This window comes from Macaca fascicularis, chromosome 6 (assembly GCF_037993035.2).
Source record: "Macaca fascicularis isolate 582-1 chromosome 6, T2T-MFA8v1.1".
Classification (NCBI taxonomy): domain Eukaryota; kingdom Metazoa; phylum Chordata; class Mammalia; order Primates; family Cercopithecidae; genus Macaca; species Macaca fascicularis.
In genome coordinates this window covers 16,981,923-18,135,355 of record NC_088380.1, presented here as the reverse complement: position 1 = coordinate 18,135,355, position 1,153,433 = coordinate 16,981,923, and the positions used below count along the sequence as shown (strand labels likewise).

The following is a 1,153,433-nucleotide window of genomic DNA, read 5'->3' as shown; positions in this document are numbered from 1 at the left end:
CCTTCTTTGTTTTTTGGTTTCTCTTTTTTATGAGACACAGTTTTACTCTGTCACCCAGGCTGGAGTGCAGTGGCGCAATCTCGGCTCACTGCAACCTCCACCTCCCAAGTTCAAGTGATTCTTGCACCTCAGTCTCCTGAATAGCTGGGATTACAGGCGTGCACCACCAGCCTGACTAATTGTATTTTTAGTAGAGATGGAGTTTCACACCATGTTGGCCAGGCTGGTCTCAAACTCCTGACCTCAAGTGATCCACCTGCCTTGGCCTCCCAAAATGCTGGGATTACAGGAGTGAGCCACCATACGGGGCCATTGTTTCTTTCTTTGTGTTTATAAATTCTCATTATTTAGCTCCCACTTGGTTTCCTGTTCCTATTTTAGTTTGCTAAAGATAATAGCCTCCAGCTCCACCCATGTTCTCTCAAAAGACATGATCTCATTTTTTACGGCTGCATAGTATTCCATGGTGTATATACACCATATTTTCTTTATTTAATCTGTCATTGATGGGCATTTAGGTTTATTTCCTGTCTTTGCTATTGTGAATAGTGCTGCAATGAACATTTATGTGCATGTGTCTTTATGGTAGAATGACTTTTATTTCTCTGGTTATATACAGAGCAATAGGATTGCTGGGTCAAATGGTAGTTCTGCTTTCAGCTCTTTGAGGAATCACCATACTGCTTTCACAATGGTTAAACTAATTTACACTCCCACCAACAGTGTATACATGTTCCTTTTTCTCCACAACCTTGCCAGCATCTGTTATTTTTTGACTTTTTCATAATAGCCATTCTGACTGGTGTGGGATGGTATCTCATTGTGGTTTTGATTTGCATTCCTTTGATGATCAGTGATATTGAACTTTTATTCATATGCTTGTTGGCTGCATGTATGTCTTCTTTTGAGAAGTGTATGTTCACATCCTTTGCCCACTTTTTCATGGGGTTGTTAGTTTTTCTCTTGTGAATTTGCTTAAGTTCCTTATAGATGCTGGATATTAGACCTTTGTCAGATGCATAGTTTGCAAATATTTTCTCCCATTCTGTAGCTTGGCTATTTACTCTGTTGATAGTTTCTTTTTCTGTGCAGAAGCTCTTAAGTTTAATTAGATCCCACTTGACAATTTTTGCTTTTAGTTGCAATTGCTTTTGGTGTCTTTGTCATGAAATCTTTGCCCGTTCTTATGTCCAGATCGGTATTGCCTAGGTTGTCTTCTAGGGTTTTGATAGTTTTGAGTTTTACATTTAAGTCTTTAATCCATCTTGAGTTGATTTTTGTGTATGGTCTAAGGAAAAGGTCCAGCTTCAATCTTCTACATATGGCTAGCCAGTTATCTCAGCACCATTTATTGAATAGTGAGTCTTTTCCCCATTTTTTTGTTTTTGTCAGCTTTGTCAAAGATCAGATGGTCATAGATGTGCAGCCTTATTTTTGAGCTCTCCATTCTGCTCCATTGGTCTATGTGCCTGTTTTTATACCAGTACCATGCTGTTTGGGTTACTGTAGCCTTTGTAGTATAGTTTGAAATTGGGTAACATGATGCCTCCAGCTTTGTTCTTTTTTCTTACGACTGCCTTGGCTATTCAGGCTCTTTTATGGTTCCATATAAATTTTAAAATAGTTTTTTCTAGTTCTGTGAAGAATGTCATTGGTAGTTTGATAAAAATAGCATTGAATCTGTAAGTTGCTTTGGAGAGTATAGCCATTTTAATGATATTGATTCTTTTTATCCATGAGCATGGGATGTTTTTCCATTTGTTTGTGTCTTCTCTGATTTCTTTGAGCAGTGTTTTGTAATTCTCTTTATAATTTGTAATTGAACAATATTTTGCCAATTCTTTCACTTCCCTAGTTAGCTATATTCCTGTGTATTTTATTCTCTCTGTGGTAATTGTGAATGGGATTGTCTTTCTGATTTGGCTCGAGATTTGGCTGTTGTTGGTATATAGGAATGCTGATTTTTGTACGTTGATTTTGTATCCTGAGACTTTGCTGAACTTGTTTATCAGTTGGAGGAGCTTTTGGGCCAGCACTATAAGGTTTTCTAGATATAGAATCATGTCATCTACAAACAGAGATATTTTGACATCCTTTCTTCCTTTTTGGATGCCCTTTATTTCTTTCTCTTTCCTGATTGCTCTGGCTAGGACTTCCAATATTATGTTGAATAGGAGTGGTGACAGAGCACATCCTTGTCTTGTGCTAGTTTTCCAGGGGAATGCTTCCAGCTTTTGCCCATTCAGTATAATGTTGGCCTGTCATAGATGACTCTTATTATTTTGAGGTATGTGTTTTCATTATCTATTTTATTGCAAGTTTTTAACATGAATGGGTGTTGAATTTTATCGAAAACCTTTTCTACATCTATTGAGATAATTATGTGGTTTTTGTCTTTAGTTCTGTTTATGTGATTAATCACATGTATTAATTTGCATATGTTGAAACAGACTTGCATCCTGGAGATGAAGCCTACTTGATCGTGATGGATAAGCTTTTTGATGTGCTGCTGGATTTGATTTGCCAGTATTTTATTGAGGATTTTGGCATCAATGTTCATCAAGGATATTGGCCTGAAGTTTTCTGTTTTGGTTGTGTCTCTTCCAGGTTTTGGTATGAAGATGATGCTGGCCTCATAGAATGAGCTGGGGAGGAGTCCCTCCTCCTCGATTTTTTGGAATAGTTTCTGTAGGAATGGTACCGGCTCTTCTTTGTATATTTGGTAGAATTCAGCTGTGAAACTGCCTGGTTCTGGTTTGTTTTTTTTGTGTTTTTTTTTTGTTTTGTTTTTGGTTAGTAGGTTATTTATTACTGATTCAATTTCAGAGCTTATTATTGATCTGTTCAGGGAATGAATTTCTTTCTGGCTCAGTCTTGAGAGGGTGTATGTGTTTAGGAATTTATCCATCTCTTTTAAGTTTTCCAGTTTTTGCATTTTATATGAAACTCTGTATTATATGTATAGGATACTAAGGAGGGACCTGACAGAAACACTGAAGGAAGCATTCAAACCAACAAATTTCAAAAAAAAAAAAAAAAAATTTCGAGACAGGGTCTCACTCTGTCCCCCAGGATGACTGCAGTGGTACAATCACAGCTCACTGCAGCCTCAACCTCCCTGTCTCAAGCAGTCTTTCCACCTCAGCCTCACAAGTAGCTGGGACTATAGGCATGTACCACAACACCTGGCTAATTTTTTTTTTTTTTTTTTTTTTTTGTAGAGGCCAGGATCTTGTTATGTTGCCCAGGCTGGTCTTGAACTCCTGAACTCAAGCAGTCTTCCCACCTTCCCACCTTCCCACTTTGGCCTCCCAAAGTGCTGGGATTACAAGCGTGAGCTATTGCACCTGGCTTAAAAATAATTTTTTATGTTTTATTTTTATGGGTCCATAGTAGCTGTATATAGTTACAGGGTACATGAGATATTTTGACACAGGCATACAATGCATAATGATCACATCAGAGTAAATGGGGTATCCATCACCTCAAGCATTTATCCTTCCTCTGTGTTACAAACAATCCAAGTATACTTTTATTTTTAAATGTACAATAAATTATTGCTGGCTGTAGTCACCCTATTCTGCCACCATTCTGTCTAATTCATTCTGTCTAATTATATTTTTAACCATCCCCACTTCCCCCTAACCCCACCCCCACTACTCTTCTCAGCCTCTGGTAACATCCTTCTGTTCTCTATCTCCATGAATTCAATTGTTTCAAGTTTTAGCTCCCACAAATGAGTGAGAACATGCAAAGTTTGAGTACCTGGATTGTTTCAGTTAACATAATAACCTCCAGTTCCATCTGTGTCCTTGCAAATGACAGGATCTCATTCTTTTTTATGGCTGAATAGCACTTCATTGTGTATATTACCAGATTTCCCCATCCACTCGTCTGTTGATGAACACTTAAGTTGCTTTCAAATCTGTGCTATTGTGAATAGTGCCTCAATGAACATGGGACTGTAGATCTCTCTCTAATATACTGATTTCCTTTCTTTTGGGTATATATCTAGCAGTGGTATTGCTGGATCATATGGTAGTTCTATTTTTAGTTTTTTGAGAAACCTCCAAACTGTTCTCCATGGTGGTGATACTGATTTACATTCCTACCAACAGTGTACGAGGGTTTTCTCCATATCCTTACCAACATTCATTATTGCCTGTCTTTTAGATATAAGCCATTTTAACTGGGGTGATATCTCATTGTACTTTTGATTTGCATTTCTCTGATGATCAATAATATTGAGCAGGTTTTTATATACCTGTTTGCCATTTGTATGTCTTCTTTGGGAAATGTCTATCAAATCTTTTGCCCGTTTTTTAATTGGATTATTAGATTTTTTTCGTATTGAATTGTTTGAGCTCCTTGGGTATTCTAATTATTAATCCCTGGTCAGAGGGATAGTTTGCAATTATTTTCTTCCATTCTGTGGGTTGTCTCTTAACTTTTTTGTTTGTTTCCTTTGCTTTGCAGAAGGTTTTTAACTTGATATGACCTCATTTGTCCATTTTCACTTTGGTTGCCTGTGCTTGTGGGGTATTACTCAAGAAATCTTTGCTCAGACCAATGTCCTGAAGAGTTTCCCCAATGGTTTTATTTTACTAGTTTCACAGTTTGAGGCCTTAGATTTAAGTCTTTAATACATTTTGATTTTATTTTTGTATATGGCAAGACATAGGGGTCTAGTTTCATTTTTCTGCATACAGTTACCCAGTTTTCCCAACACCCCTTATTGAAGAAACAAGTCCTTTCCCCAGTGTGTGTTCTTGGCACATTTGTCGAAAATGACTTCACTACAGATGTATAGATTTATTTCTGGGTTTTCTAGTCTTAAGCCAGTGGATTTTATCATGGCTCAAAACAGAAACAATGAGAGAAATAAGTAGTAGAGAAATACGTTCTAAATAACTTGTAGAACACAAGAAGTGGATTCTAGGATAAATCTGAACAGAAATTTGTCTATATCGTATCCAACTGAAGGGCTTTCACTGATTCTTTAATTAGAAGGCAAATGAGTTTATTATCATATGCAATAATGTTTTAAGGTTTTATAGCAATTTAAGCTTCCATTAACTTCCTAGTAAAATGAATGTAGTTTATATTACATGGTGTAATTCAGTTATACTCAATCAAACTTTTAGTCATCTCAAAATGCCATGAGGTTTAAAAAAATGTGTAATCACAGTTACAGAGAGTAATGTAGATCACTGTATAAATTCTGCCATCAAAGTCTAGCATTCCACAATAAGCAACTCCAGGAAACAAGAGTCCTTTACAGAATGTTATCACAACCGAAAGTGTATTTCTATCTTGGCACTCTATTTCACCAAGCACAGGGCAGGATAGAATGAAGAGTCAGACAAGACCTTGCCTCAGAGAGCTTACACTCCAGGAAGCAAAACCAAAATAGATACTTCTATATCTATATATCAACCTGTATCTGTATCTATAAGAAAAGTGCTAAATTCCAATGGAGCCTGAAATTTAGAAGTTAGAATAATCTCAATACTTCTTGAAACTCTCAATTTTCTCATTTCAATCCAAGTACTGTTAGTTGCCTGCATCCTTTTGTCTGTTCATACAGTGATATGTCTTCATGATGAGCCATCTCCTGGCTCACCAGGGCCCAGTTACATTTTCAACAATCGAAATCCTTTTGCCTCTCATTCTCTCAGAGGAAACCACCATCTTACTAATAGCTAACACTGATTGAGCACTCTCCTGATTCCTGGCATGAATTATCTCATTTAGTACTTATAAAAATGCACAAGGGAAGTACTTTAATGTTTGCATTTTACAATTTAATAAACTCAGGTTCAGAGAGTTTAGGAAATTTGCCCAGTATCATGGGTAATAGGTGGAGGAATCAGCATTAGAGACTGTGCACAGCTTGAACTCTTATTCTGCCTCTTGTACTGCCTCTGGATTAGGGAGAGCAGCTGCACTTCCAGTAGGTGAAATATTGTAACACATGTGCCAGAGTGAGAATTACAGCTTAGAACTGGGTCCCAGTACAGTAAATTATCAGAGCTTGCATTCTGGATACAGCTTCTTTCAGTGATTTCTTATCCTCCCTTTTATGTATCTTATGTAATTCCTGTCTCATACAACCTGGCCTCTATATTTAGATTGCCCCTTCACTGTGTTGTAGGGTTTTCTTTTATAGAAAATTTGTTACTGATTATGCACTTTCGCAAGGTTTATTCAAAGCATTGACTCTTTCCCAGTGAAAGAATTGCTTCAGCTCATATGCTGTATTTTCCTGGGAGTGGACTGTGAATGAGAGTTCTATTCACACAATCCTGCACCTTCCTTATTCTTGGTAGAGTACTTGGTTCTGACTACCTGCCTCTGAGGCTGCATCTCCTCCATTCCCCATGCCTCTCCCCCTTCCAGATGCTACAAACCACCATTCTAAAAGTTTGAACCTTTGAACTCCTGTGGCAGGTAATCAAGAGAGGAACTACTCATTTAGTCCAAGCTGAAAATAAATTCCCCTATTCTGTAGAACATAAACAGGGTTACACCTATATCTCACCCTTAAATACTTCTGGTCTGAAGATTCCTGGAATTCATACTCTCTACTCATGTTCCTCCCAACATCACCTATGCTACCTTTATTGTGTATATGTGTTTTCTTGTTAAAATGAAGGTATATAAAAATGCTGCTTAAGTATAATCAACACACACACACACAAACACACACACTAAAGATTCCTTCCAGAATGCATGTACTTATGCCAAGTAAGAGTTAGCAAAAAGAGAATAAAATGTGTAGAGTTCTGATATGTCAGATGGCTTCTTCAAAGAATGGGATATGATCTCAAATTCCACCTGTAAGCTGGCAACCTTGATTTACAAACAAGAGAACAGGGTAGTATACTCACATAATTAACACTGCCCAAAGACTGTAAAAAGTAAAGTAATATGTAATGTACCTAGTAAATCTATGAGTCAACAATCCTTTGTCCTTTCATTGCATTGGTGTTCTTAACCATTGGTGTTTGGGGGTCTTAACCATTGAAGCTTTTGGGGCCTCAATATTTCAAATACTCTGTCTAGAAAACCTTTACATAAAAATATACTGTCATTCAGCTTGATCATTTTTTTTCTTAACTTTTTTTTTTATTTTGACCTTCATTTTGGTTCATTCCTTTAAGTACTTCAAACTCATCTTACTGAAGGTACCCTCTCCCGACTCCACATCTCAAAACAAATGAATACAGACACACACACACACACACACACACACACACACACACACACTCATGCCAAGATGGCAAAGGATGAATCCAAATTCACAAGACCAATCAATAACAAAACAGACACACTTAAGTACAAATATTTTTACATTCCAGTTCAGTCAGTGTTCTGCCCACTGAACCATGCTACTCCAGTAGGACGTCTAGTACATTCTTACTGATCAGCAATTGCCAAATGTTAACTACCAGTAAAAATAGCTTTGTGTTCCATCTATGAATGATACCGAGGTCAAAGCCAAATGGCCTCCAACCACTGCATTATTATCCCATCTATTGTTCCCAATTCAACGCTGCAGCCAGCCAGCACAAATCAGCCTTTCCTGGTGCGTTTATTGCCTTTCTATTGCAGCCATACCTCCCCCAGCGAGAATAGGAACGATGACTAAAGCAAATCACGTTACCATTCTGGAAAGAGGGTCTTGAATGCAGGCAGCCACCAGTACCGGTATCTCCTGCCAGGTGGAAGCACAGCTCTGGGTCACAGGACTTCTCAACAAAGACACATTTTGTTACCTCCTGACACAGAGCGTCAGATGGGCTTCGTGAGCTATTCATTAAATTTTACCACAGTTCTTCATTTTCTCTGCCTACATCAAGCTTCCTCCATCTGGAATTTTCTCAGATGAACTGAGCTTTTAGCAGCATCCACTCTACTTCCAAATCATCAGTTTATTACAGGATTTATTCACCAAAATAGGTGCAGTTAAAAACATATTCAAATGGTAGATTTTTTACTTTTGATATTTGCATAGATGCCTTATTCTAGTAACTGTTCTACTGTCTTGAGAGAAACCAGAGAAAGAGTATTTCAAGGAGGAAATAATTTGATAATTATGAAACATTGGAGCCAGAAGGGCCTCAATTCCAACTTCTGTCTTGGAATTGTCTCTTTACCTCAGTATAGAGAAGGTATGGAGAAGTTGAGGCACCTTCAGGTCACACTAGAAAACCAGGCTAATATCTCAAACTGAAACTGAGGCCTCCAGACTCTCTGTAGAAACGTTTCATCGCCAAAATGTGTTGCCCTTTATTGCACTATCAACATGAAGCAGCCGCTATCAGCAACTGGTCATTAGGTACCAGCTAGTGACTCGCATGATGGGCTGGCTTTTATTCCCATTATTAGCTATTTATTTTCTTCATATTAAGTAACAAAGATAAAAAAGTAATCCAATAGGTCTTGTAAATTTTATTTCCTATTCTTATTCACAAAACAAATGAATAAGGATAAAGCTCTTATTACATAATAAATAGAAATAGTCACTACATTCATAAACATTATCACTCATGTATAGAGAACAGCAACTGAAACCCTTAGCAATGGATTGGTTTTTTTAAAGCAACTAATTTGAGATACTCAAAAAGTCTTTCTTTCATTGTTAATCATTATGATATCAGAATAGTAACTATATAAAACATCTTTTTATTCTACAATTATTTAGAAAGAAAAAAATTAAATTAGCATCAACGGACCTGGTTACAGGATTTAGTTGGTATCATGGGAACATGGCATAGCACCATGGTTCTCAGTCTCAGCTGCACATTTGAAACATCTGAGGAACTTTTAAAATCTCAATAGCCAAGTCATAGTTACAACTGGTTTTTTAAAAGAAAAATCCATAGAGTTGGGATCAAACCACCAGTACTTTTAAAACTCTCCAAGAAATTTCAATCTTCAGCCAAATCTGATAATCACTGGCATAATTACAAGCTTTATATAAAATATATACAACATTGGGGCCTGGTACGGTGGCTCACGCCTGTAATTCCAGCACTTTGGAAGGCTGAGGCAGTCGGATCACAAGGTCAGCTGATCGAGACCTTCCTGGCTAACACAGTGAAACTCCGTCTCTACTAAAAATACAAAAAATTAGCCGGGCATGGTGACGACACCTGTAATCCCAGCTACTCAGGAGGCTGAGACAGGAGAATGGTGCTAACCCAGGAGGTGGAGCTTGCAGTGAGTGGAGATCGTGCCACTGCACTACAGCCTGGGCAACACAGCAAGATTCCATCTCAAAAAAAAGGAATATATATATATAATTATATATATAACTATATATTAATATTTATTTACATATAAAAATATATATCTATATATAGTTCTATATAAATAAATATATATTTATATATAGCTCTATATAAATATATAAATATATATTTATATAGATATATATTTTATATTTAATATATAAATATATAAATGGAAATATATTTAATTTATATTTAATATATAAATATATCAATATAAATATATAAAAATAAATATATAAATATATTTATATTTTATATATAAATTATAAATATACAAATAAATACCAATTTAAATAATTTAAAATTTAATAAATTATTAATTTATTAAACTATTAATTTATTGATAAATTTATTAATTTATTAAAATAAATAGTAATTTAAATAATTTGATAATTTAATAAGATTAATAAATTTAATTATTTAATAATTTAATTAATTTAAATATGAATAAGTATAAATATATATAAAACATATTTATATATAAAACATATATATTTTTATATATATATATAACTTTTATATATATATACACACACACACACAACATTGAATCCTGCATCTGTCCCTTACTTTGTAAACTTGGGCAAGTTTGTTATCACTCTGTGCCTCAGTTTCTTTTCAGTAATATGATGGTGATGATTGATGATGATGACAATGATACCTTGTAGTGTTGTTATGTGGATCATCGCTAAGGTACATAAATCTCTCCCACAGCACATGACAAAGGACTGGCAAGCAACTAATATTAGACATTAGTTTATGCAAAAATTCTGTTTCCATTTGTGGTAGAATAGCTTGTATCAGACTAAATCTCCTATAATAAGAATTATAAACTCCAGACAAATTTTCTTTAAACTGTGTGAAGGCGCTGGTGTACAATCCAAAGCAGGCAGAAACTGAAGGTGCACAGTAGATGAGCTCCGTAATTAGTTGGCTTTTCCCAATAACACATTCAGGGTCACGGCAGTACAAGGAGAAAATGAAAATCAACCAAGAAACGTCATCCTATTGGGAAAAGGACAGGGAGACAAGTTCAGAGATTCTAGCAGAACATGAAATTGGAAGAAAAATATTCAGAAAAATGGAGGACACAGAGGGGATACTGCCAAATCTGCATACAAACTCTCCTCGAATCCTTGGCTGTTACCTAAACTGTCTATTTTCATGGTGAGAATCTAAGCAATCCAGAAGAAAGCAGCACCTGAAAGGATGAATAACTGAGAAAATATATCAGCTGTTATCCTTGTCTCTCCAGGGTACAGCTCAAGTCTGGCTAGGTTAGAGGAGCTTGGTAAACACCGTTGCTGTTCATTAAGACTCTACAAGGACCACACATCAGGAGTAAGAAACACATATCATGACTAAGGTCTATGGCACAGAACTAAGGGGAAAACTAAAACAGATGCTCATTCAAAAACTCTAAAACCAAGCCTCCAAAAGATCAAGAGAATATGCTAGTAACTTAGTCACCATCCACAGCAAAATTTAACACTCTATAAAAAGATAACAAAATGTTTATCATCTTAAGTGTTTATCACACAATCAAAAATTACTAGGCCAACAAAAACACATAGAAATAGGACCCACACCTAACAGGAAAAAAAAAAAAGTAAATAGGAGCAGACCCTCACTGGTGATGTTGACATGTTGACTTTGATGTTGAAATCAGCAAAGGCTTTAAAACAGTTAATAGAATTCTGACTAAAAATTTGGGGAAAAAGGTGGACAAAATAGATGAACAGATGTGGAATCTCAGCACAGATGTAGAAACCTAAAAGAAAAAAAAATCATAAAAATTATGAAACTGAATATACATCACCATAAATAAAAAGTTTGTTAAATCAGTTTAATTGCAGGCCAGACTTACAGAAGAAAGAATAAGCAAATTAACTTAAAAACAGGAATATAGAAACAAAGAATAAATTCACACACAGGAACAGAGCATACAAGACCTCTAGAGCAATATTTTGTCATGTAACATATGTAACTGAGGTCCCAGAAAGAGATTAGAATGAAAGAGTAAATACTTGAAGAGATAATGGCTAAAACCTAAAACCGATAAAAATACATCAACAGATCCAAAAAATTTGCAAACTGCAAGCAGGACAAACACAAAGATAAACTCATCTAGGAACCTTTTCGCCAGACTGGTTAAAACTAATGATTAAAATAAAATATATTAAAAACAATTAAAGAAAAAAATTATGCATTATATTCAGGGTGATAGCAATAAATATGATGGTTGACTTCTCATGAGAAGAAAGATAGAAGATAATGAAATGATATCTTTAAAATGCTAAATGAAAAATGTTAACTGTTCATCTTTCAAAAATGAAGGTAAATTAAAGCCATTTTCAGACAATGGCTTAGAGAATTTTATTGTAAGCAAAACCTCACTACCAGAAATGTTAAAGCAAGTTCCTCAGGTTGAAGGAAATGACAATATATGAAAAGTCCAATCTGCAGAAAAGAATAAAAGAATGACTGGGCGCTGTGGCTCATATCTGTATAGGAGGCCGAGGTGGGCAGATCATTTGAGGCCAAGAGTTCGAGACCTGCCTAGCCAACACGGCAAAAACCCATCTCTACTACAAATACAGAAGTTTGAGAGGCCAAGATGGTGGACTAGAAACAGCAGCATTGGGTGGCTCCCACAAAAATAATAATAATAATAATAATAATAAGTGTGTGACTCCTTCACTGGCAACCAAGGTATCCAGGTTCTCTCAACAGAACTGACTAGGAGGCTGGTGTGACCTTGGAAAGGGGGAAGAACAGTGTGGCACTGCAGCCACGTGGGGCAGGGGAGCACCATCCCCCCAGCCAAAGGAGGCTGTGAGTGACTGTGTTACCTAGCCAGGGAAACCGTGCTTTTTCCACAAAACTGTGCAACCTGTGGATTGGAAGATCCCACTTGTGAACCCATGCAACCGGGGCCTAGTGTCCCAACCCCAGAACACACAGATTCTCAACAGCTGGAATCTGCTTAAACCCACTGAACCTCCTCCGGGAGGAGGGGCAACCAGCAACACAGCTGAGGCTGCCTGCTGTCTAAGCCATTTGAGCTCCTTGGAGGAGGGGCAGCAGCCAGCACTAAGACTTGCAACTGTCTAACACGCAAAGCTCCCTGGGTGGGGGAAGGGTGACATCCATCTCTATAGCTCCAGGCTGCTCTTTTCCCCTGCTGGAGCCAAGGAGACTGGACAGCTTGCTCCCAAGACTTGTATCCACAGCCTAACACACCAGTTGTGGCAGTCAGCGGCCAGAGTGCCTCTTCAGGCCTGACCCAGACCCATCCTTCCTCACTGGGTGGGGGGCTTCCCTGCAGAACTCCAATAACTCCAGCCAGAGGCTCAGGGAAATAAGCTGAATCTCCCTGGGCCTAGCCCCTAGGGAAAGGGGTGCCCACAGTCTCTGCGATCCTTTCCTCCCAGTAGTTCTGAGGAATCCGGGAAGCCTAGACGAGTGGGTGTCCCCCCAGAGAAGCACAGCCCCTCTACCAAGACACAAAGTGCTTTGTTAATCGGTCACGCTCCCCGTGCCACCAAACTGGATGAAACCCTCCAACAGGAGTTGTCAGATACCTTATACAGAAGCGGTCCTACTGGCATTAAGTTAGTGCCCCTCGAGGTCAGAGGTCCCAGAAAAAGGAGCAGGCACCCATCTTTGCTCTTCTCCAACCTCCTTGAGTGACATCTCCAGGCACCGGAGTGAATCAGATAAATAGAGCCTGAAGTGAACCCCCAGCAAACTGCAGCAGCCCTACGGAAGGACCTGACCACTGAAAGAAAAGCAAACGAGCAAAAAACAACAGCATCAATAACAACAAAAAGCCCCCACAAAAACCCCATCTGAGGATCAGCAGCCTCAAAGACTGAAACTAGACACACTCACGAAGATGAGAATCAGTGAAGAAATGCTGAAGACACAAAAAGCCAGAGTTCCTCTTCTCCAAATGATTACAAAGTCTCTCCATCAGAGGCACAGAACTAGACAGGGGATCAGATGCACGAATTGACAGAAGTAGGCTTCAGAAGATGGGTAATAAAAAACTACACTGAGCCAAAGGAGCATGTTCTAACCCAATGCAAAGAACCTAAGCACCTTGATAAAAGGTTAGAGGAATTGCTAACTAGAATAACTAGTCTACAGAGGAACATAAACTAATGAAGCTGAAAAACACAGTATGAGAACTTCATAAAGCGTATGTAAGTATCAGTAGCCAAACCAACCAAGAAAAAGAAAGGATATCAGAGTTTGAGGACCACCTTGCTGAAATAAGACATGCAGACAAAACTAGAGAAAAAAGAATGGAAAGGAATGAACAAAGCCTCCAAGAAATATGGGACTTCATAAAAAAAGCAAACCTACAATTGATTGGAGTACCAGAAGGAGACAGAGAGAATGAAAATAAGCTGGAAAACACACTTCAGGATATTATCCAGAAGTTTCCCACCCTAGCAAGACAGGCCAACATGCAAATTCAGGAAATACAGAGAATACCATTAAGATACTCCATGAGAAGATCAACCACAAGATACATAATCATCAGATTTGCCAAGGTCAAAATGAAGGAACAACTGTTAAGGGCAGCCAGAGAGAAAGGCCAGGTCACCTACAAAGGGATGCCCTTCAGACTAACAGTGGATCTCTCAGCAGAAATCCTACAAGCCGGAGGAGATTGGGGGCCAATATTCAACATTCCTAAAGAAAAGAAATTGCAGCCCAGAATTTCATATCCAGCCAAACTAAGCTTCATAAGCGAAGGAGAAATAAAATCCTTTCTAGAGAAGCAAATGTTGAGGGGCTTCGTTACCACCAGGCCTGCCCAACAAGAACTCCTGAAAGACGCACTAAATATGGAAAGGAAAAGCTGGTACCAGCCACTGCAAAAACACAACAAAATATAAAGACCAATAACACTATGAGAAAACTGCACCAACTAGTGTGCAAAATAACCAAATAGCATCATGAAGACAGGATCAAATTCACACATAACAATACTAACCTTAAATGTAAATGGGCTAAATCCCCCAATTAAAAGACAAAGACTGGCAAATTGGATAAAGAGTCAAGACCCATTGGTGCGCTGTATTCAGGAGACCCATCTCATGTGCAAAGACACACATAGGCTCAAAATAAAGGGATGGCGAAAAATGTACCAAGCAAATGGAAAGCAAAAAAATAAAAAGCAGGGGTTACAACCTAGCCTCTGACAAAACAGACTTTAAACGAACAAATATCAATAAAGACAAAGAAGGGCATTACATAATGGTAAAGGGAACAATTCAACAAGAAGAGCTAACTATTATAAATAGATATGCAGCCAATACAGGAGCACCCAGATTCATAAAACAAGTTCTTAGAGACCTACAAAGAGACTTAGACTCCCACACAATAATAGTGGGAGACTTTAACACCCCACTGTCAGTATTAGATCAACAAGGCAGAAAATTAACAAGAATATTCAGGACTTGAACTCAGCTCTGGATCAAGTGGACTTAGTAGACATCTACAGAACTCTCTACCCCAAATCAACCCCTAATAATAGATTGTTCCCAGTGCCACGTGGCACTTACTCTAAAATCGACCACACAATTGTAAGTAAAACACTCCTCAGCAAATGCAAAAGAACTGAAATCATAAGAAACAATCTCTCAGACCACAGTGCAGTCAAGTTAGAACTCAGGATTAAGAAACTCACTCAAAACCACATGATTACATGGAAATTGAACAAACTGCTCCTGAATGACTCCTGGGTAAATAATGAAATTAAGGCAGAAATCAGGAAGTTCTCTGAAACCAATGAGAACAAAGAAACAATGTACTAGAATCTCTGGGACACAGTGAAAACAGTGTTAAGAGGGAAATTATAGCACTAAATGCCCACATCAGGAAGCTAGAAAGATCTCAAATCAACACCCTCACATCACATTTAAAAGAGCTACAGAGACAAGAGAAAACTAATCCAAAAACTAGCAGAAGACAAGAAATACCTAAGATCAGAGAAGAATTGAAGGAGGTAGAGACAGGAAAAACTTTCTAAAATCAATGAATTCAGGAGCTCGTTTTCTGAAAAAAATAACAAAATAGACAGACTGCTAGCTTGACTAATAAAAACGAAGAGAGAGAAGAATCAAACAAACACAATAAAAAAAAATGATGTAGGGGATATCACCACTGACCCCACAGAAATACAAACTACCATCAGAGAATACTATAAAAACCTCTATGCAAATAAACTAGAAAATCCAGAAGAAATGGGTAAATTCCTGGACACATACACCCTCCCAAGACTAAACCAGGAAGAAGCTGAATCCCTGAATAGAAAATAACAAGTTCTGAAATTGAGGCAGTATTTAATACCCTACCAACAAAAACGAGCCCAGGACCAGATGGATTCACAGCTGAATTCTACCAGAAATGCAAATAGGAGCTGGTACTATTCCTTCTGAAACTATTCCAAACAATTGAAAAGGAGGAACTACTCCTTAACTCATTTCATGAAGTCAACATCATCCTGATACCAAAACTAGGAAGAGACACAACAAAAAAAGAAAACTTCAGGCCAATATCCCAGATTAACATGATCCAAAAATCCTCAATAAAATACTGGCAAACCAAATCCAGTAGCATATCAAAAAATTTATCCAACATGATCAAGTCAGCTTAATCCCTGGGATGCAAGGCTGGCTCAACATACACAAATCAATAAACATAATCCATCACATAAACAGAACCAAGGACGAAAACCACATGAGTATCTCAGTAGTTGCAGAAAAGGCCTTTGATAAAATTCAACATCCCTACATGTTAAAAACTCTCAACAAACTAGGTATTGATGGAACATACCTCAAAAACAAGAGCTATTTATGACAATCCCACAGCCAGTATCATATTGAATGGGCAAAGACTGGAATCATTCCCTTTGAAAATCAGTACAAGACAAAGATGACCTCTTTCACCACTCCTATTCAACCTAGTATTAGAAGTTCTGGCCAGGGCAATCAGGCAAGAGAAAGAAATAAAGGGTATTCAAATAGGAAGAGAGAAAAACAAGTTGTCTCTGTTTGCAGATGACATAATCTTATACTTACAAAACCCGTCATCTCAGCCCAAAAACTCCTTAAACTGATAAGCAACTTCAGCAGTCTCAGCATACAAAACCAATGTGCAAAAATCACAAGCATTCCTTTACACCAATAATATACATGCAGAGAGCCAAATCATGAATGAACTCCCATTCACAATTGCTACAAAGAGAATAAAATACTTAGGAATACAGCTAACAAGGGATGTGAAGGACCTCTTCAAGGAGAACTACAAACCAGTGCTCAAGGAAATAAAAGAGGACATAAACAAATGGAAAAACATTCCATCCTCATGGATAGGAGGGATAAATATCATTAAAATGGCCATACTGCCCAAAGTAATTTTTAGATTCAGTGCTATTCCCATCAAACTACTGTTGACATTCTTCACAGAATTAGAAAAAAAAACTAGTTTAAAATTTGTAGGGAATCAAATAAGACCCTGTATATCTAAGACAATCCTAAGCAAAAAGAACAAACCTGGAGGCACCATGCTACCCGACTTTAAACTATACTACAAGGCTACAGTAACCAAAACAGCATAATACTGGTACCAAAACAGACATATAGACCAATGGAGCAGAACGGAGACCTCAGAAATAACACCACACATCTACAACCATCTGATGTTCGACAAACCTGACAAAAATAAGCAATGGGGAAAGGATCTCCTATTCAGTAAGTGGTGCTGGGAAAACTGGCTAGGCATATGCAGAAAACTGAAACTGGACCCCTTACTTATGCCTTATACAAAAATTAACTCAAGATGAATTAAAGATTTAAATGTAAAACCCCAAGCCATAAAAACCCTAGAAGAAAACCTAGGCAATATCATTCAGGACATAGGCATGGGCAAAGACTTCATGACAAAAATGTCAAAAGCAATTGCAACAAAAGCCAAAATTGATAAATTGGATCAAATTAAACTAAGGAGCTTCTGCACAGCAAAAGAAACTACCATCAGAGTGAACAGGCAAATGACAGAATAGGAGAAAATTTTTTCCATCTACCCATCTGACAAAGGTCTAATATCCAGAATTTACAAGGAATGTAAACAAATTTACAAGAAAAAAGCAACCCAATCAAAAAGTGGGCAAAGGATATGAACAGACACTTCTCAAAAGAAGACATTTATGTGGCCAACAAATATGAAAAAAACTCAGCATTACTGGTCATCAGAGAAATCAAAACCACAGTGAGATCCCATGTCATGCCCATCAAGAATGGTGATTATTAAAAAGTCAGGAAACAATAGATGCTGGTGAGGCTGTGGAGAAATAGGAATGCTTTTACACTGTTGGTGGGAATGTAAATTAGTTCAACCACTGGGGAAGACAGTATGGCAATTCCTCAAGGATCTAGAACCAGAAATACAATTTGAACCAGCAATCCCATTACTGGGAATATACCCAAAGGAATATAAATCATTCTACTATAAAGACACATGCACATATATGTTTATTGCAGCACTATTTACAATAGCAAAGACATGGAACCAACCCAAATGCCCATCAATGATAGACTGGATAAACAAAATGTGGTACATATACACCTTGGAATACTATGCACCCATAAAAAATAGTAAGATCATGCCTTTGCTGGGACATGGATGACGCTGGAAGCCATCATCCTCAGCAAACTACCATAGGAACAGAAAACCAAACATTGCATGTTCTCTCTCATGAGTGGGAGTTGAACCGTGAGAACACGTGGACACAGAGAGAGGAACAACACACACCAGGGCCTGCTGGGGAGTCGGGGGTGAGGAGAGGGAACTTAGAGAATGGGTCAATAGGTGCAGCAAACCACCATGACACACATATACCTATGTAACAAATTTGCACATTCTGAATATGTATCCCACTTTTTAATAGAAGAAATAAAGAAAAATAATAAGAAATAAATAAAATAAAAAATCAAAATCAAAATACAAAAATTTGCTGGGTGTGGTGGTGCATGCCTATAATCCCAGCTACTCAGGAGGTTGAGGTGTAAGAATTGCCCAGGAAGTAGAAGTTGCAGTGAGCTGAGATCTCCCCAATACACTCCAACTTGCATAATGGACTGAGACTCTGTCTGAAAAATAAATAAATATATAAAAATAAAAAATTTTTAAAAAGAATAAAAGAGCACAGGAAATGGTATTTGGGCAATAATGACCAAATAAGGGTCAGTTTTTCTTTTTTTTTTTTTTTTTTTTTTTTTTTTTTTGAGACAGAATTTGCTCTTGTTGCTCAGGCTGGAGTGCAATGGCACGATCTCAGCTCACCGCAACCTCCGCCTCCCAGGTTCAAGTGATTCTCCCGCCTCTGTCTCCCAACTAGCTGGGATTACAGGCATGCGCCATCACACTTGGCTAATTTTGTATTTGTAGTAGATACAGGGTTTCTCCATGTTGGTCAGGCTGGTCTCGAACTCCCAACATCAGGTGATCTGCCTGCCTCAGCCTCCCAAAGTGCTGGGATTACAAGAGTGAACCACTTCGCCCAGCCAAGGGGCAGTTTTTAAAAGTCAGTTGGTTGGCCAGTCCATTAGCTGGCTGGTTAAATAATACTACCAGAATCTCAGCACACTCAGATGCTCATGCCATGAATAACATCCAGAAATTGAGGCTGAGATTACAGCTTTACATCACCCATCTCATTCTCATAGCAGAGCACATGCTCACTGGGTGACATGAAAGGCATAGTCATTTTCTATATGTAAATTCTTATTTTCTTGTCAAGCTATAGTAGAATTTGCATGTCTGCAATGGGCATATAACATGAATCTATTGTGTCAACAGAGTTCATTCTTGACAGCATAGCTTTAGCATTCACTGGTTCCTAGAAATCAGGAAAAGGTCCATGTATTCATGAACAATTAAGGACAATAACAACAAAGAAAATATAGAAAAATATTTCGTATGAATTTCTTTTCTTTTCTTTTTTCTTTTTTTTTTTTTTTTTTTTTCTGAGACAGAGTCTCACTCTATTGCCAAGGCTGAAGTGCAGTGGCACAATCTTGGCTCACTGCAGCCTATGTCTCCCAGGTTCAAGCAATTCTCCTGCCTCAGCCTCCTGAGTAGCTGGGACTTACAGGCGTGTGCCATCATGCCTGACTAATTTTTCTATTTTTAGTACAACGGGGTTTCATCATGTTGGACAGGTTGGTCTCAAACTCCTGATCTCAGGTGATCTGCCCACCTTGGCCTCCAAAAGTGCTAAGATTACAGGCATGAGTTACCAAGCCCAGCCATGAATTTTCTTTTTTTGTTTGTTTTGAGACAGGTTCTCACTTTGTCACCCAGGCTGGAGTGCAGTGGTGTGATCACAGCTCACTGCAGCCTCAACTTTCTTGGGCTAAAGTGATCCTCCCACCTCAGCCTCCCAAGTAGGTGGGACAACAGGCATGTACCACCATGCCTGGCTAATGTTTAGTATTTTTTGTAGAGATGAGGTTTTGCCAGTTGTCTATGTTAATCTTAAACTCCTGGACTCAAGCGTTCCATCCACCTTGGTCCCCCGAAATGCTGGGATTAAAGGTGTGAGCCACCACGCCCAGCCATAAATTTCTCATAGTTCTTTTAGTTTTAGTTTGTTTTTCCTCTTGTCTTTTCCTCTTCTCTTCCCACCAAATGGAGAAGAAGATAGGGAGTAACCCATCAGAAAAAGACTGGGCTGAATTAACATGGTTCTGGTATAAAGGATTAGATTGAAGGACACCAAAATGTATAAATAAAATTCTCCTCATAATTTCACCTGGAAAGAAGAGTCAGTGTGTAGTGGCACTTCAGTTCCAAGGAAAACATGAATCCTCTCACTTTCCCTTCTGAAACCTTCCACTTCCCTTCCCTCTTCTTTATAGTTCTTCCTATTGCATATTATCATCTTGCCCTCTTGCTGTCCAAAGTCCTTCATGTTTACCAGAACAAAACAAAAACAAACAACATTTATCTTTCCAAATCCCTACCTTAACTCCTTTCAATAGAATTTTTATCTGATGAATAATTCACATTTAGTTCGGCCAAGAAAAATACTACAATACCACCTGGGTAGAATTTGTAGTTTAAAATAATTTGCTACTCATAATAGCAGATAGTCTTTGCTTATAGAGGAGCCTGCCTCAGTTCTAGGTTTATTCCTTGCAACCCCAACACATCCTATGCTGTTTTCATGCACACTAACACACACACATTGTGGTAAAATCAGAACTGAATAATAACAGCCATTCTTGCAGGAGAATAAAATAACTGGCTCAAAAACCACAAGTCACAAATACGACAGTAAGGAGAGCCTTTTAGACTTTATTTCTGGCAAACCACTTGAGCCAGAGCCCAGAAAAAACGCCATTACATTTTTTAGTCTAGTATTCCCTGCTAAAATTATTTCAAATAATAAATGTAAAGGAAGCCACCAAATTGATTTCTTCATCCAGTTTGGGGATTTTGACCAACTTCTATATGACTGTACAATCAATCATGACTCCCATTATGGATGTCCAACCTCACTATTATCATAGCTGAGTGGTTCAGTTAATTCATTCTCAAATCAATATTTTAGTTATAAACCATCACCTCAGGCTCTTACAATTTTATCCTGTTTCTCTCCATTGTCATCAAGGTTTTCTGGTAAATTTCATAATTCCCCAGAGCTTGAACTTGCCTCAACAGTGGCTCCATTTTTAATTGTTAACATTTATTAGAGAGATGGACTTCATTATTGAAAATTCAAACAGACAGATAGTGAAAGTTATTAAAGTGATTTGCAAGATGTTAAACATATCAACAAGTAGTAGACCTTTAATAAACATTTGATGAATGAATAAATGAACTAATGAATAAATGAATGAGAAAATATTTCTAGACTTTAATAAAAAGAAATGATACTTTGAGGAGGATTACACCTTTTTCTTACCTGAGCATAACCATCCACTTTGACAGTGCCCCTCTGGCTTTCCTTTGTAATTGTAAATATATTCCAGTTTGAATTATGCATGAGATATTTATTTCTCTCCATTTGTTCAAGCACCACACCTGGGTCAGGCAGAACTTACTTTCTGCAAACCGCATGCTCAGGCCTTGTCAAAATTGCGCATCAGTTCTGTGCATACACAGAAAAGAGAAGATCCTGTGGCACTGAGCTTGGAATCAAGCTTCATTCTTGTACCTGACACCCCACAACTCAGGACCTCTGCTGAGATCCAAATCTTTCCTTCCTGGAATCTTTGACCAGGCATATTGATCTTTTCTTCCCAGACCTATAGGTCTAGACTCTGGTTTCTCCACACCTCTCCTCTGGGTTTCTGATCCCTGTTGCCTGACTTCCCCGTTGCCTGCCTTAGCTGCTGAGACCCATTGTGAACGTTGACTGCTCCATGATCAACTAACTTCTATGAGCCAGAAATCTTGACCTAGTCCAAATTTCAAAACCAACCTCCTCATCCTATTATGTGCTTTTACTATGTCCAGTGTCACCTAGTATTTTAGCTGTTCATGAAAGGAAAACCAGGGCAGATGCACTGCCTTTATGAGTTAGTGCCTGAAGTGGCCTTTCTCTTGTCTACAATACAGTTGCATCTCTTTCAACCCCATTCCCACCCCCACTACAATTTCTCAGTAGTGAACTTTGCTTTCTCAGTAGTGAGCTTTGCTTTCCCTGAGCTTTGCCTTCTCAGTTTTCTCAGTTTAATGAACCACTTATTCAGGTCTTTCCAGTTCCCGCCAGCCTCCTTTATTTCCTAATTATAAATTTGTCCTCCTTTTTGGCCAGTGATTCCTTGAACTGGTACAGCAGTGAAAACAAACAAGTAAAAATAAGCAAGCAAACAAAAACAAGAAAAAGGCAAAAAAAAATGCTTTTTTTCTTGGATCAAAACATCTCATACTTATAACCTGCATGGATAATACCGACTAGGCATAATTCAACAGAGATCTCCAGTGTAAAAAAATCCTTTTGCCGCAAAAGAGGGGAAGTGTGATCGTCTTCAATTCCTCATGTTCTGAGAGCATGTACTGCACTTTAGTGCAAATTAGAAAATTTCCCTGTTCAGGTGGATGATTCCCAAAAAAATACTCACTCTGAGTGTTTGATGCATCGCAAGTTGACCCAATTCAATTCTATCAAACAGAGCCCAAGCTACCCTGCCTCACCCTAAGCTAAGTACTTCCTAATTACAGTTGAACTTTCATATGATATCTAGAAATCCAGAATCCAGTGGAATAATGTTCTAAAGTATAAGAGAAGTTCTAAAATATGTGTGTGTTCATGTAAGGCAGGCCTCTTGAGTTTTCCATTTTCCTCCCCCTTAAATTCTGATTACTTATTGCTCCTTGTGGCAGACTATTTTTGGAAAAGGCACAACAGTTGCTTCATGTTTAATACTGAACAGGAAAAGTGAGATGTTGACCTTAAATTTTTATTTTTCTGTGTACATGTCATTACATATTTGTCTAAACCCCTAGGATATACAACTCCAAGGGAACCCTAAAGTAAACTCTGGGCTTTGGGTGATAATCATGTGTCAGTATAGGCTCATGGATTGCAACAAGGGTACCACTCTGGTCAGAGGTGTTGATAATAGGGGAGGCCAGGTGAGGGGGACAGGAGGGATATATGGGAAATCTCTGTTTTTTTATCTCAATTTTGCTATGAACTAAAACTGTTCCTAAAAAAATAAAGTTTTAAAAAAATGTTTTAAATTATTCTCATTCAGACCATCTAATTCTTAATAAAAGACAAGCATGGCTGGAAAATGGCATGGAATATGCAGACACACAGGGAGAAAGCGTGCATGCTGCAAGTTTCCATGTGTCTACTTGAGAATTTCCAGATGCAAACGAAAAGAGAGAGATTGCAGACTAATCAGATGAACTCGCTTTATTTTACATTTTTACAGTTGCTATGTATTCTTCCCCCCAAAGTAAGAAACCCTCATCAGTGAGAAGCGGGAGGTTGGAAGAGGAGTGATATAAAAATCCTAGATAACTGACATCAAATATTCCAATTTATAGTGTTTCAAACTGTTGCGAGCATTTTTCTCTTTTCAGACAGAGCAGACTGAAGACTGATTTCCATCCAAATTTTGAAAAATAAAGCTGATCCTCCAACCGGGTGAGAGAAGAGAGAAAATTCTTGTTTTATAAATGAGAAGGCATATGACAAATGGAACAGTTCTAACCAGAGACTTTTTTTTTTTGGCACTATTTTATATTTGGTATTACAATATGGAAGTGTCTTGTCCTTCACATGCAATTAGTGCCGTGGGAAAGTTGCTCTGCAATTTCTACTCACATTCCAGTCTTTGAAGGGACTTAAGACAAATGTGACCCATGTGACTCATTTTACACTGCTGAGAGAAATCGACTGTTCAAAATCCATCCTTCGATTTTGAGAGCCATGATTATAAAAAGTCAGATGAAAACAAATATTTGAGAAAGCCTTCCCTAGAAAATGTATCAATAATTGAGAGAAGGAAAAACTCTAAAATCAAATGTCATAATTAAAGTGAATAAAGTACACATTTTAAGCATAATTCATAACTGAATTACAAAAGTAATTGTCATCATATTTTTATTGCTTAATCAATTTCCATACTCAAGTACACTAATTCCCACCTTCTTTTTCGTGTGACTTTTTTTTCCTTCGGGGCAACTTAGTCTTGATGTTTTTTCAAATGTATTCTATTTATCTAATTTATGTGAGCTCACGAAAACATTATTTGGTCTTTCTGCTCCAACAGATATGAAAGAGAAGGAAAGACCAAACAGAGGACCCTTAACGGGAAAACAGAAATCAAAGCAAATAACCAAGGGAAAAAAATAAGATATTAATGCTTATGATAATTTAAAAAGTAAATAAAATAAGGAAACTAGCAAAAACTCCTCAGCAGAAATTATTCCCAAATTGCTCAATATCAAGGGCTTACACACATTATCGAAATTCATTTAGTCAAAGGGTACATGTAAGCCTTTGGGGTGATGGAAGTGTTTTGTATCTTGATGGTGATGGTGATCTTACAGGCATATTAAACTGTCAATATTCATCAAACTGTACACTGGATGCAATCTATTACACATAAATTACACCTCAATAAACTTGATTACAATAAGAAAACAAAACACTTGTTTATGATCCCTAGATATAAGTTAAGTGCAGTGAAAATAAATGAACTATAAGTGATAGCAAATATTCACATTTCACAAAAGCCATTGCTTTAAATGTACACTTACACTCCAATATTTCTCAGTGAGGTTTCAAAAATCGTGATATGTAATAAATGTGAGGTATCACAGGCACCATATTCATTTGCAATCACAAGGAAAAGCAGATATAATAGTTTTTGACTTTTTGTTATTTCATTTATGTATCAGTCTGTTTTCACACTGCTGATAAAGGCATATCTGAGACTGGGAAGAAAAAGAGGTTTAATTGGACTAACAGTTCCACATGGCTGGGGAGGCCTCAGAATCATGGCAGGAGGTGAAAGGCACTTCTTACATGGTGGCAGCAAGAGAAAAATGAGGAAGAAACAAAAGCAGAAACCCCTGATAAACCCATCAGATCTCGTGAGACATATTCACTGTCACAAGAATAGCACAGGAAAGACCGGTCCCCGTGATTCAATTACCTCCTGCTAGGTCCCTCCTACAACACTTGGGAATTCTAGAAAACACAATTCAAGTTGAGATTTCGGTGGGGACACAGCCAAACCATGTCAATCTACAACTTAGAGTTCCATCCTCTCAGTGCTGGAAAAGTTGGAATGTTTCATATTTTATGGTAGAATAAAGTCTACAGATTGGAAGATAAGACACTGAAGTGCATTAACCATCAAAAACTGTGAAGAAGGCCAGGCGCCATGGCTCACGCCTGTAATCCCAGCACTTTGGGAGGCCAAGGTGGGTGGATCACGAGGTCAGGAGATCGAGACCATCCTGGCTAACACGGTGAAACTCCGTCTCTACTAAAAATACAAAACATTAACTGGGCGTGGTCGCACACACCTGTAGTCCCAGCTACTCGGGAGGCTGAGGCAGGAGAATCGCTTGAACCCAGGAGGCATAGGCTGCAGTGAGCTGAGATCACGCCGCTGCACTCCAGCCTGGGCAACAGAGCAATACTCCATCTCAAAAAACAAACAAACAAACAAACAAAAAACTGCGAAGGGTCTGAGAGTTCACCCTTCTCACAAACTAACCAGTTAGCCAGACAAAAGTTTCATGAATGCTGGTAGAAGACACAAGACTCCCGGGTCACAGAAAAATAACAGTTTAGTGCTCATGACAGTAGCAGTAGCCAAAGTATTAGCATTTTTTTGTACCAGTTAACCAGGCCTCCATTTTTGCAAGGTGATGCAAAGAGAACCAGTTGGTACCTTCAGTGATTGTGCTGTACAAGAGGAATCTTGAATTCAGGGAACCCGAATCCTTTATAATGGGCAGTGAGCATGCCTGGCCTTTGCTCCAGAAACACTGTCTCTATGTTCCAAGACTGTTCACAACACAAATATCCCTGAAAAGATAGTTCAGAATGAAGGGCAGTTAGTTGCTCACTCACAAGAGACGCAGAAATACAAAAAGTCTGTGGAGAATTGACCTCCAACAATAACAATTTAATCATTAGGAAAGTACTTCAGGGTACCTTGAATTCTTCAAAGAAAATGTTGGCTAATTTATTAGAAACCTCTGCTTTTCCAGGTCCAAGTTTTACACTAATACGTGTATATAAAAGTGCATACATTTTCTCAATTTGAGTCAAAATACCAAAAACTACACAACAACATTTGTATTAATTAACAGAAAACAGACATGGCAAGGAATAGCACACTACATGCATGTGCTGGACCTCCTTGTAAATCACCTCATGTAATCAATGACAATCCAATTGTTACCATCTATTTCAAATGATGAGTTCTTGTCCATGAAATTTATTTCTTATTTATCGAGGTAACAGGAGTAGAAATTAATCAATCTTCAAATCAGCTGCTCATAATCACAAAGTACATTTTATTAATGTGCTAGAAGAACAAATATTGGAAAGTTTTATTTGGCCTCAGACTTGACCCTACTTAGAAATAAGGTGACAGTATACTGCATTTCAAAAAATATACATTCCTCATCAGCTCAACAGCCCAAGCCAAAATATACATCATCCTAGATTCCACTCTCCTTGTCACTCTTCTCACATGTGGTCAGTTGCCCACTTCTGCCATCTTTGTTTAATAAATAGTTATTATATCTGCTTCCGAGCAAGGCTGTGCCTTTTATTTGTATCAACTGCACCTCCCATTATGCTGATGCATAGTCAGCACACAATAAAGGTTTGTGAAACGAACAAATAAAAGTTTGTGACGTTTATCGACGTCAGAAAACAATGCACGTGGGAATGTAAATTGGTACATCCATTATGGAAATCCATATGGAGATTCTTCCAAAAAATTTGGAAAGAACTACCATATGATCCACCAGTCTCGCCTCTGAGCATACCACATATATCCAATGGAAACGAAATCCATGTGTCAAAGAGGTATCTGCATTCCCATGTTCATTGCAGCATTATTCATGATAGCCAAGAGATGGAATCAGCCTAAATGTCCAACAATGGAGGGATGGATAAAGGAAATGTGATATATATGCACAATGGAATACTATTCAGCCTTAAGGAAGAAACCCTGTCATTTGTGACGTGGCTGAACATGGAGGACATTATGTTAAGTGAAATAAGCCAAGCATAGAAAGACAAATATCACATGTGGAATCTAAAGAAGTTGAACTCACAGAAGCAGAAAGTAGAATGGTGGTTACAAGGGACTGGTGGGGAGAAAGGTGGAGTTGGAGAGATGTTTGTCAAAGTATACAAAATTTCAACTGGACAGGAGTAGGAAGTCCAACAGATCTATTGTGCAATATGGTGACTACAGTTAATAACATTGGACAGTATTGTATTCTGGAAAATTTCTAAAAGAGTAGATTTTAAGCGTCCTCACCACAAAAATCATAAATATGCATATGATAATTAGCTACATTTAGCCATTCCAAATGTATGCATATTTTAAAATATTACATTGTACACAATAAATGTATATAATTTTTGTTTAATTTTTTCAAATAAGCTTTCTAAACAGAAAACATCATTAAAAATGAAAAGGAAATTTTAAAACCACAGTGCACAAAGAGAGATATGGAAAAAATTGATTTTCTTGGCAAACATGGATTTTATCTTTCTAACAATTATAGATATTTTCACACAATCGATAATACAAGCATACGTTTTGTGTACTGGTAAACACAAACCCCATTCAAAATGGTGACATTTTTTCCTCCATCTCCTGTTAGCAATCTGGTTGCACTTACCTGTTAAACATTAGTTTCCTAGAGAAGAAGATACTATCATTTCCAACTGCAGCAAACAAAATATTCTACAGGACATATAAATCCTGTATAAAACCTGAACTTTGAGCTATGAAATTCTGGTGGCTTCCTCAACCCAGTCAGTATGACACTGTGAAATCTAAGACTATACCAGAAATGCTCATTCATTTTAAGGTATGTGTGTTTATTTAAGGCTATTTTGCTTTTAACCAAGTGGTTATCCTCAAAATATACAGCTTCTATTGGGGAGGATAAAAGGAGAAAAATCAAAGTTTAATCTCCAGTTCTCATGGGAAAAATCTGAAGAGCAGTTGTCCTCCTTTAAAAAAAAGTTAATAAAAAATATTTTCATGAAAAGATAAGATCCTGGCATGTTAAGACAATTTAACCATTTTAATCTGATGCAATCATTTTCTCTAAAATAGATACTGTGTTTGCTATCCAATGGGCAGTGGTTTGGGAGAGCGTTTCTGAAAGATCCTTTGGTTAGTAGCCAGGACAGAATTTACCTCAGGAACAACAATATCCACACACAGTGACCATTCCCACTATTCTTTTGACTACACAGCTTACACTAAGGTAACAAAAACACCAGCTATGTTTTCAGGATGCAGTCAAGACCCCATCCAAAAAGAAAATAAAACTTACATTTTAAATTAACTTAAACGGTATGCATTAGAAGAGAGTGATTTTGCAATTGCTGGATCAATCAATCAGTCACTTGACTGTGACTTGAGAGGAGGTTTCTAGAAGAAATTCAAAGTTTGGATGAATGCCTGAGGGTAGTCTCTTCTTACCTTAATCCACATGTTTCTAACCCGTAATTATCTTAAAGTTATCGCACACACACACACACCACACACACACACACCACACCCTTTCTTGACTTCACTGAAACCCACTGTCCCCTAAGGATACTGCTTCTCCTCTCAAGCAGGGGCTGGGAGACGTTTTCCATCAAACTCGAAATATCCCAGTATCAGAACCAAGGCAGTGTCCTCCTGACTACCCAATGCCACTTGCAGACAAAAAACTGCACTCTCTTTTGTAAGCCGCTCCTTTGAGTAGTTGACAATAAGAGCCTCTTCTCTCTCCAGTCCTCACTTAATCATTTGGTCACTCCTTAAAGAATTTAGCACCCAACTCGTCGTCTTCTTTTCACCCAACCTTACCATCATGCTAAGCAGATTTAACATCACTTGGATGTACCATCAACACCTTGACCAGCAGTTCCTTACCCTGATACCCACTGATAGTTGTCATCATTCACCCCAAGCACCAACTTCCACAGTCACACCATGAATTTGGTCAACACTGGAAACTGCACTTCAGATAATTCTGCAATAACATGAATACCTTCACAAACACCACCACCACCACCTTCAGCTTCCCTTTCCAATGGCCTTGTTTTCGTCCCCTCATACAACATTTCTACCTATCAAGAACTGCAATCCAGTGACACTTCTGCTTTCTCTACATTCATCAGCCTCCTCAGCTCTCTACACCTATCAGTACAATGTCACCTCCCTCCCCCGTGTCCACCTCCAACTCCTGGCTTAGTATTTTATCTGGCCTATTCCTATTCATCCTTACTCACACCGCTTTCTTAGAAAGGGGCTATCCATACTTGTAAGCTAGATGAAGTTCTTCTGTTAAGCCATCTTGTAAGTTCTTTGTGCTTTTCTTAGCTATTCTTCAAACACAACAATGATCATATTGCAATTAATGTCATTGTGGATTTGAACATGGAAGGTCTCTTTTATCCTAGATTGTAAATTGGTTAAGAGCAGAGATCATGACTGTTTTACTCTCAATTATATATGTTGACTAACACCATGCCTGGCACATAGAAGGCACTCCAGAAATATATGTGGAGTCACACACACACACACACACACACACACATACTTATGCATACGCACTCATACACTTACCCACAAAGATTTCTTCCAGTAAATGGGTATCTGTATTATGCAAGCAATGTGAAATCAAAAAGAACATTTTGGGGTTTTTGCTGCCTAACACCAAAACTAATTGCAGCCACTCTTCAAAAAAAAATGCAACAACTTTACAAACAGCCACATCCTGATTCTCACAGTAGAAAGCTCTCCATTCTCTGGTGAATATTCATCTGTTGGGAGGGACACTCACCAAGAAGCTCAGCACTTTCTGTAAAGAGAAGCAGCAAGAGAGGAAAGAAAGTCAAAGGCAGGCTCCTGCAATGCAAAGGTGCCAGGAACAAGGGTGCAATCCCAAGCTGTGTAACACAGGATGGAGGAGGGAGATCTCACTTTTATTGTAAACAGCAGAATTCTTTAAAGGTAGCTCCATTAGCAATCAGATCTCAAAGATGGTGGAAACGCAAACACCTGCTTTCTTGTTAAGGCTAGGGGGCTCCAGCATAATTTCTCTGGACCAGGAAGATGGAGGAGTCTTACTTCTCTTCCCTTCCAACTGCATCCCCCACTCAATCCTAGATTGCACAAGGAAGTCAACACTACCTCCCCCTACACGCTCCAAATACCTCTCTTCACAGCGTTGTCAATAGATTCTCTTCATCCAATCTCGGAAGCAGTCTGGAAAAAGAAGCAGAAGAGAGAAGAAAAGGGAAAAGTTCAAAAGTACTTTAAACTCTGCCAAAAAAAATCAATTAATACGAATATACACAGAGAAATGAATGACAGAGGTCACCGCAGCAATGTATTTCCTCATAACTCCTTCAACTGGCCAGGGCCAAACCAAGGTGTGCAAATAATCTGGGCAACTGTACACTTTGGCACACCTTTGCTATGTATGCATACCTTCAACATTTATTTAGAGAAGAAGCTGGAAATTGCACAGGGCAGGACCAGGAAAGAACTGGCAGAAATGTTCAACTGCCTGGCCAGTGCCCTGAGCTTTAGCCCCAGAGTTGTATGTCCTACTCCGAAGCCCTACAAGTCATAGGACCCATTCACCCCAGAGCCAGTGTATCCTATTTCTTTTTTTTTTTTTTTGAGACGGAGTCGCCCAGGCTGGAGTGCAGTGGCCGGATCTCAGCTCACTGCAAGCTCCGCCTCCCAGGTTTACAGTGTATCCTGTTTCTTTGAGATCTCAGTCCCATCCCTCTAGTGGTATCAAAGTACCCTCCATGTACATATAGTGCTGTCTTTGAAAGGAGCCATGATAGACTTTAATCCAAATTTACAAAGAGAAAAACTGGAGTCCAAAGAACTATACAATTAGCATAAATACTGGGACTACACACTGCCACATAATAAAACAGACAGCACCAAAATATATAATTAAGTATAACACCTATACACTAGTATAGGTCAAACAGCTGAATGATTTAAAGGAGTTTTTTGTTTTGTTTTGTTTTGTTTTGTTTTAATCAACTAGGTACTTCTTAATGCAGTCACTTGGGCATGATACAAACAAAATCTTTCGAACTACAACACATCTTAGAAACAACAAATACTACTGCTGTTCACGTAGCAAGGAAAGTTACAAGTAAATCTCCCAATAGCTCAGGTGTAAAGAATTGTTCTAACAATATCCATTTGTATTAAATCAAATCACCAGACTAAGGCATCTATTTTGTACCGTTTACTCAGAGCGACAGACAAAAAGACAGGACTTTGGGTTTATTTATATAAACATTCTTCCACAGGTAGTCCGAGGAGGAAGGAGTACAATGTAATTTGACGGTGGATGAATCTGCACAAAAAGGAGACTAAAAAAGAAAGGTTTTTGTGACCCAACACTCATGGTTTACTTTTTAAAGTTGTGAGGAAAAGAAATGGCAAAGCTTTCTATTTCTGTAAGTTTTTGTTCTAAAGAATTGAATCAAAAATAACAATACCTAATCATCTCCAAATTACTTCAACTAAAAACACCACTAAAGACCTTATAATTTTTTTTTTAAAAGAATTCATTTTTCTTCCTTGGCCCTGAAAAGGATGGTTTAAAAATAGCTTGATTTGCATCTTATTCTTTTACTGCCTTTCTACAAATACATTTTGAAATGCTTACTTACGGGAAAGCTGTGGCCTGCTTAGCTTTCATCATGTATGAGATCGCACTACTTCGCTCACCTGGAACTGTGGTGGTCTCTGTGCCCAGCAACGTGAAAGACCATCCAATAAGGAGCACCCTTGCTAAATGGTATGTTTAAAGTATGTATAGCTACACGTAGTTTCAAATGCATAACTGATTTCTCAAGAGAGAAGGGAACTCATGCCAGAAGCAAGGAAAAGATTGAAAGGCAGGCCTGGAAACAGAGCTGGCCCAGTAGCAGCTCCAAATATGGCAAAATGCTAGTGTTATTTAAGACACCAATACAACATCCCTGATGATGAAACAGGAGAAGTTCCCTTGCCCCCTCGCAGGGTGTGCAACAGCAGGAGGGGCTCGCTTCTTCCCTGCCCCACTGCTCAAACCTCTAGAGGAGCAGGCAGACGGCTGGGTTGTGGGATTCTAACCCAACAGCCGTGTCTAGGGGTGAACGATTGCAGCGGAAGCCCCAGTGGGCGTGTGTTACAGGGTGCTCTTTTAGTTTTGCCATCTGTAGGCGACTTGTGTTAGTCAGCTCAATTAGACCCCTGGCTTATCTCAAGGACAGAGGACTTTCTGTATCCTAAGGTCCTTGCCTTGTTGTACCGCAAGAATCAGATCACACGTGAGCCTGGAGAATGAGAGCAAGGTTTTATTGAGTGGAAGTAGCTCTCAGCAGGCAGGGGAGGCAGAAGGGAGATGGAGTGGGAAGGTGTATTTCCTGGGGTCAGGCCACTTAGCGGCCTGGATCTCCTCCGACTGCCCAGCCGAACTCCACGTCCTTCCACCAGTCGGTGGCCTGCCAGGGTCTGCCGGTGCCTGTGGACGTGCTCTTCTTGACGTCCTCTGGATGTCCAGCCGCTTGTGTGACTGCCCACTAGGGTTTCGGGGTTTTCATAGGCACAGGATGGGGGCGTGGCGGGCCAGGGTGGTCTTGGGAAAAGCAACATTTGGACGCAAAGGCAGGAGTGCCTGCCCTCACCCAGGTCTGTGGGCACAGGCCCCAGGGTGGAGCCCTGGCCAGAGACCTGCCTTTCTCCTCCCAGCACTTCCCTGCCCCCCTCCCTTATCAATAACATCTGCATTTGTGGCTGGGTAACCAGGGTATTCTTCACGTAGTTGCAAGCGTCTGGCCAATATATTGATAGGGTTTGGATCTGTGTCCAGGCCCAAATCTCACGTTGCACTGTGATCCCAGTGTTGGGGATAGGACCTGGTGAGAGGTGATCGGATCATGGGGGAGGATTTCTCATGGATGGTTTAGGACCATTCCTTTGGTGCTGTCCGCAAGACAGTGAGTGAATTCTCAAGAGAGTTCCGGTTGTTTAAAAGTGTGTGGCACCTCTGTCACTCTCTCTTTCTTGCTCCTGCTTCAGTCACACGAGGTGCCTGCTCCCATTTCACCTTCCACCATAAGTCAAAGTTCTCTGAGGTCTCCACAGAAGTAGACGAAGTAGACCCAATATGCTTCCTGTACAGCCTGCAGAACCATGAGCCAATTAAACCGCTTTTCTTATAAATTCCACAGTCTCAGGTGTTTCTTTATAGCAATGCAAGAACAGCCTAATTGATACATTATGTCTTCAAGTGGGGGTGAAGACATGCCGAACATTTACTGCTTGAAATATCCATTATATGATAGTCAGGGTGTTGTATGTTGAAAGCATGTATGTATATAGCTTACATTATTAAAAATTATTGCTTTAGAATAGAAAAAGGAAGAGTGATAAAATATTAGGCTGAACCATATGAAATTGCTGATATTTTATAATTTTTAGGCAACAAAATTCTCAAATGAGAGCTTTGGGTCCAATAAGTTTGCTTTGCCCGAGGCAACTTGCCTCACTACTGTAATTCAGGGTCAAGCCATGTCCGAGACCATCAGACATTTTGCACATCCAAGCATGACCACTCCATGCTATATTATGCTAAGACAGTCTCTATAACTTTCTCTGCTTTAAGTTACATAAGTCTCCTCTCTGTTACCCAACCTTTGTGGGTGCCAGGTCCTTGAAAGGAAGCTATAGGAGCAGGTAAAACTTCTTTCCATATTTCTTTGTGTGGAATTTTTACTTTTCAACTGTATACCAGATGTAAGGAAGTGTTCTTGCTCGAAGGCCATCTGTCATTGCAGAGGTAGGATAGATACACATAATGACAGAGTAGAAAAAAATAAGTACAGTGACCCAGGTTTAAATCCTGTCACCTGCTGTTATTGGTTGTGTTTCAATTCTTGACCTGCAGAATCCTTGTCTATAAAACTGAACTGGGGACCATGCCTAGTCATGTAAGTTCATTGTAAAATTCAAACAAAACGAAGTCTGTTAAGTATTTTGAAACGCCAAGATACAACCATGTCATCAGGGAAATTTACATAGAGAACAGAGCTGGGATAACATAATGCTAGAAAAACCAGAAAGCGATCGGACACAACGGTTCACACCTATAATCCCAGCACTTTGGGAGCCCAAGGCAGATAGATTGCTTGAGTCCAGGAATTCGAGGCCAGCCTGGGCAACAAAGCAAGACCTTATCTTTACAAAAAAAAATCATTAAAAAAGAAAAGAGAGAGAGAGAAAAAAAACTAGAGTGGGCCAAAGTTAAGAGCTCTAGAAGTTCAATTCCAAAAGGAATATTTATTCAGAATACATCAAAGGGTCTACTGGAATTGGAAACATAGTCATCATACTTAAGGATAAGGACAGTCAATTCCTTAGATGCAGGTCTTCTGAGTCAGTGGACTCCACACTCCTGGACTTGCATCCAGATTATCATCGACTTCTGTACTGATGCTTGCAGGAGATGCTCTGTAGACTCCCTGTATCTCTGGACACACAGAAAACAGGACAGTCAAGTTTTTCATGTTGGACAGTATGAATTTAATTTGTAATCTCTATTTGTCACATATATCCATAATGTTCTTTGTGATAGTCTCATCTGAAGCTTCTGGAAAAATAGGGGAAGATCTTATGGACTGTTAGATTGGAAAGACGTAACTGCCCAAGACTTCCTAAAAGTTGACCCTAAGGGGACTTGTGGTTATGAATAGAATGCCGTTGGTTGCAGGAGAACACAATCCTGTTAGACTAACTAAAGAAGACAAATTAATTGCAAAAAATCCATTTAAAGAGATGAGTGAATTATGGAACCAAAAAGAATTAAAAGAACAAAAATTCCAGAGAGCAGAGTGTTTTGGCAAGGTTAGCTACCTTTCACAGGCTATTTTCTTTCTTGGGATATTTGCTGATTTGAAACACAGATCAGATCTGGTTCATGCGGAAGCACTGTAGGAAGGAAAGAGGAGTGAGCAAAGCTTGTGGCATTCATAGAAGCAACCACAACAATTTGGAAACAAAAGTATCCCCACATGCCTTGCCAATTTTCCTATAGCACCCTTGCTAAATTGAGACTGAGTAAAAGGTTAGGAGTTTCTGCAAAGTAAGTTAAAATCTTCAGAAGTCCCATAATAATTGGGAGGAGAAGTTCCACTTGAGGAAAGGAGTCTGCTCAGAACATGGCTGGTCTCCCCAAGATGCTCATCAAATTTGGATGGAGAATACGGCAGGATGCTAAACAGCCTGAACCTTCCACTGTCTTTCAGAGCTCTCAATCAACAGTGTAGAAGAGACAGGCCTGAGAAATAAAAACAGAACTAGAGGTGGAGGGGATCTTACTAAAATGTCAACCCAGTCTTGATCTAGCTCAGCCTCTTGGATTGGGGTGATGACCTCCTCACCTTATCTGCTCCACAGAGAAAACACAGATTCCTGTCTGGTCAAAGTAGCATCATACAGAGCTTTGACTTGTGCTTTTTCCACAATGTCTGGCATACAGTCACAAATTACTAACATAAAAAGAGGCAGGAGATTGTGATAAACTACCAGGTGAAACAAACAAACAATATAAGTAGATGCAAAGAAAGAAAACGATATTTTATTTAGCATCTTAAGATTACATTTTGATACAATGATCAGTATATTAAAGAGACTGAAAGACAATATGAATGAAAGTTATGAAAAGATGTGGGGTTTAATCATTGAATCAAAATCTGTAAAAGTAATCATTCTAAGACTGAAAAATACAATACTTGAAATGAAGACCTCATTGGATGAGTTGAACAGTATAGCTGAAGATTGGCTCAATGATCCCAAAGACAGATCAACATGAAATATTTGACTAGAGCACAGAGAATGCAAAAGAATACACATATCAGTCACATGCAAGTCATAGTGCAAACCCCTTTATTCCTATTATTGGAGTTACTAAAGAAAAAAGAAAGAATAGGGTAGGACAAATATGTAAAGAAAACATAGTCAAGAATTTCCCAAAACTCTTAAAGCTAGCAATCTTCACGTTCAAGAATCTCAGCCAACTCAGGATAGCTATAAAGACTCCTCAAGGATCTAGAACTAGAAATACCATTTGACCCAGCCATCCCATACTGGGTATATACCCAAAGGATTATAAATCATGCTGCTCTAAAGACACATGCACACGTATGTTTATTGCAGCACTATTCACAATAGCAAAGACTTGGAATCAACCCAAATATCCATCAATGACAGACTGGATTAAGAAAATGTGGCACATATACACCATGGAATACTAGGCAGCCATAAAAAAGGATGAGTTCGTGTCCTTTGTAGGGACATGGATGCAGCTGGAAACCATCATTCTCAGCAAACTGTCACAAGAACAGAAAACCAAACACCGCATGTTCTCACTCATAGGTGGGAATTGAACAATGAGATCACTTGGACACAGGAAGGGGAGCATCACACACTGGGGCCTATTGTGGAGTGGGGGGAGGGGGGAGGGATAGCATTAGGAGATATACCTAACGTAAATGACGAGTTAATGGGAGCAGCACACCAACATGGCACATGTATACATATGTAATAAACCTGCACATTGTGCACATGTACCCTAGAACATAAAGTATAATAAAAAAAAAGAAAGAAAGAAAACCACAACTAGGCATTTCACAACTAAACTGCTGAAAACGAAAGACTTGCTGATTCTAATGGGCTAGATGATCAATGTGCCACAGTCCTTATTTTAAACCCATATAAAATATTTCACAAATTATCTGAATATCGCTAGTTTAAAAAGGAAATTCATTTCAACAAAGTCAAAACAAGGGACAAATGAAAGATGGATAAATTGTGTTTATCATTTGAAGGTTGTAGCTGCTTTTCAAACCAGATGGAAACCATTTGTTTCTAATTGTCTCATAACTGAGATAAATAAAACCAATTTTAAGGAGAAACTTTATGCCTGACAAGTATGAGTCAATTGGAACATTGAGAAAACAATTCAAAAGAAGTCGAGTTTAGAACTTTACATCTTAACTCTTACTTTGTTTTGTGCTTTGTTTTTTGTCTTTTGTTTTCTGTTTTTGAGATGAAGCTTCGCTCTTGTTGTCCAGGCTAGAGTACAATGGTGCCATCTCGGCTCATGGCAACCTCAGCCTCCTGGGTTCAAGCAATTCTCATGCTTCAGTCTCCTGAATAGCTGGGATTACAGGCATGTGCCACTATGCCCAGCTAATTTTTGTATTTTCAGTAGAGACGGGGTTTCACCATGTTAGTCAGGCTGGTCTCAAACTCCTGACCTCAGGTGATCCACCTGCCTTGGCCTCCCAAAGTGCTGAGATTACAGGCATGAGCCACCGCAGCCGGCCTTAACTCTTACTTTGTATGTTGACTTTAGAAAGCACAGATATACACTGTAGACAGCTTGACTGAGATTGCTCACATACCAGAATAATAGAGAATCAGGTGTCATTGTGGGTAGAAACAGAAGTAAGAAATCAACATTTACTGAGCCCTTAACAGTGCCAGGCATTAGACTACCTTTCTTACAGAGAGCACTGCAGATATGAAATGAACTTCACATAGATCACACATGGATGTGGAAATGAACCCATTCATTAGCCTGAATGCCCATAAGGTAAATCATTTCAGACAGTACAATATCTTCAGCTCCATCTCATTTCTTTTTTCATTCTATTGAGAAATAAACATTCATTCCAGCTGCCAGCTTCTGGATTTGTCTGGAGTGTTGCAGACCCAAGTGGAATCAGCCTGGGTTCCCATCGATTTCTTTCTTCAGAAACTAAGCTTGTGTTCCTCTTCTCCTCCCTCCTCTCAGAAACTACTGAGCCCTCTCTCTCTTCACTTGCACCATCCCCTCTCCCCACCCACAAGCCCGACTATGAAATGGGATGTCACCCTACTTTTGCCTCCCCTTCCAGCACATATATTCATTTCATCTTAAATTGTTTCTGCTAATCACTTTGGGAAACAGAGATAATTAAAATCATAAGCATGAAGGGAAAAAAATGAAATCATAAACATGAAGGGATTCAAAATCTCATCATTGGCCTGAAGCTGTGCTTCCTGGAGCACTCTTTATTCTACATCTGAAATTATAACTAAGCACAGTTGGGATTCTGCCCCTCTTCCCCCACTGTCTCAGCTAATTTAATTCTGGGTCCTATTCGTTGATTGAATTAAATCCTACCGATGTCATGAAAACATCCAATGTTTCCCCGCTCCAAGTGTTCAACTCACAACTCTGAAGCCCACCAAGAGGTCCCTGCTGAGGTACCAGCTATTTCCTCTGTAAGGCGGTAATCTCCAAGGTAAACAATCCACCAGCACCTGGTACCTCTCCTTACCCTGCCTCCTTGGAAGAAAGGAAAAAGAGAATTTAGCAGAAAAAAATTCCTAAAACCTAACAAAGTGTCCCAGCCCCTTTGGACAGACCTATGTACCCATCTGTCATAAGTAAACCCATACAACAAGAATGTTGCCATGTCTTTAAAAATTCGTGAGTTCCAGCCAAGCGCAGTGGCTCATGCCTGCAATCCCAGCACTTCGGGAGGTCAAGGTAGGTGGATCATGAGGTTCAGGAGATTGATACCATCCTGATCCACAAGGTGAAATCCCATCTCTACTAAAACTACAAAACTTAGCCAGGTGTGGGGTGCATGCCTGTAATCCCAGCTACTCGGGACGCTGAGGCAGGAGAATTGCTTGTACCCGGGAGATAAAGGTTGCAGTGAGCCGAGATCAGGCCGCTGAACTCCAGCCTGGCGACAGAACTACACTCCATCTCAAAAATAAATAAAAATAAAAATTCCTGAACCCTCAATTTGTCTCCCCTATTCACTCAATTGAGTCATTATCTTTCCAAGCTAGACACATAGGAGCTATCTTTTCCTCCTTCCTTATCCTTTCCATTTGATCTGTGGTCATCCCTCATTCCCCTACTTATTTTATCGCCCCCTTTTATCCTCACACTTTTTCTCTTGTATGTTGAATGTATTTGCTAGTTACATGTTAATCACCCTTGAATTATCTTGAAAGAAACTGATACCGGCTGATGTTTCAAAGATTGACTTTCTATACCTGTTCTGTACTTTCACTTTAGTGATCATTTATTCTATTGTTTTAGGTTAATACTGTTGTTTTCATACCTTAAATAACTTTGCTTCCCACAAAGTAGAGGGTTTTGTTTTGTTTTGTTTAGCATTTCTTATTTAACGCTTTATAAACACAATAACCTAGGAAAAGGGGTTACTTTACATCTACCTTCCACTCCTGCAGCTTTGATTCCTGGCACACAGCATGAAAAGCAAGCAGAGGAACACAGCAGTTAGCAACTTTCACCACTTTTCACCTGTTCTTCCCCATTATTGAATCTATCTAAGGAAGACATCACTGTGACTGCCAGGAGATGTCAGGCCTCAAAAGGGAAGTTGAAAATTATGTAAGAAATGAGCCCAGTGACCTCCATTTCCTTGCCTCCTTGGTAAATAATTTGTGGTTTTCCAAAACCGGAGGCATATTTTAGAGTTCAAGCAAGCTTGGCAGTAAATTGTCCCAAGGCTCATAAAAATGTGCACACGGGGTTTTGCAGACACCAAATCAAATAACTGAAGTGAAGTGAAACCAAAACCGAGCAGATGCGTGTATGCACAGGCATATCCCAGTCCCAGAATTGCAGACAGAGTTGTCTGTCTTTTACTGTGTAACATCAATTCTAGAACATTAAACAGTTCAGTGGTAGGGAGGTGCAAGTCGCTCTTCCTTTAACCTCCAAAATATTTCTAACATCCAGTTTTCACTGCTTTCATCAAAGAGATAGCTCATGGGTTACAACTTCGAACTTTGGAACAATTCAGGGTTTAGCAAAGCCGTTGTCCTCTGCTTCTTGTCTTCTGCATGTGCTGAGAGGATTGGGAAGGGAAGTCGGCGCTGTTAGTAAAGAAACGGAGGACAGAGGTGGGGCAAGCAAAGACACAGGCTCTGGTGTTGGAAAAAAAAGAAAAACAAACTTGAGGATCCTAGCAGGCTCCAGATCACAGGGATTAAGAAGAAATTGGCTCAAACTTAAATACTAAGTGTTCACTTCTATTTCCCTTCTGAATAAAACAGTAAGGGGATTGTGCCAATACCCTCCAGCAGTTAGCAGAAGAGTCCCAACTAGAATACAGAACTTGAGACGGTAAGTTCACTGCTCAGTGGACATATACCCAGATCACAAAGCCTTACAAATAGGGCTTTCTACATCCTCCCAGACCCTCCTACGTGTTTGTTTTTGTTTTTGTTTTTGTTTTTTTCCTCAAAGCGCCTACCTGAATGATCCTCTTCAAGAGAAACCAGGTCATAAGGCTTGTTCTCTTCTCTGCTGCAACCACGCAATGGACCTTGAAATCACTCAGAGCGAGAACCAGAGCCTCACAGTGGCCTCCAGGGTGTCCACCATCTGCTGAGCTTACACCTCCACCCGCCCTGCCACCCTCACCTCTCAGGTCCCTCCAGCTGAACCCCTTTTTCACTCTGTCCCAACCGGATGGGGCTCATCGCTGCCTGCGTCTTTGCACTTTCTACTCCTCCCCCAGAGATCTTCTCACCCTGTTCTCTCTCCGCCCGTAAGTCTCTGCTCAGACATTACCTTTTCAGGGAGGCCTCTCTGACCATATTATCTAAATGGGTAAATGACAACTCTTCAAGACTCTTGTCCCCCACCTGGCTCTGCTTTTGCATACGGTACTTACCCCCTTCTCTTTTTTTTTTTTTTTTTTTTTTTTTTTTTTTTTTTTGCTTTGAGATGGAGTCTCGTTTTGTCACCCAGGCTGGAGTGCAGTGGCGCGATCTCGGCTCCCTGCAGCTTTCACCTCCTGGTTCAAGTGATTCTCATGCCTCAGTCTCCCAAGTAACTGAGATTACAGGCATGTACCGCCACACCTGGCTAATGTTTGTATTTTTAGTAGAGATGAGGTTTCACCATGTTGGTCAGGCTGGTCTTGAACTCCTGACCTCAAGTAATCCATCCACTTTGGCTTCCCAAAGTGTTGGGATTACAGGCATGAGCCTCCGTGCCCGGCCCTCACCTTCTTATATTCTATATAATTTTTGTCTTCCTCACCAGAGTATGAGCTCTGTGAAGCCGAGAGCTTTCCTTCCTTTTCTTCACTGATGAATCCCAGCATAAAAAATTATGTCTTGTACACAGTAGGATTCAACAAGGAGATCTATGTATTATTTATATGTTTTTATATATCTCATTGACATATATGTTGTTTACATATATATCTTATTTACATATATCTCATATAGGTATATACACAAATGGTCCCTAACTTACGATGTTTTCAACTGTACAACGGTGTGAAAGTGAAACACATTCAGTAGAACCTGTACTTCAAGTTCCCGTACAACCATTCTGTTTTTCATTTTCAGTACAGAATTCAATAAAGTACATGACATATTCAACACTTTATTATGAAATAGACTTTGTGATGATGATTTTGTCCAGCTCCAGACCAATGTAAATATTGCGCATTTACAAGTTAAGTGTCTAAGCACATTTGCAGTGGACTAGGCTAAGCTACGGTGTTCGAAAGGTTAGGTGCATTCAGTGCATTTTTGGCTTGGAATATTTTCAGCTTACGGTGGGTTTATCAGAACATAACCCCATCGTAAGTTGAGGAGCATCTTTCTCTCTCTCTCTCTCTATTTTCTCTCTCTCTCTCTCTTTCTCTCTCTCCATATAAATGTATATACACACATACACACATATACATATATATACACACACATATATACATGCTCTGTGTGTGTATAGAGAAACAACTCTGTTCTCTGAGTGTGTATATATATATGTGTGTGTGTGTGTGTGTGTGTGTGTGTGTGTGTGTGTGTATGCACAGGGAGAGAAAAGAGAGAAAGAGAAATCAAATCATCCATGGCTACATTTGAGAATAGATTTGTGTAATGATCTTTATTTTACCAATCAAAAAGTTAATGAAGAAATGGAACGGACAAATACAAGTACCAACAATATTATACTTAATTAAGGTTTTTCTCTTTTGATTTAATGACTAGACTTATTATAACTTCTTCTTACAAAATAAATTATTGAGCAGAACACAGGTTTGTTGAGGACCAGGAATTTTCAGGCATTCAGAAGTCTATCCTAGTCCATCCTCTGGGTCTAATGGAAAGTTACTTGCTCAATGTTTATGTGAGCCAGGAACCAGCAGAAGTGGGTGCATGACTTCAGTGAAAACACAGGGAAATTTTAGAGGGTGATGGCGTCGGAAGTCAAGTTGCATATCTGGAAGCCATCTCTTCCGTGATTCGTGACTTTAAGGACAAGCGGACATTTTTGAAAAGGTACATGGTGGTTTCTTTATAGTTTGGCACAGAGTCACTGTGGACTCAGGGTGTCCCAGACACAGGGAGCAAAGTGGGTGGCAGAGGAATGTAAGGGTGGTTCATGCTGACTGTTTGATCCAGCAGACATTTTTGAGACTTCTAAAAGGTTGGCATTTTATGGCCTATTTAGTCATTTAAATCCTCGTGGGCCTTTGACCAGCAGAAGTGGGTGAATAACTACAGAGCAGTTCAACCTGAACTTCCAATTGCAAAAAAGAAAAAGTGAGGGGGCAGGGGTTTGCTGGTGAATGACAGTCTCTTCGTGAGCTTCCCTGAAAAATAAAACAAAATTAAAGTTAAAATAAAACAAAATTAAAGACTACTGAAAACTAATCTAATAATATTGACATTTCTTCCCCCAAAATATCAGCTTTAAAGAACTGAATAGAGGGTGGTGGAGAGACTGAGCTTTCCTTTGTTATTGTTCTCTTTTGATCATTTCACTGCTCCTACTTTATTTTAATAATGCGTCCAAAGACTGATTCACCCTCTGTCTCCCACTTTAATAAAGGTTCATTAGTGGATTAGGAGAGATTTGAAACCGAGCCCAGTGGAGTCAGCAGAGACAAGTTCCAAACAGCCATTCAGCACATTTTGAAAAGCGCCAAGCTAGCAACTTGGAAAAGAGCCACCAATAAAATGTGGGTGTACTTGTGTCCATGGAACCCCAGTGGACAGACAAAGCACCCCCACTTCCAGGAGGGGCAACGTGGCTCACTGAAAATGTTCAAGGCAAAGATTGTTGTGTCTACTTTGAGCCAACCCCAAGAAAATAAATATAGCCCATCCACATGGAAAATCAGGGAGAAACTGATGACCACATATATTATTATAATCAAAATAAGTAAATAAGTGCAGCCACTTGTGCTACTCTGGAATCCCAGCATCCTCTTTGAAATCTACAAGCCCTTCTCAATCGTAGCAGGTCCCACACTCCTACCTGGCCTACAGAGGGGGTCAACCACTGGTGTTTGTAAGCACGCAGGTGGTTCACACCTCAATGCTTCGCTTCCTTCTAAGCCTTCTCCAAGGGTGAAACTAAGGAGGGAGCTGTTGACTTCATCCTTTTTCCCTGTTTCCATAGGTTTTATCAAAATTATTTCTGATGATATTTTCAATATGTACACAAAAATTCTACTTCTATTAGTATTACGAATATGATAACAAGCTAACAATTGAGCACTTGTGAATTTTTCTAAGAACGTTACAGCCATTAGCTCATTTAATATTCAGAATCCTGTAACACATTATAACCCATACTCTTGATTGTCTGATTTAAGCCATATCTATAATGTCCTTTCTCTCCCAAATTCAAGCAAAGGTGGTCAGAAGACACAAATCAGGCCCATAAGTGAGTTTCTGCTTATTGGAAATTTGAGAAAAGCGTTGATTTTCTGATAAAAAGGCCGACTCAGCTAAAACGCTCCCATGTCTCTTTTCTCTTCTTTTTGTATGAAAAGTAGAATCGCACACACGGTATGGCAGAGACAAAAAACCTCATTTCTCTCACACTATTGATCAACAGCACCTGCTCTTTGGGTTTCTCTTTGTTTAAGCTACTGTAAGTCATACTTTCTGGTACTTTCAGGCGAAGATATTCCTATCAGATGCCATTTACTGGTGAGGAAGCTGACACATGATGAAATGAAGCCATCTATCCAAGATCACCCAGGTGAGAAGTGCAAAAGCTTAGCTTAAACTCAAACTCTTTTTTCCCAGAGCCCACATTACTAACCACTATGGCATGCTGTGATGCCCTTGGCAACCATTAGATTAGAAATAAGGACATTCTAGGCTGGCCCGGTGGCTCACATCTATAATCCCAGCACTCTGAGAGGCCCAGGTGGGCAGATCACCTGAGCTCACAAGTTCGAGACCAGCCTGGACAACATGGCGAGACTCCATCTCTACTAAAAATGCACACGAAAAGAACCCAGGCATGATAGTGCATGCCTGTAATCCCAGCTACTCAGGAGGCTGAGGCTGGAGAATTGCTTGAGCCCGGGAGGAAGAGGTTGCAGAGAGCTGAGACTGCACCACTGTACTCCAGCCCAGGCAATAGAGCCAGAAAGGAAAGAAAGAAAGGGAAGGGAAAGGAAGGGAAGAGGAAGGGAAGGGAAGGGAAGGGAGAAGGAAGGGAAGGGAAGCCGCACACCACCAAGCCCAACTAATTTTGTATTTTTAGTAGAGATGGGGTTTCACCATGTTGGCCAGGATGGTCTCGAACTCCTGACCTCAGATGATCCACCCAGCTCAGCCTCCCAAAGTGTTGGGATTTGCCACTGCACCCAGCCTATTGTTATTCTTTTACTCAAGTTCTCTATACAACTTTTGTATTAGCTACAGAAACACAAAGTCAAGTTCTGAATCCTCTTGCCTCTGCTTGCAACTCTGTTGCCATCTCACCCATCCTGGATCTAGCCAATACTTTCCTTTAATTTTAAATTCTTTTAATCTGTGGAACATGCCAGTATGCCAGAAGTTTCCTAACTGTATTCATTTATATGATGCCAAGGGAAAATGGAAAGAGGAAGAAAAGAAAGGGGGTGGGGAATGAGAAAGGGAGGATGGGGGAAGGGAAGGAAAGAAAACATTGTTATAACTATTTTACCAGAATTGATACATTGTGTTGAGATAACCTTTTTAACTTTCTATTTGGAAATAATTTTTAACATTACAAAAAGTCACAAAAATAAAAATAGTACAAAGATCATCTATCCATTTAGCCTTTACCCAGATTTTGCTGCTGTTAACAGTTTATTCCCATTTGCTTTGTCATTTGCAATAGATGATAGATGATCAATAGATCAGTAGATTAATAGACTGCCAGATGATTGATAGACAGACAGATAAATAGGTAATTTTTTTCTGAACATTGTTTTTTATCCCTAAATACTTCAGTGTATCCTAAGGGATATTCTTTTCTACAACCACCATGGGCTTATCAACTTCATACATTTGCATTGATACAATAATTTTCCTACTCTAACAATCATATTCTAGTTTTGTCCATTGACTGAATAATGTCCTTTCTTGCATTTTCTCCCACCAGTGCAGAATTGGTAGAGCTTCATTATAGAAGCGTTTGTTGCTGCTGTTGCTGCTGCTGTAACTGTTTATATATTAGTTCAATTATTTGATGAAAAACTGTTAGCCCTTGAATAGGGGCCAACCTGTGGATAGCCCTTATCAGGACTCAGGCTTCCAAGAGCAGTTCATACTTGACCTCATCTCTTCCATGCCTACCCTCTGTTTTATCCTTTCCACTCCTTTTTGTTGCAGAAAGAAACAAACAGCAGGGCTCGCTTTAGACCCAGGTGAGCTGGGCTCCTCCCTCAGTCCTCACGATTCAGGGGCCCATGAAAATATCTTTCATGATAGTTTCTGAGAACCCCCTCCCACCCCCAATCCTCTGGTTCCTGGGCCTGGCTGGAGCTGGTAGTGTGGTCTGGGCAGGTTTCCTGAGCCCAAATGGGGATTTGCTTGTACCCAGTCCCCCTTTCTCCCTTTTAGAGTTCTTTCCAACCCACTTTCTTATGCACGAGATGGGCTTGACATTCCAAAGAGCTCCAGAAATCGTGCCTGCAAGGTCATCCTGGGGCCCTGGGGCTGACCTCCAGTTCCAGAAAAGCAGCCTAGGGAGTGGATTGATTCTGCTGACTGGCACAGGGTTGCTGTCATGGGATGGTGTGTGATTGGGCCACCAGAATGGTGCTGACATCCTGATTCTGAATGATTCTCACTCACTCGGTCACAGGATGAGTTCAGGACTCTGGGCTCCCAACAGCCATCCGCCAGCCCTTGGGTTCGAGCTGCATGTGAGGTTTCCTGCCTCCTCAGTTATCCCCCTTGCTGCTACTGTGGTGTTGCCTCTGCTCTGCAGCACCCGCGGTGGCAGGCAAGGTTTATGCTGTGCACCTGCTGCTGCTGAAACCCAGGGCCATCGCCCCATCCCTCTGCAGGCTGCACCACAGTGCTCGAGGGTGGCTTCACCCACCTCCTCCAAGGGCTTTCCAGATGGTTGTTCTGCAACACCAGCAGGCTCTTCCAATCCATGTTCATTCTTTCCTCCAGCTGATGGGGTGCCTGGCCCTCCCAGGTTAAGCTGAGCGAGATAAGGGTCAGGGATTCCTTGCATAAATAGGATCACTCTTCTTGCTCCACCACTGGAAACAGTGTGAGGAAACCAGGGGTGCAGTCAACATGAAAAGAGATCACATTTTAGGAATGCTGTCATTACAGCCTCAAGGGTTCAAGAGACGACATGGTTGGAAAATGTGTTGTTCTATATTTATACCATAAAGTTCCAAAGGGTAAATTTAACATGACCATAAAATAAATGACTATGCACATTTTCCTGCATACTCTGTGCATTTGTGGTCATCTTCAAAGAAATACGGGCACAACCTCTGAAAAAGCCATCGGAAGCCAGTATTCACAGGCAGCAGGATGGATGGTACAGCATCGTGAGTAATGATGTAGCCAGCATGAAACAAATAGCATTGGGGACTTTAGAGGCAAGAAGAATCAGAATGTCTCAACGCGGACAGGTTCTGACAAGCTATAGGTCTTGAATAATAACACAATTGCTACCCTTTTCTCACAGTGGGAAATATGAATTATCCAGGAACAGCACACTTGACAATAACTAATATGAAGAGATGATTTCTGGATCCGGAAGGAAAGAAGTAGTGTCGGGATGGTACAAAGAATTATCAAGTAGTCTGGACAATAAACAAATACATCAGTACCTCTTTACCTATCATTCTAAATCTTCAGTGATCAATCACTAAACCTCATATACGTTTAAAATTTTGCAAAGCATTTTTCAAAGGAATTGCTTGTATAAATGGGAGACCCACACAAAAAAATACTTGCCCAGAGTCCCACACATCCTAGTGTGGGCCCTAAAGAGCCAGACACGTTCTCCATGTCCTAATTCTAAGAAGGCCATCACAAAGCGTGAAAGCATTCGAAAGACAACTCAGTTTTTCTTACATCTTGATCAATTCCCATTGACTTTTAAGCATCGTAGAAAGTAGAAAAATTACAACTGGAAAATGTGCCTGGAATACAGGGAGATACCCACTGAAACTTGAGACCAGAGTAAGAGACACTGACTTTAGCTCAAAACAGTGAAGTCTCCAAGGCCACATGCACACCCTTTGAACAAGGAAGAAAACATGGCTGTGCAGTTGCACAACTTGAGGAATAGCACATGGGGATGGGCTGCCAGTCTAGCTACAGAAGGAAGTATACAATCCCATTACTACAAGCTAAGAAGGACAATTCGTCATGACAAGGTTCTGTGGCAGTGTCTAAGGAGTCACTGTACTTTACTCAACAGTAAAACAGAACTCGGAAGAGAAGCTGATCTGTTTTCACAACTAGGTGAGTCCTAGTCACCTGTTCCTTGGAAACTGCTTCATTTTCTTTCTGCTTCTTTTGTGCTACACCCACGTTTTCTTCCCCTTCTCCCCGGGTCTCCTGTTCTGCAGGATTAGAGCTCAGCCCAAAGCCGTATGTTCTGTTCCTCCCCAGCAGCAACATTTCCATGTTCGGAAGTGCCAACCTATGCACAGTTCTTCTCATGTCAGTTTCATTGTTCCTTCCCTCCTTCACTTTGTGATAATTATGCCTATTGGTATCTCCATTTATTTTTCCAAAGAGCACTAAGAAATGTATAACCCCAGAGCAACAGAAGCACAACCCACCACTACTTCCTTTTTTTTTTTTTTTTTTTTTTTTTTTGGAGTCTTTGGCTAGGATCAAGTTACCATTTGCTGTCTTCGTATGCTGGCAGGAAGAATTACAGAAATAAATAAGTTAACCCTCACTTCAACAATTACCGGAAACCATGATTAATTCAAACAAAAGATATGTGCAGTGACTTTAACATTTAGAAGGGCCAAATTATGCTCTCCTTTCTTTATTGAGTAAAGCATACTCTGCCAAGGAAAGCCTAATTTCTGTGTTTCTGTCACTTAATTGGTAGTAGAGGATGGCTACAACTTTTTTTGGAAAACTTCAGACATGACAGGGAAAAAGAACAAAAAATTAAAGAAAACAAAGAGTATGGTAAAACTGTGAGAGGGAAAGGAGGAAACAGAAAAAATGAAAGAAAGAGGTATGTCTGATAGGATGGAGAAGGAGTCAGTTCCACGTAGATAGAGAGACTCTTGGGATATGGTTTTTGCCAGATGCCATATATGTTGTATATGCAACTGGGATAGCAATAGCAGAGGTTGTTTTGAAAATGAATTGTCTAATGGGAATTTGCTGCACGCCTATCTTACGCTATGTGTGAGGAACATTTCAAGCCCAGTGGTTACACATCAGCATTATCTTCTATTGTTACATGTCAGTGTCCCTCTTTAAATCACAGTGAGGGCTGGGATGCAGGAAAAATGAAGCATGGGTCCACCTAGCACAATACCCTTTTTTCTCAGCAATTCTATTAACATAACAATTGTGCCAAATGTCACAATACAAATGCCAACAGACAGCTGGACACGGGGGCTCCTATAATCCCAGCACTTTGGGAGGCCAAGATGGGAGGATTCTTTGAACTCAGGAGTTCAAGACCAGCCTGGGTGACATAGTAAGACCTCATCTCTACTAAAAATAAAAAAATAAAAATTAGCCAAGCATGGTGGTATGTGCCTGTAATCCCAGCTACTCAGGAAGCTAAAGTGGGAAGATCATTCGAGCCCAGTAGTTCAAAGCTGCAGTGAGCTCACATGACTGCACTCCAGCCTGGGTGACAGAGCAAGGCGCTGTCCAAAAAAAAAAAAAAAAAGCCAACCAAAGAATTTGAACACATTGTTTTTATTCTGGCTTTACAAGGAATTTCAGCATATGAAGAGATTTCCTTGCTTAAATTATTTTGCTAAAATATTTAAATAATAGCTGGCATTAATGAGTGAGTGTGATGTTCTAGGTATACTTTCAGGTACCTTAACTGTAATAATTTATGGAAACCTTACAATAGGTCTACCTTCATTTTGCAAATGAGGAGACTGAAGCTCAGAGGGACTAAGCAACCTTCCCAAAGTTTCCCTCTGGTAAGTGATGAAGCTGGCTTACAATCACAAAGCAGCTTATTCGAAGCTACTTTTGAACTCTCAGATATTCCAACACATTAAATCAATTAGCATCAACTAGCATTTTTAATGACTTTTTGATTTGGTTCTACTTGCTGCATCTGCAGTTACTGTCATTCATCCACAAACTAAATATGCTTTGTCACTCTCCTGATTTTTAAAGTGCTCTGTTCTCCTGAACTTGACAAAAGCTGAATATTCATTCAGGAAGCACATAACTGGTGAAATCTATTAAACCATCCATGCCACAGATCTGAAACTGTCATGGGTAGTTCAGTAATTTTTGAGAATCCACAATGCCCTTAGAACTGTACAGAAGATGAAAGAATATTATCTCTACCTCACCCTCTTAAAAAAGCCAGAGAAAAAACCAGCAGAACTTCTTGTTCCCGTATCTGCTGGCACATCATATGCTTTTAGATACGATCATCGAGACAAGCAGTGTTTCATTTTTCATTTTAAGCCCCACCCTACAACCAGCAGAAGAGAAAGGTTTCTAAATCACGCAGACCCATGTTACTTTTTCCAGCGGAGCTGGCGAGGGAGTAAGGTGCTGTTTTTAATTCTGGAAACCAACACACACAAGAGAAGTCTGATCCTACAAAACCATTCCTCTGGGACAGCATCACCTTTCAGTCTCATAACATTTCATTGCCTATATAATTCACACTTTTAGAGTATAATTACGGGTTAATATCACATTTGCACACAAACTTCACACAGGCACAATAAATCAATTACAGCAGCCTGAAAAGTCAAAGACACATCTCTGAGGTATCTGCTTATCCATAAGCCTGTTTAGAAAAAATTCCCTTCCCTGTTTAGTTTGTCTCCAGGGCTAATGCCTAAATCCAGAAGCCTGAACTTTCCCATCATCTCCACATCTCTTTTACTCAAGGAGAGCTCCAAACTCCATTTTAGGACTTTTTCTCAAACAGGTTCTCTTAATGGTAATATTCAAATAAATGTAGAAATGTTTCAATATTAATAATTCATCTTTAGTGGGTTTTATCATTTGCAATTTACTACCTCATATAGTTTTCTTGTAACACACCAAGCAACCCTGTGACATGTCATGTGAGTGACTTGTGATTATCAGCATTTTACACATAAAAAATGTGACCTGAGAGAGGCGATGTAATATTATTACTGGTTACATGGCTGGGAGATATTACAGTCAAGATTCATACCTAGGTTTTCCGAGGCTGAAATGTTCAGCAAAAATCCACTTTAATATGAATCAGGCCATATGCACACACATTTTATTAAACAAAAATCTAGAAAATATCCCAAGAGTAGATTGTAAGCATCCCCTGAGGTATTTTCTATGAATTCAAGCATACTACAGCTACCACCACATAAAAGACAGATGTGAAACCAGACTCAAACTGAAAACCAACAGAACTATTTTTATTGCCCACGCTTTGTATAAAAAGCAAGAGGAGAAAAGAGCCTGAAGATCAAATGACAAAGAACTTTCTAAATCTGTCACTTAGTAACATATTGCTAAATTCTTGTTCTCTTTGTCCCAACATGTTAAAAGTCTGCCTTCTACAGAAGATTTTATGTTCTTTCTCTGTCTCTCAATACTCTACCTTCTCGATTGCAATGGAAGAATGACAGGGTGACTGATTAATACACGCATAATATCAAAAATGTGTAAAGAGAATTTTTTTTGTCTTTGACATTGTTTGTGTTCCTCCCATTTATACTAATTTTTCAGGTATGGGTATTGTATTTTGAAGATCCAGCATACTGCAAAGCCAATTAAACACAGAGGACATAACTTTCGCCTTGGGAGATGCACACGTGCCCACAAAACCCGCCCCTGAGTTGCCCCTTTCTCTATGTCTGCATTTCAGATCATCTCTAAAACATTTGTGGGCAGCTCATAATTCTTGCCAAATCCATATTTAACCTTCTGCAGTCACATTAGTGGACACGGCTTCGGCATTCGTTGCCTAGAAAACAGATCAATAGACTCTACATTTTGAAGGGCATCAAATCCTCCCGGTCTGCAGCAGAGAGGCGGTGGGCCTGAGAAGAGCCAGCAGCAGTCAGATTGAGCCTCACAGCGCTGCCTGCACCGGAGGGAACAGAACCTTTCTGGGACTTGCCTGGCATCCCTCGCCTAGCAGGGGCTAAGTTGCTGTGCTTCTCCTGGGCACTCAGAAATGCATCATCCTGGGCCAGCAAATCAAGGCCGAAGCGCAAACGAATTACAGTCTGTGTGTGGCCAGAGCAATCCCAACGACTCCCTTGATTAAACTTTAGAGGGGTTTCAAAACGTCTGCAGGAAGACGCGTTCCAGCCCAGCTGTCTTTTCTCCCTTCCGCACCTTCAACAAACTGTTGGGCAAGATTACAGGACAGTCTCCCTTTCCCTATTATATATTTCTGTAACAATTTGAGTCTCTTTAAATGGTAAGCAGATATCCTTCTTATCAGAAAAAAATAATAATAATGCTTAAAAATTACCTCCAGCTCAATATTCTTTTTTTATCATTGCTATATCTGAATAACACGTTCAAATGAAAACTGTGTTGCCTCTGTTTGAGTCCCAATCATGAAGGGCTGAGCTGCTTCCAAAGACCATGAAGAATGTGCTTCTGTTCAATTTAAATGATTATCTCAATGTGGAATACGAGTAGGTTTTGTTAGGGTCTTTGAAACCATTTCTGTGTCGCATATCATAAAGTCTGAGCCATTCACAACCATGAATAAAATGACAAGTTGTAAACGAGTAAAATGTAAAATTGCATGCACTGCAATTTGACCCTTTCATTCAAAAGCTGAAAAATCTGTCTTAATTCTGGAAATTCCTTCAATAGACAGAGTTGGAAATATTCCACCAAACTATATGTTTGTTTTATAAATAAAACACATCATATCACATATCCAATGTCAAATATGCTCTTGGCTCTACCTTCAAAGGCTACCTCAGACCTAATCGCTGCTCACTCCTTCTACGGCTTCCATACTGGCTCAAACCATTCTCCCTCGCCTAGATCATAGACAATTTGTGATTCCATGTAGCCCCTTAAATGTCTATTCCAAACACATGACCCTCTGAAAACATAAGTCAGATCATGTCACTGCTCTGCCCACTACCCTACAATAGCTCCCTGGTTTCCTCTGAGGAAGAGCCAACACCCATAAAGGCCACCAGGCCCTCCTTGAATTGCCCCCATTAGAGCTCTCCTTCTCATCCCTGATCCGGCATAATGGCTTCTTGCTATCCTCAATTATGCCTTGGCTGCAGCTCCTCTCTGCCTAGAAACCTCTCCTCTACATATCTGCATAGCTAACTCCCTTTACTTCCTTCATATCTTTGCTCAAATTATCCCATTTCAGTGAGGCTTTCCCAGACATCCATATTTAAATGGTAACCACTGCCTTTCTTCTTCCCCCACTACCCTACTCCACTGTTCCCTGTTGCCATAGCAATTCGTCTTTTCTGGGATATTATATAAATTACCATTGTATTATGGTGATTGTTTATCATCTGCCTTTGTTCATTTGGTTCACTTGTATATCTCAAATCACCTGTAACCATACTTGACCCATAGTAGGGGCTCAGTAAATATTTGGTAATGGATGTTGAAAGAAAGACGAGTTGGAAATGGCTAAAATTTATATTATCCTTTACCAAGATACTCCATTGCAAATTTTGGAATTTCCTTTTTCTTACATACAGTTCTTAATATTGATTTACCTCTCCAACATAATCCACAAGGGAATAAAAGAAGGTTCAATTCCTCTCTTTCTATTCCAACCAAAGTTACACTTTTTGAGGAGAGAAAGTGGAAACTAGGCCTGTGAGCTCAAATTTTCCCCACTGTGCATAAATGTTTGCGTATGTGTATCTGTTGTTAGAATGGCCTCATAAATTGTAACAGCAAGTCAGAGAAAGCCAAGTGAGCTATCCAAAATTCAACTAAATGTCATCTTAAATACTATCCAAAATTCAACTGAATATCATCTTAAATATTCATCAGAGTTGTAAGGTCTTAAGACCATGAAAGCATGCAGAATCACATCAAGAAAAAAAAATCTTTACCACTTAATAGAAACTATACTTTTAAATATCTTGAGATTCCATCAATTGTCTTTAGGTGGTACAAGAGTCTTAAGAAGTCAAGGAAAAAATATATTTACAACTCTTACAAAACAAACAAACAAAAAAATTAAGTTCCATCAGGTGATCAACCTGGATAAAATCTGCAGATTTCTGTGAATAAAGAGAAGAACTGGGGAGCTATGTGGATAAAACTTCAAGCCAGAGGAATGAGCTACAGGACCAAAGAGGCCCACCCTTATTACATTTCAAAGTCTATGAAATGACAACTGTAACAAAAGGCTCCATGTATTCCATTGTGATCATTCACAAGACTCCAGTCTTAAGTAACCTGAATTAACAGGGAAGGAGCCTACTATCTTCCATAAATTGGGAAGCATCTTTTAACCTTGGGAAAATATAGCATTACCAAAGAAAATTTTAAGAGCCTGAAAATCGTTGCATATTATTTGTGTTAAAACAGAATCTAGAGGCCAGATGTGGTGGTATGTACCTGTAGTCTCAGCTACTCATAGGGCTGAGGTAGAAGGATAACTTGAGCCCAGGATTTCGAGTTCAGCCTGAACAACATAGCAAGATCCCACCATTAAAATTTTCTTTAAAAATTTATCATTAAAAAAATAATGATGTATTTATGCCTATAATCCCAGCACTTTGGGAGGCCAAGGCAAGCAGATTGCTTGAGTCAAGAAGTTTGAGACCAACCTGGACAACATAGTGAAACATCTCTACAAGAAAGCACAAAAAAAATCACTGGGTGTGGTGGCATATGCCTGTAGTGCCAGCTACTCAGGAGGTTGAGGCAGGAGGATCACTGGAATCCAGGAGGCGGAGGTTGCAGTGAGCCAAGATCACACCACTGCACTCCAGCCTGGGTGACACAGTGAGACCCTGTCTCAAAGAAGAAGAATAATAATAACGATGTAGAAGAATGCCTGGCACAAAAAAAAAGGTGTTCAATAAACATTGGCCATCATTATATTAAACTGGAATCTATATGCATTTAACGTGCTTCTCATGACAAACTTCTCAAATCAAACATTTTGAGGTACTTGGAATGATTTGGCCTGTTGAACCGACAACCTTATAATGTTCATTTAAAATGTATGTTTGAGTCATTGACTTAAACTTCAGGTCTTAAGATAAAATCATGCTAAGTCTGGGCATTATATTAGAATATCAAAGATAATTAAGGCCCTCCTTATTAAGTGTATTTTTATATTACAGTAGTTATTTAGGATGGGGAAAGTTTTATTTGTTAAGACAAATAACAAAATTAAAGTAAAAACTATAAGATGTAGAAATGCTAACTTAGTAGAGTAATATACCAGGATGGATGGGGTTTACCTAGGTCTGTAAATGGAAGCAACATTATTCCCAGGCCCTTTAGAAATTATTGTGAAAATCTGCTAAGTAGAAGAGAATAGAATAAGAAAGTTTGTAAACTGAACTATAAAGATTCAAAAACAACTGGAGTTTTGAATTCTCAATTTTCATAAACTAAATACTAGTTGGTTCAAAATAAAAGTAGACAATTTATCTTTTCTAAATTTTGTGCACATTTCTGCACTCAAAAAACATTTAGGAAGGGTAAAAAATAATGACGATGAAAACCCAAATGTGTGACTTCTAACCAAGGAAAGCTAGTGTCAGGGAAGTCGGGTGTCCTCAATGTGCAGGGACTGGAGAGGGAATGGGTGGGTAGGGAATGGGTGGGAATAGTGGCAGTCTGGACAAGTGGCCCAAAACTAATAGTATTATGGGCAGAAAGGGAAATTTTCCCTGAACAAGAAAAACAATAATAATCATCATCATCATCATCATCATCACAAAATACTCAAAGTGCTCCAGACACCCTGAATGAGAAAGAAATGAACCCAGGTAGGACTTGCCAGACCGGGAAGGGAAGGAAGTTGCCCAGTGCAGCTGTGGAGAATCACAGCTGTGACAGAGAACAGAGTCAGGGACTCCGGATCTGAGCACCCTTGCTCTCTGCAGAGGCTCCCTTTTTCCCGAAACCATGCTGTTGCAGCCACGACTAAGCCAACGGGATTTCTTGGTAGACACTCCATAACACATATTTAAGAGTGAATGTGTGTGGATGTAACGTTCTGTTAACAAGCTCATTCTCCAGGACAGTTTAAAAGATCTAAAAGAACTCTAAACACCAAATGCTGAAAGCTTTCTTGAATTCCGAAGGGTATGTACCATAAATGTAGTAAAATTTAGTCAAAAAAACTTACAACACCGTGAATGTCTACAGGTAAATGATAATAATACTGCTGCTTGCCTTTATTTAGTTTACAAAGAGCTGTTTTCTGCATTCTCTGCTCTGCTCCTCAAAATGGCTCAGTTATCAGGTAGACAAATCGGGCCATTTTTAACTTGATTTTGATTAACATTTTAGTAATGTAACTAAACGCACACAGAAGCTCACACACCCACCCACCCACCCACACACACACACACACACACTCTCTCTCTCTCTCTCTCTCATTTTCTCCTTACCTTTTGCAGGAAAAAACAGAATTCCCATTATGAATTGGCTTTCTGGGCATCAAGTGGGGAAGAGCTGCTGAGAGAAGCTGGCACTGGTGGCCCTGGGCCTGGTTAATATCCCTCTGTCTGGGAAAGGGTTGGATTCTCCTTTTGGATTTCAGACAATATAGACCTCTAAGACTGTGTGGCTGCTGTGAACAGTAAATTTCCCAAGGTGAGGGCCACCTCTCTAGCCAGCCAGGTGACCTTCCCTGGGTGAGCTTAATCCTATTCTCTCCTTTAATGCCTAGGTAAAGGAAACATTAATTCTGCATTTCAATGTAATGGAATGAAAAACATTCCGGACTGGAAGATTTTGGCTTCTCACCCACTGGCTGGGTGGTTTTAGGCCACTCACTTTATCTTAGGTATGTTTTCTCATGTGTAGGATGAAACATTTTACAAATACGAATATGAAAATATGAGTGTTGATAATATGAATTTGAAAGTACCAATATTGTTATTAAGACATCAGCAAAAATCTTAAAATAGTAAAAACTTCAGCATACATAGAGTCACCTGGAAGGCTTGCTAAAATACAGATTTCTGGGTATCACCCCAAAGTCTTCCATTCAGGAGGTCTTGGTGCAGCAGAGAATCTACATTTCTAGCAGGCTTCCAGATATTGCTGATGTTACTGGTCCAGGGACCCCACTTTGGTTTGGTTTTTTGTTTTGTTTTATCTTAGAGTCAGGGAGTACATGTGCAGGTTTGTTACATGTGTGTATTTCATGATGCTGAGGTTTGGTCTTCTAATGATCCTTTTGGTCTTCTAATGATCCTGTCACATAAGTAGTGAACATAGTACCCAATAGGTTGTTTGCTGACCCTTGCCCAACTGGAACCCTCTCCACTTTTGGAATCCCCAGTGTTTGTTTGTTTGCTTGCTTATTTGTTTGTTTTTGAGATGGAGTCTCACTCTGTCGCCCAGGCTGGAGTGCAGTGTCACGATCTTGGCTCACTACAACTTCCGCCTTCTGGGTTCAAGCAATTCTCCTGTCTCAGCCTCCCAATTGGCTAGAACTACAGATGCGTAGAGATGGGGTTTCACCATGTTGGTCAGCCTGATCTCAAACGCCTGACTTCAAGTGATCCGCCTGCCTTGGCCTCCCAAAGTGCTGGGATTACAGGTGTGAACCACTGCACCTGGCCCCCCAGTGTTGATTGTTCCCGTGTTTGTGTCCATGTGTACCCAATGATAAGCTCCCACTTATTAGTGAGAATGTTTGGTATTTGGTTTTCTGTTTCTGAGTTAATTCACTTAGGATAATGGCCTCCAGCTGCATCCATGTTGCTACAAAGGATGTGATCTCATTTTTTATGGCTGCATAGTATTCCATGGTATATATGTACCAGATTTTCTTTATCCAATCAACCATTGATGGGCACCTGGGTTGATTCCATGTCTTTGCTAATGTGAATAGTGCTGTAGTAAACATATGAGTCCAGGTGTCTTTTGGTAGAGCGATTTATTTTCATTTTGGTATATACCCAGCAATAAAATTGCTGGGTCAAATGGTAGCTCTATTTTTAGTTCTCTGAGGAATCTTCAAACTGCTTTCCTCAGGGGCTGGACTCATTTGCATTCCCACCAACAGTGTATAAATATGCACAGACTATACTGAAAACCACTGGAATAAGCAGTTAAGACAGTCTTGTATTCAATGAATTTGTAAAATGGGATTGATAAATTGTCTTGAGTTGTGAAGAAAAGAGTACACATTGTTGCTACGTACTCCTGTAACCAGCCAGCAGGTTCTCCTTGCCCACTGCCCAGACAGAGTCTACTTATCCAGACAGGAATTTGCAATAGAGAAAGAGTCAAATTCATGCAGAGCTGGCTGTAGAGGAGACCAGAGTTTTATGATTACTCAAATCACTCTGAATTTGTTTGGCTGCATGTTTAGTGGCATGACTCCTAAACCACAATTTCTAATCTTGTGGCTAATTTGTTAATCCTACATAGTGAGTCTGGCCGCCAGGCAAGAAGAGGGCTTGTTTTGGGAAAGGGCTGTTATCATCTTTGCTTCACAGTTAAACTAAAAACTAAGTTTCTTCCATAAAATACCTAGGAATCCAACTTAAAAGGGATGTGAAGGACCTCTTCAAGGAGAACTATAAACCACTCTTCAAAGAAATAAAGGAGGACACAAACAAATGGGAAAACATTCCATGCTCATGGATAGGATGAATCAATATCATGAAAATGGCCATACTACCCAAGATAATTTATAGATTCAATGCCATCCCCATCAAGCTACCAATGACTTTCTTCACAGAATTGGAAAAAACTACTTTAAAGTTCATACGGAACCAAAAAAGAGCCCGCATTGCCAAGACAACTGAAGCAAAAAGAACAAAGCTGGAGGCATCATGCTACCTGACTTCAAACTATACCACAAGGCTACAGTAAGCAAAACAGCATGGTACTGGTACCAAACAGAGATATAGACCAATGGAACAGAATAGATGCCTCAGAAATAACACCACACATCTACAATCATCTGATCTTTGACAAACCTTACAAAAACGAGAAATGGGGAAAGGATTCCCTATTTAATAAATGGTGCTGGGAAAACTGGCTAGCCACATGTAGAAAGCTGAAACTGGATTCCTTCTTTACACCTTATGCAAAAATTAATTCAAGATGGATTAGAGACTTAAATGTTATACCTAAAACCATAAAAACCCTAGAAGAAAACTTAGGCAATACCATTCAGGACATAGGCATGGGCAAGGACTTCATGACTAAAACACCAAAAGCAATGGCAACAAAAGCCAAAATAGACAAATGGGATCTAATTAAACTAAAGAGTTTCTGCACAGCAAAAGAAACTACCATCAGGGTGAACAGGCAACCTACAGAATGGGAGAAAAATTTTGCAATGTACCCATCTGACAAAGGGCTAATATCCAGGATCTACAAAGAACTTAAACAAATTTACAAGAGAAAAACAAACAACCCCATCAAAAAGTGGGCAAAGGATATGAAAAGAAACTTCTCAAAAGAAGACATTTATGCAACCACAGATACATGAAAAAATGCTCATCATCACTGGTCATCAGAGAAATGCAAATCAAAAGCACAATGAGATACCATTTCGCACCAGTTGGAATGGCGATCTTTAAAAAATCAGGAAACAACAGATGCTGGAGAGGATGTGGAGAAATAGGAATGCTTTTACACTGTTGGTGGGAGTGTAAACCATTCAACCATTGTGGAAGATGGTGTGGTGATTCCTCAAGGATCTAGAATTAGAAATACAATTTGACCCAACGATCCCATTACTGGGTATATACCCAAAGGATTATAAATCATGCTGCTCTAAAGACACATGCATATGTATGTTTATTGTGGCACTATTCACAATAGCAAAGACTTGGAACCAACCCAAACGTCCATCAATGATAGACTGGATTAAGAAAATGTGGCACATATACACCGTGGAATACTATGCAGCCATAAAAAAGGATGAGTTCATGTCCTTTGTAGGGACATGGATGAAGCTGGAAACCATCATTCTCAGCAAACTTTCACAAGGACAGAAAACCAAACACCGCATGTTCTCACTCATAGATGGGAATTGAACAATGAGAACACTTGGACACAGGGTGGGGAACATCACACATTGGGGTTTGTCATGGGGTGGGGAGCTGGGGGAGGGATAGCATTAGGAGAAATATCTAATTTAAATGACGAGTTAATGAGTGTAGCACACCAACATGGCACATGTATACCTATGTAACAAACCTGCACATTGTGCACATGTACCCTAGAACTTAAATTAAATAAACAAACAAAAACAAACAAACAAACAAAAAACTAAGTTTCTCCCAAAGTTAGTTCAGCCTTTGCCCAGGAATGAACTAAGGCAGCTTGGAGGTTAGAAGCAAGATGGCGTTGATTAGGTCAGGCCTCTGCAACTTTCATAATTTTCTGTTCCAGTTTTTGCAAGGCGGTTTTATTCCCGAAGGTTGTCCTCTTTATTCTCTTAATGGGGTACCCCTCCAGCGGGATATTATAATTTATCAAGTCCTTCTTCTTACATCACCTCCCTGGAGGGTAGAAAGGCACCCACGGCAGTGTCCTTACCCCTCCTATTACTGAGGTTTCCTCTTCACAGAGTGGCTGCTGAACAGGGTTTGCATAGAAGCAAACAATGGTGAAATGGTTCCTAACTGTCTGCAGAGAACCAGAGCCTTGAACATTCCTGGTTTGAGACAAAATGTTCAGAGCCTCGCTGGTGAGTGTGGGTGATGCCGGCCTGAGAGAGCCTCACTCCAACGAGGCTGTTCAGAGGCACAGGCGGCTTGAGGACCCAGCAGCGCTCGCTGCTTTGTGTGCAGGGGGCCCCGTGACCCTGGTCCTGTGTCACGACAGCTGGTCACCCATCTGTCCCCTCTCAGTGCAACTGGGGACAGGATAACATGAAGGCCAAACCTAAGTGATTCTGTTTTCTTTTTTTTTCTTTTCTTTTTCTTCCTTTTTTTTTTTTTTTTCCACTAGCTGCTGATGGTTGACAAAGGGATTAAAAGCAGAAAAGATTAGACCTCTCTTTCAATACTAGCAGCAACAAATGTGGGGGAAAAAAGGATATTTTATGGGAACTACAAATGGCTATCAGATAATTACACTCACTGAACTTGAACAATGAGCCTGCTCTGTTTACTACGTACTCCTGGGTCGCTGTCTTTCTCATGCTTGTCCTGCATATGCACTATTTCCCTCTTAATAAAGTTTAATGTTTAGAGTTCAGGGAAGAGGTCAACATAAGCTATTTGAGAGTTCCATTATTTTTCTCTAAATAACTTTTTAATTTAAGATATTTTAATCTAATATTCTGATCGGTAGCTAATGTTTTGGAGATGTTAAATACATTAATAAATATATAAATGTGTGTATGTTTGTGTATGTGTGTATGTATAAACATGTATATGTGTTTATGTATATATGTGTGTATATATACACACATATACACACATTTTATATATATATATATTTAGCATACTCCTGAAAAAATTATGAGCTATATTAGAATAACCTCTTTGTAGGCAATCTATCCTCTCTGTCAAGTTTGACTAAAGTAATATGCTTTATTATTTTTTTATGAACATGCCTGGTAACCCAACTTTGAAGTAAGCAGGTGATAATGTGCTTCTGTGTCTACAGAAGATGCGTTACTAAGTCTTCCAGATAAATGGGGAGTTTCAAATGAAATATTTATGAAAAGAGTTTTCATTTGAAAGAGCCAGTGCTGCAAAGATGGCCAGCGAGATTTATAACGACAACCCCAATGTCTAACATGCAATCGTATTGTTATATTCCGTGTGCCAGTTTTTTATTGGGAAAATACATGGTGATATAGTGAATGGCAGAGCTGGGCCTCACATTGCCTCACAGATCAATCAGTTTGGCTGCACAGGACACTGAGGGTGAGAGGCCTGATGCCTTGCTCAAAGCTACGTAGTAAGTTTGTGGAAGCGTTAAAAGCAGGACCCAGAGCTTCTGCCTCCTAACTCAGTGTTCCTTCCTGAATGATGAAAGTATTTCCCTGTTGCCGAGGAGAGGTCACTCATCGATGGACCTCCCTGAATCACCTCCTTAACCAGTGCTTTCCTTGTGGTGAGAAAAGTCGTGGGCTGGGTGGGAGCAAGGCAAGATTTCTGCGAGAATCTGTCTCTACGGTCCTTCTACAGGGCAGAAAAGACAGTAAAATTTTATTATTATTTTCCAAGACTTTCAGTTCACCGGTTCTAAACCTGATGGTGTAGGTGTGACTCACATTTGGGTTCTATCCATGGTCCCTCTGCCCCACCTCCCTTTGCTTTTAGCACTGACACTCTCCCAGCTACAAATAAGGGAATGGTCTGAAGCGCTGATATTCCATTTCAGAGGTACGAAACCAGGCACAGTCCCCCATTTTTTCCCTCCAAGGATCCTGGACAAATGAACATTCAGGACAACCCTGAAAGACATGAGGAGTCCCAGAAGTAGACCCTGAAACCTGAATGGAAAGTGCAAAGGGAACTGGCATGAACTGAGCACACAACCTTTGTCTTTCTCTGCTGAGCTGATTTCTTACCTCGATCTCGATCTCAGTTGAGAAATGTTGAGGTGGGGGAGGTTGTTTGTGCAGACCTTTCTATTCCTTCTCACCCCTAATTAGCCTATGTTCCAAGATGGAGCCAGGATCTACCCCTCTCCCGTCCACAATATGATGAGTCATCTGTCCCTCCCAGGCACTGCCCCAAAAGGGGAAGCCAGTCTGTGTCACCTCACCTCGTACGTGACTTAACTCTAACAGCTCCATCAGGTGTTCGGTCAAAAGAAAAAAAAAAGCACCTGCTGACCAGTGTCAGAATTACATGGATTATCCCCTTCCTCTGTCTTTGGGATCTTATCAAATGCAAATCCTCTTTTGTTCATGATCTCCAAAAAGCAGATTTGAAGATGGAAGGAGATTTGAGAGACTGGGGTGGGGGACCTGGGAAGGATAAAGGGGAGAGGAGGAGAGAGGGAACAGGAATATGTGGGGGACGATCCTCAGACTGAGAGCAGTTCTGACACCTGTGACAGAAGAGACAAAGTTGCAGGATGTGGTAGGAGGGGCCTCAGCCTCTGGCAAGCTCTGCGAGCGTTATGTCCATGCTGATGGCGAGCCCTGGAGCCAAGTTTACCCATTAGAGGAAACCCAGCTGCAGGAACGGCATGGGGCTAGCACTTCCGCCTTGCTCAGTGACAGGCTGGGAGCAGCCCTGGGGAAAACGTAGCCTCCACATGAATGCCCCAGTGCATTTGAAGACAGAGCAGGTGGAGGGTTTTCCCCAGCCTCCCACCTTAAAGCACGTTTTCTTGAAGGGAGAGCTGAGCAAGGCACCTCATGGCTCCACATGTGTACCTGCTATCTTGATATTTTGCTAGCTCTACCCTAGAGCTTTGCCCAGGAAAATGAACAATTCAGCACCTCAAGAAGAAAATAGCATTAGCAGCACATGACATAGGCATACTGGTAATACTTTCTATCTTTCATTCTTTGGCTGAGAAAATTATTGCTACTCCTGAAACAAGAATATTATATTTCTTTAACTCACTTATTGTACGTTAGAAATAAAAGGAGGCTTTAGAATTGAGTTGGTTTATGTATGAGGAGATCTGATTTAATTTACACAGGCTTTCTCTCCTACCTCTTACCCACCATGTATTTCTTGATCTTTCTTCAGTTCATTCACCTAGAAACCAGACATGTGGGTGGTGTGATAGGACTGCCTGGAGGAATTCCAGGATTGCCTTTACTCTGGCACAATTTTAGCAGAGGCTTATGTGTGAATTTGATATCCAATGGATCGTTCTGGGCCTCATCTAAATTCCAACCAATGATCTCGCCCCACAGAATGCCCCCAAACCGCGCTTACTTTATTGAGATAAACAGGGCTTATGTTTGTCCTATGTTCCAAATGCACATGACTCCATCCTTTGCCTCTTCTTCTCTTCTACAAAAATCTACCTTCATGTGATTCATGTCTGTGCTGCCCTGACTACAGCTCAGTTGGCTTAAGTGCTGTATTTTTTGAAATAGCTCAGAGCGTGTATGTTCTCCAAGTCCTTGGGTCTCCTACACTTGGCTGTAGAATGTTTTTCAAAACTCAGCAACCTGATTCAAATTGCCTAGAAAGCTTTTAATAGTGGCTTGTTCCTCAGGCACACTGACGCTGTGTTCAATAATCCGTGGAAAGCCCATTTTTTGCTTCTTTTTGGCACAGGATAACTGGAACAATCAGATCATGTACTTAGTTGGCATCACATCAGAACAGATTTGCTTCTTAACCTAGAAAATAGGAATATCTCACTAATTGACTTGAAAGCTAGAACATGTGTTCATTTCCTACATCAGGCAGGTTTCTCATTGTTTATGTAAAACTCAAGGCATCTATCCATAGGCTACTAAGTTTCAGGATACAGACAAGTCATTACAAAAACCCCTACGCATTGCTCATCTGTATGCTTGTCTATTTTAGGCTAATATAGTGACTTCATTTTGAACTTTCTTTCATCATACTCCCACTTTTTCCTTATGATCTCTAGATAGTGCAAAAAAACACTGAGTCTGTCCTGAGTTATTTTGCAATGTAAATTCCATAAGAGTTAAGGGCTGTGCTTCCTTTATTGCTGTTCCTTTCATACCACGAAGAAGACATTTCACTGAGATCCAAAAAACATCATTATCTTTCCCAGGAGTGACTGTGGAGTGCAGAGCAATTCTACTCAGATATCTGGATAATAATAGCTAAACACATTTGTTAAGGGCTTATTATATTAATAATATACTAACAGGCACTGTTCTTATATTGGTAGACAGACATACACAGATATTTTTTACATAGATGTGTATGTATCTACACATATATACAACTGATTCTCATCATTTGTAGTTTTTATGTTCCATAAAGTTGCCACAAACACTAAATTAGCAAATATTGAACTACTGCTCCTTTGGGAAATAACACAATTAGGTTCCTAAGAGCATCTGGTCACAACATTTTGATTAACCAATCAATTCATAATTGATTTTGTTTTAGTTATGTTTCTTATTTAATATATAATGTTGATTCACTAACATTAAACTCAACAGCACTGTAACTCATGTCTGAATGACGTTTCTCTGACGCACATATTTTCTCCACAGGGATTCCATCATAGACTTCTCGCCTTTAAGAACACTAGACAAGACATGAGCACTGCACATTGCGGGGGGGCATTTTAGACATCAAAATCACCCACAAAAAGCCCAGAAATGTGAAAACGTGGCATTATATATATAGAGAGAAAAGAGCCCTTGTTGGCAGCACGAGAGCTGAAACAAGAAGGCAGGACATCTAGTTATCTGAGCTCACTGGGAAATGGGCATCAGGCAGTTCTCCAATGTTTTGCTATGTTGTGCATATCCACAAATGATCACAAAAATGCCACAAGAATTGATTGATTAATTTGGAGGTTTGAAATAAATATTAGCAAGTAGGCAAAATTGCAAATATGGAATCTATGGTAAGTGACTGTGTGTGTATAAGTACACACATATACACATGTCCAGAGGAGGGAGTATGTGGAGATACCTAATGCTGAGGCAGATAATACTGAAGCAGATAATACTGCTATCCCTATTTTATAAACAGAGGGATGGAAAAGTTAGGTATCTAGCTGAAAGCTATAAAGCTGGCCAAGTCTTTAAACCCAGGGATTTGAAATCCAGAGCATGTTTACCTGATACTCAGTTAAGAGTTAACTGTTAGTTTTTGTTTTGTTTTTCTTTATTTTCTAAATAAACAAGTATTTATTGAAATACAACATGAAGGCAGGAAAGTACACATAGCCTAAGTGTACCCTTGATGAATTTCACTGAATGAAGAAGCCCAGGCAACCAGGACTGAGATCAAGAAACAGATCAGATACCCTTGAAGCCTCTTGGGGACGTCTCCCTGTCACCACCACCCCGCCAAGGGCAACCACTGTCTTCACTTCTGAGTATTAGTTACTGTTTAAAATAAGATTCACACCTAGTGCCTCAACCTTGGTTTCTAATGCCATTCTTCAGTCAAAGGAACCAGGGCTCCTTGGAGAAATGGCTAGCTCTAAGACTGAAGCAGGAACACCTAGGGCATCCTATAATGCCAGAAAACAAAGAAGTGCTAAGTACTAGTCACAATAGCAAAATCACAGAATCAACCTAAATGCCCATCAGTGGTATACTGGATAAAGAAAATGCAGTACATGTACACTGTGGAATATCACACAGCCATGAAAGAAGAACAAGATCATGTCCTTTGCAGCAACATGAATGGGGCTGGAAGCCATTATCCTAAGCGAACTAGCACAGGAACAGAAAATCAAACACTGCATGTTCTCATGTACAAGTGACAGCTAAACACTGAGTATACATGGACACACAGAAGGGAACAACAGACACCAGGGCCTGCTTGAGGGTGGAGGGTGGGAGGAGGATAAGGATCGAAAAACTACCTACTGGGTACATGCTTATTACCTGGGGCTGAAATAATATGTACACCAGCTCTCCAAGACATGCAATTTATCTACAGAACCAACCTGCTCATGTACCCCTGAAACTAAAAGTTCTTTTTATAAGTGCTAAGATAAAAAAGAATCCACAATTATGGGCATGTCAAGAGGACAAAGGGGCCAAGAGAACATTCTCCCAACGGCTAATGCTGGCACAATTTGAGCAAAAAGATAAATAAAATCTTTTGGATTATAACTCAAAATATAACATGAATACCCATGAGTCGATACTGACAGAAATAAATGATTGAAAAAATAAATAAATGGGGAAAAACAGACAAATCTCCAGTTCTGCCCTCAAGAAAGTGGAGAATAACTCTCCACTCCTTAAGTGTGAGCAATGCATAGTGACTTTCTTCCAGAGAATACTGTTCTCCATTGCTGCCCCAAACCTGAAGGCAATCTACTCTTTACTGGACTATCTTTAATGACTTTCCTATGGAGAAGAATTCAGGTATGCTAGAAACACATCGAACTAAGATTCACAAGACCTGAGTTATTGTCTTAATTCTGACACATACTATTGAGTTAGTCACAAATTCTGATCCTCTTTGCAAAATCGAGGACAGAATCCTCTTTTGTCCTTGTAAGTTCTCATAATTGTGGTTATATGTACAGGCTCTCCAGGCTAAGTTCAGATACTAACACTGCCACTTACTAGTTCTAGTCTCCTAGATAACCAACTTGATCTCCTTTCACCTTAATATCCTCATTTATAAAGTAAATAGTAGTGCCTACATTCATGAGTTTTTATGAGCATTAAGTTACATGATACATAAAATGTGTAGCATCTGATGTAGAAAACAACCAATATATACTAGAAGCTAATAATACTAACAATAATAATAATATGCCTGCCCTTGGAAATCTACCCTGGTTCTGAGCATCGTCTCCTTCAGACAAGTCTTGGTTTAACAGCAAATAGTTCTTCTATGATTTCTTATGCTTTTCTGGCTTCTCAATCTCCCATCTGTTGGGCACGCATTTTTCTTTAAATATATGGATACATTTCATTGACTGAGACTTGAGGTCCCACTGCCCTAGGATCATTTTTCCCCTAATCAGTATCTTTGCAAATCCCTACTCTGCTTCCCTATAACTCAGTTTTACAGTGTACTCAGAGGGCTTTCTCGTGTTTCCTAATGCAGCATTCTTTTTTTTTTGTTTTTTTTGTTTGTTTGTTTTTGTTTTTTTGTTTTTTTTTGAGACGGAGACTCCCTCAGTCGCCCAGGCTGGAGTGCAGTGGCGCGATCTCGGCTCACTGCAAGCTCTGCCTCCCAGGTTCACGTCATTCTCCTGCCTCAGCCTCCCGAGTAGCTGGGACTACAGGGGCCTGCCACCACACCTGACTAATTTTTTGTATTTTTTAGTAGAGACGGGGTTTCACTGTGTTAGCCAGGATGGTCTCTATCTCCTGACCTCGTGATCTGCCTACCTAGGCCTCCCAAAGTGCTGGGATTACAGGCGTGAGCTACCACGCCAGCTTAATGCAGCATTCTTAACAAGTGCATTGTAGTGTCGTTTGGTCATAAGCTCTGACTGGAGAAACTGTAGTTTCTTTGAGTACACAAATAACTCTATAATTAGATTTCAGTCACACACATGGCAAACATCTATATCAAACGTTCCATTAAACTAATGGAACATCCACTAGTTTAAAAAAGTCAAATGGCCACTCACAGTGGCTCATGCCTTAATCCCAGCACTTTGGGAGGCTGTGGCAGGTGGATCACCTGAGGTCAGAAGTAAATCTGCTATACTTATTAATCAAACGTGACATCAGGAATGAGTCAGAAAGTATGGTAATCTTCAACATTTCATATCTAGAAAGACATTGAAGAAAAATGTTGAACACGCCCATTTCTCTACAAATAAAGCCAAGAGGAAATGTAATATCTCATTATGGCCCTGATTCAGTATGTAATTTCTATACGTATGTCATATAGTAGACAGTAAATTAGAAAAAAAAAAATTCAAATGCTAAATTCATATATACTTTACTTTTATACTTAAAAGTTTCTTAGTTAAAGATTTAAAGCACGCTTCGAATCCCCTCCAACTGAGATGCAGACAACTTTGGCAGGCAATCGTGAGCTGCTTCAATCTCCACCTTCTCTCCCGCATGAATGCTTGCAAGCCAAATTTCCATCAGCAGGGCAATTTCACAAGCTTTACAAACTCATCTGTGTTCTTATTAGTAGTGGTTATTAAATGTTTACAACACACAAAAACACGTGAACACCTATGGAACATCCACTAGTTTAAAAAAGCCAAATGGCTAGTCGCAGTGGCTCATGCCTTAATCCCGGCACTTTGGGAGGCTGTGGCGGGTGGATTACCTGAGGTCAGAAGTTCGAGACCAGCCTGGTCAACATGGTGAAACCCCATCTCTACTCAAAATACAAAATTACCCGGGTGTGGTGGTGCCCTCCTGTAATCTCAGCTATTCGGGAGGCTGAGGCAACAGAATCACTTGGGCCCAGGAGGCAGAGGTTGCAGTGAGCCAAGACTGCACCACTGCACTCCAGCCTGGGCAACAAGAGCTAAATTCTGTCGTAAGAAATAAATAAATAAAAATAATTTTAAAAAGCCAAATGTTGATAATGAGTTAAGCCCTACCCCATGAGCTCCTCCCCACCCAACAAGAGTATGAAATATGTGAAGAGGTTAATATAAATTATCCTCTTATAAAGAGGAGGAAATATAAGGTGATGTCTGGTACATGCCCAGAGTCATAATACAGCAAATGGACATTCAGTTACAAGTGACTATAAAGGGAAATTCACACCCAGAATTTGTTGGACAAATCATGAGCAGGGTAAGTCCAGAAGGGGTGAAGAGAGAAACAGGGCTTTAAATCAGAGTAGGGAAATTCTTCAAAATAAGTAGTGTATGTTATTACTTCACAGTATGTAGATTTATTTCCCAGATTATGACAATATGGGGAGACAGCAAGGCCAGGAAAACCCCAGACTTTGAATCCAAAAGCCTGGGTTTGGATATCTGCTATACTTACTAATGAAACGTGACATCAGGAATGAGTCAGAAAGTATGGTAATGTATCAGTTAGCATTCAGCTGCCAATAGGGACATCAGCACGGGTAACTTTTAATTATCTCACACACAGTGAAACTCTAGGTAAATGGTTCCAGATTTGGTGCAGTAACGAACTGATGTTATCAGAGATGTAGGCTTCTTCTTATTCTCCCTTCATCCTTTGTATCATTTCTCTATCTTCTATCATCCAAGATATGTGATGAATTTTTTTTCCCTTAGGCTTATTGCCTCACCGGCTCAACCAAGATAGCTGCCACAGAGCCACAATCATTCTCTCACAGAATTGCATTCATGGCAGGAAAATGGGGCAAGGGGCAGAACCAAGGAGCTGTCTTTTTGCACCTGACCCTTTCTACAGAAAGAAACACCTTTCCTGGAAGCCCCTAAGTGGAATTCTCCTTAGATCTCATTGGGAACATGGTTGCCCTGAGCTGCGAGGGCAATCATTTACCAATCCTTGACAAATAACTTTTCCAGGAAGAAAATGAAATGATTCAACTGCTTGATATTCAGCTAACAGTACCCACCAAGGACATACCTTGTTATTAATGGAACTGTGTGAATTCATGTCTATACTTGTGTGCACACAGTCACACATATGTTTTGATCATAAAATAATGGGATACTTATTCCCTTTTAGTAGAGTGGAACAAAGTAAATGTGACCAGAGATTTCTACCCTTTTCAAATAAATAAATAAATAAATAAGGCATTTTAAGATGACTTTAGAAATAACTTGCTAACAATTTGCTAATAACAATTACTCTTAAATGTTCCTTAAACTTTACACTGTGCTTAAAAATAATAAAACTATGTATATAGTAATCACAATTTTAGTCATATGAGTCTTGACAGATTTTGTAACAATCACTGGGGTTTGACTACACCTGTGATTAACGCCATTTTTAGTTTTATTTTTATGACTTATCACACTATTTTTCAGTGTTTGCTTTTTACATAATTATTAGAGGAAATATATAACCTTTTATAAAGGTAACTTGGGGTGTAAACTAATTTTTTCTCCTTCCAAGTCAGACATTTTGTTGCTATAGAGAAAATGAATGCAAATTATCAAAAAGGTAAGTAGCTAATAAGCTTAATGTCTACTGGGAATGAGGAAAATTATATTCTTCTTATAAAAAGGAAAAGTTATTCACCTCTGCCAAGAGGCATAGCGATATATAATACTCACACATAATACTCACACAGAGATTTGCCTAAATTGACTACAGACCACTGTGAGAAAAAAAAGACTCAAAAAGATAAAACCGGAACATGGGTAAAGATAAATCTCTAGTTGTTCCAAAGACCTAAGAAATATATGAGACAAAAGCCCAACAATTTGGCAAGTAATTTCAGGAACTTTAAGTGCCATATTTCTTAGAGAACAAGAACTGTATTTCTAAAATGTCAACAAATAGTAAAAGAATTAAAAGTAAACACAGGTTAGATTAAGCAGTAGTTGATCATGGTTAAGGATTAATGATCACACCTAGATATTGATTTATTTAAATGTTGTACACACATTGATCTTTGAAGATGATGTCATATAATGCTGCTATAAAGAGTTGCTCTTTTTTTATTGGTTCTTAAAAGAAAGATATAAATATATAAGTGTTCAAAATTCTTACTAAAACTCCACACCAACTGTCCACGAAAAGCAATAGTTCATAACTTCTTCCCTTTTATGCCTCCAGCATCTAGCACACAATAGTATTCTTGGTAAAATCTTATTTTTTACTGTTTCTGTAGTATTTTTTAATAGTATTTTTTGATAAAAATAAGCCATTTCATTTTGGTAAAAATAAAATCACAAATATGAAACTCCAGTTCACTTGAAGGCAAATTGATAGAAATAAACTGTCAGTGGTAAGATGAGAGACATTAACATGTAAAGGAAAGCTGTAAATATTTCCATAGCCCAGGAAAAAATGCAAAAAGCCATTGAGTAGCCAGGATCTGTTACACCATAGAAGAGCTATATCTCTTTATGCAACATTTAGTAATTATTTCTAAGCAACTACTTACCTGATTCTTTCAGAATCATTTAGGTGGAAAATACAGACTCTTTTCCCTTAAACCTGTATGTAACTCCCTCTCAAGACGAGAAAACTCAGTCTCCCACCCTCCTCCACGAACACAGGATTTAGGAGGGGAAGAGACTTCCTGTTACCTCCTCATTGCTTTTCCAAAGCACAGCTCCCCTACCTTGAAATAAAAACACCCGTGTTGAGGCTGATGGTACCCTGCTTTACCAGTCTCTTCTATCAACTGCCTGACTCTCTCGCTGACATTTGTGGAAGATTTGAATATCTAGTAGCTGCCTGCTTTTCTTCTGTTATCTCTGTTCCTGAAAATGCTGCAGATGATATCTGTGTCTTAAAAGGGATGATTGACCTTATACCCTGGCATTAAGTACTTACTACCCTTGAACTTCTCAACTGCAGACTTTACCTCCAAAGCCCACTGAGCCACCCCATTCCATGGCAACTGTAGGGCGTGGCCTTTGCTCTGAAATCTTCAGCTTTGCCTTATCACTGCACGCTCGTAGTCTTCCCTCTCACTCCAAGCTTGAAATCCTTCCCTGTTGCATTCTCGGTTTAAAACTCTGGTCTGCACCCTCGTCTCAGCACATAGAGCCTTCTGCAATCTGTCCACTGTCCGTTTGTCTCCCCGCATTTCTTACCCCACACAAACAGACTTGCCCCTTTCTTTCAGACATCCTGAAAGGCTGTGTTTCCAGTGCGGCTTTGAGCTTCCAAAGTGCTGCTTCTTTTGTCCTGCTTTTTCTCTTTTAGTTTACTCCTACTCAGTCCTTCAAAACGGGTCTGAAAGTATTCGTTTCTGTTAAAAGACTTTCCATGCTCCATCTGTGCAGTCTGCTTTATTTGCTCCTTCTCCTGGCTCCCAGAATATCCTTTATATAACTCTTGGGTACACTCGCGAAGGCTAGGAGGACGTCTTGCTCACATTAGTAACTGCAACACCTGGGACAATGTTAGGAAGACGGTAGCTAGGACAAGCCTTGAGGATGCTTTCCAGAAAATATTAACACCAGAGAAACTAGAAAAGAGGACATAATTCCAACTTCACATTTTTTCTACTGTATACTTTATACTGGTGTGCTAATACCGTTAGATATTTTTATTCACCCCTAGATAGTGGTCGCATTTTATCCCCTATCGAAGACAAACACTGCAGGGTTACTACACGACAGTATGGACAATGTTGGAAAGTTGAATGGAAGATGATCAAATGAGGTTAAGCTTTCAAGTTGAGAAAAAGGGAGAAAGTGGGAAAAAGTAAGTATTCCTATAAATTTTTAAAGTCAACAAACATAATTATTTTTGTTTCTTAAGGGCTGTTCTGAAAAATGTGAACAAAACTCACCACTTGGTTAAATTTCAGTTATCAACTGAATTATTTAAAACAAGAAATCTGACTTTGATTCCGCTTTCATGAAAGAAGCAAACCAGCAAAACAGGTCTTTGGAATTACTATATTATAACCCTATAGAAAAAAAAGAATTTATTAATCTCCTCCAGTCCACATGTTACTATACCCTTATTAAATAGATATATCACAGAAACATGAAGGATTACTACCACGTAAGTATTAGTAGTTTAAAACAGAAATGCAGCTAGTGCATTTAACACTTAGACTTATTCTCCTTATCTTAGTTCTTTAAAATCATCACCAGTGCCCTAGTGGTTGAAAAATTGAGCTGTAACTCAATCTGTGCCATTAATGGCAGAATCCTGGGTCAGTCTACTAACCTATTTTGATCTCAGTTTCCTCATGTGTAAAATGAGGAGAAGAGAGTGGATGAGTGATTTTTCAAATGTTTTGTTAATTGACAGAACTCCCTTCTTTTTCCCAAAGGAAATGTTACCAGGAATCCTGAGACAGGAAACCTGAAAGGCAGGACGGAGAAGATTCAGCCTCCCTCTCTCCCTCCAGGCACACCCCAAAATTCTGGGACAGGGAATTGGAAAACTAGCTCAGAGGGTCCTATTTTGAGCCTTTCACAACAATCCTAGCAGGTCCTGGAGTGGACATGCAAGAAAGGATGAAACAAGGGCAGGTGTGCTAAGCTGATAGCCCACCTTAGCTCAAAGGAAAAAGAACACATTTTTCCTAGTTTTAAGTCTGGAAGTGGAATGAGAGATTAGTCCTGAGATAACCTTGGCAGAATCTGTCCCCACCTCCAGGGTTACAATGTTGACTCTTTGAATGGTATTTCTGTCCTGCATCTCAACTTCCCTGAAAACACCTCTGCCTGCCCAGATCCCTGAGCCCAACTGAACCTCTTCCTCCTCCTCATCTTCCTCTTAACCCACCATGTGGCTCCCAACGCCCACAGTTGGGCCCAGGATCCCTTCCCTCTATGAGCCACCCGAGCAGGCAGCCCTGATTCAGGAAACCTGGGTTATAGTCACTGGAAAACAGATGCCTCAAAAGCAACAGGACAAACTTTGGAACAAAGGAGCTCACGGGTCCTTTCTGACCTAAAATCTCTAAATCTCTCGCATTGTCTTGCTCAATTGAAATAAGCCGGGGCTTTGTGTTTCCTCTCACCCGCATTCAAAGAGCCGGTGCTGATGACACTTGATTTTCCTCACTCTCTGTTCCTAAGGCAAAGTGAGAAAATGCTTTCAAAACTAGCTCTAAATTTGGCTCATTTTTGCTCTTTGGAAAAAAATAAGAGAGAGAGAGAAAGAGAAAGTCTCACTTTCCTACTCCTACAACTTATTTTAAAATTTGCAGAGGAATTCCCACAGAACTACTGCAGTTTAAAAAAAAAAAAAAAAAATCTATTAGCCTGTAAAATGTCCACCAATTCTTCGGCACCCAAAGCCTTGCCGGCAGCTGGTGCCACACGGCTCACTATTATTATCCCACCCTGGGATTCACTTGTAAAAGCCTCACACACAGTAAACAAATGTCAGAGAGCAAACATAAAGCTCTCTCTAAACTCAAGACATTGTAATTCTCGTTACTTTATCTGTTCACTGTCTAAATGTTTACCTGTCCCTTCAACGTTCGGGGCATCTCAGCTGTCAACTAAAAGGAAGAAGCTGAGGCAAAATTAACATAAGTAGAGAATTGGTTTGGGCCAAGCTTGAGGATTGCTGCCCTGGAGAGTATTCAAGTGGATTTTTAAAGGAAAAAGAAAAAAGAAGTTCCTGAGTTGTTTACCAAGAACTTATGTTAAAATAACATAAGCTATTGATTGCTTATACACTGTTCTTTGTATTGCAAATTCCAGCAACAAGAAGATAATGTGTTAGGCAGCTAATCTGGAACAAAATGCCTTTAAAACTTTACCCCCAGGCAGGGGTGCAGGGTGGGGAGAGAATGATTGAAGTTCCATACTCCTGTCTCTCTGGGCCTGATAAATTTCTCATATCTCACATAGCTCAGAATACTCTATTTTTCTTTCCTCACAGACATGTGCCTTAGAACCCTGTATTTTGAAAGTGAGAAGACAAATCATGCATTCCAGGGATCTCCGAGGTGATCTCCACCCAGCCCTACTGCAGTGGCCTTGATCCCTTTCAACCGACCCTCCTCCTCCAAAACCATCTCCTGGGGCCCAGCAATCTCTCCTCTGAACGGGCTAGAGATGCAGTGGCTTGAAACTGCAAGATCCCAGACCTCCCGTCCTACTGACATTTTGTGGGTGTCCATTTAGTTAGTAAACAAACAGGTAGGGAGGCAGTTAGTTGTTCTGCTTGCTGGGATGATGAAATAACAGACTCTTACTCCCAACTTCCCCTTGCTAAAGTGCTAGCTCACCGCAGGACTCATTCGGCGCGCCGTGGGAATGGAGAAAGGGATTACTTGTTAATAATACATGAGCACAGAAAGCCCTTGAAATGTGTGCCTAAGGCCAACTTGACATGGGGAGTGGGGGAGAGAGAAGTCACTTGATAACACAGAAGGGAGAGAATAGCCCACATTCTGCCACGAATTTTCACTCCGCAAACACGTCTGTCCTCCTGGTCCTTCCACCTGGGTAAATTTCACATTAGCAATTCTGAAACAGGAAGGGTAGCAAATGCAGCTCTTTCTAGAAAAAGGCAAGGGAGGGAAAAGAATAAAGTGAATCTGGAGGGCATTGATCGTGAGTGAGTGTATGTGTGAATATGGGAGTGTATGTTTGTGTGTATGAGTGTGTGTCTATGTGAGTTGGTGTATGTCTCTGTGAGCGTATGTGTGTATGTGTATCTGTGTGTGTGTGTTCATCTTTATCTTTACTCCTTTCATTCTTCAACATTGTTGTCTCACAAACTGCCTCCAGCAATGATTTTTGTTCTGTGAAATCTAATTTTCAATCTTTTCATCTCAATGATGAGACGCAGCATAACTTGCACATCAATTTCCCAATATTTCAAGGGATACGTGGCTCTACATAACACTTTTCCAGATCACTGAATTTAACCTTTTAACTCAAACTTGCACTTTCAAATGAAACACCTCATGTATTATAAACTTATTTTCCTTCCTTAGTAAAAAGCACAAACATGATTCGAAGTTTTCTTGATAGCTGAAGATCATAATTCTCAGCCACTATTTCTTTATGCTGTAATATAATCAGCCCTTCATGGGCCATGACGCATAGCACGGTGACTTTCTACACAACAAAATGGTTCCGGTATTCTCCTCCTCAGACCTGACACCCTTCCTCCCTGTCACTGCCTGCTAGACACTGATAGCCTAAGAAAATTACGGTCTCCATCTGCAGCCAATCAGTCACCACGCTTGTACCTTTCCACTAGTCTCGGCTGCTTTTATTTTATTTTGACTTATTTTATTCTGTTTCTGCTCCCTCCTCGAAGCTTCCTTCCCTTCACTGCTGGTCTTTCAGCTCTCAGGCTGGCTGTAGCTGAAGGCTGTGCTGTTTGGTTCTGCTCTGATAAGTGACAATTTCACCACCTCAAGGCATTTAGGTCCCAGTTCTCATTTTTTCAGTTTTTGTTTTGTTGGGGAGTTGTTTAATCCTAGTTCATTTTACTGCTGGAAATACTTTCTTCCCCTCCCTCGACACCTTCCAATTTAAGGTTTGATGCCATTCTGGGAATGGGAGATGGCCCCCAAACTGCCTCCGATGATCCAGGCTCTGCAGTGATTTCCAGATAGGAGATAAGGAATTGACAGTTGGAGAAATCAGAGCCGGCAGCACTTCCCTAAAAATACATTAACTCCAAAAAAAGAGATGAAATAAGCATTTTGAGGGATGAACTCAAATTTTTGCTCTAAAAATGAAAATCCTAATATATAGGATAGATAAGAATTGGATTCAGCAAACTATATGCTACCTGAAAGTTGCTTCCAATTTCCCAACTGGTAACCTCAATTCTACAGTGATGGGCACAGAGTCCATTCCCCAGTAGTCTCAACTCACTTTGGGACCAGACTGTGTTTACCTGCCACAGTTAGAGACCAACCTTCCCAATCTTGCATTTCTTCCTTTAGAGAAGGAAGAGCTGAGGGCTGCAGCCACCTGTTGCATCTTCTGCAACCTTCAAGCTACCAAAATTGTACTTGACAAGTTTGTTGAAAAATGGACAGAAGTGCCAAATATCCATTTGTCTATTCAAATGTCCAAGCTACCTTCCTAGTGAAATGTTGGTTGCAATTGCATTTGAATTAGACTTTAGAGTAGGGGGGAAAGAGATGTGTACATTTCCACATTTCAGTTCCTTTAAATGCTAAATAGACATCATGATACTCAGTCAGTCCTGTTTCCTGAGATTATTACCAGGCATACGAAAGAAATACACTGAACTATTCTAGGGAAGTGCAGAATATATGATATTGAAGTATTACAAGATAATGCCTCTTAAGGAGTTAATTTTCCATTTCCTTTAATGAATATAATCAACCACTACCTCTTTGCTCTCCAGTCCATCACTTAATTAATCAGTTCCTCCATGCAAAGTGAACACATTCTGGTCCCTGAATAAAACTGAGAAGTATCTGCCATAATCCGTCAGCCTCCAGGCACAGCTGTGTGGAGTTATCCGCATCCACAGCCTCTCCTTGCTGGGGCACCAGTAGTCCATGGTTAATGCAGCCCTGGCTGACTACGGGAGGGGCTTAAGCTTGATTCAGATGGGAAATGCACAAATGGTTTTCCCACTCATCTGTCAAAGAAAAACCACATTTCATTCTCCCCAGAAGATAATGCTGCTTTATCAGAAAAAAGGTGTGGCTCATTTTATTGAGACTAAATCTGCAGGCAAAACTGAATGAGTCAACAATTAGCATGTGGTCAGGAATTTGACTACCAAAGCCAGCATTGGTTTGTCATCACAATTGGGTCAGTAGACAGAAAGCTGTCAGGTATTGAAGGAAATTTTGGAAAGTAAAGACATTATGTACAGTTCTAGAATATTAATACTACGAATTTCAATAAGATAAGCACCTGAAAAAATCTTGAATAAACATTGAGTAGAAGAGTCCAGTTGTGAAGGGCTTATAGTAAATGACAAGTTGCAGATTCCTTCTAGAGCCTGTGACCAAGAGAAAGCCCTACCACCAACCATGTTTGGGGTCACAAAAACGGGGTTGCTCAGTTCAACTTCCATTATCTGCTAATCCTAGTGATGCTGCAACAATGTACCACAAACTAGGTGGCTGCAACAACAGAAATGTATTGTCTTACAGTTCTGGAGGCTAGAGGTCCCAGATCAAGGTACTGGCAGAGTTGGCTTCTTCTGAGGACTGTGAGACAGAACCTGCTCAACGTCTCTTGCCAAACACCTGATACTGAGTTCAAACGATTCTCCTGCCTTACAGAAGTATCATCTTAATCTCTCCCTTCATCCTCACATGAGGTTCTTCCTGTGTGCCCATCTATGTCACCAAATTGCCCCTTTTGTTAAGGACAACAGTCACCTAGGACTAGAGTCCACCTTAATGGCCTCATCTTAACTAACCTGCAAAGACCCGACTTCCAAGTAAGATCACATTCTGAAGTACAGGGGTTTAGGGCTTCAACATATGAAGTTGGGGGAGAAAGGACACAATTCAACCCCTAATATCTACCCTGGGGGTCCATGCTAAGGTCTGAGGGAGGAGGCAAGAATGCTCATCCAGTTAGGAACCTGTTTGCCAACTGAGCATGTATAGGAAGACAAAGCTAAAACTGAGACAGAGAACTGTGTAGCTAGATGGAGTTTGTCAAACCCTAACTTTGGTTTAAAATCAATGAGTTGGCCAGGCACTGTGGCTCATGTCTGCAATCCCAGCACTTTGGGAGGCCGAGGCAGGTGGATCACGAGGTCAGGAGTTTGAGACCAGCCTGACCAACATGGTGAAACCTGGTCTCTATTAAAAATACAAAAATTAGCCAGGTGCTTGCCTGTAATCCCAGCCACTCAGGAGGCTGAGGCAGGAGAATTACTTGAACTCAGGAGGCAGAGGTTGCAATGAGCCGAGATGGCGCCACTGCACTCCAGCCTGGGCAACAGTGTGAGACACCATCTCAAAAATAAAAAATAAATCAATGAGTTTATTACATTCCATATGTAGAATCTGATATGGTTTGAGTCTGTGTCACCACCCAAATCTCATGTTCAATTGTAATCCCTGGTGTTGGAGGTGAGTCCTGGTGGGGAGGTGATTGGGTCATGGGGGGGTCTGTCATGCTTAAGCACCATCCAACTTGGTGCTGTTGTGGTGATAGTGAATTATCACAAGAGCTGTTTTTTTCATGGTGTGTGGCACCTCCCCCCTCTCTCTTCCTCCTGCTCCAGCCATGTAAGAGGAGCCTGCTTCTCCTTCACCTTCTGCCATGACTGTAAGTTTCCTGAGGCCTTCCCAGAAGCTGAGCAGATGCCAGCATCATGCTTCATACAGCCTGCAGAACCATGATCCAATTAAACCTCTTTTCTTTATGAATTACCCGGTCTCAGGTATTTCTTTATAGCAGTGTGAGAACAGACTAGTATGGGATTCATCTTTACTTCATCGGAAGATGAAAATACATTCAAAAGAATATGCAAACCTCTTTCCACTTACTTCCATCATAATCCTGCATAGGTCAACATTGTTGGGTGTTTTAGACAAAATATATAAGAGAGTCAGCGAGGCATTGGACACAAGCTCTTTACTCAGAACAGAAACAAAAAGGAAGAGCTTGTACCAGGCCTTTATTTATTTCCTGTCTTCAAACACACAAAATACAGGTCCACTGAAATTGAAAACATTACCAAAATATTATTTTGCATTCCAAATAAGCAAGGGGTAAAGTTCAATCCCTACCACTCCCTTGAGTGTGGGCAGGACATACTGACTCACTTCAAAGAAAGTGAAACATAGTAACTTTACAGTGTAGACAGCTGGTAAGCACAATCTTACCCAAATGATCAAGGACAACATTGCTAGTGATAAATCATGTGTATATCACGTAACCCCTGATAAGATGTGATAAGAATGGTATTTTGCCCTGTGTTATTCTACCCCAAAACCCATAACCTGAATCTAATCTTAAGAAAAACATCAGATAAACCAAAATTGAAGAATAGTCTATACCACACTTGTCCAATACTCTCAAAACTTTCAAGATGATGAAACACAAGAAAAGACTGAGAGGCTGGGCGTGCTGGCTCACGCCTGTAATCCCAGCACTTTGGGAGGCCAAGGCGGGTGGATCACCTGAGGTCAGGAGTTTGAGACCTTCTGGCCAAAATCATGAAATCCTGTGTTTACTAAAAACCAACAACAAAAAAAAAACTTATAAAAATTAGCCAATTACATGCCTGTAATCCCAGCTACTCAGGAGGCTGAGGCAGGAAAATCACTTGAACCCAGGGGACAGAGGTTGCAATGAGCCAAGATTGCAACACTGCACCCCAGCATGGGTGAAAGAGTGAGACTCCAGCTTAAAAAAAAACAAACCAAGAAAAAACACTGAGAAACTGTCACAGAACAAAGGAGATGTGACAACTAAATGTAATGTGGTATCCTGGTTAGGATCCTGGGATAGAAAAAGACATTAGGAAAAAACTAATGAAACTTAAATATAGGCAGGAGTTTAACTATTAGTAATGCACCAATGATGGTTACTCAGTTTTGACAAATGCACCACAGTAATGTGAGCTGATAACATGAAGGGAAAGCGAAGCTGCAAGAGAATTATACAGGGACTCTCTGTGCTATCTTTAGAACTTTTCTGTAAACCCCAAATTTTTCCAAAATAAAAAGTTTATTACAAAATATATATATGTGTGTGTGTGTATATATATATATGTAGATGTGTCATTATGAAGCAGAACATATCGAGCCTTGTCTTCTACCATATTCAAGTCTAAATATAAACCCACATTTAAAATTCTATGCATAACATAGAGTCAGAAGTATAATACTTTAAATTTGAAAGAAAAAGTAACAAGATGCTGCTCCTTGTTTATCTTATGAAGACTTAGAATTTTCCTGCATTTCAGAATGTTCAAGGGTCATGGTCCGTGTCAGGCAGGATTATTCATGACACAAACCATACTGAAACTCCCTGCTCATAAAAGTGAAGCTCTTATTCTTGAGATAATTAAAAAGATAACTTCTATCACATGCCAATGTTACCCAACCTGAACCAAACAAAAAATATGCTAGTGCCGTTTTCTGCCCCAGATCCTGAGAGAATCTCAGTTCAATGACTAACCATCAGAGTTAGCTTTGGGATGGGGAACAATGTCAGAGACTTTGCCTGTGTTTTTCCTTGAATCTCAAGTACTCAATTTTCTCACAGTTATTCAAAATTTAAAGCTCTGGTTGTTTGGATTCAGTGGAACATTTTGTTTACGTGTATATGAAGAACTCAGAGTAAAAAGAATTCATTTCAAAGTTCATGGAATTTCAAAAAGAAATAAAGCAGACCTCCGCTGTTAAGTCATTGCATCATAAACTAAGAAAGCATCCTGCTCCAGACCAGGGGAAAACGTACTATGTCGAAGGAATATAGTAAAGAAAAAGTCCTTCTACAGAGAATCAACACCATTAACTACACCAAGCAATAAACTTTGAAAAACCTTTGAAGCTAATTTCCATGGCATCCCAGGCTTTCCTGACCCCACAGTTCAGGACTAGTTCTCTCTTTACCTCAGCTTCTTTGTTCTGTTCAGGCCTTCAACTGAGTGGCGGAGGTCCATACAAATTAGGGAGGACAATTCATTTTATGTGATGTACCAATTCAAATGTTAATCTCATCCAGAAACCCCTCACGGATATACCCAGAGTCATGCAGAGACAAGTATCTGGGCACCTTGTGGTCCAGTCAAGTCGACACATAAAAGTAACTATCATCCATGCCATTCCTCCCATCAGATGGTGAAGCCCATTCCCCCTCCCCTTGAATCTGGCCTAGCCTGTGACCTGCTTTGACAAATGGAACAGAGCTGAAGTGGTATTGTGTGACTTAAGGGATCTTGCATCTCCCATGTTTTGCACTTTTAGAAGACAACTAGTGTGTAAAGAATCTTGAGTTCGGCTACGGAATGATGAGAGGAAACATGGAGAGAGAGAGATCTGGCAAGCCCACAGACATTGTAGATATTCCAGCTGAGGCACCAGGTGTGGAATAACCACTTCAATTCTACAGCAGTAATTCTGGCCAGCAAATGAATGAAATGAGGCCAACTGTTGAGCCTTGTAAAGAAATTAGAGTCAGAGAAAGTTCTGGTGGACTTAAGTCTCTGGTTCTAGCCATCTAGATGTGCTTTCTCTTTGTCCCGTTACATAAGATATAATTGTTTGCTTCTAATAGGTTTGGCAAGGTGTAGTGGCTCATGTCTTTAACCCTAGCACTTCGGGAGCCTGAGGTGAGCGGATGTCTTAGGGCCAGGAGTTCAAGACCAGCCTGGGCGACATGGCGAAACTTTGTCTCTACTAAAAATGCAAAAATTAGCAGAGCATAGTGGTACACACCTGTAGTCACAGCTACTCAGGAAACTGAGGTGTGAGAATCACCTGAGCCCAGGGAGGCAAAGGCTGCAGTCAGCCATGATCATGCCACTGCACTCCAGCCTAGGCAACAGAGTGAGACTATCTCAAAAAAAAAAAAAGGTCCTGAATAATATTTGCTTCAAGAGTCATTATGAATAGGTTTATAAATTTCCACCCTTGAATTTTCCTTGTAGAATGTTCTTCTAAGAAAACAGGCAAACTCCTGGGAAAAAAAAAAAAAAAAAGTGTGCAAAAAATCAATGCATAGCAGTATTTGTCTCATTGCAAAAATAAAAAGTACATAATCTAGATAGCCAGCCATATGGAATTATAAAATAAATTATATCATCTTTATAACCAATATCTTTAAGAGTATGATGTGGCCATTGAGTATGACACCTATTTACTTTGTTTCTAGTTTTTTTGTTTGTTTATTTTTGTTTGTTTTTTGCTATTTTAAACATAAGTAACATTTATAACAGTACGTTTTTAAAAATAAGGGTAGATTATATGTACAACATGATTACAACTGTTCTAAAAAGTATGGAAAAAAGTCTAGAAGGAAATAAACCAAAATTACAGTGTGAATAATATATGCTAAAACTTCTGGCTCCATTTTACATTTTTATAGCAAGCAATCATTGGAATCATTGGAAAATCATTGGAAAATTGTTAGAAAATTAGTAGTTATCAATTACATAAGTTGAGAACATGGCCCTTTCTGTTTTCCTACCCTCAGAAGTCTAGGAAATTGATGGGACATTGTGGTCATATAGTGTTATAAATACTATATTCCAATTTCTTGAATTCTTCACCATCATATAAAGATACAAATCATAGGCAGTTCACTACTCTTTGGTATTCGGTTAACCTATTTGTGCTTTACAGAACCAAAATGCAATTGAGATCACTACTGAACAAGGTTCACCTTATCCACACCATTATGGTCTCTTAGTCATGCAGTTAACCACCTAGAGCAACAAGTTTTTTGACGTCCCATAATCCTTCCATTGGAGTAATTACATGTTCTCCAGTTTCATTTTTAAACAGCGATTCAATGGCAAATGAAAACAGGAATTTGACAACTTAAGCCAGTTTTCTTTCGCCATATGCTTGGACAACTGGATAAAATCTTTTCATCCACCAATCATTAATAACTTCCAAATTATTGAAACACTCTTTAGAATTATTTAATATTAATACAACATGCTTAACATTGTATTTAAAAAGAAAAAAAAAATGAATTCCCACCCAGTAATTACTACTTATGACTCATCACCCCAGAGCAGACTAACAAAAGAAAATGCTTGACAACTTTCAAGGAGATTCAAATTGCTGCCGTAGAATTATTAAGATAGTTATTACAAGTTAATTGGATATCAGTTAATGGTATAAAGGAACATGTACTAAGTCTTTTCAGGGTGCAAGGATTACATTTAGCAAGTAGCTAGTTATTCAGGTCAAATTTTTTAATTTTACTTTTTTTTTTTGAGACAAGGTCTCACTCTATTGCCCAGACTGGAGTACAGTGGTAAGATCGCGGCTTACTGCAGCCTTCACTTTCTTGGCTCAAATGATCCTCTCACCTCAGCTTCCCAAGTAACTGGGACTACAGGCATGTGCCACCACACCTGGCTAATTTTTTCACTGTGTTACCTAGGCTGGTCTCAAACCCCTGGGCTCAAGCAGTCCTCCCACCTCGGTCTCCCAAAGTGCTGGGATTACAGGCATGAGCCTCCGCACCCAGCCTTTTTTTTCCTCTTACCTCTGTGTCTTTGTTTAACTGTTCTACATATGACCTGGTTACTCAAAATCAGTTAATACATATCTATTTAGTGCTTATTATGTGCTATGAACATGTTGGAGATCTAAGAGGAAAACTCTAGAATATTCTCCTGCCAACATGGAACTGGCTTTCCACCATCCTCTGAGTTCCCCATTTGCATTCAGGGTCTTACATAATCTAAAACCCACACATTGCTTTGCAGGGGAGCCTGCAGCACCTTTTATGGGTACTGAACAGGTCAGAAGCAGGGCTGTAGACCTAGCACCTGAGAAACATCTCTGATTTCTTTGGGAAGCTTTTTCTTTGTAAATGATTAAAATAAAAACTACTTCAGCCCTGGGCATGATATTCACCCACAGTCAGGCTGCCCCTCATCGGGTACAGACAGGTGTCAAGGTGAGTCCCAGCCCTTTCTTCCTGCCCTTCTGTCAGGTAAATATGATGTTAGAAAATCAAGAAAATCTGGCATATTTTTCTAAAATAATCATATCTTTCTCTCTCCCAAGGAAATGGTTTGCGGCTGATCAATTTCCCATCCATGTCAACTAGATGAGACATACGGAGTTGGAATAAGGTTGAAAGATTCAAAATGGGAGCACAATAGGGAGGAAAGGGCCACTTTCAGAAAATTCCAGAAAATTGCATAGTTATATGTCTAACATTGTATTTCTCAAATGCAATGAAAAGGTTTTAATTCTGAGACCAAATATGTCCTACAAGCCATGTTGTCTGCTACTCTGCCTATGATGACAATGGAAACTTGTCATGCTGGTAGATAGCATTGCTACCACAAGTATAGAAGGTACCTCAGAATAACACCAACGGAGCCCACACATGGAGAGACACAGTTCTAGTGACAACATTTGCTCTCCTGGATCCAGCCATGCCTGAAGATAGAATGCCCCCTTAATGTTTCCCTTTGCATAAGAAAATAAGATGCCTTGCTTGGCTTAAGTTGATTTTCTGTAATCTGCAAGCAAAGAGATCTGACAAACAGAATCTTATAATACTTAGACAAAAATGATCAAAACAAAAATATTGAAACTAGAAAGAAAAAAAATCACCCATAGGAACCAAAAAGGAAGGCAATGTACCCTAATGTCATTTCTTTAAGTGACAGCCAAAGAAAGAAACAGAAACTTTTATCTCTACCAAGTATTAAAGAAGTTATGATAAAAGGATAAGGGTGAATTCAGAATGAGTTTAAATTTGGAATTAAAGCAAAACAATTTTAGAATAACAGGTACAGAACAAAATGCAATGCTATAGAATTGCATGTGACAATAATAGTGTAACCATCAAAAAGCGGAAGATGAGAGAGAACTCAAAGGATAAATGAATGATTTATAGTGCCTAAAATTTAAAGATTGTTTAAAAAACAATGATTTCAACTTATGTAACTGCTTCCAAATCTTTTTTTCTTAATGTAGAAGTATTTTTAAGAAAAAAAAAAAAATGGGAAGGATTATTCTGAAGTTCAGCAATTCCTTTGCTTTCTTTCTTTTTCTTTTTTTTTTTTTTCTTTTTTTTTTTTTTTTTCTAGTTATCTTAAGTAAAAGTTGGCCGGGTGTGGTGGCTCACGCCTGTAATCCCAGCACTTTGGGAGGCTGAGGCAGGTAACTCATTTGAGGTCAGGAGTTTGAGACCAGCTTGGCCAACATGGTGAAACTCCATCTTTACTAAAAATACAAAAATTAGCCAGGTGTGGTGACATGCACCTTCCCAGCTACTTGGGAGGCTGAGGCAGAAGAATGGCTTGACCCCAGAATGTGGAGGCTGCAGTGAACTGAGATGGTGCCACTCCACTCCAGCCTGGGTGACATAGCTAGATCTGTCTCAAAAATAAAATAAAATAATAAAAAATTTTTGAAAAAAATTGACAAGAGCAGTTTCAAAGAAGTGACAGGAGGAAAGTCCAAGTTGCAATGGTTGGAAACAGTAAAAGTGAAGTTAAAGTAAGCTTGCCTAGGATAGGAATTTGACTGCTAGAAATGGAAGCATCACTTCAACCAGACAAGAGTTCGTTTTTCTCACATAACATGACACATAGAGATAGATATTCCAGGGCCTGTGGTAATAAATCTAGGCTATCTAGGCTGACATTAGACATCAATATTGTACTCCTTCTATCCTGTCACCTCATTTTCAGCACCAGGCTTCAATTCTTAAGGATGCCTCATGATCACATAATGGCTGCTAGTTTCAGCCATCACTTTCTACATTCCAAATAAGGAAAAAAATGAAAAAGGAGAGAGAGGGCAAAGGGAAGCTACCAGCTGAGTAATCATTTTTAAGATAGTTTTCCCAGAAGCAACAGTAGTGATCTGGATTTGTTTCTCATCAGCCTCATCTCTCTGCAAAGGATGCGAGAAAATGTACTTGGGCATACCTCTCTCTACAAAACCAGAAATCTAAGGAGAAAGGGGATAGTTGTTATCACAGAATCACAGAATGTGGTATCCCTGCTGCAGCCTGTTTTCAGGCTAGTGGTAAATAATCCTGCAGAGGTCGGGCATGGTGACTCACCCCTGCAATCCCAGCACTTTGGGAGGCTGAAGCGGGTGGATCACTTGAGGTCAGGAGTTTCAGACCTGTCTGGTCAACATGGTGAAACCTTGTCTCCACAGAAAAAATACATAAATTAGCTGTGTGTGATGGTGCATGCCTGTAATCTCAGCTACTTGGGAGACTGAGGTGGGAGAATCTCTTGAACCTGGGAGGTTGAAGCTGCAGTGAGCTAAGATCACACCACTGCACTCCAGCCTGGGTGACAGAGTAAGATCCTGTCTCAAAAATAATAATAGTAACTTTAAAAATGGCCAGGCGTGGTGGCTCATGCCTGTAATCCCAGCACTTTAGAAGGCCGAGTCAGGCAGATCACCTGAGGTCAGGAGTTCCAGACCAGCCTGGCCAATATGATGAAACCCCGTCTCTACTAAAACTACAAAATTAGCCAGGCATGGTGGCGCACACCTGTAATCCCAGCTAGTTGGGAGGCTGAGGCAGGAGAATCACTTGAACCTGGGAGATAGAGGTTGCAGTGACCCAAGATCTTGCCACTGTACTCCAGCCTGGGTGAAAAGAGTAAAACTCGGTCTAAAAAATAAAAAATAAAAAATAAAAAAAATTCCTGCAGAAAGGGATAGACTGCATTGGGGGCAATGCCAGGGTGGCAGAGGGAGAGAATGATATCTTTACATACTTTTAATGAGGTATGTTTCTCTTCTTCCACTAGATCAATGACATTCATTGGGAGGTCAGGCCCCAGACTAACACATGGGTCAGCTGAAGTGGTGAAGGATGATTTTTCTTTTTAACATGACTTTCGTGGTGATCTTAAACCAAAGTGCTTTTGAACTATCAAAAGCTTAGAGCTAGCGAGGGAAAAGTATGGCTCTCAAAACTAAGAGGGTTTTGATAGGAAGATGAAGACAGAGGTCGGACACCTAGAGCAGAGTCTATCTCAGTTAACACTGGAATAAGGAAGACTGCAGGGTAACTCCTAACACTGGGGAAAGGAATTAACACTGTCCACACCTTTTTGTTTGCTTGTTTCAGTTTCTCATTTTGCTCTTTAGTTAAGAGCCTGGAGAGAGAAAAAAAAAAAAAAAATCAGATACCGTTGATTGTTTCAGCAGGTTGGGGAAAAAGGAGAGACTGTGGTTGATAATCCAGGCTGATGGGTGTGAGGGGTAGGAGAGAAATCTCCATCATATGTATGAGAATCCAAAGGCAGAAAGCTGTTTCCATTTGGAATCCTAAGGCGGGGCATCTTCCCAGACTGCCTGCCCCACACGGAGCACCTCCAGCAGAAGAGGATTGGGCTGGGCCAAGCGCGGAAGAGCGGGGAGGTGCCCACCCAGGCCCCCTCATTTCCAGTGAGGCCTGCAGAAGACCCTGAAAATTTCTCATAGGCCCTGAGGAGGAAAACAACTGAAAGTTAGTAGGTTGTATGCCTGCCGAGGGTCACCAAAGTGTGTGAGGCCAGGAGACCCCGTGGCAGAGGCACAGGAAGGACAGCCCAAAGCTGAGAGCCAGTGGAGGCGTCTTCCAAGTCCCGGGAGAATCAGCGGAACTAGGGGGGAACCAAGGGGGAAATGGCAGAGCTCCTGACAAGGGCAGGGCAGACCTGTGCTGAGAGAGTCGGCGTGGGGGAGCCTGGGCACAGTGACTATGGTGGAAAACCCACACACCAACAAAATGAGGCATTTCCCAGAAGCCAGCGTCTAGAGACGGTGTGGGGATAGGGGACTAGCGCTTCCCTCAATGCCGTGCTGGTTGTGTCCCCACGGCCACAGGGCACCCGGGGAGGCCACAGAAGCAAACTCAACTGGTTGGATAATTCTCAGAGACTTTTCCATCCTTCCTTCCTTTCTTCCTTCCTTCCTTTTTTCTTTCGAGATGGGGTGTCACTATGTTGCCCAGACTGGTCTCTAGCTCCCAGATTCAAGTGATCCTCCTGCCTTGGCCTCCCCAGTGTGCTAGGATTACAGGTGTGAGCCACTGTGCCCAGCAAAAGAAACCACCCGGGGAGGCCACAGAAGCAAACTCAACTGGTTGGATAATTCTCAGAGACTTTTCCATCCTTCCTTCCTTTCTTCCTTCCTTCCTTTTTTCTTTCGAGATGGGGTGTCACTATGTTGCCCAGACTGGTCTCTAGCTCCCAGATTCAAGTGATCCTCCTGCCTTGGCCTCCCCAGTGTGCTAGGATTACAGGTGTGAGCCACTGTGCCCAGCAAAAGAAACCTTTTTTAAAACAGGAAAAAAAAAAAAAAAAAAAAAAAAAAGGGCAGGTACCGTGGCTCACGCCTGTAATTCCAACACTTTCAGAGGCCAAGGCAAGCAGATCACCTGAGGTCAGGAGCTCGAGACCAGCCTGGCCAACATGGTGAAATCCCATCTGTAATAACAATACAAAATTAGTTGGGTGTGGTGGCATGGGCCTGTAATCCCAGCTACTTGGGAGGCTGAGAAAGGAGAATGGCTTGAACCCTGGTGGCAGATTGAAGTGAGCTGACATGGCACCACTGCACTACAGCTTGGGTGACAGAGCTAGACTCTTTCTAAAAATAATAATAGAAAATAAATAAAACAGAAAAAAAAGTTTGAAGAGAAATGTGTTTTTTGAACAAACTGAGTTTTTGTTTGTTTTTGAGACTGAATTTCATTCTTGTCGCCCAGGCTAGAGTGCAATGGTGCAATCTCAGCCCACTGCAACCTCCACCTCCTGGGTTCAAGCAATACTCCTGCCTCAGCCTCTGCCCGGAGTAGCTGGGACAACAGGCGGGCACCACTATGCCCGGCTAATTTTTTTGTTTTTAGTAGAGATGGGGTTTCACCATGTTGGCCAGGCTGGTCTCGAACTCCTGACCTCAGGTGATCCTCCTGCCTCAGCTTCCCAAAGTACTGGGATTACAGGCGTAAGCCACCGCGCCCAGTGAAGTTTTTCACTTTCAAGCTGAGCTGTCCAATATGGTAGCTGCTAGCCACAGGTGGTCCATTGGGTGTCTGAATGGAGATGTCTGCCAGTGTAATATAAACATGGGTTTTAAAAGACTCAGTCCAAAAAATATATATCTAAATTATCTCTTTAATCATGTGGTATATGAATTACATATTTAAACAATGTAGTTTTGACATATGGATTAAATAAAATACATTATTAAAATTAATTTCACCTGTTTCGTTTTGCTTTTTTTAATGTGGCTGAAAAATACATGGTTCACATCTGTGGCTCATGATCTATTTTATTGGACAGCACCATTTTAGAGATAGAAAGCAAGCTGTACTTCTGCCGGTATTCATCCTGAATCAAGGATCAAATATAGGTGTGAAAATTTTCAGATCTGTTAAGTATCTATTGATGTGTAAAACAACGTGACTTAAATCAACATTTATTATCTCGCAGGTCTGTGTGTTAGGAATCTGGGTGTCACTTAGGTGGGCCTACTGGCTTAGGGTCTCTCATAGGCTGAAATCAAGGTGTCACCTGAGGCTACCATCATCTCAAGGCTTAACTGGCGAAGGATGCACATTCAGTCACCCTAGATGGTTGTCGGCAGGACGCAACTCCTCATGGGCTACTGAAATGAGGACCTCTGTTTATTGTTCCTGTTGGCCCAAGGCTGCCCTGAGTTCCTTGCCATAAGGACCTCTCCATAAGGCACCTTGCAACATGGGAGGTGCTTCATCAGAGCCAGCTGGTGACAGAGTACAAGCAAGATGAAAGTCACAGTCTTCTATAACCTGATCTTGGAAGTGACAGCCTATCATTTTTGCCATATTCTTCTCATTAGAAGCAAGTCACTAGGTCCACACGCTAAGTAAGGAGATTGCAGAAGAGCATAAATAGGAGGAGATGGGGATTGCTGAGGGCCAATTCAGACGCTGCTGCCTAGAACCAAGGAGTACACGAAGCACACGCAAGATGGTTCATCCTGGCAGAGGAGGAACAGTTCTTCCCTCATAACTGAGCTGGAGAGGCACACATGGCAGAAGGTAGAGGTAGACTGTTGTAGTTGGCGGTGACAAGTCGTAGGACCAAAGCTGATGACATATTTGTTTATCTCCGTGAAGCAGGAGGCGAGATTGTCTGCTGAAGGAAAGGATGTGCGTGGTTTGAGGGGAAGAAGAAAGTTTGGGAATGACCGCCTAGTAGAGAAACACAGTCCAACTACCAGGCAGTGCCAAATGAAAGTTCAAAATTACCAGAAGTGAAAAACCAGTTCAGCTCACTTGGATGATTTTCTCCACCAGCTTTCAGCTGCCAGGGTACTAGCTCAGACAAAGTGGCAAAACAAATATGCCAGCTCTAGGGTAGGAAAATTTTTTTATCCACATGTGAGTGCAGCCAAGAAACAGTAGTGTGAATTATACTGGTGTATATTTCTCTCCATTTAATTCTTCCAACCCACCCTGCCCAGCAGGCCTCTTTCCACTGAGCAGCCAACAAATTAAATAGCCTGGCGTGTGAGCTTTTGATACAGCTGTCTTGGACCTGCAGTGCATGCAAATAACCTGCTTTATTCCTCTCCGTCCCCTGCATAGTGGCTCAGTGGGCAAAACTCTCCAGCACTTCAAAGAAGATCTGTGACACGGAACAGACCCACGGGCCCTGTCTGCACATTACGGCTAAATATTGATGATAGTGACCTCCAAAATACCACTAGATCTCCCATGCTAAAACTGCTGTTTAAATATAGCTAATATTTACGATAGAAAACATACAATGCTTATGAAACAGTAGGCTCTAGTACACCTTTTAAGATACCCAGAGGTTGGTTGGTTGGTTGATTGGTTGGTTGGTCAGTTGGTTGGTTACGTTTAAAGTCATAGAAAAAACAAGCCAAATAAAGATGCAAAAGCGCATCCCTTCCCACGAAATGCATATGCTTGCTAGGAAGATCATTTCATCCTCGTTTGTGTGAGACTGTAGTGAAGACCCATCAGTCCCAGGTAAACTCAGATGGTTAATTATCCTAATTTACCCATGATCCTTCTCAGAAGTGGTCCAGGAGCAAAGCTGCAGTAGGGAGAATTCATAAGACTGGTCTTGCAGCAATTTCTCCTGGTTCTCTGAGCAACACCGATCATGGTTCTTTTCTGGCAGCTCTGGTCCCTTAGACGAAGCTGACGGTTTCCTAAACAATCCCTCAGGTTATTACTGTTTTCATTTCAGAGTGTATCAAATTCATCAAAAAAGATTTACCAGATGCTTATTATTTGCAAAATACAGTGACAAATGTGGCTGGAGACATGAAAGTATTAAAAAACTGTTCCTGTCCTCAAAAAAACTAATATAATTGTGAATATAACACAAAAATCTGTAGGGTGAAAAAAGTCTAAGTAATAATAAAACTGACATGGAGGACAACTTTAAAAAAATCACAAGTCAGAATATGATTAATTGCAAATATACCCTTGGAAAAAGAGTGACTTTTAGACTCAGAAAATTCATTTTTTTTTTTTTAAACAATAAAGGTAGCTTTTGTAATGACCTGCTACCATTGGTTGAACAAAGCAGAGGAGAGGAATAGCTGTCACTTCAGACAACTTTTTTTTTTTTTTTTCCGAGATAGAGTCTCACTCTGTTGCCCAGGTTGGAGTGCAGTGGCACAATCTCAGCTCACTGCAACCTCCGCCTCCTGGGTTCAAGCAATTCTCCTGCCTCAGCCTCCCCAGTAACAGGGATTACAGGCGTGTGCCATGATGCCGGATAATTTTTGTATTTTTGATAGAGACAGGGTTTCACCATGTTGACCAGGCTGGTCTTGAACCCCTGACCTCAAGTGATTCACCCGCCTCAGCCTCCCAAAGTGCTGGGATTACAGGCATGAGCCACCACGTCCGACAACTTCAGACAACTTTTTAAGTTTGAAAACTGTGAACACAGGCTTTCAGGTGAGACACACTGGGTCCCAATGTTATCGCTGTCACCAACTAGGCATTGGAAAACTCACCAATGCATTCTTTTCTCACCTGAAAAATTGGGATAATCTACCTCCATCGTAGAGTTGGTGAGAGAATTCCTTGAAATAAGCTGCAAAATCATTTACCACATTACCTAGTATACATCAGGTGTCCAATATATAGTTTCTGTCATGATTTGTGTAAGTATTAATAGGAAAATGGCAAGTATCACTTCATCTTCCCTCCACATTTTACAATTGCTTTCATCTGAAAAATCTGGTGCAATTCAAATTGCATATTAAGTCACGAGTGCTGCTTCATTGCCTCTGTAGATTTAAAAGACACAGAGGACTCTCACATGTTCTTGTGTGAATGCACTTTCATTCAAAATGCTTTACATTTTGAAATTGTCAAATTCAGGTCACGTGTGATGCAAAAATTAGTATGGTTGGCAATGCACTTAAACTTGTGCTTACAACTTTGTCTTACCTTTTTCCCTATCATATTAGTTATCTATTGCTACATAATACATTTCTCCAAAAGTGGCAGCTTAAGCCAACACATATTTATTATCTCATAGCTTCTGTAAGTCAGGGAGCTGGGAATGGTGTAATTGCATCTTCCACTGCGGGATCTCTCCAGAGGCCGCAATCAAGGGGTGAGCTGGGCTGTAGCCATCTTATGGCTCAACGGGGGAAGACTTTCTTCCAAGCTCATGAGACTGTTTTGAGGATTCAGTTCCTCTCAGACAGTTGAACTCAGGGTCTTAGTTCTTTGCTGCTGTTGGCTGGCAGCCACCCTCAGAAGTTCCTTGTCACGTTGGCCTCTTCATCATGGCAGCTTGCTTCCTCAAAGTCTTCAAGCCAAGAAGGCAATAAAGAGAGTCCATCAGCAAAACAGAAGTCACAGTCTTTTGTAAGCTAATCCTTGAAGCTTGAAAACCGTGGCATCCCTTCAGCTTAGCTGGAGTTGGTTGGTTAGAAGCAGGTCACTGGGCTTAACCCAAGGGGAGAGAGAATAGCACACGGCCATCAAACCAGGCGATGGCAATCCTCATGGGCCATCTGAGAAGCCTGCCTACCACAGCTGTCTCTTAGAGGATCTTGGTCACTACTTGTCTACAACAAAGATGAATAAAACAAACAACACTGGAAGACAAATTAATGCTACCAAATGCACAGGGTCCTAGAAACAACAGGGGCAGAGCCACATGTCTTCCTGCTGAGGCAGCTGCCTCACTGTTTTTTGTTTGTTTGTTTTTGGGGGTGGGGGGGGGACATAGTTTTATTCTGTCACCCACGCTGGGGTGCAGTAGCACCATCTCAGCTCACTGCAACCTCTGCCTCCCAGGTTCAAGCGATTCTCACGCCTCAGCCTCCTGAATAGCTGGGATTAGAGCCATGTGCCACCACATCTGGCTAATTTTTGTATTTTGAGTAGAGACAGAGTTTCACACCATGTTGGCCAGGCTGGTCTCAACCTCCTGACCTCAAGTTATCCGCCCACCTCGGCCTCCCAAAGTGCTGAGATTCCAGGCATAAACCACTGCTCCCGGCCTGATTTTTAGTATTAATCAGAACTAAACAATCTTGGCATGTCCTACAACACAACCTGTCTGCTTCTTTACAATTGTATGACCTACCGTCTAGTGGAATCTGAGTAAAGTTGAATTCGACTACATTGAACCTTAAAAACTTGAGGAGTACCAGAATGACTGTCAGAAGCATCCATAAGCAAAGAAGAAAAAGAAAAAGCAAAAAACACAGTGCTGAAGACTTTTGGAAATTAGCCCCTAATCACAGAAAGTGAGTAAAATTAGGCCATATGTTTTTGGCCAAAGGATGTGGCTTCTTTGGATCTCAATTTCCTTTTGGAAGCCTGAGTGCTACAACAGATAATCTCTTAGACTCTTTCCATCTCGAGAGTGACCCAAGATTTCACAACCAATTGTTAGTGAAAATGCTGCTGTGCGCTAAGGTGCTTTCCCCTAAATCCAAAAGCCTTCCACCAAAGAAGGGACAGCCCTAGGAGTGATCATGAAGGGTGGCTGCAATGAACGGTTTCACAAACCGCATCTGCAAAGCAGAGCTCAATTTTCTCCCATTTTTGCCACGCAGGAAGCTAGTGAAAATTAGCAAAGCTTTTGAAAGGTTGAGTGACCATCTGGTGACAACAGTGCCACATCAGACACTGAGAAAGGCTCAAGTGGAGGAGGGAACAGAGAAAAAAGCCTGTAGATATTTCTAAGAGGAAAGTGGCCCTGAGCCAGGCATCCTCTGCCCTCTCTCAAAAGGCCTCACAGAGTGGCATGAGCGCCTCATGGGTGCACAATGAATACTCATTGACTGAACAAAGAAAATTGGGTATTCAAAGGTTTTAGGGGGGGTTGTGTGTTTATGTAAGATTGATATGAGATCTTTCAGCTGCACATTCACAGAAATCAAGGATGCAAGATGAAGGTATGTCCTCTGATATACAGCAAGGTCCAGTTGACTCACTGAACTGAGAAATGCATGCATACCTGTAAAAGAAATAAACAGCTAGCTTCAGTACATGGCCTAGAGAAACTGGAATCAGAATAGAACGAATAAGATGAACTGGAAATGTCATGTTTTTGAGCTACTGTCTCTAGAATACAGAGAGTGGCATCAGTTGGAGTCCTTAACATTTGAAGCTTCTTGGCTAAACTAACTTCCCCCAGAGAGGGCTAAGACTGGTAATACCATGTCTGCCTGTGACTCTCCTTCTAGTCAAGCTTCCGAGTGGGCTCCACCTCCATTCAGGATGATGGTAGTTACACAGCTCATGAAAGAATGTTTTCACTGGGTTACAAAGTCCTAACAGACATTTTTTTTTCTTTTTTAAGAGTTCTGTGTAATTTTTTTCTTTTTTAAGGGTTCTGTGTTTTTTAATAGTTCTAATCTCATATGAGATGATATCAAAGTTTAGCTCTCAGTGGGAAATCATTTTTCCACATTCCAGAGAAACAGGAGAGAGCCCCTGAGTTCTATGAGTAGTACCGACAATCATCGCCTACAGGGAAATGATATTTTGGGCAAGCCTGCATTCTTTTATGAGCCACAAAACCATATAGCAGGAACTTAGCTGCAGAGACCCTGTAATAAATACATTCCTTCCACCAGCTCTTAGACATCTGGTTCATAAATTGCTCCATTTGACAGTGAACGGGGAAAATGGATGAGAAACGTGGCCTCAAGCACATAATGTATATATGGTCAAAGAGTCATGACCCATGTGGCCACATTACCAGATTATATCGTGTTCTCACTTTCTCTACAATAGGATAAGCACCAACAGGATAGATATACACTCCTCTCTCCAATTTAATTACACCTTTATTATTACTTTACTTATATGCGCATAAGCAGCAACAGCTAATGTAAAGTGGAAATTGTAATACAATTTCCATATTGTATCTTTGCTGTCTACAAAATTATATAAAAAATGTGTCTCACCCTTTAGTTGGGACCATTTAGAAACCTGACAGCAATTACACAGAGTGTATTGGAGTCACCCGCACAATCTCCTAATGGCAGCTTGGCCCAAAGCCAAGCTTTAAGCCAAACCTCAGGGAATTCAAATGTAAAAGTCAGCAACATTAGAGGTAGTGATTCAGTTTGGAGAAGATATCGCCTTTCGTGATTTATTACAGCCAGAGCTTTCAGTACATTTAGAAGATGGTCTAGCTTAGTTGCATTTTCAAAGGAGTGCCACTGCATAAATTGAGGAACATCTGAACTGGAGGCTATCAGAATGGAAAAGCCTGACTAGGGCTTGAATTATGTGGAAAGCGTAACTCGTAGAAATAGGTCCTCAAACACACAAGAATCTGCAAAAATGAGCTCTACTTTCAACCCCCCAATATCTAACTTGTGATCATTTGGCAGAGAAGGGTCTGTTACTGTCAAGTATTTTTAAATGACTGCAAAGACATTAACTCCCTAGGTTCAGGATAATCATTCAGTACCAAGAATAAACATATAATTTAAAATATTAGTCTTGCCGGTGCTTGTGATCTATGACTAAGCTGCACTTTCACAGAGAATTCCAAATCTCTCCTCTCTGCAACCCAAGAGAATCTGCACAAAGACTTGGTGACCTTATGAATTTTCACAGGTTTTCCCCAGTGGATGTCTTTGGTGTCTGCTATCTCAACTGCAGATGCACCGGTGAGTCGGTAAATCTTTTCGAAATAGTTCTGTTCTTTCATACTCAGTTCAGATTTGGGAGAAAAAAAGTAGGAGCGACAGTTCTATTTAGAACAAAGCAGCTTAGAAAAAATATGTTAGGCTTGTAAAAATGAATCTATCTGTACATTTATTTTTGTCAGAAGAAAACAACATCATAAACTGCAAGTCCATTTCCCACTAGCGTCTTCGTTTTCATGTTTTATTGCATTCCACAGTGGTTTTGCAACCAGCTATATCAAGAGTTTCCAAGAAAAATGTAAACAAGGATTTTGCAGTGACTCCAGCTAGAACACATGAATACGACTGAGAACAGAATATCTCGACTTACTTTGGTCAATTTTGTAGTAAGTAAATAAGTAAGATTTTTAAAAAGTAACTTAAAAAAAAAATCTCTACTGAGCTATCTGGAGACAAAAGATGGTGCTACATTCCAAATCACCAAGGTCCTTCTGGCACACACATCAGAAAGTGAAACATATCTGCCTCGAAGGAACTGGGCAGAGATGCTTCTACCTTTAGGAAAACAACCCCATTTTCATAATAAGCCTATAAATCATATAGTTATTACCTGGTGCTTATTTGTAATGGGAAACATCCTGGGATATTATCCATGTATTTTTTTCTGGGATCTGTGGCTCTAAAGCCCTTTCCCCAGCTCAGGCCACTTCCACTGCCTCAAGAAAGGAATAACTCAAAGGACAAGATCATCAGCTCCACGCATTTATTCACTTTTTTTTAACAAACATTTATTGAGCCCCATGTATGTGCAAGACACTGTCCTAAGTGCTGAAAAATAAAGCAGTGAACAAATTAGACCCAGTCTTTATCTTTATTGACTTTTGTATTCCAGTAGGGAGAAGTCAATGAACAAATAACTAGAAAATTTAAAAAAGTAAAGTACTAGTTGATGAAAATGCTGTAGAGAACAATCAGATCAGATCATGGGGCCAGGCATAGTGGCTCACGCCTGTAATCCAGCACTTTGAGAGGCCCAGGTGAGTAGATCACGTAAGGTCACAAGTTCAAGACCAACCTGGCCAACATGGAGGAATCCCCGTCTCTACTAAAAATATAAAAATTAGCCAGGCATGGTGGCGAGTGCCTGTAATCTCAGCTACTTGAGAGGCTGAGGCAGGAGAATCACTTAAACCCAGGAGGCAGAGGTTGCAGAGAGCCAAGATCATACCACTGCACTGTAGCCTGGGCGACAAAGCAAGAGTCCATCTCAAAAAATTAAAATTAAAAAAAATTAAAAAGATAGTGGTATAAAGAACAGAGGGACAGGAGGCAGGCTGCTACCGTCAGCTTTCGAGTTTAAAAAGCCTAGGTGGGCCCCAGCCTAAAAACACTGGAAAGTAATTCTCATACCAGGCAGAGGTTCTTTTTTCTGTCCTAAAGATAAGATGAAGTTTGCTTCAGTGAGAAGAAAGAGGGGAAAGAAAGATTCAGAGGAGACAAGGAAGATTGAGAGTTGATGGGTGCCTAAGAAGAAGCCCTAAGCCCCAATCTCTCTCCTTCCAATCCCAAAAGAGCACTGATAGGCTTGAAACCTACACCCTCTTCCTGGAAGGAGCCATACACGTCCTGGGAAAGCCATAAGATCCCAGTGCCGGCCGGGCGCAGTGGCTCACACCTGTAATCCCAGCACTTTGGAAGGTCAAGGCAGGCAGATCACCTGAGGTCAGGAGTTCAAGACCAGCCTGGCAAATATGGTAAAACTCTGTCTCTACAAAAATACAAAAAAATTAGTTGGGCAATGGCGGGTGCCTGTAATCCCAGCTACTGGGGAGGCTGAGGCAGGAGAATTGCTTGAACCCAGGAGGCAGAGGTTGCAGCGAGCCGAGATTACACCACTGCACTCCAGCCTGGGCGACAGAGCAAGACCCAGTCTTGGGCATGGGCAAAGACTTCATGACTCAAACACCGAAAGCAATGGCAACAAAAGCCAAAATTGACAAATGGGATCTAATTAAACTGAAGAACTTCTGCACAGCAAAAGAAACTATCAACAGAGTGAAGAGGCAACCTACAGAATGGGAGAAAATTTTTGCAGTCTATCCATCTGACAAAGCACTAATATCCAGAATCTACAAATAACTTAAATTTACAAGGAAAAAAAACCATCAAAAAGTGGGCAAAGGATATAAACAGAAACTTCTCAAAAGAAGACATTTATGCAGCCGACAAACATATGAAAAAAAGGTCATCATTACTGATCATCAGAGAAATGCAAATCAAAAGCAAAATGAGATACCATCTCACGCCAGTTAGAATGGTGATCATTAAAAAGTCAGGAAACAACAGATGCTGGAGAGGATGTGGAGAAATAGGAACACTTTTACACTGTTGGTGGGAGTGTAAATTAGTTCAACCATTGTGGAAGATGGTGTGGTGATTCCTCAAGGATCTAGAACTAGAAATGCAATTTGACCCAGCAATCCCATTACTGGGTATATACCCAAAGGATTATAAATCATTCTACTGTAAACACACATGCACACGTATGTTTATTGCGGCACTATTCACAATAGCAAAGACTTGGAACCAACCCAAATGCCTATCAATGATAGACTGGATTAAGAACATGTGGCACATATACACCACGGAATACTATGCAGCCATAAAAAAGGATGCATTCATGTCCTTTGCAGGGACATGGATGAAGCCGGAAACCATCATTCTCAGCAAACTAACACAGGCACAGAAAACCAAACACCACATGTTCTCACCCATAAGTGAGAAATGAACAATGGGAACACATGGACACAGGGTGTGGGGGTGGGCATCACACACCAACCCAAATGTTCATCAATGATAGACTGAATTAAGAAAATGTGGCACATATACACCATGGAATACTAAGCAGCCATAAAAAAGGATGAGTTCATGTCCTTTGTACGGACATGGAAGAAGCTGAAAACCGTCATTCTGAGCAAACTATCACAAGGACAGAAAACCAAACACTGCATGTTCTCACTCATAGATAGGAATTGAACAATGAGAACACTTGGACACAGGGCGGGGAACATCACACATTGGGGCCTGTCATGGGGTGGGGGGCTGGGGGAGGGATAGCATTAGGAGAAATATCTAATGTAAATGACGGGTTGATGGGTGCAGCAAACCACCATGGCATGTGTATACCTATGTAACAAACCTCCACACTCTGCACATGTATCCCAAAACTTAAAGTAAAAAAATAAATAAATAAATAAAATCTTTGTTTACATTTTAAAAAAATAAATCCCAATGCCTCAGCACAGTGAGCACAATAGGGTGGTTACCCAGACAGGAGGTCCATCTAGCAGCCCTGCGGGAGGCACGCAGGTATTTCTCTGGAGGTCATGCCTGGCAGGCATCCACTGTTAGAGCCAGGGGACCCCAGAGCATTATCTGAATGAACTAACGACCAACAGGCAGGCAGAAATGAGTGCTGTGGATTGATGACAGGGACAGCCAGACCCCCTCCCATCCCCACCAGGCAGAGGTGCCAGGTAAAGCTCCTTGGAAATGAGGCTGGACCCCATTAAAAATAAGGAGGGTGGGTGGGGACGAAATTAACTTAGATAAAGGTTTTGCTGCCTGGCAGAATGAAGGTTTGTAATAGGAATTAAATTCCATTATTGGAAAATAAATTAAGTTACATTTCCTGCACTCGGGAATCTGTGGCTTTTGATTTGCACTCACATGGTCTTGAGGCAGGAGGGAGAGGGAGAGGAAGGGAGGGAGGGAGGAGAAAGAGAGAGTGTGTTCAGATTTATTTCCAAGGCCAGAGACTACAAAAGAAGGGTGGATGGAGAAGAGCTGGTGAGGGAGACTTTCCTCTCAGGAAGTCTGTCCCAGGGGCCAAAAGAGCTTCACTCCTACACAAAGCCGTATCCAAGTTGGAGCTCCCACACTAGGCTCCCTTCCTTTAGGGAGCTGGGAGTTGGGGGTTAGCCTACATTTCACAGCTGCAAGCTGATTGAGTAGCCCATTACAAAATTAAATCAAACTCAATCTACCACTCATCTGAAATGCCTACGGTTCAAAGCCATAAGATTCACGATGCTTCTCTAAAAGTGGATTATTATGATCAGAAAGAATATGATCTGCATTGTATGGTTTTTAGGCACCATGACATGCCCCCATTATAACATTGGAGATAATAAAGTATAGGAGACAGAAGTAAGCAAATAATAACAGAGTGAGAAACAGTCAATCTAACACAGCTGATTGAAAGTGCTTATTAGATGTTTGTGCTCGCGACCAAAAATAACACCAGGTGCAAATTTTTTTTAATTAAAGAAAAAACCCTCAGATACAGATTTTTAAGCCAAGACCTAGGAAATTTTTTTTTAATTTGTTTAATTTTTTAATTAAAGAAAAAACCCTCAGATAAACATTTTTAAGCCAAGATCTAGTTTTTGTTTACGAGCCCCTGAGTGATGAGGAAGCTATGCTGTTAATTACTTTAATTTTGGTGCTAACTTTCTGTTGTGAATCTTTGGCATAGAGCATCGTTCAGAAGAAAGGGGTAAATGAGGTAAAGAAAACAGGACGAGGGCATTGCAAGGTCATGTTTAAGAGGCTAAACGGCAGTAGCAAATATTCAGGGCATAGTCTGTTAGGCATTGCAAATACTAGACAATTTAAATAGCAGCTCAGTTTGATCCCTGCTGTCATCCATTATTAAAGTGCATGAATAAGCTCTGAGACACAAGATGTTAGCTTGGGACCTGCCTATGGTCCTGTGGGCCACCTCTTCCTACATCACAACACCACAAGTTCCCGGTTAGTGACTCCAGGGTCCCTCTGGTTCTCGCATTTAAACGGGCTGATGCAGGGCCTGAGGACCAGAAAAGGCTTGGGGTTCATTCACAGTGGAGAATAAGCACCAGACACAAACTAGACTCTGCATTTTCTTCTTCCTGCTGTAACAGAAAGAAGAAGAAGAAAACAGTGAAGTTGTCTAAATCCTGAGAGAACCAACTTCTAGAAAAATGGTTAGAGATCAGCAGTTTAGCAGGGAGGGGGAATTGCAAATCAGCAGGATTCTATCTCACAAGCAAAATTAAATAAAAGTTCATTGTCAAGGAGTAAGCCCAACATTTGACTCACATGTAAGTAAATAGTCATAGTCAGAAGACAACCGGACCCTAGGCACCATCTCAAAATCTTTTGGTAGACTTTGGTTAAAGATTCCTCTCCCATTCTAAAGGAGGCAGTTCCAAACCTTTGCATGCTGCATGCTGACTACTCAACTTCTGTTTAATTCACCCTCAAACAAAAGAAAAAAGAATAACTTCTTTCTTCAGCAAGAAAAGTGAGGCGCTTTGCCTTGTATTAGCTAAACAAAACTCCACTCTGTTATCTTCACCATCACCATCAAAGTTAGTAACATCCACTTTCATTCTCACTTCCTTCCCACCAGAGGCAGAGAAAAAGGCCGGCCCGCCTCTTCACGTTCTTCGATCCAAGCTGCATTTCCCAGCGGTGCGTCCCTGCCGCTCCCCCTCTCTCCAGGGCTCATGGCCATCAATGTTCCCTTTGTCTCATGTGTATCTTCCATAGATTCCTCTTTACCAGCTCTTGTCCTTCAGCAACTAAAAGTGTCCACGTTCCCCCATTGTGATAGGACTAAAGACTGATGAAAATATTTTAAACATATGAATAAACTAAAAACAAAGAACTCATTGGAAGGAAAAAAAAATGCCTATTATATAACGCCTCCAACAGCACCTCAAAACATTGTAAACCAGTGGTTAAGCCCTTCAGACTTTTGATTATCTAATACATTTTTAAGTTGACATCTAAAATTCTTTATTGTTGGTTTAAATGGTTGCCGTTGCAAAGGATATAATTTCTGGCGTATATCTAAATTGTAATATTTTAAAACAAGACTCTTACTTGAAATATTAAAGCAATTAGAACTCTACCACCATCCATTTTTTAAATATATTAATAAAGGTTGGGCATAGTGGCTCACGCCTGTAATCCTAGCGCTTTGGGAGGTCAAGGCAGGAGGACTGCTTTAGGACAGGAGTTTGAGATAGCCTAGGTGACCCATCTCTACAAAGAAAAATAAAACAATTAGGTGTGGTGGTGTGTGCCTGTAGTCCTACTTACGGGGGAGGCTGAGGAGGGAGAATCACTTAAACCCAGGAGTTCAAGTGAACTATCATCATACCACCACATTCCAGCCTGTGTGACAAAGTAAGACCTTGTCTAAAAAAAAAAAATATATATATATATATATATAAGCTCTTTTGAAAAAGTCAGGAATTTTCCATTATTTCTTTTCTCCTTGAAAATATATTTTTATTTCATTTTCCCACAAAATTTATCATAATGTAATATATTTTTATGTTTGTCTTCTGTTGATCATCCTAAGTGATCAAACACAGGTAGATAATTTTAAGTTTATGTAATGTTTAAGTCATTGTGCTCATATCATTTTAAGTGTTAAAATTTGGAGGGCAGGAATTTCAGGAATCAATTTATTAGTCCAAAGTTGATCCAGGCCGGGTGTGGTGGCTCACGCCTGTAATCCCAGCACTTTGGGAGGCCAAGGTGGGCAGATCACTTGAGGTCAGGAATTTGGAGGCCAGCCTGGCCAATATGGTAAAACTCCATCTCTACTGAAATACAAAAATGAGCTGGGCGTGGTGGCAGGCACCTATAATCCCAGCTACTTGGGAGGCTGAGGCATGAGAATCACTTGAGCCCAGGAGGCAGAGGTTGCAGTGAGCCGAGATTGTGCCACTGCACTCCAGCATGGGCAACAGAGCAAGACTCTGCCTCAAAAATATAAAATTAAAACTTAAAAAAAAAAAAGCAAAGTTGATCCAAACAACATAAATACATACATGTTGGTACTTAATAAGCAATAAAATGCAAAAACAAAAATTGGAAATACATTTCTTAATGAGATAACTAGGCAAGGTTTGGGTGCATGAATTTTAAAAACTTATGCGATACCAATGTAGTGTTTTGAGTTGTCCATTTCTTTGGCCTCCCTGAAGTTTATGCATTACAAATAAGGCCACATAATAAAGCTGACATAGAAGAGGGTCTAGGTGTCCTTTATGAAGCAGCAAAAATGATATTTTGCAAGGAGAGGTGGGAAGGAGAAGGGCCGTGCACTGTCATGGACACCTTCTGAGGCAAATCATTTTCTAGGAAAGAGGACGTGTAGAAATTAAGTATCTAGAACTCAAAGCCATTAACATTCTCCAGGCCTCCACTTGAAACTTGGAAAATGTGCACTGGCTGCATGAGGTACGCACGCCCCGGCTTGAGTATCACAAGGTGAGGTTATTGTTCATTCATGCACAATTGGCCCCGCCTTCATTTATTTCCTTTGTGTTTCTTTCTCTACACACTATCAAAATAAGAAATAATCTACAGCTAAAGCACAAGTGTTTTCTTCCCTGTGGTGGAAATAGAGGAAATTATACTGGTCAGGCCATATAACATTCAGTATGACATTTTCCTTGTATTCACCCCACAGCTTGAGGTCTTAAGAGTAACATTTAAAAGGTCACATCTTGAGTTCATTCATGGGCATGCCCCATGCCAGTGTTGCTGGGAGCATAACTGCGTAGAAGTATAAAGATTCTGATGTCAAAGGCCATCTACCAGATGTGGGGGACCGAGCTGCAGGGCAGGAACAGAAGGCCAGTAAAAACATCATTGGAAATCACTGTCACATTGTTTATAATTACAGGGAACAACTGCAGAGATCTGACTACTCACTCACAGTGCAATGAGTAATGGAAGGCTATGTAGTTGCAAGAATTGAAGAGAAGGCCAGGCACAGTGGCTCACGCCTGGAATACGAGCACTTTGGGAAGCCAAAGCAGGAGGATTGCTTGAGCTCAGGGGTTTGAGAGTTTGAGACTAGCCTAAGCAACATAGTAAGACCTTGTCTCTACTAAAAATCGAAAAAATTACCTGGGTATGATGGTGCACACCTGTAGTCCCAGCTACTTGGGAGGCTGAAGTGGGAGACTCGCTTGAGCTCAGGAGTTCAAGGCTGCAGTGAGCCATGATTGTACCACTGCACTCCAGCCTGGGCGACAGAGCGAGGTCCTGTCTAGAAAAAGGAAAAGGCCAGGCACAGTGGCTCACCCCTGTAATCCCAGCACTTTGGAAGGCCGAGGCAGGTGGATCACTGAGCTCAGGAGTTCAAGACCAGCCTAGGCAACATGGTGAAAGCAAGTCTCTACTAAAAATACAAAAAATCAGTGGGACATGGTGGCACACGCCTGTAATCCCAGCTACTGCGGAGGCTGAGACACGAGAATCTCTTGAAACTGGGAGGTGGAGGTTGCAGTGAGCCAGGATCGCACCACTGCACTCCAGCCTGGGCAACAGAGTGAGACTTTGTCTCAAAAAAAAAAAAAAAGGAACAATTTAAAAACCATTTAGGAACCTTCTTAAAATGCAGACTGCTGGGCCCAACCCAAGACCAACTGAAACACAATGAAGGGTGAGAAGAAACACTTTTAACAAGCAACCCTGGCTTTGTGGGACCAATGACTTAGGGAATCAGGCTTAGAAAAGAAAATGTGAAACTGTAAGATTTCTAGGTCAGGAATCCTGAATATTTTTATTGTACAGTTGTATTCATTTTTATATTCTATCCATGTTCATTGTGTTAACATTACAACATCAACAAAATAGAAACATTTAAAGGAGTTGACAGAAAACATAATTGTAAATCCTAATATTTTCTTCTCACATCCAAACAGGCCACCTGGCTTCCCCACACATCAACCCCGTGGGCTCACACCCCACTTGAGACCACCAGCTTCAAGGCAAAAAGAGAGAACAATGTGCAATGGGGTAAAGCCTCCACGAGTAGGCGATGTTGTGAGGAAAGGGTGGCCGGTTGGAATGGAACATTTTTAAATGGAGGTTATTGTTTATATTTTCTCATAAACAGCTTCTCTGTGGCCACAGATTATTTCAGTCATTTTCACAGCTTCCTCAGATATCTGGAAAGCCTTTCAACTCATTATTTAAAAAAATAAAATAAGATTACTTACGAAAAATTAGCCAAAAGCATAGAAGAGCCTCCTTTGCAGAAAATTACAGGAAAGCAGATTCCTTATCTAAAAGAGAAATATTAGGCTGTGCGCAGTGGCTCACACCTGTAATCCCCGCACTTTGGGAAGCCAAGGCAGGTGGATCACCTGAGGTCAGGAGTTTGAAACCAGCCTGAATATGGTGACACCCCGTCTCTACTGAAAATACAAAAATTAGCCGGGCATGGTGGCGGCTGCCTATAGTCCCAGCTACTTGGGAGGCTGAGACAGGAGAATTGCTTGAACCCGGGAGGCAGAGACTGCAGTGAGCCGAGATCACGCCACTGCACTCCAGACTGGGCGACAGAGCAAGACTCCGTGTCTAAATAAATTAATTAAATTAAATTAAAGAGAAATATTGGGTTGAAATCCTGTTTCTTATGGGTCAAGCTAATTCTTTTCAGTATATTAAATAATTTTTTTCCTTTTATGTTTTTCCCTTTCCTTTCCAAATCCCCCAGCACTTTTCCTCATCCACCCCATTTCAAAGACAGTTCTGCTTGCATGAACTCAAAGCTCAGATCTTTTAGCTTCCCATAGCCCTATTTCCAAACTAAAGCAAAGGTCCTTTAGAATTTTCACGGCGGGCTATGCAAAATGAGAGGGAAGGAAATCGCTGGCAGAAACATCCCCGAAGAAGGGATTTCTCCCCCAAAGACCAGAAAGCAATTCTTCTAGGTGAGGAAAATGAGGAGACATACAGAGAAAACAAGAGGCTTGGAGTTCCTCGTGAAAGGACTGGACCTGGAGTGGCCATGTGGGAGAGATGCAAGGGACTTGGAGCCCCTGAAGCCTTGGGAGACCTGCGTGGCCCGTGTCCTGCAGCCCCTGCAGCCGTCACCCCCAGGAGCCCCGCCTGTGTCCAGAAACGGTGCTGCTGTCCTTGACCTCCTCACCCTGCCGGGACTTCGCTTCCCCAGCAGCCACTTCACCTCTGGATATCCCTCCCTGCTGCAAACTTTGCTCTTGTCATGTGTATTGAGATCAAGAGAGTGGAGCCCACACCTGAGATCAGCACATGGGTAAGGAAACTGCTGAATGGAAGGAGTTTCAAGACCTGGAACTGAGACCAAGGCTGGCAACATGGCGGGATGTTGCACCCCCAACACACACGCTCACACGCGGTTTTCTTTTTTCATATTACGGCGGGCATGGAATTACCAGTCAATTTGACATTTCTAAATACATTAACTAGCGCTTCCAATTCTTCTCCTGCTTCCAAGTTTGTTCTCACCACCTCCCAGAAAATGCTGGGGACAGAATTAAATGCAGAGTAATCTAAACAAGCTTTGATATGTCATATGTCTTTCCTACTGAATAAGCTAAACCAACCAGGGCAATTTGGTGATACTTGGGCAAGAAAACTAGGAATTACGCACACTTTCTTTTTCCAAATTCCCCACGTCGAAGTCTGTGAATTCTACTGCAATTACAGTGGTATAATAAAAAATATATGCTTGGCTTTTGTTCCTGTTCTTGGCACAGACTTCCTAAAACCCTTGCAACTCCTTGAGTGATAGGAGTGTCTTTTGTTATTCATAATGAACTCTTTTCAATTATACCTGGGATTATGTGAGTGAGGTGGCTCTTGGCAGGGCCCCTGGATTGCTTCACCAGGCGTGCTGGTCTGGTTGCCGGAGGAACCAAGCATGTGATTAGAGGGTACACATTTTCACCATCATCCCCCAACCTCCGGGGATAGGAAGCGGGCTAGAGAATGAGTTCAATCATCAATGGCAATGATTTAATCAATTATGCCTGCATAATGAAACTTCAATAACAGGCTAGGGAAGCTTCTGAGCATGTTTAGGGTGGTACACACTGACTCCAAAGGGACAGAGGCTCCTGTGTGACAGACCGTTCTGCACCTCACCCTAGGCACTCTTCATTCAACTCCTCATTTGTGTGCTTTATAATGACCTGCAATAGGAAGAAGAGCACCTGCCCGTGTTCTGTGTGTCATTCTAGCAAATCACCAAACCTGAGTGGGAGGAGGTCATGGGAACCCCTACTTTTGTGGTAGCCCAAGCAGAATTAAGGGTAGCCTTGGACACCTCATTCATGAAACTGTCCTCCTGAAACGGGGACAGTCTTGTAGGACTGAACCCTCGACCTGTGGGATCCGGGCTCACTCTGGAGTTAGTATCAGAATTGAATTGAATTGAATTTTTGGACACCCAACTGGTGTTGGGGAAATGGAGAATTGATGGTAGTTAGAGAAAAATCACACAAGTACATATCCCAACTCCGACATTACTTTCTGCTTTTTGTTTCCACTGCTACCATTTTAGTCCAATCCATCATCATCTCTTTCCTGGACTGCCATACATAATGGGCTCCTTACTAATCCTTTTTTTTGTTTGTTTGTTTCTTTGAGACCAAGTCTCACTCTGTTCCCCAGGCTGGAGTGCAGTGGCACGATCTCGGCTCACTGCAACCTCTGCCTCCTGGGTTCAAGCAATTCTCCTGCCCCAGCCTCCCAAGTAGCTAGGATTACAGGTGCCTGCCACCACACCTAGCTTTCGTATTTTTAGTAGAGAAGGGGTTTCACCATGTTGGCCAGGCTGGTCTTGAACTCCTGACCTCAGGTGATCCACCTCCCTCAGCCTCCCAAAATGCTGGGATTAGAGGCGTGAGCCACTACAGGGTTCCTTACTAATCTTGCTTTCCTCTGCTGCTCCTATGATACAACCAACACTCAGCCTGCGGAGTGGGTTGTTCAAAACTCAAGCTACAAAATATCCTCTGCTTAAAACCCTCCGGTGATTCCTATTATGCTTAGATTCAAACCCAGTCCAAACCCTATTCTGACGTGCAAGGCCCATGGTGACCTGGCCTTCCCATCTCATACCACACCACAAGACTCATTGAGTCCTTTCCATGCTGGCCTTCCTTCTGATTTTCTGTTTATTAAACCCACCAGTCTTCTTGATTTGACTCATTGCTCCCTCAGCTTGGCATCCTCGCCCTCTTCTCAACATGCCAGTCTGAGCTGTCACTCTGAAGTCAGCTCAGAGATGCCTTTCTGGACCACCCAATCAGAGACAGAGAGCCACCAGCACAGCAGGCTGGTCTAATTCTCTGCACATCCTATCAGCATCTGCCACGTTTTGTGTTTATTTATCAGTTTATTGTCTGACTACAAGCCCTAGAACGTAACTTCAGTGAGAAACAGGACCTTCTCTGTCTCATCCCTCACTCCAATCCTCAGTGTCCAAACAGGACCTGACACGCTCAACCAACTGATGAATGTTTAGAGACCAGGTGGTTGAAGAAAGCCTTCACACATCAGGTGAAAAAGCAGGACTTAGCAATGACTGAATTTATTTACCAGAAAACAGCAGAGACCACAGTTAATCTCAGCTGGTTCTGTGCTGTAGCATCTGACTGGTGACAAGGACTTATGCCGGGAATGAAACTATTTCAAGGATTTGCTTCATGAAAGGTCTGTTTATTAGAGCATCAGCAAATATAAACAACTTCTAGAAATCCAAACAGGAGGGCCAGCACCAAACAAGGTTGCTGGCAAGCTTTCTTGCTCAGTAAAGTCCTCTCAACGCTGTTCCCATGAAAACAATTCATTCTGCAAAGCAATCGGCCTCCTGCCTCCTTGGGCACTAATTGCTCTGCCTGGTTAGACAATTTAGAAAAATGCACCACTTTCAACATGGCAAGGGAAGGGGAAAGGAGGGGGCCTGGCTTTTCAAAAGTACAATGAGCTCTGAGAAAAAGAAAACACAGAAAAACACTTCAAGAGAGGAGAATACCTCTAAGTGGAAATGAATGCTTTAGCTGAGGCCAGAAAGCGGATTCGACCCTCATGGCCTCAACGTCCTCCAGGGAGTCCAGAGTCCCGGCTGCTCCAGTGGGAAACAGAGAATCATGGCATTTCTTGAATCTCGCATTTGGAATGGTAAAGTTTTTCCCCTAAACAGACAGACCCTGACAACCATCTGTTGGGTCAGCTTGCTGTTCAAAAACAAAGATACAATGTGGGGCATACTGATAGCCCAAAGTGCAGTTTCCATGTAAATATGGCCAGCAGCTAATGCCAATGATTAACTCTGCATATCTTTTCCCTACCATAATTATCCATCTCACAAGGGGCATCTCAAATTTCCAAAAAGAAACCCTTTCACAGTGTATACTTAAACCCCTTAAAATGGTCATTGTCTTTTATCCAGTAATTGCACAACCAGAAATCCATGCTGAAAGAAAACAATAAGAAATGCAGACAAGTACTTATTCTCAGGGATGTTCAAAATCCATATATATATATACACACACATATATACATGTGTGTGTGTGTATATATATATATATATGTGAATGAACAACCTAAATGTCCATCAATGGGAAACAGTAAAGAAAAATTATTAAATGTGGCTTTGATGGAATGTTATATAGTCATTAAAATTATTTTTATTGTGAACTTTAAAAAGCACACTTGTGCTTTAAGGAATTCAACCATGCTTCCGACAGGTTCACAGAAACACTGGTTAATCCCAAAGAATTTCTGGGTTTCCTCAAAGCCTTTCTCTCCTTTTTTCTTTTTTGAAATCAGAGATGTTACCACGCCATGGTGCTAAAGCAGGGGAAGTTTGTTGCAAAGGAACGTAATCTTCATGTAAACCTATATCCACACACAAAAAATGAATGTTCCTGTCCTTGGAAGAAAGGAGGTAAGGCAGAGTCGGAGTTTTGAAGATTTCTTCCTACCATCTGCTGATTCTATGCTTTCAAACTCTTTCTTGAACAGCTGCTATGCAGCTGTTTCAGTCTCCTGACATAGGTAGAGAGTAAAAGAAAGGAAAAAAGAATAAACCTACAGAGACTTCCACACCATCCAGACTTTAGGTAGAGTTGTGCTATTTATTTATATTAATTTTTTTAATTTAAAAAAATGTTTTAGGCCGGGCACAGTGGCTCATGCCTGTAATCCCAGTATTTTGAGAGACTGAGGCAGGAGGATCACTTCAGGCCAGGAGTTCGAGACCAGCCTGGGCAACACGGCAAAACCCCATCTCTACTAAAACTCTGAAAATACAAAAGATAGCTGGCAGTGGTGGTGCATGCCTGTAATACCAGCTACTAGGGACGCTCAGGCAGGAGAACTGCTTGACTCCTGATGGCAGAGGTTGCAGTGAGTCGAGATCGCACCATTGCACTCCAGCCTGGGCTACAGAGTAAGACTCTGTCTCAAAAAAACAAAAAAAATTTAGATGCAGAGTCTCACTTTGTCACCCAGGCTGGAGTGTAGTGGCACCGTCATAGCTCATTGTAGCCTCAACCTCCTGGGCTCAAAGGATCCTCCTTCTTTAGCTTCCTGAGTAGCATGGATTACAGGCATGCACCACCACACCCAGCTAAGCGTTTTTTAAAAAGCTTTTAGTAAAGATGGGGGTCTCGCTATCTTACCCAGGCTGGACTCAAACTCCTGGCCTCAAGCGATCCTCCTGCCTGAGTCTCCCAAGGTATTGGGATTACAAAATAACCCACCACACAGCTGGGTTATGCTGGGGGGAGACAATCATATTAATCTCCCTAGATGGAGACCTACACAGTTGGGTGAATGCTTTGGGTGAGTCTACTTGGTGATTGGCTCTCCAGGGCTGATGGGTTTGGTAGTGGGAGCAGATCTAAATTGCTCTGCCCACAAATGGGGTAGTTGGTAGGGAGAGGGGTAGTTAGGAGCTACATGAATCATGGGGGAGGAAAGCCTGAAAAATGAAGGACTTTGAAGGAACAAAAATATCTCATCGATCTCTCCAAAAACCATCAGAAAGCATAGCTAGATGTACTAGACTTCCTGTAATAAATGTGAACAATGTTTCTCAGAGCTTAGCTGTGTCTCAAAATGGGAAAGCATATTTACAGGGTTGGGGGTCTGGGTGATTGTAAGGTAAGTCTTACACAGTGGGGAAATGGCTGGGCCTGGGCAGAGCTTCTGACATAACAGGAGTGGATTGAAGGGGAGTGGGGTGAGGTGTTTGAAGAAAGCCCTGAAGAGCAAGCTGTCAGCCCTGAAGTGAGTAGCTGACACTTTTGTTTGGGTTTTAGGGGTTGTTCCCAATGTTGTTTAACACACAGGAAAGTATGTGTGATCCCAGCATTGTTTAACACAGAGACAAGAAATTATATGTTGATTTTTAATCTTATAGGATTTTAATGAAATTAGTGACTGTGTAATTGACACCCTTTCCTGCATCTCCTTGGAAATCTTCGGTAAAATCCACCTTGCTCACTAATGCTTTGTGAAACTCTCTTTGGTATCTGTAAGTAAACATGACACCTTGTTTCCAGGTCTGCGTAGTGATGAGAGATAACTTTGTAGCCTATGTACCCACAAGACCATTCTAACAAGAATGAAAATCTTATGCAGGAGAAATAAGAATTCTTGGAGAATGAAGTTAGACCCAAAGACTCTGGAAACCAGACAGATGGATTTAAACCAAGAAGATTTGAATAGTAATGGCAGACTAAGGGGAATTATTTAAAAAAAAAAAAAAAATCTAGGCCAGGCAGCGGTGGCTCATGCCTGTGATCCCAACACTTTGGGAAGCCAAGGCAGGTGGATCACTTGATGTCAGGAGTTCAAGACCAGCTTGGCCAACATGGTGAAACACTGTCTTTACTGAAAATACAAAAATTAGCCAGGCGTGGTGGCTCCTGCCTGTAGTCCCAGCTACTCAGGAAGCTGAGGCAGGAAAGTTGCTTGAACCCAGGAGGTAGAGGTTGCAGTGAGCCGAGATTGTGCCACTGTACTACAGTCTGGGTAACACAGCGAGACTCCTTCTTAAAAAAAATAAAAAATAATTTTTTAAAAAAGTCTACATAACTTCTTCAGCTTGGGATAGAAAGGAAAGAGGAAGAAGCCAATTGAAAGGCTGTCACACAAGGTGAACAAGCCTTGAATAAGGATATTCACAAAGTTAGCTGTAAAGAGAGCAGATACAAACTATGGACCCACAAGTCAACAAGCCACAGAATTTAAAGCAGGCCAAATATGAGTTATCAGATGCAAAGAAGAGTCGAAGAAAACTCTAAATTTTCAAGCCTTTGATTGGAAAAATAACAATATTTTTTCGAATGAGGAACATAAGATGAAATATTGAGAGAAGGAAGAATACAGTTTGGGCAGGTTGGGTTCGTCCAGGCATTGAGATCTAAGTGATACCTCTGGAAACTACTTAGCCGGATAGTGAGGATACAAGAGTCCTTGGTAAGGTTTTCCTTTTAATGAAAAGCAGCCCCCAAATCAGTTTCTTTTCTAACAAAGCCAGCCTGTAAAATCAAGCTGCAGACATGCACGCGTGAATGCTGGCAACTGTGGCAATAGGAAAAGGCTACCTGTGACTAGGCATGATCAAAATGGCAGTCCCATCAGCCCTTCTCTTTGCCAGCCACGTGTACGGTAAGGAGCAGACAAGATGGCGCTGGCCAAGTGGAAAGACCATTTGCATAATAAGATTAGGGTGTAAATGTCACACCTGGACAAACCAATCTGTGGGCCCTATGTAAATCAGACACCGCCTCCTCAAGCCTGCCTATAAAATTTGCAGTGGTCCCCTGCAGGCTGGCTTTTCTCTTTCATACTCTTCTCTCACAGGAGAAAGAGCTGCTCTCCTCTCTCCTTTCATCTGCCTAGTAAACTTTCTGCTCCCTAACCCACCTGCGTGTGTCCATGTCCTTAATCTTGGCATGAGATGACGGACCCCTAGTATTTACCCCAGACAAAGATGCTGCTTCAATAGGTAGGGATGTGGGTGTGATGCTTTGGTGAAATGCCAGAAGAGAGATTACAGCAACTGCTGCATCTCAAGTGCATCCCACAGTCCAGACCCTGTGCTGCCTGGTCTCACAGGTGAGATCTCTAGTGGCCTTGCGATGGCAGGAAGAGTAGGCAGGCTCTGTCCTCTCTAGGAGAAAATCTGGCAGACATGCAAACTTCGTAAACGTGCAACATAAGAAGGAACTGTGAAAACAGGTCTATACTTTTCCCAAGGGCACCTTCAGTCCCTGCACAGTGGGGCTCTCCTGGGCTGCAGGAAGTGTACCCTGTGTCCATCTCATTCCCTCTCTTTCTTCCCTTCTGTTCTACCCTTGCCGAGGCCCAGTTTCTCCCGCCCTGTTCCTCCCAACACGTGCTGCTAGCTGGGGCCTCCGGGACCCATGTCCCTGGTTCCATGCTGAAGCCAGCTCTTGGAGCTGGGGTACCCAACTATCTCAGAAAACACCAGGGGTCTTTTAGACTTTTCTTAGTGAAGTGGTCACAACACAAGCAAATACCTTTCTCTGGTTAATTTTGAAGGATTCCTAGCATGCTTTGTTGTGATTTAAAAACTCTCTTCTTTACAAAGGGTAAGGAAGAGGGATAGCAGAGGGTAGGAAAAGTTGAGACTAGAAAATTTGTTTTCCCAGTGATGAAATAATCATTTCCCCAAATGATTTTATTCTTAGGGGCTTTTAAATTTCATTCTGTAAAAAAGAAATTTCGAGCAACCTAGCCTGGGAGAAAGGGGAAATCCGCAGACCAGAAGAACAACTGGCCAGAGAAAAGTGATGTCAGAAAGCAGCGTGCTGGAGGAGCAGCTCCAGCAGAAGCCCCAGAGAACAAGGGGAGATTCAAAACCACTGGACTTGACAATGAGGAGAGAGATCACGACCTTCAAAACAGCAGCGTCAGCAGAAGGAATGGTTATGCTTTGCTCGATGCAAATTACCCAGAAATCATCCCCTCTAATCCTGTACTTCCTGACATCGCTTTCCCAACTTCTTATAAATACTCATATGTCAGACTCCTCCAGTTCCATTGGTTAACTCAAGAAAGCAGAAGAAAACTTTATGTGAGTAATAAAACTGTGGGTTTGGTGATACTCGTGATCATTTGTAAAACCACATGTTTTAACACGCACACAGAAAATTCACTTTCAAAAAACACTTGTTGCCAATTTTCTGTTCTCTGTCACAAAGTGGCTCCAGGTTGAGTTTCCAAAGCCTAAATATTTGTGGCTGCCTTTCTGGAAAAATGCTAACAATGAACTCCACATCCAGCCTCGTCCCAAGCAGATTTCTGCTGGCCGCAATTATGAGACGGTGTACGAATCAGTCCATACCCTAAACATCCATGCTATTCTCCATTTTAGTATCCTTTACAGAAAACTAAACCACATCCTTCAGCTAGTGTTTGTTTTTAAACCAAGCCAAATTTCTGACATCCTTGTTTACGGTACTGAAATTTTGTGCAGATATCTTTACCACATGCTTTGAACTTCACCCATCAGTCGTGATTAAATGCTCTCAACTCCCACACCCCTGTGTTCATGGATGCTTTCATTTGCAGATAGATAGACAGATATAGATATAGAGAGATATATATATACAGATATATATACAGATATATCTATCATATATATAACTATATATATAATTTGAAATTGGTCATGATTTTAGGTACTTTCATTCGTCTAATTATATCACTAGAAGCTCAATCCTAGGAATATTTGCCCATTAATACTTTCAAAGTTGAATCCCACAGTCAAATGAATTAATGTTATAAGATGGTACCATTTCATTCGATAAACCTTACATTTAATGTAACATGCAAAACGTTTTCCAAACCACTAACCATTCCCAGACTGTTTGAAATACAAATACATCCACAGTAGTATGGCCTAGATGATTTCTTATGTCCATTGGACAAAGCAATTTCATAAAGATAGCTGATTTTTAACAGACATCTTTCAAGTTCAATAATGCAAACAGATGAGTCAAACAAAAGCAGCATTCGTGTTAGTATCATTCAGGGTTCTTTAGAGAAACAAAATTAAGAGGGGGTGTGTGTGTGTGTGTGTAAATATAAATACATATACATATAAGTGGATATATACACATTTTTCAGAGAATAACTTCAAGGAATTGTCTTACGTGACTGTGGGAGTTGGCAGGACTGAAATACTTGGCAGGGGGACAGGATAGAAACTCTACCAAGATTTCTACTTTATAGTCTCAGGGCAAAGTTTCTTCTTCCCCACAGGAAGCCTCAGTGTTTGCTCTTAGGCCTTCAGCGGATTGATTGAGGCTCACCTGTATTATCAAGGCTAATCTCTTTCACTTGAAGTCAGTTGATTGCAGATATTAACCACATCTACAAAATACTCTCACAGCAACCTCTAGATTAATGTTTGATTAAATAACTTAATACTATAGCCTAGCAAAAGTGACATATAAACTTGACATCAAAGTTGACTATCACAGTGTGGCAGTCCCGATGAATGTAGTTCCAGTATCAGCAAAGTCTAAATCAGATTGGGAGGATGTTACAAAGACATTGAAGGCATAGCTCCTGCTGTGCAAGAGAAGATCATCTCATGATATAAACTGACAGTCACGGAAAATTACATAAACATTCATACGCTACAACCACGCAAGCTGAAGACAGACATCTCTGCAAGGCCAAAACCCAACACCCATTAATTCATTGATTTTAGTCCTCTGTACACTTTTGCTGTCAAAACAAAAATCATTTGTCTTAAGAAAACCACACCATTATTAAAAAGTCAGAAAATAACAGATGCTGGCCAGGTTGTGAAGAAAACGGACTGCTTATGCACTGCTGGTGGGAATGTAAATTTGTTCAGCCATTGTGGAAAGCGCTTTGGCGATTTCTCAAAGAACTTAAAACAGAACTACCATTCCACCCAGCAATCCCATTATCGAGTATAGACCCAGAGGAATAGAAATCATTCTACCACAAAGACACACACATGCATATGTTCATCACAGCACTACTCATAACAACAAAGACAAAGAATCAACCTCAATGCTCATCAATGGTAGGCTGGATTTTTAAAACATGGTACACATAAGCCATGGAATACTATGCAGCCATAAAAAGAGGATGAGATCATGTCCTTTGCAGCAACATGGATAGAGCTGGACGCCATTCTCCTAAGCAAACTAACGCAGGAACAGAAAACCAAATATTACATGTTCTCACTTGTAAGTGGGAGCTAAACATTGAATACATATGGACACAAAAAGGGGAACACAAACACCAGAATCTACTTGATGGTGGAGGGTTGGGGGAGGGTGAGGATCAAAAACCTATCTATTGGGTACTGTGCTTATTACCTAGGTGGCAAAATCATCTGTACATTAAACCTCTGCAACATGAATTTACCTGTATAACAAACCTGAACATGTACCCCTAAACCTAAAATAAAATAAATGAAAACCATACCACATTAACAAAACAATGTTATCTTAGGGAACGAGATCTCAAATTATACAAATTTTAATTTTGCCCAGGATATATAATAGTTTTCTGTTGTCAAGGTGATTACTTTTTTTTCTTTTTCTTTTTAAATCTGTTTTTTTTTGTTTGTTTGTTTGTTTGTTTGTTTGTTTTGAGACAGAGTCTTGCTGTCACCCAGGCTGGCGTGTAGTGGTAAGATCTTGGCTTACTGCAACCTACACCTCCTGGGCTCAAGCAAGTCTCCTGCCTCTGCCTCCCAAGTAGCTGGGATTACAGGTGTGAGCCACCACATCCAGCTAATTTTTGTATTTTTGGTAGAGATGGGGTTTCGCCATGTTGGCCAGGCTGGCCTCGAACTCCTGGCCTCAAGTGATCCACCCACCTTGGCCTCCCAAACTGCTGAGATTACAGGCATGAATCACCACGCCCAGCCATGATTACTCATTTTTCTTGACAGTATTATATAAAATAATTATGAAGCAACCTTCTGAATATTCTACCCAACTTCCTTAAAGCTTTATCATATAAAAGAGCTATCATTAAGGAAATGAAAAAGATGAAGGATAAGGAAGTTGCTATTATGAGAAGAATCACTTTTATTCTAGTGGCCATACTTCTTTTACATCCTGGTTTCACTTCTTTTTTATCCCCTTACATTTTAAAAAAGAAATTACCATTAGAAAACCAGAACTATCAAAATATCAGATCTCTTGTTTTGAGCTTTTTGATGGTTAATTTTCCATGTCAACTTGGCTAGGCTATGGTGCTGTGTTGTTTGGTTAAACACCAGTCTAGGTGTTGCTGTGAAGGTATTTATGGATGTGATTAACATGGAAATCAGCAGACTTCTAGTAAAACACAGTACCTTTCATGATGTGATGGGCCTGATCCAATTAGTTGGAAGCCTTAAAAGCAAAGACTGAGGTTTCTCCTAGCTAAATTTCCTACCAGTCTGCCCTACCAGTTTTGAAGTTGCTGCTCTCCAGAATCATGTAAGCCAATTCCAATCAATCAATCAACAGATAAATGTATGTACACATGTATATATGTATATGTGTGTGTATATGTATGCATGTGTGATATGGTTTGGCTGTGTCACCACTCAAATCTCATCTTGAATTCCCACGTGTTGTGGGAGGGACCCGATGGGAGGTGACTGAGTCACGGGGCCAGGTCTTTCCTGTGCTGTTCTCATGATAGTCAGTCTCATGAGATCTTATACAGCAGCATGAAAACGGACTAATACAGTGTGTGTACTGTTTCTCTGGGAACATTGACTAATGCAAGCTTTTTTCTTGGTTTGCTTATAAATATTTTAGACAAGAGATACAACTTATGGTAACAAAAAATCTTTTATAAAGCTGTGTGTTAGTCTGTTCTCACTTTACTAATAAAAACCTAACCTAGACTGGGTAATTTACAAAGGAAAGAGGTTTAATGGACTCACAGTTCCACATGGCTGGAGAGGCCTCACAATCATGATGGAAGGCAATGGGGAAGCAAAGACAGATCTTACATGGCAGCAGGCAAGAGAGCTTGTTGAGGAACTCCCTTTTATAAAACCGTCAGATCTCGTGAGACTTATTCACTGTCACCAGAATGGCACAGGAAAAACCCATCCCCATGATTCAATTATCTCCACCTGGCCTCGCCCTTGACATGTGGGGATTATTACAATTCAAGGTGAGATTTGGGTGGGGACACAGCCAAACCATATGAGCCTGTTTTACCAATAACTAAATAACTGATTTCAATGGTATGAGATCATCTTAAGTTTATTTTTTCAAAATATATGTATTTTTTATTTGGCATCTGATTATAAAAAACAAATTGTAAAACATAATGACATTGAATAGTTATTGGATAATACCAAGAAATATGTTACTATTTTTACATGAAACAATGGTTTGCAGTTATTTTATCAAAAAAGGAGTAATTATCTTTTGAAATACATAGTGGTACATTTATGGATAAAGTGATAGAAAATTAAAGTCTTTCTATGGAATCACATTTGGCATTTGTGTTTTTAGTTACTCTTTTAACTTACATTTGTTTATTACATTTACATTTTACTTACATTTATGTTTCTTTTTATAAAAATAAAACATGGCCAGGCGCGGTGGCTCATGCCTATAATCCTAGCACTTTGAGAGGCCGAGGCGTGTGGATCACCCGAGGTCAAAAGTTCCTGACCAGCCTGACCAATATGGTGAAACACCATCTCTACCAAAAACACAAAAATCAGACGGGCGTCGTGGAGCGTGCCTGTCATCCCAGCTACTCAGGAGGCTGAGGCAGGAGAATCGCTTGAATCCAAGAGGTGGAGGTTGCAGTGACCCGAGCCAAGATTGTGCCATTGCACTGCAGCCTGGGCAACAAAAGCAAAACTCCATCTCAAAATAAATAAATAAATAAAACATAAGATTTGCTACAAGAAAATTTATTTCAACAGTGTGGCTACATCCTATTTAATTTCATGTTGTATATTTTTAAGGACAAGAGAAGGAAAAGGAAAACAAGTTCACTGAATGCTTCCTATGTGCCCGGCTCTGTGTAGGTTATCTTTTAATTCTCAGAGCAGCCAGGAGTGGTGGATGGCATTTTAGTCATTTCACAGTGGGGAAAATAGTGGTGGTGAGAGTGAGTATCAGTGAGGATAACAGACTGCTTAAACTTAGCTTCAAAGTGGTGAGGTAGGAGTCTCTCTCCAATACCTACATATACCCCTTCCCATCGTGGTGAACTACGTCCCTCAGAATAAGAAGGTTACATTATTATTGAATGGCGAGCCAAAACAATCATTTCACAGAATCCGTCATGCCAAATTAGGTATCTATGCATGACATAGAACCTAGAAAGACTAGGGCTGTGTTTCAAAGAAAACTTCCCCCAAAAGAAGATGAAGATGATTCTATAGTCATGCCATTTATAGCCATAGTAGACCATGATATCATCTTTTCTGAAGGATTTTTTTAAATCACAAATGCAGACAAGATTAGAAAAATGTACATAATACCTTTTATGAATGCAAGAAAGTGGACATATTGATCTCTGAAGGTCAACTCTGTTATGAATGAATTGGATATATGACCTTATAGAGGGGGTTATACTTAAAAGTTTATGTTTTCTAACAAATATGTGACCACATATTCAGTGTAACCACTATTATCATTTGAGCTCAAGGTCACCTTAAGTTTTAACCTGAGAGGGATGGCATGTATTTTGTGTTTGTGTGTGACGGAGTCTCACTCTGTCACCCAGGCTGGAGTGCAGTGGCTCAATCTCGGCTCACTGCAGCGTCAACCTTCCAGGCTCATGCAATCCTCCTGCCTCAGCCTCCTGAATAGCAGGGACTACAGTCATGCACCACCATGACCAACTAATTTTTGGGGTTTTTTGTTTGTTTTGTTTTGTTTTTTTGGTAGAGATGGAGTCTCACTATGTTGCCTAGGCTGGCCTCGAACTCCTGGGCTAAAGTGATCCTTCCACCTCGGCCTCCCAAAGTGCTGGGATTATAGGCGTGAGCCACTGTGCCCGGCTGGCATGTATTTATTTCACTTTGTTTGCCCCTTCAGGGAGCCACATCGCTGATCATTCTTAGACTGCAGTTGGCACGACTGGATGCACTCTGTTCTCCTTCCAAACACTGCTTCCTGAGCACCCAAGGCTTTTTAGGTAGTGGATACGGGCCAGTCTAAATGGATTCCAGGTGTTCAACATGGAACCTGTATGCCTCTTCCTGGAAAGGATAAAGATTTGCTGTGGTTAACTTGGAAACCAAAACAAATGGTGAGTTGCGGCTGTCACCTGTGACTGCTTAGGATCTTTCTATTATTACGCTTTCTTAATTTCCACATTCGGCTAATTAACAATCTGAAAATTACCATGGTTAAGGAACAGAGGAAAAGTACAGCAGACATTTAATTACGTGAACATTAGTCTCCGGTTAGACTGCTTTATTGATAAAATTTGCTGAAATGGGTAAGATTTTCCCGTTGCTAGGGCAACCTGCCTACAGGAATAACGAATCTATACATCATTCCGGCAAGCGGTCTTTGCAATTTAATAAAAGAAAAAGTAAATGTAGCTACAGAGCCACATCGGAGAGAAGACACAAAATAAAATACAGAAGGGAAAATGATAATGCTTGAGATGGTGGGTGTTGGGTTTGAAGACTGGAGTGAAACATGGCTGCTTTCCCAAAAGAAGGCCAACTCTAGGAGGGATACAGAAGAAATAAGATATAAGTAACATATGGTCTTCCCCCGTCTGTCATCTTATTTTTTACCACTTCTCCTTGCTCTCTCCTTTCCATCCTCACTGGACTTCTGGCCGTTTCTCAAATGTGCTGTGCTACTTCCCACCTCACTCCATATTTCCTCATTTGTCTGCTTAGAAACCTATTTCCCCAGAAACGCACATGGTTCCCTCTCTCTCATATCCTACTCTCCTCTTATCAGAGAATCCTTTCCTGACCACTATTTATGAAGTAGCCCCCTGCCACACCCACCACTGTCCTTGACTATCACTTTGTAATACTTTCTTTTTTTCTGCAGAGCGTTTATCTCCATGTGATATTACAAAGGCATTTGTTGTTTATTCTCGGTTTCCCTTGCTGGAATGGAAGCTCCAGTAAGATTAGGACTGTTTTGGTCACTGCTCTGTCTTCAGCATCCTCAACAGTGTCTCGTTCTTTGTGCACACAGATTATTATTTGCTAATAAATGAAGTTCTGCTTCTAATTTTTTTAATTGAAAAAATAAAAATAAAGACAAGGTCCCACTATGTTGCCCAGGCTGGTCTCGAACTCCTGGGCTCAAGCAATCCTCCCTCCTCAGCCTCTCAAAGTACTGGAATTACAGGTGTGAGCTACTGCATCCAGCCTGCTCCCAATCTTTAAAACTCTAGTTAGGAAAAAAAAAAAAAAATCCAGTTAGGGAAATAAAACTCATATATGTGAAGCAAGCATAAAGTGTTAATATGATACAAACTAACAAGACAAAAACAAATCCAAAAGCAGTGGCAATGGGATACAGAATGGGTTAGACAAGAAAAGAAAAAGCATTTTTAGGGAAATTGGACTTTGGTCACTAGCAGAAAAATCCTTCTAAAACATCACGTGCATCCTACCAGTCCTGAGCTAGATATTGTCTATTGGTTCTTCGCAGGGGATAGAAGCATGGAGACCACATTTCATAGACGCCCATGCCGGCTTGGTTCCAGCCGAGGATCTACCAAAAGGAGGCTCTTGTGTGAGATTAGAGGGTAGAAGGAGAGTACACACCTTTCCTTTTGAAGCCTTCGCGGTGTCTAAGCAGTTTGAAGCAGGTTTCTGTAGCTCCTGACCTCTGAAAACTGCACTCTCCTTTCTGCTCCTCCAACCCTTCTAACAACTGTAATTTAATTCTATGGGTAAATCTCAATCTAATGTAAACTGTAATCTAATTCTCCACATTCAATACCTCTTTGCTGGAAATATCTTACGTGTTTTTTCTTTTTATTTTCGTGACTGAATCTAAGCTGAGAACCAGCTACTTCTTAGCGTGTTTGTTCTTTAATTCATATCCTCAATTAAATATGACTTTAATTTATATTCTTTAATACATATTCTGAATTCTAAGGTTTACCAGGTGGGGAAGAAGGCTACTCAGGCAACCACCCTCAAGAAAGCTCTCTCCGGATCATGGAAGTCCAGGAGTTCAAGACAAGCCTGGGCAACAAAGTGAGACCACATCTCTACAAAATATTTAAAAAGTAGACAGGCATGGTCGTGCTTGCCTGTGGTCCCAGCTACATAAGAGGCTGAGGCAGGAGGATCGCTTGAGCCCAGGAGGTTAAGGCACAATAAGCCAAGATTGTGCCATCATTGCACTCCAGCCTGGGTGACAGAATGAGACGTTGTCTCAAAAGAAGGAAAGAAAGAACGAAGGAAGGAAGGAAGGAAGGAAGGAAGGAAGGAAGGAAGGAAGGAAGGAAGGAAGGAAGGAAGGAAGGAAGGAAGGAAGGCCGGCCAGCCGTCCTAGATGGCTCCCTCTGGCCAGCATTCATCTGTCTTTCATCTGAATTCCTAAATTACATATGGTAGTCAGTACCCCACAATTTTCACCTAATTTCACACTGTCATATCTTACTCTGTATTTTTTTCTTAAATACAAATTTGCACTCTCCAATTATATTTTACGTGTCTAGAAGGCAAGCCTCCGAGCTTTTACTTTTATCTCTGGTAATACCTGCGACAGTATTGGGCATTTTGTCAATATCCAATAGATAAACGTGTTAGTTTCACTTGAAAGGAATAAAAGAGTACTTCTCACATCACTGTGGAAGGGTGTTGATTTGGCCACAGTCATTGATTATATAATCCTACTTGTCAACCTTCCACAAACCACTTTAAACCTTAGTAAACCAGTTGCAGGAGTTAGAAAGAAATAAGGGGTAGGAAAAAATTAGCACAGAAGAACTGCTATAGGACCCTTGGTTTTGCATGTAAAATCTATGATTTCAGTTCAGTAAAAACAAGTCTGCTCACACTTGGAGCCCAGCAGCCGGTTTCAGCTAATTTTCACTGATCTCAAGCTTGCCAAAATGTCACAGGATGCTGTCCTAACTAAGCTGACAGTCTACTTCACTTAAGCTCCCTTCAGTACTAATCTCAACATTTGCTTATTTGTGTCTGTTATTTTCTACTAGACACAGATTTGTGATTCAATAATAATAGAGTCTTAAGATTGAGGGAAAATTATTTTTCAAATGCATAATTGATTCTAATACATAGTCAATTTAATTAAATAGGCTTGGACAAAAAGACAAGAAATCTCTCCAAGAAAGGATCTGTACAAGAAATATCTTAAAGAAAGGGGCTATACAAGCCAGATATCTCATGAGAATTTTGGAGCAAACTGTCGCAATGCCATCTTTGACCCTCCACAGAAAAATCAGCTAAATTAAGAGCCAGAATATAAGGCCTGGATATTCTGAAATATGGAACCACGAACAATTTTGCCCCTCTCAGAATACTCAGAGAGAGAGAGACCACCAAGGCTCCTATCATCAGAAACATCTTCCAGCACCTATGATTCCAACACGAATTGATTTGTTATTCAATGTGCAAAGATAAAGTCATTATCTTCTTATTACTAACAAAGCCCTGAATAAGCTACTGATTTAGAACTGGTGAAGTATCCAGGTGAGGAACTGAGAAGTAAAGATTTTCTTTCTAGATTCCAGAGAATATTAGGGTGAGGTTTTTGTTGTTGTTGTTGTTTTGAGTTTTTTTGAGACAAAGTCTTGCTCTGTGCCCAGGCTGGAGTGCAGTGGCACGATCTTGGCTCACTGCAACCTCCGCCTCCCAGGCTCAAGTGATTCTCCTGCCTCAGCCTCCCAAGTAGCTGGGATTACAGGCATGTGCCACCAGCCCTGCTAATTTTTTGTATTTTTAGTAGAGACAGAGTTTCACCATGTTGGCCAGGCTGGTCTCGAACTCCTGACCTCAAATGATCCACCCGCCTTGGCCTCCCAAAGTGTTGGGGTTACAGACGTGAGCCACCATGCCCAACAAGGGTGAGTTTTTAAATGAAGCATGTGTGCTTTATTTCCTTGATTAAGGACCACTATGATGCCCTTTAACGCTGACCTGCACCTGTGGCTTTGTCTTGCCTGTGCCAACCAACTCAGATGGTCGTTACTGATAAGTTACATTATTCAGGGTTGTTAGTTACAAAAAACAGTAGATTGGTTCTTTAAGCAGAAAAGAGGTTTCATAAAGGGTAACAAGTAGCTCTCAGAATCTCCTGATGGATCAGAGAATGGGTTTATAGGCAGCGTGACGAGGAACAAAACTTAAGTTTCACCAACCTACTGCCCACAGGCCACTGAGATTGTTTAGAGCAAGGGCCCTGGCAAGCAGCTCACATCTCTGAGGCCTCATGCTTTCCACTTCTGCTCTCAGCCATGAGCATCCCAAACAAGCTGGCATGAATGCTGTGTGCCAGGCCCCTGCTTCTTTTGCTTGCTCTAAGTTAAAGCCTACCACAAATGCACCTCATCTGTGCAGTCTGGGTCACATGCTTTGTTGAGTTGCAAAGGATACCGCCATGCTTGGCCACATTGAAGCCAAAGTCAAAAGGGAAAATGTGTAATGCTGTCTTTGTTTGAAAATGTTAACATAGATTTCTTGAATTTTTTGAAATATTGCATTAAAATGTTATTTATCTTAGGCCGGATACGGTGGCTCAGGCCTGTAATCCCAGCACTTTGGGAGGCCAAGGTAGGGAGATCACCTGAGGTCAGGAGTTTGAGACCAGCCTGGCCAACACGGCGTAACCCCGTCTCTATCAAAAATACAAAAATTAACTGGGTGTGATGGCATGTGCCTGTAATACCAGCTCCTCAGCTTATGAGAATCACTTGAACCCGGGAGGCAGAGGTTGCAGTGAGTCGAGATGGTGCCACTGCATTCCACCCCGGGTGACAGAGCAAGACTCTGTCTCAGAAAAAAATAAAAAAGTTATTTATCTTGATTACTGCATTTTCTGGCGCCCCCTTAAATTTGCCCTGTGAGGTGAGTGCCTCACTCACTCATGCTAACCATAGCCCATGCACAGGAGGCTGGGAAAATGAGTTTCTGGGTAGGAAATTGAGTGGGGGGTGTGGTACACAGAAAACAGCCCCCCAAGAGATCCATGTCCTGACCCTGAAAACTAGTGATAAACTACCTTACATGGCAAAAAGGAGTTTGCAGATGTGACTGAGGAACTTGAGGTGGGAAAATGATCTTGGATAAGCCAGGTGTGCCTTGTCCAATCACAGGGGTTCCTTGTGGGAGGAAGGCAGGTGGGGGAGAGGAGGAGAGGAGGAGGCGACAGAGAAGCAGAGGACAGACAGATCTGAAGACTCTATGCTGCTAGCTTCGAAGATAAACACAGCCATGACCTAAGGAATATAGGCAGTTTCTAGAAGCTGAAAAAAGCAAATAGACCAATTCTAGAGCCTCCAGAAGGAACAGAGCCTGCTGTCACCTTGACTTTACCCCAGAGAGACCTGTTTGGATTTCTGATTGCCAAAATTCTAAGATAATAAGTTTGTGCTTTTTAAGCCACTAAGACTAAACATAGTCGTGGAATTCTCCAGGTATCTTAAGAGTGTTCAAAATGTATCAGGCAGTCAGAAAGAATGACAATTGCACAACTGATGATTTTAAATGTCCTACCTGTATTTTCATCCTTTCACTCAAACTACATTACTGACATGCTTTTGTGGTTCTTATAATCAAGCCACAGACAAAACAGCATTTGTCAAGTGAAATGACACGTTCTCTGCTTAGCCTCTAACCATTAATTCACCAAGTGTGAATTAAGTGCATCATTTTGTGAGCATATGTTCAACATTCTTACATTGATTTTCACTTGTTAGAGTATAGGAGTCTTCTATGTTTTGCAAACAAACATTCAAGACCAAAACCCAGACCCCAAGACTTAGTTTCCACCCAACAACAGCAGCAGCTACAAAATGGCAGAGTAGTTCCTCTCATGCCTCTTTATTAGAAAACAGTGACTTATGTTTTTCTTCTTTTTTTTTTCTTTTCTTTTTTTTTTCACGACGGAGCCTCTCCCTGTCGCCTAGGATGGAGTGCAGTGGTGCAATCTCGGCTCACGGCAACCTCTGCTTCCCGGGTTCAAGCGATTCTCTTGCCTCAGCCTCCCAAGTAGCTGGGATTACAGACCCCTGCCATCACGGCCTAGTAATTTTTGTATTTTTAGTAGAGACGCGGTTTCACCATGTTGGCCAGGCTGGTTACAAATTCCTGACCTCAAACGATCCACCCGCCTCAGCCTCCCAAAGTGTTGGGATTACAGGCATAAGCCACTGTGCCTGGCCATGTTTTTCTTTAAAATGGTTCTAACCGCGGGGCGCAGTGGTTCATGCCTATAATCCCAGCAGTTTGGGAGGCCGAGGCGGGCCGATCACCTGAGGTCAGGAGTTCGAGACCAGACTGACTAACATGGAGAAACCCCGTCTCTACTAAAAATACAAAATTAGCCTGGCCTGGTGGCGCATGCCTGTAGTCCCAGCTACTCAGGAGGCTGAGGCAAGAGAATCGCTTGAATCTGGGAGGCAGGGGTTGTGGAGAGCCAACATGGCGCCATTGCACTCCATCCTGGGCAAACAAGAGTGAGAATCCTTCTCAAAAAAAAAAAAAAAAAAAAAAACAAGGTTCTAACCTAATACCTAACCTAATAGAATGTGAGTCTCCTTCCTAGAATAAAAATAATAACGACATAGCCTACTTTATCTGTTTATTGAGTATTTGTTTTTCCCTGAAAAGCTAAAACACTCTGACATAATAAGAAATAGGTTTTTTGTTTCTTGAGAGATTGTTTGGAGGTTCTAGCAGGGGAGGGCAGCTATTCATATACCCTTGACCGAAGAGCAGTTCTCCTCTATCAGGGATGGTCATCCTCTTCGACTGAGCGCACAGCTTCGGAAGAGATGCACGTGGAGCGGTGACAGAGGAAGGGGACGCCTGCCTAGCCAGCCCAATCAGCAGACTCAACTCTAGCGATCAATGGGGTGACAGATGTCACAGCCAGATCACCCTCACATCCAGGTTTTGTTTCTTAGAAAGATTAGAGTAGACAATTTTAATAGATAGAAGACGGTCGCTAACATAAATACAGATCATATTCCAAAAGTGCACTTGTTGGTCAGTCATATGGAACTCAGAAATCTTTGTCATCATGGTAGTGTTCTGATTGTTCACACTTGGTGGTCACTGTCATTGCACTGTGACAACACAGAGGAAGTGTTGTCTTTGTAGAAGTTGGTGCATGAATTCCATCTCAGTGAGGGATCAGGTTTGTCTAGAAGGTAACTTCCAGAGCACATAGCAGGGTGTCCCCCAAAGGAGGCAGCAATTTCCAATGAAAAAGAAAGCTGAGAGAAGTGAAGCTGGTTTCAGGGCTGGGTGAGGAAAAGAGCATCTGGATGGCCAGTGAGAGTGAACTCAGGGAAAACAGACACCTTCTGAGGTCAACATTTTCAATAAGTTTAATAGTGCTCACTAATGCCTTTGGTGTGAGTGGGTTTTTTTTTGTAGTGTATCAGGAGAATAAGAACAAAGGGGGTAGGCATAAAGCCTGGCAAAGACAAAAACAGATCATATGTAGAAATCGCCACATGTATTAGTTTATTCTCACATCACCACATGTATTAGTTTATTCTCACATTGCTATGAAGAAACACCTGAGACTAGGTGATTTATAAAGAAAAGAGGTTTTGCCAAACATGGTGGCTCATGCCTGTAATCCCAGCACTTTGGGAGGCCAAGGCAGGTAGATCACAAGGTCAGGAGTTTGAGACCAGCCTGGTCAACATGGTGAAACCCCATCTCCACTAAAAATACAAAAAATTAGCTGGGCCTGGTGGTGCGCTCCTGTAATCCCAGCTACTTGGAAGGCTGAGGCAGGAGAATCGCTTGAACCCAGGTGGCAGAGGTTATAGTGAGCCAAGGTTGTGCCACTGCACTCCAGCCGGGGCGACAGAGCAAGACTATGTCTCAAAAATAAAATAAAAGAAAAGAAACGAAGAAAAGAGGTTTAATTGGCTCATGGCTCTGCAGGCTGTACAAGAAGCACGATGCATCTGCTTAGCTTCTGAGGAGGCCTCAGGAAACTTACAATCACAGCGGAAGGGGAAGGGAGAGCCAGCACTTCACATGGCCAGAGCAGGAGGAAGAGATAGAGGGGGGAGGTACCACACACTTACAAACAGCCAGATCACGCAAGAAGTCACTTACTATTGCAAGGACAGCACCAAGGTTGATGCTAAACCATTGATGAGAAACCACTCCCTTAATTCAATCATCTCCCAACAGGCCCCACGTCCAATATTGAGGATTACACTTCAACGTGAGATGTGTAACACACATCCAAACTATATCACCATAGTTGGGTTACATTCTATTATAATCATATTTAGTAAAAACAAATGAGAGCTTCCGTATGTGGCCCCAAGCACCAGGAGAAACCTGCTCCTTGTCCTTGAGACCCGAGCTGTTAGTCATGCAATGAGATGGTTTATCTCCAATTATTCCTTTGTTTCTGCAGTTTCAAATAAAGACCCCCGCCTCCAGAAAACAAAGAAAAAAAATACAACCCTAAGGCAGAGTCACTTTACTGGAAAAGACTCTTGAAGACAGACATAGATGCATGCACACACAGTCACACACATAGCACCTTTTCAGGATATCACTCTGAACTGTTTGTCTGGACAATTCCAGACAATGTAAGGCAAAATGGTGGCCCCTAGAAGTGTGCAAAGAGGTAGCTATGAAGTGCAGAAAAAGTTATTTTCCTTGGGGAAACTGTGAGTCATCATGAATGTGAAAGTAAACAAAACTTGAGAACTGCTACGTCCTGGGTCTTCAGTCAAGAAAATACCACAGGGCTGCAAGGCTTTCTGAGGGCTGGGCCACATCTAAGCCATACGTGTGCTCATGGCTCCCACACTGTGTATGGCACATCCCATCAACAAATCTTGTGAATTTTACCTTCAAACCTTATCCCCAATGCATCTGCTTCTCTCCTTTTCTAATACTACCAACACATCCAAATCACCATCATCTTATACCTAGACCATGACTTCTGAAACCATTTCATCACACATACATCAATAAAACAGATATATAAACGTGTGTGTGTGTGTAAATTTATATACATATTTATTTTTGAGAGAGAGTGAGAGAGAGGACCTCACTCTGTCACCCAGACTAGAGTATAGTGGTACAGTCCCTGCAGCCCCAACCCCCTAGGTTCAAGTAATCCTCCCACTTCAGCCTCCAGAGTAGCTGAGACCACAGGCATGTGCCACCACACCCTCCTAATTATTATTATTATTATTATTTTATACTAATGAGGTCTCATTGTGTTGCCAAGGCTGATCTCGAACTCCTGGGCTCAAGTTATCCTCCCACCTTGGCCTCCCAAAGCACTGGGATTACAGGTGTGAGCTGCTGCCCCACCAATAAATTATTTTTGAGCACATACAATTCTCTATTAGATATACGGATTTATTTATGAATAATATATATATTATAGTTTCCATAGATTACGTATGTTGTAAAATGTAAATAGAATGTTTTAAAGAAAAGGTTTGAATATATACCACTACGGTCTGAAAGTTTGTGTCCCCACAACAATTAAAATTTCTGTTGAAGCCCAACCCCCAATGTAATGATACTTCTTAGGAGGCGGGACTTTGGGGAGCTGATTAGGTCATGAGGGTGCAGCGGTCATGAATGCGATTAGTGCCTTGATACAAGAAACCCCAGGGAGCTGCCCCACCTCTTCCATCGGGTGAGGACACAGCAAGGAGACCCATCTAGAAATCAGGAAACAAGTCCTCAGCAGACACACAGCCTGCCAGCACCTTGATCTTGGACTCCAGCCTCCAGAACTGTGGGAAATAAATGTCTGATGCTTACAAGCTACCCAGTTGATGGCATTTGGTTATCGCAGCCCAAATAGACTAAGCCGTGTCTGTGTGTGTCTTTGTGTGTCTGTGTATAAATGTATATACACACACAGGTGTGCATTTTCTTCCTCCAGACTGTGAGATTTTTCCACAAACTCTCTATACTATGTATATCCTGGCCCTAGCCTACTATTTAATATAATTTCCTCTTAATTGATCTCCCTATCTCCACTCTTATTTCCTTTTTTTTTTTTTTTTTTTTCGGAGACAGAGTCTTGCTCTGTTGCCCAACCTGGAGTGCAGTGACACAATCTCAGCTCACTGCAACCTCTGCCTCCCGGGCTCAAACAATTCTCCGGCCTCAGCCTTCCAAGCAGGAGGATTATGGGTGCGCCCCGCCACACCCAGCTAATTTTTGTATTTTAGTAGAGATGGAGTTTCACCATGTTGGCCATTGTGGTCTCAAACTCCTGACCTCAGGTGACCCGCCTGCCTTGGCCTCCCAAAGTGGTGGGATTATAGGCGTGAGCAACCATGCCCAGCACACTCTTATTTCCTATAATCAATTTTCCACAAAGAAAGTTTAAATTAGACCCTGCAATTTCTCTGCTTAAAACTCTCCAGTGGTTTTTCATCGCACTCAAATCTAAACTCCTTCCCCCAACCTACAACCTCATCCATGGTCTAGGCCCTGCCCACTTTTCTGAGCCACACTGTCTGAGCCCCTCCCTCCAAGCTCTGTCACACAGAACCTTCTTTGTATTCTTCCAACATACTGAGTTTATTCCCACCTTGGGGTCTTTGGACCAAGTCTTCTCTCTGCTCTGAATGCTCTACCCTGGGTCTTCACAAGTCTAATTCCTTCTGGCCATGAAGACCTCATATCAATGGCTTCCCCTAAAAGAGAGTATCTCCAGCCCTCTCAATTCAGGCACTAACCCAGCCACGCTCTTACCTGTATCTGCTGTTCATTTGTGTATTCATGTTCATACGTGTTTTTATATTTGGATGTCGCCATAAAAGAAGAGACAAAATCAACTGCATTAACTGTGATACTTAGCTCACAGTCGGCCCTCAATAAATATTTGCCAAATAAATGAATTAATAAAGTAATTCATTAATAGAAATTTGATAAACTATTGATTTGAAGTCAGTTGAATTAAGCATGGAACAGTTTTATTAAGCCTATTTTTACTTAATTCCCTCTCCCAGGCAGTCTCTGGGGAAAAAAAAAAATAATAGGTGACTTTATAGAAATAGCCTGGCAAGGGCTCAGATTTCTTTGAAACACCTACAAGCAAGGGAGTTTGAGGCTAACAAGAGGATCACAGCTTTCCAAAAATAAATGTCCTTTTTAAAACAGGCAACCTGCCATGCTTTGTAACAGGGCTTCAAAACCCCATGGCCAAGCCCTTTCTAGGAAACCTCAGTGATGTGCATCTCATTCGATAGGCTCTAATTGGCTGTGTTCTTAAAGGGACTTAAAATAAATAACATGCCTTATCTGATTTGAATTATAGCCAAACCTTGTCATTTGAACGCGATAAGGCTCTAGTGAAAGACATCACATTGGGAAAGGAATGTTGAACTTTTCTCTATTCCTGAACTAAATACTTGAGAGGGAAAAAAGTTAACTTCTATGTTCCTTAATTCTATTAAGAATTAAGCTTTGAGAGAACTAACCTTATAGAATGCAAATATCCAGACACATTATTAAAATAAATAGTCAAAGGAATAAATATTCTACAGGAGTCCAATGGCTGGCTCTCTATTGTTATTTTGCAGACAGAATTCCCATTCAAACATATTAATTATATGTAGTATGAAGCAGAATTTAATATTAGAATCAGCTCTAGCTAAAATTGGGTATTAGGAATTTGATGTCCATGTCCCTAATCTTATTCACACGCACACACACGCAAACACACACACACACACAGACACACACACACACACGACCATGCACATGACTCATCCAATTAAAAAAAAATCCCAGAAAGCATTTGATGTGATTTATTAACATTTTAATATAAATGTACATCAGCATCTTAAATCTTTCAGAAATATTTTTGTCTCTTTTTAACCTTAAAATAAAATATTTTGTCTCGGACCGAGGCATTTTGATACTGAGCATGGAGCTGAGAGCATTATTTTTTGGCGGGGGTCAGCTGGGCAGGGTCTCATTCTGTTGCCCAGGCTGTAGTGCAGTGGCACGAACATGACTCTCTACCGAAGGGCATTATTTTAGAGTTAGAAACCTATCTCTTTCCTAAAATTACACCATTTGACGAGCTAGATACACACTTACTCTCATGTGTCACTTTGGAAAACAGGAATTCTGCCCTCATCATCCAGTTGGATGGAACCATTAACAGACACATGGACTCGAAGACTTGAGAACTTCCACCTGCCTTCTGGAAGCACCAACACACCCACACCCTCATCTACCTTGTTTTGACTAACAGCTCAGGTAATGCAGCTGAGTTCAGTATCAATTTCCTAATTATTCATCCTGACTGTACTTCAGTGAAAACAAAGACATTTCTACCTCACTTGCTTTCTCACATTTTCCTCTGAAAGAAAGCTCTTGTCAGAAACTATTATGACTTGTTAGAAATCCTGTGCATTTCAGCAAGCTCCATGCTACTCAGAACACAGCCTAGGAAGGGTTTCTTATGCAAAGAACTGGCATCCTAATGAAGCAGCATAGAGAGAGCCAGTAGATCCAACTAAATCAAGACAAGTGGAAAAGAACTGAAGTTCGAAATGGGAATGGAGGCCGGGCGCGGTGGCTCACGTCTGTAATCCCAGCACTTTGGGAGGCCAAGGTAGGCAGATTACTTACTCTAATGTGTCACTTTGGAAAACAGGACTTTTTTCTGACAGCAGCCAATGAGGAACTGGGGCCTGCTGACAAACACAGGAGTGACCTTGGATGTGAATCCTTCAGCCCCAGTCAAGTCTTGAGACAGCTGCAGCCCCAGCCGACATCTCAAGTGCAACCTCGGGAGACACAGTGAGCCAGAACCACCCAGCCAAGCCACACTCAGATTCCCGACCCTTGGAAACTGTGAGATCAGAACAGTAATTAATAACTAATAAAGTTCCTATGGTCCTACAAATAAGGCAAGGGTATATAGGGGTCCAAGATGGCAGTGCAGCATCTAGGTATTTCATGGTCTCAGTAGTCAGGCTTAATACTGGGGGCCAGAAAGTGAAAAACAAAATAACAACAAATGAATATGAGTTTGATGGGAGCCGGAGATCTTGGAGATGAATGCAGATGGAAAGAAATCTAAATGTCATTTTTTCCATGAGCTAAGCAAGGTTTTTGGCACGAGGAACTCAATCCCGAAGTGAGAAGAAGCCCTCTGTGATCTCACTAGTTCAAACTGCAAGTACCTAATACACAAAAGGGAGTGAGCAACTGGAGTCTTAGGAGAATGCCTCTTCCTGGGATGAAAATGACTTGCCCTGGACTCCACTGACCTTCCTATTGAGTACGTGTAACTCTGTGTCTACCAGAAACCACAGGAGAGAGTTACAAAATATAATCAGTGTGTCATTCACTGCTGTGGCAGGGGCTGGAGACTTGAGGCTATTCTTTAAAATTTGTTCAGAAATTTACATTTGCTACTGTCTAGCATTGTATACCCTCCAAAGCCTACAACCCCCCATGTCCTGAGCATAGACATTTTCCCACCATTAGTTCATCGACACTCTCCTTTTTGTGTTTTCCAGACTTGGATTGTCCATTATTTCTTTCATGACCTCTTCGAGTACTACTGATTCTCTCTGACTCAGTTTACCCAACTTGCTATCCATGAAATTTTGACCAGCTTTTTAGCCTACATTAGACATTCTATCCACTGGAAATTTCAAGTACTGATATGGTTTGGCTGTGTCCCCACCCAAATCTCATCTTGAACTGTGACTCCCACAATTCCCACATGTCATGGAAGGAACCTGTTGGGAGGTGATTGAATTATGGAGGCAGGTCTCTCTTGTGCTGTTCTCATGATAGTGAATGAGTCTCATGAGATCTGATGGTTTTACATACAGGAGTCTCCCTGCACAAGCTCTCTTTCCCTGCTGCCATCCATGTAAGAAGTGACTTGCTACTTTGCCTTCTGCCATGATCATGAGGCTTCCCCAGCCACGTGGAACTGTAAGTCCATTAAACCTCTTTCTTTTGTAAATTGCCCAATCTCAGGTAAGTCTTTATCAGCAGCGTGAAAACAGACTAATACAAGCACTTACTGTGTAAACCACAGAATTGGGTACTTGGTTAGACACTGGATTATTGACTTTTCCTCCAAAATGTCTTGCCTTCTCTCAAGACTGTAGGGATGCAGTGGCTTATGCCTGTAATCCCAACACTTTTGGAGGCTGAAGCAGGCAGATCACTGGAGCCCAGGAGTTTGAGACCAACCTGGGAAACATAGCAAGACCCTGTCTCTACTAAAAATAAATAAAAATTGCAGGTGTAGTCCTACACCTGTAGTCTTAGCTACTCAGGAGGCTGAAGCAAGAGGATCACTTGACCCCAGGAGTTTTTGGCTACAGTGAGCAGAGATCATGCCATTGCATTCCAGCCTAGACAACAGAGAGCAATACCTTGTCCTCTCCCACCAAAAAGAAAAAGAAAAAAAGAAAAAAAAAGGGACTGTAACATGCAGTTCTTTGACAGTGTCAAGGTCAATGGTTTTCAAATCCAACCACCTGTTAAATCCTATTGTTAACTTGCAAGGCAAGTTTTATCTATTTCTGTATCTCTAGCTCCCAGAAGTGGGCCTGGCTGAGAGGAAAGCTTTCTAAGCACACCACTTGACAACCACGGATTTGCTTGCTGTCATTAGAGATTAGTTTTCAAGTTCTGCAGCTGCCCTGTCTTAGGGTAGTCACTAGTATCACCAAAGATCCTGCCATTATCCTTTCACACAGTTGTTCTTATCAGTTTTTTGTTTTTTTTTTTTTTGCCTCAAAATCATGTTTGATGTCTTTTTAAAATATCCTTTAAAAAATACAAATTTCAAGTCCCCATGTCAGACTTATTGACTCAGAATTTGGGGGAGTAGATCCCATGAGAATGTCAAGTTAGGAAGCTCCCCAGATGATTGCTAAGCCTCTAAGCCTGCCCAGCTCCACAGAAGCATGTTGGGCATGTCATTAAATGCTCAAGAAGCACTTTTTGATAAACTAAATTGATTCTTCTAATCTGTCTCGCTTGTCTCGCTTGGAAGTGATGGTAGATACTACAGAAACAGGAAAACAGACAGCATAGACCTAACCAACTGGAACTCTGATTGTATGAAATTGATTCAGTCTTTCATCACATAGTCAGAATTAAAACATTTACACATCCAAGGTAGAGAAATTAATAGATATGTGATAAAACAAGACAGTAAAACTTAGTGGCACAATCTAGGTGGTATATGGGTATTGACTCAAAATTCTTTCAAATTCATAATATGTTTTACATTTTTTATAACATAATGTTGAAATAAAATGAAAACAAAACCCATATGCATCCAGAACATTCAACCCACCTAAATTTGTTCTCCCTGGATTATTCTCTTCCTTCCTTTCCTTCTTCTTTCCTTTTTCATTATCACTCTGGATTGTGGTCATTAAAAAATAATCTTAAAAGAAGAAGCACTTGTCATCAAAAACATGTTTCTTGAACCTGAGCTTAGCTGGGTATTTTACAAGTAAAATATTTTAATCTTGCAAAACATCAACTCTGACACTTGGGCTACAAATGCTGCTTTAGATGCTTTTATTAAAACAGTCAATCTACATAAGATAATTTTATACTAAAAGGTAAAAATTATTTTTAAGTATTTTGATGGCTTCAATGAAAAAAGTGACCAAAGTAAAGAATATGTAAATTACTCTAGTTGTTCCATAATATTTCAGCATCGTCACCCCCCAAAAAATGTGACAATAGTAGATATGATTTAATAGATAATTACATTTAATATAAGACAAGTACTTATATATCAGTCCAAGCCTGAATATTTTCTTCTGTCAGTTCAATGAGTATGTCTCATGAGCTTAAAATGGACAGTGCAAAGAATGAGCAATCTATAAAAGCAGGTTTTATACTGCATGATAGCAGGTAAATGCCACATGATAGCTGTTTGGCTTGAAATGCTGTTTAAAAAGCTGGGAGAGAAGGTATAAAGGGGTTCCCTGTGAAGACTTTGGCATATGCCCATGGCCTTCTGCTATTTTGATTATATTCATGTTTGATATGGTTTGGCTGTGTCCCCACCCAAATCTCATATTGAATTGTAGCTCCCATAATTCCCACACATTGTGGGAGGGACCTGGTAGGAGACAACTGAATCATGGGTGCTGTTTCCCCCATACTGTTCTTGTGATAGTGAATAACTCTCACGATATCAGATGGTTTTATAAGGGGTTTCCCCTTTCACTTGTCTCTCAGTCTCTCTTGCCTGCCACCATGTAAAATGTGCCTTTCACCTACCATCATGAGTGTGAGGTCTCCCCAGCTACATTGAACTGTGAGTCCATTAAACCTCTTTTCCTTTATAAATTACCCAGTTTCAGGTATGTCTTTATCAGCACCATGGAAATGGACTAATACAATGCTAAAGAACATATTATGACTATATCAGGCAGAGTTCTTCAGAGAAACAGAGTTAATAGGGTATGTATAGATACATAGAAAGAGGTTGAGCATAAGGGATTGGCTCACATGATTATGGAGGCTGAGAAGGCCTATGATCTGCCCTCTGCAAGCAGGAGGCCCAGGAAAACTGGAAGTGTCATTCCAGGCTAACTCAAAGGCCTGAGAACCAGAGATGCCAACGGTTTAAATCCCAGTCAAAGTCTGAAGACCTGAGAATGGAGGGGGTGGGCCAATGGTGGAAATCCTGGTCCAAGTCTGAAAGTGCAGGAATCAAGAGCACTAATGTCCAAGGGCAGGAGAAGATGGATGTCCCAGCTCAAGAAGAGTGAATTCACCCTGCTAAAATATTCTTAACAGGGAGGTGTTTAGACTGGGGCAGTTCTAGTGTCTACCTAAGCCCAATATAAACAGTAAAATGAAAATAGAGACTTTACCAATCGAAACTGCAGCTGCCCTCTAACTAAGGTCTTTCCATTCTAACCAATCAAATATATTTTCTTTGTCTTACTCCTGAGTCCACCTATAAAAGCTGTCTGTCCACCCCGCTGTAACAGAGCATTCTGTACTTCTTCTGGTTTTAAATGATGTCTGATTCACGAATTGTCCTTTTCTCAAACTCTGTTAAATTAATATTGTCTAAAGTTTGGGTTTTCTTTTTTTCAAACAACCTTTTCTCCACCTTCGTGTTTCTATCTGGGCCCTCATGGGATCAGACCATACCCACCCACACTGGTAAACACAGTCTTCCTTACTCAGTCAACCAACTCAAAGGCTAATCTCTTCCAAAAACACCCTCACAGACATACCCAGAAATAATATTTTAGCAGCTACTTGGGCATCCTTTAACCTAGTCGAGTTGACACATAAAATGAACAATTACAATGGCCATGTAATGCATAGAGAAGAATCAAATGCGTACCCCTGTCAACCTAAGGGAAGAAGCTGGGGCACAAAATATGATTTTAAGGAGTTTGCTCAGCCAGGTGGAATGGCTCATGCCTGTAATCCCAACATTCTGGGAGGCTGAGGCGGGTGGATCACTTGAGGCCGGGAGTTCGAGACCAGCCTGGCCAACATAGTGAAATCCTATCTCTACTAAAAATGCAAAAGTTAGCTGGGCTGGCAGTTCACACCTATAATCCTAGCTACTCCAGAGGCTGAGGCAGGAGAATCACTTGAGCCTAGGAAGCAGAGGCTGCAGTGAGCCGAGATGATGCCATTGCACTCCAGCCTGAGCCACAGAGCGAGACTCCATCTCAAATAAAAAAAAAAAAAAAAAAGTTTATTTGAGCCAAGATGAGAACAGCTGCCTGGAATACTCAGACCCAAGTAACCTTAAATATGAGCCTTTGTTACAAGCAGGATTTTAAAGGCAAAAAAGGGGACAGGAAGTGGCTGTTACAAACTTGCTTGACAGGGATTCTCATTGCTTTACAAAAATAACATTGATTAGTGATTGCCTGTACATTTTTCTTTGTATCACAAATTCCAGAAACATGAAGACAGTAGTGACAGTCACATGGTGCAACTTTCAGTGGCATGTTAGGTAATTTATCAGCTAGTTTGGAAACTACCAGGAGGAAAGAAAGAACAAAGTGCCTTTAAACAATTGCCCGCAGTGGGTGCAGGGATGGGGAGCAAATGATTAAAGTCTCATGCTCCCATCTCTCTCAGCCTGAAAAATTTTGCATATCTCACATTACTCAGAATGCTCTAAGCTATTTTTCTTTCTCACCCACAACTAAAATGTTAGCAGTCATGTTTTTTCAACTTCACTTGTAAGATAGCTCTAACAAAAATGTCCACATGCCAACAAGTTTCCCCCTAAAATAACTCTCACCACCCCTTTTCCTCACTAAACACTCGCCAGTGAAGTACTTTCCCACCAACAGTGATTTCCTGTTCCTCAAACACACCCTGCACTTCCTTGCCTCCACGCTTTCAGTCTCATCACATTCCCTGCCTGACATTCTAATCCTTGTTCTCCCTCCCCCACCGTTTTTACCTCCACCTCCACTTTTTTTTTTTTTTTTTTTTTGGAGACGGAGCTTCACTCTTGTTGCCCAGGCTGGAGTACAGTGGTGCAATCTCAGCTCACCACAATCTCTGCGTCCTGAGTTCAAGTGACTCTCCTGCTTCAGCCTCCCGAGTAGCTGGGATTACAGGCATGGCTAATTTTGTATTTTTAGTAGAGAAAAATACACGCCTGGCTAATGTTGTATTTTTAGTAGAGACAGTATTTCATAATGTAAGTCAGGCTGGTCTCGAACTCCCAACTTCAGGTGTTCCACCCGCCCCAGGCTCACACAGTGCTGGGATTACAGGCATGAGCCACTGTGCCTGGCACACTTTTTGTGCTTATCCAAATTGCTCCTCCTCTGTAAAGACTTCCAGACCACATCATTCCAGAGTCACTTCTCCCTCTTCTGAATTTCTTTGAAGTACACGCTCTGCAATATTTGGAAACTGATAATTTATTTTATGATTGATCTTACCAATTGTTTTGAACGTTTCTATAATAGAAAGACTTTATCCTATATTTATTTGTGAGCCCAGCAATGTCTTATAATTGGGAGGAGGACAACGTACACTTGTTGCTTATTATTAATTTATGAAAGAAGTGATGGGAAAAAAAAGGAATAACAATAATAGTTAACATTTACTGAGTGTGTTAGTCTGTTTTCACGCTGCTGATAGAGAAATACCGAGACTGGGAAGAAAAAGAGGTTTAATTGGACTCAGAGTTCCACATGACTGGGGAAGCCTCAGAATCATGGCGGGAGGTAAAAGGTACTTCTTACATAGTGGTGGCAAGAGAAAATGAGAAAGATGCAAAAGCGGAAACCCCAGATAAAATCATCAGATCTCGTAAAACTTATTCACTACCACGAGAACAGTATGATGGAACCGCCCACATAATTCAAATTCTCTCTCACTACCTCCCTCCGACAACACGTGGGAATTATGAGAGTATAATTCAAGATGAGATTTGGGTGGGGACACAGAGTCAAGCCATATCACTATGTGTTTACCTATCTGTCAGATACTTACTGTTCAAGCTACTATTTGCATAGTATTAGTTTTGTTTTGTTTTGTTTTTTTAAGATGGAGTCTTCCTCTGTAGCCCAGGCTGGAGTGCAGTGGCTAGATCTCGGCTTACCGCAACCTCCTAGGTCCCGGTTCAAGCAATTATCCTGCCTCAGCCTCTCAAGTAGCTGGGATTACAGGCACATTTTTAGTAGAGATGGGGTTTCACCATGTTTGCCAGGCTGGTCTTGAACTCCTGACCTCGTGATCTGCCCGCCTCAGCCTCCCAAAGTGCTGGGATTACATATATTGTACCACTCAATCTCCATATTCTATGAGAGCAGATATTCTTACTATCTTTATCTTGCAAATGAAGGATATAAGGCACTGAGGGGTGGAACATGCCCACCGTGGTCTGGTCCTGCAGCTAGTCAGTAGGGGAGCATTTGAACTCAGCCAAACAATTGACCCTAGCACCATATGCCTAACAGCTACAGGTTGGTACAGATAATTGTTTTGATGAGTTTTCAACCCCCACACAACAAATATCTCAGGCATGCTGTGGTTTGAGAAACCTACCAGTGTTCAAAAGGAAGCATGTTCTCCAAGAAAAATTTTCTTCTCTACCCCACTGATTCCTCCCCATTACCCCACCCACCCCCAGGGTTGAGTTCAGGCTTCTGATGAATCCTGGCAGTTCTGCCCTACCTGAAAATCTGGTTTAACTGATTTGAACCACCTCAACCACTGTCTTATCAGTCTTGTTTCTAAACCTTGGGGCAAATGCAAATAGCTGAGTCCTGCCTGTTCCCATTTAAGTTTGTGGTAAATAACACAAAAATATCAATATTAACAAAAGGTAGGTAGAAAACCTCAACGTTTAAGATAATAAAACACTAAAATATACAAAACATTTTGCATAAGGCAAACTATTTTGATTCAATAAAACCAACTGCCAGGATAACCTCAACTTAAAAAAAAAGCAAACATTTATTTGGTTGAAAAATACCTGTCTATTTCCTGCAATACCAGATTATATCAGGAACTCCAAAGCCATCATTTTTGCTCATCTCACTTTGACCTATTCCCTAAAATGCACATAAGGAACTTAGAATATTCCAAAAAGCATAGTAGTAATCATTAACCATTTCCATCTTAAAGATGGAACTATTTTAGGCTCCAGAAAAAACACACAGAGAAAGTGAAGCAAAATGGTAGCCATAATATACGGTTGCCAGAAAAGCCTCTAAAAAATTAGCTGCATTAAATGAATTGATCTCTCTAATCCTTCTTGAGGGGATGTCTAGGACATTCATAACTTATAAGATAATTAATTATGAAATAATCCATCTAGGAGTTCCTCTATATTCACATAAAAAATTAACATTAATAGTGATAGTGTTCCCTCCCACAGCACCTGCCCCTGACTGTCTTAGTTAATTAAAGCTTACACAGTGGCGTTAGCCTTGGGCAATCCTTTGAATCGTACACTGTGCCATCATCCTCTGCACTCGGAGATGTTGTGCTGACAGTTTTATTTCCCTGATGAACCGAAGTGATTGAACCAAAGAATGCAAAACAAGCAGACTTCATTGACCCTGATGTTTCCCCTCGCAGTCCGTCCTTGGGTGAAGATATAACTATTCTCTCTGCCCGGCTTGAAAGTAAGAACCTGTAATAGGACTGTCTAACAGGAATACTGGTTGAAGTGATGACTCAGGGAGAGGTCTTGAGATACAATTTTAGAGCAAATATTTAAGTTTATGGTTAAATTGTACATTATGTTGTCAATTTTCTGGATGGTTAAACTGATGGCAAAGTTGCATTGGGAAAGAAGAGAAAAGGGAGGGAGGAGGGAGTAGAGAGGGAGGGAAGGACGGAGGAAGGGCCTCACAAAATGAGGGTTGCTGATGACCAGAATTCTCAGACTTTATTCCCATCATGGTTGTAATCAGCACATTGAGGCAGTGAGCCTCCAAAGCCAAGTCTATCTCCAGAATTTAACAAGAAAGTCAGGAAAGGTCACATCTGCAACAAAATCTAAAAATCAAAAAAGGTGGTAGTGAAGGTGATATGGGTGGAAGGAGAGAAAGATTAACCATTTATCTAAGAGGAACCAAGTTAGAAATGTTTTGTAAGTATGGGACCAATGAGGTTAGTATAGTTTCTGACTCTGCTTGGGAAGACCAAACAATAAACATGATTGAGCCACAGTAACATCCACTGTATCATACCCAAGTATTGTGAGCTTTCTCAAATCAATTTGGCTGCTAAGCTGTTATCAGGTTCTTTTGGTTAAAGTTGGGTGATACCTGTGATAATCATTAGTGCTGTTTACAAATATTCAGATTATCATCCTCTGAGACACATGTTCACACTGTACATCCTGGCACTCACTTGCTGGGTTGAGTTACGTGGCCAGCTCACGTTGAGTTGTGAGGAATCTTTTTACATGACCGAGGCCATACCTGCCAGCACTCTTCCACATGTGCACTGCAAATAGTAATGCTCCAGACTGTGGTTGTTCCATCGGCCTGGGTCACAAAGCAAGATCAGCCATGATACAGAGCAGAGCCTCCAGCCAACCCATGGTGGACATGTTGTGTGAGCCAAAAAATAACACTTCGTTGCTTTAACCCACAGCAAAACCTACCTCAGCAATTCTCAAAGAGTGGTCCTCAACCAGCAGCAGCAGCATCACCTGGGCCTGAACAATGCAAAGTCTCAACCTCTCACCCAAGACAGATTGACTCAGAAACTCGGGGGTTGGGGCTGAGCCACCTGTGTGCTAACCAGCAACCCCAGGTGATACTGATGCTGGTGGCTAAAGCTGGAGAGCCAAGGACCTAGTCATTCATCCTTCTGGAGCTACATGTTCCTGCTGCCAATACCGGGTGGTAGATTACAAAGAAAGTGGCTTCACCATTTTACATCCCATCAACAATGTGTGAGGGTTCCAGTTTCTCCCCATCATGCTCATCAACATTTATCCCTGTGTTTTTTTTATTGTAGCCATTCTGGTGGGTGTGGAGTCGTATTTCATTGTTGTTTTTATTTGCTTTTCTCTGACGACACATGTTATTGAACCTCTTTTCAATGTATACCTTAAATAGTGAAATGTTCATTCAGATCTTTTGCTAATTATCTTTTTTATACCCTTTCCAAAAACAAAAATGTGAACCCTCCATGAGGAAAGGAATGATGTTTTTATACTTCTTTGAACTCCATGTGGCTTCCTGGTAGGTGATAGGGTTGTTCCTGTAATAGTGGTCCACATGCCTAAAAGGATGATGATGATTTAATAGATTAAATGTAAAAAAAGAATTTAATATCTTATCTCATAGGCTCACACACTCAAATGGCCACAGAGGCCATGCTGGTAAGATAAATATGCAACTTGGCTCAACTTTAAAAAAATAGAGAGTGGTGGAGAGTGCATGCCCTACTTTAAAAAGGCATCTAAGTTATTTTAAAAATCATCACTGTGCAGGCCAAGAAAATGCATTTGTCATTGGATTTGACCTGTAGAGATGTCAGATTGATATCCCTTGGTTAGATGTCGCCAGACCCATCCCTTGAACCTAATTCAGGAGAAGTCAAGACACTAGCAAGGGTGTGTTTCTTTCTCACTCTGGTGCCATGAGGATCTTCTAGGAGAGATTCTTCAGTCTTCTTATAGGTCTTCTCTTCTCAAGCTTTCATAGTTCCAAAGCCAGGGACATCTTTCTGAGTGCAACCCTCTTGATATCTGCTACACTTAAAACCCTTCAAAGACTCCTATTGCTCTTTGGATCAACTCTGAATGCTCTAACATGGCCTCTAAGGGGAATTGACCTGAGCCTTTTTGGGTTGTGTTAATGCCCAGCTCACATTGTCAACACTAGCTCTTCGCTCCTGCAGTTTCAGCTTCTGTAAGATTCCTCACCCCCTCGCTGACACCTTCAGTTGGTAACTCCCACTTAGCCTTCTGTGCTCTCATATGATGCAACCTCCTAAAAACCCCCATACGATCTCATATTACTCTTGCCAGAGTATATTTCACATTTGATTGTAATTTCATCTTTTCTCGTTGTTTCTCTGCTATTTGAGCATGAGGACTACGGGGATATTATCTATTGGTATATTCTGGTATACCAATATATATTGGTATATTCTCAGTGAACAGAGCCTCTGACCACGGAGAGAAAGATCTATAAGGGACTCTATAGTATCATCTTGAGGAATGGCATTATGGTGAAGAGCCACTAAGCCTGACAAGCAAGGATGTAATAAAATCCCCATCTACTGGCCCACCGGGTTGATATATGATTTTCACTCATATTCTCCTCTGAGTTTGAAGCTTGGGAAAAGTTTAACATTTTTTCTGGAATTAGGGTTACTAGAGTAGCTCGGTGAGATATTATCTGGAATCTGGAGATAAAGCTCCAAGCTGTGGAGCCATCCAGCACGTTGTCTGACAGGTCTTTTTGCTCTGTTTTATGGCTGTGCCTGGTTATCCATTTACTTCCTCCAACAGAGTCCCCAGGGAGTATTAAATACTTACCTGACATACTACTTTTTATGATATGCAAAGTGACGATTACCAAATCAGTTTATGGAACTTAATCCTTGCCTAAGGAAACTCAGGGCTAGTAGTGGTGAAGATCCGTATATGCCAAAAATTTGACTTCATCTTCTTGTTTTAAAGGGCTTAGGGTCATCTGTAAACTGGTAGGGTCATATAAATTCACCTTACTTTTATTTGGAAAAAAAGTCTATGCTTAGGGCTAAAGTTTTTAATATATTTTTTGTTTGTTTGTTTGTTTTTGAGATTGAGTCTCACTATGTTGCCCAGGCTGGAGTACAGTGGCTCAATCTTGGCTCACTGCAACCTCTGCCTCCTGGGTTCAAATGATTCTCTCCTGCCTCAACCTCCCGAGCAGCTGGGAATACAGGTATGTACCACCACACCTCGCTAATTTTTCTATTTTTGTAGAGATGGAGTTTCACCATGTTGGCCAGGCTGGTCTCAAACTCCTGACCTCAAGTAATCTGCCTGCTTCGGCCTCCCAAAGTGGTGGGATTACAGGCGTGAACCATCATGCCTGGCCTTTAATAATATTTTATTGCTTTATTTGGCATAGTTAAGGAGTGAGAGGCTTCTCATTTTGTAAATCATTAGGTCATCTTGTGCCAATAAGCAATAAAATACATATTTATCTTTACTTCTCTGCCTTATTAGGATTTTTGTAAAAACCACAATCTAATGCTATATTGATGACAGATTTATCATGAAGAACCCCAAATTTTGCATTGTTATTAAACACATTGATGTGCCCAGGGCCTCCTACTGAGGTGGGTAGGGCTAGTTGGTCCTTCACTAAATGGCTGCACCAGACTGCTGCCTTATTTATTTTTCTTTCTAAATTCTGAGGTCTATATTTTAAGGATTCTTCTCCCTCATTCCTGCTGTCAGGTTTGGATCTCTCTCTTCTTTTTGCTGAAATGAGACCTCTTTTAGTAATTCACTCCCCATCCCCACTTTCTGATCTGTGGCTTCAGATCTGGAAGCCCATCTTACAATAGGCTGGACAAATAGATCACCAAGCTTGTTAGAACTTAGTGAGTAGGCACAGAGGTACTCTCCTGGGGTCAAGTAGAAGCAGTTCAGTGAATGGAACATGTTATATCTAATTTGGCCAGTTGTTACAATTCTGGACTTTTTGTTTTCTGTTACAGGCAATTGAAAATATTACGTAAACTCTACTGAAGTAATGTGTTCTTTTGTCATCTCTGAATGCTCAAGGAATACAATTCTAGAATGAATCCCTACTTTCTACTTTTTCAGGCTGTGAGGATGATCATGATGAGAGAGAGAGAGAGAGTAAATGCCATAGGGCTTCATCATAATCCCAGGGCTCAGTTTCATCTTTCAGAAATTTAATCTTTTAGTTTATCCAAAGGTTATTAAATTTTGGAAAATTAAATCACACTAACTGTATTAGTTTCCCACTGCTGCTGTGACAAATTATCACAAACATAATGACTTTAAAAAAATACCCACACATTTATTGTCTTACAGTTCTAGAGGTTAAAAGTCCAAAATCGGACTCACTGGGCTAAAATGAAGGTATCTGCAGGGCTGGCTCCTTCTGGAGGCTCAGGACCCCTTCCTCCATCTTCAAAGCCAGCATTGCAGCATCTTCAGATCCTCTCCAACTATCTGACCCCTGCTTCCATCATCACGTCTTCTTCCCTGACTTTGAGACTCCTGGCTCCCTCTTGTAAAGGCGGCAGTAATTACTTTGGGCCCAAGCCAATAATCCAGGATAATCCACCCATCTCAAGATCCTTAATTTAATCGCACCTGAAAAATCCCTTTTGCCCTATAAGGTAACATACTCACAGATTCTAGGAGTAGGATATGGGCCTCTTTGTCAAGGGGTCAGGGGAGGGGGGCATTATTCAGCCTCTCACACTAACAATGTGCTGATTTAAAAACCAGAATGGCAATTTTTAAGTAATAATTTCAAGATATCTAGTAGAATAACTGGAACTGCCTTTTTTCCTTAGGACACTCTCCTGCTGCGGAAAGTGAGGATACCGAATAAGAACTTGCTTGGTGAGCACAGAATTATACCAATAGATACGGACAAGAAACTGTACTACTATAGCTTGGCAAATTATCTTTTGTACTCTACAAATATTTCTACGCAGGTAGGCAGTAGTGGCTATTAGAACTGTTTTTCTGAGTAGTTCTTGAGTTCTTTTATCAATGATACAATGTATTGATGATTTGTTATAGCAACTGATACATTGATACTGATACATGGACTCTTACTCTTCGGTTTTCCTCTCACTATATCCCATGGAAACTATGGTCGGCTATTATGATAATGTTTCCTTGTGTACACATAATGTAATACGTCTGGTTAAAATTAACTGTACACCTTAAAGGCAGTTGAAGCACCATGGTCAGAATGGATATTCTAGGGTGAATAGTTAGCCTTTAAAGTATCACAGTAAGGAACCAACTCTTCATTTACTTATTACTTCACGTCTCTTGCAATTAAGAGATGTATTAAGTAGCAATTGGGATGTAGGGAATACTTTTTCAGTGGTGAAATGAGTGTTTTTCAAAGTCAGTGACGGGTTAGAAACATTGGACGGGACCCAGTGTCTTAAGTATAGGACCCAGGAAGCCCAGGAGGCTGACACAGTCAGTGTAGCGTTTAAAGTCTAGAGTCATATTAGTCCCGCCTTGCTCTGTTTCATGGAGGATGCTGACAACTCACCAGGACCAGGTCCTGTCTGCAAAATATCCTTTAATCTGCCTAAGAGTGTAACTTTTAGGCATGGCGCCGGTCAGAATGCCAGAGAGGAGACTTTTCTGAGCTATGAGAATAGGTCTCATGACTGTTCAGTGCCTGCTTGGTAGTAAATATTTCTACCCTTATCAGCAATTGAAAGAAAACAGCTTTGCCACTTCTTAAAAGTAAAAGCCAGGCATGGTGGCTCATGCCTGTAATCCCAGCACTTTGGGAGGCCTCGGCGAGTGGATCACCTGAGGTCAGGAGTTCAAGACGAGTTTGGCCAACATGGTGAAAACCTGTCTCTACTAAAAATACAAAAAATCAGCTAGACATGGTCGTAGGCGCCTGTAATACCAGATACTCAGGAGGTTGAGGCAGGAGAATCACTTGAACCCAGGAGGAGGTTGCAGTGAGTCGAAATCATGCCACTGCACTCCAGCCTGGGTACAAGAGGAAGGCTCCATCTCAAAAAAAAAAAAGTTAAAGATGAAGTTACCATAACACCCACCTATTCTACTCATAGGAATTTATCCAAGAGAAATAAAAACATATGTCCACATGAACATGCATAGCAACGTTATTCATAATTCGTAATAGCCATTTGGAAATAATTCAAAGGTCAGCAACTGGTGAACAGATGAACAGAATGTGGTATATCCATACAATGGAACACTGTTCAGAAGCATACACAAATGAACTATTTAGACACATTACAACATGGAAGAACCTCAAAAACACATACCAAGTGAAAGAAGGCAGTCACAAAACCACATATTGTATAATTCCATTTCTATGCAAAGTTCAGAAGAGGCAAATCAATCTATAGAGACAGAAAGTAGACCATCAGTTGCCTGAGGCTGGGCATGGGAACAGAGAGTGACTGCAGATGGACACAGAGGATGTTTGGGAGATAATAACAATGTTTTCAAATTCGATTGTGCTGAAGGCTGCATAACTCTGCATATTGACTAAAAATAATTTAATTGTATACATAAAGTAAAAGAATTTTATGAAATACAAATTATATCTCAATAAAGCTGTTTTCTTTAAAAAAGACAATTACATACTGTGAAACATGATAAATGTCAAACCAATGGTAAAAAATTATAAAATGGTTGGGCACAGTGGTTCATGCCTGTAATCCCAGCACTTTGGGAGGCTGAGATGGGTGGATTGCTTGAACCCAGGAGTTCAAGACCAGCCTAAGCAACGTGGCGAAACCTTATCTCTATAAAAGAATACAAAAAAGTTTAACTGGGTGTGGTGGCATATGCTTGTAGTCTCAGCGACTTGGGAGGCTGAGGTAGGAGGATCACCTGAGCCCAGGAAGTCGAGACTGCAGTGAGCCATGATCATGCCACTGCACTCCAGCCTGGGCAACAGGAGTGACATGCTGTCTCAAAAAAATCAATCAATAAATAAATTAAATGGTATCCAAGTTTTTAATATCATATTATGTACCCCTCATTAAAAATGTGAGGGTTGGCCAAGCGCAGTGGCTAACACCTATAATCTCAGCAGTTTGGGAGTCCAAGGAGGGTGGATCACTTAAGATCAGGAGTTTAAGACCAGTCTGGCCAACATGGTGAAATTCCATCTCTTCTAAAAATACAAAAGTTAACCAGGTGTGGGAGTGCATGCCTATAATCCCAGCTACTCGGGAGGCTGAGGCAGGAGAATCACTTGAACCCAGGAGGCAGAGGTTGCAGTGAGCTGAGACTGCACACCACTGCACTCCAGCCTGGGCAACAGACTAAATTAGACTGCCAAAAAAAAAGATAAGAGTTCATCTTTAATATATGTGTGCATTTATTTCTTCACAAATAATAACATGAACTAATGTATTAGTACCTCATATACAGCTAAAGTAGACTCCAAAAGTAAAAATGTTTTGTTTTTTTTTTTGAGACAGAGTCTCACTCTGTCACCCAGGCTGGAGTGCAGTGGTGCAATCTCAGCTCACTGCAAGCTCCGCCTCCCAGATTCACGCCATTCTCCTGCCTCAGCCTCCCGAGTAGCTGGGACTACAGGTGCCCGCCACCACGCCCGGCTAATTTTTTGTATTTTTAGTAGAGACGGGGTTTCACCGTGTTAGCCAGGATGGTCTCGATCTCCTGACCTCGTGATCTGCCCGCCTCGGCCTGGGATTACAGGCATGAGCCACCATGCCCAGCCAGTAAAATTAATTTCAAACATATAAATAGATAATATTTGAATTCAAAAGTATTGATTTGATCACAAGGATTTTAAGAATAAAAGAATGTAGGGATTCGAATTAGTGAGCAAAGTGAACTCCAGAGTAATAAGCATGTGAATGTGGGAAGCCACCAGAAACGATACGGACAAGACCAGCCATGCATAATCAACCCTCAGAATATTCATCAAATTGAAAATCATGTTCAAAGAGATGCTGTGTTTGCATGATGAGCAATGGACATCAATTGAAATAAACCCAGCTGTTCTGAGGATGGCAAATATTCAGGAACATGGGACTGCAGACCCTCTTATAAATACATGTCAACAAGGAGAGTTCAAAAGAAGAAGACAGAGACAGAAAAATTGAAGGAAGGCATCATATGAAGATGAAGCTTCCTATATAATATGATCTGCTTCCAGGTGAGAGGGATTTAGTCACATACTCTGTCTTACCACCTATTGTGGTAACAAAAAGTTCATTATAATAAGGACTGTGCCAGGTTCATCTGGAGTTATAACAGCTATTAAAACTTTAAGTAAGTTTGCTACATCCAGTGGTGTTTGTCTTTAACCCTTTCCCTGAGATTTCATTACAAAAATAATGATTTCTGTTGGCTTTGATGTTTACAATGTGATACATGCAGCAAGTTACAAACAATAAATGAATATAACTAAGGCAGAGGGGTTATTATTAGTGAGTTATAAGAGACAGATAAAGTTGGATGGGGAATTGAAGGCCATAGATTAAAAAAATAGAGAGTTAGGACTTTTTCTCTGTACCCACCATAGAGGCCATTCTATGCTTTTGAGTACAAGGCCATCTGAGCTATGTGGTTTTCAGGGGGATTGATGGAGTGCCACACACAGCATAGACAAGTGTAGGGAGAGCTGAGAGGCAGTATTCTAACTTGTTGGAATTTTAACAGAATACTAAACCAGAGCAGGCTGAAATTGAGGGCCCTGACCAAGATGGCAGCAGGGAGAATAGAAGCAAGAGCACAGTCGAAAGCAAAGAATTTACAGATGGTCGATGGGGATGGAGGAGTCTGTAAATTCTGATGCCAAAGACTCTCCAACACCAGGCCAGACACAGGGCATATTCCACTGAAGTGCACAAAGATAAGCTAATGCTCCACTGGACTGAGCTAAGCTAGATGTGTGGTGGAGGGCTTCAGAGCAGCCCAAGGCTAGGAGCTGCTCCATCCTCTTTCTTTATTTACTTATTTATTTATTTATTTGGGGGACAGGGTCTCACTTTGTCTCCCAGGCTGGAGTACAGTGGCACAATCAGGGCTCACTACAGCCTCAACCTCCTGGGCTCAGGTGATCCTCTCACCTCAGCTTCCTGAGAAGCTAGGATGACAGGCACCTGCCGCCACGCCCGGCTAAAATTTTTTTTTTTTTTTTTTTAATGGAGACGGAGTTTTGCCATGTTGCTCAGGTTGGTCTCGAATTCCTGGGCTCAAGCGATCTGCCCACCTCGGCCTCCCAAAGTACTAGGATTACAGCCATGAGCCACCGTGCCTGGCCATCCTCCATCCTCTTTAACTGTGCATGCTTGCCTGTCCTGTCCTGCTTTGTTGCTTCTCAACAGCACTTTTAAAGAGGCAGAGGAAAGAATCGAAGGACATGTCTCTAATTGTTTTTAAGTGGTAAACAAAATCACATTCGTTTGAAACAGGGACTTTCTCTCCATTCATATTTAAGAAATTTTGTAAGGAAGATTCAAGTAAGAATTAAAAGATCCATATAATCCCGTGATTTGAACTTGAGAGTGTTGTGGCTTACAATTGTCTTCAGCCACTCGGGAAGAATCAGGGCCATGTTCTTTCCAGGATCCTGAGACCTGCGTTTTCAGCATGCACATGGAAGTGATATATAAGAGATTGAAATAAACGGGATAATTCCAACATCTTCTTTTTTAAGCAAATTTTCCATTCATGTATTCCTGTTGTCACTATGGAATCACTCTGGGGGAAGTGTACTTGGAAATCTGTCTTAATATTCCATTTTCTTACTTGAATACATAAAAACCCTGAGGTTTGGATTGTACTAGTAAACCAAACTGAGGAAACAAACATAAAAAAGAAAGATATTATTTTCTGGCTGGGCGCAGTGACTCACGCCTATAATCCCAGCACTTTGGGAGGCCAAGGTAGGCAGATTACTTGAGGTCAGGAGTTCAAGACCAGCCTGGCCAACAAGGTGAAACCCGGTCTCTACTAAATTAGCCCGACGTGGTGGTGCATACCTGTGATCCCAGCGACTCTGGAGGCTAAGGCATAATTGCTTGAACCCAGGAGGCAGAGGCTGCAGGGAGCTGAGATCACTGCACTATATTCCAGCCTGGACAACAGAGCGAGACCTTGTCCACATCCCCCCCACCAAAAAAAAAAAAAAAAAAAAAAAGAAGATGGCTAATATTTTCTATATTACCTGGTAATAAAATTCAACAATTTAAGATAAAATTATCTACCTGCTTTCTAACACCAACGAATTTTCAGGTTAGTTCATGGTAATGGTCATTCAGTCAAATGAAAGCCCTTGCCTTCCTTCATCTCAGTAATCATCACTGCCAGACATGTAGCTTCCCATTGAATCTATTACAAAGATCACAACACAAAAGTAACCTTCATCTTTCCCTTCCTTTATGGAACCCCCTTTTAGTGGGTCTAAAAAAAAAATCCTTCTGCTCTGAAGATCAAGAGCAGAAGCCATTCTTCTGGTTCTCAATCAGGGCACTATTCAGTCTCCCTAATTTGGATGGATGGAATGGGATGGATGAAGAGATAGAGAGACATACCAGATGGACAAGGGATGGATGGACGGATGGATACGTTGATGGGCGGATAAAGCAAAAGTAAGAAAATGTTAAGAATTTGTTAAATCCAGTTGGGTGCATATACAGGTATTCATTGGACTATTCTTTCAATTCTGTGTATCTTTAAAATTTTCGTTAAAAAGTTGCAAGAAAAAAAGGTCATTAGTATAAACATAACAAAGACCTTTTTCACAGTATTGTTGTCTTTTCTCCTTCCACACTACTCACACCTTCCCGCCGTCTCTTCACCTGATACTACTTCTTCTTCTCTGCCCAGGCAACAAGGCAACAAGGAAGTAAAACAGTTTCCTGCCTCTCACTGTGCACATTCAGAAAGTTGTTCTCTGTAGAGAGAACTGGGTTGTCTACAACAAAATTTTTAATAATAATCAACCATAATTTTTGTTGAAATGTAGACCTCCGCTTGTATTCGTTGCCATTTGAAATTTCCATAGTGCTGTTTCTTCTACACCCTTTATTGCTGAATCCAGAACTCAAGCCAGTCCTTCCCTCCTTATAAGACACACGTTCGTGCACACACAGAAACACACACACTCAGTTCCCCCTCCTCCACCCCCACTCGGCTACACGGAGTCAAAGCCCAGCTGGCCCTATTAGAACGGAACAGAAAAGCAATGCAACAGACCACACAAATATTCTAAGACTGGCTCCTTGGAAGGAAATTGAGAATTCACTGACATCTCTCCAGGGAAAAATAAGTGAAATTGTGTCATTCTCAGACACTCACATAATTAAATTAATGTGAAATTAAAATCAAAATGAAATATTCCTCTTCATGTTAGAAGTAGTTCACTTAAGTAGTCCATGTACAATTGGCTGCTCCTGCAGCTCATTATTAAGTGATTTAAAAGATTAATTTTAACACAGATCACAGTTTCCGTGGTTATTATGCTAGCATTAAGCAAATAAGCATACTGTCCCGGAAAGAAGCTGATGGTTGCAGGGCAGAAGCACCTTGTCTTGCCACAGGCAGTACAATTGCATTCATACTTCTTGCTTCAGTTTGCAGTGTGCCTATGAGCCTTTAATTCATGAAACATTAGGAGAGGATCTTTTTCAGGAAGTGAGAACCCGAAGTTGACAGACACATAACCTCATCTAGAATGACAACTAACGAGTTCCTAAACCACAAATATTCATTTCAACAATTTGCAACAATCTACCGTGTGCATGCCAAAGCATTCTAGACAGAACAAACAGTAGCAGGCCGGTCTTTGCCCCACAGCACGTTCCTCTAAAAACAGATCCATAATCAAATGCTAAGAAAATATATGTCCTAAACCCTGAAACAAAAAAATGTGAATGCAAACTACACGGGGTAATGTTCCCTCTGGACAGACACCAGTAAATCCAGTTTGCATATGAAAATCGAGGCTGCTTTGCTTCCCTGCACAAGATGCTAAAGTGAAGGTCAACAATCTCTTTGACCCTGAGTTCCAAGAAGATAGGAGACTATCAGTGACAATGAATGATACAGACTGAGTCCTGGCCTCAGATGGGAATGGGTGTGGGGAGTGATGGGCGTGGAGATAGAGGAGGAGGACGAAGGTACAAAGGATTTTGAGCTGGGTCAGCAAACTCTTTCTGTAAAGGGGCAGATAATAAGCATTTTAGGCCTTTGGGCCATATGGTGTCTGTTGCAACAACCCTATTTTGCTGTTGTAGTGCAAAGCTATAAGAGAATGGGTGTAATCATGTTCCAACGAAACGGTATTGATGGACAAACACTAAAACATAAATTTTATATAATTTTCATACGTCATGAAATACTATTCCCCTTTTTCTAACGTTTAAAAATATAAAAATAATTTCTTGCTCACCAACTGTACCATATCAGTCAAGAAGCTGACTTGGCCCATAGCCACAGTTTGCAGACCCCTGATTTAGAGCATCGATTCTCAGACTTGAGCATGCATCCGTCATGGACAGGATGAGAGCAAACACAAATCCTTGGGCCCCACCCCAGAGTTCCTGATCCCACAGGTCTCGGATGAGCCTATCCATATGCATTTCTTACAAGTTCCCAGGTGATACTCATGCTACAAAGAACACAAATGGAGAACTATGGTTTAGAGACAAAGCAACAAGATGGAGAAGGGAGGAAAGAAGTGCTCACTGCCGGGTGTGATGACTCATGCCTGTAATTTCAGCACTTTGGGAGGCCGAGGTGGGCGGATCGCTTGAGGCCAGGAGTTCGAGACAAGCCTGGCCAACACGGTGAAATGCCGGCTCTACTGAAAATACAAAAATTAGTCGGGTATGGTGGTGCATGCCTGTAGTCCAGCTACTCGGAAGGCTGAGGCAGGAGAATCACTTAAACTCAGGAGATGGAGGTTGCAGGGAGCCAAGATTGTGCCATTGCACTCCAACCTGGATGACAGAGAAAAAAAAAAAAAAAGAAGGGCCCACACTGGCCAGGATAAGTCAGCAATAATCATTTGTTTGGGCCACGTACAGCTTTCATGACCCCCAAGAGAGATTTCATTAAAAACAGCTTGCCTTGTATAAACATAAATAAATAGCTCTTCCTTCATAGTTGATTCTCGTTGGCACAGAAATATGAAAAACCCTATTTATAGTGCCTTTTGCACAGACACACATGAGCATTTAGCCAAATGCATCTTCAGATGGGGCACCCATCATCAATGTCAGAGTAGTAAAAATCTAGGTGAAGTAAATTAATTTTTCCTCCATCTGGGTAAGACTTCTTTAGGTAAATAATGAGTAAAACTTTTAGTCAAAGACACTTCATCTACTAGAAAAGCTGGCGCTGGTAGGTATAGACTACTTAAGTCACCAGGTTTTCCACATAAACAGATTTAAAGTTCTCCTGGGAATTGGTTTTACTCAGAGGTAATCTGACACCCTTCCTAAGGAAACACCCTAATTCTGGCTGTTTTACCCCTATCTGTGTATTGCTCTCATGGCAATTGAGTGTTGCTTGTCACCACTTAGCTCCTCAATTCAACCACAACAGCTGTTTAGTAGGAAGTCTCTTGTCTTTTCATTTACAAGCTTCTCAAGTGAGCATGATTAGAACAAACATGACCTCAATGAAGGATGTTATGTGCGGGGGTTTTTGTTTCGGGTTTTTTTTTTCTTCCAGTTTCTTATATTCTAAGTGGTCTTGATTTGTGTTTGGTGTCATCCAGGTGACACTCTCTACTATTCTAGGATCTTTCAATGTGTTTGCGACAGTTCCATTTCAGAAGTCACATCGATTATAAAATACAGAATACTAATCCTGTCCTTACAAGTGTAATCTGATCTCCAATTCAATCGCTAGTAGCAGGCATCCTCTCTGACAATCTCCCAATAGACGTGCCGGAGTCTTCTGGATTAATGCAAATCATCAGTTGATTTTTAGGGACTATCCAGGCTAGCAGGCAGGCATCCTTAATGCCTTATTACTTGATAAGATATAAAAATACTTCCCAGTTAAATATTTTATCTTAAGCTATCTCAGACTTATTATTAATTCAAGATCCCTTTACAATTTAGCAGTTATATCTCTTTTTTTTTTTTTTGGAGGCAGGATATCTGTATTAGTCCCTTTTCACCATGCTGATAAAGACATACCTGAGAGTCAAGCATGGTGGCGGCTCACGCCTGTAATCCCAACACTTTGGGAGGCCAAGGCAGGCAGATCACAAGGTCAAGAGATCGAGACCATCCTGGCCAATGTGATGAAACCCCCTTTCTACTAAAAATACAAAAATTAGCTGGGTGTGGTGGGCACCTGTAGTCTCAGCTACTTGGGAGGCTGAGGCAGGAGAATCGCTTGAACCCAGGAGGTGGAGGTTGCAGTGAGCCAAGATCACACCACTGCACTCCAGCCTGGCAACAGACTCTGTCTCAAAAAAAACAAAAACAAAAACAAACAAACAAACAAAAAGACATCCCAAGACTGGGCAATTTACAAAAGAAGGAGGTCTGTTGTTTTGTTTTCTTTGTTTTTCAGACAAAGTTTTGCTCTTTTTGCCCAAGTTGGAGTGCAATGGCGTGATCTCGGCTCACTGAAACCACCTCCCAGGTTCAAGCAATTCTCCTGTCTCAGCCTCCCAAGTAACTGGGATTACAGGTGTGTGCCACCACGCCCGGCTACTTTTTTGTATTTTTAGTAGAAACAGGGATTCACCATGTTAGAGGCTGGTCTCAAACTTCTGACCTCAGGTAATCCACCTGCCTCGGACTCCCAAAGTGCTGGGATTACAGGCATGAGCCACCGCCACCGGCTGAAACTCTGATTTTTAAAACTATCAGATCTCGTGAGACCCATTGACTATCACAAGAACAGCATGGGAAAGACCGGCCCCCATGATTCAATCGTCTCCCACTGGGTGCCTCCCACAACACAGGGGAGCTACAAAATGAGATTTGGGTGGGGACACAGAGCCAAACCCTATCAGTCTCTGTTGCTCTGTTGCCCAGGTGATCTCAGCTCACTGCAACCTCCCCTTCCAGGGTTCAAGTGATTCTCATGCCTCAGCCTCCCAAGTAGCGGGAATATAGGCACATGCCACCACTCTCGGCTAATTTTTGTATTTTTAGTAGAGACCAGGTTTTGCCATGTTGACCAGGCTTGTCAAATTCCTGACCTCAGGTGATCTGCCCACCTCGGCCTTCCAGAGTGCTGGGATTACAGGCGCAAACCCAGCCTCAGCAGCTATATCTTGCATGCCCACCCAGCAACTGAATAAACATTCCATATATGCTAATATAGGGCCCGCTTAATAGACTACCACCACTCGGCCATCTGTGTCATATGCCATCATTCTTCCTGACATCTCTGAATTACAAACTCAACTAACTATTCCAGTAATGAATCTAGAAGGTTCCCTTTTCACATTTTACTCCCTGTATATTCTATAGAAAAAAAAAAAAAAATGAGGCCTAGAGAATTTAATTTGCACAACAGAATAATAGTTGCAAAGATTATAATCCAGTTCTCACTCTCATTCTGCTTATTTGATCCAGGCGAAGAACACTTATCCAATATTCACCCACAATTCCTCTAGGTTGGGGTGGGAGGAAGTAGGAAGTAAATATTAGTACCAAGGAGAGAGGGAAAAGAATAATACAGATACATATATAATTGTAAATCGTATTTTTATATATAAAGAATATACATAATTTTAAATATTATGGAACACAAGAAAAAGTAAGTATGGAGAAAAATAATCATGCACATTTCAAAAGAATACAGGAAGTGGAGAGAAAATTACATTCTCTATGAGAATAAAGCAGAAATATTCCCCAAAAGGAGAAAAAACTAAGAGGGAGAAATTACTCATATATTGGTCACATTTATACAGTAACTTTTACACTTTTTTAAAAAGCCAACCCCATTTTTGTTTTCACTGAAAAATAGTATGTGTCCTGCAGTATACACTCAATAAATGTTTGTTGAATTGAATTTAAATTATTTTACTTTGGCAAGGTTATTTCTTTTTCATAGTGCTCAGAGGGAAAATCATTAAATAGATTTTTATTCTGCCTTTCATAAGTGTCTTCATAGTGCTGCCCCAGTTGATTTTTTTCTTTGCAAGATTATTATGTTTTGCTTTTCTCCATTATAGCTCCCTTTTCAGCTCCTATACTAACACTGCAAACAAACAGACCTGCTAAATCCTACCATCACATTCCAAAGACTACAGCAAACATGTCAAGTGTCTTGAATTCCACTAGCTTCTTTAAGAAGCCAGCTGAACCTTGATCTTTGTTAGTATGATGTTGCTGTTGTTTCATTTCAAACACCCCAGGCAAAGAGGAGCAGAGTTCTTGCTTAGACTTCAATTCTGTGTTTGTGTTTATGTGGAGTTTGCAAATGCCTTACTCACCTTTAGAAACAAATCATTCTTTAGAACTCCAGTTGGAGAAATCATTGCAATTAGATCTTTCACTGATGTGTAGGCTTAACGATGCACTTACGATCTTATTCGCCTTTAGAATTTTTTTTAAATACAGTATTAAGTTTCCTCAAAAGTTTACAGCAGGCTGGGCGCAGTGGCTCATGCCTATAATCCTAGAACTTTGGAAGACCGAGATGCGGGGATAATTTGAGGTCAGGAGTTCGAGACCAGCCTGGCCAACATGGTGAAACCTTGTCTCTACTAAAAACACAAAACTTAGCTGGGTGTGGTAGCATATGCCTATAATCCCAGCTATTTGGGAGGCTAAGGCAGGAGAGTCACTTGAACCCAGGAGACGGAGGTTGCAGTGAGCCGAGATCACGCCACTGCACTCCAACCTGGGTGACAGAGTGAGACTCTGTCTCAAAAAAAAAAAAAAAAAAGTTTACAACAATAAGTCAAATTTCACGTACTCACCACTTTCCTAAATAAGAATTGTTTTCTCAAAAAGCTTGGGATATATCTTAGGACTCACTCTCGTCCACATTTCACAAAATTATACTAAGCAACAGAATTTCACGCTTAGAAGAGATTTTCTCAGCTTTCTTCTTCTTTTGACCTGTCACATGATCAGGGTGGAGGAAGAGTTAACTAACCCGACCTAGGAGGATTTTCTATTTATTTAAATGCATAGAGTTCTTGCCCTTTGCCAAACAAATGTACATAATAAGTAAAGTTTAGAATGGGTCAGAGAAACCATCTGGTCTCACCTTCTAAATTTACCAATGAGAAAATTGAGGCCCACAGAGATGGAAATCCTCTCCTGAGTAAAACAGTCAGAATCAGAAAGGAAATCTAATGATTCTCAGATGGTTTTTTTCTTGCCCTATAACATCATATTATTCTCCTGCACTCTCATCTTTTTGTTTACCTGTCTCATCTTGCCAACCAGATTGTCTTTAGTTTCCTTCCAAAACTATCTAAACGGCATCATCCATTTCCAGTTGGCAGTAGAAGATTAAAAAGTACCTCCTGGCTGGGCACAGTGGCTCACACCTGTAATCCCAACACTTTGGGAGGCTGAGGTGGGTGGATCACCTGAGGTCAGGAATTCGAGACCAGGCTGGCCAACCTGGTGAAACCCCATTTCTACTAAAAATACAAAAATTAGCTGGGAGTGGTGGCAGGTGCCTGTAATCCCAGCTACTCGGGAAGCTTAGGCAGGGGAATCACTTGAACCCAGGAGGTGGAGGGGTGCAGTGTGCCGAGATCATGCCATTGCACTCCAGCTTGGGCAACAAAGCGAGACTCCATTGGAAAAAAACAAAAAACAAAAAAAAACTCCTTTTCTTTAGAAAATTCTATGCCTTTATGGTATCTCTGATGGTTAATTTTATGAGTCAATTTGATTTGGCCATGGGATGCCCAGATAGCTGACTGAATATTATTTCTGGCACATCTGTGAGGATGTTTCCTGAAGAGATTACCATTTAAATTGGTCGGCTGAGTAAAGCAGATAATCCTCCCCAATGTGGTGGGCCTCATCCAGTCCACTAATGACCTGAACAGAATCAAAGGGTGGAGGAAGATTGGACTCCCTCTCTTCCTTCCTGACTGAGCTGGGACACTGATCTGCTTGCAGTGCTTCTGGTCCTCAGGCCTTTGAACTACACCTCTGGCTTTCCTCGGCCTCCGGCTTGCAGACAGCAGATCTTGGTCTTCTCAGCCCGCATAGTCACATGAGCCAATACCTTATAACAAATCTCTTTATATTTATATGTTCTGTTTCCCTGGAGAACCCTGGCTAATATAGTACCCATGATGCCTGATGTTGAAAAAAAACTAAGACTCAATACTGATGTTCATCCGTACATTGATTCACCAAATATGCACCGCACTCTCGCCCTGTGTAGGGCATTGTTTAAGGCACAGCAGCGAATAAAAATAATAAAATTTCTGGGTTAGGTGCAGTGGCTCATGTCTGTAATCCCAGCAGTTTTGGAAGCCAAAGTGGGAGGATCACTTGAGCCCAGGAGTTTCAGACCAGCCTAGGCAACATAGCAAAACCCTGTCTCTACAAAACAACCAACCAAAAATTAGCCTGTAGTGCCAGCTACTAGAGAGGCTGTTGTGGGAGGATCACTTGCGCCCAGAAGGCTGAGACTACAGTGAGGCCAGATTGCACCACTGCACTCTAGCCTGGAGGACAGAGTGAGACCCTGTCAAGAAAAGAAAGAAAGAGAGAAAGAGAGACAGAGACAGAAAGAGAGAGAGAGAGAGACTTTTATTCTAGGTTTGTTCTTTCTTTTTGTTTTGTTTTTTGTTTGTTTGTTTGTTTGAGATGGAGTCTCACTCTGTCATCCGGGCTGGAGTGCAGTGGCACGATCTCAGCTCACTACAACCTCCACCTCCTGGGTTCAAGCGATTCTCCTGCCTCAGCCTTTCGAGTAGCTGGGATTACAGGTGCTGACCACTACGCCCAGCTAATTTTTTGTATTTTTAGTAGAGACTAAAAGTTTCACCATGTTGGCCAGGCTGGTCTCTAACTCCTGACCTCATGACTCACCTGCCTCGGCCTCCTAAAGTGCTGGGATTACAGGCATAAGCCACCACGCCCGGCCTGTTACTATTATTTAGGTAAAATTCATATAACATACAATTAGTTTTAAAGTGTGCAATTCAGTGGCATTTGGTAAATTCACAATGTCATTCAACTACCCCCCTCTCTAGCTCTAAAATATTTTCATTGCCCCAAAAGAAAACCAAGTACCCACTGGCAATAAAGAAAAGCATGCAATATGAGACCTTTTGTGTTGCATTTTTTTCACTCAGAATGATGTTTTCCAAGTTCACCCATGTTGTAGCATGTATCAGTACTTCTTTTATTTACTACTAAATAATATTCAGTTGCACAGATATACCAAAGTTTGCTTATCAATTCATCCATTGATGAACATTAGACTGTTTTCACGTTTTGGCTATTGTGAATAATGCTCCTGTGAAAAGTCATGTACAGGTATTTATCTGGGTACCTGTTTTCAATGCTCCTATGAAAAGTCATGTACAGCTATTTATCTGAGTACCTGTTTTCAAGTTTATTCTTTTTGCTCCCCCTCCTTAATCCATTTCTGGATCTGTTTATAAGTCATCTTTGAAATTTTAAAAGATGTTTTAGATGAGCCCACAGTGGTGAAGAATCAAATATATTCAAGCCCCTAAATGAGTGCCTGGTACATAAGCAGTATGGCGATTCCTCAAAGAGCCAAAAGCAGAACTGTCATTCGACCCAGGAATCCCATTACTGGGTACATACCCAGAGGAATACAAATCACTCTACTATAAAGACACATGCATGCGAATGTTCATTGCAGGACTATTCACAATAGCAAAGACATGGAATCAACCTAAATGCCCATCAATGATAGACTGGATAAAGAAAATGTGGTACATGTACACCGTGGAATACTATGCAGCCATTAAAAAAAAATGAGATCATGTCTTTTGTGGAAACATGGATGGAGCTGGAGGCCATTATCCTTAGCAAACTAATGCAGCAACAGAAAACCAAATACCGCATGTTCTCACTTATAAGTGGGAGCTAAATGATAAGAACTTACGAACACAAAGAAGGAAACGACAGACCCTGGGGTCTACTTGAATGTGAAGGGTGGGAGGAGCGAGAGCAGCAGAAAAGATAACTACTGGGTACTGGGCTTAATACCTGGGTGATGAAATAATCTGTACAACAAACCCTGTGACACCTGTTTACCTATGGAATATCACTTGTACCCCCAAACCTAAAATAAAAGTTAAAAAAAAGAGCCCCTCAATAGACGATAGTTGTTATTACCAACAATAACAGTTAACACAGCGCTAAATAGCATACATGTGAATGCACACTTCATAGAGAATTGTTGCAATCTGGAGGCAGGTGTCAGTGGGGACTGGTCCCTTGAATGAAGATTCGTACAGCCTTCGCCCTACAACCAACTGTTCACCTCACACACTTCCTGGTGGTTGACGAAATAGGCTGGAAGTTTTTCTCAGCGTTTGTCTCTCTCTCTTTTTTTTTTTTTTTTTTTTTTTTTTCTTTTTTTAACAGCTGAGTCCTCTGAGCACTTATTACCATGGATCACCAGCAGCAACGGGGCAGGAAGGGAGGCACCAGACTCACCTGCCCCTCAGGTAGATCTCGGGGTCTGCCAGCCTCCAGGGGTTTCCTTCAGACCCGCCTTCTCCCAGATGCGCCTCGGGTCTCTCTTGAGCTTGATCGGCTTCCGTTTCAGGGGTCCTGCCCGGACCTTCTGCCGCAGGAACAGCGGCCTCCCCGCTTCCGGTGCGTGTGGTGGTTCATCTTCCGCTGGCGGGTTTTCAACACGTTTTTGTGCTGCATCTGAGGTGTATCCCAGGCCTTCTCATCCTCCTGCCTGACCCTTTCCCCCATCTGGCTAGGGAGACACTCATAGAATTGGGCTGGAGCCGCAGTCCCTGGGGTCTGGACATCCAGTCTGGGCAGGAGGCAGCGGGCTGTGAGCCAGCTCTCCCGGAGACTGATGGACATCTTCCTGGGGACCAGCATCTCCTCGAGCTCCAGCTGGGTTCCCTTGCCAGGGAGTGAGGCAGCCCTACCTAAGCCAGTTGGCTGTGTGCTTTCATGGGGCCTGCAGGCGAGGCCGCCCGGCATTCCAGAGACAGGCCAGGGCCAACTGCAGCCTGCCCAGGAAACAGCCCTGAACAGCTGGGAAGTCAGGCGCACCAGGAGTGTGGTCTGTGGGTGGCGGCCCTGGTCTCAGGGGAGCATTCCACTGCCAGGCTCAGGGACTTACGGTAGGTGGTAGGTCTGAGCATTTGTCTCATTTATCTGCCATGTTAGAAAATAATCACTAGTCCCCGCTCCCCAGGTTTGCCAGTGGACTTGCTCTGGGTTTTGCCCTGAAATTACACAAACGTTGTAAAAAGCAAATGGAAGGAGATTGTTGTCTTTCTGATTGCATAACTTGGCATTAAAGGAATCTCTAATTTATTTGTTTAACACGCAACTGCTGACATCATTGCCTGAAGCACTATCAAGCTGGTCTGATCCCAGCTTGTTCGCCACCCAAAGTCAACACCATTTAAATGAATTGTGACAATAAAAATTCCATTTCTATCTAGAGCCAAATAGCTGCTCAAATCATACGAAGTATGTGGATGCGGGGGATGCACTGAGATGGAGTTTAGGAGATCTTGAGATATTCCTAATCTTGCTGTGACTTCTTTTGTGACTTCCAAGAGCACAAACCCCAGGCTTCATTCTACTTCCTCATTACATGGAGGTTATTTTTCCTGATACTGTGTACCTCAACAAAGGTTGCAAAATGTAGCCTGTATTTATTTATGTTATTACTGTCAATTGAGTCAAAATGGTTATGAGTCACTACTTAGTCACAACTAAGGTTGATGTTGATGTTAGGTTTCTACCGTTAACCATACCTTTTTTAAAAATTCTACGAAGGGGTCTTTCATTTATTACAATATTAATTATGTTGGTGAGAGAGAATTGTGACAACTGAATTAACTCTGCTACTTCTTGTTCCTACCAAATGCCAATCTAATACTCTCGCTGAAGTGGCAGTTTTAAGAAAGACATGTTGTCTTCCTTAAACAAACAAAACATTCCTCTTTATAATAAACAAGATCCTTATTCATGTATGTATAATTAGGGCTCCTCCACTTGTCAAAAACTAATTCAAACTCTGTTTTTACTCACTGTATAGCTCTACCTTCTCAATGTATCATTTTCCAGACAGATGAAACCTTTTAGAAAATTTTCCTGAATGGTAAAAGATAAACACGGCAACAAGAGATCTTCGTTATCTCAAAGCTGAGTGACCCAACTGAGTTATCGTCACAGCTTAGGTCAAACTTTAAACAAAACAAATACCATTATAAGCAACATTTCTTTACAAGAAAATATTTCCTAACCTTGCAGCCTTGTTGAACTTGACACAGGACACTGTATCATACAGACAAGCATGCAGTCTTTCACAGGAGTCTGTGATGCTACAATTTCCAGCTTGCCATTAGAAGGTGTTTAAGGGCAAGGATTTGTATCTCTGGTGCCTAGTAATTCATAGTCTGATGCTGAATGAATATGGAAATGATCAGTTGCACGATTCATGTTAGCTGCTAAGTAACAAGGTTTGATATATTCCCCTTTCTGGAACTTGAAAACTCTAGGAACAAGTAGTTACCAGTATTGCCCAGACTACCAGGAGTATTTTAATGTATTGTGAGTATTGAGTGGATTTGTTCTGGGAAAAAAAACAAGTCTGTCTTTCTTCTCCACTGAACAACAAGTTGTTTCCAGGAAGAAACTACGGTAGTACCCCCTTATCCATATTTTTACTTTCTGCTACTTGTTACTCACAGTCAACAACAATCCAAAAATATTACATGGAAAATTCCAGACATAAGTAATAATTCCACTGAGAATGGTGTGTGTGAAACAAACTTCCACGCAGTGGAACAAAATTACACTCAGAATGGTATGCGTGAAAATTCCAGTTATGTTTCTATTTTTATGCTGGAATTTTCACACACACCGTTCTGAGTAATGTAAAATCTCACGCCATTCCACTCTGTCCCAACAGGGACATGACTCATCCCTTTGTCCTATGTTTTCAAGCTGTCTATGCTACCCACTGGTTTCTCACTTAGCCAGCTCAGTTATCAGATTGAAAAAACATAGTATACATAGGGTTTGGTACTATCCATGGTTTCAGGCACCCACTGGGGTCTTGGAATATATCCCCTGTTGATTAAGGGGAACTATTGTACATCTTATCCATTTATATAACTGTACTGGCTAGTAAAGTACCTAGTTCCATAATAATTTATAAAACTGTTTTGTCATTGTTAAGTCAAATCTTTAAGGAGTTAATCATGAAATAAATGAAGTGGGATGAGGGCTCTACTATGAAAGGTAATTACCAGGCAGGATGTGGTGGCTCACGCCTGTAATCCCAGAACTTTGGGAGGCCGACAGAGGCAGATCACTTGAGGTCAGGAATTTGAAACCAGCCTGGCCAACATGGTAAAACCCCGTCTCTACTAAAAATATAAAAATTAGCCAGGTGTGGTGGTGCACACATGTAGTCCCAGCTACTCTGGAGGCTGAGGCAGGAAAATTGCTTGAACCTGGGAGGCGAAGGTTGCAGTGAGCCAAGATTGCACCACCACTCCAGCCTGGGTGACCGAGCAAGATTCCGTCTCAAAAAAAGAAAAAAGACACGTAATGACCTCCCGACGGACAGTTTTGCACGAAGGAGGCTTCATTCCTTTCAAATCCTTAGTTGAAGTCACTCTTTCCCACCCAGTGTAAGTGAAATGGAGAGGACCAGGGAGATTTGGGCCACCCCAATTTAGAAATAGTGAAAGTCTTTCCCGAGTCCTGTCCCCATGACATGCAAACTCAGAGTCATTATGTCCTATATTAGTTTTTCAATGGTATGAAAGTTCCTCATTGGAATTCCAACAATTGCCTTTGAAATAATCACATTTCTTTCAAGTGCGAGAGGATCTGCTAGAATTTCTGGAGCAAAGAATGCTGCCTGCTGAAATGTTTTCAGACACCAACTCACCCCTTCAGCCATTCTCAGGTGAGCATATTAGACCCGTCTCAAGGTAGTCTAGTCCCTCTGGGCCTACTGAAAATGGATAAGAGCTACAGAGAGAGCACATGGGCCCATCCCACACCGGAGACCCCAGAAAGGGAGGAGAGCTCCTTTGGGGTATGCTACTGAGTAGTTTCTGGAAGATAAAAAATTAAATTTTCCTAAAGTTGTGGAATAGTAGAAAGAACGCTGGGTGAGAAAGAAAGGAGGGAGGAAGGAAGCGAAAGAGGAGAGGAGGGAGCAAGGGAGGGGTGTTTGGAGATCTAACAGTGATAAAACCCTCATAAGTAAAGCAAAGCAAGAGATTTGATTTCCATTTTACTTATGAGGAAATTGAGCTGCAGACAAGTTGTTTTGTCCAAATCTCACAAATTAGTAGAGCTGAGACTTGAACCCAGGTCTTCTGATTCCTGGTCCCGTGGCCTTTCTGCTACGAATACTACAGCATCTTTCTTTCTTCGTTTTACTTAATTGTGTCAGTTGAAAGTTTCTGAAAAAGATTTATTGGCACACGGGTGAAATAGCCTGTGTGCAGGGACATTTGATGTAGCAGTGTCTGTGATCAAAAGTTTGAACATTTCTCAATAAGGAAATGGCTAAATAAATTATAATACGTAGTCTCTAAAAATATGAGACAGTTTGACGTGCCCTCATATGGCACGATCTCCAAGATACACTGTTAAGTGTAAAATAAGCATGATGCATAACAGCCTGCACAGTATTCACCCAAAGTTCCCAGGGGAGAACAGGAGGCTTGCCTCCTGTAAGCTGAACTAGAATCCGCAGTAGCTCCTCTGCTCCACCCTCCCACCCAGCCAAGCTACAAGGCTGTGAAAATCACTCAGTATTGCTTTTGGAGCAGCTCTCTGCAAGTCTGGACTCTGTCTCCTGAATGAGAGGCCTTCCACATAGAACCTCTTCGTGGAGTAATTTACTCCAGGTAGGTGCCGTAGGATAATGATAAGAGGACTTCTCAGCCCCACTACAGACAAACAATTCAGGGTTTTGAGATGCAGCAGAGAAGAAGAGCAAGTGTACACAAGTCTACGCAGAAACCGTGGGGCCAGAGCAGAAGTGTGGATCTCAGTTTTTAAGTGGCAGTACCAATGGCGACCTCAAGCCTGTGGCTCAAGCTGACAACTGGCTGCTCCGCTAAGAGCATGGCAAATTTGCCTCAGGCCTATGGTGAATCATTTGAAATACCCAGAGTTGCAAGGCTGGTGAAGAAGTGATGACCCAAAGCTGAGAGGGATCCAAGGACAAGTCAAGAGAGTGTGACAGCAGTGAGCAAGGGCCTCCTGGGATGGCACACCCAGATGCCATGCAGTGACTCAAGGTGGGGACAGTCATCAGGGTAGCCTGGGGTTGACATCTAGGAATAAGGTATTTTGAGTTCCTCCACCCTCCCCCAGTCTGTACAGTTAGACTAGATTGGCATAAAGCTCATGCCACAATGCCCACTCAAAGCTGTTAAAGGATCCCAAATCAATCTCAACCTAAGAATTTGAGGCTACCCAAGGGTAAATTTGGGGTTCTTGAGGTATACATCAAAGGGGATAAAAGGAAGTTATTAGTAGCCAGGATGACTATGGGACTCTTCCAGCGTTTTTTGGAGCCAGGAACTTCACAAAGGACTTCCTATGAGACTGATACATTCATTTTTACCAATAGAAACTGTTGATGTATTAAATCATGTTGTACATCATAAATATATACAATTTTTAAAAATAAATAAATAACTCTTTGAAAAAGAAACTTGATAGACCAAACAAAATTGCCTATAAAATTCTCATGATTAATATAATCCTCATGATTAATAGAATCCATTCTGACTTTCCTATTTCCATGGTTTTATTAAAATGCATGTTTGCTGTGCACACGATAGTAGTTATATTTTACTTGAACAGAATTATCTTTCTTCCATCCTAAATGTGCCCCCAGCTACATCTGAACAGTTTAAAGAGATTTCCAACCCCTGAAGAATACTAACTAGAGCTTTATTTTGTTCATTATGAATTCAACTTTTTAAAAATAAATTATGTATAAACTTTCTTTCCCCTAATATGTCCTTTATAACTGAAGACTATATAATCCTTTTGAGAAATACATTGCTGTCCAGGGTTCTATTATTATGGTATATTGTCACATTATAGATTATATTACTGTTCTATTATATATGATATGTGATTATATAATATTATTATTGTAATTGAGCTTGAAGTTATGTCTTAATACACGTCTTTGTCCTTAATACATACTTGATTGGACACAGTTCAGGCATGGGAGAGACTCAGAGATGGGATGAATTTTAAAGATAGATAAGGCTGATATGGCAGACTCAAACCTATGGGCTAGATTGGTCCTACAGAGTGTCACATTTGACCCACATATTTTTAAGTATTACATTAACATACATATAAAAATGTATAAGTTTCAGGCCTGGGGCGGTGGCTCATGCCTGTAATCCCACCACTTTGGAAGGTGGAGCCAGGTAGATCCCTTGAGGTCAGGAGTTCAAGACCATCCTGGCCAACATGATGAAACTCCCCCTCTACTAAAAATCCAAAAAATCAGCCAGGCATGGTGGTGGGTGCCTGTTATTCCAGCTACTCAGGAGCCTGAGACAGGAGAATTGCTTGAACCGGGGAGGTGGAGGTTGCAGTGAACCAAGATCGTATCATCGCACTCCAGCCTGGGCGACGTCTCAAAAAAAAAATTAGAAATTTCACATAACAATTCAAATTGGGGACTTCTTTTAGGTAGAAGGTCTGGAGACTACAGTCCTGCATTCACTTACAACAGGCAGAATGGGAAGGGAGCCGCAGCTGGCCCAGAGCACTTTGCCCCAGTCCCCACACAGCCCTACCTAGCTCCGGCAGGCACTGGAAATCTCCACACCCCACCCCTAGTAAGGGAGTGTGAGGGCGAATCAGAGCTAGCGATGGAGGCGATCTGGGGATGAAGGCAGAGTCATGGCTGAGGGTTCTGTGCATGTATACACTGTGCATAGCACCGTGATGTTACCATTTGAGGCAGCACCAGAAGGTTCTGCTTAATGTCAAAGACTGCTCGGGGCTTTGCCCCGGTATCTGGGAACTCAAGGATGATCAAAGGGAGAGGAAGAAGGCACTCATAGCAGCATGACCAAGGAGAACAATGAGTGTCTGGTGGGTGAAATGAAAAGACATTGACCTGTGAATGACCTTGAGCATAATTTAAGCTTCTCTTTGTGATTTGGTCATTTTTATGCATGTCAGATATTTTACTGTGCACCTCCGCGCAAGGATGTTTTCAAGAGTTCCTGAGACCTGTGGCACCTCTCGCCTGTGCTTGATGGACTCAGACTCCGTCCTGTCTCCTCTCTCCATGACAACCACTACCGTGCGATCAGCTCACTGTCTTTCTCAACCACTCCCTTACTGACAGGCATTTGTCTAAGGAAGGTCTGGGAACTCCTGGAGAGCAGCACCTAGGCTCCATGGCAGGGATTTTCTTTGCTTGTTGCACCTTGTTTTCTTTGACTTGTTCCTGGGTTCACATCTCATCATGTTTCCATCAACCTAGTCTCCATCCCCAACCTCCATTCCCAGATAAGAAGGAAACTACATGGTACCCAGTGTATCCATGAAGGGTGCTCTTTGGTCTTCAAAAACTATACTTACCCTGTAGCACTGGTCATAAAAATATATATATATATATTTTGTATTTTTGAAAACAAAAAGCTTTTTTTTTTTTTTTTTTTTTTTTTTTTTTGAGATAGAATTTCGCTCTTGTCACCCAGGCTGGAGCACAGTGGTGTGATCTCAGCTCACTGCAACCTCCTCCTCCCAGGCTCTAGCAGTTCTTCTGCCTCAGCCTCCCAAGTAGCTGGGATTACTGCCATGTGCCACCACGCCCAGCTAATTTTGGTATTTTTGGTAAAGATTGGGTTTCACCATGTTGGCCAGGCTAGTCTCAAACTCCTGATCTCAAGTGATTGACCAGCCTCGGCCTCCCAGAGTACTAGGATTACAGGCATGAGCCACCACACCCGGCCTAAAAAGCAAATTTTTACTATTGGAAATGTGCATGGCTATGGCTACCAAAATGCTTCAGTTCATAAGTGTTTACAATTTTAACTCCAAATATCTACTTATGAAAGATGCTTCCCCAATTTATGAATAATTCAAGATAACAAATACATTTTCTTTAAGGGCTAGGCGAATTTGTAATAAAAACAACTTAGAAGATTCAATCCTATTTCCATTCTTTCTTCTACTCTTTTTTTTAATGGAAAAAATGTAAACTCGTTCTTGTCCAAACTCCCCTTAGCATGGCAATACTTCTTAGACTGCCCTACCTGGCTCCGGCAGGCACCTGAAATCTCCACACCCCACCCCTAGTGAGGGAGTGTGAGGGCGAATCAGAGCTAGCGATAGAGGCAATCTAGGGATGAAGGCAGAGTCACGACTGACTTCTAAGAGGTGGCACTTCTTAGACTTCTTAGACTGGGCCCTCAGAAAGGGAGGGAAGAGAGTGACAGCAGCTGTGAATATCTTCATGCCCTGCACTATCAGTTCTTTGATAGAATTGCTGCTGTCTCATGTTAATTGTCTACATCTCCAGTATGTTCATTTGCTTTCTACCTATTAATACTTACATGCACATCCATGCACATGCAAATGTACATATGCTTTCCACTCATTGTCATTTGTTTGTCCTCATATAAACTTAATCTAAAGTGTGTGTGTCTGAATCAGCAACGTCTCCAACCAATTTCTCTTTCCACTTTCTATCTCTAATAAATGTGGACGTATCAGCCATGCCCTTATCTGAATCCATTATCTACCGATAATAGCCCCTCCCAAACCATATTAGTACTTCCCTAGGAATGTTACCCTCTCAGAGGTCTGATTAACTAGACAAACAAGGCACAGAACTTCAGCCCATATTTCCAACACAAACAGTAGCCGTTTTTTCTGAATTATGACTTTTGCCTTTGAGAATAATGAATGTAATGTATGAAGACCAAAAGCATTCCTCAAGACAGTGATTTGGTAGCATCTTATTCTGGAAGCATAAGCCATCTTGAACACAGATATGAATGCAGAAGTGAGTTAGGCATTAGTATGGAAACATCAAAGGATTATTAAGTCAGAAGGCATCACACTCACATTCTCAGCTGCTTGCTGAGTGCATACTGGGCACATTTATGCCCAGAACTCATGGCTTTCCCCCTTGAAGTAAATCAGGGAAGAGAAAAATTACTTTTCAATAAAATGGCTACCCAGTCAAGAACAAGAAAGGGTTTTTGTTTTTGTTTTGGTGTTTTGTTTGTTTGTTTGTTTTTTGAGATGGAGTTTTGCTCTTGTCGCCCAGGCTGGCGTGCAATGGTGCAATCTCAGCTCACTGCAACCTCTACCTCCCAGTTCAAGCAATTCTCCTGCCTCAGCCTCCTGCGTAGCTGGGATTACAGGCACCTGCCACTATACCCAGCTAATTTTTGTATTTTTAGTAGAGACAGGGTTTCGCCATGTTGGCCAGGCTAGCCTCGAACTCCTGACCTCAGGTGATCCACTCGCCTGGGCCTCCCTAAGTGCTGGAATTACAGGCATGAGCCACCACACCCGGCCCAAGAAAGGTTTTAAGTCAGATTTAAACTGAGACATGTTTATGTACAGCCATAAATCCATAGAAAGGACATTAGAAAACAGCAGCATAGGCCAGGCACAGTGGCTCATGCCTGTAATCACAACACTTTGGGAGGCCGAGGCAGGAGGATAACTTCACGTCAGGAGTTCAAGACCAGCCTGACCAACATGGCAAAACCCCGTCTCTACTAAAAATACAAAAATTACCCGAGTTTGTTGGCCCCCAAGGTTCAAGAGATTATCCTGCCTCAGCCCCCTGAGTAACTGGTACTACAGGCATACACCACCATGTCTAGTGTATTTTTTGTAGAGATGGGGTTTTGCCATGTTGGCCAGGCCGGTCTCAAACTTTGAACTCAAGCAAACTGCCCACCTCAATCTCCCAAAGTGCTGGGATTACAGGCATGAGCCACCGTACCCAGCCCACCATGCCATTATTAACTTCAGTGTTGAGCTAGGGCTTCCTAGGTCCTCAAACTCTCTGAGATCAAGAATGGTCCTCTATCCTGGGGGCAAAGATGAATCTTTATGTGAAAACAAAGTGTTCCCAGAGGCAGATAGAGCAGGATTCACAGGATGAGAACTGGGCAGGGGCTGTCTATGCAATGGACAATGACAGTGCCATCTTCCCATTCTTACATGGAGCCATATCCTTGTAAGGTCCAGTGATCCAACGTTCTATGTCTAAGTCAGTGGGTTCTGCTCTGAATCTAGGTTATTCTTCAAGGGCAGGGATTACATTAGAATTTCTTCTCTTTGAAAAGATAACTCTTTTCAAAGTGATGAAGATTCACACATACCCCAGCATTCTGTAAGTTCTTCCTTATGAGCAAATCAAAGTTGTGCAGCCTTAATTTAAACCTATTTCTATCTCAGTCCTATGTGAATAGAGGGAGACAGAGGGAATTATCAACCATTCTTTGGGAAAAAGAAAACAACTCTAAAAGCACCTAAAGATACAAAAGCTGTCATTTAGCTTTATTTTTGGAGGCCAAGTAATATCCATTCAACATTTCACCACTTAAGCCTACCATTATTCAAATATACACAGCAAAGTATAAAGCCTAGAAATATATATATATCTATATCTATATCTATCTATATATATATATATATTTTTTTTTTTTTTTTTTTTTTTTTGAGACAGGATCTCACTCTGTCGCCCAGGCTGGAGTGCAGTGGCATGATCTCGGCTCACTGCAACCTCCAGCTCCCAGGTTCAAGTGATTCTCCTGCCTCAGCCTCCTGACTAGCTGGAGCTACAGGCGTGCATCACCACACCCAGCTTACTTTTGTATTTTTTGGTAGAAACTATGTTTCACTGTGTTGGCCAGGCTGGTCTTGAACTCCTGGCTGTAGTGATCCACCTGCCTCGGCCTCTCAAAGTGCTGGGATTACAAGCGTGAGCCACCACGCCCAGCCCTAGAAATAATTTTTAATTACCAGGCTGGAAGAAATTAGATACATACCTATGACATATATTTTAAGAAACAAATAACTTCCAATTACATAGAATAATAATAATAATTTGAAGTCCCCTAAAACCTTGCTACTTAATGTATGGATCAAGGACCAGCAGCATGAATGTCCCTTGGGAGCTTTTTTAGAAGCAAAGCTTAATCCAAACCTACAAAAGCTGCAATTTAACAAGAGCTGCAGGTGATTTGTATACATATTAAGTGAATACTCTAAGCTATACGCCAGTCCATTTGCCTCTTCAGTGTACTCAGTAATGATGAAGAACTTTTGAAAATTACATTTACTTCTATTGCAGAAAACTCTCCATCATAGTTCTCATTAGTTCCCTTTAAATATAGTTATTAAATGAAGGTAAGTATACTAAGCCACTAATCCCTATCTCTACCCTCCAGCAGCCCTCTCATCTCAAAAAGATGAAATTTTTTTTTTTTTTTTTTTTTTTTTTTTTTTTTTTTTTTTTTTTTAGACAGAGTCTCTTGCTCTGTTGCCCAGGCTAGAGTGCAGTGGTGCAATCTCGCCTCACTACAACCTCCGCCTCCTGGGTTCAAGCGATTCTCCTGCCTCAGCCTCCTGAGTAGCTGGGATTACAGGTGCGTGCCACCACAAACAGCTAGTTTTGTATTTTTAATAGAGACGGGATTTCGCCTTGTTGACCACGCTGGTCTCGAACTCGTGATGTCAGGTGATCTGTCCGTCTCAGCCTCCCAAAGAACTGGGATTACAGGCGTGAGCCACGTGCCCAGACAAAAATTATTTTATACTTGGCAAACCTGTTAGGACAAACACAGCTGGAATGAGGAATGGTGCAGGCAGCAGTGGGCAGCCCACATGTTCAAGAGAAGCCCTGGAGGACTGGGGAGAAGCCTGAAGGCAGAGCTACACTGGGGAAAAGTTGAATGTACTGAGTATTTACATCAAATGCACATGTAGTTGGCTGTTCTGCCTCACAAATCATAAAGATCTCTGATTTCTGACCTTGCCTGTTGACAGGGTGCTCACATGGGTTACCAGTTTCTGCGTTGCTGGTTCCCTGGGGGTATGCTCCTTTCTGGGCCCTGCTGGTTTTCAGCATCTATCCTGTCAAGAAACTATTGCCCCAGGACCCTGATCTTCCTGAGTCCTCAAAGACCACACAAGACTCTCTTTTAACTCTTCCCGTAAACCCAAAACCATCTCAAGGAACAACATGGAGTCATTATCTAAGACAAAAAAGGAGGTCAGGTGCGGTGGCTCACACCTGTAATCCCAGCACTTTGGGAGGCCGGTGCAAGTGGATCACCTGAGGTCAGGAGTTCGAGACCAGTCTGACCAACAGGTGAAATCCTGTCTCTATTAAAATACAAAAAGTAGCCAGGCGTGGTGCCACGTGCCTTTAGTCCCAGCTACTCAGGAAGCCGAGACAGGAGAATCGCTTGAACCCGGGAAGTGGAGGCTGCAGTGAGCCGAGATTGCACCACTGTATTCCAGCCTGGGCAACAGAGGGAAGTTCTGTCTCAAAACAAAACAAAACAAAACAAAAAAGCAAAATTCAAGTTAAAAGTATCTTTAGACTCAACACAACAAAGCTGTGTCTGATTCAACAGCAATACTTTGTGGCCTCCTCTTGCATTTGAGGGAGGCTTACAGGTGGTGTGAAGTCTCTCCTAAGTATGAATTTGTGCCTGCTTTAGAGAATCAGATGATGGGGGAAATCTACAGGAAGAATTGTGATTCTAATGTCAGAAGGACTTTGAGTGAGTGCACCTGAACTCACTGGTGGGGCAGTGAGATGGTTGGGCAGGTATACATAACCAACCAACAAGATGGTGGCCTCAAAAAAATCAATCAAGACCAAATCTAGCCCACTGAGAATTACAGACCCCTGCCAGATGCAAATGTTTCCTGGAAGACCAAGTTTATAAGAAAGTACAAATCAAGCTAGGTAGATAGCCCAACTGCCCAGAATGTCTCCCTAAAATCAAACTCCCAGTTTAAATGAAGCCAGTCTCACTGGAAATGTCTTTTAAAAAGTACAACGTTCTTGTAGCATCTTTTTGTATGTGTTGTGTAAATGAAGAATAACAATTTTTAATTACTAAAAAGAAAGAATCCCATTATTTTACATAAGCATGCTCAATAGTATAATTTATGATACAAAGAAAATAATCTGCATAAGTTTATAAAATATGATTGTTTTATTTTTAAAACATATTCACATAAAATAACAAATTGTGTTGCTACCAAATACAGAATTGGCCTTATTAAGAGAGGAGTCAGAAGCGTTCATAAGTAATAATGCAATTTCAGTGATTCTAGGGTGACTCCCACCAATATAACTCTCCCTTCTCAGCAAATCACCCTATTCTTCCCCAGATAAATACTTTCTCCTCTGCCCAACCGTTGCCTGAAATTGGACAATTGAGTGTCTTTTCTTTTTCCGAGACAAGATCTTACACTGTCGCCAAGGCTGAAGTACAATGGCACGATCACGACTCACTGTAGCCTTGACCTCCTGGGCTCAATTGATTCTCCTGCCTCAGCCTTCTGAGGAGCTGGGACTACAGGTATGTGACACTAAGCCTGGCTAATTTTTTAATTTTTTGAGGAGATGGGGGTCTCACCCAGGCTGATCTCAAATTTCCTGAACTCAAGCAATCCTCCTGCCTCAGTCTCCCAAAGTGCTGGGATTATAAGCATGAGCCACCTAGCCTGGCCAAAGGTCATTTTTACTTAAAGTTTTTGTCTCCTTGTAAAAGACAAATAGATCTGAAGAGAAAAGACAGTCCTGTTACTTAAGTATTTACATCTCAACAGATATTTTGAAACTCTGAGCATGAGGCAATGTTCAAGGTACTGGGCATAAGAGAATGAGGAGGGTCCCTGCCCACAGGTCAGGCACAGCCTAGTGAGGAGACCCTCGTGCTCATGAGTCGATGTTGGTAAGTTGATGGTTGCTAGGAAGAAACTGGAGTGAGCGACAGAGGAGCACCAGAGTAGTTACGTGTCAGCACTCCCGAGTCAGGAATGGGTAGAACAAGTAGAAACTTATAGACACACAGTGAGCCATAGTGAAGTGGAGAAGGCAGAGGAGACTCATGAAGGAAAAGAATTCCAGGCATGTTCAAAAGCATAGCAGGGAGAATTGGACGATGGGCTGGAAAGTGTCCCGTACCATTGGAATCAAGGGAACAAACCAGGAAGTGAGAAGAGATGGGGCTGCACTTTTTCTTTGATCTCTTACTAGGTTTTAGATACTGTGCTTTAGACCAATGACGTCATTTGATCCTGGTGACAATGCTGTGAGTTGAGCCAGATTATTACTCCCAGTTTACAGATAAGGAAGATAAAGCACAAAGAGGTTATGTAACTTGCCCCAGAGTCTCAGGGCCAGGCTTCAAGCCAGGGGTCTGCTAGCATCTTCTAGTCATGAGAGAGGGAGGGTCAAGAAGCATAAAGCCACGGAATTCTTCAAAGAGATTTGAGGTGACAGAACAATGTGTGCCAACCCGAGTGTAAAGTACGCCTGCCCACTCGTGCTTGGTTTGAGGGCAGCCTTCTGGGTGGATTGACACAAAGTAGGGGACAACTTAGAGAAAATTCAGGGCTTCCTTCTTTGCGCTCATGAAGATAGCATCAACCTCCAAGAAGTTATGACCCAGAGCTGTGCGGGGGTGGAATGCACTTCCCTACCCAGAAGCTTAGAAGGACCTCTCCCCGGGTCTTGTGATTCAAAACCTTTAGCCATTAGGCCAAGGGCTCACCATCCCCCAAGGGACTGAGGAAATCGAATCTCTGTGTCCCTTATCTCCCATCACCAAACATCCGGAGTAAACTGACATGAACAAATACTTCATGCTGCAATACCAGCAAATCCACAAGGTATCATATGGTTCCTTGCCCCAGATTCAGCTGAGTTCTCTGCTGACCTCCTGAGTGCTGCCACATCGCCCTCTAAAACTGCTGCCTCATCACGTGCAAACTCCTTTTTACCCTCAACCTTGTTTTTGGAGGATCCTTCCCACCTCCTTGCCTTAACTGAAGCCCCTGAGGACATCACTTTGCAACAGGCTTTTCTCTTTTTTTTTTTTTTTTTTGAGATGGAGTCTCGCTCTGTCACCCAGGCTGGCGTGCAATGGCACATTCTTGGCTCACTGCAATCTCCACCTCCTAGGTTCAAGCAATTCTGCTGCCTCAGCCCCCCAAGTAGCTGGGATGACGGGCACGCGTCACCATGCCCAGCTAATTTTTGTATTTTTAGTAGAGTCGGGGTTTTGCCATGTTGGCCAGGCTGGTCTCAAACTTCTGACCTCAGGTGATCCACCCGCCTCAGCCTCCCAAAGTGCTGGGATTACAGGAATGAGCCAATTCTGTGTTTTTTACCACCTAAATAAAAGCTTCAACAGCCTGGTTTTCTCTATCTTTTCTGCCCCCTCTGCCATCCAAGCAACTGTCACCCAGCAGTCTGCAAATAACTTTCTCTCCAGTCTCCCTGAGGCCACCCCCATCTGTTCTCTACATTGAACCTAGAATTATCTTTTCTTTTCTCTTATATGCCCTATCTGTCTGCAGCCCTCCTGTCACTTCTAATCATCCCAAGGATGAAGGGCGGCATCCTCAGCATGGCTTGCAAGGGTCTGCTGGCTCAAACCTCAGCCAGGTGCCCACACTCATCTTTTCCAACTTTGTTTTTTCTCTGTGCATTCCTGCTACTATGGCCTCTCTCAGTTCATCAAGTGTTCCCTTGTTTCCTCAGCACACAGGCCCTTTGTCCAGCTGTTCCCTCTGCCTGGACACCTTTCCCCCTCCCCAGGTAGCTGCTGGTTGGGGTTGTGTCTTTTGTGGAATGAGGTTACTGATATGGTTTGGCTGTGTTCCCACCCAAATCTCATCTTGAATTGTAACACCCACAATTCCCACATGTCATGGGAGGAACCTGATGGGAGGTAATTGAATCATGAGGGCAGGTCTTTCCCATGATTTGGTTCTCATGATAGTGAATAAGTTTCATGAGATCTGATGGTTTTAAAAACAGCAGTTTCCTGCACGAGCTCTCTTTTTACTTGCTGCTATCCATGTAAGATGTGACTTGCTCCTTGCCTTCTGCCATGATTGTGAGACCTCCCCAGCCATGTGGAACTGTAAGTCCATTAAAACATTTTCCTGTTTAAATTACCCAGACTTGGGTATATCTTTATTAGCAGCATGGAAACAGACTAATACAGTTACCTTCCTTCTAAGTACATAATTCTGGTTTAATTGTGTATTGTTGGATGATTGTTTGTCTAATTGTTACATCCTCTGCTACTGACCTACTCATCTCTTCAAATAAGATGTATTGACAATTACTCCATCCTAGGCGCTGGAAGTAACATTGAATGAAAAAGACAAAAATCACTGTCCTCTGGAGTTTATAGTCTATGGAAGGAGACAGAATAACTAATTATTTAAGAAAAAGGTCTCATATCTTGATGACTAGCACTATAAAAGAAATAATTAGGGAATGGGGAGGAGAGCAAGGTGTGTATGTGAGAAGGGGTGTACAGTGGGTTGCAATTTAAAATAGGATGATCGGGATGGCCTTGTGAGACTGTGACATTGGAGCAAAGTCATGAGAGGAGGGAGGGAATGTGGAAAAGCTCCAGGCAGAGGGACTAGCAAGCACAAAGGCCCAAAGGTGGCAAGGTGCCTGATTTCCTCTTGGAGGACCAGTCTGCTGGCCCGCCTGGTTAAGCAGAAAGAAAGGAAGAAGATGGAGTCAGAGATAGCAGAGGGAGGTATGGGAAGGAGACCCCGTGGAGATCTTGCAGGGAGGACCAGCTTCATGGGCGTTTCACCTGGACAGTCACAATGGACCCCACACTCAGTCCTGTGTTGGATCTAATGCTCTGCTCCCTTGAAATTCTTAAGAGCTTAAGCAAGGCCCAGCACATTTTGCAGTCAGTCCTGCCTGTAGGACCTAGTGAGTCACTGTTCCTTCTGCCAGGTCTAATCTAGTGGAGACCTTGGCTCTCCCTCTGAGCAAGACAGAGAGCCCATTTAAGGTTTTGAGCTGAGGAGTGGCATGATCCCACTTACACCTTAGCAAGGTCCTTCTGGCTGCTCTAATGAGAAGAGTTGAGTTTTAGTAGCAAGGGTAGGAGCAGAGAAGTTGGTGAGAAAACTCTTGCAAATAATCGGATTAAGAGATTCCAGTGGCTCACATCTCTAATCCCAGCAATTTAGGAGGCAGAGGAGAGTGGATCACCTGAGGTCAGGAGTTCAAGACCAGCCTGGCCAACATGGTGAAACCCCATCTCTATTAAAAATAAAACAAGACCTGGCACGGTGGCTCATGCCTGTAATCCTAGCACTTTGGGAGGTTGAGGTGGGCAGAACACGAGATCAGGAGTTAGAGACCAGCCTGGCCAATAGGGTGAAACCTCGTCTCTACTAAAAAGACAAAAATTAGTCAGGCATGGTGACGCTCTTGTAATCTCAGCTACTCGGGAGGCTGAGGCAGGAGAATCGCTTGAACCTGGGAGGTGGAGGTTGCAGTGATCCAAGATCGCACCACTGCGCTCCAGCCTGGGCAACAGAGCGAGATTCCATCTTAAAGAAAAAAAAAAAAAATTAGCTGGGCGTGGTGGCACACACCTGTAATTCCAACTACTCAAGAGGCTGAGGCAGGAGAATTGCTTGAACCTAGGAGACAGAGGTTGCAGTTAGCCAAGATGGCGCCACTGCACTGCAGCCTGGGCGACAGAGTGAGACTCTTCCTCAGAAAAATAAAGAATAAGAGATTCGTTTGGCCTGGGCCAGGGTGGCAAGACTGCTTGTATCCTGGTTATGGGGGACATATAGAGTGAACAACCTTTCCTGACACGTGGACTATCAAGTATAAGAAAAGATGAGTCGAGGGTGGAGTTAATGACTTGGGGTGAGTATCTGGAGGATGAATTTACCCTCAGATGAACCCTGAAAGGGTGAAGGAGCAAGGTCTGGGGAAATCAGAAGTTCATGTCAGGATATATTACCTCTGAGATGCCCGTGGGTCATCCAAGGGCATCGGCCAAGAGGCAGGTAATGTTTTGGAGTCCAGAGTTGAAGTGAGAGTTGTGGGCTCTGGGTCTTTTAATAGACGAATTATAGTTGTACATATTTACTGAGTACAAAACAATGTTATGATTTTTAAATATAATATGAAATTATTAATGAGTGACTTAATTTATCCATCACTTCCAGTATTTGACTTTTTTTTGGAATGAGAGCATTTGAGATTTACTCTTTTAACGGATGGAAATGTGCAGTACTCAGTTGTTAGGGATAGTCACCACGCTCTGCAATAGATCTAAAAAAAAATCAAACTTATTCTGCCTAAGTGACGCTTTGAATCCATTGATTATCACCTCCCTGTTCCCCCCACCCGCTAGTCTCTGATCACCATTGTTCTACTCTCTGCTTCTGAGAACAGTTGTTTTAGTTTTCATGTATAAGTGAGAGCACGTGGTGTTTGTCTTTCTGTGTTTTGCTTATTCCACTTAGCATAATGTTCTCCAATTCTATCCATATCATCACAAATGACAGAACTTCTTCCTTTTATAAGGCTGACTAGTATTCCATCATATATATGCCATATTTTCTTTTTCTTTCCTTTTTTTTTTTTTTTTTTTGGAGATAGGGTCTCATTTTTTTTTTCCACTGTAGTGGCATGATCTCAGTTCACTGTAACCTCCACCTCCTAGGCTCAAGTCATCCTCCCACCTCAGCTCCCCAAGTAGCTAGGACCACAGGCATGCACCACCACATGGAGCTAAGTTTTTTGCATTTTTTGTAGAGACGGGGTTTTGCCATGTTGCCCAGGCTGGTCTCAAACTCCTGAGCTCAAGCGATCCGCCCACCTTGGCCTCCGAAAGTGCTAGGATTATAGGCGTGAGCCACCGCACCTGGCCTGCCACATTTTCTTTATCCATTCATTCATCCACTGATGGACCCTTAGGCTAATTCCATATCTTGGCTATTGTGACTAGTGCTGCAATGAACATGGGCATACAGACTTCTCTTCAACATGCTGATTTCAAATTTTGTGGGTAACCCAGAAGTGGGATTGCTGGATTATATGATAATTTTATTTTTAGTTTTTTGAGAAACCTCCATGCAATTTTCCATAATGGCTGTACTAATTTACACTCACACAAGCAGTGTACAAGGGTTCCCTTCCTCCACATTCTCACTAACACTTGTTATCTTTTGTCTCTCTACTAATAGCCATGCTGACAGGTGTGAGGTGATATCTCATTGTGGTTTTAATTTGCATCTCCCTCATGAGCTCTGTTTTTGCTTTTTGTTTTTTAAATAGAGATGGAGTCTCACTGTGTTGCCTCAGCTAGTCTTGAACTTCTGGATTTAAGGGCTCTTCCTACTTTAGCCTCCCAAAATGCTGGGATTACAGGCATGAGCCCCTGAGCCCGGCCGGCTCTGTTTTTATGCTCAACATATTCCTACCTTTTGTGGGAATATAGTGCCTGGAAGATAGCAGATGCTTAATAAATATTTGGTGAATGAATGAATGAAGCAATGTAGAACACACCAGGAGAGTTGACATATGGGAAAGTGTCATATATACAGAGTGAATAAAAACTAAACCACAGTTAATCCGTAACATCAGAATGTTCCTTTAAGAGAAATTGCTCATAAAAATTGGTGAGGGAAAAGATGAGATTGCATCACTCATGATTGCTCTCTTGTTTCAAAAGGAAATGAACGTCTTGGTCTTGCATCCATTTAACGAATGCTTGTGTACTAGGCTGTGTGCTAAACACAGCCTTCTATCCTCTCCACAGCCCCTGAGGCAGATATATTCTCCAGTTTTTTTGTTTGTTTGTTTTTCGATACGGAGCTTCGCTCTTGTCACCCAGGCTGGAGTGCAGTGGCATGATCTCGGCTCACTACAACCTCCGCCTCCCGGGTTCAAGCGATTCTCCTGCCTCAGCCTCCTGAATAGCTGGGATTACAGGCGCATGCCACTGGGTCCAGCTAATTTTTGTATTTTTAGTAGAGTCAGGCTTCCACCATGTTGGCCAGGCTGGTCTCGAACTCCTGACCTCAAGTGATCCGCCCGCCTCAGCCGCTCAAAGTGCTGGGATTACAGGCATGAGGCACTGAGCCTGGGCTCTCCAGTTCTTGAGTAAACACACCGAGGCTCTGAGAAGAAATCTGTCACCAGGTTACAGAGGTAACTAAGATACGAAGGTGGGGTTCCAACTACTTCGCCTCCCATACATAAAGGCAATTCGTTCTTTTTCCTTGGTTCACATCTTGTTATCTCCATAATCTAATTTGAATATTCTCAGGAAAACTATCTTGGATTTTGACTCCCCCTCTCCCCCTAAAAAGATTGCCATACATTTGTGTTTTCTTTTTCTCCTACAAAGAGGGGTTGTTCTCTGTAGGAAAATTTGGATCTCAATTCTGTGGTCCTTGTGACTCTATTTCCAAGGAAACCTTAAGAAATTCCTTCCCAATTGAAGTAGACAGACAGGCCAGAGCTTATGACCCCAGCTTTTTTTTTTTTTGGAACTGAAGCCTCCATTGGAATAGCTGCAGTTCACTGAGTGTATATCACAAGCAATTACTTCCAGGTCTTATTGAAAATCCTCACAGCAACTCTGTTGTTATTATTACCATTTTTTTTTTCTAATGAGGTAAACTTAAAATCAAAGTATGATCCACCAGACCCTGATTCTAGTCCAAGCTTTTTTGTTCAAATCTTGTGAGTCACACTATCCCAGTAGATTCCCAGAGAGGAGCTTCATGAAACCCTTGCCCTGTCCCTCTACCTTCCTTAAGAACTACTGAATCAGGCCAGATGCAGTGACTCATGCCTCTGACAGCACTTTGAGAGGACGAGGCAGGTGGATCACTTGAGGCCAGGAGTGCGAGACCAGCCTGGCCAACATGGTGAAACCTTGTCTCCACTAAAAATACAAAAATTAGCTAGGTGTGGTGGCACACGCCTACAGTCCCAGCTACTTGGGAGGCTGAGCAGAGAATTGCTTGAACCAGGAGGCGGAGGTTGTGGTCAGCCAAGATTGTACCACTGTACTCCAGCCTGGGCAACAGAGCAAGACTCCCTGTCTCAAAAAACAACAACAACAGCAACAACAAAAATCAGGATCACAGCTTGGGGCTGGGATCTCTTTATTTAGACATCCAAGAAAATTCTTATGTAGTCAATTTGTATGACATTTAGGAGCTGATGCCTTGTTTTCTGAAACAGAGTTTCTACTGGTAGAATCTTCAAGATTCTCTTTTAATAAGCACTGTACATCAAGGACTATTTCAAATTACCTTGGATCCTGAATATGGTCTCTCTTAATCTTTATTATTCTTATAGATAAATGAGGGGCGGGGGGAAGTGGAGGAGGAAGATGAGTAAAGTAAAGTTCCAAGTAAATTATATTTGTTCTTCCCAAACAAACGAAGAATGAGGGTTATGCAGTCAGAAAAACTAGCAAGCTTAAAAATGTAAGAACTATACACTTAATGTGTATAGTTCTGGCCCAGTGTAAGTATTTGCCTCAGTGTGCAGTCAGTGGAAAGAAGGAAGGAAGGCAGGAAGGGAGGAAGAAAGGAAGGAAGGAAGGAAGGAAGGAAGGAAGGAAGGAAGGAAGGAAGGAAGGAAGGAAGGAAGGAAGGAAGGAAGGAAGGAGAAAGGATGGAAGGGAGGGAGAGAGGAAGGGAGGGAAGGAAGGAAGGAAGGAAGGAAGGAAGGAAGGAAGGAAGGAAGGAAGGAAGGAAGGAGAAAGGATGGAAGGGAGGGAGAGAGGAAGGAAAGGAAGGAAGGAAGGAAGGAAGGAAGGAAGGAAGGAAGGAAGGAAGGAAGGAAGGAAGGAAGGAAGGAAGGAGGGAGGGAGGAAGGGAGGGAGGGAGGGAGAGAAGGAAAGAGTGACACTATCACAATAGAAATTATGTACTTGAACAACAACAAAAAAAGAGGAAGTAGAGAACTTGATGGGAAAGACAAAATGTAGAGGAAAGAGAATAAGGAAGGGAGGAAATAAACAAAAGACAATAAAGTTATTATGAAGTTCTAATTAGCATCCCAAATGTAAGCAGCTCTTTCTGATTCACTCTGATTAGGATTGTCTTGTATTTAATTGATTTTTATTTTGTCATTTCTATATATACTATAGTGTGTGTGTGTGTGTGTGTGTGTTTTATTTTGTAAAGGTAGATTTTGCTCTGAATGTCAAGGCAATTTCAGCTCCTGAAAGAGAAGGTAACCGAATAGATAGCAAGGAAAATATAGTTTCTATTATTCTCAGCTCTTAAAATTGAAAAAAAAAAAGAAAGAAACAGAAAGAAAAGACAAACTCCACCCTCTGGGGAATTTGCATACTAGGCAGACTTGGGTGCGCAGCAGTGGGTGGTTCCGGCTGAGAGTTTGTCTATTCTTAGACGTCTGTGCTGAGGCAGAGTGGGATGGAAATTGTTCACTGCTGCTGTAGGACCTTAGAGTCATTTTTTTTAATGGGGTTCAACTGTCAAATCAAATCTCCCAATCTGTGTAAAAGGCTCTTGTAATTACACATGTCATCTCTTTTCACGACAAAACTCAAAACTGGTTTGTTTCTGAGGTACTGAAACGCAGTCTTTCTTCTGCATTAAGAGGATTGCTTTCTTTTTAGAGGGAGAGCTGGGGGAATTTTTTTCCCCCACTTTTTTTTGTTAACAAAAGCATGTGACAAGTCAACCGATCTTCCTCAAGGTAAAACAGGGGCCTGTTTTTCTTTGAGTAATTATGTGATGTGCCTGACTTTCAGGTGTGTGGCTTTTAAATACAACAAATCAGCGTTAAAGATTAATTCACTCTGTTACAAGGCAAGAATATTTGTTGCCTGTGCAAACGTATTTTCTACTTGAATAAATTCATAGCTTAAAAAGCCAAAAGATAGTGAGATCACCAATAATGAGCCTCTAGTGTTTGGAACTCAGTCTGTAAGATCATTTTTTTTAATTTATCAAAATATATATGTAAGTTTTATAAACCACACACACATATACATATAAAGTGCTGTCTAAATGATTCATATATATGTGTGTGTGTGTCTATGCATGTGTGTGTATATATTTTTTTTTTAATTTTTCATTCTTAGACCGTCTCATCCTGTTGCCCAGGATGGAGTGCAGTGGCACGATCTCAGCTCACTGCAGCCTCCTCCCCAAGAACCTCAAGCACTTCTCCTGCTTCAGCCTCCACAGTAGCTGGAATTACATGTGTACGTCACCATGGCCAGCTAATTTTTGTATTTTTAGTAGAGACAGGGTTTCACCATATTGGCCAGGCTGGTCTCGAACTCCTGACCTCAGGTGATCCACCCGCCTCAGCCTCCCAAAGTGCTGGGAAGTCATGAGCCACCACGCCTGGGCCAAAATATATTTATTTTTAAGCTTTGGTATAAGTTTCTATACCCAGATACTCGGGGAAGCCTGTAGACTACCAATGTTTTGTTTTTGTTATCTGAAAGTCTGATTTGGAATTCATGAAATATATGTAAAAATTATATTTAAGATGAGAATTCCCAAGACAACATTTTTATTGAGACCGTTTTAGTCTCTTAAATCCTGGACTATATAAGCAATAAAAACGAAAACAAAACAAAACAAAGCAAGTACATGTGTTCTCTAAATGATTCTAAATAAGTGCTTATTAACCCATCATTTTTTCATTTAACATTTGAACACATTGACCTCAAGGAGTTGCAATAAAATTATACAAAGCCATTAAATTATAAATGAATGATAATTATTTATTATAATTATCATTATATAACATAAAATTTGTTATGAATGATATTAATAACAAATTTTTCTGGACCCAGAGGGAAACTCAGGGAAAATATAAAATTATCTTCAAAGACAACAAAATGAAAAATAAATGTGACATATGGACCTTAGGAAAAAATGAAAACCAAGTTCACATGAGATAAAGAGATAGGGCCGGGTGTGGTGACTCATCCCTATAATGCCAACACTTTGGGAGGCCAAGGTGGGCAGAGCACCTGAGCTTAGAAGTTTGAGATCAGCCTGAGCAACATGGCAAAGACCTGTCTCTACGAAAAATATTATACACAAAATTAGACAGGAGTGTTGGCGTGCACCTGTAGTCCCAGTTACTCTGGAGGCTGAGTAATTGGAGGATCACAAGAGCCTGGGAGGAGGTTGCAATGTGCCAAGATTTTGCCACTGCTCTCCAACCTGGGTGAAAGAGTGAGATTCCATCTTAAATACATAAATAAAAATTTAAAAAATAATAAAAAGAGATGAGATAGACATGAGATTTTTGCTTGGTTTATTTATTTCAGTGTGTACAGTTGCACTGAGTTTTTTTTGTTTTTTTTTTTATGATCGTAGTTCTTTTTCAACGTTATTTCCCTCAGGAATTTCCTTAAATATGTATGTGAATGAAAGCATACAGCTTCAGAATGAATAATGCTTTTAATAAAATGAAGACTGAGCAAAACTTAGAGAAATGTACCAAATCAGTGATTCCCCAGACTTTGAGATTTTATACACTACTAATAAATCTTGTCGTTAAAAAGGTTGAGGCTGGGCATGTTGGCTCAGGCCTGTAATTACAACACTTTGGGAAGGATCACTTGAGCCCAGGAGTTGGAGACCAGCCTGGACAACATAGCAAGACCCCAGTTTCTTTAAAAAAAAAAAAATTAGCTGGGCCTGTTGGTACTTGCTTGCAGTCCTAGCTACTCAGAAGGCTAAGGCAAGAGGATCGCTTGGGTCCAGGAGTTTGAGGCTGCAGTGAACTATGACTGCACCACTTCACTCTAGCCTGAGTGACAGAGTGAGACTCTCTAAAAAAAATTAAACAAACAAACAAAAACAGTAGAAAGCATATAGGATCGTGGTAAGAGATAGCATTTATAAAAAATCAAAGAAATATAACTTCATGAAAAACTCCCTACCTTGCCCTTTTAATTTTTCTGTGAGGAGATAGCATTGAGAAAATACATGGCACTCTGGCCAAATAGCACTCTCTGAGCTAAATATTTAAAATATTAACTACTTAGTAAGCCAAATCAGTGTCAGTTACAAATCAAGCAAATTGTGCCTCTTTTTATGAGGATAAATGTAAAAGCTCACCTGATTAATCTCACAACTACTAGCGGTACTGCCATTTGGTACATTTTTAAGATTACCTCCTGAGCATCCAGTTTTCATTACTATGCAAATGAGCTAAGACAAAGCTCAAAATAACTCCAGTTACTTTCCCAAATAGCAGAATAGAAATCAAAAGGATGGAGATTAATCCCATCAATCTTGAGACGAGAAACTGGAAAACACCAAAATAGGAAATTTCATAAATAAGTTTTTTTCATAGATGAAACCTGACTAAAATTTGTTGGATGTGTATAAGCCTTCTATCTATGAAAGAATCACTTAAGATTGATGTCCTACAGTTAGCTCTGATCATGGACACTAACTAGTATGTGTGTTTCAATGAAGATACTGTGTTTCGTCACACCATGATGGTATACCATTCATTCAAGGAAAATTAAAGTCCCAGGATGCTTTATGGAAACAAACTTCCTGTTAGCAATTCAGTAAGTACCCTTAGCTATGCTGGTACCTAATAATTTACCCAACTTGGGTAAAGAAGTTACCCAGCTAAAGTATGTCTAGGTTTTGTCAGCACAAGTAGTTGACAACCAAGTCCTTACTGTCCACTAGACCTACATCTTGATTCCAGAAGGGAGATTCTCCAAGAATGGGGAATGATGTTCCTGGAGTGCCAAGGTCGCCTCTGCCTCCATATGGCCAGGAACAGGCTGAAGATGGCCTTCTCTCAGGGTTGAGGCCAGGAAGGGCCACCCTGGGATGCATGGCACGTGCCAGCTCTTGGGGACCAGAGTCTATTCCCATCATGCAGAGGCAGCATCAGCTACCGAAAAGGATCTTCAAAGTGGAGGGACAAACCAGGCATCCCTGTACAAGTTCCTGTGGATTCCTCATAGTTTCCTCCTTGCAGTATGCACAAAGGCACCCATAAATGAACGTTAGACCCTTGGAACCCTTCATTCTTCATAGAGGAGAGGGACATCCCTGAGTTAGTGAAGCAAATATGTGGTAATGTCCCCGATGGTTCTGACTTGCCTGTTCAGCACAGCCTGTGCGGTCCCTTCTCTTAAATCATTCATGAGGCGAGAACAATCTAGGTTAATCCAAATTAACATGGTGCCTGACATTGTTCCCTTCCTGGCTGAGCCAATTACTCCCACATGTACTACATTTTCTGCTGCATATATAACTTCAAACTACAGCTCAAGTTTTTTTCTTCAGTATGGTAAAATTCAGTGTCATGAACCATGGCCGGGTTAAAATTCTGATTTAAACATTTTGGTGATTACATTTCTAACACTTTTTAATTAATTGCTTCAACACCTAATGGAGTTAGAAAAAAGAAAAATAAATATATATAGCTCAGATTTTAATTATTCTACTCTGCAACTCCAAATACATTCAGAAAAATGTCTGTTTCATTTATTCAAAAAATAGCAATTTATAGTAATAAATGCTAAACTGGGAGGCTGATTTGATTGTTCTAATCACCAAAAAGCTTAGCTTTTTTTTTTTTTAGAAGGGGAAGTGGGGAAGACAGTGAATATATAAAATATTACTTCCACCAAGCACATTTTTCTGCAACAAATGCATGGCATTTAATCAGTAACTATATAAATGTCCCCCATGGTTCACTGAATATTTTACCACTCCATCACCATCATCCGGCCCCCCAAGCTATTTTGTATATGCGAGGACACACGGGTAATACCCTGGACATTCCCCTTCTTTTTTCTTATGTAAAACAGTTGCCTGGTGGTTACTGTGTTTACAGATTTCTTGTATGCTGTGCTTTCAAGCATTAAGAATTCAAATTTATCTCACTGTAGAAACAAGAACCCAAAGTGCCAAAAAGTGATCATAAATACCAGTTGAACCCAACGGGTATAATATTTACATAATACTCACTTTCGCCACTTTTTCTTTCCCAGTGAGGTGAGAGCCAGACTATAGGTTACTCCCAAAATACTCAAAGATTTTTTTTTTTCCTTTTTTATTTAACCATGTGTAATGTAACCCATAAGAATAGAACCAGGTTTGTCTGAATCCATTGTGTCATTAATGTCCCTTTGAGAATCAATTCCATTGCACTGGCCTTCCCACATTCCACAGGACATTTCCTGTGTCGGAGCTTTCTAAACTATGAAATTGTTACTCATTACTCTGTGAGCTTTGGAGAATCAAGACATGAGACATCCCATGATGCATCATAGCATCATGACATTAAATTGTCCCGGGTGTGTACCCAAACCATTAAACGGGACCATGAGATCATAAAAACCACACCCTTTTGTAGGTAACACAAGGAGGGTCTGGGAAGGTTGGAAGTGACTTAAAAGCCAAACAAGTCACCAGTGGCAAAATCAGGACCGAAATTCGGTCACCATAAAGGCCAGTACCACGCTTGCTTCCGCAACACTGCTGTCTCATGGCACAATCCTCAGGTCGCCTTTCCTGGCTCTACCATGAATATGATAAAAATGAAAGTAGGGGATGGGATAGAACAGAATAACCATTAGTGGTGCCACAATTTACAAACAGAGGTTTCTATAAGAACCTGTCATTCATTTTTTCCTAGCCTTCAAGATCAAATCTATTGTCTTTTAATGTATTTTATTCAAAATCTTTCTTCTTCTTAAGTTGATTAGTCACATTTTTAGAGGGTCCATATGCAGACACAGTAAGTTTTCAGTTTAACTTCTTCTGAGATAGTTTACTGACATTGCCTTAGCTAGTTTTTTCAACAAATAATGTTCACATTTTTTTTTTTAATAGAGGTGGGGTCTCACTATCTTACTCAGGCTGGTCCTCAACTCTTGGGCTCAAGCCATCCACCCACCTCGGCCTCCCAAAAGTGCTGGGATTACAGGTGTGATCCACCGTGACCGGTCTGTTTTTTGCTTCTATCCAAATATATTCAGAAAAATGGCCAATACAGTGCTCTGTTCTCTGATAAAGTAGGTATTGAGAGGCACTAGAGAAGTAAAACAAACAAACAAAACACCCAATAGTCTTTATTACTTCTTTTTAATTGTTTAACTTTATTACTGTTGCACCATTTATACAATTACATATAATTTCAATGCATCCATTGTACATTTTTTTGTTTTTTTATTTGTTTTTTTTTTTCCATTTTCCAATGAGTGGTGTGTTGGTGTCTGTGACACAGAATGGAAGAGAAACTGGAACTGCAATGAACGCAGACTTTTTTTTTTTTTTTTTTTTTCATTTCCACTGACCAATAAACAGAACTACAGGTGCACCCAACCACGGACATGCATTAACTCGTCATGAGAAATCTAGGTAGGCTAAGTAGGATGAGAGAATGTTTGTCACTCCCAAAAATATCTGGAGAGGAAGAATGGAGGATTGGCATTGAGATCCATGTGGACAAGCTAAGTGGGCTCTGTCTGAAAGCTGGCATTCATCCACAACATTAAAAAAATATCAAAATAAGAAAGGCTGTAAATTAAAAAGAAAACACAGAAAATACTGCTCTCATAAAGATCTGATTGCCTTGGCACAGGCCCTGTGGGCAGAATCAAACGCATCACTCCCAACTCCCATTGCAGAAGAAAAGCTATTCAACTCTCAGCGGTGGAGGAGTGCATGTGGCGGCAGTTTCAGGTACAAACGATGTACTGCACTTTCAGACGCGATCTTGGAAATCCAGGACTTCTTGGTAAAGTTGACTGAAGGTATATTAGATATTTCCCCACAAAAATACTATTTGGATTCTCCCACCCCCTCCCTCCCTTGATGGGACAACATCCTTTATTTTTCCTTGGGCAATACATACCATTACTTCCAATTTGAAACAAGTTAGTATAGGAGAGAGAGAGAGGAGAGATAGGAGAGGCGAGAGAGAGAGAGGAGATAGAGAGAGAGATAGTGAGAGAGAGAGAGAGAGGAGATTGTTTTAAGTGGTATTATTTTTCCTATAGGCTGTCCTTGTCACTCTTTCACGGCTACGGTTTGATCGGAATTAGCTGCCGGGGCCTCCACCGGCTTGGGCTCTTCTGCGGAGGCTGCGGGGGCCTGGGCCTTGGGTGTGGAACTAGGCGCTTCCGTGGCTGCGGGGGTCTCCTTGGAAGAGGGGGCAGCCTCCGAGCTGCCGGGTTTTGAGTCTGAAGCGGGGGCCCCGTCACTTTTGGTCTCCTGGGCGGCAGGAGCTGCGGGCGCCTCAGTCTTTTTGGGTTCCCCTTCCTCCTTGCTGGGCTCCTCCCCGGCAGCAGGGGCCGCGCTCTCGGCCGGGGCCGCGGCGGCCTCGGCAGCTTTGGGGGCCTCGCCGCCCGCAGCGGGGCCGGGGGCCGCCTGCTCCTGCTCGGGCGCCTTCGGGGGCTCAGCCTTGGCCTCCGCCGCGCCCTCCGTCTTCTCGGGCTCCGCCTTCGGGGCCTCCTCCTTGGCGGCCGCCGCGTCCTTCTCGCCCTCCTTCTCCTCGGCCTTGCCCTCGGCGTCCTGGTCGGGCTTCTCCTTGCCCTCCTTGGCCTCGGCGGGCTCCGCGGCCGCCTGGGGCTCGCTCTCCTTCGGGGTTCCCTCCTCTTCCGTCGCTGCGCCCTCAGCCTTCTTGTCTTTGTCCTTGGCTTTCTCGTCGTTCACATTGTAGCCCTTCTTCTTCTTGCTGAGCTTGCCTCCCATCTTGGAGTTCTGGAAGCAAACACAAAACAAAACAAAACGGGGGTTACTACACAAGTGTGGGGACCACAAAAAGCTGCATTTTGCAAAGCATGGGGTTCTGGGCCTGCTGCACTGCACACCCCAAAGAGGTGGCATGGTAAACTGCAGTTACGCACAGTTAAATTCAATTTATTCATGTATTTACTTTTGAGACAGGGTCTCGCTGTGTTACCCAGGCTGGAGTGCCGTGGTGAGATCTCGTCTCACTGCAGCCTCCACCTCCTGGGCTCAGGGGATCCTCCCGCCTCAGCCTCCCACACAGCTGGGCCCACAGGTACACCCACCATGCCCGGGTAATCAGTTAAATTATTATATTACACTGTTATTACACAATTGAAAGTAAAAAAAATTAAAACTCAAAAACATTAAGGAGCTCAGTTAAGTGGGTTCTGCCATAATTTTAAATGAGTTTTTAAAACAATATGTCAAGAAATTAAGGAGCTCAGTTGTGGAGCTTCTAACCATAGCCAGTTGAGGGAATAATAAGCTGAGATCAAAGAATCAGTGATTAGAGGCAAAGCTTGTCAACCCTTGAGAGGAGGAGCACTATCTGTTTCTCATCTGCCATCCCATGTCTGATGCAAACACCAAGCCTGGAACAGGCGTGTGCAGCATGGCAGGGGCAGCCATCTTAGACCCAGGCTAGAGCTACAGAAAGGCGTCGCAATTTTAAAATGCTTGCTGGAGAAACTGCACAGCTGTAATAAAGCACAAATCACAGATTTCTAGAAAATAATCTCAAACTACAATCTCCTCTGCTACATATGTGTGTGTTTTGTATCAGCAAACACATCTTCAAACACGTAAAGTAAACAGGATTCAGTCTATCTTCTTACCAAGCAGGGGCAGTTATGAAAATGCCAGTGTCTCCTGCTGGCTGTGTCTGACATCAATTCATTTCAAGGTATTTTCAGCTTAAAAAAAAAATAGTTCCGTAGTAACATAAAATTGTTCTTCATTATCAATTTCCTGGTTAGAATTCAAACTATAAATGCACGTTCAATGGTCATTAACAACCATCTTGAGGCTGCTGCTTTCATTCTGGCACAAGAAACCCTATTTGTATTTGAATCTTGAATTTCTCTCCACTGAAAACCAAGCATTAAACCAGATAAATAATAAATTTCTTCTTCCAGAACCATGGCCATAGCTAAACAGGCTCTTGGTGTCTTTTTTTTTTCCTTCAAGTCCATTTTTCTGTCACCACACATCAGTGAAAACCCGCTGAAATGTTGCTTTTGCAAAGGAAATTGGTTGCTTTTCCTGGATGAAGCATGGCAGAAATCACATTATACTATCCTCCTTAGTCCCACAATTGAGAAAAGCCCAGGGGAAGGCGTCAGCCTCACCCTAGACCCCAAGGGAGGTTAGAAAGACAGGGCGGACCACCTGGTTTTGCCCAGGTCAGGTCCACTGGCAGAACTGTACACACTCCTTTGCCAGCTTTGCAAATGTAGACATCCCTCATTTAGAAGAGAAAGATTTGCTGTTTATTTATTACCTCCTTGGAATCAAGATTCATGACAGTGAAATAACCTACATTTATCTTATTAAAAGTCGAGTTTTGGGTGGAAGAAAATGATTCTTCAGTCAAAATTTTTCTCACCACTCTATATGCTAATTTATCTGGAATGACTTCAGTAGTTGGGGAAAGAGAAAAGCAATAAACTGAAATTTGACTAAAATACTATTCATATTCTCAAGAAAGGCCTTTATGACGTTAGCTAAGATTCTTACATGTCCTTCTTTTTAGAAAAGGGAGGGCCAATTAGTCATAACCTGCTTCAGACAGGCTCCATTGGATTTAACTTTTGATTATTTCTCCCTCAAAAGGAGAAACAAACATATGTGGCGAAAAATACAATTAAATATACTTTCATCCTCTAAGCAATCACACAGCAGTACATGAAAATATAGAGACAAAAACTGGATCAGTATTTTAAACTGTAGTTTATAACTCTTCCATGGAATTCTTGTCAGATGCACGAATGGCCTATACCAAATATAATTTCAGCTCCGATATTTCAAGATACATTTGGGTCCCTTAGGTTGAGCTAAATAAGAAACAGGAAACCTAACAAGTCTGCCTTTAGGATCTTCTCTCAATCCAGTAATAGAAACCAATACACCAACTTAGAAATTACAGACGCTAAGATAACGTGCAAACATAGGGGGTACTGTATAATATGGGTGCTGCTTTCCGACACCCACAGCATGAAATTCTATACAGCAATCCCCAGAGGTTTAAAGTCATGTTGGGTTACAAACCTAAAATCTGAGTTACTAAAATTGGCTTCTCTGACACACAGTTAAGGCCACATTCTAGTCTTTGTTTTATGCCCAGCTGCGATTTGTTTCTGGGTCAAAAATGAACACACATAATCAAGTTATAAGTTAGAAAATATGTCTCAATCCAGTTTTTTTTTTGTTTTGTTTTTTTTTTGTTTTTTTTTTTTTTTTTGAGACGGAGTCTCGCTGTGTCTCCCAGGCTGGAGTGCAGTGGTGTGATCTCGGCTCACTGCAAGCTCCGCCTCCCGGGTTCACGCCATTCTCCCGCCTCAGCCTCCCAAGTAGCTGAGACTACAGGCGCCCGCCACCACGCCCGGCTAGTTTTTTGTATTTTTAGTAGAGACGGGGTTTCACCATGTTAGCCAGGATAGTCTCGATCTCCTGACCTCGTGATCCACCTGCCTCGGCCTCCCAAAGTGCTGGGATTACAGGCTTGAGCCACCGCGCCCGGCCCCAGTTTGTTTTTCAAATAAAGTTAACAAACGCCCCTGGCATTTTGCTAATTTACCTCTACTGGTTATATTGAGGTATCAGAGGGAGGCTCATAGGACCCACCTGAACCCTAAAAAGGCAGGATTATCTCATCATTTCCCAAGACCATATGGGTGAAGACCTTGCCTACAACATCTATTAACTGTTTCCTAGGTTTCAAGCACAATCCTACTCACAAATATATTACATACAATATGTAATCTCAACAGCACCATGTAGTAGTACGCTATTCATTCACCTTCTTCTTTTACTCATAAGGAAATCCTACTAGCTGAGTTCGTGGAGCTGTACTACAAGCAAAGGCCAAGTCCAGCAAAATTCAGTAAGGCAGGAAGGCACCAGAGAAGCAGTAGAAGGAACTCCGCTGAGAAGCCGGCAATGGGGCAAAGCTCTCAGTCCCGTAATGTTACACACCTGGGTTACAAGGATGGTGCCACCTGGGGTAGCTCAGAAGTTGAGGGAATAAGGAAGAAATTTAGTATTTCGAGTATCCTCTGCCTCTCAACATTTCATCTTCCTATTTGCCAGAGGAGCTTTTTACCAAGAGAAAGCAATGAGCACACAGTTTAAATTATTTCATTCCTTTCTTTCTTTCTTTTCTCTTTTTTTTCTTTTAGACAGAGTCTCGGTCTGTCACCTAGGCCGGAGTGCAGCAGCAGCACAATCTGGGCTCACTGCAACCTCTGCCTCCCCAGGTTCAAGCAATTCTCCTGCCTCAGCCTCCCGAGTAGCTGAGATTACAGGAGTCTGCCACAACGCCCAGCTAATTTTTGTATCTTTAGCATAGATGAGATTTCACCATGTTGGCCAGGCTGGTCTTGAACTCCTGACCTCAGATGATCCACCCACCTTGCCCTCCCGAAGTGCTGGGATTACAGGTGTGAGCCACCATGCCCAGGCGATTTCATTCATTTCTGTTACTTCTAATTTTGAAAGAAATCATTTGGTACAGAAAGTTAGACGTTGGAACTTCTAAGATTAAAATAAAGCAATTAAAAAAAATATGGCAACAGGTAATCCATGCTGAGAGTCACTAAACCAAAGCTCTACTGAAAGGGCCGAGACTGACTTTGCATTTCTCCACAATTAGTAAATTCACTAGAAACTGAGCAGCACAGCAACAAAATTCAGACCAATGCTGAATGCACTGACCTCAGCTCTATGTGTTTATGTATTAACCAAACACTAAAACTGACCTCTGTTATGACGTCTCAGAAAAAAGCAGATTCTGAAGCTGTCCTTTAAAGACTGGGTGTGGTGGCTCACACCTGTAATCCCAGCACTTTAGGAGGCCAAAGTGGGTGGACCACTTGAGGTCAGGGGTTCAAGACCATCGTGGCCAACACAGCAAAACCCCGTCTCTACAAAAATTACAAAAATTAGCCAGGCGTGGTGGTGCGCACCTATCATCCCAGCTACTCAGGAGGCTTGAACCCGGGAGACGGAGGTTGCAGTGAGCCGAGATCAGCCACTGCGCTCTGGCCTGAGCAGCAGAGTCAGACTCTGTCTCAAAAACAAACAAACAAAAAAGCTGTCCTTTAAAGAAAACTCGATGCCACAAGGGCCAAAATGACAGGCTTACCGATTAATATTGGCATAGAAAATAACCATAAACAGTAGGAGAGAGAGGAATTCCACTGAGTTTAATCTGGTAAATATTGGACAAGAACTGAATTTCAAGGAGACTTTGGACATTGGGTCATGGCAGGGTATAAAAATCCCACCTCGCAGGAGAATGGCGTAAACCCGGGAGGCGGAGCTTGCAGTGAGCTGAGATCCGGCCACTGCACTCCAGCCTGGGCGACAGAGCGACACTCCGTCTCAAAAAAAAAAAAAAAAAAAAAAAAAAAAAAATCCCACCTCCACAGCACACCCACCCAGAATCCTTGGGCAAGTTATTTAATCTCATTGTCCTTCGTTTCCTTTAAAATAATTTTTTTTTAAAACGTCAATTTCATGGGAATTTAATGTAAGGCCATGTGAATACAACATTTTACATTTCCAGGGCCTGCAAAAACGTTAGTTCCTTGCCCCATCATTTAATTTGAAAATTCTTAGGTAATTCTTTGCTTGTAAACTCCAACAGAATAGTTAGAACACAGGTTCCACACACCAAGTTCTAGAATCAGGAGCACCACAATGAAAAGAACATTTAACATCTTTTAAAAATGTTTAATGTTATCAGAAAGATGTTTGGTATGTGTGTTCCATGCATGCCCCTGCTGGTTCTATTTGAAAAAGAAGTTTTTACAGTTATCTGTTGTCACCATACTGTAAGGGTAAAATCTCTACTTCTTCGATTTGAATATTTTACCTACGTAAGATTAATATTTTACCTGTTAAATATGTTAACAGTCCATTCTACCAAGAAATCAGTTTCTACACAGAGATTAAAAACCAGATTAGTTATATCCACTCCTCCCAGTTAGAACGAGTATTGGAGTGATCAGAGAAACAGAAGAGGGGGCTGGTGCGGTTGCTCACGCCTATAATCCCAGCACTTTGGGAGGCCGAGGCGGACGGATCACCTAAGGTTGGGAGTTCGAGACCAGCCTGACCAACATGGAGAAACCCCGTCTCTACTAAAAATACAAAATTAGCCAAGTGTGGTAGTACATGCCTATAACCCCAGCTACTCGGGAGGCTGAGGCAGGAGAATCGCTTGAACTTGGGAAGTGGAGGTGGCGGTGAGCTGAGATTGGGCCATTGCACTCCAGCCTGGGCAACAAGAGCAAAACTCTTGTCTCAAAAAACAAAAATAAAGAAAGAGAAGAAATGTAATTCCATTTTTTGCTGTCCCCTCACCACCTCTTCATCACTTGGTCCAAGGAAACAAGAGAAAAGTGTTTTGATCACCAAGATGGAAAAGGAACCTCAATTCTTTTACTCATTTAATGCCTCAAATTTCATATGTAAAGGGTAAAAACCTGGTCTGCACCTTATCTTGGCTAATAAGCTGAACACACCATGATGATAGAAGCTAACATTGTCAAATATCATTTTGTTTTGCCACTTCCAACAGAAGAATATTGTTCTTTTATCATATGTCAAATAGCTTAATAAAGATACTAACTTACATCTTTAAAATCCCCCACAACTATCTTGTGACTAGTTTTATTCCCTTCCACCTTATAAAACCAAGCCTCCATCTAATTAATCTCATCTGGCTAGAAACAAGATATTCTGGAAGAACTGTGTTAAAGTTCTGCTTTTTTGGTGAAGAGAGAAGAGAATGTGCTATTCGAGCACCGTGAGTTGATCAGAGCAACCTGGGCTGGAAAGCAGGAAAATCAGAGGGAGGCCTGGAAAGGTCAGAGGGAGGGTTGGAGGTGATTACCCATCACACCAGCCTGGTCCTTTTTTGCCTGCACCTGCCAGGAAACTCAAACAGCGTTTGCATCTGTGGAATACATACGTATCACCTTCTGAGCCTCACTTCCTATAACTGATGTTAGCTTAGACTACACACTCAGTCCTGACACAAATCTTTCTTTGCTTATTGGCAGCAAATCCTGTTCCCTAATAAATGAAAGCGTACATTTATGAACATTCGTGAAACTTCTAAAGACGAGTTTCTCTAACTTCTTTATGCCTAGGAAGGCACATAAAAGAGCAACTTCATAGCTAGGTAGGCAAGGTAAGGTGAAGTTTTTTTGTTTGTTTGTTTTTGTCCTCAGAGACAACTACACTTTAGTTTCTTCAGAGGACCTGGTTAAAAAAATAAATAAAAATAAAGAACGAACATATGGCCTAAAAAATGTTTTAATTCTTCCTCCAAAGCAAATTAAAATAATTCTGTTGAGTCTTAGAGCTAACAAGTATTTCTTATTTTACAGAAGAAAATCCTATTTATAAGATTAATGTTCAACTTCATAGGAGGAAAAAATGTGGTCCTATGCATTTCTATAATAGCAAACCAAAAAAAAAAGAAAAAGTGAATTCGTTCTTACTATTGAGAGCTTAAATTTAATACGAAAATTTCTTTGGGAGAGTAAAGGTGAGAAATAATTTCAAATCTGATGTCATAATGAAGACACTCTGTAATAAAAACAATCTCCTCTACCAAGTTTTCCAATTGCTTGTTCCTTTTTCTCCAGGAAGCCTGTCAGGGAACACAGAAGATACTCCTTATCCATTCAAATCTTCTGCTGTGTTTATTTTGTACACAGAATCCACAGGATGCACTGGGTCCAAATCCCTTCTGTACACGCTTAATAGCTAAGAATTTCACTAAACCACTACAGTTCTTACAAACTATAATAGGATACCCTCTGTACACACTTAATAGTAAATAATTTCACTAAACAACCATGATTTGGCTGCTGACATGACCAGCTCATCCAGAACTTTCCTAATACGCACTTACATTTTTTTCTTACCTTAAACCACTCCAATAGCACAGCCTACCATATTAAAATTCAGTCTTTCAGTTTGAGAAAATAAAGGTGGAAGAGTAGATAGCAAAATGCCATATAAGAAAAAAATAAATGATGAAATATTTTATTTGTTTGACTTTTGTCAAAAACAAGCCACCTAGCACTCAGTATGAAGTGTGCTAAAAATGGTAGGTGTGCTGGGGGTTGGTCTCCACTGTCAACAAACTGCTATGAGACTCAGTGGTTACCGTCGGGATCTCAAATGTCCTAATCAGTAAAACGAAGATACTTAAGGAGCATTCTCCTTCTAGGGGGAAAAATAATTTTATGAATGCTTCTGGCACTAAATAAAATGCAATGCAAGATTTTTTAAAAAGTGGTATTATCAATAGTTCAATGTATCTGGTAATCACTATCATAAAAACATATCATCTTACACCCTAAAGATTAAATTGACAACCAGCTGCTATTACTATGATTAGATGTCTTCATACATCATTTCAATATGTGAAGCTTGCTGAAAATTAGAAATAAAAAAATAATCTTAAAAAGCAAAAAAAAAAAAAGGGCTGGGAGCGGTGGCTCATGCCTGCAATCCCAGCACTTTGGGAGGCCAAGGCGGGAGGATCACAAGGTCAAGAGTTCAAGAGAAGCCTGGCCAACATGGCGAAACCTTGTCTCTACTAAAAATACAAAAATTAGCCAGGAGCAGAGTGCATGTGCTTATAATCCCAGCTATTTGGGAGGCTGAGGCAGGAGAATCGCTTGAACCCGGGAGGTAGAGATTTCAGTGGGCTGAGATGGTGCCACTGCACTCCAGCCTGGGGCCTGGCGACAGAGCAAGACTTCGTCTCAAAAAAAAAAAAAATAGCAAAAAAATACAAATAAAAATGGTAACATGACATCCAAATATTTATTAAAGCATAGAATGTTTTTTAACGTTTTTAATTATATTTAGAAAATATTTTCAGAATCATGTGTCAACTCTGTAAGGAATGAGTCAGGATGGAATGGCTCACTGAAGACTTCTCAGATAGACTCATAACTGTCAGAAAAGTCAGATTTCATCAGCTTCGCTCACGCAGAACTAGTTCACAGTGCCCTGGTTGTGGAAGACACTCTGTTGTTTCCCCTTTACCTACTTTGATGGGTCATCTGCCAACCACTGGTGGTCCTGCCTTGCAAGACCTGTCCTGTGCCCAAGCTCTTTGAGCAAGCACGCTTCCTGAAAATAACCAAACCGTCTTTTCCTTTTATGCGATGCTAAGTAATATCAGCCTACAGATACTTTAAATTATCCTTTCAAATACAGTTTAAATCAGTCTCACAAGGGCTAATCACAATTCTCAAAAACTAATGTGATATTCAGTTAGTGTCAAGTAGAAATGTTGAGAAAAACAAAGTGCGAAAAGTTCTCAGGCCCGAATTTCTAGCACAATACAACCACTTACAAAACCAGGCTATATCACCATTTTTGCAGAGCTATCCACAGGCAACATTTTGAAAGATTATGTTTGGAGTTCCTGCATTGGGAAAGAGTTCCAGGTCAGATATAGCCTTTTTTTTTTTTTTTTTTTAAAAAGACAGGCTCTCGCTGTTGTCACCCAGGCTGGAGTGCAGTGGCGCGATCTCAGCTCACTGCAACTTGCACCTCTCGGTTCAAGTGATTCTCGTGCCTCAGCCTCCTGAGTAGCTGGGATTACCTGTGCACCACCACACCTGGCTAATTTTTGTATTTTTAGTATTTTAGTAGAGATGGGGTTTCACCATGTTGGCCAAGTTGGTCTCAAACTCCTGACCTCAGGTGATTCGCTTGCCTCAGACACCCAAAGTGCTGGGATTACAGGCCTGAGCCACCATGCCCCGCCCCAGATATAGTTTTTAATGCCAACTGTAGGAATATCAACAAGGAGGTCACGGTGAATTCAAACACAACAAGCTGAAGATTCATTACTCTTATATGAACAAGAGCAAGAGTGAAAATGAGATAAGGAGGGAGGGAGACAAAACAGAGCAAGCAAGGGAGGGAGAGGTGGGGAGGAACAGAGATAACGCCTCTCATTTTGAATAAATTCTCTTTTCATCCTCCTTAAAACTGCTTTTTCTGAAAATCTACTCCTCCACCAGACATAATCTTTTTCTGCATTTTTAGCTTATGGAAATTGAAACCACATATACTGTTTCTTAAACGTCTCTAGCAGGACACTGTCAGAGGCACACCAGAGTGAAAATTTCCCACACCAAAGGATTTAAATCATACCTCCATTCTGCCCCAAAGTGACAGCAACGGTGTATGAATTGGGAATCCCAAGCGGGTGGTGTCCCTTGCTCTCTGATGCTACCAGAGGAACCCAATTTGACCCACAACTGCTGTGGCAAGTGGGGTCACTAAACTGACCAGGTCTTCAGCAGGACTTACTATGTCCTTAATAGAAGACACTTCTACCCCTTGCAGTGACTAAGGGTTCTCAAATCCCTTTGCTGGTATCGAGTGAAAACACATGGGTCAGTCCTGCTGCCTATGCATTCTTTGGGTTTGGGTCAAGACACCTGCAGTATTTAAAGACACATAAAGGCACAACCCTATATATCAGAATGGTATCTAATTAACATTTGAGCTGGAAGTTGTTCTAACAGCTTTCCAATGAAATGTGAGCTTTCTGAGAGCTATCATTTATTACTTCCTTTCTTTAGTCTTTTAAATAGAACACTTATTAAATAGGTTGTTTGGACATAGGAGAGCAAGAAAGGGAGACATGTTGGCTCAAAAGGAGTATCAAGTAGGAAAAACAATAGTGTTACCATTACCACCTTTAAGAGGATTTCAGTGCTTTGTGGCACGTCTAAGTGATAACATGGCATCAGGCTTCCAAAAGATGCCCTCTAGAGACCAGGGTCATCCAAATAGCTCTCAAGAGTCCTTCTACATTTTGATGGCAAGCAAAATTATTGGTAATGAAATGCTAATGCTTATCTCAGCCTACATACTTAATTTTAGAAGGTTTGATATGCAGATGCTCACCATTTGTGGACTGTTGAAACTTCATTTCAGTAGCACTTTGTTGGTTATATCCATTACTTAATATGTTATCCAAGTCTTTGCATTAAATGGGTTTTTGGATGAAAAATGCAAGTCCCCAATATACCATTGCCCTTCTTCAGAAAATGCAACCTTGCACAATGACACAATTTCCAGGAGTTATCCACCCCCAGGCCAAGGGGGTTACCTGCACTGTGTCCTTCCCATAATTACCACATACTCCACGACATCTCCAATTTGATTTTTCATTAACACGTTTTTACATTTACGTTGCTCTGTCAATGGACAACAACATGGTTCTGTAATGTAATAAGAATCATTAGCATACATTAACGGCTATATAAAATAAGAAAATGACATCAAATTTCTCCATATGATCTGAAAGTTACTATGTTCACTACTTTACATGCCATTCCTACTTATATCTTCTTTCCCTGGATTATTATAATATCTAAGCACTTCCTATATAGGGCAGTTTGAATCATACAAAGGTCCTATCCACTACAAAGTTTTCTACTTTGAAAATGCAAATTTGGATTTATTACCATTTCATCTAGAACCAGCGGAATAAGGTTATTAAGGATGAGATCAGACAGATGATAATGGAGAAGATGGCTCCAAGTCTATAGCAAAACCCAACATAAATATGCAACAATGTGTGTCAGAGACTGGAGTGTTATTTCTGGTTTGATTGCAGCTTCATCATGCAATCAAGACAAGAAGTCATCTCCTTTTCATTCTGTTTCCCTCTTATAACCAGAAAAAAATATATCTGCTTACAAAGATGCAGAGAACGAATCAAAGTTTCATGACAAAGTTCCATATGTGGCTGCAGCATATTAACTGTGTACCCTTGGACAAGCAACTGTCATCTACTAATTCAGAGCTGCAAATGTTAACAAGGATTATATGCCAGACAATTCACTCACAATTTTTTTTTTAAGTAACACATAAACTTACAACTGAGTTGCATCTACATGCAAATCCATCACCAACAAGTTGGGTTTATAATTATGCAAGTGGAAAGAATGCAAGTTATTGGTCAAACCTACCTGAAGCAAATGTTGGAATAAGAGGGAAAAAATTCTTTTTTACATAAAGAAAATAATTTACAAAGAATAAAAAAGCACAACACATATAAAGTATTTTCAATACTATCAGAAGAAAGAAATCTAAAATATTTATGTCCAGCAATTTCTATTTCCAACAAATGACTGGCCCTTTTCTTTTAAAAGGTTGAAATTTTTATTCTAAAAGAGGAAAGTGAAATAAAGGTAATGTAGCCCATGTGTATTTTTAGTATTCCAACCAGTATGTGCTCTGTCGCAGTGACTTGTCAAGTCTTCAGTGCCTGGTGGCAATTTCCATTGTTGAAATTATTGTTGTCAGTGTCTGATTCAGCCAAGGCTCATACTTAGCAATTCTAATAACATCCCCATCATTTAGAGGATGCAGATGTCCTCTGGGGAGAGGACACTATCTTAAGAGCTGCCAACCCATGTCTAAGTTTCTAGGTAAACCTTTGAAATATCATGAGTAAAAATTGAGAGAAAACATTCAAGACAATTTATTACCTTGTTACAATAAAAATGTTCATCAGTGTAAAAAAGTATGATAAAGATATGCAACAAACTTGAGTGAACAAAGTACACACACGCAGAGAAACACACACTCACACTTTTACAACCAAATTTTCCCAAAGAGGTGATTCAGAAGAGTTCCATCTACAAAATCAGAAAGTCCCTGATACAAAAGAAGCTGAATCACAAGAAACCCCTCCATTATTCTTCATGAAGCCCAGTCTAGCCCTGCACACACACCAGCACAGGGTCTTTGGGGATCTTTCGTGAAAAATCCAAAATGCATAAACATCTGAGGTGAGAGATGTTCATTACTTTAATTTTATCTTTCCACATTTTATTCAAAAATTGTAATACCAGGTGGGGTGCAGTGGCTCATGCCTGTAATCCCAGGACTTTGGGAGGCCAAGGCAAGAGGATCACTTGAGCCCAGGAGTTTGAGACCAGCCTGGGCAAAATAGTGAGACCCTGTCTCTTTTAAAAAAGGAAAGAAAAGAAATGTTAAAAAAAAATATATACTACTACTTTGTACCCCATAAAGATACACAATGAGACTCTGTCACAGTATAATTTGTAGAAGTCAGCATCCAGAGTGATTTCAATTAGTCTAGAAAAATAGACTTGATCGGGGCCAGGTGCTGGGACTCACGCCTGTAATCCCAGCACTTTGGGAGGCGGAGGCGGGCGGGTCACGAGGTCAGGAGATCGAGACCATTCTGGCTAACATGGTGAAACCCCGTTTCTACTAAAAATACAAAAAATTGGCCAGGCATGGTGGCGGGCTCCTGTAGTCCCAGCTACTCGGGAGGCTGAGGCAGGAGAATGGCGTGAACCCGGGAGGCGGAGCTTGCAGTGAGCTGAGATCGCGCCACTGCCCTCCAGCCTGAGCGACAGAGCGAGACTCCGTCTCAAAAAAAAAAAAAATAAAATAAAATAGATTTGATCTTAGTGAGAAAATATCTTTTTTGAACTCTGCGCTAGGTGTAAGACGTGACAGGGAACATGAGTGAGTGAAGAGCCTACTCTAGCAAGAGGGAGAAGACATGAAGACAATTAAAATATAAATGAGAGTAAGTCAGGCGCTATCAGGAGAAGGAAAAGCAACGGTTTCACCGGAAGAGATGACGATTAGTTGAGATCAGGATCAGAAAGGTTTATAAAGAAGGTAGAGTCTGAGACAGTAGAAATATAAAAAATACTTATTCATATACACTCAGCATTAAGACTGTTTTGATACTTATCTTTACACATTATCGACTCATTAGTTATCTCATCAGTTTTACCAGGGAGAAATTATTACTATCCCCACTTTAGCATGAAGAAACTAAGACACATAGCAGGTACATAACTTACCCAGGATCAACCAACCAGTTATTTGTGAAGGTGTGAGGTGAATACAGGCACTCTGGCTCACTCAACCAGATTAACATTAAGGTCTCTTAGCCATCATAAGTTGCCCTGAAGAACAAATAAGCTTTCTGCAGATGAGGATGCGGAAATGCAAAGTGTTTATGTCAAAGGGAACAAAGAGGAAATGTCCAATTGAGATTATCAGAAAACCCTATTGATATTTAAGAGGAAGGAGAGGACTCTCATATACTAGGAATAAGAAAAGATGGACTCTAAATCTATAAAGATTGCCTCATAGGGAAAATATCTCTACTTAGATGACAGAAAGCAGAAAAACAGCTCTTGTAGGAGTTAGAAAGGAAAAGATTATTTCTCAAAAATCAAAAGAGAAAATTTTACAAAGCAGCTTGGAGGAGGCACATGCTGCTACAAAAAGGTTACGAAAGATGAGAAGAGAGATGGTGCAAATTGATCCAGTGACGGGCTGTCCACAACGGACCTCAGAGTCACTTCGATAAAGGAGTGAAGACACCTGCCTCTTTGAAAGGGCTCACAGAGCACAGAAGGTGCCAGAAGAGAAAGCCACAATGGTCCATACCAAAGAGTGCGGTTAATGGCAGAAATGTGCCATTTTGGCAAGACTTTTATTTGTTTACAAGGATTTGCAAGAACTGAAAATATCTATGGGAAGATGGGATGAGACAAAGGATAAAAATCAAAACTAAAGTGGAAAGTTGAGCGAGGAATCTTGACAGGGCAAAGTTCTGGGAGGCTCAGAAAGGCAAGTTCGGATGGTTGTTGAAGTGAAACACTTTGTTATGCAGATGGGGGAAGAGAGAAGCCAATGAGATAAATTCTAAATCTGATGGTTATTCCAACTCAACATGCTCTCTTTTACATGAATATGGTTAAATCTGAATTATTCCAGAGTAATGGCTCCACACAATCTCCACATAGTAAACGTTAGATCATGTATCTTTGAAATAGTCCTTTACTTTACAGCGTTTCATTGTGCAGTCACTTACCTTCTTAGTACTCTCTATTACAACACTTAGGATTTCTTAAGTACTGGGAAAAGGGGAGACATTTCAACAACTAAAATGCTGAAGAACTGCCACAGTGACCACTAAACCTGGAGAGGCCTTATTGTGAAACAACGGGTATGCAACAGTAAAGCAACAGGCTTGCTGCATTATAAATGGTTTTAGGAGCTTCTGAGATAAGGAAATGCACAGTCAGCATCCACATACGTATTCACTACATAAATGTAAAAAAACAAACCTTAATTCTTAAGAACTTCTTATTCTGTCCTTACTATGCAATCTGGTCTTGGTCTTTAGATAAACCATCCATCTTTGGTCATTTATCTAAATAATCATTGCCTAAGCCTTTTAAATTTTATTTATAAAATAGATTTTTAAAAAATTTTTAGAGATGGGGGTCTCACTATATTTCCCAGGCTGGTCTCAAACTCCTGAGCTCAAGCAATCCTCCCACCCTGGTCTCCCAAAGTGCTGGGATTACAGGTGTGAACCACCTGACCAGCCAGGCCTGCTTAACCCTTTTATATTGTTGTATTGTGTTCGAAGTTCCAGCAGTAAAATAGGCTTGCCTGACTTCACTTGAATCTTGACCTAGGGTGTTTCTTCAATATTTATTCAACATAAATCTGAGGCTTCAGAACAAAGATTTTGCTTCATGGGTGTTAATGCACAATGGGTACTTGATAAATATCACAGACTCACTACAGACTGAAACATCTACTTTTCAAATTATAAACTTGTAAGATGAAAGAGTCCATGACTGTAAGTTGGGTTATGTAACTTACCTTTCACTAGCAGTAGAAAAAAATAAATAAGCCAAATAATAATGGAAATTTCCATTGCATTAAATGAGACGTGGTCAAGTTCCAGGTACCATCCATGACCACAAACTCTCTGCCACTGGAACTCATCACATAATTAAAGACCAGAATGCAGAAATCACTGCAATGATATTGTCAAGATCTTTTTTCTTTTGTTACTATGTGCATATTGTAGAGACCAATTTTTAAAGGTGAATCTCCTAATTGATTCTACAAGATTTAACCATAAAACCCTGACTTGATAATGCTACTATAGAGGTGGCAGATAATAGTTAAGCTTCTCCTTGAAAGGGAAGGTTGACTGCATAGACACTAATGCAGAGGGTTTTTCCTTCTTTTTTAATACATCCTGCCACATGTAGCAAACACTATCACAAAACATACCTTATTCATTCTCATCAATAGTCTAATATGCTTTTTAGAGTCTGCTGTGTGTTCACATTGTTATTTATTTGCACTTAAAGGGTGGTCCTTTCAAAAGCCCCAGTTACTGCCGCCTAACATATGATTTTACATGAATCACCTGCTCTTTTGGTCAATAAAGAGAGTAAGTGAACCACAACCTTCTCAGGAAATGCAAACTGCAGAGATCATTTCTGTTCCATTTCTCTCTTTAATAGACCAGGAAACCAATATATCATATCACCACAACTAACTTAGAATTCTCCAAACAGAACTCAAAATAAGGCACAAGGAAAACATTTAGAGCAGTTGAGATATTTCTGCTGCTTCTTAATGGACTAGACAGACCATGATGGGCTTGCAGCCATTACAGGCTCGATCGATGTGGCCACCTAACAAAGACAGACTGGTGATTAGGGAGAAGAGGGGAGGCCTGCCTACTCCAGAAATAACTGCAATTTATTTCCTGTAATTCCTGTCTCCAAAAATAAAGGGCTGGTTCACACGTTTTATGACCACCTAAAATTCTTACATATTGACATTTTAATGTATCAATTTTTTTTGGCACCAACAGCAAATGTAGTATTTTTAGTCCTAAAGCTATTTCATATTTTAATGATTTTCAGTGAAAACCATCCTAAAATCCTTTATGTATGTCCTTGACACACTAAACAAAGAATCTGCTTTTTCCTTTGTCATGTTCAGTACTAACAGGGGTTTGGTAAATGTTTGCTAAATTAATAAAAGAATGTATTCAATCCAAAGATGAATAGTATGCTGATATGGTTTGGCTGTGTCCCCACCCAAATCTCATCTTGAATTGTAACTCCCACAATTCCCATGTGTACTGGAGGAACCCAGTGGGATGTGATTAAATTATGTGGGCAGGTATTTTCTGCACTGTTCTTGTGATGGTGAATGAGTCTCACGAGATTTGATAGTTTTAAAAATGGGAGTTCCCCTGCACAAGTTCTCTTTCTGCCTGCCGCCATCCATGTAAGATATGACTTGCTCCTCCTTGCCTTTCACCTTCCCCCATGATTGTGAGGCCTCCCTAGCCATGTGGAACTATAAGTCCAATAAACCTCTTTGTTTTGTAAATTGCCCAGTCTCTGATATCTTTACCAGCAGCATGAAAATGGACTACTACATATGCACTGTGCCATTTCCAGATTCTACTGCCGTGTCGAGTTCAAACAGCATGGTGTGACTTTCAATGACATCTGTCATCTGGCCCCTCCTTATAAATTCAAATCTCCCCAGATTTCTCAAGCAAATGCTTCACCCCAAATTGTCCATGCTCACTTTCTGCTCCACACTTTTGCCTTCTTCAAATTCAAGCCTTTTAGCTACCTAAGAAAACAGGCACTGAGCCACAAGGCGACACCCAAGGTGTGAATCCCGGAGGGCTGTGACATTTAAAAACATAACGGAGGGTATTTGTCCCCACCCGTGGAATTCCAGAGATGATGCATTTCATCCCCAGACTCGAGGATGAAACACAAACTAGAATTCAATACCAACTGCCCCTTACTCATGATGTAGACTCAAAACAAAGTCACTTCAACCTCTTGTTTGCCAGTATTTCTGTATAATGTGTCTAATAGTAGGAGTGAAATTTATGTATATCGGGATCATCTGAGAAGCTTGTTAAAAATACAGATGGGGGGAGTGTTATCTCTTTCCAGAGAGATTAATTAGTGGGCTCAGCATGAGTCCTAAGAATCTATTTTCTACCAAGTTGACCAGGTAACACCGAAACAAGTAGTGCAGGGGCCGCATGTTGAGAAATACATATACATAGCATTTGCAGTGACTTTGAATCAACAAATGCTTTTGTATCATCTGTAAAACCTGAAACATGAAAATCCCAAAGACCAGTGTGATTACTGCTGGTTACAAAGCTAAAAACAAGCACGGCAGAAAACCTAGCCAGGTCTAACGGAGAAGTGAGCGTGCACAAAACAGGTGGTGTTGGCCCCAGTGAAATCTCATCAGCTATAGAGATGTACTGCCTTTGAGTTCTCTTTGCTACCAGAGCCGTAAATAAATTGGAATGACCCAGGCTTACTCTCCCTATCAGAATTTCCCCCTCAGCCAACTGCCATCTTGTTAGTACCATAGTTTAGCCAGAGGAGGCAAGATATAAGCAGCCTGTATGGAAAAGCAAGAGCAGTGTGAGCGATTTCAAGAACCCTCCGATGCCAACACCAGGCCCTGGGCAGTCCCCTTGCTACCCCAGACGCTCCTGTCACTGGCGGGGGAAACACAGGAACAGTGCTGTTTGGCTCTTTTCTTACACAACATGAGGCTTCCATTGTTTCAAGGTTTATAGCCTGCCCTGTGAGACAATACTGTTTTCAGAAGCCTCCATTTTAAGTAATTAAAGTTCACATTTCAGAAAACAGGTTTTCCTCTTTTAGTTCAAGCAGAACTTTGATGGCCTGCCAATAAGTTTTGGATCTTGATCCAATATATTCTGTGAAAAAAAGCACATAGGCAAGGGGGTGAGAGACCACGTTCAGCTATGTGACCTGGGGCAGGGAGTCAGCCTCAGTGAACACAACTTTGCCTACAGAAGAAAATAGAAGGGGAGGAGGTTGTTAGCATTACATGGAATATTTGCAGTAAAGGATATAGTTCAGCTCGCCACACACACTAGGTGTTCAGCACATTTTACCTTCCTTTACCTAGAACCATTTCCCAGCTCCATTCATGTAGAATAGAGTAACTCTGAATTTCAAGATTAAGTAAAAGATCGATGGAACCAATTACTACATTCAAAACAAGTAAACAATAGGAATTGATTCAATTACAACAAAAACAATCACTCTTCTTTTTGTTTTGTTTTTTAATCACTCTTTTTAATATTTAAATTCTAGGTTACAGCCTGCAATATCCATTATATAATCTGTAGGTTCTAAGAACAAGTAAATGTTACTAAATCTCACAATGATAAAAACAGCCTCCTCACACTGGTAAAAGATGAATGCCAACCAGGAATACAAGTGCCTGCATCCACTACAGAAAAATGTCTCCAAGAAACCATCAAAAGGGACAATGAGCCTTAAAATGTGTTCTAAGTCCCAGGAGAGACTCTGTTTAAAGCAACCTCAGCAGACAGTGTCTCTTCCAAACTATTTCCATCTTACTGGCTTTAGGTTAGGTAGAAAAGTTGTGATGAAGGACCATGTGCCATATTCTGTTTCACCCAGTTCACCTGTTTGGGGTTCAGTCAAATTATCAGTAAACCTTTTCCCTAGAAATATTTTTTTTTCTCCACCCACAGCTATAAAATCCTATATTCAAACACAAAGTAAAGAATTACTGGAGATCCTTCCTCAACCTTAGCATGCAATTCAGGCCACAAGTCAGCCACCACTATTTTTTTTCCTATAGGCTTAGAGAATCACTCTCCTTAGAAGAGGAGCCAACATCATTCATCGTACATGATTTTTAAAACTTGAATTTTTAAACAATTTCTGTTCAACTTGGGATTGAGTCTCATTACGGCCACTGAACTAGCTGCTGACATTAAACAAGCCACCGTTAACTTTCCGGGGTTGATTACTTCATTTGTAATACAGATGACTAGAATCGTATCCTTTATGTCTATAATTTTTAGTTTTTGCATAAACGTGCAGTAATAATGTATACACACAACTAGATTCTATTGAGCACTCAAATTCACTTATTTATTTGAGAAATGACACGAACATCCAGGCACTGCGCTAGAAGCAGGGCACGCAAAGGTCGACCCTGACTGCCCATAGATCTTTCCATTCTACATCACAGAAAAACTATGACTCTTAAAAGGGTCAAAGGTAGCAGAACCAATGCTAGCCTGTGGGCTAAATTCTGACAGTGTGGCTTAAACAATTTTAACAAGTAAACTACAACAGGAAAATCAATCTATTCTGCAAGAGTTAGAGTAGAAAAGAACTAGGCAGGCTCCTAAATCTTTCCTAATGAAGTTTTCTGGACTCTCCTTGGAATATCCTTCGAATTGCTTATGCTCTAAGATATGGGCCAAGGTAGAAGCTGCAAAAAAGTGGGGTACAGGCAAGTCATGTAGATATCAGACAAATGAGGAGCATGTGAAACCTCAGATGTCAACAGGAGAACACCTCAAGATTCCCTCAGCTGGGTGCAAATTCCTTCCGATTCAAAGGCCAAGTTTCTACCCTATACACTCAGCCCATGCCTCCTTCATGTGGGCATCTGGAGTTCCCTGTCTAGAAACCTACTCTGGTGTGTAGGACGTTGCTAAATGAAACATACTGGTGACAGCATTAGTCTTAAGCAATCATGAAATTGCAACAGGTATGTTTGAGGAAAGGCACAGTATCTCAATAAGAGTAAATGCAAACATATTGTCAACTGGAAACAGAAGGTGGAAGTGAAAGAGATGTATTTAACATGAGCAAATTTACCTGATTTATATAAACTGGTGAAATCAGCCTCGGTGAGGATTCTGAATGTTCTATTATTTACATCCACAGCCAGCCTTGCACCCCCACAACTTCCTACCCTGTAACACCGTCAAGAGTGGTGAGTGATGTGTTACATGTTACAACACTTCCTGATCGACACCAGGCATCCAACATGGGGCAAGAGGTTTCAAAATACATAGTGGCTTCAGATTAGCACAGGTACCACAGATTCCACATGATTCTAACATGTTAAGGAAAATACAGAATAAAAGCTTGGAAAGTAATAGTAAACTATGACTCATGAGTCTGCTTTAATGGGAAAAAAACCTAGTGAACTTATTATAGTATTAAGTGGGTAGATTACTATGTCATTAACATGAGATGGAAGGACCTAAAATAGATTAAAAATTGAACCAAAGGGAAGGATTTTTGTTAGAACAGCATGTCCTAGCTCTTGTGAACCTACACCTGTCCCTCACATCTCTAAGATTTCTTCTATAAAATAAATGGATTGAGCCACTTCATCTCTAAAATTCCACGTATCTCAAACACTAATACAATAAACACCAATATACAAAGATTTGCAGGTCCAAGACAGTTTACATGTTTGGAACAATGGGTCCAAATAAGCAAATAAATAAAATGTTGCCAGTTAGAATAAATGATCATGTAACATTAGGAGGGGAATATATCAAAGCTACACCTTCCTCGGTTAGAAGAAAGCAGAGGAAGCAGAGGGTGAATTGAAATTATCTACGACCACCTGCAAAGAGGGAACATTTACCAAGATACACGTCAGTCTCAGAAAATTCTTACTTCCTTTGGTGTCAACTGAAATCGTCTGTCCAATGTGGGATCTGTCGCAATAAGGATATCCAACATAGATGGTGCTTTAAGATTTATTCTCTCTGTTTTTATATTGGGCCTCTTTTTCTTATTCAAACCTAAAATGTCTTCAGATCAGTCCATACTAAATTTAAGTATTCTAGATGACAGGATTCATACTTTGTAGTGATTCAAAGCTGGGTTCTGCAAATCTTCTCCAATTATCTGATAAATAAATGTGATTATTCAAAAACTGTATTGAGTACCATGATACACTGAAGATCTGTTGCAAACTGAATGCTTTTATCAACTTACCTGCCTTTATTCATTCACACAGACTTATTCCGTTTGTAACATAGCTTTGAAAGTGACAGAACTGCATTTCCAAAAAAACTACGCTAAAATCCAGACCATTATCTAAGTCAGGCAAAAGTGTCTCCCTTTACTTGGAATTACTGAGTCTTGACTGTGATAGGTCATCCTAATAGATTCATAGCACTCCCCAAACTCAGTCCACAAGCCCCACCTTGTAACACTGCCATGCATGAGTGCAGCTTGCCTGGAAAGGAAAAGGCACTTTAAAAATGAACACAAAAGATGAATTCCAATTATGTTAGCAGATATTTGTTTTTTCAATTACAAATAAATGAGAACTAACGGCTAAAAAGAAGAGAATCTGCTTATGACTATTTGCAATTTAATTATTCTCATTTGTCATAATCAACACTAATTTACCTTCAAGATGCTAAAGTTTTCCTGGTTTGTTCTCTGAGAAAAGAAAAATATTTTCCCTTAAAGATCTAGTCTAGTTCAAATTACGAAAAACTCTCAAGTATAGTACAAATGGAGATTTGTAATCCAAACACATCCTAAATCTATCAACATGCAAGTTCTACTTATAATACTTTTCCAAAATAGCTATGTACATCTTCTGCATAACACAAATAAAAACACTAGATATAGTAACTAATGTTGAAGGATTTCTCTGTTCCATAAAGCCTCCCGAATGTGTCGGTGGCCTTCTCATCACTGGTGAGTAAAACACATGTAAATTAATTAGGCCGGGCACGGTGGCTCACGCCTGTAATCCCAGCACTTTGGGAGGCCGAGGCAGGTGGATCACGAGGTCAGGAGATCAAGACCATCCTGGCTAACACGATGAAACCCCGTTTCTACTAAAAATACAAAAAGTTAGCCGGGCGTGGTGGCAGGCACCTGTGGTCCCAGCTACTCAGGAGGCTGAGGCAGGAGAATGGTGTGAACCTGGGAGGCGGAGTTTGCAGTGAGCCAAGATCACGCCACTGTACTCCAGCCTGGGTGACAGAACGAGACTCCGTCTCAAAAAAAAAACAAAAAAACAAAAAAACAAAAAACAAAACCATGTAAATTTGTTAATAAAGCGGGTATCCAAGCTCTCCCTTGATCACAGTTTGCAGTCTGTAACCCCCAGTATTGGGATGCACACAGGTGGTGGTCAAAGCAACGTAAACTTCTCAATTTGGTAACTGAGGGTCTTCATGATTAAGACGATAGTTTTGAAAGATATGGGTCATTCTGAGAGACTGGGAAGGACCATGATTAATCAGAATTCCAAAAAGACTACACAGAAAAAAACAAAATAGAGAAGAAAGTGGGGAATCTAATGTCATAGTTTGCATCTGTTCTCCTGAAACCATCATTCCACTTGAAAAAGATAATTATAAGCCAGACATAGTAGCTCATGCCTGTAATCCCAGCACTTTGGGAGGCCAAGGTATGAGGATGACTTCAGTCCAGGAGTTCCAGACCAGCCTGGGAAACATAGTGAGATCCCCATCTCTACAAAAAACACAAAAAATTAGCTGGGCAGGGTGGTGTACACCTGTACTCTCAGCTACTGGGAGGGCTAAGGTGGGAGAATTGCTTGAGCCCAGGAGGGTGAGGCTGCAGTGAGCCATTATCATGCCACTGCACTGCCTGAGTGACAGAGAGAGATCCTGTCTTAAATAATAAACAAATAAATAAATAATCACTATAGAAATAAGTCATTTTTAAAGTAACTAAATATTGTGAACTTTGAAAATAACGAAAAATAATTGATTTTACGATTTTGTCAGATTATTTTACTTGCCAGATTATGAGCTAGACATTCTAGAATTAGTCTTCTCTTCTAGAGCAGAGGTCACTACACTGGGCTGCCTGATTTTTTTTTAAAATAAAGTTTTATTGAAACACAGCCATGGCCATTCATTGACGTATTATCAGTAAGTGCTTTCACACTGCAAGAACAGAGTTGAGGAACTGCAACAGAAACTGCATGGCTGGGAAAGTCTACAGTACTTATTATCTAGCCCTTTAAGAAAAACTTGACTGACTCCTGTCCGGAGTCTTAGACGAACGTACTTCACCAGTGACTCAGTTCCTATGATCAGATGAGAGTGTGATTCAGGTCTAAAGGATGCTGCAAAGATTAATTGGGCACTTTTTGGTTTGCAACAATATTATCAGTGAAAAACAATGTCACATGGGAACTTTTTAAGATGGGGAAACAAGATAGTCTTTTTGTTTCTTAACTCTAATTCCTTCTTCTATGTATTCTGCCTGAGAGCAAACAGACAGGTTGCTACACAGCACGTACCAGGTCAAAAACTCTGGACAGGCAGTTAAACTCCCCAGGAGGTGTGGTGCCAAGGCACAAAATCCACAGAGAACAGCTCCAAAAAACGTGCTTGGGTGTCAGGCAAGAGTTCCATCCCTTTCTGCTACACGGCACAGAGCAAGTCACCTACCCTCTGAGCCTGTTTATTCACAATTACGAAATAGGGATAATAATACCTTTACATGAGAGGGGATTTACAAAAATTAAATAAGACAATAAAGACTTAAAGAAAACACAGCTGTTTCTTATCATGAGCTTACTCCCCAGTCACAGCCTCCATTTAATTCTCCCCAGACCTAGCTTTCTCATCTCCAAGTCCCAGTCTAAGCTCCTCTCCTCTGCCCTCTGTCCATGACTTCCTCCAAAGGTTTAAGGGGCTGTCACCCTTGGCGCTCATCAATTCCGTCTTGGTGCACTTCCTGGGAGACCCATCCAGTTAAAGGGTTTTGAAAGCCCTCTGGGATGCTGAGGATTCTTTGTCTACACTCTACAGCCCACTGGATTATTTCTTGAGCTTCAGATTCATGCACACAGTGGTCTACGATTGATTCAACAGAATATCCTTCGAACTCAACATTTCCCCAAGTGAGCTCATCACTACCTTTCTCACCTACCCGAACCTTCTCCTTCTCCTGTGCTCCCTCCCAAGAGACTAGAACCACATCCACCCCATTGCCCGGCCAGAAATGTGGGGGTCTTTCTGAGCCAACTTTGACCACTACCACCACCACTACCCTCACATCCAATGCTTATGTTCTTCTTCCACTAAAGTATGTTCATAACTCCACTGCTAGGTCCTAGAAAACAAAATATGAGCTGAAATACTGCACAGCCTTCTGAGAAAGCTTTTGTTCTTCTTCCCTATCGCCTCCTGCTGCTAGACAAAGAAAGTTGGAGCTCCAGCCACTGTTTTGGACCCTAAAGACAGAAACCAACACTGTGGAAGGAAGAGCTAAGAGATGAGTCTGAAACCTTTTTAACATATATTTAATGTTTTTGTATTGACGTATAATCATTTTATATATTTTGGGGGTACATGTGATATTTTGATACTTGTCTACAATGTGTAATGATAAAATCAGGGTATTTGGGATATCCGAAATCTGGAAACTCGATCACACCCCTCAACTGCCAGATTAGCCCTAGAACCCATTTCTGGAATTTAATATAAGAAGAGTTAACCTTTTCTCTCACGTAAGCCATTATAGTTTTAGGTTTTCTGTTCTATGCAGCAAAATCTAAATCTAACAGAGTGTAGATTTCTCAAAACCACTCTTCAAACACCAAAAACTTCAGGTTAAAATATTTCAGTACATTTGACGATACAATATTCATGCGACCGCTTCGCCTACGATCATCTCTCAAATAAACTTTTCTCAATGACCAGTATTCGGAGCATAGGATTACTTAAAAACGCCAAGTCTGCTCACTGACTTCTCCACATAAATTATATACTCATGCTGTAAAAAATAAATAGTAACAAAAAATTAGGCTGATTGTTAATAGTTACCATAAAGTCAATGCAGAACATTTCAGAAAAGAATAGATAAGTTCATCAAAGAACACACTTCTTATGAAGTGCAAAGTTTTTATAAAGAACAAAGTGACCTTTTAAAGCCAAGTGGAATATGCCTCAAATTAAAACCAGGGCCTGGCGCGGTGGCTCACGCCTATCACCCCAGCACTTTGGGAGGCCGAGGCAGGCAGATCACTTGAGGTCAGGTTGAGACCAGCCTGGCCAGCATGGTGAAATCCCATCTCTACTTAAAAAAACATACAAAAATTAGCTGGGCGTGGTGGGGCATGACTGTAACCCCTGCTACTCGAGAGGCTGAGGCATGAGAATTGCTTGAACCCAAGAGGCGGAGGTTACAGTGAACTGAGATCACACTACTGCACTCCAGCTTGGAAGACAGACTAAGACTCCAGTCTTTTTTTTTTTTTTTTTTTTTTTTTGAGACGGAGTCTCGCTCTGTCGCCCAAGCTGGAGTGCAGTGGCCGGATCTCAGCTCACTGCAAGCTCCGCCTCCCGGGTTCACACCATTCTCCTGCCTCAGCCTCCCGAGTAGCTGGGACTACAGGCGCCCGCCACCTCGCTCGGCTAGTTTTTTGTATTTTTCAGTAGATACGGGGTTTCACTGTGTTAGCCAGGATGGTCTCGATCTCCTGACCTCGTGATCCGCCCGTCTCGGCCTCCCAAAGGGCTGGGATTACAGGCGCTCTTGAGCCACCGTGCCCGGTGGACTCCAGTCTTAAAAACAAAAAGAAGAAAAAAAATTAAAATCAATGGTGTACCTCAGTATAGGCGGACAAAACAGCACTAGCAAGAAGGGTGTCAGCAATAGGTAAAAATAAAAGGAAATCCTTAAAACACATTAGAATGAGAAGCCTTACAAATGGTCAAGAAAAAGACTTAGGTCAAGTTGTGGGTTGAAGAAAAATTAATAAAGTCAGAAGACAGAAAGATAGAGAAATGTTACTACAGACAAAAGAATCATTTATAGAAAAAATAGAGTCTAAATTGAAGTTTTAAAAAAGGTTAAAAGGTTGTGGTCACTTATTAAAATCTAGAGGTCTTTTTTGTAGTGATTTTAGGTAGGGTTAAAAAAAAGTGTATGCCAGGAAAATGACTTAGCATTGACTGAATGTGACTGGAAAAGCCTCATGGTTGAACAGTAACTGCATCTGGCTTCTGAAATTCCTCACCAGTTAATCACACCCATCCAGACTTTTTTGCTGGCCCCGAAGCTCAGGAGGGATCTACCCCACAGAAGGCCCTGAATGTTGCAATCCAAGGAGATAAAAATCCTGACTTGCTGCTACAGGCATCCCCAAGACAGGAGCAGATGGCTTCTTGTTTTGACCAAATTTGCTTCTGGATGAAAGCAAGAAGGCTGCAGGAAGACTCACATTTACTGCACCCCACACAGGACCGGCCCACCATCAATGCAAGGCCAGCAACAGGGATGGTTCCTGCGTTGGGCCCTGCAGGCACAGGGTAAGGGGGTCTGAGCTCACAAGGGCCATGAAAGTGTAAAAGTTTGAGATCTCAGAAAATAAAATAGTGCCACCGAAATACAAAAAAGAAGACCTCTAGATTTTAGTAAGTGTTTGTCTATAGTAATACTTACGCCAATTAGTTTCTACAACGCAACACATATATAATTTTGCAAACTACAATTAATTGGGGATGGGAGTGTTTGTTGATGGTCACTATGACATGGAGCAGGGCCTCCATACTTAAAGGATGCTACAGCCCGTGGTACAGTGGTACAAAGAGAAGAAGGAAATCAAGGAGCCTTAGAATAGGCGCACCACATGTAAACGTGCTTTTTAAACTATCAACAAGCACAATGGCAGTGTGGTACATATTTTTTAAGATATTATGGTGTTGACTCATTCTGTGCCATCTTGTAGGCACCCAGAAATATGCATGTTTTAGGACACGGTGTTATAGTATGGGCTGGAAATCATTCACATTCTACAGGGGGCATCATTCAGAGTTTAAAAGAATACTGAAGTGTCTTGAGACTGGTTTTATTAACCCTCAAATGTATGCAATGAGAATGTCCAATCTTTGGATAAACATTGAACTGTCTCATGTAATGATTATTAAACAACAGCATACCCAAGAGTCATGTCCAATTGGAGCTGAAACAGATATTTTAACTACGAAAGTCTTATCCAGCACATAGTGGCAGCGCATGCTGAAAAAAATTCTTTTATTGTCAACTATGACACAATAGTTTTCACATCAAATGAATACATCCAGCTACCAACAGAGGCTACTCCAGATAACGGACATTAGGTATCAACTAGGTCCTTTAATTTCAACAGTTTACAAGCACTGGGTTAAATTTAAGTGTGAGCCAAGGGACTGTCCCATTTAGAGCTGAAGTGAGAATTCTGACAGTATGACTGACTACAAGTAACCCTTGAAAAGATATTTACTAGAAAATTGAATAGCATGAAACCATCTGCCCACTATCCCAGATCTGGAATATTCGAGTGTTTGAATGGAAATGATGATAAGCAACTGAGAACAAGACAGAGAGAAGAGGGATGACCCTGGGCTATGGCCAGTCTACGCATAAGACGACTCCATGGTGGCCTGGGATGCAAACAGAATCACAATTTTTCTGGTCACCAATGTCCTTTTCCGGGAAAGGGGGAGGCACTGCTGAAGAGAGACCACAAAAATGCTAAATATTTTCTCATCCTCTGTAGTGCATTTATCCTCTGATTCTCATAACATAAAGTGTACTGATTTTTTAAGTTAAAGATGCAACATAAATGTACATACGAAGCGCCAGCACACGGATACGAACACACTTCATTCCTGTCGCTGTCTCACACTGAAAGAGATGCAATTTCTTAAATCTAGCTGAGGGGTTATGTACTGAAAGGCAGGCCTAAGTGCTGGCCCGGGAACTTTATAGGCCACATCAAAGTTGATCCCCAACCACTGGCACCTTTTGAAGAAGCAGCATTTGTGGTTAGAGGCACAACTTCAGATCGATCCCAAAGTCGGAAAATACACAGAAACTACATTCATTGAGCAGTCTGATATTCAACCGATTTATTTCGTAATTGAATGAAGGCATAACACTGATGGTTTCCCATCCTCTAAACCAGATGAAAACACAGTAACATAGTTGTTGGCCTGTATGAAGTCAGGATCCACGTCCTTTATAGAACCTACAGGTTATTTTCTCAGCCTCTGGTTACCTGGATAAAAAGCTCTGAGATCCAGTGGCCTATACTTTACATGTTCAGAACTTTAAGAATCCAATAGTCAGAAATCCAGATGACATTTAAAAGATAAACCTTGCTTTCAGAAATCCAAATGGCATTTATCTATTTATTTCTTTATTTAGAAACAGGGTCTGGCTCTGTCGCCCAGGCTGGAGTGCAACAGTGCAATCTCGGCTCACTGCAGCCTCTGCCTCCCAGACACAAGCAATCCTCCCACCTCAGCTTTCGGAGTAGCTGGGACTACAGGCGTGCTACCATGCCCAGCTAATTTTTGTATTTTTTTGTAGACACAGGATTTCGCCACGTTACCCAGGCTGGTCTTGAACTCCTGTACTCGGGCAATCCACCGGCCTCAGCCTCACAAAATGCTGGGATTACAGGTGCGAGCCACTGCAATGGCCCAATGACTTTTATAAGGTGACACAAGCTAACTGATGGAAGGCAGGGTGATCCTCAGTGGTCATGGCCAAAGCCTTCAGAACCCCAGAGGCTAAGAGGGAGCAAGCATGCTCTTTTCAAAAAGACTTTCCACAGAACGATTTGTAAAGCAAACTGGGAAAATGGGCAATTAGAGAATGAGGTCCTTCCAGATTTCTTCAAGTTACAAATATCCCAAGAAGCCTGCATCTAGTGACAGAGATGTGAGTTGACACAAAACACAGCACTATTCATTCCTCTACTCATGAGTTGTATTTAACAAAGTTCAGCCAGTTTTCAGGGCAGCCACATCTCCCGCAGTCTAGAGTCTCCCCCTTTCCAGAGGTCTTTTATTTGTTTGTTTGTTTGTTTATTGAGATGCAGTCTCGCCCTGTCACCCAGGATGGAGTGTAATGGTGTGATCTTGGCTCACTGCAACCTCTGTCTCCCAGGTTCAAGCGATTCTCCTGCCTCAGTGTCCCGAGTAGCTGGGATGACAGGCGCACGCCACCATGCCCAGCTAATTTTTTTTCTTTTTGTATCTTTAGTAGAGACAGGGTTTCACCATGTTGGCCAGGCTGGTCTCGAACTCCTGACCTCATGATCCACCCACCTTGGCCTCTCAAAGTGTTGGGATTACAGGCGTGAGCCACTGCACCCAGCCAGGTCTTTAATTTTACAAGGAGTGTTGGGTTCTTGTCAAGACAGTCTCAACCGTCTTTTAAAGAGGTCAAGCCCACCCCACAGCTGGGACAAGTTGTGGCTATTGTTTCTGGCTGAAAGACTTCCTCCAAATACCCTAGAGAAGCCTTCTCCAATAATTATAGAAGATTCTAGAAAACATCTAACCGTGTTTTCTTGTTGTTGTTGTTGTTGTTGTTTCCTGGAATTCTCTTGATTTTTTTTTCTCTATCCACACGTTGATATTATTTGACTCACTAGTAGTAATGCACTAGTGTCCCCTAGTTTTACGTTTGGACTCCATGGAAGCCAGCATACAAGCTCAGGCATTATACAGACTTGGTTCTGAATCCTGGGGCTTCTGCTAATCCTTGAGTTATCCTGAGCAATGTATTTATTCACTGTGACCTCAATTTCTTCTTCTATCTTTCTTTTATCCCTTTCTCCATTTTTCCTTTGGCCACTCCAGCAATTTTTCTCTGTATGTTTTTGTTTTTTTAAAAAGTGAGCCAAACAGCAAAAACTGAGATTTTCTGCCTAGAGAAAAAAAGGTAACTTTCTACACAGAGCCTACTAATTTGTAAAGGCCTATAAAATTTACTATCATTAATCTCATATTAAATTGCTGAGGTAAGAGTATTTTTAAAAAGAAATTAACCATGGAAACAAAGTGGTATTGATAGATTTGGTCTCCTGAATACAATTATATCATATATTTGGCATTTAGATTTAGCATTTATAAGATGTCTGTTGCAATATCAACAATTATAACATAAAGCTCCATCTTCAGAATGGGAGAAAGCAAAAATAATTTTAAATATAAATTACTTGACAGTCACTACAGGGAAAAAAAAGTCCCACTTCAACAGTGAAGTTTAAGTACATTTTTTAAAACTATAATTATAGTATCAGCCGGGCATGGTGGCTCACATCTGTAATCCTAGCACTTTGGGAGGCCAAGGTGGGTGGATCCCAAGGTCAAGAGATTGAGACCAGCCTGGCCAAACTGGTGAAACCCCGTCTCTACTACAAATACAAAAATTAGCCGGGCATGGTAGCATGCGTCTGTAGTCCCAGCTACTCAGGAGGCTGAGGCAGGAGAATCGCTTGAACCCGGGAGGCGGAGGTTGCAGTGAGCTGAGATCGCACCACTGCACTCCAGCCTGGCAACAGAGCGAGACTCCGTCTCAAAAAAAAATATATATATATATATATAATTACAGTATTTTTGATATACATAAACACAAACATATATTCAATGCCTTCCCTCCTATCAAGTCCCATGGCTAAAAGAGAACTCTTAAGTCTGACGATGTACACAATGGCAGTGTGCTTGTGGGCCACACTCAGGCTCTCTGTCACGAGCTCCCTCACCCCTAAAATGCAGAGTTGTAAACGATGACTCCCGGGATTCCTCTGGTCGTGCCCAGTGTCAGATCCTCAACTTAGTAGAGTTTACTAACTAGAAGCTAGGCCCCTAGACACTCATGCATCAGGGATCCTTAAGGAATCTGTTTTCCTGATACTGGAAAACACTATTATGTTTTATTTATGTTTGAGGTTTGATATCATTGTTACCTATATACACAAAACAAATCAAACAAAAAGTGACACCACAGAGAATCCAGTCTGATGTTAAAGTAGATCACTTATAAGCAGATTCCGTTACAGTGGCATGGACTAATTTACTTGTCTGAAAAAGCACACATGGTGTTAAAGCCACCTTTCACTTCATTATTGTGTCCTCCAGATTCCGAGAATGTACAATGCATATAATCTTATCAAGAAGGTATACAAAGGAAATATTTTCATGTATAGACTCTTACCAAATTAAAAGTTCCCTTCCAATATTTAAGAACCTAAAATACCAATTAGAAAACTTCAACCCTGATAGTTTACAATGTAAGGATATATTTGCAAAAAGTTGTCTTTATCCAGTTTCACATAGTAAACTTATTTTACTTATTGCACTTGAAAAGTTACACACGATGAACATTCTGGCAAGAGCTGCAGTGCTTTGCAGGGACACAGCAGTGCTATGTTTTCTGCTGGCAGTGGACAAGCATTCGGTGAGAACCAAGGTGCAGGGTATTAAGGAGACAGACAGACACAGGGCCTGCAGGCATAAAGCTTTCATGACAGACTCGGAAGGGAAATGGTTAGAGTCACACATAAAATAAGACAAGTTCGGCCGGGCGCGGTGGCTCAAGCCTGTAATCTCAGCACTTTGGGAGGCCGAGACAGGCGGATCACGAGGTCAGGAGATCAAGACCATCCTGGCTAACACTGTGAAACCCCGTCTCTACTAAAAAAATACAAAAATACAAAAAAAAAAAAAAACCTAGCCGGGCGTGGTGGTGGGCAACTGTGGTCCCAGCTACTCGGGAGGCTGAGGCAGGAGAATGGCGTAAACCCGGGAGGCGGAGCTTGCAGTGAGCTGAGATCCGGCCACTGCACTCCAGCTTGGGCGACAGAGCGAGACTCCGTCTCAAAAAAAAAAAAAAAAAGACAAGTTCACCAACAATGAGATCATATGGTAAGACACAGTCCACAAACAAGTAAAACAAATTCACAAATAAAATAATGACCATGTGTTGTGAATGCTATAAGGAAACAGAGATCTAGATTAGAACAGGGAGAATGGCAGGAACAGCCATCCCTTATGGGGGCATTACTCTGTGCCCAGCCAGTCCTCACCCTCTGCTAATTCAGAGTGCAAGGCAGACATCAGTAGTGTCAAGTTAGACACAGGAAACTGAAGTTAAGAAGGTTGGAGGGGGCCGGGCGCGGTGGTTCATGACTGTAACCCGAGCACTTTGGGAGGCTGAGGCACGCAAATCACCTGAGGTCAGGACCTTGAAACTAGCCTGGCCAACGTGGCAAAACCCTGTCCCTACTAAAAATACAAAAATCAGCTGGGTGTGGTGGTGGTACACACCACGCCTGTAGTCCAAGCTACTCAGGACGCTGAGGCACGAGAACTGCTTGAACCCAGGAGGTGGAGGTTGCAGTAAGTCCAAGATCGCAGCCCTGCACTCCAACCTGGGAGACAGAATGAGACTCCCGCTCCAAAAAAAAAAAAAAGAAAGAAAGAAAGCATTTAAGTCTCAGCGGCTTTATCATGATGCCCTTTTGTCACCTACCATGTTAGCATGTCGACTTGCTGGAGGCAACAGACTACAGGTGTTCCGGAATGTTCCCTTTCCCTTTACACACATGATCTGGTTTCATACCCAGATTTTCAGAAAGGCACAGACTTACAGGGATGAGAGCGCTTAAAAAACATTTTACAAGCACATGTTCACTTATTTAAAGACATGTCCTCCCTGCCCCCACACACAAATAAATCTTTTTAGAAGGAAAAAAAATGCTTACGATTACCTTCTTTTTTTTTTAAACTGAGGTGACTTTTTTTTCCTAGACTTAATTCGACTCCTCAAGCACATTAGCAAGCAGAGCAAAGATGTACTGTTACAAATAACAACCTTTTCTGTTGTTTAAAGTTATAACACAAAGCATTACAGATACTTTAAACAGATTATTAATAAGCACAATGACATAACAATTGCACTTATGATCATTTAATCCCCCTTAAATTAAGAAGCCCTGACTTGAACATTTATAAAGAGATAAAATTATGCTACTCTAATTGTAGATACGTGTCATTATAAATTTGTCCAAACTCATAGAAGGTACAACACCAAGAGGGAACCCTAATGTAAACAAAGGACTTTGGGTGACAATGATGTGTCAATGCAAGTTTATCAATTGTGACAGATGTACTCTGCTGGGGGATGTTGATAATGAGGGAAACTACGCATGGGCGGGGGCAAGACTTGTATGGGAAACCTCTGTACCTTCCACTCGATTTTGTGTGAACGTGAAACTGATCTAAAAAATAAAGTTGAACAAAAAAGAGAAATAAAGCCACAGGACCATTCTCAACCACACTCATCACAGGTATATATACACAAAAACTTCTACTGTTTCTTGCATTTTAATAACAACGGAGTCATTGATCAAATTTAAAAGAAAACAGGAGTTACACATTCACCGTGGTTGAGAGTAATTGCTAAAACTATTAATGGTGCATCAAAGAACTCCTTCCTAGTCGAAGGAGGGGCATGAAAGGAGAGCATGATTTCACTCCTTTCTCAGCCAATCAAGAAAGCATACAGAATAGACGTGAATGAGAGAGATGTTTTAGAGATATTCATTCACCCTTAAAATGTGGGACACTCGCATTTTGTAGAGACACAGTGCAGTTCAGTATCTCAGTTGAGAGTCCCCTCCCACCCCCATTTAATTAAACGCTGAAGTTTGCGTTTCAGAAAGCCCTGAGTTTGCGTGCCAGCTCCATGTACTTGTTTTGCAGCCTTGTTCTTAAATCCTGTAGCTCTTGGTTGGAGCTTCTATTTTGTTCCTGTGAACTGTCCCCACAGGCCTGACTCCCACAGAGCGCAGCTGAAGGGACAAGAGGAGAGGACATCAAGGGATACCCATGGTGGCACACACTGGCTCACTCCAGTTCCTGCACAGATCTACGAAAGCTTCAGGGCCTCGTTCACTCCCAGCAAATGCAGCAAATATACAGCACTTAAAGAAGTCACAGAAATATTACTCAAACTGGAAGCAAAACATTTTTTTGTTGTTGTTTACTGATATGCTTCCAGCAAATGAGAGAAATGCAACATGCACTAAGATGTTCTGGGTCACACTGGCTACGTAACCTGTTATTTATTTCTCTGTGCCACAGTTTCTTCATTTGTACAATGGGATAATAAAAGAATCCACCTCATCTAGCTGCTGTATTTTACAATGTCCATCTTTGGGCCGGGCACAGTGGTTCACTCCTGTAATCCCAACACTTTGGAAGACTGAAGCGGGTGGATCACTTGAGGCCTGGAGTTCAAGACCACCCTGGCCAACATGGCGAAACCCCATCTCTACTAAAAACACAAAAATTAGCTGGGCCTGGTGGTACATGTCTATAGTCCCAGCTACTCAGGAGGCTGAGGCACAAGAATCGCTTGAATGTGGGAGGCGGGAGTTGCAGTGAGGTAAGATCACATCACTGCACTCCAGCCTGGGCAACAGAGCAAAACTCTGCCTCAAGAAAAAAAAAAAAAAAAAGTAAAATGTCAATCTGTGCAAAGCTTAGAATGCGGCCTGCCTGGCACGTGGTAAGCACTGGACAAGCCTGTGCTCAACAGACTAAAAGGTGTTATTTTGTAATGTTATAATTAAAAGAGACTACTAAATATTTTTAAATGCCATTGAAAAAATAAATCTTGGCCTAGTTTTGCCTTCTCTGTAACGATGGTTTTATGTTTCCAACTTAAGATCAAAATCACAACAATTTTGTCTTTTTGTTTAGTAGGTGTCTTAGTCCATTCCTGCTGCCTAACAAAATACCTTAGATCGGGTAATTTATAAAGAATCGATACTTATTTCTCACAGTTCTGTAGGTTGGGAAGTCTATGATCAAGGACAAAAGGGGACTAGGGCACTCCCTTCAACCTTTTTTATTTACTTTTTGTTTTTCAAAATATATGGAACACTTCACAAATTTGCACTGTCATTCTTGCATAGCAGCCATGTTCATCTCTCTGTGGCTCCAATTTTAGTATATGTGCTGGTGCAGTTAGCACATTATTTCTCTTTTTTTAAAGAGTCAGAGCCTCACTCTGTTTTTTATTTGATTATTTTATTAAGGAGTCTCACTCTGTCACCCAGGCTGGAGTATAATGGCGCAATCTTGGCTCACTTCGACCTCCACCTCCCAGATTCAAGTGATTCTCCTGCCTCAGCCTCCTGAGGAGCTGCGATCACAGGTGCATGCCACCACACCCAGTTATTTTTTTGTACTTTTCAGTAGAGACAGGATTTCACTATGTTGGCCAGGCTGGTTTCCAACTTCTGACCTCAGGTGATCTGCCTACATTGGCCTCTCAAAGTGCTGGGATTACAGGCGTGAGCCACCACGCCCGGCCAGAGCTTCACTCTGTGGCCCAGAATGGAGTGCAGTGGCATGATCATGGCTCACCCCAGCTTCAAACTCCTGGGCTCCAACCTGTTTCTTTTATTTATTTTTTTGTTTTTATTTTTATTTTTTTCCCAACATGTTTTATAAGAGCACTAATCCCATTAGCGAGGGTGGAACAATCATGACCTCAGCGTTTCCCAAAAGGCCTCAGCTGTTACTCAATACTATCACACTGGGCATTAGGTTCCAACACAGGAATTTTGGTGGAACACATATATTCAAACCACAGCATAGGGTCACTTTAAACTTACAATTCTATAAACAGTTCTGACTACAAAACTAGACGAATGAAGAGAAGAAGCAACACCTCCATGCTACCGGGATAAAATTTCCAAAGACCTCACTACAATAGTTACCAACAAAGAGGATTCTGAATTAGTACAAATTCACAGATTTTGGGGGTAATCCAGACTAAAAGAGTTTTACTTCACTAATTTAAGCCTGTGTTTTCAAATGAAGGGCAGTATCACATGCAAATACAACACATATATCCAAATTCCTAACTGGGTCCTAAGTAGGATTGGCTTTACTTTGCAAGGCTCTAGAAGAAAGATAGCCAAAGTTGTATTACAAGATTGACAGCCTAGGCTTTTAAAACACATCCTGACATTGACACGAAGACCCCAGGGTGAGTGTGGGGTCAACAGTTATCACCAAAAATATGGCCTTCTGTTCCATGTACTAACACATTGATCTGTTTTATTTAGATCCTGAGTTTAGTGACCTCAAGAATTATTTACCATAGTGAACAGGGAAAATTTCCATATTTGCCAAGGCTTTCTTTAAGAAAGAGCTGGGCCGGGCACAGTGGCTCACACCTGTAATCCCAGCACTTTAGGAGGCCAAGGTGGGAAGATCACGAGGTCATGGTATCGAGACCATCCTGGCTAACACGGTGAAACCCCGCCTCTACTAAAAAATACAAAAACCTAGCCGGGCGAGGTGGCAGGCGTCTGTAGTCCCAGCTACTCGGGAGGCTGAGGCAGGAGAATCACTTGAACCCGGGAGGCGGAGCTTGCAGTGAGCTGAGATCCGGCCACTGTACTCCAGCCTGGGCGACAGAGCGAGACTCCGTCTCAAAAAAAAAAAAAATTTACTGAAGATAACCAAAGTTGAACAGAAAACAGGTGATTAATAACTGACACTCAAAAAGAACATTCCACATATTCTTTGAAAACGCATGGAGTCATATCAATATTTAAATACAGTTCACTATGAGTCATGTTTAAATAGTCATATAACTGATGCCATACATCAGATATTTATCAGAAACTATGAACCATTCGTGGTGCTGGAAAATAAGATGACAAACTAGGGAAGAGATGGCAGGAGATGAAGAGGAAAAGTAGGTCAGGTTCAGATTTGGAACGAATGCGGTGATGCTTCAGTACATTCAGATGAGACTATTTGGAGATCAGACGAGCATTTTTATCCCAGCTTCCGTGGGTTCCGCAGAGCACTTGCATCAAATGCTAGACACACAATACTAAAGGTTTCTCCTCACTGTTCTGAAGCTTGACGTTATCTCCCTTAACACTTAACTACAGGTTTCATCAAATAAACATCAAATTATTTCCAAGATAAACATCAGTAGGTGTTAGTTGAAAGGAAGTGGAGGGAGGCTCAGCTTCTTCATTTCTTTGAAGCTTTATTTTGGTTTCAATAAAAAACAACTCAGATGGCCAGCTATGTAGACTGAACTGACTGAACAGTGACCGCTTTTCCCGCATAAGACAGCTGACATAAGGAAGACAACCAAATGAATCGGGAAGATTTCGAAGAAAACGTCCAGTGCTGTACTGAAAAAAAGAGAGCAGTTTAAACAGAAAAAAAAATATATTAATAGAAAGGCACCTAGACAAACAAGTCACAAACCAAATAAAGTGTCAATAGGAGTGCCAATCAAATTGTATATATCCATCCAAAAGAGAGAAGGTGACTGAGAACAAGAATCCCCCAAATAAGCATTTATGTAATTAAAGAGCCTCTTAACATACGTTGTGTTTCATACGTGCTTGGTGAACACTGATAACTACAGGTAATCTTATTTTAGAAAGCAATGTCAGGGGGCCAGACACAGTGCCTCATGCCTGTAATTCCAGCACTTTTGGAGGCCGAGTTGGGTGAATCACCTGAGGTCAGGAATTCAAGACAAGCCTGGCCAACATGGTGAAACTCTTGTCTCTACTAAAAATACAAAAATTAGCCAGGCGTGGTGGTGCATGCCTGTAGTCCCAGCTACTCGGGAGACTGAGGCAGGAGAATCACTTGAACCCGAGAGATGGAGGTTGCAGTGAGCCACTGCACTACAGCCTGGGTGGCAGAGCGAGACTTCATCACAAAAAAAAAAAAAAAAAAAAAAGAAAGCAATGTCAGGGGACACTCACCTAGCAAGAATCAGATTACAGAACCTGTTTAAGCATCTTATTTCCAGAGACCTGTAATGTGTGCAAGCGCAACCGTAGATTTAGGCAGTTTTCTTTCTTCAAAATGAGTCATACCCAAGTCACTAATGTTAAGAATGGGTTTTCAGTCTGTGCTTTAATCCAGAAAAGCATTCTGGGTGAGCTCAGTGAGAGTTCTTTGGGTCCTTCATTAGATAGCCTTATCACCTTTCTTTTGTTTTGTTTTGTTTTGAGACAGAGTCTCACTCTGTCGCCCAGGCTGGAGTGCAGTGGCGCAATCTCGGCTCCCTGCAGGCGCCTGCCACCAAGCCCGGCTAATTTTTTGTGTTTTTAGTAGAGACGGGGTTTCACGTGTTAGCCAGGATGGTCTCGATCTCCTGACCTCGTGATCCACCCCCCTCCACCTCCCAAAGTGCTGGGATTACAGGCTTGAGCCACCACACCCGGCCCCTTATCACCTTTCTTTACAATACCTCCATCAAGAATTCTTGGTTGTTTACTACCCCGTGGGCTGGTAGATTTCATTAGCTTTCAAAGTATACAGAAAAATCTCAGCTTTTGAAAATTCCAGAGGAATGACACAGTAGCACAAGCAGCTTTTTAAATATACAGAATTGTGATTTATTTACATCAAGACTGCCTATTAAGAATTTTTTTCTGAAGATTAGAGGATACCAAGAAAACTACTAAAAACATTTTTTTCCCTTAAGATATGGGTCTAGTTAAGAGTGCATTGCTCACCGTATTTGAACCACTCAACTTTCAGATATCAGGGTCTTCATATCTTTAATTCCTATTATTAAAATATTTCTGGTTTTTTTTTTCCCAACAATAACATGAAAAATAAACTCTTAGGACCTGCTCTCAGGACATATTCAGTAGCCATCTAACTACACCGGAGATAATATCAACAAGGAGTGAACATTTTACCAATCAAGAAACTAACTCTCGGCTGAGCGTGGTGGCTCACGCCTGTAATCCCAGCACTTTGGGAGGTGGAGGCGGGTGGATCACCTAAGGTCAGGAGTTCGAGACCAGTCTGACCAACATGGTGAAACCTCGTCTCTACTAAAAATACAAAAAATTAGCCGGGTGTGGTGGCGGGCACCTGTAATCCTAGCTACTCCAGAGGCTGAGACGGGAGAATTGCTTGAACCCAGGAGGCAGAGGCTGCAGTGAGCCAAGATCACACCATTGCACTCTAGCCTGGGCAACAAGAGTGAAACTCCGTCTCAAAAAAAAAAAAAAGAAAAGAAACTCGCTCTCTGGATAACCTGCCCAAGATCCCTACAAATGTAAATACTGGTTTAAATACATGTAATAAAAAATCATTTTTGCTTTTCTTCCCCAAGGTAGTATAGTCTTAAAGACTAAACGCAAGGATGGGGGTGTCCAGTCTTTTGGCTTCCCTGGGCCACATTGGAAAAAGAAGAATTGTCTTGGGCCACACATAAAACACACTAACAATAGCTAATGAGCTAAAAAGGAGAAAAAAAAAAAAAAAAGTCTCATGTTTTAAGAACGTTTACAAACTGGTGTTGGGCCACATTCAAAGTAGTCCTGGGCAGAGGACTGTACAATCTTGGACTAAAGCAGTGATTCACAAAGAGCAATTACTCTGGGTCAAGTAGTGTCTGAAGGTCTAGGAAAACAAAAATCAGGCAGGGTTCCTACATCCAAGGAGTTTCCCTATGGGGTCATGAGAAACAATCATCAAGTTCAGATGGTGGGTAGTATAAATCAGGCTGGAGAGGGAAGGCTAGAAGAATGATAAAATACTAGTTACCAGTCCTGCCCTATGTTTGTTGACAGATTTCATTTCAAAAAACATCATGGTCAAGAGTCCAGCTACCTAGGTAGGCTATTTGCAACTCAAGAGAAAGGAGAACTTTTGAGCAAAAGTAACATCTACATCTGAATAGGGGTGTAAGGAAACGTAATGCCTATGAAAAACATAAATAGCAGGCCAGGCACAGTGGCTCACGCCTGTAATCCTAGCACTTTGGGAGGCCAAGGCGGGCTCACCATGAGGTCATGAGATCGAGACCATCCTGGCTAACATGGTGAAACCCCATCTCTACTACAAATACAAAATATTAGCCGGGCGTGGTGGCGGGCGCCTGTAGTCCCAGCTACTTGGGAGGCTGAGGCGGGAGAATGGCATGAACCTGGGAGGCGGAGCTTTCAGTGAGCCAAGATCGTGCCACTGCACTCTAGTCTGGGCGACAGAGCGAGACTCGTCTCAAAAAAAGAAAAAGAAAAAGAAAAACATAAATAGCAGATGGGAGCAACAGCAATCCTTCCTGTTTCTCAAGCTGAGTGGCCCATGTTAATGCAGTCAGCCTGCCAGGTGAGAGAGCTCCAGCGGGAGACACCTCCCCAAGGAGTCAGACAGTAACTACAAACACTGTTCAAGAGCTAAAGCATATTCTTACTGTGTTTTAAGAACTAGCTATTCTTGGAAATATTTTCCTTCAGTTTCTAATCTCCAAATACCTTCTTTTCGATGGAAATTTAAGATGTGTAAATCTCTTATCTGTCTAGTGATTAAGACCTTTGAACTAAATGTAATCGATGCCGAATTCTTCCATATTCTCTACACTGATATTTACATACTTTAAATAACAGCCAATTGAACTGGAATATCTCACATGGCTTAGTCAGGCAAAAGAAGTGGATGGAGGGACAGACTGAAGAAAAAGAATATAATTGATCCGAGTAGTAAACTTAATGACTCTCTGCTGTATCTCTACCACCTGTATCTACAGACCAACATTTGCCTCGCTGTAATTACTGATTCCTTTGTTTGCTTTCACCCATCGTAGGCTACTTAAAGGAGCTGCGTATCCCAACTTCATCAATAAACAAACGTGAATTCTGCAATATTTTAATGTGGTTTGTATGTTCCCATGTCGCATTCATAGGGTAGAAAAACCTCATGTCAGCTATTCATTTGTATACAAAAAAAACAAGTTTTCAACATATTCTTAGCATGTTGAAGCTACTTGAACCACTTTGACAAAGTTTTACCCGAGAAATACATGAACAGATGCCACTGATCTTTCATTTGAAGAACAAATTCATCACAAAAGCAATTATTTGTACCTTTTAACTATATATATATATTTTTTTACTTACGGCTTCAAATGTGTAAGTGTGTATCTTGCTCGTCCAATCCAATAACATATTTATAGAGCAGAAATAGAAGAATCTTCATACAGTTGAAGTATGATGTGTGCCTGCAGTAGCAGAAAACTGACACCCACACGGAACATTGCCTAAAGTTGAGAAGTGGTAGAATCTAAACATCTACCAATCACTCCTTCAGTTTGTTTGTATTTTCCAGTTTTGCTTTTTTGTTTGTTTGGTTTTTTTTTTGTTTTTTGTTTTGAGACTGAGTCTCACTCCGTCGCGCAGGCTGGAGTGCAGTGGTGCGATCTCAGCTCACTACAACCTCCACCTCCCTGGGTTGAAGCGATTCTCCTGCCTCAGCCTCCCGAAGAGCTGGGACAATAGGCGTACGCCACCATACCCAGCTAATTTTTTTGTATTTTTAGTAAAGACGGGGTTTCATCATGTTAGCCAGGTTGGTGTCGAACTCCTGAACTCAGGCAATCCATCTGCCTCAGCCTCCCCAAGTGCTGAGATTACAAGCGTGAGCCACTGTGCCCAGCCTGCATTTTCCAGCTTTAAAACCAAAATGACACCATCACTATCACTAGCAAATCACATCAGAAGGTTTAAAAAAAAAAAAAAAAAAGAAAATATCATCTACTTGGAAATACACATCAAAAGGCATATCAGTCACCCAGTTACTCATCTGTGCCATAAATTGCTGTTCAACCATCGATACTGTGTCATTCCAGCTAAGTACACAACCTACAAGATGAGCCAAGGCTTCCAAACAAAACATATGGTACGGTCTGTGAGAAATCAGGAGGCAGTATGGTGCATTAGAAACATTAAGATAAAAAATGAATTGCAAAGAACTATCACTGCCCTTCCCATTCTACTACCCGCCTTAAATCACACTGACATGGCCCTCTGGACTAGATGACCCACAGCCAGCCCCTTCAGCTCTTACCCAGGGAGTATCTGCTGTATGTTAGGGGAGGAACACGAAGAAGGAGAAGGAGATAAAGGAGTCTCAGTTGAAGAGGATGCCACTGGCTAATTCATTTAAAATGAGACAATTTTCAGACCAAGTATTGATTTAATAAAGTGCCAAGTGTTCATGGCATAGATTATATCGATGGTATGAGAATGTCTTATACTTCAACCCAGTTCACAGGTATAGACAATAAAGACCCCTACCATCACCTCAACTACAACTACAGTTTTAATATGCAAAGCAGAAGCCTATGAAAATGAAAATTTTGCAAATAAAGGATCAACATCCAGAAATGTTTTAGAATGAGTAAACTGTATGGCTAGAACTAGACATGCTTACGGGAACCCTGCATTATTATTTAACTACAGGTTACTTTAGAAATCAATTTCATACCATTGTGAAAAGTTACAAATTTTTTTTATTTAATAAGAATTCCATCAATAAGAATCAGCTAAAGAAAACTAGACACTGATCTGAGGAAAGATCTCAAGATGGACACAAAAATATCTCTCTAATAATCCTATTTAAAACTAAGGCCGATGGCACTCAGAAATGAGACAGCAGAAGGTGAATGTTGACCATCTAAGAGGTAAGTGACATGTAAGAGGAGGGGAAATAAATCACAAATGATGTCTTAGTTGTGCCCCTACCTCCTCCTCCAAAAAAAGAAAAAGAAAAATCCACTGTGGTATTTGCCAAACGTTCATTACAAGCTGGTTCCTAGATGTGAGAGTAAAGAAAAGGACAGCATTCTGAAATGTGCCTTATTTGCACAGCGTGATGTCACATGGCCGTGAAACATGCCTTTCCACGTATCCAGCCCTTTACTGGACCACAGGTTCAGTTAGGTGCTAGAAAGTGACATCCAAAGATGAACAAAGCAAGGTCCTAACCTCGCAGAACTCACAATGCAGAGTAAGTAGTCACAGCACAGAATTAGGGCTAAATTCATTTTTACTTCGTTAGGTTTATAATTGACTAATGTGTAAAGATTTCAAGCCACCTGCTTCTCTAGGGGCCTGATATTCGCAACTTCACAAAGGCTGTTACTAAAATGCACTCAGTTAAGTTGTTCAATAATGATTGATCCAAAGCAGACCAACAGCATTCAATAACCTGGAGGGACATCCTCAGCTTTCACTCATCGTGTTGTGTTTCTGAAAAGTTCCCACAATGTAATACTATTTGTCTCCCTCAAATAATACACAGTTTCATTTTTCATTTCAGACTCTACCTTGGAAGGACGCTCAGATGCATGAGCCATCAGTACTCATTACTTGTAATGTCTCAGGGCTTTAGGACAATTACTACTAAGGTTATTGCCTGGAAACAGAATAATTACTCTAACTGGAGTTCATCAGCTACTCATCTTCATAGTTGTGCTTACTGATGAGGTGAAATTTTGGCCCATTTATGGAAGTCATCTCAGCTGCCAAAGGCGATGTTCAGAAGACACATGCTCTCCATGAACATAATGTCCTGGAGACAGCCTTCAACACTGAACAGACATGGGGTGCTTGGTATGGATCAGAAACTGTTATAGGGCACCGTTATGGGTCCACAAAACAGACACATCCCTGCCTCCTGGAAGTTTTAATCTAGAGGAGCAGAGACATTACATAATCTCATCAATTCTGGTAAATGCAGGAACAAAAATGCCCAGCGCCAGAAGGTGTGGGAGCATCTTTGCAAGAGTGACATTTAAGCTGAGACTTGAACTAAGAGTAACTTCAACAGTGAGGAAAAGAATATTCCAGGCAGAAGAAACAGTGGGCACAAGCTTGGAGCCCTGGGAGACCTGAGAGGCTATTGGCATGGCTGAAGAGGGTGGGTGAGAGAGTGTGTAGGTACGGAGGTAAGAGAGGAAAATAGAAGGTGAACATGCTGAGAGTTTGCGTTTCATTCCAGGTGTAATGGAGAGTTAGGTCTAAAATCTTATGCAGAGGAATGTCATGCTTGGATTTAGGAGAGTATTCGGGCAGTGATCCAGGAGAGGATAGAAGCTTCTACTAGATTCAAGGCTTCAAGTAGAGGGAAATGGACATATGTGAGTTTCACTACCCAAGAAGGAGGCCATATGGGGAATTCCAGGAGACAAGCCTACTTTTCTGGTATGATTGGAAGAAGGCGCTGTCTACCAGGAAAGTGAGTGCTAAAGGTCCTCCCTGACATTGAGTTGAAAATAGACATTGCATAAATGTTAAGAGTTAAAATGTTTAAATTCTACAATAATTTACATCCTATGCTTTATGTAGAAAACCATTCACCAGTGAAAGTTTTTATAAAAGACATTAAACAGCATCAAGTTTCAATTATTTTTAAGGCCAGTGGTTTGTTTATCTAGTGTAGTAAAATTAAATTGTTATTCCCAATTTCACTGGGGATTCATGAGGCAATATTTGTATTGCCATAGTTAACGTGATGTGACCTTAAATTTGAGCCAGGAAAGCAATCACTGAATTAATTGACAGGGTACGCCTAAAAGTCGTCAACTGTTTTAAAAAGACTCTCTCTGGCTGGGCGCAGTGGCCTGTAATCCCAGCACTTTGGGAGGCCAAGGCGGGTGGATCACTTGAGGTCAGGAGTTGGAGACCAGCCTGGCCAACATGATGAAACCCCATCTCCCCTAAAACAAAAGACAAAAATTAGCCGGGCATGGTGGCGCACACCTGTAATCCCAGCTCCTCGGGAGGCTGAGGCAGGAGAATCGCTTGAACTCGGGAGGCAGAGGTTGCAGTCAGCTGAGATCGCACCACTGCACTGCAGCCTGCGTCACAGAGCAAGCCCATCTCAAATAATAAAATAAAATAAAATAAAATAAAATAAAAATAAAAAAGACCCTCTCAAAAGGGCTAAGTATAGACATACCCACATCCACACTTGTTGAGAATGCCCCTCCAAAGAATCCCTGTAACTATCACTACTTGTTTTATTGCTTGGAAAGGCCCCAAAATTCATTAGCCTTGGTTTCTATGATCATGGAGGATTTCCATGATTCCTGACACACACTTCCTTTTCCTCAGTGTCCCACTGATTCATAAACTTTCTGTCAAAACCCCCACCACTCTCCCTCTACTTGCTTCTATTCAAGCCTCTGCCTTCTGTCTTCAACCCCAAGTCTCTATCCAGTAAAATCTGTTCCACCATTAAGAGTCTGTCTGATGAATCCTTAACAGAAAGCACAGATGCTAGAACAGGATTTTCAAGTGGTCTAGGCATCTGGTCAACTCTTTTGTCTAGAACAAAAAGGGCTCTCTACCATTGCCACTATGGGTAGGAGATTTTAAAATAAGCTTCCCCAGGATCATTCCATTCTGATTTAGAAAACTCAAGTCTGGGCCAGGTTGGTGGCTCACGCCTGTAATCCCAGCACTTTGGAGTTTAAGACCAGCCTGGCCAAGATGGTGAAATCCCATCTCTACTAAAAATACAAAAAAATTAGCCAAACGTGGTGGCACACACCTATAATCCCAGCTACTTGGGAGGTTGAGCAGAGAACTGCTTGAACCTGGGAGGCAGAGGTTGCAGTGAGCCAGGATAGTGCCACTGCACTCCAGCCTGGGTGACAGAGCAAGACTCCGTCACAAAAAAAAAAAAAAAAAAACCAACCCTACCAACATGTTGATCTTGGACTTCCAGCCTCCAGAACTATGAAAAAATATATTTTGGTTAAGTTATCCCATCTGTTATTTTGTTATGGCCGCCTGAGTAGAGACAGGAACAGAGCACTGGTGCCTCCCCAACTTGTGTTAATGCGGGTACATCCTCCCAGCCTCTCCCAGCCTTCCCTTCCTCTTCTCCTGCTCTGTGCTTTCGTCCCCTGAACACACAATGAGGAGGCAACAGAGGGGCTCAGAAACAAGAGGTCACTGACTGCTGACCTAGAGCAATGCGGTTTTGCTTCCTGTATTGTACTTACCAAAAATTCTGCCCACATAAGGGGAATCTGAACACTTCTTGGAGCAGAAAGGAAGGGCTTTCTTTCCCCTACCCTCAGCCAGGAGCAAGGCTGCACAATTACTATGCTCAAACGTCCCCAAATACAGCCATTTCTTCCTTTTTGGAAGGGCTTTCAAACCTTATTTAACAAGACGCACCACTGCTCACAGGTGCCTTTTCCTCTCTCAAGCCTGGAACTGTGTAATTAGCTAGTGAGGTAGTTAAATGTGTTATCAGAACCAGATTTAAATGGAAATGTGTCCCCAGCCAATTAAACCTCACACTAACCACAGTGCATGTTAGCATCCTCAAACATTTGGTTCTATCTGTTGGATGCTTTCTCTACCTGGGAAACTATGCAAACAACTGCTAACAGGTCAGGGCTTGCTCATTTGCCACGCTTTGTGATATCCTGAGTTTTTTTTTTTTTTTTTTTAATAGGTATACATCTCTGAAATCTCACCCCCTTCCAACAGGAAGCACACTCAACTCAAAACTGGCTTGGGTTTCCTCCACCCCCCTTAGAAACAGCAGTAACATTTTTTGCCGCATTACATCATTCTGGACTTCTTTGCCCTTTTTCGGAGATTCCTGGTTAGCTTACTGAAGAAATGACACAGAATCCCCCTTTAGTCGTATGCTTAGCCACTGGGGATCAATACAGAAATGAGATTCACAGGTAGGAACTACGGGTCTAAAGAAAGCAAGTTAAAGGAATAGTGTGTGTACATGTGTTACAATCTGCCAACTGGTCCCTCTATCCATCACTTCCTTCTCCCCTTAACATGGCAGTTATTTGTTGCTGGAAACAAGAATATGGTCAAAGAATACATTGCTAATCACAGCATTAACGTTCATCAGGATGATTTGATTTAAGCAAGAAGGGCTAATTAACACAGATCTGGGGTGAGGTGGAGAGATATGAAGCTTGTTGGCTTTAAATTCACTTCTTTGTTAAATTCACTTTTTAGTTAAATTCCATTTAAGAGTTAGTTAAGTCAAACACAACAACTCAGGAATATTCACAGAACTTCTTTCCCATTAAGAATTCATTTCATTTAGGCCAGGTGCGGTGGCTCACGCCTGTAATCCCAGCACTTTGCGAGGCCGAGACGGGCGGATCCCGAGGTCAAGAGATTGAGACCATCCTGGCCAACATGGTGAAACCCCGGCTCTACTAAAAATACAAAAAAAATTAGCCGGGCATGGTGGCGGGTGCCTGTAGTCCCAGCTACTCGGGAGGCTGAGGCAGAAAGGCGTGAACCCAGGAGGTGGAGCTTGCAGTGAGCCAAGATTGCACCACTGCACTCCAGCCTGGGTAACTGAGAAAGACTCTGTCTCAAAAACAAACAAACAAAAAGAATTCATTTCATTTAATACTACAGTTCTTACCTTAGTGGAACCACGTTACCATTCCATTGGATAGTTACCTCTCTCTGCATTGTGGTCAGTTGAGTTCTCTTATGATGACCCCCTGTACGTGCCCACCCAGAAAACTTTGGTACAGATGAAATCAAAGCCCAAGTTCTCTGTCTGGATGGCAGAAATAAATCCAGTTACAATAGAAAAGTAGAGGTGAATGGAATGAGCCAGTTATGTTCTGTTTTTGTCTATTCTACCAATGAAAGGATCACCAAACCTTCAATGAGACTTTCCATCAGTCAATCATCAGGTCAGATGGGGAAAACTAGTAACATGCAGCTGTGACTCAGAAAAAGAAAACACATACCTGGGAAGCATTATCAATCTTATCTTAACAACCTTCTGGAGAACACTGGTGCAAACACGTGTTACTATTTGTCTGAAAACCAAACATTTGAAAATTCTGGAACCAGATTTCTAAAGTCCAATTGAGTGAGCCCTGGGAAATCTGAGCTTGGGTTCTCAACAACAGATCACCAGGGCTACTGAGGAAAACGCAGTGCCACAATAAACCTCCTGTCAATAGGGTGGCATTCACCCTGTTTACCTGAGGTTGGGTGATTATGAGAAGCCTTGGGAGGCAGTGTCATCACCAATTGTTAATTGAGATTCTTTCTTCCTTAGAAAAATGAGTTATTGGGGGCCAGGCATGGTGGCTCACGTCTGTAATCCCAGCACTCTGGGAGGCCAAAGCGAGCAGATCACTTGAGGTTAGGAGTTTCTGATCAGCCTGGCCAATACAGTGAAACCCTGTCTCTACTAAAAATACAAGGCATGGTGGCAACGCATGTAGGCTACTTTGAAGGCTGAAACAAGAGAATTGCTTGAACCTGGGAGGCGGAGGTTGCAGTGAGCTGAGATCGTGCCACTGCACTCCAGCCTGGGCGACACAGTGAGACTCTCAAATATTATACACACACACACACACACACACACACACATTAGCCGGGCTTGGTGGCGCGCACCTGTAGTCCCAGCTACTAGGGAGGCTGAGGCACGAGAATCGCTTGAACCCGGGAGGCAGAGGTTGTGGTGAGCAGAAATTGCGCCACTGCACTCTAGCCTGGGCGATAAAGTGAGACTCTGTCTAAAAAAAAAAGAAAAAAGGACGGGCGTGGTGGCTCACGCCTGTAATCCCAGCACTTTGGGAGGCCAAGGCAGGCGGATCACGAAGACAGGGGTTCGAGACCAACCTGACCAACATGGGAAAACCCTGTCTCTACTAAAAATACAAAAAAAATTAGCCGGGCATGGTGGTGAGTGCCTGTAATCCCAGCTACTCGGGAGGCTAAGGCAGGAGAATCGCTTGAACCCGGGAGGCAGAGGTTGCAGTGAGCCAAGACTGCGCTACTGCACTCCAGCCTCGATGACAGAGCGAGAGGAAAAAAGAGAAAAAAAAAAAAAAGAAAAATGAGTTATTCAGAGAACATTCCAGGACACCTTATCTAATCATAGTAATAATAGTTATAGTAAATACCCAGGTGGTCACCTAACCTCACTCACTTCTGGGTGCATTGCAGAATTAAGGAGTGGGAAGTCACTTCAGAACTCTGTGCCTGTCCATCTAAAGTCAATCTGATTTCTCTACATTTTCCTTTTCTCCAATCATCTTACACCTAAGGCAAATAGAGACACTGTTATCCTCTACTGAAAGAGCTGAGAACATTCGCAAGGGTTAAAGACAGCAAATACTCTACAGCCTCTAGAGTTTCCAAGGCAAGCTCAGAGAAGGCCAGGAGAGCACCCTATGAAGACCCAACTCCCAGGAAATCTTTCTTCTCTGTCTCCTTAAGAAACAGCTGGTTCTCTCTGTCAGTGGATACTGTTTTCCCCCATTTGATACACTGTTTCCCCAATTAGGTCTTGTTGCTATTTACCTTGGTTATTGTATTAGTCTATGTGGTAATGGTGTTTTGAATAGACTGTCAAAGGAAAAATGAAGTGGGTCTTTTCAAAATCACTTTGCCAAGCAATTCAGGAAACTTGTAATTTAGAAAGCTCAACGAGGAAAAGTTTTCATCTAACATCTATTTCTTCATAAACTTAAAAAAGAAGTGTTTTTCTCTAATAGAACCACAGCTTTTCTTTAAAAAGAATAAGAAGTTTTAATTTGGGTTTATTTTAGGAATATATCCATTTCTGAATCTACATAACTAATAATTAAAAGATTATGAAAACAAGTTACCTATTAATTGTGGGTTTCTCTGGAAACTGTAAATTCAAAGCTCCTCTTAGTGACCTAAACATATCACTTTAAATGTGAAATTAAAATTATGTCTCATCAAAAACTAAACTTATCACAGATTATCCAAATACAAATGCACACATTTACTAACATCAGTTTCAAACATCCCAATAGTATGCTTTAGAAAGTGTTTTAGCAACTGAAGCACTTAAGTTCCGTATTTTAAGGACCACTTCAGAATCGAACAGATTTTTTAAATCCTCTAAATCACCCCAAATACTATAAATGGTAATTTTAAATAAAAAAGATTAAACATCCCGTTGGCTGGGCGCAGTGGCTCACGCTTGTAATCCCAGCACTTTGGGAGGTCGAGGCGGGCGGATCACGAGGTCAAGAGATCGAGACCACGGTGAAATCCCATCTCTACTAAAAATACAAAAAAATTAGCCGGGTGTAGTGGTGGGCCCCTGTAGACCCAGCTACTCGGGAGGCTGAGGCAGGAGAATGGTGTGAACCCAGGAGGCGGAGTTTGCAGTGAGCCGAGATGGCACCACTGCACTCCAGCCTGGGCGACAGAGCGAGACTCCGTCTCAAGAAAAAAAAAAAAAAGATTAAACATCCGGTTGTATGCAGCTCTCAACCCAATAAGCCAGATAACGCTAGAAATCGGCATAAAAGCTCTCCATCCACCACCTGCCATAACGTGCACACTGAATCTGCCAAGAGCGCCCTGAGCATTCCAGGGGTGGGTGGAATGCCTGACTGCTCCGCTTGCTCTATAGCCCCCAATCAGTCTAAAACCAGCTGGTGGTGTTTTCAAACGCATACCCACCATCGCCAGCTCCCCAGCCCCCAACCACTGTGCATTCTGGGAGAAAAACAAGGTTTTAATTTAAATTTTAGAAAAACTAAAGTTTAGTTTTACGAAGAAAGCTACTTTAGTGCATGCCATATACTTTTTGGCATATAAAGGAAACCACATGCACATAATGTAAGAAGCAGAGAGGGGTAAGTTGAGGGGAAGATGGCCTGTGGATGAAGTGGCAGGAGGTAGTGACTGCAGTGTCCCCCTGAGGCATGTGTGGTGTATTAAAAGGCCGAAGAGGTCTCCTCTGAGGGAGATGGCCAGGCGGATATAGGCTCCAGACTGGAGAGAGAGAGAGAGAGAGAGAGAGAGAGAGAGAGAGAGAGAGAGAGAGAGAGAGAGAGAGATTTTTTTTTTTAGTGGTTCTAGGGTACATAAAAAAAATGGTAGAAAAAAATGTTTACGTTGCAGACGGTGAGTAAGAGCGACACAATTAGACATTCTCCACTTCTCTCTCAGAAGAGAGGGGCAGCAGGAATGAGGCTTTCTGGGGAAAGAACCTGGGTTTCCACGCAGCCCATAAGCAGCTCATGGGACCCTGAGCAACCCACTAACTTCTCTAAGATTCTTTTGAGTTCCAAAATGAGTGTTTAGTCATGAGCTTTTACACCTTCTGCTCTAAGGAAAGTATTTACAAAGAACTGAGGTTTGGATAGTGGTTAAAAGCAGCCACTGGCTTTCTGTCAATGAATCCTGCGTGGACGCAGAACAAAACAGATTGACAAATTTAGGTAGGACTTGGTTTATTTCTAATCAGGCAACATTAACTACACAGTGGCAGAGGGTCTACTAGAACCTGGTTCGTATCTCAGAGCAGAATTGCAGATAAGTAAGACATTTGGAGTTATGACTTCCATCTGCAATGGGCAAGGAGAAACGTGAAGGTATCGACCAAATCTACATTTACAGTCCTTAGTAAGAACAACCGGGCCGGGCGCGGTGGCTCAAGCCTGTAATCCCAGCACTTTGGGAGGCCGAGACGGGCGGATCACGAGGTCAGGAGATCGATACCATCCTGGCTAACGCGGTGAAACCCCGTCTCTACTAAAAAATACAAAAAAAAAACTAGCCGGGCGCGGTGGCGGGCGCCTGTAGTCCCAGCTACTCGGGAGGCTGAGGCAGGAGAATGGCGTAAACCCGAGAGGCGGAGCTTGCAGTGAGCTGAGATCCGGCCACTGCACTCCAGCCTGGGCGACAGAGCGAGACTCCGTCTCAAAAAAAAAAAAAAAAAAAAAAACAACCACAGTCATCATACTAGAAAGGAATGACTTAAGGTATTGGCCTCCGTTCACCATGACAAGAGGCACCTCTAATCTACAAGCAATTTAATGTAATACTGATGAAATATTTAAAGTACGCACTGGATCTCTTCCATAATAAGTAACTTTTCATTCAAGAAGTTAGTATCACTCTCTCTAAATTAACACTGAAGATGTCAATATGTGAAAAGGTTACCCATTTTATTCAAGAGTCCTCCCCCATTTTTTCCCCCTCAAGAGTCCATATTACCTAGGATAAAATGGCCAAGGCTTAGGAGAAGTACAGTGTAGCTTCATCAGACAAGGACTGAAATCCTAGGAAACCTTTTAAAAGACATAACCACTGCATCTAAAAAATCCCCTTCCTTACAGCGAACACCTGACAGATGAAGTAAAATATATGACTTCCCTCCAGAACCCATGATTCAAAAACCTGTTTAAAGAAGCTGTTAAACAACAATTTACCCAAAATAAGAGTGAAGTCACCTTTGCTCAACAGCAAAAAGTGTCCAGAAGGACAAAAGCAAATCCCTTGGGCATATCCCTGAAGTAAATGTCTGAAATGTTAAGACCAGTTCCAGAATTGATCCACCCCAAATATCTGAAATTCCAAAGAATTTTTTTTTGTTTTGTTGTTCAGAGTTCCTGATTACTAAGGTCCCCATGGGGATAATTCCTTCCAAAGATTTGTCAGTAGATCACAACATCTTTACATTCCTACATAATACAACCTTCAGTTTTACTCCAGGTATGGAGGTGGTGGGCATGTGATGCCTGTTTGGCAAGGGCGGGGTGGAGGTAGGGGGACTAATATGGAATGTAAAATACCTGAGTTAGCTTATCAACCTCAATACTAATGACTTGGACTTCTTTCAAATGCTAATGATACATCTGATTCAAGACACAACAAAGCTAAGGATTTTCAGGAATCTAAATGAATTATATCTACACCCAAGGTCATACAACTAATCAGGGTGAGTCCAGGTCTCAACATACCAAAGCAGTAAGCCTGTCTCTGAAGTTCCAAGGACTTTCATTTTTTCCTTCCATTAAAAAAAATACAAATTCAGTATGGAGGCTGGGTTGTACTAACCTACCCACTGCGGACTTTTGAAACTTAGTCCACATGAACTGCTGACGTTATTTAGGGTATTCCTAACCACATCTGGAGGACTTTTCTAAACCACAGACTTCTATATTCTACCTACTGAGCAAGGCACCACCATTAGCCTGTCTTGCAAGAATGGTCTCTTTGAAACAAATATATGAATAGCTATAGATGGAGGATGCAGTAAAGAAAACTGATATTCTCACTCCTTTATGGTGACTGTGGTTAAAAAGATGCACTGAATATAAGGAGGTATGTCCTAAGTGCATGACAATTTCGTTTAATCCTTACAGTAACCATGCATCACAATCCCGTTTCTAAATAAAATTGAGGCACAGAGAAGGTAAGAAATTTACCAAAGATGGTACAACCAGTAAATGGCTAAGAGAAGAGTCGAACCTGATGCTGTGGCTCCAAAGTCCATCCCCACCACGCCTAACCCTCCAAATCATGCTTTCTAAATATCATACTCCCTACACAACGTACAAATTGCTGAAATACCTACTTCAAACAGAAGTTCAAAACACAAACCAATGAAGTCCAGTCCTGCCTCCTTCAAAATGAACTAGCAAAAAAAAGAAAGAAAGAAAATGAAAAAAAGAGCTCATAAAATGCTTAAGTGATAAGGGGAAAATATTGTGTAAAGGCTTTGCTTTCTCCACTGCACACCATTTTCCTATATTATCCTGAAGTGTTTCCTTATGCCCTGGGCCCCTGTGGTGCTTGCAGATGGTTTCTATTTCTAAATCTCTAAAGCTTTCAGGAATGTATTCCTAGACTTCCAAGCCTGCTCAATCACCACCTCTCAGCACTGATGGCCTTGTTGAGTCAAAAAATCTCAGCTTTCCCTGTTTTTGTTCAAAAATGTACTGAGTGTGGAAAGTCTGTAAAACATTAAGAAATAATTTTTTATGCTATTTAAATCCTTAGAGTGCAGAAGAAAAACACACTATTTCATTCTCTCTGCCTCCCATTTCATCCCATTTCTGACTTCTAGAGGGAAAAGAAGAATGCTGTTTTAATCACACTGCTTCCTTCTTAGGCTTGTGGCTCCTCAAAATTACAATTGAACTATATTCTGGTGAGAAATGGACTCTGTATGGTTGATTTTTACTCTTGAGAACATTTACCAGACATTTGCTCTCATGTGACACTTACCTAGACATCTGTCTCAAAGGCTGTGGCTGGAAAGGCATTTCACAAAAGCCTTCCTTTGGCAGGCTGGGCACTGCTGTGGTTTCAAGACTACCCTTGTATTTTCTCAAGAGAACTTAAATGCCACCTCTTAAGTTACAAAAGTATAAGCAGACCTGGGGAATTCAAGGAAGGTGGCCATCCTGATATCATGAAATACACTTTCAGGCTAATTCCCATACAATACAGAATTTCAAATATCTACAAACACAAGGACACAAAATAGGAACCATGATGTTTGGTCCCCTTTAGGATTGAGACATCCTACACTTCTAACTTAATATTCCTGGGGTCCCCCGGGCTTCATTAATCAAGCTGGAACAAAAATACAGCTGAATATACTGAAATTAGCTAGTCATGTCAATTACACTGAAAGTGTTGATTGACACTTTCAGTTGTTGAAAACACTTTCAGTGTAATTGATATCACTAATTGAGACTGAGAGGTTGAGGAGCCCTTAAGAGCCAGCCATTCCACACTTAATCATTTTTAGACACCATATGTAGTTCTTACTATAACCGCAAAATAGGAATTATTAGATTCTTCAAATCCAGTGTCTACACGATTTCCTGAGAAACCACCCCAAAAACATTACCCCAAAACACATAAAGAGTACCTTATCTTTCAAAATATTCTATTTGCAACCTCACAGTTACTTCCTAATATTTGTCCACTATAATTAAGCCAAAGAGAAAAAGCTCATGTTCACTGGCTTATCTAAAGTCTTAAGAGATACAATAAATCTAAAGGATTAGATTAATTAGAGAAAATTTGATATATAACAATAAAGATTCCACACCCATTCTCAGAGAATATTCAAGTTGTCTATATACCTACTCAGCATTTTTCCCCAGCAGTTACCTGGTTTCCAGGGTACCAGCTAAGACCATCATTAAGAAGAGAAAGAAGATGTGAAATGAGTAGGTACACACTACATTAAGATAAAGGCCTGGATAAATCAAAGCATTTCTTTCAACAGAATCAGATACCAAGGGCAATTGCTTTTGACAAATAATAGTTCACAGGTCTTCTTTGGATATTTTTGAAAAAAACATTTACAAGAGATCACAAAAATAAGACAGAACAATTTTATAAATCTTTTATTTAGTACGCATTGTTTATTCCAGCTTGTAAAGTTCAGTAGTGCTTGATGTAAGTTTTTATGCCTGTAGATGAACGTCTTAGCTTAATGCTCCAGGTACACTGGGATAAATTGGAAGCCAGCTTATTAATAGACTTGCTAGGCTTTCCCTTTCAAACACATTTAGAAAGACAGAAATTGATTATGTTCCAAAGACCAGTATCAAAGCACTATAAAATAATATTCTATACCAACCAGTATGATTTCAAGTTATTCATAAGATTTTATAGTGTGTATACACACATATGTATATGTGTGCATTTGTATATACATCACACCTTGTTTTTAAAAATGGATATGGATTTTGCAATTTTTGCAAAACTACCGTGAATAACACAGACATCATTTTAGAGTGATCAAATCTCCCCCAAATGAAAGTTTCTCTCTGATGTCATACTCCGCTTATCTTGACCATGGAATGAAAATGGCTTCAAACTGTTCTTAATTGTGAAATTAAAAAATAAAGAGACAGAACGCATCGCCTCTTGCACTGTAAGATCCAGGAGGATTATGGATCCTGGTAAAGTCAGGATTATGAAGAGGCCTCCAAGGATAGACAGCCTAAATGCTTAGGGCTCTCCCATTGGACCTTTAAACTAGGGTGATGTGGGGAGATAAGGTTCTCTTCTACACGTCACAATGGCAGACTGAGTACCAGTTAAAGAACAGAAATGCCACTGTCATTGTTGGTGCATTTTATCAAAAGGCTCCATATTTCTCTACCTGCTAAAGCTTGGCAAAAAAGCTAACTGGCTAAAAGAATAAGCGAACTGATAGAAATTTTTGAATTCGGTAACAATTTTTAAAATTCGATTTAAATATTATCTGACTCAAAAACCTAAGATTTACTGAATTCGGGACATGCTGGTATACATTTGCTATTGAATTTGTTCTATATTCCAACATACCCCTCGCCAAAAACACAACCTAAAGGAAAAGAAAAAAGAAAGAAACCTGTACACATAGCTCTCTAAATCATAATAAACTACTAAATACTAAGGAGTACAATCCTTCTACGTACATGCCACACAGAAGACAGCTAGGCAGCCACCCTGATAGATTGAATGCGGTCAATATCAAGTTCTTATCAAAAAGGACAAAAGAGATGATTTCCATTGCTCCCACGTGTTATTCCACCAGGATGTACTGACAATACTTAAGCATAAAACCCTGCTAAACATAACCTACCACTGCAAAAAACATCATATTTGGCTCCTATTTGATATACACAATAAGTCCCTTTTTGGGTGGTAAAAACAAACTAGCCTGAAAAGAAATCTAAATGGCCATAACCTGGAAAATAGATCACCTGAAAGAAAATCAGCCATCAAAGGTATATCATGGCTTCTGTTAGGTAACGGGAAAAAGGAATCTTTGCGAACCTAACCAACCAGCTTCACCCCAACCACTGCCTTCTTTCTCCCCCAACCAGGAGATTTCCATCTGGACGCCATTCGCCTTTTGGAATCCTTAATGAAACAATGAGGTCGGAGTCCAGAGAAAACAGAAAGGGTTAGGATCCTGAGAAGGTAATCATTTTCTTCTCTTCGGTTTTTGTAGGCCATCTTGTTCGAATAAACGCCAAGATGTCTTAATTTTCCCCAAGTGGTGCCACTGGAGGCAACGCCCACGGACAGTTTTGAGGCCACCGTCCCTTAATCAAATGACCAAAAAAGATCTGTCAAACGGTTAATTGATGCAAACTAAGAAAGCTACCCTCACTGCAGTAAGATATGTTACAGGAAAAAGAACAATGAACCGTACTAGCAAGGAAAATAGCAGTGTGCGGGTACAAAATATTTAATCTACAATTTGCCCTCATCATCATCAAGGCAGATCTTAATTTTGGTCAACTGAAATCAGTAAGAAAGCAAAAGATGAGAGACAGCCTGGAAAAGAATAAACACACACAGGCGGGAAAAACTGTCATTGGTGTCCAAGGGTTTCCCGCAACATTTAGGGCAAACGCCTTTGTTCCTCGGCTCGGGAGGGGAGTGGGTGGCTGGATGATGGAGATGGGATGGGGCTGCCCGGCCCTCCACACCCTGCTCTCCGGCGCATGCGCGAGGCCAAGACAAAGGAATAGGTAATTACAGTCCCGATTCATTCATTTTGCCTGCAGTACTGGGGGTCTGTTCGCCCGGGCTGTAATCCCGGGAGGTGTGGGGGGGAGTCGGTCCACACCCCTATAGCAGAAGACCATTTCGATGCTAGCGTGGGGTTTTAGCCCGCCCCACAGTGCGAGTGGCCGCGGGGGAGACAGAGGTGTGTCAACCCTGTACAAGGTACTAAAAAATGCACCCATGTGCGCTGTGCTAATTTCAGCAGAGTGAGAATTACACGAGCAAGGGCTGTCCACCAAGCTCGTTTCAAGGCGGAAATGTCTCTGGGGAAGCAGATAAGGAGCCTGGCCAAGCGTTCGATGAATATTCATGAAAAGAATGCGGTTTGCAGCCGCGCATTGTGCGTGCGATCGGATCCAGTATTCCGCAATTTTTATTTTTCTGGAAATGGAGGGGGGACGGGGGCGGGGGAAGCAGGAACCGGGCACCGGGTTTCAGCTTTAGCGCTTTGGGCAATAGCTGCTCATCCCCAACCCTGAGCTCCCAGCGGGGCTGAGCCCCGTTAGGGCCGCGCGCTGTCAGGTTCAAGCCCACACCCCCCAGGCCGGGGCCCAGGGCGGAGGCGCCCGGCGCATTCTTGGAACCGAAGGCTCGAAAAAACAAACCGCTCCGAGGCAGCCCACAGGTTCGTGGGAAGGCAATTCCGCCACGGACGAGGCTGGGGCTCCGATCTGCTCGGGAGGTGCTTCTGAGTGCACGTCGCCGTGTGAACCTCGTATTCCTTGGCCCCAGAATCAAGATCCAGGAGTCCCACGGGTCGAGAAAACCCGTTTGCCAAAGCAAAAAGCCACCCTCTTCCTTCAGATCGAGCCAGATTCCCGTCTTCTTTCTCCCCGGACTCCCGCCCCACCCCACCCCCACCCTCATCTTTGGCTGCTGCGCCCCTCGCCCCGAGCGCTTTCTCCCAGGCTGGTGAGGGCTCGGATGACGGAAGCGCTCCCTTCAGCCCATAGAACGACCTCCCCAGGACTCAACGCACTTAGGGGGTTTCGCATTCGGCAATTCCTCCCGTCACCCGCAGCTTCTCTCCCCGACAGCCCCCTCCCCCCCAGCTCCGGTTACCAGCCTCGCCGCCCCCCTCACCCCTCCACCCTGCGAGCGGCCGACGCCTCCCACTTCTGGGCCCCTCATCACCCGGGATCCCCAAAGTGCGACGGAGCCCTCACTGAGGGACCCCAGGCCCTTGCCGTCCAATCCGGGACCACATCCCAGCTGCCCGCTGCACGAAGGGAGAGCCTGGGGGCTGCGGGGCGGGGAGCGGCTCGGTGGGGGACGGAGGCCCCTGGGTCCGCGGCGGCGTGGGGCCACCGGGCTCGCCTCCTTACCGGCTCTGGGTGCCTGTGCAGCCCCTGGGTGAGCGCGGTGCCGCCGAGAGGCCGGGGTCGCTGGCGTCGTCTGGCTGGTGCCTGGCCGCTGGCGGAGGCTCTCTCCCGGCTCGACGGCAGAGCCCGGAACGAGGAGCCAGTTGGAGCGCTGCCGCCGCCGTCGTCGCCGCTGCCGCTACTGCTGCCGCCGCCGCCGCTGCAGCCTCTGCATTTCTCGCGCTCGCTCCCCCTCCCCTTCCTGCCCAGTGCCCTCCCCCCGCGCGTCCGCCCGCCCAGCCTCCCTCCTCCCGCGCTCCCCGCCCGCCTCTCTCCCCTCCCTCCAGCCCGGCGCCCCGCCCGCCTCCCCTCCACTCCCTCCAGCTCCGTGCTCCCCACCCCCTGGACTCCCTCTCCTCCCCTCCCCTCCCCTCCCTCCGGCGCAGACCCTCCCCTCTCCCCTCCAGCCCGGACACGCCCGCCTCCCCTTGACTCCCCCCAGCTCTGGGCCCCCATCTCCCCTCCCCTCCATCACAGTCACCCCCATTTCTCTGCTATCCTCCATCCTGGTCCCTCCCTTCCCCCTATCTCCCTTCCCCTCCAACACTGTGCCCCGCCAACGTTTTCTAACTGCCCTCTATTCAGATCCCCCCTCCGCCTCCCCTCTCCTCCCCTCCATTCCCGTGTCCCCCTTCCCCCGCCGCGCCGCCTGGGCTGTCCGTGGGTTTGTCTCTCTCTCTCTCCTCATTTATTTGGAACGGTTGGATAAGAAGTGCTCGGGCTCTCGCTCAGACTGAGGGAGCTGCCTCGAGGTGATATTTGAATGACACCCCCTGGCACCAGCTACCCTTCTCAGACCCCCGTCCAGCCCGCTCCCGACGTCGACTGCGATTCCGCTACCTCGGCGGGCAGCGAGGTTGGGGTGAGCCCCAGCTGCAGGCGCGTCTGGGCGGCGCCGCTGCAAACGAGTTGCGCACCTCGGGCGGCTCCGCACCTGCACCCGCACCCGCGGGGCTGAGCCCCGAAGGCTGCGGCTTCGGGGGAAGTGCGGTCGCCGAGGTCCAGCTGGTGGGGCGAGCGACGTCGCCCCTCGGAGGATGCTCTCGGAACTTGGGAGAGGAAGGAGGGAAGAGAAGAGGGGAAAGGGGCCGTCGATGTTTTTGCTGTCTGTGCTTTAATGGAGCCCACCAGTATTGAGAAGACGGGGTTGGCCGAGGCAGCCGCACGCTCTGCTCGCGAGCGCTCCAGTCAAAGCTGGGGCCAACCACGGCGTGTCCGGGTGCCCTGCGGGGCGGACACTTGGCTTAGCACCGGGACACAGAGTAGCCACCGGGGTTGGGAGATGCGTTCACTTTGCTTACCTGTTGGCAAGAGGACATACAAAAATAACGTAATGTGACATCGTTGACAACGGTAGCTCTTTGATTAGACAAAAGCCAATTTTACCTTCCCGCAAAAGCCAGTTAACGCCGTTGGAACTTTTATTTGCGGCATTTTGGCGCCCTCTGGCTGTGTTTGGATCGCTTTCATGCTCGCCTTGCGTCCCAGCCAAGAAAAAATCGATTGAGTTGCAGGTTGTCCTCAAGATGGTTCTGCCCTCATGACCTGGGCGCGAATTCAGGGACAGGGTCGCCCTCCAGAACCGGAGTGACAAACTGTAGCCATACTTAGGGAGGCAGACGTCAAAGGCAAGTACATCTGCACTCAGCCGGGGAAAGGTAAGTGTATTTTCACTTAACAGGAAAATTAACTTATCATAATTTTAACTTACATACTTAAATTAAGCAAAGTGACCATGTCTACTCAATCGCACTAGCGATTTTGCGGTGGAAACACTTGAGGACCCTACTGTACACATTTACAGGTCATAGGAGGCAGCACCAACTTAGATGAACGCATGCCAGCTGGAAATGTTCAAATTTAAACCAAAGGTAAGAAAAAAGCGGGAACTGTTTGTTTTTTTCTTTTTTCGCCATTTAAAGTGAAATAAAAGTTAGTGTAGTAAAATACCAGGGAAGCAAATCACAAATGAGCTTGCCTCCAAAACATTGTATTCTTTTGAATATTTATTTCCCTCACACCAGTACACCATCTATAAAGGCTAAATGGAGGACGCAGGTTTTCCCACCTCCTTTTGGAGACAGATATTTCTTTGTTGTGGGAGGCTGTCCTATGCACTGTAGCATGTTTGGCATTCATTGCTGGCCTCTACTAGCAGCCAGTACCACCCTCCACACACACCACCAGCACCAGCACCAGCTGTGACACCCAACAATGTCTCCAGATATTGCCAAATGTCTCCTGGGAGGCAAAATCACTCCAGGCTGAAAACCAGTGAGCTACATTTTCTTTCAACCTTTATGAGAAAGTCTCTAGGTTTTTACCCTATCAAATTAGATGAATATTTGCAATGTTATGCTCAAGACATTTCCTGACTTTGTTAGAGGAGCTGCGTACTTGTTCATTTAGCATTCAGGGTTTTTATCCTTGTGATCTTGCCGGCATGTAAATCATCTTAAAATTAGCAAATAGATTTTCTCATTGTATTTGCAGTATAAGCCTGTGGGTGTTATCTTCCTTCTCTATTCTCTTTTTCCAATTTTTCAAAAAAAAAAAAAGACACATAAAAATTAATGTTCAGTACCTTCAGCGCTTCCAGCTAAATTTTCATGATGGAGAAAACAAACCTTTCAAAGGTGTGATTGGAATACAGATCACAGGTTACCATAGAAACCAGAGGCAAAAGCTTACACCAACAAGAACTACAGGTCTCCTTAATTTTGTCTTCCATCAGATTTAGTTGTTCTCTTAAAAGGTTGATTTTTTTTAAGGGGGGTGAGAATTCATCTTGAATGAGATAATGATGCAACTGATTGATAGTGCTATTAATCTTTAGAAGCTTTTACAGAATTTGTAGGTTTGCAGCAAATGGTTGCCAAAATATTACCTCTCCATGTAACTACATTACTATATAAAATCCAATTTGGTGATGTTTTTAGTCAATTTTAGTTGTTCATCTAACATCGTACATTTTTAACATGTATGCTCCTTAAAACATTTTTTTAAACACATACTTGGGGAACAAATGAATAAACTTTAAAGTTCTGAATTTTAGAAAACTGTTTAACTATTGTGAATGTGTCTGTTTAGACTAATGAACTTGGGAACAAATGTTAAGGGTGTAATTTATGGTAAATTTAATTAGCTTTCACCATTACTCTCATGAAAAAAAAAAGAGTGCTTTACTCTCCAAATGGAATGAATGCATTTCTTTTTGACAAACAAAGCTGGATTTCATCGGTTATAAACTGAATTCCATTGTCATTTTTAATTGCCTGCGTAACTTGCTCCAGGGAAGCATAACCTGCATTATGAAAATCATTATCCAAAAGATAAATTATTCTGTGATTACTAATTTTTTTCTAACAGATTTGTCATTGCTTGCAATATAAAGGCACTCATTGTCACTTAAATTACTAGTCAGTTTACAAAAATTTCCATGTGCGTTCAGCTTTTCAAATCATATCTATTGTGTCAACTAAGACATCTACAATAGATTATTACACAGACCTCACCAAGCCTCAAAACCTCTTATCTTCCCTCTCCCCACCTCCCACATCACCCACCAAGGCCTAGCATCTTTCTCACTTTCCCATCCTTTCCTCTTAAATAGTAAAAAGAGGATTAAAATCTCAAATAAAGGATGTAGGACAAGAATGAATCAGAAGCATGGTGACAGTGATGTCACCGAGTGTGACTCTAGCCACCTTTGCTTGACATCTTTCTGGATAGCTCCTGTTCAAGGCCACTGCATTAATCCAAACCCTCAGAAACCCATTTAGAGAATTTGAAAGTAAATTCAGCTCTACTGGTAAGTTTTCAGTGGAGGAACAACTTCCTGCAATTTGTTTACAAAATCTTATCTGCAAATTGCAAGCAAAAGGCCAGACAGTACTACAGATGAAAGTGTACAGCTTTTTTTTCCCCTTAAATATATTTATAGTTTTTTAACCAGAAGAAAATATTGAAATCTATATATTTGTCGTTCTTCCTTCCTGCCCCCAACCCTACCCCATTATTACAACCTCACCTTTCACACAGCCAAGTGCAAAGACTTCCTTTGTTTAAATCAGTAGTTCCCAATCAGGGGCTATTTTGCTATCCAGAGGACAATTGGCAATATCTGGAGGTATTTATGGTTGTCACTATGGTAGGTGAAAGGGTGAGGAGGAAAAAGTGCTACTGGCATCTAGTGGGTAGAAGCCAGGGATGCTGCTGAACATCCCACAATGAACACAGGACAACCCCATGACAGACATTCTGGGCCAAAATGTCAATAACGGCAAAGTTGAGAAACCCAGGTTTAAATGAGCATAAAGATGCTACCCAGTTGGAAAATGCCTAATTTTTTTTTTTCCCTAAGAGCGCATGCTGCAGAGGGAAGCTGCCTCTTGCTGTGGTTTAGGGTATCTTCAGCAGGGCAAAAGGCTTGGAGGCACAAAATTTAATGGAGAAATTTTAACAAGGGCCTGCGATGCACAGTGCCTGCGGAGTCCTTCATTAACCACCATTCTCCACTCTAACGCAAACTGAGGCAATAGTTTCAAGAGGAATGTCAACTATTAAAAGCAGGGATTTTGAATTGCATTCCCTGTTACTGCACACTGAGTAACTGGAAGAAAATGACTTAACCTTGTTTCCCTATTTAATTTCCTCTTCATGCACTGTAAAAGGATAGCTGGGAAACCTGAGCAAACATTTGTTTACTACGAAGCATCGGACTTGAAATGGAAGGGACAGCCTAGCCTTGGTGCTACATTAGGAACATTTGCCCAAGATGAGAGGCAGATAAAAACAATCCTGTGCACCTGAACAGCTCTCATTCCCAGTCCCCTTCTCCCTTCCATAGACTGTAACTCCTCCACTATCCTTTCAGTCCCAAAGTTCATTTCTAGTCACTGGCATTTTCTTTTCTTTCCTTTCCTTTTTTTTTTTTTTTTTTTTTTTGACAGAGTCTCGCTCTGTCGCCCAGGCTGGAGTGCAGTGGTGCGATCTTGGCTCACTGCAAGCTCCGCCTCCCAGGTTCAAGCGATTCTCCTGCCTCAGCCTCCCTAGTAGCTGGGACTACAGGCGCCCACCACCACGCCCAGCTAATTTTTTTTTTTTTTTTTTTTTTTTGTATTTTTAGTAGAGACAGGGTTTCACCATGTTAGCAAGGATGGTCTCGATCTCCTGACCTCGTGATCCACCCGCCTCGGCCTCCCAAAGTGCTGGGATTACAGGCATGAGCCACAGCGCCTGGCCCAGCATTTTCTATTAAGAAAATACGTAAAATTGTCAGATGCATTTAAACCATTACGACTCTATCTTGAATAGGGGCTGGGTAAAGTAAGGCTGAGACCTACTGGGCTGCATTTGGAGGAGTTAAACATTCTGAGTCATTGGATGAGATACAGCAAGGTCTAGGAGACCTCGCTGATAAAACCGGTTGCGGTATAGAAGCTAGCCAAAGCCCACCCAAACCTAGATGACAACGAAAGTGACCTCCGATTGTCCTCATTACTCCCACCAGCACCATGACAGTTTACAAATGCCATGGCAACATCAGGAAGTTACTTTATATGGTCAAAAAAGGGGAGAAACCCTCAGTTCCAGGAACTGACCACAGTTTTCCCAGAAAACTCTTGAATAATCCACCTCTTGTTTAAAATATGATAAAAAAGTAACTGTAAGTACCAGCCAAGCAGCCCATGCCGCTGCTCTGCCTACAGAGTAATCCTCTTTATTTCTTTACTTTCTTAATAAACTTGCTTTCAACGTAGTGTATGGACTCGCCCTGAATTCTTTCTTGCACGAGATCCAAGAACCCTCCCTTGGGGTCTAGATTGGGACCCCTTTCCTGTAACACACCAATGATAAAAAGGTGATAGCCTCCTAAGCAGCGAGGGCTTTTTCCATGCAGTGCCTCCCTGTTCCTACAGACATCAGGGAGGGGATTATGGCATAGCAAGCTCCGTCTTGGGAAAACAGTCCTCGATTCCTTGGCTACTCTTCCCCCATAATCACCCATTAAGCCAGTCAGAGAACAAGTTACCTTACAATGGCATAAAGAATGTTGTAGAACAATTATTCACATGGCTCCACCTTTGAATAATGGAGACTGTAGAGATCCTAGTGTTAAACAGCGTGTGCCGCGTCCGCTCCTCAGCACCACCTGCTTCTACTCTCGGATTAGCCCTTACCATAATCAGAATATTTCTACTGTAACTTCGGTGCAAGGAATGCTGCCCAAAATAAATTGGTAAGTGCAAAAGCAAGTTGCTAAACAGAATGCAAAGGATGCACATTTTTACTATAAGTAAATAAATGAAGGGATGCTGCTTTGCCTACTTCTCTAAAGTGCAAATATGGACCAAATTCCAGTGTCTACCTAACTGTGCTCTTTTGATAAACTCCCTAAGACTCCCAAACAGATAACATAACCCTCTTGCATTTCAAGCCTAGGAATCTCCTACTCAGATAAGTTCAACTCAGTATCAGAAAGAATGATTTCTTTCCACAGGAAGAAAGTAAGATGATAAGAAATAAGAGAGCCAGGTTTGAACAAACGAGTAAAACCCAGCTACTGTGTCAGTTGTTTTAAGAGAAACGGAATGGCATGTATGAAAATGTGGTAGATGAACATATGATGTACCAGAGTACTTGATGTGACAAGAAAATCATGGTCACCATCTTGAAGCCTCGGTGTTCCTGGAAAAACTTGGACAGAAAAAGAAAAGCAATTTCATGGTAATTAAGATATTAGTTTTATCAAAATCAAACACAAGGGAAGTTGTCAAAAACTTCTTAGATGCCTCTAGCAAGTTGCTGAACAGTGTGTAGAGACTGTCCCATTGATGTTATAAACAAAAACATGGGAAAATACCCCAGACTGCTAAGAGTGGATCTTGCTGGGTACTGGTGTCATTTCAGAGGTGGGATAGAGGACAGCTTAGCTTTCATGCCATATTATAACATTTTATGTTGAACAAATGTCTTTGCAATGACTATTTGTTACTTTGGTAATCAGAATATACAATTTTAGGAGTTGCTCAGGTTTCCTGTTCAGGGCTAAGAAATCACTGGTTGAAGCCTGCCTTCTTATCAACTTCCCCTGGGCTGTTTTTGTGGGTTTGTGTTTGTTTGTTTTGTTTTGTTTTGTCTTGTTTTGAGATGAAGCCTCTCTCTGTAGCTCAGGCTGGAGTGCAGTGGCACTATCTTGGCTCACCTCAACCTCCGCCTCCCTGGTTAAATGAATCTCCTGCCTCAGCCTCCCAAGTAGCTGGGATTACAGGCACTCAACACCACACCCAGTTAATTTTTGTGTTTTTAGTAGAGACTGGGTTTCACTATATTGGCCAGGCTGGTCTTGAACTCCTGACCTCAGGTGATCCGACTGCCTCGGCCTCCCAAAGTGCTGGGATTACGGGCGTGAGCCACCACGCCCGGCCCCCCTGGACTCTTTTTAACACCATACATCTGCTTCCTGCCTCTTTCTGCTTCTTCGTCTTACAACGAGTGACACCGTGTGAGTGAAGAATGGGGCCAAAACCCTGGCACTTCTCCTTTGACTTTGTTGCATTTTTCCACTCATTCTGACCTCAGAGCAAATAGAAAGATATTCCCCTCCTGGTGCAGGTCTCCCGTCCACTTCTAGTGCAAAGGAAACCCCTGTCTAGCTTTATTCATTTTGAGGTCATTGATACAAATGAGTATCGCTTACAGGAAAAGAGTGTTTTAGCCTATAGTTAGCCCCTACCTTCTTCCTTCATATATTAACCTACTTTTTATATTGATGAGCCCATAACACTAATACAAAGTTCTCTTTTTCATATGACATTGTTTTTTGTGTTTTTCTCAGTATCTCCGAGTGATCTTCTATGACAGCATTGCTACTGAATCAGGGCTGTGCTGATTATTATGACTTTTGCCCTTCAATAAAATTAAACAAATTCAGCGCAACCAAGAGCTTCCATATCAAGGCATCCTAACTTTTTTTTTTTTTTTTTTTTTGGAGACGGAGTCTCACTTTATTGCGCAGGATGGTCTCAAACTCCTGGCTTCAAGCAATCCCCCTGCCTCAGCCTCCCAAGGTGCTGAGATTTCAGGCTTGAGCCACCATGCCTAATCATTACGATTTTTTGTTTTTTTGTTTTTTTGGGGTTTTTTTTGAGACGAAGCCTCTCTCTGTCACCAGGCTGGAGTGCAGTGGTGAGATCTGGGCTCACTGCAACCTCCACCTCCTGGGTTCAAGCGATTCTCATGCCTCAGCCTCCCGAGTAGCTGGGATTACAGGCGCCCACCACCACGCCCAGCTGATTTTTGTGGTTTTAGCAGAGACGGTGTTTCATCATATTGGCCAGGCTGGTCTTGAACTCCTGACATCAGGTGATCCACCCACCTCAGCCTCCCAAAACGCTGGGATTACAGGCCTGAGCCACTGTCCTGGCCCTATTACAACTTTTTATAGGTACAAAATGGTTTTAAGGTGCATATATTTAATTGCTGATAAGATTAGACTTTATTTTGCCATTGTTGGTACACTGTTTAGGTTTGGTCTACTGTAACCATGTCAGTCTCCTTTAATATCCGTTCTATGGATGAAAGTCCTCTAGCTGTCCATGTTTTTTTTGTTTTTTTTTTTTTTTTTTTGAGACAGAGTCTTGCTCTGTCACCAGGCTGGAGTGCAGAGGCACAATCTTGGCTCACTGCAACCTCCACCTCCCAGGTTCAAGCGATTCTCCTGTCTCAGCCTCCCAAGCAGCTGGGACTACAGGCGCGCACCACCACAGCCAGCTAATTTTTGTATTTTTAGTACATACGGGGTTTCACCGTGTTGGCCAGAATGGTCTCAATCTCTTGACCTCATGATTCACCTTCCTCAGCCTCCCAAAGTGCTGGGATTACAGGTGTGAGTCACTGCACCCGGCCAAACTGTCCATCTTTTTAACAATCATTTTTTAAATGGGAAAATTGATTTGGTTCTTACAGATCAGTTATCTTCCACACATGTTGAATTCCACTGGAACACGACTAGGGAGATAGTACATCTTAGTGGTTAAGTGGACAAGCTTGAGAAGATACCAATGGGTTAAAATCCTAACATTTTAATGGAAGTTAAAATCCTCCATTTTCTATCTTGGTGAGTTTGAGCAAATTCCTTCATCTCTCTAACCTTAATCTTTTCATCTAGAAATCAAGAATATTACCAGCTTTCTTGGGCTGTTCTAAGGATTATATAAGAAAATGTCTGTAAAGCCCTTAGTCAATCCGTATAATACACTCAGAAAATGTGCCCTGAAGCTGATTTTATAGCACCACCAGTAGGACCATTGAGGGAAGGATAAAACAAGAACTAAGTACTGAATCTGAGGCCAGCACGGTGGCTTACACCTGTAATGCTAGCACTTTGAGGGGCCGAGGCTGGAGGATCACCTGAGGTCAGAAGTTCGAGACCAGCCTGGCCAACATAACTAAACCTCATCTCTACTGAAAATACAGAAATTAGCTGGGCATGGTGGCTGGCGCCTGTAGTCCCAGCTACTCGGGAGGCTGAGGCAGGAGAATCGCTTGAGCCCAGGAGGCGGAGGTTGCAGTAAGCGGAGATCACCACTGCAACTCCAGCCTGGAGACAGAATGAGACTCTGCCTCAAAAAAAAAAAAAAAAAGAACTAAGTACTGAATCTGAAAGGATAGAAGGCACAGAGACTTATCGTGGAAAACCTGAAGTATGTTGCTATGTTTGCCAAGGAATTTAGCTCTCAGCTTCCTGGCAGCCAAGAGAAAAAAAATTAAAATGTGGACTATTTAACTCCTATTATCTAATAAAAGAAAATATTTCCAATGTGTCAGGAAGGGCAAATCTTATCAGTTAACTTTGAGAGGGATGTATTGATGTATCCCTTTTTGTAAGGGATACTGAATTTCTTTTTCTTTTTCTTTTTTCTTTTTTTTTTTTTTTTTTTGAGATGAAATTTCGCTATGTTGCCTCGGCTGGAGTGCAGTGGCGTGATCTCCACTCACTGCAACCTCCGCCTCCCAGGTTCAAGCGATTCTCCTGCCTCAGCCTCCGGAGTAGCTGGGATTATAGGCATCCACCACCACGCCCGGCTAATTTTTTGTATTTTTAGTAGAGACAGGGTTTCACCATGTTGGTCAGGCTGGTCTTGAGCTCCTGACCTCAGTTGATCCACCTGCCTCAGCCTCCCAAAGTGCTGGGATTACAGGTGTGAGCCACCGTGCCTAGCCTGAATTTCTTAAAGTCAATTTTTTCATGAATATTTTTACTAGAAATAAATACATTTTCTCGTCAGGCCATATATTGATGTGATTTGGCTTTGTGTCCCCATCCCAATGTCATCTGGAATTGTAATCCCCAGGTGTGGAGGGAGGGACCTGCGGGGAGGTGACTAAATCATGGAGTGGTTTTCCCCATGCTATTCTTGTGAAAGCGAGTGACTGCTCATGAGATCTGATGGTTTTCTAAGTGTTTGGTAGTTCCTCTCTTGCTCTCTCTCTCTTGACTGCTGCCGTGGAAGATGTGCCTGCTTCCCCTTCCATCAGGACGATACCTTTCCTGAGGCCTCTCCAGCCATGCAGTACTGTGAGTCAATTAAACCTGTTTTTATAAATTACCCAGTCTCAGGGAAGTTCTTTATAGCAGTGTGAAAATGACCTAATACATACATCAACCTCCAAAGGGCAGAGACCATCATATAATTCTTCTAAAGCGTTTTTCTGAGAAGGTAAAAATAATGTTGTCCAGATAGGCAACTTTGTGCTGGAGTTGACAGTGAGATTCTCCCTCCATGGGGTGGAGGGTGGAGGGTGGAGGGAAGGAGCTGGAAGCTTGTCCTTGTCAGCATTTCCACTGGGGAAGGAAGGTGTCTTCAAAACATACACATCTCAGCTTCTGATTCTGCCTCCCTTCTTGCGTCTCAAGCAAAACTTTTCAACCTGGGGACCCCAGTCTCCTGGAGGGTTTTGGATGGATATTAGGGAGTTCTTGCCCCCCTCCATCCAGATTTCTTTGACTAAATGTCAGACATTTTGGGCTGAACTTTAAACAAACACTGTAGAACAAATATTGACTTTTCAAGTATTGTGTTGGCAGAAAAACAATAAGAAATATTTGTATTTTAAAGGCCTCCTCCTCTTCCTCCTTCTGCTTCTGAGTTTAAGACCCTGGTTTATATTTGACCACCAATTCTTTCCTTTTTGGTTTTTTTTTTTTTTTTGAGACAGAGTGTCTCTCTCTCTCTCTCTCTCTCTCTCTCTCTCTCTCTCTCTCTCTCTCTGTCACCCAGGCTGGAGTGCAGTGGTGTGATCTTGGCTCACTACAACCTCCACCTCCTGTGTTCAAGCAATTCTTCTGCCTCAGCCTCCCAAGTAGTTGGCATCACCATGCCTGGCTAATTTTTGTATTTTTAGTAGAGACAGGGTTTCAACATGTTGGCCAGACTGGTCACAAACTCCTGACTTCAGGTGATCCAACCACCTCAGCCTCCCAAAGTGCTGGAATTACAGGCGTGAACCACATCATTATGGCCACTTCTGCCTGGAAGGGCACTGTGGGACTCTAACAATGGATACCCCATGTCTTGTTAGTATCTGTTTCAAATCTGTTGAAGAATGAGACGACTTCAAATCTATTCTCTTAGCAATTTTCAAGTATGCAATATATTGTTACTAACTGTAGTCACTATGTGAGGCCATGCCTATGTTAAACAATTTGATGTAGCCATTTCACATTTTCTGTATACATCTATCAAAACATCATGTTGTATACATCATACATATATTTAATTTTACTTGTCAATTTAAAAAATTGATTAATAATACATTGAAAATCCTATTTTAAGAAACCTGTGCAAGGTTTCTTCCCCCCTGCAAATTGCTAGGGGGAAGTGCCAGAGGCAGGAAGCACAGAGAAAGGAAGAGGCAACCTGGGCCAGGAGGATTTTTGAGGACAGTTATTCCCCAGCAACCCCCTGAGCCCACCCAGAAGCACCCTAAGTGGCTCCTGGGGAATACCGGGGGGAGATCCGAACTGGAAGATCAGGCACCTGACATCTGCACCTGACCTCAGGTGATCCACCCACCTTGGCCTCCCAAAGTGCTGGGATTACAGGTATGAGCCACCACGCCAGGCCCTGACATTTTTTTTTTTTTTTTTTTTTTTTTTTTTTGAGACAGAGTCTCACTCTGTAGCCCAGGCTGGAGTGCAGTAGTGCGATCTCGGCTCACTGCAACCTCCACCACCTGGTTCTAGCAATTCTCCTGCCTCAGCCTCCCGAGCTCCTTCTGGGATGGGGACGCTGAAGACCCCACCTGAGGGTGGGGACGTGGAATGAGCCTAAAGGACACATGTAACTACTGGTATAAAAAAAATGCCACCCACCGCATAAACTTGTGTTTGTCACTATATTTCTTTTTCTTTTCTGTTGGGAGCGGGGGTCGGGAACAGAGTCTCACTTTGTCGCCCAGGCTGGAGTGCAGTGGTGCAATCTTGGCTCATGCAATCTCCGCCTCCTGGGTTCCAGCAACCCTCCTGCCTCAGCCTCTGGAGCAGCTGGGATTACAGGCGCCCACCACCACACCCAGCTAATTTTTTTGTATTTTTAGTAGAGACGGGGTTTCTATATGTTTGCCAGGCTGGTCTCGAACTCTTGACCTCAAGTGATGCACCTGCCTCAGCTTCCCAAAGTGCTGGGATTATAGGCATGAGCCACCAGGCCCAGCCATGCCATTATATTTCTTAATGTTGTCATTAACTGATAATCTCAAAAGTACTGACTTTTTTTGTTTTTTTTTTTTTTTTTGGACAGAGTCTCCCTCTGTTGCCCAGGTTGGAGTGCAGTTGCTCGATCTTGTCTCATTGCAACCTCCACCTCCCACGTTCAATCAAGTCTCATGCCTTAGTCTCCCAAGTAACTGGAATTATCTTTAGTAGAGACAGGGTTTCGCCACGTTGGCCAGGCTGGTCTCAAACTCCTGACCTCAGGTGATCCACCCGCCTCGGCCTCCCGAAGTGCTGGGATTACAGGTGTGAGCTGCCATCACTCCCAACCCTAACTTTTTTTTTTTTTTTTTTGAGATGGAGTCTTGCTGTGTCGCCCAGGCTGCAGTGCAGTGGTGGATCTCAGCTCACTGCAAATTCCACCTCCCAGGTTCTAGCAATTCTCCTGCCTCAGCCTCCCGACTAGCTGGGATTACAGGCATCTGCCACCACAGCCAGCTAATTTTTTGTATTTTAGTAGAGACGGGGTTTCACTGTGTTTCCCAGGCTGGTCTCAAACTCCTCAGGTGATCCTCCCACCTCGACCTCCCAAAGTGCTGGGATTACAGGCATGAGCCACGGCACCCGGGTGACATATCTTTTTAAAAGCAGTGGAAAACTAAGTTTAGGCACAGAGTCCATGCCTTCAAAAATTCAGAGTCTATAGAGATGCTGATAATCTAGAGCAGAAGTCAGCAAAATTTTTCATAAAGGGTCAAATAGTGAATATATTTGGCTTTGAAAGCCATGAGATTTCTGTTGACACTATCCACCACTGCCACTGTACTAGGATGCAGCCACAGACAATGTGTTAACAAATGGACATGGCTATGTTCCAATAAAACTTTATTTACATAACACGTAGCAGGTTACTCTTGACACAAGGGAAGCAGTTTGGCCATTCCTGATCTATATCGTTAATAATTTGCTCCTCCTAAAATCACTCCTAAACTATAATAATGTGAGTTTGAAGGTTCCTTTCAAATAACTCAAATTGCTTTAATATGTGTTATCTTGTCTACCTTAGGAAATTATCTAGGAGCAACAAATAAATGGAGAAAAAAAAGTTCTCTAATTTTTTAACATGTCATGTACAGAATTTCATGTGATTATTTCCACATTCTCAAATCATTATTTTTTCTTTTCACTAAGGTTAACTCTGTACATTCTTTCATTTATTTAAATACATTTCATTGTTTTTTAACATCCACTCAAAACATTTATGACATAAGGTGATGACAATTTGAATTTAATCCCGATTTCCATTAGGAGAGGCTTATACTCCCTTCTGAGGTTTATTTTATTTTAATCTCATGAATTTCACAATATCCTAGTAATTGAAATATAGCTTGAAATATCTGCCAATGTAGTCTGGAATTATCTCCTTGTAGAGAAGCAAAATGGGGGAAAGAAAGCAAGTAATGTCAGCCAACTAAAAGGCACAGAGATAAAAAGAAATGAAATAGCAAGCAACATAAATGCCAGGTTTAGTGCAGGACATTTTTCTGAATAGGAGATTTTTTAATATTCTACAATATAATACTTTTGCCTCATGATATAGGATAGCAGATGAATCCTGGCTAAATGAATAGATGCAGATCTATTTTCAGTTATCTTAGATTAATTCCTGAAGACTGCAGTTTAATAATTTTGAGTCTGGATTTCATTTTTATTATATCACTACATGTTGAGAACCCTTCAAAAGTTTGTCTGATTCAAATCTAAAATTCAACTGAGGCTGGGTGCAGTGGCTCATGCCTGTAATCTCAACACTTTGGGAGACCGAGATGGGTGGATCACCTGAGGTCAGGAGTTCGCGACCAGCCTGGCCAACATGGTGAAACCCTGTCTGTACTAAAAATGCAAAAATTAGCCAGGCATGGTAGCACATGCCTGTAGTCCCAGCTACTTGGGAGGCTGAGGCAGGAGAATCGCTGGAACCCAGGGGCAGAAGTTGCAGTGAGCCGAGATCGCACCACTGCACTCAAGCCTGGGTGACAGAGCGAGATTCCGTCTCAAAAAAATAAAATAAAATAAAATAATTCAGTTGAAAAAACAAAGTTTTGAAAAGTTTTTTAAAACACTCTTTAAAATTTAGAACTGAAAGAAACCATGTTCAAAAATACACAGCCAAGTCCCCTCACACATTCGGGGTAGATATTGATAACCAATCAATATCAATCAATCAAAGCATTCTTTCTGTGGCTAAAAAGTTTTCGTAATACTATGCCCCAGATTCTATTGTCAATTAATCTGATCTCACCCCAAAGCTGATATGTCATTGTCACCTCCACTGTAGTCCAATTTCCTCATATTATGAATTGGAAATCTAGGACACATTGAGGTTAAAGGATCTTCTCAGTGCCAAACCTGCTTCTCCAGTCAGTGCAACGCCTTCCTGCCTCTGTTTTTGAAATGCCAGATTACCCCTACGCCAGGATAGGATGGGGTGGCCACTATTGCAACATGAATTTTAAACATATGCAAACTAAACATAATTTGGGTCACCTCCTAAACGCTGGAAGCTATTCCTGAGTGCTGCGAATTCAGCAATCAACAGGGCAGATGCAGGGCTTGCCAGCATCAGGGGTAAAAAGAATAAGGTCACCCCAGATAGTGCTTCCTCTCAGAAGGGGCCGCTGTCTAATGAACGCTCGCAGAAGGCGTGTAGGAGGAGGAGAGCTGAACCGTGAGAGCCAGCCCTGAGATCATGAGGAGAGGATGGTAGTGGGTACAGGGCACCACTAGTTGAGAGCCACAAAGGCTTGCTGGAAGGAAGCAAGGGCAGCCATCTGCTGTGTTCAGTGCTGAGGGCCAGAGTGAGGTGAGGACCGTGGGGCGCTTTGGGGATGGGCGTGGTGTGTGGCCCCGGCTGTCCAGGTTGCAGTGGAGTGGTGATAGCAGATGCCCTGGGCTAAGACGAGAGGAGGGGAATGGAGGCAGTGAACACAGACGAAACTTTCCAGAAGTTTTATTGGTTGTGACAGGAAGCAGAGAAATGCAGCATTAGCTAGAGAGAATTTTGGATTATAGAAAAGGTTTTGTAATGAAGGCTTTGAGAGCGTGTGTCTATGCTGATGGGTATGCAAGGGCCAGAAAGCTGAATGTTGGAGGAAGAGGGGCCTGATACAGATGTGAAGTCCTGGAAAAGGCAAGGTGTGTTTGGGTCCAGGGAATGGAAACAGGGACGGGATGGGCTTCATAGGAACAGGGGCATTTTGCCCACCTACAGGACGGAGAATGATAGGGAAGAGGGGCTCACACGTAGGTAGGCTGTTAGGTTAAGAGGTTGATGAAGGTGGGATACGTTTCCAAATACTAACTTAGATACACGTGTTCTTATGCTATGAGACACAAACTCCAGAATAGTGTGGCTCCTTGTCCATTTCATTCACTGTTTTAAGCTCAGAGCCTAGAACAGGGCTTGGTGACTGTGACATTAGGACACTCAATAAGTATGTGGGGAAGCAAAGGCACTGCAGAGCCCTGATTTTGCCAGTCTGGTTTTCCAAATAACCACAAGGTGGCAGGCTTGTTCAAAAAAAACACAGTGTCGCCTGCTTGGCTAATTTCCACTGTGTAATAAGTAATAAGCCCAGGATGACTTTTAAGTGAACTTTTTTTTTTTTTTTTTTTTTTTTTGAGACAGAGTCTCGCTCTGTCACCAGGCTGGAGTGCAGTGGAGCAATCTCGGCTCACTGCCCCCTCTGCCTCCTGGGTTCAAGCGATTCTCCTGCCTCAGCCTCCCGAGTAGCTGGGACTACAAGTATGTGTCACGACGCCTGGCTAACTTTTGTAATTTTGGGTAGAGACAGGGTTTCACCATGTTGTCCAGGTGGGTCTCCTGATCTCAACTGATCTGCCCGCCTCGGCCTCCCAAAGTGTTGGGATTATAGGCGTGAGCCACCACACCCAGCCTTAGACTGGCTCTTTTGAAAAGAAATCTCTTGGTGTTTTTCCTTACAGAGAATTTCTTAACATTTGATTTTTTTTCCCCTAACTACATCCTGGGATATTGAAAATTCAGGTGAAAATTAATTTTTGTTCTTTTTTTTAAAGTGGCATATAGGCTGGGGGTGGTGGCCTACGCCTATAATCCCAGCACTTTGGGAGGCTGAGGCAGGTGGATCACCTGAGGTCAGGAGTTCAAGACCGGCCTGGCCAATATGGTGAAACCCCATCTCTACTAAAAATACAAAAATCAGCTGGGTGTGGTGGTGGGCGCCTATAATCCCAGCTACTCAGGAGGCTGAGGCATGAGAATTGCTTGAACCTGGGAGGCGGAGGTTGCAGTGAGCCAAAATTGTGCCACTGCACTCCAACCTGGGAGACAGAGTGAGACTCTGACTCAAAAAAAAAAAAAGAAAAGTGACATATAGGGTTTGATTCTGACGCTTCTGTGTGATTATGTCACTGACACTATATTTTTGTTCTGTTTTGCTTTGCTTGCATTTGAATTAAATCAAATCTATACAGTGTTTTAAGTGTTCAGATCAATTGCTTCGTTTATAGAGTTGGAGAAGTGGACGCCATCCTTTACCCTGCTTCATTTTCCTCACCAGTAAAGTGGGAGAATAACAGTATCTATCTGTGGGGGTTTGTATTACCCATTTGTTGGCCCTCCCTGGCGGAGGATTGTGCTTTCCCCACCTGCTGATATCACACGTGGCCATGGGATTTGAGATGCCCTTCCATGTAGTAGGATAAAACCTCCCTGGCCCATTGAGGTCAGAAGGGACCCTGTGACTTGCTTTGGCCATTGAATTGAGGGGAGATGTGATGTGTTTCACATCTGAACAGAAGTTCAAGAGCTAGCTCCTGGCTTGCCATCGCTCCTTTCTGTTTGCCTCGAGACTACCAATCTCCACCCACGTGCTGCCCTTTCTTCCGTGACACAGCCCCACGACGGACACGGCATGTGGGCGAGAAGTAAACATGAATGGCTGTGAGCCTCTGAGAGCTGGGGACTATTTTTTAACTGAGGCATTACTTAGTCCAAGTTAACTGACACAATATATGGTGGCTGTGAGAATAAGTGAGCTCATATCTGTAAAACCCTCAGCCCCATGTGTAGTATATCTTAAGCAATGAATATATATTAAGTTATTAATAACCTTGATCACCATTAATTCAGTTTATCTGCCATATTGAGGATAAAAGCCCATGTAGGACTATCTAATTTCCCTTACAAGGTGTTGGCAAAATTCAGAGGTTTGAAATGAGATTTAGAGTCCAATAAAGAGGCTACGATATCTTCTCCATGGAAAGCAGTGAGAAGCGCAGAGGATGAAGTGCCAATTTGTGGGACGCATGTGCTCCAGAATATTTCTCGGGCCACTAGCACTAATTTCCCTGGCACTGCAACTCTGCCTTTGTGGCCTCTTGTAGTTAAGAAGGTACACATTTCTTTGCTCAATACAACTAAGAAGAAGAAATTACTCAACCTAAGACACTCTTAATTTTTTTTGATTCAATTCTATTGAATGATTGTCTTCTTCCACTTGTGATAGTGAGCTCTTGGCACCTAGGAAAGGAAAATGCACCCTCCCCTATCTGTGCTAGGGAAGGGTAACAGAGCCAGGCCTATTTCGTGCCAAATTAGAATTATTTTGAAATCCCCTTGACATAGCTGAATGTCAAGAATGCAGATGCATTCTAAGGTCCCAAAGAATGCAAATGTACTTTCAAACTGATGTCAACTTAGTGCTATTCATACAGTTTTGAATGTTTGCATGTTAACAAAAATGTCTTGAGTGATGTCGATTCTGAGCCGCAGTGCCCACAGATTCTTTCCACCTAGATCAAGCACCACAGACTCCACCCATTCAGGTAATTCACAGCAATATTCCTTCATTGGGGCCCTTGAGTGAAGAAGAAAACAGTTTACACTGTAATTCTTTCACTGGAGGGTCTGAAAGCCTGTCACCTCAGAAGCCCTCCAAGGTCCAGGACTTGGAGGCAGGGGATATCAAAAAGTTGCAGGGGTTCCCTCCAAATCGTTCAAGAGGCAAGCACCTCCAAGCTCCCTGACTCCCACCCTTGTCTGCAAACATGACTGGAGAAACTGACTCCAAGAGGCGCCAGTCCAGTTGTTTGTTACTGATAAGCAGAGAGGAGGGAGGTTGAGGCGCAGACCTGGAAATGGGGAAATTAACCTTAGTCAGCATATTGATGCAAGAGTGCGCATTCCATGTCCCACAGTCTGATCCCAGAAGTCTGTAAGCAGGAAAATACCCACCAATAGGAGTCTGGAGGCTTCTCTGGAGACCAGGTTCCCTAATGAAGAGACCAGCTGGCTCTCTAGCCAAAATGTGTTTGGCACCTACTGGGAAACCCACTTTTTCACAAGCTCTGCCCAAACTTGCAAATTGCTTTTACATATTTTAGTCTTAATTATAAAAGGACAGCCAAGGATTACCAGGCATTTAAGAAAACCTATGGCTGGGTGCAGCGGCTCACGCCTGTAATCCTAGCACTTTGGGAGGCCAAGGCAGGTGGACCACCTGAGTTCAGGAGTTCAAAACTAGCCTGACCAACATGGCAAAACCCCAGTCTCTACTAAAAATACAAATAATAATAATAATAATTAGCCAGGCACGGTGGCAGGTGCCTGTAATCCCAGCTACTCAGCAGGCTGAGGCAGGAGAATCGCTTGAACACAAGAGGTCGAGGTTGCAGTAAGCCAAGATCACACCATTACACTCCAGCCTGGGCAACAAGATTGAAACTCTGTCTCAAAAAAAAAAGAAAGAAAAGAAAAGAAAAAAGAAAAGATGCAACCTGAACTAGAGAAGTCTGCTGGGAAGGACTCCAAAGAAAATAGATGATGCAGGAATTGGAGATATATACATAATATCAATATCCTCAGAGCTATTAAAGAAGAAAGTATATTCATAAAATAAGAACAGGAAGACATGAAACAAGTTCAGAGAGCAAAAGAAATTCCTTGTAAATTAACAATGTGATAACCAAGATACACATTTCAATAGAGGATTAGAATATAATATGGAAGAAATGCTAGAAAGGAAAATGGAAATATCAAGGAATAGAAAACAGAAGTGAAAAGAAGAGGCAGAGATTCAAAACAAGAGGTCCAACATTTCTGAAATTCCAGAAAAAGAACAGAAGAAATTATCAAAGACATTGTAGCAAACTTTTCTCAGAACCAAGGATCACAAGTCTCCAAATTAAAAAGGCACACTCTGTGCTAAGCCCAATGAGTGAATAAAAAGATCATAAGAAAGCACACCATCTTGAAATCTCAGGACCGTAGAGATAAAGAAAAGATGCAGAAGACTTCCAAAGAGGAAACAAATAAACGGAATCAGGAATCAGAATGGCCATACTAGATGTAAAAAGATAAAGACTTGCAAAATTCTAAAGGAAAATTGCTTTCAATCTAGATTTTTTTTTTTTTTTTTTTTTTTTTTGATACAGGGTCTTGCTCTGCCCCACCCTGCAGTGCAGTGGCATGATCATGGCTCACTGCAGCCTCGACTCCAAGGCTCAGGTAGGTGATCCTTCCCCCTCAGCCTCCTGAGTAGCTGGGACCATAGCATACCACCATGCCTGGATAATATTTTGTACTTTTTGTAGAGATGGGGTTTTGCTATGTTGCCCATGCTGGTCTCAAACTCCTGTGCTCAAATGATCTGCCCACCTCAGTGTCCCAAAGCACTAGGATTACAGGGATGAGCCATCACACCCGGCCAGTCTGGTATTTTATACCCAACCAATCTATCCACCCAAAGAAAGGATAGAATAGACATATTCAGACTTTTAAAGACTGTCAGAATGAGGGTCAAAGCCAAGGAGAAGAGAGACATAGAATCAAAACAAGGGTGTCCAACACAAGGGAGCATCCAGAGAGAAGTCCCAGCATAACAACAGCACAGTCAATCCAGACAAGAGCTGGTCTGGGTCAGATCAATTAGACCGAAAGATTATGATGCATTTGAGAATTTGGAAACTAATACTGATAGACACTTGGAAATCAGAAGTAATTACACTTTCAGAGACAACAAAACACATGAGAAAAGGTGGCAACTTCAGGAACAGCAAAAGTTTGTAAAAAGGAATCAGCTTATATACCCTAGTTGGCTCAGTGGTAAACCATATGTATATGGTCATAACAATGTAAATCCTGACTAGTAATTTAACAACAAATTACAACATATTAGGAAAATGCAAGGCTGAAAAGCCGGGAAGGGGAGATGAGAGGGAGAGCTATCAGAACACCCTATGCTTATATTGTATAACAGAAATTCAGTCAACAATGTCTATAGGTGACAAATCAAAAATTAGAAACTAAGAGCAGTAAAATATAGAGGAACTTGCCAGGAAAACCAACTAAGCATTGCAAGGCCATACCCCTAAGGAAAGCACAAAGAAAGATGGGAAGGAATGAGCAGGGGAATGGTGTTTTCCATGATAAGCTCTTTTGTACTGATAACATTTTAAATTACGTATACATATTACCTTGATTTTTTTTAGCTATTTTTTTTTTTAAAAAGAACGAGAAAACATAGGTTCATCATCAAGAAATTACCAGTCCATCCGGGGAGATAAGACACCAGCATGTAGAAAGAGAATAAGAATAATAAAAGTTTAACTTTTAAGGACAAAAATAGAACACAATTCACCAGGCAGTTTGACTAATTGCCAAAAAATATAATTCCAGAGTCAGAGAGAGAAGAGCTCGTTGCCGCCTTGAGGTTACAGGAGAAGACTTTGTGGAGCGGGAAGATTTGCCCTGGGTTTCCTTGGGAAGGCGGAACTTTCTACTTACACACGGCAAGGTCAGGTCAGAGAATTCTTAGAGGCAAAAACAAGATGTGCTGAGAGGGAGGACAGGGAGCAATCCCTTTGGACTGAATCGCTAATTGCTTTTGTCCAATTCGGGTCCTACAGGGGCTGTTCAACCATCCAACCAGGAAGGGTCGATGGAGTCCAGTCTTCAAAAGGTCTTAGAAGTCAGGTTACAAAGTTTTTGAGTGTTCCCCAAAGAAATACAGGTCCACGCTGAAGGTGCACAAAATGACAGACAGCAAGAACACGTTGGGCCTTCTGTTTTGTCAACATTAATTGTAGCAATTGACATTATATCTTCACTCAGTCTGTATGTAAGACGGTCAGTGAGTGTATGAATCTATCCCAAGGTGGTGTGGGTGACGGGAGTGGGATAAGTTTATACGCTCACTGACCATCTCCCATACAGGCTTTCCCACCCCTTACTTCCCTCGTATTGTCCTGTTTTGCGGTACACAGGGCTCATATGTTAGCTTAATTAATCCTCAAAAAATAGACAAGTGGCTTAAAAAGATTCCTGGAAAAAAATTACAGATTGAACTTAATATTAGTACTAATAGAGCAAGAACAGACAAGCAACAGGAAAACTGCAGAGCTGACTCACCTACGTCTCAGCCTGAGCTAAAAGCAACATGGGCTGGGTGCAGTGGTTCACGCCCGAAATCCCAACACTTTGGGAGGCCGAAGTGGGTGAATCACTTGAGGTCAGGAGTTCAAGACCAACCTAGCCAACACATTGAAACCCTGTCTCTACTAAAAGTTCAAAAATTAGCTGGGCCTGGTGGCCAACACCTGTAGTCCCAGCTACTCGGGAGGCTGAGGCAGGAGAAGCGCTTGAACCTGGGAGGCAGAGGTTGCAGTGAGCCGAGATCACGCCGCTGCACTCCAGCCGAGATGACAGAGCAAGACTCTGTCTCAAAAAAAAGCAACAGTGATCACCTTACCTGTAACAATATGCCGGGAAAAAAAATTAAATTACCAGGAAGATGCATTGTAATGAGATTTGTATCCACTGTTATTAAAGAGCAAACCCACCCTAAGTGTAAAATGTGCCTTGAAAGGGTGGCTGATGGTTAGTCTTGGCACCATGACTACAGACATTTGGAAATACTTCCCATTTCAGCTTAAACTCATTTCCCCAAACTTTCTACCGTGATGTGTTTTATCAAGTACATATGATTAGTATAATAGCATCTGTGTATTATTTATATGGCATGTCACTTTTTTCCCCACTGACTGTATGCAGAATCAAAAGAGCTTTGAGGCCATTGCTGTAGACTTGGGGAATTTCACAAGGTTTGGGGACTACAGATGCTGTGCTCAAAATTCTGCTGAAGGGAAAATAGTTACATGGGGATGGGTTCCATGAAGATTTACAGTAGTGCTAGAATGAGGTAATAATGGACTAAATGAGATACGTCAATTCACCTTTGAATTGAAATGATGGAATATATTTGAGAAATACTGCAAAGGATTAAGGAATGAGACAGGGTAGCTAGTTTAATAAGGGAGGGCATTTGTCATACTGCCTGCTAACTACAGCCATCAACAACATAAAGCATAATTAATACTGGCTTTATGAGCATGTCATTTCTTACTCATCCAAGTATGTATGATTCTACTTAAAACCCTATTTTCAGGGTTACCAAGGATTATGTACCTAGGAACACTTTCTTGATTCTTTTAGCCTAAGGAAATAATTTAAAGTTTTAAGAGTTCAGATCCTCCCATTTTTAAGGAGTTTTACACTAATTAGATGTTTAAGCATAAACACATTAACACTAACTAGTCAACACCTCTGTGGTGTTCACTATGCCCCAGGTATCATTCTAAAAACTTTACATATATCACTTCTCTTAATCCTCACCAAATAACCCTGCAATTTGGTACAATTATATTGTACCCATTTCACAGATGTGGAAATCAAGGCAGAGAAAATAAATAACTTGCTCACAGCCAATTGATAAAGCTGGATTCCCACCCAACAAGCCCAGCTCCCAACCACACACTAACTGTGACAACAGTACAATGAGTATAAATGCTCAAAAACACCCTCACATGACTCACATTTCCTTCTAAGATGTCAAACTCTTCAATTCTATAAGTTTTCTAGGGTTTTGCTTCAAAATGTGTGAATTAGAAATAAACCTTTTTTTAGACTAGGTACCATGGCTCACGTCTCTAATCCCAGCACTTTCGGAGGCCGAGTCAGGTGGATCACGAGGTCAGGAGCTCAAGATCAGCCTGGCCAACATGGCAAAACCCCACCTCTACTAAAAATACAAAAATTAGCCGGGCGTGGTGGTGGGCACCTGTAATCCCAGCTACTCAGGAGGCTGAGGCAGAGAATTGCTTGAACCTGGGAGAAGGAGGTTGCAGTGAGCTGAGATCACGCCACTGCACTCCAGCCTGCACAACAGAGCAAGACTCCATCTCAAAAGAAAAAAAAAAAAAGAAACCAATTTTTTTTGTTGTTGATTGGTAAAGAGACAGAAGTCTCCAATTCTAGACGTAGCCCATAAGCTGGCCAATAAAATGTAATGAATAGAATATTCAAAATGACCAAGATCTGTTACCCCAAAGGCAGAGTAAGAAGTTATTAAATAAGGGAATAATGACTGACTAGCACCTTATAGGAAATGTGTTGAACACAGCCTTGACATGTTGGAGACTTAGCATATTAGTTTTCTTTGGCTCCCATGACCAAGTAATACAAACTTGATGGCTTAAAATGACAGAAATGTACTCTTCTGATGTCCAAAATCAAGGTGTTGGCAGGCTGCGCTGCCTCTAGAGGTTCTAGGGGAGGATCCATCTCTTGCCTCTTCTAGCCTCTGGTAGCTGCCAGCATTTCCAGCAGTTGTCAGCATTCCTCGGCTTGTGGCCACATTGCTCCAATCTCTGCCTCATCTTCACATCACCTTCTCCTTGGCTTGTCTCTCCTATGTGTGTCTCCCATAATGACACTTGTCATTGGATTTAGGGCTTGCCAGGATAAGGCATGGTGATTTCCTCATCTCAAGATCCTTAATTATATCTGCAAAGAGACTTCTTTCAAATAAGGTACCATCCATATGTTCCAAGGATTAGGATCTGGACATATCTTTTGAGAGGGTGTCACTCAACCCACTATAAAGACATTATCCAAAACCAACAAACTAAGTTAAATATCCCAGAGATACAACAATTCAAAAGTTAGGAAGACAAAACAAAGCAAATTGAAAGGCATACAGCAAATGTATACAAGTAAGACGATGCAACGTGTAGACTTTTTTTTTTTTTTTTTTTTTTTTTGAGACAGAGTCTCGCTCTGTAGCCCAGGCTGGAGTGCAGTGGCCAGATCTCAGCTCACTGCAAGCTCCGCCTCCCGGGTTTACACCATTCTCCTGCCTCAGCCTACTGAGTAGCTGGGACTACAGGCGCCCGCCACCTCACCCGGCTAGTTTTTTGTAATTTTTAGTAGAGACGGGGTTTCATCGTGTTAACCAGGATGGTCTCGATCTCCTGACCTTGTGATCTGCCCATCTCGGCGTCCCAAAGTGCTGGGATTACAGGCTTGAGCCACCGTGCCCGGCGACGTGTAGACTTTTAACATGCAGAGCAGGATAATGCATGCATCGTGTAAATGCTCAGTATCAACTGGGCATTAGAATATTGTGCATATGTGGAATGACACATGAAAATGGAATTAAACTTGAAAAAACATCAAACAATTAAATATTAAGGTAAGGCCTTAGGCCAGGCATAGTAGCTCATGCCTGTAATCCCAGCACTTTGGGAGGCTGAGGTGGGCAGATCACCTGAGGTCAGGAGTTCGAGACCAGCCTGGTCAACATGGTGAAATCCCATTTCTACTACATATACAAAAATTAGCTGGTTGTGGTGGTGCATGCCTGTAATCCCAGCTACTCGGGAGGCTGAGGCAGGAGAATTTCTTGAACCAAGGAGGCGGAGGCTGCAGTGAGCTGAGATCATGCCACTGCACTCCAGCCTGGCCGAGACAGAGTGAGACTCCATCTCAAAAAAACCAAGATAAGGCCTTTAAATAAAGGATTAAAAGTTCAAGCATGATTAAAAGAAAGCTTGGAAAATAAAATAATGGGTCCAAGCCCATCAGGTGAAGGTACTCAGGAAAGGAAATGTTGATTTTTCTTCAGCTCAAATGTGGGGCAGGGGGGATATTCACCGGTTAGAGCTGCATCTCAGGGGGTGGGGTTAGATGTGAAATTATGCATCGCTATATTTCAAGGGAGCGAGGTTAGGTGCGAGATGAATCACTGTATCATCTCAGGGAGTGGGTTAACTGTGATTTTACATCAGGAGGCCGAACCTAGCCCGCCCATCATCTGAGATGTGTGTCCCTGTTCAAGGCTGCAGTGTTAGGCTGCGTAGGTCATACAGAGTAGTGTTGGTCTCTCCAAAAACAACTTGATTGAACCCTTGCATGTCCTTTGTGTCATCAAGGCTGATTATCAACTTTGTAATATAAAGAAATTCAAACCAAGTGATGTTAAGCCCGTTCTGGCTCTAAATGGCTGTCTAAGGGTCTATAATTAATTTTCTCTGTGAGAGCCAGCATTCCTGAGCGTTAGAATGCAATGTCTAGGGAGGCTTTGGAATCCTTCCTCTGAGGTTCTGAACATACAGGCACATTCCCATCTGTCTGGAATAATCATGTACAGTTCTGCACAAAATTAGGAGGATTAACCAGCAGACCCCTTAGGTCCTGTGGTTCCCAAGAGCCCCTCAGCTCTGACCTTCTCACATGTTCTCCACCACAAGCTGAGGCCAGCAGGGAACGAGTTCTGTAACTCAAGAGGGCAAAAGCTCTCCTTAAGCAACAATGTAGTCCTGAGTCCTGATTTCGAAGAAATAACTTAGTGGAGGTACTCTCGGAGTCACACCAGAGAATGTCAAAGTTCGGTGACAAAGTTCTCATATCAGTCCCCGAATGCCAGTCCACAGACAACTGCCAGTTCACAATACACTATTCTTTGCTTCATGGTGAAATGAAAGAAAAGTAAGGACAAATGTGTGCGTGTACGTGTATATACACGTATATTCATATATATTACACATGCATATATACCTTATACATAAAACATATTCTCCTGGGAAGAAATGTCCTTGCTTTTAAAATTATGCCTTGTCTTTTGTGTTAAAGTGTTCTTTCTTTTATGAACCAATGATGGTAGGTGATGGTAGTTGTTTCATTATTCTATATATATATATATATATATATATATATATTTTTTTTTTTTTTTTTTTTTTTTTGAGATGGAGTCTTGCTTTGCTGCCCAGGCTGGAGTGCAGTGGCGCAGTCCTGGCTCACTGCAACCTCTGCCTCCTGGGTCCAGGTGATTCTCCTGCCTCAGCCTCCCGAGTATCTGGAATTACAGGTGTGAGCCACCACATCCAGCTAACTGTTGTATTTTTAGTAGAGGCGGGGTTTCAGCATGTTGGCCAGGCTGATCTTGAACTCCAGACCTCAGGTAATCCACCCGCCTCGGCCTCCCAAAGTGCCAGGATTACAGGTGTGAGCCACTGCACCCAGCCCATTATTAGCTTATTTTTAACGCTATTACAGGGAAAAAAAGTTTTTGTGTTTTTTCTTTAATTGGGCAGCTTTTAAAAATCCCCCATTAAAAGCTTTCTTTATTTCTTGACTCATTTGTAAAATCTGAAAGTCGGAATCTCTGCCATAGCTTTGCAGTCACTTCCAAGGAGCCTTCAGAACCCTCCAAAGCTGTGCCCCGCACAAGACAATCCTTGCTCGAATCACTTGACTTTGCCACCCTGCAGATTCCTGAAGCTACAATGCCAGTAAGTGAGGTGAGGACTTTCACCTGAACCCTAATTACATCCACAGTGAGAGGGGACATGCGGGCAACTGGAGAGCCTGAATCATCTGGGGATAAAGTCGCAGGCAGGACACCTCTATGCAAAGCAACAAGAATGTGGTCTTTATCTGGGGACTGGCCCCTCCTCCCCACATGCTTGCCACAAGCCCACTAGAATGGAATCGATGTCAAACTCTTGCTGAATGAGTTCATATTCCTACCCTGCTTTTAAATGTTTAAGTCATAATCATCTTAGTTTTAAAGCCTCATTATCGCGGTATTTTTAGCATTCTAATTTTCCAGATACATATATCATGTTACCAACCACAGTTCAAAAGCTCTTATGGCAACTTCCTCATGCGCGCATTTTATTCTATCTTCATTCTCTCCTAAAATGAGGAAGAGGGGGGTGTAGAAAATTTCCTGTGAACAATCAGAAGATTGTACATAGACACAATTTGGTCATGTATAAAAGTGAACCTTAGCTGGGGAAAAATTAAAACCTAACAAGAAACAAACCAGGAACCCACTGTAGAAAACAATGAGTTTGTTCAAATGCATTCTTAACATTTCTGTGAAAATTGATCAACCATGAGAAACTTGTATAGCATAAAAGTGTCCACTAGGAGGCACTGTAGTCAAAGCACACAGAAATAGACGCAAAACCCTTAATTTATGTAAATTCACGTGTTTTTATTCATATTGTCAATAGTGAACTGTTTTTGCAAAATGAGAGGTCACTAGTTTTCAGACCTGATTAGGCAAAAATTGCACAAGGCACTTTTTGCTGAAGAAAAAAAAATCCATTTTCTGGCAGCAGAAGTTAGCTGACTCGTGGCAATCCAGAGTTGGCCTCTTAGGAAGGTCAATATGCATGTGCTCAGGAAACTTGAACCCACACAAGAATGTGAACCAAGACGGTCAGGCCAGAGATAACATGCGGGTCTTGTAAATGTCAAACTTTGCTTCCTCTGCTCAGCTGAAAACATCCTCTTCTCTTTCCCTTATTCTCCTCCCACCCTACCACTCCTGATGATATCCATAAACAAAAAAAATTTAATGACTCGTAGAAGCTTTAAAATAAGATTTAAAAGTGGAGGACATTTAATTTCATAATGCATCTGCGGTCACCAGCTGACGGCAGCTGAGTGAAGACATACCTTTAGCAGTGCTCCCTGACTACAGGTCAAGCGGATGCTCTCCTTGTGACTGTAGCAGATGGAGGAGGAAAGATAAAGGTGAATGCAAGACGCTAGAAACATACATTGTGATCCCTTTTTTAAAGTCTTTGATTTTTAAGATTAAACTAACCCATTTTTTAAAGTATTTGATTTATTCATTAAACTACAAATACATTTCTTGGATTGCCAGCTGAAGAACAACTGAGAGCTAGGAGAAGGCGTGATGAGACCCAGGAAAGAAACTACAGCAAGGCACCCTCATGTCGCTTACAATACAATGCAGGTCCCTGTAGCTCCTGCTTCCTGAGCCTCCAGGCACGCCTGTTAAAACAACCACTCGGTTGGGAGGCCAAAGCGGGCGGATCACGAGGTCAGGAGATCGAGACCATCCTGACTAATAGGGTGAAACCCCGTCTCTACTAAAAATACAAAAAAAAAAAAAAAAAAAAAATTAGCCGGGTGTGGTGGCGGGCGCCTGTAGTCCCAGCTTCTCGGGAGGCTGAGGCAGGAGAATGGTGTGAACCCGGGAGGCGGAGCTTCCAGTGAGCTGAGATTGCACCACTGCACTCCAGCCTGGGCGACAGAGCGAGACTCCGTCTCAAAACAAACAAACAAACAAAAACAAAAAAAACAACCAACCACTCGGAAGCCTTATCCACGCAGAGAACTTGCCATGCCGGGGTCGCCCAGGGAAAGTGAAGTTTTGGTCAATGTTTTGGGTTGAATTGTATGTCTTCTCCCAAAAAAATATGTTGAAGTCCTAACCCCTCTTTACATGTGAAAGTAACGTTATTGGAAGGAGGGTCTTTGCAGTTGTCCTCAAGTTAAACTGAGGTCACTAGGTGGCGCTAATCCAATATGACTGCTGTCTTTGTAAGGAGAGGATATTTGAACGCTGAGATGCAGAGAGAGAACGTCGTGGGACGACAGAAGCAGAGATGGGGGTGATGTGTCTACAAGCCAAGGAAGACCAAGGACTGTCAGCCGCTCGGAGAGATGGAAGGAGCTCCAGAAGGAACCGGGCCTGCCCGCACCTTGATTTCAGACTCCTGTTCTTCAGAATTGGAGAAAATAGACCTCTGTTGTTTTAGGCCACCCAGTTTGTAGTCCTTCATTATGGCAGCCCTAGGAAACTCATGACCAAATTTGGAAAAAGTAGGCCAGGCATGGTGGCTCACGCCTGTAATCCCAGCACTTTGGGAGGCTAATGTGGGCAGATCACCTGAGGTCAGGAGTTCAAGACCAGCCTGGGCAACATAGCAAAACCCTGTCTCTGCTAAAAATAAAAAATTAGCCGGGCATGGTGGTAGGCGCCTGTAATCCCAGCTACTCAGAGCCTGAGACAGGAGAATCGCTTGAACCTGGGAGACGGAGGTGGCAGTGAGCCAAGATCATGCCACTGCACTCCAACCTGTGCAACAGAGCAACATTCCATCTCAAAAAAAAAAAAACATGGAAAAAGTAGTAGAATGGAATTCTGGGAATGACAATGAAGAGAAGTTGAACTGATGAAGTACAAAGTTCTAAGGCTTCTTTTTCGGTGTCGTCTCCTTTTCTTCCCTATTTTCCTGTCTACTCAACCCCAATATTCTAATTTCTCAATATGAAATATGATTTTTATTTCTCTTTAAACGCACAGCTGTTGGTGATTTCTGGAGACATGCCCATTATTTTCTCCAGTCCATTTTGTGGGTCTCCTCAAATACCTACAAACTTCACAGTCTGGTTGGCGTTTTTAAAGCACGTTGCTCCCTTGAGTTGCTCAAATTATTTGACATAAATATTCCCTTATTATTCATGTCAGTTTAAAGGAAAAGATCAGTACAAATCTTATTTTAAACCTCAGGAAATATAGAGCAAAGTTAAGCATCTTATAGTAAATCATGTTGCCTTTCAGCGAGTGAGCAGAGCCTGGTGGACAGATCTCCCAACTCCTTGTAGTCTTTTAAAAGTATTATACAATTATATTTTATTCTTTGTTATCCACCTACAAGACAAGAATGAATAAATCCCCCAAAATGGTAGTCAATCAAGAGTTGCCTTTTCAGGACCTTTCCTTTTTTTTGTTTAGTAAAAATGCCTCTGATGTTTTGAGAATTCATAAAACCTCAAACAAAATGGAGTGAGTCCCTTGTCATGTTCTAATTCTCCAATAACCACCAGAATCTTCCTTCCCCTCCATTCCATTCTGAGAAACAGCCACTTCACCTCTCAGAATGATGGGAAAGATAAGGCACATACCAAGCTAAATCTTCTCCCCAGATTCCCTCTCTACACGTCCCTGGGACAGGAAGGTCTCAGCTGGCTGACTTGGGCATCCTCTGTGTGCCACAGGTGGGGGATCACCATAGAGAGCCCTCCGTCGGACTCCCTCTGCCCCTGGCATTCTGCCTCCCAAAGGTAACTGTCATCTTGAAGACGGAGCCACACCAGGGCAAAATCCCTTATCCTTGCTGTGTTTCAGCAGAAGTGAAACGGACTGGGATTTTCAAAGGTACTAAAGAAAGGAGAAAGGGAAATCAAAGAAAATCAAGAAAATGTAACAAGCCTAAAACTCGGAAGCACAGAAACCTGGCTGAGCATGTCCACCACTCACAGGCCCTGTTCCACCCCTCATCCAAGATCACAGGCTTGATTCACATGCTCAAGACCGCCTTGTAGCCTCCTTGCTTCCCAGCCCCCGAGTCATGGCCACTGAAAAGTGCCACCTCACGTCCCTGCCAAGTCTGTGTCCTAGACCACTGACTCCCTGGATCAGGGGCATTGCTGAACTAAGACCAAATCTCCAGATAAGAGGGAGATTATCAGATTCTTCGCATGCGATCCGGCTTATGGGAATGCGGGTGGGGTGTAGGAAGTGGTTCAGCCCCATATGGATCCTTATAATGGATGAATTATGAAAAATATAACCACAGAATAAACATGCCATCCACACAAGATGAATCAGGTACACACCACAAACTGTGTAGGTCTCAGTGAAATAGACTATCTGGCTGAGGTGGGAGGGTCCTAGGCTAGTGCTATGGGAAGACAAGGACATGGTGGACAGGAAGGAGGTGACCGAGGCAGGGAGAAGGAGCTTGTTGCCAGAAAGTGGGGCAGGCCTGCAGTAGAAACACACGCCCCAGAGTTAAGGAAGCTGTGAACTGTAAGGAGCAGGCTGTGTGGTGCCAAAGAACATTGACATTTTTCAAGATGGTGGGAGGATTTGAAAAGGAAAGTGAGCAGCCCAAATGTGATCATAGTTAACATCAACTGAGTTATGCCAGAAATGCGCTGGACACTTTATATGGATCTTCTCATGTAATCCTCACAACAACCCCATGCTGTAGAAGTACTGCTGTCCACATTTTATAGGAAAGTTAACAAGCCTTGAAGAAAGTAACTTGACCGAAGTCGCACAGACTAGTGAGTACAAAACCAAAATGAGAACCCACATCATTGGATATTGAAGTTGGAGCACTGAACACTATGTATGTACACACACACGAGCACCCGTGCACGCACACACACACATGTTAAATATCAAGGACTCAACAGAGCAGGAATATTTTCCAAAAGGAGGAAGAGTCATAGATTGCAAGTGATCATGGAGTATTGGTGTAAAGGAGTCCCCAACCCAGTAGATGAAATGTGAAAAGGGGGAAGCCGGGATACTCTGGAGGGAGTGGGACCTCAGCTAGGGTGCGCATTCTTTGAAGACTGAGGACACAGAAGGAAGTATCCACTGAAGAACAGGAATCCCAGACAGCCCGATGGAAAGGGTTGCCATGGGAGTAAAAGAGGAGTCAGGAGTCCGTGGGAAAGCCCCACAGAGCAGCAGGGGGCAAGGGTGTGTGAAGGAGACAGATTACCGGCCTGGCCAGAGCTTGAGTGATCCTTGGAGATGACAGGATGGTAGGCCAGATGGGATAGACTCCGGGGGGCCGCAAGTGTGCTGCCGTTTCCGCGTCCTCTGAGCTGCCAGGGCCTGGAGCACTCAGCCTGTGGTCAGTTGGTCGCTGGCCCCGGTGGAAGGGGAATCTCTGGGGCCACAGATGGTGGAGGAGGAAGGAACTCTGCCTGGCCCGCTGGCAGCTGGGAGCTGGGAGCTGCCAGACCTCGAAGGAGAATTAGTTGGTCTAGGAAGCTTACCCTGGCATGACTAGGGAGGTAAAATAATCTGCCTAATGTACATTCCTCTTTTCCCCTGGAAAATCTGAAATAGAGAGCAGTCTGCTCTAAGCATGGTTGTACATTCTGTTTATTTAGAAGAATCCGGGTAAGGAGTTCCCCTACCCCCGCCCCCCAAGCAAAAACACATGTAGGAACTACAATGTGGAAGAACCTAAAACTCTATTTTTGGTTCTCAGGTAAAGTCGGTCATGTATGGCAGCCATGTGACTAATGTCAGAATCACTGCTTTCTGTCTATTTTTCTAGTCCTCCAACCATTTATATTTGGAAACTATCTCAACCAGCCACTAACTGTATGTCATGGACTTTCTCAACCGTCTTGTACGCCAGCCATCTCTGACTCCTGCCAGGAGGAATTATGTTGAAACCGTTTGAGAGTGTGGTTTTTAGGTTCCAGCAAAATACTTCTTTAAAAAAAAAAAAAAAAAAAAAACCTCCTAGGAAAATGAGTTTGAACTATATGTAATTTCTGCTTCTGTTGAGTTTTCTGCAATGGTTCTTTCAAGCTAAGAACAGCCCAATTCTCAAGCCAGGATCATTTCTCTTGGCCACTGTTTCATTTTTCCTTTTTTATGATGGAAAGTTTCAAACGTGCAAAAATATAGAGAAAAGAACAACGATGCCCTGTGTACCCCTCACCTGGCCTCAACATTCGACAATTGTCAACTCATTTTGGCCACTATATTCAGTGGATGATGAAGGAAGGAAGGAAAGGAAGAAAGGAGAGAGGGAGGAAAAGAGGGGAAAGAAAGGAAGGGAAGAGAAAAATAAAAGAAGAAAAGAGAAAAGAAATGAAAGGGCTAGGCCTGGTGGCTCCTATCTGTAATCCCAGAGTTTTGGGAGGCCAAGGCTGGAGGATTACTTAAGACCAGGAGTTTGAGACCCACCTGGGCAACATATTGAAAAATCTTTATAAAATGTTTTACATGAGTCAGGCTTGCTGGAAGGTGTCTGCATTCCCAGGAAGCTGAGGCAGAAGGATCACTTGAGCCCAGGAGTTCGAGGCTACGGCGAGCCATGATTGTGCCACTGCAGTCCAGCCTGTACAACAGAGCGAGACCCCATCTTTAAAAAAATAAATAGAAGAAAGAAAAGAATATGTTAAAATGTGTGGCACAAGATTTGGAGCATGTTCCTCCATATTTCCTCTTACTTTGGAACTCAAATTGAAAAATGTTTTTAAATTTCTCAGTACAAATTACATACAATTGGTTTTACGAAATTCTTCCTAGATTCAAAATTTCCATTAGATTTCAGGGAAATCACTAGAAACCTAGTTAAAAAGGAGTCTGTCTCATTGCAACTTACTATGATGAATGTGACTCTAAAACAAAACTGATTATTGATGCCAAGCTCACATTTTACTTGTTGGGGATTTTAACCACATGGCAGCAACTTCCAGTAAGAAGCTTAAAATTTTCCCAGCTAAAGAAATGCTGGTGGTGGTGGGAGTGGTGGGAGACGGGGGAGGGGTGGTGAAAATAACATTTGATTTCTGAAAACTCCAGAGAAGCCATGGAAGTTTACATTTCAGATTGTTTAAAGAAAAGTGCATCATGGGAGATCATCTTAGGGTGAATCAATGGAGATAATTCTAGAGGAAGTCAGAACTGGTTACTGTTCTTGAGGTGGGAGGAGACATTGGTTTATCTGTTGAGAGTTTCTCAAGCATAGCATGACTTTCTTCCTCCCTTCCTTTCTTTTCTTTTCTTTCTTTCTTTCTTTTTCTTTCCTTTTATTATTTCTTTTTTTGAGGCCTTTTATTATTTCTTTTTTTGGCCTTTCTTTCTTTTTTGAAGCACGAGGCCTGGTGGAGAAAACGTGAATTTATATCATCAATATTAACAATCATACAGTCACTTGCCAGCGTCTTCTGTTTTCTGTTAGCAGGTGAAAAGTGAAAGGAGAAAATACAGGCAGTGGCAGCCAATTTTAGCTTGCCATCTAGCCATGTCATTTATAACCAGAGTCATTTGAAACCTCCCATTGTGGGATTCCATGAACTCAAATGACTGCCCAAAAATACTGACCACGTCTACATAACAGCAAACATAGGTTTGGCATGACATTGATCAGGGCCTGAAATCTTGGCCAGCGGCTTCCCGACTTCCACGTGGAATCCTCCCTAGAACAAATGCTTAGGGCAGATGTTTGTCTGAAACGAATGCAGACACACAGAGGTGGATGCACAACTTTCTCTCTCTCTCATACACACACACACAAACACACCCATATTGGTAATTACATAAGGTAATTACTTTGCACCAACCTAACATGAGGTTTTTCAAGAACCCTGGAAGTAGCGTGCACCCACCTGGGACAATCCTTCTCTTTCTTGACCATCCACAGAAGTGCAAGGGAAAAGACCACCGTCTGGAGAGTTAGTGGCCTGAGTTTTTCTCTGTTCCATCTGGAATGGACAGGTACCTTAAGTTCTGGGGCCTCATTTACTTCTGCTCTGACATAAGGGAAAGAAGTAGACCAGATGATTTGTGAAGTTCTAAAGGCAGCTCCAGCCAGGTACAGTGGCACTCACCTGTAGTCTCAGCTACTCAGGAAGTTGAGATGGGAGGACGGCTTGAGCCAAGGAGTTCAAGACCAGCCTGGGCAACATAGCAAGACCCCATCTTAAAAAATAATAATAATAAATAAAGGCAGCTGTACAAGCACAGGGAACTATTAGCACAGAGTAGGGCTTGGTGTCTGCCAGTGTGGATTGAAATCTTTGCTCCATGCTTCCAAACAGTGCAACCCTGAGACTGTTGCTTGCTTTCTTTTGAAAACTAAAGAGAAGAATACCTATGTCACAGATTCCTGTAAGAACTGAATTCTTTAAACATATATAAAGCACCTGACTTAAGGAATATGTCATAATGCTAGCACCCTCCTTCTTAAAATACTATGATTTCAAACGTCAAGGAATCTGGGAAGTTTGCCTTTTTAGAGCACAACTAGATAATTCTGTCCAAAATATTTCCCACTATAACTTATTACTCATTGGAGGATAAGTACAAACATTTAGGTCAATACCACTGAAAAATACTCATGAGACAGAAATATTGCATAGTCCACGTCTTATGTGAGATATTTTAGATACTTTTTCTTTCTTATTTGTTTCTTCCTTATTTCTTCCCTGTTCACTTCCAAATAAAAGAAAGGTATAAGTTGAACCAAGTCGAGAAAGTGAAGTCTTTACAAAGTTTATATTGCTAATTAAATTAAGGTTTTTAGCAGATCAAGGACAAATAGCTGAGTTCAACAAAATATTTCCTTTGATCTCAAGGCTTTTCACTTCAAAGACTAACCAGCGGGATCATGCAGGGGGCTGCCAGTGAACCCCTCCTCTCCCCACAATGAGGGGGCTCGGGTGAATAGAACTTTGGAGAATCTGCTTCAGAGCAGTGTGAACGCCTGCTGTGGTTGGTCCTGCCCAGGCCAGCCTCTGGGGTGAGACATGTCAGCGGAAAATAAATGAGTCAGAAGACGTGAGTTTGAGCTTGAGTCTACCCGTTACTCACATCCCACGAAAACGTTGCTTGACATCAGTCTTCATGTTCTCCCATGAAAAATGGGACAATGATGCCTAACTTAATTGTCTCATAGCTTTGATCTAAAGATAATGCCAGGTCTTTGGATACACCAAATTCTGAAATAAGATTAAGAAATGAAACCCCAGGCCAGGCGCAGTGGCTCATGCCTGTAATCCCAGCACTTTGGGAGGCCGAGGCGGGCAGATCATGAGGTCAGGAGATCAAGACCATCCTGGCTAACACAGTGAAACCTCGTCTCTACTAAAAAATTCAAAAAAATTAGCCAGGTGAGGCCGGGCGCAGTGGCTCAAGCCTGTAATCCCAGCACTTTGGGAGGCCGAGACGGGTGGATCACAAGGTCAGGAGATCAAGACCATTCTGGCTAACACGGTGAAACCCCGTCTCTACTAAAAAATACAGAAAACTAGCCGGGCGAGGTGGCGGGCGCCTGTAGTCCCAGCTACTCGGGAGGCTGAGGCAGGAGAATGGCGGGAACCCGGGAGGCGGAGCTTGCAGTGAGCTGAGATCCGGCCACTGCACTCCCGCCTGGGCGACAGAGCGAGACTCCATCTCAAAAAAAAAAAAAAAAAAAAAAGAGGAAAACAAGAAATAATACCCCAGAGGAATCCTCAAACAGCTTACATTTTCTTCCAGGAAGAGTTTTTCAGCCTGGCATGGTGGCTCACACCTGTAATCGGAGCACTTCAGAAGGCTGAGGTAAGTGAATCTCCCGAGCTCAGGAGTTCAAGAGCAGCCTAGGCAACATGGTGAAACTTTCTCTACCTGAAATACAAACAATTAGCCCAGCATGGTGGTGTGTGCCTGTGGTCCCGGTTACCCAGGAAGCTGACGTGAGAGGATTGCTCGAGCCTGGGAGGCGGAGGTTGCAGTGAGTCGAGATTGCGCCACTGTACTCCAACCTGAGTGACAGAGTGAGACTCCATCTAAAAAAAAAAAAAATAGTTTTTCTACTTGTCTCTCCAGTGCTTAGTACACAGTAGGTGCTCAATATTTCTTTTTTGAGTGAGTGAAGGGGTAAATGAAGACTGTGGCGAGAGCTGGGTCCTGGGACTCTCTGCCACTTAGATTTGTTCTTCCTTCCTCTTAGATGACCCCATTCATCATGCCATTGCAGCCTAGGCCCTACTTAACCCTGGAATGTGGTAAGAAGGGTCGCGGAGGGAGAAGGGCAGTGGGAAGCTGGGAGAGAGAAAGGGCCACCCTGGCACAAGGAAGGAAGAAGGACGGTTATGGGTGATTCCTGCAACTGCCCTCTAATGGGAGTCGGCTGTGTCCCCAATATAAAGTGTGTCACACTACCTTGGACAGTTGGTCCTCAGCGTTATTCCATTGAGTCCATGTTTGCCTCTGATCAAAAGGATTAAGCATTTATATATTTCCAAATTTTCATAAGCCTGGAAAGATGAACACCCTAGTTGGTGAAATCCAATGGCAAGTCATCAAGTCATCCTAAATTCTTAGTCACCAAAGAGAGAATTCGGGGCACTGGGGAAACCCAGACGCTGACTACGCGATGAGAACATAATGAATAATGAGGGCTGAAACATTACAGGTATGGACCACAGGCTTCTAGAGATGGCTTTCAAGCTTCCCTGTGCCTTTGAACTTCTCATTCCCACAATGCCTTTGGACAGACTTTATTTTTCAGAATCAGAGATAACGGGCAGATGCCAACAAGCTGAGCTTTGCTGTGAGCTCTGGGGTGGGGCCCAGATGGCATCCTCCTGGGGGTGTCAGCACTGGGTGTTGCCACATCAGCGTTCCCCTGCCTTAGACCGATTGTTTCTCTTTGACGTTGGGATGGTTTCCTAACCCACGTCTGCAGTGAATCAGCCCCTGATAGAGGAATGACTCAGTGGACTTCTGTAGTCGGGTACCCAGATTGAAGGAGACACATTCAAAGACACTGGTATCACTCAGGATGTCTGAGGCTGCACCTCACAGGAGATCCAACTGATAGTGACTTCAAACACAACCATGTGTGTTTATCTCACGCAACAAGAAGTCTAGGGATTTATGGCTCCGGGGTTATGCAGCTTCTCTGCAATTCCTCTGGTTCTAGAAAGGCAGGATGTCGTGACAGTGAGAAGTACAGCCCCTGCCATGGGTCTCCCTGAGTTCAAATCCCAGCTTTGGTGCTCCTTGTCTGTGAAACTTCCCACAAGTTACTAAACTTCGCTGAGCCTCGATTCCCTCCTCTGTCAATTGGAGAGAACAGTAGTTCTCCTTCCAGAGTTGCTGTTAGAATTAAATTAGTTAATACCTATAAACTGCTTAAGGAGAGGCTGGCATATAATAAGCACTATGAGTGTTAGTTCTTGTCATCTTTATTTACTTTTATCATCCCCTCACTGTCACAAGATCGTTCTCAAAACAGCAGGCTTTCACACCGCACATAACAGTGTGCAGGCCAGGAAGGAAAGTGCTGGAGGGGACAAGGCAAGGGATAAGAATGACATGGACCTCTCCTGGGCATCTCTCTCCTTTAGCAGGGAGAAAACTCTTTCCCAGACCTCATGCCTTTGTCAGAGCCTCTAGGTCAGGATTGGGCCACACAGCGATGTCTGAGCCAATACCTGGCAAAGGAGAGTGAAATTATCATGGTTTAGAGCATCTGTGCTATTTCCCGTGGTAGCTCCTAACCACAAAAAGCAATTTAGATTTAAATTAAAATTAAATAAAATTTAAAATTTAGGCTGGGCGTGGTGGCTCACGCCTGTAATCCCAGCACTTTGGGAGGCTGAGGCAGGTGGATCACCTGAGGTCAGGAGTTTGAGACCAGTCTAGTCAACTTGGTGAAACTCCGTCTCTACTAAAAATACAAAAATCCGCCCGGTGTGGTGGTGCATGCCAGTAATTTCAGCTACTCAGGAGGCTGAGGCAGGAGAATCACTTGAACCCAGAAGACAGAGGTTGTAGTGAGCCGAGATAGCACCACTGCACTCCAACCTGGGTGACAGAGCGAGGCTCTATCTCAAAACACAATACAAATTAAATTAAATTAAATTGAATCCAGTTGCCCGGTCACTGGAGCCACATTTCAGGTACTCAGTAGCCACGTGGGGCCGGTGGTCTCCATAATGGGCAGTGCAGCTCTAGACCATTTCCATCATCCAGGAAGGTCTGTCAGACAGTGCTGGAATCAGAGCCCACTCCCACAGGTGGATGAGGGTAAACCTTCCCCGAGCACATTTTCTCGTGGTGTCTGAAAAAAATCAGGGCTGTGTTCACAAGGAAGAAGGAGAGGTGGCTGCTGGGTTGGTAGTCAACAATGAAGGAGACACAGGAGGGAAGACCAGCATAGACGCTGGTGAGATCAGAGCTGTGGGTATGAGTGTGGCTACTGGGTGAGAAGCTCAGCAGGGTTTAAGGAGCCTCATTAGATTTCACATTGACCATCCTGGCCTCTCTGCCTGCAAGGCACCCTGACACACACAGTCTATTTTACTGTGGTGGAAATTGGAATTATAAGAATTGGTTGGCTGGGCGCGGTGGCTCACGCCTGTCATCCCAGCACTTTGGGAAGCAGAGGAAGGCAGATCATGAGGTCAGGAGATCAAGACCATCCTGGCTAACACGGTGAAACCCCGTCTCTACTAAAAATTCAAAAAATTAGCTGGTCGTGGTGGTGAGCACCTGTAGTCCCAGCTACTTGGGAGGTGGAGGCAGGAGAATCACTTGAACCCGGGAGGCAGAGGTTGCAGTGAGTCGAGATTGTGCCACCGCACTCCAGCCTGGCGACAGAGTGAGACTCCATCTCAAAATAATAATAATAATTTATTAGACACTCTTTCCCCTCTCAAACAAAGTAGTTAAGTAGTTTCTGTTACTAAAGTGCAAATATGAGCCTCCACCCTGCCTACATCCCGGACCCCAACCCAGCCTGAGAATAAGACTCTGTAAATTCCCCCGTTGATGTTGCCTTTTTTTTACTATTGACATATAAAATGAGAGAATAAAAACCATTTTCCACTATACATACTCACCATGAAGGACAATGTACAACACACCAAAGCCCTTGGGGTAGTACTACAGATCCGACCGCAAAATGCAGCCTCACGTGCTTCCCTAGGGGCTCTGGGGAGCAGTAAAGGTTTTAGAGCTCCTCCTAGTATTTGAGAAGGTGTTGGTTGGCTGTGGCAAACATGCATTTGGAGCAATAATAACAACCAACGTGCAGTTATGCTTAACTATATGTCAGGCATTTGCTCAAGGTCAAGAAGTGGTTGGGAGTTGAATTTGCACCCAGAAATTCTAGTGCCAAAGTCCAGGTTCTGCTGCGCTCTCTTCTCAGGACTCAAGGTGAGCATGCTCTTTGGAGATCTGCAGGCTCAATGCCTCTCCAATGTGAGCGTGCATCAGAATCATCTGAAAAGCTTACTGAAGCACAGATGGCTGGGCCAGCAGTGTGCTGGAGCCGGCTCCTCCTCTCAGCTCAGGAGAGCTTCTTGTGCGCACCTCTTCCCAACTCCACAGTCAATAACAGCAGGTTGATAGCTTACAATCAGTCATAGTGTGAGAATTTAAACCACTGGAATCAGCAACTTGATGGTATGTGCTTTCTGGAGAGCTGGTTGTTAAATCTTTACCAGCACACCACCTGCTAGTTCCCATCCGTAGAGTCCCTGATTCAATAACTCTTGGATGGGGCCTGATGATTTACATTTCTAACAAGTTCCCAGGGAATGCTGATTCTGCTAGTCCAGAGAGGACACTTTGAGAAACACTTGGAAGACGTGAAGTCTGTTGTCTGATTTCAGGGATCTCTGATTTCAGACAACACACAACAGATTCTTCCCTCCTGCCTAAATCATAAGTCATCATTGACAAGAGGAATGCTAGAACTTTCATCTAAGAGTGTTGGCTGTAGACGACCCTATATCAAATCAATACTAAAAAGAGTTAATGTTTACAGAATATTGACTGTACGCCAGCTACTTACTGTCCTGCTTATTTCATGCATTAACTCATTTAATCCTCCCAAGAACCATAGACAGCAGGTTCTACTAGTATAGTTGGCGCTAAAGCACAGAGCAGTCAAATCGCTTGCTCAAGATTATACGGGGAGTAAGCGGAGTTGTGAAGATGTGAATATGAGCAATCTGGCTCCAGAGCCCATGGATTTAACTGCTGCAGCACAAATCACAGATGAGACCTGACTGTAGTTCTGCCAAATATAAAAATCTAGTCACAGTTCCCTTAAAAGAAGAATAAGAACTTCAAAGAAAACACACAAAAAGGAGAATTGAAATTGCCAAGTCTCTCCCAACTGGACTTTCAAGACATAAAAGAAAATGGATAAAGAAGTTTCCAATCCCCTCATTGTCCTTCAGGATCATCAACGTGCAGAAGATCACACCATCAGTTGATGAGAAAGCCAGTCTCCTGGATCAGGGGTCAGCAAATGTTTTCCATAAAGGACAAGATAGTAAACATTTCAGGCTTTGCAGGCTGTACAGCCTTCATTGCAATGACTCCACTCTGCCTTTGTAGTTTGAAAGCAGCCATAGACCACACATGAGAATGAGAATGAGAATGAGCACGGCTATATCCAGTAAAGCTTTTTTTACAAAAGCAGGCATTGGCCTTATTCGGCTGTGGGCTGTAATTTGATGACCTGTCCTGGATTCATCTAGAAGTTACTCTTTATTTCTAAATAACTAACGGAAACTATATCTCCATTAAATGTAGGTAGAACTTTACAATAAATAAATACATAAATAAATAAATACCCAGCCGGGAGCGGTGGCTCACGCCTGTAATCCCAGCACTTTGGGAGGCCGAGGTGGGTGGATCACCTGAGGTCAGGAGTTTGAGACCAGCCTGGCCAACATGGTGAAACCCATCTCTACTAAAAATACAAATAGCTGTAATCCCAGCTACTTGGGAGGCTGAGGCAGGAGAATCACTGGAACCCAGGAGGTAGAGGCTGCAGTGAGCTGAGATCGCGCCACTGCACTCCAGTCTGGGCAACAGAGTGAGACTTCATCTCAAAAAAAAAAAAAAAAAAAACACACACACACACAAAACCAAACACATATATCTAGGTAATCACTTAACAGATACCAGTGGGAACCTCCCTGGAAGACAGTCCATCTCTCTGGTTCTAATCTGGGGACAGAAGGTCTTTCTTGGCTTTAGGTTATGATAGGAGGCTCAGCTGGCTGGAGAATCACACTACTGAGGAACATGCCCACAGATCCAAAGCTTAGCTCAGCTTGAGTCCTGTTGGCCAAAAAGAAAACAATGCATGCAGAAGAGTCTCATCTCATTTGATCACCTCAAATACAGATTGACAAACCCAGAACCCAGTCAGAGTGGAGCTTAGAAATCAGCAGCGTCATCTTTCTTCTTAAAATATTGATTCATTTTATTTTATAAACCAACATGATGCCAAGGAATGTGACAATGGTCTGTAAAGGATGTTTAAACAACATGTCGCAGATCCATCTTCTCTTTAACATTGAGATTGGCGCCATCTTGGTAAATGCTCCATAACTTTTCTCCTAGGCCCTGGTCTGTTCTCCCTGCCTCTAGATTTTCACTGCTCCTGATTACCGTTCTGAATGTACATCCCTGATCCTTTTGAATTCATGATCCATCCTCTCTGGATTACCACTGCATATTGACTTAAGGTCAAACTCCCCAGCCTGGCATTCAAGAATTGATATGACCTAGCTTCTTTTTCTCTCTCCTATTTTACCTCAAAACTATCTAATTTCTATACCTAGAAAATCATGTCTTGGCCGAGCACAGTGGTTCATGCCTGTAATCCCAGCACTTTGGGAAACCGAGACGGGCAGATCACCTGAGGTCAGGAGTTCAAGACCAGCCTGGCCAACATGGTGAAACCCCGTCTCTACTAAAAATACAAAAATTAGCCAGGCATGGTGGCAAGAACCTGTAATCCCAGCTACTTGGTAGGCTGAGGCAGGAGAATCACTTGAACCTGGGAGGCGGAGGTTGCACTGAGTGGAGATTGTACCACTGTATTCCAGCCTGGGCAACAAGGTGAGTCTCCATCTCAAAAAAAAAAAAAAAAAAAAAAAAAAAAGGAAAAAGGAAAAATAATGTCTCGCCTAAGGAAGTTCCAAAGGCATAGTCAAGTGAGACAAGTGTTTTAACTAGAGCAGCAAGACCCATATATATAACCTTAGGAGAATCATATTCATAGCAAAGGAAAAGACAAAGCTGTAGGCAGCAAGACAAACTAGAAATCAAAGGAATAGTCTGGGACAAAGTTTCAGAAATAGAACAGCATTATGTGACATTTCCCATTTTCTGTGGTAGTTGGTACATGATGTCTGGACAGATCTGGAACCTTAGAGGAACTGCCAGGCTGATGCCTAGGTCAATGCTTTCAAACTTCCCTTTCTCTTAGAAACACTTTGGTGAGTTTTAACTTTGATAGGCCTCACCCCAGACCCAGAGAAGACGTCAGGAAATCTGATTTTTTTTTTTTTTTTCGAGATACAGTCTCACTCTGTCACCCAGGCTGGAGTACAGTGGCGCAATCTCAGTTCACTGCAACCTCCACCTCCAGGGTTCAAGCGATTCTCCTGCCTCAGCCTCCCGAGTACCTGGGACTACAGGCGCCCACTACCAAGCCTGGTTAATTTTTATATATTTAGTAGAGTCGGGTTTCACCATGTTGGCCAGGCTGGTCTTGAACCCCTGACTTCAAGTGATCCACCCGCCTCGGCCCTCCAAAGTGCTGGCATTACAGGCATAAAGCCATGACGCCTGGTCAGAAAATCTGAATTTTAATAAATGCTTCAGGTAATGCTAATGATTGTTCAAGTTCGGGAAAATTCTGACTTCACATTAAAATCACCAGGAGACTCTGCAGGGAGACCCCATGCAGAGCCCACAGGGAGGTGTTCTGGCCGACAGCCCAGCTAAGGTTCCAGCCAGCAGCCAGGCTCAACTGCCAGACATGTGTGTGAAGATACATCCAAGATGACCCCAGACCCCAGGCACCACCACACCCCAGCTGAGGCCCCAGACATCAGAGAACAAAGACAAATCATCACCTATTCGCCCTGTCTCAATTCCCGACCAACAGAATCCAGGAGCCAAATAAAATGGTCATTTTATGTTTTTGGGGGGGTTTTTTTGTTTTTTTTTTTTTTTTAAGCGTCTGGAGTTCTTTTTAAAAGTGCTGCAGCTTAGGTCCTGTCCCCAGTACATCCTGATTTATTTAGTCTGGAGTGGGATCTGGTATTAATTTTTTTCCCTAGTTTTATAAAAAATTTTAGTATCAAAATTGGACAAATAATACATGCAGATCTGTAGATCCATTATAGTTGTGAATATTTTGCAATACACTAGATGGGTAGGTAGATAGATAGATAGATAGATAGATAGATAGATAGATAGATAGATAGATAGAAGACAGATACTACTGAACTATTTGAAAATAATTTGCAGATTTGACGTTTGACCCCTAAGTTTAAGCATGGAACTATCTAACAATAAGAGAAGAGATTACAGGCGTGTACCACCACACTTGACTACTTTTTGTATTTTTAGTAGAGATGGGGTTTCACCACATTGACCAGGCTGGTCTCAAACTCCTGACCTCAGGTGATCCACCTGCCGCAGCTTCCCAAAGTGCTGGGATAACAGGCATGAGCCACTGCACCCGACCTTCTTATTTACTTCTTATTTTGACTTTTTAAGCAGACCAGCTCTTTTTTTTTTTCTTTAACAGAGTCTTGCTCTGTCACCAGGCTGGAGTGCAGTGGTGAGATCTCGGCTCACTGCAACCTCCGCCTCTCAGGTTCAAGTGATTCTCCTGCCTCAGCCTCCCAAGTAGCTGGGACTACAGGCACCCGCCACCACGCCCAGCTAATTTCTGTATTTTTAGTAGAGACAGGGTTTCACCATGTTGGCCAGGATGGTCTTAATCTCCTGACCTTGTGATCCACCCACCTTGGTCTCCCAGAGTGCTAGCATTACAGGCGTGAGCCACCGTGCCCAGGCTGACAACTTTCTTATAGAAGAGTTGACAATCTGTCTTGGTCTGACTCTCTCTTCATGGTGGCATTTAACTTGTGTGTGTTTTCCCACTTGGTCCTGTAAACTGAAGTTTAAGTCTAGCGAATTTATATTCAGATTAAGCATTTGAGGCAAGTGCAGTTCATAGGAGATGGGTCCTTCCCATCACACCAGGTAGTACATGTTGTCCGTTTGTCATACTATTAGTGATGCTGAACTTAATCCCTTGATGAAAGGAATGGTCATCATATCTTTCCATGACAACATGTTTTTTTATTTGCAATTAGCCAGGAACCTGTCATAATCTGGCACATGAATATACTGTTTCCCCAATGAAATTTTGCCCAGTAGTTTTGCCACCCATTAATGACTTTGTCTGAAATAATTATTTGGTTGGAAATGGGAAAAAAAAAAGGGTCATATTTTTACTCTTTTATTAAGTAATAATTTATATGGCAGTAAAAATTCACCCTCTGTTCTGTAGTTTTTCAGGTCTTGACAAATGTATACATTCATGTAACCACCACAACTATTAAGATATAGAGCAGGTGGCTCACACCTGTAATCCCAGCACTTTGGGAGACCAAGGTGGGCAGATCACGAGGTCAGGAGATGGAGAGCATCCTGGCCAACATGGTGAAACCCCATCTCTACTAAAATACAAAAAATTATCTGGGAGTGGTGGCGTGCACCTGTAGCCTCAGGGAGGCTGAGGCAGAAGAATCACTTGAATCTGAGAGGCAGAGGTTGCAGTGAGCCAAGATCGCGTCACTACACTCCAGCCTGGCAACCGTCTCAAAAAAACAAAACAAAACAAAACACGATATACAGCAGTTCCACTACCCCCTCCAAATTCCTCCATGTCAACTCTTGCCCAGCCCCAACCCCTGGCAACCAGTGATCTTTTTTCTGTCTTGTTAGATTTGCTTTTTCCAGAATGTCACACACCTGGAATTATACATTGTACAGGCTTTTGAGTCTGGTTTTGTTTTTGTTTTTTTTCACTTAGCACAATGCATTTGAGATCCCTCCGTGCTGTTCTATGCATCAGCAGTTTTTTCCTTTTCATTACTGAACTGTGTTCCATTGTGTTCCATTGTATTCCAATTTGTTTATGCAGTCCCAAGTTGAAGGACAGATGGCTTGTATTCAGTTTGGAGCAATTCCAAATAAAGCCATAGAAACATTCTCTTCCAGGCCTTTGTGTGAACAAAAGTTTTCATTTCACTTGGGTAAATACTTAGAAGTGAATCGCTAAGTTGTTTAGTAAATGTGTGTTTAACTTCATGAGAAACTGCTACATTCTTTTCTACGGTGGCTGGACCATCTTGTGTTTCTCCCCGCAGCATATGAGAGTTGAATATTTGTTTTTAAATTCTGTCATCCTTTATATTTCTTAGCTGGCATTCTCCCATGATGAAAAGCATTTCCTCATCAACTTGAGATGAACCACTGATTGGTTTATATAAAGGCAGAGTAAATGCTAATTTTTCCACCTCATTACCCATTTCCAGAGGAAAGAGTTTTACAGTAGTCACTTCCAGACCTACTTTTTTTCTCATTCTTCCTTTCTTTTTTATAACTGCAGACGTAGGTATTTTTATTTACTCCACATTTTACAATCACTAACACTTATCATTCTTACTAATGCTCAAATTCTTCTAAGATTCTTCCCTGGTGGGAAGGCTGTCAAACTAGTCCTTAACCTTTCGACATCACTTCATTGGCTTTTGACACTTTTTTGCTTTCTGGCACGGTAAGATTCCCATTCTCACCCTGAACTTTCCTTGAATCAAGCCTCGGATCAGCCATTCTCCGAGAGATCTGATTCCTTTTAATAGCCTTTAGAAACCCATTCCCGGCAGCAGGTATCTCGTGGCTACTGGACACCATCACCTCTAGGTTCCTTCATTAGGAATACATGCACAGATAAACACTTTAAATCAAGAGCTGGGAGCTATGCATACATGAAATTACAAATACTATGAAATTACAGATTCGTACCAATACTCCCAATTAAAATTTAACCTTCTTCATGCCTTTTATTTTTTAATTTGTATTTCCTTTCTTTTATATCCAAAACCTTGATTTTTAATACAAGTAACATATTTACCAATTTGCTTGAGCTCCTAACACAAACAAATGAATTTCAAAATTACAAGGCCAGCCTTACAACTCCTAATAAAACTACCGAGGAAAGCTTAAGATTTTTTTACAGTTCTTTCTACCCTCACAATATTTCCTATGAGGGGTGTCTAGTCAGAGCACTGAGGTCAAAATTCACTTGAAATAATTATTTCTCTGTGTGGCTATGTTTCCAACTTGGTATACAGCTAGGTGGATTTGTTTCCATTGTTTTCAATGTTAGGATTTGGCATGAATATATTTTATTTATTTATTTTTTTTTAGAGATAAGGTCTTTGTCACCCAGGAAGAGTCTCACTGCAGCCTCACACTCCTGGGCACAGTCAGCCCTCTCACCTCAGCCTCCTGAGTAGCTAGGACCACAGGCACACACCACCACACTGGGCTAATTTTTAAATTTTTTGTAGAGATGGGGTCTCACTATGCTGCCCAGGTTGGTCTGGAACTCCTGGCCTCAAGTAATTCTCCTGCATTGTATTCCCAAGGTTCTGGGATTATAAGTGTGAGCCACCATGCCCAACCAACATGAATACATTTTATTTTATTTTATTTACTTTTTTTTTTTTTTTGAGACAGAGCCTCACTCCGTTGCCAAGGCTAGAGTGCAGTGGCGCGATCTCGGCTCACTGCAAGCTCCGCCTTCTGGGTTCACGCCATTCTTCTGCCTCATCCTCCCAAGTAGCTGGGACTACAGACGCCCGCCACCACGCCCAGCTAATTTTTTTTCTTTTTTTTTTTTTTTGTATTTTTCGTAAAGACAGGGTTTCACGTGTTAGCCAGGTTGGTCTTGATCTCCTGACATCGTGATCCGCCTGCCTCAGCCTCCCGAAGTGCTAGGATTACAGGCGTAAGCCACCGCGCCCAGCTTTTTTTTAAAATTTTGAGACAGAGTTTCACTCTTGTTGCCCAGGCTGGAGTACAATGGTGCGATCTCGGCTCACTGCAACCTCCACCTCCCAGGTTCAAGCAGTTCTTCTGCCTCAGCCTCCCAAGTAGCTGGGATTACAGGCATCTGTCACCACACCCGGCTAATTTTTTCTATTTTTAGTAGAGACAGGGTATCACTATGTTGGCCAGGCTGGTCTCGAACTCCTGACCTCAGGCAATCCACCTGTCTCTGCCTCCCAAAGTGCTGGGATTACAGGCATGAGCCACCGCTCCCAACCGTGAATACATTTTAAGAGCTTTCCAGGGCATCCCAGTGTGTGGTGAAGCACTCACCTGGTCGCTTGCTCTTTTTTCTGTTTCCCTTGCCCAGGAACGGTTTCTGTTCCATATCCTTTCACTGAAACACACATTTCCTTTCCTTTATGGCTCACTCCCTCCATCCACAGACCTTTCTTTGATCCCATGCGTTGAGAGTAGAGTTTCTCTTCTCTGCACTCCAGTGGCCTTTTAGCCACTCCTGATAGGGATCCTGAAACATTCTACCTTGCTTTACAGTCCTTGTGTGAAGGGTTGGCAAACTTTGGCTGTCAGGAGCCAGATGGTGAATATTTTAGGCTTTGCAGACCACATAAATCACTGCTGCATACTCTCTTCTGGTTTGTAACCCTTTATATCCTTAGCTAGCAGGACCTATAGAACCAGGCGATGTCCTGAGATCTAGCCCTCGGGCCATAGTTTGCCAATGCCTTCCTTATGTCATCTTCCTGCTTCAAGTACATTTCGGGCAGCAAAAACCTCTTACTCACCCTGTGCCTCCCTCACAGCAGAGCACATGAGGAAGGACGCCCACTAAATGTTTGTTAAACTCATGAACATACATTACGATTGTATCGCAGATTGAGAAGACTTTATTACTCCAGAAAACGCAGCTATACTGAACAATGAAAGCACTATGTGTAAACACAGAGCATGACTGATAGACAGTAACCTGTAGATAATGCCATCCTCCACGTTCAGTCACTTATCTTACTTTAGTCCAGGGGTGGGAAGACGGTAGTAGTGGTTTATGAGTACTTATTATCACATAATTGGAGGTTCTTAAAACTAAACAGGGCCGGAAGCGGTAGTTCACGCCTGTAATCCCAGCACTTTGGGAGGCTGAGGCGGGTGGATCATGAGGTCAGGAGATCAAGACCATCGCGCCAATGTGGTGAAACCCCGTCTCTACTACAAATACAAAAAAATTAGCTGCAAGCGTAGTGGCACGCACCTGTAATTCCAGCTACTCAGGAGGCTGAGGCAGGAGAATTGCTTGAACCCAGGAGGCAGAGGCTGCAGTGAGCCAAGATCGTGCCACTGCACTCCAGCCTGGCGACAGAGCGAGACTCCGTCTCAAAAAAACAAAAAATAAAAAACTAAAACGGCCAGGCATGGTGGCTTACACTTGTAATCCCAGCACTTTGGGAGGCTGAGGTGAGCAGAGCGTTTGAGTCCCAGGAGTTCGAGACAGCCTGGGCAACACGGCACAACCCTGTCTCTACTATATATGTGTGTGTGTGTGTGTGTGTGTATATATGTGTGTGTATATGTGTGTGTGTGTGTGTGTGTGTGTGTATATATATATATATTTTTTTTTAGACAGGGTCTCATTCTGCCACCCAGGCCAGAGTGCAACGACACAATAACAGCTCACTGCAGCCTCGACCTCCCAGGCTCAAGTAATCCAAGATGTTTTGTATTTTTAGTAAAGACAGGGTTTCATCATGTTGCCCAGGCTGGTCTCAAACCCCTGGTCTCAAGTGTTCCTCCTGCCTCCACCTCCCAAAGTGCTGGAATTACAGGATTGAGCCACTGTACCCAACCTACAAAAAAACTTTTTTAAAAAATTAGCCAGGGCTGGTGCAGTGGCTGGCGCCTATAATCCCAAGTGCCTTGGGAGGCCAAGGCTGGTAAATCACTCGAGGCCAGGAGTTCAAGACCAGCCTGGCCAACATGGCAAAACCCCATCTCTATTTTAAAAAATACAAACATTAGCCAGGCACAGTGGCGCGTGCCTGTAGTTCCAGCTACTTGGGAGGCTAAAGCAGGAGGATCACTTGAACCCAGGAGGCAGAGGCTGCAGTGAGCCGAGATGGTGCCACTGCACTCCAGCCCAGGCAGCAGAGCCAGACTCCGTCTTAAAAAAAAAAAAAAAAAGACTAAACACAAATATCCAATGGATACATTTCCTACCTAAAACTGTGCAGGAATAGACAAGACAGCAGAGGTGGGGCTAACTAAACTTCCCTCCTCATAACCCAAAAAGTGGCTCCCAGTACCTGTGAAGGTATTATCCCTCTCCCCAGGGGAAGATGCCAACAAGATGAAAAGGAAACTCCAGTTTCTAGAAGCTTCCATTTTCACCTGTGTCTGAAAGAGGAACAAGATGCATACCATCTGGAAAAAGACGTGTAGCTGGCTTCCAGTGTTTCAGCACTCTGAGTTTGTTAGGGCTAAGGAAAGGAAAATAGGGCATGATTAGTATTATGAAGGAGGCTGGAGCGTTGTACTAAAATATCTTCCCCGAGCACCTTCCTGAAACACCTCCTGAATTGACACCTCAGTGCAAAATGCTGCTTTCACTGAGAGAAAAAAAGACGAAAACCTGGAAATGCTTTAAAAAAAAAAAATCTGTTGTCGGTGTTTCAGGAAGTTTCTACTGATTCTAAATTTTCGCCTCTGATCCGAACCCTGATAGTCTGGTGATATTACTTCCTACTTCTGGGACCTCCACCCTTGGAAACCCACCTCTCACTTAGACAAGTGGATGTCTTTGTGGTTGCTGCCACGGAATTTTTTTTTTTTTTTTTTTTTTTTGAGACGGAGTCTCGCTCTGTAGCCCAGGCTGGAGTGCAGTGGCCGAATCTCAGCTCACTGCAAGCTCCGCCTCCCGGATTCCCGCCATTCTCCTGCCTCAGCCTCCCGAGTAGCTGGGACTACAGGCGCCCGCCACCTCACCCGGCTAGTTTTTTGTATTTTTTTAGTAGAGACGGGGTTTCACCGTGTTAGCCAGGATGGTCTCGATCTCCTGACCTCGTGATCCGCCCGTCTCGGCCTCCCAAAGTACTGGGATTACAGGCTTGAGCCACCGCGCCCGGCCTACTGCCACGGAATTTAAGAGTCCTTTTTTTTGTTTGTTTTTGATATGGAGTCTCGCTTTGTCACCCAGGCTGGAGTGCAGTGGTGTGATCTCAGCTCTCTGCAACCCCCACCTCCTGGGTTCAAGTGATTCTCCTGCCTCAACCTCCTAAGTAGCTGGGATTACAGGCATGCGCCACCATGCCCAGCTAATTTCTGTATTTTTAGTAGAGACAGGGTTTCACCATGTTGGCCAGGATGGTCTTGATCTCCTGACCTCAAGTGATCCTCCTGCCTCGATCTCCCAAAGGGCTGGGATTACAGGCATGAGCCACCACGCTCAGCCTAAGAGTCCATTTGAAGCATTTTTATTCTAAGAAAATTTATTTCCATATGTAGTTGGGATGAAAAGTCTATTAAATCCATTCAAACCAAAGGTGCTTTCAACTATACTGTTTGAAGTTACAGTTTTGTTTCTTCCCTTATCCCGTGCTATCTTAAGCCACATGTTGTAAATTAACAGGAAAGAGGGCATTTAAAACAAATGGTTTATGTGAACAGCATTAATCCCATCAAGACTAGTTCGTGACAAAAGCTAAAGATTGCACTCTTGCCTTTTAAGCTCCAGCAAGTAAAACATCTGAACTATTTCTGCTGTCTCTTAAATATTAAGATGTAACACGTTTCTGATGTTTGTTGACATTTGTTGTACTTTTGATGAACAATTAGCCTGCAAGAATATTAACAGGAAATTCCATTCATGAGATAAGCAGCTGTTTGTGCAAAGCTTCAGCCAGATCATGGGACCAAAAATCTTCTTTATGCAACTACTGTTTGTTGAATAGTCAGCATTCCTTGCGTGTTCAAAAGGAAATGCATTGGAAATAACTTTTATGGCTAATTTTGACTTTTATATTTTCGTAAGCAGAAAATAACTTTCATGGTTAATTTTGTCTCTTACACTTGCAGGTAGTAAAATAACGTCCTTTATCACCATGTGAATTTCAAACAGTAGTCATTGACAAATCCCTAGTAATTTCCAAATTGTAATGCAGAATCCTAAGGCTGGTGTTAAGATCCCTGAGTCCACGGCATGGCATAATGCATGATTATTTTATTCTGGAAATAAAAACCTACAATTGTATGAAACACTCTTTTTTTTTTTTTTTTTTTTTTGACAGAGTCTTGCTCTGTCACCCAGGCTGGAGGGCAGTGGCACAAACATGGCTCACTGCAGCCTCGACTTCCCAGGCTCAAGTGACCCTTCTGCCTCAGCTTCCAGTAGCTGGGACCATAGACACACGCCACCACACTCAGCTAATTTAAAAAATTTTTTGTACGGACAGGGTCTTGCCATGTTGCCCAAGCTGGTCTTGAACTCCTGGGCTCAAGCAATCCTGCCTCCTTGGCCTCCCAAAGTGCTGGGATTACAGGCGTGAACCACGGCGTCTAGCCAAGAACACGCTCTTATTCAAAAACATTTCTTAGGCCAGGTGCAGTGGCTCACACCTATAATCCCAGCACTTTGGGACCAAGGTGGGTGGATCACCTGAGGTCGGGAGTTTGAGAGCAGCCTGGCCAACATGGGGAAACCCCATCTCTACTAAAAATATAAAAACTAGCCGGACATGGTGGCACATGCCTGTAGTCCCAGCTACTCAGGAGGCTGAGGCAGGAGAATCGCTTGACCCCAGGAGGTGGAAATTGCAGTGAGCTGTGAGCTGAGATCGTGCCACTGCACTCCAGCCTGGGCAAGAGATCAAGACTGTCTCAGGAAAAAAAAAAAAAAAAGTTTATTTTCCATTTTTTGAGCTGTTAAAACATTTCATGTAATATTCACATAGCAACATGTATTTGGTATCCACTAAATTACTGGAGATACAACTCCAAAGGCATTTGGAGAGAGGAAAAAGGCTGACAAATAACTCGGTAGATAATTTTGCCACCACAGAAATGATGGCAGGTCTCTAGAAGCACTGAGAAGACAAAAATAGTTCTTCATGGAGGGGTGTCTTATCAAAGATTCACTCAAAATACATCAATCATCAGTCACCAAATCCTATAGCATTTACCTCCTAAATCCCATCCCCTCTGCTTCTTCCTTTTTTTTTTTTTTTTTTTTTTTTTTTGAGAGGGAGTCTCGCTCTGTCGCCCAGGCTGGGATGCAGTGGCCGGATCTCAGCTCACTGCAAGCTCCGCCTCCCGGGTTTACGCCATTCTCCTGCCTCAGCCTCCCGAGTAGCTGGGACTACAGGCGCCCGCCACCTCGCCCGGCTAGTTATTTTTTTGTATTTTTTAGTTGAGATGGGGTTTCACCTTGTTAGCCAGGATGGTCTCGATCTCCTGACCTCGTGATCCGCCCGTCTCGGCCTCCCAAAGTGCTGGGATTACAGGCTTGAGCCACCGCGCCCGGCCTGCTTCTTCCTTTTTATCTCACTGTCCCGACTGCCCCCTCTCCTCTCATCTGCAAAAAGCTATCTGCTTCCATCTAGCCTGCCTGCTTCTCATCTCTCTGATACACCATTAAAGTCCAAACTTTTTGGGTCATGTGGCTCTATCAGTAAAAGATTTCTGACCAGGCATCCCCAGTATGACACTTATTTATAAACTCTACACGTGCACTGCTTGCTCTCAGTCATGTGTAAGTATCAGTAAAGCTTAGTGTCTCCCTTGTTTTATTTTCAGGTTAAAGAATACATCTGTATCCAATTTTCTTGCATACTTTTAGGGGTACAGGCCTCCCTTGTAACATAAGAGACCACTGCTCAAAACGGCTACAAGAGAAAGTTTCTGAAATGATATCAGCTCATAATTAACACCCTCTATATGGTCTTTCGCTTTGACTTTAAAATAAACCCAAGGCCCTTCTGGGTTTCCTTTTCTGCCCATGATAGCCTCAGACCTAGAGCTAAACAGGGGTCTGCTCAGATGAACAGATGCACCTCTCCATCCTCACCCCTCATCCTTTTTCCTGCATATCCAGGCCTTTGCTGGAGTCCCACGGACCTCTTAGCAGGGAAGGAGTTAAGACAGAGCAGGCACTGCCTACTAACAGCAGCTCTTGACTGCCCTGTGCCAAGTGGTTTTCCAGTTGAGAGCACCCCTGAGGTTTAACTGGCCAAGGTCTGAACTACAATTTTTCAGGAGGATTAAGAAATGTCCCTTTTAAAGCCCATTTCCAGGAGTGTGAGGTGATTATATAACAGATAGGAAACGAGCCTAGGCATCTTTTACCTGCTCCAACTGGCTAGAATAATCTATCATAAATCCAAAAGGTAATTCCAATATGCATCCCATCACCTAAACTATTCCACATCATTTACATGAAATCATGTAAATCATGACATCATGGTTTCTACCCAACCTTATAAGCCAGTTTTGCCTTCTATAGTCAGTCAAGTTTCCCATGAATGCTATCATCACCAACCCTGCTTTCCACATAGCAAACCTGACATTTCAGCTCAATTTCTCCCTCTCCTTCATGCCCACATCTATTTACCAACACCTCCCCAACCCCGGCTGGGAGAAGTCTTTGAAATCCATCTTTCCTCCTCTGCTACTCATTCGTCTAGACCTTCGGCATGTCTTGCTTGAGGAATTACAGTCATCTCCTACTTTGTCCACCAGCCTCCAGGTTCTCTGTTTTAGCTCAGTTGCCTAATTATCTTCTTAAACAAAAGTTTAGCTGGTATCCATATACCTGTCTTAGTAAAAACATTTGAGCACACACCTCTAATATGGGATTATTTAAAAATTATAAACATGCATTACTTTGCTAATATATTTTGCATATTGTAAAATTATATATATACAAATATAAATTTAAAAGTGTGGCATGGGCCGGGCGTGGTGGCTCACGCCTGTAATCCCAGCACTTTGGGAGGCCGAGGCGGGCAGATCACAAGGTCAAGAAATCGAGACCATCCTGGCCAACACGGTGAAACCCCATCTGTACTAAAAATATAAAAATTTGCTGGGCTTGGTGGCACGCACCTATAGTCTCAGCTACTCAGGAGGCTGAAGGAGGAGAATTGTTTGAACCCAGGAGGTGGAGGTTGCAGTGAGCCAAGATCACGCCACTGCACTCCAGCCTGGGCTACTGAGCGAGACTCCGTCTCAAACAAACAAACAAAAAAAATCACTGATCAAAGCAAAGGACCCAGAACACTAGGAATATAGAGGAAGAGAAGCTTCACAAAAGGAAGCTCAGGAGGGGAAAATGTGATGGATCCTGTCCCAGATAAAGTATCATTCTGTGTCAACCACTTGAAAAGTTTGAGCAAACTACTTGACTCCAAAGTGGAGAAAAGCCAGAAAACCTCATTCTTCTAATTTCATCAAGGCAGGCCCATAGGATCTGCCTATTTAGCAAGGAAAGGACAACTTCTGAAAGACGTTGAATGGGCAAGTTACGAACAAATGTATGGGTGTCTCCTGGGTAGCATGCCCTTCAAGATTATCTGATTCTCCAAGGGCCTGCAGTTTTCATTGTCTTTGAGCTATTTTACAACTCTCCAGGTTGTAGAAAACTAAAAATAATGCAAATGACTCTTGTCCACAGAAATGCAAATGAATTTTTTTTCACTGGAATACAACCAATAATACTGCCCTATGAACATCGACCAGTTTTGCATCCATTTTTAAGATTCATTTTAGCATTCCTGATTGCCTAAAGATGTGTGTGTTATTCGAATTTTCCTTTGAATCAGTTGTAACATCTTACTAGTTATCTCATTAATTGATGAGTTAAATAAAAGCTTTTACACATGTTCATTTTCATGAAAATCGTGATTTTGCCTTTTTAATAAAAACGTATTATAAAAACGTATTCTTTAGATTTTTTTTTCTTTCTTTCTTTTTTTTTTTTTTTTTTTTTTTTTTTTTGAGACGTTGTCTCGCTCTGTCGCCCAGGCTGGAGTACACTGGCCAGATCTCATCTCACTGCAAGCTCCGCCTCCCGGGTTTACGCCATTCTCCTGCCTCAGCCTCCCGAGTAGCTGGGACTACAGGCGCCCGCCACCTCGCCCGGCTAATTTTTTTGTATTTTTAGTAGAGACGGGGTTTCACCGTGATAGCCAAGATGGTCTCGCTCTCTTGACCTGGTGATCCGCCCGCCTCGGCCTCCCAAAGTGCTGGGATTACAAGCGTGAGCCACCGCGCCCGGCCTGTTTCTTTGTTTAGATACGTTCTTTAGAAACCAAGAATCCAGGAAAACCTGTGAGACTTACATGTCCTCTTGATAGGCGAGCAAAGAACCCAAAGGAATTTCCCTCCCATCATCCTTCTGTTTCGATGTAATAGAGCTGCTGCAGTTTTGCTGTAAAACGACTTAAACTTCTTTTGAAGATGTCAGCTGCCTCTGCCTTTTGCAGAAAATTCTGTTAAAGGTGAAACAAATAAAACTCTAATTGAAGCTTTGCCATTCAAACCTACACGGGCTGTCAGAAATTCAGCCACGGCCTCTTTCTTCCCTTTACTTCCCAGTCTTCTACCGCTAGGACCCCGCGCTCCAGCCGTTTGTTCTTCATCCCCTTACACTACTCCCTCCACATAGAATGGGTGAGAGTAGGGGGTCCTCCCTCCTTCTCATTCTTCAAGATCTTGTGGGAGAGTCACCTCCCCATGTGACAAGGCTCAGACATTTGCAGAAATGGCTACAAGACGTTCACATCTTCTCCTAAATTTCCACAGAATTTGTACAAATCTTTTCCGCTTAGATGCAAACATTTCATGGTTTTGCATGAGTATCTAGTTCAGAAAGCTCATTTTTCCTAGCTAGCTCTAGCATTTCACTTTGGGGATGAAACTATGTGTAAGGGGCAGACGATGAGGACTTAAGGATGGAATTTGGAAGCAAATTACCAAAATAGAGCTCAGCAGCTTTGCTTAATAAAAGAGAATTCAATGGATGGAATGAGGGAGGTAATGGAAAGTGGAGAATGGAGGAAGAAGAAAGAGTAGAGAAGAAAAGGAGCAGGAAGAGGGAGGGCAAAAAGAGTTCTCATCACAATAGTGGTGGGGGCCAGGTATAGTGGCTCATGCCTGTAATCCCAGCACTTTGGGGGGCCGAGGCAGGTGGATCGCTTGAGGTCAGGAGTTCAAGACCAGCCTTGAGCAACATGATGAAACCCCGTCTCTATTAAAAATTCAAAAATTGGCCAGGCACAGTGCCGTGCTCCTGTAGTCCCAGCTTCTCGGGAGGCTGAGGCATGAGAATCACTTGAACCCAGGAGGTGGAGGTTTCAGTGAGCCAGGATCACGCCACTGCACTGGAGCCTGGGTGACACAGCGAGACTCTGTCTCAAAAAAAAAAAAAAATAGTGAGAGAATAAAATTAGAGTTGGTGGAAACACTCAAGTAACAGTTTGAAGTATAGGGGAGTCTGTTATTGAAGTTTCAATGAATTGCTCTATGGTTCTGCAGTATGCCGTCCTTGTCATCAAATTGCCAGCAAAACTTTGCCACAGACAGCTGCATCATGTGCGTTGTGTTTTCATGGAAAGAGCAAACAGTCAAGGGTTGTGTCCCACATTTGTGTTGACTCCACAGAAAAAAGGAAGGAACAGCTGCAAGACAGAGAGTGGAGAACACAAATTCAGCAGAAGCTGGAAGCAGAAAACAGAGGTGACTGGGAGTGTGATAGGAATATCCAGAAATTTTGGCAAACCCACTGAACTTTCATTGTCTGATGGACAAAGAATTTGAGCAGATCTGACTTAGATCTAAGAAGGGAGTGGCAGATAGCCCAGTGGACATCTGGTTGCCTCAGATATGTGATCCTGCTGTATCCGGATGAGATCCTGACCTAGGAACTCCTCAGAAGCAGGAGGCAGAAGATACTCATTTCTCCCAGCAAAGCAAAATGCTTGCCTTATAATGGGTGGTGAAAAAATATTAATGCATCACTTAACAAACTTTAATTAATTAATAAGTAATGAAATGTCATTTATTCTAGTTGGTAGCCTAATACTCTGTTTTTAGCCCAAGCTATTTATTATCTAGAGGCACTTGGGCTTCTTATATTTATTATATAATATTATTTTATTTATATTATTATAGTTATTTTTATTTTTTCTGGGATTAAAATACTCATTATTCTTTCATGGTATCAAGTAATGTGTCAACTCCTTGAGGTTGTCATTGTTCTTAAGTGTTCTTAAATGTTCTTAAACCACATTGAGTAGGGCCCTAATGACCCAAACAAGTTCAAGTTCCCTATTGGCTACAATCTGACCAGTCCCATAGGGGCTGTAATGGGCTGAATTATGTCCCCCTCATCACAATTCATATATTGTAGCCCTAACCTGCAGTGCCTCACACTATAACTGTATTTGGAGATAGGGCCTTCTTATGGTTTGGCTCTGTGTCTCCACCCATATCTCACGTTGAATTGTGATCCCCAGAGTTAGAGGTGGGCCTGGTGGGAAGTGATTGGATTATAGGGGTGGTTTCTAATGGTTTAGCACCATCCCCCTAGTGCTCTCATCATAGAGTTCACAGGAGATATAGTTGCTTGAAAGTGTGTAACACCTCTCCCTTCACCCTCCCTCTCTCCTGCCAGCCATGTGAAGACGTGCCTGCCTCCCTGTCACCTTCCACTATGATTGTAAGTTTCCTGAGGCCTCCCCAGCCATGCCTGCTGTATAGCCTGCAGAACAGTGAGTCAATTAAACTTCTTCTTTTTATAAGTTACCCAGTCTCAGATAGTTCTTTATGGCAATGTGAGAACAGACTAGTACAGGCCTTTAAAGAAGTAATTAGGCTGGGCGCGGTGGCTCCAGTCTGTAATTCCAACACTTTGGGAGGCTGAGGAAGGCGGATCATGAGGTTAGGAGACCGAGACCATCCTGACCAACAGGGTGAAACCCCATCTCTACTAAAAATACAAAAACAATTAGCCAGGTGTGGTAGTGCACGACTGTAGTCCCAGCTACTCGGGAGGCTGAGGCAGGGGAATAGCTTGAACCTGGGAGGCAGAGGTTGCAGTGAGCCCAGATCACACCACTGCACTCCAGTCTGGTGACAGAACAAGACTCCGTGTCAAAAAAAAGAAGTAATTAAAGTAAAATGAAGTCTTATATTGGACTCTAATCTGACATGCCTGGTGTTTGTATAAGAAGAGAGTATCAGGACAGAGACACAGAAGACCATGTGAGGACATAGAGGAAATGTAATGATCTGTAAGTCAAAAAGCAGTTTCAGAAGAAACCAAACCTGCCAACACCTTAATCTTGAACTTTCAGCCTCCATAACTGTGAGAAAATAGACTTTTATTGCTTAAGCCACACAGTTTGTGGTTTTTGGTTACAGCAACCCTAGTAAGCTAATATTGCGACCATATTTTCCAAACTAGAAATTGAGACATGTGACTTGACAAGTACAAGTGATTTATAGATTCAATTGACTGGAATACCCTATATTTGAAACCCATCCATACCTAATCCATAGTTAATTCACAAACTTACTTCCAAACAGGACTTTACTTAATCCTAGAAAAATATTGTCACTGAACTCTTTATAAACTCTTAGGAAAGGGGGTTCTATTCCCACCCTTGAAAATATACCAAATCCCAAGTTCTAAAACTAAAGTTTTAACACCATGCATCTTTTTTCGGGCATTTTAAAATCAAACTAAGTACAATTTAGAGAGAACTAAGGGCAGAAATCCATGAACTTCATGGACTTTTTATTTATTTATTTATTTATTTTTGAGACGGAGTCTCGCTCTGTTGCCAGGTTGGAGTGCAGTGGCGTGATCTCAGCTCAGTGCAACCTCCGCCTCCCGGGTTCAAGTGATTGTCCTGCCTCAGCCTCCTGAGTAGCTGGGATTACAGGCATGTGCCACCATGCCCAGCTAAATTTTGTATTTTTAGTAGAGACAAGGTTTTACCATGTTGACCAGGATGGTCTCAATCTCTTGACCTTGTGATCCAACCGCCTCGGCCTCCCAAAGTGCTGGGATTATAGGCGTGAGCCACCACACCCGGCCCGGACTTTTCATTCCTAACGTGTAAGTGTAGGTGAAATTATTGTAAGAGTACACTGTTCTATTTTTAGAAGAGAAGAAATCTGAGAATCTAGCATGCCTTCAGGAAGACAAGACCTTTAAGAAGAGTAGCACAGGCCGGCATTCACATCCTCAGGCCAACCACCTACATAATTGGAAAACACCTAGGGACACAGAGGAATTATTTTAAACTAAATATTTTATCGGGGTACAGTAGCTCATGCCTGTAATCCCAGCATTCAGAGAGGCCAAAGCTGAAGGATTGCTCGAGCCCAGAAGCTCAAGTCTAGCCTAGGCAACATAGTGAGATCCTATCTCTACAAAAAATGAAATTAAAAAATTATCCGGGCATGGTGGTGCATGCCTGTAGTCCCAGCTACTCAGAAGGCTGAAGCAAAAGGCTCCACTGAGCCCAGGAATTCAAGGTTACAGTGAGCTATGAGTGTGCCATTGCATTCTAGCCTGGTCAACAGAGCAAGATCCTGTCACACACACACAAAACCCCAATTATTCTTTAAGATCTAAATCAAAAAACGAGGCGCATGTGGTGGCTCACACCTGTAATCCCAGCACTTAGGGAGGCTGAGGTAGGCAGATCACTTGACATCAGGAGTTCGAGGCCAGCCTGGCAAACATGGTGAAACCCCATTTCTACTGAAAATACAAAAATTAGCCGGGCGTGGTGGCACGTGCCTGTAATCCTAGCTAGTCGGGAAGCTGAGGCAGGAGAATCGCTTGAACTCAGGAGGCGGAGATTGCAGTGAACCGAGATTGCGCCACTGCACTCCAGCCTGGGCGACAGAGTGAGACTTCATCTCAAAAAAAAAAAAAAAAAATGAATTGAAACTGGCTGTAGTTGTTGCTATAGGGCATGTTAACTACAATGCCTGTTTTTTCCCTCAGAGCTGCAATAAGAAAAAATCAAAGCTCTCACTTATTAATGTACACTACAAAAATGCTAACATATGTATATTTAAACTCCCATGGGGAATTCAAAGAAAATGATGAAGCTTGTGGAGTCCTCATCAAGTGCAAGCCAGGTGTGAATTTTTTTTTGCCTTTTGCCAGAAAACTTCAGACTCACAGACTTTATATTATAACGAAGTGATTCAAGTCACTCCACAGGTGAAAGAAACACAGCTAAGTTAAAAGAAAAACTAAATTATGAATGTGTATGGAAGAAATACAATGATTTGACTCTGGGGTGAGATAACAAAGTAGAACCAAATTTAAAAATGGCTAAATTCACAAAAGGCAATGAAGAAAAATTTTAAAAGCATAGCTAGGGAAAAATAAGTTTCATCTACTGTCCTTACAACACATGAAAAGAGAAAATCTTTTTTTTTTTTTTTTTTTAGATGGAGTCTTGCTCATCGCCCAGGCTGGAGTGCAGTGGCACGATCTTGGCTCACTGCAAGCTCTGCCTCCCGGGTTCACACCATTCTCCTGCCTCAGTCTCCCGAGTAGCTGGGACTACAGGCGCCCGCCACCACACCCGGCTAATTTTTTGTATTTTTAGCAGAGACGGGGTTTCACCGTGTTAGCCAGGATGGTCTCAATCTCCTGACCTTGTGATCCGCCTGCCTTGGCCTCCCAAAGTGCTGGGATTACAGGCGTGAGCCACCACGCCCGGCCGGAAAAGAGAAAGCCTTATACTAAATCTTTAAAACATGTTACCCAAAAAACCCCAGGTGTTCTCCAAGATGGGAAGGTAGGTAGCTCCTAGCCTTGCCTCCCCAGCAGCAACATCACAACAAGAAAATGGGTGGAAACCAAGCACAGCGGTTCATGCCTGTAATCCCAACACTTTGGGAGGTTGAAGTAGGAGGACTGCTGGAACCTGGGAGTCCGAGACCAGCCTGAGCAACATCGTGAGACCTCATCTCTACAAAAAATACAAAAATTAGCTGGGCACGGTGGCACAGGTTTATAGTCCCGACTTTCGGGAGGCTGAGGTATGAGGGTCACCAGAACCTGGGAAGTCAAGGCTGCAGTGAGCCTTGATAGCACCTCTGCATTCCAGCCTGGGTGACAGAGTGACACCCTGTCTCAAAAACAAGAAAACAACAATAACAATAAAACAACAACAAATAGAGGTTTCCAAGGCACAAAAATAAATAAACACATTTTCTCAAAGGAGAAAATAAGAAAAAACCCACTTGAATCCAAGGCATGAAGTGCACAGAAGCCTCATTTAAAATGCTCAACCTCTCTTCGGATTAAAACTGCCATCACAATAGGTGGGGCAGAGAACAGCCTTGTAAAGGACAGGCTCCAGAGACAGACTCCGTGTGCTCGAATCCTGCCTCCACTACATATTAGTTGTGTCATCTTGGGCAGGTGCCTTAATGTCTCTAGCATTAATTTCCTTAGCTGTGAAACGAGAATTATTATAATTCCTACATACAAGGCTAAAATTAACTGATATACATAAAGCACCTAGAAAGGTGCCATGCAGGCCAGGCGCAGTGGCTCACACCTGTAATCCCAGTACTTTGGGAGGCCAAGGCGGGTGGATCACAAGGTCAAGAGATCGAGACCATCCTAGCCGACATGGTGAAACCCCGTCTCTACTAAAAATAAAAAAATTAGCCAGGCATGATGGCGCATGCCTGTAGTCCCAGCTACTCAGGAGGCTGAGGCAGGAGAATCGCTTGAACCTGGGAGGTGGAGCCAAGATCGCACCACTGCACTCCAGCCTGGAGACAGAGTGAGACTCCATCTCAAAAAAAAGAAAGAAAGAAAGAAAGAAAGAAAGAAAGAAAGAAAGGAAGGAAGGAAGGAAGGAAGGAAGGAAGGAAGGAAGGAAGGAAGGAAGGAAGGAAGGAAGGAAGGAAGGAAGGAAGAAAGGAAGAAAGAAAGAAAGGAAGAAAGAAAGAAAGAAAGAAAGGTGCCAGGTGCACGGTAAGCTATATTCATGGGACTCTATTCATGTTGACTGTTATTATTATTGTGATTTTGTTGAAGTCCACAAACTCCTTTTCTTTCCTCTATCACCTCTGACTAGGAAGGATGTGGAGGGCCCATAGTGGACCAAAGTACCATGTAAGATGCGGGTGATTTAAGATCACAAGTCTCAATCCCTGGCCATCAGACTAGTGGGACAAGCGTATAAACAAGCTCCAGCAGTGATTGTCCCCATCCATGCGTGGCAGGAAACAGTCCCTGGGAGGAGATTAACTTGAAAGATCCTCACTGCCAACACCAGTCCCAACCCCAGGAAGATATGGAGGAGCCCCCCACTCCCTTCTCAGCGGGCAATTGTGTTTTGATCATTTTCATTTAAACAGTCGGCTTACATCCTTCCCACTCTTCCTCCTCTAGCGCTGTCTGCCACACTGGGCCGGCCTTTTCTTGCCATGCCTCTTGCACAGTTTGCCACCTAAGCACAGCACACAGGCTTCTCTCTGAAGCTCCTGCATCACACACAGAACCATCCTGACTCAGCATGGATCCCTGTCTTTGTCCCTCATTCCTCTTGAGTTATGTAGCATTCCCACATACATAGATGCCACATGTTACATTCTTAACCTTTTCATGCCTTCTTCCCCATTCCCATGATGCTTAAGAGCAAAGAAAGGGAAAACAGTCCAAAAAGCAGGGCAACGATATATGACTGTCGTCACTACGCATCATTTCGGGAGCAAGGTCCTTAGAGTTGTGCAGTTCACAACCTGAACAACCTTATGCAGCAGCTCTGGCAGCAGGAGCTCTAATAGAATGTGTACTAGGTACACTTGGAGCACAGTAGATAGAGCGGTCAGTTCTAGGTGGGGAGGCCAGGGATAGCTGTACAAAACAAGTAGTCATTGACCTAAGATCGTGAACCACAGGTAGAGGTCCTCCATTCTTCCAAAGGTCTAGGGAGGATGTCCAGTGGAGAGGCAGCTGCTTGGGAAAAGGTACAGAAGCATGAAACAGTCCCACATTTTGACATTACGAGATGAGCAAGGACTGGGAAGCATCTAGATCAAAGGGGATAAGGAAGGAGCAGCTGGAGGTGAAGCTGAAGACATAACCGTTTGGGGAAATGCATGCTAAGCTAATGAATCAGAGAGTTCGAGGCACTTATGCAAGGGCTGAGGCCTGGGGGGAAGGGATTACACAAGAACAAATTTGTGCTTTAGAAAGATTCCTCTAGCAGTGTAAATACGGGCGAAAGTGGAGCCAGGCTGACCTGGGAGACCACTCAGAAGCTCTCATCGTAGTCCAAGAGCTAAAGATGAGTGTCCACATTGATTTCTGCAGGTATTCCAGAAACATTTAAAAAACACAAGAGATGGGGCAAGGTGACTTACTGGGATGGGAAGTAGCTGAAAGACACCAGGGTAAACAGATCCCTAGCTTTGGTAAGTGAGTAGAGGATAGTACTTTTACCTGTTCTAAAGTGGTACAGGAGGAGAAGTAAGTTTGGAGGACAAATAATAGGTTGTCTATAGCCGTACCACCTTGAACACGTCTGATCATGGAAGCTAAGCAGGGTCTGGCCTGGTTAGTACTTGGATGAGAGAAATAATAGGTTGAATTACAGGAGTCCTTAAAACATGCAAGTAGGCCGGGCGCGGTGGCTCACTCCTATAATCCCAGCACTTTGGGAGGCTGAGGCGGGTGGATCCCGAGGTCAGGAGATCCAGACCATCCTGGCTAACACAGTGAAACCCCGTCTCTACTAAAAATACAAAAAATTAGCCAAGCATGGTGGTGGGCGCCTGTAGACCCAGCTACTTGGGAGGCTGAGGCAGGAGAATGGCGTGAACCCGGGAGGCAGAGCTTGCAGTGAGCCAAGATCGCGCCACTGAACTCCAGCCTGGGCGACTGAGCGAGACTCCGTCTAAAAAAAAAAACAACAACAACAACAACAAAATGCAAGTAAATATATTGAAGCACTAGTTGGTTATTTAGAGTCTGGAGTTCAAGAGCAAGATTTGTTCTTAAGGTAACAGTCACAAGAGTAGCTAAGAGCACAATGAAAATGAAAAATGGAGATAGTTACTATGAGCTATTCATTCTGGGGCATTTATAAAGGAAAAATGACCAGATGTAAAGTTGAGGAAGGTGTTTTTCTAATGAAACCTGAAATATTAATGGATGCAAGAAAGGAATAAGGCAAGAGGGAGAGACTGAAATATGAGAAAGATGGAATCATCAGAGTGAGATCCAAGAGGGGATATGGTCAAGAGCATAGTTGGGCTGGATGTGGTGACTCACGCCTGTAATCCCAGCACTTTGGGAGGCTGAGGCAGGTTGATTGTTTGAGCCCAGGAGTTCAAGACCAACTTAGGTAACATGGCAAAACCCCGTCTCTACAAAAATACGAAAGTTAGCCGGGTGTGGTGGTATGCACCTGTAGTCGCAGCTACTCGGGGAGCTGAGATGGGACGATTGCTTGAGCCCAGCACATCGAGGCTGCAGTAAGCTGCAATTATGCCACTCCACTCCAGCCTGGGTGACAGTGAGACCCTGTCAAAAAAAAAAAAATCGTAGTCTTCACTCAGATCCCTGAAACTGCAAGTCTAGGCTGGAAAAAGAAGGCATTCACACCTCGGAACTCTTTTTCTCTAAGAAATAGAAAATAAATCATTGATTCATTACGTCATTCTTTTGGTCACTATTTTCTGAGCACCTACAAAATACCCTGGCACAATAGGCACCATCCTTGTCCTCCTGGAACTTAAAGGCTGGGAGTGTGGCAGGTGTTAATCAAATGCCTGTACAAGTAAATGCAAAATTGCAACTGTGATAGGTGCTATGTCAAATTACATGGTTTGATAAGAGTTTATAGTAAAAAGAATTGGCCTACTCAGGTGTCAGCAAAGCTTTCCTCTCTGAATAGGTCAATTCCCCCCACTATAAACTCTTTTCAGCACAAGTCAAACCCTTATTGGCACACAGAGAACTTGTCATTGATGAAGTGGCATAATTTCAATTCACAGGTTGGAGTCAACGAGTAGAGAAAGACAGGAAGAGGGCTTGGTATATGCAAAGGCCCTGTGGAAGCAGGGAGTACTGGAAGTCCTTGGATCAAAAGACAGTCAGTGTGACCAGAGCAAAAGAGTGAGGTGGAGAGTGACGAAAGATCAACCTGGAGAAGTTAGTAGAACCAGACAAGGTAGGATCTTACAGGACATCCCATAAAAGTTAATCTTAATAGTAAAGCACTAGGAAGTCATTGATGAGTTTTAAAAAGGGTAGGGGGCTGAGCTCATGTGATCACATTTGTATTTTATACATTTTCAGAAAGTAGACTTTAGCCACAGCCTGGAGAATGGACCAGAGGAATCCAGAGGGGACAAAATAGGTGAGTGAGGCTATTTCGGTAACCCTGGAAAGAGATGACTATAGCTTGGAAAAGGTGACAGTGGTGAGAATCGAAAGAGAAGATAACTTAAAAAGATATTTCGAAAGATATTATTGAAATGCAGTAAGGGTAAGGTAAAGAAATGTTGAGTCTGCCCCCCGACATTTACGATCTGCCCCAAATTGGGTAGATTACCAGGATGAAGTATACTGGAAGTAGGCTGGATTTGGAAGGAAGATCATGCATTTACTTCTAGCTATATTGACTTTAATGTGTCTTTGAGACATCCAAGAGTAGATATCAAGTAGACTGTTGGCCAGGTAAGACTGGATCTCAACGGAGAAGTCCAAATTATCGATATGAAGAGTAGGTATAGATAGAATAAGATTGTTTATGGGCAGAACACGGAGGAAAGGAGAGGTCCCAAGACAGACTCTTGGGTAGATCAAAGATTCAGTGGCTAGATAGAAGATGATGAAACTGCAAAAAGAAAGAAGAAATGGCCAGAAAGGTAAGAAGTAAAACTAAGATAGCTTTATGGCCAGAAGATGAGGGGCAAGAAATTTCCAGAAAGAGAACGTGTCCAAGAAAGTTGCTAAGAAGAAAGATGAGAGCAGAAAAGTCCATTGGGTTGACATGGAAGAGTAATGGAGCCAAAAGTCACACTGAGTCAAGCTGAAGAATGAGACAGTGAGTGTAGACGATTCTATCTGGATCCGGATTGGCTGAGTCATCGACTGTGAATAAAAGCAGTAAAAGCAGGGAGGTGATTTGAGGAGGGGGACATGGACATGTAGCTGAGAGTTACTAAAAGAAGACCCGGCCAAAAAGAATGCAAAATAAATAAATAAATAAACCGAGGAGAGAGATTTCCATTAATTTTCAGTGGCACCCGTTTGCCTGGGTGGGCAATTCTTCCTAGTTATCATAGTCTGAACTTGGTTGGGAAACACCAAACTGTGGTTAAAAAAGAAAAAAGGAAAAAATAAAAGACACAAGGAGACAATGAAGTTGAGTATCCTGAGAGGAAGAGGTTGTAATTGTCTCTGAGATCCAGGCTCCATATGGAAGGAATTGTCCCCAGGAGGCCGATAATTAGCTGCAAATAGATAAGTCAAGGGATTAGAGACCACGATAAAGACAAAAAGCATGTTTAGGGGAAGGCAGAAGGCAGGTTAAGAAAGCTGAATTGACAGGTGAAGTGGATGCTGTCAATGTGCCCTGATACCTGCATGGCAGCCTCTACTTCTGTGCCCTCTACCCTGGCTGGACTGTCACCTGCTTTTTTTTTGGGTGGGGAGAGGGGGTTGGGTTTTGGTTTTTTGTTTGTTTGTTTGTTTGTTTTTTGAGACAAAGTCTCATTCTTGTTGCCCAGGCTGGAGTGCAATGGCACCATCTCGGCTCACTGTAACCTCTGCCTCCCAGGTTCAAGCGATTCTCCTGCCTCAGCCTCCCAAGTAGCTGGGATTACAGGCGTCTGCCACCAAGTCCAGCTAATTTTTATATTTTTAGTAGAAATGGGGTTTCACCATGTTGGCCAGGCTGGTCTTGAACTCCTGACCTCAGGCGATCCACCCACCTCAGCCTCCCAAAGTGCTGGGAGTACAGGCATGAGCTACCATGCCTGGCCATCTGCTTTTGCCTTAACACCATTCCAGGCGAGAAGTGCTGGGCACTGGATGCCCCCTAGAAGCAACCCCCAGCCAATACCTGTCAGGAATCAGTGACTGTCTCACGCAGCTCCTTGGCCTTCCCCCGGTGGGATGTTCTTGCTGCCTCCCAGAGTTCCCCGGTGGGAATGGCTCCATTTGCCCATGGTGGGCACTTGCTTGCCATTGGACTCTTTATTAGCTTCTTTCCCTTCCTTGTCTCAGTCCTCCACCCCAACGCTGGGATTAGCTCCCAAAGAAACGACTTGTATTGGAGTCCTTCTTCAGGGTCTGGTTTTTGGGGGGCTCCAGCCACGACAGTAGGTGGTTGTTGCCGAAGTTTTCAGAGGTGAATCTGTTTGGGGGCTGAAAGAGTATTAAAAAGAGAACAGGGCCGGGCGCGGTGGCTCAAGCCTGTAATCCCAGCACTTTGGGAGGCCGAGACGGGCGGATCACGAGGTCAGGAGATCGAGACCATCCTGGCTAATATGGTGAAACCCCGTCTCTACTAAAAATACAAAAAACTAGCCGGGCGAGGTGGTGGGCGCCTGTAGTCCCAGCTACTCGGGAGGCTGAGGCAGGAGAATGGCGTAAACCCGGGAGGCGGAGCTTGCAGTGAGCTGAGATCCGGCCACTGCACTCCAGCCTGGGCGACAAAGCGAGACTCCATCTCAAAAAAAAAAAAAAAAAAAAAAAAGAGAACAGGATGCTTAAGCGCAGAAGAGGTAAATGTCATTGGTGTAAATGTTATTGGTTTTTTGTTTGTTTGTTTGTTTGTTTTTTTGGAGACAGAGTCTTACTCTGTCGCCCAGGCTGGAGTGCAGTGGGGTGATCTTGGCTCACTGCAAGCTCTGCCTCCCGGGTTCACGCCATTCTCTTGCCTCAGCCTCCAAAGTAGCTGGGACTACAGGCGCCTGCTACCATGCCCGGCTAATTGTTTTATATTTTTAGTAGAGACGGGGTTTCACCGTGTTAGCCATGATGGTCTCAATCTCCTGACCTCATGATCCGCCTGCCTCGGCCTCCCAAAGTGCTGGGATGACAGGCGTGAGCCACCACTCCGGCCGGTAAATGCTATTGGTTCTAAGATAAAACAGCGTTAGAGGCTGCTGTGTTTGGGATTGTCTACATGGACGTCAAATTGAGCCCAGATGTCATAGGTGGTGACCTAGAGAAAGAGACCATGAACCAACAAGGTGGTTCCACAGGGGTGCTGGGTAGATGAGGCAGATGACATGACCCAAACAAAGAGGATTTTACACAAGGGATGTGAAGTAATGTCTAGGCACAGGAAGGGAGACCAAGGGCAATGCTGACTCCTCCTTCCAGATTTAGGATATGCAGGAGAAATAGCTGCCCCCATTAGAATGGTTCTAAGTTTTTAAAAATAAACTGTCCCTACATGAGGACAGGTGACCAGTCTACAGTGGGTTGGAGATATAGGGAAAGACTTTACAATAAAAAGGACAGGAGGTTCTGGATGAACCAAACAGGACAACGTAGTAAAGGGGGAGAAACAGCAACCAGGGATTGTGCATCTTGAGCAGTGCCTCAGAGTGAAAAGCTCCAAACCGCTTCTGGTGCAGCTTCTGGCATGACGCCGAGAACCCAGCACCCACAGCCATGCAGCCCAGGTGTCATGGAATTGGAGCAATTGAGCGGGGCAGTTGCTCTGGAGGTCAGGCAGCCACGGACCACTATTCCAGGCTGTCTCTGGCATTAAGCGCTCCAAGGACTTTCCCCAAACAGGGGCCAGCTTTATACTTACATCATGCAATACTTAAAACGACTTATGCACAGTATACAGTTGTGTGAAAATGTGCAATGTAATCATCCATGCCCATCGTCTGGCAGCACTGCCTTTTTAAAAATTCAGGCCTCTGTTTCTATCCAAATCTCTGTCTTCATTCTCCTCCTCCTCTTCCTCCCTCTCCTCCCCTCCCGCCTTTATCAAAGTAAACTGAATTAGCCTCCAGCAGGTGGGCATTAAAAGATTGTTACTATCTGTGCAGTGTTCATTTTGAAAAGGAATCTGCTATGTAGCAACTTCTGAACTGGGCTCGCTTTGTGCTCTTTGAGGCACCACAGAAGTCAGTGTAGAACAGTTCGAACTAATACTCTCCTGCCCAGAAAGAACCAAGAGTCCTGGAAAGACAGCCCTGCACTGCTCTGCAGACTCCCCCTCAGGAATGAAAGCTGCCTGCTAGCAGAGCCGCAGTGTCCATCCCCTACAAGGACTGAAAGGAGCCTCTTCACTCAGAGTCACGGACCCATCTCCAGATGTCTGCATTCCACGGCTGACCTCCACGGGGGTCCCAGGCCACAGTGAGTCAGCTTTGCAAGGCCATCCCGCCTTCAGAGCTCCTGAGGTCCTGGCTGAGGCCTTTATCGGGACTGTGCCACAGCTCAGCTTCTCTCCCTTACTTCATCCTGCTCCTTCCCTTCTCCTTTATGATGTAAATCCCCAAAAACACTCCCCAAGACACATCCTTTATTTCATCATCACAGAGATCTGAGGAGCTACACATGGTGTCACTGCCGAATAAGGACAGTTTCAGAAATCTGATCTGACGCTGCAACATTGGTTTATAAAAAATATCGTACTGGCCGGGCGCGGTGACTCACGCCTGTAATCCCAACACTTTGGGAGGCTGAGGCAGGAGGATCGCTTGAGCCCAGGAGTTCGAGACCAGCCTGTGCAACATGGCAAAACCCCGTCTTTACAAAAAATTAGCCAGGTGTGATGGCACGTGTTTGTAGTCCCAGCTGCTCCAGGAGGCTGAAGTGGGAGGACTACTTGAGCCCAGGAGTTCGAGACTGCAGTGAACTATGATCACACCACCATACTCTAGCCTGGGCAACAGAGTAAAACCCTGGCTCCAATATATACATACATATATATATGTATATAAGATACATATATACATATATTGTGTGTGTGTGTGTGTGTGTGTATATGTATGTATGCCAGGTGCAGTGGCTCATGCCTGTAATCCCAGCACTTTGGGAGGCCGAGGCAGATGGATCACTTGAGGCTAGGAGTTCGAGATCAGCCTGGACAACATGATGAAACTCTGTCACTACTAAAAATACAAAAATTAGCTGGGCGTGGTGGCGCACACCTACAGTCCCAGCTACTTGGGAGGCTGAGGCAGGAGAATCACTTGAACCCGGGAGGCGGAGGTTGCAGTGAGCCGAGATTGCACCACTGCACTCCAGCCTGGGTGATAGAGCGAGACTCTGTCTCAAAATAAATTTAAATAAATAAATAAATAAATAAAAGAAATAAAAGAAAATATAATACCAGTTTACTAGATATTGAAGGAGGAAGGGAAAAGAGTTTGTGTTAACTCATTTGACCTTGGAATTGAATCCTTACTTTATGTTTTCTCCAGGGAAGACGTATTCTGAAGAACACGGAGATAAACTGTGATGAGAGCTCATCAGCCCAGGATTTGGGTGAGGTAGATTCTGGCCTCCATTGTGATGTTAACTGGAATACACAACATTATCTTCATCTGCATCCACTTTTAACTTCTCCAAGGTAACTTCTCTGTGAGAACTGCCAACTCATAGGGTAGCCCTGGCTGCCATTTTTGGAGTCCATGCCATGTTCTGACATCTGGAATTCAGCAGTTGTGCTCTTTCTCAGAAATAGAGCTATCATCGCAAAGAAAGCTATTTTGGTGGGAAACTTTAAAAGATGGCTTAAACTATTAATTCCACCCTTAAAATTTTTTAATCACAGGCAACTTTTAAATATAAATACAAGTAGTCTCCAGTTTTTGAACGAAGTGTATCATATATGTAATTCATAATTCATTACCGGCCATGTGCAATATAGCTCATGCCTATAATTCCATCACTTTGGGGGGCTGAGGTAGGAGGATCACTGGAGCTCAGGAGTTCTAGACCAGCCTGAGTAACATAACAAGACCTCGTCTCTACTAAACATAAAAAATTAGCAAGGCATGAGGGCGTGTACTTGTAGTCCCAGCTAATCAGGAGGCTGAGACGAGAAGATGGATCGAGGCTGGGAGATCGAGGCTGCAGTGAGCTATGATCGCATCACTGCATTCCACCCTAAGCAACAGAGCAAGACCCTGTCTCAAAAAAATTAAAATAAAGTAAAAACAAATGAACAAAAAATTCGCTACCTCAATGGAAGCAGCAGTATAAATAAACATTAGTTCAGCTCAGTAAAAATATCTTGAATGCCTACCGTATCCCTATCACTATGCAGACTCCAGAGGTACCAGCTGTTTTTCCTAAGCAGCTGGTAATTTTGCAGAGAGAAGCTTCCTAGGCCAAAGCATAAAACCCTATTCAACCCGTAGACAACTCTGGTACCTCTAACCATCACTCGTAACACCTTTTTACTAAGGAAAAAACATGTTCTTAGTTAAACCTCTGGATATCAGGCTGGTCTCGAACTCCTGGGCTCAAGCGATCCTCTCTCTCTCTCAACTCTTGAGTGAATTTGGGAAAGTCTATAGATACTTCCAGAAAGCAGAAACTTGCTTAATGGAAAATACTGTCCAATACTTTTATTACTGAGCGAGATAAAAAAGGGTCACCGTACAAGCATTATGGTCAAGTTGTGTTCGGCAGTGTTAAGAGGTATTGCCCGAAGGCTCCATGACCATAGAAGTTTGGGAAGGAGTAAGTTTTAACAAGTTTCTTCACTGAGAAGCTTACTAAATACTTCAATATATTATTATGCCTTTTATATCTCAAAAAGACAAAAACCATAATGCAAGCATACTTAATACCACTGAACTGCACACTTAGAAACATAGTCATGGGCCAGGTGCAGTGACTCACGCCTGTAATACCAACACTTTGGGAGGCTGAGGTGGGCAGATCACTTGAGGCTAGAAGTTCGAGACCAGCCTGGACAACATGGCGAAACCCTATCTCTACTAAAAATACAAAAATTAGCCGGGCATGGTGGCATGTGCCTATAGTCCCAGCTACTTGGGAGGCTGAGGCAGGAGAATTTCTTGAACCTTGGAGACAGAGGTTGCAGTGAGCCAAGATTGCACAACTGCACTCCAGCCTGGGTGACAGAGCAAGACCCTGTCTCAAAAAAAAGAAAAAAAAAAAAAAGGAAAGAAAAAAGAAACAGTTGTTTTGCTTAATGATGAGGATACATTTGGAGAAGTGCATTGTTAGGCTATTTCTTCATTGTGTTAACATCAGAGAGTGTACTCACACAAACCCAGACACTATAGCTTGCTACACACATAGGCTACATGGTAGAGCCTATTTCTCCTAGGCTACAAACCTGTACAACAGGTTATGGTACTGAAGACTATAGGGAACTGTAATACAATGGTAAACTTCTATATATCTAACATATCTAAACATAGAAAATATAAATATATGATATTATAATCTTACAGGAACACCATGATGTATGAGGCCCACTACTGACCAAAATGTCACTATGCAGCACATGACTATAATTAAGATGGTACATTCTAAGTTATGTGTTTTTTTAACCACAATTTTTTTTTTTTTAATGAAAACAAGAGGAAGCAGTTTCTAAGATTCTTTGACTACAGAACTATGTTGTGCGCAGTGTTTCTCTTGGGAATAAGAGTATAATGACTGACCACGTTGATATTCTCAGTGCTAAGGGCATTCCTGGGATGTAGGACTTGTAGTGATAAAACCAGAGCATTCTAGGCAAATACAGACAGTTGGCTACTCTACCTAAAGAAGCCCTGAGCACAACTTGGAAATGTTTCTGTGTGTCAATAAATTTGGGGGCGATTAGAATAGAAAAACAAAGGTGGTTAGACAGGGCATGGTGGCTCATGCCTGTACTCCCACCACTATGGGAGGCTGAGGTCAGAAGACTACTTGAGGCCAGGAGTTTGAGACCAGCCTGGGCAACATAGAGAGACACCATCTCTACAAAAATGTTAAAACTGGGCAAGGTAACACACGCCTGTAGTCCCAGCTACTCAGGAGGCCAAGGCAAGAGGATCACTTGAGCCCAGGAGTTTGAGGCTGCAGGGCACTGAGGGCAGATGAAGGCTGGAATCCGCTACACCCATCCTTGCCACCTCCATCTCCACCGCCCATTTAGATGTATGGGCTGGGCTTTAGCTAGGCATCCATAAGTTAGAGTTGCTTCTGGTGGATCTGGAATTGGCCTGTTTTGTAATACTGATGAGTCTACACCAGAAGGAAATTCATACTTTTCCTCCAGATAAACTGAGACATAAGAAACCTTTTGACCTACCCAGAGTTCTGAAAGAAGACTGCTAGAGCCAAAACTTAACGTTAAGTCACAAGAATCCCAGTGCACTCTGCCAATTTTCTTAGTTCACTTATATCTACTATGATAATGGCTAGAAGAAAGCAAAAGAGCGAATTGGGTAATAACTGTCTCAACCGGCTAAAAGATGACCTCTCCATCCCTGCTTAACTTTAGGAAGTGTTCCACTGTAAAAGAGCAACTTGACAGGCTGAGCCTGGCGGTGACAGCATACAGGACGCGTGCAGCCCCCACGTGGGTGCATTTTGTGTCATCGTGTCTGGAATATCAAGTTTGAGCACGTATGCAGCAAGGATGCCCTTCAACTAAAAGTTGCGTCCTCAAATTGGGGCTTCCGAACTCAGCGTGGCGATGTTATGAATCAGGTCAAAAGTGCTTTTCCTTAGAGCCAAGTTGAGAGTTGAGAGGCCTCTGCCATCTGCATCTGTGCTTATGAGCAACACATGTGGTCTCTGAGGGGGCTGCAGCCAGCACACACTCCACATTTACATTCAGAACCCAGGACAAAGCCTTTCACACTTGCATGACAAGTGCTTTCTGAAATGAATACAACTGCATACTTCCTTCTTGGGCTCGCAGTAATGAATGAGTTCATACATGGATGGATGATCTTGTGGCTGGCTACAAAGAATCGACTAAAACCCGGGGAAATGCAGATAGATTAAAAAGGAGTGAGACACGGGTCCTTCCTATGCTCTCTGTTTGTCCAACAAATTGGAAGTCCTCTAGTGGCTGTCGGAGTCCCAGCAGCCCAGAGGAAAGTGCGAAAAATCTCCCCAAATGAGTAATTAGGTCGCCGGACCCAGTGGTTCAGGCCTGTAATCCCAGCACTTTGGAAGGCTGGAGTGGGCAGATCACTTGAAGTCAGGAGTTCGAGACCAGCCTGGCCAACATGGTGAAACCCCATCTCTACTAAAAACACAAAAATTAGCCAGGCGTGGTGGTGGGCGCCTGTAATCCCAGCTACTTGGGAGGCTGAGGCAGGAGAATGGCTTCAACCCGGGAAGTAGAGGTTGTAGTGAGTGGACATTGCACCACTGCACTCCGGCCTGGGTGACAGAGTGAAATGAAAGAGAAGCAAGGAAGGCAGGAAGGCAGGAAGGAAGGGAAGGAGAGAGAAAGGAGAGAAGGGAAGGGAAGGGAAGGGAAGGGAAGGGAAGGGAGAAAGGAAGAAAGGAAAGGAGAGGAGGGGAGGGGAGGGGAGGGGAGGGGAAAGAAGGGGAGAGGAGGGGAGGAAGGAAGGAAGGAAGGAAGGAAGGAAGGAAGGAAGGAAGGAAGGAAGGAAGGAAGGAAGGAGGGAGGGAGGGAGGGAGGGAGGGAGGGAGGGAGGGAAGGAAGGAAGGAAGGAAGGAAGGGGAGAGAGTAATTCGATCAGCTGCGCTGGCCCCTGCCAGTTCACTTTTTCAAAAGTCAACCTCCTCAAGTCACCGTCTTCTGTTTCTCAAAGGCTTCGCATACAGAAGGTGCTGTGACTACAGCAGATGCTCTGGAATCTGCTGGAGATCTGCAGTCTCCATTGGTCCTAGTGAGGGGAGACCTTTGACTCCGTCCTCGTGGGGCTTTTTCCCTAAGAGAAGAAGGTATTGTCCCACTTGATGAATTTGGGGGAAATGTATATTAGAGAACGTGTACAGCAAGGTCAATAGTAACAACACAGACCCTAGTATAAGCATTCCATCATCTGCTTATTATAACTTCTCCAGGCTGTGAGAAATTAGCATCAAGGCCAACAATGCGTGCTCACTACTCTGAATGAATGGTACTTGACATTTACTAGGAGAATTGGCGAAGCAGCCATTGGCCAAAAGGACACAAACACACATAGAACGAAAATAATTCTTATTTTATTTTCATTCAGATGAGTAAGTCAAACTGTTTTCATAGCTGTTTGTCCAAGTAATCTTCCTCCCAGGAGGTGCTTACAAAGCCATTGAATTCCCTGGGTTTCAGCTGCAGTAATGAGTCGTTAGCCACCATGCATACAATCAAAAGAGAAAGACAACTTCAAAGACAATTAGAAGAACATTTACCTAAAGAACAAAAATAAGGAAAACCAAGCATCTCAAAAGTCAGTTTGCTAATCCGACAGTTTACATTAAATGGGTGATTTTATTGATTCTATCCCTAATTTGCTGTAAGATTTTACTTAGTTCCCTTAAAACGGCAGCATGGGGGATGCAGGGGCTCATGCCTGTAATCCCAGCACTTTGGGAGGCCAAGGCAGGCCGATCACTTGAGGTCAGAAGTTCGAGACCAGCCAGGCCAACATGGTGAAACCCCCTCTGTACTAAAGATACAAAAATTAGCTGGGCATGGTGCAGGCGCCTGTAATCCCAGCTACTCAGAGGCTGAGATGGGAGAATCACTTGAACTGGGGAGGCGGAGGCTGCAGTGAGCCAAGATCACACCATTGCACTCCACCCTGGGCGATAAGAGTGAAACTCCGTCTCAAAAAAATAATAATAGTAAAATAAAAAAATAAAATGGTAGCATGAAATGTGTTTTTCCACTGAAAAGCTTTAGCATATTTATTAAAAGTGCTCTCTCTCTCAGGCACACACACCACACACCCCCAGTTACTGTCATCCCCCAAATTAACATGAAATAGATTAGCATGAGTATTTTATTTGTTTCTTGTGAATCTGGTTTTTTGCATTTCTAAATGCATTTCATTTCATGTTGTTTTATGATGAAGAGATTAATGCCATCAGTGTAGAAATATTTTCTACACTGGTCAAAATAAAGTTCAAAAGGAAAGGATGACTTTTTTTTCTTTTCTTTTTTTTTTTTTTTTTTTTTTTTTTTTGCTTTCAGGTTCAATGAAAATAAAATGCAGACCTTATAAGCAGACACTGTGATTTTTTAATAAAGAGGGGCAGTTTTTACAGGAAAAAGAACCCGAGGGAAGCTATTGGCAGTTTGTGAAACGATGGTTATGGTGGAATTCGTTTTTCTGCACATTAGATGTTTAAAACAGCTGGTTTTCGTTGTTGTTGTTGTTTTCCTGAAACAATCTTGTTCCCCACAATATGTTCCTGGTATTCAAAATGGCTTTTGCTCATACTTTTTGGAAAATGCACTTCAGTTTCCCAATTTATTCATTTATTAGTTAGTTCATCAATTAGTTTATTCATCAATTAGTTCATCCTTTGTGGAAGACAGTGTGGCGATTCCTCAAGGATCTAGAACCAGAAATACCACTGGACCCAGCCATCCCATTACTCGGCTTATTGTTGATTTCTCCGAATGTGAATTCCACTCCTGGACACACGACCTTCTTCTCAGAAATAAGACAGAGTTTTCCCTTGCACTTCTTTATATGCTTTTTCTCCGACTTTTGCCATGTGGTACCAACTGGAAGTGCTGCTTCCTGCTTTTGGTTTTCCTTCATTTTATTTTATTTTTCAAGCTGGGTCTCACTCTGTTGCCCAGGCCGGAGTGCAGCTCAACCATCACGGCTCACTGCAGCCTTGACCTCCTGAGCTCAAGCAATCCTCCTTCCTCAGCCTCCCGAGTAGCTGGGACCATAGGTGTGTGCCACCACCCTTGGCTTTTTTTTTTTTTTGTAGAGACGGAGTCTCCCTGTGTTTCCCAGGCTCGGTGTTTTTCAAATATTTGAAAATATAAAAGTCATTCTTAGCCCACAGGCTGAACAAAAACAGATGGAAGACCAGATTTAACCCATGGGCAGTGGTTGGCCAAACCCTTGTATATCCCATGCCATGCCCTACTACTCCAGACTTAAAAGTTATAATTTTAGAATAAACTTTAGTTATATTTTTGTCATGTCAGAAGAGTGCATATATTTTCTTTTCTTTCTTTCTTTTTCTTTTTCTTTCTTTTTTTTTTTTTTTGACAGAGTTTTGCTCTGTCACCCAGGCTGGAGTGCAGTGGCATGATCTTGGCTCACTGCAACCTCTGTCTTCTGGGTTCAAGTGATTACCCTGTCTCAGTCTCCTAAGTAGCTGGGATTACAGCTCATGCCACCACGCCCGGCTAATTTTTGTATTTTTAGTAGAAACGGGATTTTGTCATGTTGGCCAGGCTGGTCTCGAACTCCTGACCTCAGGTGATCCACCTGCCTAGGCCTCCCAAAGTGTTGGAATTACAGGCGTGAGCCACTGCACCTGGCCTGAGTATATACATTTTCATAGACAAAAACATATCTTGGAAATACTTATCAGGAATGTGTGCATATGAATTACAAAATGTAAAAAGCTTCAACCCTGCCCATGTGTGGCAGGAGGTGATCCTCACAGAAGCCGTCAGGGCATGACTTCATTCTAGATGCTGTAAGTAGCAATAATAAAAGAGGAAGCAAACACATGCAGCTTCTGGAATTCAGACCCTGGAGGAAGGAGACAGGTGGCCTTGAGTGAGGATATGAGGAACACAGTCAAGGAGAAAATGCAGCTGGTGAGTTATAAACATCCAGGGGCAGACATAGTTAGAAAGTTAGGAACCTCAGTCCTTTAATGGAACCGAGAAACCAGAGGCCAGTAGGAAACGGCTCCAGGAAGAGCAAAACTTGATAAATGTCCTAGATGTCAGTGAGAAAGATCCGTTTGTTTTGTTTACACTGAAAATTTTTAAATTGCATGACTTTTTAGAGCACGTTTACATTTTTTTTTTTTTTTTTTTTTTTTTTTTTTGCCTAGAATTAGATCCAAAGAATAAATGACCTATTCAGCCTGAAGGGATTTTAGGAAAAAATAACTTTTTTTTTTTTTTTTTTTTTTTTTGAGACGGAGTCTCACTCTGTCCCCCTTGCTGGAGTGCAGTGGCCGGATCTCAGCTCACTGCAAGCTCCGCCTCCCGGGTTCAGGCCATTCTCCTGCCTCAGCCTCCCGAGTAGCTGGGACTACAGGCGCCCGCCACCTCGCCCGGCTAGTTTTTTTTTTTGTATTTTTTAGTAGAGACGGGGTTTCACTGTGTTAGCCAGGATGGTCTCGATCTCCTGACCTCGTGATCCACCCGTCTCGGCCTCCCAAAGTGCTGGGATTACAGGCTTGAGCCACCGCACCCGGCCAGGAAAAAATAACTTTTTAAAAAATTTATATATTTTGTTTGTTTGTTTTGTTTCTGAGACAGAGTCTTGCTCTGTCGCCCAGGCTGGAGTGCAGTGGCGCGATCTCAGCTCACTGCAAGCTCCACCTCCCGGGTTCACACCATTCTCCTGCCTCAGCCTCCCGAGTAGCTGGGACTACAGGCGCCTCCCACCACACCCAGCTAATTTTTTTTTTTTTTTTTTTTTGTAATTTTAGTAGAGACGGGGTTTCACCGTGTTAACCAAGATGGTCTCGATTTCCTGACCTCGTGATCCGCCAGCCTTGGCCTCTCAAAGCGCTGGGATTACAGGTGTGAGCCACCACACCTGGCCTAAAAAATATATATTTTTAAAAAAATAAAGGCAGGGGTCTCTCACTATGCTGCCCAGCCTGGTCTTGAACTCCCGGGCTCAAGTGATCCTCCAGTCTCAGCCTCCCAAAGTGCTGGGATTACAAACGTGAGCCACTGCACCACACCAAGAAAAAGTATCTTAATGACATATTTTCATGTGTGTTTTTCTTCAGCCCTCTGGATGCCAGCTCTCCTTCCCACTGGGCACCTCCCTGCAGCAGTTTCTCGTTATGACTTTTGGGAGCTTTTACAGATGTGAAATCCTCCTCTTTAATTTAAGTCTGTGTCCACTAATTTGGTCCTCCACAAAACTGATGAAAAACTAGTGCACATTCCTCACATTAAAACTTGTCATTTGCCTAAAGATTGTCATTAAACCCCCCTCGGTCTACTTTTCTCCTGACCAAACAACCCCAAGGCCTTGAACACTTTCTTATAGAACCAACCGTCATCGTTTAAAACATTTGTGTGCCTCCTATTTCTTTACAACATTTTTTAACAGCAGAAACAAACCCCCAAAATGCATTTTCTAGTGAGGCTTGGAGTAAGGCGGATTAGAGAAAGAATACACAAAGAAGAATGATTTCCTAAACTGCACCCATTGTACTTCTGGCATCTCAGTACCATGCTGGGCTTTTTCCCACAGAATGGCTACATTTCTGAGGAGTATTCATTTAGTAAACCGAGTTCTCTGCACACAGGTCATTTTGCCAGTAAACTTGTACCTTGTAATAATCTCAGCAACAACAGTAATAGCAGCATCTAACTTTGTTGCCCTGTGTTAACGGCTGACAGCTGCCCTCTGCGGTTGGTCTATCATCATTTGCATTTTACAGCGGAGGATCCAGGCTTGGAGAGGTTCAGGAACTCTCCTGAGATGATCCTGGCTGTGAATGGTGAAGCCTGGGTTGTAATCTACAGCTGGATCCCTGGATTCTCACTCTTGAGTGCCACGCTGTATACTTCTCAGTGTCGATCTGTGGATTGAAATTAGCAGTATCTGCCGGGCGCTGTGACTCACGCCTGTAATCCCAGCACTTTGGGAGGCCAAGGCGGGCGGATCATGAGGTCAGGAGTTCGAGACCAGTCAGGCCAACATAGTGAAACCCTCGTCTCTACTAAAAATACAAAAAAATTAGCCAGGTGTGGTGGTGTATGCCTATAATCCCAGCTGCTTGGGAGGCTGAGGCAGGAGAATCGCGTGAACCCGGGAGACGGAAGTTGCAGTGAGCCAAGGTCGCGCCCTTGCACTCCAGCCCAGGCAACAGAGCGAGACTCTGTCTCAAAAAAAAAGAGAAAGAAATTACCAGTATCTGTATTAGTCATCTCAGACTGCTGTAATAAAAATACCATAGACTGGGTGACTTAAACAATAGACATTTATTTCTCACAGTTCTTAGGAAGTCTAAGATCAAGGCACTGGCGGGTCTGGAGTCTGGCGAGGGCTCTCTTCTGGTTTGTAGACAGCACTCTCCTATCTCCACTGAGAAGAGCACTAATCCCGTGATGTGCTCCCCTCTCATGACCTCATGTGACCCTAACCACCTTCCAAAGTCCCCATCACAATGGGGATTAGGGTTTCAATATACAAGTTGGGGTCAAGAAGGGAGGACACAAACATGCAGTCTGTAACACTACCTCTTCATACTTCAAAAAAAATGCAGGTTTTTGTTTGTTTAACACTCTTTTTTTTTTTTTTTTTTTTGAGACAGAATTTTGCTCTTGTTGCCCAGGCTGGAGTGCAATGGCGCGATTTCAGCTCACTGCAACCTCCACTTCCCAGGTTCAAGCAATTTTCCTGCCTCAGCCTCCCATGTAGCTGGGATTACAGGCATGCGCCACCACACTCGGCTAATTTTGTATTTTTAGTAGAGACGGGGTTTCTCCATGTTGGTCAGGCTGGTCTCAAACTCCCGACCTCAGGTGATCCGCCCATCTCGGCCTCCCAAAGTGCTGGGATTACAGGCGTGAGCCACCGAGCCTGTTTAACACTTTTTAATTTTTTTTAAAATTATAGAGATAGGGTCTCACTATGTTGCCCAGGCTGGTCTCCAACTCCTGGGCTCAAGTGATCCTCCCGCCTCAGCCTCCCAAAGTGCTGGGAATATAGGCATGAGCCACTGCACCTGGCCTCTTTTTATACGTACCATGTTTGTGTTACTCCATTCTATTTCCTTCAACAACAATTTCCCAATTTATCAAGGTAATTTTCAAATTTATACTGGTTCTCAGTCTAGAGAATTAGCAACTCCATCTAATTAAGTAAAATCTGCAGTTTCAGTCAGTATATTTCCATTATCTTCATTCCTTTTATGGAAACTTAAAATTTTAACTTCAGGCTGGGCATGGTGGCTCATGCCTATAATCCCAGCACTTTGGGAAGCCAAGGCGGGAAAATCACTTGAGCTCAGGAATTTGAGACCAGCCTGGGCAATATATCGAGACCTTGTTTCTACAACAGCAACAACACCACCACCACCACCAAAAATTAAAAGTTTAAACTTCAAATTCTGACTCTTAGAAGCAACATTGTATTCTAGGCATTATTGTAAGCATGTTCTATGCCTTAACTCCTTTGCTACTTTCTAGGGCCCTAAAAAGTAAATACACTTGTTCCTTCCACTGTTCGATGATAGAGGCACAGAGTGGTTGTATAACTTGCTTAAGGTCACACAGCTAGATGTTTGGCCCCACATCTTTACAAGTAGCTTTAGATTCAAAAAATATGCTATGCACATCTTGTTGCCAATTCTCTTTTCAATAAATAATCCCTTTCCAATCAAGAATTTTAGGGAAAAATTGGATCATTTTCCTAATGTTATTTATCCATTTTCCTGCTAATAGTAATTTAGGTCTCTAACTTTTTGCTTTGGGAAAAAAAGATTCCTCTAAAATCATTCTTTATATTTTATTGTGAAAGGGTGATGAAGGATACATATAGTTTGATGCCATTTGCATTTAATATATCTAAAACATTATTACACATTGTTTTAGGAGACATATATATGTTATAAAAGATGAAGGCTGGCAAGGGTATAATAAACGTCCAAGTCAGGATAATGGTTACCTTGGATGGGGAAAGGGCAGGGATTGGGACGAGGTACACAAGAAGCTTCAATCTTATTTTTAATGTTTTTTTTTTTTTTTTTCCTCTCAGGCTTAGTGATGGCTGTATGCAGCTTTTATATTATTTTCTACATCTTTTTGAATGTTTGGAATTTTTATAATGTTTACAGTGAGGTGGGGGAGGAACTTAAATGTGAATTCATATACATAGTAGGAAAAAATGCTGATGGCCAGGAAGGTTTCTGAACCTTGGTCTACAACAAGCTCTTGGCTTAAATTGGGCAAGCTGTTCAATCCAGTCCTCTTTCTTGAACTATAAAAAAAGCGTTGTATGGGCTGGGCACGGTGGCTCACACCTGTGGGGGGCCAAGGCGGGTGGATCACCTGAGATCGGGAGTTCCAGACTAGCCTGACCAACACGGAGAAACCCCATCTCTACTAAAAATACAAAATTAGCCAGGCGTGATAGCGCATGCCTATAATCCTAGCTACTCAGGAGGCTGAGGCAGGAGAATCACTTGAACCCGGGAGGCGGAGGTTGCGGTGAGTTGAGATCGCGCCATCGCACTCCAGCCTGGGCAACAAGAGCAAAAGTCCGTCTCAAAAAAAAAAAAAAAAAAAGGTTGTACTAAAATAAGGGTAAGCAAGCTATGTCTCCTATGTCTCCTTAGTTTTGTAAATAAAGTTTAATTGGTACATACCCATGCCCATTCATTCACATATTTTCTATGGCTGCTTTCACCCTACAGTGGCAGGGTTGAACAGTTGCAACAAAGACCTTGTCACTGCTTGCAAAGTCTGAAATATTCACTCTACGGTGCTTTATAGAAAATGTCTGCTGGCCGGGCGCGTGGCTCACGCCTGTAATCCCAGCACTTTGGGAGGTGGAGGCGGGTGGATCACGAGGTCAGGAGATCAAGACCATCCTGGCTAACACGGTGAAACCCCGTCTCTACTGAAAATGCAAAAAATTAGCCAGGTGTGGCAGCGGGCGCCTGTAATCCCAGCTACTGGGGATGCTGAGGCAGGAGAATGGTATCAACCCGGGAGGCAGAGCTTACAGTGAGCCGAGATCGAGCCACTGCACTCCAGCCTGGGGGACAGAGCGAGACTCCGTCTCAAAAAAAAAAAAAAGAAAAAAAGAAAAAAAGAAAAAAGAAAATGTCTGCTGACCCCTGCAGCAGAGAACCAGCAATCTCCTTCAGCTCTGACATTTCATCATTCTCTAAGATATCTGAGACTTTTGTACCAATGGTGTACTGGTAACACCAGTTTTCCATACATATAAATTATGTTCATTTATGTAAGCATTTAAATTACAGATAAGATTAAAGAAACTTTAGGCCAGGCGCGGTGTCTTACGCCTGTAATTCTAGCACTTTGGGAGGCTGAGGAGGGCAGATCACCTGAGGTCAGGGGTTTAAGACCAGCCTGGGCAACATGGTGAAACCCCGTCTCTACTAAAAATACAAAAATTAGCCAGGCGTGGTGGTGGGCGCCTGTAATCCCAGCTACTCAGGATGCTGAGGCAGAAGAATCACTTGAACCCAGGAGGCAGAGGTTGCTTGAACCCGGGAGGCAGAGGTTGCAGTGAGCTGAGATCCGGCCACTGCACTCCAGACTGGGTGACGGAGCAAGACTCCATCTCAAAAAAAAAAAAAAAAAAAAAAAATTAAAGAAACTTTAGAACCTAAGAACAATAACCGTTTGTTATTGTTCTGGGAGGATGTGAGCACAGACGTCTTCCCCTAAAAAGAATACAGCCTGAAATGAATTAAAGAAATGGGGCCAGGCGCAGTGGCTCACGCCTCTAATCCTAGCACTTTGGGAGGCCAAGGTGGTCAGATCACGAGGTCAGGAGATCGAGACCATCCTGGCTAACACAGTGAAACCCCATCTCTACTAAAAATACAAAAACTTAGCCTGGTGTGGTGGTGGGTGCCTGTAGTCCCACCTACTCGGGAGGCTGAGGCAGGAGAATGGCATGAACCGGGGAGGTGGAGTTTGCAGTGAGCTGAGATTGCACCACTGCACTCCAGCCTGGGCAGAGCAAGACTCCATCTCAAAAAAGAAAAAGAAAAAGAAATGGCCATGGCCAGGTGAGGTGGCTTACGCCTGTAATCCCAGCACTTTGGGAGGCCAAGGCGGGTAGATCACCTGAGGTCAGGAGTTCGAGACCAACCTGATCAACATGGAGAAACCCCATCTCTACTAAAAATACAAAAAATTAGCTGGGTATGGTGGCACATGCCTGTAATCCCAGCTACTCGGGAGGCTGAGGCAGGAGAATCACTTGAACCTGGGAGGCAGAGGTTGCAGTGAGCTGAGATCATGCCATTGCACTCCAGCCTGGGCAACAAGAGCGAAACTTCATCTCAAAAAAAAAAAAAAAAAAAAAAAAAAAGTAAAGAAAAAGAAATGCCCATAAGCCCCAAGCATTGATTCTAACACCTTCAAGATGGTGTATGTTGTGTGATTTCTGTGCAATTTGTGAGTAGTTAGGCTTAATGGGTTTTGCAGAGATGTTTTGGGATATAGGTACTTAATCTTTGCATAAAATTTCTACTGCGAATAGAGGACTCATTAAGCAATTCACCCTCTGAACAAGCAATACATAATAATGATCAAGAGCAGGGATTCAATTGCAAGGACTAGAATATTGACTTAACACCCTTTCTGCCTGTGCATCTTGGGCAATTTTGCAACCTCTCTAAGCGTCATCTATGAAATGGAGCCATGCTAGTATGTACCTTATTGGGTTGTTGTGAAAACTAAGTTATATAATTCACTATAGACTATTTAACATAATGTTGAATAAATGTTAGCCGTTATTAGCTGGACATATTTAGGACATAATACAAATTCTGAAATGTTTTTAAAAGCACAACTTCCAGTATCTGCTTTCAGGACTGACAAAAGATATGAGAGAAAAGTGGAGGGTAGAAGGCGATGTAAGCATATCTGTACCAGTTGAGACATCTGTATAGAGCAAAGGTACTAAAGCAAGCAGACCTGAAGTTGGCCATACATCAATGGCGTTCAGGAGACACAGAAGGAAAGCGTCGGTGGCACCCTGAAACGGAATCCATCATCCACAATCATGTGGACCATCCATGACTGTTCCATCAGGAGAAATACAAAGATCTCTTCCTGCCTTCCCAAGTTGAGCACAAAGTCATGACTGCTATGGTTTGGCTGTTTTTGGCTCCAAACCATGGCAGTCCTGGCCTCCGAAATGCATGTTGGAACTGAATCCCCTGTGCATCAGTGTTGGGAGGTGGGGCCTGTGGGAAGTTGTTTGGGTCCTGAGGCTCTGCCCTCATGAATGAACTAATGCCACTATAAATAGTGCTCATGAGCGTGGGTTTGCTCTTCCACTTTTCCGCCACGTGAGGACCTGGAGTTTCTCCCCTCCAGAAGATGCAGCATTGGAGACACCATCTTGGCAGCAGAGAGACAGCGCCCTAAGCTGCCAGTGCCTTAATCCTGGACTTCCCAGCCTCCAGAACTGTGAGAGAATAAATATCTATTCTTTATAAGTTACCCGGTCTCAACTATTCTCTTACAGCAGCACAAAATGAACTAAGAAAATTACATTGATGTGTGGCCAATTAGCAGTCATTGGAATAAAAGCAAGCATAAACAGATCACATAACACAAAATATTTACAGCGTGACTTTGGGCAAGTCACTTAGCTGCTCTATAATTTCATTTCCTTACTGGGCATCACTTTCTCATGGAAAAGTAATACAAGCCACATAACATAATTTTAAATTTTCTACTAGTGACATTAAAGTAAGTTAAAAAAAAAAAGTGGATGAAATTGTTTTCCTTTTTTTTCTTTCTGGATGAAATTAATTTAAATAATATATTTTATATAACCCACTACAGCCAGAGTAATATAATTTCGTTTTTTCCTTTTTTTGTTTTGTTTTGTTTAGAGACAATGTTTTGTCTGTCATCCAGGCTAGAATGCAGTGGCATGATCATAGCTCACTCCTGGGCTCAAGCAATCTTCCTGTCTCAGCCTCCTAAGTAGATGGGACCGCAGGAGCCCACCATGGCCCAGTTAATACATTTTCTTTATCATAGACTTTTTAGAGACAGGGTCTCACAGTGCTGCCCAGGCTCATCTCCAACTCCTGACTTCAAGTTATCCTCCCACCTTGGCCTCCCAAAGTGATAAGATTACAGATGTGAGCCACTGTACCCGGCCAGTAATATCAATATGTAACAAATATAAAAATATAATGACGTATTTTACATTCTTTCCTTCATATTAAGACTTCAAACTTGGTTTGTATTTTACACTTACAGCGCATCGCAAAGATGCTGCAGGCTCGATAGCCACAGGTGGCTAGTTGACCATGTTGAATAAGGACACACCTCGCTCTTAGAAAACCATTGATTCCTAAGACCACACTTTAGGGAAGAGGACAATGACAAGGATAAAAACTGTACATTATTCGTCTGTGAGTATTTAAACCACACCAATAAAAGATAATGAATCTTGCCTTATAATAAAAGGGTAAGGATTTAAAATCAGAGCCCAGGAAGACTTCCATCATGAGGAGGCTGCCATAAAGAACCATCAAAGAAATTAATTTTATTTTAATTTTACTGTATTGTTTATTTTTGAGACAGAGTCTTACTCTGTCTCCCAGGCTGCAGTGCAGTGGCTCGATCTCAGCTCACTGCAACCTCTGCCTCCAGGGTACAAGTGATTCTCAAGCCTCAGCCTTCCAAGTAGCTGGGACCACAGGCATACACCACCACACCTGGCTAATTTTCGTATTTTTAGTAGAGATGGGGTTTCTCCATGATGGCCAGGCTGGCCTTGAACTCCTGTCCTTAAGTGATAGGCCTGCCTCAGCCTCCCAAAGTGCTGGGATTACAGGCATGAGCCACTGGGCTTGGCCTGTCAAAGAAACTAAGTTTTAGATTAACTAATATGACTTGATGCTGAAGAAATGTAGTTCTCCTTTTTATTTACTTACTTACTGACTTACTTATTTTGAGATGGAGTCTCACTCTGTCGCCCAGGTTGGAGTGCAGTGGCACGATCTCGGCTCACTGCACGCTCTGCCTCCCGGGTTCACACCATTCTCCTGCCTCAGTCTCCCGAGTAGCTGGGACTACAGGCGCCCACCACTACATCCAGCTAATTTTTTTTTTTTTTTTTTTTTTTGAGTCGGAGTCTCGCTCTGTCGCCCAGGCTGGAGTGCAGTGGCCAGATCTCAGCTCACTGCAAGCTCCGCCTCCCGGGCTCACGCCATTCTCCTGCCTCGGCCTCCCGAGTAGCTGGGACTACAGGCGCCCGCCACCTCGCCCAGCTAGTTTTTTGTATTTTTTAGTGGAGACGGGGTTTCACCGGGTTAGCCAGGATGGTCTCGATCTTCTGACCTCGTGATCTGCCCACCTTAGCCTCCCAAAGTGCTGGGATTACAGGCGTGAGCCACCTCACCCGGCCAGTTCTTTTAAAAAAATTACTAGGTTTTCTTTAGTTTATCAACACTTCATAATTTAGCAAAAACCTGTATAAGAATTGTCAGGCTGGGTGCAGTGGCTCACGCCTGTACTCCCATGACTTTGGGAGGTCAAGGAGGGTGGATCACCTGAGGTCGGGAGTTTAAGACCAACCTGACCAACATGGAGAAACCCTGTCTCTACTAAAAATACAAAATTAGCCAGGTGTGGTGGTGTGTCCGGAATTGATTCCTTCCGGTGGGTTCTTGGTCTTGCTGACTTCGAGAATGAAGCCGCAGACCCTCACGGTGAGTGTTACAGTTCTTAAAGATGGTGTGTCTAGAGTTTGTTCCTCTGATGTTCAGATGTGTCCACAGTTTCTTCCTTCTGGTGGATTCGTGGTCTGGCTGACTTCAGGAGTGAAGCCCCAGACCTTCCCAGTAAATGTTACAGCTCATAAAGATAGCGTGGACCCAGAGTGACCAGCAGCAAGATGTATTGTGAAGAGCAAAAGAGCAAAGCTTCTACACCTTTCAAGGGGAACCAAGCAGGTTGCCACTGCTGGCATAGGTGGCCAGCTTTTATTCCCTTATTTGGCCCCGCCCACATCTTGCTGATTGGTCCATTTTACAGAGTGCTGATTGGTCCGTTTTTACAGAGTGCTGATTGGTGCATTTACAAACTTTTAGCTAGACATAGAGTGCTGATTGGTGCATATTTACAGAGTACTGATTGGTGTGTTTACAAACTGTTAGCTAGACACAGAGAGCTGATTGGTGCGTTTTTTACGGAGTGCTGATTGGTGCGTTTACAAACCTTTAGCTAGACACAGAGTGCTGATTGGTGCGTTTTTACAAAGTGCCGATTGGTGTGTTTGCAAACCTTTAGCTAGACACATAGTGCTGATTGGTGTGTTTACAATCCTTTAGCTAGAGAGAAAAGTTCTCCAAGTCCCCCCTCAACCCAGAAGCCCAGTGGGCTTCACCTCTCAGTGGCACATGCCTGTAATCCCAGCTGCTCGGGAGGCTGAGGCAGGCGAATCGCTTGAACTGGGGAGGCGGAGATTGCAGTGAGCGAGATTGCACCATTGCACTCCAGCCCAGACAACAAGAGCAAAACTCCGTCTCAAAAAAAAAAAAAAAAAATATATATATATATCTTATTCCCAACAGCTAAACAACTGAAAACAAGCCAAATGTCCCTCAGTGGGCAAATGGTTAGACACACTGTGGTCTAGCCATACCACGGAATAGACAACAACTTGAATGCATCTCAAGGGAATTATGCTGAGTGAAAAAATAGTCCATCTCAACAAGTTATGATTCCACTTATATAAAATTGTACAATAACCAAACTATAGAGATAGAAAACAGATTGGTGATTGCCACAGGTAGGTGTGGGAGGAAGAGAACTTGGGTGTAGACATAAAGGGGTAGCTTGGGCTAATGGCACAATTCTGTATCTTTTATTGAGACAAGGTCTTGCTCTGTTACCCAGGCTGGAGTGCAGTGGCATGAGAGTGTGATCATGGCTCACTGCAGCCTTGATCTCCCAGGCCCAAGTGATCCTCCTGCCTTAGCCTCCTGAGCAGCTAGGACTATAGGTGCTTCCATCACACCTGACTAATTTTTTAATTTTTTTGTAGAGATAGGGGCTGCCTATGTTGCCCAGGCTGGTCTCAAACTCCTGGCCTCAAGCGGTCCTCCTGCCTTAGCCTCCTGAAGCTCTGGGATTACACATATGAACCACTGTGCCAGGCCACAATTTCTTATCTTGACTGTAGTTACAGGTACATGAATGTATACATGTGACAAAATTGCACAGAACTTTATACACACACACACACACACACACACACAAATGAGTGTTTGTAAAGCTGATAAATGCAATTAAAGCTCTATGGATTGTACGAATATCAGGTTCCTAATTTCTACAACGTATCTGGTTATATAAACATGACCATCAGAAGAGGCTGGGTGAAGGGTACGTTGGATCTCCCTGTACATTTTTTTTTGCAACTCCTTGCAAATCTATAATGATGTTATTAAAAAAGAAAAGTATACCCAAAAAGAAAAGATCTTCAGGAAAAGAAAGAGTTGCTTAGCAAAGCCAGGCCTACAGATAGCAGCTCGAGTAGGACACCAGAGAACAGGCGTCTCAGAGCCCAGTGAGGAAAGAAACGTTGGCCAAATATCCATTTCTTAACTCCAGAAATAAATGCGGGGGACACAAGGAGAAAAATAATTGATTCTGTGCAAACCAAACCAGTTCTGATCCTAGCCCCCTGTGTTCTAACTACAGGAGTGTACTGCTTTCCAAATCCACAATGTTTTATGGCCTTAACGAGCCAAGTTGTGTAATTATCATCACACTATGATGCAACACCTAATTTTAAAATCCCACAATAAAGTCACAGCAGGAGGACAGTTACAAAAGCTATATCATGGGATTGTCATTCAGCTTCCACTACAGTTAACATTAATCTGTTTCTTTTTAGATTCTCAATTCTTTCAAAGTATATGTTGAAACACTGCTTCTTTTATTCGTGTTATATTTTTCTAAATGGTAAAACATTGGTAGAAATCAGTTTGAGGCTTAGCCTAACTAAAACTAAGCCCTGAAACTGATAAAAGGAACGCAGCTTGCATTTTTTTATCTCACCACAAGAGGGCTTCTGTTTTTCCTAGTACTAAAAAGGCAGCAGAGTAATTTTTAATTTAGAATATGCAAATATCTTACAAGGGAAAATGAGTTGCAAACCAAGCTCTTCCTGCAAACACCAAGATTTGACTAACTGACTATACAGTTTTTTGTTTTGTTTTGAGACAAGGTCTTGCTCTGTCCACCCAGGCTGGAGTGCAGAGGCATGATCCCAGGTCACTGCAACCTCTACCTCCCAGGCTCAAGCCATCCTCCCACTTCAACAACCTGAGTAGCTGGGACTACAGGCATGCGCCACCACATCTGGCTACTTTTTATTTATTTATTTATTTTTAGAGAAGAAGGCTCCCTGTGTTGCCCAGGCTGGTCTTGAACTCCTGGACTCAAGTGATCCTCCCGCCTTAACCTCTCAAAGTGCTGGAATTACAGGCGTGAGCCACCCTGCCTGACCAACTACACAGTTTAGTAAAAAGTGAAATATTACTGAAGAATCTCTATAACATATACCTCAAAACTCAGTTTTCGTTTTTTAAATGTGGCATATAAATGATGGAAACTAGCCAATCACTTATAAAGCATGTTGGTGATTTCATTTCCCAGTTGGCAAATGAAATAGGGCCAAGTGCCGCCTTTCTTTTTGTTAGCTTTGTTACTAACATATAGAGCCCAGCATCGTGCTCTGAGCATATTGCTGTTACTGTTCAACAACAGCTCTACAGTCAGTGGTTCCTTATGCATTATTTAAGATAATTCTGTGATGCCAGAAAATGAATTTCCCTAAGTGTACCGTCTCCACCCACACTAACCTTTATTTATAGGTTTCAGTCGATTTGATGATAAAGCAAAGGTTTGGGAAGAAAGACTCATATTCCTCCTGAGATGCAACCTCAAGTCTTAGGAAAAGAAGGTTTTGAAGTCAGGTTCTGGGAATGTGGAAGAGGAAGCTCTTAAAGGGCACGTAGACTTTGCAACACGCTTTTGTTTTCGGTATTCTCCGCCTTTGTCCTCAACCCTGCCCAGGGTTCCCTTAACTCTACCTCAGTCTCTCCATACAGTTAGGTCCCATTCCTCTATTCCTTCACTATTGATGATAGCTAATAGAGCTAAGCACAATATCACAATAAGCCAAAAGCTGCCTTTTTTCTTTTTCTTTCTTTCTTTTTTTTTTTTTTTTTTTTTTTTTTTTTTGAGACGGAGTCTTGCTCTGTCGCCCAGGCTGGAGTGCAGTGGCCGGATCTCAGCTCACTGCAAGCTCCGCCTCCCAGGTTCACGCCATTCTCCTGCCTCAGCCTCCCAAGTAGCTGGGACTACAGGCGCCCGCCACCTCGCCTGGCTAGTTTTTTGTATTTTTCAGTAGAGACGGGGTTTCACCGTGTTGGCCAGGATGGTCTCGATCTCCTGACCTCGTGATCCGCCTGCCTCGGCCTCCCAAAGTGCTGGGATTACTGGCTTGAGCCACCGCGCCCGGCCCTTTTTTCTTTTTAATTACTCATTGCCTAATTTGTAGAACTCTCTGAGTTCTATTAAAGTTTGGCAAAGCCTATGCAAATGAAACCAGGTACCTATTTTTTGCTCATCATAAACCCAAATGTTTTCTAGAGAACCAACTGAAAGAGATTTTCACCGAATCTTTTTATTTCTTTTTAATCTAGAGAATACAATTGAGAACGAAATCAATAAATATTGTCAATCATTATCTTTGTTATAAGGGAACTAGGATGAACCGTGCTTGCACCACATTTACCCTTGGAGCAACTGTGCTTTTTCTATCTCTGGCCTTACCCTGCCTTCCTGCCTCCAGAGTCTGAGATGGAGAAAGGCAAAGGAGCAGTCAGATGGAGGATAGGGCTGAGCAGGGAGTTGCTGGGAGCAACAATGGGGGTTGCTGGTTTGCTTTCAACACTGCTCCCACTTTATTGGCTATGAATTAAGGCAGTCAAATGGGCATCTAGGAAACATGACCAAGATCTGCATTAGGGAAGCAAAGAAGATTAAAAGGCACAATTGCTGGCCAGGCATGGTGACTCACGCCTCTAATCCTGGCACTTACGGGAGGCCCAGGCGGGAAGATCACCTGAGACCAGGAGTTTGAGACCAGTCTGGGCAACACAGTCAGACCCCATCTCTACAAAAAAATTTTTTTTTTTTTTTTTTTTTGAGACGGAGTCTCGCTCTGTCACCCAGGCTGGAGTACAGTGGCCGGATCTCAGCTCACTGCAAGCTCCGCCTCCCGGGTTTACGCCATTCTCCTGCCTCAGCCTCCCGAGTAGCTGGGACTACAGGCGCCCGCCACCACGCCCGGCTAATTTTTTGTATTTTTAGTAGAGACGGGGTTTCACCGTGTTAGCCCGGATGGTCTTGAACTCCTGACCTTGTGATCCGCCCGTCTCGGCCTCCCAAAGTGCTGGGATTACAGGCTTGAGCCACCGCGCCCGGCCTCTACAAAAAAATTTTAAAAATTAGCCGAGCATGGTGGCAATTGCCAGTAATCCCAGCTACTCTGGTGGCTGAGGGAGGAAGATCCCTTGAGCCCAGGAGTTGGAGGCTGCAGTGAACTATGATCAAACCACGGTAGTCCAGCCTGAGTGACAGAGTGAGACCCTGTCTCTAAAAAAATAAAAACAAAAGGCACAATTGCTGGCCAGGTGCGGTGGCTCACATCTGTAATCCCAGTACTTTGGGAGGCCGAGGTGGGCGGATCACAAGGTCAGGAGATCGAGACCATCCTGGCTAACACGGTGAAACCCTGTCTCTACTAAAAATACAAAAAAAAAAAAAAAAAAAAAAAAAAGCCGGGCGTGGTGGCAGGCGCCTGTAATCCCAGCTACTCCCGAGGCTAAGGCAGGAGAATCGCATGAACCCGGGAGGCAGAGCTTGCAGTGAGCCAAGATCGCGCCACTGCACTCCAGCCTGGGCGACAGAGCAAGACTCCATCTCAAAAAAATAATAAATAAATAAATAAATAAATAAATAAATAAATAAATAAAAGGCACAATTGCTTAAAACACAAAATCTGTGCTCTGTGCAAAAGACACCACACTGGGAAACTGGAGCTCCAGCTTTGACCCCCTAGTCTGCCATCACGTGGCTCTGTGAACTGAACTCCTTACTGAATACCCTTTCCTTGCTATGTGAACTAAAGCAAATATATAAAATTATGTTGAATACAGAATTTCTAAAGCTCATCTCAATATCAACTTCAACCCAAGACTCAGTGTGTGCTAGGCACAGCCCAGTAATTATTGGGTCTTCCTGGAAAAACAGAGTCCTTAAGCCAAATTCTCTTCCCATGTGATTAAAGAAAAAATTGTGCTAAAGACTAAACTGAGAACCTCAGCTAGAATCTACAGGATGTGATTTTTTTTTTTTTTTTTAAGCATAAGTGTATAAGAAGCATAAATCTACAAGGTCTTCCCTGGAGGGATAGAGTTTAAAAGATGGGGCCAGAAAGAATGGAGTTTTGCTGTTTGACATTTCCAAGGAAACGTTCAAGTGCCCCAGTCAAGTTCAGTCCCGTTTAAGGGAGAAAATTCGAAGTTTGTTTTTCAGCTCAGCCTGACTAGCGGGGATTTGAGGAGTGTGTTTGTTTTGTGTCTTCCTGTGTGCAATGTTCGCCTTTTAAGAGCTTGCTGGCTCTATCACGAAATGAAAACCAGCAGCCATCGACGTGCCTGCTGCTGGAATGCTGCACATTCTCTAAGCCCCAATTTCACTCGGGAAATTAGTGTGGGTCAGATCCATGACAGCAGCCAACACTGAGGATTCTCAGGGGTCACTCTTGGGTGACTTTCTCTGCCAGACATAGTGCTGGCTGGACTTGCGTCATGATCACGCGCTTCTTGGCAATGTCTAGGCTTTACATGGTGAGAAGAGAAGGCAGTGGCTATATCAAACACTATTCTTCTTTTTGTTGTTGTTGTTGTTGTTGTTGTCGGAGACGGGGTCTCGCTCTGTCACCCAGGCTGGAGTGCAGTGGTGCAATCTCAACTCACTGCAGCCTCCAACTCCTGGGTTCAAGTGATCTTCCCACCTCAGCCTCCTGAGTAGCTGGGACTAAAGGCGTGCACCACCATGCCCAACTAATTTTTAAATTTTTTGTAGAGCAGATTCTTGCTATGTTTCCCAGGCTGGTCTCAAACTCCTGGGCTCAAGTGATTCTCCTGCCTCAGCCTCCCAGAGTGCTGGGATTATAGGCGTGAGCCACTGCACCCGGCCCGCTTGTACTTAATAGTTGCCTGGTCAACCCTCTCCGGAGGTGTTGCCAGGGTTGGAATTGACCAGGAGAGAAATAAAAACACAGTGGTGCACAGCAGAAGAGAAGCGGTTTCTGAAGGGACAAGGCAATGAAGTTAATGTGTCACTGGTCCAAGCAGCAAAGCACTCATTTGTCCCCTTCAAATTTCAGACCCTCAGTATTGAAACGTCTTCCAGATGATCTGAGGAACCAGATGAGAGTCTGATGCTAGGACCTCAAAAGTCCTAAAATGTATTAAGATAGAGAAAGTACTAATTATTTCTACTTGGTTTCACAACTTTGCAAGAGAAACAGCCATTTTTATCTTAAGAGGTTCTTAAATAGGCACAGGAAAGTAATATAATTTGCCAAAGATGACAGAAAGTCTACGAGAAGTTGAAGTCTTTTTACCTTTTCACATATTTTCTTTAAAAAAAAAAAAGTATCCAGTTTCTTTGCAATATGCTGCAGTTTGTCTTATTTACGAGGTTTATTTTCTTATTAGATCAAGAGTTTGCTGGGGATAGGGAAAAAGAGACTTAGGGAATTTTTTAAAACTCGCCTTAAACACTTAGGGTTATTAATTCTCACGAAGAAAAATATTTATTTAAAGAGCTGATTCATCATTTTATAACCTAGAGAATAAACATACCAAGGGGCTGAGTATAGGGAGGAAATATGGAGAATTAGTCATGAAAAACATTCAAAGGAAGAGGCCGGGCAGGAGAATGAGCAATGAATAGGGCCAGAAGGAGAAGGGGCCGCCAGTCAGTCAGCACCGGTGTTGATAGACTTTATTTCATTTAGTCTCAGCCGCGGGTAAACATGGTATCTCCGTTTGATAGATGTGGAGACTGAGGCATGGGGCAGTACATACATTATTTTGAGTTCATACAAGTAATACCTGATAGATCAAGGTTGGGAACAAAGGTTGGTCTGAGAGAAGCCTCTTTTCTACTCCACATACTATGATGGAAAGAAAACTGAACTTGGCCTGGCTCAGTGGCTCACGCCTATCATCCCAGCACTTTGGGAGGCCGAGGTGGGTAGATCACTTGAGGTCAGGAGTTCGAGACCAGCCTGGCCAGCATGTTGACACCCCTGTCTCTACTAAAAATACCAAAATTAGCCAGGCGTGGCAGTGCACACCTGTAATCCCAGCTACTCGGGAGATTGAGGCAGGAGAATCACTTGAACTCGGGAGGCAGAGGTTGCAGTGAGCCAAGAGTGTGCTACTGCACTCCAGCCTGGGCAACAGAGCAAGACTCTATTTGAAAGAAAGAGAGAGAGAGACTGTTAGAGAGAGAGACAGAGAAAGAGAGAAGGAAGGAAGGCAGGGAGGGAGGGGGGGAGGGAGGGATGAAGGAAGGAAGGAAGGAAAGAGAGAGAAAAAAGAAAGAAAGAGAGAAGGAAGGAAAGAATGAAGGAAGGAAGGAAAAAGAGAAAGAAAGAAAGAAAGAAAGAAAGAAAGAAAGAAAGAAAGAAAGAAAGAAAGAAAGAAAGAAAGAAAGAAAGAAAAAAAGAAAGAAAGAAAGAGAGAAGGAAGGAAAGAAGAAAGGAAGGGAGGGAGGGAGGAAAGAAAGAGAGAAAAGAAAGGAAGGAAGGAACAAAAGAAAGAAAGAAAGACTAAATGTAGGGAAGGGGAAAGGGAGCTGGTCTAAGTTTTAGACCCAGCTCTACTACTGGTTGACTGTGTGACCTTAGGAAAAATGCCTTGATTCATCTGGGCCTTGGATTCCCGAGAGATTGGGGTCTGTGAGAGACTGAGGTCCGTGAGAGATTGAGATCCGTGAGAGATTGGGGTCTGTGAGAGATTGAGATCCGTGAGAGATTGAGGTCCGTAACTTGAGGCAAGGTCCAAGTCCACCACTTTGTTTGAGAAATCACATTTATTCTGCCCACTGTTGTAATCAAAACCAACCTAAGAATTTGCCATCCCTCTACATTGGTGCCACTGTGAAGGGGGAGCCCACTGGGCGTTGGATCAAGGATAAATTAATATATAACAGGGAACAAGTATGTTTGGAAAGAAATGGGCTTTATAGTGTTCATCTCAAGCACTGTCCACTAATTATTTAATTGAAGAATAATTTAAATATTAGGAAACGTAGAGGTCTTTATGATTCAGTGGGGTTTGACAATTGTATACACATATGTAAACCACCACCCAAATTAAGTTAAACAACTTTTCAACACCCCAGAAAGTTCCCTCATGCCCCTTTCCAATGAGTTCTACCAAGAAGGAAAGCACTGTTGCCATTTCTGTCACCATCGATTAGTTTTACCTGTTCCAGAACTTCACGTATGTGTAATCGTATCTGTGAATCCATCTTCATTTCTAGAGGAACAGCGATGGTTCCAGGAGGTGGGTGGCAAATTATCTTCACGTTGACTATGGAGTCAGGATTGTGAGGTCCATTCAGTGGCAGAATGAAAGTCAGATGAAATGTTGGTATTTGCCTCTTCACCCCAGGAAGTTTATAAATTTTTTGAAAACAAAATCTGGGGCCGGGGACGGTGACTCACGCCTGTAATCCCAGCACTTTGGGAGGCTGGCAGACAGACCACAAGGTCAGGAGTTTGAGACCAGCCTGGCCAACGTGGTGAAACCCTGTCTCTACTAAAAACACAAAAATTAGCCCGGTTTGTAATCCCAGCTACTCAGCAGGCTGAGGCAGGAGAATTGCTTGAACCCAGAGGTGGAGATTGCAATGAGCTAAGATCATGCCACTGCACTCCAGCCTGGGTGACAGAGCAAGACTCCGTCTAAAATAATAATAATGAAGAAGAAGAAGAAGAGCGTCTTTTCCATCTCAAGAGGCTTTGAATGGGAGTCCCTGGGCAGCTTTTAGAGAGGTGTAAAGAACCTGCTCTGCCGGGAAAAGATGAGAAGACTTCTTTCTTGTAATTGTTCAGGAACTTCATGGTCTCGGTCAGTTCACTGTCAGCAGAGGCTTAAGAAAATAAACTGGCCGGGCGTAGTGGCTCACACCTGTAATTCCAGCACTTTGGGAGGCTGAGGCAGGTGGATCACAAGGTCAGGAGTTCAAGACCAGTCTGGCCAATATAGTAAAACCCCGTCTCCACTAAAAATACAAAAAAAAAAAGATGGGTATGGTGGCGGGCGCCTATAGTCCCAGCTCCTCAGGAGGCTGAGGCAGGAAAATCTCGTGAACCTGGGAGGCGGAGGTTGCAGTGAGCAGAGATCACGCCACTGCACTCCAGCCTAGGCGACAGTGCGAGACTCCATCTCAACAAAAGAAAGAGAGAGAGAGAGAAAGAGGAAAAAAAGGAAGGAAGGAAGGAAAGAAAGAAGAAAGAAAGAAGGAAAGAAAGAGAGAGAAAGAAAAAGAAAGAAAGAAAGAGAGAGAAAGAGAAAGAAAAAGAAAGAAAGAAAGAAAGAAAAGAAAGAAAGAAAGAAAGAAAGAAAGAAAGAAAGAAAGAAAGAAAGAAAGAAAGAAAGAAAGAAAGAAAGAAAGAAAGAAAGAAAGAAAGAAAGAAAGAAAGAAAGGAAAGAAAGAAAGAAAGAAAGAAAGAACTACATGCTAGACAGTACACTTTTGGGATTTTGACAGTTTCTTGAATACACAGCATAAGTTGTCCTAAGCTAATAAAATCAATGCTTTCCGCTGCCAAAAACCCTCCCCCAACACAACACACATTCTCTCTCTCTCTCTCTCTCTCTCTCTCAAGGTTAACCACTGTAGCCACTAGAGGACAAAAGGTTTCAGATGTGTTCCACAGATGAATGTTTGATATCATGGGACAGGACAGAGCCAGAACAATCGCCTCCTCTTTGGCCAAAACTTTCCCATTAGTGTATCAGAAATGTGCAGGCTCCGATTGCAGAATAAGTAAACAGGATATAATGGGTTTTCAATAAATGCTACGGAGCCAGACTCCAATTCTATTCGAAGAGGTTTATTTGACATGCAGAGCCTACTGGGGGAATTGAGGACAGAGAGGTAAAGGGAGTTGAAGTTCGCCAGTGAAAACTGGCACACAATGTGGGTGGAGATCCACCTGCAAACTGCAGAGAGGTGAGACGGTTCTGACTGGAGCAACCCTAGAAGCTGGAACACCTTTGACTGAAATATCCAGGATTGTCGGAATAAAGAACCTTAGAAGGAAATAAGATTTGGAGAGCATTTTGGGATCCTTTTTTCTGTGTGGTTTTTTGTTTGTTTATTTGTTCGTTTTTGTGTTTTTGTTTTTGTGGGAGAGTTGTTTTAGAAAACCTGAAGCCAAGCCAAGAATAATAGAAGGTCTAAAATCAGACAACTGGTTGAAGCAGTTGATATGGTTGGGCTCTGTGTCCCCACACAAATCTCATGTTGAATTGTAATCCCTATGTGTCAGGGGACGGGCCTGGTAGGAGGTGATTGGATCATGGGGGCAGATATCCCCTTTGCTGTTCTCGTGATAGTGAGTTTTCATGAGGTCTGATGGTTTAAAAGTGTGGCACTTCCCCCTTCACTCTCTCTCTTTCTCTCCTGCTGCCGTGATAACACATGCCTTGCTTCCCCTTAGCCTTCTGCCGTGATTTTAAGTTTCCTGAGGTCTCCCCAGCCATGTGGAACTGTGAGTCAATGAAACCTCTTTTCTTTAAACATTATCCAGTCTCAGGTAGTATCTTTATAGCAGTGTGAAAACAGACTTATACAGCAGAACTTGATCCTGGGCTTCTCAATTCCTAGTCCTGAGTTTTTTCTAATTCACTTTGCCCCTTCATTTATCTGCTACGTATGTAGCCACAAGGTACAAACAAATCAAAAGCATTTGCCATCAGAAAAAAAAAAAAAAGAAGAAGTTCATGTTCTGATAGATTGAAACTAGTTTTTATCAAGATTGAATGTCTTTCTGATTTTAACCAGAAACAAATTAATTTATGTGTACATTGTAACTTATTTTAACACAGACTTCTTTAAGGTGTAGAAGGCCAAATGATTGGGGAAAAGAGGGAGGCTCCATTCCCAGATGAAACTGGGGGACTCCCCCGCTTCTAAAGCTTGGACTGGCCACGGAACACACTGTCCTTGGAAGCCCTTGGGAGCCTGTCTGCTGCCTGGGTCTTAACTCTCCACTAACAAGTTAATGAAATAATCAGTAAAGGGCCGGCACACTTGGAATACAATCTGAACATTGTTTCCTTAGTGCCTTTGTGTCTTTAGTCACGTTCCCTAGAAGCAGCATGTGAGACCAGGATCCTGGTGCTTTTGGTTTATTGAGGAAATGTGCTTCAGTAAAAACATGTGAGGGAGTCCACTAATTTGCTAGGGTTGCCATAGACTGGGAGGCTTCAACAGCAGAAGTTAATTTTCTCGGCCGGGCGCGGTGGCTCAAGCCTATAATCCCAGCACTTTGGGAGGCCGAGGTAGGCGGGTCACGAGGTCAGGAGATCGAGACCATCCTGGCTAACACAGTGAAATCCCATCTCTACTAAAAATACAAAAAAATTAGCCAAGCGTGGTGGTGGGCGCCTGTAGTCCCAGCTACTTGGGAGGCTGAGACTGGCGTGAACCCAGGAGGCGGAGCTTGCAGTGAGCCGAAATCACACCACTGCACTCCAGCCTGGGCGACAGAGCAAGACTCCGTCTCAAAAATAAATAAATAAATAAAATAAAAAAGGAGTTAATTTTCTCACAGTTCTACAGGGTGGATGTTCAAGAACAACCTGTTGGTAGGTTTGGTTTCTCCGGAGGCCTCTCTCCTTGGCTTGCAGACAGCCCCCTTCTCATGGTATCCTCACATGGTCTTTCCTCTGTGCACGAGTGTCTCTGGGAATGTCTGTCCACATTTCTTCTTCTTATAGGGACACCAGTCAGGTTGAGTTATGGCTCATCCTAACAGGCTCACTAAATTAAAATTAAAATTAAAAGATGGTGACCTCTTAAAAGGTCCTATCTGCTAATATGGTCACATTTTGAGGTACTGGGGTTAGGCCTTCAGCATATGAATTGGGGTCAGAAGACATAATTCAGCCCCTAAGGGGGAGTGAGAGAAGGGTGACCAGGATGAGGATGCTGGGAAGCAGGATGTGATCTCTGGGAAAGCCCAGTCATAGCCTGGTCCATGGACAGGGAGGAGGTGACGGTGCAATCAGTCAAACCACAGAGCTGCCTGGCCTTGAAGTAAAGGGTCCGGGTCTTTCTGGCTCTGTATCTGCTAGGTGGCTGGCCAGTCCCCAATGTGTATGTGGTGGGGAAAATGGGGACATCCTGAGGTACCTACCCATATGTCTCCGGGCAGGGGGACTCCTGTGAGTCTAGAGCACTTTTCCAGAAAAGGTCTCACAGGTGTATGCCTCTCAAATGACCCAGCAGCTGGGGCAGGGGCCCCCAGCAAAGAGAGCCTGGGTGAGGCACCAGCGGCATCCACGATGCAGGGCTACCTCGGCTCTTCTGTGTTTCACAGACATTGACCAGACTTCTGGCTCCATTGGCTAAAGCCACACTTCCAGGTATAAACACAAGATACAGGAGGGCTGCAGGAAAGGGTGGTGCCATTTGCCAAGACCCCTCTCACTCCCAGGGCAGGAGCCCAGGCCCAAATCCCTGACTTCTGCTCAGTCACTATGTCAATGAGCCCGGCTTCTTTCCTCGCTTATTTTTTTATTTTATTTTTTTATTGAGACAGAGTGTTAGTCTGTCGCCCAGGCTGGAGTGCGATGGTGTGATCTCAGCTTGCTGCAACCCCTGCCTCCCGGGTTCAATCAATTCTCCTGCCTCAGCCTCCTGAGTAGCTGGGATTAGCACCTGCCACCATGCCCAGCAAATTTTTTTTTTTTTTTTTTTTTTGGAAATGAAGTTTCACTCTGTCGCCCAGGCTGGAGTGCAGTGGCGCGATCTTGGCTCACTGCAAGCTCCGCCTCCCAGGTTCACACCATTCTCCTGCCTCAGCCTCCCGAGTAGCTGGCGCTACAGGCATCCGCCACCACGCCCGACTAATATTTGGTATTTTTAGTAGAGATGGGGTTTCACCACATTGGCCAGGATGTTCTCGATCTCCTGACCTCATGATTCGCCCGTCTCAGCCTCCCAAAGTGCTGGAATTACAGGCATGAGCCACCGCGCCCAGCCTAATTTTTGTATTTTTAGTAGAGATGGGGTTTCACAATGTTGGCCAGGCTGGTCTCGAACTCCTGACCTCAGGTGATCCACCGCCTTGGCCTCCCAAAGTGTTTTCTCACTTCCAAATCCACCTTCTCTCCTTTCTCATTGCTATCACCTTAGTTCGGGGATCCATCATTCCTCACCCCTGTTACTGAAGGGTTTCTTCTCGGACCTCTCTGCCTCTAGTCTAAACCCCATCTGACTGAGTCTCACACCACAGTCAAATATGAGCAGCTCCCTTCCTGCGGCAGGGAGGGCAAAGACAGAATCTGTTTTGTTAGGCATTGTTTCTCCAACCGTGTGTTTCTTCTGTGTTATTTAACAGAGTGTGACCCTGGGCCATTTTAACCTTTCTGTCAGTTTACTCATTTGTAAAATATAAACAATATGACCAGGATACCTTAGAGTTTGGAGAATTCCATAACCTGACATGCGTTCGGCACTTAGTGCAGTGTCTGGCCCACAGTGAGCACACCGAGGGCTGCTGTGATCATTTCTGTTGCTAGTGGCCGCAGCAGGCAGAGCTATAGGACCAAGCAGAGTGCTGGGGGCATAGGCAAGGCAAACAGGTGGTGTTAGAAGGGGCCTGGCTGTCCATGGGGATGAATATCCCTATTATTTCTCCTGATATTTCTGCAGATGGTGAAACCAAGAGCATGTGTAACCCCAGTTTCAGTCTTCATCTCTGACTTCACAGGCCTCCAAGGTCAATGTTAATGTTAGTTGATAGTTGACACTAACTGAGTATGTGAATGTTAGATAAGGGCAAGAAAACAAAAATCCTGTCATCGAAAGAGGTGACTGGGTTCCAGTGAGCCACGATGGTTACACCTGGTGTTAATAATTTCACAGGGTGAAAAACCAGCATGGCAATATTAGCTAATTGGCATGAAATCCACGCTCCCCTGGTTGTTTAGTTCACCAAAGTGCAGCCAACAAAAGCTTGAGCCATATGACTGCCTCTCTCTGGTGGCCCCGGCAGTCTCATCCATCCTGCATCCTGGTCCAGCTATACCCTGTTCCTCAACATCCAAGACGCTCACACCTGAGGCTGGGCTGTGCCTCACCGGGCCGCTGGCTCTTCTGGAGGGGAGGCCTCCCAGCAGACCCCCCTCTTTCTGCCTGGGGCTCCTCTACCCTCCTCTCTTCCCCCTACCTCCTCTTCCACATACCTGATCCCACTGCAGAGCCTACGCGATAACCTTTGCCAAGATGTAAGGAACAGATACCAGATGATTCACACGGCTTTCACACAGGACAAGTTTAGTCCCATACGTTCACAGTCAGAGTGTTTGACAGTTGGACACCAAACCATTTCCTTTCCATCAATGCAAAGGCAGGAATAACCATAACAGTGACCTATTTTTTTGTTTGTTTGTTTGTTTTTGAGACGGAGTCTCAGTTTGTCGCCCAGGCTGGAGTGCCGCTGCACGATCACCGCAAGCTCCGCCTCCCGGGTTCACGCCATTCTCCTGCCTCAGCCTCCCGAGTGGCTGGGACTACAGACGCCCGCCACCACGCCCGGCTAATTTTTTTGTATTGTTTTTTAGTAGAGACGGGGTTTCACTGTGTTAGCCAGGATGGTCTCCATCTGCTGACCTCGTGATCCACCCGCCTCGGCCTCCCAAAGTGCTGGGATTACAGGCGTGAGCCACTGTGTCCGGCCACATCTCGTTTCTTTATCTGCCTTTAATCACCCTCTTTCCTCTCTCTATTTTTCTCGTTTTTTTCTTTTCTTTTCTTCCCTCCAAGTCTGGTCCGTCTGCTTGGGCCCCCATCTCATTTCCCGTTTCCTCATGAAGGCTGTGACACTCTATGAACGCCTCACTATAAAAAGCAGAAGGAATCAGACCCCACTGAGTAGTGCTGTGGACCCTGAGGACGCTGTTCCAGAGAGCTCTGTCATTCTCCCTGACGCTCACAGACACAGGAACATGACTCATCAATGAGACAGTGTTGCCACCCGCCTTTCTCCCAAGCCTCCCTATAAAAAGAGGAAATGGCCTCTGACACTGGGATGTATGAACAAGAGTTCCACACACAGCACACAGCCTGAGAACTTCTGCCATGGACTTCCGCACTGCTTGTAGGATGCTGGTCTCATGTTTGGGTTTTCAACCACAAATCCAAAGAAAATGTCACTTGAAGTATGATTTGTAGGGAGCAACCTAAAGACTGATTCAGAAGGAAAAACAAAGGTCAAATGGTGCCACTGTGATATGACTTCTGCAATTTAAAAAATAATTCTACTTTTTTAAAAGAATATTTTAGCAATGGAGAAGATGGACATGAAAAGATCTATAATTAGGCTGGGCATGGTGGCTCACGCCTGTAATCCCAGCACTTTGGGAGGCTGAGGAGGGTGGATCACCTGAGGTCAGGAGTTCAAGACCAGCCTGACCAACATGGAGAAACCCTGTCTCTACTAAAAATACAAAAAATTAGCCAGGAATAGTAGCACATGCTTGTAATCCCAGCTACTTGGGAGGCTGAAGCAGGAGAATTGCTTGAACCCAGGAGGCAGAGGTTACCGTGAGCCAAGATTGCACCACTGCACTCCAGCCTGGGCGACAGAGCAAGACTCTGTCTCCAAAGAAAAAAAAAAAAAAGCTATAATTGTTTTTAAAGTGCATAAAGCAATATTATGGAAGAGAAACGATCAATTAGCGACACCAATCAATAAAGCTAGAATGAGACATAATTAAGCTAGTTCAAAGGACAGTCTGATGAAAGATTACAAAAAGCTCTCTAATTATGAGGAGAGGAAAGAAGAATCTCAGGCAAGACTGCCAAGGAGGTTACAAATTTGTTAACCCTGCAGCAGAAATGAGAAACCCAACAATCAAAGAGAAAACAAAACAATGTCATTCCAACAATGGACAGGCTCCATTCTCCAGTTAAAAGGATCTACCACCAGGTTTAAAGTCCTCAGCCAAGTTCTTTCCAGATTCCCCAGAACCACTTAGCAAACACACATGGCAAGAGCAACCTTCAACTCACTCTATTATGAGTACAATTCATCAAGGACTGAGGACCCTAGAGCATTTCTTCTCCAAACTTTGATCTTCAGGATGCCAAACATGGTAGGCGGATAGACTGGCCTGAAGGTAGTTAGTTATCTCAATTGATTATTCAGTCAGTTACAGATTGAACTCCTGGTTCTATTTCCCTCCTTCTCACTACTGAACTTCACTAGCCTTAAAAAAAAAAAAAAAAAAAAAAAAAAAAAGAGAGAGAGAGGAGAGAGGCTAATAATTTGCTCAACATGGATAAAGTCATCTGTGAAAAACAATTTTTCTTTCTTCTTTTTTTTTTTTTTTTTTTTGAGACGAAGTCCCGCTCTGTTGTCCAGGCTGGAGTGCAATAGCGAGATCAATTTCAGCTCAGTGCAACCTCCACCTCCCAGGTTCAAGTGATTCTCCTGCCTCAGCCTCCCGAGTAGCTGGGATTACAGGTAAGAGCCATCACACCCGGCTAATTGTTCGTATTTTTAGTACAGATGAGGTTTCACCATGTTGGCCAGGGTGGTCTTGAACTTCTGACCTCAAGTGATCCACCCGCCTCTGCATCCCAAAGTGCTGGGATTACAGACGTGAGCCACTACGCCCATCCTGATTTTTCTATTTTCAATCAGGCAGATGGAAAATAGAAGGGACTAGAAATTATTAGAGAGTTAATCTAGAACTGTAAAACCCACCTAAGTGAAACACCTTTTCTGCTTTTTCTTTTTTTTTTTTTTTTTCTTTTGAGACAGTCTTTCTCTGTCACCCAGGCTGGAGTGCAGTGGCACGATCTCAGCTCACTGCAAGTTCCGCCTCCTGGGTTCCCGCCATTCTCCTGCCTCAGCCTCCCGAGTAGCTGGGACTACAGGTGCCCCCCACCATGCCCAGCTAATTTTTTTGTATTTTTAGAGACGGGGTTTCACTGTGTTAGCCAGGATGGTCTCAATCTCCTGACCTCATGACCCGCCCTCCTCGGCCTCCCAAAGTGCTGGGATTACAGGCGTGAGCCACCACGCCCGGCCTCTGCTTTTTCTTATTCCACCAACAACCTAGAAATAATTCTTTTTTTTTTTTTTTTTTGTCATGAAGTCTCGCTCTGTCACCCAGGCTGGAGTGCGGTGGCGTGATCTCCGCTCACTGCAACCTCCACCTCCCAGGTTCAGGCAATTCTTGTGCCTCAGCCTCCCGAGTAGCTGGGATTACAGGCGTGTGCCACCACTCCGCCTGCCTCAGCCTCCCAAAGCACTAGGATTACAGATGTGAGCCACCATGCCCGGCCAGAATTCGTTTTTTATTGATTATTCAGAAAGTGCTAACATTCAGAATTGACGCTTTGAATCCCGTTTCATTTTCTTGTTTTCTCAGCCGAGGTGGAGAGGACACGACACACCCTGGAAGGAGGACGTCTTCACATTTCAAGTCACTGTGGCCAGTCCTGGCCCCAGAACCACCAGGCACTGGGAGGATCAGAGCAGACGTCAGAGACGTCTCATGCTTCCAGACCCTGCCATTCCCATCTCCTTCTTTGTTGCAATAGAGCAGACTTCTGGAATTGGCAGTAAACTGGCATTTGCTCTCCTAGTGTAAAAGAAAATCTGCTTCAGAGAACAAGTAGCAAATTCCCCAAAACAAACACTTATAATTAAGTAGTGTGTGTGTGTCTTGGTTATAGGCCACCAGCAATGAAAGGGCATAGCCTGGTGTGAATTTGCATTTGAATTCTTACCAAGGAGGCAGGCCCAGCAAACCAATTAACCAATTAAATCAATTAACCAAATATGTAATTAACCTTGAGAACAGAAGTGTCAACAACAGAAGCACAACAAAGAAAGTAGCTTCCTCTTGGAATTGTCTACTGGGTTTAAGCCTTTTAGTTTTCTGTCTTAAAGGCGTAGCCGCAGAGGGAAAACATTGTCTGGGCATAAGACCAGTGGCCACGCAATGTCATCCTATGGACTGGCTGGAATCCAACCAGAGGCAGTGTTTCCCACCTGTTCCGGCCCATCGTCTGTAAGTAAATACACAGGAGTTTTGGAGGACGTGGTCCATGAAACACTGGCCCATTCATAGTCATTCCTTATGGAAACACACACGTCCACTATTAAGAAAAGGGGACTAGCCGGAAATTTCCAAGACAGATCCTCCCTTGGAGATGACAATACCTGGTAATTCAGACAATTGATTCTAAGACAAAAGGGACCGAGAAAGGAATGGCAGCGTCTGCTAAACACAGTTATGCGAGGCTGTTGTTTGGACTGAGCTCCGACTCTGGGCCCCAGCAATTAGCCTGAGTAACCAGTATGGAGTCACTCAGGCTAATTGCCACGAGATCTGAATGAACTCTGAAACAGGCCAGTTTTCCCAAAACAGAAGATACACAACAACCAGTCGAAAGGAGCCTAGTGTACCAGAGCCTGAGTGACGAGGAAGTTCCCCTCTGTTTTAACCATCTGTAGGGAAAGTAAATTTGAAATGATCGATCCACTTTTTGTCCCTTATTTCTGCTCTCTTCAGCCTTTTTGTGCCTATAAAGCAAACCTCCTCTGCTCCACCCATCAGAACACTTACTCTACCATATAGAAGGAGGTGCTGCCCATTCTAGCATCACACATAAAAGGCAGTTTGATCTTTAAAGTGGTTGTAATTTCGCCTTTTGACAGCTTTATTTTATAGAGGTTTAATCTGTACACAGAAATCCCTGGGAAAGAGGAACTTGTGTGGCTATAGGAATTCTGTACTGCTCTGTGCAATTCTGACACGTGGAAATTTATCATTATCAAGACAATACATTAACGCCTTGACGTAATGACTTTTCAGTAGCTCACCTTATAAAATTTTAGTTTTCAAGTAGCTTCAGAAATGTTACTTAGAATTAATGATGTGCAAAACACTAAGCTAGGCCTGATGCCTTCGTGTAGCTTTCATTTAGAGGTGGGGTGAAATTCACTCAGAAAAAAAATAATAACCAACAAAGAGTTATATGTTAAACAGCAAAAAGAAAATAATACAGACCAGAAGCAAATATTTATTGACCGAGTAAGGGAGACTGACTTAGACCATTACTCACATCATTTCAGAAAAGCCGAAATCACAAAGGAGAGGTAACACGATCAAATCATTAACAGGGAAGCAAAAGCAAGTACACCAGGAACCTGGAGTCTTATCAGGAAAATAAATATGTATGTGAAATCTCATACGGGATTTTCCTATTGCTTTCCTATAAAAGATGTGGTTTCCGATGTTGACCTGGGGCAAAATCAAAGCTCACCTGGGCTAAGTCAGCACACAGTTCCTAATCCTTAAGTAAAAAGATACACTTGTGAACAGTAACGCTCAGTCAAGCTCCCAGCCTCTCCACCTCATCAGGGAGTTAACGTGCATTTTATAACCGGGCCAGGATGTTTGAAGAATCGCATTCCATTCACTAAAAACCCAGGGATCTCATTCCCATCCCAAATGCAGGGCAAGCCCTCAGTGTTGTTTCAGTTAACCTCGCTGGGCCTCAGTTTCCTCGTCTGAAGAAGGAAGGGACTTTGGAATGGGAAATCTCTACGATCCCTCTCATGATTCGAATAGACTATTTTTCTTTTCCACCAATAGAGGAAGGGACTTTTTGACAGCCAACATTTCCATTCCTACTATTTTGGAACAACCAGAACACTGAAAATTTGGTACGAAAAGCTTTTCTTACGATAAAGAGATAGCATTTCTTTGAGAACAGTTGCTGAAACTTTAGTCAGGGAACTTATCAAATAAAGAAACCACCTCATTTCAGACTATGGGCTGAGTCCAATAAAGTCAAACCCAATACCTCCCAGGAATTTAGAATTACACAGTTGTTGATCAAGTGGAGAGAAAAGAATGTGAATTTGTTTTTTCAAGATTCTCCAACACCATATGAACTGTGGCTGCCTTTTCTTTAAATCATATAATGGAAGAAAACAAACTTCTAGAAAAAGATATGTATCATCTCCTCCAAGTGGTGACTGGTCCCTGATCAATGTGCTGTGGTTTACCTTGCCTTGAACCCAAAACAATCCCTTGTCCTCACAGAGCCTTGGGGATGTCTGGATGTCTGATTCAGGAGGCTGAATTCCTGTTCTAAGATGCTTCATACAAATTGTATTCTGTCTACATCTGTGCAAGTTAAGTGTGTTAGTACTGACGTGGCACAGATTTAATCATTGTAATGTTTGATAGACTGATAATATATGATGTTAATGTTAAATATTAAATGTAATAATGGGTTTTGTTTGTTTGTTTTTTGAGACAGAGTTTTGCTCTTGTTGCCCAGGCTGGAGTGCAGTGGCACGATCTCGGCTTGCTGCAACCTCCGCCTCCCGGGTCCAAGTGATTCTCCTACCTCAGCCTCCCGAGTAGCTAGGATAACAGGCACCTGCCCCTACGCTTGGCTAATTTTTTTTTGTATTTTTAGTATACATGGGGTTTCACCATGTTGGCCAGGCTGGTTTTGAACTCCTGGCCTCAAGCTATCCACCCACCTTGGCCTCTCAAAATTCTAGGATTACAGGCGTGAACCACCGTGCCTGGCCTAAATGCAATGTTTAAAATAAGAGTACAATGTTAATGTTAAAATGTTTTCTTAAATGCTTTTTTTTTTTTTTTTTTTTTGAGATAGGGTCTTTGTCCCCCAGGCTGGAGTGCAGCAGCAGCAATCACAGCTCACTGCAGCCTTGAAATCCTGGGCTCAAGCGATCCTCCCACCTCAGCCTTCAACATTGCTGGAATTACAGGAGTGAGCCACCACACTCTGCCAGATAATACTTTTTCAATGGAAACAATATAGAAACAAAAACTAGAAATAAAATATTCTAAGCCTTTTGCAAGAGAGGAGTCACTAGGATGGGATTATGTCCGGAGTTGGTTCCTTAGGGTGGGTTCATGGTCTCTCTGACTTCAAGAATGGAGCCACGGACCTCTGCGGTGAATGTTATAGCTCTTAAAGATGGCACAGACCCAAAGAGTGAGCAGCAGCAAGATTTATCGTGAAGAGTGCAAGAACAAAACCTCCACAGCATGGAAAGGGACCCCAGTGGGTTGCTGCTGCTGGCTGGGGGGGTGGCCAGCTTTTATGCCCTTATTTGTCCCCACCCATATCCTGCTGATTGGTCCGTTTTATGGAGTGCTGTTTGGTTCATTTCACAGAGCATTGATTGGTGCATTTGCAAACCTCTAGCTAGCTACAGAGCGCTGATTGGTGCATTTTACAAACCTCTTGTAAGACAGAAAAGTTCTCCAAGTCCCCACTCGACCCAGGAAGTCCAGCTGGTTTCACCTCTCAGGATCTCATTCCACTACTGAGCAGCCAGGCAAAGGTCAAACTACTTCCTCAGGGCAGCCAAGAAGCTTGAGAAAATTCCCAAGATTCCTAAGAAGAAAAAGCCACTGTCCTGTCCCTTCCAGCCTGCACAGCAGCTTTCCTTTCATCCTTTGCCCCCCAAAGCCAACCACTGAGCTGCCTGTGTCTTCCTTGCATGGATTTAACTTTATCACACATTGACTTACATAAAATAAACATCTTACACTGAAACATAAAAAGGCTTAAACTTGTGGAATCGAATGAATCTCCTGCCTCACCTTAAAATTTTTATAGAGCTAATGGCCTTTACACATATGTACTAAGTCCATAGCATTTGATTCTTACTCCTGTTCTTACTCCTTTTGGGTAAGAACTATGATTACTCATCTTCTTCCCTTAACACATAGGTTGAATGAATTTGTTATAAGAAATGGAGACTTTAGGTCAGGCGCAGTGGCTTATGCCTGTAATCCCAACACTGTGGGAGGCTGAGGTGGGTGGATCACCTGAGGTCAGGCGTTCGAGACCAGCCTGGCCAACATGGTGAAACCCTATCTCTATTAAAAAACAAAAATCAGCCTGGTGTGGTGGCGCATGCCTGTAATCCCAGCTACTCGGGAGACTGAGGCAGGAGACTCTCTTGAACCCAGGAGGTAGAGGTTGCAGTTAGCCAAGATTGTGCCACTGCACTCCAACCAGGGTGACAGAGCAGGACTCCATCAAAAAACAAGAAAAAGAAAGAAAGAGAGAGGGGAGAGAGAGAAGGAAGGAAGGGAGGGAGGGAGGGAGGGAGGGAGGGAGGGAGGGAGGAAGGGAAAAGGAAGGGAAAATAAAGGAAGGAAAAGGAAAAGGGGATTGTAAAGAGAGAAGGAAGGGAGGGAGGGAGGGAGAGAGGGAGGGAGGGAAAAGAAGGAAAAGGAAAAGAGGATTGTAAAGAGAAGGAAGGAAGGGAGGGAGGGAGGGAAAAGGAAGGGAAAAGAAAGGAAGGAAAAGGAAAAGGGGATTGTAAAAATTCCTTTTAGACTCTAGGTGAGTTTAGAGATAAAATTAAAGTAGTATGTTAGTAATTCATCATTATGAAGATACAACAATATGTGGTGGGATTCTTGTATTTTAGATTTCCAGATTATCTTTCTGAAAGCAAAGGTCTGTTTTCTCCTCAGTGATACACAGCCCTCTCCCTGGAACCTGATTCAACATAACACATGGTACATTTAGCCTGTATCCCTATTGTCACAGAAGCCTCTGAAGAAGCAGACAGTACCACTGTGTATTTGAACATCCACTAAAATAATGTTTTCTATGGTTAGAAAAACACATACAAACACATACACACACTTAGTTAGAGTGTCTTATAACTTAAGCTGTTGTTCCTAAAATAAAAATATATTTCTGGAAATTTCTTTCAGAGGAGGTCTAACTTCTACACAAGATGCATTGTATATACACTGATGAGTTAAACAGTTCACGTGAAAATAACCCTTTTTATTTATAGGCTTTGGGAGTTAGCTTAAGTAAAAACACTAGTAAACAAGTCTTGAAATAAGTTTTCCTCTATATAATATCTTTTAAATGGACCATTTGATTTATGAATAAAGTGATTATAATGCAAATGCTGTTAAGGAAAGAACATATGTAAATGATTAGAAACTATTGGGGATGTCTTCACGGTGTATTGAGTCTGAAGTGTGATATATTCATGGCAGCTACTAAACTGGGTGGATATTTCCACTTCAGGGTGGCTATTTTGCATAAACTCACCCAGCTTACTAAATAGAGCTTAGGCAACTAGAAGTGAAATCCAATGTGCAAAATGATCTCTCAGCAACAAGCCACCTTGCCCAAAGGGTGCAAAAGAACGCAAGGAACACCAGGCCATACTTACTTCCACTGGCAGACCTAATTTGGGGAGAAAATGCTTTCTTTTTTAAAAAAATTTTATTTAAAAAAAATCCATTCTGCCAGTTTTCAGACCAAAAAAAAAAAAAAAAAATTTTGTCACCAAAATATAAACTTCCCAGAGAGGTTCACACATAAACATACTTAAAACAACTAGCACAAATAGCTCTCTTCCAAAGAATGGGTATATCTTTGTTACAAATTATATAAATGGTTATATAGTACAGATTATAATTGTTTCTCCACAGAAAAGTAATTAAGATGAAGTTTTTTTCTAAAATTAATAAGCAAAAGTGGCCAACTTGTATCATTGAAGTATTAACTCCAAATAAGTAAGATATACTGGAGCTAATTTGAATTGCTAAAGCATTTTAAGATATTCTTTTTTTTTTTTTTTTGAGACAGAGTCTCACTCTGTTGCCCAGGCTGGAGTCTAGTGGCACAATCTCGGCTCACTGCAACCTCCGCCTCCCTGTTCAAGCAATTCCCGTGCCTCTGCCTACCAAGTAGCTGGGACTACAGGCGCGCACAAGCTGTTACAGCTCTTTGAAGTCATTCCCATAGTCTTCTAATGCAACAAGTAATTGTCACTAATTCAACTGAAAAGATGAAAAGTTTGCCAAAAGCATAAACTAAATCTGAGGAAGGACTCCTTCTCTTGTTTCTCTCTTTTTTTTTTTAACTTAAAGGGGGAAAAAAATGTACTGATAAATATTTAAACAATAGATATATTATTTCATATTAATCATAAATATTTAAATAATAGAAATACAACTAATATTAATAAATATTACTTAATATTAAGATTTTAAAAATACACTGATTCTATTTTAAATAATATATTTAATAATATTTGAGGAAATTCTTATGAACAGTAAAAATTAACGATTAGGAAAAATACTACAAAAAAGGGAACAGAAAGAATTTACAGTTAGCTAGGGGAAATCCCCTCTGGAAAGCGTCTCCACACATCTACTCTCATTAAGGAAAAAAACTACTGAGCACGTGATTGAAGTGTTCCAGAACAGAAAATGTAAAAACGGAGTTTTCAGAAATATCAGGAAGTAGCTGGGCCTGGTGGCTCACACCTGTGATCCCAGCACTTTGGGAGGCAAGGAGGGTGGATCACCTGAGCTCAGGAATCGAGACCAGCTGGCCAACATGGTGAAACCCTGTCTCTACTAAAAATACAAAAATTAGCCAGATGTGGTGGCACACACATGTGATCCCAGCTACTCAGGAGGCTGAGGCACGAGAATCACTTGAATGCGGGAGGCAGAGGTTGCAGTGAGCCAAGATTGCACCACTGCACTCCAGCCTGGGCAACAGATCGAGACTCTGTCTCCAAAAAAAGAAATATCAGGAAGCCAGTATCAGATCCTTAGTTATCAACAGGGCCATGGGTAGTGAGAGTTACGTTTTGTGCTAGAATGAAAACCGTATCACACGGCCTATGGTGCTTCATTCATCTACACTTGGATTGATAGTCCACATTAGGAATTAGTCCTCCAGAAATGGGGTTCTAAATTTTTTTTTTTTTTGACACGGAGTTTTGTTTTTCTCGCCCAGGCTGGAGTGCAGTGGCACAATCTCAGCTCACTGCAACCTCTGCCTCCCGGGTTCAAGCGATTCTCCTGCCTCGGCCTCCCAAGTAGCTGGGATTACAGGCATGCGCCACCATGCCCGGCTAATTTTGTATTTTTTAGTAGAGACGGGGTTTCTCCATGATGGTCAGGCTGGTCTTGAACTCCCGACCTCAGATGATCCACCCGCCTCGGCCTCCCAAAGTGCTGGAATTAGAGGTGTGAGCACTGCACCCAGCCTAGGGTTCTAAATTATCCACTAAATTCGCCTTTCTGTCCACTGCCCTTCAAGGCAGAGGGGTGAGTCTGCCAATTTCATAATTCTCCATGATGACCATTGGCTGTAAATTCTGGACATGCATCTCTCCAAAGTATGGATGAATCAAAATGTGTAGTCAGGATAAAGAGTAGAGTGATATCCTTCCATACCCATCTCTTTCCTTCCCCTGTCAGTTTATTAATAAAATATCATCTGCAGAATATTTACCACTGGAATATCTAGCTATTTTTATGAACCACAACACTAGGGGAAACGTCTCCACTTGGTGAAAGTAACTTTGAGTTATAAACGTGATACTTAATGCACAGGGCTTCTTTGCTATGATGTAGCAAACAAAGGTTTCAGCTGTGGTTAAAAGTTACTTTTTTTATTCCTGGTAAAAAATAAAATAAAATAATTTTTACAATAAAAGATTTTTTCCAGGAGTAGTGGCTCACATCTATAATCCCAGCACTTTGGGAGGCGAAGGCAGGAGGATCACTTGAACCCAGGAGTTTGAGATCAGCCTGGGCAACATAGTGAGACCCTGTCTCTACAAAAAAATACAAAAATTAGTGAGGCGTGATGGCACATGCCCGTGGTCCCAGCTACTTGGGAACCTGAGGTGGGAGAATCACTTGAGCCTGGGAGGTTGAGGCTGCAGTGAGCCAAGATGGCACCACTGCACTCCAGCCTGGGCAACAGTGAGTCCCTGTCTCAAAAGAATAAAAATAAATAAATAAGCTGGGCACAGCTCACACCTGTAATCCTAGCACTTTGGGAGGCCGAGGCGGGCAGATCACTTGAGGTCGGGAGTTCGAGACCAGCCTGACCAACATAGAGAAACCCCACCTCTACCAAAAATATATAATTAGGCTGGGCGCGGTGGCTCATGCCTGTAATTCCAGCACTTTGGGAGCCCGAGGTGGGTGGAACATGAGGTCGGGAGATCCAGACCATCCTGGCGAACACAATGAAACCCTGTCTCTACTGAAAATACAAAAAAATTAGCCTGGCGTAGTGGCGGGAGCCTGTAGTTCCAGCTACTTGGGAGGCTGAGGCAGGAGAATGGCATGAACCCAGGGGGTGGAGCTTGCAATGAGCAGAGATCCGCCACTGCACTCCAGCCTGGGTGACAGAGGGAGACTCCGTCTCCAAAAAGAAAAAAAAAAAAAAAAGCCGGAGGTGGTGGCGCATGCCTGTAATCCCAGCTACTCAGGAAGCTGAGGCAGGAGAATCGCTTGAACCTGGGAGGCGGAGGTTGTGGTGACCTGAGATTACGCAATTGGACTCCAGCCTGGGCAACAAGAGCGAAACTCCGTCTCAAAAAATAAATAGATAAATAAATAAATAAAATAAAATTATTTTTAAAGTTAGCAACTTGTAAAAATGTTTCAGTAGGAAAGTTCTGTGATGAGGTTGTGATGCTTGATGGTCAACACCAGCTTGTTGACTTTTATCCCAGATAAGCCTTTTTACGAAGAGCCATTGACTGTCCATGATTGTCATCATGCAGCTATATTTGTCATAAGCATTATGAGCTTGATACATTATGTCATAAGCATAAATGTCCTAGAGTAAATTGTACACTAGTTGCATTATTTGCTATGTGTCTATCCAAAGGAATACTCTGGCAAGTCATTTGGCAAAGTAATAACTTTGTGTGGTGTGAAACTATATACCAATTTATACAATAAAAATTTTTGAAGTACAAGTATGCCCTTCGAATGCCTGTTTTATAAGTCTTTTTTTCTTGTTACCAGGTCTGCTTAAAATAAAGTTTGCAACCGGACGCAGTGACTCACACCTGTAATCCCAGCCCTTTGGGAGGCCGAAGTGGGCGGATCACTTGAGGTCGGGAGATTCAGACCATCCTGACTAACACGGTGAAAACCCGTCTGTACTAAAAATACAAAAAGCTAGCCGGGCATGGTAGTGGGCGCCTGTAGTCCCAGCTACTCAGGAGGCTGAGGCAGGAGAATGGCGTGAACCCAGGAGGCGGAGCTTGCAGTGAGCCAAGATCCCGCCACTGCACTCCAGCCTGGGCGACAGAGCAAGACTCCATCTCAAAAAAATAAATAAATAAAAAATAAGGTTTGCATATTGGTTATAAGCATTTTCTCACATCAGTCTAATGCCTTGTGGCTATTTATTTCCTGCACTGGGAGTCAGCAGACCTCATGGCGATGCAAAACGTCCGCCAATGTATATTAAAGGGAAACCAAGTAAGAATAGACTCTGCCACCCTTAGGTCAACTCGTCATGTAGATGCTTGGCAAGTAACTGTCAGAGACAGAGTGCTATTGTTCAAATGCACAGACTGGATTCTGATGAATCCCAGTTGTGCTACTTACTAACTGGAATTATGCAAGTCTCTAAACTTCTGATCCCACTTCTAAGCATTGTGGACAATAATAATATCACCTGCCACATTGGGCTGTTGTGAAGGCTTAAATTAGTAAGATAATGAATATGATAAGTTTAACATAGTACCTGGCACATTGTAAATTACTGAATAAGTATCACCTATTATTACCAGCATAGAAACTTACAAAGTGGGGAGGGAAGACAGATTTGAGTAACAATAAAATGCTCAGAAATAGCTCCAGTGGGACATTGCCTTATCCAAGCCAGCTTCAGCATCTTCCCTAAGTCCTTTCCCCCTTTCCAGCTGCAAAGAAGACTTCAGAGTCAGAAGTTTCCGCTAGCTCTGAACAAGGGTTGGCAGCAGTCTCAGGGCTTCCATCCATCCAGCCCTCATTGGCTCCCACCCACATTGTGCCAAGCTGAGTATCCACAGGATATGTAGTCATCTTCCGTGGTCCCAGCTGGATCTGATTGCGCTGTGATGACTTGGCTGTTGCAGAGGCTAGATTGAAAGCATGTCTCAACTTCACCTCTTGAATGCAATGCTGTTTATATTTGCCTAATATTTTTCTCCCCCTTGGGTTATTTGAAGATCATGCCAAACTTTTGTTTCTTTTATCTGGATAGAGTATTCTATAAAGATATTTTAAAGCAGTTATTCTCATCGACATTTTGCAAATCTGGAAGAGAGTTTTTATAGCCACACAGCCGTTCTCTCACCACGGTCTGGCTCCACATAGAGCAAAAGTGATCCTTCCAAAATCTAACCCAGATCACGCCCCGACGGTGCTCCAAACCACTCACTGCCTTCATCTTAGGGTGGAAAACAATGTCCTCAGATGGTTTACAAGGGCTCCGCAATGTCCCCTTGCTCCCGTGTCGTTTTCCTCCACTCTCCCCCTGGCTTGCTTGCTAGTCTTTGAGTAGCCCCAAATATGTTCCTGTCTCAAGGCCTTTGCACTTACGGTTCCCTCTGCCTGGAATGCTCTTTGCCCCACATATCTGCACAGCTCAGTTCCTTCTGTTGTCATTCAAATGTCACCTTCTCAGGCAAGCTTCTCCTGTCATCCTACCACCTTACATTATATTTTTGTTTATTGATTTATTAGATGGCTCCTGGATTAAAATGTAAAGTAGGTAATAAGATGACCTTGGCCGGCCAGGCTGGACTTGGCTGGCAGGGTTCACACCTGTAATCCCAGAAATTTAGGAGGCCAGGGCGGGCAGATCACCTGTGGTCAGAAGTTCAATACCAGACTGGCCAACATGGTGAAATCCCATTTCTACTAAAAATACAAAAATTAGCCAGGAGTTATGCCAGGCACCTGTAATCCCAGCTACTCGGGAGGCTGAGGCACGAGAATTGCTGGAGCCTGGGAAGCAGAGGTTTCAGTGAGCTGACATCATGCCACTGTACTCCAGCCTGGGCGACAGCGCGAGACTCTGTCTCAAAAAAAAAAAGTCCGTGGCTTTGTTCACCACTGAATCACCAGCACCTAGAGCCCTGAAGACGCTTAGAAGGGTCTCAATACATATTTATTGAATGTGAAAGGACTAACCTCCAAGAGATTCAACATCAAGCAGGTCTCTCATTCTGACCACACGTTTACTCATCCAATTCATTCATTGCTAATATCTTTTTGATCAGTCTAGTTATCATTTTTTTAAGCGAAATCAAGTTTATTAAGAAAATGAAGAAATAAAAGAATGGTTACTCCATAGGCAGAACAGCCAGTCTAGCTATCTTAACTTTCTTGTATATTTAGAAATTTCCTTCTGTGCTTCCCACACATGACTCCAGATTTCTTTCCTCAACAATATTCTGGGATACTTTATATCACCCTCTACTCCCTGACCCATTTTTACAATCATCTACGGAACACTACTTAACAAATTGTACAACACATCTAGCTTTACAAATGCCTCTGTAGATCAAAATGTTTTCCAGAGCCGAGATTAAGAAAAAAAATGTGGGCCGGGGGCAGTGGCTCACGCCTGTAATCCCAAAAATTTGGGAGGCTGAGGCGGGCAGATCACCTGAGGTTAGGAGATCGAGACCATCCTGGCTAACACAGCGAAACCCCGTCTCTACTAAAAATACAAAAAATTATCTGGGCGTGGTGGCACTCACCTGTAGTCCCAGCTACTCAGGAGGCTGAGGCAGGAGAATCGCTTGAACCTGGGAGGTGGAGGTTGCAGTGAGCCAAGATTGTGCCACTGCACTCCAGCCTGGGTGACAGAGTGACACTTTGAAAAAAAAGAGACAGAGAAGAAAGAGAAAGAAAGAAAGAAGGAAGGAAGGAAGGAGGGAGGGAGGGAGGGAGGGAGGGAGGGAGGGAGGGAGGGAAGGAAGGAAGGAAGGAAGGAAGGAAGGAAGGAAGGAAGGAAGGAAGGAAGGAAGGAAGGAAGGAAGGAAAGAGAGAGAGAGAGAAAGAAAGAAAGAAAGAAAAAGAGAAAGAAAAGAAAGAAAAGGGCTGGCTGTGGTGGCTCATGCCTGTAATCCCAGCACTTTGGGAGGCTGAGGCGGGTGGATCAGGAGGTCAGGAGATCGAGACCATCCTGGCTAACACAGTGAAACCCCATCTCTACTAAAAATACAAAAATTAGCTGGGCTTGGTGGCGGGCGCCTGTAGTCCCAGCTACTCAGGAGGCTGAGGCAGGAGAATGGCGTAAACCCGGGAGGCGGAGCTTGCAGTGAGCTGAGATCACACCACTGCACTCCAGCATGGGTGAAAGAGCCAGACTCCATCAGAAAGAGAGAGAGAGAGAGAGAGAGAGAGAGAGAGAGAGAGAGAGAGAGAGAGGAAGGAAGGAAGGAAGGAAGGAAGGAAGGAAGGAAGGAAGGAAGGAAGGAAGGAAGGAAGGAAGGAAGGAAGGAAGGAAGGAAGGAAGGAAAGGGCTTTTGGTCGGACACGCGGTGGCTCACACCTGTAATTCCAACACTTTGGGAGGGAGGGGTGGCAGGATCACTTGAGGTCAGCAGTTCAAGACCAGCCTGGGAAACAGAGAGATCCTGTCTCTACAAAATATTAACGAAATTAGCTGGGCATGGTGACATGCACCTGTGGTTTTAGCTACTTGGGAGGCTGAGGTGGGAGAATCACTCAAGCCGGAGAGGTTAAGGTGGCAGTGGGCCAAGATCAAGCCACTGCATTCCAGCCTGGATGACAGAGCAAGACCCTGAAAAAAAAAAAAAAAGAAGAAGAAGAAGAAGAAAAGAAAAAGAAAAAAAATGCTTCTTAGCAGCACACAACCTCACCTCATAAGGTTTCAGATCACTTCTCCCACCCACACCCCCACAGCCCCCTGCAGAGCACCCCCATTGTAACAATAGATATATGATTTTGCACTTTCCATCATCTTGGCCCACGTAGGTAGCAACCCTTCTTTGGATTCTGCTGCAGCATTTTGGTAGTCCTCTGGAACTGAGGGGTAAAACGTGCTTCCAGCAAGATGCATGAGCTCTACACAAACCAGCAAATCCTGCTGGTAGAAAGCCAAGAGGTCGGAAGTCTGTATTGAGTTGTGTCTTGCTTTTCTGTTCTTTCTTAAAAGCATTGACAAAGCAGAAGGTCAGTGCCATTATGGAATTTAAATTTCTATGAGAAAGATAAGGAGGAAGCAGGATGAAAATGCTGACAGGGTTCCATTGTTAAAGGGAAGAATGCTGAGAAAGAGAAACTTGCCCTGAGACCACTTTCAAATAATAATAATAATAATAATAATAATAAACTCATCAGCAAGAAGGATAACAAAGAGAACAAAGAAATCTGGAAGAAATGAAAATAAATGGAATTCACTTTGATTTTATGGCTTTAATGCATAAACATGCTAGAAAATGTCAAGTCTAACCCACACTGGTCCTTGGCTCCTTGTTTCTTCCACTCTCTTCCCCTCCCCTCTCCTCCCCTTCCCTCTCCTCCCCTCCCCTCTCCTCCCCTCCCCTCTCCTCCCCTCTTTCCTTTTCTTTTCTTTTTAAATGGAGTTTCGGCTGAGCGAGGTGGCTCACGCCTGTAATCCCAGTACTTTGAGAGGCTGAGGCGGGCAGATCACAAGGTCAGGAGATCCAGACCATCCTGGCTAGCATGGTGAAACCCCGTCTCTACTAAAAATACAAAAAAAAGAAAAAAATATTAGCCGGGGGTGGTGGCAGGCGCCTGTAGTCCCAGCTACTCGGGAGGTTGAGGCAGGAGAATGGCGTGAACCTGGGAGGCGGAGCTTGCAGTGAGCCGAGATGGCGCCACTACACTGCAGCCTGGGCGACAGAGCGAGACTCGGTCTCGAAAACAAAAAACAAAAAACCGGAGTTTTGCTCTTGTTGCCCAGGCTGGAGTGCAATGGAGTGATCTCAGCTCACCACAACCTTCGCCTCCCGGGTTCAAGCAATTCTCCTGTCTCAGCCTCCCGAGTAGCTGGAATTACAGGCGTGTGCCACCATGCCTGGCTAATTTTGTATTTTTAGTAAAGATGGGGTTTCTCCATGATGGGCAGGCTGGTCTCAAACTCCTGACCTCAGGTAGTCCACCCGCCTCGGCCTCCAAAGTGCTGGGATTACAGACATGAGCCACCGCCCTAGGTTCTTCCACTTTTCTCTATTGGCAAGACTGCCTTACTCTCCTGGAATTGTCTCCACTCTAGGGAGGAGATAAAAAAGGAGAAAGAGGGCCGGGCGCTGTGGCTCAAGCCTGTAATCCCAGCACTTTGGGAGGCCGAGACGGGCGGATCACGAGGTCAGGAGATCGAGACCATTCTGGCTAACACAGTGAAACCCCGGCTCTACTAAAAAAATACAAAAAACTAGCCGGGCGAGGTGGCGGCGCCTGTAGTCCCAGCTACTCGGGAGGCTGAGGCAGGAGAATGGCGGGAACCCGGGAGGCGGAGCTTGCAGTGAGCTGAGATCCGGCCACTGAACTCCAGCCTGGGCGGCAGAGCGAGACTCCGTCTCAATAAAAAAATAAAAATAAATAAATAAAAAAAAAAGGAGAAAGAGGCCGGGCACACTGTTCACACCTGTAATCGCAGCACTTTAGGAGGCTGAGGCAGGTGGATCACATGAGGTCAGGAGTTCAAGACCAATCTGGCCAACTTAGTGAAACTCTGTGTTTACTAAAATATAAAAATTAGCGCAGGGTGGCGGGTGCCTGTAATCCCAGCTAGTCTTGAGGCTGAGATGGGAGAATCGCTGGAACCTGGGAGATGGTGGTTGCAGCAAGCTGAGATCACGCCACTATGCTCTAGCCTGGGCAACTAAGCAAGACAGTCTCAAAAAAAAAAAAAATGGAGAAAGATACTAATTCCTTTCAGCCACTCTAGGAGCTCGGTAGCACAGGTACGGGGGCTCCCTGCCTGGCTTGGAAACCTGACTCTATTTGCTAGCCGTGCGTCCTTGGGCAAGCTACTCAACTTCTCTCTGTCTGAGTTTCCTCATGTGTTAGATGGTAATAATATTAGGTTGGTGCAAAAGTAATCACGGTGTTTGCCATTGAAAGAAATGCCAAACTAACAATAGTAGTGCCTACTTCTTAGGAGAATTACGGGAGTTAGTAAATGCAAAGCCCTTAGGACAATGGTGGGTACCTTGAAAATGATCAGTACTGGTAGTGAATATTCCCAGTAGCTTAGGTATCTCTTCGCTTTTTACTCATAAGCTTAAAGTGAAGGATTTGATATCTGTGTTGGCTTTAAAGGAACAAAGAACTTTCTCTTCCTAACTCTAGCTATGTAACCTTCACCCAGAGGGAGAGCTTTCAAACACCATGCCCTGTGGGAGGCTTTGTGCCACACGGTCTTCAGGTGCTAGCCTAAATTTTAGCCCCATTAAAGATGTCCACATTCAGCCAAGCTCAGTGGCTCACGCTTGTAATCCCAGCACTTTGGGAGGCCGAGGCGGGCAGGTCACCTAAGGTCAGGAGTTCGAGACCAGCCTGACCAACATGGAGAAACCCTGTCTCTACTAAAAATACAAAATTAGTCAGGCATGTAATCCCAGCTACTTGGGTGACTGAGGCAGGAGAATCGCATGCACCCAGGAAGCAGAGGTTGCGGTGAGCCGAGATCACACCATTGCATTCCAGCCTGGGCAACAAGAGCAAAATTCCATTAAAAAACAAAACAAAACAAAAACCATGTCCACATCTTAATCTGCAGAACCATGAATATGTTACATTACACAGTAAGGAGAAGTCAAACTAAGAAAGCTCGAATTAAGGTGATAATAAACAGGTCTTGAGATGTATTTTTTTTCTTTTCTTTCTTTTTATTTTTTTTGGCCTGAGGTTCTCTAATGGCCTTGAGATTTAACGATGTCCCATACTTGGCTGGGCACAGTGGCTCACATCTGTAATCCCAGCCCTGTGGGAGGCTGAGGTGGGTGAATTGCTTGAGTCCAGGAGCTCAAGACCAGCCTGAGCAATATGGTGAAACCCGGTGTCTACAAAAAATACAAAAGTGAGTGGGTGTGGTGGTGCATGCCTGTAATTCCAGCTACTTGGGAGGCTGAGGTGGGAGGATCACTTGAGTTCAGGAAGCTGAGGCTGCAGTGAACCAAGATCATGCGAGTGCATTCCAGCCTAGGCAACAGAGCTAGACCCTGTCTCAAAATAAATAAATAATAAAAATAAAGATGTTCCATACTGTCTTTTAAGATGGAGGATGTGGCCATAAACCAAGGGATTCAGGTGACCTCTAGACGCTAGAAGAGGCAAGGAAGTGCCTCGTCCTAGGCCACCAGGAGTAACACTGCTGACTGATGCCTGATTTTAGCCCAGTAAGATTCATTGTCAGAATTCTGACTTCTGGAACTGTACACTAACAAATTTATTTGTTTCAAGCCACTAAGTTAGTGGTAATCTGTTACAGCAGCAATAAGAGATGAATACACCTTTCACCACATCTTAATTTACATCAGGAGTGAGCAGATGTTTTCTACAAAGGTCTGGGTAGTAAATATTTTAGGTTTTGCGAGCCAAGACCACAGATCTGCCATTGCAGTTTGAAAGCTGTCATAGATGATACCGCCATGATTGAGCGTGGCCAGGTTGGGTTAGGGGCTCCTCTGGCAACCTTGAAGGACTGGCACACACAGGAGGGAATCCGACCCCTTAAAATTACATCGCATTCCAGCCTGGTCAACACGGTGAAACCCCATCTCTACTAAAAATACAAAAAATTAGGCGACCGCGTTGGCGCGAGCCTGTAGTTCCAGCTACTCAGGGGACTGAGGCAGGAGAATCGCTTGAACCCAGGAGGCGGAGGTTGCAGTGAGCCAAGATCGTGCCATTGCACTCCAGCCTGGGTGACAGATCAAGACTCTGTCTTGAGGGGGAAAAAAAATTACATCGAATTAAATTAGGCCAGGCATGGTGGCTCACACCTGTGATGCACTTTGAGAGGCTGAGGTGGATGGATCACCTGAGGTCAAGAGTTTGAGACCAGCCTGGCCAACATGGTGAAACCTCGTCTCTACTAAAAATACAAAAAATCAGCCAAGTGTGGTGGCGGGCGCCTGTAATCCCAGCTACTCAGGAGGCTTAGGCAGGAGAATCGCTTGAACCCGGGAGGCAGAGTTTGCAGTAAGCCAAGATCGCACCACCATACTCCAGTCTGGGTGACAGAGTGAGACTCTGTCTCAAAATAAATAAATTAATTAATAAAAATTAAATTGCATTTTTAGGGGCATTATTATACTGTCCTGCAGTTGTATGCTGGTTAATGTTAATCTTATCTTTCTGGAATTTGACACCTCTGGGGACGCAGTGTGATGGGAGAAAAAAGCTCTCAGCTGGAAGCCAGCCAAACTGGTTGCAGTTTTCTGTTTCTACCTGTGTGACCATGAGCAGGTCATTTTAACTCTCCAGGCCCCAGCGTTCTCACCTATAATATAGAGCAATAAAGCTTCAAGGTGATCTGCTTTCTTGCTTTTTTTCTTTTTCTTTTCTTTTCTTTTTTTTTTTTGGAAACAGGGTCTCACTCTGTTGCCCAGGTTGACGCTATCATAGCTCACTGCAGCCTTGAACTCCTGGGCTCAAGTGATCCTCCCATCTCCGCCCCCCAAAAATATTGGGATTACAAGCATGGGCCACTGCACCCAGCCTCTTCCCATGATTTCTAAGTGTCACTGACTGAGAGAGGAGAAATCCAAGGATGATGGATGAGAAGTTTCAGGGCAGCTCAGGTCCTCCTTCCAAGTGCTATGAGTAGGGTTGTTAACATCGCAGGAATCCTGATGAAGCCAAGGGCGTCTCCAAGCTGTTTGACCACAGTTATGTTGATCAGCCTTGAGACGAAAGAAAGGGTAGGCCAGGCGCCGTGGCTCAGGCCTGTATCTCAGCACTTTGGGAGGCCAAGGCGGGTGGATCACTTGAGGTCAAGGGATCAAGACCAGCCTGGCCAACATGGTGAAACCCCATCTCTACTAAAAATACAAATATTAGCTGTGTATGGTGGCGGGCGCCTGTAGTCCCAGCTACTCAGTAGCCTGAGGCAGGAGAATCACTTGAACCCGGGAGGCAGAAGTTGCAGTGAGCCGAGATTGCGCCACTGCACGCGAGCCTGGAGACAGAGGCAGACTCCGTTTCAAGAAAAAGGAGGGAAGGAGGGAAGGAAGGGAGGGAGGAAATCCCATGGTCAGACAAGACAGCAGCGAGGTATGCAGCCGAGAAGGAGGCTGGGTTTGGTACCCAGGTGTCCACAGAGAGAACATTCGGGGGTGAAGAGCATCCTCTGAATACTTTACTCTGAGCTTTCTTACAGGTTCCTGAAACACGTTGGTGACTAGAGAACGGGGAAGGTTGATGTTAGAGTCATTCTTCTTCAACCAAGAGAGACATCGCCAACATCAAGACAGGAAGGTGAAGGTCAGGTGCGGTACCTCATGCCTGTAATCCCAACACTTTGGGAGGCCAAAGCAGGAGGATCACTTGAGGCCAGGAGTTCGAGACCAGCCTGGCCAACATGGTGAAGCCCCATCTCTACTAAAAATACAAAAATTGGCCGGGCGCAGTGGCTCACGCCTGTAATCCCAATACTTTGGGAAGTCGAGGCAGGCAGATCACCTGAGACCAGCCTGACCAACATGGAGAAATCCCATCTCTACTAAAAATACAAAATTAGCCAGGCATAGCATGCCTGTTATCCCAGCTACTCAGGAGGATGAGGCAGGAGAATTGCTCGAACCCAGGAGATGGAGGTTGCAGTGAGCCAAGATCGCGCCATTGCACTCTAGCCGGGTCAAGAAGAGCAAAACTCCGTCTCAAAAAAAAAAAAAAAAAAAAATTAGCCAGGCGTGGTGGTGCATGCCTGGAATCCCAGCTACTCAGGAGGAGCATGGTAGTCTCTTGAACCCAGTGAGTGGAGGTTGTAGTGAGCCACTGCACTTCAGCCTGGACAACAGAGCAAAACTGTCTCAAAAAAAAAAAAGGAAAGTGAGAGCAAGTCTTTTCAGAGCAGCAGTCTAAGCTGCCTCCTATACAGATGCCTGTAAACCATGCCACCTGATGTGGCAGCCACTAGCCATGTGCAACTCTGCACATTTTAATTTAAATTTAAATACACAAGGCCGGGCGCGGTGGCTCAAGCCTGTAATCCCAGCACTTTGGGAGGCCGAGACGGGCGAATCACGAGGTCAGGAGATCGAGACCATCCTGGCTGACACGGTGAAACCCCGTCTCTACTAAAAAATACAAAAAACTAGCCGGGTGAGGTGGCGGCGCCCGTAGTCCCAGCTACTCGGGAGGCTGAGGCAGGAGAATGGCGAGAACCCGGGAGGCGGAGCTTGCAGTGAGCTGAGATCCGGCCACTGCACTTCAGCCTAGGCGGCAGAGCGAGACTCCGTCTCAAAAAAATAAATAAATAAATAAATAAATAAATTTAAATACACAAATGTAAATTCATTAGAAGTCAATGAAACTAAAAAGCCAATTCCTCAGTGGCACTAGTCACATTTCAAGTGCTCAATAGTGACTTGTGGCTAGTGGCTACCGTCCGGGTCAGTGCAGATATTAAACAGGCCCATCATTGCAGAAAATGGCACTGCCACTTAGATACTTTCTAGTATCTAAGATCTGGATCTGCTTCTAGACCATCTGAGTGGGTTTCAGTCAAGCACCATGACTTGTTCAGAAAAGAGGCATGGTTAGATGATGCTCGCAGTATTTACACACATTCTCACGGCGAGGTTTCCCCCTCACCGTCTTCTTTGTCCTCTGGGTTATAACAGTCTCTCTCCCAGCGGCGGCAGCGGCGCATGACAGGCACATCCTGGCTTAGGTTTCAGATGCAGTTTCCTCCTGAAAGAACAGTACAGGCACATCCCTGAAGCCCGCCCCACTCTTCCTGCCTATTTATTCACCTTGAGGCACCGAGCCAAAGGAATTTCCCTGGGAAGGGAGTTAAGGGAGGAGCTGGAGTCTGATGAGGGGTGGAAAGATCCATCGGAGATTTATTATGGCGCTTAGATGAGCCATCGATCATGCATGAGTGCCCTCTTTCATGACCAAAGAAATAGACTTCACGGGGAGGGGGAGATGCTCAGATATCACTTGCTGCCCCCATCTTCTGTGTACTATACACATTGACATACAAAACCCACTGTAAATCCAGAAAGACAGAGACAGAGAGACCCTCTGATTCTCCACAGACATCATTCCCCACAGTCACGAAAGTTGCACAAAGCATCGCCCTCCAGAATGCAACTAATTTGGGAGTGGAGTTTATAGAGATATGTGAAATCTTTCAGGAGCTTGCTCTCCTCTCCTACTTGAGAAACACCCCCGATAGAATTCTTTGTTTTGGTTAAATCACCAAGTGGGTGCACGGTTTCCAGAAGATTAAGAATATTCCACTGGAGAAAGCAGGAAAGCCTTAGATTTCACGTCATCAGTTTTCGTGTTAGCTCAGATTCATTAATCACATTTACTTAGAATCTTACTGTGGACCAGGGACTCACATGGAATGTCAGCCATGTGCTTCTTGCATATAAAATGCAGGTCTGTTGAGGCCTGGGGCATGCAATTCACAAAATCTCAAGGTAAGTAGCATTACTGAGTCCAAATTCCCATCAGATACAAGAACCCCCATGCCATTCCCAAAATCACCTTCTTCAGACTCTGCTTGAACACTGCAAAGATTAGTTCCATTTTGTAAATTCAGACCACTAGAGATCAGCACAAATCTGTTTCATCACTGTTTCCACTCAAATTCTTGTATGCTTTGTATGTGGATGAAAATTCCTGTCTCTAGGTCGGCTGCCTCATAATCCCCAGCAGCCAACCAGAGTGGAGTGCAGCCTTGCCCTTCTGTTGGATTTATGCAGTTTGACACTTCCTCAGCCGTTTCCTCCCACAATTATAAGATAAACTTCTCCTCCTTCTATTACATGATTCTAAAGAGTAGTTCAAGTTTCCCTCTGCTGCCAATTTTCAAAAGCGTGGGTGGTAGAAGTGAATATAGGCAGCATTTCTATAATGGCAGTGACTGGAACTTTTATATTAAAAGCCAACTCTTGTCATTTGATACAGCCTCAAGAGCCAAAATCCTGGCAGAAGTAGAGCTGATGAAAAAGCAAGTCCAAGACTCTAGTTCTTCCTTTTCCATGGACTAGAATAGGATGTTTTTATCTCTATGTCTGGTAAACGCATACAAGCTGGTTCGGAGCCTCATTACTACCAAATGGATGACATGCTCATCAAACATATCCTAATGCTGAAAGCACGCTTGCTTTCCTTGGTAAAACAACAATGAGAAAACAAGGGATGCATATGATATACAGTACCATAAACATGCTAATTTTTAAATAAAGGAAATAATTCAGGATGTATTAAAATTGTCACTAAATCAGAATTAGAATTCATTCTAAAACTTTAGAATTTTACAATTTATTAAACTTCTATTTTATTTTATTTTATTTATTTATTTTTGAGATGGCGTCTTGCTCTGTCGCCCAGGCTGGAGTGCAGTGGCACGATCTCCGCTCACTGCAACCTCTGCCTCCCGGGCTCAAGTTTCTACAGCCTCAGCCTCCCGAGTAGCTGGGATTACAGGTGCGTGCCACCACGCCTGGCTAATTTTTTGTATTTTTAGTATAGACGGGGTATCACCACATAGGCCAGGTTAGTCTCAAACTCCTGACTTCAGGTGATCCACCCACCTCAGCCTCCCAAAGTGCTGAGATTACAGGCGTGAGCCACTGCACTCGGCCTAAACTTCTAAATTGAGTAACAATCTGGATTCTCTGAAAGTCAAAAGGTAGTTAGACTAGGACTTAGTTTTTTCTTTTTCTTTTTATTTATTTATTTATTTATTTTTTGACACAGGGTCTGGCTCTGTTGCCCAGGCTGGAGTGCAGTAGTGTGATCTCAGCTCACTGCAACCTCTACCTCCTGGGCTTAAGCCATCCTCCCACTTCAACCTCCTGAGTAGCTGGGACTACAGGAGTGTGCCACCATGCCTGGCTAATTTTTGTATTTTTTTTGTGTACACAGGGTTTTGCCATGTTGCCCAGGCTTGTCTCAAATTGCTGAACTCAATTGATCTGCCTACTTCAGCCTCCCAAAGTGCTGGGATTACTGGCGTGAGTCACCGCACCCAGCCAGGACTTAATTTTTTTTTCAATGTTTATGGGCATGTTCTATTTAGTGACACTGACTCCTAAGAGAAATAAGGAATCACTCATAAATTGCTCTATGTTCCAACAATCAATGATTATAGAGAAATTTCTGATCCTCTTCTGATTGACGTCTAGTGATTTTGCCTAAGAGACTCTGTCAGCCTTGTATTTCCATGATTCGTTGCAAGCCTATTTTCATGCCTTGAAGTTGGAAATTAAAAGAACAAGAATCTTAGGTGAAAGAACAAATATGCTGTTTATAATTCAATACTAGATTTTTTTGACTGCTTTTCGGTTTTGGGTTATTTTCCACCCTGATGTTGAGGGCAACATATTCCTCATCCTTAAGTCCTAAGCTTCTTCCTTCCTTCTCTCCCTCATTCATTCATCTCTCCCTCTCTTCTATTCCTGTCTCTCCTCTCCCACCTCTGATCTTAAGCCTTTCACAATTAAGCACCCTATTACATTCCCAGGCCTATAAAAGTCACAGATGGCCCAACTTCATGAAAACCCAGAGCTATGTTCCGGGCTAGCTCGTGGATTTGGGACCCCGCTTTGGAAAACCACCAGTGCATGAAACATGTTGACTTAAGTCCAGCCCCTGAAAGCCTGGCTGCAAGCTCTCCTGAGCTGCGTGGAGTACGCACTCTCCCTGCGATAACCCAGAAAATGCATTTGCTTCTCACCTTCCACTTTCAAATCTTAGCTCGTCCTTCATGAGGTTTCCAACTAAGTGGTTTAAATATAAATCTCCTAAGTTTGTTCTTACTTGAAAAGAGGACGAAAACCAGTTTCAGATCCCAGAGGCACCCTCTGTCTCCTGACTGGTTTCCATTTTTAAAATCAGCCTGAAATGCTAGACATTTGATCCAATAAATCTGTTGTAGGAAGTCAAAGGCACTGGTCTCCGGGGGTTCGTTTTCAGGCCACATAGTATGCTTATCCTAGAAAATATGAGATGTTGTGCTAACGAATTCACTCTGGGAGTAGATGTGAGGCCAGAAGACAAGCTCTCCCTCGTAAATTCAGTTGGGATTGAGTGCCCAGCTCCAGCTTCTGGGATGAGCGGGACTTCTTCATCCCTTAATTATACCAAGAAGAGACCCCACACTGCACACACCTTGACATTGCTCCCTCCTGGACCTGCCAATGTGGCTGTTTGTTATTTCCCCTGGACAATTTGGAGTTATAAAACCAGTTCACCTTTGGCCAGGCGTGGTGGCTCACGCCTCTAATCCTACTGCTTTGGGAGACTGAGGCGGGTGGATCACCTGAGGTCAGGAGTTCGAGGCCAGCCTGACGAACATGGGGAAGCCCCATCTCTACTAAAAATACAAAATTAGCCGGGCATGGTGGTGGGTGCCTGCAATCCCAGCAACACGGGAGGCTGAGGCAGGAGAATCTCTTGAACCCGGGAGGCAGAGGTTGCAGTGAGCAAGGATCGCGCCGTTGTACTGCAGCCTGGGCAACAAGAGCAAAACTCTGTCTCAAAAAAAAAAAAAAAAAAAAGAGTTCACCTTCAAACCTTACTATCTGCACAGTGTGTGGCAGTTTTCAAAGGGCTCTCACAGATGTGATCTCATTTAGCTTTTATGAGGCCCCGTGGCCTCGCAGCAGCAGCAGCAGCAGCAGCAGCAGAGAGAGAGACAGCTAAACACAAGATGGGGTGTCCTCCAAGCCAGAGCATGAGGTCCAGGGTCAGACCGACCTGAATTCAAATCCTGACTGTAAGCTGTGAAGCTTTGGGTAAATTACTTAATGTCTCTACACCTAAGCTTCCTCATTTTGCAGCTAGAAGTAATTAATAACAGTACCTGCTTTACAGTTGGTCCAGGGTTAAAGGTACCCTTGATCTTGAAGAAGTCGCCTGAAGCACTTAACACAATACTTAGCACATGCAACTGTTCAGTAAATGTCAGTTACTACTATTAATCAATATGTTAATTCCGTAAGAGCAATCTGCAAAAGCGCACCCAGCATGAAAAGTTCATCATGGATATCCATTAGCTGGCAGGGACGAAATCCTGCATTGACTCTGGAATCTAAAGACACAGATCTTAACACTGGAAGGTACAGTTATCTGCGAGCAATTGATGCTCTGAAACGGCCCCCAGCGCGGCCCAGCACTACGGATGGCTTTTGTCATTTGGTCTAGTAATTAAAACTATGCTTATTATTTACAGATCATTGTTTGGAAATAGTTTCGGTGTTGCTAATTCATTTTTAGCTATCCTTGATTCATAAAAAAAGATTATTTTTACAGCGACAATTTTGTTGAGTTCACTGTTCTCTGGGTTTCCTGGAGAATCAGCTATTCTGACACTAGTTTGATATGCATACCGGTTCTTTTTTTTTTTTTTTGAGGCAGGGTCTTACTCTGTCACCCAGGCCAGAGTGCAGTGGCATGCGATCTCGGTTACTGCAACCTCCACCTCCCGGGCTCAAGGGATCCTCCTGCCTTAGTCACCCCAGTAGCTGGGACTATAGGTGTCTGCCACCATGCCTGGCTAATTTTCCTATTTTTGTAGAGACATGGTCTCACCATGTTACCCAGGTTGGTCTCGAACTCCTAGCCTCAACTAGTTCGCCCACCTCAGCCTCCCAAAGTGCTAGGATTACAGACATGAGCCACCGCACCCAGCCTGTTCATTCTACTTTACTAACTTTCCTTGCTTAGAACTCTGAGCAATCTATAGCAAGCTTTACCTCTTCTTTAAAATGAAACAACTTTATAGACAAAATTAAAAATTGAAAATTATAGGCCAAGTGTGATGGCTCATTCCTATAATCTCAGCATCTTGGGAGGCTGAGGCAGGAGGATTGGGACCAGCCTGGGCCACAGAGTGAGACTACCATCTCTTAAAAAAAATTTTGAGAATTATATTGTCACAGTTTATTCATAAGTTAAACTGTACTCCATGATTTTGATCTATCTGCTTAGCTCAGACGTATGGGACCGGACTGCAATAGCTTCAGTGGGTACACGTGTCTTTGTGTACTAGTCAGCTTTCTTAGATTATGCAGTGGCAGCAAATAAATAAATAAATAAATAAATAAATAAATAAATAAAAATTCTCATAGGCCTCTAAGAGAAAAGGTTTAATTTTTTTTATTTTCCAGGTCAGCTGAGAGCTGTGACTCTGCTCTGTGTGTCTTCATTCTGGGATCAAGCTCACCTGGTCCATGTTGATCTTGGGGAAGGAGAAGGCAAATGACAAGACCACGCAAGGGCTCTTCAGTATCCACTGGGAAGAGGCACACCACATTCCCACTCACATTTTATGGAAGCAGGCCATGTGGCCACGCTTGAGATCAGTGTGTGGGGAAGTAAATTCACCCACAGCGTAGACAGAGCAACCTCTTGGCAGCAGTGCATGTGTTCAACCCCCCAGACGGGACAGCCAATGAGAAGAAAACACAGTCCACCACACTTCAACATGTTTGAAGTTTGGTTGTCTTTGAATGACATTCCTATTTGAGATCTCTTCTGACGGCTTTAGGGCCATGCCTAAGATTCAGAGCAGTGTAGCATGACTCACTGTGTGCTCTAGAACACAACGAGCGTCGGCCAACGTCAGCCCGTGGCAAAGACTGAGTGTGGCCCACAAAGCCTAGAATATTTATTTTCTGACTCTTTCCAAAAGAGTTTGTCAACCCCCAGAATAAAACTAAATTTGGAGGCCAGGCGCGGTGGCTCAAATCTATAATCCTAGCACTTTGGGAGTCAAAGGCAAAAGGATCCCTTGAGCCCAGGAGTTCGAGACCAGCCTGGGCAACACAGGGAGACCTTGTCTCTGAAAAATAATTAATTAATTAATTTAAAAAAAACAAACCTTAAATGTGGGATTGGTCCTGGAACCTTGGTTTCATTGGCACTGGGAGCAATTATGTCTGTCACAGATGAAATCAGCTTCTGGAAGTAACAAATCTCACCTTTAAAGCCAGGGGTTGCTAATCAGTGTAGAATTTACTCCTCTAGAATCTGGTGTCCAGACGCCACTCCAGTGAATCTGTGTATCCGTGTTCCTGGTGTTACACTTACCACACTGGATTATAATTACAATTGTATGCCTCACTATGTCCCACAGACTATGGGAACGTCCCATACTCAGTGCTTGACAATGTATTTTTGTAACTGTTTTTGATTGAATTAAACTAAACTATTGGCATACAGAGAATCTTAAGACAATCTAAGATATCATATTTGTTTCATCATGAATCTCTTACTCTTAAATAAATTCCTTCTCTGGGCTTATCTGAAAAATGGAAATTCAGGAAAGCTGCAGTGATTCACACACCTGTAATCCCAACACTTTGGGAGGTGAGGCAGGAGGATGGCTTGACCAGTCCAGCCTGGACAACATACAGAGATGTCATCTTTGAAAAAGAAAAAAAAAACTGTAAATTAGCGGGTATGGTGTTGTACACCTATAGACTCAGTCTCAGGAGGCTGAGGTGGCAAGATTGCTTGAGGCTGGGAGGTTGAGGCTTCAGTGAGCTAAGATTACACGATTGATCTCCAGCCTGGGCAACAGAGCTGCCTCAGAAAAAATTAGAAAGGACATTTTTTTTTTTTTTTTTTTTTTGAGACAGAGTTTCACTCTTGTCGCCCAGGCTGGAGTGCAGTGGCACGATCTTGGCTCACTGCAACCTCCGCCTCTGGGATTCAAGCGATTCTCCTGCCTCAGCCTCCCGAGTAGTTGGGATTACAGGCGCCAACCACCAGGCCCGGCTAACTTTTTGTATTTTTAGTAGAGATGGGGGTTTCACCATGTCGAGCAGGCTGGTCTTGGACTCCTGACCTGAGGTGATCCGCCCGCCTCAGCCTCCCAAAGTGCTGGGATTACAGGCATGAGCCACCGCGGCTGGCAAAAGGAAATTTAAATGTCACCAAAAGTCTTCTTTAAATGCCTGCTTAGAGATGACAGAGGAGAGTCATGTTGACTCCACTGCATTCACTGAAGTCCACCAAAAGCAACAAAAGACCAAAAATGTAAGGAAACTCCATTTTAGTCTTCTGCCTCAAACCAAAAAGTGGAAGAACATCAGCCAAAAAAGATTAAATTTATCAAAATAAGAGACCAGTGAAAAGAGTTGACAATTTCCAGGAGATAGGAGAATGGAAATAGTCGACTATAAAGCGACCACACAGGGACATTCGTTGGTTGATGAAATACATAGCATAGTGTATTTCATCACCCAAAGTATACACTGTTCTGTATGCTATGCTAGTGACAGATTCGTGCCACTATGCATTTTTCAAAACCCACTGTACTGTACTCTTTTGAAAGTGAAGTTTACTCTATGAAATTTTTTTAAAAACTCAGCCAAGATGATAGGGAATTGAAGGATGGATTTCAGGCTGTGACACTAAATCTAACTGCATTACAAATATAGGACATAAGCTCAATGACAATGATGGAGAGAAAAATATCTCACTTAGATTACTGGAAACCTCTGTTTTAACTAAAAGTCATAAGGGGCTAGGCACGGTGGCTCACGCCTGTAATCCCAGCACTTTGGGAGGCCAAGGTGGGTGGATCACCTGAGGTTAGGAACTTGAGATGAGCCTGGCCAACATGGCGAAACCCCATCTCTACTAAAAATACAAAAGAAAAAGTAGCCAGGCATGGTGGTGAGTGCTTGTAATCCCAGCTACTTGGGAGACTGAGGGAGGAGAATCACTTGAACCTGGAAGGCGGAGGTTGCAGTGAGCCCAGATCGTGCCATTGCACTCCAGCCTGGGCAACAAAAGCGAAACTCCATCTCAGAAAAAATAAAAATAAAATAAAAGCCATAAGGACCAAAGAGAAAAAAACTGTGAGGACAAAAATTAAAACTACATACACTGTGAAAAAGAGAGTTGACATAATTCCCTCAGACCTGGAGCTATACAGAGAAACCACCACAGTCCTGAAAGAGCACCTGATTTGAGACACCATATAGGGACTTTGGGAAGAAGAGCTGGACAGTTCCTCCAGCAGGAAACAGTGAAGGTGGCACTGAAAGATACCCGGACCCTGAAATGCATCACATCCCTTCATCAAATCCAGAGCCCTGTCCGAGGGCAAGGGTTAAACATAATGGAGGCGGAGAAGCAAACATCAGATGGACACACAGTGTCTTCGCCACTTGGGCTGCTGTAAGCACCACAGACTGGGTGGCCTAACCACAGGCATTTATCCTCTCCCAGTTTTGGAGGCAAGGAAGACCAAGGTCAAGGAGTCAGGCTGTGAGGGAAAGGACTGCTCAGGCCCCTCTCCATGGCTTGTAGACAGCATCATCCCAATCTCGGCCTTCATGTTCACACGACATCATCCCATGTTGGTGTCTCTATCTTCACTTGAAGTTTTTCGGGTTTTTTATTTTGTTTTGTTTTGTTTTTTTGAGACAGTCTTGCTCTGTCGCCAGGCTGGAGTGCAGTAGTGCAATCTAGGCTCACTGCAACCTCTGCCCCAGGTTCAAGCAATTCCCCTGCCTCAGCCTCCCAAGTAGCAGGGACTACAGGCAAGCACCACCACGTCCGGCTAATTTTTTGTATTTTTGTAGAGATGGGGTTTCACTATATTGGTCAGGATGGTCTCCATCTCCTGACCTCATGATCCACCCTCCTCAGCCTCCCAAAGTGCTGGGATTACAAGTGTGAGCCACCGCACCTGGCCCACCTGAGGTTTTTTTGTTTTTTGTTTTTTTGAGACGGAGTCTCGCTCTGTCGTCCAGGCTGGAGTACAGCGGCGCGATCTCGGCTCACTGCAAGCTCCAGGGCCTCCCAGGTTCACACCATTCTCCTGCCTCAGCCTCCCGAGTAGGCGGGACTACAGGCACCTGCCACCACATCCGGCTAATTTTTTGTATTTTTAGTAGAGATGGGGCTTCACCGTGTTAGCCAGGGTGGTCTCGAACTCCTGACCTCAGGTAATCCACCCTCCTCAGCCTCCCAAAGTGCTAGGATTACAGGGACGAGCCACCATGCCCAGCCTTATTTTTATTTCAATTGAGAAGTTACCAATAGATAAAAGTCAGTCTTTCAGAACCTAAAGAAAGTTCAAGTTGTTAAAATTTGCTTCATTTTCATGATTTCCATACTCTTATAACTGTTTTGTTTTTAAAGCATTTTAGTCTCCCAAGGCGCCTTCTCTCAACCAGCAATTCTCAGCCCTGGATGCACATTAAAGTCACCTGGGGAGCTTTCAAAAAAAATGCCAGTGTTGGCTCCACCCCTTGAAACTCAGCTTTCGTCAATAAGCGAAGGGAGAAAGAAACCCAGCACGTGCTTTTTTCCATCTCCTTTATTTCTCCTTTATTGTTTTTCGAAGATACCCTTTTCTCAACTTTTATTTTTCTATTTTTCTGGGATTCTTCCTGTGACCATCCCATACACCTCATAATTTTATATTTTCTAGTTCTTTGTTCTTTCTTGCTTATTTTTTCTTCAAAAAGAGTTTCGAAATCTAATTTTAAAACGTACTAATTCATTCGTCTACATAGTGGAATACTAGATCCACTATGTATTCCATCATTTTTTATTTTTATTGTAAATATTACATATTTCCTATACTTATTTTGCATAACGTATTATGAAAGGTTCAAACATGCAGAAAAATAATGTTGCAGTAAACGCATGTTCACCCTAAACCTATATTCTCCAATTAGCATCTTACAATACTTCTCCTATCACATGCCTATTCATCTAGCCAGTCCTCTAGCTATCCCTCAGCCCATCTCTTTTTTTCTTTTCTTTTCTTTTCTTTTTTTTTTTGAGACAGAGTCTCACTCTGTTGCCCAGGATGAAGTGCAGTGGTGCCATCTTGGCTCACTGCGGCCTCAACCTCCCAGGCTCAATCAATCCTCCTGCCTTCCAAGTAGCTGGGACTACAGACATAGGACACCATCCCTGGCTAATTTTAAAATTTTTTGTAGAGACAGGGTCTTGCCATGTTGCCCAGACTGGTCCCAAACTGCTGGGCTCAAGTGATTCTCCCACCTCAACCTCCCCAAAGGGCTGGGATTACAGGCCACTGCGCCTGGCCCCATCTTATTTTTTAACACATTTCAAAGTAAGTGATAGGCATCCGTGTGCCTCCCCTAAATATTTCAGCCTCACATCAGTATTCTTCAAAACACTCTGAGTAGTTTTTTAATATAGCCAGGTTTGAGAACAATTGTGAATCACAACAAACTATGCTCAATTCTAGTTCATAGTTTCCTGGCTTGTGGTACACAGAGGTTTAAGAAACTTCTTTCTCCACCTGCTCCTGAGAAATCCTTTTAAAAAGCCTTTCTGAAAAATCAGACACGGGCCAGGCACAGCGGCTCAAGCCTGTGATCCCAGCACTGTGGGAGGCCAAGGTAGGAGGACTGCTTGAGTCCAGAAGTTCAAGACCAGCCTAGGCAACATAGTAAGACCTCGGTCTGTACAAAAATATTAAAAATTACTTAGATGTGGTGGTGCGCACTTGTAGCCCCAGCGACTCGGGAGGCTGAAGCTGGAGGACCTTGAGCCCAGGATTTCTAGGCTGCAGTGAGCTATAATTATGATAGAGGCAGGAGACAGCCAAATGCTGCCCAGGTCATTGTGCACAGGGGGCTTGCCTAAGCATGCCCGTGGTGAAAAATTCCATCCCTTAACACATGTGTAGTAAGAGAAATAAATCAATATGGAGTCGCTCACACCCAGGGCCCGCATGCACACTGGGGAAATGGGGGGTGGAGCCAACAGGAATTCGCACCTTATGCGAGGGGAGGAGCCTGGCCTCTTCAGCTCATGTGTTCAATCTGTGAGGTGGGACTCTGTTGGCACCTCAGAGTGCCAACAGAGTCTTTCTTTGCTGAGAGCTTTCTTCTTTCTTTGCTGAGAGCTTTCTTTTGGCCTAATAAATCCGCCCTCCTCACCCTTCAATGTGTCCACATACCTAGTGTTTCCTGGTCGTGAGACAAGAACCCGATTTTAGCTGAACTAAGGAGCAAAAAATCGTGCATTGATTGCACTGTTGCGCTCCAGCCCAGGTGACAGAGTGAGACCCTAACCTTATAAAAGAAGAAAAAAGGCCGGGCGCAGTGGCTCACGCCTGTAATCCCAGCACGTTGGGAGGCCAAGGTGGGCAGATCACGAGGTCAGGAGATCTAGACCATTCTGGCCAACACGGTGAAACCCCGTCTCTACTAAAAAAAAAAAAATACAAAAAATTAGCTGGGCTTGGTGGCGGGCACCTGTAGTCCCAGCTACTTGGGAGGCTGAGGCAGGAGAATGGCATGAACCCAGGAGGCGGAGGTTGCAGTGAGCCGAGATCGCGCCACTGCACTCCAGCCTGGGTGACGGAGCGAGACTCCGTCTCAAAAAAAAAAAAAAGAAAAGAAAAGAAAGGAAAAGAAAAGAAGAAAGTCAGACAAATACCTAAGTACAACATAAGTAAATACAAGCCAAGCAGATCAACATGATGGATGTTAAGCTCCAGGAAAAGATCAAACAATGACTTACATGCTGCTTATACTGGTAAAAAGGGAAAGAAATAATCACATAGATTCAATGCAGGATGTCTTTCAATTGATGGTTTTTCTCTGGGTATTTTCCTCTCGGTAACAAGAGAAAGTTCTTCATTTTTTGATTGACTTACTGTACTCTCCATCAATTTTGGTAGTTGCCTTTAAATATTGTCAGCTGTCATCTCCACTGCCAATCCCTCTGGTCCTAACATTTACTTAAACCTTCGGGATTTTGTATGAGCAGATAAAGCAATTCGAGGAACACTTCCCCCTGCCCCTCCCCAAGCTGGCTAAACGAATATGCCAATTGATTAAGAGAAGTGAATTGATTTAATGATCTTGGCCATAAAGTAGAACATGAGTTTGGATGAGTTAACAGCATTTTAAGTGTTTGCTCTTATCACAGGAGTATCTAAAGTTCCTGCAGAGGCTGGTCGTGGCGGCTCACGTCTGTAATCCCAGCACCTTCGGAGGCTGAGGTCAGGAGTTCAAAACCAGCCTGGCCAACCTGGCAAAACAAAAATTGACTGGGCGTGGTGGTGGGCGCCTGTCATCTCAGCTACTCAGGAGGCTGAGGCAGGAGAATTGCTTGAACCCAGGAGGCGGAGGTTGCAGTGAGCCGAGATCGTGCCATTGCCATTGCACTCCAGCCTGGGTGTGATAGAGTAAGACTCTGTCTCAAAAAAAAAAAAAAAAAAAAAAAAAAAAAAAAAAAAGAACAGTTCCTGAAGAGTAAAACTGCCTAAGGCCTTTAGGCACACCCTTTGCTAATTGAGCCTAAAAGTTTGCTCTTCTGGTAGGCGGAAAGAGCCCACCTGAGAGATACAAACTTACACGTTTATTGAATTCTACGACCTCAGCTTCCTCGGAGGTCTTGTACCTCATCTGCAGTCAGTGAATTTAAAGTGTCTTGGGTTGTAAGTTTTAACTATAGTGCAAATTTGTTACAAGTATTACAATATAATGGAAGGAAGTGCTGTCCTTAATAACTTCAACTTATACCCAAATGAATGCTCTTACTCTGTTGTTTCCTGTCTTGTACGAGAATATTATTTTTCTCAATTTTGTTAGCTGGTCCAATCAATCAAATCACATATTTAAATACTGAAATAGGTGGGCACGGTGGCTCATGCCTGTAATCCCAGCACTTTGGGAGGCCTAGGCAGGTGGCTCACTTGAGGCAGGAAGTTTAAGACCAGCCTGGCCAACATGGAGAAACCCCGTGTGTACTAAAAATACAAAATTAGCCGGGCGTAGTGGCACCTGCCTGTAATCCCAGCTACTCAGGAGGCTGAGATAGGAGAATCACTTGAACCTGGGAGGCGGAGGCTGTGGTGAGCTGAGATAGCGCCACTGCACTCTAGCCTGGGCAACAAAAGCAAAATTCCATCTCAAAAATATGTATAATAATAATAATAATAAAATAATTAGCTGATGTTTGTTAAGTAATGACATTTCTGCCACTTTATTTACATATTTTAGCTTTGTTTTGTTTTTTGAGACCGAGTTTTTGCTCTGTCACCCAGGCTGGAGTGCAGAGGTGCGATCTCGGCTTACTGCAACCTCTGCCTCCTGGTTCAAGCGATTCTCCTGCCTCACCCTCCTGAGTAGCTGGGATTACAGTGACCCGCCACCATGCCCAGCTAACTTTTTTTGTATTTTTAGTAGAGATGCTGTTTCACCATGTTGAGCAGGGTGGTCTCGAACTCTTGACCTCAGGTGATCCACTTATTTCAGCCTCCCAAAGTGCTAGGATTACAGGCGTGAGCCACCACGCCCAGCATTACTTTACTTATTTAGAGACTGGTCTCATTCTATTGCCTAGGCTGGAGTTCAGTGGCACACTATCTTGGCTCAAGGTAGCCTTGACCTCTTGGGCTCAAGTAATCCTCCTACCTCAGCCTCCCCAGTAGCTAGAATTACAGGCATGTGCCACCACACCCTGCTAATTTTTGTAGAGAGAGAGTCTCACTATATTGCCTAAGCTGGTCTTGAACTCCTGGGCTCAAGTGATCCTCCACCTCAGCCTCCCAAAGTACTGGGATTACAGGTGTGAGCCACTGAGCCTGGCTTCTGCTGTTTTAGACATCAGAATAGCTTCCTTGGCTGGGTGCGGTGGCTCACACCTGTAATCCCAGAACTTGGGAGGCCAAGGCGGGCAGATCACAAGGTCAGGAGATCGAGACCATCCTGGCTAACACAATGGAACCCTGTCTCTACTAAAAAATAGGAAAAATTAGCCTGGTGTGATGGCGGGTGCCTGTACTCCCAGCTACTCGGGAGGCTGAGGCAGGAGAATGCATGAACCCAGGAGGCAGAGCTTGCAGTGAGCCGAGATCGTGGCACTGCACTCCAGCCTGGGCGACACAGCAAGACTCCGTCTCAAAAAAAAAAAAAAAAAAGAATAGCTTCTTTTCAAGAAGTTTTTTTTAAAAAGTTCATGTGTGTGCCTGCATCTGTTCTCACTTAATTACTACACATGAGACAATAAATGCTACTACTTCTTTTATGTTATAAGCAAACAATGATGGGGAGAAATAACTCCGGCTCATGGGCATATTTTCATTCTCTAGTAATCAGCTCCACAAGTTTCCAAACCAGATTTCTTCCCAATAAGCATATAACGAACTTCGTTCCCCTTTGTAAGAAAGGAGGTTGAGGGAAAGCCCAGTTCTGGTCTGGCCTAACCTTACACTCCACGGAAGCATGTGGTAGAGTGATGGCAGAGTGGGAAATCCTCTTCCTTCTATCGCTGCCTCCTGGCGTTTTCATCTTTTGAATGCCAGGGCCTGGCCAGGCCAGCAGTGGAGGAGAAGTAGGCTCAGGAGCCAAGTTGAAGGACGTGAGAGCTCATCATGGACACTATCTCCCCTACCCTCGCCTCCCACTGCCGCACCATGAAGTCTCCTTCTCAGGACTTCTCAGGACTCCAAAGAAAAGAGGCCCCGTGTGCAGGAGCTCTCAGTAAGGCGGTGGTACAAAGGGAGAGAAAAAGGCGGGGCGCGTTGGCTCATGCCTATAACCCCAGCACTTTGGGAGGCTGAGGTAGGCGGATCCCTTGAGCCCAAGAGTTCAAGACCAGCCTGGGCAACATAGTGAGACCCCGTGTCTAGAAAAAATTTAAAAATTAGCTGGGCATGGTGGCACACACCTGTAGTCTCAGCTACTCGGGAGGCTGAGGTGGGAGGACTGCTTGAGCCCAGGAGGTGGAGGCTGTCATGAGCTGTGATCCTGCCCACTGCACTCCAGCCTGAGTGACAGAGACCCTGTCTCAAAAACCAAAACAAAAAAGGGAGAGAAAAAAGGAGGAATCAGTGGGAAATATTTAAGGGTCTCACCAGATGATAATTGTTAATTTGGGTGGCTTCTTGTTTCAAGGAAACACGCTGGCTCTGTCAACACCACTGTTGCAATAGAATTCCATGTGTTTAAGCCTGCAAGATGCAAGCAAGAGCGTGCAAGCCTGCACCTTTCAGTTTTTCCAATCTTCCAAGGTAACCATTTTATTTTAAAACAAAGCTCTGTAGTCGGTCCCCTGGGTGTTTTTAGATGTCTTGCAATGTGGCATCTTCTGGAAGCTCAGGGCTTTACCAGGGGATGATTCACACCCAGCCAGTGTCATCTCACCTTCAATTTCTTTTTTTTTTTTTTTTTTTTTTTGAGACGGAGTCTCACTCTGTAGCCCAGGCTGGAGTGCAGTGGCCAGATCTCAGCTCACTGCAAGCTCCGCCTCCCGGGTTCACGCCATTCTCCGGCCTCAGCCTCCCAAGTAGCTGAGACTACAGGCGCCCGCCACCACGCCCGGCTAGTTTTTTGTATTTTTAGTAGAGACGGGGTTTCACCATGTTAGCCAGGATAGTCTCGATCTCCTGACCTCGTGATCCACCTGCCTCGGCCTCCCAAAGTGCTGGGATTACAGGCTTGAGCCACCGCGCCCGGCCTCACCTTCAATTTCTTAATGGATCTCATTTCACAACTGGGGATTTAAAATATGGAAAAACTGTTCAGACACCTTGTTTGTACATCAGGATCAGAGACAGCCCCACACCTCCATCTATACCCCTCTCACATCTTCAGAACCTACCTTTCTGAGGTTTATTGAATGGATTAAATAAAATGTTCTTATTGTCACTAAGCAGGGATATACCAGGGTAACTTTCTTTATCTGAAATTAAAAGATTTCGTTCATCAAAGACAACTCCTGCCCCATCTCAACCCAACCCACACTGGTTACCTTGTGAACTATATTTTTGATTTAATGTAAATAATCGTGATAGTGATGGAACAGGCTGAACAAGCATAAGCTACGCTGCTTTATCCTTATGATGTAGAGAAGAATGTCTTTTAAGGGACCACATATTAAAATGGAAACACAGTGCTTTGTTTAGTCTAATGCCAAGGGGAATGAAACAGAAAATGGTTCCTAGGCTGACAGCATCCAGAGAGCTTTGTAAAAGGCAGCTTTGCAGTCCATGGAAGCCAGTCGACCTGGGAAGGAAGCCTTGGTTTCCTCTTTGTGCTGAGTAAGAGTCCAGCGCTTCACGGTGCAGTTCCAGACACGGAAGGAAGATCTTATCGCGGCTTTTGGAAAAGCTCCATTGTTACAGCGGTCCTTGTTTCCTTCACACCAAAAAGAAAGAAATAACATTGAAGGCTCATTTTGGTTTGTAATCTGTTTGGATCCAAATGTTCATTCCTTACTGAGATTTTCTGAACCTATGAGAATATTTCACAGGATTGATGACTCATCCAGGTACTCTAAAGATGAGATCCACCAATAAAATTTTGATCTCTCAATCACCTGGTACTCTTGATTGTACCTGTATTCACAAGCTCTAAATTAATATAAGATCTAAACCATTTATTATTCCTTGCCAATAACATATAACATTAAATTAGGTTCGACTACTAGTTTAAGCAGAGCTTTCTTCAATTTGGTATATCTATACATACATTGTTGATCTAGTTCTATTGGAATAACAGCTAAGAATATGGCCTCCAAAACTTCCACTTCCAGTTTTTGGAATTTGTTAATGTTTTCTTTGTGGCCAGTTATGTGATTGAATCATCTAAATGCCCAAAGTCACAAAAGAACATATATTTTCTGCTGGATATAAAGTCATGTATATAAATGCTGAGGTTGTTTATTATATTTTTTTCAAATCTTATTTTTCCTTTTTATCTGCTTGGCCTAGTACACCCTGAAAGAGATATATTACAATCTCCTAGAATAATTTGTTTGTTTTTAAGTTATCTTGGCATGAGTTTTTGCTTTATGTATTCAGCTTTTTTGCTGCTTTGGCATAAACGTGACTGTAATACATTCTTGCAGCTTATATACTTTTATCATTAAATAATCTTTCTCTTTGTCCCATTTAATAAGTATGGATATGTTTTCATTGAAGCTCTACAGCTTCAAATCTTGTATCAAACCATTTGGTTAAATGACATGAGGGTTAGTTATCAAATGTAAAAAAGCAATATTTTCTCTGAATTATTATAGACAAAGACTGGGAAAAATTGAGTTGTCACGTTAAGGAAGTGGATTATGAGTTAATTATTCCTTAAGTCTATTTTTTTTTTTTTTTTTTTTTGAGATAGACTCTTGCTCTGTTGCCCAGGCTGGAGTGCAGTAGCGCTATCTGAGGTCACTGCAACCTTTGCTTCCTGGGGTCAAGCGATTCTCCTACCTCAGCCTCCAGAGTAACTGGGTTACAGGCACACACCACCATGCCCAAATAATTTTTTTATTTTTAGTAGAGACGGGGTTTCACCATGCTGGTCAGGTTTATTTCAAACTCCTGATCTCGTGATCCACCCACCTCGGCCTCCCAAAGTGCTGGAATTACAGGCGTGAGCCACCACTCCTGGCCTCCTTAAGTTTATTTTTTATTCTGATTATATTTATTTAATAAACTGAAGTAATTTCCAAAATCAGTGAGTAATGTTCTGATTTCTGGTCAACGTTGACAGGAATAGGGTAAAACCCATCAACCCAGAAAACTCGCCTGTTGTTATCTCCACCTTCCCTGCCATCCGTTCCTTATCTGTCCGTCATCAAACAATTTAATTTTGAAAATAAAGTAGGTGTGTCTGGCTACTGCCTGTGGGTGACAGTGAATTTCGTTAGAGTCAGCCGCATTGCTTTTTGGGAGGCGAAGAGCCCTCTCAGTCCTAGAGCTGGAGGAAGAAGCAATCCGTGTGATTCTCTGGCTTCCTCTTCGTGACCGCTCTCCTGCTGCAGGGAACAGCAGCATTTCAGTTCAAAAGGCTTGGAACAAACTGGTCGTTTTTGTAAATATTAGAAATAACAAGTTGAGGCTTTACAGACTAGAAGCTACAAGGCATTCTTTCAGTTGATAAGCTAGTGAGTCAACGCTGCTTTACTTCTTACTTGACTTTATGAGAAATGGCATAACCTCAGCTGCACTCTCAAGCAACAGCATTTTTCAGTAGAAGAATGTTGTCAGTACGTAGCCACGGCCTCTTCCGTCCTTTAGGCAAAGAATATGTAAAAGGTTACTATTTCCAATATTCTACTGCCCTAGAAATGGCGATAAACGCATTTCTACCCATTGTACAATTAGGCAGGTGCAATCAAAGCAAATCTGTCCGTAAATGGCCTTTTATCATTTTTGGTGACGGCTGGAAGGAAGTCTTTAGAAATTTCTCTAGAGGGTGCGGTAGGATGTCAAAGAAATTCTAACTTTTAGTAGGAATCTTGAATGTGCCAATTCACACATGGCTGAAATATGTTTAATTCTTAATCAAGTAAATGGAAACAAGATGGTCAGAGGGACTGCAGAGGGTACCCATTCTATTAACTCAGATGAAACTCTTTACGCTTCTCCAAAAAGTATTTGGAGATTAGTTTTGTTTTTTGTTTTTTGTCTTTTGAGACGGGGTCTCACTCTGTTGCCCAGGTGCAGTGGGGCGGTGGTGCAATCTCAGCTCACTGCCAACTCAACCCTGCCTCCCAAGCTCAAGGGATCCTCCCGCCTCAGCTTCCTAAGCAGCTGGTACTACACTACAGGCACGCTCCTCCGCACCCAGCTAATTTTTGTATCATTAGTAGAGACAGGGTTTCACCATGTTGTCCAGGCCGATCTCAAACTCCTGAGCTCAAATGATCCTTCCGCCTTAGCCTCCCAAAATGCTGGAATTACAGGCATGAGCCTGGCCTACTTTTTATTTTTTTTTAACTACATGCCAAATACCAAGTAGGAGTTTTTAGATACAGACCACCTAAGGAGGAAAAACACACAGAAAAAAGTAATTAATGCTAAATACTGATAATAGAATTTTATGTCTCTATCTTCTTACATAAACCTGTGGCAGTGAGCCTGGAACTCTTAGTGCATTAAGACGTTTTATTTGATTACATGAAACAAATTGTTAGAGGCTAATTTTTCCCTCAAGTAAAAATAATTACCAATTCTTTTTCATCCATTTCTCTGCGTATATGATGCAATTGTTTGTTTGTTTGTTTGTTGAGACAGTCTCACTCTGTCTCCCAGGCTGGAGTACAGTGGTGCAATCTTGACTCACAGCAACCTCTGCCTCCCAGGTTCAAGCAATTCTCATGCCTCAGCCTCCCAAGTAGCTGGGACTACAGGTGTGCACCACCATGTCCAGCTAATTTTTGTGTATTTTAAATAGAAATGGGATTTCACCATGTTGGTCAGGCTGCTCTCGAACCCCTGACCTCAGGTGATCCTCCTGCCTCAGCCTCCCAAAGTGCTGAGATTACAGGCATGAGCCACCATGCCCGGCCTGTGTTTGCTGTTCTATCAGCTTCCAAAAGGGCAAAAAGTTCAGTGATCCATTCCTGCTCACAGCAGCACTATTCAGAAGAGCCAAAAGGTGGAAGTGACACAAGTGTTCATCAACAGATGAATGAATAAGCAAAATGTGTTATCTACATAAAACAGACTGTTATTCATCCTTCAAAGGGAAGTACCTTCTGACATATGCTACGACTTGGATGAAACTTAAGGACATGATACCAAGTAAAATGAGCCTTTTACAAAAAGACAAATACTGCATGAATTCACTAACATGAGATACCTAGAGTAGTCAAAATCATAGAAACAGAAAGTGGAATGATAGTTACTAGGGCATAGGAGTAAGAGAGAATGAGAAGCAGTTATTTAATGGGTAGAAGAGTTTCAGTTTTACAAGATAGAACAGAGTTACAGAGATGGATGGTGGTGATGGTTGTGTAACATTATGAACATTATGGATGTATTTAATGACATTGAACTGTACACTTAAAAATGGTTAAGTTGGGCCTAGCATGGTGGCTCACGCCTCTAATCCCAGCACTTTGGGAGGCCGAGGTGTATAGATCACGAAGTCAAGAGATCGAGACGGTCCTGGCCAACATGGTGAAACCCTGTCTCTACAAAAAATACAAAAGTTAGCTGGATGTGGTGGTGCACGCCTGTAGTCCCAGCTACTTGGGAGGCTGAGGCAGGTGAATCGCTTGAACCCGGGAGGTGGAGGTTGCAGTGAGCTGAGATCATGCCACTGCACTCCAGCCTGGTGACAGAGCGAGACTCTGTCTAAAAAAAAAAAATTAAGTTGGTAAACTTTATGTTTTGTGCATTTTACTACAGTAAAAACAAAAATGTGGATATTTGCTGATTCTGGAGAAGAGGTAAATTTTCTCAGTAGAGGTGAAGCGAGTGTAATCAGTGATCAATGTTGTTGGGAGAAAAACAGCTTTTGGTCCACCAGACATACCTCAGAACTGAGGAAGATGGTGAAGAGTCTCTGATGTGTGTGTTTTTCATTTAAATTAAACTATGCCTTCCTGGGTCAAGCCAGGACCCAAAGTGTTCAGAGAAAACAGAATTTTATGTGATATTTTGAGTACAAACAGAAACAGGAAATTCCAGCAACCTTTGGAAAGAGAACAAGTTCCCTTGAGAAGTTCTCACTTAGTTTTCCATATTGAATGAGTTCTGAGTGGTTCGAATGACAATTCTGAAACACATGTGAACCATCTCAATCTCCACGTATCCCCCGTGCTGCATAAAGTTCAAACAACTAGGCATTATTTTAAGACTTGGAGTACATCGCATTGCAAACAGGCAAAGTTAAATTCTACCCTGATAACAGAAGAGATAAAAGTGGCTATTCATATTATTTATGAGATCTTGCCTACCCAAAAATGCAACCACTGAAGTCATTCCATCATGCATAATATCTTGAAGTCCCTTATGAAAGTAAATATACTGTAAGTCACACAAGGTGGCACATGTTACCACCCAGAACTATAAATCTTCTGACTATGTTAATTACTTATCACTTAACAGAATGGGAATGAGGAAAGGAGAGGAGAAAGAAAAGGAACATTTATTTAGCTCTTCCTCATGTGCCTGCATTCAGGTAAGTTCTTTATGTAATTGCTTTTATTGAATCCTTGTGACATTTTGATAAAATAAAAGTTATTATTGCTTAATTTTTACAGTTAACAGAATTGAGACTTAGAGATATTAAGTAACTTGTCCATAGCTTTGCAGCTAAGAAGAATCTGGTTTTGAGGCTGGGCACAGTGGCTCACACCTGTAATCCCAGCACTTTGAGAGGTCAAGGCAGTTGGTTCTCTTGAGGCCAGGAGTTTGAGACCAGCCTGGCCAACATGGTGAAATCTCATCACTACTAAAATGCAAAAAAAAAAAAAAAAAAAAAAAAGCACCATGCCTGTAACCTCAGCTGCTGGGGAGGCTGATGCACGAGAATCATTTGAGCTCAGGAGGCAGAGGTTGTAGTGAGCAGAGACTGCACCAATGCACTTCAGCCTGGGTGACAGAGTGAGGAATCCAGGTCTGACTGATTCCAAACCCTACCAGGTTAGTATCCACCCAATGTTTGAAGGAGGAAATCAACACAAAAGAACACAGCAGCGCTGCTCAATAGAAATACAATGTGGGGCACATATGTATAATACAAGGCACAACTGTAGCCATATTTTAAAAGTATAAAGATTCCATGGCTGGGCATAGTGGCTCATGCCTGTTATCCCAGCACATTGGGAGGGTGAGGCAGGAGGATTGCTTGAGTCCAGGAGTTTGACACCAGCCTGGGCAAGATGGCAAGACCCCATTACAGAAACAGTAAAAATTAGCCAAGCACAGTGGTGTGTGCTTGTAGTCCTAGCACTTTGGAAGGCTGAGGGGGGAGGATAACTTGAGCCCAGGAAGTTGAGGCTGCAGTGAGCTGTGATCTTGCCACTTCACTGGAGCCTGAGCAACAGAGCAAGATCCTGTCTCTCAAAAATAAATAAATAAGTGGTAAAATTAATTTTAATAAGATATTTTATTTACTTTAATATAGCCAAAATGTTATCATTTCAAAGTGTAATTGGCATAAATATTTTTTGTTGATGAGAGGTGACAACGTGCTGGTGGCCCTTGCTCGCTCTCAGTGCCTCCTCGGCCTCTCCATCTGCTCTGGCCACGCTTGAGGAGCCCTTCAGTCCGCCACTGCACTGTGGGAGCCCCTCTCTGGGCTGGCCCAGGCCAGAGCCGGCTCCCTCTGCTTGCGGGGAGGTGTGTAGGGAGAGGTGCCGGTGGGAACCGGGGCTGCACACAGCGTTTGCTGGCCAGCGTGAGTTCCGGGTGGGTGCGGGCTCAGCGGGCCTGGCACTCAGAGCGGCCGGCGTGCACTGCAGGCCCGGCCAGTGAGAGGCTTAGTACCTGGCCAGCAGCTGCGGAGGTTCCACTGGAATTCTCACCGGGCCTCAGCCGCCTTTTTGTTGAGACAGAGTCTCATTCTCTTGCTCAGGCTAAAATGCAGTGGTGTGATCATAGCTCACTGCAGCCTTGAACTCCTGGGTTCAAGTAATCTTGCCTCAGCCTCCCAAGTAGCTGGGGACTATAGCCACATACCACCATGCGCAGCTGATTTCTTAATTTTTTTGTAGAGATGGGGTCTCACGACGTTTCCCAAGCTGGTCTCAAACTCCTGGGTTCATGTAATATTCCCACCTTAGCCTCCCAAAGTGCTGGGACAACAGGTGCAAGTTGCCATGCTTGGCTAATTTTGACTTTTTTTGTAGAGATGGTCTCAAGCTCCTGCACTTGCCCAGGCTGGTCTCAAGCTCCTGCACTCAAGCAATCCTCCCACCTCAGCCTCCCAAAGTACTGGGACTACAGGTGTGAACCATGGTGCCCAGCCAGCTTAAAAATGATTAAGATATTTTACATTACTTTTTATAATAACACCTTGAAATCTAATATGTCGTTTATATTCCTAGCTCATCTTAATTCAGAGTAACCACATTTCAAGTGCTCAGCAATCTTGTGGCCAGTTGCTACCATATTGAATAGTGTCACTCCACAGCACTGACTCCTTGTAGATTTGTACCATTCACAAGTTTGGCCATTATAATTTTGTCTTTGCCTACATCACTTATTAAAATATCGGCCAAGACAAGTACCTGGAAAAGTTAAGTGAGAATTATTATCTGACCCAGCAATCCCACTTTTTGGTATATACCCAAGATAAATGACATGAAATGAAAACATACATCTATACGAAAATTTGTACACAAATGTTCATATCCACATTATTCAAAATAACCAAAAAGGGGAAACAACCCAAATGATCACCAATTGATGAATAGATAAGTAAAATGTGTTATATCCATGGAATGGAATCTTATTCAACAATAAAGAAGAATGAAGTCCTGATACATGCTAAATAAAACATGGATGAATCTTGAAAACATTATGCTAAGAGAAGGAAGCCAGTCACAAAAGAACCACATGTTGTATGATTCCATTTATAGGAAACATCCAGAATAAGCAAATCTATAGAAAGACTAAAAGTAGATTAGTGGGTTGGGCACAGTGGCTCATGCCTATAATCCCAGCACTTTGGGAGGCCAAGGTGGGAGGATCACTTCAGCCCAGGAGTGCGAGACCAACCTAGGCAACAAAGCAAGACCCCATTCTCTATTTAAAATTTTAAAAAATAAAAAATAAAGTAGGTTAGTTGGTTTTCTTTCTGTTTGTTTTTGTGTTTTTGTTTTTTTGTTTGTTTTAGTAGTGGGTTATGTTTGTTTTTGAGAGTCTCGCTCTGTCGCTCAGGCTGGAGTGCAGTGGCGTGATCTCAACTCACTGCAACCTTCGCCTCCTAAGTTCAAGCGATTCTCCTGCCTCAGTCTCCCGAGTAGCTAGGACTACAGGCGCCCGCCACCATGCCTGGCTAATTTTTTTGTATTTTGAGTAGAGACGAGGTTTCACCGTGTTGGCCAGGATGGTCTCAATCTCCTGACCTCAAGATCCGCCTGCCTCGGCCTCCCAAAGTGTTGGGATTACAGGCGTGAGCCACCATACCCAGTCAGATGAGTGGTTTTCTAAGGTTGAGGGGATATGGAGCGGAGAGTAATTGCTAATGGTTATGGGATTATTTTGGAGGATGTAAATTCTATTGTGATGGTTACCTGCTATAGGTGATGGTTACCTATTAATAGTAAAAACTATTGACTTGTACAATTTAAGTGGGTGAATTATAGGACATATGAATTATATCTCAATGAAGTTGTAACATAAAATATATAAACTCATCTGAACCCTCAAAAAATATAGAGCAAGGCAAAAGCTTTAATATAAGTTTCTAAAGAGATATTTATCTGCTAATTGATCGCTATTAGATATGATGGTTCTAAAACTACTAGTTTCCCTGCCTACACCCCTACCTATATCCCTGTCTACCACCTACCACTGCCTACACCCCTGCCAATACCTCTGCCTAGTCTATATCACTACAGATCTTTTTTTTTTTTTTTTTTTTTTTTTTTGAGACGGAGTCTCACATTGCTTCCCAGGCTGGAGTGCAGTGGCATGATCTCAGCTCACTGCAACCTCCACCTCCTGGGTTCAAGCGATTCTCCTGCCTCAGCCTCCCAAATAGCAGGGATTACAGGTACCCGCCACCACGCCTGGCTAATTCTTGTATTTTTAATAGAGATGGGGTTTCACTATGTTGGCCAGGCTGGTCTCACGCCACTGCAGATCTTATGTTCTTGGTCTTATCTTCAAGAAGAGCGTCTATTTAACAAATGCCTAGAGAGGACAAGCTTGGAGCCAAGCACTTTCTTAGATGAACAAGATAAGACCCCTGCCCACGTGAGTCTGTAATATGGAAAATTAGACAAATATAGAAATGTAGAAAAGTAGACAAATACCAGCCATTGTGAGTAGTTCTATCATGGGGAAATCTATACAGAGCCTCATAGAATGCTCCATGGAAAATAAGGTTAATGTAGCACTTCTTGGACCTATCGGTGCAGTGACTGTACCAAAAGGACTGTTAAAATAACATGTCCTGGCTTATTTTTTGTGACATTATACTAAGTCATGGAAACCTCATTCTTTTTAAGTACTGTATTCTTAAGCACAAATCACATCGAATTTTGTTTCAGAATTTTGCCAAGATTCCTCACCATGCCCATTGGGCAATGGATTCCAGATGCCAACTCTTCTCACTTTTTAAAATAGGTCAAATGTTTGGCAGCTCCAGTCCAGAGGACTTTTCTCATTTGCTGATGATCCCTCAATGAAAATAGTCTGGTAAACAAAGAGCAGTTCAAATTTAACTTGACACCTGTGTACCAGGAAGCATGCTGACACGTGTTTTTAGCAGTGCTCTTCATTAAGGAAATAATTCAAGTTACATATCAGCAGTGGAATGATTAAAAGGTACCGGTTATCCATACCATGGACTATTACACAGCAGTGGAATGAATAGATCATGTTACACACGCCAGTCTGGCTCAATTTCAAAAAGAATATTGAGCCCAAGAAACCAATCATAAAGTATGATTTCAAAGACATTTTCAAAACAGGCAAAACTAAACATGTGTACACTGTTTACTGAAACACATAGGCACTAAAAAGCAAGGGCGTCATTCACACGAAATTCAGGACAGTGGTTATCTCTGAGGGGCGTGGGAGAAGGAAGGATATACGATCTGGGTGGAGCACACAGGAAACTTCTGGGGGACTGGTGATGTTCCATTTCTTGGCATAGGTGGTGGTTTAAAAGCTGTTTATTGTGTTGTTTAAATTATACATGTATATTTTTACATACAGCTTGTGTATTTTACAATGAAATAATGGATCCACATTCTGGCTGGTGATGCAGGCTCTCCTAGGCATCTACCTTTTTATGCACATATTATTCTGGTTTATTGGTCTGTAATAGATCCTGCATTAGCTGGATTCTGGAATTCAATGCTACTTAAAATATATAGATTTCTTTGTCCGTGAGGAGTTTTCGAGTTGGCAAGATATTTGAGACAGATAGAGGATTCCTGGAACCTCAGAAGGGCGGCCAGGGGGCAAACATGAGCCTCTGGCCTCATCCCTCATCTGGCTTATGGCCCAGTCAGACCACCCCCAGTGAAAGCCAGGTCAGAGAAGCATGCAGAAGATGTGCAGAGGGGCCTCTTACCTTCATGTATTAAATCTTTATCCTTGGACTTCAAAAACTCCCAGAAATGGGGAGTGGGAGTCGTACTAGTCCCTTAGGCAAACAACAGTGGAAGAAGAAGCCCCAATCTGCCTACTCATCACGATCGTAAATCACGCTTCTAGACACCTGCCTGGACAGCAGCCCGAGAGAAACTGGCGGGAGCTGCCCTTGCATTGAGTAGGCTGGTTTATCTGTAAGGGCGTGCACAGAGCTACAAGGTTGGAAGGAAAGGGTTATTGTGGCTAGTTCAAGGATTCTTACTCTCCCTCTGGCGAACCAGCCAGACAAATTCTAAGTGCTGATTGTAGTCAGCTCTAAATAGAGCAGCAACCACACCCATTCATATCTCCAAGATATTCAGATTCCCACTCAGCAAGAACTAATAATATTTTTACAGGGTAGAGATCCACTGGCCAACGAGCGACAGCTTTTAAACTACTCTGCCGTCGCTTATTCCCCAGAAAAGCCATATTAGGAAAAAATAAACAGAACGAGATCTTTCAGGGACTCTAATTTTTCTTGTTGATAAAATGAAGTTGTCTTTCCTAAATCCAAGCTGGCACAGGTGTGTGTATCACCAGTCCTGAAAGCTCGGCCGTCCTAGATTGGCTGCCCCAAAATGACCTGAATCCATCTTATTTTCCTCACACTATTGATTCTCAAGAAAAAGGCTTGGGGTGGGGATAGGATACCCACGCCCATCAGTCAAGATGATTTGCGAGACATGTTCAATTTAAAGTTATCCACCCCAGGCCGGGCGCGGTGGCTCAAGCCTGTAATCCCAGCACTTTGGGAGGCCGAGGCGGGCGGATCACAAGGTCAGGAGATCGAGACCACAGTGAAACCCCGTCTCTACTAAAAATACAAAAAATTAGCCGGGCGCGGTGGCGGGCGCCTGTAGTCCCAGCTACTCAGGAGGCTGAGGCAGGAGAATGGCGGGAACCCGGGAGGCGGAGCTTGCAGTGAGCCGAGATCGCGCCACTGCACTCCAGCCTGGGCAACAGCGTGAGACTCCGTCTCAAAAATAAAATAAAATAAAATAAAAATAATAATAATAATAATAAAGTTATCCACCCCAGATAGGTGTGGTCTGCCCTTCCAACTGAGTGTTGCGGAACAGAAAAGAAATTAGAACTACTAGGTTTAGGGCTGGCTATGGTGGCTCACACCTGTAATCCTAGTACTTTGGAAGGCTGAGGCGGAAGGATTGCTTGAGCCCAGGGGTTCAAGACCAGGCTGAGCAACGTAGTGAGACTGCATCTCTCTATATATATATTTAAAAATTAATTAAATTTTAAAAATTATGTAAAAAGAACTATAGTGTCTGTGTCGACGAAAAGAGTCGAACTGTGTAAAATATTTGAAGAGATTTATTCTGAGCCAAATATGAGTGATCCGGCCTGTGACACAGCCCTCAGGAGGTCCTAAGAACATACGCCCAAGGTGGCAGGTGGCCAGGGTGCAGTTTGGTTTTAGCATTTTAGGGAGGCATGAGACATCAATCAAACGCATTTAAGAAATACATGAAATACATTGGTTTGGCCCAGAAAGGCGGAACAACTCAAAGTGAGGGCTTCCAGGCTTCTGGTGAATTTAAACATTTTCTGGTTGACAATTGGTTGAGTTTGTCCAGTCCTGGGATAAACAGAAAGGGAATGTTCAGGTTAAGATAAAGATTGTGGAGACCAAAGTTATACTGAAGTCTTATAGAGACTGCCCTTAGAGATAATGGGTGACAAATGTTTCCTATTCAGATCTGAATTAATCTCTTTAGGATTGGTAGGGCCTGCAGGAAAAAGATCTAACTATGTTAATAGAGATTCTTTACAGACGCAAATTCCTCCCCCGGCCCCCCCCCCCACCGCCCCACTCGCAAAGAACAGCTTTGTAGGGCCATTTCAAAATATGGCAAAGAAAAATGTTTTGGGGTAAAATATTTTTATTTTCTTCTTTGTCTTGTAATGTTATGCCAGAGTCAGGTGGGAAAGTAAATCATGATCTATAGGGTCAAATAAAACGCATCTGATGAGAATTTATGATTCGTAGGGAATGACTCCGCAGACCCCTTAGATAGGAATTTGGGCAAGAAAAAAAAAAAGCAGAGTTTGGTCTTCAGTCCCCAGTCTTGGCCAAAAAGCATTCCATAGCATGCATATACAGGCCGAACAGCAACAGGTCCCACAGCTAGGAAGGCTCATTCCTAGAGTAGTCAGGTTGGCGGTAATAGTTTTAAATATTAGCGATTTGGATCATGGGGGTCATGGGGGAGAGGACATGGTCTGACCTGATGTAATGCCAATTGTTTAAGGGGTGAGATGGAGTCAGGCCTACGGTTTAGTCTAAAAAAAAAAAAAAACTGGCATCAGATCCATTTTGTGAGCTATCATGATCTGGGTCTTCAATTGTGCCTTTTTCCTCTTGCTATATCTGGCATAACATTTACAGGACCTATATAATGCTAATACAGTGACAAATACCATAAAGATAGAGAAGATTAGGCATCCAGTAAGATTATAAGTAGAGTCAGAAACAACCTAAACCAACCTAACCAGCTCAAAAAAATCACTGCATGCATCATCATATTCTTTAATTAGACTCACAATGTGTTTACCCTCCTTATAAAGGGGCATTTGAACTTGGTGATTTTTTTTTTTTTTTTTTTTTTTTTTTTTTGAGACGGAGTCTCCCTCTGTCACCAGGCTGGAGTGCAGTGGCATAGTCTCGGCTCACTGCAACCTCCATCTCCCGGGTTCAGGAGATTCCCCTGCCTCAGCCTCCCAAGTAGCTGGGACTACAGGTGCCTGCCACCACGCCCAGCTAATTTTTGTATTTTTAGTAGAGACGAGGTTTCACCATGTTGGCCAGGATGATCTCGATCTCTTGACCTCATGATCCACCTGTCTCGGCCTCCTAAAGTGTTGAGATTACAGGCATGAGCCACCATGCCTGGTCAGATGAGTGGTTTTCTAGGGCTGGGAAGATTGAGGGGATATGGAGCGGAGAGTAATTGCTAATGGTTATGGGATTATTTTGGAGGATGTAAATTCTATTGTGATGGTTACCTGCTATAGGTGATTGTTACCTACTAATAGTAAAAACTATTGATTTGTACAATTTAAGTGGGTGAATTATAGGACATATGAATTATATCTCAATGAAGTTGTAACATAAAATATATAAACTCATCTGAACCCTCAAAAAATATAGAGCAAGGCAAAAGCTTTAATATAAGTTTCTAAAGAGATATTTATCTGCTAATTGGTTGCTATTAGACATGATGGTTCTAAAACTACTAGTTTCTCTGCCTACACCCCTACCTATACCCCTGTCTATACCTCGGCCTCCTAAAGTGCTGGGATTACAGGCGTGAGCCACCATGCCAGGCTGAACTTTATGATAAATCTTACGTGAAGATTGTAGGACCAACATTAACTCAGAATCCATTAATTTGAGTCTCTCTTCCAGCCAATATATCTCCACAGGTATAACATCCTGAGAAGAGTATAAATCCAGTGCAAGGAATGCCTGGTCCTAAATGTCTAAATTGTTATAGACTTGTTAACAGTAGACAAATCTATTTTTTTTTTTTTTTTTTTTTTGAGATGGAGTCTGGCTCTGTCGCCCAGGCTGCAGTGCAGTGGCCGGATCTCAGCTCACTGCAAGCTCCGCCTCCCGGGTTTACGCCATTCTCCTGCCTCAGCCTCCCGAGTAGCTGGGACTACAGGCACCCGCCACCTCACCCGGCTAGTTTATTTTTTTGTGTTTTTTAGTAGAGACGGGGTTTCACTGTGTTAGCCAGGATGGTCTCGATCTCCTGACCTCGTGATCCACCCGTCTCGGCCTCCCAAAGTGCTGGGATTACAGGCTTGAGCCACCGCACCCGGCCAACAAATCTATTTTTCCTACCACCTTCGTATTGCACATATACTGGTATTTGGGAAAGAAAAGGAGATTTTGTCACAGGAGAAGTCATAATTGCACTCCAGCCTGAGCAACAAGAGCGAAACTCTGTCTCAAAAAAAAAAAAAAAAAAAAGTCAAAAGACTTATAGCCAATTAATTGTTCTAGGCCAGATAAGAATGAATGTGGACAGGCATTTGTTACTTCTTAAAATTATTATTTTAAGTTAAAAAGCTGACAACAAAACCAAAAGGAAAAGTTACAAGACAGGCTTACTTTTAACTTCTATGTGTTGAGCTACTGTGAGCCTGGTTTTCGCTACAGACATATAGCAATTAGCTATACAAAACATAAGCATTGTTCTGAAAAATAAAGATAGAGAGATTTATCTTCACAACTCATAATTGGGAGTATTATACCTAGGAGGCTTTGTTATAAGGTTTTTTGTTTGTTTGTTTTGTTTTGTTTAGCTTAGTTTTGTTTTGTTTTGTTGAGACAGAATCTTGCTCTGTCGCCCAGGTTGGAGTGCAGTGGCATGATCTCAGCTCACTGCAAGCTCCGCCTCCTCGGTTCACGCCATTCTCCTGCCTCAGCCTCCCGAGTAGCTGGGACTACAGGTGCCCGCCACCATGCCCGGCTAATGTTTTGTATTTTCAGTAGAGATGGGGTTTCACCGTGTTAGCCAGGATGGTCTCCATCTCCTGACCTCATGATCCGCCCACCTCAGCCTCCCAAAGTGCTGGGATTACAGGCATGAGCCACCGTGCCTGACCTGTTCCAAGGTATTTTTATCCTGTTGGTAAAAAATTTTCTTTAATTCTATAGTAAGTAGAACATTTTTATGGTTGGGGTGGATGTAAAAATGACACATAATAGTTTAGAAGGCAGCTAAACTTGTTTTACCAGCTGTTTAGGCATTTTTGTACCCCCTTCTTGATTTGGAGGGTTTGACCTTGACCTAATGTTTTCCCAGAAAGCCAGCCCTTACAATCTTACACACCCACCTCTTTTGCCATAGTCCCTGGGCCTAGAGGGAGGCAGCTTGGATCGTTTTGGCAGTAGAGCATCAGCAATGAAACAGATCTGGGGTCAGTGGGATGCCAAATGACGGAGATTCGTATCTCTGGTCTTCAAAATACCATGATTTTGGTTTCCTTGGAAGTAAAACAAGGAGAGAGAAATAACATTTATAGTTTGACAATTACAAGAGTAATTCATATGTCAGAATAGAAAACGGAATCTATTCCATTAGGGCACCAACTAAAAATATGAAGAAAAATTATAATCTAGTTTTGTTTTGTTTTGTTTTTGAGATGGAGTCTTGCTCTGTTCACCAGGCTGCAGTGCAATGGCACCATCTTGCTCACTGTAACCTCCGCCTCCCAAGTTCAAGTGATTCTCCTGCTTCAGCCTCTCAAGTAGCTGGGACTACAGGCACCCGCCACCATGCCTGGCTAATTTTTGTATTTTTAGTAGAGACAAGGTTTCACCACGTTGGCCAGGCTGGTCTCAAACTCCTGAACTCAGGCAATCCGCCCGCCTCGGCTTCTCAAAGTACTAGGATTACAGGCGTGAGCCATCATGCCCAGCCTATAATCTGGCTTTCTAGCCAAGAAATAATGATTTAATCTGCACTCAAAAACTTAGGGCTGAAATCTAGTATTAAGTGTTATGCTTTACCCTTGAAACAATTTTTTTTAGCCACCTTTATTAAAGAGAAAATTATAGCAAGGCCAATTTGTGTGCAAGGTAAGTTTTAGGCTTATTATGCTTGTCTGATTATCTGCATAAAATGCAGCAAGAATTGATTGGCCATATAGACTCCTTTTGAGTTGGTTTCGCTGAAACATTACCTAAAAATAGGCTATTTTAGTTTCAGTCTTGGTAAAATAACCAGTGTCTCCAATAGTTTAAAAAAAAAAAAAACTATTATTGAATTATGCAGACACTACCATATTGTCATAAAATTACAATCTGAATTTTGGAGGACTCAGAAAGGTAAATTTGCTTGCAAAAACATACTTTACCCAAATAACATAAAAGAAAAAGATTTTCTTGACCCTTGTTTAACCAGAGCAGCAGCTTTTAAAACAAGATGTTTGTTTATTTTGGAAATGCCATTTACAAACCAAACAGCTCATGAGCGCTATTAGGCTCTGTAGAATTTAGCAGTTCCTCACAATTAGTCCTAGAAAAGAGGCTCTCTGCTTATTAGGTAGCAAGATTTTGTGTAAACCATTTTTATTTTAGCATGGAACTCTTCTGGGAAACATTATTTCCATTAGCATAGGGGCAGCTTCAGTTAATGTTCCATAGCAAGACAGTAAATGCCCCAAATAGAAATTCTCCAGTTCAGTAGTTGTTATTGAAAAGCACTCAGTTTTTGGCATCAGCCCCGATAAAGAAAAAAAAAAAACTCCACATAAAAGGTTAGGCAGCCGAGGAATTGTCCCGACTAGCACTCCAGCTTTATCCTATATTTTGTGAGCTTAACAATTTTACTAGTCCCTATTTGGTGTCTTCAGATAGCATTTCCTAAAAGAGCAGATTTATATATCTTCAGTTTTTATAGTACTGGAAAGGGGAAAAATATCCCCCAGTTAGATATAGCACCCATTTTCATAAGACTTTTAGGTAAAAGGGATTACAACTACCTTATACAAAGCTTGTTTAAACAGCTTACATTTTGTAATTCAATTAAACTGTTTTTGTGTTGTTTTTTTTTTTTTTTGGAGACAGAGTCTTGCTCTATTGCCTGGGCTGCAGTGCAGTGGCATGATCTCAGCTCACTGCAAATTCTGTCTCCTGGATGGAAGTGATTCTCCTGCCTCGGCCCCCCAAGTAGCTGAGATTACAGGCATGCACCACCATGCCTGGCTAATTTTTTGTATTTTTAGTACAGACGGGATTCCCCATGCTGGCCAGGCTGATCTCGAACTCCTGACCTCGTGATCTGCCCACCTTGGTCTCCCAAAGTGCTGCCATTAGAGGCATAAGCCACCCTGCCTGGCCTAAACTATATATTTTTATGTTCTGGTCTCAGGAACCCTTTTTTACTCCCATACCATTTTACCTTTTCTGGTGAAAAGGGTTTGGGTTCCCAGCAGGGAGTTACATCTGTAAGACCTATGAGGGAGAGCAGATTTGATAAGGCTTCTTAAACAGTCCCGTGATTCTGTGGGAGAGGGAAACTCATGTAAAAGGGGTCCCCTTAACCCTAAATTTACCATATGGCCTGGGTAATAGGCCTATTTGCTGGAAGGGTATGCCAGTTACCATAAAGCTAGTCCAACATGGCATTAACTGCTTTATCTGGGGAGCTTCTCTTGCTATTTTATAAGGAGAGTTGGGCAGTCCCCTTCTCAGAGCAAACAGGCCTTATAATGGCATTCTGCGGCCCACTAGGCTGATTGCTTTCTTAAGAATAACCCCTGGCCGGGCGCAGTGGTTCAAGCCTGTAATTCCAGCACTTTGGGAGGCCGAGACGGGCGGATCACGAGGTCAGGAGATCGAGACCATCCTGGCTAACCCGGTGAAAACCCGTCTCTACTAAAAAATACAAAAAAAACTAGCCGGGCGAGGTGGTGGGCGCCTGTAGCCCCAGCTACTCGGGAGGCTGAGGCAGGAGAATGGCGTGAACCCGGGAGGCGGAGCTTGCAGTGAGCTGAGATCCTGCCACTGCACTCCAGCCTGGGCGACAAAGCGAGACTCCGTCTCAACAACAACAACAAAAAAAGAATAACCCCCTGTGCATTTGGAACACATATACTCAGTGATGGTTCAGTAATGAGCTGTGGGTTCTGCATTAATCCAAACAAGCTCTTAAATTCTGTACCTTTTAGGCCAGCATGGTGGCTCATGCCTGTAACCCAGTGCTTTGGGAGACCAAGGCAGGCGGATCACCTGAGGTCAGGAGTTTGAGACCAGCCTGGCCAACATGGAGAAACTCCATCTCTACTAAAAATACAAAATTAGCTGGGCGTGGTGGCACATGAAATCAGTGTGATTTTGTTAAAACATGAATCAGATCAACAGCTACCCATCTCATCTCATGTTCTATGCATGATCTATGATCTGTGCATGATCCATGGTCTGTGAGCTCTGCATGATCTGTTCATGATCTATGTATGATCTATGATCTGTGCATGATCTGTCCATGATTTGTTCATAATCTGTGCCTGATCTATGATCTGTGCATAATCTTTACATGATCTGTGCATGGTCTGCACAGGACCACTCCATCCTTACCCTCCTGTCTTCACCTCATGATCCTCTCTCACTTTCTCCAGATACATTGGACATGCCAAGGTCTTTCCTGCCTTCTCTCCTTTGCCTTCTTGGCTCATTCCCTCCCTTCTTTCAGGTCTTCATGCCACTGAGTGGGTCTTTTTACGTGGTACCTCACCCTTCCCCCAGCTCGGTTATCACTTCTAAGGTGCCATAGATTTCCCTGGTCTCTCTCTCTCTCTATCTATCTATCTTTCTCGTTTTTCTTGGAGATAGAGTCTTGCTTGTCGCCCAGGCTGGAGTGCAGTGGCACAATCTCAGCTCACTGCAACTTCCATCTCCCATCCCAGGCCCAAGTGATCCTTCCATCTCAGCCACCTGAGTAGCTAGGGCTACAGGAAAGCACCACCATGCCCAGCGAGTTTTTGCAATTTTGGTAGAGATGGGGTTTCACCATGTTGTCCAAGCTATCTATATCATTTTCCATCTGTCTCCTTGCACTAGAATGTAAGTTCTTCAAAGACGGAGATCTTTGTTGTGCTCACAACTCAACTGTCTCCTTAGCACCTAGAAGATTGCTCAGCACACAATACATGTTTAATAAATATTTGTTGAATGAATGAGTAATTAAATAAATGGAATACTTTCTCCTACAAACTGTGCCTAGGAAGATAGCCATGTGCAAAGTCTAGAACTCTGATGTTAGAGAAAGGATTTTTTTTTTTTTTTGAGACCCGAGTCTCGCTCTGTCGCCCAGGCTGGAGTGCAGTGGCCAGATCTCAGCTCACTGCAAGCTCCGCCTCCCGGGTTCACGCCATTCTCCTGCCTCAGCCTCCGGAGTAGCTGGGACTACAGGTGCCCGCCACCTCACCCGGCTAGTTTTTTGTATGTTTTTTAGTAGAGACGGGGTTTCACCGTGTTAGCCAGGATGGTTTTGATCTCCTGACCTTGTGATCCGCCCGTCTTGGCCTCTCAAAGTGCTGGGATTACAGACTTGAGCCACCGCGCCCGGCCTTTTTTTTTTTTTTTTTTTTTTTTTGAGACAGAGTGCAATGGCACAATCTCAGCTCACTGCAGGCTCCACTTCCTGGGTTCAAGCAATTCTCCTGCCTCAGCCCCCTGAGTAGCTGGTATTACAGGCATGTGCCACCACACCCATCTAATTTATGTATTTTCAGTAGAGATGGGATTTTTGCCGTGTTGGCCAGGCTGGTCTTGAACACCTGATCTCAGGTGATCCACTTGCCTTCCAAAGTGCTAGGATTATCGGCCTCTGATGTTAAAGAAAGGATTTTACAATCATCAAAATATTCTTTTTTTTTTTTTTTTTTTCTGGAGACAGAGTCTTGCTCTTGTCACCCAGGCTGGAGTGCAGTGGTACAATCTCGGCTCCCTGCAACCTCTGCTTCCCGGATTCAAGCAATTCTCCTGCCTCAGCCTCCTGAGTAGCTGGGATTACAGGCGCCCACCCCCACGCCCAGCTGATTTTTTATTTGTTTGGTATTTTTAGTAGAGATGGGGTTTTGCCATGTTGACCAGGCTGGTCTTGAAGTCCTGACCTCAGGTGATCCACCCACCTTGGCCTCCCAAAGTGCTGGGATTACAGGTGTGAGCCACCTCGCAGGGCCTAATTTTTGTGCTTTTAGTAGAGACGGGGTTTCACCATGTTGGCCAGGCTGGTCTCAAACTTCCAACCTCAAGTGATCCACTGGCCTCAGCCTCCCAAAGTGCTGGGATTACAGGTGTGAGCCACTGTGCTGGCCCCAAATATTCTTAATCACTGAGGCAAGTAGACAAGAGGGCAGAAGTACAGGAAATAATTCAGACCACAGGCCTAGGAGCCGGAAGGGAGATTTCTATTCTTAGTTCTCTGCCATTGGGCTTCCAGAGCCTCAAGTTTCTCCAAAAATGGGGATAATAATACATTTTCTGTGAGAATCGGTAAGTATAAGCAAAGACAGTCTTCAGACGCCAGGCATTAAAATACATAAATATCAAAACCGCATTGGAAAATTATTTGGTCACTTAGCTAAACTAAAGGATAAGATTAGAAAATGAAAAAGGAACTTGGTCTAGGACAAAGCTCACGATGTATTTGGGCCAAAGTGTCATTCCACCATTGTTAGGGGAATTCCCATCCACTGCCAAAGCTTGGACTCTGGCCAGAAAGGGATTGCTTCCAAGACAGTGTTCCCTGAGTGCCTTCCAACCACACCCACTACTACTCCTCAGTGCCTTCTGGACACCCCAAATGCTGTCTTATTCACGCCAATTTTTATATTTTTGAAATATGCTTCTGCAATACAATTTAGAAAGAGGGGAGAACACAGGCTTAGGGAAGGCGGCTCTCCCTCCAGTCAGTTTCCTCAAGGCTCATAAATTCCCAGCACCTGGCTTCATTCTCAAACAATGAATCCACGATTTTCCTGCTTCCATACAAAGCAGGGAGGACCTAGCGCCTGGCTGTTTGTGAATCTCTTCCTCTCCTGTAAAAGAACAGTTCTGGCCCGACACAGTGGCCCACACCTGTAATCCCAGCACTTTGGGAGGCCAAGGCAAGGAGATCATGAGATCAGGAGTTCAAGACCAGCCTGACCCGACATGGTGAAACCCCATCTCTACAAAAAACTTAGCTGGGCACGGTGGCGGGCGCCTGTAATCCTAGCTACTCAAGAGGCTGAGGCAGGAGAATCACTTGAACCCGGGAGGCAGAGGTTGCAGTGGGCCGAGGTCGTCCCATTGCACTCTAGCCTGGGCGACAGAGTGAGACTCTATCTCAGAAAAAAAAAGAACAGTTCTGGCTGTGTGCAGTGGCTCATGCCTGTAATTCCAGCACTTTGGGAGGCTGAGGTGGATGGATCTCTTGAGGTCAGGAGTTCAAGATCAGCCTGACCAACATGGTGAAACCCCGTCTCTACTAAAAATATAAAAATTAGTGGGGTGTGGTGGCTCATGCCTGTAATCCCAGCTACTTGAGAAGTTGAGGCAGGAATATCTTTTGAACCCAGTGAGCTGAGCTTGTGCCACTGCACTCCAGCCTGGGCAACAGAGGGAGACTCCATCTCAAAAAAAATAAATAAAAAAAGAACAGTTCTTCCTGCATATCAGCGCTAAGTATTGCCTCCTCTCCTCTCAGTTTTGCATTTTTCTTCAGTTAGAAGAGATTATCTGCAATATGGAATTTGCACATTCGTATTGTCTTCTCCTGGGAAGTTGCCTAGACACACACCCCAATTTGGAAGTCCTTTTGTAATTTAGCTATGCCGTTTTCCTGGGGTTGAAGTTCAGGGGAGAAGCACAGCCTGGGATTTACTCTCCTCTCTTCACCTTTGCTTCTCCCTTTCAAAGTAGAATCTCATTGAAAGCAAAGTGACCCAGGCAACCAGTTTAGCAAGTTTTTCTTTTTTTTTTTATTTTGGGATTCTTGGATGCTGTGTGGGGCTGTTCTAGGTGAGCCGCATCCAGCAGTTTTAATCTTGTGACTCTAGGTGGGAGTTTTGCTAGATAAGCTGAGACTCAGTAACAGGCAGAGTTGTCTGGAGGTTGGCAAAACCTACTGGATGACCCTCGCGTTCTTGAACACATCTACTGTTTGTCTGCCTTTGTTACAGTAGCTTTTCTCTGGCTCTGTATCGGACAAAGGGGCTGGCTGCCAAGGTAAAATGTGACTAAATTCATGTCTTTATAAACAGACCTTGGTGAAAATGAAAATTTGTACTCCTCCCCCTCTGGAGTTTAGCTGAAGGTTCCTACTAAATCATACTGAAGTAAACCCCAATCAGTGCTGACTAATAGAATCCAAACTCTTCAGGAAAATAGTGTCATTTCAAATACACTAAAATTGTCCATTTTTCTAATTTTTTCTTCTCCTCGTTTCACTCATCTACTTCAAAATTATAGACATTATGAAGAAACTTCTTTCAGCTGCATTTTTCTGTTTATTTGGGCAATTGAGGGTCATGACTGATATAAAGTTGACTGTTTAAATACTGCATTTGAAAAAACAAACAACAAAAAAGAGTAAAATAAATATGGCATTTGAAACTTCATTTTAATAACTTGCTCAAGTGAGATAAATTATTCCTTTTAAAATATTATTTCAAGATAGCCACTCCAGCAGCCTAGGCAACATGACAAAACCCGTTCTCTACAAAAATTAGCCGGGAGCGGTGGTGTGCACTTACAGTCCCTTCTACTTGGGAGGCTGAGGTGGGAGAATCACTTGTGCCCAAGAGGGTGAGGCTGCAGTCAGCTGAAATCATGTCACTGCACCCCAGAGTGAGACCCTGTCTCAAAAAAAAAAAAAAAAAAAAAGGAGGGCCACTCCAAAATATTTTAATATTATCAGTATTATTTTTATCGACATTATTATTATTAATTTTTTTTATCTTATTTTATTTTATTTTATTTTATTTTTTGAGAAGGAGTCTTACTCTGTCACCCAGGCTGGAGCACAGTGGCACGATCTTGGCTCACTGCAAGCTCCGCCTCCCGGGTTCACGCCATTCTCCTGCCTCAGCCTCCTGAGTGGCTGGGACTACAGGGGCCCGCCACCACGCCTGACTAATTTTTTTGTATTTTTAGTAGAGACGGGGTTTCACCATGTTAGCCAGGATGGTCTCCATCTCCTGACCTTGCGATCTGCCCACCTTGGCCTCCCAAAGTGCTGGGATTACAGGCCTGGCCAGACATTATTTTTTAACATTGTCAGCATTAGTCTGCTATTTTTTTTTTTTTTAATACTCAGCATATATAGAATCGTTTAACGAACTCATGATCTTCATGATTAGGGATAGAATCTTAAAATTCTAGAAGAACCGGCCGGGCGCGGTGGCTCACGCCTGTAATCCCAGCACTTTGGGAGGCCGAGACGGGCGGATCACGAGGTCAGGAGATCGAGACCATCCTGGCTAACACGGTGAAACCCCGTCTCTACTAAAAAATACAAAAAACTAGCCGGGCGAGGTGGCAGGCGCCTGTAGTCCCAGCTACTCGGGAGGCTGAGGCAGGAGAATGGCGTGAACCCGGGAGGCGGAGCTTGCAGTGAGCTGAGATCCGGCCACTGCACCCTAGCCTGGGCGACAGAGCGAGACTCCGTCTCAAAAAAAAAAAAAAATAAAATAAAATAAAAAAATTCTAGAAGAACCACAAAGTGAAATTCTAGGTCACTGATACAAGGAGCAGAGAAGTGGATATTGAATTTCAGTGGGAGGGTGCCAGGGGTGACTTAGGTCTCTTCCTAGCACAGCATCAGTGATGGAATCGAAAGGATCGTGTTTTTCACAGTGGTGTTCCTTACGCTGGGAGACCCCAGAGGTTTCTTTCAGAGTGGGAATCACATGGGAGAAAAACACCACTTCCTGGTTGACCTCCATCTGCCTGCCGTAAAGCAACCAGTGGCCAAAGAGACTTTTCCAAGCAGCAGCTATTCCCAGGGTGTTGTGTGTCTGCTTCTCTGGATTCCCAGTGTAATCGCCTCCTCCAATTAACCTTGACTCTGGAGAAACTGAAGACTACAGCGGACGCCTATGAAAATTCAAGCTACTACTTCAGATAATCAGGAAAGCCATTCAGAGGGTTTATCTCACAGAAACATAATGCAAACACGGGTGTAGTTCCAAGGATTTTGCATAAACTTCACTAGCTAACATTTCTTTTTTTTTGAAACAGAGTCTTTCTCTCTCTTTTTTTTTTTTTTTTTTTTTTTTTTTTTTGAGACGGAGTCTCGCTCTGTCGCCCAGGCTGGAGTGCAGTGGCCGGATCTCAGCTCACTGCAAGCTCCGCCTCCCGGGTTCACGCCATTCTCCTGCCTCAGCCTCCCAAGTAGCTGGGACTACAGGCGCCCACCACCTCGCCCGGCTAGTTTTTTGTTTTTTTTTTTCAGTAGAGACTGGGTTTCACTGTGTTAGCCAGGATGGTCTCGATCTCCTGACCTCGTGATCTGCCCATCTCGGCCTCTCAAAGTGCTGGGATTACAGGCTTGAGCCACTGCGCCCGGCCTCAAGGGTCTTTCTCTCTTTGTCACTGAGGCTGGAGTGCAGTGATGCAATCATAACTCACTGCAGCCTCAACCTCCTGAGTTCAAGTGATTCTCCTGTCTCAGCCTCCCAAGTAGCTGGGACTGCAGACATGCACCACCGCACCCAGATATTTTTTCTATGCTTTGTAGAGACGGGGTCTCACTATGTTGCTCAGGCTGGTTTTGAACTCCTGGGCTCAAGCAATCCTCCTGCCTTGGCCTCCCAAAGCACTGGGATTGCAGGTATGATCTACGACACCCAGCTAATAGCTTTGAATATGTAGAAGAATTCCTCAGTAAAGCCTGTTTTTATAAAATTGTAATCTTCTGATAAACACAAAAGAGAAAATATATCTAAGCAGTTCTCAAGGAAACGAAGATAGAACAATTAAGTTAAAATTCCTTTGAAGAAAATATGTAAGTTGCTTATGTGAAGATTTCCTATCTTTGTTTGCATGGGTACAAAACAACAATTCAAGGGGCCCAGATAAGGAAGACTGTAGCTGGGTTTCTTGAGGGAGACAGCCTAATCACATATCAGTTCTGCTTGGAAATCACAAAGACAGCCCCGGAACAGGGTCTGGCATCTGGTTCTTAAGCTATCCGTCCATCACTGTCCTTATGTTCTTCTTTCAATTGCATCCATATTCATTTGGTGCCAAGGCAAAACTCCAAAGTGATCTGCAAAAGTCTGTGGTTCACAAAGTCCCATTACAGAGGATATGAACAAAAGCACTAACATTTATAGAGCAATTCAGGATGGGCCAAATTCAGCCGGACTCTACTCAAAGCACGTTGTTTACATTATCAGGGTGATTCCTCAATGGGACCCACAGAGATAAGTACTGACAATGGCACACCTATTTTACAGATGAGCAAACTGAGACAAATGGGAGTGAAGCATTTTGTCCAAACCCTCGGGGTGTGAATGTCAGAGCCAGGCGGGCCAGCGGCAGCCACCTGTTAACACAGCCTTTGCTTGGGCAGCATGCTTAGAAAATCATGACTAATGAAAGAAAAAAGTCTTCATGTTTAATTTTGTTTGTTTGTTTGTTTTTGAGATGGAGTCTCACTCTGTCACCCAGGCTGGAGTGCAATGGCATGATCTCGGCTCACTGCAACCTCCACCTCCCAGGTTCAAGTGATTCTTCTGCGTCAGCCTCCTGAGTAGCTGGGACTACAGCGGTGTGCCACCACGCCTGGCTAATTTTTGTATTTTTAGTCGAGACAGGGTTTCACCATATTGCTCAGGCTGGTCTTGAACTCCTGACCTCGTGATCTGCCCAGCTCAGCCTCCCAAAGTGCTGAGATTACAAGCATGAGCCACCGGGCCTGGCCTCATATTTAATTTTTAAATCTTTCAGATATTCTCTACATTCAATTGTAAATTTAAATGAAAACGTACTAAATTTCTATATTCTGCTAGGTGTGGTGGTTCATGCCTGTAATGCCAGCACTTTGGGAGGCCAAGGCGGGAAGATTGCCTGAGCCCAGGGGCTCAAGACCAACTTGGGCAACATAGTAAGACCCAGTCTCTGCAAAAAATACAGAAATTAGCATGGGGTGCTGGTGTGCGCCTGTGTTCCCAGGTACTCAGGAGGCTGAGGCAGGAGGATGGCTTGAGATCTGGAAGTCAAAGCTGCAGTGAGCCATGATCACACCACTGCACTCCAGCCTAGGCAACAGAGTGAGGCCCAGCCTCAAAAAAAACAAAAATAAACAACAACAACAATAACAAACATATATATGTAATAAATTTCTATATTCTCATGGGTACAAAAACACAGTTGGAAAGAATGAATAAGCCCTTGCATGTGGGTAACCAGAAGAAAAAAGTAAGGTAAAGAAACAAACAGGCCGGGCGTGGTGGCTCACACCTGTAATCCCAGCACTTTGGGAGGCCGAGGCAGGCAGATCACAAGGTCAGGAGTTCGAGACCAACCTGACCAACATGGTGAAACACTGTCTCTACTAAAAATACAAAAAATTAGCCAGGTGTGGTGGCATGCACCTGTAATCCCACCTACTCAGGAGGCTGAGGCAGGAGAATCTCTTGAACACGGGAGGCGGAGGTTGTAGTGAGCTGAGATCGTGCTACTGCACTCTAGCTTGGGCGACAGAGTGAGATGAGACGTTGTCTCAAAAAAAAAAAAAAAAAAGAAAGAAAGAAAGAAAAGAAACAAACAAGCCAGGCACAGTGGCTGACGCCTGTAATCCCAGCACTTTGAGGTGGGTGGATCACCTGAGGTTAGGAGCTCGAGACCAGCCTGGCCAACACGATGAAACCTCATCTCTACTAAAAATACAAAAAAAAAAAAAAATTAGCCGGGCATGGTGGCACACGTCTGTAGTTCTAGCTACTTGGGAGGTTCAGGCAGGAGAATGGCTTGAACCCAGGAGGAGGAGATTGTAGTGAGCCGAGATTGTGCCACTGCACTCCAGCCTGAGCGACAGAGCGAGACTCCATCTTAAAACAAACAAAGAATAAGACCTAGCGTTAGCTAGCACAACAGGGTGACTATAGTTTTTTTTATATATATATAGTGTGTGTGTATATATATAGTGTGTGTGTATATATATAGTGTGTGTGTATATATAGTGTGTGTATATATATAGTGTGTGTGTATATATAGTGTGTGTATAGTGTGTGTGTATATATAGTGTGTGTATATATAGTGTGTGTGTATATATAGTGTGTGTATGTATAATGTGTGTGTGTATATATATAGTGTGTGTGTATATATAGTGTGTGTGTATATATATATTGTGTGTGTGTGTATATATATAGTGTGTGTGTATGTGTGTGTGTGTAACAGAGTCTCCCTCTGTCACCCAAGCTGGAGAGTGCCGTGGTGTGATCTTGACTCACTGCAACCTTCGCCTCCCAGGTTCAAGCGATTCTCCTGCCTCAGCCTCCTGAGTAGCTGGGATCACAGGTGCCCGCCACCATGCCTGGCTAATTTTTTTTTTTTTTTTTGTATTTTTAGTAGAGACGGGGTTTCACCAAGTTGGCCAAGCTAGTCTCAAACTCCTAACCTCAGGTGATCTGCCAGCCTCGGCTTCCCAAAGTGCTGGGATTACAGGCGTGCGCTACCGTGCCTGGCCATTAAAAAATAATTTAATTGTACATTTAAAATAACTAAAAGAGTTGAATTGGATTGTTTGTAACACAGAAGATAAATGCTTCAGGTGATGGATTTCTCTTTTACCCTGATATGAATATTATGCATTGCATGCCCGTATCAAGTATCTCATGTACCTCACAAGTATATAAACTTGTTATGCACCTGCAAAAATTAAAAATAAACTTGAGGTCAGGTGTGGTGGCTCACCCCTGTAATCCCAGCACTTTGGGAGGCTGAGACGGGCAGATCATGAGGTCAGGAGATCGAGACCATCCTGGCTAACACGGTGAAAACCCGTCTCTACTACAAATACAAAAAATTAGCCGAGCGTGGTGGCGGACGCCTGTAGTCCCAGCTACTTGGGAGGCTGAGGCAGGAGAATGGCATGAACCCGGGAGGCGGAGCTTGCAGTGAGCCGAGATTTCGCCACTGTGCTTCAGGTTGGGCGACAGAGCGAGACTCCATCTCAAAATAAATAAAGAAATAAACAAACAAACTCGAAAAAACAAAAACAGAACAAAAATCAACACTAAAAACAGTGTTCTGTATTTTCTGAGTTGTCTCAGTGGGTAATTTATCATCCCACTTTATTTAAAGCTTCATCTTTTGGGGAAAAAAATAGTTCCTGCCTTTTCATTGGTAATCTATCCCAGTTAAATGCATTGTTCAGCACCACATTTGGCTTTTGGATGCTCAACATAGGGATATAAAACATCTATTTCACCCATAGAATTCATTCACTCAAAGTTTATGAAGTTCCAGAAATTGAATGTATGACAGCGGCCAGGCAGTTTCTCACACCTGTAATCCCAACACTTTGGGAGGTTGAGGCAGAAGGATCACTTGAGCCCAGGAGTTTGAGACCAGCCTGAGCAACATGGCAAGAGCTTATCTCCACAGTCTCAGCACTGTCATCAAATGGTGACAAGACTTTGTCATGTCCTAGATAAAAAGATTCCCAGCACTTTCTACATTAAAAGCTTCTTTTGAAGGACAAATTGTATTTCACACAAATGTATGAAGTTTAACATCTGTATCCCCTCCTGCCGGTAAGCACTAAGCTTAAAAGAGCATTTCATCTGTGACCTCTGAAATCTGATCAACGGTGCTGGGTTCTTCCACACCATCGCCCCAGCTTGTTTAGAGTTGTATTGTTGTACAAGTTGCTGCAAAAAATATGCAAAAGCTTTTAAACAAAACTTGGCACCATGTTGATAATGTGAACCTGCAATGTGAGGTCATGCTATTGTTGACCATGTTAACTTCCACTAATAGGAATCTGCATCCTGCATTGTTCTTCAAGCATCAACAACATGAAGATAGTTTTTAAAATTTTTTATTTAATCATACAAATCAGTTAAACTATTTACAATCTCCTATTAACGTAGAAGCTCCTTGAGAGCTGGAACAATTTTCATTCTGCCATTCATCTTTGTAACCTTCACAGGACTTAGCCATTGGCACTAATTAAAAATGCACACACACTCACACACATACCCCTACATACAAACATATAAATATTTACAGTTGAAATGAAAAAATGTGTACTGTACCATCATGGTTCACTGTAGCTTCGACCTCCTGGGCTCAAACAATCCTTCTACCTCAACCTCCTGAGAAGTTGGGACCACAGGTGCATGCCACCACACCCAGCTAATTTTGTAATTTTTGCTAGAGATGAGGTCTCACTATATTGCTCAGGCTGGTCTTGAGCTCCTGGCCTCAAGTGATCCTCCTGCTTTGGCCTCCCAAAGTGCTTGGATTAAAGGTGTGAGACATTGCACCTGGCTAAAAAAGTTGTATGGGACTTTAAATAAATCACTGTAATGTTAATGAAATACAAAGGAGCTCAAACAGAGAAGAGAACACTTAGGAGGGAATTGTACTATTCCAGGCAGGTGCTGGAGGAGCCGAGGATTAGAAAAGTAGCCACAGATCCGAAACCCGGATTCAAAGCAGATACTCCAGCTCCAGGGCCACCTCATTATAATGCCTTAGCTTCGCCAACATGCCTAGAAAATTACACTTCATAAGGGGGAAAAGTCATCATGCTTAGTTTTCAGATTCTCCGGATATTCTACACAGTATATTAAATTTCAAACTCTGATAAAAGCCTACATATATATATATATACACATATATATATATATATATATATATATTTTTTTTTTTTTTTTTTGAGAGGCTCTGTCACCCAGGCTGGGGGGCAGTGGCGTGATCTCGGCTCACTGCAAGCTCCGCCTCCCGGGTTCCCGCCATTCTCCTGCCTCAGCCTCCCAAGTAGCTGGGACTACAGGCGCCCTCCACCACGCCCGGCTAATTTTCTGTATTTGTAGTAGAGACGGGGTTTCACCGTGTTAGCCAGGATGGTCTCGATCTCCTGACCTCATGATCCGCCCACCTTGGCCTCCAAAGTGCTGGGATTACAGGTGTGAGCCACTGTGCCCGGCCCTTTTTTTTTTTTTTTTTTTGAGACGGAGTTTCACTCTTGTTGCCCAGGCTGGAGTGCAATGGCGGAATCTCGGCACACCACAACCTCCACCTCCCAGGTTCAAGTGATTCTCCTGCCTCAGCCTCCGGAGTAGCTGGGATTATACGTATGCGCCACCACCCTAGGCTAATTTTGTATTTTTACTAGAGGCAGGGTTTCTCCACTTTGGTCAGGCTGGTCTCGAACTCCTGACCTCAGGTGATCCTCCCACCTCAGCCTCCCAAAGTGCTGGGATTACAGCCATGAGCCACCATGCCCAGCCAAAAGCCTATTAAATTTTTATAATCTCTTGTGTATCATCATGACTAACTTATCATTCCAAGTCACCTAAAGATTTTTAGTTTGAAAAAAGTAACACACAAAAAGTAGTGATTTACCATGTTAGTAGTCTGTTCTGGCCACTATCCTAGAAAACTATTTAGAAGGTAAAATGGATGAGATGTGTAATTGATCAGCTGAAGCATGATAGAGAGAGAGAGAGAAAGATAGGATGCCATCACTTTTTCTATTTTGGGAAACTGGGTAGACAGTAGTACAATTTACCAAGATAGGAAAGGCAAGAGGAAATATTTTCCAAATAATCATTACAAAAATCTGTCTTTCCTTTCTCCAGTGAGGTTTGCCATGAGTGTTGGGATCAACTCCTTCACTTCTGCCATTGGCATTCTATTGAATCATTGCTTAGTTACTTGGCTGCAGATATTTTTGCTGTGTTCCTAACAGTCCTGACGAAGCTAAAAAGCATCGTGTGTTACACAGAGAACTGAGATATATCCTACAGCAGAGACTACCTCCTCCAGAGTTGTTTACTTTACAAGCACTGCTAGTTGATATTGTGGATGACCCAAATGATCATCCTACTGTATGCTAAAGTCTGTTGACTTCTTCAAACCCCCAAGCTTTGATCCTAACAGGACCGAATTTGAGATGATAAGACACATTTTCTATCTTAGTGCATCTTTATTCTGAGTGTAGTAAATGTTTAACATTCTCACAGAATTGCAAAGTTACCTAACTAATGAACCACATGTTAAAGATGAAGCAGTGTTCTGATCTTCAGTAGAAGTTATCAGTAAAACAACTTTGAAATGGCTGCAAGGCAGATCCACTGTATATCAAGTTCTGCTCAAGTCTTCCTCTGGTTATGGAGATACCAGCATTTACATTTATCTGTCACCATATTTTTTTCTTTTCTTTTCTTTTTTTTTTTTTTTTTTTTTTTTTTGAGACAAGGTCTCACTCCATCACCCAGGCTGCAGTGCAGTGGCAGGATCATGGCTCACTGTAGTTGTGAACTCCTGGTCTCAAGCTATCCTCCCCGCTCAGCCTCCTAGAGTAGCTGGGACTATTCCCGGCTAATTTTTTGTATTTTTTTGTAGAGATGGGGTTTTGCCATGTTGCCCAGGCTGGTCTCCACCTCCTGAGCTCAAGCAAATCTGCTCACCTTGGCCTCCCAAAGTGCTGGGATTACAGGTGTGAGTCACCATAGCCAGCCAATTGTGCTCTTTTCCAGATGTTGCTGGTCTTCTTGATTATTGCTTTGTTTCTCCTCGTGTTTTCTAAGTATTTACTTATTTTGGCCTTTCATCCGTTTAAACATTGTCTTAATTCATTCATGCCGCTATAACAAAGTACTACAAACTGGGTAATTTACAAACAATAGAAATCTATTTCTCATGGATCTAGAGGTTGGGAAGTCCAAGATGAAGGCATTCAGTGTCCGACCAGGGTCTTTACGCTGTGTTCTCCCATGTTGGAAGGCAGAGGGCAAACAAAAGCCTCTGCTAGTTCCCTCTGGCCCTTTCATGAGGCACTAATTCATTCATGAGGCACTAATTCATTCATGAGGCACTAATTCATTCATGAGGGTGGAGTCTTATGACTTATCAACTTCCTAGAATGCCTCATCTCTTAATATCAACACATGGGAATTAAGTTTCAACGTTTTGGAGGGAACACGTACAAACCATAGCAAATATACAGCATGGTCTTCATCCCATTGTTCTATTGTCTAGAGTTATTGGCAGCTTGACCCAGCTGTTGACTTTACCTGCTGTTGGTTTCACTCTGTTCACATGGAGAGCTCCCCTGTGGGATGTGGAATTTTGGATGGTGAACTCATTATCAGTGGGGATTTGCCTATGAAAATTCAGGGAAGTCTGGGTGGAGGGCATGTTCCTCCTTCAGAAAGTTACAGACTTACTTCCTTCTCTCAAAGGTTCAGGGGCATCACCAGCCTGAGACCACTTCTTTTTCTCCTCTCTTCTCTCTCTTTCTCTTTTTTTTTTTTTTTTTTTTTTTTTTTTTTTTTTTTTTGAGACAGGATCTGGCTCTGTCACCCAGGCTGGAGAGCAGTGGTGCAATCTTGGCTCACTACAACCTCTGTCTCCTGGGCTCAAGCTATTTTTTCACCTCAGTTACCCAAGTAGCTGAGACTACAGGCATGCATCTCCACCCCCGGCTAGTGTTTTGTACTTTTTGTAGAGATGGGATTTTGCCATGTTGCCCAGGCTGGTCTCAAACTCCTGAGTTCAAGTCATCCGCCCACCTCAGCCTCCTAAAGTGCTGGGATTACTGGTGTGAGCCACCATGCCCGTCCTTGAGACCACTTCTCATGTTAATTTCTTGGCTTCCAGAATACCTTGACCATGCAGGTTGCATAAATTCAACCCCAAACACACTTGACAGTAGGCCCTTGATAATAATTTCTTAGATGACTTGGGAAACAGCCAGGCACAGTGGCTCATGCGTGTAATCCCAGCACTTTGGGAGGCTGAGGCAGGCGGATCACTTGAGGTCAGGAGTTCGGGACCACCGTGGTCAACATAGCCAAACCTTGTCTCTACTAAAGATACAAAAAAAATTAGCCAGGCGTGGTGGCGAATGCCTGTAATCCCAGCTACTATTTGAGTCATTGTGGTTACATCTAGCCATAAGATCTTTCCTTTCATCCACATTTAAACTGAGTCCCATGTAGCATGCAGCAGCAATGAGGTTATGGAGAATGATGGAAAAAGGAAGAGTGAATGGAAAGAAAAGCTCATGTGTCTTCTCACCTTTCTTTGCCTGCCTTCCTTCCTTCCTTCCCTCTTTCTTTCTTTCCTCCCTTCCTCCTTTCTTTTCTCTTTTTCTTCTCTCTCTCTCTCTCTCTCTCTCTCTCTCCTCTCTCTCTCTTTCTTCTTTTTTGAGACAGAATCTTGCTCTGTCGCCCAGTCTAGAGTGCAGTGGTGTGATCTTGGCTCACTGCAACCTCCTCCGCCTCCTGGGTTCAAGCAATTCTCCTGCCTCAGCCTACCGAGTAGCTGGGATTACAGGTGCCCGCCACCATGCCCAGCTAATTTTTTTGTATTTTTAGTCAAGAAGGGGTTTCACCATGTTGTCCAGGCTGGTCTCGAACTCCTGACCTCAGGTGATCCACCCGCCTTGCCCTCCCGAAGTGCTGGGATTACAGACATGAGCCACCGCGCACACCAGGGAGAAACTTTTCTCTGTTCTCAGATTCGTGTAGCGCTCGTGTTTTCATCTTCCCTCTTTTGCTAGCCCAGGGCCTCATCTTCTGTCCATGCTGCTGCTTTGGAAACAAATCATTTTTAGTATAAATACTGAGTTCCAAACTCTGCGTAGGTATCTGTGGATAACTCAGACAAAACTCTTACTCCCATGGAACTTAACTGTTTTAGAAAGAAGGAGGGAAACAATAATAAGTAAATTATATAGTAAGTTAAAGGCGAGGCGTGAGTAATGGGAGGAGGAGTAGCAGATGAGGCAGAGAGGTCAGGAGTGGAAGAGGGTGCATGAGTCTAGTAGATGTATAGGCCATTGCAAGAATCTGGGTTTTTATTCTGAGAAAATGAAAAACACTGGGCCAGGTGCAGTGGCTCACGCCTATAATCCCAGCGCTTTGGGAGGCCGAGGCAGGCCAATCACTTGAGGTCAGGAGTTAGAGACCAGCCTGGCCAACATGGAGAAACCCCGTCTCTACTAAAACTACAAAACTCAGTCGGGCATGGTAGCAGGCACCTGTAATCCCAGCTACTTGGGAGGCTGAGGCAGGAGAATCACTTGAACCCAGGAGGTGGAGGCTGCAGTGAGCTGAGATCACACCACTGCACTCCAGCCTGGGTGGCAGAGTGAGACTCCGTCTCAACAAAAAATGAAAAGCATTGGACAGTTTTGTGTAAAGAGTGACATGATTTGATTTACATTTTAGGAGGATCATTATGGCTGGTAATTGAGATGAGGCTGCAAGGATGAACACAGGACCTGTGTTCAGAACACTATTATAATAGTCCCAAGGGAGATGATGGTGGATTGAACCATTGTCTCTCAGAATTACCATTCTACTGCTGTAGGGACAGCAGTAGAGTGGTAAGAAGTGGTGGATTTTTAATTTATGTTGACAACTGAGTTGGCAGAGTCTTCTAGCTGATTGGTTATATCATGTGAAAGAGAGTTTTCAAAGATGGTGTAGGAAGCAGAATAATGGTTCCCCAAAGATGTCTATGTCCCAATCCCCGGAACCTGTGATTACTTGAGGTTACATGGCAAAGGGGAATGAATTAAGGTTGCAGATGGAATTAAGGCTTCGAATCAGATGATCTTAACATTGGGAGACTATCCTAGAATATCTAAATGAGCCCAATATAATCACAAGAGTTCTTCAGCGTAGAAAAGAGAGGCAGAAGAGGGAGAAACAGAGGGCATCCTGAGGAAGACTCAGCTGAGTGTAAAGATGGAGGCATGCAGCCGTTAGCTGAGAAATGGAGACAGACTCTAGATGCTGGGAAAAGCCAGGCAGCATCCGATTCCAGGGCCTGCAGAAGGGGCACAGCCCTGACGGTGTCTTGATTTTAATATGATGAGACCCATGTTGGACTTCTAATCTAAAAAATTTAAGGCCGGGCGCGGTGGCTCAAGCCTGTAATCCCAGCACTTTGGGAGGCCGAGACGGGCGGATCACGAGGTCAGGAGTTCGAGACCATCCTGGCTAACACGGTGAAACCCCGTCTCTACTAAAAAATACAAAAAACTAGCCGGGCGAGGTGGCAGGCGCCTGTAGTCCCGGCTACTCGGGAGGCTGAGGCAGGAGAATGGAGTAAAAACCCGGGAGGCAGAGCTTGCAGTGAGCTGAGATCCGGCCACTGCACTCCAGCCTGGGCGACACAGCGAGACTCCGTCTCAAAAAAAAAAAAAAAAATTTAAAAAGCGAAATAACAAATTGGTGTTGTTTTAAGCCAATCAATTTGTGGTGATTTGTAACAGCAGCCACAGAAAACCAACACAGATGGCGCCAAAGCTTTGTCTGGAGCAAGCGGAAGTGTGGAGTTGCCATGATGTGCTATCCGGGAGACAGTAGGTGGGAAAAGCTTAGGGGAAAGAATCAAGAGTTCTTCTCTGAATACGTTCCATTCCTAGAAAAAAATCTGTCACGTGTGTACCAGGAGGCCTGTGCATGCAATTTCATAACTGCTTAAGGGTAAAAAACTCGAAACACTCCAAATGTCCACTGACAGGAGAAGGAATAGGTAGGTTGTGGTTTAGCCACACAATGGAATATTATATAGCCGAGAAATGAATGAACTACATCTTGCAACAACATGGATGAATCTTAGTCAAATGTTATAACGTTATAACGCGCCACTCAACTCCAGCCTGGGCGGCAGAGCGAGACTCCGTCTTAAAAAAAAAAAAAAAAAAAGAGAGAGAGAGAGAGAGCTTATAGAAAATTTCCAGGCCTTATGCCTTAATCAATAAATTTAGATTTCTAGGGGAGGACCTAAAGTATCTGTGTATAAAGGATAGTATTCTGGGGGTGTATCCAATACTAAATAATTGTAGAAAATAGTCCCCTGATTGATGACTAGACCCTCTTCCCTTCCTCTCACCACCACCTGTCACCAAGCACAGCTGCTTCTCAGCGCATGTGTTCAACAGCCTGGTTTCCAGTTCCTTCCACGATTTTGGCCCCAGAAGATACTGTCTTGAGAGCTGTCTGAAGATAGCTTTCATTACTATTTTGAGAGCTCAATTACACATTGAAAAGGATGTTGAAAAATTTTGGCATTTCTAGGTATCTAACACTGGGAGAACTTTCTAGTTGTTTATACCCTTCAATAGCTTATAAAGACCAGGTGCGTTGACTCATGCCTGTAATCCCAGCACCTTGGGAGGTCAAGGTGGGTGGATCACCTGAGGTCATCAGTTTGAGACCAGCCTGGCCAACATAGCGAAACCTCCATCTCTACTAAAAATATAAAAAGTAGCCAGACATGGTGGTGCATGCCTGTAGTCCCATCTATCTGGAAGGTTAAGGCAGGAGAATCGCTTGAACCCGTGAGGTAGAGAGTTCTGTGAGCTGAGATTGCGCCACTCAACTCCAGCCTGGACGGCAGAGTGAGACTCCGTCTAAAAAAAAAGAGAGAGAGAGAGAGAGCTTATAGAAAATTCCCAGGCCTTATGCCTTAATCAATAAATCGAGATTTCTAGGGTGGGGCCTAAAGTATCTGTGTTTTTAAAGCTCTGTGGGTAATTATAAAGCAAATCACTCTAATAAACACTTAACAAAGCCCTGATTGACTAGTTGGGAGGAGGCTGTCCTAGCTTGAACTTACACCGTGTCTAATCCAGGGCTTGAAACCTACTTGGGCACATCTGGTAACCTCATGAGACCGACCTACCAGATGTCTGTTTGCACGAAAGACAAAAGGGAGCCAGGGAGATAATACAGCCCAAGGAAAGAAAACCCGGACACAAGATGAATCCGAAGAAGGGTCTGGTGTCTGTGACTCAGACCTATGTTCGCCCCATGAACTCACCTCTGATTCGAGGGAGAGGGACAGGAGTCAGACACACCAAGTTCAAATCCTCGATGATCGTGGCTATAACCTACCTCTCAGAATCTCAGCTTTCTCACCTGAAAAATGAAGATACGAGAAATCCTTATCTCTTGGTGCTTCTGGAAATACTAAATGAGGGTGTTTGTCGAGTTATTAGCAGAGTGTCTGGATCATATTATGTGCTTAGTAAATGCTAACTTTATATGTTGAAGTGGAACTAGCTTTTGCTCTTTCTTTCTCTTTCTTTTCTTTCTTTCTTTCTTTTCTTTCTTTCTCTCTCTCTTTCTTTTCTTTTCTTTCTTTTTTTTTGTATTTTTAGTAGAGATGGGGTTTCATCATGTTGGCCAGGCTAGTCTTCAACTCCTGACCTCAAGTATTCCACCCACCTCAGCCGCCCAAGCTGGGATTACAGGCGTGAGCCACTGCACCCAGCTGGAACTAGCTTTTTCACTAAAACGTCTGGTCCCCTGATTGACCCCAGAGCAGACTACAAAAGGAGGAGGCAGAGAGAGGGATAGGGAGTCACCCCTGCATGGCTGAGCCCATCAGCTCTGACACTTCTGGGCCTCCCTCCTGCAGTAGCTGCAGACCTGGCAGGAGACAGGGGCGCCTGATAGATGCCTGCGAGGTCCACAGAGGCTGCATAGAAGGAGCAAGAACAGCAACAATTAAGTTGCACAGACAAATCCTCTAACAGGTTGGCTTTGCATCCCAGTGTGAGTACCATCCCAACAAGCATAAAGATGAGTCTTGATTGATCCTAAAACAGTACTTCCAAAGACTGCTATTCCGGAGGAGATGAGCTCAGTCAGTAGGGCCTGTCTTGGAGCTCCATATTCTTCTAACTTCAGTGGTGACGTGAACCAGCTCTCAAAAAATAAAAAAAACTTAAGAAGTTCCCACTTGCAGTGTTTGCCAGTTTCATGGTGTAAATGCTCCAGGCATGGCTGTTGCCAGCATGATGTTTCCAAACACTGAGTTGGGAAGAAATGTGCTCAGCTGGCTTTTGCGCTGTCCTGAGCAGCACGAGCCAGCCCCAACAGACGGCTGCTCATTCTTCCGACGACACGACCCCTAAAAGCACATAAAATGTCAGATGCTCTGCAGGAATTAGGTGATGACGCCATCCAGGAGAAGAAATGTTTCTATACTGGACTTAGCTCACGACTGCCAGTTGTACATGATGCATTCTCTCAGCCCCGCAAGAACATTTACTACCCAGTAGTCATATTACTAGTCTACTAGTAGTAACATTCTTTTAAATATTGTAAAGAACCTACACATCAGCCTGTCTGAAACTATTTGATGGTGCTTTGTTCTCTTTTATTAAAACTCTCATGTCTTTGTAAGAAATAGAGCATTTTTATGCTTTTTATTTTATTTTATTTGAAGACAGGGTCTCACCATGTTACCTAGGCTGGTCTCAAACACCCAGGCGCAAGCCATCCTCCCGCCTCAGCTTCCCAAAGTGCTGGGATTACAGATATAAGCCAGCATGCCAGCCAAGAAATAGAGCGTTTTAAGGTGCTATAAGAAAAACAGTTTATGGGCCGGGCTCGGTGGCTCACACCTGTAATCCCAGCACTTTGGGAGGCTGAGGCAGGCGGATCACAAGGTCAGGAGTTCGAGACCAGCCTGGCCAATATGGTGAAACCCCCATCTCTATTAAAAATACAAAAATTAGCCGGGCTTAGTGGCACATGATTGTAGTCCCAGTTACTTAGGAGGCTGAGGCAGAAGAATCACTTGAACCCTGGAGGAGGAGGCTGTAGTGAGCCGAGATTGTGCCATTGCACTCCAGCCTGGGTGAAAAGAGCAAAACTCCGAATAAAAAAAAGAAGAAAGAGAAAGAAAGAAAGAAAGAAGGAAAGAAAGAAAGAAAGAAAGAAAGAAAGAAAGAAAGAAAGAAAGAAAGAAAGAAAGAAAGAAAGAAAGAGAAAGAAAGAGAAAGAAAGAAAGTTTACGATGCTGTCTAGTTAGAGTGATGGCAGTGTGAGGTTCTAGTTGTGGAAGTGATACCTGAAACTCAAGTTATAGAAAGAAAAAGTTGGTCAGAAGGCTTTTTACCAAGTTTTACATAGAATTAAGATTCATTAGAATGACATGACTGGAAAATTTGAAGTTATGAAAAACATACATCAGCATGTATAAATAATCCACTGGAGGGCAATTAAAGTTGATTTCTGGGCCCCAACTCCACAGTTTCAGATTCAGTAGATCTGGGACGCAAGAATGGACATTTCTAACAATTTCCTAGGGGAGCCCATTCAGAGGTCCACTGCCTTGTACACGTAACACCTTAGAATTGGCATTTCTCAGTATGCTACATATACATCATGGAATACTATGCAGCTATAAAAAGGAATGAGATCATGTCCTTTGCAGGGACATGGATGGAGGTGGAAACCATCATCCTTAGCAAACTAACACAGGAACAGAAAAACCAAACACTACATGTTCTCAGTCATAAGTGGGAGCTGAACAATGAGAACACATGGACACAGGGAGGGGAATAGCACACACTGGAGCCTGTTGTGGGGGTGGGGAGGGAGAGCATCAGGATAAACAGCTAATGCATGTGGGGCTTCATCCCTAGGTGATGGGTTGATAGGTGCAGCAAACCACCATGGCACACGTTTACCTATGTAACAAATCTGCATGTCCTGCACGTGTACCCTGGAACTTAAAATAAAATAAAATTTTTTAAAAGATTGGCATTTCTCTTGAAAGAGCTATGGATGACTAGCATGTTTGCATCAGTCATGCGCCAACCACAAAAATTGAATGGACATTTCCTGCTACCCAGGGGGCTATTGACACATTTTTCTTGGTACCATGTTTTGTTCAACTCTCCAGTCTATACTTACTAAACAGACTGCAATAAAAAGTCTAGAAGCTATTCTTGGAATGAAATGAACTTCCAGAAGACTGATAACATTAGCATTAAGTGTTAAATGAAATTTATTTTAGGAGCTTCAAGGGTGTGTTTGGTTCATTGGCTGTCTCCTCAGAGAAACCATTTTCTCTTCAGCCTCAGAAAACAAAACAGTTACATAACACGCCTGACATTGCACAGAACACAGTGGACAGACGTGGTCTCCACAATGGAGCTTTCTGCTTTCTGCCTCTGTTTAGTGCCTAGAACACGGCAGGTGTGCAAGACAGGTATGCAGAGCTGTGAAATCACTGGAGGGAGAGAGAGGAGAGAGGGAGACACAACACTGGTAGAATAAATCTTCAAGGTTGTCCATAGGAGTCAGAGCTGGCTCCTTACATTTCTTTCTTTCTTTCTTTCTTTTTCTTTCTTTTCTTTTCTTTTCTTTTCTTTTCTTTTCTTTCTTTCTTTCTTTCTCTCTCTCTCTCTCTTTTCTTTCTTTCTTTTGGAGTCAGAGCTGGCTCCTTACATTTCTCTTTCTTTCTTTTCTCTCTCTTTCTCTCTCTCTCTCTCTTTTTCTCTCTCTCTCTCTCTCTCTGTCTTTCTTTCTTTTTGAGACAGGATCTCACTGTCACCCAGGCTGGAGTGCAATGGCACAATCTCAGCCTCAACCTCCTGGGCTAAGTGATCCTTCCACCTCAGTCTCCTGTGTAGCTGAGACTACAGGTGGACACCACCATGCCCAGCTAATTTTTCTATTTTGTGTAGAGACGGGTCTTGCCATTTTGCCTGGGCTGGTCTCAAACTCCCGGGCTCAAATGATTTGCCCACCTTGGCCTCCCAAATTGCTGGAATTACAGGCGTGAGCCACCAAGCCCAGCCTTGTGTCCTTATGTTTCTGAATTATTTTGCTGCTCTCCAAAATCCCCATCTTCCCTCTTCTTAAGACGAAAGTTGCTCTATGTACAAAGGTAATTGATATCATAGCCTAGGCCCAGGAGAGATTAAAACAAAAACTCCTAATGCTATTTTTAACAGTTGGTGTAAGCAGGATGTGCAGGTCATTGTTTTAAAACCACATCACACAACAAAGAAAAATAATCGAGGTTGTTGTTTTGGATTTTTTTCTCTGACTCACTCCTGATACTATTACCTCGTTTTCTAATTGGCCTAGAAACTGTTATTTCATCCTCTGCATTCTCTTGGGCTTATTTTTTTTAAATAGCCTGGAATGGAATTAAGATCCAACACTCGATTTTCAATTTTACCCGTATTAGGCATGACTGTCAAACAGTATTTCCCTGTCAGATTTCAGGATCATTGTGCAAATGGCATCCAAGCAGTTCCATCATTCCAACTTGTAGGATCACAACAGACATACCTCGGCATGTTGGAGCCAGGACCATGTCCCTACGATGGATATACAGGCCCACTGGACTGCCTCTACTTTTTGTGCATTCATTCCTATCTCTATCTCACAAGCTGGCCAGACGTCAAAGCTTTGTCTTGTGTTTGGTTGCATTGTTCGATTTTTTTGTTTCCTGCTGGTCTGATGGCTTTTAGGGTTAGTGATAGGTCTTTTAGAAATGAGATATATTCAGAGGGTTTAGGGGCAAAGAAATCATTCAAGGGGACTTAGCCTAGTCGTTTATCCCTAACGCATTGCTGGTTGATGGGCCTCAGCGTGGGCGGTCTCTTTGGGGACTAGACGAAGGGAGATGGGACTCAGGTTCTTATTTTATTCTTTGTTCAATGAAAGGAAGGTCTGCTTTATTTGGAAAACAAATTGGCTGCTTCTAGAACTTGGGATTTTATATAATACCTAATATTGCTAAAGACTACTATTTATTCAGGTTCCCTAATCTGTCAGACAATGTCCTAAGCAATCTACCAGCAACCCTGGAAGTTATGTATGATAAGTTCTATTTTACATAAAGGAAACTACAATGTAGCAAAGCAAGGTGACTTTCTTTTTTTTACATGAAGTCTTGCTCTTGTCACCTAGGCTGGAGTGCAATGGTGCAATCTTGGCTCACTACAACCTCCACCTCCCAGGTTCAAGCAATTCTCCTGCCTCAGCCTCCCAAGTAGCTGGGATTACAGGCGCCTGCCACGACACCTGGCTAATTTTTGTAATTTTTTTTTTTTTTTTTTTTTTTTTTTTTAGTAGAAACGGGATTTCACCATGTTGGCCAGGCTGGTCTCGAACTCCTGACCTCAGGCGATCCGCCCACCTTGGCCTCCCAAAGTACTGGGATTACAGGCGTGAGCCACCATGTCCACCTGTGACTTTCTTTTTCCTCTCTTTTTTTTTTTTTTTTGTTACTTTTTTTTTTTAGACAGCGTGTTGCTCTGTCACTCAGGCTGAAGTACAGTGGTGCCATCACAGCTCATCGCCGCCCAAACTCCCAGGCTCAAGTAATCCTCCTACCTCAGTCACCTGAGTGGCTGGGACTACAGGTGTAGGACACCACGTCCAGCTAATTTTTTTTTTTTTTTTTTTTTTTTTTGAGAGGCGAGATCTCACTATGTTGCCCAGGCTGGTCTCATGCTTCTAAGCTCAAGCAATCCCCCTGTTCGGCCTCCAAAAGTTCCAGGATTACAGGTGTGAGCCACCACGCCTGGCCAGCCAGTTCTATTTGTCTACAAATAACAATAGAGAATGTTTATTGAATTTTTTATGTTAATCCCTCTATGTGTATTATTTCTTCTGAAATAAGAAAGAAAGATCCAGAAGAGCTATGAGACATGTCCAAGTCACATAGGGAGATTCGATAGTGCCTCCAGTTCCCAAAACCTTGTGTCTTTCTCGTCTGTGACACAGATTTTTCCATGGTACTGAAGCACTGGGGAGAAGTCAGCAAAAACATTGATCCTTGCTATGAAGACAAGGTATGGGCTCTGGAGGCCAGGTGTGAGCACTGGAGCTCTCTGGAGCCAGCTGCCTGGGTTTAAGTCCTGGCTCTGCACTCTCCTTGCTGTGTGATGCAGTGAGGGTTACTTACCCTCTCTGTACTTCCATCTCATCATCTGTAAATGGAGATGACAACAGTGTCTTCAAAGGGCTGTCGTGAGGATCATTCTAGTAAAAAAAAGTCAGTGACCTTTTATCAACAATGATTACTTCTTATTCTGGGAGGAAAAAGGATGTCATAGGAGTGAATGTTCTTATTTTCCTCAGAAAGAACTTGATGAGATTTCAGGTCACTAGGATTAGCTCAGGGAACAGTTAAGATACTAACTAAAGAAATTAGGGTAAGTAGCTAATTAAAGTCTTGAAAACACTACATAGAGATCAAGCCATGTCTGCAAATCCCAACTCCCAGCATCTCTAGGGTTCTGAATTTTCTGGAAACACTGCAAGGAAAGGACAAGAGAGAATTCTAAACTTAAGGGGAAGAGGGCAAGTTTATTTTATTTACTTTTGTAGAGATAAGGTCTCACTATGTTGCCCAGGCTGGTCTCAGACTCCTGGGCTCAAGCAATCCTCTTGCCTCAGCCTCCCAAAGTGCTGGGATTACAGGTGTGATCCGCTGTACCCAGCCTTTAATTTAATTTAATTTATTTTATTTTATTTTATTTTGAAGTTTAAATTGAAGAAATTAATTAAAGTTGGGTTTGTTTGAACTAAAGTATTAATAATTAGGCAACAGTACAAATAGTGATTTTAACTGAATGGCTGATATATACATGTGCGCCCTTCAAAGTTATATGACATAGACTCTTGGAAATAACTTTTAAAACCAAACTAGTGGATTGTGGTGATGGTGGCACTACATTGTGAATACACTCGATGCTGCTGAACTGTATACTGATAAATAATTTAAATGATTTTCAAAACTGAAGCCTATTCTTGTACATTCCTGTAGAGTTGTACAAGGGAGTTCACTTTTTTTTAATTTGAGACAGAGCCTTGCTCTGTCTCCCAGGCTGGAGTGCAGTGGTACAATCTCGGCTCACTGCAACCTCTGCCTCCCAGGTTCAAGCTATTCTCCTGCCTCAGCCTCCTGAGTAGCTAGAATTACACGCACACACCCGGCTAATTTTTGTATTTTTAGCAGAGACGGGTTTCACCATGTTGGTCAGGCTGGTCTCGAACTCCTGACCTCGTGATCCACCCTCCTCGGGCTCCCAAAGTGCTGGGATTACAGGCGTGAGTCACTATGCGCCAGACCAGGAATTCACTCTTTTTTTCTCTTTTTTTTTTGAGACGGAGTCTCGCTCTGTTGCTCAGGCTGGAGTGCAGTGGCAAGATCTCGGCTCACTACAAGCTCCGCCTCCCAGGTTCAAGTGATTCTCCTGCCTCAGCCTCCCGAGTAGCTGGGACTATAGGCGCCTGCCACCATGCCCGGCTAATTTTTTGTATTTTTAGTAGAGACAGGGTTTCACCGTGTTGGCTAGGATGGTCTCAATCTCCTGACCTCATGATCCACCCGCCTCGGCCTCCCAAAGTGCTGGGATTACAGGCATGAGCCACTGCACCCTGCCGGGAGTTCACTCTTAAAACACAGAATCTGCACATTCAAATGTCCAGCAAGACCCAGGTGTATTTGTCCGTTCTCACACTGCTATAAAGATACTACCTGAGACTCGGTAATTTATAAAGAAAGGAGATTTGATTGACTCACAGTTCTGCATGACTGGGGAGGCCTCAGGAAACTTACAATCATGGCAGAAGGCGAAGGGGAAGCAAGGCACATCTTAAATGGTGGCAGGAGAGAAAAAGATGCTCTGTTGCCCAGCCTGGAGTGCAGTGGCACGATCTCGGTTCACCGCAACCTCCACCCACCGGGTTCAAGCAATTCTACCTCAGCCTCCAGAGTAACTGGGATCACAAGTGAGCACCATCACGTCCAGCCAATTTTCATATATTTAGTGGAGACAGGGTTTCACCATGTTGGCCAGGATGGTATTGAACTTCTGACCTCAAGTGATTTGCCCACTTTGGCCTCCCAAAGTGTTGGGATTACAGGTGTGAGCCACCATGCCCAGCTGAAACTGCCACTTTTTTTTTTTTTTGAGGTGGAGTCTCACTGTGTCACCCAGGCTGGAGTGCAGTGGTGGAGTCTCGGCTCACTGCAACCTCCGCCTCCCAGGTTCAAGAGATTCTCGGCCGGGCGCGGTGGCTCAAGCCTGTAATCCCAGCACTTTGGGAGGCCGAGACGGGCGGCTCACGAGGTCAGGAGATCGAAACCATCCTGGCTAACACGGTGAAACCCCGTCTCTACTAAGAAATACAAAAAACTAGCCGGGCGAGGTGGCGGGCGCCTGTAGTCCCAGCTACTCGGGAGGCTGAGGCCGGAGAATGGCGTGAACCCGGGAGGCGGAGCTTGCAGTGAGCTGAGATCCGGCCACTGCACTCCAGCCTGGGTGACAGAGCGAGACTCCGTCTCAAAAAAAAAAAAAAAAAAGAGATTCTCTTGCCTCAGCCTCTCGAGTAGCTGGGACTACAGGCATGTGCCACCACACTCAGCTAATTTTTCTATTTGTAGTAGAGATGGGGTTTCACCATATTGGCCAGGCTGGTGTTGAACTCTTGACCTTGTGATCTGCCTGCCTCGAGGCCTCCCAAAGTGCTGGGATTACAGGTGTGAGCCACTGAGCCCGGAGAGAAACTGCCACTTTTAAAACTATTAGCTCTTGTGAGAACTCCCTCACTATAACAAGAACAGTATGGGGAAACTGACCCCATGACTCAGTCACCTCCCACCAGGCCCCTCCCTGACATGTGAGGATTACAATTCAAGATGAGATTTAGGTGGGGACCCAGAGCCAAACTATATCACTGGGCTTGTAAGTCACACACATTATACAACAATGAGTGATAACAGATCAAGAAGCTATTATTGGGCCAGACACAGTAGCTCACGCCGGTAATCCCAGCACTTTCGGAGGTGAAGGTGGGTGGATCTCAAGGTCAAGAGTTCGAGATCAGCCTGGCCAATATGGTGAAACCCCATTTCTACTAAAAGTACAAACATTAGCTGGGTATGGTGGTGGGCACCTGTAGCCCCAGCTACTCGGGAGGCTGATGCAGCAGAATAGCTTGAACCCAGTAGGCGGAGGTTGCAGTAAGCCGAAATCGCGCCACTGCATTCCCGCCTGGGTGACAGAGCGAGACCTGTCTCAAAAAAACAACAAAAAAGGAGATATTAATGGCTGGGCACAGTGGCTTACGCCTGTAATCCCAACACTTAAAATCTGCAACTTGAACATACATTTGTGCTAGTAAAGTATCATTTTAAAGATTACTTTTAAAGTCAAAGTAGGACAAATTAGAGTAGTTCATTGCCTCTACTATTCATCGAACAATGATTTATATAGCTAAAGAAGAACTATGTGTGCTGAAACCCTGCTTTTCACTGATCAGGATAATTGTACATCACAAACTTGAGACATAGCTATTCCCCAAAACTGCAGCGAAAGTGACCAAGAGGAAATAGGCAGCTCCCTGGTCACAGGCTGAGTGAGCTCTCCTGAGATGTCATCCTAACCCTGGAAGCTCGGTGGTCCATTCGGGAAGTCTTCAAAGCCGTATTAATGAATTCTTAAATGGGAATGATAATATGCAATTTTAAAAACAAATGAGGCTCGGGCATGGTGACTCACGCCTGCAATCCCAACGCTTTGGGAGGCCAAGACAGGTGGATCACCTGAGGTCAGGAGTTTGAGACCAGCCTGGCCAATCTGGCAAAACTCCATCTCTATTACAAATACAAAAAGTAGCTGGGGGTGGTGGCAGGCGCCTGTAATCCCAGCTATAATCCCAGCCACTTGGGAGGCTGAGGCAGGAGAATCACTTGAACCTGGGAGGCGGAGGTTGCAGTGAGCCAAGATCACGCCACTGCACTCCATCCTGGGTGAGAGAGTAAGACTCTGTCTCATAAAACAAAAAAAAACAAGAAAACAAAACAAACAAATGAGGAGGGAGAGCTTTGCAATTTAATTTCCAAATTGAAAAGAGAAACTACGTTCCTCCTTTTTTCTTTCTTCCTTGCTCACTCTTTCTCTTCTTTCAACTGATTTTTAATTTCTCTGTGGCAACAAGATAAAAGCACATTTACTTAGGATTATTTAATTTCACTAGGGTTGTAAGAGGCTCTCTGGATAATGGGGGATTCATACGGCTCTCTTGTTTTTCATTGCCAGTGCTGTATGATTTGGGGGTGATTCCATAAACCAACGTTTGTCATTTAATTTCACCTTGTGCTTAGGTTGGACAGATTAAATAAAGGTAATGTAAAATGAAAATGGTGTTGGGGGCTTGTTCCTAGTCTAGAATCAAGGGTGTCTTTGGAAAGAACTTGAAGCCCTGCCTTGTCCTATGATAGAAGCTGCTAGGAAAAACATCAAAGGGGCATTTGCTGAAGAGGTGGGGGTGAGGAAAGCACCAAATCTCATTGCTCTCAGGAGGAACATAAGGCTCTACTTACCTGATACTGCACTGATCTCATCTGCCCACGGAGGTGGGTTCACAGCCTGACTGTCAAACCTATTGAATAATCAGGAAAAGGAACCAACAGCACGAGAATACCGACCTGTATGGTGAAGAAATTCAAAGCCCTCTCTGTACTTCCCCCACCCTGAACCTTCTCCTTTAGGTTGAACTGGGAACAAAGGTAAAGGTACTCCACTCCCAAGCAGGTGGGCTGATCAGGATAAGCCAAACGCTAGGAAATTTTATTGGCCCACATCCTTGTGCTGGAATCTTCCAGGGAGTTACAGGTGGCAGTGGGTGTGGATTCTTCATTTCCCTGAGGCCACTTTTTAAGCAAACTCAGCCTTCTTTTCTGTAACTAGAGAAAGCGTCTATGGTAGTTATTTAGCATTCACTATGTAGGGCACTGTTCTTCTCCCGTGGGATAGATACCATTATTATCATCCCATTTTATAAGTGAGGGAATTGAGGCACAAAGAAATGGAGTTGGCCAGGCGCGGTGGCTCAAGCCTGTAATCCCAGCACTTTGGGAGGCTGAGGCGGGCGGATCACGAGGTCAGGAGATAGAGACCATCCTGGCTAACACGGTGAAACCCTGTCTGTACTAAAAAATACAAAAAACTAGCCGGGCGAGGTGGCGGGCGCCTGTAGTCCCAGCTACTCGGGAGGCTGAGGCAGGAGAATGGCGTAAACCCGGGAGGCGGAGCTTGCAGTGAGCTGAGATCCGGCCACTGCACTCCAGCCTGGGCGCCAGAGCGAGACTTCATCTCCAAAAAAAAAAAAAAAAAAAAAAGCAGTAATGCAGAGCCACATCATCCGGCTCCTAAGTCGGGGACCCTAACTTCTGTGCTGTATAGGAGGTCACCACACTTTATTGAAATTACTTGTAAAGTGTTTCTCCAGACCCAGGCGCAGTGGCTCACAACTGTAATTCTAGCATTTGGGAAGCTGAGACAGAAAGATCGCTTGAGGCTAGGAGTTCAAGACCAGCCTGGGCAACATAGTGAGACCCCATCTCTAAAAAAAAAAAAAAAAAAAAAAGTGAAAAAGAAAGTGTTTCTCCCAGTAAATTATCATGTCAGCATCTTTGTCTGTCTTTCACTCCTGAGCCCCAGAAGCCATCACAGTGATGACTCATCATAGAATGAATAAATAAGGCCTAGAACAGAAACTCCAGGCCTGAGGTAGAAAGTTCCCAGGTTCTCTCTCACCAGCTCCTTTCTGAGCTCCTGAGTTTAAGGGAGTGCTCCTCTTCAAATTAGCCAGGGAAGACCAAGGACTCAGCATTGGCCTAGGAATACGAGCAGAGTGTACATCGCAGCCAGCCTGTGCTCAGGCCTTTTGGGGACACTTGGTTTAAAGGAGCTCTCTCTCCAGGTCTAGCCAAGCTTCAAGCTGGGAGCACCAAGGCTGACAGTCGAACTCCAGTGCACAATAAGTATTTCTCTGTTTAGATCTTCCTTCTTTATTCTCTGCACACATTGCCCCTTCCAGGATCTCTTAGTGGACGGGTGGCTGAATTTAAGTGCTCTCATTTTCAGGTCAAAATACCATCTCTTAAGTCTCTTTTAATATTGCTCTTTGAAAATCTCCAACATGACCTTTCAAATAAATTTTTCATACCAGTATATAAAGTATTAACAATAATGAAAATCCTCATCATTCCCCTTCCCTAATTAATTTTTTTCTATAGCACTTATCACCATGTAATATATATATATATTTTTTGAGACAGAGTCTCGCTCTCTCACCCAGCTGGAGTGCAATGGCACGATCTTGACTCACTGCAACCTCTGCCTCCTGGGTTCAAGCAATTCTCCTGCCTCAGCCTCCCAAGTAGCTGGGATTATAGGCACCCGCCACCATGCCCAACTAATTTTTGTATTTTTAGTAGAGATGGGTTTTTACCATGTTGGTCAGGCTGGTCTCAAACTCCTGACCTCGTGATCCACCCACCTCAGCCTCCCAAAGTGCTGGGATTACAAGTGTGAAGCACCATGCCTGGCTTTTTTTTTTTTTTTTTTTGAGAAGGAGTCTCACTCTGTCACCCAGGCTGGAGTACAGTGGCACGATCTCGGCTCACTGCAAGCTCCACCTCCCGGGTTCAGGCCATTCTCCTGCCTCAGCCTCCCAAGTAGCTGGGACTACAGGCGCCCGCCACCGAGCCCGGCTAATTTTTTGCATTTTTAGTAGAGAAGGGCTTTCACCATGTCAGCCAGGATGGTCTCTATCTCCTGACCTCGTGATCCGCCCGCCTCGGCCTCCCAAAGTGCTGGCATTACAGGCGTGAGCCACTGTGCCCAGCCACCATGTAACATATTATATGTTGTTATATTGAATTTATGTATTAGCTGTCCCCGCCCCCCTGACTAGAATGTGTGTTCTACAGGGGCAGTAGTTTGTGTCTATTTGGTTCATAGCTATATGCTAAGCCTCAGAACAGTGTCTGGCACGTAACAGTCATTCCATTACTATTTGCTAAGTGAATGATCTGTGTAAATTATGTAGCACGGCCCTGTGTTCCTTCAGTAGTGTTTACAATGTACTGCAATATACTTTGTACACTGTTTACTACGTTTAATAAAAATAAGTTTAAAAAACTAAGATGTTTGGGGAAAATATTTACAAAGATGAGACAGTCCAAGGCAGGAATGGGAGGTGACTACAAAGGGCACAGGGTTTTTAGGAAAGGGACACAAATGTCCTAGATGTGGATTGTGTTGCTAGCTGCACAGGCCCATGAATATATTAAATACATGAAATCGTACACTTAAAGTAGGTGAATTTTATGATATGTGAATTATTTCTTTTTCTTTTTCTTTTTCTTTTTTTTTTTTTAGACAGGGTCTCACTCTGTCACCCAGGCCGGAGTACAGTGGGGCAATCACGACTCAACACAGCCTCAATCTCCCAGGCTCAAGTGATCCTCCCACCTCAGCTTTTCCGCGTGAGTAGCTGGGACTATAGGCACACACCACTACACTGGTTAGTTTTTGCTTTTTTTTTTTTTTTTTTGAGACGGAGTCTTGCTCTGTCACCAGTCAGGCTGGAGTGCAGTGGCGCAATCTCGGCTCACTGCAATCTCCACCTCCCAGGTTCAAGCGATTCCCCTGCCTCAGCCTCCCAAGTAGCCGGGACTACACGTGCGCACCACCACACCCGGCTAATATTTTGTATTTTGGTAGAGACGGGGTTTTGACCACGTTGGCCAGGATGGTCTTGATCTCCTGACCTCGTGATCCGCCCACCTCGGCCTCCCAAGGTGCTGGTATTACAGGCGTGAGCCACTGTGCCCAGCCTAATTTTTGTATTTTTTGTAGAGATGGGGTTTCTACAAAACTGTGTTGCCCAGACTGGTTTCAAACTCCTGGCCTCAAATGATCTGCCCACCTCGCCCTCCCAAAGTGCTGAGACCAAAGGCGTGAAGCACACCTGGCCAAATTATTTCTAATATAAAGCTGTTAAAATTTTTAGTAATAGGACCCATTCAGTTCTGCTGACTCCAAAAAAACTGCTAACATCTTATCTACGTTAACTCTGTTAACAACTAATGGCTTCTGGGTAATAGATGTGGTATCAGATGGTCATTTCCAGTCCATTACCCAGAAGAGACCAGGACCACTTCCCTGAGCTTGGCCTCCAACTTCAGCAGTTATTTTAATCCACCTTTTTGGAAATTGACAAAAACCCAAAATGACTACACGAGAAACTACTTCCTGTCAAAAAGCAAAGTAAGTCTCTGTCTATGAAGACATCCCTTGGATGGAAAGATGTCCTTCTAAAATCACGAGGAATCATGAAGCTGACCCAAGGGACCCAGTAATAATACCTGTCACTCAGATATTATACCAGCCCCAAGGTTTGTTATTCAACAAGTTAGTGGAGAAAGACACCCTGGAGAGAAACTACCAGGACTTTTTCTTCTTTGATAGTATGTTAAATGCCTATGTAGATTTCTCACGAACTGCACAGTTCATTTTAATAGCCTCACTTGCAATTTGACCACTGCTAAGAGTTGATAAATCATCACATATATTACACGCACAGGTACAGCATTGTATATCCCACCACTGATATTTGAGAATCCACTAAATGTAATATGCTTTTTCATTCAATATTTTCTCAAAAGAAAAACTGAAATCTACAAGCACTTAGGCTATTCCAGACAGCTCTTTGGGATAAGGATGTGTTTGGGTATGTTACAATTTTCTGGGACGTGCTGTGTTTTTATCTGATGTTTTATGAAAGTTCTGTTTCATAAAATCTCTCTGAAAAGAGTGCTATGTGTCTTGTGATCACAACCACACAGACACTCAATGCTACCCTGGAGGCCTGGACGGTCACAGGTCCCGCTGTAAAAGCAACTCATGATGACTTATGGCCTCAGGCTGTCGCTAATTAAGAATTTCAATTAAAATAGGCAACACTGGCTACAGCTCCAGTGTTGGCCTTTTTCAGGCTATTGATGTTCACAGCTTGTGAGGGCATTGCTGTTTTAGAATTGTGGGAAGAACAAAAATTAATTTACTGGTCATTTTTCTTTCCCTTTAGTGTCAAGACAATTGCAGGAATTGGGACTAGACTTCTTGGCTATTTCATTTTTAGCTTTTACATTCATACGGGGTTAGCAGCTGTAAACCTTTTGAAGTGTCTCACTATTGTTCTCATGAGAAGTGAGGCAATGTAAGCATAACCATTGAAGGCTGTCTCTCTGCTGTTCTCCAAAGATATTCCACTAGTTTGTATTGAGAGTGACCATCATGTTAAAGGATGTAATTTAAATCACATCACCTTTCCCCATAGAAGTTAACTACAACCTCCCAATTAAGCAAAACAGAAAGATCAATCATGTTTGCTGAATCCCCTGACTGAGTGATTGATGGATTATTTTCCCCTCGTCGTGAGGCGCAAAACTAGGGTCTGGAGGTGGGGAATATAAGGCTGATTCACACTTCAGCTATAACAGGAAATATCCTCTCCATAGGGCATACACTGAGTAAATGACTTTGTAACTACTTCATCCTCTTCATTTACATAGGGCGTACCCCTAGTAGAGGGCATTTAAACTCACAAAAACTCTGTAACAGGGCCTTTGACCCACTATGCTCAGACCCACACTGTGGAGTGTACTTTCATTTTCAATAAAACCCTTCATTCCGTCCTCGCTTTGTTTGTGCGTTTTGTCCAATTCTTTGTTCTAGATGCCAAGAACCGAGACACCCTCCACCATTAAAGGTCTTGTTTGAAATAGGATGTTCCAGTGTCCAAGAGGAATCCTTTAAGAGGCAGTCATTAACGTACGCTAGCTTCCTTACTCATCACAACTTATGAAACACCAAGTGTGCTTAACCTCTGGTATATGAATAAGACTATGTGCCCCAAAATTATGTGCCGAGTGATACGGTTTGGCTGTGTCCCCACCCAAATGTCATCTTGAATTGTAGCTCCCACAATTCCCATGTGTCATGGGAGGGACCCAGTGGGAGATAATTGAATCATAGGGGCTGGTCTTTCCCATGCTGTTCTCATGATAGTGACTAAGTCTCACAAGATCTGATGTATTTTTTTTTTTTTTTAAGATGGAGTCTCCTCTGTCACCCAGGCTAGAGTACAGTGGTGAGATCTCAGCTCACTGCAACCTCTACCTCCTGGGTTTAAGCAATTCTCCTGCCTCAGCCTCCCAAGTAGCATGGAGGCCCTGTCACCATGCCCAGCTAATTTTTTTTTTTTTTTTTTTTTTTTTTAGTAGAGATGGGGTTTCACTGTGTTAGCCAGGATGGTCTTGATCTCCTGACCTTGTGATCCACCCACCTCGGCCTCCCAAAGTACTGGGATTACAGGCATGAGCCACTGCACCCAGCCCTAGATCTGATGGTTTTATAAAGGGGAGTTCCCCTGCACAAGCTCTCTCTTGCCTGCTGCCATGTACGACGCCCCTTGCTCTTCCACCATGATTGTGAGGCCTCCCCAGCCAAGTGGAACTGTGAGTCAATGAAACCTCTTTCCTTTATAAATTACCCAGTGTCAGGTATGTCTTTATTAGAAGCGTCAAAATGGACTAATACACTGAATTTTGTATGTGGTACCTTTGTCTGGGAAATGGAGTCTATGGCTTTCATCAGATAATAAAAAGAACTTGCAAACCATTAAAGTTGGGAACTAGTTTGAGGATAGGCAAACAGCAAGGCTACCTCTTGGAGCTTCCTCTGGGACCTCATCACTCCAAACCAAACAGGGGTGAAGGCTATCTGGATAAATGATGGTGAGGCCAGACCCTCATCCGTCTCACTGGTTTAGAGCTTCCGTATAGCCCTTTCATCCTTTGGGCAATGTTTTTCTGCTCAACCAGCCCTCACTCTAAGTCATGGGAAACGCACAGTTCAGAAAAATGAAGCCACTCAAGAGCCCTGACTTGATGAACAACTTCAGATAATACACACCTTGTTCCTTGGGTTTTTGTCTTTTGCTTTTTTGGAGACAGGGTCTCGCTCTGTCATCCAGGCTGGAATGCAGTGTCGCAATCGCTCACAGCAGCCTCGGCCTTCCAGACACAAGCAATCCTTCTGCCTCAGCCTCTTGCACAGCTGGGACTAACAGTGTGCATCACCATGCCTGGCTAATTTTAAAATTTGGGGGTGTGTATGTTGGGATTACAGGTGTGAGCCACTATGCCTGACCCATGTAATTATTCTAGTCCTTTTATTTCTTCATCTGAGAATATATATACTTTGTAGAGGTGCTACAAAAGATTAAGTGTGACAATGTACATAAAGCTCCTAGCATACAATGTGGCACTTAATAAGGGCTCACAAAGGCTAGACATTAATTTTAACTTCCAGCCCATTCCACATATTGAGCCCTATTCCAGTTTAGGTATCACCCTGCTTCTTCCTCTAGAACAGCTCCACCCATCCTTCTTGCCACCTGCTCTTTTCTTGTCTGATCTTGACTCCTTTTCAGCTCTGGGCTTCCATGTAACTTCCTTGGAAAAGCCTTTCTAGGATCTCTTGTCTAGATCAGGTTGCTCATGATGATAATCTATGGTCATGTAATATCTTGCCATGTTTCTTCTATAGAACTATAAACAAAAGCATTTGTTTACTGCTGGTTATGTCCCTTTTCCTCTCCTCCACTATAAACTCACTGAGGGCAGAAGTGAAGTCTTCTGAATTGTCTCCCCAGCAGCGAGCAGGGTGTCCGGCATTTAGTGTTTGCTTAATAATTACTGGTTGCAAGAATAAGTGAATGAATCAATGAATCCATTCTTATGAAGACATGGCAGTTGTGTGAGTCTTAGCTTGTATCTTCCAATTGTCCCTTACATTCTTTTCCCCAGGTATTCAGGGAGCATTATTTTCCCGTTTGGAGTTAAGACAGTCGATGCTGAACATTCATTTAAAAAAAAAAAAAAATCACATTCAACATAAATATTTGTTTGTTTTAAGTCAGTCCGGTGTGTTTTATTTTCTTTGTCCTTACAAAGGTTTTGTGGACATTAATAATAAACGGACACAGATGAGCAACAGGTGGCCTTCCTGCCCACATGCACAGGCACAAGGCTGCGCATCTGAGAGCCGCGGGACCTGCCCCCTGGGAAATGTCTGTAGGATGTTATGACCCCCAAGCTTAATGCGCGGTGGGGATTTTTGTCCACTGCTTCTGAGTCTGTAACCCAATAACCATCTGAGCTTGTGATGAGAGATTTTTTCACTGGGTCCAACTCTTAGGGCTATAATCAGGTTAGAGAAATTCTGTAAATGGCCCAAAGCTAAAACTAAAAATAGACTAGAGCTTTGTGTATGTATGCCATCAGCACATGACCCTGACAAGACAGTCAGTGGCTCTTTGCCCCTTTCCTTAGCTTAATTGTTTCTTTCACTTTGAAGAATGCACTTATTTGGCTGGGCACGGTGGCTCACGCCTGTAATCCCAGCACTTTGGTTGGCTGAGGCGCGCGGATCCCAAGGTCAGGAGACAGAGACCATCCCGGCTAACACGGTGAAACCCCGTCTCTACTAAAAAATACAAAAAATTAGCCAGGTGTGGTGGCGGGCGACTGTAGTCCCAGCTACTCGGGAGGCTGAGGCAGGAGAATGGCGTGAACCCGGGAGGCGGAGCTTGCAGTGAGCCGAGATCGAGCCACTGCACTCCGGCCTGGGAGACAGAGCAAGACTCCATCTCAAAAAAAAAAAAAGAAAGAAAGAAAAGTACTTATTTTTGACTGAGCGTCGTGGGAGCGGTGGCTCACACCTATAATCCCAACACTTTGGGAGCCCGAGGCAGGTGGATTGTTTGAAGTCAAGAGTTCCAGAGCAGCCTGACCAACATGTTGAAACCCCATCTCTACTCAAAATACAAAACAAAACAAAACAAAACAAAAGCCAGGTGTGGTGGTGCGGCACCTACAGTCCCAGCTACTCAGGAGGCTGAGACAGGAGAATTGCTTGAACCCAGGAGGCGGAGGTTGCAGTGAGCTGAGATCATGCCTCTGCACTCCAGCCTGAGTGATAGAGTGAGACTCCATCTCAAAAAAGAAAAAAAAAAAAAAATGTACTTTTTTTTTTCCTAGATAGAAACGTAGGAGTAACATACTAAATGAATACTTGGTTCCTTATTCTTCTAGAAATAGTCCTTTTTTTTTTTTTTTTTTTTTTAAGACAGGGTCTCACTATGTTGCGCAGGCTGGTTTTGAACTCCTGGGCTCAAGCAATCCTCCAACCTTGGCCTCCCAAAGTGCTGGTATTACAAGCATGAGCCACCACACCTGTCTAGGAATAGTCTTCATCCAAGATCTATCCACAAACCCCTCAAGAAATAGCTCTCCTCTCACCTACACAAAAAGTTATTTTGAAACTTCGTCAGGCAGTATTTTACTAATTTAGCCTATATAGGAATAATGGATAATGTAGATATTAAAAAATCCATTTGGGCTATAAATTATGCTTGCAATCTCAGCACTTTGGGAGGCCTAGGCAGGTAGATCGCCTGAGCCCAGCAGTTTGAGACCAGCCTGGGCAACATGGCAAGACACTGTCTCTGCAAAAAATCAAAAAATGAACCAGGCATGGTGGCAGGCACAAGGTCCCAGCTACCTGGGAGGATGAGGTGGGAGAAGTCGAGGCTGCAGTGAGCTGTGACTGCGCCACTACGTTCCAGATTGGGTGACACAGTGAGACCCTCTCTCAAAAATAAATAAATAAATTGGCCCGACACAGTGACTCACGTCTGTAATCCCAGCACTTTGGGAGGCCGAGGCAGGTGGATTGCCTGAGTCTAAGAGTTTGAGACCAGCAAAACCCCGTCTGTACTTAAAAAAAAAAAAAAAAGGCCAGGCTTGGTGGCCTGTGCTTATAGTCCCAGCTACCTGGAAGGCTGAGGTGGAGGAATTACCTGAGCCCGGGAGGTCGAAGCTGCAGTGAACCAAGATTGCACCACTGCACTCCACCCTGGGCAACTCTGGCCTGGGCAACTGGAGTGAGACCCCATCTCAAAAAAGTAAATAATGAAATAAAAAAAAAAGGTTAGGTACAGTGGCACGGCCGGGCTTGGTGGCATGTGCTTGCAGCCCCAGCTACCTGGGAGGCCGAGGCACAAGAATCACTTGAACCCGGGAGACGGAGGTTGCAGTGAACCGAGATCATGCCACTGTACTCCAGCCTGGGTGACAGAGCCAGACTCTGTCTCAATAAATAAATAAATAAATAATAAAAATAGAAAATGTTTTTAAAGATGGGATCTTGCTATGCTGCTCAGGCTGACCCTGAACTTCTGGGCTTAAGAGATTTCTGGGCTCAAGAGATTCCCTCCACCTCAGCCTCTCAAGTAGCTGGAACTATAGATGTGCACCATCACTCCCATCTCACATGTTGATAAATTTAATCACTAAGTCCATGACTTATTCTAGATTGTTCTCATGTGCTACTAACATGCTTCTATTCAGATTCAGCACTGGGGAGTGTTGTAGAGAATAGGATTATTGGCTGGGCGTGGTGGCTCACGCCTGTAATTACAGCACTTTGGAAAGCCAGAGGGTGGATCATTTGAGGTCAGGAGTTCGAGACCAGTCTGGCCAACATGCTGAAACCACATCTCTACTAAAAATACAGAAAAAATAGCTGGGTGGGGTGGTAGGAGCCTGTAATTCCAGATATTCGGGAGGCTGAGGCAGGAGAATTGCTTGAACCCAGGAGGCGGAGGTTGCGGTGAGCCAAGATTGCACCACTGCACTCTAATCGGGGTGACGGAATGAAACTCTGTCTCAAAAAAGAAAACAAAAGAGAGAATAAGACTGTCTTTGGAAAACTCTACTTTCTGCATTCTTTTTCTTGAAGCTTTTACTCTTCCCAAGGCTCTTCCTGGGCAGTGAAATTGATTCAATAAACTGATTCAAAGAAGATACTAATGCTAAATCTAGGTGTTAATAAGTAAAACTATACATCACAATCATAATGGATATTACTCCCTTCTCCAAGGTTTCACTTTCCACAGTTTCTGTTTGGGTTTTATTGTCTTTTTGTTTGTTTATTTTGTTTGAGACAGGGTCTCACTCTGTCTCCCAGGCTGGAGTGCAGTGGCATGAGTATGACTCAGTGCAGCCTCCACCTCCTGGGCTCAAGTGATCCTCCTACCTCAGCCTCCCAAGTAACTGGGACCAGAGGCACATGCCACCACATCCAGCTAATTTTTGTATTTTTTTTTTTTTTTTGAAGAGACAGGGTTTTGCCATGTTGTCCAGGCTGGTCTCAAGCTCCTGGGTTCAAGAGATCCCCTCGTCTCAGCCTCCCAAGGTGCTGGGATTAGTGAGCCACGGCTCCCAGCCAGTTTCTGTTATCTGTGGTCAATCAGCATTGTCATGGCTCAGTGATCCTCCTTCTGACACGCAGTGAAAAGGTGAATAGTAGTCAATGCTGCGTTACAATGCCTAGGTCACTCACCTCACTTCATCTCATCATATAGACATTGTATCATCTTACACCATCACAAAAAAAATGGAGTATAGTACAACAAGATATTTGGAGAGAGACCACATTTATATAACTTTTATAACAATATTTTATTATTGTTGATCTTTTCTTTTTTTTTTATTTTTTGAGATAGAGTCTTGCTCTGTCGCCCAGGCTGGAGTGCAGTGGTGTGATCTCGGCTCACTGCAACCTCCGCCTCCCAGGTTCAAGTGATTCTCCTGCCTCAGCCTCCTGAGTAGCTGGGACTACAGGCACACACCACCATGCCTGGCTAATTTTTGTATTTTTAGTAGAAATGGGTTTTCGCCATGTTGGTCAGACTGCTCTCGAACTCCTGACCTCAGGCGATCCACCTGCCTTGCTCCCCCAAAGTGCTGGGATTATGGGCATGAGCCACCACAATGGGCCTGTTGATCTCTTACTATGACTAATTTATAAATTACATTTATTATAAGTCTGTATATATAGGAAAACAAAATAGTATAAATAGCACTTGGTACACAAGTGCTATTTAATCCACAGCTTCAGGCATCCACTGGGGGTCTTGGAACTTCTCCCCCACAGACAAGAGGAGACTATCTTCATTTAAGAGAGAATATCTACACAAGGCAATGCTCTGAAATCACAACTATTCAACAGTGGAATTTCATGCACTTTACGTATATCACTGAGGTAGAAATATGGAGCCTAAAGGTGTTTTTACCAGAGTAGCTTAAGCTATATAAAGCAGTTCTCTTTACACTGTAGTGATTGTCCAATGACTCCACATTTCAAACCCGGAAGTACACTCAGCTTTGTAAACCATATGGTAGAGTAGAAGTTCTCCCAATGGACCTCCACTTAACCAACTCATTTGGGTTAAGCAACACTCTTCAATTTATCTGTAAAGCAAATCGACTGAGACTCACAACATGCTGAAAGCTTGAAATTAATAGGCTTCCCTCTGGTACACGACAAACACAGGTAACTTTGATAAGCACGGAGTCACCTATCAGACTCGGTCTGCGCTTATCAAAGTCAGTTGTTTGTTCTCAAATATTTTTATATGAAACAGACTTGTTATTTTAACTAAGAATTTAATTAAACTAATTAACCATTATGAAAACCAATTAAATAAGAGGGCAAAAAGAAAGAGAATTGCTTTTTCTAAGAAACTACAGCTGACTACTTTACAAAGATGGAATAAAAGTAACTAACAACTGCTGTCAAAGTAAATTTGGGTGAAAGAACCATACATGACTCAAGGTGGGCTGCGTCATGAAAATCTAGAAGAATTATGTACTTTGATTGCTTCACAAATTCTTTGAATTCTCCTTTGTAATAAAGAAACTAAAGTTAGAATTCACAGCTGGTATGCTGCAGGATGTCAGTTATTGAAGAAAGATGATGCTGTATTCCAATTAGTGGGCCCAAACCTTATAGGAAAAAAAAAAAAAAATCCTTGGCCCTACATCAAAAGATTAACAAAGGAATGTAGATGTAAGTATTTTAAGTCAAATGGATTTTTCTGTATTGTTTTATGAAACAGGGTCTTGCTCTGTTACCCAGGCTGGAGGCGCAAACACAGCTCACTGCAGCCTCAAACTCCTATGCTTAATAGATCCTCCTGCTTCAGCCTCCTGTGTAGCTGGGACCACATGGGTGTACCACCATGCCTGGCTACTTTTTTTAATTTTTATTTTTGCAAAGACGGGGATCTCATCATATTGCTTGGGCTGGTCTCAAGCTCCTGGGCTCAAGCAATCTTCCTGCCTTGGCCTCCCCAAGTACTGGGATTACAGGCATGAGCCACCACCACACCTAGACTAAGTCAAAATGTTCTAAAAGAAATTGCATCACTTTTTTTTTTTTTTTTTGAGATGGAGTCTCACTCTGTCTCCCAGGCTGGAGTACAGTGGCGCGATCTTGGCTCACTGCAAGATCCGCTTCATGGGTTCACGCCTTTCTCCTCCCTCAGCCTCCCGAGTAGCTGGGTCAACAGGGGCCCACCACCACGCCCGGCTAATTTTTTCTCTGTGTTAGCCAGGATGGTCTCTATCTCCTGACCTCGTGATCCGCCCACCTCGGCTTCCCAAAGTGCTGGGATTAAAGGCTTAAGCCACTGCGCCTGGCCGAAATTGTGTCACTTTTTAAAAAGAGATTCCTTTCTATGGTCCACTTCTTAAATTAAATAAACAGCCTCTGGTTTCAGGTGACAGTCTCAATCTCAACAGAAGAGAGGTCCTATAAACTCCTTAAACCTGTCATCAACCCAGTACCCATGACAGCCATTCTCCTGAGCTGGCTGTAGGCCCTGTCCATTTCCTTTTTACCATTTTTCTCACATTCCCAATCTCCAAAAAGAGGAAAGGATAGGGAGAGACTTTTGATGACTTCATTCCCATAAGGTGTGACTCAGCTACTGTCACGTCATTCCAGACAAACAAGGATGCTTTGGAGTGGAGGACCAAGGAAGAGGAAGTAACCACACCCAATGGATGGGGAAGACCAGCTGATTTGGAAGGGAAGTGAGGAAGAGGATAAATAAAGAAGTTGAGGGGGAAAAAAAAGGGGGACCCAGGCACGCTCAAATGCAAAAGCAGAGATTTAATGAAAAGCATGAGCGACTGTGATTAGAAACTGAGAAAGAAAATGGTTATATTTTTTAAGTCTCAGTCCCATTTATCCAAATTGGGTCCTAGTCTTTTGTTGTTGTTGTTTTGTTTTTTTGTTTTTGGACAGGGTCGCACTCCTGTCACCGAGGCTGAAGTACAGTGGCGCAATCTCAGCTCACTGCAACTTGATCTCCCAGGCTCAGGTGATCCTTCCACCTCAGCCTCCCAAGTAACTGGAACCACAGGCTTACACCACCACGCCCAGCTAATTTGTGTATTTTTGTAAAGATGGGGTTTTGCGTGTTGCCCAGGCTGGTCTTCAAATCCTTAGCTCAAGTGATTTGTCCACCTCAGCCTCCTAAAGTGCTGAGACTACAGGTGTGAGCCACCACGCCCAGCCTGACTCCTAGTCTTGAAGGATCAGATACAAATGAATCCTAAATTGACATCACAGGCTTCCTTCAATCTCTTGAAACTCTTCCTTTTACTCTCATTAGACTAATTGATAATTACTATGCTTTTGAAGTGATACAAACATTAACAAAAAATAACACGGACCTATTAATGCAATTTAACATAAGAAAAATCTACTCTGGTGGACTTTTAAAAATGGAACCACGCAGGACTGGGCGCAGTGGCTCACGTCTGTAATCCCAGCACTTTGGGAGGCTGAGGTGGGTGGATCACCTGAGGTCAGAAGTTCAAGACCAGGCTAGTCAACATGGTGAAACCCCATCTCTACTAAATATACAAACATTAGCCGGGCATGGTGGCGGGCGCCTGTAATCCCAGCTACTTTGGAGGCTGAGGCAGGAGAACTCCTTGAACCTGGGAGGTGGAGGTTGCAGTGAGCCAAGATCGCACCATTGCAATGCACTACATCTTGGGTGACAGAGCAAGATGCCATCTCAACAACAACAACAACAAAAATTCCATAATCAGATAAACAATTCTAAAACCACTACACATGTATAACCAGAATTGAACAATTAAGTATATGATGGCAGATGGCAGAAGCCAGGTTTCCCACTGTTGGAGGGGGTTGTTACAAAGAAGCAAGGGAGGGAGACTAGGATACCCGATGTACTGGATTAGAGAGGGAGATATCTGTATGAACTAGTGTTTAACTTAATATGAAAACTGACTGGGCATGGTGGCTCATGCCCGTAATCCCAGCACTTTGGGAGGCCGAGGCAGGCAGATTACCTGAGGTCAGGAGATTGAGACCAGGCTGGCCAACATGGCAAAACTAAAATACAAAAATTAGCTTTGTATTTTCACAAAAATAATGTGTTTAGTTTTTATGTTTTAGTTTTTTACAAAACTAAAATACAAAAAATACTACTTGGGAAGCTGAGATGGGAGAATCAGTTGAACTCGGGAGGTGGAGGTTGCAGTGAGCCGAGATCATGCCACTGCACTCTGGCCTGGGAAACAGAACAAGACTCATAAAAAAAAAAAAGAAAGAAAGAAAGAAGAAAGAAAGAGAGAGAGAAAGAGAGAGAGAGAGAAAGGAAGGAAGGAAGAAAGGAAGGAAGGAAGGAAGGAAGGAAGGAAGGAAAATGGATACATATAAAAATATTTATAGGTTTGTGCATATAGAAGGGTTAGAGTATGAACATATTTCCTTGCTTCGTTGGCTGAGAGAACCACCTAGAAGCAATGACACTTCAGTAGCAAAAAGCGCACCTCACACCCACATCTTTATTCCTACAATCATTCTTTGGCAGAATATATCACATCTTAGAGAACCAGCTGACCCTAACACTGGTGCAGGAAACATATAAGATGCAACTGGAACATCTTACAGTGCCAGAAAATAGGTAGTGCTAAGGGAAAAAAAACAAAAACAGCTGGGCGTGGTGGCTCACACCTGTAATCCCAGCACTTTGGGAGGCTGAGGCGGGCGGATCATGAGGTCAGGAGATCGAGATCATCCTGGTAACACTGTGAAACCCCGTCTCTACTAAAAATACAAAAAAAAAAAAAAAAAAAAAATTAGCTAGGCATGGTGGCGGGCGCCTGTAGTCCCAGATAGTCGGGAGGCTGAGGCAGGAGAATGGTGTGAACCCGGGAGGTGGAGCTTGCAGTGAGCCAAGTGAGCCACTGCACTTCAGCCTGGGCGGCAGAGCGAAACTCCATCTCAAAAAAAAAAAAAAGAAAAGAAAAAAAACCCCACACATACACACGATAAGGATATATCAAAGGGGAACAGAAGTCAACTGAAAGAGGTCCCGATGGCCAAAACTGAAACAATTTCATTCCCAAGATAAAGTGGTATTGGATTAGAATAGAAAGTATAAAATAAGTACCCATGAGTCCTTATGGTTAGATAGGTAGGTAGGTATGTAGATGGATGGATGGATGGATGGATGGATGGACAGATGGACCCAATGGGCAGACAAATGATTAGATAGATGATAGATAGATAGATGCATACATACATACACGGATGGATACACAGATACATAGATGGATGGATATATTGATTGATTAAAGGGTAGATAGATTGAAGGACAGATACATACATAAATACACACATGGATGGCTGGCTGGATGTATAGATACATGGATACATAGATGCCAGATAGATGGGTAGATAGAGAGATAGAAGGATTGATTGACTGATTGATTGATTAAAGGATAGACAGATAGAAGGGCAGATAGAGACATACATACATGGATGGATGGATGGGTGTATAGATACATAGATGATGGATGGATGGATAGATAGATAGATAGATAGATAGATAGATAGATAGACAGATAGGAGAGATAGATATAGTCCAACCTCCCATGCAGAGTAATTCTAAATAAAATTTATGCACATATTCCACCCTAAAGGAGGTGGAGCATAACTCCTCACTCCTTAAACTAAAGTTGCGCTTAATGACTTCTTTCCAGGCGGGGCATGGTGGCTCATGCCTGTAATCCCAGCACTTTGGGAAGTTGAGGTGGGCGGATCACAAGGTCAGAAGTTCAAGACCAGCCTAGTCAACATAGTGAAACCCTGTCTCTACTAAAAATACAAAAATTAGTTGGGCATAGTGGCGCATGCCTGTAGTCTCAGCTGCTCAGGAGGCTGAGGCAAGAGAGAGAGAATCACTTGAACTCGGAAGGCAGAGGTTGCAGTGAGCCAAGATTGTGCCACTACCCTCCAGCCTAGATGACAGAGTGAGACTTCGTCTCAGAAAACAAAACAAAACCAAAAAACCACACAAAAAAGACACACCAAAAAAACTGCTTTCCAAATAATATAATATGGGAGGAGAGAATAACTTTCCTTCGTATAAATCACACATGAAAACTCCTCTGTCTTTCCTGCCTAGTCATTTGTGCATCTCCAGAACATTCTGCTGTACCCTTTATCTAATAAACACTACCTCAGGTAGATGATTAGAGTTAATATCAACAGTGACAAAAATCATGCAGATAGTCTGTTCCTTTGAAATAATGTGATGAGAATTCCACTTTACCTGTGTGGTCTTCCTCCCAAAAACCCATAACTCTAACCATAAGACAAACATCAGGCAAAGCCCAATTGAGAGACATTCTACAAAATACTTGACCAGTGCTCAGACAAAGCAAGGAGAGTCTGAGAAACCGTCACAGTGCAGAGGAGCCTAAGAAGTCACGATCCTGGAACAGGAAAGGACATTAGGTAAAAATGAAGGAAATGTGAGTAAAGTATGGACTTTAGTTAATAATATTGTATCAAGGTTGGTTAATTAATTTTGGCAAATGTACCACACTAATGTAAGATGTCATTAATAGGGGAAACTGAGCGTGGGCTAGGTGAAAACTCTCAGTACTATCTTCAAAACTTCTGTAAATCTAAGATCATTGTAAATTAAAAGCTTATTTTTAATTTTAATTTAATTTTATTTTTTTTGAGACAGAGTTTAGCTCTTGTTGCCCAGGCCGGAGTGCAGTGGTGCGATCTTGGCTCACTGCAGCCTCCACCTCCCGGGTTCAAGTGATTCTCCTGCCTCAGCCTCCTGAGTAGCTGGGATTACAGGCGCGTGCCATCATCCCCGGCTAATTTTTTGTATTTTTAGTAGAGACGGGTTTTCATCATGTTAGCCAGGCGGGTCTCGAACCCCTGGCCTCAGGTTATCCACCCACTTCGGCCTCCCAAGGTGCTGGGATTACAGGCGTGAGCCACCAGTGCCCAGACAATAAAAGCTTATTTAAAAAAAAAAAAAAAAAATCTCGGAATATAGTATAAAAAAAGAAAAAAAAATCAAAGAAAACTTATTTTAAAAGTCAATACACTGATTAACAAAAGGGAAGATTTGTCATTAGGTGTATTACCCAATGCTAAGATATAATTTAACATTTCCAGTGTGATGAAATACAGAGTCTTTATTTTATAATTCATATAAAAATCCTACAACATATTCAGACAAAGAAGATTATGAGAAAATGACATACACAATTGATGTAGTTTTTAAAGCTAGGCTTTTAACGTTAATCTTCAGAGACAGCATTGTCATTAAGAGCCCAGGAAAATATAAGATAACATCAAATTATCTGAGCTAAATTAGTGGAGGCACATTTTTAAAAGCTCAGCGCTTGGATTCTAGTTTGTGTGATCCTGGATAAATGACCGGGCCAGAAGTTTCTCCATCTAAATGGTAAGATAATCCTAAACAGTCCCTAATGTCCCTTGACCTTTTTTTCCCCCCGTCCCCGAGATGGAGTCTCACTCTGTCACCCAGGCTAGAGTGCAGTGGTGCAATCCTGGTCCACTGCAACCTCCGCCTCCCAGGTTCCAGCGATTCTCCTGCCTCAGCCTCCAGAGTAGCTGGGATTATAGGCGCACACCACACCTGGCTAATTTTTATATTTTTAATAGAGACGGTTTCACCATATTGGCCAGGCTGGTCTTGAACTCCTGACCTCAGGTGATACACCCGCCTCAGCCTCCCAAAGTGCTGGGATTACAGACGTGAGCCACCACGCCTGGCCATGTCCCTTCAACTTCTCAGTGCCTATCATTCCATCCAGGGTAGTGTGGAAAACTAAGAAATACCTTGACCTAGTGTGCAAAGGATTTAGGTTAGAGAGTGAAAAATAATCTATCAACAGCAAGCATTAATTGAGAATGCTGGAATGGGGCAATTCTTAAGGATCCTTAATGATAATCTAGACTTTGCACGGCTTTCTTTTTTTGTTTTGTTTTGAGACGGAGTCTCGCTCTGTCACCCAGTCTGGAGTGCAGTGGTACAATCTCAGCTCACTGCAAGCTCCACCTCCTGGGTTCACACCATTCTCCTGTCTTAGCCTCCTGAGTGGCTGGGTCTATAGGTCCCCACCACCACGCCTGACTAATTTTTTGTATTTTTAGTAGAGACGGGATTTCACTGTCCTGACCTTGTGATCTGCCCACCTTGGCCTCCCAAAGTGCTGGGATTACAGGTGTGAACCACCGCGCCCGGTCATGACTTTCTTATCAGAATTTTTTTTTATCAGAAAATGACTGGATACTTTTTTTTTCCCTCTAAAAGCCCCGGAAGGAAATATACAGCAGAATTGTAAAAGTTATTCAAAGAATACTTATTCCACAAGCCCCACTTCTCAAGCAGTGAGAAAATTTGGTTTTAGTCTAGAAATAGTTCCCACCTTTCAAGGTGTCTTAGATCTTCAATTAAAAATGAGGTGTAATGAAAGCTCTGAGTCCATTTTGATGTTTAACTGAAGACAGTTAACCATCAAGTTTAAGTCAAGTCCCAATACTCCCTCTTATTTGGCCAAGATGTAAGGAAGCCCAGCTGCTTGCTCTTTTGACACCAGTGAAAGTTTAAACCACACAAGCTCAGAAATACACGTGGAACCCCTCACCCCTGGCCACCTCCTAATCATAGTAAAAGCCAACGTGGTTACCTTTCCTGGCCACCTCCTAATCATAGTAAAAGCCAACGTGGTCACCTTTCCCTGCTCTCGAAAGCCATTTTGAACGTGCTTGGAAGTCTGCCTTGCTCTCCCCAGAAAGTCTCATTAAGTGAGTAATAAAATTTTTCATTGGGAGGCCGAGACGGGTGGATCACGAGGTCAGATCGAGACCATCCTGGTGAACACGGTGAAACCCCGTCTCTACTAAAAATACAAAAAATTAGCCAGGCGTGGTGGCGGGTGCCTGTAGTCCCAGCTACTTGGGAGGCTGAAGCAGGAGAATGGTGTGAACCCAGGAGGTGGAGCTTCCAGTGAGCCAAGATCACACCACTGCACTCCAGCCTGGGCGACAGAGCCAGACTCTGTCTCAAAAAAAAAAAAACCAAAAACAAACAAAAAAATTTTCATACCCTTTTGGTGCTGCTGTCGTGTCATAAGTACGGACATTAGCAATTTGGGAGGCCAAGGTGGGCAGATCACCTGAGGTCAGCAGTTTGAGACCAGCCTGGCCAACATGGTGAAACCCCATCTCTACCAAAAATAGGAAAATTAGCCAGGCATGATGGCAGGCGCCTGTAGTCTCAGCTATTCAGGAGGCTGAGGTGGGAGGATCACTTGGAAGTTGCGGTGAGCCGAAATTGCACCACTTTACTCCAGCCTGGGTGACAGAGCGAAATTCTATCAAATAAATAAATAAATAAATATAAAATAAGTACAGACATTAGGACCAAATTTTTGGTGGGGTTCCATCCTGCCTCCCCACAATGACACAACACGAGGAGACTTTATTTTGTTTTCATGAAACATACAAGAAAACTCAGTTGCTGGTTATTCACACTCGTAATTATGGTGCCATCTCACAAATTATCCTGATAGGACTGTTCCTAGAAGTAGAATACGGTAGTAAGTCATGTCCTTCATAAAGAAGAAACCCATCTGCTTTAAACACCCATTGGGTTTTAGCATAGTTTGTTGAGTTAGAACAAGAGTAAGATTGCAAGTCCGTTTCTATCTGCTAATGAACAAACACTAGAAAGTTCTTAGAGGCTTACAGACAGCCTGTTAATAACATAGGCCAGATTCAAGAAAAATAAAACATTTTTAAGGGCCTATCATTTGAAAGAACCTCTAACAAAGAAAGGATTAGATTAGGCTCTAACCCTCAGGATTTCTAAAATAGCAAAGAGCACAGCTGCATTTTAAATCATCCGAGTGCGTGCATTATTTAGTAACTCCTTTTGTAACTGTTAGCACTACAGGTGCAATAAGAGAAAGTTAATTTTAGATGGCAGGGCATTTCCATTTTGTATATGTGTGTGTCATATGATTCATTCTCAAAAGGCTAATTTGAAAGCCTCAGTGAAGATGTTTCTGTTGAGGCAAAACTGAAGCAAAATACTTTTATTCTAGTCCATCGTGCGGAGTTTACTCTGCCATATAAAGTGGAGAATTTTCTCATTAATATTTCTGAGCTCTGTAATGCTTCATTTTCAGCTGGGTTAAAAATAAAAGACATCATAACAGCGCCAACTAAGTATTTCTATCAGGGTAGGAGTAATAAGCGGTTTGTGGCTCCGTGGGGATTATCACATTACATTCATGGAAAACCACCAGTGCAACCCAGGCGACATTCAAGTTTGCCGTTAAAAGTAATATATAGTTGTCTTGTGCTGAGGTCAGACTAATCTGGATAAGAAAGAAAAATGCTCTAAAAAAAATAGAATACAGAATGAAAAGAAAGACAATATTCCCCCTTGTTGGCTTGTCCCTGAAATTGGGCCCAGGCCAACATGCACACCCCGCCGCTTCCTGCTGGCATATTCTGGGGGTGAGAATCAATCCGCTCTTTGTAGATATTAAGAAATTGTGGAGGCATTAAAAAGGCAAACACTGAATAGATCTAATGTAGTTGGAGACAAAGGGTTTAAGTGATGTGGAGGAAGAGGGCAAGAGGAAAGCCGGTCAAGATCTGGGCCAGCCAGTGTCTCATTGGAGGGACTGGGGAGACTCAAGGTCACACCCGAGTCCCCCCCACAGCTCAGAGGTGACCCTTGTTTCTACTACTCTTAATGCTTTATGTCACCAGCCAAATGCAAACAGCTGATTTCCCTTGGGACTAGACTTACAAGGGAAGTTTACGAAGCATCCAAAGTGCAATGTTTCTTTAATGTGCTATTTTAAGTTAACCTGCGTGTGTGTGGGTGTTGTGTGTATGTGTGTGTAGTTTACACATCCTGTACACAATGGTGGGAATGTATTCTTCTCTTGTCTTTTTTTTTTTTTTTTTTTGAGACGAAGTTTCACTCTTGCCCCCCAGGCTGGAGTGCGATGGTGTGACCTTGGCTCACTGCAACCTCTCCCTCCCGGGTTCAAGCGATTCTCCTGCCTCAACCTCCCAAGTAGCTGGGACTACAGGCACCCACCATCACGTCCAGCTAATGTTTGTATTTTTAGTAAAGATGGTGTTTCACCGTGTTGGCCAGGCTGTTCTCGAACCCCTGACCTCAGGTGATCCGCCTGCCTAGGCCTCCCAAAGTGCTGGAATTATAGGTGTGAGCCACCATGCCCCACCTCTTCCTTAGTCTTTTAAGAAACATAAACTCTGTCTGCATCATGTCTAACAGGTACTTCTGTTTGAGCCTTGATGCACAAAATTGTTTTAATAATGACTTAACCTTGAGCCAATTTTCAGTGTTAAAGCTTTCACGCCACACTAGAGAATAAAGTTGAAAGGGTTTTTTTCCTAAGTGAATGACCAAAGCATTATTTTGCTAAAGCAATAAACTTCAACTGTAAATCGTGCCATGCAGTAAGTAGGTCACTGAAAACTAAAATGATATCAGATGTAGTCTAGGATTTCAGTTTAGCAGGATTATCTTTTCTAATTGCTGTTAAAATAAAACAACTATTTTTACTAAAAGCTTGGGGGTATGCTAGAGTGTTTTTAAAGCTATATTACAGCAAAAAAAAAAATTCTTCCCATGACAAGATTTTATAAAAATGCATCTGTTCACCTTACCGCCTTAGTAAAATTGTACACTGGATAGAATTTTGATTTTAAAGATTTAGAGCCCTGGGATGCCACGTGGGCACTGTGAATAGAATTTTCAATCAGGAACATGGTGAAACCCCGTCTCTACTAAAAATGCACAAATTAGCCGGGCATGGTGGCGCATGCCTGTAGTCCCAGCTACTTGGGAGGCTGAGGCAGGGGAATCGCTTGAACCCGGGAGGTGGAGGCTGCAGTGAGCATCACGCCATTGCAAGCCAGCTTGGGCAACAGAGTGAGATTTTGTCTCAAAAAAAAAAAAAAAAAAAAAAAAAAGAATTTTCAATCAGGAACTGTCATGCCCTTCCTAATGTGCTAGGAACACCACTGAATAAGCAAAGACTAAGTGAGAGAAGTTTCTCTTTATAGATTTCCAGCTAAAGAAATGATAGAATTTGAATAGGACCACTTTACAACCCCAGTAAATGGAGGGACCTGCCCGTTGAGCACCAAGGGTTGAGAACATCACAAAAGGAGAGACAACCAGATACTGCATGTCTCCTGTTGGAAATGCCCCACACTGTCTACAGAGTAGTCTCGCCCTACCCTGCTCCCTCAGAAACAACTTGAATCTGAACAAGTGTCTAGACCTAAATCGATATTTATAGGAAATACAAGGAAGAGAGAAAAATGTTACTGAACACCATGGAGATGCCATCAGCAAAACTCATTTATGAAAAACTCTACAAGACAAACAACCTAGTTTCCTCAGCAAATGAGTTACAAGGAATTAGGAAAAAGAAAAAGTGCCAGGCACATTGGCTCTTGCTTGTAAGGAGGACAAGACAGGAGGATGGCTTGAGCCCAGGAGTTCCAGACCAGCCTGGGCAACATAATGAGACCTTGTCTCTAGAAAAAAAAGTTAAAACTTAGCCTAGTGTGGTGTGTGCCTACAGTCCCTGCTACTTGGGAGACTAAAACAGAAGGATTACTTGAGCCCAGGAGTTCAAGGCTGCAGTGAGCTGTGATCACACCACTGCACTCCAGCCTGGGCAACAGAGTGAAACCCTGACTGTGTCACCAAAAAAAAAAAATAAACAAATAAATAATTTTTTAAAATTTTTTTATTTTATTTATTTATTTTTTTTGAGACGGAGTCTCGCTCTGTCGCCCAGGCTGGAGTGCAGTGGCCAGATCTCAGCTCACTGCAAGCTCCGCCTCCCGGGTTCATGCCATTCTCCTGCCTCAGCCTCCCGTGTAGCTGGGACTATAGGCGCCTGCCACCTCGCCCGGCTAGTTTTTTGTATTTTTTAGTAGAGACGGAGTTTCACCGTGTTAGCCAGGATGGTCTCGATCTCCTGACCTCGTGATCCGCCCGTCTCGGCCTCCCAAAGTGCTGGGATTACAGGCGTGAGCCACCGCGCCCAGCTAATAATTTTTTTTTTAAAAAGGAAATCTACATAGGGTAAGAGACAACTACTCATCACAAGGTGACCTCATATACTTCTTGATTCAAACAAACCAACTAAAAGAAAAATGACATAGATGAGGTGATTGAAAACCTCCTGGATATTTTTTATCATAGTTAAGCAACCATTGTTATTTGTTTTAAAAATAATAATGGTATTTTGATTATGTTGAAAGAGAAAATCCGTATATTCTGAAGACACAGACTGAAACATTTACAGATTTTTAATAATTAATTTTTTATTTGACAAAGGAGGTATGTTCTGGGATTACTTCTTCAAAGAATTATGACTCTTTCCTCTTCCCCACTCCAAGCTAATGTTCCCCTCCATCATATTTCAGTACTACCTTGTATATATCTCTATCTTTGCATCTCCATGTTGCATAATAATCTGTTTGAGTGTTTCTACCACTAGACAGAGCATCATTAGGTCGATGATCATGCCATAATTGACTTGGTTTCTCCAATGCCTGACACATGGTGAATCAATAAATGAATGAATGCATGAGCAATTCATTAACACCAATATTTTATTTTCAGCTGTACATGCTTATAGTACCAGGAGTTTTGAACTCCCCAATGCAAATGACGAGTGGTTTCTGATTCCCAAGCAATAGAATTACCAAACAGCTTTCAGCCTCACTGTTTTAGCCATGTCTTCCTCCAAAGAATCGATGATTAATAGTCATAATAGCCAACTTTTATAGCCCACTTCCTATACACTGGGCACTGTTCCGAGTACTTATGTTTTAAATCATATTTTCATTACAATCCTTTGACATAAGGCCTAGTCTGATCATTCTCATGTTAGAGATGAGAAACTGAAACAGAGATGTGGGTCAGTGTCCGAGGTCTCTCGTAAGGGGCAGACCTGGGATTCATACCCAGGAAGTCTGCTTCCGGAACTTCTTCACTTGACCATGCTCAATAGCCTCCCTCAGATAACGAGAGCCTTGCTAACCGAGTAGGTGTGGACTTTGCAGAAAGCTGCATCTCTGGGCCATTGCAGTTCCAAGCACTTGATTCATAAATGATCATTTTATTCATGCCAAAAAACACTATGAAATAAAGGCAACCTTAGGAAGATAAATAATCAGTATCAGAATCATGTAAGATAAAATACCATAGCAGAAGAATGTAAGATTGTCTTCAGATGTTTTGAAGGTTTTCTTTGTATGTGTTTTTTGCTGTTGTTGTTGTTGTTATTTTTTGTTTTGAGATAGAGTCTCGCCCTGATGCCCAAGCTAGAGTGCAGTGGCACAATCTCGGCTCACTACAACCTCCAATTCCTGGGTTCAAGTGATTCTCGTGCCTCAGCCTCCGAAGTGGCTGGGACTACAGGCACCCACCATCACACCTGGCTAATTTTTGTATTTTTAGTAGAGATGGGGTTTCGCCATGTTGGCCAGGCTGGTCTCGAACTCCTGACCTCAGATGATCCACCTGCCTCGGCCTCTGAAGGGGGTGAGATTACAGGTGTGAGCCACAGCCTTCAGATGTTTAGTCAATCAAATTACTTCCCACTTCAGTACAGACGTTTTGCCCAGCTAGTTAAAGAGTGTTTTCTCGGGATGAGATCAGATGTGGCATTGACCCCATCCATAAGACACCCGTCATCTGACTGGAACAAAAAATGAATTCCCAATTTAGCTCTTTCCTTGTGCCTCCTGCCCCATCTGGGTACTGCTTCTTTCTTGGACTAATATCACAGTTAATCACGGTTACAAAAACACGGAACATTCCTCCCTCATTTGAAGAATTTGGGATTGGTCAAAATCATTGTTGAACAAAATATCTAAGACAGAATGGGATAGACTTTACTTGATCTTTCCTTTTTCTCTTTTTCCAAGGAAGAAAGAGTCTCACTGACTCCAGGATTCTTAGCTTAGCCATTACTCAAGCCACAAAGACTTCAGTTATCCAGTGAGTCAGCAGCCTTCAACCGCACTTTAAATAAAGGCCTTCTATCATGATACTTTTCACATGTGTTTTACTCCCTGTTGTATACCCTATAAATGCTAAGCTGTTACGATTGTTTTTCCTCTGATTTCTTTCTGCGGAGATAGACCTGACATTTCTTTCAAGAAGACTGTTACTTATTTTCTACTAAGACTCAAACAACAAACTTTCTAGTGAATTCAACTGGGAACTTCTTCTGGCCAATTCTAGCATCACTCTTTTTTTTCTTTTTCTTTTTCTTTTTTAGTTTTTCTTTTTTTTTTTCTTTTTAGACGGAGTCTCACTCTGTGGCCCAGGCTGGAGTGCAGTGGCATGATCTTGGCTCACTGCAGCCTCTGCCTCCTGGGTTCAAGTGATTCTCCTACCTCAGCCTCCTGAGCAGCTGGGATTACAGGCATGCACCACCAGACCCAGCTAATTTTTTTTTTTTGAGACGGAGTCCTGCTCTGTCACCCAGCTCCCAGGTTCAAGTGATTCTCTTCCCTCAGCCTCCCGAGTAGCTGAGATTACAGTCTCCCGCCATCAGGCCCAGCTACTTTTTTTGTATTTTTAGTAGAGACGGGGTTTTGCCACGTTGGCCAGGCTGGTCTCGAACTCCTGACCTCAGGTGATCCGCCTGCCTTGGCCTCCCAAAGTGCTGAAATTACAGGCGTTAGCCATCGTGCCGGACCTCTTTTTTTTTTTTCCTACTTTATTGTGGTACAACATGCATATATAAAGTTTACAATTTTAGCCTTTTTTTTTTTTTTTTTTTTGAGATGGAGTCTCGTTCTGTCGCCCAGGCTGGAATGCAGTGGTGCAATCTCGGCTCACTGCAAGCTCCGCCTCCCGGGTTCACGCCATTCTCCTGCCTCAGCCTCCCGAGTAGCTGGGACTACAGGCGCCCGCCACCACGCCCAGCTCATTTTTTGTATTTTTAGTAGAGATGGGGTTTCACCGTGTTAGCCAGGATGGTCTCGATCTCCTGACCTAGTGATCTGCCCATCTCGCCTCCCAAAGTGCTGGGATTACAGGCGTGAGCCACCGTGCCCGGCCAATTTTAGCCATTTTTAATTATATGACTCAGCAGGATTAAGTACATTCACATTGTTATGCAACCATCACCGCCATTTATCGCCAGAACTTGCTTCATCTTCCCAAATTTAAACTGTGTATCACTTAAATTCAAACTCCTAACCCCCAACCTAGGCCCTAGCAAGCACTATTATACCTTCTGTCTCTCCTAATTTGTTCTTTGCTTTTTTGATGGTTTTAATAAATGTAATAATCATGATAAGGGCAGTGGGTTGCTAAAACAAAGAAACCTATACCTTTTTAATCCTTAAATCCATTTTTCAACAGTTATTTAATTTGTAAATGATCCTTACTTTTTTTTTTAGACAGAGTTTCACTCTTGTCGCCCAGGCTGGAGTGCAGTGGCGCAATCTTGGCTCACTGCAACCTCCACCTCCCGGGTTCAAGCAATTCTCCTGCCTCAGCCTGGGATTACAAGTGCCCTCCACTACTCTCAGCTAATTTTTGTATTTTCAGTAGAGACAGGGTTTTGCCATGTTGGCCAGGCTTGTCTTGAACTCATGATCTCAGGTGATCCACCTGCTTCGGCCTCCCAATGTGCTGGGATTACAGGCATGAGTCACCTCGCCCAGCCTTTTTTTTTTTTTTTTTGAGATGGAGTCTCACTCTGTAGCCCAGGCTGGAGTGCAGTAGTGTGATCTTGGCTCACTGCAACCTCTGCCTTCTGGGTTCAAGGGATTCTCCTGCCTCAGCTTCCTGAGTAGCTGAGATCACAGGTGCACGCCACCACGCCCAGCTAATTTTTGTATTTTTAGTAGAGACGGGGTTTCACCATGTTGGCCAGGATGGTCTCAATCTCTTGACCTTATGATCCGCCCACTTCGACTTCCCAAAGTGCTGGGATTACAGGTATGAGCCACCTCGCCCAATTGATCCTTACTTTTGATGCTCTGTTTTAATCCACTTGTCTGCACACTGCTTTTAGGCACATTTTATGTGGTTCTTAATGTAATCAAATATTGGACAGGAAAAAGAAAGGATCTCTAACTAAAAATAAGTTTAAGGGCTGGGCGAGGTGGTTCACACCTGTAATCCCAACATTTTGGGAGGCTGAGGTGGGAGGATCACTAGAGGCCAGAAGTTTGAGATGAGCCCAGGCAATATAGCAAGACCCCCATCTCTACAAAAAAAAAATAATAATAATTAAAAAATCAGTCAGGCATGGTGGCATGTGCCTGTAGTCCCAGCTACTGGGGAGGCTGAGGCGGGAGGATAGTTTGAGGCCAGGAGTTTCAGGCTGAAATGAACTATGATTGCACCATTGCACTCCAGCCTAGGCAACAGAGCAAGAGTCTGCCTCAAAACAAATAATAATAATAGTATAAAACGAAATAAATAAATAAATTTAAAGTGTGCTGGAGAAATAAGTTGGTTTACCAAAGGCTTCAAATTATACGTATTTTGGTGACATCTTTCTTCACGAACACTGTTAACCATGGATAATTCAGGATTTCCTAAGTTTGAAACAGTCGACTGATTGCCCACAAAAAGCTTTGACTCACTTATCAAGTTATTTTAAAAGTAACTTTTCTCCTTTCTCAGATATCTTTGAGCTGGCACATCAGAAAAAGGCAAAGAAAGGTAAACCTCAGGAGAGAATTACCAGGGATAGCTAAATAAGGATGAACATCTGATAAAGCAACTTCTCAGCACCCAAGGGCAAATGGCAGGGTGAAAGATTCTTGTGTTTTCAAAGCTCAGTAGGCAGACCGCACAGCACAGGGGGAAGAACCCCTGCCTAATTTTTGAGACCTGGACGCTGTGAGGAGTCTCCCTGCGGGCAGATGAAGAGGCAGCAGTTCCACACCCAGAGGCAGGGCCTGAGGATCACATTCACACCAAAGAATGGAAAGTAAAACCCACCCCATTCCCAACTCCTCAATATACTTTTTTTTTTTTTTTTAATTTCAATAGGTTTTGGGGGAACAAGTGGTATTTGGTTACATGAATACGTTCTTTAGTGGAGATTTCTGAGATTTTTGTGCACCCACCACCCAAGCAGTGTACACTGCACCCAATGTGTGTAGTCTTTTATCCATCAGCCACTTCCCACCCTTTTCTCTGATTCCCAAAGTCCACTGTATGATTCTAATGCCTTCGCATCCTCATACCTTAGCTCCCACTTATGAGTGAGAACGTACGACATTTGTGTTTCCATTTGTGAGTTACTTCACTTAGAGCAAGTTTCCAATTCCATCCAGGTTGCTGTGAATGCCATTACTTTGTTCCGTTTTATGGCCACAGTTTCTTTTTTTTTTTTTTTTTTTTTTTTTTTGAGACGGAGTCTGGCTCTGTCGCCCGGGCTGGAGTGCAGTGGCCGGATCTCAGCTCACTGCAAGCTCCGCCCCCCGGGTTCCCGCCATTCTCCTGCCTCAGCCTCCCGAGTAGCTGGGACTACAGGCGCCGCCACCACGCCCGGCTAGTTTTTTGTATTTTTTTTAGTAGAGACGGGGTTTCACCGTGTTCGCCAGGATGGTCTCGATCTCCTAACCTCGTGATCCGCCCGTCTCGGCCTCCCAAAGTGCTGGGATTACAGGCTTGAGCCACCGCGCCCGGCCGGCCACAGTTTCTTTATCCACTTGTTGATTGACCAATATTGACTCAATATTCTAATAAAGTAGAAATTAAAAATAAAAATTATAGCCTGGGCAATGTGGCAAGACCCCATCTCTACAAAAAAATTTAAAATGCGCGAGGCATGGTGGTGCCTGAGACAGGAGGACTGCTTGAGCCAAGGAGATTGAGGCTGCAGTGACCCGTGATGGCACCACTGCACTCCAGCCTGAACAACAGAGTGAGACCCTGTCTCAAAAACAATTTTTAAATTAAAATTAAACGATCACGTAGGGTTAGTGAGGAAATGTCTCCCCAACGGATTTTCAAGAGCCTAATTTAATAAAATATATTTCATTATCACTGATGATAATAACCTTGTTTCTAAAACAAGATTTTAGAAAACTTTAATCTCCAAATCTCATTGGGGTGACAGTGCAAACACACACTTAAGATCTTTAAGCAACCCTTCTATGTGTTGTTTTATTAATTATATAATACACTAAATAGAATGTATATACTATACATGGTATGCATGGAGAGAGAGAGATCTAAAAAGCGAATTAACAAATGGACCACTAGTTTTTGGATAGTACTCTCCTGGTATGCAAAATATAAGGAAAGGGGACTTTGACCTTTGTGAAATTCTCCTTGGGACAAGAGGCTAAATGCTGATCATTCAGTGGTCCCATAACCCCTTTAATAAAGGGGAAAAATATGTCCTGAGCACATTCCTATTGGGATAATTACAAGGGACTTTCTACGAGCACAGTGTCTGCTTACCTTTCTACACACTAATTATCCTCCAGGAAGTGGGGTTTTGCCCTGAGATCCCTCCATCCAAATCCCCAGGCGCTTCCTCTAAGGAAAGCATTCATCACTTCCTTCCAGCCCAGGCCTAAACTATTTCATATTGTATTGCTCAGGGCTCTTAACAAGTCCAGAAGCAATCACATTTGTGCTGTGACTATCCCTTGAAGGCAGAGTGGAAGAGATGTTGTGGAGCTTCCTAACTCCTTTCCATAACAACAAACGAAGCCATTGATCTTGAAAAGTGAGTAAAATCCAAATGGTTTAATAGTAAAGACATTACCTAGCAGCACCAGACATTTGCTGAAATCAGGCAGAATCTTGAGGAAAAAAACCTCATCAACTTAACTAAAATTATAAAAGGATGTAATGGTGAGGCGGCCAAAGCCTGGAGCCCTTCATCTCTTTAGACAAAACAACTGCAAAGCTCACTTCAAACATGTTGATGTTTCTTCCATGGACTGGACACAACAAGCTGTTTCTGCCTTCTGGAAGTGTTTTTTCCCTTCCTTATCCTAACATCAAAATGAAACCACAAAGAGAACACAACATCTCCAATCCCAAATGGTGTTTCTCTGTGAGATCCAGCTGAGAAGTTAATCAAATCCTAATTTAGTAGCTATTCTTTTTCAAGTTGCAGTAAACATCATAATAGACACAAACACACAGTGCAGGTAGTGAGAAAAATCACTGCCAAAAATATCACAAGCACCCTTGGGCAAACTTCCTTTCTCTGACTTTCTTTAATACTTCAAGGACCTGTGCACGGTTGTCTGCCACACAGCAGATCACACTGAGGCCTTTTATGGAAGAGTGTCCCCTCTCCCTTTCCTGCTTAAACTACTGTGTGTGTCGCTGGAGGCTGTCAGCCTGTGACCTGGACCAACAACAAGCCCCTGTGGTTCAGGGATCACTGCCCATTAAGAGGAGAGAAGAGGTCAGTGGAAAAGGAATTCTGCTCGGTTAAGTGTCTTGCTCAGCAAGATGTAATGAGTATCTGATTCACCACACAGAGATCAATTGTTACAATCGTTTACTGGACCACAGAACATTAACAGCTTTAGAAGGGAGGAGAAAATAGCTCCCTTCTCCCTTTCAACTGTCAGCACACGTTCTGCCTTCTGGCCTTCTGGTTACAGAGGAGGGGACATGGCCCAGTAATTGTCTCCCAAGGCCTGGACACCTCCTTAGGAGAGGGATCTCCACAAAGCCCCCCAGCCTGAACTGCAAGACAGAAATGGTATTTATAAGGAACAGGAACAAATTTTAAGCATTTTCTATTTTTTAGTTATTCCGCTTACTTGAAGTTACTTGAAGCACTTTTTTTTTGAGAGAGAGTCTCACTCTGTCGCCCAGGCTGGAGTGCAGTGGCATGATCTCGGCTCACCACAAGCTCTACCTCCTGGGTTCATGCCATCCTCCTGCCTCAGCGTCCTGAGTAGCTGAGACCATAGGAGCACGCTGCCGCGCCTGGCTAATTTTTTTGTATTTTTAGTAGAGATGGGGTTTCACCGTGTTAGCCAGGATGATCTCAATCTCCTGACCTTGTGATCTGCCTGCCTCACACTCCCAAAGTGCTGGGATTACAGGTGTGAGCCACCGCGCCTGGCCTTGAAGCACTTTCAAAGAGAAGTAAAATATGTTAACTTTTTTTTTTTTTAACAGAGTATTGCTCTGTCCCCCAGGCTGGAGTGCAGTGGTATGACTTGGCTCACTACAGCCTCAACCTCCTGAGCTAAGCAATCCTCCTACCTGAGCCTCCCAAGCAGCTGAGACTACAGGCAGGTGCCACCACATCCAGCTAACTTTTTGTATTTTTTGTAGAGATGGAGTCTTGCTATGTTGCCCAGGCTAGTCTCAAACTCCTAGGGTCAAGTGATTCTCCCACCTCGGCCTCCCAAAATGTGTTGAGTCACTGTGTCTGGTCATTAACTACTCTTTTTTGTTTTTGGGATGGAGTCTTGCTCTGTCCCCCAGACTGGAGTGCAGTGGCACAATCTCGGCTCACTGCAACCTTCGCCTCCTGGGTTCAAGCAATTCTCCTGTCTCAGCCTCTTCAGTAGCTGGCGTTACAGGCACATGCCACCATGCCCAGCTAATTTTTGTACTTTTAGTAGAGACAGGGTTTCGCCATGTTGGCCAGGCTGGTCTCAAACTCCTGGGCTCAAGTGATCCTCCCCTCTCAGCCTCCCAAAGTACTGGGATTACAATCGTGAGTCACTGTGCCTGGCCATTAACTACTTTCAAAAGCTCTCTTCATATAAATCTCAGGAAACAAGGGTAGACAAAGACATATGTCTTCTCATATTTTCCATCTGATTTCTACTCTTAATTCTAAATTCTTCAAAGATAGAGGCCAAAACTAATTAATCTATGTGGTCCTTACAGTACTGGCAAAAACAGCTGCACCTAGAGTACTCTGAGTCCATCTTATATTTGTTCTTTTTTTTTTTTTTTTTTTTTGAGAGGGAGTCTCGCTCTGTCGCCCAGGCTGGAGTGCAGTGACCGGATCTCAGCTCACTGCAAGCTCCGCCTCCCGGGTTTAGGCCATTCTCCTGCCTCAGCCTCCCGAGTAGCTGGGACTACAGGCGCCCGCCACCTCGCCCAGCTAGTTTTTTGTATTTTTTAGTAGAGACAGGGTTTCACGGTGTTACCCAGGATGGTCTAGATCTCCTGACCTCGTGATCCGCCCGTCTCGGCCTCCCAAAGTGCTGGGATTACAGGCTTGAGCCACCGCGCCCGGCCATTTTGTTCATTTTTAAAAATCAATTTAAACCATTTATTTTTCTTTCTCATTTTCTTCATTTCCTCTTCCTACAATTTCTTAGCTCTGCCTTCCTGTTTTCTGTCTTCATTTGATCCTCCTTGTTCATATCCACCTCTATCTCCCCTTTTCCTTCAATTTTTATTTATTTTATTTTATTTTATTTATTATATTTTGAGACGGAGTCTCGCTCAGTTTCCCAGGCTGGAGTGCCGTGGCACGATCTCGGCTCACTGCAAGTTCCGCCTCCCAGGTTCACGCCATTCTCCTGCCTCAGCCTCCCAAGTAGCTGGGACTACAGGCGCCCGCTGCCACACCTGGCTAATTTTTTTTTGTATTTTTAGTAGAGACGGGGTTTTACTGTGTTAGCCAGGATGGTCTCTATCTCCTGACCTCGTGATCCACCCGCCTTGGCCTCCCAAAGTCCTGGGATTACAGGCGTGAGCCACCGTGCCTGGCCCAATTTTTATTTTAAAAGCTGCCTACCTTCTAGAATTAACCCAAGCTTCCAGAAAACAGCAGGTGCTTACTGAAGGAATTGATGAGTGGATGAAATTGCCATCCATTCAGACATTCTGGGTCTTCTTCTAGACTCAAAACGGAAGAATGAGGAAAAGAAATGGAATTCTGTCAGGAGAGAAATGGAATTCAGTTGGGAGAGAAGACTGAGCATTTCCCCTGTCTCCTGCTCTTCTGCACAAGCTTATTGAAATAATGGACAAATCAGCCAGGTGTGGTGGCTCACGCCTGTAATCCCAGCACTTTGGGAGGCCGAGGCGGTTGGATCACCTGAGGTCAGGAGTTCGAGACCAGCCTGGCCAGCATGGTGAAACCCCATTTCTACTAAAAATATAAACATCAGTTGGGCGTGGTGGCGGGTGCCTGTAATCCCAGCGACTCTGGAGGCTGAGGCAGGAGAATCACTTGAACCCAGGAGGCAGAGGTTGCAGTGAGCCAAGATTGTGCCATTGCACCCCAGCCTGGATGACAGAACGAAACTCTGTCCCAAAAAAAAAAAAAAAAAAAAAAGGACAAATCATGCCCAGCTGCAGGAAATGAGCAAGCACCTATGAAAAAGTCCCGAAAATAAAAACGGCAGCAAAAAAAAAAAATGGTTGTATGCCAAACAACAGTTACCAGCTTTCCAGGAAAAACTCATTCACAAATCGGAGGAAATTGGTGCTCATCTGCTGAAGGGAATGGAAAGAGCCTCCATTGTGCAACCTGTGCTGCAAAGACCGCAAGCACTGTGGTCAGACAAAAGACAAAGAGACTTCTGGGAAATGCTACAACTGAGAAGAAAGTCATTCCATCTAACCAAGAGGCTGCACCACACAGGTGCCTCCTGTAGATATCCAGCTATCCGAACAGATACTATCATATTCTATAATGAGAAATGTGAGTGTTTCAACAAAACAACAATATTGTATCCTGTCCAATAAAGAAAACGTATTTCCCTTTTCTTTCATTATCCTATTTTAACACAACCAATTCCATTATTGCGTCTTCATGTCCTGGGCAATTCCACAGTGGACAACATCAAGGTATTAAGCGCTGTTTCTGCCAGGCCTCCCTGTATTTCAGCACCACACCCCAAATTAGTCATAAAGCTCATGAAAACACCAGTCTATCTAGAAGCTGACATGCAAAATTCATTCCAGGCAGCTTGATTTTCCCTCTCACCAACTGTTAGAGTCATTGTGGTTACATCTAGCCATAAGATCTTCCCTTTCATCCACATTTAAACTGAGTCCCATGTAGCATGCAGCAGCAATGAGGTTATGGAGAATGATGGAAAAAGGAAGAGTGAATGGAAAGAAAAGATCATGTGTCTTCTCTGTGTCTTTTCTTTTCTTTTTTTTCTTTGAGACAGATCTCGCTTTGTTGCCCAGGCTGGAGTGCAGTGGTGTGATCACGACTCACTGCAACCTCCTCCGCCTCCCAGGTTCAAGTGATTCTCCTGCCTCAGCCTCCTGAGTAGCTGGGATTACAGGCGCCTGCCACCATGCCCAGCTAAATTTTTTGTATTTTTAGTTAAGAAGAGGTTTCACCATGTTGGCCAGGCTGGTCTCGAACTCCTGACCTCAGGTGATCCACCCGCTTCCGCCTCCCAGAGTGCTGGGATTACAGGCGTGAGCCACCGCGCCTGGCTCTTTGTGTCTTTTCCTTTAGGGAAGAAACAAATGAAAAAGCGAATAAAGATCGTAAGGTCCCTTTTTGAAATTCATTAATGTAAACCTTTTCTCTTGGCAAAATAAAGATAAAAATTTAATAACCCTATGGCAGCACATGCCCCCCACTACCTGTTTTTCTCTTTTTTTGAGATGGAGTTTCGCTCTTGTTGCTCAGGCTGGAGTGCAATGGCACAATCTCAGCTCTGTGCAACCTCTGCCTCCCGGGTTCAAGCGATTCTCCTGCCTCAGCCTCCTGAGTAGCTGGGATACAGGCATGTGCCACTACACCCAGCTAATTTTGTATTTTTAGTAGAGACGTGTTTTCTCTGTGTTGGTCAAGATGGTCTCCAACTCCCGAACTCAGGTGATCTGTCCGCCTTGGCCTCCCAAAGTGCTAGGATTACAGGCATAAGACACCACATCTGGCCCCCTCCTTTTTTTTTTTTTTGAACATTTACCCTTCTGTAATAAAAAGACTCAGACTATGGGCTCCACACAATTTCTAAAATGTTTTTTCTTCCAGGCAGAACATGGAATTGATTGCTGCTTTTTAAAAGTAAGTCACATCAGGGCTGGGCGTGGTGGCTCATGCCTGTAATCTTAGCACTTTGGGAGGCCGAGGCGGGCAGATCACGAGGTCAGGAGATCGAGACCATCCTGGCTAACACGGTGAAACCCCGTCTCTACTAAAAATACAAAAAAATTAGCCGGGCGTGGTGGCGGGCGCCTGTAGTGCCAGCTATTCGGGAGGCTGAGGCAGGAGAATGGCGTGAACCCGGGAGGCAGAGCTTGCAGTGAGCCGAGATGGCACCACTCCAGCCTGGGCGACAGAGCGAGACTCCGTCTCACAAAAAAAAAAAAAAAAGTCATGTCAGATTCACGGGTTTTCATTAATGACAATACCTTCCAAAACCAAGCTTTCATGGAAGAAATATACTTTCATCCATAACATCGTACTCCAGGCGAGACTTTCTGCTGATCTTCCGTTTCCTAATGAATTTGCTTTAAGTTTTAAGAGAAAGTTGGATACTCTCTAGAGGGAACCCCAGTCTATAGCGACAGTTAACTCATTCTTTCCTAAAAGCCATGTCTCCAATGAGAAGCAAGAGGTATTCATCCCAAACTACGGTGACATTATTTTAAATAATTCCATTTTAGATCAGATTAAGCCTAGATTAAGCTCACTCACGGATCACTTTCCTTCTCAAAAAAATGAAAGCGCTTTATAGAGATGAACAAAGGAAGCTTCACAAATCTGCTTTTTGAAGGTGAAAAAATCACACTTGCTTACAAAAGGGCAAAATTGTGGTTTTCTCTGCTGCTTTTTTTTCTTTTCTTTCCAGTAGTAAGAGCAGGGGTGACAGCCCCAGAACTGTGCAATGTGCTGGAAAGAAGGTGGTGGATAAGACCATTCTTCTCTTACTAGGAAATAAGCCAGACTGGCCCATGCCTTCTCTGGACTTGCAGAACAACTCAGAAAGCTTCCCAGGAAAATCACTCTGGCTGGCTGTGAGAGTCTCAGAGACAGTGGATTCCCAGGCTTGTTGAAACTCAGTGCATTGGGTTCCCGCAGGATTTTCTTCATTTTTTAATTGTCCCAACCTCTGTCTATATTTTACAATTCAGAATCTTTCTTGTCATTGTGATTCTGGCAGATTCTGTGTTTTTCTTTAACTGTTCAGTTTGAAGGCGTCTCACACTCCCCATTATATGCAATAGATCCACAAGCGGGAGAGACTTAATCTTTTATTTTTTTATATTTTGTTTTATTTTTTGAGACAGGGCCTTACTCTATAGCCCAGGCTGGAGTGCAGTGCAGTGCTGGAGTGCAGTGCTGTGATCTTGACTCACTGTAACAACCTTCACCTCTCAGGCTCAAGGAATCCTCCCACCTCAGCCTCCCAAGTAGCTGGGACCACAGGTGTGCACCACCACACCCAGCTAATTTTTTTGTATTTGTGGTAGAGATGGGATTTCACCACGTTGCCCAGGCTAGTCTCTAACTCTTGGACTCAAGTGATCTGCCCACCTCGGTCTCACAAAGTGCTGGGATTACAGGCATGAGCCACTGTGTCTGGCCAATCTTTTAGAAAATAGAGCAATTGTCTTCTTGTATTTTCTCTTTCTTCTACGCCTTGTCCTAAAATAATCTCCTTTACTCTCTCAATATTTTAGTGTCACTTAAAAAATACTCTAAGAAGAGCTAATGTGTTCAAGTGCTTGGGAACCTTGGTTAAGGGGTCTAAGAGAAACAAGAAAGAGGAAATGCAAGCACATCCCATACATTGTTGCAACATCCATGCTGAGAGATTATGAGCAGGCAGAAAACAAAAGGGCCCTATGAAGGACTTAAGGGAGAAATTGTATCCCAACCTACAACTGTGGAGTTGTTACAAAGGGTTCTTTAAATATTTCTGATGGGAATGAAATGAATGATGGCTAAGGAGGGGGGAAGAGGGTTGAAAGGGCAGATGTCAGGTAAATGAAAATGGTGAATTTCCTAGTTGGCCACACCGACCTCACATCCTCAATGAGTTATTTTTCTTTTTTATTTAACACTTGGAAGTTACCTCTTGCATAATTTGCTTCTGACCTCAATATAATCTAGTTCCGAATTGCTTCTGTTTGGATAACCCCTCATTCATTAAAAGACATTTCCATCTTAGGAAGTTTAGAAAAGGCTCTTGCCACTCATCATTTGTAGGAAAGCTTTTACACGGAAACAAATATACGCCAGATCCTTTGCTATGGGTTGGATTTACTAAACATCCCTGGATCACTTTATAATTGGAGTCCTCTTTATGGAGATCTGGACCAAATAAAATCCACACAGACCTGCATTATATAATTTAATCTTCACAACAATCCTTGGGAAAAGAAGCATCTGTTATTCTATGCTACAAAAGAGGAAACGGAAATGCTTTGTAGCTAAATAATTTACCTACCGTCACAGAAGAAGCTTTCCCGCTGTGTCTGACACAATCTGTGCTTTCCTTCCCGGCTACCACCTCTTTGCGCTAGTGGAGAAAGGTGGGATTGGAGATCTTTGGTCTTTCAAGCCAACTTAAATTACAATTTAAAATTTTACACTTCTTTGCCAGAAATAATAGAACAGGCCAGATCTTAGATCTTAGTCTTTCAATTTAATTAATTACATGTATATTTATGATTATATATAAATATATTTTATATATGTAAACATATATATATTTCCTTTTTAAATCAGTTTCTTGCTCTGTTTTCCAGGCTGCAATGCAGTAGTGTGATCACAGCTCATTGCAGCCTCAATCTCCTGGGCTCCAGCAATCCTTCTGCCCCAGCCTTCTGAGGAGCTGGGACTACAGACATGTGTCACCACACCCCACTAATTTTTAAAATTTTTTGTAGAGACAGGGTCTCACCATGTTACCCAGGCTGGTCTGTAACTCCTGGGTTCAAAAGAACCTCCTACCTCAGCCTCCCAAAATGTTAGAATTACAGGCGTGAGCCACCATACCCATCGTAAAATACTTATATAATTTTAAATGTCTGGTCTTAAAATTTTAAATGACCATGTCACTATTTGGCACCAGGATTTTCTGGGTTTTGTTTTTTTATGTTTATTTGGCTTTAGCCTGGAAAAGGAAAAACAGTTTAAAATGCATAAAGTCAGGCTGGGCGCAGTGGCTCATGTCTGTAATCCCAGCACTTTGGGAGGCCCAGGCGGGCGGATCACGAGGTCGGGAGATCGAGACCATCCTGGCTAACACGGTGAAACCCCGTCTCTACTAAAAATACAAAAATTAGCCGGGCATGGTGGTGGGCGCCTGTAGTCCCAGCTACTCGGGAGGCTGAGGCAGGAGAATGGTGTGAACCCGGGAGGCGCAGCTTGTAGTGAGCAGGTATGGCGCCACTGCACTTCAGCCTGGGCCACAAAGCAAAACTCCGTCTCACAAAAAAGAAAAAAAATGCATGAAGTCTTCTCTTTCTTTTCTTCCTCTCTCTCTCTCTCTCTCTTTCATTCGTTTGCCAAAGGCAGAATGTATATGTAGAAAACCCACTGGACCTGCACACTCGTGGCGTCTCCTCTGGTCACACCGCTGCACACTATTCCAGGAGTCAGAAACCCTTTCTGTAAAGGGCCAGGCAGGAAACAGGTCAGGCGTTGCAGGCCGGAAGGTCTCTGCTGTAACTAGTCAGCTCTGCATTTAGAGCTCAAAAGCAAGCAGAGGCAATACAGAAATGAACTGGGGTAGTTGTGTTCCAACAACCGTGTTCAAGAAACAGCCCAAGGGCTTCCTGTAACCCATCTGGTACCACAGGCAGTTACAGTGCTATCCCCACGGGATCTCCTTCGAAGTCAAAGTTCTTAACATGGGGTCCGCAGGCTTCAGGGAGTCTCTAAACTGCCCCTGAAATCATTTGCAAGCTCTTGTCTTTATGTCTTTTTGTTCATATGGTCATTTTTTAGGAGGTGGGGCCCATAGCTCTCGTCGGGTTCTCAAAGGTTTGACTCAGAAAAAGGTTAAACCTGAGATCCACAGTTCAATACTGGCTGGTTGCTGCAGGGTGAAGTCGTACAAGACACGCCCCGCTGTATTTTCAGTTCCCTTTTCCCTGTGATTCACAGGACTCACACTGCACTATCACGTGGGTCCTACAGTCACCTCACACGACTTTCCCATCTTTGAGCCTCTGCAAATGTTTGCCAAGCTGTTTGACATGAACCTTTCATCTAATCCAATTCAACTCATGAACAACCAAAGCAGCTCCTCAAAGCCAGGCTGTGTGTCCTGGGATTAGAGAAACAGATCATGGAGTGGGAAGGAAGTCGGATGACCAAACCACCAGGTCAGTGTGGCAGGGAGAGTTAGAGGCTCAAGAAGGGTGCCTACCCCAGATTTGGGGTCAGGGAATGTTTCCTGGAGGAAATTCTCCTGATGCTGGGGTCTTATTTGAGAGGTGAAGCTGGCTGGGCTTCTGGGTGGGTGGAGACTTGGAGAACTTTTCTGTCTAGCTAAAGGTTTGTAAACGCACCAATCAGCACTCTAAAAATGCACCAATCAGCGCTCTGTGTCTAGCTAAAGGTTTGTAAACACACCAACCAGCTCTCTGTAAAAATGGACCAATCAGTACTCTGTAAATGGACCAATCAGCAGGACATGGGTAGGGCCAAATAAGGGAATAAAAGCTGGCCACCCAAACCAACAGCAGCAACCTGGTGGGTTCCTCTTCCGTGTTCTGGAAGGTTTGTTCTTTTGCTCTTCATGATAAATCTTGCTGTTGCTCACTCTTTGGGTCCACACTACCTTTATGAGCTGTAACACTCACTGTGGGGGTCTGCAGCTTCATTCCTGAAGTCAGCGAGACCAGGAGTCCACTGGGAGGAACAAACAACTCTGGACATGCCACCTTTATGAGCTGTAACAGTGGCTGCAAGGGTTTGCGGCTTCACTTTTGAAGTCAGCGAGACCACAAACCCACCGGAAGGAAGAAACTCTGGACACATTTGAACATCTGAAGGAACAAAGTCTGGACACACCATCTTTAAGAACTGTAACACTCACTGCGAGGGTCTGCAGCTTCATTCTTGAAGTCGTTGAGACCAAGAACCCACCAGAAGGAACCAGTTCTGGACACATTATGAATGCATGGGAATCTGAATCTCGGACTGGAATTTCTCTCTGCTTGCTGAACAGAGAGAAAGAGGGCAGGTAGAAGAGGAGATACATGCCAGTGTCCTTAGAAAAATCACAATTCAGTTTGTTGGAACATAAAGCAGGGTGGAGTGAGGAAAAGACTAGACTGCAGAGGGGAAAGAGGTTGTATCACCAAGGACATTGGTCAGTACTCTATGGTAAAGACAATGAGAAGTCCTCTTTTTTTTGAGAGAGTCTTGTTCTGTTGCCCAGGCTGGGGTATAGTCAGTGGCACGATCTTGGCGCACTGCATCCTCCACCTCCAGGACTCAAGAAATTCTGCCTCAGCCTCTTGAATAACTGAGATCACAGGCGCCCACCACCACATCTGGCTAATTTGTGTATTTTTGGTACAGATGGGGTTTCAGCATGTTGGCCAGGTTGGTCTCAAACTCCTGACCTCAAGTGATCCACACGCCTTGGCCTCCCAAAGTACTGGGATTACAGGTGTGAGTCACCGTGCCTGGTCAAGAAGTCTTATAGAGATAAAAGCCTGCTGCTCAGTGTGGCTGGTTGGACAGCAGATTTGACATAACTGGGAGCCTATTAGAAATGAAATCCTGGACCCAACCTAGACCTACTGAATCCAAATCTGCATTTTAATACATCCTGGGGTGATTCATATACTCAGAGGTGATACATATACACAGGAACACTTATTTATCCTGAGTAAACCCTGTCCCCCATTTCACGTGGCAAACTCCTACCTACTCAAGTTTCCCAAATGGCCCCCAGGGCACTTGTTAAGTATAGGGATTTCTGGCCTCTCCCTCGGACCTTCTTCAGTATGTCAAGGATGGGGCTAAGGAATTTGTTCTTTCAGCAAGTATTCAAGAAGGACTCTTAAGAAAGTTTGGGAAAATACATTTCCTGATCCCCAACTCAGCAAAATGAATTCCTTTTATGTCCCCATGCGTCCAGAATTTATTCCTTCCAGTGGGTTCTTGGTCTCGCTGACTTCAAGAATGAAGCTGCGGACCCTCACAGTGTTACAGTTCTTAAAGATGGTGTGTCCGGAGTTTGTTCCTTCAGATGTTCAGATGTGTCCAGAGTTTCTTCCTTCTGGTGGGTTCGTGGTCTCGCTGACTTCAGGAGTGAAGCCGCAGACCTTCACAGTGAGTTTTACACCTCATAAAAGTTGTGTGGACCCAAAGAGTGAGCAGCAGCAAGATTTATTGTGACGAGCAAAAGAACAAACCTTCCACGGCATGGAAGGGGACCCCAGCAGGTTGCCTGGGATGGCCAGCTTTTATTCCCTTATTTGGCCCTGCCCACATCCTGCTGATTGGTCCATTTTACAGAAAGCTGATTGGTCCATTTTACAGAATGCTGATTGGCACGTTTACAAACCTTTAACTAGACACAGAGCGCTGATTGGTGCATTTTTAGAGAATGTTGATTGGTGCATTTACAAACCTTTAGCTAGACACAGAGGACTGATTGGTGTGTTTATAATCCTTTAGCTAGACAGAAAATTTCTCCAAGTCCCCACTGGACCCAGGAAGTCTAGCTGGCTTCACCTCTCACCCATAGCACTTTATTCACACTTGTATCATAGTGTTAGTGAGTTGTTCTATTATTATTATTACTTTCTTTTTTGAGACGGAGTTTTGCTCTTGTTGCCCAGAGTGGCCAGGGTGGTGTGCAGTGGTGCGATCTTAGCTCACTGCAACCTCTGCCCCCGCAGGTTCAAGCAATTCTCCTGCCTCAGCCTCCCAAGTAGCTGGGACTACAGGCATGCGCCCCCACACCCACCTAATTTTTGTATTTTTTTTAGTAGAGACGGGGTTTCACCATGTTGGCCAGGATGGTCTTGATCTCTTGACCTCATGATCTGCCCACCTCGGCCTCCCAAAGTGCTGGGATTACAGATGTGAGTTATTATTTTTTAAAAGTACCTGTTTTCCTTGGTAGACATTGAGCCCTTTTGTGTTGCCAGGGCCTGGCCCAGGACCTTTAAATTCAGTAAAAGATCCAGTGCATGCATGAATAGCAGTGACTACCACATGGCCACCAATTAGTGTGAGTCCATTGGGCTGACCAAAGGTCAAATATGGCATTAAAACGAAAGTAGCTTCAGTTTGAATGAGCCATTCATCAGCAGCATTTTGTTCCGAATATCCAAATCAAGGTCGAGAGGATGTTCCTATTACCAGTTCAAGCTGAAACTTTTCTTTGCACTAAAACTGGACATTTTGTTCCCTCTAGCAACGGCCAATTAGGGCAGCTCCTGCCTGCCTCCCAAGACGATGCTCCCGTCCTCCAGCAATTACTACCTGAAGACGGCTTTATTTCCCTGGCCTTGCAAACCACCCAAGGACTGTGTTTGACTGGTTGACCTTCTTTGATAGCAAATTCCTCTAGCTGACCACAAGTCACATGAAGAAGTTATTTCCTTTTATTTGTTCTAAATTTCCTTTGCAAACTGTTGGCCTCCTTTAAGGGTATAACTTTTAAAAGAGAAATTAATATAATTGTTTTGTTGTGAGCAGGAATAGTTAGGGAATATAAATATTTTTAAAATCCCTTGCAGAATCTCTGATTTAATTATATATATATATTTTTTTTCTGGACATAAATGTGTTCATTTTTCAAATTTTGCAAAATAAGGAAAAATGTAAAGAATATATATCCAGGCCAGTGCAATGGCTCACGCTTATAATCCTAGTACTTTGGGAGCCAAAGGCGGGCAGATCACTTTGAGCCCAGGAGTTTGAGACCAGTCTGGGAAACATGGTGAAACCTCGTCTCTACAAAAAATACGGAAAATTAGCCGGGCACGATGGTGTGTGCCTGTAGTCCCAGCCTCCATCGGGAGGCTGAGATGGGAAGATCACCAAAGCCCGTGAGGTTGAGGTTGTAGTGAGTGGAGATCGTGCCACTGCACTCCAGCCTGGGCAACAGAGCCAGACTTTGTCTCAAAAAATTAAAAAAAAAAATTAATACACACACACACACATCCTACCACCTAGAATGTTATGATTATATTCTCTATTAAATAAGAATTAGTCTTAAACATTAGTCACATTAGCATTTTCTCATATGTAAATGCTTTTGTCATCTAAGCTTCATGCAACCATAATCAAATACACGTCTGCACAATGCTTTTCTTTTTCTTTTTTTCTTTTTTCTTTTTTTTTTGAGACTTAGTCTGGCTCTGTTGCCAAGGCCGGAGTGCAGTGGCGCGATCTCGGCTCATTGCAACTTCCACCTCCCAGGTTCAAGCCATTCTCCTGCGTCAGCCTCCCAAGCAGCTGGGACCAAAGGTGCCTGCCACTGTGCCCGGCTAATTTTTGTATTTTTACTAGAGACGGGCTTTCGCCATGTTGGTCAGGCTGGTCTGGAACTCCTGACCTCAGGTGATCCACTCGCGTCGGCCTCCCGGTGTGCTGGGATTACAGGCATGAGCCACCTGCCCAGCCACAATGCTTTTCATACCTGAAGAATCCACTGCCTCCCAGGCAGAAAAGTGCTGTGAGGGACTGGACAGAGCCAAGACCAGCTGAGGCTCCAAGTGAAAGGAAAGAAAGGAGTTAAACTCCCCTACAAAACTCTTACTTTACAATGAAACTGCTAGAATTTGTCACTCTAGGAAGAAATGGAAACACAGTTACAACAGTATGAAAAATTTAGGTTGCTTCCCAGATGTTCTTGTACTTTCAAAAATTGGTGTGCTTCTTACTCTCATTAACTAGTTCTCTCTCGCAGCCTCTCAAGTCACTAAAAAAAGTATTCAGTTACTTAGACAAATGATAGCATCTCTCTGTTTACTCTGTGACAGGGAAGAAACCTCAGCATGGTGATGAGTCACTTTAATTAGTCTATGGGAGAGCTAGATGTTTTGTTTTTCTTCCTTTTTTTTTTTTTTTTGAGACGGAGTCTGGCTCTGTCACCCAGGCTGGAGTGCAGTGGCCAGATCTCAGCTGACTGCAAGCTCCGCCTCCTGAGTTTACGCCATTCTCCTGGCTCAGCCTCCCGAGTAGCTGGGATTACAGGCGCCCGCCACCTCGCCCAGCTAGTTTTTTGTATTTTTTAGTAGAGACGGGGTTTCACCGTGTTAGCCAGGATGGTCTCGATCTCCCGACCTCATGATCCGCCCGTCTCAGCCTCCCAAAGTGCTGGGATTACAGGCTTGAGCCACTGCGCCCGGCCTCTTTTTTTTTTTTTTTTTTAAATTATGGCCCCTGACACAGCCCTCTGGAGATGCTGAGAACACGTGCCCTAGAGCCAGATTTTGATGGCAGGCTGGGATCTTAAGGGGTAGCTGGAAAATCCAGAAAGGACTTTCTCAAGATTGGACTTATATGGACTTGTTTCTTTCTCTTAAGAGTTACTTTATTGTTTTATTCTTTTTTTTTTTTTTTTTTTCTTGAGACACAGTCTGGTTCTGTTACCCAGGCTGCTGTGCCGTGGCACCATCAGAGTTCACTGCAGCCTCCTAACTCCCAGGCTGATGTGATCCTCCCACCTCAGCCTCCCCAGTAGCTGGTACTACAGGCAACACCACCATGCCCAGTTATCCTTGTATTTTTTGTAGAGACGGAGTTTTGTCATGTTGCCCGGACTGGTCTGGAACTCCTTGTTTTATTCTTTAAAAGCGCACACTCATTATAAAACATTTAAGTGATGAAGAAAAATGCAAAGAGCAAAATATAAAATCATTTAATACTCTCAAAAACACCCAGAAATAACTCCTGAGACATTAAGGTGGCCCTCAATCCAGAAAACCATAGACTCACAAATTCATTCACTGAAATATCAAATAAATATTAAAAAGGGCATGTAAATTAAAATGGTTATTCAAATTAGATTATAATAGTAATACAGTCCTTTTACGGTATTTTAGTAGAAGAGAAAGGAGTTCACATGAAACCAAAGGAAGTGCTAACTCCATCCTCCTCTTCCAAGGTTGATAGTTATGAATTATATTTTGTTTTGTCAAGGCTTAAAATACATATGTTTGCCTTTGTAAGCTTGATTCCTATAATTCTTTCTGTTTTTCTTTCCTTTTTTTTCATAAAAAAGGTCTCCCTCTGTCGCCCAGGCTGGAGTGCAGTGGCATGATCTTGGTTCACTGCAACCAACCTCCACCTCCCAGGTTCAAGTGATTCTCCTGCCTCAGCCTCCTGAGTAGCTGGGGTTACAGGTGCATGCCACCACAGCCTGGCTAATTTTAGTATTTTTAGTAGAGACTGTCTACTGAAGCTTTCACCATATTGGTCAGGCTGGTCTCGAACTCCCGACCTCAGGTGATCCACCCACCTCGGCCCCCCAGACTGCTGGGATTACAGGCCACTGCACCCGGCCAGTTCCCATAATTCTTTAGTATTAGTCTTATATTTATATGCATTAAATGCTAATCATAGGATATTATTCATATTTGAGAAAGACTACTGCTTTTAGACTTGAATAACAACTTGACATAAAACATCTGTGTCCCTCTTTTCTTTCCTCAGAACCTAGCAGACATTTCTCTTTTGTCTTCTGACATTACATTTGTTGTCAAGAAATATAATGTGAGTGTCTGGGCGAGGTGGCTCATGCCTGTAATCCCAGCCCTTTGGGAGGCCAAGGTGGGCAGATCACGAGGTCAGGAGATTGAAACCATCCTGGCTAACACGGTGAAACCCTGTCTCTATTAAAAATACAAAGATTAGCTGGGTGTGGTAGTGGGCGCCTGTAGTTTCAGGTACTCGGGAGGCTGAGGCAGGAGAATCACTTGAACCCAGGAGGCGGAGGTTGCAGTGAGCCAAGATCACACCACTGCACTCCAGCCTGGGTGACAAAGCGAGACTCCATCTCGGAAAAAAAAAAAAAAGGAAAGACATATAATGTCATTAGCTGGGTATGGTGGTGGGCACTTGTAGTCCCAGCTACTCAGGAGGCTGAGGCAGAAGGATTGCTCAGTAAGCCCGGGAGGTCTAGGTTGCAGTGAGCCCTGATCATGCCAGTGTACTTCAGCCTGAGCAACAGAGCAAGACCCTGTCAGAAAGAAGGAAAGAAAGAAAAGAAAGAGAAGGAAAGAAAGAAAGAAGGAAGGAAGGAGAGAGAGAGGGAGAGAGGGGGAGAGAAAGAAAAAGAGAAGGAGAGAGGGAAGGAAGGAGAGAAAGAAAGGAAGAAAGAGAAATATACAAAAGAAGGAATGAAGAAAGAAAGAAAAGAAGCCAGGTGTGGTGGCTCACGCCTGTAATCCCAGCACTTTGGGAGGCGGAGGCGGGCGAATCACGAGGTCAGGAGATGGAGACTATCCTGGCTAATACAAGTGAAACCCCGTCTCTACTAAAAATACAAATAATTAGCCAGGCATCGTGGTGGGCACCTGTAGTCCCAGCTACTCAGGAGGCTGAAGCAGGAGAATGGCGGGAACCCGGGAGGCAGAGCTTGCAGTGAGCCGAGATCACACCACTGCACTCCAGCCCAGGTGACAGAGCAAGACTCTGTCTCAAAAAAAAAAAAGAAGAAAGAAAGAAAAGAAAGGAAGGAAGGAAGAAAGGAAGGGAGGGAGGGAGGGAGGGAGGGAAAGAGAAAAGATGAGGTCATATTTCCCTTTTGTAGGGGCCTCCTTGAAATGCAATGATTTCATCAAGACACAGTTTAGAGTTAGTTGTTGTATAGGAAAATTTCCTAAAGAACACAGTGATTTTTCTAGCTCAGATTCAATTTTTCCTTTATTTCAGGAATATTCTCTTTTGTTATGTCATTGAATACTTTTTCTGTATCACTTTTCAGTTCTCTGCCACTATTCTTACTTTGCACCACGTCTGTCCTCTGTATAACTTACCTCCTCTTCAATCATTTTCAAGGTGTGTCTTCTCCCTCTCCATTCAATTTGATAATCATACAACTTTCCTTTACGTAAGTAATTTTGTTTTCCATCTGGTCTCTTCATTCACTCCTATTTTATTCATCAATGTGGAAATTGTGATGATTTGATCCTCAATTTGTCTTAGCGGTTTAGTCTCTTTCATTTTATTCAGCTGTTTATTATTGCATTTTGGACCAACTTGTTCGACTACTTAAATTATTCTAAATCAGCACAATAAAGATGCTCAAAACCAGGTCTCTGAAGCTGGACTACATAGGTTAACTGGCCACCTGCTACCCATAAGTAATTTAACCTCAGTTGATCTATAAAATTAAGACAATAAAAATACATACTTCACAGCACGTGCAAAGAAATAATGTGTTGGCCGGGCGCGATGGCTCACGCCTGTAATCCCAGCACTTTGGGAGGTCGAGGCAGGCAGATCACGAGGTCAGGAGGTAGAGACCCTCCTGGCTAACACAGTGAAACCCCGTCTCTACTAAAAATACAAATAATTAGCTGGGCGTGGTGGGGGGGCGCCTGTAGTCCCAGGTACTCAGGAGGCTGAGGCAGGAGAATGGCTTGAACCCGGGAGGTGGAGGTTGCAGTGAGCCAAGATCGCACCACTGCACTCAAGCTTGGGAGACAGAGCAAGACTCCGTCTCAAAAAAAAAAAAAAAAAAAAAAAGGAAAGAAATAATGTGTAAAGAACTTGAAACAGTGTCTGAAATGTATTAGGCACTCAGTTAGTGTAAGCTATAATTACAGCACAAACATACTAGGGACATTTCCTTGTTTCTTGGGTGGCTTTTCTTCCCAAACAAGGCTCATCTATCTTTTTCATGCTATGCTTCTTACTTTTTTTTTTCCCATAGCACATTTGCATAGTCGCCTTTTTATTGTCAGTTGTTAATGATCAACGTAGGCATCTCTGTTCAGAGCTTTCATTTTTCTGATCTGATGAGAGTCAGGTCTCTATGACTGCCTTCCTAGCTTTTCTGAGACAATACTGCATTTCCTTGCAGTTACTACCTGAGGTCTCAGTATTACTAGAGCAGAAAGGAGAGCTTGGCTGGAACTGATCAACCTGGGCTCTGCTCTCCTGAGTTCAGGATAAGTGTTCCATGTCAAGGCTCACTCCACCCATTTGGAGGTGTAGCCTGTTTTCATGGAGGCTGGCTCAGCCCCCATATTCAGTGATAAATCCTGGAAAATGAAAAAAACCTGACAGATTCTTAGCTCTCTGCTAAAATCTGGAGTGGGAAGATACGACCTTGGTTCCTACAATGTCTCCCTTATTTTTTCTCTGGACCTACCCTTGTCTCCTTCTCTCCAAATTGGGGAAGATTGATGAGCATTCTTAGAGGTTAAGCAAAACCACAGCAGAATCTTCTGTTCCTCTTCTTGGCCTCCAACCCCACAGTGAAGATGATATATGAGGCTGTACTTCTTTCCTTGTTTGGCAGCTGGCAGTAAATTTTTTTTTCCTGCTTTTTATGATTTTTCCCTATTCCTTGAGGAAATAAATAAGAGAAACAGTCTGTGGTCTGAATTCACTACTCCATCTTTTCTAAGTCCAGGTTCTTGTTTTGTTTTTTGAGACAAGCTTTCACTCTGTGGTCCAGGCTGGAGTGCAATGGCTCAATCATGGCTCACTGCAGCCTCGACCAGCTGGGCTAGAGCAATCCTCCTGCCTCAGCCTCCTGAGTAGCTAGGACCACAGGTGCATGCCACCACGCCTGGCTAATTTTTTTTCAATTATTTGTAGAGATGCAGTCTCAGTTTGTTGCCCAGGCTGCTGTTCCATCCCTGGGCTCAAGGGAATCTCCTGCCTTGGCCTCCCAAAGTGCTGGGATTACAGGTGTGAGCCATGCCTGGCCAGTCCACGTTCTTAAATCACTGCTAGACTGGTTGTAGGACTCTGTAATCTGTAATACTGAGTAGAAGATTCTCTTTCTTTGATTTCTGCCATCAGCAGCCATTGTCTTAGTCAGTTCAGGCCGTTTTTTGTTTGTTTGTTTGTTTGTTTGTTTGTTTCAGACAGAGCCTTGCTCTGTTGCCCAAGCTTGAGTGCAGTGGCATGATCTTGGCTCACTGCAACCTCTGCCTCCTAAGTTCAAGCAGTTCTCCTCCCTCAGCCTCCTAAGTAGCTGGGACCACAAGTGCACACCACTGTACCTGGCTAATTTTTGTGTTTTTAGTAGAGACGGGTTTTCACCATGTTGACCAGGCTGGTGTCAAACTCCTGACCTCAGGTAATCCACCCACCTCAGCCTCCCGAAATGCTGGGATTACAGGTGTGAGCCACCTTGCCTGGCCTAGTTCAGGCTATTTAACAGAATACCATAGGCTGGGTGGCTTATAAACACCAGAAATTTATTTCTCAGAGTTCTGGAGGCTGAAAGCCGGAGATCAGGGTGTCAGTCTGGTTGGGTTCTGAGTAATTAGATCATGGGCTCCACCCTCACAACCCAATTACCTCCCTCCTAAGTCCTCATCTCCTAATGTCATCACATTTGGGGTTAGGATTTCAACATATGAATTTTGGGGAGACACATTCAGCCCACAGCAGCCATAATCTTTCCAATGGGCCCTGAGATGGTCGTGATTAAATGGAGCATGAGTTCCAGGAAATGTCTTTCAGAATAGGGAGAAAGTTTAGGCAGTTGCTTCCCCCATGGAAAACTGGCAGTCTAAATACATACTGAATCTAGTCACATTGAATTGTTTACTGAATAAGCACTTTCATAGTCCATTGTAATACTTCAAAGTTTTGTGTACCGTTGCTATACTAAACTCTCTCTAAGGGTAATATTTTAAAAATTCTCTCTTCTGTCTTGGAGCAATAATCAGGTTACAAATTCTATGAAAGATTAAAACTTCAAATAAGATTTAAAATATTATTCAATAATTTTCATCTATGCCAACTATGGAAGGAGAAATGGGTAAATCTGTGATACCAGAGATCTCAGTAAGAATATCCAAAGGCAGCATTACTTGATACTGGTGCTAGGTGGTCTCCGTAACACCCTCCAAAATAGAATCACTCTAGACATTTCCCTGAAATCAGCTCTGATATTGATTCATTCTTTTTTTTTTTTTTTTTTTTGAGACAGAGTCTTGCTCTGTCGCCCAGGCTGGAGTGCAGTGGCCAGATCTCAGCTCACTGCAAGCTCCGCCTCCCAGGTTTACGCCATTCTCCTGCCTCAGCCTCCCGAGTAGCTGGGACTACAGGCACCCGCCACCTCTTCCTGCTAGTTTTTTGTAATTTTTAGTAGAGACGGGGTTTCACTGCGTTAGCCAGGATGGTCTTGATCTCCTGACCTCGAGATCCACCCGTCTCGGCCTCCCAAAGTGCAGGGATTACAGGCTTGAGCCACCGCGCCCGGCCTGATATTGATTCATTCTATAAGCAAGTATTTATTTACCAGCTTCGATGTAACAGGCTCTATGCTAGGCAATGGGAATGCAAAGATGAGAAAGATGGTCTAGGCTGGGCAAGGTGGCTCACACCTGTAATCCCAGCACTTTGGGAGGCTGAGGCGGGCCGATTACCTGAGGTCAAGAGTTCAAGATCAGTCTGGTCAACATGGTAAAACTCCATCTCTACTTCAAAAAAAAAAAAAAAAAAATTAACCAGACGTGGTGGCACACGCCTTTAGTTGCAGCCACTCAGGAGGCTGAGGCACAAGAATTGCTTGAACTCAGGAGGTGGGGGTTGCAATGAGCTGAGATCGCGCTGCTGCACTCCAGCCTGCAGCCTGGGTGACAGAGCAAGATTCCATCTCAAGAAAAAAAAAAAAGAAAAGAAAAAGAGGGTCTATTTTCTTAGGAGATCATAGTTCATTGGGAGAGGAAAAAGGTACATAGATAATTTCCATTTAATACAATACATTCTATAATAGATGCATGAACAGATGCTGGGGAATGCAGAAGGCTGTGAAAAATCAGCATATCGGCCAGCACGGTGGCTCATGCCTGTAATCCCAGCACTTTAGGAGGCCAAGGTGGGTGGATCACGAGGTCAGGCATTCCAGACCAGCCTGGCCAATATGGTGAAACCCTGTCTCTACTAAAAAGACAAAAATTAGCCAGGTGTGGTGGTGCGTGCCTGTAATCGTAGCTACTCAGGAGGCTGAGGCAGAAGAATCACTTGAACTCGGGAGGCAGAGGTTGCAGTGAGTTGAGATCGTGCCACTGCACTCCAGCCTGGGCGACAGAACGAAACTCCGTCTCAAAAAAAAAAAAAAAAAAGGCAAGAAAAAAGAAGAGAAAAGAAAAATCAGCATATTGTTACTTACAGACGTATGCAGGGGAGATGTCATTGACGTGGTAAGGAAGTATCAGGCAGAGAAGGTGGGGAGTAATGAAAGGGCCCAGCATGTTTAAAGGCATGCAGGTGTCAAGGGACTGCTTGGGCCAGAGCCAGGAGATGCTCTGGATGACGGGGTCATAAATTGCATGCGTGACTGGGGAGGGATATGATATTAGAATAAGCCTGAAAACAGACTGTGAAGGCTTTTCTCACCTTCCTAGAGAATCTGGAAGTCATCCTATCAAAAAGGGGAAGAAGCCAAGGAGGTGGTGGGACAGGTCATTAATTCTCACGGCAGTGATGAAAATGGCTGAGGAGGAAAGAGGTTGGTAGCTGGCTGGGCGTGGTGGTTCACGCTTGTATTCCCAGCACTTTGGGAGGCCAAGGCGGGTGAATCACTTGAGGTCAGGAGTTCGAGACCAGCCTGGCCAATATGGCAAAACCCCGTCTTTACTAAAAATACAAAATTAGTGGGTGTGGTGCCACACACCTGTAGTCCCAGCTACTTGGTAGGCTGAGGCAGGAGAATCGCTGAATCTTGGGAGGCAGAGGTTGCAGTGAGCCAAGATCACGCCACTGTACTCCAGCCTGGGCAACAGAGTGAGACACAGTCTCAAAAAAAAAAAAAAAAAAAAAAAAAGGCCGGGCGTGATGGCTCACGCCTGTAATCCCAGCACTTTGGGAGGCCGAGGCGGGCGGATCATGAGGTCTGGAGATTGAGACCATCCTGGCTAACATGATGAGACCCCGTCTCTACTAAAAATACAAAAAGAAAAAGAAAAATTAGCCAGGCATGGTGGCGGGCACCTGTAGTCCCAGTTACTGGGGAGGCTGAGGCAGAAGAATGGCATGAACCCGGGAGGCGGAACTTGCAGTGAGTGGAGATCACGCCACTGCACTCCAGCCTGTGCAACAGAGTGAGACTCTGTCTCAAAAAAAAAAAAAAAAAAGAGAGAGAGAGAGCGCTTGGTAGCTGAAGAATTCACTGTGGGGCTCTTGGAGTTTTCCTGGCAACAAAAGATACAGATTTGCTAGTTGTATATGGGACATTTTGTATTTGTATTTGGTAGTTGTAGTGGAGAATGAAGGATGAGGGATAGAATCAGAAGATACTGCAATAATACGAATCTGGGGTTCATGAGTACCCCAGTGGGAATGGGGTTGAATAAAAGAAGGCTTCACATATTTTTGCTCAACACAGGGTAGATGGTGACCATGCTAACTAAGAGGGAAAATTAAAGAAGGAATGAATTTGCAAGTGTGAAAAGGATTTTACAGGAAATATAACAAACTGAGTTTCACATGTTTTTAAGTTTGGAATACCTGTTGTATAATCGGCAGTTGAGAGTTTAGTCTGAGGCTCAGGAGAGGTATGGCCTAGAGATATAATTTAGAGAGTCCTCATCAACACATAGGCAATACCTGAAGCTGTAGCTTTGAATGAAATTATTCAATATTTTCAGAAATATTTTTTCTGGCCAGGTGTGGTGGCCCATGCCTGTAATTCTAGCACTTTGGAAGGCCAAGGTAGGAGGATGGCTTGAGCCCAGGTTTGAGATTAGCCTGGGCAAGATGGTGAGACCCAGCTCTACAAAAATAGAAAACATAAAAAAATCAGCCAGGCGCAGTGGTATGCGCCTGAGGTCCCAGCTATGGGGGCTGAGGTGGGAGGATCGCTCAAGCCCAGGAGTTCAAGGCTGCAGTGAGCTATGATCACACCATTGGACTCTAGCCTGAGTGACAGAGAGACCCCAAAACAATATAAATATAATTTTTCTCTGCTGCTTGCCAGATGGTGTGCCAGTGAAAGTGTAAAAGAATAAGTAAGAGAACATAAGGACAGAATTTTGAAGAAGGTTAGTATTTAAAGTATTAATTGTTAAACTCCAAAGAGCAAAGAAATCAACTAGGGAGCTGGCTAAAAATCAAGGTTCTCAGGCCACACCTCTGTGACCTTGGCTTTATTAACCAGCACTCCAAGTGATTATAATGCAGGCGATGCTCAAAGAAACATGATCTCGAAAGGAGGTCAGAGGAGGAGTCGGCAAAGAGACTGAGAAGGAATAAGAGGGAGGAAGAAAGCCAGATTGTCAGGTTCCTGAGCTTTAAGCTACACAGATGACGAGAGGATTTAAAAATATGGCCAGGCGTGGTGGCTTATGCCTGTAATCACAGCACTTTGAGAGGCTGAGTGGGGCGGATCACAAGGTCAGGAGTTTGAGACCAGCTTGGCCAACATGGTGAAATCCTGTCTCTATTAAAAATACAAAAATTAGCCAGGTGTGGTGGCACGTGCCTGTAGTCCCAGCTACCGTATTCTACTGAGGCAGGAGAATCGCTTGAACCCGGGAGGTGGAGGTTGCAGTAAGCCAAGATCGCACCACTGCATTCCAGCCTGGGTAACAGAGCAAGACTCTGTCTAAAAACAAACAAAAAATATATATATATATATGTGTGTGTGTGTGTGTGTGTGTGTGTGTGTGCTGTGTCCTGACTGGGCACAATGGCTCATGCCTGTAATCCCAGCACTTTGGGAGGCGAACGCAGGTGGATCACTTAGATCAGGAGTTCGTGACCAGCCTGGGCAACATGGTGAAACCCCATCTCTACTAAAAATAGAAAAATTAGCCAGGTGTGGTGGTGGCTGCCTATAGCCCAGTTATTTGGGAGGCTGAGGCATGAGAATGACTTGAACCCAGGAAGCAGAGGTTGCTTGCCGTTCTGCTGATCTAACCTGCAATGGTCATGAGAGCTATTCTTTCTCCTTCTGGATACATGGGAGGAGTTGCAGTGAGCCGAGATCATTATGTATATACACACACACACACACACACACATAGCTGCTCATAGTGATAGAGGGACCTAGCCACACAGCAAATATATATATATATATGTGTATATATACATAATGTATATACAAAATATATATGTATATATACACAATATATACAAAATATATATACTATATATACACATATATACACTATATATACACACACACACATATATATACACTATATATATATGCTGTGTCCTGGTGGCTTGAAGCCACATGGAGGATGGTTCATTAAATTCTAACAACTGCTTTTTGGCCTAGAGCAGTGTTTTACCCCTGTAACCCCAGCACTTTGGGAGGCTGAGGTGGGAGGATTGCTTGAGCCTAGGAGTTTGAGACCCGCCTGAGAAACATACAGGACCCTGTCTCTGTTTATTTACAAAACAAAGAAAAGAAAAAGAAATGCTAACAATTGCTTAAAAACAAATAAAACTTCGATGAGTTTCATAGGGTTCATTCAGAGCTCTCTGTCCTTCACTTTGACGGTTGCGCCTCAGTTCATCCGTGGGAAAAGTCTTACATCATCTCTAGGTCTTCTACCAAGCCACCCCTTCTCTGGTTTCTACCTGGGCACCTTTCCTCCTCCAGGCCTTTGCATTGGGTCCTTCTAACTTTAATGACATCTGTTCCCTTTAACAGGCACCTTTTACCAATTGGTTGACCAATAATGAGCCCCTTTTTAACATAGCCCGCGGCCCTCCCGCACCTGTGAACTGTCAGGAGGGCTCCTTATTAAGGTAACTATTAGAACCAGATACAGGTGGGGAAAAAAACTGTGGAAGACACTTGAGTAGTTATGTATCCAAATCCCCTCCCCAATGCAGCATTCTCTCTAGCAACATCCTCGACCGCTGCTCACCCAGCGTCTTTGCACCTATATCCAGTGCTACCAGGGTAGCCTGTCCCAGCACTCGACGGGCTTAGTTCTTATTGTAAGCTAAACCCCATAACAGTGCTACTCACTGACAAAGTTTTGGCCGCTGTGTCTATGCAGAGCAGGCCTTGCCTATGTCACAAGACAACTCTCATATATGAAATCCCTTGTTGTTTTCTCTTTTCTAGGTTAAACATCCTTAACAGCCTAGGGGCTCTGTACATTATGTGCTATTGAGCCTGTTTATTAATCTGCTTATTTCACTTGGAAACAAAACAATTCTTGGTTTTTTTTTTTTTTTTTTTAGACGGAGTTCGGCTGTTGCCCAGGCTGGAGTGCAATGATGCCATCTCGGCTCACTGCAACCTCTGCCTCCCGGGTTCAAGCGATTCTCCTGCCTCAACCTCCCAAGCAGCTGTGATTACAGGCACCTGCCACCATGCCCGGCTAATTTTGTATTTTCAGTAGAGACGGGGTTTCTCCATGTTGGTCAGGCTGGTCTCAAAATCCCTCAGGTGACCCGCCTGCCTCAGCCTCCCAAAGTGCTGGGATTACAGGCGTGAGCCACCGTAGCCGGCCAATTCTTGCTTTATATAGTGTTTTAGTTTCCGGCCAGGTGTGGTGGCTCACACCTGTAATCTTAGCACTTTGGGAGGCCACGGTGGTAGGACTGCTTGAGCCCAGGAGTTTGAGACCGGCCTGGGAAATATAGTGAAATCATGTCTCTACAAAAAAATTTTTTAAAAGCCAGTTGTTGTGCTTGTCTGTAGTCCCAGCAAGTCAGGAGGCTGAAGTGGGAGGATCGCTTGAGCCCAGGAGTTTGTGGCTGCAGTGAGCCATGATTGTATCATTGCATTCCAGCCTGGGCAAAAGAGTGACTCTCAAAACAAAAAGACAGTGTTTTAGCTTTCTATTGCTGCTGTAACAAATTACCACACATTTAATGGCTTAAAACAACAAAAAGTCCTTATTTTCCAGCTCTGGAGGTAAGAAATGTGAAATGAGTCTTACAGGGCTAAAATCAAGGTATCAGTGGGGCTGGTTCCTTATTTCATCTTCAAAACCTATCACTCCAATTTCCCTTTGTCTCCCTCTTTTTTTTTTTTTCTTGAGACGGAGTCCCGCTCTGTTGTGCCCAGGCTGGATTGCAGTGGCGTGATCTCAGCTCACTGCAAGCTCCGCCTCCCGGGTTCTTGCCATTCTTCTGCCTCAGCCTCCCAAGTACCTGGGACTACAGGAGCCCGCCACAATGCTCAGCTATGTCTCCCTCTTACATAAGGATACTTGTGATTACATTCAAGGCCCACCCAGATAATTCAGGATAATCTTCCCACCCCAAATCCTTAAGGTAATCACAGGGACAAAATCCCTTTCACCATAGAAGATAGCATTCATAGGTTCCAGGGACTAGGACCTGGATTTCTTTGGAGGCCATTATCAGTCTGCCACAGATCCCTCAATCAATGCACTCTAAGACTGCATTAGCGTTTTCATCAACCAAGGCCTTCTTGTCTTATGATGCTTTTGCCATCAACTGAAACCCTCAGGCAATTTTCCACATGAACAGCCGTTGTGCTGGTCTAACTTGTGATGGTCATAAGAGCTGTTCTTTCTCCTGCATACATGGGAGGAGTGTACTTACCTGCTTCCTCTGGAGTTAGGTGTGATCATGTGACTGGCTTGACCAAGGTGATGTGAAATTTGCTGTGTGGTTATTTCCCTCTATCACCGTGAGCAGCCATGTTCAGATGACAGTTTTCCAGCAGGCTGAATCCAGCAGGCTAAATCCATCAGCTTGGATCCCAGAGTGAGGAAAATATTGCACAAAGGTGTCAGAGGACCTCAGTTCATCTGGGATGTGTTAGGTGAATGAGAAGTAAAACTTTATTACTTACATCACTGGAATTTTGGGAGTTATTTGTTACCACTGCATAATCTAGCCTATCCTGACTGATACAAACTCTTTCTACAGATAAGTCAATTTTTTTTTTTTTTGAGACGGAGTCTTGCTCTGTCACCAGGCTGGGGTGTAGTGGTGCGATCTTGGCTCGCTGCAACCTCCGACTCCCTGGTTCAAGCAATTCCCCTGCCTCAGCCTCTAGAGTAGCTGGCATTACATGCACATGCCACCATGCCTAGCTAATTTTTGCATTTTTAGTAGAGACAGGGTTTCACCATGTTGGCCAGGATGGTCTCAATCTCTTGACCTCGTGATCCAAGGCCTCCCAAAGTGTTGGGATTACAGGCATGAGCCACTATGCCCGGCCTAAATGAGTCAATTTTTTTTTTTTTTTTTTTTTTGAGACGGAGTTTCGCTCTTGTCACCCAGGCTGGAGTGTAATGGTGCAATCTCGGCTCACCGCAACCTCCGCCTCCCAGATTCAAGCAATTCTCCTGCCTCAGCCTCCAGAGTAGCTGGGATTACAGGCACGCACCACAATGCCCAGCTAATTTTTTGGTATTTTTGTTTTGTATTTTTTATATATATATATTTTTTTGTATTTTTAGTAGAGATGGGGTTTCTCCAGGCTGGTCAGGCTGGTCTCAAACTCCTGACCTCAGGTGATCCGCCTGCCTCGGCCTCCCAAAGTGCTGGGATTACAGGCGTGAGCCACCGTGCCCAGCCAAATGAGTCAATTTTTAAAGTCTAAACAGAGAACTTCCAATTTAATCCTCCCAAAGTGCTGGGATTACAGGCGTGAGCTACTGCGCCCAGCCTAGATGAGTCAATTTTTTTTTTTTTTTTTTTTTTTTGAGACGGAGTCTCGCTCTGTCGCCCAGGCTGGGGTGCAGTGGCCGGATCTCAGCTCACTGCAAGCTCCGCCTCCCGGGTTCACGCCATTCTCCGGCCTCAGCCTCCCGAGTAGCTGGGACTACAGGCGCCCGCCACCTTGCCCGGCTAGTTTTTTGTATTTTTTAGTAGAGACGGGGTTTCACCGTGTTAGCCAGGATGGTCTCGATCTCCTGACCTCGTGATCCGCCCGTCTCGGCCTCCCAAAGTGCTGGGATTACAGGCGTGAGCCACCGCGCCCGGCCTGAGTCAATTTTTAAAGTCTAAACAGACAACTTCCCATTTAATCCCATTACATTTCATCTCTTCTGTAGTGACCAAGTCTTCAAGGCTTTTACAACATCTAGGAACCCCAATTCAATCATGCTGTATACAATGGATACTTTATCATTTTAAACTGTTAAACTGTTCTTTGTGTTTTGTTTAAAGATGGGCTCTCGCTCTGTTACCCAGGTTGAAGTGCAGTGGTGCGATCTCAGCTCACTGCAACCTCCACCTCCCCGGTTCAAACGATTCTCCTGCCTCAGCCTCCAGAGTAGCTGGGATTACAGGTGCCTGCCACCACACCTGGCTAACTTTTTGTATTTTTAGTAGAGACAGAGTTTTACTATGTTGGCCAGGCTGGTTTCGAACTCCTGACCTCAAGTGATCTGGCTGCCTCAGCCTGTCAAAGTGCTAGGATTACAGGTGTGAGCCATCACATCCAGCTCTGTGTTTTTATTACAATTATTGATTTGCAAAAAAGTGTATTAGGACAAAGTAAAGTGCATCAACCTATGACATGCCATTTGAAAACTCTCCCCAGATTGATACTGATCCAAGAATAAAAACTCTTGTAACATAGTACATATGGATACTTTATTATTTGCCTGGGTTTCCTCATCTTAGCCATAAGCCATCGGATTTTCTTTTTTTTTTTCCGGAGACGGAGTCTTGCTCTGTCACCCAGGCTGGAATGCAGTGGCACCATCTTGGCTCACTGCAACCTCCACCTCTGGGTTCAAGAGATTCTTCCGCCTCAGCCTCCCGAGTAGCTGGGACTACAAGTGCCCGCCACCACGCCCAGCTAATTTTTGTATTTTTAGTAGAGGCGGAGTTTCACCATCTTGGCCAGGCTGGTCTTGAACTCCTGACCTCACGATCTGCCCACCTCGGCCTTTCAGGTGTGAGCCACTGCTCCTGGCCCGATTTTCAAACTACTTAGTTAAGTTTGGCAGAATATTTTCATTATTATTCTAGTGGCCCTTTAAAAAATTAGTATAGCAATTTTGCTTGTTAGGAATGCAGTCCAACTCACAGTGATCAGCACATTTTGTGTATTAAGTGCTCCTGGGTCATCTGATTAAATAACCATTCTAAAATTATACAGGGGTTCATACAAATATGACTAATTTGTATTTTCTGAAACTACCAAAACCCTCAGGTGTTATAAGACCTCTTCAGGCCAGGCAAAGTAGCTCACACCTATAATCCTAGCGCTTTGGGAGGCCGAGGTGGGCGGCTCTCATGAGGCCATGAGTTCCAGACTAACTGGGGCAACATGGTGAAACTCAGTCTCTACTAAAAACACAAAAATTAGACGGGCATGGTGGTGCACACCTGTAATCCCAGCCACATGAGTAGCTGAGACATGACAATTACTTGAACCTGGAAGGCGGAGGTTGCAATGAACCAAGATCGTGCCACTACACAGCAGCGCCGGGGTGACAGAGGGAGACCCTGTCCGAAAGAAAGAAAGACCATTTCTTTTTTTCTTTTTTTTTTTGAGACGTAATCTCATTCTGTCACCCAGGCTGGAGTGCAGTGGTGTGATCGCGGCTCACTGCAAGCTCTACCTCCATTCACACCATTCTCCTGCCTCAGCCTCTGGAGTAGTTGGGACTACAGGAGCCTGCCACGATGCCTGGCAGATTTTTTTTTTTTTTTTAATTTTTAGTAGAGACGGGGTTTCACCCTGTTAACCAGGATGGTCCCGATCTCCTGATCTCATGATCCACCTGTCTCGGCCTCCCAAAGTGCTGGGATTACAGGTGTGAGCCATGGTGCCCGGCCAAGAAAGACCATTTTGTAAGACTTAAGGCAGCAAAGTTAAATTATGTTCTATTCTAGTTCTTTCCAATGGTTTTGGCTTGAGTTAAAAAAAAAATCCTGAGCAGAGGCAAATGACATTGGATTTATCAGACCTTACTATATTTCCCTTCTACTACACTGCCTTTTGAAATAATAACATAGAAAGTACCCAAGCATGGCCGGGCATGGTGGCTCATGACTGTAATCCCAACACTTTTGGAGGCTGAGGTGAGTAGATCACTCGAGGTCGGGAGTTCAAGACCAGCCTGATCAACCCTGGTGAAACGCTGTCTCTACTAAAAATACAAGATTAGGCCGGTGTGGTGGTGTACGCCTGTAATCCCAGCTACTTGGGAGGCTGAGGCCGGAGAATCACTTGAACCTGGGAGGCAGAGGTTACGGTGAGCCAAGATCGTGCCATTGCACTTCAGCCTGGGTAACAAAAAGAGAAAAAAAGAAAAAAAAGAAAAAGAAAAAAAAGAAAGTATTCAAGCATAATCATCCTTGAGGAGAGGAGGGGTTGAGATTAATGTAGAAGACTCTTTATAGAGATGGGGTGTTGCCATGTTGCCCAGCCTGGTCTCCAACTCCTGAGCTCAGGCAATCCTCCCCCTCAGCCTCCCAAAGTACTGGGATTACAGGTGTGAACCACTGCACCTAGCCAGAAGCCTCTTTTTCTAATCTTTATCTCTATATAGTAGCTAAGAGAATTGTTATTTTAGTACACTCTGAGGAGCAAGTGTGGCATAGTAATTAAGTTCAATGAATTCTAGAATCAACGTGTCAAAATTTAAATTCTGACTTTTTTTTAAAGCCAATTAAATTTAGCAGAGGGGAGTTGTATACTAAATTCTGTCTTTATCACTTACGAGTTTTGTGAGTTTGGACAAATTGCTCAAAATCTAACACTTGGATTTCTTATCTGTAAAATGGAATAACAGTAGGACCTCCCTCATAGTGTTCTGGGGAGGATTAAAGTAGATAATCTAGGTAAATTGCAGCCGGGCTCGGTGGCTCATGCCCGCAATCCCAGCACTTTGGGAGGCCGAGGTGGGCAGATCACGAGGTCAGGCATTCGAGACCAGCCTGGCCAACATGACGAAACCCATCTCTACCAAAAAAAAAAAAAAAAAATTAGCCGGGTGTGGTGGTGGGCGCCTGTGTTCCAGCTACTCAGGAGGCTGAGGCAGAAGAATCGCTTGAACCCAGGAGGCAGAGGTTGTAGTGAGCCGAGCCGAGATTGAGCCACTGCACTCCAGCCTGGGCAACAGAGCAAGACTCTGTCTCAAAAAAAAAAAAAAAAAAAGGATAATCCAGGTAAATTGCACAAAAGGAAGTAAGTGTTCAACAAACGTCTTTAATGTTATGTAAGATTTTCGATTTTCCCTTGTATTGTATAGAGATGGATAATCAATAAATTATTTTGGTGGTCAAGAGTACATTAAAAAGGATCACCTATGTCTTGTCAAACTTTTACATGAGATAAACGAAATGACGAAGAGCTCAGTATACTCCAGATGTTGCTTAGTGCTTGGGGACTTTGGCTGTAAATTCCTTTAAAATGTAAGTTTGCATGCCTTTGCAATTTCTCCCTAACAAATGGTATTGATTCAACATGACTTAGGTTGCAAAGACCAGACACATTTTGATTACTTTCTTTAGTGTCACCTGACTATCTTAATTGATAGATTAGGAGCAGCAGACCATCAGAGAAGCCCAGGAAATCTCACCATTTCTTTTTGTTTTCTCTCTCTAGGGATTCCAAGTCTTCTGTGTAAGGACATGTTTAGGATTCCAAAAAGAAGAGGGAAAAAGAAAAAAACCCTTCAAAGTCACTAATCCAAGATACTCTGATATTACTTTTAGAGTACTTTAGAGTACCTTTAAAGAAAAGAAACTTTCAAAATTCCCCAAAGGAGAGCAAGACTATTATTTCTGATATTTGTAGACTTACTTAAACTTTCATAAAATATTTACGTTAAAAAATCTAAAAGGATGGGGTATGATAATCGAGTTTATTTTTATTTTATTGATCAGTTAATCAAAATAAAGTCCTCTTCAGTGTCCTTCAGACTAAAGTCTATGCTGACTTTTTGGATGAAAAAAATACGTACAATCTTTGCTATCTAACAATATCAATGATATAAACTCATTATTGTTTTCATTTATAATTATTTAATTGTATTTATGTGCTATATTATATTTACTGAAGGAGTCATCTGACACGGCCTGCACGTCTATCTTTTAGAGTTTTTTGGTAGAGGATCTCTGTCATTCATTTGGGTGGGAGAATGAGGAGTCAGGGCATAATGAAAGGCTGACTGCCCCGGCACTTTCATCTTTGTACTCATTTTCTGAAGTGCATTCCTTCACGAAATCTCAGTCGGCTCCTCCCTTCCTAAAATAACACTGTGGCACTTCAAAATCTACCTCGGCCCTCCCCCACTACCCTAATTGCACATAAAACCACTAAGGGCGCTGTCAGGGCTAGCTACATAATTTATGGGGTCTGGTGCAAAATGAAGACGCGTGACCCCTTGTTCCGTATGCAGCGGCGGAAGTACCATTAAAAGGACTCACAGAAAAAGCTTTTTCTTTTGTTCTGTACTCTGTCCCTTCACTTGTCACAATGTTTTTTATTTGCTCTTTAATGTCATTCCAAGCTAAAAAAAAAAAAAAAATTAAAATTTTAAATTAAGGAGGCTGAGGCAGGAGAATGGCGTGAACCCGGGAGGCGGAGCTTGCAGTGAGCCGAGATCGCGCCACTGCACTCCAGCCTGGGCAACAGAGCGAGACTCCATCTCAAAAAAAAATTTTTTTTTAAATTAATTTCACCATTTTATTTATTTATTTATTTATTTATTTAGAGATGGAGTGAGTCTTGCTCTGTCGCCAGGCTGGAGTGCAATGGTGCGATCTTGGCTCACTGCAACCTCCACCTCCTGGGTTCAAGCAATTCTCCTGCCTCAGCCTCCCGAGTAGCTGGGATTACAGGCACAGCCATCACTCCAGGCTAATTTTTGTATTTTTAGTAGGGACAGCGTTTCACCATGTTGGCCAGGATGGTCTCAATCTCTTGACCTCGTGATCTGCCCACCTTGGTCTTCCAAAGTGCTGGAATTACAGACGTGAGCCACCACACTCAGCCTCAACATTCATATTATATTGCACAATGCCCATTTTAAATGAAAATGTCAGGCCGGGCGCCTTGGCTCATGCCTGTAATGAGCCTCTACTAAAAATACAAAAATTAGCTGGGCGTGGTGGTGAGCCCCTGTAATCTCAGCTACTCGAGAGGCTGAGGCAGGAGAATCGCTTGAACCGGGAAGGTGGAGAAAGAAAGAAAGAAAAGAAAAGAAAATGTCAGAGCATTTAACTCACGCAGAATCACCAAACTACACACCTCATTGTGCACGGATCATGTGTATTTTGTTCTGTCCTTACAAGAACAATGAAGGGCTGGGTGCGGTGGCTCACCCCGTAATCCCAGCGCTTCGGGAGGCTGAGGTGGAAAGACTGCTTGAGGCCAGGAGTTTAAAACCTGCCTGAGCAAGAACATAGAGAGATTTTATCTCTACAAAAAATTTAAAAATTAACCAGGCATGGTGGTGTGTGCCTGTAGTCCCAGCTACCAGGGAGGCTGAGGCAGGAAGATCATTTATGTCCAGGAATTCAAGGCTGCAGTGAGCTATGATCATACCACTGCACTCCAGCCTGGGTGACAGAGTGAGATGCTATTTCTAAAAAGTAATTTTTTTTTTTTTTTTTTTTTTTTTGAGACGGAGTCTCGCTCTGCCGCCCAGGCTGGAGTGCAGTGGCGCGATCTCAGCTCACTGCAAGCTCCGCCTCCCGGGTTCCCGCCATTGTCCTGCCTCAGCCTCCCGAGTAGCTGGGACTACAGGCGCCCACCACCTCGCCCGGCTAGTTTTTTGTATTTTTTAGTAGAGACGGGGTTTCACCGTGTTAGCCAGGATGGTCTCGATCTCCTGACCTCGTGATCCGCCCGTCTCGGCCTCCCAAAGTGCTGGGATTACAGGCTTGAGCCACCGCGCCCGGCCTCTAAAAAGTAATTAAAAAATTTTTAAAGTAAAAGTGTATTAATTTGTTTGCATGCTGCTGATAAAGACATACCTGAGACTGGATAATTTATAAGGAAAAAGAGGTTTAATGGACTCACAGTTCCACATGACTGGGGCGGCCTCACAATCATGGCGGAAGGTGAAAGGGACATTTTACCTGGCGGCAGACAAGAGAGAATGAGAGCCAAGCAAACGGGTTTCTCCCTTTTATAAAATTATCAAACCTCTCGAGACTTATTCCCTACCACAAGAACAGTATGGGGGAAACAGCCCCCATGATTCCATTATCTCCCACCAGGTCCCTCCCACAACACGTGGGAATTATGGGAGCTATAATTCAAGATGAGATTTGGGTGGGGACACAGTCACATCATATCAAAACGGAGCAGTAGAAATGCGGTACAAAACTCACTCAACCTTTTTAATTTCATGTGTTGATGCAGGAAGATTTTACCACTACTCCATACCTTCCTAATGAGGAAGGAAGGACCTGAAGGAAAAAGAATCCTGCACTGCCCCATCTTTCCCTTTCTTCCTACGTCCTCATTTTCAGCACAGATACTGTGATTGGCTCATACAGAGAGGTAACATGAATAAGAAAGGCTAGATAGAGCTCCTTGGTTTGTCATATTTCCAACATCTAATGACATTTATTTAGGCATTTGAAGCAGCCTTGATTTGAATGGAAGTGTGGCCTCTTGAGGCCATGAGCAGACCCCCGCATCCCTCAGATGTAGGCATAATACATTTGCCTTGTATTCTCTTTGAGTCTCACTGAACTTGTCCACCAGAATTCTGTGCTCAGCAGGCATCATTAATGCTATGTGTAAGGATGGCTGAATACACACAAATCATGCATTTCTTCTCTGCTCACATGCTCCATCGTCCTATCGGACTTCACTTGCAAAATCCAAGTTCAAAGATAAAATTCTGAAGAAATTCAAACGTGAGGCCCCTGTGAACTGGGCCCGTGCACAGGCAACATGGCCAGGGAGCTGGCCCTGGTTGCTGTTCTATTGTCATTCAGTGGCGGCTTGCGCGCAGTATCACAACCACCAGTTAGTTTATAAGAAGTGAGTTGAGAATTAGGGCAACACCACCTAGCCTGTTGGGTCATATTTTTTGGTCACAATCACTTTACTTCAGGGCCTCATCGGCAATTCGCTCTAATCTACTACCTCATTCTGCTTGGGAGGCAAAAGGAGCCAAAAGTTAAACATTTCATTGTTTTGGTTATAGAATATATGTGGCCAGGTGTGGTGGCTCATGCCTATAATCCCAGCACTTTGAGAGGCTGAGGCAGAAGGCTTGCTTGAGGCCAGGAGTTTGAGGCCAGTCTGGGCAACATACTGAGCAACAATAGAGACAGGGAACACCCTGTCTTTTTTTTTTTTTTTTTTTTTTTCTCGAGACTAGGTCTTGCTCTGTCATCTAGGCTGGAGTGCAGTGGCGCGATCTCGGCTCACTGCAACCCTACCTCCCGGGTTCAAGCGATTCTCCTGCCTCAACCTCCCAAGTAGCTGGGATTATAGGCACCTGTCACCACGCCTGGCTAATTTTTGTATTTTTAGTAGAGACAGAGTTTCATCATGTTGGCCAGGCTGGTCTCGAACTCCTGACCTCGGGTGATCCACCCACCTCGGCCTCCCAAAGTGCTGGGATTACAGGTATCAGCCACTGTGTCCGGTCCTCTATTTTTTTTAAGTAAAAAAATAAAAAATAAAGTATATGCAACAGTTTTTGTACATGAATAATATATATGTATTATTATTTAAAATAAATATGGAGAGATCAGTTTTGATAGTTCACAGGATTCTTTTTGAACGGTGACTTACGTGCCTAAAATAACACTTTCTCAAGCCTAGAGCAAGTTCATTTACTTTAACGTGCATACGAATTACCTGAGTGACTTGCTGGAAGGTATTTTTAAGAAACTCCCAGGTAGCATTGCCAGATTTGATACTAATGTTGCATAAGACATACTTATCCTAAAAAATTATTCATTGTGTATCTGAAATTCAAATTTAACTGGAAGTTCTAAATCTTTATTTGCTAAATCTGGCAACTCCATCCCTAGTGATATCGATGCAGATGGACTGCATATAAAATCCTAAGTTTTCATGAGCTGGAGCTGTTTATAACTCTCTGAAAGCTCTCCCTCAAAGCAGATTGAGATTTTGACAGCACTGTCTGTGAGGAGAGTGGATCTGAAGGGTTTCATATAAAGTTCCATCACATGGTCAAGTGCAGTGCCTGATTCCTACAATCCCAGAACTTTGGGAAGCGGAGGCTGGTGGATTGCTTGGGTCCAGGAGTTTGAGACCAGCCTGGGCAACATGGTGAAACCCTGTCTCTACAAAAAATACAAAAATTAGCCGGGCATGGTGGCACGTACCTGTAGTTCCAGCTACTCAGGAGGCTGAGGTGGGAGGACTACCTGAGCCTGGGAAGTTGAGGCTGCAGTGAGCTGTGATTGTGCCACTGCACTCCAGCCTGGGTGACAAAGTGAGATCCTGTATTAAAAATAAAAAACGAAAAATGAAAAATTAAAGTCCCAGCACATTCCCTTCAGCCAGAGATACTATTATCCCTTGAAATATCCCTCTCTCTCGCTTCCATGACTCCTGCTAGCTTCTCTCCTTCTGCATTGGAGCCTTCCCACCAGCCCAGTGCAGGGTGCATCCTGGTTTTGTAGGACCCACAGTCCCCCATGCAATTTGGGGGACTCCATGGAAAGTAATACACAATTACAAGTACGAAATCAGATCAAGAGGAGTATCGTGAACAATGAATAAAGAAATCACCACAAATTACAAATTTTAAAAAGCTTACGATTAATGAACACTCATCTATATTAATGTTTTCCTACATTTTGGGGGCCGCATACTCCTTAATCATTTCTTCGAAAGACAGCTTTTTCTGTGATAAATAACATATTCTGCAGAGAGAATAGAATGATAATTCAGTCTTTCCTCTAGCATGATGAATAGATATTTGATTTTTATTATTGATAGTGTAAAAGTGTTTCTCTCTACTTCACAAAGTATAAATGGTAATTGTCATGTGCATTTTTAAGATTGTTAGCAAATTTCGGCAGACTTCATTTAAATTTCTTTTATGTATCAGCTACCACATTTGGAAGAACTTCCCACAGACTTGCTTTATTTCAAACCTAGTTTCTCCTCTGTTGCCAGTGCTGGGCAGCATAGATTACAAACATTTCTTTTTCTTTATTATTTTTTAATTTTATTTATTATCTTTTTTTTGAGACAGGAGTCTCGCTCTGTCACCCAGGCTGGAGTGCAGTGGTGCAAGCTCGGCTCACTGCAAACTCCGCCTCCCGGGTTCACGCCATTCTCCTCAGCCTCCCGAGTAGTTGGGACTACAGGCTACCACCACCATGCCTGGCTAATTTTCTTTTTTTTTTCTTTTTTTGATTTTTTTAGTAGAGATGGGGTTTCACCATGTTAGCCAGGACGGTCTCGATCTCCTGACCTTGTGATCTGCCAGCCTCGGCCTCCCAAAGTGCTGGGATTACAGGTGTGAGCCACCGCGCCCAGCCTCTATCTATTTATTTGCCTACTTCATTTTTCCCTCTTATCAGACATTTCTTTTTCGTTTTTCCTTATTTTTTTTTTTTTGAGACAGAGTCTCGCTCTGTCCCCAGGCTGGAGTGCAGTTGCACAAACTCGGCTCATTGCAACCTCTGCCTCCTGGGTTCAAGCAATTCTCCTGCCTTAGCCTCCCCAGTGGCTGGGATTACAGGCACCCACCACCACGCCCGGCTAATTTCTGTATTTTTAGTAGAGACGAGGTTTCACCATGTTGGCCCGGATGGTCTCGATCTCTTGACGTCGTGATCAGCCCACTCCTGCCACCCAAAGTGCTGGGATTACAGGTTTGAGCCACCACACCGGCCTTCCTTTCTTTTTGAGATAGGGTCTCACTCTGTTGCCCAAGCTGGAGTGCAGTGGCGCAGTCAGGGCTCACGGCAGCTTCAACCTCTCGGGCTCACATAATAGACATTTTGTGATAAGATCTCTGGCCATGTGTCTCCAGGTCTCCTTCCTGGCAGAGTCAGCCATGCACTAGGCAGGAATGTTCACTGCAGCACTACCCTCAGACAGCTAGCATTCATTTAAACACAAATGGTTTGGTGCAGTGGCTCATGTTTGCAATCCTAGCCCTTTGGGAGGCCAAGGTGGGAGGATCGCTGGAGCCCAGGAGTTCGTGGCTAGTCTGGGCAACATAGGGAGACCTCATTTCTATACATAATTTAAAAATTAACTGGGAATGGTGGCATGCACCTGAGGTCTCAGCTACTCGGGAAGCTGAGGCAGGAGGATTGCCTGAGCCTGGGAGGTTCAGGCTGAAGTGAGCCATGATCATGCCACTACATTTCAGCCTGGGTGACAGGCCAAGACTCTGTTTCAAAAAAAATACATGGCCGGGTACGGTGACTCACACCTGTAATCCCAGCACTTTGGGAGGCCGAGGCAGGTGGATCACGAGGTCAGGAGTTTGAGACCAGCCTGGCCAATATGGTAAAACCCCGTCTCTACTAAAAATAAAAATAAAAATAAAGGCCGGGCACGGTGGGTCACACCTGTAATCCCAGCACTTTGGGAGGCCGAGACGGGCAGATCACAAGGTCAGGAGATCGAGACCATCCTGGCTAACACGGTGAAACCCCGTCTCTACTAAAAATACATAAAAAAAACTTAGCCGGGCACGGTGGCGGGCGCCTGTAGTCCCAGCTACACGGGAGGCTGAGGCAGGAGAATGGTGTGAACCTGGGAAGCGGAGCTTGCAGTGAGTGGAGATTGCACCACTGCACTCCAGCCTGGGTGACAGAGCGAGACTCTGTCTCAAAAAAAATAAAAAATAAAAATAAAATTAAAAATTAGCTGGGTGTGGTGGCACGTGCCTGTAATCCCAGCTACTCCAGAGGCTGAGGCAGGAGAATCACTTGAATCCAGAAGGCAGAGGTTGCAGTGAGCCGAGATTGTGCCACTGCACTCCAGTTTGGGTGACAGAGTGAGACTCCATCTCAAATAAATAAATAAATAAACAAACACACACAAAAACAAAACACTCCAAAGCACAAAAATACATCCTATGAATGATGGCTATTTTTTTTTTTTTTTTTTGAGACAGGGTCTTACTCTGTTGCCCAGGCTGAGTGTAGTGGACTGACCACGACTCACTGCAGCCTGGACCTCCCAGGCTCAAGTGATCCTCCTGCCTCAGCCTCCTGAGTAGCTAAGACTCAGGTGCACACCACCACACTCAGTTAATTTTGTATTTTTTGTAAAGACAGCCTCACTATGTTGCCTGGGCTGATCTCAAACTCCTGGATGCAAGTGATCCAATGGCCTTGGTCTCCCAAAGTGCTGGAATTACAGGTGTGAGCCACCACACCCGGCCTTGATGGCTAATTTTATATGTCACTTGGCTGGGCCACCAGATATTTGGTCAAACATTATTCTGGATGTGCCTATGAGGATGTTTTTGGATGAGATTTGATTTAAATTAGTGGACTTTGGCAAATCAGATTGCTTTCCATAATGGAGAAGGGCCTCATCCAATCAGTTGAAGGCCTTACTAGAACAAAAACTGACTTCCCCTTAACAGGAAGGAATTCTGCCAGCATTTGAACTATAACTCTTCCCTGGATCTCCAGCCTGCTGGTCTACCCTGCAGATTTTGGACTAACTATGCCTCCACAATTGCGTGAGCCAATTCCTTAAACCAAATCTCTTTCTATATATACACATCCTGTTGGTTCTGTATCTCTGGAAAACCCTGACTAATATACCACTAAACTTCCCCTTACTCAGGTCTCAAGAATCCTCCCGCCTACTCCAATGCCCCCAGAATGCAGGCGGAAGTGTAACAGAGTAAACATTGGAAAGATGCAGCAATCTTAAGGTGCATCTATTACAATGAAAACAGCTCATGAAAGACTTTCAAAACCATAGGAACGCATTCCTAAGGTTCTGCCTAGGCCCTGGAAGCAACTGTACCAGGGAGAGGCCCTCAGACTTAAGTCAGGGGAGCTCCTTGTTCAATTTCCACCCAGTGCCACTGTGTCCAGAGTTGGTTCCTTCTGGTGGGTTCTTGGTCTCGCTGACTTCGACAATGAAGCAGTGGACCTTCGAGGTGAGGGTTACAGCTTTTAAAGATGGTGTGTCCAGAGTTTGTTCCTTCAGATGTGACTGGAGTTTCTTCCTTCCGGTGGGTTAGTGGTCTCACTGACTTCAAGAATGAAGCTGACCTCCGTAGCAAGTGTTATAGCTCTTAAAGATGGTGCAGACCCAAAGAGTGAGCAGCAGCAAGGTTTATTGTGAAGAGTGAAAGAACAAAGCTTCCACAGAGGGAAAGGGGACCTGAGTGGGTTACTGGTGCTGGCTCTGGTAGCCAGCTTTTATTCCCCTATTTAGCCCTGCCCATGTCCTGCTGATTGGTCCATTTTACAGAGTGCTGATTGGTCCATTTTACAGAGTGCTGATTGGTGCATTTACAATCCTTTAGCTAGACACAGCGTGCTGAATGGTGCATTTTTGCAGAGTGCTGATTGGTGCATTTACAATCTTGTAGCTAGACACAGAGCACTGAATGGTGCATTTTTACAGAATGCTGATTGGTGTATTTACAATCCTTTAGCTAGACACAGAGCGCTGATTGGTGCATTTTTACAGAGCGCTGATTGGTGCATTTACAATCCTTTAGCTAGACAGAGTGCTGATTGGTGCATTTACAATCCTTGAGCTAGACACAGAGTGCTGATTGCTGAATTTACAACCCTTTAGCTAGACAGAAAAGTTCTCCAAGTCCCCATTCGACCCAGAAAGTCCAGCTGGCTTCACCTCTCACCACCTCCAAAGCTAGGGGTGCTCTTTGCCTCTCTGACATCCTCTTCCCTAGTCAGGTCACACACTGTGCAATCTGGATACCAAATCTCCTCTTCCTGACAACTCAAAGGCATCCCTCCATGCATGCTTTTCTCCTCTCTGTCTACCCACTTTCCCCTTTCAACTTGTCCATTCCCATAAGCACCCAAACATGGATGGGTTCCCCTTTGAAATAATAAAATTGTATTTTATTTTATTTTTGAGACAGAGTTTCGCTCTGTTGCCCAAACTGGAGTGCAGTGGCATGATCTCGGCTCACTGCAACCTCCACCTCCCGGTTCAAGCGATTCTTGTGCCTCAGCCTCCCAAGTAGCTGGGACTACGGTGCACGCTAACACGCCCGGCTAATTTTTGTATTTTTTAGTAGAGATGGGATTTCACCATGTTGGCCAGGCTTGTCTTTTTTTTTTTTTTTTTTTTTGAGACGGAGTCTTGCTCTGTGCCCCAGGCTGGAGTGCAGTGGCCCGATCTCGGCTCACTGCAAGCTCCACCCCGCCGGGTTCACGCCATTCTCCTGCCTCAGCCTCCCGAGTAGCTGGGACTACAGGCGCCCGCCATCTCGCCCGGCTAATTTTCTTGTATTTTTAGTAGAGACGGGGTTTCACCGTGTTAGCCAGGATGGTCTCGATCTCCTGACCTCGTGATCCGCCCGTCTCGGCCTCCCAAAGTGCTGGGATTACAGGCTTGAGCCACCGCGCCCGGCCGCCAGGCTTGTCTTGAACTCCTGACCTCAATTTATCTTCCTGCCTCAGCCTCCCAAGGTGCTGGGATTACAGGTGTGAGACCCCGCGCCCAGCCTCTCCTTCTTAAAAGATAACCTTTCTTTTGTCATTACTTTTCTCTCTAGTTTCCTTTCTAACCAACTCCTAGCAAGTCTGCGCTTAATGCTGTTCAGTCCTCTTCTTCCAATGTCTCTTAAACCCATTCCAGTAAGCTTCAGAGAAAATAAAGGACCCAGCAGTCCCAAGAGCCGTGAAGCCCCTGCACCCACCCTAGCTGGCTCAGTACGTTACTTTAATGAGAGAAGAATAAGCTTCTGCTATTTAAGCCCCGATGTTAGAGTTTTCTGTTTTATTGTGTGTTAATGCCTCTGAGAATCCCCAGGCCGTTGGGATGAGGGTGAATTCTTCCCCAGAGGGTTTGACAGCTCTACCTATGGGTATGTGCTTAAAATTATTGCTTTCTTTTTTTTTTCTTTTTCTTTTTTTTTGCTTGGGTTTTCCTGGGACATTCGGGTAGTATATTAGTTTGCTGGGACTGTCATGACAAAATACCACAGACTGGATGGCGTAGACAACAGACGTTTATTTTCTCATAGTTGTGGAGGCTGGAAGTCCGAGATCAAGGAGTTGGTGGGCTTAGTTTCTCCTGTGGTCTCTCTCGGGGGCTTGCGCTCTCATTGCACACCTTCTCACTGCATCCTCATATGGCCTCTGGTGTGTGAGCATCTGTCACATCTCTTCGTGTGTCCGAATCACCGCCCCTTCTTTTTTTCCCTGAGACAGAGTGTCACTCTGTCGCCCAGGCTGGAGTGCAATGGTGCGATCTCGGCTCACTGCAGCCTCTACCTCCTGGGTTCAAGGAATTCTCCTGTCTCAGCCTCCTGAGTAGCTGGGATTACAGGTGCACGCCCCCACACCTGGCTAATTTTTGTATTTTTAGTAGAGACAGGGTTTCACCATGTTGGTCAGGCTGGTCTCAAACTCCTGACCTCATGATCCGCCCCCGTCAGCCTCCCAAAGTGCTGGGATTACAGGCGTGAGCCATCGCGGCTGGCCAAATCTCCTCTTCTTTTTCCGTGGCCCAGGCTGGAGTGCAGTGGCCGGATCTCAGCTCACTGCAAGCTCCGCCTCCAGGGTTTATGCCATTCTCCTGCCTCAGCCTCCAGTGTAGCTGGGACTACAGGCGCCTGCCACCTCGCCTGGCTAGTTTTTTGTATTTTTTAGTAGAGACGGGGTTTCACCGGGTTAACCAGTATGGTATTGATCTCCTGACCTCGTGATCCGCCCGTCTTGGCCTCCCAAAGTGCTGGGATTACAGGCTTGAGCCACTGTGCCCGGCCAAATCTCCTCTTCTTATAGGAACAGCGATCAGATTGGATTGGGGCCTACCCTAACAGCCTTTTTGTAACCTCGTTATCTCTTTGCAGACCCTATCTGCAAATCCAGTGACATTTTGAGGTACTAGGTGTTAAGGCTTAAACATATGAATTTGGAGGGGGACATAATTCAGGCCATAACAGATACTATAAATTAAAGCTCTAAATCAGGATTTTTAAAACAGGCTGTTGCCTGTAATCCCAGCAGTTTGGGAGGCCGAGGTAGGAAGATTGCTTGAGACCAGGATTTTGAGGCCAGCCTGGGCAACATAGGGAGACCCTGTCTCTACAAAAAATTAAAAAATAAATCCAAGTGCAGTGGTGCACGCCTCTGGTCCCAGCTACTTGGGAGGCTGACGTGGGAGAATCACTTGAGCCCAGGAGGTCAATGCTGCAATAAGCAGTAAGCAGTGATTGCACTACTGCACTCCAGCCTGGACAGCAGAGTGAGACCCTGTCTCAAAACACAACAAAAACAAAACAAAACAAAAATAGAATAAACTGTGCTCCTGTTTATGAGTTTATGAATTCTCAGGGGAGATTCCACTTTTCACACCAAATCAAGGCCTACATTGACAAGTTTTTTTGTCAGGACGTTTGACAAGAGATGGGGATTTTTCAGTGCTGTGAATTTCTGAGGGTGTAGCTCCTTGAGGGTTCCTGCTTCAGGCAAGAATCTCAGCAGTGACTGAGACCTGGGTTCCTGTTCCTCATTCGCTGGGGAATCACTTGCTATTTGGGGTTTTGCCTTGACTTCCTTTGGGGCTTTTGTGGATTTCCCTTACCTTCTTCTGAGCTGATTTATAATGTCTTTAAGGACACTCTTTGGAGGAACAATTTTTGATTTACAGAAAAGTGGCAAAGATAGTACAGAGAGTTCCTTGTATTGTATTGACATCCTACATTTCCTTGGACCATTTGTCAAAACTGAGAAACTGACATGGGTACATCACCAAGAGCTAATCCCTAGACTGCACTCAGATTCCATTAGTTTTCCATAAATGTCCTTTTTCTGTTCCAAGATCCCACCGTACATTTAGTCATCAGGTCTCCTTACCTTCCTTAGTATGTGACAGTTTCTCGATCCTTCTTCCTTACCTTTCCTTTCTTTCTTTCTCTTTTTTTTTTTTTTTTTTTTTTTTTGACAGAGTCTTACTCTGTCGCCAGGCTGGAGTGCAATGGCGCGATCTCGGCTCACTGCAACCTCTGCCTCCCAGGTTCAAGTGATTCTCCTGCCTCAGCCTCCTGAGTAGCTGGGACTACAAGCGCGTGCCATCACAACCAGCTAATTTTTTATTTTTAGTAGAGATGGGGTTTCACCATGTTGGCCAGGATGGTTTTGATCTCCTGACCTCGTGTTACACCTGCCTCAGCCTCCCAAAGTGCTGGGATTACAGGTGTGAGCCACTGTGCTCAGCCCCTTTCTTATTTTCAATGACCTTGACAATGTGAGGAATACTAGTCAGGCATTTTGTAGAATGTCCCTTAATTTGGACATATGTGCACATATATGAATTTTATTTTTATGTATTTTTTTGAGACAGAGTCTCACTCTGTTGCCAGGCTGTAGTGCAATGGCACTATCTCAGCTCACTGCAACCTCCACCTTCGGGTTCTAGCGATTCTCCTGCCTCAGCCTCCTGAGTACTTGGGATTACAGGCGCCTGCCACCATGCCCGGTTAAATTTTGTATTTTTAGTAGAAACGAGGTTTCACCATATTGGCCAGGCTGGTCTCGAATTCCTGACCTAAAGTAATCTGGGCCGGGCGCGGTGGCTCAAGCCTGTAATCCCAGCACTTTGGGAGGCCGAGATGGGCGGATCACGAGGTCAGGAGATCGAGACCATCCTGGCTAACACGGTGAAACCCCGTCTCTACTAAGAAATACAAAAAATAGCCGGGCGAGGTGGCAGCGCCTGTAGTCCCAGCTACTCGGGAGGCTGAGGCCGGAGAATGGCGTGAACCCAGGAGGCAGAGCTTGCAGTGAGCTGAGATCCGGCCACTGCACTCCAGCCTGGGCTACAGAGCGAGACTCCGTCTCAAAAAAAAAAAAAAAAAAAAAAGTAATCTGCCCGCCACAGCCTACCAAAGTGCCATATATGAACTTTAAAGGATGCCTAGTGGTCATACCGAGGCTATTGAGGTGCATGGGGGAAGAAATGCTACTAAGTAATGCCACGTGGTGCTGGAAGAGGAAGTTTCTACTCTTGGATTCTACAAGTTACCCAATACGCCACATGTAAATTCATTTCCCCTTGAGTCTCACTTGGCTAAATAAAATAATAATAAATTTTTTAAAGTAAATTCATTTCCCCTCTTAAGTTTGCCAGGGTTGGTTTTTCTTGCTTAATTCAAAGAACCCAGTGACTAATTTGGAACCCCTAACGTATTACCCAGTTACTCTTCCCACAACCCCTGGCCCTGCCCCGTGTCCCCCCAACTCCCCTACCTCCCCTACCCCACTCTTGTCTGTTTTCTGGTGACATAAAATTTATTACTTTTTTTTTTTTATTTTTTGAGACGGAGTCTTGCTCTGTCGCCCAGGCTGAAGTGCAGTGGCCGGATCTCGGCTCACTGCAAGCTCCGCCTCCCGGGTTTAGGCCATTCTCCTGCCTCAGCCTCCTGAGTAGCTGGGACTACAGGTGCCCGCCACCTCGCCCGGCTAGTTTTTTGTATTTTTTAGTAGAGACGGGGTTTCACCGTGTTAGCCAGGATGGTCTCGATCTCCTGACCTTGTGATCCGCCCGCCTCGGCCTCCCAAAGTGCTGGGATTACAGGCTTGAGCCACCACGCCCGGCCTATTACATTCTTAATATTTTAAGATTCCTGCAAAACTCATCAGGACTTTTCCCATTTACATCATTCTCTGCACTTATTCAAATGCCAGCGCCAAGACCAGAGGTAGTTTTATGGTTTGCTGGGCTTTGCTTTCTGTTCACATTTCTCTGTTTGTTCTGGGGCAGTGTCTGGAACCAGGGAGCTTGGAATGGGAGGGTGGAGGCAGAATGAGTCTCAGCAGAACTCTATGGCTCAAGGGTTGAAGAGGCGTGGAGTTGTTTCCAACCAAGGTAAGTGGACAGGGTCAAAAAAAGAAAGCTGTGGCGGGGAAAGGTTTCCAGCCCAGGTGAGAGTGGTCCCAGCTACAAAGACACAAATTCACCTGCTTCCCCCGGCAGGCGGGCTGCCTCAATGCACCCTGCCCCCAGCAGGCAGAACGCAAACCTTGGACCCAGTGAAACTTGTCCTAGTCATTGTCCTAACAAAGAGCAAATAGTTTTTCTTTTTTTCTTTTTTCTTTTTTTTCTTTTTTGAGATTAGGTCTTGCTCTGTCACCCAGGCTGGAGTGCAGTGGCGCGATCATAACTTACTGCAGCCTAAAACTCCTGGGCTCAAGCAATTCTTACATCTCTGCCTCTTCACTAATTTTTATTTTTATTTTTATTTTTTCGGTAGAGACAGGGTCTTGCTTTGTTGCCCAGGCTGGTGCTGAACTCCTGGACTCAAGTAATCTGCCCACTTCAGCTTCCCAAAGTGCTGGGATTACAGGCATGAGCCACTGCTTCTGTCTGGGAACTGATATTTTTGTGCATCCACTATGTGGCAGGCACTGCCTTGAAGAGTTTTACCTGTCTGATCTAATCCTCAAGATGCTGAGAAATAGGTGGAGGTAATTTCCCAGCTTTACAGTAAACAAAGTGCCAAGGACTGAGTTGCAGAGCTGGGAAGTCTGATTTTGAACCTAGTTCTGTCTTACACTGAAGTTTATGTCCTTTCCAGGCAAGACGGGGCAGAAGAAAGAGGGTAGCTTGAGAAACCTCATGGAGCTATAGGCCATAGGTCAACAGTGGGATCTTGGAAAATGAACTTGAATTCTGTGAGTGGAGGTTTCCCCATGTATAAAATGGGTAGAATGAAACCTCCCTCACTGGGCTGACATGAACTTGAAAGAATATGATACAGGCCGGGCGCGGTGGCTCACACCTGTAATCCCACCACTTTGGGAGGCCGAGGTGGGTGGATCACAAGGTCAGGAGATCGAGACCATCCTGGCTAACATGGTGAAACCCCGTCTCTACTAAGAATACAAAAAAATTAGCCAGGTGTAGTGGTGTGTGCCTGTAGTCCCAGCTACTCAGGAGGCTGAGGCAGGAGAATAGCATGAACCCGGGAGGTGGGGCTTGCAGTGAGCCGAGATCACGTCACTGCACTCCAGCCTGGGTGACAGAGTGAGACTCCATCTCACAAAAGAAAATAATAAGAATGTAATGCAAGAGAAGCATGCAGAGCAGTGCCTGGCGCAATGCTAGCTCTTCTTAACATACTGTAGCCTTGGCCTGGTGCGGTGGCTCACATCTGTCATCACAGCATTTTGGGAGGCCGAGATGGGCAGATTGCTTTAGATCAGGAGTTCGAGACCAGCCTGGCCAACATGGTGAAACCCTGTCTCTACTAAAAACACAAAAAATTACCTGGGCGTGGTGGCACATGCCTGTAATCCCAGCTACTCAGGAACCCAGGAGGCGGTGGTTGCAGTGAGCTGGGATAGTGCCACTGCACTCCAGCCTGGGCAACAAAGTGAGACTCTGTCTCAAAAAAAAAAAGTGTGTGTGTATATATATGTGTATATATATATATACACACACACACACACACACACACAAACACATATATATACTGCAGCCTTTATAATGAATAGTAATACTAGGAGCAGGAGTAGTATTCTTAGATTTGCACTCAAGTCTTTCAGTTGACAATGCTGTCATCCCTTTGTTCCCACTCTTTTATTTATATAATAGCCACAGGCATTGTGGGTGCCAAGGACACAGTAGAGAATAAAACAGACAAATTTTCTGCTCTCAAGGAGCTGACTTCCTAACTTTTCCCTATTACATTTCCCTGACAATAAACACAATTATACTTCCCTGACAATAAACACAGTGTATTTGTCTGTTCTTGCACTGCTATGAAGAAATACCTGAGACTGGGTAATTTATACAGAAAGAGTTTATTTTATTTATTTATTTTTTTGAGATAGAGTCTCACTCTTATTGCCCAGGCTGGAGTGCAGTGGCACGATCTCGGCTCACTGCAACCTCTACCTCCTGAGTTCAAGCAATTCTCCTGCCTCAGCCTCCCGAGTAGCTGGGACTATAGGCATGTGCCACCATGCCCGGCTAATTTTTGTATTTTTTAGTAGAGATGGGGTTTCACCATGTTGGCGAGGCTGGTCTCGAACTCCTGACCTTGGGTGATCTGCCCACCTCAGGTGATCTGCCCACCTTGGCCTCCCAAAGTGCTGGGATTATAGGCGTGAGCCACCGTGCCCGGCCAAGAAAAGAGGTTTAATTGGCTCAGGGTTCTACAGGCTGTACAGGAAGCATGGCAGCATCTACTTCTGGGGAGGCCTCAGAGAGCTTTTACCCAGGAAGGCAAAGCAGGAGCAGGTGTCTTACATGGCAGGAGCAGGACCAAGGTGGACGGGGTACATGACATGGCACACACTTTTCTTTTTTTTTTTTTTTTTTTTTGAGACAGAGTCTCACTCTCTTGCCCAGGCTGGAGTGCAGTAGGTGCGATCTTGGCTCACTGAAACCTCTGCCTCCTGGTTTCAAGCAATTCTCCTGCCTCAGCCTCCTGAGTAGCTGGGAATTACAGGCATGTGCCACCGCATCTGGTTAATTTTTGTATTTTTAGTAGACGTGAAGTTTCACCATGTTGGCCAGGTTAGTTTTGAACTCCTGACCTCAAGTGATCGGCTTGCCTCAGCATCCCAAAGTGCTGGGATTGCAGGCATGAGCCACTGCACCTGGCCTGTGCCATACACTTCCCCCTCTACCGCCCAAGATGGAGTCTAGCTGTGTCACCCAGGCTGGAGTGCAGTGGCGCGATCTTGGCTCACTCCAACCTCCACTACCCGGGTTCAAGCGATTCTCCTGCCTCAGCCTCCTGAGTAGCTGGGATTACAGGCACCTGCCACCACACCAACCTAATTTTTGTATTTTTAGTAGAGACGGGGTTTCACTGTGTTGGCCAGACTGGTCTGGAAGTCTTGACCTCATGATCCACCCACCTCGGCCTCCCAAAGTGCTGGGATTACAAGAGTGAGCCACCATGCTTGGCCTTTGTCACACACTTTTAAACAACCTGATATCACAAGACCTCACTCACTATCTCAACACAGTACCAGGGGAAAATCTGCCCCTATGATCCAATCACCCCACCAGGCCCCACCTCCAACACTGGAGATTACAATTTGACATAAGATTTGGTTGGAGATACAGGTTCAAACCATGTCACATGAAAACACTATAAACAAGTAACCGGGGATCAGCACACCTCTTCTTAAATGAAGAGACAATAAATACTTGTTAGACTTTGAAGGCCATATGGTCTCTGTTGCAACTACTCAACTCTGCCATCAGAGTGAAAAACAGTCTTGAGGCCGGGCGTGGTGGCTCAAGCCTGTAATCCCTGCACTTTGGGAGGCCAAGACGGGCGGATCACGAGGTCAGGAGCTCGAGACCATCCTGGCTAACAAGGTGAAACCCCGTCTCTACTAAAAAATACAAAAAACTAGCTGGGCGAGGGGGAGGGCACCTGTAGTCCCAGCTACTCGGGAGGCTGAGGCAGGAGAATGGCATAAACCTGGGAGGCAGAGCTTGCAGTGAGCTGAGATCCGGCCACTGCACTCCAGCCTGGGTGACAGAGGGAGACGCCGTCTCAGGAAAGAAAAAAAAAAAAAAAAGGCCACAATGGAAAACAGTCCGGCAGTTCTTCAAAAAGTTAAACATAGAATTACCATGTAATTCAGCAATTCCACCTCTAAGTATATTCCCCAAATAATTGAAAACAGGTACATGAATGTTCATAATAGCACTATTGACAGTAGCCCCAAAGGGAAAACAACCCAAATGTCCATCAACTGATGAATGGATTTTAAAAATGAGTTATATTCATATAATGCAAGGGTATCCAATCTTTTGGCTTCCTTGGGCTGCACTGGAAGAAAAAATTGTCTAGGGTCACACATAAAATACACTAACGATATAGCTGATGAGTTAAAAAAAATTGCAAAAAAAAATCTCATAATGTTTTAGGAAAGTTTACAAATTTTTGTTGGGCGGTATTCAAAGCCATCTTGGGTCACAGGTTGGACAAGCTTGATATAATGGACTATTACTCAGGCAATAAAAAGGAATGAAGTTACAACATGGATGAACCTTGCAAACACTATACTGAACGAAAGAAGCCAGTTTAAAAGGTCACCTATTGCATGATTCCATTCACATGAAATATCCAGAATAGGCAAATCCACAAAGACAGAAAGCAAATGAGTGGTTAATGGAGGCTAGGGGTTGACAGGAATCAGAGAAGTAACAAGCATTGGTTTACTCTTGGAAGGATGAAAATATTCTAGAACTAGAGAGTGGTGATGCTTGTACAACACTGTGAATGTACCAAATGCCACTGAATGGTACACTTGAGAATGGTAAATTTGGAGTTATGTGAATTTTACCCTTCCCTCTCCCCTCAGTAGCCACAGATTCCTTGCAATTCCTTCCATCAAGAGAGTCTGGGATCTGGGCCAAGCACCGTGGCTCACGCCTGAAATCACAGCACTTTGGAAGGCCAAAGCAGGCAGATTGCTTGAGTCAGGAGTTCGAGACCATCCTGGCCAACACGGTGCAACACTGTCTTTACTAAAAATACAAAAAAGAAAAAAAAAAAAGAAAAATTAGCCAGGCATGGTGGACTAAGGCAGGAGAATCGCTTGAACCCGGAAGGCCACTGTACTCCAGCCTGGGTGACAGGGTGAGAACCTGTCTCAAAAAAAAAAGAAAAAGAAAAAAGAGTCTGGGGTCTGAGGTCTGGGGTCTGGGCTGGCTTTATGTCAGGTTTTGACCAATTAAATATGGCAGAAGCAACTGCACAAGTTCTCAAAAGGTCTTGCAGCTTTTGCTGTCACCCTAATGCACTCCTGAGACTGTCGTGGTGTAAAGAAAGGCCACGTGGAGAGAGTGAACCAGCTATCCAAGCATCCCCGTGAGCTCCTGTGCCTGTGTGAGAGGCCATCCTAGATCACAAGACACAGCCAAGCAGCTAACTGACAGAAGTCACCCGAGAGAGCCCAGATAACAGCACAGAGGTCAAGCCCCATCAAGCCACAGAATTGTGAGAAATAACAAGTCATTGTCTTCAGCCACTTAGTTTTAGGTGGCTTGTTATGCAAAAACAGACAACTAACACAAAGAGTATGTCACTATGCACATTTACCATAGTTTGCTTAACCAATCTCCTTCTGAGAGGCTTTTAGGTTGTGTCCAGGTTTTTAACTTTTCTTTTTTCTTTCTTTCTTTTTTTTGAGACAGAATTTCACTCGTCGCCCAAGCCGGAGTGCAAAGGTGCGATCTCGGCTCACTGTAACCTCTGCCTCCTGGGTTCAAGCAATTCTCCTGCCCTAGCCTCTCGGGTAGCTGGGATTACTGGCACGCGCCACCAGGCCCAGCAAATTTTTTTGGTATTTTTAGTAGAGACGGGGTTTTACCATGTTGGCTAGGCTGGTCTCCAACTTCTGACCCTCAGGTGATCTGCCTGTCCTGGCCTCCCAAAGTGCTGGGATTACAGGCGTGAGCTACCGCGCTCAGCCAGGTTTTTAACTTTTCTAAACAATTTTATCCTGGATATTCTTATATAAACAACTCTGTGCACTTAACCGATTTTTCCTAATACTTTAGCAGCACACACTTGCATTTGATGGAAGCTCTGGAAATAAAAAATCCAAAAATATTCTCAACGCATTCCAGAAGCAAAATTAATAGTGGTGATTTCAGGCAATTTTCAGTGGGGAAAACAAAGCCTCACTAACAAGAGTTTGCATAAAATTGGCCCTGTGATGAACCCCATGAATCTTAGTCCCAACTTTCTTGGATGGCCAGCCTCTTGTTTTGTATCGCTCTTCAGTGCATATTATTTTTGTTTTGTTTTGTATTGCTTCCCTTTGGGTGGGTGGGATCCCTGGAGATGTACATAATTTGATTTTAAAAACTATGAGAACATACCTCTGCCATGACCTGAGCCACTGAAACTGATGCTCTGAGTCTCCCTGGTCTCCTCATAGTTTGTTTTCTAGATTAAACCCATGAATGAGGGTATTGATCAATAAAACCGAAGTCACATATATACAGCAAGGAAGGCTTTGATGGGGATAGACTTGCCTGTGTATAAGATCATCAAAATATTTATGGCAGCTCTGAAAGACAGATACCCTCTCATTACGGTGACTGAATTACGACTATTCCATTAATAAATATAGGGAAGTTGATAGAAGCTGATGGGAGAGTGAAGGTTTTGAAGTGTGAGAAGAACCTCACTAGGAAAAATTCAACAAAGGGGTTGGAAATGTAGTTGGGATTTCTTCTTCTTGTTCTTCTTCTTTTCTTTTTCCTTCTTTTTTTTTTTTTTTTTTTTTGAGACAGGGTCTGGCTCTGTGGCCCAGGCTAGAATGCAGTGGTGCTATCTCCACTTACTGCAACCTCCAACTCCCAGGCTCAAGTGATCCTCCCAAGTAGCTGGGACTAACAGGCATGCGCCACCACACCTAGCTAATTTTGTTGTTGCTGTTGTTGTTGCAGAGATGGCGTTTTTCTTTGTTGCCCAAGCTAGTCTCAAACTGCTAAGCTCAAGCAATCCACCTGCCTCAGTCTCCCAAAGTGCTAGGATTACAGGGATGAGCCACTGTGCCTGGCCTGTGGCTGGGACTTCTTACAGCTTGAGTTATAGATTTGGGGATCATTTATGAAGATATGGCAGGTGAAGTACAGAGAATTAATGGTGAGAACATAAGAATGGGGGGGAAGAACACGTGCTCGGGATCCATCATACTTCGGAGGGAGAAGGAGAAGAGGAGCCTGCAAGGGGGAGAAAGTGGTCAAAGAGGTGGGAGAGCCAAACAAATGGAAGGTCACAAAAGCTAAAAAGAACCAGCTTCATGATTTGTGGCACCCTGTGCAAAATGAAAAGGCAGAGCCCTTTGTTCAACAACTATTAAGAATATTGGCTGGGCATAGTGGCTCATGCCTGTAATCCCAGCACTTTGGGAGGCTGAGGCAGGGGGATCACCAGGTTAGGAGTTGGAGACCAGCCTGGGCAACATGGCGCAAACCCATCTCTACTAAAAATACAAAAAATTAGCCTGGCGTGGTGGCGGGCGCCTGTAATCCCAGCTACTCGGGAGGCTGAGGCAGGAGAACTGTTTGAACTGGGGAGGTTGCAGTGAGCCGAGATTGCGCACCCTTGCACTTCAGCCTGGGCAATGAGTAAAATTCTGTCTGGGGAAAAAAACAAAAAAACAAAAAAACAAAAATAAAACAGGCTGGGCGCAGCGGCTCACACCTGTAATCCCAGCACTTTGGGAGGCCGAGGCGGGCGGATCACAAGGTCAGCAGATCGAGATCATCCTGGCTAACACGGTGAAACCCCGACTCTACTAAAAATAGAAAAAATTAGCCGGACATGATGGCGGGCGCCTGTAGTCCCAGCTACTCGGGAGGCTGAGGCAGGAGAATGGCGTGAACCCGGGAGGCGGAGCTTGCAGTGAGCCAAGACTGTGCCACTGCACTCCAGCCTGGGCCACAGAACCAGTCTCCGTCTCGAAAAAAAAAAAAAAAAATGCCAGGCGCGGTGACGCAAGCCTGTAATCCCAGCACTTTGGGAGGTTGAGGTGGGCAGCTCATGAGGTCAGGAGATCGAGACAATCCTTATTAACAAAACTCCCGTCTCTATTAAAAATACAAAAAATTAGCCGGGCGTTGTGGCATGTGCCTGTCGTCCCAGCTACTCGGGAGACTGAGGCAGGAGAGTCACTTGAACCCAGGAGGCGGAGGGTGCAATGAGCCAAGATCACACCATTGCACTCTAGCCTGGGCGACAGAGCAAAGCTCCGTCTCAAAACAAAACAAAACAAAGCAAAACAAAAAATATATATATATTAGGCTGGGTGTGGTGGCTCATGCCTGTAATCCCAGCACTTTGGGAGGCCGAGGCGAGTGGATCACTTGAGGTCAGGAGTTCGAGAGCAGCCCGGCCAACATGGTAAAACCTCATCTCTAGTAAAAATACAGAAATTAGATGGGCATAGTGGCACGTGCCTGTAATCCTAGCTACTTGGGAGGCTGAGGCATAAGAATCGCTTGAACCCAGGGGGTGGAGGTGGTTGCAGTAAGCGGAGATCATGCCACTGCATTCCTGCCTGGGTGACAGAGTGAGACTCAGTCTCATTTAAAAAAAAAAAAAAAAAATTAATGGCCATTGCAGTGGCTCCACACCTGTAATCCCAGTGTTTTGGGAGGCCAAGGTGGGAGGATCTCTTGAGGCCAGGAGTTCAAGGTTGCAGTCAGCTATGATTGTGCCACTGTACCCTCTGTCTCTAAAATAAAAATTCTTTTGTGCTCACTTCGGCAGCATATATACTAAAATTAAAGCAAGACAGAGAAGATGAGCATGGCCCCTGCTCAAGGATGACGCATAATTTCATGAAGTGTTTTATATTTTTAAATAATGTAAATATACATATTGAAAACTTTTCAGGCCAGTCACGGTGGCTCATGCCTGTAATCCCAGCACTTTGGGAGGCCGAGGCAGGTGGATCACCCGAGGTCAGGAATTTGAGATCAGCCTGGCTAACATGGTGAAACCCTGTCTCTACTAAAAATACAAATAATTAACTGGGCGTGGTGGCAGGCGCCTGTAGTTCCAGCTACTCAGAAGTCTGAGGCAGGAGAATCACTTGAACCCAGGAGGCAGAGGCTGCAGTGAGTGGAGATCACGCCATTGCACTCCAGCTTGGGCGACAGGAGTGAAACTTGGTCTCAAGAAAATAAAATAAAATAATGTATGTATGTATGTATGTATTTATTTATTTTCGAGACTGAGTCTCGCTGTGTCACCCAGGCTGGAGTGCAGTGGTGTAAACTCGGCTCACTGCAAGCTCTGCCTCCAGGGTTCACGCCATTCTCCTGCCTCAGCGTCTCAAGTAGCTGGGACTACAGGCACCCAGCTAATTTTTTGTGTTTTTAGTAGAGATGGGGTTTAATTGTGTTAGTCAGGATGGTCTCGATTTTCCTACCTTGTGATCCACCCGCCTCGGCCTCCCAAAGTGCTGGGATTATAGGCATGAGCCACCACGCCTGGCAATTATTTTCATTTTTAATTATTATCAGTACATAATGCATATATTTAGGGGGTACATGTAATGTGTGGATTCAGGCATACAATATGTAATAATTGCATTATTTGTAATTGTGATCAGGGTATTCATCGCCTCAAGGATTTATCTTTTCTTTGTGTTATGGACATTATAATTCCACCCTTTCAGTTATTTAAAAATATGCAATAAATTATTGTTGCTATAGTCACCCTGTTGTGCTATCAAATACTAGTTCTTCATTCATCCTATTAAGAAAAAGTTGTATTTGCTGTCATCTGATGCCTAACAAAAAAATAAGTAAATAAATACATAAAATAATTTGAAGATAGGAACAACAGAATATTAAACCATGCCTGAGGAGCTTAGGGCTCTGTGCAGTTAACTATATGGGTTGCACACCTATGAAGCTTGCCCTGAAGCTAAGAAGTTAGAGAATTTTTAAAGAGGGGATGGCAAGGAGAGTGAAATTGGAGAACAGGCTGTTGAATTTGATGATCTGAGGTTACAGTGACTTTCAAGAGAGTAGGGTGGGGAACAAAAATCAGATCATGAGGGGTTTAAGGGTTGATTGCTTGGAGGATGAAGTACAGCAGCGAAAAGTTGGGCATTTGAAGAGAGATGGTCCAGTAGTTCAGAGAGCAATTGGGTTAACGAGCAGCTGTTTTCAAACAGAGCCGACACAATCGTGTTTATTGGCTTGGCTACTGAGCGGGAAAGGCTGAAGATGCAAGCAAGAGGAATAAGGGAGGACACAAGGTTTGGAAGTGGCAAACATGTTGCGATTAACAATAATGGTAGAGAGATGATAAACTTTACAGTCAGTCTCTGAACCACCCTGGAGTAATGGAAGAGAGAGGGTCATAAAAGCACAAAAACATCCAGAGAGAAAGCGAGATGTCAAACACAGCTCCAAGTGGGCTTAATCAATAGGGAGCTTTTCAGGGTTTCAGGGATTTTTGTACTTTTATCTTTTTTTTTTTTTTTTTTTTTTTGAGACGGAGTCTCGCTCTGCCGCCCAGGCTGGAGTGCAGTGGCCGGATCTCAGCTCACTGCAAGCTCCGCCTCCCGGGTTCACGCCATTCTCCGGCCTCAGCCTCCCGAGTAGTTGGGACTACAGGCGCCCGCCACCGCGCCCGGCTAGTTTTTTTTTTGTATTTTTTAGTAGAGACGGGGTTTCACCGTGTTAGCCAGGATGGTCTCGATCTCCTGACCTCGTGATCCGCCCGTCTCGGCCTCCCAAAGTGCTGGGATTACAGGCTTGAGCCACCGCGCCCGGCCACTTTTATCTTTTTTTTTTTTTTTTTTTTTTTTTTTTTTTTTTTTGAGACGGAGTCTCGCTCTGTAGCCCAGGCTGGAGTGCAGTGGCCGGATCTCAGCTCACTGCAAGCTCCGCCTCCCGGGTTCACGCCATTCTCCGGCCTCAGCCTCCCGAGTAGCTGGGACTACAGGCGCTGCCACCTCGCCCGGCTATTTTTTGTATTTCTTAGTAGAGACGGGGTTTCACCGTGTTAGCCAGGATGGTTTCGATCTCCTGACCTCGTGATCCGCCCATCTCGGCCTCCCAAAGTGCTGGGATTACAGGCTTGAGCCACCGCGCCCGGCCACTTTTATCTTTATTATACGCAACAGGACCAGCCCCAAACATGAAAACTGATTAATTTGTGAAACTAACACTCCATGATTTTTGTAGGATATCACCTGTAGGAGGCATTCTTGCTGTAGTTTGAAGTGATGGGGATTTAGTTAGAATTAACTGTCCATCACAGGCTCTCTGATGAGGTGAATGACATCCTGGCCCTAGCTCATCTTGTAGAGAAATACGACTGCTGGCAGAAATGAGTTCTTCCAGTGTCTTATCCCCATTTCAGTTCTATGTTTATTCTTCTGTTCTTAATTCTATTACAATGTGAAACATTTCAGGTATTTTCCCCAAAATGTGTTCTGTTGAAACCACCTACAGTTGTTTTCAATTTCAGCAGGAAAAAAATTCTCTTGAGGATTTCTGAATTCTAAGTTATGAGAAATAAAAGAAGCACTTGTGTAAAAATTTAAAGCACATTAAAAAAAATTCCCTTTTGTTTGTCCGAGAAGACAAAAACATTTGATGTTTTAAACATCCAAGAGGGTGAGCCCAAAGCATGGACTGCCGTTTAGTTAAGCATGAAAGGACTTTAGAATTGTCAGTTATTAACTTCTAATTTGTGTGAAAGAAACTTTGAGAACTTTCCCTTTCTGAAACTAGTAATTAAGCCATTATCCTAACAGGCGCAATTAAGGGGTGAGTATTTAATAATAATTAAAAAAAAAAAAGATAATGGAAAAGACTCTACACCCCAAGACACATCAAGACAAGGAATGGCAGCAGCAGCAACAACAAAAGGAACTCAATTTGAATTCACAAAGGAAATTAGACAACCCGTTTCAACTAAAAACAAACTGTTGGTGGAGAACAAAAACAGAAGATTGGGCCGGGCGCGGTGGCTCACGCCTGTAATCCCAGCACTTTGGGAGGCCGAGGCGGGCGGATCACAAGGTCAGGAGATCGAGACCACGGTGAAACCCCGTCTCTACTAAAAATACAAAAAAATTAGCCGGGCGCGGTTGTGGGCGCCTGTAGTCCCAGCTACTCGGGAGGCTGAGGCAGGAGAATGGCGTGAACCCGGGAGGCGGAGCTTGCAGTGAGCCGAGATTGCGCCACTGCACTCCAGCCTGGGCGACAGAGCGAGACTCCGTCTCAAAAAAAAAACAAAACAAAAACAAAAACAGAAGATTGTTACTACTTAACTCACAACTATACATATGCAACTCTCCCTTTCACTGGGGAAATGATCCAATCAGTATTAAAATTTTGTTGACTGTGGATTAATGTATGCCACTAAATAAGATAATTTAACTTGAGATTTGGGGTGTTTTATTTTGAAAATGTCATACTCTGTCATTCTGGAAGACAGGTAGGACAGTTGAGACGGACCTTTGCCTCACAGAAACGCACTCATCCTCCTATTATTACCATGCTTGTGCCTCTGTCACTTCTCAGAGGGCAGGGTTTAATCGTTTTAGCCTAAACTGCTTTGTCCAGTGGTTAGCACAACTCTCTCAGAGGAAGCACTTAAATTTTAAGAAATGGTAACAAGAGTGGATATTCTTAGAAATCTATTGATTTAAAACGCTTCCCAGTCTCTGTCCAATCCCGTCAAAGCCCTTATAAATTTAACATGCTGCTTTTTAACAACTGATTCAACCCAAATACTTGAGGGTTAGATATCTTATTTAGAACATGCATTTTGCTGTTCAGCAAGTAAGAGTCTTGCTGCCACAGCTTATCTTACTCCTTTTTGAGAATATGGGGATATACAGAAAAGCTGATGAATTCTGATAACCTCAAGTGGCGATTTGCAAACTCTGAACTGGTTATCTGGGTACAAATTCTTTCAATATAATCCACAGGTAAAGAAATAAAAAATGCAAATTCTTAGGTAATCAATTTGCCACAGAGATTAGGAGTCAGTTTTTTTTTTTTTTCTTTTTAGCAACTGATAAGGTGATCTAGGGGTCAACATTTATAAAACATTGATGTAAGTTTTTTTTTAAAAAAGTTTTTTTACCCTGTTAACTTATGATGTAAGCTTTTTGAAGAAATAAAATGATTCAGTAAAATCTAAACTTTACATATTGGATCTGGCTCACGATTCTTTGTGAGTCAAATTGGGGGCCAATTATTAACAATATCTTCTTAATTGTCAGGAAAATCACTTTTAAAAAATTAGTAGACTTTAAAAAAACAGTTTTAGGCTTACATAAAAATTGGGCAAAAAGTACAGAGAGTGTTCATAGACTCCTAGCCCCTCACCCTCACTTGTCCCTATTATTAACATGTTGCATTAGTGTGGTACATTTGCTATAACTGACGAGCCGATATGGAAAGTGACTCCTGAAATGACATGGCAAGGTTGCCTAACGTATCAGTGGCTGGGCTGATGCTGGGAACAAAGTCACACCCACACTCTCACTTCAACAATCTCCCTGGTAATTTCTCTGGCAGAGATGTTGTGTGCAGATTAATACCATAATGACTGTAATTGTTCTGCTCCAGTATCTGAACACCAGTGGTTGCAGGACCTATTCGACTAAGCACTTTGATTGGTGCCTGGGATTGTTGGTATTTCTCCTGACTCCATCTTCACTTTCCTTGTCACCTTGGACACAAGCTTTAATGGCTCAGAGCCTGAAGCGTGTAAACCTGTGAAACAGAACAACATTGCACAATATTAACTAATTTACACCTTGACTCTATCTAAAGGGAAGTGAGGTGGGAGCAATGATATTGACGGTGAAGAACTGGACTGGCATAAGTTACAAACATGCTTGACTTTCCCCATAAGGATTACAGAAGGATGTTTCATTCATTCATTCATTCATTCATTCATGCTGTAAGACAGCCTGGGGATACTCATTTTAAAGCACAGTCCTTCCCGCAAGGAGCCACTGTTCTCCCAACTGTGTATAAGAAGGACACCAAGAGAAAGACCCTTATAACATTATATAGGTTCCCCAACTGTCTTAGTAATGAATCCTAGAGTGGGCATCTAGCCCAGTGCTTAGGGGGAGCTTGGGTGGGGTGAGTGGAGTAGCATCTTTGGGAAGGGTTCCTTCCCCTGGAAGATGTGACTTTGTGAGCTGAGTTTTAAAGGTTGAGTAGCAGTTGGCAAATTCCCTGGAGAGAGCATCTCAACTCTTTTGTACTGAAGAACCAGCCATTTTTGTTCCCAGTCCGCCAGGTACCAATACACTGTGGCGCCAGGTGTGACTCACCACGTGAGTCTGACAACACCCAAACTGGTTTATACTCGGTTCAAAGAGTCCACTGATCATGTGCTTGGATGTCGTGGTATTATTACATTGCTACAAAAGTTTACTCTTAATTTCTCTACTTGTTACAGACAAGCCTTCGTTCAGCACAGGACCAGATAGCATCTGATGGGCACCTGGAAGCCTGTTAGAAAAGCAGATTGTTCCAGCCTGCGTTCTAACAAGGTCCCCAGGTGACCCTCGCACAGCATAAAGTTAAAACTGCCCTAGAGGAAACGGGACTCAGTACCAGGTGGGTTTGATCATTCATCCATCTCAGTGCCATCTGCCATCTCTGCTTCCTTCAGGTTTAGGAAAAGGGTCACATTTTTAAAGGTGATATTGGCCACGTCCCCTTCCAGTTTCAAAACTGCATTTCCCCGCTGTTAGGCAAACGTCTTATGCAAACCCGACTGCAGGAGAGAAACTCAACACGGGAATGCAACTTCCAGAAATTCTGATTAGCCTCCGTCTTCCCCTTTGATCTGGCCCCGCAGCCCGGGCAGCTCCGCTGACCGCGCTTCCTTCCCCGAGATCGCTCGTCTGCCGGGCTGCATTAATGAGATCCGTGTTGAGCCGGTTCCAGGGTCTGCTAAACATCAAAGGCACAAAAGAGGCCCCTAGTTCCTTCTCCCCCTCCCCTCTAAGTGATATTTAGTCTCTCTCTGCAGAGGTCAGAGTCGAATCCCCTGCCCACGCCGAGATGGGGAGACCTGGAGAAACACGCGGCCCCCTCCGGAGTCCGCTACAGAGCCTGCGGCTGCTTGGGGCGCAGAGTGGGCGGGGCCTGGGTGGTAATGGGGCGGGGCGCTCCGCCCCGGCGGGGCCAGACGGTGTGGAAGCGCGGGCGGGGTTGGCGGAGGGCCAAGCTCCTGGGGCGGGGCCGGGTGCGGGAGGGCGGGGCCGGGTGCGGGAGGGCGGGGCCGGGTGCGGGAGGGCGGGGCCGGGTGCGGGAGGGCGGGGCCGGGTGCGGGAGGGCGGGGCCGGGTGCGGGAGGGCGGGGCCGGGTGCGGGAGGGCGGGGCCGGGTGCGGGAGGGCGGGGCCGGGTGCGGGAGGGCGGGGCCGGGTGCGGGAGGGCGGGGCGAGGTCGCCGGGCTGCAGTCCCGCGGGCGAGAGCTGGCTGAGCCGTGGCGCGGGACTGCTCGCCTCCGGAGCGCTCGCGCGGGGATCGCGTCTCCGGCTCACTTTGCGGCCCGCTGTCCTCCTGCCCGTCTCGAGGGTCCCCGGCCGGAGCGCAGAGGGAGGGGGCCGCGCTCGCCAGCACCCCGCCGCCCTCCCCCGCTTGGGGGAAGAATGTGCCACCAGCTGTTCTCCGCTCGCGAGCGCTGCGCCCAGTAGTGAGGAACTTGGAGGAAGAAGAGACAAAGGCTGCCGTCGGGACGGGCGAGTTAGAGACTTGGGTTTGGGCGAACAAAAGGTGAGAAGGACAGGAAGGGACGGGGCAATGGCAGCGGGGGAGCCCCGCGGGCGCGCGTTCCCAAGAGTGGCGCCGTGACACGCATGGTTTCCCCGGACCCGCAGCGGCGCTGACTTCCGCGAGCCGGAGCGGCAGTGGGTAAATCCAGGACTGTGCTGGAACAATGGATAACTTCTTCACCGAGGTGAGTGCGCTCTCAGTCCGACCTGGCCTCCGGAGCCCAGGGAAGGAGGCGACTGCCCACCACGCCGCGCGCCCTGGGTACTTTTCCCTGAGCCCGGGAGGGCACAACTTTCTGGGAGTCTCCTGAAAACACCCCCCGTCCCCCCCGCGGAGTCTCTGATGAGTAAGCCCAGGCAGGTTTTGTTTCGTCCTGTCCCGCGCTCGCACTTTGCTCCGGGAGGTAGCGAAGGTGCGTTTCCGTTGGCGTGGGTGGCTGGCTCTCGGGGCGCCCCCGGACACCCCGCGCCAGGTGAGGCGGCGCGCGCCAGGGCCCGGGCGGGGCAATCCGCCCGCTCGACTGCCCGGGTGCAGGAAGCCCAATAAAATGTTCAGCGGGGACCTGCCTTTCTCCAAGAAAGGTCTGGTCTGGTATTGCCTTTGCAAAACGTGCGGGCTTCCTGTGCAGGGGTTCAAACACTTCCAGAGGAGACGGCTTGAAGTGTGAGGAGAGGCAAGGGTTTAATCAGTCACTGTTTTCCTTGCCTGCCGAACCTTGGAGACTGAAGTTCTTTGCTCGCCGAGAAGTGCTCTTTTAAGGCTTGGGACAATTCCAGACCCTGGGATCAAAAGATCATATATTTGTGTGGAGTGTCCATGCAGATTTTGAATTCGAATGTAAAGAAAATTCGTTTAGGGCTAACAATGGCTATTTTAATAGATGAAACGGATGCCCTCTTTAGGGTCGTTGAGGGTGGGACACTGAAACTTAACTTTAGAGCCCTGTGTCCCCCCTCTGGGATCGAGAGTTACTGTGGTTTCTTGGCTCCCTTTCCTTTCTTGGTTGTGTTTATTTAATAAATTCTGTTTAAGTTTGAGGTTTGAAGTGGCTCAAAGTAAACTTAGTTGAGTTGAGAGAGTCTGATGTGATCTTCGTTGAAAGCCAGGGCATGTTTTTTGAGTGCAGAACCGCCTTGGAGTCTTCCAGCAAATCAGATTGATGAGGGCTTGCCTCTGTGTTAGCCGACTTGGTTTATCTGATTTAATTGGATATAATATTTCAAGTCATTCTGCTTTCTGCATGCTCACTGACTATTCTCAGACAGCTATTCATACTGGCCAAAGTGATTAATGCATTCTTGTTTAGTAGTCGTATCTTGTTTTTAAAAGTGGTATTTCAGATGTGATACCCACATTCATTGTGGAAGGAAGACTAGAAAGGAATTATCCATCAATACATATTTTTCCTTTTTTTAAGAAAGTGAAATATATATAATTATGAGACGCTAGCATTTTCTAGTCCATAGACCTTTGTTTTTATGCTTGTCAAAAGGCACCAGAACTTTCTGTAAGAGTTGCACGTTGTCCAGTGGTAAAGGACCCTCGGGCTGCAGTGAGTTCCGGTGTTTTAATTGCTTGCATCTGTAAGAAAACGGAGGCCCTGCCCCTAGGGCAATGATTCTTAACTTTGTTGTTTTTGTTTTTGTGTTCTCTGTCCCTTAGAAAATCTGATGAAAATATAGAAATTTGTATTCAGTTTGCAGGGATCGCAGTCCTCCTGCAGTCTGTCTGAGCACCACGGGGGTCCGTGACTCCCCTTGGGAAGAACTCTGCCCCCTAGTGCAAGTGGGGGAAACATCAGGATAACGCGCTACAGCGTCCTGATCTCGTGTTACCCAGTGAGACTTTGACTTTTCAAAGTACTGTCTTCGTCTTGCACTGGATACCTTAGTTCAGTGTAAAGGCGCCTGGTTGTTGGATTTTATTTCTGTGATCAATATCATTTTGCAGTTGGCCATTAGCGATCTTCTACTCTCTCCTCTTCATTTTGTAGACAGAATCTTAACCCAAAGATATGAGTAAGTCCCTTGCCCAGCTTTGAAGAGCTCGTTCACGAATCCAGAGCCTTTTTCCTTTGCTGCTCGTGACTTTGGTGTTTCTGGGAAATTTTCGCTTATTTAAGGTTATACTTTCAATCTTGTGATGTATGTGTATTACAATATTAATTTCTAATCAGCCACGAAATTTCCACCCTTAAACCTAATCACTTTGAGTGAGAAGGAAGCAGGGCCGGTCAGAGAGGCTAAATAGTGAGATATTAATTGTAGACACACTCCTAACATAGATCCCAGCTCCCCTTTTTGTCTCTCATGTCTTGTAACACAGCATCCTTTTGTTAAATTGTCCAGTGAAGAAAATGCTGTAATGTCCTGTTATAATAGAAACAGTGAGTGTGGAAGTGATATATTCCCAAGGACAGCTAAATTGGCCTCCTTATCACTAAGTAGAATCCTGTTCTCTGCTTAACTTTTCCTATTGTGGCTTAGGGGTAAATGACTTGTTGCTTGTTGGACAACAGTTTAAAGCCAGTGCTAACAATTGGGGGAAAAAGTACTGAATGAGATGTTGTATATTTAGCTTTGTGTATGAATAGCCAAATAATAAGGAAATGGGAGCTGCCTGTGATTCGCAGCTGCTATTTCTAGCTAGACCAGGGTTTCTCAAACCTGGTACCATTGCTGAGTAATTCTTTGTTGGAGGCTGTCCTGTGTGTTGTAGGAGGTTAAACGCATCCCTGGACTCTACTCACCAATTGTTAACCCTATCCCCCATTGTGACAACCGGAAAGGTCTGCAGATATTGCTGAATGACAGGGGAGCAGAATCACTCCCAGTTGAGATCCACTGAGACCTGTGAAGCAGTTACCTGGCGGTATTAATTCCTATTTGTGTTGCAGGCACAGCCTTGTCTGCACTTGCCTGTTTTAAATAGGATTTGGCTAGGTGTGGTGGCTCATGCCTGTAATCCCAGCACTTTGGGAGGCCGAGGCGGGAGAATTGCTTGAGCCCAGGAGTTCAAGACCAGCTGGGGCAACATGGTGAAACCTCATCTCTGCAAAACTTAGCTGGGTGTGGTGGTGCGTACCTGTAGTTCCAGCCAGTCTGGAGGCTGAGGTGAGCCTAGGAGGTCCAGGCTGCAGTGAGCCATGATTGTGCCACTGCACTCCAGAGTAACAAACGCTGTCTCACAAAATAGACTCTTACTGCCTGCTAGATTGATTGATTGATTAGATAGATAGATAGATAGATAGACAGATAGATCGATCCTACTGCCCGCCGGATGGATGGATGGATGGATAGATAGATAGATAGATAGATAGATAGATAGGTAAGATAGATAGATCCTACTGCCCGCCAGGGGGAAGCTTGCAAAGCTTGTGCCTGTCAGCTGACAGCTGCTGACTTCAAAATGTTCTCCAGGATTAGAGAAACTGAGCATGCCACATTCCTCAGTTTGTTTCTTCATGGGCTTCATCAGAATTTTATGGCTTGTGTGTATGCTTTGGGGAAGCTTGTTTTTTCAGCATTTCTAAGTAAGTTGATAAATTTACTTCAACCAGAAACTAAATTTAGATGTGTCTGTAACCAGAAACAATAATAATAAAAAAGCAAACAGAAAAGGGTCAACCAGCAAAGTGGCAAGGCTACTGTGCAAACTTATGTTGATGTGCTGAAGTGGACACTGTTTTCATGTCCTCAGGGCCAAGTACAGTGCCTGCAATATAGTAGGGGCCAGTAACTACCAAATGAACTTGACCTTTCTGTTTCCCTGTTAGACAGAGGTGGGGCATGTCTGTTCAAATACAAGATATTTGAGGATTATTAGTGAGACTAATCAAACACTTTGATTTTCAGAATAAATATGTAAAATGTACATAAGTAAGATACAAATACAAATATAGAAAGCAGGTATTAATGTTTAATGGATAAGTTAGAAATTGTTAGTGGAAAATATTCCAGACGTACTTATTTCTTACAGTCTGGTTCACTCTGGATTAGAACAAACGTCATTTTAAAGATGTGAAGTGGAAACACCAACGTCTTCTACTTGGGAAGGGACTGTGGTTGTGGTCGGTTATCTGGAGTTGTTCAAATAGCTTTTTAAGTGAGTAGAGTTCCCAAGCCTATTTTCTCCCCATTTGGTAGTGTATTTTTTTGTTTGTTTGTTTGTAATCTACTGACATCTTTTCTTGTTAGAGAAAAATACAGATATTGGTATTTTTGGCAGCTTTCTCTCCTCACCCTCGATCATCTCTCTATGTGTAAAGGGGAACTGCTGAGGACTTCTTGTGTCACCAGTTCCTGAAGGCAACCCCTTTGATGACTATAAAATCATAATCAGGAAATTAGCTGGGACCCTTTCCCTTTTCTCAAAATGGAAATATAGTGTGTTGCCTTTTCTCTGTAGTTGGAAAAGATTTCTATTGTCAAGTACTCATTTTTTTTGGCCCCTGCCATGTTGGGGACAGCAAAGCCAGGGGGAGCAGCTGCAGCGGGACAGTTGTTGCAGCAGGAGCAGTGAGCTGTCTGGCCCGGGTGGGCAGGGTAGGACTGCTTCCTCAGTCCATATCATATGGCCAGCTGTTCCTGCAAAATCAGGCACAAACCAGGAACAAGCTGGCATGGGCAGGGCCTTCACTGTTTAACCAGAGTGGTGGAGGGAGAGAGCAGTGTTTGCTTTTCCAGTTTAGCTGGCTTTAAGTGTACTCACCTTCGAAGATGTCAACCTTGAACGTGCTCTCCTGCTGTTGCAATTGGTAGGACATGGAGTATCTCATTATTATTACTATTATTATTATTATTGTTTTGAGACGGAATTTTGCTCTTGTTGCCCAGGCTGGAGTGCAATGGAGCGATCTCTGCTCACCTCAACCTCCGCCTCCCGGGTTCAAGCGATTCTCCTGCCTGAGCCTCCCCTGTAGCTGGGATTGCTGGGGTTACAGGCATGCGCCACCACGCCTGGCTAATTTTGTATTTTTAGTAGAGATGGGGTTTCTCCATGTTGGTCAGGCTGGTCTGGAACTCCCGACCTCAGGTGATCTGTCCGCCATGGCTTCCCAAAGTGCTGGGATTACAGGCGTGAGCCAACACGCCCAGCCGGAGTACCTTATTATTAATGAATTTCAACAGTTTGGATTTAGAGTAACTGATAGGTAACATTTTCATGTCACTAGCTTGCAGGGGATGTTCAAGAATGAGCCTCCGGTGAAGTCTGGATTAAGCATTTCCCCTTGCCTAACTGCCCCCAGGCTGAGTGCAGAGTGCCCTATTTTAGCAACAGCGCTTGGCTCCCTCCGATGGGATCTCAGCCAGGTGCTCTGAATCCTGGACTTGAGCTCTCTGGTCTGTAAATGGCCATAATAGTTGCATGGTTATCAGCCAAATTTGAGAGAAGACTTACAGAGCACTTGGCACATAGTAGGTGAGTAATAACAAAGCCTTGGTCATAGTGACCATATTTTGAAATGAAGAACAAGTGGCCCTTGGTGAATGAAATGTCAGTACTCCTGGTGCAGGGAAATCTCGACCTTAGAGCTTTTGTTCTGAAGTAGCTTCCTGCGGCGTGTTGCATTTATTTGTTTTCTCTTTTTCAGCCCGTACATTTCTGGCAGATTTTGTATTTCCAGAATTCTGTCTAAAGCATGTTCCTATTGCTTATAAAATTAAGTCCACATTCCTCAGTCTGGTTTTCAAGGCTTTCCGATCTTGTAGCTCTCTATTCTTTTCTCCCACGTGATTCTACACCAGAGGATCTGTTACCCAGTTCCACTATATTCTTTGTGAGGGCAGGCCTCTCTGCCTATCGGATGTCCCACCTGTCTGGCTTCTTGTTGAAACCGTCTCTAAAAGGTCTAGTTCATGGTGACCTCTATTCTCCTTCCTCTGAACCTGGCTCTCTTTCTGTCTTGGTCTTGTTAGGAGGGATTTACTGCTGTTAGCTAGAGGCTTTACATCGTTTACAAACCCTCTCCCCTTTTCAAATGAGTAAACAGCCTTGAGAGGTTAAATATCTTATTTGTAAGTAAGTTTCATCACTTCCTTGGCATTGAAAGGTCCTCATGGTTGAGATTCAATCCTTGCGTAATGGTTATTTTGAGATTATTTTATGGCGGGAAGGCGAGATGCTTCTAACTTTTTTCCTTGATTATGAAGCATTTTACAGTTCTTTGAAGACAATAATAAATGTGACTGGTGTTTCTTGATTACAGTCAGCCTCGTACTCAGTATCTGTGGGTTCTGCATCTCTGGATTCAACCAACCTCTCATGGAAAATATTAAAGAAAAATATTGCATCTGTACTGAACATGTAGACTTTTCCCCATGGATTGTGGTATCTGGGGAAGGTCTTGGAACCAATTCCCTACAGATACATAGGGACGACTGTACTTACTATGTGCCAGGCACGTTGCTGGCACTTCACATTTAGTAACACATTTAATCCCTTGAACAAGCCTATGGGAAAGGCTCTATAATTATACCTGCTCCATAGATGAAGAAAGTGAGGCACAGAGAGGTTAACTGACTCAGTGTCACACAGCTAGAAAATGATAGCCAGGATGTGAACCCAGACAGGCTGTGTCCAGAGCTCCAGAGAGTTCTTCACTGCCACGCTTTTCTGTCCTACTGATGTCCTTTGCCTTAAACCTGCATCATCGTTCTCTAGGCTTTCTGATGAAATGCCCTGAAAGTGGGCAGTTAGTAAATGATTTTCAAGTGGAAAACTGCATGGGAGTTTGGGAAAGCAAGTCGTCCATGCCCTAGAAATGTTGAAAACTCCTTAGGAAAATGTTCATCAGCTTTTAAACATGCCACTGATTTTTATTTGGTTTGCTTTTTACTTAGGAAAGCCACTTTTTACAAGGAAACTTACTTCCGTTTCCTTGTAAAATGCACGTGTGTGTGTGTGTGTGTGTGTTTTGTTGTTTTTTTGAGATGGAGTCTCACTCTGTTGCCCAGGCTGGAGTGCAGTGGCGCAATCTCAGCTCACTGCAACCTCCACCTCCCAGGTTCAAGTGATTCTCCTGCCTTAGCCTCCCAAGCAGCTGGGACTACAGGTGTCCGCCACCATGCCTGGCTAACTTTTTGTATTTTTAGGAGAGATGGGATTTCACCTTGTTGGCCAGGATGGTCTCTATTTCCTGACCTTGTGATCCGCCCGCCTCAGCCTCCCAAAGTGCTGGGATTACAGGCGTGAGCCATCATGCCCGACCCATAAAGTGTGGTTTTAAAGTGTGGTTTCTAAAACTGGTTGTCCAAACCTCATGAGGATGGTAGGAAGGTTTACATGCTAAAGCACTTAGGGCCGTGTGCTCATTCCTGTAATCCCAGCACTTTGGGAGGCCAAGGCAGGTGGATCACCTGAGGTCAGGAGTTTAAGACCAGCCTGGCCAACGTAGTGAAACCCTGTCCCTAATAAAATACAAAAATTAGCTGGGCGGGATGACACGGGCCTGTAATCGCAACTACTTGGAAGGCTGAGGCAGGAGAATCCCTTGAACCCGGGAGGCGGAGATTTTCAGTGAGCCGAGATCGCGCCACAGCACTCCAGCCTGGGCGGCAGAGCAAGACTGTCTCAAACAAAAACAAAAACAAAAACAAAACAAAAAACAATATAAAAAAATATTAAAACAAAGTAAAGCTCTTAGAAAACAAGATGATTTGAGAGGTGTTTATTTTTTATTTTATTTTATGTTGTTTTATTTTATTTTATTTTTATTTTTTGAGACACAGTCTCACTCTGTCGTCCAGGCTGGAGTGCAGTGGCGCAATCTCGGCTCAGTGCAAGCTCCGTCTCCCGGGTTCACACCATTCTCCTGCCTCAGCCTCCCAAGTAGCTGGGACTACAGGCGCCCGCCACAATGCCCAGCTATGTCTCCCTCTTATATAAGGATACTTGTGATTACATTCAAGGCCCACCCAGATAATTCAGGATAATTTAGAAAATACCACGAGCAGGCCGGGCACAGTGGCTCACACCTGTAATCCTAGCACTTTGGGAGGCCTAAGCAGGTGGATCACGAGGTCAGGAGATCGAGACTATGCTGGCTAACACGATGAAACCCCATCTCTACTAAAAATATAAAAAATTAGCTGGGCATGGTGGCGGACATCTGTAATCCCAGCTACTCAGGAGGCTGAGGCAAGAGAATGGCGTGAACCCGGGAGGAAGCAGAAGACACAAAGAAGCTCCCATGGTGTGGCTCTTCATGTTTTGTGGTAGACGCATTGAGACTTTTTTTTTTTGAGACAGAGTCTCGCTCTGTCGCCCGGGCTGGAGTGCAGTGGCCGGATCTCAGCTCACTGCAAGCTCCGCCTCCCGAGTTCCCGCCATTCTCCTGCCTCAGCCTCCCCAGTAGCTGGGACTATAGGCGCCCACCACCTCGTCCGGCTAGATTTTTTGTATTTTTTAGTAGAGACGGTGTTTCACTGTGTTAGCCAGGATGGTCTCGATCTCCTGACCTCGTGATCCGCCCGTCTTGGCCTCCCAAAGTGCTGGGATTACAGGCTTGAGCCACCGCGCCCGGCTGAGACTTTTTTTCTATGCCTTCATATATGTATGTTTCTGATAAAACGCACCTGTAATGTTTTTCACTGAAGAGTTGATTGAGAAGAGCTTTAAATATCATTTGTGGGGCAGAGGCAAGAGTACAAATTCAGGCCCCATATCACATATCTAAACATTTAAAAGTTATAAATCATGCTTACAAACTGGTAAATAAAATGACTTCTACTCTGCCTGGACAAATACATCTGTCATTAGGACAGAATCAACAAACATGTTTCTAGCTATGGATTTTATTGCTGATAGCAAAATATCAAACATGAGTGAATTTAATTACAGTTGCCTGTGTCTGGGTGTGCTGTGGATGTTTCATGAGTAATAAAGACGTATACTCCATAGTATATTTTCATAAATCTATTTTTCTTGTCCATATTTTAGCGAACTCACTAGTTATGTGGTTATAGTCAAGATTTTCACAATAGTTTGTTTTACGGACAGTAATACTATGGTGGAGAACCTTTCTTTGTGGTTCTTAGATTATTCTTTTTTTTTGCAGGGACAGAGTCTTGCTGTTTTGCCCAGGCTGGAGTGTAGTGGCACAATCTTGGCTCACTGCAACCTCCACCTCCTGAGTTCAAGCAATCCTCCTGCCTCAGCCTCCCAAGTAGCTGGGATTACAAGTGTATGCCACCATGCCTGGCTAATTTTTGTATTTTCAGTAGAGACGGGGTTTCATCATGTTGGCCAGGCTGATCTCAAGCTTGTGACCTCAATTGATCCACTAGCCTTGGCCTCCCGAAGTTCTGGGATTACGGGTGTGAGCCACCCCACCTGGCCAGATTGTTCTTTTCTTAATCTAAGTCTAGAGATGGCCTGCTTTGCTGAGGCAGAACAGTAGTTACTGACCTTATCAACGAAATTCATACAGCAATATTTAGATTAAAAAAAGAATGAGATTGCATATGATAGATTATTGATTTTAAGAAGTACTACAAAGTATTTTAATTTCATTATCCAGATTGAAAATCCATAATCTGAAAATCCAATATTTGAAATGCTCCCAAATTGGAAACTTTAAAAAAAAACTTATTGTTAATTGATACGTATTAGATTTATATATTTTCCAGGTACATGTGATCATTTGATACATTCATATAATCACATCAAGGTCATTGGGATATGCATTACCTTAAATTGTTATCTTTATGCTAGAGATATTCAAATTATCCTCTTCTAGGTATTTCGAAATGTACAATCAATTAATATTCACCATAGCCACTCTGTTGAGTGCCGAAATGACACTCAAAGAAAATGCTCTTTGGAGAATTTTGGAGTTTCCATTTTTGGATTAGGGATGCTGAACTGGTATATTGCAAATATTCCAAATTCTGAAACACTTTTGGCACCAAGCCTTCTGGATAAGAGATAACCAAGGATTATGTATAAATCATTATTATTGATACTGTGATTTATTACCATTTCTTAAATCAGGTATTTCTGAAGTTCTTTATAACTTTTCAATGCTGTGTATGTTATAAAGAAAACTGAGGCCGGGCATGGTGGCTCATGCCTGTAACCTCAGCACTTTGGGATGCCGAGGCGAGTGGATCACTTGTGGTCAGGAGTTCAAGACCAGTCTGGCCAACAAGGTGAAACCTCATCTCTACTAAAAATACAAAAATTAGCCAGATGTGGTAGCATGCACCTGTAATCCCAGCTACTTGGGAAGGCTGAGGCAGGAGAATCACTTGAACCCAGGAGGCAGAGGTTACAGTGAGCAGGGGTTGCACTACTTACTCTTACTTACTCTGTTGCCTGGCAACCCAGGCAACAGAGTAAGACTCCATCTCAAAAAAAAAAAAAAAAAAAAATGTGTTTTCAGAGAATATATCGTAATGCATATTGGCCAGAAAATGGTCTATATGAAATGTTTCGGAATTAGGTCTATGTGAATCTTTTCCTTCTCAGTCATGCAGATGTTTTTTTCTGATGTTTAAATATTTTCTTGAATTATTAACTTTTATTGCATGTTTCACATCCAGGTCCTCTCTGATTGAGGAAAAGTTTTCTCTAAAATTATTCAAAACATTTGTTAAGCTAAATGGCCAAATTATTTCTGTTTGGGTTTTGAGAAACTTTTGCTAGTATTATTAATAGTAAGTGATGGTTGATACTAAATAACTCCCGCCAATAGAAATTCAAAATTAATATCACTTTCCAAGTATGACCATGATTTGTACTTTATTTGAGGAGTGTCTTCATGTTTCCTTTTTTTTTTTTTGCCATTTTGATGTGCGGGGGTATCCGGGTTCAAGAGTAGTCTGCCCATTCGTCCTGTGGATATATCATCAATTATATGAATATTTTGAGTTGTTTCTAGAAAATAGCACATGAATGCTTTTGTACCTAAGTCGTTGCATGTTTATTTGATTATTTCCCGAGGAGTAAAATTTCCCGGGAGTGGAAATGTTGGATCACAAAGTTTGCAGGTTTTTATTTGGATTATTTGGCAGTGGAAGTTGCATGAGAGGTGTCAGTGCAGCTGGCAGCGGCACAGCTGAGATACCCTGTCATGACGTATTTATGACCCCGGGGATTTTGTAACTCCTTACCAGAAGCTTAAGGAAATACATTGATTAGTGGAGGAAGTTAGCTCATGATACTAGATTTTCGTTTCCATTTTTAGGTCTTCTGTGAACCAGAAGAAGGCCGTGTTTTCTGTTAATTGCAAACAAGGCTGTTGATTCGCATGCTCCACCCCACCCCCCAGTGTGGTTGTTGATGTTCATTTAAGGCCAAAGCACACTCAAGGGACTAGGCTGTACATTGTCTGGGGAGCCAGTGGACACTCATTTGGGGAATTATTTGTATGGATTTTTACTTTATTTTATTTTTTTTTGAGATGGCATCTCACTCTGTCATCTAGGCTGGAGTGCGGTGGTGCAGTCATGGTTCCCTGCAGCCTTGATCTCTTTGGCTCCAGCGATCCTTCCACCTCAGCCTCCTGAGTAGCAGGGACCACAGGCCTGTGCCACATCGCCTGGCTAATTATTACATTTTTTGTAGAGATGAGGTCTCCCTGTTTTGCTTAGGCTGGTCTCAAACTCCTGAGCTCAAGGGATTCTTCCCCTTTGGCCTCCTAAAGTGCTAGGATTATAAGTGCGAGCCATCGCACTTGGCCAATTTTTCTGATTTTTTTTTTTTTTTTTGAGACAGAATCTCGCTCTGTCGCCCAGGCTGGAGTGCAGTGGTGCCATCTTGGCTCACTGCAAGCTCCGCCTCCCGGGTTCACGCTATTCTCCTGCCTCAGCCTCCCAGTTAGCTGGGACTACAGGTGCCTGCCACCGCGCCCGGCTAATTTTTTGTATTTTTTAGTAGAGACGGGGTTTCACTGTGTTAGCCAGGATGGTCTCGATCTCCTGACCTCGTGATCCGCCCGCCTCGGCCTCCCAGACTGCTGGGATTACAGGCGTGAGCCACTGCCAATTTTTCTGATTTTTATTTCTTCGCATTGTAGTATCCTTCTGAGTTAACCCTAGATGGCAACAGTTATTATGTCATGGTGGTTCACACGTTAGGTGGCCAGGATGTTAGGGAGTGTGTGTGTGTGTGTGTGTGGGTGGGTGTGTGGGTGGGTGTAGGTATGGGTTTGTTTAAGGCTTTTTATTTATTAACCTGGGAAATCTTTCTGGACTTTGAAATAAGAGTTTAGTGCCAGGTGAAAATACAGTGCATCTATGACAATGTATATACCATTGTCATTTAATACAGGTTTACTTCTGTTTATTTCTACCCATATTTTGTTCTTCTCATGATGTGACCCAGGGAGATTTAGCAGTTGAAGGCTGAAGAAACGAGAACTCTCGTTGAAACTGGGCAAGTTACTATTGCAGAAAAAAACACAAGTTCACCCTCCTCTCCCCTCTCCTCCCCTCCCCTCTTTTCTTTTTCCTTTTCTTTCTTTTTTGATGCAGAGTTTTGCTCTATCTCTGAAGCTGGAGTGCAGTGGCACTATCACAGATCACTGCAGCCTCGACCTCCCAGGCTCAAGGGATCCTCTTGCCTCAGCCTTCTGAGTAGCTGGGACCACAGGCATGTGCCACCTTGCCCAGCTAATTTTCAAATTTTTTGTAGAGATAAGGTCTCACTGTGTTGCCCAGGCTGGTCTTGAACTCCTGGGCCCAAGCTGTCCTCCCTCCTCAGCCTCCCAGAGTGCTGGGATTACAAGTGTAGGCCATCACACATGGCTTAGCACAACTTTGTAAAACTCACCCGTCCAGATGGCTGAGCTAACCATTCTCAGAAACAAAACTGCAACCCTAGAGCAGATACGTGAACACTTTGCCTTGGCCCAGGATCCTGAAGACAGTGACCATGGACTTGCTGGCTAGCCTTGCCTCCTCTGATGCCTGCTGCAGCTCACACTCTCCTCTCCTGACCCTAGTGGCTGCTGAACGCGTGGCCCTTCACACACTCCTTTTAGACCAGCAACATATTGAGCTGTTTCAGCTTTCCCTTGCACTTCATTTTCTAGAGAGCCGCGCATCTATTTGGATCTTTTATCTCCCCAAATTTGTTACTGTTGTTGTTTTCTCTCTCTGAAACTTTGCTGTCACAAGCTGGATTCTCTTAATATCTGATTATCTGATTATTGCAGGTGGCTTGGAGCTAAGGGCTAAGGTGTGCAGTCCTCTGGGAGTTTTCCCCCTCGGATTCTCAGATGTGGGCACATGTGCCCTTTTGTTCAGATCTTCTGATCCCTGGCACCCTTGATTTTTTATTTTTATTTATTTTTATTTTTTTTTAGACGGAGTCTTGCTCTCTCACCCAGGCTGGAGTGCAGTGGTGGGATCTTGGTTCACTGCAGCCTCCGCCTCCTGGGTTCCAGTGATTCGCCTGCCTCAGCCTCTGGAGTAGCTGGGATTACAGTCACGCACCACCACACCTGGCTAATTTTTGTATTTTTAGTAGAGACAGGGTTTCACCATGTTGGCCAGGGTGGTCTCGAACTCCTGACCTCAGGTGATCCACCTGCCTCAGCCTCCCAAAATGCTAGGATTACAGGCGGGAGCCACTGTGCCCGGCCCCCTTGACGTTTTTGGCCAGATCAGTCTTTGTTGTGGTGGTGGTGGGGGGGTGGTGGTGGCTGTCCTGCCTATGGTAGGATTCTGAGCAACATCCCTGGTCTTGAATCAGGAACATACCCTCACCTCCTGGTTGTGACAACCAACTGTCTTCAGACATCACTAGGAGGCAAAATTGCTCTAAGTTGAGGACAACTATATCATGTCTATACTCTTAGGGCCACAGATTAAATTTGTTAGTATTTTTTCGATCTTCCTCATCTCCACTGTTTCCTTTTTTTTTCTTTTCTCTTTTCTTTTTTCAGACCCTGAATTCCAGCAGATCTACTGTTTCCTAATAGCCTTTCACAGTAGGAAATGTGTGGGAGACCACACATTTATCAGTGTTGAAATTTTATTCTTTGGGATCCAGACTCTCCCCATAAGGTTTACGCATTTACAATCATTATTTACTGTCTTGAGTCATGTGTTCAGTTGTTCAGCCTAGTTAGAATATTCCCGGCCAGCTGGAACCACTGCCCTAAGGCTTTCATTGGTCCTCGTTCTCGGACCCCTCACCCCCTAAGTGCTTTTTTAGGTCCTTTCCCTAGAGTGTTAGAGAAATATTTATTATACTGAGTAATTAAACTGACAGTTGTTCTCCACTAGGAAAAAGAAGGTCGTATTATCTCGTAAAGCTTTGAGGACATGTCAAGTTATGTCAAGGTAAATTACATCTGCTGCCTTCTCCCACATATATCTTGTATAGTTATTCTGGTATATACTTATTTTATTTTATTTTATTTTATTTTATTTTATCTTATTTTATTTTATTTTATTTTAATTTCATCTTATGTTATTTTTTGAGATGGAGTCTTGCCCTGTCACCTAGGCTGGAGTGCGGTGGTGCGATCTTGGCCCACTGCAACTTCCACCTCTCAGGTTCAAGCGATTCTCCTACCTCGGCCTGCCGAGTAGCTGGGATTACAGGCGCATGCCACCATGCCTGGCTAATTTTTGTATTTTAGTAGAGAGGGGGTTTCACCATGTTGGCCAGGCTAGTCTTGAATTCCTGACCTCAAGTGATTGGCCCACCTCAGCCTCCCAAAGTGCTGGGATTACAGGCGTGAGCCACCGCACCTGGCCTATTCTGGTATACATTTTTTTAAAAAGTCTAGACTCAGAAGTCACCCAAATAGTACAGAGAAGCCGTTTGTGTGTACCTGCCACATCCCTGGTAGTGACATCTTACGTAACAAAATACAGTGTCAAAATCAGGAAGTTGACATTCCTGCAGTCTACAGGCCTTATTCGTGTTTCACCAGTTTGGCATGCATGCATTTTTTGTGTGTGTGATTCTGAACAGTGTTAACACATGTATGGACTTGTATAACCACCGCAGTCACAATACAGAACTGTTCCATGACAGTCCCTTAGGCTCGCCTTTGGTAGCACCCCAGCCTCCCTCCCTCTAAGCCCTAACACCTACGTCTGTTTTCTCTATAGTTTTGTTATTTGAGAGTATTGTATAAATGGAATCGATCAGTACATATTCTTTTGAGATGGACTTTTCACTCAGTGCCTTTGCCGCCCATTCATGTTGGTACACATGTCAGTTTTGTTCCTTTTTATTATTAAGTAGTATTGCATTGTTCAGGAGCAGTTTTATTTATTTTATCTTATTTTATTTTTTGAGATGGAGTCACGCTCTGTTGCTCAGGCTGGAGTGCAGTGGTGCAATGTTGGGTCACTGCAGCCTCTGCCTCCTGGGTTAAAGCGATTCTCCTGCCTCAGACGCCCAAGTAGCTGGGTTTACTGGCGTGTGCCACCATGCTAAATTTTTTTTTTTTTTTTTTTTGAGACCGAGTCGCCAGGCTGGAGTGCAGTGGCACAATCTCAGCTAACTGCAGTCTCCACCTCCCGAGTTCAAATGATTCTCTTGCCTCAGCCTCCCAAGTAGCTGGGACTACAGGCATGTGTCACCATGCCCAGATAATTTTTGTATTTTTAGTAGAGACGGAGTTTCACCATGTTGGCCAGGATGGTCTTGATCTCTTTACCTCATGATCCGCCCGCCTTGGCCACCCAAAGTGCTGGGATTACAGATGTGAGCCACCACACCCGGCCTAATTTTTGTGTTTTTAGTAGAAATAGGGTTTCTGCGTGTTGGCCAGGCTGGTCTCAAACTCCTGACCTCAGGTGATCCACCTGCCTTGGCCTCCCACAGTGCTGGGATTACAGGCGTGAGCCACCCCGCCCGGCCTGCGTGTATATTTATTCCGTTATTTAACGTGTGAAAGTTTATTGGACACTTAACCATGGGCTAGGACTGTGCTGAGCTTTTTACATCTATTAATTCATTTAATCTGCTTGGTAGTCCTTAAGTGATTGTGTTGATTACATCTTTATTTTATGTAGGAGAACACAGAGTCTTAGAGAAGGGAGGTGGTCTGCTCAAGTTCACACAACTGGGAAGTGATAGAGCCAGGATTCCGGCCAAAGAGCTCTAGCTCCATGAACTCATTTGGAGGGGAAGGCAGTTGTTCTGGTAGATTTTTTTGTTTTGTTTTTTGTTTTTGAGATGGAGTCTTGATCCGTTGTCCAGGCTAGAGTGCAGTGGCATGATCTCTGCTCACTGCAACCTCTGTCTTCTGGGTTCAAGAGATTCTCATGCCTCAACCTCCTGAATAGCTGGAATTACAGGCGCCCGCCACCACGCCCAGCTAATTTTTGTATGTTTAGTGGAGACAGGGTTTCACCATCTTGGCCAGTCTGGTCTTGAACTCCTGACCTCAAGTGATCCTGCCCTCCTTGGCCTCCCAAAGTGCTGGGATTACAGGCGTGAGCTATCACACCTCGCCGTTCTGGTAGGTTTTTGAAGTGGAAAGGATGTTTTTGAAGTTCAGGAATGCGTATTTGCTTCTTCATACAGAGCAGAGCAGTCAGGTAATACAAGTCCAAAAGGAATTAGCTAATTGCTGCCGGTGACTGGAACAAGGAACAGAAATTTTCCTATAGCCGAACAAAAGCAGAAAGATAGACCTTCCGCTTAGTTTTGTGATGACAGCAGCTGCACACTCAACTGAGTGATTGGTAAGTGATCCCTGTTCAGAGTGAGGGCTGGAAAAATTGTTTCAGCGGGCCAGGTGCGGTGGCTCATGCCTGTAATCCCAGTACTTTGGGAGGCCGAGGCAGGCGGATCACATGAAGTCGGGAGTTTGAGACCAGCCTGACCAACATGGAGAAACTCTGTCTGTACTAAAAATATAAAAATTGGCCGGGTGTGGTGGCACATGCCTGTAATCCCAGCTATTGGGGAGGCTGAGGCAGGAGAATCACTTGAACCCGGGACGCGGAGGTTGCAGTGAGCTGAGATTGCGCCATTGCATTCTAGTCTGGGCAACAAGAGCGAAACTCTGTCTCAAAGAACAAAAAACAAAAAAAAAAAAAGAAAGAAAAGAAAAATAGTTTCAGTGAAATTTTGTGTTTCCAGGGAGTATCTGTGTGAAATGCCAAGGCCACACTGAATTTCATCAGTTATTTTTTTGGAGTTTTGTCTATTTCTGGTAAACTCCAGCTTCCATGAAGCAGCATTGAGGGAAAGTGTATTTGCTTTGGAATCCATATGCAGTTTGTAAATCGTGCTTGTAATCTGCTGAGCTGATGCTTCTGTCTGCCTTGTAGATGGAAGTGACAAGCAGCTATCTAGTCTCTAGTCACAACTTTGGGCTTTTGAACTGTTCACATCTTCCTTACCCGAGTTGGGGAAATGTGCTGTTTCTTTCAAGTTTAATGATAAAAATTTTAAGAAACTGTTTTGGAAATCTGACGCTCCTTCTAGTAGTATGAGACTTTAAAAGGTAATGGATGGTTTGCATTTAAACCAGCTTTTGAAGGCTGTGATTCAGTTAAGGTGGTGCTCCTTGGCAGCTGCTAATATTTTATATTCCTATGGAATACATATTTTGTAGTTTAGAAAGAAAATGGCTAGCATGGTTAGATCAGCAGAAATATTCTTTGTTGTAAAGTATGTAGCCTGGAAGTTATAAAGGGATGGATACATAGGTTAGAGTTACTTTTTTTTTTTTTTTTTCGGACCCAGGGTCTCGCTCTGTTGCCTAGGCTGGAGTGCAGTGATGCAATCACAGCTCACTGTAGCCTCGACCTCCTGGGCTCAAGAGATTCTCCCCGCTCAGCCTTCTGAGTAGCTGGGACTACAGATGTGTGCACCATGCCCATCTAATCTTTTCTTTTTTTCTTTTTTGTAGAGACGGGTCTCCCTATGTTGCCCTGGCTGGTCTTGAACTTCTGAGTTCCAGTGATCCTCTCCTCCCCTCTCAGCCTCCCAACGTGCTGGGAATACAGGCATGAGCCACCATGCCCTGCTAGAGTTACTGTTTTGTATAGAATGGTAGTTCTCAACTGGGGGCACTCTGGCCTCACTGGGGATATTTAGAAGTATCAGGAGACATTTTTGATTGTTACCACTGATGGGAAGTCACTATTGGTGTCTAGTGGGTAGAAGCCAGGGATGCTGCTAAACACCGTCGATTGCACAGGACAGCCCCCACAATGAAGACTGATCCTATCTAATATGTCAGTAGTGTTAAGGGTAAGAAAATCTGATATAAAAGATTGATTTATAAGAATCTCCCCTCTTGTATTTTATTTATTTATTTATTTATTATTATTATTTTTTGAGACAGAGTCTTGCTCCATCACCCAGGCTGGAGTGTAGCGGGGCAGGGTCTCTGCTCACTGCAAGCTCCGCCTCCCGGGTTCACGCCATTCTCCTGCCTCAACCTCCCGAGTAGCCGGGACTACAGGCGCCCACCACCAGCCCAGCCAACCTTTTGTATTATTTTTAGTAGATACGGGGTTTCACTATGTTAGCCAGGGTGGTCTCGATCTCCTGACCTCGTGATCCGCTGCCTTGGCCTCCCAAAGTGCTGGGATTACAGGCGTGAGCCACCGCGCCCGGCCGTATTTTATTTTAATATTTTGCATTTTCTAAGTAAAATCATTATTCCTAAAGTAATTTCCGTAGTGTATTCTTTGAGGTGTGTGTGAATGATGCATTAATCTGATATTCTTTTTTTTTTTTTTGAGACGGAGTCTCGCTCTGTCGCCCAGGCTGGAGTACAGTGGCGCCATCTCGGCTCACTGCAAGCTCCGCCTCCCGGGTTCACGCCATTCTCCTGCCTCCTGAGTAGGTGGGACTACAGGCGCTGCCACCACGCCCGGCTAATTTTTTTTGTATTTTTAGTAGAGACGGGGTTTCACCATGTTAGCCAGGATGGTCTCGATCCGCAGAAGTCGTGATCCGCCCACCTCGGCCTCCCAAAGTGCTGGGATTACAGACGTGAGCCACCACACCCGGCCAATCTGTTTTTTATTAATTTTAATACCTTCATTATATGTAGTATAACTTGGTTATATTATATATCTGGATCTATAGTTATATATTTGTCTTATTTATTCCAACATTGATTTCTGCAGCGTTGGTGAATGGTTGGGATATTAAGCCATTTTTATTTCTAGGCCATCTCAACTTTGAGTTTCCACTGATATAAGAAAGGAAGGAACAGACTTTGCGGACCTGATGTGTCTATTTCTGAGATGAAAGAAAGATAGAAGGGGCTGACATTAGCGATCTACACTATATTCTTTGGACCTCTTCGTGTCATCTCATTATTTTAGTTAATTACCAACTTTCGGGTTACTAACCCTGACAATTCAAGATTCAGCCTCTTTGAATGGCGTACGTGAACCTTTACCAATGAATTCATACCTTTTTTTCTTTTCCGTTTCTCCCAATTTTGATGAGTGTGTGGTTTTTCTTCTTAATTTTCACCAAGCTTATTGTTTTCTTGCCAGCCACAGTAATGAATCCCTCTAAAACCTTGGTGAGGGCAGTTGAATCAGCACGCAAAACTTTCTTATTTGCTGAAAATAAATGGAAGGCTGCTTATAGGTTCACACCCTTACTGCTCTCATTAAATCTTCAGGCAGGAGGGAAATGAAATTGGATCATCTTAAAGTTCCTGGATTTAATCTATGATTTAGGAGGGAGTTCTTTCCATGCTTCTCCTCTCCTGTTTTCCCTTCCTAGCAGGAGGAGAAAAAAAGCAAGTAATTTAATTTAATCTGATTTTTTTTTTTTTTTTGACTTCATGGCTTTTTGACATTGGAAGAGAAATGAACCATCTTTCTAGAGGAGCTTTAGTGTCATGTGTGCTTTTTTTTTTTATTGATTGGGAATAACTTTAAAAGACTCCTCAGAACTCCAAATGGGATATTTAATTTGTTAGAACACGAGTCTGCACCACTGTCTGTTGACGGTGAAATGAATTGACTAAGTGGATAATTTGCTCAGCATTAGCTGACCCTGCCGTAGTGGAACGAAGGTCTCTGGAGATGGTTCATGGTGGAAATCTGGGCTTGATGGGCCGGTAATGAGGCTTCAGCGATGACATCTCTACCAAGGCTGAGGCTTAACACTCAGGGAACCAAGCGATTCAACTGGTAAGTGACATGCTTTGAATATTTACTCATTAGCTCTGTTAATTCACATTCATTATAAGAGATGTATGGTGAGTGAATTTTTTTTTTTCTTTTTTTTTGAGATAGAGTCTCGCTTTGTCACCCAGGCTGGAGTGCAGTGGCACAATTTTGGCTCACTGCAATCTCTGCCTCCTGGATTCAAGCAATTCTCGTGCCTCAGCCTCCTGAGTAGCTGGGACTACAGGTGCGTGCCACCACACCCAGCTAATTTTTTATATTTTTAGTAGAGACAGGGTTTCGCTATGTTGGCCAGGCTGGTCTTGAACTCCTGACCTTAGGTGACCTGCCCGCCTCAGCCTCCCAAAGTGCTGGAATTGTAGGCGTGAACCACTGCGCCCAGCAGATGGTGATTTCTTTGCATCAGAGATGACTGCTTGTTGAAGACCACTGTTGATGGAATTCAGCGTGACTTCGCCTCTGCCATGGGACCTCTGATTGGCCTGCCATTGCTGTGGTTGTACTGGTAGCTAGGAGGGTTCTCACTCGCTGTCATTAGTGAGACCATGATGCTGTGGAGGGAGGTGCAGAGGATACCAAGGTAGTACAATTGATTGACTGATGCGCCTTGGAGGGTCCCTCAGATTTATCTATAAACCTTTAAAAATAATAATGATAATCATAGAGGACATCTGTGAGGAACTTATTTGGTGCCATTTGCTGTGCTGAGCCCTTTTACAGATATCCTGGATCTCATTGAGTCCTCTGCATCTTAGGAATTGTTGTTAATCTCATGTAGAGATGAACTACCTATGGCTTGGAACCCACTTGTGTTCCCTGGTGGGACTCTTGACTTCTGAAAGTACTTTTTTTGTCTTATACTGTATACCTTAGTTCAGTGTAAGGGGGCCTGGTTGTTAGATTTTATTTCTGTGATCAATATCATTTTGCCGTTGGCTATTAGCGATCTTCTACTCTCGCCTCTTCATTTTGTAGACAGAATCTTAACCCAAAGGTGTAAGTCCCATGCCCAGCTTTGAAGAGCTCGTTCATGAATCCGGAGCCTTTTTCCTTTGTTGCTGGTGACTTTGGCATTTCTGGGAAATTTCCATTTATTTAAGATTATACTTTCAATCTTGTGATGTATGTATATTACAATATTAATTTCTAATCAGCTGTGAAAGTTCCACCGTTGCAAAGTCCCACAGCCAGATGGGATCCCAAATTTCTTGGCTCCTCCAGAGCCTGTGTGTTCATTTCTTCTCTTACAAGTTGATGTTTCAAGAGCTTATCACTGCTCTCACGGCCAGGTGGCTTACCAGTTCCAAGGACTGGCGGTGCCTTTATAAAATACTGAGACTTTTTCTAGTGCGATACGATCCCATACTAGGCAGTGATTAAATCTCAAAGTTATTTTCATGTCTTGGGTACCCAGTGGAAGGCATGTTTTGTGTAGACTCCCTTAAATGTAGGAGAGACGTATCTGGGGCTAGAAACTTAGCATTTACAAATAGGCAAAACGAAAGTAGTAGACTCAGCAGAAAGAACAGGTCTGCAGAATTAACAGTGGCATGCATAGGTGGGCCACGTAAGGTCTGTCAGGTGTCACTAATCCCAGTGAGGTGATGGTTATGGTGCATATTGATCTCTTCTGCTGACCGCTGTCTGATGCTAATAATGGATGTTAGGTTCTTGTAAGAATGGGCTTGCGGGCTTCTTAGCGTATTCCAGCAGAAGCTCCTGAAGGTCCTTGGGAAGATTGTCACAGGCAGGAATCACGTGGAGTGGCAGCGGAGGAAAGGCAGCCTGGCCAGCTGTTGGGATTGGCAGAACTGGCTGTGGCAGTGGGCGCTCAGCCAAGCTGCCCGCACTTCCTGTAAAACACCCTGGTCTCTACCCAGCTTCCTGTAGGTACTCTAGGAAGAAATGCCACCTTGAACCCGTGGCCTAGCTTGCAGTACCATGCCGGAACATTAAGGTCTTTGTCATTTGGTCAGGATCGGACGGACTTGTTTGTGTTCCTTTGCTTTTCCTGTCCCACCACCGAAGTTGGTATCTCCAGGTGTCTGTTTCCAGAGAGGAGCCCAGGTTAGCTGTGTTGTGTTGTTTCCTGTTTTAACTGAAATCCCATAAAAGGGGCCGAATGTAGTATCTGTCTGATACTAATAATGGATGTTAGGTTCTTGTAAGAATGGGCTTGCGGGCTTCTTAGCGTATTCCAGCAGAAGCTCCTGAAGGTCCTTGGGAAGGTTGTCACAGGCAGGAATCACGTGGTCCAGGTCCAGGTCGTTCCTCCTCCTGGTGTCTCTTGGCTCCCTCTCCTTCTTGTCTTTTTGTCTTGAGCAACTGTATCTTAACCTCCTCCCACTCTTGCCACACGGCGGTCTAGTCTTTGCCTGGCCTGTTGTTCTTGGAGCTGAGAATTTTTGCTGACCTTATTTCTGTACTTCAGCATGTACTTGTGCATCCTGGTTCTCACTTGTCTCTCTTGTTCTGACACAAGATGCTGTGGGCTCCTAGCCACACCCAAACCCCACGTTGCACACCTCCGCTTGCTTTGGCCACTGCCCGGGGTTGGCTCTGCTTCTGTAAGCAGACAGGTCAGTAGCCTGTCTTCCACTGCCAGCCTTCCCCGGCACTCTGGACACTGGCCAGCTCCACAGCCTATGACTTGCTGCTGTCCTGGGATCCCAGTGATGTCTTCATCCTGCCTTAACCCGAGTAGCCACCCTGCAGATGCGGTTTTGCAAAAGATGGCTTCATTCGCAAACTTGAGAAGAAGGAAATTCTGTGATACCAGGGTGAAAGTCGAAATTAATCATTCAGTCTTGAGCTTCAGACAGCCATACACGTACACACAAGGAGAAGCAGAAAACTGTAGTTTGAAATGTTCATATGCAATTCACACCCTAAAGGCCCGGATTCCTTCTAGCATTACCAAGTATGCATCTCTGTGCTTTATTGCTAAAGAGGACTTGACTATTACTCAAGATCTGAGTTTTTTAAATGAACTGACAGGAGTGTTAAGAGAATTTTGATGGCGGCCTGTATCTTTGTCTTTGAGTTTTTAGCATGTTTAAATGCCAAGTATGAGTTTTTTTTCCTCTATAACGTAATCTTGGAAGTGAGAAAAGGGTTTGTTTTATAACTAGGGAGAAAGAAATGGTTTATTTTTGTGTTCGATGTCAGTCACAAAAGAAGGCAGGCACTGAGAGAAATGTAAACTCCTTTTTTGGTGAACTTTATTAAAACCAAAGGGAAGATAGAATTGGCTTTTTTTTTTTTTCTTTTTTTTTTTTTTTGAGGAATATCCTTGCGTTCTGGTGTTCAATTGGCGGGTGGCCAGAAAGCATGCCTGTAGCTTAGGAATCATCCCAAGCTAAACTAAGAGAAAACGTCTGACTTGCTGGAGGCTGAAATTCAATCTCGGAGGTACCATGGTGTGTGTGTGTGTGTGTGTGTGTGTGTGTGTGTGTGTGTGCGCGCGTGTGTGTGTGTGGTGGGGGCAGGGTGCTAGGTGAAGGAAGTCTGGAAGTTGTACCCTTGGCAGCTATAAATAGAAAACTCACTTGGGTGGCTAAAATACAGACTGTTTAAAAGGGTTTTAGTCTGCCATTTGGTCAGAATTAAGGTATGATTCAATATATTATATCCAATGCTGGCCTAAAAACATACTCATTTTCCTTTTGATTAGAGCCAGGTTTAATTAAGATCACTGCTTGACAAGCCCATTAAATAACTGAAACTTCCCTTCCAAAGCTTACTCTGAATGGAGGCATTATGGACCAAATAATGCATTTTTCAAAGCCGGTATTGAGACCCAGACTATGTAAGGCATGGTGTAAAAGGGCAACAAATACGGGGCCGCAGGTAAGGAAGATGCGTGCATTGAATTAGGTCGTGTGCCATAGGGAGTGGTAGGGATTGTGGCTCACCGGAGCTCACAGAACTTGAAGAATTAGGGCTCAGTGTTGCCAGTCCTTCTATTTGTTAAAGAGAGATCAGAAACCTAGATTTCTGTGAAATGTCACAATTTGCAAAATATTGACAAGTAATGTAAAATGTTTTGGTTTTCACCTGGCAGGCCAAACAAGACTTGGCTAGGATTTAAAGTCTTTAGATCAGGGGTGTCCAATCTTTTGGCTTCCCTGGGCCACATTGGAAGAAGAGCTGTCTTGGGCCACACATAAAATATACTAACAGTAAGATGACTGATGAGCTTAAAAACAAACAAACAAGCAAACAGAAAGCCTAATTTTTTTTTTGGTGGCGGGGAGACGGGGAGGTGGAGACGGAGTTTCGTTCTTGTTGCCCAGGCTGAACAGTGGCATGATCTCGGCTTACTGCAACCTCCGCCTCCCAGGTTCAAGCATTTCTCCTGCCTCAGCCTCCCAAGTAGCTGGGATTACAGGTGCCCACCACCACGCCTGGCTAATTTTTGTATTTTTAGTAGAAACGGGGTTTCACCATGTTGGCCAGGCTGGTCTCGAACTCCTGACCTCAGATGATCCACCCACCTCGGCCTCCTAAAGTGCCGGGATTACAGGCATGAGCCCCTGCGCCCGACCAATTTTTGTTTTTGGTTTAAGACAGGATCTCACTCAGTTACCCAGGCTGGAGTGCAGTGGTGCGATTTCGGCATACTGCAGCCTTGATTTCTCAGGTTCAAGTGATCCTCCTGCCTCAGTTACCCAAGTAGCTGGGACTACAGGTGTGCACCACAATGCCCAGCAAATTTTTGTATTTTTTGTAGAGATGAGGTTTCACCATGTTGGCCAGCCTGGTCTTGAATACCTGAGCTCAAGGGATCCCCCTGATTCAGCCTCCCAAGGTGCTCAGATTAGAGGTGTGAGCCACAGTGCCCAGCAGAAATCTCATAATGTTTTAAGAAAATTTACAAATTTGTGTTGAGCTGCATTCAAAACCGTCCTTGGCTGCTGGTTGGACAAGGTTGCTTTAGATGCTGAAGAAGTGCTGCTGTGTAACTTTGGAGCAAAGGAAGGGAATGGAATGGCTTGTGTTTTCCTTTGGGTCGGTTTAGGTTAGTTTTAGCTTGCTTCCAAAAAATATTTATTGTGAAGTGGTTTTGGGAGGGTGGTATCTAGGTTAGATTTATGTATTTTCTGAATGGATCCTCATAGATCCCTGTTAGTCTTTTTAAATTAAGTTAAATTTTGTTTTAGAGATGGGGTCTTGCTATGTTGCCCAAGCTGGTCTCACATTCCTGGCCTCAAGTGATCCTCTTGGGCTGGCCCATTCTTTGTGGATCGCGCAGGGGTAGAAATTGGATAATCTTGTCTCTTGAAGGGGAGAAAAGGTTTTATTTTTCTATTTTCTTTTTTTTTTTTTTTTGAGACGGAGTCTAGCTCGGTCGCCCAGGCTGGAGTGCAGTGGCCAGATCTCAGCTCACTGCAAGCTCCGCCTCCCGGGTTTACGCCATTCTCCTGCCTCAGCCTCCCGAGTAGCTGGGACTACAGGCGCCTGCCACCTCGCCCGGCTAGTTTTTTGTATTTTTTAGTAGAGACGGGGTTTCACCGTGTTAGCCAGGATGGTCTCGATCTCCTGACCTTGTGATCTGCCCGTCTCGGCCTCCCAAAGTGCTGGGATTACAGGCTTGAGCCACCGCGGCCGGCCTATTTTTCTATTTTCAATGTTTACTTAATGTCTTCTTTTTTAAATTTTTTTTGAAGAGATGTGAGGTTTGGAGGACTGGATGTCATACTAAGATACTTGTTCATAAAACCCGGCATTTTTTTAATGACTGAGTCCCTACAGAGTGTAGCATAAATGGGAAGGTTCTAGAAACACAGTATCCGGGTTTGAACACTGCTCTGATGCTTGCTGGGGATATGACCTTGGGGAAGCCACACCCCCCATGCTGTGCCTCAGGCTCCATTTTGTAATATGGGTTTAATCTTAACCCACAAGGTCGCTGGGGAATGAAATAGTGAATACATTAAAAATGCTTAGAGTAGTGACGGACGCCTAGTGAGCACTGAAAAAGCATTAGGTAGTATTAGTTTCTATTACTAGCTTTTACTAATTATAATAAAATATTTGAGAGCCCCTTTAGTGTAGGACATTGTTATAGATATTTTTACATCATTTTCACATGGTGCTTCCAACTCTATGAAGAACAAATTATGATTCCCATTTTATAGATGTCACACTGTGGAATAAAGGGCAGCAGACCTGGTTGGATCTGTGACCTGGTCATTTGTCAGCTATGCAGACTTGGGCAACTCAGTCTTTCTGGACTCAACTGAAATTTCCTGGATGTAAACAGGGAAAAAAGGGAAAAAAACCAAAAACGAACTGAATTGTTTCAGGATTTTCAGCTCTGATTTTAAAAAATTTTATTTTTTAAGGTGAGATTCATTTAACGAAATTAACCATTTCTAAATGTAAAATTCAGTAGCAGTCAGTGCATCTGTATTGTTGTGAAACTGTCACCTGTCTAATTTCAAAACAATTTCAATACTGTAAATAAAACCCATACCCATTGTCTTAGTCTATTTGTGTTGCTATAAAGGAATACCTGAGGCTGAGTAATTTATAAGAAAAAGAGATCTGTTTGGCTCGTGGTTCTGCAGGCTTTACAAGAAGCATGGCACCAGCATGGCATCTGCTTCTGGTGAGGCCTCAGGAAGCTTCCACTCAGAGCAAAAGGCAAAGGGGAGCCTCTTTGTGCAGATCACATGGTGGGAGAGGAAGCAGTAGAGAGGGGAGAGTGCCAGGCTCTTTTCAATAACCAGTTCTCATAGGAACTAAGAGTGAGAATTCACTCATTCCTGCAAGAATGAGTTCCTGCAAGCTGTTCATGAGGGATCTGCCCCCACGGTCATGAACACTTCCCACCAGGCCCACCTCCATCACTGGGGATCAGATGTCAACATGCGACTTGGTAGGGCCAAACAAACCATGTCTGATGTGGTTTGGCTGTGTGCCAACCCAAATCTCATCTCGAATTGTAGCTCCTGTAATCCCCATGTGTCATTGGAGGGACCCAGTGGGAGGTAATTGAATCATGGGGGGGGGGTGGGTTTTTCCTGTGCTGTTCTCGCGATAGTGATAGTGAATAAGTCTCACAAGATCAGATGGTTTTTTGTTTTTTTTTTTTTTTTTTTGAGATGGAGTCTCACTCTGTCGCCTGGGCTGGAGTGCAGTGGTGCGATCTCAGCTCATTGCAACCTCCGTCTCCCGGGTTCAAGCAATTCTCCTGCCTCAGCCTCCTGAGTATCTGGGATTACAGGTGCAGTGTACCACCACAGCTGGCTAATTTTTTGTATTTTTAGTAGAGACAAGGTTTCACTGTGTTGGTCAGCCTGGTCTCGAACTCCTGACCTCATGATTTGCCCGCCTCGGCCTCCCAAAGTGCTGGGATTACAGGCATGAGCCACCTCACCTGGCCAATCTGATGGTTTTATAAAGGGCAGTTTCCCTGCACATGCCCTCTTGCCTGCCACCGTGTAAGACATGCCTTTGCACCTCCTTCACCTTCTGCCATGATTGGAGGCCTCTCCACTTGTGTGGAACTGTGAGTCCATTAAACCTCTTTTTCTTTATGAATTACCCTGTCTTGGGTTATTTCTTCATAGCAGTATGAAAATGGACTAATACAGTGTCCAAGCTGTAGCACCTGTTCAGCAGTCATTCCTTATTCTCCCCTCTTCCCAGCCCGACAACCTCCAATTTGCTTTCTCTCTCTATGGAATTATCTGCTCTGAATATGTCATGGAAATGGAGTCACACAATAGGTGACCTTTTGCATTTGGCTTCTTTCACTGGGCATAATGTCTTCAAGATTCACACATGTTGTAGGATGCAGCAGTACTTCATTCCGATACTCCAGTGTTGTCTCTGTTTTATATAAGTAAATGTGTGTAAAACACGTTGTAACAAATATGGTTATATACTTATTTATCAGAATTATATCTGTATATAATGTATATGTTTCAATATTTATGTTGATTTCTAATTGGCAAGAAAGCCCATATTTAAAGACATTGGATTGGATCTGTTTTTATTAGTGTCATGGCACATTTCCCAAAGGCCCCACTTTGTACCTCTGTTTTTAATTGGTTTACCTAACAAATTTATTTTATTTTATTTTATGTTTTTGAGACGGAGTCTCGCTTTGTCACCCAGCCTGGAGTGCAGTGGCACAATCCCAGTCCACTGTAACCTTCACCTCCCGGGTTCAAGTGATTCTCCTGCCCCAGCCTCCCGAGTAGCTGGGATTACAGGCGTGAGTCACCGTGCCCTGCCTATTTTATTTTGCGCCAGAGTCTCACTCTGTCACCCAGGCTGGATGGAGTGCAGCGGCTCAATCTTGGCTCACTGCAACCTTTGTCTCTGGGTTCAAGGGATTCTCGTGCCTCAGCCTCCCGAGTAGCTGGAATTATAGGCATATGCCACCACACCCAGCTAATGTTTGTATTTTTTAATAGAGACAGGGTTTTGCCATGTTGGCCAGGCTGGTCCCAAACTCCTGACTCAAGTGATCCACCTGCCTTGGCCTTCCAAAGTGTTGGAATTAGAGGCGTGAGCCACCCTGCCTGGTTGCCTTAGTTTTAAGTGATCATCATTTTGCTTTTTTATTAAAAGGTAAAGATAAATTTTTGTATTACATTTTCAAGTACAGTTGAAAGCTCAGAAAAAGGAAACCATGTGAATGTATCCTTTACCCACCCTCATTTCCTTCTCAGCAGCTACTCTCTGGAAATGCCAAAGCATAGATTTCCCATGTTTTCTATGATAGTTACATTTAAAAACCAAACCATAAATATACTTTGCTTGCCCTTTTCCCACAGTGAGTTGTGTATTCTGTGGGTTGTTTCTTAAAGAGGAAGCATATGTCTCCTTATGTAAATACTGTAATGAAAAATATTTTTTAATATTGTCTGCATAATCCTTTCGGATATTGTAGTGCTTGGGCTCATTTCAGGATGGATGAAATTGTCCTTTTGTGTAATCTTTTTTTTCTTTTTTCAATAAATCACTCTAAAGGAAAATGCAGTCTCCAGTGACCTGTTGATCAACAGACTTGGTGATCAGTGGGGACTTCTAGTCTTTTCCATAGCGTTGGATCCTTCTCCTTGGGTCTTCTGAGTCTGTTGTGCTGGAACCATTATTTCTGGTTTCCTTTGTTGGCTCATTTTCTGCCTCCCATTTGAGAGGCAGTGTAGTATAATTACAAGAGCATGTGCCCTGGAATTACTTCTGTTTTGAATCCTGGCTCCAACATTAAATAAAAGTTAACAAAGAGGCAAGTGAAGAGCAGAAACAGGATATAAAAGGTTTCAAGTGGCTACCAGAAATGGCATTGTTCTTGTAGGTTCTTGCATATAGATGCTTTTCTTTCTTTTTTTTTTTTTTTGAGATGGAGTCTCATTCTGTCACTCAGACTGGAGTGCAGTGGCATGTTCTTGGCTCACTGCAACCTCCACCTTCTGGGTTCAAGCGATTCTCCTGCCTCAGCCTCCTGAGCAGCTGGGAGTACAGGTGCCCGCCACCATGCCTGGCTAATTTTTTGTATTTTTAGTAGAGACGGGATTTCATCGTGTTAGCCAGGATGGTCTCGATCTCCTGACCTCAGGTGATCCACCCGCCTCGGCCTCCCAGAGTGCTTAGATTACAGGCGTGAGCCACCGTGCTGGCCAGATGCTTTTCTTTCTTCTCCTCATTAGCCAAGGGGCTTGAGAGGCAAGGGGATGGGTCAGGAGACATTACTGCAGAAGGGCAACTTCTAGCACTTTTTGGATGTGGGGGATGCAAGTGTTGAGACTGTCCTTTTTGGCCAACCTAGTGATTGCAGTGATCTTCGAGGTAGGCGTAGAGGAGGAGGAAGTTTGGAGAGCTGATGATGCTAAAGTGGTTTTGGCCATGCTGGCTTCTGACATCCAGCCCTTGGTAGTTAATAATTTAAAGTTGTTTCCAGGTGGGACGTTCCTGGGCCTGAAGAAGCAGTGGCCCTCTTCTCTCTAGGCAGTGGTTTCTCAACAGGGCGATTTTGCCTCCAGAGCACATTTGGCAATATTTACGGATATTTTTGCTTGTGACAGCTAGGGGCAGGGTTCTCTAGTGAGTAGAAGCCAGGAGTGATGCTAAACTTCCTGCCAGGCTCAGGACACAGTTATGCAGCCCGAAGCGTCAGTGGTGTTGCTGATGAGAAAAGTGCTTTAGACCCTGGAGCTGAAGGACTCAAATTCCCTTCATCCTGGGAGCGAACCGTTGGCTTCTCATTCCAGGATGTAATGTTGAGGAATGGGGGGGTCCATTCTGGACCCTACCCCTGGCACCTACTGGGGCACCCTAAAGTCTGCTGGTGGTATGGGGACCAGGATAGCAGCCATCCTGCCAGGCAGGAGTTGCCTTCAGGGCCTGTTAAGGGATATGGGGTATGTGTGACACTGTCTTCACTTTCTTGTGAAAACTCCAAGTGTAAGAAATCTGTGTTGCATTTGACAGGTGTTGCAGTTGAGGATGTATCCATTCTAATCTATGAGTGCTTTTCTTTCTCTTCTTTTTCACCATGGAAGATAGGGAACAGGAAACTGGACTTAGCAATTACTGGGTTGTTGTCGCTACTCAGATGTCACTTTGTTAACAAGCTGCTCTAACTCCTTGAGTTCTCACCCTTGACACACACATTGTTCCCGTGTGAAGACACCACCCAGCCACTCCTGATCTTTGCAATCAGGAGTTAAATTTCTTAGTTTTACTGGTGGCAGGGAATTTCTTTGTTAAAGCAAACAAAAGAAGATCGCTTGGTGTCACTGGGTCCTTGAGAGCCACAACATCTATTTGGAAGTGAGTTGCATCCAAGGTCCCCATCTTTTTCTTTGGCAGACTCTGGAATGGAACTTTCTAGTTTTGCAGCGCTCATCGGTCAGTGGCGGTCTGAGATGGACCTGGCTGGCCTGCTGGCTGGTGGCTGTTCCTGCAGGAGGGGAGGGTGAGTGTCCGGGAGGCGGCTCTGATTGCAGGGAGACCTACTAGCCTTAGGGTTGGGAGAATATTCGTTTTGTTGCTCCTTCCCTCCAGCTGTCCCCCCTGCCCTCTCTTCTGTTGAGAGCAGTGGACTCTGGATTCAAGGGCACGCTCAGACACAGTAAGGGCTTCAAAGTCAGTGAGGGAGATTGTTATCCTCAGAAGATATTAATAACAGAAAGCATTGCAGAATGAGCCCAGACAAGGATAGGAGGTGGAGTTCTTTGTGGACACCGAGTCCATTCTTGGAGGTGCTTCCCTTCGGAAGCTTGGAAGTCACATGTGTGTTGGGTAGCCATACCATCTCTAGAACAAGGGATGCGGAGTGCTCTCCACGTCAAGCAAGATTTGCTCCCTGATGTTCGGTGTGTTACATATACAAGACTCACTGAGTAGAAGCAGTGGATTATTCTGATGTAGTTTGTGCTTTGGGTGATTTAGTCCCAGTATTAAACTCAGCACTCTGAGCTCTGAGGATATAGAAGATTAAGGAAACTAAGTTTCTTCTACTGAACTTTCACAACACACTTTTTATTTTTTTTTTGAGTTGGAGTCTTACTCTGTTGCCCAGGCTGGAGTGCAGTGGCCTGATCTCTGCTCACTGCAAGCTCCACCTCCCGGGTTCACACCATTCTCTTGCCTCAGCCTCCCGAGTAGCTGGGACTACAGGCGCCCGCCATCACGCCCGGCTAATGTTTTGAATTTTTGGTAGAGACGGGGTTTCACCATGTTAGCTAGGATGGTCCGATCTCCTGACCTCGTGATCTGCCCACCTCGGCCTCCCAAAGTGCTGGGATTACAGGCGTGAGCCACCGCGCCCGGCCTCACAACACACTTCTGACACCAGATGTTGTGGGGTAAGGGGTTCCCCGGACACCAGGCAGGCAATCAGTTCTGCAGCAGACACCAGCTGGATGTCCCCTTATTCAGTTCAGTTCTGACACTGTCTACCCCACAGGGTCAGACCCCACAGGTTGAGGGCTCAGTCCCGTAAGTCTGCTCCCCATTTTTGATGACAGTCACAAGCCGCAGCTTGCTCCACCTGTGCTTCTGATCAACAGCCTATACATTAGGATTCCCTTGATCTTCTCCTGGGATTCAGTTAATTTGCTAGAGCAGCTCACAGAACTCAAGGGAACACTGGCTTACGTTTACTGGCTAGTGGTAAAGGATATCACAGGTTACCCAGAACAGCAGATGAAGAGGCGCATAGGGCTCGGCGTGTGTGAAGGGTCTGGGAGCGTCCGTGCTCTCCCCGGGTGTGCCGCCCTCCAGAAACCCCTGTGTGTCCAGCTGTCCGGAAGCTCTGTCCTTCTGGGTTTTTCTGGAAGCTTTATGACGCAGCCATGACTGACTCTTTCACTGGTTACTGGTTAACCTTCAGCCCCTTTCCTTTCCCTGCCTTGGTCTTTCCTGTGACCAGCCCCTATCCTGAAACCACCTAGGGGCTGCTAGCCACCAGTCAATTCATTAGCATACAAAAGACACTTTTCACTTTGAAGATTGCAAGGATCTTAGAGTTGGATGTCAGAAAGAGGACAAGGACACTGACCAAATCTATATTTCACAATACCCCACAACCTAGCCTGTCATTTTCAAATACTTCAGCTCATGGAACGCAGGTCCTCACTCCCATCTAAGCACGTAATCCCCCTTTGTATTTTATATGCACTTCTTATGTCATTCCTCTCTGCACTTTGTCGTGACCATTTTATTTACACATTTTTTCTCTGATTAAACTGTTTGAGAACAGGCCGCCTTCTATTCCTTTTTCAGGCTGTTGAGCAGTTCTCCATGCCAGGTGCCAGGCTGGACTAATATTTGTTCCCTTATTTAACCTCTTAGCTGCTTTGTGGACGGATGCTTATTATCTGCGTTTGTAAAATATTAATAGGAAACTGGCCAATCAGTAAAGCTATTTCAAAAAGAGGAGAAAAACAGAACCTGTTCACCACCTGTTAGCTCTGGGACCGTGGGCAAGTTCTTCATCTGCTCTGTGCCTCAGTTCCCACGTCTGTAGGATGGGAACATTATTTTTTTTAAATTAATTAATTTATTTATTTATTTTCGAGATGGGGTCTTGCTCTGTCGCCAGGCTGGAGTGCAGTGGCGCGATCTCATCTCACTGCAACCTCTGCCTCCCAGGTTCAAGCGATTCTTCTGCGTCAGCCTCCTGGGTTGCTGGGATTACAGGCATGCGCTACCACGCCCAGTTAATTTTTGTATTTTTAGTAGAGCCAGGGCTTCACCGTGTTGGTTAGGCTGGTCTTCAACTCCTGACCTCATGATCCACCCGCCTCGGCCTCCCAAAGTGCTGGGATTACAGGTGTGAGCCACGGCACCTGGTAGGGAGCGTTATTAGTTACTCGCTTACAGGGTGTTATAAGAATTAAGCGAGTTAGTGCGTGTGAAGCGTTTAGGAGAGAGGTCTGCACGTGGTCAATGTGTCAGCTGTTAGGATTATTCTCCAAGGTTACGAGGCAATGGGCGATCAGAGCCTGGTCTGGATTCAGAAGCCCATGTCTTTGCCATTGAATTCCATGTCCTTCTGGGCCCTGGCACTGTGCCTTGTGAGCCACATGGGCTAAATAAATATTTGTAGCATGAATAAATGCATTTGAAATTTTTGGTGGTGGTTGTTCTCCAGGTGAAATGAATTTACTTAAAAGATGGGCCTGGGCATGGTGGCTCATGCCTGTAATCCCAGCACTTTGGGAGGCCGAGGCGGGTAGATCACCTGAGGTCAGGTGTTCGAGACGAGCCTGACTGAAACCCCATCTCCACTAAAAATACAAAAAATTAGCCGGGTGCGGTGGCGGGTGCCTGTAATCCCAACTACTTGGGAGGCTGAGGTAGGAGAATCACTTGAACCCAGGGGGTGGAGGTTGCAGTGAGTCAAGATTGCACCTCTGCACTCCACCCTGGGCAGCAAGAACGAGAGTCCGTCTATAAATAAATAAATAAATAAGAAAATAAAAGGTAAGAACATAACTTGGGGTGCATGAAAGAAGCAGAACGCTATGTTAGACTTCTGGAAAATACTTTTATGTACCTTAGCCAGGGCTGAAAAAGCAAACAGCTTCTCAAAATCAGTCATTTTAAATGAACTCGTTCCTAGGTGGAAAATATGGCTTCACGATGATCTGGCTCTAGAACGTGCTAGGGAACCAAGCAGTTAGGGGTGTGAATGGGAGTTCCTATTGCCCTCTCTTTGTTTAGAAAACGACAGTCCGCTCTGCACTGGGGGTAGCACAGAGGACAAGGCTGTGAGCGAATCAGGTGCCTGGTACTCACGGCAGGGAAGTCTAAAAGATGGCGGGTGTCTGTAGATAGTTCAGGATTATGATGTATTTTTAGGGTGTGGCTATCACTTTTATTATTGGTTTCTATACATGGGAACTGTAGAATCTGTAATAGGAGTTTTCTCACCTATTTAAATGCCGTCGAGGTAAGCTTGGGGAAGTGAGTTGGACACGAAAGGTCAAGGTCATTGTTAATAGGACAGGGCTGGTAAGAGACAAACACACTCTTCTGGCAAAGTTTCCAGATGGGTGGAGTTTATACTGAAGTTCACCAGGTTCTTGGGTTGTTGGAAATCCTCCTTCCTGCCTTTGCTGGGCACCACATTGTGTGCTGGGATGGAGAGTTGAACCAGCACGGGTGGTCTGCCAGGGAGGGTTGGCACCTGGGGACAAAGGTGCATGCAGGCAAGCTGACTGACGAGGTGGGGCATCCAGCAGGCCAGCGAGGGCCTCCGAGAGGAGGTAATGTAGGTGAATGCTGAAGCCGGAGGATGCATTGGTGGTGTTGGCAAAACAACAGGCTGGAGAGAGAATGAGCTCAGCCTGGGTGAGAGCTGAGAAGAGTCTTGGGAGACGGGGGCTGAGACAAGGCTGGCAGGGCAGGCAGGAGCCAGATCATGCTCAGTCTGCAGGCTGCTCTGGAGGGATTTTGTTAGAATAAAAAAGATTTTAAGCAAGGGGCCAGGCATGGTGGCTCACGCCAACCCTTTGGGAGGCCGAGGTAGGTGGATCACCTCAGGTCAGGAGTTTGAGACCAGCCTGGCCAACATGGTGAAACCTTGTCTCTACTAGAAATATAAAAATTAGCCAGGCATGATGGTGGGTGCCTGTAATCCCAGCTACTTGGGAGGCTGAGGCAGGAGAATTGTTTGAACCTAGGAGGAGAAGGTTGCAGTGAGCCAACGTGGTAACGTTGCACTCCAGCCTGGGCGACAGAGCAAGACTCTGTCTCCGGAAAAAAAAAAAAAAAAAAGGATTTTAAGGAAGGGAGGTGGTGTGAACTTTTGGGAGGATCATGCTGGCTGCCAGTTGGCATAGACTGAAGAGGGATGGGGTGGGTGTGGGGTACTAGGGAGGGGAATTGGACCTGGGAGGTTGGTGAGAACAGATGGCTTGGCTGCTCTATCCAATTGTCACCGGATGGATCAGTCCCCTGTCTTTTGAAAAGCTAATTTGCCTCTTGAAAGCTGCTCACCTCCCTGCTGGGTGGTGGTGGGAATTTACACGTTTTTCTGCAGTCAGCCTTCAGACCCATCACATTCTAGGCTCCAGGGTAGTTTTTTCTCTGTTCAGGCACACTACAGTGTCTAACCTCTAGCTCCTGCAAACTCTAATTAAAAACACATTTGCCTTAGACCACTGTTTCTACATCTGCAAAACTCCTCTCTTTCCATGATCATGTTGAAATTATCTGAGCATGGTTGGGAGGCAGAGAGGGCAGCTTTTAGGTGAAAGCATATATTTTTCTGCTATTTGGTATATAATTAATTGTCTAGTTTTATTTGTCTTAACTCTTAGCGACCAGTAACTTAAATAAAGAACCGACCTGTGCAATTCAGAGTTCAAGAATTTAGAAAATGTTGCTGTTGAAATTGCTGTGAGTTTTGTACTTTAGGAAACACATGTGCTTTTCCTCCTTCTCTTGATAAAAGATATCATGGGGCAATTTTAATACTAAGTTTCACAGAGCTGTTTAAATCTTTTTTGTTTGTTTCTTTTGTTTGAGACAGCGTCTTCCTCTGTCGCCCAGGCTGGAGTGCAGGCCCGTGATCTCTGCTCACTGCAGCCTCCACCTCCTGGGTTCAAGCAGTTCTCCTGCCCAAGTTGCTGGGATTACAGGCACCCACCACCTCTCTTGGCTAATTTTGTATTTTTAGTAGAGACGGGATTTCACCATGTTGGCCAGGCTGGCCCTGAACTCTTGACATCAGGTGATCCACCTTCCTCGACCTCCCAAAGTGCAGCGAGAGCCACTGCACCTGGCTTAAATTATTTTATACACTGGACCTGTACAGTTTACATTCTTGGAGTAATTTATCTTTTTTTTTTTTTTTTAAACTGAGTTTTGCTCTTGTTGCCTAAGCTGGAGTGCAGTGGTGCGATCTCGGCTCAAGCTCTGCCTGCCAGGTGCAAACGATTCTCCTGCCTCAGCCTCCTGAGTAGCTGGGATTACAGGCGCCCGCCACAACGCCCTGCTCATTTTTTGTATGTTTAGTAGAGATGGAGTTTCACCACGTTGGGCAAGCTGGTCTCGAACTCCTGACCTCAGGTGATCTGGCCTCTCAAAGTGCTGGGATTACAGGCGTAAGTCACCGTGCCCGGCCACATTTTTTTTTTTTTTTCAGAAGTAGGGAAAAATATTTTTCTGCTTGTCTCCTCAGGTGAATGTTGAAGTAAAGTAGATTAGGGTAAGGCAGGATGGTTGTCACTGGGGAATTTTGTACATTGTTTCCTAAAATGAGGAAAAGCAAACATAATGATGACATTGCATTTGTGTCTTGTTATCTTTGCTCACACACTAGCACTTTTTTTTTTTTGAGACAGAGTCTGGTTCTGTTGCCCAGGCTGGAGTGCATTGGCATGATCTCGGCTCACTGTAACCTATGCCTCCTGGGCTCAGGTGATTCTCCTGCCTCAGCCTCCCAAGTAGCTGGGATTACAGTCATCCGCCACTACACCCAGCTTAATTTTTGTATTTTTACTAGAGACGGGGTTTCACCATGTTGTCTTGAACTCCTGACCTCAGGTGATCTGCCCACCTCAGGCTCCCAAAGTGCTGGGATTACAGACATGAGCCACCATGTACTTTTGCCTACTGAATAACATCTCTAGATTTTAGCATCTAGAACTGGGCTGTCCAGTGCTTTAGCCACTTTCGCTTTGTGATATTTGGGCACTTGCAGTATGGCTGTTCCAAGTTGAGATGTGCAGGGAGCATACAACACACATCAGAATTTGACAATGGGGGCCAGGCGTGGTGGCTCACACCTGTAATCCCAACACTTTGGGAGGCCGGGGTGGGTGGATCACCTGAGGTCAGGAGTTTGAGACCAGCCTGGCCAACATGGTGAAACCCTGTTTCTACTAAAGATACAAAATTAACCAGGTGTGGCAGGCCCCTGTAATCCCAGCTATTTGGGAGGCTGAGGCAGGAGAATCGCTTGAACCCTGGAGGCAGAGGTTGCAGTGAGCTGAGATCACGCCACTGCACTCCAGCCTGGGCAATAAGAGTGAAACTCTGTTTCAAAAAAAGAAAATAAAAGAAATTTGAGAATGGGTATGGAAAAAAGAATGCCAGTTAGCTCATTGATGTGTTTTTTTTATGATGACATTTTGAAGCAGTAATACTTTGGACCTCTGGGTTAAAAAACAGAATATTAAAAGTAATCTTACCTGTTTCTTTGTAGTTTTTTTTTTTAATGTGATTATTAGAAAATTTAAGATATTACATATGTGGCTTGCCTTATTTCTGCCAGGCAACTCTGGGTGAAAGACGCTGACCTGGGAGCTCCCGGAAGCTTTATCCCTGGGGCCCTGTGAGCTGCCTGTCGTCATTCCCGCTGCCGTTCCCCCAGGAGAACTGTCCATGACTTGGTCCAGCTGCTGTGACCCTCCTACCTGCCAGCAGTGCTTATCTTCCAGCCCGGGGTTGATGACAGCAAGAGGGCACGCAGGCCTGCAGACCAGCTCTCTCTCAGAACAAAAGAGTTCAAGGAGTTCTTGAGATGATTAGGGTCCGCAGAGTTGGAGTAACACTCTTGAAATGCTCAAAAGCAGTTGGTTGGCGAGAATGGTTCTGAATTCTGCTAGCCACTTAGGCAGTGTTTGCTGTTGCTGGTTTTTCTATGATACTGTTGCATTTTAAACAGTCCTCTTGCAGGGGTTTCAACCCTTTTGGCTCTACCCCTCTACAATCACTCTAGGTCTTGTAGCCCGTGGCAGCATACCCGCAGGGAGAACTGTCAGGATAGCCTGTCAATGGAGGCCATGGCAATGAGTGGACGTTGCACTAGATTTTCAAGATCCGTTGACAAACCCCTGTGGCATTTGCACAGAGAACAAAGAGTTTAGATTGTGGGACTCGAGGCCTTCCAGTTTGCTGGTGTTGGTGAGAGAGAGCAGCACATCTGCATTCTGCAGAAGTCCGCAAGGAAGATTTATTGCCCTTTGAAAAGCCGAGGCATGCGCTTCAACACAGAGTTTTACATGGGTTCATCTAGGGATGCTTGTTTCAAATACTAATAGGGCATAGGTCTTTGCATACGTCTTGGATATCTTGGACTAGGATGCTGTGGTGTTTTATTGGAGTATCTATGGTGGTGTTGCAGTGTTTCTGAATCATGCTGATAAAGGACATTTTTTTTTCTTACGAAGGGTAAATTTCAGGCGATATTTATGTAGCAAGCCAATTTTGTTATGTATACTTTTGTGGGAACTTCTAAAATAATTTTTAAATGGTATCTTTTTAAATGACTGGTCTTTCAGCTAAACAGTTTCACAACAAATACTTGGATTGCAGTGAGCATTAATTATTGGAATAAATTGTAGCCACAGAGGTGTATGTACCAACATTTTGTAGTGGATTACTCAGGGGCAATGCGTTGTTTTCTTGACAGAAAATGTATATGATTTCCTTCTTTCCTTCCTTCCGGCCTGCCTTCTTCCTTCTGCCTTCCCGTCCTCCCTTTCTCCTTTCTTTCCCTTTTCTTTCTCCTCTTCCCTTCCTTCCTTTGTTTGGAGCTAATGCAGATTTTTTTGGAGGCAGACCAGGTTTGAGAATCACCGAATTGGTGAATCTACAGACAAGGGGTGGGGAAGGCACCCTTGTGTTTTTGGTAACCACCCGGAAGGCCCTGACCTCACCCTTTGGAGCATTGGCTCAGTGCAGGAGTGCCCCGCCACCCCGCTGCACCCCAGAATCCTGGGACCCCACTGCACCCCAGAATCCTGGGGGGCTGCTAAGATCCAGCCCCTGTCATTCCACTTCTGCACGGCTGGATTGGTCCCTGGGCACTGTCTGATTCTGCTGCAAAGACAGGGGTGAGAGCCTCCTTTCTAGACCATTTCTTTCTTTCTTTTCTTTTTCTTTTTCTTTTTTTGAGATGGAGTGTTGCCCAGGCTGGGGTGCAGTGGTGCGATCTCTGCCTCTTGGGTTCAAGCAGTTCTCATGCCTCGGCCTCCTGTGTAGGTGTGATTACAGGCATGTGCCACCATGCCCAGCTAATTTTTGTATTTTTAGTAGAGACAGGGTTTCACCGTGGCAGGATGGTCTCCAATTCTTGACCTCTGTTGATCCACCGACCTTGGCCTCCCAGAGTGCTAGGATTACAGTCATGAGCCATCGTGCCTGGCCAAGACCATTTCTTTAAATATAGAGATAAGATCTCACAATATTGCCCAGGCTGGTCTTGAATTCCTGGGCTCAAGCGATCCTCCCACCCCTGCCTCCCAAAGTGCTGGGATCACAGGCTTGAGCCATATCACCTAAACACCTGAGAGTTTATCGGGAGCTTGCCTGGCTACTGCTGATTGTGGCTTCTGAGTCTTGAGATTACTCTGCTTGTAGTTTCCTTCCTTCCATGAGGCTGAAGAAGGAGAGAAGGACTCCATTTTTCAGAGAGAAGAAGCGAGGCCAGGAGTGTTGAGGCGGAGAGGCCAGGAGCTGGGGCTGTCAGCTGCAGTCTCGTTGAGGAGCCGCATGCTGACTTCTCAGGGGAGCTCCTGCCCTGCTCCTCCCTGCCCCCGCCCTATTGTGTGGCAGGGCCCCCCTTGCATGAAGGCTTTACCACTGGGGGTTTTGCAGGTTTATTGCACGCATGTCCTTGCTTTTAGCCAGGAGTTTGGTTTTTTACCAGGTGGCATAGTGTGTGTGTGGGGGGGGGGGGGGCGGGAGGGCGGCTTATATCATGGCCAGAGTGTTTGGGAAGGATTGATGGGGCGGGAGGGAGATGGATGGATGGGGATACTGGAATCCACCTCTAGGAAATTCCTGTGGGTGTCCCAGTGTCGTCCTGGGGAAGGCGCTCTTGCTGGGTTGAGCCTGTTGGGCATTCTTACCATTGGTCCTCAGGAGGTGAGAGGCTTCCTGGGAATGAGATAGGGGAAACAGAGGGTCTTTGTTCTGCTCTAGATGGGACCTGTCATCCAGGGGTAGTGGTGAAACTGATGAGGAGCCAATAGGAACTACGAGGAACTTTCCTTCCTTGGCCTCGGGCCTCAGAGCCTCCTGTGAGCTGCCTCACCGGGACATGGCTGTATCTGATGGACAAACCTCAGACCTCAGCCTCCTGGGCTCAGCCCATTCTCCATTCACCCCAGCAAGGTCTTCGCTGCGGTCCGCCTCTCACTACTTTGTCCCACCGCTTGATTCCCCTGAGGGAGATCTTGGGAATTTCCAAATTTTGGGTGACTGAGGGCCTTTCAAACTGAGAAAGAATTAAAAATGGATCCTTCAAAATGACTTGTCTACTGTGTGGTTCTTTTAAAACATAATTTGAAAAAAGTACATTGCGCTGTAAAACAGTAATTTTTGCCCACATTTTATTGGTAAGGGTGGAGGCGATTGTAGTCCTTAGTGGTTTGTAGAGCTTGGCGGGTTAGAGTCTGAGACTGTTTTTTCTTGTGCTGGACAAAGGTGAATGCCTTCATTGTTTCATTGCGTAGGGCTGTTAATAGTTTATGGAGGGTGATTAAGTAACGCTGCATAAGCCAATTTACAGTGTGTGTTAGTCTACACTGGCACTTGGCTAATTTGCAGAAAATTGGATCTTTCAACATGGGGCTTCCTCCCTCTACCCCATGGGGGCTTCTCCTATTCATCCCTCAGCAGTCTGGCTTCCTCTCCAACACCGCAGGCTCCAGTCCTCTGTGTGTCCCCACATTAGTCCTCCTGGTATCAAGTTTCAATGATCTGTTTGCACTTCATCCCCATTGGACTGCAGGCATCTGGGAATGAGGCGTGTCCCTTATTCATCTTTGGGTCTCTGGCACAGTATCTGTGTTGTTAAATGCGTCAGTGGCCACCTCTGCTTTCCATGAAGCATTTCTGATTATCCACTCACCTCCTTTCTCAGAGTCAGCCTATTTAATCCCCGCCGGTCCTGGGAAGTAGGTTGTATTTGCTTTTCCTCTTTTTTCGATGAGGAAACTAAGGTCCATGGAGGTTCATTTGTCCAACGCCACATGGCTCAGTTGTAGTAAAGCCAGGGTTCCTGTCCAGGCGGTTTCGCCCCCCTGGATAGAGCCATTATCAAAAACCACTATCCTTCGGTCTAGCCAGGAACAAAAACTTCAAGCAGCCCACAGAGGAGCGATATTTCACAGAATACCTGACCGGCATTCCTCAAAACTGTCAAGACCATCAAAGAAGGAGCATGATGATGACATCCAGTGTCCCAGAAGGGGTCCTGGGACGGAAAAAGGACATTGGGTGGAAACTGGAGAAATTTGAATGAAGTGTGGCATTGAGTTCATAGTAAGGTGCCAATGTTGGTTCCTTAGTGTAATAAACATGCCACATTATGTAAGATATTAACAACAGGAACCAGAGTGAAAGGTGTACAGGGACTCCCTGTATTATCTTTGCAACTTCTCTGTAAAATCTACAAGCATTCTAAAATGAAAAGTTTACTTAACAACTTAACGACTATAACGCCACAACTAAGCCCACTTTACTCCACTGCCTGACTGGCTTGTCATACACTCTGGGGACCCTCACACCTCGCTGCCTGGTGCCCACCCACTGCTGGGGAGAGACTGTGTCCTTGGGAAGAGTCCCCTCCAATTTCAGCACGTATCAGTGACGGAGGGATATAACTAGGGCTAGTCACGGAGCCATCAGAACTGCTGCCCCCACTTTTTTTTTTTTTTTTTTTAAGCACTGTAGTCTGTTTCGAAGTCTCTGTTGAACCCAACAGCAGGTGTAATATGGAGAGCAATGAAAATGAATTTTGCTGTAGGAGGGAAATAATTTTCTTTTTCTTTTTTTTTTTTTGAGACAGAATCTCACTCTGTCACCCAGGCTGGAGTGCAGTGGCACGATCTCAGCTCACTGAAACCTCTGCCTCCCGAGTTCAAGCGATTCTCCCACCTCAGCCTCCTGAGTAGCTGGGACTACAGACATGCACCACCACACCTGGCTAATTTTTGTATTCTTAGTAGAGACGGGGTCTTGCCATGTTGGCCAGGCTGGTCTCAAACTCCTGACCTCAGGTGATCTGCCTGCCTCAGCTTCCCAAAGTGCTGGGATTACAGGCGTGAGCCACTGTGCCCGGCAGGAGAGAAATAATTTTCTATAGACAAAAATCTTAGTGTCAAGAGGACCAAAGAGGTATTTATGTCATTTAGATGTTTCTCATCGTCTTCAGCCTCCTTATCACTTTTCTGTTGGGGATAGTTTGTAATTGTAAGTTCTTTTTCAATGTTTTGGGAAAACATTGGGGAAGTAGCTGGGCTGGTAGTTTTGTTGGTTTGGAGAGAAGGTTGGTGCATGTGGTTGGTTAAATGAGGTCCGTGCATTCTTTGGTTCTGTAGCAAGGCCTTGAGAGGAAAGTTAAAGCAATATGAGGGCTGAAAGCCATCTAGATGTGACGCAGTAAGGTGCCAGCAGCAAGACCCCAAATACAGGTACTGCTTCATTGGGTAGAAGACCTATGGCATTTTTTGTTTGTTTGTTTTTGAGATAGGCTCTCGCTCTGTCACCCAGGCTGGAGTGCAGTGGCGCAGTTTCAGCTCACTGTAACCTCTGTCTCCTGGGTTCAAGCGACTCTCCTACCTCAACCTTCTAAGTAGCTTGGACTACAGGCGCATGCCACCATACCCAGCTAATTTTTGAATTTTTTTGTAGAGACAGGGGTCTCGCCATGTTGCCCAGGCTGGTCTTGAATTCCTGAGTTCAAGTGACCTGCCTTCCTTAGCCTCTCAAAATGCTGGGATTACAGTCGTGAACCACTGTGCCAGGCAACCCCATGGCTTGAAGCATTTTGATTAGCCATCTCATGTGATCTTCTTGTGTTCTATATCAGAAAAGCTAGGTGTCAGCTCATTTTTTGCAGAGATGTCTCAAGTAATGAATAACTGTGCTGAGCCACGGGTAGTAGAGCTGGAGCTTGAGTCCCTGTCTTCTAGGGGAGCACCCAGTGCCATTTCTGTAACCTCATACTGAAACCTTCCAACGGCCTGGCCTCTATCTCTGGGTAGCATGGTTTCTATAGATGCATTTACCAGACATTCAGTGGAGCAGTAAGTCTGGCCCTGTTCTAGGTGCTGAGGATTCCACAGCAAGTAAACTCCATTTCTGCCTCCCATAATGCAAATGATATAAGTATGATGTAAATACTGGTATAATGTTGAGTCAGAGCACTGAAATAACTTGTTTTGGTGTTGTAGAGAAAGTATACAAAAATTAGTTACAGACGTTTGTACAGGTCTCTTGAGTGTGAACTGCTTTCTAGATGTTTTCTGAAACCTGTAACATTTGTGTGTGATGAAAATGAGAGCTGATACTCCTTTGCTTGCAAATGATGGAAACTCAACAAAAACTAGTGCAAACTGAAAAGAGGACCTTCTTGCATATGTAATAAGGAAGGTCAAGAATGAAGATGGTGGTTGGGATAATGGAATCGAGGGAGTGAATGAGGTCAGGTTTGTCTGTTTTTGACCTGTTTGTCTGCACAGTTGTCTGTCTCTCCCTCCCTGTCTCTTTTTGTTTGTGATATAATTCACACATCATGACATTCACCCATTTAAAGTGTGTTAATTCAGTGGTTTTTAGCATCTTCACAAGATTGTACAGCCATCATCACTATTTAATTTTATCACATTTTCCTACTCCAAAAAACCCCCCACAAAACTCCATACCTGTTAGCAGCCACTCCCCATTCTCCCCTCCTCCCAACCCCTGGCAACCACCAGTGAGCTTTCTTTTCTCTTCTCCCTCTCCCTCTCCCTCTCCCTCTCCCCTCACCCTTTTCCCCCTTCACCCCTTCCCCCCCCCCCCCCGTCGGTTCTTCCTTCCTCTTGCCCGCCCGCCCGCCCGCCCGCCCGCCTTCCTTCCTTCCTTCCCTCCTTCCTTCCTTCCTTCCTTCCTTCCTTCCTTCCTTCCTTCCTTCCTTCCTTCCTTCCTTCCTTCCTTCCTTCCTTCTCTGTCTCTCTGTCTCTGTCTCTCTCTCTCTCTTTCTCTTTCAAGATGGAGTCTCACTCTGTCATCCAGGCTGGCGTGCAGTGGCATGATCTTGACTCACTGCAACCTCAGCCTCCCAAGTTCAAGCAATTCTCTTGCCTCAGCCTCAAGTAGCTGGGATTACAGGCACCCGCCACCATGCTGGCTAATTTTGTATTTTACTAGAGATGGGGTTTCACCATGTTGGTCAGGCTGGTCTCGAACACCTGACCTCATATGATCAGCCCGTCTTGGCCTGCCAAAGTGTTGGGATTACAGACATGAGCCACCATGCCTGACCAACTTTCTGTCTCCATGGATTTGACTTCTCCATATAAATGGAGTCATACAACATGTGGTCCTTTGTGACTGCCTTCTTCTACTTAGCATAGTGTTTTCTAGGCTCATCCATGTTATAGCATGTATCAGTTCTTTGTTCATTTTTATTTTATTTTATTTTATTTTATTTTATTTTATTTTATTTTATTTTTTGAGACAGTCTTGCTCTGCCGCCCATGCAATGGTATGATCTTGGCTCGCTGCAGTCCGTGCCTCCAGGTTCACGTGATTCTCCTGTCTCAGCCTCCAGAGTAGCTGAGATTACAGGCATGTGCCATCACACCTGGCTAATTTTTGTATTTTTAGTAAAGACAGGGTTTCTCCATGTTGGCCAGGCTAGTCTTGAACTCCTGACCTCAGGTGATCTTCCCGCCCCGGCCTTCCAAAGTTCTGGGATTACAGACGTGAGCTACCACATCAACCTTATTGTTGAATAATATTCCATTGTATGAATAGACCGCATTAAAAAAAACATCCATTCACTAGTTGATGGACATGAGGGTTGTTTCCATTTTCAGGCTGTTGCACAAAATGCTGCTATGAACATTTGTGTACAAGTTTTCGTGTGGACATACGTTTTCACGTCTCTGGGGTTTTTACCTAGCAGTGGAATTTCTGGGTCATACGGTAACTCTATATTTTACTTTTTGAGGAACTGCCAAATTGTTTTCCACAGCAGCTGCATCATTTCACATTCTTAGCAGCAGCGCTCGGGGGTTCTAGTTTCTCCACATTCTTGCCAACACGTTATATGTCATTTTGATTGGTCTAGGTTATCTCTTCCTTAGCTGTTAATTCAGGGAGTGCGATTTTATGAAACACACCGATTGTTTTCGATATGTGATAGAAATCTGCAAAGGAATTAACATGTATGAAACAGAAATTAGAAATGGCTGTTTTAAGTTTATTTTCTTCCCATTGTGTTCTCGGGTCATTCATTTTTATGAAGTAACAACAAACTCCCGTTCTGAGCATACTTGTGTATTTTTTCTAAAAACAGTTGGTAGCCAGAAAACAACTGGGATTTCGTTAAGAAAATCTTATCAGTTTGTTTATTTGTAGGCATTTCTCCCCCCCCACCCCGCCCCCCAAAAAAATGATGTCTTATCAAGAGGAGGAAAGGACGATAAACTGGGAAGTAGGAGGTAAGGATGTCTGGTATCAGATTTCACGCAGAGTGCAAACATTTTGTGCTGGTCTTTTATTGCCCTTTCTGTCCTGCACCTCCTACTGCTTCCACCAAGAGGATCCTGGAATGCAGTTCTCAAACCAGCTGTTTTGTTTTGTGTCCTGTAAAAACAGGATTTCCCACTAGTTTTTGAGAGTTCTTAGTGCGACAGTTTTATACATTTCATAAAATCTCTGTCTCCTTGCCCCATTTACCTACTTGTCTTTCTTGGCTTGTTCTACTGTTTTCTTTTCTTTTCTTTTCTTTTCTTTTCTTTTCTTTTCTTTTCTTTTCTTTTCTTTCTTTCTTTCTTTCTCTCTCTGTCTCTCTGTCTCTCTCCCTTTCTTTCTTTCTTTCTTTCTTTTTCTTTCTTTCTTTCTTTCTTTCTTTCTTTCCTTCTGCCTTTCTTTCTGCCTGCCTTTCTTTCTTTCTTTCTTTCTTTCTTTCTTTCTTTCTTTCTTTCTTTCTTTCTTTCTTCCTTCCTTCCTTCCTTCCTTCCTTCCTTCCTTCCTTCCTTCCTTCCTTCCTTCCTTCCTTCCTTTCTTCCTTTCTTTCTTCCTTTCTTTCTTCCTTTCTTTCTTTTCTTTCTTTCTTTCTCTTTCTTTCTTTCTTTCTTTCTCTCTCTCTTTCTCTCTTTTTTCTCTCTTTCTTTCTTTCTTTCTCTTTCTCTGTCTGTCTGTCTTGTCTTTCTTTCTTTCTTGTCTTTCTGTCTTTCTTTCTACAGAAAGCATCTTGCTCTGTTGTCCAGGCGAGGGTATAGTGGCATGATCTCGGCTTACTGCAACCGCCGCCTCCCGGGTTCAAGCGATTCTCCTGCCTCAGCCTCCCGACTGCCTGGGATTACAGGCGCCTGCCACCACGCTCAGCTAATTTTTGTATTTTTAGTAGAGACAGGGTTTCACCATGTTGGCCAGGCTGGTTTTTTTTTTTTTTTTTTTGAGTCAGGTTCTCGCCCTGTCACCCAGGCTGGAGTGCAGAGGCACAATCACTGCTCACTGCAACCTCCACCTCTTGGGCTCAACCCGTCCTTCCGCCTCAGCCTGCCCAGTAACTGACTATAGGCCTGTGCCACCATGCTCAGCTAATTTTTATATTTTTGGCAGAAACAGAGTGTTGCCATGTTGCCCAGGCCGGTCTCAAACGTCTGAGCTCAAACGATCTTCCCACCTCAGCCTCCCAAAAGTGCCGGGATTCCAGGCATGAGTCACCATGCCTGCCCTGTCCTACTCTTTATATTGCATAATTATTCCATGTGGAACAGAGAGACCAGATAGGGAGGGCATTAGAGTGGGCATAGTTTACCTCTGTGCTTTTTAGAGCCAAAACTATTTTATTTTGTTCTAATTTTACTGTTTTTTTTTAAGAGATGGGGGTCTTGGCTTATCTTGTTCAGACTGGAGTGCAGTAGCATGATCAGAGCTCACTGTATCCTCAAACATCTGGGCTCAAGGGATCCTCTTGCCTTAGCCTCCCAACTGCGGGAGTATGTCTGGCTAATTTTTTTTTTTTCTTTTGAGACGGAGTCTCGCTCTTGTTGTCCAGGCTGGAGTGCAGTGGCACCATCTCGGCTCACCACAACCTCTCCCTCCTGGGTTCAAGCAGTTCTCCTGCCTCAGCCTCCTGAGTACCTGGGATTACAGGCATGCACCACCACATGCAGCTAATTTTGTATTTTTAGTAGAGATGGAGTTTCTCCATGTTTGTCAGACTGGTCTTGAATAATTTTTTTTTTTTTTTTTTTTTGAGACAGAGTCTCGCTCGGTCACCCAGGCTGGAGTGCAGTGGCTGGATCTCAGCTCACTGCAAGCTCCGCCTCCCAGGTTTATGCCATTCTCCTGTCTCAGCCTCCCGAGTAGCTGGGACTACAGGCGCCCACCACCTCGCCTGGCTAATTTTTTGTATTTTTTAGTAGAGATGGGGTTTCACCGGGTTAGCCAGGATGATCTCGATCTCCTGACCTTGTGATCTGCCCGTCTCGACCTCCCAAAGTGCTGGGATTACAGGCTTGAGCCACCGCGCCCGGCCGAATAATTTTTTAATTTAAAAAAATTTTATAGAGACGAGGTCTTACCATCTTGCCCAGGGTGGTCTTGAACTCCAAGGCTCAAGTAATCCTCCCACCTTGGACTCCCAAAGTGTTGACATTACAGGTGTGAGTCACTGCGCCCAGCCTAGAGCTAGAACTATTTTACAAGCCGTCCACTCTTTTCTAGTGCCTGGTATATGATTGGGGAGGGGGTGTTAGGAGATATTTGGTAGAAGGATGGACTTGTGGAAGTATGGCGGGATGGAAGAATGGGTGGGTGGGTGTAACAGTTATAGATGGATGAATTCTTTTAGGCATGTTGGCTGATTCTTTAAGTCCACTTTCTAATAAACATATATGTGTTGGCTGCATAATGATGGTTAACTAATAGATAGAATAGTTTGACTTTTGTTCATTGTATCGTCACATTCCTACAATGTTTGAGGAACTCTCAGCAATTTGGAGATGTCTCATTTCTTTTAGTGTTAAATTGTTTCTGGGACTACTACTAGTCACTGTAGTTTAAAAGATTAACTGAAAAGGTGTTTTAAGGAATTGTGAGGAAGCTGGGGGAAATCAGATGATAAAACTCAGGCCAGACACGGTGGCTCACGTCTGTAATCTCAGCACTTTGGGAGGCTGAGTCGGGTGGATCACCTGAGGTCAGGCGTTCGATACCAGCCTGGCCAACATGGTGAAACCCAGTCTCTACTAAAAATACAAAAATTAGCCGAGTGTGGTGGTGCACACCTGTAGCCCCAGCTACTTGGGAGGCTGAGGTAGGAGAATCACTTGAACCCAGTAGGCAGAGATTGCAGTGAGCTGAGATCACGCCACTGCACTCCAGCCTGGGCAGCAGAGCTAGACTCCATCTAAAAATAATAATAAAACTCAGGACTCAATCAGGTGGCAAGTTGGAATCCATAACTATGGGAATAAACTCTTTATAGAATTACACATTCATAATTGAGGCATCCTGCCATTTAGCATAGTTCATTTTGGTTTTGATTTTGATTGGGAGTGTGGGATGGCAGTGAATCTTTGTATCTTTTCCCGTGGAACATTGACCAAAAGATGAGTGTATTGTTGGTGATACCTTTTACCGCTTTCTTTTCTTCTTTTCCTGCCTTTCCACTCTTACTACCGTAAATCTTTCATGTTATGAAAGCTCTGGATGAAGGCTGCTGTTCCTAGTGGTTACAGAGTTTGATATTGTGGGCAGGATAAGGGGAAGGAATGTGGGTGCTATTCGATCCTTCCCATCCGGTGCACTAGAGAGCTGGGAAGGACCAGAAACATGGGACAGATTGCTCTGTGAACTTCACGGTAATGAGCACAGGTAGCCCTCAGTTTACAACCTTACTGTGTTTTTTTAGGTGTGTTTATTAGTATTTGGAACACTATGGTCTTCAGTGGCAATAGTGTTGTTTTGTTTTTCTTTTTTTCTTTTTTTTTTTTTTTTGAGTTGGAGTCTCGCTCTGTCACCCATGCTGGAGTGCAGTGACACGATCTTGGCTCACTGCAACCTCTGCCTCCCTGGTTCAAGCGATTCTCGTGCTTCAGTCTCCCAAGTAGCTGAGATTACAGGCCCGTGCCACCACGTCTGGGTGATTTTGGTATTATTTGGGTGATTTTGGTGGTGAACTCCTGACCTCAAGTGATCTGCCCTCCTTGGCCTCCCAGAGTGCTGGGATCACAGTTGTGAGCCACCATGCCTGGCCGCAGTAGTGTTACAAATGATCCTTTAGCCCACAGGCAAGCTTGAGAAATGATGACAATGATGAAAGCTATAAATAGCTGAAATACATTCCTTCAAAAAGTGTAGAGTATTTCAGCAATAGGCCAGTCTAGGGAGTTATCCAACACTTCTGGCAGCATCTTTGAGAAGAAATTATGTCTGAATTCTGAAGCACAATGTCAGGAACACATTTTCCCCTGGGATTTAAGGATGGGATCAGCTCTGATGGACGGGCCAGTTGTTGTTGGGGTTGTCTATATAGAGAACAAACATCTATCATTGTTCTCCAGCCCAAAGACAAATATTACAAACTCGGAACTCTCAACCACACATTTCCAACATTATCAACTGTGTGCTCGCCAAGTTTCTCTCTTGAGACTCACTTCATTACTTTTCCTTCCTCTGTAGTCGCTCAGGGTGGAGCTTTGACTTGCCATCACCTTCAACTCCTGAGCCTAAAAACCACCTGTGTTCCTTTCAGAGCCTACATGGCCATGGCTGAACGGAAGCTTACCTCTGTGGAATTGGATGCAGTTCTTCAGAAATGATTGCCAGCCTCGGATTTAAAACCCTGTAGTCTCAAGACAAGGAAATGAGTCAGAGGGACTCACTTAGCTGTCGTGGGTGCCCTACTCTGTTTGAGCACTCTATAGCATGGACCTATAAAGGCCACCCACTGCTGTGGGGGATTCTGGGTGTCCAGGGATGCTTTGGAGACTGGCTGCTATCACTTCAGGTCCCCTGCTGAGGGTGGCTGTCTCTGCAGGGGAGAAGTCTTAAATTTCACCTTCCCCTTCATTTCTGAATCTTAGGCTTGTGCCCCAGCTCACAGTGCTCCCTCGTCCTTGCGGCTTGTGTTAGAGCTGCATTTGTCATACTCATTTTATACTGGTGATGATGCTGCCATGCTCCCTCCCCCCCGTTTTTTTGAGACAGAGTCTTGCTCTGTTTCCCAGACTGGAGTGCAGTGGTGTGATCTCAGCTCACTGCAACCTCTGCCCTCCGGGTTCAAGTGATTCTCCTGCCCAGCCTCCTGAGTAGCTGGGATTACAGGCGCCCACCAACACGCCCAGCTAATTTTTTGTATTTTTAGTAGAGATGGAGTTTCATCATGTTGGCCAGCCTGGTCTCAAACTTCTGACGTTAGGTGATCCACCCGCCTTGGCCTCCCAAACTGCAGGAATTATAGGCATGAGCCACCGTGCTTGGCCAATGAGCACCTTGCTTTGCTCCTCTCTCGTTCTCATCTGCATGTGGCTGAGTTTTCTGACAAGCTTTGCATTGGGGTTTGCAAGCATTTGGAAGTTGAGATAGCATCTGAGGTTAAAGAGCGCAGTGGACAGGCTGTGTCTGCATGGTTCCAATAATCTGCATTAAAAGTCGGCTCTCCCTTAAAAAACACACACACACACACACACACACACACACACACACACACACAGACACACACACACAGACACACACAGACACACACACACAGACACACACAGACACACACACACACACACACACACACAGACACACACAGACACACACACACACACACAGACACACACACACAGACACACACAGACACACACACACACACACACACACACACACACACACAGTGGACAGAGAGGAGGAAAAGAAGAGTGTTCTTCTAGCACCACTGCCCACCTATCGGCCTCTGCTCCTCTTTCCCTTACGTTTGTCAAACTGTTTGAATTGGGCTGCAGGGGCTACTTTCTCTATTCTGTGTGTACCCAGTTTTAATGATACCAGAAATTAGGTCTGCCCCAGGTATACTTTATCTGGACTGACCTCCATTCTTGGGATTTTTGAAATTCATGGGATTTAGATGACAGAGTCTGCTTTCAATTAACTAGGTCACTGACAATGAATGGTTTTGTAAGTGCCTTCAATTTGACCATGGCTCTAGACCACTATTACTCTAGAATAGTGATTCTCAACTAGAATGAAGCTGCAGTCCGCAACAAAGAATCGTCTCGTCCACAATGTCAATAGCACCGAGGTGGAGAAACTTGTATTACAACTTTGTGTCATGAAAGCCATGTGTCCTTTGATGTGTCTTTGAGTCATAAGAATCAGGGGAAAAGAAGCATCTGATCAGTTGGAAAGATAACTCCTACTTCCAACAGAAGAAAAAAAAAAAAAGAGAGACTGTAAAACAGGTGGAAAAGTGCTGCTTAAGTCCGTGATGCTCACAACCCATTTCTGCAGTTCATCAAGAACAAATATCCCCGCTTCCTTGGCCCTGTGTTAGAGATCGCCTAAGCCGGGTGACTTCTTCACTGAGTCATTGCAGGCAAACAGAGGAAAACTTTCTTTTGGCTGTTGAATTTACTGCAGATTTCAATAGTCATGTTAATTTATCTGATGCATTACAAAGTTATTTGACCTCTGTGTCTTTTTATTTTATTTTATTTTTATTTTATTGTTTTTGGAGAGAGAGTCTCACTCTGTCTCCCAGGCTGGAGTGAGGTGGTGCAATCATGGCTCACAGTACTCTTTACTTCCCAGCCTCAGGTGATCCTCCCACCTCAGCCTCTCAAGTGGCTGAGACCACAGGCATGCACCACCATGCCTGGGTTATTTTTTGCATTTTAAAAATAAGTGACAGGTTCTCTCCAGGATGCCCAGGCTGGTCTCAAACTTTTGGGCTCAGGCAGTCCGCCTGCCTTGGTCTCCCAAAGTGCTGGGATGACAGGCATGAGGCACTGTGCTGGCCCTCTGCATCTTTAAAAAGGAAAAAGCAGATCACATTTCAGGAGCAGATTTTGAGTTTGTCATGTAGGTGGCCAGAGAGTCCTGAACTGAGGTACTTAACATAGGCGAGAGAAACAGCTGTGGGAGATGAGTCGGCACAGTGCCCTGTTCCGGGGCTGAGACTAAGTTGTATGTTTGGCTAAAGAATGTTCTCTTTTTCGTGAACCTGTAATTAGAACATGCCGTACAGAATGGTATTTAAAGTCCATCATCATCTCTTTTTAGGGTTGTTTCTCTAACTTTACTTATTTTTTTCAGAGTTCAGGAAAGAAAATCATTTTTAAAATCAGAAGAGAAATGTAATAGTTTTCAAAAGGGCAACAGGAGGTTAAAATTGGTGATGGTGGTACAATCGTCTTTATCTTAAAACAGAGGCCAGCAACTTTGTGTGTCAATATTTAGGCCTTGTGCAGCAGCTTCACTTTGCTATTGGAGTGGGATGGAGTCGTAGATAACAGATGATGAATGGGCCAGGCTGGGGAGGTATCACCAAGCAGGAGGCAGTTGGCCAGGGTTTTGTGATTTTCTTCCAGGGAGGGGGATAATTGTCCACAATGACACCATGGTACAATCTACCACAACCTCATCCTTAGACTAGCTTGGGCAAGTCTCCTCTGTGGTCTTCTAGCCCCTCTAGTCTGTGCTAATGGAGAACAGGGACTTAATGAATTCAACGGGGCCCTTAAATTTCATCATTATGGGGTTGTTGTTGTTTTGATGTTTCTCAACCGCTGTGTTGCTCAGTTACAGAAATGTTATTGGGTTTTCCTACTATGGAATGGTTAGGAATGTTCATGTGCATCTGAGAAATATATAGACTGGGAAAACAATTTTTTAAAAATGATGGCCAGGTGCGGTGGCTTACGCCTGTAATCCTAGCACTTTGGGAGGCTGAGGCGGGCGGATCATGAGGTCAGGAGATGGAGACCATCCTGGCTAACACGGTGAAACCCCGTCTCTACTAAAAATACAAAAAATTAGCTGGGTGAGGCGGCGGGCGCCTGTGGTCCCAGCTACTTGGGAGGCTGAGGCAGGAGAATGGCGTGAACCCGGGAGGCGGAGCTTGCAGTGACAGAGCGAGATTCCCTCTCAAAAATAAATAAATAAATAAATAAAAATAAAAGTGATTCAAAATTATTGATTTATAATTCCACAGAGAGAAATTCACCTGTTATAGGTGCCCAGTAGAATGAATTTCAGCACATGTATACGGTTGTGCAGCCATCGCCACAGGGCAGTTTTTGGACAGATTTCCACCTTTTTCACTCAGTCACTGTCCCTCCCGCATCCAGCTTTGGATAGCCATTCATCTATTGTCTGTATCTATGGATTTGCCTTTTCCAGAAACTTCATATAAACAGAACCCCACAGTATGTAGCCTTTTGTATCTGTCCTCTTTCACTTACCATGATGTCTGTGGTCCATATTTGTTGGTGAATATATCAGTGATTCTTTTTTTTTGTTTTAAATAACTGAGGAGTCCCATTGTATGGCTTTGTTCTGTGTATCTCTATACCAGTTACTAGACCTTTGAGTTGTTTCCAGTATTTGGCTAGGAAGAATATTGCTGCTATGAATATTTACACACAAGACTTAAAAATATTTTTTTTTTGAGTAGACAACTATCTAGGAGTTATATTGTTGGGACATACATGGTAAGATTATGTTTAGCTTTTTAAGAAATTGCCAAACCGTTTTCCAAAGCAGATGGACCATTTTATATTCTCAGTTTCTCTACACCCTCACCAACATTTGGTAAAGTCGGCCCCTTTTATTATATCCAGGAAATCATTGTTGGCAGTAGAAAATGGAGCCTCAGTGAACCTTACGTTTGAAGAAAGGGATGGTATTGCCTCTCTGTCTTACAGGATTGCTTTAAAGTTCACAGGGGGATAGGAATTTATGCACAAATGCTTTATATTGCAAAAACGTTTCTGGTGATTATGTACAGAAAAATGTTCAGCCATCATGTTAACACTCACATATTTGTCTCAGAGATTAACACGCAAACTTCTCCAATTTTTAATAAAATGTGTATGTTATGTTCAAACTTGTTCCACCTGCTAATAAAGGCAATTTTTAATCAAATTGTGAGCCTTTTCCTTATGCGAGGTTGCCTATATTGTGTATTAAATTATCAGCCTTATTTAGCAATGACTGAATGTAATAGTTTGCATATGGTGGGCAAATTTTTCTTTCCCGCTCCAACTTAGATGGTCTGGACACTTCAAATGTCTGCCTGTGACTTCGTTTTCAAGTGCTTGTGGGTGGCCTCTTTTGGACCTGGGCACATGTGTTCTAATAGAGCAGAAGTAGAAAGATTGGGGTCTCAGAGAAAGCACCAGGAACAATCTATGTACAAAATACCTATTTCAGCGGTTTAACTTTGCAATTCCGATTCTATGAAAATTGCCAGTTAATACTTTTTCAAAGAACAAAGGGGATGTTTTGAATGCATTTTGCTTCCCATGTGTGGAAGACAGCTGTTTGTGATCGACCTAGGAAAACTGGCCAATGGGCTGTGGATTTGAAATCTGGGCTGGATTTTGTAAAAGTTGCTTATCAGCAGTTCTTCACACCTGTTGGAAAAGACCTTTGGACTACAGGAGCTGAACTGTGTGTTTGATCATAAAGTACTGTGTCAACAAAGGGCTTTGTAGTACTTTAAAACGAAAGGGTAAAGAGAGCCCACAGTGAGATACTAAGTCAAACTGCACGCTTTAGTGAAAAAATACCTTCTGGGTGGCCTGTGGATACATATTAATCCTGCTGACCATGTATATTCATTTGATACTGTTGCACAATCTCAATTTCATTCTTACTAAATAGACAATTTTAATTGGGAAACAGGTGTGTGAAATCCTTTTTAACGAAAACAGTGCTAGTGATGGTCACAACACACAGAAAGGTTTGGACTAGGGGTTCTGGGATGGAGCTACACTGGGAGTTTTTATTTCCTGATTTTAACCTAATGAGTAAAAGTTCTTGCCTTATATAACTTTGAACATTTTCATTGCTGCGAGCATGGGCGTGCGTGTGTGTAGGGAGGCGTATATTTAAAAGCTTTCAAATATTGTAGTCCCTGACATGTGAATTAAAGAGAGGCTGAAAAAAGTCATCAGGCATTTGGAATCTTTTTCTAGAATGTTGTAAGTAATGCAGTTTGGGTACGGAGGGATATTTGAGAGACCAGCCTCTTGGCAGATGCCTGAAGTCCGTGTTCTCTTTGGAAACAGCTGTTTGCTAATAAAGAAATCAGGACTGACAGGCAGTTGTGAAGTCTCATTCTTCATGTGTGTTATCAGTGTCTCAGCCTGAAGCAAGAGTAGGGGGACGTGAGGGACTTGTGTGCAAATGGGTACTGACCCCTGTTGGTGCTATGTGTTCTTTAAATAGGCAGGTCTCAAGATTTATATAGGAGCACTTAATATTTATTTTTGATGCTATCTGCCATCTTTATAGCAGAGGATTTAAACTCCTCTTTGGCGCATCTTTAAAGAACTGTGAATGGAGTGAACAACTTAAAACCTCCTTAGTATGTACCAGGGAAATGAGTGCATATGGGGAGGGTCTCTTACAGATAAGGTCGCAATAGGGGATACTAGGAGAGTCACAGAACTCTCAGGGGGACTGTGTGAGTTGGTCAATGGGGAAAGGAGTTTGTTCCATTTCAATATTGGGATCTCCAGCCACCGTGATTTTAGAAATGCTTGTAGAACCTATGTCTGGGGATTCTAGCTGGCCCGCCCGAAATTCATTCATCAAACTCAAGAGTGACTTAACTATGGCTTCTGAGTAACAGTTAACGTTTTAGGTCCTGGTTTGTGGATTTTATTTATTTATTTTCTATTTTTTTGAGATAGGGTTTACTCTGGCGCCCAGGGTGGAACGTAGTGGCACAATCTCAAGTCAGTGTAACCTCTGCCTCCTGGTTTCAAGCAATTCTCCTGCCTCAGCCTCCTGAGAAGCTGGGATTACAGGCATGCGCCACCATGTCTGGCTAATTTTTGTACTTTTTTGGTAGACGCGGGGTTTTACCATGTTGGCCAGGCTGGTCTCAAACTCCTGACCTCAAGTGATCCACCCATCTTGGCCTTCCAAAGTGCTGGGATTACGTGAGCCACCACGTCTGTCCTCCGGCTTGTGGATTTTAAACAGTGTCATCGTGGGCACTGAGGGAATGGAGTAACCTTTACGTCAGATTTTGTGTTCTTAAATGTTCCTTTCTAGGAAGATGAGAACAAATAGTTATGTGTGATAACAGGCCATTTAAGGCAACTCTGTATTGTTAGATTTTAATTGCTCATTGATGAATGCATTTGATTTATTTATGCATTATTTTCAGGAGACAAGTAGAGTCAGTGTGATGTGTGGGAAGAGCATGGGATTAGGAATTTGGAGAGACCTGCCTCGGTCACTAGCTGTGTGGCACTGGGCAAAGTCTTAAGCTCCAAGCTGCACTTACCTCTTGGAATTGAGAGGATTCCTATTTTACGGAAGGTTAGTATTCAATGTAATGTCACTGAGGCTCCTTAGTACATGACCCTGATAGTTCATGACCCTGATATATCGGGGGCACTCTGTTACTGGAGGTGACTATGTTTGCTATTGATTGGCACCATTTAAAGTAACATAAAATGTTGAGTTTACTGGTGTGTCATTTATCCCCTGCCAATTCTATGTTAAAAGAGCAGTACTAGCTCCTTCAGCTGGAAGTGGAACATACCATAACCAGTATATTTCAAAGATTTAACAAAACAGAAATAAATGAAATGTAGAAAATTCGAGAAGAGGAGTTGTTCAGTTAAAATGCTATTTTAGTAAGGGAGGGAGGGAGAAAAAAATAAAGTGCTATGTCAAGTGATAATTTTGTTCTATTTCCACGTGAATACATTGATTCATAGGATGTGCTTGGTGTCATTTTTGTTGGAAATGAAATTGTTGAGCATAGTAGAGAAAGTTTATTGAGATACTGAAGCTCGGTGTTGCATTCTATCATATGGGTATACATCATAAAGGTAATTTTTTTTCTTTTTTTTTAATTTCAGTGATTTTGGGGGAACAGGTGGTGTTCAGTTACATGAATATGTTATTCAGTGGTGATTTCTGAGATTTTGGTGCACCCATCACCCGAACAGTGTCCGCTGTACCTGTTGTGTAGTCTTTTATCCTTCTCCGCCCTCCCACCCTTCTCCCTGAGTCCCCAGAGTCCATCGTGTCATTCTTATGACTTTGCATCCTCATAGCTTAGCTCCCACTTACAAACGAGAACATATGATGATTGGTTTTCCATTCCTGAGTGACTTCACTAGAATAACGGTCTCCAACTCCATCCACGTTGTTGTGAATGTCATTATTTCATTCCTTTTTATGGCTGAGTAGTATTCATGAATGTCATTCTTTGAATGACCAGGAAATACCCACTAATTCCTCCAAACTTTATCACTTGTGTTTGAAAAATGGTTTCATATGATGAAATCAAAGGACGATGAAATTGAGCCTTAAAAAAGCTCAATATGATATTTCATTTGTCCAGTGGGGAAATAAATAAGTGGAAATGAGATCAATGCCAAAAAATGTGCCCAAGATTAAAAAGTAGGATCTCGAAGTTGCCGTCTTTTAAGATACAGTCCTGAACTTTGAAGTTCATTAGGTGTCTCATGTAATCCTAACAACATTTGTGCTGGTGGACTGAGTTCTGATACATATTAGAAACTTCAGTTCCTCTTTTGGAGAGTCCAGTTTGCACATGGATTTTGGTATAAGTAGGAGTCGAGGGAGTGGTCTAATGTTCTCCAGGTGCGCAGGTGTACCGGACTTTGACCTAAGAGGATGGGAGCCATTAGTTTCTGAAGAGTTCTCAAAGAGGGTGAAGGCTTGTTGTGACCTAGTTAAACTTTTGCTTTCTGGAGCCCAACTGCCTGTCAAATACTCACTCAGTCTTTGTGATGCTGGGCAAGTTTCTTTACCTCTAGGCCTCTGGTTCTCCCTCTGTAAGATGAGAATGATCGTAGTGTCTGCCTCATCATCTCAAATGAAGTAATCCACGTAAATCAGTTGCATGGTGCGAACACAGGGGCTAGCTGCTATTTTCTTAGTCCCTCTTTGCCTTCTCTGTCTGGTGGGACTCTCAGTCACACTTGTGGATAGTAAAGCCTGTGGATGATGCTTCCTGAAGATGTGTTCTTTGCTTGAGAAAGACGTTTACTTTTCAAAAAGATTTTTTTTTTTAAAGGAATATAGGAGTTATGGTAATTTCGACAGTAGAGTTTCGCCACAAAATGCAATCCAAACTCAGTTCAGTCTTGTTTTGTTTTGTTTACAGGGAACACGGGTCTGGCTGAGAGAAAATGGCCAGCATTTTCCAAGTACTGTAAATTCCTGTGCAGAAGGCGTCGTCGTCTTCCGGACAGAATATGGTCAGGTAAGAACAAGTCCCTGCAGCTTCCCAACATCAGTGGTCTGCTCTGTAGCTATTCTTGCCCAGGGCATGTGTGCTTGGCCCCGCTACACATACACACGCTTTACATTGTTTTCCTAAGTGATAATTCAGAATCCCAGTGGGAATGTAGAATGTACACCGTGTGTGTGTGTGTGATAGATACAATACAGTTCTCTCAAATGGAACACAGCAAATATTCCAACCAGTGTGGGGACAGAAGGGCATGGCACTGGCCTGGTTTCCCTCCTGGGTATCTTCTCTGTGTTCTTTCATCTTTTTCAGCAATCAGAAGTATAGGATGCAAGTAATTTGAGCAAAAGTTCAAGTATATTGATATTTGCCGACTGATTAACTTGTTACTTGCTCTTAAAATTCTTAAACTTCCATAGTGTGTTAGTCAGTTCGGGCTGCCCTGACAGAGTACCACAGACTGAGTGATTCATGAAGAGCAAATATCCATGTGTCACAGTTTTGGAGCCTGGGAAGTCCAAGGCCGTCAAGATGCTAGCAGTTCTGTGTCTTGTGAGGTCTCTGCTCACTGGATCACAGCCAGCCAGCTTCCTGCTGGGCCTTACATCATAGAAGGGGGAGTTCTCTTGGCGCTCTTTTATAAGGGTGCTAATCCTATTCATGAAGGCTGCATCTTCATGACCTAGTCACCTGCCAAAGACCCTAACACCATTTCATGGGAGATGAGGATTTCAACATATTAATTTTGAGGGAGAATACAAACATTCAGTTCAGGCCGGGTACAGTGGCTCACGCCTGTAATCCCAGCACTTTGGGAGGCCGAGTCAGATGGATCACTTGAGGTCATGAGTTCAAGACCAGCCTGGCCAACATGGTGAAACCCTGTCTCTACTAAAAATACAAAAATTAGCCGGCTGTGGTGGCAGGTGCCTGTAATCCCAGCTAATTGGTAGGCTGAGGCAGAAGAATTGCTTCGACCTGCGAGGTGGAGGTTGCAGTGAGCTGAGATTGCGCCACTGTACTCAGGCCTGGCTGACAGAGCGAGACTCCGTCTGAGAAAACAAACCATTCAGTTAATCACAAATAGAATGTTGAAAATACTAGGATCCCACTGAGAATTTAGGGTAATGTTGTACTGATCACTGTAAGAACAAGACTGACTAAATTACTGAAGCTGAGCCTATTTATCCACCTTGTTAAGCAACTGAAGAAGTTTCTTCTGTTTGTAGGAGCGCCAGTATTCCTGATTTTGTTTCTTTAGCGTAAAATGAATGAAAAGCCATATCACTCAAATTAAATATGTGAATCCAGAAACTGGTTTGCTTGATTATATTTCGATGATTGTAAGAGAAACCTGACATCTCCATTTTACTAGGGAAACTAATGTTATAAATTGGCCTGTACCTCAGAGGTGCGTATTAAAATTTAAGACTTAAGGAAATAAAAGATAGTCAAATGTAAGGATCTAAAACTTATAGCTTATGTTTTTATTTTTATTTATTTTTTTATTTTCTGAGATGTAGTCTTGCTCTGTTGCCCAGCCTGGAGTGCAGTGGTACCATCTTGGCTCACTGCAACCTTCGCCTCCAGGGTTCAAGTGAGTCTCCTGCCGCAGCCTCCTGAGGAGCTGAGATTATAGGCGCCCACCACCACACCCGACTAATTTTTGTATTTTTAGTGGAGATGGAGTTTCATCATGTTGGCTAGGCTGGTCTCGAACTCCTGACCTCAAGTGATCTGCCCACCTAGGCCTCCCAAAGTGCTGGGATTACAGGCGTAAGCCACCATCCCTGGCCAAAACCACATAGTTTATGAATTGAGTTTGCAAGTTGTTGTATTGAGAATAAAAGCTTCAGGGCCAGTTTCCATAATTTGAGACAGACGGGCTACTTGGTTATCAAAACTTCTTAGCAGGGGCAGTCTACTTGGTGGAACCGTTCTTAGTTCTTGATTTGATAAGCTGTAGTAATACTGTGTGTGTAACTCCTTCATTTCTTTTTCTTCTGAGAGTCTTGAATGGATTTTCAGTATATAGATATATCTGTGCTTTGTTAATATAGATTTGGGGGTATGGGGAGAAAGGGGGAACAAAGAGGCAGGCAGCATGTCTAAGGTCACTGACAGTGTGGACACTTCACCAACACGCGGTCCAGTTCCTTCTCCATTAGAGTCTCAGGTAGTATAGTATGATCTGTAGTCTTAAGGAGTAAATAAGTGAATTTTGCTCAACTTTAGGGTCAGGCACTGATTAAATGTTTTAAGTTTCCCTGTAGGATAGGACTGGCCGCATTTTTCTGTCACTCTGGCTGTCTTCCCATCTCACTTTCCCCAGATGAGAATTTGGTTTCTTTCAGGACCTGTACATGCTTCTCAAGATGATATGAAAAGGGAAAACAATATCTAAACAGTGTCATTCATTTAACAAAACTGTGTTCCTGAAAGTGTTGTAAAATAGGTTTTTCATGGCACCTGATAAGGTTTGACTGTGTCCCCACCCAAATCTCAACTTGAATTGTATCTCCCAGAAATCCCATATGTTGTGGGAAGGACCCAGGGGGAGGTAATTGAATCATGGGGGCTAGTCTTTCCCTTGCTATTCTTGTGATAGCAAGTAAATCTCATGAGATCTGATGGGTTTATCAGGGGTTTCCGCTTTTGCTTCTTCCTCATTTGCCACCTCCATGTAAGAAGTGCCTTTTGCCTCCCGCCATGATTCTGACGCCTCCTGAGCCATGTGGAACAGTAAGTCCAACTAAACGTCATTTTCTTCCCAGTTGTGAACATGGACTAATACAGTAAATTCGTACCAAGCGTGGAGCCTTGCTGGACAGATACCTGAAAACGTGGAAGCAACTTTGGAACTGGGTAACAAGCAGAGGTTGGAACAATTTGGAGGGCTCAGAAGAAGACAGGAAAATGTGGGAAAGTTTTGAACTTCCTCAAGACCTGTTAAATAGCATTGACAGAAATACTGATAATAATATGGACAATGAAATCCAGGCTGAGGTGGTCTCAGATGGAGATGAGGAGCTTGTTGGGAACTGGAGCAAAGGTGACTCTTGTTATGTTTTAGCAAAGAGACTGTTGGCATTTTGCCCCTGCCCTAGAGATTTCTGAAACTTTAAACTTCAAAGAGATGATTTAGGGTATCTGGTGGAAGAAATTTCTAAGCAGCAAAGCATTCAAGAGTTGACTTGGGGGCTATTAAAGGCATTCAGTTTTATAAGGGAAGCAGAGCATTACAGTTTGGCAAATTTGCAGCCTGACTATGTGATAGAAAAGAAAACCCCTTTAGGCCGGGTGCGGTGGCTCACACCTGTAATCCTAGCATTTTGGGGTTTTCTTTTTCTTTTTTCTTTTTTCTTTTTTTTGAGATGGAGTCTCGCTTTGTTGCCCAGGCTGCAGTGCAGTGGCGTGATCTTGGCTCACTGCAAGCTCCGCCTCCCGGGTTCACGCCATTCTCCTGCCTCAGCCTCCCGAGTAGCTGGGACTACAGGCGCCTGCCACCATGCCCGGTTGTTTTTTGTTTTTTTAGTAGAGACAAAGTTTCACTTGTTAGCCAGGATGGTCTTGATCTCCTGACCTCGTGATCCACCTGTCTTGGCCTCCATAAGTGCTGGGATTACAGGCGTGAGCCACTGCGCCTAGCCGAAAATCCCATTTTCTGGGGAGAAATTCAAGCTGGCTGCAGAAATTTGCATAAGTAGCAAGGAGCCTAATGTTAATCCCTAAGACCATGTGGAAAATGTCTCTAGGCCATGTCAGAGACCTTCACAGCAGCCCCTCCATCACAGTCCCAGAGGCCTAGGAGGAAAAAACGGTTTCATGGGCTGGGCCCAGGTCCCTGTGCTGTGTGTAGCCTAGAGACGTGGTGTCCTGTCTCCCAGCCGCTCCACGCTCCAGCCGTGTCTGAAAGGGGCCAATGTTGTACAACTCAGGTTGTGGCTTCAGAGGGTGGAATCCCTAAGCCTTGGCAGCTTCCACGTGTTGTTGAGTCTGCAGGTGCACAGAAGAATTGAGGTTTGGGAACCTCTGCCTAGATTTCAGAAGATGTGTGGAAATGCTTGAATGCCCAGGCAGAAGTTTGCTGCAGGGGCGGGGCCCTTATGGAGAACCTTTGCTAGGGCAGTGTGGAAGGGAGATGTGGGTCGGAGCCCCCACACAGAGTTGCTACTGGGGTACCGCCTAGTGGAGCTGTGAGAAAGAGGGCCACCATCCTCCAGACTGCAGAATGGTGGATCCACTGACAGCTTGTACTGTGCACCTGGAAAAGCTGCAGACAGCACCAGTCCGTGAAAGCAGTTGAGAGAGAGGCAGTACCCTGCAAAGCCACAGGGGTGGAGCTGCCCAAGACCGTGGGAACCCACTTCTTGCATCATTGTGACCTGGATATGAGGCTTGGAATCAAAGGGGATAATTTTGGAGCTTTAAAATTTGACTGCCCCACTGGATTTCAAACTTGCGTGGGCCCTGTGACCTCTTTGTTTTGACCAATTTCTCCTATTTGGAATGGCTGTATTTACCCAATACCTGTACTCGCATTGTATATAGGAAGTAACTAGCTTGCTTTTGAATATTCAAGCTTATAGGCAGAAGGGACTTGCCTTGTCTCAGATGAGACTTTGGACTGTGGACTTTTGGGTTAATGCTGAAATGAGTTAAGACTTTGGGGGACTGTTGGGAAGGCATGATTGGTTTTGAAATGTGAGGACATAAGATTTGGAGGGGCCAGGGGCAAAATGATATGATTTGGCTGTGTCCCCACCTAAACCTCAACTTGAATTGTATTTCCCAGAATTCTCATATGTATGTTGTGGGAGGGACCCAGAGGGGAGGTAATTGAATCACGGGGGCCATTGTTTCCTGTGCTAGTCTCGTGATAGTGAATAAGTCTCACGAGATCTGATGAGTTTATCAGGGGTTTCTGCTTTTGCTTCTTCTTCATTTTCTCTTGTCGCCACCATGTAAGAAGTGCCTTTTGCTTCCTGCCATGATTCTGAGGCCTCCCCAGCCATGTGGAACTGTAAGTCCAATTAAACCTCTTTTTCTTCCCAGTCTTGGGTATGTCTTTATCAGCAGCACAAAAACGGACTAATACAGCATTCTTTCCCTTTCTTGTTGAATTATATTTTAATCCCAAAGAGGTTTTCCTTTTAGTCTTTTAACTTTTTTGTTTTTTAAAAAAATTATGGTAAGAATCACATAACATTAACTTGACCATCTTAACTATTTTTAAGGGTACTAGGGTTAAGTTTATTCACATTGTTGTGCAGCAGATCTCAAGAATGTTTTCATCTTGCAGCATTGAAACTCTGTGCCCACTAATCACTGATTGGTAACTACTCTTCTTTCTTGGTAACTACTCTTCTTTCTGTTCCTATGACTTTGATTACTTTAGATACCTCCACGAGTGGACTCATATATTTGTGCTTTTGTGGCTGGTTTATTTCACTTAGCATGATGTCCCTAAGGCTCTAAAGATACTTTCTATTCCTATTCTAACTAAGCTTTCTGGCAAAGGCTCTTAACTAACAACTCTACCAGTCTCTTGGTGCCACTGCCCTTGACTTGTGGTTGGCAACCTGGGCCGTGTGAAGTCCTTGCCAGCTGTTGTCCATGGGCAGCTCTCAATGAGGTGGAAGTGGAATGGGTTGGTTGGGTCAGTAGTTCTGATCATTTTCAACAGTATTTATGGGTTGTGGGTTTGGAAGGAACTGAACTATGATAACATGTACTTAAATGTGAAAACAACGCTGAGCCTTGACCTCTAATCTTCAGTTGGTCATCGAATACTTAGTTTTATGTTGTCCACTCTGTCATTCCCAAATGTAACAAGTATAATTAGCTTGGTGACTCATGTAGGAATTGCAGGGTTATGAGAAAAGTGAGGCAAGATTTTTAAAATTGGGTTCAGGCTTGGATCAAGAACTGTCAGTGGCCCAAAGACTGTAGTGTGTTTTTCTACTGACCTACATAGTCTTCCCCTCTTTACGTTACAGGTTCATGGTGGAACATGCAGGAATCGTTGCCAAGCATTAGGAGAAGTTCTTTAACTGGTTCTGGTTCCCAGGACAGGAACATTGCACTTAACTGGGCAGGGATAGATTTTTTTTTTTTTTTTTTTTTGGAGACAGGGTCTTGCTCAATTACCCAGTCTTCAATGCAGTGGCATGACCATGGCTCACTGCAGCCTCCACTTCCCGGGCTCAAGTGATCCTCCCACCTTGGCCTCCCTGGTAGCTGGAACCACAGGCACATGTCACTGCTCCTGACTCATTTTTTGTAGAGATGGGGTTTTGCCATGTTGCTCAGACTGGTCTCTACCTCCTGAGCTCAAGCAGTCTGCCTGCCTCGGCCTCCCAAACTGCTGGGATTACAGGCTTGAGCCACCATGCCAGGCCAGGGATAGATTCTTGGAGTCAGAGTCAGAAGTTTAGAGCATAGTCTTGTCCTTGATCAAGCCTGTCCTTGGTTACTTTTAAAGGAAATTGGTTAATTTTGACCCAGCTTTGTGTTAAGATATTGGTATTTCTGAGAGGAGGGGAGAATTGCATGTTAGTGTTTAATGGGGATAGTGTTTCAGTTTTGAAAGATGAAACATTCTAAAGATGGTTCATGGTGATGGTGCACAACACTGTAATTGTACTTAATGCCACTAGGCTGTGCACTAAAACATGCTTAAGCTGAAACATTTTATATTAGCATGTATGTAAACACACACACGCGCGCGTGCGCACACACACAGGAAATACCATGTTTGAGGTCACATGGTGGGTAAATGGTAGAAATTGTCAAATGACAATTTGTCTATATCTTTAAAAACGATTTCAGAGAAATTCCCCCCCACCCCACCGCTGAGACTGAGTTTCGCTCTTGTTGCCCAGGCTGGAGTGCAGTGATGCGATCTCAGCTCACTGCAACCTTTGCCTCCTGGGTTCAAGTGATTCTCCTGCCTCAACCTCCCGAGTAGCTGGGATTACAGGCGCACGCCACCACGCCTGGCTAATTTTGTATTTTTAGTAGAGACGGGGTTTCTCCACGTTGGCCAGGCTGGTCTCCAACTCCCAACCTCAGGTGATTCACCCAGCTTGGCCTCCCAGCCAGGAAATTTTTATTTTACTCAAAAGTGACCTCTTAGAGTCCATAAAGAGTTTACAAAACCATTAGTGTAATTTTCCTTTGATTTAGAGTGGTGCATACGAATCACCTGTGGATCTTGTTAAGCTGCAGCTTCTGACAGGCAAGTTGGGGTAGGGCTGGAAAGCGGGCTGAATTTTTCACAAGCTCCTTGGTGATGTTATGTCGCTGGACCAGCCACATTGGAGGAGTAAGGATTTTGAAGATGTTCCTGAAAAATGCCTTAGAGTCATATTTACTTAAAAAGCAAGAAGCACTCAAGCCCTTCCGTATTCCACCAGCATTACTGTTTTGGAGGAAGCAAAGATAAAGACAAGAAGGAGGGCTTTGGGTAAAGTTAGAAGGTTTTTTGTTGCCCTTTGAAGCTTTTCCTTTCCTTTTTATTCTCTGAGCTCTCCCCTCCAGTGGCCAGGGGCTGGGCTTACTGCAGCGTGATAATTCTCAGGTGAATTAAAAAGCAGTTTTAAAATCCTGTCTAGTGTTGGAGAAAAAGCAGAGCCATGTGCGTCTAAAATCCTAAAATGGAACCTCAGAAACACAGGCTGGCAGGAGATCTCACACAGTTGTTTCGTGTGAGATCACTAAAGGCCATGCCTGCCTGCTTGCTTTTCTTTCCTTTCCTTTTTTCCTTCTGTTTTTATTAATTATAATAATAATAATAATTATTATTATTATTGTTTTTTGAAATGGAATCTTCCTCCTTTGCCCCAGCTGGAATGCAGTGGTGTAATCTCAGCTCACTGCAACCTTTGTCTCCTGCGTTCAAGCGATTCTTCTGCCTCAGCCTGCTGAGTAGCTGGGATTAGAGGCATGCGCCACCACGCCCGGCTAATTTTTGTATTTTTAGTAGAGATGTACTTTTGCCCTGTTGGCTAGGCTGGCCTTGAACTCCTGACCTCAGGTGATTCACCCGCCTTGGCTTCCCAAAGTGCTGGGATTACAGGTTTGAGCTACCACCCCGGCCACCTTCTGTTTTTAGAGACGGGGTCTTGCTCTGTCATCCAGGCTCGGGTGCAGTGGTCCAATCACAGCTCATTGTAACTTCTGGACTTGAGCCATCCTTCTGTCTCAGGCTCCCGAGTAGCTAGGACTACAGGGGTGCGCCACGCCTGAAAAATTTTTTCCAGAGATGGGGTCTTACTGTGTTGCCCGGGCTGGTCTGGAACTCCTGACCTCAGGTGACCTGACTCAGTCTTTGAAAGCAGTAGGATTACAGGTGTGAGCCACTGCCCAACCCATGCTTTCTTATTTCATTCAGTCTTTATGAGAATTTTGTATTCATTCAGCTGGTTTTTTTGTTGTTTGTTTTTGCCAAGCAGATAGTTGTAATGTTAATTTAAAATTTCATTCCACTCTAAAATTTAAAGCACTATAGGTTGATACTAAGAATACAGAGAACCAAAGTATTCCATTTGACTTGTAACTTATACTTGCTGTGAAATATTTACAGATGGAAAAAGAAATGAGCAAATGACACTCTTTCACACTTTATTGAAAAATACATACCTGTGGCCTCTGAAGGCCCCAGCACACAGGCGGGTCAGCACGTATCCTACAAGTTAGAAATCAGTTGTCTTCTTGTACCACAAGCTTTGGACAGAGTTTCAGAAAAGCAGTTTTGTTTTTTTTGTTTTTTTGAGACGGAGTCTCGCTGTGTCATCCAGGCTGTAGTGCAGTGGCACGATCTTGGCTCACTGCAACCTCCGCCTACCGAGTTCAAGCGATTCTCCTGCCTCAGCCACCCTAGTAGGTGGGACTACAGGCACGTGCCATCACACCTGGCTAATTTTATGTATTTTTAGTAGAGATGGGGTTTCACCATGTTAGCCAGGATGGTCTTGATCTTCTGACTTTGTGATTCGCCTGCCTTGGCCTCCCAAAGTGTTGGGATTACAGGTGTGAGCCACCGCGCCCGGCTGAAGAGCAGATTTTTTAAAAGCACCGTGTTTCTGCAGGTGCAGATACAGCTAAAAGATCAACTCATGTAAAGAGTAAGAAGAAAGACAGCACTAAACGTTTGTCTTTTCTGGAACATCCAGGAGGCGCTCAGCAGTCACTGTAGCACCCTTTAGGAACATTGTAGAATTGATTAATGAGTTTTAAATTAGATTTTTCACCCTGGCGATTAGAACTATTTTATTACCTTTTTCTGGAAAGAGTCTAATTTGATCGCTCTGAAATAGCTTAGAGTGATATCAGTTTACCTAATTGTATTTTAAGGGGTAGTTATTCAATTTACTGCAGTCCATTTCATCAAGGTGATTAGTCTGTGCGGTGATCCCGTTTGGTACTCTGAATTGTTTCTATATGGGGTCTTTCAAAATATTTACTGGTTGAGGATTTAATCATCCAAATCTACAAGTAGACAACCTCCTCCATGTCCTTCTCTCTATTTGCAACAAGGTTAACTAAGCTTGGTTAAAAAAATTCTTCTCATTTTATTAATCCACTAAAAGATCATAAGATTGCCTGGGACTTTCAAGTCATCCCCACCTGCTGAGAGAGTCAGACTTCTTCAAGCCACCCTGGGAACACAGCACTAACTACTTATAATCACAGCTCCCACTTACTTAAAGCCGTCTCTGACTTTTTGGTTTGTTGCAGTTAATGCTGTTGGCCCAATTTTGTGAAACTTGATAAGAGATGAATTAATGCAGTGACTTTTCATTGCATTTGTGGTTGTTTTCACACACTTTCCACCCTGTCCAGCTGGTTTTCTTTTGCTTCCTCCTGCCCCCTTCCCTTTGCCCCCATTGGTGTCATTTTTATGTCCCTTGGATGCCTTGTGGATGTAGGCGACTTTTTGACCTTTTCACACCCTCCTGCTCGGTACACCATCTACACACACTCCTGTCTCCCAGAAAAATCTCCCCCAAGCCTGTTGAATGCAGGGAAATGGTCAGTAGGGGACAGCCTGGTGGGTCTGTCATTTGGAGTCGACCCCAGGAATTATTAGGAAGAACTGGACAACTAGAACCCAGTGATTTCAACTTGAGGTGGACAGATCTGAGTGCTGAGGGGAAGTGGTGGATCCTAGACATCTGAGCCAAGGGAAAAAGTCTCATCTGAGAGCCCAGGAAGGCCTGCACGTTCCAGCAGCCAGGGAAGCTGCATTCCAGGCTTCTCACGCAAAGCCAGCTACTGCGCTGAGGCAGCTGCCCAGGTGCACAGGATTACGGTCCCACCGCTCACTGTGAACTTCTTCCTTGCATGTGGAACCCAAGGGAGACTGAGTGAGCGGCAGCTGGCCCGGCCCCCCAGGTCGGGCAGCTGGCAGGAGGGGGCCACCTGGGGTCCAGGAGAGCAGCTCCAGTTTCCTGGGAAGAGTGGCTGGGGTGGAGACCAGCAGGGAGGCAGTAAACTTGTGAGGATGGAGGAAAAGGCACTTGGGGGCCACATGTATAATGCAAACATAGTGTCATTAGGATCTAATAACTCTCAAAACCAAACTCAGGGACAGATAGGATTAGATTCTTTTCAGTCCGCTGGCCTGGACATAAATCCTTTGCTTTTTTGTTGTTATTTTAAAAATGTGTATTATTATCCCCATCATAAAGTGGAAACATCTTACTCCTTTTTCTCTCAAGAGGAAAGAAACAGGAGGTCATGTGCATCATAGCTGTAGCCTCTGAGTCTTACGTGTGTCTCTTGTGTTGCAACTGCTGCCTCCAACCCAATTAACCCCTGGGTTCCTGTGAACCATATGAAATTGCCGTTTCTAGAGGCCATAAAGGGTTAGAGATCTGCAATCACATATGGTTCACCCTAATAGCAACTTAATGGCCCTCCATTTTAATTTGTTATTTTTTAGCTTATCATTCATCTGTTGTTTATGGCTTAAAAATAGCATTTTTCTGGTGACTCTTCTGTCTGATGACAGTACAATTCAACAAAATACAACTCAAAAAAAAAAAAAAAGTTTTTTTCCGCAGTCCAGTTGAGAGGCAAAGCATGTCCCTAAAATAGGCTGGCAGCTTTAACGCTGGTGCTGTTGCGTATGTGCATTTGCTCACAGCTGTAACATTTGTATTCCTTTTGGGGTTTTCACTTTTTCTGTTGGGTGTCTAAAGGATTTGCTATTACTAGTTTCTTCGGCAAATACTCACGTTTGAATCGAAAGGAAAATGAATGAATAAATACACAATTTTTTTTTGGACTAGAGCTTGGGTTTTCCTCTGTTGTTTTGTGTGTGTGTGTGTGTGTGTGTGTGTGTTTGGTAAATAAATACTGCATAAAACTTACCATTTAAACCATTTTAAATGTATTAGTGGCAGTAATCACATTTATAATGTTATGCTATCACACCACTATTTCCAAAACTTTTTCATCACTCCAAACAAAAACTCCAAGCCTGTTAAGCAATAACTCCCTTTGTAATTAATTTATTTATTACTACTACTACTATTATTATTGTTGTTATTGAGACGGAGTCTCACTCTGTCGCCCAGACTAGAGTGCAGTAGTGTGATCTCAGCTCACTGCAACCTCTGCCTCCTGGGTTCAAGCAATTCTACTGTCTCAGCCTCCCTAGTAGCTGGGACTACAGGCGCCCGCCACCACGCCCGGCTAATTTTTATATTTTTAGTAGAGATGGGGTTTCACCATATTGGTCAGGCTGATCTTGAACTCCTGACCTCAGGTGATCCACCCACCCCGGCCTCCCAAAGTGCTGGGATTACAGGTGTTACAATGTATTTTTAAACTACCTTCCTCTGGGATACCTTTTTTGTACTGTTTTACAAAATAATAGCACATTTTAAAGTATGGTTTGTATCTTTTCTTAAGAAATAGACAACGTCAAGAAGGATTTGTTGAGACTCAGCCCCAGATTCCAGGAATGGAGAATCTGACAGCTCAGCTTAGATCTGCTAAGCGATGCCAGACCGCTGAGCCCTGGCCACATGCTATGCATGTCGGGGTGGGTGGGCTGTCCCTGCCTGTGGGTGAAGGGTCATTCTCTGGAGAAAGGTGGGTTGCACAGTCACCCTGAAAGTAAAGGGAGAGAGGACTGTGCCGGTGATAAGTGACAGATAATTTTTAAAAATCTGATGTATAGTTTTTGGCTTCTTCTGTTGAAACTTCAGTAGTGCTCCATCTGTTATTCTTGGAATTCACTTCAATCAAAACAGTTGCAGCTGTATGAAAAAGACAGCATTGAGCTGGGAAACTCTTCAGTTCTCTGTGCTTTTCCCACATTTTGCTGTTGCTCCTGGAAATACCCACCTCTGAGATGGACACTAAACACCAGCCTACTGAGTTCCTTAGAATCAGCGGTCTATACTCTAGAGATGGAATGCCACTGGGATTTTCATTCTTGCTTTCAAGACCAAGGAAAATGCAACTTGTCCAGCTTAACTTGGTATTGAGTTTAAGAATCTTTTCTGCTCTGGAAGTCACGTGGTTCTGACTCCCTAGACCTCTTCCAAGAATTCGCTTTGGCATTTTGTGGCTCAAAGATGGAAAGTCAGATGTTTCCATTAATTTTCACTGTGGGATTATAGAAAAAAAAACTCATCAGCTTGTTCATTAGCGCACTTAGCTCCAGGATAAACATGTGCATGTTGACAAATCTGCACAGAAAGCTCACTTATTGTAATCTGGGAGACTCTCCCTCAAGCAGGCCAAGCTCTTGTTCTTTGTCCTGGTAACCTGGTTCCTGCAGAGATGTCAGTCTTTCCTGCCTTCCTTTAGGGATAAATGCACAAACTCAAATACACAGGCTCTAGCTGAATACACAAGGCTCTGAATACAAGGTGTGTATTCACACACCTATTCAGGCCCCCTTTCAAAGAGCCCCACCACCTGTATCGTGTGTGTGTTTGTTTTTTTTCTGTCTCTCCTCACCAAGGTCTCTTAGAATGGGGACTTGTCATTGGCACCTAGGAGCAGAGCCTAGCCCAGGGAGGCCCCTAATGATGAACACTGAATGGATGAATGAAGCTCCATTTGTAATCAGCATGAAGCCAAATAAGTCATCAGAATGCTGCATGCTTCGTTAAGACTGTGATCATATGGCCTTTTAATAAGGAAGTTACAAGACTTAAAAGGCCCACAAGTGACCCAAAAAAAAAAAAAAAAAAAAAAAACCAAACAAACCAACCAACCAAAAAACCTGCATATCAGAAGAATCATTGTGGGAGTTTTGTTTGTCTTTGGAGACAGGGTCTCACTTTGTCACCCAGGCTAGAGTGCAGTGGCATGATCTTGGCTCACTGCAATCTCCGCCTCCCAGCCTAAAGCAATCCACCCACCTCAGTCTGCCAAGGAGCTGGGACCACAGGTGTGTGCCACCAAGCCTGGCTAATTTTTGTATATTTTGTAGGAACGGAGTTTTGCCATGTTGCCCAGGCTGGTCTCGAACTCCTGAGCTGAAGTGATCCTCCTGTCTCTGCCTCCCAAAGTGATGGGATTACAGGCATGAGCCATTGTACCTGGCCCAGAGTGTCACTGTTGTTTCTACTCTGGTAGTGTGTAAACCACTCACAGACCCTAGGGCCAGAATGAAAGGAAGAGGGTGGAAGAGAGGCTTTTTCAAGGGAGTTCTTTGACTTAATAACTCTGGAAACATGTATATTCTGTTTTCATCTCTTGGGGTGGGTGTTGAGTTTGGCTCAGAATCATATTTCAAAGTATGGCATTGTAAACCCTGAGATTGTTGTTTGTATATTTCAGCAATCATATTGAAACCATTTACAGTGGCAAACGTTGTGAGCTACATTTATGTTACAGTACTGTGGGCTATGTGAGGTGTTGTAGACCTTAGCTTGCCAAAGGTACACAGCATTTCTGTTCTGTTACCCACTTGGTTCCCAGCACCACTGAAAAATCCATGGGTGAGACCAGGAGGTCTCTGGGGCCTGGCCCCTTTAAGTGAATCCAGCTTAAGTGGATTTAGAATCCAGCTTATTTCTGACCCTTTTTCTTAGAACATGGCTTCTGCCTTCCCACCCCAGCCCCTTTGGACTGAACAGCTGGGCTTCTCCCCAGTGGGTGGGTGGATGGGTGGGGAGGGGATCAGATCTGTTAGGACTGTTTACTGGCCTAGGTTCTAGCTGAATGCACATGCATTAAATCCTTTTGCACGGGAGAGCAAATGGCCTGTGCCCTGGGTCATGACCTTCTTTGGTTTCCTGTTCTCCTTTGGGTCTACTTATTGATTTTCTTCTTAGTGAATCTTCCTGGACTTCGGCCTCCTTTTTCCTCCCTGGGTCTGTAGACTGCACCTCTTCTTCAGAATTGGTCTGTTTACGTGGACTCAAGCATGCCTCTTACCGGCCTATGCTTCCAGTCTTTGTTTGACTTCCAGACTCCAGACTCAGCTTCTAGGTAGCTCAGCCCCCTTAGTCCTGTGTAAGCCTGTTGTATCTCTAGATCTTTCCTATGACTGGCAAGCCTTCTGGTCTTGCAGTGCTAGTGTTGGGCACAAAGGAAAGGGCTCATGTTTGGTGCCATTGACCCCCGTGGTTGCTTTTGATTTTTGTGGTTAGCTTTGAAAATTAAATTGAAGGTAAATGGGCTCCTATCTTGTATTTTTGGTCTCTGTGAATACTGAAAATAATCCACTGATTAATGCTGGATGCTAAGCTCAGTAATTTATGACTGGAATAAAATAGAAAATGGACTAAATCAAACTTAATTCTTTTATTTGAATGCTTAGATACTATACTTTTATTGTATAATAAAATAATATTTATTTTAATAAAGTAATATTTTGTGAAAAATGCGAAGGCCTTGTTTGGAAACAAAGGACAGTTCAGAAATTTTCCCTGGGAATCAGACAGCATCATTTAATGACTGTGTGATTTCAGAAGAGAAATTAGAGGCAGTTTGTTCAATACAGGCAATTGTCTGTCTGCGAATGAGTTGCATTCCATTTCGAAAATGTATGTATTAGGCCTGTTACTTGGAACAAGTCTTTCCAAAAACTCAGTAATATACATGGTGAATTGATTATCCGTCTGGTCTGCAAAGACCTGTCCAAGCATCCACAGCACACTGAGGGTGGGGATGATGCTGAAGCCCTCTGTTGCCTCATTCCAACTTTAAACATATGTTTGGAGTTCCAACCTGGGGTGCCACAGTTCTGACATTAGGGAATCCCATTCTTCCCATGGTCCCCTGTCTGCTGAGTGGTGGGAAGACAGGCACCCAGTTCTAAGCCATGACCTCCTCATAGTTGGTGAGGATGAGGGCCTTGTCAGGGTTGGCGTTTCAGATGGGTAAAGGGGAGAGATTGAAATTTGCTGGGTGACATCTCTCCACCAGGCACCATGCTGGCGCATGCCAATCCGTTTGTCCTGTTTAATTCTCGTAAGTATCCTACGAGGAAGACAGTATTAACCAGCCATATTTTAAGGAGATGGCATTTGAGCCTAGGTGTAATAACAGCTCCAGGAGTCCACACTTGGCTAGTGGGGAGTGATAGTAGTAGGGTTTGCATCCAGTTTGTCATCTTTCCACTTTTTCACCTTAGTTCCCCGAGATAGAGTGAGACTGCTAATGGGAGTTGGTGTCTTGGCTGTGTTCATTTTGTTTCTCTGCAGGCCCCAGGGATTAAGTGTACCTGTCCTCTGCTTTCTTGCGATGACATTTAACGCTTTCTCTTGAAGTTATTTTTTAAGATTGGAAGGTTCTCATGCCACTTCTCACTTACCCCTACTTTGCAATAGCTTTTTTTCTTTTTTTGAGATGGAGTTTCGCTCTTGTCGCCCAGGCTGGAGGGCCATGGCGCGATCTCAGCTCACTGCAACCTCCGCCTCCTGGGTTCAAGCGATTCTTCTGCCTTAGCCTCCAGGTAGCTGGGATTACAGGTGCCTGCCCACCATGCCCTGCTAATTTTTGTATTTTTTTGTAGAGACAGAATTTCACCACGTAGGCCAGACTGGTCTCGAACTCCTGACCTCAGGTAATCCGCTTGCCTTGGCCTCCCAAAGTGCTGGTATTACAGGCTTGAGTCACTACGCCTGGCTGCTTTTTTCTTCATTTTTTTTTTTTAATTGCTGTAGGGAAATGGAAGGGCCAGTTAAAAAAAAAAAAAAAGTTCCCTAGTCTTGTATTCACAATCTCAGCGTCCACGCTGCTCCCTTGACAGGGTGGTTCTCAACCCTGACTGCACGTAATAATTCACTGGGAAGCTTCTACCAAGGGCCTTGGCCCTGTCTCAGAATGAGGAAATCAGAGTCTCAGGTGAGACTCAGGCCGTGATATGCTTTTTAAAAGCCTCCTGGGTGCTGTTTAGTGAGCAACCAGGTTCAGAACTATTTCATAGATGAAATGGCCACCGTATCAAAATATTACCTTAAAAAATTGTTGCGAAAGCACACTTTTGCAAGCTGGGCTTAGAAAGTGCTAACGAGGCCTTTGTTTTTCCCAGGTAGTAATAGCTCCTTTTTGGCCATCGTTTCTCAGCTGGTTCTGTAAAATGTCTTCGGTGCTTGCGTTGATTTGGAATAGCTCCCTCTCTCCATCTGTCCATTCACCCACCCACACGTCATTCATCCTGGGCCCTCATCTGTCAGAGGCCCTGGAGTTCATCTGTTGACTCTCTTCAGAGCCTCTGCCTACTCTTGATCTTCCCATCTCTTCCTGCCTTCTCCTATCCTCTCAAGTTGAACACTCTGTCAGAGGAGGACATTTGGGTTTAAGTGTCCCAAATACTAATGGAGTGTTTCTGCAAGTGCGATTCTCCGATCAGCTGCTTCATAACCACTGGGGTCTTTGTTAAAAATGCAGGGTTTTTTACCTCACTTCAAAATCGCCTGAATCCAGTTCTCAATAAATATGGGTCTGGGATCTGCATTTAATGAGTTGCCCGGATGATTTTATTTACACTGAAATTGGAGAACCACTGACTCGGTGGTACTTTGGTCTGAGATCAGTTGGAAAGTCTTTCTTCTTCCTCTCTCACCAGCCCCGCCCCCACAACCCCAAACTTTCCACTTATTTGCTATTTACTTCCAATTGGGTTACTTCCTGCCCTGTGGGTGTAGGGGCTCTGGGAGGGGGCTGGCCTTTCTGATGGTATAAATCTCCAGAGACATTTGTTTCTCTCATGTTTTTCCCCCTTTCTTATGGCCCTGCCCTATTTTCTTTTTGTGTTTAAAACAGAACCCAGTGTTTGGCCACTTCTCCTTCCACCTTGTGAGACAGTGTGAAGGTATTTCTAATTTGTAGAGAAATCCCTTTGATCAAGCAGCTTCCTGAAATATCTTCTGTCTCCTCCGTTGAGCTACATACATGGCGGCCATCAATGGTGGTCTTTGGGTTCAGATAACTCAGTTAAGTTATATTTATGTGTCTGAGGAAATCCTTAACCTGTTTCTATCTTAAGGAGAGAGACAGAGAGAATTGGGGCCTGAAGGAAGGGCACGGTCCTGGGTGGGAGTGGGCCTGGGACCCTCAGGGAGAGAACAGCTCTGGGGGTGGGTGAATGTGGCATCTTGTGGAAGGGCCTTGCTATGGTCTGAATGTTTGTATTTCTCCAAAATTCTTTTTTTTCTTTTTTGAGTTGGTGTCTTACTCTGTCACCCTGGCTGGAGTACAGTGGCATGATCTTGGCTTACTACAGCCTCAGATTCCTGGGTTTCAGTGATCCTCCTGTATCAGACTCCCAAGTAACTGGGATTACAGGCATGTGCCACCATGGCCAGGTAATTTTTCAATTTTCTGTAGAGATGGGATCTTATTGTGTTGCCCAGGCTGGTCTCAAACTTTTGGCCTCAAATGATCCTCCCGCCTCAGCCTCCCAAAGCGCTGGGATTATAAGGTGTGTGCCTGCACCTGGCCCCAAAGTCCCCATGTTGAAATCCTAGCCCCTAGTGTGATGGTATTGGGAGGTAAGACCTTCAGGAGGTGATTAGGTCATGAGGGTGGACCCCTCATGAATGGAGTTTGTGCCCTTATAAAAGAGGCCGAAGGGAGCTTGTTTGTCCCTTCCTACATGAGGGCACAGCTAGAAGGTCCCATCTATGAACCAGAAAGCAACACTCACCAGATGCAGAATATCCTTGCTCTTGGACTTCCCAGCCTCTAGAACCGGGAGAAATAGATTTCTGTTGTTAAGTAGCCACCCAGTCTGTGGTAGTTTGTTACAGCAGTCCAAATGGACTAAAGCCAGCTCGTTCTACTCTCCTCCAGGGGTACCCCTGCCCTGCTTGGCTTAAAAGACCCCACTGTGGGCTGGGTGAGAACACAGGATAAAGAGCAGGTGGATAAATCCCAAACAGGAGCCCCACATTGGAGAGAGACCAGAGCTTATGCCAAGTGGCTGCCATTCTGTGTGTTACTTTCTCCCCCCCCCCACCCCCCGAGATGGAGTCTTGTTCTGTTGCCCAGGCTGGAGTGCAGTGGCATACTCTTGGCTCACTGCAGCCTCCGCATCCTGGGTTCAAGTGATTCTCCTGTCTCAGCCTTCCGAGTAGCTGGAATTATAGGTACTGGCCACCATGCCCAGCTAATTTTTGTGTTTTTAGTAGAGACAGGGTTTCACCATTTTGGCCAGGCAAGTCTCAAACTCCTGACCTTGTTATCCTCCTGCCTTGGCCTCCCAAAGTGCTGAGATTACAGGCGTGAGCCACTGCGCCTGGCCCTGTGTGTTACTCAGGACTGCAGTGGCAGCGTGAACTTTCAGCTTTTATTTCAAACCATCTGATTTTATTTTTATTTATTGCTGCCATTTTAAAGGTAACAGACATCCAAAAAATCAGACTAAATGGTTGCTTCGGAGGACTGAACTTTCAAAGGTAACAAATGCTCAAGATACCGCTCTGCATGATTCATCAAAGCTGTATATTTTATTGCATGGAAATTAAACCTCTTTTTTTTTTTTTTTTTTTTTTTTTACAAAAGTAACATCTAGCTTTTTTGAAAGCAGGTGTTTATGTTGAAGTGACAGATGTCATCAACACAGAATTCTTGTGTAAAGTTTTGTGACGACTCCAGTATGCGGCTGAACAGGGGCAGCAAACTTCAACCCTTGCCTACAGCCCGAATTGTATGATCTACAAGCTGAGATTGTTTCTTACATTTCTAAATGTCTGGAAAAACTCGTAAGAAGCATATGTTGACATGTGAAAATAATGTGAAATTCATATTTAACAAAGTTGTATTGGAACACAGTCATGCCCATTCATTGGCCTCTTATCTGTGACTGTATTCACAGCAGGCAGCGTCTTGTGGAAAGGCCTTGCTATGGTCTTTGTCCCCCCCAGATGCCTTTGCGGCACAGCTGAGGAGTTGCAGAGCTTCGTGTATGGGCCGTCAGTCCTTTAGCAGAAAAAGTTGCCAAGCTTGATCTAAAGGCTCATTTACCCCAATTATTTCTGATATATTTAGTGCTTCAGGGGGTCTTCCAGGCTTCCCAGTCTTGGTTACACATTGGAATGACTTGAGGAGCTACTTAATGAGATTCCTGGGCCACAATGCCACACCAAATGGTACAGCCTCCCTGGAGGTGAGCCCAGGACTATTTGCAACCAGTGCAACCAGCCAGCATGAGTCTGTTATTAAGCCCAATTGCTTTGTTTTCCCTGTGAGAGGAGGTTCCTTGCCCTAGAGGTTAAAGTAGCCTGTGGCAAAACTCATGTTTCTTGCTACCTGTGGGGCAGTGGCTCTCAAAATTGAGTAGGCTCGATTGATCAGGACCTCCTGGAAGACCTATGAAACCACTGAATTCTGGGTCTCAACGCAGAACTTCTGATTCAGCAGGTGTTTTCAGAGCCTGGAAATGTGCATTTCTCACAAGTCCCCGGGTGCTACTGATGCTGCTAGTCTGGAAACCATACTTTGAAAATGGGTCTGCAGGGGTTGGCAGGCTGTGTGTGTGGATTTTTTTTTTTAAATCCATGCTCTAACTAAAAGCATCTCATACACCATCTTCTCCCAAAGCATGTTCTTTAAAAACACAGATGGTCAGTCTCACAACCCAGGTACCTTTTTCAACTGCTGCTGCCATAAAGGAATCATTCTTGAGTAGTATTGTGTCGGAAACCAGATGTAGTCTTGAGTGCTTAGTTTTAAATACTAACACCTGCCAGTGGCTTAGTCTGTAACCGAGTTTTGTTTTCTGGGTTGGCTTAAGGGAGAACTGCTTTCAGGGGCCGCAAAACGAGGACAAGCCTGTATGTTGTTTATTCATCACAACCCAGCACGTTTCCAAGGAAGCTCTCCTTGATGTATTTCAGAAAGTGAGTTGATTGTGCATATACTAACCTCATTGACCCATGTAATGCATATTTTTAACACAGAAGATCAGTTAAATTGTTAACTTATCATTTGTCATGATAGGCTAATACATATTGCTTGTTTTCTAAGCTTGATTCCTATTTAAATGCTGCTGTTGGAACTCCCGAAGTTTCCATAGATTTCTAATGTGGTCTTTTATGCCATTGTCCATGTCACCTGGCATGAAGGAACCAGAAAGATGGCCAGAAGGCGGCTGAGGCAAGGGGAGGCCCTCGGGTGGAAAATTTTAAGAACCACTCACTCAGGGTCATGCATGACTGCAGCGTTGGACTCATCCCTAAATCATGCATGCTGACACCTGCTTCCTTACCCTTGTCCCTGCTCCCATCAGATCCCAGAAGCTTGAGCAAGACTCTCTAAGACAAGAGGCCGCGTCTGTAGAAACCAACTGTCTTCTTCCACTTATTTTGCTTTAATGATTCATTGATACCTTCAAAATACTGCAAGGAAAGAAACAGCTCTTTCTGTTTTTTTGAGACACAGTCTCACTCTGTCGCCCAGGCTGGAGTGCAGTGGCATGATCTTGGCTCACTGTAACCTCTGCCTCCTGGGTTCAAGCGATTCTCCTGCCTCAGCCTCCCGAGTAGTTGGGATTACAGGTGTGCACCACCACGCCCAGCTAGTTTTTGTATTTTTAGTAGAGATAGGGTTTTGCCATGTTGGCCAGGCAGGTCTCAAATTCCTGACCTCAAATGATCCGCCCACCTCAGCCTCCCAAAGTGCTGGGATTACAGGCGTTAGCCACATTGCCCAGCCTTGAACAAGATCTTTCTTTAGCATTTGCAAATATCTGTGTTGACACATTTTCCTGAACTTGTTAAAGATGAGATGGCTGCAGTACAAGCTGTCATGTGTTATACGATTGATTATTCTAATGAATTTTTAAGGAAAAAAAAAAATCCCAGAGGGTTTCCTAGATGAAGATTTGAATGTGGGCTTGTGCAATCTCACAGAAACCAATACTATTCCATTTGTAAATTCAGTTCGTGGCCTGTGTTAGAAGTTCCAAATGCAGTTGCTTCGTTTCAGACGTTAAAGTCAGTCTTTCATCTGGCTGCTGTTTGGATGTTACAGATGGTTCTGGGAATCATTTTGGGATAATTAATAATAGTGTAGGTCTTCAGTGAGGGTAACAGGGTAGCTAGCCCTTGAGAATTCAGGGAGCATTTCAGTCTCCTGGAATGATCTGCTGTTCTGAAATGCATCCATCTCCCCGCCATGTCAGAGTTCATGGTGCCTTGTTCCAAGCATCTGCTTTTGCTCTTGCAAACAGAGCTAATGACAGATGTTAACTGGCTGAGTTGAGAGACAGTCACTCTTAGGACAATGGGTTGGAGCATATGCTGTCCCAAGTTTCAGGAAGCTTTTGTAACAAAGGACTCAAAAAGAGATCAGGCCTCCAGGGAATGTTGCCAACATGCCTTTGTAAAGGGCAAATCCTGTCCGATTAACCTAATTTCTTTCCCCGAGCAGTGATAAACCAGGGAGATTAAAATTTGCAGCTATTTCAACTTCAGCATTTGTTTTTTTCTGATATATTTATAATTAACATCTGAAGATAGTTGATTTAAAACATGGTTGATTTAAAACATGTATCCTGCTTTGTTTATTTTTTTCCCTCCATCAAAAGGTCGTAACTTTCCTTGGAAAGTAATACATGGGCCTCATGGACGTTTGGAGGTAGCACCAGCGAGTGTAGCACCAGCGAGTGTAGCACCAGCGAGTGTAGACGTCAGCATCCACTCCCTGAATTTTGGATGTTACCTGTTCAGGACATTATCTGCAATGGTTAAGATGAAGTAAATACCATAGAGAAAAAATAATTCCTGCCATTTGAGGAAAGCCATACTCCGAGTATTCATTATTGGCTCATTGCTATCTTTGATAGAGATTTTAAAATAGTTTGCAGCTGTCACTTTCAGCTACAAGAGGAAAAGCAGCTAAAGCCACATTTTAGCACCTAGGATTTGATTTGTTAATAACTTGCATTAGCTTGAGTGATGGTCTGAAATACAAAGCAGTCTTTTGTTTTGTTTTGTTTTGGAGACGGAGTCTTGCTGTTGTTGTCCGGGCTGGAGTGCAATGTGCAATCTCGGGTCACTGCAACCTCCGCCTCCCAGGTTCCAGCAATTCTCCTGCCTCAGCCTCCTGAGTAGCTGGAATTAAAGGCTCCCGCCACCACGTCCGACTAATTTTTGTATTTTTGGTAGAGACAGGGTTTCACCATGTTGGCCAGGCTGGTCTTGAATTCCCAACCTCATGTGATCCACCCTCCTTGGCCTCCCAAAGTGCTGGGATTACAGGTGTGAGCCACCGTGCCCAGCCAATAGTTTTGTTTTGTTTTAATTGAACAGTTTGATTGTGATATAATTCACCCACTTAAATTGCCAATTCAGTGGCTTTTAGTATAGTCACAGAATTGTGAAATTATTACTACAATAGATGTTGGAACATTTTCATTATTTAAAACAGAAATGCTGTAACCCTGAACTGTCATCCCCAAGCTCTCCCTTCACCCTCACTCCTCCCCCTGCCTTGGGCAGCTACTTTCTGTCTCTCTAGCTCTGCCTGTTCTGGACATTTCTTACAAGTGGAATCAATATGTGGTCCTTTATGTCTGGCTTCTTTAACTTAGCATAATGTTTTCAAGGCTCACCCATGTTGTAGCATGTACTAGCACTTCACTCTTTTTTACTGCAGAATAATAGTCCATTATATGAATATGCTACATTTTATTTAAAAGGAATAGTCTTTTAAGCCTAAGAAGAAAAGAAAAAGATAAAACCTAGAAGAAATATAGCTAGCCATATGTAACTAATTCTTTCTGTTTTTTTGAGACGGAGTCTCACTCTTTCACCCAGGCTGGAGTGCAATGGCGCGATCTCGGCTCACTGCAAGCTCTGCCTCCCAGGTTCACGCCATTCTCCTGCCTCAGCCTCCCGAGTAGCCGGGACTATAGGCGCCCGCCACCACACCCCGCTAATTTTTGTATTTTTAGTAGAGATGGGTTTTCACCATGTTCGCCAGGATGGTCTTGATCTCCTGAGCTCATGATCTGCCCGCCTCGGCCTCCCAAAGTGCTGGGATTACGGGCGTGAGCCACCACGCCCGGCCGTATGTAACTGATTCTTACAGCATTAATAATGGGCCATGCATTTAATATTTCTAAAAGTAAGAGCGATATTATATGTACTTAAGATCAGAAATATATTTAAGAGCAGTGAGATAATTCTTACATGCTGTTAGAAAAAAATCAGTTTAGATTGTCTCTTAGGACTGTCTTTCCCATCCACGTATTAACCAGGCCCAACCCTGCTTAGCTTCACGAGGTCCGACGAGATCAGGCACCTTCAGGATAGTATGACCATAGACTCTTAGGCACTATTTCTAGTTATAGTCTCATATCTGAAAATGAACACAGCTTTTTTTTTTTTTTTTAAATAGTCCTGAGAAGATTGAAAGACAAGGAAGGCTTAGAAAACGGGCTCTGTGATAGGAGCTCAGGGAATAGGTTCTGTAGCCGGGGAAAGGATAGGAGGTTGATGAAAGCAGAGGTTTGATGAACACACTTACGTAGACAGTGTGGACCAGTTCTTCTCTCCCGCTGTGAAGAATGGATGTCATCCCGGATGGGAGAGAGAGTAGCACACAGGACGAAGTGACACTGAGGCCCCTAAGTATAGGATGGTACATCAGCAGATGGGGTGACAGACTTATAAATAGCTGGCATCTTGGCTGTCTGGGAAAAGAGTAATGCCGTAGGTTTTACACCTGAGTATTGCCAGGGATCGTTTTCCTCCTGCCTCTTCTGTTCAAGTAGGTGAGAGGCTATCATGGATATTTCCTTGCATTCAAAAGGAGAGACGGTGACCACTGCAGGTGGCTTTGACATTTTGGCAATGTTGTAGAAGTGTAGGAATTTTTAAAGATGGAAGATATAAAGAAGTGAACTGATATAACATATGATCATGAATTTTTTTTATAATGGATTTCGAGACTCTTTTTAAGTAGTGACTAATATTGGCTTATGTCAGCTCTAGGGCGAGAACCATTCCCATTTCACTCCTAGTTCTACCCTCACTAGTCCCGACGTGGGCAGTTTACTGTTGTTATTCTTCAGTTTCACTGTGGCTTCCTGGCAGAGACTTTTGAGGAATTCCTGGAAGAAATTCCCAGGAGGTTTATGTGGGTCATTTTAATTCAAGCATTTATTGGGTGTCTGTCAAACTCAGGGAATTTGGGGGCAGGAAAGGACTTTCCGGATCATTTAGTTTTGCTGTGTCATTTACATGTGACCAGGCTTAGTCTAGAGTGCTTTGATCAAAGTCACATGAGAGAGAAAACAGAAGAATAGGGAGAAAAGAGGGCTTCTCATGTATGCATCAGGCCTCATTCAATTTTTGCGGGCCATCTTCTGCTTGAGGGTAATGAGGTCCAGCTAGTCTAGGCCTGGAAAATAAAGCAGACGAACCCTTGAATAGCCAGCAGGTTAGGGTATCATGACAGGAATTCACAAAACTGTTAAGAAATTTGATTAGTGTCTAAAAGCCAGAAGCAAAAAAAAGTCAGTTAATTTGTATCTGCTGGCCAACAAACTCTTGTGAATGAATGCATTTAGGGTAAAAACTGAAAATAAGACCGTTAATGACTGAGTTAATTTACATATGCATGGGGAGAAGAACTTTTTCTATACATCTATGATTAAGCTCCTTTGCACATTCAGGGACAGCAATAATAAGTGTCACTGGTGACCTAGAATCTATATTTTTTATTTCTTTGTGCCTTTTTTTTTTTTTAAACCTATATTCTCAACTGTATATTGTCCTTTTAATGTACCTACAGTTGCACAGAGTCTTTCTTTTTATTGGGCTTGTTCACTTAGCCTCCCTCCCTCCCTCTCTCCCTTCCCAGTGATCAGTAAGTCTTTTTTTTTTGAGATGGAGTATTGCTCTGTCACCGGCTGGAGTTCAATGGCACGATCTCGGCTCACTGCAACCTCTACCTTCCAGGATCAAACGATTCTCCCGCCTCAGCCTCCTGAGTAGCTGGGATTATAGGCACGTGCCACCACACCCAGCTAATTTTTGTATTTTTAGTAGAGACAGGGTTTCATCATGTTGGCCAGGCTGGGCTCGTGATCTGCCCGCCTCGGCCTCCCAAAAGTGTTGGGATTACGGGCATGGGCCACTGCGCCTGGCCAGTAAGTCTTTCTTCAATTAAATTAACAAGTAATATCCTAATTTATATATTAATTGATACCATTTTAAGTTTGCATTATTTGGTTTGATCTTCCCAGAGGACTTAGTGTGGCAAATAAATGTGAAATTAGGATGAAGGTTTGGCCCATCTGAACAGTCTCAAAAGGACAGTGAGCTCACATTATGACCTGAGCACTAAAATGAGGTCACCTGTGTGGAGGTGCTTTCTGGGCCTTACATTTATACAATTCTCTAACGTTCATAAGACATTTTCATTTGATTGCTCTGATTTTGATCCTAATAACAAACACGTGACCCAAGTTTCCGAGTTTTAAAGTGTCATTTGTAAAGATGTGTTGATTGCTACTTCTCTGTTGCATATACTAAAGCAATTCGAGGATCAGTCAGTACTGAAGACCTTACTTCCCAGTATAAAACCAAGCTAGCTAGCATAGCTGGGGTGAGATTCCTAAGGCCACCACTCTGGGTTTAAGTATAACTTTTTCTTAAAAAGTGCGAAATAATGCAGGGAACGAACAAAAACAAAGTCTCCAGAACATAATGTCTTCTTTTTCATTCTTTCCCTGACGGACTTCAAGTTCAGAAATGTGTAATTGGTCCCACGGTAGATATTAAAGTCTTATGCTGTCTACTATTTTGGTTAAAAGGCATTTGAGGCCAGGCGTGGTGGCTCACACCTATAATCCTAGCACTTTGGGAGCCTGAAGCGGGTAGGCCATCTGAGGTCAGGAGTTCGAGAGCAGCCTGGCTAGCATGGCAAAACCTGTCTCTACTAAAAAAGAAAAAGAATACAAAAATTAGCTGGGCGTGGTGGTGCGCACCTGTAGTTCCCCCTACTTGGGAGGCTAAGTCAGGAGAATTGCTTGTACCTGGGAGGCAGAGATAGCAGTGAGCTGAGATTGTGCCACTGTACTACAACCTGGGCAACAGAGCAAGACTCTGTGTCCACCCACCCATCCCCCCCAAAAAAGCCACTTTCCTCGGCAGGAAAAACCTAGAGCAGCCCCCTTCCCCAAACTTTTTTAGAGCGATCCGTTAAGGCATCAGAATTGATACGAGGTTGAGCTTACCTATATATGGTCTTTTCCTCCTTCTCCCTGCCAACAGTCATTTGAGTCATATACTATTTAACTGAGGATGTATTTTATTTTTCTTTCTAAAATTATTTTAAAAAATAAATAAGCGGCCAGGTGTGATGGCTCACACCTGTAATCCCAGCACTTTGGGAGGCCAAGGCAGCCAGATCACGAGGTCAGGAGTTGGAGACCAGCCTGGCCAACATGGTGAAAACCCATCTCTACTAAAAATACAAAAATTAGTTGAGCGTGGTGGCGCACGCCTGTAGTCCCAGCTACTCGGGAGGCTGAGGCAGAAGAATCAATCGCTTGAACCCAGGAGGTGGAGGTTGCAGTGAGCCGTGATCGCGCCGTTGCAGTCCAGCCTGACAACAGAGTGAGACTCTGTCTCAAAATAAATTTTAAAAAAATAATAAAAATAAAATAAATAAGCAGCTGGAGGTTGGAGTGTCAGATTTAGTAAGTCAAGGCAGTGTAAATAAGGAATAGCAGCATGAATTGATGGTGCCGTTTGATGAAGACATTTTCCCTAATATCTCCAGGCACAGTGGACAAATACGAATACATCGAAGGATATCAGTGTAGACCAATTAATTTTTTACTTGCCTAAAAGCATTCCTCTTTGTCTTATAGAAATTCCGGGTCTAAAGTTGCCATTAGGATCAGACTTGCTGAATAAATAGTTTAGATGTCAGTCCTCTCAGTTACTTTGTGTAAAGAAAATCTAAGCCATCTGGGCTTTTTGTGCTTTTATTATGCTGGCTCTAAAGACAGAGCAAACGGCTTTTGTTTTTGGGTCAAAGCAGATGTATGCAGCCTGCCATCTTAATTTCTTTTGTATGGGTTGGCGGATATTTTAGCTGCTTTGAAATGTTGAAAAGATTTCAAGCCAAGTTGGGAAAGAACAAAATACATTGATTTTTGTTTCCCCCACAACTAAGTTTACTAGTTCAAGTGTTTTGCGACCAAGTATCTCCTGAAATCAGTATGTTAATTTAACATCATTTAGATGTTTCTCCAAATTTGTTGTTAATCTGTTTCTTTGGCCCGATGTTTAACTTTCCTCTGAATCATGCAGCTAGGATTTGGTTTCAGCATATGCAAGAAAAGAGTATCAGATCCTGAAATATATTGGTAACATATTAATGTAATATGGGAAAATGTTGTGGAATAACATTTTTTCTCCAAACCACAAAATCTTACAAGAATCTCTAGATGTATCCACTTAATTCCCTTCTATCTCCCTTTGCTAACTTGTGCTTTTATAGGTACAAACTTTATCCTGGCATAGACAGACTCTACCATTAGTTAACATTTACTCATAACTGACTTACGTGACTGCTGCTTTGAAGAGTATGCTTAGAAGCCATCTTTTGAATTTATTTTCAGTTATCTGTGGAAAAACCATTATATTACCAAAAAAGAGAGAGGGATAAAATCTCTACTGTTTCCTAATAGCAGATGAGGTCGCAGCAATCAGTAAATGTATGTTATGTGCAGATTATAGACTAAAGCTATTTTTCAGTTACCAAATAAGAAGGGCAAAGAACTTTAAAAATACCTGATTAATTCCTGGGAACCATGGCTCATACCTGTAGTCCCAGCTGCTTGGGAGGCTGAGGTGGGAGGATCCCTTGAGCCTGGGAGTTCAAGGCTACAGTGAGCTGCGATTGCCCCACTGCACTCCAGCCTGGGCAACAGAGGGAAACCTTGTCTCAAGAAGAAGTAATAATTAATTCAAATAAATAATATTTGGTGTTTTCCTGGTTGCTGTTACTTTAACCTTCCTGAGTAGTATTTATATTTACAAATGTAGTTGGAAAAACTTGTGTGCCTACAAGTTACGTAGGTGCTGTGAAGAGCTGAAGATGGTCTCTACCCTCAGGACTGACACTCTAAGGCAGTGTTGCCAATTATAGCCACGGAGACCAGCAGTGTTGGTGACGGTGCTGTTGTAGACAAACTAGCCACTGGAATTGTCGAGCAGAGACTAGCCCTTCTGCCATCCATCCGTAGCTGGGAGGTATTGCCAGGTGTTTACTAATGGCAGCCATAAGGATGAGCGTTTCCCAAAGACTCCAAGGGAACACAAGCCCCAAGTGATGTTGGGAGAAGTGGGTGAAGGGGGTAGATTAAGTTTGAGAAAGGCGACATCATCATCATTATTTTTAGAAAATCAGAGCAGCATTTAATCCTAATTTCTGCAGTGAAGAAATGTGTTCAGCCAGGCGTGGTGGCTCGTGGCTGAAATCCCAGCCCTTTGGGAGGCTGAAGCAGGTGGATCTCTGAGTTCAGGAGTTCAAGATCAGCCTGGCCAACGTGGTGAAACCCTGTCTCTACTAAAAATAACAAAATTAGCCAGGCGCATTGGCTCGTGCCTGTAATCCCACCGCTTTGGGAGGCCGAAGCAGGCGGATCACCGAGGTCAGGAGTTCGAGATCAGCCTGGCCGACATAGTGAAACCCTGTCTCTACTAAGAATAACAAAAATTAGCCGGGCGTCATGGCGCACGCCTGTAATCTCAGCTACTTGGGAGACTGAGGCAGGAGAATTGCTTGAACCCGGGAGGCGGAGGTTGCAGTGAGCCAAGATTGTGCCACTGCACTCTAGCCTGGGCAACAAGAATGAAACTCCCTCTCAAAAAAAAAAAAAAGAAAAAAAGAAAAAAAAGAAAGAAATGTGTAGTTCTTAGCTTAGTCATGCTTCTCAAACTGCCAGAGAAGCTGTTCACGAAATTAATGCCCATTCACCTTAATTCACTTTTGGAACTGCTGGCTAGCTGATGCTTGCTTTTTTGTAGTTGCTGTTTTCATTTGCGTTCTTATTAGCAATGTTAATCAGTTAATATCAACACTGTCTTCTCTAGGCTATCACTTGCATATGAGTACCATTTGAATGTTTTAGTATTTTAAAGTAACTTTATTATTTTTTTAGAGATGGTCTTGCTATGTTGCCCAGACTGGAGTGCAGTGGCTATTCACAGGTGCAGTTATAAAGCACTGCAGCCTCAAACTCCTGGGCTCAAGCAGTTCTCCTGCATCAGCCTCTTAAGTAGCTGAGACTTCAGTTGTGCACCACAGTGCCCAGCAATTTTTTTTTTCTTTTTTGAGACGGGGTCTCACTCTGTCACCCAGGCTGGAGGGCAGTGGCACAATCACGACTCGCTGCAGCCTCTACCTCCTGGGCTCAAGCGATCCTCTCACTTCAGCCTCCCAAGAAGCTGGGACTGTAGTCATGCACCACCATGCCTGGCTAATTTTTATATTTTTTGTAAATAGGGTTTTGCAATGTTGCCTAGACTGATCTCCAGTGCGTGGGGCTAGCAATCTGCTTGCTCAGCCTCCCAAAGTGCTGGGATTACTGGTGGGAGCCACTGCACCTGGCCCTGCCCAGCAAATTTTTTTTTTTTTTTGAGATGGAGTCTCGCTCTGTTGCCCAGACTGGGTGGACTGGCATCATCTCTGCTCACTGCAAGCTCTGCCCCCCTGGGTTCATACCATTCTCCTGCCTCAGCCTCCCAAGTAGCTAGAACTACAGGTGCCTGCCACCACGCCTGGCTAATTTTTTATATTTTTAATAGAGACGGGGTTTCACCATGTTAGCCAGTATGGTCGTGATCTCCCCACCTTGGCCTCCCAAAGTGCTGGAATTACAGGCATGAGCCACTGCACCCAGCCAGCAATTTTTAAATACCTTTTTTTTTTTCTTCCTTTGGAGACAGCGTCACTCTATCGCCCAGGCTGGAGTGCAGTGGTGCCATCTCGGCTCACTGCAATCTGTCTCCTGGCTTCAAGTGATTCTTGTGCCGTAGCCTCCCGCATAGCTGGGATTACAGGTGTGCACCACCACACCCAGCTAATTTTTGTATTTTTAGTAAAGATAGAGTTTCAACATGTTGGCCAGGCTGGTCTCGAACTCCTGACCTCAGGTAATCCGCCTGCCTCGGCCTCCTAAAGTGCTGGGATTACAGGCGTGAGTCACTGCACCTGGCCTTAAATAACTTTTAATGCCCTGTTTTCATATTAGCAAAATGTTGATGGCAATACTTACCTTTCTAGGTTGGTTTGAAGAACAGGGAGGGAATGTATGAGCCTGCTTAGGGATGTGCCCGATGTTGTAAATACTTAACACTTGTCACGTTTTATGACTCTTCATTCCGAAGGTAGTCCCTGCACAACGATGATGACCTTTCCCACCTTTTGCTACCAAACATGCTAATTATGAACCCGTTTGTGGCCACCCAGCTTCTCAACCGGTTTCAACTATTTTTGACAGCAGAGAATCAGGATAACATAGCCTTTGGAAGTTAATCAGTGAAGCCGACGCTGTTTCATGATCACCAAAATCTGGGAGAATTTCTTTTTTTGATTATAGAGTTTGTGGACCCAGGTGTTAGCCTTTATGCTTGGGTGTGGGAAAGGGGAAGAAAACAGACTTGGCAGGTCCATTCTAGAACATTCTGTCTCACACCCAGAAATGACTGTCATCCTTGAGTGACTTCAAGGTGGTTTTTAATGTTGCAGAAAGTTTGGCAGGCAGGAAACTTCATCCAAATCCTGTTTAGTCTCATGGAACTTAGAGACGGTAGTGTTATAATTAGTCTGCCAATAGCTTGTCTTTCTGTTTGACTTCATTTTGCTTTGAAAACAAAGTCAGTATGTAGCCCATGCAAACCAAACAAGTTGGCCAAGATCTGTAGGCACTGGATGTGCCTCAGCAGCTGGACACGGTGCTCAGTGGCTCCCAGACCTTTGGATTTGTGCATCTGGGAATTATAGGAGACCAACATAGAGTTGTCCGGTTTGTTCTTTTATCAAGTAAGGGCATTTAATAACTCTTGCTGTTCTTTTCTTTTTCTTTCTTTTTCTTTTTTTGAGACAGAGTCTCGCTCTGTCACCAGGCTGGAGTGCAGTGGTGTGATTTCGTCTCACTGCAACCTCTGCCTCCTGGTTTCAAGGGATTTTCCTGCCTCAGCCTCCCGAGTAGCTGGGACTACAGCCGCCTACCAACACGCCCGGCTAATTTTTGTATTTTTAGTAGAGACGGGGTTTCACCATGTTGGCCAGGATGGTCTCGATCTCTTAACCTTGTGATCCGCCCACCTCGGCCTCCCAAAGTGCTGAGATTATAGGCGTGAGCCACCGCACCCGGCCTATTTTCATCTTTAAAGACTGCTGTTTGTTTTTCAAGAGACAGGGTCTCACTGTGTCATCCAGTCTGGAATACAGTGGTGCCATCATAGCTTCTGGGCTCAAGCAGTTCTCCTGCCTCAACTCAAGTAGTTGGGACTCTAGGTGTGGACCATTACGCTGGCTAATTTTTAAATTTTTTTAAGAGGCTAGAGTGTCGCTTTGTTGCCCAGGCTGATGTGGAGCTCCTTCTTTCGAGCAGTCCTCTTGCTTCAGCCTCCCAAAATGTTGGGATTACAGGCGAGAGCCCACTGCACCCAGCCTAAAAGACATTTTTTAACACACTGAAAATGGGAAGGACATAATTGTAGGACAGCTCTTTAAAACGGAAGGAATTAAACTTTATGAGAAATTACCTCTGTGGTCTTATATTTCTCATTTGGCTCTTGAGAATTAGTCTCAGTTCAGGGTTTGGAAATTTCTGCCGCAGATAATTCAGCAGTAAGGATCTGTGACCTTTCAGGAAAAAATGTACTGCCACCTCCAGTGTCATCTCTGGGCCTTGTCTCAGGAAGAGGTTTAGTTCTGTAGCACTTTTAAATTGTTCTCATTCGCTTTGCTTAAAGATAAGGTTTTTGAGCATTTTAATACATGAAGTTAAGCTGTCAGTTGTAGGCTTTGGTAAGATAATGTAGATCAGTCATACTTGAAAAGGGAAATACGTGTGTGTGTGAGTGTGTGTGTGTGAGTGTGTGTGAGTGTGAGTGTGTGTATGTGCTTGCGCGAGTGTGTGTGTGTGTGTAGCTGGAATTACTTTGTTGGAATAAAATCTTGGAGAGTTTAACAAATTTTACTGGCAATGTAAGAAGGGGTGGGCAGCAGCCCCCTCCCCCCATTTCTTAGCAGTGGTTTCTGTGAAACTTTTAGAGTTCTGCAGATCTTGATTTAAAATCGATTGATGAGCATAATCTAGTCTACAATGGTATTTGTTTTTAATATGGCTGTAACTTTCACCTAATTCTATAGTTGGGTTTACGTAGCTTTAAGGGCAAAATCTAATACACAAGGTGAAATTTAGAATTAGTAGTCGAGTATAGATTAGGCACTAGAATCCTGTTATGCCAATTATACGTTGTAATATGCACCAACACCACCTTTGCTTTTCAAAAAGCAACCATTCAGTTCTGGTAGATTAACTAGCAACAAGTTAAATTTGAGTAAGTTTTCTTGCTTCCTACTTTAGATATTCCTCTTTTCTTACCATAATTACTTTCATGACTTTTGCCCTTTTACTTTGTGACACTAAAAAAATAAAAAGAGAAGAGACAGTTAGATAAATTGTTGGAGAAAGCGGATGAATATTGACATCATTAAAGATCTGTGTTAATGTGTGATGTGGACCTGATAGTGAAATGTTTGTTTCAATCCTGTGATTTATGCAAAATCCTCAGAGTCCGATCCTGAATTGGATAAATAATTATTTAAAGAAAAAAAAGGAGCGGATAAAAAATAGTTTGGAAGAAAATTAGTATCTAGTAATATGATTTGAGAGAATCAGTTTAAGGATACTTGGGGAACAATGAATGGAAAAATGGAACAGAGTCCTCTGGGTTTATTGGGGTGAAAGAGCAGGTCAGGGACATAGGGAGAAAAAGCAAATGGACTGTGATTTGTCACTAGTCAGCAGCTGATTCATGAGCGACAGGACAACCCACTCATGTGCTGTCTATTTTCCCCCACTTGCGTGTCAATCTTTGTGCTTGTTGGAGAAATTATAATGAAATAATATGAGTTAAGTATTTGAAGTTCTTGTATAACCATGTAATTATTATTTATTAGTGTCTTCACTTAACCTTTTCAGGTTAACATGTACAGACTGGTTTTGATGCTGTTAATGAACTTCAGAAGACCTAGAAGCTTTTTTGTAGTTAAGGGATATTTTTCCATTTCCTATGCCTGTTCTATTCCTTCAAAAAATTGTTTTTTCTGTAATTTACCCATCACTATATATTTGATATACTCTACTAAAGTCCAAATACTTAATGCCATTTAAAAATACTCTTTCATTTTAACTTGATTTTTAGCAATGGGCAGGCAAGAGTGCTTGTTGATAGAAAGTTAGACAAGGGAGTCCAGGACCTTGTGGAGACAAACAGGACACATTCTGAAACATACTGATGGTACCCAATAGCTGACCTGTTCCAACACTTGGATGCTAGACTCCCAGCCCTGCCTGCTGCTTACTAACTGTGGCACCCTGGGCTTCAGTCTCCTCATTTATAAAACTGGGATAAGAATATCACCTTGCCAGAGGGCTGATTGCTGGATACAGCAGAGGCGTTTGCCAGGTTTTACAGGTAAGAACTGCCATAATTATATGTGTGTATGTGTGAATATATGAATGCATCTATGGGTATATAGATATTTGCACACACATGCAAGTTGCAGAAATATTAGAGTAGGTCATTGCTGTAGAAAATTAGAAGGGGAGAATGGGGTGTGGAGCATACTTGAAGCTGCAGCACGTGGAAGCTTCTATGACGTGTGGAAGTCAGTGCTGGACTGGGCCAGCTCGGTGTGGTTTCAGCTGGCTGCGAGGCCTGGCCGGGAGTGGACTGGTGAATGTGTGGTTGGGGGCTGAGTACAGGGGGAACAGGAGGAATGAAGTAGAACCGGAAACCATAGCAGTGTTTCCAAGGAAATGAGTCCCAACAGTTTCGTGATTGAGCCAATGAGTGTCAAGTAGAAGCAGGCATCGCATCTTGGCAGCAGCCTGTATTTCAAAGTTCCTTTTTTTTCCCCCCCTTTTTCTTTTTTAGTAGAGACAGGGGCTCACTGTGTCATGCAGGCTGGAGTGCAGTGGTACAATCATAGCTTGCTTTAACCTCAAGCTCCAGGCTCAAGCAGTCTGCCCATCTCAGCCTCCCAAGTAGCTGGGACTATCAATTTTTTGTAGAGATGGGGTTTTCGCTACGTTGCTTCGACTGGTGTCAAACTCCTGGTCTCAAGCGATCCTCCCATCTTGGCCTTCCCAAGTTCCTTAGTCTTATGCATTGTAATCACTTGTCTTGATGCTTACAGCAGCTTTGTGAGCGAGGGAAGTATTCTTACCTCCTTTGGACAGATTAGGAAGACAGAAAAGGAGGTTTCTGAGAAGAGGTATGACACGTGTCAGGCCACATCTCGTAGTGATGAGGCTGCCAGCCACTGAAGCCCAGGGCTGGTAAGGACATGACTTCCCTGGCAAAGCTGGACTCCCTCTGCCTGGAGCCCCTGCACTTTGATTGCAGCATCTTCTAAAGGCACTTTAGGGGATCAGTTTCCCCTTCTGCTCTTTCCCTTGACTGGCTCTCAGTCCCTCTTCTCCTTTGTCTCTCTTTCTGTAGCTTCTCGCGCAACGCTGGGCTGGAATCAGTACACTTTAAACAGAAGAGCTTTTAGCAAAAGGCAGGCAAGCATACAGCTTCTACCCCCATCACCAGAGTCAGAAATTACACATGCCTAAACTCCGACAGTTCTGGGGGCACATGATCTAAATGGCTTATACGTATAAAGGGTTCTATAAGATGCTACTTTCTAAAGTTTTACTTTATGCTATGAAACCAAGAATATCCGTGCCACCTGCTTTTCTGCCTATTCTGTAGAACTGCCCCCACCCCCACTAACACCCCCACCCCAAAGTCAAGTGTCACGCCTTCTGTGATTGAGTCCTCTTTGTCTAGTTACCAGATATTGTACTAATCTCAGCAGGAAATATTATGGCTGTGCCTGGGTGTTTGAAACATAAGCTAATATGTTCAGAAAAACTCAAGCCCTCGAGCCCTCCGGAGTCCGGAATAATGAAGCCAGGACAAAGAGATCGTGAGCTTTATTATTAGACACACTTACAAGAAAGCTTATTTTTTTGTAAGAAGTTTGCAAGAAGAGTTGGCATACAAGTCAGCTTCCATTGTTCCAAGTTCAAATCGAACTTGGCTTTGTGGAAGGAGAGCCTGAATTAGTTATTAGTGTCTCAGACCACAAAGGCTGCCGCCTTGTGATGGTCTGTGGAGCTCATGGAACCTAACCATCCTTCTCTCTCAGAGAAATGGGAAAAATCTGAAGTTTTCAAATGAACATTAATCTCCAGCTTTGCCGTTTCATGCTTGCTCATGCATAATGAACAGGGTATTAAGTTCGCAGAGATAAATTTTGGCATCAGGATTAACTTAAAGACATTTTAAGCCATTTTTCTTAAAATCTGGAAAATCCTTCTGACTGTTGGAGTTTTAGCCTGCTTAACACAGTTGTTTGCATTGTTAGTAATAAGTCCTGACCTTTTGTACAGAAATTTTAATGGGCGTAGTTCAACTCACAAAATAATTGTCTTTAATATCTCAGTTCTTCTAACACACTATGAAAAGACCTAAATGACTTTAAAACTGATTCATTTGAAAATGTGCATTGTTTCTGAACTGTTTCTGAATCTGTCTTCAGGGTTACGTAAGCAGCTCCTAAACATTCGAAATCTCCTTTTTTTTCTTTTTCTTTTTTGAGACAGAATTCCACTCTTGTTGCCCAGGCTGGACTGCAATGGCGAGATCTCGGCTCACTGCAATCTCCGCTTCCCAGGTTCTAGCAATTCTCTGGCCTCCGCCTCCCGAGTAGCTGGGATTACAGGCGCCTGCCACCACACCCAGCTAATTTTTTTGTGTGTGTTTTTAGTAGAGATGGGGTTTCACCATCTTGGCCAGTCTGGTCTCGAACTCCTGACCTCAGGTGATCCGCCCGCGTTGGCCTCCCAAAGTGCTGGGATTACAGGCAGGAGCCACTGCACCCAGCCCAAAATCTCCTTTTTTAAAAAAATTTTAAACAAAGATAACTTTTGTTGGATCTCCAAATCCTATGTTGGATCTCCTTTTTTCTCTCGTGTTGGTTTTAACTTCATTTGTAGGAACTCGTCATTTTAAACATGGGCTTGCAGCCTATTTTTTTGTTGTGTTTTCTTGACAATAATAACACCCACGGTGAAGACACATACGCATTTATATGTTTGATTTGGTGTACATTGTGCCAGTAGTGGCTCTGTTCCTGGTAGTCATAAGAGTCATAAGTGCCAGGACCAGAGTATTTTCAGCAAGGGCTTCTAAGAATGGAAAGGATCATGTTTTACTAGTGACATGTTGTGCAAAGGAGTTCACAGAGCAGATATGCTTAAGCTCTTCTGTTTTATTCTTTCTTTTCTTTTTCTTTCTCTCTTTCTCTTGCTCTGTCACCCAGGCTGGAGTGCAGTGGGATGATCTCAGCTCACTGCAACCTCCGCCTCCCGGGTTCAGGCTATTCTCCTGCCTCAGCCTCTCAAGTAGCTGGGATTACAGGTGTGCACCACCACGCCTGGCTAATTTTGTATTTTTTGTAGAGATAAATTTTCACCGTGTTGTCCAGGCTGGTCTTGAACCCCTGACCTCAAGTGATCCGCCCTCTTAAGCCTCCCAAAGTGCTGGGATTATAGGGGTGAGCCACTGTGCCCGGCCTGTTTCTTTTAAATTGCTGTGTGACTGTCTACTTGGAGGTAAGCTGGCAGAGCTCTGTTTAAGCTTGTACCTTCTCACCTTCTCACATATATGGGTCAGCCCATCTGCAGTCCAGACTCTCACTTTTTTCCTTACTTTTCCACTGAACTTGGAATTAAAGTACAGATGCCCCTCAACTTACAATGAGGTTCTATCCTGACAAACCCATCATAAGTCTAAGATATCTTAAGTCAAAGATGCATTTAATCTGCCTAACCTACCGAATGCCGTAGCCTAGCCTACCCTACCTTAAACATCCTCAGAACACTTACATTAGCCTACAGTTTGGCAAAATCATCTAACACAAAGCCTATTAAATTAAATTAATTAATTAATTTTTTGAAACAGGGTTTCACTCTGTCACCCAGATGGGAGTGCAGTAGCACGATCTTGGCTCACTGCAACCTTGACTTCCTGGCCTCAGGTGATCCTCCCCTTAGCCTCTTGAGTGGCTGGGACTACCGGCATGTGCCACCATGCCTGGCTAATTTTTGTATTTTTTGTAGAGATGGGTTTTTGCCATATTGCCCAGGCTGGTCTTGAACTCCTGGCTCAAGCAGTCCTCCTACCTTGGCCCCCTCAAAGTGCTGGGATTACAGGTGTGAGCCACTGCACCTGGCCTGTGTGTCCCAATTTAATCATGAGATTGCAGCAAATCAGTCCCATCTTCAGGCTCAACTTCTAATTCTAGTGCCCTTGCTATTCCCACCACATCTGCAATAACTTCCTCCACTGAAGTCTTGAACCCCTCAGTGTCACACATGAGGGTTGGAATCATCTTCCAAACTCCTCCTAATCTTGATATTTTGACCTCCTTTCATGAATCACCGATGTTCTTGATGGCATCTAGAATGTTGAATCCTTTCCAGGACGTTTTCAGTGTATTTTGCCTGGTTCCATCAGAGCACTCACCATCTACTACGGCACTAGGTATATAGGCTTATGAAATGCATTCCTTAAATAATAAGACCTGAGAGTCGAAGTTGCTCCTTGATCCGTGGGCTGCAGAATGGATGTTGTCTTAGCAGGCATGAAAACAACATGAGTCTCCTTGTACATCTTTATTAGAGCTCTTGGGTGACCAGTTGCATTGTCAATGAGCAGTAATATTTTGAAAGAAATCTTTTTTTCTGAGCAGTAGGTTTCAACAATGGGCTTAACATATTTACTGAAACCATGCTGTAAACAGATGTGCTGGCATCTCAGTTTTGTAATTCCATTTACAGAGATGAGTAGATTTAGCATCATTCTTAAGAGCTCTAAGGTTTTCAGAATGGTAAATGAGCATCGGCTTCAACTTAAAAGTCTCCAGCTGCTTTAACCCTTAACGAGAGTCCGTGTGTCCGTTGAAGCCAGGCATTGGCTTCTCCTCTTTAACTGTGGAGGTTCTAGATGGCAGCTTCTAGTAGGAGGCTGTTGTGTCCACAGTGAAAATCTTTTTAGCATAGCCACCTTCATCAATGATCTTATTTAGATCTTCTGGATAACTTGCTGCAGCTTCTTCGTCAACATGTCCTGCTTCTTCTTGCTCTTTTGTGTTGTGGAGATGGCTTCTTTTCTTAAATCTCATCAGCTAATCTCTGCTGGCTCCAGACTTTTCTTCTGCAGCTTCCTGACCTCTCAGCCTTGATAGAATTGAAGACAATGAGGGCCTTGCTCTGAATTAGGCTTTGGCTTAAGGGAATGTTGTGGCTGGTTTGATCTATCCAGACCACTGAAACTTTCTCCGTATCAACAACAAGACTGTTTTACCTTCTGTTCATTCATTTGTTCACTGTAGTAGCATTTTAAATTTCCTTCAAGAAACTTTCCTTCAAGAATTTTACCTTTGCAACTTGGCTGGTTGGCTCAGGAGGCCCGGCTTCCAGCTTGTCTTGGCTTTCACCATTGCCTTCGTCACTCAGCTGCGCCATTTGTAGCTTTTGATGTAAAGTGAGAGGTGCGTGACTCTTTTTTACTTGAACATTTAGTGGCCATTGTGGGGTTATTCTTTGGCCCAATTTCAATATTGTTGTGTCTCAGAGGATATGGAGGCCCCAGGAGAGGGAGAGAGATGGGGGAACAGCGGGTCGGTGGAGCAGGCAGAACACACACAGCATTAATTACGTTCACTGTCTTGTGTGGGCGTGGTTTGTGGTGCCCTCAGACAATTACAATAGGAGCATGGAAGATCAAATATAATAATAATGGGAAAGTTTGAATTATTGTGAGAATTACCAAAACGTGACACAGATGTGAAGTGAACACCTGCTGTTGGATAAACAGCAGCAGTAGACTTGCACAGGTTGCCACAGACCCTCGATTTGTAAGAAGATGCAGTGTCTGTGAATTAAACGAGGCATGCCTGTATTTGAGGTGGGCTCAGTTTGCCAGTGAGGGAAAGGCACCAGCATATATCAAACGCCTTGCATTCGTTGGGTTCTGTGCTAAGTGCCTAACTCATGTGTATTTAAAAAAATAATAATAACAGTTTTATTGAGATGTAACCCACAAACCACAGAATTTACTCAAAGTGTACCGTTCAGCAACTTTTTTAGTATATTTACAGAGTTGTACAGTCATCACCACAGTCAAATTTAGAACATTTTCATCACCCCAAAAGAAAACCTCGTACCTGTTAGCAGTGCCTATAACCCTCCTCCTAACCCCTGGCAACCACTAATCTACTTTCTGTCTCTATGAATTTGCTTATTCTGGACATAGTATATAAATGGAAACATATAATAATATATAGCCTTTAGCCTTTTGTGTCTGGACTCTTTCACTTAGCATATTTACAAGGCTTGTCAGTATGTCTTTTTTTTTTTGAGATGGAGTTTCACTCTTGTTGCCCAGACTGGAGTGCAATGGTGCGATCTTGGCTCACCACAACCTGTGCCTCCTGGGTTTAAGCAATTCTCCTGCCTCAGCCTTCCAAGTAGCTGGGATTACAGGCCTCCGCCACCACGCCCGGCTAAATTTGTATTTTTAGTAGAGATGGGGTTTCTCCATGTTGGTCAAGCTGGTCTCAAAACTCCTGACCTCAAGTGATCCGCCCGCCTCAGCCTCCCAAAGTGCTGGGATTACAGGCATGAGCCACCTCTCCCTGCCTGTCAGTGCATCGTTTTAGTGCCAAATAATATTCCCTGGTATAATTATACCACATTATGTTTATCCATCATCTGTTTCGGACATTTGGGTTATTTCCACTTTTGGCTAATAGGAAAAATGCTGGTAGGAACATTCATGGTAACCTTTTTGTGTGGACATACGTTTTTATTTTTCTTGGGTATATATCCAGGAGTGAATTGCTGGATCATATGCTAACTGTATTTAGCCTTTCAAAGAATGGCCAGAGTGTTTTCCCAAGCGTCTGTACCATTTTACATTCCCAGCAGCCATGAATTAACTCATATACTTTCAAAAGGCCTAAGTATAACTATCAAGAGAGCAGAGAACAATTTTAAGTTTTAAAAAAATCCCGATACAAATCTCAAAGTCTCTGAAGGACGTGACTGCTCTGAGGGTGATACAGCTTTTCCCAGTTTTCAGATATCCACAAGGTAGGGGCTGTATACCACTTGGTCCATGTTCATCATCGTATTTTCATCAGTTTCCAGCTGCCCATCTTCTTGGGCACATGTGTAGTCATTGGGTTTTTGGTGTTGGCCTTCTTCATTATCTTTGACCCTGGAATGTAGAAAATGAGATGAAGTTGATGGATGAAGATGCAAACCTTTGGAGGTGGGTTATAATCAAAGTAGGAATGGGGGTTAAATGTTTACTATTTTTGTCTGTAACAGTGGAGGAGGAGCTGTTCTCTCATAGGAATAGTGACCATTTGGTATCTAGTGAAAGAGTGCAAGAGCCCCTTTGTCCTTATACTGTGTTTTGATTCTATCACATTCTAAAATGCAAATTTGAATAGACAAGACTACAAGGATATCACCAGAAATAAAGAATCTCCAGACACTCTTTTTGGGAGGGGGATGAGAAGTTAGGCAGGGAATGAGGATACTTGCAATAGCATGCCGCTATCTCTCCTAACCTTTGTTCTTAGGAGGTTTCAACCCGATTCCCATCAGTTTCCCTAACCCTCAAATCCTCTGGCTCTTAGATATTCAGACCAGATTTCCGGTACAAGATGTGCAGGGCTTTTACATCCTTTGCTTTCACAGACATTTACAAAAACACAGCAATTTCTTGTTGACACATTTGGGAGGAGTAGGGGGAACAAGTGACCTTATTTTGATCATGATCTGTGTGCTGGGAAAACTTATCTCAGAGTATGGTATTAATGTTTTTGTTACCAAAAATGTCTTTTTTTTAAAAGAGACCTTTGCCCTCCTTAATTAGTAATCTACTTTTTTTTTTTTTTTTTTTTGGTCTTTCTTCTTTCTTTACTTCTGCCTTTACCTAATCCTTCCATTAATTCAAAGAGTGTTTTCCTGATATTTCTACAGATTTCCTTGACGGGGGGGATGGGGTTGGTGGACAGGAAGAGTGTGAGGAGATAATTATTTCATATTCTGAGCTGATGTGTCTTGTTATCTTCTGGTTTGTTGTGATTTCTTCTAGTTTTTGTACCATAAGTTTGAGCCAAGCTAACATATTGCTATCTTTGTACACATCTCACCAAAAAAAAAAACCAGCCAAAAATGACTTTGGTGCAGCTCACCGGAACCTCTGCCTCTCGCATTCAAGCTATTCTTGTGCTTCAGCCTCCCGAGTAGCTGGGATAATAGGCATACTCCACCACGCCAGGCTAATTTTGTATTTTTTAGTAGAGATGGGGTTTCATCATGTTGGCCAGGCTGATCTCGAGCTCCTGACCTCAGGTGATCTGCCCACCTTGGCCTTCCAGAGTGCTGGGATTACAGGCGTGAGCCACCGCGCCAGGCCCCGATTCCCGATTCTGTTTTTGTTCACTGGATTAATAAATACCTTGTGTGTTATCTCTAAATACTTCCCCACCCCCTACCCCCCACCGAGACAGAGACTCACTCTGTCGCCCAGGCTGGAGTGCAGTGGCGTGATCTCGGCTTACTGCAATCCCCATCTCCTGGGTTCAAGCAGTTCTGACTTGCCTCTCGAGTAGCTGGGGTTACAGGCGTGTGCCATTACCCCCGGCTAAGTTTTGTATTGTTAGTAGAGATAAGTTTCACTGTGTTATCGAGGCTAGTCTTGAACTCCTGACCTTGTGATCCGCCTGCCTTGGCCTCCCAAAGTGAGGGGATTACAGGCGTGAGCCACCACGCCCGGCTGTTGTCTCTAAATTCTTAACTGGCACTTGGAAATGTGTTCATCTGCCAAAAATGGCTTGGAAAACACATAGTGCTTAAAGCTAGGACTCATTCCATTGATTTTTGTTTAGAACTGAGAGATGTATTCATATTTGGTTTGAATATGTCTTTTTCATTTCACTTAAGGGCTGCCAAGGAATTACTGTCCTATTATTTAGTTTAAGACAGTTTCAAGGTGACCTGTAAATGCAAAGTATTGATTTATGACCCAGTCTTTGGAGCTGGTTTTAGATGACAAATGTAAAGTCCTCATCATATAGTCTTAGTACCATACGTGGTAGCTGATGTTCATCCCTTTAGCAGAAAATTATTAAGCAGCCGTTAGTTCCAGGCATTTGATGAGACAGTGAGAACCCACAAGTTTCTGTGAGACAAGTCCTAGTCCCCACAGATTGGTCCCGTACAAGGGTGGTGAGAGGTGGTCCCCCCCCCCGCTATTGTAGACACCAGGATTTCCTCTTGACGTCCCCATCTACCCACATGCAGTTCCAGATCCTCATCATGGTGTACCAGGAAATCAGCCACTTTGGCATATGAGCTGGAAGTTTGTCTCCTTGATTGATGATTACGAGGCAGGGGTAAGAAAGGCGAGGTTATAATAGAATGTAAGTGACCTGAGAGGTTTCTGTCCAAGGTACTGTGGGAGAGAAGGCTGGCCCATTCAGACTAGATGTGGCGGGGGAGCTCAGAAGAGGGGTGACTGGAAGGGTGTGTTCAGCCAAGGAAGGAAAGACAGACAGACCGTAGGAGAGTTAACCCTTACAGGGACTCAAAGTTAATGTGATGCATATGGGGTCAGCTTGGCAGGTGAAGCAATGGGGCGCTCAGGGAGGGCCTGGCAGAGAAACCACATTCATAATTGATACTTTATCCTTGAAGTGATTGGGAACCAACTGTCAGAATTCCAATCAGGGTATAGCCAGATTACATCACTGATAACAGTAATATGAGTAACTGAAATATCAGAGTTGCTTACACAGTACCAAGAACTGTGCTAAAGGTGCACGATACTTATGTGCATGAGCTCACTCTGTTTGCAGTAAGAAACATAGCCGTTTAGATTACTCTTATGCTATAGGTGAGGAAACTAGGGACTGGAGAGCAGAGTAACTGGAACAAGTGAAGACTGCTCTGCCAGTGAGGTGCAGAGTGGAGTTAAGCACCGCCAAAGCTCATGTTGCACAAACCTGAGCAGTTTCCCTTGAACGAGGAAAGATTCTAGTCAGTCCTGTTTTCGGAAACAGCAACCAAAGAAACCAAAGTCTTATCTCTGAAAATACCTTTCAATTCTACATTATTAAGGCCAAGAAAAATTGTCATTAAAACTAGTAAAGTGTCCAGGCACGGTGGCTCACGTTTGTTCCCGGCACTTTGGGAGGCTGAGGTGGGCAAATCACCAGGTCAGGAGTTTGAGACCAGCCTGGCCAACATGGTGAAACCCCATCTCTACTAATAATACAACAATTATACGGGTGTGGTGGCGCACACCTGTCCAGCTACTCAGGAGTCTGAGGCAGGAGAATCGCTTGAGCCTGGGAGGCGAAGGTTGCAGTGAGCCCAGATCGTGCCACTGCACTCCAGCCTGGGCGACAGAGCGAGACTCCATCTCAAAAAAAACAAAAAACAAAAACAAAAAAAACAAACAAAAAAAACACCCAAAACTAGTAAAATAGAATTTTAAATGTCATTAAAATTAAAGTTCAAAATTTAAAGAAACGTGTCCTGGACTCTAATTTGAGAAACGTTGGCTTTATGCCACAGGATGCTAGAAGCAGAGAGATGAATTTGGAGGCAGTTGTAGAGGTCTGGGTTGAAAGATGTGAGTACTGGAGCCCCAGTAGAGGCAGGAGGAGGAAGGGGAGAGAAGGTGGATTCTAGGTGGTGTCATTATCTGATCCCAAGGACTTGCGATGTGACTACAGTGGTTGACAATGGAGGGATTTTAGGTTGACTCTGGTTTCTGGCTTGGGGAGCTGACAGCAAAGGTGTCATTCCCTGAGGAAGGGGTAAGGAAGTAGCCACAGGGTGAACAGAAGGAGATGCTGAGGTCAGTTTTCATTTTGAGATACTTGTGAAACATCAAGGTGTTTCGGAGTCGTAGGAACGGAGTTTACGGCAGGGTTTAAGTTCATGTGATAGCTGTGTTGCCTGAAGGGATCTGGGCTTATGACTGAGAAGACAGGGCTCCAAAGGGGGCTCTTAAAATTAGGACCAGGACATGAGGTCAGGAGTAAAGGGGCCTCAGAGGTGAGAGCTCATCCACTGGTAGTTGAGGAGCAAGCAGCCAAGAATTGGGCGTTCCGTCCATGCTTCTTGAATTTCTCTAGCCTGAAACTTACTGTGTTTAAAACCAGTGGATTATTAGAGAAGCCCTTGTTTCCTTCTGAGAGCTTGTGACTCCTCGGGTAGATCTTTTGTTTTGTTTTTGTTGTTTTTTTGAAAGCTGTTCTACAATGCTCATTTTATAAAAATGTATGAAACCCCTTCTATTTATCCAGATACATTCACTGATGGTGATTTTGATTGGACTGATTTCCTTTTTAAGCCTAGAAGTGTATACAAGCTTAGGGAAAGAGTCATAGAAAAGCATTAAAAACACCTACAAAGCCAGGTACCTGTAATCCTAGCACTTTGGGAGGCCGAAGTGGTCAGATCATTTGAGCTCAGGAGTTTGAGACCAGCCTGGACAACATGGCAAAACCCTGTCTCTACGAAAAATACAAAAGTTAACCGGGTGTGGTGGCATGTACCTGTAATCCCAGCTACCTGGTGAGGGGCTAAAGCGGGGAACATCACTTGAACCCAAGAAGTGGAGGCTGCAGTGAGCTGAGATTGCTCCACTGCACTCCAGGCTGGGTGACAAAGTGAGACGTGTCTCAAAAATAAATAAACAAACAAACAAAAACACACCCAAAAACCTATAAACTTGCCATGCATTGTTGGAGTTATGAGATATATATATATTTATTTATTTTAATTTTCTATTTCTGTAGGTTATTGGGGGAACAGTTGGTGTTTGGTTATATGAATAAGTTCTTTAGTGGTGATTAGAGAGATTTTGGTGCACCCATCACCTGAGTAGTATACACTGCACCCAATTAGTAGTCTTTTATCCATTACCCCCTTCCCATCTTTTCCCATTGATTCCCCAAAGTCGTTTGTGTCATTCTTATGCCTTTGCATCCTCATAACTTAGCTCCCACATATGAGTGAGAACATACGATGTTTGTTTTTACATTCCTGAGTTACTTCACTTAGAATAATAGTCTCCAATCTCATCCAGGTTGCTGCGAATGCCATTAATTCATTCCTTTTTATGGCTGAGTAGTATTCCATTGTATATATATACCACAGTTTCTTTATCTACTCGTTGATTGATGGGCATTTGGACTGGTTCCACATTTTTGCAATTGCAAATTGTGCTGCTATAAACATGCGTGTGTGCGAATATCTTTTTTCTATAATGACTTATTTTCCTCTGGGTAGATACCCAGTAGTGGCATTGCTGGATCAAATGGTAGATGTACTTTTAGTTCTTTAAGGAATCTCCACACCGTTTTCCATGGCGGTTGTACTTGTTTACATTCCCACCAGCAGTGTAGAAGTGTTCCCTGTTCACTGTATCCATGACAACATTGATTATTTTTTAATTTTTTGATTGTAGCCATTCCTGCAGGAGTAAGGTGGTGTCACACTATGGTTTTGATTTGCGTTTCCTGATCATTAGTGATGTTGAACATGTTTTCATATTTTTTTGGCCACTTGTATATCATCTTTTGATCCCATGTCTCCTTTACTCAGCTTCCCTCAGTGATATCTTGCAAAACCAGAGCGTAATATCCCAACCAGGATATTGACATTGACGCAGTGGATACAGGTCATTTCCATCATCACAGGACCCTCCTGTTGTCCTTCACAGCCGTCCTCATTACCCTCCTGCTCAGTGCCCTCCTTAGCCTCCGGCAACCACCAAGCTGTTCTTCATCCTCTGTAATTTTGTCATTTCAAGAATATTCTATGAATAGAATCACATAGCATGTAACCAGGAATTGGCTTCTTTCAGCTTTTGCCTATTGGAAATCTGCTATAAATATTTGTGTGCAAGTTTTTGTGCAAATGTAAGTTTTAAGAATGAAGGCCCAAGAGTACAGTCACCCTGTGTGTGTGTGTGTGTGTGTGTGTATGTGTGTGTGTGTTGTCTATTTAAAAAAATAACCCTACGATTTTACTACATATGTGCAGAGTAGAATTTTATTACAAATTTATTTTAGTAAAACTCCACAACGAAAAAACCATTTTTATACAGTGATTGTTTTCTGCACACTAAATTCCTAAATGTGGAAAGACTGGCTCGAAGAGTTTGAACATATTTTTTTTTTTCTTGATAGACTTGGCTTGCATAGTGGGTATAAGAAATCAAGAAATCGTTCTAATTACGCATCTTAGCATAATGAAAACAACAAGGATGATTTTCTTTGTGCAGTAGATTTCCCTAAAAAATTATACAGAAAGTTTTCTTTTGTGAATGAAAAAGTACTGGAGTTTAGGATTTAAAAGAAATCTGTACATAAGTCTCTGAAATCACAGTTTCTGACCTTACATATAAATACAAATTTGAGGTCTGGTTTTCCTTTTTTTTTTTTTTTTTGAGATGGAGTCTACCTCTGTCATCTAGGCTGGAGTGCAGTGGCACAATCTCGGCTCACTGCAAACTCCGCCTCCTGGGTTCAAGCAGTTCTCCCACCTTAGCCTCCCAAGTAGCTGGGACTAAAGGCGTGCACCATGATGCCCGGCTGATTTTTGTGATTTTTAGTAGGGGCTTCACCATGTTGGCCAGACTGGTCTCGAACTCCTCAGTGATCCATCTGCCTCGGCCTCTCAAAGTGCTGGGATGACAGGTGTGAGCCACCGTGCCTGGCTGGTTTTCCTTAATATATAAATATCCTAGTATATTCTTGCGTGCGAGTGTGTGTGTGCGTGCGCGCGCGCGCGTGTGTGTGTGTATTAGCCATTCCTCCCAACTGAGCTAACTCTGTGTGACAGTTAATCTTTTCTTCTTAAGTTACCAAGAGTGGTCCGGGCCTGGGTATCACCGAGGCCTTTCTGTTTGCTGAGTAGTTACCGTGAAAGTGTGTTCATTGTGTCTGCACTGCCTGTTGTGTTGCATCTCCACCGGCAGCTGTGCTGCTGGCCCACTAGCCCCTGGGTGTTTCAGACTTCTCGATTTACCCTGTTCGCCTGCCTGCAGCCCTGCGGCGCCCTCAGAAAGGTTTGAGCTGGATGGTTAGGATTTCCCGCTCAGAGACTGGTCTGCCGGCAGCTTTATGATGTTGTGTGCACCATCCCTGATACTTTTGGGGGTGCGCTATTTGTGTACATGATGGCAGGAAGAAACCTTCCATTTCGGAAACAGCAGTGTTTGTGGCAATTGCTCCTCAAGCGGATTCAGAAGATTGCTTTTCTGTGGAGTTTCTGTTGAATTGCATCTTGCAGTGAGATTTATTCTTTATCTCTTGTCTCCAGAAAAACAGTCTTGGTGTTGTGTTTGATATTACTGTTGTCCATGATGATGAGTAGGAAGAGAAGGCTCTGTCCCCTCCCTAAACACTTATGTGCCTTTCATGTCCTTCAGGTCAGAGGCCAGGCAGCACCCAGGGCACAGGGGGCCCTTCCCAAGTCAGCCTCTGCTGCAGCCACACTCAACCGCAGACACCCCACACCGCGTCACCCTTGCATCTGTGTCCCTCCTGGCCATCACCTCTCCCACATGGATCATCCCTGTTGTGCCCTGGGCATTTCCACCATTACAGTCCCCACGGCACTGTCTGGATTGCCTATTTATTTTTCAGAACTCTCAGTGACTATAAACTCTTTGCAGGGAGGGGCCGTTTAATTCATCATCGTATTCCCAGGGTATTCCCAGGGTCCAGCTCTCAGGCTGGCGTGAGTGACTGAGGAAACTTAAAAGGGAGTAAATAAATGAAAAATAACGGAATAAATGAGTGAGATTAAACCTAGCACACTGGGGCTGGGCATGGTGGTGTGCACCTATAGTCCCAGTTACTTGGGAGGTTGAGGCGGGAGGATTGCTTGAGCCCAGGAGTTCAAGACTGTAGTTCACGCCAGCCTGGGTGACAGAGTGAGACCCTGTCTCAAAACAAAACAAACCTAGTACACCGGGAAAGTGATGGAAAATCAGCTTCTCCTTCTTCTTCTTTACCCTGCTCTCTCCTTTGAAGGGCCACTGGGATACTTTGCTGTTGGTTTGTTTTGAGACAGAGTCTCTGTCGCCGAGGCTGGAGTGCAGTGGCGCGATCTCAGTTCACTGCAATGTCCACTTCCTGGGTTCCTCAAGCAATTCCCCTGCCTCAGCCTTCCAGGTAGCTGGGATTACAGGCATGGGCCACCACTCACAGCTAACTTTTGAATTTTTAGTAGAGATGGACGGGGGTTTCACCATGTTGGCCAGGATGGTCTTGAACTCCTAACCTCAGGTGATCCAAAATGCTGACCTTGGCTTCCCAAAGTGCTTGGATTACATATTTTTTGCTATTGACTCCATTTCCAGGGCGTCCACCCTCAGCGATCTCTTTGCCTGCATCTTCATGATGTAATCACTCCACATTCTCCTTGTCAGTTTAAAAGAGGAGCAGCCCAATCAAGGTGGAGGGTTAACTGGACAGTAGCAGCAGCAGCCTGGGCCAGGCAGGGGTGAGCTGAGCTGTGTGCCGCCCTCACCAATCTATGCCTCAGCATCTCTGCCGCGGAGATAGTAATGCCTTCACTGTATACATTCGAACATCAGTTCAGGCTGAGGAATGTGCCCAGGGACTCATAGCCAGTAAGCAAGTGGCGGAGCTGGAATTTGAAAGGCCATCTCTGAACAGGTGACCCTCGAAGGTCTGGCTCTACCACGCATGCTTCCCTATGATACCAAGAAATTGAACCTTCCCTGTGCTTTGTGCCGTTGGGTAAGTTTCCTAAGTTCTCTGATCCTCTGTGAATTCATCCTTTTAAAAATGAGCATCAGGGCTGGGCGTGGTGGCTCATGCCTGTAATCCCAGCACTTTGGGAGGCCAAGGCAGGCAGATCCCGAGGTCAGGAGATCAAGACCATCCTGGCCAACATGGCGAAACCCCGTCTCTACTAAAAATACAAAAAATTAGCCGGGCGTGGTGGCGGGCACCTGTAGTTCCAGCTACTTGGGAGGCTGAGGCAGGAGAATCGCTTGAACCTGGGAGGCAGAGGTTGCAGTTAGCCGAGATCGCGCCACTGCACTCCAGCCTGGGTGACAGAGCGAGACTCTGTTGCAAAAAAATAAAACAAATGAGCATCAGTATTACCTCTCCTTCTGAGAACCAAATGAGGTAACATTAGAAATGTCTGATGCATGCAGCTGGCACTTAACCCGTTCCCTCTGCTTGGCCCTCTTATTTTGTTTTGTCACCCAAAGGATACACTGGGCATTGAAAACCTGATGATAGTTAAAGGACTTAATTTCACAAACTAGTTGAGTCATTGAAAAAGAAAACAACAATCTTTGTGTTATCTGTACTTCATAGTTATCTAACAAAGTAGCAGAACAGTTATATATATAAAGAAAACATTGACTGGGCGCAGTGGCGCACGCCTGTAATCCCAGCACTTTGGGAAGCCAAGGAGGGTGGATCACTTGAGTACGAGAGGTCAAGACCAGCCTGGCCATCATGGTGAAACCCTGTCTCTACTAAAAACACAAAAATTAGTCAGGCGTGGTGATGCACGCCTGTAACCCCAGCTATTTTAGAGGCTGAGCCAGGAGAATTACTTGAACCCAAGAGGAGGTTGCAGTTAGTTGAGACTGCGCCACTGCACTCCAGCCTGGGTGACAGGGAGGCTCTGTCTCAAAAAAAATAAAAAATAAACCGTAATGTTAACCCCTAGGCCGTGTAATTAGAGTGCCAAATCTCTGACAAGTTTGAACTGAAAACAGGGCACTATTGCCGTTTGTTTCCCCTGCACACTAGCAGAGTAGGCATGTATACATTTGCTTTTGATTAGGTTCCCAGGAAACTTTCTAGGGGACTTGATGTTTTCATGCCCCAAATACTTCCTCCAGTCTTGTAAAGCATCAACAAAAACAATAGGAAAAGGCAGATTTTCAGTTAGGTGGATTGTTTTCTTCTTAGACTCTTCTTGGTTGCAAAGGAACATCATAAAAGTATAAATTACTTACTCAGTACAAAATAATCATGGAGCTTGAGAGCGTATACACCAGTCATTGAAAGCACAGTCAGTGAAGCCGAACGTAAGCTCATTTTTGTTTACGTGATTGCTCATCTCAGCCACATGTCAGGAGGCAGATGTCTTAACAACCTTTGTCATTGATCATTACTTTGATTCATGAATTAAAAAGCCAATAAATGAAAGGCGGAAAATAAGAGAGACATCCCCAGAAACAACGTGGAATTCCAGGCAAAATCTAAACAAGGCCAGCCAACTTCGTGCAAAGGGATTAAAATAGGAGAAGAAAGTGTTATGGCAAATAGCTTTTCATCAGAGCGCTTACAGGCAAGCTTGTCATAAAACATGGGGAATGCACACGCAGCTTCCCTTGGCCCGCTCCCTCCTCCCGCGCAGGAGCTGTTCTGGAGACTGTGTTCTCTCATCTTCAGAGCCTGCGCTCCTCCCGCCGCACTTCCTGCGACTCTTGCTTTTTCCTCACAGAATGTTCTATGTTGTTCTTTGTATTCTGTTCTCCTGATAGGAATTGCTACCTTTTATTGTATTGTTGTATGCCAGTCGCTGTGACTTTTACCTACATTATTTTCCTTAGTTTTCGCGGTAATTCTATGAGTTGTCTCTGATCATCATCCTTATTTTACAGATGGAGGAAATACTGGGCCAGAGAAATGAAAATCTTGTTTGTTGTCCTTCAGTTGCAGATAGCATAGATCTAGGAGAGGTCAGTCCAGCTAGAAATGATTCTAAGGCTGTGTTTGCCTCTTATTCCACTCTTCTTTTTTTTTTTTTTTTTTAATTTATTTTTTGAGACTGAGTCTCCCTCTGTATCACCCAGGCTAGAGTGCAGTGGTGCAATTTTGGCTCATTGTAACCTCTGCCTCCCGGGTTCAAGCGATTCTTGTGCCTCTGCCTCCCGAGTAGCTGGGATTACAGGCACCCACCACCATGCCCGGCTAATATTTGTATTTTTAGTAGAGACAAGGTTTCACCATGTTGGCCAGGCTGGTCTCGAACTCCTGACCTCAAGTGATCTGCCTGCCTTGGCTTCCGAAAGTACTGGGATTACAGGCATGCGCCACCATGCCCAGCCTGGTTTTGTTTTTTGAGACAGGGTCTCCCTCTCTTGTCCAGATTGGAGTGCAATGACATGATCTCAGCACACTGCAACCTCCGCCTCCTGGGCTCAAGTGATTTTCGTGCCTCAGTCTCCTGAATAGCTGGGATTCCAGGCACACGCCACTGCATCCAGCTGTCCACTCTGCCTTTCTATATATATAATACCCATTTTAAGGGTAGGACCATTCCTTCAGTATTTGTTGAGTCTGCCAGGACTGAGTACTGGGGACAAGATGGTAATGGTTCCTGCCTCAGAGTAGTGAGGTGTGAAGTCAACTGAGAGGGTCATAGCTGGCATTTAAAAGAAATGAAATAGGATATAAAATATGGGGAAGCATCAAACGTTGTGATGCTAAGTGTTGTGTTAGGAAACTTTTGTTGAACTACAGTAGTTCACAGGGAAAAACATGTCTCCCTGTGGGTTGTGGTCAGAAGAGTGTGAAAGAAAGATCCTGACCAAGAGGTTCCAGGGTGGGGGTGTGATGGCTTTTCAACAAGATAATGGATAAGTGATTATAGTGTGTCATAAGGAGCAATGAGGACACACACGTGATAGAAGAAGGAAGAGAGTGGCAGGGGTGCCTCTGGGCAAGACTGTTGGTGTCTTCTGAGAGGATAATGTTTGAGCTGAGACTCCAAGGAGGAGAGTAGCAGGAAGATAGTTGCCCAGACATGGGAAGAGATGCAAGATCCTAGGCCAGGAAGGAGCAAAGGAATAGTCTCAGAAACAGAGATAATGTGGACCATATTGTTTGACCATAATTAATGCAGTACAGTTAGAAAATCTCAAAAATGTGGGCCGGGCGCGGTGGCTCAAGCCTGTAATCCCAGCACTTTGGGAGGCCGAGACAGGCGGATCACGAGGTCAGGAGATCGAGACCATCCTGGCTAACACGGTGAAACCCCGTCTCTACTAAAAAATACAAAAAAAAACTAGCCGGGCGAGGTGGCGGGCGCCTGTAGTCCCAGCTACTGGGGAGGCTGAGGCAGGAGAATGGCGTGAACCCGGGAGGTGGAGCTTGCAGTGAGCTGAGATCCGGCCACTGCACTCCAGCCTGGGCAACAGAGCGAGACTCCGTCTCAAAAAAAATAAAAAAATAAAAATAAATAAAAAAAAGAAAATCTCAAAAATGTAAGCGAACTCCAATTCCTAGAAATCATCCTCCTCCTCCTTAACTGGGGTCAAATAAAAGCGAATCAATATAATATGACATAATATTGTCATGCTGATTTTGTTTACCTCTATTCACTGTTTTTATTTCTTCGATTGTTTTTGAAAGTTTTGTTTTGTTTTGTTTTGTTTTGTTTGAGACAGAGTCTCGCTCTGTTGCCCAGTCTGGTGTGTAGTGGCCCGATCTTGGCTCATTGCATCCTCCACCTCCCGGGTTCACGCCATTCTCCTGCCTTAGCTTCCTGAGTAGCTGGGACTACAGGCGCCCGCCACCACGCCCGGCTAGTTTTTGTATTTTTAGTAGAGACGGAGTTTCACCATGTTGACCAGGTTGGTCTCGATCTCATGACCTCGTGATTTGTCTGCCTTGACCTCCCAAAGTGCTGGGATTACGAGTGTGAGCCACCGCACCCAGCTGAAAGATGTTTTTATGTTTTATGAGAAGTTTTCCTTACAGGCATTGGCTTGTCAATCATTTTTTCTTAGTGTCTGCGTAGACATCTGGTTGTTTGGTGTCTCAGGACATTTCTAAACCGTACTATTGACATTTTGGGTAGTATTGGGTATTACTTTGATGTTTGGCAGCATTCCTGGCCTGTGCCCATTTAGTGCCAGGTAGCACCCTTCTCCTCTCCCCCAAATTCTAACAACCAAAAATCTCTCCAGGTGTTGTCAAGTGTCCCCGGCAGTGGCAGGGGTGGGGAGGAGATTGAGAACCTCTACTCTAGAAGAAATGTCAAGCCAGTGTGAGAGGAAGATGCTTGAGAATACTCCGTGTGTCATCTATCGATTATGATTTTTTTTTTCATTTTAATTTCCCTTCAGTTGGAAAAGTTAGGTTTTAAGACTAGAGGTTCCTAATGACTTGTAATAAAATAAATCTTGTGTATAAGCCCCTTCTCCAAGTAATTTTTTCAGTCGTATTGATCAGTTTCCTTTGTTCTGCCCCCACGCCAATCCAGTTCACCATGTGACCAGCGGTTTGTACTTCTAGAACAGGAAGCGTTTGTTCTCAGGTATCATTTTATCCAAGCGGATTTCTTGTCTGTTAATCCTCTGTGTTTTGCTCATTCCTTACCTCCTTTTCCGTGCTCTATGCTCCATTAAAGTAACTCAGTTTATGCCAACTTGTGATTTTTAGAAAAACATCTTGTTACAGTATTGTGGCCCTTGTTTCTTTCAGGAAAAGTTGCATAAAAATAACTGCCCCCGTCCGCAGCCGGGCGCGGTGGCTCACGCCTGTAATCCCAACACTTTGGGAGGCCGAGGTGGGCAGATCACGAGGTCAGGAGATTAAGACCATCCTGACTAACATGGTGAAACCCCGTCTCTACTAAAAATACAAAAAAATATTAACCAGGTGTGGTGGCAGGTGCCTGTAGTCCCAGCTACTTGGGAGACTGAGGCAGGAGAATGGCGTGAACCCGGGAGGCAGAGTTTGCAGTGAGCCAAGATCGCTCCACTGCACTCCAGCCTGGATGACAGAGCAAGACTCAGTCTCCAAAAAAAAAAAAAAAAAAAAAAAAATCCCCTGCCCCTCCCTGGCTTTTTATTTTATTTTATTTTATTTTATTTTATATAAGATGTCATCCAGACTGGAGTGCAGTGGATTCTCATGCCTCAGCCTCTTGAGTAGCTGAGATTACAGGCGCATGCCACCATGCCTGGCTAATTTTTGTGTTTGTCGTAGAGACGGGATTTCACCATGTTGGCCAGGCTAGTCTTGAACTCCTGGCCTCAAGTGATCTGCTTGCCTCAGCCTCCCAAATTGCTGGGATTACAGGTGTGAGCTCCTGAGCCCAGCCAATAATCCCATTCTGTAAACTTAGTTTTCTTTCCTGCTGTACACTTTGCACGACTAATACCCTGCTAATTGTTGCACATAGAGGTGACTTTTGATAGTTCAGGAATCTCTCTTAAGAAAATCTTTTTTTTTTTTTTTTTTTTGTGAGACAAATTCTTCAGTAAGATTGTGGGTCTCGTTAATCCTTTGAAATCTTTCCAAATTAAATCAGGTGTTCACTCACCCAATAACGTATTAAGACACTAGAACGCAGGGGGCTGGTTCTGTTTCTCACCTCCTTAGGGTTTCTCCTTTAATGTTAATCCATCGGGCTGCCCCCGAATACCTGATGTAATTATAACCCGCAGGTACTCCTTAGTCCACCCTTACCTTCGTTATGTTTCATAGACTCCATCACCACCTGCGATACTGTCTATTCACTTGTATATTTGTTTCTTATTTTCTCCCCCTGAATTGGAATGTAAGCTCCATCCCCAATGCCTAGAACACACCAGCCAAACAATTTTTAAAAATTTGCTGGAATGAGTGGATTTTCTAAATTTCTAAAGTTTTTTTCCTCGTAGGAATTATTTGCTTGACTTATGTTTTTTTTTTTTTTTTTTCCTTCCAACTTTATAAGTTTAGTGGTACCTGTGCAGGATGTGCAGGTTTGTTACGTAGGTAAACGTGTGCCATGGTGGCTTGCTGCACATGCCATCCCATCACCTAGGTCTTAAGCCCCTCATCCATTAGCTATTCTTCCTGATGCTCTCCCCAAATTTCTAAATGTATCAGATACTTAATTTAGCACCTTCTGAATGCCAGACAATGTTCTAAGATCTTTACAAACTTGAGCCCACCTCTGAATGGATGGTTATCCTTGCCTTTCCTCCACAAATACATTCTTCTCTACTATTCTCTTCTCTTTTTTTTTTTTTTGAAATACTCATTGTTTTAAGCAGCTGCAATCCTGTATCATGACATAATGTTTCTTTTTTTTCTGTTCCTAGCCTTCTGTTTTATTCATGTAACTATTGTCTCCCATCATGATTCTGTCTTCCTGTGGTCCTGAGAAGGAATGGTTCTAGTTCTCTTGATTTTTCCACCCCTGGAATGGGCATGCGTAATGTGCTCCCAAACATAGGAGGAAAGGGACTGGGCATGGTGGCTCCCACCTGTAATCCCAGCACTTTGGGAGGCCGAGGCAGGCGGATCACGAGGTCAGGAGATTGAGACCATCCTGGCTAACACAGTGAAATCCCGTCTCTACTAAAAATACAAAAAATTAGCTGGGCGTGGTGGCACGTGCCTGTAGTCCCAGCTACTAAGGGAGGCTGAGGCAGGAGAATCACTTGAATCCGGGAGGAGGTTGCAGTGAGCCAAGATTGCACCGATGCATTCCAGCGTGGGAGACAGAGCAAGACTCTGTCTCAAAAAAAAAAAAAAAAAAAAAGGAGGGGAAAGGAAGTCAAATGTATGAAGGTGAGGAACTCTAGTTTACAGGTTATAGCCATATTTTCAGTGATGGTTTCCAGTGCTGAACTGTTCACTTGGGCTATGCATTGTCTTGCTGTTCTAGTGCATCAAAAAAGACATAGGATATACACATTTCTTTGTCTTTTTTGATGCACTAGGAACAGCAAGACAATTACATAGGATGTAAACATTCAGTCATTTTATATATATACCTTATATAGATATTTTATACATGTAATAGATACATATATAAAACATCTTATATATTATACATATGTACATTATAAAACATATATATTATGCATATATGTATATAAGCATCTTATATAAAATATTAAGATATAAGGTATCTTAAGAAGATATAAGATCTTATATAGAGGGTGTTTTATATGTATAATATATAAGATGTTTTATATATGTAAAATACATATAAGATATATAATATATATTACATATAAGATGTTTTATGTATGTGTGAAATATACCGTACACATTATATGTAATATGTATAATGTGTATATTACATATATGTAAAATATAAAATAATTAGTGTCTATGTTTTGTAGTGTGTGAGTGTTATGTATGGTTATTTCCAGAAAGCAGAATATGTATAAATATAAGTAAAAATTCTAATACTCTAAATCTTCAAAATCTGGATTTCTCAGTATACGTAGAGTGACAGTTAGTAGAAGCTGTTTGTTTTCACGTTGAGAAGGACTTGCTGGTGGTGAGTTTGCAGGGGCTTGAGGGGGAGATAGTTGTGCTGGCTTCAGTGCTCTGTCTTCTTGCCTAGAAGAAAATTTGGGAAGGGAACTCGAGTTGTACTGGCAGGAGCCTTGAGCCAGCAGAGTGAGATGAGGCCTCAGGAGTGTGCCGGGAGCTGGCAGGTGACACGGGCCCTTCTTTATACCACTTGGTTGGCTGAGACTTGACCAGCAGGCAAGTTCTGTTTCTGCCCCACCCTGGTCGGCACTTTCTTTGGAAGACGCAAGTACCTGTCCGGTTGTAGCTCTTCTGAAAACGTGCCTGGATTGGCATCACGGGGATGTGGCGTGCTGGGGGAAGGCAGGGCGTTCTAGCTGTTTAACTTCTGGGAATTTCTAGGTTGCCCCAAGGCTGTTTCGACTGCAGCCTAAGTTTCTGTTTCTTAACTTGCATGGTGTTGATGACTTTAAATGAAGGGTCTATATGTTTCTTTACTCTTGAATGACCTTGTGGCTTCGTTAATACCTTGTTATTCTGGGTGCAAAGCGCTTCTCCCCTGCTCCCTAGGTGGCCCCAGGCCTCTGCCAGCCCTGTGGGGCTCATGTAGCAGGGTTGGCCACCTTGCCATGAGATGGGGCCACCAGGACTGTCTTCTCTCCTGGTGGATGTCTGAGCCCAGGAAGCAGCTGGGGACAGTGGCTTTTCTTCATAAGAGATGGGTGGGTCCCAACCTTGGCCTTGCAGTTTCTCAGGACTGGCTTGACCAACTGTTGTGGTTCATGTGGCAGAAATGCTACTGCCGAAGTTGTAATTTTTCTCTAGCAGAGTGAAACATGCCATTTGTCATGGCTCATGAAAACCATTGGATTGGTACTTTTGCGTTTCTTAGTGTGTCATTCTGCTTTGCAATAACATGCCATTTGTTGCCATGTAGGCAGCCAGTCAGTATCTAAAAATAATCTCTCCAATAAAAACATTCCACACATATGATTGCAGAAAATTGTTTTGTGTGCAGACATGCACATGCTAGTGTGTGCGTGTCTGAAGGCTGAGCACTTTTCATGTTATTTATGTCTTTTTTAAAAAAAAATCTCTTGATGTTTCTATTTTACTTTAAAGGAGGATTGTAATCCAAGTATTTAAAAACTACCAACTATAGTAAATGAGTAAATATGGAGTGGAACTCTGCAATCAAATGATTTTGTTATTGTTTGAGTTTGTAAAGCTGGTCAAGCTTTGGTCAACAGATGGAGCTTAACGTGAGGTGGTTAATCCTGAACCAAATCGCTTAGGACGAAGAGCACTGAGTAGACATTAGAAATCCATGCAAATTCAGCAATCTGACGGTACCAGAGTCACTTTATGTACATGCTACCACATGTCTATAGTGCTTATTGCTGTTTTTGGAATTTTAAAAAAGATAGGTTCTTGAGCAAACAAAAAAAACAATTTTATTTTAAATCAGACTGCATTTGTTCTGCCGAGAGAGTACACAAATGCTATATATTCTAGTTGAAAGGGAATATTGTCCAAGGAGATTTTCTAAATATTCCTGTGATAATACGTTACAGTCTTTGAGCAGATATATAGACTATTTAATCAATATGAATGTATATCATATTTAAAGTACTTAAATTAATACTTAAATGGAATAACTATTATAAAGCTTTGAAATTATATGATTCAATAGGAAACATTATATAGGGAAACCAAATTACTTTCTAAAATTTGGAAAGTGTCTTGTTACTGATTTATATCAAATGGAGAAATAATGCAGAGAAGTGAACTATAAGTTTATAATTTCTGTGACTCCCAAAAGATGTTCGTACTTGAACTAATATCTTTTAGGAATGTCTGATAGCACCGGTCAAAATAACTGCTTCTTTTAGAAATATATAGGTGACAGCTGGGCTCTGTGGCTCATGCCTGTAATCTTAGCACTTTGAGGGGCCAAGACAGGTGGATTGCTTGAGCCCAGGGGTTTGAGACCAGCCTGGGCAACATGACAAAACCCTGTATCTAAAAGAAAATGCAAAAATTAGCTGGCTGGTAGTGCACGCCTGTAGTCCCAGCTACTCGGGAGGCTGAGGTGGGAGGATCACTTGAGCCTCGGAGGTGGAGGCTGCATTGAGCTGTAATCATGCCACTGCACTCCAGCCTGGGTGACAGAATGAAATCATGCCTCAAAACAAAAAACATACACACACACACACACACACGTATACAGAGAGAGTGAGACAAATATATAGGTGACCTAAAATGAAAAAGATTTTTGCAATATATTTTTTTATTGTCCAATTTAGAATCTTTTTGCTGAAATTATACCGAGATTGTATTGTCAGTTTGGGACACTTGTATGAAAAATCACTTATTGCTGATAATGAAATAATTGAATTCCTCTCCCTCCCTCAGGTATTCACTTACAAGCAGAGCACAATTACCCACCAGAAGGTGACTGCCATGCACCCCACGAACGAGGAGGGCGTGGATGACATGGCGTCCTTGACAGAGCTCCACGGCGGCTCCATCATGTATAACTTATTCCAGCGGTATAAGAGAAATCAAATATATGTAAGTTCCAATTGTAATTCCTTTAAAAAGATCCTCACGTTTGAGTGAATGCTTATTTTTCTTTTCAGGGAGTATTTCCTGCCTTTTGAGAACTCTTGTTAATCTAAGTAAAACTATGTTTGTTTGTTTGTTTGTTTTTTGAGATGGAGTCTCACTCTGTCATCCAGGCTGAAGTGCAGTGGCACAATCTCAGCTCACTGCAAGCTCTGCCTCCCGGGTTCACGCCATTCTCCTGCCTCAGCCTCCCGAGTAGCTGGGACTACAGGCGCCCGCCAACTCGCCCGGCTAATTTGTTTGTATTTTTAGTAGAGACGGGGTTTCACCGTGTTAGCCAGTATGGTCTCGATCTCCTGACCTTGTGATCCACCCGCCTCGGCCTCCCAAAGTGCTGGGATTACAGGCGTGAGCCACCGCACCCGGCCGTAAAACTGTGTTTTTAAGGGGTTTGCCAAATTAGAAACTTGGGTCAATAAATCATGTTTTCCTAGAGTTTATTGCCTAGATTTTGTTAGTGGGATTTACTTTCTGTGGAAGGGTCTTCTGCACATCGAGGTAGTTTGACCTTGCTTCTTGTGAATACGCTCTGTTGTATTCAGTTTCTAAGTGTTCTGCTACGGAAAGAAGTCACGGAGTTGTTAGACTGACCCAGGGAAAATGTTAACTTGTAGACATGAGTACTTGAACTCAAGCTGTCTTTTCTGGATTTTTCTCTTTCTGTGGATTTTCAATTATTTTTGTGGCTCTGGAGCCCACCCTAGGGTGATACTTGCATTCAAGGGAACCCAACCCATCTTTCTAAGTTATGGGATTCTTGTTTGCTATTTTGAATGGAGAAATACATAAAAAGTGGTCATGCACACTTTTCTCTCAACTTCTGTGAAATGTGACTCTACCTCTATTATGAAGTGATATTTAAAAATCACTTCTGTAATACATTTTTGACATTAAAGTACAGGTACTACATTATCTGTCAGGATCAGTTGACCTGCAGGTTTTCTCCCCTTTTCCATCTGCCTGTTTGCAAGTCTTTATAGGAAACTAAAGGCAACTGGTTATATATGTTTATTTCTCTTGTCCAGCTCAAATTTATATAATTTTTGAGCCAAAATAATAATACTTTAAAAACTCTTGATCTTTTAGTAATTTTTATTCTTTAGGAGTTACATTTCTCTTTGCCAGTATGGTTGTGATTATGATTAATAATAAATTAGCGTTTGCCAGGTGCGGTGGCTCACACCTGTAATCCCACCACCTTAGGAGGCCAAGGTGGGTGGATCACGAGGTCAGGAGTTTGTGACAAGCCTGACCAACGTGGTGAAATCCCATCTCTACTAAAAATACAAAAGCTAGCTGGGCGTGGTGGCGCTTGCCTGTAGTCCCAGCTACTCAGCAGGCTGAGGCAGGAGAATTGCTTGAACCTGGGAGGCAGAGGTTGCAATGAGCCAAGATCATACCACTGCACTCCAGCCTGGGCAACAGAGTGAAACTCCATCTCCAAATAAATAAATAAATAAATAAATAAATAAATAAATAAATGAATAAATAAAATCAGCCTTCAAATGGATAGTACATGCTAACTGAAACTCAAGGCATGCTTAATATTCAGGTTCTTCCAATTTATCTAACCTTAGACTGACAAAGGAGCTGGGAAAGAGAAAGAATTAGATATTTATGGGTTTACACTGCTAAATCTTCCTCAGTTTATAAAAAAAAAAGAGTGTATTTGCCTTTCTTTTTTTTTTTACACTGTGAAAGTGTTTTTTTTGGTCAGATCAACCTAATGTTTGCCAAATGTTTTCAAACAGCCCTGTCCAGAGAAATTCAATCATGCTGTAGTCCTCTGACTTGCTGAGCTAGCTTGTCCTCAGTCTTTAGATTAAAATATTTTCCATATGTTCAGAAAAGGTAATGTTTATACGTGTTGGTGTGAAAGTGGTGATGCATTCTGTGTTTTGCATGAGCCAACATAATGCGCGTTTATTTCTCTGTTCCCATCTCAAAAAGCTCCTTGTCGATGACCAGGGAACTGCCTCTTTCCCATGGAATACCACTGCATAGGTATCCACATGACCACTGCACTGTGCATGCGTTGTTGTCAGTATTAAATATTTGACACTGTCGCGTAACTATTTGTTTACATGGCAGTTTCTTTGCTAGGTTTGTCAAGGACTTATTTTGTCTTCCTTAAGCCAAGGACACTGCCAGGCACCTGGTAGTTGTGCAATAAATGTTTATAAAATAAATGCCATTCGTATTACAAATAGTCTTGTAGTTGATAAAATGTGAACCTGGATTTTAAAATTTTTTATTGGTGTATGTCTCTTGTAGGTTGACTATACCTAATCCAAAAACCCCATATCCAAAAAATGTTTCAAAATCTAAGACATTTTGCATGCTGATGTGATACTGAAAGGAAATGCTCATTGGGAATATTTGGGATTTTGAATTTAACTTAAATTATGCTTAACCAGTGCATAGTACGCAAATATTCCCAAATCCAAAAAATATTGAAATCCAGAACACTTTTTGTCCCAGGCATTTCACACAAGGGATGATGCTCAGTCTCTATTTTCAAACTCATACTTTGCTGTCGTTAGAGAAAAAACAAGTTTTTTTTTTTTGTAATGGTGTCTTGCTATGTTGCCCAGGCTAGACTCAAACTCCTGAGCTAAAGTAATCCTCCTGCCTTAGCCTCCTGAGTACCTAGGATTACAGGCACGTGCCAGCATGCCTACCTGGACACAAGTTGTTATTGTACATTTTCAATAGTCAAGAAAAAGTAAGTAAATTAGAAGGGAAAAAAAAAAAAACTACACAAGGGGTTTACAAGGTAGACCCTTTTAAAAAGTTTTTTATTTGTTTTCTTCTTTTCATGATAATGATGTTAAACTTGATAGCTAAATTGCCCAATAAATACTATAAATAAGATCTTGGTCTTGGAATAAGGTCATTTTCTTCCTTTCTAAGGGGAAAGCCGCAGGATTTTTGTGCATCCAGTTTGCAGTTCAGTTCAGTTAATTATGCCATTGTAGACCTTCCATTTGAGGCTTGCAAAATTGTATATTATTCATAAAGCAGCCACCATGATTTTTAAAAATTATCATTGAAGCCATTTATTGGTGATGCCAGCATCTGTTGGACTCTGCTTATATCGAGACAAGACCGCCACCTGTCAGAATAGCCACCGCTTCTCCACATGGGATCCTGGCTTGGAGCAGTGCCTGTCTATATCTTTAAAAGAGAAAAAAAATAAAACGACATGAATTGTTCCAGAGATGTTGCATTAGTTTTCCATTGCTGGATAACCAATTAACATAAGTGCACCAACTTAAAAGAACAAAGCTGCTTGCCCTCTTATGGTTCTTTAGTGGAAAGTCCCATAGGTCTCACAGCAGAAATCAAGGTGTCAGCAGGGCCGCGTCTCTTTCCAGAAGCTCTAGGGGAAGATCCATTTCCTGTTCATTGTGGCTGTTGGCTGAATTCAGTTACTTGCAGTTGTAGGACTGAGTTCCTTGTTTTCTTGCTGACTGTCACCTGAGGGCTGTTCCCAGCTTCTAGAGGCCACCCACATTCCCTGGTTTCCTGATCTGTGGCTCCCTTTCTTCGGCTTCAGTGCCAGTAACCATGTGTTGCTTCCCTCTCGTGGCTTCAGATCTTTCCTCCTTCTCCTCCACTGTCTTCTTTCTCTCTTTCTGACTGCAGCCAAGAAAGGCTGCCCCAAAAGGCTGCCCCAGGCTGGGCGTGGTGGCTCAAGCCTGTAATCCCAGCACTTTGGGAGGCCGAGGCGGGCGGATCACGAAGTCAGGAGATTGAGACCATCCTGGCTAACACGGTGAAACCCCGTCTCTACTAAAAAATAAAAAAAAAAAAACTAGACAGGCGAGGTAGTGGGCGCCTGTAGTCCCAGCTACTCCGGAGGCTGAGGCAGGAGAATGGCGTAAACCCGGGAGGCGGAGCTTGCAGTGAGCCAAGATCCGGCCACCACACTCCAGCCTGGGCGACAGAGCGAGACTCTGTCTCAAAAAAAAAGAAAGGCTGTCCCTTAGATTGGGCCTCCCTGGATGATCTCTCCATCTCAGGGTTCGTAATCACCTGTGCAGAACCCCTTTGCCATGTGACATTACCTAGTCGCAGGCTCTGGGATGAGTGTGGATGGATGTCTTTGTGGGAGGAGCCATTATTTTGCCCACCATAGGTGTCCTCCTTTTTTTTTTTTTTAAATTTATAAAACATTACTGTGTTGCACAGGCTGGTCTTGAACTCCTGGACTCAAGTGATCCTCCCTGGGCATTCAAATGTGTCGGGATGACAGGCATGAGCCCCCGCATCCAGCCAGGTAGTCTCCTTTGAGTCATATCATTGAGGGGGGACTCCTGTGGCATTTTCCCCCTGCGGGTGTCTGGATGTTCCATTATTTGTTGACTTTCTGTTCTGAGCTGGCAGGTTCCATGGGTTGCTGGCTAGTGGCTCATCGCCAGGTAGAGAGGCTGCCATTCTTTGCTAAGGAGTTCTGTTAGCTTTTTCTCCTTGGGGACTGGTCTTTTTATCTGAGAACTTTGTCAGAAACCTGGAAAATATTTTTTCTTGTAGCTTTTGGCATCTTCTATTGAAGTGGGGTAGAAAGTGATAAAACAAAAATTAAAGCACTCAGAATAGTCAAGTTAGAGTTGACTCCCCCTTTTCTTCACTAACCTCCTCTTTGGCTCTGTATTGATAGCTGAATCTTTCTGAACACCAGTTTTTAAAATTAACGTGTTTTCAAAGGTCAGATACCATAATCCCACTAACAGGGATGTTTTAAAGTAAAAGAAGTGAAAGCTCTGGGAACTTTAACCTTTGTACCTGTCTCTCCATCTTAGCCATCCCATAGCAACAAGTGTTTAATTAGAAAGTTCCTGCCTTGAACTTGGCTCCATTTTAAGGGGGATTTGGAAGAAGTTTACAACATCATGCCTAGCCTCAAAGCTTGCAATTGAGTGGGGAGATAACACCAAGGCCAGCTCACAGCACATGGCCTTGGATAGCTGAAGGCCTGTCATTGAGGGTTATGTGAGGTTGACACAGGCTTGGGTTTGACTGTGCTTATGAAGCCCCTGAACCTTACCGCTGGGCCCTTTAGCTATTCCTGTGGGTGCATCCCTCTCCCACGCTTGTCCTTGAGGGGACAGAGGCCGTACCGAGTTTGATGCCAGTGTCCATAGGTCTGGACTGCATGGTTTAAGCTGCAGTGCCTGGATTGGAGCCGCTCTGCGCTAGCTGTAACTGCCTGTGCAGAAGCCCCGCCTTCTGTGCCCTGCTAGATTCTTTTCCTGGAACTCCCAGGCTCTTCCTGCCTGAGACTTCCCCTCGCCAACCTTATCCTTCCTCTGGCTGAGACTTCCCCTCGCCAACCTTATCCTTCCTCTGGCTGAGACTTCCCCTCGCCAACCTTATCCTTCCTCTGCCTGAGACTTCACCTCGCCAACCTTATCCTTCCTCTGGCCACTTCAAGACTAGAGCCCTGCTCAGCTCCCAGTTCCCAGCCAGGGGCCCCAGGTTTCTACCCTGAACCTCTTGGCTATGGGTTTGCCGCCTGGAGGGAAGGGGGTTGACTCTCTCCTGATTGCTCCCTTCCTTAGAAAGGGTCTGATGAGGGCCTAGACTTCTTCATCTCCTGCCACCGCCTGCTAAGACCTGGCGAGGACAAATACACACCCGCTAAGGAGAGGAAGAGCAGGGTGTGTGCTTGTGGTGCAGAGACATAACCTATGCGTGGCTCAGGAAGCCCTGTGGAGGTGGTGGTGGTGGTGATACTACAAAGGAATGAGATCAATCAGGATGGGGTAGAAAGGCTGGCATGTTGGCTCACGCCTGTAATCCCAGCCCTTTGGGAGGCTGAGGTGGGAGGATCGCTTGAGCCCATGAGTTCAAGACAAGCCTGGGCAATTTGGCGAAGTCCCGTCTCTACAAAAGATTGCAAAAATTAGCCAGCCGTGGTGGCATGCCCTGTAGTCCCTTCTACTCAGGAAGCTGAGGTGGGAGGATCGCCTGAGCCGGGGAGGTTGAGGCAACAGTGAGCCGAGATGGTGTCACTGTACTCCAGCCTGGGCAACAGAGCAAGACCCTGTCTCAACAAAAGAGAGAGAGAGAAAAAAAGAATTGATGAGAAGGAAAGGCCAGTGAACACCATACATGAAGATGGGAGATGAGGGTGAGTTTGATGTGGCCTCACTGCAGCGGAGAAGGCTGCCTTTGCTCATGGAATCAGATGCTTGCTGGGGAATGGGCGGAAATTAGGTGGGATGGGCAGCCTGGGGTTAGAAGGCTTAAACCATTGGTTCCCCACCTAGGATGATTCTGCCCTGGGGACATTTTGTAATATCCAAAAGACATTTTTGGTCTCATAGCTATGGTCAAGGGATGCTAATGGCATCTACCGAGTAGAGGCCAGGGATGCTGAGAAGCATACCGGAGTGCCTGGGGCAGCTCCAGAGTCATCTGGCCTAAGGTATCAGTGGTGCCAGAACATCCCTCCCCCACTTACAGCTCACCTGGAAAGTTTGGGGTTGGTGATACACAGACCGCACTATATTTGTTAAAGTTACCTTTTTTCTTTCTTTTCTTTTTGTTTTTTTGGGACGGAGTCTTGCTCTGTCACCCAGGCTGGAGTGCAGTGGCGCGATGTCGGCTCACTGCAACCTCCGCCTCTCGGGTTCAAGCAATTCTCCTGCCTCAGCCTCCTGAGTAGCTGGGATTATAGGCATCCACCATCACACCCGGCTAATTTTTGTATTTTTAGTAGAGACAGGGTTTCCCCATGTTGGCCAGGCTGGTCTCGAACTGACCTCAGGAGATCCGCCTGCCTTGGCCTCCCAAAGTGTTGGGATTACAGACGTGAGCCACTGCGCCTGGCCTTCATTTTGTTTTAGAGACAGGATCCCACTGTTACCCAGGCTGGAGTGCAATGGTGCGATCATAGTTCTTTGCGGTCTTGACCTCCCAGGCTCATGCGAACCTTTCACCTCAGCCTCTAGAGCAGCTGGGACTACAGGCATGCACCACCACGCCCAGCTAATTTTTAAATTTTTGTGAAGACTGGGATCTTGCTATGTTGTCCAGGCTCATGTTGAACTCTTGACCGCAAGCCATCCTCCCACCTTGACCTCCCAGAGTGCTGGGATTTATAGGCAAGAGCCACTGCACCCAGCCTGTTTAAAGGTTTCTGAAGAGAGAATTTCTCTAAGAAACATTTCAGAAGATTTAAGAGGGAAGTGATATGGCTGAGACGAGAAAGGACAGATGGGCTGAGAGCGTGTTGCAGTAATTCAGTGGGGGAGGGCTGAGGGTTTTAGACCAGGGTAGAGATGGGAGAAAAGTCATGGGGACTGTGGGGAGGGAGGTGAAGGAAGAGGCTGCATGTCATTGTCTCCCGGTCTTGTCAAGTGCTGTGGCTGTGAAAACGTGGCACTTACCGTTCTGGAAGCTCCTGAGCAGAGTGAGAACAAGTGTTTTTTAGGTGCCTGTCTTCTGTCTTCTGTGCTCTCTGGCCCCGGATCATCTCAAATTGTTAGGTACCCAGCATCTAAGCACAACGTTGACAAGAGCAGGAGAGGTTTCTGTTGTACGGAAGGCAGCTCAGTGGCCAGAGTGGAAGGGCTGCCAGGTTCCGAGGTGTGGCATGTTGTTTCCTGCTGAATGGAAGAGAAGCACATTTCTTCATTACAGGGATTGTGGAGCTCTGGGTCAGTTGCGCGGAGGAGACGCCTCTCCCAGTCTCTAAGGAATGGCTCAAAACCACATCACGGGGTGAGCTGCAGGGAACTTCAGCGCTCGCCTGCAATTATGGTGTTGAGGCTGGCTCCAGAGGAAGCTCTTCCCTGTTCCACCCAGCCTTTCGGTTAGTTTGTTGGTCTTGCCGAACAAACAGCACAGAGATCAGAATCAAAGGAGCCAATTTTAAGAAGTGGGGCTCTTTCTAAAGATAAATGCTTCTGTAAGCACGAACTATGCTTCACAGCCGATGTATTTTTAGGTGTTTCAGAAATATCCTCCTTTGGTTAGGTGGCATTCCAGCCCGAATCTGCAAATGTGTTTGATGTTGCTTCTGAATTAACTTGAAGCCTGCATCTGTCAGGCAAAATGTGTTAGCAGGCATCAGCCAGTGAAAGACTGATTGATTTTAGCAGCCGGTTGAACCGAGTTCACCTGCAGGGAAGTCACAGCCTGCTTGCCATGGGAAGGCTGGGCATACCCTGCCGTGGAGTGGACTGTTTGCGAATCTTGCAAATTGAAATCTGTGTTTCTTTTTTTTTTTTTTTTTTTTGAGACGGAGTCTCGCTCTGTCGCCCAGACTGGAGTGCAGTGGCCGGATCTCAGCTCACTGCAAGCTCCGCCTCCCGGATTTACGCCGTTCCCCTGCCTCAGCCTCCCGAGTAGCTGGGACTACAGGCGCCTGCCACCTCGCCCGTGCTAGTTTTTTTGTATTTTTTAGTAGAAACAGGGTTTCACCGTGTTAGCCAGGATGGTCTCAATCTCCTGACCTCATGATCCGCCCGTCTCGGCCTCTCAAAGTGCTGGGATTACAGGCTTGAGCCACCACGCCCGGCCGAAATCTGTGTTTCATTTTCTTGAGTTGAGTCTTTCCAAGGTAGACTTGGTTGGCTTGTTTCCGTCCCTTTCCAAGGCTCGAGTCAAGTAATAGCGTGCCTGTCACGGAGGCAGCGTGGCCTGAAGGCCGCGTGGTTGGTTGATTAGCACTGTCTTGGCATTGAGTGCTCTTGGGACAGATGAACACAGTGCAGTTTGTCGGGACTTTCTGGGTTTTTTTTTTTTTTTTGGCTTTTTTTTTTTTGACATGAAATCAAGACTCGTAGCCAAAAGATGATTGTAACCATCTGTCTGACTATATGTATTTTAAAACTTTACCAAACATTTATGCTCTGGAGTGGCCACTTCCACATCAGCACATGAGAGTGGCAATTTGGAACTTGTTTTTTTGTGGATTTTTTTTTCTTCCTTCTCTCTCTTTGGGTTTAGATCCCTGTCAAAAGATTGCACGGGCGCGGTGGCTCATGCCTGTAATCCCAGCACTTTGGGAGGCCGAGGCAGGTGGATCACAAGGTCAGGAGTTTGAGAGCAGCCTGGCCAACATGGTGAAACCCCATCTCTACTAAAAATACAAAAATTAGCCGGGCGTGGTGGCATGTGCCCGTAATCCCAGCCACTCAGGAGGCTGAGTCAGGAGACTCACTTGAACCTGGGAGGAGGAGGTTGCAGTGAGCCGAGATTGTGCCACTGCATTCCAGCCTATGCAATAGAGTGAGACTGTCTCAAAAATAATAATTAAAAAAAAGATAGATTCCTTTCAATCAGGAGAGAATTTTATTCAGAAATTCACTCAAGTGAAATGGAAATGCCAGCCTCTACATTGAAGACCTTGACTTCAGTTAACAACTTGTGTCTTGTGATGGTTTTCTTTTCAACAAACTTGAATGCTTCGTGATTTTGAAAAAATCATTTCTAAGTGTTTATTTTTTATTTTTATTTATTATTATTTAGACCTCACTCTTTCGCCCAGGCTTGAGTGTAGTGGTGCGATCATAGCTCACCACAGCCTCCAACTCCTGGGCTCAAGCAGTCCTACCTCAGCTTCCCAAGTAGTTGGGACTATGAGTGCACACCACCACACCCAGCTAATTTTTTGTATTTTTAAAATTTTTTGTAGAGATGGAGGCTTGTTGTGTTGCTCAGGCTGGTCTCAAATTTCTGGCCTCAAGCGATCCTCCCACCTGGGCTTCCTAAAAGTGCTGGGATTACAGGCATGAGTCACTATGCCTGGCTGAAATGTTTCTAATTGTTTAATTGGACAACATCAAACAATTTGGTTATATAGAAGGTAGTGGGCATAAAGCACTAGAAGACAGTGAAAACATGAATTTTATTTGGTGAATTGGTGGTGGAATCACGTGTCCTCAGCATATTGATGCTGATGCTGCCCTGCCTGGGTACCAGGCTCTGTGTTAGACTCCAAGGATGCAGAATGACTCTGGCTTACAGGAATGGCTTGTTGAAGATTGAGTAAATGAAAGGCACCTAATTGCTTAGTGAAGAGAGACACAGGCAAACCATGAACAATAGCTCAGGGTGACAATGGGTGTGATAAAAATACATGGGAACACAAAGGAGGAGGGTCACAATGAGGAGGGGGTGAGAGGGTCAGAAAATGATTCCTCCCTGAGGTACTATTAATAGTTGGCCTGAGTTTTGAGCATATGTAGAGGAATTTGGCCAAGAAGGAGGGTGGCTGTCCTGGCGGCAGATCATCATGTGGAAAGACAGGAAATAGCGTGATGCGTTGTTATTTAATATCCAACGCAGGACATTCTAGATGCCAGAACAAAGGTTGCATGCTGCCGGCTGGCAGGGCGGTCGAGAGCAATGGCGGAAGGAACGGCTCTGTGCAACTCAGTGAGCTTGAACGGACTCATGAAAGCTGTCGGGGACAACTTCAACCATGCGTTTTGGGGAAGCGTCACTTGGCCACAGGGTGGTGGAGGAGAAAGGAGGGGCTTCCAGTCAGGAGGGGTTAGTGTGTGAGATACCAAGAGGTAGATGCTAAGTGTTTAACTGGGTTTGGGGGGCAAGTAAGCTGAATTTCTGTAGGATTACTGCATTACTCATTTGGGTAGGCTGTGGTGCCATTTGTCAAGTTGTAACTGTGTGAAGTAACAGGTGTTTGGGGGAGATTAGCCATGTCTGTTGAGTTTGAGCCAGTGGACCACTGAACATATGGATCTATAACTTACAGCTGAAGTTGCACTCAAGATAAAAATTTAGGAAGTAAGTCACTGCCATATTTAGCCGAGGTGTTTGAGAGAGAAGGAAAGGGGAGGGGGGATGGTGAGTACAAAATAAATCTGGATAATGGATCTCACTTCTTAACAATTCTTCCCTTTAGCTGCAATAGCATGGACTTTAAATAACCCATTTCCCCAGTGCATTTCAAATTGTATCTTCTACATCCAGCTTTTCAGGACTACATGACGAAAAGCACTGTGGTTTTATTTTCGTTAACAATAGCGATGATACGTACCTCTGATTTATGTAGCACATAGTGGTCATGTGGGGTAACAGAGGATCCCTTGTTGTTACTGATCAGAATCTTACAGTCCAGGGGGAGTGAAGCAGTGCCAGGGGAGGCGCTTCAGGGCTGTGGACTTGGTGTCTTCTGACTTGACCAAACCATGCTGTTTAGATGAGTTATTTCTGCATTGGGATTGTGACATCCAACCTGGGTCCCTTGGTCTCTATGAGCACCCTGTATGAGGCCACTGAGTCACTGTAAGTTTTCTTAGTTCTACTTGATTTTTTTTTGAGATGGAGTCTGGCTCTGTTGCCCAGGCTGGAGTGCAGTGGCGCAGTCTCGGCTCATTTCAAGATCCTCCTCCCGGGTTCACGCTATTCTCCTGCCTCAACCACCTGAGTAGCTGGGACTACAGCTCCTGTCACCACGCCCAGCTAATTTTTTTTTGTATTTTTGGTAGAGGCAGGGTTTCACTGTGTTAGCCAGGATGGTTTCGATTTCCTGACCCCGTGATCCACCTGCCTCGGCCTCCCAAAGTGCTGGGATCACGCCTGTAATCCTAGCACTTTGGGAGGCTGAGGAGGGTGGATCATTTGAGGTCAGGAGTTTGAGACCAGCCTGGCCAACATGGCAAACAGCCCAGCCTTTTTAAATTTTTTAGAGGTGGAGTCTCACTCTGTGGCCCAGGCTGGAGTGCAGTGGCGTGATCTCAGCTCACTGCAACCTCTGGCTCACTGCAACCTCTACATCCTGAGTTCAAGTGATTCTCCTGCCTCAGCCTCCCCAGTAGCTGGGGTTACAGGTGCCCACCACCATGCCTGGCTAATTTTTTTTCTTTTTTTTTAATTGTAGTAGAGATGGGGTTTTGCCATTTTGGCCAGGCTGGTCTCGAACTCCTGACCTCAAATGATCCACCCTCCTCAGCCTCCCAAAGTGCTGGGATTATAGGCGTGACCCATTGCACCTGGCCAGTTATACTTGATTAAAAAAAAAATTATTGGCTGTATTTAAGATATACAACATGATGTTTTGATATACATATGCATGCTGAAGTCAAATGATACTTGATTTTTTGGGGTGTGAAATTTGATACTAGGTGTTATACCCTTAGGCCTTTTGAAAACCTTGACTTGGTAGATTTTGGATTGAAGAAATGAAGTGAGCTTCTCCCAACATTTTTAAGCAATTTGTGCTGCAGCTGTTCCAAATTATTAAAATGGACAAGGAAATGTATTTTGGAGGTGAGTTATGTGGAACTTTTCTGACAAGCAAATGTTTTTATGTGCTTCAAAATAGAATGTACTTTCTATTTCTGAAAAGCCATTAAACTGACCAGCTTATTTATTCTTGTGGAATTTGAAATCCAACATGAGGAAACCGGTACCTGGCCCCGCCTTGTGTTTGGGGGCTGCATGTGTCCACGGTCTTAAACTGCCTGACATCATCATGGCCATTTGTGGAGCGGTAACAGTACCTTTTCATAGAGTGACAAATGATATGAGCCCATGGCAAATGTTGTCTCATGGACCTTAGGATTTCTTTTTTTTTTTGAGATGGAGTCTCACTCTGTTGCCAGGGTTAGAGTACAGTGGCATGATCTCCACTCACTGCAATCTCTGCCTCCCGGGTTCAAGCAATTCTCCTGCCTCAGCCTCCCGAGTAGCTGGGATTACAGGCACCCACCACCATGCCTGCCTAATGTTGTATTTTTAGTAGAGACGGGGTTTCACCATGTTGGCCAGACTGGTCTCGAACTCCTGACTTCAAGTAATCTGCTGGCCTTGGCCTCCCAAAGTGCTGGGATTACAGGTGTGAGCCGCTGCACCCAGCCAAGATTTCTTACCACACTTTATCTTTGCTTCACTGGACACTTAACAAACTAGCTCTTTCCCCACCTCCAACTGCCATTTTTACTCACATTACATGTTGTACTTTTCTTATTACTCAGTGAACCTTTTACACATGCAGCCTATACTTTAGTGACAATGTCATCCATGCAAAGTGAAGAGTGAGGTGGTACATTTAAGATGGGTGGGATAAGATGTCCTTGACTGTAATTTTTTTTGCCAACGAACCCTTGACATTTCAAATAATTTTTTTTGAGATGGGGTCTCAATGTATTGCCCAGGCTGGAGTGCAGTGGTCATGGCTCACTACAGCCTTAACCTCCTCAGGCTCAGGTGATCCTCCCACCTCAGCCTCCCAAGTAGCTGGGAGTATAGGCATGCACTACCACACCCAGCTAATTTTCGTATTTTTATTAGAGATGGGGTTTTGCCATGTTGCCCAGGCTGATCTCAAACTCCTGGGCTCAAGCCATCCTCCTTCCTTGGCCTCCCAAAGTTCTGGGATTACAGGCCTGAGCCTCTGTGCATGGCCATAATTTGTCTTTCTTGAAATAAACGATTGGGAACTATGACTATAATTGCCAATGTTATTTTGCATCCCTGTTTTAGCAGGTTCAGAAGTGCCATTTGTCATGTGCATGGACACAAACAGTAAAAACCCAATAGTTAGTGAAGTCCTTCTGTGAGCTGAAGTCCCTAACCTCACCCCCTTCGATGACCTGTTACAAAATGATTCATTAGGGCTTGGCCTGTTGCATCACCTTTTGGTGATTGGATTAAGGGGGTAAGACCGTGAGGGACATCTCAGAGGAAGGAGCCTTTGTGGAAATCTAGTCAATGCAAGGTGAGGGCCTGAGCAGACCAGGACAGCACAGGTGAAGTGGGTGGGTGGGTTGCTCTGGAGTTAATTAAAAGTGGAACACACAGGGCATGGAGACGTCAGCCGCGGTGATGAGGCTGACAGAGCCCTGTGGATGGATGGGTGATGGAGAAGGCATTCGCTGTAGATCCGCAGTGTGGCACATTCTCAAAAATCCAGGGTTTCCACCCTCGCTCTGACTCACTGGCTCTGTGACCGTAGGGACAATATATTGCTGTCCCCTGGCCGGTTCCATTACCTGTCCGAAGAGGCAGGAGCAGTGAGCTCTGCTGCCCATCACAGGGTTATGGAGGAGCAAATGAGTGGGTGTGTGAATGTGTAAACAATCCTTTTGGCCATAGGATTTTGAAATGTCACTTCGTTATTCTGCCCCTGGTACTCAATGGAGGTAGGTAGTCTAAGGGAGGCCTTTGAATTATTAATGAGTAATTAATACTGGGCTGTTGTCTACTGGGTAATTTTTAATACACTGAGGCAAAATTTTCTATAATCTTAAGAAAAGAAATCAGGTTCTTTCTTTGTACCAGCCAGACACACATTTTATATATTCTTTCCTTTTTTGCTTTTTAAGGAAGACATTTCAGATTATTGAGTTTTGGTTCCAATTAAGTCTGGTCGTTTGATGGCTTTGTTGGTTTGTGGGAGTTCATTTGCTGAATTTACTGCCAGCCACAACATAACATATTTATTAATTATTTGAACTCTGAGATTTCAGGGAACTCTGTCTCCCTGAAAATCTCAGTGCCTTTTGTTCTCTCTTCCTGAATAGTCTATAGCTTGTCACCAGAACATTTTTATTTAATTTGGTTTCAAATTTGAAGGTGTGTATGCTAAAACTTTTTTTTTTCTTTTGAGATAGGGTCTCACTCTGTCAGGCTGGAGTGCAGTGGTGCAATCTTGGTTCACTGCAACCTCTGCCTCCTGGGCTGAGGTGATCCTCCCACCTCAGCCTCCTGAGTGGCTGAGACCACAGGTGGGTACCACCATACCCGGCTAACTTTTTAATGTATTTTTCATAGAGATGGGGTTTAGACATTGGTGCTCAGTCTGGTTTACTCCTGGACTCAACTGATCCTCCCGCCGTGGCCTCCTAAACTGCTGGGATTACGGGCATGAGCCATCAGGCTTGACCCCGCTTTTTTTTTTTTAAAGAGATAAGGTTTCACTTTGTTACCAAGGCTGGAGTGCAGTGACGCAATCACAGCTCACTGAAACCTTGACCTCCTGGGCTCAAGCCATCCTCCCACCTCACCTTCCCTAGTGCCTGGGATTACAGGCATGTGCTACCACACACATGGGTAATTTTTTTTTTTTCTTTTTTTTTTTTGAGAGACAGGCTCTCACTGTGTTGCCCAGACTGGTCTCGAACTCCTGGGCTCAAGTAATCCTCCCATCTCGGCCTCCGAAAGTGTTGGGATAACAGGCGTGAGCCACCACACCCATCTTCTAAAACTTTTTATTTAAAGTTAAGGAGCATAATGTTTCTTGTTGTTTCCTCTCAAGTCTGTGCTTGTTTTTAATCTCTCTCTATGCTTAGAAAAAGAGGTTAATGTATTCTGTCCAACACCAGAATTCCCAGTAGTACTATTTTTTTTCTTTTTTCTTTCTTTCTGTTTGTTTTCTTTTTGTTTTTGTTTTTAGAGATGGAGTCTTGCTGTGCCGCCCAGGCTGGAGTACAGTTGCATGATCTCGGCTCACTGCAAGCTCCGCCTCCCAAATTCACGCCATTCTCCTGCCTTAGCCTCCCGAGTAGCTGGGACTACAGGGGCCCCCCACCACGCCTGGCTAATTTTTGTATTTTTAGTAGAGACGGGGTTTCACCGTGTTAGCCAGGATGGTCTCGATCTCCTGACTTCGTGATCCGCCCGCCTTGGCCTCCCAAAGTGCTGGGATTACAGGCGTGAGCCACCGCACGCGGCCCCTAGTTTTTTCTTTTTTAAACTAAAAAAAATTTAATTTTAGTAAAATGCATGAACAAAATTTATCACATCTGTTTTTAATGCACAGTACAGTAGCGTTAAGTATATTTACATTATGATGCAGCAATCTCCAGAGCTCTTCTCCTCTTGCAGAACTGAATCCACACTCATTAAACAACAGCTCCCCATTTTCCCCGTCTCCAGCCCCTGGCAACCACCCTTCTACTTTCTGTTTCTATCAATTTGATTATTCTGGATCCTCATATAAGTGGAATTGTACATTTCCACTTTCTCTATCAATTTGAGTATTCTGGATACCTCATACAAGTGGAATCGTACAGTATTTATCTTTTTGTGACTGTCATATTTCACTTAGCATAATGTCTTTAAGGGTTCATCCATGTTGTAGCAAGGGTCTGAATTTCCATCCCTTTTAGGGCTGAATAATTCCGTTGTATGGATATACCACATTTTTTGTATCTGTTCATTTATTGATGGACACATACGTTGCTTCTACCTTTTGGCTGTTGTTTACTGAATATTTTTTATGCATGGTATAGAAAGTTTGAAAAAGCATCCTTGAGTTAGTGAAACTATGCGAAAAAGAATAAGAAAGTGCTTGGAGGATGTGGGTTTAAGGAAAATCTTGAACACAGCAGATGCAGGACATGTTATGAATGAATGTTAGTTTTCTTTTGTTTAGAGTACTAAATATGGCCTAAACTATAGGTTTAGAAATTTTTATAGAGTACGAATTTTTTCTTTTTAGAATATGAATCATAAAACGAGAAGGACCACAGCAGTAGCGCCTACATACTTAGAAAGAGTAATGTTGGAATATAGCCATGTACCATTAAATGTGTGATCTTAGCCGGGCATTGTGGCTCACGCCTGTAATGCCAGCACTTTGGGAGGCCGATGTGAGCGGCTCAGTTGAGGCCAGAGTTTGAGAGCAGCCTGGATAATGTGGTAAAACCCCATCCGTCTCTGCTAAAAATACAAAAATTAGCCAGGTGTGGTGGCGGGCACCTGTAATCCTAGCTACTTGGGAGGCTGAGGCAGGAGAATCGCTTGAGCCCAGGAAGCAGAGGCTGCAGTGAGCCGAGATTGCGCCACTGCACGGCAGTCTGGGCAACAGAGTGAGACTCTATCTTAAAAATAAATAAATGTGTGATTGATCTTTAAAAATCAGGAGCAGCTGTTTATATTTAAGTGCTCTTTCTCTACTCAACAAGCAGAAAGAGTCCTGGACATTTTTTGAGGAATTTGGGGAGTTCAACTCGTGGTCCAGTTTAAAGCTATAAAGTAGATCATGAGGCACGAAGGATCGTCACGCGTCCGAGGCAGGCAGCTTCTAGGGTGCACGTAACTTTTATTTATTACTTACCTCAAAAGGTGAAAGGTTTTAAACGTACTGTAATGCAAATCTTTTTGGAAAAGAATTTTTTTTTTCACTTGATGAAATACGTGGTGTGTAAAATGAAAAGCAAAATAAAAGCCTGGTTTGGTATCTTCTGTCAACGTTAACCATGCATTCAAACGACCTTTTACCTGAAAACATGTTTCAGTACCGCTCCCCGCCCCGACATAGTGGCTCTTGGAGGGGAAAGCCTTTCATTCCACAGGAGATTTGGCACTTCCTTCCAACATAGCCACGGGGGTGGCGCATGGCAAGGCTTAGAAGGAACTAGTGTAGTGCAGCCAAGCAGATGGGAGAACAGCGGAAGCCTAGGAGCCCAGGGTGGTTTCAGTGTAGATTAGAAGATAGCGTCTTCCTCAGTTGCTGTGGGCATCGCTTTTATGGGCTGAGAGCCTGAATGAGTCCCAAAATCCTCAAGAAAAGATGAAATCAGGTTCCTAACCCGGATAAAGAACGCAAGACCATGTGCTGTGCCCTTCAGAAGTTTCCCATCAAAATGGGAACAATCAAGGCTTTCTTGATAAAGCAGCAAAATTCTGTATATTAATATTTATACAGAATTTTAAAAATATATTTTTATGTAGAGATGGGGGTCTTGCTCTATTGCCCAGGCTGGTCTTGAACTCCTGGGCTCAGCCAGTTCTCCCACCTTGGCCTCACAAAGTGCTGGGATTATAGTCATGACCCACTGTAGCTGGCTGGAATTTTAAATGTATTGACAATGTGTAGTAATGAGGGACCATATTTTTTTCATGGTAACTCACTTGGCTGAATGACAGATGAAGCATGCATTTTACTGTGAGAGTCAGATACGAAGATCAATATTATTGCAGGAAAAGTGTGCAACCACCAGAGCTGTGCTGGTCATTGGCCATCATTAACATCTTCTATAACTAAACCAACTGGATGGTTTTGGTCTTTCACTCTCAAACTGTGTGCTTTTTGAAGCCATCTGGTAAAGTGTTCTGTTTCACAGCATGCCCGATTACCTTTTCTCTTGAAAGATGGTGACTCAGCAATCGATTGGTGGCAGTAGTGTGGGGTGGCAGGGACTCGGCTTAGGAGAGTATCCCGATGCCTTTTGTGAGCTGCATGACCATCAGCAGGGATGCCACATAATTCTGCAGAGTCTGTGGGCTGCCTCCACAGGAAGCATCTGCTGTTAAGAGTCCTTTCTCAGCCGAGCGCAGTGGTTCACGCCTGTAATCCCAGCATTTTGGGAGGCTGAGGCGGGTGGATCACCTGAGGTCAGGAGTTTGAGACCAGCCTGGCCAAAATATAGTGAAATCCTGTCTCTACTAGAAATGCAAAAATTAGCTGGGCAGAGTGGCGTACACCTGTTATCCCAGCTACTTGGGAAGCTGAGACAGGAGAATCTCTTGAACATGGGAGGCAGAGGTTGCAGTGAGCCGAGATCGCGCCACTGTACTCCAGCCTGGATGACAGAGTGAGACTCAGTTTCAAAAAAATAAAAATAAAAAGTTATTTATTTTCTAAAGCACTGCTGATTCTGGTGGAGAGGACCTGTGGACATTGATTTCTGGGTTGTGTGTGTTGTCTCTAGTTGCCACAGCTACCACATTGACATCCTGAAACATTTAAAAACTATTTCACTGGACAAGATGTGGTGTCAATTACATGAGCCCAGCATGAGACCATTTTGGATGTTGCGTCTTCACCTTTGCTAACAGGCTTAATGCCACTTTGTCTTCTACCCTCATTCAAAGCCCATGTCATCCACACTGTCAGAACAAGCAGTATCTTAAAAGGATGCTCTATGGCTAGTGAGGTTCCCCAACCAGGAGGAGGAATATGGTTTAAAAGAAATGATCATTCTTTCAAAGGAAGCTGTGTAAGACGTTTTAGTGATGGTTTTATGAGTAAATCAGTGCCTTAAGAAAAAAGGGCTCATCTTAGAATTTTACAGCAACCGTACAAACATGTCATGAATGGGACATGCAAAATGATACGGGCATATCTTTTTTTAAGAGGTGTGTTAATGATGGGTGAATATCCTAATAATAAATTAATTAAATTTAATAATAAGCTTAATGCCCATGACTGTGGCTTTCACCCTCTGCCTGTAACTGAGGAAGAGGATTGGCGTGTGCTTAATTGAGCCCACCATGTTGATTGTTTGACTGAGTGTTGACTGTTGCTTGTCAGCTTCCTCTGACCTACCTGACTGCATAAAGAGTGACAGTCCTGTCAAAGTAGAGAAAAAAATAAGAATGTATTTCATAGTACAAATGAACATTTTTGATACTTAGCAGAAAAAAAAAACAATAATATAAACAACTATCAAAAAGGTAGAAAACAAACATGGCATTTTAAACAAAGTGGTGGAAAGGGCCAGGCACTCACAGCCTCAAGTATTGTCTGCCTGCCCCCTCACCTCTGCAGATGTTGCGTAGAAGGAGGCACTGGAGTGTCTCTGGTCCAGGCACTGATAGAGGATGGTGGCATCCCAAGGAGTAGGACACTTTTTTTTCCCAACTTCCATATTTTTTTTTTCCTGGCCAAATCTTACTCATAATGCTCCGACAGGACAAAATGGGCTTTCTAGAGAGTGGATGTTTCCAAGGACCTGAGAATTTACTCATAAAAGCACCAGATCTTTTTTTCTAATTAAGGTGAAATTCATTTCACATAAAAGTAACCATTTTAAAGTATACAACTCAGTGGCATTTAGTACATTCGCAATGCTGTGCAGCCTACACCTGTGTATCAGTATGCTTTCTGCTGCTGTAACAGGATACCACACACTGGGTAATTTATAAGGAGCAGAAGTTTACTTGGCTTATGGTTCTGGAGACTGGCAAGTCCAAGAGCGTGGCACTGGCATCTGGTGGGACCCTTTTGCTATGTCATGGCCTAAAGCATCACATGGCGAGAAAGCTTGAGTGTGAGACAGAAAGAATGCATGTCGAACTTACTCTTTTATTAGGAGCCGAACTCTGCAATAACTAACTCACTCCCACAATCCCACAATAATGGCATTAATCCATTATGAGAGCAGAGCCCCATGACCTAATCACCTCTTTTTTTTTTTTTGAGATGGAGTCTCGCTCTGTCGCCCAGGCTGGAGTGCAGTGGCACGATTTCGGCTCACTGCAAGCTCCGCCTCCCGGGTTCACGCCATTCTCCTGCCTCAGCCTCCCGATTAGCTGGGACTACAGGCGCCCGCCACCACGCCCGGCTAATTTTTTGTATTTTTTAGTAGAGACGGGGTTTCACTGTGTTAGCCAGGATGGTCTTAATCTCCTGACCTCGTGATCCGCCTGCCTCGGTCTCTCAGAATGCTGGGATTACAGGCGTGAGCCACCGCGCCGAGCCTAACCTAATCACCTCTTAATCACCTTTGTAATTACCTTCCTAATACTGTTACAATGGCAATTAAATTTCAACGCAAGTTTAGGAGGGGACAGACATTCAAACCATACAACCTGTATCTTAGTTCTACAATATTTTTATCACCTCAGGTGGAAACCCTGTACCAGTGAAGCAGTCACTCCCCTTTCCTGCCACCGTCTGCTCGTAGCAACCACCAATCTTTCTGTTTCTATGGATTTAACCTACTCTGAATATGTGAACTTTTGCGTCTGGCTTAATATGTCTTCAAGGCTCATTCACATTGTAGCATGGATCAGCACTTTATTGTTTTTTGTGGCTGAGTAATATTACATGGTATGGGTATGTCACATCCATTCGTCTGATGATGGACCTTGGCATTGTTTCCACCTTTTGGCTGTTGTAAATGGTGCTTCTGTGAACATGTGTGTACAAATGTTTGAGTATTTGCTTTCACTTCTTTTTGATATGTATCTAGGGGTGGAATTGCTAGGTAAGAGGTAATATCTTTTATGTTTTTAGCCTTTTTAAAATTTTTTGCTTCACATTATTTCCAAAACACATTCCAGGTTGGGTAACTCTTACCCAAAACGCTTGGGACCTGAAGTGTTTTGGATTTCTGATATTTTCTTCGATTTTGAAATATTTGCATTATGCCTACCATTTGGGCATCCCTCATCAGAAAATCTGAAACCTGAAATGCCCCCATGAACATTTCCTTTGAGCCATCTATTGTTGCTGTAAAAGCTTCAGATTTTAGAGCATTTCAGATTTTGGTTTTCGGATTAGCGATACTCAACCTGTATGGACTTACTTACATTTGAAAAGTTATACTGAACATAACAATGCTTTGCTTGATGTTCCTGGCAGATATTATGAATATAAAATACTACAAATTGCTATAATATGGTGCAGATGCTCTCAGGATGTTTGGACTTCCTGTGTAGTTTTGCTTGTTGTTTTTTGTTGCCCCCCGCAACCCCCCTGGGTGTAGGCATCCCTGGTGTCTTTTTGTGTGTTCAAATTTCCTCTTCTAACAGAGACACCAGTCAGATTGGATTAGGGCCCACCCTAATGGCCTCATTTTAAGTTAGTCACTTATTTAAAGCCCTTATCTTCAAGCACAGTAACATTCTTAAGTACTGGGGACTGGGGCTTCAGCATGTGAATTTGGGGAGAAGGCATGGATCAGCCCGTAACACCCCATAAAGCCCTAGACACACTGCATGAGCTTTATAAAAGTTGATTGGTGGTTGGTGGTGGTTGCAGGACTCTCTGCTCCCACCCCTGTCTGACTTACTTCCCCAGTTGTGTCTGAGCCTGGAAACCAGGTAACCAAACAGAGTTAGTATTTCCTGCAAAAGTGCAAGTGAATAGTTGTGTCCACATGGAGAGGCCTAAGGCATTAAGCTTTGGTAACTCTGTAGCCTCTATTTATTTTCCTTCTTTCTTTTCTTTTCTGTTCTTCCTTTCTTTCATTCCTTTCCTTTCTTTCTCTCTTGCCCGCTGTCTCTCTCTTTCTCTCGCTCTCTCCTCTTGCTCTCACTCTCTTTCTTTTTTCTTTCTTTTTTTTTTTTTTTTGACAGAGTCTTGCTCTGTTGCCCAGACTGGAGTACAGTGGGGCAATCTCAGCTCACTAACCTCCGCCTCCCAGGTTCAAGCGATTCTCCTGCCTCAACCTCCCGAGTAGCTGGGATTACAGGTGTGTGCCACCAGGCCTGGCTAATTTTATGTATTTTAAGTAGAGACAGGGTTTCACTGTGTTAGCCAGGATGGTCTTGGTCTCCTGACTTCGTGATCCTCTTGCCTCGGCCTCCCAAAGTGCTGGGATTACAGGTGTGAGCTACCACGCTCAGCCTAATACCTAGCATTTTTGAAATAGTCATGTTATCTTTTAAAAGCTGTAGCTAACTCTGCATAGCATAAAATTTGCCATTTTGACTATTTTGAAGTGTACAATTCAGTAATATTAGGTACATTCACAGACCTAGCACTTTGGACAGCCGAGGAGGGTGGATCACTCAAAGCCAGGAGTTCGAGACTAGTCTGGGTAACAAAGCAAGACCGTGTCTGGTAACAAACCAGACAAAAAAATTTAAAAATTTAAAATAATAATAATAATAAGGACATTCACAATGTTCTGCATCCACAGGTACTAACCACTTCCAGAACTTTTTTTGAGATGGAATCTTACTTGTCGCCCAGGCTGGAGTACAGTGGCACTATCTCAGGTCACTGCAACCTCCGGTTCCTGGGTTCAAGTGATTCTCCTGTCCCAGCCTCTCGTGTAGCTGGGATTACAGGCACGCACCACAATGCTTGGCTAATTTTTGTATTTTTAGTAGAGATGGGGTTTCCCTATGTTGGCCAGGCTAGCCTTGAACTCTTGACCTCAGGTGATCCACCCGCCTCAGCCTCTCGAAGTGCTGGGATTACAGATGTGAGCCACGAGGCCCGCCTCACGTCCAGAACTTTCCCATCACCCTAAACAGAAACTCTGCACCCATTAAACTGTAACTTTCCTTCTCCCGCAGCCTCTGGCTACCTCTCTTCTCCTTTCTGTCTCATCACTTTTTCACCATGCTGTTTCACAGTAGCCATTTGATGAGACAGGAGACTGGATCTGGCCAGTCGTTTGTCTGTGGGAAAGGATTAAGATTGGCGAGGTGAGCGGGGAATAGGGATCTGGGCCTGGGTCGCCTCACCATCTTCCTTCTCTTGTTTCCCTCTCATTACCATCCCCCTTTGAAATGGCTTCATTCATTTGTCCAGAACATGAAGATTTGGTTTCCAGAAGGTGCAGGGACAGGGTGCGGGAGACAGAAGCCATCTTTCCCCCTGGCGCACACTGAGTGGGTTTTGTTGGAGCTCATCCAGTGGCCTGGGTTAGAAGTGACGCATCCCTGTCTCACCCTGTGCTTGCAGACCTACATCGGCTCCATCCTGGCCTCTGTGAACCCCTACCAGCCCATCGCCGGGCTGTACGAGCATGCCACCATGGAGCAGTACAGCCGGCGCCACCTGGGCGAGCTGCCCCCGCACATCTTCGCCATCGCCAACGAGTGCTACCGCTGCCTGTGGAAGCGCCACGACAACCAGTGCATCCTCATCAGGTAACGAAGGTCACAGCCAGTCGGGCTTTCCCACGGCCGAGGAGTCCCTCCCCGCACCCCGCACACCCCGCGCCCCAGCCTCCTTAGGACATGAAACGGAGAAAGCTTTTACAACTGTCTGAGTTTCTCCGGCAGAGTTTTCTGTTTTGAATGGCGTGGTAACTTCAGCTTTCAGAAGGAGCTCACTTAGCAAAGCAGATGGACCATGTTGCTTTGGCTCTTATCCTCAGAATAATTATTCCATTCTGTTCCTTTTTAAAAAAAAAAAAATTTATTTGCCTTAATTATTCTTTGATTTATTTCAATCATAAGGCATGATCTGTTTAAGGAAATCTTGCATAGTTCTTTCAAATTTAAACGTTTTGTGTAGCCTACAATGCCACTCACAAGATTTATATGTGTGAACAAGGTTTTTTTCTCTACTGCAATAAAATAACTCTAGATAGAATCTCCCAGATTTAGGCAATTTTAATAATGGGGTGCTCTTAAAGTTTACCTTTGAATTAGCCACAGAAGAGGGGCTCACTGTCTGTATGTTAAGGGTGTATTTATTTCAATTTTTTTTTTTGAGTTGGAGTCTTGCTCTGTCGCCCAGGCTGGAGTGCAGTGGTGTGATCTCAGCTCACTGCAAGCTCTGCCTCCCGGGTTCACGCCATTCTCCTGCGTCAGCCTCCCAAGTAGCTGGGACTACAGGCGCTCACCACCTCACCCGGCTAGTTTTTTTTTTTTTTTTTTTTTTTTTTTTAAGTAGAGACGGGGTTTCACCGTGTTAGCCAGGATGGTCTCGATCTCCTGACCTCGTGATCTGCCCGTCTCGGCCTCCCAAAGTGCTGGGATTACAGGCTTGAGCCACCACGCCCGGCCTCAATTTTTTTTTTAGTGGGCGAGAAGGCACTTGGCATGTCTGTTTTAGCTGAGTCGTACTCACTTTTACAAAGAAACTGTTAGGAGCCCCAATATCAGTTCATTCATTACTAGGAACTGTCTTAAAAAGTAGTAGAATATTTTTTAAATAAATATTTATTGGCTGGGCGCAATGGCTCACACTTGTAATCCCAGCACTTGAGGAGGCCGAGGTGGGTGGTTCACTTGTGGTCAGGAGTTGGAGACCAGCTTGGCCGACATGATGAAACCCCATTTCTACTAAAAATACAAAATCAGCCAGGCATGGTGGTGCATGCCTGTAGTCCCAGCTACTTGGGAGGCTGAGGTGGGAGGATCACTTTAACCTGGAGGTGGAGGTTGCAGTGAGCCCAGATCACGCCACTGCACTCCAGCCTGGGTGACAGAGTGAGACTCCATCTCAATAAATAAATAAATACATACATACATAAATAAATTTTCTTAATGTTTATTAACATTCTAATTGACCTCATCGCGTGTATGCTAGTGCCATCCTGTTGGATCTTGTTAGTTATTTCTATGGAACTGTGCTCTAGTGATCATCACCACACCCCGGGTGATGCTCAAAGCAGATGTGATGAATGTCAGTCTCTTCTAGTGAGGTTTCCATGGAGGCGCCAAGCATGTCTTCATTCATTTGTCCTTCCAGGAGTTCACTCATGGGGCATAGCTGTTACTGAGGAGCCACAGTCTTGTAAAGCTGCTAGTGTGAAAGAGGATTCTGACATCTGCCTCAGATGACTTTCTAGTCCCAACTTTGTGGCAAGATAGTTACTCTATTATTTCAAGAGAAATGGGAAAAGGAAAGGAAAGGGTGGTTTGGATTTGGCGGGGGATGTGGGGGGCGGGGGACACTAAAAAGGCCCCTGTCTCCGGATTTCCGATTCAGTGGATGTAAGACCACAGGAGACATATGGAGAGCCATATGTTAGCCTAAGACTCCCAGCCAAGTGGGCCTGTGAGCACTGCAGTCCCGAATCGCACAGACAGACCCACCTGGTCATGGCTACAGCCAGGTAACTGGTGGACATGATGACTGTGGGAAACTGATTCCCAGATGGTGGAGAAAAGCAAATAGGCTCTGCCTTTCTCCTTTCACCCCAGAGCGCTTAGAGCAGCCCCCCTGCTCCTGTGGGGAGGGACTGAGGTCGGGGGAGGACAGAGGTGCCCGAGGAGGCCCCTCTGAAACCCTGGGGCAGGGAAATGGATGGAGAGTGTTCGCAGTATCCCATGTGAGAGCTGATTGAGGATCAGTTAAGAAATTATGGCTCACGGTCTCTGACGGGTTCTGTGTGTTGGACTCTGTGCCAAGAGCTTGCCAGGCATCAGCATGTTGAAACCCCGACAGCCCTTTGATGTGGGTGCTCTATGATGATATCTGCAGGTGCCACACACAGAAAGCCATTTGCGGGGAGTGTGTTCTTCTCACTAGCAGTTTGTACCCGTTATCTTTTTTGTAGTTCTTTGTTTTTTTTAACAAATGGAATTACATGTATATGAACAGCTGAATTCTCTGTGTGTGTGTGTGTGTGTGTGTGTTTGTCTAACGGGAGGGAGCACATGGGCAGATGTACTGTCTTCCCGTTACCTAAACTCTAACAGGACTAATAATGTGTTGGGCTATAGAAACAGCTTGGATAGAGTGTCTGTCTGTATATTCAGTTAAACAGATAGGGATCATGATGGCTTGCAGTTAATTGAAATGAAGCGGCTGCTTAATATAGAAACAGAGCATTTAAGATTCACATACCCAATAAAACAATCTGATCTGTGACTAGAACCACTATTTGTGGACTCTTCTAAATAACTTCATAAAAGTTCCAGAGTTAGAATTTAAAGATCATTATTTCAGCATACAGAACATCATTTAAGAAGATTAACAGAAGGGAAGAGAACAATCTATTTTAAAAGATCAAATTGGCGTCCACACTTAGATCCTTAAATAATTGCCATTGATAATTGCTTGTATTTATTACAGTCAGTGGAAAAAATGAGAGCATGACTAATACATCACTTGCTAGACAGAGCTGCTAAAGAGGAAAGCGAAACATCAAATGAGATCATTGTGCGCATATATATATATGTGTGTGTGTGTGTGTGTGTGTATGTATTAAAACGGAAGGAGGTTGGCATTTTCATGGTATTTAAAAATAAGGGGGAGAGGGGGGTGGATCCTAAACAGAAAGCTCCAATTATGCAATGCTGATGTGAACAGAGTAACTGTATTTATCTAAATTAATTCAGGAAACAGAGGCTTTAAGAATAGATTTCTCACTAAAATGTGTTTTGATTTTAATAGCTCTCTTCAGCAGTTTTTTAAAGTGGGGGTTGAAGCTGTGGGAATTAAGAGAAAATGGAATATAGAAATAGGAGTTGCTGGACACAGGCGCCCTGTTTAGATTTCCTTGGGCATGATCTGCCCCCTGCTGGCTAAAATGTGTTTTACTACTTTAAAAACATGCTCATGCTTGAGAAAATAAGCCTGTTTGAATTATACAGAACTTCATAGTTCAGTTTTTCTCTAGCTTTATAAGTGAACATCGATTGGACAGGCTCCTCTGCTACTTGGTGGCAATGCCAGGTCCCTAGGCTTCTAGTTAAAGCCTCTTTCTTTGATCTCATTTTCAAATTGTTGCCTCTCTTAATGTCTAGTTTCAATTTTGCCATTTTTTGTGTACATTTAAATGAATGCTCATGCTATTACGGTTTTGAATATGTGTGTGTGTGTGTATATATATATGTAAAACTTACTTGAATTTTCCATCTCATAAGGTCAGTGTTTGACTTCGGTTGATCTCTAGTACAATTGACACTGACTCTAGTTTTTCATACACAGTATACACCAGGCAGGGTTTAGTTTATTATGGTGTGTTAGTCCGTTTTCACACTGTTGATAAACATATACTCAAGACTGGGCAATTTACAAAAGAAAGGTTTAATCGGACATTTATAGTTCCATGTGGCTGGGGAAGCCTCACAATCATGGTGGCAGGCAAGGAGGAGCAAGTTACGTCTTACATGGATGGAAGCAGGCAGAGAGAGTGAAGAAGACGCAAAAGCAGAAACCCCTGATGAAACCATTAGATCTCATGAGACCCACTCATGACCACAAGAACAGCATGGGGGAAGCCACCCCTGTGATACAGTCTTCTCCCACCGCGTCCCTCCCACAACATGTGGGAATCATGGGAGTACAATTCAAGATGAGATCTGGGTGGGGACACAGCCAAACCATATCATGTGGTCTTTGCAGTATGTATGACTTCTTACGGTGAATAATATAGACAAGGCCTGTGGCTAATTCATCTTTGCAGCCTGGTACCCAGGACAGTGTCTGGGAGAGGACCAGCATTCAACAGCTGTCAGTCAAAGGATGAATATATGGAATGACTGTTGGTTCAGGATCTTTGCTTGCTTTGTGTGTTTTGGTTTTTCAAAACTTGAGTGATTTCTACTTAACCATGTCCTGGATTGATAACTGAGTGTTTGGTTTTTTTCCTGCTTCTCCATTTAGAGGTGATAGTGTTGGAATGCTGAACAAAACTTGCATCCTCAATTAGAAAGGCACCAAGCAGAATAAGGCATGGGGATGTGGCTCTTGTGATACAGCAGATGAAAGAGGTGGAGTGGGAAATGCAAAGAAAAAGGAACTGAAATTCATCGAGAGACTTATTCTTGTGTATTCCTCAGAGAGGTCCAGGAGGCATTTTCTGTAGGGAAGCTGAGGCTCAGAACTGTTTGGTAGACTTACTGAAGAAACTTCAGCTATTAGCCACAAACAGGATTTGAACTTCAGTCTCTCTGCCTGTGAAGTCTATATTTGTTTCGTTTTGTTTTGTTTTTTGAGATGGAGTCTTGCTCTATTGCCCAGGCTGGAGTGTGGTGGCACAGTCTTGGCTCCTCCCAAGTTTAAGCAATTGTCCTGCCTCAGCCTCCCAAGTAGCTGGGATTACAGGCATGCACCATCATGGCTGGCTAAGTTTTTTATTGTGTTTTTAGTAGAGATGAGGTTTCATCATGTTGGTCAGGCTGGTCTCGAACTCCTGACCTCAAGTGATCTGCCTGCCTCCCAAAGTGCTAGGATTACAGGCATGAGTGAAGTCCGTATTTCCAGAACAGAATCTTACTTTCTGGTACAGCTTCATAACATAAGGGCTTTGTTTGGCTTCCTAAGACCTTTGCACTTAATCCTTTAGGCAGTAGAGAAGTTTCCTAAGTTCATTGAACAATTGAAGGAGTGATCCAATTTATATTTTGAGAAAATCGTGTGGATCAAGGGAATTGATTTGTAAGTAGTGTTATAAGTGCCAGCAAAAAGTTTTGTGTAAAGAGCCAAAGAGTGTATATTTTAGGCTTTGTGGGCGAAAGCACCTCTGTTGCAACTAATGAACTCTGCCCTTGTAGTGTGAAAGCACTCAGATAGTATGCACATGCATAGGCTGCACTGTGTTCCAATAAAACTTTATTTATAAAAACAGGCAGCAGGTCAGAGTTGAGGACCATTGTTTGCTGACACATGGGCTGGATCTAGTAAACTGCCAGCCTTGATGTGTGCTGCTGGGAGGCTAGCGTGTCCTGTGCACAAAAGGCCCTGCTCGTATCAGGTTGCTTTTCCTTCAGATGTGTCCTGGATCCCTTCTCTCTGCTTGCCTGAGGGCATTGCTGCATCTCTGAGCCTCCTTGCCCTGGATTCTTTGACCTCTCTCTCTACTGGATTGTTGATATTATTCAAAAACTTTTAGTGTGTTCCATCTTGGAAAAAAATACAAAAGATGCTCGTTTGGTTCCACACCCTCATTCAACTACTCCTTTATCTCAGCAAGCTGCCCCCTACCATGGCACCCCATCCTATATTTCTTCCTAGCTCTCTGTGGCCACTCCTCAGCTCCTCAGTCATTTTTCACCTCCTGTCTTCTCACCTACCTGCGTTTTCTTCTCTGAGTCTGCAGGACTCCTGAAGTTTATATACCCTCAACTTCTCATTCGAGTACCAGACTTAAGTCCTAGTGCCCCTTAGGTGTCATCACTGAGATGTCTCAGGGGTGGCATGTTCTAAAGTCCGTGTCATTTTCTCCCAGAAACTTGTCCCTCCTCTTGTGCTTCCCAATCTCAGCCAGTAGCTTCTCCATCCTACCCTGTCCCAAGCCTGAGATCTGGAAGTCATTCTTTTTCCCACCCTAAATTAAGATAAATTTATACATGGTGAAGTATGCCAGTCTTAAGGATCCAGTTTGATGAGTTTTGGCAAATGCACAAACCTGGTGCTACCAATTCCTGGATCATCATGGTAGCAAACTCTCAGGGGCCCCAGGAGTCATCCCTGATGCCTCCCCATCCATCACTTGCTGCCCACCCCCTGGCCAGACCCGTCAGTAATCCTGTCACTTGCCCTCCAGTCTTTCTTGGGCCTCTTACTTCATCTCTGCTGCCCCCGCGACCCTTCCCGCATCACCCTTTTGGTCTCCCTGATTCCTTCCTTGCCTCCTTTCTGTCCATTCTCCACGCAACAGTCAGAATGATTCTTTGGGGCCTGGTGGCTCATGCCTGTAATCCCAGCACTTTGGGAGGTCAAGGCAAGTGGATCACCTGAGGTCAGAAGTTCAAGACCAGCCTGGCCAACATGGTGAAACTCCGCCTCTACTAAAAACACAAAAATTAGCTGGGCATGGTGGCAGGGGCCGGTAATCTCAGCTACTTGGGAGTCTGAGGCAGGAGAATCGCTTGAACCCAGAGAGGTGGAGGTTGCAGTGAGCCAAGAGTGTGCCACTGCACTCCAGCCTGGGCGACAGAGTGAAACTCACACACACACACACAAAAGAACAATTCTTTAGAACCTTAAATCTGATCATGACACTCTCCTGCTTAGGAACTGTCCTATGACTTTCCATTGTGCCTACAAAAAATTCTCACAATTTTTAAGACAGCCTATGGCCCCACATGAGTGCTTTGGGTTCGTTCACATTTTCATTATTATAGTTAGAATTAAAATATATATATACACACACACACACACACACACACACACACACACACACACACACACACACACACACATATATAAGCTCCTTTTGGTTAATCTGAATGAACACATTTTTGCCAAAGCCTGTGTTTGTGTCGGCCAGCCTGTTGGCATGAGGCATAGAACTGTCATTGCCTTGGGCTAATGAGGAGCAGGTGGAGCTGCAGGCGGGAGGAGGAGGAGACGGGTTAGACAGAAGTGTTCTACCTGCAGGGTCTGTGACCGTGAAGGGACATCCGGCATATTTCTGGGTTTTTGCAGTTTGCAAATTATGTACTTATATTTCTTCTTTGCCCTGTTGTTTGTAAAACACTTCCACAGCCCAATATCTGAGTAGTCACCACTTGTCTCCTGGTAGAGTCCTAGCTGAATTACGTGGGAGGCTGCTTTCCGCAGTAGCAGTTCTTCAACCTGGCTTCATAGTAGAATCATTCAAAAAAAAAAAGAAAAAAGACAGGGTCTAGCTGTGTCACCCAGGCTAGAGGGCAGTGGTGCAGTCTCTGCTCTCTGCAACCTCTGCCTTCTGGATTCAAGCGATTCTCCTGCCACAGCCTTCCAAGTAGCTGGAACTATAGGCACCCACTACCTTGCCCGGCTAATTTTTGTATTTTTAGTAAAGACGGGGTTTCACCATGTTGGCCAGACTGGTCTCAAACTCCTGACCTCAAGTGATCTCCCCGTCTTGGCCTCCCAAAGTGATGGGATTACAGATGTGAGCTACTGCCCCTGGCCAAAAAAAAATTTTTTTTTAAATACAGATGATACAGATGACAGAGTTCTACGCCCACAGGTTTGGACGAGGGACCTATTAGGTGGTTCTAATGTGCAGCCAGGGTTGAGAGCCACCGTCGCAGAGCTCTGTGCAAATCTGAGGGGTTTTCCACATTTTACTTATACAGCTTGAGTACCCCTTATCCGAAATGCTTTGGGCTAGGCATATTTCAGCTTTCAGGTTTTTTCCATTTATTTTTGGATTTTGGAATATTTGCATTATACTGGTCGAGCATCCCTCGTCTGAAAATCTGCCCCAGAGAACCCAAAAGAGCATTTCCATTGAACATCATGTTGGCACTAAAAAAAGTTTCAGATTCTTGACCATTTCAGATTTCATATTTTCAGATTTAGGGTTACCCAATTGGTATAATGCAGATATTCTCAAAATCCGAAATCTGAAATCAGAAACACTTCTTGTCCCAAGCATTTCAGATGAGAGATCTTCCACCTGTATAAGAGACTGACAGAGACTGATATCCATGACTTGGTCCATCCCCAGCCATATTTTTTCTCAACGTGTCGTACACTCTTCAGGCATGTTGACGTCGACGAGAATCCTGGGTTTTCTTTGACCAAGCCTCCGCTGTAGGGTTGGAAGAGTGTCGTATCTTCTCCATGATTGTATTTTTGCCATGTTCGGTGAGCCAAGGTAGGCTGACTGCTATAACAGACAGCCCTCAAATCTTAGGGGTGTAACACAGGGATGGTCTATTTCTTGCTCGTCTCACAGCCCCTGGTGGGTAGGCAGGGGACTTGAGTCTACTCTGTAGGCTTCTTTGCTTGCAAGATGTGCCATCTCTGAGGACACTTAGGTGGCAAATGGAAGATGGAACCCAGAGAACCGTGAAGGAGGTTTTTAGCTACCAGGCATAGAAGTGGCTGATAACCCCTTGGCTCAGTTGTTCGACTGGCTACACTTGGTCCCCTTGTTACTGACTGCCTGCTGGGTGTTTTTTTGTTTGTTTGTTTGTTTGTTTGTTTAATTATTTTTTTGAGATGGAGTCTGGCTCTGTCGCCCAGGCTGGAATACAGTGGCACGATCTCCATTCACTGCAACCTCCACCTCCCAGGTTTAAGTAATTCTTCTGCCTCAGCCCCCCGTGTAGCTGGGATTACAGACGTGTGCCACCATGCCCTGCTAATTTTTGTATTTTGAGTAGAGACAAGGTTTCACTGTGTTAGCCAGGCTGGACTCAAACTTCTGACCTCAAGTAATCCACCCACCTCAGCCTCCCAGAGAGCTGGGATTACAGGCGCGAGCCACCGTGCCTGGCCTCTGCCTGCCGTTTTTGCTGCAAGGGAGTCTAAACGTTTTGGGCTTCTGTGTGCCCGAGGATAAAGAAGTAGGTTGAGGAGCACATAACATTGTTTCTGCCTCACCATTTTCACTAGACAACTTATCCCTCTAGTTTTTGTTTTAATAACTCAGCCACCAACAGCTGCCACATCAATATAGATACGTTTTAAATATGGAAGATGATTTAAATCATTTAAATAATTCCTTGAAACTGTCTCTCTTGGTTTCTGTGAGTCATTCCATGCACTGTTGTTGGATGTATCCCACGTGCCAGGCACTGGGCCGAGCAGATGCCAGTTATTCAGTGTATGCTGAGCTCTGTACTGGGAAGATCCTGGTGACTAGTAAGGGAAACCCCAACTAAAGGTGGCCTAATCTATGCTGCCTTTTACTATTTCAGACCACACGAGGCAGGGCAGTTTCAGGGATGTGGGTTCAGCCCCTGCTTCCACTGGGCTTGCCTCTAATTTTCTTGACTTTTGCTTTATGATTTCAAGACAGGTTTAGATTCTCACATCTTTGTTGTCTGCCGCAAAGGGGACATCTCCGTCTGGTGTCGTGTGTGTGCGCAAACCTCCCCTAGGAGCCCACAGTACCCTTGACATTACGACATTACGTCTTCGTGGAACCGTGACACTGGCCCCTGCCCAGGACTGTCGCTAGTAGAGTGGGTGAAAGGACTGCGGTTGTCTAGACCAGTGGAGATCCCTGGGACCCCTGCATCCAGCCTGGCATGTTGGCGTCATCTCTGAATCATTTCCTCTCTTGTTACATGCAATTAATTCACATTTTTAGCAAAATTCCCCTTTCCTGATAACATCCCAGCTCTTGGTACTCCACAGGACTTCTCTTTAGAATGCAAAAGGGGCTCATCTGCCTATCCCAGCATTCAGCGGTTGTCAGCGTGCTGCCTCGTGGTGCCGTTTGTATGACTGTGCTCTTGCTTATCCCTTTGGTTTACCTTTCTCATAAGTTTCCAGGCTCTTTGCTGCTTCTTTTCTCTCCACAGCACCAAGCATGGTGCCATATGCCAAATGGATGGGATTTCTCCTTTCGTTTATTTCTTTTTATTTTTTTTTGAGATGGAGTCTCACTCTGTCACCCAGGCAGGCAGGCTGGAGTGCAGTGGCATGATCTCGGCTCACTGCAAGCTCCGCCTCCCGGGTTCACACCATTCTCCCTGCCTCAGCCTCCCGAGTAGCTGGGAATACAGGCACCCGCCACCACGCCCAGCTAATTTTTTGTATATTTAGTAGAGACGGGGTTTCACCGTGTTAGCCAGGATGGTCTCGATCTCCTGACCTCGTGATCCACCCACCTCAGCCTCCCAAAGTGCTGGGATTACAGGCGTGAGCCAACGCGCCTGACCAGGATTTCTCCTTTCAAGTCTCTCTCATGTCCGTGTCTTCCTTTCCATCTCCAGCCTGATTAACTGTGTTTGGGACCTGGCCACCATGGGCCTAGACAACAGCAGCAGCTGGTCTCCCGAGGGATCCTTCGGTCCTTCTAGAGCTTTTCCTCCAAAGCTGCGTTTCTTACAGGTGACCTTGATGAGGTCATCACTACCCTCCGGCTCCTGCACTTGCCCCTGAAGCATCCGGCTCAACCTTAGCTCGTGTCTGCTGCCGCCTTTCATCTCAGCCCAGCTGACCTAATCAGGCCTGGATCTCATCCTCCCATAAGAATCTTTCCCAGCTTCTGTGGCTTCTGTGCTCTCTTGGCCTGACGAATGTTTGCCAGTCTTTTAAGTCATAACTCATCCCTTATTTACTTCTGTCCTTTGCCTCCTTTTCTTCTGGATTTTTTATTCACTTGTCCTTAACTATCACTAACACGTGACCTCAGCAGGACTTTGGATCAGGCAGACCTGGCGTTAAGAGTCCGACTCGGACACTCAGCCATGCTTCCCTCATGGATTATTGTGAGAATATCATGATTTAGTGTGGGTTGTGTACCCGCAGGTTCATTGCCTTGTCCCCTCAATGATATTCATGAATGATTGCATTTTTACGCACGTGTACCTGCTTTAAGTTTCCCGGACAGATCATGTTAGTGAGCTCCTGCATTTAACCAAATGTTTACACGGTGGAGGTGTTTGGGATGAACGAAATGAAGATCCCTCTCTCCCAGAGCTTCCCTTCCCTGTAAAGCACCATCCATCTTACGACCTTTCCTTAGGAAGAGGTAGTTCTGTTTGCCTCATTTGCCAAAAGCGGCGAGTAAGGCCAGACACAGTGTGGCCAACAGGAGAAAGGACTTTTGCTTTCTTTTAACTCAGCTCTTTGGAAACAGGCATTTTGATCTCCCTTTTCCCACCTTTCTACCATTGTTCCGTTGAGTAATTACAGTGCCATTGACCAAAGCTGTTTTTGTTTGTTTGTTTGTTTGTTTTTAATTATAGTTAGAAGCACAAACTTTTGCGTTTTATCTTTCAGTGGTGAAAGTGGGGCAGGTAAAACCGAAAGCACTAAATTGATCCTCAAGTTTCTGTCAGTCATCAGTCAACAGTCTTTGGAACTGTCCTTAAAGGAGAAGACATCCTGTGTTGAACGAGCCATTCTTGAAAGCAGGTATTTGTTTATCGATTTTCTTGTTTCCACCTAATAGGATTCACTTTCCTTATGGTATGGCTTATTTAAGAAAGAGTTAAAATTAGTTGGTCGCGTTTCTCTTTTTCTTGACTTCTCTTTTACAATTCCTGAAGAAAAGATCTTGCCATGCACATAGTAATATCTAATGAGCCCAGCAGCAACTCCTTCTTGCCTCCTGCCCCTTCATTGTCAGGCCAGGTCTGAAACGGGGACTGAGTGGTACCCAATGACCATCTGTAGCCTCCTTCCTACCCGAGAGCCTTTGACTCCAGCTTCACGTGTGAAGCACCTGGATCAGATAAGGCACTTGTATTGGAGTTTATGGAGAAGAATAAACTTGACTAGCTTTCTGGAGGCCTTGTCAGCAGCAGAAATGTCACCCCCCAGCCACTGTGTAAAAGGGGGTTTAGTGTAGAGACGAGCAGGGTTCACTTCAGCATCCACCGTTTGGAGGCTTAACATGAGCAGAACGGACCTCTCGTGTGCAGAAGATCAGTGATGCATTCTCTAACAGGGAGCCTCAGAACTTAGAAAGAGGGCTAGCTGTCACCCAAGTTGTTGTATAAAATATGTCATTGCCTGATAGATGGTTTGTGCCTTGTAAGACTTTAGAACCAGTAGGGACTTTATACATCCTATTATTTAGAGATTTGTCCATGGGTCGGCAAACCACAGCCTCGTGCCTATATCCTGCAGCCTGTTTTTGTTTTTTAGCATGTATACACTCCATTTAAAAACCGTGGTAAAATATACCTAGCACTATATGTGTGTTAACTATTTTTCAGCGTACGGAGCGGTGGCGTTGGCATTAAATACATTCACGTTGTTGTGCAACCATTGCTGCCATCTGTCTCCAGAACTTCATCTTCCTCCTGTAATCTGTTTTTATAAATAAAGTTTTATTGGAACCCAGCCACACTCATGAGTAGTGTTTACAGCTGCTTTTAGGCTATAGTGGCAGAGCTGAGTAGTTGCAACCGAGACCCCATGGTCTGCAAAGCCTAAAACACTTACTGTCTGGTCCTTTCCAGAAAAAGTTTGCCGGCCCGATCTAGTCAGACTCCATCTTACACTTGGAAAAGACCCAAATAAATTAAATGAGTTGCCCCCAGGGACATACAACAAATAGGTGAAATTTCCAGGACTGGAACGTCTTCAGTTTCTATAATTGGGGTGGGGGCTTTTTCTGTGTAGTCCCTGGATTGTGCATGTAAGGCCACACTCACTTGTGCAGGAACAAGCCATTGCGGTCCCCTTAACTCTGTGGCATCCATTGGCAGCACAGCTGTACTCGCTAAGATGGGTATGCGGATAAACCCATTCCAACAAGCATTTTGAAAATCTGGCTCTTCTGGAAATAAACATTGTCACCCTCAGTCCTTTTGGTTTCAGATTTTTCTCGCAGTTGTATATTTTGACATATGTGAGAAGTGCTGTTGCCATCTTCAGACCCGCCCTTATTAACACTGTCTGCTGCCCTCGCTGTCTTCACAGCCCCATCATGGAAGCTTTCGGCAACGCGAAGACCGTGTACAACAACAACTCTAGTCGCTTTGGGAAGTTTGTTCAGCTGAACATCTGTCAGAAAGGAAATATTCAGGGCGGGAGAATTGTAGATTGTATCCTCTTTCATTTATTTTTTATCTATAGTATTAGAAACTGTTCTCACTAATTAATAAGGATTGAAAAAGAATGTGAAACGTGTCATTCTCTGGTTCTTTAATGAATTAGAGCAGTTAGTTATTGCTCTAATGTTAGTATACTTTACCTGTTAATTTTTCTATGAGCTGGACATGGTGTATGTGCCTATAGTTACAGCTACTTGGGAGGCTGAGGCAGGAGGATTGCTTGAGCCCAGGAGTTAGAGGCCAGCCTGAGCAACATAGCAAGACCCTGTCTCTTAAAAAAATAAAATAATTTTTAAAGATTATTCTGTGTGGCTGGGGGCGGTGGCTCATGCCTGTAATCCCAGCACTGTGGGAGGCCCAGGCAGTCAGATCACTTGAGGTCAGGAGATCAGCCTGGCCAACAAGGTGAAACCCCACTGCTACTAAAAATACAAAAATTAGCCAGGCATGGTGGCGTGTGCCTGTAATCCCAGCTACTGGGGAGGCTGAGGCAGGAGAATCACTTGAACCCGGGTAGCAGAGGTTGCAGTGAGCCGAGATCGCGCCACTGCATTCCAGCCTGGGTGACAGAGCAAGACACTGTCAAAAAAAATAAATAAATAAAATAAAACAAAAATTCTTCTGTGAAATAAAGAACTGTATTTGTTTTATAAATCTCTGATATAATTTCCATAATCTGAAACATTGAATTCATCATTAAACCTCAGGTATTTGTTTGAAATCAGCTGTGTTAGTTAGGTACCTGACAGGGTACCATGTGTCAAGCCTGGAATTGGATTTAGATGAAATAGTCTTAAGCTTTGTTTGCTTGTCTGTTGGCACTGGAAGCTTCTACGTCAAAGGAACAGGGAGCTGTAATTATTTGGGCAGCAAAGAATAGAAAATGAAAGACTAGTTGAGCATGGCATAGCTTTGTTTTTTTCCTTGACTTGCCATTGCTTTTCACATGAAGATTTATTAGAAAAAGTAAGTAAATGTGATTTAATCCACATTTTCTTCCATAATAACAATTTTCAGAAATTATTGGTTTGTGTGAATTAAGCACAGGAAACATCTCTGAATATAACTCTGATTTATCTTCCCAGAACCGAGTAGTAAGGCAAAATCCCGGGGAAAGGAATTATCACATATTTTATGCACTGCTGGCAGGGCTGGAACATGAAGAAAGAGGTGAGTGAGTGGGATGACAGCTGGGTAATGCGGACTAGCAACTCATTTTCCATTTAAATAGATGTCAGTATATGAGAGGACATCTGTTTTAATGTTGACATTCCACAGATAGCAATGAAATGTACATTATGCGAACACCAAAAAGATGCTGAATTTACAGTAGGGAGAAATAATAGAGGGAGAAAATTATCAATAGAGAAACCTTGGATTTTTTTTTTGAGTCTTGGTACATTTTTAATGTAAAGGATGTTTATGGAAAATATATAACATATTACAGCCGGTTTCACTTTTCAGACACCCTGAATAAAGTTAATTTCTAAATATTTGATTTTTGGCCGGGTGCAGTGACTCATTCCTGTAATCCCAGCACTTTGGGAGGCCGAGACAGACGGATCACTGGAGATCAGGAGTTCGAGACCAACCTGACCAACATGGTGAATCCCGGTCTCTATGAAAAACACTAAAATTAGCCAGGCATGGTGGTTCGCGCCTGTAATCCCAGCTACTCAGGAGGCTGAGGCAGGAGAATCACTTGAACCTGCGAGGCAGAAGTTCATTCAGCTGAGATTAAACCACTGCACTCCAGCCTGGGTATCAGAGCTAGAGTCCATCTCAAAAAAAAAAAAAAAAAAAAGATTTTTAAAGAGAAAACAGTAAAACAGGATCCTCATCATGTTCTTTCAGTAACTGTTTTTAATCATCTCATTTCGTTTTACTAATTGTTTTCTATTTTCCCTAGGTGATAACTAAGAAGGAACTTTATTATCTTTATGGGAGACTGTTAGGAGCAGAGAATTATATAGATACTTAAAAAAATCAGAGTGAAAACTGTGAATTTCGTCTTGTCCTGGACAACTGTGACGTCATGTTTTTCTTTGTCTTCCTGTAGAAGAATTTTATTTATCTACGCCGGAAAACTACCACTACTTGAATCAGTCTGGATGTGTAGAAGACAAGACAATCAGTGACCAGGAATCCTTTAGGGAAGTTATTGTAAGTTACTTTTGAATTTTTTCCCTATTAAGATATTAGATACTGGCTGGGTGCAGTGGCTGTAATCCCAGCACTTTGGGAGGCTGAGGCGGGCAGATCACGAGGTCAGGAGATCAAGACCATCCTGGCTAACAAGGTGAAACCCCGTCTCTACTAAAAATACAAAAAAATTAGCTGGGCGTGGTGGCGGGCGCCTGTAGTCCCAGCTACTCTGGAGGCTGAGGCAGGAGAATGGCGGGAACCCGGGAGGCGGAGCTTGCAGTGGGCGGAGATTGCGCCAATTCACTCCAGCCTGGGCGACAGAGCCAGACTGTCTCAAAAATAAAAAATAAAAAAAGATATCAGATACCCTATTAAGAGTGCCAGATTTCATTTTCTGTTTCCAAATATTTTTAAAAATAGAAATAGAAGTAATTGCATTTGGACCAGTGGGTGAGAATAGGTATTTCCTTCTTGTTCCAAGTTTCAGGCTGAAAGGGGTTTGAGAGGACTCTTCTTTCCTTAGATGAGCGAGCAGTGTGTCATTCAGGGCAGATGGGTGGTTTACTTGGGACAGTGTGTTCAGAAAGTGCATCTTCCACCCCCCAAAACCCCCACATATCATGGGCTTCACTCTGGAACCTCCAGATCCTCCATTTTGTGGCTTACAAGTAAGATATCTTTGAAAAACAAGTTCTGTAGCTAAAAACAAATCTGCCAGCCATTGGCCCAGGTGACTGTTGCAGAATTTTGCTCCTTTGTTCAGCTAAAACCCGGGGTCTTGTCACACAATCAGGAAAACTTAGGCACACGGACACATTGAAGGGTGAGTAGAACAGGGTTTTATTAGGTGAAAGGAAAATGGCCGGGCGCAGTGGCTCACGCCTGTAATCCCAGCACTTTGGGAGGTTTGGGAGGTCACGAGGTTAGGAGATTGAGACCATACTGGCCAACACGGTGAAACCCCATCTCTACTAAAAATACAAAAAATTAGCCAGGCGAGGTGGCGGGAGCCTGTAGTCCCAGCTACTCGGGAGGCTGAGGCAGGAGAATGGAGTGAACCCAGGAGGCGGAGCTTGCAGTGAGCCGAGATCGCGCCACTGCACTCCAGCCTGGGAGACAGGGAGACTCCATCTCAAAAAAAAAAAAAAAAGAAAGGAAAAAAAGAAAAACCCTCAGCAAAGTGAGAGGGGTTCCTGCTAACAGGTCCCCGCCTCACATATTGATTCCCAGGTCACTAAATGAGCGGAAGAGAGCAGGCTTCTCTTCCCCATGGAAGAAATCCGCATGGCCCCGCCCACTTCCCCCAGTGTGCATGTCAGGCTCCAAGTCCACTGTGGGATGCCCAGACAAGCCCTGGGCAGGTTCCCTCATCGACCCAAAAGCATATAATGTGAACATTCTTGGACCGATTGGAGATTCCCCGGGGACCCCATTTTATCTGCCTAAGCGTTTGGCTGTCTCACTGTTAAGGTATCATCCGGTCCTCGTGGCCTGTGATAGCCATTTCTGGTTGCACGAGCATTAGTCATCCTGTCTCTGCGTTGTGGCATGCCACGTTCTCTTGCAAGGGCTTTGTTACAAGGTATCTGCGTTTAAGATAGCCCAGTCATCCAGCATTACGAACAGCCCCACCCAATCGAGTCTGGCCAGGAGATTTCATCACTGTGATCTTAAGTTCTTTCCCAGAGGCCTTACTAGAACAGTTAGATGCAGCTGGGCATGGTGGCTCAGGCGTGTAATCCCAGCACTTTGGGAGGCCGAGGCAGGTGGATGAGGAGATCAGGAGTTCGAGACCAGCCTGGCCAACATAGTGAAACCCCATCTCTACTAAAAATACAAAAAAATTAGCCGGGTGTGGTGGTGGGCTACTGCAGTCCCAGCTACTTGGGAACCTGAGGCAGGAGAATTGCTTAAACCTGGGAGGCGGAGATTGCAGTGAGCTGAGATTGCACCATTGCACTCCAGCCCGGTGACAGTGCAAGACTCTGTCTCAAAAAAAAAAAAGAAAGAATAGTTACATGTAATGCACCTAGGGTCGAGTCATTATCATCATCATTCTAGTCATCACAAATGCAGCTGACATTTATCGAGCACTTACTGTTCCGAACTTCATGTGGAGATTACTTTCCAATCAGTCTCAACAATCCTCTGAGGGTAAGAAGTATGGTTGTCTGCATTCTAAGACTCAGAGAAGTTAGTGACCATCCTAACCTTACCTAGTACCTGGTGCAGCCCGTATCCATACACAGTCTGACTCTGGATCCCACACTCTAAACCGCGAGGCAGGTAATACCTGGTTTCAGTGCACCTCAGATTTCACCTCCTAGGCTGCCGCTGGAAGACTAACAGCTCTTCATTCTGTATTCCCTTTCATTCTCGTAGATTATTTGTTAGGACTGCCTGTGGAATGAAATCAAAGTATTTTTGACAAATGGATATAAATCATGCATCATTTCTCTATGGCTAACATACGTCTCCTTAAGTTGAAAACGAAATTCCAAACAGACTAGGCTATAATACATGATTGTTTTCCACTCTGCCTCCCTTTTAAAGATGTCACAACCTGCCATTTATAATGCAGAGCGGTTTCCTGCTCCATCTCTTCTATCTTCTAACCTGTCAACAAAAAGCCTCCTGCAGACCGCACCTTTTGGCATCTGCCTGCAGAGTTGTGGGATTTGGCCTTGCACACTGGGTTTTATGAAGTGTTTTTCTAAGTCTTTTAATTATCTTTTCCAATTTTATATTGGCCCTTTAGACCTCTCACTACTCAAACCTTCCACCACGGTTCATTTATTACTGTCTGCTCAAAAGATGATGTGTTAAAATAAATTCTCATTCTCATTTTTGAGGAGCAGGACCAAAAAAAAAAAGACTTGTCTCCGGGTTATTTTCCTATTTTGTTTATTTCTTGTTTCTTTCTTGAAGTAAAGAACAATAATTGGTGAAAAAAGAAGTCAGACAAGACGCCTGATTATCCACATGGCAGTGTCACTGCAGGTCCCATCACCTGCGAGCTTGCTTGCTGGCCGCTAGGGAGCACTTGGCAGTGGCAGCTCCCTTGCCTGGGAAGGCCCTGAGAAATCAGATACTCTGGTGGTACTCTGTGTTCTCTCAGGACATCGTTTTCCACTTCAGAACTGTCTGTTCTTTTTGTCAGCTACAAGTAAACTTTTGGAAGTTGGCTTCCCCTCAGTGATTGCTAGCTTTTATTGCTAAATGGAAGTAATAGGTTTTGGCATTTGAAATTTGATTTTATGACAAAAGGATATGTCAGTCATCTAGAAAGGAAGAGAAATTTATACATGAAATTGACATAATGAGCATACCTGACAAATGTGTTCTAGTTAGTACATTCTACTTAGAACAGATATTTATAGATCCTTAAATGTCTAATTTGCAATTACTTTTTAGTGTTAGTCTAGCAGGTGTATCAATGAAAACTTAGCTGATGTTTATTAACATCACAAACATGACATTTTTGCTATAATAATAGCAAAATTTAACCCGTTACTCTTTAACCTTGTACTGGAAATTCTAAGCAGTACAGCGAAAAAGAAAAAAAAAAAAAAAAGGATAACTTTTGGGAAAGGAGGAAAATATATTCTTTTCTATACAATACAATTTTCTCCTCCCAAACCTATGAGAATCAAGAATTGGGGGATAGGTGGGGTGCGGTGGCTTATGCCTGTAATCTCAGCACTTTGGGAGGCTGAGGTGGGCGGATCACTTGAGCAGAGGAGTTCAGGACCAGCCTAGGCAACATGGCAAAAACCCATCTCTACAAAAAAATGCAAAAATTAGCTGGGTGTAGTGGCACACCCATGTAATCCCAGCTACTTGGGAGGCTGAGGTGGGAGGATGGCTTGAGTCTGGGAGATGGAGGTTACAGGGAGCCGAGATTATGTCACTGCGCTCCAGCCTGGGCGACAGGGCCAGACCCCATCTCAAAAATAAAAAATAAGAAAAGAATTGGGTCATGCCTATAATTCCAGCACTTTGGGAGGCCGAGACAGATGGATCATGAGGTCTGGAGTTCAAGACCAGCCTGGCCAACATAGTGAAACCCCGTCTCTACTAAAACTACAAAAATTAGTTCGGCATGGTGGCACATACCTGTAGTCCCAGCTACTCGGGAGTCTGAGACAGGAGAATTGCTTGAACCCAGCAGGTGGAGGTTGCAGTGAGCTGAGATTGCGCCACTGCACGCCAGCCTGGGTGACACAGCAAGACTCCATCTCGAAAAAATAAACAAACAAAATTAGCCAGGCATTGTGGTGTACCTATAGTCCTGGCTACCTTGGAGGTGCGAGGATTATCTGAGCCCTGGGAGTTCGAGGCTGCAGTGAGCCATGATCATGCCATTGCACTCCAGCCTGGATGACAGAGTAAGACCCTGTCTCAAAAACAAAAATCATGATTTTTTTATATCAACTTTAATGTTAGTGTATTCTGGCAGTAGGACCTTTTAAGAATTTTGCTTATGGCCGAGCGCGGTGGCTCAAGCCTGTAATCCCAGCACTTAGGGAGGCCGAGATGGGCAGATCACGAGGTCAGGAGATTGAGACCATCCTGGCTAACACGGTGAAACCCCGTCTCTACTAAAAAATACAAAAAAAACTAGCCGGGCGAGGTGGCGGGCGTCTGTAGTCCCAGCTACTTGGGAGGCTGAGGCAGGAGAATGGCGTGAACCTGGCAGGCGGAGCTTTCAGTGAGCTGAGATCCGGCCACTGCACTCCAGCCTGGGCCACAGAGCAAGACTCCGTCTCCAAAAAAAAAAAAAAAAGAATTTTGCTTATTTCGTTGAGAATTTGCCTTAATGTATTTTTAAAATTTATCATTGGTCACAATAAACATTAATATAAAAAAGTACCAGTGAGGTATTCTGAACAGTTTTAGGAGACACTTGGTTTTTCCTGGAGCAGAGGCAATGAACCTATGCTAAATTTCATAGGCATTTCTTATACAGCCCTTCAAATTGCATCTTCAAGTGTTAGGTCAGGATGAAAAGCTATTTCAAGTCGGTGGTAACAACTAGTTTATTTCATTGCTTGCATTTGGCCCACCAGGATGGTGGCTGATGAAACGTTTACGAAGTAACATGAGTCTTTGCTGAGTGATCATCTGTTTATTCTCTTACTCCACAAATACTGAACATTTACAGTGTGCCTGGCACTGATCAGGGCTGGGGTTTCCTGACTGCATGGACCTTCCTGGGTATATCCTTGGGGTTTGAATGGTGTGTGATCTTGTGTATGCATGCGTGAATTCATTCATCATGAGTCAGATTTTATCAAAATTTAAAGAACCGACTTTGTACTTTAATGTTGCAAAACTTGGAAATGTCCGTCTCTTTCAGTGTTGGAAAACTTGGATGGTCAGCCAATTTTATATTATAACGTATTTTTAAAATAACATAATATTACTTAATAAAACATAACATTATGTAATATATTATTGTTGAGTTACCTGGCCGGGCTCGGTGGCTCACGCCTGTAATCCTAGCACTTTGGGAGGCTGAGGCAGGCGGATCACCTGAGGTCAGGAGTTCAAGACCAGCCTTTCCAACATGGAGAAACCCTGTCTCTACCTAAAATACAAAATTAGCCGGGTGTGGTGGCGCATGCCTGTAATCCCAGCTACTCCGGAGGCTGAGGCAGGAGAATCGCTTGAACCCGGGAGGCAGAAGTTGTGGTGAGCCGAGATCGAGCCATTGCACTCCAGCCTGGGCAACAGGAGCAAAACTCTATCTCAGGGGGAACAAAAATTATTATCGAGTTACTTGTAATTTACTGTGCCCAAAATAGCCTCCCCTGTCACCCTTTCAGACATACCATTTGTTGACTTCTTCTGGGATTCTTCGGAGGTACCTTAGCCTTCTCCAATGGTGACACTCCTCCCTTTGTTTCCAGTGTGACAAGTTGAGCTCCTTTTGTGCATGATAATTGGGATTCTACCACGTATTGGCCACCCCCCAATACACACTCACATTCACAAGCATCTGTTTTTTATGTGCTGAATCATACCGAGAATTTCCCATGGTTTTTTCAGTCTTGAGACGTAGTGTTGAAATACTAATTATAATAAGCCATAAAGCGGCTACTCTTGTCAAAGGGGGGGGTGGAGATTGCTTATTAACAAAGATTGTAAATAGGAGAGTAAGAAGCAATAGAGACTCTTGCTGGAGTTTTAGCATACATGTCTGCATTGGTGAGAACTGGTTTTAGACGTTAAATTATTCCATGTTATGATTAATGCAGTTGCCACTTATCATGACTCTACTACTTACCCAATCACTTAAGAGTTAGACCGGAAGCAAAGAAGTCCACAAATTTATTTATATAGTAAGCACATTTATTTTGTTCATTTGCTTAAATATCTTCTTATACAACCTTTGTGGTTTTTTTTTAGAACTTAACCAAGCATTTTTATTTATGGGGTATGTGTCAATATTTTTTATTTGGCAGTTAGAAATTTTCTACTTATTTCACTTTTTTTTTTTTTTTTTTTTTTTTGAGGCAGGGTCTCACTCTGTTGCCCAGGTTGGAGCACAGTGGTGTGATAATGATTTACTGCACCCTTGAACTCCTGGGATCAAGTGATCCTCCTGCCTTAGCCTCCCAAGTAGCTGGGAGTACAGTTGTATGCCAGCACACTAATTTTTAATTTCTTTTAGAAATGGGGTTCTTGCTGGCCGGGCGCGGTGGCTCAAGCCTGTAATCCCAGCACTTTGGGAGGCCGAGGCGGGCAGATCATGAGGTCAGGAGATCGAGACCATCCTGGCTAACACGGTGAAACCCCGTCTCTACTAAAAATACAAAAAAAAAACTAGCTGGGCGCGGTAGCGGGCGCCTGTAGTCCCAGCCACTCGGGAGGCTGAGGCAGGAGAATGGCGGGAACCTGGGAGGCGGAGCTTGCAGTGAGCAGAGATTGCGCCACAGCCTGGATGACAGAGCAACACTCCGTCTCAAAAAAAAAAAAAGAAATGGGGTTCTTGCTATGTTGCCAGGCTAGAAAATGATTGTATATTAGTTATGAGTATATCTTGTCATATATGAAGAAAACTTTAATCATAGAAAGGGAAAAATTTAACTTTTGCACAGTGTAGGTGCATTTTAATTATTTTGCTGATATCTGATACGGTCTTTAACACAGTTTAAAAAGTCTTAAGAATAACAAATTATTTTGTGTATCTTAACCGCATTTCTTTGCTTTTACCTTTTAGAAGAAGTCACTGATAAGTATCTCTAAATTTGAATGATTATTTTCTTATAGGCTTTTTTAAATTGATAAGCACTTGGCAAATAGTTATTTTTCTTTCTGTTTGTACGCATGAAATGATAGCCTTCCCACCTTTAAGTAATTTATGATATTTTAATTTTTATAATCAACTTTATTGAGATATAATGAACACATAATTAAATGCATCCATTTAAAGTATACATTTCAGTGAATTTTGAATTTACACACCCATTTATCCACAATGATCAAGATAAAAGGGAATCCTCTGCCTCAGAAGTTTCTCTGTGCCCCTTCCCAGGCAATCCCAACCCCCCACACCTGGCCCTAGGAAACTGCTGATCTAATTCAGTCCCTCTAGTGTGCAGTTAGCTTCTCTAGAGTTCCACGTATCGAAAATACACACTGTGTAGTCTCCTGTATCCAGCTTCCTCCAGCCATCCATGTGGCACGTATCACTGTTCACTGCTTTTTTTGGTATTCCATTGAATAGACAGTAGTTTGTTTAACCATTCACCCATTGATTGTCTCAGTTTTTGTTGTAAACGTATTTATTGCCAGCAACATTAAAAGACACGATAGAATAGAATGTTCATGAGCTTACCAACACTGTTAACTCACAGTTAACCCTTAACAGTAACTATTGGAACTAGTTTCAGATTTATAAATTTTCTTCCCAGCCTGAGTTTTTAAAATAATATGGGTACAAAATAGCTTTTTTGCTTTTTTACAAAAAGCTACCATAAATATAACTGTTTCTCTATATAATGTGCATAATTTTCTTTAAAAAGTATACAATAGGCTGGGCGTAGTGGCTGACACCTGTAATCCCGGCACTTTGGGAGGCCAAGGCGGGCAGATCACCTGAGGTCAGGAGTTCAAGACCAGCCTGACCAACATGGAGAAACCCTGTCTCTATTAAATATACAAAATTAGCCAGGTGTGGTGGTACACGCCTGTAATCCCAGCTACTCGGGAGGCTGAGGCAGGAGAATCACTTGAACCTGGAAGGCGGAGATTGCGGTGAGCCGGGATCGCACTATTGCACTCCAGCCAGGGCAACAAGAGTGAAACTCCATCTCAAAAAAAAAAAAGTATGCAATATTTATATAACTTACTATATTTAACTTGTCTAATTGTAGAATAATTAGAATTATTTTTCTGTGAAAGTGTTATTAAGGTAACACTGTAGTGAATATTTTCTAAAGGTTTTTTTTCTGCTCTTGAAATTTTCCTTGAAGCAAATTTCCAGCATTGAAATTATTGGAGATTATATCGATTTCTTTTTTATGTCTTTATAAAGTAACAGAGTTGGGTCAATAATAATAATAATGATAATAATAATAATAATAAGTTCCTGGCTGGGCACAGTCAGTGGCTCATGCCTGTAATGCCAGCACTTTGGGAGACCTAGGTGGGCAGATTGCTTGAGCGCAGGAGTTTGAGACAGGCTTGGGCAACATGGCGAAACCCTGTCTCTCCTAAAAATACAAAAATTTAGCCAGGTGTGTTGGTGTGCACCTGTTGTCCCAGCTACTCAGGAGGCTGAGGTGGGAGAATCACCTGAGCCCGGGAAGTCAAGGCTGCAGTGAGCCTTGATCACACTGCTGCCCGCCAGTACAGGTGACGGGGGTGAGACCCTGTATCAAAATAGTAATAAATAATTATAGTAAGTTCCTAGATTTGAGTCAGTTGGGCCGGACTTTGAATTTAGGTTGTGCGACCCTGAGAAAGTTATTTTTCTCCTCTGAACCTTTGTTGTTGGTTTTTCTCTCAGATATGAAAATTCTAATATTATATACATATTATATAGTTAGGACAATTCTGTCAGATAATCATGTTGTTTTCCAAAAAGATTATACTATTTTATAGTACTAACAACCATTGTATAAATGTCTCTTTTCTACTAATCTTTATCATTCTGAAATTTTTTGCTAATTTGACAGAACTGATCTCATATTTACCTTAATTTGTACATGTTCGACTTCTAGGAAGGAAAACAGTACCCTGGATTTGCATTTGTCCCTTTTTTTGTCACTCATGTATATGTCAGTGGATCTTTTAATTCTTTCCCTCTCCATTGTTGGTCTTTTTTTTTTTTTTTCCTGGCATTATTGCATTTTCTTTATAAAGAAATTAATCTTGGCCTTGCGTGGTGGTTCACGCCTATAATCCCAGCACTTTGGGAAGCCAAGGTGGGCAGATCACTTGAGGTTGGGAGTTCGAGATCAGCCTGACCAACATGGAGAAACCTCGTATCTACTAAAAATACAAAAATTAGCCAGACGTGGTGGCGCATGCCTGTAATCCCAGCTACTTAGGAGGCTAAAGCAGGAGAATCGCTTGAACCTGGGAGGCATAGGGTGCGGTGAGCTGAGATCATGCCACTGCACCCCAGGCTGGGCGAAACAGTGAAACTCTGTCTGAAAAAAAAAAAAAAAAAAAAGGAAAAGAAATTGAACTTTTTGCAGTGTTAAATCTCCAGTTGTTTCCTTTTGTAATTTCTGTTGCTTCAGAGTGGTGCGTGGTTTCCTTCTTCCCACTCTCCTATGGTCCTTGTGTGGGTCCAAGTTCTTTTTGTAGGTCATTTTCATCGATATTGCCAACAAATCTGCCCCCCGGTTGGTGTGTATGTGTGTCTGGTTTTCTTTTCCTTTTTAATGGCTTTTTTTGGTCACAAGAATACAGCTCCTCGGTCACAATAGAAAATTAGCAAATCTTAGATATGATTCAGAAAACCCGTGGTTTCAGTTGTTTAGATACTTGTTGTTGTCACAGATTCCTGTAAGTGCTGGTTTATTTTTATTTTTCCCCGAGCAGCATCATGTTAACTTCCACTTAGTATCCTCAGGCCAAGATAAGACCATACAAAATCCTTTGGAGAAATTAAAAATAGAGACATGATGAGTGCCTAAGGAAGACAAGTCCACATCTGTTTAGATTTTCCATCAGCATTTATTTAATTTTTTTTTTTTTTTAAGAGACAGAGTCTTAACTCTGTTACCCAGGCTCCCAGGCTGGAGTACACATGCGGTCATAGCTCACTGTAACCTTGACCTCTTGGGTTCATGCAATACTCCTGCCTCAGCCAAGCCACGAGCTGGGACTGCAGGTATGCACCAACACACCTGGCTAATTTTTTTAAATTCTTGGCTTGGCATGGTGGCTCACGCCTGTAAACCCAGCACTTTGGAAGGCCAAGGTGGGAGGATTGCTTGAGGCCAGGAGTTCGAGACCAGCCTGGCCAACATAGTGAGACCCCCATCTCTACAAAAAAAAAAAACAAAAAACAGAAAAACACCCCCTTTCCAAGTACTCCCTCTCCACATTTTTACATCTAAAGAAAATAACAGAATTTTCATCCACTCTGATAACTGTACAAAAAACTATTTCTTTATTATTGTCATGACTCTGACTGCCTGAAGTAATTCTTTTGTAGCATATATAGAAGACTTGTATGTAAGGCAGACACTATGTTTATTTCATTGATTATCTCTGAACATACTATAGTTATCTTCCTCCTTTTATGTGTACTATGTAAAGTCCTCATCGTTTTAAAAGTGAGTTATTATGGGCCGGGTGCGGTGGCTCCCGCCTGTAATCCCAGAACTTTGGGAAGCGAAGGTGAGTGGATCACTTGAAATCAGGAGTCCGAGACCAATGTGGTGAAACCCAGTCTCTACTAAAAATGCAAAAAAAAAAAAAAAAAAAAAAAAAAACTAGCTAGGCATGGTGGCACACACCTGTAATCCCAGCTACTCTGGAGGCTGAGGCACGAGAATCGCTCGAACCTGGAAGGTGGAGGTTGCAGTGAGCCGAGATTGTGCCCCTGCACTCCAGCCTGGGTGACAGAGCAAGACTCTGTCTCAAAACAAAAAAACAAGTGAGTGGTTATGCATCTATTTTTTTTTCCCTGCCTTTTCAATAACACATAGTAATTTTATATCATCAGGGGTATTCTACATTTTCTTCAGTGGGAAAAACAACATAAAACTAAATACATTTATTTTCTTCTAGACGGCAATGGACGTGATGCAGTTCAGCAAGGAGGAAGTTCGGGAAGTGTCCAGGCTGCTTGCTGGTATACTGCATCTTGGGAACATAGAATTTATCACTGCTGGTGGGGCGCAGGTTTCCTTCAAAACAGGTAAGATTATGCCTGCCTGCCCTCCTCTCTCCCTTTGTTCCCCATAGGAAACTTAAACCTAAATTATTGACTGTCTAGCCTTTTAGAGAGAAAATTCTGGCCAGCTGCGGTGGCTCTTGCCTGTAACCCCAGCACTTTGCGAGGTGGAGGCGGGCAGATTGCTTGAGCCCAGGAAATCGAGACCAGTCTGGGGCAATGTGGCTAAACCCCATCTCTACCAAAAATACAAAAATTAGCCAGGCATGATGCTGCACCCCTGTAGTCCCAGCTGCTTGGGAGGCTGAGGTGGGAGGATCACCTGAGACTCTGCAGGTGGAAGCTGCAGTGAGCTGAGATGATGCCTCTGCACTCCAGTCTGGGTGACAGAGTGAGATCTTGTCTCTAAAAAAAAAAAAAAAAAAAAGAGAAAATGTTCTGACTCCTTGAATAGAAAGCTACAGAACGTTAATTTTATCAGATATGAAGTGTCGGTTAAGAAAGGCTCAGAGTGTATGAAAAGTTACTAGTCAATTGGGATAGTGGCCGTGTTCTCTATTTAAAAAGAAGGAAGACGAGTCAAATATGTGGAAATATGAGCAACCAGGAATCAACATAGGAAAGTGTTGAGAGTCAGGTGGCATCGTCGTGTTGAGTGCCAGTGTGGTAGAATGGTTAAGACCCTTTGTTTTGCAAGCCAGGATGCTGGGTTCATAGCCCTTCCCTGCTTCATGCTGTTTCCTGTGTTATTTATCCCCTGAACACTCGTGACTTCTCACCTGTACAGTGTCTCAGAGATTTGCTGTCAAGATAAAATGAGTTAACATATAGCTATGTCAGTTGTCATTTTGCTTGAGTGATTTATGTATTACTTTTTAAAACTTTTCTGATGGAAGCAATAGATGAGGTCATGGAAGCTGGAAATTAGATGAGTTCAAGTTCAAAGTGGTTCTAGAGGAGACCAGTACTGTAGGCCAGTAATTCTCAAGTGTCTGGTTCCACCCAGTACCTCTTAATATTCTCAAAAATCATAGAACCCCAGAGAGCTTTTGTTTATGTGGGTTGTATCTGTTGATGTTGACCACATTAAAAGTTAAAACTTTTTGGCTGGGCACAGTGGCTCATGCCTGTAATCCTAGCAATTTGGGAGGATGAGGCAGGTGGATCACTTGAGGTCAGGAGTTCGAGACCAACCTGGCCAACATGGTGAAACCCCGTCTCTACTAAAAATACAAAAATTAGCCAGGCGTGGTGGTGTGTGCCTGTAATCCCAGCTACTTGGGGAGACTGAGGCATGAGAGTCTCTTGAACCCAGGAGGTGGAGGTTGCAGTGAGCAAAGATCACACCAGTATACTATAGCCTGGGTGACAGAGCGAGACTCCGTCTCAAAAAAAAAAAAAAAAAAAAAAAAAAAGTTAAAATGAGATGTTTAAAAAATATTCTTTATTCAATTAAAAAGAACAATAAACCCATTGTATACTAAAATAAATATTCTATTTTTATTTAAAAGACTTTTCCAAATCAGAAAACAGTAAAGATAGTCACATTATCTTATCTTTTTGCAAATTTCTTTTATGTCTGACATATTGAAAGACAGTTGGGGGCTGGGCACAGTGGCTCATGCCTGTAATCCCAAAACTTTGGGAGGCCGAGGTAGGTGGATCATCTAAGGTCAGGAGTTTGAGACCAGCCAGGCCGACAGGGTGAAACCCATCTCTACTAAAAATACAAAAATTAGCCAAGCATGGTGGCGGGCACCTGTAATCCTAGCTACTCGGGAGGCTGAGGCAAGAGAATCGCTTGAACCCAGGAGGCGGAGGTTGCAGTGAGCCGAGATCACACCACTCCACTCCAGCATGGGAGACAAAGCAAGACTCTATCTCAAACAAACAAACAAACAAACAAACAAAAACCATCTCCACTAAAAATATGAAAATTAGCCAGGCGTTGTGGCAGGTGCCTATAATCTCAGCTACTCAGGAGGCTGAGGCAAGAGAATTGCTTGAACCCAGGAGGCGGAGGTTGCGGTGAGCTGAGATCACGCCACTCCACTCCAGCCTGGGAGACAAAGCAAGACTCTATCTCAAAAAAAAAAAAAAAAAAAAAAAAAAGACAGTCTGGTTGTCATATCTGCATTTAATTGGTTGAGATACCTCATGTTGTGTAGCCTTTGGAATACTCTTCTGTATACTGGGGAAAGAATTAGAGTGAAAAGAGCTGATAACATTTTACTGTTATTAATGAAAGTAGTAGGCCGGGCATGGAGGCTAAGGCAGGCGGATCACTTGAGGTCAGGAGTTCAAGACCAGTCTAGCCAACATGGTGAAACCCTGTCTCTACTGAAAATACTCAGGAGGCTGAGACAGGAGAATCATTTGAACCCAGGATGCAGAGGTTGCAGTGAGCCGAAATCGTGCCACCGTACTCCAGCCTGGGCTATAGAGTGAGACTCCATCTCAAAAAAAAAGGAAGTAGTTGCAAACCTCTGACAGGATCTTGGGGACACCCATGGGATTCCCAGACCACACTTCGTCCAAGCACGAGGCTCTATGCTACTAACCTAGGATTCACTAAGGGAGTGAATAATTTAGCAATAACATGCAGTCTCTAAACTCTGCCTGAGGGATTCAGGAGCGTTCTCTGCGTTAAGGTATCGCTCAGCCTGGGTTAGCTTCTCAGGGGCGATCGGTTCATTCACCTTTGTCTTATTCTCTGTTTGCAGCTTTGGGCAGATCTGCAGAGTTACTTGGGCTGGACCCAACACAGCTCACAGATGCTCTGACCCAGAGATCAATGTTCCTCAGGGGAGAAGAGATCCTCACGCCTCTCAATGTTCAACAGGTACACACGCTTTGCCATCCGATCCTGCCTTATTACACACTCCTGGGTTTTCAGATCCATAGGTTTGATTCAAATATGTAACTATAATAACAGTTATATTGTAACTATAATGTATTAATAACTGTTCAAATGACTTTGGTTCATGATCAAAATAAAGAAGATACCCGAGGATTGGGAATAGACAAAGCTATTGAATTGCTGTCTAATTGTGTAAAACAACATCTGATTATTGTTTAACAGGATGGGTCGAATGCAGATTGCCTGACTTTGAACTTGACCCACTTGCTACTGTCTGCTCTTGGGAAATTTAGTCACTATGCCTCAGTTTCCTCCGCTATAAGACAAGGATAATTATACCTAATTCATAGGATTTTTGTAAGACTAAAAACAACAAATATATGCTGAGCATTTAATGTCTGGTATGGAGTAAGCACTAAATAAACATTACCTACAACAGGCCGGGCGCGGTGGCTCAAGCCTGTAATCCCAGCACTTTGGGAGGCCGAGACGGGCGGATCATGAGGTCAGGAGATCGAGACCATCCTGGCTAATACGGTGAAACCCCGTCTCTACTAAAAAATACAAAAAACTAGCCGGGCGAAGTGGCGGGTGCCTGTAGTCCCAGCTACTCGGGAGGCTGAGGCAGGAGAATGGCGTGAACCCGAGAGGAGGAGCTTGCAGTGAGCTGAGATCCGGCCACTGCACTCCAGCCTGGGTGACAGAGCAAGACTCCGTCTCAAAAAAAAAAAAAAAAAAAAAATTACCTACAACAATAATGTATTATGATGAAGACAGTATAATAATATGTTTTATTTATTTTTGCCTCTGCTGCTGCCTTGAGCAAATGTATATGTGCTAGCTCTTTGTATTAGGGTTCTCTTAGAGGGACAGAATTAATATGATTGATTGATTGATAGATAGATAGGTAGAAAGGGGAGTTTATTAAGTATTAACTTACACGATCAGAAGGTCCCACAATAGGCCCCCTCTGCAAGCTGAGGAGCAAGAAGAGCCAGTCTGAGTCCCAAAATTGCAGAACTTGGAGTCTGATGTTCTAGGGCAGGAAGTGTCCAGCACCGGAGAAAGATGTAGGCTGGGAGGCTGGGCCAATCTCACCTTTTCACATTTTTCTGCCTGCTTTATTTTCACTGGAAGCTGATTAGATTTTGCCCACCAGATTAAGGGTGGATGTGGCTTCCCTTAACCCACTGACTCAGATGTCACCCACACAGACACACCCAGGATTAATACTTTGTATCCTGCAATCAAGTTGAAACTCAGTATTAACCATCACACTCTTCTAATATGTTTTTAATTGGATAAATAAAAATGCTGACCATATTATGAAGAAAAACTTTGTAAATACAAAGTATAATAGAAAATCAGAAAATTTTAAAAAAGAGCTCACATCTTAATTATTGTTTTAAACCTGCTAACATTTGTACCCGTATATATGGTTTAGATTCTTTTGTGTAATTCAGCATAGCAAGTTGAGTTTGGAATCCTGGTATTTAATCTTAACAGAAAGGAAATATGTGAGCTCCAGTTTATCGTTTCTTTAGATATCTGTCCTTTCCTAGATGGTATCGATTGACTTCACACTGGAGGGCCAGATGCTATGCTAGTCTTGTGTGTGTCTCTCGAGTGGGGCGGGGATGGCCTTGCCTATCTGGGTGCCAGGGTCAGCTGAGTCTGTGCCGCTTCCTCTCCCCACAGGCAGTAGACAGCAGGGACTCCCTGGCCATGGCTCTGTATGCGTGCTGCTTTGAGTGGGTGATCAAAAAGATCAACAGCAGGATCAAAGGCAAAGAGGACTTCAAGTCTATTGGCATCCTTGACATCTTTGGATTTGAAAACTTTGAGGTAGACTTACTAACAGTGCAGCACATGACTTCTCTTCTGTCCATGATTAGCTGCTGTTGAGCAAATCTCTGTAAGCAAACTCTCTTTTGTTTTTTTTTCCGGAGGAGTCTCACTCTGTCTCCCAGGCTGGGGTGCAGTGGTGTGATCTCAGCTCACTGCAACTTCCACCTCCTGGTTCAAGTGATTCTCCCATCTCAGCCTCCCAAGTAGCTGAGATTACAGGTGCCTATCACCACGGGCCGCTAGTTTTTTTGTATTTTCGGTAGAGATGGGGTTGCACCATGTTGGTCAGGCTGGTCTCTGACTGCCGACCTCAGGTGATCTGCCTACCTCGGCCTCCCAAAGTGCTAGGATTATAGGCGTGAGCCACGGTGCCAGGCAACAAGCACTGATATTTTTCTCTGCAGATCTTTGGTTTGTCTTTTCTTCACCTTTCCATGTAATCGTGAGTGCGCTAAAGATACTTATTGAATGCTTTTCCCCCTTAGGTTAATCACTTTGAACAGTTCAATATAAACTATGCAAATGAGAAACTTCAGGAATACTTCAACAAGCATATTTTTTCTTTAGAACAACTAGAATATAGCCGGTAAGCACTCATAGAATTCCATTTCCATTTTTTTTTTTAAAGCAGCAACTAGATGAGATAGTTTTGAAGCTAAGTTTTCATTTAACTTGGCTATTTAAAATCTTCCTACAGGGAAGGATTAGTGTGGGAAGATATTGACTGGATAGACAATGGAGAATGCCTGGACTTGATTGAGAAGGTAATGTATTTTTGAAGACTGGTTGCAGTCCCAAGGGGGTCCAGCTGGTCTGATTCATATTTATGGGAACAAAATAACGTGCACGAACATGCACATCAAAGATGTGAATGTTTAGAACACAATGGACTGTTTGGAAACCTAAATGTAAATGTGCAAGGTTGAATTTAAATACTTGGCCGCTTCAAACCTATTGTCTCATTGAACTCAGTATTTTAGAATCAGCAGTGTGTGAACTGGCTTCCCTTAGATTTTAAGGCAGAAGCAAAACCTTGCCAGTACCAATATAGATTTGCCAGTTGTAAAAGTTTTATCCACAGGAGTAGAAGTTTTATCCACAGAATTGCAATGGGTTCAATTTTTTTTTTTAAGATTTACATAGAACTTAATTGGTTTTCTCTATAGTGTATCATTATGGATTTTCCAATCAAGAAATTACCATGCCTTTTCTTTTAACCACTCATTTGATAAAGAGTAGAGAAGAGCTCTCAAAATAGTTTGGGATGCACACATTCAACTTTTTTTCTTTTTTTTTTCTTTCTGAGACGGAGTTTCACTCTGTCGCCCAGCCTGGAGTACAGTGGCACAATCTTGGCTCTCTGCAACCTCTGTCTCCCAGGTTCAAGTGATTCTCCTGCCTCAGCCTCCCCAGTAGCTGGGATTACAGGTGTGCCTACCATACCCAGTTAATTTTTTTGTATTTTTAGTAGAAACAGGGTTTCACTGTGTTGGCCAGGCTGGTCTTAAACTCCTGACCTCAAATGATCTGCCTGTCTTGGCCTCCCAAAGGGCTGGGATTACAGACATGAGCTACCACGCACCCAGCCACATTCAACTTTTAATTCATTTCTTCTTTTTCTTCTTTCTTCTAGAAACTTGGCCTCCTAGCCCTTATCAATGAAGAAAGCCATTTTCCTCAAGCCACAGACAGCACCTTACTGGAGAAGCTACACAGTCAGCATGCTGTATGTAGAAACCTGCAATTCTTAATCACATCGAAGTAGCACATCTGTGGGTTGGGGTTACGAACCAGACATGTCAGTCCACTGGCCCAACTGTGCTTCCCACGTTGAACTTTTATTCTCAAACCAAAGATGTTCTCCTGTTACCAGAACTAAACTGAAATAAGCAAAAGGGTTAGATTTGGGGCTACTTGTCAGAATGCCGAAGCTTATTTAGAGAACATAAAATTGTTAATCTATTACAATGACACAGTTGAGAGTTAACATGGTTTTTATAAAGTGCACCATATGCCGTGTCCTGAAACGCAGATCCATGGCAAGTTTGGAAAGATTTTCACTGTCTGTTGTATTTAGTGTTCTCTGGAAGTCAAGGGAAATCAGTGAGTGAAATAAGGCATTGTATTTTTATTTCTATTTTTTTTTTTTTTTAGAATAACCACTTTTATGTGAAGCCCAGAGTTGCAGTTAACAATTTTGGAGTGAAGCACTATGCTGGAGAGGTAACTTTTTATTAAGATACCTATTGATATTCGCCTGTTTGATAGTCAGAGAAAACAGTAGTTTCAGAACCAATTGTGAATTTATTGGGCTTGGTATGGTGGCTCACGTGAGCCTATAGTCCCAGTACTTTGGGAGGCTGAGTCAGGAGGGTCACTTGAGGACTGGAGTTTGAGACCAGTCTGGGCACCGTAGATATAAAAAATATCTACAAGATATTTTATAAAAAGTTAGCCTGGCATGGTGACACATCTGTTGTCCTAGCTGTTCTGGAGGCCGAGGTGGGAGGATTGCTTGGGCATAGGAATTAGAGGCTGCATGAGCCATGATCACGTCACTGCACTTCAGCCTGGGAAATAGAGCAAGACCCTGTCTCTTAAAAACTAAATAAATACATTTATTGGAATGATTTCTTTTTGTGGATCTTTCAGGGAGGTTGCTTATGACCTGAAACTATTCTTTCAATAGTTTTCTCCCCTCTTATTTCTTAAAACTAGGTGCAATATGATGTCCGAGGTATCTTGGAGAAGAACAGAGATACATTTCGAGATGACCTTCTCAATTTGCTAAGAGAAAGCCGGTATGTCAGTCTTCTCCCTGAGAAGTCCTTAGCAAGTAAATGAATATTTGTGTAAATGCTTTTAATTCACAAATATAGAACAAATTGCTGTTATGTAAGAAACTTAATATTGTTTTCCCCAGGTAATATTTCATCAACGAAATAACTCAAAAGTATAACATAATAATACAAGCAAGGTCGGGCACGGTGGCTCACGCCTGTAATCCTAGTACTTTGGGATGTCAAGGTGGGCAAATCATCTGAGGTCAGGAGTTTGAGACCAGCCTGGCTAACATAGAGAAACCCCATCTCTACTGAAAACACAAAAATTAGTCAAGCATGGTGTCAGGCACCTGTAATCCCAGCTACTTGGGAGGCTGAAACAGGAGAATTGCTTTAACGTGGGAGGTGGAGGTTGCAGTGACCCAAGATTGTGCCGTTGCAGTCCAGCCTGGGTGACAAGGGTGAAACTCTGTCTCAAAAAAAAAAAATTAATAATAATAATAATAATACAGGCAGGATTGGTGCAGTGGCTCATACCTGTAATATTGCAGCACTTTGGGAGGCCGAGGCAGACGGATCACAAGGTCAGGAGATCGAGACCATCCTGGCTAACATGGTGAAACCCCGTCTCTACTAAAAATACAAAAAATTAGCTGGGCATAGTGGCAGGCGCCTGCAGTCCCAGCTACTCAGGAGGCTGAGGCAGGAGAATGGCATGAACCTGGGACTCCGTCTCAAAAAAAAAAAAAAAAAAAAAAATACAAGCAATGACTGCCGTTTAGTGAGGTACTGAAATAAACCAACCTCAGAGGCATAAGTAATGTACTGTTATTAATCCTCTTTTATGCAGATGAGGAAACTGAGGCTTGGAGCAGTTAAAGCTGTTAAGTGACTTCCCCAAGACCTCTCAACTGGTAACCAGTGAGCCATCAATTCCAGTTTTGATCTGGTCTGGTTGGCTTGAGAGCCTAAGATCTTAAGCAGTGTGACCTGCTTTCTTCATGGGGAGCTTAGAGCTGTGTGGTTGATTTCAGCCTTGGTTTATGGACTCCTGTGTCTCTAGTTAGTAAAATATGCCTTAATTCAGCTATAAGTATAAATTTATTACATATTCATTTATTCATTCATGAATTATAAATTTTCACCATTAAATCAATAAAGAAAACACACAGAAACTTTCAGTGATTAGTTTAGCTATTTGTATATTTTAGACCAGGAAGTGTCCTATTTTGTTTTTGTTTTTTTTTTTTTGAGATGGAGTCTGCTTTGTGGCCCAGGCTGGAGTGCAGTGGCGCAATCTCAGCTCACTGCAAGCTCCGCCTCCCGGATTCACGCCATTCTCCTGCCTCAGCCTTCTGAGTAGCTGGGACTACAGGCGCCCGCCTCCACGCCCGGCTAATTTTTTTGTATTTTTAGTAGAGACGGGGTTTCACCATGTTAGCCAGGATGGTCTCGATCTCCTGACCTCGTGATCCACCTGCCTCAGACTCCCAAAGTGCTGGGATTACAGGCATGAGCCACCACGCCTGGCAGAAGTGTCGTATTTTTAGGAGGCTTTGTAAGAGAGAAAGAGTTTAGGGAAAAAACCGTCACCTGAAAGCTTTCAGCACCTGTGTTGGATCTGATGGGAATCTGTAACAAAAACACATTTTTAATATCTAAGGAAGGAAAGTAGCAAAAAAGTTTAAAAGCTGTACTACTTTTTGAAATGTAAATACTAGATGGCCACCTGTCACTTAGATAGAAATGAATTGGGACAAAGGGAGCCCATATAAGGTAGTATCAGCCTAGAAACTCAGAATTTGAAACATTTGATCTTCAAACTTATTTTAACTCTTCTGTGTGAGGAATCGCTATTTACAACATTGTTAGCTATTTTATTTTTAGGTGAGTTTTTACACCTGTAAAAATGATGGGTGTTTAAAAAACACCATAGCATGCTGTCAAAGCAGTTTCTTAGTTTAATGCGATTTAATGCAATACGTTTAAATAAAAGCCCTGTATTGATGTTAAGTAGAGGCAGTTTGTCGAGGTGAAAAGATTGCAGGCCTGGAGACCAGCGAGGTGGGGTTTCACCAGCTGCCTCAGTGCTAGCATGAAGCAGTTTTCTGAGGGGTAAAGAACTTCCTGTCTCGACCCCAGGTTTCCCTTTACAAACCGAGGAGCTGGGCCTGTTCGCTTGCGTCACTCGCTTTCACCTTTGACATCTGTGACATATTAATGGAACCAAAGCTTTTCTCCAAAGACCTCAAAGCACAGTTAGAGAACTTCAAAGAGTAAGCATTAAAGAGAACCCGAGAACAAAAATGAAAAAGGTTGGGGCGAAGCAAGAAGCGACCAGGGAAAGGTCTAATATTGCCGCTTTTGGGGAGACAGATGCTCAGAAGTCTTCCCTGACTGTCTTGGCAACAGTGAAGCCACTAACCCCGCCAGCTCCGTAGCCCATGATACCTTCCATGCAAGGAAGATTAAAAAATTCTTGAAGGTTGGGTGTCGTGGCTCACGCCTATAATCCTAGCACTTTGGGAGGCCAAGGCGGGTGGATCACCTGAGGTCAGGAGTTTCAAGACCAGCCTGGCCAACATGGTGAAACCCCGTCTTCTACTACAAAATAAAAAAATTAGCCAGGCGTGATGACAGGCGCCTGGAATCCCAGCTACTCAGAAGGCTGAAATAGGAGAATCGCTGGAACCCGGGAGGCAGAGGTTGCAGAGCTGAGATCGCACCACTGCACCCCAGCCTGGGTGAAAAAGCGAAATTCTGTCTAAAAAAAAAAAATTATTGGGAAGCTTTTCACTTTTACCTTGTTAATAGTAGCAATGGATTTTACAGAACTTTTTGATAATAACTAACATCAACATATATGATATCCCAGGTACCATGCTTTCTACCTTTTACATACATGTTCCCCCTTTCATTCTCACCCTGGCATTAGGGGATAAATTCAAAAATTACTTCCATTTTCCAGATGGAAAAATTGAGGCTAAGAGAGAGATGAAACATCTTGCCCAACCAACACAGCTAGGAAGTGGGGGAGACAGGATTTGAACCATTGCTTGCCTCACCCTGTAATTAGTGTTCCCCAGGGGCACCTTTCCATCCGTTAACTGCTTCAATCTTTGCAACACTGCAAGATGGGCAAAACAAAATATCTCGCTTTTGCAGGTGAGGAGACCGAGGCTACAGAGGCTTCCATGGCATTCCAGAAAGCACAGAGCTCCTAAGTGGGATTCCATCCTTTGTCACTGTCATGCCAGTCCCCTTCTCTGCCACACTCTCATCTCTGACACTGCCATGTGTTTTCAGTGCCTAAAGCTCTTTGGCAGGGGTTGGTTTGAAATCTTCAGAAGCTGTCTTAGTTCTTCCAGGCCTAGGGTGTATTACTTTAAATTATCATTGGGAAAGGGCACCATTAATTACAGTCATCTTGCACCTAATAATGGGTGTGTGCGCCTCACTGTCATCCTGCTCTTGCCTCACACAGATTTGACTTTATCTACGATCTTTTTGAACATGTTTCAAGCCGCAACAACCAGGATACCTTGAAATGTGGAAGCAAACATCGGCGGCCTACAGTCAGCTCCCAGTTCAAGGTTCGTTTTCACTGCTGGCTTAGAGGAATCCATCATCACTGTGCTTTTAAGAATTGAAAAGAGAGGGGGAGGGGGGAGGGATTGCATTGGGAGTTATACCTGATGTAAATGACGAGTTGATGGGTGCTGACGAGTTGATGGGTGCAGCATGCCAACATGGCACAAGTATACATATGTAACAAACCTATACGTTATGCACATGTACCCTAGAACTTAAACTATAATAATAATAAAGAAAAAAAAAGAATTGAAAAGAGGATTTGGGTGTATGTGAGGTCTATGAGAATATTTAATTTTGTTTCCTTTTATATCATGCTTTTAAACCAGATAGTGCTTTAGAAATAAAATAGAGTTTTGACTCACGCCTGTAATCTTGGCACTTTGGGAGGCCGAGATGGGCAGATCACCTGAGCTCAGGGGTTCAAAACCAGCCGGGGCAACATGGTGAAATCCTGTCTCTACAAAAAATACAAAAATTATGTGGGCACGGTGGCGCATGCCTGTGGTCCCAGCTACTCAGGAGGCTGAGGTGGGAGGATTGCCTGAGCCTGGGAGATCAAGGTTGCAGCGAACTGTGATTGCACCACTGCACTCCAGCCTGGGTGACAGAGTAAGACATAGACTCTGTCTAAAAAAAAGAAAAAGGAAATAAAATAGACTTTTTCTCTGAGTCAGATAAAAACATGTAGATCCTTTTTTAGAAAATAAATGGCTACTTCTTCTAAGCTTTTGAAATAGGTACCTTCTTAAGGCCATTTGGGACCACTCTGATTTGTATGTAGAGGCTCATGTGGAAATGGGATATATTTCTTCTCATATGTGGATATTTTTTCCCCTGGTTAGATAAGATTGATGTCAATCAATCTTGTTCTAGGCTCTTAATCTTCCAGCAGAGGTGTTCATTTTTCTTTTTCTAGAAGGCCAGTTTTGCCAGGACTTCTGGGAAAGCTTTTTTTTTTTCGTGTGTGTGTGTGTGTGTGTGTGTGTGTGTGTGTGTGTGTGTGTGTCTGTCTGTCTGTGTGTGTGTGTGTGTGTGTGTGTCTGTCTGTGTGTGTGTGTGTGTGTGTGTGTGTGTGTGTGTCAGGGTCTTGTTCTGTCATCCAGACTGGAGTGCAGTGGTATAATCGCGCCTCACTGCAGCCTCAAACTCCCAGGCTCAAGTGATTCTCCCCGCTCAGCGTCCTGAGTAGCTGGCACTACAGCTGTGTAAGCCACTACACCTGGCTTTTTTTTTTTTTTTTTTTTTTTTTTTGAGAAAGTCTCGCTTGGCCACCCAGGCTGGAGTGCAGTGGTGCCATCTCGGCTAACTGCAAGCTCCGCCTCCCGGGTCCACGCCATTCTCCTGCCTCTGCCTCCCAAGTAGCTGGGACTACAGGCACCTGCCGCCACGCCTGGCTAATTTTTTGCATTTTTAGTAGAGACGGGGTTTCACCGTGTTAGCCAGGATGGTCTCCATCTCCTGACCTCGTGATCCGCCTGCCTCGGCCTCCCAAAGTGCTGGGATTACAGGCGTGAGCCACCGCACCTGGCCCTTTTTTTTTTTTTTTCTTTTTAAGATGGAGTCTCATTCTGTCACCCAGGCTGGAATGCAATGGCACGATCTTGGCTCACTGCAACCTCTACCGCCCAGATTCAAGCGATTCTTCTGCCTCAGCCTCCCAAGCAGCTGGGACTAGAGGCACACGCCACCATGCCTGGCTAATATTTTATACCTGGCTAATTTGTTAGATGTTTTACCGAGATGGGGTCTTACTATGTTGCCCAGGCTGATCTCGAAAATCTGGCCTCCAGCGATCCTTCTGCCTTAGCCTCCCAAAGTGCTGGAATTACACATGTGAGCCACTGCACCCAGCCTTGGAAAGTTTTTGAAATGTTTGAGACTTTAAACTGGACTAGCAATGAAGGAAATGGAAAAGGGTGGGTGAGTTTTCAAGGTGCAGGTGAAGGCAGGAGAAGAGCCCAGGCACAGAGATGCAAGTCCTGTCTCTGGGGACTGTCAACAGACAATAGAATACCAGCTGGACGGGACACCTCGTGAGAATTTAAGTTGGTATCAGAATATGAAGGGCTGTGAATGTCAGGATGTTTTGTCCTGGGAGAAATTTAAAAGTTTTCTGGAAAAGTGAGTAATCCATGTAGTGTTTAGACAGTTCAGTTTTCTTCAACAAGGTTACGAGAAGAAAAAAGAGAGTTGGAGGGAAAGCCAGTGGATTAAAAGAGAATTAAAAGATGCATCAACCAACTACAATGAATGGACCATATTTGCATTTTGATGCAAAAGAACAAACCTTTTAAAATGTATGGGCTGGCCACGGTGACACATGCCTGTAATCCCAGCACTTTAGGAGGCTTAGATGGAAAGATTGCTTGAGTCGCGCAGTTCGAGACCAGCCTGGGCAACGTAGCAAGGCCTCATCTCTACAAAAAAATTAAAAAGTTAGTCGGGCATGGTGGCATGCCCTTGTAGTCCTAGCTACTCCGGAGTCTGAGGTAGGAGAATCGCTTGAGTCTGGGAGGTTGAAGCTGCAGTGAGCTGTGATCGTGCCACTGCACTGCAGCCTGGGTGACAGAGTGAGACCCTGTTTCAATAAAATAAATAAAATTTTTAAAAATCATAAAATTTGAAACAGTTGAGCATTTTAATATGAAATGTGAGACCACTGCACATTTTAATGTTAGTTTAAGGAATTAATGTCAAATCTCTTCAGGTGTGATGATACTGTGGTTACACAGTGCTTTAAAGTGTTTAGCCTTTAATCCTACATGCTGAAATGCTGATGGATGAAATCATATCATGTCTGGGATTTGCTTTTCCACAGGGGTGGGTATAGTATGTATGGATCAGGTGAAATGAGATTAGCCCTGAGCTGAAGCTGGTAATGAGAACTCATTGTATGCTTCTGTCTGCTTTGGTAAGTGTTAAAAACTCTGAAAAAACAAAACAAAAAAACAGTTGGAAAAGAAAGTATTAAAGATTGATCTGGAGTCTGTAAGTCTGGTGATTTGAAGGTAAGAGTGAGAGACTGTGGCTCAGAGGCCAGTGAAGTGCTGGCATAGACTGTCATTTCAATGGGACTAATGAATTGGGAAGAATAATGACAGTGGAAGAGTGGCTATTTCTCAGTTTTTCTGTACTAAACATTGAAATATCCTAGGATGATTTTTGTTTGTTGACAGAATGGTTTATTAAAATTGTACCATTTCAAAGGAAGTGATAAATGAGTTTGGTGTGTTATCGAATAATTTCAATTAATACATTGACTCAATATCTTTATATTAGAATGACAATTAAAAAATGAAAACCTCTCAGTTATTACTCCTATGATTTATATTGTGTTTTTAAAATTCTTGTTTCTAAGTGCCTAGAGTACTGAGAAATTTAAAGAATGACATAATAAGAGACTAAATCAACATATACTTTTTCTTTCTAATAGGACTCACTGCATTCCTTAATGGCAACGCTAAGCTCCTCTAATCCTTTCTTTGTTCGCTGTATCAAGCCAAACATGCAGAAGGTAAGATTGATGTCAGTCCTAGGCTGGGATCTGTCTCAAGGGACACAGCCTCCTGGGGTGGTTACTCACAGATTTGGTTTCTCCAAAGTCCTTTCATTGTAAATGGTTGGAAATGGATATGACATTATTATAACTTGACATTAAATGAAAAAGTGCCCTTTGTCCCTTGGGCCTGTTAGTCTGCTTTTGAGTGATGTTATTAAGCTTTAGGGACATCTATTTTAAAAGGAAACATTGTGAAGCCTTTACTTCTTTTTTTTTTTTTTTAGCATTTGGTTTAAAATTCTTGGGAAAAGTTCCAGAGTGTAACACACCTTTTTAGAGGAAATATTTGATGTGTGGTGGCAGATTTTTTAAAGTTTTTGTTTGTCTTTCTTTCTTTCCTTTTTTGCTTTATTGTTATTTTAAACATGATGAAGAGGCATTAAGTAGTAATGCTAGATTTTAAGTACTTTAAATAGTTGATTATAACTAATTAGAAGATACTTTAAAGGTTGTCATAAGTATTAATGTCTTGTCTCTTTGATTTTAACTTTTTAATTTCATAATCCAATTAGAAAGAATGTGAGTTTAAAAAGGAAAAGCTACCTAAACAAAGAAACTATAGTGTTACATATATGCAGTCGCCAAATCCACCGCTAATTAGGTAGCTTGTCTTAAAGTATTGTTAATACATTTAAATTACTTTGATTCAGCAAACAGCCTCTTAGGAATGCTTACTTGAGAAAACACCTACAAAATTGTAATTTTAAGAACTCCTAATGTTAAAGAACTAGATGCCATCCTCATAAGGTTTAAGGTGAAAAGTCTGATCTGAACTGTTTCCCGTGAGATTATATTCTGGTAACTCGACTGATGCTGGATCTTATTTTTTATATTGTCAACCAATTGCCTTGGCTTAATATTACATGAATTCCTGATTTATAGCTTAAAGATGTATGCTTATAAGAACCGCAGTAGCTAGGCGCAGTGGCTCACGCCTGTAATCCCAGCACTTTGGGAGGTCGAGGGGGGCAGATCACATGAGATCAGGAGTTTGGAGACCAGCCTGGCCAACATGGTGAAACCCTATCTGTACTAAAAATACAAAAATTAGCTAGGCATGGTGGCACACACCTGTAATCCCAGCTACTCAGGAGGCTGAGGCACAAGAATCACTTGAACCCAGGAGGTGGAGGTTGCAGTGAGCCAAGATCCGCTGCTGCACTCCAGCCTGGGAGACAGAGCCAGACTCTGTTTCCAAAAAAAAAAAAAAAAAAGAATAAAAAGAACCACAATGTTGTATTACCTGTTTTCTAGAGAGGCAAAATCGGACATCTCTTTAAGAGAAAGTAACCTGTTCATTTTGTTACCTTACTGGGAGGTATGATGGTGAGAATTTGGTGTTTGTGTGATCTGAAGTGACAAAGTGGTTTTCTGTAGAATATCTGTGCTGACTTTACGTGGATGGTTCTGGTAGTTTAAAAAGTAACCCGTCTTTCCATTTTTCAAATGTATGTCAAAATATTTAAGGTTATCACCAAAAAAAATTGCGATATAAACAAATGCATAGCTTTTTTGGGGATATAATGTAGGAAATTAATGTGAGAACATCTCTCTGTTTATAACACTATGTCATGTAGCTGGTTTATATTCTACTTGGTTTGCTTTGTACCCTCTGGTGGGCAGTGTTTACCAGACAGTAGAAGTGGGCTTTGGTTTTTGATGTAGACTCCCAGGAGTTGCTCGGTTTCTGATGGTGTTCTCTCCCCTTTTTACAATAAGGATGATAGGGCCATATTTCATCTTTCAAACATGCAAGATTGTTTCTCAATTTAAAGTCTTGACATCCTGGCTAACACGATGAAACCCCGTCTCTACTAAAAAATACAAAAAACTAGCCAGGCGAGGTGGCGGGCGCCTGTAGTCCCAGCTACTTGGGAGGCTGAGGTGGGAGAATGGCATAAACCCGGGAGGCGGAGCTTGCAGTGAGCTGAGATGGGGCCACTGCACTCCAGCCTGGGTGACAGAGCGAGACCCCGTCTCAAAAAAAAAAAAAAAAAAAAAAAAGGTCTTGGGTGTTTGGCTGGGTGTGGTGGCTCACGCCTGTAATCCCAACACTTAGGGAGGCTAGGAGGTGGGTGGATGACTTGAGGTCAGAAGTTTGAGACCAGCCTGGCCAACGTGGTGAAACCCTGTTTCTACTAAAAAGACAAAAGTTAGCCAGGCATGGTGGCATATGTCTGTAGTCCCAGCTACTTGGGAGGCTGAGGCAGGAGAATTGCTTGAACCCAGGAGGCAGAGACTGCAGTGAGCTGAAATCGCACCACTGCACTCCAGCCTGTGGGACAGAGCAAGACTCGGTTTCAAAAATAAAAATTAAAAAATAAAGTATTGGTTGCTGGGATGCATCTCACAGTTTCTGGTGAGCCATAGTCTAATTGGAAGCTTTTTTGCCATTCTTTGTGGTGTGAAACAGTTTTATAATCATAGGCATCTTAAATTCCCGCCCTGGCAGTGCTATAATAAAGATAGAAACTCCAGTTTGAAATACTCAGTCCCCAGTGTTTCTGTTTTCTCTCTTAGATGGCACAGAGTTAGTTTTTCCTTCGAATTGTACTAGCTTTTGAAATTAGGCCTGCTTGGAAGCAGTTCAGCCAGAATGTTGCAGAACCGACCTTATTTTTCCATACTGAGATTTGATAGTACCTAGTTGCTTTGGATTTTGCATTTAGAAAATGAACTAACTCAACCTCAGGTTTGCATTTGTATTGGCTCACTTTACATATGGCAGACACTAATTAATAACGCCCCAGTGATAGGCTATAGAAACCTTTCAGAGAATGTCTTGGTGCCCTTTTAAAGGCACTCAGAAGGCTGGGGGCGGTGGCTCATGCCTGTAATCCCAGCACTTTGGGAGGCCAAGGTGAGTGGAATTGGAGACCAGCCTGACCAACATGGTGAAACCTCATCTCTACTCAAAAACAAAAATTAGCCAGGTTTGATGGCACATGCCTGTAATCCTAGCTACTCGGGAGGCTGAGGCAGGAGAATTGCCTGAACCTGGGAGGCGAAGGTTGCCATGAGCCGAGATCGCGCCGTTGCACTCCAGCCTGGGCAATGAAGTGAGACTCCATCTCAAAAAAATGAAAAAAATAAAGGCACTCAGCAAGTGAAGACAGAGGCACAAGAGCTGACTTGTCTGAGGCCTAAAATGTAGGTGTGATGGTAAATGGAGACGCTAATTTGATTATGGCAATATAGCTATGGCTCGATTAGCATTCATTTGGTACCATTGGAAATATTGAACTGTCACTGCCTATTATGTTCTGTGACATGTATGCAAATGACCTTTATTTAGAGTTCCTTATACGTTTTTTGTTTAATCCAAAGATAAGAGTCTTCTAGAAATTTAACAGGAAAAATCTTGCCTTCTTCCTCTCCAGAGATGGGGAAATGTGTATTTTCAGTGTGAAGGGATGAGACAGTTTCTCCTCACCTCATTTTCCTCTCCAGTCACAGTCCACCAAAGGACTTGGGAGGTTGTATTCAAATATGTGTGTATTTAGGTATTTTGTGCATTATTCAGAAGCAAGGAGCGTGGGTTTTAGCAAATATAGAAGTTTTTGTTTTGTTTTGTTTTGTTTGAGACAGAGTTTTGCTCGTTGCCAGGGCTGGAGTGCAGTGGCGCGATCTTGGCTCACTGCAACCTCCACCTCCCGGGTTCAAGCAATTCTCCTGCCTCAGCCTCCTGAGTAGCTGGGATTACAGGCATGCACTACCATGCCCGGCTAATTTTGTATGTTTAGTGGAGATGGGGTTTCTCCGTGTTGGTCAGGCTGGTCTCAAACAGGGAGGAGAGCCAGCCGGACATGTTCCAAGAGGTGATCTTGGAACCTCAGGTGATCTGCCTGCCTCAGCCTCCCAAAGTGCTGGGATTACAGGTGTGAGCCACTGAGCCTGGCCAGAAGTATTTTTTTAATGTGTGTTATATCATAAAGACATAATAACGGCAGCTGTAAAGTCCATAACCTAGAGACCTGTAGCATTAGAACAACAGAAACACCTGTAGCTGCTTTTGTGCCTTCAGGAGTAGATTCAAGACTCCCACATTCGCCGGGCTAGTGGGAGCGTAGCCCCTTTACCCACAGTGGCTATTAGGACAGGCTGCCTCTCCTCCTTGCAAAGTGTTTGAACCCCAGAACGTGCATCTGGGGCTAAAGAATCTAGAAATCCTTTGTGAGCTTTTGTTTCGATTGTTAATTTTTTTTTTAATTTGGGTTTTCTATGTATTGTTTTGAAAAACAGGTGCAAAGAAGGAGTGTATAACTCAAATGCTGAATGCATATGTCAATGCTTCCGTCACAATATGTGGGCTTTTTTCTTTTTCTGTAAACAGCCGTTTACTAATCTTGGGTATCGTATAGAAGGCACTTTGCTAGCCTCACTGGCGCTCAGTGAGGAAGCAGCTAGAAAAGCCTGCCTCCTGAGAGATGCCAGTCTGCCCCGGGCCTTGGCATTGGGTGTAACCCTCCTCTGAGCTTAGAGTTTTCAGAGTTCACCAAGGGTAGACTTCTGCATTCGACGAGTTTTAGTTGGTCATGAGGACTCTCAGCTTTTTTGATTGTGATTTGTTTGGGCGGTAGCAGTGGCACCCAAAAGTGCTCCGGCCAACCACAGATTTCTGTAAGATAGAAAACCTGCTTTTCGTCATCAGAGTCTCCCCAAGGGTGTCCCTACCTGGTGTTTTAGCAGGTAAGTTCCAGGCAGAAAAGTCTCTCATTAACATTCTTCAGAAAAGCCCCGAGGAGGTTCAGGGCAGAATTAAAGAAGGGAACCGACTGATACATATCAGGAACACCTTGTGGGGTGTGAGAACCAGTTGCCAGCAGTTACCTGCAGATTGAGCCTGGGCTGCCTCTGGGAACACGTCTGGCGGGCTCTCCTCCCTGTTCTGTCTTTAGGTTTGCTGTGTCCAGGATGCAGGTTCTAGGAGGGAAATGTCATGGGTCCCAGCAGCAGCATCTTTAAGTCTTTGACTTGACAGAACAATATCCTCAAAGATTCGTCCAGCTTTCTCCAAAAAGGCAGGGGCCTAATCACCTAATGTTTCTGGGACTGGGGTCTGGCGGAAGAAGGCCTGTAGCCCAAACAGCCTCTTGGAATAAGGTTTATCTTTTTTTTTTTTTGAGATGGAGTCTCTCTGTCACCCAGACAGGAGTTCAGTGGTGCGATCTCAGCTCACTGCAACCTCCACCTCCCAGGTTCCAGCGATTCCTCTGCCTCAGCCTCCCGAGTAGCTAAGATTACAGGCATGTGCCAGCACGCCCAGCTGATTTCTGTATTTTTAGTAGAGACGGGTTTTCGCCATGTTGGCCAGGCTGGTCTTGAACTCCTGACCTCAAGTGATCCGCCCACCTCAGCCTCCCAAAGTGCTGGGAGCCCCCACGTGCGGCATGGAGTAAGGTTTACTGAAGGGAAGAAGGGAGTGATGCCTGTGCTGGGGAAGGCTGAAGACCAGGCCCCAGCGGAGGGAAACCAGCAAGGCTAGAGTTTCCATGCAGCCACATTTGCTGGAAAATGGAATATCAAGTGAGAGAAGGAAGCTGGAGACGTGGAGTGGAGTTAGGGAGGTCACGTGAGCCTTGTGGGCTGTCGATCTTACGGCCCCGTCTATCTGTACCCCAAGACACAAGGATGAAGATGCGGATGCATAAACCATCTCACACAGGGGTCTTCTGTCAAGGACTTTGGGGGGATGTCAGCTCCTTTCACATAAATGAGTCCTGATGACCCATATTCCTCTCTTCCATGGGGCTCCTTCTTAGGTCAGGCTCAGCCCCTCAGGTTGACAACATCCTAGACAGCTCCTGACCACACCATGCCGTGAGAGCTCCGTGCAGACAGTATGGAAGCTGGAGCCTTTTGTTTCCAGAGGTGTCATAATATGATGAATGAATTTAATGAATCTAGCACATTTCCTCCTGGGGATTTATATTTATGTAATCCAGGTGCTGCCTGCCATTTCTCCTTCCCTTCCTCCCTCCCTCCCTCTCTCCCTCCTTTTCTTTTCTTTCTTCCTTTCTTTATTCCCTTTCTTTATTTCAGACTTGACCAGGAGCAATGGCTCACACCTGTAGTCCTAGCACTTTGGGAGCCAGGCAGATGACTTGAGTCCAGAAGTTATAGCCCAGCCTGGGCTACATGGCAAAACCCGTCTCTATAAAATAAATAAATAAATAAAAATTGGCTGGGAGTGGTGGCTCACACCTGTAATCCCAGCACGTTGGGAGGCCGAGGTGGGCGGATCACTTGAGGCCAGGAGTTCGAGACCAGCCTGGTCAACATGGTGAAACCCCGTCTCTACCAAAAATACAAAAATGTGTTGGGCGTGATAGTGTGCACCTGTATCCCCAGCTATTTGGGAGACTGAAGGCACAAGGGTTATTTGAACCTAGGAGGTGTAGGTTGCAGTGAGCTGAGATCACACCGCTGCACTCTCTCCTAGGTGAGAGTGAGACTGTGTCTCAAAAAAAAAACCCCAAAAAAAGCAAAAAACAAAAAGTAGCCAGGGATGGTGGTGTGCACCTGTAGCCCCAGCTACTTGGGAGGCTGAGGTAGGAGGATCATCTGAGCCTGGGAGGTCAAGGTTGCAATGAGCCAAGAATGCACCAGTGCACTCCAGCCTGTATGACCTGTTTCAAAGAAAAAAAGCAAAGACAAAATATTTCTTTAAAAAGTTCTGATGATAATGTGACATATTTCTGGCCTTGAATTTTGGGTCCCATGTTATTCTTCCTATATATTTTTCTCTTTTTTTTTCTTCCTGTATCTTTTTCTATCTTCTTTTATGCATCTTATTTCTCTTCAGTCTTACTAAGTTTTGACTTTGGTCTCTCTGCCCTAATGCTAGTTTGTGAATAACATGTTTAGTGAATATAGAAGACCTGAGCACGTGCAGCTCTGCAGGGCCTGTCTCAGCCTTTGCTTCCTGCTGCACTCCTCGGGGTCCAGACTATTTATAGGTGCTCAGTAACGTGGAGTTGCTCATCATGGTACATTGTAGACATTGCTCATGGTGTGTGAGCGCTCAACTGTGCGAAGGATAAAAACGTATGCGCCATCTTTAATCCTATTGCCACGGGTCTGTTTTAGTTGATTTAATTTATTTTATTTTTGGCATGCTTTTCTGATCATCTTTGATTTGTGTAGTCGCAGGATACCCGGGCATTGCCAGTTGATCAGTATTGGGGTGGTGTCTTTAATGTGTATCAATCTTTCTATGCTGACATGTTCCTTTACCTTGTCTACCTCCCTCAGCTCACCCCTTCTAGACATAGCCCCCCTCAGGTTCAGGGCCCTCTGGAACAGCCAAGCACAGCATCACGGGCTCATTCACAAATACTTCTTGGTCTGGAGGCTGGTGCTTCATATACAAATATCCCCATCTCCAAATGGGGCTTTCCCCCACAGGCCTTTGTTATCTGCCACAACTGGGCAGGGAGTCTGGGTGTGAGGATCCACCATGTGACAAGGTTTAAACGGAAAGGTTAATTAAACATTAGATTTTAACATTGAGATGGAACTTTCTGGAATTATAGACTATTCACTCAGTCCAAACATTATCTATTGCCATATTTCACAGAATCTAAATTCCGTGAGTGTAAAATGCATCCTTGTTTCCTGTCACTGTGGAAGCAAAGGCACCACTGATCACAGCAGAGCACAATGATTTCTTATCACTTAGCTCTTGCTCGTGGCTCTGCAGAAAGTATGAAATGGAGGTCATTCATCCACCACAAATAGGCACCTTGCCTTTCTGTTTCCAGGCCTTTTTGCAGATAAAATAACTTTCTGTTTCACTGGTAAATCTGTAGTGTGATATTTCAACTGCACTTAAAGGACAGCTGGACTTGATGTGAGGAGTGGCAGTAGTGTCCATAATTTGCAAAGATAGTACAAAAAGTATGATGAAATTCACTTACAGGCCAAGTGTGGTGGCTCACGCCTGTAATCCCAGCACTTTGGGAGGCCGAGGCAGACGGATCACGAGGTCAGGAGATCGAGACCATCCTGGCTAACATGGTGAAACCCCGTCTCTACTAAAAATACAAAAAAACTAGCCAGGCATAGTGGTGGGCGCCTGTAGTCCCAGCAACTCAGGAGGCTGAGGCAGGAGAATGGCGTGAACCCGGGAGGCGGAGCTTACAGTGAGCCGAGATCGCGCCACTGCACTCCAGCCTGGGCGACTGAGCAAGACTCCGTCTCAAAAAAAAAAAAAGAAATTCATTCATATCTGGGCACTGGTTGCAGCATGGTGGCTGCTTGGGTGATGGCGTCAGAGGCATTTGAACCAGAGCAACTCCATCTTGAATAGGAGCTGGGTGAAATGAGGCTGAAACCTACTAGGCTGCATTCCCAGACGCAGTCATTCTAAGTCACAGGATGAGATAGGAGGTCAGCACAAAATACAGGTCATAAAGACCTTGCTGATAAACCAGGTTGCAGTAAAGAAGCCGGCCAAAACTGACCAAAACCAAGATGGCCACGAGAGTGACCTCTGATCCTCCTCACTGTGACACTCCCATCAGCACCATGACAGTTTACAAATGCCATGGCAGCCTCAGGAAGTTACCCTATATCGTCTAAAAAGGGGAGGCATGAATAATGTATCCCTTGTTTAGCATATCATTAAGAAATAAACATAAAAATGGGCAACCAGCAGCCCTTGGGGCTGCTCTGTCTATGGAGTAGCCATTCTTTTATTCCTTTACTTTCTTTCTTTTTTTTTTTTTTTTTAAAGACGGAGTTTCACTCTTGTTGCCCAGGCTGGAGTGCAGTGGCATGATCTTGGCTCACAGTAACCTCTGCCTCCCGGGTTCAAGCCATTCTCCTGCCTCAGCCTCCCAAGTAGCTGGGATTACAGGCATGCGCCACTAGAGATGGGGTTTCTCCATGTTGGTCAGGCTGGTCTTGAACTCCGGACCTCAGGTGATCTGCCTACCGCAGCCTCCCAAAGTGCTGGGATTACAGGCGTGAGCCACCGCACCCGGCCTATTCCTTTACTTTCTTAATAAACTTGCTTTCACTTTACCCTACAGACTCACCCTGAATTCTTTCTTGCATGAGATCCAAGAACCCTCTCTTGGGGTCTGGACCGGGACCCCTTTCCTATAACAACAGCATGCCTGAGACACATCCCAGTTTCAGGCATGTCCACTTGGGAGCATGTTTGCATTAAGAGTTGAGGAAATATGATCTAGTTCTGTCTCTCAAACGTTACATAAAGGGATCATCCTCCCTTTTCCTAAGGAACCCTCAGGAACAGAGAATTTAATCTTTCCTTACACTTAAAGGTAGCCAGGTGCTTTTTTAATTTTTTGATTTTAATTTTTTGATTTTTGAGAGTTCTTAGGCTTGAGCATAGTGACACCATCGTAACTCACAGAAGCCTTGAACTCCTGGGCTCAAGCAGTCTCCTGCCTCAGCCTCCCAAGTAGCTGGGAGTACAGGCATAGGCCACCACTGGGCCTGGCTCATTTTTTAAATTTTTCATAGAGGCGGGATCTTACTGTGTTGCCCAGGCTGGTCTCAAACTTTTGGCCTCAAGTGATTCTCTGGTCTGCTTTTTAATTTTTGTTTTTTAAGCCGTTATTGTTCATGGGAAAGGGCTTGTCTTTTTTTTTTTTGAGATGAAGTGTTGCTCTTGGTCCAGGCTGGAGTGCAATGACACCATCTCGGCTCACTGCAACCCCCACCTCCCCTGGATTCAAGCAGTTCTCTTGCCTCAGCCTCCAGAGTAGCTGGGATTACAGACGCCCGCTACCACGCTTTTGTATTTTTAGTAGAGATGGGGTTTCACCATGTTGGCCAGGCTGGTCTCAAACTCCTGACCTCAGGTGATCCACCCGCCTCAGCCTCCCAGAGTGCTGCGATTACAGGCATGAGCCACAGCACCCAGCTTGGGAAAGGTCTTAATTGTAATGAATGAAATCTACATTTCTGCATCTTCCATTTTCACTGCTCTTGTTCTGGCAATTTGAGATTAACATGAAAATGTCAGATATTCATCCATAGGAGTGTGTCAAGTATTTTTAAGCTCTTAATAAGAATACATTTTCCTGCTCCAGTAAACGGCCTCTGAGCATAATTTTATCTCGGAATTTTTGTTTAAACATCAACACATGCAACACCATCTCAAAGCTCTTGTGGGTGATTACGATTTTTTTTTTTTAGAGCTTTGCTTACCTTTTTACTGCCTGTGTTTGCTTTCATGTTGTTTGTTTTCATTTTCTGTTTCATCCTTTGTGACTGTTTTCCCACAGCTGCATTGACCACTACCCGACCTGTTCCTCAGCCCCAGCCACTGCTCCCTCTGCAAGCCTGCTTAGTCACCCGCAGGGCCTGGGTGACTCAGTCCTGTGTGTCCTGCACCAAGGGCACAGGAAGCCCTGCACCATGCCTGCTCAGACGCAGAGTGTCGGGGTGCTCTGGGTCTGGCACATTGTGATACACCATAATCCCGTTGGCATGGGAAGAGTATTGCACAGCCACCCAGGTGCAGAGGAGCCCATGAAGCCACTGATGCAGGAGATGAAAGGTGTGCACCTGGGTTTCTCTCAGGTCTCATCACTACTGCAATGTGGCGGGGCATTCTTTCCCTGTGTTCAATGTGTGTGTATTGACAGTACCTACTGAGGAGGGTGGTTATGTGTATTAAGTGAGGTTATGCGTACATGATACAGCTACGTGTTACTGTGTGAAATAACCTGTACTTACATTATATGTTCGTATTTTTACCGCTTATTTTGTCCTAACAAGTTTAATCCCAAATTTAAGCTGAGTCACAGGAAAATCTAACTATTTTAAGACGTTTTCTCTTTAGAGTTGAGTTTTAAATCACTTCTGATAGATTGTCATAAGGAACCTTAAAAAATTTTTCCTTTAGTCTTTGGCATTAATGGGATGGACATTTTTATCTTGATTTTTAACATTACTAGACTTTTTTAAAGAACACTTAAATATTTACAGAAAATTTGAGCATATACTACAGACCATTTCCACACTGCCCCCCTCCACCACCATTTTCCCTTTTATTAACACCTTGTACGAATGTGGTACCTTTGTTATAATAAAGTAGTATTGCTACATTATCATTAAAGTCCAAAATTTACATTAGGAGTCCACCGTGGTTCTTTGACTTTGACAAATAAGTACTGTCAGATGTCAAAATGCCAGATGTTTATTATCTGTTCATAATGTGATGAATATTTTTTTCCAAGTCATTTTCTATAAGAATGGGAGGTTTCTGATTCCCTGGTCAAAGGGTGAAGCATTGAGAATGAAGGCTTTTTTTTGTTTTTTGTTTTTTTTTTCTTGAGATGGAGTCTCACTCTGTCACCCAGGCTAGAGTGCAGTGGTACAATGTCTGCTCACTGCAACCTCTGCCTCCCGGGTTCAAGCAACTCTCCTGCCTCAGCCTCCCGAGTAGCTGGGACTACAGGTGTGCACTGCCACGCCCAGCCGATTTTTGTATTTTTAATAGAGATGGGGTTTCATCATGTTGGCCAGGGTGGTCTTGAACTCCTGACCTCAGGTGATCCACCCACCTCGGCCTTCCAAAGTGCTGGGATTACAGATGTAAGCCACCATGCCCAGCCGAGAATGAAGTTTCTGTTGCTCACAATAGAAGTGGTGAATGATATGGACAAGATTAGTGGAAGAATAGAGAGGGCAGAAGCATCAACTGTTAGGACATTTTAGAATTATCTAGGTTGTCTGCCCCTTCCACTCCTCTGTGCATTCGGTTAGTCTTTGGGGATGGTTCCATTTCCTCTGGGTACTTACTGGAAAGCACCTCGTTGGCATTCCATAATCCTTCCTGGTTTTCTGTTTTGTTTTGTTTTGGTTTGGTTTTGAGGTAGAGTTTTGTTCTTCTTGCCTGGGCTGGAGTACAGTGGCAGTCTCGGCTCACTGCAACCTCTGTCTCCCGGGTTCAAGTGATTCTCCTGCCTCAGCATGCCAAGTAGCTGGGATTATAGGCATGCGCCACCACGCCTGGCTAATTTTGTATTTTTAGTGGAGATGGGGTTTCCCCTTGCTGGTCAGGCTGGTCTCGAACTCCTGACCTTAGGCAATCCTCCCACCTCAGCCTCCCAAAGTGCTGGAATTTCAGACGTGAGCCACTACACCTGGCCTTTTTTTTTTTTTTTCTTTTCTTTGAGACTGAGTCTTGCTCTTTGTCACCCAGGCTGGAGTGCAGGGGTGTGATCTCAGCCACTGCAACATCCGCCTCCTGGTTTCAAGCAATTCTCCTGCCTCAGCCTCCCGAGTAGCTGGGATTAGAGGCACCCACCACCATGCCTGGCTAATTTTTATATTGACGGGATTTCACCATGTTAGCCAGGCTGGTGTCGAACTCCTGACCTCAGGTGATACCCCCACCGAGGCCTCCCGAAGTGCGGGGATTATAGGCATGAGCCACCGTGCCTCTCGGCCCTTCCTAGTTTTTTGATTGCCACTCATGTCCCCTGTTGTTTTGACTGTCTCCTGCACCTGGAGCACCCGTTGCCAGCATCTTTGACTTTCAAAAACATCTCATACAGAAGACCTGTAAAAAGCTGCCTTTTTACTTTTGGAGGAAATTTTAGTAAAGGAAGCATTTAAAGCAACCATTCTTCTCCCTAAACAAAACAATCCCAGTAAACCCCTCAGTGGTCACTTCCATCCTGTTTACCAAGTTGTCATGGAAACTATTCAGCAGCGCTCTGTAGAGACCAGGAGAAATTGCAGTGAGTGAAGCTCAGCACAAGCAAAAGAGTGTTGTTCTTGTTCTCTGGGTGGATTTTCCAAGATCACAACTAAACTGCTTGATTTTGTTCTGGGACTTTTTTTTTTAAATTATTGATTGACTTTTAAAATCAGGACTCTTTGGGCCCTGAAATGTAATCACACATTTGTTGATGCGTGCATGATGGTTAGTTTGCCCTTGCAGTCAAAAGTGTCTTCGGCAGTTCCTATCACGTCAGCCTTGCCAGGCTGGACTTCCTTTGAGTAGAATCAGGAATGAATTAAGCAGCACAGCCCAAGACACCACATAAAAGGCTGGGAACACCAGCCAGCCGAAGAAAGCCCATTTTTGTGTCTGTCAGCTTAGATGCTTTTGCCCGGACTGCTAAAGATGCAGCCATTTACAGTGGACAAAAACTGAAGGGGTGAAAGAAAACCCAAGGTAGGGGTTTTTTTCTTTCTGTTCTGCTTTAAAGTTTCATGTAACTTGCCCTGGTTATGGTATTGTAAAAGTGCAGAGATCATACACGGGAAACAGATTTTGCTGTTTCTCCAGGCACGGAAGTGTTTACAAACGGGTAAGTGCTGATTTTGATTGCATGTACCAGTTGGAACTACAAATTTTTTTTGTAAAAAGGAAGGACACAATTCACTCATCAGTTAAGGCGTTGATAATGCAATGTGTTTTCATATGGCATTCTTTTATAAACCTTTTATAGGAAAAATTCTTTTTAAATATTAGGTTGAAGGGGGAAATTGGTGGTTTCTTTTGTTTGAATTTATTTCAAAGTAGTTTTCTTTAAGAGTTTATACGCTGCAGTCATCCAGTTTTTCCCTGCCTCGTGCTTTATAGGAACCTTTAAAGAAATCTGCACAAGAAAAACCTCTTTTTTAATCACATTATAAACCTGTTCATACGCAAGTATGGACTACGTGAGAAGTTACCGGAGTTGAATGGTCATCTGTTGAACATCATGTGCTTATTTCACACAAGCACACACGATGGAATTTTGCAATCGGCCTGGAAAAACTTGATGAGGCACATTTTGTTGGGATTCTCTTTACTCCCCGAAGTAGAGGTCCCCAAAGAAAGAACAAAATAGTGACTGAAATGCGAATCTCTGCCTCCACCCCGTTGTAGGAATGGTGTTCAGTTGATGTCTATTCAGTTGCTAAATGTGCCCTGGAAGGGAGATGTTTTCATTGTGAGAGTGGTCTTTCATATTAAATCGAGTTACATTTAAAAGAAATGAATAATCACGTGACTGGCTGCTACCAGGCTAAACCTGCTTTTGTCGCATAGATAAGATTTCTGGTGCTAAGCGAAAACCAAGTATGAGAATGTTGGGGTTTTTTTTTTGCCATCAGTTTTTCAGAGTACTTAATCTGACACACACTTATTACCCTCCTAAGAAAGAGGCAAAGGTAAGTCATGTATGGGAAAATGCCACATATTTTCTACCTCTCTTACAATGTTAAACTGGTTTTCTCATCCTTCACTTCTGTTCAGTTTACGTATGTGGGTCCTCAGGTCCGAAACCACGTTGCTGCTTGCGAGGGGGGCTTGAATGGTGGACTACAGAAGTGCTTCCCCCTTTCTGCTGAATGCCTTGGTGGCTGAAAGATATGTACGGGAAGGTGGTGCAATTAGAGAGGAGACCCCAGTTGGTCTGCTTCCCTCCCGGGAGGTGCCAACTGCTAAAATGGGGTGTACATAACTGCAGCTTCCGCCACCGCATTTTTACTTTGGCTTATCCTGATGAACTTATGGAATCATGTCCTATCTGAATGGCACTCCTGCTCCCATTTTGAGCAAATCCCTTCCCTCCTCCACCCCCCACCCCCACCTCCCACCCCTGTCCGTCTAGCTCATGCAGACTATTTTTTTTCCCCTCTAAGCATCAGCCGCCCTGAATTAACATTTTCACGGGCAGCCCCCTCGGTGTGTGCTTTCTGGTAGTGACTTTGTTCTAAAGCTCACTTTGCTCCCCCAGCAGCTACAAAGGACCAATTCCCAAATCCGCATCAGCCTCCCTCCCAGCTGTCACTCCCTTGGAAGACTTGAGCAGAGGGGCCAGGTTTGAGACTGGAGACCGGGGGTTAGGGCTAGACTACGGTTCTCGAGATCAGGGTCTGAAGCTCCCCTGGGTCTTCTCTTATCTGTGCAGATGGTCTGCTCTGCTTCATTAGCTCTTCAGCATTTCACTCTGTTCTTCATCCTAGGGGTACTTTCCTTGTTTTTTTTCTTGGGCAAGTTCTTTCTCTGGCCCTCAAAAATATGAGACAAAGAATAGTAACAATAATAAAAACACTACCGCATTTGTTGCTGGGGTTTGCATTCACCCCTCCCCAATATAAAGACAGTTGCTACTGATTGTAAAATATTTGGGAAATATATTGTGAAATGTTTCAAAAATAAGTTACCCATAGTTTTACCAGCCAGAGACCACCCTGTTTATATTTGTTGCCTATATACTTTTTTTCCCTTTAAATAGGGATCATAGTTTACCTTAATTTTGTAACCTACTTTTTTTTAACTTAATAAATCTTGAAACATTCTTACGCATTTTTTCATGACTACAAAATTCTGTCAATGACTATACTTTCAAGTCAGATTTCTATTACTGGATTGTTTATTTGTTGTTGCAAATAATGGTGCTGTATTTTTCATGTACACAAATACTTTCTCCTTAAGGTAAATTCTTGAAAGCGTACTTGCCAATCAGAATATGCACATTGTTATGACTTTTATGTATATATAGCCAAACTGCCCTCATTAAAGCCAACAGCAAACAAGATATATATATACACAATGTATAACAATGGACGTATAGCTTTAATATATAAAGAGCTTTCATGAATCAATAAGAGAACAACATGTTTTAGTAGAAAAATGAGTAAAAAACATAAACAAGAAATTTGCAAAAGGTGAAATATAAAATTACTTGAAGTTCTCAATAGCATAATCAAATAAATGAAATTTAAAATGAGATGCTTTTGCCAGTGTGGGGATTGAATGGTTTAATGTTTTATGCCTTTTTTTGGTACATGATTGTGTTTCCCAGGCTGGAGTGCAGGGGCTATTTACAAGCACAGTCATAACACACTACAGTCTCAAACTCCTGGCTGCAAGAGATCCTCCTCCCTCAGCACTGGAGTAGCTGGGGCTATAGGGGCACATCACTGCTCCTGGCTCTGTGTTGCTTTTTGATAACACTTCTCAGTTTCTGTGAAGAAATTTGAAGAAACTGCCATTAATGGATTCTGCTGCTGGGAGTATAAGTTGTTGCAACCTTTTCCAAAGAACAATTGCAAACTTTTTTTTTTTTTTTTTTTTTTTTTGAGATGGAGTCTCCCTTTGTTGCCCAGGCTGGAGTGCAGTGGTGTAATCTCAGCTCACTGCAACCTCTGCCTCCGAGTTCATGCAATTCTCTTGCCTCAGCCTCCTGAGTAGCTGGGATTACAGGCATGCCCCACCAACCCAGCTAATTTTTGCATTTTTAGTAGAGATGGGATTTCACCATGTTAGTCAGGCTGGTCTCAAACTCCTGACCTCATGATCCACCCGCCTCAGCCTACCAAAGTGCTGGGATTACAGCCTTGAGCCACCATGTCCGGCCTCTTTTTTTTTTTTTTTTTAAGACTTTGTCTTGCCTCCCCTGGGAGCTGTGTGGTTATATATAGATATACATACACATACACCTGCTGAAAAGGGAGAAGTGAGGGTGAATAGGAACTTGACTGGGTTCCCTCACCTTGAGCAATCTTCTTACTGCTAAACATTTCCAAAAAGAGTCTGTGACTATTTTCTTCTTTCTAATGCCAGGCAATCAAGGCTGCACTTGCTACCCTTCTGCAGGAAGCTTCCCAGCACAGTTTTTCTCTGCCCTGCCTCTTAATCCCCACCCCCTGCTCCCAGGCCCGGGACACTGCTAACCACCCCTCCTTCCTGACACCTCTCTGACCACCCCCTCCCTCCTCTTGACTGGTTCCTCTGGAGGTAGGCATGGCCTCGGGTTCTGCCCCCACCTTCTCACTTGCCGGTCTCCAAAAGAAACACTGACTTCTCTCCTTCAGCTCCGGGCTAGGTGAGTACCTCTCGCCAGTGTATTTCCACCTCAAAGCTCTCCTCTAAGCTTTGGCCTCATCGTCTCCCTTAATTTTGTAACTTACTCGATTTTCCTAGTTTTCTCGATTTTCTAGTTCTGTGCCGCCCTGCTTCACCTGTTCAGCACTTTGAACTGAAATGTGTCCATAATTAAACTTCGCATCCTTTTCCTTCCGCGTCAGCTGTCTCTCAAATAAATGATTCTTGCTTAACCCTTCTCCTGTGTATCAGGATAGGTCAGGGTTCTTGGCCTTGGCAGTACTGGCATTTTGAGCTGGACAGTTTATTCTTTGTTGTTGCGCTGTAGCCTGTGCTTTGAAGAAGGCTTCAAAGCACAGCTGGCATCTACCTGCTAGACGCCAGTAACACTCTCCTCTCTCAACATCTCCAGACTTTCCCAGGTGCCCCCCCCGGGGGCAAAACCACCTCTTCTTGAATACCACTGGGCTGTCAATGCTGATGATTTCTTGTTTTTTATTCTTATTTTTTATTTGCTGTCAGTAAAAATGGCATCTACATACAAGTTAACTTTTGTTATAGCATTTGTTACTGCTTTTAACCGTGTGTTTTACTATTCAATGAAAATAGAAAATGCTGTATCGTTTCACACTTCCTGGATGTATTTAGTCATTAAGTTAAACGTCTATTTTGTTTTTTAGTAAGTCATGTTAGGCGATGTGAAATGCTGGCGGTGGGCTTAGTATCAGTGCGCACTGTGTCATTGTGTAACTGCTCTGTGCTAGCCACTGTCCCAGATGAATGGCTGTCCTAGTTTCAGACACTCTGAAAGGATAAAACAGCTCATTAAAGTGTGCCAGATGCTTCATTTGTCAGTATTTCACTTAAAAGGGAATACTGTTTGGCTTTGGAATTCTACTGTGATATACCCAAAGTTTGCCTCTACAAAATTAAAGTGGTCCTATTAAAGATACGGTAACATCTTTCCCCTAACCCTCCACATTTAGGATGGTGAGAAATTCACTAGCAAACCAATGTTTTAGACCCTATTTAGTGATTTTTTTTTTTTTTTTTAAAGAACTCTTTAGATAAATAAGAATATGAAGTAAGAGTATGCATAGTAAGTTTGAATAACTGAGATTTCAGCTTTTAGCCGTTTGGCAGACCATGGTTTGACTATGAAATCTTGTAGGCATACTTTGTTCGTGTTTTCTTATGGGACCACGGAAGTTTAAATATGGTTATTATGACATGTAAGTAGGGGTCTACGACAAATTTTTCTTAGCTAAACCAAATCCCCTTTGCTGAGCCAGAACAAATCCCGCTGGATTATGAAGACCAAATGTAAGGCATGGTTGTTACTATGTTAATTGTGGTTTGAGGAATTGCAGAAGGAAAATTAGCCTACCACGTTCTTTTCTGTTTGTTCTTTTCTTTTTCTGGTATTGACTCTGAAACGTTGCCCTCTGCATTTGATTCACTGACTGCATGGCATCGCTTCTAGTAAAGCTTGAGCTGGTCAGTTTACATTGGATAACAAGTGTACAGAGTTGCAGCTCTTAGAGGCTTTTCATCAGAGGTACCTTGCGAATTAGGGAAATAAGGTCCTGTGCAGAAGTGGAAGGGCAGGTTGGACCTGGTCGTGACATCATTTGACTGGGATTTCCAGGCTTCTCACACAGCCTGTGAGCACACAGGAACAAAGAGGTTCAACCTCTGCAAAATTCTGTGGAACTGACCCTGTCTCAGAGCAGCCATTGTTTGCAGCGCCGTTGCATCAGCAGATGGGCCACTTCTATTCAGTTGCTCCTGCTATCTGGGGCGTGCTAGAGGCATTTCCTGGTTTACATAAACTCTGGGGCTCTGCCAATGTCCTTAGAGTTCAAGCCTTTCCCTTCTCATGCTCAATTAAAATAATTAACTACAATACAATCGCCGCTTGTTCTCCACTTCTCACCTTGCCTGCTCACAGCACATCCGTTCTTCTTGTTCCAGCATGTCTCTACAAAGTATTTAGATGATAGAGAAAGCAGTTTGGGAATATTCAAAGACTCTATAGCAGCTGGCCTGGATGCAAAGGCTTTTTTTTTGGTCTTTGTTCTGGTCGTTTTGGTAAATGTGTAGTTGCATATCTGAGACATAGGTTGTGCTTTCCTGGGCGCTGTGGGGCGTAGAAACTAGCAGCAGTACCTGGAAAAGGGGCCCTGATCTGTGGGTGTGGGTGAGTAGAGACTCTTCAGTTGAGTGTTCTAAGTGAGGGTTAGGTGCAGAAATGTAGGAAACAGTGAAGAGATCAGCAGCTCACGTCTTAAGTTTTTCTGTTTCCGTTCCTATGTCCCAGACTGGCCTCAGATCATAGTTCATGATGCGAAGACGTTGATGGAGGTGAATGCGGAGACAGACTGGGAGGATTTTTTAGAGTATCTGCCAGTGTGTAATGTGTCATAATAGCATTTTCTGGGTTTGGGCTTTATTTATGTATTTATTTATTTTTTGAGGCTCTGTCGCCCAGGCTAGAGTACAGTGGTGGGATCTCGGCTCACTGCAGCCTTGACCTCCTGGGCTCAAACAGTCCTCCCATGTAGCTGGGACCACAGGTGTGCACTACCACACCCAGTGAGTTTTGTTTATTTTTGGTGGAAATGGGGTCTCACTATATTGTCCAGGCTGATCTTGAACTCCTGGGCTCAAGCAATCAATCCTTCTGCCTCAGCCTTCCAAATTACTGAAATTACAGGCGTGAGCCACTGCACCTGGCCTCATGGTAGCATTTTTTTAAAACAACATTCACCACTGTGGCCTGGTCCCACGGTTTTCTCGTGTAAATCACAGAATTTAGACTCTGCCCTACAGCTCTCTCCATTAGCCTGATGACTCTGTAGCAATTCATTAACCTGGGTGTTTTTCTACCTATTCCAGGGCTAACAGCATAAGGTTCTCCTCTCAAGGAACAAGTTGATTTGTTGCTATTTCCTCAGTGAATAAAAGCAACCTCTCCTTCAGACAGTTTATGGTGAACAAGATGATAAAGCAAGTTACTCTTTCAACATTTCTGGAGTAAAATGATGAATGAGGCTGTGCTGGGAGGCCACACATCATGGTGGACCAAATGAGGTTTTAACATGGATCCGGCCTGCATTTTATCAGCCACAGGTCATTGGTCTGTCACTTTAGTTTTCTGTTCTCCCATCAGGGAAGGGAGTACAGAAGCCACCCTTTGTAGGTGGGGTACAAAGAGGAACTGTGAGCAAGTCTGTAAAACTCCCAGCTCAGACTCTGGCATGGATGGAGACACCACTGATGGCCATGGTGGCTGATAAACAGCAGTCATAGTCATCATTATGGAAAGAAGTGGCATTGGAGTCTTTTTATTTATTTTTGAGACAGAGTTTCACGCTTATCACCCAGGCTAGAGTGCAATGGCGCAGTCTTGGCTCACTGCAACCTCCGCCTCCCAGGTTCAAGTGATTCTCCTGCCTCAGCCTCCCAAGTAGCTGGGATTACAGGTGTGCGCCACCACGCCCAGCTAATTTTTGTATTTTTCGTAGAGACAGGGTTTCGCCATGTTGGCCAGGCTGGTCTCGAACTCCTGACCTCAGTTGATCCGCCTGCCTTGGCCTCCCAAAGTGCTGGGTTTATAGGCATGAGCCACCATGCCTGGCCTGATATCAAGAGTCTTGGTAGAGAACTCTGGTGTTCACTGTGTGGCTCTCCCAGCGAAAAACAGGTGTGTTCGTGTCTTCTCATGATTTGTCATTTGAACGTGGGCACCACTGACTGAACTCAGCAGCACATCGCCGGGTAGAATTTGTTAAGGACGTATGTTCATTATGGGGTAGGCATGGAGAAAAACAAATTCATGAAAACAATATGAGCAGAACTCGGAAAACCATTCTTTTAAGTCGAAAGATGTGGTAGATGTTAAGTAAAGCAAATTGGATCGCTGATGGAAGTGGATGAAATGTGTTAATAAGGACAGGTGAGGAGAACGCTGTCACTCATGAACAGCCTTCTGTTTGCTGCCTCTTGGATTTAGGAGCATACACTCCTTTGTTTTCTTTTCTTTCTTTTTTCTTTTTGCATGCCTTTTATTTTTAACATTGTACTTAATCTGTGGAATAGTCTTCAACTTGAAACTCGTTCATGTGAATTCTTAGGCACTCCTATCTTGGAGAAAGCGTCAGGCTGCCCCTGAAGCCAGCCTGGCATGTCACACATTGGACCTTTTCCTGCTGGGAGCAGGAGGGAGGCACTCAACATTTAAGCAGTACGAGTCACCCAGCTCAGAAGCCTGGACTCCCCGCCTGGGCGTGGAAGCTGCGATGCTGAGCTGTCAACCCGTGGTGCCCACTACCCAGAGTCCAGCCTGGAGAGTCCTGGAGAGGCCCGGCGATGGGAGTAACCTGGCCTTTGAGTACTGCCTGACCTCCCGTTTCCTAGCAACTCCCAACTGCTCAATGGGATATTTTGTGGTGTTTCTAATTTATACTGAACAGATACTGGCTGTGATCTAAGGCTGGCTAATTTCCCATTATGACTTTCAGGCAACCACTTTAATACATGAATAAGCAAGGGAAAGGATTCCTAGGATGCGCAGCTCACCAGTACTCTCTTCCCACTAGGCCTTCCTTCCTTCCTTCTGGAAAGCAGAATTTACCAAGGACTTGCCAATACATTCCCATTTATCTCAGAGCAGACGGCATCGAGCAATTTTCAAGGAAAATTCTCCATGAGATTTTTTTTTCCTTCTGGTATCTCAGTATATATTCATGAATATTTAAAAATCAGCTATATCTTTTATCAAAGAAATAACTCTTTTTTCTTAGCTACGTTTTTTTTTTTTTTTGCTTTTTTTTATTTTTATTTTTATTTTATTTTTATTTTTATTTTATTTTATTTTTTTTTTTGAGACGGAGTCTCGCTCTGTCGCCCAGGCTGGAGTGCAGTGGCCGGATCTCAGCTCACTGCAAGCTCCGCTCCCCGGGTTTACGCCATTCTCCTGCCTCAGCCTCCCGAGTAGCTGGGACTACAGGCGCCCGCCACCTCGCCCAGCTAGTTTTTTTTGTATTTTTAGTAGAGACGGGGTTTCACAGTGTTAGCCAGGATGGTCTCGATCTCCTGACCTTGTGATCCGCCCGCCTCGGCCTCCCAAAGTGCTGGGATTACAGGCTTGAGCCACCGCGCCCGGCCTCTTAGCTATGTTTTTAATCACATGAAGAGAGGTGACTTCATCTCAGTTTCTTCCTCTAGAAATGGGATAGGGTGGGCTGATTTCTCAGGCCCCTTCCAGCACTCCACTAATACAAATCTGATGACCTTGTGGTCTTTTTAATATTTGGCATCTGTTTGGTGACTGGATGTTTAGCTCAAATTTTTCTGAGTGTGTGTGTGTGTGTGTGTGTGTGTATATATATATATATATATATTTTTTTTTTTTTTTTCTGAGATGGAGTCTTGCTCTGTCACCCAGACTGGAGTGCAGTGGCGCGATCTCGGCTCACTGCAACCTCCACCTCCCGGGTTCAAGTGATTCTCCTGCCTCAGCCTTCTGAGTAGCTGGAATTACAGGTACCTGCTACCATGCCCAGCTAATTTTTGTATTTTTAGTAGAGACGGGGTTTTGCCATGTTGGCCAGGCTGGTCCCAAACTCCTGACCTCAAGTGATCTGCACACCTCGGCCTCCTAAAGTGCTAGGATTACAGGCATGAGCCACCACGCTCAGCTGTTACAATTCTGTTAATGCAGCATTATAAAAAATATTCAACCAAGCATTCCAAATCTTAGTTTGACCACTTTCCCAGCTTTGGATATTGAGGAACCTGTGGCTGCTGGATGCATATTCCTCTTATTTCCCTCCTCATCTCCTCCCTTCTTTTTCTTGCTCAGTCCTCACTGCGTGGACATAACCTTGGTGATTGTGTAAGTGCTTTAGTGAGTTTCACAGCTATTTTAGCATTTTAATGACCGATTTGGGCCTCCTTGGCAACATCTACAAAGAGAGACAGCTGCCCTCCTAATTTGTATTTCTCAGCATGATTTTTCAGAGCACGTCTGAATAAAGGAGCCGATGACCTGTTCGATACGGTGGACAGAAAAGTAGAAATAGAACACTGATGAATAGAGTGAGATGGAGGTTTAGTTTAGCCAGATAAAAAGGTTTCATTAGGTTCATTAGATAAAAGGGCAACATATTATACCCAAGGGGGAGGCTGCCTTGTGAGGGTTTCCAGATGGGATTTGTGCAAGGGGTTGAACCTTCTGCTGTCTTCACCAGGGCTTTGGGTCTGATTTGGAACAAATCTGCAGTCCCTTCCTCCCTCCTTCGTTCCCTCCTTCCCTTCCTCTCTCCCTCCCTCCCTCCCTCCCTCACTTCTTCTCTCCCTCCCTCACTCCTTCTCTCCCTCCCTCACTCCTTCTCTCCCTCCCTCCCTCTTTCTCTCCCTTCCTCCCTCCCTTTCTCTCCCTCCCTCCCTTCCTCCCTCCCTCCTTCTCTCCCTCCCTCACTCACTCCTTCTCTCCCTCCCTCCCTCCTTCTCTCCCTCCCTCCTTCTCTCCCTCCCTCCTTCATTCCCTCCTTCCCTCCCTCCCTCCTTCTCTCCTTCCCTCCCTCCTTCATTCCCTCCTTCCCTCCCTCCCTCCCTCCTTCGTTCCCTCTTTCCCTCCCTCCCTCCTTCGTTCCCTCCTTCCCTCCCTCCCTCCCTCCTTCGTTCCCTCCCTCCCTCCCTCCTTCGTTCCCTCCTTCCCTCCCTCCCTCCCTCCCTCCTTCGTTCCCTCCTTCCCTCCCTCCCTCCCTCCCTCCTTCGTTCCCTCCCTCCCTTCCTCCCTCCCTCCTTTGTTCCCTCCCTCCCTTCCTCCCTCCCTCCTTCGTTCCCTCCTTCCCTTCCTCCCTCCCTCCCTTCTTCTCTCCCTCCTTCCCTTCCTCCCTCCCTCCCTCCTTCTTTCCCTCCTTCCCTCCCTCCCTCCTTCGTTCCCTCCTTCACTCCCTCCCTCCCTTCTTCTCTCCTTCCCTTCCTCCCTCCCTCCCTCCTTTCCTCCTTCTCTCCTTCCCTTCCTCCCTCCCTCCCTCCCTCCTTCTCTCCTTCCCTCCCTCCCTCCTTCTCTCCTTCCCTCCCTCCTTCCTTCCCTCCTTTCCTTCCTCCCTCCCTCCTTCTCTCCTTCCCTTCCTCCCTCCTTCCCTCCCTCCCTCCCTTGTTCCCTCCCTCCTTCGTTCCCTCCTTCCCTTCCTCCCTCCCTCCCTCTTTCCCTCCCTTGAACCTGGGAGGCAGAGGTTGTAGTGAGCCAAGATTGCACGACTGCGCTCCTGCCTGGGCGACAGAGTGAGACTCCATCTCAAAAAAAATTTTTTAAAAAGCTGGGTGTGGTGGCTCACGCCTGTAATCCCAGCACACTTTGGGAGGCTGAGGTGGGTGGATCATGAGGTCAGGAGTTCAAGACCAGCCTGGCCAAGATGGTGAAACCCCGTCTCTACTAAAAATACAAAAATTAGCCAGGTATGGTGGCGGGCACCTGTAATCCCAGCTACTCGGGAGGCTGAGGCAGAGAATTGCTTGAACCCAAGAGGCGGAGGTTGCACTGAGCCGAGATCGCGCTACTGCACTCCAACCGGGGCAACAGAGCAAGACTCTGTCTCAAAAAAAAAAGTGTGTTTTGATCAATGCTAGCATACACTTGTGCCAGCCTTGGAGGTGGCCTCCCTGCTCTTCGCCAACTCCCCCCACGCCTTCCCACACCTTCCCACACCCCTGAACCTGATTTCAACCTCCGCGACCTCGCCTTGTAATTCATCAAAGGACTGAGAGCATGTAATATCAGCCACCCCGCCTTCCATCCTCCACAGCGTGCTGTGCTTCCGTCTTTCTGCCTTTGTCACATCCTCTCTATAATTTGAATATATTTGAGTTCCTAAGTCTCTCCCATCCCAGGTTGTCTGGGCATTTCGCTGCTTCAGATGTGGCCCCCACCTAGTGATTCTCACGGGAGCCAGGGAACAACCCGGGACTCTGTATTCTGTCTTTGTTTCTCTGGCTGGGCTTGAACTTGACACTGTGTGACGTCCCTCTGGTGTTGGTGTCCTATACCAGCTGATGCTGCCCCTGTTGACCTCTGCTGCATACTGATTTGTCTTCTGGATATTTTTGAGGCTCACAGTGTTAACCACTGAAGAGTTTTAAACTATATACAAGCCTTGCAGTATCTCCACGCACCTTAATCCCACTGTGGGATAAGCCCCTTCCCCGTAAGGCTCCCTCCCTCTCGGGGATAATCCTTCCCTTCAACCATGGCACCTCTTCCATCTACCAACAGACTGTACCGGAGCGTCACATACCCTTCTCTCTCTCCAGGCAGAGTCCAGCTCTTCAGCGCGAAGACAGAGTAATTCTGCCAGTAGTGACCTACGCAGTTGAAATGTACGAATCCCACCTTTAATGAGAAGCGTTTGTTTAGAGGCGCCACAGGGTCAGGACTTGGATCCATGTGCCTGCAGTTAACTTGGTGCTTCCTCAAGGTTACAAAGTGGTTGCCATAGCTGCAACCATCACCTCCTCGCAAAACATTGTCATGCCATTTTTTTCAACGAGCATCTGTTATGCCCTTGTGATACATTTCGAGTAAAGCAAATAAAGACCTCACTCTCTTAGAGTAAGCATTAATCCTGGAAAGAATCAGGGTTGGGACCCAAGAGACTCCCCTCGGGGCCTCTTTTCCTTTAATTAGGAAGGAAAATCTTCCCCCAGGAGCCCCTCAGTAGTTTTGCCTGACATCTTCCTTGTTTCTCTACTTGGTTCTTGGGCCAGGACTGGGCCTGGTTGCTGAGCCTCACTCCACAGGAAGCTGAGAAGTGAGTGGATGAGTTTGGAGGGTTGGCTGGCGTACAGTTGGAGTTCTTTTAGCAAAGGGTTGCTGGTGGACTCACTAGAAAATAAAACTTTAGGCTGGGTGCGGTGGCTCATGCCTGTAATCCCAGCACTTTGGGAGGCCGGGGCGGGTGGATCACGAGGTCAGGAGATGGAGACCATCCTGGCGAACACGGTGAAACCCCATCTCTACTAAAAATACAAAAAATTAGCCAGCCGTGGTGGTGGGCGCCTGTAGTCCCAGCTACTCAGGAGGCTGAGGCAGGAGAATGGTGTGAACCCGGGAGGCGGAGCTTGCAGTGAGCCGAGATTGCGCCACTGCCCTCCGGCCTGGGCGACAGAGCGAGACTCTGTCTCAAAAAAAAAAAAAAAACCAAAACTGTAGATGAAGAGTGGAAGGGGTGAAGATAGAGAGAAATACAAAAATATTTGGATTTTATCATTGTACAATTTGGATAACTTGCAATAGATGTAATATCAGATTTTCTGAATCCATGTTTTACACTTGTGGTAGTTTTGAGGAAGGATTTAAATAAGGACATTTTCTTATCCATTGAGTCTGACTTGATGTTAAACTATAGGAAGAGAAAGAAGTTTAGTACTTCATGCAAAATCACAGAATAATATTGTAGTAACAGTGGATTTTTGTATATACACCAATACAAAGAAATATCGTAGAAGCATTAACTCAAAATTGACCTTGGTACCTTCTAGGACAGTACATCTCAAAGAGTCAAAATAGCAGTGTTTTGTTTTTCGTTGCCAATTCGTTGAGGACTGGTGCATTTGAAAAATACAGTAAAAATGATGCAGCCACATCAGATGGCTCTAAGAGTTCCTAAATGCTTATTCTCACCTTTGGTGGACATCTTGCCATGGACAGGCAGCTGTCCCAGGCCACACTTGGAGTCTCAGTCTTCTGGTTTTCCCACGAGGACAGAGGGCCCAGAACTGGACACAGGTCCTAGTGCACAGCAGTCGTGTAGTCGTGTGACCTCGAGCAAGCCACTCCACCTGGATCAGGGTCTCCACGTATATAATGGAATAATAGTCCTGTCTTGCCCAGTAGCTCTTGGAGATTCAATCAGACTCATGGAAAGCCTTGGTACGTGGTAACGCATGTTTAAATATTAGGTGTCATTATATGCTGTTTCACTTTGAATTCAGGAAGGAGACTATATATAGCTTTTTTTTTTTTCAGTGTTGACGATTAAAAAGCTCCAGCTTTGGCGATCCAGGGGTTCCCTTTTTGCAGGAAAAGACAGTTCTGCTTTCTATCTTCCCACAGAGCTGGAGGGGTGGGAGCCAAAGGAAGGTCCCCAGGTGCCTCATCCCCAAGGAGTTGGTGTGCAAGTTGGTGTGGCTTGAAGTCTGGGATCTGCCTACAGGGTTTCCCTAGAGGGCAGCCCGCAGAACGAGGTAGAGTTGAGGAGTCTGTCCAGTGTGCAGAAGAGGAGAGAAGCGACCCTGGCCGTGTGCAGTAGTCCACCCACACGCAGGGCCTTTGAGAGAGAGGAAGTCGGAGTGGCAGGTGCAGGGCTGTGAAAGGCAGGAAACCAGGAGGCAGAAAGCAGAATGGAAGGAAGAAGCGGTGGCGGAGGGCAGCCTGTGTTCCTAGAGCTCAAGGAAGCATTTGATCAAACGCTCAACACGTGTGATTTTCAGGCCGCTTGTGTGTTTTGGAAACAAGTATGTGACTGGGCACATCGGCATCCAAGATTCAAATGAGTGAATGTCCCATGGACATAATTAAAGATAAAGGGCTTGTACTAAACACTGGACAGCTGTTAGGCATAGCTTTTCCAGGCATTTCTTTGCTAGTTTTTTTTTTTTTTTTTTTTTTTTTTTTTTTTTTTTTGGTGATTGGGTGGGGGAAGGATTGGAGTGTATGTACCCCAGTTTTATCTTGTTGAATCCGGCTTTATTATAGCTTTATCCTCAGCGCTGGCTCTGTTTCAGCATCCCCATAGGCATGGAAGATGCTGGCTTCAACAGTTTGTTGTAAAAAACAAAAAAGCAAAGTTAATGTCCTAGGAATCTTTTGGGGGATCTTTGAAAACTAAATATAAATCTATTAGGAAAAGTAGTTAATTATATGTTTTTTGAGAATCATTGTCTTGATCCTGAAAGATTATTTCACACTTTATTTGACGTTAATGGAAATTCTTCGTGTCTGATTTATTTGTTCAGAGTCATTAGCCTCGTGAGAACTATTCTTGGGGCCTTTATTTCACAGTATTTGCATGAGCATTGTTTTTTATCTTTGAAAAATGGGTAATGTTATGAAAAGGAATATGTGTTAGCCTCTAAACATACAAGCCTTATATCAAAATAGTCTGACAGTTTATTTATACAAAACATGCTGACAAAATTCTAATCAAATTAGAATTTTAAGCCTTGTTGTTGTTTCACTCTCCAAGTCCTTATAAACCAGAAGCCCTCATTTTTTTAGAGTAACACTGTTCAATAGGAATAGAATGTGAGCCCCATGTCTAATTTAGGTTTTCCAGTAGCCACATTTAAAAGCGTAAAAAAAAATTGTTCTTTTGGGAAAGCAGTTTTAGCTTTTTTTTTTTTTTTTTACTATATCCAAAATGTTATCGTTTCAACCTGTAATAAATTTCAGAATGATTAATGAGATACTTTGCATTATTTTTTTCATACTAGGTTTTTGAAATCTGGTGTGTAATTATCTCTAGAGCACAACTCAGTTTGCACCAGTTGAGCACCCTGTTTGGCTTTTATTCTCTAACTCAGAGATCGGTAAACTTTTTCTGTAACTGGCAAGATAGTAAGTATTTTAGGCTTTGCTATTGTATTGTGGAAGTGGTCACAGACAATGTCTGGCTGTGTTCCAATAAAACTTTATTTACAAAAACAGGTGGCGGGCCGGATATGGCTGGCAGGCTGCGGTTTACAAGCCCTCACTCTAATTAAATGTATCATCTCGTGTGGGTTTTAATGCTCAGAAGCTGATTTCTATTTTGGGCTGCTACCAAGATAGCTATTGTGATGAAATTCATTCAGAAATATTCAGGAAATATGTACCAGGAAGTATACTCCATTGTTAAGTAATGAATACGTTGGAACTGCAGGAACTCCCCGTTCCTGAATTTGCACCTTTCAGGAAGAGCAGCATAGCTAGTGGTGCTTAGTGCTGGCTTGGCTGTCACAATGCCTGGATTTGAAGCTCGGCTGTGTTAGTTAAGCATGAGCCTTGTGACCCCAGACAGTTAATTAACCACCCTGCACTTCAGGGTATGCATCTGTAGAATGGGGATGACAATAATGTCTACCTCATAGAGTTGCTAAAATTAAATGAAAGATAACACAGTAAGCCCTTGGTACATGTTAGCTTTCGTTATTTTGTTATTCCTCTGTCACTAATGTTGCTGCTGGAAGTACTACTTGTACTGTTACTACTAGTGGTGTTAGTACTACTATCACCACCATCACCACCACCACCACCACCACAGAGATCCATACATACAGACCAACCTGTGTGCCAGAATGGAACCACGCTGACTTGTTATTGTCCACAGATGACCATAGTGGCCACTCATGTGGTGTCACTTTGGACGTGAACTTGTCAGTTAATGGATGTGCTCCTGCACTCTAGGGGAGATCTGGCATGATCTGCAAGGATTTAATGTTAACATACTTGAGTGGGCTGGGCATGGTGGCTTACACCTGTAATCCCAGCACTTTGGGAGGCCGAGGCGGGCAGATCACCTGAGGTCAGGAGTTTGAGACCAGCCTGGCCAACAAGGTCGTCCGTCTCTACTGAAAATACAAAAATTAGTCTGGTGTGGCAGCATGCGCTTATAATCCTAGCTACTCGGGAGGCTGAGGCAGGAGATTCGCTTGAACCCCGGAAGTGGAGGTTGCAGTGAGCCGAGATCACACCACTGTGCTCCAGCATGGGTGACAGAGTGAGACTCTGTCTCACACACACACAAAAATGCATGCTTGTTGCTCCTCTGGCCTGGTAATTGCCGTATAATATGACTCAGGTCACACGACATTCTTTGACCCTATTTAATGAAAATGCTAATGGCTGCCCTACCCACCTCACAGGGTGATAGAGCAAATTGTAGGTAAAGTACTTTGGAAATTGTAGAGTGTTATGGAAATATTAGCTGACAGCATTTCCCATACGATTGCTGTTTTAAAAATTTATATCACACATTTAATTTTATCATCATGGACTGATTTAATTCATAGAGTAGCTGTAAAGATTAAGTGGCACATGTAAAGTGCTCAGTTCAATGGTAGAAACATAGCCCCTGTTCAAGGACTGGGTAGTTGCTATTTTTATTACTTGATTTTCAATTTCAGATGTAGCATTTTGGCTGGGCACCGTGGCTTGCCCCTATAATCCCAGCATTTTGGGAGGGCGAGGTGGGCAGATCACAAGGTCAGGAGTTCGAGACCAGCCTGGCCAACATGGTGAAACCCCGTCTGTACTAGAAACACAAAAATTAGCAAAATTAGCTGGGTATGGTGGTGCATGTCTGTAATCCCAGCTACTCAGGACACTAAGGCAGGAGAATCGCTTGAACCTGGGAGACAGGTTGCAGTGTGCCAAGATCATGCTGCTGTACTCCAGCCTGGACGACAGAGGGAGACTCTGTCTCCAAAAAAAAAAAAAAAAAAAGAAGAAGGTGAAAGAACTGTATATCCTGACAGGTTAACTGTCTCTAAGTTTCTGTTAGGTAAGAAAAGCAAAATGTGGAACACTTTCATTTGCGGTTTTAAAAAAGCAATGTATGTATTTATATGCACACACATGTGAGCGTGCATATACACACACATGCATACTGTGTTTATACATGCATCGACTGTGCCTGAAGGAGGCACAGGAAACTAGTACAAGTGGTTTTCCCCAGGAGAGCTGTGAGGTTTTTATGCAGATACTTTTTGGTATATGTATGTATGTATATGTATTATATATGCACATATACACCCAGATCCTTTGCATGTATTGTGTTTTCATTTAACAACAACAGATTAGTTAGTGGGGAAAAAGAGATGGCTGTAACCTCCCAATTTCTTTTGTATCCCTTCTCATTAAACACTATACTGAAGAGTTACTTCGTTACGTCTTGCAGTGGAACCCCCATAAAAACACATTCCAGTCGTGTCATGTGAGTCATTAAAAAAAATAACTGGGTTTCAAGCTGCGTTTTGGGCATGTTCTCTAGAAACACATTGTGAGAACTACTTGGACCTTATGCTGGCTTCCTTTAGAGTCATTTGAACCAGTGTTAGGACCCTGAGATTTTCTGTGCTGTTTTCATGACAGTAAATCAAATCCAGTTGGACAGAATTGGTTTCACTTAGGTTTTCTTGCAAAATTCTCACTCCCAACAGTAAGAAACCTGGCTCCCATCATCTGCCATTAATTTATTTGTTTAATTCCAGTGTACATGTACAGTGGTATCAGAGTTGTGATGCCATACCCCTGGGGTAAACAACTTTATCAACTATAGTACAGTGCTTAAATGCAGTTCTTTTTGCTTTTAGTCTTACAGACTCTATATGTTTCCAGAGTTATTTAAGTCAGCATCTTTTCCCCCACCCTGTTTAGTAAGGTCGAGTCATTTAGATTCTCTTGTGACAATCTACATTATTTCTTGGTTTCCCCAAAGGTTTATTCCTGTGAGTTTTGACAAATGCATGATGCCATGTATCCACCATTACAGGATCACCCAGCATAGTGTCACTTCCCTAAAATTCCTCTGTGCTTTAGTTCTTCATCCTTCCCCCGATCCCTGGCAACCACTGATTGTTCTACTGTCTCTGAAGTTGTGTCTCTTTCTGGATGTCATATAATTGGAGTCAAATAGTATATAGCCATTTCAGACTGACATCTTTCACCTAGCACTATGTATGCACTTGAGGTTCCTCCTCGTCTTTTTGTGGCTTGATAGCTTTTGAATCATATTACATTGTATGGATATACCGTAGTTTCTTTGTCCGTTCACCTGTTGAAGGATGTCTTGATTGCTTCCAGTTTTTGGCAGTTAGGAACAAAGATGCTATAAACATTTCTGTGCAGATTTTTGTGTGGACATAAGTTTTTGCCTAAATGGGAAAATACATGAGAGGGCAGTTGCTGAATCGTGTGTTCAGACTGTGTTCAGCTTTTAAGAAACTGTCTTCCAAATTGACCGTACCATTTTGCATTCCTGCCAGTTCTGGGTGAGAGTTCTTGTTGCTCCACATTTTTGCCAGCATTTGATATTGTCAGTTTTCTGGATTTTAAGCATTCTAATAAGTATGTAGTGGTACTTCATTATTGTTTTAATTTTTAATTCCCCAGTGACAGGTGATACCTTTTCATATGCTTATTAGCCTATCTTCTTTGGTGAAGTGTCTCTTCAGATCTTTCGCTTATTTTAAAAATTGGATTTTCATATTGTTTAGTTTTAAGTGTTCTTTGTAAATTTTTGATACAGTCTTTCTTAGTGTGTATTTTCCAAAATTTTTCAGTCTGTTACTTGTCTTTCGTTGCCTTCACAGCATCTTTCTCAGAAGAAAAGTTTTTAATTTTAATGAAATCCTACATTTCCATTTTTTCCTCCATGGAACATGCTTTTGTCGTTGTATCAAAGTTATCCCCAAAGCCACCTAGATTATTTCCTATGTTATCGTCTAGGAGTTTCGTAGTTTTGTGATTTACATTGCATACATAGGTCTATGATTTACTTAATTCTTGTGAAGGTTGTAATGTCTGCATCTAGATTATATCTTTGCATATTGATGTCCAATTATTTTAGCACCATTTGTTAGAAAGACTGTCCATTCTGTAATTGCCTTTGCACGTTTCTCAAAAATCAGTTAATTATTGTTGTGTAGGTCGACGTACTTTTTTTTTTTTTTTTTTTTTTGAGACAGAGTCTCGCTTAGTCGCCCAGGCTGGAGTGCAGTGGCGCGATCTCGGCTCACTGCAAGCTCCGCCTCCCGGGTTCACGCCATTCTCCTGCCTCAGCCTCCCGAGTAGCTGGGACCACAGGCGCCCGCCGCCTCGCCCGGCTAATTTTTTGCATTTTTAGTAGAGACGGGGTTTCACAGTGTTAGCCAGGATGGTCTCGATCTCCTGACCTTGTGATCCGCCCGCCTCGGCCTCCCAAAGTGCTGGGATTACAGGCGTGAGCCACCGCGCCCGGCCGGTCGACGTACTTTTTAAAAAGCAAAAATCATTCTCATTTCTCAAAAATCTGCAAGAGAGGCAAAACCTATTTAATGTTAGTTAAACAAATATATTAGAAACAGCTGTAAACAGAACCACAATTTTGTTCATGCAAATACACCAGCATAAGTGAGAGCGTGTCTGATAACGTAGGGTCCCACGCCAGGCAATGTAGTAAACTGAGACATTCATAGAATTCAGGCTGTCCCCTGAGATAATGTATAATTTAATGGGGAGTTCACGTGGACATGCTTACCCTGGAAAAGAGCGTGACCAGGGGTCACATCCTCATGCAAGCACATCGTGTGCTGGGGACCCAGGGGTGAGGAACATCATGGATGGCACCTGTGGGATGCATCAGAACAGTTTTATGGAGGAGGGAGCATTCGAGAGACACCTAAAAGATCCATCAGGCTCAACAGATGGTACATTTCAGGTGGAGAGGCCAGTTTCAGCTGAGGTGAAGACAGGAAGTGAGCATTTTAGTCAAGAAACAACTAGAATGATCCATAGTCGGACTAAACGGTAGGATTTGTGTAGGGGTGTATTGACTGGGAAGGTAAATTGGAGCCACACCGTGAGGACCTCGAATGGGAAATGGAAGGCCTTTGTCTTAAAGTGGCATATGCTGGCTGTGTGTGAACAGGGCTGTGATACAGTCAGAGCTGTGCCTTGGAAAGATTGACATGTATGTGTGCATGTTATTTCTGTTCCAATGTTTCCTTTCCCATGAGGTAGTTGAGGTTTGTGTGGGTCCGAGGTAAGCGCCTGCAGCTGTAACAGAATGTGAGTGTCCTTGCTCAGGGTGACAGCTGTACTTAGTCTCAGCGGATATGTGGGTTGAAGGTTGTACTTGGTGAGTGAGAAATGTGCAGGCCCTACAGTCTGACTCCAGGACTGACTCAGCTCGCTCACCACTCAGGCCCTGCTTATTACCTTCCTGTTCCTCACCTGGTGGGTTTGCCTCTTCTCTAGGGGAAATTAGTTTCTGCCTCTTTTCTCAAAATGTGAAAATTAGCAAGTAGCAACCACTGTGTAAAGTGTTTAACAGGCCCTGAGTGAAATGACTGATGTAAGTACAGAGGACTTTTGTCTCCAGTTGAATTCACTTTTATTTACCTTCTGTGCAAGGTCAGGAAAGTTATATTGCTGCTTTAGTAACGATGCTTTTGAACATTGTTCAAAGCATGATAAACTTCTTATCTGAGAATATTTATTCACCACTCTTTGAGAGTTTATTGTAGCAAAGAAAGCAAATAGACTGAGATTCCTTGCAGAGTTCTTTGTGAATCAGCAAGAGGAGGGGATGGGAGTCTTGTGGTGAGGCTTTCTTAGTAGTTGCAGGACTGGGAATGATACTTTGTTATGTAGCATAATTGTCTTTGGGTAATTCTTTAACTTCTTAAAGTTGAAGAGGGGTTATCAGAAGATAAAGTTGTTTGTGTTTAAAGTTAAATGGGGTAGAGGTATATCCCATATGGAAATGCAAATACAAATATACCTAATATTTTAAATCCTCTCTGTAGCAGTGCCTCTTGCCCACACATACAGTATTCACTTATCTAAAGAATCATGTAATGGCTTTTCTTATTACATAATTAACATATTTTATGTTTCTTAAGATAGTGGCAGACTAATCCTCCATAATATGAACTGTGCACTGAGTCCCTCAGTTGCAGACCAAATATGTATGTGAAGTTTAAAGTATTTCATTTAAAGTAGGTCAGGTGCCATTAAAAAATACAATGTGGAGGCTGGGCGCGGTGGATCACACCTGTAATCCCAGCAATTTGGGAGGCAGAGACGGGCGGATCACGAGATCAGGAGATGGAGACCATCCTGGCTAACATGGTGAAACCCCGTCTCTACTAAAAATACAAAAACTTAGCCGGGCGTGGTGGCAGGCGCCTGTATTCCCACCTCCTTGGGAGGCTGAGGCAAGAGAATCACTTGAACCTGGGAGGCGGAGGTCACAGTGAGCCAAGATTGCGCCAGTGCATTCCAGCCTGGGCGACACAGCAAGACTCCGTCTCAAAAACTAATATAATATAATATAATATGGAAAAGTAGAACTCTAAATTTTGAAAGCAGTACCACTCACTTTGAGAAATAGTCTAGCAATGTGGAGGTTTTTTAGGTTTTACAAGACATAAAGTCTTCAAAAAAATTTTTTTAAATAAGCTCCCAAGTTAAGGCAGTAAAGGCAATTGACGTATTGTTGGTGTGATGCTCAGCTCCTTTGTTTGGCTTTCTGGGGCTGCTCGTCAGGTCTCTGAGGATCTCCTGTGTTGCCAGATCTCGGCCTCTCTACCATTTTGCATCCTAAGCAGATCTGATCTGGAGAGGGCCTGCATTTGTCAGGGCAGAGCAGGGACTGGGTTTGCTCCCGGACATCCCATACCATTAGTTGTTTGTGTGAGTGCTTAGTCTATGGGAGGCTTCTAATACATACATACACATTTATTTATTTATTTATTTATTTATTTAGAGACAGTTTCGCTCCTGTTGCCCAGGCTGGAGTGCAATGGTGCGATCTTGGCCCACTGCAACCTCTGCCTCCTGGGTTCAGGTTATTCTTCTGCCTCAGCTTCCCGAGTATCTGGGGTGACAGGCATGCACCGCCACGCCCAGCTAATTTTTATATTTTTAGTGGGGATGGGGTTTCTCCGGGCTGGTCAGGCTAGTCTTGAACTCCTGGCCTCTGGTGATCCACCCACCTCGTTCTCCCAAAGTGCTGGGATTATAGGCGTGAGCCACCGTGCCTGGCCGTAATAAACATTTTTAGTTGATTGAAATAATCATTTACATTTACATAATCTCCAAGACATTATGATCACATGAAAGTTTTAGACTTTGAATACATTCTCTCCAAAAACAGATAGGAAAGGATCCACTCTAGAAATAAATTATAACATGTTCAGAAGCACCCAACGAGTTGTCACATTGTATTTTGATATTTGTTATTAAAGCAGAAGCAGTCGTTATTAAATACGTTGTCAAATGCAGGGCATGATCCTCGGGATACAGTGCCACATGTTCCCAGTGTGTCCCTTGTCCACTGTGGTGTGTCATCTCGTGCTCAGACGCCTGCCCTTAGCAGGCATCCAAGGAGGGGTTAAGAGATGCAAATAGAGTTAAATCCCCCGTGGGTCAATAAACAGTTGAATTATTTGTCAGCCATCAGAGGTTGATACGTGAAGTAAGGATATGGTCAGCTGTTGTCTGTGTTTATGGGAGTAACCAGAGGTGGATTTGCTCAGTTTGCAATTTGATTTTCTAAAAGCCCTTCTTTATTCACTAGTTGCTTCCATATGCAGATGTTTGGCTGAACTCACAATGTAGCAAACTGATTTCTTATCAATGTGGTCGTGGCCCTTAAAATTGTGATCTTGAAGTCACCTGTATTAGACCAAGTCAGTACCTGACAAGTTGATCTCTAAGAATGTTCCTTGTGCTTAAATCTCCAGAGAATGTCTGTGTTTCCAGAAGACTGATTGCTGCTGGGAATGATACCGTATAGACCACATTCTCTGCCTAGGTTCCACTTAATCTTTTCCCTAAAGAAGTTTTCACTCCTTTCAGAATTATATCCCATGGAAATATATCCCAGTTTTATAATGTGCCAGTAGGTTTGATGCATACAAGTTTGATTTACCTGCTAGTTTTCAGGAACACAAAGCTCTTTGAGACTTTTTAACTTCTTGGTTTAAGCAAATGTTAAAACCAGTTTGAGGCCGCGTAGGGTGGCTCAAGCCTGTAATCCCGGCACTTTGGGAGGCTGAGGTGCGTCGATCACCTGAGGTCAGGAGTTCAAGACCAGTCTGGCCAACATAGGAAAACCCCATCTCTACTGAAAATACAAAATTAGCCAGGTGTGGTGACACACGCCTGTAATCCCAGCTACCCACTTGGGAGACTCAGGCAGGAGAATTGCTTGACCCTGAGAGGCAGAAGTTACAGTGGGCCAAGATCGCACCACTGCACTCCAGCCTGGGTGACAAGAGTGAGACTTCATCTCAAAAAAAATAACCGGTTTGAACAAGTCATTTTGCCTTCCTTATTTCCAGTCTCCTCATCTACAAAATGGCTTTTCCCTAAAATCCTGTCTGGCTCTGGAAAAACCCATGGCCCCTGTGTGACACGCTGGATTCCTACCACCCCCAGCCACCCCTTCCTGGGTTCTTCTCAGGATGCCTTGGTTGGTTTTTGTGAGATTCTCAAATGCTGAAAAACATTAGAACTTTAACGGTCCACGGGTAATAAACTCACTGTATTTTCTTTCATTAAATAAGCACAGATTGAATGTCCCCTTACCATCGGCAAATGGCTGTTTCCAAATCCGCTGTCATACTTCTTATTGTCATGCACTGTTCATGAAATTATGGAAGGCTCGGTAATGTTCAGCGCAATTGGATTCGTTGATGCATAAATAAATGCATGTCTGTCTTCATTAGGAAGCACCCTCCCTGTTCTTGGTGTCCCTGTTTGTCAGCACCTCTGTTGTCCTTTATCTAAATTTTAAGCTGCAGGAGGTAAGGTTTGCCTGTAATTGATTTTTGTAGAGGGTTTAGCGTGCCCCGTTATTAATCATTGTTAATCATGTAGACATTCTGAAATCGTATTTTTCAGATTGTATGGAAATAAGTATTTCTAATTATTCTTGGTAGGATTAAATTATCCAAAGTATACATTAAAACTACATAGATTTCATCATGTCTCCAGAATGCAGACTTTCTCTTCCATCCATTTCTTGTCTATTTTAAATGCCTCAGTGTTACACTGGTACTTAATGTACTTTTTTTTTTCGAGATGGAGCGTCGCTCTGTTGCCCAGGCTGGGTTGCAGTGGCACGATCTTGGCTCACTGTAACCTCCACCTCCTGGGTTCAAGCAGTTCTCCTGCCTCAGCCTCCCAAGTAGCTGGGACTACAGGCGCACGCCACCACGCTCGGCTGATTTTTGTATTTTTCGTAGAGACAGGGTTTCACCATATTGGTCAGGCTGGTCTTGAACTGCTGACCTCAGGCGATCCACCTACCTCGGCCTCCCAAAGTACTGGGATTACAAGCATGAGCCACCACGCCTGGCCTTAATGTACTTAACAAAAATTTTTAACAGCTTTTTTGAGATACGGTTCTTATGTCATGTAATTGCCTTGTTTAAAATGTGCAATTCCGTGAGTTTTAAAATTTTTTACAGCTATGTGCAGCCATCACCAGAGTCAATTTTAGAACATTCTCATCACCTCAAAAAGAAACCCCCAGGCTGGGTGCGGTGGCTCATGCCTGTAATCCCAGCACTTTGGGAGGTGGAGGCAGGCGGATTACTTGAGGTTGGGAGTTCGAGACCAGCCTGACTAACATGGAGAAACCTCATCTCTACTAAAAATACAAAATTAGCCAGGTGTGGTGACACATGCCTGTAATCCCAGCTACTCAGGAGGGTGAGGCAGGAGAATGGCTTGAAACCAGAAGGCAGAGGTTGTGGTGAGCCGAGATTGCACCGTTGCATTCCAGCCTGGGCAACAAGAGCGAAACTCCGTCTCAGAAAAAACCAAAAACCAAACAAAACAAAAAAAACCTCGCCTTTTAGTCACCCAGTTTCCTGTGTCCCTGTCCCCATGCAACTACCAGAATCAACTTCCTGTTTGTATAGGTTTCCCTGTTTCAGACATCGTCTGTATGAATGGAATCATGTAATGTGTGTGTTTTGTAACTGTGACTGGTTTTTCCCTTAGCATAATGTCGTCAAGGCTCATCCATCTTGTTGTATGTGTCAAGACTTCATTCCCTTGTATGGCAGGTTAATGTTGCATTGATATGTGCATTTTATATACACGATAATGATATATGCCAAATCTGTTTTCTCCATTCATTGGCTCCTGGACATAGGGCAGGCTGTTTCCACTTAAAAGTCGTCCCCCTACCCCGCATGCAGCATCTACTCAGCCTTTCCTATTTCACCCTGTTCCATGCGGGACCTCCACAACCCTCTATCTGCTTGTTTCTGTAAAAAATGCTATTTTGAGGCCGGGCGTGGTGGCTCACGCCTGTAATCCTAGCACTTTGGGAGGCCGAGGCAGGTGGATCACAAGGTTAGGAGATCGAGACCATCCTGGCTAACACGGTGAAACCCCGTCTCTACTAAAAATACAAAAAGAAAATGAGCTGGGCGTGGTGGCGGGCGCCTGTAGTCCCAGCTACTCGGGAGGCTGAGGCAGGAGAATGGCGTGAACCCGGGAGGCGGAGCTTGCAGTGATCAGAGATCTCACCACTGCACTCCAGCCTGGGCGACAGAGCGAGACTCTGTCTCAAAAAAAAAATGTTACTTTAAAATTTCTTCAAAGATAAAATCCTACAGAAAATTTCCCATGACGAATGTGACTGTTTCCTTCTTTTAGTGCAGTCTTTTTTCTTCCCTGTTTTTTCTGAGCTGGATCCCTCCTACCTGCAACCGCCACTCAGTAACAACCTAGCTTGTGTCTATTTCTCTTCGTCATTGTGCAAACATCATAGAGTGCACTCCCACAAACCTAGATGGGGTAGCCTACGACACTCCTAGCAATATGGTGTGGCCCATTGTTTCTAGGCTGCAATCCTGTACAGCATGTTACTGTACAAGACTATGGGCAGCTGTACCACAGCATTAAGTATCTGTATCTAAACATACCTACACATAGAAAAGGCACAATAAAAATACGGTGTTACAGTCTGGGTGTGGTGGCTCACGCCTGTAATCCCAGCACTTTGGGAGGCTGAGGTGGGCAGATCTCCTGAGGTCAGAAGTTCGAGACTAACCTGGCCAACATGGTGAAACCCCATCTTTATGAAAAATACCGAAACTTGCCAGGTGTGGTGGTGGACACCTTTAAGCTGAGCCACTTGGGAGGCTGAAGCATGAGAATTGCTTGGACCCGGGAGGCAGAGGTTGCAGTGAGCTGAGATCGTACCACTGAACTCCAGGCTGTGACAGAGTGAGACCCTGTCTCAAAAAATAAATAAATAAATAAATACAGCATTTCAGTCTTATGGCACCATTGCCGTATCTGTAGTCTGTTGTTGACTGAAACATCATTATGCGGTACATGACTACATTTAGATGCATATATATAGCTAGAGCAGGGATTTTTGGAGAGGAGTGGTCTTTATTTTTTTTTTTTAAGAAAGATTCTTGGGCCGGGCGCGGTGGCTCAAGCCTGTAATCCCAGCACTTTGGGAGGCCGAGACGGGCGGATCACGAGGTCAGGAGATCGAGACCATCCTGGCTAACACAGTGAAACCCCGTCTCTACTAAAAAATACAAAAAAAAAAACTAGCCGGGCGAGGTGGCGGGCGCCTGTAGTCCCAGCTACTCGGGAGGCTGAGGCAGGAGAATGGCGTAAACCCGGGAGGTGGGGCTTGCGGTGAGCTGAGATCCGGCCACTGTACTCCAGCCTGGGCGACACAGCGAGACTCCGTCTCAAAAAAAAAAAAAAAGAAAGATTCTTTCTAGCTTGTTTTTTCACTCAATAATACCTTATGAATGACCCTAGATTCAGTAGGTATGTCTTGAATTTGATCTTTTTTTTTGTCCAATTGCCCTATTTTGTTCTTTTAAAAATTTTTTTAAATTTATTTTTGTCGTGTACTGATGGGGTGGGGTGTATGAGGTATTTTGATACAGGCATATGATGCATAGTAATCACATCAGGGTAAATGGGGTATCTACCCTCTCAAGCATTTATCCTTTGTGTTACAAACAATCCAGCTATACTTTTAGTTATTTTGAAATATACAATTAAATTATTATTGGCTGTAGTCACCCTGTTGTGCCATCAGATACTAAATATTCATTCTTTCTAACTATTTTTTGTACCCAGTAACCATCGCCACTCCCCACTACAATTTTTTTTCTTTTGAGACGGAGTCTCGCTCTGTCGCCCAGGCTGGAGTGCAGTGGTGTGATCTCGGCTCACTGCAAGCTCCGCCTCCTGGGTTCACACCATTCTCCCGCCTCAGCCTCCTGAGTAGCTGGGACTACAGGCGCCCACCAACCATGCCCAGCTAATTTTGTTTTTGTAGTTTTAGTAGAGATGGAGTTTCACCGTGTTAGCCAGGATGGTCTCAATCTCCTGCGTTTGGTCTTTTTTTTTTTTTTGAGACGGAGTCTCACTCTGTCGCCCAGGCTGGAGTGCAGTGGTGTGATCTCGGCTCACTGCAAGCTCCGCCTCCCGGGTTCACGCCATTCTCCTGCCTCAGCCTCCTGAGTAGCTGGGACTACAGGCGCCCGCCACCATACCCGGCTAATTTTTTTGTATTTTTAGTAGAGATGTGGTTTCACCATGTTAGCCAGGATGGTCTCGATCTCCTGACCTTGTGATCCGCCCATCTCGGCCTCCCAAAGTACTGGGATTACAGGTGTGAGCCACCACGGCTGGCCGGTCTTATTTTTTTAATGGCTGCATGACCTTTTTGCAACGTGCGTGGTATCAGAATATACCCGCCGCCGCCCGTTTGGGGATAGTCTTGCTCCTAGTGTTGTTGCTGCCACCAAGGGGATCCTTACACAGCACAGGTCTGACCCTGTTTGTCTCTACTGCGAGCCTCCAGTGACTCCTTGTGACTCCTCCTTATCTTGAATACAAGAACCATGCATCCATCTTCCACCCAGGTCCTTCCCGCCTCCCTCTGTTCCATCCCATCCTGTTGACTGAACCTGCCAGGTTCCTCTTGGCTTTTCTTCCTATTTTTTTTTTTTTTTTTTCCTGCGGAGAATGCCCCTTCCCTCCAGCATTTTAAGATTCCAAGCTCTAGTTCAAATCTGTGCACTTCCCATGCCCCCTCAGTATTTTTCTCTCTCCTATATTCTCAAGGAACTTAATTTTAATCTTTATAGTCTGATGTTAGGCTTTCCGCTACATAAGTACTGATGTACCTGTCCACCCTCCTAAATTGCAGGGTCCTTAGAAACAAAACACGGCTTCCACCTTTTTAAAAAAAAAATCTTCCCCGATCATGAATTACAAAACCTTGCACATAGTAGGTGTTCAGTAAATATTCAGTAAACGGATCAGGTGACTGTAATTGCCCTGGGTTAGAGGCTGTTTCTTCCAAACTCCAACCTATTTGTTGCCATCAAGACTTCCCTGTTGGTACACTGCAGGCAGTCTTTCTGGGAGTGAGCCCAGGTTCTGGAAAACTAGTTACCAGTGGAGACAGCGTAATAGCGAAGTTTTGAAAGGCGAAATGCCTTTAAGTTGTGCCTTGTCCAGCCTCCAGCTGTGTCGTCTTCGAACATTGAATTCACCAGAAAAGGAAATTGCAGCTGAAAAGAGAACCACCAGTGGAAATCCAGGTCTACCCGCCTCGTGATGGCAGGGTGGGTTGCCTAGGGCGACAATCAGCCTATAGATGCCCCTCCCCTGGTTAAGTTACTGGGAAGGGGCAGAGTCACTCTCAATGGGAGCCTGGAACTCGCAACAGCTCCTGGCTCCCTCCCTCCCCTCCCCGGGCTGTGTCAAATCCTACAACCACACCACACTAATTAGCCCGAGAATGGAAGGGGTTGTCATGGCGACTGGGCACTTTTTAAAGCGCAGGAATGGTGTTCATTATTGTTCCGTGTCTTTAGCTGTGGGGAAAGGTCAGTGTGGCCGTTGTTTTCCATACGAATTTTGGTCCAAGAGCCAAACTGAAGGTGCAATGCCCCTCGGAGAGGCAGGAAGATGGTGAGTGTGGGTGAACTTTTTGGATGGGGAGGCCCTTTTGGTGTAATATCTTCAGTTTTAATAACTCGAGTGCCGGACTGGGGAATTGTACGGACTTTGTTCAGTAGAGACTGGGAGAAAAGAGGGGGTCGGGAACAGTGAAAGCCTGAGATAGAGATATTTTGGATGAAAGTCTTTTGAGCCTCAAGTGATTAAATATTAAATTTAGAAGGCTTCTCTGGTAGTATAAATTTAACAAAGTTGAGTAAGTCTGATACTTGATTCGATGTTCCTTTTATATTTGCTCTGTACTAGTCTTTGGTGCTGGTTAGATTATATTCCCAAATAAATCTCACAGAAGCGTTGTAACCAAATGCCTTCAGAACAGTCAGCCACCCCCGAGCCCGCATTTTTAAATCCAGAGAGATGGCGTAAGAGTCACCAAGGGTAATTTTGTTTTCATATTTTTATGCTTTTCTTACTTTTCTATGGATAATTTAATCAAGACTAAAAACAGAGAACCACAGTTCTTTGGACGTTTGCCCTAATTTGCTGGCTGCACTTGGTTGGAATACTGCTAAGTAAAGACAATTTGACCACAGTGTTTGTAGAAGAAATTAAATGTGAGAGAAGTCAGCCCACTAGGGCTGATGGCAGCTATTCCATCAAAAGCTGTGAGGGACAGTTGCAAAGCATTCTTTACATTTATTTTTTTTTTTTGCCAATTTTGAAAGCTTGTGGAATAATATGGCTTTATGTCTAATTTTGTGTTAATGACTGCATTGTTAAAGGTCACAAATTAAGCCACTTTGCATTCTTGTTAAGCCACTTTGCATTCTTGTGTTTTTTACCAGTTAGGTCCTATAGCACTATTTTTTTGTCATTGTATTCACAGTTGTGTGGGATAACAACATGCAGCTTAATTAAAGGGAATGTGGGTGGGTGGACTAAAAAACCAAACCACTGTCCCCATGAGTTCCTAAATGGCCCACTTTTTTGTTTTCCCCTGAAAACCTATTGTCCTGGCCCCAGTGCCAGTTTGTTTGGCAGCTGAGCAAATAAAAGAACACATTTCAGAACATTAAGTCTTGGTCTGATTTCCTCTGTCTTTAATTTGTATGTTCTCGGGCTTACTTATTTAGTGATCAGAGTATGGAGATCTCAGTGAATAAGTATTTGACTAGAATTTGAGCAAAGTCAAACTCTTTTTTCACTCCTGTGTCTTCTCCACTGGCTAGCATGGTCGTCTCCCTTCTCCACCCCCACCCCCACCCCCACCCCACCTGCCGCAGTGTGGGTATCCGCCCCTCACCGAGTCACTGTGTTCTTAGGTAAAAAATGCCTTTGAATTCAAATTTAAAAAGTAAAATGAAGTGACATTTGTATGACACTTTAGATTCTTTGGGGAAAAAATAGATTTTAAAGTGGTGGTACCTTTATGATATTTGTGATACAGCCAGAAATGTGAACATGGATATTAATATAAAGGAATTACTGATATCTTTAAAGATATGATAATAGTGTTATATTAACACATGACATATAGTAGAATCTTTGCAAATGAGATGATGTGAAGCTTGGGATTTTCTTTTCTTTTTTTTTTTTCTTTTTTTCTTTTCTTTTTTTTTTTTCTTTGAGACAACTCTGTCGCCAGGCTGGAGTGCAGTGGCACCATCTCAGCTCACTGCAACCTCTGCCTCCTGGGTTCAAGTGATTCTTCTGCCCCAGCCTCCCGGTAGCTGGGACTACGGGCGTGTGCCACCACGCCTGGCTAATTTTTGTATTTTTAGTAGAGACAGGGTTTCACCATACTGGCCAGGCTGGTCTCGAACTCCTGACCTCATGATTTGCCCACCTCAGCCTCCCAGAGTGCTGGGATTACAGGCATGAGCCACCGTGTCCGGCCGGGATTTTCTTAAACATAAGGGGAGGGAGGAAGTAGCTTGTGGATGGGGCAGGATTGGCAGAGGTTGATGGTTGTTAAAGCGAGGTGTTGGTTCCACTGGGGTTCCTGTGCTAGTCTGTATTTCTGTGTAGGTTCAAGACTCTTATATGTGTTTTGAAGCAGGGGTAAACCAATGATGGAGGTAGCTTTATTAAGTCTGCCTTATCTAATTCCATTTTTTCTAATGGTATCCCATCTTTTTTTGCATGGTTTAGATGCCAGACCAGTTTGACCAGGCAGTTGTGCTGAACCAGCTGCGGTACTCGGGGATGCTGGAGACTGTGAGAATCCGCAAAGCTGGGTATGCGGTCCGAAGACCCTTTCAGGACTTTTACAAAAGGCAAGAGGGAGCTGGATTGGATTCTCTTTCTTTTCAAAGGGATTGGAGAAAACAGGGAACCATCGCAGAAGGTGACCCTGTGTGTCTTTCCGTTGCAGGTATAAAGTGCTGATGAGGAATCTGGCTCTGCCTGAGGACGTCCGAGGGAAGTGCACGAGCCTGCTGCAGCTCTACGATGCCTCCAACAGCGAGTGGCAGCTGGGGAAGACGAAGGTACGATGCGGGAAAAGAGTAACTCCCACCGAATCCCCGACAGATCTCGGGGCGATGCTCACGGGATTTAGGGTTCTGTGACACTGCTACACAATTGTTCTTTCACATTAGGAGGATACTCCTGTTGTCATGCCTACCGTAACATTTTGTCTCCCGAACAGTTACTATTTTATTTGAAGTCCTTGACTTGTCAGGGATTCTGTTTCCTTAGAGAACGCATTGAAACGTCTCATCCTAATTGTTGGTGTGTGTGTATATTTGTTCAGGCAGTCAACAAATGTTGGCAGACAAGTAGCAGTGCTTTGGAAGTATGAGGCAGCCCCCAGTGTCTAAGAAACGATACCCCAGACCCTTCTAACTTTCTGTAATTCAAATATTGGCTTTTATCCCTGCAACCAGAGCAGTGACGGAGCAAAAAATCAGTAACCTGTCTGAAATCCTTTCAGTTGTCAAAAACTCAGTCCAGAAAGCGAAAAGGAAAATCTGCTTTTGAAGATGCTGTTGGGGCAGAGGCTCCTTAATCCCCTTTTCCAGATAGGAGCAGAGTAGTGGGCGGTCTGGCCTGAACATAAAAAATTAGTCATAAAATTTGTTGTATGACTTCTTTCTGGATCAGGGAACTGCCAAGAACCTCGTTGGGCTTCCACTCTCATTCCCCACCCACCTCCAGTGACTTGTCACATGGGAGAGACAGCAATGTGACTCGACACAGAAATGCAGGCAGCTGAGGACACGTGTGTCCTCGAAGAACGAATCCTCATTCCCAATCCTTCTGCCCTTACACACAGCAGTACAATGTCAGAAATATTTTAAAGCTTCCACTCGTAGTATGCTATTTTTAATTTAGGAGTTCGTTTGCTTTATAAAAAGAGGAAAGGAAAGAGGGAGAAAGCGGGGAGAGAGAGACGTATGTCTTGCGGTTTGACCAATGTGAGATTGATGACAAGTACTTAGGCATCACCTCCTGGCCATTCAGCAAGGAAAAGTCATGATGGACCTACCTCCCTGCTCTAGGGGAATGTTTTACTGGTGGGGGATTTAAGATATAAATACAAAATAGGGTAGAGATGGCATGCAGAGATAATCACATGAGCTAGCTATTGCTCTGCAATACATTACTGCAAACTTCGTGGCTTTAACAACACACATTGATCATCTCATAGTATCTAAGGGTCTGAGCTGGGTTCTCTGATCAGGGTCCCCCAGGCCTGCAGTCCCTGTATCTTGTGGCTTTGTTCCTTTCTGGACCTCAGGGCGTCTTCCAGGCTCACTTGGTCATTGGCAAAATTCATTTTCCTGTGTTTTTGTAGGACTGAAGTCCCTGTTTTCTTTCTAGTCACTGACTGGGAACCACTCACAGCTCCTAGAAGCCCCCAAAATTCCTTGCCACATGGCCCCCTCACGACATGGCAGCTCACTTCTTTCAGGCCAGCAGGATAGCCCCATGCTCCAGCTTAGGACGGAGTGCTGTATGATGTAATGTTCTCACGGAAGTGACATCCCATCACCTTTGCTGCAGTCTATGGCTAGAAGCAAGTCCCAGATTGCACTCTCACTCAGGAAGATTAAAGAGGGGTGTCACCCACTGGGAGGGTGTGCCCCCCACAGGTGATAGGTCTGTCTGCCTGGAATCTTGCTCTCCACGCCTTCTGTAGCCAACTTATCTTTAGGTCTTAGCTTGGATGTAGACTTTGAAAGGACTCCTTTTTGGACATTCCTCAGTGTACCCTACAGCTGGGGTAAGCCCCCTCCTCTGTTGTCCCAGGTCATCCTCTTCTTAGCCCTGATGTAGACTTCATATGCTGTCCTGCTGTCTTGCTGTTGGCTTCTGTGCGATCACCCAGTAGAGCACGTAGAGCCGATTGTTCATTTTACACAGTGCTGAGCTTAATCAGTGTCTAGAAGTGCTGAAAAACTGTAAGAGATGACACAGGATGTCATACATTTATTTACTTAGGAAAACTTTCTGAAGAAAATGGCTCAAGTGGATCTCTTGGCAGTGTAATATAATCTGCTCTGATTTTGTTTAATCAAAAGAAATTGCAGGCCAGGCACAGTGGCTCACGCTTGTAACTCCAGCACTTTGGGAGGCTGAGGCAGAAGGATCGCTTGAGCCCAGGAGTCTTGAGACCAGCCTGGAAAACATAGCGAGACCTTTTCTCTACTAAAATTCAGAAAAATTAGCCAGGCGTGGTGGCATGTGCCTGTAGTCCCAGCCACTCGCGTGGCTAGGGTGCAAAGATTGCTAGAACCCAGGAGGTCAAGACTGCAGTGAGCCCTGATCATGCCACTGCACTGCAGCCTGGGCCACAGAGTGAGACCTTGTCTCAAAAACAAAAAAAAAAATTGCATTCTCTATAAAGGAGTCACCTCACTGCCTTCTACAGTGGAGTGACATTAGAGACCATTAAAACTCACCCTGGCCATTAACAATCTCTTCTGGGCTCCAAGTACTAATTCAACTTCACTTCATTATGGAAATCAGGCCCAAGGCAGGCTTTGGACGTAGTGTAGCATAGGGGACACAGAAACATGGGCGTTGTCCTCAGTTTGCTATTTTGGAAGATAAGATATTCACACAGTGGATGAATTAAATCATGCAGTACAGTCTTTTTAAAGGAGCAAGAAAACAGCTTCTTCAGGAGAGAGATCCCTATGGATTGAAATGATCAAGGAAGTATTCAAGAAGAAGTTTTTAAAGAGGAGTTCAGTTTTAATCGGTGAAAAGTGGGGAGTAGAAGTTGGATGGAAGTGTATTTTTCCATAGATCCGTTAGGAAGTAAATGTAAACATCAAAGGATTTGAATTGTGCCCTCTTGATAGCTTTGATCTTGACCAGTGTTTGATTTACGTGTTGGAGAGCAGGTGTTTTGGTGTCTTGCTGTCAGAAGGTCTTTGTATTTAAAGCCTCAAACCTCTAATGAACTTCTGGTCTTCTGGTAAAGGAATGTCTGCCATACACAACAGGCGAGTGTGGCCAGTGTCGAAGGCAGCGAATTAGACGTGGCCCCACGTCTGAACTGGCTGGCTTATCTAAAACATGTTTGTTCTTGTAAGGCAAGCATTCTTACCTAGAGGACTGGGGAAGCATTACTAGGAATCGAGGCGGCCTGTCGGATGCTCCATGGCACAGCCCGTGGGGAGGAGATTGCAGTTTATTTCCCTGCTGAACAGCTGCGTTTACGGTGCCTGAGGTGAGCAGTTGGTCCCTCTCCTTCCTGGTTTTGGTTTTTCCCACTGCCTCAAGGATTCCTTAAGACTCAAGACTTTTATTTTTCTGACCCTCTGGACTTCAGTGTCAGACTTTTCTTCTTCAGTTCTATGTCAGTGAAGCCTGCGGGAGGTGTTTTTATAAAGACACTGTACTGGAATAACCCACAGGATCTTAAGCTACCTGAGAAGATAAAGGTGAAAAAGAGCCACGTGAAAGGGTTGCTGTTGGTTATTGAGTCAAGTTCAGCCAAGCAGCGCCTGAGTGGGCACTGCCCTTTGCTCAGCTGCTTTGGTGCCTGCTTTGATGCCACATTCCCAGTCAGTAGGTTGTGCCAATTTGGTCTTGGCTGAGTCCTGGGAACGTGGCAAGGTGACACAAGGGCTCACATAAACACTTTCTGTATTAGTCTGTTCTCACACTGCTAATAAAGACGTAACTGAGACTGGGTAATTTATTTAAAAAAGAGGTTTGATGGACTCACAGTTCCACATGGCTGGTGAGGCCTCATGATCATGGCCGAAGATGAAGGAAGAGTAAAGGCACATCCTACATGGCAGCAGGCAAGAGAGTGTGTGCAGCGCAACTCCCCTTTTTAAAACCATCAGATCTCGTGAGACTTACTATCATGAGGACAGCATGGGAAAGACCCACCCCCCATGATCCAATTACCTCCCACCAGGTCCCTCCCATGACACCTGGGAATTATGGGAGCTACAATTCAAGATGAGATTTGAGTGGGGACACAGCCAAACCTATCACTTTCCCTCTGTCATTGTCTAAATTCAGGGTTCATGTTCTTAATGAAACTGACAGGTCCCTAAAAGCATTTTCTCCATTTGTTTGCCCTTTAGGTTGGTGAAGGAGAATGTAAATAAAGATGCGGAAGAATAATTTAATAGGCAGGGGAAGAAAGCTGTCTTTTTAAAAAATCTTATATATTTATTTTGAGAGCTGTCTTTTTAATGGACTGAAAACTAAAGCAAGTGCTTGTCTGATTCTGATTCTAACCAAGACATTTCTTTTGACTTCCAATGGTGGAGAAGACCTTTGTTCCTTCATAAAGTTTTCCACTTGTTCGTGTCATCGCTGTGTGGCTCATGAGAACTGACACTTTTGTCTTTTGTCACCACCACCCCCTTCCCCAAGGTTTGGCTATTACTTTTCCTTTTAAGTGCTCCTAAGGGCAAAATCATTAGAGTAAGTTATGTAATACCAAACAAAAATCTCAAAGAGAAGTTGAAATACTTCCTTAAAGTCCAGTCTTGATGAAAACTGCTTTTGCTACATGGTTTTGATATGTACAGGGAATTCTGTATTTCTGAACATCTTTAACGAAGATCACATCCAACAAACTTTACAATTGTAGCTTCTGCACCAACAGAAGATATATATATATATACTCTCATATACATGAGTATGTATATGTATATGTGAGTATATATGTGTATATATATGTATGAGTGTGTGTGTATATGTGTGTGAGTATATATGTATATATGTTGCTTTTTTTGAGACAGAGTCTCACTCTGTTGCTCAGGCTGGAGTGCAGTGGCACAGTCTTGGCTCACTGCAACCTCCGCCCCCCAGGTTCAAGCTATTCTTCTGCCTCAGCCTCCCAAGTCGTTGGGATTACAGGGACCTGCCACCATGCCTGGCTGATTTTTTGTATTTTTAGTAAAGGCAGAATTTCCCCATATTGACCAGGCTGGTCTCCAACTCCTGACCTCAGGTGAACCACCTGCCTCGGCCTCCCGAAGTGCTGGGATTACTGGGGTCAGCCACTGCGCCCAGCCAACAGAATATATTAATTGTATTATAAGGAGAGGATTGTATGAAGAGCTTTCCTAGGAGAATGATGTGTGATGGAGTTTTACCCAGAGCAGGAATAGGTACGGCTGTGAGTCACAAGGTGCTAGGACTCTTTATTTGCTTTCGTGCCCAAATGTCATGGAGGACACAGAGCAGAGAACCTGGAAAAATGTGCCATTGGGAGAACATGATGCACCAGTTTAGGCCAGAATGACTCATGGAAGTATAAAGTAAAAAATTGGGGAGACACCAAAATGCATCTGTGTGGACTGTTAACAAAAAAACATGAAAATGTTTGATACTGGTTGTTTTAGGGAGTCATTCAAAATTTCTTATGCATGTATTACATCTGAAATGGCAAAATTAAAAGCTACTTTATCAAGAGAAGGTCCTGATATTTTCATATCTTCTCAAAAACTAGGAATTCTGATACAAAGTGCCAATTACCTGACACACGTGTTTGATAAGCAGAGGATGAAAGTGTCCATTCTCAGAAATAGGCAAGCAAACAGCTCCAATTTATTTAGTCCCGGGTCTGCTGTGCTTGTGATAGCCGAACTGAGATGTAGCTGAAATAATTCAGTTTTCATTTTAAACTCAGTTTTCAGAATTATGTTCTTAACGTCAATATTTTGAGTGCATTTAAGTTTTTGAAGCCAAGATACTCTGATTGTAATCACATAGCAGGCATAAAGAGAGGATTTCCACATGAAAGCAAAATAACGTTTTAGAAATTTCCTGGCTTCCCTCCCTTCCTCTTTTCCTTCCTCTGCTTTCTGTATCTCTGAATCATATTACATGGACTCAATGTGGTGACCGATGCTGGTCCATGAACTATTTGTCCCGGCCCATGATGTGTTAAGTGTTTAGAAGCTTAGATAGCAGTTTGGTAGTCCTTTTATGCCTGTTGAATCTAGTAACAATAACCATAAAAGGGACTTGTGTTTTTATGCAGCATTTTTGTTTTTCCATGTGATATATCTTTATTGGATTTTGCAAGTGTTTTAGCCCCTGACAGGGGGAATCTTTAAAAACCACTATTCTAGAAAGCATGGCCATGTGGTGGAGCAAACTTAGAGAAAAAAGCCTTAACCCCAGAAGATATCTCAGACTCAGAAATGCCTTCCTTCTGCTGGCCACGTTCTTTGCTTCTGACATGTGACTCCCTCCTGAGCAGGTCTTTCTTCGAGAATCCTTGGAACAGAAACTGGAGAAACGGAGGGAGGAGGAAGTGAGCCATGCGGCCATGGTGATTCGGGCCCATGTCTTGGGCTTCTTGGCACGGTAAGAACCCCACGCTGAGGGGAGAAGGCAGTAAGCTCCATGAGGGGGTCCTTCCTTCCCAGTGTGTTGCAGTGGAGTGGCCTGAGGTTTTCGAATTGAGGGGAGCCTCAGGTCAGGCCTCCTAAGCAGCCACTCCCGAAACCTAGCTAGCCTGACCTGGGCAGCAAGTAGGAAAGGGAGCTCTGCACTTTTTGACATCTCAGGTAGAAAGAACAGTGACATCAGGGAACTCTACTGAGATCTATTTATTTGTCTGAGACAGGGTCTCACTCTGTCTCTGAGGCTAGAGTGCAGTGGCACGATCATGACTCATTGCAGCCTTGACCTCCTGGGCTCAAGCAGTTCTCCCATCTCAGACTCCCAAGTAGTTGGGACTATAGGCACAAACCACCATGACTGGCTAATTAAAAAAAAAAAATTTTTTTTTTAGAGATGGGTCGCTCCATGTTGCCCAGGAGGGTCTCAAACTCTCAAACTCCTGGGCTCATGGGATCCTCCCGGCTGACAACGTGCTGGGATTACAGGTGTGAGCCACCGTGCCCAGCCTTCTACTGATACTTAATTTGTTTACCTACTTCCTCTGCATCACGTCTTGAAGCCACAGCAGCTTGGCTGTTCATCTTGGTGTTACTATTTTGGCTATAGAGACTCATCCTCCAGCTGTTTGAGGAATGAGGTGACTTCTTTTGTTGTTGTTTTTTTTTTTTTGAGACAGAGTCTGGCTCTGTCTCCAGGCTGGAATACAATGGCACGATCGCTGCCCACTGCAACCTCTGCCTCCCACGTTCAAGTAATTCTCCTGCCTCAGCCTCCCAAGTAGCTGGGACTACAGGTGCCCGCCACCACGCCCGGCTAAGTTTTGTATTTTTAGTAGGGATGGGGTTTCACGATGTTGACCAGGATGATCTCAATCTCTTGACCTTCGTGATCTGTCCGCCCGCCTCAGCCTCCCAAAGTGCTGGGATTACAGGCGTGAGCCACTGCACCTGGCCTGAGGCAACTTCTCTTCATGTGCATTTTAGTCCCATCCATTGTGCCTGTGAAATGCTACATGTTACATTTTCTGAAGTACAAAGCTGTCCTGCTATGATGATTTTTTTTTTATATGAACAGGAGAATATATCAGATCTCTTTGGGAACCTATTTACCCAACTTTCTGCCAAAACTACTTAAAGTCAACATGAGGGGTTGGTTATGTGTTTATTTAGCCAAGATAGTGATAGGCTTCTTACTTTAGTTTTGTTTGTTAGTATTTCTTTGTTTTTCTTCTGTTTTGTTTTGACCAAAGGGGCCTCCTTGTTCTCTCCAGTTTCCATAATGAGACTATCATTCTGAAACTGGGTCCTCTTTTGTCTTGCAGCCTTGATGTGAGCTCATTTGAATAGCGCAAAGCCTCATTACTTCAATGCTGATTCCCTTGTTTTCTTTCATTTTCAGAAAACAATACAGAAAGGTCCTGTATTGTGTGGTGATAATACAGAAGAATTACAGAGCATTCCTTCTGAGGAGGAGATTTTTGCACCTGAAAAAGGCAGCCATAGTTTTCCAGAAGCAACTCAGAGGTCAGATTGCTCGTCGAGTTTACAGACAATTGCTGGCAGAGAAAAGGGAGCAAGAAGAAAAGAAGAAACAGGAAGAGGAAGAAAAGAAGAAACGGGAGGAAGAGGAAAGGTACAGTACCTTTCTTGCTGGGATGAAACAAAAGGATACATTTTGAGTGCTATGCTCGGTATCTGTCTGTGCAGCCAGAAATCCCAGCAGATGCCCCAGAACCTACAATTTGTAACAGTAACTCTTGGTGGCTAGAATATAAAATTCCTTGGCAGCACGAAAGACCCAGTTCTGTGAATATTTTTAGTCATACGCAGAATAAGTCCATGGCCAGAGGAAGGGGCTCTGTCTTTCAAGCTTTCTGTCTTTGGCAAAGCTGTTTTAAAAAGGTAGATCTCTCTGAAAAGTGGTTCTAGGGTTATTGTTGTTGATTTTCACTTTTTCTTTACTATTTTTAGAGAAAGAGAGAGACAGCGAAGAGAAGCCGAGCTCCGCGCCCAGCAGGTAATGAGTGCAGTGACGACTTAGCCTCTCGTGTTTCTACTTCCCACTTCTAACGCTTGGACTCTAGGATTCAAAACCGAATTAAAGTAGAAAGATAATAGGAAGGCCAATTTAAGAGGATGTGTTTATGATGCAGTTTCTGACCCGTTACAGTTGGGTAAAGCGTAGTGAATGGCTGAGGTTTTAGTGTGCATCACAAGAGTATAATTTCTTTTTTTTTTTTTTTTTTTTTGAGACGGAGTCTCGCTCTGTCGCCCAGCCCAGGCTGGAGTGCAGTGGCGCAATCTCGGTTCACTGCAAGCTCCGCCTCCCGGGTTTACGCCATTCTCCTGCCTCAGCCTCCCGAGTAGCTGGGACTACAGGCGCCCACAACCGCGCCCGGCTAATTTTTTGTATTTTTAGTAGAGACGGGGTTTCACCGTGGTCTCGATCTCCTGACCTTGTGATCCGCCCGCCTCGGCCTCCCAAAGTGCTGGGATTACAGGCGTGAGCCACCGCGCCCGGCCACAAGAGTATAATTTCTCTAAATCAGTATAACCAGCGTGTTAGTTTGCTAGGCCTACCGTGACCAAAGACCACAGACCCGTGGATTAAACAGTGGAAACTGATTTTCTCCCAGCTCTGGAGGCCGGAACTGCAAGATCAAGGTATCCTTAGGTTTGATTTCTTCTGAGGCCCCTCCCCTTGGCTTGCAGGTGGCCGTTCCAGTGTGTCTTCACGCAGCCTTTTTGCTCTGTGTGACCCAGTCTCCTGTTCCCAAAAGGACACCAGTCAGCTTGGATTAGGGCCCACCCTAGTGACCTCATTTTAACTTAGTCACCTCTTTAAAAGCCGTATCTCCAAATGCAGTCACATTCTGCAGTATTGAGGGTTAGGACTTCAACCTATAGACTTTATGGGGACACAGTCCAACTCGTAATGACCACATTTCATCCTGGTTGCAAAGCGGGAGCTATGCTTGGACTTTTGTACGGAAGCCTTCTGAAATCTCCCTTCTACTTCTGCTCAGGAAGAAGAAACGAGGAAGCAGCAAGAACTCGAAGCCTTGCAGAAGAGCCAGAAGGAAGCTGAACTGACCCGTGAACTGGAGAAACAGAAGGAAAACAAGCAGGTGGAAGAGATCCTCCGTCTGGAGAAAGAAATCGAGGACCTGCAGCGCATGAAGGAGCAGCAGGAGCTGTCGCTGACCGAGGCCTCCCTGCAGAAGCTGCAGCAGCGGCGGGACCAGGAGCTCCGCAGGCTGGAGGAGGAAGCGTGCAGGGCGGCCCAGGAGTTCCTCGAGTCCCTCAATTTCGACGAGATCGACGAGTGTGTCCGGAATATCGAGCGGTCCTTGTCTGTGGGAAGCGAATTTTCCAGCGAGCTGGCCGAGAGCGCATGCGAGGAGAAGCCCAACTTCAACTTCAGCCAGCCCTACCCAGAGGAGGAGGTCGACGAGGGCTTCGAAGCCGACGACGACGCCTTCAAGGACTCCCCCAACCCCAGCGAGCACGGCCACTCAGACCAGCGAACGAGTGGCATCCGGACCAGCGACGACTCTTCGGAGGAGGACCCCTACATGAACGACACGGTGGTGCCCACCAGCCCCAGCGCGGACAGCACAGTGCTGCTCACCCCGTCAGTGCAGGACTCCGGGAGCCTGCACAACTCCTCCAGCGGCGAGTCCACCTACTGCATGCCCCAGAATGCCGGGGACCTCCCCTCCCCAGACGGCGACTACGACTACGACCAGGATGACTATGAGGATGGTGCCATCACTTCCGGCAGCAGCGTGACCTTCTCCAACTCCTACGGCAGCCAGTGGTCCCCCGACTACCGCTGCTCTATGGGGACCTACAACAGCTCGGGTGCCTACCGGTTCAGCTCTGAGGGGGCACAGTCCTCAGTGAGTACCTACCTGGCATGTTCCAGTGAAATGGGTGGCCGGGAACAATGGGATCACTTGGACACAGGAAGGGGAGCATCACACAACGGGTCCTATTGTGGGGAGAGGGGAGTGGGGAGGGATAGCATTAGGAGATATACCTAATGTAAATGACGAGTTAATGAGTGCAGCACACCAACATGGCACATGTATAGATAGGTAACAAACCTGCACGTTGTGCACATGGACCCTAGAACTTAAAGTATAATAAAAAATAAAAATAAAAAATGAAATGGGTGGCCGGTCACACCCACCCCTGTGGCATCCTCAAGTTGAATGAAGATACCCATAGGATATCTGTGCGAAGACTGCAGAGTCGTGTTCTTAGAGATCATCTTAAACCTTTTTCTTATTCCATAAAGCAACTGCATTTGTAAGTGGAATTGTGATGTGCCTGTTTCAGGTTTCGCACAAAGCCCCAGAGCTGAACTGTGGGCCCAAGACCTGGGAAAACTGGCTATTTATTTATTTATTTGTGGTGGTGGTATTGTTGTTGTTTTTGAGGTGGAGTCTTGCTCTGTTGCCCAGGCTGGAGTGCATTGGCACAATCTCGGCTCACTGCAATCCCCCCTTCCTGGGTTCAAGCTATTCTCCTGTCTCAGTCTCCTGAGTAGCTGGGATTACAGGTGCCCGCCAGCACACCCAGCTAATGTTTGTATTTTTAGTAGAGATGGGCTTTTACCATGTTGGCCAGGCTGATCTTGAACTCCTGACCTCAGGTGATCCACCTGCCTCGGACCCCCAAAGTGCTGGGATTACAGGCGTGAGGCACCATGCCCGGTCGGAAACTGTCTTTTTAAATGGAACTTCTGTTTATTTTATTTTATTTCTTCCTTCCCTTTTTTTACAATTTGAATGGAACTTTTTTAGCTTTGCCATGCTGAGTTAGGAAATCAGACACAACCTAAACTGGAACAAGACTTGCCGGGGATGAACTGGCAAACTTTCCTTCCAGTAACTTCACAATCCAAACCACACGGTGTTACTTCTTATAGTGGGTGTAAAGGAAGAAGCTGCAGGGCTTAAATGTACTCTTTCCAGTTTCTGCATTTATCTGTAGTTTACTTTTATTTTGTCGCTTTGGTCATGCATTGAATGTTCTCTTGACTTTCAAAGATTTGAAAATGTATTTAACATAGGCCGGGCGCGGTGGCTCAAGCCTGTAATCCCAGCACTTTGGGAGGCCGAGACGGGCAGATCACGAGGTCAGGAGATCGAGACCATCCTGGCTAACACGGTGAAACCCCGTCTCTACTAAAAATATAAAAAACTAGCCGGGCGAGGTGGCGGGCGCCTGTAGTCCCAGCTACTCAGGAGGCTGAGGCAGGAGAATGGCGTAAACCTGGGAGGTGGAGCTTGTAGTGAGCTGAGATCCGGCCACTGCACTCCAACCTGGGCGACAGAGCGAGACTCCGTCTCAAAAAAAAAAAAAGAAAAAAAGAAAATGTATTTAACATAGTGATTCAAAGGGCGTTAACTTTTGCATGGTTTGATTCAAATCATAGCCTTAAAAAGCATTGTTAATTTTAGGGCAGATAGCCTTTGGATTCAAGTATATCTTGTCTTTCACGTATCAATTCAACTGACCATTTGACCTTAAAAGTTGATATTTTTAATTCTGAATTATTTGTGTGCTACCGTAAATCAGGCGTATTGCTTGTCAGTTATTTTTTCTTCATTCTTTTTTCTTCTTTTTTTTGAGACGGAGTCTCGCTCTGTCGCCCAGGCTGGAGTGCAGTGGCGCGATCTCGGCTCACTGCAGTCACTGCCTCCTGGTTTCGAGTGATTCTCCTGCCTCTCGAGTAGCTGTATTTTTTTATTTTTTTCAATGATGATCCATGCTGGGTGTTTTAGTGGCTTGCTTTGTGGCCTTTTCCCTCACCACTGGCTTCTCTCTCTCTCGGTCCAGTTTGAAGACAGTGAAGAGGACTTTGACTCCAGGTTTGATACAGACGATGAGCTGTCGTACCGGCGTGACTCTGTGTACAGCTGTGTCACTCTGCCATATTTCCACAGCTTTCTGTACATGAAAGGTATGACTGCAGCTGCCATGGAGTCTGGGTTAGCGGGAGAGCGAGGTGCTATTTTATCCGGGCTGATGGATGGGGATGGTAAATAACGGAGGTGTTATTGTATCTGGGCTGATGGATGGGGACTGGGAAAGTCATTCTACCTACCCTTACATTGGTGTTGGGCCACCTAGATGAATGCAGGGACGCCTTGTCATGTTGGTGTGACGTGGGTGGTGTGGTCCTACCTGCGTGAACACAGTCGTGACTCCCCTGGTTTGGTGCAGAGTGGCAGCACAAAGCATTTGCAACCACTGCCTCCATTATCAGTCCTTCTCCCCTCTGTCTCTCCCCGTCTCTTTTTCCTTTCTTAGCTCTTTGTTCATTCTTCTATTTTCTCTCCCTCTCTCCCCAACTTTCTCTTTCACTGTCTTCCTCTGTCTCAGTCTCATTGCTCTCTCTCTCACATATACAGACATACAAACCAATGTGTGTGTTGCTGCTGCTGCTGCTGGAATTGGTGGAGACCCATTCTAATGATAAACTGCATGTTCTCTCCTGCCAGGGATATTAGAGAGCCTAGAAGGATGTGCTATACATGGGGGAAAGTGAAGAGCTCACTGAGGGCCACAGCTCGCTTGAATTGCTCACCATATGTACTTCATGATGAGCATTTGCATTGTATGCTTTGATTGTTATTAACCTTTGAATTTACTTTGCAGAACCTTAACACTTAGGGGCCTTGAGGTGCACTCCTTTTGGAAAAATATTTAGTATTTATTTATTTATTTATTTATTTATTTATTTAAGACAGGGTCTTGCTCTGTTACCCAAGCTAGAGGGCCCTGGTGTGGTCACGGCTTACTGCAGCCTCAAACTCAGGCTCAAGCCATCTTCCCACCTCAACCTTCATAGAAGCTAGGACTGCAGGCGCACACCATCATGCCAGGCTAATTTTTTCTAGAGGTGGAATCTCACTATGTTGCCCAGGCTGGTCTCCAACTCTTGACCTCAAGCAATCCTCCCACCTTGGCCTCCCAAAGTGCAGGAATTATAGGCATGAGCCACCATGCCTGGCCAGAAAATTATTTAATTGGGACCTTGTGTTTATGCTTTATTCCTGTTCTTGACTGTGACTTGGAACTCAGTGACAGGGATAATAAGAAATCATAATCATCACCAGTTTTTGGCAGGAGTTTTACATGGATGGTTAAAAAGAAGGGACCGTCCTGTTTCTCGCATGGACCTAGACTGGAGAGGGGAGAGAGTTGAGAATGTGGGGATGGGCAGGGATATGAGAACCTTCCTCCCTAGGTCTCCTCTTCCTGCTTTCTCCCATCTTTGATTTTTAAATTTGTCTTCTCCCTCCCTTTTATTCACTTTCCTTTTTACTGCCGTCTTTCTTTATTTACGTTTACGTTTTCTTTTTTTCGTCTTCCCCACCATGAAAACCATTTTTTTTTTTTTTTAGACAGGATCTTGCTCTGTTGCCCAGGCTGGAGTGCAATGGCACTGCACTCGTGGGTTCAAGTGATTCTCCTGCCTCAGCCTCCTGAGTAGCTGGGATTACAGGCATGCACCAACGGCCGGCTAATTTTTGTATTTTTAGTAGAGACGGGGTTTCACCATGTCGGCCAGGCTGGTCTCGAACTCCTGACCTTGTGATCTGCCCACCTCAGCCTCCCACAGTGCTGGGATTACCGGAGTGAGCCACTATGCCCAGCCATGAAAACTCTTTTATTCCGTTTTCCCTTCTTTCTTCTTGTGCTTCTCTATTAGCTTCTTTACCTTTTCTTCCATGTCTTTTTCTTTTGTTGTCTTTAATATTTTTTTTTCTGTTTTCTTCACTTGCAGCTTTGTTGGATTCCTTTTTTGCTTCACCTGCTCCTTTTAGAAAACATGGGTCTAGTGACAACTGTCAGTCATTTGCCTTTCGGAGTTCTGCCGTCTTCAGCTTTGGAGCCTCACAGTGCTCATGAAACCCCCAGAAGGTTTGATTAGGGGAGACTTTTCTGTTGTCCAGAATCACTGTTTGATGTGGACTTCAGTAGGACTGTTGGAATGAAAAACAGAGAGGATGATGTAGCCAGCACTGGAACATCTGACAAAGGAAAAAATGTCATCGCAAATCAGAACCTAATGATCCAACAAGTATTTAATCATAGCATCTTAAGATTTTCTCAGTTAGAAATCATCTTAACTGTTTTTTACTAACATATAATTCCCATTCCTCAGTTTTTAATTCCCTAAGTTAATTTGAAAATTCTCTTCAATATTCCTCTTATTTTTAATTTGTGGCATTGATTTTTTTTTTTTTTTTTTTAGACAGAGTCTCGCTCTGTTGCCCAGGTTGGAGTGCAGTGGTGTGATCTTGGCTCACCACAACCGCCGCCTCCCAGTTTCAAGCCATTCTTCTGGCTCAGCCTCCTGGGTAACTGGGATTACAGGCACGCACCACCACGCCTGACTAATTTTGTATTTTGAGTAGAGACAGGGTTTCACCATGTTGGCCAGGCTGGTCTTGAACTCTTAGCCTTGTGATCCACTCACCTCAGCCTCCCAAAGAGCTGGGATTATAGGCGTGAGACACCACGCCTGGCAACATTGATTTATTATACAGTTACTGGATTAAAACCAGTAAGAGTAGGAAAAAAGTAAAGACACATTCAAAGTATTAAAATCAGGGTCAAAGAAGTTAAGTGGGTGAGTTTTCAGCATCTCTTAATAAAGCTACTGTGTAAATGCAGCATCATTTAATATTTAATAAAACTTTTAATTAAAACAGAGCCAAAAAGTTTCAGAGCAACCAATGAATGAGAAAATCTAATCACCAGTTTATATTTTATGGGCATACATGAGTTTTCACAACCAAATAACCCACTAAAGGTGTTTGCAATTGGGAAATTATAGCATTAAGTAGATTATCTAAATGATGCATTTTCAAGAGACGGCCTGGAATTGCAAAGGGAGGGCCTGAATTGCAAAGGGAGGGCCAAGAGTGAGTGCTATCGATAACAGAACGACAGATTAAATAAACTAATGGTGAGGGCTGTTGTGATGACTGTTTTAATCTTCGAAACAACTGTGAATAAGCTTTATCATTTAACAACAACAAGATCATAGAATAACTTTACACAGTTTTCCTCTGGACGTGTTTTGAGAAACGCAGATTAAAGTCACAAATCAAAACACTAATAATGTTTCTTTCTGGTAGCCCTTGGCAAGTTTACCGTATGTTAGGACACAGCTCTGCAGCTTGGCACAATTACCAAAGATGTCTCAGCTAAATGAGCAGGGACCTCTTGGACAAAAGGAGGGAGAGGAGTCTAGAAAGTTCAGTGAAGCAAGTGCACTGTCTGGTTTTCACACACTGAACGCATAAGAGAAAAACACTTCGTTTATACTTACTTTAAATATCCCATGTTTAAATGTCCCTTATTTCATTACTGGTTGGTCGAAAGAAAATAATGTGTGGACAGTCTTATAATAACAGATGCGTGTAAGATGTTGATCTTGAGCAGGCTGGGGAATCTGGAATACAAAATTATCCTCCCAGAAGAGCATAGAAAGATTTTTTTTTTATCCCATGAAAAGTAACATCTGTATATTTAAGTTCAAATCTTAGTGTAGTTTGTACTCTTGCTTTTTCTTTTTTCATAGTCTCAGTCTTATACCTGTAAAACATTCTCAGATGATGCTTTTCTTTGAAAAGATGTTTTTCTCCGAAAAGCCATATTGTCTTTACTTGTGTAAGTTAGACTTCATCGGTCAACCCTGGAATCACTGATAATTCTTGTTCACACATTGACCAAATATGGAAGGAAATGGGTGAACTTTGTTTATTATTTGAGATGGAGTTTCGCTCTGTCACCCAGGCTGGAGTCTAGTGGCGCAATCTCGGCTCACTGCAACCTCCTCCTCCTGGGTTCAAGCAGTTGTCCTGCCTCAGCCTCCCAAGTAGCTGGGATTACAGGCACGCACCACCACTCCCGGCTAATTTTTCTATTTTTAGTAGAGACGGGGTTTTACCATGTTGGCCAGGCTGGTCTCGAACTCCTCACCTCAAGTGATCCACCCTCCTCGGTCTCCCAAAGTGCTGGGATTACAGGCATGAGCCATTGCTCCTGGCCCAAAAAACGGGTAAAGAAACTGGTAAACTTTGACACCATGTTAAAATAATTTTCCCTCTCTGGGACATTTGGAGATAAGCCTGATCCTTACGTAGGGACATGGTTCTCACCCTTGGCTTTTGATTTATTCCTGGGTTACAGTGTTAGTTCATTACTTGCTTTTCTATTGGCTCCTTACAAAGCTTTCTCAGCTAAGTGAGCAGGAACTCCTTTGGATATAAGGATTCTTGTGTAATCCAGCCCGGCTGGTGTGACATCTGTGTAGTGCCCCTAGACATGAGCTAGCAGCGCCTCTCCCCACTGAGGGGTCTCTGCGGTGCTGCAGCTGGGGCCGAGTCTAAGCTTGGCTAGACCTTAACACCTGCTGTACATGTTGTTGTCATCCAATTGGACTGACTGTTCTTTCACCCCTCTCTACCCAATCTTGGGGGGAACAGGTGGCCTGATGAACTCTTGGAAACGCCGCTGGTGTGTCCTCAAGGATGAAACCTTCTTGTGGTTCCGCTCCAAGCAGGAGGCCCTCAAGCAAGGCTGGCTTCACAAAAAAGGCGGGGGCTCCTCCACACTGTCCAGGAGAAATTGGAAGAAGCGTTGGTTTGTCCTCCGCCAGTCCAAGCTGATGTACTTTGAAAACGACAGCGAAGAGAAGCTCAAGGGCACCGTCGAAGTGCGAACGGCGAAGTAGGTTGCTAAGCCTGGCTGTGGCCCGATGGGTTGCTCAATGCTTTATGCTGGTGGTCACAGAGCCACGCTGTGCAAGTTCCTTGCAGTGGCAGTAGCCTGTAGTAGGTGTCCTGATAATTCAGTTCAGTGGGTTAAATTATTAGGAGACTGGGAAGCAAGACTTAATCTGTGAGTACTTTGCTTTTTATGATTACACTCAGACACGTGGCTGTCATTTGGAAGATGGCCAGCCAGTTGGACCTGGAAGTTGCCCAGTGGAAATGGAATTGTATGTGTGGAGGAAGAATGGTGTGAATTTGGAACAAGTGGCTGAGTCTTTTTATGGGTTAATGTATCACTTTCAATTCCTTACTCCAGCTGTAGCCAGCAGATAAATTAGCTAAATTAAAAGCAGGCAGACTGGAGTTTTCTGAAATGAATCACTTGTCTTCTGTTATACCAGTGTTGGTTATACTAGCCATCCCCATTCCCAGCAATGAGAGGAACAGGGCTGGTCTTCAAATCCAACATGCCCCTTTTTCTGCCACACCCTTATAGAACCAAAGCTTTGGACTGTTGAGGGCCTATTATTTTTCTTAAAGACTAAGTCATGTTTCCAGAAAATTGTTAGGAGTTACAGGCAGCTGCTTTTCTGGGGTAACTGGATACTAAGCCTGAAAACATGTTTGGGGATAACCTGTAGTCGTTCTCCACTCACAACCAAGTGACCTCAAATACTTGGAAAAGTAGTTAAATAATCTTTGAGGGATCAAATTAATGCCTGAAGCCAGGAGCCTTAAAAGTAAAATGTTTCTAATCAGCCAGCATCAGCAACTTCAGAAAAGTATTTATTGTGAAGTGGAAAGTTAAATGAAGAGAGGGAAGTCTTTTATGTATTTGATTGTAAGAGAAATCTCATGTCTCTGCAGACGGCAGAATATTGGACATTTTCAGGCTGTCCCTTTGGAGCTCATGAGGTGCAGGAGTGGGCTTGTGAGAATCCTGGGTCTGAATCCTGCAAGTGTTCACAGCAAGGCATGGTTCTGTTGCCTCTGCCATCTACTCTCAGCCTCACATACCATGTTCCTCATCTGTCTATAGATGGCTTGATTGATTGATGGACTGACAGGGTCTCACTCCCACTGCCCAGGCTGGAGTGCAGTGACACGATCTTGGCTCACTGCAGCCTCAACTTCCTGGGCTCAGGTGATCCTCCCACCTCAGCCTCCCGAGTAATTGGGACTATAGGTGTGTGCCACCACGCCAGGCTAGTTTTTTGTATTATTAGTAGAGATGGGGTTTTGCCATGTTGCCCAGGCTGGTCTCAAACTCATGGGTTCAAAGCCATCCGCCTGCCTTGGTCTCCCAAGTGCTGGGATTACAGCCATGATGTTTACATTTAATTATCCCATAGAAGGGGCCGCAAGCACCAAGAAGCTTGTGGGAGGCAGAGTATTGGATTTCACCAGAGTACACTGATGTATGTTTCTTTTGCAACTCACTTTGTATGCTGCTTAATAAAAGCTCTATTCACAGGTGCTTCATCAGAATTATACTGAGTTATGGAAATGTTAGCTCTTATTCAGCCATTTCTGTCACCTCCTATAGAACAGGAACAGTGAGTTATTATTATGGAAAACTTCAATCATGGGCAAGAGTGGGTAGAAGAACATAACAAAACACGGACTTATTCCAGAGCTTTTGGTGGCTATCCACCCATGGCCAAGTGTTTCATCCACAGTTCTATCCAGTCCGCTCCCCCAACAAACTACCTTCTTTTACAGCAAGTCAGTATCATGTAATTTCTTCTGTAAATATTTAGTATGCATTTAAACATTCTAATATATAATCACAATACCATTATCACATTAAAAAAAAAATTAGCTCCTAATATTATCTAAACTCCAGTCATTGTTCAGATTTCCGCAGTGACCTTATTTTTATTTATTTATTTATTTATTTATTTTGAGACTGAGTCTCACTCTGTTGCCTAGGCTGGAGTGCAGTGGCACAACTTCGGCTCACTGCAACCTCTGCCTCCCCAGTTCAAGCGATTCTCCTGCCTCAGCCTCCCGAGTAGCTGGGATTACAGGCGCCTACCACTATGCCTGGCTAATTTTTGTATTTTTAGTAGAGACAGAGTTTCACCATATTGGCCAGGCTGGTCTCGAACTCCTAACCTCAGGTGATCTGCGCACCTCGCCCTCCCAAAGTGCTGGGATTACAGGCGTGAGCCACTGCGCCCGGTCTGCAGTTTCCTTGTAAGTGGAGGTGGTAGTGTTCTTGTTGGTTTGGGTTAGTTTTATAGTTACTTTCTTCAAGTCAGAATCCAAATGAGGTCTAGATGTTGTCACCGGTTTTTAGATCACTCAAGTCTCTGTTAATTTATAGATGCCCCCTCCGTCTTTCTTTCACTTGCGTTTGTAATGGAACATGTTAGCTCACTTATCCCACGGTTTCTGCATTTCACCAACCCTGTATGGGCACGTGTTCGAACGTGTTTCTCTTTCTCGTTTATTTCTTGTGAATTGGTCATTAGACCTAGAGAGTGATCAAATTCAGTTTTCCTTTCTGTTTAAGAGTGCTTCACTTGTGTTGCTGTTGATTTCTGTTAAGAAGGCTTAGAGTAGTAGCTGGTTGTCACTCTTGTGATTTCAGCAGTAGTTCTGACCTTGATTTTTTTTTTTTTTTTTTGAGACAGAGTCTCGCTCTGTCACCAAGGCTGGAGTGCAGTGGCACTGGCACTATCTTGGCTCACTGCAAAACCTCTGCCTCCCGGGTTCAAGTGATTCTTTTGCCTCAGCCTCCTGAGTAGCTGGGACTACAGGAGTGCACTGCCACGCCTGGCTGATTTTTGTGTTTTTAGTAGAGACGGGATTTCACCATGTTGGCCAGGCTGGTCTCAAACTCCTGACCGGAAGTGATCCACCTGCCTTGGCCTCCCAAAGTGCTGGGATTACAGGTGTGAGCCACTGCGCCCGGCTCTGATCCTGATTTTTTTAAAAATATTTCATCTCAGTGATTCTAGCTATGAGGTCAGATAATACTTATTTTCTAACCAGGCTATTTTAGTTTTGTTGCTATAAAATACATGTTTCATTGTGAACATTTGTACTTCTTTAGTTGCGAGAGCAAGCTGGCTTTATGCCCCAAACCCTTCTTCATGAAACGTATTACTATCTCTGTTCTGATCCTAACATCTGCTGCTGTTTTACCCTGATTTTGTTAACCTGGTTCACCAATTCTATTTCCCTAATGTTGTTTAGGGAGGGTTGCAGATGAGATCAAGATGGTACTGAGAATCAGACACACCCAAATCCTGCGCCTCACCCCCAGCACCCCTCATGGAAATAATGTGCACATCTCAAGCAGGAGTCAGATGTAGCAGCCATGGCCTTCAGCTGGGAGAGAGAGCTGTGATGAGTTAGGGAAGGAGCTCGCACCAGGCCGAGGTTGGCTTTTGTAGTTTGGAGAAAGGATCCAAAGGAAGTTGCAGGCAGGAGTGGGGGCTGCTGCCCCAGGCCTGTCTGGGGCCTAAGCAGGGGTGGGCATTGGGTGGACCAGTATGAGGGGAGAGAGCTTCTCCCCTAGAGAAGTCAGGGGAACCCTGCTATCCCTGGCCACACCAGCAGCCTCCTCCCTGGGCAGCTGAGAGGAGCCCGGCTCCCCCTAGAGGGAATCGTCATCATTACTAAAAGGAAAACAATTGTATGTCCCTCCATGTCTTTTGGTGTGATGGGTTCCAGAACCACCACTCCCCTCCCGCTGCAGCCACCAAAATCCTCAGATGCTCTAGTCCCTGCTATAAAATGATGTAGTCAGTGCATGTAACCTCTGCATATTCTCCCACACACTTCACATCTTCTCTAGATTACTTAAGTAACTAGTATGATGCAAATGCATTGTGAATAGTAGTTACACTGTATTGTTTTTTAATTTGTAGTAGTAGTATTTTTTAAATTGGATTTTTAGTTTTGATCTGCTGCTGGTTGAATCCACAGATGCAGAACCCACAAATGCTGAACTCGCAGATACGGAGCGCCAACTGTGTACCGTTTCTTCAGTAACAGACACTTCCCAACTCTAGTCATTGGTTTCATGAAATTGCTTTCCTCAGTTACTCAGAATTTGGTGTTCCTGATGTGCGTTTGTTGCTTTTGCTCCTTTGCAGAGAGATCATAGATAACACCACCAAGGAGAATGGGATTGACATCATTATGGCCGATAGGACTTTCCACCTGATTGCAGAGTCCCCAGAAGATGCCAGGTGAGTCTGCACTGTTGACGTCATATTATCCCCATCCTGCTCCCTCATGCACAGGTGTGAGTGTCCCACAGAGCACTGTTTACCATGCTGGCCTTGACAATTTTAATTGACTTTCTATTAGGATGGTTGAGGAACCAAGAGTCATAAGAAATTGATGTGTACTTGTCCCTTGGGGACTCTTTCTCTGGGCAAATGTATTCAAGTACAGCCGAGGGTTTCCAGCCTCCAGTGCCACTAGACCCATTGTCATCTGTCTCAGGCTGTTACTGTCACCGGCAGCGTGTGTAAATTACACAGCTGCATGTAGCTGAAAGCCCACCCTCTGGAAGCTTCTGAGCTTTGAAAGTGAATTGTTTGTGTTTGCATAAGGACCAAAAGGGCAGGGAGTAGTAACTGGTAGCTGTTTTAATAACTGATAGTGCTATGGCATTGGGGGGTTTTAAAGATGTTAATATTGAAGAATTCAGTGGAAGAGTAACTTACACAGAACTTACTATTAGCTGGGTGCAACAGTAATCACAATTATATTTCAGGCTAATATTCTAAATGTTTCATACCTAAATATTTCAGGCAGTATTCTAAATGTTTTATAAATACTAACTCTTTTGATTCTCTTGAATCCTGCAAGGTAGACATTAATTATTACCATCATCCATATTTTGCAGAATAGGAGACTGGGGTACAGAGAACGGTTAGTATCATTTGTAATGCAGTGCAACCTCAATTCTGTTGAACGGGGACATTGAACTTCTTAAAAACATTTCCTCCTAAGGAGCTTTAACTTTTGACTGAGATTAGAAGAGGGTGGAAGCCTTCATTGGCTGGGGCAAGTTGTCTGTAACTTCCTGGACTTCAGGTTTCCATGCTGGAGTGCTGAGGAGACACAGCACAAAATTAAGGAGACTGAGCATTTGCTCTTCAGCGTGATGCATCACAGGTCCCCTAGTGGATCAGACACCATGGAGCGTCTGTCCCGTCTCTTCCTGCAACTTTGTGAGTCTGCAGGGTTATGCTGGAGGTGTCTGTCTTCAGCTCTGAGCAATGCTAGAGAACGTTTTTTTTTTTTTTTGAGACGGAGTTTCTCTCTTGTTGCCCAGGCCGGAATGCAATGGTGCGATTTCAGCTCACCGCAATCTCCACCTTCTGGGTTCAAACAATTCTGCCTTAGCCTCCCGAGTAGCTGGGATTACAGGCATGTGCCACCACGCCCGGCTAATTTTGTATTTTTAGTAGAGACAGGGTTTCTCCATGTTGGTCAGGCTGGTCTCGAACTCCTGACCTCAAGTGATCCACCCATCTTGGCCTCCCAAAATGCTGGAATTACAGGCGTGAGCCACCACGCCTGGCTGAGAACGTCTTTTAATTTATGAGGGTAACATCCAATAGCCGAATTCTTCAATTCTCAGCCCCAAGATTGTTAGGACCTTCTAATGTGTTCTCAGGACCCCTCACTACCCCTTGCCCTTTGAATCTTTCTGAGTTGATACAATACCATGGTAGCGACATTAAGAGTAAAGACACCAGAAAATAATTCTTCCCATGGGAACAAACTAAAACCCTGCTTAGACCCATAAATTCTAACACAAACTGGAAAAACAAGCAAACCTGGAATTACAGCCCATCATTCCGTCTGGGGCTCCTAGAGACCACATGTGGTTGTTTGTGGCCCAGGGAATGCCTGCAGCTTTTCAGCTGAATTATAGGCCTGGCGTTTGGCAGCTGCGCTGTCTGTTTTATGCCATGATGAACCTGCTAAATTTAACCTTTGGGATATTTTAGCCAAGGACTTTTTCTCCTGACCAGTGGAACACTTTTTTAAAAAATTCCTTTTCAGATTCCAAGTTATACTTGAATCAAGAGAAGAAATTTATAAATTTAAGAGTATAATCTAGACAGAATCGAAAGTACAACAAATTTTATGCCTTTGTGTGTGTGATTCCTACAACTTGAATGTATGTCTTTTTCAGTGTTTAATTTGGGATATTTTTGAGATGAGCAAAGCAATGAAGTCTTGCTGTTTGGTTAACCAGAATGGATAGTGCAAATTTATATTCAAGTGTTGTCCCTTGTTGTATACAAGCTATATATGCATATCTGTTGTATATGTTGAATATTTTTCAAGCTTGTAGTCACATTTTTCTCCCTTAGGAAGCACAGGAGATAGATTTTAGTGCTTTGCTGTAAATAATTTGCATGGCCTACCTTTACATATGGGTGTCATTTTTTCCACTTAAACATCCCATTGGATACCAACTACTTTCCCCTCTGCCTTGAATGGTAGGAGTGTGTATGTATTTTGTGTCTTATACGCCCCGAACAGGAGAAGAATACCCTAGCATTTCTTTCATACTTGATAGCTCTGATATTTCGTAGTTGGTCAGCAAATGCTGGATGGATTCCTGTTTGTTCATGGTCATTTTCATGATGCCTTGTTCTGCTTGATTTTTCTTGTTTCGTTTTGTTTCATTTTGTATTTTTTTTTTTTGTGAGACAGAGTCTTGCTCTGTCACCCAGGCTGGAGTGCAGTGGAACGATCATGGCTCACTGCAGCCTTGGCCTTCTGGGCTCAGGTGATACTCCTGCCTCAGCCTCCCAAGTAGTTGGGACTACAAGCATGTACCACTACACCCAACTAGTTTTTTATTTTTTGTAGAGACTGGGCCTCAGTAAGTTTCCCAGGCTGGTCTCAAATTCCGGGGCTTAAGCCGTCCTCCCACCTTGGCCTCCCAAAATGCTGGAATCACAAGCGTGAGCCACCATGCCCAGACACGTTTTCCTTTATTTTCTGATTGTGATGAGGCTGGGTGTGAGAGTACTCATTTGAAATGAAGATGGAAGAGTTCTCTGGTCAAAATAGTTTTCTGCTTTAAGCAGTTATTTTTCATTTCCAACTCTCCTGTGGTTTTATTGACTTGAGTAGAAATGCTGTTAGGTGGTTGAAAACCCCATCCTGAGAATACATAGAAAAAATAGACATCTTGACCAGGCACAATGGCTCATGCCTGTAATCCCAGCACTTTGGGAGGCTAGGGTGGGTGGATCACCTGAGGTCAGGAGTTCAAGACCAGCCTGGCCAACATGGTGAAACCCCATCTCTACTAAAAATACCAAAAATTAGCTGGGCATGGTGGCGTGCGCCTGTAATCCCAGCTACTTGGGAGGCTGAGGCAGGAGAATCACTTGAACCCGGGAGGCAGAGGTTGCGGTGGCCAAGATCGTGCCATTGTACTCCAGCTTGGGCAATAAGACTGAAACTCCATCTCAAAAAAAAAACAACAAATAGACATCTAAATAGACATCTAGTGTCCATTCCAATATGATACTCTTCCATTACATGTTGAGTATCCCTTACCCAAAATGGTTGGGACTGGAAGTGTTGCAGTTTTTGGAGTTTGGAATATTTGCATTAGACTTACCGGTTAAGCATCCCTAATCTGAAAATTTAGAATGTTCCAGTGAGCATTTCCTTTGAGCATCATGTCGGTGCTCAAAAAGTTTTGAATTTTGAAGCATTTCAGATTTCAGATTTTTTTGGATTGTGGATGCTAAACCTGTATTGATCTTCTCACCTTGAAATTTATTTATTTATTTATATATATATTTTTGGAGGCGGAGTCTCACTCTGTCGTCCAGGCTGGAGTGCAGTGGCACGATCCCAGCTCACTGCAAGCTCTGCCTCCTGGGTTCACGCCATTCTCCTGCCTCAGCCTCCCGAGTAGCTGGGACTACAGGCGCCCGCCACCAAGCCCGGCTAGTTTGTTTGTATTTTTAGTAGAGACGGGGTTTTACCATGTTAGCCAGGATGGTCTTGATCTCCTAACCTCATGATCCGCCCACCTTGGCCTCCCAAAGTGCTGGGATTACAGGCATGAGCTACCGCGCCCAGCCGAAATTTATTTTTTAAACAGAAAAAGCACCTGAATGTTCCCTAGTTTATAAATAATATCTTAAGTAAGGATCTTTGATATACGTATTTTGGGTAGAACTGAGGATTTTATTATTTGCTGTTAATTTCTCAAGGAACTCATTCATCATTGTCAAATGTCTATAAAGGTCTATGGGACCTGGAGAAAAGGCCGTCCATTGATCTAAAGTTAGAACATAATAGAGCACTTAAAGGCATTTACAGGTACTTTATCTGCTTCTTCTTACTTTATTCTTTGGTAATGAAACCGACATTTATCCCTAAGAAGTAATCAAATTAAAAGCAAAGGTGCTTAGAGATGTTATTTTCACAGATTACATGCAGTAGAGCACTATTGCTTTACCAATACGAGGTTGGCCTCTCCTTCACAGTTGTTCTCTCTTCCCCACAGCCAGTGGTTCAGCGTGCTGAGTCAGGTCCATGCGTCCACAGACCAGGAGATCCAGGAGATGCATGATGAGCAGGCAAACCCACAGAATGCTGTGGTATGGGAGCACTACCTAGGATGGGGGTGGGGCGTCTGGGGGCAGGGATGGGGAGGGCGTCAGGATGGTAAAAAAGGGAAAGATTGGGAATTTCCAGACAGTCTTTTTTTTAAAAGGTAAATGTAGAATAATTAAGGAGAAAAACAGGACCATTTGAGTTTAAAATCAATACAATAATAAATACAATAAATAGTACAATATAATATAATAATACAATAATAAATACAGTAAATTAAGTTGGACACTGTGGCTCATGCCTGTAGTCCCAGCACTTTGGGGTGGGAGTATCACTTGAGGCCAGGAGTTCAAGACCAACCTGAGAAACATAGCAAGACACTGCCTCTATGAAAAAAATTAATAATTATCCAGGCGTGGTGTTATGTGCCTGTAGTCCCAGCTGCTTGGCAGGCTGAGGCAGGAGGATTGCTTGAGCCTGAGAATTTGAGGCTACGATTGCACCACTGAGCTCCAGCAGCCTGACCCTCTCTCCTAAAAAAACAAACAACAAAACCAAATAAATTGTAGAAGGTTATAAGTAGTAATACCTTCCAATTCTTCCGCCTCAAACCCAAAAGAACAAAAGAAATAATCCTACTTTTTATGAAGTCACGGAAACACACATTACACTTACTCTTCAGAGGATGGTGAAATCTAAATCTAGATTGTATTCTTTTTTTTGAGATGGAGTCTTACTCTGTCGCCCAGGCTGGAGTGCAGTGGCGAGATCTCAGCTCACTGCACCCTCTACCTCTAGGTTCATGCTGGGACTACAGGCGTGTGCCGCCACACCCGGCTAATTTTTTGTATTTTAGTAGAGACGGGGTTTCACCATGTTGCCCAAGCTGGTCTTGAATTCCTTAGCTCAGGCAATCCGCATGCCTCAGTCTCCCAAAGTGCAGGGATTACAGGCATGAGCCACTGCGCTGGGACGAAATCTAAATTGTATTCTTTGTCTTCCCTCTATCCCAGACACATACACAAAGTTACAAAACCCTACTTTGGAAATCACGTTTTATTTCCTCATCAGAAAAACTTGAAATAAAGTTTCTTGGGAGAAGTGTAAAATTTAATCGAAGGACACAATAAAATCAGGAAATGTGTACTATTGAAAGAAGGTTATAAACACTGTTCACTGAGCTTGTTTTAAGAATGGGGGGCTGGGGGAGGGAGCTCAGACCTGTAATCCCAGTACTTTGGGAGGCCAAGGCAGGTGGATCACTTGAGGGCGCCAGGAGTTTGAGACCAGCCTGGCCAACATGGCGAGACCCCATCTCTACTAAAACACAAAATTATCCAGGTGTGGTGGCCCACACTTGTAGTCCTAGCTACTTGGGAGGCTGAGGCACGAGAATCACTTGAACCTGGGAGGCAGAGGTTGTGGTGAGCCAAGAGCACACCATCGCGCTCCAGCCTGGGCAACAGAGTGAAACTCTGTTTCAGAAACAAACAAAGTAAATTAAATTAATGTAGAGGTACTTGTTAGAAAGTTTAGTAAAATACTAGTTTTTTAAAAACATAGAAATAAATTATTGAAAGGACAAGAGGGAATGATTAACTCGTAATTTTAAAAAATAAATGGGCTATAGATTCTGCCCTGTGTGAAAGCTATTTGTACTCACACAACAGAGGAGTCATCTCATAGATGACTATTATTTTGAAGTTAAAAAGAAAAGAGCCTTTTCTGTCTGATTGGGAGTGGGCTAGAGGTGTTACTATAGTGTGCACCCTACTTTAGTGGTTCTCTCATTCTCTTTACTTTTTGTTCTTTTCCAGGGCACCTTGGATGTGGGGCTGATTGATTCCGTGTGTGCCTCTGACAGCCCTGATAGGTAAGCTCAGATGTGGCTCTTAATAAAAACAGCTCATCACCTGTGTGTGTCCACAGGTGTCTGTGCTGCTAGGTTACGTCCCTCTTGGCAGGGCTGTGAAATCACACGAGTCTGTGTGTTCCCACCTTGTCAACCCCAGCAATCCGAAGTCTGCCTTCTTGGTACCCAATTTTACATCATCTGGAAGTCTCCTTCTCTGCGTATCTTTGAAGTCCTGGGGAAAACCCTGGGAACCTAATTTAGACAATTTAAAAAAGCATGAGGAATAAATATTTTTCATGTGTATACAGGGACAAACTTGGGATTTATACGGGAAGAAAATACCTGTTTAGGAAAATGATATTCCAGCAAAGGGGAAGGGAGTCATTCTCCTTTCTGAACTTAACAATGAACTTGGAAAGAATTCTGATGATAATGTATATGTAGAGTATTAATAAACCACAAACATTTATTTTCCTTGGCACCCTTTTTGGGTTCGATTTTTGAAGGCAAATCATCTTTGGAGATGATCTGAGGCGTCTTTCTGCCCAGTGAACTTTATTGTCTGTTTTTCTGTATTATCTTGTAAGTTCTAGTTCTGTTTCACCATGTTGCCCAGGCTGGTCTCGAACTCCTTAGCTCAGGCAATCCGCATGCCTCAGTCTCCCAAAGTGCTGGGATTACAGGCGTGAGCCACTGCGCTGGGCCGAAATCTAAATTGTATTCTTTGTCTTCCCTCTATCCCAGACACATACACAAAGTTACAAAACCCTACTTTGGAAATCACGTTTTATTTCCTCATCAGAAAAACTTGAAATAAAGTTTCTTGGGAGAAGAAGTGTAAAATTTAATCAATGGACACAATAAAATCAGGACACAACAAAATAAAAACAAATTCTGCAGCAGAATTTAAGAAAAGTTTCTCTAGGACAGACCAGGAAAGAATCAAAATTGTCTTCTGCCCTCAGTAAGACAGCCGGAAAATGAAATACGAGTGTGTTAAAATTGACAACAAAATATAGGGCCTACTTGGCAGAATTAGAGCCGTGGGGTCTCTGTCACCCTCCCATTGACAAAGGCCCTTCTGAACCATGGATCCTTTGTTTTTAGTAGTCAGCCTGCACCCCTTATACCTGGCTCAATCTTTAACATGTATGTGTCATATCAGTAATCAAAGCCCTGGTGCTGCTTATTCTGGTATGTGAGTTTCTACCTCACCTTCTCCACGTCTTCGCTCTCCCAAGCCCTTCACTCCTCCAGGCTGGGCCTGTGATGATCCATCCTTAGAATTTTGCATCCTCGTTCAGGCTTTTCTGTCGTCCTCAGCTGGCCACTTTTCTCCAACTATAGAAAAAAAAAAGGGTTGGGGTTTTTTATTTTTATTTTTAAGGGGCACCTCAAGTTCAGCCTGTTTGCATAGTTTTCCCTGTGTCCTGCTGTTCAGTTACTCTTTTTCTTAAACTTTTGTGTCACTTAACTACAGTGAACATTTGAAGACTTGCAAGAAAGAGTTCACATTTGCTAGCGTAAGCCGTTAGATAGAGGAGTTAGTATTTATATCAGCAAGGGCCTATGAGAGAGGTTCAGGGCATTTCCAGACAAAAAGAGGCAAGGGAGAAAGTAAATTTCCATGATCACGTTATCCATGACTAGGAAATGCACCCTTGTTAGATCCCTTTGAAAACACAAACCCAGGTGGCTTTTTGTACAAAGCGTAATCAAGCATTTAAGATGTTCCACCTACACCTATTTACTGATCCTCTTTTATTGCTGGTGTCTGACATTTCATTACCAACCCAGAGAGATATTACCCAAGGCAGGAAAACATTGACTTTGGAGAGGCATCAAAAAAAAATTTTCCCTCGTGGTCACCTTATTTAGCCTTCCCGGAACTGAGTTTCATCTGGAAAGTTTTGCATGAAGAAATGTTTTCCCTTCCAGGACCTTCAGAATGAATGTGTCGTTCCAAGTTTAAAGGTTAATGATGCGTAAAAGAAATTGCGCAGAAATGAGCAAGGTTTGCCTTAATAAAAACATGAATAAGCCTAGCAGTGCATGTCCCGTGACCCAGAAGGCAGGAAGAAGGCCCTGAGTCTCGGTTCACACAGAGGTGATGCTGACGGTAGACCTAAGGGGCTTTGTTTCCTTCTCACCTTGTCGCTCAGACCCAACTCGTTTGTCATTATCACGGCCAACCGGGTGCTGCACTGCAACGCCGACACGCCGGAGGAGATGCACCACTGGATAACCCTGCTGCAGAGGTCCAAAGGGGACACCAGAGTGGAGGGCCAGGAATTCATCGTGAGAGGTGACTGCCTGCCCTGCTTCCTTGGTCTGTTTAACAGGCTCCCCTTTCCATTTGCATCTAGATAGCTGCAGCATTTTCATTTTGAGCTGCTTTTCCCATTTTAACTGTTGGAGATTTTTTAAGTGATTTTTAATTTGTGACATGATAAATTGTTTCTAGAGGATTGTGTTTTTTGTTGCTAGTTGTGATTTTGGGCTTTTCTTTCACGTAGTTCGTTTACATCGAGTTGGGGTGACCGTGGTCTTTTTCTGACAAGTAGCTAGAAACCCCATCCGTGTGTTGGCATTATGTGGATGATGGTATGGTCTTTGGGGTTTCTCCTCATAGATTTTAATTTACACTTTCGTCTTTTTTTCCAGGATGGTTGCACAAAGAGGTGAAGAACAGTCCAAAGATGTCTTCACTGAAACTGAAGAAACGGTGGTTTGTACTCACCCACAATTCCCTGGATTACTACAAGAGCTCAGAGAAGAATGCGCTGAAACTGGGGACCCTGGTCCTCAACAGCCTCTGCTCTGTCGTCCCCCCAGATGAGAAGATATTCAAAGAGACAGGTAACCAGGCTGGCTGCCCGAACCCTGAGCATCAGATCTTAAAGTCTGGGCTTGCTCCAGGCAAGGAATAAGATTCCTTCCTAGTGGGTACTTTATTTCCCCCCAAAGAAGGCGTCGTCTTGGTTTATCTTCTAAGCCTGTCTGGGGTTAGCTATGTGACCACTTAGTGTTTAAGCCGTACGAGAGGTCTTGATTCATGGAGTGGTAGCAAGACTCTGGCAAGGACAAGAAAATGTCAACAGATGCAGGGCATCGTACAGGAAGCTTTGTTTTCATATACTCTGTTTTCATCCTTTTATTTTTAATTTTTGTTCTTATTATTTTTGAGATAGGGTCTCACACTGTTGCCCAGGCTGTAGTGCAATGGTGCAATCATGGTTCACTACAGCCTTCCAAGGCTGAAGCAATCCTCCCACCTCAGCCTCCCGAGGAGTAGCTAGGACTCCAGGCGTGCACCATCGCACCGGGCTAATTTTATACTTTGTGGTGGAGGTTTTGCCATGTGGGCCAGGCTGTTTTCTATCATTGTATGATGAGCGTCCTATACAACCTGTAAAAGATAAACCCTGACTGTCCATGAACTTAGCCTAGTAGCATAGAAAGCACACATGTAAATTAGAGGATTTCTTTTCATTTTTGTAGTATTATAAAAGTGTTTCCAGAAGATGGTTTATTTTGATGTTGCTGGTTGTGATCTTGTGTTTCTGTTTAACATAGTTGTTCCATTCGCGTCAGGTTTGGGTGATGGTTCGGACAGTTTGCCTCTGAAGTCACACACTGCCAGGCACAAGTGCTGTCTTCTGAAGGGAGAGGCTAAGGAAAGGAAAGGAAGAAATAGGAAGTAAGAAGGAAAGTCAGAAATCGGAGAGAGTTTTCACTCCTGATCCAGAGCCCAGAAAGAGACATTAACTTACCCTTTTCCCTTCCAGAGCCAGTTATCATTTATCTTCATATATTTCATGATGGGTTTATTGTTCTAATATTCATCTCCCCGTCTCAGCTGTAAATGTCACAGTGCAAAAGACACTGTTTTTTCTTCATCACTAGATACCTAGTGCAGGGCAGGACACATGTAGGAATTCAGCCAGTGTCTATTGAATTGAATAATTAAAGGGACTGAGATCAGAGAGGACACAGGCATTGCCCCGGTCCCCGAGGTTGGCGTTGACATGCGTGTGCGGGGCACCCCTGCCATTGCAGGCTACTGGAACGTCACCGTGTACGGGCGCAAGCACTGTTACCGGCTCTACACCAAGCTGCTCAATGAGGCCACCCGGTGGTCCAGTGCCATTCAAAACGTGACCGACACCAAGGCCCCGATCGACACCCCCACCCAGCAGCTGATTCAAGACATCAAGGTAAGACAAGCCCACCAAGGTGGGTGATTATAGCTCAGAGCTTCTACCCTTAGAGCACTAAGACCTCAGCATTAGTGAAGCTCAGTTTTCATTCTGTAATCAAAACCTAGTGCTTGGTTGGCCGGCACGGTGGCTCACGCCTGTAATTCCAGCACTTTGGAAGCCTGAGGCAGGTAGATCACTTGAGGTCAAGAGTTCGAGACCAACCTGGCTAACATGGTGAAACCGTGTCTCTACTAAAAATACAAAAATTAGCCAGGTGTTAGTGACACATTCCTGTAATCCCAGCTACACAGGAGGCTGAGCCAGGAGACTTGCTTGAACCTTGGAGACAGAGGTTGCAGTGAGCAGAGATCATTCCACTCTACCCCAGCCTGGGCGACAGAGGGAGACTCCGTCTCAAAAAAACAAAACAAAAAAAACTAGCGCTTGGTTAAATTTATGTTTGAGTACCCTGCTTTCAGGAATCTAAATGAGAAATTTTAGACCAAAAGTGTTTTGTCTCTAGGGCAGTGTTAGATGTTTCCTAACACTTCCCTAGTTGAGTCACCTGATCCCACCTGCTGGGCTCTGTGGCCAGAAGGACAAGGTCTGCAGCTTGCACTGTGGGACTCCGTGCCTATGGGGATGTGGTGACCTGCGTGGGGGACCACGTGCCTTGTGTCAGGTTTCACCTCAGCCTCAGTTGGGGACCTTCTAGGAGTAACCCGCTAGTTCCACTGTCACTGTACAGTTTCCAGACCACACGAGTGAGTTCCCAAGGAGCCCTGGGTGGTCTAGAAGAACACCTGGCATCCCTCTCGGACACGTGCAAACTCCCAGAAGCTCCTGAGTCTCTATACGAACACTGAGCGTGTTACATTATAAATTCCTGTTTATAAGTAAGTGTAGTGGCTCAGTAAATGTATGTGAGGTGAAGGAACGAATGGTTGCATGGCAGCCCTGAGCGGGGATTCTCACCCTCACTTTCCGGAAATGGAACGCTGACGGGGAATGTTCTGGTTGCATTGCCCACGTAGCTGGTCAGTCCCAGGTGCAGAACCAAGTCGAGGGAGACTGCTGGCAGATTACCAGGACAAAGGACAGAGGTGGGGCTGTGACAGAGAAGGTGCTAGAATGATGGTGAGGCAGGTATTTTACTGAGGGACAGCAAAGGAAATTAGCTAACCAGATCCAAGAGGGAACTCAGCTTTTGTGGAGGTGGGAGAGGATCTAATCCATCAGTGGTGGATAATTTTCCATCCAAATCAAATTGGCCTCCTGATTCCAAAGTGTTATGTTCTCTGGGTGTTCAGAACCACATTCTGGCAAGCCAGTTGTTTTTTGTTTGTCCATGAAATTGTTTGAATCAATTTGAATTTAGACATTAAAAGAATAAATACAATTTTTCAAATACAAAGCTATGCTTCTTAAGAAATGAGTCAGGTTACCCTAAATCAGTCCATAGAAATGATTTAAGTAATTAAAAAAATTTTTTGTGCCCTTCAATTGAGTATTACTGAAAAAGTTTTATAGTGGAAATGAAATTACCACGATAGAATGATTCATTATCTCTCCTCCAACTTTTCTGTTTAAGGTTCTAAAAGTAACTTTGTTTTTTTCATATCCCAGATGAACATTTTAGGAGCACAAGTACATGATGATGAAATTCCGTGAGGGACTTTCTTACGTTTCAAGGGTGGAAGGGCGGGCAGGCATGTGGAAGGACAGTCTCCCCAGGAATATATTAATGTGTGTAGTTTTCAGGTATAGAGAGAATAGAAAACAGCAATTCAAGAACTAGCAAAATGTGCTTATGAAATGAACTATAGATAAAAATAACATGATTTAGCTACTGATGGCTAAAGCAATGAAAGAAGATCAATTTTTTTATTTTGCTTTTCTGTTTTTTATAGAGACAGGGCCTCATTATGTTGCCCAGGCTGGTCTCGAACTCCTGGGCCCAACTTATCCTCCTGCTTTAGGCTCTCAAAATGCACAGGCATGAGCCACTGTGCCCAGCCTAGATTTAATTGTTTTTTTTTTTTTTTTGAGATGGAGTCTCGCTCTGTCAGCCAGGCTGGAGTGCCGTGGCGCAATCTTGGCTCACTGCAAGCTCCGCGTCCCGGGTTCAAGCAATTATCCTGCCTTCGCCTCCTGAGTAGCTGGGATTACAGGTGCCCGCCACCACGCCCAGCTAATTTTCATATTTTTAGTGGAGACAAGGTTTCACCATGTTGGTCAGGCTGGTCTCAAACTCCTGACCTCATGATCCACCTGCATCCGTCTCCCAAAGTGCTGGGATTACGGGTGTGAGCCACCGCGCCCTGCCGAGATGAAATTTTTTAAGTGTATGTAATCTCCAGGGGAGAAAATTTAAAATCACATGGGGAAGCGCATGTGCAAGAAACTAAGAAATGAGCTGTAGGCCGGGTGCAGTGGCTCACACTTGTAATCCCAGCACTTTGGGAGGCCGAGGCGGGCGGATCACAAGGTCAGGAGGTCGCAACCATCCTGGCTAACACGGTGAAACTCTGTCTCTACTAAAAAAGACAAAAAATTAGCCGGGCGTGGTGGCGGGCGCCTGTAGTCCCAGCTACTGGGGAGGCTGAGGCAGGAGAATGGCATGAACCCGGGAGGTGGAGCTTGCAGTGAGCCCAGACCGGGCCACTGCACTCCAGCCCAGGTGATAGAGCCAGACTCCATCTCAAAAACAAAAGAAATGAGCTGTAAGAATGTATTTTTGTGACTTGTCTTCAAACACAGATTATGAGTATCTTCGTGCATGAAATCACCTAACACTGGATTTCCACCATCTTTGCCCCACTAGGTTTATGGATGTTTGAGACTCTTGAAAAATATTTATATGTAGGAAAATACAGTTGATTTTGTTCCTTTAGGTCCAGGTTTCTTACAATAAGCTTGCTTGCTTTATTTTTAGGAGAACTGCCTGAACTCGGATGTGGTGGAACAGATTTACAAGCGGAACCCGATCCTTCGATACACCCATCACCCCTTGCACTCTCCACTCCTGCCCCTTCCGTACGGGGACATAAATCTCAACTGTAAGTCCAGAGTTCCACCCCGACTCCTCAGAGACCATGATTCCACTTGCCCTGCTAGCTCTTTAGCTTAACACAGTAGCATTTGTTTTTAGCTCAAAGACTCTCTTATTCATCATGACTTGGAAGGAAAAGATGAAATATACTTAGATTCATTACTAAAGCAAGACTTCTAGAGTGTGGTAGTAGTAATGCTAAGATTGATTGCTGTAGTAAAAGAAGAGATTTAAAGGAGTCAGAAATGCCAGCTCTCCTCATGAACTGAGAGTAGCTTTTTTTTTTTTTTTTTGAGACAGTCTTACTATGTCACCCAGGCTGGGGTGCGGTGGTGCAATCTCCATTCATTGCAACCTCTGCCTCCCAGGATTAAGTCATTCTCCTGCCTCAGCCTCCCAAGTAGCTGGGATTACCCGTCACCACATCCAGCTAATTTTTGTATTTTTAATAGAGAGAGGGTTTCACCATATTGCCCAGGCTGGTCTTGAACTCTTGGCCTGAAGTGACCCACCTGCCTCAGCCTCCCAAAGTGCTGAGATTACAGGTGTGAGCCGTTGCACCTGGCCAAGTAGCCAGACAGCCAGAGCCTAAGTAATCTTGCATTCCAAAAAAGGATTTTGTTCAGCAACAGATTACCTTTTAAGTAAGCATTTTATGTGGTAAGAAGTTCAATTAGATAACAAAACAGTGTCACCTGACCCACCTCTGTGCTTTTAGATCTGTGTCCAGCTGACTGAGATGTATAGGGAGTGTGGTGGGCATTGCATCCGTCCTTCTCATTTATTCCTTTGTCTTCACTACTGCTCCCATTGTGCCCACACCCTATTCTGAACCCCTCGGGTGACTTCTGTGTTTGCTTTGCTTGTCGTAGTGCTTAAAGACAAAGGCTATACCACCCTTCAGGATGAGGCCATCAAGATATTCAATTCCCTGCAGCAACTGGAGTCCATGTCTGACCCGATTCCAATAATCCAGGGCATCCTACAGACAGGGCATGACCTGCGGCCTTTGCGGGACGAGCTGTACTGCCAGCTCATCAAACAGACCAACAAAGTGCCCCACCCCGGCAGTGTGGGCAACCTGTATAGCTGGCAGATCCTGACATGCCTGAGCTGCACCTTCCTGCCGAGTCGAGGGATTCTCAAGTATCTCAAGTTCCATCTGAAAAGGTAAATAAAGCATGTGGGCACCGGAGATGAGCTGGGCAGAGCTGCTCACGCAGGTGGGGCGCTGGGTCCTCGCTCAGATAAAGAGGCTCTTGAGCAGAAGGCACCTCTAGTAGGACAGGGACCTCTGGGTCAGACTCGTGGGTTGCCTGAGCAAGCTAACAGAATGCTGCCATCCTTTTTCTTTTTAAGCCACACAAGGTTATTTCAGGGACCAAGTCACCTTGGGTGTAATGTCCTAATGTATAGGAGATTGGATCAATCCATTAATTACCACTACTCTATATTTAAAAAAAAAAACAACTTGGATATTTGTTCCAGATCAAAGAGGTAGAAACAATCTGATTGAGATTTTGATTAGCTATAGAAAAAGAAATTTGTTTTTTGTTTTTTGAGACAGTTTTGCTCTTGTTGCCCAGGCTAGAGTGCAATGGCATGATCTCGGTCACTGCAACCTCCACCTCCTGGGTTCAAACGATTCTCCTGCCTCAGCCTCCCAAGTATGTGAGATTACAGGCACCCGCCACAATGCCTGGCTAGTTTTTTTGTATTTTTAGTAGAGACAGGGTTTCACTATGTTGGCTGGGCTGGTCTCCAACTGCTGACCTCAGGTGATCCACCCGCCTCTGCCTCCCAAAGTGCTGGGATTACAGGTGTGAGCCACGGCACCTGGCCAAGAATTTTCATATGATAGTATGAGGTATGACCCTTTCAAGTATTAACAATACTGCAGAGGTGAGTTGACAGCAGTTGCTCCCACTGAGATATTCGCTCTTTAGGGGTTTTTTGTATTTAAATTGAACTGCACAGAATGAAGCGGGCCCTTGCCAAGAAGTCACTGGTGCTTGCTCCATTCACCAGTGGGGGACCATGCACCAGTGGGGGACCATTCACCGCTTTGGTCTACAGACCCTTGACACAGCCCAGTTCCCAGCAGCCTAAAAATGAACAGTTAGTGTTTGTCTCCTAGGATACGGGAACAGTTTCCAGGAACCGAGATGGAAAAATACGCTCTCTTCACTTACGAATCTCTTAAGAAAACCAAATGCCGAGAGTTTGTGCCTTCCCGAGATGAAATAGAAGCTCTGATCCACAGGCAGGAAATGACATCCACGGTCTATTGCCATGGTGGAGGCTCCTGCAAGATCACCATCAACTCCCACACCACCGCTGGGGAGGTGAGGAGAGGCGGCGGCTGCTTGTTCTGTTAGATGCTTTGCTACAGATATGCCCGGGTCAGGAACATCGTGCAGCGTTAGAGCGGCTGTCCTGCACAGCTGCAATTTGCTTAGTACAGCTGCTCAGTACTAAGGAAATGCATGTAACCCACAAGCAACCACATGAATATAGAGAGAAAAATAAGATGAGTGGAATCACAGAGATAAACTCAAAGTACGTGAGACATAATCTTGCTAATCTGAGAAGCAGCTGAGGGTCTAGCAGAGCTGCAGACCTGGCTCAGGTCCAGCCACTTTGATGAGGGTTTATTGTGGTGCTTCTGCAACAAAGTGTTTCTGTGTGCCACATGACTAGCTAGATATCAGATGAACACGTTTTCTTATTTAAATTTGAACTTACTATTATAAAACTAATTGGCCAAAAGGGTAATCCAATAACCACCCTCAACCCCACCCCCAAGGCTTCCTGTGCAAAAAAAAAAAAAAAAAAAACCATCATCTGGAGTCTCTGTTGTTCCTTCGCGTTCATACATGTATCAGATAAAAGACAGGACTGCAGCTTTTCAGCCACTTTTCCGGTTAGTATAGGTTTGCATCAGCCCAGCATCTGCCTCTACCAATGGGCAAAATACCCTGGGTTCTTTTTGGCAAGAAAGAGATAAATCTGATTTCCAGAGAACAAGGGGAAATAGTACTTTTGAAATTCTGCGATGACCACACGGGTAACATTTTGAGGAAGCTGCTTGGAGACGCCCTGGTGCCGGCAGCGCCCTCTGGGATCTGGTGATGGCACATCTGGGAACACGTGTTGGGGCCGCAGCCTGTGGAACTGAAGGCCCCCTGGTGTGTCTTCCAGGTGGTGGAGAAGCTGATCCGAGGCCTCGCCATGGAGGACAGCAGGAACATGTTTGCTTTGTTTGAATACAACGGCCACGTCGACAAAGCCATTGAAAGTCGAACCGTTGTGGCCGATGTCTTAGCAAAGTTTGAAAAGTAAGTTCCTTTCCCCTACTGTGTCAGAAGAGCAAATACGAGAAATTACAGAGCAGGGTTGAGGGTTTGAACTTCCATTCCGTTTTTGGCTTCACGGTGTATTGGAGTTAGTTTTATTTTACCTGGGTTGATGCCTGTTTAACTTTGCATATCTGCTAGCTATTTTTCTCGATTCCTAGATGAAGCCATGGTCTTACATGATGTAACTTGTCAGTGGTTTTTTACCCCATTCCTTTTCTCAGTTCCATGTTGGACCTGTCTGGGTATTTCTTGATTTTTTTAGGTTTCCAGTTGCCATTAGCTTTGAAATTGGGCTGACTGACTGAAGTCAACTCATAAACTCTTGAAACTATGTTTTATATCTACAACATAAAATGGACCTATGATTTTTGGGTTTTTTTTGAGACGGAGTCTTGCTCTGTCACCCAGACTGAAGTGCAGTGACACAACCTTGGCTCACTGCAACCTCTGCCTCCTGGGTTCAAGCAATTCTCCTGCCTCAGCCTCCCGAGTAGCTGGGATTATGGGCATGTACCACCACGCCCAGCTAATTTTTGTAGTTTTAGTACAGACGGGGTTTGGCCATGTTGGCCAGGCTAGTCCCAAACTCCTGACCTCAGGTGATCTGCCCACCTGGGCCTCCCAAAGTTCTGGGATTACAGGGGTGAGCCACCGCACCCAGCCTATAATAGACCTACGATATTTGATCTGTGACTTCATATTGTCTAAGTAGCACGGAAGGCATTCCTGCTTAGTATAAACACAGCCCTCATACAAGAATATTCACATCAGTTCTTATAAATGTTCTCATAATGTATCTGGGGCTTGGTAAAGGTAATAAAGAAACAGGCTTTTGTTTCTTTTCTTCCCGTGAACTCAGCATAATGCTTAGCTGGTACTAATTCGAATGCCGCTCTCAGAAAACACTTGTTAGCTGGTTTAACCAGAGGCTGTCTGCTTGTTTTCTTAAAGCAAAATCAGGGTGAAAGTACGTTTTTCACTCTGTTTATTTCTCTGTCCCCATCTCTATCCACTGTTATCTGGGCCTGGACAGAATGTCTGTGTCCTTAGAATACACCATGTAAAGTCGGCTCCCTGCAGGTCACCGAAGGCCCCTCTCGTTCGTTTTCTGAGCCTCTCTTGACTCCTGTCTGTAGGCTGGCTGCCACATCCGAGGTGGGGGACCTGCCATGGAAATTCTACTTCAAACTTTACTGCTTCCTGGACACAGACAACGTGCCGAAAGACAGTGTGGAATTTGCGTTTATGTTTGAACAGGTAAAAGGAATAGTTAGAAACAGATTTCTTTGCGGGCAAGCAAGGGTGAAACCAGTTAATACTTAGCCTTGTAAGTTAACTGGTACCTTAGAAATGAGGCACACCTGTAGATTTCCCGGCAAAGACAAGGCCCAGCTGCTCTTTCATTCGTTTGTAGAATGAAACCTGCTACACATTGCATTTGAACCACCATTCCAGGAACCGTTGTAGTTGACAGGAGAGAGACCATAAGGAATAAAATATATGACATGTGTTAGATGGTATCTGTGCTAGGGATAAAATTAAATTTAAAGCAATGAGCAGGGGTGAGGGTGCAGTTTTAACCCAGGGCAGTCAGGGAAGGTGAGTATGAGAGAAACCCTGATGAAATGAGGGAGGAAGCGTTGTGGGCATACCATGGCACAGCAGTGCGTTGACCAGAAAGCTGTTGACTGTCTCCTTTCAGGCCCACGAGGCGGTTATCCATGGCCACCATCCAGCCCCAGAAGAAAACCTCCAGGTTCTTGCCGCCCTGCGACTCCAGTATCTGCAGGGGGATTATACTCTGCACGCTGCCATCCCACCTCTCGAAGAGGTTTATTCCCTGCAGAGACTCAAGGCCCGCATCAGCCAGTCAACCAAAACCTTCACCCCTTGTGAGCGGCTGGAGAAGAGGCGGACGAGCTTCCTGGAGGGGACCCTGAGGCGGAGCTTCCGGACAGGGTCCGTGGTCCGCCAGAAGGTCGAGGAGGAGCAGATGCTGGACATGTGGATTAAGGAAGAGGTCTCCTCTGCTCGAGCCAGTATCATGGACAAGTGGAAGAAATTTCAGGGAATGAACCAGGAACAGGCCATGGCCAAGTACATGGCCTTGATCAAGGAGTGGCCTGGCTATGGCTCGACGCTGTTTGACGTGGAGGTGAGAAGTGGCTGCCGTGTGTCGGGGTGGGCAGGGTGCTGGCATCTGAGAACATGGATCATGGCCAAGTTCATATGGAGAGAAGACAAGATGGAGCACTTTGCTCTCTCAACCTTTTTTATTCGAGCCCCCTAAATTGTACCATTAACACCTCCCTTCTCCTCACAGTTTCTCCTCTCCTTTGTAGTAAATGCATCTGTAATATTAGGAATGAATGCAAAATTAAGACGTCATCTATTCTTTTACTACCCTTCCTTAGGGAAGCTATAGATCTAATTTTTTAAACACTGATAAAAATCTACATTTAAAAAAATTTGTAGCTATATATACAAATTAGAAACTGTGGATATACTTACATTTTACTTTTTTTCTTTACAACCTTGTGTTTGAAAGAATGTGTTTCATAATGGAATTTAGCCATTAGCATCAACCCAGTACTGATTTTTTTTTTTTAAGTAGACCACTTATTGAAAAGCAGTCTTACTAATGGTATAGATGAGAGTTTGGCAAACTGGTCTGTGGGTCAGATCTTGCCTGCCTTTTTTCTGATGTTTTATTGGAACACAGCCAAGCTCATTCCTTTAGATACATTCTCTGGCTGTTTTTGTGCAGAGTTGAGTAGTTGTGACAGAGACAACGTGATCCACAAAGTCTAAAAATCTTTCCTATGTGGCCCTTAACCGATACGTTTACCAGCTCCTGGTCTAAATTAGCTTTTTTTTTTTTTGATGATTGCAGTAATTCTGCATGTTATCCGATGACTTTAAATTGAGGGTCTGTAAAAATCTAAATATTGATTGTATATTCTAGGATCCATTAATGGCTTTTCATTGGGTGATGTTTTTGGTTTGGTTGGTTGGTTCAATGAAGTTTGTTTTTAAGTATAAAAAAATCAGGTGTTTTGTACAAAGCCATGATTCCACTTCTCCCTGACAAGGAATAGGTAATAATAGCAGTTAAACTCTTGGCTTCCTGCAAAATGTGAGCTGTGGATTAGCATAGAAAGCTGCTGGCTTTTGCATGGAGAATGCAGAGAATGTCTGGTTATTAGGGATACAAACTAGGGACTCTTTTCAGTGTCCCCAATTTATAGCCCTCCTGCTTGTCCAGGTTTGGATCAACCCTGTGTTGTTAGCCCCTACGTATGGGCTCTTATTGTCTTCCACCAATCTGTGTGTACAGTTAAACCAAAACCAGTCAAGACCCTGGTTCCCACTCTGCACATGGAAGGCCATGGCTGCTCCTTGTCAAGAGGAGCCAGAACTGCTCAGCATGCGTGATGTGGAGAATTTCCCTCTGTGATCCTAGATTTTGTATTTGAAGACTAACCATCCGCAAAGAGGACTGGAGGCAGAACTGGAGATGTTAAGAGTCGACTTGTCTTGGGGAGGGGAGCTTCCTTCAGTCCCCCGGCCAGCATGTGCATTACCAGGCCACTTCCATGTCACTAAACAGCTAGTAGAATAATGCTAAGAAGTAGAGAGTCAAAGCAAGATGTTAGACGCTGCCAGTTAGTGAGCTTTTCCCAAATGCATGAGATTAACTAGTTAGAAATCAATCAAGATAGCCAGAGAGGTGCCGTTTCTCGTATTTCATGCCCCTCCATGCATGCACGCACATCGAATATATTTAATCTTCCGTGCAGAGGACTTCACTCAAAGCCTGTCTTACGGTTTAGATGCTGTTGCCAACCATTTCATGACTTAACTCTTCTGTTGACTCTCTTGCCCACCAGTGCAAGGAAGGTGGCTTCCCTCAGGAACTCTGGTTGGGTGTCAGTGCGGACGCCGTCTCCGTCTACAAGCGTGGGGAGGGAAGACCACTGGAAGTCTTCCAGTATGAACACATCCTCTCTTTTGGGGCACCCCTGGCGAATACGTACAAGATCGTGGTCGATGAGAGGGAGCTGCTCTTTGAAACCAGTGAGGTAAGAGGCAAAGCAAGTTCATCTTTTTATTCATGGTCTTGACAAGACAGAAAAACAAGATCCCATTTCCTCATGCCTTTGACCAGGTCATTTTCTTTGAATATTTTTCTTTAAAACACGAAAATACAGTGTGGTGGTCCCTTTCCAGCTGCTGGTTCCCTACAGGCTAAAATCTGAGAACCCCGTATTTCTTCTGTATACTTTTGCAACAGAGGAATTTGGTTCCATTGTGTCACGGAGTCTTACTCTTGGAGGAAAGGGAGAGAAAGGGAAGTGACATAGATGTCCATGAAAAAGCATATTCTTTGCAACAAAACCTTATGAAAATTAGTTAACAATTATGGCAGTGTCAGAGCTGTGAGACTTGGTTCTGGTGGCCTCTTGAGACCAGGAGGAAGCCGGGAACATGACCATCCTAGGTGCAGCTCATTCTAGATTGTGAAACCACACACACTAAAAGGCCTGTAAATATATATGCTGCCAGCTTCAAAGTTTAAACAGTATAACACAAGAAGCTTATTGAGGCTTCCACAAAGGGAACAGCTAGCAATCCAACGTGGTGAGTGGAGAGGAGTCACCTGCTGCCTGGTTCGGAATGGAGAGGCGGTGAGGAGGGCGTTCCAGGTGCTTGGAGGATGTGGCATTGTAGGTTCCTTAGGCTGATGGGGAGACATGCAGTGAGAGGGAAGAGGGTGGGGAGCCCTTGACTCAAGGGTCCCAGGTGCCAGACTGCAGGATTTGGTGAGATCCAGTAGACAACAAGGAACCACTATGGGATCTTTGATTGTACATGGCATAACAGTGAATTTACAGACAGTGATCTCTGGGGTGGGACTGGAAGGGAAGAGAGCAAGCAGGGAAATGGAAGCCAGTTATGATGCCTGCACGGGGTCCAGGCCAGCTGTGAGAAGGAGTGGCAATGACGCGGACACCATGGGAGGGAGCTAATGGAGATCCCAGCTGGAGGAGGTGGCTGGTACGGAGCAGAAGCGGGCCTGGGGTCTGGGGAGCTGGCCGCTCTCCCAGCCCCTAGGGCCTCAGTTATCTTGTTTCTTCAGCTGCATCCTAAGGAGTTGACTAGAATTAGATGATCCTGTCTTTAAAGGCTGTAATTATGGACTCTGTCATTTCACATTTATTTTAAGCGGGGATAGTAATCCTAGCACTGTTGACACTGAGTAACTTCAGCTTCCTTGGGTAGCTCTGTATTTTAATGTGCAAAATCTGACAGTTTACATCAAGCCAAGTTGGCACGTTTGTGTGAAAGAACCACCAGGTGGTGCACATTGTATTTGGAAAAGCCGAGATTCCACCTCTCCCTGATGAGGAAGGTGAAAGCAGCTAAATTTCAGGCTTCCTGCAAAAAGGGAGCTGTGGATTAGCACGGAAAGCTATGGGAGGGTGCCCAGGGAATGTCTGGTTATTAGGCAGGGCCCTTTGCCTGGGGGAGACTCATGACCATGTGTTGGTTCTGCTTCCCTGCTGGGCAGGTGGTGGATGTGGCCAAGCTCATGAAAGCCTACATCAGCATGATCGTGAAGAAGCGCTACAGCACGACACGCTCCGCCAGCAGCCAGGGCAGCTCCAGGTGAAGGCGGGACGGAGCCCACCTGTCTTTGCTACCTGAACGCACTACCCTCTGGCCTCGGCTGGCTCCAGTGTGCCACGCCCAGCCAAAACACAGAGCTGCCCAGGCTTTCTGGAAGCTTCTGGTTGGAGGGAGGTGTCTCTGAGGATCCTTTTGCCTGCCGACTTCAATGATCCTGTATTAAGCTGTCAACTTTAACAGTCTGCACAGTTTCCAAAGCTTTACTACTCTTAGAGGACACATGCCTTAAAAAAGGAGGGGAGGAACCATGCTGCCACCAAAGCAGCCGGAAGTGCCTTAACTTGTGGAACCAACACTAATCGACCCTAACTGTGCTACTGAAGGGAACTGCCTTCCCCCCCTTCTCGGGGAGACTTACAGAGCGTGGAAGGGGGACATTCTCTGTCAATGATGCGCTAACCTCCCAACCTGATTTCCCCGAATCTGAGGGAAGGTGAGGGAGTAGGGAGGGGATAGAGAGCCCGAGGGGACTGTGTGTTTGAGCTGGAGTGCTGCGGGCAGCCTTTCTCATGGAATGACATGATCAACGTTTTTCTTTGTTTCATCTTTTAAGTGTACGTGCTTGCCTGTTCATGCATGTGTTCATAAACTCAACACTTTAATCATGGTTTCATGAGCATTAAAAAGCAAAGGGAAAAAGGATGTGCAATGGTGTACACAGTCTGTCTGTATATTTTTAATAGTGCAGAGCTATAGTCTCAATTGTTACTTTATAAGGTGGTTTTATTAACAAACCGGAATCCTGGATTTTCCTGTCTTTGCTGTATTTTGAAAAACACGTGTTGACTCCATTGTTTTACATGTAGCAAAGTCTGCATCTGTGTCTGCTGTATTATAAACAGATACGCAGCCTACAAGATAACTGTATTTATAAACTACTCTTCAACAGCTGGCTCCAGTGCTGGTTTTAGAACAAGAATGAAGTCATTTCGGAGTCTTTCATGTCTAAAAGATTTAAGTTAAAGTGTTACTTGGAAGGTTAAATTGTATCCCTCTGGATCGATTACAGGTACAACCATGTTGACTATGGGGTAGAGACGCTGCATTCCAGAAATGTCTTAACATTTGAGTGAACCTTTAAAGGACCCTGACATTAAATGCTGAGGCTTTAGTAAAATACACACGTATTTTATCCCAAGTTTATAATGGTGGTCTGACCAAGGCACCTGTAAATAAATCAGCATTTATGACCAGAAGAAAAATAATCTGGTCTTGGACTTCTATTTTTATATGGAAAAGTTTTAAAGACTTGGGCCAGCTAGGTCTACCCACACAAGAAATTTGCCTTGTCCCGTTGTGCACAACCCTGCAAAACTGTTGGCTCACAGGTCTGACAATAAAAGATACTAGCTAACACGCTGTGTGTTTCCTTTATCAGAGGAGGCTCGAAATGCCATGGAGGGGAGGCTTATTTTTGTTTTGGCTTTGTGGTGGGTTTTTTTGTCTTTAGAGACAGAGTCTCTGTTGCCCAGGCTGGAGTACAGTGGTGTGATCTCGGCTCACTGCAGCCTCTGCCTCCTGGGTTCTAGCGATCCTCCGGTCTCAGCCTCCCAAGGAGCTGGGACTACAGGTGAGCACCACCATGCCTGGCTTTTGTATTTTCAGTAGAAATGGGGTTTCACCATGTTGGCCAGGCTGGTCTCGAACTCCTGACCTCAAGTGATCCATCTGCCTCAGCCTCCCACAGTGCTGGGGATTACAGGTGTGAGCTACCGCGCCCGGCTGGCTTTTTGGTGTTAATGCTGGGGTTTCAGTGTCTGGGCTTGGTGTTTGTTTCATGGACTTGCTCACCAGGTCCACACACACAACTGCAGCTGTCTCCACTGCTCTTGTAGACAGTGAGTGTGACTTCAAGAAAGCCAAGAGGCAAAAGAAGGGACTGATAAATGAAGTCACACACAGCTGAGGACTTGAAATGTATTTATGTCAAACAGTCTCCTGTGTCAGCTCCAAAGGGTGCCTGATCTTGAAACCCCAGATCCTAGAACCTGCCTGCACTTCTCCCTGTGGAGTAGAACACACAGGTAGGTGGTTTGGTTGCCTATGTACCCAAACCACCAGACCAGGCGTCTGGCATGAGCAAGCGCCACTTCCCTTGCAGACCACTGACTCCCACCTCTGCTCATGCTCACAAATAGCTTCTTCCCATTCTGCAGGGATTGGGATGGAACCTGAAGCCAGGTGCTGCCTGGATCCTGTGCCCCCCACCCAGGGACCGAAGGAAGGCTGGCAAAGACTAGGATATGTGTTCTTTGTTTTTATTTTAGGCCCAGAGAGAATTTGACAGAAGTCTTTCTACTGCACACCTCTCAGGATTCCCTCTGTGACTTAATTTACTCTGGAAGGCCGTCCCCCGCCCTCAATTACAGATGGGGAAATAGGCAAGGAAAGGCATGACTCGGGGTTAGAGCAGCACACCATAGTTAGAATGTAGATTTACGCGTGAGCCTTTGCGTGGCATAGTTGTGGTTTTGTTTTTAGCCTCTTACTTAGAAATAATTAGACTCAGAGAAAGTTGTAACAGAACATACAGGGAGGCCTGTGTGTCCTTCACTCAGTTTCCCCAGTGGTGACATCTCCTATCACTGTAGAGCAGCATCACAGCTAACAAAGTACCACTGAGTTTCCCGCAGCCACGGAACCTATTCCAATTTTACTGCTTTTACGTGCACTTCTTGGTGTGTGTGATGTTAGTAGCTTTGAACAAGGTCAATGAAGTGCAGTCGTCCCTTGGTATCCAAGGAACATTGGTTCTGGACCTCCCCCAGGATACAAAATTCACAGATGCTCAAGTCCCTGATATACAGTGGTGTAGTATTTGCATAGAACCTGCACACATCTTTCCTTCCACGTTAAGTCATCTCCAGGTTACTGATGCCTAACACAACGTAAATGCTGCATAAATCGTTGGCATACTGTGTGTGCGTGTGTGTGGTTTAAAAATTGTTTTAATTTGTTTGAGACAGGGTCTCACTCTGGCACCAGGCTAGAGTGCAGAGGCACAGTCACAGCTCATTACAGCCTCAACCTCCTGGGCTCAAGCAGTCCTCCCACCTCAGCCTCCCAAAGTGCTAGGATGACAGGTGTAGCCACTGTGCCCCGCCAAAAAAATTTTTTTAAATATTTTCAATCTGTGGTTGGATTCAGACCACGTGGACACTGAGGGCTGACTGCAGTTTTGAATGTCTCTGTTTATTACTGAGGAAGGCATCAGCATAAAGTATTTTATCATCTCAGATGCCAACAAGCTAGTATTTTTTAATTCTTTTGAAAGCTATGTAGGTGACTTGTAAAACAAAAATCTCAAATACTAGAAAATGTTACTTTTTTTCCAGCTGTAGCCCTCTAATTACCCATTTTCTTTTCCCAGAAACAGCTATTTTTACTGTTTTATTGAATATTCTCTCAAAAATAATTTAAACTGTCCAGTCATATACTCACACATATATATCCCCATCCCCGTTTTTAATATATAGAAACAAATTGTTGTAACTTGCTTTTGTCTCAGCATAGTATTTTAGCTCTCATCCTACATTAATACCTATAGAATTGCCTTATTCTTTTTGATTATATAGTACCTCAGATAGATTTGTGGAAAAACAGGATAAGGCCATCTATATTAATCCATTCTCACACTGCTATAAGGACATGCCTGAGACTGGGTAATTTATAAGGAAAAAGAAGTTGAATGGATTCACAGTCTCACATGTCTGGGGAGGCCTCACAATCATGGTGGATGGTGAAAGAGGAGCAAAGGCACATCTTACATGGCAGCAGGCGAGAGAGCGTGTGCAGGGGAACTCCCCTTTATAAAACCATTAGATCTTCTGAGACTTATTCACTATCAACGAGAACAGCATGGGAAAACCTGCCCCCATGATTCAATTACCTCCCATCAGGTCCCTCCCATGACAGGTGGGGATTATGGGAGCTACAATTCAAGATGAGATTTGGGTGGGGACACAGCCAAACCATAGCACCACCTAAGTTCTCTGTAAAAATAGTTTCAGCCAGGCATGCTGGCTCACGCCTGTAATCCCAGCATGTTGGAAGGCCAAGGCAAGAGGATCACTTGAGCTCAGGATTTCAAGACCACCCTGGGCAACATGACAAGACCCTGTCTCTACAAAAAATTAAACATTAGCCAGGTGTGGTAGTACGCATCTGTAGTCCCAGCTACTGGGGAGGCTGAGATGAGAAAATCATTTGAGCTCAAGAGGTCAAGGCTGCAGTGAGCCATGATGGTACCACTGCATTCCAGTGTGGGTGACAGAGCGAGACCCTGTCTCCAAAAAAAAGAAAAAATAGTTCAGAAATCTAAGAGGGCAATTTTTTAGTTACTAAGCTTTTTATTCAGGTAGCACACTAAATTGGGTCAAAAATCTGCTGTAGTAAAGTTCTGTATTTGTGTGTACTGGGTATAAAAATAAGTGCTTTAAATAATTTGAAAATCCCTACTCACCAAAAGCTTATACTGTAATAGGGGACACGACAAGTGCATAAAGCCAAATTTAGCCAGTACATTTATAACTGTTTTGTTGGGTTGATCAGAGAAGCATCATGATTGCTGGAAAATATTGGACCTGGATTCAAGGTTTGGCATTGCTATTTTCAAAGTATGTAATCTTTTAGGTCAGGGGTCAGTGAACTACAGTAGAGAGACCAAATCTACCCTGCCACCTGTTTTTGTGAATAAAGTTTTATTGAAACAGATCTCTGTGAATTTGTGGATAGTTTGTCTATGTGTGCATTTGTACCACAACGGCAGAGATGAGTAGTTGCAACAGAGGCCCACCACAAAGCTAACAATATTTACTCTCTGGTTCTTCATAGAAAGAATGTGCTGACCTCTGTTGCAGGTAATTATGGTAATTATAAAAGTATAATATTTCCTTTAGAAGCAAAGCTACAGTTAGAATTTTGATTCCATGTGTGATGCAAGGAATACAGTCCCCAGTTTTGAGACAGTTGCTTTAAGTGTTTTTTTTTTTTTTTTGAGACGGAGTCTTGCTCTGTCGCCCAGGCTGGAGTGCAGTGGTGTGATCTCGGCTCACTGCAAGCTCCGCCTCCCGGGTTTACGCCATTCTCCTGCCTCAGCCTCCCCAGTAGCTGGGACTACAGGTGCCTGCCACCTCGCCCGGCTAGTTTTTTTGTATTTTTTAGTAGAGACGGGGTTTCACCGTGTTAGCCAGGATGGTCTCGATCTCCTGACCTCGTGATCTGCCCGCCTCGGCCTCCCAAAGTGCTGGGATTACAGGCTTGAGCCACCGCGCCCGGCGCTTTAAGTGTTTCTTACCCACTGTTTTACATGAATCTCCTCCCTCCCTGCATTTCCTCATCAGTGCAAACTGGCTCAGCATCACCTGACTTTGTATTTGATAAATCTGCAGATGAAAGAAAGCTTCTCTGGGACAGATTCTATCTTCCCTCCACATGCCCCAAGATATCTAGCATTGTGCCTGCTTGGAATGTTCTGGGGGCTCAATTTAGCCATAGATCACACCACCGATCTCCATAATAAACTTTAAGCAAGTTATGGAGATCAGACAAATGCACATAAAATGTGAAATGACCACACAAGGTAGCACAGCAAGTCTTGTGATTATCACGAAGTAGTATTCCAGGTGCTAAGGCAAGTAGATTGATGTGACTGGGATGATGGGGGAGGATGCAAGGTGGAGGGGTGTGGACCTTGAGCTGGTCTTGCAATATGGCAGGACTTGGGATGGGAGAGGAAGGGATTCCTGGTGGAGAGCGCTGGGAGCACAAGCGTAGGTGGGGTGTGGAGATGGGCATGGGGCAGGTGCAAGGCAGAGGTCAGAAGACATGCTGGGGTTCCCTTGTCCTGATCCAAAATAGTGTCTTCTTTGGTCTTCCACCCTTGTCCTCCCACCATGTGTCTATCCTATTCTCCACAGACCAGATACCTAGGGAGATCTTTAGAAAACATAAACCCAAATATATTTATTTCCTATGCAAAACTATTAATATAACTTTCCATACCACCGCAACATAAATATTTATACCTTTAGAGCCCTATGTTTTTTTTTTCCCCCAGATGGAGTCCAACTCTGTCACTCAAGAGTGCAGTGATCTCAGCTCACTGCAACCTCTGCCTGCCAGGTTCAAGTGATTCTCCTACCTCAGCCTCCCACGTAGCTGGATTACAGGCGCCCGTCACCATACCCGGCTAATTTTTATATTTTTAGTAGAGACGAGGTTTCACCATGTTGGCCAGGCTAGTCTCGAACTCCTGACCTTGTGATCTCCCCACTTCGGCCTCCCAAGGTGTTGGAATTACAGGCGTGATCCACTGCATCCGGCAAGCCCTGTGTTTTCTGCCTCTGTGTGCCCCTCCAGCCTTGTCTCAAGCCTCTCTACCTCACTCATATTCCAGCTGGACTGGCTGTGGCTTAGCAGCATTTGTCTTGGTCATGCTTTCATTGAGTTCCCATTTTATTAGTCTCACAACTTAGAGCATTCTGCAATGACGAAGGTGATGAATGTTTCCTGGTGATGGGAGCTGTACTTTCTAAGCCCATGGAGGTCTGGCCATGATGTGCTGATAAATGCTTACCAACTGATCTCTGGGGAAAACAACAAAAAACAAAAACCAAAACCCTGCTTCATAGAATTTGCTGATTTTCGTGATGTAAATATCCCCACTATGGTTAATTTCAGGCTCCAGAGTGTCACCACTGGAGGTGGAGTTAGATGCACACAGCACACAGTCACCTCCGGCAAGCTGGTAGGAGCCAGAGGTCCTGCACACCACTGATGAAACACAATGGAGAGGAGATGTCTTTTGTTTAAATTTAAAAATGGTATTTGCTGGTTCAGAAGACAACCTCTGAAAGAAGTAGAAAGAAGACACTTATAAAGCCTTAAGCAGTTTGTTTCGATAAGGGGTGTAATTAAGGTGGGAAAATTAAAAATGTAGTATAGGATCTGTTTCCATCTTTAGTTCTCCCAGGGACTTCTATTTTTACTTTCAAGTAATAACTGGGTTACAGTTGATAAGCAGTTTGAGATGTAAACAGGATCTACGGACCCTGAAGTATTCAGACGTTTGCTTGGTGGGAACTAGTTGTTACATTTGAGTTCTCATCATTCCCTCATGATATGCTGGGGAAAATACTCAGTGATTCCTACAAATGCCATCTATTGGGGGAATAGTTCTCTGAGTTCACTGAATGACTCGGCATTCAGGAAATTTAATAGGCCTCTTAACTGGAGATAACCCCAAGGATCAACACCAACCATCTTTATTAAGTTGCTTAAAGCCTAGTTGTTAATAAAAGATATAAATATATAAGGCAATAAGACAATTAACAGAGTATGTGGACCATCTGGATTTGTGTTGAAGGGGTCTAGAAAGAAAGTGTTCAGAGGGAAGTTTTGAAGGGGGGAGAACATTTAACCCCCAGATGCAGATTTGTGGTATACAGAGTGAGCACAGGCCAGGGCAGTGGAACCAACGAATGGAGAAAAGTCATGAGGTAAAAATGAGCAGAATGTGGATTTAATTTTTTTAAATTATACTTCAAGTTCTAGGGTACATGTGCACAATGTGTAGGTTTGTTACATATGTATACATGTGCCATGTTGGTGTGCTGCACCCATTAACTCATTTACATTAGGTATATCTCCTAATGCTATCCCTTCCTGCTCCCCCCATCCCACGACAGGCCCTGGTGTGTGATGTTCCCACCCTGTGTCCAAGTGATCTCATTGTTCAATTTCCACCTATAAGTGAGAACATGCGGTGTTTGGTTTTCTGTTCTTGTGACAGTTTGCTCGGAATGATGGTTTCTAGCTGCATCCATGTCCCTACAAAGGACACGAACTCATCCTTTTTTATGGCTGCATAGTATTCCATGGTGTATATGTGCCACATTTTCTTAATCCAGTCTCTATCACTGATGGACATTTGGGTTGATTCCAAGTCTTTGCTATTGTGAATAGTGCCACAATAAACATACGTGTGCATGTGTCTTTATAGCCACATGATTTATAATCCTTTGGGTATATGCCCAGTACTAGGATAGCTGGCTCAAATGGTATTTCTAGTTCTAGATCCTTGAGGAATCGCCACATGGTCTTCCACAATAGTTGAACTAGTTTACAGTCCCACCAACAGTGTAAAAGTGTTCCTATTTCTCCACATCCTCTCCAGCACCTGTTGTTTCCTGACTTTTTTAATGATTGCCATTCTAACTGGTGTGAGATGGTATCTCATTGTGGGTTTGATTTGCATTTCTCTGATGGTCAATGATCTAAAGTAATTCTTTCTTACACTCTCTTTCCTTTCCTGTTACTAACTCTTCCTGTTATTCTGTTAATATTCTCTCTTTGATGTAATCAATGGCATTAGTTACCATTTGCTCAGCACGTTTCAGGCTTGGCACCAAGTGTGCTGCCATCAGCATCTGGTTTTGTCCTTGCCGTGAGATAGATGCTATTTATAATCTATTTTAATATCTATTTTATAGTGAAGCTATTGACATTTAGAAAGCAGTTTATTTAACTTGCTGTAACAGGTTTGCTGTGTAACAAAACTCCCCCAATTTCAGTAGCTAAAATAACATCCACTTCTTTTTTTTCTGAGACAGAGTTTTGCTCTTGTTGCCCAGGCTAGAGTGCAATGGGCCATCTTGACTCACTATCACCTCTGCCTCCTGGGTTCAAGCGATTCTCCTGCCTCAGCCTCCTGAGTAGCTGGGATTACAGGCGCCTGCCAACATGCCCAGTTAATTTTTATTTTTTTGAGTCGGAGTCTCACTCTGTCGCCCAGGCTGGAGTGCAGTGGCACAATCTTGGCTCACTGCAAGCTCCGCCTCCCAGGTTCACGGCATTCTCCTGCCTCAGCCTCCCAAGTAGCTGGGACCACCGGCGCCCACCACCACACCTGGCTAGTTTTTTTGTTTTTTGTTTTTTTTTAGTAGAGACGGGGTTTCACCGTGTTAACCAGAATGGTCTTGATCTCCTGACCTGGTGATCTGTCCACCTCGGCCTCCCAAAGTGCTGGGATTACAGGCGTGAGCCACCACGCCCAGCCATTTTTTGTATTTTTAGTAGAGATGGGGTTTCACCATGTTGGCCAGGCTGGTCTTGAACTCCTGACCCTCAGGTGATCCTCCCGCCTTGGCCTCCCAAAGTGCTGGGATTACAGGCGTGAGCCACCACACCCGGCCTAACATCCACTTCTTTAGCTTATGATTCAAGGGGTTGTCAGTTTGAGCTGGCTCACTTAGGCAGTCCCTCCCTGCTGGGCCCACACATGGCTCTTCCGTTCAACTATAGCGAGGTGAACAAAGTTGACCTTGCCTGGCTTTCTCATATTTGGGACCTCAGATGAGACAGTTGAGCTCCACTCCATGTGTTTGTTCATCCTCCAGTTAACTAGCCTTGGCCGGTTTATGGGGCATTTGGCAAGGTCCTAAGAGAACAAATGGGAACAGGCAAGTCCTCTTGAGATTTAAATTCAAAACTGGCACACTGTTCATTCCACCACATTCTACTGGTCAAAGCAAGATATAATGCCAGGCCGCTGTCAGGAGGTGGGGAAATAGACTCCATAACTTCATGGAAGTTGCTGCAAAGTCACTCAACAAAAGGTTGGAGAATCGTGGCCACTTTTGTAATCTACAGCACTTGCTGAAAATCACAATACTATTACGGACAGGGAATTGAGGTCCAGGGTCATCCGTCTCCAAATCTCACTTGATATACTTTGGTTATCTGTCCCTTTCCAAATCTCATGTTGAAACGTAATCCCCAAGGTTGGAGGTGGGGCCTAGTGAGAGGTATTTGGATCCTGGGGGAGGATCCCTCATGGCTTGGTGCCACGATAGCGAGTGAGTTCTCATGAGATCTGATTGTTTTTAAAAGTGTAGCATCTCCCTACTGGCCTTGCTCCCACTGTCAAGTGGTGTGCCTGCTCCCATGCCATCTTCCACCGTGAGTGAAAGCTCCTTGAGCCCTCCAGAAGCCAAGCAGATGCCAGTGCCATGCTTGAAGAGCGTGCAGAACCATGAGCCAAGTAAACTTTTTTTTTTTTTGAGATGGAGTCTCGCTCTGTCGCCCAGGCTGGAGTGCAGTGGCGCAATCTCGGCTCACTGCAAGCTCCGCCTCCCGGGTTCACGCCATTCTCCTGCCTCAGCCTCCTGAGTAGCTGGGACTACAGGCGCCCGCCACCATGCCCGGCTAGTTTTTTGTATTTTTAGCAGAGACAGGGTTTAACCATGTTAGCCAGGATGGTCTCGATCTCCTGACCTTGTGATCTGCCCGCCTCTGCCTCCCAAAGTGCTGGGATTACAGGCATGAGCCACCACGCCCAGCGAGCCAAGTAAACTTCTATGTAAATTACCCAGTCTCAGGTACTTATTTGGCAATGCAAAAATGGCCTAACACATTGCTGTTTCATCACAAAACTATGCCAAATCCAAGCAGTTTCTCTATTTTTCACTGGCCTCCCGATAGGACCACACCCATTCTATGGGGCATAATTTACCATCCCATCACCAGCTTCCTTTAATTAGAACATGTACCTTCAGCATAAACACACATACATGCCCACTGTATTATTCCCTTTTCCAAGTTTCTGCTCCTATTCTTCTCTTGCTTGAAGTGACCTTTCTCCCTATTCACATTCTCTTCATCCATGATAACTTGGTTCAGGTTTTAATTTCTACACAAAGCCGCCTGTGACAGAGACTGCTCACACACACCCAATAATCTGGCCTTTCTCTCCTTTTACCTTTTAGTAACAGAATCCCCCTATGTTTTGGCTTGCAATGCATGCTTAGCCACAGAATACATTTCCCAGCCTCACGTGCAGCTTAGTGTGTGTGGCCATTTTAAAGCATATTGCAACTTCCTGATACCTCTCCCATAAAAAGGTGAAGTCTAATTCTTATGAATATGGGTCAGCCATGGTGATTCACTTCTAATGAGTAGAATGTGGAAGAAATGCTACTGCATGACTTATAAGCCTAGGTCATAAAACGTGGTACATCTTTACTTACTCTTTCTCTAACATGTGAGAAGTCTCCTAACCTAAAGATACCATGCCAAATAGACTATGTTAAGGAGGCCACGTAGAGAGAAAAGCTTGACACACCCCAGATGTACCATACCTCAGCTGTTTAACTTCCCAACCTCGGCCATGAGGTAAGTCAGTGAGTCTTTAGATTATTCCAGCCCTTAGTTTTGAACTGCCCCATCTTAAGCTGAGGGGAGCAGAGCTGAGTTCTCCCTGCTAAGATCTGCCCAAACTGCAGTTTCATGAGCAAAATAACTGTTGTTTAAAATGATCACTGAGTTCAGGGGTGGTTAGTTTCACAACTGTAGAGAACTGGACATATTTTGGCACTCAAGACTTGAGGTGCTGCCATAACCAAACCTAAAGCATGTGGCTTTGGCACTGAGCAGTGGGAAGAAGTTGGACTTAAGAAACATGTTAGAGAAACATTGAGGACTTCAAAGAAATCATTAGCAGAGGCTTGATGGCCCTCTGGGGGACTGCTGGTGAGGACTTACAGGAAAGTGAGGAAAATATTATTGGAAGCTGGAAAAAAGAAAACCTTCATGATGCAATAGCAGGAAGTTTAGTAACACCGTTGCCTGTGGCAATGTGGGAAATAGAAAAAGCACCTAATGAGCTACATGTTCCAGCTAAGGCGATTTCCAGAGAGTGTGTTGAAAGTACCACCCGGTTTCTTTTTGCTATAAAAAATAGACAAGCTAAAGAAAGAACTGTTAAATATAAAGGAGCCAGGACTTTCTGAGTTGAAAATAAAACTGATTTTCATTCCTAGTTTCTCCAATTGACATAGTGATTGCTAAAATTAAGAAATGGTTTCTGGAAGATATCAAATGCAGGGCACTGTCAGGACAACATAGTCTAAAGATGAACCCAAAGGTGCAACTGTAAAACTCTATGTGACATTCTTAGAATTAAAATCGAAGTTCTCTAGTGATTGTCAGGGTAGATCCTTCCCACTACACAATTTGGGCTTCTAAGAATTTTTTTTTTTTTTTTTTTTTTTAGGCAGAGTCTCGCTGTGTTACCCAGGCTGGAGTGCAGTGGCACAACCTCAGCACACCACAACCTCCATCTCCTGGGTTCAAGCAGTTCTCCTGCCTCAGCCTCCTGAGTAGTTGGGACTACAGGTGCATGCCACCAAGACTGGCTAATTTTTTTTATTTTTAGTCGCGACAGGGTTTCACTATGTTGGCCAGGCTGGTCTCGAACTCCTGACCTCAGGTGATCCACCTGCCTCAGCCTCCCAAAGTGCTGGGATAACAGGCATGAGCCACCACACCTGGCCAAGAATCTTAAATGAATTATTCCAGAGTCACCTTTCAGGGATCCTGATGTAGAAAAATACTTATCTTGAGATACACAGATGAGGCTTTTGTTTAATGGAGTAAATTCCAGTAGGTTACATAGTAAATCCAAAACGTTGTAAGATAATTGTATGAAACAAAACTTTGACAGGCAGGACACAGACTGAAAAATCTAATCGGCTGCAAACATGGCTACATTTTATAGAAAAAGAAAAGATGACTCAGAGGATATATCCAAGAACCCATGGAGAATGATTCCCATTTTCCCATTTGCTGGAACTGGGCCTTCATCAGTGGACTGGCCATGTGTGTTCAGCTGGATTTCAGAAGTGCCGTGGACCAAGGAGTTCTGTGTGCTTCTTCCCCCCACTGAGTGAGTTAGAGGATCTAGAGCAGTTATCTTATGCCAGACCCACCATTGCCTGTGGCATGAGCGGGACAGAAGACTTGTCTCTTTAGTACACAGATCTTCAGTTCGAAAAAAGATCATCAATGATCTACACTCAAGGAACTGCCCACGAGGAGCCTCACCCATGTGGGAACGTGATTTACGTGACAACACCCTGGGTCTCAAACCTAAACCTGATCTCTTAATAGATACAACTTTGCAAGTCCTGGGATGAAGCAAGTGTATTTTGCATGAAGGAGAAATGTAAATAATTTGGGCTAGAGGATCGATTGTGCTGCTTTTAAAATATATCCATGAATTCTGTGATACTCCTCCCACGAAAAGGTGGAGTCTAATTGTCCTCTCCTTGAATATGGGGCAGCTCTAGTTACTCACTTCTGATAAATAGAATGTGACAGGAATAATACTGCGTGACTTACAGAGCCAAGTCATAGAAGGTGACACCATAACTTTTGCTTGTCTCTCCTTCTCTCTTGGGACACGTGCTTTTGGAGCCCTAAAGCCACCATGGTGAAGAGAAAGATACCCAAGGAATCCCAGCTGTGCCAACCCCCGTCTATTTAAGTCTTCCCAGTACCAACCACAAGGTACTTCACATGATTCCAGTCTCCAGCCTTCAAGCTGCCTTGACTGATGCCAAGGGGAACAGAGACATGCTATGCTCACTGAGGAGGTTCCCAGCCACTTCAGCAAGCCAGAAAGAGAAAGAAAAGAAAGAGAAATGGAAAAGATATACAACTGTTATTATTCACAGCTGATACGATGAAGCCCCTCACTTATTGACTGATCACGTTGGATTTTCTATTAGAATTAATGAGTGATTCTAGCAAGATCACTAGATAAAAAGTCAGTTTTTTTTTTAACTGCGTTTCTATATAGGACCAACAATGAATTATAAAAGAAAAATGTAAAAATAATACCTTTTATGATTTTATTAAAAACATTTAATATCTAAGAGAAAGTGAAAATCTAAATAAATTAGTGCATTATCTCATGTCAAAGCCCATGACTTCTTCCTGATGCTACAGTCTGAACAAGATGTAAACTGATCCACCAAACATATGAAATGAGAAGGGAAAATGGCTGCTACAAATAGCCAACCATAAAGGCGAAAATATGTTGGCGATGGAAGGAAACAGGGGTATATACCCTAATGTGTCTGTTAAACAGCTGAGAAAGCTAAAGCTTCATAACTCCTACTTTGATCATCCTTATTCTAAATTATGCTAAGTGTAAAACATAGTAAGAAAATCTAACTTCTAAAATAAAATACCTTCCTTCACGACCAAGAGGAAGTCCCATTTATTGGTTAGTAGAGAGCTTCTGCTTGAAAGGTTTATTTTATATTTTACATTGTGGTAGAATTATGAATTTTTTCAAAGTAAATTTCTGCTGCTATTCACCTGAGTGTACCACCTGTCTAGAAGCATCCATGTGAGAAGCACACCGATTGCACATTGATACCTGCTATTAGGAACACCTCCACGGCCGGGTGCCGTGGCTCACGCCCATAATCCCAGCACTTTGGGAGGCCGAGGCAGGCGGATCACCTGAGGTCAGGAGTTCGAGACCTGTCTGGCCAACACGGCACAACCCCATCTCTACTAAAAATACGGAAAATTAGCTGGGCGTGGTAGCTTGTGCCTGTAGTCCCACCTACTTGGGATGCTGAGACACAAGAATCGCTTGAACCGGGGAGGTAGAGGTTGCAGTGAGCTGAGATGGCGCCACTGCACTCTGGCCTGGGTGACCGAGTGAGACTCTGTTTAAAAAAAAAAAAAGAAAAAAAGACACCACCTCCCCTTCTCCTGATTCTGCATAAATGGTTCTTTGTCATTCAGTCCTCAGGTTACATGTCAACTCCAGAAAGGCCCTTCCTTCACCACCAAATATATTAATAATTAGCCTTTGTTGCATCACCGTTTTTTTTTTTTTTTTTTTTGAGATGGAGTCTCGCTCTGTCACCCAGGCTGGAGTGCAGTGGCCAGATCTCGGCTCACTGCAAGCTCCGCCTCCCGGGTTTACGCCATTCTCCTGCCTCAGCCTCCCAAGTAGCTGGGACTACAGGCGCCCACCACCTTGCCTGGCTAGTTTTTTGTATTTTTTAGTAGAGACGGGGTTTCACCGGGTTAGCCAGGATGGTCTCGATCTCCTGACCTCATGATCCACCCGTCTCGGCCTCCCAAAGTGCTGGGATTACAGGCTTGAGCCACCGCGCCCGGCCATCACCGTCTTTTAAATATCACTTGTCACTAAATGATGTCTTCTTGTTTATTGTATGTCTTTTCCAGTTAGAATGGAAGCTCCATGAGAGCAGAAATTTTTTCATATTTATAACTGTCACTTTGTTAATCAGAACTGTATCTGAATAGAGTAGGTTCTTAGTGATGATTTCTTCAATAAATAAAGGAATAAAGTGCGACTTTCAATGTGGGCTACACCCCAGGTGAGAGGAAGGCAGAGATGAACTGCTGATGCTTTGAGAAATGCAATCCCGGGGTAGAAAGGATGCGGGAGCGAGGTGGAAACGGATGGGAGTCAATGCCAGCCAAGGCTTTATTGTGACAACCCTCTTCACCGTGAGCCAGAAAGAGACCCAGCCAGTTGCTCAGTGGGGGACCTGCTTGGCTCTGTGGGATGTCTCTGCACAGGCGGTGCAGGAAAGTCCTGCCTTGGAGCAGTCCTCCAGAGGAAGAAATGTATCTTCCTGGCTTGGTCCTGTCTCCTGTTTCCCGCTGGTTGAATTTCACTACCTGGGGAGTCAGCTCCCACACATGTCCATGCCATCTGGTACCTTTATTTATTTTTATTTTTTTTAGAAACAGTCTTGCTCTGTTGCCCAGGCTATAGAGCAGTGGGCATGATCATAGCTTACCTCAGCTCCTAGGCTCGAGAGATCCTCCCGCCTCAGCCCCCCAAGTAGCTAGAGTGACCAGTGCACGCCACCACACTCAGCTTTCAAATTTTTTGTAGAGATGGGGTCTTGCTATGTTGTCCAGGCTGGTCTCCAACTTCTGGCCTCAAGCAATCCTCCTGCCTCAATTCCCCAAATGGTGGGATTACAGATGTGAGCCACTGTGCCTGGCCTACCTGATGCCTTTCAAAGCCACTTAAGAAGTTATATCCTACCCAGAGGTGAGCTGAATAATGGCCTAACACAGATAACCACATCCTAATCCCCAGAATCTGTGAATGTTACCTATGGCAAAAGGGACTCAGCAGATGTGATTAAGAGTCTTGACGCCAGGTGCGGTGGCTCACACCTGTAATCCCAGCACTTTGGGAGGCAGAGGCAGGTGGATCACGAGGTCAGGAGTTCAAGACCAGCTGGGCCAACATAGTGAAACCCTGTCTCTACTAAAAATACAAAAATTAGCCTGGCATGGTGACGTGTGCCTGTAGTCCCAGCTACTCAGGAAGCTGAAGCAGGAGAATCGCTTGAACCTGTGAGGCAGAGGTTGCAGTGAGCCAAGATTGCACCACTGCACTTAGCCTGGGTGACAGAGTTAGACTCTATCTCAAAAATAAATAAATAAATAATAAATAAATAGTCTCAAGATGAAGCAATTATTCTAGGTCATCCAAGTGGGTCCATTGCAATCCCAAGGGGTCTTCAAAGAGGGAGGCAGAAAATCAGAGGCACGGGTGGGAGATGAGACAATGGAAGCAAGAGTAAGAGTGAGGCAAGAAAGGGGCCACAGGCCGGGGAATGCCAGCAACCTCTGCAAGCCTGGAGAGGCAAGAGGCCCTCGGGAGAAAGCAGCCCTGCTGGCACCTTGATTTTAGAAGCATGAAGCTCATTTTAGATGGTGACCTCCAAAAATGTAAGAAAACTAACTTCTGTTGCTTTAAACCACCACATTTGCGGTAACCTGTGACAGCAGCAACAGGAAACAAATTCACATGCCCTGAAGGTAGCATTTCGTGGAAATCTCTGGCGGGAGGATCTTAAGACTCCAGATACACAGCTGGTTAGTCTTCAGGGGTGGAAAATACAAGGCCCGTGTGGAATCAGTTGACTGTCTAGGTGCTGAGTGGACCAAGCTTCCAAGAGCTTGGGGGATGGAGGAGGCCAAGGAACCTGAGGAGGCAGGAAAGAGAGGCAGCATCCAGGGACCCATAGTGAAAACAACCACTTATATTAACAAGGTGTGGACAGAGAAAATGTGTGTGTGTTGATTGTATTATCACTGCCTTTTATAACAGTCATCCCTTGGTATCCATGGGGGATTGGCTGCAGGACCCCCCCATGGATACCAAAAATCCGAGGATACTCAAGTCCCTGATATATAATGACACATCCTCCTATACATACTCTAGGTTACTTATAATACCTAGTACAGTGTAAATGCTATGTAAATAGTTGTTGTACTATATGGTTTAGGGAACAATAACAAGGAAAATGTCTGTACATGTTCAATATAGACGCAACATTTTTTCAAATATTTTCAGTCTGCTTGGTTGAATCTACAGATGTGGAACCCACAGGTCCAGAGGGCTGGCTTTGAATATTATTTTCAGCTGTTATAAGGAATAACTGCTGAGCCTCATAAGACATCCCCTGGGCCCCTCGGAGTGAATTTCATGTCACATCGTCTCTACTCTTATGTCAGACCATCACAAACACACCTTTAAAATTTGTTAAAAATCACTGAGTGCAGTGGCTCACACCTGTAATCCCAGCACTTTGGGAGGCCGAGGCGGGTGGATCATGAGGTCAGGAGATTGAGATCATCCTGGCCAACATGGTGAAACCCCGTCTCTACTAAAAAATAGCTGGGCATGGTGGCGCATGCCTGTAATCCCAGATACTCAGTTGGCTGAGGCAGGAGAATCGCTTGAATCAGGGAGTCGGAGGTTGTAGTGAGCCAAGATCGTGCCACGGCACTCCAGCCTGGGCGACAGAGCAAGACTCCGTCTCAAAAAAAAAAAAAAAAAGATAAAAATGTATTTAAACAATTTTTTTATATTTGATATAGAATTTATAGAGTATGTATTAGGGTAACTCTAGTTGCTTTAGCCAACAAATTCCTATGTTTCAACCACTTAATATAACGAAAGATGATTTTTTGCTTCTGTAACAGTCCAACATCGACGTCATGTTGGGAGAGTGGTAGTTACTCCCTGTGGCTCTTCAGGGACCCAGACTGACAGGGGATCTGCCTTCTTCTACATTTAGCTTCCAAGATCTCCCTGGGTGGAGCTGGGCAGAGCTGGCAGAAAGGAAACAAACAGTCCATTGAATCTGTGAATAAGGACATTCACTTCTTAACCTTTTCCGCCTGGAAGTGACTTCACTTCTGCTCCCAATCCACTAGCAAGACCTAATCATGTGGCATGATGTACATGCAAGGGATGCTGAGAAATGGATGCAGTGGCTGCTGGGAAATGCAGCTTCAGGCTGGACAACTGCACTTTCAGTAGCAACTATACCATACGTAAGGGGAGAATGATGCTTTGGTGGACAGTTAGCTGTCACTGTCACAGTCTGCCTCTCTGGCCAAGAAATATTCACAAAGACTCTCTCTCCAAATTCAGAAAATTCTTCCCCTGGCCAAAAATAACACTCAAGGGAGTTAACTGAAAATTCTATTGAGTTACTGCATCCGTAGGAACAAAACAGATGGGCAGCCAAGAAGAGATTGTTCAGTCTGTATAACCAAAAGAAATCAAGGATGCTTGATCGGGAACCTGAGAGTCACCAATAAGAAGTCAGTTTCTGGGCTTGAGCCACTGTTTGGCCCCAGGTGCACTGACTAAAGACAAGACTGTGGCCCTAGGAGGCAGAGCCCTGCAAAACCACACAGCAAGAGGGTGAGGTCCTGGGTCTCCCAGGCCTTTACCAAAGAGATCTACTTGGGTAACTGAATATCAAGGGTTATCCAAACATTTGAGTGACTGCTGCAAGAGGTCTTAGTAAGCATTAATACCTAGAGACACAAACCAGCATCTGGTGCCCCCATCAGAGCGGGGAATATTCGAGTAGGTAAAACATGGAGACTGGCCCAGATCCTGCTTATTTATGATGTGTCCACTGCGTCTGCAGACTCATCCAGTGGTCATTTCTCTGGACCCCAAATGTATAATGGAAATAGACATGCTTCATTTATTGGTTCCCAGGCTTAGGGTAAGACGATCATCATAGAGAGGAACAAGGGGAATCTTCTGAAATGAATCCCCTCTATGACCATAGACAGTGAATCCGCAGTGATACAGCATTCCAAGGTGAATGGCAGAAATTAGTGTCATCCCTGAAGGACCAGAAGATGCAGGGTGATGGACCCCATCATTTTGCCATTTAATTCACAAGCGTAGGCCCTGGAAAAAGACAGATCCTGGAGGATGACAATGGTCCATGGCAAACTCAACCAAGTAGTCACTATTGCAACTGCTGTGTTAGGTGCGATATCATTGCTAGGTCAGAATAGCTTGGCCTGAGTGGATGTTACATGTGATTTAACATATTCTTGCTTGGAATCCCGTTTTTTTGAACTAATTTCTTTTTTTTTTTTTTTTTTTTTGAGACGGAGTCTCGCTCTGTAGCCCAGGCTGGAGTGCAGTGGCCGGATCTCAGCTCACTGCAAGCTCCGCCTCCCGGGTTCACGCCATTCTCCGGCCTCAGCCTCCCGAGTAGCTGGGACTACAGGCGCTGCCACCTCGCCCGGCTATTTTTTGTATTTCTTAGTAGAGACGGGGTTTCACCGTGTTAGCCAGGATGGTCTCGATCTCCTGACCTTGTGATCCGCCCATCTCGGCCTCCCAAAGTGCTGGGATTACAGGCTTGAGCCACCGTGCCCGGCCTGAACTAATTTCTAATGAACTTGAATTAGAACATATAACTTTGATGTCTGAAGACAGATGAAACCTGTAAGATATGTCTATTTCTTCAAAGAGCCTTATATAATTAAAGTGTAATAAATGATATTACCTATAATAACTAATTTTCACATGGTTCTTATTTGGCAAACTCAGTAATTCAAAACATGGTAAGAATCTGGGAGGAAGCAAAACTTGGATTCATGTGAGTAACTCCTAACTGTTGGTGTGAGCTTTGTTGATTTCATTTGTGCCTGAAAAGGGTCAGAAAAGATTATCCTCCCTTTCATTACGCTCAGCAGGCGTCCTCCTCTCTCCTCATTGGCCTGCGCCCTCTGCAGCGAATGGTCTGTCACCTGCACCTCTTAAGTTCCTCTGACCTTCTACCCCTAACTGAAAACCATTGTGTTCCCAGCAACCTTCTCAAGTGAGGGTTGTTTGGATCCCAGCTCTCTGCCACCGGGCCTGGGGTGAGGTGATTATTCTCTTAGCCCCTCCAGACCCTTGCTCTTCCTTCCTTTCTGAAAACCCCACACTGTTTGAAGCGGTGCTATTGGAACAGACTGTCCTCGTCCCTTCCTCATACAAGCATTTGGCTGTCTTTCTCTGCACCACTGTTTTGGAGACTTCCCTCTCATAGACAGTCCATCCAGCGCCCTGGCTTCTTGGGTCCTTTGACCTCCTTACTCCTAGTAATCTTCCCAACCAAACTCTGGCCTGCTGCTCCCAAACTATTTCATTTCCACTTTTTCTCAGCACAGTCCCTCTAGTGACACTTCTCCAACAACGCTACGCCATGATGACTTCCAAACCAGTGAGGCCACCACTTTCTTCAATGCCCCCTGCTCCCTCCCTCCACAGTCTAGAATCTCTGGTCCATAGGTATAATTTCATTTGTATATACCCTCAGCTCCCTCCTCATCCCTTCCCTCCCTCCATTTGTCTTCAAAAATCCCACCCACAGCTAAATCCAACTCTCTAAGTCTGTATTTGATGGTTAATTTTATGTGTCAACATGAGTGAGCCATGGGATGCCCAGATAACTGCTCAAACATTATTTCTGGGTGGTCTCTGAGGGTGTATCCAGAAGAGATAAGCCTTTGAATTGGTGAACTGAGTAAAGCCATGTGGGTGGGCATTATCCAATCTATCAGCAGAGGAAGGTTGAGTCCACTCTCGGCCTGACTGCTGGAGTTGGCTTATTGATCTTCTCCTGTCCTTGGAACAACTGGTTCTCAGGCCTTCTGACCCGGACTGGAATCTACACCATTGGCTCTCTGGCTTTCAGGCCTTGGAATTATATCACAAGCTTTCTTAGGTCTCCAGCTTGCAGACAGAAGCTTGTGGGACTTAATCAAGTATCCATAATCAACCTCCATAATTATGTGAGCCAATGCCTTATAATCTGTTTCTTTCTGGTCACATATATCCTATTGGATCTGTTTCTCTGAGGACCTCTGACTAATGCCCTGTATTTGAGCAGCTGAATATTGCTGGAGAAACACAACCAATATAGCTCTCACTTTATCACAGTCTTCAGAAGCTGGCAGCCCCTTCACATCCATCCTGCCACCCTTCCCTAATGAATTCAGTCTCTTGTATCCTGACCTAAAACCACTTTCTCAAAACTCCTCTCTTTCGAAGCTCCCTGCAGCCATTCCTTCTATTCATCACTTCTTATTTCATTGTGAAAACCCAATGGTTGGCAGAGAACATCTGCATCTTCTACGACATCTTCCAATTTATCCCTCATACTCTTATGGCCATCATGCCATTTAGATGCTGACTTTCTCTCCCTTGAGCTTAAGGTCTTCCTATTTGATCTTCTACTTGGTGTCTCCACTCGCATATGTATTAGGCAGGTGAAATACAGCATGTCCAGAAAAGAATGCCTGATTTTCTCTCCTCATTATTTCCTGTCTTGCTCAGTTGTCAGGCATCATTCTTGACCCCTCTGTGTCCCTGACATTTCACATCTACTCCATGAACATGTAATGTTTCTACCTCTTCTGGTCGTCCAAATTCAACCACTTCTTGGCACCTCCACCACTACCATTCTCTCTTTCTGTGACTACTGCAGTAGCCCCTACCAGATCGCCCAGTCTCCATGCATGTTGCCTCATCAGTAATCAGAACCATCTTTTAAAGATGAAAATTGGCCAGGCGCGGTGGCTCATGCCTGTAATCCCAGCACTTTGGGAAGGTGGAAGGTGGAAGGTGGATTACTTGAGGTCAGAAGTTCGATACCAGCCTGGCGAACATGGTGAAACCTCTTCTCTGTTAAAAATGCAAAAATTAGCCAGGTGTGGTGGCATGCACCTGTAATCCCAGCTACTCAGAAGACTGAGGCAAGAGAATCGCTTGAACCCAGGAGGTGTTGCAGTGAGGTTGCCATGAGCCAACATCGCACCACTGCACTCTAGCTTGGGCTCTGCCTCGAAAAGATAAAGATGAAAATTGGATCAAGTCCCTTCTTGCACAAAATCTTTCATTGGTTTCTCATCACTATTTAGAATAAAATTGAGTCTCCTTCCATGGTCTGCAAAGCCCTGCACTGTGGTCCTCTCTGCCACCTCTCCAGTCTCATCTCCATTGCTCTTCCACCCCCAGCCCTGGTGTACTCTGCTCTTCTTGTTTCTTGAGCATTTCAAGCTGGTTCTGGCTTCACAGTCCTCAACCCCTGCAGTTCACTTTGTCTGGCATGGGCTTGCCTGCAGAATTTCACATGACTGGCTGCCTTACTTCATTTAAGTGTCTGCTCAAAAGTCACTTCTCTGACCACCCTGTCTACTACGGCCTTCTCTTCCAATGTAATTATCTGCCTTGTTACTCTATTCTCTTTTTCTTCATTGCCATTTAACATGTATTCCATTGTTATGTTAATGGATCTTAATGAATTCTAGACTCTGTTTAACATGTGTTCCATGTTTTTTTTTTTAAATTGAGATGGAGTCTCACTCTGTCACCTAGGCTGGAGTGCAGTGGTGCAATCTCGGCTCACTGCAAGCTCTGCCTCCCAGGTTCACACCATTCTCCTGCCTCAGCCTGCCGAGTAGCTGGGACCACAGGCGCCCGCCACCACGCCCAGTTAATTTTTTTGTATTTAGTAAAGATGGGGTTTCACCGTGTTAGCCAGGATGGTCTCTATCTCCTGACCTGGTGATCCGCCCTTCTCGGCCTCCCAAAGTGCTGGGATTACAGGCCTCAGCCACCAAGCCTGGCCAACATGTGTTCCATTGTTATGTTAATGGATTTTAATGAATTCTAGGCTTGTGTGTTGCCCCCTTCAACGTCAACCCTAAGCTTAGCCATATGATTTGCTTTGGCTATGGGATCATTAGAAAATGTGGCCCAAGCGGAGGCTGATACATGCTTATACATCAGGCTTGCCCTCATGGAACCCCAGCTGCCAAGTGAGCAAGGCTGAGCTGGGAGAGGCTACGTGGAGGACAACTGAGGCACATTAGCCAGCAGCACTAGCCAACCGCCAGAAGTGTGAGTGAAGCCAGCCAGCATCTAGTAATTGGCGGCAAATGCATTAACGAACCCACCACCACCACGTGGATCCACTAAGATGTCTAAATTGAGTTCATTAGAAAAATCTATCTTCCGAGTTTCTGTCCTAAGTGACCACTGGACATCGCCAGCTGAAATTCAACATCGAAATGATGTTCTTTTTCTCCCCTCAACTGATCTTTTATCCTCTATTCCATATATTATTAATTATTAACGGCACCCAAATACAACCAATGTCTTAAAGGTGATGGTTAATTTTACGTATCACCTTGGCTAGGCTATGGTGTCTAGTTGTCTCGATGTCACCGTGAAGGTATTTTTTAGGGTACGATTAACATTCAAACTGGTGAGCTTTGAGGAAAGCAGATTACCCTCCGTAAGATACATGGGCCTCAGCCAATCAATGGAGGCCATTAAGAGAAAACACTGAAACTCCACTGAGGAAGAAGGAATTCTTTCCAGACCTGCCTTTGAACTCAAGACTGCAAGATCAACTTCTGATAGAATCTCTAGCCTGTGAGCTACCTTGCGGGTTTTGGACTTTTGCACACCCACAATGGAGTTTCCTTATAATAGAGAACTCCTTTCTCTCTCAATACACACACACACACACACACACACACGCACTCACCCTATTGGTTCTGTTTCTCTGGAGAATCCTAATACATCATCTCTGATGACCCCTCTGTGTCACTTCCTAGCATTCATTCTGTCACCATGCCCTATTTTTGTAATCTACAAACTGTCTCTTGCATCCACCCTTTCTCTGTCTCTACTTCGTCTTGGTTTAGGTGCTCAGCATCTCTCACCAGCACTATTACAAAAATGTATTAACCAATCTTGCTGGCTCATCTCCTTCCAAATCTCCTGCCACTCCACCACTAGACTTACCTTTCTAAGACAAGCACCTGATGATCATATTATTTATCTCCAAAGTCTCCTCCTGGCTTCCCATTGCCTTCAGGATACAGTTCAAACTCTTCAGGATAGGATGGAAGCTCTTTATCTACCAGCCCAAGTTAAGCTGGAGTTCCGAGTTGTCTCTCTTACTGCCCCAAGTACCCACCCTCCAGCCATATTTAGCTAGTTGTTGATCCCCCAAAGACCTCATGCTCATTTCACGCCCTCATGCTTTTGCATGCTCTATTCCATCTGCTTGCAATGCCTACTGCTTTGTCTGAAAAATATCCTGAACTTTAATCCAAGCCATGGCTCTGAGGTAGTCTTTGTTCAGAAACTGTTGCTAGATTCCTGATGATAATTTTTAGAACATGATAAAGGTCTTATAAACTTTATGCAATATACTGAAATTAATCTATTCATATTTCTCAAAAGATAAGGGACTTTTTGATGGCCCCTGTATCTTGTTCTATAACTGGATCTCTAGTCCTGGTGTTTTGTTTAGCTCATAATAACCACTCAAAAAATGCTTGTGGAGCCCAATTGTATGGGTTAGATTTTACACCCCTTGAAGGCAGAGACCATATTGTTGTTCATCTTGGTATATCATTCCTCTCATGGGATCTTGCATAGTTGAAGCTCAATATAAGAAATTTGAGGCTGCGCACAGTGGTTCATGCCGGTAATCCCAGCACTTTGGGAGACCAAGGCAGGTGGATCATTTGAGACCAGAAGTTTGAGACCAGACTGGCTAATATGGTAAAACCCCTTCTCTACTAAAAATACAAAAATTAGCTGGGTGTGGAGGCCCGTGCCTGTAGTCCCAGCTAGTTGGGAAGCTGAGACAGGAGAATTGCTTGAACCTGGGAGATGGAGGTTGCAGTGAGCCAGGACCACATCACTTCACTCCAGCCTGGGCAACAGAGCGAGACTTCATCTCAAAAAAAAAAAAAAAAGAAAAAAAGAAAGAAATTTGATTTTAGAAGATAAGCTTTAGTTCTCTGAGAAAATAAAAATATTTCATTTCCTTTTGCTACCAGATATGTCAGCCATTATTGAGATTCCCTGCTCAGTGGTGACACAATGATCTTAAGTCAAACAAAAGTTTATGGAAAGGAGAAATCGCTAGCACTGAGGGTCACAGTCGTGGGCAAAAGGAAATAGAAGGAAACAGTCTTTTAAATGGCTCTTTAATAAGACTCATTTCTATTTCCTATCCTCTTGAACGGTCTTTGAAAAAACATTTTTTGTCTTGTTTTGAAAATTTTTAAATCCACAGAAAAGTTGAAAGAACAGTACAATGAACACCTGGATACTCCTCACGTAGATTCACCATCTAGCCACAGCTACTTCCTCTATTTATATGCACGCATGCACACACATATACACATACACACATACACACATACACACACACACACACACACACACACACACACACACACACACACACACACCCCTTCCCTTTTGCTAAAGTAGGCAGCTGTCATCATGGCATTTCATGCCTAAATGTTGGATCTTGCATCACTCAGAACAGAGCCATCCTCTTACCTCACCATAACACCATCCTCACCCCTGATAAGAGAATCAACATTAATTCAACAGAATGATCTAACATGCAATCTGGACTCAAAGTTTCCTAATTGTCCTCCAGAATGTCCTTGGTAGCTTTTGACCCAGAATCCAATCAAGGTTGACACCTAGATTTGGCTGTTCTGTCTCTATTTTCCCTGTACTCTGCCTCTGTTCTTGAACTCCAACTCTTTGAAGACCTGCAGAACATCCTGGCTGGGCACGGTGGCTCACGCCTGTAATCACAGCACTTTGGCAGGCTGAGGTAGGAGGATCACTTGAGGTCAGAAGTTCAAGACCAGCCTGGGCAACATGGTGAAACACCGTCTCTACTAAAAATACAAAAATTACCTGGGTGTGGTAGTGCATGCCTGGAGTTCCAGCTACTCAGGAGGCTGAAACACGAGAATTGCTTGAACCTAGGAGGCAGAGGTTGCAGTGAGCCAAGATTGCGCCACTGCATTCCAGCCTGGGGGACAGAGCAAAGCTCTGTCTCAAAAAAAAAAAAAAAAAAAAAAAATCCCACATTCTGGAGTGCTCTGACCATCTGGCCAGGATTTGATTCAGGTCAGATGCTTCCAGCAAATTTTGTTATGGGTGTCCCTCCTATGGCATCAGACCGGGGACTCACAGGGTTAGGTTGCTCCACTAACTGTCACGGCACGCACAATGGGAGGAAGATGAGGTGAAGACTGATAGATAGCAATGCAAAGGCAAGCTTTTGCCTTTGTAATTAATCAGTAACCTGTGACATTCTGTAAGCAGCCTTTCCCTCTAGTCTTTTCTCCCAGTGGGTCATATTATTCATTGATGATCATCGCTTGAATCAATCATTACATTGAGTTATGAAATGGTGCTTTCCTAAAATTTAGCCTACACATAACTGGATTATAATTTTTTATAAAAGAAGAGTGTGTTATGGTGGCTCACACCTGTAATCCCAGCACTATGGGAGGCTGAGGCAGGTGGATCATGAGGTCAGGAGATCGACACCATCCTGGCTAACACGGTGAAACCCTGTGTCTACTTAAAACACACACACAATTAGCTGGGCATGGTGGCAGGTGCCTGTAGTCCCAGCTACTCAGGAGGTTGAGGCAGGAGAATGGTGTGAACCCAGGAGGCAGAGCTTGCAGTGAGCCGAGATTGCACCACTGTACTCCAGCCTGGGCAACAGAACAAGACTCTGTCTTTAAAAAAAAAAAAAAAAGGTCCCAGAGCAAGATGGCCAAATAGGAACAGCTCCAGCCTCCAGCTCCCAGTGCAAGCAACACAGAAGACGGGTGATTTCTGCATTTTCAACTGAGGTACCAGGTTCATCTCACTGGGGAGTGCCGGACAATCGGTGCTGGTCAGCTGGTGCAGCCCGACCAGCAAGAGCTGAAGCAGGGCAAGGCAACGCCTCACCTGGGAAAGACAAGGGGGAAGGGAATCCCTTTTCCTAGCCAAGGGAAACAGACATACAACACCTGGAAAATCGGGTAACTCCCACCCTAATACTGCACTTTACCAAGGGTCTCAGCAAACGGCACACCAGGAGATCATATCCCACACCTGGCCAGGAGGGTCCCACGCCCATGGAGCCTCCCTCATTGCTAGCACAGCAGTCTGAGATCTAACAGCAAGGCAGCAGCGAGGCTGGGAGAGGGGCGCCCCCCATTGCCTAGGCTTAAGTAGGTAAACAAAGCCACTGGGAAGCTCGAACTGGGTGGAACCCACTTGCAGCTCAAGGAGGCCTGCCTGTCTCTGTAGACTCCACCTCTGGGGACAGGGCATAGCTAAACAAAAAGCAGCAGAAACCTCTGCAGATGTAAATGACCCTGTCTGACAGCTTTGAAGACAGCAGTGGGTCTCCCAGCAGAGGCTGAGATCTGAGAATGGACAGACTGCCTGCTCAAGTGGGTTCCTGACCCTTGAGTAACCTAACTGGGAGACATCCCCTACTAGGTGCAGACCAACACCTCACACAGCTGGGCACACCTCTGAGATGAAGTTTCCAGAGCAAGAATCAGACAGCAATACTCGCTGTTCAGCAATATTCTATCCTCTGCAGCCTCCGCTGCTGATACCCAGGCAAACAGGGTCTGGAGTGGACCTCAAGCAAACTCCAATAGACCTGAAGCTGAGGGTCCTGACTGTTAGAAGGAAAACTAACAAACAGAAAGGACACCCATACCAAAACCCCATCAGTACGTCACCATCAAAGACCAAAGGCAGATAAAATCACAAAGATGGGGAAAAAGCAGGGCAGAAAAGCTGAAAATTTAAAAAATCAGAGTACATCTCCCCCTCCAAAGGAATGCAGCTCATCACCAGCAACGGATCAAAGCTGGATGGAGAATGACTTTGATGAGTTGAGAGAAGGCTTCAGTCCATCAAATTTCTCAGAGCTAAAGGAGGAACTATGTACCCAGCACAAAGAAACTAAAAATCTTGAAAAAAGAATGGAAGAATGGATAACTAGAATAATCAATGCAGAGAAGGCCATAAATGAACTTAGAGATGAAAACCATGACACGAGAAATACGTGACAAATGCACAAGCTTCAGTAACTGACTCAATCAACTGGAAGAAAGTATCAGCGATTGAAGATCAAATGAATGAAATGAAGCGAGAAGAGAAGTCTAGAGAAAAAAGCAAAAAGAAATGAACAAAGCCTCCAAGAAGTATGGGATTATGTGAAAAGACCAGATCTACATCTGATTGGGGTGCCTGAAAGTGAGGGGGAAAATGGAATCAAGTTGGAAAACACTCTTCAGGATATCATCCAGGAGAACTTCTCCAACCTAGTAAGGCAGGCCAACATTCAAATTCAGGAAATACACAGAATGCCACAAAGATACTCCTCGAGAAGAGCAACTCCAAGACACATAATTGTCAGATTCACCAAAGTTGAAATGAGGAAAAAATGTTAAGGGCAGCCAGAGAGAAAGGTCGGGTTACCCACAAAGGGAAGCCCATCAGACTAAGAGCAGATCTCTCAGCAGAAACTCTACAAGCCAGAAGAGAGTGGGGGTCAATATTCAACATTCTTAAAGAAAAGACTTTTCAACCCAGAATTTCATATCAAGCCAAACTAAGTTTCATAAGTGAAGGAGAAATAAAATCCTTTACAGACAAGCAAATGCTTAGAGATTTTGTCACCACCAGGCCTGCCTTACAAGAGACCCTGAAGGAAACACTAAATGTGGAAAGGAACAACCAGTACCAGCCACTGCAAAAACATGCCAAAATGTAAAGACCATCAATGCTAGGAAGAAACTGCATCAACTAATGAGCAAAATAACCAGCTAATATCACAATGACAGGATCAAGTTCACACATAACAATATTAACCTTAAATGTAAATGGACTAAATGGTCCAATTAAAAGACACAGACTGGCAAATTGGATAGAGTCAAGACCCATCAGTTTGCTGTATTCAGGAGACCCATCTCATGGGCAGAGACACACGTAGGCTCAAAATAAAGGGATGGAGGAAGATCTACCAAGCAAATGGAGAACAAAAAAAAAAGCAGGGGTTGCAGTCCTAGTCTCTGATAAAACAGACTTTAAACCATCAAGGATCAAAAGAGACAAAGAAGGCCATTACATAATGGTAAAGGGATCAATTCATCAAGAAGAGCTAACTATCCTAAATATATATATGCACCCAATACAGGAGCACCCAGATTCATAAAGCAAGTCTTTAGAGACTTACAAAGAGACTTAGACTCCCATACAATAATAGTGGGAGACTTCAACACCCCACTGTCAACATTAGACAGATCAACGAGACAGAAAGTTAACAAGGATATCCAGGAATTGAACTCTGCACCAAGCAGACCTAATAGACATCTATAGAACTCTCCACCCCAAATCAACAGAATATACATTCTTCTTAGCACAAAATCACACTTATTCCAAAACCGACCACATAGTTGGAAGCACTCCTCAGCAAATGTACAAGAACAGAAATTATAACAAACTGTCTCTCAGACCACAGTGCAATCAAACTAGAACTCAGGACTAAGAAACTCAATCAAAACTGCTCAACTACATGGAAAATGAACAACCTGCTCCTGAATGACTACTGGGTACACAACGAAATGAAGGCAGAAATAAAGATGCTCTTTGAAACCAATGAGAACAAAGATACAACATACTAGAATCTGTGGGACACATTTAAAGCAGTGTGTAGAGGGAAATTTATAGCACTAAATGCCCACAAGAGGAAGCTGGAAAGATCTAAAATTGACACCCTAACATCACAATTAAAAAAAAACTAGAGAAGCAAGGGCAAACACATTCAAAAGCTAGGAGAAGGCAAGAAATAACTAAGAGCAGAACTGAAGGAGATAGAGACACAAAAAACCCTCCAAAAAATCAATGAATCCAGGAGCTGGGTTTTTGAAAATTTCAGCAAAATTGATAGACCGCTAGCAAGACTAATAAAGAAGAAAAGAGAGAAGAATCAAATAGACACAATAAAAAAACATAAAGGAGATTTCACCACCAACCCCACAGAAATACAAACTACCATCAGAGAATACTATAAACACCTCTATGCAAATAAACTAGAAAACCTAGAAGAAATGGATAATTTCCTGGACACTTACACTCTCCCAAGACTAAACCAGGAAGAAGCTGAATCCCTGAATAGACCAATAGCAGGCTCTGAAATTGAGGCAATAATTAATAGCCTAACAACCAAAAAAAAGGACAGGACCAGATGGATTCACAGCTGAATTCTACCAGAGGTACAAGGAGGAGCTGGTACCATTCCTTCTGAAACTATTCCAATCAATAGAAAAAGAAGGAATCCTCCCCAACTCAGTTTATAAGGCCAACATCATCCTGATACCAAAGCCTGGCAGAGGCACAACAAAAAAAGAGAATTTTAGACCAATATCCCTGATGAACATCGATGCAAAAATCCTCAATAAAATACTGGCAAACCGGATCCAGCAGCACATCAAAAAGCTTATCCACCATGATCAAGTGGGCTTCATCCCTGGGATGCAAGGCTGGTTCAACATACACAAATCAATAAACGTAATCCAGCATATAAACAGAACCAAAGACAAAAACCACATGATTCTCTCAATAGATGCAGAAAAGGCCTTTAGACAAAATTCAACAGCCCTTCATGCTAAAAACTCTCAATAAATTCGGTATTGATGGAACGTCAATATAATAAGAGGAAATACATATATTTCCTCTTACATATATATACATATTACATATATATAGCTCAAAATAATAAGAGCTATTTATGACAAACCCACAGCCAATATCAGACTGAATGGGCAAAAACTGGAAGCATTCCCTTTGAAAAGTGGCACAAGACAGGGATGCCCTCTCTCACCACTCCTATTCAACATAGTGTTGGAAGTTCTGGCTAGGGCAATCAGGCAAGAGAAAGAAATCAAGGGTATTCAGTTAGGAAAAGAAGAGAAATTGTCCCTGTTTGCAGATGACATGATTGTATATTTAGAAAGCCCTATCATCTCAGCCCAAAATCTCCTTAAGCTGATAAGCAACTTCAGCAAAGTCTCAGGATACAAAATTAATGTGCAAAAATCACAAGCATTCTTATACACCAATAACAGACAAACAGAGAGCCAAATCATGAATGAACTCCCATTCACAATAGCTTCAAAGAGAATAAAATACCTAGGAATCCAACTTACAAGGGATGTAAAGGACCTCTTCAAGGAGAACTACAAACCACTGCTCAGTGAAATAAAAGAGGACACAAACAAACGGAAGAACATGCCATGCTCATGGATAGGAAGAATCAGTATTGTGAAAATGGCCATACTGCCCAAGGTAATTTATAGATTCAATGCCATTCCCATCAAGCTACCAATGACTTTCTTCACAGAATTGGAAAAAAATGCTTTAAAGTTCATATGGAACCAAAAAAGACAATCCTAAGACAATCCTAAGTCAAAAGAACAAAGCTGGAGGCATCATGCTACCTGACTTCAAACTATACTACAAGGCTACAGTAACCAAAACAGCATGGTACTGGTACCAAAACAGAGATATAGACCAATGGAACAGAACAGAGTCCTCAGAAATAATACCACACATCTACAGCCATCTGATCTTTGATAAACCTGAGAAAAACAAGAAATGGGGAAAGGATTCCCTATTTAATAAATGGTGCTGGGAAAATTGGCTAGCCATAAGTAGAAAGCTGAAACTGGATCCTTTCCTTACTCCTTATACGAAAATTAATTCAAGATGGATTAGAGACTTAAATGTTAGACCCAATACCATAAAAACCCTAGAAGAAAACCTAGGTAATACCATTCAGGACATAGGCATGGGCAAGGAATTCATGTCTAAAACACCAAAAGCAACGGCAACAAAAGCCAAAATTGACAAATGGGATCTAATTAAACTAAAGAGCTTCTGCACAGCAAAAGAAACTACCATCAGAGTGAACAGGCAACCTACAGAATGGGAGAAAATTTTTGCAATCTACTCATCTGACAAAGGGCCAATATCCAGAACCTACAAAGAACTCAAACAAATTTACAGAAAAAAAAAAACAACCCCATCGAAAAGTGGGATATGAACAGACAGTTCTCAAAAGAAGACATTCATACAGCCAACAGACACATGAAAAAATGCTCATCATCACTGGCCATCAGAGAAATGCAAATCAAAACCATAATGAGATACCATCTCACACCAGTTATAATGGCAATCATTAAAAAGTCAGGAAACAACAGGTGCTGGAGAGGATGTGGAGAAATAGAAACACTTTTACCCTGTCAGTGGGATTGTAAACTAGTTCAACCATTGTGGAAAACAGTATGGCAATTCCTCAAGGATCTAGAACTAGAAATACCATATGACCCAGCCATCCCATTACTGAGTATATACCCAAAGGATTATAAATCATGCCGCTATAAAGACACATGCACACGTATGTTTATTGCGGCACTATTCACAATAGCAAAGACTTGGAATCCACCCAAATGTCCATCAGTGACAGACTGAATTAAGAAAATGTGGCACATATACACCATGGAATACTATGCAGCCATAAAAAGGATGAGTTTATGTCCTTTGTAGGGACACAGACGCAGCTGGAAACCATCATTCTCAGCAAACTATCGCCAAGAACAGAAAACCAAACACCACATGTTCTCACTCATAGGTGGGAATTGAACAATGAGAATACTTGGACACGGGAAGGGGAACATCACACACCCGGGCCTATTGTGGGGAGGGGGGAAGGGGGAGGGATGGCATTGGGAGTTACACGTGATGTAAATGACGAGTTGATGGGTGTAGCACACCGACATGGCACATGTATACATATGTAACAAACCTGCAGGTTGTGCACACGTACCCTAGAACTTAAAGTATAACAAAAAAATTAAAAAAAAAAGAGCTTTTTTTTTTTTTTCTAGACAGGGTCTCACTCTGTCACCCAGGCTGGAGTACAGCCGTGAAATCATGGCTCTTTGCAGCCTCGACCTCCAAGGGTCAAGTGATTCTCCCACCTCAGCCTCCTGAGTAGCTGGACTATAGGCACATAACCATCACGCCCAGCTAATTTTTATATTTTTTGTAGAGAAAGGGTTTTGCCATGTTGCCCAGGCTGGTCCTTTCTGTCTTTTGAGAATCACTATAGAGTCGTGAAATGTTAAAAATACAATGCATTACAGTCGTTTCCCAGGATTATTTTTTTCATCCTCAAAGTTTCTCAGATTTGATCAGTGAGATCCTTTCCAAGCTGACTTCTGTATTTTTTTGACATGGACTTTTAAATGGTCTGTGAACACATCTTTGCTTTCTGATACACAAGATGTTCCTAACTCTGACCTAATATTTGCCAATTCTCTAAGGAGCTCTGTTTTTTTTTTTTTTTTTTTTTTTGAGGCGGAGTCTCGCTGTGTCGCCCAGGCTGGAGTGCAGTGGCCGGATCTCGGCTCACTGCAAGCTCCGCCTCCCGGGTTCCCGCCATTCTCCTGCCTCAGCCTCCCGAGTAGCTGGGACTACAGGCGCCGCCACCACGCCCGGCTAATTTTTTTTGTATTTTTAGTGGAGACGGGGTTTCATTGTGTTAGCCAGGATGGTCTCGATCTCCTGACCTCGTGATCCGCCCGTCTCGGCCTCCCAAAGTGCTGGGATTACAGGCTTGAGCCACCGCGCCCGGCCGGAGCTCTGGTTCTTTTCGGCAGGCAATAGTATTCAGAAACCAAAACCTGGTTCCTACACGAGCTTATTGCTATGGGGTATTATTGATTCTAAGCTTTTTCAGGGACACAGCTAGAATATCAGATCATGATCTCCCACTTACTGATAGCTCCAATTCAAATCCTACACTGCAGGGTTCTCCACCTGCCCTCCCTCCCCCATCTTATGTTCTAGATCCCTTCACTGAAAACCCACATTAAAAGCAAGAGGTAAACACAATCCTCAATGGTCTGAGTTTGGAGCTGGGACTGTTACCCACTGGAGCAGCACAGGGAGGCAGAAGGAAAGATTCCCTTGCCAATCAGCTTGATTGTACCTCAGGCATCTGGCTGCTAGCGCCTTCTTGGAGTGGGCAGACTTTTATACAGAAAGAAGATGGAAATTGTCCAATTGGATGTTACTAAAACATGCACCTGTGACCCAATTCTTCAGAAACCTACTTGTGGACTTTTAACATAAAATCAGCTTTTGAAGATTTTTTACTGAAGAATTAAGGACAAAACTGCTTTTGTAGCTTTGTCCATCAAACAACACTTTTCCAACAGAAAGCTACTTGGCTCATGACCCCTGGAGAAATGGCCCCTTTAGCTATTTCCTCTGAACAGAGTTCTCTGTAGAGAGCTGTGGTTAAACCACCCATGAATGGGACTGATTTCTCTTTCTGGCTTTGTACACTGCAGAGAATTGTTCTGAAATTTGATGACACAAGCTTTGGTATCGGTTGCAACAGTTTTTCCATGCGGCCCAGGCCTTCTTGGGAGTTATACCTGATGTAAATGACGAGTTGATGGGTGCAGCACACCAACATGGCACAAGTATACATATGTAACAAACCTGCACGTTATGCACATGTACCCTACAACTTAAAGTATAATAATAATAAATAAATTAAAAAAAAAAAGTCATTATAAAATGCCTGGGTTCAGGATCCAGATTCTCATGGAGATATTCTCCCACTGGGTCTCAACTGCGGTTATTCCAAGTAATTCCCACAGCAGTGTCGACGGTAAAATGTTAATTGTTTTGAAGACAAGGTCACCAAGACTCACAGAGTCTGTGTCACATAACACAAAGTCACAGGCTACTATGCTTTGTTGAATCTAAGATGCTTAAGATTCTAAAGTACATTCCATTTCCAGGTACGCTAAAAGTGAAAAAAAATACGTATATGTCTTATAATCAGTGAAATACAGTGGGCAGTGATGGATCTAGGGTCAAATTCAGATCCTCATGACTAAGAAACACATGCTTTTTCTACTTAAGGGTTAGTGCAAGAAGAGCAAGCTGAACTGTAGATGGAAGATCTGGGCTTCCAGGAGGTTGAAAAAGACAAGGAAAGATAGTACAGCATGAGCAACAGCGTGGACATGAACGTTTGCTTGGAGTACGAACTCAGAGATGAGCTAGCCTGACAATAGCCAAGTGTTCACATTTGGGAGCAGTGAGAAATGTGGCTTTTAGAAAGAGACTGGCCAGATGAACCAGCTTTAGAAGGCGGCTGGCAATTTCTTTAGGTGTAGCAGTTCTAGGTGACTGGGCATCGTTGTAAGTGCTTGGGCGTGGATGCTACAGGTTGAAAGCACTGTTTTAAAGGAGAGGTGTACAGGGAGGATTGGAAGAGACAGGAGGCTGACGCAGTTTAGATGGGCAACAGGCACTGAAACTTGAACAGGGATGGCAGCCCTGAGACTGGAGAAAAAAGGGCTAGGCGAGGTGAGAACACTTCAGAGGAGGAGTTCTCAGCAACTGTTGACAGGTTGGAGATGAACAGGGGGCCCATATAATTTCTCATCCAAACCCGGACACCTCTGAGAAAGAAAGTGAAGCACTATTAATAACCACGCCAGAATGTGGATATCAACCAGCACTGTCTTGGGCAAATTTGATAAACGGTTGGTTACTGCCGATGAGAGAATGAAGGAGAGATCAGAATCAAAACTGCTCCAATATTTCTTGTTTGGGGGACTTTGGGTTACTGTAGTTCACAGAGCAGTTGCAAATGCCACTTCGTGTACAAGGAGAATCTCCGATTTTCTCCCATCCTTCCCAGAAGCAGCTGTGAGGAATCAAACAGCCCACATGGTATAGGTGAAGGCACAGACTTTCCTGGGGGAAACTTATAAGCCAAGGTTGGAAAGAGAAGGCATCCGATACTCCTCTTAACCACACAGAGAGGTGTGGGCCACAGCCGGGATGTTCCTGGAGACCCCTGGATGGACATGCCAGGGAAGGAGGCTCTCTCCTCCAACTCTCTGCCACCTCTCTTCTTTAATGGACAAGAGCAAGAACCACCTTTTCAGTGGGAGAACAGTCTACAGGTACATTAGATGTCCTCAGATTGCGGACAGTGTCTGGGAAATCCAGCTGCCCAGTATTTGGAGAATCTGAGGGCTCATTGGAATCTGGTTTTGGAAGGAGACCCATTGAGCCTGTGGGACTCTGGGTTTAAGTGCATCTCTTCTCCCTGGAGAAAGAGGAAAGGCCTTCAGTCCCATCCAGGACCTTGTCCAGGCAAGCAACCCAGAGCAAGCCCCCATGGGCCTTTTATGGCATAGTTCTGCTTGTGACACCGAAGTACTTGGTTTAGGGCAGAGGAGGGGCAGGAGTGAGGGTGAAAACTGGGAAGTGTGATATTGAGATATAATAAATATATATTTGGTCATCCTCCCTGGTTCCTAGCACAGAGCTTTGAAAACCCTTGGAATTTCCTGAGTGATAGAAATGAGAAGAGCATCATTTATTTTTCATAAGTCCCTTTTTTTTTTTTTGAGACGGAGTCTCACGCTGTTGCCCAGGCTGGAGTGCAGTGGCGCGATCTCGGCTCACTGCAAGCTCCGCCTCCTGGGTTCACGCCATTCTCCTGCCTCAGCCTCCTGAGTAGCTAGGACTACAGGCGCCCGCCACCGCGCCCGGCTAATTTTTTGTATTTTTAGTAGAGACGGGGTTTCACTGTGGTCTCGATCTCCTGACCTTGTGATCCGCCCGCCTCGGCCTCCCAAAGTGCTGGGATTACAGGCTTGAGCATAAGTCCCTTTTAACCATGCTTGAGTTTACACTTACGAGATGATTCTTCCTTGATCGCTAGATGGTTTCATGATGGGGGCTGGTGGCCAGAGGAACTGACCTTATGATTACAGGGTTGGATCATCTGGCCCCACCCTTAGGCCCCCTGGGGAAAGGAGAAGGACTGGAGGTTTTGAAAATCACCAACAGTCACAGATTTAATCAATTATACCCATATAATGAAACCTCCATAAAAACTCCTACACGAAGGGGTCCAAGCAGCTTTTGGGTGAGTGAGCAAACACACCCACATGCCAGGAGGGTGGCACACTCCAACTCCCCTGTGGGGCTGAAGTGCCTATATTCAGGACCCTTCTGGACCTTGCCTGCCCTATGTACTTCATCTGCATGTTCACTCATATTCTTTATAATTTCCTTTATAATAAACTAGCAATAGTAAGTAAACTGTTTTCCCTGAGTTCTGTGAGCTGTTCTAGCAAATTATTGAACTTGAGCCAGGAGCGGTGGTTCAGGCCTATAATCTCAGCACTTTGGCAGGCTGAGGTGGAAGGATTGCTGGAGCCCAGCCTAAGACCAGCCTGGGCAACACAGGGAGACACTGTCTCTAGAAGAAATAAAAGTTTAGCCAGGTGTGGTGGAACACATCTGTGATCCCAGCTACTCTGGAGGCTGAGATGGGAGGATCACTTGAACCCGGGAGGTGGCAGCGTAGTGAGCCATGATCATGCTACTACATTCCTGCCTGGGTGACAGAGTGAGACTCTCTTTGCATGTGTGTGTGTCTGTCTGTCTCTCTATCAATCAATCAAATCAATCAAGCTCAGTCATGGAAACCTCTGATTTATAAGTATGGGAGGTCCAGGACTTGTGGTTAGCATTTGAAATGGGGGTAGTCTTAAGGGGCTGATCCCTTAACCCATGGGATCTGCTGGGTTAGACCAGGTAGTGTCAGAAGTGGATTGTTTGATACCCAGCTGGTGTATAGACAATTAGAGAACTGGTTATTGGTATGGAAAAACCCACATATTTGGTGCCAGAAGTATTGGGAGTAAAAATAGTTCAGAGCATCAAAGGACAACCTTATTACAGGTTTAGTTTTAAGATCTTAATTGACTTTATTTGTAATTCCAGAATCCAGCAAACTTCATCTGATGAAATAGAAGTGTTCCAATGGGTTGAGTAGAGGAGGGTGGTTTCATACAGAGAAGGGCTGAAGAAAGCAGGGACAAAGACCAAAAAGCTGATTGGTCATTTCAAAGTTACTTTCCTTGCAAGGTGGAAATGGGGAACAGAACAGTAGAGAAATAACTGATTGGTTAACATCAGGTCACTTTCCCTTGGAAGGGAGAGAGTAGAGGGAACTTCGTTACCATGCAGATTGAAACTGGCCTGCTTGGGAAATTTGGCTTTCTGTCTCCGGATTGTTCTGGACTGCTCTGGAGGTCGGTTAACAACTCAGGTTTGGCTTGGCAATGTGGAACATCAGCATGAATGACTTCATTCTGATTTTTGGTCTGGTCTGTTGGGGCCTAGTGGAGGAGCTTAGTCCAAAACAATAGCCTCCTGACTAGTCTGAAGGTAGTGAGTTACCTCAATTGAGTGTTAGCAGTCACAGATCAAACCCCTTGTTCTACTCTTTCCACCTTCTCACTCCTGCACTCACGACAACAGCAACAAAACAAAACAAAACAAAACAAAACAAAAAAAAAATATATATATATATATATTTTGAGACAGGGTCTTGCTCTGTTGCCCAGGCTGGAGTGCTGTGGTGCGATCATGGCTCATTGCAGCCTCGACCTCCCTGGCTCAAGCAATCCTGCTACCTCAGCCTCCTGAGTAGCTGGGACAACAGGTGCATATTTTTTGTAGAGATGGGGTTTCATCATGTTACACAGTCTAGTCTCCAACTCCTGGGCTCAAGCGATCTGCCCACCTCCCAAAGTGTTGAGATTATAGGCGCGAGCCACCGCACCTGGCCATCATTCTCTAATTTTTATTTAGCAAGAGGTAGAGAGAGCATCCATTTTCAGTGAATTAACCTACAAGCAAATATACTGAACTGTGAACTATAATAAGTAGAGCCATATTTCTTGAATGGGTCAGAAGACATTAGGGTTTCATAGTGCTAATGGGTCCCCAGAAACACCACTGGCTGTGCAGCAAGCACCCGACTGCAGCATGTATGCATAACTGAAGAGGGCATGTGTGACATGGTCTGACTGCAGGGCCTGCAGCCATTTTCATAGCCTCAAGCGTCGCCACATTTTGTGCCTGATTTCTAATGAACTAAAATTAGTAACAGGTGACAAGCCAAATATACACTTGGAAGGGTTGTGCGATGTCACTTTCATAGCTATTCCATTGCATTCCACTCATCTATTTTTAGCATGGAAGATACCCCCTTGAGACTGGAGGCCTGATTTGCAGACCTGGATTTAGAGAGAATCACAACACAGTTTTGCTTTGAGGATGGAAGTCAGCCTGGAGTTCCCGGGACCTCAGGACACTGCTGCTTTGATTCTATCACTTCCTTGGTAAAAGTCAACAACACAGAAACCCACAAACTCCAGGAATTCTCTACTGCTCACAGGATTTTTTTCTAAAATTCTGTTACTGATACTTAAAACTTTCTTTTATTTGATCTATTTATCCAAAAGTCTCATCACATACCATGCCCCCATGCAGTCGCACGGAACTGGCCAGTGCCTCTGAACTCTTCTTGGTCATGCCCTCTGCCAAGTTCTCCTACAAGCCTTTCTGTCTGCCTGGATCTGTCTTGTTCAGGATGCCTGCTGGTTTCTGAGCTGCAGACCCTGTACCCGACAACCTTACTGGCATCTCCAGAGATACCCAAATGCAGATCCATTTTCAAAAATGAAACTTGTCAGCCTCCCTTCCAAACTGGTTCTTCCTCCTCCCTCATTCTAGAGAATGACAAGGGAAAAGTCTCTGACAGTGCCTTCCCTCTGCCAGGCTTTATGTCCTCTAAGGTCTGGAGATATCTTTCTGAAACACAGACTAGCCCCTCTGTCTCCTGCTGCAAGCCCACCCATGGCTCCCTGTTGCTCTCAGGACAGAGCAGAAGCTTCTAGCATCATACAGGAGGAGCCCCACTGTGAGTAGCCTCCTGCTCCTCCCACCCCATCCTCCAGCTTAGATCTCCTCCAGGTTTCCACTGAGGGCTGTGTTGGCTCCTCTCCTGCTTCCAGACTGTGCACGTCAGGCTTCCCCATTCCCTTTGCCCAGCACCTTCTTCAGGGTCTTTATCCATTGTCTATGCCCTAAGCACCATGAAAGAAATAAGCAGTCCTTTTCATCTTACCAGAAGCCCACAGTCAGCCTTTCAGGAATGTCTGATGACTAGTGAATGAAGCACTGAAGAAATAATGAGTGAATGATACGCAAGTACAATGATGCAGAACCGGGACCATCAAAGGGGGTGGGGGAAGAGGCTGCAGCAAGGACCCGGCAGTACTTTGTCTGCTGGTTCAGATTCCTGTTGGGAAGGGGTTGGAAGTTAATGTCCTGCAGTCACCCCTGTGGATCATAGGTGTGTGTGTTTATGTGTGTACCTGGGGATAGACAGGTAGGCCTCCTTGGAGGATATACTTGTTGTCATGTGACCTTAGTTCTTTTCAAGTACCCATTTTGAAGCCTTAAAAAAAACTCCTTTTAGGGATTAGGAAGCAGTACCCCAACTGATATCTGGGTGGCCAACATCTTGGCCACTATCTTTCTGGTAAGCACATCCCTTACAGAATGCTTGTCAAACACAGACTATTCTAGTTTGAATATTTCAGTTTGTATACGCACAACAGACATTCAACATAAGTAGAAACAGTGAATTCCTTCTGTGAACCAGGCACTGGGCTGGGCCTTGGAAGTCGGGTTAGAGACCTGGGAGATGAACTTCCTTCCTTTCCAGCTGCTCTGTTGCTGCTGATGCTGTGTGATACTCTTACTTATCCGTGCTTAGAGTGAACTATCCAGTTTTTCGTAGTGACAAGAAAATTATGGAAATTTAGGAATAAGGAACAGAGTATAATAGCAAGGAGAGGAGGGTAGAAACGGTTTCATAAAATTATCGACACAAAAAATGCTATCTGCAGGCTAATAAACAATACAACATGTACACAAGTATAGTATTAGTTCATTCTCATGCTGCTATGAAGAAACACTTGCGAGTGGGTAATTTATAAAGAAAAGAGGCTTAATTGACTCACAGTTCCGCATGGCTGGGAAGGGCTCAGGAAACTTACTATCATGGTGGAAGGCATCTCTTCACAGGCGGCAGGAGCGAGAATGAGTGCTGAGTGAAGGGAGAAGGCCCTTATAAAACCACCAGATCTTGTGAGAACTCAGTATCACGAGAACAGCACGGGGGAAACGGCGCCCATGATTCAATTATCTACACCTGGTCCCACCCTTGACACGTGGAGATTATTACAATTCAAGGTGAGATGTGGGTGGGGACACAGAGCCAAACCATTTCAAGGAGCCTCCTTTTGTTTAAGGAATCATGGAGCTACTGTAATATTCTAATATATAATATTTTAGAGAAAAGAAATTTCCCCAAAATATTATGCCTGGGTGGCATTTCTCCATCCTTTTAAGTCTTAACTTGATTTTGCCCTAGGAGACTTCCTGTAGTGGGAATTAATTATTCATTATTTTTCTCTCCTATTACAAGCTTTCCACATACTCTTACACGAGAAAGGTGAGTGGCCTCTGTTAGAGAGTTCTTACATGTATTTGGACTTTACTGGAGCTGTCTCATTTTCTAAACTGTCTCAGATTCAGCGGCTATGGACTTTTTTTTTTCTCAGATGCATTTCCAGTTTCCTTTTCTCAGATATATATTGTCAAATCATCTAGCTCACTAGTGTTAATCACTCTGTTCCTAATATATAGCAATAAAAATTCAGAAGAGAATCTTAGTAAGGTTACCTGCAGGAGTTCAAGAATGTGACGTGTTCTTAAAACTAGAGGACGAGGTTGATTTCAACCATTGTTAGCATTATGTTTCTGTGATCTTAGCCATGAATAAATTACTCAAGCATCACAAATATCATCAAACAACAACAACAAAATTCCACCCAGCAGCACCATTTGTATGTCTATTCCAGTGTCTACTTGTGTCAGTTTGTTTGTAACTATTAGAGGTTGGAGGTGAAAAGGACAGGTTAATTAGCCCAGCCGTCTATGCAAAACCATTTGCGTAGCATTTTCTCCATAGTAATTTTGAGAGAGAGAAAGGATAGACTTTACAACACATAACTGTGGGGAGGCAGGTTTACTATTAAACAGAGATAATAAATAAGTGTTGGAAACTACACACAGCAACTGGAGTTTAGCTTTTATGTGTCTTGGTTGCCAGCAGCTTTTACTACTTCAACAGATCCTCGCAACAATAATTAGAATTCAGGGGAAGCAGGAGGGGGGTGCTTAATCTTGCAAACCCGTTTCTGGTAGCACATCAGCACTGGTCTGGGGCATGGGGACACCTGGTTCTTCCTCTCTCCTGCCCCATGTTCTCCACACTGGCTGCGGCACACTTCTGTCTAGTGACAGATTTTAGAATAGCAAACCCTGGGCTGTATCAAGCGCCAAACAAAGGCCAAATGACACAATAAAAGCATCATTTATCTTTCAAAAACTTCTCTGCTACTGCCAAGAGGGAGGACCCACACCTGGGAAAAAAACTGTCTTTCTTATATGGATGAAACCTGAATTGTTTCCACGTTGCTTTTTCCTTACCACCCAGGCCACTTTCCATCGGGTTATCAGGATACTCCTAAGAAGGGAAGTCGGAAGTGCCAGCTGTTCTGTATCACCTTTAGTTAAAAACTAAGCCTCCTGTTACCAGGGGTCATTCAAGGTCCACTATTCCCTTTGGGAGTTACTTAAGGAACTGTGCGTCTCCACCTGCAACCCCAGGCCTCCTCTCCTGTTGAATTCCCAACAGCAGTTATTGCCCCTGTCCCCAATCCCCACACTAATGGGGGCCCTACAATTTAGGGCAGAGGCCATTTATTACAAAACCCTCTTGAAACCTGATCTCTCCACTCCTCCCCTAATTTTGGATGCACAGTTTAAGGGATCTCTTAGCACTTAGCGATTGCGTCTTTGATGTGGCAGATATCACAATTGTAATTAGGCCCTCATCAGACTGGGAGCTTCCTGTGGGCAGAAGCTGCATCCACAGAGCTTAGCAATGCTTTGTGTACTCGGTAGGCGCTCAGTAAGCCTTTGCATGGACTCTGGGAATATACCCCCTTTGAAGTACAACACACAGTAAAGTACAGACACCTGCAGTGAATGTACAGATCAATGGATTCCGCATGTGTATACACAGAGGTTTACAATGACCACCCAGAGGAGCGTTACAGAACATTCCCCCAGAGGCTCTCTTGACGCAGAGAATTTAATTGCCCTCCCTTCCATCCTGTGCAGGCAGGCTGGTTGCCAGTAAAGGGATATGAGATGCCCTGATTCATCCGCAGATAGAACCCTTAGGATGAGTGGGAAGGACCTGTCATTCTAGAGTAAAAGTAAGGCCAGGAAGATTAAAGAAAACAAAAATTTAAAAATGCAAATGGTGAAAAGCATAAACCATGAACTCTTTTCCTCTTTCCCCACACTCACCCAGAAGCACCGGGGCCAAAGAGATGGCATAGGAGGTCTCAGGATCACCTGCCGCCCCACCACTGCCGTGATGCTTGCTTGTGACGTAGAGGCCGGAGTGGCTCTGAAATCACTGTCTTCAAAGCAGGCCAAACCTTGCTTGACACGTGCACAGGTCCATTCTTTTGCTTTTCAGCTCCCCGCAGGCGCGGACCAACGTGCACTTCTGAGCCAGATCACCTAGCCACAAGGAGGAAGAGAGACAGAGAGAGAGAGAGAAGAGAGAGAGAAAGGAAGCACCTGAGAGAGAGAGAAAGAGATAGAGAGAGAGAGTCTGAGCCACATCACCTAGCCACAAGGAGGGGGAGAAAGGGGGAGAAGTGGAGAGAGAGACACACACACACACACACAGAGAAGAGAAAGGAAGCACCTGAGAAAGAGAGAGAGCGTCTGAGCCAGATCACCTAGCCACAAGGAGGGAGAGAGAGAGAGAAGAGAGAAAGGAAGCACCTGAGAGAGAAAGAGAAAGAAGAGAGAGAAAGGAAGCAGCTTCCCCCAACGCTGCGGCCTGGTGTTTCCTCCCGTGTCAAACGAGAGGGCCCCAGATTGATCCCAAATGCTTTTTCATTTCTCAATCCAACATTTACACCAGCACATTATTCCCAGGGTGCCCAAGACCTCTGCTATGGTTGTGCTGCTGTCCCTGCAAAGGCACTGGGGATGGCCGAGGTGGGGGATGTTTCTGGGGGCTGAAATACGCTGCCAGGGGAAGGGGCGCCCCGATACCACCCTCAGTGGCTGCTGGTTGGGCGACCGGTGGCCCTGGCTTGAGAAAGTGAAAATGTCCAATCTATTTTGCCTGTAGCCTTGGGTCCCTTTTGGATACGGAACCGAGCAGCGGTCCTCCACTTCGCCCTCCCCCGCCGCTGCAAGAGAAAAGAAGGTCGTTTTCCTTGTGTCCCCGGAGAGGCCCTCGAGGAGCCCGGAGCCCCCCGGGGACGCCGCCCAGCCCCGGCGCCCGGCCCCCGGCCCCGCCCCTGCGCGAACTCGCCCGCACCCACTTCCCCGGGCGGCGCCCCCTCTGCGGCCCGTGACGTCACAAGGCCCCCAGCCGCCTGCGCCCCGCGGTGCGCGCCCCGCTCCGGGACCTGCCGCCGCCGCCCCGCCCTCGGCGCCCACACCCAGGCGCGCCCGCGCGCGCGCCCGGCCCCGTCCCCGCCTGGAAGCCCAGCTGAAGATGGCGAGCCCGGCGCCTCCGGAGCACGCCGCGGAGGGATGCCCAGCTCCCGCAGCCGAAGAGCAGGCGCCGCCGTCGCCGCCGCCGCCCCAGGCACCCCCCGGAGAGCGGCAGCAGCAGGAGGAGGAAGCGCAGGAGGCTGGGGCGGCGGAGGGCGAGGGGCTGCAGGTGGAGGAGGCCGCGGGCCGGGCGGCTGCCGCGGTAACCTGGCTACTTGGGGAGCCGGTGCTGTGGCTGGGCTGCCGCGCCGACGAGCTGCTGAGCTGGAAGAGGCCGCTGCGGAGCCTGCTCGGCTTCGTCGCTGCCAACCTGCTGTTCTGGTGAGAGCTTGGGCAAGGTGGGGGCGCTCAGGAGGGCAGGTGACCTTGGGGCGCCCGGGGCCCCGGGGACCCAGTGCAGGGGGAGCCCGCGGGACACTGCGGAGGAAGAATTGTCAGCACTGCCCCACTTTCTCGGCCACCGGTCTCGAACAGGTAGACACTCACCGCAACTTTCCTCCGGACGCACGTCCCTATGAGCAGTTGTCGTCCTCCGTGTGGGGATCCAGCCTCAGATGCGAGGTGGTCGGCCGACCCGCAGGCACCTGCACCTACAGGTGTTCCCATCGTACTTGAAAACTTCGCCCCTGCTTTCTAAAACTCTCAGGTCTTGACCTGCTCGCCCAAGCTTGCGGGAGCAAACATGCTTGAACGTGTCTTCGTTCTTGCGGCCCCAGCAGGCATATCTGGACCAGATTAGGTACACGTTCAAAACGGTGCCACATTCATCAGTCACCTGAGATGGACCCCGAATGATTTGTTTTTCCTTCCCCTGAAGGGTTAGGTTTACTGTCTTTATTCCCTGATGAGAAAACGGGAGGCAAACAAGCAGGTGGAGTATGCCCAGCACCCACCCCCGGGTGTGCCCAGTGTGGAAAACAGGTATATTTTTAGGTGAAGTACAGGGAGAATACACGGGAATGCTCAGCTCTTGAGCAACAGGTTTGTCTCTCCAAAAGGCGCTCTTCACCAGGAAGGCCAGGGAAGTGTCTGTCTCCTTCGTTGAAAGTGGCGTCCTGTCATCCGTTACCACGCTATTGAGGGCGGAGAAAAGCTTTCTTTGTTTTCTAAGTGTTCTTATAACAAACATGACCCACACGGTGCAGAATAATCAGAGCTCCGGTGACAGATACCTTGTTACAGGACAGAGATTTCTGAACCTTAAAGTTGAGAAATAAATTGCACAAAATAGCCTGTCATTTTCTAGGTTAACTTGAGCAAGGTGAATATTTCCTGCAGATCTCTACTTGTCCTGGTGTTTTCTCTTAAAACGAGCTCTGTCTTGTCGGAGGTCCCTGAAAGTGGATTAACTTTGGGTCTCTTAGCTACCTGTGTTTCTAGAGTTTATTCCAAATCTATCTTATTATGGAGTTATGCGAGCACTCAAATAAGAAGGACATATTGTCTTATGCTAGATTGGGCAATAGTCTAATAGTCTTAGGGCTGTGTCTCACTAATGTTTTCAATGTTTTTAACATTTTATTTCTTAATTTTAAATTTTATTTCTTTAAAAATCGAATACAGTCTCATAGTTCAAAAGTTTTAAAGGTACAAAAGGGTAAGCATTTTGAAAATCTCTTTCTCATCCCAGTCCCTGGCCGCCCAATTACCTCACGGAGGCAACCAATGTTACTAGTTTCCTGTGTCTCTTTCCAGATAGTGCACATTTCAGCAAATACACCATATTCTATGCAAATTGTGGAATACCATATGAGCTCTCCCTTTTCCTAGTATTTCTTGGTGATTGCTTCCTTGTTCTTTTTCAGCTGCTTCAGAATTCTATTGTAAGGATGTCTCAAATTACTTAACCTGTCTCCTACTGAGGCAGTAATGTTTCCAAGCTTTTGCTATTTCAGCGTTATAGCTAATGACCCTGTACATGCATAATTTTGCATGTATGCAAGTATTTTAGAGAACTTCCCAGAAGTGGAATTGCTGGGTCAGATGGCATGTGCACTTGTAATTTTGATGGCTATCACCATATTGCATGCAGTTCCTTAGGATTCTAACAATTGATACTCCCACCAGCAATGTGTGTGACTGCCTACTTTGCTACACCCTTGCCAAGAATATTTTATGAAACTTTTTGATCCTATAAATCTGATAGGTGAAAAAGACTATCCCAAAATGTTTTTATTTTGCAATTCTCTGAGCATTTTATCTTATGTTTAATAACCACTACAGTTACCTTTTATCAGCATTTTTGTTTATAAATAACCTGTCTATTTTTTTCAAGTAGGCCATCGTTCTTTTCCTTACTGATTTATAGGAGCTGTTTTTATATTAAAGACTTTAGCCTATTTCTGTAACATGAGTTGCCAACTTTTTTTTTCTATGATGTTTTCTTTAATGACACCTATTGAAAATAATGTTTTTGCATAAAATAATTGAAAGGCATATTTGGTAGTATTCAGGGGTGTTTTCTTCCAACCATTTTATTTATGACTGATGGAGAGGAAAACATTGGCCAGCCATTCCACCTAGATACAGCCTTCTCCTTATCTGTTTTATTTCATCTCCTGTTTGTGGCATCTGCATTCCATGCATGTATTTTCTTTGACAATGATGACTGTCCTGTTCTTTAAATTCAGAATTACTTGTTGCTTTTGCATTATAATTCATTGGAATTTATGACCCATTTATTAATGTCATTAAAGTTTTGTTTTTTTTCCCTTTTATTTGTTGCTCTGGGGGTTAAAATGATTTTCAAGGACATTACTTTTTTTTAAATAATGTATGTCTTCTCAACTGATCTTAAATTATATGGTACTCTAACCTTCCGTGTCTTGGGAACTCTAAAGCACTGTATTTTCTATGAGAAAAAAAAAAAATCAGTTTTAAAACTATGAGGAACCCAACCAAATCTGTCTTAAGCAATGGGATGTTGTTTTCACTTTAATTGATGTTATCTCAGTTTTGTAGAAATAAACTTTTTAAAGAGATATTTTTGAATGGTTTAGCATTCAAAAATAATGACTAATGACTGGCATTAGCAGTGGGTTTTAGGAGTCTGAATTTGACTCAAAAGCTTCAACATTTATTACCTGCCCATTATCTGCAAGATTTTGGGCAAAAATTATGACACAGCCGTAACCAACGGGTATAACTCAAAGTTGCATGAATTAAGTGAGGTGGAAGATTCGGGAAAGGATAATTCGTTTTGATATGGTTTTTGGGAACAGTGGTATTGTGGATGGAAGAGATTGTGGGGTTCTTGATAAGAAGATCATGCTTGAACCAGACCTCAGTGGACAGGAGTGATCTGGGAGATCTAGTACATGATCAAGAGCATTCTAACCCTGGAATACAATGAACACAATAGCATCTTGAAGGTGTACCTAATGTTTCAACCACCACACAGTGTGCAGATGCAATGGCAGCATGGGTTGGTAGAAAACGTGGTGGGAGATAAGGTTGGCTAGGTGGTTTGTGGGGTCAGTAGTTGCCTCAGATGCTATGTTGTATGTTTGGATTTGTTTTTTCTATAGGCAACAGGGACCAAAACAATACTTTGCAGAAGTGTCCACAAATAATTTAATGGATAAGTTTATTGTGGTTCATTTATTTATTATACATTGTGATACCATAAAACAATGAAAATACAGCTTTAGCAACAACAGGGATGAATTTTACAAATGTAATTTTGGTCAAAAGATGCACAGAATAATATATGCTGAATGATTCAATTAAGTTTTAAATGGTGCAGAAACTGAACAGGATTGGTCAGGGATACACACATACGAGATAAAACTACAAAGAAAATAAAAGACATTCTCGAATCAGATACATAAGGCAGACACACACATCTGCATTCTTATCTATGATGTATTTTATGAAAAATACTAAAATATGAAAAAATGCTAAAAAACGATATTCACTGAGAACTCAGAGGGGTTTGGTAAAATAGAGGCCACGTAGAGTGCCTGTCTCAAAAAGCAGGGTTCCCACAACTGAAATAGATTGGGCAAGAGTCGCATAGTTTTGTGGCGATGAGGGGCCTCAGATAATAATATCTCACTCATTTCACCAATGAAGAGCATGTTTTTAGAATTTTTTCCTTCATTTAAAATTTTATTTATTTAAAAATTAACTAACGTAGCCTTACAATTCAGATGTTTAAATGTACAAAAGGGTAAACATTTTGATGTCTTCCCACGCCTGTCCCTGTCTACGCAGTTTCCTCTCAGAAGCAACTGATGTTATACTTGTAAGCACATCCTGAAATAGAATGAGCCCAATGTAATAGAAAATGTTGGGTTTTTTTTTTTTTTTTTTTTTTACAATATCAACTTTTTGTGGTTTACCACCAATAAAATGCACATACTGTAAGTATACAGTCATATGTACTATATATGCTATATATGCCTGTGTAACCGCACTAGCAGTCGAGAGCTAGAATATTTCATCACCCTTAAAGGCTTCTTTGCATCCCTCTTCTGTCAGCACCCACCCCTGGGGACTGATCTGTTTTTGTCACTGTTGACGAGGTTGGACTTCCCTAAAGCTTCGTGTTATTGTGTTATTTAGGGTAATGTCTTTTTTTTTTTTTTTTTTTTTTCCTGAGATGGAGTCTCACTCTGTCGCCCAGACTGGAGTACAGTGGTGTGATCTCGGCTCACTGCAACCTCCACCTCCTGGGTTCTAGTGATTCTCCTGTCTCAGCCTCGCGAGTAGTTGGGACTACAGGCACCCACCACCACGCCTGGCTGATTTTTGTATTTTTAGTGGTGATAGGGTTTCACCATGTTGGCCAGGCTGGTCACGAACTCCTGACCTCAGGTGATCCGCCTGCCTCGGCCTCCTGAAGTGTGTGATGTCTCTTGTGTCTGGCTTTGCTTACTCAGCATAGTTTTGTGATTCATCTCTGCTGTGTGTACCAGTGATCTGCTGCTTTGTATCGCTGGGTAGTGTATCACTTTGATGATGTACCACACTTTGTTTATCCATTTGCTAGTTGATGTTCTCTCAGGTAGTTTTCATGTTTGACTATTATGAATAAAGCTATTGGAAAGCATCAGGTAGAAATCTTTGTGTGAAGTGTCTGTTTTTGGTGAGGAATGTGGTAAATCCTGATGGTTGCCTTGGATAGGCACAGAATGGAGTAAAAGGTCTGTCTCCTAAGTCTTGCTGATTGTCGTATTGAAATTTAGTGGCTTATGATGCAGCTCCTCTTTTAGGCGTGTTACCTCTGCAGCCTAGAAAGCGTCTGTGATGTGATTTGGGTTTGAACCCATGGTTGGAGACCATGGCATTTAGAAAAGTCCACGCATAGGCCTTTTTCCTTAGTGCCTGTGGCATTTCATGACGATGGCATTACCTTCTATTGGTATAAATACTAAAACTGTAAGAAAGTGATTTGCCTGAGGTGATCACACAGGGGCACCCCTGGCAGGAGACCTGGGGCACTCTGACTTTTCAGGCGTCTCAGGCTGGGCACCAGGCAGTCTTGAATGCCAGCAGGACCTCCCAAGAGTTCTTGGAGCACCGCTGTCAAATTGTTTTGGAAGGTTGCAGGGTTCAACTTCCCACTTGATGTCAAGCGCCCCTTCTCTGCCAGCATGAATGGGGTGCCCCAGCTTGTGATAGAGCCATGGCTCTCAAAATGAGGTCCTGGTCCAGCAGCATCCACATCATGAGTGTCACCTGGAGATGCAAAATCATGGGCCTCCTCCACACTCACTGAACAGGAATCTCTGCAGGTGGGCCCAAGCATCTGGGTTTTCTCCAGCTCTCCAGGTGATTTGATACATGTTCCAGTTTGAGAACCTCTATGTTTGAGCACGTTCTGGAATTGTGAGCTATCTTCTCCATAAGGCAGCATTTCCATTGCTGGGCGGCACTCACTGGTGTTTTCCTTACATGAAGGCCATTGCTTGATTGTCTCGCAGCTGCCCAGGATGTAGGCCCCTCCCCAGGACTGCCCTTTGTCTGTTTCCAAATCCATTCTCTTCTTGATTCCCACTGAGTCTTCTCTTCCCTGGCTGAGAAATCCTGGGCGCCTCCACTCACCACTGTCCTGTCTGGTTTGCAGATCCTTCTGGCCGGGCTTCAGTTCATCTGTATTCTGCCTGGAATGCAGCATTCCTGAGGTGGCCTGACCACTGTGTGCGCTCTCCCTGCCTCCTGGATGGCGTCCTTCTAGCCTCAGAGCCTGAGACAGAATTTCTTTACTACAGTGGACAATAACTCCCTTTTACAGATGCTACTATTTCTGGTTGTTAGACTCTTAAAAATAAGTAAATATATATCATCTAGCGCTTTGTCAAAGTATGGCTATATGTATAGTTATATATAGTTAACAGTTTGTCAAACTTTACTGAAGTTATTATAAAGGGTGTTCACATGTAGCATCGTATTTACACCTTGCAGGAACCCAGTGAGGTGTGTGTTGTTCCCATTTTACACAGGGGGAAACGAGAGGCCCAGAGAAGTTAACTGAACACCAAAGCTGACGTTGACCTGTTCTGTTTAATAGAATGTTTGCAATGATGGACATAGTCTGCCTTTGCACCACCTGTTATGGTAGCTTCTTGTGGCTGTTGAGCATGTGAAATGTGGCTAGTGGGACTCAGAATGCCATTTGACTTTTATTTAAGTGTAAGTTTAAATAGCCACACATGGCAAGTAGCTGCTGTGTTGGCACAGTCTTAGATAAGGGCTGATGCTGGATAATGAAGCAGCGTCCATTTTCCCTAAATTCAATGATTTTTCTACTCTATCTCTCTAAAGAACAATAGGAGACTATTAGGGCTTACTTTTTTCAGTATTACAGAGTTACACTTAATGATTTCATCACAGAGTGAAAAAAATTATATTGGGAGAGGGTTGCTTCTGCATGAATGGGAAGGATCTTTTTAGACTGTCAGCCAGCCTGCTCCAAGTTCCTTGCCTTATCTGTGTTCTGTCTGAGTAGTGGGGACCTGTGAATGAGTGTCTGCTCCCTGCCCAGTGTGGTCAAGGGGGTGTACCTGGGCCCAGGGGGTATACCAGAAGCCCAGTGCCAGAACTTAGCCTATGCACTGGTTTAGGAGACACAGCTGATTTGGTGAATTGATTGAGAGAGTATGTCACAGTTCTAAATTGCACGTCACGGTCTCCAGGGCTTTACAGTTCGGGACAAAGTGGGGATGGGGGAGGTTTGGAATAGCTGATGAAAGTCTCGTGAGATTTATTGTATAAAGCTAGAAGAAAAGGTGTACTTTTAAAAGTGAGGTTAATGGTGAGGGATTTCCACGTAGGACAAACTCAGGAAGAAGTGGGAGATGAGCAATGGACGTTATCCGGATGGAGAGACTCTCCTGACTCACACCGAGGGTCTGTTTTGGGGACAGAGAATTCATCTTGGGTTGCCGGATCCACATGAGGTCTGAAACATTGTAGATGTTAAAAAAGATTTGGTGAAATGAGCTGGACTAGAGGATATTCTCCTATGATGAATAAGGTGGGGCTATTTAAAGACTGAGAGTGGGCTGGGCATGGTGGCTCACAATTGTAATCTCAGCACTTTGGGAGGCTGGGGCAGGCAGATCACCTGAGGTCAGGAGTTCAAGACCAGCCTGGCCAACATGGTGAAACCCCATCTCTATTAAAAATATAAAAATTAGCCAGGCATGGTAGCATGCGCCTGTAATCCCAGTTACTTGGAAGGCTGAGGCAGGAGAATCACTTGAAGCCAGGAGTTAGAGGTTGCAGTGAGTTGAGATCATGCCACCACACTCCAGCTTAGGTGACAAAGTGAGACTCTGTCTCAAAAAAAAAAAAAAAAAGATAAATAATAAAAACAGTGAGAGTGGAGTGGACGGGGAGGTTTATGTGCTTGCTAAGGGGAATACCCAGAGGCGAGGCTGCAGATTGAAAGGGTGGGGCCAGGTTTTGAAGAGGTTACTATTGCACTATGCTAAGGAATTTGGATGACATCAAATAAGCAATACCCATCTATTACCTTAATATGAATACCATCATATTCCTCCCTTTCTTTCAGGACCTCCATTAAAATACGCAACAAGTATTTCTTTTTTCTTTCTTTCTTTTTTAAAAATTGAGACGGAGTGTTGCTCTGTCTTCCAGGCTGGAGTGCAATGGCGTGATCTTGTCTCACTGCAACCTCTGCCTCCTGGGTTCAAGTGATTCTCCTGCTTCAGCCTCCTGAGTAGCTGAGATTACAGGCCCCTGCCACCACACCCAGCTAATTTTTGTATTTTTAGTAGAGACAGGGTTTTACCATGTTGGCCAGGATGATCTTAAACTCCTGACCTCAGGTGATCTGCCCGTCTCGGCCAGCTGAGCCACCATGTCTGGCCAAAATATGCAACAAATATTTCTTGAGGGTGTGCTATATGCTGACACTGTTCTCGGTGCAAGGGATTTTACAGTGGACAAACAGATAAGATCCCTGTTCTCCCAGAGCTTGTATTCTAGTGGTGAAAGTGGTAGAAAAAAAGACAATAAACAAATCTACAAAATGCCAGAAGGAGCTGGATGTTATGAAGAAAACTAAAGCAAGGACAAGGGCTAGAGAGGGACAGAAGTGACTACTTTGTTGAGTGGTCATCATTGGCCTTTCAGGAAAGGACCTTGAGCAGACACCTGAGGAACAAGTCAGGGAATGATCCAAACACTCTGGAGGGGAGTGTTTCAGGCACAGGGAATGGCACACACAGAAGCCCTGGGATGGGAGTGGGCTTGGGGTGTTTGCAGGGCGGCAAGGAGGCCATTGTGGCTGGGGCTGGGTGAGCAAGCGGGAGGCAGTGATGGTTCAGCTTGGAACTTCATGCTACAGCTGTGCCAGAGGCTACTTGTCAGCTTTCTGCCAGCCCCTCTGGATGAATTAGGGGAGCAAGAGCCTGGGGCCAGGCACCAGCTAGGACACCATTGCAGGAGCACGTGGTGGTGCAGAGAGGCTGAGCCAAGGTAGTGGGGGTGGGGAAGAGGAGATGGATTTGGGGTAACTCTGGAGATAAAATCAGGAGGACAGAATGATTTGGTGGGTAGGGGGAGGGAAAGGCTATGGGCTAGATGACTTAGGCTATGGGCTAGATGAGGAGTGCCTGATAGTGACCTTAACCAATGTAAGGGTGGCTGAGGTTGTGGCAGGCTGGGGTTGCCCAGGTTTGGCGATGTTGCATCGGACGTGCCTGTAGCTCACCAGGTGAATTACCCACGTGTCACTACACTGTTAGACACAGAATGACGCTCAGAGTGCAGGTTGAGTTTGAAGTATGGAGTTGTATGTGTTGGAGTTTAGTCATTGCAGCCTTGGGAACATGTGAAATTTCCTGGGGAAAGCTGGGGGAGAGTGTTGGGGAGATTGAATTACCACAGTGGGTGACCAGAAAGAGCACCTTGAGAAGGAGAGTGGCAGCAGAGGGGAGTCCCAGGAGAGGGTTGTTTTGGAGCAGCCAGTGTGGCAATCATGAATGTCATCTAGTACTTGATTTGTAGTTGCTCCTTCCTGGCCTTAGCTGTAGCAGTTTCTATAGGGGCCTGGTGGTCTCCAATCACACCCGAAGGGGAGGACACTCTTCCTTTCTCCGTGGCACTACCTCCTCGCTGCAGCATTGTGGCTCAGTGGAGGACACAGCTATCCACTCTATTTCTGGGCCTCTCTGTGATTTGGTTCTCAGGCTGGCTCCCGACTCGGCCAACAGGAATTCAAGTAGTTTAGGAAATCTTTTCTCTCTGCCATGATCTGAATATTTGTGTCCCCTTACATTTCATATGTTGAGACCTTCTCCCCAGTGCCTTAGTTTTAAGGAGTGGAGGCTTTAGGAGGCTATTAGGTCATGAAGGGGGAGTCCTCATGAGTGGGATTAGTGCCCTTATAAAAGGGGTCAGAGGTAGCTTGTTCACACCTTCCACCATGTGAGGACACAGCAAGAAGGTGCCATCTGCAAAGCAGAGAGTGAGCCCTCATTTTGCCAAAAATGCTGGTGCCTTGATTTTGAACTTCCCAGCCCCTAGAATTGTAAGACATGAGTTTATGTTATATATAAGCCACCTAGTTAATAATATTTTTGCTACAGCAACCCAAGTGGACTAAGCACCCTCTCTCTATTGCTTGGCCTTCACCCCGATGAGATACCTTAGTTTGAATGTCAGAAGCTACATTTCACCAGTGTTTCTATTTTCATTCCCTTTGTAGAGTCTTAACATCCTACTCCCTCCCATTCTTATTCCATTCTCTAGATGCCTGGAGATGCCTGGGTAGGTATTCCAAAGGACACTAGAATTTGTGGGGAAAGGGACAATGGAGAGGCAAGGTCAATTGTATGGTGAGGGAATGTGACAGCGTGAAGCTCTGGGGAGGACCGAAGGGGCTGGGTGAGAAGGACACCTTTTCTGGGGAAAGATGGGTATACCTTTTGGGTAGACACCTGAGATTAATTCTTTGTCCCCAAAACAGACCCTCAGGGTGAGTTGGGAGAGTCTCTCCATCCTGACAGCATCCAGTGCTCATCTCCCATTTCTTCCTGAGTTTGTAGTCCAGGTGGCAAGGAGTCACATGTGTTGTCTGATTTCTCTCTGAAGGAGGGTTGTAATCCACTGCAGTTGAGGAGGTTAAGGCAGGACAAGGCACCTGCAGAGACTGGCTGTAAGCTTTAGTGGGGAAGCACAAATGACTGGGGAAAAACGCTAGATTACACTTGTTTTGTTTTGTTTTGTTTAATTTATGTTTGGCCATCTCTTCAGTGCAGACATTTTATATCAGGCTCCTGTATCTTCATCTTTGTCCTCATTGACCATTTTTTTCCAAGGTGCCTTTTTAATGGAGTACTACTAATTTTAGTATTGTAGTCACCGCTATACTGTGTTAGTTTAACAATAAATATCTTACGAGAAATTTCCCATTTGCTAAAGATAAAATGAGTCCAAGATATCCGTGTGCAATTTCGAACGTACTTTTAGAAGCATGCAGCTGTGAAGTATTTTCAAATGTTTTGCCAGATGATTCAGTGTAGTGCTCTTTGTTTGCTGCTGATTCCAGTTTTTGGAAATATTTTTGTCTCAAGGATGAAGAAGGCAACACCTAAGTGAAAACACATTGGGTGAGGTGTGGCCATCTCCACGCTCCTGATGGTAATCCCAGATTGGGAGAAAGAGCCACCGCGGGAGGCTGGCCTCCCATCTCTTCCCAGACACTCACCAGACCTTTCACCTGAAAGGTGAACTCAGATGACAGAGGGAGCTCTCCTGAGTTGTGGCCACGTGGACTTTCTGGGTTTCTAGATAAACCATTGTGGCTATTGTGTAATGAGCCATTCTTCTTTTGACAATTTTGTGGCACACTTTCTGTGGCCTTGCATAATTTCCTGGATTCCTGCAGTGATCCTTGATAACAGCAGTGACCATTTATGGGGCTCCTGCTTTGCTAGGCACTTGGTGGAGTTTCTTTATTTAATGATCACACCACACCGCAAGGTATCATTGCCCCATTTGGCAGAGGGGATATTGGGGCTCAAGGGATTTAAGTCACTTGTCCCAAGGTGATGGTATTTGGCAGAATGGGGATTCCTATCAGGTTTCTGCTCCCCACCCCGCCCCAATAAACTGGACGGCAAGGGAGGCTGCAGGGTACAATCAAAGTGTAATTCAATATGACTTCTTCCCTCTGCTTCTAGAAGACAGAGTTAATTTCTTTCTCAGATCAAACCATCACTTTTCACTCAGAGCTTGCTGTCTCCATTTGCTTTATAGAAAAAGGTTAATTTTTCCAAGTAAAATTTCGGCACCAACCGTGGCTTCATCCCTTTAGAGCGTTCCACCCTGCCACCTTTGTTTTCCATTTTAGGCATTGATTACCAAAGCAGGGTGTGTATTTCTCTGAGTTGTCAAGTGGCCCAATCTCATCATATTTCAGTTCCCTTTTGTATGTGCTCTTTTGACCTGGGGTCAGGGGGCGAGTGGCACTTTCCCTACAGGTAAGATGTCGTGTGGGCTCTGGCCTGTTCTTAGCTGATTGCATTGCTTTGTGGTATAGAGTGCTGCATGAAATATGCGATGTGGGATGTGAGCCCAGGTGAATCTAGAGTTTGGGGTACCAACATATTGTGCTGAAGGAGCTCTACTGCCACTCCGAGGGTGGGGTTGGGCTGGGGGACTGGGGGGCATGGCGCCATTATAGAGGGAGCACAGGATAGCCCACACCCACCCGTGCCTCTTCTTGCCTACTCTGCAATGCTGCGTGCTCTGTGGGTAGCCCCTCTCCTACCAGGACTGTGACCCCATGCATCTCTGTTTCCTGCTCTGTCCCTTCCCTGTCATTAGGCCCCCTGTCGCCTCTTCAGTGAGGTTATCTCCAGCCTAGACTCCATCTAGGTCTTGCTTGTTAATTTCAGTTTCAGATCTGCAAATATTCTTCAGAGAATTTGGTGTAACTTGAAGGTATTTTGTTAATTTTTCTCTGTGTTTGTTTTTCTAATTCTTAAAGCCTTGTTAAAACTCTGTTAAGTATCCTTTAGGTCAAAGAAAAAAATTAAAGCTGCAATTACATACTATATAGTAAATGATGTAGAGAATACTGTGTATGAAGATCAATCTCTCCCTCACACACACATACATCTTTAATGTCAATTAATTCCACTGGGTTTTTAATTAAAATGCAGCAATTTCTTACCCTATCTCAGCCTACTTTCCAGACCTTTTTCTAGGAATGACTGTTGTTTATTATGCTCTTGACTCTATATAGACTTTTCTAAGTAAAAATCTTTTTTTTTTTTTGAGACAGAGTTTCTTTCTTTGTTGCCTAGGCTGGAGTGCAACGACACAATCTCGGCTCACTGCGACCTCCTCCTCCTGGGTTCAAGCAATTTTCCTGCCTCAGCCTCCTGAGTAGCTGGGATTACAGGATATGCCACCACACCCGGATAATTTTGTATTTTTTAGTAGAGACGGGGTTTCTACATGTTGGTCAGGCTGTTCTCGAACTCCCGACCTACGTGATTCACCCGCCTCGGCCTCCCAAAGTGCTGGGATTACAGGCGTGAGCCACCATGTCCAGCCTTTAAGTAAAATTCTTAAAATGCTGGTTTTTGATTCAGCAATCTAAGACGTTAATTTTCTCCTGACACCCTGATTCACGTACACTCTTCTCATCCCCCTTCCCTTGTAATGATATCACAAGTTTTGGTTGAAGCATTATGACTATGTAGTATTGTTCATATGTAAGCTAAGTAGAGTATCATGTTTACATTTCCTTTCTTGTTCAATGTTATTTTGCCGTTACTCTCAGAATTCTCAGCCTCACGGTTCCCAGTGAATTGGGAAGAGTCCCAGAGTTCCCAGGAACTCAGCCTCTTAGTTCTTCTCAGTTCCCTTCCTTCTGTTCTGGTCTCCTCTGATGCCCCACTGGGCTTGCTGTCCACTTAGGACACGCCCGTCATCATTGTTCTCTTTCTCTCCTCTGATGGAGCCCCTGATACTGGACCCTTGCTTAAAACAGGAGGCCAGGTCAAAGTCAACATCCTGAATGGGGAGGCCCCCATTTCTTCTTCTTGAGAATATTCATGAGAGTATAAGGTTTTCTTCACATTTGTCCCGAGTTCCTGATCTCTGTTTGTTTCTCCTCTGTTCCTGAAGTCTTCCTTGGTGCACTCCTGTGTATGGGGAGAGCACATTCTCTAGCTTTGAGAGAGTACAGAGGAAGTACGTGTTTTGAGAACTTGTATGGGAAAACGTCTTGATCCTACCCTTGCTGTGGATTTCTCGTCTGGCTTGTTCTAGAGTTCTGGGTTGGGAAGAATTGCTGTTAGAAATTGGAAGCATCGCCTCCTTGTCTCCTTGCTTGCTTCCAGTGTTGCACTTGAGCTGGCAGAAGGCCTGCCAATGCCTGATCTCTTATAGATGACCTGGTTTTTCTCCCTGGAAGGTTCTGGGGTTTTCTCTTGATTGTTGATATTTGATATTTCACATTGATAGGCCTCTGTTGACCTTTTTTTCATTTATTGTTTTTGGTTTTATGAACAGTCTCAGCTGGAAACTTATGTCTTTCAGTTTTGGAAAATTTTCTTAAAGTCTTTAAAAATAATTTCCTGGCCAGGTACGGTGGTTCATGCCTATAATCCCAGCACTTTGGGAGGCTGAGGCGGGTGGATCACTTGAGGTCAGGAATTCAAGACCAGCCTGGCTAACGTGGTGAAACCCTGCCTCTACTGTAAATACAAAAATTAGCCGGGCATGGTGGCGCATGCCTGTAATCCCAGCTACTTGGGAGGCTGAGAGAGGAGAATCACTTGAACCCGGGAGGTGGGGGTTGCAGTGAGCTGAGATCATGCCATTGCACTCCAGCCTGGGCCACAGAGCAAGACATCTCAAAAAAAAGAAAAATGAAAAAAAAAAAAAGAAAATTCCTCCTCTTTGTCTCTTCTTTTTTTATATTTTGTTTCTAGAGACAGGGTCTTGCTGTGACACCCAGGCTGGAGTGCAGTGAGGAGATCATATCTTAAGCGATCCTCCCACATCAGCCTCCCGAGTAGCTCGGACCACAGGTACACACTGCCATGCCTGGCTAAGTTTTTAAAATGTTTGTTGAGATAGGATCTTGCTGTATTGACCAGGCTGGTCTCTAACTCCCAGCCTCAAGCAATCCTCTGGCCTCCGCCTCCTGACGTGAGCCACCATGCCCAGCCTGTTTTTTTTTTCTGGGGAGCTTACTGGTCAAACGTCGGACTTCTTGGATTGCTCCTGATTTTCTCAGTTTTTCTATTTTCATCTCTGTCTTCTGTTCTGCTTTCAGAAAGCTTCCTGTATCTTCTGCATTCTACTGATTTAAAATTTCTGGTTTCATTTTTAGTGCCAAGACATTTTCCTCATTTTTTTTCCTTTTAGATGTACTTATTTTGATTCTTAGCTTTTTGATTCTTAGATTTTTCTCCTTCTTAATAAAAAGGAGAAGATAGTTTATTTGAGGTTTTCTTGTGTGTGTTCCGAGTTCCTTATTTCTGTGTGTTTTGTCTCTGTTAGGTGTTGAAGGCTTTCCTGAAACATCTAAGGGGTCCTCAGATTTCCTGTTTCTGTTTCACAGTAAAGGGCTCCAAGGCTTAGCACAGTGTGCTGGGCTGAGGAGCGGCCACTTCACAGCGTTCACTGTGGGTCATCAGCATGCTGACCTCTCCTGTGGGGGCGGGGCAGGGAGGGGAAGCCTGACTCCAAGTGTTCTGGGAGCTGTGCCAGGGAGATGGTGAACACGTGGGGGTCCCCATCAGAATGTGCCTGGCATCAGCTCCCTGTTCTCAGCGTGGTTCCTCTGTTCTGCTCTCTTCTGTCCTGTTACCCCCGGGGTCTGAAGCCCTTCCACTTTAATTTTTTCAGAGAACAACCTCCTACTTCTATCAGGGTGGAGGAGGGGTCCTCTCTCCTGACCTTGCTGGGTGGGTAAAGATCTGAAGTTCTAACTGTTCATCATACAGATTTGTAGGCTGGGCACGGTGGCTCACGCCTGTAATCCCAGCACTTTGGGAGGCCGAGGTGGGTGGATCACCTGAGGTCAGGAGTTCGGGACCAGCCTGGCCAACATGGTGAAACCCCGTCTCTACTAAAAACACAAAAATTAGCCGGGTGTGGTGGTGTGCACCTGTCCCAGCTGCACGGGAGGCTGAGGCAGGAGAATTGCTTGAACATGGGAGGTGGAGGTTACAGTGAGCCGAGGTCCTGCTACTGCACGCCAGCCTGGGTGACGTCTTCACACCTGTCCTGGCCCCTGTCCTCCTAGTACCTTCTACTCCCAAGCTCTCCTGGGACCTGCAGCTCAGGGGAATGTGCTTTTGGGGGCCTTCCTCTTGCACCCTTGCAGTTCCCAGCGCTCTTCCTGCTGCTTGCTCAGTTTTCACCCTGGAGCTTGCTTTCCATCTTCTAGACGTTTGCTGATATCCCCACTGTTGTCTCCTTTCCTGCTTTCTTTTAGCCTCCTGCATGCATATCTTTGTCAGTATTTTTACTTTTTATTCTGGCGGGGTTTGGGGAGGAAGAGGAGAAAGATATGCATGTTCAGTGTGCTATGCCTGACCATAGGGCTGGCCTCCCACCTGAATGCTGCCTCCAGCAGGGCAGAGAGCAGTCTGTTGCTTCAGCCATGTATCCCAGCACCGTGGCATATGGTAGGTGCTCAGTAATTGAATGGGTAAAACTTCAGTGACACCCTCTGCTTTTTCATCCACTTCCTCATGATTCCCATACTTTTGGGAAAGGTGGCCAAGTTCCCTGCTCACCTCCCTTGAGAAGAAGAATTTCTGCTCTTTTCCCATGTCTTTTCCAAAATACTGTGTGGTTGTGATAATTCCTATCCAATCCAAGTGCAGCACTTTGTAGATTTTAAATTAAAAATTGGCATGATGATAATTTATTACTGAGTAGTAATACCTGTCTAGATTTTGAAAAGTTTACTAAGTAGACTATTAGTGAATGGAGTATATTTAGTTCTAGCTAGTCTCACTAAAGCATGAGAATGGCATTTTATTACAGCATTTCTTTTCATTTGTAAAAAATTTATTTATTTTTTCTTTTTTATTGAGACAGGGTGCTGCTCTGTTGCCCAGGCCGGAGTGCCATGTGATCTTGGCTCACTGCAACCTCCACTTCTGGGCCCAAGCAGTCCTCCCACCTCAGCCTCCTGAGTAGCTGGGACTATAGGTCTGTACCACCACACTCAGCTAATTTTTTACATTTTTTGTAAAGATGGAGACGCACTCTGGGGTCTCACTCAACTCCTGATTGAGCCAGCCTGGGTAACATAGTGATCCTCGCACCTCTCAAGTGATCCTCCCATATCAGCTTCCCAAAGTGCTGGGATTGTGAGCATGAGCCACTGTACCCAGCCTGTAAAATTTAAACAAATAGAGCATGATTTGTGAATGAAAGGCCTCCAGTATCAAACTCTAAATCCTAGGTGTCTTCAGCCTACCTTGATCTGACATTGAACTTTAACTGTAGTGGGCCTCGAAGGACTTGGTGGCGTCTGTCACTTACAAAGGATGGTTATAAAGGATGGTTAAAGATGGTTCTTAGTGTTTGAAAATCTCTTGGGAGAGATGACATGGAAAGCAGCAACTAGTTTGATATGACAAATATGAGTAACAGGTACCCAGGCCGCTGCTACTGTGGGAAGGAACAGAAGTCCTCCGAATCTGGTGACTGCAGGGAGGTCACGCTTTTGTGAGTTGTGAATGCTAAGTAGAAGTGGTTTGGGTGAATCAACATGAGCAGAGCCTTCCAGGCTGAAGGAGTCACGAAGGCTCCAAGGGTGACAGTGAATAACATGGCTCTGGTTTGTTTCATTAGCAAATACTCACTGAGAACATGGTAGGTAGAATCACTGTGCTAGACACTAGGGATACGGTGTCTTCTTCCCTCATGGAGCTCATAATCTGGGGAGGAAACTCAGGTCAGAGATCCTTTCCAACACATTCTCATCAGTGCCATGCTAGCGGTATGTAGGAGGGGCAGCCATGGTGGTTGGTAGTCAGGAAAGACCTAGAAGAAGTGACATTTTAGCTGGACCTAAAGAGTCAGTAGGTGTTGGCCAGGTTGCCGGGGTGTGCAGGGGAAGGATTTGTTCCAAGCCAAGGGAGCAGCGTGTGTGAAAGTCCAGAGGGAGGAGTGTGGACTGCCAACAAGGTGCAGGGAGTTCCGTGTGGTCGGGAGGTGGGGAGATGGAAGGGGAGGGGGTGAGGCAGGGCGGGAGGTAGGTAGGGCACAGTGAAGAGCCTGGTACAGGAGTGGAGGGGTTTGGGTTTCATCCTGATGCAGTCAGAAGCAGGGGCTGCCCAGGCCCCTCCAGTGTAGTTCCTTACCCCTGGGGCAAGGAAGTCATGCCAGCGGTCACAGGAGTTGAGGCTGGAAAGGAGGCAGGTCCAGATCCTCAAGGGTTTGGGCACTAGTTCCAGGACTGGGACCTCTTTCAGGCCTGGAGAACCGATGGGCCATTATAAACAACCCCTGGCACTGACAGATTGATTCTTTGTAGAAAGCACTTGAGGCGCAGTGAGGAGGGGTGGGTGGAAGACATGTTGGAGGCTGAGACTGGGGCAGCAAGGGGAAGTCTGTTTTCTATAGGAACCCACTGCTGGGGTCACCCTTGTGGGTGGGGGAGGTCCGAGGGCAGTGCAGATTGGAAGTGCCCTTCTCCCCGGGAGGGTTCTGGAAGGGTGGCTGACTTCAGGCTGAGTGTGGGGCCTGGATCAGCTCAGAATACCATCCTGAGAGAGACTCCCGGGCTCCCCACGGGTACTCAGTCCAGTAGAGAAAGACAATGTGCTTTTTGTGGCACCAAGATTTAGGGGTTATTAAGATTTATGATGCTTTTGGCTTTAATGACGAAGGTACAGAATAAGGATAATGTGACAACTCAGAACTAATGAGTGTGGAGCACTTATCCCGTGCCAGATATTTTAGGCCATTCACCTGTAGTGTCTCTTACTCCATATACATAGCAACTGTTTGAGGAGGTAGGTGTCATTACTAATATTCACAATGACACTGAGGCACAGAGAAGTCAAATGACTTGCCAGGGGCACACAGCCACACTCAAGTGTGGTTGCAACTGTTTTATACCCGGGCGGCCTGATTGTAGTTTATCTTCTCCTTGCTGGGTTATTTTGCCCATTAAATGCATTTGCCAACCTACTTGTTCAGGATTCTTTCCATGTCCTTTGGTGTAGATGCATTTCTCTGTTGTCTGACAAATATCAATAGTCTAACTATTGACTGATGACTTCTAGTACATAGGCAGAGAGTCAGCCAGACTCCTGTGCTATTATTTCTCATGCTTTAGATCTTCAGGGCAAGCTGAAAGCATTTCTTTTTGCCTTTTGTACTTCCAAAGCCCAACATCTGCTTGCGTATAGAAGCTGCATATGGTTTTTGTGGTCCTTTCTCTAGGTGGACAGTTCTCTAGGTGTGACACAGGGCTTCTTTGTCACACGTCTCCAGGCACTCACACAGAAAACAGTGTGAGTGGCATTCCCTGGAGTTGCAGTGAGGTTACCTGACTGGATGTTGTGAGTTTTGCCCTGAAGGGTGCGGTCAGGCCAGGTAATTGGCCTGGCTTTGTGGGAACTGCCGGATCCTAGAATAGGCTGTGCTTAACTGAATGAAAAGAGAATTCATACTTTGGTCTCAGCAGGACAACTTTCAAAACAAATATTCTAGCCTGTGATTGACCAACATGTATCGAGTTGAGAGCGTCACTGCTGCTTACATTTTAGGTTTGGCTTCGGGTGTAATGCTTAATGCTCCATGGGTGCCAGTTTCCCCTTGTCAGCTTCCACAAAGCCACTCTGGCAGTTTTTGCGTGTGTTTTGCCAGTCTGCGTAGCAGTGAAAGAAACGTGCCTCTGGAGTAGCAGATTTCAGCAAAAGAATCATATCGAAATCATATAGGACCCAGAGCTGCCCAGTTCTTTGAAGCCGCTCATCTGTTTTCAATATTTCAGTCACATCATGGAACATAATTATTTCTATGATCAAGTTGCACCAGCTCTGACCTAGTAAACCATATCATTTGTTTAGTTGGCAGCTAAAACCTTTCAAAAGAAGGCATCCATATGATGAAATGAAAGGAGAGGAAATCTTTGCTCCAGTTTAACCACCTGGTGTTACAGATGAAGAAAACTAAGTCCCAAGGTCCCTCAGCTGGTGACATCATGACCCATATCAGAGTCTCCTGACCCCTTTTTTAAACCACATGCGCTAAGTGTTGAGACAGTGAACCTGATGAAACTTAGGAAGGCAAAATAATAATGTTCCCAAGTGTCAGAACCACTAATTATATTTTGCAGGTCAGTGTGGGAACTTTACTGTGTTGGCCCAACCATGTCTTTTGGGGGTCTTTTGAGGGTCTGGAGTATTGACGGATCTCCTCCTGATCTTCCAGAACTCTGAAAAGCTCTTAGCTGTGAGATTCAGGCCCTTGTCTCAGACTTCACATCTCTTCCTGCCCTGCTGACAAATGAGCCAGAGTTTGCTAAAAGTCACTTTGATATAAGGAGGCAGTCGAGGGCTTCCTCTTGCTCTTAGTAGTAATACCTTGTGTTTGAGCACATCTACTTGAAACAGGTGTTTAATATTCAGCTAATGGTAGTGCAGCCTTCTTTGAAATGATGAAACTCCTTCCAGAAAACTTTTCATAGGAGGAATTTTTGGCAGTTGAAAATGCATTTACTATTCAAAGGAAGCATTTTTTTTGTATGCTCGTAACTAGCAAGTTATTACATGTGTCTGCTAAAACAACGCCAAGACTTGTTAAAATGGACATGGTCACTTTAATACGGTAGTTAGATTAGTGATCGTAACACAACTTAGCGACTTTTTTGGTTAATAAAATCTCTCTAAAAGAGCTGTTGACCTCTTTTAATTAAGCTCTTCTGTAGCTATTAAACGTAATACAGGGTGTCTACAAACAAAACATACATGCACTCGGTGCTTAAAAAAAGATCTTCCTTATGGAATAAAAGCAAAATATAAAAACAAGGCCCTTTGAAGACGTCTATTAGAACAGCAAGGTTTAGGGGGCCTGGTGTACAAGACTGCACATGACCGCCACCCTGACGGCAATGTCACCATGAGTCAGGAGATGGCTTCATGGTTTCTGGTCTGGGGCTCAGTTGCTCATGAGTTGCATAAGATCCAAATACCATCTTTGCGCATGGAGAAAATGGCTCCTAAGCTGAAGGAAGGGTATTATATGAAACTCTTCTGCAACTGAGCTCCCGTAACCTGGATGGGTATATCTTGGGGTATTCACTGCAGTCTGAAAACCTTACTTCATCTGTTTCTTCATTGTTTTAGGAATGAATGTATGTCTTCCTGGCATACCTTCTGAATTTAACTTCCAAATACCTCCTGGATAAATTGAAAACAACACCTTGCATCATTATGTCATCTATAACATCAGAAATCTTTAGTGAGAGACTTTTAGCCAGTTTGTGATGGTAGTCTATGAAAAATGCTTTGTGGTTTTTTGTTTTTGTTTTTGTTTTTTTTGGGTTGGAGTCTTGCTCTGTTGCCCAGGCTGGAGTGCAATGGCACGATCTTGGCTCACTGCAGTCTCTGCCTCCCGGGTTCAAATGATTTTCCTGCCTCAGCCTCCCGAATATCTGGGACTACAGACGTGCGCCACCACACCCAGCTAATTTTTATATTTTTAGTAGAGATGGGATTTCACTATGTTGGCGAGGCTGGTCTTGATCCCCTGAGTTCAGGTGATCCACCCGCCTCAGCCTCTCAAAGTGCACGGATTATAGATGTGAGCCACCACGCCCAACTGAAAAATGCTATGTTAAGCATTTAACTTTTTTTCTTATAAAAGTTATCTACATATTTAAATATATTTAACAGTGACATTTCACGTTTGGCTCATTTTCATTCAGTCACATTTAAAAATCTAGTACACTGAGAACTTGTAGCTTTCATTTATCAAAATGAAAGTTGGGCATCAGGAGAAATTTTGATTCTTAATCGTATCACTGAATATAGCCAAAGGGTTCAGCACACTTGTACACTGATGCGCTGTATGACTGAGAAATTTAATTCTGTGTACGTGCCGGCTTTCGTCTCTGATGGTGCCCATCAAATCTCTGCTGTGTGTGGGTTTTGCCTGGTACAGACAGGTTATATCTTAAGATCGTGAGACTGTGATCCAACACATGTTTGCTGTGGGCTTGTGACGTTGAAAAACAATGACTGTTGGCCAAAGAACCAATCATGGGCTACCATCCCCAGAATGTCACTGATGATCTTTGGCTTTTTGTTGGAATTACCAGATGTCTAGAAAGAAGGCCAGACATTTGTATTTGGATTTGGTGTGGCTTTCACAGTAAACACGGCTGCTTAGATTTGAGGGAGGTGCAGCTGCTGCAGCTCCTCTGGTGATGGGGACACATAAGTCACCAGGGCACTGTTCTCTTTGACCTGAGTCACGCCATTGCAACGTGACTTTAGTATGGGGCAAATTAGGAGAACCAGATTTACTTCTGTTGGTTATCAGAGGCCAGGTCTTCTGAACGAGAAGAAATAAGATCTGTCTAAGCAGATATCCAAGGGTCATTCATGGTATCTGATGCTTACCAAAGGGTCTTTCATAAAAATAGTATAGACATTTTAATGTTCCCCATAGTTTTTTTCCCCCCACAATTTGGCAAGCTGTCATTATTATAATGTGCTTTAAGGAATTCATGATTAATGATTATATTGATTACATGCATGGTTAATTAATTACATTAATTGAATCATTCAGCAAATATCGAATGAGCAGCAGCAAACAAAGAAGTATTTATTGAGTGCCTGTGACTGGCCATGCAGAGACCTAGTGCTTGGGCGATATTGGTGAACAGAGAGATGGGTCCCTTTCCTCACAGAGCTTGTAGTTTGAGGTAGGGAAGGACAGACTGATGGGAAACAAATGGCCAAGCAAACCAACATACAAGTGGGAATCAGAAGGCTGCTCTGAAAGGAAAACACGTCACTCGGGGGGAGCAATGGGGTGACCTAATTTGACAGCAGGCTGCTAAGGAGACTGGGTGGAGTTTTCCTTGATGAGTGTGACCACTGGGCATGGGATGGTGAGTCAGGGGTTCACTGTTGTGCCTTTGCCAAGCTTTAGGAAGCAAACGCCTTTTGTCAAAGAATCCACATTTTCCTTTTCTCTTTTTTTTTTGAAAATCTTTTAAGTTCAGATTTATTACATAGGTAAACTCATGTCAAAGTTTGGGCTTTGTTGTACAGATTATTTCATCACCCAGGTACTGAGTCTTGTACCCAATAGTTATTTTTTTTGCTCTTCTCTTTCCTCCCACCCTCCACCCTCCAATAGGCCCCAGTGTCTGTTGTTCCCCTCTTTGTGTCCATGTGTTTTCATTGTTTAGCTCCCACTTATAAGTGAGAACATGTGGTATTTGGTTTTTTGTTCCTGCGTTAGTTTGCCAAGGATAATGGCCTCTAGCTCCATCCATGTTCCCATACAGGACATGATTTTTTTTTTTTTTTTTTTGTAATGGCTGCATAGTATCCTAGGGTGTATATGTACCACATTTTCTTTATCCAGACTATCGATGAGCATTTAGATTGATTCTGTGTCTTTGCTATTGTGAGTGCTGCTGCAGTGGACATAGTCGTGCATGCACCTTTATGATAGAATGATTTATATTCCTTTCGGCATATATTCAGTGATGAGATTGCTGAGTTGAATGGTAGTACTGTATTTAGCTCTTTGAGGAATTGCCATACTGCTTTCCACAGTGATTGAACTAATTTACACTCCCACCAACAACATGCAAGTGTTCCCTTTTCTCTACAACCTTGCCAGCATCTGTTATTTTTGACTTTTTTTATAATAGCCATTCTGACTGGTATAAGATGCTATCTCATGGTGGTTTTGATTTTTCCTTTCTCTCATGATCAGTAATACCGAGCTTTTTTTCATATGCTTCTTGCCGCATGTATGTCTTCTTTTGAAAAGTGTCTGTTCTTGTCCTTTGCCCACTTTTTAATGGGAAGAATCCACGTTTTTATTTGTCAAAATGGTTCATTCTTTTTTGGTAAAGTGGATTTGAAGTCTGATGTAGTTGAATTGATTGGGATTATTTTTAAAAGACTTGCTCTACCGAGGGCGTTTCTTTGTTATTATTTTTACCTCTGTATTCACTTCTCATCTGATTGAAATATAAGCTTAGGATTGTGTTGTAGACTCTATTCTAGTCCAGATTCACAGTGCTGATTATGAACCGGTGTCATGTGGTTGAGGTGAGGCATTTTCTTTTATTTTTATTTATTTTATTTATTATTTATTTATTTATTTATTTTTATTTATTTTTTTTGAGACGGAGTCTTGCTCTGCCGCCCAGGCTGGAGTGCAGTGGCCGGATCTCAGCTCACTGCAAGCTCCGCCTCCTGGGTTCACGCCATTCTCCTGTCTCAGCCTCCCGAGTAGCTGGGACTACAGGTGCCCGCCACCTCGCCCAGCTAGTTTTTTGTATTTTTTAGTAGAGACGGGGTTTCACCGTGTTAGCCAGGATGGTCTCGATCTCCTGACCTCGTGATCCGCCCGCCTCGGCCTCCCAAAGTGCTGGGATTACAGGCTTGAGCCACCGCGCCCGGCTGAGGCATTTTCTTTTATTGTTGGTGTTTTATGTCAAATGTTACAAACACAGACGCTACGGCACTCCTTTGGAGAGCTTGCTGAGGAGCTGCCACCTTCCCTTATTATCTATTCTTTTATTCTTGTTCCCTGCATTGTTTTTCATGGGCTTTGTCTTTCTTGTTTGGAGAGTAAATATGGTGCTGGAAGTCACAGGTGGAATTATCAGGAGAGACAGATGTTTTCCACTGGACTTGGTTAGGGCCTGTGCTAAGGGAGGGCTTCGTCCCCCTTGTTTAATTAGAGAAAGTTGTTAGGGTTGTTTGCACCCCTGTGTACTGCTCATGTGTGTGCACAAAGGGAGTAGGGAACTGGAACCGCGGACCTGCTAGGTAAAGGGAGCACCTTTTAGCAAAGCCATGTGAATTGGTAAATGGCATGGGAGGGGATGGTAACACTTCTCATCATCTTTTCTGTTGTTCCTCCTGTTATAGCTCCTTTTTGGCAAACAGGGAAAAGCATTAGAAACAAACATCCCCAGCCACTCACTTTTAACAAATTAGGGTGGTACTGCTGTTCAAGTCCTCATTCTGGCCCTCGGGCTCTCAGAGTCAGCATGGGGTGATTACCTGTGACATTCGCTTATTTTATAGGCTTGCTATGTTTTAGTGATTGATTCTTTCCATATTAAGAAGATGTGGAACGTTTCACTGTGTTAGTTTGTATTCTTCTCCTATTGAGTTACAAAAGGGTTTCACTACTGATGAAGTATCGAGTTCTTACCCCTAAAGAGGTCATCTCAGAACCAGATTTGTGGCTGTCTTCCTGCATCTCAACTATGGCTTGAATTCTTTTGGGCTGAACTTCAGCCTAAGTCATCTTCTTTTCCTCGGTTTATTTTCCCTTTGCCCAAATTCCTTAGTTTTTTATGTTTATTCTGTGCTATGATAGATATTTAAGTTCTCTCAATTGGTTTTTGGACTGAGGTGTTATAGAAATAAATGCTGTGGAGGCAGGCAAATACATGTGTGTGTGTGCGTGTGTGTTTGCGTGTGCGTGTGTGTGTTTGCATGTGTGTGTGCACACACTGGGGAGTAGGGGTTTCTGGAAAGAGGTGAGCTTCTAGCTGCGTGAACCCAGTCCAATGACTTAATCTTTCTTAGCTTTAGTTTTCTTATTTGTAAAAATTGGGTAATGCCATCACTTCACCAAACAACAACAAGGCCCTGGGAGACAGCCCGCCTCGAATCCGTGGCCCACATGGCTTCTGCGGCACACACGCCCTGAGTTCACTCAGGCTAGGGGTTCTTTTTCAGAATCATAATTTTTCATTTCTAAGATATTTCATTAAGTTTTATATTACTACTTGTTTTGGGCTATTTACTGAAGATTCTTTTAAAAATCAAAGTGTAAAACAGGACATTAGAATATCAGTTCACATAAAAGAACCTTGAAGGAAGCCTGGCCTGCAGCTTGTCCTTCGAGGTGCAGGCTCCGTAAATCCCAGGAAACCTGGCTGTACAGGTGCGTAGTCTGTGGGCTTTTCTGTTACTGCAGGCGCTGCTGTCATGTCGAGGTTTGTGGTGTCCATCGGTGTGGGCACCATGACCTGTGCATGTGAGGGGCTTGTCTTGCCCTGACCCTCAAACATTTCTGAGGGATCCTGGAGGTCCCAGGATCAGCAGCTGGGGTTGGGGGAACCTGAAGAATTGAAAGCTGTCAAAAAAACATTCATGCTCATCTGAGGTTCAGTCTCAGTTTAGAATGTTCTGGAAATAGAATTTAGGGAACTTAGAGGAATGGAGTGCATGAGGCAGCTGCCAGTTCTCTCTTATGTTTGTGCACTTGGACCTGAGTGTGGACATCCTCTCTCACTCTTAGTTGTTTGTCTTTTCCTTTAATTTGACCCATAGGAAAGAATCGGGAAGGGTTTTCCTACCTGGGATCACACAGTACAGTCTCTGGTCTTGAGGTAGCCGTGCTCATCAAAGTTCAACTGGAATGTGGCCATTGGCTTCAGGGCCAGAGTGGACTTTCCTGATACTTAGTATTGGTTCCTAAATATTTGTCACTGCTTTTTACTGTCTCAGGCTTGGCCACAGTAGCAGGGAGTTGCAGCAGTTCCCCTGGAATTGATGGCCACAGTTCTCCCCTTCCATGCTGGCAGCTAGAAAGACACGCATTGGGCCTGGGTGCAGTGGTTCATTCCTGTAATCCCAACACTTTGGGAGGCCGAGACAAGCGGATCACTTGAGGTCAGGAGTTTGAGACCAGTTAGGCCAACATGGTGAAGCCCCGTTGCTACTAAAAATATAAAAGTTAGCTGGGTGTGGTGGCACGTGCCACCTACTCGGGAGGTTGAGGCAGGAGAATCACTTGAACCCGGGAGATGGAGGTTGCAGTGAGCCGAGATGGCATCACTGCTTCAGCCTGGGTGACAGAGCGAGACTGTCTCAGAACAAACAACAAATAACAAACAAAAAGGAAAGACATGCATTGGATACGCTACAAACTCCTTTTTGAAAAAACAAAACAAAAAACAAAAAACCACTCAAGTTTTGAAAACATGTTTCTCCCCATGTTGGTCAGGGCTGCTGCACCCAGTGCGATTATAATCCCCGAGAGTGTCAACACCGTTTTGCCCCCTGAATGTATCCAGATAAACTGGGACAACAGTCCGCATCCAGGTGTGGGTTTTCTATGGTTTGTTGAACATTTTGGTATTGAATAAGCAACGGGGGTGATGTTTTCTAGGAACAACTACTAGATGTGGGGCTCTGGATACTAAAGGCATGTCGGTGTAAGGAGGCTGCTCGCGCAGCCCAGGGGTACTGTGTGCATACGCGGAGTGACCTAGGTCAGCCTGCTGGGCAGAGCAGCTTCACTCTACGGATAAAGGATGCTTGATCCTGACCTTCAGATAAATGGCCTCCAGACAAAATTACTAATTCACTGCTCAGTAGATTTTGTATGTGAGGATTTTGAAGCACATGAGACAGTTGCTTCTCTGTGTCCTGTGTTCATTTAGAGCTTAAGTAGGGTGAGCACATTGTCCTAACCTAGGTAGGCCAGGACACGGTATATACCAGGATACTGTGGCCTTTCTGATCTTAAATAACCTGTTGGCTCTAATCTGCATGGTTTCGTACAGTTCGTTCAGATATTTCAGCCTTGATCTCACTTTGTTTACTGGGTGTAGCAGCATGAGTGAATGTCTGCCTTTCTGGCAGGGAGTTTGGGAGGACGTGGGTATATCCCCAGCACGGTGGGGCTGACAGGGCACATCACACAGCTGGTGAACTTTGACATAGGAGTGACTTTGGGGCTGGCAGGTGAGTGGCCCAGATGCTTGGTGTTATGGACTGAATCGTGCTGTCACCCAAATTCAATGCTGAAGTCCTGACCCTCCGTACACCTCAAAAGGTGATTATATTTGGGGATAGGACCTTTGAAGGTAACCAAGGTTACATGAGATCATATGGGTTGGCCCTGATTCAGTGTGACTGGTGTCCTTATAAGAAGAGAGGCAGACACCAGGGGTATGTATGCAAAGAAGAAGGACCCCATGACAATGCAGGGAGAAGGTGGCCATCTGCAAGCCAAGAAGAGAGGCCTCAGGAGAAACCAAACCTGCAGACAGCTTGATCTTAGACTTCCAACCTTGACACAAACCGTGAGAAAATAAACTTCTGTTGTTTAAGCCACCCTGTCTGTGGGGGTTTTGTCCTTGCAAACTAATACAGTTGGCCCAAGAGATGTAAAAGCCTCAGTTCCAGCTCTGGAAGTGATCGCTCTGGTCTCAGACTGGGAGCGGCAGGGAGCAGGGTCTGGACACATGAAATCTTACTGTGGAGCCTAGGAACTTGGCAAGGAACAGTCCACTGTATGTGTCTGTGATCTTGAACAGTAGGTTATTAGGGTGTGATCAAGATTCATTCACCTGGAAAGGGACTGGCTGGAGCTGGGTAAGTAGACCCTTGGCAGGGCTTCCGGCAAAGAGGGGAATGAGAAGGATCCGGCTTGCCATGGGAGAACCAGGCAGAACGATTGAGCGTACCCACGGTAAGAGTGGGTGCCACATGGATGCGTGTGGCCAGAGTATAGTTCTCGGCGTCCTTGGTTTTTGGGGTAAAGGAACTGGAGAAGCAAAATCATCTTCTACAGCTGTGGCAACGCCATCAATCTCAGAACTGTAGAATATTTGAATTCCTTTTTGGGACCCTGGACAAGGCCAGGTATATTAGAATGGGCTCTTGAACAGACTGTAGACATGAACTGATGAGTGGGTGACTACAAATGAATGGAGATTTAAAAGGTAGGAGTCCACATGACAATGACTTTTCAACTCTGCTCTCTGGAACAGTCTGGTACATCAAGATTGGTTGATTAAAGCAGGGTGCCAGGGAACTCCACAAATGATGTTTAAATGGAGCAGTGGACTCTGAGTCAAGAAGACCCGAGTTTATATGCTGACTCTTTCCATTAGAGACTCCATAATTTTAGACAAATTGCTCCAACTTAATCTATTTATGGATATATAATTTCCATATATCTAAATTCATCGTGTTGTTTAGGAACATCACATGTGATGGAGATGTGAGAATACCCTATGTAAGGTGTGCTTTGATTACACATCAACTTTTTTTCAGTAGCCGGCATGCCTAGGAAGGTTCCTTGAATTTACTACTGTGTATCTTGCTTCTCGCCCCATCACTCACCAGAGAGCTCTTCTTCTCAGAAGCTTTTTCAGCACATATCAGCATGCCTTATTCCCAGTTGCAAAGGACTGAGTGTCTCCTTTTGTCCTTTTGTCCCTGCATTCTTATGTTGAAACCCCATCACCAATGTGATGAGGTGAAGCCTTTGGGAGGTGACTAGGTCCAGAGGGTGGAGCCCTCATGAATGGGATTAGTGCCCTTTAAAGGAGACCCCAGAGAGACCTTTTGCCTCTTCTACCACGTGAGAACACAATGAGAAGCTGCCAACTCTGAACCAGAAAGCAGGTCCTCACCAGACAGCGAATCTGCTAGGGCCTTAGTGTTGGACTTCCTAGCCACCAGAACTATGAGAAATAGGTTTCTGTTGTTCATAAGCCAGTCTGCCTGTGGTATTTTGTTACAGCAGCTAGAATGGACCAAAACACCAGTATGTGCATGTATTTATGTGTGAAAGAAGAGGCCCCAAAGCTCAGTTTGATATTTGGATCTGTTACACCGCATTCTCTAGAACTAGAGTTTATAGAATCAGAGAATATTTGAATGGGAAAGGCCCTGAGACACCTTCGCAGTCCACTGGTTCGTAAATCTGACTGTTAGCGTGTAGATTCCTGTACCTCTCCTTGGAGCTCTGACCTACCAGGTCCAGAGTGGGGCCCAGGAATCTGCAATTTCTAAAAATGCTTGTGACGGGTCAAAGTAAAAAAAAAAAAATGCCCCAAGTAATTCTGATGATGATGAGGCAGTTTTAGGAAGGGCTTATCTAGCGAGTGCCTTAATTTAAAGATGAAAATACCGAGGCAGATGATGTGGAGGTGTTTCTCACTGGCCATGCTAGACCCTCCACCCGACTGTGATTAGGGTCCCACGTTCATATGGTAAGTTCCCACTGGGCAGACACAAAGATGCCATTTGCATAAAAGATAAAAGACACAAAGATTTCCATTTGCATAAAAACCCAGCTTCGCATTACCATGGCTTCCTGGCCTTCATTAGTTTATTTCTTCTTTCTTCTCTGTACCTCCTGCTACACCGTTTCTTCCTTTCTTCCCTCTTAACATCCTGCACAATGTTGCAGTGTATGACTTTGATCTGTTACTCATTTTTCTTCTTACAGCTCCTTTCTGTGACTGAATCTGGTAGTTAGTATTTAACTTATGGCTAGCTGATATAGTTTGGATATTTATTGCTGCCCAGATCTCAGGTTGCAATGTGATCCCCAGTGTTGGAGGTGGGGCCTGGTGGGAGGTGTTTGGGTGATGGGGGTGGATCCCTCAGGGCTTGGTGCTGTTCTCAAGATAGTAAATTCTCTCAAGACCTGGTAGTTTAAATGTGTGGCACGCCCTCCCCGCACTCCCTCTTGCTACTGCTCCCACCATGTGAGATGTCTGCTGCCCCCTTCGCCTTTCACCATGATCGTAAGTTTTCTGAGGCCTCATCAGAAGCCGAGCAGATGCTGGCCCCATGCTTCCCGTACAGCCTGCAGAACCACGAGCCAGTTAAATCTCTTTTCTTTATAATTTACCCAGTCTCAGGTATTTCTTTATAGCAGTGCAAGAATGGCCTAGTACCTAGCTCAGCTGGAGTGGGCTGCAGAACTTGACTCACCCGCCCTGCCTTGAAGTCCCCTTCCCTGCTGTGACCAGGTCAGGTAGAAGGTGGAAGTAATAGGAATGGGCAGATACTCAGTTTATACACTAGGTGGAGCTAAGGAGCACATTGCACTGCCCTAGGGTGCCCCTGACTTGATTTACCCATGGCTTTTCTCGTAATTCCAGTGCAAGGATGCACAGTAGAGCATGCCCAATTTCTCTTGGCCTTGACCTCAGATGGCCTTGGTTCCATCCTAGCCATGCCCTTGGTTTCTCCTACTCTTTGGGCACAAGAACGCAAACAGAACGCAGACTCCCTACTGCTCCTCCCCACTGTCTCGTCTGTTTGTCCACCACGCCTTGCTGACCTGGGCACATTCCCTGAATTCGCTGGATTATCATGATGTGCTTCTAGAGCAAGGTTGTTCCCCTCCTCCACTGCAGCAGACTCTGATTGTTACTACCCAGCATTTCCCTGCTGATTGATATCTTCCAGAATTTCTCATCTCTCTAGAGAAAGAAGTCTGTTACCTACCACCCTCTTATCCTCTCCTCTGATGCTTGTAATTCATTTTCTTGGCCATCACAACTAAAGAAGTACTTCTGTAGGGGAAAAAAAAGGCTTCTGAGTTCCATTTAATCCCAGATTTGCAATTAAATTGTTATTGCTTTTTCTCCATTTTCTGATGACCGTCCTTTCCAAATTATTTAAAACTATGTATTCATGTTTAAGAAATATATCCCCCTCAGCCAACACACATACATGTTTTAAACAGCTCTGAAAATGGGATACATATTACAATTGAGAGGGTTTTTATTTATTTGGCAGCTTTTTTTCCTTAATAGTGCATAATTTAATTTCACACAGCATCTTCAGTTGCTAATTTTGCAGAGTCTGCATAAAAGGCCAGGAGAAATTAAAGCCAACTTTAGTTGAAAGTCTGAATTTTTTGATATTACGATAGATGGCTGCAGGTATGTGTAACTCTTGAGAAGATAATTATCTTCCAGCAAAATGTGATGATCTGGACTTTGAATAATGTTTGGTAAATCATTATGCCTTATGAGACCCTGTTTTCTTTCACAATTAGAGCCACCGTAATATTAAATAAAGCCAGGAGACATTAAGAACTCAGTTTAGGCTAGGTCTACAGTTATATATATTTCATTTTTTAAATCATTTATTCAATCAATATTTAATGAACATTTAAATTGAATGGAGGGTTGAATGGATTGCTACTTGACCTTTAAGATCCTTTCTGGCTTTCATATTCAATGATTCTGATTTTCTGTGTAAAATCTTAATTTTTAAAATTTTCATAGGTTTTTGGGGAACAGGTGGCATTTGATTACATGAACAAATTCTTTAGTGGTGATTTCTGAGATTTTGGGGCACCCATCACTGGAGCTGTGTATACTACCCAATATGTAATCTTCTGTCCCTCACACCCCTCCACCCTTTCTCCTGAGTCTCCGAAGCCCATCGTGTCATTATTATGCCTTCGTGTCCTCATAGCTTAGCTCCCATTTATGAGTGAAAACATACAATGTTTGGTTTTCCATTCCTGAGTTACTTCACTTAGAATAATGGTCTCCAATTCCATCCAGGTTGTTGCGAATGCCATTATTTCCTTCCTTTTTATGGCTGCACTTATGTATATTTTGGCAAAAGAAAGTAAAACCCTATTTTCGGATCTCCATTTTAAGAGTTACAAAGCAAATCATGTAGATTAATTTCCATAAAAGAACTATGAAGAGTTCCAATGCTTTTATCCATAGATGTTCTTTCTTTGAAGATAAAAAAAAAATATGTTTTAGCTGTTGACAGCATTCATTTCATAGTATAAAATGGGCTGTGCTTTACCCAGAAATGAGGGTTAGGTTTTTAACATGGAAAGAACTAAGTCTTGTTTTTTTAATCCATTACCAAACAAGGTTTGTGTGTGTATGAACTATTTTTCTTTGCTTTGTAGGAAATTTATCCTATTAAGCCATTTAATTTGGCCTTGCAAAACTCATCATGGAGTAATGGAAAATTTTCCTTGTCAAATGGATACACAACTAGTCAAAAAATTATCTATCTATCTATCTATCTATCTATTTTTTTCAGACAGAGTCTCCCTCTATCATCCAGGCTGGAGTGCACTGGTGCAATCTTGACTCACTGCAATTCCAGCTCCTGGGTTCAAGCGATTCTCCCACCTCTGCCTCCCTAGTATCTGGGGCTACAGGTGCATGCCACCACACCCAGATACTTTTTGTGTGTGTGTGTTTTTGGTAGAGATGGGGTGTTACCATTGTTGCCCAGGCTGGTCTTGATTGAACTCCTGGGCTCAAGTGATCCGCCTGCCTTGGCCTCCCAAAGTGCTGGGATTACAGCTGTGAGCCACTGTGCTCGGCCCAAAAATATTTTTTGTAGTTAGCCACTGAGTGCAGGTCAACAGAAGGTCACTCGAGTACCTTCACTTTCTTTTTCATCGTGTAAATTGTCCACATAGCCCAGCACCTGTCCCTGCCTTCTGGTCGGCCTGGCCTCTTTGCTGTGACCTCCTGCATTACCGATCCTGAGCAGGTACAGGTGTCTGTCCAGAGCAGCTGCACCCAGAGCTCCCTGTGGGTGTGGAATGCTCAAGAATCCATAAAGGCACAAGGAAGGGCCGAATGGCAGGGGTCCGAGTGATCCATGCAGAGAGAGGGAAGATACTGGCTTACCCAAGAGTAAATTATTTCGACAGCCCATCATTTTCCCTGCTGGGCATCTTTGTGGAATGAGTGCTTCACTCTCAGGGGGCTTCTGACCGACCAGTGCAGACTAATTTTGATATTTGTCAAAGCCTGAAATTTGATAGGAAAAGGTTCCTCTTAAAATCATGGTGCGTTCCGATATGGAAATAAGCCGGGGATTACCCATGCCATTTTTTTTTTTTTAACTGTGAGCAGAGGGTTTCGCCTGACAGTTTTGAAGCTTTCTCTGCATCTTTACCTGCTGCTCTGACACTCTCCTTTGTCTCTGAGTATAAGGATGGGATCTTAATTCTTCCCTGACCCAGATATCTGAATAGAGACCAGTCCTATAAACTATCCCACTAGTACCAAGTGGGATAAGGCAGTTGGTTACTTGAAAACCAGATTAAAATTCAAAATAATGTTACTGAATCTGGGAATGGAATAGAAAAAAAAAATAGAAGAAATAAAAAAAGAAAAAAAGCAAATAGACATATTTATCAAATATAGGCTGTGGTCATCACAAGCTAAACATGAATCACCTGTGTGATGTGGGTTCTTTTTTTTTTAGAGCGATCATCACATTACTATGCAGAAATAGGCCCTAACTTGCTAAAAGAACGTGCATATCATGATTTAGAGAACTGTACCTTTCCAATCGTAGCTAAACCACACAGTATGTCTTTCTGTGACAAATGGGGTATTTATTATACACACAGACTTTTATATATTTATGTATAGCATAGAATTGTCATATGTAATGTTTACCTATCATATGTATATGTATATTATAATGGTCATATATAATGTTCGCTTTAGTTTCCAAAGTCTGAAATATGCTTTTCAAATAAAAGTTGTATCCTATTCAAAAAACAGCTAATGCATGCTGGACTTAATCCCTAGGTGATGGGTTGATGGGTGCAGCAAACCACCATGGCACACATTTACCTATGTAACAAACCTGCACATCCTGCACATGTACCCTGGAACTTTAAATAAAATAAAATGTTTAAAAAGGTTGTATTCTATTCAGCTAAAAGAACGTGTAACTCTCAATAAATGGTATTTTAATTTAAAAATGTATCGTAGGTTTTTAAAAAATTTTAATTGGTTATAAAAAGGCCATCAGGCTATAGAGAGATGTTTCTGATGGCTGGAGACTTAGGGATTGGTGGAAATATTGCTTCTGTTCTCTTGGGTTCTAGGATCCATGGATGTGGTCACAAGTTCCTGGGCTAATTCGGATAAAGACAAGGGCCAGCAGTGGTCTTGTATTTTTCTTTGTGTGTGTATGTGTGTGTGTGTGTGTGTTTTTTTTTTTTTTTTTTTTTTTTTTCCTGAACTTAAAAAGTGTTTCAACGATAAAAAAGCCTTTATTGGTCACTGTGGTGCAGATCTTACCTGGAACCAGGATCCAGTGAGGGTGGGGCTGGCTAAATGGGAGAGTGACCTAGGCAGCCGCACAGGGCCTGGGGAAGGCCCGTCACTTGGGGATGAATGCCAACAATTGTAATTCTTATCACTATGTTCTTTGAATTTGTGTTTTGTAAGTGAAATGTGAGGGGGCAGTGGAGCATGCATGGGGGATTGGAGCCTCAGCTCACGTGCAGTCCTGCCTCCCACTGGCCTCCCTCCCCATCTCCCCATTCTCCAAGATGGTTTCTTGACCACCCACTTCTAGCCAGTTGGTGCCCTGGCCCTGCCCAGCCTCTCCCTTCCAATCCCACCCTGTGTGACTGCCCAGGGCGGCAGTCAATTGCATCAGCAGGGGAGTCTTGTATTCCATTGTGTCTGTCTGCCCCTTGAGAAGGCCTGAACATGAGGGGTTGTGTGCCCTGCAGCTGCCAGGCAGGTGGTGACTGTCATCACCTGGGTTGGCAGCGATGTGGTGCATTCAGCGGGTGACTAGGCAGGGGCCTCTCACCTGTCCTGGATCCAGGTCCTGAACATGGCCTGGAGTGGAAGTTGCAATATCTTGGGGAGCCCCCATTTGTCTGGGAAGGGGGTTATCGACTTCCTTAGCCCAGGTGAGATCTCTGCATTTTCACTTAATTTTCACTTTGAAAATTAAGGCACCCCTCTAGTGAGGATGGCGCACATCCACAGACCTCCCTCTTCTAAGTCTGTACTCTATCACCCTGCCCTCATGGTCTTCTGGGCAGCCTGTACTTGGACCACACTCCCCCTCGTGATAATTATTCTGTAGCTTTCAAGAATCCTCTGACAGCCTGTGTGTGGCTATTTTCACTTCGGAATTCCTCCATGGTTACCACACGTTTCTGTGTATTCTGTGAATGGGCAGATCAGCAAGGTGACCCTGGGGCTTTGGCTCAGGCTGCATCCCATGATATTTTTGGCAGAGTCTGATGGTATTTAGTTCTTCTACAGAGAGCTATTACATACTTCAAAGTAATTTTCAGCAGCAGTCAAGGAAATCTGCACTTGCAGATACTTAGCCCTTCAGAATGCTGGAGGCTTCAGCAAGGTGTTTGAGAAAAGCGAATTCTGTCTTTGTGGATAAGATGGAATGATATGGACAAGCACATAGCGGCAGACTGGATTGTCTGCTGAGGAGTAATCTAGGTCACTCTGCTAATGGTGAGTGACAGGACTCCAGTACTGATCAATATCTTTGATCGGTAGTGTGGATGAGGACTGATGATGTCCAGATAGAACACACATGGTGTCCTGAAGCTGGGCCAGAGAACAGATGTGATTGATGTCACCACGAAAGTCCATAGGTTTGAATGTGGGACATGTCAAACAAGAACAAACTGCATAGGACATATTTAGATTCAAAAATGGTATCTGAAAATTAGAACCCTTGGGAGTTTTAACTGCCTGTGAATTCGACTTCAGCCAGAATGCTGATGGAACTGTTAAAATTTTTTAAAAGGCCATGCCAAAATGAGTTGAAAACTTATGTCCATACAAAATCCTGCACATGGATGTTTATAGCAGCTTTATTCATAATTGCCAAAAACTGGAAGCAACCAAGATGTCCTTCGGAAGGTGAATGGATAAATTTTAGTATATCATATAATAGAATATTATTCAGTGATCAAAATAAATGTGTTATCATGCCACAAAAACACTCAGAGGAAGCTTCAATGCATTTTGCTAAATGAAAGAAACCAGTAGGAAAAAGCTACATACTGTGTGATTACAACTATAGAACATTCTGGAAAAGGCAAAACTATGAAGACAGTCGAAAGGTCAGTGGTTGCCAAGAGCTTGGGAGAGAGAGGGATGAATAGATGGAGGACAGGGGACTTTTAGGGCAAGAAAACTATTCTGTATGATATTATAATTTTGGATATATGTCATTATGCATTTGTCAAAACCCGTAGAATGCTCTAAAAACTGCTCTAAAATATTTTAAAAAAAGAAAAGGCTGTAAATTGGTGCCAGTTCTTCCAGCTCTTTTCATGTGGGAGCAGGCAGATTACGAGGCAGACACTTGTGTCCAGCAGCCATTTAGCAGAATGGCAAGAGCTGGCTTAAAGCCAGGCTGCCTGGATTCATATCCTTGTCCTGCGTCTCCTTTGTCTTGGGGCCTTGAGCAAGTTTCTCAACCTCTTTGCTCATCTGTGAAATAGGTTTAATGACGATCCCTTCCTGAAGGGATACAGGATTAAATGAGTGACTCCAGATAAGTCTCTTAGAACAGTCCTGTGCTCACTGAACATCAGCTGTGCTATTCATCCTGCATTTGGTTCTGCAGTTTGTAACCAGCGCCTCAGAGTGGAGGAGACAAAGGTTAAGGGTAACCTTTCTAATTCAGGCTCTAGTCTTGTGGCTCTTTTGCAGTTCCCTTTGGGTACACTGTTCCCCAGCCTGGAATGCATTGGTCTCTTTTCTACCTGGCCAAATCAGATGTCTTTTGAAGTCAAAGTTTAGATGCCACCTTCTCTAGATCTTTCTTTGGCTTCTTTATGTAGTTACTGGCTCTGTTTTCTGCCCCCACAGCATCCCGAATAGCACTTTGGTTAAACACAGTTATTTACCTGTCTGCTTTCCTGGCTTTGCAAGGGCAGGCTGGGATTGGGTCGCCAGTGTTTTCCCAGCAGCTAGCCCAGTGTGTGACAGATGCTGGTGAATGGAATGAAAACAGAATTCTCTGCCTCCCCCAGTAATAATAGGATGCTGCCGGAAATTGAATGCTGCAAGAAATGTTGAGCTTCCTGGCATGAGATCTGTTTAAGTGGAGGTAGTTGATTGCAGCTGAGGGGATTCATGGATCAGATGAAAGTAAATCAGATGACCTCTGAGCTCCTTCCAGCTCTGTGATTCTGTGACAGTCCTTCCCTGAGTGATGCCACAGCGTGCTGGTGTCAGGATCGCCCACGCCCGGCAGATGGGGATTGTTTTTTGATGTCCTTATAGGACAGTTTCCATGTAAAGATCGGTTAGAAACAATTTTGTTCTATTACTTTTTAAAGAATAAACTTTGATTTTATAAAATTACAAATTTAAAGCTTGCCTTTTCTTTGAACTTTCCATTTTAGCTAACAAAACGTTATTTTGTTTATAAATCTAGCAAATTGTAAACATGTTCAAGAGAGTCTGTTTCGTTAAATAACAAATGATTGTTTTATTAAGTGATTAGTTTTATTAAATAGTTGAGTTAGTTGAGTTATATTCCTTTGAACATTTTAAAGTACATTCGTAAATGTTGTATTTTCTATATCCCTTTAAAGTACTTTATTGTCAGAATAATTAAGGTTGTGCCAAAGACCTGAGAGGCGACCTGAGTAAGACGGGGTAGCTGGAGCATCCATAAGGATAACCCTGCAGTGATTGAAACAAGTCAAATATGTTCAAACTCTTGAGTCCATAATAACAGGAAAAAAAGGAATAAGAAAATGTGTTAGTCTGTTTTCACGCTGCTGATAAAGACATACTCGAGACTGGGTAATTTATAAAGAAAAAGAAGTTTAATGGACTCACTGTTCCACATGGCTGGGGAGGCCTCACAATCATGGTGGAAGGTGAAAGGCATGTCTTGCATCGTGGCAGGCCGGAGAGAATGAGAGCCAAGCAAAAGGAGTTTCCCTGATAAAACCGTCAGATCTCATGAGACTTATTCACTCCCACAAGAACAGTATGGGGGAAACTGCCCCTATGATTCAATTATCTCCCACTGGGTCCCTCCCACAACACATGGGAATTATGAGAGCTACAATTCAAGATGAGATCCGGGTGGGGACACAGCCACCCCATATCAGTTACCATTAGAGGACACTAGGGAACTGCTTCACTATCTTGAAAAAACTGGTAAAATAAAGGGAAGAACTCAAGAACTGATGCTGCCTTTCCGACGAGCTCCACCTCTCAGTGTAATTGGACCTTGATGAGGGGAAGTTTCTCTTTCTAGCTGTGATCCAGCTAATACCCGAAGCAGGAGTGAAGGGCCGTCACCCCCATGTAGCCTCTGAGGAATCGGTCACTAGGCAGGGATTGTTTGTGGCTGCCAGTGGTGCAAGTGTAGCCACCAACACACCCAGTCTGCTTGCCTCTTGATAGAAACAGGCACTACCACCTATCTTTGGGTTTTACAGGAAAAAAAAAAAAAAAAAAAGAACCTAAGTCTTATCAAGCCTCTAGATCCACCTGACAACTTACAGGCTACACAAAGGATCAAGGAAAATGTTAAACCAAACCACAAGGATACAACAGACGATTCCCAGAATCTGGAAAACCTTATTGGACAAATGAGCCTGTTTCTTCCACAAAAAAAATTCAAGAATTAAGAAAGAAAAAAAAACAGGGGACCTATAAAGGTCCAGGACACTTAAAATCCACATCTGCCAATTTCAGCAGATGACTTTTTCAGATCCTGTTTCAGTCTGTGTGTATGTGTGTGTGTGTCTGCGTGCATACACAAAAATGAGTGGGGCAGTATGAACCTTGACAGGATATCATATTAAGATAGGATATGACATTAAGAATTAAAGTAATTTTTTAGATGTGATAGTGGTATTGTTGTTTGGTTAAAAATATCTTGTTTTTGGCTGGGCGCGGTGGTCCTGCCTGTAATCCCAGCACTTTGGGAGGTGGAGGTGGGCGGATTACGAGGTCAGGAGATCGAGACCATCCTGGCCAACATGGTGAAACCCCATCTCTACTAAAAATACAAAAACTAGCTGGGCATGGTTGTGTGCGTCTGTAGTCCCAGCTACTCAAGCGGCTGAGGCAGGAGAATCGCTTGAACCTAGGAGGCGGAGGTTGCAGTGAGCCAAGATTGTGCCACTGCACTCCAGCCTGGTGACAGAGCAAGACTCCGTCTCAAAAAAAAAAGAAAAAAATTGTTTTTGAAGATAAATGGCAGTATTTGCAGATTAAATTACATGATGTTTGGGATTTGCTTCAAATAATTTCAGGGGAAGGACGAGCTTAGTGGGTGGAAATATGGAAGAAACAAGATTACCCATGAATGGAGAATTGTTGAAACTGGGTTTATTACACTCTGGCCTCTCTTTTTGTGTATCTTTGAAGTTTACCAAAACAAAAACTTTTTAAAAATTACTTTGTCTAACAACCCAAACCCTCCCAAATATTAAGTACTACTTGAAAAATGAATAAACAAGAAAAAACTCATAAGTGTTTGTAAGGTTTTAATTTCCACACAAGTCTAAATTACTCAGCTACATATTTTGAAGTGGAGCCCTGAGACAAATCATCTTAAACATTGTAAATAATTAAAGTACCAAAAGTGCTCAGATTTTTCTACATACAGATTATTCTCTTAGGGTTTCGTTTCTCAAACATGTTTATATGACCACTAACCCACCAAAGAATCAAATACTTAATCCCATACAGTTTGGCATTACCTTCCTAAGCAATTGCTGGGCTTGTCTTCTCAGCTAACTGAGGATTCTCAATGACCAACAAGACCTTGGCCAAGATGCCAACTGGGCCCTTGCCCAGGACACAGAATGGACAGACATGCCGAGTGCTCTTTGGAGTTGCTAAGGCAATGCCTTCCAAATGAAGTCTGGCAGACTGGCCTGTGGGTTGCAGTCCTGGCATTACCTAATTTTCTTTTTTTTTATTATTCTTGGAAGTTTGTGACTTCCACTAAAAGAATAACTAACGGCCTTCACTGCTTCAGTTGGTTTTGCATTTCATTGGTTTTGATGCTTAAATGGCTTCCTGGCCAGCTCTAGAGGCTTTTAAACTTGAGGGAGCTTTGTATCTCTGCTAGGGCTTTGCCTGACCCTGCAAAGAAAGCCATTCTAAGGAAGCGTGCTGGTCGAACATTTGCAGGTTCTGTCTCATGCCATGTGAGCCGAGCTGTGTGCGCATTACAGCTCATTAGTGGCCCTGAGTCAGGCGAGTGATTCACAGTCGGCATTTAAACACATAACAGAATTGAATGGAAAACGTTGAACTGCATTATGAGCTGGAAGGAAAATATTGTTTTTCAAAACCTGTTTTTCATTTATATGTACGTAAATATAAATGAGTTTCTTATTGTGGGTCACTATGAAATCTGTCACTTCACCGTGAGGTGGGTGGGGAAAACTGGGAGCGTCCAGCCCATGAACAAGAGCAAGAATGGATCCTGAACTGAGAGTAAGGAGGCTGGCCCCAAGCCAAGCAAACACCAGGATGCAACCTTGCTTAAAACAAACAAGAGCTACAAAAATAGAGCAAGTGGTGGCTCCTTAGGGGAGGGACAGATTTAGTGGAGGAACAAATGATTGTCGCTGAAGACATGGACTGCGGCATTTTATTCTGTAACTTACGTCTTTTATGTCTGTTCCATCTTACTATGCTCCTAATTCACCATTCCCTTTTGGTAGCACAGTGCTTGTGCAATGTAGGCAATCAATAAATATTTATTAGATGCAAATACTAGTAATCATACCACCTGTTTCAGGGGGCCTGGGAGGAGGAGCCTGGGGCCTGGGAATCTACATTTTAACAAGTTTTCCAGGCAGCCAACCTGGCAGCGGTCGCAAACAGTTATTTAAAAAACACTGACCTAGTCCACCTGCTCATTTTGCCGGCCCAGGCCATACACACAGCATTTGAACCAGTGAGAGCTTGGGTTGACCACCTTCTGGTGGAGGGCGTTACTCACCATGTCACCCAGCATCTCATGTTGATCTGCTTTTCACCAAACATACTGCACGACCTTCTAGTAGATGGTCTGGACTCCATGCTTCCTCCCTACCCCATCACATCCTTCCTGTTGCCTTCAGACATTTCCCTAAATCACCCATCATTTCACTTCCCTGCTGTATACCTTTGGCTTTCTCTCTGTTGCTTGTAGCGTAAGACTTACTGCTGCATTCTGCCTGCCACAGTCTTCCCTGAGCCTGTCTCCCAACCCTCTCCTTTTGCTTTCTCTTCCTGCTGAGGCCACCCCAGATTGCTCGACATGCCACAGGTACTTCACCCTTCCCTGAGTCTGGTCTTCTGTTCATGTTGTATTCTCTAATTGGAGGAGCCTCTATTTTCATCGGAATTGAATCCATCTCCCTAGACCGAGTTCGAGTGCTGCTTCTATAAAACCTTCCTGGCCGGGCGCCGTAGCTTGTGCCTGGAATCCCAGCACTTCGGGAGGCCGAGACTGGTGGATCACCTGAAGTCAGGAGTTTGAGACCAGCCTGGCCAACATGGTGAAACCCCATCTCTACTAAAAATACAAAAGAATTAGCTGGACGTGGTGGCGGACACCTATATTTCCAGCTACTAGGGCGGCTGAGGCAGGAGAACCACTTGAACCTGAGAGGAGAAGGTTACAGTGAGCTGAGATTGTGCCACTGCACTCCAGTCTAGGCAGCAAGAGTGAAACTCCGTCTCAGGAAAAAAAAAAAAAAACACCCAAAAAAACAAAAAAAACCCCCAAAAACCCTTCCCTGCTTTGGAGCGAATCTGTTCTCCCTCTCCCTGCGCCCCTCCTTGTTCTCTGCACGTTTCTGTGACAGCACCTAAGCCTTGCCTGCCTTGGACTTTGTCAGCTTGGCCTGTGTTTGTCTGATGAGAAAGCAAGTTTGCAGAAGGCGGTATTCGTGTGTTCTTCTCTTTATAGCCTTGCAAACAGTCTTAAACATTTATTAAATTAATTTTTCTATGAGTTCTGATTCTATCAAAGTTAATATTCATTGTCAGCTTGGCCAGTTAACTTGTGTAAACAGACCTCTAATCTGATGTGAAGGCTCAACACTCCTCATGACTTCTTTGCCATTCACTTCTTTATAAACACACTAAAAAAAAAAGCATTGCAGGGTTTGTGTGCTGCTCATGGTCAATAATTTTTAGTTTGTTTCCCTCCAGAGAGGAGGTAGACAGGTAGCAAAAGGGGAGCATGATCTTAAAGAGTTAGCAAACTGGATCTTTAATAACTGCTATATGTATACACACACATATACATATACACACCCACATATATATGTATACATATATACACATACATATACATATATACACATATATACACACACACGCATATATATATATATATATATATATATATATATATGTATTTTTTTTGAGATGGAGTCTTGCTCTGTCACTAGGCTGGAGTGCAGTGGTGCGATCTTGGCTCACTGCAACCTCTGCCTCCCTGGTTCAAGCGATTTTCCTGCCTCGGCCTCCAAGTACCTGGGACTACAGGCACACGCCACCACACCTGGCTAATTTTTGTATTTTTAGTAGAGATGGGGTTTCACCATGTTGGCCAGGATGGTCTCGATCTCTTGACCTTGTGATCCGCCTGCCTCGGCCTCCCAAAAGGCTGGGATTACAGACGTGAGCCACCATGCCTGGTCCATAACTGCTGTTTTTAAGAGACGAGGGTGGGAGTAGTTAGAGAAGTGAATAGGGCATAAATGAAAACATAAGACAGGACGGTGAGTAAAGGGCCTCTGTAGTGCAGCCCCTCCATGTCTGTCAGAGAGCCCTGCAGCTTGGCTCTGCAGCCCATCCTAACTCTGTCTCAGGTCAGTTCCATTCTCCATCGGCTATTGGAGAAGCCCAGCACTGGGAGCAATATTTTGGTCCATACCCGAGATAGCAAATCCTCTGCCCAAAATTAGAGGGTAGAGCAGAAAACTTAGCACGAAAGAGTGCAGGCTCAGGTACTTTCATTTTGCTGACTTTGATGCCTATTCAATAACTTTTTTTTGTTTTGTTTTGTTTTTGTTTTTGTTTGTTTGTTTTTTTTTTTGAGACAGAGTCTTGCTCTGTCACCCAGGCTGGAGTGCAGTGGCGTGATCTCGGCTCACTGCAAGCTGCACCTCCCGGGTTCATGCCATTCTCCTGCCTCAGCCTCCCGAGTAGCTGTGACTACAGGTGCCTGCCACCGCTCCTGGCTAATTTTTTGCATTCTTAGTAGAGACAGGGTTTCACCGTGATCTCGATCTCCTGACCTCATGATCCACCTGCCTCGGACTCGGAAAGTGCTGGGATTACAGGCATGAGCCACTGCGCCTGGCCCAATGCCTATTAAGTAGCTTTCATGCAGTCAAACTGCATTGGGGTGATTTCAAAAAGTGAAATCATGATGGATGCAGTGGCTCATGCCTGTAATCCCAGCACTGTGGGAGGCCAAGGTGGGTGGATTGCTTGAGACAAGGAGTTCGTGATGAGCCTGACCAACATGGCGAAACCCTGTCTCTACTAAAAGTACAAAAACTAGCCTGGCGTGGTGGCACACACCTGTAATCCCAGCTACTTGAGAAGCTGAGTCGGGAGAATCACTTGAACCAGGGAGGCTGAGGTTGCAGTGAGCTGAGATCGCGCCACTGCACTCTAGGCTGGGCAGCAGAGTGAGACTGTCTCAAAAAAAAAAAAAAAAAATCATTGTTGAATGCATTTTTTGTTTGTGTGGCAGGAAGTAAACTCAATTTAAAAAGGTTAAAAATCCTCCAATTGAAATACTGATTTGTGTTTCACTGTTGCAGGTTCCTTGCATTGACTCCATGGAGGGTATATCACCTGATTTCCGTCATGATACTGGGGCGTGTTATTATGCAAATAATAAAGGATATGGTTTTGTCTAGAACAAGAGGTAAGAAAACTCAGTTTTTATTTATATGGTATTTAATTTCCTAGAGCCTGCATTTCTGATCTTTGTGTAGGCATATTAACCAATTAGTCCTTTGAACAGGAGCAAATATAGGCATTGACTTAGCTGTTTTCAATATGATAATGTATTGAGATGATGTTGTCTTTACAGCTACTGCTTCTGGGCAAAAGGTTTGTGAGTGCTGGTTTTTCTCTTGGCCTTAAGAGCTATTTTAAATACCACTTTGGTATTTAAGTAGGCTGCAGCGAGGATAACAGTTAAATATTTATTACATCTCACATGATGAAACTGGGCCACTGGAAAATGGACTAGTTTATGTAAAAATTTTCTCTCCCTCAGTGAAGAAAAACAACTAATTCAAGGTTTAAAAGCAAGTGATGGTTAAATACATGTAAAAAAATGAGTTGATAATGAAAAATAAATTAATTTTAACTTTAAGTTTAAAAGCAAGAGCTTGGTTTAAAAAAAATATGCCTGAGGTGCTTTTTGAGTAATTTAACTGCATTACAAATCTGACTCAAACCTTTTACATACTTGGAGGAGCCTCTTATACTCATGTTTGAGCTAGTTTTTGTAAACTTGGAAAAAGACCTCCTGGGAATAATTAAGCCCCATAAACCTAAATGTTATAAGATAGATTTTATCAGAAATAGCCCTGAGGAGGTTACAAAGAGACATTTAATTTCACTAAATGCACCCCAAATGGAGGGACGCTTTTGGTGGAGGTCCGTGTGTACTGATGTGCATCAGAACTGCCTGGATTATAGTCCTGGCAGGGATATCGAGGCCTGCCCTATGGGAGGCACCCATCTCCTCCCTGATGGCAACTAAAAGCCAGGGATGTCAGCTGGTACGGATTTAGTGTCATGGTGTTCTGAGGATTTGCTTTAAATTCAGTTATGTTTTAAGTCTTTACAGTTTTTAAACTAAATCATAATATAAACCATCTTTACATTGTTTTACATTCGTATGTTGCCAGGTTTGAAGATATTTCCTTCCCAGGATTCTGGGAAGGCAAACAAATATGGTTTTGTGCCCTTAGTGCTTTCCGTGAATCTGTGGATTTCAGTTGTATTCTTCAACACGCTTTTCCTTCTCTCCCTTTTTTCCCTCTCTCTCCATCTTCACCTTCCTTTTTTCTGTTTCAGGGAATAGACACCTAACGCCCCAATTTCAGCCCAAACAAGCACTTGTTGTGATACTTGTTCACCACACATGTATCAAGGCTGCCTTGAGGTGGGGCATCTCCACGCATTAGGGTTTCATGCCAGAGTTGGTCTGTGGATCAGTTTGTGATGATTCTTATTCGTCTGCCTTGACTAATATCTGATAGAGGAGAGCCTGTTTTTCTGAATAGACTGTAATATTTTCACCCTCTAGGAACTCCCTCAGGGAAATCTCAGAAGATAAAACCACTCGCAAATTTTATCTGCAACCATTTTAGCTTGGTGTAGGATAAGCTAAACGTGGACCCAGGAAGCAAACTGAGCATCTGAATGTTTTCAGTGTGCTTCAAATTTGGACCTACTCTGGGCACAAATTATAAGGAATATAGATGTGTGTGGAAGGCCCAAGATAAAGCTGAAAGACTTTACGATGGTCCTTTTCTCACTCCTGGCCCCTCACACACAGATTGTTTCCACTGTTGACTCATGGGCTTGATATTCATGTGGATGTGGAAATTTCATGCTCACAAATTGCAGGAAACCTTTACATTGCAAGGATTCAGTCCTTTAGAAAAATTAAGGTGGTAGAGTAGAAAGAACACCAGCCTAAAGAGCCTCATTTTTGAGCTAGTTCATTCCATTTCCTACCTGTGGAGAAGCCCTATGATAGACTGCATTTGTTTCTGAGGCTGTTTTAATAAATTACCACAAACTTGGTGTTTCAAAACAGCAGAAACATCTTCTCTAAAAGTTCTAAAGGACAGTAGTCCAAAGTCAGTGTCACTGGGCCCAAATCAAAGCGTTGGCAGGGCTGACTCCCTCTGGAGTCTCTAAGGAAGGATCCGTTCCTTGCCTCTTGCAGCTCCTGGGGGTTGCGGGCATTCCATGGCTTGCAGCCGCATCACTGCAATCTCTGCTTTCATGCTCACCTGACCTTCTCTTCTGTCTGTGTCAAACCTCTCCATCTTCCTCTTGTAAGTACACTTGTGATTGCATTTGGGGCCTACCTAGATAATCCAGTATGATTTTCTCATCTCACATTTGTTAACCTAATCGCATCAGCAGAGACCCTTTTTCTACATGAAGTGACAATCACGGATTCCAGGGATTGCGACTTGATGTCTTTGTGAGCTATGAGTCAGCCTCCTATACCATCTGAACCTCTCTGTCTTGTAAAATGGCAGAAACCCTCCTCATACCACAGGGCTTTATAAGAGGTCAATAAGAGCGTCAAATAAAAGGGCGTTCGGCACAGTAGCCATCTACTTCACCCAGCTGACATGTCATCAGGGCCACATGGGGTTTGTGCGTTCCTGGATCAGTCCATGTTGAGCCCCTTTCTGTGCTGAGGCCCGTCCTGGGTGCTGGGCTCTGTCCCGGCAGAGCCTTCCCGCAATCCTGTAGATCAGGCCTTTGCCCAAGGACAGGCTTTCAGTCTTCACCGGATGACATTGCTCTAAGTGTAGCATTTCTACTGCATGAAAATTAAAAAAATAAATAAATAAATAAATGGGAATGATTACTCTGTCTTCCTAGAGCTCTGTTGTCTGTGCTGAAGAAACCCTGGTGCCAGCTACATCCTCCTTCAGTAGAGTCTTTTAGGACAAAGGCCCATTGGGGAGCCCTGTGAATAGTTGGCAGCAACCCCAGCCCGCAGGCCTTCTAGCGCAGAGCGCTGCTGTGATGAATCAGCCTCTGCAGGGCACAGTTTGGCTTCACATTAGATCCAGATGCAGTTACGGTAACTCCATGGCTTCAATCAGAACTGCCAGCTGCGCTTGTTAGGTGCCCCGGCTTACAGCAACGACAATGGCAATGAAAGGACGACCAAGTCAGCAGTCCTCCTCCTTCCCTGTCTTCCAACCTCTCTGCTTCCCACATTTTCTTGCTAAAAAATGAAACTTTTATTGTTGAGAGTTTGAGTTTAATTGTACCCTTCCCCCAGTTATTATTTTCGTTTTATTCTCTCAGAAAATTTTTAAGTGTGCAGTATTGTTACCTGTGCGTGTTGTTGTACAGCAGATCCCTAGAGCATTTTCATCTTTGATGACTGCAACTCTGTTCCCATTGAACAGCCAAGTCCCCCTTTCCCCTGTTCCCCCTTCATCCAGCACCTGGCAACTACCATTCTACTTTCTGCTTCTATGACTTTGACAACTCCCAGTTACAATCTTTGATACCTTCTTATGTGCTTAGTATGAAACAGATGGATGAGGCCAGGTGTGGTGGCTCACGCCTGTAATGTCAGCACTTTGGGAGGCCGAGGCGGGTGGATCACTTGAGGTCAGGAGTTTGAGACCAGCCTGGCCAATGTGGTGAAACCCTGTCTCTACTAAAAATACAAAAAATTAGCTGGGCGTGGTGGTGGGCACCTGTAATCCCAGCTACTTGGGAGGCTGAGGCAGGAGAATCACTTGAACCTGGGAGGCAGAGGTTGCAGAGCTGAGATCACGCCACTGTACTCCAGCCTCAGTGACAGAGTGAGACTCTGTCTCAAAAAAAAAAAAAAAAAAAAAAAAGGCAGTGATACCATCTTGTGAATGAATCTTTGTGAAACCTGTGGGAGCCCATGTCTATTTTGTATTGCCTGTGAACATCCTCTCGCTGGGATGAATTTCTCTCTCTCTCATTGTTATGTACGTTGAGTGTGTGCTTCCCTGCATTAATGCCTTTGTCTGAACTCTGGGGAACTCTTCTGTGGCCTGAAAAACTCCTCCTGCATCCTGAAACTTTTCTATGACTAGCTGTCTTCTCTCTCATTGAGATAGAACCAGTCATTTCTGCCCCCAGCTTTCTTTTCTGTTTATTTGTGTATTTTTATTATTTTTTTTAGAATTGGGGTCTCACTCTGTTGCCCAGGCTGGAGTGCAGTGGTGTGATCATAGCTCACTGCAGCCTCGAGCTCCTGGGTCAAATGATCCTCCCACCTCAGACTCCTGAGTAGCTGGGACTACAGGTGCATGCCACCACACTTGGCTAATTTTCTTTTTTAATTTTTTGTAGAGATGGGGTCTTGCTATGTTACCCAGGCTGGTTTTTAAACTTCTGGCCTCAAGTGATCATCCAGCTTTGGCCTCCCAAAGCACTGGGATTACAGGTGTGAGCCAGTGTGCCTGGCCCCCAGCTCTCTTGAAGATCTTCTCTAGCTACTGCCCTGTGCTATGGCAGGAGGGTTCAGTGGTTGGCCCTGTGGCTCCCCACAGCTACCTGTGGAGCATTTGCAACTGCTGCTGCTTTATACTTTCCTTCCTGTGAAATCTACACTGTCCACTGATGCCTGGCCTCAGCACCCTGGTTGCCATCAACTGTGGTCTCAGTAGGAATTGTAGCCATGAACTGTAGTCCTTCGTGCACTCCCCATTCTCAGTCATTCCAACTTGTACTCTGATAGCTTGTCAGATGGCCTGGATTTGGTTGCCTATCAGGTAGCCTCATCTTTGACCTTGGCCTTTGGAAGCACAGTATCTCCAAGACCTACAGAGTCTGCGAGTTAGTTCTCAGTGCACCCTCACTCCACTCTTCCCTGGCCTTTTGTGCTGGTTGAACCAGCTCTTTGACTCTTGGATGGACTCTTTCCCTGCTAAGTCTCTTGCCACTTGTACTGTTCTTCAGCCCTGCCTTTAGACTGTCTTCCTCCTTCTACTCAGCTCCCACCTGGTTCATGCTCAATGATTACAGAGATGGTGTCCTTACCATTCTAAAGGTCTTTATTTCCTTATCATTTCTTTACATTTTAATAATAAAACAAACAAGCAAATGCCCATCCCATACCATCATCTATACTTTCTCCACTCTTGGCTCCAGGATTGTTAGAGATTTGTCAAATGACAAGCTGAGTTGATGTTTTCCAACTTTCCAACTTTAGTTGAAACCTTACTATTGCTCACAGTCCCCTGCATTCTTTTGAGTTCTCCATTTGTTTTTATATGCCACCTTCCTCTAACACGTTTGAAGAAGCTTATTTGGAACATAAGTACAAAACTGTTCAAAAGAGGTCTAGAAGAGGAGCAAGAGTCTAACATGGTAACCATTGATTATCAACAGATTTATCCTCATGCTTACTGGCAGCCAAGGCAATCAATTGCACAATTCTAATGATCTGAAAAAAATGAAGCAAGCCATTTCGAGAAACTTACTTCGGAAGTAAAGATTAGGAAGGATTTATCCCACAGATCTTGATAGGGGATATTGAAAAACATAAGGGACAACACATTTGGCATTTTGTTAGATGGAAAATGCAGAAGCTTCCTCATGGTCATTTCTTACATTGAGCTGCATTAAAGCTGGTAGCTGGGAGTATAATATCAAGATGTAGTCAAATAAAGATGTTCATTGGAAAATCAAGAAACCAAGTTAGATCTAGGTGTGCATATGTATATGTGTGTGTATGTGTGTGTGTGTATTATGTTTATTTCATTAGCACCTAGATAAAAGTCAAAACATCTAAAGAATGAATAGATAAAAATCTCCTTTTTTTCAAATAACAGTTGTCTTATTTCCCTTCGTCAGCACCGTGTCAAGACTTGCCTTAAATACCACTTCTATTATTGGCACTTTTTGAGCAGCTGCATTTTCTCTCTTCCATGAACTCACATGGTGTGTGCCTTCCTCTTGTGTAGTTAGTTCCTGTACCACCTATCTTGGTTCATATTTACTTGGATGCATATTTTGTCTGCCCCAGGGGACGATGAAGTCCCCGAGGCAGGGTCCATGTGTTATAGAGTGTCCTGTCTCCCACGGTACTCACCCAAGTGTTTTACATGTAGTAGGATCTCAGTAAATATATGTGGACGAATTGCCTCAATTAGTCATGGTGCCAGCAGTATACACTGTATGACATGATGGTGTCCTGAGTGTTAAAGATCTGAGCATTCCACTTTAAATAGCTTGGACTGGTTCTGAGTTGAGAAATATTTCAGGGGAAAAATGCCTCTGTTAAGTTTCACATTTTGCTTCTCCCTGTTGCAGGTGCACAGTTGTGGAGAAGCCTCAGTGAAAGGTAGGGAACTTTCTTTCCATGTTGTGCTTAATGGAGGGAGGGTGAGGGAGGGGACTGAGCCACCAAGATGTAGCTCTGAAATAGAATTTTAGTGACAGGAATCTAAATCCAAGAGTAATTTACCAGAGTGGGAAAATGAAGAAAAATACCATCTAACAGAGGCCAAGGATAAAGTTGGGACTCATTCTAGGAAGCGGTGTGTATCTTGCTATGGTACTGGGCAACATGAATTTGTGAGAATCATAATGTGTGAGGATTTGGAAGGGAGGGGCGGGAGGCGTTTTCTTTTGGGATTTCCTTTCAGACTCGTTTTTGGGATGTGAGCAAAACTGCTGCATTGGGAGAACAGGGCTGCATGCACTCATCTGGAGAAGGCTGCTGGGATGTTCCCGAGGGTTAGCTATGCTGTCAGTTCAGAGGACTGTGGGGTGGGGGAGACAGAGATGGAGTGAGAGGCTGTGTCGTGTTAGGGTGCAGGAGATACTGACCGCCACTGGGCTCCTTGCCCAGCCAGAGGCAAAGCTCAGCTCTCTTTTTATGGAAGGTCCACCGTTCATCCATCCTATGGTAAAGGGGCTGTTTCCAAATGGACAAGGAAAGGGCTGGGGTAGATTGAGGAGACCACAGTGCACTCCACCAGCTGGGTGTATGAGAAGCGGAAAAATGAGGGGAGTATGGGAATGAATATTGCAGTAAAATGAATTTTTGTAGGAATTGATTATTTAAATTTCGGCCTTAAAATATATTTGTATTACTTAAAGGGGATGGCTGAGGAGCCTGACTTGTATCTAAGTGGACATCATGAAATGAATTGTGCAAAAGGAGGACAAAATAATGCCATGAAAAATCTTATTAAAAATCACCCTGTATTTTATATAATGCACCTTTAGAAGCTGTGCTTATGGAAATAAGGCTGATTTCAGCTGGAAAGGTTAATTTCATGATCAGTTTACAACTGCTTGCTTGTTCCGTCATTTCAAATCCCAAATTTTCATGGGCAGAATGCAGACTTGCCAAGAGACTCAGGAGAGAGGGGTGACACTGGATATAAGAAGAGAAACATGATCCCTGGTGCTTCTTATAGAGGTGGGGGGCGGCTTGGGAGGGATGGGCTGGCCCCAGGAAGGAGCTGGCACGGTCTCTGATAGGCATTTGTCTTGCCCGTGCTCTGATCTGTGTGCTGTGCACAGGCAGGTTAAGGTTCTCTTTCTATTTTATAGAAACTTGCTTGTGGGAGTGTCAAGATAAAGAGAACTCTAAATTACTCTTTTGAGATAGGGAAACAGTCATGTGTTTGGAATGGATTAAAATGTGTTTTGGGTTTTGCTGTCTATCTGCTTCCATGCTCCACATGCTTTTCTACATTGTCGTCTTTTAGGGAAATCATTTAAATCAAAAACTGTAAGAGAACGTCTCAGCTGGAAATAGGATCTGAGTTATGCAGTGTAATGTTGGAAATCAGTAAAAGACATCTATGAAGACAAGGAATTTCATACATGGTTTGTCCAATATGAGGTGTTAGAATTATTTTAAATTGCGATTATGCACTGGCAATAATTTTCTTTACTGATAGAGTTTTATCAGTAGTAAAGAGGAGGATAAAGAAGAGAATGAAAAGCAAACCGAGAATTTAAAATCTGATTCCTAAGCAGAAAATGCATTTCTGACCCAGCAGATGTATAAATACAGTTGTATAAATAGAGCAGACAAGAAATACTGCTTAAGTTTTAGATTTCTTTAAAAATGAATAACAAAAAAGTTTGTATTCATATAATAAAATAGTTTGTGTAATTGGAAACAGAAATTTAAGGTGTGTTGTCAATGGATATGATGACATAATTTCTACAGTCATGATAAAATGTGTACAGTGACTCATTTAAGAAAGTTTCCTGTTTTCTTTTCCAGCATTTTAATTAACCCAACAAGTAAGGTTTGAGATACATGAAAAAAAGATTTATATTTTTAGGCCTTATTGATAGAAATAAAGATTAATTTTCAAAAAACTTTTCAATAAAAAAACATTTCTATCTAGTAATATAAATTCATTTTACCCACACAGATCATCTTCTAAGACAAAATCTTCCTAAACTAATTGGTTAATTTAGGAATTAATAATTTGATAGGGGATAGGAACTGGGATAGGGTTAGCATGGCTCTCATTTTTGTTTGCTCACTCCATGTATGTTAAAGACATTTACAGGCCGGGCACGGTGGCTTATGTCTGTAATCCCAGAAATTTGGGAGGCCAAGGTGGGCAGATCTTTTGAGTCCAGGAGTTTGAGACCAGCCTAGGCAATGTAGGGAGACCCTAACTCTACAAAAAAAAAATACAAAAATTAGCTGGGGATGGTGGCGCATGCCTGTAATTTGAGCTAGTTGGGAGGCTGAGGTGGGAGAATCACTTGAACCCAGGAGGCAGAGGTTGCAGTGAGCGGAGATCATACTGCTGCACTCCAATTGGGCAACAGAGCGAGACCTTGTTTTAAAAAATAACATAAAATAAATTAAAGACATTTACTTTGTTCCTACAGAAGTGTGTAGGCTCTGAGGAGTGATTCCTGCTAACCAAAGCTCTAAGACAAAGATTTGTAAGTATGAGTGAGAGGGTAGGATCTAACTCTGCTAAGGAATTAAACTGTTCAGTGGGTTTGAATCTTGCATTAGTTGGTTCTCTCACACAGGCGTTATTTTTAAAAACAGTTTTAGATTTACAGAAAGTTGAGAAGACAGTACAGACCTTCCATACATGCCCCTACCCCCGGGAACAGTTCCAACCCCCGCCCCCCGCAAATTAATAGCATCCTACTGGTGTGTGTGGTGTGTTTGTTACAATTAATGAAGCAATAGCTAATTCATTCTTACTAACTAAAGTCCATGCTTCATTCTGATTTCCTTAGTTCTTACCTAATGTCACTTTTGTGTTCCGGGATCCCATCTAGGATCCCACATTGCATTTATTTGTCATGTCCCTTTAAGCTCCTCTTAGCGGTTCCAGTTTCCAAGACTTCCCTTGTTTCGGTTGATATGGGCAGTTTTGAGGAGTACTAGTCATTGAAGTCCCCTCTTGAAATTTGTCTGATGTTTTTCTCATGATTAGATTGGGAGTATGTGTTTTTGGGAGAAAAATCTCAGAGGTAAAATGTCATTATCATCCTATCAAGGGTACAGGCCATCAACATGTGTTATGGCTGAAGTAGTGTTTGTCCGGTGTCTCTAAGTTGGTTCTCTTAAGCAGGGGAATCTATTGGGGAAACTGAATTAAGATCTGAAGGCTGTTGATGAGAATGGAGCCAGGGATTTGGATGTTTGCTGAAGATGGCGCCCTTAAGGCACACGGGCCCTAGGCATGTGCCCATCTCAGGGCTGGCAGTTTGGAGCCTGTGTCCTAGTCCTGCCTGCCACAGATATGCTGGGCTGCCTTGGGTAAGTGTCTTAAGCTTTCTTTCTTTCTTTTTTTTTTGAGACAGAGTTTTGCTGCTGTTACCCAGGCTGGAGTGCAGTGGGGCGATCTCAGTTCACTGCAACCTCCGCCTCCCACGTTCAGGCCATTCTCCTGCCTCAGCCTTCCGAGTAGCTGGGATTACAGGCACCCGCCACCACGCCTGGCTAATTTTGTATTTTTAGGAGAGATGGGGTTTCTCCATGTTGGCCAGGCTGGTCTCGAACTCCCGACCTCAGGTGATCCACCCGCCTTGGCCTCCCAAAGTGCTGGGATTACAGGCGTGGGCCACTGTGCCCAGCAATGTCTTAAGCTTTTTATGCCTGGATTGCCTCATTTGTCAGGTGAGGAAATCGAGGCTTTCTCTCTAATTGTGGTTGAGGGAAGATTAGACAAGCTGAACTAGTGTAATTTCAATGGATTTGAAAAAGCAACTCTGTGTTCTTTGACTCAAGGTTCTTTCAGATTTACTGAGACTCAGTTTGACTGGTCAAGGTATTTTCTCCCCTTTTTTCCTGCACCCACAACCCTTCTGAATGCATCTAAAATTTGCATGTGAGAATTTCTGCTGTGCTTTCTCTTAATACAGAAGCTGTTTGAATGTTTAATGATGATTTGGAAAAATATTAGCACAGCAGAACCGAAGGACATACTTTGCTAACTGTTAGGTTTGGTCAGAGAGCGAGTAGCTCCCTATTCTAGGGCTTTTGTTAGACTTAGACTATTTCTCTCCTGTGGGGAAGTGCTCATGTGCCCCAGAGAAGGCAGGCTAATGGAAACAGCATTTATAGGAAGGGTCTTATTCATTCTAGAATTGGCTAGGTGTATACCCAGGTACAACTAACTTTCATCCTGGTCCCAACCCTACAGCTCGTGGTCCTGCCAACTTCACTTCTCTTCTGGCCTCAGCTTTTCATCTGCTTAGTGGGAGGTGCAAGTGAGTTGTTGCTAGTATCCCACACAGCCTGAGAAGTGTGTGATGGTGCAATGTGAGGGATTTATGTGTCCCTTTCATATTGTTGTCTTTTTACGCCAAGTTACACCAAAGGGATACCTTCCTCTGTCCACTGCAGTTTCCAATGTGTAATGCTGTTTACCACATTGGAGATGTGAAATTAAATACTTATTCCTTGAATTTCTTCGATGATTTGATACGTTGTCTGCAGTGATTCTTAGCATCTGGCACTAGATAGTGATTATATTTTTAACACTGAAAAATTTAAAACCACTTTATTTCAAGGACAAAATACAGTGACTGATAAGTAGATCTTTGTAGGCAGAGAGAGGTGCTCTTTTGCTCATGTGAGCCACGTGGGATTAGGGTTTTTTTCACCTCCACATTCACAGGTGCTGAGTTCAAACCTCCCTCTCACATGACAGGAGCTAGAAATCACCTCCAACTGCCCTTTGGCTGCACAGCTGAGATTCTCAGGTTAGCCAACAAAGCTTAATTTTTCCTCTTTCTGCATTGGGCTAGATCTCAGGATAAACCAAGCCTTTTTTCCATGGCATTTCAGGACCTAAGAAGCATTCCTAGCATTAATTTCACTGTTTAAAAAGTGGATTAAGTAATGAGCCATTCACCACTCATGGTGCCATTGTTAAGCTTTTACATTGAGAAGTAACTTCTCCTTTCCTTCCCTACAATCCTAATGGCTCATTATGTAGTTCACAAACTATCATTTATTCTTTGGGAAAAATTGCTTTTGTCAACTACACTAAGCTTAAAGTATTTCCTTCAAAATTTGGCATGAAGATGGTAGTAGATATGTATACTTACGCAGGTGTGGTTTTTCTGGATGTTTAAAGAGTATTCATAAAGTTCACAAATGTTACACTGAACATAATGTTAAACCCAGAGTCTAATTTCTGATGGCCTCATCAACAATCAACGTTAGATAATTTTAATCATATGCCATTCACATGTCAATATTTGTACCTGGAAAATTCCTTTGTGAAAATGTGGTTCTCAGTGGGTATGTTCTGAGAAGGACCCATGCTTGACCTGTTTCTTTAATAAACACCAACCCTACAATCTGTGAACAGGATTTGCATAGAGCTGTCTGTCAACGGAACCAAACTGACGTCTTTATGGTTCATTCCTAGCACTGAATTGAAACCTGATCCATAGTATTATAATAGCGTTTCCTTTCTGCATGAAACTGTAGCAATTGATTGAATAGAGTCCTCTTAACGAATTAGAAAGTATGCGTGTGACCTTTTCTGTATGCACAGCATCCTTTAAAAACATAAATTTGTTTTCAGTTTGGCCAGGATTTTCCAAGTATGTATAAATTAGAAAGAAATAACTTCATATACAACAAATCATTCAAAACTTCTTTAATAGTTGGTACATTATAACTCAGATTAAGAAGTTATTCTCATCATAAATCTTGTTTTATTGTTTAGTGCCAGTTTAAAGAAAGCAATTTTTTCCTTGGCATCTAAAGCTTGAAACTTGAAAATTATAGCTGAGAGCTATCAGATTTTCTGATCAATATTCCCGGAATCCAGATGCTGCTAGCAGTGCACTCCCTACATGAAGTGGATGGGGCTTTCCAAGCTTGCAGCTAGGCCATTGCATCTGATGGCCTTACCTTGAGCTGATTCTTGAGAGGCAGAGCACAGATTCAACAGGGTCAGTCTTTCTAGAGCCAGCAGGGATTAGCAAAGGGAGTCGTGAGGTTTTTTTTGCCTCTAGCTTGATCAGATCGTGGGTGTCCTCAGCGTGTCTCTCTCTCAAACTCTCAGGAGAAGCAGTTATGTGGCCCCGATTCTTGCAATGAAATGCTCTTTTGTTTTGTGGGCTTCCAGAAAGCGGTCAGTGAAAATGCTGTAGCTGGTTGTATGCTTTCAAGCAGGCGGAGGGGTTGGAGGTGGGAAGGGTGAAAGGATTCAAGAATCTTTGGTTGTAAAACCCAAGTCCTTGGTGTTCACCCAGCTTATAGGCCCAGAACAAATTGGAGCACTTAAATCAGAGATATCTAACACAGCAAATCCTTGAACACAACATTATGTCACTTTTAGAAGTAGAAAGTCATCTAGTGTTTGCTACATCGTCTCCTCTGAGGAATGGAACTTAGTGAGAAAAATGTATTTTTTATATTTATGACTCATATCTTTATTTATGTCAGACTTGCCTGGATTAGCCACAGATCGGCTGATCTGAATTCCCAGATAAAAAGCATTAATGTTTACCTGATAGCCTAAGAGGTTTAATCCCGCTCCATGTGAAGTGTGACAGTAATTCTGACATTCATGTGTTGTCACTACTAGACTTCACAGTTTGAATTTGTTCTAATGTGTCTTAAAGTCACCTTGTAACTTGCACTTTATAATCTTGTACCTGGACCTTGTAATTTGTGCAGTAAGACTTGAACCTTGTTAATAAGGCATCATTTTTGAAAGCTGTATTTTTTAGTTTTGTGTTCAGTCACAGCTTTAGACAGCCACATCTTCATGAGTTTTAAAGGAAAATCTTGCTGTGAAGGATACATTGGTGTCTTAGTCTGTTTTGTGTTGCTGTTACAGATTATCTGAGACTGGGCAATGTGTAAAGGGAAGAAATCCATTGCTTCTAGTTCTGAACGCTGAGTCCCAGGTCAAGGGGGCTGCCTCTTTGAGGGCCTTCTTGGTATGTCATCCCATGGTGAAGGTGAAGGGGCAGGAGAACCCGAGAGAGCAAGAAAGGGCCAAACTCGCTTTGTTGTTGTTTGTTTTATTTTTTTGAGAGACAGAGTCTCGCTCTGTCACCCAGGCTGGAGTGCAGTGGTGCAATCATAGTTCACTGTAGCCTCAAACTGCTGGACTCAAGCAGTCTTCCTGCCTCAGTTCCCTGAGTAGCGGAGACTGCAGCCATGCACTGTCACGCTCAACTCAAGCTCACTTTTAGTTCTTTCATTAGTTTTTTTTTCTTATTTATTTTTTTGTTTTTTCTTTCGTTTTTTTATTTTGTTTTTTCTCAAACTCACTTTTATAACAAGCCCACTGTCATGGTAACTAACCCACTCCTGCTATAAAAACATCCATTCATGAAGCAGAGCCCCCATGTCTTAATCGCATCTTAATATCATCATGATGGCGATTAAATTTCAACATGAGTTTTGCAGGGGACGTTCAAACCATAGCAATTAGATTAAATGAAAAAGCATCCCTCAAAAGAATCACTTAAATTCAGAATATGCTGGACATACGTATTATACGTAAGCTTATCTGTGCTTGGGTAAATCTTTGGCTGAAGAGGCCTAGGCGAGCCTGGGAACTAAGCACCAGTTTTAAAGTCTGTATCCTGCCAAAATCAAAACCCGAATGGGCCTTTTATTCCCTTTTTCAAAAATAATAAGCGAGCACAATTCTGCAGTCATATATTGCACAATGGAGAGTCAAAGCCCTTTTCTTCCTCTCTCAGAAGAAAGAACAGATGCATTCATTGACTGATAGCAAGCTCTTAGCCAGAGCTGCTGGGATTTGGTCTGAAAGTTTCTCTAAGTTCTACATGCAGTTTCTAATCTTTGGTTAATTTTTTTAAAGTTGTGCTTTGAAAATTAGATCCATCGAAGACAAGTGTGAAACAAGAGAATAGAAGTAGGTTTTAAAGGTATTTTGGAATAAAAGGATATGGAGAACTGTAGTTATTATTTCTTACCATCAGTGGTGTACCTACATAAAAAATTATGCATTTTAAAAAAGTCTCGTGCTGAACACTTAAGGGTCATTCTTTTCTCTCAGAGTCCATCTAAAGTAAGTACATGCCTAGAATGTAAGTTCAAGGGACGAGCCCTATAGGAAATTGATGTGGATCTTCAGGACAGCAACAGATATATTTCTTGAGGCATTAGAAGTAAAGTGATGGCCGGGCGCAGTGGCTTATGCCTGTAATGCCAGCACTATGGGAGGCTGAGGCAGGCAGGTCACCTGAGGTCAGGAGTTCAAGACCAGCCTAGGCAACATGGTGAAACCCTGTCTCTACTAAAAACACAAAAATTAGCCAGGCATGGTGGCAGGCATCTATATTCCCAGCTACTTGGGAGGCTGAGGCAGGAGAATCACTTGAACCCAGGAGGCGGAGGTTGCAGTGAGCCAAGATGGTGCCACTGTATTCCAGCCTGGGTGACAGAGCGAGGCTCCATCTAAAAAAAATAAATACATAAAAGGAAACAAGAGGTGCATATCATATCCTAGCTGCTCCGTTGACGATGGTGATGCATTTTCAGACCAGTTCCTGATTGCGTATTCCTTTCACAAGTAACAGGTCCTCCTTCAATTCAGATTTGTTGAGTCAAAACATAGAAAACTCGGGGATGCAGGATTTTGTGGGTCTGGCAGCAGTGGACATTAGGTAACTTATAAATGACTTAATACTCAGGACTCCCTAAGTGAAAGGTACTCAACGTTATATTTTCTTATAATTTATAACTTTTATTGTTTAGGATTGTTTTGACATTCCTTTAAGTTAGTGTATGACAATCTGATTGAACATGAGTTCAATCACCCATTTTTCATTATTTTGGGGCTACTTCATCCTTGCTTAATTGAAAGTGTTTCCCGTGGCAGTGCCTTGGGCCTACACAGCTGCTTGATAACAAATGAAAGGTAAAACTCTGATGGTTTTATCAGTGTTTTCAGATTCTCATAACCCCAAGTTTATTAGGTTTGATTAGTTAGCAGATCCTGAGTTATTATGGATTTGAAATGAGTGAAGTTCATTTATAAATATGTAAAATAACCAGGCTAGAATAATTGTTACCTAACAACATACTTGCTTCAATAAGTTTAAATTATAAAAGAAAAAATGATTAGTAGTTAACATTTCTCTTAACTTATCCTGTCCTGTGTTGCAGTTATATGAATATAAATTAAGATTTTGCAGGTGGTTAGAAATCTACTTCCCTTGTTATTTATTTATTTATAGTCCCCAAACATTGGTACGTGTAGTCATATTTGCCTAGTAGCATTTATAAAATAACTTAAATTTTCCCCTAATTGTAAAGGTAATACAGTGCTAAGTTAGGAAATCAAAAAGAAAGGAAATTACACAGAAGAATACCCAAATCACTTAGAGACCCATCACCTAGAAATTAAACTCACATTCCAATTTTTAATTTTATTTTCTTGCAGTCTTTTTGTAGAATTACACGTGTTTGTTCATTTGTCCATCCTTTCAACAGATATTTATTGAGTACCTTTATTGCCAGACCATCTTCTGAGCATTTGTGAAAGGAAAAAATGTAAAAACAGGCCAGGTGTGGTGGCTCATGCTTGTATTCCCAGCACTTTGGGAGGCTGAGGTGAGCAGATTGCCTGAGCTCTGGAGTTCGAGACCAGCCTGGCCAACATGGTGAAACCCTGTCTCTACTAAAATACTAAAACATAGCTCAGCGTGGTGGTGGGCGCCTATAGTCCCAGGTACTTGGGAGGCTGAGGCAGGAGAATCGCTTGAGCCCGGGAGATAGAGGTTGCAGTGAGCCAAGATTGCACCACTGCACTCCAGCCTGGGTAACAGAGCTGGGCTCTTGTCTTAAAAATAAAAATAAAGAAAAAAATAAATAGACAAACAACCCTCTCCTTGTAGAGTTTATATTCTAGTGAGTGAGTCAGAAAATAATTACTGCAATATATAATGTTAGATGGTGAACTGGGTTTAGTGGCAACTAAAGCAGGAGAGGAAGTAGGGAGTGGTGAGGGACCAGGGAGAGTCCAGTTTGTAATATGGTGCTCAGGAAAGACGTCACTGATGATTTTTGAGCAAGAACTTGAAGGAGGTGAGGTTGCAGATTGCATCTGTATGAGGAGCTTCAAGGTGGCAGGAACGAGGAGCGCAAAGGCCCCAAGACCGGGGCTTGTGTGAGGATGACCGTTGTGTTATATCAGTAAGTTTTATTTTGTTGTGGGTGGTATGTAGCCGTAGTGACTGGGACCAGTGGAATCTTATGTAGCCAATAAAGATGATGTTGTAGAAGAATATATAGGGACATGAAAGATCATCCTTTATTGTTAATTTTGTATCAAAAATTGTATTTTTTTTTTTGAGACGGAGTCTCGCTCTGTTACCCAGGCTGGAGTGCAGTGGTGCGATCTCGGCTCACTGCAAGCTCTGAGGCCTCCCGGGTTCATGCCATTCTCCTGCCTCAGCCTCCCGAGTAGCTGGGACTAAAGGCGCCTGCCACCACACCCAGCTAATTTTTGTATTTTTAGTAGAGACGGGGTTTTATCATGTTAGCCAGGATGGTCTCGATCTTCTGACCTCGTGATCCGCCTGCCCCGGCCTCCCAAAGTACTGGGATTATAGGCGTGAGCCACCGCACCCGGCCTCAAAAATTGTAGATTTGAAGTAAGCACAGTGACTTATATGCGCAGTACATCACAATTGTATGTTGGTACATAAATGTAGTTATCTCAGGGTGAGGGGAATATAAGTGTTTTTTATTTTCCTGATTTTGTTCACCCTTATTACATTATTTTTCTATAACGAACATTCTTTTATCAAGAGGAGAAACAAAAGACATTCAATGAAAAAGAGCATGTCCCCGCAGGAAGGGTGAATGTGGGGAGGCGGCACTCAGCACTCCGCAAGCAGGAGCACCTGGCATTTAGTTCACCCGGGTGCCCAGGGCTCTGGCTCCCAAGCTGCTGTGGAGAGGCAGGCGCTGGTTACAGGAGAGAGACTGGCATGGCCCAGTCATAGGAATCCAAGGTCATGGACAAAGTCCAGAGAAGTAAGCGAGGCTCAACGGAGAGGTTCCAGCCTCGGAAATGTCAGCATCATTTCAGGTGGGGCCCAGCCCCGCCGAGTGTCTTTTGACACAAAGTCTCATGGAATTGGGGTGAAGAAAAATGATTAATTTCCGAGGTCAGGTGAGATCAAAGTTCTTAAAATCTTGCTTTCTGAGGCTCAGAGGCAAGCTCAAAGCCGAGCCTCCAGGTACAAGTGACAGGGTTGAATGCGTATTCTGGTGACTTAGGTGTAAACCCAAAAATGTTTCAAGATTTGGAAACTCTTTGTATCATCCAGAATAAGATTTAAATCTTATCCTTGTCATCTGAACTGTAGTCTTTGGACAATATGAACAAGAGAGAATTCGAGAGAATATCGTGTTCTCTTTCAACAACCTATCCCTGGGTTCTGTTGGTGGGCAGGTCTGTCTGTCGGCTTACCTATATATGTTCCTTAGGCACATGTTAGTGATCATATTGAATATATTGAATGTTATTTATAATATATATGTAAGTTGTAAAACGTAATAAAATGAATATACATGAACCTATCATCCAATCGGGACTGACACAGTTGATCCCCCCGCAACCCCATCCTGCTGCCTGCCAGAAGCAAGCATGGTCCTGAAGTTTGTGCTCCTCATTCATTTGCTTTTCAAAAAAAAAAACCCCCCACTTATATTTAAATGAAATATGAATATTCATATATTTAAACAAAATCTAAATATATTTAAACAATCTAATCTAAATATTTATATATTTAAACAAGGCATAAATGTTTATATATTTGAACAAAATATATATACTTAAAATATATATATTTAAACAAAGTATGAATATTTATATTTAAATCACATGCATGTATCCCTAAATAAAGTTTTTGTTTTTGAGGTATATCAAAATGGTACCATATTTGTGTGCTCTTCTAGGACTAGTTTTTTTTTTTGTTGTTTTTACGCATTTTTAAAAAGATCAGTTGTGTTGCTGTGTATCGTCGTGGTTCATTCATTTTTTGTGGCTGTACAGTATTCCATCATGTGACTGTATCACGACTTATTTATCTGCTCTTCTTTCACTGAATTTGGATTTTTTTTTCCATAGTGCCCCCTGTTTCTGTTTCTGAGTTTACTATAGGGCAGTACAAATGGTCATTTAAAGGAAAAAGGTAAATGCCTAATGCATAAAGCGAACAGCTCCCAAAGCCAGAATGTTGTATATTTGAAAGGTTGTGTAAAATTTATACCAATCCATGGGCTGTGACTCCTAGCATGGAAATATTCTTGCGAGTTCTTGGGAGGTTTTTTTGTCTTTAGCCTGTGCATGCTCAGCCCTGTTCTAGGGCTGGCTGCCACTAGATGGGGTGTGAGCGATGGGACATCTGTTTCAGAGAAGCTAAGAATAGTTTGGCTATTGCAGAAACCCAGCCGTGTGGCTTGAAAGTGTGATTAGTACCTACACATTTCAGCAGGGCAAAAACATTAGTATTGTTCTAGTTACAAGAAGAAAGTCCAATGAAAGGTTACTTCTATACCTGTACCTGTGTGCACAGGTATGCATGGATACTCATATATTGTTAGAGTAGTAGGGGGAGTGAAAAAAATTAACAGGGACTAACTAAGAGAAGTGATTGAAAGATGGATCGATGGAGAATACAGTAGAGTAAGTGTGGGTGGGCAGGAAATTCACAAATGAATGACATGAATCAATGACAAATGGTTGTGCTTTTTAGTTGACAAACAAGCTAAGCGTCTGTGAGGTCTCTAAGAACTAAATGGTACTTTGAGCTCATGACCCTTTTACTGTTTGTTTCTATCCACTGTCTCATATAAAGTCTTTTGGATGTTGTTTATCGTGTGCTCTCCAAAGTCTTTCCTTCCCCCCTTGCTCTTTGACTTAGTCTTTTGACTTAGTATTTTCCTTTTCTTGAGGACTCCAAATCACCTTGAATTGTGAATCCTAGAAAATAGCTTAATTTGCAAGTGATTGTGTGGAAAGAGGGGGTATTAGTGAGTTGTTGGTTCCCAGGTATAAATTGACCTATTAAATATTGAGGGCAAAGGTTCCTGCTTGTTAGAAGAGTGTACAAGAGCAGTGGCTGCTAAAGAATGTCTTCCACACCATTGTGTGTTTGGGGCAGGCTGAATAATCCCATCCTCACCAAAGAAGTCCATACCGTAACTCAGAACCTGTGAATACGTGACCTCAGATGGCCGGAGGGACTTTGAAGATGGGATCGAGGATCTTGAGATGGGTGGATGATCCTGGAGTGTCCAGGTAGCCCCATGTCATCACAAAGGTTCTTTTAAGAAGGAGGCAGGTCAAAGAGAGACAATGCGAGGCTGCAGGTTGTGACTGTGGAGCAAGGGACCACGAGTCAAGGAAAACAGGAGGCCTCTAGAAGCTGGAAGAAGCCAGGAGACACCATCTCCCCCAGAGTCTCTGAAAGGAATGCATCCCAGCCAACCCAGATGAGAGTCTGCCACCAGAACTGCAAGATGATGAATTTTTGTGGTTTCCAGACACTAAAGTTGTAATTTGTTACAACAGGAATAGGAAACTAGTCTAGTATTTCTTACGATGTGAAAGAACCAGCTTTGATTTGGAAATGTAGAGGGCAGTTTTTCCAACTCATGTCTCCATCTGTGAAAGGAATGAAGTTTGACCCTGATTTGTGGGAGAGCTTATACTGAAACAAGGAGGGCTAGAGTGAGATGGGGTGGTGACATTATTGGGAGGGAGCCAAGAATGGGCCTGGGAGAATGTCCTCACTGGGCAGGTAGAAATAAGAGAGTTTGAAAAAGTAACCAACATGGCCGAGGTAGTCAAGAAGAGTCATGAAGATGCCATGCTTGGAAGCCAGGGACAAGGAGGCAGCATTCACTGGGTTGTAAGAGTACTAGGGAAAGTCACTGGATTGTATAAAAATGTTTTTGGAGGCCTTTATAAACAGTTATCCATGGTTTTTGTTTATGTGTATGGAGGAGGAGGGGAAGGAGCTTTTTAGGAGTAAAAAACCAAATTCAAGGGCCTGAGGATGAGATGAGGGCTGAGAAAATGGAGGTAGGTAATGTGAATCACAGATTGGAAAATATTGCTGGTAAATGAATGGAGAAAAATGAAACAGTGACCGGGAAAAGGAGTAGCATGGTTTTTGTTGTTATTTTTTAAAATTGTGATAAAATGCATATAACATAAAATTTACCCGAGCATCATTTTGTACATTCACAAGGTGGTGCAACCATCACCACTGTCTAGTTCCAGAACATTTCCATTACCCCAAAAGGAAACCTGTAACCATTAAGCAGTCAATTCCCATATCCTCCTCCCTCCCAGTCCTGACAACTGCTGCTTCCCCCTCTATGGATTTGCCCTATTCTGGATATTTCATATAAATGGAATCATACGACATATGACTTAGCATAATATCTTCAAGGTTGATTCATGTTATAGCTCTTATCAGCACTCCGTTCCTTTCCATGGCTGAATACTATTCCATCGTTTGGATAGACCACATTTTGCTTTGTCATCAGTTGATGGACATTCAAGTTGTTCCTGTCTTTTGATTATTCTGAGTAGGCAGCAGTTTGGTTTTATCTTGTTTGGTTTTGTTTTCAAAATAGAGAGAGCTGACTCTGTAGGTGAAGGAAGAAGCATGCAGCAGGGCTGGATGGCTTTTGTCCACCAGGCAGTGTTTTCTGCATGCAGCCCGGAAGCTTGCAGGAGAGTCTGATCTGCCACAAGGGGGCAGAGTTATGTCTGGGGGCCAGGTGGACTGGGCAGATGATGGGCGTGGCTCACCATCCTAAATCTCTATTGGAAAATTGAAGATAGTATTAAGTAACTGCAGATGCTGGAATGGTAGCTGGGGAAGTTGAATTCTAGGCACCATTGGTACTTCCAGCAGTGAGAGCACTGCTTCTAAGGGAGGAACCCAAGAATGTGCCCTTTATTTGACATTTAAATCATATTTCCTTTAACACCTTTTTTTTTTTTTTTTTTTTTTTTTTTTTTTTTTTTTTTTTTTTTAATTTTAAAGAGGAGGGACTATGCAGAAGGAAGGAAGTTGGCATTATTATTTAGAGGTATTTGGTAAAAAGAGGAAAAGTTACATGCTGTAGTATCATCACTGGGGTGTATTGCATTATTCCTCACGTGCTGTTTATTAGTTCTTTTGAAGGCTATTCTTACTTGTGCCTGTTTTTAATACCTGAACAACTGGGAGAGAGGACTTATAATCCTGCAGTCATTTGGCTTGTATTCTTGGAGAGTATTTTTAAACTATAACATTCAGAGCCATCTCATGTCACTTTAAAGCCCAAGAAGTACTTTCACTATTTACTTCTCCTGGACTACAGACCTCAGATTTTGCATCATATTTTCACGAACACAGAAAATACATGTTCTAGATTGCTTTTGATGTTTTCCTTATTTTGGGGGGTCAGTTATTACAATATTTATTAAAATGAATGATATTTTCAATCGTGACTCAGGAGTCATCTGCTGTGGAATGAAAACTGAATTCCATAGCTTATTAAGCTGAACATCCTCAAGTCAGAACTGCTGTTTATGTTGAATAAATTGCACATTTCAATACCTTTTTCCCCTGAGGCTAAGTTTGGATGAAATCATCTTGCTTCCAAGGGCTTTTAATGGATGTATCATGCTTGGAATATGTAATGAAGACTCAGTAATTGAGAGAATGTCTAAATGGAACAGAAACTTGTATTTTTAAATTGAGAAATGTATCTGAAACTGATCTAGGGAGTCAAAGTAGGACTATCTCAAGTTTTTATTGAACAGGAGTAGAAAATCCCATCCTTCTCCACAGTTTTACTTATATTAATATATGAGTGGTTCAATAAATACATAGGTGATTGAGATGGACCATTTCTACTTCCCTAGTAGAAGTAGGGGGGAAGTGATCCCGGTTTGAGGAGTTTGTTTGTGCTTTTTGTGTAGAGCACTTAGAAAGTTAGCTAGACATTGCTTATAAATTTGTCTTGTTCTTTAATCAAGGCATGACAGTCCTCCAACAGTGAAGGAATACACAGCTTGTAATAAATGAATTTCCTCAAACTGGTTAGAATATGGGATTGATAATTTAATCAACATCAGGAAGGTAGCTAAATTCAAGAGAAAGCTTTTCCTCTAAATACTGCCAACTGATTTCTGGAATTGAAAAAAAAGCTCTTCTCTGGTAAGCAAGTGGTTTTGAGAAATAGGGTGAGGCCAGTGAGAAAATGATGAGGCTGCTTGGACAGGATTTTCAGCTCTGCTGCTGTCAGTAACACTGCTGGTACCCACTACCTAGATTTTGCATGGCCTCTTGGCCTGGGATTCACTTGATTTTAGTCTGCTCAGGCAGCCATAACAGAATACCATAGATTGGGTGACTTAAATGACAGGTATTTATTTCTCACAATTCTGCTAAGCAGTCCTGATCGCCCTCCCCTCACTACCTTGGTGTCTGATTGATTATGGCTCCTCATTTATGTTATAGGAGGAGAGGATCCAGACAAAATAATAAGGTGGACCTGTGTAAAATATTTTCAGTCAAGACGGTTATAACACAGTATTCTGAAGATCCTTTACATTTTTCTTAATCAGCTATTCATGGGAAACCAAACAGAAACCAGATTAATGAGTACATTATGACTCCCTCATTTGTTGTACTTTTCTTTTTATTGCATAAGGACTGAATATGGCCAGGTATGTCTGGGTTACAGTAAACAAGCATAAAATCTCAGTGTCATACAATGCACATTTATTTATTGCTTATGTTTCTGTGGATCAGCTGGGATTCAGCTAGTTTAGGCTGGACTTGGCTTTAAGATTTGGGTTGCGTCCAAGCTTACTCCACAGTCTTTCAGCCTCATTGGACCAGAGGCAACTTAAAGTGTGTTATTCTCATGGACAAAGGCAGGAGGGGCATAAGAGCACAAACCCAGTAACTCAGGCACATTTTACGCCTTCGCCTGCTGATAACCAGGAGGCCTGAGCAAGTTACATGACCAAGTCCAAAGCCAAGACGGGAAAAATACCTTTGGCCACACAAGGCCATGGTGAGGGTATGGACGTCTAACACTACTATAAGAGAGTAAAGAACTGAGTCTTATAATTTAATCTGATATTAATTTTTTTACATTATTAGGTAGGAATTCTTTATTTCATAGAGTTGTGTATTTTTATTTTGTATTTAGTGTCTTTCAAAGCTCTTCAGAATAGTTTTTGATGTGTCGATATACATATTTATGTACTTAAAGGATATAACCTTGTAAGTCCAATCTCCCCATTTATTTTTAAAGATGGCTACTTTACCTTTTTCTAACCCTCAGTGTTTTGTTTGTGTTGCTTGAATTTTTTTTTAACCATAATTGTTAATTTTATCCAGCATTAATTTCAAAGAATTTATTCAATACCTGATTATTTCTCCCTCTTTCAAAATCAGAACAGTTTTACCCACTAATAATGTGGGTGAAACTGTTTTACCCACAAATAATGTCAGATTATAAAATTATTGGCAGATTTGACGTTAAAGTGGTGTATGTGTGCATGCTCACATATTCAGAGCTAAAGGGGTTTGTAAAACCTGCCATTATATGACTCTGAACACATCGTGTACCTTTATATTTATAGAAGGACCTCATTGTACACATTGAAAGGGGATCTTGGAAGAGTCAGATATATTCTTTGGCAAAATCTCCCACCTGTTTCTGCAGCCTAAATCAATGCTGCTGAAACACTATCAGTTATTTATTTTTGGGTCATAAATTTAATTCTCATTGTTACTAATACTCATGGTTTTCAACAAAAGTTAAGAGCACCAACAGTTCCAGGCTCTGCAGGAAGATGGTTGAAATGGAGTGTAGAATGTACCAAAGGTTTTATTTTTATTTGGAAGAAACCAAATACGCCTGTTTTCTGTTCAGAAGTTCATTAGTCATCTATGTTTTCCCCAGATAAAATAGCTCCTATCTTGGGCCTGACGCTGAAATTCTTCCCTTGAATTTCTTGTGATATTTGTAATGGTATGAAACACTTTGGTTGTGAGTTGAGAAAGAAGGTGACATTTTCCACAGTCACCCTGTCGGTCTCTGACAAAGCTGCTATTTTAGATTCCTGCTTAAACTTTGGGGCCACCTTCCCTGTAGGTGTCTTGAGCTGTAGATTTCCACTATTTATCAGACACCCCCTCTGCAGAAGGCAGACCTGTAGCACGGTCCCTCACATTGCGTCAAGATTTTGTTGTATTTCCTTTGATGTCAGAACATGGGGAAAAGGTCTCTGATATCAGAGAGGTGGTAGAAATAACAAGAGAGTTGTCCATTTTTGGGCTTTGAAGCTGTGGAAATCACCTTTAAAGTAATTCTAAAGAGATTCTGTTGCTATTTGCTCTACATAAAGAGAGAGTCTGTGCCACCAGAATAAAAATAGCTGTATTACATCATCATCTGAAGTTTTCATTGGTTCATCAGGCCACGAAGGGAACAAGTCCATGGTTATATTTAGATCGATTTCTGTTTTGCTCGTTGAAATGATGGTTCTAAGACAAAGCAAGAAAAAGGTAGGAGGGGGAGGGATGGCTGAAGAAGGCCACCACACTTATTTTGTACACACTGATTAGTATTTCAAAATTGGAATCTGGCACCAATTTTTATTTGTATTGAATCAGCACCCTATTTTATTCCTGTTTTCTAACCACCTGTTATAAGTATAGTGTCTCCTATTTATACTCTCAAAGCGTCTTTGGGGCAACATGTTGCTTCTAATGACTTCCTCTTTTCTAAAGTCACATGTTTATCTCAAGAATATAAAATTTTGACCCAGTGCATTGGCTCATGCCTGTAATCCCAACACATTGGGAGGCCAAGGCAGGAGGATGGCTTGAGGCCAGGAGTCCCAGACCAGCCTGGGCAACATAACAAGACCAAGTTGCTACAAAAAATGAAAAATTAGCTGGGCATGGTGGTGCAGCACGCCTGTGGTTCCAGCTGCTTGGGAGGCTGAGGTGGGAGGATCACTCAAGCCCAGGAATCTGAGGCTGCAGTGATCTGTGTTCATGTCAGTGTACTCCAGCCTAGGCAATACAGAGAGACCCTGTATAAGGAAAAAAAAAAAGAATATAAAATTTCAAGATTTGTGCAGTGGAAAAACAGATTTACCAAAGGAAATTGTTTTCTTTTTCGTATTTGTTTCTTTCTTGGGATTTCAATCATTGTATCTCACCTCTTTGCTTTTTATGACTGGTGCAGGCATAAAATTGGGATGCTCTCACAGAAGGAGAAGGGGTTTAGCTTACATCTGCACGGCATGCTGCCTCTTGTAAGCCAGCACTGCCTCCCGTCCAGCACGCCTTCTCCTTCCCTGGCTACCCGGAGTGACTGTGCTCAGTGCCCTGGAGGAGAAGCATCCTGGACACGTGGAACAGTGACTCTGACGAGCTCATTTACTCTTCTTTCTGAGGAAGCTTCTGTGCTGACAGCAGACAGAAACGCCCTCGGTCTAGCATAAATAAAGGAGGAATTATTATTTGGACTTGGGGCATCTTATGGAAGCTGAGAGAAAGAAATGCTAGGAACAGGAACTAAGATGTTCCTAGGAACAGAAGCAACTTAAAGCCTCCCAGGAATCAAAGGAAGCTGACAGGGAACTTGGAGTCAAGTGAGGGGCACCCAGGGAAGGGGAAGATAGTGGACAATGCTGCTGCTGCTGCTGATAAACTGTGAATTAACTGTCCTCTCTTAGTGCTTAGTGTTTGCCAGACACTGTGCTGAATGCTTTCTGCATATTACCTAATTTATCCTCAAGACAATTCCATGAGGCAGGAATTAGCAGCCCCCTTTCAAAGACAAGGACACCAAAGCTTTCTTAAGGGACTTGGCCGGACTGATGGGTTTCACTCCTGCCTGCCTCCCCTCTGACACCAATGGGCTTCACCTCAGCATTCTACCATATCCCATATCAAACAGTACGTATCTTTCCCCAGCACATAGCTTCTTAAACAGTATTTAGCTCTTAAATACTCTAAACAGTTAAACAGCTCTTAAACAATACTTAGGAAAATAAAGGTATGGTTAGGAATTTAAAACAAGAATTTTAAAATGTTTTCATCACATTGCTAGAATGGGGAAACACGCAGAATGTTGGTATCCTCAGTATTTGAGGATTGGAGCTGGCAGAGCTCGTGGGGGGACCCGAGCTGGAAGTAGCCCTGATTCCCAGGACTCTCCACCTGCTGGAGGGGAGAGCTGTGCTTTTGCAACTGAAATGTGTTGCTTTGCTGTTGTTCAAAACTTATTTTTAATTGATTTGAAGCTTGCTTTCCTTGCAAAAAATAAGGCTGTATTTTTAGTAAAATATATTTTCATATGTCGTCACATAAGCTAATTATTTTCTTGGCATACATTTTGTTCCTACTTGTAAAAGAGTAAAACCTTAGGAGATAATGTGGCCCCAGTGGAAGAAACTTTGGAGTCTGAACAAAGCAGTTCAGTGTTCTAGGCCTCATTTTGCTTTTTGGCTAAAACAAAGTGAGTAGGCTTATTATAAAGCTGTGGTCATCAAGACAGTGCAGTAAATAGATCAGTGGAACAAAGTAGAGAGTCCAGAAATAGGCACATGCATGCATGACAGCTAATTTCCAACAAAGGTTCAAAGGCAGCTCATTGGTAAAAGGATGGATCACCTTTCCAACTAATAGTTCTAGGAAAATTAAATGCCCATATGCAAAAATATGAACTTTGCTCCATCTCTTGTACCACATGCAGAAATTAACTCAAAAGGGAACATGGGCCTAAATGTAAACCTAAATCCATAAACTCCTGGAAGAAAACACAGCTGAAAGTCTTCATAACCCCAGGTTGGGGAAAGATTTCTTAGATACAGTATTATTGTGATGATCCACAAAAGAAAAATTTGATAGACTGGACTTGATCAAGATGAAAAACCTTTGCTGTTTAACTGACATAGCTAAGGGAATGAAAAGTCAAGGCACAGATTGGGAGAAAATATTTGCGGATCATATATCCAATAAAAGACTTTTTTTCCAGAATGTATAAAGAACTGTTAACACTTGGCAATAGGGTGGGTGTGGTGGCTCACGCCTGTGATACCGGCACTTTGGGAAGCCGATGCAGGCCAATTACCTGAGGTCAGGAGTTTGAGACCAGCCTGGCCAACGTGGCAAAACCCCGTCTCTACTAAAAGTACAAAAATTAGCCAGGTGTGGTGGTGGGCGCCTGTAATCCCAGCTACTCAGGAGGCTGAGGCAGGATAATCTCTTGAACCCAGGAGGTGGAGGTTGCAGTGAGCCAAGATGGCGCCACTGCACTCCAGTCTGGGTGACAGAGCGAGACTCTGTCTCAAGAAACAACCAACTTGGCAATAAACCCGTAAAAAGTCCAAAAGATTTAAACACATACTTCAACAAAGAAAATAAACACATAAAAAGATGCTTAACATCATTAGTCAGTGTAAGTGGCAAATTATAACCACAATAAGATACCACTACGCCTATTTGAATGGACGAAATGGAAAAAAATCTGGCCATACCAAGTGTGTTAGTGAGGATGTGGAGTGATTGGAACTCTTCTTATATATTGCTGGAGAGAATGACTATCAAATGGTATAACCATTTTCTCAAACAGTTGGGCAGTTTATTTATTTATTTTTTTGAGATACTGTCTCGCCCTGTCGCCTAGGCTGGAGTGCAATGGCGCGATCTCAGTTCACTGCAACCTCTGCCTCCTGGGTTCAATTCTTCTGCCTCAGCCTCCCAAGTAGCTGGGATTACAGGTGTGTACCACCACACCCAGCTAATTTTTGTATTTTTAGTAGAGATGGGGTTTCACCTTGTTGGCTAGGCTGGTCTGGAACTCCTCACCTTAAGTGATCAGCCCGCCTCGGCCTCCCAAAGTGCTGGGATTATAGGCATGAGCCAGTTTGGCAGTTTTTTAAAAAAGATAAATATACAACTACCATGTGATTTAGCAACTTCCTCTCTTAGATATTTAGCTAAGAGAAATGAAAACATGTCCACATGTAAATGTTCACGGCAGCTTTATTTGTAATAGCCAAAACTATCTGTCAGCGGGTGTGAGTGCGTAAATAAATTGTGATATATCCATATGATGGAATACTGCTCAACAATAAAAGTGAGTGAATTATTGATACAACTCAAGTAACATGAAAGAACCTCAAGATAATTATGCTGGATAAAAGAAGCCAGACAAAAAAGGGAACATTCTGTATGATTCCGTTTGTATGAAATTCTAAAAGTGCAAACTAATCTACAGCGACAAAGCAGACCAGTTCTTGTCTTGGAAGGGAAGGAGTGGTGCAGGGAAGCATTAAAAGGGGTACCAGAAAACTAGGGGAGGTGATGGTGGTGTTGGTTATATTGATTTTGTTGCTGGATTCATGGCTGTATACCAATGTCAAAAGTTATCAAATGTTAAACCTTATGGACGGTTTGTTGTAGGTCAGTTATACATCAATAAAGCTGTTTAAAATAAAAGCAAATCCAGTGATGAGCACTAATACATGAATGAAAGCACCATAGAGGTAGTGGCTGTTCTGTTAACAAGTCAGTAGGCATTTCATGGAACTGTCTGCAGCTAATTCCAGAGCTAGTTCTGACATCCTTTCACATTGCTGAGACATCCCCTTTGACTTTTGAGGGTAATGTATTACATTTATTTATTTAATTTTTCTTTAAAGATGCCTTATCGATTCCTGATACACAGATGGACAAGTGTAGACCTGGATTATGAGCTGTGTTTACTTAGGGATGGCTCTGGGCTGCAATGTTTGTATGTCATAAAAACAGAGACTGCAGTGGGGTGGTTGGTTGGAGGAAAACAGGTTCTGTTGTCTATGGTTGCTTGGAGGAAAACAGGTCTATGACTGTCAAAAGCCCTGTCACTTGCTACTGTTGTATACAGATAAGCAAATGACACATATACATGCTGTAACCTCCCCTCAGCTGAGAAGCCTTCAGGCAGAAGTCAGGTGGGGTATTGTTTTTGTTTTTCCCTAGAAAACCCCACCTTAAAAGTTCCTGCCTTTACTAATCTGTGGTGACAGAGAGAGCAGTGGTGGCCTGGGGCTGCAGAGGGGCCTGAGATGAGGAGGGTGAGCGGGTATATTTATAGTGGCTGTTGGAAATGTTCCACATCTTAGTAGTGGTGGTGGTTTTAAGGGTGTAAATATCTTTCAAAATTCACCAACTTTCCTGCTTTAAATGTAGACAGTTTATTCTCTATCACATCTACCGAAATAAAGTTATTTTTCAGACTCCATGCCTTTCTGCCCTCAGCCTTAGAACATAATGGCCCCTGAACACAAGTATTAATAAAATAAACACATTATTGCCTCCTGTGTAATTTCTCTTAGGAAACAAGACTAAAACCTCTCATTTAGTTGTTTCAACCATAGATGTAGAGATTAGGTTTTATTTTAAAACCTGGATGTTATTTCTTTCTATCTGTATTTTTTTCTTTCTTTCTTTTTTTTTTTTTTGAGGTGGAGTCTCACTCTGTTGCCCAGGCTAAAGTTCAGTGGCATGATCTCAGCTCACTGTAACCTTTGCCTCCTGGGTTCAAGGGATTCTCCTGCCTCAGCCTCCCGAGTAGCTGGGATTACAGGTGCCCGCCACTGCGCCCAGCTGATTTTTGTATTTTTAGTAGAGACAGGGTTTCACCATATTGGCCAGGCTGGTCTCGAACTTCTGACCTTGTGATCCGCCCACCTCTGCCTCCCAAAGTGCTGAGATTACAGGCATGAGCCACTGCACCCATCTTCTATCTGTATTTCTAAGAGCAAAGTCAAATGTGAAATTGAGGCAGTTTGTTTTAGTGAATTATCTTAGTCCATTTGGGCTGCAGTAACAAAATACCTTAGACTGGGTAATTTATAAACAATGCAAATCTATTGCTTACTGTTCTGGAGGCTGGGAAATCCAAGATCAAGGCACTGACAGTCAGTTGCGGGTTCTGCCCTCATGATTGAATCACTTCCCCAAAGACCCTGTCTTTTGGTACTAACACATTGGATATTCAGTTCTAACATGAATTTTGGAGGGACACATACATTCATTCAGACCATAGTACTAGTTAAATATGACAAAAAGTGTGATTATTTGTTGTGTTTCCTGAAATGAGTAAGGTCTGGGGCAGTGTGGTGACCAAGGTGGGATTCCTTCTGGAATCTCTCAAGCATAGTGACGGTGCTGGTACATAATAAGTACTTGTTTACCTGTCAATTGACTGAATCCATGCTTTTCCCCTCTCTAGTTGGCCTGAATAACCCATTAGACAACTATTCTACTCCCCAGTCCCCATGATTAACATAGACATAGTGGAAAAGATGCATGGGAGAAATTAGCCAGCCACTGAACACGTCTTCATGATATGTCTCTCTCTCCTCTTCTTGCTGCCTTCGGTGCTTAGGTCCTTAGGAGGCCTGTGGCTGGTGTGAGGGAGACCTGTCGTTTCCTGTTTGGTTCTTCTGGGATGGGTGAGCTGATGCATGTGGAGCGCCCAGCACCCGTGTTAGGATGGAACAGGCACCGTGTTCTCTTCTCCTTCCTGTCCCTTTTATATAATCATCTGTTCATTCCAAATTACTCACTACCAAGTCTACATTTTTCCCAGATTGGATTTTCTTACAGTGGTGAAGTGAATCATTCACTGGTATATGTGTGAATTTTCAGAATCAGAGAGTTTGAGATTCTCAGTTTTTAAGATCCTTTCTATAATAATTGAATTCATGGTGGAAAGGAATCCATTACTTAGCCCTGCCCTGTGTTTGCAGAAGGGGGATATTCCCGTGTGACATTACCCCACTCGTCGCTTTATTAGTTATTGACTTGATCAATGATTCTGCTTAATAAACAAGGCTAATAAGGATAATTGATTTGCTGTTAGGCAATTTACAAGTCCTTCAACTGCATCAATAGGATAGAGATCATTGCTGTAGGAAATACAACTGCTGTATAAAAGCCTGTTTTATTGGTAGTTTTTAGCTGGGGAATCCAGGCTTGGATTAAGAAATTCACTTTGGCCAGACGTGGTGGCTCACGTCTGTAATCCCAGCACTTTGGGAGGCCGAGTTGGGTGGATCACCTGAGGTTGGGAGTTTGAGACCAGCCTGACCAACAAGGAGAAACCCCATCTCCACTAAAAATACAAAATTAGCTGGGCGTGGTGGCGTATGCCTGTACGCTCCCAGCTACTCAGGAGGCCAAGACAGGAGAATTGCTTGAACCCGGGAGGTGGAGGCTGCAGTGAGCCGAGATTGTGCCATTGCACTCCAGCCTAGGCAACAAGAGCGAAACTCCATCTCAAAAAAAAAAAAAAAAAAAAAAGAAATTCACTTTGAATTCCTAGATCTCCATCAAAAAGGGTTCCAAAAGTACTGATTTTGAGAAATCTACTCACTGAGTGTCTGTATTCCTATCAGTAGCCAAATCCTTTGTCCTAACCAGAAAGCACTCAAGAATATAAATAAAATCATGGTAAGCTTTATATTTTAGAAGATTATTTTAACATGCACTTCCTTCAGGAGGAATTCTTATCTGTTCACTTAAAAATGTCATTTCCATTTTCTACACCAAGACAATATTTAAAAAGAAAAGTTATTTTAAAACATGTCATTCAATTCAGTTATATTTGATAAGTGCAGAATTGAGTCCCAGCATTATTTGACATCTAAACATCTGGTGAATAAACTACTCATTAATTTTTGACAGTTTCTCAAAACATGTTCAATGCTAGTCAAGGAAGTGATGACAGTGTCTCCTGACAGCGGCGTGAGATCTGCCCTTAGCAATAGTGAAGTCATATCAGGGCCCCGGTACGGGGACATTTGGCTTTCCTGGTGGTTGATTGGAAAGGACTGGGAGGCTCAGATGCAGCAGCAAGCATGGGACAGCTTGTGCAGGGAGCCAGGCGGGAGGAGAGTGCAGAGCAGGAGGAGATGAGGCTGGGCAAGGTGGGATCAGGGGCTGCGTTTTGACCTTTCCTTGTCTCCTGGCTCGCTCCGACTGACCGGGCCTGGGATTGCGAAACATGTTCTGGAAATTATTTCCAGAGGGCACACGTCCCTCTGGTGACAGCTTATTTCTGGATTCCCGGTGCAAATGCCTGGACTCTGATGACATTCAGGGGTGTGTTTCATGGCCCATCATCTGATTAGTCACTGAATTCTAAGGACTTTCCCTGCTGGCTTCGGGTCAGAGCACATGAGTGGAGGAGCAAAATAACTTGTTTATTTCCTCCAGGCTCCTCTGAACAGGCCATAAATGCAGGCCCTCCTTCCTCCCTCGGGTACCCCCCTTTATGGATGTACCTCCCCATGTGGAAGTGGAACACTCTGGCCTTTCACAGGGAAGTGGTCTCTAAATCAGAGCTCTTAGAGGTGCCTTTTACTGATGTCTGAGCTTCATGTCTGGAGAGATGACTTCAGTCACCTGAAAAATCTTGGAATGCAGAGTGAGTCTAACAGATTCCGACAGCCCAGCCTCAGTTTTACTTTGAATGCATCCCGGCACTCTGGGAGGCCAAGGTGGGTGGATCACGAGGTCAGGAGATTGAGACCATTCTGGCTAACACGGTGAAACCCCGTCTCTACTAACAATAAAAAATTAGCTGGGTGTGGTGGCGGGCGCCTGTAGTCCCAGCTACTCAGGAGGCTGAGGCAGGAGAATGGCATGAACCCGGAAGGCGCAGCTTGCAGTGAGCCGAGATCGCACCACTGCACTCCCGCCTGGGTGACAGAGCGAGGCTCCATCTCAAAAAAATAAAAAAAATAAAAAAAATAAAAAAAATAAAAATAAATAAATAAAAATAAGGATGTGTTTGTTCTTCTTAATGCTAAGGTTATGTCTGTGACTCCACTGGCAAGGTACATGGTGTCTCAGTAGGTCTGTGGTTACATTGAGAGGCAGGGACGTCGTGGTTAAGGCAGACTTGAGTTCGAATCTGTGTGCCTTCCTGCGCGCTCATCTTTAAAATGGGTGTAGTAACAGAAGCATCGCACAGAGCTTTGGGGAGGATTAAATGAGATCATGAATGTGTAGCATTTAATACAGTCTCTGACACGCGGGCTGCATTCCGTTCACTTTAGCGATCATCATTATTATCTGTTATCTTCGTTTTGTTTGAGAAGTCAAAGAGCCCCCGATTTGAAGCTCCTTCCAAGGGGAGCCAGGAGCGAGGATTAATCCTGCAGCTGCCCAGAGCAGTCACATCACAGGCGCCTTTTGTCCAAAGCCGTCTCTTCATTTTTCCCCCTGAGGTTGACCGGCTTGGTCTTCAGAGTCGGAGCCAGGCGTCATCTGCTCCCCGATTTAGCTGTGGCGGGTGGGGTGCGGTGGGGAGTTAGATTTCGGAGTCTCTTCCAAGACTGAGGGCTGCACTGCAGCTCTGGAAATCTTGGTCTGATTGGGAACCCTGCTTGACTTCAGTGTTTGACCTTGCAGACATCATTTCTCTTCTGCAGGTCACAGTAAAATGAAGGGACTGAGCTAAGCTGATCCTGAGTTCCTTCTGCCTCTGAAACTCTGACTCTGTGACTATACTGCAGAGCTGAGAATTCCTGTACCACGTGGGCTTTCTTTGCTGGATACTCACTCCCAAAGCCGTGGACCCCGCATGCAGGGCGAGACTGGTCCCAGGCAGGGATGCCACTGTTCGCCTGTGGGTGAAGGGCACTGCGTCTGAGAATGGTGCTGTGCTGCATGCTGCATGGTGCTGACCCTCTTTCTCCTGCCACCGCGACATCCACGCCTCACTTCATCCTTTCCTTTGTTTTGGATGGGGCAGAGGCTTGCTCTGTCCCCAGGCTGGAGTGCAGTGGTGCGAACTCGGCTCACTGCAACTTCTGCCTCCTGGATTCAAGCGATTCTCGTGCCTCAGTCTCCCAAGTAGCTGGGATTGCAGAGGCCCACCATCACACCCAGTTAATTTTTGTATTTTTAGTAGAGATAGGGTTTCGCTGTGTTGGCCAGACTGGCATCCTTTCCTTTAAAGAACTAACACCTTTGTTGGAATTGTGGCCAAATCCACACACCACACGCTCCCAGCGCCCTGGCTTTTAGCTGCTGCAGATGTTTGCCATTGGCAGCTGTGCTGAGCCTCGGCAGCATCTCCAAGCAGTGGAGAGGAGTTGTTCCCAGGGTCGGTTCTAAGCCTCACGCCTGTGGTTTCAACCCAGTTCTGTTTCTAAACAGGTACCTGGCCTGGGGCAGGTTACCTTCAAAGCCTCATGTCTCCGCTTTTAATACATGAAAAATACAATTTAATTGGGAGTTTGCAGTGTGGATTAAAGCATACAGAAACCTATCATGGGCTTGGTGCAGGGCCTGGCCCTTGGTCAGGGCTCCGAGAACAGAGCAGCTCTTTGATCGCACAGCTGATGCACACAGACCCTCATCTTGGTCAGGGAGGAGGCAGGCAGGGCAAGATTGGCATGGGCTGGTCAGGGGAAGAGTAGAGAAGGGAAGTCAGCTGACACTGGACCTTTTGTGCGACCTCTCTGACGATGGGAGCTCTTGACATCCTGGGACTATGTTGACGTGAGGCATGGTGAAGAGCCATCCTCGGCCTTGGAGTATGTCTTCCCGACTCAGAGACCTCATCTCTGGCAGCTACCAAGAAAATTCATGTTGGAAAAACATCCTTTTAATCTGCCAGAATGCTCCTGCAAAACAGGAGTCTGAGATCTCAGGCATCCGTTGACTTTGGTGCCGTTGACACCTTGCACTGATTTTCAGTCTTTTGGCAGAAAATGTTCCCACTCCATGATAATTTGTGATTTTTCCATTTGAAACAATCTGGCACATCTGTGGAGTTAGTATTTCCTGTTGGATGGGATGAGGGAATAAATGTCAGCATGTTGAGAAAATGAAATGGGAGATGCATGTTTGTCCTGCGTGCTGGTATCTCTTGGTGTCTCTTTGGGCGAGGAGTTAGAGTGTGTTGACGTGTTGGCATGTCGGGGTCCAGGGGTGAACCGGGCTGGCGATTCCTGCTTGGTGAGGTGATCTGCTTTTGCTGACTAATGGTCCTGTCACTCTCCTTGCTGCTGTGACTGATCAGATTCCTCATATTCATAGACGTAAAGTTTGGGTTTTTATCAACACCGTCCACCTTCAGAGCATTATTGTGAGGGCTTCTCTCTGGGAATGAATCAGTGTGGGCTTCCTGCTTTTAAGGCCACCTCTAGGAAGAGGCAGCGTTCTTTCTTTGTAAAAGCTGGCCTGGAAATTCTGGTCAGTCCTAGCATATTTGGATGGTCCATGCCAAGCCAGAGAAGTGAAGTAGGTGGGAGTTTATCTCCTTCTTTCTTGGGGTGGAAATGGAGATGTTTTCCCAAGGAGATAAAAGGACTGGTCAGATTCTTGCTTTCTGTGTTACTGTATGAGATTAGATCAGGCAGGTGCATGTGGCAGGTGTCTCCTCTGCCAACCCAAGGCAGCGTGCACATAGTAGCTCCAGCTCCCACTCTGTGAAGGCAGCGTGCACACAGTAGCTCCAGCTCCCACTCTGTGAGGGCAGCGTGCACACAGGAACCCCAGCTCCCACTCTGTGAAGGCAGCGTGCACACAGGAGCTCCAGCTCCCCCTTTGTGAAGGTGGGGTGCATGCAGTGGCTCCAGCTCCCACTTTGTGAAGGGCTCTCTTCACATGTGGTATCCTGGAAATCAGTGAGTGAACTCAGAGTTTGCAAGAATTGACCCCAACTGAACAGCCTGGGAGTGAGCTGATGGAAAATCTGTATGTTTATAAAATATACAGCATAAAATATAAATATCTTTGAGAGAGAGAAAACAAGTGATATAAGCATTCTGGGTTGAAATCTAATTTATTAGAATTCCAGCTTCTCATAGCGGCTTCTCATTGCTCTTAGCAAAATGGGTCTGTAAGTATTGATTTATGTCTTCACTTGTTTAATGTCCAGCTTCCCCACCACTCTGGAAGCTCCATGAGGCAGACAGCATGTTTCTCTTATCTATCCCTGGACCACCAGGGCCTGCCTCTGTGCCTGGCACTTAATAAATGCTCGGTAAAAATGCTTGATGAATGAATGAGTGATTTGGTTTCTATTAAAGAGATCATTATTTACAGAAGAAGAAAAATGGCAGCGGAGACACTTCCTTTCAGAAGTTGGACAGGGATATACTGTCCATGAAGCAATCTCAGGTACTAAGTATAATTTTGAGGGGGCTTCTACTCTTAGCAGATTAATAAGATAAAGGTGATGAGTCTTACGTGGAAAGTGGCTAGTGAAAACTCAGAAAAGGAACATGGCAGCTGGCTGGGACTGAAGTGTGAATGTTGATATGAGTACAGAAATATCTGGGCTACCCCTTCTGATTCATTCACACATTATCACATGATTGCCTTGGCCTCGATCATGTCAGCTGAAATAAGCATGGTAATCTCTCCTCTCTATCCACTCTATATGTCCCCGCTCTCCAGCCAGGCTGGATGAGTGTGGAGCCCTCTGCACTTCAGGGTGATAACCTTGGGAGCATCCTCTCTGGCCGGTGCACACTGCTGCAGGCAGTGGGATGGGTAACTTGCATCTCCGTTCTTAGAGTACATGTAGACAGTACAGTTCAAACAGTCAAAGCCTTAGCTACTCTGAACATACTCTGATGCTAGGTTGGTTCGTTGTTTGGTTTTTAGTGACAGGGTCTCGCTCTGTCACCCAGGTTGGAGTGCAGTGGTGTGATGATAGCTCCCAACTCGGCCTCCCAAAATGCTGGGATTGCAGGTGTGAGCCACCATGCCCGGCCAGGTTTTTTTGGTTGGTGAAATGTTCGTCATTGTAAATTGTGGATGTAGGGAAAATGTGTTATTTTTTTTGGTTTCTCAGACCTCTCAAAGGACTTTCCAATGAAGGAGAATTTTCTGACTCACAAGTCTATGCCTTTCCAAAGTAGAAGCTGAGCTCAGTCCCCAGCCTCCCTGGAAGCTGGGGTGTAGACTTCTGACCTCACACTCCACCAACCAGATGTGTTCTTGCTACACTTTGCATGAGAAGCTGGCAATGAAAGAAGCAGGCTTAAAGCGATCTATTCTGGCAAGGACAGTGGTCGATACATCCACTTTCCAAAATAGCAGTGGTGAAGGCTCTAGGCTGCCCAGCCATCTGGGGCTGCAGCAGGCACTTCTACTGGTCTTTCTGGTAAAGTTCTGTGGTGTGATCTGGGTAACATTTATGACCCACTTGTGTTCTGGAGACAATGTGGGCTAGGCTTTTGTGAATTCCTTTTCCGCTTGAACCAGCCAGAGTCAGTCTGATTTGCCACCAGGAACCCTGGTGGGTACTGTGGGTCACTCAAGCTCTAGAGCCCATGGGAGTGTGAATTACCACCATAATCACCTTGGGGCTCCCTTTGGGACCTCTGTTGGTTACCATGGAAAGTTCTTCTTCATTCCTGAGCATCACTTGAGAAAGGGTTAGGTCAAGAGACTGCTAGGTTGGTCTGCCTTTGGACATATTTCCTTCCCACTTTGGCATTTCTCCTGGGAGATGGGGAAAGATGGGGGTGGTCATTAGGCTCTTGGTCTAAGCAGTTAGGAGAATTTTAAATCATTAAGACTTATAAGTTCATATTATCAGCCAGGTGTGGTGGTTCATGCCTGTAATCCCAGCACTTTGGGTGGCCGAGGCAGGTGGATCACAAGGTCAGGAGATCAAGACCATCCTGGCTAACACATTGAAACCCTGTCTCTACTAAAATACAAAAAAGTTAGCCGGGCGTGGTGGTGGGCGCCTGGAGTCCCAGCTACTCGAGAGGCTGAGGCAGGAGAATGGCGTGAATCCAGGAGGCGGAGCTCGCAGTGAGCCGAGGTAGCGCCACTGCACTCCAGCCTGGGCGACAGAGCGAGACTCCATCTCAAAAAAAAAGAAAAAAAAAAAAATCACATCATCAGCTACTAAAGTATGCATTTTAGTCCTTTGCAAATTCCATTCAACTCTAAAACCTAGAACCCAAGAAGAGCATTTACCTAAAAGGGTTTTCTTCAGATCTTTCTGAAGTGTCACATGTAATGAATCCAGGTAGCATGTTATATAAATTCATGTTTGCATCTGTGTTGGGATTTACAATTTATTTGTGGGATGAAATAATTCTTCTAAATTATCTATCTTCAAAGTTGTTGTTGTTATTCTTTTACATTTCACCACAATCTTTTACATGAGCTATGTTACATGAGTTGGAATAGTTTATAAAACAAAGATAGTAATAAACATTGAAGGAACCTAGCTTGCTTTCCCAAGACTGACTTACACTGTGCTCACTTAGACTTTAACTTCCTGTCAAGAATTCACACAATTATCTGACATGTGCAGATAAATTGTGAACGTTTCTTCACAAATATGCAGATAATAGGGGCATACTCTGTCAAAATAAAAAGTGATATCTAGGTAATTGCTTTAATTTTTCCCTTTATTGTCTGCATGGAGAGCTAACATAACGTTAGCTGGAGTGCAGTGCTGCAATCTTGGCTCACTACAATCTCTGCCTCCCGGGTTCAAGCAATACTCAGCATCCTGAGTAACTGGGACTACAGGTGCACGCCACCATGCACAGCAAATTTTGTGTTTTTAGTAAAGACAGGGTTTTACCATGTTGGTCAGGCTGGTCTTGAACTCCTGACCTTGTGATCCACCCATTTCAGCCTCGCAAAGTGTTGGGATTACAGGCGTGAGCCACCACATCCAGCCCAGGAAAACTTTTTGAACACTAGCAGCTAAGTTACGATGAGACTTCTGATGTTCTAGAACACTGCATATCATGCCCTTATCCTTAAAATACTTGAGTGGCAAACAGGCTACTAAGATGTGATGTCATTGGGTCTTCACTGGATATCAGGAACTATTGTTTTATCTCAAAGTGTGCCTTCCTGTGTCTGTCAGTTAAGGAAGGTTTCCAAGGTCAAGGAGATAATGGGTCCATTTCCATTTTCTCTATCCCAGCAATGTATGCACCTTAGTGTGGACACAGCCGTGTATGGGCCAGGCCATGCTCAGGGATGCTCTCCCAACTCATACTGGTGTAAAAGAACCTTGCAATTAGAGCCAGGATACATGGAGCAAAATTAGTTTGCTCACTGCATGTGTTGAGAAAGAGCAGCCAAACTCAGTGATGGTCACAGCCTAATTTGTTAAAGGAATCTCCTGTTTGATGCTTGGTGAGCAGAGCCTCCTGCTCCCCTCCGCTCTGTGTAGCCACCCCCTTCTCAGGTCCTCAGATGTGCCATGCGTGTCTTGCTTCTGCCTAGAATTCTCCTCCCTTCTAAGCCCAATGTATCCTTTAATGTAACGGAGGCACCCCTCCCCTGCGAGGCCTTTTCTGCCACCCCCCAGACCTCCAAGGTTGTCTCCTGTGCTCATTCTGTGGATTTCTGTCTCACTCTGTATTTTCCCGTGGTAATAGCCTGCATCACATTGCTCTGTCACTGCTTGTTTACTTGTCTGTGTTCTCCACCAGACTTAAGCTTGGTGATGAGAGGGACCATTTCTGATCTTTGCCCTCCCGATGCCTGGCCTGCAATTGGCAACAGTAAACAGTTGCTAAATGCATCCGTCATTTCACCCAACTACGTCATTAATAAGCATCTATGATGAGTCTAGAACTGTGCTGTGAGCAATGAGTGATTCGAGAGAAGAAAAACATAGCCCTGGCTCAGCCATTTATGAACTCTGTAACCTTGGGCAAGGTTCATACTTTGCCTCTCTCAACCTCAGTCTTTGTATCTGTGTTATGGGATAAGAATACTTTCCTCAAGACATTATAAAGATTATATAAAACAGTAACACAAATGACTGGGTGAATAGTAAGCACACCTTAGCGACTGCTGTTATCTTTCATCAAGGGATGAACTGGCCAGAAGTAGTGAGGGATTAAAATGAAAGAATAGGACATCTAAGAAATGTTTCCTGTCTACCTCCCTTCCTCCTTCCTTCTTCTCCCCTTTTTCATTCATGCATTTCTTCCTTATGTTGAAATTCTGATGAAAGTCAGAGAAAGGAAAGATCATTGTAACTGCAGACAGCAACAAGGAAAATGTGTGATTAAATCTTATTTTGGAGGTTTTTTTTTTTTTTTTTTTTTGAGACAGAGTCTTACTCTGTCTCCCAGGCTGGAGTGCAGTGGGTCACTGCAACCTCCGCCTCCTGGGTTCAATCAATTCTCCTGCCTCAGCCTCCCAAGTAGCTGGGATTACAAGTGCATGCCTCCACACCCAGCTAATTTTTGTATTTTTAGTAGAGATGGGGTTTCGCTGTGTTAACCATGCTGGTCTCGAACTCCTGATCTCAGGTGATGTGATCTACCCATCTTGGTCTCCCAAAGTGCTGGGATTATAGGCGTGAGCCACCGTGCCCGGCCCTCAGGTGTTTTTAAAAAGCAGACACTTCAGTAAGATAGTCAGCATGCCAAGCACTGGTCTCAGTGTTTTGCATTCTCATCAGATCATCTATTTAAGCCACTTAATACACACTTACAGATATATTAAATCTCCACAACCACTATATGATGTATAATTATCATCTCATTTTTACCGATCAGGAAACAAGCACAGAGAGGTTAAGTAACTTGCCTAAGATTAAACAGCCAGTAGGTGATAGAACCAGCATGAGCACCCAGGCAGGCTGGCACCAGGGGTTGCTTGGCAGAAATGCCCCTGGGAGCACAAGCATGTGCCCAGCATGATGAGAGGACTTGACACCAGAAACACTGCCCTTTAGCAGTTGGCTATTCAGGCAAAGAGTTACAATCGCATGGAGAAGTGAATACAACTTGGAAACAGACAAGAGGCCTATAGCCAGGTTAGGTTCCCCGAAAGTGGACTATGAGATGGAGATGAGCATGCAAGGCGTTTATTGGGATAAACATCTGGGAAGGGATGAGCAGGTATAAGAGTGAAGAGGAGGGAAATGGAGCTACGATGTGGTCTGGCCTCCCGGGGTTGGGAGAATCATTCTTCAACGATGTGGAGAGTAAAGGGTGCAGCTCTTTGGAAGGGGGTCAGGCTCCATCAGGCTCTGCTTAGACTTGAATTGCTGCTTATTGAAACAGAGAAGAAAACTAATCTGATGACCACTGTGCAGGATGAACCCAAATGGGAGAGCCTGAGCGTGGTACTTACATACCAAAAGGACATCTAGGTTAAATTTCACTTTCTACTCCCATTCCACGCTGGGTTGGACTAACAAAACACACACCAGTGCAATTAAGGATGTAAAAAGGTTAACAAAACCAGCTGATGTAGCTAAGAACTCAACTAAGGCTAAGCTTGCTGTTGAACAGTGATGCAAAAATTACCCCGGCGTGCCTTCGGTGGGATAGTGATCATACGAAATCAGATGTTGACACATGTAAACAGTGTTTCTGATTTGTTAAATTACCACATTAACAGCAAGTGCTGCTGGTTTGATTTGCACCTGATATGATAAGAAGCTAATTATATGACAGGGCGATCCACGTGGCAGGGCAATTTCAGTCCTAGCAACACAATATTTATCTGGACAGCAAACAGTCAAGCTGCTAATTCAAGATGCAATCTTTTCCAGAAACTTAGCCAATGTGGTAAAAAACAACGTTCCCCATTCCTCAGACAGACCCTCGCCAGGTCTAGGAAATAAACTATAGCTTATTTTTTGGTCAACTACTGATTTAGAAATGATTTACTGATGACCTTTTGTAATAAGTATTTTTAAATTAAATAGTCTCAAGTAAAAATGTGTGATCTATGATAGGCACAAAAACACAGAATCCCAGACTTTATTTGCATTTGTAGATTTTGGAAGATAGAATCCCATACTTTTTTATCTGTAGGTTTTATTTGATTATAAAAGGGAATACATAGGTGGGAGAATTTTTGAAAATACTTAAAGTAAGAATCATAGAGATAATCATTGTTATTCTTGGGGTATGTAGTTCCTTCCAGATTTTGTTTGTTTGTTTTACTCAGTTTCAAAATATGTAACATATTCTTTTATAACTTGTATGGTATGTGTGTATGTGTGGGTGAGGGTGTGTAAAATACAGCAGTTGGCAAATTATGGCCCACACTCATCTGTCTGCTTACTGCCTATGGCTGCTTTGATGCCACAATCGTAGGATTGAGTATTTGTGACAGGCACTGTATGGCCCGCAAAGCTGAACATAGTTCCCGTCTAGCCCTTTACAGAAAAGTTTCTCTATCCCCGTTTTAATATGTCAAGCAGTCCATGCCATCAGATCGTCTTCAGACATGTGCTTTGAAGGATGGCATAGTGTTCACGTGAGTGGATCAAAGTTACATTTGACTTTACCTTGTCCCTTCTTGCACACATCCCGTCTGCTGGGAAACCCTCTTGGCTCTGTCTCCAGAGGTGTCCCAGACCCCCCTACTCTCACCTGGGACCTGGGCCAGATCTCACTCCTCCCTGGCCCCCTAATATTTCTTTTGCCCCTGAAGAGGCTGGCCCCCATGCCATCCAGAACTAACTCCTGTCCCAGGCAGGTGGAATATATACCCATCACAAGGCGACCTTGAACCTGCGATGACTGTCCCTTTTTCATTGCCAAGATCCAGGTAAAGCTGGTCAGTTATAGGCTTCCAGGAATATAAATTTAAAGAGTCATATTTTTTACTCATTTGAATTGTACTCTCTGTAAAATCACTGTTGATTTAGTTATGTTAATATATGTAAAAATCACATCTTATTTACATAATATGTTAATTTTGAAATGCTGCTTTTCCTGCTTTCTCTTTATGCCAGGTTTATTGACACTAAGGCCACTTTTTGAATCTAACACATTTTCCAGAACAAGTTGTCTTCACTACTAAGCTGTAATAGCGCATGTTTAAAAATTAGAGTCCCTAGAAATTGTACTAAGCTATGGACAGCTATTTTGATCAGTCTTCATCACACAACCACTTACTATATTGTTAAAACTTTTAGAAGAAACTTTTGCAAGGCTATTTACAATGACACTTAGCCTTTTCAATTGTGAGGTCACACCCCCAGAAAGAATTATGAGATCTGTAATAAACTTTCTTCTTCTTTTTTGATTATTATTGTTGTTATCATGATTTTTATCAATTCTATCAGGCAACTTCTGTGACATCTAAAAGACTCCAAACTAGCATTGATGCCATTTCTGCCATTCTTCCTTCCCCAGAACCCCTAAATTCAAAATAGATAGAATGTTTAGCTTTGGTATTTTGTAAGATCACAAACACATGGCTACATCCTGTTTTTGAGAGATAATTTTAGGTAAAGTGAAGGAAAACTTTGCCTTGTGTTCAGATATATAAGGTGAAATTTCAATCGCACACAGCCCTGTAAAGCCCTGCCCAGTGTGGCCCATTCGGTCTGGAGGAGCAGGCTGACTTGGTGGTTTAGAGCTCCACCCTGGAGCCAGATGGCCTAGGTTCAAATCCCGGTCCCCAACTTACCAGCTTTGTGATTTTGGCTAAGTGACTTAGGTGCTTTGACCTCATCTCTAAGGTTTTTCCAGGAAGCAAATTCTGAGTTGGAGGTCGCCGAATTTAACAGGGGATGCTCTTGGAATCACCACTGGGGAGGGAAGGTAAAGGAAGCAGCACCAGACGTGGGAGGAGCTGAGCTGTGATGCAGGCCCAACGAAGGCCTCAGCCCACACCTTGCCGAGTTTTCCCGAATTGCCAGGAGGAGGCCAGTCTCTTGCACCCCCGTGCTGATCAGTCATTGGCTCATGCTAGGAGGAAGTGAGACATTGGGAGTGTTAGTTGTCTGCAGCAAAGACGGTACCCCAAAAGGACTAACAGCTGCGTGGCATCCTCTGCAGCACTCCCGCAGCTGGAGGAGTAAGCCCTTCATTCCCTAAGGGGGACCTGGTGGTGTGCATCACAGAACCCACCACAGGGGTGATAACGGTCTCTTTCTAATATTCTGATATTGAGTATTTGAATATTCAATTAGAAGTAGAATTAGAAATATTGAATATTGGCTGGGCGCGGTGGCTCACGCCTGTAATCCCAGCACTTTGGGAGGCCGAGGCGGGCGGATCACAAGGTCAGGAGATCGAGACCACGGTGAAACCCCGTCTCTACTAAAAATACAAAAAATTAGCCGGGCGCGGTTGTGGGCGCCTGTAGTCCCAGCTACTCGGGAGGCTGAGGCAGGAGAATGGCGTGAACCCGGGAGGCGGAGCTTGCAGTGAGCTGAGATCCGGCCACTGCACTCCAGCCTGGGCGACAGAGCGAGACTCTGTCTCAAAAAAAAAAAAAAAAAAAAAAAAAGAAATATTGAATATTTCTAATATTCTGATATGGATGATTATCATCGATTAAGGTATGTAGAAGTGTTAGAACAGTGTCGGACTCACAGTAACTGACATGTATTTGTTAAACAAAATTAAAACCTTGGGCCTTACTCATCTCTTCCTGTCACTGTCTTTTTAATTATGCTGCTACCTTATTAAGTTCCAGACCCTAGTTCGGGAATATGCCAGTTTCACTCCTGACTAAGGGTCTTTATAGTTATTCCTGGAGCATCTCTTTTGGAGTCCACATTTTCCCACGTAATGCATGGGGGGAGCCTCTGGGAATGGGGTCTCAAAGCCTCTTTCCTGCTTTAGCCCTGCCTTGTAACTAGGGCAGTTGACACTGGTCCTGTGGCGTGTTAGCCACATGTGATTGCACAGAGTATGCCCCCAGTAAGCATGTGATGAATGAACAAAGGAGACTGGAGATTTTCTTAGCTGCTCAGTGGCATGCCTGTGGATCAAGACTGATTGATTTTTCTTGGAAACAAAATATTTCTCTACAGAATCTCCCTGAGCAATTTGATACCCACAGTAGTGGCCCTCCATGGTCATTGGTATATCTCCCTAGCATGATGGTTAAATTCATGTCACCTTGCCCAGGCTCTGGTGCCTTGTTATTTGGTCACACACCAGTGTAGATGCAAAGGTATTTTTTAGATGTGATCAATGTGGTTAAATGAGAGCAGTTTGAGTAGGGCAGATTACCTTCTGCAGTGTGAATGAACCTCATCCAATTAATTGAAGGCCTTAAAAGCAAAGACCCAGGTCCCTTGAAGAGGAAGGAATTCTGTCTGCAGACTGCCCTCAGACTCAAGATGGCAACTTCTGCTTCTTTACATCCACAAGATGAATTTTCAGCTTGTTGGCCTACCCTGTAGATTTCAGGCTCTCAGTCATGTGAGCCATTTCCTTAAAATAAATCTTTCTCTCTCTCTCTCTATGTGTGTGTATATATATATATACACACATACACAGCCTATTTATTCTCTTTTCCCAGAGAACCCTGACTAATACACCTAGGAACCCAGTGTCTGCTGAGTCTCTATCCCCCAGTTTTGCTTAACTTGATCCCCCAGTTTTGCTTAAATTGCCGCTGTGTTTGCCTGGGGTCCTGTAGATGTGGGCCCAGGACTTCCAGGCAGGGCGGAGAAAGATACCCTTTCATCCGATTCAGCCTGTTTCCCAGCTGACTTGCTCAAGAGCAGCCTTGCTTGTGCCTTTGGGGTGTGTAACTCTGTTCACTGTGAGGAACCTAGGAACAGTTGTTCCCCATTGTTGGTAGGGCCTCCCTGTCCGTCTCCTCACATGAGGTCAGCTCCACTTTTGTAGTGGGGGGAAGGGAGAAAGGGACTTGAGCATCTCGGAGGACGCAGGTCAGCGCAGTGTGCCCCGCGCACATCCACCTGCAGGGGCCGGAGGACGCAGGTCAGCAGTGTCCCCTGCGCACATCCACCTGCAGGGGCTGGAGGACGCAGGTCAGCAGTGTCCCCTGCGCACATCCACCTGCAGGGGCTGGAGGACGCAGGTCAGCAGTGTCCCCTGCGCACATCCACCTGCAGGGGCTGGAGGACGCAGGTCAGCAGTGTCCCCTGCGCACATCCACCTGCAGGGGCTGGAGGACGCAGGTCAGCAGTGTCCCCTGCGCACATCCACCTGCAGGGGCTGGAGGACGCAGGTCAGCAGTGTCCCCTGCGCACATCCACCTGCAGGGGTGTGCAAGCACATGTTGTTTCCTGGCCTCTCATATGGCTTCTGACACAGCATGTCCCTTCCTCTTCACTTACTTTTAGGATTGGATGATGTTTAGATTTTAACTGCTTGGGAAGGACACAGAAGCTGGAGTAGCAGGAGTGTCAAACAGCCACTGCCCTCTACAGTGTTCAACACAACTTGTGATTTCATTGTCCTGTTAAAAATAATATAAAATCACGTTGGACAGAAACAAATTCTCCTTGGTTATAAATAAGCAGGCTGAAAGCAGCGTCTGGCAGTGTGAATCCACCATGAAAATTTATGATGAATTGTGTGTATGACGTTGCCATGGTTTGATGCTAAAAGTAGATGGATGTAAAGAAGCCAAGTTCTCTTTCTGTTTTTAAACCTTGGACTTCCTCTAGTACTCAAAACAGGAAGAAACATGAAAGGTAAGGACTAGTGGCACACATGGAAAGGAAATCTGGACGTGGTTTAAGTTTTGGAGATTTTATCAAAGTGAGGGGGGAAATGGCAGGCTGTCATTCATGGCTTTCACAGGAGCACATTGGAAATGGTTCACACAGCTCACTGCAGTGGAGACAGTCACAGCATCCAGGAGCACACGTGTCGCCTTGTCTCACACGTGTTGGTGGAGATGCACAGTGGGGCACAGATGTTGCCCTGTTGGTTGGCTCAGCTCAGACTCGGGGTTCGTTGCTGGTGTTGCCTGTTGGCTGGGGCTGATGCTGGGTGGGAAGGAAGTGCCATCATCTTCGAGGGGACTGATTGCTTTGTGGTTAAGGCTGAGCTCAGCTGGAAGGTGGGGCAGGGTTGGACAAGTTGAGGGGAGTCCTGCTGAGAGGGCAGAGAGGAGCACTGAAGCAGAGAGGTGGCTCCTTCAGATCACCTGGGGTTAGAGGAGGAATCAACAGAAAGGGGAGGCAAGAACAAGTTTGTGGCTGGAACAACACGAGCATCAAAATCACAGAGCACTGGATTACTACCCAAAGTATACGGTAAACACATGAGTCCTCACTGATGGAAACAAATGATTGGACAAACAAGTATTAATAAACCGGGGGGAGGGGAGAGGCAGATCTTCCTTGTAAGCCACCAAATACTGCACGTTGATATTGATACTCCCCCGCTCAGGAGTTAGAGTCCTGTCCCTCGCGCCACACTCCCTCCCTCTTTGAGTATGGATTGGATTTAGTGACTTGCTTTCAAAGAATAGAGGATGCAAAGGGAAAAATGATAACTTTACAGTTGCAAACTTGGCAAACTACTTTATCCAAGTGATCAAGTTAACAACACCAGTGATATGCCATTTGGACATCATGAGCCCCCCAGTATGATGTGATGAGAGGGGTGCTCTCCCCCAAACCCAAAATCTCAGCCTAATGACGAGAAAAACATCAGACAACTCCAAACTGACGCATCTCTACAAAACACTCCTCAGACCTGTCCAGGTCATGATAACTGAAGGAAGTCCAGACCATTCTCATAGACCACAAGAGACCAAGTTGATACCAAGACTGAATGTGGCGTGGTGCCCTAGACGGTATCTGGGCATCCTGCAAGGGATGAAGGAAAAAAAACCCAAAAACCCAGCAAAGTGCAAACAAAGTCCGGAATTTGATTCATAGTATCGTACCGATGGTTTGTAGTTTCTACAAATGCGCTGTGGTAACGTAAACTATTAACATGGGGAAAACTGGGTGAGAGAGATCAGGAGCTGCCTTCTTCCCTCTCTCTCTCTCTTTCTTTCTTTTCTTTCTTCTTCTTTTTTTATTTGGAGACAGCATTGCCCAGGCTGGAGTGTAGTGGTGCAATCACAGCTCACTGTAGCCTCAGCTTCCTGAGTGCAGGTGATCCTCCCCCATCAGCCTCCCGAACAGCTGGGACTGCAGGCTTGTGCCACCATGCTCAGCTAACTTTTTAAAATTTTTGTAGAGACAGGGTCCCACTATGTTGCCCAGGCTGGTCTTGAGCTTCTGGGCTCAAACAATCCTCCCACCTGAGCCTCTCAAAGTGTTGGGATTACAGACGTGAGCCACTGCACCCTGCATCAATATTATTTCAAAAAAAATTATTAAAATAAAATAAAATGCCCATAGGGGAGGGGGCTGGATGCTGGAGGAACCCCCTCATGAGGAATTATCGTGGAGACAGGAGATTGGGATTAACACCATCAGAGTCTTACTGGATCCAGTTTCTCTTCTCAGAGTCTTTAAGATTCAAGTGTTGGGTTTGTTTTACTCTATTTTTAAAGCTCATGAGTTTTTCTAGTCATTGAAGGTGTTTTGCTCTCACCCCGGAAGTGAAGCCACTTACTGGACACCTTCAGGTTGCTATATCATGTGGAACACTGAGGTGGCCTGTAGGAGATAATCCCATGTTTCTGAGAGGACATATGATAAACTGTGCCTCTCACACACATGGGTTATCTCCAGACGGCGACTGAGGCAATGAGGAAATTTTGAAAGCCCATTAGGTTACTGGAGGAATCTGCCCTTCCTAAGAAGCAGTTCTGAGATCTCATAAATCAAGGCCTTTTTTTTTTTTTTTTCCCACGTATCAAGATCAGCGTGGTGCTCAGCTTTTCTTGTAGCAAATGCTTCTCCAGGAGCTGGTTCCTCTTGGAAAATGCCTAGACGCCACAGGTTGGTGGCCCAGAAACACATTTTCCAAGCCCCATTGCTTGGAGGAGAAGTCCTTTCAGTGTCTGAGGCAATCTCTCATCCCCCTTCAAGGCTGGGTCAGCAGGCGAAGCTCATGCAGCCAAGACCACAAGGCCGTCAGATGGTACATGGCAAGGAGTGCCCAGTGGAGGTGCTCTGGTCCCCTGTCCCACGCCCCACAGCAAATATGGAAATAATGATTTACTTCCAGAGCTGTCAAGCTGCAAAGTCTCCTTTCAATTTGGCTTCTCCAAAAACTGCTGGGTAAATGGATAACCAAGAAGCATCTTATCAGTTGCTATTTAAGGACTGAAATCATTTAAACCTGACATCAGCAGAGTGCAATAAGGAAGATCGACATGTAACAGAACCCATAGTTAAACAGAAGGTTATATGTATTTGCTCCTGTGTTGCATTGTGCTTGTAAACTCAGGAGATAAGGTTTGTTTTGAGCCGAGGGCCACCCTTGTTGATTCACTCCTGTCTCAACTATCCGCAAAGACCTCTGTCTCTGTGGTGTGTGGACTTTGAAAATTTCCACTTGCTTATGTTTGCTAAGAGCAGTGAGACTTGAGCCAGAGCTCTTCTGCTGCTATGACGATTTGTTCTAAATTTCTCAGAACCAAAGATTCTTTGTCAAGGAACCTCACCCCTGAAATGCACATGCTGTATCGCCTTAGAAGAGAGCTTTAAATAAGAAAGCATGCAGGAAGGTCTTTCAGGAACAGGGGAGTTCTGTGGAGGGCAGCTTGAACCAGAGGCAGTACTAACCCCCTAGGGAATTTGGTTTTTACAGGAGTTTAAACTGGGGCAGAGGGTTTTAGAGAAGTTCTGAGGGATTTGGGAGGTAGGATGGGAGGGCAGAAGAATGGGAAGGAGGAGAGAGAGAGAAAGAAAGTGGCTTCGTATCAGGCATAGCAATGATTTTTTTTTTTTTTTTAATTATACTTTAAGTTCCAGGGTACATGTGGATAACGTGCAGGTTTGTTACATATGTATACTTGTGCCATGTTGGCGTGCTGCACCCATCAACTTGTCAGCACCCATCAACTCGTCATTTACATCAGGTATAACTCCCAATGCAATCCCTCCCCCTCCCCTCTCCCTGTGATAGGCCCCGGTGTGTGATGTTCGCCTTCCCGAGTCCAAGTGATCTCATTGTTCAGTTCCCACCTATGAGTGAGAACACGCGGTGTTTGGTTTTCTGTTCTTGTGATAGTTTGCTGAGAATGATGGTTTCCAGCTGCAGCCATGTCCCTACAAAGGACACAAACTCATCCTTTTTATGGCTGCATAGTATTCCATGGTGTATATGTGCCACATTTTCTTAATCCAGTCTGTCACTGATGGACATTTGGGTTGATTCCAAGTCTTTGCTATTGTGAATAGTGCCACAATAAACATACGTGTACATGTGTCTTTATAGCAGCATGATTTATAATCCTTTGGGTATATACCCAGTAATGGGATGGCTGGGTCATATGGTACTTCTAGTTCTAGATCCTTGAGCAATCGCCATACTGTTTTCCATAATGGTTGAACTAGTTTACAATCCCACCAACAGTGTAAAAGTGTTCCTATTTCTCCACATCCTCTCCAGCACCTGTTGTTTCCTGACTTTTTAATGATTGCCATTCTAAATGGTGTGAGATGGTATCTCATTGTGGTTTTGAGATGGTATCTCATTGTGGTTTTGATTTGCATTTCTCTGATGGCCAGTGATGATGAGCATTTTTTCATGTGTCTGTTGGCTATATGAATGTCTTCTTTTGAGAACTGTCTGTTCATATCCTTTGCCCACTTTTCAATGGGGTTGTTTGTTTTTTTCCTGTAAATTTTTTTGAGTTCTTTGTAGGTTCTGGATATTAGCCCTTTGTCAGATGAGTAGATTGCAAAAATTTTCTCCCATTCTGTAGGTTGCCTGTCCACTCGGATGGTAGTTTCTTTTGCTGTGCAGAAGCTCTTTAGTTTAATTAGATCCCATTTGTCAATTTTGGCTTTTGTTGCCGTTGCTTTTGGTGTTTTAGACATGAATTCCTTGCCCATGCCTATGTCCTGAATGGTACTACCTAGGTTTTCTTCTAGGGTTTTTATGGTATTAGGTCTAACATTTAAGTCTCTAATCCATCTTGAATTAATTTTCATATAAGGAGTAAGGAAAGGATCCAGTTTCAGCTTTCTACTTATGGCTAGCCAATTTTCCCAGCACCATTTATTAAATAGGGAATCCTTTCCCCATTTCTTGTTTTTCTGAGGTTTGTCAAAGATCAGATGGCTGTAGATGTGTGGTATTATTTCTGAGGACTCTGTTCTGTTCCATTGGTCTATATCTCTGTTTTGGTACCAGTACCATGCTGTTTTGGTTACTGTAGCCTTGTATTATAGTTTGAAGTCAGGTAGCGTGATGCCTCCAGCTTTGTTCTTTTGACTTAGGATTGTCTTGGCAATGCGGGCTCTTTTTTGGTTCCATATGAACTTTAAAGCAGTTTTTTCCAATTCTGTGAAGAAAGTCATTGGTAGCTTGATGGGGATGGCATTGAATCTATAAATTACCTTGGGCAGTATGGCCATTTTCACGATATTGATTCTTCCTATCCATGAGCATGGTATGTTCTTCCATTTGTTTGTGTCCTCTTTTATTTCACTGAGCAGTGGCTTGTAGTTCTCCTTGAAGAGGTCCTTTACATCCCTAGTAAGTTGGATTCCTAGGTATTTCATTCTCTTTGAAGCAATTGTGAATGGAAGTTCATTCATGATTTGGCTCTCTGTTTGTCTGTTATTGGTGTATAAGAATGCTTGTGATTTTTGCACATTAATTTTGTATCCTGAGACTTTGCTGAAGTTTCTTATCAGCCTAAGGAGATTTTGGGCTGAGATGATGGGGCTTTCTAAATATACAATCATGTCATCTGCAAACAGGGACAATTTGACTTCTTCTTTTCCTAACTGAATACCCTTGATTTCTTTCTCTTGCCTGATTGCCCTAGCCAGAACTTCCAACACTATGTTGAATAGGAGTGGTGAGAGAGGGCATCCCTGACTTGTGCCAGTTTTCAAAGGGAATTTTTTCAGTTTTTGCCCATTCAGTATGATATTGGCTGTGGGTTTGTCATAAATAGCTCTTATTATTTTGAGATATGTTCCATCAATACCGAATTTATTGAGCGTTTTTAGCATGAAGGGCTGTTGAATTTTGTCAAAGGCCTTTTCTGCATCTATTGAGAGAATCATGTGGTTTTTGTCTTTGGTTCTGTTTATATGCTGGATTACGTTTATTGACTTGCGTATGTTGAACCAGCCTTGCATCCCAGGGATGAAGCCCACTTAATCATGGTGGATAAGCTTTTTGATGTGCTGCTGGATCCGGTTTGCCAGTATTTTATTGAGGATTTTTGCATCGATGTTCATCAGAGATATTGGTCTAAAATTCTCTTTTTTTGTTGTGTCTCTGCCAGGCTTTGGTACCAGGATGATGTTGGCCTCATAAAATGAGTTAGGGAGGATTCCCCCTTTTTCTATTGATTGGAATAGTTTCAGAAGGAATGGTACCAGCTCCTCCTTGTACCTCTGGTAGAATTCAGCTGTGAATCCATCTGGTCCTGGACTTTTTTTCGTTGGTAGGCTATTAATTATTGCCTCAATTTCAGAGCCTATTATTGGTCTATTCAGGAATTCAGCTTCTTCCTGGTTCAGTCTTGGGAGAGTGTAAGTGTCCAGGAAATTATCCATTTCTTCTAGGTTTTATAGTTTATTTGCGTAGAGGTGTTTATAGTATTCTCTGATGGTAGTTTGTATTTCCGTGGGGTTGGTGGTGATAACCCCTTTATCATTTTTTATTGCGTCTATTTGATTCTTCTCTCTTTTCTTCTTTATTAGTCTTGCTAGCGGTCTATCAATTTTGTTGATCTTTTCAAAAAACGAACTCCTGCATTCATTGATTTTTTGGAGGGTTTTTTGTGTCTCTATCTCCTTCAGTTCTGCTCTGATCTTAGTTATTTCTTGCCTTCTGCTAGCTTTTGAATGTGTTTGCTCTTGCTTCTCTAGTTCTTTTAATTGTGATGTTAGAGTGTCAATTTTTGGTCTTTCCAGCTTTCTCTTGTGTGCATTTAGTGCTATAAATTTCCCTCTACACACTGTTTTAAATGTGTCCCAGAGATTCTGGTATGTTGTATCTTTGTTCTCATTGGTTTCAAAGAACATCTTTATTTCTGCCCTCATTTCGTTATGTACCCAATAGTCATTCAGGAGCAGGTTGTTCAGTTTCCATGTAGTTGAGTGGTTTTGATTGAGTTTCTTAGTCCTGAGTTCTAGTTTGATTGCACTGTGGTCTGAGAGACAGTTTGTTATAATTTCTGTTCTTGTACATTTGCTGAGGAGTGCTTTACTTCCAATTATGTGGTCAATTTTGGAATAAGTGTGATGTGGTGCTGTGTAGAATGTATATTCTGTTGATTTGGGGTGGAGAGTTCTATAGATGTCTATTAGGTCTGCTTGCTGTAGAGATGAGTTCAATTCCTGGATATCCTTGTTAACTTTGTCTTGTTGATCTGTCTAATGTTGACAGTGGGGTGTTGAAGTCTCCCATTATTATTGTATGGGAGTCTAAGTCTCTTTGTAAGTCTCTAAGGACTTGCTTTATGAATCTGGGTGCTCCTGTATTGGGTGCATATATATTTAGGATAGTTAGCTCTTCCTGTTGAACTGATCCTTTTACCATTATGTAATGGCCTTCTTTGTCTCTTTTGATCCTTGATGGTTTAAAGTCTGTTTTATCAGAGACTAGTATTGCAACCCCTGCTTTTTTTTGTTCTCTATTTGCTTGGTAGACCTTCCTCCATCCCTTTATTTTGAGTTTATGTATGTCTCTGCATGTGAGATGGGTCTCCTGAATACAGCAAACTGATGGGTCTTGACTCTTTATCCAGTTTGCCAGTCTGTGTCTTTTAATTGGAGCATTTAGTCCATTTACATTTAAGGTTAATATTGTTATGTATGAACTTGATCCTGTCATTATGATATTAACTGGTTATTTTGCTCATTAGTTGATGCAGTTTCTTCCTAGCCTTGATGGTCTTTACATTTTGGCATGTTTTTGCAGTGGCTGGTACCGGTTGTTCCTTTCCATGTTTAGTGTTTCCTTCAGGGTCTCTTGTAAGGCAGGCCTGGTGGTGACAAAATCTCTAAGCATTTGCTTATCTGTAAAGGATTTTATTTCTCCTTCACTTACGAAACTTAGTTTGGCTGGATATGAAATTCTGGGTTTAAAATTCTTTTCTTTAAGAATGTTGAATATTGGCCCCCACTCTCTTCTGGCTTGTAGAGTTTCTGCCGAGAGATCTGCTGTTAGTCTGATGGGCTTCCCTTTGTGGGTAACCCGACCTTTCTCTCTGGCTGCCCTTAAGATTTTTTCCTTCATTTCAATGTTGGTGAATCTGGCAATTATGTGTCTTGGAGTTGCTCTTCTCGAGGAGTATCTTTGTGGTGTTCTCTGTATTTCCTGGATTTGAATGTTGGCCTGCCCTACTAGGTTGGGGAAGTTCTCCTGGATGATATCCTGAAGAGTGTTTTCCAACTTGGTTCCATTTTCCTCCTCACTTTCAGGCACCCCAATCAGACGTAGATTTGGTCTTTCTACATAATCCCATACTTCTTGCAGGCTTTGTTCATTTCTTTTTCTTCTTTTTTTTTTTTAGGTTTGTCTTCTTGCTTCATTTCATTCATTTGATCCTCAATCGCTGATACTCTTTCTTCCAGTTGATCAAGTCCGTTACTGAAGCTTGTGCATTTGTCATGTATTTCTCGTGTCATGGTTTTCATCTCTGTCCATTCGTTTATGGCCTTCTCTGCATTAATTATTCTGGTTATCAATTCTTCCACTTTTTTTTCAAGATTTTTAGTTTATTTGCGCTGGGTATGTAATTCCTCCTTTAGCTCTGAGAAGTTTGATGGACTGGAGCCTTCTTCTCTCATCTTGTCAAAGTCATTTTCCGTCCAGCTGTGATCCGTTGCTGGCGATGAGCTGTGTTCCTTTGCAGCGGGCAATGCCCTCTTATTTTTTGAAGTTCCAGCTTTTCTGCCCTGCTTTTTCCCCGTCTTTGTGGTTTTATCTGCCTCTGGTCTTTGATGATGGTGACGTACTGATGGGGTTTTGGTGTGGGTGTCCTTCCTGTTTGTTAGTTTTCCTTCCAACAGTCAGGACCCTCAGCTGTAGGTCTGTTGGAGATTGCTTGAGGTCCACTCCAGACCCTGTTTGCCTGGGTTATCAGTAGCAGAGGCTGCAGAAGATAGAATATTGCTGAATAGCGAGTGTACCTGTCTGATTCTTGCTATGGAAGCTTCCTCTCAGGGGTGTACTCCACCGTGTGAGGTATGGGGTGTCGGTCTGCCCCTAGTGGGGGATGTCTCCCAGTAGGCTACTCAGGGGTCAGGGACCCACTTGAGCAGGTAGTCTGTCAGTTCTCAGATCTCAACCTCCGTGTTGGGAGATCCACTGCTCACTTCAAAGCTGTCAGACAGAGTCGTTTGCGTCTGCAGAGGTTTCAGCTGCTTTTTGTTGTTGTTGTTTAGCTGTGCCCTGTCCCCAGAGGTGGAGTCTACAGAGACAGGCAGGACTCCTTGAGCTGCTGTGGGCTCCACCCAGTTGGAGCTTCCCAGCTGCTTTGTTTATCTACTTAAGCCTCAGGAATGGTGGGCGCCCCTCCCCCAGTCTTGCTGCTGCCTTGCCGGGAGATCCCAGACTGCTGTGCTAGCAATGAGGGAGGCTCCGTTGGCGTGGGACCCTCCCGGCCAGGCGTGGGATATAGTCTCCTGGTGTGCCCATTTGCTAAGATCCTTGGTAGAGCGCAGTTTTAGGGTGGGAGTTACCCGATTTTCCAGGTGTTGTGTGTCTCAGTTCCCCTGGCTAGGAAAAGGGATTCCCTTCCCCCTTGCACTTCCCAGGTGAGGCAATGCCTCGCCCTGCTTCAGCTCTTGCTGGTCATGCTGCAGCAGCTGACCCGCACCGATCGTCCCGCACTCCCTAGTGAGATGAACCCAGTACCTCAGTTGAAAATGCAGAAATCACCGGTCTTCTGTGTCGCTCGCGCTGGGAGTTGGAGACTGGAGCTGTTCCTATTCGGCCATCTTGCTCCGCCCCCCCGCAATGATGTTTTAAGGAGAAGAAGAATGAGGAAATAAGTAGCAATAAAACCAGTTCCAGGTGACCCACAGGACTTCTGAGAGGGAGTCACAAACCAGAATTTATGAAGACCATGTTCAGTGCGATGAAAGGAGCCTCAGTAAACCCAGGACTCAATGCAGAACAAGTCAGTGGCCCTGGGTGAGGCGTGAGGTCTGAGCGCTGCCCTGTGTCCTGCAGTTATTTCTCTGGCCTTCCTAAGCTGTCACCAAGCTGCCCCCTGTCCCTCTCCGTGTTTCCCGAGGCTACTCCTGTCCTCTGAATTCCCTGTCACCTCCTGCTTCTCTTCTCCACCTGCCATCACCCCACCCTTCCTGGAGTGAAGCTGAAAATGGGGGGCAAATGGGTTCTCACAGACTTTACACTTTGCATCATGTTTTTGAATGGTCATTAACCACTAAATATCACAACTTAAAAATTATTTTAAGTTAATGTAAATTACTTTCAATGGCAGAAACCACAATTACATTTGCACCATCCTAATAGCAGCAGTCAATGAACTTTTCTTAAAAAAACTATTGGCCAGGCACGGTGGCTCATGCCTGTAATCCCAGCACTTTCGGAGTCCGAGGCAGGAGGATCACAAGGTCAGAAGATCGAGACCAGCCTGGCCAACATGGAGAAACCCCGTAGCCAAGCGTGGTGGCAGGTGCCTGTAATCCCAGCTACTCGGGAGGCTGAGGAAGGAGAATCACTTGAACCCGGGAGGCGGAGGTTGCAGTGAGCCGAGATCATGCCAATGCACTGCATCCTGGGTGACAAGAGCAAGCCTCCATCTCAAACAACAACAACAACAGACCAAAAAAACTATTGATTAGAAAGGACATTAAGCCTACCACCATAGAGGTCAGCATGACAAAATAGGACTGGGGCAGGACACCACCCTTCCAGGCTCCGACTCTTTGCCCGTGTTTCTGTCTTTCCTCACCCCCTCCCCATCATGACCTTTGCAAGTCCATGTCCTGCTCTCCTGGCCTTCTCTCCCACCGGCTGGCCTGTCCTCCAGCAGCCCTTGGATGGCTACTGTCTGCTCTGTCCAAGCCATGCTTTCCAGATAGCTCGGCCTCAGCATACCCTTTTGGGAGGCACAGTCCAACCCCTAACAGGGTCAGGCAGTACGGGTGGCATTGACTGGACAGGAAAGGGGTGAGAAGCTCTCGCTGGCCAAAGTGATGGTCCCTGACAAAGACGTGGTTCCAGTGGTTGGTCCCAACTGAGACTATAACAAACAAATGAACAAAATGGAAATTCTGACTATTCAGGATAAGGAAATAGTGATATGTTGCATGACCCTACAATTTGTGGCCTATCCAGAGACACAGAGAGGGGCCTGTTAATAGTTATACCAGGACAAGAGGTGCAGCTGGGCAGTGTCCGTGGTAGACTGAGAAAAACGGTGACTACAGTGATACTTCCAGAACAAGGATGGAGGCAGTCCACAGGAGAGCTCAGGGGCAGGGAAGCTTCAGAGGCTCAGGGTGTTGGTTTGAGTGTCCTGGCTATTTTGGGCTGAAAGGAGCTTTGAGGAAAACACTCCATGTGCTAAGCTTAAAAAGACTTAAAAAGATAAAAGGGTAACTGGGTTAAGTCTGATCTAATTATTATGAGAAGAGACTGAGGAAAAGGTTCTGCTTTCTCCTGCTGCCTGTCCAGATGAGGCAGGACACTGCTTGCAACTGTATCCTGAGCCACTCTGGGTTTCCAAGGACCTGAGTCAGGGGCTCTCTTTGCAGAAATTGAGACCACATGTCAGTGACCTGCCCCCATTTAAACCTGGGGCACTCTTGTTGGTTCGGTTGTTGTATCTTTTCCTTATTAAGATTTGCTATAACATAGTATTTTGGAGAAAAATGTTTGTATTGCTTTGAAAGCCACTGATCTAGGACAAGTCTCAGTGTGACTCCACCCACCAGGCAGCAAGAGAGAGGGGCACCATCTCTCCCTCAGCAGCGGGGTGCACATGGTCATTATTCATCAGATTGTCATTACTGATAGCATCATTTACACCACACGCGTAGATGCTCATTTGATCCTTTGATTTTTGTTTGGGTGTTTTCTTTTTGTCAGTTTGATCTAAGGAGAAAAATGTCCTCTTCCACTTTGTTCCAGAAATATCCTGTGTTTGATGCTAGTTCCGTACTATTATTTCACTTTGGCAAAGTGCATAATACATACTCTGACTTTTCACAGGCAACAAATTCTGTATTGGTGACATTAGAAGTCTTTGGTGGGCTATGGAAGAGTGAAGATGGGGAATTCTTAGACTCTTGAGTCACTGAGTGGAGGGTTTGGCTCAATTTTCTTTCTTGTATTCTTTCAGCCAACACATGTCTTTTACCAAACAGTCAGCTTCTCAAAGGCAGGGGCTCCATGCTTTGACTTAAGCAAAAGTCCTGAAGCTGTAGAGGCTGACTGGAAAGCGGCCTCTGAAGGCCTGTGTCCCAAGTGAGTAGGCATTTCTTCCCTGTAGGGACAGGGAACCCTGGGAAGTCCCCTTACAACCCCCTTTTCATTTAAAAGTGATCTTTTTCCTTTTTTATATTTTAAAAACTATTTTTTTCATATCATGAGTATTGTTGCTGAAAAAAAAAACAGGCAAAAGGAAAATACTCATTATTTCCATAAGCCACAGAAGAAAACCATGGTGTAGGTCCTTGAATGCTTTTTCTTTCTCCCTTTTTCTCCTCTCCTTCCTTCCCTTCACCCATCGCCTCCTCCTCCTCCTTGCCTTGTCCTTCTAGTTTGCCTTTCCTTCTTTGTACATATCTTTCTAGATATTTTCTTTAATATATAAATGTATACATAAATATATACATCAATATATGAATACATAATCAAGATATTTACATATATAATATATAAATATATAGTCAATATATTTACATATATAATATATAAAATGTACTCAATATATTTACATATATTACATTTGTAATCACTATATTTACATATCGATTATATATATTTATTATATATTATATAAATACATATATTTATATATAATATATAAGCATCAATATGTACAAATATATATAATCAATATGTACAAATCAATTACATGTAAATATATTGATTATATATAAATATACATAGTATACAGATAAATATATAAATATATAAATATATTTCACATGAATGAAATATTATATATTTTGATTTCTATTCTTTCTCTCTCTCTCTTTGCTAACTGTATTAGGTAAAGACTTTCCTAACAATGTCATCCTTTTTAATGGCAGCATAGGATTTCATTGACTCATACAATTTAACCTCTTACTGATGGACCTCTAGGTCGTTTTCACTTATTGGCTGTTACAAAGAATGCTTATATTTATTTTATCTCTAAATTTTAAATTTTGTGTGTATGATTTGTGAAGTCCATAATATGTTTACAAGTAATATATGTACATTATAAATGTGTATGCATGTAATTTGTAATTGCTCAATATATTTGGGGGCTGTGTGCTGCTAGGGGTGCTTGATCAAAAACATGTGGCTGCCCCTAACCTAGGCAACAGATGATGAATGGAACTAAGACAGTAACCGCAGCATGGAGTCTGAGGTGGATTGAAGTGTAGCTCTATATGGTAGGGTTGATGGGATTTGGTGATTGTCTGGTGAGGGAGAGGGAAGAATTGAGTATAGCTTCCATGTTTCTTCCTCAGTTGACCATTTCTTCACTTGATTATGTAATTAATATCAACTAATAAGATAACCTAAAAATAATATTAATATGCTGTATCCTAGGAGTCAGCTCCATCATGCTTTGTACTATTGCTGAGATACAGTATTAAATAAGAACATCCCTGCCTTAAATTCCAGTGAGGTGGGGATTCAGATAACAAACACATGAACAATAAAACAAGTTTCTAGCCTCTGCTTCAAGAGTGTTCAGGTCAGGCCTACACATCCTGGCCGATTTGGAATGGATTTGTGTTTCTGTTTTCTGGATGTAAACTGCATTCTGCCTCTTCTCCAAGATTCCTATTAGCTATATCTTCCTCCTCATTCCAAGACTCCTGTTAGATATATCTTTCTCCGCCTTCCAAGATGCCTATTAGATATATCTTCCTCCTCCTTCCAAGATGCCTATTAGATGTATCTTCCTCCTCAGTCCTCAATGCTCCCCAGGGATTACTTTTCCTCATTCAGTGTTTTGCCTCCTGCAGGCATCTGTTGCTTCAAGCTTCACATATATGATTAAGAAATCTTATGATTTTTTTTCGTTTACTTTTTTTTTGAGATGGGGATTTCACAGTGTTGATCAGGTTGGTCTTGAACTTCTGGTCTCAGGCGATTCTCCTAACTCTGCCTCCCAAGGTTCTGAGATTACAGGCATGAGACACTGCACCTGGCCTCTTATGATCTTTTTGGAATTAATTCAGGCTTGTTAGATTTTTGTTGTTGTTACATGTCTTGTGCAAAAACATTTAGAAGTCCATGTTTAACTTTATTCTCTACTGTGTAGTTTAAGAAATGTCAAAACCAGGAATACCACCTGATTGGGCACACTAGAGGCAAGAGTGGGAGAAGGTGAATTCACAGACCTGACCAGTCTCCTCCTGGCTTCAAGGTGATAATTTACCCCGCGATTCTCAGACTTCACTTGTATCAGAAATGTTTGGGGGAAGTGTGCTAAGACGCGGGTCCTCAGGCTCTTCCCCCAGCGATTCTGATTCTTGGAATTTCAGCCGGGACTCAGGATCTGCATTTTGAAGCAAGTTCTCCAGGGGATTTGGTTGTGCTGTTCTACAGACAACGTTTTTAGAAAGACCGATTTAGAGGAGGTGTTTCTGATCTCTGTGCCTTCTATCATTTAAGAAGATTTTTCAGTCACTTGGGCCGACTGATCAATATAGCTAATCACTCAGGACACAATATAAAATTCTTATGCAGAGAGAAGCTGACTTAAGCTATCTCTACCTGGAAGGGGTCTTTTATAGTTTCAATCATATATGGATGAAAAAGATGCTGTATTCTTTTTATATGAACTACTTTGTGTATTTTATAAGTAGTATAAATGTACGACTATCCCATTTACCAGACATTTGGGGTGCATGGTATAGACAACTGAAGGTTATTCCTTTAAGTTGCACTTTTTTTTTTTTTTGCTTTATTTCAGCCATTTACATGGAACTGTTTAGTATATGTTTCTCTGCTTTTGCAAACACAATCTACTGAAGATAGTTAAATCTTTTCAGGGTCATCATATGTTTTTCATTCTTTCAGGTCTGAATTGGGTTTGTTAAGGCCTAGCATCGAATAGCCTCAAATGTGTTCGCTGTTTGCGTCTGCCATGGTTGTTAGAGTTTTTCTTTTCCCTCACTGTTATCTGTTATTTCCCTCTCGCATTACTGTGCCTGCCTCTAGGAGCTTTCTAATTTGCTCTGGGGCTGGGAAATCATGTGACTGCGGACTGTATGTTGAGTAACAGTGAAGAGGATTTGAATGAGTTTTTGAGAAGCTGTTCTAGCAATAAAATGGATGTACTTTGCTGTGTTGATGTGGTGACATTATTTTAGTGGCTCAACTACCTTCTTACTTGCCTCCTGATCCTTAACTGCAGTTGTCGTGGTTGTGACCTCATGACAAGTGAGCTATTGCTGGAAATCATTTCTCTTGATTTGCAAACCATTGTCTCCCCCAGTTGTGTTAGTGTTTTTATGTATACAGTTCTATAATGTGAAACTATGAGGATTAAAACTAAAAAAATTCTGTGACCAAAAATAGACAAATTGAGATATTGCCAAGTTATATGAAGAAAACACATTGGAATAAGGAGATTATGAGAAAGACGTAAGGTATTTATTACATTTCTTTAAGAGAAGAAATAGACAAGGATAAAGGAGGAGCAAGTTTCATAAAGGTGATGGGTTCTTTGCACTTATTTCTTGGAGATACCTGTGGGGCTTTCAGGTTCCAGGAACACTTCTACACTGCTGATAGGAATGTAAACTAGTACAACCACTATGGAAAACAGTGTGGAGATTCCTTAAAGAACTAAAAGTAGATCGACCATTTGAGCCAGCAATCCCACTTTTCCTCTAGGTGTCTACCTAGAGGAAAAGAAGCCATTATATGAAAAAGACACTTGCATATGCATGTTTATAGCAGCACAATTCACAATTGCAAAAATACGGAACCAACCCAAATACCCATCAGTCAATGAGTGGATAAAGAAATATATATATATATATATATGTCATGGAATGCTACTCAGCCATAAAAAGGAATGAAATAATGGCATTCGCAGCAACCTGGGTGCAGTTGGAGACTGTTATTCTACGTGAAGTAAACTCAGGAATGGAAAACCAAATATCATGTGTTCTCACTTATAAGTGGGAACTAAGCTATGAGGACACAGAGGCATAGGAATGATACAGCGGACTTTGGGGACTCAGGGAGAGTGGTGGGAGGAGGGTGAGGGATAAAAGACTACACACTGGGTACAGTATAAACTGCTTGGGTGATGGGTATCCCAAAATCTCAGAAATCACCACTAAGAACTTATCCATGTAACCAAATACCACTTGTTCCCTAAAAACTATTGAAATAAAAAAACTAAGCTAAAACATTTCAAAATAAGAGAAACATTAAATATCTAATGAATGAAAAAATAACACTGAATATACTGAAGATAAAAGTGAAACAAGGCAAAAACACAGATTCTAAAATGAAAGGATCTGTACCAACTTCACGCAGGTGGCATGAGGTGGAGCTGAGAACCAGCAGGCCTTATTTGGGCCAAGTTTCCGGTTACAGATCCCACAAGTAGAAAACAGGACCTTTGGGCTTTCCCATATTTGCAGAAGATTCAACACTTGATTCCTTCTAGGTTAAAAATAAGAATGTGGGAGGGAGATGGCTCTTGGAGAGCATGAGCTCTAGGTTAGTCATCTCCTCCCCATAAATCAAGCAAAAGCACCCACAATCGACTCTCCCCAAACCCAGCTTTTAAATTAAGTTTTAACTCAGAATGAGAGCGACAAATTCCTTAATAGCAGTATGTAAATAATTTTTGTGTTTTGACCAAAGTTAATTCAGCCATATCTTAAAAAGATTGATTTTAATCATATTTAAAATTATGTGTTAAAGTTAACTTAAATTATATGTTTAGTCTGTCATAGATATTAAACACAATATGAATTATTAAAAAAAGAAAGTGCAGTCAGAATAGAGTTGCCAGTCAGCGTAAAATAATTTGTCTCATCAAAGATCATGACAAGGAAGAAGTGGACAGAGGTGGCAGAGCACAGAGTCAGGGGTTTGAGAACAGGGGTTTCAGTCAACTGAGAGGCTCCCATGGGAGAAGGAGCATCGAACAAAGAAAACAGGACTCATTCTTACAAATGTTTTTCTGAAAATGGTCCTTGAAATGCCCACCGTGGAGATATTCTTTCTTCTGTCTGAGAGACTGGTTCATTATTGTCTTAAGAGTGAGCCTTTGGGGCTTCCTGTAGTGAAGAAACAGTCCAAACCAAAAAGAGCTGGTCCATCAGACGGCTGGTGTAAAAATGGACAATGTCTTTTCCAATGGCTTGGCCATTTACAATAAAGGCAGATACTGGGGCATGGAGTTCTTTAGTTTGGGACTCCTTGGTTTTGGTTTAAAACGTGTGCAAGGAGGTCCCCTTGGTCCTTGTAGCTGTTGTGGCTCTAAAGACACGTGTCTGTTTGTCTTTTGTAAGGAGTTTCCCCACTGCTGTGGCTGCTGTAACTCTATGTTCCCTTTGCTAAGGGTCATAACATTTCTTTAGAAAAGCACAGGTTCTGGATCCAAAGTTCTTTTACATGAAATTGGCTAGAGTTCTAGACGGTTGAGTTCTAGACTCCTCAGATCCAGATGAGCCCATGATTCCCTGTCTTCTAGTAATCTTACCTACCTACTGAACCCAGTCCAGTTTCTAATTTGACCCAGTCAGACACCTGAGGCCTCCCTACAGACCCAGCCCTGTTTCTGTCATGACTTCTGAACCCAATCTGCATCAAACAAAGTGCTCAAAAGTACTCAGAGAGCCCAAAACACAGATTCACAGAGCTCAGAATCCAAGAGAGAACTCAACCGTGACCCCAGTTGCTGCAAGAGATCGTTGGGCACAGTGGGCCCTGGCAGTTACCTTCGCTTGGTCTCTCGGTGTTTCTGGGACTCACTAGAGGTCTACTTTGAATCCCATTTCTGACACCTGGAGCGGCCTGGTGTTTCTGGTAACATCTCCTCAACCAGAACAATCACAAAAGGCCTCATTTGGCTCCAACAAGGCTGAGAAAGGTAGTTTTTATTCTATGAAGGCCATGCGTACAGCTAAAAACTGAGGTTTCTGTTACCTACTAAAGTTGGGAAGGGATGTGAAGGGACAACCTGTCTTCACACTGGCATCTGCGTTTGGCCATTCACTGCTAATATTTTCCTGTAACATCCAAGAGAGGGAGGGTCTCTCCTAGTGTCTCAGTAGAAAGTTCCAGAGCTTTAATCAAAGCGGCTGTAGAGGAGATAGAAACAAAGCAAAACTCAGACTGATGGTTATGTGACGGGGAAAAAGGTGTCAGGAAAGGTGAATGTTTGGCTTTGAAGTGGTCGTGATTTTCTAGGGCATACTATACGATGAAATTGCAAAGGAGAATAAAAATGCTCATTTAAAGTATATTGCTGATATTAAATGGACGACATACGTTTGGAAAGAGAGTGTATACAGGAAAATTTAAAATGTGGAGGTATCTGGTCCCTTGGGCTTCTGCAGCACGTGTGGGCTCTGCTGGAGTGGAAGGACACCCAGCCAAGGCATAGTGACCTGGAGGCAACTCCTGGCTCTATCACCCGCAAGTCACCTGGCTTTGCTGTGCCACAGTTTCAGCATCTAAGAACCTTGGTGATCACTTCAGTGGCACTCAGGGTCTCTCCCACATCTGAATTGTGTGAGTCCTTAAGTTCTGAATGTCTAGTAGGTTTCAGGTCAGTGAGGAAACCCTAAGCACCTTAGTCCCCAGCAGGGTGAAAGGTGCCATCTGGGTGAAGAAGCCATTTTAGGCCTTCAGTAAGGGGACACTTGTCGATTGTGTAGCTACACTCGGGATCTGTTGTCTGTACTGTCCTTGTTTTCCCTCTGATAGGGTTTGGATCTGTGTCCCCACTAAATCTCATACTGAATTGTGATCCCCAGTGTTGGAAGTGGGGCCTGCTGGGGGGTGATGGGGGATCATGGGGGTGGAGTTCTCATGAATGGTTTAGCACCATCCCCCCTTCATACTCTTTCTTGCTCCAGCTCTGGCCATGTGATGTGCCTGCTCTCCCTTCCCCTTCCACCATGATTGTAAATTTCCTGAGGCCGCCCCAGAAGCTGAGCAGATGCCAGCCAAGCTTCCTGTACAGCCTGCAGATCCATGAGCCAATTAAACCTCTTTTCTTTATAAATTACCCAGTCTCAGGTATTTCTTTATAGTAATACGAGGCTGGACTAATACACCCTCCTTGTTCCTGTGAATTTTAGGAATTACCACAAATATACCTGAAGGGGACTCCCTGGTTAGAACAAGCAATTTTAACACGCATGAAGGGACGCTAAAACAAAGTACTGGTGCTCCTTGACCTACCATGGGGTTACAGCCTGAGAAACCCATCCTAAGTTGAAAATATTGTAGGTTGAAAATACAGTTAGTCCACCTAGCCTACTGAACATCAAAGCGTAATCTAGCCTACCTTATACTCAGAACACTTACACCAGCCCATGGTTGGGTAGAATCAACTGGTAACACAGTTCACTGCAGAGTACCGGCTATTCACCCTTGGGACTGCGAGGCTGACTGGGAGCTGCAGCACACGGCTGCTGCCAAGCTTCACGAGAGAGTACCCTACCACATGTCGCTAGCCCAGAGAAAGATCAAAATTTAAAATCTGATTCCCAGTTTCTGCTGAAAGAGTATTGCTTTTGCACCACTGTAAAGTCAAACAATTGTTAAGCTGAGTCATCCTAAATTGGGGACTGTCTGTAATGGTAACTATTTCCTGTTGGAAACAGCGAATCCATCTGTGATAGCACTGAATCAGTTCATCATCCTTTACAATTGAGAGGCAGGTCTCAGGGATATATTCAGTTCTGTGGTAACCAGCAACTAAGATCAACAACAGTTATGTTCAGGTATTCAAGAAATACTGAGCTAGAAGCTTAGGAGAAAGAAAAGGTAAAATTCGTGGGAAAGAATAATCAGAGCTGAAAATTAGATAAGAGAATTAGCCTTTTGTATTGATTAGGGTTTTTGTTGTTGTTGTTGTTGTTGTTTTTTCGAGACAGGGTCTCACTCTGTTGCCTAGACTAGAGTGCAGTGGTGCGATCTAGGCTCACAGCAACCTCCGCCTCCCAGGCTCAAGTGATTCTCCTTCCTCAGCCTCCTGAGTAGCTGGGATTACAGGCACGCACCACCACGCCCGGCTAATTTGTGTATTTTTAGTAGAGACAGGGTTTCACTATATTGGCCAGTCTGGTCTCGAACTCCTAACCTCAGGTGATCTGCTTGCCTCGGCCTCCCAAAGTGCTAGGAATTACAGGTGTGAGCCACTGTGCCCAGCTGGTAAGGTTTTATACAAGTGCCACAATATTATCATTGATAATATTTTCAGCATTTCAACTTTTCAGTTATTTAAAAACCTGGAATTTCTAATAGTATAGCACGTCGCTGTGCCTCTGAGAGGCTCTTGCACACCCCAATCTTCAGAGCTCAGCCCATGACTGTTTTCTTTCAGGTTCCTGGTATTTCAGTTGTGTGTCTGAGGAACCACACCTAGTTCATCTTAGACTTTGAAGTGTCTGAAGTGTTCGGTCTTGCATAAAATATGAAATGCTTTAAGGAATTGTTAATTGTGAGGTGCATACATCACAAAATAACTAACGCTATCCAAAAGAAAGCAGGTATTATTTGTTTTGACATTTCTTTAATGTAGTAGAAGGCCGCTTTGACAAATACAAATGGTAAAATATACATTAAATATAGATAACATGCTAGGATTAGCAATAACATAACAACAGAATACACAGATTTTTTTTTTTAATTTTTAAAATTTATTTTATTGTTAGTTTTTTTTAAAGAAACAGGGTCTTGCTCTGTTACCCAGGCTGGAGTGCAGTGGCACGATCTTGGCTCACTGCAGCCTCCACCTCTGGGGCTCAAGCAATTCTCTCACTCCAGCCTCCTGAGTATCTGAGACCACAGGAGCATCCCATTAGGCCTGGCTAATTTTATTTTTTGTAGAGATGAGGTCTCACTGTGTTGCCCAGGCTGGTCTTGAACTCCTGGGCTCAAACAATCCTCCTACCTCAGCTTCCCATAGTGCTGGGATTACAGGCGTGAGCCACGCACCTGGCAACACATTTTGAAAAGAATGTTGTTTCTTAATAATTAGATCTTGCTTTCTGCCATCCCTAATATTCCTAGTCAAGAAAAAAAATGGCTTCAACTTTTTGTCCAAAGCTTTCAGGATATATTCCTAAAGAAATCTCAGTAATATTTCTTCTGGCCTTTTTGAGAGCAAGATTTGAAGGGATTTTTGTTGTACTCTTTTAAAAAAGCAAATGAGGGATAGCTCCTCTTCAGTGACAGGCCAAGCTATGAAAACATCTAGACCCACAATCCTTCCTGTGCCAGTGTCAGGCTGCCCCTGAGGACAGGGAAGTCCTGGGGAGAAAGCATTTTGCCCCGATGAACACATGAACTCAACATTCGTGTGCATGCTTCCGGTGAGTTGAGAAATCCAGATGACCCGAAGAAAGATTTTCTTGGAAAACAATATCCCTCAGAACCCTATTGCATAATGGCTTTTGTTTGAAACTTTTTTCAGTAAGGGATCTTTTTGCTGAGTGGCTAGGCGTTCTCCAGACAAACCCCCCAACTCTCACAGGTACAGCCCGTTTTGCTGTCTGCTCTCCACCTCCCTCCTGTGACTCGAAGGAGGAGATTTGATAGCCCAGGGTGAAGTTTCAACCTCCTGTGGCCACTCCACCCTTAGGTGGGTGCCTAGTCATGTCAGGAAAAAAAGAAAGCTGGGGGAAGAGAAAGGGCAGGCGGGCCTAGGTGAAGTCATCCAATGAAGGTTACTGGCTGAGCAGGGACACCTTCTCACAGGACTGGAGAGAGAATGCGGGGCAGCTGGGCAGGGCTCACTTCCAGCTGCCTGTCACGGTACTGGGAGTAAGAGGTGACCTCTTTATTTTTAGAAGGGGGCAGTGATAATAACCCAGCTCCTAGCTTCATTCAAGGCAGGCAGGCGCTTTGGAAGTTTGTAAACACCGACTTTCTGAGTAAGGGAGGAGCACTTTTTTTCCAAAAAGGAAAGAACGTCTCTACTGGGTTTTTTTCCTCCTGATATTCAACATTAGAGTAGAAAAGAAACTATCGTTTGGCCCCATTAGCTGCGGTTAGCAGGTGCTGCAGCCTTCGCCACTGTTATTTTTAAAGGGCAGAAATGCCTGAAGGTGAAGACTTTGGACCAGGCAAAAGGTAATTGTGATATCTACGTACTTACTTATTTTTCAGTCTGTTTCATTGACTAGTTATCTTTTTAAAAATATTATGACTAATTTAAAAAGGAGTTTAAAATGTAAAAATATTAAGAATGCAATCCTTTAATTTCAGAAAACATAATTTTCTTTGGCACGAACTCAAGAGAGACAAATAACTTAATGTACTCTTAAAAACTTATGCCAATAAGTGCTTTTCTTGAATCAGAAAGTGATGGCCAGAAATTTTTTTAAAAAGTGTTTCCCAGCACATCATGTAGAATCTACTTGAATGTTTTCATGTTGGATTTTTAACATTAGATGACAGTTGTTGGAAATCTAAGCTGTTGAACATTTTTAAAAACCTTTTGCATTTTAAAGATTTGTTAAGCATTTCTAAAGGTTAAACATTGGACCAACATACCATTCTGATATTGTAAAACTTTAAAACCACAGTTCTTATTGTTGAAAATGTGATCACTTGGGCTCCCTTTACAGGAAGTACATTAATTGTATCACTATTTATATTAATATCTAACTCTAAGAAGGGGGAGATCAAGAGGAGGGAAAGGAAGCAGGCAACTAATTCCTGCTCATATGAGCATAACTGTGCCTAGAATGAAAAAGTCTGCATTTTAGCCCCATTGCTGTGAACAACTTTTGTATGAGTCAGTTAGATGCCTTCGTTGGAATTCTAATTGGGGCCATTGAAATTCAGATATGAAGTAGACAGAAAATTGTTAAACAAGAAAAGGAGTGGGACAATTTTCTTGCCCAAGAAAGTGGAAACTGGTAACTCTCTAGGAACAAGGGCACCAAAATACATTTTTGTCTTGTATTAAAGACAAGCATCCTCTTTCAGCCATGGGTATATGGGGCATGTTTGTGTGTGTGGTAATTATAATCAGTTGTAATAGAGTCCGTAAAAGCTACTTTTCTCTAGTTTTTCTGGTTTCTATTTTCTTACAAATTCCTTCCTAGTACATTAACATTATGTTGACATTTAATTGAACAATGAAACAACTTTCGACATAAAATGACACAGTAAATCAAGTACTTGAAGATGACATTTATAGAAATGCTTAGAGTGGGATATGGGTTAACTAGCTGGTTAAGAAAACATTTCCAGAGAAGTGTAAATGTCAGGTTCAGTTTCCAGATGATGGGTTGATTTACTTGTATGTATCCCCTTCATGACATTTTAACATTTCTGGCAGCAGGACTTTTATTTTCCTCTTGGCACCTAGGCACTCCCACCCGCTCTCTGCATAGAATTTTGCACAGAATAGGCATTTTGAATACATACTTGTAGAATGAAATGTATTGATAAGCTATTTGATATGTGCAGTACATATTTCTGGGGCCTACTCATTTTAGAGGTTGAAAGAAGGGAGAGATTTGGCAGAAATGTGATTAGGGTTGCTTTAATATAATGTGATATTTTCACAATTAAGTAGTAATTATTGATAAATATTTTGAACCAACATTTTGTGATATATACTAAACAAACATAAGAAAGTTTTCTAAGAATGCTGGTTAACAGCGGTAAACAGATAAGAGTATATAGATATTATATAACTATACACACATAACTATATATTATACACACATATAATGATTATTATTACCAAGGATTAGTAATGTATTGGATTGAAAATGGGAGACGACTCCTCCATTGAGGTAGCATATTCCTGTGCCACCTCCCCCGCTACTTGTAGTTTTAATTTTGATAACTTTAAGCTTTTACCTATTGGTGGTTTTCTATACAATATACTTTATCTTCATACATTTGTTTTTTCCTCTATCTGTGCAGAAAGAAGGGGCAACCCATACAGGGGGAATGTTTAGAGCTAGGCTAGAAATAAAAGATTACAACTGGCCAGGTGCTGTGGCTCATACCTGTAATCACAGCACTTTGGAAGGCCAAGGCAGGAGGATCCCTTGGGTCCAAGAGTTTGAGACCAGTCCGGGCAACATAGGGAGACTCTGTCTGTACAAAAAAATACAAAAAATTAGCCAGGTGTGTGCACCAGGGGGGTTGAGGTGGATCACCTGAGCCCAGGAAGTGGAGATTGCAGTGAGCCACAATCAGACCACTGTACTCCAACCTGGGTGACAGAGTAAGACCCTGTCTCAATAAATAAATAAATAAATAAATAAATAAATAAATAAATAAATAAATAAAAAGATTGCAGTGGAAAAGGAATTTAACTTTTGCTACCTTTGAGACAAAATGCCTTTGGACAAGTCTTTTGGTGCCTTGTCTGAAAGAGAAATAACTGTTGGAAGTTGTTTATCTGCGGACAAAGTGCATTCTTAGAGCTTGATTGCAGCAGGTTCTAGTTGAGTCTCACACTGAGGCTTCTTCATGTGACTTTAGTCCCATTTTGGCACTTGATGTCCTAGATTGCTCTGGAACCATCAGTGAGCTAAATCTCAGTTTGGTTTTTAAAAAATCAGTGGAAGCCAAATGCTCAGCAGCTTCTTAAGTGTATCCGGTGTAGGGCAAACTGCTGTGTGTGACCCGGTCTCATGGCCCCGAGGCACCATTCGATATTCACCAAATGGACTTGGTGAACCAACGGCCTGAGAGGGGGCAGGTCCAGGAGAAACCCCCCCCCGCCTTGTGGTTTATCTTTTGTCAGCAATATGTGGTCTTAGTAGGAGCCTCTGGAGACTCCATGCCCTTTTCCAAGGTCAAGAGACGAGGGGAGAGGGTGAACCTGAGTGCCACTCTGAAGCAGGCGAGGAAGGCAGAAGCCCAAACAGGGAGCCTCAGGGGCCAGAGAAGATGGAAAGAATAATGGGGGCAGCGACTAGGGCAGCAGACAAAGTCAAGAAATAGGAAGAAACATGTACCCTGGCCAGAGGCCTGGCTCTGCAATGGTTCCTTGGCCCCATCTTGGAGCCGGGGCCTGGGAGGGCCTCTGACGCCTTCAGCAAGCAGCCTGGGCTGAGGGGTATGGAGAGGGGGATGGTCCCTGTTCCAGCTGTCCTGAAGGGAGGGGGACTCTAGGCACCAAGATGGAGCTCTTTCATGCATCTTCTTGTGGAAGCGCTTTCCGGATGACTTCCCGAATAATTGTGTTCACATGTTCATTGCTTCACTTGGTAGGGCTTTATGGTGCTCCCAATGTCAGCCAGCTGCAGTGCCAGGAGCTAGGGTGACGTCAGGCCCCTGCTGTCATGGAGCACACAGCCCAGGTGTGGAGACAGACCCCAAGGTGAAAAATAAGTAAGCAAGAGTATTTCAGATAATAGGGGCTGAGGAAATGAAAACTTAAAATGGTCATGTGGGAGAGTACCTGGCGTGCAGGCTGGGGGAGGGGATTAACAGCAGAATGTCACCTGCTAATCCAGGCCCCTGTGAAACATCCTACTGGACTTGTCGTACAGTAAGGACTGAAAAGTTTGTCTGCAAAGGCCACTGAGTCCACACAACTGGAACTTAGTAATACCAGTTTTGGCTCCTCACAGGCCTCTTGTGACTGCTGGAGCGGTAGGGTTGCCATACATGTGTGTTCTGGGTACAGGAAGGTTATTGTGTTGAAGACCACCAAAGCACTTTTAAAGCCAAAACGTCATTCATAATTGCACTGAATTTTATTCTTGGAAGTTTAAAAGAAATTGACTTAAATATATTCTGTAATCCAGATGTTTTAATAATTCAGATTAGCCAGATTTTAGGCTTAATTTTACATTGACAAAGCCTATCATTGATAATACCATTTCTTTAAAAAATCGGGTGAGGAGGAGAAAAGCCTGGCGCAGGAGCCTGACCAGGGTGCAGTTGGGATTCTTATGAGCCAGCGTATTTCATCTTTTGTATGTTTACAAAGGTCATATGTGGCCTTTGGTTTTGAAACAGGTACAGAGAGGTGAAGTAAACAAAGTTCACACAGCTCTGAAGTGAGGACGTTGTGATTTGAAGGCAAGTGGTTGATTCCTGAGGATCCTGTGCAGTTAGACACATCTATAGCTGTTACGTGGTTGCAATGCCCTAGATGTGTTTAGCACTTAGAAAGAAGGGCAGTGTGGGCACAGAAAGGTCAGTAGGGCTGGCACCCAAGGAGAAAGGAGAGAGTGGCTGAAGTGGGAGAGGTATATAAGAGTCCTTCACTGGGCCGTGCAGGCAGCGGTGTGATGGTGAATGTCATGGAATCTGCTCTCTGTGGTAGAGAATGCCTGATTGTTAGCATTTGCTGATTCCTGTCATGTAAATACTCCCACTGCGGTTGATTTCACATCACCATGTGAGGTCACTAAAAGTGGAGCTGGAACTATTCACAATAGCAAAGACATGGAATCAACCCAAATGCCCATCCACAATAGACTGGATAAAGAAAATGTTGTACATATACACCATGGAATACTATATAGCCATAAAAAGGAATAAGATTGTGTCCTTTGCAGGGACATGGATGGAGCTGGAAGCCATTATCCTCAGCAAACTAATGCAGGAACACAAAATCAAACACCACGTGTTCTCACTTGTAAGTGGGAACTGAACAGTGAGAACACGTGGATGCAGGGAGGGGAAGAACACACACTGGGGCCTCTTGGGGGATGGGTTGGGGGGAGGGAGAGCATTAGGAAAAATAGCTAATGCATACCGGGCTTAATTCTAGGTGATGGGTTGATAGGTGCAGCAAACCACCATGGCACACATTTACCTATGTAACAAACCTGCACATCCTGTACATGTACCTCAGAACTTAAAATAAAAATTAAAATAAAAAACAGTAGAGCTGGAAAGAGAATCAAAATATTGGCCCTCATGAGCCTGCGGAGGTCAGTCCCAATACACCACTGATTGTGGGCCAACACAAGAGTGAGCATTTAATTCTAACTGTGCTGTGGCGCCTTCATTTACATATCCCTAAGGTATAATAGACATTCAGCAAAAGTTTGTAGAAGGAATGATTTAGTTTTCTTTTTGTATTTTTTTTTTTTTTTGAGACGGAGTCTCGCTCTGTCACCCAGTCTGGAGTGCAGTGGTGCGATCTTGACTTACTGCAACCTCTGCCTCCCGGGTTCAAGCAATTCTCTGCCTCAGCCTCCCGAGGAGCTGGTATTACAGGTGCCCACCACCACGCCCAGCTAATTTTTTTGTATTTTTAGTAGAGATGGGGGTTTCACCATCTTGGCCAGGCTGGTCTTGAACTCCTGACCTCGTGATCCACCCACCTCAGGCTCCCAAAGTGCTAGGATTACAGGTGTGAGCCACCGCACCTGGCCTATGAAATTATTTATTTTTCTTCCACTCTTCTATGATAGTCATGGAAAATGTCTCTTAGATATGGGAAATGTGTACCACTTTTGAAATTCTGTTTGTCCCAGCTGGGCTAATATTTAAAACTGATTAAGAACATGTAGAACAATGCAATCTTTTTGATGCAAGAGAGTTTGTTGAGTTTGTTTTGCGTGAGATATCTGAATCACCAGTTAATAAGTGGTGTGCTTCCTAAACCCTTGCAGTGCCCCAGTGAGTTTCCTGTAATCACACCCCTGTGAAAGCTGATTTCTGTTTTCTAAACACAGAGTGACTAATTCTTTTCTGCTGTTCATAAAATGTGATGAAGGTTTCTCTGGTTTACCATACCCAAGGAGGGCTGCAGCTGCTATGGGTGGCCATGGGGAGGGTCTGTCCCTGGTGACTGACAGGACAAAAGCCTAATTGTGTGGGCTTCCCTTTATTCCCCGCCTCTTGTCTCTTTATGACAAATCTGTGTCTAAATACATTAGAGCATCTTGCTGCTTCTCCACAGTGGGCTAATCTGGGTCCGGCAGAAACTATGTGGACATGAAGTCTTGTCTGAGAGCAAGCCTGATACACTACTATTTGTATATTTTAAAAACAATGTCTCTTTAAACAATTTTCCCACTAAAGGATGTTATAGCTGTTCATTTGGGAAGATAAAAATAGTATTGGGAAAAAAATATAATGGCAAAGAGATCAACTGTAATCTTAATGCCCGAAAAAATACTGTTATACTGTCTTCTGGTTCTTACTGAATATATTTTCTTGGCAAAGTTATAATAAGTATCTCATATGTACAATTTTGTCTGCTGCTTTTTTTCTCTCACCAGCATGTCTCAGTGGCATCTAGCCATATTGGAAGCATTTTTAAATGCCTGCAAAAATATCCTATCCTTTGGATTAACCCACCTTTATTATTGCCTGTTTCTTACGGCCTGGGCCCAGAAGCTGGGACAGCATCATTCCCACCATATTCAATTGGTCAGGCAGCCCAAGAGCCCTGATTAGAGGGGAAGGGACATAGAGCTCACTTTTCCCTTGGGAAGAATGCCAAAGAAATTGGGCTTTAATTTACAACTAACTGAAAGAGAAAAAAATGCTTACTTAATATTTATGACTATGAAATGTTGTCATTTGTTAGTGGAAAGGATATCTCTGGTAGTACTTGCCATCTGGTGCTCTCTGTGCTCTTAAAAAATGCGGGCCAGGCTGGGCACGGTGGCTCACGCCTGTAATCCCAGCATTTTGGGAGGCTGAGGCAGGTGGATCATTTGAGGTCATGAGTTCGAAACCAGCCTGACCAACATGGTGAAACCTTGTCTCTACTAAAAATACAAAAAATTTAGCCAGGCATGGCGGCACATGCCTGTAGTCTCAGATACTTGGGAGGCTGAGGCAGGAGAATTGCTTGAACCTGGGAGGCGGAGGGTGCAGTGAGCCGAGATCACACCACTGCACTCCAGCCTGGGCAACAGAGAGAGACTTCGTGCCAAAAAAAAAAAAAAATTTGCAGGCCAGTGACCTCTTTCCCTAACAGAATGATGCGTAGTCGCTTGATGAATAAGCTCTTCTACATGGAATAACTTTCCAGTTAATTGAAGCTTGTATTTTAAAGTGTAAACACTGAACGAACACTGAACGATTTTAACCATTGTAACCATTCTGCTGGGTGACTATGAACATGGGTTTTAGAATGATGCAATGCTGTTTTTACTCCTGGCTGCAAATCTCAGCCTCATCAGGTACTAGCTGGGTGACCTGGGGTAAGCTACTTAACCTCTCTGAATTTCATTTTGTCATCTGCAAAATGGGGATAATAATACCTACTTTATAGATTTGTTCTATAGATTAAATATGGTAAGCCACGTTAACTATTCACTTTAGTGAATGGCTCATTAAGTCCTCAGAAGTAGTTGTTAACAGTAATAATAATGATACATAAGTTATACATTTCCTTAAGCAATACAAAATAGGTCACACTGAGTGAAAACATCTCAGACCATCTGTGGTTTGCCTCTAGAGAAAATCCTGATTGCCAGACATAATATATAGGGCAGGTCCTTAATGTGTGGTCTACCCACTCTCTCTAGGTGGTAGTCTCCTTTAGGGGGTGTGCAAAGTGACCTGGGGCCCCTTTTTAGGAGAAGCTCCAACTCCCCAAACAGCTCCAGAGTGCATTCCTGCTCAGTCTGGTCCAGAGGGTCTATGGGCTCTTTGTGGTTGGTTCATCTTGTTTTGACCCTTCCTAAGATTGCTTTACCACATATGAACATTGATCTTATGCCATGGACCATGCTGAGTGAAAGTATTTACTCTTTAGGGGGAAAGCAAGGATGTCTGCCCAGTGCATCTTATAGAGAGATGAGTACCCACACAGTGAATTTCAGGCTCAGGGCATGCATATGTCTTTTGTGCAGTTGGTTTGCTTTAGTCTTTTGAGCACTCTGAATCTTCTGACTGGTCCTATTTCCATTTCTGATTGAGCCATTTGGAGGTTTGGAGGTAAAATTTCAGCTCTCCTCTAGCAAGTGTGTAGAACCCTCTGGAATGCACTCCTGTATGGTCTTCTTCCACATGACCTTCTTCTTCTTTTTCCCTTCATGTTCTTTAGCCTCACAATCTCTCATTCACCCATTCTCTCATCTCTCTCTTTGCTCTCCTTGTACCATCACACCAGTGAACTGCTTTCTTAAAACCCTGACACCTGCTGTCACTGAATCCCAAATTGATAAAGTCACGAGGCAAAACCTGGATGTAGCAATGCATTGCAATTCATGTAGATCACAAAGTATCCTGAGGCAGAAGTTGGGCAACGGTGGTGTAGGGAATGTCCCAGCTGTCCTGGGAGAAGCCCATGGGCTCTGTGCATATGTCAAGAGGACAGTTGTGTTGCTCCACTTCATATGGACAAGGTCATCCTCTCATTAGGGAGATGGAAGAAATGACCATCTTAAAGGGAGGCTTCCATGGTCTTTCAGGCCAGGCCACAACCTCTGTCCTGCTTCAGCCTCATTTTTGCAGAGTTGGCCTGCCCTAGGTGTAATTGTTACCCGCTGGGTAAATACCATGGAGGGTATAAAAGATTGCTCTGTGGCCCTTAGTTGTGTCATTGGGGGCAGGGGGGAAATTACCAGACTGCAGATTCTTTACTTTGGAAGGGAGGATTGTGGTTGTGAGTGCCTGATATGGGAACAGTTGAGGGAAAGGATGGAAGCTCAGAATGTTCTCTCACTAGTAACAGTGATTTATGAAGGGTTGCTATGTCCTCAACATGCAAGTGTTTCACTGGTGAAGCCTGGCATTCCCAGAGGTGGGCAGACACCCACACAGGATGCTGGTGGTGGTGAATGAGTGTCACATGGTAATTACATCAGGAATGGCCTCCTTGCTAGCCATGTAAACAAAACAGAAGGAGCTGCGCACAAATAATACTCTGACTCAGGAAGTGACATCGCATGGTGATGGTTTGGTTGAATTGTAAGCAAGTGCTTCATTTTGAAAAGAAAACAAACCCATCTATCGGTGCAGAATCTTAATATGATACCTCTAAAAATTATAAACTCTATTTTAGATTAGGTAAGGGGGTTAAAAGTGTGTTTATGTTTCTTAGAAATTACTAGTTTCTATTGCTTTGAACATTCTCTCCAGGAATCACAAATTATATGGCACATATATGTTTCTGGAGTAGCTTATAACATTAGTGGTGGGTAACTTTTCCTCCAAAGTGACTGGGGTAGCCTCCATGATTGAAGTAAACCGAACGTTAATTCTAAATACAGTCATGCGCCACATAAAGACATGGCCGCGTATATGACATTGGTTCCATAAGATTACACTGGAATGGAAAAGTCCCTGTTGCCTGGTGATGTCTTCATCATCCTGTCCCTGGGTAGGTCAAGGCTAATGTGTGTGTCTGTGTCTTAGTTTTTAACAAAAATGTTTAAAAAGTAAAAAAAAAAAAAAAAAAAAAAAAAATTAAAAATAGTAAAAAGCTTCTAAAACAAAGATAAAAAGAAAGAAAATGTTTTTGTACAGCTATACAATGTGTTTTAGGCTAAGCGTTATTACAAGAGTCAAAAACTTAAAAAAGTTAAAAAGTTTATTCAGTAAAAAAGTTACAGTAAGCTAAGGCAATTATGGAAGAAAAATTTAAAGAATTTAACTCAGTAAGTGTACAGCATTTGTAAAGTCTGCAGTAGTGCACAGTAATGTCTTAGGCCTTCACATTCACTCATCACTCACTGACTCACCCAGAGAAAGTTCTAGTCCCACAAGCTCCATCCGTGGTAAGTACATTATATAGGTGCATCATTTTTTTTTCTTTTTTTTTTTTTAAGACAGGGTCTCGCTGTGTTGCCCAGGCTGGAGTGCATTGGCATGATCTTGGCTCACTGCAGCCTCGACCTCCTGGGCTCAAGTGATCCTCCTGCCTCGGCCTCCTGAGTAGCTGCAGCTACAGGCATGCACCACCATGCTGGCTAATCTTTGTATTTTTTGTAGAGATTGGGTTTTGCCATGTTGTCCAGGCTGGTCTTGAACTCTTGAACTCAAGCAATCCATCTGCCTCGACTTCCCAAAGTATTGGGATTATAGGCGTGAACTACTGTGCCAGCCCCATTTTAAAAAATCTTTTATTCTATATTTTTATTGTACCTTTTCTATGTTTAGATGCACAGATACTTACCATTGTGTTATAATTGCCTGCAGTATTCAGTACAGCAGTGTGCTGTACATGTTTGTAGCCTGGAAGCAATAGGCTGTACCCTGTAGCCTCGGTGTGTAGTAGGCTATCCCATCCAGGTTTGTGTAAGTACACTCTTTGGTGTTCACACAGTGACAGAATAGCCTAATGATGCATTTCTTAGAACATATCCCCATTGGTAAATGATGCATGACTGTAGTCATAGTTTCTGCATTCTGAAATATTGTGAAAACTTCCTTTTGGAAGCATATTTGTTTGTGCTCAGGAAGGCTTTGAGATAGACTTTATTATAAAATGAATGCATAGAGAAATCATAAACCGCGAATGAATTGACTTGCTTGCTGAAACAAGAAGAGATTTGCTCAATAAACTAAGGTACAGCAAACATTGGCAATGATGATAAAGGAGGTAACTGATCATTCCTTTTTTTTGGGCACAGTTGAGGGGAAAATTGGAAGCTGTTGTGTCCCATAAGGCAAGTGTTGAGGGTTTGATGACTTCATTCTCTCATGCCAACTCCTATAAACTGGAAATGGTGCCTGAAGCTCTAATAGGATCATGAGGCCTTGTTGGGAATTTTCTGGAAAGAGTACTATGACACATTAGTGTGGTCTGCCATGCATGGCAATGGTGGAATGGTACATGCCTATCCTGAGATGAGGACAGAGGGTGATAATCCTTCTCTTTATTTAGATAAACTTTCAAAGACATTATAAGTGGTCAGTGATGTTGATGGGACCTTGACTTTTATCCCCCCCACCCCTATTAGTTACCAATGTTGTGAAGCTTATGACCTTGGCAACTTTACCCAGGAAAATCTGAAGGTTAGGTGCCTCCCTGCTAAAGCCCGGGTTAACTGCTAGGCAGGGGCTATTTTAAGATCAGAGGAAAGCCTTTGTCATTGTAATACTTTACATGTCAAATCTGACATAGCAGCTTTGCCAGTAGTGTGACAAGAAATTGTGTGCATTTATTTCACTTATTGCTAGCCAAAGGAAAATTTTTCATCCAACTTCCATAGAAGAACTTGTTTCATCTGGAAGAGAACGGGCGTTGGAGGCTGGTGGATTGAGACTGGAAAGACTGGGTTCTGATCCTGGTTGCATCTTCTTGGCTGTGTCTGCTTTCTTATCTGGAAAATGGAGGCATTTTACCCACTTCATCAGATTGTTGTGAGGATTAGAGATAATAATAAAGCTCCTAATGTCATGCCTAGCACTTGGTGTGTGCTCAATAAATGGGAGGTGCTATTAGAGTAGAAGCTCTCTTAATAGTTCCTAGTAGCTTGTGGAATTAGTGATTTTCATTACCTTTGTATAGCCATGTGTCTGAACCTATGACACCCTGAACTAGTAGATTCCTGTGCCTGGGCCCAAATCCACCCTGCAGCCTGATTTTTGTATATGAAGTTATTGGATCACAACCATGTTATTTCATTTTCATATTGTCTATGGCTGCCTTCTTGCTACAGTGGCAGAGTTGTATAGCCAACAAAGCCAAAAATACCTACTATCTGTCCCTTTACAGAAAACGTTTGCCTACTCCTACTCTGTATCTCACGGCTTCTACCATTTGAGTTGTGTGCTTGCTGAATCTGTTGTGTTTATTCTCAAATCTCTTTGTGCCCATTGTTTCCATTGTAATTGCATACAATTATGTAAACTGATGAAATAAGGGATCAAAAAGAGAATTGTTGTGGCAGATTCTGTTGGTTGTTCCAAAATACCCAGCTTCCCTTTCTTTTCTGTGTAGTGGAATTCTAAGTTTCAGCTGGGTGGTGGCCACCAGCAATTGAACTATGTTTCCTAGACTTTCTTGCAAGTAGGCATGGCCATGTTTCTATGTTCCAGCCAGTGGGAGGAGAATGGAAGTTGCACAGGCAACTTGTAGGCCATGACTTTAAAGAGAAAAGGGACTTATCTTGGCTTCTTTTTACCCCTTCCTGCTGGTGGCAGTGTGGATGGGGAAAGGTCCATGGGGTGGCAGTGTGATTTGACAGTGATGGAAATCACATGAGATGATTTGACATGAGATGGAAAGGGCCTGGGTCTCCAACATTATGGATGTCCCATATCAGCCTGGGACCTCTATGCTCTGCTGTGACATAGGGGAGAAATGAACTCGTCTCTTATTTAGACCACTGTTGCTTTGACATTTGATATGATAGGAAAACCTATATTTTAATACATATAGCTGTTTATGAAAATTAAGTTAAATGCATTGGAGAGAGTAGGAGCAAGTTGCTAATGCTACTTTTTTTTTTTTTTAAAGTGTGGACAAAACTAAAAAGGTTTGTGGGGGTTGAGCAGAAAAGTTTAGAATGATCCTTTACTTGGATTTGACTTCTATCATTAAATTCTTGCTCCTTTTTTAAATAAATAAAACTAGAAACATGCCTAATACATCAATTTGTTTGAAGCCCTAAATCAATTGGCAATTTGATAACCCCCTGAGTCCCCACACCTAAGTGAAGATTTATTGGATTGAATCGAATACCACAGCGGTGGACTGCTAGGTTTGTTAGTCCCCAGTCAGCACTCAACTTATACCCTGAGTCTAAGAATGTTCCTACTATCCCCCCCTTTTTTTTTTGAGACGGAGTCTTGCTCTGTCACCCAGACTGGGGTGCAGTGGCGTGATCTTGGCTCACTGCAAGCTCTGCGTCCTGGTTTTATGCCATTCTCCTGCCTCAGCCTCCCAAGTAGCTGGGAGTACAGGCGCCCACCACCACACCCAGCCAATTTTTTGTATTTTTAGTAGAGACGAGGTTTCACCATTAGCCAGGATGGTCTTGATCTCCTGATCTCATGATCTGCCTGCCTCAGCCTCCCAAAGTGCTGGGATTACAGGTGTGAGCCACTGTGCCTGGCCATACCATCTCTTTTTAAAAAATTTTTGTCTTGTCACACCTGACTCAAATACCAGTCTCTCTTTAATATGCTTTGGAATTAATAACTAATCTATACCATTCTAGATAAGGGAAGGAGGATGCTATCTGATATTTAAAAAGTAGCTTGGAAGTGACCATTATTTGCAATATATAAGGACAGGTTATAATAGCCTTGTTAAGCCCCATGATGAAAATGAGAAAGGAAGATTTAATTACTGCCAGGTAATTAGGCCCTGACATGTAGCAGCAAATTCTCATAAATTTGCCTTTGCGTTTTAACCCCCATTTTTGTTTCCAGTGAAATCAGAGATCCTTGCTTTGATTAAACACAGAATTTCTAGTTCTAGATTTTACTGGCTTTGCTAAGGAAAGATAACATCAGTGAAGACTGCAGCCATAAGGATCTACAGATATTTCAAAGAGGGCCATGATCCAAAAAAGGTTAACATTCAGCTCCTTATTTTACAAGCAGAGAAACCCAGATTCCTCATGTGGATTAGTCAGACCCCCAAATGGCCTCCCAGTATCATCTGTGGTGGCCATGCTACTGTGATTTGTGTATTACTATAGCCCTACATTCTTTAGCATAAATGGTTACAAGAACATTAATTTCATTTGCTAATGAGTTGATTCATAACAGAATTCCGAGTTGATCCCTTCTGTTATATAGAAGGTATTTTTAATATATAGCAAGCAGTAGCTGCTGTGCTTCTTGTACAGCCTGCAGAACCGTAAGCCAGTTAAACCTCTTTTCTTTATAAATTATCCAGTCTCAGGTATTTCATAGCACTAAGCCATTCATGAGAAATCAGACCGTGTGATCCAATCACTTCCCACTAGGTCCCACCCCAAACACTGGGGATTACAATTCAACATGAGATTTGGGCAGGGACACAGATCCAAAGCATATCATTTGGCCCCTGGCTCCCCAAATCTCATGTCCTTCTCACATTTCAAAATACGATCATGCTTCCAAATAGTCTCCCCAAAACCTTAACTTATTCCAGCATTAACTCAAAATTCAAAAGTACAGAGTTCCACCTGAGACAAGGTTAGTCCCTTACCCCCATGAGCCTGTAAAATAAAAAACAAGTTAGTTACTTCCAAGATACAATGGGGTACAGGCATTGGGTAAATATTCCTGTTCCAAATGGGAGAAATTGGTCAAAACTAAGGAGGCAAAAAGTCCCATGCAAGTTTGAAACCTGGCTGGTCAGTCATTAAATCTTAAAGCTCCAAAATAATCTCCTTTGACTCTCTGTGACATATGCAGGGCACACTTGTGTGAAGGATGGGTTCCCAAGTCCTTGGGCATCTCTGCCCTGTGGCTTTCCAGGGTTCAGCCCCTGCAGCTGCTCTCATGGACTGGTGCTGAGTGCCTGTGACTTTTCCAGCCTGAGGGTGCAAGCTGCTGGTAGACTTATCATTCTGGAGTCTGGAGAATGGTAGCCCTCTTCTCACAGCTGCACTAGGCAGTGCCCCAGTGGGGACTTCATATGGGGGCTCCAACCATATGTTTCTCCTCTCCATTGCCTTAGTAGAGATTCTCCTTGAGGGTGCCACCCTTGCACCAGGCCTCTGCCTGAACACCCAGGCTTTTCCATACATCCTCTGAAATCCAGGCAGAAGCTGCCAAGCCTCAACTCTTGCACTCTGTGCACCTACAGGCTTAACACCACATGGAAGCCACCAAGGCTTATGGCTTGCACCCTCTGAAGCAGCAGTCCAAGCTGTACCTGGGCCTCTTTGAGCCATAGTTGGAACCGGAATGACTGGGATGTAGGGAACAGTGTCCCAAGGCTGTTCAGGGCAGAGGTGGCCTGGGCCTGGCCCACAAAAACCATTCTGTCCTCCTAGGCCTCTGGGCCTGTGATGGGAGAGGTTGCTAGATGGTCTTTGAAATGCATTTGACAATGGGGCTTTTTCCCTGTTGACTTGGCTATTTGTACTTGGCTCTTTTTTACTTCTGCAAATATCTGCAGCCTGCTTGAATTCCTCCCCTAAAAAATGGGCTTTTCTTTTCTACCACATGGCCAGGCTGTAAATTTTTCAAACTTTTTTGGTCTGTTTTCCTTTTAAATGTAAGTTCCAGTTACACATCATTTCTTTGCTCACACATATAAGCATTAGTTTTTAGAAGCAGCCAGGCTGAATCTTGAACGCCTTGCTGCTTAGAAATTTCTTTCACCAGATACCCTAAATCATCACTCTTAAGTTCAGAGTTTCACAGGGCAGGGACACAATGCAGCCAGTTGCCTTGCTTAAGGCATAGTAAAAGTGACCTTTGCTCCAGTTCCCAGTAAGATCCTCATTTCCACCTGAGACTTCATCAGCCTGGTCTTCACTTTCCATATCGCTACCAGCATAGCAATACAAATGGCTACAACCATTCAAGTCTCCAGGATGTTCCAAATTTTCCTTCATCTCTCTGTCTTCTTTTGAGCTCTCCAAACTCTTGCAACTTCTGCCTATTACCCAGTCTCAAAGCTGCTTCCACATTTTTAGATATCTTTGTAGCAATGCCCCCACTCTTTGGTACCAATTTTCTGTATTAGTCTGTTCTTTCACTGCTATAAAGAAATATTGGAGACTGCGTAATCTGTAAGGAAAAGAATTTTAATTGGCTCATGGTTCTGTAGGCTCTACAGGAAGCATAGCGGCTTCTGCTTCTGGGGAGGCCTAAGGAAGCTTCCAATCATGGCAGAAGGCAAAGAGGAAGCAAGGCACGTCTTACATGGCCAGAGCAGGAGTAAGAGAGAGAGGGGATAGGTGCCACACACGTTTTAAACAACCAGATCTCTTGAGAACTCACCGTCATGAGCACAGCACCAAGGGGATGGTACTAAACCATTTATGAGAGTCTGTCCCCTGATTCCACCACCTCCCACCAGGCCCCACTTCCAACACTTGGGACTACAATTCAACATGAGATTTCGTGGAGACACAGATTCAAACCATATCATTAACTTTCTACCATTTCTTGTTTGTGTCATCTGTAATCCCAAGTTCATACCCATACCCATCTTCCCTGCATACTGTTGTTGAATATTATATTTATTAATTTACCATTAATACATGTACTATTTACATAATAGCTTATTCTCAAAATCTGCTATTGAGAGAGACTAAGGGCAAGTTTAGCAAGCATTGTCATTTTTTTCTGTTGACTGATAAGGGTCTGATTCTCTTAGTAAGAGTGTATTCCTTTAAAAGCCTCTGATTATTTATGTGAAGATAAATGAGATATACTCTTTAAAGGACTAAGTTTGGAACAAGACCTAATTAAACAGCCCTTGACTTGACTGAATATCTCATCTTGACTGAATATATCCATGTGCTGCGATAGTCACTGCAGGTTTGCTATCTTCCAGGTTATTGCTTTTTATTACAAACGTTGATTCTCCAAACAAAAGTAAATTGAATTGGCCTTCATAATAAAAGCACTTTGGAGAAACTTGAAAATTCAGTGTTTGAGTTGTATATACCTGGTGCTCAGGCCCAGTGTGATGGGTACCATCTCTAAAAAGCAAAATTAGGAACGATATTGTTAATGACTTTTTTTGTGCTGTAGGAAGCATATTTTTTAGTATCGTCACAGGTTTCATATAAGTAGGCCAAATGTTACAATACAGGGAAGGGACATTTACTTTTGACTCCAACTACAGTAAACCCTGGGTTGAAATTCATTGGAAATTGTGGGTCCTAAGTGGAATGCAAGAAAAGGCTTACATCTAAATTAGCAAACCTGCTTCACAATAACAGTTTTGTTTTCCCTGAGGAGTGTTTCTTGGCTATCTGATATTATCTGTCCTTCAGGAATAAAGTAGAAATATTTTCTGCCCTCGGGGACAGTGATTGAAGCAAATCTTGGCATTCACAAATGAAAGGGTGTTGAATCTCCTGCCGGTCTCAAGTAGGTGCTTGTCCTGAGCTAGTAATGGAGTTTGCATTACTCATGCCCTGGGCTTATGAAAGTCTAGTTATTAAAATTAAAAACGTTGAAAAATGACTTATACTTGGCATCTTGTTCATAGAAACTTGAATCTGTAATAAATACTGTAGTGGGTAGTTGAGTGTCAGCCTCCCAAATGATCTAGGTGGATTGGATGATTGATGATCACCTGGAGAAGTAGCAGTGCTCAGTTTGAGATGGGAGGTGGAAAGGGTCAATCGCAAAAGTAGGTAGCTGATCTCTGACTCGTTTTAAACTTGGTATAAAAAAAGAGAGAGCCCCAAATAGAACACGAAGTTGCCCTGAGGAAGGTGGGGCTCTCTGGGCAGAAAGCTGCTCCAGGCAGAAAAAGCCGGCACTCACTGGCGCCTTCTGGTCCCTGGCCTTGGGAGGAGTTGCTCACGTGGCTTAATTGGCCTGAGAAAGTGAACGCTTCAAGTTGAGTGCTATGTAATTTCTTAATCTTGTGTTTGCTTTTTTTAATCCTCCAGTTGACACATCTTATTTGCTTTGTCATGGTTCTAATTCTGTGAGTGCTCATGCAAAGAAATATATCTGTTTGTATTTTGTTTCTCTGCCTACATACACTCACATGCAAGTGCCCACACACAGAGGAACATAATAAGTATCCACAGGATTAAAAAAAAATTCTAACACATTACACTAAGAAATGTTAAAATCTGTAACCAGATACTGACTGACCTTTCTAAGAAAAATTCAACAGGAATTAGCATCAACAGATGTCCACTACCAGTAGAGAGCATGAGGCCCTTAGTCACTAGCTGAGAATGAAGGATCTCCGAGCCAGAGCGTATTTATAGGTGTGATGGTTGCAGCAGCTGTTTGTCATGGTTGCCAGGTGACAAGTTATAACAAATCCCCCCCCTTTTTTTTAAGTTTGTCAATATGGAATGGCGACATAGCAAACTTTCTGAAAAGTATTGTTTGGCTTCACCTTCCATTTCTTACAAATTAAAAATAAAATAATGAGTAGTGTGAAATAATGTAAACTTTCTGGAGGTATTATAACAGAAATTAAAACATCTTTGGAAATGATTATTGCACTATAAATTCATAAGGATGTGAAAAAGTTAAAACTTAACAAGAATAGTTGTGTGTGTGTGTGTGTGTGTGTGCGCGCGCGGATAACACTATCTGAAAATATTCTCCAGTGGGGTGCAGTTGCCCTACAAAAACTTGAAAAGCAAAACCAAAAAGGGAGTCATTTTTTCTCTGATATTCCAGGTGAAGGTTGGATATTCATCGATCTTTCCATTCTGCCCTACTTATCAGGGCCCAGTCCTGTTCTCTACTGGCATCACAAATGCTGGTGGGCCATGTGGGAACAGTGTCCACAGGAGATACTGGTGGATCCAGGGATTCCCTAGTAACACATTAAGGCTCAAGTTTTGCCAGCAGAAATCTCATATGAAATACTGATTTCCAGTTGCAGAAAGTCTTGGAATATATGAACCAACCTTCCTTCCTTCCTTCCTTCCTTCCTTCCTTCCTTCCTTCCCTCCCTCCCTCCCTCCCTCCCTCCCTCCCTCCTTCCTTCCTTCCTTCCTTCCTTCCTTCCTTCCTTCCTATATATGAACCAACCTTCCTTCCTTCCTCCCTCCCTCCTTCCCTCCCTCCCTTTCTCCCTTCCTCCCTCCCTCTCTTTTTTTTTTTTTAAAGTAGAGACGGGGTGTTGCCATGTTGACTAGGCTGGTTGTGAACTCTGGGGCTCAAGGGATCCTCCTGCCTTTGTCTCCCAAAGTGCTGGGATTACAGGTGTGAGCCACTGTGCCTGGCCCGTATTTCCTAATTAGCTAATTTTGAAGGTATTTTAACTGCCTATTTGCACAAAAGAACAAACAAAACTCTTCCATATAGATGACAGTTGTTTTCCAGATTTTTAATATAACTTTTTGTCTATTGTTTTGTATATTTTTATACATATAAAGGAATGCATGCTAATTATCACCAACATGTAATGTATACAAACATTCAGATAAGTGAATGAAAAACATGGTGCCACTAAATAACCACTGTTAATTATGTTTGATATTTTCTTCTTTGGATGTTTACTGTTTATATTCATTCAATATTTTTATGTGCCTCATAGATGTCAAGCTCTGTTAGCTACTGAAGACAGAGCACTGACCAAGAATTCCTTTATGGAATTTAAAGTCTAATAGGGAGTCAGTGTTACAAATGTCATAAATAGCAATTGATAATTGCCACGAAAGAATGTTACCAGATACGACAGTTGTGGTCAGTAACCAGGAGATCTGCCATGTTTCAAGCCCTTTTCAGCCTCAGTTTTCTCTTGGGTAAAATGGAGATAACCCTACCTTGCAGGGTATTGTAATGGGGATGGGGTCATAGGAGGATCACGTGGAGGACATTGGGACAATGCAGGCAGAGTGCTTAACATAGTGCCTGGCACACAGGGAGAGCTCAGCAGATAGTTGCCATGGTCATGATTATTATGGGCACGTGTTGTAATTTAAGTTTCAGAAGTTGGATTCATGATTATGGAATCACTTTGTGGGTACTAATTTAGCAACAGCTGGAGGGGTTCAGAGAGAAAATAAGAATCTAGACGCCTTAGGACCAAGGAGTTTCACCTGGGAACCAAAGCCGCTTTTTAGCTATTTTGATTTCTATGTGTGTAGCTTGGCATTTAGGGATCCATAATGCTGCCCGGGGCACTGCCCTAACGTGCTTTCCTACTTATCTTTGCGGTAGTCCCCAGGTTCCAATCCAGAGAGTGTTTTTTCTGTATCTCACCCCACATTAGGTGCATTCCCAGTTCCATGTATTACTTCCCTATTCCATTGTGTGTTCATTCTGTGACCTTGGACACTATTGCTGATATATCTGGGCCTCAACTTCCTCAATCTGTTGAACAGGAATAATGAACAGTAAATCACTCACAGGTTGGTTCTAAGGATTGAACAAGACAGTAAGTTTACAAGATGCTCTTCACTACCTGATCCCTGGGGAGGGTTAGCTATTCTTTTTTATGCTGCCTGTAACCCCCTTTAATTGTTAACAAACTGCCTTTGCTTGATTTATTATATAACCTAATTGCATCTTTCCTTTCTACTACAAATTGCCATCTAAATAAAACTGTTATAGTAATCTGTGTAATCTTATAACTCTTTTTTATAGTTACGTTTATTCATAATTTAAAATATTTTAAACAATTTTCCATTGCTTCTACTGACACATGTGGCACTTTATTTTGTGTTACAAATGCCAGAAACCAGCTTAAGGCACAAAGGAATTGGCTGCAATCATGGGGGATGTCCATGGGTGGATTTGCTTTGCACCTTGCCTTTTGGGCCTAACAGGACCCAAGAACTCAAACCAGATTATCAGGATTCATTCATATTCTCTCCCTGCCTCGCATATATCCTTTTTCCCTTCCTCTCTTCTTCTGTCTACTCCAGGTTTCCTCTCTCTGGTTGGCAATTGTCTCCTCAAATCTAAAGCTCAAGAAATACGTGAAAAGATTTTAGCTTTGATATATTAAAAATATAATTTTTTGCTTTCAAAAATAACTGGGTTGTAAAAACACTTTTAAGTTCATTAGTATATGCTAAAACATTGTCCTGTAAAATGTACAATAGTGAAAAGATCTTACATTTAACAAGTTCTCCTCATATATCCAATCCCCAACTTAGTTTTCAAATTCATGTCTCTCCAATAGCCCTAGATACAATTAAATGCCATTTTAAACATTTCATGTATCACGAGTGTGTGTGCTTTGAATCATTCTTGGGTCACATGTACACTTTAACTTATTGGTTACGGGCTGTGCCTTAGTCAACTCTCAGTCCCAGGGCCGGGAATGGTGACAGTTAATGTACATTCACTGCATATTTATTGAAATGAACAGAAGTTAAATGATAATGAGATGCTATTTCTTCTATGCCAAGATTCATTTTGTTGCAGCGTTATTTTTTCTAGTGCTGAAAGACACTATTGGTGAAAGAGATGAAACAGGCTGCTAGCACATGTTCTCTCTTACAGAATTACAATCTATTTTTAAAGAGCACAAGAGTGTCGTATTTCTTAGTCTTACAGAACCCCCTAATGGAGTATACTGTGTGCTGCATTCTGAAACTGCCGGCAGAGTGCATTAGAATTCCATTATGCAGGCATTAAACTACACAAAGACAAATCTTAGAATATTTAAACATTGTTTTGATAACTATATTTTTAAGGGAACAAAGGTACACAATAATTTAAAAGATACACATGAAAGTAAAATAAGTGAACTGCTTCACATCCCAGTTTGACTGAGTTATTTGGTTCATAACAAAATTCACCACTTTGTATCCTACGGATGGTGGTTGAATCACTTAAAATCAGTTTGATTCCTTTAAGGTCTTTTTTTTTTTTTTTTTTTTTGAGACAGAGTCTTGCTCTATTGCCCAGGCTGGAGTGCAGTGGCACTATCTCAGCTCACTGTAGCCTCCGCCTCCTAGGTTCAAGTGATTCTCCTGCCTCAGCCTCCTGAGTAGCTGGGACTACAGGTGCACACCATCATGCCTGGCTAATTTTTGTACTTTTAGTAGAGACAGGGTTTCACCATGTTGGCCAAGATGGTCTCGATCTCCTGACCTTGTGATCTGCCCACCTGGGCCTCCCAAAGTTCTGGGATTACAGGCGTGAGCCACCACACCTGGCCTAAGGTGTGCTTTTAAGACTTGTTAGGACCAGAGCTGCATTTAGTTTAGGACTGATTATTCTCTGCTACTGAGGCAGGACCCTTCTGAGTATTCCACCCATGTCTGTGAATTTTGAGGTTTTTCAGTCTAGTTGGTAGGACCAGGTGTCATTCTTGGCAAAAGATACCGTTCCTTCTAGTCCTTTCTGATGGCTCTTCCCTGGCCTCCGGGCTCCTCACACGCCTGTGCCAGCCAAGCCTCAGCTGAAGACTCCAGGAGTCCCCCACAACAGACCTCTCCCTTTGTCTCCTTCTGCACTGTGCTCTACTCTCCAGCACTGGGACCTGCAAACTCTGGCCCCTGGGAGCGCCTTTTTGGAAACTCATCTGTGTCTCCTCAACTCAGGGAGTTGCCAGGTGTTACCTGGGTTGCTGCCTCTGCTCCCAGGCCAGGAAAACTCAGGGCAGAGAGCTGGGTGATCACATAACTCCCTTATTGGTTTATCATCCCTTAGGAGTCACTGTCCTTCCTTGCCTAATGCCCAGATTTTTGAAAATCGTTGTTCCATAGATTTTTTCTTTATTGCCTTTTGATTGTTTCAGGTGGGTTGGGTATATCGGCTCCCTCTCACACCATCTTGCCGAGAAGCAGAAGTCTCCCTCTTCAATTCAATGTTACTTTATCAAGGATATTTCTCACAGTGACTCTTAGGGTAAGAAACACCTGCCTCAGCATCATCTGGGACACCTGTTAAAAGGCAGATTTCTGAGCCTCCCCCAGGCCTGCTCCATCTCTGTCTCTTCAGTAAGGCCCAGAAAGCTGCTGCTTAAACCGTGCCCTGGGTGTCTCACAACTACATCTTCAGGAACTGCACGAAGGGCTTATTTGGCCAGACCACGCAATGTGTATAACAAATTGTATTCTAATAGGGACAGGGAGGAAGAAAGAAGGGATGTTGGCTTGCAATTCTACTGAGAAGCCAAACCTCCTTTTTTTGTGGACAAAGTGAGGCTGCTTGTCCAAGGAGCCATCTTACCATGTTTTGTTCCCTTAGAGTTTCACTGGCAGGTAAAACCAGAAATTCTTCAGCTGCTGAAAAAGCACTTTGCCCTGGCTTAGGGTTCCTTGATAAAGAATTGCTTGATTGCAGAATGGCCTTCATCAAAACACCTGACTAGTTTTTAGTTAAGAAGGAAAACTCAACAAGATGGCATCTGCTGGGGCTTTTTTGGGGAATCGTTTACAGTTACAGATCCTTGAGCAAAGCCCATTTGAAAGATGGCATGGCCAAGTAGAGGTTGGGACTTGTAGTGACTTCTCCCTGGGAACTACTTGAACTGGACTGGCTATGAGGATGGAAAGTTGGGGATGATGGTCATCAGGGGGTGACTCTTAAATGGTCTTTATCTTGTGGCTGGAGTGTGTGGTGAGTTCACTCCTTAGTGAAGGCAAGAGTGTGAGAGACAGCTGGAAGACTGGGGAGAGGGAGGGAAGATGTATAGAAAGATGAACCAAAGAACCTATTTCTCTTTGAACTTGGAAAGTACATGTTCTTTCTGAAGCTAAGGAGGAAATATTAATAAAGCTACTGGTAATGAATTTTCTCCCTTAGTTGAGCGTCAGTCACAGAAGACTTGTATTGTTTGGTTAGGAACTTAGTACAAACTCAAAATGTTTTGAAGCCTTAGGTATTTTCATCTCCTTTTATGTTAGTTGGGCCTTATGTTGCATGGTGATCAGTGCCAAGGATGGTGGGAAGACAGCCACACACCATGGAAAAGATCTGTTCCCCAAGCCTTGCCCAGCATTCACAGGAGATCTTTTTTCTAGTTACGTGTTTTCCAAATAAGGCTCTCTAGGAAAACCTAGAGTTTCATTACGTAGCAACTCAGCGTGTGTATGTGTGTGTGTGCAGATGACACCTGTGTTAAACGTCAACCAAACACTAAGCATAGATCTTGGTTTCTGCTGAGTATTTGGGTTCTGCACATGAAGTGCTCTGTTTTCCTGGAAAGGGTTGCTCCTGCAGGATGGCACGTTGGTATTGGTCGATCACACCTCATCTCTTCTGATTCTAGGAAAGAGTGGGGAGGAACATGAAATGTTCCTTCTCGTTCTGAATTGCCACGTGGTCTCTTCAAAGAATGTCATTGAATGTATTCACCTTTAAAGAGGGCACACATTTTAAAGGATTAGAACTGTATTGGAAACCCAGAGTCCTGGCCTTGGGTCTTGGCTCTGCCTCACACTAGCTGTAAAAACTTGGATTTCACGTTCCTCACCTATAAAATAGGGGAATTTGAAAAGTTGACATCAAATGTCCCATCTCATGCCAAATTATCTAATTCCATATAACCTAAATTGAACTGTGGTGACATAAATTAATGGTAAACTCACTGGAAGACTATAGAAATGTGAGTTCCTATGGTACTCAGAATTAATCACTGGGCAATTTAAAACTATTATTAAACTCCCAGAGAGAATCTGTTTTTGGTCCAGAAGAAAAGATGTGGAGTGACATCTTTTCTTCACCCTGGAACTTACATTTTCTTTTTAAATCATATATATTTCCATTAAATTTTATTCAGCACAATCTGAACATTTATTTTTAATCTCAAACACTTATTACTCTTTACAAACCCATTTGGTTAGATATTATTTTCAAGTTGTACACAGTGAAGTTCTCTTTTCTGTTTGTGATTATAAAAATTCAATATCAATTATAATTTATTGTGCTAATAATGTAAGTAATGATGAAATTTTTTGTCCCAAAAAACGATTATGTGAGGCTTTTTAAAAGGGGAAAAATGTAATATAATTAAGAGTGTTTTCTTATGAGTATGGAAGATAGTCAAAGATTATTTTTTCCTTTCTTTCCAGCAAATAGTGTTTACCTATAGACACAGAGGAATAGTGCTACCAGCATTCAAGTTTTTGAAATAACAGTATTTTCCACATTTAGTGTAATGCAAGACACAAAGGGGAAACTTAATAACTTTTTATTGAATAAATGAATAAATTAATGGATAGATGGTGTCCACTTGAAGTCCACTGTGGAAAATAGATAAGACCCTTAAATGCAAAAGAGAGTTTTTAGTTATTTCATTGTAATCTCTATAAAACACCTTAAGTTAGATGAAGTCTTTGTTCTAACATTATCTCTATAGTGGCAATTTAATATTATACTAGGCTCTTTTACAATTTGGGGACATTTACTTAAGCAATAATAAAAAATATATAAACAAATATGGATATGGTGTCATTTCCAAGACGTGAATCCTAAAGATGATATTAGAACAAAGTTCCAGCATCTGTACAAAGTACCATTCATTCAAAAAAATATTTTTTTGTCCTCGCACAGTGGTTCATGCCTGTAATCCCAGCACTTTGGAAGGCCAAGGTGGGAGATTGTTTATTCCATCTTAATCTGTTCATTTATTCCATCTTAATCTTTAAAAGAAAATAACAAATCCTTCCATTATAGCTTTTCATTGATTTTTTGTTAGAATTTTATTTGGCAAACAGTTCAAATGAATCTTAAATAGTTGTTCAGTATGCATAGAGAGCCTAAATTAAAATGTTTTCTGTCATCTTCATGGTCCCATTAAACTGAACAGTAGCCTAGCCTGTCTGTGCCAATTTGCAGCAAATCTATATTGTTCTGAGAAAACAGACTGCATTTTAATAACCTTGCATTTCCTTTGCCACAAAGCCTTTGCTCTTCGGTGCAAAATCTTTTCCCACTAAGCAGATATCTTGGCAAGATTTTGCCACATTTTTTTATATTTAATATTTTTATTTTTAAGACCACTTCAGTGTTGAGTGTGATGCATGGGCCAGCAACAAGCTTTCTCCCTGCCCTCATTTTCCACAGGAACCTCAGTGAGCTAAAAACTAGAAGCTATCACTCCATTTAACAGTCACCCCCGATGACCACATTTAATATATTTTTTTCTTTTTGTCTCTTTAGCTGGGAAGTTATCAGTTCCAAACCAGATGAAAGACCCAGGCTCAGCCACTGTATTGCAGAATCATGGATGAATTTCAGCATATTTCTTCAAGAAATGTCTCTTTTTAAACAGCAGAGCCCTGGCAAGATTTTGCCACAGATATCTGCTTCTTAGCTATGCACTTAGTATTTTAATAGATGTGGAATCATGGGGTATGCAAACCTGGTGCCAGATATGGTCCCAGTGAAAATAGATTTGCTCAGTGATTCAAGAGTGGGTAGAGTTAATAGATGCATAAACCATGCCCAAAAGTTCATTTCTTATGACAGACAGGAAATCTACCTGTAGGAATAACATCAGCCAGGACAACTGGTAGCTCAGTGACTCTTCAGAGCATTAGTTGAGGTTGAAAGAACAAAGAGGAAGGAAAATGGTATACTTCCCCTTTTTAAAAAATGCTATTGCACTCATTTAAACTTGGATTAAAATTATTTTTATAAAAAGGAATTGTAATTTACAAATTGCTTTACTATTCAAAATACATTAAAAGTCACAGAATCTGTATGTACACAAGCTTCTGTATAGTTGAGCATCTAAGGGCGAAGGTAGTTTTGACTTGTCTCAGGGCTACTGGAGTTGAATCCAGAGATCAGCCTCACCGTAGTACTCTACCATAGCTCAGACAACAGTTCACTAACAATCCTTGTCTTCTGCTAGAAACTTAGCTGCTTTTGTTATTGCCATATCCATAGCTCTGTGGCAGTGCCTTCAACATGGTAGGCACTTATCTCTTAATAATCTCTTAAATGAATGAATTTGAGGATCCTTAACAGGGATCGTTTGAACTGGTATGTTTTTATGAGTTAGGATTGCAAGAGCAGGAATTAAGCTTTATGTCATTGTAATGTTAGGGAATGACGTGTATTTACATGTGTCTTCTTCCTGGAGTGATTGCTTCTAGTTTTTAGCTCACTGAGGTTCCTGTGGAAAATGAGGGCAGGGAGAAAGCTCTTTGCCGGCCCATGCATCACACTCAACACATTCTAGATGATGACTAGGAAAATGTACTCTGGAAAAATAGAGGATATTGTAAGATCCTTTTAACAATTTTCTATAGAGTTTTCCAACCATGGTACATGGTATGTATGTATGTATATGTATATGTGTGTGTGTGTGTATATATAATTTGTATATTTATTGAAAATACATTGTTGGTGCTTATTCTTAATATTATATGCTTAATTCCAAGGTTTCTCTAACAAGTTCCTACAAGGCCTTCCATGACCAGTCTCCTCCTACCTCTCCAGCTTCACATGTTCTTCTTCTGGTTGACTTTGCTGGAGCCATGTTGAGACTCAATAGGATAGCACATTTAAGCTCCTTCCCACTCCAGGGCCTCTGCATATACTGCATGTTGTTCTATCTGGAACCCTATGATTAAACTGCTGATCCATCTCATATTTGAGTTTAAAAATGACTCTTCATTAAGGACGTCCCTAAGCCTCACCCTGTTCTCCCTTAGTGTTTCCCTGGTTGTAAATAGACAATTAGATAGCTAATTGTTTCTTTTGGCATGAGTTTCCTGAAGCAAGTGTCTGGTTAGTTCACTTCTGAATTCACAGGGCTTTTCCGGAGGGCGTGGCCAACAGTAGATGCTCAATAAATATTTGCCAAAGCCATAAATGTTGAACGAATCACCTAAAGTTCGGTAATATTTTTTCTTTTTGTCTCTTTAGCTGGGAAGTTATCAATTCCAAACCAGATGAAAGACCCAGGCTTAGCCACTGTATTGCAGAATCATGGATGAATTTCAGCATATTTCTTCAAGAAATGTCTCTTTTTAAACAGCAGAGCCCTGGCAAGGCAAGTTTTCCAGTAAAGGAGTATGTTTTAAAATGTTCAGTTACTTGGAAACAAATGAACTAACCTATTTTATCAGCTTGTCAGATTTCTCCAATTTTAAATGTAATATACTAAGAACATATGCCATAAAAGCTGGCATCAGCAAGGTTCAGAACTGAGTGTGTGAACACGAGATAATCCTCAGCCTCACATTTTGAAATTGGATTGGTTTTACGTTTTATACATATTTATCTAGCTCATTAGCTAAAATGAATGGTGACTGGTCTTATCAGCAAGACTAGGGAGAAAACAAAGTCTTAAGAATTTCAGTTATCGTATTTAGTCTGGTGCTGAAGTCCAAGGGAGATGAAATGAATACATAGTTCTTTGACTGTGCTTTTGAAGATAACTGAATCTTATTTTCAAGCTAAAAAGTGGAGATTCTTGTATGATTTATTTATTTAAGAAAGAAAACTTTTGGCAAAAACGTAGTGATTATATAAACAAAATAGTATTTTTCCAATTAAGATAAAACCCATGAGGGGAAGTGTCTTACATGGTTGGAAAGGGATTACATGGAGTGGCGCACATATTTGTATTATTTTATGTGTAGAGGCAGCTTTAATTCTGATCGACTGTCTTGATAGCTTGGGTGAGGTACAGAACCATCAATAGACCTTTTCTATTCCAGTGTTGCTTTCAAGTTTCTTGAATATCCACCCGTGGATAGAATGAAGAGCTAGTAATGTCAGCATTGAAAATCTCTGTCTTTGTACCTTGTATAGTATGCAATATTATAACTTCAATAGTATTAAATAATAGAACTATGCTTGGAGACTTTTTGAGTGTATTAAAGTGGCAGTATTGCATTTGGATGCATTTTTTTATTCATTGAAGCCTTTTTTATTTTATTTTATTTTTTTTTAAAGCATCGATACCTGTATTTGGGGAATGATGTACTGTTGATGTTGATTTTACTGAAGTGATTAAATGTATTTTTGGAAGATTCTAAACTTCAAACTTCTGCACTGGGTTGCATTAATGTGCCCCAAGTCAATTAGCTTAAAATGATGATGCTGCAAATGTAGGGCATAATATGAAATCCCTTTGAAAAACTAAATTCTCGATATAGTAATACTTTTCTTGGCTTATCTGTTACTTTGACTTTATGGCCTTTCCATTTCATTTATAGAATTTCAAATTCTTTCCAGGGCCCTTGCTGTTTTAGAAACAGGTCTTAGTTTTGTTCCGCAATTCATCTAATCTGCTTTTGACTAGTTAATTTATTAACTCTGTACTAAAGAATGAAAAATCAAAATCAAACTTAGATTTAGACCCCTTTGCTCTTTATCATCATCAGTTATTGGTCAGAGGTATGTATTCCTTCCTCTTGTGTCTTTTAGAAACTCCCTGAATGAATTTCCTTTGCTTGCTTTTCAGTTTAATTTACTATCACTGTTTAAAGATGATGTAAAAATGTAAGACAGTTTAAGACTGGCGTGTGAAAAATCAGGTGAAGACTTTATGGGAAAATTTTTCTGCCTTGATGTTCCTAAAGGGAATTAAGGATATTTTCTGATTGTTTTTAAATTTCTTAAAACAATCAAGATTTTTTTAACCATAAATGACAGAAGGAAAATAAACATGTCACTGTAGGAGTTTCATTTAAATGGCAGTTTGTTTCTAAGTGACTTAGAAGTGGGGTCAATTTGAGCAGTATATATGGTTAGGAAAGATGATAGTGATGGCCATAAATTTATCCTGTCAGCTTAGCAGCTATACATTACATTAGATTTGTGTAAATTACGTTAGATTTGTATAGATACCTCTAATTTTTGTAACATGTTTTGCTGTGTTTTTATGAATTTCAGTGGGCTTATAGTGGTAGTTTGAACTTTCAGATGTAGTTATCAGGCCACATTAATTTCCTTAAATGAGTGAAGTAGAAGTTGTTTCTGGGGACATAATAGATTTTTGTTCTCTTGCACCTGGCAGTAATATAGCCACAGGCATGAGTAATGGGAGTTGTCACTCTCTGTGCCAGAAATTAGCTCCTGTGTCCTCAAAATAATTATTACCAAGTGCTGAAATGGACTAAGGCTGGTTGAATGCAGCAGTCATTAGTCAGCCCTTAGTGCAAAACAATGCTCTTTGGAAAAAAATCTGTAATAACCGGATAGGTCACTTATACTGGTCACTTATAGATTTACAATTGTGTGTGTATCCTGTGCTCCAAAATATCTTGGTGTTATGTATAACTATCCCATGTTATTTCTGTTATTTCCAGTTTTGTCTCCTGGTCTGTAGTGTGTGCACATTTTTTACGATCTTGGGAAGTTACATTCCTGGGGTTATACTCAGCTATCTACTGTGTAAGTATAGTAGACCATGTGGCTAATTTTTGTGATGCATATGGTATCACTTTATGGTCAACAGACCTGTAGTTTGAAGAAGGGGGATGAGTTCTTAACTATAATACAAGTTGATTATTCTTTACTCTCCTGCTGTACAAGTTTCTCCATTTTCCTAGAGCCATGTCTCTATTTTAAAATTGGAAGAATAGCTGCAAAAGGCAGAATTATAAGTTAATAATTTTATGTTAAATTTTGTCAGTAAAACTATAAATAAAGCTGTATGCCCCACCTCCCAAAAACACACCAACACCTTTGCCTTCGTGCATGTTCTTTGGCTCAAAAAAATAATGAAAACCACAATGAAATACCATTGCATCCCTACCAGAATGGCTAAAATTAAAAATACTGACCATATCAAGTATTAGGAGGGATGCAGAGGAAGTGGAATTCTCACATACTGTTGCGGGGTAGGTAGAATGTTAAAATCACTTTGGATAACAGTTTGGCAGTTTCTTAAAAACTACTACATGACAAAGCCATCCCACAACTAGGTACTTACCCAAGAGAAATGAAAGTACAAAGACACAAATGTTCATAACAGATTTATTTGTAGTAGCCAAAAGCAGAATATAATCCATACATCCATCAATAGGATGAATGGGTAAACAAACTGTGGTATATCCATATAATGGATTACTACTTAGCACTAAAAACTGATACATACAACACTAAAGATGAATCTCAAAATAATTAGACGGAGTAGAAGAAGCCAGATGAAAGAGTATGATTCCATTTATATATTATCCTAGAAAATTCAAACAATCTAGTAACAAAGCAGATCAGTGGTTGCCTGGGGATGAGGTGGGTGGGGACAGGGAGAAGAGGTAGGAGACTGGAGGGACGGATGAATAAAAACATGAGAAAACTTCTGGGGGTGGTAGACATGTTCATTATCTTGATTATGGTGATGGCTTCTTAGTTGTATCCATGTCAAAATTTATCAAATTGTACACTTTAAATACATGTATTTTATTATACATCAATGATCACTCAAAAATGTTATTAAAATGTATGGATTTTCTCCTTTACCTGAAAACTATGATCTGGCACTGCTACCTTTCGATGGGGCAGGCACTCTCCACTTAACATACCCTCATATTTTCCAATTTTTCTTACAATGGATTTTAAAATTTACATACAATTTCTTGGCCTCTAGAGACATTTGAGTTTGTAGCTCCTATTTTAAAAATATAATATAGGATACTTCCTAAAAAGAACAAAGAAATAAATATTAGGAATACAGTACTTAGAGTGTGGCAATCTTTGCTTCTTTTTATATTCTTAATGCATAATGCAAATGGCAAATGGTCAGAGCTCAAATCCATTCTCCCCAAAAGAACTCATATATAACATTAGCCTCATCATTACATTGTTTAGCAGGTAAAGGAGAAGAGGACTGGGGAATGAAAGAATAATTTGGGCAAGGCATTATTCAGATGGTTTGCATTGATCTCATTTATACTTCACAGCAACCCCAAAGAAATAAGGTTATTATCCTAATATTATTGATGAGAGGCTAATAACTTTCCCATGGTGAAATGGCATTGAATAAATACAGTTAAACCAGGACTGTTGTTTGGAAGGCATGTAATTTTTCTATAAATTTTGAGAGTAAAAGGATTGAAAGGAGAGAGTTGATCTAATTGCACCTGAAAACAATGACTGTGAGCATTGTGTGTGCGTGGGTATGCATGTGTGTGTGTGTGGGTGGTGGTAGAAAATGTTTACCTTACAGAAAAAGAATAGAAATTATGAACTTATTTCACAGAGGCATTTCCCTTAAAAAAAAAACTTAAGTTTTTCAGTAAAAAAATGTAGTATTTTGTGAAATACTGAAATGTATGTAGCCTTTTGAAAGGAAAGGCATTTTACTTCTACCCTCTTTCTTCTTTCAGTACTGTGTGCATTTTTGTGTCCATTGTTTAAATGTAATGATATTGGACAAAAAATATACAGTAAAATTAAGTCAGTTCTGCTGAAACTGGATTTTGGAATTGGAGAATATATTAATCAGAAGAAACGTGAGAGATCTGGTAGGTAAAGTTTATATTTTAGATTCTATGCATGAAATGAGACATTAGTAAGCTATTTTTAGGCAATTCCTTTAATACATTTGAGGATACTTTTAGCTTTTTACTAAGTATTATTATAGAAGCTAATCGCCCTCAAAGTTAAACATATCCTTTTCCTATTTAGGCTTTCCTTCTTTTCTCAAATATACAATGAAAGAAATTGATTTTTTAATCCACACTGTCAGGGGAGAAAGAAAAGGCAACACTTTTTATTGTGCTACTTATGATTTACTTAGTTTTATTTTGGGTTGGACTATCACAAATACAAAATTACACAAGCAGTGCTAGGAGTGTGGAAGTTGTGTAAGAAGGGATTGAAAAAACAGGGGAAGGGAAAGAAAATACAGGAAAAGCCAATATAATCATCTTTTACTTTTTAACTTGGCTTGAGACCTTATAGGTTCTAAAACTAGAATGTATCGGAGTCACGTGGAGGGCTTATTACAGGATGAGTTGCTAGGCCCCAGCCCAGAGTTTCTGATGCAGTAGGTCTAGGGTAGGGCCTGAGAATCTGCATTTCTAAAAAGTTCCCAGGGAGGATGCTTTTGCTGTTTCAGGGACAATATTAAGAGAACCACTAATGTGGATCATTTCCTTTGCAAATATGTGAAGCTTGTTATGTGTAAACATTTAATGATATGGAGGTATTTGAGAATATGAGAAATGTGGGGTAAGAATACATAATGAAATAAATGCACTATATCTGAGTTGGCTAGGAAACTGAAAGCTTCCAAATTTTTTCTCAACAGAAGCAGATAAAGAAAAAAGTCACAAAGATGACAGTGAATTAGACTTTTCAGCTCTTTGTCCTAAGGTATTTTTTGTTTAGTTTTCAATTTGTTCCTGTGTGGTTTGACTGTAAATGTATTTACATATATAAAGCTGAATGATCTTCCTAATAAACCCATATTTCTGTAAGATGACTGAATGATTTCAAAATAAAAATATCCATCTGGTTTTTATTACTCTGACATTTTGGGGGTTCGTATGGATTTTTCAAAATATTCCCTTCAGCAGTTTAAAATGTGCCGCTGGTATTTATTTATATTAATACAGATTAGCCTCACGGTTGCTGCCAAAGAGTTATCTGTGTCTGACACAGACGTCTCAGAGGTATCCTGGACTGATAATGGGACCTTCAACCTTTCAGAAGGATACACTCCACAGACAGACACTTCTGATGGTATGCTAATATTTCTGGACACATTTATTTTTATGAGTGCATACAAAACTATTTAACTGCTGCCAAATACTGAATGGGTAAATAACATGTTACCACCATATCTATACAGTGGAATATTACTTGGCTATAAAAATGAAGTACTGATACTTGCTATAACATGGATGAACCTTGAAAACATGCTAGGAAGCCAGACACAAAATGCCACTTACTGTATAATTCCATTTATATGAAATGCCTAGAATAAGCAAGTCTAAATAAAGGGAAGTTAAGTTAGTGGCTGCTATGGACTGATGGAAGGAGGGAATAGCGAGTGACTGTTAATTGGTATGCATTTATTTTTGGAGTGATGAAAGTGTTCTAGAATTAGTGATGCTTGTACAGCTTTGTGAATATACTAAAAAACACTGAATTGTACACTTTAGAAGTGTGTTTTTTTGGTGCATGATTATCAAAAGCTGTTTTTCAAAAAGTATGAGAAAAAAATCTAAATCAATGTCCAAATCTGCCTTTGGACAGAAATTTTGAAAACAAAATAATTAAAAATTAGAAAAATTACCTTCTGAAATGTCTTTGAAATGTCCTAAGCGATAATGTGGGAGAGAAAGATAGATGGTAATCCTATACATTTAGGCCTAGTCCTCATTAAAAGGGGCTGAAGTATGGAGGGCAAGTTCCCTGAGTCCAGAGCTGACTCTGGAGTTTCTCACATTTGTCTTCGAAGTTAAAACAGCTTTTTATTTTTATTATTTTTTATTTCCAACTTTTAAGTTCAGGGGTACATGTGCAGGATGTGCAGGTCTGTTACATAGGTCAACATGTGCCATGGTGGTTTGCATCCCATCACCTAGGTATTAAGCCCAGCATCAATTAGCTATTTTGTGATGCTCTCCCTCCTCCCACCCCTGACCCTATGACAGGCCCCAGTGTGTGCTGTTCCCTACCACTGTGTCTATGTGTTCTCATTATTCAGTTCCCACTTATAAGTGACAACAGGCAGTGTTTGGTTTTCTGTTCCTGTGTTAGTTTGCTGAGGATAATGGCTTCCAGCTCCATCCATGTCCTTGCAAAGGACATGATCTCATTCCTTTTTGTGGCTGCATAGTATTCCATGGTGTATGTGTACCACATTTTCTTTATCTGGTATATTCTTTGTTTATAATAAGTACAATTAAAAACAAGACAGCACAGTATTCTTTATAATGCAAATTATATCCATAACTTAAATTGAGAGTCAATGCTTGTACGGTAACTTAACTTTTGTTAGTCTCACTGGATTACCTTGTTTTGGCTATATACTGAACATATGAGCAGATTATAAAGGAGGAGAATGAATGAACTATTTTATACTTATGTTCCAAAAAGACATTTTCGGTTTTTAAAGGAAGGAGGGAGGGAGGCTGTGCAGTGTTTGAAAGAAGATAGGTTTGGAAGGTGGAAAACCCAAGTAGAGTCTTGCCTTTGTCACTACCTAACTTTATGACCTTGAACAGGTGAAATAATTTTTGTGGGTCTCAATTTCCTCACCTTTACATTAGAACAAGAGCATTGCTGAAGGTCATTCAAGCTCTACAAGCTTTCAGAACCTCCAATTTGAGGTCATATTTTAAAGAACAAGAATAACAAGTACCCTGTTCTTAAGGATCCCATCTCAGATTTATTCAGCAAAAAAGACAGTAATAATCCAAGACACATAAAAGGCTTTTCATTAACTGAAGATTTCAAATCACGGTTGCAGGGAGTTAACTGTTATATTAAAAGAATTTTATATGAAAGGTAAAAACAATAAAATCTATCAGCCTTCTACTGTGACACTGATTTCAAATGTCCTAAATCTTTATATGGTCAGTTTCAGCTATAGTTATAGAGAGCCAAATGTTTCCATAAACTCTTGGGTTATATAGAATAGAAGGAGCAGTATCTTCTTTCCATTGCTTAAAACAAACACAGATTACAGACACTGAAATAGATCTCCATGTATGAAAATGCTGAGGCTGAATAATATTAACCAAAACCCAAGGAAACTTCCTATTATAGTATTTTTAATTTCATGTATATGCATACTCATTGGCTTAAGGTAATTCCCACCCTAGGAGCAGGATGGGGAATTTTTATAGTAAATGCTTAAACGTTAGTCAAAACCTCAAGCTGATGTCAGACAAGTGTGAATGTTAAGTCAGTAAATATACTGTTTTGTGCTTAAGAGGAAAGCTAAATATAGAGGGATATGTAGTGTTTGTGTCCCTGTGGAGAAAGAGTGTTGCAGGATTAGGAGTTCAGTATGTGGTTAAATTGATTCAAGTTGACTCAGGAGGCTAGATGAACGCCAAGGTTGCCAGAGGGTTCAGATTAAAGTCAGATAGATGATCTTTAGACAGCACTTTTATTTGAAATTTGTTACGGTGCTTAAGTCTGAACTTCTGTTATCCATTTCACAGATCTTGACCGACCTAGTGAGGAAGTTTTCTCTAGAGATCTCTCAGATTTCCCATCTCTAGAAAATGGCATGGGAACGAATGATGAAGATGAATTAAGCCTTGGTTTGCCCACTGAGCTCAAGAGAAAGAAGGAACAGTTGGACAGTGGTCACAGACCAAGCAAAGAGACACAATCAGCAGCTGGTCTCACCCTTCCTCTGAACAGTGACCAAACCTTTCACTTGATGAGCAACCTGGCTGGGGATGTCATCACAGCTGCAGTGACTGCAGCTATCAAAGACCAGTTAGAGGGGGTGCAGCAAGCACTTTCTCAGGCTGCCCCCATCCCAGAAGAGGACACAGACACTGAAGAAGGTGATGACTTTGAACTACTTGACCAGTCAGAGCTGGATCAAATTGAGAGTGAATTGGGACTTACACAAGACCAGGAAGCAGAAGCACAGCAAAATAAGAAGTCTTCAGGTTTCCTTTCAAATCTACTTGGAGGCCATTAATCTAGGAATCAGCTTGCAACAGAGCACAAAAAACACCAAAAAAATTTCAAAGAAAAAAAAAAAAAACAAGGAAAAGAAAAAAATTGAACTATAAGCTTTAATGATTACTTTAGATTTGTTTTATTTTCCCTCCTGCAGTGAATTAATTGGATATATATCAGCTGACACTGATAGATTGATATTTCTGATCGTTATTTTTGTGTAATAAGCATGGAAATGAACTTTATACACACCACTGTGTTGTCAGAGATAAATATTAGGGGTTTTTAAAGCAAAAAGAAACAAAAACCAAATTATTAAAATCCTCTTATAAATATTCTTTTTCTTTACAGTTTTTCAAGCATGCAAAACAGTTTATTGTAACTCATTGAAAAATATTAACAATTAATTGTGAATACATGCCGTTATCAGCTTCCTTATTCCTAATACCTGGAAATTTTTTTTTTTTTTAACTGATAGATTTTGATGTAAAAAAGATCGAAATTATCAAGGTATCTTAGTTGAAGGACTTGGGAAATACTATCAAAATTAATTTCTTAGGAAAAAATTTTAAAGTATATTTAAGTACTCTGGATAGACTGAAATATTTCCATGTTATTTCTGCAGTTGTAGACTTAGGCTTACTTGTAAAGCAGCATGCTCCACTGACTGCCATCTCTAGTCTTGCAGTGGGTGGCATTAACCCACAGAAAGCAAGCAGTTGTGTATCACATAGACAATGGTTGTGACATAAACAGATTCAGTTGTTTTGTTGTTCATTTGTCATATGTTTGTGATAGGGATGTTGGGAGCACAGCTCTATTCTGCCTGCTCAGACTTAAGTTAGACCCGTATCTTTTATATTATGTCATGAAAAAAGTCTCCTAAAATTGTGAAACTAGTTATTGATATGAGTGATGTGATCATCAGCAATAAAGACATAATAACTCTGTTTTCTTAGTCTGTATAGAGGAGAGGAACTTGCTTGGCTTTAAAATATATTTATTTGCCATTTAAGTATAAATATGAAATCTGTTTCTTACTGGGAAGATAGAGTATATATATTTTCCTTTAAACGTTTTAAGATCACTTTTAAATAACCACATCTGATTTATGGTTTTTAACAAAGGACTAAAGAGCTCACACCAAGCTAATTTTGTTTTTGTGATATAAACTTTCAGTGTTGAGGGACCATGCCAGCAACTACCAAAAATCTCTTAAATCTTCAGGTACAGCTGGCATTCTGGCAGATGCACAGAGACATCTGAGACCCTCAGAAGGGAAGGATAATCCAAGAATATAGGAAATCTGTGTTCTCCTCCTTTCATTTTATCCCTTATATTTCTAAAGACTAATTATAAGTAATCTGACATTTTAATGTAGCAACTCTTATTTATTTTTTCTTTCTGAGGTATTCAAATATCTAGACTGAATTTTGCCAAATGTTAAAGGGAGAAGAGTTACTGAAGACTTTGAACATTTTTGTGATTGCTTATGTCATTAGTGCCTCATGACTGTGTTTGATGTCCTTTATTGATACAAAGTGAGCCTGTGCCTTCATTATCTTGCCCATTTTAATACAAATGGAAACCTGGTGTTTGAAAATCTCTGAACTGTGTGGGTTTTGGAGGAATATACCTGAATTTTATTCAATAACAGTTTCTGGACAGGAAGAAAAATACAGTTACATATTTATAAAATAGTTGTTACCAGTATTCTTTTTTCTGTGTATGCTTCTTTCTTTAAAATAATATTCTTGGTTATAAAGTAGAAAAGTTTAAAGGTCATTTCCATTTCTTCACTGAGGAGAAAAAAAGTTAAATAATCCAAGTAATTAAATAATATAAATCCCTAGATAACCTTACAGGAAGGTTAACTCAAGGGCTGATAATCTGTGATGGTATGAACAATAAATCTAGAATAAAATGTTAATAACTACAAATTAAAAGGGGTGTGGGGAAGAAGTTGGTAGAGTAGAAAAATGTGCTATCACCACTATCGAGGAGACACGCCAGCTCTCTAGGGACAGCAGCATTTTAACTATGTATGAATTTTAATATTGTTTGTATATGACTCTGTGACTACACATTTACACAATACAGTAATGGTACTTTCTCACAACTATTAATTCAAACAAACACAAGGATGTTGAAGGTTTTTGTTTGTGTATATGTATGTTTTGGTGGTGGTGGGGGTCATTGTTTCTGGTTTTAAAAGATGAAGTAGCAGATACACTTCATCTATGATTGATCCAGTGTAGTAGAGGACTACATGTCCTTTACCATGAGAATATAAATAGCATTATTTCCCCAACATCTGAAAGAACTGAGAATGAGTGGTTTGTAAAATCTAAGTGGACTGAAGTATTTAAAATGTGAACCATGGATATATTTTGTTAAAATTGAAAGCTGTAGAAAAGTTTTGCTCACTTCCTGTAGAAGGTACTGAGCAAAATCACACAATGGCAATAGCATACACTAAGCATGTATTTTAATCTGAAGCAATAAAGTAGTGCTCAAGAAGTTGAAGCTCACTTTGGAAGATCAATCCATGCTTGAATATTCTCATTCTGAAATACCTTTTTTTCTTACCCTACATAGCTTCAAAAGGGATTTTTTTTTTTAAACTGCCTGCTCCCCAGTTTAAAATATTAGGAAGACTTTTATAAGGTTTTGTAATTGGCAAATACATTCAACATATTTAGGCATCTCACTCTTATATTTGAAATAAATGTAACTTTCTTCCATTTAGAAAAGTGGCAAATGCCAGCATGCCACTAATTTTAGTCAAGAAGCAAATACACATTTAAGAAAAACGTGATTTTAACATTTATATGAACTGTTTATAATCTAGATGGGTATACTTCTTTACACTGCTCCAGCTGTGTTCATTGCAAGATAGGAAATTATTCTGAAAACCTTTACTGAACTGCTGTTGTCTTAGATCATTTGTATCATGATGAAATTAGAAAGCCTCAGAACTATATTTTTGTGTATTATTCCTCCATTTCCACTGTAGCATTTATACTAAGAAAGATGTTGAAAATATGAGTTCTGGTTCTGATGTTAATATTATGGCCCTAAAACACAGTGTCAAAGTCATATAATGTCCCCAAGCCCCATCCTGTTTCCCAAGCATTAAATAGGGAAGTTAATTCTTACCTTATCACGCAGGGATGTTTAGAGAATGGGTGAAAAAAAGTATCTGAAGCACGTTGGGGGGAGGGGTGTGTGGAAAGGCTGCATAAAACCAAGAAACTGATTTTTTTTCCTGCCTGTGTTTCAACTGAGCCATTCTTTTAAACATTAAAACAAAGGCAATCAACAAGCAACAGCTTACAAGAATCGTTAAGTTTCTTTTAATGGGTCCAGCACTGTATCAGCCTCATAGTGCAAGAAATCCTTGTGGAATTAATGGATGGAAGTGTTGCAAAAATGTCTACTATTTCAGTTGATTCTGTGGACCATGTGTAAGGTTCTATAATAGTAATTTTTATGGTTATAACACCTACTAGCTATGGGACTCTGAGAAAGTCACCTAATAACTCCATACCTATTTACCTCATCTACAAAATAAATATGTAGTACCATTTACCTCATGGAGTGTTGCAAGGATTAAGTGTCTTAAGGCTGGGGTTGGCAGACTATGGCCCACGGGCCAAATCTGGCCTGCCACCTGTTTTTGTAGGGGCTGCAAGCTAAGAACCGTTTTTTACATCTTGAAGTAGTTGAAAAAAAATCAGAAGACTATTTTGTGACATGAGAATAAATGAAAATCAATTTTCAGCATCTGTGAATAATGTTTAATTAGAACACAGCTATGCTCATTTGTGTATGTATTGTCTATGGCTGCTTTTATGCTATAACAATGAAGCTGATTAGTTGTGACAGAGAACCCAGGCTTACAAAGCATATTTGCTCTTTGGCCCTTTACGGGAAAAGTATGCGAACTCTTGGTCTAAGACATAGAAAACAGGATCCTGTTTAATGCTCACGACTCTACAGTTAAGTGGTATTAAGAACATTTTGCCAAAGAACAGGGTAAATAAATTGTCCAAGGTCACATAGCTAGTCAAGGAAAAAGTCAGCCTGACCCCAAAGCCTATTCTCTTTCTAATGTATCATACTAGTATATTGGTTTTGTTTTTTGATACATGAACTGATCATAATTTTAAGCAATTTAATAATTTCACTAAGTATTAAATACTGATTTTATTTTAGATTTTTTTTCAAAGACTGCAGAAACCAGTTGATTTTTAAATGCTGTGATAAACAGACTTTGTTGTACATTTCAATTCCTTATTAAATTAAGAGAAGTCTTTGCATATGTAGACAGCCAAAACAACTGGGGACTGAAAAATCTCTCACAGGACTTAACGTTTTCATGAACACAGAATTCACAGACACTGTAAACTATGTGATAAGTGTATTTTAGTTTTTATATTTCAATATTTGTTACCCCCACCCAAGGTTACCCTCAACCAACTCAATCCCTTTTGTAGCCTGCCTTTTAAAAACCAAGGTGCCACTGCAATATAGGAATGTGAATAGCAGTAAACTTGTCACAAGAGAATATTGTGACCGGCATACAAATTGACTTGAAGGCAACTTTATTAGCTTTTATTTTAAATTATCCCAAAGTCTTCCAAGACTGAAACAAGAACCATGTTACTGTGTGTACTGTCACTGTTACAGTGTGCACCATAACTCTAGTAGTTTGAGAATTACATGAACTATTTTAAGGGCTATGTCATGATATACAGAAGGAATTCTAATTTTCAATACTTTCACTAATTTTGTCATAGGTGGTTGTATTAGTCCATTCTCACATTGCTATAAAGAAATACCTGAGACTGGGTAATTTATATGAGATTTAATTGGTTCAGGGTTCTGCAGGCTGTACAGGAAGCATGGTGGCCTCTGCTTCTGGAAAGACCTCAGGGAGCTTTTACTCAAAGCAGAAGGCAAAGTGGGAGCAGGCAGTTCACATGCCAAAATCAGGAGCAAGAGAGAGCAAGCGGGGAGGTGATACACACTTTTATAAACAACCACACCTTGAGAGAACTCACTGTCGCAGGAACAGCACCAAGGGGATGGTGCTGAACCATTCAAGAGAAATTCACACCCATGATCCAATCACTCCCACCAGGCCCTGCTTCCAACACTGGGATTACATTTTGACCTGAGATATGGGTGGGGACAACATCCAAACTATATCAGTGATCTTCATTTAAATTCTTCAGAGTGATCAATTTGGTATTTTTTTTTTTTTTGATAGCAGTACTGTCAGCAGAGGTTAGACACATTAAGAGTGCTGAGGATGTACTGCAGAGATTTTACTCAACAGTCCCTTGCATTTACCAAGGAGGTATTTGTTGTAGACCTACTCTTTTTTTCCTCCAATTAGTTCCAGATACTGCTGCTGGATCCACTCAAGGCCCACTTCTATTCCTGATGCCATATAAGCTGAAACATTTTGTGACTCTCCAACAAATGAAGCATGAACAGTAAACACAAGAATCCAAGTCTTTTGCCAATGATATCGTGGCTCTCTCTAGTCTCATTTTCTCTTGTTTGTATCCTAAGCTTCATCCAACCTAGACACACTCTTCTTAAATATGTCCTTGATTTTCCTCCCTCTACAGTATTTCTTCTACCCGTTCTACCTCCTTTTCCACTTGCAAAGTCCTCCATCTTCTCCTTTAGGACCCATCTGAAATGTCTACTCCTTAATGAAAACTTTTCTGATCTCTCTAATGGCATGAGATTTCTCTATCCTAAATACTCATTACCCCTTTCTTTATATTTCATTGTACTAGATCCAGCTAGTTAACTATATTTTTTTTTATCATCCCTAAGAAGTCATTAAAAAAAAAACTTCTTGAGGGTAGGAATGCTTTAATTTAGAACCAATAGAATATTACAAAAAATACGTAGCATGTGGGAGAGACTATGGGAGATACGAAAGCCATGAAAGGAAAGATACAAAAGGAATTTAAACTTTATCTTATGGGCATCAGACAACTATTATTGAATAGAAAAAGTGACATATGAAAAAAATGCTACAGGAAAATTACTGATTACTTGTATTTACTGTAGAGGGGGCTATGGGGAAAGAGTAAGGTTATCTTGGAGACTGCAGAACAGTACATTGGAAAATTAGTATGGCGGAGGAAACAATACCTCTTTAAAGAAGAAAAGTAAAACTGGAGAGTTCAATGATGCTGAAATAGGAGAATCATGAAAATAGTTAGAGGAGGCAGGGAGGAAATAATGACCTGAAGAACAGATTCTGGAAGAGTCATATAAGAATGATACTAGGCAAAAGTAAAACCAGAAGTTTTTTACTTTTATAGCCATCTTCTGCTTTACTTTTTAGGGAAGCTTGAAAATATACTCTGCTTATTCCAGTTAACAACTAATACTAGCTACATTTCTCAAAGTGAGTATCCAGACGGCTCAGCTATTTTAAAAGATACTGATAATCTCAAAATAAGTTTTCATAAATAAAAATCACCATCTGACTTAACTTTTGCACTGCAAAAGATTTGTTTAACAAATACTCACCAGTTGATCTGCTGGGACTGTTCTAGCATTAGAGTATACAACAAAGGAGTTGCTTGCTGTCATGGAGCTTATGTTCTATCTAGACGCAGATGACTAACATGCAGTGTGACTAGACATCCTGGTTTGCCCAGGATTGAGGGGTTTCCCGGGATGCAGGACTTCCAGTGCTAAGCCTGGGAAATCAGTGACAAACAACAAATGCTACTGGCAGCTGATCTCCCAATGATCACCTAAAACAACCCTGCCCCCTACTTCCCACTTCCTGGTATTCATGCCCTTATGTAAACCCTTCTCACATTAAATAGGGCTGACCTGCATAAGTAACAACACATTGTGGAAACGACTGTGTGTGACTTCCAAGGCTAGGTCATGAAAGAAATTCATGAATTTCATGTGGCTCTCCGCTACACTCAAGCAGCCCTATGGAGAAGCCTGCTTGTCAAGGAACCAAAACCTCTTGCTATCAGCTATGTAAATCAACCATCTTTAAGGGAGATTCTCCAGCCACAGTCAAATACAGTCAGACTTTCAGATGACTTTAGCCCTGGACAGCATGTTCACTGCAACCTCTTAGCAGATCTTAGAACCACCCAGCTAAGTCATTCAAATGCCTGACATACAGAAACTGAAATAAAGCTTGATGCTAAATTTGGGGGTAATTTAATACAGAGTAGTAGATAACTAATACAGTGCTAGAGAAAAGTTATGCCTGGTAAGGACTTAGGAAGGTAGGCACTATTTTTGGTAAGTGGATTTGGATAAGCCTCTCTTACAAAGGCATTTGGGCAGAGATCCAAAAAATAAGGGAGCAAGCCAGCAAAAGGATGTTCCAAGCGGAAGAGTAATGGACTTCTGACTCAGTACCAACTAAAGTGATTGTCAGAAGAACATCAAATGTGTCATTGCGACTCAAGTAGGGTGAGCAGGGTAGAGAAGGGGGTGTGGCAGGACATCAGAGGGAGGGGCAGAGCCTCGCAGAATAAAAAGTAAGGTGTTTGAATTTGATTGAGTCAAGGGAAGCCACTGGAAGGTTTTTTAAAAGCGTCATCTTCTTTTGGTTTTCTATTAGCAGCTTGGATTCTGAGCATGCAACATTCGATTCTGTAACAAGGCTGACAAGGGTTCAACCAGGCTGTGTGGATGAAATCTATGACCTCCTCAAGCATTTGAAGTTCATGTTTTCTTTTTATTTTAGGACGGAATCTTGCTCTGTCGCCCAGGCTGCAGTGCAGTGGCGCGATCTCGGCTCACCACAACCTCCGCCCCCGCGCCCCCGGGCTCAAGCGATTCTCCTTCCTCAACCTCCCAAGTAGCTGAGATTACAGGTCTGCGCCACTGCGCCAGGACTAATTTTTCTATTTTTTTTTTTTTTAGCAGAGACTGGGTTTCGCCATGTTGGCCAGGCTGGTCTTGAACCCCTGACCTCAGATGATCCGCCTGCCTAGGCCTCCCAAAGTGCTGGGATTACAGACGTGAGCCACCGCGCCTGGCCTGAAGTTCTTTTCTACAGAACTTTGCTGTCCGATACACATGAGGCTACACAACCAACTGGGCACCTGACACGGGGCTAGTCCAAATTGAGACGGGCTGTTAACTCTAAAACACACACTGGATTTCCAAGACTTAGAACTAATCACAGAGCGTAAAAGATCTCATTAATTCTTTTAGACTGATTACATGCTGAAATGACAGGATGGGCTAAATTAAATACATCATTAAAAGCAGTTTCACCGATTTCTCTTTACTCTTTAAAAATGTGGCTACTACTAGAATTACCTACGTGGCTCGGACTCTGTGTCTACAGGGAGCTCCTCTCCGGCACTCTGTACACTCAAGTTTCGCCGGTGTCCTCCGCCCGAAGGGCCGCCTCAGAAAGGCCGAGCCTCCGGCCCGGCCTCTCCGGTTTCCCGGGGAAGCGGTCCAGCCCCCGGCGAGGGCTCCGAGGTTGGCCCCGAGGGTTAAGGGTCAGCCCTGGCCCTCGCGACATCCATTCACCCGGCTCCGCGGGTGCAGCGCGCGGTCCTCAGAGAAACCCCGACCCTGGCGTCGCTGACCCGACCATTCATTAATCGGGGGCTTCCGAGGGCCCGGGAGCAGCCTCGGGCGCCCCACTCCCCCATTCTCGCGTAGCCGTCTCTTTGACCGCGTCACACTGAGCGGCGCAACCACCAGAGAAGGTAACTGGGAGGGCGCGACCTCCTTCAAGCAACACCCACCTCGGGCTGACTGAGGGGACCCAGGTCCGGTTCAGTCACAGCGTTCCCTAGGCTTCCCGGGTCTCACAGCGGCGGGGGCGTGGCCACAGCCTGAGAGGCGGGTTTCCTGTCCAGTCGTAAATAACTTCCGACGTGTGCCGGAAGTTTCTTCGGTGACAATCAGGAAGTCGGCGTGTAGAGAGGCTCGTCCAGGCCGCTGAGGCGGGTTAAGGTCTGAGGGTCGTGTGGAGCCAGGGCGCTGGTCACCAGGTGTTTGGCGTGGTCGGCTCTTATTTCTCACCTGGCAATGGCGACGTACACCTGCATAACTTGCCGGGTGGCGTTCCGCGACGCGGACATGCAGCGGGCCCACTATAAGACGGACTGGCACCGCTACAACCTGCGGCGTAAGGTGGCCAGCATGGCCCCAGTGACCGCCGAGGGCTTCCAGGAGCGAGTGCGGGCGCAGCGGGCCGTAGCGGAGGAGGAGAGCAAGGGCTCGGCCACCTACTGTACTGTTTGCAGTAAGAAGTTTGCATCTTTCAACGCCTACGAGAACCACCTCAAGTCTCGGCGGCACGTTGAGCTGGAGAAGAAGGCCGTGCAGGCCGTGAATCGGAAAGTGGAGATGATGAATGAAAAGAACTTGGAGAAAGGACTGGGCTTGGACAGTGTGGACAAGGATGCCATGAACGCCGCCATCCAGCAGGCCATCAAGGCCCAGCCGTCCATGTCTCCCAAGAAGGCGCCCCCAGCGCCTGCAGAGGAGGCCAGGAGTGCCGTAGCCGTGGGGACTGGTGGCCGTGGGACCCACTACCGAGACCCGAGCGAGAAACCACCCCGGCTCCAGTGGTTTGAACAGCAGGCGAAGAAGTTGGCAAAGCAGCAGGAGGAGGGCAGTGAGGAGGAGGAAGAGGACCTGGATGGAGACGGTGATGGCCCTGTCTGGGCGGGGAGGGTAAAGAGGAACTTGGCCCCCCTTTAGTTTTCAGATTTATACTCGAGATGGGTGTGTGTGTTTGTGTGTTTGAGAGCTTTTAAGTAAAAATGATGAGGGAAGGTGGTTTAGATGCTTTCTGAAGTGCCTTATCTGGCCAGCAGGTTCGGCTGTTTAGTTCACTCAATTCATTCTCCAAGGCCTAAAACCTTGTCTGGAAAAAGAAGAAGTGCCTAATGCATATTTGGAGAATGAATTGATGCCTTCTCTGTTTTGGGTGAGGAAACTTTTTTTTTCCTTTTTTTTTTTTTTTTTAAACGGAGTCTCGCTCTGTCGCCCAGGCTGGAGTGCAGTGGCCGGATCTCGGCTCACCGCAAGCTCCGCCTCCCGGGTTTACGTCATTCTCCTGCCTCAGCCTCCCGAGTAGCTGGGACTACAGGCGCCCGCCACCTCGCCCGGCTAGTTTTTTTGTATTTTTTAGTAGAGACAGAGTTTCACCGTGTTAGCCAGGATGGTCTCGATCTCCTGACCTCGTGATCCACCCGTATCGGCCTCCCAAAGTGCTGGGATTACAGGCTTGAGCCACCGCGCCCGGCCTGGATGAGGAGACTTTTAACATACGTACAGGAGGACGTCGTCATACCAGCCGCCGTGTTATTTGCTATTCTAGTGGGTTTCCAGTTATGATGGTTTTGCACTTACTTTAGTTGAGTAAAACAGAATGAGGGGATCAAAATCAACTCAGCCAGAAATGTGGAGCTGGAGCCAGCAGCCTCACCTCTTTGACTTTATGAGTTATTTATTCCTTCTTTCCCTCATCCCACATCCTATTAACAGTGCCGGTGTAGGTGTTCATGTCTTTGTCTGTTCGCTCTGCTATAACGAAGTACCAGAGACTGGGTAATTTATGAATAACATAAATGTATTTTCCCATAGTTCTGCAAATTGGGAAGTCCAAAATCAAGGTGCTGGCAGAGTCAGTGTCTGGTGAGGGCCTGTTCTATCGATGAAGTTTTCTCATGTTATCATGTGGAGGAAGCAGAAGGCAAAGACGGGCTAGTTCCTTGGCACTAATCCATTCATTCGGGATTAGTGCTCGCCTCACTTAATCACCTCCTAAAGGCCCCACCTCTTAATGCCGTTTCATTGATGATTAAGTTTCAACATTTGAATTTTGGGAGGGAAACATGCATTCAAACCATGGCCGTTCATAGAGCACCCCACCAGCACATACACACACCCCACAGTACTCTTGTGAAATAGTAGATAGAGGCATTGTTTTAGCAGTTTATAAAAATATGCAGCCAGAGCTCACGCCTGTAATCCCAGCATTTTGGGAGGCCGAGGCAGACGGATCACGAGGTCAGGAGATCAAGCTATGGTGAAACCTCGTGTCTACTAAAAATACAAAAAATTAGCCGGGCGCGGTGGCGGGCGCCTGTAGTGCCAGCTACTCCCGGAGGCTGAGGCAGGAGAATGGCGTGAACCCGGGAGGCGGAGCTTGCAGTGAGCCGAGGTGGCGCCACTGCACTCCAGCCTGGGTGACAGAGCGAGACTCCGTCTCACACACACACACACACACACACACGCACACACAAATGTATATATATATATTCACCCAGATAGGAGACTCCCTAACTATGTTCAGCACTGGGCTAGGTGCTGTAAGGCATAGGAAAGAAACAAACAAAAGACTCCTATTTCCTGGAAAAGAAAGACTAAGGAATTTCACAGGCATTCAGATGAGTCTGGTAAACAAATAGCTAAAATTGAGATCTTGAAAGAGGAGTTGTCCTTGGGAGTTGGGGGTACGGCTGTTTCTCCAAATATAGGACTGTATCACCGCATGTGATATCTTTGCTTGCTATTACTTTTCTTAAACTTACTATTTCAAAATTCTGGCTTGCAGATTGGGAAGATATTGATTCTGACGAAGAACTGGAATGTGAGGATACTGAAGCAATGGAGGATGGGGTGGAGCAGGATGCAGAGGAGGAAGAGGCTGAGGAAGGCCCACCCCTTGGTGCCATCCCTATTAGGGACTGCTTATTTTGTTCCCATCATTCCAGCTCGCTCATGAAGAATGTGGCTCATATGACCAAAGTCCACAGTTTCTTTATTCCTGATATAGAATATCTTTCAGATATTAAGGGACTGATTAAATACTTGGGTAAGTATAATAGTTTTTCTTTTAATGAGGAAATAATCACATTATTGGGGGACTGGTCTCAAGGGAACATTAGTTTTGCATTTTTCATCAATCTTTGATATAATTGCTTACTTATTTTGTGAGTGATTTTTGAGTTGTGACAAATAGTGAGATTTAATTGGTTGCAAAAAGCTTTTTTCATATTTTTTCCTTAAATTATTTTTCTAGGAGAGAAAGTTGGTGTTGGAAAGATTTGCTTGTGGTGCAATGAGAAAGGGAAGTCCTTCTACTCCACAGAAGCTGTACAGGCGCATATGAATGACAAAAGCCACTGTAAGCTCTTCACAGATGGCGATGCTGCTTTGGAATTTGCAGACTTCTATGATTTTAGGTAAGCATAATTTGTAACATGAAGTGAAGTGAAGTCATATTTGCTTTGCATTAATATTATGTGTGCCAGTGCTGGATATGTGTTTGGCACTGTGCAACGTATCCTTAATAACACTTATAACACCTCTGTATTAGGCAGTTCTTTCTTTTAGTTGAGAAACTCAGTTTCACAGAGTTTAACACATCTAGTAAAGAGAAGACCTTAGACCCAAACTGAAGTTTGACTTGTTTTTCTTTTTGTTCTGGTTAAATCATCAAGAGTTCAGTTTTGCCCCTTGAACAGAGGTACAGAAATTAGGTTTCACATATTGGGTTCCTGGAGAGTCCTTGATCACCAGCTGTCTCCTGAAGGAGTTGAGACAGTTGCTAAACCAGTCCCAAACCAGGCATCTGATGGTGAGATTATCCCATTGGTGGTTCACCCCTAACTAGAATCTGTTTTTTTTTTTTTTTTCTGAGAAAGATTTTTGCTGTCACCCAGGCTGCAGGACAGTGGCACGATCACGGTCTCCTGCAGCCTCAGCTGCCCTGGGCTCAGGTGATCCTCCCACCACAGCCTCCCCAGCAGCTAGTGTGCACCACTATGCCCTGCTAATTTTTGTATTTTTTTGTAGAGATGGGGTTTCGCCGTGTTACCCAGGCTGGTCTTGAACTCCTGGGCCCAAGTGATCTACCTGCCTTAGCCTGGGATTACACGTGTGAGATACCATGCCTGGCCCTAACTAGAATCTTGAATAATTTGTATGTCATTTAGCAAATGTATGTTAAGTACTTGTGAACAACTAGTTGTCAAAATTCCTGTGAGCTAGCACAGGAGATAAGCAGATGTGTATAATTACCATGCCAGGCGTGCATAGTCCAAGTGATACAATGTTCAGAAAAGTCTCAGTCTTTTAAGTCTTGCTTTTGCATTTTCTTCCTGATTTCCCATTTTGCAGCTGGAGACTTGCAGTTGGTGGACATGACTGGGAGGAGGTAGAGGGGAGGATTAGAGGCTATGGCAGTAGAGAAGACAATGAATTCTGCTGGTGGTGGGAAGCATCCCCTTTCAGTATTTATCCCTCTCAAGTTTCCTTTTAGACACCAATGTTTATAACCTTTTGACTGATGTTGTCATCAGAGTGATCAAAGCAAATACCATGGATAGAGTCAAGCAGCTGCCATCAGCAGTAGGCTTGGAATGCCCAGCACTCAGTCTGTCATCCTGTGGTTATATTCAGGATCCTACCCAGTCTCACAGATTTCAGTATCTTCTGCAGGCCCGTGACCCCCACATTTATATCTCTAGTATAGCCTTCCCTGTAGCTATAGACTGAAGATATCCAGCTACCTCCTTGATACTTCTACTTGTGTCTAAAAGGGATCATTAACCTGTCCAAAATCAACTCCTGCTATGCATCCTAATCTGCTCCCTGTAAGTAAATGGCGTCTCTGTCCTTCTAGTTACTTAAGCCAAATGCCAGGTAGTCTTCCTTTATTCTTCTGTTTTCTTTCATGTTTACTTTAGAATCTATCACCAAATCCTGCTTTAACTACTTTTGCACTATCTATCTTCAGAGGCTGACTGCTTCTCACTACTTCTACTGCTCCTACCCAGGTCCAGGGCACCATCCTCTTTTGCCTGACTTCCTACAGTAGCCTCCTGCTTACATTCTTACTACCCGCCATGTTCTATTCTCAAAACTGTAACTAGGGGGATCCTTTTAAAACACTAGGTGAGGTCAAACTCTGCTCAGATTCTTTCAAAGACTACCTATCTTACTCAAAGTAAAAGCCAAAGTATAATGTCCTGCAAGGCCCTGCACATGATCTGGAGCCTCTGTGGGTCTGTTGTGTTGTATTAGTTGCTCTCTGGATTCCTAACTCTTTCTCTAATGCATCAAGTGTGTTTCTCGGGACCTTTGCATTTGCTGCTATATTTGTTTATAGTATTCGCTCAGATATTCACTTGACTTGTCCCTCACTTCTTGCAGGCATTGACATAAATTTCACCTTCTCAATGTGGCCTTTTTTGACCACCTTCCGTAAAATAACACCTATCCAATCCTTTTGATCCTGTTTTATTTTTCCTTATATTCCCTACTACCATTGTGTGTACTGTATATTATTTGTTTATTGTCTCCTCCTTCTAGACTCTAAGCTTCAAGCCCTAGCCTTTTGTTGTTGTTACTGTTGTTCTTTACTGGGTGTTGCTTAACCGTTAGTTTGAATTAAAGTATGTAACTGATGGAACTGGTTCTCCCTTAGTCCAAATGATGTATTTTTCATTCCATTTACAGTTTTATTCTGTTGGTGCCTAGAAATGAGAAATTATGTGAGCCTTTCTTCCTAAAAATGAATATTAAATGATTTGTTTTCCTTAAGAAAATAAAAGTTAGCCAAGTGTGGTGGCATGAGCCTGTAGTCCCAGCTGCTCAGGAGGCTGAGGTACGAGGATCACCAGAAGCCAGGAGTTTCAGGCCAGCCTCGGTGACATAGTGAGACCCTGTCTCTGGGGGGAGAAAAAAAAGGTGATAATGCTTAGTAAAGAAAACTTGGAAAATAGAAAGCTTTTACATACAAAGCTGGTGTTTATGGAGTGCTTACCTGCCAGACACTGTTCTAATAAGCATTTTATGTGGATTCACTCAGCTAAAAAATGACAAATTACCTATAATTTCACTCCCCTTCACAAGATAACTTGTTTACTTATTTTGGACCTGAAACTTTTTATTGAATAATAAACTTACAGAAAAGTACATATATGTATACAACTGGCCCTCTGTAGTCATAGGTTCTCCATCTGTGCATCCAAACTATAGTGTTCAAAAAAAATTTTGTCCATACTAACATCCACAGACTTATTTTTCTTGTTATTATTCCCTAAACAGTACTGTGTAACAACTATTTACATAGCATTTACCATGTTTTAGGTATTATAAGTAATATAGAGATGATTTAAAGCATGCAATGATTTAGGTTATATGCAAATGTTATACCATTTTATATCAGCGACTCGAACATCTGCAAATTTTAGTATCCTAGGGAGGTCCTGGAACCAATCCCCCATGGATACCAAGGGATGACCGTACTTGTGATATCATGACTCAGTTTAGTGAAATTTTAAATATAACTAGTACCTAGATCAACAAACAGCATGTTAATAATCCCCTGACATTTCCCTTGTGTGTCCTTCCAGAAACTACCCCTCCTTTCTCCAGGGGTAACTACTATTCTGACTTATAGCTTCATAGATTGATTTTGCCTGTTTTTGTACTTTATATGTAAATGGAATCACAAAGAATGTACTCTTGGGTCTGACTTCTTTTGCTCAACTTTCTGTTTGGGAGACCCATCCATACTATTTTATATAGTTGGAGAGAGTTCTTATTGTTACAGAGTGTTCTGTTCAGTGCTCCACAACATCTAGTCTAAGGCTAATACACATTTGAGTGGTTTCTAGTTTGGGGCTATTACAAGCAATGCTGCCACATCATTCTAGTGTGTCTTTGGCAAATGTTTATAGGTTATCTTTTGTTTGTATATGTAGGAGTTGGGCCAGAGGATATACATATGTTCAATTTTAGAAAATACTGTCAAATTGTTTTCCAAAGTGGTTTTCTATACTTCCACTTGTAGTGAGGGAGAGTTTTTCATTTTAGCAACTTTGGTGGGTGTGTAGTCGCTTTAATTTGCATCTCCCTGATGATGATTAGTGCAATCAAGAGCCTTTTTATGTATTCATTGGCCATTTGGATATCTTTTTGTGAGGTATCTGATCAAGTATTTGTCTATTTTCTTATTAGGTTGTGTGGTTTACTGTTAATAATTTAATGTACACTCTTCCTATTATTTTTCATGTGTATCTATGAATAGCATTTGTCAACATTTTTAGGAATATGGAGATTCTTCTGGACCTGCACTGTCCAATATAGTAATTACTAGGTATACCCATATAGCTATTTAAATAAATGGAAAGTTTAATTAAAAATTTAAACATTCAGTTCTTCAGTCAGACTACCTGCATTTCAAAGTTCAGTGCCGAAAAGCTCATGTGACTGCAGTTACTGTATCAGACACCAAGACATATTGATAGAACATTTTCCGTCATCACAGAGTGCTGTTGGACAGCACTGTGCTATAACCTGTTTTTATAATGGTTAAATTGAATATAGCTGCATGTCCAGCTGTACGTTCTCCTTCTTTTCTTCTCTGTTAGGCAGCCTTTCTAGGGAAAAACAAATAGAATTCTGTTATAGGTCATTTGCTCACTTCTACTACAGACAAAATGCTAATGAGTTGTTTTCTCCCAAAACCTTTTAGCTGGTAGTTCCTACAGCTGCTTCCTGCCCTCTTCCTTTTAGGTAGCTTAGGAAGTTTGCCACATTTGCAAATAAAGTTTATGTCTTTTAGTTCCATTTGAGGTATCAGTCTATTTATTAGTGCAACTTCTTTGTTACAGGAGTAGCTACCCAGATCACAAGGAAGGGAAGGACCCCAGTGAGGCTGAAGAGTTGCCCTCAGAAAAGAACTTGGAATATGATGATGAAACCATGGAATTGATTCTGCCTTCTGGTAAGTGCATTTGTCAAAAATAAACAGCTTAATGCCAGTGGGACTGAGGGAGAAGCATATCTCCATCAATTACCTGCCATACTGAGGGAAATAGACCATAAAGCTTAAGGTATATGTTTGGGTTTTCACGTACAGTGTAAACCCTGAAGGTTGCTGCTCAGCTCTAAGTTGGCTGTTGTGTTTAAATTTGATCAGTGTTTTTGTTCATTTCTGGGTTATGACTCAGAGTGTTTGATCAGGCATTTCTTTTCTTTCTTTTTTTTTTTTTTTTAGATGTAGACTTTTCCTATTCTGTCTTTATCTATTTTTTTTGGTCCTGTCTAGGTTTCTCTTGTTAATTGTAACCTTACTGTTATTCTTTGAACTGATTCCTGTTTCCTTTTGTTGCTCAGACTTCCAAATGGTAGTTTGGTGTGGGTGTATCTGACTCACAGTGGAAATTTATCCACCATGAGGTGTGAAAAGAAGAAGAATAACCATGAATGTGAGAAGCATACATGGTTGTTTATTGTGTAGGAAGAAAGAATCGTGATTAACTGATGATAATAGGAGAAGCTACAGAAGACATGTTTCAGAAATGAAAGGGGATGGAAAGGTAGAGATGATAATAAGATCTTAATATCTGGTATTTACTGAGCAGTTAGCACATTCAGGCAGATGTATTTGTCTTTATAGGCCAACATGGAGTTAGATTCCAGCATCTTCATTTTGCATATGAAGCTTAGAGAGGCTGAGTAACTTACCAGGATCACATACCTAATCAGTAAAGCCTTTTTCCAATATCCATATACTACTTCGGGAGATTTGCAGTAATGGTGCAGGCAGGAACAACATACCCTGCTGGTGGAGAGGTCTGCAATGAAGCAGCCTTGTCTTATGCCTTTCCACACAGAATGTCACTGCTTAGGTACAGATGGCTATCTTTAGCTCAGAATGATAACCTTGTAAGGCCAAGAGCAGCTTTAGAGTGTGGCAATAGGAGGAAAGGTCAGGCAGAACCTATTTTGAAGATGACAGTTCTTTCTACCGTGATAAGAAGGTTATAATGCAATATATTATCATGGCCTATCTAATACACAATGGTAAAACGTAAATCCCAGAGAACTTTTTCTAGTCTTTCTCTGGTGACAGTACCCATAGAGAACATCAGAAATATGTTTAATAATTTATTTTCCAGAACTATATGTTTACCTTGTTGTCTCCTTAGCTTCTGCTTCTTAAACGGGAGAATCAGATAACCATAGACCTTAAATAAATTGAATAAGACAATCCTAGTACAATAGTGTCTACCATGTAGTAGGATCACCATAGTGTTTGCTTTATTTAGCATCTACTTTAGCACAATATGTTACAAAACTTAGCATAACATGAGCATATCTATTTAAGAAATCTAGGATGTTTCAGAGAAGTTTTCATCTAGACTTTAAATTTTTGAAACTTATAAAAAATAAAGAATCCTCAGCTTTGTCCTGGGTGATTGAGTTTTTTAAGGTATCTAAAAAGATACTCATTTTGACTGCCAAAGCCAAGCCCATTTTTGGCTTTGGCTAGCCTTAGAAAGATATTGGAGAGGTCTTCCTCTCCCATATCCAGATGGCTTAGTAACTCCTAAATGTCTTTTCAGTATTTTTTTGTATTCATTTGTCTGTGTCACCATTCCTCCTGTCTGGTCATCTCTTATCTGGTTTCCACATGACCACCAAAACATTCTTTCTGAAACACCAGTAGATTTTCTTTACCCTCTGTATTTCCTCCCCTGGGAGCCATTGCCTTTAGGGTAACTTTGAGTTTCTCTCTACTGGTCCCTCAGGTGTGTAGTGCTATTCCTCTATCCACCCACATAGAGTTTTCTTCCTCTGGGCATTTGCATGTGTGGAACCTCTGTTATTCCTACTTTTCTTGTAAGATTCAACTTATTTAGATTCAACCGTCTGGGAAGGCTTCCTGAACTCATCTCCTGTCCATTTACTGGGTAACAAGAGTCTCTCCCCTGCTGCTGGGACACTAAATCTAGTTGCTCAGATTGGACTTCAATAAAATCAAGCAGGCTATCTCAAAGCCAATGACAAAAAGTAGCCACTAGAGGGCACTGTGAGCATTTATTTTGAAGATTGTGGTCTTGAAGGTGTTTTTTGGATTTCCTTCGTTGCTCTTCAGCTCTTATGGAGTTAAGTTGGTACGAAAGGCCCATTCAATTGGATGGCAGAAATTGTAAGGCTGTTTGTTAAGAAGGAGTGAACATTAGCCTGGTGTGATGGTGTGTGCCTATAGTCTCAGCTAAGGCAGGAGGATCACTTGAGCCCAGGAAGTCAAGAGTCAAGGCTGCAGTGAGTCATGATCATGCTACTGCACTCCAGCCTGGGTGATAGAACAATACCCTGTCTCCAAAAAACAAAAAAAGAAAAAAAGGAGTGGACAGTCCGTAAGTGGTTACTGCTGTGTCAAAAGCTAGATGGACAGGTTGCGTGCTTCACCATGACTTAGACATAACCAATCCCTTATTTATTGGGCAGTCACACTGTGTTCTGGAAAATATTTTTCCTTGATGAGGGCCTTCAAGTGTAGCTGTCCTTAGCTCATCGTACTTGGTGCTAATATCAGGTGGTTACTGTCATTGGCATAGGGCAGGGGTAGCTCTGAATGCTGTTTTCAGTTCCTTCTTACCAACTGTTGGAAACCTTGGCATTGAGTAACGAAGCCATTTCAAGGACGCTTTAAAAGGCCAACCTTCTGTAGGATGTATTTCCACATGTTGCTTAAGAATATAAATATATTAAATTCTTATGTATTAATGACCAACATTATCACCTTGCAAACCTGGAGTGTCCAGACCTAACATTATAAATAGAACATCACAGCAAACAATGCTGGAATTTCCTGTAGACCCTCCATTTAAGCTTGCGGTTTTATCTGTCAACTACATCTCACTGATTTCTTGTGGTCTAAGAGCTTTGTTAACTGTTACGCTGTCAAAACATTCAGGTTTAGGGAAAATGTTTTTATCCACACTGGTATCCAAAGACCATGTCTTTGAATCAAAAGGTTCTTTTTGTCATCTCTTGAGTATGATAACAAAACAAGCAACTGAAAGTAACTACTTTTGCATATCTGTATAGCAAACAAATTATTTTCCAGTTGTTTTGGCAGGTATAGGGACTTAAAACAACCAAAATAATTTTCTTATGCAAATTAAAAGTCTGGATCCTAAAAGCAAATACAGACTTCCACAATATTTATAGTATCTGGTTCATGGTCGTTTTACACAAAAGATTCTGAAAGCAATGGCTTTACATAAGTAAATATAAACCTTTCCTGGAAACTGTACACAGGGTTCTACCTAGCCAAATATCCTTTATTCATTTTCAGTGGAAATGGCTTTTATCATGCCTTATGTATATGCTGTTGTTAAATATCTGCATGGTTATGTCTGTCTGGGAAGATATTTGATTGCTTTTGTCCTAATTAATATTCTTGTGAAAGGATAGCGTGTATTTAGTAAGCTTTTAGGTAATGCTGATGACACTGGCCTAGGGACCACCTTTGGAGAGGCACTGTTATAAGGGAGCCTGGAATTAGTAATCTCTAAACCCAGCCCCCTTCAGGTCATCTCCCCTGAACTTATGACACAGGGGTTGGGACATTTTCCCTGAAAAGGGCCAGAGGTGATCGTTAAGGCTTTGTGTACCATTCTGTCTCTGCAGCAGCTTCCCACCTCTGCTGTTGTAGCAAGCACCAAAGCAGCGAGAGACGATACCTACACAGTTGAGCATGGCTGTGTGGCAGTAGAACAAACTAAAACAGGTGATTGGCAAGATTGGGTTCTCTGGCTGTAGTTTGCCACCCCTAGACTAATATATCAGATGTGCCTCACCCTTAAATAGGAACCTTGAATTGTTCTTCCAGTAGATACCTTTACTTACCTCAGGTTTTTATTATTCCAGCTACAGAATTTCCAACTAGTGGCCAATACCTTTGTCCCATAGTTTTTTTATTTGAAATATGCAGAGTCTGTTTTCTTTTTTCTCACTCTGTTACAAGTTAGTGGGCCTATGAGATAATGAGATATACAATCATATGTTGTAATGACATGAGCATACTTTGAAAATTAAATTTAGAAATTCATTTCTGAAAGCATGATTGACTCACATAGTTTTACCAGATCCTACTAAATAAGCAAAAGCTATAGACAGCATTCAGCTTAATCATCTTTTAAAATTCAAATTGACCAGGTGATTTCCATCATTTAGGAAGCAATAGGTCAGGGTTACTCAGCCTTGGCACCATTGACATTTTGGACTAGATAATTTTTTGTTATGGGGGCTGTCCTGTGCATTTAAAGATGTTTAATAGCATCTCTGGCCTCTACCCTCTAGGTGCCAGTAGTAACCTCTAGCTGTAACAACCAAAAATGTCTTTAATCAGTGCCAAATGTCCCTTGCTGGGTAAAATCCCCATTGGAGAATCACTGCAATAGAGAATTTAAGCAAAGGAAAGGTGGATTGATTTCTATTTTAGATCCTGACTGTGGCTTGTAGACCCAAACATCAGAACTGCTCTCTGTGCTTAATCTTCTTCCCATATATATGTATAATTTTTATTTATTTATATATATAAAATGCTAAAAATCTCTTATCTCCTAGGGCCCTATTATCTGTATTAGTAGGGGTTTCTATGTGTATTTTTGGGGATTGTATGCAAGTAAGTACACAATGCTAAGTTTTTCACTTAACGGTGACTTGCCATTCTCTTTTTAAAATATCTATTGTTTGGTTTTCTTTTTTTTTGCATACTTTCTTTCTTTCACTTTTTCATTTTTATTTTACATGCTGCTTCATCTTTCTTTAGTAGGTAGAACAACTGTTTCTTCTGGTACATCGATTTTCCATCTAGATATACTAAAAGATCTGATTTGGAAAGCCCTTGCTTTATAGCTCTGCCTTGAAAAAACTATCCAACTCATTGTTTCAGTATTGCTCTTTTGAAAAACAGGTGCCAGAGTGGGTCATCGCTCCTTGATGAGATACTACAAACAGCGATTTGGCTTGTCCAGAGCTGTGGCAGTTGCCAAAAATCGGAAGGCCGTGGGCCGAGTACTTCAGCAGTACAGAGCCCTGGGATGGACTGGCAGCACAGGTACATTGATCTTTACAACTGCAGACCAGTCTAAGAACTTATATTTCTAGCAGGGGTCTGAGGAAAGTTGTTCCCATTTATGTTGTCCTTGTGGATCCTCTCTGGGGGAAACTTAACCTCTTGGCTCCAGGGATTTCCATTACCACTTGATATGTTTAAGGCAATAAGCCCAAAGTGCTATGACTTAGAAATTTCATATTCCTGGCACAGCAATTTTATATACCATTAACTTTTTCAGAAGATAATAGTTACAAAAAGAATTATTTAGTAATCACCAAAGGTTGAAATTATCCTGGAGGTTACGCAGAGGAATCAGACAGTATCCTAGTGGTTAATAGCTTGAGCTGTGGAGTCAAACGTGACTTATGTGATGTACTTAGAGGTTCTTATATGATAAGCATGAGTAGTTTAATTAATATAAGCTTCTGTTTCCTCATTTATAAAACAGAGATGATAGTAATAAGACCTACCTCTTAGAGTTGAGTGGGTTGAATGTCATGCATGTGTGATATAGTGCATGCCCATCGTCAAGATTAGCCGTCAGTCCCCTTTTTTGTATTTTTCCCATAGAATATTTAGCAAAAGTTAGAAGAGTAAAGCATGCCACTGCAATTGTTGAGCTTTGAAACCTCATCAATATGATACTCTTTACATCTATTCTGATGTGTCTGCTGGATGAAGCTGGTTATATCCTTAGATCTTCAGGGAAAGCATCTATCCAACTAGAGGACTGTGGAGAAGATAAGAGGAGGGCTGCTTTCTGATGGCCTGGGAAGCTCTAGGCAACTAAAATCCATTTGAAATGCCACTGTGTTTATATGTAGTTTCCTTCATTGTGGCTACTTGTGAGCTGTGTGGCCGCTTGAATCTGGCAGAGACTTGACTTCATCTTACTCTTATCAGGAAGTATTGTCTGACTCGATTAATAGCTTCTGCCTTTCTGATTAATGGGGCTTCACCTTTTGGGCTTATAGATGCTTCCAGATAATGAAAACTAAAGATGCTAATCCCAGAGAAATGTATATATACAAAAGTTCTGGTATGCAATTCTGGGGTCCACAGAGACCCTTGAGGCCCATGGTTTAGAGACCCCAAGTTAGCAACTCTGTTTTAAATACAAGAACCCAGTTACCCCAAACTAACCTTTTGAATTCTCTGCCAAGGTTGGATTTTTCTCTGATCACAAATAACAGACCTTTGCCTAATTTCTTAACCGCCTTCCAATCATAGGAGCGGCTCTTATGCGAGAGCGAGACATGCAATATGTCCAAAGGATGAAATCAAAATGGATGCTGAAGACAGGAATGAAGAACAATGCCACCAAACAGATGCACTTTCGGGTCCAAGTGAGGTTCTGAGAGTCTGCTGGGATTGAGCGATCATCTCCTGCCCAAGTTTCCTCCTTGCCCTGAGGACCAGTGAAAGCCAGATCATAGGAGAGACCCTTTTGCTGCTACTTCATTGGTTCTGACCTAATAATAAAAGTTAGAATCATATGAGTTTTCAGATGTCATTTTTGAATAGTGTTGAAAGGTTATGTTTTCACAAGGTAAGTCCTGTGTCTACTGGACCCTGGGACTTGCACTGCTGCCTGACAGTTGCTTCATCGCCTCAACTTTAAATGATTTATGGTTGTCAGAGTACTGTGAGGAATCAGGAATGACTTGTGTGCCCCAAACTTACTAACTTTCCAAGGAACTCACCATGTCATGGCACTGGGACCTATGTAAGGGGGCTTGAAGCCTTATGTAGGGGCAAAGTTGAATGTCGCTTATGGAATGTATCGTGGCACAGGAGGTAGTGAATATCTCTGGGCACTTGCATTAAATCCAGGCTAAGTTAAAAAGCACATCCATAGCTTGCCGTAAAGGTTTTCTATTTCTAAATGGGAATGCACAGAGTGACTGCTATGTACTCTGATGCCGTTTCCAGTGGTGCAGTTACTCTAGGACGAAAGTAAAGGTAAAATGCTTAGGTATCATTTTAGAAAGGCTACCTCAGGGTCAAATCTTGGGAGAAATTCTCAGTTTAGGTGGCTTAGAGGAAGGCACTAATATATTGAAAACGAAGCTAAACATGAAGTTCAAATCCATTTGAGTTATCTTTGTGACCTTGGAAAAGTGACTTGGCTTTTTAAATCTGTAAAATGGAGGTTTTATTATCTCACAGGTTGTTGGGGTTAAAGAAATCTGCTAAAGGACCAGACAGTCATTGAGTCCCTGGCACAGAGTTAGTATTTAAAGTTCTCTTTTACAGAGCAAACCCGCCACACTGAGTAAGGCATGGTGAGATTTAGTCAGTGCAGTATTCTGAGTAGTGGGTTCGAGCATGCCAGGAGAATGTGGTTGCCCTCACGGTGTATTAACCAGACCTCATTTGCTAGACATAGGTCTTTTTCTTTAAACTTTGGATGCAGAGTTGAATTAATTATATCCCATTAGTGTCCAGGTTCCCTATTATCCAACAATGAGGGCTCCTTGGTATTAATTTTGCTCCTTCATCCTGTTTTCTACCATTCTCCCCACACAAGGACCCAATCTGTTGTGTTTGACACATCTTTAAATCTATAGCCTGAGAAAATGGTGTAGTGCTTTGCATGTGGTATGTTTTTAATTTATGCTTAACTGAATGTACATGATATTGTGCTATAGTTCTTCTCAGTTTCATTTTTCATTCAACATTTTTTTACTCCACATCTAGCAACATCTAGTTCATTGCTTCTGACTGCTGCCTTGTATTCTATAGTGTGTGTCTACCACACTGTCCTTACCACTTTCTCTAGAGCTGGCACCTTGATTGCCTCCAACTCCATATCATCATACCAGCCAGCACTGTTAATGCATACCTCACGTATATATATGAATGTATATAAATGTATACATTTATGTCACCTTTTAATTTGTCATCTCCTTTACCTGGTGGGGGCATGGGAGGCAAAGAGAACAGCATGTTTACTGACTTGTAAAATACTAATACTATCTCTATTTAAATAAATATTTCATTTTTGAGACAAGGTCTTGCTCTTTTGCCCAGGCTGGATGCAGTGGAACGATCACTGCTTACTGCAGCCTCGACCCCACAGGCTAAAGTGATCTTCCCGCCTCAGCCTCCCCAGTAGCTAGGACTACAGGTCTGTGCCACCATGCCTGGCTAATTTTTTTTTTTTCTTCAGGTAGAGAGTCTCACTATGTTGCCCAGGCTGGTCTTGAACTCCTGGACTAAAGCAATTGTCATGCCTCAGCCTCCCAAAGTGCTGGGATTATAGGTGTGAACCACCCGGCCTCTTCATTTATTTAATTAGCTACTTCTTCCAGGCTTCAGAAGACACCTTAGTTCTGATTTTGGGTTTGTGGAACAATCCATTATCTCACTTCTGTCCACACTGTAATTTTGTAAAATTCAATTTATTTGCTTTCCTGCAGTAGAGTTCTATTTGCGGGATGGAGGATGGAGGGGGGCACAGCAAACAAAAAGAGATTTAAACCTTATCTCCTGATAGTTAAGTGAACGAGACAAGAAACATGGACAAATGGACTTGTTATTTTAGGGGAGCCTCTTGGTGGTACAAGAAAGTGTGATGTCTTTGATATTTTATTTGCTTGTCATCCCTTTGGGGTGTGTTTATCTTTCTTTCTCTAGGTGCACCCTGTTCCCCACTCGGTTTTCTGTATTGGGATTTTTTGGGTTTGCTGGTCCATTCACACATAGTCATTTACTATCAGTTCTCCCTGTTTCGGTGTTTTCACAGCTACATGTCCCTTTTCTGGTATCTTATGCCTATCACATTGGAGAAATGAACACATGCGTGTGGGCAGAACCTGCCAAACAAAGATCCAAGCGTAAAGCCTAGGGAATGCTTCTGTTCTTACATTTCTCTCCCCTCACTGTGGTATTGACATAGTGCTTTTGTTCCTCCAATTTTTAAAAAATCTTCGTGGGTGCACAGGAGGTGTATATTTATGGGACACTTGAGATGTTTTGATACAGGCGTGACATCATTATTTCTTCAAATTTTTATTCTCCACATTTCCTTTTGATGAAAAGAATCGAATCTGTATTGACATACACCGGGCGTCCTGCCACAGCACCTATTGTCCTTGAAACAGTTATCTAAACTTACAGTGGGTGCCAGAGTCGTCATGTTAAATGTTCTTCCGCCGGCACGGTGTCTCACGCCTGTAATCCCAGCACTTTGGGAGGCCGAGGCGGGCGGATCACGAGGTCAGGAGATCGAGACCATCCTGGCTAACACGGTAAAACCCCGTCTCCACTAAAAATACAGAAAAGTAGCCGGGCGTGGCGGCGGGCGCCTGTAGTCCCAGCTACTCGGGAGGCTGAGGCAGGAGAATGGCGTGAACCCGGGAGGCGGAGCTTGCAGTGAGCTGAGATCGTGCCACTGCACTCCAGCCTGGGTGACAGAGCGAGACTCCATCTCAAAAACAAAAACAAAAAAGGTTCTTCGTGAGTGCCAAGCCAGCGCTGGCTGCTGCAGCTGGCTACCAGCAACTTGTGTGGAGCCTTTCCTTCTGGGAGGCATCGCAGGACCTGATGGTGCTGGCGAGTGTTTGTCAGTCTTTAGCTTGAGACATCAAGACTGGGATCAAAAGTGAGAGCACGTAAAGTGAGAGAACATAATCGTGTCCCTTTCCACGCGTGTTACAGAAACCCCTAGCTGCTTTGCTGCCCGTCTACAGACTGGACAGTGTCGATTTAATCTTTCTGCTTTGTGTAGTAGGCATTTGTGTTTTACTGAGTATAAAGTGCCACTTTATGATTCTCTACTGTGGGGTATAGATGGTATTCCTATTTTACAGATGAGGAAATAGACCCAGAGTAGTTCAGTAACTTTTTTAAGGAGAAAAAAGGAAGCCAGAGATGACGATTTCTTGTTCTGCATTTTTTTTTTTTTTGAGACAGAGTCTCGCTCTGTCACCCAGGCTGGAGTGCAGTGGCACAATCTCGGCTCACTGCAACCTCCACCTTCTGGGTTCAAGCGATTCTCCTGCCCCAGCCTCCTGATTAGCTGGGACTACAGGCACATGCCACCACGCCCGGCTAATTTTTGTGTTTTTAGTAGAGACAGGGTTTTGCCGTGTTGGCTAGGCTGGTCTTAAATTCCTGACCTCAAGTGATCTGCCCACCTCAGCCTCCCAAAGTGTCCTGCATTCTTAATATTGCAGCATACCTATGCAGTGTCCTCAGCGTCCTCCCAGCCTAAGGAGTACACTTGGGGAGAAGGTGGGGCTATAAAAATGTACTCAAGTCCATTAGATTTACAGCAGCTGTGCAAAAATCTCATTTTAAATCCAAAAATACATACAATCTTACATTTACATTAATACATGAAAGAAAATATCACCTTTTCTTCCCTAGAAGGTGATCAAATTTTGCCCCAATTTTGGTTATTTGTGGAGTCTTCATTGTTAAGCTGTTTTCCTTCACCTTGATTATCATTTCCAAACTCTGTTAAGATCTCATTGAACGTTATTAATTTGGAATTCACAATAATTCATATGTGGGAGTACAGGTAAGAGCTGTGTTACCAACTTTCAATGTGCAGTCATTTTTGCAAGAGAATTGCTGGCAGTCCTAGAGAAATTTGTAAGAGCGTTGAAGAATACATGTCATTTAATTCAGATTCTTTTGCAATTGGCATATTAGTTATTTATGACACTGAAATTGATGGAGATTAAGATTTGATTAGCTTGTTAATGCTGCAAACAGTTAAAATTTTAGAATACTTATTTATTTATTGTTTGTGAGGCACACTTGTTCTCCTAATCTGTTCTCTCCTCATGCATGTGGCTTATCAGGCAGCAACTATGTTTCCCAGCCCCACCTCCAGCAAGGCGTGGTCATGTGACTAAGTTTGGACCAGTGGTTGTGCACAGAGGCAATGGATGGAACTTGACTACAGATCCTCACAACTCTGAGATAAGCGGCTTTTCTACTTGCTGCCTGTTTTTCCTCTCCCGAGCTGGAAGTGAGGTGCACCAGCACTACCCATGCAGATAAGGACTATACCTCAGGGAAAATGGCAGAGCAATAGTATGGAAGGACATTAGGGAGCAGAGGTGCTCTGCCAACTGGAACTGGCTGGACTGTTAGTGAAGTAAATTGAAGCCATTGTGTTGTGATGTTTTAGTTACAGTAACCTAGCTTATAATCTGATAAAGAGTAAAAATTCATGATAATGCTAATATGATTGGCATAATTCAAATTTAGCTGGAATTGGCAATTGCTGTCTCTTATCTTCCCTTTGCCCCTGTTCTCAATCTGAAGTGGGCTAAATTTTTTGTTTTGTTATGTTTTGTTTTAGATGGAGTCTCACTCTGTTGCCTAGGCTGGAGTACAGTGACACAATCTTGGCTCATTGCAACCTCTGCCTCCTGGGTTGAAGTGATTATCCTGCCTCAGCCTCCCAAGTAGCTGGGATTGCAGGCGCACACCACCATGCCCAGCTAATTTTTGTATTTTTAGTGGAGACAGGGTTTCACCATGTTGGCCAGGCTGGTCTCGAACTCCTGATCTCAGGTGATCCTGCTTCAGAGTGCTGGGATTACAGGCATGAGCCACCATGCTTGGATAGAAGTGAGCCAAATTCTTATACAGGGTTGGGTTTGGGGACAGTTAGGAAGTGCTTCCTTCATGATCATTCAGGACTTTCTCAGGTCAATATTTTCAATATTGTCCCTTTTATTAATTTCTTTTGGAGACTATACAGACAGAAAAATAATATTTTTCCTTCACCTCATATGGCAACTTCACAACATGCCAGCTAATTCTTTGACATTTCTTCCCTGGAGAAGTGGAGTCTGTCTCGCCTTGATATTGGGCTGGTCTTTATTACTTGTTCATATCCAATTAAATGCAGCAGAAATACAGTTCAGCTCCCAGTTGGCTTCCTTGGACTCTCAGCCAGTGTAAGAAATCTGATGACGCCAGGGAGTCATGCTATGTGGGATCCCAGGCCACATGGAGAGATCACATGTAGGCTGTCTGTTTGATGTCCCAGCTAAAGTCTCAGTCAACATCTAGCACCAATTGCCAGCATCTGAGTGCACCATCTTGCATGTCCAGCCCAGTTGAGCCTTCAGATGACTGCTGCCCCTACCAACATCTCACAGCAATCCTGGAACAGACCCGAGCAAGAACTATCTAGATGAGGCCTTCCAAAATTCTTGACCCATGGAGTCCATTAGCATAATGAAATAGTTTTACAACACTAAGTTTGCGCAGCAATAGCACCTGGAACACCTCACTGTTACACCATCACGTACGTTACACGGTTGAATCTTGGATTCCACTTAAACACCTTGTGGTGGAGCTTTCCTGTCAATGTTGTTTTAAGGGCAAGGACTTTACATACATTATCATACCTTATTTAATCATCACAGCCCACCTAAGAAGTAGATACAATTATTATTTCCGCTTTACAGCTCAGGAATACTGGGCATAACAGCCCAAGGTCACACTGCTCTTAATTACTGTGCTTTCTATTGTCAGTGCTGGAACATGAGAGGCTTCAGGAGTCAGAATTTTAGACTTTCATGACATATTTGAACTGACCTCGGTCATTTCCCTCCTATCGTGGTTACACAGCAGAATCTGGGCATAAAGAAACTCAGCCATGGTATGCATTAGTAATTGACAGAGTAAGGTAGAAACATATTTCTCTAAGTGTGTGTGCTAGCCACTGTGCTACTCTGCAACGTCAAACCGTTTTCAACTCCTTAAAAAATTCTTTGGTATAAACTGTTATTTACTGAGTAAGCATGATGCATTTCTTTAGAGGAAAAGAATGAATCTATATTTAGCATATACCTAAACCTATATTAAAAGCATTAAAACTATATTCAAGAATACATTTATTTAAGAATCTGTGCTTCTTAAAAAAAAACCCTACATTTTAAATTTCGTTGAATAGGACTTCTAAGTTGTGAATTGAAAGCATTCTGCTTTATTATTAATCACCACATTTGGTATTCCAATCTCATATACCATTCTCACTTGGGGTAACGTGTCTCAGACATGTTGCCCTACCCTAGTTTACTCATTTTCTAAACAGCATCTGCCAATGTGGAAAATGAGACTACTTATAAAGGTGAGAGATTTTAGCTTTTCTAAAAAGATTTTTGTAACGCTTAGTGCCAGAGAATGAGAATATTAAATTGACAGTAAATAGAGTAAATGGAAACTATTTTAACATTTATGCTTGAAACGTGACTCCAGTTTCAAGACTTTTTTTTTCTTTTTCTAATTCAAGTAAATGAAACCTATTTGGATAATTCAGTAATTTATTCTTTTTATTCATCTTGAATGTTGGGGGGATTTTCCCTAGAAATAAACACAAATATATAGAGTATGTAACAATTCAGTAACATAAAATCTAAAACAAAGAACTTATTAAGTGATGGATATTGTATGTGATTTACACATGCAAACTCATTAAGTCCTCACCACAACTTCTAGGAGGTAAATAATATATTATCCCCATTTTGTAACTGGGGAAACTAAGGCATAAAGAAACTTCCATAGTTACTAAGTAGCAAAATTGGGGTATGAATCCAGGTAGTTAGGATTCTAGGTCTGCACTCAACACTGCACTAGCAGTTCTTACATTTTTGGGTCTCAGATCCCTTTCACACTCTTTAAAATACTGAGGACTGTGATGAGCTTCGTTTTTGTTGGTTGCATTTATTGATACGGTATTAGAAATTAAGATAGAGAAAATTAGAAAAGGTTTAACTCGTTTAAAAGTAATAAAACCATTGCATGTTAACCTTAATATATTTGTATAAAAAACAACGATATTTCCTTAAAAAAAACTATAGTGAGATGAGTGGGTTTTTGTTTTTTTAAACATTTTTGCAAATTTCTTTAATATCCAGCTTAACAGAAAACAACCGGATTTTCATATCTGCTTCTGCATTCAATTTGTTGTATAATACATGTCATGCCAACCCTGGAAACTTCACTGTCCTCTGATAGGAGAACAAAGGCGAAACGGGCAAATAACATATAATTATTAGTATAAAAATTGCTTCGGCTTTGCAAAGCCCCTGAAAGGGTCTTAGGGACATCCAGGCATCCTGGGATCATACTATGAGAACGATGGCACTACACTTTACTGCCTCTGAGTACACAGGGAGAATGTCTTGGTTGAATTTTAAGTGTTCCTTAAGAAACAGTGTTTCTTCGAGTAAATTCCAGCCTGCTGTGGTAGAAGGAGCAGAGGCTGAGTAGCCAGAGACAGGGGTGCAACCCTAGTTCCGTGCGTGGGAGCTCTTGACCTTCACTAAGTTCTCTCCATCTCAGGTTCCTTATCTTTAAAATGAGGCTCATTACCAATCCCTTCCAGGGTCATCACAGGCTTTCCAAAAATTATGTGATAAGGTGCCTAACAGGTGCTGACACAAGAGGATGTCTGACCAAGTGTAGCTTTTATTTCAGATAGACTAACGACGGCCAGGGAGGAAGGAGAGGGACCACGACCAGCAAAAACGGAAGGAGAAAAGAGCTACCAAGGACGGATCCACAAACTCTCAGCTGGAAGCCTTTCAAGCCAGGTGTTTAGAGACTCAGATGTTTGGACTGTTAGGAATTTATTGGGGTGCATATACTGTAGATAATGTCAGACCTCCTTAAGACTTGGAGGACCATCTGATAATCAAACACATTTATACTTCTAGAGAGGGATATATTTCACTCATACCAAGGCCTAGAAATAGCCTTCTGTCTGGCCAGATTTTGATGCCAAAAGATTTACAAAAAATATTTCAGTGTTCAGAACTCTGGGATTTGGGACTGTAGATGAGGGATTGTGGACCTTATTGAGCTTCTGTGCCAGCACCAAGCTAGGGATTGTGCCCACGCCCTTTCCTTTCATCCTTTCAACTCCATGAGCAAGAAGCAGACATCTAAGGATCTGGAGAGATCTTTGCCACAAGTGTTTGCCTTGCAATCAACTTTAGAGGACCCCAGGGTTGGAGCAGTGGCCTCTGGCTTTCTGATTATGGCTGTTGCCTGCAATTTAAAGTCCTAGTGTTCATTTTGTTTGAAGAGGGATGGAGGAGGAGTTAGACATGTGGACTGTGTGTGTGTGTGTGTGTGTGTGTGTGTGTTTCAAGATGAACCCAATAGCATCAACAAATATCTGAATGAGGGTACAGAAAGTTTATATTAAACTTGTTGAAAATCCACCTAGTCATGAACCTAATTTCCTGAAGAATAAATGTAAGGTGAGATGATATATTTTGGATACCAATAATAGAAATTGAACAAATGAAAACATTTCAAAATCTGCCTAAAAAAGCCCCAACTGATTGTTTTCATGTTTATAATCACAGAGAAACAAGCCCTAAAGTTGCCTGAAGATAAGTCCTGGCTATGAATTAATGTTGAACAACATGAAAAGATTACAGGTACTTGGAAACAAACTTCTGAGGAACTCATCAGAATTTCGAATTATGCAAGTATTACGAGAATACTTGAGAATTTCAAAATCATTTTAACTATCAATTTCTGTGGGATTTTATAATAATTTGCAGCTTCAATGACAAAATAATTTAAAATGATGTTTTCTAAATCTACTTACACAATTATTCTGACTTTATAGGAAATAAATTACATTTATTTGGACATCTATACATGTCACACACATTAATAGGTATTTTGTGGATTTCAACTTAAATACTTACATATTTCAAAATTGTAACCTCTTTAAGTTTGTCACTGTCACAAACTTGGCTTCATGGTACTTCAAATGTCCTCTTCCCAGCCAAAAAGCAGAAAATGATGTTTGTTAAAAGGCAGGGAAGTAGAAAAATAACTTTTTATAATACCTGTATCCAGTTAAGTAGATATGGCTGCTCTAGTGAGTTGAGACGACTTGATTTTTCTCCTTTCCCCTCCCCTCCTCTCCCCTTCCCTTCTTCCTTCCTTCTTTTCCTTCTTCCTTCCTTCCTTTATTCTTTCCTTCCTCTTTCTTGTTATTTTACCCTCCAAAAGTGGGTTTTAAAGTTTCTATATACAATAAATCACTGCTACTTTATTGCCTTTGTCATCTAGAATTCCTTCAGGAACCGCAATTACAATTGCAACAATTAGTTGAACCCAGGGCTTTTCCCAGGATTCCTGGAAACTAGGGTGTGACAGTAAAGCTGGGCTCATGGACGCCTATCTGACGCGCTTACTGTGGACATGAACTCACTGCACGTGCTGGTAGTGGATGTGGTGGTGTGCAGCCCCCACCTCCCCTCCAGGACTCAGGCACTCATTTGCCCAGCTGCCAGGAGTGCTGGCTTTTGTTTTCTCCCAGATGAGTCTGTCTTTGGGAATCCCTCCCTTAGCAGAAGAGAGCTGCCCTGCCCAAGGCCCTACCCCTTCTGCCGTTGGGGTTTTGGGGGGCAGCATGCATCCTGTGGCTGGCTGGCCCCTTGCCTTGTCTAGACGACTCTGACAGCAATCCATGGGAATTGCTGAAGGCCTTTATTGCAACCGAGTCATAATTCAATTTCTCCCTCTATGGAATCCTTTTTCTCTTACTTCCTTATAGGTATTGATCCTAAAAGCACGCCCCAGTAAAAGTCCTGCATGTAAATCTCCACCTCAGACCCTGTTTCTCAGGTAAGCATACTTAAAACCACTGGTGCTAGGAATGGTCCGAGGAAGGAGACTCTAAAATGGAATGTGGAGCTGGGTCACCAGCTGACTGGCCACCAGGGAGGACACCCTCACTAGGGGTGGGTGGGTGGATTACCTACAGCCCCTGGCAGGCTGTAACTTTGCAATTGCTGCAACCTTCACTGTGGTGTACCTGCTGGAAGGCAATGCATTGGTAGGTCTAGTATCTGAGGTGTCTAGGGGTTCAGGGGAAGTGGTGATTATAAGTACAATAGAATTGGATGGCTGTTTCTGAGTGCTATAAAATGAATTAGAGAAAGGGGATGAAAGGATACAATGATTAATCACCAATTTAAGTCTAAGTGTGAAAGCCGGAGGGCCTATGGCAGTTTATAAAGAGAGTCTCATCTCGGGCAGCCAGAAGTAGTAAAAAGCCAGGATCAAGCCTATAACTTAATTATAAGGCCAGGAGGGCTCCAGAGAAGGTTAAATTTTTCACCCCCAGCAAGTGTGCTATATCAAGGTCAGGACCCTGACTGGGAAGGAGTGAGATGCCAAGACTTGGAATAAGGATATATGTGTTTCTGCACCAAAAATCTCGAATCCTCAGATTCCCCTGAACCCTCTGGGCTCACTGCTCCCTATTAAAAGCTAGTGCTACCGTTGCTTGAAGACAGTGCAGGAGGTTTTTCTTGCAAGATGCAAGAAACATTTCTTGCAGCATGTTCTTAACTCAGGGTTGATCCTAACTCCATTCCTGGACACTAGGCCAGTAAACAGAATGGGGATCAGCAACTGCATTCTCCTGGCCAAATCCAGCCTGCAGTCTATTTTGGTAAATAAAGTTTTGGTGGAATACAACCATATCCATTCAATTACACATTGCCTATGGCTGCCTTCCTGCTACAATGGGAGAATTGAGTAGTCATGACAAAGTCCATATGGCCCACAAAACCTAAAATGTTTATGATCGGGTTCTTTACAGGTAAAGTTTGCTGACCCCTGAACTAGAGTCAAGTACAATGAAACTTGACAGGAGAAGTGCTGATTGTGATAAGGAAGGAAAAAATAGACACCAAAGAAGATGCAACACTGAGTCAGCAAGTACTAGCAGGAGTGGAAGAATATATATGGGATGAATCCTGAAGGGCCTCGGTTAAGAAGGATGCAATATATAGTTGGATACTGGAAACTTTATCTACATGGGAGCACTCCCCTGAGATAGAGAATTTAGCACTCTGCTTGGTTGACTCTTGGGGTCTCTTTGTTGACTCTTTTCTTTCTTAGAAATGCAGTGATCAACTATATGGAGGAGATATGTGAGAAATGCCTTAGCAGATGATGAAGAAAGAGATCAAAAGGCTCAGAGAAGCAGGAATGCTATGGTGGATATACAGTCAGCTCTCTGTATCTGTGAGTTCAACCAACCTCGGACTGAAAATATTCAGTTTTTGGGAAAAAAGTGGCATCCCATACTGAACACGTACATACATTTTTTTTCTCCTTGTTGTGATTCCGTAGTCAGTACAGTATAGTGACTATTTACATAGCATTCACATGGTATTAGGTATTATAAGTAATCTAGAGGTGATTTAAAGTGTAGGGGAGGGTGTGTGTAGGTTATATGCAAATCCTAGGCTATTTTATATCACAGACTTGAGTATCTACAGATTTTGGTATCCAAGGGAGGTTCTGGAACCAATCCTATATGGATGCTGAGGGACAGCTGTACACTGGTTCTCCCTATCCATGGTTTTGCTTTCCACAGTTTGTTTACCCACAGTCAACTGTGGGCTGAAAATATTAAATAGAAGATTCCAGAAAGAAACAATTCATAAGATTTAAATTGCACATTGTTCTGAGTAGTGTGATGGAGTCTTGCACTGTCCCCCACAGGATTTGAACTGTCCTTTTATCCAGTGGATACACACTGTCTACACTTCCCTCCAGTTAGCCACTTCACCATCTCGGTGATCAGATCAACCATCCAAGTATCGCAGTGCTCGTGTTCAAGGCACCCCCATTTTACCTAATAATGGCCCCAAAGCACAAGAGGGGTGATACTGGCAATTCAAATATGCCAAAGGGAAGCCATAAAGTGCTTCCTTTAAGTGAAAAGGTGCAAGTTCTTAAGGAAAAAAAAAATTGTATGCTGAGGTTGTAAAGATCTATGGTAAGAACGAATTTTTTACCTGTAAAATTGTGAAGAAGGACAAATAAATTTACGCTAGTTTTGTGGTTATACTCAAACTGCAAAAGTGCCACAGTGCACGTATAGGAAAAAACATCATGTGTATGGGGCTTGGTACTATTCCCAGTTTCCGGCATCCACCTGTGGGATGGCCTTGGAACGTATTTCCAAGGGGCAATGTGTCCATGAGAAACTCAATGGTGGCTATCCCCTCCAGGGGAGGGCTGATACTGTAGACCGTGCTGGGGTTCTATAGAACTGGGATCTCTAAAAGCAATGGGGATGGTAAGATCCCAGATTGGTAGAGGCCAGGTGGCAGACCATAGGTAGCAGACCAAGAAGGATGCAATTATTATCATAAATGGAAAGGTTGGAGTGGCAGCCAGGGGTCCTCACCCATAGAGAGCTATGGAGATGGTTACTAGACCACAGTGTTATTAAGGGTAAGATACAGGGGCACATAAGAATAATGCTAACACTTCACTGAAGAGTCATGGCCAATTTCCAGATCTAAGCCTGTCCTTTGACCCAGAACCTGTTGACTAGAGAAGTTGGTTTGAGGAGGGAGCCTGCTATACTATGGTAAGTGCATATGATAACAATTCCCCCAGTGTTTACTTGAAGGGATCTGTGGCCATTTACTTGGTTAACTGTTCAATGGGAAAAAGGGCAATCCTAGATATTTCCAGGACTCTTGGGCATGGTCCAAACTCCACTGATCTTCAGGAAGTTTTGTTTCATCCAGGCCCCTTGCTGAAGTGGGAGCTTATGAAGAGTAAGAAATAAGTCCAGACCCAGTCGATTTCACAAGGGATTCTTTGGCTCCATGGATCCACCTGGTGGTCATTTCTTCAGTCTCTGGATGTATAATTGAAATCCATAGTAGTCAACAGAATCTTCTCATTAGTTCCTCGGTTTGTAGGGCCAACCAGTATGGTCTGTAGTGAAGAGGGCTACATAGAAGCCTCTGAAACTTTCTTACCATGGCCAAGAGAATAAATAAAAACAATATGACATCCAGGGAAATGGCCAAGAAATCTGGCACTCTAAACATGCTCAACACTACAAGTGGTCCCCATCATGTCCCCATTTAATTATCATTCTGTCCCCCTTCAGAACCAGGGGTCCTAATAATTGACAGCGGATCTCCATGAAGTCAAGTGATTACTTAATATATCTGTTACCACTACCAAATGTCCAAGCTTCCAGCAACAGAAACCAACACTGAACTCTTCAACAAACACAGTCCCCAGAGGAGACTAACCAGCCACTTGTTAGCAACTTGATTACATTGGATCCCTTTTAATCTGGAAATGTCAGTAATTGATTTTGACTGGTATTGACACATATTCCAGAGATGGCTTTACCTTTCCTACCAACAGGGTCCCAGGCAGCATGACCCCTACAGGCTTGCAGATTATAAGATAAACTGACTTGGAATCCTGCATTACGTGACTGTGGACCACTGGCCCCATTTTATAGCAAAGGAAGAACAACAATGGACATATGATAGGATCTACTGGTCTCATCCCATAACACCATCCAGAAACTGCCTATCTACTAGAGTTTTTTTAGTTTTTTAGTTTTTTAGCACAGCTAAAGTGCTAGCCTGCAGATGATGTGTTGTAAGGACAGGGTGGCATTGAACCAATGTCCATTATATAGTGCTATGTTTCCAGTAGGTGGGATTGATGGCCTCAGGAAACAATGATTGGGGCCTGGTGTGGTGGCTCATGCCTGTAATCCCAGCACTTTGGGAGGCCAAGATGGGTGGATCACTTGAGGCCAGGAGTTTGAGACTCTCCTGTCCAACATGGTGAAACCCCGTCTCTACAAAAAATACAAAAATTAGCCAGGCATGGTGGAGTGTTCCTATAGTCCCAGCTACTCAGGAGGCTGAGGCAGAGAATCAATTGAACTGGGAGGTGGAGGTTGCAGTGAGCCAAGATTGTGCCACTGCACTCCAGCCATGTGGCAGAGTGAGAAAAGAAAACAATAAGAAAACAGTGATTGGAAGTAGGTCTGGCTCCACTACCATTACTCCCAATGACCTGCTTGAGGAATTTGTGCTTGCTTGCCTCGCACATCTAGTCTCTCCTGGGTCCTTATCTCCAAGGGGAGAATGCTTCTACCAGGGAACACGGCAAGAATTCCATTACACTTTAAGCTCCAGCCGCTGTCCAGTCGTGATCACAGCCACCCAGGTGACTCATTAGGTTGTCTCTTGGTACCCCCTTGCCAGATCTTCATGGTAAATTAGCAAGTACAGCAGCCATGGGTGGAACTTGGTTATGCCACCAAGCATGGTGACGCAGGGCTCAGGGTCCCCTGGGATGAAAATCTGGTTATCCCACCAGGTAAGCCACCCAGACTACAGCAGTGCTGTTTAAAAGTGTGATAGTAGAGGAGGGAGACCATGACACCAGATGTAGTCACTGAAAGGGGCTGAGATTTGTCCCAATAACCTTCCTCTTACCAGTTTCCAAAGAAAAATAGATCATTGAGAATCCTATGGAGCTATTCTCAGAGGGGATGAAGTTACTACATGAAGGAGGGAGGCTAAAGGTAGGGGCTGCAATGTGAGGGGAGATACTCCCCACATGTCTCCTTCAGGATCAAAACTTTCATTTCTAAGCAGTCAGAAGAGTTGGTTTCTCACTCCTGCAAAAGTACTCATCCGTGAGTCCCTCTGGCGATTGACTCTTGGCCAAAAGGAACTACTTTTTCCAATACCCATTTCCGTGGGTATTGGATTTATGTGAGAATACAAGGGCCTCGCCCCCTTGCCTAGATTATGAAATCTCTGAAGGGCCTTTCTGCTTGGTCTTTTCTTGGTATCTGCCATAGCCTCTTGCAACCGCATCACAGTTCTACTTCTCCGTGTGCCCAATCCTGCTTCCCTCACCCCTCCCAGGTGATGTTTCTGAGAACATTCCCCAATAAAGCTCCTGCATGTAACTTTCCATCTCAGAGTCTGGCTCCTGGGAACCTGTCCTGAGAGTGTGACCTGCTTTAAGCATCTTATAAATGCCTCTATTTTCCTAATTGTTATAATTACGGGGTTAAAAACAAACCAGTGATTAAGTGCAAATAATTTTTTCCTCACAAACTGAAAATTAAAATATTCAGTAGTTTCATTCAGCTGAACATATTTTACTGGACACGAAGGGCTTTGTTTCTTTGGGGAGTCAACTCCACATAGCATCTTCCCTTTAATGAGCTTTTGGCGTTTCAATCATTTATTTTTAATCAAGTTTTAAGCCACTGTTTAGATGTTTCCAAAGTATTTTTACAATGTAGTATGTTTTTAAAATTAGGTCTCCATCTGTCATTATATGGAATGTGTGTGGGCATTAGTGAACGGACTTATTTTTACCCTCTGAACGCTATTAGTTTGCTTAACCGTATCCCTGGAAAAGAAGTGTCACTACAAGTGATCTTTTCTTCCCTTCACTCACAATTAATTTTGCTTTGTTTTGTGAGCCAAAGCTTCAGGTTTTCAAAAAACCAAATCAGCACCTTAACCTGTTTAAAGAGGAGCACAGAAAATTGTTCTGCAGAATTTATGTTCTCTTTCCATCTTCAAATTATTTCATTGCCACAACAAAGAAGTTCACTGAGCATATCACAGACCTCTTCATTCTGAATTTCTTAGATTGATAGTTTTCATGCTCCTTCTATTAACACTTAAATTGGTGATGGTGTAAGGTGCCAAAAAATGTAGAAGATGATCAGTCTTTTATTTTAATCACCAATTTCAAAACTAATCAGATAATACTGGAGTGATTCCATTTCAAATGCAGATCAGAAATCAGCACATAATATATGTAGTAGGATTTTCTCACAGATCTTTTTATAGTTATTTCTTCCATATCTTTCTAGTCCTGGCATATATGGAATTTCTTTTCTATAGGTTTTGATGTACTCATATGCATCACTTTTTAGGGTTATTATTATTATTATTATTATTATTATGGAATGTTCCAAACATACAGAAAGTAGAGAGAATAGGATAATGAACCTTCATGGACTCATCTCTCAGCTTCAACAGCTGTCAACAATTTGCAACTCTTGTTTCATCTACTCATCTCCGCCTCCTCTCTCCTTCCCACCACATACAAACACACACACACACACACACACACACACACACTTTTTTTCCCTGAAATATTTGAAGCAAATACTAGATATCATATTATTTTCTTTGTAAATTCTTTATATGCATTTAAGCAGCAAGACTTAAAAAAATAACCACCTAGGTATTATCATACCAAACAAATAACAAAAATACCCCAAATATTCTAATACTAATTCATATTCAAATGTCTTTAATTGTCTTAAAGTTGTTCTTTTACGGTTGGCCTATTCGAATAATATTAATAATAATATCTCTTAGCTATTTCAGTCTACATCATCCCTCCTCCTTGCTCCTCAATTGTTTTCATGCCATTGAATTTGTTAGAAAAATCAGATTATCCTTTAGATCTACATTCTAGATTTGCATAATTGTTTCTCTGTGATGTTTTTAACTTGTTCCTCTGTTTTTTCTATTTCCTATAAACTGATAGTTAGGTTTGAGTCTTAAATTGATTAAGGTTAAAATGCTTTTTAGATTATAATATTTCTGATGCTATGTACTTCCTGTGGAATCAGACCATGAACTGGTGACGTCCGTTTGCTCCACTTTTGATAATGCCAGGAATCAGTACTGGTGATGTCACGATGCTCCATCCTCTAAAAGTTGCCCGTAAGTATTTCACCTGTGATTTTAACATTCACTGATGACCATTGCCAGATCCAGGGTTTCATGATGGATTGAAATGACAATTTTCTTAATCTGTCCTTCCTTCTGCATTAGTTACCCATAATTCTGCTATAAAGACTTATCCTTATCAAGTATTTGGCTGCCCTGAGTTACAGTTTGTACAAGAAAGACAGGATAAATTCTTGATTCTTTCTATGTATTTATCAATTTTCAGAGTAATGAGTTGGTGCTCTTATAAGTAAGTTTTTAAAAAGTATCATTATGAACTCATTGATTTTTATGTTTAATGATTTAACTGAGAGTGATTATGATTCTTTTGGGTAGTCGCATTGTGTCATTTTGGGATCGTTTTTCAAGTTGGTTTCCTTTTGACGTGACCTATTTAGTCTTTAGTAGCTTCTTGCTTTCTTGCATTTCAAGATGTCCCAGACTCATCTCGTACATTTCAGATTCCATACAGATTCCCCAAAAGGTGACTTACTGAGCCAAAAGCAATAACTATTTTTTTTTTTTTTTTTTGAGACGGAGTCTTGCTTTGTCTCCCAGGCTGGAGTGCAGTGGCCGGATCTCAGCTCACTGCAAGCTCCGCCTCCTGGGTTCACACCATTCTCCTGCCTCAGCCTCCCGAGTAGCTGGGACTACAGGCACCCGCCACCTTGCCCGGCTAGTCTTTTGTATTTTTTTAGTAGAGACAGGATTTCACCGTGTTAGCCAGGATGGTCTCGATCTCCTGACCTTGTGATCCGCCCGTCTCGGCCTCCCAAAAGAATAACTATTTTTAAGGTAGTTTGACATAGTGGAAGGGTATGGTCTTTGGAGGTAGGTAGGTTAGGGTTAGAGTCTCAGCTCCATTGCTTATGAGCTCTGGGGTTTAGAAAAGCCTTAACCTCCCAAAATGATGATAATAGGAACTCCTATTAGAAAGAGAAAGGTAATAACAGAAAATTATTTTACTCTAGTGTAAGTGGAAAAAGCAGAGTTCACAATGATATAAAATGCATAAAGAAACTATTGTGATCAAATATGCTACAGTGTTAATGATGGCATCATCTGATGGTGGGAATACAGGTTATGTTTCTCTTTTTTAATGCCTTATACTGTATTTTTCTATATAACAAAGAATAGAAATAAAAAGATAAGTTTGTTCAAAGAAAAATAAGCCTCTACTGCAAATCCTATAGTGATGATTAAAATTCATTTAAGATATGATTCATGGCATATGCCTTTTGTATCTCTCATGGTCAATTGAATCCACTTTTCCTTTAACAAAATTTAATGCGAATTCTGTAATAAAGAAAAATATTGATGTAAGTGTACTCTGCCATCTGGTTCCTTTCTCTATGCCATGCCATATTGATTTCAATAGACCAGGTCAAAGCTGAGTGTTTCCTGCTTTCAAGGTTGACCTCTGAAGGCCTCCTACTGTTTCACCTCCTTGCTCCCTGGGGAGAGCTGCTAAGTCTTTCGTTGACAGCTGAAGGCAGGATAAAATAAAATCTCCATTTGACATGCTTATAAATCATTTTTCCTATGGGACAAGATTGTTGGTGTTGGGTGCTCACTGAAAATCATCTTATTGATCAGAAAACTAAGCCAATTGGTTCTTTATTCACTTGAGGATTCAGATTGACTAATCAAAGATGAATTCATCTTGTAATCTTTTAAAACTATGACAAATGATTTAAAAAAACTTTTGTGGAAGATGTCTGCAGCAGTTTCTAATCTAAGATTCAATCTGATTTTCAGAAATGATACTTTGATCTTGGGGTTGAGGGTCATAATTTCCTCTTTAAAATGGACATTAAAATTCAGCACGCATTTGGAGTACAAGGAAGGGTGATGATCACAGATAAGTTTTTAAAATTTTTTTTCTATTTGTATATATCTTATTTCTTTTCTTTTTTTTTTTTTTTTTTTTTTTGAGACGGAGTCTCGCTCTGTCGCCTAGGCTGGAGTGCAGTGGCCTGATCTCAGCTCACTGCAAGCTCCGCCTCCCGGGTTCACGCCATTCTCCTGCCTCAGCCTCCCGAGTAGCTGGGACTATAGGCGTCCGCCACCTCGCCCGGCTAGTTTTTTGTAGTTTTAGTAGAGACGGGGTTTCACTGTGTTCACCAGGATGGTCTCGATCTTCTGACCTCGTGATCCACCCGTCTCGGCCTCCCAAAGTGCTGGGATTACAGGCTTGAGCCACCGCGCCCGGCCATGTATATATCTTATTTCAAAAGGGAATTCTTGCTTTTAATTTTGGATACAGTGTAGGCTAAGTCCAACATTGTGGCATCTTGACTGTGGCGGCCTGTTCGATTAATCCTGAACAGTAAATTGCCTTTGGCAGGTCTTCAGGTAGCTGTGTAAGAAACAACAAGGAAAACAAAGGGTCCTGGTAATTGCAAACAACTGGTAAGGGTTGTTTTCTTTTCCTTTTCCTTCATGTTCTTCCTAATTGATGTGCTGATTTGGATATGAACCTATAGATGAGTCAAACCTAAGCATTCAGCATCGGGAGCACTGTCACTAAACGTGTAGCCTCATTCAACAACACATCCTTATCAAGCACTTGCAGGTACTCCATTGAATGTTAGAAATGCACTGATGATGGAGACATAGCACCGGCTCACAGGGACCTTCCAGCCTAGGCCGCAGGATTGGACATATGCACTTTGGTAGGTAAGAGAATAGCAGAGGCTTCACCAAGTATGATGTGGGAAGTGGGATGAGTGATGGTGGGGAGCCATTCCTCTGAGTGGTGTTTTAGTCAGGGTTCTCAGAGAAATTGAATCAACAGTATGTCTTTTCTCTCTCTCTTTCACTCTTTCTTGCTCTCTGTCTTCCTCTTTCTCTCTTGAGATTTATTTTTAGAAATTGGCTTATGCAAGTGTGGGACTGGCAAGTCTAACAACTGCAGGGCAGGTCAGCAGGCTGGAGACCCAGGGAAGAGTTGATGCTGCAGTCTATAGTCTGAAGCCTGTGCAGAGGCAGAATTTCCTCTTTCTTGGAGGATCTCAGGCTTTTTCTCCTAAGTCCTTCAACTGACTGGATGAGGCCACCCCCATTAGGGAGGGTACATTAGCTTTCCTTAAAGTCTCAAATGTTTATCTCATCTACACACTGCCTTCACAGCAACAACTAGACTGATATTTGACCATGCATCTGGGCACCATAGCCCAGACAAACTGGTGCATAAAAAATTATCACAGATGGGGAGAGGCTTCATGGGGGAAAGCTGGTTAGGAGACATAAAAATACTCAAAGAAGCCTGAGAACAGGTCTTTAGCTGCTCCCAAAGTATCAAAATTGATGGCTCGTCAGAAATTGGAAGCCATCGACTAGAAAGACCTTTTTCCCAGCAACAGGTACATGAGTATGTGTTGTGTGTTGAACAGAAGGACCGAGCTCCCACCAGAGGATCCAAGGAATGGGATTGATTTAGTCCTGGCCTCACCATGTCCCTTAAAAATGCCAGCTTATTTCTCTGCATATTTGCCTTATTATTTTTTTCATTGTTCTCTGGAGATTTATGATTTTCAACTTTTTTTTTTTTTTTTGAGATGGAGTACAGTGGCATAATCCCAGCTCACTGCAACCTTTGCTTCCTGAGTTCAAGTGATTTTCCTGCCTCAGCCTCCTGTGTAGCTGGGATTACAGGTGTGCACCACCATGCCCAGCTGATTTTTTTGTGTTTTTAGTAGAGATGAGGTTTCACCATGTTGGTGAGGCTGGTCTCAAACTGCTGACCTCAGGTGATCCACCCATCTCGGCCTCCCAAAGTGCTGGGATTACTGGTGTGAGCCACCATGCCCGGCCCTTTAATTATTATTACTTTTTTTAAGAGATAGATTTTGCTCTGTCACCCAGGCTGCAGTGCAGTGGTGAGATCACTGCTCACTGCAGACCCAACCCCCTGGGATCAAGTGATCCTCCCTCCTCAGCCTCCCCAGTAGCTGGGACTGCAGGTCTGCATCATCATGCCTGGCTATTTTTTTTTTTTTTTTAGAGAGAGAGTCTCTCTATGTTGCTCAGGCTGGACTTGAACTCCTGGCCTCAAGCAATCCTCCTGCCTCAGCCTCCCATTGCACTGGGATTACATGTGTGAGCTACCATGCCTGGTCCCTTTCCCCCTTTAAAAATATAAGCTAAATAAATAAATAATAAGCATTTTATCTATTTAAACATCAATATTTTTAATATTCTAATTACGTACGGTTTACTTCCTGAATATGTAGTTCATTCCTATGACATAAATTCAAGATTCAAAAGGGTATACGGTGAAAGTAATTATCTCTCTCACTCCTGACTTCAAGCCACCTAAAGTGTTTCCCCAGAGGCAGCAACTATGATCAGATTGTTGATTTTGTTTTAGAGATATTCTATGATATATAAACAACCGAGTATAAATACTTAAAAAATGTACAATAAAATCTTGATATTTTTTTCACTTAAAATATTTTGAAGATTGTTCCACTTGAATCTTGTTAAAGCTGCCTTATTTTTTATGGCCTTGTAATATTGCATTGTGCAAATATACCGTAATTTATTTAGTCAATCCTCGTCTAGATTGTTGCAGGCTTATGCTAGTAAGACAATACGGACATAAATATCCTTGAACACACACTTTCCCCCACCAACCCCATTTTTTTTTTTTTTTTTTTTTTTTGAGACGGAGTCTCGCTCTGCCGCCCAGGCTGGAGTGCAGTGGCCCGATCTCAGCTCACTGCAAGCTCCGCCTCCCGGGTTCACGCCATTCTCCTGCCTCAGCCTCCCGAGTAGCTGGGACTACAGGCGCCCGCCACCTCGCCCGGCTAGTTTTTTGTATTTTTTAGTAGAGACAGGGTTTCACCGTGTTAGCCAGGATGGTCTGGATCTCCTGACCTCGTGATCCGCCCGTCTCGGCCTCCCAAAGTGCTGGGATTACAGGCTTGAGCCACCGCGCCCGGCCCATTTTTTAGGATATATTCCTAGAAGTAGGATTGCCAGGTCAAAGGGGATGTTCATTTGAAGTTCTGACATATTAGCAAATTGTTCTCCATAGAGGCCATGCCAATTTACACACCTACCACTGATTATTTTCAGCTCCAACTTTCAAATTTTAGAATACAACATCACATGGCATTTTTTCCAAGGATAGTGACGGGATTTTGGCTGATTCATTCTCTCCTTTTCCCTCATGGCCCTGGTGGCTGATCACAAGGATTTGGAAGTCAGCTGCCTGTGAATAGTCTGAGGAAAGAGAACAAAGTGAAGGCAACTTGTCCATAGAGGCACTGACCGCAGAGATTCACCTTATTACTCCCTGGACCTGGTTTAAATATAAAAATGTGGGTTTCCTCTTTGTGACTTGCCCATGTTCACTCAGCTCATACATAGGTGTCAGGAGTAGAACTTGAACTCCGCTCCAGAGCATTCTTGTGACCCTGGATGTCATAGATTTGTAAGCATGCCTGCGTGAGCTAAGCCATGCCCATCGTTTAGGACAGCACCTGGTACACAGCAAGCACTCAGCAGGGTCACTTATTGTAGTCCTCGCTCATTAGGAGGCAGGTGTGGAATGAATGAGGCAGGAGGTGCTGGAGGGGATTCGTAGTCTGGATGTTGCTGGGGCTGGGGGCTGAAGCATCAGAGATGGCTTGGATGACCTCCCCAGTCTCTCCAGCTGTGGAACTCAAACAGCTCCAGCTAGGAAGCTGTGTTTGAGTCATGGGGGCAGAGGAGCATTTTTCTTAATTGAGCGGGAGCTAATGAGAGCTGTATTTCTTTGAATCTGCCCATTGGATGAGAACAAACATTAATGACCACTGAGCTGGAAAGGCCAGATACAATTTACCAAATGAGAGAGCATCTTCCCCCATCAGTTATAAAACAGTGTGCAGAGGACCGGGGCATATTTTCCAACAGCGAAAGTCCATCAGCAGCTACAGGGTTAAACGCAGAGCGAAGGACCCATAAACTGGCAGCCACGCGTGAAGCAATTAGATGTGGCACTGCCCCCGCAGCCACGTTCCAGCAGCTGCCTCTGTTGGAGCTTTCAAGGCTCAGCAACTTGTAGGATGACAGAGGAATAATAATGCGCTGGTTTTCTTTGCAGACACAAAGCAGGCTGCATTGGGGAAACTCCTCTCTCCCGATTGTGGGAAGATTCAGAAGACATCCTCACCTGGGTCTTGAGGGAGGGGCAGAGCTAAGTTCTCCCTGGGTGGCACCTCTGACCAGCTCCCTCTGCCAAAACAGACTCCATAATCTGCTGATGGCCAAAATGAAGGACATTGGACATGCCTGGTGAGAAACCCAGACTCCAGTAGAAGTAATAGTGATCTGGTTGGCTTCCTCTCCTTTTGTTTTTAAAAGGGAAACCATCTCACTATGTTGCTTAGGCTGGCCTCAAACTTCTAGGCTCATGTGATTCTCCTTCCACGGCCTCCCAAGGAGCTGGGACTACAGGCACTTGTCACCACGTCCAGCTTCCTTGTTTTTAATGGTGCACGCAATCTACCATTTCACATTTTAGATCTCCCATTCCACCAAGTGCCCAGTTTTCACTCTACCTTGGTAGCCCAGAGAGTGTTCCTAAGTCACTGGGGCTCAGTGAAGTTGGTGGTCATTTGACTAGGTTAGCTTGGTTAATTCCTTCCCTTAAATGCCCATCATTTGAGGTATTAAGGATATTGATATAAGGTGAGAAGAGAACTGGTCAGGGTAATGTCTGGGCATAGAGGAAGAATGAAGGCAGAACATTACGGGGGTTTTCTTTCTCTTTTTTCTGACTATCTCCTTCAAGAGCTTGGAGCATGAGTGAGTCCCATCGACTGGCATTTTTAAGGGAGATGGTGAGGCCAGGAGTAAACCAATCCCATTCCTTGGATCCTCTGGTGGGAGCTTGGTCCTTCCGTTCAACACATAGCACATATTGACGTACTTGTTGCTGGGGAAAATATCTTTCCAGTGGATGGCTTCCTAATTTCTGATGGGCCATCAATTTGGATATGGCCCTGGGTGTGTGGTGTGTCTGAGTGGGCGGCACCTTCTCACCAGGAGCAAGCCTGACTGCCCTGTTTGCTCCATGCTCCTGGCCAAGGGGCCACTGCCGTCCCTGCCCCAAGGCCTCTGTGAGATCCTCCTCCACTCCACATCCTGAAAGCTGCTTGCTTTCAGGGTCCTAATGATGCCAAGAATCCTCTGAAATTTCTGGGAAGAGTGGTTTCGAAAGGGATGAGGGGCTCCTGTGTTACCCAGGCACCGGGAGCATGGTCGCCTGTGTGGCCGAGGCAGCATTGCTTAGTGTTTGAGTTGACCATCTCTCCTAGAATCTTGGTTCCACCTCTTACTCTGTGTCTTTGGGAGAACTACTTACCTTCTCTGTGCCTTGGTTTCCATATCTGTAAAATATGGATAATAAAAGTACCTACTATTATTATGTCATGAAAATTGAGTGATAGCACGTATGTAAAGTGATTAGAAAGGTGCCTTCATTGCCTTCTGTAGAAGGAGACCCCCTCTCCCGCCACCACAGCTGCCCAGTCTTTAACATTGCTACTTCATGTTCTTATGTGACTTCTTTCTAGGACTCAAATCTGGTCTGGGTGGGATGGGGTGGGGCAGGGAGGAAGGGGGAGGACAGCTGCCAGGTTGTCTCAGGCTCAGCCTCCTTTCTTTCCTTTGCGCACACGACTTCCCTCTCCTCATTCTGACACAGAAAACATTGATCAGTTCCCAAGCATATCAGTGTATGGACCTGGGTGCCCACAGGGGTCACAGCCCTGCAAACTGCATGTGTGAATCCAGCGGGGTCTTGCTGGGCCCCTCTGAACTGTCCCTGCAGGCCCATTTTACATCCATTGCAACCTTTTGTGGCTTTCTCGCCCACTAAAGCCTTCCTGCCATCTAAAACTAGTGCCTTGTGTTGGAATTTCTCTCCCAGGCATGTTGTCATGATCACCAAAATTACTCCCAAGCATTTGCAGATATTCTCAGTGCTACAGTCAGTTTTCTGCCGGACACTGTCAGGCCCAGTCCAATATTTATCAGCTATGCCTCAAAAGACTGTTTCCTTCCAGAAGTCCTGTGTACGGGCAACACCGGTTTGTCCCTGAGTATTGAGTGACATTATGATTTGCGTGTCCCTCAGTGTTGGGTGGCATTAGGATCCTTGTGTGTCCCTCAGTGTTGAGTGGCATTAGGATCCTTGTGTGTCCCTCAGTGTTGGGTGGCATTATGATTCTTGCGTGTCCCTCAGTGTTGAGTGGCATTAGGATCTTTGCATGTCCCTCAGTGTTGCGTGGCATCAGGATCCTTGTGTGTCCCTCAGTGTTGAGTGGCATTATGATATGCATGTCCCTCAGTGTTGAGTGACATTATGATCCTTGCATGTCCCTCAGTGTTGGGTGGCATCAGGATCCTTGCGTGTCCCTCAGTGTTGAGTGGCATTATGATATGCATGTCCCTCAGTGTTGAGTGACATTATGATCCTTGCGTGTCCCTCAGTGTTGGGTGGCATCAGGATCCTTGCATGTCCCTCAGTGTTGGGTGGCATTATGATCCTTGCATGTCCCTCAGTGTTGGGTGGCATTAGGATCCTCGTATGTCCCTCAGTGTTGAGTGACATTATGATCCTTGTGTGTCCCTCAGTGTTGAGTGGCATTAGGATCCTTGCGTGTCCCTCAGTGTTGAGTGGCATTAGGATCCTTGCGTGTCCCTCAGTGTTGAGTGGCATTAGGATCCTTGCGTGTCCCTCAGTGTTGAGTGGCATTAGGATCCTTGCGTGTCCCTCAGTGTTGGGTGGCATTAGGATCTTTGCGTGTCCCTCAGTGTTGGGTGGCATTATGATCCTTGCGTGTCCCTTAGTGTTGGGTGGCATTATGATCCTTGTATGTCCCTCAGTGTTGAGTGACATTATGATCCTGTGTGTCCCTCAGTGTTGAGTGGCATTAGGATCCTTGTATGTCCCTCAGTGTTGGGTGGCATTAGGATTTGCCTGTCCCTCAGTGTTTAGTGGCATTATGATCCTTGTGTGTCCCTCAGTGTTGGGTGGCATCAGGATCCTTGCAGCTGCAGAGCTCCTCAATCTCCTTCTGTCTAGGAGAGCATGGGCACTTTTGTCCTCTCTGTGCCCTGTTTTGACCCTGCACATCTGCCCTGGTAGATGGAGGTGAGGACTATGACTATGCCTGATTTGCCGTTATTTATGGGAGGTGGATGTCAGTTATAATAATTTACTTTTTTACTAAGCCATCGTTGTTCCCTTCTGTTTCATCTTCAAATGAGATGCCCTTCTTTTATCTTCCCCTTTGACTTGTAGCTTCTCCCCTGCCTTCCCTTTCCTTTTACATTAAAATATTTATTGTTCATTCATTTCATAGTATGTGTTTGTACTCTTAGTATCAGCTGAATGAAACTGTTCAGCAAATAAAAATGGTCAATAATTTAAACATATACATTAACTAAATATAACTTTTATTTTAAAAATAGAAGTTTTTTAAAAACTTATTAACTGAGCACTCCCTTTAAAGGATTGAGTCCTACAGTTTGGAGAAACGCACTGCTACCTCTGTTTTTGCATCTCTCTCCCTTCCTCTCCCCCTCCCTTTCTCTCTCTCTCTCTCTCTCTCACACACACACAGTGAATAATTGATGGTTATCAGAAATCTGTGACTTTTTTCAGCTGAACTGGGGTTTATAGCATAGAGATAAAAATATGGGCTATGATGATCCAAATTTTGGGACTGACTGCACTCACTAGCAATATGCATCTGGGAAACCCACTAGGTCACTCTCAGCCCCACTTTCCTCATCTTTAAAATGAAGACGTTTGGCTTCTGATTCTGTAAAGTCCCATCCACCCCTTATATTCCACAGCTCTCTGGATTCTGAAGACCAGGGCTCCAATTCACACTGTCCATTAATCCAGGAGCCACAAAGGCAAGTGCTTATTTGCATAGAAATAGAATGCTAATCGGGTGCAGACAAAGCTCATCAGAATCAAGACGGCTGTCAGGGCAACACCCTTCTGAAGGTGCCCAGACAAGGCGAGCAGAAGCAGGAGAAATTAAATTTAGCTGGAGTAGTGGAGTACTATCAGTTATCGGCGGCCCTAGGCACGTTAAATGGCATCTGGCTTCTGAGTGCTTAGCAGGGGAGCTCTTATCGCTCCAGTCCTGGAATTTGGAACCATTATCTGTTAGAGCAGAGGGATTAAAAATAATGTCTGGGTCTGATGGACAGCGGTGAACAGTCAGCCACATGGTGCTGTTTATTGCCGGTGGAAAAGGAGTCTTGGCCGAGCGAAGCCAGGGGGCTGAGTAGGGAGATTCCGAATCACCAGCAGATGACCAAGGTCACTTGGGAAAGTCTGGCCGACTTCTCTGTAGCTAAATTTTCATCTTCATTTTGTGAAGAGTTATCATCTGACTCTTGTCATTAAAATAAAATGCAATGGCCGGGCGCGGTGGCTCAAGCCTGTAATCCCAGCACTTTGGGAGGCCGAGACGGGCGGATCACGAGGCCAGGAGATCGAGAGACGATCCCGGCTAACACGGTGAAACCCCGTCTCTACTAAAAAATACAAATAAAACTAGCCGGGCGAGGTGGCGGGCGCCTGTAGTCCCGGCTACTCGGGAGGCTGAGGCAGGAGAATGGCGTAAACCCGGGAGGCCGAGCTTGCAGTGAGCTGAGATCCGGCCACTGCACTCCAGCCTGGGTGACAGAGCAAGACTCCGTCTCAAAAAAAAAAAAAAAAAAAAAAAAAAAAAAAAAAGCAATAAGGTGGCAACAGCCCTTTGGAAAATTATAACTACCCTTGACATGAGTTTGAACAGTGCGGGTCCACTTAGATGTGAATTTTCTTCCTCCTCTGTTATCCATGAGAGAGCAAGACCAGCCTCTCCTCTCCCTCCTCTTCCTGCTCAGCTGACTCAAGGTGAAGACAACAAGGATGAAGCCCTCGAGGATGATCCACTTCTACTTAACGAATAGGACATAGATTTTCTTTTCTGTATGATTGTCTCAATAACATTTTATTTTCTCTAGCTTATTGTCAAGAATTCAGTAGATAATACACGTAAAGTACAAAATATGTGGTTAACTGACTGGTTGTGTTACTGGTAAGGCTTTGGTCAACAGTAGGCTATTAGTTAAGTTTTTGGTGAGTTAAAAGTTATACATGGATTTTCTAGTGCGCAGAGGGTCAGCCTCTTAGCCCCCATGTTGTTCAACGGTCAGTTGTGGTGTGAAAGTTGTCATAACAAAAATGGAGTCCCTTGTGTCAAAGCCTAGCAAATGGAGCTGGGGAAGGCCATGGAGGGCTATCTTGTACAATTTTCCTGATAATGGGAAGTATCACACGAAATGTTTTCAAACTGCAGCTTACTACATGAGTCACTCAAGGCAAATTAGCAGCACAAAGACAGCTAGCCACTTATACAAGAACCCCTGCTTGTTTCAAAAACTGTCTCACTAGCCCAGTTCAAAACTACAAGGGCTTAACCATAACTCCAAGATTACAAGTCCGACCTAGCAACTACTGACACTTGTCAATAAGAATTTGCCAGCTCTTGTTAGATGACGCCAACACCAACGAGCTTTCTTTCAAAACAACTTGTATACCTTCCTCTCTCCCCAGTAAAACTCTAACTTTCCTTTGTTTTCTGGACATGCCAGAGACCACCCTGGTCTCTGTATCTGTCCAAAATTGTAATCCTATTTCTTTGGTCATTCCTAAATAAATCCTTTTTGCTTGGAGACTCACCTCTACGTGCTTTTATTTCAAGTTGACAGTACGATCCATACCAATAATCAATTTTCAGGCAACCAATGCTCAGCATTTATTATATGCTTGATACTGAGAATGGTAATAATAGCCAAGACTTATTAAGCACTTATTAGGTAGATGCTTTGTAAATACCATCGTTATCCCCATTGGGGAGTTTAGAAAACCGAGGCAAAGTACTTTGCCTGAGATCATAGCTGTTGCATGGCTGGGCTGAGGCTCCAATTCACTCTAGAACCTGCAATCTTAACCATAATTATACATGCCCTTTAATAATAATCATGGCCTTATTTAGAAATAAATCCAGTCTTTTATGTAATATATATTTCACTTGTTTGAGACATTATAATCTTGATATATATTTTAGTTAATAAAGAATAAGCACATTTTCATGTCTTTAAAAATTGCTCCTTGGCATAATCAAAGGGTATATATTATAATGAAAGGAATTACTACAATCTAAATAGAAAGACAAACTTAGTTTCTTTCTATTACAAATAATTTTAAAAGGAAAATTTGTCTATAATTTGTATCATTTCTCAAAAGTGAAATTATTGTATAAAAGAGTATGTATGTTTATTTTAAATTTGAAAAATTACAGTCCAGATTTCTTCTTCTTTGAGATGGGGTCTTGCTCTGTCACCCAGGCTGGAGTGCAATGGTGTGATCTTTGCTCACTGCAATGTCCGCCTCCTGGGTTCAAGCTATTCTCCTGCCTCAGCCTCTTGAATAACCAGGATTACAGGCATCAGCCACCATGCCTGGCTAATTGTTGTATTTTTAGTAAGGATGAGGTTTCACCATGGTGGCTAGGCTGGTCTTGAACTCCTGACCTCAGGTGATCTGCCTGCCTCGGCCTCCCAAAATGCTGGGATTACAGGTGTGAGCCACCATGCCTGGCCCCAAATTTCAAGTATATCTAAAAGTAGGGAGAATGATGTTATGAATCCAGTGTTTCCATCACCAGCTTCAGCAATTATCAACACCTAGCCAATCTTGTTTCATTTATTCCCTCCCAACAGAGCAATTATTTTAAAGCAAGTCCCAGATGCTATCTCATCTATAGAGATTCCATTTTGTCTTTCTAAAGGATTGAGACTCTTTTTTAAAAAACCTGCAATATCATTGTCACATCTAAAAAAATTAACAATTCTTTAATATTGTCAAATACCTTGTCAGCTTACATTTCTTTGATTGTGTTATAAACAGTCATGTGCCATATAATGATGTTTCAGCTGATGAAGGATCACATATATGATGGGTGGTACTATAAGATTATAATACCATATTTTGATTTACCATCATGTTAAAATTTCCTACAGTACTCAGTACAGTAATACGCTGTGCAGATTTGCAGTCTAGGAGCAATAATAGGCCATACCATCTAGCCTAGGTGCATTGTAGGCTATCCCATCTAGGTTTGTGTAAGAACACTCAATGATGTTTGCACAGTGACAAAATCTCCTAACAATTCATTTCTCAGAACATATTCCTGTTAAGCAGCACATGACTGTATTTGAATTAGTATCCAAATAAGTTCTATACACTGTGATTGGTTAACAGGTTTTCTAGATCTCTTTCTACCTAGCCCACCTCCCTACCTCCCCCTCACCATTTTCTTCTTTTGAGGAAACTGGATCATTTTTTCTATGGAGTTCAACAGTTGCTAATTGCATCACTAAAGTACTTGATATGTTATTTTTTCCCTCATATTTCTTATAAATTGGTAATTACATCTAGAAATGACCAGACTTATACCCTCCAGGTTCAAGTCTTCTTTTTTTTTTTTTTTTTTTTGAGACAGAGTCTCGCGCTGTCACCCAGGCTGGAGTGCAGTGGCCGGATCTCAGCTCACTGCAAGCTCCGCCTCCCGGGTTCACGCCATTCTCCTGCCTCAGCCTCCCGAGTAGCTGGGACTACAGGCGTCCGCCACCTCGCCCGGCTAGTTTTTTGTATTTTTTTTTTAGTAGAGACGGGGTTTCACCATGTTAACCAGGATGGTCTCGATCTCCTGACCTCGTGATCCGCCCGTCTCGGCCTCCCAAAGTGCTGGGATTACAGGCTTGAGCCACCGCGCCCGGCCGGTTCAAGTCTTCTTAACCTCCAGAAATGTTATCCTGAAAAGTTGGAGGGTTCACTTTGCTTGAATAAACTTGCTAGGTATCCATATTGACAAATCAAACATGGTGGCTAAACTATGGAACAATTCTGATTGGTTTGTGGGAGGACGACACACTCATCCAAACCACATGGACTGTGAATGGGGAGGGAGATGGATTATCAACAAAAATGGAAGGTTTTAAATAAAGATGATAGAACATAGTGTGCATGGATGCAAAAGGACTAAACCAGAAAACGTGCACTACACTCACCTTGGAGTCTCAACTATAAATCTCATATCTGAGGGATCAGCTGACCATGGAAGAGGGAGCCTATTTCTGATGAAGAGAGGGTGTGGATCATGTAAATTTAGCAAATTTAAGCCGGAAGGAGTTTTAAAGAGCTCGTTCAGGTCTTCCATTAGAGAATGTAGGAAACTGGAGTCTCACAGAGGCTAAGTGACACGCCCAAGATCATATTCCTCATCAATTGTCGGGTTTGAAACAAGCTCACAGAGCAACCAGGACCAATTGAATGAGAATCTTTTGGTTCCTTCCTCTGATCATTGCCATTCTCATCTTAAGATAAATAATGGGCTGGGCACGGTGGCTCACGCCTGTAATCCCAGCACTTTGGGAGGCCAAGGTGGGTGGATCACTGAGGTCAGGAGTTCAAGACCAGCCTGGCCAACATGGAAAAGTCTCATCTCTACTAAAAATACAAAATTAGCTGGGCGTGGTGGCACATACCTGTAATCCCAGCTACTTGGAGACTGAGGCAGGAGAATTGCTTGAACCCAGGAAGTGGAGGTTGCAGTGAGTCAAGATGGCCTGTTGTACTCCAGCCTGGGCAACAAGAGCGAAACTCCGTCTCAAAAACAAAACAAAACAAAAAGATAAAAAAGATAAATAATGTAGTCCTGCTCAAAAATGAGGAAAGCCAAATGTTCTCATTGCATATTTCCTTCTCATCTCATCACTTAGTCCACTAAGTAACCCTTTTCCTGCCAGGAAATCATATATAATGTTAAAAAAAAAAAAGTCAAACATGTATGTTTGTCTATGTATGTATGTGAGAGTGACTTTTAATTGATATTCACCAGTTTTCTATATCTAGGTACCAAAAGCTCAAATGCAATTTACTTTCATATCCTCTTGTCTATTTCACCCCCCAAAATAAACTGTTTATTAAACATTTTTCATTTCATTTCCATCTTCCTTCAAGAGGACACACATACCCTCCAAATTTTCTCTTTACAAGGAAGTCTACCTTGATGCTAATATGGCCACTGCCCTGTCACTAACTAATTACAAGAATCAGGCGGTATTTGCTCTGATTGGCTTGTTGGAATAATGAGCAACATTTATGAAAAATTCCATATATTTTTCCATCTCATTTTTATTTTTCTCCCCTTTTGTTCTTTGTTCATATTTATTTAGCATCTCCCAGAATTTCCCAAGGATTAGAGGCACAAAGCAGGCACGAACTCAGCATCACATCAGCCATCTCTGGGTGGGGGAGAGTTGTGGTAGGTAAGAAAAGGGAAAAGTGTCTGGTACAGAAGACACTTTGAGGATGATTTTTCATATAATTGTTTCACAGAGTATCCTGTGCAGGTTGTTCAGAGAAGCATCTAATTGTATCAAGGGACTCTCGGGTGGAAAGGTGCTGATATAAGGTTCTGCCCCAAGTTAAAATGCATTGTTTTACGGAAGTAAAAAATAAAGAAATGAAAAGCAGTCCCTGACATCTGGGAGCCTTATACTCCTAGCTGGACCTCAGTGTTATTGCAGGCCCTGTTGTTCTCCTGCTCACATAAACAAGCTCACAGAGCAACCAGGACCAACCAAGGTCACTCTGAGACCATGATGGAGTGAGACAAAGCAAGGCCATGTGCAACCCATAAAATACCAAACATCCCCCCCTCAGCTAAAATGAGTGACTGCTGTTTCTTTATCAATTACAGTTTTATCCTTGCTCTAGTGTGCCCTCACCATGGAAAAGATTAACATACCAAATAATAGGATTCTCCCCACATTCTGGCAGCATCCAATCTAAACCAAGCTCCCACTTCCTTAGAACTTCTCCCCACCAATGATCTAACCAAAGCCCCAGTCCTGTGTTAGGCTCCTTCTAACACCCTCTTTGTGGTTCCTCCTGGAGAACTCTCTTCCTTGCTGCAATGAATAATAAACCCAGTTTCAACGATGGAGTGTTCCTGATAGGCTTTGGCTGAAGGGTATTGACAGAGAGTAAATTTACAAACCATATCATTTTCTTATCATTTAATCATTGACTAGTGACAACGAAAGGCAGATTTGAGACCATTCATTCCTTCATTTTCTTTTTTGTTTTACTTTGCTTTATTACCGACAACAGAACTCTTTTTTTAGACAAAATCTTAAGTCGTATCCCAATATAGGAAGCAGATGAAAGGGAAACTGCGCTGCCACAAACATGGCAGTCCTGGGCCCCATCAGCTTGGGTCCCTATGCCTATTCCCACAGTGGCCTGAAGGCACTTCTACTTGGTAGAGGAACCCATGTAGAAAACCACCGGTCTAGCCTAAATTCCTTATAATCTGGATTAGGCATCCAAGATCCAGCTTTGCGAGTTCCTCAAAGTCACCCTGCTTGTTAGGGGAACATCTTAGGTGAAGATTCTGGTTTCCTGACTCCCAGGCCAGGGCCAGAATTCTGCAAGAGTCCTTTCTTTGTTCACAGGAGTTCAGGGGCAGCTCACCAGCTCCAGTGACCTGTTCTGGATTGTTCATGTGGACATGGTTGTCTGACTCTCCCCGAAGACGCTCACTGCATCAGGACTCTGGCCCCATCCAATGTCTAATACCTCTGCACTTTTCCTTTTCTACTTTCTTGACCAATAGCCACAGTAATGACCATGGTGGTGCCGTGATTATCATATAAAGATTCCCTTTAATGCATGCCTGTGGGGAAGAGTTCTACCAACTGTGGAATTAATATGAGGCTTAGAAATGGGATTCCCAGTTAAAAACATTTGGTCCTTTTGCTAACTCTAAATGAACTCTGAATACTTGAATCCTTGAGGTAAAAGCACCAGTAAGGAGAGGAAGATGAACTTGGAAGATTCGTGAAAAGAAGACCAAGAATCATGGCCTCAGAAAATAGTTTGAACAACGTCATTCTGCAGCAATGTGATGAGGTGTGAGTCTGCTTAAGCAGCATTTGCAGTTACCGAAAAGAAGAAATCACATCTCTTCTTGCCTGGTGCACAGATATATACAGATACTAGAAAGTGATCTATACTCCCTGAAAGAAAGGGACCATAGAAATCCAGGGGGAACATATAAAAACATTTTTTTGGTGATGTTTTTCATGATGTTCCTCATATTCAGAAGCGGTGTCTATTGTGGGTGACTGAAATGTCATATAAAGTAAGAAATGTTCTTGTCGGCCCCAGTTCAGTAGACAGGGTAAGCAGTCAGCCCTAATGAGGCAAGTGGGGCTGAGAGACAAAAAGGACCATGCTGAGTTTGTTCGGCGTCTAAGACAAGGATCCAGATGGAGATTGATGATCTGGCCAGACCTCTTCCACGTGAATTTAGGCTGGTTCCATTATTACAAGTCATACGTCTTTCTGGGTCAGGCCGTGTCACAACTCAGGCTAGTTTTTTAAAAAAATCACATTCTGACCTATTCATAAACCACAGTGCAAAGTAATGACCCAGAAACCCCAGGAAAGGGATCTGTAAATAGATTTGCTCATCAGACCAATTGCAAAACAAACACCAATAAATTTATTTGTAAAAACATTATTAATATATACATTTTTATCTTTAATTTGCCCCATAAATAACAACTAACTGCCCTTGAGCACTTACCAAGTGTCAGGGAAGAGTAACCAGGGCTAGGAGTAGGTGAGATGAGGAAGGCACTTGTGTTAGGCACAAAATTTAAGGGGGCATCAACAAACTCAGTAATCAAGATAAATAATATTTAGATGCAATATTTTAAAAAAATCATCAAAGTCTGCCCCTCTTGTTACTGCCAATAAAGCTTTAGCCTCTGACTGATGCCTGTAAGTGCTTCCACACATCAATGCCTTCTGTTCTATGCTATTCCTATGCATTAACTCATTGTCTAATCAGTTTGGGCTGCCAGAGCAAAATCTTGTAGACTGGGTGGCTTAAATAATAGATGTTCATTTCTTACAGTTCTGGAGGCTGAAAGTCCAACTTTAGGATGCCAGCCTGGTTGAGTTCAGGTAAGGGGTCTCTTTCTGGCTTATGGATGGCCACTTTCTCACTGTGTCCTCACATGGTGGAGAGAGTGAGCTCTAGTGTCTCTTCCTTTTATAAGGACATTAATCTCATCATGGGGGGGGCTACTCTCATAACTTCATTTAAATCTAATTACCTCCTGAAGGCCCCAACTTCAAATACCATCACATTGAGGCTTAAGACTTCAATGTATATATTTAGATCTTCAGCATACAAACATTCAGTCCATTAACACTCAATAAAACTTCAAATCATTCCAATGAAGTATTTACTAGCAACCTTTTTGCCTCTATCTCTGTCTCTTTCTTTCTTGTGTAAACACTTAGGCACAGAAATGTTAAATAACTTGCCAGAGTTTACACAGGTGACAAATGGTAGAAAAAGTGCTATGGTTTGAATATGTCTCCCAAAGTCCATGTGTTGAAAACGTAAATCCAATGCAACAGTATTGAGATGTGGAACATTTAAGAGATTAAAGGTTTAAGAGGTGATTAAAGGTGAGGGAAGAGCTCTCATGAATGAACTAATGTCATTATCATGAAAATGGGTTTGTTATAAAAGTGAGTTCTCTTGCTTGCTTTCACGTGCTTTTTTCACCATGGGATGCCTTCCACCGTGTTATGATGCAGATGCAGCAAGAAGGCCCTCACCAGATGCAACCCCTAGATCTTGCACTTTCCACCCTCCAGAAATCATGAGCCCAATAAACTGCTATTGTTCATAAATTAGCCAGTCTATAGTATTGTTATAGCAGCACAAAATGGACTAAGACAATCAAGATTTGAACTCAGTGACTGTGACCCTGGAGCCCCACACTTTCATCCACTGTGCTATACTGCATCTAAAGCAAAATAATGATAATTTCTCAAGAGAAATCTTGCCTTAGCGACAGACAGAACAGAGTAATGATTTCAAGGACAGTAGATGTCTTCCGATGATGGAATTTCCTATATGTAGACAGAAGGCCCCTGTAAAGAGAAAATACTCCATGGAAGATACTTCATGGGAGAGGGAGAGGATGATGGGGCACTTCTTGACCCTGAATCAACTAGTAGCCTCTGCTGCTTGACAGCACTTAGGTGACCTCTCTGCCTCAGAAGTAATGGTAGGCAGGAGAGGTAAGTTTTGAAGAAGCACAAGAATTAGAGAAGGGCAGGGCACTGGAAACAGTCCTAAGATGCTGAAGTGCTTCAGGGGACTAAGGGAGCAAGACTGGGGGGGGGGGGTCCCTGACCCCATAAAATTATCAGATACAGTTTTTGTGTGGGAGGGCAGAGAAGGACTAAGTGGAGCATGTGAGGAGGGCCAGTGAGGTCCAGAAGGCTCCCTTCTCTTCTCCATAGAAGTAGCACTGCCGTGGAAGTTTGTAGAACTGCCAAACACTGTAATACCTTGCCCAATTTACACTGGTGTCAATGAGCATTAGACTTTTGAGCTAATTAATTAGAATTTTGAGCTAACTTTTGAGCTGCCTACATATGTCAGCACCCTCTATCTGCGAATAATTCCTGTTTCCTCTCACTGCAGACTCAGAACATGCCCCACATCGTTTACACGACATTCTGGCAGCCCTATGCCATCCAGAGGGCCTTGTCCAAGTTTGCACCATGATCCAGGGCCAGAGTTTGGACTTAAGCCCAGATTCTGACTTCCAAGTTCCTGCTTCAGCCATTACTTGCTAACACTCCTTGTTAATTTTCCTTATCCACAAATTTGCAGGCTTCACCAGCTCTAGATTTAAACTAATTTCTTTAATAGTTGGTGCCCTCATTCATTTTCTTTCAGTTTAACTGTCCTGTCTGGAAGCCCAGGTGAGCCTCAGACATGACTCAGTGTGCTTGGCAGACTCTTGCCACTATTAACCAGAAGGTGGGCTGTGAGTCCAGGCCCTGCCTACCACCTCCTTTCCTTTTTTCACTTTGACCTTGTTGTAGACTGATTGCGTCCCTCCAAATTTATCTGTTGGAACCCTAATCCACAATGTGACGGGGGTGTGGAGGTGGAGGCTTTGGGAGGTGATTAGTTCATGAAGGTGGAGTCCTCATGAGTGAAATTAGTGACCTTTGGGAAGTGGCCAGAGAGTTAGTTCCCCCTCTTTTTGCCAGGTGAGGACACAGCAAGAAGCTGACTGTTGAAACCAGGGAGAGGATTCTCACCAGAACCCGACCATACTGGCACCCTGAACTCAGGCTTCCCAGCCTCCAGAACTTGGAGAAATATCTATCATTTAAGACCCCAATTAATGGTATTTTTGCGTAGCAACCTGAGCTAAGGCACACCTTTCAGACCTTTATAGAATTTGTGTGTCTGTGTGGGATATGTACTTAAAAAGAGAATGCCTTCCTAGCTTTCTTTTGGTGCCTAGAAAGATGTGAAATGCTTTTGATGTCCTTAGGTAGTGACCAAAAATGGTGAGGCCTGAGTATCTGGACTTTCACCTCTGAGATATGTCTGGATATGTAGAGACTACTGGAATGCTTTATGATTTCCGGTGCAATAGGAAGAGAGACCGTCCAAGTTACAGGTAGGAAAAACGCTTCTGTTCTTCTCTTCATTCATTCCTGAGTCCCTGGGTCACCCAGTGTGGGCTGTTACTCACCACCCATTCTGTCCCTGCCTCAGCCCTGCAGCTGCTTCTTTCCTGGTGGATCCAGCTTCCCTCTAGGGACACACACTTGCTGGATATTCACTTTCCCAGACTTGCTTCAAGCTGGGACTTGTGTTTGTGGTCCAGTCCTGGCAGAGGAGAACAGGAGGGGGAAAGGATGTTGTGTGTGTGTCTGCGTGGGGGTCTTAAAAAAAGGTTGACTTCCTAATGAAAAGGGAGCCACAGGGAGAGGCACCAGTCCGTGACTGTAAATGATGCTGGGATTTACAGCAGATATCTGATAGCACTGAGAGTAGATATTACCACACCGGGAAGCGGAAGAGCAAAAAGGCAGACAGAACCTGGATCATATCAATGAAATGCCGCAGCAATGAGCAATCACCCTTTCTCTGATCTTCTCGTTTTATATCTTTATTGCTTGAGCTCTTTGAATTGGATATTTACTAACTTGCAACCGAAAACATCCAAATACCTGCTTACCCCCAACTTCCCTTGCAAACTCATTATCCTTGGAGAGGTGCCCGAGGCAGCTCCTTCCTCACAACTGCTGACATAGTTTCTGTTGCACGTTTCTTTTGGCACCAGGCTTATGAGCTGCACACACATATACACACATACATATACACACATACACACACAATGCCTTCATGCACTTCTTTTCAGGTCAGTATGGGCGTGTGTGTGTGTGTCTGCGTGTGATGTATTTTTAACTACACAGGGAATATGGATGAGAGGAACAGAGTATCAAAATTTAAAGTGGCAGCGGCGAAGGCTGGCTCTGGGTCATGGAGGGTCTGGTAGTGAAAAAGGTGCTCCACTGTTGTGTGGGTACAGCCTGTCGGCTCTATTGAGGAATTGCTCATGCTTTTCCCAAGGCACTTGCCAAGAGAGCATTTGCATTCCATTAACTCAGCACTTGCAGGAAAACCCAGAAGAGTCTGGATCTGCTTTTCAGGGTTAAAGATACCTGAATACTGGGTTCCTGCAAAGGGATGGAAGGCATTTATGGTGGATTCAGGAAAGGCGAACCAATACTCTGGATTTATATGGCTAATTAGAAGGACTGCTTGATGCTGTGCAAAGAACAGAAGTCTTGGGGGAAAGTGACCATGTAACCTTGGAGTTAAGAGCTAAGCGTGGGGTCACTAGACGTAGTCAGATATGAACCTTGGGTGTTAGGATATCAGATGTCTAAAGTTCAGAGGAGGGCATATGTAAGAGGCTGAGGTTGTTTTGACATATGGAAAAGCTGGGCTTGAGAGAGTTAAATGCAGAGGGTGAGACAGTTTGGTAAAAGCAGAGCTGGGAGCAGGCTTGAGACACATGCAATGGGGAAGAAGAGGACTCAGCCAACTCCAATGGGAGGAAAGTCACCAAGGTGGACTCCTAGAACATCACTGGTCATGCAGTGGTTTGGCTGCAGGGAGAAGGCATTAGTCTAGGCCAATTTTCCACACTGGGAAATAGAACTTGAACATGGCCCAAGCCTGATGACATATCAGAATTCTTGGATTGAAAACTTCTGTAAAAAATGCACACGGACACTCCAATTCCCAGCCTACTCCCACCCTTAGATTCTGATGCAGTTTTTTGAGAAATTCTAACTTAAATAGTCCTTGCAATTTATAGTTTTTGAAAGGTTTCTGGGTGATTCTGATGAGCAGACAGGTTTAGGAACTTCAGAAATAAGCAGTGTCAGTGTTGACAGAAAGGTGTGGAGCAGGTGGTAAATGAACTGAAGCTGACAGGCAGTCAGGCCTCAAGGATCAGGGGTCAAGCATGTAAACTCCATTCCTGGTCAATGTAATTTCCCTAGAAATTACTGAAATACACAACTGTGGGCTGACATCAGCAATCCTGAGGAAATTATGAAATGTATTCACCATATGAGGTGTGTGCTGGTGTTCTTATTTTACACATGATCAAACTAAGGTTCAGAGAAGGTAATAGATTTGCTCAAGATCACAAGTGCAGTCAATGGTGGAATTGGGAAGTGGAATCAGGTGTTCATTCATCCAGCGACCGTGGGAGAGTGACCTCAAAAGTCAATGAGGAACGGTCTTGTGCACTCAAGAGAAACACACTACAGAGAAGAAAAGAAAGAAAAGAAGAATACACTGGGCTTGATTAGAATGAGAGCAAGCAAGGCAGGGTATCTTTGTTTGTGTTGCTGTAACAAAATAACACAGACTGGGTCATTTATAAACAATGGAAACTTATTTCCCCACAGTGCTGGAGGCTGGAAAGTTCAAGGTCATGGTGCTGGCCTTTGGTGTCTGCTGAGGGCCTTCTTGCTGCATCTTCAGATGGTAGAAGAGAGAAAGGGCAAAGAGGGCCTAAGCTCATTCCCTCCAGACCTTTATAAGGCATTAACCCATTCATGAGAACAGAGCCCTTGTGATTTCATCACTTCCCAAATGGCCTCACCTCTTAATATCAACACAATAGGGATTATGTTTCAACATGAGTTTTGGAAGGAACACATTCACACCATTGTATGGCAGAAGGAGAGAACGTTATTAGATATGAGAGAGAACTCTCTTATTTTCTTCATTTGGCTTCATTCATTCATGACATATTTATTATTATTTCCACAAATACTGTTTGTTCTTCCTCTGAGTTCCAGTTTCCCAACTGTGTGAACCCCCCTACCTCATCTTTCTCCAATGCCTTAAATGATCCCTTATTCTCAAACCCTTTTTATGAACACTTTCTTGTCACTTGGCTGGAGGTCATGTTATATGGCAGCTCTTTAGCCTTTTTCATACATGCACTTCTTTTCAACTCAATACCTTGGGGCACTGAGAGAGTAAAGTGGGCCATTGGCTTCTGAAAGGAGTTATGAATCACTTTGTGGGGATATTGGCTTCTTTCACTTTGTAAATAATGCCTCTTCAGCAGCCAAATATAGAAATGACCCATTTGTCTGAAAGTAGCCAAAACAAATCCATTACTAATGGGTTTTTATGATCCTTTTTGGATCTTTTGATACTTTGTCCTAAGAACTATAGGAACATTGAGGTCTCTAAAAGAGGAAAATTCAACATGTCAGTATATATTTACAAGAGCCAATGAGCATTCAGAAGCATCTGCCTTTCTAACGATGAATATTGGGCATTCCAGGACAACTGTGTGCATGAGATTTCCAAGGCAGGAGGAAAATGCCGTTTGCTGTGGATAGCCCACAAAGCACTTTACGATCTTCTGTTGTTCAGTTTGAAGAGTAGGAAACATAAACTCCATGCTGTCTTCTTTCTAGGGTTTGCCCATCAACAGCAAGAACTATGTTCTGCAGTAGACATTTTGGGCAGTGATATATTACGCCTTAAATTAAAGTAGCCATTAAAATATCATGCTAAGCATTTTCTTATTTATAAGACACTAATATATTGTAAAGTAGTTTACTTTCTTCTATGGCTGAGTTTAATACGTTTCTTTCAGAAGAACCATAAAAAGTATGCTCGGAGAGGGAGATTATGTTGCTTTTTTAAATAAGCAATGTAGCTGTCACCAGATGTTATGAAGATTGATTACTAATGCATCTTTAATGAAGATAATTTATTAGATAATAAGGGTTTTTTTCCCTCTAAATTTTCAGTAGGAGGAAATCACTGAGTTTTTCCATTTTAAATTAAAGGCTTTCTACAATTGGTTTTTCACTAAGCCTTAAAATGGATGATCAAATTCAATTATGTAGCAAACATGCTTAGGATGAAGCTTATGCTACTGTCTTATACTTTTATGTCTGCTTGAATACCAACAAACCTCCTGACAGCAAGAACCAAACAAGATGCATACCGCGACCAAGGTGCCTAGTAGAATGCTATCGATGTATAATAGGTGCTCCATGAATATTTGTTGGATGAATAATGTCTTAAATCATTTTTCTTTCTGCAGAGTATGCTTGTCCTAAGCTTGTATATCAGTGATGGATTGCTATGTAGCATTCACACTTCCTCATGTCTCTCTTTGTCATCTTCCAGCAGCCAGGACGGGAGGCAGGAAGTAGAGGCAAAGAATGAATTAGCCCAACTGTGTCCCTGTCCTCTTCACTGAAGGAGATTGAAACTGTCTTGTCCTGGCAATGCCAAGTGGTCAGCCTGCGGTTCAGCTTCATAAGCTAGCCAGTGGGAAATTTCCTATTCAAGGTGGCTAAGAGCTCTAAGATGACCAAGGTGAAGCTGTCACAGAAATTGTTCTTAAATTGTTGTGTCTAATGGCAAAAAAGTATAAGTTGAAGAATTGTCTCTGAGAAAGACTGGGACACATAGTCCAAAAGGAATTATGGGCTGGGCGTGGTGGCTCATGCCTGTAATCCCAGCACTTTGGGAGGCCGAGGCAGGCGGATCACCTGAGGTCAGGACTTCAAGACCAGCCTGGCCAACGTGGTGAAACCTCGTCTCTACTGAAAATACAAAAATTAGCTGGGCATGGTGATGCTACTTGGGAGGCTGAGGTAGGAGAATGGCATGAACCTGGGAGGCGATGGTTGCAAAGAGCCAAGATCATGCCACTGCACTCCAGCCTGGGCCACTGAGTGAGACTCCATCTCCAAAAAAAAAAAAAAAAAAGGAATTATGAAAAGAAAAACTTTTCCCTGAAGTCTCTTATTTTATCTGAAAAATGCATGCAAGTTTGCATTGCAAGCCATAATATACCTCTTTGTTAAAGAGGTTAGTCTCTAGTTGTTAGTCTCCATAAATGTAACAAAGATTTCAAATAATCTTGATTTCAACCAATGGAACTAATTGATTATGTCGTATCTAGACTACAAGGTTGTTTACACATATTTATACTCCCTCAGCTCCTCACCCATCTTTGTTAAATAGGTATATTATGATAAAATAAGTAAAGGAAAAGAGATATGTTATGATTATAAAGAGGTATATGTGATAAAATGAAACAAAGGAAATCAAACATAAGTCTTTGGTTAATGTTGAGTTGAGTATAATTTCTGGAAAAGTAGACTGAGTTGGAAAGGACCAATGTTGAATATCACATTCAGAGCCCCTACTTAATGTTTTCTTCAGACTTAGGTTCACACTATTTTGGAAACATAGGCCCCCATAAACATGATGACAGTGTCTTCACTGCTTGCCAAGTTATATCAGGGTAATCACCAAGGACAGATGCCTGAATGTGCCACAGAGTTGGCATGGTGCCACATTTTCAGCCATAGTCCCTGAAATCTTGAATAAGTGTCTCTTACTGAGAAATTAAGCCATGTGGGTCCTGTGATGGTTAATTAAATTTTTTTTATTTCTATAGGTTTTTGGGGAACAGGTGGTATTTGGTTACATGAGTAGATTCTTTAGTGATGATTTGTGAGATTTTGGTGCACCCCTCTGACGGTTAATTGTATGTGTCAACTTGGTTAGGCCATGGTATCCAGACAATTGGCCAAACATTGTTCGAGATATTTCTGTGAAGTTTTTCTTGACATTTAAATCAGTAGACTTTGAGTAAATCTTATGACCTCTCATAAGCTGGGTGGGTGAGCATTATCCAATCAGTTGGCGGCCTTAAGAGAAAAGCACTGATGTCCCTGGGGTAGGAGGGAATTCTGTCAGCAGACAGCCTTCAGACTCAAACTACAATTCTTTCCTGGGTCTCCAGGCTGCCTGCCTATCCTGAAGATTTTGGATTTACAAGCCTCTATAATCACATGAGCCAGTTGCTTAAAATAAATCTCTCTATACACATCAAATTGGTTCTATTTTTCCTGAGACCCCTGACTCATACAGGTCATGTGGTGGACTGAGAATGGACCTGCCAGACCTGCTTCTAGGTGCCCCAGCCCTGATGGCCAGGGCTACTTGTGTAATTTATTCCCTCTCCTGGAATGTCCCCAAACAATAAGAATCTCACCCAGTTCCCTGGTAATGCAAGAGAATCAAATGATGCAATCTTTTCAGCACAGTAATTTTAAATTTTTTCCTCTAGCTTTACAAAAACAGTATATTCTCCAACATGGAAAGTGAGATTTTTCACATTTCATTTGCATATGGTATGACAACACCTTTTGGGGGAAAATATTTTGAAGTTTTTTTCTTTAAGCAGTTGGTAAAATCATTATCCTTGGAGATGAGTGATATGTTTAAGAAGGTTAGACAAAAGTATTTAGAGTGGCTCTCAAGGACAATGGCCCTTGATGTCTGTTTTGTTATCCTCAAGGTTAAAGAAGAGATGAAACAAAACATCTTTTGAACTAGGATACAAAAATGATTGTATCTGTGACTAAGATTTATGAACTGAGTGTGTGTAGTACATTAGTAGGTCCAGTTAATGAAAAGGCTAAAGGCAAGAGAGACAAAAGAGGATTAACAATTCTAGCTGTTAGTCTCCATAAATGTAACAACAAAGATTTCAAATAGTAGTAATTTCAACCAATAGAACTAATTGATTGTGTCCTGTCTAGACTTACAAGGTTCTTGTTTACACATCTTTATATCCCCTTGGCTCCTCACCCAGTGCCCTGTACTAAGGAGATGATCAATAATAGTGGTTGATATAATGCCAGCAGCTTTAATTTGTACAAATTAATGAAAGGAAATGTGAGGTCTACTGTCACAGCTCCTTTGTGTGCTGTATGTACCCAAGAGAATGAGACTAGTATGATATCAATGTCCTGGAAATGCATTTAAACAAACACAAAAGTTTTCTTACTCTCCAGGCTGTTCTTTTCCATGTAAAGCCATAGTGAAGCTTCATTTAATTAGCAAAATGTGAATAAGAAAAACATAACCAATTAAGAGGGTGAAACTAACCTAGGAGAGAGAGCATGAGATGAAAATATACACATGAACGTGTTTGCTGCAGGAAGGGATACATGTCCACCGTCAAGATAAGATTGGGGACCCAACAGGATTTTGGAGTAAAGGAGAGGAAGGAGTCTAAAATGACATGAAGGTTTCAAGCAATGCCCTGTTGGTCTTAAAAACTGCTTTGTTCTTTTGCTGGATAAGATGATAATTTATGTTTTAGTTATAATTAGTTTGGAGATTTAGTGGGGGTACTTGGGTGGGCACTAGCATTTGGGGAATGTACTCTTATTCTTTGACAAGAGAATTTGGGGATGTACAGAAAATAATTAGACTCAATAACAGATACAGTGTTCAGATTGTTCCGGAGCCCAGCCATACCTGTATCTATGCCCTAAGTTGTTTAGGTATAAAGTGGTAGGACACAGGGTTACACTGCAAAGAGTGCTTAATATCACTTAACTGTGATAAATATTCTATGTTGAAATCAGGAACAAGTCAAGGATGCCCATGTCATCACTTACACACAACATTATCCTGGAGGTTCTAGCCAATGGACAGAAGATTAGGGGAAAAAATTACATATAAAAATTAGAAAAGAAGAAACAAAGACAAATTATTAGAATAAAATAGAATATTTAAACAAAAAATTAATTGCCCTTTTATGTATCAGTAATAAGTTAGAAAAGGAACATTTTAAATAATAAAAATAAAGGCATGAAGAACTAAAACTAATAAAATAATTACAAGACATTTATGGATCAATTTTTTAAACTTTATTTTAAAAATGTAATGACTTATATGTCATTAAAGAAGACACATAAATGGAGAGATATACCATATTTGTGGTTGCTGCTTCTTGGTAAATTGGTCTATGAATTTAATGCAATTCTTAGCAAAATCCCAATAGCATTAGTGGTGGATCTGACAAGTTGGCTATAGAATTAAAGGAGGAACAATACAATAAGTAGTGCTAAGACACTGCTTGCTGTGTGAAAAAGAAAAGAAAATAGGAAAGTGCTTCACATCATATAAAAATCAATCTTCTCTGGGTTAAGAGTGAAAGTGTAGAAATCAAAATTAGAACTCTAGAAAACAAATTGAAGAACATCTTTATGAACTTGAGATAGGAGTGATATTTTTAAAAAGACACACCTAAAACAAAAGTTTGGTAAGTGGGCTATATTAATTACTTGAATTTCTTTTCATCAAAAGAGAAGTAAAAAATAAGCTATAATTATGTAAGGAAAATATATTTTAAACACACATAATCTAATAAAGAATTCATATCTGGAATATATCTAGCAAATAATAAAAATATCACCAAAGAAAAAAATATCAAAAGAAAAATACTTGTCCTGTCTAAATATTTTTAGATACTGTGTAGGTAGACAGCAATGTCTGTCTAAATATTTCTATTTACCCAGTAGAAAGATGGGCAAAGGGAGAAATGAAAAGATAATTCATAGAAAAGGAAACAAAAATGACCAATAGGTTTATGAAAATATGGTCATTCTCATTAGCAATGAAGGAAATGTAATGCAATGCGATACCTTCTGTTTTTCATCCACCAAACTTGCAAAAACTAGACTAACAATATCAGGGATTGTGAGAATATGGTCAATCATCATTCGTGCATTGATGGAGGCATACACTGGTCCAAACGAACTGGAAAACAATGTGGCATAATCTACTAAATTTGATGATGCACAACTTTTAAGACCTAATAATTCAACTAGCTATATATTCTCAAGAAAGAACTTGCTTATGTGCACAAGAGGACAAAAGTACATGTGTCTCCAGTTCAAAGCAATGTCTGTGATATGGTTTGGAGCTGTGACCCCACCAAATGTCATACTGAATGGTATAGTCCCCAGAATTGAAGGTGGGGTCTCATGGGAGGTGATTGGATCATGGGGTGGCTTTCTCATGAATGGCTTAACACCATCCCACTTGGTACTACCCTTGTGACAGTGAGTGAGTTCTCACAAGATCTGGTTGTTTTAAAAGTGTGTAGCACTTCCTCTCTCTCCTCCTCTCTCTGATATTAAAAAGGGTTAGGAATATTGAAGCTTTTCTGGCTATTTGGAAAATATGTTTATGTTCTACTAGGCTCATGGACTTTAGGTTTCCATCACCTTTACTTTATTTTATTTTTTTTAGACAGAGTCTCGCTCTGTCACTCAGGCTGGGGTGCAGTGGTGCAATCTCGGCTCACTGCAACCTCTATCTCCCGGGTTCAAGTGATTCTCCTGCCTCAGCCTCCAGAGTAGCTGGTATTACAGGCATGCACCAGCACATGCCACTGATTTTGTATTTTTAATAGAGATGAGGTTTCACTACGTTGGTCATGCTGGTCTCAAATGCTTGACCTCAAATGATCCACCTGCCTCAGCCTCCCAAAGTGCTGGGATTACAGGTGTGAGCCACCACACCAGGCCCATCATCTTGTTTTCACTTGTCTGTTTCCAAAGAAGGGGTGAGTTAAGTGACAAACTTAGAGGGCATAATTTTATCCTTAAAGATCTTCTCCCTGTCTCAAAAAAGCAGCAGTTGTAAATAGCTTAAGTTCATTTGACCTCAAAATCTTGTTGCTTCTGTGCTCTTGGTGCTTGGTTTATTTGAGAACACATCCTCAACACTTAAAATCCTTTCCTCTCCCCCTTCCTTGAATAGATGGTCATCTTCCTCTCTTTTCTACTCTGTTCAAAAACTAAAATTGGCAGAACACATTTGTTTGCATGAAACCCAGTTGCTCTGCTGGTGGGACATGCAACCTGCTGTCTTCAAGTAGTTTCCAGAAATATTAAGACAAATGTGTAACCGTTAGTAGATTGGTAATAAAAATGTTACAAATGGTCAAACCGTTTCTTCAGCATTTCTGAATATAGGGTATTTAGGGGAGGGGCATCATTCTAAAGATAAAGCATTCGGTCCTATTTAGCTGGAGTTACAGCCCACCACCGCCTAAACAACAATGGGACTAGTGGTGTATCTCAGAGATTTGGGAGAAATCTTTAAACAAGAACCCATTGCTGCTCTGGAATATTCGCTTTCTTCCTGATCACTTTCAGTTAATAGAGTGAAAGTTAAAAGCATCAAACTCATGCAAGAGCTTTTATGAAAATGAACGTTATCAAACAAATGGATCTTTAAAAAAATCCGAGAGTTGATGCATGCTAATAATATTAGCTTCAATTATATTTAGCCTTTTTCAAATAAAGCCCTTGCAAATAGATAAGAGAGAACTGCTTCCATTTCCGCTCCTCCCACCCCATCCTCCTTTATGCAGAATGACTCATGGGTTAGTCTGAGGCCCAAACAGCCAGCAAAGAAATCGACAAAAGCACAGAGGAAAAATGGTGCCTCTCTTTTTCCTTCCTTTAAGTGCTGACAGAAAGGTTTCCCAAGAGATGCTGAAATTGGTCAGGGTGTTGGATTCTCTCTATTTGGCAAATTCCATTCTTTATACTTATTGTCTTCCTTGCCCCATTGTCATTTTCTGCGATTAAGTAAAAATAAATGTTAGCATCATTAGGAAGCTGAGATAATTCCACGGTGCATACTAATTCGCCCTGGTCTGTCTGCAGTGTGTTTTCAAATCCCAAGCCCGGCTCATTTCGTCTCTGGATTTTTAGAAAACACTATTTATAACATGAGTTGTCACCCCTATTAAAGACACTTTCTGGAAGTGATAGTGAACCTTGCCATGTTTATACAAGAGGGTATGTCTCAGTAAATCACAGCTTTGCCTTTGCACATCATTAGTGTTTTCAAGCCAGCCTGGAATACCTGCAGATTGGGTGGGAGAAGGAAAAATCAGTTTACAGATGCCTGATAACTAACCACAGAGGCTTCATAGTTTTTCCCCTAGACTGAATCACTTGTCAGAGGAAATTATGTTGATAACTTTCATGTGGTTACATTGATAACAAATTAACACTTGAAGTCACCAGTATGCATTAATTGTAGTGATGCAGTCAACTTTCCTGCTGTTCGTTAATATCCATCTGGGTAATATCAATTTCCGTCATGGAGCAGAGACAAGAGGGAGGCCTCACTCACCCTCTGGAAACTGCCACCTTTACTCCCTATTTTCATCTTTCATTCCTACCCTGAGATTGCTGGTTGCAGTGTCTCATAGCAGTTTATGACATTACTACTGATCACAACATAATGATTCTTCATTGATTACATGCAGTTTATACGGGATTGTCAGAGATGGATCAGGGAGTATGCAAATAGAAATTATAACTACTAATGAATGCTAGGCCTATGCCTACCTGTCCTGGAACGCAGTGGCAATGTAGAGAGAAGCAATTCAAGTACTGCATATAGGGCTAATTTACTCATTTTCTAAAATGGATTAGCAATCAATTCAGTAAAACAAGGATTTGATGAATTTTCAAGTTAGAATCAGCTAATGTAATCACTGGAGCCTGCAAATCATAAAACTTGTTCTTTGTGTGACCATAAGTTCAAGAATTTTTGTTTTCAGTGATGTCCTTATCATTTTGGTTTTATGTACAGGTCACAGTGACAGTTACTTTGACAACCGTAAACTCAGTTAATGGCTTGGCAAAGAAGTCTTGTCCTGTTAGTCGTTCTATTCATGAATCTGCAATTGGCACTCAGCTAATAATTGTATGTATACAAAACCAAACTCTACTATCCAGAATATTCTTAGTTAAGAGGTTAAACTCCAGGTTCCCTGTTCCTCTTGACTCTGTGATACAGGATGAAGTTAAGAATATTAAAAAAAAATTTTAGACTCTCAACATACTTGAAATCCCTGACAACAGAAAATGTTATTTAGGGCAAGTTAATATCACATTAACTAACTTGGAGGAGAGAAAAGGTTTTTGTTTTTACTTTTGTCTTTTAATTTTGTGGAGCTTAGGCCTTTGTGAGAAAAAGTCATCAAAGTTTGGCACACACTTACTGAATTAACATATTGAGTTAAGCTAAACTATACATTATACATTAAGAGAATACATCAAATAACTCACAAACTAGGAGTTGGTGCAATTTGTTGAAGATGATTTGTTGTAAATTTATGAGGCAATCCTCTTAGGGGAAGTAGGGAGTAGGGACAAAGGATGCCCAAGAATTCAATTACCTGATGCAATAAATACGCAATTTATGATAATTGGTCTAGAGGCTGGGCTGAAGTTTATCCTCATATATTACTCACAAAATATTTGACTAAGATAAGGAACAACATGAAAACTCTTTCAGTTCCTAAAATTAAAAATAATTCAAATCATTCATTAAGTATAAACCCATCATATTTTCTAATTATATGTGATTCTTAAATAGTCTTTAAAGCAAAGTTAACTGAACTTCTACTAGCCTATATTTTGTTGGGCTATTTCTAGTTACTGCATTTACATGTAAGACAGAAACTGGACTTTTGAAGTCTTCTGAAATCCTAACTTGCCTTCTCCCCAATAATTAGACTCTACCATGATAATTAGACTGTACCATGATAATTAAACTGTACCATGGTAATTCTTCTCTGCTTCAGGATTAGAGTGGAGCAGAGTTCAGCACATTCGTTTTAGGTTGACTCCCATGGATTTCTGAATCCCATTGCACATTTTCCATCTACAGAACCACAGAAAGAGTTACTTGTGAATTTCCTTACAAGACCACTTTACCAAGTGACCCCTTCATTGTTATTGTAGGAATAGTTCAGATTTTCTAGGATCACCTTAAAGGTTATTTGCCTCTCGGTTGTTTTTACATATTGATGCTAAAAACACTCCACCAAACATGCTCATCTGTCATCGTACCATAATCCACATTAAATTTCTCAAGTCACCATCAGGTGCTCAATGTATTCCTCTTCTTGTCTTCCTTCCCTGCCCCATCCAGGCAAATTTATGTGCTCCTCTCCTTGCTACCTTTCTGGCTCTTTCTAAACCATGCTTTTATTCCAGCTGTCTCCACCTCTCACTAAAATGGTAAGTCTCTTTTGACAGCCCTACAGAGTTAGGTTAAGACCTCTAAAGGAAAAAGAATGGGTCAAAACCAATATTCTCATTTAATGCAGTGAATTACAGTCTGACACCCAAAATAGCATATATTCCCCTGTTCTTACCTGATATAATGGATGAGGTGAAATAAATTATTTTCACTCCTTAAGCTGTAATTATCCATGTGCTGATGAAAAAACCACACAAGGCTGCCACTCATGGAGGATGGTGTTTTCCCCCAAGTTTGGAAATAAGGCAAGCTGTTAATAGTAAACATTTAAGATTACATCCAAAACCGTGGTTGGAATTACATTCTTTTCTTACTGGGCAAATATTAATTTAAAAAATAATAAAAATCTCCAATGAGTGCATTATTGAGCAGCAGCCATGCCCCAGGCTTTGATCTTAGTGCTAGGGTGTGTAGTAAGTGGTGAGTAAATGTTAGTCACTATTATTACTTAGCATTTATTAATTTATTTTGGTCCATGTTATGGTTTGACTGTTTGGCCCCTCCAAACCTCATGTTGAAATTTGATGCCCAGTGTTGGAGGTGGGGCCTAACAGAAGGTGTTTGGGTCATTGACACAGACCTCATGAATAGATTAATGCTCTCCCTTGAGAATGAGTGAGCTCTCAATCCATTCATTATTGCAAGAGCTGGTTGTTAAAAAGAGCCTGGCATCCCCTCTCTCCTTTGATTCCTCTCTCACCAGGTGATCTCTGCACATCCTTGCTCCCCTTTGCCTTCTGCCATGAAGGCCTCACCAGATGCAGATGCCCAATCTTCCTCAACTTTTCAGCCATCAGAATCATAAGTCAAATAAACTTTATTTTATTTATTATTTATTTATTTTTTTAAATATAGGCCAGGTGCGATGGCTCACTTCTGTAATCCTAGCACTTTGGGAGGCCGAGGCGGGTGGATCACGAGGTCAGGAGATCAAGGTCATCCTGGCTAACATGGTGAAACCCTGTCTCTACTAAAAATACAAAAAAATTAGCTGGGAGTAGTGGTGGGCACCTGTAGTCCCAGCTACTAGGGAGGCTGAGGCAGGAGAATGGAGTGAACCCAGGAGGTGGAGCTTGCAGTGAGCCCAGATCACACCACTGAGTTCCAGCCTGGGCGACACAGCAAGACTCCATCTCAAAAAAAAAAAAAAAAAAAAAAAAAAAAAAAAAAAAAAAGAAGCATATGTATATATATATATGTATATATATTACCCAGACTCAGGTATTCCTTTTTAGCAACACAAAATGGACTAAGACACCTCACAACTACTATGTGAATTTAATATCATCTCATTTAACAGATGTATTTTTTTGCTAAGGATGCCATAACAAAATGCCATAGATGGGGTGCCTTAAACAATAGAAATTAATTTTCTCTTGGTTCTGGAGGCTGGAAGTCCAAGATCAAGGTGTCAGCAAAGTTGATTTCTTCTGAGGCCTCTCTCCTTGGCTTGCAGACGGCCACCTTCTTGCTGTGTCTTCATATGGTCGTTCATCTGTGTCTATGTTCTAATCTCGTCTTCATACAAGGACAGTAGTTATATTGAACTAGGGACCACCCTAACAACCTCATTTAACCTTAATTTACCTTTGTTAACACCCTTTATCCAAATAGTTACATTCTAAGGTATTGGAGGTTAGGACTTCAACATACAAATCTTGGGGGACATGGCTTAGTCCAAATAGCAGATGAGAATACAGAGACACATGCAGAGCCAACCTGTGATTCCAGGCAGAGGCTCAGGGGCTGTGTTCTTAATCATTACACGGTCGTGTATTTTGAATAAAATGTAATGCCAGCATATGTACTTACATATATAACTCTTACTGGTTATCTCAATGCATTTTTAATTTCTATGTAATCAATATTAATCAAAATAGTCAGGAAATTAGATGTGTAAGTTCATTTTTTTCTAATTCATTAAGCATTAAGCATAATATTTTTGATTTCATACTTTGTTTAAAAATGTTCTAGGATGCATGTCTCCTTTCATCCTTTACTATGTGGACTTTGTAACAATGACTGAAATCCTATTTTGTGATTGAGGACTTTATGATCTGTGAATGAGGTAAATATTCTGAGTAGTACTTTGAATTGTACAGTGCTGTTGCCACTGAAGGTGTGAGAGGCTGAGTCAACTAAGGGCACAGTGTTTTCTTGTCATTGTCTTTTTCTCATAGAAGGAATAGGTACATATATACACATATGTGTTTAATTGAGACTGTGGCAGGTTAATGCTAATCTGAAGATTTTAGCATTATCTAAAAATACAGAGACTTTGTTGAGATTAAATTCTACAAATTATTGCATATTTTTCTTGATGACATTTTCATTTGCCAACAAAAAAGTTTCCATACTCCTAGGAAAAGACTAATCATTCTGTAGCCATAGTAACAGGTAAGCACCAAAATGGATTTTAAACCTGTTTATTTGCAGTAAGACAATTTCATAGTAATGGAGCATGAGAAGTCATTGTAAACCTATTTAATCCATCAACAACTCCCCTCAGTGAATATGCTTCTGAAAGCCAAGTAATCAGCATCAGCCTTTAGCTTTGGAAAGTCAGCCAGTAAGAAATGGACTCCCTCCAATGAACAGCCTTCTGGCAGTGAACCCATCCACAACAGTCTCACCTGAGTAACTACGCTCCTACAGGTTACACTACCCTCCACTCCACCCAACAGTTACCTACTCTTCTGCAAGAGATCGTGCCCATCCAGCATAACTCTTCCTCACTTAAGGAAGTCACAAATTTAGTTTTGTGGGTTTTTGTTGTTGTGCTTTGTTTGTTTGTTTAAGACATCGAGCAGTGGTCTCATCCTTTGACACTTTATTGCTTCTTAGTAGCACTCAAATATTGACTGGTCTTAGGGCCATCTGGCTCTCCTTTAGGTCCCTTTTTGGTAGAACACGTGAGAAAAATGACAATGTGGCCTTCTTCTTTATTCCAACTGTCCTCTTTAGTGATTGAATTTTAAGCATAAGACATAAGTAAATGATCTGTCTTTCTTGTGGCATGATACGAGATTAGCTCTAACTTCCAATGTCTGCAAAGTGGCAGATCAGATGTGCAGAGACCTTTTCCAGTACAACACACCTAAAAATGCTACATAAAAATCAGCCTCCCACAGGGAGAGTGCAGGTAGAGTGAGGAGAAAGTAAAGGAATTTCTCCAAATCCTTTTAGAAACTTCAGGAAAATACAAATCCAAAAGGGCAGGGTAGTAGTGCTGGAGCTAATGTTTGTCCTGGGGGTATCTAGTAACACCTGGAGATGGCTTTCTGGGTTTTAATGGAACAAAGGCACAGGGACAGGGGACAAAGCCTGAGCCCCAACAGGGAAAGGGGGGCATCCAGTCAGAGTTCCTGTGTAAATCTAACACCCTTAAAGTAGACAAATAGGAAAAAATTTGCACTGCTGATAAAGAACTTGGAGATACACACCAGAGACATAGTTCTGTCTTAATCTTGGCTTTCAATAAATTGAATGAAAAAAATTTCCCACTTACTTCTAATCACAGGCCTGTAATCACAAGGTTGGGGACCAAAATCCCTCTACCTGTTTGGTTGTAGAAGAATTACTTTACAGTAGTCTTGTGTTGGTAGTGCTTCTGGAAGGTTGGCAGAAGCAAATGCAAATTCTCCCTAGATGAATACAATTTCAACTACAGCCTCAGAAATTTCTCATACAAAAATCCCCAAAGGCAATGGGTTCAAAATTTCTTACAAAAATTAAGCAAAACCAAGCCATTATAAACAAAAGTCAGCAGCAAAAACAAAGCACAGAAGTAGACTTACAAAGCCAGCAGACATTAGGATGATAAGCAACAGAATGTAAAGGGAATATGTTTGATATGTTTTCATAAAACAAAGTATTGAAAATATAATGAAGAAGCAAGAGAACAACATTTACTAGGTGGATTTGGAAAAGAACCAAATAGAACTTTCTGAGAGGCGAATACAGTAATTGGAAGGCAGAGATGCCATGCTCTCAGGAGGTGGTAAGAGCGTCTCTTTACATGAAATAATGCCAGGTCTCCCTGTGTACATTTATACTTCTGGCTTTCCTACAGATGAAACAGGAAAATCAGAGACACTGATGTAAAAGGAAAAATCCTGATGCTTGATTTATAATAAGAGTCAGAACTCAGTGGCGATCCATAGATGTTCTGTGGTTTGATTTTTACTGTCAGTCAGTTTCTCTTTCCTCTTCTAGTTATTGTGTGGCCCCTTGAGAGTCTAGGTGGTCATGACAGGGCTCATTTTTCCAAGGTTGATGGGCTAGCAAACTGGACCTTCTATAGTGAAAATGACCAACCTTTGAAATATCCCATCTCCCAAGCCTGGAATACAGACCACCAGAATAATTTCCTCTTTCTTTATCATACTTTACTTACTGTTCTTTACCTTACTACCGGAAAATCTGCTTATTGTTTTGTTGTTGTTGTTGTTGCTGGATGATGAATTCATTATTAATTAACAAATATGTCTTTTCATTTCCTTGCCTATTGTTATTACCCTAGTTTTGGTCCTCATTACCCCATTTGTTTCTTCAGCAAATGTTTTCTAATTGGATCTATCTGTCTGTAATCTTATTTTGCTCAAATTCTTTCTATACAAACTCCTAGAATGATCTATCTCAAATGAGATCTGACCATACCACTCTTCTTGATGATAAAAGTCAAAGATTTCCCATAGTGTATAATCTGAAAGACCCAACTCCTGGTTCTGTCTGAGTGGTCCTGCTTACTTCTCCAACGCTATGTTCTGCAAATCCCTACTTTCTTCCTCGCCACTCTACCTTCATTCTCTTACACATTCCATGCTGTTTCTCACCTTCATAACTTTTCTCATGCTGTTTCTGCTGTCCTGAATGCTTGGCGAATTCTAAGTTATCATTTGAGATTGAGATTATGTGTCACTCCTTCCAGGAAATCTTTTCTGATACTCCTCATGTCCTGCTGAGTTAGCAGCTCTCCTTAGTACTTCCTTGTATGAAGCATATATTTCTATGTCAGTGTCTTACAATATTATACTCTGATTATGTATCCACATGTTTGAGTTCCTCATTGTAGTATGAGCTCCACATTTATCTAAGGGTCTACAGAACTAGTCTGTATTTACTAAGCATTTACTAAGAGCTCAATGAATTTTGTTCAATGAATAAATTACTACCCTTCCTCTAAGATTCAGTTTTCTGAAATGCGACCTTCTTGAATTAATCATTCCCGGGAATTTAGTTTAACGTCAAACCTTGGATGTTCTCAATGTGTCTGTAATGTAGCAACCAAGTACAGAAAAGACAGACCCTGTCACTGGACACCTCATTTGTTGCGGCCACAAAATTACTTACTCACTTTTCATGAGCTTAGTTTTTCTTCATGATGAAACTAGAGAAAGTGATAAAAACTGTGGTAGCCAGTATCCAAATGGTTCCCAATGATCCCCACCCTGTTATTCTTTCCTTGTGTAGTCCCCTCCTATATCAAATAGAATGATCTGTGTAACCAATAGGATAGTGTGAAAATAACTATGTGACTTCCAAAACGAGAATGTTCATAAAAAACATTTTGGTTCCCTTGGTCTTGGATTAGTCACACTAGGGAAAGCTAGCTGATATGTTATGAGGACATTTGAGCAGCCCCACGGAGAAGTCCACGTGGAGGGAACCGAGGCCTCTTGCTAGGGTTATGCGAGTGCGCCATCTTGGAAGCAGATCCTCCAGCCTGCTTTATCCTTTGGATGACTGCAGCCCCAGGTGCCGTCTTGACTACAACATCAGGAGAGATGCCAAACTAGACTCCCCCATCCCAGGTAAGCTGCAAATAACATCACATAACAATAGCCATTTATTATCTTCCATAGAAACTATGCAAGGTAATAAATGGCTATTTTTATGTTAAACCACTAAGTTTGGGGGTAATTTGTTAAGCAACAATAGATAACGAATTAGGAATCATACGTTATACTTTGGGGTTTTCCTGTGTATCTTATCAATATATCTTTGTAGATAGCGAGTAATTACTAAATACGATTTTTAGTGTAAAAACATGCATGCAGTGAGCCAATTATCTGTGAAATGGCTGGGGTGAAGTTTTATTTTCCCTGAATTGCGGCCAAAGGAAAAACATGCACTGCCCCAAACAGCCACAGACGTAGGATTCAGTTGGTCTGGAGATGCCTAAGAGTTATCCAACACGGATTTATTTCTCACTTAAGTGAAGTCAATGAATTTGGGGTGAAGTGATGTAACTCTCATGGTTAGTTTTATCCTGTCTCAGCATACTATGCTATCCTACCTCTCAAGACTATACACCTCCTTAATGTAAAACAAAAAAAGCACTAAGTTTTAACAAATCACAGCATTTACTTTATAAGCTAGTCAGCACTTGAAATGAGAAAGAAATATTCTGCCTAATTTTGAATACTAATCCACACAATAGGAGACAATGCTGTGCTGGGATATTGTTATTCATTCATTCGTTCATTCATTTATGTGTTCATTCATCATGCATTTCACAAATACTGATCAGTGAAGGTATTGGTTTTAATGCTATGGGAAAACACAAAGTAGAAGCAGAGTCATGAAGTGGAAAGAGCATGGCCTCTGGAATCAAATGGACCTAAGTTCGGTCTCTTACAGTATTTGAGGCAACCCAATAGATAATTTCTGCTTTCCAACCTGGTTTTTTAATCCTCAGAGAGATAAGACAAAAAGTAAGATAACATATGGAGGCCAGTATATCACTACTTTTACTAATGAGATGATTTTGGTGAATGTAGCTTGTATCTGAAGTAAGTTGACTTCCTAATTCTGAACTTGAGAATTAGGCAGACTTTTACACCAATCACTCATTGAGAGCTGGGAGAGAGGAGAACTCATGCTCTCTGGGTGCTCCCAGGAGAAGGAACAGGAGCAACAACAGAACAGCTCCTTACTCCAAAACCACTACAGATAATTACAGCGCCTGCCCTGAGGCACAGCGAATGCCAGAGTGATGAAAGGCAGAGGGTGTGCCAAGGGCACTCCATCTTCAGGAAGGGAAACTCCAGGAGTGGAGAAGGAGCATTTGGGCCTGGAGCCCATGAGAGGTATGGCCATTCCCTACCCAGGAAGAGATCAGCTGGCTCTCAGGAAAGATTCACTCTCATGCTTCTGATGCTGCTCCCAATACCAACCACTGTCTCTTGGGCGTTTCCCTGATATGTCCAGCGCAGTAGATTTTGCTCCAAGAGGTTTCTAGAATGAGCCAGAAAAGTGAATTAGTGAAATCAAAGCCAAGGTCAGTCTGAAATCAGTAAAATCAAAGCCAAGGCTGAAAAAGCAATCCTTTTTCCATTTCCATTTCAAATTAGTATCAGCTACGTTGTACAATTCAGCTCATTCGAGTGTCTTTAATTCAGAGATTCAGAGATGAAATTAAATGACAACATAAAAACAAAGTACAATAATACAGTATAACAACATAGATATCTGAAATTTGAATCCAAACCCTCTTCCATTTTAAATTTCCTAGCAAGAAATTAGAGTTTAATGATTAAAATTCCCATGCAGATTGAAGTTCAAACATTCACAGCAATTAACATCTGGAAGTAAATTCTGTTTCCCTATCTGTTAAAAATTCAAAGATATTGCCATACCTTCATCGTTTAATTTATTATTCTGGCTGTTTTAGCCAGAGGGTTCTCATTGTGTGTGTCAGCAGTTTTCAAACTTTTTAATCTCAGGATTTCTTGAAACCCTGACTAATTGTTGAGAACACCAAAGTACTTATTAATATTTATTATATTATAAATTAAAACTGAGGCATTTAAAAATACTCATTCATTTAAATATATCAAAACAAACCCATTACAACTTAACATAGATAGCATGTATTTATGAAATGGGGTATGAGAAGATGCTGGTCAAACGGTGCAAAATTTCAGTCATGCATGAGAAATAGTTTAGTGATCATCGCACAGCATGATGGCTATAGTTAATAATAATTCAAAACTGTGTATTTCACAACTGCTAAAAGAGATTTCATTTTTTTACCACAAAAATGTTAGGTATGTGAGGTGATAGATGCGTTAATTTGTTAGATTTAATTATTCTGCCATATATATGGTAGACTACATATATATTATATTGTATATATATCATATATATATCAACATATCACACTGTACCCCATAAATATATAACATTATTTGTCAATTAAAAATAAATTTAAAAATACCGTGAAAAAGTGTAGCTTTTTTTTCATGCTGGCGAATCCTTCTCACGTTTGGTGTAATAGAAGGCAGCTGGATTCTGCTCCGGCCTTCAATCTGTTGCAATATGTTATTTGGTTGAAGAATCTGAAGAAAATTCAGCCTCACACAGATATGCAGCTGGAAAAGGCAGGTGTATTTTCATACCTGTTTCAGATAATGGTGGATTTTCTTATTTGATATCATGCGGATGATTGACAAGTGGTAGTTTCTGAAAGGTTAGTGCAATGTGTTGAATCTGAAACCACGTCAGTGAACTTTTCACACTTTGCTATATTAAAATCCATCATAGCATCTTGCATTTTGAAAGAATTCCTTATCCATGCATAATTTTGTTAACATCATACATTGGTCATTTGAAAAATATTGGTTCACTGAGTTAGGCAGATCTCCCAAATCTTGGCACATTTCCTTATACAATACCAAAAAATCATATCTGTTAATATTTCCATGCACCTCATCAGAAAAGTCTTTCAGTATTAAGACGCTGTCAAGCTCATGGTGCTGGACACATATTTTTTAAAATCCTGATTTTCACTTGAAAGCTTGAATTTTATTATTAGTGACAATTATTGTTGGCTCTTCTCCTTAAGTGACAGGCTTTCCTTGTTTATTTTTGAGCAAATAGTTGTCAAATACCCAGGTTTGAATAATCACCATAGTTCCATTAAGATAAAAGAAATGCTCAATTAAAAAAAGAAAAGAAAAAGGCCAGTTTAGCTCTTAATCTAAACAACTGCACAGTGCTTGCCCTTGAAGCAACTTTCATACTTTGGTATGTTGCAAATGTAATCTATGCAAACTTCCCACCTTGTCACATGGACTATTAAAAGGACATGTCTTCAATCAATGAGATTTAATAAAACTAATATTTTTTACAGTTTCATTAAGGACATTCTTAAGTGAAAGTGGCTTTTTTTTTGGTGAGTGCTCGATGGTGAATAATTCAATGACTGCTAGTATAGTTGGGTGTCGTAGTGGAGAGAACAGAGAAAGTAGTGCCTTTTCCTCACCTGTAGCAAAGTTCATGGTGGGGTTCCTGTAAAAAAAGATAGATTGACTTAATAAGTTTCATGTGACACAGGAGCCTTCATAAGGAAATGAAGAAACAAAGGAATAGGGGAACCTAGGTCTTTTTATGCTAAGTTTGGTGAAGAAGTGAATACTTGTGGAAAAGTAAGCTTAGACAAAAGGGGTATGGTTTAATGGTAATAAGTTGGTGGAAACTTAGCAAGTCCTGTTTGTCTACATTGTTCTTTGTGTTTCTGTCTTCAGAGACAAGGACGTCCCTTTCCTCTGGGCATAGGGTGGGCACCTGTCACTTGAGGGTCTTATGACCTCGTTCAGAGGAAGATCAGATAATTCTTTCTAGGTTTTATGGCTTGCTTTAAGGGAGAACTTCCTCTGCTGTTTCTGCTGTTTTCTCACATGTCGAGGTACTATATTTTGGGGTAGCATGTCCTGAAATCCATCAGTGCTATGTCTTGATATATGCCAAGGGCAAGCTCTTTACCTCCCCATGCTTTTGCACCACCAGTGCAAATGTCAATAAATTAAAAAAAAACTCACAAATACCGTCTTACTTTTATTATGAAAATAGTTTTGATATGGCAGAACCCCTGAAAACATCCAGACAACCGTTAATGGCCGATGAGCCATACTTTGAGGACTGTAGTCTAGGGAGATGCCTGGTTTGTTTCTATCTGGAATAGGCATAGTTCTTTTTAGGTCTCAGAAGTGATATTAGTTCAGTAAAAAGTTCTTAAATGCCTTTCTTTTCCCCAATCCGCCACCCAATTTTTCCACATCCATACCAACACTTGTTATTTTCTGGTTTCCTTAAGATTAAAAAAAATTATTTTAAAAGAATTTAAAGAGTTAATAGAACATCTGTCAGAACCCTGACCCCACGTCCACCAAATTGAGCAAAGCAGCCCATTCCTAACTCCAGGGGCAGCTATTTCCAGCTAAATCATGTTTCTAGAACCCAGCAAAGTAGTTTGTCACACAAAACAGCAGAGAATCAGATGAGTCAGGGATAAGATAGCTGGGGAAATCTGCCCAGCTACTGTCTTCTCCAGATGATGCTAGTTGTCATGAATTCATGAGCTTTGAAAAACGTAATGGGGAAAAACAGTCTCCAAGCAAGGGCAGGTACCATGTCTGGGAGGAAAATCCACTATCATGCTAACACACCTCGTTGCAAACTAGAAATTTGCCATGATGGTCACCCCATCACCAGTAATCAATCTTTCTATTTTTGCCATCCACCATATTCATCACCTCCTAACTTGCATTTTCCATTTGCTTTGCCTTCTTATGCTTGGCACTAACAATTTAAATCTAGAACCTTACTTAGTGCTCGGCAGTGCAAATGCAATTCTCTAGCACTGTAATTTAAAAACAGCAAATGGGTTCTGAACCCTAATGTCTTAGGGCTCTTTTCTCTATGGATGAATCGTTGCTTTACCTGTGTCTGCTTAGGAAATCTTGCACCTGTGTAGGTCAAGGGCACCTTGGAGCACCTGTATGCAGAGGCCACCTAACGTGTTAATGGCCCACACCTGTATTGAGTCTGTAGGGCCAGGATTGGCCCACAAGCTCCAAGAGACACCATCTATGGAGGACACCTGTGTGAACTATGTTTAGCTTGTTGGTGGCTGTGTGGTCCCCTGTGCTGTTGCTAATCCTTGAACTACCTTGCCCTTTTGATGAGGCCTAGACACCTTATCAGCTTTTGGCGCTGTGCAAGCCACCCTGCCTCTCTGTAAGCTGTCAATGGCCTGTGAACAAAGGCATATGCCACAGCCACTTACCAAGGTCAAGTAGTATGTAGCTCGAGGCTCAAAGCATTTGCCCAGGCTGTAGTGGTTAAAATCCAATTTCACAGTTGTATTAACCATTGTGTATGATCCTCTAAACCTTCCAAGGTTAAAACACCTGCTCATGCACTAAGATCCAAGGCTTAAATTCACTTTGCTGGCTTAAACGCTCTACATACATTTTATTCTTCTGAAATTTTACTTTTGGTCTCTTTCCTAAGATTGCTGACATACCGTGCTAGGTATTAGCGAGTTTGAGGTTAGATCTCCCAAACTACAATCCCCCATGCCTTTGGCTACAGGAACTGAAACTTCTCCCGAAAGACTTACAGTGATTAGAAGCAGAGGAGGACTTGTGTTCTGTGCACAAGAAAAGTGGAAGAGAAAGGAAGAGGAGAAGAAAGTGCCTTCAGGTTCTCCTTCCAGACAAAACCATCACACTGAGACAGCTTTTCGGCTTTCTGAGGAGGGGGGAGTGAGGAGACAGGGAAAAGCCTGGAGTCTTAGGGAACCATGGTTCCCTAAGCTCCTCAAGCATGACTTTGAGAACAACATCATAGCTCAGCTTCTTACCCACTGTGTATTCTTTCTATCTCTATAAGCTACAGTTTTCTCATCTTTAAAATGGAGATGTTAATGTTGACACAGAATGGTCATTGTATGGGTTAGAGATACACATGTCAAGCTGCTGTCATGCACACAGTAGGCTCTTAGTAAATACGATTCCTGATCTCAGTGCAGTCACAGCCCAGAGGGGACGAAAACACATTCAAGCAGATATATGACAAGCCAGAGTATGTGCTTAAGTGCTAAAAGAAAAAAGTCAAGTTCTCTAAGAGCCCAGACAAAGGAACGTTTATTTAATTCTAACATGGGTTGGAGTGGTGAGTAGGGTATATTGTGGATGATTTCATGAGAAGGATGGCTCTGGGGTTGAGTTTTTAAATTTCACAAGGGGCTCTTCCTTCTCTCGGTTCATTTGATGAGCGTGTTGTTTTGACCATCTACCAACTCAGAGGATCTGGGCAAGCAGAAATGTAAAATATAAATAACATAATTCCAGAATCTGTAGAGCTAGTTGGAGAAACATCACATACGCGCGCGCGCACACACACACACACACACACACACACACACACCCCCCTCTACTATGAATGTTTATGCCCCCCATTCATATGCTGAAATCCTAACCCCCTACGTGAGAATATTAGGAGTTGGGGTCTTTGGGAGGCGCTTAGGTCATGAGGGCAGAACCTTCATGAGTGGGCTTAGTGTCAGCATAAAAGAGGTCCCAGAGAGCTGCCTCCTGCTTTCACTGTATGAAACACCGCGAGAAGATGACATCTATGAGCCAGGAAGCAAGTCCTCACCGGACATGGACTCTTCGGGGGACTTCATCTAGGCCTTCCAAACTCCAGAAATGTGAGAAGTAAATTTCTGTTGCCTATAAGTCACCTAGTCTATGGCAATTTGTTATAGCAGCCCAAAGTGATTAAGACATACACACACACACACACCCAAGTGCATGCATAGCACAGACACAAGAATAAGCCAAAGTACTGTATCTGTAAGCAAAGTGGTGCAAAGCATATGTGCCAGGCTTGGGCAGAGAATGCTGGAGGGACAGTGTAGAAGAGCTCATCTGAGATGTTCTCCTAGAAGCTGGGAGCTTAATGGTAAGAAAAAATTAGAAGAGGATGGGAAAAATGTTTGGAAGCAAGGCTATTTAAGGCCTATGGCAAGAAAGCAACGCATTGAAAGTGGTCAGAATAAAGAAGGATCGGAGGAGGTTCCTTTGGAGAAGTTTGGTCCCATAGAGACACCCAAGTGAGGTTGAAGAATCTGGCTGTGAATGAAAGGGCAGTAGGGAGCAGGTGGTTTGGAAACAAGCCATTTCCTAGCTCTGTGGAGCCATTTCCTTCCCATCAGGATATTCCTTTTTGTATTTAAGATCACAGTTGCTGTGTGCGGTGGCTCATGCTTGTAATCCCAGCACCATGGGAGGCCGAGGCAGGCGGATCACCAGAGGTCAGGAGTTCAAATACCAGCCTGGCCAAAATGACGAAACCCCTGTCTCTACTAAAATACAAAAATTAACCAGGTGCAGTGGCACGTGCCTGTAATCCCAGCTAATTGGGAGACTGAGGCAGGAGATTTGCTTGAGTCCAGGAGGCAGAGGTTGCAGTGAGCCAAGATCATGCCACTGTACTCCAGCCTGGGTGACAGAGTGAGACCCTGTTTCAAAAAGCAAAACAACAACAACAACAGAAACAAACAAACAAACAAACAAACAAAACCCAACCCTCAAATCACAGTCTTATCACAAAAGTATCCATGTAGAAAGCCTCCAATGGTACAGGGCACATTTCTCTTAAGGAGAGAAAGAGACCATGACATGATGTTCCAATAATGCATCATTTATGTTTGAATATGAACATGTTTTCAAGCAGGTGAAGTAAAGTTGAAAGCCAATGTTATTTCGTGATCTACATTTATGTCTATTTTCTGAGTATTTCATTTTGTGTAGAGAAGTTCAGTGAAAAGAATAAATGATTTCCTTGCCTATTAATGAATGGAAATACGTTTAGTGGCTTCATTGTTTTGGGTTTCATCAGATTTCTCGGAAACTCAAAAGAAAGTAAATTGCGTGGTCTCAACTCAGCAAACTGTGGACAGTGGTCAGTGCTGTACACAATTAAGCTTGTGAGTCGGGACTCATCCAGAGAATGGGAAAAGAATTCTCACCCTCTCCCTCCAGCCTGGCAATGCTCCCCACAGAGAGCTTGCATCATTTAACAGCAGTGTCAGCTTATTGACCATCATAAACTTAAGTCTCACTGAAGCACGAATAAATAAATTAGTATCTTGAAAGTACATAACAGGAAAAGGATATAGAAAATAGCTGCAGGATCAAGAGTGCCCTAAAGTACAGCAGTCTGGGTAATGCAAGTGTTGAATTGGATCTTTCCCTGCTGCCGTGTTCCCCTAATAATAATATGGGCCCTCTGTACAGATGTCAGTTCCACTGACCCACCAGTATTTGAAAAGGAGGTCATGGGGAGTTATTCCTGCCACTCTTTTAAAAAACTAATTTGCTTATGGGATGGAGGTGGAAATTATTAGAGAATTGACAGGTGTAGGTTATCTCAGAGAATTGACAGGTGTGGGTTATCTCTTGTAGGGCCTCAGAATAGAGCAATGCCAAGGACCCACTGGGGGCCTGGTCTTGTGCTATTGACCTTACTGGTCTTCCAGAAGGGCTGCTCCCATTGGCTCTTGGGTGGGGTGGTAAATTTGCTAAACCAGGTTCACTGCACTTTCCCCTGACAAAGGAGTATATATGCCTGGAGTGGCTCCATTACCAGGCTCCATTTCCAGCACCTACCAATTGGCGCTGTGTATTTTTAAAAGAATAACATTGAGGCTCCTTGCCTCCTTTCAAACTGTGAGAGAGAGTAAGTTTCTATTCAGTGTTCTAGATGCTATCTGCTTAGTTTGATAGGGTTGTAGTGACTATCATGGGTGTTTTATTGAAGTCCAAAGTATCCCAGAAAATGTATATTCCTCTCTTTTCTTATTAAATGGTGCACAGGAACAAGCTCATCATCATCCTTATTTGATTGCAAATTGGTCTGTTGAATTATTTATTATTTCTTTATCCCTATTTCCCCGTCTTACCTTGAAGCCCTCTCCCTCCACCAAATGGCACACATTCTGCCCGAGGACAGAAACCAAGTTGATAGGAATGTGGCTAATTGGGTGTCTGGAGCAGCGTCATTTCCATACACTGATTTTCCCCACACTTGAGCAGTTATACAGGAAGCAAATTGGCAATTAAAGTAACCACACAATCCTGTCGCTGACACTGTCTTCCAATTATTTCCATTATTCAGATATGCTGTCAGAGCTTGCAAAGAGACAACCAGGTCAGCTTGCTCCAATTCTTCCCTTACTGGCAAATTCTTCCCAGGTGATTGTAACAGCAGATAAGGACTATACAAACGGAGCTGAGCTTTCCAAATCTTCGTCAGGCTCAGGAGGAGCTGCACAGGCTATCGTCGGGACTGATTATCATATGAACCTCCCTTGCTGGCGGATACTCCCTTCTTGTGCTGTGGGATACCCAGGTTCTTCCACAAGTACAGTTGTCAACAGGTGCCATCAGGGAGAGCTTCCAGCAAGAGGGGTAGAATGTGAAATTGCAATGCCACTGATCTAGCAAATCCCCATCTTCCTGGGTGCCTTTTCTGGGTGCAATAAATTACAGGCTCATTTCTCCCGCCATGGGCAGAGGGCCATCTTGATAGATGGTGAGGTGGGTCAGCAGCTGCCCAGAGATGGAGACTGTATCCAGAGAGTTGCACTGGGGAAGGGCAGGCTGCCCCGTCATTCAACGTGAGCTCTTCTGCAAAGGTTAGATGAGACATGGTTGAAACAGCTTGTTGCTAACCAAATATGTTAATAAGGAGGCTGGAGGCATTCTGATTTGGTGTTTTGGCCTTGCTTAATTCCAAAGGGAAGCAGGCTTTGCAGTAAAGTGATTCTTGATCTTTGTTATGATTCTTGCCTTCATTGGGGAGGCTCGATCCTGGCAAATTGGGTTGAGACTGGGCATGGATGGACAGGGTGAATGTGAATTAAAGCATATTTCAAAGCAGGTTGCATGTCCTTGTAGATTCACTAAAACGGAGCATCGGGTTCCGTTTATGTCAGGTATTGTCCTGGGGGCAATGACTGGAGAGCACAGGTTTCATAGAGACTGTGGGGTCCCCCAAATTGAGCTCAAATGGCTTTCTGGCCAATGAGGTTAAAGAAAAGGATACTTGGAGGGGCAGAGTATGATGCTGATGTGTGTGAATGTGTGTGTGTGTGTGTGCACGCACATGCTGACAGCCGGGGAAGATTCCCATTCACCCGGGTTTCCCAGTTCCCAGGCCAGGATGGCTACACACCTTTGAGACTAAGTGCTGAGATGTGGCTTTTGCCTGTATTTCAGGCCTGGCCCAGGGAAAGAGATGAAAGCTGACAAGCAGCTCTCAGAATCACCCTTGCTGTCAGGTTTGGCTTGTGGAGCTGATGGGAGTCTGAGAGACATCAGGGTAGAAGCTGCCTGTCTCAGTGAGCTTCCCGTGCTCATCTGGCTTTGCGAAAGACTCTCAGCCTCGTTTGCTTATCCTCCATCACGGGCCAAGCACTTTGTTTGGGAATGAGGGGCCCTCGGCACTTACTGTGGTGTTCTCGGCCTTTGGGGCCTTGGCCAAGAGTCAGGTGGAAAGAGTTCCACCCTAATATCTGCTCCCATGCTTCCTCCCAGAGCAGGGGATGGGGGAGTATGGGGAGAAAAAGGCTCCTTAGGGATTTACTTCACGTTAAAAAATATTTACTAGGTACTTAACAGGTATGCAAAAATTTACCAGTGGCTGGGGTGGGTAATGGGGATGTATCAATTAACTAATTAATTAGACAAATGTATTAGACATTGACTGTGGGTCAGGCACTATGCTGAGCACTGGGGATACAGCAATTTAAAAAAAAGCCATGGCCAGGCACGGTGGCTCACCCCTGTAATCCCAGCACTTTGGAAGGCCAAGGTGGGCAGATCACCTGAGGTCAGGAGTTTGAGACCAGCCTGGCCACCATGGTGAAACCCTGTCTATGCTAAAATACACACAAAAAATTAGCTGGGCATGGTGGCACGCACCTGTAATCCCAGCTACTCAGGAGGCTGAGGCACGAGAATCGTTTGAACCCGGGAGGTGGAGGTTGCAGCGAGCCAAGATGGCGCCACTGCACTCCGGCCTGGGTAATAGGGTGAGACTCTGTTTCAAAAAAAAAAAAAAAACAAAAAACAAAAAACCAAAACCCCAAAAAGCCCAAATTCCTGCCCTCACAGAGCTTACTGTATAGAGGGGGAGACTCAAAATAAACAAAATGGATATGTTACGTAAGGAAAGCATAGTGGGCAGGACTGTGCACTCTCCAGGCCGACCTCCTGGTGTTTCAGTCCTGGCTCCACTGCTTGGCCATTTTGTAATCTTGGGCAAGCGACTTAATTTCTCTGTGGCTCAGTTTCCTCATCTGTGAAGTGGGATCAACAGGCGACTCACTCTGCAATGCTGCTGTGAGGGTTAAATGAAATAGTGCATGCAAAGCTCTTAGAACAGGTCCAGCATGCAGCGAGCCTTCCCGAAGGGTTTGCTGTGATTTTGTTGATGTTAGATGGTGAGAAGTGCTCTAGAGAGAAATGAAAGGAAAGGCTCGAGGAGCAGGGGATAGTTTAAGTTTCAGATGGGGCCATCAGGGAAGGTATCATTGAGAGGGGGGTCACTGGAGCCAGGACTGAGCTCAGAAATTTGAGGCTGCTTGGGGGAAGAGTCCACCAGGTAGAGGCAGCTGCTAGGGCAAACACCCTTACTCAGAGGCGGTGAGGAATATTAAGAAAAACAGCAAGAAGCCCATGTGGCTGGGGTTGGAAACAGGAGGGTGTGCAGGCGAAGGGAGTGGTGGAGACAAATCATGTAGGACCTTGTCTGTCACTGTAAAAGTAGATATCTGGAAGGATCTCCTGACCTCAATAAGTTGATTGCTTTCTTGGCAAAGGTGACAACTTAGAGGCTGTGGCTGACAATATTCCTGGGGTTTTATATTCGAAGTCTGAGGGACGTCATTAAAAATTTTTCCTCCTAGGTCTTGATATTTGATCTACTATTCTTTGACGGGTGGGATAAGTCCTTGAGTCTATTCTTTTTCTATGAACCGTCATTTAACCTTCATAAGGAGAAAAGATAAAAGAAAAAAATTACCCATGATTCTATCACCTTGGTAATATAACTGTCTTGATTTTACAACATTTCAGACTGAAAGCTTTTAAATAAAATGGGGATGATAATATCTGCTTGCAAGGTTGCTGATGATGGACTAAATGTTTAACTGTGAATGGGGGTGGAGTGGACACTGGCCACACCCCTTTGGAATCTCCATATGCACAGGCTGGGGGCTGGGCACTTCTAGAGGATGAGAGACGTCCACTCTGTGCGGCCATTGATCCAACTTCAGAGCCAACAGTGGAGGTGGAAGATCGGGAATAATTGGGCAAATCATATGAGGTTAAAGCTTCATGACTTGGTAAACAGTTGCCTAAAGGAAGGTTGGGAGAGGAAGGCAAGGCAAAGAAAACTCCAAGGGTTTGGTTATGGGCTCCTGGGAAGTAGTGAATTTATAATGGAAATAGGAAAATTAGGAAGAAAAACCCCTGAATTGTGGGGTTCCATTTTGGATGTGCAGAGTTGAGGAGACTAAAGCAATATTTCTTACCTCTGGGACACATGGGAATTTCCTAAATGGTTATAAAATGTGGATGACTAGGCCCCACTCTTACCTACTAAATCAGTAGTTCCGGGGTGGAGCCAGGGTACTGGTATTTTGTAAAAGCTACAGTGATTGCAATGTGTCATCAGGGCTGAGGACACTTGCACTAGAAAATAAATTCAGCTGTTGATGTTCTCAAGAAATGTAAGAGCTAGGGAGAAATATCTGGGAGTTGGTTGCACAGAGGCCATTGGACAAGAAGGTTGAGAAAGAATAAATTAAAAGAATAAAAGAGGCCTATCACTGTCTCAAAGAAAACTGGGGCAAACAGTATGAACATACTGGTTTGAGTATGCCATTTGTTTCCTGCTGGGCCCTGAATGATTGCTTTCAATGGCTGCCCCAAAACATGCACTTAATTCTAAACATTTTTGCGTAATGCTAACATCACAGGAGTAAGTGAAAGCTTGCTGAAATGCTTCAATGTGAGCTGATAAAGCAGCATTTTCCCGCTGTGTTTCTTTGCTGGACACAGGATTAAGGGCACGCCTTACAGATCTCCACACCTGTAAGTTTTGGGAATCATGGAGGCTGACTATGAATAGAATGCTTTTGGCTCTTGGAAGACTTTCAGCAGGGCTTAGGCACTGACCATGCTTCTAAGCCTTTTATGCTCTGTGAAATGTGTTTTTCTCAGCATCTCCAGCTCCAGGCAACACGGATTGTGATAGATCTGGATAGAGATAATGTCAAGAGAAGACAAGCACTGAAAAGGGTTATACACTCCTAAAAGCATGGGAAATAGCTGCCAATCACCCTGAGGTAAGAGGGGAAGAGACTGCTTGCAGAAAAGCACATGGCCACAGTGCAGGTCAGCGGATGATCAAAGCCATCCGCTCTTCACCTCTCTTGTCTTCAGGGATTCCAGAGAGCAGAGAACAAACACCAGCCCTACAGAGAGGCAATTTGAAACAGTGTCTTGGAGACTTTGTATTAAAATCTTTAAGTTAATGTTGAAGAACGACCGACATATGATCCTCTTTACCATGACATCAGCCACACCTCACAAACATCCCAAACGTGTTGGAGAGTGCTGTGTGTCAGCATTCAGCAGTTGCCAGCAATTGCACAAGTCAGCCTCTAACATCAACTAGGGAGAAAGCCAGGGAACAAACCGAAGGTGAGATTCCAGTTTTTGTTTTTGTTTTCCTCTTTTCTCAAGAACAGGGCAGGAGAACCTCACAAAATGGATGGACAACCTATCTTGGTTTGTCCAGAACTTTCCTGATTTTGGTGGTGAAAGTCCTGGTTCTCATAGTTGGTTGCTGAGAGATGTGATATCAATGGCTGTGTATTGATTGCTCTTAAATATGCACATTTGAATACTGATTTGTTTTCTTTATGGTAATATGTGACTGGACGGCTTACACTCATTCTTAGTATATCTTCACAATGCAGTGGGATGTTTTCTACTGGCAAATTTAAAATTAGACCTTTTAATCCTGGATCGGAGGAACTTCATGACAAGAAGGCCTAATTTGTCTTTCCATGAAGGATCTAACAAAATACTTTAAAAAGGTTGATAAACTCAGGAATGGCTGATACAACTTTTAAACTATTAATTTGTAGACTTTTTTTCACCAGCTGATATTGTTTGGGGTTATTTACTGGGTCTTTATAGATGTCAATTAAAAAATATTGCTAATATTCTTTTTTGGCTCCTAAGAATCTTTTTCAATCCCAAAGCAGAATTTCTTTCAAAATCAATTAATATTTTTCTTCCTTTGCTCATTTCAAAAGTCACACTTTCAGTGGAATCTGTCTTGACTTTCCCTGTGGAGGGAAAACAAACAAGAAACAAAATATCCTGGAACATGATGATGCTGTGTTGGTGAGGGACAAGAACTCGTCAGTGAGAGGCAGAGAGAAGTCCCTCCCTAAGCTCAGGAGAGCAGCACTATTGGTCTCTGCATTCCAACCGTGGCTGCAGGATGGAAGCACTCGGTGCCGGTCCCCACCACTGGAGACCCTGATATGATTCTTCTGGGAGTTGTCTGAGCTACTCCCCAGCAACATCCCCTAAGCAACTTTTTTTTTTTTTTTGAGACGGAGTCTCGCTCTGTCACCCGGGCTGGAGTGCAGTGGCGCGATCTCAGCTCACTGCAAGCACCGCCTCCCGGATTCACGCCATTCTCCTGCCTCAACCTCCCGAGTAGTTGGGACTACAGGTGCCCACTACCACGCCCAGCAAATTTTTTGTATTTTTATTAGAAATGGGGTTTCACCGTGTTAGCCAGAATGGTCTCGATCCCCTGACCTCATGATCCGCCCGCCTCGGCCTCCCAAAGTGCTGGGATTACAGGCATGAGCCACCGTGCCCGGCCCGTGAGCAACTTTTAATGGGAAGCCAAGATTGAAAACCCTCTGCCTTAGCGACATTAAACACTTGCAGATTTTCAAGTTTACCCTCTTGTTCTATGTCTTTGTGTCTTTTCCCACCTACCTTCCACCTGTTCATTTAAACTCAGCTCCCCCTTGGAAGTTTTCCCTGACCCCCTTCGCCAGGTGCCTCTCCTTTGCCATTATGGTACTATGCACTTTACACAAGTCTATACATGTGTTGTCAACTTAAAAATCACACAATCTGTAAATTTGGAAAGGAGACTTTATTTCTTATGAAGGGTTACAGCCTGCAAGGTGGCCATTCTGACAGGCTAGGAAGTATAGCCTCTGTTCAAAGCCTAAAAGCAAGTACTTCAAGGGAAACAGGGGCAAGACACAAATTTAAACTGAATGGGTTGGCTAAGTATACATATTCGACAGGTGATGGGGAGTTATGAATATTCATGAAGGATGTCCTGATGCATGTGTACTGAGCAGGCATGTAACAGATGACCCATGTTTACTTTGGGGTGGAGACATAACATTTAAATGTATTACATGTATTACAGTTAGGCCATATTTGTCAAAAGGTCTTTTCAGGACATAAAGGCATTCAAGGGCTCAGCCTCTGAAAACTTGCCAGATCCAGTCCATGGTCAGTGGTCTTCTTATCAGAAGAAAGTTACTAAAATCAGTCTCTTGTTTGATCAAAGCTGTAGTTATGACTGTAGGAACTGAGGGGTGGGAGTTAGCGCCTGGCGGTGGATGAGCTGCTAATTGTTTTAATATTGCTTATCTAGAGGTCAGGGCTTGCTTAGCTACTAAGGAAGAAGAAAAACTTGTGGCAGTTAGAATATAGCTTATTCTTTAAGTGTGAGGGTGCGTGACTTAATCCTTGTATGGCATGGCCTTGGGTCCTGTTTATAATTTGGTATCTCATTGCCACAGAGTGTGTTCTGTCCGTCTCATGATCTGTATTTTAACATTAATGCTGGCCAGTTGTTGAGTCTAAACCACAAAAGGGAGGATGTGTGATGAGGTGTGTCTGACCTGTCCTGTCATGGCTGGGAACTCAGTTTTTGAGGTTTCTCTGGGGTCCTCTTAGCCAATCTGTCCAGTCGGTTGGTGGAGGGAGCTTAGGATTTTAGTTTTAGCTTACAGTGTATATATGCATTTCTAGAAGAATCATATCAGGGTTTCCAGTAGTGGGACCCAGGCACCAAGTGCTTCCATCCTGCAGCCACGGTTGGGATACAGGGACCAATAGTGCTTCTCTCCATGACGAATTCTTAAGAGGAAGTGATGAGGGCCACCTGCACTTAGGGAGGGACTTCTCTCTGCCTCTCACTGAAGAGTTTTTGTCCCTCCAAACACCATCATCATCATGTTCCAGGATATTTTATTTCTTGTTTTCTTTCCCTTCCACAGGGAAAGTCAAGTCCATTTATAGTGTCTATATGCATTTATGTTCACCCATTTTTAGTTTTTTGACTGGAAGCATCCATTGCCCCTTACTGCTGGGGGTATAAGCCCTACTGTGTATGTCTGATGAACCTGTTGGTGCAGAAACACACTAGGTTGGACTTGGGGCTTTTAATCTTGGGATACCAACAAGAAGTCATAGCGAGAGTTCAGAATTCATCTGCTGTCCACATACTTTTTGTGGATATAGGTTTTTTTTTTTTTTAAATGGTGCTGAAAGATCTTTGAAATCTGATATCATGCACCCTCAGACCAAGCCAGGTATACCTGGGTGAGATGTGCTGAGTTAGAGGCAAATACTATCAGAGCCCAAAGCACATCCTCTCTCTCTTCCCCTTACATGCCTCTCTTGCTCTCTCCATCTCTCCCCACCTTTCCCCGTGCCTCCTCCTCCTGTTGCTTTGATGGATTTCTGACTTCATAGCAGCCACTGTCAAGTCCGGAACTCCTGGCTCCCTCAGGGCACCACATCCTGCTAGACCGCTCACACATTATTAGGTGTGCTAAGGCGATCCACATCGTTATCAGGTTTCATTTTATGTCCACGAGACCCCACAATCATATAATCTCAATGAGCTGCTCTTGTACCAGAAATAAGGAGAATCACTCCTTGCTCTCAGTCCCATTTCTCTCTTCCACAGGACAATGCCCTCCTCTCTGTCTCTTTCTTTCTCCACTGTCTTCAGCTCCATAGCAGACGGGAAAAAATAGCTATTGGTTGGTAGCACAAAAAGAAAAGAAGAATGGGGATGGGGTGGGGAGGAGAGAGGAATAATGAAGGTGGAAAATGGCAAGAAGGAAATAAAGGCAAAGCACATCAACCAGGTTAGAACTTGTGACATAAAAGGAGAGGGTTGGCGGTCTGCCAGGAGATGACGTGGGAAAACAGGAAAGAACTGGAAGAATCTTTTTTTCACAGAATTAACTGATGAGAAAACTATAATTTTCATATTCTACTTGCTCTTCTCCTTATCTTCTTCGGGTTTTGAGCAAGTGCTACCAATGACTTGGGTCCATTATTATGCTATCAACCAGTGGAAAACTTATTCTTCTGTTCTAAGCACTGATCTCCACCTAATGCTAGATGAAGATTTCTCAAATCCTCATTCAGAGAAGCAGTTGCACTACATTGGAGGGAAAAAGTCACTCATACTCCTAAATCTTGGTATTAAAAAAAGACAAATTGTGAGAGCTGACAGGCCATAAAATCATTTAATCCAATCCTTCCCTTTACAGATAATGGAATAAGACACAGATATTTTGAATGCACAGCTGTTTGACAGAAGAGCCCAGAATAGAGACTTTTCTACTGAGTCATGGCAAGAGGGGTGAGAAATATAAAGGCCAAAAGGAAGAGAAAATGATGAGGTTGGGGAAGCTTGTATTAATAATTCATTCTCTATTTGTGTTGTTCAGAATTTGAGAATGGTTTTGGATAAATTATTCATGGCGGAAGGTAAAGAAAACACAGATGCTGTAGTACGTCTGATCTGACCCTTTTGAGAAGCACCATTTCCTGGGCCCAGTGCAGTAAAATGAAATTAGTCTATCAAGGATCTTTGAATATATTCACTGATCATCCTCTGTAGACATCCTGACAGAGCCTAGAAAGTAAAGACAGCATCCTCCTCAAGTGGTTATTATGCATCCACTTGCAAAATAAGCCTGAAGAAATGTCTGCTTCTTGAAGTTGGCTGATTACTCCTCTCTGACAAATGTTGGCTAGGTGAATATGAAACACTGAGTTTCTGTACATGACAAAAACAAGAGACTGTGCCTCCCAGGGTGAGAGGACATTGGTGAAAATAAGTTAGGGACTCATTCCTGATTATTGTACTGTTTCAGCACCTAGTACACTCCCATATCATTTGTAGGGACTTACAAAAAGGGTTGATGAACGAAGGGTGAATGAGTGAGTGAATTAAAGAACGAAAGCTACTGGCCACTTTCAAACTACAGCAGGTATAACTCCCAATGCAATCTCTCCCTCCTCCCCCCTCCCTATAATAGGCCCCGGTGTGTGATATTCCCCTTTCCGAGTCCAAGTGATCTCATTGTTCAGTTCCCACCTATGAGTGAGAACACACGGTGTTTGGTTTTCTGTTCTTGCGATAGTTTGCTGAGAATGATGGTTTCCAGCTGCATCCATGTCCCTACAAAGGACACAAACTCATCCTTTTTTATGGCTGCATAGTATTCCATGGTGTATATGTGCCACATTTTCTTAATCCAGTCTGTCACTGATGGACATTTGGGTTGATTCGAAGTCTTGGCTATTGTGAATAGTGCCGCAATGAACATATGTGTGCATGTGTCTTTATAACAGCAAAATTTATAATCCTTTGGGTATATACCCGGTAATGGGATGGCTGGGTCATATGGTACATCTAGTTCTAGATCCTTGAGGAATCACCATACTGTTTTCCATAATGGTTGAACTAGTTTACAATCCCACCAACAGTGTAAAAGTGTTCCTATTAACGATTACCATTCTAACTGGTGTGAGATGGTATCTCATTGTGGTTTTGATTTGCATTTCTCTGATAGCCAGTGATGATGAGCATTTTTTCATGTGTCTGTTGGCTATATGAATGTCTTCTTTTGAGAAATGTCTGTTCATATCCTTTGCCCACTTTTTGATGGGGTTGTTTGTTTTTTTCTTGTAAATTTGTTTGAGTTCTTTGTAGGTTCTGGATATTAGCCCTTTGTCAGATGAGTAGATTGCAAAAATTTTCTCCCATTCTGTAGGTTGCCTGTTCACTCTGATGGTAGTTTCTTTTGCTGTGCAGAAGCTCTTTAGTTTAATGAGATCCCATTAGTCAATTTTGGCTTTTGCTGCTGTTGCTTTTGGTGTTTTAGACATGAAGTCTTTGCCCATGCCTATGTCCTGAATGGTACTACCTAGGTTTTCTTCTAGGGTTTTTATGGTATTAGGTCTAACATTTAAGTCTCTAATCTATCTTGAATTAATTTTCGTATAAGGAGTAAGGAAAGGATCCAGTTTCAGCTTTCTACTTACGGCTAGCCAATTTTCCCAGCACCATTTATTAAATAGGGAATCCTTTCCCCATTTCTTGTTTTTCTGAGGTTTGTCAAAGATCAGAGGGCTGTAGATGTGTGGTATTATTTCTGAGGACTCTGTTCTATTCCATTGGTCTATATCTCTGTTTTGGTACCAGTACCATGCTGTTTTGGTTACTGTAGCCTTGTAGTATAGTTTGAAGTCAGGTAGCGTGATGCCTCCAACTTTGTTCTTTTGACTTAGGATTGTCTTGGCAATGCGGGCTCTTTTTTGGTTCCATATGAACTTTAAAGCAGTTTTTTTCCAATTCTGTGAAGAAAGTCATTGGTAGCTTGATGGGGATGGCATTGAATCTACAAATTACCTTGGACAGTATGGCCATTTTCACAATATTGATTCTTCCTATCCATGAGCATGGTATGTTCTTCCATTTGTTTGTGTCCTCTTTTATTTCACTGAGCAGTGGTTTGTAGTTCTCCTTGAAGAGGTCCTTTACATCCCTTGTAAGTTGGATTCCTAGGTATATTATTCTCTTTGAAGCAATTGTGAATGGAAGTTCATTCATGATTTGGCTCTCTGTTTGTCTGTTATTGGTGTATAAGAATGCTTGTGATTTTTGCACATTAATTTTGTATCCTGAGACTTTGCTGAAGTTGCTTGTCAGCTTAAGGAGATTTTGGGCTGAGATGATATACAATCATGTCATCTGCAAACAGGGACAATTTCTCTTCTTCTTTTCCTAACTGAATACCCTTGATTTCTTTCTCTTGCCTGATTGCCCTAGCCAGAACTTCCAACACTATGTTGAATAGGAGTGGTGAGAGAGGGCATCCCTGTCTTGTGCCACTTTTCAAAGGGAATGCTTCCAGTTTTTGCCCATTCAGTATGATATTGGCTGTGGGTTTGTCATAAATAGCTCTTATTATTTTGAGATACATTCCATCAATGCCGAATTTATGGAGAGTTTTTAGCATGAAGGGCTGTTGAATTTTGTCAAAGGCCTTTTCTGCATCTATTGAGATAATCATGTGGTTTTTGTCTTTGGTTCTGTTTATATGCTGGATTACATTTATTGATTTGCATATGTTGAGCCAGCCTCGTATCCCAGGGATGAAGCCCACTAGATCATGGTGGATAAGCTTTTTGATGTGCTGCTGGATTCGGTTTGCCAGTATTTTATTGAGGATTTTTGCATCGATGTTCATCAGAGATATTGGTCGAAAATTCTATTTTTTTTTGTTGTGTCTCTGCCGGACTTTGGTATCAGGATGATATTGGCCTCATAAAATGAGTTAGGGAGGATTCCCTCTTTTTCTATTGATTGGAATAGTTTCAGAAGGAATGGTACCAGCTCCTCCTTGTACCTCTGGTAGAATTTAGCTGTGAATCCATCTGGTCCTGGACTTTTTTTGGTTGGTAGGCTATTAATTATTGCCTCAATTTCAGAGCCTGCCATTGGTCTCTTCAGGGATTCAACTTCTTCCTGGTTTAGTCTTGGGAGAGTGTAAGTATCCAGGAAATTATCCATTTCTTCTAGATTTCCTAGTTTATTTGCATAGAGGTGTTTATAGTATTCTCTGATGGTAGTTTGTATTTCTGTGGGGTCGGTGATGATATCCCCTTTATCATTTTTTATTGCATCTATTTGATTCTTCTCTCTTTTCTTCTTTATTAGTCTTGCTAGCGGTCTATCAATTTTGTTGATCTTTTCAAAAAACCAACTCCTGGATTCATTGATTTTTTGGAAGGTTTTTTGTGTCTCTATCTCCTTCAGTTCTGCTCTGATCTTAGTTATTTCTTGCCTTCTGCTAGCTTTTGAATGTGTTTGCTCTTGCTTCTCTAGTTCTTTTAATTGTGATGTTAGAGTGTCAATTTTAGATCTTTCCAGCTTTCTCTTGTGGGCATTTAGTGCTATAAATTTCCCTTCTACACACTGCTTTAAATGTGTCCCACAGATTCTGGTATGTTGTATCTTTGTTCTCATTGGTTTCAAAGAACATCTTTATTTCTGCCTTCATTTAGTTGTGTACCCAGTAGTCATTCAGGAGCAGGTTGTTCAGTTTCCATGTAGTTGAGTGGTTTTGATTGAGTTTCTTAGTCCTGAGTTCTAGTTTGATTGCACTGTGGTCTGAGAGACAGTTTGTTATAATTTCTGTTCTTGTACATTTGCTAAGGAGTGCTTTTACTTCCAATTATGTGGTCAATTTTGGAATAAGTGCGATGTGGTGCTGAGAAGAATGTATATTCTGTTGATTTGGGGTGGAGAGTTCTGTAGATGTCTATTAGGTCCACTTGGTGCAGAGATGAGTTCAATTCCTGGATATCCTTGTTGACTTTCTGTCTTGTTGATCTGTCTAATGTTGACAGTAGGGTATTGAAGTCTCCTGTTATTATTGTATGGGAGTCTAAGTCTCTTTGTAAGTCTCTAAGGACTTGCTTTATGAATCTGGGTGCTCCCGTATTGGGTGCATATATATTTAGGATAGTTAGCTCTTCTTGTTGAATTGATCCCTTTACCATTATGTAATGGCCTTCTTTGTCTCTTTTGATCTTTGGTGGTTTAAAGACTGTTTTATTAGAGACTAGTATTCCAACCCCTGCTTTATTTTTGTTCTCCATTTGCTTGGTAGATCTTCCTCCATCCCTTTATTTTGAGCCTATGTGTGTCTCTGCATGTGAGATGGGTCTCCTGAATACAGCAAACTGATGGGTCTTGACTCTTTATCCAGTTTGCCAGTCTGTGTCTTTTAATTGGACCATTTAGTCCATTTACATTTAAGGTTAATATTGTTATGTGTCAACTTGATCCTGTCATTATATTAACCGGTTATTTTGCTCATTAGTTGATGCAGTTTCTTCCTAGCATTGATGGTCTTTACATTTTGGCATGTTTTTGCAATGGCTGGTACCGGTTGTTCCTTTCCATGTTTAGTGCTTCCTTCAGGGTCTCTTGTAAGGCAGGCCTGGTGGTGACAAAATCTCTAAGCATTTGCTTATCTGTAAAGGATTTTATTTCTCCTTCACTGATGAAACTTAGTTTGGCTGGATATGAAATTCTGGGTTTAAAATTCTTTTCTTTAAGAATGTTGAATATTGGTCCCCACTCTCTTCTGGCTTGTAGAGTTTCTGCCGAGAGATCTGCTGTTAGTCTGAAGGGCTTCCCTTTGTGGGTAACCCGACCTTTCTCTCTGGCTGCCCTTAACAGTTTTTCCTTCATTTCAACTTTGGTGAATCTGACAGTTATGTGTCTTGGAGTTGCTCTTCTCGAGGAGTATCTTTGTGGTGTTCTCTGTATTTCCTGAATTTGAATGTTGGCCTGCCTTACTAGGTTGGGAAAGTTCTCCTGGATGATATCCTGAAGAGTGTTTTCCAACTTGATTCCATTTTCCCCCTCACTTTCAGGCACCCCAATCAGACGTAGATCTGGTCTTTTCACATAATCCCATACTTCTTGGAGGCTTTGTTCATTTCTTTTTCCTCTTTTTTCTTTAGACTTCTCTTCTTGCTTCATTTCATTCATTTGATCCTCAATCACTGATACTCTTTCTTCCAGTTGATCGAGTCAGTTACTGAAGCTTGTGCATTTGTCATGTATTTCTTGTGTCATGGTTTTTATCTCTGTCAGTTCGTTTATGGCCTTCTCTGCATTGGTTATTCTAGTTATCCATTCTTCCATTCTTTTTTCAAGATTTTTAGTTTCTTTGTGCTGGGTACGTAATTCTTCCTTTAGCTCTGAGAAGTTTGATGGACTGAAGCCTTCTTCTCTCAACTCGTCAAAGTCATTCTCTGTCCAGCTTTGACCCATTGCTAGTGATGAGCTGCATTCCTTTGGAGGGGTAGATGCGCTCTTATTTTTTGAATTTCCAACTTTTCTGCCCTGCTTTTTCCCCATGTTTGTGGTCTTATCTGCCTTTGGTCTTTGATGATGGTGACATATTGATGGGGTTTTAGTGTGGGTGTCCTTCCTCTTAGTTTTCCTTCTAACAGTCACGACCCTCAGCTGTAGGTCTGTTGGAGATTGCTTGATGTCCACTCCAGACCCTGTTTGCCTGGGTATCAGCAGCAGTGGCTGCAGAAGATAGAATATTGCTGAACAGTGAGTGTACCTGTCTGATTCTTGCTTTGGAAGCTTCATCTTAGGGGTGTACCCCGTCATGTGAGGTGTGGGGTGTCGGTCTGCCCCTAGTGGGGGATGTCTCCCAGTTAGGCTACTCAGGGGTCAGGGACCCACTTGAGCAGGCAGTCTGTCCATTCTCAGATCTCAACCTCCATGTTGGGAGATCCACTGCTCTCTTCAAAGCTGTCAGACAGGGTTGTTTGCATCTGCAGCGGTTTCTGCTGCTTTTTTTTTTGTTTAGCTGTGCCCTGTCCCCAGAGGTGGAATCTACAGAGACAGGCAGGCCTCCTTGAGCTACTGTGGGCTCCACCCAGTTTGAGCTTCCCAGCAGCTTTGTTTACCTACTTAAGCCTCAGCAATGGTGGGTGCCCCTCCCCTAGCCTCACTGCTGCCTTGCCGTTAGATTGCAGACTGCTGTGCTAGCAGTGAGGGAGGCTCCGTGGGCGTGGGACCCTCCCAGCCAGGTGTGGGATATAATGTCCTGGTGTGCCGTTTGCTAAGACCCTTGGTAAATCACAGTATTGGAGTGGGAGTTACCCAGTTTTCCAGGTGTTGTGTGTCTTAGTTCCCCTGGCTAGGAAAAGGGATTCCCTTCCCCCTTGCGCTTCCCAGGTGAGGCGATGCCTCACCCTGCTTCAGCTCTCGCTGGTTGGGCTGCAGCAGCTGACCAGCACCGATTGTCTGGCACTCCCTAGTGAGATGAACCCGGTACCTCAGTTGAAAATACAGAAATCACCCATCTTCTGTGTTGCTCGCGCTGGGAGCTGGATACTGGAGCTGTTTCTATTCGGCCATCTTGCTCCACCCAAATAAGTAGAAATCTTAATGAGAGAGTACACATGGTTTAACTCAGGTTGGGCATGATGTCTTGAATAGAGGTGAATACTTTTTCCTTTTGACTTTTATGAAATTTATCTTTCAGGTTACCCAAACTAAAAAATTCCAAAAGAGCATTTTTGGATTTCTGCCCAAGTAGATGCCCAAAGAACTGGTGTAAAAGAATGGAACAATATCTTGGGGTTGAGTGAATTATATATAATATGCATTTAGAAATGAAAAGACAGAAAAATGTCTATGCATAATAATATCAGAAAGCTAGCAGAGTGTCATCCTCTAAAAGGAAAAATGGAAAATAAGAAATAAGGAAGTAGTGCAATTTCTGAAATGGAGCTGGAGTTATATTTTATTTCTAGGTCTGCACAAAAAATGGAAGTAGTACTTCAGCTTTTTCACTCTGGCATCTGTGTCCACCCCTCCCCCAATCCTACCTCAACCTCCTTCCTCATTCTCCCTGACCAGATCAATGAATTTGTGAATATTGGGTTGGAATTCAGCCAGGAATATCTGAAAATGCTGTCTCACGTTGCCTGAATCTATAAGGAGGAAATTATTCAGACGATTGATGCTCCTTAGGGCAGAACATTAAATTGATCCTTTGGCAGGGAAAACCTCATGGAACTTAACACAGCAATTCCCATAAATATCAATGTGATTATCAACCAGAAGTGGGACTTACCTATTTCTCAGAACTAGACAAGAAGAATACATGGGTACCTTTTGGTGTAGTTGTTATGTTTAATATGTGTGTATCTTGACATGCTCAAACCCATTATTACATAAATCACACTAATGAAACTGCTTTGTCAAGCATGCAGTGTGCTTGACAAAACACTTCCTTTGTAAGATTTGTTTTCAAGTACTTGCCTTTCAAATAAAATTGTCCTCTGGACTCACATTTCTTCTACTTTTCCTAGCTAAGTGGAATTTTCTTCTAAACAGAAAGTTTTATTTCAGCCCCTTCTGTGACTATTACTGTAGTTTAATGACAAGCTTGCAGAAAATATTTTTTAAATGATTGCTTTCTTATTATGAACTGAAAACATTTCTTAAAACTTGTTCTCCCCCCAGGATGATATTTTTTGTATTCATTTCTTCTGTCATGCCCTCATCTGTTCTCTCATTCAATAAATGTCTACCGAGTGCCTGCTTTGTGCCAGATCCAGGGTTCTAGGAATTGAGTGTTCACTAGTGACCAAAGCAGACATAGTAACAATAAAAAAATGCAATAGAGCAGTTCAATAGGCAATAGGAGCACTGGGTAAGAGGGGCATTGCAGGGTTGCCAGGACAGGCCTCTCTGCCAACGTAACATTTGATTAAGGACCCAAATGAAATAAGAAATGAACCGAGCAGATGTCTGAGGAGAGAAGGCTCCAGGCAGACTGAACAACGTGTGCAAAGACCTTGGAGAGAGAACACGATGGACGTTTCTAAATAAAACATCTACTCTTCATCTCTTGAGAATGTGTTTAAAAAATAACTCTCTAAATTGTGTGCCATATGAAATTTAATTGCTTCCTGATTTTGAATAGAACTCCTGTTCCATTGACCATTAGTTTAGGTACGTGTGGCCGTTTCAGGGTATGAGTAATGGATATTCCAAATTTGGAGAGAGAAGCGATAGATGAGAACGTTGGCACAGGCTTGCCCTGGCAAAGCTTATCACTGGAACAAAGAGATGAATAATTAAAGGATATACAAAAACGGTTCCATGAGGAGGTTTTGAAAATGTTTCATATGAAAATAATTAAAATAACACTTTCCTCCAATCATTATCAAGCATTTAAGGATTTGGCTTGTGAAATATGTCACAGGGTTTTGGGAAAGGCTATGCTCATCCTCAACCACTAGCAAATGAGCTAGCTGTTCATTTTACTCTGTGGATTTGTGTGTTTGTCAACCAAATAAAAGGCAATATCATAACCCACTTTTAGTGGTCAGAATTTTACAGGCGGCTCTCTATGCAGATATGCCACAGAAAAGCAAACTGGATGGATTCAGATTTCAGATTGCATCAATCCTGAGACCAAATTTATGCAGAGGGAACAGCTGGCTGCTGTGTGGCTAAATCAAGTGGTTGAGTTTGTCATGTCTCATCCACTCTAGCTCTGACTGCACAGCAAGCAGCTGAACCAACCCAACCACTGTCCTCTTGGGACAGTTACCCTTGTCCCTCTCATCATGACAGCCATCACTCTTTCTCCTTTCTTAAAGATTTTAGCACCTGGCTTACTCTCTCTGACTCTACTGTCTTAATTCTTGGGGGTTTCAATACCTATGTATCCTTGCAGTTCCTTTAGCTTCACCTGTTATTGAACTTGTCCTCCTCCATCTCAGCCCCTCACTCCTTCTTTGTCATTTAATAACTACAAACTCTGCATCTCTCCCATCCCCTACCTTTAGAACTCTTTCCTCTTTTTTTTTTTTTTTTTTTTTTGCACCCAGACTGGAGTGCAGTGGCATAATCTCAGCTCACTGCAACCACCATCTCCCAGGTTCAAGAGATTCTCCTGCCTCAGCCTCCCAAGTAGCTGGGATTACAGGCACACACCACCACACCCAGCTAATTTTTGTCTTTTTAGTAGAGATGGGGTTTCACTATGTTGGACAGGCTGGTCTCAAACTCCTGACCTCAAGTGATCCACCCACCTTGGCCTCCCAAAGTGCTGGGATTACAAGCATGAGCCACCACACCCAGTCATATCCTGATTTTGAAAATCCAACAACTCCATTACCCCCAAGAGTCCTAACATCTTTTCACTGTCCCTCATTTCTCTTATATCCTCACTTCTTAAAGGTAAGGACTTCTATCCTAAACTTCCAGGATCAATCATTAAAATCTCTTCTTAGCCTATATATTCAAGTCCCTTGCCTTTTTTGATTAGTGGAATTTCCTGGGCTTCTTGAACATGGTTGGAAAACACGCAGTGATGTGCACAGGTTTCACTCTAACATCATATTTGCTAACATCAAATTAGCCCATTCATGCTGCTTGGCGATCATGCTGTTTTCTGAGATCATCGCCCTCTCTCTCCAGAGGACAATTTCATTCTTTTTCTTCTCTTCTCAGACCTCCAAATCTCAGCTGATGCCCTCCTTCCTATTTTTAAGAAAAAATTTGAAAAACCAGAAAGGAAATTCTATAAGCTCCCATCATTATACCTACCCACTTACCTGTGTCTGTGCCCACGTAATTTCTTGTCTCTCACCCTTATCAAGGGTGAACAAACTCTCCATGAATAGCCTATCCATTGCTGTCCAATAACAATGTTGAACATCGCTCCAACAATTTTAAAGCTTCTCTATACATGGGCATTTTCCGCCAATCATATCCACTAGTATACAAGCTGCTTCTATTTATCCATTATTAGATAAAAAGAAAAAAACTTCTTTGACCCCCATTTCGTCTTCCAGCTGTTTCCTTATTTCTTGACTCCCCATTACAACAAAACTTCTTGACTGCTTTGTCTATGCTCTCCATCTCCAATTTTACTCTTTCCATTGAATGGACTTCGGCCAGGTTTTCACTCCTAGGAAGGCATCCAAATTACTCTTACCAACATCATCAATGATATCAACATTGGTAAGTCCAGTGGTCCTTTCTGGTGGTTATGTAACTTGACCTTCAGTATTTGGTGCAGTTGATTTCTCTCTCCTCTTGAAGCACGTTCTTCACTTGGTTTCTAGGACACCCCATTTGCCTGGTTCCCTCCTTCTCAGGACCCTTTTTCAGCTCTTCACCTTCCATCTCTGAATATTGAAGTTCCTTCAGGCTCAGTTCTGGTATTCAGCTTTTCTGCTTATACTCACCACTTAGGCAATTTCCCATGCCTCATAGTGTTACCAGAGCACCAGGCATTCAGCCTAGGTCCCATTGCTTGCCACACAGAAAGCCGTTCACTAAGGCAAGAAGTATTGCCAGGGAAGAATGTTTTATCTGGGTGCTGCAGCTGAGGAGAACAGGAGATGAGTCTGAAATACATCTCCTCAACTGACTATAAAACTAGAAGTTTATAGAAAAGATGAGAAATGTAAGCATGTGTAGGAAGACAGGAATTAGAGAGGGGTAAGGAGAAAGGGTTGTTGACTGACAACTGATTAGAACAAGAATCTTCAAACCAGTGCAACATTTGTACGCACTTTGCTTTCAAATACACACTTGAAGGCCCAACAGTGATAAAAGGGTTAGAATAAAAATCCACTAGAAAGTCTCACTTCTTTTATTACTATTTAATCCAAGTGAAGGTCATTTAATTTTAAAAATAGTGAACACAACTAAAATAATTTGGAGCAATCCTAATCAATATGATTTTCTGAAGGACAAGGTCACTCTTTCTTGAACGTTAGACCTTTGTACCCATATCACAGTTTTCCTCATTACCTAAAGGAAAAGATCTGAGACCAACTCAAATTACTGATTGAATTGAACTACTTTCAAAATAAACACCATTTACACATTTCTACTCTCACCTACTTTTCTGAATAACAGTGAGATACCAGAACCCTCACCCATCATGATTGTCTCACCAATAACCTGCTTTCTGTTGACCAATTCCTCTTCCTTATCCTTCCCTAATTCCTATTTTCCAACACATGATTACATTTCTTCCTTGCTCTGTAAACCTCTAATTTTAGTTGGCTGCAGAGATAAATTTGAGACTGATCTTTCCTCTTCTCAGCTGCCACACCCCAATAAAGCCTTCTTTCCTGGCAGTGCCTGTTGTCTCAATGATTGGCTTTCTGTGCAGTGAGCAAGATAGCCTAGACAAAATCCTTGGTGTTTTGGTAACAATTATTTAAAATATTGCCTCTCTCAGGGGCGTATAACCTTTTCTATATGATGAACCCCCTTGGTAGACTGGTAAAACCTATGAACTCCCTTCTCAGAATAACATTTTAAAATAAAATACAATATATAAGATTTAAAAGGAAACCAATTATATTGAATATGTATATTCAAGTAGTTCTTAAAAGGTTCAATAATAATAGATGTGCTTTATCAACACATTAAATAACAAGATCTAGCAGGGGTCTAAATAGCCATGGTAATTTTGAATTCATAATGAGCATAAATAATATTTCAAGAAATTATAGCAGCTATCATGTAATATGAAAAAAATCTGTAATTTCTATCAGTTCCAAAGTCACAACTCTTCTAATGCTGTGGTATTTATGCCTAGTGTCACAAAGGAAGGATATGCTAAATTTCAGTTAGTCATTAATAAAGATGAATATGTAATTTATTTCCTCATCTGAGTTCCCACCCCCCTTTGAATTACCATGGGTTCATAAATTTACCCCCTGTTATTAACTCATGATCTATTGATTTGCTTATGTTACCCAAATTTGTATCTGCTGGATTGCAAACTTCTATATTCTGCCATCTACTTGGCATCTCAGCTGGATATCTAAGAACCATCTCCAACTTAACTTGCCTTAAACCAAATTCCTGGTTTTCCTACACTGCTGCTTTGTACTTGGAAAAATTGCCTTACTGGCCCTTTCAGTGCCAAATTGGTCATAGGGAAAGGTTCTCATTTCTTATTTCATTTATATGCAATTTTTCCAAGACCCTATCCTCTATTCGGAAGGAACAAAACATTCCAGAAATGTCCCCTCCACCCAAACTGCTCTGCTGTAGTCTTTCTGTTTTCAGTTAGTATCATTCCACCAGGCCGGGTGGTAAAATCACACACCCTGCAGTCTCAAGACCAGAATCTGACCCAGGGGTAAGTCCTGGTGGCTCTCTCTACCTTCAAATTATATAGAGAATCTGGCCACATTTCACCACCCTAATGCCACCATCATCTCTTCCTTGGATTGTTGTAGGAGCCTCCTGACTGTTGGCTACTTGAGTCTATTCTCAGCGTGGCAACCAGAGGGATCCTGTTAAAATGTGGGTCATGTCATGGCACTCCACTGTTAAAAGTCATCCTAAGCCTTCTCATCCCACTCAGAGTAAAAATAAAAACCCTCCCTTGTGACTACATAGTACCCCTTCATCACCTCTGATCTCCCTCTACTTCCCTCCCCTAATTTGGCCCCTCCTACTGTATTAGCCCTACTCTGTTTTTTGAAGACAGCAGGCATTCTTCTGCCTCAGTGCCTTTGCATTTACTGTTTCCTCTTTTTCACATTTACTTTTCCTTCTGATATTTACATGGCTTCGTCCTCAGATTTCTTCAGGTGTTACAAAAATACCACTTTCTCACCACAAACTCTTCTTGATCCTCAACTAAATATTCCTTTTGCCTACTTTCTTTTCTTTCCTTGACCATTGTCATTATCTCCCAGACTATTTATTTTGCTCCTTTAACCTGCTTATTTTTGTCTCCACTACTAAAATACAAGCTTCTTCACAGAAAGTATTTTTCTTTTTTCATTCACTATTTGTTGTGGTTTGGATCGGTGTTCCTGCCCAAATCTCATGTCGAATTGTAATCCCCAAGGTTGGAAGTGAGGCCTTCTGGGAGGTGACTGGATCATGGGGATGGTTTCTCACAAATAGGTTAGTACCACTGCCTTTAGTACTGCATAGTGTGAGTGAGTTATAATGACATCTGGTTGATTAAAAGTGTGTGGCACCCCTCCAACCCCCTCTTGGTCCTGCTCCTGCCATGTAAGAGTCTGGCTCCTGCTTTACTTTCTGCCATGAGTAAAAGCTCCCTGAGGGCTCCCCAGAAGCAGGTGCTTCCATGTTTCCTATAAAGTCTGCAGAACCCTGAGCCACTTAAACCTCTTTTCTTTATAAATCACCCAGTCTCAGGTATTCTATTATTGCAATGTGAAAACAGACTAATACTCTATTGTGTACCAACCACCTAGTAAGCATTTGATAAATATTTGTTGAATGAATCCATGGATGTGCTGTCTTATAGACATACAATGTGAACCTCATGTGTAGTTTAAAATTTTCTAGTAGCCACATTAAAAATAAAAAGAACACATATGAGATTGACTTTAATAATATAGTCTACTTTACTTAACATAGCCATATTATGTTTACAATCCAGTGGGTATTTGACACGTATAGCATATTTGAATTCACAGAAATGCTTGATAGCTACATGGAGTTAGTAGCTACTGAATCTGGACAGTGCAAATCCAGAGGAATCATTTTTATGACTAGTGTCATGATTAAGTAGGCTGTGGGTAGGACTGCCTGATTTTGAATTTAGATCCTCAAACATACACACATACAGATGTGATATTTTACTCTCTCTAAGTCAGTTGGAAGTAATATTAGTAGCTACTTTATAGAAGTGTTTTTAGAATTAAAAGGCATAATTTAGGTAAAGAGGCCAGCACACAGTGAGAACTCAATGGGAATGAGCTATTATTAATATGGCTGAAATGGTGAGTTTTCAATCTCTTAAACCCTTGGGGCTTTAAGTAAGACCTGGGAAACCATACCTTGCCTACTCTTCTATGCTAGAATAATAAAACAATTGCAACACAAACCTTTAAAAAAATTTTTAGTATGTATGTCTTTTTTTTAAAAAAATTTTAAGTTCTGGGATACATGTGCTGAACGTGTAGGTCTGTTACATAGGTATACATGTGCCATCGTGGCTTGCTGCACCTATCAACCTATCATCTAGGTTTTAAGCCCCACATGCATTAGATATTTGTCCTAATGCTCTCCCTCCCCTTACTCCCCACCCCCCCGACGAGTGTGTGATGTTCCCTTCCCTGTGTCCGTGTGCTCTCATTGGTCAACTCCCACTTATGAGTGAGAACATGTGGTGTTTGGTTTTCTGTTCCTGTGTTAGTTTGTTGAGGATGATGATTTCCAGCTTCATCCATGTCCCTGCAAAGGAGATGAACTCATTCTTTTTATGGATGCATAGTATTCCATGGTGTGTATGTGCCACATTTTCTTTGTCCAGTTTATCACTGATGGGCATTTGGGTTGGTTCCAACTCTTTGCTGTTGTAAATAGTGCTGCAGTAAACATACATGTACATATGTCTTTATAGTAGAGTATTTTATAATCTTTGGGTATATACTCAGTAATGGGATTGCAGAGTCAAATGGTATTTCTGGTTCTAGATCCTTGAGGAATCGCCACACTGTCTTCCACAATGGCTGAACTAATTGACACTCCCAACAGTGTAAAAGCGTTCCTATTTCTCTGCATCCTCGCATCTGTTGTTTCCAGACTTTTTAATGATCGCCATTCTATCTGGCATGAGATGGTATCTCATTGTGATTTTGATTTGCATTTCTCTAATGACCAGTGATGATGGGCTTTTTTTTCATATGTTTGTTGGCCACATACATGTCTTCTTTTGAGAAGTGTCTGTTCATATCCTTTGCTCAATTTTTAATTTTTTTGTAAATTTGTTTTTAAGTTCCTTGTAGATTCTGGATATTAGACCTTTGTCAGATGGATAGTTTGCAAAATTTTTCTCCGATTCTGTAGGTTGCCTATTTATTCCCATGATGTTGAGGCAGTAAGTAATAGTCTACCAACCAATAAAAGCCCAGGACCAGACGGATTCACAGCCAAATTCTACCAGAGGTACAAAGAGGAACTGGTACCATTCCTTCTGAAACTATTCCAAACAATAGAAAAAGAGGGACTCCTCCCTAACTCATTTTATGAGGCCAACATTATCCTGATTCCAAAACCTGGCAGAAGCACAAAAAATAAAATTTCAGGCCTCTATTCCTGATGAACATCAGTGCAAAAATCCTCAATAAAATACTGGCAAACTGAATCCAGCAGCACATCAAAAAGCTTATCCACCATGATCAAGTCGGCTTCATCCCTGGGATGCAAAGCTGGTTCAACATATAGAAATAAATAGACATAATCAATCACATTAACAGAACGAATGACAAAAACCGCATGATTATCTCAATAGATGCAAAAGAGGCCTTCAATAAAATTCAACATCCCTTCATGCTAAAAACTCTCAATAAACTTGATATTGATGGAACATATCTCAAAAAGAATAAGAGCTATTTATGACAAACACATAGTCAATATCATACCGAATGGGCAAAAGCTGGAAGGATTTCCCTTGAAAACTGGCACAAGACAAGGATGCCCTCTCTTACTACTCCATTTCAACATAGTATTGGAAGTTCTGGCCACAGAAATCAGGCAAGAGAAAGAAATAAAAGGTATTCAGATAGGAAGACAGGAAGTCAAATTGTCTCTGTTTGCAGATGACATGATTGTATATTTAGAAAACCCCATCATCTCAGCCCCCAAACTCCTTAAGCTGATGAATAACTTCAGCAAATTATCAGGATACAAAACCAATGTACGAAAATCACAGGCATTCCTGTATATCAATAATAGACAAGGAGAGAGCCAAATCATGAGTGAACTCCCATTCACCATTGCTACAAAGAGAATAAAATACCTCTGAATACAACTTACAAGGGATGTAAAGGATCTCTTCAAGGAGAACTACAAACCACTGCTCAAGGAAATCAGAGAGGACACAAACAAATGGAAAAACATTCCATGCTCACGGATAGGAAGAATCAATATCATGAAAATGGCCATACTGCCCAAAGTAATCTATATATTCAGTGCTATTCCCATCAAGCTACCATTGAGTTTCTTCACAGAACTAGAAAAAACTACTTTAAATTTCATATGGAACCCAAAAAGAACCCATATAGCCAAGACAATCCTAAGCAAAAAGAACAAAGCTGGAGGCATCATGCTACCTGACTTCAAACTATACTACAAGGCTACAGAAACCAAAACAGAATGGTAATGGTACCAAAACAGATATATAGAAAAATGGAACAGAACAGAGGCCTCAGAAATAACACCACACATCTACAACCATCTGATCTTTGACAAACCTGACAAAAACAAGTAATGGGAAAGGACTCCCTGTTTAATAAATAGTGCTGGGAAAACTGGCTAGCCATATGCAGAAAACAGAAACTGGAGCCTTATGCACCTTCCTTACACCTTATACAAAAATTAACTCAAGATGGATTAAAGACTTAAATGTAAAACCTAAAATTATAAAAACTCTAGAAGAAAACCTAGGCAATATCACTCAGGACACAGGGATGGACAAAGACTTCGTGACTAAAACACCAAAAGGAATTGCAACAAAAGCCAAAATTGACAAATGTGATCTAATTAAACTAAAGAGCTTCTGCTCAACAATACAAAACTTTTATTGGAATTAATGAAATGATGAATGTTGCTTCTCATAAGAAGCTAGTAGAGGTGATTACACTAAATTATACTGAAAAGCCCCAATGCAGATGTGCACAAACACGAATGCTACAAAAGATTGTTCCACTGAACACTTGGAGATTAATCGGAATCCTTACTCCTGTTCTCTCTGCTGCAACTCAAGTTTCTCACATGTCCAGTTGCTCTGAGGTATGCTTGTTTATGATGGGGCTAGTGAGAAGAGTATTTTCCAAAGAATATTTTGCCAAAGAGTGATTGGTTTCACAGGTGTATGGGATATGTCTAAACTCATCAAATAGTATACAATAAACATGTTGCTATGGTATGACTGCTCATATCACCTCCAAAATTCATGTTGAAACTTATTCCCCAATGCAACGGGATTACAACATGGGAACTTTTAGGAGGTAATTAGAGGTAATTAGTTACCTCTTTTAGGAGGTAACTAATCCCCTCATGGATAGGATTAGTGCCTTATAAAAGGACTTGATGGGGCAAGTTTGCCCCTTCAGTCCATTCTGCCATTTGAGGATGCATTGTCTGTACCCTCTGGAGAAATTAGCATTCAAGGAACCATTTTGGAAGCAGAGAGCAGCCCTCACCACGCACTAAACCTGTTGATACTTGGATCTTAGACTTTCCATAACTGTGTGAAATAAATTTCTTTTATTTCTTTTTTCTTTTTCTTTTCTTTTTTTTTTTTTTTTTTTGATGAAGTGTTGCTCTTGTCCCCAGGCTGGAGTGCAATGAAATGGCACGATCTTGGCTCACTGCAACCTCTGCCTCCCGAGTTCAAGCAATTCTCCTGCCTCAGTCTCCCAAGTAGCTGTGATTACAGGTGCCTGCCACCACACCTAGCTAATTTTTGTATTTTTAGTAGAGACAGGGTTTCACCATGTTGGCCAGGCTGGTCTCCAACTCCTGACCTCAGGTGATCTGCCCGCCTTGGCCTCCCAAAGTGTTGGGATTACAGGCATGAGTTGGCGCGACTGGCTTCTATTATTTCGAAGTTGCTCAGTCTCAGGTATCTTGTTATAGCAGCATGAATGAACTGAGACATATGTGCAACTCTTTTGTCTATCAATTATACCTCAATAAAACTGTCAATTTAAAAAGTATTTGTTGATAAGTGAAATATGAGCAATGTCTTCCCATCTTTAAAGTCACGTCAAAAAATAGGTCATCATGAATATTCATAATATGATCACTGTTCTTGGATAGTTACTGATATAACCAACTCCTTTGACCCCCAAACCAAAGCTAATCATAAAGTGATCCTGCAGGAGAATTAGCTATTTAAATGTAGGGACAAAAATACTTCAATAATCAATTTGTGGTTTAAAACAAACTTCCTGGAACTTATGCATAAAGACTATTGCTTTAAATAAGTGACTTTGAAAAAAATGTATACTTCATTCCTCAGAGGTTTACACTACATGGCCGTGAGGTATATCAATCATCCATTTATCCATTCATTCGTTCATTCGTTCGTTCGTTCATTCATTCATTCAGTGTGCACCTACAATGAGTCAGGCACTGTTCCAGGCGTTGGAGATCCAGAGCTGAGCAAAGCTGGTGAGGTATGTGTTTTTCTTTGCCTCACAATCTAGTGGAGAAAAGGGGAGAGTGCAGATAATGAACAAGATTGAGATAACTGCTGTAAAGGCAACAAAAAAGAAGTGAAGAAGGAGAGAGCCGGGGTGTAGGAAACCAGCCAGGAACCAGAGAAAGAACAAGGATAAGAAGGGAGCCCAGGCAGGACATGACCATCGGAGATGAAATAAAAGTCTGAGCATCACAACCCTAGCTTGGTTTGAAGTCCTTGGAGAGTCAATGAATGAAGGCAAGAAGGGAATGGACTGGGTCTGCCACGTGGAGATGGCCAGAACCTGAGAGCTGCCAGAGATGAGGTGTGGCCGAGCAGGAACAGCAGCTCCATGCAGAAATAGGATGTGCAAGGGGCCCAGTGCCGTGGCTCACGCCTGTAATCCCAGCACTTTGGGAGGCAGAGGCGTGTGGATCATGAGGTCAGGAGTTTGAGACCAGCCTGGCCAATATGGTGAGAACCTGTCTCTACTGAAAATACAAAAATTAGCTGAGCGTGGTGGCGTGAGCCTGTAGTCCCAGCTATTCGGGAGGCTGAGGCAGGAGAATCGCTTGAACCTAGGAGGCGGAGGTTGCAGACAGCTGAGATCGTGCCACTGCACTGGAGCCTAGGTGACACAGCAAGACTCCATCTCAAAAAAAAAAAAAAAAAAAAATAGAAAGAGGATGTGCAAGGAAGAGTTACATAAGTAAGCCAAAAATGGCCTCTGTATATGGACCCCTGGGCTGTCTACCAGTTCACAGCAGGCTGAGACCTGTTAGCTCAAAAGCCTACCAACAGCAAACTCAAGCTGTTACACATCCAGTTGTTTTACACATAGCCCCAATAAGCATATTTTTAGTTAATTAAAACCTGCTTGCTTTGCACACCCCGTGAAACTATGCCCACCATCTACTAGCCGTACACCAGATAAATCCTGGGTCTGTAAAGATCCCAAGCAGCTGCTTGCTGCCCTCTGGAGCTTTCTGACCCAGAGCCTCCCTGCTGGACTGCTGTGTGATGTCACCTAGATGTGTAAATGCTCTCTCCAATTGCCCTCTCCCCTGGGAGCTTCATCCCCCCAACTCCTTCTAGTGGCCCTTGCACTATAGCCTCCGGACAGTCCCATGCTGTGAGGGACTTGTCCTTCCTGGAAACATGTCACAGTGGTACCCAAATAAGGCTTGTGTGTGTGTGCTGCTTCCATCTTTTGGTCGTAACTTTTTTTTCTTCATCTTTTAAGCTCTGGGGTACATGTGCAGGATATGCAGGTTTGTTACATCGGTAAACGTGTGCCATGGTGGTTTGCTGTACACATCAACCCATCGACTAGCTATTAAGCCCAGCATCCATTAGCTATTCTTCCTGTGCTCTCTTTCCCTCAAAGCCCCAACCATGACAAACCCCAGTGTGTGTTGTTCCCCTCCATGTGTCCATGTGTTTTCATCGTTCTGCTCCCACTTTTCAGTGAGAACATCCAGTGTTTGGTTTTCTGTTCCTGCATTAGTTTGCTGAGGATAATGGCTTCCAGATCCAACCACATTCTTACAAAGGACATGATCTTGTTCCTTTTATTCCATGATGTATATATACCACATTTTCTTTATCTAGTCTATCATTGATGGGGATTTGAGTTGATTCCATGTCTTTGCTATTGTGAATAGTGCTGCAATAAACATACACATACATGTATCTTTATAATAGAATGATTATATTCCTTTGGGTATATACCCAGTAATGTGATTTCTGTGTCATATTGTATTTCTGCCTCTAGATCTTTGAGGAATTGCCACATTGTCTTCCATAATGGTTGAACTAATTTACACTCCCACCAACAATGTAAAAGCATTCCTTTTTCTCTGCAACTTTGCCAGCATCTGTTGTTTCTTAACTTTTTAATAATCACCATTCTGACTGGTGTGAGATGGTATCTCATTGTGGTTTTGATTTGCATTTATCTAATGATCTGTGGCGAGCTTTTTTTTTTTCTTGCTTTTTGGCCACATGAATGCCTGCTTTTGAGAAGTGTCTGTGCATGTCCTTTGCCGACTTTTTAATGGGGTTATTTTTTTTCTGGCAAATTTGTTTAAGTACCTTGTAGTCTGGATAATAGACCTTTATCAGATGGATAGATTGCAAAAATTTTCTCCCATTCTGTAGGTTGTCTGTGTACTCTTGACAGTTTCTTTTGCTGTGCAGAAGCTCTTTAGTTTAATTAGATCCCATTTGTCAAATTTCCCTTTGTTGCAATTGCTTTTGGTGTTTTTGTTATGAAATCTTTGCCTGTTCTTATATCCTGAATGATATTGCCTAGATTTTCTTCTAGGGTTTTTATAGTTTTGAGTTTTACATTTACGTCTTTAATTCATCTTGAGTTAATTTTTGTATAAGATGTAAGGAAGGGGTCCAGTTATAATTTTCCGCATATGGCTAGCAAGTTCTCCCAGCAACATATATTACATAGGGAATCCTTTCTCCATGCTTATTTTTTGTCAGGTTTGTTTAAAATCAGATGGTTGTAGGTGTGTGATCTTATCTGTGAGTTACCTATTCTATTCTGTTGGTCTATGTGTCTATTTTTGTACCAGTACCATGGTGTTTTGGTTACTGTAGCCTTGTAGTATAGTTTGAAGTTGGGTGGCATGATACCTCCAGCTTTGTTCTTTCTGCTTAGGATTGTCTTAGCTATTTGGGCTCTTTTTGGTTCCATTTGAATTTTAAAATCATTGTTTCTAATTCTGTGAAAAATGCCAATGGTAGCTTAATGGGAATAGTATTGAATCTATAAATTGCTTTGGGCAGTGTGACCATTTTCATGATATTGATTCTTCCTATCCATGAGCATAAAATATTTTTCCATTTGCTTGTGTCCCCTCTGATTTCCTTGAGAAGTGGTTTGTAGTTCTCCTTGAAGATGTCCTTCACTTCACTTGTTAGTTGTATTCCTAGGTATTTTATTATTTTAGTAACAATTGTGAATGGAAGTTCATTCGTAATTTAACTCTGCTTGCCTGTTGTTAGTGTATAGGAATGCTAGGAATTTTTGCACATTGATTTTGTATCCTGAGTTATTAAATAATTGGCTGTTGGTGATTGACTCAAATGGAGCATCTCTTCTTTCCCCTGGGGATTAGGGGTGCGGCTGAAAGTGCTACACTTTGATCACATGGTTGGTTCCTCTGGTGACCAGAGTAGCCTTCATCCTGAAGCCATCCGGGGGCTCTGTCAAGAATCATCTCATTAACATAAACTTAGGTATTACTGAAAGGGGCTTGTATGAATAATGAAACATGTTTCTATCACCTCCGTCTACCCAGGAAATTACAAGGATTTAGAACCCTGTGCCAGAAACTGAGGATGAAGACAAAATATACATTTCTTTTTTTTGTTTGTTTGAGATGGAGTCTCACTCTTGTCGCCCAGGCTGGAGCGCAGTGGCGTGATCTCAGCTCACTGCAACCTCCGCCTCCCGGGTTCAAGCTATTCTACTGCCTCAGCCTCCTGAGTAGCTGGGATTACAGGCATGCACCACCACGCCCCGCTAAGTTTTGTTTTTTTTTAGTAGAGATGGAGTTTCGCCATGTTGGCCAGGCTGGTCTCAAACTCCTGACCTTGGGTGATCTGTCTGCCTCGGCCTCCCAAAGTGCTGGGATTATAGGTGTGAGCCACCGCGCCTGGCTGAAATACACATTTCTTATTATCATCACATCACAGTGCTCCAGTCCCTCTCTTTTGTTTTATTATTTTCCTGAGATGTGTGTGTCAAAAACTGCTTCAATGTCTTCCTGCCCCAGTCGCTGATGGTGCTCATCTGTCCACCAGCTGCTAAACATCAAGAGTTCCTCAGAAGCACATTGTGACAACTTCTGGGATCCAGAACTTACTTAAATGTGCTGAAGGAATACGTTGAACAATAATGGCCTATCAAAAACCTGTGTGTGTGTGTGGGGGGGTGCGTGCGTGTGTGTGATTGGCAATGGACAAGGGATTGTATAGGGTTCTGGAACTGAGTCATTCCACTCTGGAATGTTGTTGAGATTCTCAGATAGGTAAATATTACTTAGGGACTCATGAAGCCTATAATGAAATCAAATGATGTCCTCTTCTTACTTCCTCAGATAATCCAGTACCTCTTGAAGCCTGGGACTTTCTCTCAAATTTCACATCCACTACTTTTTATCTAATCGAGTAACTCCCAAGAAAAATTGAAAATATCTATATATATATTAACAAAAGTATAAAATACCAGTATATTGTATATGTTATGGGTATATAGCATATATAATTTCTATATGTATATACTTATATGATTCACAGTACTTATGCACATAGTATACAATTCTTTTTTGATATGAATGCGTGTGTGTGTGTCTCTCTTTCTCTATGTATATATATACACACACATATATATATATACACATATGAAGAAAAAAGTGACTCCATCTTGGATGCCAGTCCACTATGATGACTTTTGATTAACCTGTCCTGTGGATGCTTCCTGATTTCTACTTTATTTACTGTCCTTAGTGTAAGAACATGTACTCGCTATAAATACTACATAGATCAAAGCTCCCCTAATGTGTGCACAAATTATAGGTTATGCCTCATCTAGCACTCTTGCCTGTTTTGGAAAATGGCCCTTAAATTGTCTCGTACACAGCGTGTATTCCCTTTCCCTGTGGTCTGGGAGTAACTGGAGTGGAGGTCTATCTGTCTTGCAGCTGTCTAAGGCCACATTTTTGTGTGTAAATTCCCCTAGTAAGACACTCTTTACCAACAAACTGGATTTGTCTGCCTCATTCTTTGGTTTCTCGGCTCCTTTCTCATTTGGGTGCTGCTTTGCATATACAGCCTCTTCAGGGAACAACATGACAGACTACGTATTAGTATGTTTGTGATTCTATAAAGAGGGAGACCTCATGCACCTACACTTATGATGGGACCCGTGCAAGAAATTCCACAAAATCTCAGGGTACCTGGTAAGGATATTATTCTAACAATTATTGTTTCCACTGATGAGCTACTGTTAATTTCTGCAACAAGCCCCTATAATCAATGGTCTTTGTTTCAAAACAGTTTACATGGACTTCTTTTTGTCTTTAAAAGCTTTCCCTTGCTCCAACATTGATGCGCCTATCATCTGACATGGCACACGTAGCTCAGATTGCAGTCGTCTGCTATTCCTGAATAAACTCTTTTGCTTTGGAAAGTTAGTCTTCGTTACTTATTTTAGGTTGAAAACACCATTATATGAGAGGTGTCCCTCTCTACACCCAGAGGAAAAAAAAAAAAAACCATTCTTATCTCTGAAGAAGGAGGGAGGCTGAGAGGAATCTGAATAAACAGGACTTGCTCAGTCTCCCCTGGTTTACTCATCTTAGCTCATACCCCTATTTGTCCTATCATATTTTCTCACAACTTTCTACTCTTTATCAAACATAGTATAAAAACACTCAGGGTTCACTGTTTCTTCTGGTCTTCACTTCATTACAAAGGCTCTGATGTCATGTGAAACTTATATTTAATAAATTTATATTTATTTAATATAAGTTTTTTTTTCTTGTTTTTCTCTTGTTTATGTCTTTTATTACAAGGGTACAATCCAGCTACATCAGTTGGTTGTTTCGAAATTACAATCTACTGGCTTATTCAAGTTTTAAAAAATTACCTTTAAAAATACAAATTTGTGTGTCTTTGTGCAGAAAACTTTGGAAACAAAATAAGCAAAAAGAAAGGCAAACAACTCAGATAACCACTGTTCACATTCTGATGTATCTAATTTTATCTAATTTAAAAGTCACTGATTGTAAGATATACCACTGAGAGAGATTAAACAATCAACATAGGGAATCCAGTTGGAGCTCCTCCCCAATAAATGTGGGACACAAAAGATCCACACACAATACAGAAAGGAACAGAAGGAAACTTTTATTCTTAACTTAGTACTGGCAGAAGAGGAAAAAAGCTATCCCTTGAGAATTTGTATCACAAGCTGGTACTTTTATGCAGGTTTGTGGTCGGAATTTACAGCTCCTATGTGGTCCCAAAGTGTTAAAGATAATTTAATTTAATTAAAAAACTCCCAGGAGCAATTCCAAATCTCTGGAAGAATTTGACGTCTTTACTCCAGACTGTCAACAATTGTACGACGCGCTTGGTTTTCAGACGCAGCCAGATTGTCAAAAAGGTGCGTCTCAGAGCAGATGAAACAGTTTACTTTGACTATGTATTTAAATTTTGTTTTCTTAAAAAACTATATTCTGTCTATTTTTCTGTACAGTGGTTTAGGGCATGAGTCAGACAGACCCCTGTTCAAACCATAGCTTTGCTTCCTTCTTACTGGGTCTGTGACCTTATATAAAGTATCTAATCACTTCTAGGCTCAGTTTCCTTATGCAAAATTAGGTACCAATACCATGTACAGCCCAGAGGCTTGCTATAGGGGTTACAATGAGAAAAGCCCAGTAACCAGCACATAGTAGGCACTCAGGACATTTTGTAAAATATTATTCTTTATTCTGATTTCTTTCTCATTTGGTAATCGGTCACAAACATCTTTTCATTACAATATATGTAGATCTAGACGTTACTATGTGAGAGCTGCCTGATATGCTGAGAGGGAGAATAGGATGTTCCTCTTGTTTACTATTTAGAGGGTTTCCAATTTTGTAAATGTATAATCAAAGCTGGAAAGAAATCCTTATACACACATTTTGGTATAATGTAACTTTAAAAAGTAATTTCTAGATGAACGCTACTCACTTTTAAAATTATCTCTATTTTAAATGATCTTTGTAGCCACATGTTTGACTGCTCTTTTTAAAATGAAAAAAATTTTTGAGAGAGGATCTTGCTCTGTCACCAGGCTCTGGAGTGCAATGGCATGATCACAGCTCACTGGAGCCTCTACTTCCTAGCCTCAAGCAATCCTCCCATCTCAGCTTCTTGAATAGCTGGGATTACAGAGGTGAGCCACCATGCTTAGCTATATATTTTAAATTTTTTTGTAGACATGGGGTCTCACTTGTCATCCAGGCTAATATTGAACTCCTGGCCTCAAGAGATCCTCCTGCCTCAGCCTCCCAAAGTGCTGGGATTACAGGCACGAGCCACTGCACCTGGCCCTGCTCTGCTTTTAAAATTGCTCCTCATTTCCTTCGAATGGAAGCACATATCCCTCAATTTGTTCCTTTACTTGAGCTCTTAGGACCTTCTCTCCAACTTCCTCCAGACTCAGGCGGCATTCACTATCTTCAAACTCTTTAGGTGGGACTTTGTGTTCAAGGTTTTCTTTCATTTGCAAATTTTCATTTTTATCCCTCCAGGTTTAATTTGCTAACCCTAACCCTAACCCTAAATAACTCCCAGCCTAACTCCCAGGCATCCTTTTCTACTGGATTGAAATCTGCTTCCATCCTGCCCAGTGATCTTCCTCTTTGCAGCTGGAGATGCTTGTACAAGAGAATCTTAGGTGGAGTTTTGTAGCTTCCAGAAGCTGGTCACTGTTTGGAAAGAAGAGTTAATTTTCACAGAGTTCAGGTCATGCATCATGACTAAAGTTTTCTAAGAGATTCTGATATTTTCATATTTTACTGTGATTGAGAAGTAAGCCACGCACTGTAGCAGCAATGACTACCAGATTCCAATAATGATTGTGAGGCTGCCAATGTTCTTCCACTTGTTGATGCTGCAACCTACCAAGTATCAAAGCAACAGCTAATTTTATACTTAAAACAGTAAGTTATGTGGGGGAATAAAATGAATTCCACTGTTAGTTTGACTGCTTTGATTTATTACACTTTGGTTAAAATGGGAGAACTGTAGATACAGGCAAAGATTGCTGAAAGAATGGTAGGACGAGGCTAATGAAATTTCAAGCATCCTCAGCTAACACAACAAACAATGCAGCCAGTATTGTAGAGCATAAAATGACCCCGAGAAAGTGTCTGTCACTAATTAATGGATATGGTACCAGAACAAGGAAAAAACAACACCACTACAGAAAAGACAAACAAGGTCAAAGTAATAGGAAGAGAACATCACTGTTTTCAATACTGTGATAAGCGGTTCTGTCAGGTGAATCCAGTAGAAACAGTCCTAACAACAGAAACTGAAACTGTTTAGAGACATTTGCCATGACACAGGATAAGTGGGTGTATTAGTTTTCTTTATGCTGCCTTAATTACTTATTGCAAACTTAGGGCCTTGGAGCAATACTATTTATTAATTCTCAGTTCTGTAGGTCAGAAGTTTTGGTGGGCTTGGCTGGATTCTCTGCTCCAGAATCTCACAAGGCTAAAATAAAAGCTAGTGGCTGGTCACGGTGGCTCACGTCTATAATCCCAGCACTTTGGGAGGCCGAGGCACGCAGATCACCTGAGGTTGGGAGTTTGAGACCAGCCTGACCAACATGGAGAAAGCTTGTCTCTTCTAAAAATACAAAATCAGCCAGGCGTGGTGCCGCATGCCTGTAATCCCAGCTACTGGGGAGGTTGAGGCAGGAGAATGGCTTGAACCCGGGAGGCGGAGGTTGTGGTGAGCTGAGATCGCACCATTGCACTCCAGCCTGAGCAACAAGAGCGAAACTCTGTCTCAAAAAAACAAAAACAAAAACACACAAAAAAACTAGCAACATACCAAGGTTACATTTCTTTCTAGGGGCTCTGGAGAAAAAACTTGCTTCCAAGCTTCTTCAGGCTGTTGGTGGGATCCAGTTCCTTACAGCTGGATCCAGTGCTTATAGGAATGAAGTCTCCTTTATGCGGCTCTCCATCTTCAGCCAGTGATGATGAGGTGTTGAATCCGTCTCATGCCTCACATATCCCTGAATGTCTGTTCTGTTTCTGCTTTCCTCTTATGCCACCATCAGGAGAAAGTTCTCTGCTGTGAAGGGCTAATGGGATTAGATTAGGTTCACCCAAATAATCTCCCCATTTTTAAGGTCAACTGTGATGTACAACATAACAGAATCATAGGAGTGACTTCACCTTCTCAGGTTCTGGAAATCAGGGTATGAAATCTTCCAAGAAATTCTTCCTAGAAATTCAGTGGGGGTACTGGAAACACAGAAATCTCCAGCCTTATGGACACAGACATCAGAGACTCCTTTAAAAAACAAATTTGGGTAGAGATTTTGTTGTAGGACTTCCTTTTAAAGAGTATTTCTACTTGAAAAATAACTTCAAGTCTTCATATTATTTCAGAATTTTTAAGGTGTTTTTCTCCTCTCAGTATTTAGCCACTGGACTTTTCAAACAATATTTTTTAATATCAAGGTCACTGTGGAGTCAAAAAAGAAGGGGCTAGGCTTTTAATGAATATAAATTCTATATATAATAAGATCTTGGAAAAAACACACATACATGCAATTATTATCATTAGAATGGATAGCTAGGCTGACATGAGCATGGCAGGAGAGCCCCCCACCCCCGACCCCGCCCAACTTCAGGAATGTCAGGCAAACATCAGGTGATGTTCAGGTGGTTGTTAAACTGTCTCTCTAAAATAATAATTGGTCATAGCTGGCGCCAGGGAAAGGCAGTCTCCCAGTGCGTAGAAAACACCTGAAGCTGGTGATCAGCAGCTTCCCACTAGGATCTCAGGAATTGGGCAAGTGGGTTCAAGCATGCAAACTAAGGGGCAAAATGATGGCGTTTAACTTGTCTATGACCTTCCCCTAGGAATGCTTGACTGGTAAGGGAAAGATGCCTTAAATGAGCATGTATGCAATTTCAGTAAACACACTGCACATGCAGCCCCTCCCAAGTGCTGGGATGCCACTGTGCTTGCAGACAGCCCACCCTAAGGGAGAAAATCAAGGGAGGAGAGACACAATATCCCAAAAGCATGCCAACATACAAAATTCCAAGTCAGAGGTCAAACAGGGCACTTGGATCTCTCAAGTCACCAGCTCTCAAGTCGCCCTCTTCCAAGTGTACTTTACTTCCTTTCACTCCTGCTCTAAAACTTTTTAATAAACTCACTGCTGCTTGAAAACTTGCCTCAGTCTCCCACTCTGCCTTATGCCCCTTTCCTTCAAGGAGGCAAGAATCAAGATCCTGCAGGCCCATATGGATTCACCCCTGCTAACATTATTTTAATGTCTTCAGACTCATAAGGATAAATCTCCTTATGAGGCAGCATGGTCTACCAGAATTTTCTTACGTGTAAGCTTTTGTAGTGGTCATGATTTGACCTGAGAAATACCTGAATATATGTAATGTTTGGCGAAGTTTAATTATAGAACTATGGGATTTTATTATTTGGGAAACCACCTGCTATTTTCTCTGGTCATAAACACACTTTCCTTTATTTTTCTCCTTGATTTATATCTTCTCCAGACATATATTTGTTTATTGTATATCTCTACCCTGTTCCCCAGGTAGATTGTGAGTCCATGAGACCAGGACCTCTATTTTATTACTTCTATAATCCGTCTGCCTAGAATTACGCCTGCTATATAGTAGGTACCCAATAATATTTGTTGAATGAATGAATAAATGAAAATTAGATGGGACTCCAATTTTCCTAAAGGTAGTTCAAGCACATGAAACTATTTTATTAGAAGCTTACGTTAGTGTAGGGATGAGGGGAATTTTCCTTCTACCTTCTGAAGGTTTGATAATTTAAGTCTCTGGAATAAACTAGCAGTTGGCAGAGTAACAGGAGAAAAGGCATATAAATTGATGACATGCATACTCACAGGAGTCCTGCAAAATAAAACTCAAAGGAGGGCCAGATGGTTGAAATTTTTATAGTATCCTGAGCTACAGAAATAAATAGGGGTTGAGGTTTCTCAGGGGAGGCGGTGACAAGTTATAGGAGGTTGAGGGAAAGCAAAGTACGTAAACAAAGCTTGCCTTGTTATTCAGATATTCTTTCAGATAGATGTCCTCAGAATAGGTGGTATGAACCGTTCCTTTAGCTTCCTTTCCCATGAGTTAATCATCCTTGTTTGATGAGATTATGGGAAGAGGTATCACGGCAATTGCGTTTCTTCAAGAGGAACTTTCCTTAGGCAGATAAGGGAACATCAGAATTCTGTATTTGCTGCTTCCAAGGTGTTCTCAGTTTGAAGTCCAAAGCAACATTTTGGGGATATCACTTTCTAAATCCCAACATTAGGAAAAATGGAATGCTTCTGATGACTTAACTGCCAAATGAGGATGTATGTGAAGTTTGACTCTTGGCAATTGAAATAAGAATGGAGCTGGAGGACATTATCCTTAGCAAACTAACACAGGAACAGAAAGCCAAATACCACATGTTGTCACTTATCAGTGGGAGCTAAATGATGAGAACCCATGGACACATAGAGGGGAACAACACACACTGGGGCCTTTTGGAGGGTGGGAGGTGGGAGGAGGAAGAGAATCAGGAAAAATAACTAAAGGGTACTAGGTTTAATACTTTGGTGATGAGCTAATCTGTAAAACACCCCTGACCTCACTACCTGTGTGACACAAATTTACTTGTGTAGCAAACCTGCACTTGTACTTGTACCCTGAACTTAAAATAAAAGTTAAAAAAAAAAAAAAAAAGAAGAAGAAGAAGAATCACCTCTACAGGATACTTAAGGGAAAGGGGCAGAAAGGTTTTCAGGGAATTGCAACTTTAAGACAACCAGTGGTCAACCAGAAGTGGAGGTTACCTGGCTGCCAGGACAAATTACCCAGGACATTTTTAGTGACCCAGAGACATAGATGAGCACCAGGATTAAAAGTACTCTAGAATCAATCAGTCTAGATTCAAATCCCACTACAGCTGTGCATATTTGGGTAAATTTCTTAACTGTCTTGTGCCTTGATTTCCTCATCTATTAAATAGGGGAAGATAATAGTATCTTCTAGAAGTATTAAATGAGTTGACATACAAAAAGCTGTCAGACTAGTGCCTGGCACAGAGTGAGAAATTTGTGTTACCTACTGTTGCTGTTGCTGTTATTAACTTCTGATTTACTGGGTCTTGACCCTCCTGTTAGGATGTAGAATCTGAGTTTCCTCCACAGCAATACTGCAAAGTATTTTTCAGTGTTCTAGATACCACCTTAACTCCACAGGTACAAAGGTTGCCTGGTCTTCTGTGATGTGCTTTCCTCTTCTTTGTCTTCTATTCTCTTTTTGCTACACAAGGCACCTTGTCTTAGCTTGGCTGCTATAACAAAGTACCATAGATGAATGGGTTAACAGAAGACATTTCTTTTTCAGTTATGGAGCCCTGAGAAGTCCAAGATTAAAGTCCATCAGCATTCAGTTTTTGGTGAGGGCTCTCTTGCTACCTTGTAGATGGCTGCCTTCTCACTGTGTCCTGATCTCTCTCTTTCCCTCTCCTTCTTCTTATAAAGCATTGATCTCATCATGAGGACACTATGCTCACGAGCTCATCTAACCCTAACTACTTCCCAATGGCCCCATCTCCAAATACAGTCACACTTAGAGTTAAGGCCTCAACATGTAAACTTCTGGGGTCCACAATTCATAGCACACCGCCCTGTCAGTAGACATTGTGCTGCCCATGCTGGTACCTGGGATGCTGCTAGGTACTGCTGTCATCTCTGCTGAGAACAGTCGCATCTGTCTCACTCTGTCATGCAGACAAGGACCACCATGTCAGCCACCATTTTTGAGATGCTACTATCTGCCACTGAAATCCTGGACCTCGACCTGTTTTCAAAATTGCAGTCTTCTCTGATGCAAAACACAACAAAATATGGTTATTTCCAGTTCAGCATGTTTCTTTTATCCAATGTCCTACAGAGTTTAGAGGTAAATAGTTCATTTTAGGCAGCTTTTGCCACCAAAGGCTATGTGTCAAAGAACTACCAAATCTCAGAGGCTTACAACAACACACATTTGCTCATGCTCACGGGTCTACATGTCAGTTGTGATTTAGCTGATCTTGGCTGTACTTGGTTGGGCTTGGTTAAGCTCCATGCTCAGGTTGGATTCAAGTGTTCTTCAATCTGGTACCCATGCTGGAGGAGCAATGGAGAGTAAGACATGCTTTTCTTACAGTGAAGAGAACAGGAAGAATAAATTGATGCTTAAGGCTGGAATCTAGACTCCAATGCCATAGAAAAGCACAGTGACAATTAGAAACTAGGAGCCTGAGCAGATGGCCAGCAAACCAGGTTGAGGGAAAAGCTCATAGCACATCACTGAGCCTTGAACCCTTTGAATCAGGACTTGATTTGGGCTGAATCTGCATGTGGTCCAAGGGACTGGACAGGAAAGGGATTAATAGTGGCAGAACAGTAAGAGCCATCTAATAGCCGTCAAGGATATGGCCTTAGTCCATCTGGGCTGCTGTGACAAAATGCCATAGACAAGGTGGCTTATAAACAACAGAAATTTATTTCTTAGCATGTTGGAGGCTGGATAGTCTAAGATTAATTGCAGATTCATTATCTGGTGAGGGTCAATTTCCTTGTCCATACACTGCCATCTTCTCACTGTCACCTCATATGGTGGAAGGGGCAAAAGGAGCAAGAGATCCCCTTGGAGTCTCTTTTATAAAGGCACTAATCCCATTCACTAGGGCTCTGCCCTCATAATCTAATTACAGGCCCCACCTCCAAATATGTTCACATTGCAGATTAGGTTTTAACATATGAATTTTGGAAGGGACACATTCAGCCTATAGCAGGTGCTAAAAAACCAAAGTTCAATAAAGATGACTCAGAAAGCAATTTTTTTTCAGCAACAAAGACTAGTTGGTAGTTAGATTATCAGTAACAATTAACTACTGCAGTGGGTTCTCAGATGGTTCCATGGTTCCCTTCCTAATTGCTGCAGTTTTTCTTTATAACAAAATCAATCCAATTTGTTTAGAATAATCTAAGAGAGGAATCCACAGACTCCCCCTCCATCAAGGAGTTTATGAATAAAATTCAGGGGCCCTGAACTTAGATGAAATAAAGTTTATATTTTTATTTTCATTAACCTTTAGCCAAAATGCAGCATTTCCTTAGATTATAAATATAAGCAACAAATCATGGTAGTATTAGCTTTACTTGTGATTTTATCACCAATAGAAAACATAGATAAGTTTATACTACATTTGTTGCAAATATCTCAAAATACTGTTCATAGTCATTAGTACACAGAAATTTTTGTTATTAGACTTGTGATTATCATGTTAATAAAGAAGCATATACATTACTGTATCATGAAATTTATTTTTAAAACAAGTATGTTTTAATTTAAAAAAGTATTTATTTGTATTGTTTCAGATCCCTTTTAGGTTTACAGAAAAATTGAGTGGAAAGTTTAAGGAGTTCCCATATCCCTCCCTACCCCCACACATGTACAACCTCCTTTATGGACATCCTGCACCTGAGTGGTACATTTGTTAAAACTGACAAACTTACATTGATACACCATTATCACACAAAGTCCACAGTTTACATGAGTCTTCACTCTTGATGTACATTCTACAGGTTTTGACAAATGTATAATGGTGTGTATCCATCACTGAAGTATCATATAGAAATTTCACTGCCCTAAAATCTTTGTGCTCTGCCTGTACTCTTCCCTCTGTTCCCACTAAACCCTGGCAACCACTGGTCTTTTTATAGTCTTCACGATTTGTCTTTCCAGAATGTCATATAGTTGGAATCATACAGTATGTAGCCTTTTCAGATTTGCTTCTTTCACTTAGTAATATCCATTTAAGTTTTTTTCCATGTCTTTTTATGATTTGATAGCTCATTTCTGTTTAATGCTGAATAATATTTCATTTTCTGGATGTGCCACAGTTTATCTATCTATTCACCTACTGAAGGAGTCATTGGTTGCTTCTACATTTTGTCAATTATGAATAAAGACGCTATAATCATTTGTGTGCAGGTGTTCGTGTGAACATAAGTTTTCAATTCATTAGGTAAATACCAAGGGACATGCTTGCTGCATCATATAGTAAGACTATGTTTAGTTTTGTAAGACACTACCAAACTGTCTTTTGAAGTGGCATTTTGCATTCCCACTATCACTGAATGAGAGTTCCTGTTGCTCCACACCTTCACTAGCATTTGGTGGTGTCAGTGTTTTAGATTTTGGCCATTCCAATAGATGTGTAATGGTGTCTTATTGTTGTTTTAATTTGCAATTCCCTAATGACACATGATATTGAACTCCTTTTCATATACTTACTTGCCATCTGTATATCTTCTTTAGTGGGGTGTCCCTTCAAGTCTTTTGCCCTTCAGGTCTTTTTCAATCCAGTTGTTTCTTATTGTTGAGTTTTAAGAGTTCTATGAATATGTTAGATAACAGTCCTTTATTACATAAATCTTTTGCAAATATTTTCTCCAAGTCTGCAGCTTGTCTTCTTATTCACTTGACATTGTCTTTCACAGAACAGAAAATTTAAGTTCTAATGTAATCCAGTTTATCAACTCTTTTTTTCATGGATCATGGTTTTGGTGTTCTAGCTAAAAAGTCATTGCCTTATCCAAGGTCATATAGATTTGCTCTTTTATTATCTTCTAGGAGTTTTATAGCTTTGTTTTACACTTAGGTCTATGATCCATTTTGGGTTAATTTTTGTGATTGGTGTAAAGTTTTTGTCTAGCTTCTTTTTTTTTTTTGCACATGGATTTCCAGTTGTTCCAGAAACATTTGTTGAAAAGACTTTCTTTGCTCCATTGTATTGCCTTTGCTTCATCGTATTGTCTTTCCTCCTATATAGTCAAAGACCAGTTGACTATATTTGTGTGTGTCTGTTTTTGGGCTCTCTATTCTGTTCTATTGATCTGTTTGCCTATTTTTGGCCACACTGTATTGATTAGTGTAGCTATATAGCAAGTCTTGAAGTGGGAAAGTGTCAGTCCTTCAGCTTTGTCTTTCTCTTTCAGGATTGTGTTTTCAGAGTTTTGTAGTTTTCTTCTTATAGATCTTGCACATATTTTGTTAGATTTATTCCTACAGATTTATTTTTTGGGGGATGCTAACATAAATGGTAATGTGCTTTAAACTGCAATTTCCACTTGTTCATTGTTAGTACAGTCAACCCTCTATAGCTGTGGGTTTTCACTCTGCAAACTCAACCAACAGTGGATAAAAAATACATGAAAAACAAAAACCCAATAATAATAACAATACACCAATGAAAATAGTACAAATAAAAAAAATGCAGTATAACAGCTATTTTTCTGGCATTTATATTGTATTAAGTTATAGGTAATCTAGAGATAACAAAGTATATGGAAAGATGTGCATAGGTTAAAAGCAAATACTATGTCATTTTATATAAGGAGCTTGAATATTGTCACATTTTGGTACCTTCATGGGGTATTGGAACCAGTCTCCTATGGATACCAAGGGATGATCGTATATAGGAAAGCAATTCACTTTTAAATATTAATCTTACATTCTGCAACCTCACGGTAATTTCTTGTTAGTTCCAGGAGTGTTTTTGTCAATTCTTTCGGACTTTCTACATAGATGATCATGTTACCTGCAAATAAAGACAGTTTTGTTTCTTCTTTCTAATCGGTATGCCTTTTATTTCTTTGTTTTGTCTTTTCGTATCAGCTACGACTTCCAATATGATGTTGAAAAGCAGTGGCGAGAGGGAGCATCCTTGCCTTATTCTTGATCTTAGTGGGAAAGTCTCAAGATTCTCACCACTCAGTATGATGTCAGCTGTAGATTTTTTTTGTAGATCTTCTTTACCGAGTTGAGGAAGGTCCCCTCTGTTCCTAGTTTTCTGAGAGTTTGTTAAAAATCATAAATGGGTATTGTATTTTGTTAAGTGCTTTTTTTCTGATTGATGTAATGTGATTTTTCTTCTTTAGCCTATTGATGTGGTATATTACATTAATTGATATTCTAATGTTAAACCTGCCATGCATACCTGGGATAAATCCCACTTAGTAATAGTGTACAATTCTTTTTATACATTGTAGAATATGATCTTCAATATTTTGTTAAGGCTTTTTGCATCTACCCTTGTGAGAAATACTGAGACACAGTTTTCTTTTCTTGTAATATCTTTGTCTGGTTTTGGTATTACCATAATGTTGGCCTTATAGAATGAATTAAAAAGTATTTCCTCTGCTTCTATGTTCTGAAATAGATTTTAGAGAATTGGTATATATATTTTTAAATGTTCAGTAGAATTCACCACTGAACCCATCTGGGCCTGGAGCTTTCTGTTTTGGAAAGTCATAAATTAGTGATTCAACTTAATAGGTGTAGGCCTATTCATATTGTCTACTTTTGTATGAGTTTTGGCAAATTGTGTCTTTCAGGGAATTGGTTAATTTCATTAAGGTTGTCAAGTTTGTGGGCATAGGTTTGTTCATAATATTACTTTGTTGACCTTTTAATGTCCATGGAAGTGATGTCACCTGTTCAATTACTGATATTAGCAATTTGTGTCTTCTCTTTCTTTTTTTCTTAGTAAGCCTGGCTAGAGGCTTATTGATTTTGTCCATTTTCCCCCTCAAAGAACCAGCTTTTTTTTGTTTTGTTGATTTTCTCTATTGATTTTGTTACCAATCACATGAAGTTCTGCTCTAATTTTTATTATTTCTTTTCTTCTGCTTACTTTGGATTTAATTTGCTAAGGTAGAAAGTTTTATTAGTGATTTTAGATCTTTCTTTAATATATGTGTTCAATGAATACATTTCTCTCTAAGCACTGCTTTCACTGCATCCACAAATTTTGCTAAGTTGTATTTTATTTTAGTTCAAAATATTTTAACACTTCTGTTGAGGTTTCTCCTTTGACAAATGTGTCACTTAGAAGGTGCGTCATTTAATCTACAAGCATTTGGGAATTTTCCAGCTATCATTCTGTTATTGATATCTAGTTTAATTCCATTGTTGTCTGAGAGCAGATGTATGACTCCTATTCTTTTAAATTTGTGATGGTGTGTTTTATGGCCCAGGATGTGGTCTATCTTGTTGAATGTTCCATGTGAGCTTCAGGAGACTGTGTAATCTGCTGTTATTGAATGGAGTAGTCTATAGATGTCAATTATATCCAATTGTTCGATGATGCCTTTAAATTCAATTATATTCTTAGTGATTTTCTGCCTGCTGCTGTCCATTTTTGACAGGGGTATCTTGAAGTGTCCAAGTATATTAGATTTATTTATTTCTCTTTTTAGTTTTATCAGTTTTTACCTTATGAATTTGGATGCTGGATTGTTAGATGCATACACTTTAAGAATTGCCATTGCCATTTTTTTGGAATATATTGACGCCTTTATTTTTATGTAATGGGTTTTTTTTTTTTTTCTTCCAGATGGATTCTTACTGTCACCCAGGCTGGAGTGCAGTGGCATGATCTCGGCTCACTGCAACCTTTGCCTCCCAGGTTCAAGCGATTCTTCTGCCTCAGCTTCCCCAGTAGTTAGGATTTCAGGCATGCACAACCACGCCTGGCTAATTTTTGTATTTTTAGTAGAGACAAGGTTTCACCATGTTGGCCAGGCATTGTTGGTATTATTATTTTGAGCAAATTGTCATCTGTTAGATCAATTAAGTATAAGAAACGTAGAATTTTGGGCCAGATGCAGTGTCTCATGCCTGTTTCACCATGTTGGCCAGGATTTCACCATCCTGACCTCAAGTGATCTGCCCATCTTGGCCTCCCAAAGTGCTGGGATTATAGGTATGAGCCACCACACCCGGGTAATGGCCTTCCTTATGCCTGATAAATTTAACTGCTCTGAAGTCCGCTTTGTCCGAAATTAATATAGCTATACCTGCTTTGTTTTGATTAGTGTTTGGCACATCTTTCTCTGTTACTTTACTTTTTTTTTTTTTTTTAAATGAGACAAGATCTTGCTCTGTTGCTGAGGCTGGAGTGCAGTGGCACAATACAGTTCACTGCAGCCTTGACCTCCTGGGGAAGGGATTCTCCTACCTTAGCCTCTCAAGTAACTGGAACCACAGACACATGCCATCACGCCCAGTTAGTTTTGTATTTTTTGTAGAGGTGGGGTTTCTCCATGCTGCCTAGGCTGGTCTCGAGTGACTGAACCCAAGCGATCCTCCAGCCTCAGCGTACCAAAGTGCTGGGATTACAAGCATGAGCCACCACACCTGGCCAGTCATTACTTTACTTTTAATTCGTAAGTGTCTTTATATTTGAAGTAGATTTCTTATTGACAATATATAGTTGGCCTTTTTTTTTTTTTCTCTAAGCATATCTATTTAGTCCTTTTAAGTAATTAGTGACATAGTTGGATTAATATCTACCATGTTTTTTACTTTCCCATTTGTTGCCCTTTGTTCTTTGTTCCTATTTTTGCCTTTCACACCTTTTCTGCCTTTTATGGTTTATATTGAGCACTGTATGATTCCATTTTCTCTCCTTTCTTAGCATGTCAAATATATTTATAAAAACATTTTAAATAGTTGCTCTATAGTTTGCTGTATACACTTAACAGCTAATCCAAGTCCATCGTCAAATAACACTATACCACTTCATGGGTAGTGCGAATACCTTATAATAATAAAATTTCCCCAATTCTTCTCTCCAGTCCCTTGTATCATCATTGTCATCCATTTCACTTGTACATAAGCACACGCAGTTGAATGTATTGTTGGTATTATTATTTTGAACAAATTGTCATCTGTTAGGTCAACTAAGAAGAAGAAAAATAGAATTTTGAGCCAGGTGCAGTGTCTCATGCCTGTAATCCCAGTACTTTGGAAGGCCAAGGCAGGGGGATCACTTTGAGCTCAGGAGCTCAAGACCAGTCTGGGCAACATGGAGAAATCCTGTCTCTACTAAAAATATAAAAATTAGCCAGGTGTGGTGGCGGATGCCTGTGATCCCAGCTACTTGGGAGGCTGAGGCTGGAGAACCACTTGGACCCAGGAGGCGGAGGTTGCAGTGGTCAAGATCATGCCACTGTACTCCACTCCAGCCTGGGTGACAGAGCAAGACTGTCTCAAAAAAAAAAAAAAAAAAAAAAAGAGAGAGAGAGAGAAAGTCAGGCACGGTGGCTCATGCCTGTAATCCCAGGACTTTGGGAGGCCAAGGTGGGTAGATCACGAGGTCAGGAGATTGAGACCATCCTGGCTAACACGGTGAAACCCCGTCTCTACTAAAAATACAAAAAATTAGCTGGGTGTGGTGGCACGCACCTGTAGTTCCAGCTGCTCGGGAGGCTGAGGCAGGAGAATTGCTTGATCTGGGGAGGTGGAGGTTGCAGTGAGCCAAGATTGCACCACTGCACTCCAACTTGGGCAACACAGCAAGATGCCATCTCGAAACAAAAAAGAAAAAATTTTGTATTTTATCTTCACTTTTTTATTCTCCAATGCTGATGTTTTTCTCTTATGTGGGTCTGAATTTCTGACCAATATAATTTTCCTTCCTCTGAAAAACTTTTAACAAGTCTTACAAGGCATGTTTACTGGCAATAAATTCCCTTTATTTTGTTTGTTTGAGAAATACTTTATTTCTCCTTCACTTTTGAAGGATAATTTTGCAGAGTACAGAATTTTAGGTTTTTTTATTTTTTTTTCCTCTCAATACTTTAAACATTTCACTCCACAGTTTCTTACTTGCCTGGCTTTTGAAGAGAAATTGGATGTAATTTTACCTTTGTTTATCTACAGGTAATGTTTTTTTTCTCCTTCTGGCTTCTTTTAGGAGCTTTTTTTTCCCCCTCTCTCTTTATCTTTGATTTTCTGGAGTTTGAACAGGATGTGCCTAGGTGTAAAGTTTTTTGTTTTTGTTTGTTTGGTATACATCCTCCTTGGTGTCCTCTGAGCTTTCTGGATCTGTGGTTTGGTATCTGACATTAATTTTCTCAGTCATTATTGGTTCAAATATTGCTTCTGTTTCTTTCTGTTTTTCTTCTTCTGGCGTTCTTGACATGTATAACTTTTGTCATTATCCCACAGTTCTTGGATATTTTGTTCTTTTTTTCTCTGTTTTTCAGTTTTGGACATTTATATTTTCTTAGCCTCAAGTTCAGAGATTCTTTTCCTAGCCATGTCCAGTCTACCAAAAGCCCATTAAAGGCATTCCGCATTTCTCTTATAGCGTTTTTGATGTCCAGCATTTCTTTCTGATTCTTTCTTAGAGTTTCCATCTCTCTCCTTATTATCCATCTGCTCTTGCATGTTGTCTACTTTTTCCACTGGAGCTCTTAGCATACCCATCATAGTTGTTTTAAATTACCACTTTGATAATTCAAACATCCCTGCCACATCTGATTCTGGTTCTGAAGCTTGTTCAGTCTCTTCAAACAGTGTTTTGTTTGTTTGTTTGTTTGTTTTACCTTTTTGTGTGCTTTGTAATTTTTTTATTATAATCTGGACACGAGTTACTGGTAGAAAGGAATCCTGGCAAATAGGCCTTTAGTTGTATGGTGGCAAGGTGTTGGAGAGGGGAAGCATTCTACAGTTTTATGAGTAGATCTCAGTCTTTTGGTGAACCTGTGCCTGGGACTGTGAATTCACCAGTGCTTCTCAGTTTTGTTTGTCCTTAGATGGGACAGAATGGATAGAGGGGGCTGGAATTTGGTATTTTTCTTCCCCTTGGTCAGCTAGGCTCTAATAAAACCCCAGCAGGTTAAGCTCTGGTGAGACAGATTCTTCTAAGGGCAGGCCTTGTTAAAAACAAAATATTATAGTGTATTTCAGAATGGCAATTTTTATCCGCCCCAGCTGGAAGCATGAGAAGATTTTTCTCTGATATTCACTGTGAGGACCTGGTAGAACTCCTGGAGGTAAGACCCACAGAAGTGTGGGGCCCAACTATGACTGGGTTCCACTGGAGTTTGTAACTCTCTGACTTGTCCACACTGAGCCTCCAGCAATTCGTCAATTACAATTACGGTTTTCCTGCTTTTGTCCTGGTTCTTGCAAAAGTTTTTGGTCATAGGTTCCTGCTCTGGAATCTAAGTTGTGATTCTCTGTGTTAGGCTGTCTGTCTCTCCAATTCTGGAGGAAGTGGTTTTCCCTGTGACTTTGCTTCTCCAACAGATCTAAGGAGAGGTATTGATATTCAATCTGTAAAAAGTAAAAAGCTCAGTTTTTTAGTTGCTGCTAAGATGGAATGGCGACTTCTAAGCTCCTTACGTGCCAGACCGGAAACCCAAAGTGTTACACATTTATTTTAAAATACTTCACTAATGATATTTCCATATTATTGGCTTCCTCTATAATACTGTTTATTGTGTTTCATACTTACAAAACCCCCAAAGTATTAATCTGGGTGCACAGACTTCACCAAAATGCCAGAGGGCTTCATGGTATACAAGAGTTTAAGAAGCCTTGATCTAAATAAACAGGAAATGAAATAAACCTTGTGTTGGATTCTATTTTGCTGTGTAGTAGGGTATTTCAAGTTTGGTAGAGATTTCATTGAGTTTTAAGGCAATGGGCGACAATCAATATGAAGCAGCCTCTCGAAATAAATTAATTCTGTAGCAACAGATACTTGCTAAGCCCTTTTGTACATGAAACTTACTCTCTACCTGTGCTGAGGTCTGGCTCAGAGCTGCTATAGCCTGACCAAGATCTGTCTCAGAGAATGATTGAGGCATCAGTGAGAATGGGAAGAGAAAACAGTGGATGAAACAACACATGATAAAAATCTGTGAAAGAAAACAACCCATTCCGCAGCCTGGGTTTGTAAGCCATTTAGCAACAGTTTCCAGATAAAGAACAAAACACTTGATCTTTCCACAGAAGCCACTCCAGTTTTAACACAGATTCTCACTTGATGTAGTCTGAGATCCAGAGTGCTATTTAAAGCAGTTTTTAAAAAGCTTGTTGCCAGAATAGGCGCTAGGTTATGAATCTGGCCAGCGTCTCTTTCCCAACAGCTGCTCCCAGCTAATGAAGAAATGAAATGTCTCAGTGTTGGCTAGAGCCTGGAGAGAGGCACATGGTGGAGAACTCAACGCAGGGAGTTTTCATTGTTGGAAAGCCAGGGATTCTCTTTGTTTCTGGCAACGCCTGCTGCTCCCGTTGGTGAACCCGATGGCATGCTACAGGGGCATTGCTCCATTAAGGCCGTGCGCAGAGCCCAGGATGACACCGCTTTCTAGAAAGGCCAGAGCAAATGAAATGTCTAGCAGGGAAGAATGTGTGTTGACAAAATGGCCCAAGCCCATTTTTCAGAGTAAAAACTAAAGCTGCGCTGTTGGAGGGATATTGACGTGGATCACCGAAAGAAGGTTTAGTTTCAAGGGAAAAAAAGTAATAAAAGGGCACATCCTGTTTCCTGCTTTAGCTTGTCTATTTCTAAAAAGACTAATACAAGAATACACTCTAAGGAAATGGCTTAGTTCCCACCCACCCCCAACTATATAAGTTATATAAGAGCGAGGCTTGTATACTTTGTGAAAAAGAAGTCACCAAAAAGTTTCATGATTTCTTTATTCAAATTACGTTCTTGTTAAAATAGTTGGGCAGGAGAATTTTAGAGTTTTTTTTTTTTTTAAATCAACAACGTCAATAATCTTCAATCTTTCAGCTCTTCTTTCCCACTTACCCTTTGTTTCCTGGCCAAGAGAGACAGAAGTCAACGGAGCTAAAAAAGTCCAAATGATTCCGAGATCTTCTAGCATATTCTCAGTCTATGATGAAAAGAGTTTTTTCCTAAGTGAACCTGCATATGTTAAAAAGAAAGAAGAGAGAAACTGAGGAACTGACACACGCATGACTAAACGATTGTACTTAGGATTTTGTTTTTGGTTCAGGTGTGTGGTTTAAGCACTTTTGTTGAGGAAAGGCCCAACAGTTGCTATAGACATAGAGTAATACTATGGTTCATCATTCTACTTCCCCAGCTCAAAAAGTGTGGTTGATTAGAAGAAAAGGAAGGGAAAAGCATAGAGGTTGGGGTACTCAATAACTTCATTTTCATCTTACTTGCATGGGAGTATTTTACCTGGTGTTACCAGTTTGGGGGAAAATACCATATAAAGTTATTTAAAGTTAGTTATTTATGGGAAACTTCTATTTTCAAAATTATTTGGAAGAGTAGAAGAATTATGTGCAAGGCAGAGGGGAAAATATGCAATAGATCTGGCAAATTGTTTAAAAATTAAAAAGCTAGAATAAGGAGAGAACATTGCCTGCATTGTAGACATAATATATACACTTCAAATAGGTTTCATCAGGGCTTTACATGGTGCCCATGTACCATAATATTCAGGGAAACTACAAACATGGATAGGAAAAAATGACCTTCTTATTTTATCAAAACTCCAACTGAAATTTAGCTTTTCCTTCAATTATGAAGGTAGGTTTTATTAGGTTTTTAAAGGGATTTATGGCACAAAAAGGTTAAAACCTCTGGAATATTGGCATCTTCACCAACAAAAGGGAATATAAGAGTTTCTCATGTTTGGGTCAAAATATCAGTATATTGATCTAGTAAATACATGAATTTAGTAAGACATGTTTCTAAACATCTGATAATGTTACTCACTACATCTTAAATATATATTGCTTTAATTTCTACAAATGATGTTTTCAATTTTATTCTATTTGTTTACTGTCTACTATGAAGCAGGCATTATACAAGGCTTTGGGGCTACAGTGATGGCAAAAGCTTCAGCGTTTGGGAGGATGATGCTGTGTACATGGTGACTGATAAAAGAAGTGATTTTTTTTTAGAGATAAAGAGCAGTGATTCAGTGACTGAATATTTGGCAGGGAGCTTAGATCCTCATAATATTCATGTATACTTTCCAGTTTTTTATAGATGCAATTTTTTGAGCACCCACTTTATATAAGGCATGAAGCTGAGGTAGGGGATCGTATTTTGATGGGTAGCTGGAGACACCCACACTCACACTTCCCCACACCCCCCAAAACTAATACACTCTTCCTGGAAATCTCGTGCAACCTTACCCAGGTAAAGTAATTTTATCTCCTTAAATCCCTCATCCAATTCTCCAGGTCACTTGCACCAATGCACAGGAGACTGTAGAGCGATTATCACAACCTGTTCAGTCTTCCAGACCATAAATGCAAGCTCGTTTCCCAAAAATGGTGGGCTAGAAGTGTCATCTGGGTCTTCATTATATGCTGCTTTGAAATATCAAGACTTTGTCAGGGTTAGGTAAGGATGATTCATTTGATTCATGGTTCTTATTCAAAAAGGCATACTTAATGGGCAGATATTAGACATTTCACTTGATATGCTGAGTCTCCTGACTTATTGCTGAGACAACTACTTTAACTTAATTTTCAAATGAAAGTGTAAAAGTTGACTTTTTAAAGTACCAGTTCAACTATGACAATATTTTCAAAATAATCAATTGAGACAATAGAAATTTAAGGTCAATTACCTTTTAGGCCTTATACAAGCTAAGCTAATTTCATGTTATACTTGTTAGCAAATGGGATACATTTTTTTAAGTCCTTATTTGTCACTTAGCATCCCTTGCCCAGGTGAGGATTTACATCTCTTTTTGGTACCATGAGGAAGTTCTCCAAGCCCTGGTTCTCATATTCTTTCTCAAGCTAAGACATAGATCAGTGGAACTAAGCCTCTTGTTGCCTTCCAGTTTCAGTGTTGTGCTGATTACTAGGTCCTTATCAGTTCTCTCCTAGCCACATGATCTTAGTCAAGTGAATTTGTCTAAACCTCAGTTTTCTCATCTGCAAAGGGACATAATAATAATGGAATTTACTTCACAGTGTTGTTAAGGTTATCAAATAAGATAATTCTGGTAAATAATGAGCAGATTGCCTTCCGTTTATGGCTTATCATACATAATTGCCTTCATTATTGTCATCATAATTGTTATTTTGCACTCTAAAACTAAAGCCATCAGCATGTACTTTACCAATTTCCTAGTCTTTTCTCCATCTGTAAATTTATTTTCTCCATACCACACTTGCATTATTCAGTTCAGTACCAGAATAAGGTGTATTTCCTCTTGATGAGGTTCATCTTTTCATCTGTGTACTGACTTTATCTTCTCACATCTCTTTTTTCTAGATCTCAGTGTTTTCTGCCTTTTTGAAAGCTTTCTTTAGTCTATAAACCTACGCAAATCCATTTTAATCTGAACAAAATAAAACAAAAACACCTTCTTTGACCCTATAGCCTATATTCACATGCCCAACTGTCCTATCTCCTTTTCCATATATATTTCTTCAATTTTAGGGAACATAATCACTGTGTCTTAACTATTTTGAGCTTCTCACTTTGCCCTATGAGCACACTATCTTACCTCGAGTATTTGCACAAATTCTTTTCTTGGACAGGAAAGTCCAGACTGCACTTCTTAGTCTGGGTATCTTTTCCTCACTATGAAGGATTGATCTGGGTGGTTATACCAACAAGAAGTACTTCCTGACTCTTGTGGGCAGTGGGCATTGGAACCTCCTTTGTGAGCCTATGTGTTTCTACCTTTCTGCTACAGTATTTATCCAATGTCTTCTAGCCCTTGTGCCCCTAAAACATGTTTTCTAGAGTTAACTGACCTAAAATACCAGATTGAAGACCTAACCTTCATGATATCTTTTCTAGGGTGTCAAATTAAGTAAAAAAATTCAATAAATGAACAAGTAAAAATTCCCTCTCTTTTCTTCCTCAGAGAAAGTACCCATTGATTAAACATGAAAACCTTTAAGTGACAAATATTAACATAAGTACATTTCACCAATGTGCTCATCATTAATAAATGAGTTATTACATATGTCAATAGATTAATTGATAAATGGATGGATGTATTAGATTGATAAATGGTCTGCCAAAAAGGAGAACTGAGTTCTAGTCAACTGTGTGAGTCAAATCTGCCATCTTAGAGAATGCAGTTTCCTAACTTGTTAATTCATTTTAATTAATATCTTAATTTCTCCTTACTAATTCCTTTCTTAATGTCACAATCTACAAATAAAGAAATAAAATCATTTGCCTTATGTGACAAAATTGTTAAGAAGTTTAAATGAGACAATATATGTGAGACCTCTGTGTAAATAAATGGTCATGTTGTCCATAATTGCACAATATTGGTATAAGTACAGATGGTTATTATTCCCAGGTAACTTTATTCTCTAAAAATTTATAATTAGTTGGGTGGTTCTTTCTGTCACTACAGTGAAATCATACCAAGGCCTGCCACTGCTTCTGTGCTATATGTTCATCTTTATATTAATATTTTCAGGGTCATTTAAATCCATACCCTGTATGTCAGAGATATCTGGGCTACAGATTTATTTCTAGTCCCAATCCTTTTCATTCTTAGGTATAAATAAATACCTATTATGTTTTTCAATTAAAATTAAAATTAAATTTGAAACTCAATTTAGAGTTGTTAATGGATTTTTTTTGGTCTCATTTTACCCTCAAATCTCATCACTTGGAAGGAAGTAGATGTGGTTGGTTGCCTAGCCAACAGCCATTTTCCTTTCTTTATTCTTGGTCCTTATTCTGTATTCATGGTCCTTATATACAAAATACTATTTTTTTTTTAGGAACCTAACCCAGCATTATTTGCTAGCCCCTTCCCTAGCCCCAGGAGCTGGATCATGATTGTTCTAAGCCCATCATAACAATCCCATTTGTCTTTGTCAGTGATTGGTTTAAGGCTCAGCTTGTGACTCAGATCCGGATCATGAAACCTAAAAAGTCTGTTGTTGAGGAAATCGAGGGTGTTCTGAGAAATATTTTCTTACCTGATAAAAATAAATAGACATGCAAGGAGAAGCCTGCTTCCTCATTCCTTCTTGTTTTTGGATATTGCTACAAGAGGATGCCTTGACTGGTACTGTGGCAGTCATCTTGAAACCATGAAGGAAAAGTCAAGGGACTTCAGAAGAGCTGACATTGGCAACTGCTGACTTCAGCAAACCTGGAACTGCTAACTCCTGACTTTTTATTATTTTAGACAATAAGCCCCTATTATTTAACAGGAATAATATGGAAATAATAATAATAGCATCAGTAATAAGAATAGTCTCCTATTTTCTAACAACAATTCTATTATAAGCATTTGAAAACATCCCAAGTGATATAGTCAGGTTAGCAAGGTTCCTGTGAGACACAGTCTTCCAATTTTTGTAAGATTCACTTACCAGCTGTCCATTATTTTAGAAATCTCAAACCATAATTTAGAAATAATTCAGAACTATTTTTACTATCGTTGATGTAATTTGTTACTCACTTCTAATATCTTATTTCATTGTTGAAAATTGAGATACTTAGTTGGATAAAATAAATGGATATTAACATTGGAAATGATTTTTATGTATTAATTATTATGTAGTCTTAACCCTGAGTAGGAGAATCAGTATTGTTTTCAACAGAGAGTGGTAACATGACTCTAGTGTTCGGTCTAACTGTTAAAACACAATTTTAAAAATTTTGTTCCACAAGTTTGCAGGGGCCCTTGAAAACAGTATGCTAAGAATAGATAGGGCTCAAGGACAGTATCTCCAATTGAACTTTTAATGAACTCCCGTAGGCGCCAAGAAGGCGGACAAATAAGGAAGAGCATAGAGACAAGGAACTAAGCAGAAGGTTACATCTGGGTAAAGAAAGTTTGTTTTGCATTGTGTTCTTTCTGCTGACGTGGGGTTTATGGAGTATAAATAAAGTGAGGCGGAGGCTCTGAGGGTGGCCGCCATGTTCTCTGTTTGTCTTTGTCTTTTGTGTCTGTTCATTCTCCACCACCCCCGGCACGGTCCCCAATACAAGTTAATGAAAAAAAATTATTGAAATAAATGGTACTGGGGCAATTGGACATTCACATACAGAAAAATGAACACTAACCTCTATCTTATGCCATATACAGAGTGTAGATATAAGTAGAAAAGGTAAGGTTATGAACCTCTTAGAAAAGAATAGAAGACTTTCTGGTAGGTAAATATTTATGTAACAGGACACAAAAAGCAATAATCATACAGAAAAAACTGGATAAGTAGACATTAAAATGTAGAATTTCTTTTTAGCAAAAGACACATTACATGTGTAAAAAAGCTAGCCAAAGTGTGGGAGAAGATATTTCCAACAAAGATTATAGAGAACTCTTAAAAGTCAACAAGAAAAAAGAGAGACGAAAAATGGGTAGAAGACTTAGAACAAGCATTTTGCACACTAGCATATGCAAATTGCCTACAAATATATGAGATAGTGGCCAACATCATTAGCTTGTAGAAAAAAAATGCAAATTAAAACTGCAGTGAGATACCACTGTATGCCCACTAGAACAAGTGCAAATAAATAAGACTAACAAAATCAAATGGTAGTGAAGATTTGGAGAAACTAGAATTCTCATAGACTGATGCTAAAAAGGTAAATTGGTAACACAACTCTTGGAAACTCTTTGACAATATCTACTAAAACTGAACAATGCATACCTGTTGAACCAGCAGTTCCACTCTGGGGTGTCACCAGCAGAAATGTAGACATATGTTTACAAAGGATGTTTTATAGCAGAGCTCTTTGCAAAACACTCAAATTGGAAACAGCACAGATATTCAGCAGTAAAATGGATACATCCATTATAGTATATTCATACAATGGGATACTAAACAAAAATGTAATATACAAACTACAGCTGCACACAGCAACAGAGATCAATTTCATAAACATAATTTTGAGCAAAGGAAGCCAAACATACTGTATGATTCTGTTTATATGGAGTTCAATAACAAGCAAAACTAATCTGCCGTCTTAAGAGTTAGAGTAATGACTGGGAGGGAGCACAAAAGAGATTCTCAGGTGCTGGCAATGTTCTTTTCCTTGAGGTGGGTTTTGATTATGAAGAGTCGCAGAATATGCCACTTCAAAAATATGCCACTTTTGCATAAGGATTATTTTGGGCTGAAGGCAATTGAGAAAAAGTAGATATATGAAGAGCTCTCTGTCTTCCCACTACTTCCCTAAAATCAGGCTGTAAACTTACAAACGTGTCCCTCTTCCCCACTCTACCAGGAAGGACAAAAGTTGATTACTAGAGATGACCTTAGACACTCACCAAACTAGAGAAGGCACCAGAGGAATCTACGTAACAAATATTATTTACCATTAACTGCCCATATATTTGTTTTCCCACAATTTACTACCCCTAGAGACTCAAGATCTTTTTCCACTGTCTAATTGCTCTCCAAAAGCGTATTGCTCTTTATTGTAAATGGAGACTAAGCCAGGGTGCTAACCCATGTCTTTGACAGTTACTGTTTTCCTAAATGTTCTTCCATGTCTATAGGAAATATACATGTTAGTAAACTGTCTTGTTAATGTTTTTTCTTTTTAAAATTAAATATATCTTAATTGAAAAACAAAAATTTTATATATTTATGGTGTATGGGTTTTAAAAAATTATGTATACATTGTGGAATGGTTAAGTGGATCTAATAATGCAGGCATTACAGTGCATATTTATCATTTTTTTGTGGTGAGAATATTTAAACATCTACTCTCCATGATTTTCAAGGATGCAATACATTGTTATTTACTATAGTCATCATGTTGTACTCTAGATTTCGTGAACTTATTTCTCTTGTCTAACTAAAGTTTTGTATTGTTGACTAACAGCTCCCAAGCAAATTCCACCTCACCTGCACCGCTGGTTCCTGGGAACCACCATTCTACTCTCTGCCTCTATGAGTTTGACTTAGTTTCTAGATTCCACATATGGGTGAGATTGTGCATGCCTTAGTCTGTTTTGTGCTGTTATCACAGCATATCTGAGATTGGGCAATTTATAAAGAACAGAGATTTATTTCTTATAGTTCTGGAGACTGAGAAATCTAAGGTCAAGGGGCCTCCATCTGGGGTGGGGGGGTGCTTTTTTGCTGTGTTGTCTCATAGTGGAGGGCAGAGGGCAAGAGAACATGGGAAAGAAAGGGAAACAGGTGGTCGAACTCATCCTTTTATCAGGAACCCACTCCCATGATAACTAACCCACTCTGTCAATGACAGCATTAAACTATTTATGAGGGTAGAGCCCTAAGACCCCAATCACCTCTTAAAGGTCCTATCTCAACACTGTTGTATTGGGAATTAAGCTTCCAACATACAAACTTTGGGCGACACGTTCAAACCACAGCAATGCGGTATTTGTCTCTGTGTGCCTGGCTTATTTCACTTTACATAATTTCCTTTGGGTTCATCCATGTTGTCACATATGACAAGATTTTCTTCTTTTTAAATGCTGAATCATATTCCATTGTGTTTACATATTATATTTTCTTTATCCATTCATTCATTGATGGACCCAGATTGATCCACATCTTGGCTATTGTGAATAATGCTGCAATAAATGCGGGAGTACAGCTATCTGCTTGACATACTGGTTTTATTTCCTTTGTGTATGTATCCAGAAGTGAGATTACTGGATCATATGGTAGTTCTATTTTTAAGTTTTTCAGAAATTTTCATACTGTTTCCCATTGTGGCTCTAGTAATTTACATTCTTACCAACAGTGTGCAAGGGCTCCCTTTTCTCTGTGTCCTCACCAATGCTTATCTTTCATCTTTTTGGTAATAGCCATTCTAACAGGTGAGAGGTGATATGTCACTGTAGTTTCAATTTGCATTTTCCTAATGATTACTGATGTCAAGCGTTTCTTCATATACCTTTGGCCATTTATATGTCTCTTTTGACAAATGTTTATTCAGGTCCTTTGTTTATTTAGTAACTGATTTATTTGTTTTCCTCTATTGAGTTATTTGAACAGCTTATATACTTTGGATATGAACTGCTTATCAGAGGTGCGGTTTGCAAATATTTTCTCCTATCCCATAGATTGTCTCTTCACTCTGTTGATTGTTTCTTTTACTACACAAAAATATTTTAGTTTGATGTAACCCCAATCGTCTACTTTTGATTTTGTTTCTTGTGCTCAGAATTATATTGAAAAAATCATTTTCCAGGTCAATGTCATGGAGCTTTTCCCCTATGTTTTCTTTTAGTACTTTTACAGTTTTAGATACTATATTTAAGGCTTTAATCCATTTTGACTTTATTTTTGTATGTGGCATGAGATAAGGTTCTAATCTCATTCTTCTGCATGTGGATCTCCTTTTTTCCAGCATCATTTATTGAAGAGACTGTCTTTTGCCAAGTGTGTGCTCTTGGCATTTTTGTCCAAAATCGATTAACTGTAAATGCATGGATTTACTTCTGGGTTTTAATTTCTGTTTTAATCTGTGTTTTGTTACAGGGATCCCAGCTAAGAACTCAGAAGAGTAGCAGAAAAATTATAATCTCCCCTACAATTACATGTTATGTTCACTTTATGTATGAAAATTAACTGATTTATTTGCTTACATCCATATACTTTTTTCTGAATGTATGTTTACTTCAACACAAATAACATTTTGAAAATAATTGGAATAGAAGGAAAATAAGATAGAAAGAAATATCAGCATTGAAAAAGGAAAGGGAAGTAGTGGAAGAGTGTCAAGGGAAAGTAGTCTGGGAGGGTGGTACTTGGCACCTAGGGATTTGCAATCTAAGCAATGCTGTGTGAGGGCTCTATGGTATTACTTGGTACCTTTCATAGCCTTTTGTAGATTAAATGCTCCCAGAATCTTCCACCTGGACTTCGGCTGTATTTTGCTGTTGTTGAGAAAAAACAAGTAACTTATTTACTCTAAACAATTTGGACAATTTAGAGCTATTTATCAGCCAGAAGTAGTCAAATCCTTGACTTATTCTGGTTCTTGGATTGTTTTATGGTTGTAAGTCCATTCTATCTCTAGGGAGCACATACTCCTAGATACATAAATTTAATTTGTAATGCTTGGACTAATTTGCTAGCAAAATGGATGCATTCTCCTAATATATAAAAATACTGTTTTAGATACAGCATATATAATCAATTTGGAATGTAAAGACTTTATTAACAAGATTTTTTTAAATGTTGTCATCTCTTGATAACTTTCTTTTCTTCAAACTCCTCCAGTATTAGTCTGTAACTCACATTATTTACCAATAATTTATAGTCTATCTGGAGTTGTTGGCTAGTTTTGTTTTTTCCCCCCAAAACAAAAAAGTATCGTAGTCTTGACTCTCCATCTAGACCATGACCTCTTTGAATGCATGATCCATATCTTATAATCTTTCCAAAAATTCCCTAACTTTTTTCAGTGATCAGTGGCCAGCCACTCTCATGCTTAGTTCAGATGAGGAAAGACTGTGGTCTTGGACAATTGGACGGAAATTTTTTGGCAGCATTTAAGAATAAAACAGACATTCTTCTACTTATATTTTTAAAAAGAATCAAACAAGTGAACTGGAAAAATCATGACAGTCTCTATGGGTTCTATGGCCTGTGTACGTGACAAAAATAAATGATTTAAATAATTAGGCAAATTATTGTTTGGCCTGTCCAATAGCAAACAACCCATTTAACTTTTTTAAAAATTGACTAAATTACCCAATTGTTTCATCTCTGTGTAGCCAGAGCTTGGGTTTCTATTGATGAAACTGTATTTTATGCTCATGCTCTGAAACAGCTGTAGTTCAGCAATTTGAAATAACTTAATGAGGTATTGATTGTGTCTGTTCAGCATGCACTGAAACAACGACTAAAATTGTGGAAGGCAACATCGTAAACGAAGAGGGAGAAGGAAAGGTGAATTTCTAATGAATATACTAGATGAGTTCCTATCAACTGGACTATTTGAATTGGATGCTTTGGAATTAGAGAAATGAATTATTTAATTGTAGGTGAAGAATATGAGTTCATTTTGCTCATTTGGAATTTGGAATCAGGACTGAATCACATGCAGCTCAGGAAACATAAAAGAAAAAACTAGCTCAGAGATGAATCTAGTGGCAAGTTTTTTCAAGCCAACTTTTAGTTGTTCAAACTAGAAGAAATGGAGAACCTTAGGGTAGAAATAAGGCTCTAGGGAAAGGAAATAAAAGAATTGTTCCTTTTGCATGTTTCCTAAATACTCCCTGGTGGCTCTTAATGAGCTGCTCGATTGCATGTTGGCTCTGGAGTTGCATGGAGCTCTGCCATAAATTAGTGAGATGGAGAGAATTTGAATGAGGGTAGTGTAGAAGGCGGCAGACTGGAAACCTCTCCCCCATATTCCATTTGGCTAAACTCTTATTCTGTGGATGCATGGTTGGCATTCTCAGGGCTATCTCCAAGTTACACAACTTTGCAAATAACTTTCTGCAATCACTAGGCCAACAACTATGCTAAACAGGTAAATTTACGTTGACTGGGTACATTTACTTTAACCACTTCCCCACTCCCTTCCCAGTCACCGTCATATTCTTTCATTAAGAAAACCCAGCCGTTGATTATTTGTCTGAATGAATAAATATGGTGTTTCCTATGAACATAGAATGAAATAAATATGGTGGTTCCTATGAACAAAGAGTGCTTCTATTACAAAACAGATGAGAAACAGAAATGATGGTACCGTGGATCACAAGAGGAAATAGTCCTGAAGCAAAGTGGCAGAGATTACAGGGTTGTAAGGAAGAATTTCCAGAGATGTGCATATAAAAAGGCCACCTGGTGAAGAAAATCACTGAGGAGAAAATAAACAGCTAGTCCTCTTAGGACTCTTTAACTCTTGGTGAAATGGGAGGGTTCCCTGGTCCCCCTCATAACAGGGGTGTGGCTCTCTGTTCACCTGCCGTGAGCTCAAACCCCTTATGGTAGTTGGAGCATGCAGACGGGCAAGTGCAGGAACTGTCTAGGGCTGGGTGTCTGTGACTTCCAAAGCCCAAATGGGCACGTGTTACAGTGTGGCTTAAGTGTTGAGCAGCTCAGTGGACCCTCCGCATTTTTGCAAGTGCAGAGAGCAAGTGTGACAGCTTTCTGTATCCTGAGTTCTTGTCCAGCATACTGGAAGAATTGGGTCACGCAGGGACTTGAAGGACAAATGAAGGGGTTTTATTGAGTAATGGAGGTGACTCTCAGCAGGATGGATGGGGAGCTGGACAGGGGATGGAGTGAGAAGATAATCTTCCCCTGGAGTTTGGCCATCCAGTGGCTGATTCTCCAACAGTTCCCAGCCAAACCTCTTCCAATGTTCATTCTCTCCTCTCCTCCGCCACACCATTATGCCATTCATCTGCTAGTCTCCTCATCTCCCCATCTGCTTATCTGCTTCTGGAGGGTTCAGGGTTTATGTGGGTAAAAGATAGGGGCATGGTGGGCCAAAAGGCAACTTTTTGGGTGCAAAACCAGAAATGCCTGTTCTTACTTAGGGCCCTGGGTATCCAGGCTTGGGGGTGGGACCTTTGCTAGGGAACCACCCTCTTCTATCCAATATTTCCCTGTCTCCTGTCCATATCATTGGTTACTTTCTCAAATTTAAATTTAATTTAGCTTCTTGCTTTCTGGCAGCTTCCTTTAAAGTGGGACATGGGTGATTTTTTGCCTCCCAGAGATATTTGAGAAGATCTAGAGACATTTTGATTGTTACAGCTGGGGAGAGGAGAGGCACTACTGACATTTAGTAGAGACCAGGGATGCTGCTAACGTGCTAGAATGTACAGGACAGTCTCCACAACAAAGACCGATTGTGCCCCAAATCTCAAGAGTGACAAGGTTGACAATTTTTATGGTCATGAAAGGAAGGACCAGTTTATATGGTCATGAACAAACTAATAGGAAATTAAGAAGGACTTAATTTCTGCTGACTAAAGGGAAAGAAATACAGGCAAGGAAAGGCAAAGATGTGACAAGATGATTTAATGTCCTTGTCAGGTATGTGTGGTCACATGACATAGATGTCTGGTCTGTCTGGCTTAGAATCACTTTGGCTACCTGCCCAGAGCCTCAGGGTTGTAACTTATTTGCATATAAAAATACATCTACATAAAATGTGTAGTTGTAATAAATACAAACAGTGGTGGGTTTTTAAAAGATTTTTTTAAATGCACCTCTTTCTTCCCATGCTGGATAATTGTCATTTACTGGGTACTTACTATACTCTGGCACTGGGTTCAATACATTTAAAAAAATTTACATTTGGTTTCTTTTTGTTTTAAAACAGCAACCTACATCAGCTATCCTCATAAGGATAGGTCAATTGTTCCAGAAACAGAAGGAGCTTGTATTAGGTCCCTTGCTTTTCCACATATATTGTAAATGAGTACAGAGGAGGTACAGCTTTGGGATGGAAAGACTTTCAGGGTTTCTGCATGAGGGAAAGTGGGCCTTATGCACTTAAAATATTAACAATCCTAAGGAGCTTAAAGGGATTTGTACATCACAACCTTACACAACTTTGTTTGAAGTCTATTTCCTTAGTCTAAAATTAGAATTTGTCTCTAATGAGCTCTTCCTACTTAAGGGTCCAGATTCTGTCCTTTCCTGCCAACCAGCTCAAGGTGAGGCCATTGGGTCATGCACTCATCTGAACAAATGCAGGATTTGTAGATCATTTATTTCGAGGAAAGTGGGAACCTTGTAAAATTGGATGCCAAACTTTTTGAATATGGTAATAGGTGCATCTTTCTGCGATGAGTTTCTGTATCTTCATGATAATCAAAGCAGTCTATGGCTCTGAAAATGTTAGGAACCACTGCAGTGGTGTGTGATGCTAATAAACCCAGGATTACAAGCTTCTACTCTTTATGACTATCTGCTGTAAATAGAAGAATCTCCATCCCGTAATCCTGGGCCTCACAATTGACCCTGAGAACTGTATGCAAATGTGTGTGCTATTAGTCACCGAGGGATCAAGAAAAACAGTATACATGAATCAGAATCCCCCACTGCCTCCCGTTCACATGGTAGTTGCCAGCAAAGAAGAGTTGTTATGAAACCTCATCAATCAGAGCTACATGTGGAACTTCAATAAATGACATTCATCTTTCTGTTCAGATGTTACAGCCAGTAGAGAGATGGGCTAGAGAAGACAGACAGATGGGGAATAAAAGGAAAGCTGGCTTTATTATTGATAAAGTTGATGGGAAAACATGGTTTTAAATGTGGACTGAATTTCTCCTGAATTCAAAAGACTTACTCCAATTGTCCCAGATTCAGCTGAACAACCACAGGTGAGCTTCTTTCCTTAGCTGACCAGAATGTCCGATTTGCAGAAGGGGACCTCATCTCTGAGGGGACTGAACCTGGCATTTCTTCCTTCTGATCTTCTGATCTCATCCACCAGCTATTTTCTCCTCCCTGTAGAAGCCATGAATGAAGGCTGGAGGGCAGTTTCCTTCTGAGGTGTTGGATGCATATTCTCTGCTCTCATGAGAACATAAAGAGTTAGGAATAATTTTCTTTCCCAAATTTAAGTGAATCTCTGCATCAAATGCAATTAAGATACAATCTTGGTGGAGAACTATCTTGAGTGGCTTACTTCAGAAAGTAGAAATAAGAGTTTATCAAGACCATGCAAAACACAAAATGTATTGATTGGAGAGGTTTCTGAGAGACTGCCCATAGAAGGGTGGATCTCTTTTGCCAGTATCTTGTAAAGCCAAATGATGAGAGCCAGACCTTTGTAAGGAGAACTACAATTTGCTAGAAGGAAGGGCCTCAAAGTGAGAAGTGTGGGAGTGAGCCTCAGAGAAGTAATCCCCCAGGAAAAACTGTGAGCTGAAGGTGGGTCACATTCTGGGAAGGACTTTTACTTGTGTTTTTCTTCTCTAATTTTCTCTCTCTTGACTCTACAAAAAGTTCTCTGGATTTCTGTCAAGCACCTTTTGAAATTTAAATGCTTTCAAATTGTCACCCTTCTTAAATAGTAACAGTAATTACCTTTGGGAAAGGTCAGAAGAACCAGACTTTGGAGGCATGGTGTTCTCAAGAGGCACGGTAACGCAATGTCCCAATTTGTCTGGCCTGTCTCAGTTTATACCTCATGTCCTGGTATAACTATTAATATCCTTCCATTCATTCTCAAGAGTGTCCCAGTTTGGGTAATAAATCATATAGTCATTCTACTTTTTCTTTAATGTTTAATTTTTTTCTTTTTTAAAAGAGGAATGGATTTATTGTTACTTGTGTAATTAGAATTAGTTTTATCAAAGGCTGTAACAGGATTCTTGCCTCGCAGGGGAATCAGTTGGCTGTAGTAATAAAAACAAGCATCAATATGGTGCTTTGCAGCTTACAGAAGACTTCTGCCAGTGCAGTTAAAGAGTTAAATGGAAGGAGTTCAATGTATTCTGAATAGATGAGTGAATGGGTGAAGCTAGTGTGACAGGTGAATTAGCTCCATAAAAATTGCCAACATCATCTCGTACTCATGTACTTTTGTTCCCACCCAACCTAGTGACTGTATTGTGTGGAACTTTTTCTTTCTTACTTTTTTTCTAGATGGACAATGACACTTGGAATTGTGCTGGTCTTAACACAAAAAGTTGGCCCTTCTCCCCAACTCCTAATTTTTACTTTTTTTAACCTCTAAGTTAAGCTATTTTTCCAGCTTCTATTTCAATGCCAATTATCATAGGCATTACTGTACAAAGTAAGATAAAACATCACCATTCTGAAAACAAACTACTGTGGGGGTTTCTTTTGTTTGACATGGAGTCATTGAAGTCTCTGTTTGTATGAGACCCTCCAGCCCATCTTCCCTGCCATGTTGTGAGGCCCTGCCCGTTGTATCCCCATTTATTAATATGTCACACAGAAGAGAAGGAAGAACCTGGAGAAGTCAGAAGAGATTGCCCCTTTTCTTTCTTTCCCTTCAAACTCACTGCCAGAAAAGAGGATTATTGTGGTGACAGTGGTGGTATTTGGATTCACATTAGTAGTTGTTTCCAGGACAGACAGCCAATCCATAGTCTTCAATTATGGTAGT

At 42.9% G+C, this 1,153,433-nt stretch overlaps 5 protein-coding genes, 5 long non-coding RNA genes and 2 other non-coding genes across 35 annotated transcripts; 6 read left to right on the top strand and 6 right to left on the bottom strand.

Moving 5' to 3' along the window:
• Positions 1-23,229: 23,229 nt before the first annotated feature.
• Positions 23,230-72,119, bottom strand: LOC102128720 (uncharacterized). Its single transcript, XR_012413596.1, has 7 exons — positions 71,806-72,119; positions 40,420-42,777; positions 34,465-34,601; positions 30,265-30,316; positions 29,837-29,909; positions 28,389-28,486; positions 23,230-25,881 (listed from the first exon to the last, which is right to left on the bottom strand). It is a non-coding gene; the product is annotated as an uncharacterized lncRNA (long non-coding RNA).
• Positions 72,120-87,215: 15,096 nt separating this feature from the next.
• On the top strand, positions 87,216-96,511 carry LOC102128457 (uncharacterized). The gene is made up of 3 exons (XR_277761.3): positions 87,216-88,028; positions 89,994-90,589; positions 94,918-96,511. It is a non-coding gene; the product is annotated as an uncharacterized lncRNA (long non-coding RNA).
• Positions 96,512-190,241: 93,730 nt separating this feature from the next.
• Positions 190,242-250,350, bottom strand: BASP1 (brain abundant membrane attached signal protein 1). Its single transcript, XM_005556616.4, has 2 exons — positions 250,171-250,350; positions 190,242-191,875 (listed from the first exon to the last, which is right to left on the bottom strand). The coding sequence occupies exon 2, from the start codon at positions 191,864-191,866 to the stop codon at positions 191,183-191,185; it is 684 nt and encodes a 227-aa protein (XP_005556673.3). The 5' UTR covers positions 191,867-191,875; positions 250,171-250,350; the 3' UTR covers positions 190,242-191,182.
• LOC123574238 (U6 spliceosomal RNA) lies at positions 226,594-226,698 on the bottom strand. The gene has a single exon (XR_006699126.2). It is a non-coding gene; the product is annotated as a U6 spliceosomal RNA (small nuclear RNA).
• A 542-nt stretch (positions 250,351-250,892) lies between the features above and the next one.
• LOC102126788 (uncharacterized) lies at positions 250,893-367,045 on the top strand. 12 transcript variants are annotated; one of them, XM_065546111.1, is made up of 9 exons: positions 250,893-251,864; positions 252,011-252,077; positions 287,152-287,214; positions 309,230-309,326; positions 316,609-316,784; positions 316,913-316,973; positions 322,018-322,166; positions 356,179-356,304; positions 357,218-360,099. In XM_065546111.1, exons 2-5 carry the CDS (start codon positions 252,036-252,038, stop codon positions 316,731-316,733), a joined length of 327 nt encoding a protein of 108 aa, XP_065402183.1. In that variant the 5' UTR covers positions 250,893-251,864; positions 252,011-252,035; the 3' UTR covers positions 316,734-316,784; positions 316,913-316,973; positions 322,018-322,166; positions 356,179-356,304; positions 357,218-360,099. The 12 variants fall into 12 exon arrangements, 11 of the variants coding, with proteins under 11 accessions (XP_065402183.1, XP_073849275.1, XP_065402187.1 ...); XM_073993174.1 differs by lacking the exons at positions 356,179-356,304; positions 357,218-360,099 and adding exons at positions 326,359-326,491; positions 327,726-328,114; XM_065546115.1 differs by lacking the exons at positions 316,609-316,784; positions 316,913-316,973 and adding an exon at positions 354,603-355,933.
• On the bottom strand, positions 283,019-300,900 carry LOC141406962 (uncharacterized). The gene is made up of 2 exons (XR_012413595.1): positions 287,818-300,900; positions 283,019-287,441 (listed from the first exon to the last, which is right to left on the bottom strand). It is a non-coding gene; the product is annotated as an uncharacterized lncRNA (long non-coding RNA).
• Positions 367,046-525,913: 158,868 nt separating the features above from the next.
• On the top strand, positions 525,914-526,020 carry LOC123574180 (U6 spliceosomal RNA). Its single transcript, XR_006699078.2, has one exon. It is a non-coding gene; the product is annotated as a U6 spliceosomal RNA (small nuclear RNA).
• Positions 526,021-532,634: 6,614 nt separating this feature from the next.
• Positions 532,635-806,804, top strand: MYO10 (myosin X). Of its 10 annotated transcripts, none has more exons than XM_073993164.1 (41): positions 532,635-532,940; positions 591,825-591,923; positions 651,435-651,593; positions 674,998-675,185; positions 686,614-686,748; positions 688,264-688,388; positions 689,350-689,363; positions 689,483-689,567; positions 690,457-690,560; positions 701,799-701,928; positions 704,628-704,746; positions 706,463-706,609; positions 707,098-707,198; positions 707,310-707,376; positions 708,246-708,338; positions 708,767-708,835; positions 709,331-709,413; positions 712,880-712,988; positions 716,423-716,503; positions 761,233-761,357; positions 761,456-761,570; positions 767,771-767,877; positions 769,315-769,548; positions 769,887-769,932; positions 770,942-771,817; positions 773,766-773,889; positions 778,433-778,676; positions 782,830-782,925; positions 787,242-787,335; positions 789,109-789,164; positions 791,309-791,451; positions 791,811-792,005; positions 793,206-793,363; positions 796,284-796,407; positions 797,273-797,570; positions 798,538-798,745; positions 799,602-799,738; positions 800,896-801,016; positions 801,462-801,914; positions 803,650-803,841; positions 805,332-806,804. In XM_073993164.1, exons 3-41 carry the CDS (start codon positions 651,483-651,485, stop codon positions 805,431-805,433), a joined length of 6,009 nt encoding a protein of 2,002 aa, XP_073849265.1. In that variant the 5' UTR covers positions 532,635-532,940; positions 591,825-591,923; positions 651,435-651,482; the 3' UTR covers positions 805,434-806,804. The 10 variants fall into 10 exon arrangements, with proteins under 10 accessions (XP_073849265.1, XP_005556672.3, XP_065402181.1 ...); XM_005556615.4 differs by having other exon boundaries at positions 532,635-533,124; XM_065546109.1 differs by lacking the exon at positions 651,435-651,593.
• LOC101865919 (uncharacterized) lies at positions 653,648-656,156 on the bottom strand. The gene has a single exon (XR_006699012.3). It is a non-coding gene; the product is annotated as an uncharacterized lncRNA (long non-coding RNA).
• On the bottom strand, positions 775,669-849,115 carry LOC107129912 (uncharacterized). Of its 2 annotated transcripts, XR_012413593.1 has the most exons (6): positions 848,889-849,115; positions 792,920-793,056; positions 791,297-792,818; positions 790,362-790,487; positions 787,194-787,370; positions 775,669-775,918 (listed from the first exon to the last, which is right to left on the bottom strand). It is a non-coding gene; the product is annotated as an uncharacterized lncRNA (long non-coding RNA). The 2 variants fall into 2 exon arrangements; XR_006699011.3 differs by lacking the exon at positions 792,920-793,056.
• A 963-nt stretch (positions 849,116-850,078) lies between these two features.
• RETREG1 (reticulophagy regulator 1) lies at positions 850,079-1,000,481 on the top strand. Of its 3 annotated transcripts, XM_005556612.5 has the most exons (9): positions 850,079-850,424; positions 894,153-894,259; positions 900,412-900,442; positions 990,099-990,225; positions 992,492-992,576; positions 994,514-994,651; positions 995,440-995,504; positions 995,747-995,873; positions 998,309-1,000,481. In XM_005556612.5, exons 1-9 carry the CDS (start codon positions 850,105-850,107, stop codon positions 998,800-998,802), a joined length of 1,494 nt encoding a protein of 497 aa, XP_005556669.3. In that variant the 5' UTR covers positions 850,079-850,104; the 3' UTR covers positions 998,803-1,000,481. The 3 variants fall into 3 exon arrangements, with proteins under 3 accessions (XP_005556669.3, XP_073849273.1, XP_005556670.1); XM_073993172.1 differs by lacking the exon at positions 900,412-900,442; XM_005556613.5 differs by lacking the exons at positions 850,079-850,424; positions 894,153-894,259; positions 900,412-900,442 and adding an exon at positions 962,439-962,942.
• A 7,233-nt stretch (positions 1,000,482-1,007,714) lies between these two features.
• ZNF622 (zinc finger protein 622) lies at positions 1,007,715-1,022,201 on the top strand. The gene is made up of 6 exons (XM_005556614.4): positions 1,007,715-1,008,474; positions 1,010,389-1,010,649; positions 1,010,857-1,011,019; positions 1,015,460-1,015,572; positions 1,020,562-1,020,705; positions 1,021,936-1,022,201. Exons 1-6 carry the CDS (start codon positions 1,007,850-1,007,852, stop codon positions 1,022,061-1,022,063), a joined length of 1,434 nt encoding a protein of 477 aa, XP_005556671.1. The 5' UTR covers positions 1,007,715-1,007,849; the 3' UTR covers positions 1,022,064-1,022,201.
• Positions 1,022,202-1,153,433: the final 131,232 nt, after the last annotated feature.

Excerpts from the sequence above, each read along its gene's own strand:
- BASP1 (XM_005556616.4), bottom strand. The coding sequence starts at position 191,866 with ATGGGAGGCAAGCTCAGCAAGAAGAAGAAGGGCTACAATGTGAACGAC.
- LOC102126788 (XM_065546112.1), top strand. The coding sequence starts at position 252,036 with ATGAACGCATGCCAGCTGGAAATGTTCAAATTTAAACCAAAG. Across the intron at positions 287,215-309,229 it reads GAGCACTTCAGAAGGCTGAG|CCATGTGAAGACGTGCCTGC; the intron begins GTAAGTGAATCT and ends CTCTCCTGCCAG. Across the intron at positions 309,327-316,608 it reads GCTGTATAGCCTGCAGAACA|GTTGGAGTCAACGAGTAGAG; the intron begins GTGAGTCAATTA and ends TTCAATTCACAG.
- MYO10 (XM_005556615.4), top strand. The coding sequence starts at position 533,104 with ATGGATAACTTCTTCACCGAG. Across the intron at positions 706,610-707,097 it reads TTGGATTTGAAAACTTTGAG|GTTAATCACTTTGAACAGTT; the intron begins GTAGACTTACTA and ends TTTCCCCCTTAG. Across the intron at positions 708,836-709,330 it reads TGAAGCACTATGCTGGAGAG|GTGCAATATGATGTCCGAGG; the intron begins GTAACTTTTTAT and ends TCTTAAAACTAG.
- RETREG1 (XM_005556612.5), top strand. The coding sequence starts at position 850,105 with ATGGCGAGCCCGGCGCCTCCGGAGCACGCCGCGGAGGGATGCCCAGCT. Across the intron at positions 894,260-900,411 it reads GGTTTTGTCTAGAACAAGAG|GTGCACAGTTGTGGAGAAGC; the intron begins GTAAGAAAACTC and ends TCCCTGTTGCAG. Across the intron at positions 995,874-998,308 it reads ACAGACAGACACTTCTGATG|ATCTTGACCGACCTAGTGAG; the intron begins GTATGCTAATAT and ends TCCATTTCACAG.
- ZNF622 (XM_005556614.4), top strand. The coding sequence starts at position 1,007,850 with ATGGCGACGTACACCTGCATAACTTGCCGGGTGGCGTTCCGCGACGCG. Across the intron at positions 1,015,573-1,020,561 it reads GGAATTGATTCTGCCTTCTG|GTGCCAGAGTGGGTCATCGC; the intron begins GTAAGTGCATTT and ends TTTGAAAAACAG. Across the intron at positions 1,020,706-1,021,935 it reads GGGATGGACTGGCAGCACAG|GAGCGGCTCTTATGCGAGAG; the intron begins GTACATTGATCT and ends TTCCAATCATAG.